This window comes from Rhynchophorus ferrugineus, unplaced genomic scaffold, assembly GCF_030347505.1.
Source record: "Rhynchophorus ferrugineus isolate W39M unplaced genomic scaffold, kcgeb_rfMv2 rfM1, whole genome shotgun sequence".
In the NCBI taxonomy this organism is placed as follows: Eukaryota; Metazoa; Arthropoda; class Insecta; order Coleoptera; family Curculionidae; genus Rhynchophorus; species Rhynchophorus ferrugineus.
Window position 1 is genome coordinate 54418141 of NW_027472580.1, and position 1153433 is coordinate 55571573.

General features: G+C 31.0%; 25 protein-coding genes, 3 long non-coding RNA genes, 5 other non-coding genes and 1 pseudogene across 47 annotated transcripts; 18 read left to right on the top strand and 16 right to left on the bottom strand.

Moving 5' to 3' along the window:
* Positions 1 to 60678: 60678 nt before the first annotated feature.
* Positions 60679 to 60760, bottom strand: TRNAS-UGA (transfer RNA serine (anticodon UGA)). The gene has a single exon. It is a non-coding gene; the product is annotated as a tRNA-Ser (tRNA).
* Positions 60761 to 61010: 250 nt separating this feature from the next.
* Positions 61011 to 61094, bottom strand: TRNAS-UGA (transfer RNA serine (anticodon UGA)). Its single transcript has one exon. It is a non-coding gene; the product is annotated as a tRNA-Ser (tRNA).
* Positions 61095 to 92075: 30981 nt separating this feature from the next.
* Positions 92076 to 92157, bottom strand: TRNAS-UGA (transfer RNA serine (anticodon UGA)). The gene has a single exon. It is a non-coding gene; the product is annotated as a tRNA-Ser (tRNA).
* Positions 92158 to 199337: 107180 nt separating this feature from the next.
* LOC143189147 (uncharacterized) lies at positions 199338 to 199458 on the bottom strand (annotated as a pseudogene).
* A 473-nt stretch (positions 199459 to 199931) lies between these two features.
* LOC143189146 (U6atac minor spliceosomal RNA) lies at positions 199932 to 200027 on the bottom strand. Its single transcript, XR_013003630.1, has one exon. It is a non-coding gene; the product is annotated as a U6atac minor spliceosomal RNA (small nuclear RNA).
* Positions 200028 to 208349: 8322 nt separating this feature from the next.
* On the top strand, positions 208350 to 208441 carry LOC143189488 (U6atac minor spliceosomal RNA). The gene has a single exon (XR_013003930.1). It is a non-coding gene; the product is annotated as a U6atac minor spliceosomal RNA (small nuclear RNA).
* Positions 208442 to 211277: 2836 nt separating this feature from the next.
* Positions 211278 to 212399, top strand: CHMP2B (Charged multivesicular body protein 2b). Its single transcript, XM_076407609.1, has 5 exons — positions 211278 to 211430; positions 211497 to 211588; positions 211640 to 211937; positions 211996 to 212102; positions 212157 to 212399. The coding sequence occupies exons 1-5, from the start codon at positions 211391 to 211393 to the stop codon at positions 212256 to 212258; spliced, it is 639 nt and encodes a 212-aa protein (XP_076263724.1). The 5' UTR covers positions 211278 to 211390; the 3' UTR covers positions 212259 to 212399.
* A 652-nt stretch (positions 212400 to 213051) lies between these two features.
* Positions 213052 to 215133, bottom strand: LOC143198410 (uncharacterized). Its single transcript, XM_076407596.1, has 3 exons — positions 214904 to 215133; positions 214355 to 214846; positions 213052 to 214270 (listed from the first exon to the last, which is right to left on the bottom strand). The coding sequence occupies exons 1-3, from the start codon at positions 215027 to 215029 to the stop codon at positions 213578 to 213580; spliced, it is 1311 nt and encodes a 436-aa protein (XP_076263711.1). The 5' UTR covers positions 215030 to 215133; the 3' UTR covers positions 213052 to 213577.
* A 69571-nt stretch (positions 215134 to 284704) lies between these two features.
* LOC143198423 (uncharacterized) lies at positions 284705 to 412830 on the top strand. Its single transcript, XM_076407622.1, is given in 14 exon segments — positions 284705 to 285947; positions 392864 to 392957; positions 397742 to 397990; positions 398053 to 398715; positions 398772 to 398945; positions 399001 to 399128; positions 399191 to 399378; positions 399444 to 399663; positions 403891 to 404087; positions 404981 to 405064; positions 406413 to 406463; positions 408778 to 408915; positions 409226 to 412600; positions 412603 to 412830. Coding segments are annotated over 14 exon segments (6747 nt in total). The 5' UTR covers positions 284705 to 284781; the 3' UTR covers positions 412623 to 412830.
* On the bottom strand, positions 327316 to 576419 carry tzn (hydroxyacylglutathione hydrolase tenzing norgay). Of its 5 annotated transcripts, none has more exons than XM_076407834.1 (7): positions 576139 to 576285; positions 575970 to 576085; positions 575796 to 575917; positions 575512 to 575735; positions 575230 to 575462; positions 575032 to 575181; positions 327316 to 327325 (listed from the first exon to the last, which is right to left on the bottom strand). In XM_076407834.1, exons 1-6 carry the CDS (start codon positions 576206 to 576208, stop codon positions 575038 to 575040), a joined length of 909 nt encoding a protein of 302 aa, XP_076263949.1. In that variant the 5' UTR covers positions 576209 to 576285; the 3' UTR covers positions 327316 to 327325; positions 575032 to 575037. The 5 variants fall into 5 exon arrangements, with proteins under 5 accessions (XP_076263949.1, XP_076263959.1, XP_076263977.1 ...); XM_076407844.1 differs by lacking the exon at positions 327316 to 327325 and adding an exon at positions 576292 to 576419 and having other exon boundaries at positions 574974 to 575181; positions 576139 to 576200; XM_076407862.1 differs by lacking the exon at positions 327316 to 327325 and adding an exon at positions 576292 to 576373 and having other exon boundaries at positions 574974 to 575181; positions 576139 to 576163.
* Positions 386491 to 392274, bottom strand: LOC143198603 (uncharacterized). Of its 2 annotated transcripts, none has more exons than XM_076407939.1 (2): positions 392247 to 392274; positions 386491 to 386983 (listed from the first exon to the last, which is right to left on the bottom strand). In XM_076407939.1, the coding sequence occupies exons 1-2, from the start codon at positions 392256 to 392258 to the stop codon at positions 386543 to 386545; spliced, it is 453 nt and encodes a 150-aa protein (XP_076264054.1). In that variant the 5' UTR covers positions 392259 to 392274; the 3' UTR covers positions 386491 to 386542. The 2 variants fall into 2 exon arrangements, with proteins under 2 accessions (XP_076264054.1, XP_076264045.1); XM_076407930.1 differs by lacking the exon at positions 392247 to 392274 and adding an exon at positions 389335 to 389471.
* Positions 421365 to 440027, top strand: LOC143198449 (uncharacterized). Of its 2 annotated transcripts, none has more exons than XM_076407663.1 (11): positions 421365 to 421445; positions 431583 to 431825; positions 431883 to 432059; positions 432112 to 432233; positions 432340 to 432525; positions 437164 to 437209; positions 437270 to 437331; positions 437385 to 437612; positions 437664 to 439128; positions 439247 to 439643; positions 439737 to 440027. In XM_076407663.1, the coding sequence occupies exons 1-11, from the start codon at positions 421443 to 421445 to the stop codon at positions 439955 to 439957; spliced, it is 3150 nt and encodes a 1049-aa protein (XP_076263778.1). In that variant the 5' UTR covers positions 421365 to 421442; the 3' UTR covers positions 439958 to 440027. The 2 variants fall into 2 exon arrangements, with proteins under 2 accessions (XP_076263778.1, XP_076263789.1); XM_076407674.1 differs by having other exon boundaries at positions 431901 to 432059.
* Positions 440145 to 442962, top strand: LOC143198522 (uncharacterized). The gene is made up of 6 exons (XM_076407803.1): positions 440145 to 440269; positions 440775 to 441116; positions 441901 to 442088; positions 442142 to 442296; positions 442354 to 442534; positions 442601 to 442962. The coding sequence occupies exons 2-6, from the start codon at positions 440827 to 440829 to the stop codon at positions 442960 to 442962; spliced, it is 1176 nt and encodes a 391-aa protein (XP_076263918.1). The 5' UTR covers positions 440145 to 440269; positions 440775 to 440826.
* LOC143198528 (citramalyl-CoA lyase, mitochondrial) lies at positions 442949 to 444371 on the bottom strand. Its single transcript, XM_076407814.1, has 6 exons — positions 444248 to 444371; positions 444056 to 444199; positions 443768 to 443965; positions 443416 to 443716; positions 443186 to 443364; positions 442949 to 443122 (listed from the first exon to the last, which is right to left on the bottom strand). Exons 1-6 carry the CDS (start codon positions 444293 to 444295, stop codon positions 443033 to 443035), a joined length of 960 nt encoding a protein of 319 aa, XP_076263929.1. The 5' UTR covers positions 444296 to 444371; the 3' UTR covers positions 442949 to 443032.
* Positions 444734 to 446581, bottom strand: LOC143198585 (lactosylceramide 4-alpha-galactosyltransferase). Its single transcript, XM_076407907.1, has 4 exons — positions 446259 to 446581; positions 445642 to 446208; positions 445282 to 445524; positions 444734 to 445231 (listed from the first exon to the last, which is right to left on the bottom strand). Exons 2-4 carry the CDS (start codon positions 446190 to 446192, stop codon positions 444931 to 444933), a joined length of 1095 nt encoding a protein of 364 aa, XP_076264022.1. The 5' UTR covers positions 446193 to 446208; positions 446259 to 446581; the 3' UTR covers positions 444734 to 444930.
* LOC143198492 (uncharacterized) lies at positions 462206 to 474135 on the top strand. Its single transcript, XM_076407746.1, has 6 exons — positions 462206 to 462413; positions 464316 to 464497; positions 464565 to 464741; positions 469408 to 469589; positions 472614 to 473830; positions 473905 to 474135. Exons 1-6 carry the CDS (start codon positions 462335 to 462337, stop codon positions 474051 to 474053), a joined length of 1986 nt encoding a protein of 661 aa, XP_076263861.1. The 5' UTR covers positions 462206 to 462334; the 3' UTR covers positions 474054 to 474135.
* LOC143198627 (uncharacterized) lies at positions 476963 to 477654 on the top strand. Its single transcript, XR_013006264.1, has 2 exons — positions 476963 to 477101; positions 477412 to 477654. It is a non-coding gene; the product is annotated as an uncharacterized LOC143198627 (long non-coding RNA).
* LOC143198465 (monocarboxylate transporter 9) lies at positions 478102 to 506377 on the top strand. Of its 4 annotated transcripts, XM_076407725.1 has the most exons (9): positions 478119 to 478307; positions 487235 to 487397; positions 498935 to 500050; positions 500817 to 501057; positions 503332 to 503541; positions 503598 to 503873; positions 504389 to 504610; positions 504702 to 504987; positions 505835 to 506377. In XM_076407725.1, exons 3-9 carry the CDS (start codon positions 499275 to 499277, stop codon positions 506080 to 506082), a joined length of 2259 nt encoding a protein of 752 aa, XP_076263840.1. In that variant the 5' UTR covers positions 478119 to 478307; positions 487235 to 487397; positions 498935 to 499274; the 3' UTR covers positions 506083 to 506377. The 4 variants fall into 4 exon arrangements, with proteins under 4 accessions (XP_076263826.1, XP_076263840.1, XP_076263831.1 ...); XM_076407711.1 differs by lacking the exon at positions 487235 to 487397 and having other exon boundaries at positions 478102 to 478307; XM_076407716.1 differs by lacking the exons at positions 478119 to 478307; positions 487235 to 487397 and adding an exon at positions 494143 to 494293.
* On the top strand, positions 507823 to 512436 carry LOC143198499 (monocarboxylate transporter 14-like). The gene is made up of 7 exons (XM_076407757.1): positions 507823 to 508594; positions 508880 to 509036; positions 509096 to 509285; positions 509335 to 509546; positions 511302 to 511523; positions 511575 to 511854; positions 512214 to 512436. Exons 1-7 carry the CDS (start codon positions 507858 to 507860, stop codon positions 512345 to 512347), a joined length of 1932 nt encoding a protein of 643 aa, XP_076263872.1. The 5' UTR covers positions 507823 to 507857; the 3' UTR covers positions 512348 to 512436.
* LOC143198358 (monocarboxylate transporter 9) lies at positions 523621 to 539574 on the top strand. Of its 2 annotated transcripts, XM_076407535.1 has the most exons (11): positions 523631 to 523779; positions 524312 to 524352; positions 524962 to 525018; positions 527579 to 527977; positions 528032 to 528440; positions 531352 to 531526; positions 535505 to 535679; positions 538134 to 538399; positions 538454 to 538675; positions 538737 to 539016; positions 539072 to 539574. In XM_076407535.1, the coding sequence occupies exons 4-11, from the start codon at positions 527608 to 527610 to the stop codon at positions 539197 to 539199; spliced, it is 2025 nt and encodes a 674-aa protein (XP_076263650.1). In that variant the 5' UTR covers positions 523631 to 523779; positions 524312 to 524352; positions 524962 to 525018; positions 527579 to 527607; the 3' UTR covers positions 539200 to 539574. The 2 variants fall into 2 exon arrangements, with proteins under 2 accessions (XP_076263642.1, XP_076263650.1); XM_076407527.1 differs by lacking the exon at positions 524312 to 524352 and having other exon boundaries at positions 523621 to 523779.
* LOC143198454 (monocarboxylate transporter 9) lies at positions 542397 to 571944 on the bottom strand. The gene is made up of 4 exons (XM_076407688.1): positions 571757 to 571944; positions 558273 to 560375; positions 547137 to 547419; positions 542397 to 542958 (listed from the first exon to the last, which is right to left on the bottom strand). Exons 2-4 carry the CDS (start codon positions 560208 to 560210, stop codon positions 542732 to 542734), a joined length of 2448 nt encoding a protein of 815 aa, XP_076263803.1. The 5' UTR covers positions 560211 to 560375; positions 571757 to 571944; the 3' UTR covers positions 542397 to 542731.
* Positions 572896 to 573880, bottom strand: Chrac-16 (chromatin accessibility complex protein 1). Its single transcript, XM_076407950.1, has 2 exons — positions 573621 to 573880; positions 572896 to 573487 (listed from the first exon to the last, which is right to left on the bottom strand). The coding sequence occupies exon 2, from the start codon at positions 573454 to 573456 to the stop codon at positions 573046 to 573048; it is 411 nt and encodes a 136-aa protein (XP_076264065.1). The 5' UTR covers positions 573457 to 573487; positions 573621 to 573880; the 3' UTR covers positions 572896 to 573045.
* LOC143198575 (uncharacterized) lies at positions 574069 to 575037 on the top strand. Its single transcript, XM_076407898.1, has 3 exons — positions 574069 to 574346; positions 574403 to 574811; positions 574895 to 575037. The coding sequence occupies exons 1-3, from the start codon at positions 574147 to 574149 to the stop codon at positions 574967 to 574969; spliced, it is 684 nt and encodes a 227-aa protein (XP_076264013.1). The 5' UTR covers positions 574069 to 574146; the 3' UTR covers positions 574970 to 575037.
* A 29-nt stretch (positions 576420 to 576448) lies between the features above and the next one.
* On the bottom strand, positions 576449 to 578528 carry PGS1 (Phosphatidylglycerophosphate synthase 1). Of its 2 annotated transcripts, none has more exons than XM_076407778.1 (4): positions 578194 to 578528; positions 577309 to 578139; positions 576890 to 577259; positions 576449 to 576766 (listed from the first exon to the last, which is right to left on the bottom strand). In XM_076407778.1, the coding sequence occupies exons 2-4, from the start codon at positions 578135 to 578137 to the stop codon at positions 576523 to 576525; spliced, it is 1443 nt and encodes a 480-aa protein (XP_076263893.1). In that variant the 5' UTR covers positions 578138 to 578139; positions 578194 to 578528; the 3' UTR covers positions 576449 to 576522. The 2 variants fall into 2 exon arrangements, with proteins under 2 accessions (XP_076263893.1, XP_076263885.1); XM_076407770.1 differs by having other exon boundaries at positions 578204 to 578321.
* Positions 578529 to 579721: 1193 nt separating this feature from the next.
* Positions 579722 to 905042, bottom strand: stet (stem cell tumor). The gene is made up of 9 exons (XM_076407791.1): positions 904856 to 905042; positions 904427 to 904688; positions 904040 to 904063; positions 903803 to 903967; positions 589818 to 589930; positions 586417 to 586534; positions 582077 to 582219; positions 581196 to 581464; positions 579722 to 581135 (listed from the first exon to the last, which is right to left on the bottom strand). Exons 2-9 carry the CDS (start codon positions 904673 to 904675, stop codon positions 580834 to 580836), a joined length of 1383 nt encoding a protein of 460 aa, XP_076263906.1. The 5' UTR covers positions 904676 to 904688; positions 904856 to 905042; the 3' UTR covers positions 579722 to 580833.
* Positions 685863 to 740775, top strand: LOC143198567 (brachyurin-like). The gene is made up of 5 exons (XM_076407886.1): positions 685863 to 685978; positions 686073 to 686191; positions 739707 to 739973; positions 740068 to 740350; positions 740413 to 740775. Exons 3-5 carry the CDS (start codon positions 739744 to 739746, stop codon positions 740692 to 740694), a joined length of 795 nt encoding a protein of 264 aa, XP_076264001.1. The 5' UTR covers positions 685863 to 685978; positions 686073 to 686191; positions 739707 to 739743; the 3' UTR covers positions 740695 to 740775.
* Positions 733800 to 734905, top strand: LOC143198559 (granzyme E). The gene is made up of 3 exons (XM_076407873.1): positions 733800 to 734067; positions 734176 to 734458; positions 734516 to 734905. Exons 1-3 carry the CDS (start codon positions 733838 to 733840, stop codon positions 734795 to 734797), a joined length of 795 nt encoding a protein of 264 aa, XP_076263988.1. The 5' UTR covers positions 733800 to 733837; the 3' UTR covers positions 734798 to 734905.
* On the bottom strand, positions 748976 to 750112 carry LOC143198620 (uncharacterized). Of its 2 annotated transcripts, none has more exons than XR_013006261.1 (3): positions 749974 to 750112; positions 749809 to 749917; positions 748976 to 749107 (listed from the first exon to the last, which is right to left on the bottom strand). It is a non-coding gene; the product is annotated as an uncharacterized LOC143198620 (long non-coding RNA). The 2 variants fall into 2 exon arrangements; XR_013006257.1 differs by lacking the exon at positions 748976 to 749107 and adding an exon at positions 749576 to 749714.
* Positions 884248 to 887370, top strand: LOC143200671 (uncharacterized). The gene is made up of 3 exons (XM_076411228.1): positions 884248 to 884310; positions 886262 to 886757; positions 886847 to 887370. Exons 1-3 carry the CDS (start codon positions 884248 to 884250, stop codon positions 887368 to 887370), a joined length of 1083 nt encoding a protein of 360 aa, XP_076267343.1.
* A 716-nt stretch (positions 905043 to 905758) lies between the features above and the next one.
* On the bottom strand, positions 905759 to 907644 carry RpS9 (Ribosomal protein S9). Its single transcript, XM_076407916.1, has 5 exons — positions 907504 to 907644; positions 906895 to 907134; positions 906444 to 906630; positions 905902 to 906035; positions 905759 to 905843 (listed from the first exon to the last, which is right to left on the bottom strand). The coding sequence occupies exons 2-5, from the start codon at positions 907115 to 907117 to the stop codon at positions 905803 to 905805; spliced, it is 585 nt and encodes a 194-aa protein (XP_076264031.1). The 5' UTR covers positions 907118 to 907134; positions 907504 to 907644; the 3' UTR covers positions 905759 to 905802.
* A 634-nt stretch (positions 907645 to 908278) lies between these two features.
* Positions 908279 to 913407, top strand: LOC143198455 (spermatogenesis-associated protein 20). 2 transcript variants are annotated; one of them, XR_013006219.1, is made up of 10 exons: positions 908468 to 908887; positions 909103 to 909327; positions 909388 to 909701; positions 910330 to 910638; positions 910698 to 910925; positions 910983 to 911496; positions 911552 to 911760; positions 911816 to 912015; positions 912079 to 912726; positions 912775 to 913407. XR_013006219.1 is itself a non-coding variant. In XM_076407704.1 (9 exons), exons 1-9 carry the CDS (start codon positions 908742 to 908744, stop codon positions 912361 to 912363), a joined length of 2430 nt encoding a protein of 809 aa, XP_076263819.1. In that variant the 5' UTR covers positions 908279 to 908741; the 3' UTR covers positions 912364 to 913407. The 2 variants fall into 2 exon arrangements, 1 of the variants encoding a protein (XP_076263819.1); XM_076407704.1 differs by having other exon boundaries at positions 908279 to 908887; positions 912079 to 913407.
* Positions 913408 to 921197: 7790 nt separating this feature from the next.
* Positions 921198 to 929841, top strand: LOC143198371 (odorant receptor 67c). 2 transcript variants are annotated; one of them, XM_076407552.1, is made up of 6 exons: positions 921198 to 921599; positions 921656 to 922015; positions 927318 to 927417; positions 929142 to 929243; positions 929291 to 929446; positions 929509 to 929841. In XM_076407552.1, the coding sequence occupies exons 1-6, from the start codon at positions 921229 to 921231 to the stop codon at positions 929566 to 929568; spliced, it is 1149 nt and encodes a 382-aa protein (XP_076263667.1). In that variant the 5' UTR covers positions 921198 to 921228; the 3' UTR covers positions 929569 to 929841. The 2 variants fall into 2 exon arrangements, with proteins under 2 accessions (XP_076263667.1, XP_076263658.1); XM_076407543.1 differs by having other exon boundaries at positions 929291 to 929841.
* A 455-nt stretch (positions 929842 to 930296) lies between these two features.
* On the top strand, positions 930297 to 931110 carry LOC143194017 (uncharacterized). The gene is made up of 2 exons (XR_013005160.1): positions 930297 to 930864; positions 930933 to 931110. It is a non-coding gene; the product is annotated as an uncharacterized LOC143194017 (long non-coding RNA).
* A 124502-nt stretch (positions 931111 to 1055612) lies between these two features.
* On the top strand, positions 1055613 to 1113616 carry LOC143204144 (uncharacterized). Its single transcript, XM_076416655.1, has 2 exons — positions 1055613 to 1055892; positions 1113396 to 1113616. The coding sequence occupies exons 1-2, from the start codon at positions 1055748 to 1055750 to the stop codon at positions 1113614 to 1113616; spliced, it is 366 nt and encodes a 121-aa protein (XP_076272770.1). The 5' UTR covers positions 1055613 to 1055747.
* Positions 1113617 to 1153433: the final 39817 nt, after the last annotated feature.

The window sequence follows — 1153433 nt, forward strand, 5'->3', positions numbered from 1 at the left end:
TAGACATTTCTTAATTATAGTATTTTTTAGATTTAAATATTATGTCTCTTACTAAAATTGCATGATGCTTGCATGTATCTTTATCAGCAATTGGTAAAAATTCAAAAAATCACTAGGAGTAACTGTTAAATAATCCAACTGAAATATTAAATTTGGTGGTTGCGATATTTCCTATTAAAAATAGTTTTCCCTTTAATTTTATTACGTTATTCTATGCATACAGGCGCTGAATGGGATCCTCAAAATGACATCTGCTACATTCATAACTTTTGTTGTTTAATTTGAAGAAACCTGCAGCCGTAGCATGTGGAAAACTTTAAGAAACTTGTTGTGTTGATGCCCATGACAAATTCTAATTATTTTATGGAGTTTTAAAGTGTAAATTTTGATGTGAACAACGAAGAACGACGAGGAAGTCCAAAAAAGCTCGGGAATATAGAATTGCAAAACTTATCGGACGATAACCCAAATGTAAATGAACTCTTATCAGATGTTTACATGTAAAAAAAAATTATTGCTTGCCAATCAAAAAAGACGAACTCTGTGAAGTATTATGTTTAACAATGAATATTGATCCTACTATGACAATCATAAATACAAATAGTCGTGGGTTAATTCAAAAGAGCCATCCACATCGACGCTGGTGCGGAATAATCATGACCATTCATCAGCAATATGTAGTGTATTATGATCTTGAACAAATTAAACAACGTATTCTTCCAAGAGAGATAAACAATAGCAAGTAACAGTCGCAAAATTATCCTCTTACATGACAACGTCACAAATTACAAGAGCTATTACGGATTACACTATTGCAGCTCAATCTACAAATTCACACAAATCTTTCTCCGTTCATCATATCCCCTTGCTCTTGTTCTTCACTTTGATCCGTATTTTTTATTTATTGAATTAGTAAATATTCAAGGTATACAAAATATGTAAGGCTACCTGCTACCAAATAAATGCACTATAAAACAAACTTGCAGAAATTCTATAGTTCCCATATTTACACTTCAATATCTTTTATTATAACCGAGAGCATATGAATCCTCCATTTATGTGTTGAATTCGACAAAATGTCAAAGACAAACTCGCCTCTAAATTAATTTTAAAGGATTTACAACGGTTTTACCGTGTATTAAATCGAATCGGGTAAATTTGTAACCAACTGCACGTTGAAGTGGTCGAAGTGTGAACAGATCATGTTCTAAAAGCTTTGAAAATGACTGAATTTATGGAAGTTTAAGAAAAAGGTAACTGAAAGTCATCGATTTTAACATCTCAATACTGGTTTCTACATTTTAAAGGTGGCGATTGTGACACCGAAGACAAAAAGCTTTCTGAATATCTTTTTGAAAGCTGAAAAATATGGAGATGTTGGTTTCAAGGCATTATTCGATAAAATTATAAATGGAAATCGCCATTTTCTACGACATACGAACAAAGACATTACAATGTTACTCAACATAACAACGCTAGACCAAATGTTACAAAACCGATTAAAACAAACTTGGAAACATTAAAATGATGAGTGCTGCTCCATAAGCCGTATTCTACGGATCTTAATCCTTCTGATTACTAATTGTTCCGACATATAAGTCGTGACCTGTCTGATCAACGCTTCATTTCGTATGAAGATACCAAAACAAAAGGTCGATTCGTGGAAAATAGTGTCTATTGATGGACAATAATTTAAACAAAATTCATTGTACCGATTTTTCGTAATAAGGTTTCAAATCCTAGAAAATAAGATTTAATACTAATTTATAAGCCTAATAGCAAAACATATCGAAAAAATACGAAACTAATAATTCAGTAATATTTTAGTGACGCTAGGAACCCACACCTACGTCCAGCTACCATCTCACGAGTATGTCCAACTAACGCCCTAATTGTGGCAGCAAATAAAGAAACAAAACAGACGATCGTGTACACTATCGTTCGTGGACTAGCCGAAGACGATCTTCATCGCTAATTCGTGCCCCTGGGATACCCTACGGCGCGTCAAAACCCATTTAATAAGAGTTATTATTTCATGAACAGGCATTAACGTTGATTTCTACGAAGCTGAAGATTACCGTCTAAACTAATGGACCACAGTCATAAGCTGAGTCCGCTAATAGCTATGATTATTGTAACAAACATAATAACTAATATTTAATAAAAAATATTTCAAATATAATTTATCCGCAGAAGTGATTATGGTAACAAAATAAAAACTTTATACTGGCAAGTACTGTTTGTGCTTTAGGATTTATAGACCACAATAGTGTAGTAGTGATGATCAGAAAACTTCAAAAGCTTTATGGGCTATATTGGAATTATTATAAATATCTTATTCTATATAGTAATCAGCTTAACGAAGATTTCGTCTCCCTTTTTTATCAAAATGGGAACACCTGGAGGCGTGAAATTTGACACGGTTAAAGCTTGTATCAAGGAAGTATTTTTAAAATGTAAAGTAAATGTGTTAAAACATTATTAAACGAAGCCATTTAATTTTGAGCGGCGTTATTTAATATTTTGTGTTATTTTCGATCTTTCCCGCATTGCTGGAGCTAATAGAGTTATGGCAGGTTCATTTTTAAAAAAATATGAAAATAGTATGATCACGTAAAATTATATTTTAAATTTTTCGCGAAGAAAAGAATCCTAACATCTGCGAAAATTTCATCCTAACATAGATTAAGAAAATTCGGGAATAACAAGAATGGTCTGTCCTGTTTGTTTACAGGATATTTAGAATTTAGAAATTAGTTATTGATTTTTTTTGATGTCTGGTGAAGAAAGAAGAGCTGAGAAAAATCGTCCTTGCATAACGAATGATAGTAATTGCATAATAAGCAGACATCCGAATCCGAATCATCTGAAGCACTCATTATTTCTTACCAAGCAACCTAAATTAGTATGTAAATACGCTAATTTTTCAAAGAGAAAGATGACACTGAGATAAGATGAGAAAATCAATAGCTTACATTGTGCCCAACCGTGAGAATAATAGAAACATTATTACAAATAAAATACTCAAAACTTGTTAACCATACGCTATATAAAATATTCTCAACCTTATTATTATTATTTAGTTACGTACTTAATTTGCCTAAAATAAGATATTTCCTCAAAAACAAAAAAATTTAAAGAAAATTTATGTTGAATGATGAAAGTGAATTTTAAAGACACGCCTAACGCTTCAAATATGTCTGAGGCATAATTGTTTCATCGCCCTTAACAATTTATATGGTTATAGGATTAATACAATTTATTTATAATTTTGTATCATAATTAGACATTCTATTAAGAATCAAATGTGTGATATTCCTTTATGTAGTATTACGTTGGAGAAAATTAAAAGAAATAAAATTGTAGCACATTATTATTAAAAAACAATATTAGAGAAAATACTATCGTGAAAAATAAATCACATTAATCATAGTTTATGAGTATGAAGACTGAAACAGAAAACATGAAAACAGGAAGGATATATTAATATCGAGCTAATCCAGCTACTTAACCAACAGCGAATAAAAAGAAGGTATTTAATTTTACACCCACTTTTACCACAGCAATTTAATTATTGGCCTAAAAGTAATTTAAAACCGTTATCAAAAGATTGGCAAATGAATCAACGCTATTGATTAGTAATAAGATATCTATTCAAAAAAGCTATAAAATAAAAAATGGATTACAGGATATTTTAAATATTGAACGTATCATCTAATAGCGACAGCAAGAATTCTCCCACAAAATAATCCATCTGCTATATAGATATACAGAGTAAAAATTGCCAGTCATAGATAACCAATATATAACTCGAAAACACCTGTTAACGCAGATGGTATTTCCGACACTGTCTTAGACTAGAAAATATAGGTTTACGATTTCGCTTGAAATGGAAATTGAATTTGATCTTAGATTAATGCCAATCATTATTATTATCATTATTTGAATATTATTATATATATTATTTTATAATTTAACTTTATGTCACTTATATATCAGAAACACTAACGAACATATTGTTGTCTCGATAATAGGATTAATAAAAAGTTTTTTCGTGTATATTAAAGCGAAGTTATTTCCATAAATTTCAAGCATGTGCCGTTTTGAGTGATGACTTTTTGCTACTTCTCTGATAATATTATAATTGCATCGCTCTAAAACTTTTGGCGAAAAATTAAACCTGTGATTTTCATAAACCAATTTTGCTATCAAAGTAGAGAATATTAGGACGAAGCAATGTCCGGGCTATACGATAGATGCAAACAGGTTTTAATGCTTCTACCGATCTTTGACTGCGAGCATTTTGTCCGATCGACTTTCTGTTGTAGTTTTATTGTTGTGATTCAGTCCAATATGTATTTCCTTGTTAATAATGGAATGGAGTATCATTTTGTTTTGATATCCACTTTTACATAAATGGATTCAAATTATTTTCAATTATCGATAAATAATTTCAGAGTTTTATCAACATTTTCAAAGTTTAACCGATTGATTGATATTTCGAGAAGGAAAATAACCATACCAATTCTAGTACAAACGTTCACATAAAAACATATAACCATAAACAGTATATAATTTTATTGATTCACTATTTTCATAACCAAAGTTGACTTTACCTTTACATCTAGATTATTATGTAAACTGTTCTGAGAAAAAAAAAGAAATATTAGTACAAACACTATTCTAAGAAATAAGTATTTCAAGAAAGCGTATCAAGATATGTTTCTTACTATTTTTAATTTTTTTAAAATATTTTATTTAATTTTGCTAGCATCAGCTCTCTTTACTTGAAAAGTAATCTTAAACTAATCTAACGTTGGTAGCTTGTTCTCTATAGGAGCACTCAATAAAACCAAATCTATATGAAAGTAGACTGTGGCGATCATATAGATTTGCAGACATTTATTATTTAATAATATTGGTCACCATGACAACAATGAAAATGAAATTAACTAAATGAAAATAATGTTTTGGCTTGAGTCTCATATCTAAACTATTAGCTTCCAGATTGGATTCATATTTATTAAATAAAACTACCCCACATTTCGCAATCGTTAGAGATTGCGTTTTCAGAATAGGAGCTCTGATACTGATGCTCTCATAATCAGATTATTCTATGTTATATAACCCTTTGTCTTTGTTGGTATTATTATTGTATTTTCTCTCAAAATAACCTTTAAAATTTCTAAAACCTCGACTTTATTGAACTGTATATTGTTGCCAATATCCATCTAATATAATAGCCTAATCTGACTAGAAGGTGTGTTCATATTTTATATATAGTCCGTTCAATAAAACAGTGAACTCATGTCGTCAAAACGTTGCACTGTTACCGCATCAACTTTGAGTTCTAGCTCATTTTGTCTTGATAACACAAAACCAATCTAAATAAAATAATTAAACAAAAATAACATTATAAAATATAATGCATATTAATAATAACTATCTCGTTCAATATAAGCAAAATTCCAAAATTTACAAAACGTCTTATAACCTGTACTCATTATCACTAAGAATTTTGCAGACGTTGGACAACCAGACGAATTTAGTAAGCTAATTTGGTTATACGTTCGAACGTATCAGGCAGCATTATATCTCTTTTTAACCAGAATAAAATGAGAACAAAAATATTATCTGATTTTGAAACGAATACAAGCTACAGCAAGTTCAAAAGTTAGCAACGCTGCTGGATTGGTACCATGCTGTTCCCGGCTATAAAAGACCACCACGACGACGTCTCGCTCCCTTTTCTTTTCTCTACCCCCTTTTAACAGTACCAGTTTCACAGCGCTACTGTACTTCCTTTACCTTAACCTAATATCCTGTCCATTATCCCATCGACCACATGTATCAATTTAAATCGAAATAAACAAGTATTTGTTCAACCAGTGTTTTCATTTCCCGTGCGAATTTCTTCCACAAAAATAGTAGTGAGTATTCGGAAAAACAATCGCATTGACAGCCACACATTCCGACTGACTGACCAGATGAACATCCTACAAACTATGTCGTTGAAGTTACTTTATCCGTATATCAGACCTCCTCCCAGTTTTTTTACTATGTACACTTTTCCACACTCATAGGAGACCTTGGCTATATATACACCTGTTACATTCAACAGATCGATTCCAATCCATTAGACTTAGCTGCAATTTAATTATTATAAATGCTTGTCGTACATTTTAACATCAGAAATGCTTCCTTTCTGGGTTATTATAAAATATTCGGTTTAATTGCTTAATTTTATAAAAAAAAATGTTGTGAAAAACATCCAAGCATAAAACAATAACATGAAGACAGATATATTTTGTTCGCGTTTTGCTTTTTAGTAGTAATTTCAAAACATTTTAAGAGTATATTCAAATAAACATTTTAATTAGTCTGGCAATTAATTGCGTCCCCATCATCATTTATGGGGAAATGTTTAAATATTTTTTTAAAATACGGTACTGTAATTCTTAAAATTTGTAATTTAATGCTCTGACGGCGGAGTGACTTTCTGTTCTTTATTCCGAAGAAGGTAAATATTTTAAAAAGGTGATGTCGTCTTACGGGACACTGAACTTCGTTAATTATCATTAAAATAAAATGTAGTTAAACAGGCCAAATTTATTACATCTAACGACTTGCTAAAATAACAAAGTGCGCTGTTTCTTAGCTAATAAAAACATTGTTAATAACAAACAGTTATTATTATTATGTAGCTACTATATAAAATTATTAACAAAATAAATTGGTTTAAATTAATATTTATCATAGGTTTTACCGGGCAAACTTTTCACATTGTTACGATTTTTTTTATGCTACAATACGGTTGGATTAATAGTACCTTTTGAGCCACAGCTGATTTAACGAAAACTAAGTCATCCCTTCTTTCACTTGAAAAAAGCTAATATAAAATAATTAATATAAAAAATAGAGACGGTTTAAAAGCAGGCTGAGTACCGCGGAGAATGGGGCTTCATATTTGTAATTGCAGACATTAATAGGGATAGCAAAAATTTAATAGCTTACTGGCAACAAATGTTCAAATTCACCACTGACTATGAGTATAAATTATAACGATTTGGCTTTTATCTAAAATTACACATGCTATAAAACATTCTTATACTGCAATATCACTTGATTCGTATTACAGCTAAATTTATTCAATGTTTGAAATCAAATGCACCGATTAGTATCTAGAAATCCACAATCCCATAATAGTTTTGTTTGGTCTATTCCAGCTCTAGGTCTTCACACACCTTGTAAGCTTTTTCATTATACTGACCACAATCTTCCAAAAACAATGGGTATTTAAAAAGTTGACAACTAAATAACTCTACTGTTCTAAGGAAAAAATAACATATTATGGACGATAACTAACGATAATTTAATTAAATTGTGATTACTAAACAATAACTTAAAATAAATTGGTTTGATAAACGTTTAGTAAATTTGACCCAAAAAAATATAGTAAAAATTGACACTAATCCATCATTCTACTATAAAAATAATTATAATTATAATTATCGCGTAATTTTGAAAAATATATCGATAATAAAAATGCATTTACTATTAAAATTTAATAAATCGTATACTATTAAAAATAATTTCCAAGATAAGAAATTAAGCATTCTAATCGTAAACTTATTTGTCCTAAACACCATACTAAAAACTACAAAATAAAAGCCTATACGTATCGTAACCATTCCTATGATTAATCACTTTATTTCATGACTCTTTTTTGAGAACGTTATTATAAAGATAACCTACTTAAATGTATAAATCTATGGATTATATTTCATAAAAAACGTAACATAGAATGTTTTTCCTGGATATACTTCATAACGAAATAAAAATCAATAATGCTTAGTTTAGCTACTACAGATTATATTCGATAAAAACAAAAACTAAAGCTGGCTCCTAAATATTACTAATGTATACACAACTCATTATTTTTACTGAATCTTCTTGTTATGCCTTTAGTGTTTGTAGATAACAATAATCAGAAACACGTTCATAGGGACACTTACACTACTTCTTATTTAATTTCATTATCAAGAGAAAGAAATCAAAGTTGTTTCTCAAATATTTTAAATAATTACCAAATCAAATCTAATTCGAACTAAATTTAGGTCATTATGATTAACACTAAATAATATAATTAAAAGACAATAACGCCTTCACTAAGATATCCTGTTAAGTACTTATATTTATATTAACGAACACTAATACATCTGACCAATTGATACTTCTATTTACAATCATTCATATCATTTCTCTTAAAATATAGAGTAAAAGAAAATATTCCATTTTTATCATGTTTCATTTAGTGTTGTATTAACCCACAAATGTTTATATTTTATTAATCACAGAAGTTTATATACTATTTGTTAATAGAAAGAATCAAAATTTATTACTTGTTATATTAATATCATATAGCAAGCCTTCATTCGCTATTACAGGTAATCTTAATTGTTGTAAATTGCGTTATTAATAATATCTCCCCATTCCTGATAACATAATCTCTTGCAAATTTGGCATAGTAGACTATAATTTTTATATAGCACTTATAATAATTCTAATCATATATTGGTACTTACGCCCTAAATGTTAGGATTCAAATAGTCAAGCCTCCTTTTATGGCCTAACGACTGATGATTCCGTAAATTTATAAACCCAAACAACAATAATTTGATTCATGAAATTAAAATGAAAATTGAAATAAAAGAATTAAACAAAATATGTTAGAGCAACATTGAAAAAGAAATTTATTTATAATTTATAAAAGTCGGTTTTGTTTTTCTCTTTGTAAGTAACATGTCAATTGAACCATACCTACCATAGTAAAACACATTTTTTTGGCAAAAATAGTATTTTTTATTCAACATAATGCCCTTCAAGGGTAATACACTGATTATAGCGACCATCCCACTTTTTGATACCATTTTTGTAGTACGATTTGTCCTTTGCTTCAAAATAAGCCTCAGTTTCGGCGATTACTTCTTCACTCCAGGAAAATTTCTTCCCAGCGAGCATTCTTTTGATATCTAAGAAGAGAAAATAGTAACAGGATGCATTGTCTTGGTGAATCAGCACTATCTTTTCCTTCAAATGTGGACGTTTTTCGGCGATTTCGTCCTTCAAACGGACCAGTAACGCTATTACAACAGCAACTATTAGTTGCTGTTGATGGTCCTTCCTTTTTCAAGGTATCCAATGAAAATTATTCCATGCGCATCCCAAAATACTGACGCCATCACCTTGTCAGCCGACTATTGCGTTTATGCGACATATCGGCGAGAAAATTCGGGTTTATTACGCTTGATCATCTTCAAACACTGCTCCGAATCATCATCTCACTTTGCACAGAGCTTTCTCATACCCAAATATTCGTGAATAATATGACGTACACGTTCAATTGATATCTTTAAAGTGTTTGTTATTTCACTCAATTAAAATTTACGGTCATTCAAAATCATTTTGTGGATTTTTTAAAAGTTTTTGTCGGTAAGAACCTCTTTTGGACATCCACTGCGTTCAGCGTCTTCGATGCTCATTTCACCACGTCTAAACTTAACATACAAATCCTTGATGGTTGATTTTCTTGTGGCAGTGTCCGGAAACTCGACATCAAGTCAAGTTTTTGCTTCAACTGTATTTTTTCCGTTTAAAAAGCAATATTCTATCAACACGCGACATTACTTTTTATCCATTTTTTCACAATAACAAAAGTTACTTCACTCAAAATCGCTAACAAAAAAATATATAGATTTAATTCTAGTAGTGCCATTTATGTGTCAGGCCGGGGACTTTTCATTTGACCTGTTACCTTACGCTAGCTACTCTCAAATTATTACAACTAATTTGTTATAAGCGTATGAGTGCCAATTGAGTATAAATGTTATGCCAATAACTCTAGTTTTTCTATCCCAATGTGGCCTTTCTTCACACAGCATAATTTAACACCCTAAGGCATCCGGTTATTATCTAGACTTAAATTACTTCAAAGATATGGGTTTTTGAATTGATTCACTATATATGCTCCAAAGAGCCTTTAATATGACTATATGAAAAATCGAAGTTATCAACTCTTTCAACGACTTTCGAAGATATATTTGTATTATCCAAAGAAATAGAATTATCAAAACACCCTTATTTTCATATTTAGATCGAACTTGAACATTTATTTGGTAAAATATAAACAAAAAATGCAGCGATCTACTAGGATAACCTGAACGCCTATCAGAGCGAATTACGTCATAGTTCAGTAATGGGCGCAATAGGGATATATATCAAAGGCGGCAAAATATAATATATACTGTTATCGATATAACCGTATATATTTCTTTAAAAAATGTGTTACCAATGAATTGAAAAACGTCCTTGGGTTTCAAAATATAATAGTTTATTAAAAAATTATCGTTTATCATACCTTTTTTATATTCGGGGAAACATATAGATGCATATTTATCTATTTAATAGATATATCGATGTTTTTAAATGAGCCTGAGGTGCAAACATCATTTGATTCTGTGCGAGCTTCCACATTTTTGACGCACCACCACACTGTAAAATTCCTAATTATTACGAAAAAAACATGTTATATAATACATATATTTTAAAACAAAAAACATTTTCCTTAAAAATTTTTAAGAACCCGTTTTATTTCAAAATTCTTTAATCACGGCAGTATAATTACTTTCCTGAAAAATATATTTTGCTGCGGATATAATATATATATCAATAAATTTTATATGCATTGTAATGTTATAGATTTTTTTTTCATTAGCCACCATGCCAATTATATCTAAAGAGGATTACTTCAAAGGAAACAAAATTTGTAAGAACCCGTTTTATTTCAAAATTCTTTGATCACGGCAGTATAATCACTTTCCATATTTATATAACAAAATAACAAAATAATATAGCACAATAGCACATCAAAATAAGAAAACATGAAAAATATTGTTACATGACACTTGCAATATATAATATAAAATTAAAGAAACTACATAGTTGTCTAACCCTTCTCAAAAGAAATCAAGAATCATTGTAGTGCAACTCCTAATTAATAGTTCAAAAGATAATTAATTATCGTTCCCAAAATTTTCTAGCCTTTTAGGTAAAAATCTTAATGGCACATAATAACATGCCGTGTTATCTAATTACGTTTTTTCCTTCACAGTTGGTACTCCTCTAAAACAAAGCAACGTTTAGGCGAGTGTTTCGTTCGGTTTAAATTTTTCGGTCTTGTCAGGTACTAATTATAGTACCGCATCAATCTTCAACGTCCCTAGTTGGAAAATGATATAATCTAGCTGTCAACATTGTATTTTGTTGTACGATAACGCGCCGGTTGAGGAAATTTTTCAGATTCTATTAAAGTAATTGTTATTTTATGTATGTTTATCAAGGGATATGATCGATACATTATAATTAAATTAATGTTTAATTTTAACGTTTTTAATTGTAGGGCAGACACGAACTAAAACGATTAAACACAAGAACAATTTTCATGAAAACATTTTTTTAATACCTTAGTTAAAATATAAATGTAGCTTGACATATAAAACTTTAAGCATAAAAGTAATATCCAATTCTTTCTTTATATATATTCAATTCAGTATAAAAATAGTATCAACTAATGGATATTACTTGATGAGCACAAAGCAATGTTTTTTCCACCGCTACTGTTTTATCAAATATTTAACATCAGTACATAGAGTTTTTTGTCATTAAACATTAAACTACAGATAAAATTAAATTATAGATTTTCAAATTACAAAAATACAAATCTGAAATAAAATTGGCAACATTTTATATTTAAAAAAGTCATACTGTTGTTCATTATCCATTCCTTTTATCGAACTAAATCAATATTATAAAAATTCTAAAATAATATTATCTGAGTACTATATGTCACCTGCATGAAGCTATTCGTCACAAAAATTATGGGCTTCATCTTGGTTGCGTCATCGCAAAAAGACCTTCTCACACAATATTGGCTCTTCTCTATAATTTTCCTAAATCAAAAATCCTACTCGTTTCATTTGACACGCACAGCACTCTGTTCGTTTCATATTGATCATAAGACTAATTAGTTATCGCTTCAAAGGTATGGTTTTGAGTCAACTTAGAATTTAAAAACTGCATCTAAGAAATAATGACTTCTAAAATGGATCAATCAATCTCAAATAATTTAGAAAATTGTAATATATTTTATATAGCACTAAATACAGTATTAAAGGGAAAAATAAAAAAAGTACCAATAAGTTTTATGCAAAACTAAACTTACCATTTGAAAAACAGGTGGTCTGTAAGTTGATTACTAGTTAGCTAGTAAACTTACTAGGCTAGAGCAAAACAGGGTGACCCTTGACTAAATGTTCACTCCTTCAACAGTTATAATATACGCTTCTGTAGGGAGTACTTCCATCAGGATACGTTAAAAATCAGGACAAACCATACCTATCATAGGTTCTGCGAAATAATTTAATCATATCCGACATAATCCAGCACTTAAAGGGAAATGGCTTTTCCTACCACATATAGTCCGTAATCGACTCATAAGGTTTCAAGTATCTTTTTATTATTATTTATTATAGCAATTTAGCAAATGAACAGTAATAAGTTATATGTTTCTATCCTAATTTGGTATGATTTTAAAATTACAATATACTTATTCTACGATAAACACTTTTAATGTCCACTGAATTTTACTTATAACTTCACTGAATTAGATCAAATGGTTTTTTTTTGTACTTCCGAGTTTAACGTCAAGCATCATATCCTGATGATGTGTGGCTTTTTTCCATATGAGACTTTTTGATATATATTGGCTTTTGCTTGATTCTTTGTTGGTGAAGCAATATACATTGATTTGTTTTGATTCATTTTGATGCGTAATTTTTCTGTCCTCCATTATATCTCGGCAGTAGCGGTTTGTTACTTTTCAGTTGATTCAATATTGTAATCTCCAATAGCTAGGAATACTAACTGAACTAGGAGGTAATAGGCACAACAAATAAAATACTGGTCCCTCCTCTTCTCTACACTTCTCTATGTTACACCTGCTTGTATTTTATTTATATACAGTTATATATGACTAAAATTTTTGAATATTTATCCAGACCCAGGGGAAGTACTTTAATATTATGCCTTAAACCCTCTTGCCAAATTTGTCTTGTCGAAAGCTTGAGCAACATCTAAAAATATTACAGAAGAGATGTTATTTGCTTTTAGTAATTTTTCTCCGAAATTAGTGATTCTAAAGTTTCAAGAAAATAGTGCTAATATTAACCCGTAGAATTTAAACACTGCTGCAACTGTATTTTATAAAAAACGTAAGAAATACTTGGACACGTGATGCGAAAAATATAGCTTACAATTGCAGTTTAATATTCATATAACTAAGACTAACAGCAACAATTCATATAAACTTAATTCTAAATTAAAATATATTTATATATCAGTTAAAATTAAGTAAGTATTAATTGTTATTAATTAAGTTAAGTAGAATATTAAGTTTTTTTTCTTTTTAAGATCTGAAAAACTCTGCCTCAAAATTAACATTTTTCACTATTTAAAATGAACATTTTAAGCAATGACTGATCCTATTTAATCATAACCGATAATTAGTTAAATAATTGAGACCTGTGCCATCATTACATTCTGTCATGTTCAAGATGCGGATTTATTATTAAATCTAAAATCAAGATGTACAGAATGCATCATATTCGCAGGTTTGCTTCAGTTGGTTTAAGCAAAATTGGTTAGGTTATATATATAACTATTTTAAGTAGAAAATATTGGTTTCGGAATTCGCTTCCTGTAGATATAATCGGTAATGATTGTGTAACATATTCCATTAATCGTCATTAGCGGCCATATTCTGAAAATCAATATTTTAAGTGTTAGTGAATTTATATGCGCCAGAAATGTTGAGTTGTTTTTAGATTTGGTTAATACAGTAAATTACTCTTTACATTCAATCTCATTCAATAGATCAATAGATTCAATATAGATCCAAATTTAGAAATACCATAGAAATATCTGAAAGCATCTCAATAATTTTTTCCTTTATAATTATTAATATTTATTATATTTATTATTTTATTATTTATAAAATTATTTAAAAAATAATGAGAATAATGACTCCGATAGTAAAATGAGTAACCTAGATCAATAATTAAGTTATTGTTAACAATTATTAGTTGACATTCTATTCAACAGTTTACACCCGTTCTTCCAGAAGACTATTGATTGATTGATATGATTTGGTCTTCTTCACTCTGTGATGTATTGTCTAGCTAGTAGCTGAGACATGGAGTTTGTAGGCTTTCATTGAGGTGTACTTTGACTTTGTGTTTCTTGGCAACTATTTTGATTTTTTTGGCTATAATGTTGTCGGTCTCAATTCAAGTCTTCATTGCATATATGTTAAATCACGCGACTGTTAACGGGCCTTACTACGAAAACTGTGTATTCGAATATGAGGAGGCTATTTCACTAAATTATTCTGATGAATGGGATGTCTAGACCTAGGCAGTTTAGGTTTAGTAGGTATGTTTATGTTCTAATATACTTAAATCGTCGTTTTGCATTGCCGTTCAACAAGTCGCGTCTCCTTTTCGTAAAATAAAATATTTTTTAAAATAATTTAAAATGTTTAAACCCCTTTATATATATCAAAAGGCCCTTATAAAATAGGGATGTGGGATGCGATGATACATATGGATATTTTGATATATTTTTGATATATATATTTCGTCACTCCAATACTAACCTTCCACGCAAAATTCTTTTGGTGACAGGGGGGGGGGGGAATATCAAAACATCAATACGACACACCCCTTCAAAAAGTCTAGGTTTTCATGTCGAACTTGTTCCTCTCCAGCCCTACTTTTGAACGGAAAGTTTACTTGACGACCAGAGGGAGAAATCCCAAAACAAAAGTTCGATATTCTCCGATTTTACTTCTGCACCAAAAGTTCGATACCTCAATTACAATTATTGTTTCAATTTTGAAAAAAATATCGATATATCGGGCAAAAAAATATCGATATTTTTTTCAAAAAATCTATATCAAGTTACGTTCACTACGTTACTGCATCAAATATTTAAAAAAGGTAGGTTTCAATCTATTATGTTACAATGATGCTACAAATATGTTGGCCAATGTAATGTTAGGTACCATATTCGATATGAGGCTTATGCACGATATAGTTCGCCGTACAAAATTGCCAAGCATTACAAAACCGTGGGAATTAATTTGACAAGATCGACTGATGGATTGCCTCTTATTTTATAACCTCAATATCTATATTCTGCCCTTTTCAGTTCATTTTGTCAATTCCTCTAAATGGCTCCGATCTTCGGTTTTTTCCGAAGTCGGAACGCTATGCTTAAAGCAAATTGTGCATATTTCTGTCGATGTTTAGTTAGGAATTAAACCAAGAGACCTAGATTAGAATTGTTTGGGCGTGTCTTTTGAATGAATCGCGAATTGGTCAATCACAGACTTTGTAGCGAAATTGATGTTTTGGATAGAATATAGGGAGGATCGATATTCATCGATGGTGAATAAACATTGATGTTTTGTCATGAATGTGTTGATCTCCATATCATCGACACATCCATGATTAAGAATAAAATATCGAAACGTCAATTATTCCTAATTTAACTGACGTTTGTGAGATTTTAAGAAAAAGAGAAGTAACTACTTATGAAATATGTGCTGAAAATATATACAATATGTAAGTTATATCACTTATCATATTACTTACTATAAAAGGGATAGACAGAAAATGTTAATATAATTGTCGCCATCCTCGTCTAAATAATATACCTTTTTAAGATGCATTAAGCTGTTCCAGCACCATTAGGAGTACCAAAAGATTTATTTCAGATATTGGGATTAATGAACAAATTGAAAATGATCAACTAACGGAGAATTCTACAACAAAAGTGGAAGAAGACCAACCTGTAGATATATGGAAAGATCATTACAAACTTATTAACGAAAAAAATAACAAAAATATGCGTACGAAATTACAATTTTATTTAAAAACTCGGTATCTGATTTATAACAAGACCCATTACATTTTTGCGAGAATCCACCTACCCTAAGATAGAGAAAAAAGATCTCAAGTATTTGTGTTACACACCAACATCCACAGCTTTAGATTTTTTTTTCAAAGCTGACCAACTCCTGTGTAAGCAACGGAACAACAAACAATGAAAAACACCTAATATTCAACGAGTCGCCCCAAAAAAGGCAAGAGATCAAGATCATAGAGAGCGATCTAAATATATCCGGTCTTTTTCGGTGACTACAACGAGACTGTTTATATCATTTTATTTAAAACTGTTGCCATTTAAATAAACTCAAAGAATGTACAATCATGTATCTGCTCCACGATGAAACTGCATTTACCCATTTTCCTCATTTTAACAACGAGGAACAAAAACGCTATGGGAATACATTAAATGCGGTTAAAACAATTGAGTGTAGTTACCGCACTTATTTCGGAAGTTACGACGGATGATGGGAATAATGTATTTTACCGCAGAGACCGCAACAATTATTTTTTACATTTTAGAAATTTCGAATTCGACAAGAAGCTATAATTGTCATTCTCTATAACCAAGAACAAAAAGATAGTTGATATAAATAATAGGCCTGTTAATTTTTTTATTTAAAAAGCACATGGTATACAATACATTTAATTCTTAACTAAAACTATCTGTGTGTATTGACATAATTCTTAAATGTATATTATTAAATAGTCTAAGAAATTTAATAATAATTTAATGGATAGACTTCCACTGGCGTATTCCACATCAAACAGAAGATTTTCAACGTCGAGATAAGCCCACTACTGACGAAGTGTTCGACGTTGTTACGTTCACGCAATTTTACTGGTGGCTCAAATATGATGGAGACAAATTCTGTAGATGGCGAGCATGTAAGTTTTGAACGTTGTGGCTTGAGTATGTGATAGCGGGGTCCCTTACGAACAATGTGGCATATTTTTCGTCTGAAGTGCATGCTTCACGCGCGAGCTGCGACCATGAGTGAACTTCAAGTGCCGAGCGTCGTAGTGGTATTTTCATTCGTTTCCTAGTGTGGGAATGCGTAAAAAGACGGAAAATTTTCAGACAACATTCGTCGCGTAGTATAACTAATTTTGGAGGATCGTAGGATGAATGTTCGAGACATTTCGGCTGAACTCGGCATCAATATTGGTAATGTAGAGTCTATCATCAACGAAGACCTTCAATATCACAAAATAACGGCGAGATATGTTCCTAAACCGCTGAATTAAAATTTAGGCAGTTGAAATTTTGTCGGCTCTTGCTGACGCGATGCGAAGTAGATTGGGAAGGTTTTTTAACGCGAATCTTCACTACATACGGGACATGGTTACAGAAGAAGAAGGAGGAAGGAGCGCCAGTCAAACCGAAGTCTACCAGGTCTGCGGGTAAGGTTCTGTGTACGATCTTCTGGTACCGGCGGGGCGTGCGGTACGTCGATTTCCTGCGGACCCAACGTATATTAATGCTGTATATTACTCAAACCTTCTAAAAACAGACGTGAAACCCGGTTATCGCTCGAAACGGTGTGGCATTCCAGCACGAGGTGCGATTCTTCTCTTGGATGAAACTTGCCCTCACTCCGCGCGTCTCACGCTCGATACAATATCGGAATTGGGGTGGGAGGTACTGGAACACCTCCCCTACAGTCCACATTAATTACCCTGTGACTACTACATGTTTGAAGCCCTCGGAGCTTAAAGATTCAACACCGACGACGAGATAGAGGAGTTCGTGTGCACATGGCTGTCCGATTTGTCCAAGGAATTCTTCGATACCGGCAACAAAAAACTTCCATGAGAGATGCATAATTCTCCTAGAATAATCCATGACATTTTGTACTTGGGATCGAGGAAGTAGATCAATTTTGCATCACCAGTCGCAATACCTCATTTTTTTCTACTTCCAAGTAATAATAGGTGTTTCAATAGGACTAGGTGTATATAATAGGATTTTCAATCAATTCGTATGGTTTCCATTTACAAACAAACGCTTTATCAACTATTAAACTACTTTAAGGTTTAAAAAAAATGAGCCGATGATTTCAGTCGTTTTTTATCACTGATCAAGTTCATAATTTTTAATTCATTATGCGATTAATGTCTGTTTGCAATGAATGAATTAACATAATAATTCTAATGGATACTAATGAAAAATTAGACTTTCTTGTAGAAAAATGTTAAAAACATCGGATATAATTAAGTTAGGTTATTTATAATAGATAGAAGCACCTAATATTATATTTAAACAACACCTGGCAGCAGTCTCAGAAATAACAACAAACACACATAATTGCAATCATTGGGACGATGAACAGATTTATTTTATAAACTATCAACCATTTGGTTCAATTTAAGGTTTTCTTCAAATATTTGAATTATTTTCAGTAGTTCGACTATATGTGTGTTTATATATTTTCAACAAGAAATATTCATTCACAACATATCAGGCCAGGTAAGACCATATTCTATGATAGCCTCAAAATGTATTAAATTTAAGAGTCAGAGTCACGAATTGGTTACGTCTCTAGTCAGTTACTTCGAACAGGAATGAGACAATGCTGCGACTGTATTTAGTATAAATATTACAATAAAGACCGCTTTATGATAGATCTATTATGAGAGCGAGATTTATGACAAAACCGTTAGTCTGAGAAGTATCTATAAAACTCTTAGGGATATTGAGGTAGAGATATACTCTTAGAGTTAGTGTTTTGGTCCTTTTTAAATATAATTTAAATGTTTTTATTTTATGTAATTTACTTTTTATTTTAGAAATATTACTGCAAAATGATACACTGATTGTGATTTAATATATCAAATATATCAAAATGATTGAATAAGGAAACATAGGAACGAAGGAAACAAGAACTAAACGTAAAAAGAGACATTTGCTCTCTAATGAAAATGAAATACCTTACCTGGACAGGTAATTGTTAATTATGTAAATTAGGTTTCCAGGAGAAAGCACTACATAAAAAATATAGCTAGAACTCATAAATGGTATGGAAAGAGAGTTCCATGTAAATATAATAAAACAATTCAATTCAATTCAATAAAACCTACAAATTATTGTGGCTTTTTAATTAACTTATGTTTAAGTCATTCAGAAATATAAGAATTAGATGTTTAGTACATGTTGAATTGACTGTTTCATTATCTTATTTACATTTGTATTTTGTTACGTCAGAATCAAAATAAACCAAAACTAAATTTGATACTGTAACATTGCATTATAAATCTTGATAACGTGCATTGTCTTTTTTATTGGAAGTTTTATATTTAAAATATATTACATTAAAGTGTAAACAGTGTAAATAATGGCATAAGGAAGCATGCATATAATGGCATATAAATTGGAAAAATAACTAATATATTTTGAAGTCACCATCAGACTAATAATTATTTCAATCTGTTAACAACTGGTTTTTTTATAAAATTTTAAAAAAGTTATTTTTTAAGTTATTTTATGCCATCACGGAAAATACTAAAAATAAATACGAGGAATATATGCGACTATAAATAATTTTGATAACATTCTCTAATGTTTTGTATGTGTTTGTGCTTTCTAGAAATTCCCTCTTTATATTTCCTGCATCAAAATACACAATAAACTTGCAGATTTACGATAAATGAAGGCGGCAAAAGTTTCGTTATTCCTCTCGGAAACAAATTATTTTAAAAACCGTCCACGTCCTTTAATATTTGAGATAACCGGGACTCTTTAACCATACGTAAAATGTGTGATGGCGGCAACATAAAAAGGAACCGTAAAAAACTAAGTTTTATTACTAAAACTCTTAGAAATACTAACAATCTTTTCTGAACTGAGATAAGAGGATACAGGGAATGAATTTTATGGCGTATGGAAAAAGGAAACAGAGCATAGAAAAAAAGTAATTTCGCAGCACTGTTCTATAAAAGGTCAAAAAAAAAACTTTAGTGGGTGTATCGGATGTTGAAACGAAATCTCGACAAAATCAATTTGGTGATATGGAGAAAAACATCTGATACATTGTAATCATCTTGAACTTTTGCATATATACATTTTTCTCGCATATAGAGTGTTATAGCGTTTTCATTTTTGTTTCAGAGAAAGTAAAAATACTTTGATCAACTTTTCGCAAATACTTTATTTTTTATCAACCGATTTCAAGAGGGCGGAGGCTCTATGTTCGGTTATATATATATTTTTAATGTGTGTTCGCCGATTTCTCCGTCAATTATAGACCAATATTCAAAATTATTTTCTTATTTCAAAGAGTGCCCTTCCAAGGTGATTCCATTGGAACCAAGTTAGGATCACTTGGGGAGAAGGGGGGAAATCGAGAGAAAACCTCAAATTTCAAAGGCACGTGTAATGTTTATTTTATATTTTTTATCTAAAATAATTAAATATTTGTGTATTGCTGAACTAATGTGACAAAAAATCGGAAATAGTTCAGTGTAAAAGCCATTCAGTTTGCTTTTTAAGTACTAACCTATATCACTCAGAGGTCGCGGTTTCGATTCTCAACAGAGCAGCAACTTTCTTTTGTCAAGTTTGATTGGAATATTTATCAAATCACCTAGACTATTCATTAATCTAACAACAATAGCAAAAACCTGATTTTGTTCTGTGCGAACTTTTTATTTCTTTTAGCATTTCATCGCTTTATCTGTGTTTGTACAAAATCAATTATCATTTATATATTTTATAATAATCACAATTATAATTTTTATATATATCATAATTGATAATTACAATAAAGGTTTTTAATGTTTTCGCTTTACTCTTTATTAACGATATACTATAACTGACATCGTAACCAGAAAGCCTTTTGGTGTGAAATTAACTCATTAAATAGAAAAAAAAACATTTTTTTACTTTATTTTCAGCAGAAATAATACTTTTATATATACAATTTATGCAGTCTAAAAGTTTTGTTATTTTTAAGTAATTGCATTGTTATTCGGTTGCTTCCTTGTCAGGATATCATGATATATTGATTATTTTCGAAATTGTTTATATCTATCTCAGCTTGCAGATGATTTTTCCATTCATTGCTAATCAACATGAAAAGAATGCTGTTTACGGTTTAATATTCATGTTTTAAAAAATGATACAATTTATAATATAGCTAGTTTTTGTTCCTTTACAGTTTTAATATATCTGTCATTAAACCCCCTATATATTGTAATGAAATTATGGATGCATAAAATTGATTGGATCAACAATCCACCTAATTATAATATATTTATTAGTTAAATTACAATGTTTCCTTTCTATATGGATTCAAAAAGTGCATAATACTAGTGTTTGTTGAACTATTGCATAAACAAGGTAAAGATCAGATTCGCAGTTATATCCCAGAATTGTTTCTATATCAATGAACATCTAAAATCATTGGGAGCAAATAAAAATAAAATTAAAAATGTCGACTCATTTTTTCTTGGAAAAAAATCCGCGTTAGTTGAAGGTCAGCTTAAGAGAGAACTAAGAGCTTACTAGACCAAATAACAGTATATTCATAAACTAGTTAGTTTACATTTACACTAGTTATTTTTAACAAAAAAAACACTGAAATTAAATATCATATCTAATAGAACTAAACACATTGTATCTTTTAAAACTTTTCATATGAAATTAAAACAAAATCACTCTGCTGTTATATACCAACTGTTTCCTTAATTACAAACCTATTCAAATCACTAACCCGTCCTGGCAGCTGGCAAATCGAAAAATCAATTCATCACGAGCACAAAAAATTGATATCAAATTATCAAACCCATTACCTTCTATTATACGAAATAATGATGGGCAACAAAAGAAACATTCAGATCAAATCGAGGCCTGTATAACAATATAGTGCTCGCTTTGTTTATTGTACATGGATCCGTATGTAGGCATCCTTATCACCATCGACGGTCCTTATAATACCTTCAGGAAACACCGAAGATTTGATTCTGGCTTTTAATTACCAAGGATGATTCGGTGCTGAAAGGCTTTCGCTTTTTATTCTTGGTAATTTCGGACAATAAAGACCTCATACGGTGGAAAGGTAGGCACAAGAAATCTCTTGAATCACCTGAAGGCAATTTAATGATCTGAAACGAATTTTTTAAGCTGTGTTAATGCTATTTTCTTTATTATATTGCTACATCTATAACAATTTTGTTATATTATTAATTACTTGTATGTCTAATTTAATAAATTAATCTCGCTGTGAAAATACTTATATACCGAATTAAAAATAGATATTGTATTTCCTTGTAATTTTCTTTAACATAATTTAGTATTTCTCCTTTAAATAAAACAAGTATTAGTAATTATAAACTATTATTTGTTCATAATAGTTTTTGGCATAATGTTTTTTGTTTGCTATTGCTTATATCTATTTTACTGTTATTTATTCTGTTTTATCAAATAAGTCTCAAATAACTGTCAAATCTCAAATAAGCTATGAAATCTCGATATGGAAATATAGTATGTTAATTTTACCTATTTTTACATCCATAAGTAAACAAACATATACTATAGCATAATATTTAATTTAAAATATAATTTAATTTTTTAGTTACTAAAAGTAAACAGTACCTATTTTTCTATTTTGACTTATGCTAGGTTAAATAACTACAATGTTTTCAAAAATCATTTATTATTTACTGACAATGAAATACTATTAGATATAAATTATTGTGATTGTTATCCTATTCAATAAAACAGAATTTATTTTGTGTAAAAATTTAATGTTATGTCCGTATGTTAAAATCAAATACCGACATTTTTGAGCATCACATTATATAGGTTTCTTCAATATCGATTCATGTTGGCAACATGTGACGGCCATTGGGTTTGATAGCTTCAGTCTAACCCGTTATTCACTGATACCAAATAACCATAGAAAATGGTGATAAAATATTGCGGAGCAAATTCAAATAATAAAAATTGACTTTCAAAATGAAGGTTCGTGGAAACCAATTTATTGGTTATATATAGCTTTATTTCACGAACACCTCCATGATTTCGTTTAAGCGTATCAAATATTTGTACACTCTCGAAGTAACAACGGTTCTTGACATATGCCCATATAAATATTCTAAAAATGTTGAATGACGGACACTGATGCTGAGCCAAAGATCTTGGACCAGAAAAAAATAGTTCTCTGTAGCTCAACTTGTTTTCATTTCATTAAGAAAGACTGTCTGATAATATAAACAAATATGAAAATGAACTTCCCCAGAAGCGATGATTTTGCACTAAAATGTTAAGTTGCATTCAACAATAATTTATTAAAATAGTTATACAGTCATGGATAAACTATAAAATTTAATTAATGTAATAGTACTAAAAATTAATAATGTCAGTTAGTAAATAATGCAAATCAACTTAAATAATTATACTTTGATTTTAGTGAATAAAAGTCATTTAATTGCATTCTTCAGAAAGATGAATAACTGACAACGATACGCCGCATACTGAGGCGTGAAAGCCTTCATATGACTAAAAACTGGATATATTAATTTTGACGTTATGTGAGATAAAATCAATAGTTCAATTTCCCAGAGTTCAGACTTTATGTTTTGCATTGCGGGACCGATTCGATGCTGCATATTTGGAAAACGACGTATTTGTGGCAATCTATGAGATATGTTGAGTGAAGTGTTTAAAAATGTTGATTTAGTTTATATTAAAATATGATTGACGGTACCATCTCGACACTTTTTCTACTAAAAATTGTTTCAAGCACTACAGCTTTTCATAAGTATGTATTATACTAGCCTATTCAGAATTTATCACTAAGTGCAATATGAGAGATAATTAGGAGAGATCTACAATCTCATTTCTCAAAATCTCCTTTGCTAACGATATTATTAAATCAAGAGATCAACGATAATTTGTGTGATTATATATATTTTTTAATTATATTTAACAATTAATCTAATATTTAATAAATTTAGTAATGATTGAAATTGAGTTGAAACAAGTCTTAATTTCAAAATATAGAATAACCAAATTTTTATCTTTATTATAGCAATCTAGTAACTTAACACCAAAACATTAATAAATAAGCTATTTGTTTTAATACGAATTTGATACGGTTTTAAAATTACAAAATATTGATTGTAGGATAGACACTTTGGGCTTAACATCTATGTCACTGTTTTAGTACACTGAGCTTTACTTGCAACTTCATTGAACTAGATCAAATAGTTCATTTTAAATATAAAACTACCTTTAATCTTCTGACTAAGCCTTATTATTAGGAGCTCGAGAAACTCAACATTGGTGTGCTGTCTAACATGCTACATTGTTGACATTATTTCTGTGGCCGCCACCTGGGATTAACAAGGATAATGCCAAGATATTTGGCTCTATTTCCATATAGAGCTACTTGTTGAATTATATATATGAGCTTGTGATTGATTCTTTTGTTGGTGGAGCAATATGCTCTGATATGCTCTGTTTATTCATTTTGAAGTGCAATTTTAGTCCAGCATTGGCCAGTTTAGTCCAGTTCAGCACTAACGGTTTATAAATTTTCGGTTGAATGGCTAGGATTGCAGTGTCATCCGCAAATATAGCGAAAACATTTTCATTGAATACAGGCAAGTCCGAAGTGTACAACCGATAAAACATTGCTCCCAATACACTTTCCTGTGGCATAACTATTTTTATTTTCATCATGTATCGGTCAGTTATATATGACTCTAACATTTTTGAATATTGGGCATGTAGAAGCTTCTAATCTTATGCACTAAACCCTAATGCCAACCTTTATTAAAAGCTTGAGCAACATCTAAAAATCTTACGGAACACATTTTCTTATAGTGATCTTTATTGGTTGGATGTTGGTGATTTTGTAAACGTGATCAATAGTGAAATATTGTTTCATAAAACAAAATTTATGATCTGGAATAAGATCATTTTCTTCATAAATTAGTTTTATCCTTCTCAATGGAAGTTTAAATAATTTGGAAATTTTCGGCAATAATGGTATTGGCTAGTATGATGCTGTTTACATAAGGGTGCTTTCCTGGTCTATAAATCATAATTACTTCAGCCACCTTCCACAATTGTGGTACATATTGTAGTCTGAATGGAGCATTGATGAGATTGAGATTGATGATCTTAATTAGCGCTTTTCTTGGAAGGTCATTTAATATTTTCCCGAGAATAAGGTCAAAACCAGTAGCTGTTTTTTGAACTAATATTATTTTTTATTTATTTTTTAACTGCATTTAAAGTGACAAGTGGAATTTTCATCCTTCCCTGCCCAATGGCGCCATTGAAACATTCTCTCGAGGTTTTCTGCAAATCTTGTAGCTTTATTATAAATAGTAGTGCTTAGAAATAGTGTTTAAAAATAATAGCACTAATCCAACCTAAACCAGCATTTATAATATATATTCGCATCACTTCATATCGAGGAATATCGTCATACCAATCACTAAGGATGTAGCAATAACACGAAGTACTATCCTTTTGAAGAAGATCAAATCAAATCAATTTTTGCCTGGATGGCTTACATTTGCAACAAAATTCTCAACAACTATCGATTATATCTTCTTCCACTAATATTGTCTAGCAACCTAAACAACCATATTTCTGACTAAATTTGTATGGCCAACTAGCAATGTTTTCTGAAGCCTCAATATTTCCAAAGTAAAATGGTCCACGCTTGATGTAAGCTACAACCAATACCTAAAGAAATCAATATTTTCCAAATAGAAAGGTAGAATAAAGTAAATATAAAATGATTTACCACCATAGCAAAAGCTTCAATATAAGCTATGATAAATTTTATAGCTATGAAAAAATCACAACCTGTATTAATGAAAACATTCTATTACAACGACTAGAGAAAGTTAAAAGGTTTAAATGATGTAACAAAATATTTAATTAATACTATTTCTTTTATAAACTAGGTATCTTTTTTAAAGATTTTAATTTAGTTTTACTATCCACCATAACCACCAAGATACTTTTTAATAAACCTTTTAATCACAAAATATTATATTTCCGCAATCTTAGCACAGGAAAGCACAAAGTATATAACGAGAAATGAACTGTGAAATATAATAATTTCCCGTTGGTGAATATTCTGCGGGCGACGTTAATTTCTCACTAGTAGAAATGATGTTGTCTTCGTTCGAAACACGTCGTTACTACATTTTAAATTAAGGAAATACTTTAAATTTTCAACGGACACGTTTCGTAAAATCGTGACAAAACTAGTTACTTCCATGTGATACGCTCTTGCAGATCTTTCATCGTTCGTGTAATTCTAATGGGGAAAACTAGTTCGGATTTCTACACGAATGAAAATTCTGCAATTTAACAAAGCTCCTCAAATAAATTGCTTTTTTGTTAGGACCAACATTACTCAGAACGTTTAAGCTTTATATTTCACATATATGTGTGGTCTGGAATGTGGAATTAAAAAAACAGATTTAGTTGAAATTAGTAAGGAATCTTTTTTTTATCAAACAGAAAACTTAAAACTCGATGCCGTTATTAGTATTTCATGTATCATAAAAACCTAACCCTAAAATATTGCTAGCAAAAAAATTGAACGGACTTTAAAAAAAAGTCGATGCCGATCCCAAAGAGTTATATTAATTTAGATTTATTTTGTTGGTAATTTAATTTTTTGTTGTAATCTCACAAAATAATAATATTATTTTTGTATTTTTTGGGCTTGACACCGACTTCAAAGTCAACGATTATTATTACCTATTTAATTTTAAAATGTTTTTTTTGTATTAAAAATCTAAGTTGGATTATATTTTAATTTTTAGTGAATTCCTTATTACGTTTTTGAAGTCTTTTCAATTTTTTTGCTAAAAATATATTATTTTTCTATTTTAGTATTAGATATTTACTATTAGATATTTATTAATAAATTACGTTGTTATTGTATTTAATATTACAAAGGATTGGCCAAGTAAAGCTGCAGCCCGAATGAGGATAAATAGGAAAAAAGAAACAATGATTGAAAATAAGGAACGCTTCAAGCTCCGGGGTCCGCTATCTAGCCTAGGTGATTTGACAAATGTTCTAACTAAACTAGAGCAGCAAAAAATTGTTCTCCGTGCCGGGAATCGAATTCACGACCTTCGTTTGGAAGCTAAATGCTTTAACCATTACACAACAGAAGCAGTAGTACAATATAAACAGTATTCCTATGAGGTCTTATATGCTACAGTTAGTGCTTAAAAAGCAAAGTGAGTCACTTTTGCCAACGATCTCCGATTTTCCACCGCATCAGCTTAGGGATAACATTATATACGAATATCTGATTATTTTAGATGAAAAAATGTGAAAATTTTGTAGCTGCCTTTGAAATTTGAGCATTTCCCTCGATTTCCCCCCCTTTACACCAATATATCTTGATTTGATTACAATAGAACCACCTCGGAAGGGCAGTCTTTTTGAAAATCGGCCAACAATTGACGGAAAAATGGGTGAACATACATTAAAAAATATATACAGCCGATCATAGAACCTCCTCCGTTTTCGAAGTCGGTTAAAAATTAAATTCTCACTCATTAACTTCATCCATCATCCTCTCACCTCCATTAGTATAGATGACAGGAATGTGATAGACTGATCCTTCTGGGTCTTATTAGACATCAAAAATGATGCAAATCATGCAAATGGTTTATAAAAAATCACTCTAATGGAAATCACAACTTAATAAAAATTAACCAAAAGTTGACTTAGTTCACTTGGATATAAATATAAAAAACAATATAACATATTTGTTACAAGATTGTCATATGCTGTTTAATGCGTTTCTGAAATACGTTACCTTGGTAGCAAATGAATATAATTTTACGATAAGCTGAATATACTCGGTAATATTTTATTTATAAAACTGGAAAGAATACTGTATGTATAATGGTATCACATATACATCAAACACTTCTTTCGTAGCTCTTTGAAGTTGATGTTTAAGAAGGGTAAAAAATTCTCAACAAGGGTGGATTATTTTTTGTCACTTATTTATTAGATGCTTACATGTATTTTGATCAGTGATGTAGCCTGAGTATTATTATGGAAGCAACAGTTAAACAACCTCACATAACCGTTAAACTCGATGGTATTTACATTTATCTAAGCAAAATAATAGTTTTTTAGGTAGTGTTGTTGAATAATTGAGTACACTCACGTTCAAAATTGTATTTTCGTTATTCATTACTTTGAACATCCGCTACCGAAGCAGATTAACCTTTTTTAGAAATATCAGATTCATATGTCAATGTCTGTTTCGAACGATCTAAAAGTTATTACCTCCATCTCCTTGTAGCACCAATAAAAGTTCGAAGCTAATAAATTGCAATATTTATTTGCCAAAAAGTCATTTAGATTCTCAAGAAAAGAGAAAAACAAATAGATAGTTAATGAACCATTTGTTTTCAAATATTTGGACGCTATCCAAAAAATTTCAATAGCAGAAATTTCAGTTTCTCAGATGGATAACTTGGCCAACACACTTTTTGGAAATGAGGAAAAAGTGCTAAAATCGATTGACTCTTGTACCGCCATGTAACCAAAAAGAAGAAAAAGTGGAGGATAGCACCTTTTAGCTTAAAATTAGTTTAACATAAATTATATTTATAGGCTACCTGAAACTCACAAGCTACCTATCGCCTATTCATCTCCTATTTCATAACCATCCTTCATTACCTCTCTCCCTCAAAAGTTTCCCTCCCTCCTGAAAGTTTAAAAATTTAATTCAATTCAAATTCACAATGAATAGCCAGGAAAATGTCTGTTGCGCGATATAACACACATGACTTATAATATATAAAAACAAAAACAAAAACTGTAATTTTACTCTAAAAACATAAAAAATAAAAAATAACTTCGATAAAATAAATTAGTTACCGAAAAAAGAGATGACTAACCAGAACTGAAGAACGAGGGTCTATTAGAAAACAGACCAACCCGCCTCACTCGTTCGACAATAACGTATTTAATATATTGTAATGCTTTAAATGAGACTTAATTAAACATTTTAAAAAATATATAGTTAACCTAGTTCAAAGCTAGATATGTACAATAGTTTAAATAAATGCCTAAATATATTTTATTTATTTCAATAAATTTTAAATTTATCAAGCAATCGGAATATTATATTAATTAATTTAACACACAAAATGAAAAATTAATTTAGACAAATTATTCTCGCATCAATTTAACGCCTTTTTGGAACAGACAGGAATTCCAACTTCGCCGAAACGTTCACTACGATCGGAAATAAATTGTGCTTTTTTCCTTTTATTTGGATTATGCTTTTCAGCATATTCCCCAAAATGATATTACGTTCGAATGTTCAAATGAGCCGAAAGAATCTAATAATTGTATGAAAATTGATGATATTTGAGATTAATTGGAAAACCGAAACACAATCATTTTTTTGTTATTTTTTTTTAATTCGAGGCAGGAATAATTATATCGTTCGTTTTTTTCCTTTTTTTGATTAATTAATAACTGCTAAAAATACATACATTGAAATTAATGTAATAAAGAACATCGTGACAACATTTTTGACATTTTATCTTTCATCTGGGGACTACCTTTATATCGTTTCCCAGCTCACGCCCCTACTAAGAATTAACCCACCTGTATGTTAAAACGTTTAAAAATGGGACGTGTTCGTTAAAATAATACCTCTAAACTCATAGATCTACTTGTAAAGTTTTTTTGTACTAAAAAGAAAACGTGATACTAATAAAAATGTTTTCTAATTATTGGGTCGGCAAATAGGGTAGTTTCTGTTATGTCGTTCTAAAAAAATTAATAAAATATATTAAAACATATAAAATCTACCTAATGGAAAAATGAATTTCAAACTGTTTTATCAATTATAGAAAATTATTTAGTTATCAAAATATTCTGTTTGGATAGAAGATGTTACTGAGGGTTACAATAACACATAACATATCCCTTCTGGATTTCTCACATAACATGTTATAACATAGCTTATTAAAATACTAACAGCAGCTAACATTGCAACATTTTAAAACATATTTTAATTAATTTTAAAATATACGCCATGAAAGGTAAACATTAACAACCTTATTTATCTTACCTTATATTTGTTTATTTTATTATTACATTATAGTGGGTGAAGTATAATTCGAAATAAATGTTTTGAGGCCGGCTTGTTGGCGCAGTGATAAAGGCGATGGGACGGTCCTCCTACTGTTGCGATAGCCTCGGGTTCGAATCCTGCTGGGGCATGGTGGTAAATTTATGTTTGTGGTTGTTTAAAATTTTGTGAATGTTCTATTCAAGAGTGTAAAATCCGACAAGGAAAATGATCCAGTCACGCCAGTAACCAGGCTGGATAAGGCCGGATGTCTTGTGGGATGATTTCTAAAGTTGGTCACTCGCCAGTCGGTAGGCATAATTGGCCGGTGGTTAGGCTGAAGACCGTGGTTCGGAGCCCACATTAAACTTCAGGCCCAGTCCAGATAAACCCATAGTTAGTAAAAGGAGACTTTAAAATATATTTTTAAAAAAATGTCTTGAGGCGTGTTTTGATTGGGAAAAGTTTTAGTTGACAGGCGACTTACTGATTTGGAGACCGGTTTTAGTAACCCTTATTAAATAATATGATAGTTGTTTCTAAAAGGCTTAACTACTCCATTCAGAACCTTATATCACAATATATATTTTGATCGGTTGCTACTAGAGTTGGGAACTATCGAGTGAAATGGAATATCGACTGTTAAATAATTGACTGCCTTTTACTATCGACTGTTTCAATCGCTATTTTTGGTTCGACTGATTTTACTACATTTTACCAATGACTATTTCAGTCTATTTCACTCGACAATTTCAGTCGACTGTTTTAAATCGCTATTTTCGGTCCGACTGACTTTGTTACTATTTACTATCGATTGTTTCGGTCGTGTAGTAACTAAACTATTTTTGATTCTACTAGTTTCACTCGACTGATTTTTAACGACTGGCTCTGTCGTCCTAGTCGCGACCTTGACAAAATGTAACCAATTTATGCATACATAGATGTATATGTAATATATATAATTTTATGGTACTTTTGGTAGTTTGCTTGTAAATAACAATATATTGCATACCAATAGAGCAGTATTTTGGAATTGTATTTTTCAAGATTGTTAATGTAATAGGGCAAAAAGTTTAAAATTGTGAATGATAAATAGTAAAATAATATAACAGTTTCTATGGCAATAATAGTTAATATGTCGATTACTCTCTCAATTTTTGTTCAAAAATATTTCCGTTCAATAATAAATAAAGCAATTACTTTATTTAAAAAGCTCTAATAGTTCTTGTGCCATCATTTTTAATTATTATCATGAATTTTTTTTTTCTATAATTAGGTATATGTTTAATTTCTATTATATTGTCTAGAAAGAAATTATTTAGATAGAAAAATTACATAACAGAACATTCAAATATAAAAGTAATTCTACTTTCTTTAAAATGAAATTATTAATTGCATGTTAATAGCATTCAGTAATTACTTTTCTCCTTTTCTATTTTAAAACTAGTACGTGAAAGAATATGTATATTCCCGTCTTGCTTATACTACTATTTATATTGAAAATATAAGAAGATAAAATTAACTGCCCCAAGCAATTATCTCGGTCCTTTTCTATTTCACAATTTATACAAGAAAAGGTTCGTACATCTTCGTATGACATCACGAATTGATAAAAATAGTCGAACCTTACATTTGATTGAAAAATAGTAATAACTATTTTCAGTTACTAGTTTTTTGAAAATCAACTCTTTCGACTATTTTGCGACTATCGAGTGTTTGGACTGTTTTCAGTCGATAGATACCAATGCTAGTTTCTACCCTAGATCAAAAATTACATACCTCAACATTATATGGCCTGGTATAGTAGTATAACAAAGATATATTTGGTAGTTTTAATAAATGGGACACATATGAAGGAAGCTAAAGAAAATCTATTAAAAACATATATAAGCGGATTTATATTTCAGCAGTAATTCAATAATTCTTCTACTAATTAAATACCTCGATTAGTCAATGACTCTGAAACAAACACAAAGTTCGAACGTGACCATTTAAAATTAAAATTATATCATCACAGAGGATAATACTTTTAAGATAAATATTATTTGTTTAAATGCAAAAGACTGTTATTTTCCGGAATTTAAGAGTTCAAATAAAATTAATTATATACCAAAGAATTTTTCTGTAGCGCAGACACGGTTATAAAACTAAACAATAACAAAGGAAACTTCAGGAAACCTCTTACGATCTCTTACATCAGGCTTCTAACCCGGAAGGTTTATTCTTTGCATTTCAGACCGGTCAGATGATTATGGACACAAATGTGGAAGATCGTTAAAATATCAACCAAGATGCAACACACAATTTTAGTTTTATGTCGCTTAAACTATCGAGAAGAAAAAAAAGCTTCAAAAATATTAAAATCAAAGCAATTGGTCAGCCCACATTAGAACGTTCAAAAAAAAATTGAAAGTTAAAACACGTTTCTCCTCAGATGCCTTTAAAACAGAAGAACTAGTGCCTTCAGCTTCATGCTGATAAGAACCAGACAGTATAATACCAGAAAGATTAAGAACTAAGTATATATGTGGTAACATTGCGACTTTAAAAGCATTTGTGAGCTAGGCTATATCTACACTTTTTCATCCATTGGTAAAAGAATTTACAAAAATTAATTAACGAAAATTCACGTATTATGTCAGCCTATGGTGATCATTTTTTAAACGATTAATTATGTACAACACCCTGAGCCAAGCCAATGTAATAAGAAAAACAATGAGGTGTTGCTTGCTCTGGTTGACAAAAAAAAATAGGTTTTTAAAGATATATTTAAACTATAAAATAATATTATTAATATTTAAACCTATAAAAAATATATAAAAAATATTTTTAACAAAAGAACTAAACCAACTGCAATAAATACATAAGGAACTAACCGAAAAGTAAAAAATAGTCAAACTTACATTTTTAATACAACAAAATATTTTTTATTTTAAATATATTTTATGTTAATAATCGTTGCAATAACTACATAAAAATAAACAACAAACTTTATTTATCCTGTCTATTACACGTATTTTAAATTGTACTATATACAGACAATTTAGCTTAATACCTAATAGAAACAGTTGTCTAGAATGTTTCTACGACGTCTCATATGATAGTGTTATTGCTTAAAAAGACTGATTTACACTGAACTACTTTCGATTGTTCGTCATATCAGCTTAGCAATAACATTATACACCAATATCTGATCATTTTAGACAAAAAAATATGTGAAAACATTGTACGTGCCTGATTCTACGAGCGTTAAATTTGAGGTTCTCCCTTGATTTCCCCTTCCTTCCATCAGATCCTGATTTGAAAATGCACTCTTTCGAATAAAACATTTTGAAAATCGGCCCTTAATTTACTGAAAAATCGGCTAACATGCATTAAAGAATATATACTGCCGAACATAGAACCTCCTCCTTTTTTGAAGTCAGATAGAACATAAAAAAAAATTAAAAATATCAGCTGTCAACAAAAACAATCCACTACTACCAATCTACCACTACCAACCTGAACAAGTCAACCAGACATAACTTATGCCCAAATAGTTGAAAATGGTTCAGCACAAAAACGAGAGACAATATCTCAACCTATTGAAACTAGCAACATCTCAAGATTAGAAAATATGATGGCCAAACTAATGGATCAAATGAGTACGATGCTTGGTCTACTCACAACCGTCGTAAGCAAACTTGCCTAATGCCTGAAACCAATAGCTACAAAATCGCCGTCTGGAATGCCAATGGGCTCCAACAACACGCCAGGGAACTAAAAATGTTCGTAATTGAACAAAATATTGACGTTATGATGGTTTCCGAAACACACTTTACGGACAAAAATTATTTGAAAGTTCCTAAATATAAGCTTTATCATACAAATCACCCTGATGATAAAGCACATGGAGGTACACCCATAATAATTCGAGATGATATAAAGCATTTCGAAAAAGAAAAATTCCGCAAAGACTACCTGCAAGCCACCAGTATAACCATAGAGGAAGCCCATGGACCATTAACATTTTCTGCGATTTATTGCCCACCCAAACATAACAACAAGGGAGAACAATTTCAAGAATTCTTCAGTACGCTAGGTAATAGATTTATAGCAGGAGGAGATTATAATGCAAAACATTTAATGTGGGGTTCAAGTATAATAACCTCAAAAGGTAGAGAACTGCTCAAAGCCATAAGGATAGATAACTTACAACATATCTCTACTGGTGAACCAACATATTGGCCTTCAGACAGAAATAAAAAAACAGATACAATAGATTTCTGTATTACAAAAAATATTGATCCAAAAAAGTGTCAGGCAGAATCATGTTTCGACCTGTATTCTGATCATTCACCAATAATAGTAACAATTTCTTCAAAAATTACCATCAAAGATAAACCCCCTTCTCTGTGCAATAATAGAACTAACTGGCCCTCATTTAGAGAAAACTTAGACAAAAAATATCTCTCTAAACTTACCGTTACAAACTGAAATGGATATAGAAATAGCAGCAATAAATCTTACAAAAAATATACAGGAGGCAGCATATTCCGCGACTCCCAACAGTGAAACATTTCCAAGGAAAAATACACATATATCATGTACAATACAGAAAAAGATAGCAGAAAAAAGAAAGTTACGACGAAATTGGCAACAGCAAAGGACTGAAGAGAATAAAAGAAAATTTAATAGGGCCATAAAAGAGCTGAGAGATCTAATCCAAATTGAACAAAACCAAGGCATTCAAGAATACCTAGAAAACTTGACATCATCTGAGGCTACAGACTATTCGTTGTGGAAAGCAACAAAAAAGCTTAGGAGATCCCAGCAGCATAACCCACCTATTAAAACAAGCGAAAATAATTGGGCGAGAAGCAATAAAGAGAAGGCCGACATTTTCTCAAAACACTTAAAAAATGTTTTTAAACCTTTCCAGTCTCAGCTGCATAAAGATGACGAAAATAAAATTACTAGCTTTCTAGATTCGCCATTTCAAATGGATTTACCGCACGAGAAATTAACGGTCAAAAAAGTTAAACATACAATAATGAGAGAGATTAATATTAAAAAAGCTCCCGGTTATGACTAATTACTGGCAAAATTTTAAAAGAACTATCAGAAAAGGCTATAAAACTATTAACATATATATTTAATGCTATGCTACGAATTAATTACTTCCCTAGTATCTGGAAAGTAGCTAAAATATTAATGATACTTAATCTCGAAAGTTTTCGAGAAATTATACATAAAAAAACTAAACTATATAATAGAAAAAAGAAAAATTATTCCAGAACATCAGTTTGGCTTTCGCAATAAGCATGGGACTATAGAACAAGTGCATAGACTTGTAAACCAAATAAACGCTGACCTAAATGCCAAAAGATATTGTTGGGCTGCTTTCCTAGACATATCTCAGGCTTTTGACAAAGTATGGCATACGGGCTTGCAGGTTAAACTAAAGAAACTTCTCCCTCATCCGGACTATCAGCTACTAAAATCGTATCTCACTGACAGACATTTTATTGTAAATCAAGGCGATGAACATACCGAATTAAATCCCATATATTCAGGAGTTCCGCAAGGTAGTGTACTGGGTCCAGTACTGTATCTTCTGTATACGGCTGATCTGCCCACCACAAAAATAACTACTGTGGCAACATATGCAGACGATACAGCAATCTTAGCATCCCATGAAGATCCAGTCACAGCATCAATAAACCTACAAACCCACCTGGAGCAAATACAATTATGGTTGAAGACATAGCGCATTAAAGCCAATGAATCAAAATCCACGCATATAACGTTTACCCTGCGTAGAAGAACATGTCCACCAGTAAATATCAATCATCGTCAACTCCCCCAAGCAGAACATGTTAAATATCTTGGTATGCATTTAGATCGACGCCTAACCTGGAAGAAGCACATACTCTCTAAACGGAAACAACTTGGACTAAAATTATATCAAATGTATTGGCTCATTGGGCGCAAATCCAAGTTATCATTAGATAACAAGGTATTGCTGTATGAGTCTATACTCAAGCCCATTTGGACATATGGAATTCAACTATGGGGTACCGCTAGCAAATCTAATATATCCATCATTCAACGGTTCCAAAATAAGGTGTTGCGTGCCATTGTTGATGCTCCGTACTATATTTCAAATAAAGTGATACAACGCGATATTCCTCTAGAACCTATAACGAGTGTAATCCAACGTCTTTGTGTGAAGTACTTCGAAAGAGTGTCAGTGCATCCCAATGTACTCGCTAACCAGCTAAATATGCGACGTGTAGTGAAGTGCGTAGACTAAAACGTTTAACACCACCTGATCTGATTACTGGACATATGTAGAGTTTAGAATAAGCATTAGAATAAGACTAATTAATTAAGATAATATTTTATACAGAAGATTGCTTAATGAAGTGATTTTCTATATGCCATGTATATATAATATAAACAGAAGAAATACTTATTGCCAATAGGGCAGATTGTGGACTCACGAAGAGTAATAAAAAAAATTACGTTTAAAGTACGATAAAAGTATCAATTAAACATTCGTAGAAAATAAAAAAATATTTATGATTTATTACCAAACAAATTATTTGTGAAAATAGTATCTGACCTTACACAAACCAAAGAATATCACTGCATTCCGTTTCGTATAGACCATAAATTTTAATATCACAAAAAGCATTCAACGATATTTTTATTTTATCTCTGATATATCTTACAACGTTCACACCTTACCTGTAGAATACCGACTATACCTTTTACAACGTTCATAGATCAGTTAAGTATCTTCACTGATACCGATCTCCGAGATCAAGTTACCGTAGAAAAAAATCGGAATGTTCTCGCTAGAAATTCTATGCGTCGTCCGCTTTAACCAACAATAAAAAATAAATATGACTTTACCACTCGCTCTCGATTATTGTTTAAGGAAAAGTCACTGTCAAGTACGCCTCAGATTTAAATTGCCGATACGGCACCATATCGTTCAGCTGACAAGAAACACAGACCTCTTGTCAACGGCATAATTAATCAAGAGAAGACGCGAGTCCGCGTATAATTTTTTTAGAATCTTGTCTACGGGTTGACGCATCAGATAACTGAGTTATAAATGCGTGTGCTCATACAAGAACATGTTCTCTTTCGGTATAATATTTTTAATTAAAAGAAGCTATTTATGAGTCTCTTAAATAGTGTAACATTAAGTTATATAATAGCATTTACTAATTCGCAGTTCATGTGAAAACTTTTTGTTTTTTTTCTGTTATAGGAGTAAATAATGCAACAGTACTAGATAAAATTTAGACGACGGAAAATACACAAAAAGCTATATAAATAATGTTTTATTAGACTCCCATTGCCATGTTTCCCTTGTTCTCTTGAATATCTAGATATCTAATAACTAATGTCTAATTCTAATTTTCTCTATTCCATAAGCAAGTAAATATATCAGAGAAACTAATGAACTACGAATAAACTCCTAAAAGATATGGCTTATTTGATGATTACTGGAAAACGCATATCACCAAAATCCAATCAATCAAGATATTGAAAGGGATTCCGACAGTCGACAGTATTATTCGTATATAACCATTGTTGGAGTGTCGGGAATAACCAGGTGACATCTGCATTACACCAAATTAAAAAAAAACATTTCGAATACATAAAGATTTCATTAATGCACAATTAAACTATTATTGCTTATATTCTTATTATATTAATTTGGTCTCTCGTTTAGTAACTAAGTTTTTCTGAGCTGGTCGTATCAGCTTAATTCCTCGGCGTGAAGCCTATCGACTGGAAAATAATTTGGGCACTGTAACAGTAAAAGAAGTTATCCGCGTGCTCAAGTAGAGTATCTATTTCTCAACCAATAAGCTGCTGTTAGTATCACATTGTCGCATCTCAACCGAAATACTTCATTTCTAATATGATCCTACAAAAACAACATGTAAAACTAGATCACCCGGCAGACTTCGTACTGTCTCAATCGATAAATAAGACCTAATAATCCGTAATTAATAAAAAAATGCTCGGTATGAATGAATTTTTATTACTATTTTTCATTTTTCCTGAAATACTGGCTATTTATATGGTTTCATTCAGATATTTACATACACACATAGTTATGATACAGTTTGTTAATCAATTTAAAGTTTTCTGATAAACTATATTTTTGATTTGTTGTGTTTTATGGTGCGTAAATAAACAAAGATAACGGGTTTCCGACGCGCGAACATGCGACGTATAATTGTCCATGCGCGAAACAGGGAAACTCCAAGTTGATTCCGCAAACTTACAACGACTGGCCTTGAGATGTATTTATGGTTATTGCAAAGGCCAGACGTATTGGAAATTGTAAACGTTTAAAATCGAAAGGTAAATCTGTGTGGAATCATCGGTATACGCGGGATCAAGACATACTCTCCTTTGTAATTTTCCTTTATGATTGTTGCCCCAATGAGGTTATTCATAATCTTTTTCACAGCCAGTCTTGTTCCATTGCACAGTCGAGGTTGATTAATGTTACGCAGCATGATGACAACTGATCCTACTTTTAAATTCAAATTGTGAGGTGGCAATTCAGGCAATTCTCCGTGGGATATTTGAATACGTCGTACAGGTTCATAGCGGTGTCGACTGATTTGAAGGAAACCAATTGTCCCGGAAGAAAATTCTGAATGGTCGCATTGAGATCCTCGACTTGTTTTCTCCTGACCATTTTCTAAATGGACTGCCAAATGGACTACTGTAGGGTGTTTTTCATGGATCGCAAATAAAATGATACGCCAAATTGCTTCGTTGCTACTTACATAGCGACCCATCTGGTACTGTGATTTTTCATCATTTGCATTGGTTACAGCGAAGATATCCATATCGTTACCTTTGTTAACATATTTACATATATACTTTCTCGACTTCACAAAGTTACAATATTCCACATTGATGTGAGTCTCAAAAGCTTTGTAAAATATTGACGGGTATGGCACAATCCAACGATTGTCTACATCAACATTTTGTCCTCTTACAACCTTCACAACTACCAATCGCCCATTGTCCACAACTCATCGCCGACGATACAATGGGTATCCATCATTTCCCGTTATGGTTTCACCAATCAGGTCTCCGGGGTATCTCTTGAAACACTTGCCGTCAACCAAACAGGGTGAATTGTAGTTGAAAACTCCGCAATGTCTATGTATCATGTGTTTGGTAACTACTGTATGCAATTTTAGGTCAACTGTTTAAAAGTGGGCATGGAGTTGTCCTGTATAATATGTGTAGCGCTAAATAATTTCATCTAGAAACAGCTGTTATATTTCTGAATGTTGGTCAAGAAGTGCTTAGAATCATTTCCAATCCCAGAAACTAAAGAGCGTAAACGATCTGGTGGTGGGACCAATTGTGGCAATTTTACTTTGCCTTCAGCACAACATAATCCAGTAAATTCACTGTATTTTAACGTCTTGCAATATTTATAAATTATTGTCATTTCCCCAACTGTTACCGATCTGACGGCATAATTATCTATTGCCACATCATAGTGGAATGCAGCTCGTTCCAGAATCATTATGTCGTGCTCGCTCTTGCTGTGTTTAATGTGCACGAACTCGTTGCACTTTAAGCCTATCTAGTTCTTTATCAGATCTCTCTAAAGAACGCAATTCTAACATAGCAATACGACTATTTTCTTGATCTGTCTCTGGTCATCAGTGCGGTTAACACGTGAGGTTACCCTTCGCACATTTGATTGACTGCGACGAACTAAGTCAGATCATCTTCTCCTCGGCATCGTAAATTGTAATTAATCAAAGTGAGAAAAGTGCTCGCGCACTTAGCAGTAAAATGTCACTATCACGAAAAATCAACAAAAAAAGAGCACATAATTTGAAATGTCACTATCACAAAGGATCACCGAAGTTAAGAAAGTTCTCGCGCACGTAGATTGTCGGATTCGATCCTCGACTTCAAAGGAAAAACAAAATTGTTGTTGTTATTTAATTTCGAGCATTTTCATATTTATTCACCTTTTAAACCATCAATGGACTTACACAAATAATTCAAGACCAAAATTATCCAAATCGGTTCAGCCGTTCTCGAGTTTTAACGAGACTAACGACAACAATTCATATATATATATATATATATATATATATATATATATATATATATATATATATATATATATATATATATATATATATATATATATATATATATATATATATATATATATATATATAAATATATGCCTTAATGATTGAATTTGAAAGACTAAAAACTTACTGATATAATATATATGATAGTCTGAACTTGCCAACATTTTGAACAATTTTAACATAGTATTTATGTATATGTCAACTTTAACATAAATAACATCGCATGAGTAGCTGCTTGTAAAAAAATCAGAAAGTACTAAATGGAATTTAAATGATAAATTATTATTTGGGAGAAGATGTTTTACCAATCATTAAAATCTATAATTTGTGTATATATATTATGTGGAAAACAGTGGAGGGGATTAATATGAATTTCAAATAAATCTGAAAATCCATTTCTTAACTCATTCAGCAACGAGTAATTCAATATTCTTCGATATTGATGTTGAAATATGCTATATTTGACATTAGTTTTGGTTTATTTCTTTCATATTCATTCATGTTTTCAATTTCTCAGTTAGAAGCTTTTATTTATACTATTTTAAGATATTTAGTGAAGAAAAAACTTATGTAGTACATTTAAGCAACACGACGAATATACGTTCGTACAAGTTATTGTATTTTGAGTTAAGTTATACTTATTAAGTTCTTTTCAACTTTCAATTCTTGCCATAAAATATATGAATAGTTATAATTAAATTGCGATGAATTAAATTTCAAAGGGAAACTACTTAAATATCTTTAAAATAATTTTAAATGTGCTCTTCAGCGAAATATGCGTCTAAATAATATATAATTAGCCAATTATATATTATTTCAATTATTTCGCTGTAGTTTGCTGAAAGTTCCCTAGTCATTTAGTTGTTTTCTACTATGTTGTTTTAAAAAGCATATGTAGTTTTGGGAGTATTATTCCAACACCATATATCAGGTTGTAAGTCAACCAAAGGCAGACTGAAGGATGCACGACAACTATTAATCTACTAGAATTCGGGAGGATTTTGGATCTCCTACCAAAGGCGAATTTTAATAGCCTATTTAATCAGACTATTGGAGTTTGGTGCAACCAAAGCTTGAGCAGTCATTCCATGGTCCCCCAAGAAATTTGTAACATCCTATTAAACGCCATGTTTCTTTTCAAAGATTTCTCGCATTGTTGTATCTAGATTATGTGGAAAATAGTGGAGTGGATTAATATGGATTTTAAATAAATTTGAAAATCCATTTCGCCACTTAATTCAACTAATAAAACCATCGTAAGAAGTTTAATAGTTTTTAGGTGAATATGTTCAGCCTCCTCCTATAATGCTATTTAATATTGATGTTTTAACTTACATCTGAGTGAACTTATATTTTCAATCTGAAGGTCAGATCAAGCTCAGTACAAGAAATTATAGATAAATGTAATATACAAATAGCGTACTGGTACCAGGCAACGAGAACGTATATTTTTTCCTAGAAAAAATATCAGCCTATGTTTTTAGAATCATCTATATCATATAGACCAAACAGGAAATAGTTGCTTAATTAAAGTCATGTTTCAGTCATGTTTAGAGAAATACACAAATCATTTTACTGTTTTTTGGACAAAAAAAATTCTTATTTGATATATAATCTTATTAAATTAATACTGAAAGTGTAATTATTTATTAATATTGAAATTCTTAAAACATTTATTTATTACTGGTATCAACATATAGTGTATGCGGAGAATGTTTAAAAATATTATGCTTACAAAAACTACAAAAGGTTTCAAATAAACTAAAATAATAACATTCTTTATGAAATTTTCCCAAGTAGCTTCTAATATCATTCTTGAATAGTTTAGTCGTAATTTCAGCCAATAAAAAATGAGAAATATTCCAATATAAACCCTTGAAATAAGAAACTCGTATCGCTTTTTAACTATATGTATTATCTAGCGAGAGAGATATGGCTCTGTTACTCGAAGAAAAAGCAGTATATTTAATATAGTCGATGATGTGATGAGTGAAGTGTTGAGAATAAAGGGATTCGTTTGTATTAAAACAGGAATAGAACGGCAATATTGCGGTAGTAGCAATACTACAGTTGTTCCAAGCAGTTCACTTCTTTCCGTTAAAATAACATTTCGTTTTTGAGAAAATTAACAGTTTATAAAAAAATATACTTTTCATAACAGAAGCAGTAAGATTTCGAGAAGATCCATGAGACTGTTCTCTTTTTAATGTATTCAATTTAATTATCAATCATATAATCATATAAAAAGAAAAAGGAGAACATTTATTACACATTATTATATATTATTTGTCATTAGCGTTGGGAACTGTCGACTGAAAACGACTATAATCGACTGATTAGTAATTAACTACATTTTGCTATCGACTGCTTCAGTCGCTATTTTTGGTTCGACTGATTTTATTACTATTTACTATCGACTGTTTCAGTTGTGTACATTTAGTCACTATTTTTGGTTCTACTGGTTTCATTCGATAGATTTTTAACGTTCTGGCTCTGACATCCTAGCAGTGACGACAAATATGTATCCAATTTATAATAAATAAAAAAAATTTAATCTATGATTAGGTATATGTTAATTTTTATTTAGTATTTATGGTTCTTGTACATCTCTAGTTTTTAGGTTTTGTTTAAGTTCTATTGTATTGTCTATACTTATTATAGTATATTATTTTAAAATATCAATTAAAATATTAAAATGCAATAAAACATTTCTAGGGTATTATTATTCCATTCCATAGAAAAATTCCATTACTTTTTTACATCCACAGAACATTCAAATATAAAAGTAATTATGCTTACTTTAAAATAAAATTATTAATTGCATTAATAGTATTCAGTAATTACTTTTTTCCTTTTCTTTTTTAAAGTTAGTACGTAAAGGAATATACACATCTCCGTCTCGCTTATGTTACCGTTGATAAAAATAAGCAGATATAAAATTAACAATTCCAAACTCCTAAACATTTCTTTCGGCGCTATGTTTAAATCATAAAATCTTGAGCAGTTATTCTGTACCGGGTACCGATACAGCTTTCAGATATAATAAAATTATATCTGAAAGCTGTCTAACTAGGGCAACAACCACGTACATCCCTTTGGTCTATTCTTCAAGGCGAATGTGTTATAGCATGACTAATATATCATTGGTTATTTAAAAAAAGCACGTGGTCTATCTGTGTTATATGGTAAGTAAGGTGATTAATTAAGGTGAGTAAGTAAGGTAAGAATAATTAAGGATTTCGTTTATATAAAAATATCCATAGAAATGCAATGCTGTCTGCACAGGCATTCTAAAAATATTGCAACTTCTTTTCGTTAAAATAAATTACATACAGGTTTTATTTCAGATTCACACCTTACATATCCATATAGTTATTTGTTAATATTCAATTCACTTTAAAATAAATAAAAATTCCTTCAGAAGTATAAAATTTTATTGTTTTGTAGACCGAATGTATATGCTCGTATATAGAACGTAACATACCTGCTTATATTACTAACAGATCTAACTGGTTCATCGCGCGGATAATGCTTACGTATACTTACTTACATTTGTCAATATTCAAAAACAAACATCTCATTAATAACTGCAAATCAAAATTTGCTGATTCGTCTTGTTTGTTGACCTACACGCAATTCCCCAGCTTAGTTGCCAATCACGATAATCTAATGATAAAATACAGACGCGATATTCGATACCGCAACATAATAAAATTAAAACCGTTTAGACATTTCAACACGCGTTAACAAATATCAACAATCTGTTGCCATGAATATTGATATAAAATGCAATATTTAAATATGCAAAGAGGAAATATCAAAACATTTTTTATATTGTTTGTTCCATTTATGAGAAAACAACAACGTATTTTTGAATCATTTTGTAGTTATGCAGCTTGGTAGCAGAACGAAAACAAAAATATCTATACATTAAATGATGTCGTATATAGAGATTTTATATTGAATGTAAACAAGTTCAAGAAAATATAATTTATGTTTATATAGATATAAATTATGAAATGTGAAGGGTTTTTTGATAAAATTTTTTAAAATTTTACATTGAAAGCTGGATACTGAGGGTTAAAATTTGTGTAAATACAAACGAAACCCGTATTTCTAGGCGTATCTCTCATTACACTATTAACAGAATTATAAACAAAATCTTCTTATTCAAAACCATATCAGTCTCGCAAAGTAACATATAGTTTACTCAAAGTTATCTTGTATATACGTCATCTAAATTTATGACGTGAAAATGTCGCAATGTTGCCGTATCAACTCATTTCGTTTAGTTTCATGCTCGTTTTAGTTCAGTTTGGCTTTGACATACAACCAAATTCTAACCTAAATAAAATAACTGAAGAAAAATGTTATCAAACACATTTAGTTTATTTTAACATTATAGTACATCTAATGCATAAATTATCGAAGGACTTAAAACTACAATTAAGAACACAGGTATAATAGTTTGTAGGTCAGAGTTATTTTTATATTTACATTGAACTCTTTTCCATACCACCCATGAGGTAGAGTTCTAGGCGCGTTTTTTGTGTAGTGGTATCTCCTTGGTGGCTTAATCCACTTCGTTTACATTTATTCGAGAGCATATTTAGCTTTTTAATTTTAGTTCGTCTTTTCTTCGATGGTGTGTTTACTTGTCAAGTGATCTTGATATCACGGTATTTTTTAGTTATTCTTTTTGTTATGCTATTACCTGTGTACACCATTCTTGATAAAATTAATCGCTAAATTTTGCCTAATATATTTAACATATTTACTAAACAGTTAGTGTTTATTCTCTCCTCACACATTCTAACCTAATGCTCATGTTTAATTCTGAAGGATTACAATCATATCGGTACACACAAATCATTCACGTCGTACAATACCAATTTCTACAATTATATCCTATTAATTATGTGAATACCTTTAGTTGTTTCCACTCTCATCACTCTGTCTCAGGAAATTTCAGAACTGCACAGCATTATCACATATCCTGAAAGTTTCCTTTAGTCACTTTAACTTTCCCAGTAACTGTCCAAGTCAATCACTAAACTGGTAGTTTCCAATCTGTCTAAAACATGTCCACGATTCCACCATTTATCAATTACATCCTCTGTATGTCTTATCGAGTTCCTTCAAGCCGAAGGTGTTATGGTCGACAATGCTTCCTTCCACATATCCAAACAGTTCTTGGTTAAATATCCTTCTCAACCAACATGTCTATTATAATAAGTCTTTGTTACCCCCCATATCAACCAGATTGGATTGACTATTTGAAATAGTTCATTCTTTAATATGGTTTCTTCAAAATTTATTTTATGTACTATAAGCCATTCCTTAATTGCAACTTTTGTTGAGATCTTCTTCACCAGTGTACTATAATAGGGTGAATTGTCCATAACAACAACTGATGGTTCCTCCAATTTCTTTAAAAGCTGATACTCAAAGCTAGCAAAAATAAGTTATTGCTCATTTCTTCATAGTAGTCACCCTTGGACTTAGAGGAAAACACTAATTCTGCAGCTGGAATAAAATATTTCCATTAAACACTTTTGTGAGTTATTTTTTCGCCACTTAAATCCTATATTACCCAACAGTGTAAGAAGGTATGTTCAACATCCCTCAAATAGCTGCTGATCAAAGTGATCTTGATTCAGTACTTATATTCAATGCAGCTGCAACATGCTAAAAATATTTTCAATAAAAGTCACGGCAATTTAAAATTTATTAAAACAAAGCCTTAAAACAACATTTGCCAATTTAGTACTTATAATATTTTGAATAATTCTGCGTAACTTTGACAACCGGACGACTTTGAGAGGCTAGTTAGGTTTCACGTTCGAACTTTTTAAACAGCGTTATGTCTCTTTTTAACTAAAATAAAATGAGAATGAAAATATTTTCTGATTCTGAAACGAATTTACATCTTGCGCCAGGTAATATATTAAACATCTGGACGAAGTATATACAAAAAACTTTGAATAGACTACATATAATATATGTATGGAAGAAAACATTTTGGTTTTTAAATATATTTATTACATTGTTACTAATCTTTTCCGACTAATCTAAAATTTGCCTTTACAATAACTTATATCAAGGTATAAATCTAGGAGGACCCATCGGCTTTATCTTAGCCTCTAATATAATAATATTTGTGCATTAACACTGCCGTTCTTTTATTAAATACACCTCACTACACCATACTATACAAGATCAAATGGTTTGAGTCTATTGAGTATGTATTCTATTCTTGTGTAGATAACACAGAGTTTTAATACTTTAATACTGACGTGACAATGAAGTCCTGATGACGAAAACACCCACAAAATGATTTTGAATGGCCGTAAATTGAAACTGAACGAAATTTTAAAACTTTAAAGATATCAACTGAACGTGTACATCTTATCATTCATGAATATTTGCGTATGAGAAAGCCGTGTGTAAAGAGGGTGCCGCGCGATCTCACTTTTAACCAAAAACAACGACGAGTTGATGATTCGGAGCAGTGTTTGAAGATAATCAAGGGTAATAAACCCGAGTTTTTGCATCAATATGTTACAATGGATAAAACATGGCTCCATCATTTCACCCCGAAGTCCAATCGACAGTCATCCGTATGGACTGTACACGATAAACCCGCTCCAAAGCGTGTGAAAACGCAACAGTCAGCTGGCAAGGTTATGGCGTCTGTATTTTGGGATGCGCATGGAATAACTTTCATTGACTACCTCAAAAAAAGGAAGGACCATCAACAGCGACAATAGCGTTATTGGTCAGTTTGAAGGACTAAATCGCTGAAAAACAGCCGCATTTGAAGAAAAAGAAAGCGCTGCTTCACCAAGATAATGCAGCTTGTCAGAAATCCATTAATTGGTCTTCGAATTGCTTGCTCATCCACCGTATTCTCCAGATCTGTTGACGTCGGATTGGAAATAGTTCCACGGCTACTCAAAGTATTCCTTGAAATAATTTAATGACAAAAAAGTACACTGAAGGTGCTCAGAAAACATCAATCTTTGGAAAACACACCTGTACCGTGAATTCCCAACGCAGCATCGCAATTCAGGGCACCAAGCCACCAAAGTTGCTGTAAACTTAGTCTACTAGAATTTAGGCATCAATTTGATATTCTAAGAAATAGTTGTAGTGGCTAGTGGCGTGATGAGGAAATTTTTACGTTAATATTATAACAAATTTGGACAATCGTTACAAGCCGCCATTTATTTTCTTTTAAACAATATAGTTTGTAAGCAAATTAATAGTTTTTGTTTTAAACGTTTCACGTTTTGCGTAACCGTTTTGATCAAATTATTTCTATCAAATATTATTTACATATTCTCCAATTTTGGTAATCCTATGATTTATTACATGGATCATGTTTTTCTTTTCTATTGTTATTAATAAATAAATTTGTATATCACGATGTCATCAAATATATTTATTAAGTTAAATATGTTAAATGTGTAGCTTGTAAAAAATTTTAAAAACCTCTTGTTTTTGTCCATAAAGTGGCTAAATGTTTTTATCTCTACATTTTCAAAACGTCGATATTAAGAATCCTCAAAGAACCCATTAATAAGGGTTAATAGCCGCTCACTATTAACGAACCATATGTAACAATATGTTATTATATATTATTTAAAAAATTTCTGAAAAAGGAACTGAGACACACTAGCTCGCTAATTTTTTCTCTCTTTCACTATGGTACTATTTGCGCTCTTAACAAACCCTATTTGATAAACCTTCATCCTTGATAAATATACACCCTTCAGCCTTAGAGTAATTCCCGTTCTCCTTTGATCTAACAAGGCTGTCTCTGCCACCGTCAACTTATTTAATTCAAATATGATCTCGTGTTATATGCATATAAATAAAACAAATTAAATATTTATTTTTATTCATTAATAGGAATAGGAAAATAGGGTGTATTTGTGGCTATAAGCACATTAAAGACTATAAATGTAATGTGCTCTAAAGGATAATGGATCTATATATAAATTATTCAACTAAACAAAAGTAAACAGAACCCACGTATCATTTCCTAAAATCCTCTTAGGTGTACTTAAGATACAACAGCAAATGTTTAGCAATAAGTGGTATTATTTCCCTTACTGTATATAGTAATCTCTTCTCTTTCATACTAAATGAAAATGTAATTAATGGGTTTGAATATCAAGTAACTAAAAAAACATGTTAATATCTTGTTGACTTCGTTTCGAATCGAAAATTGAAGGCATTTGTTATAAATTATACATTTTTTCAATCAATATGAAGAAAAAGGCGGCTGAAGGTCGTCGAATGCTTTGTGAATCTATATAAAACGCTAGAACAATATGCAGAATTGTTGGGAGAAACACAGCTAATCATTTCTAATCGCTTAAGGAACATGGGAGTCATTCAAAATCTTCCATACTGTGCAGCATGAATTGAAGCCAAGAGATATTGAAATGCATTTAATCATGCGTGCATGTCACTCCAACTATAACATTTTCGTTTTAAACTCATTATTTATTATGGATTTACTTACATTTAAGAATTATTTATTATCCATCAACTTTTTGTTATGCTTCCAGCATCATGATAATATGGCGTCGAAAGAGTAGTGACGCAGCAAAGCCAAACTGTATTGATCTGTACAACTAGTCATCAGGGGGCGTTATTTGTAGTGAGTACACTGGCTGTTACAAAACTTCCCTTTCGAGCTTTAACAGTGTGTACTTCTCTGTCTTGCAACCTGTGGTCGAGCGTTATCATGTAAAAATATAACTTTATCTTATTTCCTGACAAATTATGTCTAATGCCATGTTTTTAATTGATATCGGAAGGGAAATGCAGTAATAGTTTCATTCGGTTTTAGTAACTCGTATGAAGCTGGTTATGGACATGAAGCTCTATTCTATTTTGCCTAGAAATTAAATATAGTTGAATTTGAAGGTTAGATCTCCCTCTTTGATGCCAATTTATGTATATGAGAGAATTAATAGACTTTATAGAAAGGATTAAATTATATTATGTTCTTAAATAACACTCTGTCAATAGCACATATTCAATAAAGAGTTTAACTATGTATGATTTTTTAATATATTACTCCAATATAAATGTTTTCATCTGTAAACCTTCGCCTGTTCATGGAATGTTATAGAATTAAATAAATATTATTTAAAATGAAGTACAATATTAAAATTGTTTTAAAAAACCTATAAATTATTTTGCAAATTTTAATAAAATTATTTACTTAATTAAAAGTTTTAAATTAAACTCTGATAAATGCGACTAGTTATATTATTATTGCAAATCATTTTTAATTAAATATATATTATGCAATGTTTGTTGCATATACCTAGAATAGTATAATCTCTTCTTACGAATATAGATGAATCTTTTGAAATAAAATATTTTATTACTTGAAGATTATTCCTAACATATGAAAGCTGATACCAACGAAATTATTGATTTAGTTATTATTTAATAAGTATTAACTTAATTTTAATAGACCTAACTTTGTTTATCTTTCCTCGAATAAACATATTTTGAACCAATTAATACAAATCAATTGGACCTAATTGATTCCGTCACTGTCGATATAATAGTCTCATTTCTAATGGCTCTCGCTACACATTCACGCCATAAACAAATTGAAAATCCCCATGATTTATCACAACCCAAATACGTCACCAATGCCTTTTAACCGAAACCACTTATGCGTGGGATAACCTCTCGTTCGCTTATTAAAAATAACAAGTCCTTAAAAGTTTTAAACGTCACGGTTTTTTAAATACTCTAGCGATAACATCTTAATGGACCCATAATATGTCTCCAACGAGTGGTTAAACTCAAGTGCTTTAAAGCAAGTGATGTCTCGGCCATAATTTTCGGATAATGTGATCGGGAAAAGTTGCTACAAGCAATTGTATGTACCATTTGGTTAAAGTGGCGTCGAAAGACCCAGTCAGTCAAATTATAATTAAGCTACATACTCTTGGTAACTGTATATTAACAGTTAAAAGTAAATTTCTTGATAAAATCCATTAACTTTTATCGGCGTATATACATTACAAATATTTTATAAACAAACGCTGTGATTTTTTAAAAATAACTAAATATAAGTATAGTATGTGAATAGTAACCTTAATGGTATTAAAGAGTTACTAAGAGTATGCATTAAAACGCATCAAACAATTATCGATTTACTCTTTGCGTATTATACTGGCGTAGAGAGCCTATACAAGTTTCTATTGGCTAGGACTGCACATGCGCCCTTGTTTTAATCTAGCCTGACAGTTTTCACACTCGCGTCCTTTTATGACGTGGTATCCTTCCATGCCACAATCTCAGTTGTGGTTAGATGTAACTTTTAGGTTAATTTTGTATTTACATTTTGTTGAGGTAAAGTAATTATTTCATAGGCAAAGTTAGCAGCAGATAATGCGGAAATAAGTGTATAAGGTATGAATTATTAATAAAACATTATCATTTTATAACACTAATTTTGTAGATTGTCATGGAATAATTGATTAACATGGGAACAGAACTTATTTGAAGATTATAGTAAAGATAAGAATTAAATATGGTCATGTTTGTATACGTTTTGTGCCTATTTGTTATTATACTTATATCTTTCTGATATTATAGATATTTCAAAAAAAGAAAAAAGCTAACGATATTTAATAGAAAGTGGTTGGAATAAATTGATAACATATTAATTATATTAACATTTATTATATTTAGACTAAACTCTTCTCCACATCACCTATGAGATTCAGAATTCCATTGAGAATTCCAGGCGTGTTTTTTTTCATTTCGTGGTAGTGTCCCCTGTAGGCCTAATCCACCTTTCCTAAATATTCATTAATATTCCTGACTGATATTTACTGCTAAAAGTAAGAAAAACATTGAAATAATACATTGCACTTTTAGTAAAACATATTTAGCACTTTTTTACGTTTAGGTGCTGGAAAGTATTGCTGTGTTTCCTTTAAAATCACTTTTTTGTTGAAATCTCTGAAGCACAACCTCTATGTTCTTAAGTATTTGGCTTTGTGATTCTTGATCGATTGATTTCAAAGTGTTAATTATACTGAAAACTCTGTTGTCAAAGTCATATTCTGTCATTGGTTCTTCTCTGTATATATTTCCCTACTTTTCTATATATATTTTGCTGGCAAGATTCTTCTGATTTCTTCTTTATCCTGCGATGTAATTACTGACTGCTCTCCTAGAGGACTTGCTACATTATCTGCAAAATAATTAGTGGCAATTTTCTCCTCATATATCTGTATCACATCCACATTTATCGCATACTCTGGACAGCTACAGACATACCTATGCGTTTCAATTATTGTTCTATTATTCTATTCATAAAACCCACAGTAAAATCTTCTTTCTTGGAATATTATGACAAACTAAAACAAAAAGCATACTCACATAAAGCACAATTATTAGACAAATATATATTAATATTACCTTCTCGTTTATAAAAGAATGCAAAATATTTCGACATAGAATGATTAGATTGTTCGACGACGAGACGTTGGCAATTCTGGTACCTCGGCAAAGACATGACGAGTCTACGGTGACTGCAATCGGTACCTAGCTTCTGGAGCTGCTCTGTGACTAATCCGTAGTCACATACGTTACGGTAATTCAGAAAATACAAATAACGACGGTATCCGACCGAAGCTGCCCAAAGCCTTTCAAATCAAAATGTCTGCCAATATGACAGAGACGGCGAGCGCCGGAAGACATTATGATTTAAACATAGCGCCGAAAGAAATGTTTAACCGAGACGCTGATGATTAAACAGTGATGTAAAAATCTCTAAGAGTTCAAAAGAATGTGAAAGAAATAAAATTTGGACAAAAAATTAAAAAAAAATGAATTGGAAATAAAGAAATGAAATTTAAGCTTCATTGTTCCAGCACTAAAATAAAATTTAATGAGGAACAAATGTTTGAATGAATGTAATGTTGAAGGAATAATGGTAAAATCGAAAACGAATCGAACTAAAAATATTGAAAATGTTGAAACAAAAAATATAACGGCCACGTAAAACACACCATGTTGCACGTACCCTCCATTCAGGAGTCCAAACCCAATTTTGCGAAGGATCACATCGGGGTCACCACTTTAGGGTAAATTTTATATGGCTCAGTGAATGAAAGTAAAACAAGGCTTGGGCAGTCGATGGCGGCACGTCTAAACCAAACGATGGTCGAGTACTGAATGAATGGAAACAACCTTCAACATCCCAGATAAACGTCTTGGGGTTGCCAGTTATTCGTATTCGGATTCTAGTTGGCGCTGCTGGCACCCCGCCCGATTTCAACATTTTTGCAATATCAATCAAAACAATATTTTCGCATTATCTGCTGTTAATTTTGCCTCTGAAATAATTATATTACCTCAACAAAATGTAAATACAAAATTAACCTAAAAATGACATCTAACCACAACTAAAACTGTGGTACGGAAGGCGTGGTAGAAAAGGACGCGAATTTGAAAACTGTCAGATTAGATTAGAACAAGTGGGCATGTGCAGTCCTAGCCAATAGAAACTAGTATAGTCATGGACATAAAAAAATAGAAATTTCACGGTATAGGCGACCTTGGGAAAATGTTTTGTTTAGTTCAATCAACGGTAGCGCTGCGATCGCAAATTGTGATTGGCTAGTTTAAATTCCTGGTGCCGCCACTAACACGGAACCTGATTGGTCGATCAAATTGTGTGAAGTCAGCATTTTCTATGGGCGTCCATTTTTAAGCTTGTTGTTTGAAGGTTTTGGTTTTTGTCTAGACCAAGAAATATTCGTTTTATGTTGTGCATATTTTCTGTTTTACATTAATTATTATGGAGTAATAATATAAAATTAATAACAATGCGTCAGTGTGGTAAAAGATGTAGTGTACCGGGGTAAAAATCTGCTACGGAAATTAAACATCGTTTCCCGAAGAATGATCTCTAAGAATGATGAATGTAAGTTACCTGGATAAACCAAAATGCAAATATATCAACGTCATGGTGTCTGTCACGTACATTTTAGTGAAAAATTTGGAATTACCCTTCCTTCACGATCTGGTATTAGGGTGCATATCCAACATTGCTTTTATCAGGTACATATAAAATTATCTATCTACTACATGTCTGTTAATATATTATTTGTTTACAGAAAGTCAAAACCTACTTATGAAGATGTTAGTAGTAATAAAATTTAATTAATCTACCAACTACTACCTAAGAATATATTTATTACGGTGCCATCAATTAAAAATTTAATTGCTACTTTTTGGAGATTTATTACCTTAAAGAAATCTATTTTGTCTAAATTTACAAATAACTACAGTTTAACATGGAGGTAGAAACAGCATCCTTCACCTAATATATTCGAGAAATCTTTAAAAGGGCACATCATCACTACAATTTTTTCACATCATTCTCCCAGAGAAAATTGTGAAGAAGATGAATATGTTACATAACTTATATTCTTTTTTAACGGGAGATCTAGTACCACTTGAGGTTGTTAAATCACTAATTGAGTCTATATTTTCAGTTGTATATATTGTATTTTAGTCTTGTTTCAGGCTATTTAACAAAAACTTCTGAAAAAGAGGCAACATGCAATATTTGTCTACATTCTATATTAAGTAGTTCCACAGACTAAATACTCTAAAATCTAAATATCTTTAAAAAAAAAACATAAATTTTTAGTGTTTCAACGGTCCAATCCATAATGATTTTCAAGACCAAATTTTAAAAGTTATTATGAGGTGTGATTGTATTTTTGGTTTAATAAGTTAATGCAATATCAACAGGGAAGAATTTAATGTTTACCTTCAATATATGAAGATAAGTTAGAACTCTAATAGATCCCATAAAATTGATGGCACTAAACAAATATGGGAAGGCGTTATAGAAGAATTATAGATATTTTAATTTTGCCTAGAATAGTTCATTATTGTTTTTTTTCTTTTTGTTTATATACATTCATATTATTTACACTTATGTATATTTATATAGGTTTTATTTTAATAAATTAATTTTAAAAATTATATTTGATTTTCATTTATATACTATTGGCCAATAAATATAACGTCACAAAATAATCAGGTGAAATGGCAGACCAATCAAAGCAAAGTATTTTCATTACAGGTTTCTATTTTATATTACAGTTAACAATTTTAAACTAACCAATCAAATTCACGCTGTCAGCGCCACCAATGATTGAAGTAAGCAAATCTTTGCCCCGATACTTACCATTGGAGTTGCACACCCCTGGTCATGGATGGCAAGGTATTTTACTGTCGTATCTGCTCATCAGAACTGCTCATGCGCATTTATTATAAACTAGCTTGACAGATTTTATAACCACGTGTTGTTGTTTGCGAGTGTTGTAGTTAGGAAGTAATTTATTTGTTTATTTTACATTTATATATATTAAAAATACAGAAATATGGCAATAGAGTATTCTAGAAACAAATACACTACAGACAAATACTACTATAAGAGTCGTAAAGTGTAAAAAATGTATATTAGATTCGTTAGATGATCTGATAGATTTGAAATTATGGAGAATAATTTTGGATATTGAACAGAGTTTTACAATATTCCGACAGATTTACGTGGATATCCAAGAATTCTCAGTGAAATTTGAAACAAGTTTGCTAAATTACAAAAACCGTAGTAAATACCAAAAAAAATCTCCACCGTAGACAATGATTCAGTAACCGTTGTATTTGTAAGACAAAAATACATAAAAAACAATTTTTTTCTATCGACCGCCCAATTTGTCTCCGGCGTCGTATCGATAAAAGCCGAATTATCTTTATCGATTGGCCTAATGGTATCAACAATTTATTAGTGGGCCGAGGTGAATGTGTGGCAACATTTTTCCTCAATAACAAATAACGATGGGGGCAAAAGAGTTATCAAGAAAAACGGCTCGGAGATCGGTCGAAATGAAAAAGACCCGACCGAATCGTTTTTAAATTATGATTAACGACTTCTATATTTTTTTTACGTGCGGATCCGTTTTCACGCTATTTATTAGAGTTCGGCGTTATTTGTTTTAATTAGGGGCCTCCCAGTAAATATCACAAATTTATCGACTGTCTCTGTGACAGGGCGGCATTTTTTCCAGATAAACGGATCTGATTTATACATTATCGTTTATCGTCCATATTTTATATTAATATCGGTCAATATTTAAGTATTTTTGAAATTTTATTAGGGACAAATATTAAGCCGTGAAACTCACGCTTAAATAAACATTATATATTAAAAAATCAACTTCCAAGTCAAAAAACTTGGTTTACGTAGGTTAACCGTATACCCATAATTCACTAATTCTTGGAAGTTAGGTCTTTTCAACTATAGATAGGTGATTCAATCTTCTCTGGGAAGCAAATCTTCCCATTAGCACTGGCATTGTTTAATTTGTACATGGCCGATTTCCAACTCCCCAAACACAGCATTTTATGCAGAGAACACAGCGTTTTTCACCACTGGATACTGTCCCGATGCCATTCGTAACAGACTACAAGCCCAACTCAACTAGGCGACCGCCCGGTACAGATTCTGGTGGCTACAGATTAACCCGAGTAAAACTCTATTCTATTCCATTGTCGGAAGGAGTTCCGTGCATATCGCCTTCAAATCGACGAAATTCCTATCACCTGACACCAGAAGGTACCAATTCGACCACAGGTTCCAATGGTCAGCCCAAATCCAACACGATATCGACAAAGTCAATAGCTTGTATAACTCTGCATAAAATGTTGGTCCGATCAGGTTGCCTTTTTTGGGAGAACAGCAAAGCACAGTTGTGTACAAGTAGGCCTTTGAGCTACTTACTCTGCTCCAAGTATTTCAGTCTAAAAGTCCGCGCGTTACTCCATGCCCCATAAGGAACGCGAACTCGACTTCGATATTTCAAATAAAATTTTTTAAAAAAATTATAAAATATCGATACTTCTTTTTGAGAATATCGATATTTCAAAAAAACTTCGATACTCTAGGTACTTTCGAAATTTTACATATTTATCCGCACGCTCAGGGAGGAGAAATCTCGATACTATATTTCAAAATGTTTTAAAAATGTTTTAATATCGAATGTTCTTTAAGAAAAAATTACATCAAAGGAAATGACATCAGAGAAATCTGAATGTTAAATTGTATTTTAAAACTATCGATATTTTATTGCAAAAATATCGGAAAATATCAGTCGAATTAATATATTTGTTGATTATTTACATAGAGCTACATTTTACAGAAATTTGCACGTCAGTGTACGGGAGCACGAACCCACATCCGGTACGTCCAGTGACTGTATCATGAAAAATTAGCCACTAGAAAGTACTTAAATATATCCAGAAAATAGTATTAATATTTAATATCATACCAAGGAAATATGTAGTAAATTGAACCTTTCTTTAATTATACTTTATTAATACATCTTTACTAATTGCTGCTGGCTAACCTACAGTTACAATAATTTAAAAACTATGAATATACCTGGAAGAACACATCGGCCTTTTGCTTAGTCCCTACAGTAATAACATTCATGTAATAATTAACACAGCTACTTTTTTCCTGTTAAATATATTTCACTGCACTCCAAGATCAAATGGTTAAATATACTTCTTGGTATATTACTTTAGAATCAGTGTCCTGCTCGATTGCTATCTAAGAATTGCAGTAAAAGCATTGCAATATAAGTATTAACGCGAAGCCTCTCCTTATGTCTCTTTGTGATTCCTTTGATTTCCTGGACAACACTGATAGGTCATATACTGGTTAAATACAATGGTCTCAGTGTATGTAATCATGCTCTTGTAATATTTGGATCTTTGATTAATAAAATTTGTATTTTATTTGTAATATTTTTCGCGAAACATCGCCAAAATTGGATTCTGTAGATCTAAATCGAAGATAACAATTAATATGAAGGTGCAGGTGGAAGAGAGGAACTATATTATATTACAATCAAAACTAAAATCCGTCTACTTCTTACTGTGGCGAAATCGATTTTTCAGATAGCCTAACACTACCCTAGGCCAGAACAGTTGCGACTGTCCACCAACGACTGTTGCAAATTTTGTTGAAGAATTTTCGAAGCTCTGCCGTAACAACAGCAGCGTATGGGTTGAGAAGTAGACACTCCCCGAAGCGCCGGCTATGGATTTATGATTTCGAAAATTATAAGTTGTTGAATAAAACCATGTCGTCCACGTCCATATCATTCAATTGATTAAAAGAAATTGGTTATCATTGTTTTCTAGTGGTCCCGAAATAAAAAAGTATAACCTAGTAATACCGGTGTTTGTGATTGATTAAAATTTGTGATTGCCCTAGGCAAGAGTGTAAAATCCGACTCAACTCCAGTAACCAGGCTGGGTAAGACCGGATGTCTTCTGGGATAATTTTTAAAGTTAGTTCCTCGCCAGTCTGTAGGCTTAATGCTGAGGACCGTGGTTCGGAGCCCACGTTAATCTGTAGGTCCAGTCCAGATAAACCCTAAGGAGACTTTAAAATATATTTAATTTTTTTTAATAATTTTTTTTAATAAGCGAACAATAGCTGTTTCTTTGTAATGTTTACATGAATCGTAAGATATTAAAGGTTAAAATTGTTTGTATTAAAATTTGAAAGGAAAAATATGCAGTGTGTTAAAGTTTTATCGCAGAGTGCAGAAAAGACTAGAGGGTGACCCACGTTATTGCTAAAATATTTCCGAAGATTATATTTTCCGTAAGAAGATAAAAGCTTATTTCGTTTTTATAAAAAAACATTTTTCTTGTGCTTGGGTGTTTATTACCACTTATGCTTATTAGGTAAAAATAAAAAGATAAGTTTTCTAAATTAATATTTATTGGTATGTCATTGCTTAGTACCAGATTATCTTAAAAATCATACACTTAATAATCTTAATATTTCTAATACTAAAAATAATAGATTAAAATTAAACAAGGTAATTTAAGAAATATATCCGGATTCAAACAAAACATATTTATTTAAATCTTCAGAAATAGTGTCTCGGATAATCTACGATAAATCTACGATTGCTTACTTATTTAAGGATTCAACAGAAATACTGTCTCGTTAACACACTTTTAACTAATGAAATTTAAAATTAAATTAATTAAAAAAAAATTAAGGTCAGCAATATTTAAAGTGTGTCGTCAATTACTAAGCTAACTATGTTTTCTTCTCATATTTACTCATACAGCAATGTATGTCTTAATACATCTCATTAGTTGACTGTTTTTTGGTCCAAGTTATTAGACGGATTAATTTATCTGTTAATATTTCTAGAGATTAATATTGTGACCAGCGAAAAATATCAGCTTAGAGACAATTCTTAGTCTCAAGTTTCAACAAGAATTAACTATATTAAAGTATTACAGTCCACACTAATAATGTTTTTCTAGTATAAGATATATATTAAGTTTCAAGCTCTCTTATAGAAACATTGTCATTGAGACACCAAACATGGTATTCTATTTGAGTTATATATTATATAAAAATTGCAATTCAACTGTATTCATTTATACTAAATATAATTTATAAAAACCATTAATCATCCTGCTGTATCTCGTTCAGAATAAAATATAACAGGTCATTTGAAAAGTCCTGGTCCTGACACATAGATGTTGTTACTAAAATTAAATCAATATGTTTTTTAGTTAACACTAGCCCTCAAAAGATGCGTGTATAAATTTTTCAGCTGTGGAATCATTAATTTGTGAATTATAGCATTTTGAGTGAAGCACCTTTTGTTATTGTGAAAAAAATGGATAAAAAGGAATTTCGCGTGTTGATAAAATATTGCTTTTTGAAGGGACAAAATACAGTTGAAGCAAAAAGTTGGTTTGATGCCGACATTCCGAATACTTCCCCAGGAAAATCAACCATCAAGGATTGGTATGCTAAGTTTAGACGTAGTGAAATGAGCACCAAAACAAGTGGTTACAGATGAAAATATTTAAAATATCTAAAAAAAGATTTTGAATAACCGTAAATTGAAACTGAATGAAATAGCAGACCGAACCCGCTCCAAAGCATGGGAAAAGCGGCTGGCAAGGTTATGGCGTCTATATTTTGAGATAATTTTCATTGACTACCTTTTAAAAGGAAGGACTATCAATAGCGACTATTACATAGCGGTATTGGTCCGTTTGAAGGATGAAATCGCCTAAAAACGGCCGCATTTGAAGATAAAGAAAGTGCTGCTTCTCCAAGACAATACACCGTGTCACAAGTCTGTAGCAAAAAACGATGAACTGATTTGAACGCATAAATTCATGAATTGAGCTTCGAATTGCTTCCTCATCGACCATATTATCCAGATCTGGCCCAATCGACCTTTCCTGTTCTAAAAGCTCAATAGAATGCTCGCTGAGAAGAAATTTTCGTCAAATGAAGAGGTGATCGCCGAAACTGAGGCCTATTTTGAAGCAAATGACAAATCTTACTACAAAAATGGTATCGAAAAGTTGAAGGATCGCTATAATTATTGTATCACCCTTGAAGGGAATTATGTTGAATAAAAAAAAACTAATTTTGCCAAAAAAATTTATTTTACTGTGGTAGGCTGGGAACTTTTCAATTAACCTGTTAATTAAAATTTGGAACGATTACAATGTCTGGCAGCAAAAAATATTTATTTTAATTATTAAACGAACATATCAATTTAATAATAATGTAGTTTTAGATGTGCTAAAGCCAGTGAATAGATTAATGTTATGTAGAAATTAACAATCTACAAAATAAGGAACTTGATATATAGATAAGTTGTATATACAAATAAGCTAACGTTATACTTTTTCTTAAGTGATCGTCAAACAATAATTATGTAATAATCTTCAATGATCTAAAAAATGTTAAGTTAAAAATGGTAAAACCATAGTATGGTTTTATAAAACTTATCTCCATATCCACCACTAGAAACTAATTGATACTCTCAACTTCTCATAATTCAATTCTCACAAATACATTGATCAATATCATTTATGTGAATTTATAAGAAAAAGCTTTTCGCTGATGACAGGATACGAACCTGTGCGGGCAAAGCCCAATGGATTTCAACCTCATCTCCTTAACCACTTGGACGCCACAACTGATACTTTTAGCGATTATAGCTCTGTCTGTAAGCAAAAAATTTAAATAATTGTTGCCATTTCGTTATATTGAATTATATTAAATTTATTGATATGATTTTTAGATCTTTTTATTAATATAGATATTATTGATAATATTTAAAATGTCGAAAATATAACAAAATATCTTGGTCCTACAGTTTTCAACTTAATTCTATCTAAAGTTTCATAGAAATACATTTCTTGGAATTCTAAGAAAAATATTGACGCTGCGGACAGGATTCGAACCTGTGCGGGCAAAGCCCAATGGATTTCAAGTCCATCTCCTTAACCACTCGGACACCGCAACTGATACTTTTTGTGATTGTAGCTGTTAAGATATCTGTAAATAAAAAAAATAATTGTTGCCATTGGGTTAAATTGTGTAATATTAAATTTATTGATATATGATTTTTAGATCTATTTATTAATATAGATATTATTGATAATATTTAAAATGTTGAAAATATAACTAAATATCCTGGTCCTACAGTTTTCAACTGAATTTCATTTAAAGTTTCATAGAAATGCATTTCTTGGAATTCTAAGAAAAATATTGACGCTGCGGACAGGATTCGAACCTGTGTGCGGGCAAAGCCCAATGGATTTCAAGTCCATCTCCTTAACCACTCGGACACCACAGTGGCTTTTTTTTGTGATCGTAGCTACTGAGATATTCAGTGAAAATGTATATAATTATTGATATTTGTTTTATATAGTATTGTTTTAAATCTAGTGATGTAAGATGTGTAGACCTATTTATTAATATTGATAATATTTAGAATGTTTTAATAACTATGTAAGTTTAGAGTAAATTGGAAAATGTTTACTTTTTATGTATATAAAAACAACAACAATATATATAAAAACAAATTTGAAGAAAAACAAAATGTTTCTTTAATATGCTTAATACTCGAACCATCCCGTCAACGTTTCTTTATTTAATACTAGAGGTTTGATTTTTCATCTAATCTGATTTGCATATAAAATATATGTTCATCTTAAAAATGATATTTAATAAAACGTTTGGGATTTTTAAGTTTATGCAAGGTTATATCGATAAAAAGAAGGTTCAAATAGTGTTCAGTAAAACAACAAAAATTTTCAACAAGATGTTCCAAACTAAATAAAATACCATAAGGCACAAACCTTCAGCGCACGCCCTACTTATCGGCTGCCCATCTCCGCGCCTACGAGAGATTCAATTCAACATTCCGCGAAATAAAAAAGCAGCATCCTTATCCACGTCGATCTCACTTTCAGTTCTTATTAATAAATCCCGATTTCATCGCTTCTGGCATGAACTGGGGCCGAGTTTTATCGTCGAACATGATCTTTAACACTTTTGCTACCTGTGAGCTATTTACGTATACAGATCTTGTCCACTCGGACGTGTACGCTGTTTTCAGAGAGCCCCGAAGGGTAAACTATCACACGATTATCAAGCTGGGGACTTATTTTAAACCCTTTAATAATTTTACGAGTACACTACTCTATTTTATTTTATTTTTATAATGTTATTTATAATATTATTTCTATTTAACGGATTATTGACGTTAGATCACAAGTTTTTTTTTGTATATCTTCACAAAATATCATTCTTATAATAAAAATGAGATGAATATATGTGTTGAAATTTTACGGTTATTAATTGATATACTGAGATTAGTTTTAACAAATAGCTTTATTTAATAAACCTATCTAGTTGATGACTCTATATAAACGAACTAATGAATTAATCTATATACAATAACAAAAACAACAACAACGTGGTTTCTCTCTTGACTGACTCTTATGTAAATCTGATAACTGCATAACTCGAAAGTCCCTAGAAACAAGTAACATTTCATTATTGTACTTAACACAGATTACTTCTTTTAACTAATGGAGAAGTATTTACTTTAACACTTCCCCTTCTTAAGTACAATAATTAAAAAAAAAAAGGAATTCAATCATATAGCAACCCTAAACAAAATGTCTGCCGTTTGCTGCTCCGTCGAGACATGTTGAATGCTGTTATTAGTTGTCCTTGACTGTATGTCAGATCTGGTCTGGTCCGAAGCATTAGATACATTAATGCTCCGATAGGGCACTTCTGGATTTGAATATTTCAAGGTTCTGGCCATTTCAACTACAATTCTGTTGACTCGTTCACAAACTGCATTTTGCTCAGGAGTGTAGGGTGCCGTCAACCTTTATGTAATTCCGCTTTTGCGTAAGATAGATCCAAACTCTCCATTGTCAAACTCCTTGCCATTACCATTCAGCATCTCTTTTAGTGAATGTCCCAATGTCTTTGTGTGCCTTAAAAAGTTCTTCAGTGCTTCAATTACCTCTGGCTTTTGTGCTATAAAATAACCATGCCTAAATTTTGTATAATTATCTTTAAAAAATCAAAGCATTCTGAATGATTCATCACACACATCTGTTGATATTAGTTCACTTATAATATTTAACATCTCTCTTGTACCAAATGGTGAATGATATGCCTTTCCATATGTATATGGTTCACATATTTCTGCTTCATCTATCTTGACATCAATACAAAAATCCTTCTTCAGTTTTGCTTTTACATGATGTTTATCTTGGTGACCCCATCTCTCAGGATAAAATTGTATCAGATAAGATTTACCCTCAACAACAGAAAATACATCAACTCGATGTTCAGGATTTAATGGCTGATTTGTACAGAGTTCAATTTACTGCACGAAAACTACGTAACTTCAATTGACTATGAATATTTATAGAACAGGACATAGGCGTTGACTCAAACTTACTGTTCTTATTTCGGACATCAGCAGCTAGAACAGAAAATATATTTTTGGAAATATTCGGTACATACCAGACATCGTTCAATGTCATTTCCTCCCATCTGTCTTTAACTGTTGATGATAACCAAACTGTTCCTTTTCCATAAGCATTTAAAAATTATTTTCCAACACTTTTAATGTGTTGTGGGTGACTTTGCAGTGTATGTCGCGATATCATCTTGAATCCAACCAAATGCAAAAAAATCGGTATATATCTTAAATAACTGATCCTTTGACGATGCTTCGAAATTTTGCTTCAATGACTCCCACACCTCATAAACCCTCCCTTTTTCCATAATCCTTTAATATACAGTATCTGTTGCTGAACTTGTAATCATAGACTTGGCATAACTGTTATCTTTTCTTGCACTTTATGATTCTTCACCATCTTGTCATCAGCGTCTGCCGCCAAAGCGTCCGGTTCCACTAACTTGCCATCAATTGCATTTAAATCTCCCTTGTAGAAATCCAGCAAATCTCGAATTTACGCTTCCACATCGGCCATTCCGTTTCACTGTTTAGCACTTTTATGTGTGTAATTAAATCCATTTCTATTTATTTGCTAACCATACAATCTAAAAATTAATAACCTCAAAAGAATAATATCTATTTTCTTTTCGGACACGAAACTGGACACATAAACTGCTGAGATTTTACGGTTATTAATTGATATACTGAGATTAGTTTTAACAAATAGCTTTATTTAATACACTCATCTAAACAGTTGAAGACTCTATATAAAGGATCTAATGAATTAATTTATATACAGTAATAAAATCAACAACAACGTGGTTTCTCTCTTGACTGACTCTTATATATATATATATATATATAATTCGAAAGTCCTTATTTTAACTAAAGAAGAAGTATTTACATTAACAATATCATATCATATAATTGTATTGTAATTTTTGATGATAATTGTATGATAATTCTACTTATAATATATAAGATAAGATTTTTATTTTCCTATTCATCAATTTAGTATTACTACTAGGCATTAAACATTAGCTTTATTTGCGAGGATAAAACGAAAATTTGTCTACCTAACCAAACTACATCAAACAATTTAAGTACAGATTAATTCACATTTTTTTATATAATAATTTTATTTGAAAGCTTTAGTTATTTTCTCCAATTTTCTAGTAATTTTTCAGAAAGATTTTTCCAATTTTCATATTAATTTTAAAGTCCAGTTTTAGGACCTAAAATTAATTAACACTTGATATCTTTACACCCACTGGTGCACCCCAAATAGTTTCAAAATACGGCACTATATTAGTTCAAAAGGTTTCTGTCTCTTCAACCTCCGGGTAAGTCAACTGTTATCGAACAGTTATAGTATTTTGATGTTTTATGATCACACAATCTTTCATGTTTTTTCTTGCGAAACATTTAAGTTCTTCGCTGAATGTTCGTGCCTTTAGATCTTTCTGAATATTTTCATTTCCAATGTACCATGGGACGTTAACAATACTGCCTTGTTTTGATAATTGTAGATCATATTATTAGGTTTCTTCGTGCAACCGAATAACTACATACCGTAGGTCCACACTGTCTCCAAGATTTTCTTATCTAATAACAGTTTATTGTGAAGTTTTAATTCGGATTTTCCTTCAAGTAATAATCATATTTTTATAGCTTGAGTACCATTACATCATTACACCATTACACTCTAGAAGCAAAGCACTCTAGACTCTTAGGATGAAAACCTTCGGGACTAACTAGATATTAAAGTTTAAGATTCATTCACCAGGACAATGTAACATTAAATTTATTTCTGGGAAGCTTTTAGTGTGCACTAATTTGAAAGAGTCGTAAATTAATACTTTCATAGCTTTCCAGAATTTCACTTCCGGAAAGGAATGTTGGTATTGGAGAAAAGCTGAACCAGGTATTTTGAAGTTAGTGGAGATCGTACATAAAAATAAAATCACGTTTTAACCGAAAATCGCATTATTTCGTTGTTATCCCTAGAGTTTATCACCTAACCTTACTTAGCACTTAAGGATTCAAACTCTTTGAAGGTATTATACTACACTACATAGATATTGTGTCATGCAAATGTTACACTACTCATGATTAATAGTGTTATAGTAGGAAAATATTGAATAATTCATATATAACGATTTTCATTAAATTTTTTTTTCAATTATAATTGTTACAATCAACAATATTGCCGATATCGCAGTATGAACTACTGCGATGATAATACTTGATAATATAGAAATTTCAGTAATTCACTGCTTTCTTGCACTGATTTTGAAAATGCCTTAGGTTTTTTGGAAGAAGAGCAGAAACCATGATTTCACCAACTATCCTAAATCCAAAGAAACAAATGATGGTAATTCACAAAATGAATAATAATCCAGTAATTAAAAATTTTCACGATTTAATTCAATTTTCTTTAGTGAGCCATAATTTCCAATCCATACCAGAAGCCACAAACAATAGAAATCAACCTTACATAATAACAAGTCCAGAGAAAATTCATGACTAAACTTAATATGGCCAAAACTCATAACATAAATTATGCTCCTCTAATACTAGATCCAATGCTCAACGTAGCATCGAACTACGGACATTAACAATGGATTACCTTCAAAAAACCCTTCACGATTCGTATAATCTATTAACGAACTTGGAAATTATATTAAAAGACATCGAAATTTAGGAAACAAATTTCATATTTATAACGAAATAATATAAACAATGATTCATCCCTATTTTGTTCCTTTTTTTATTTATATCAAATTTTATGAAATCTCTGATATCTAGATTGTTTCTTGTAATAAAGGACGAACCAGTAAATAATACTATATTGGATTTTATATTGCAGCATAAAGAGAAATTGTTGTTTGAAAAAAACAAAAGTTATACAATAAAACAGGGTTATTTGAATGAAATATTTTTATTTTCATAAAGGTTTCTATTTTGATAAATTAAAAATTTAATTGAGTTTTGTTTCTGTGGTATAACAAACAAATATATATATATATATATATATATATATATATATATATATATATATATATATATATATATTATAATGCAATAATTCTCGTAAAGTATAAAAATATATTTTGTCGTTTTATTATATTATAATGACAATAAAAATAAATTCAGCAAAATGGGGAGGGGAAGGGAGGTAGAGCTCTATAAAATACAAAAATGAGAAAATTTGGAAATTGGGAAAACATGGACTAACGGGTAAACAAAGGGAATTGGTAGAAGAATTTGAATTGATTTGGTTCAATATCAGAGCATCAACCGAAACAAAAACATAAGAGATCTGGTATTTATAAAATGAGTAATGACAATATATTTATCTATAGTGGAGCAAGAAAAGGCAGGAGGGCATCTGCAGTAGTAGGCTGTATAGGTAAAAAGCTGGAACAAAAAATAAAAAAGCAAACAATTAATTTAGAAAGAATATTACTAATAAAGATGAAATGGAAAAAAGAAACAATAATTATAATATTATGTTTATAGATGGATTGTTAACAAAGGAAAGTCTTAGTGGTCATATCTAGAATGGACATATTTACAGTCTTCGTCAAATACGTAATGCAATATTTTTGCAAAATGCGTAAATGAGTCTCATCTGTTGGGATCATTAGAATAAATGGCAACGGTGCATCTTCATTATCAACGTTTCCTTTATATTACTATATTAATTTGAACTTTGTTAACTAAAAGTCTAGATGCAATACAAAGCCATAGTACACGCAAATATTTAATACTAAGCGTACCAAAGAATTTAACCGAATAATTTGTCTTGATAACAATTTCATCGTGACTTAGTGCAGCATCGACAATGACTTTTATTGTTTTGTTATTATCTTTAGCTTTTATCTTTTAATGTAGATTGAATAATATTTTACTTTACGAGACAAGGAAAAACTTACTTTTGTATTGGTTCAATAAAGTTACTAACTCGCAGCAACGAAGGAACAATACCGCTATTGGAAACACGCAGGAACTCAGAAGATTGAAGCGAACCAAACCACATGAACTTGTATAGTGTACAAGCGCTTAATCTTAACTTTAGCTTAAGTAGTTCAATTTAATAAATTAAAATGGTACCACGAATGTAAGATTATGAGCTAAATTAAAAAAGTAATTTTCATTAACCTGCAAATTCATCAGTGGTTGTATGTAAGTCTGGATGACACGCTAATTATTGAATCGCATTTAATACAGCGCAATATTGACATTAGATAAAACATGCCATTTTAATATAACCTTGATGTTGCATCTATTCACCACAGGTAATATTTTCTCTCTTATTCGATTTCTCTGCTTCTGGAACAATTAAAAAATGTGCACACTAAAACGTATCGATAAATATGTTGCTCAACCAACAGTGAAACAAGTATCGGGTAAAACTAAATATTTAATTTTGTCTTAGGTAAAATAGTTTTTTAATTGTTTCTCGTTTCATAGTCAAAACGCAGAATAAAATAGATTAATTTTTTAGATTTTTCCATTCTTATAGACTTTTTGGAATAGAAACCTTAGTGGGTGCAAGCACTGGACCCACAAAAGTTTCATCATAACTGCAACAACATTTCTTAAAAAGCATACATAATCAGATATAATTAGGCAAACAATTTTTTTTATATATTCAAGTCTCCTTTTTACCAACTATAGTTTATCTGGACCAGACCTTCTCCATAAGGTTGGCTCTAAACCAGGGCCCCCGACTACCGGTGTCCGAGCCCGGTGACCAACTTAGGGACTATCTCAGAAGATATCCAGTCTTACACACCTTGGTTGACAGTTGCAGGTAACTGTCGATCTCTCCATGATGAGTCTACAAAGGGTTAATTCTGACTCTAGCAATAGCAGCACCCAATTCAATCAATATAAAACTAAGAAATATCCTGAACATCTTTTCAAATTCTCGGACAGTTCCAAGAACAATGACTACGTGGGGGCAACATTTACATCAATGATGTCAGAAGGCTCCCCACTTGATTAAGTATATTAACGGCTGAAATACTTGCCATTTATAGGGCCCTAATCTCTGAACAAGATGTGCAAGACAAACGATTAGTTTTTGCCACCGATTAAATGGGCTCCCTAAAGTGCCTCCAACCATGTCTACCTCTACACCCGTTAGGAGTGCTTATCCGTGAACTAACCTCTAAACTGGAAAGGACTTGGAAAGAATTGGAGCAAAAACTATTACCTTTATGTGGCTCCCTTCTCGAAAATTCCCTCTTCTGGAGTAGATATATGAAGCACCACTATACTGGAATCTTTAGACATCTGGACCTAAATGAAGTTAAGTGGAATCTAGCAGAAAAGAACAAGCTTTGGGAGATGGAAAAAGAGTATGTTCATGACCATAATACAATTAACATCAGCAGGGGCAACTTAAGCTTATTCTCGCGTCTCAGAATTGGTCACTGCAACTGAACCATGGGTTTCTCATTAAGAGAAGAAGTCAAGCACTGTGCATCAAATGTGGTTCCTCACTGTCTATCAAACATATACTAATCGAATGCCGAAGATACAACTCGCAAAGACGGTTGGTCAACATGGGGCAGGCGATGGACCAGTGCCTTAGGCTGGAAAATCTGGACAAGCTGATTAACACTAACCGTAACAGGACTACTACTCATGTATGATCGTTTGAATTTCTTGTATCTTGTATCCTTATTACTGTCATGGGTTGTGCGACCATTATACTGTAACATTCATATATTCATATATATCTCTGCTTTTACAAATTTTACTTGTCATCTTGCAACATGATATGCCTTTATCCTACACATTTCACTCTAGACTTTGTATTCCGACCATCTATTTATATTGTTCTTTGCATTCTATACTTGTAATAACATTGATAACTGATACTGTTAATGTGTTAATTATTTTACTAATAGTCCCTGAGGCTGATGGGTCTATAATATATAAATAACTTACATAGCTCGGCGGGATCTATATTTCTTATCAAATATTATATATCTGTTTAGATATTTGCAATTACAATCGCAAAAATAAAGTACATCCATGTCCTGCGGGATTCGAACCCATCCTGTCTGCCTATAATGTGTTACTATAATAATTTTCATTATTACTTCATTAATAATAAACACGTTTCAAATTTAAATTCGACTAAAAGTAAGTATTAAATTAACATAGTTAATAATAAATAAATAACAATAACTAATAGAAAAATAATACAACAGGAAGTACAGAATCACCAGGTCAACCCGAGAATAAGAACCCAAAAGTACCTAAGTATTATGTTACCCATCCACAATTTATATCATTGTGAGGTCTACGTCCGAAAGAAAGAGAAATGTTTGAAATTGTCATGGGAATTTGGCTCAAGGGTTACTGTATCTGTTTAGGGACACCTCCACAGGTGCTAAAATAGTGGTGCACTATTCGATGGACAAAAAGCGAAGGTGGGAAATTTTCGAATTTCGAGACTATTTCACACGTTGTCGCACAATGTATATATTTTTTGCTGACGAACGGATTAAAAGCAGCTGGTTTTTATTATTTTCAAAATAGATCCAAAACTATTGAACTAAATCATTAAAAGGCAATAGTTATATTTTAATTGTCATTGTTAAAATTTAAACGGTATAATTTACTGAATCTCTTCAATAATCAACTGATAAAATATAAGGGAATGAACTAAATAAAAAATGAAACTTATTAATAAACCGTTAGATTTCTAATATGGTCTCTACTGACAATTATAAATATATTTTGATATTGTTGTATTGATTTCACTTTTTCTATAATATTATATTTATTACAAATTGAATTTTCTGTGTTTAGTAAATGGAACCACCTTTTTTTCGAATTATACTCTTTCTATATTTAAAAAGCATAAAAGATCGTCAATTGTTAGAACGTAATGTTGAACGTAACGTAATTAATGAACGTTGTATTGTAAAAAAAATGTAACTTAGCAGGTCAAATGTTGTTAGCTCTCTTTTCATTGTACACTATCTCAATCTGTACTACCCAAATTCCAGTAGTAATCAGTAATCATTAAACATTTGGTATTCCTAAAATTCAATATGTATAGGTCAACGATTGCTTCCGGAAAGGATAATTGGGGTAAAGAGATTGTATGTATATATAGATTTTAAATATTATTGTTATATGTCTTCTTCGTCGGGTTTTATAATTCCACTTAATTAAACGAATTCAAAATACAATAATCATGTAGCAAATGCAAACCAACCGTTTCAATTGATAACGAATAAGATTTATAAATAAGAGAAGGGTTAATCGATTTTAATATTGTTGTTAGGGATTTGAAGTTCAATTATACTAAACATTACTTTAAAATACAATTCTAAAAAAGATTGGAAAAAGACATTAGAGTTTAAACTTTTTATAATTATTTAAAAATACTTAGCTTCTGGGCAATAACATTTTACATAAACAAACTAATAATATATGATATTCTTTTCTGACGCAGTAAAATATATGTAAATTAACCATTAATGTAGTAACAGTTTAGTGCCCTATCAACCACTTTCTCAGTTTTTTTTCGGTGGTAATTTATATAGGCCTAAAAAGATTGTTTTCAGGATCAGGTATTTGTAAAATTAGATAAATTAATTCAATGTATACTTTTAACTGCATCACTAAATTTAATCGTTCATGTCCAAATAAAATTATTTTACAAATATTCCAAAAAAGAGGCTAGTAAGTTACCCCCTAAAGTGACTTACCAGCTGGTAAGCAACAAAATACTCCCAAACTTCAACTCCATACAACTCTTCTTCATGTCAGTGTCAACGAAACCGAATATTAGTAAAATAACGCTAATTATGGTAAGGTGGATTATGTCAGGAGAAGAATCCAGTGTGATAGAAAAGTAGCTAGCTGACGTTACCCTAACGAAATATTATTTCACAAAATTTCACTACCGAGTAGTGAAAATAATTTTACTTATTTACAAAACGCCCAATGTGCTGACACTATCAAATTTTCCGAGTTGAACGCTGATTCATTAAATTTTCGCATTAAAATATAAGTTATCGCTTATTAAGAAAAATACTATGAATATCATTCGTTCAGTAATAGCTATCCTCCGTAATGTTTAACCTGTTTTTGAAAATTTTTGTTTATAGAAAAAATGTTGTTTTAAGAACAGAAACTTCTTCAATGTAATCAGTGCCTCTGTCCTATTACACATAAGAGGCATTTAATCTAATGGTAATGAATTATGAGACGCATTGACGAGTGCCACCAGCCATTTTTAATAAATGGTATTCAAAATAAGATACTTCAATCGTAGAGTAAACCAGACATCTCATTGTTTTATAACTGGCCACATCAAATTATATAAATAATTAAACCAACTATCCATTCAAAGAAATTAATATTTCATTTAATTTTTAGTGAATTCAGACCGTATAATGGTTGACAAATCACATTAGAAACTACTAACTATCTACAATACTTTTAACTACTAAGAAATTATATATATTCTAACATCTTAAATGAGAAAACAGCATTATTATATTACAATTAAAATACTGGAATCATCTCGGACGTATTATAATAAAAATGTAACAATTAATGAGGCATACATTTTCTTATTTAGTAAATAAATAGCTCGGTTTTCAAAAGTCATGCATGTTTTTTTTATAGAGTATTAAGCTGTATTTCATATTTAACTGAATATTTAATATCCTGGTTTACCATTAATGGATTTTTTCTAATTATATTTAGCTCTTTTTATCAATTATCCCGACCTTCTCTGCGGCTAATGACTTTTAATAAGGTTAAATAAAGGCCGAATAATCGAATTAAATGATTTTATCTTATGGTCTCTGTTTGTCTTTTATAACATTAATTGTGACTATCGCTTTTGACCCGCAGTTGGTCTTCGTATTAAGACCAATATAAGAATTTGTTTAGATGAAAATTAAACTATGTTTAAATATTATTGGTTACTAGAAAACGTGTTGTTACTAGAAATTTGTTGATATATCAAATTAATATAGCAGTTGATAAATATAATCAGAGAGAAAATCTCTCATACATTCCAATTTATTTAATTTTTTTTAAATTCTGATGTCATTTTTCTTTTAAAATGTATACTATCTAAATTATGTAAACTAACCGACTTTCGAAAATGCCTTGCTTTCCAAGTATTTCAAAGCTTATTAGATTTTGAAAAATGGGATATTACTACTAACATTCTCACAGAAGTATTGTTATACAAATTCTATTCTTAAGCAACTATTTCATATATCGGCTATTCTGTTCGCTTGTCGGCTTTCTTAGAGACATTATATTTGCTAGTTTAAGATTAATGTCTTTCTACCTCATAAAACTAATATTTGAGATATATTCGGACATTTAGTGGTCTATTAAGGCATATTAAAAATGGATGTTAGATGACACAAAGAAACGGTTACTATTAAAGACACAATGATACCTGAGTTGTTTCATTTGTTGGCAGTTGTGCAGTTATGCACATGAAAGTCAGTAGACAAAAATAATCGGTTTTAGTTCAGCTCACTTATCAGAAATATGATATGTTATAATTAATTAAAATATAAAAGAATATACAAAATATAATAATATAGGATAATAGGAAAACCTATACTAAACAAAATTCCTGTTGATAAATGAGGTGGTATAACTACTACCTTCACTATCGTTTGTTTCTTCAATCTCTGAATGCTGTTTTTTTATTTCCTGTTATAAATAATAGATTATGATATTACCGAAAAAGAATAGGAAAATATTAAAATGGTGGATTTCTGGCACGTCGCTACGGAACTAAACATCAAACATAAAACAATTTTAAACCTTTACATAATATTGGATACAACAATTTTTTTTATTAGTACAGTAGATATGCTTAGTCCAATCTTAATTTACAATTCATATATTACTTCTGTTTTGTTGTACTTGCATTAATACACAAGCAAGGCGAGTACAGGATTAATACATAAGTATGTATTTCCCAAATTAAAATAGAACCAATCTACTTAAGCAAAAGTTTTAAAAAAACACTTATACACTAAACCAGTTCATTTGGTTTGGTTCATTTCAATCTTCAGATGCCCTGCGCGTTGTCTAGTAGTTGTATCGCTCCCACGTTTCTGTGATTTAGCAACCTTCTTTCATGTTTTCAGCCGAAATCTTTGACTACTCGAGATACATTCGAGATATATTCCAAGGTATTTGGCTGATTCTGATTGAGGAATTGGTCATCCGCCAAGTGATATAATTAGGGTGTTGTCCTTTCTCGGCAATGTAAAATTAACATGAGCAGATTTGGATCAATTAAGCTGTATTTTATAATTTCTTGTCCCTTTGTAGTTCTTGTTGACAACTACTTGTAATTTTTCTACAGCCTTAGACAGAGATACATCTTTCGCCATTATAACTGTGTTGTCGGTAAATGTTCCAAGTACTGTTTACTGGTACTTGGTTTACTTGTACTGTGAAAATCTGGTATTTCTATAAATTGTTTAATACGTTCTATCAGCTGTTTCTCAAATAATTTTGATGTTGCAGGTAGCAGCGAAAGAGGCCTCTAAGATCCAACTTATTCTGCCGGTTGTCAGGTTTTTTAACCGTAATTATTCGAGCAACCTTAAGATATCTCGGAATATGAATATGAGGTATTGTTTTGCTCACAGCATTTCTGCTTCTGTGCCATACTCTTCTAGCTTTTCGCTTTTCTTTTATCAATTCCCTAATTTCAAGGGAGTAATTTACTTCATATTTTGATTTGTATCTTGATGTCGGGGTAGCTTTTGTTGCAGCGAACCGAATTTAGCAAAATAGTGATGGACGTGTTCATCGAAAAAAGATTATAGCAAGACATTAAGTTGCTCATTGAGATCTTGCTTATTTGCAAACATATCACCGAAGAACAAATCACTGGCTTAAATATTACTGGTAGTTGCGAAATTAATAATTTACTGACCTTATAAATAAGATATAGTAATTTGAATTGAAAGTGAAATATTGCTACAAATAATATACTAAATTTGATCAGACTCAACTATTATAACTTCCACTTAATATCACTTTTGAATAATCGCGTTAGTTTGAAACAGAGTAACGAATACACTGAACTACATCCAATATATTCAGATTAGCGTTGGGAACTACCGACTGAAAACAGTCGAAAGAGTCGATAGTCGCAAAACACTCCAAACAGTCGATAGTCAAAAAATTACCGACTGAAAATAATAACTACTAGCTAATTAAATGCACATTTTGACTGTTTTTGTTTTTCAATTCGTGACGTCAGACCAAGATGTACGAATACTTTCCGTTATAAATTGTGAGCGAGGAAAGGACGGAGATAATTGCTTGAGGCAGTTAATTTTATATATGGTTAAATTTTCCAACGGTAGTATAAGCAAGATGGAGATGTATAAATTCTTTCAAGGAAAAAAATAATTACTGAATACTATTATAATAATTATACATAACATGTAATTGATAATGCTTTATTTATTATTGAACGGAAATATTTTTTAACAAAAATCGAGAGAGCAATCGAAATATTATATATTATTGCTATAAAAGCAGTAAAATATTTTAGTATTTTTCAATCCCAATTTTAATAATTTTACGCTATTACATTAACAATTTTGAAAAATATCGTACCAAAATGCTATAACATTAATATACAATATATTGTTATTTACAAGCAAACTACCAAAAAAATTATAAAACTATATATATATTACATCTGTAAGCATAAAGTGGGTACATTTTTGTCAAGGTCGAGGGCTAGGACGACAGAGCCAGAATGTTAAAAACCAGTCGAATGAAACAAGTAGGACCAAAAATAGTAACTAAGAGTACGATTGAAACAGTCCATAGTAAATAGTAACAAAATCAGTCGGACCGAAAATGGAGACAGAAAACAGTCGACTGAAACAGTCTCTGGTAAAAAGTAGAAAAATCAGTTGAACCAAAAATAGCAACTGAAACAGTCGATAGTAAAAAGTAGTCAATTACTAAACAGTCGATAGTCAATTTCGGTTGATAGTTCCCAACACTAATTTAGATATTCCGCAGGGCAATGTTCTTGGGCCATTGTTGACCGACGTATCATCCTCAAACACCACCACTGTGGCAACATATGCTGACGATATAGCGATTTTATCATCTCATGAAGATCTAATATCATACACAAGAAATCTCCAACTTCATCTCTACAAAATCTATTTACATTTGAAAATATGGCGTATCAGGTCGAATGAAGTAAAATCTATATTAAGGTGTTGTCTCTGGAATATTAATAACCATAAACTTCACAAGCAGAAAATGTTAAATATCTTTGAACGACGCTTAATTTAGAAGAAATTTATACTAATGAGGCGTAAGCTTGGGTTTAAACTGAACTAAATGTATTGGCTTATAGGGCGTAAATACAAATTATCTTTGGATAATAAGCTATTGCTGTATAAGTTAATTATTAGGCCTATATGGACGTAGGGTATCGAACTGTGGAGTACTACTAGCTAGTTGGATGTCAGCATTAAAATTAAATTAAGCAGTATGCAAATTCTGTATAAAGATATCACTTATTGAAACGATCGTCTAAATGTTATTTGATGACATAAATCGTATCAAATACTTATTGGCTATTAGGCAGATTGTGGAATGTTAAGAGAATAATAATATAAACGAATAATCACAGGTAAACAAATGAACACCAATTCCACATATTTAATATAAAAGAAAACATATTTTTCTTGACTCTGAAATCAACTGAAATTCTGAAAGAATCAATAGTATTCTTATTCAAATTGCATTCATAAATGACTATTTAATATCTCTGACCTTTTATTCGCTTGTCGGCTTCCTCAGCAACTATATATTTGCTACTTAAAGATGAATGCTTTTACACCCCATAAAACTAATATTTGAGACACATTCGGGCATTTAGGAGTCTATTAAAATGGTTTAAAAATAAATGTTATCTGACATAAAAGGACTACAACTACCAAAGAAAATTTCTTGTTCGGTTTGACTTTAAAATTTTGTTCCATTTTATTTTGCATTAATTTCAATTATCACAAAGAAACGAGTATGTAGACAATAAACGGTTCTGAAATCTCCAAAAGGATTTTAAATATGTTGTATTATTCCATATGGAACTGTAACAAAAGTGTTTTTATTAGTATTGTATTCGTAGCTTATAAAATTATGAAATATTCCTACGTGAATCGTTTAATTTTAGTTAAAAAAAAATTTATATATATATATATATATATATATATATATATATATATATTTACATATTTCTAAAATTCTTAAGTTATGAAAAAAATTATATTTAAAGGAATAAGGGCAAAAAATAATAATAATATACAATGTATTTCATATTACCTAAACTTGAAATAACCTAGATAATTTTAGATTCACGGATAGCAATAATAGATAATGTAGGATATTTTATTAGGTGTTCATTTATTAGGAAATGCTTATTACTATAACAACCTAATAGCCTAACCTAAACACAACAATCCAACCAAACCTAATCATTATATTAAACTAGCTTGAATCTATTCTATACGAAACACTTGTTTTTAATTTAGTATTATTAAGTTATTCAATGTATACAGAGACTAATCAGAAAAAATTTAATTTGAATTTTCGACATTCATTCAAATTTCTTAATTTGAAGAAATCTGTTACCGAAGCCCACTAAATAATTTTAAAAACTTATGGTGGTGCTGATCCCTCATATCCCAATTTATTCTATAATTTAGCTTCAAGGATTTAAAAGTTGTGATCTAGGACTAAAATTATATCAAATGTATTGGCTCATTGGGCGCAAATCCAAGTTATCAATAAATAACAAGATATTGCTGTATGAGTCTATACTCAAGCCCATTTGGACATATGGAATTCAACTATGGGGTACCGCTAGCAAATCTAATATATCCATCATTCAACGGTTCCAAAATAAGGTGTTGCGTGCCATTGTTGATGCTCCGTACTATATTTCAAATAAAGTGATACAACGCGATATTCCTCTAGAACCTATAACGAGTGTAATCCAACGTGTTTGTGTGAAGTACTTCGAAAGAGTGTCAGTGCATCCCAATGTACTCGCTAATCAGCTAAATATGCGACGTGATAGTGAAGTGCGTAGATTAAAACGTTTAACACCACCTGATCTGATTACTGGACATATGTAGAGTTTAGAATAAGCATTAGAATAAGACTAATTAATTAAGATAATATTTTATACAGAAGATTGCTTAATGAAGTGATTTTCTACATGCCATGTATATATAATATAAACAGAAGAAATACTTATTGCCAATAGGGCAGATTGTGGACTCACGAAGAGTAATAATAAAAAAAAAAAAAGTTGTGATTTGGATACCAATGAAAAAGAAAGGCCTGGTGTATCGAACTAATTCAAAGTCAATGAATTGCCAGTCTTACTAGATGAAAACCGGGCAAAAAATCTCAAAGACCTTTTACAGGCCAAGGAAAAGGTTCAATGGGAGGAAAAGGTGTTACCAAACGAATTGACTTGAAATGTCATTTCGAGCTGTTTTGAATATCATGATTTCTTTGATTGCGAGATAAACAAGATAGCTAAAAAGAGTTCTCAGCGATGTATTTTGAAAGGTTGCGATAATCCAAAAGAAAATCGGCAAATAATCATGGGCTAGTCCAAAACTTCTAGACCATCCTTCTCGACAACGAAGTGGAAAATTCATATCCATAAGGCCTTACTATGATTATGGTAGGATCAGCAAGTTTCTAAAATTGACTGCTAATATTCACCGATATCAATGGAATAAAATGCAAGCAAACACCACCAATAACGAGCGCAACAGACACAAAATCCTCTTCCTTCATGACAATGTTTGATCAGGTTGCAAGAGTTATGAGGAATATACTATTGTAGCCGGAATGAGAATTTGAGCCAGAGCTATTTTGCAGATTTTTAAAATATTTTGATTAATAGATATTATTCATAGATATAAATATATTAATAGATCTAAATTAGTTGTTAAAATTAAACAAATATATGCCATTAGGCACCGAAATTGGTATAAAGTCGGAGATATTGATTTACTGAAATATAAATTGCATTTGAAATATAGGATTGCATTAAGTCATCAAATCACATAGTAATCGTATGCAACCAAAACTAAGTAGTTCGATTAATTATCATTGCTTATCATTGCGTATCCCACGAAGAACTTCGAAACGATGACCTCGAAATTAAATTAATCCCTGTAGTTAACCTAGATTTCGTTCTAAAACAAGAAAGAAGGTTTCCAACCCGCAGAAACTTGGAAGTAAGATAACTAATTTAAATAAATTTACGGTTTATTCGTTACAAGAAAGTTACAGGATATAGGTCAACGGTGTTTTTTAATTCCTGAACATAATAACCTAAAGAAAATTATATGCATGTTACAATATATGAAAATAAGTCGGTTTAGTTGGCGCAGTGGTAAAAGCGGCTTGGCGGTCCACCTACTATTGCGATAGTTGCGGGTTCGAATCCTGCTGTGGCATTGTCAATAATTTATGTTTGTGATTGTTTAAAATTTATGATTGTCCTAGGTAAGAGTATAAAATCCGACAAGGAAAATGGTCACTGTCACCACAATAACCAGGCTGTCGGTAAATAGTGTAACTTGCCAGTCGATAATCTTATTGTCGAGGACCGTGGTTGGGAGCCCATGTTAAACTGTAGGTCCAGTCCAGATAAACCCTCATTGGTAAAAAGTTCAAAATATAAAAAAAAATAAAAATTATATGTTTTCTTTTGATTTTTACGCAGTTAATAAAACAGGGAGACAGGGTCTACCCATTCTTATTTGTTCTTACATAAGGGAAAGTGGATTAAAAACTGATAAAACTCAACTTACGCAATAAAAGAAACCAGAACAACCGGCTCCTAAAAAGTGCAATTTTCCTACATAATTAAAGAATACCATCATGAAATATCACTATGTATTACATTATCATGAAAAATTACATTAAAACGAATTAATATGAATTAATGGCACAGTTCATGGTTCAAGGTTTTATACTTAAATATTATAATCAAACTCTATACAATATCGATTTTAAAGTTGTCGATACGCCAGTAAGTTCTAATTTCTCACTGTATCAAAATCACTATATTTAAAATAAAAATAATATTAATTGTATTTCAAAACTCACTTTACATATTATTATGGATAAAGTATTTATAATATTTATATAATTTATATTTCTTTCAATGATCCTCATTGAAATTGTTACATCAAACGACTGATAAAAATCTGAATAATGGTATTTTGGAGAAAGTATTTTCTGTTATTTAAGGGACCATTCAACTTTTTGAAGTTATAGAATAGCCGAAAATATCAATTCATATTACAACATTTCTACGGTTTCATTCACTGAACTACTAGTTCATAAAGGTGAACATGAGAGACATAATTTAACAGGAGAGATTAATGTTTTTACACCCCATAAAGCCATAATTTGGGACATATTCGGACATTTAGAAGTCTATTAAGGCTGTTTAAAGACCGATCATGGAGCACGTAGAAAAGAACCCCTACTAAAGAACGCAGTGGTGCGTGATTTAATTCTTTTGGTCGTTTTCAATTTGTACGAGATTCGGGAAACCATTGTGTAAAGCGACTGTTTTGGCATTAAGGGTATAAGTCGACGTGCTTTTACCATTAAGATATTTCGACGAGATTTAACTTGACTTGTTGGGTTTTCGTATTCAGCTTAACCCAGATTATGCTCGGGCCATTGATAGTTTTGTTATTTTTACAGGAATTTTCATTAAAAATATCCGAGTGGCTTCTATTTGTCCGTTTCTTATTTTGCTAATAAAAGAATGTAGACCTAAGTGGATTGTGTCACATGAGAAAATTCGTTTGTGGAATAACAGAAATTATTTTATATTTTTGTTCTTTATCTTGTAAGTAATATAGAACAGAATAGTATACATTCAATTTATTTAACACATAAAAAATGACAAAATAAATGTATCACAAAACAGTAATAAATCATTAGGTACATTTTCTATATTTATATCTTAATAGAGTTATGTCTTAATTTTCAAAATTATTTATTATTTTCATTTGGTAATTTTCACTAGCATATATTACATGGAAATGTTATGATTCTGTCCATATACGCATTCGACTATATTTATTTTTTGTCAGTAAATTATTAGAGGATCAGCGGTCATCTGACAAGCTCCACAAAATATTAAAAGCAATTAAAAACATATCAAGAGTCAAAACTAAAAAAAGTCTAAATAATAATGTGGATAATGTTAAATTATATATTTAGAAGAAAAATCGATGACCGGTACGTTTTCCCATAGTTCAGGCAATTTTCGTATTCCATCTCGATCGCAGTTTTTGATACCTTCATAAGAAGTGAAGCGATGCTTAGGTAGGTCACACTTATATCGGAATAAGAAGTAAATAGAAGGAGCAATTAATGTCCCCTTTTAATATGTAGAATTGGTCTTCGACAGTTTCGCGAACATATCAAGCGTTGTCATGCTGAAGATTAACATTATTTTATCTGCACTCGTATTCTGGCCGTTTTGTGTACATTGCTTTGCTTACACGCAACAATTATTGTGGATAGCAATTCTCATTGATGGTTGCATAAAGTTCTAGCAGCTCACAGTATACCACAAAGTATTCACATACTGAAATCGATGTATCATAATTCCCATAAGCATCCCACAGCATTACATGACTTTCAGCCGTCTTTTTCTACAAATTAATGCAAAAATGTTGAACTTCCGGTAGATACGATTTACTCGCTACAAATTCAGATTCTTTCAACGCACTGAAACATTTTTCTACAATATACACTTCGACGAAATTACAGCTGAAAAGTGAAGCCAGATAGTGAGGCTTCAACGTGGCGTTGGTTACAAATCTACCCGATACGATTTAACACATAGTAACAGAATCTGGTGTAAACTGTTCAAAATTAATTTAAGCCAAATAATATGAGCTGAAAATTGTATTTGTTAGGTATAAAAATATAGAAAGCACATTAAATATTTAAAGTTAAAACAATTTGCAAACTGTAAATAAGTTTCCGTACAAAAAATTAGATGGAATATTAAATGTTATTTTATGTTGTAAGAAGAGGGAAATGATTTAGAATTATCAAATAACTATTTCCTAATTAACAAAGAACTATTAGATAGACATTATTTTTGTCCACTTATATAAATTAGTCGATCATTGTCACTAATTTCACTTTCACATTAGAAATGTGTCGATTTCTGCATTTTTTTCTAAGATAATTTGCTAACAATAATTTTACTAGACCAACAATGTTTTCTTATATTTTACATTGATATTCATATAAAAATTAGTTCCCAGACTTGATTGCCTACGTTCAAATCACTAATTCCAAAACTCTTAAGTTGGTTATCACACGTTGCTATGATCCTTACATAATGCTGGCTTAATCAAAAATATATATAATAAAAATAAGTAATATAAGTAATATAAATTTAAATTCTCAATCATAACAGGATAAGCATTAATATATAGCATAATGGCAAAATAATAGTGAAATAAACCAAACGTTTAGCTAAAGATATTACGGACTTACAGAATGAAGATTAAAGAGTTCGTATAGCTGAAATAGAGATATATTGAAAATGACCGATGAAATGAACCGATCTTGACTGCTCGTGTAAACTGTAGTAATAACAATAACATAAAAATCTTATTGGGTCCATTAAATATCTTAAATGAGTTTTATTATCTATTAAAAATTAAAATTATTTTCTTAATAAAAGTAATCACGAGAATCTTGACAAGATAACATTATTTAATTGCAATAAAATAAATTCAAGAAGTAATAAACGCAATTATCTAGACTATTTTTATTCAAATATTATCGTGTATGTACTATTAAAATATTACCGTGTATTTTTATTACTAAATATAACACAATGTGAATTTAATAGCATATTGCCTATTTTATAATATTTGTTTGACTCCTGGTTAATTGAATATAAATTTGGGATAATACCGAAGCAATAAAATATTAACAAAAGCTATTTTAATATGATATTTAATTTCTAATTATATTTTACACTTCTCTTTGCATTGCAGGTTTAGCTAAAGATGTTACAGACTTACAGAATGAAGATTAAACAGTTCGTATAGCTGAAATAGATATATATTGAAAATGACCGATGAAATGAACCGATCTTGACTGTTCGTGTAAACTATAGTAATAACAATAACATAAAAATCTTATTGGGTCCACTAAATATCTTAAATGAGTTTTATTATCTACTAAAAAATAAAATTATTTTCTTTTAAATCAAAGAGTAAGTAAAAGAATCTTGACAAGATAACATTATTTAATTGCAATAAAATAAATTCAAAAGTAATAAACGCAATTATCTAGACTATTTTTGTTAAAATATACCGTGTATTTTTATTACTAAATATAACAGAATGTGTATTTAATAGTATTTTCCTATTTTAATAATATTTACTTTGAATAAAGAGCTACTATATACTCCTGGTTAATTGAATATAAATTCTGAATAATACCGAAGCAATAAAATATTAACAAAAGCTATTTTAATATAATATTTAATTTCTAATTATATTTTACACTTCTCTTTGCATTCTTAGCAGAATATATTTTACAGCCTCAAACGAAATTTAATTTTATTCGTCCTAAGCCGTTCAAAATATCGTTACAAAATTAGGACATGGAAATCAATCTCGAGTATAGTGTTATTATGTCTTTGTCTAGGACTACGACTTCACTTACTTATATCTCCATATCGTTTTACTACACAGGAGGCCGTTGATTAATGTTTCTGACCCTTTATGCAATATTTTCTTCAATGTAATCCTCTGACAAGAATAACACTTTGCAAAGCGGTTAAATCATTTGGGAATACGTTCATTAGTTATGTTTATAGTAAAATGAAACAATATAGTACATATTTAAAATGCAAAAGACACTACTAAATTTCGCTAGACATACCAAAGAAGTTTTTAATGTGTGCGAGAAGCTAGGGGGCTATACCTGATGAATACACTAAATAATGTCAAATTTGCTTCTCAATTCATCGATTTCAGTAATGGTTTTTAAGCTGATGCTAGTACATTAAGTTAACGGAATATGAGGTTCTTTTCAATCAGCTCTTTTTTCATGAATTTCTGCATATAGTTTGTCTAAGAGATTGAAATAATAATGTTTGTATATCATTATTTAGTGTTTCATTACTTCGGAGGTAATATACTACCGAAATTTCTTTTATATATCACAATACTGATGATAACACTTGAACTTGAACATGAAATCGTTTGAAAAATAAATACTAGAATTTAGACCACTGTTTAGATTGTTTTGATTCATGATCATTGTTTTTTTTTGTTAAACTTTGTTGTTCCGAACTGCAATGTGCCGTTTTGCAAAACCAAATCCATTTGATAATTTTTAGATAACAGGAGATAGATCTAATTATTTACTACCATGCTGTAGCAAATTATGCAACATTATAGTACGGTAACAGATTCGAAATGGATCGAATCGAACACTTGCAGTTTGCATACCATAATTGCATACCATATAATATCCTGATACAGTCTGATAAGTAACGATAGATTAGTGGCTTGATTAAAGGATTAATCTACACAGGAGGCAGGTAACAGTATTCTCAAAACGCTGTAACTCTTCCCATTAACCTGCTGTAACCAAGAGAACATTTCCGATGAAAGATTGTATTTTGCGGATAAATTTTCGGCTTCCAAAATTTGAACAAATTGTTTGTTATATTTAGCAGCTCTTGGAATTTAAAAAACACGCATTTGTATTATCGGTAATTCTACATTGCATTTTATTGCATTTAAAACGAATTATACAGTTTCAACTTTACGAATATCCGCCTTGTAGATTTTAAATAGGGCGAGTAGAATACACTGTGTATAACAATAATCTACCTTGACTTTTGGCTTGAATAATCGGTTTTACAAGTATGAATATACCGAGTTTATGGGACTTACAGTGCAAATATCAAACTTTAATACGTTGAAAATTAAACCACAGAAGCATTTTTTAACAAAGCCCTTAGCGAGGTCTAAGAAGTTATGAAAAGTGTAATTTACTTTGTCTAATAACCTCTCAGCATAATTAATTGACGCGTGATTGACTGTTGAAGCATACAGCTTAGGAGTGTGGAGAATTACTTCCTCAACAATTTTTTATAATAAGCTCAGAAGGACAGAGGTTTGAGGGTGCTAATATTCTAACATTTCGGGAATAACAACAATATAGGCATTATTCCAGATAAATGCAATTTTTTGTAACCTGTAGATGGAGCTTGTGATATTCGTTAGCTCAATAAACGGTTTCTGACGAAATTGTTTAAGTATTTGGATGGTTATATCGTCGAAATCGGGTTTTATTTCATAGTGGTACACTTCCTCATATTGGTAAGTCTCCCTCATAATAATGAAACAACGCACAAAGCCTATGTAATCAGTTTTATATAGAACTTGAATGTTTTAGATAGTGTTGGGAACTACCAACTGAAAACGACTATCGGCCGTATAGTAATTGACTGCCTTTTAGTATCATCCGTATCATTCAACTACTTTTGATAGACTTGTTTCTATTATTTCAACGAGGCATTAAAATAGAATAATATTTTTATTTCAACTAAATATTAGTGTAACGAACTTATCGCATACCTGGAGTTAAATAATAGCAATATATCTGTATATGTGAAAATAGTTTTGTCTTAAACTTGAAATATTAAATTTAACTTTCCAAACAACTACTAAACAACGGCATAAAACGTGTGTCTACTATTTATAATATAATAAAAATAATAATAATAAATAAATTAATAATAATATGTTTAAAATACTACAACATTTAGCTACCCTTATATATCTTTAGATATTAAAGCCATATTTTATATTAGATTTTATCAACCATAGAGTTACTACCGATATAATAAAATACCAATACTCTCGGGAAAAATAGAAACAGAACTGAATATATCTCTACCTTCAAGCATTTGCTGAAGATATTTTCAATATGTAAAATGCATGTTTGTCCATTGTTTGAAGTATATTTCTTTCCGTGCAACTATTTCTGTCCGTATTCGGTTTGACGTCCTCAATCTAGGAAATTCAATTCAGTTCCGCAAAAAATCCACCGCAAACGTCGTCCTTTGTAATTCGCTTCATTCTCTAATTTTACGCAACTTACGTCATTTTAAAGGAATGCGACTCCTTTGAGGCGTGCTGCTTTTGAGGTTTGATGGAATGGATGGTTTGACATAGATCAAATGATTATACGGAATATTTTACTTTAGTTTTTTAAAGTGCATTTAAAATATTATTATTGGTTATAAAATATGGTTTATTCGTCATATTCATCTATATATATATATATATATATATATATATATATATATATATATATATATATATATATATATATATATATATATATATATATATATATATATATATATATTATAATACAGTATATTACATTATCAATAATGTTACGACAAACTAAAATAATTATTTATAAAATTGGTTTTAGTGATAACCGATGCTATTATAAGAAAAAATGTTAGATATATTTAAAATAATTTTGATTATTATTATACATACTATTACTTTCTAAATACTTTTATAATTTATTTTTATAAATTTTTATAACTAATTTTTCATCTGTGCGGTTATGATAAGTAACAAACTTTTATCGTTTTCGATCCCTTTACTTCTCTATTCTCATATTTTCAAATAGTTTAAAAAGATGTACCCAGTTTTTTTCTTCCTTAAAGTATGACTTTTAACTCTATCGAAATAAATAAATATGTATATATATATATATATATATATATATATATAATTAAAAATAAAACGCAGTAGAGTTGGGAATAATCGTTGTACTTCAATTAACTTACTTCCATTATATTAACACATGTTAAACCCACAGGAAGTATAAAGACGAAAAAATATAGGCAAATATGGCACATAAACATGATTATATATTAGGCTCTTGCATATACTGTGATGATTTTTTTCTCGTTTGAGAAACAGTTAAACGTCTGGAACGTAGTTCGATTGTTCGATTCTTCTCCGAACAGGTGATAATGAGATGGCGCTATAAACGCGCTGGATTCAGCAAAATCATGCATTTGAGCTGGAAAAGTGTATACTTTTTTGCTTCAATACATCGATCCATTTGTTCAATTGACGTCGGTAGATATGTACAGCAACAGTTTCATTCGGATTTAGCAGCTCGTCGTATATAACACTTTTATGATCTCATTATATGCACAGCAAGATATGCAATGATTATTTCATTTTGATGTCGATTCAGTTCTGGACTAACTCATTACTTCTTGTACTTGAAACTTTTGCAGTTTATATATATTTAATCGCCAGTCGCAAAACACTAAAAAAATATGGTCTGAATATTACAGTAATACTAAAATGGGACATAACAGTTAGATTGGATGATTTACCACTTATTTATATTGACACTTCGCCTTCATATCAGCGAAATATCATAACTGAAATATGTTCATTACAGTGAATATATTTCAAATATATAACTCGAAATCGAACAACTCGACATAAACAAAAAGTAATCTAGTTACTAATGTTTATCAAAATGAATGGTTAGTAAAAACAACTTGTTTACATTACTTTAACTCTGTTCATATTTACCGTTTTCAAATTGTTTTACGACAAAATTTAAACCAAGTCCTCTATTTATCAAGATACATGTAAAAATATGAAATTTAAAAATTATCCACAAAAGTGTTGAGAAAATATAAAGAAAAATACTATTAGAACCTTGCCTAAACACACCTATTATTTCTTTTAATTTGTGATAAATGATTTTTTCCCATAAATTTTGATTTATTACTTAAATAATATAGCTTACATTAGCTAAATTCTAACTAAAACAAAAAAACTATTTGATTAATACCAAATAATTTATAAATTAACCGTCTATATCGCTTCTGGCCCTATAAAAAGCCCTTTTTCATTCCCTTCCTTATAATTTTCTTTCTGCTTCGACACACCCCCACTATTACCGACCGCCACTTTTTGGAAGAAACTTTTTGATTTATACGTTTCGTCCTGACCAACGAACGATACGTCGACAGTGATACGGGTTGAATAATTAGTGTTTCGAAACTGTTTATTATATATGACATTGATATACAATAAAAACAAAAGTTTTAAATATTCGATATTGATATTGCGGTTATAAATAATGTTCATTGTTGGAAAACGGACGTCGAGGTTCTTATAGTTTTTTTTTACTTCAGAAAAATACTAATACAAAAATAATATTGTCACTTCCAAATAACTATCTACACATCTAAACAATAGCACTCAAAAGTATATTTAATATAAAAGTTCCACCAATATAATAGATTTAATAAACACATATGACATACTTTAAGATTATTAGAATGTAGTTAACGGAACGTAAACCAGTTATAAAATCTGAAGGGTTAAAACAACAAAAACTTTTATTTCACAAAAATAAGTGGCGACATGTTGAACGCTGATGCAAATCTATACTGAAGGTTTAAATCAGCATTGGGAACTATCGACTGAAAACAGTCGAAACAGTCGATGGTAAAAACTAGAAAATAGTTACTAATAATTAATATAAATAATTACTATTTCCAAATGCACGTTTCAACTGTCTTTATCCATTCGTGATGTCAGACGAAGATGTAGCAATTTTTGCTGTATAACTTGTGAGAGAAGAAGGGACGGAGATGTGTATATATATATTTGATCGTAATATGTTAATTGCTCTTTTTAAACAACATACTATAATAAATATTGATTATACAACAGTTAAACGAAATCTAGAATAGAATAATCGCTAATCATCAAAGAATAATCATCAAAAAAAACTAATGCATGACATAATAAAACATGATCGCATAATAAACACTAAAGCTTTTTTAAATAAAATAAATGCTTTATTTATTTTTGAACGAAAATGCTTTTTAATCACTATACAAAAATATAATATAAAAAGCCAATTGAAAAGTCCCCGGCCTACCATAATAAAATACATTGTTCAGACAAATTTTTTTTTTTATTCAACATAATTCCCTTCAAGTGTGATACACTAATTATAACGACCCTCCAACTTTTCGATACCATTTTTGTAGTACGATGTGTCCTTTGCTTCAAAATAGGCCTCAGTTTCGGCGATCACCTCTTCATTAGACGAAAATTTCTTCCCATCGAGCATCTATTGAAATCTGAGAACAGAAAATAGTCACTGGGGGCCGGATATGAAGAATACTGTGAATAAGGAAGCAATTCGAAGCCAAATTCATGAGTTTTTGCCGTCGTTTTCGAAGACTTGTGGCATTGTGCATTGTCTTGATGAAGCAGCACTTTCTTTTTCTTCAAGTGCGACCGTTTTTCGGCGATTTTGTCCTTCAAACGGTCCTATGCTATATAATAGTCGTTGTTGATGGTCATTCCTTTTTCAAGATAGTTAATAAAAATTATTCCATGCGCATTCCAAAATACAGACGCCATAACCTTGCCAGCCGACTGTTGCATCTTCAAACACTGCTCCGAATCATCAACTCGTCGTTGTTTTTGGTCAAAAGTGAGCTGGCGCGGCACCCACTTTGCACAGAACTTTCTCATACCCAAATATTCGTGAATGATATAATGTACACGTTCAGTTGATATTTTTAGAGTGTCTGCTACTTCATTCAATTTCAATTTATGGTTATTTTTAAGTGTTTTCTTCGGTAACAACCTCTTTTGGGCATGCATTGCGTTCACAGTCTTCGGTGCTCATTTCACCACGTCTAAACTTAGCATACCAAATTTGATGGTTGATTTTCCTGGGCAGTGTCCGGAAACTTGGCATCAAGCCAAGTTCTTGCTTCAACTGTATTTTTTCCCTTCAAGAAACAATATATTATCAACACGCAAAATTCCTTTTTATCCATTTTTTTAAAAGAAACAAGAAAAGTTGCTTCACTCAAAATGCTCTGTTTCACAAAGTAATGATCCAACACCTGTCAAATTTATACATGCATCTTATAAGAGTTAAGGCTAAACATAAAACATATGGATTTAACTATAGTAGCGCCATCTATGTGTCAGGACGGAAACTTTTCATTTGAACTGTTACATGTTCAGCTTTTCTCCCGTCATGAGATTTCTTTGATTATTAATAATTTGCCCAGATTTTGAAAAAACTTATTCCGAAGGGACAGATATTGCTTTTATAGCAGAATATTTTAACATAACTGATATGAATCAAGTAATACCATTTTATGAGCATGCCAAACCTCTAATAGGTTTTCTAAAGGCCAAATAAGTCGCAATTACATATACTGCTTAATTTGTAGTTTGTAGCACCTGGCGTAATTATTTCTTTCATTCTAGCTAGTTTCTTATCCAAATATCTTGAGATGAAATACATTCTTCATCAGTATTTGTGTCGAAATTAAATTTTTAGTTGTAGTACTGTATTTGTATTTTTTGAAGTTAGAATGGAATATATCTATTTTGTGATAATCTCTTGTAACCTTATTAGCATTATTTGTAATATCAAATACCAATTCTTCAAATAGAGGATTGCAGATAGCAGAAGTTGAGAATTCTCTTTCAAAATATTCTCAAATCATATAACGCTTAGCTGAATGCATCATTCTACTGAAAATTTATAAAATAATAAAAATAGATTGTAAAAAAGCTTTATCTGCCTTACCTGCTGATAAAATAAATCTTAACTAAAAAGTGTCGCGACCATCATTATTTTCTTTTTTTTTACATATTTTAAAGTCTCATTTTATCAACTATGGATTTGGACTTAGTATTTAACGTGAGCTCCGAACCATGGTCCTCGGCATTAAGCCTACCGACTGGCGGGTGACCAACTTAGAAATCATCCCAGAAGACATCCGGTCTTACCCAGTCTGGTTACTGGCGGGACTGGGATCATTTTCCTTGTCGGATTTTGCACTCTTGCTTAAGAACAATCACAAATGTTAAACAATCACAAACATCAATTTAATTAACCATGCCCCAGCAGGATTCGAACCTACGGCTATCACAACAGTAGGAGGGCCGTCCTATTGCCTTTACTACTGCGCCACGAAGCCGGCTCATTATTTTCTTGTATTTTTTAATAGCTAAGAAAATAAATTGTTGAATATTAAAGTTTTCCTATCAGAAAATTTATTTATTAATAATATTTAGTATAAATATTGAATGTAGTTTATTACCTCTTTACGGTTAATGTTCTTTACGAAATTTAACTGCTACTTAAAAACTTCTTCAAATCATTTCGAATCAATTCAATTTCTGGGAAATATTACATATTATTGCCTATTATCATTCATAGCTTTAATTTTTTACCCCATTATATTAACAATCTTGAAAAATATCGCTCTAAAATGCTGCCATATTAATATACAATATATTGTTATTTACAAACAGACTACCAAAAAATCGTAAAACTAAGGAAATATATACAAAATATATTAGATACCAAACTATATAAACCTAAATGCGGCATATTTTTGTTAAGTTCACGACTAGGACGACAGAATGAATCAGTCGAATGAAACCAGTAGATCCGAAAATAGTATCTAGAAGTACAAGACTGAAACAGTCGATATTAAATAGTAATAACATCAGTCAGACAGAAAATATCGACTAAAATAGTCACTAGTAAAAAGAAGTAAAATAAGTCGAACCAAAAATAGCGACTGAAATAGTCGATAGTAAAAAATAGTCAACTAGTAAAGAGTCTATAGTTAGTTTCAGGTGATAGTTCCCAAAGCTAATTTAAATAAACTTAATTTAAACCAAGCTTTGGCCTTTGTCGTTGTTGTAAACCTATAATTGATATTGACAAAAAAGACAATTTTAATTTTAATATGTTGCCCTATTACAACATACATTATACAATTATACATATTACGTACATACATACATTATCCGGATAGCGTGAATATAGCAAAAAACTGATAATTCTAGTAGTTGAAATCTAAGAAACGTCTCCCTATCAAATAAAATTTCGCCGTATATTAAAACAAGCTTTTTTATGAGTATAAGTTAATGGTATAGGTGTAATATTTTTAGTTATATGAGTTTTATAACACCCAGAGATTAGTTTAAATATCAAAAATATCGGAAAAATCCTATGCTATAAGCGTGTCATATTATAAACGGATTTAAATTTAATTTTAAAATAAAATATAAATTAAAGAATGAACTAATGACCCTGTATTTCCTATATTATTATAATTAAAGAAATAATTGAAGCTAATGCTCGACGAATTAATGGAGGCCTGATCGGTACTATTAGGTATCTATTTAATGCTTGTTAGTAATTTTGTCAAAGATATTTATTATTTAAAAGGATAAAAACAAATAACTTGTAAACAACTGTTGAACAACCTAACTGTTAAATTCAATGGTTTAGACATATGCCTATATATAGTGGCAGTTTCCTATTTACTATCATTTATTTATTTAATATATACAGACGCTAACCATGGAATTTTGAAATTTTATCAAAATTAAGATTCATTACTTGCCTACTGAATTAAGGCTTCTGAAGATGCTACTCCGTTATTTGAAAGTGGTGATTTTGTTGCCAATTAGAACTAATAAGAAAGATCCAACAGTAAAGAAAATGGCTACTAAACGAATTGCCTAAAAATACTATTCATTCAGATACTAGATCATTAGTGATAAAAATTAAATTGAAAAGAAATAATGAAGTAATACTGAAAAAATACATCGCTGAGGACAGGATTCGAACCTGCGCGGGCAAAGCCCAATGGATTTCAAGTCCATCTCCTTAACCACTCGGACACCTCAGCTACAGTTTCATTGGTTTCAATATTTTTATGAATTATTTAATTTCTTGCTATTTAAGACCATTATCACTGATTCCAACAAATAAAATAATAAATAAATTCTACTACATATGCCTTAACTAAATAATATAAAATTACTTATTATTAATGTAATTAGAACACCTTGGATTCACACTTTCTTAAAAAGCTCTTAAAGCAAACACTATGCTGTTATCAATATGTTACCTACATAACGTGCTGACGAGGAGCATCAAATTGGTACAGTAAATAATTTGTTAATATTCCATATTTTTACTGAACATAATAAAATATCAACATATTAACATCTAGATAACATTTAAAAAATATATCATTGATATATATTGGTAACAACAGTAGCAATGAAATTAGTTGATAAGATTTTCCTTCATTTGGAAGTATAGAATTATTAATAGGTCTATAAATAATGACAATGATATTCTAGGTTTCAGAATCATAATAACCTCAGCCATTTTTCAAACTTTGGGACATATTTTAATTGAAAAGCTGTATTAATTAAGTTGAGTTTTATAACAGCTTTTGTAAGTATACCTAATATGTTACCAAATCTATTGAATGTGAGTGATATAAAAACGAAAATAAAGCTAAGAAAAACACTTAATCCTCCATATTAATAATAAAGATATAGACTAAGATATAAGATATATAGATAAAGATATAAAGATTAGAGTATGTTTAAAGTTATTTTGTAAATACGTCATTTAAATGTGTGACATCAGAACGTCACAATGTTGCCGCATCAACTCTGAGTTTAATTCAGTATTAACAGGCTTTAATATACAAGAAAATTCTAATGGAAATAAAATAATTGAACAAAAATGTTATTAAATATAATTCATTTTAACATTAGAGTACACCTAAAAACTACACTTATCACTATTGCTTTCAAGAATTTTGCGTACGTCTGACAACCGGACGACTTTGACAAGCTCATTTGTTTACGTGTTCGAACTAATCATGCCGCATTGTGTCTCTATTTAACTAGAATAAAATGAAAAGGAAAATATTGTCTGATTCTAAAACGAATTTACAAATTGCGGCAAGCAATACATTAAGAATCTTGATGACGTATTTACAAAAAACTTTGAATGGACTATAATTCTATATTTATAGTATCAAATTTACATATTTGCACAAAAGCCCTAAAAAAATAGACGCTACGGAGAGGATTCGAACCTGTGCGGGCATGGATTCGGGGCAATCCCAATGGATTTCAACTCCATCTCCTTAACCACTCGAACACCTCAACTTTCATATACAAATATTTATTCATATTAAATCTTTTTTATTCATTATTATAGTAATAGTACTAAAACATATGAGTTCTTGTTGGTTTGCAATTAATTTGATGCTAAAACTGAGCCACAATGTTAAAGGAGATTGTTATCACTGAAATAATAAACTTTATTTATTTATTATTTAAAGTAACTTTATTGTGATATTATATATTGATATTGTTAACCATAAATACGAAGACTATTTGTTTATACATATTCTTGTTATATCATAATTAATACTACTATATTATTCGATTAATAATCAAAACCGTCAGAGGAACAGTCCCTTTTTATTGAATATTATTTGATTAACACAAAGCTCTTAACCAGTTAATTATAACTGATTTAATTTCAATGGAATTTTCTTACATCAAAGAACGCGTCTATAAACTTGAATATGTAACTTATGCACATATTATGTACGGTCTATAGAACATCTGCAAAAGATCAACGGGCTTTTGTATCAAATTATATACTTACGAGGGTTATCAGAAACATAATATCATAAATAAAGAAGCAAGATATAATACAAAATATAAGAATATGAAAAGAATATATTCGAAATGTCTATATCTTATATTTGAAACTTTTTCAATACAAATTATATTTATAGTAACTCAATACTTTTTGCTATTGATTTATTATTGTCTAATTCTATTGATATGAGTGCGTTACTAATTATGATGGTCAGTCAGTCAACCTTCGACTACACGAAAGAAATAGCTGTTTATAATATTTCTGCGGCATCCCATATGATATGGTTAATGCTTAAAAAGCAAGCTGAACGACTTTTGCACTGAACAACTTTAAAACATACATAAGCATAATATAAACATACATTAAAAAAAATATAAAGTCGAATATAGAACATCCTCCTTTTTTGAAATCAATCAAAAATCGAATAAAATTATTACTGTGTGTGTGTTTTTTTTATATATTTTAAAATAATATTGTTAACTAGATAAATAGGTTTAGGTAGGTATTAAGCTAAATTGCGTGTATATAGTAGACTATAAAATACGCTTAGTAAATATATTAAATAAGGTTTTTGATTATTTTCATTTAGTTATTACAACAAAAATTATGTACATATTTTATTTTAACGTTTTTTTGTTTGTGTTAAAAATCTAAATTTGATTATTTTCCACCTTTTAGTGAGTTCCTTATATATTTTTTGAAGTCGATTAAATTTTTTTGTTAAAATATCTCTTTTACCTCTTTTTAGCGTTAGATATTTACTCAATAAAATACACAGTTATATTATTAATTATTACAATAGGTAGGCCAAATAAAGATGCAGTAGGTGTGAAGAAAAATAGGAATAAAGAAACAAAGATTGAAAATAAGGAACGTTTCAGGCGCCGGGGTCCATAACCTAGCCTAGGTGATTTAAGAAATGTTCTAACTAAACTAAAACAACACAAAGTCACCTCCGGGAATCGAACCTTCGACTACACGAAAGAAATAGCTGTTTATAATATTTCTGCGGCATCCCATATGATATGGTTAATGCTTAAAAAGCAAGCTGAACGACTTTTGCACTGAACAACTTTAAAACATACATAAGCATAATATAAACATACATTAAAAAAAAATATAAAGTCGAATATAGAACCTCCTCCTTTTTTGAAATCAATCGAAAATCGAATAAAATTATTACTGTGTGTGTGTTTTTTTTTATATATTTTAAAGTCTCCTTTTATGTCTCCTTAACAAATGATCCTTTTACCAACTATGGGTTTATCTGGGCCTAAACTTTAACGTGGGCTCCGAACCATGGGCCTCAGCGTTAAGCCTACCGACTGGCGAAATTATTTAGAAATCATCCCAGAAGACATCCGGTCTTACCCAGCCTGGTTACTGGCGTGACTGGGATCCTTTTTGCTTGTCGGATTTTACACTCTTGCCTAGAACATTCACAAATGTTAAACATTCACAAACATAAATTTACGACCATGTCCCAGCAGGATTCGAACCCGCGGCTATCGCAACAGTAGGAGGACCGTCCCATCGCCTTTACCACTGCGCCACCAAGCCGACACTGTGTGTTTTACGTTATTAACGTCTATTCAATTCAATTAATATTAATGCAGTATTATTGACTAATACTTCAAAGAAGCAACAAAATTGTAAAAGTTATGTAAATGATCAATAATGGGCAGCCACAAAACAGACTTTATTCATAAAAGATTATACATTGGACCAGAAACCACAAAATTTCGTGAGTGATGAAAAAATATTTTTAACAAATTTAGTTAATTTCTACGTTACTTACAATACAATTTGCCACATTTTATTATTTCAATATCAAAATTCATTGAAAAATTTATATTATGGGAATGCTTTATTGTCTGTTAACACAAAAGGAACAACTAATGATTGAATGTCGTGTGGAAACTAAAAAAGTCCATTCTCCCTGGTTATAAAGAGTTCACAAAGTTTCCATAGTTTGTTACCAATTTAAGATTAGTAATCATACTAGACGATCTTCAATTAGATGGGTTCGAAATACAAGTTGTTTGAAGACTGTAAAAAAGACAATAATGTGAGGTGAGTATGTATTATCTATGTGTAATTTTGTTCTTTGATTTATGACATATGACATTCATATATTAGGGTTATTCATATATGTATTCTGATTATATTTTCATATTGAAATTGCATTTGACAAGTTAATTGAAAAGTCCTCGGCCTACCAGAGTAAAAATATTTTTTGGCAAAATTTGTTTTTTTTATTCAACATAATTCCCTTCAAGGGTGATATACACTGATTATAGCGACCCTCCAACTTTTCGCACGATGGATGAGGAAGCAATTCGAAGCCCAATTCATGGATTTTTGCCATCGTTTTCACTGACTTGTGACACGGTGCATTGTCTTGGTGAAGCAGCACTTTCTCTTTCTTCAAATGTGGCTTTTTTCGGCGATTTCGTCCTTCAAACGGTCCAATAACGCTATGTAATAGTCGCTTTTGATGGTCTTTCCCTTTTCAAGGTAGACAATGAAAATTATTCCATGCGAATTCCAAAATACAGACGCCATAACCTTGCCAGCCAGCGGTTGCGTTTTCCCACGCTTTGGAGCGGGTTTATCGTGTGCAGTCTACTCGGATGACTGTCGATTGAACTTCGGAGTAAAGTAATAGAGCCATGTTTCATCTATTGTCACATATCGACGCAAAAACTCGGGTTTATTACAAACCATTTTTAAACACTGCTCCGAATCATCAATTCGTCGTTGTTTTTGGTCAAAAGTGAGCTCGCGCGGCACCCACTTTGCACAGAGCTTTCTCATACCCAAATATTCATGAACGATAAGATGTACACGTTGTCTTTCAATTTCAATTTACGCTCATTCAAAATCATTTTGTGGATTTTTTTTATGTTTTGGTCGGTAACAACTTCTTTTGGGCGTCCACTGTCTTCACCGTCTTCGGTGCTCATTTCATCACGTCTAAACTTAGCATACCAATTCTTGATAGTTGATTTTCCTAGGGCAGTGTCCGGAAACTCGGCATAAAGCCAAGTTTTTGCTTCAACTGTATTTTTTATTTTCAAAAAGCAATATTTTATCAACACGCGAAATTCCTTTTTATCCATTTTTTTTCACAATAAGAAAAGTTGCTTCACTCAAAATGCTATAATTCACAAACTAACGATCCGATAGCTGTCAAATTAATACACGCATCTTTTGAATCACCATCTATGTGTCAGACCGGGGACTTTTCAATTAACCTATTATTATGTTGGTAACACATATATTAATTAAAATATTTTTAATCATTCTCTGTATGTTTTCTTTTGTCTTTCTCTGGTGTATTAACGATACCATGTAGAAAGAAAAATATTTGTTTGATGGAGATCCAATCATCAATTCGAACATGTGAAACCACTCACATTTTCGTTCTCCAGTTTCATTTATTTATGGTCGAATCAAGAGAGGACATAAGAATTCAATTTTGTATTTATAAATGGCGTCTATGTGTAAACATAGTGGCTAGACTATATATAAATATATTATTTTAACAGTAATTATTTATTTGCTAAACACAATTACATTTGCAGTATAATTCAACAGTTAAATATCAGGTTTATTTGTATATTAGACTTACATTAGTGCAACAACACTTTATTAGTACTCTTATTTATATTTATATTGAAAATTATACGAGTATTTCAATCTAGCATATTTTTATGAATTTTCATCTAATTTTTAACGTGCTACGTAGTATAGAATAAGTGAGAGCAAAGTGATAAATTCGATAATAATAATTTCGCTTTCAAATAAATGATGAGGTGAAAAAGAGTATTTCAACTGCCATTTCAAAGACAGGTTAGAAGTCAGTTTTTAGTGAAATTCAAGAAAACGAACTAGCCGAATTCATTTTAAAATCGGGTAACACCTTCTTGGGACTAACGATACCTACTTTACGATATATTGCTTTTGATTTTTCCATAGGTAATAACATAAAACTGAATTTCAACAAAGACACACAATTGACAAGCATGGATTGTTATTATAATTTTATAGGTAAACATCCTGATATATCACCTCGAAGGTCAAAAGCAACTTCATTAAATAGAGCCACAGTAATAAGTTCTAAAGAAACAAATACCTTATTCAAATTAAAAAATACTCGTGACTAAATAACCACTTAAATCAGAGAAAATCTATAATACAGATTAAACCGGTTATTATATGTGATATCATTCCACCAGAAACTCCACTTCCAAACACAAAAACCGATAATCCTTTGTAAAACTAATTATAGTATTTTCAGTCCAGAAACACATTCTCAGGAAACAGATTCTCAGGAAGGATATCAACTCTCTAGCAATGTTGCTAAAGTCAACCCACATAATATCCACAAATGAAATATACAGGGGTGATGTGCCAATCTTCCTCAGTATCACTTGTTGATATAATAAGGGTACCAACTCTACAGGCTAATCGTAACAAACGGCTAAAACATTATGTCATTTTTACCAGCACACCGGATAGAAACTTAAAACAGAAATATCAAAAAATTACAGGAAAAAGAAAAAATCTGACACAAGAGGAAAAAATAATACAAATAAAGAATACATGAAACCAAAAACATTAAAGAAAACGAAAAGTCGATCAAAAACTTTGGAAACTAGCCCAGAAAATTACTATTTTTCCGTTTATTATTATGAAAAGTATATAAGACTTTTTCCAGAGTATAATGTGGAATCTTGTCCATAAATAAATACATTAGATTAACCGTGATTAACCTAAGGAGTAAGATTTTACTTTTTTATAAAACATGTATTGTAGTCAATTGATCTCATTTTATAATTAATGTTGATCCTGTGTATAACTAAAGTATATAACTAAACTTTCAAAATTAAAAAAATAACTAATTCTAATAGTACAGCTTTTGTATATTATTTTGTTTTAGCGTCCACAATCCCCCCATATAATGATTCAAAAATCATGCAACACTATCTTGTTTGAAAAGTAGACATTCTGTTCGAGATTTGGTTAGGTATGACAATGATGAAATAAATATTTAATAACAAGTTCTATTTTATATACCTGCAGCAGCAAATACATCGTTATATTCAGTAAACATCAAATCAGTCTAGTGATACATAATAGTAGATTATAAATGGTATGAAACGTGTAGGGTTTTGACTTTTGAATTTCATTTGAAAATATTTTTTTACCAAAAGTAATGGAGCCTTACTAATCTTACGAGTCGGACTACACTACTGTCATACATTAAATACTATTTCAATCTAACATTATTTTATTGAACGCTTAAATTAAATTAATTATATTGCTTAATGGGTCATCATTCAAATATTTTCTCGAGATGTAAACATTATTCTTATTAACTGTAAAAAATGCGGTCATAACAAAGAAATCGAACAAATAGAAATAAATTGAAAAAATGTTTTTCTGTGTCACGCCAATCTATTTTAATTCAATGAACGGCGACTTGTTTTTCACGAAAAATCAAATGGATATTTAAGCGTCTCGACCTAGAAATATTTCAATATGGGCTTACAAAATTTAATGTATCAGAATATGTTGTCAAATCAATCGACCGATTATTTTCAATAAATTACCACTATATAATGTGATACGATGACAAATATTTTCTAAAAATCTTATATACCAAGAGATGTCTTTTACTTTTGTATCTCGACCGACATGTTTAAAATTATTTGTTATTTTTATCTCAAACTTGTTATTATGGCTAATAAATGGCACTGATTGCAACAATTTCTGTCATTTTGTATTTAAAAACACATGGCACATTTATTACAGCGGCAGTTATTAACTACAACTACCTAGCAATATTTTCTTCATATTATACCTAAAGAACAGATCTAATATTTCAAATCAAAACTTAATTAGCCTTTGATGGATGTACTCCGAGTGGTTCACTCCACATATTTTGGAAATACGGCACAGTTTTCACACATAATTTAACAATATTATTTCTATAGATTCATGTCTCCAATATCTGGGTAAGTATTCTGTTGTCGATAAGTGTTTCCATACTTTTATGTTCACGTAACCTCACTTGATAATTTTTCGCAAACCGTTTAATTTTTTCGCTAGCGTTTGGTACACTTAGATCCTTGGAACCTTAACAACGTTGCGAACAATGTTTGTTTAACAAGCTTGGATCATATTTATAATGGATTTCTTTGCTGGACCCCATAGATGCACACCGACTGACAACCACTAAATTTTAAGCCTCATACAAAGTTTTGTTCATGTCTGTTTATTCTCTTTATATTTAGGTTTGGCATCCAGTGTCATGTTCAAATACTTTGCTGTATACCCATACGAAATTACTCTAGAACTAATTATCACTAACTGGTAATATACTTTTTGAAAGTGAAATGCACATGCGTAGACTTCGTGGTCTTTAACTTTATTCGCCATTTCTTAGTCCACTCAGTAATGTTATTTACTATTATTACTACTACTACTTACTTACAATTACAAGAGAGGTAAGACATCAGCAGAAACGACCATTGTTACTCCATATTTAGTGATATCACTGATATAGCGCAAATACCAGCAAATTAATAGTTTCAACGTAAGGTAAGTGTGTAAAAATTTACAAATTAAGTTGTCATTCTGTTTATTGAACATTAATATTATTCCACCGCTTGTTCAGTTTAATTCAGAATTTTTTTTACTAAAACTTAAATAATCTTATCAATATAAGCATTGCGTTTTTATACACTGCGTTATGTGGAAATATTATCCTGTTACCGTTAAATAATATTGCCCCAAAAATTATCGATGGGGTCTCTTACTAGAGTGGGTTCGATTTTCCTTTGATGGAGTTGCTTTAAAAGGATAGGGGCATCATCTGATTGAAAAAGTCCGCCTAATTGTAGATCATTTAATGAATGTCGAGTAGAAGCGAGTAAAAAGCGTTAATCACCCATATGGTAAAGTTTCAACGAGTTGTAACACACTGATAAATTTCATAACCTTGCTCGAAAGTTTAAAAGAAATCGTACTTGCTTATTCATTATAAAATGTTTATGTATATACATTATATAAACATTTACGTTGAAAATAAACCTGTATAAACATAAAATACAAATATAAGGCCAATAAGACGGAAAGTTTCAATGCATCCATTCAAAACGTGATGTCTGCCTTTTAGTAAATATTTCCTCTTCTTGCTAAATTCACAAAAGATAAGATTCATAAAGTAAATCTACAATAATCAGTAAATATTTCTTACGTGATTGTCAATGAAGGATATTATTATAATTAATGGGATACCTTTCAAGTCAAATCCATCAAATCACTAATGACCTTATATTTTAACAATATTACAGCATATACCTTTACAAATTAATTATTTTTCAATTTACCTCCGGGAAAACGATAAGATTTAAGGCTCTTCCAGAGATGAGATATGACATTGATGACAATTGACAATGATTTCCTACGTGGTCTCCAATAGCTGTATTGCTTCCACATTGCTGTGATTTAGCAACCTTATATCATGTTTTAAAACAAAACCTTGGATCATTTCGTATACCCATTTGATTTCGAGGTTATCTTACAAGTCTTCGTTGGTTACATGGTGGTAAGCATTGATAATTATTCGGTAAATTATATTATTTTGGATGCGCTGGATTACCGGTTGGTTTGATGTCTTAGTGCAACCCCATATTCGCACCAGATAGGTCCAAATTGGCTTTATAATTGCCTGATAAACCAATCTCTTTGATTTTAGGTCAAGTTGAGAGTATCCTCTGACTAACCGGTAAACTCTCTGTTTTTTTTTTTGCCTAACATGATGTTTCCAGTTTAACCTACCATCGAGATATACTCCCAGATATTTAGCTGATTCTGCTTGAGGTATCAAACATCCGTCAAGTGAAGCGAAGTGTGTGAATAATTAGATTTTTATCATTTCGCCGCAACACATAATTAATATGGAGTTATTAAGTTGAATTTCCCAGTCCCTAGTGCATTTGTAGATCTTGTTGGCCGTTATTTGTAATTGTCCTATAGCCTTAGAGAGAGAGAGATACATCCTTCGCCATGATAACTGTTTGGTCGACAAATGTTTCAAGTACTGTATCTTTTGTTGTTGGGATATCAGGAGTATAGAGCAGATATAAGAGTGATCCCAAGACACTACCTTCTGGAATTCCAGTCGAAATAAGTGTAAGTATTCAGAATGCCCCTTCGTATGAAAGTATAAATTTTCCTTCATAAATATGTTATGGGAGCAGTAGACAGTAATTCCGCGGAAACAATTTGCTCATTTTGTATATTAGTCCCAAAGGTCATACCCGATCAAAAACTTGTGAGATGTCCAGGAATATTGCAATGCAGTATTTCTTTTCTTCGAATGCCTGTTCAACAACCGCTCTTACTCTGTACACTTGGTCGATGTTCGACTGGTGTACAGTGACCACTAAACGCATTATTCGTCGTCTCTTTATTTTGTGCCAGCTTGGTAGCGTAATGGTAAAGGCGGCAGAACGGTCTTTCTACTATTGCGATAGTTGCGGGTTCGAATCCTGCTGGGACATGGTCGTAAAATGTATGTTTGTATGTTTGTGGTTGTTTAATATTTGTGATTTTTCTAGGCAAGAGTGTAAAATCTGACAAGGAAAATGATCTCAATGACGCCAGTAACCAGGATGGGTAAGACCGGATGTCTTCTGGGATGACTTCTAAAGTTGGTCACTCGCCAGTCGGTAGGCTTAATGCTGAGGACTGTGGTTCGTAGCCGTCACGTTAAGCTGTAGGTCCTGTCACTAAAAAAATTGAAGATGTTGACGTGACTAAAATCAATAGAATTTTATTTTCTTCATTTTGTTTCATTTGAATCAGAGTTTCTTTGTACTTCTATAATCTATTTCGTTTTTACAAGTACTGTTAACGTAATTATTTGACAGAACTTTGAACCGTACTCGGTTAGAAGGAACTTTATCTTCTTGCACCTTGTTTTACGAGTTCTGTACGTTTGCTTATTTTTGCGTATGTTGTATACGATATTTCCTTGATATTTTCTTACCAGCGGGGAAGATCTCATCTCGTATTTCTATTTATTTCTTCACTTCTATCCACTCGAGTTGTTCGTCTATCTCTCTTTCTAGTTCGTCGTCGTTGCCAAAATATTCTTATCTTAATTTCCTTGGTATCTTCTCGATATTTTGTGATGAACCTTGCATGTGCTACAGCACAGCTTCAAGCTCTTTTCTTAGTTCCAACTGTTTTTGGTTTATCTGATTTTTGGTTAAATATTTAACTGATTAGTTGCTTTTAACACATTGTTCGTTGACTCTTGTTTCAAGTCAACTATATCTGATGAACCCTTTTGACAATGGCCAATGTAATAAATTAAATTGGAACAATCATGTTCTTTTCAAAACCCTGCTTAAAAGAACTTAGAACAGGCAACTCAAGGCAAACGGATAAATTGAAGCTAACGCATAAGCGATGCATTGATATTTTCCATGACAAAAACACAATTTTAATTTAATTCCTCTTTCTATTTCGTAAATATGATGAGCAGATCTGGTCGACGGTATACACGCACAAAAATCATAGAGCCTTGAACATATTCTTGCATATGACGCGGACAACAAGTGTATAATGATGGAAGAATATATGCGGTACCGATGTTGTTGATATCAGTTGCCCCATTATGTCACTAGTCTGAGCTTCAGGTAAATGGATCCAGTCTTCATATTGAAGGCTTGCTTCATTAAAATGATGTTTCGTAATCGCTGAGTTTTTGTGCTCATATCAATAATATATTAACGAGATAGGTGGCAGCAATGGAGAAAGTTATTACTTTTAGTGACACGGATCATCAATCAATATGCATAGAAGATCATCGCGCTAATTTCCTTGTTAATTCCTTCTTACTAACAAAACAACTGCAACTTCATTAACATTTGGCACATTATATGTACTTTGGAAGGTTTAATGATAATAACGTAATGGTCGTTTTGTAACCTGTTGGAAATAATACTGAACAACTAGACCAATTGGTTATGATTTTTCAGAAATCCCTCCGAGGTTGACACAATTTCTCTCTCCTCAACCTGCGTAATATCACTGTAGAGACAGCGTATGTTCATTTCTGCTCCTCGTCACCCATAAAATAGATTTGAAAACATTTTAGGCCAGCGTCGAGCATTGAAAATAAAAATTCAATATGATGATACACTTGGCCTACGTAAGATATCACAGTATATATAATTAAACAAACAATTGCATAGAAAATAAAAAGCTGAACAAACGTAAAAATACAGGTTCGTCCATCGATCGATGGACGAATATAAACCAACGAGAGAGAGAGAGAGAGTTTCAATGCATCTATTTATAGGTTTCGAAATTCATAAACGACAGATAAGGTAGATCTACAAAACTCAGTAAACATTTCCTATGCAATTGTAGTCGATGACCGATATTAATTCGTAGTGATACATAGGGTTAAGTTTCAAATTAAAACCATGAAAACTTTTCACTAAATTTAGCCCTTTAGGTTATGACGTAAGGTATTCCGCATTTTGAAAGCGCTATTGCTCAAATCATTTTTTACATTCTGAGTTATTCTGTGAGTTAATTCATAACTGAATTGAGATCACCACTTCTAAGGCTTCAAAATTATTACTTATGCTACTTTATGAATTGTTAGAGTATGTTCGCTGTTTTCGAAATACGTGGACGTCTTCAAGCGACCTTTCTTTTAATTGGAGTAAAGAATCATGAAATATTCCTGTATAATCTTTCTATTACGATTCTCCAAGTGTTTTCTATGGCTACAGATGCTCATAAGTTTCCATATTGTTGAACCAGACCAAGAAATCTCAAGCTGAACTATGAACTATTTTGCACGATTGCCCATGTCATCAGCTTAAAACAATCATGATATTGCGTACATACTAATAAAAAGCGGAATACACAAAACACGGCTTAAAATAAACTTACAGTAGGCAAATCCGGGCAAATAGATCATAGCTAAGAAATAGCTAACATATTACCTACGAGTTATATACCCATTGGTCTATTAAGCTCACTGTCCAAGTACTGAAACAACGATTATTCATCGTCCAAGCTGGTCCCGATGAACAAGTCTGTTTCAAAGCCATACATTCATCAAATCATCGTCACAAATACGACCTCCAAGGTTCAATATTCATTTAATTGAACACAATAGTTAAATGTAATATTTCCTGACTACACACTGGCTTTTGATAATGATAATTCGAGATTCTAAAGAGGCAGAGGTTTCTTTAGTATTTGCCCTGCCAAAAATTAACACGTGGGTCGTAGCGACGAAGCCTATACTTTTTTACCTGCAATGATGTTCCACAGTTAAAAACAAGAAAAGAGACAAATCTGAAAAACAATAAATCAGATAATGCAATATAAACTCCTCAGGAAATCTCTGAATTATGCATGGTTTTAACGAGTTTTCATATTTGGGAGACTGACACCGTCAATCCGTAAAATTGCTTTCTCATCAAAGTCCCACTTTAAAAGCAAATTTGTAATATCAGTTCCAATGAAAGTGACCTTTGCATGCTTTTACTAACATTAATTTTATTTAAAATTACTTAAACTAAAAAACCACTATTCACTTTTATTTATTTTCTTAAGAATATAGAACCGAACCATGTCCACAGTAAGCTCATTATATTAAAGCTGAAAAATGTAAATATAAAATTGGAAACCATTAGTATACACTGAATATATCCTAAAACTTGTAGATACGCAAGTTCTTTTCAATTAAGAAATACGTAACTTTGAGCAACAATTTTCGCATCAAAGGAAATTAGATTGCATACTTTAGAATGCAAAACTTACTTTATTTACTTCTAGTAAATTAAATTGAAGTTACATCTTTTTTCCATTTTGGGTGGCATATAATTTATTAAATAAAAATACAACAAGAAAGGCATAACAAAGAGAACTAGTTCTCTCGTTTCAAAAGATAAAAATTGAGTTTTCAGGGAAATCAAAAAAAAAGGGAAAATGTATATGTACAGGATCGAAAATGTAGCACCGAGATTTTTATTATACAGTACAAAATATACCTTTGTCTTATTGAGAATCCTCTTTTTTTCATTCGCCAAAGGGAATGAAATTGAAACAGCGCAAAATATCGAAGGTTCCCATAGCGTTTGCTGTAAATCCTATAAATTAGAGTATACTGAATTCGCTATATTCTACACTTTCTTTAATTTAAAAGGTCTGTTGCTTTATTTAAAATATAAAAATTTTTGATTACATAAAAAATACCAGTGATGTCAATGGAGTTGTTGAACTGGCATCACAAACCACAGTGTTGGTTCAATCCTATTTTAAATTAAATGAGACCCTTTACTCGTTTAACACATTTCTCGTCACACCACCATCGCTGATAATAAGACCGACACCTTAAAAATCCAATGCGCAATGATTAATCGTGTCAAATAACTCCTCGCCACTGATGAAACGACAGTTCTTCTGCCCACTTTCTGAAAGAGCAATACGAGTCATCATCCGCAACATTCCATCGATTGTGGATTGATTGATCCCAATATCTCTTCAAAGGTGGTAACTTAAATCAGAGAAATACCTTCCTATAATCCAGGTCATTGTTCTTAACGAAGAAAGGAACATTATAAATCTAACCAAAATAGGCCTGTCAATCGTGAAAGTCGAACTCCAGCGAGGCAACGGCCAGCCTGTGCAGTGCTACAACTGCCAGTTGTTTGTCCATTCCAGTTCTCGTTGTAGAGGCCTACTACTACTCTACGTGGAGCAACCAGGAGGACAGTTTAGCTCAAAAGTTGGCCTCCTCCAACCGGGTGGCTTCTGCCAACATACCAGCGCCTGCCCCAATACAACCTCCTGCACTACCAACGGGCCTTCCAACAACCTTCAATTCTACCTGCAGCAGATCCTGCAGCTGTTTTAAATCCCAACAACTCCTTCAATCTGGGGGATAAACATTACCATTTCAGATTCGAATGTGTCTTTCGAATTATATTCAAAACTAAATTAAGAGTCTGTGGAGCATTACTGCGAACCGAGAACTGTAATCGTTTTTTTCTTTGGGTAGTCACTATTACACTTCAAATTAAAGTAACTGTATCTAAATTCTATGTATCTATGTATCTGTATCTAACTTATGATTATTGTTACAATGATATACCTGAACTATCTTCGATCATGCGGATCGATTTTAGTCGTAGTGGCAGACTGGACGGACTAGCATCTTATACAGAGTCGCTTTCTGGGGCATTGGGAGTTTGCTTTTCCTGCAGAGCAGTGGGAAGAGTAGGCTGTAGACGTAATAGCCTTTGTAAAGAGCGTGCTGAATTTGGGCTAACCGTTGGAACCTGCTGTCGAACTGGAGACCGAGGCGATCGATATCGATTTGGAGGCGATAAACCCGGTCCTTCTTGCGGTGAGCCTGAGTTTTGCTCGAGTTAATCTGCAGCCGCTAAAATTTGTTCCACGAAATCGCCTGATTCAGGTGGACTTGAAGTCTGTCACGGATGGTGTCAGACTGTAACCGGTAGTGAAGAAAGCTATAGCATCTAATAAAATGCTGTGTGGAAATGTTTGTGAAGTGGGAAATAGCCATATAAATGTTGGACAGGGCAGTGTTAGCGGAGCACCTTGCTAATGTGGAGATCTGTTTTCGAGAGGAGAATGCACCACTGATAGTCACTTGAAACGATCTATCGTCCAAGGATGAACTAATCAGGGAGATTAGCCCATTCGGTAGACCTAGCTGGTTCACTTTGTAGACTAGACCGTTATGACATACTTGATCGAAATTTTTTAGTTCCTGGTGGATGTTTGCTGCGACGCGGGCAACTCGATGGAGGCTTGAGTGTTTGGCACGGAAACCGAATTGTTGGCGTATAATATCGTTTTTTTGGTAAGTTTGGAAAGTGAACTAATTAGGCTGATGGGCCTATAGTCAGATGGCATGTATGTCACGCCTACTCTGAAAGCACTCTGTATTTGCCAATTATATTTATTTCAAGCCAATAGCCAATTAATAAATTTTCTCTCTGTTTTTGTCTCTGTCTCGCCCAGGCAGCGGCAATAAAATATGATCGAACACTGACTGACAATTTTTCAGAGAGACACAAAATACCATAATAAAGCTATAAAAATACAGATATTATAAATATGGTATATATATATAATATTTATTTTTTAGAGTTTCATAAACATAATTGACAATTTTAGTAATTTATCGTATTACTTTTACTTATAAGCGAATTTGAAAATATGCGATGGAAAAGGATTTTACTTCGGAGGAAAATGTAATATTGAGCGTTCCCTCATTAGCGTCCGTATACACTCAATAAATTTATAATACTAAATATGAAACGATTAAAGTAACCAAGTGGGGAAATTCCAAAAATATTTAACAGTAAGAATAGATTGTTTAGCAATTGTTTAAATTGATACTTGGCTTTTTTATCAATAGGTGTCGTTCATCAAAATACGTGAAATGCATAATTTATAATAAATACACCATCTCTTTTAAATATTGTAGTTCAACTTAATATATACCTTATTTGTATTGGTACCAGAAGATTGAAACACCGCAAATTCCAGGTCCCAATAGTTTTTGATTACAGTGGCATGTAAAATTAACAAAATCAGAACAACAGAAACCATCGAATTGATATATATAGAAATAAATGCAGCACCCGTCTTTCCGTCTTTTATTTGATTAATTTATAGTTGAATTGAAATTAAAAAGGGTATGAAGTTAACTGAGAGAATTATTTATGTCAAAGGAGACAATTAAATTTTCAAACTCGATTCAGATACGTCCGTTTGAGAAGGGTCTTTCACGGTAACGAAACAAAAGGATTTGAAACTTTCGATTCGGTTTATTTATAAGGCACACAATATCTTATTTAAAGTGAAGATTCGGTTAAGTGATAATTCAATAGGTGTTATTAACTAGAATGTCAAACTACTCATGATCCCTGGAACCTTGATAAAATATTCAGTTTAATTATTTATTTACTGTAACAGTTAATTAGTTTGACACCATCTGACATTGGTTCAAATATAAGTTTTATTATATATTAGCAAAGCCGAATTAATCAAAACAAGGTATACTAATATATGTATCGTTCTAATATACATTCAGTAGATTTATTTTAATGTTACATTTTATTTTAATAATTATGTTAATCACAGAATAATTATTAAAAGGGTTCCATTTCAATATAACGTAGGATTTTTTCATTATTAAGCATTATACATATAAAATGTATACAATAAGTATTAATCAAAACCTTACATAGTATTCGAGAACTATTTCCGATCTTATCCGCAACATGGCAATATTTAGTTCAAAAAACTGTGTTTGTTTGGCCACGATTGCCAGCCAAGCCATATAATTCGATCTGACCACATGACAATCAAAAGGACTTACAGCTGGTGAATGCGCTGAATCCGGTGGAACCTCCCACTCGAGCTGCAACACTATATCCTTTGAAATATGTGGTCCTTTTAGCATTATTGTGCGAGTAGATGATTGTGCCTTTGTTATTTGCAATTGCTCGTCTTTTTATCATTAATTTCGGTTTCCAATTATTCTAACAAGTGAAAAACACTTGCTGAAATAGAATATTGAGGATTGTGAAATGTCAGCTATCTTTAGACCGTAAAAGTTGCTTAAGTCCGAAACTCCAACTCGTCGTCACATTTCAATTGACGTTGGTAGACATCTTCAGAAACAGTTTACAACCTAGACCAGTCCTTACCTAGAACTTTCCATGATTTTTTCACTTAGAATTACAGTAGATCCACTTTTCATCGCCAGTCACAATAAGCTACAATCTTCTCCTTTTTTGGATTCACAATGAAACACTCATGTTGAAACAATTTTAAATGGCATTTTCGGTCAATTCAGAACAGTAGCCCTTATCGTTATTTTTTGATCTTCTCTATCGCATATAAACATCTGAAAACGTTTAAGCTGGATTTTCGTCCAATCGGTTTTGCAACTTGTCACCTTTGAAGTTTTTGGCCCTCCTTATTGGCATCAGAATTACCACTTTTAATAATTGAGATCAAAACTCACCATTAAGATATGATGGAATATCATCACAATAACTTCTAAAATCGTTTGATAAACTTAGTAGGCGACTTGTTCAAATCAAACAACAAATTTAATGAATGTTGAAAATGCAATGGTGAGTTTTCTATGATTGTTATTTGTACGCCCGAAGTAAATCAATAGTTGTTTACAATTATACTTCGCCTTCTCACATTTTCATCAGTAATATCTGAAATCCAATCTAGGTCGCTTTTAATAAAACGACTTTAAAAGTCATTTAAAAGGTCATTTTCAATATTTCACGACATATAAAATATAACAAGTTTAAAATATCTGGGGTTTATCAAGGTAGTGTGAATTAAAATGGTAAAACTGTTAATGACTGTATTTATGGCTTCCGTTATGTTGACTCTACAGCCAACATAACGGAAGCCATAGATACAGTCATATAAGTATTTTTATAAATGCAGTCTACTAATTAAAGTTTACAAGCATTCAAGTCAGTCAACTTCAGATGTATCAAACATCACTCCCGCAACCAGGGCCTTGCGAATTCTACCTATCGTGACATGTATATAGTTAATTTATTCAAGGCAGCTTGACAATAGAAATAAATGCGCGAATAAAATATTTCTACATTAAAAGTTGTATGAACTGTTCTTGAACTGTTGTAAAAGCAGTAAACCAAAATTTGTAAAAATTATATTTAAATTGAAAGAAGATCTGCTATTCTTCGTCAAAGAGATAATAGCAATGACTAACACACCAAAAGCACGGTTTGATAACCGATTAATGGTAATGAGCACATAAATATGATAATAACACAATAATAAAACAAGTGTACAGTTTAGATTAATTGCCTGAACAACACCACCGATTCAAAAAAATTAAAAGTTAACCTAATTTATAATAGATGGAATGGTATTACAGATCAGAAGTTTGACAGTAAGAAGGGGCTGTTACAAGGAGAAAAGCGTTATTATTCAAGTGCAATAATTAATGAATAGCGACATTTTCTGTGGATTCACCGTGGTTTGCTAGAGGAGTGACTTCCAGTCATTTTCAGCCTATATCTCATTGCATGGCTCAACAAATAATAATTATTGTTCGTACTTGTGATTGTATCTGCAGTTCGAAGCTCAAACTCATCGTAATCTGCAGTAATTTAAAACTGGGCACTTATCTAGGAAGTCCCATTGATCAATACTTAGTCTCTGATAAATTAAAATACAAGTTATTAGTATTCTTTTAAGCCTGCATTCTAATTCAGAGATGTATTATGTTACTAGTAGTTCTCGCAAAATATCCCAGTAACTGAATTATAAGGGTCCATATAGGTTTTAGTATTTGCTAATACCGCTTATTATTTACAGATATTTTCCTTAAAATGACTTTTAATTTAAAAACGAATGATTTTAAAATGATTTTTTATATTTCAATGCGAGCTCTTTTCTTTTCTTTCTGATACTCTCCAACGTAATTTTGTGTCAACACTGATCCCAAGGTACTTAGCATTCTTACTATATGGAACAATAGTATTATTCATATTTGTTGGTGTATATATATATATATATATATATATATATATATATATATATATATATTACAATGGTAATATAAGCGAGACGGAAATGTACATATTCCTTCACGTACTAACTTTAAAAAAGAAAAGGAAAGAAATAATTACTGAATACTATTAATATCCAATTAATAATTTCATTTTAAACGAAGTAGAATTACTTTTATATTTGAATGTTCTGTAGTTCTGTAAAAAGGACCGTGTATATATATATATATATATATATATATATATATATATATATATATATATATATATATATATATATATATATATATATATATATATATATATATATATATATATATATATAGTATAACCCTAAATAATAAACAAAAACAAAGATGTACAATAACCATAAATACTAAATAAAAATTAAACATATACCTATACATAGAAAAAAAAAACTAATCCATGATATAGTTAAAAATGTTCGCATAATAACTACTAGAGTTTTTTTAATAAAGTAACTGCTTTATGTATTACTGATATGTTTTTTAAGAACAATCGAGGGGGGAATCTAAATATTACCTATTATTGCCATAAAAACAGTCAAAAGTATTTTATTATTAATCATTCACAATTCTAATTTCTTTACCCTATTACGATAACAATCTTGAAAAATATCGTTCCAAAATGCTGCTATATTAATATACAATATATTGTTATTTACAAGCAAACTACCAAAAAAAATTAAAACTATATATATTACATATAAATCTATGTAAGTATAAATTGGGTACAATTTTGTCAAGGTCGCGGGTATGACGAGAGAGCCAGAACGTTAAAAATCAGTCCAATTAAACTAGTAGAACCAAAAATAGTAACTAAGTACACGACTGAAACAGTCAATAATAAATAGTAACAAAATCAGTCAGACAGAAAATAGCGAATGAAAACAGTCGACCGAAACAGTGACCGGTAAAAAGTAGTAAAATCAGTTGAACCAAAAAAAAATTGCGACTGAAACAGTCGATAGTAGAAACTAGTCGTTTTCAATCGATAATGCCCAACACTAATTTATATCATTACTTGCGTTTTGCGTGCAGTTTTTTGATCACTTCATTGCTAATGTCTCGATCAAGTTAGTGAAATTTTAAACTGCCTTTCTTTGTAAATTTTTCAGCACAGCACTTTTTCAGCATGGTCATCAAGTCACAGCCTGGTGCTTTCATTATATTAATGTTAAATTTTATAACTTTAGACACTTCATTTGATGTAACAAGTAAGTGTAGATTGTCCCAACTCAGTTCCATTTAGTTTGAATATTTGATCTAAATTATCGACGAATGCTTCAGTTTTATTTGATGGTTGCGTGCCGTATTTCCCCCTTAGATCTCTTATGGATGGACTCTGTGAGGTTGATATCGTTAGGTTTTTAGTGGTTTTCTATAATGAATTAGAACTAGCGAAAGAGAGTTTGTTTCATTTTCATCTCTTAGATCTTGTAAATATTCATTTATGGATTTCTTTTTGATTTCATATTATTTATTCTATTTTTATTTTCAAATGTTCTATTTTGTTACCAATTTTTTCGTAGTTTGCTTTTAAAAAAATATCTTTTTACTTCAATACCTCATCAATATTTCAATATTTTATCAATCTAGCACATGATGATTCCTTTCCACACGATGACTTTATTTTAAACGGTAAAAATCAACAATCAAATTATTAAATAAACTAGATTTATTGCAATGAAAATAGTGTTGTAGCTATTAATCATATTAGAGAATTTAATATTCTGGTTCGATTGTTCCTGTTCCAGAAAAGAAATATCTCTAAAATCTTCTATATCTATATCGATTTTTCACCTCAGTGGACTCCTTAAAACAAACCTCCAAGGCAATTCAGACAATTCATTATTATTTATTTGATCAAAAACTGAGACACAGAAAAAGATTCGGTGTCGTTCGGTCGAAACATTTTCATTTCAAGGGATTATAAATCGCTAAATACACAAACATTCCATTGTGCCATTTGGTCTGTCGAAGATTTGTTTGGTCGTCCCATTAGGATTGTTTACATGTTGGAATATTTAACGTATAAATAGAAGCCGTTCGATGATTGAAATATTCTTGCGGAATTATAAACAGTGCTTAAATGTGTTTAGAATATGCACCAACTAGAAAAATATGGTCGGAACAATGTGTTACAATGGTATGTATATCTGGTAAAATGATTCGTATGGTTACTTATTTAAGATCTCAAACTTTTGCGACTGATGATATATACACATTTACTTAGAAATCTATCTGTAAAATTGTTAGTTAAATTAGGAATCTGATGTAAAAAAAACTTTTATATAGCATTATAATATTATAAATTTATATTATGGAATATATTTATTTCAATTTCGAAAAATATTTTTTTTATGTGCTAGATATGGAATACATTTTACTAGAACGTTAAATGTTAACATTATCAATAATATATTATTTAATTAAACAATGTTATATATTAAGCGATTGCATACTCTGATAATTTTTTAACAATCAAATTATTTTCCGCCATTATACATCCTGCCATATTTGATTCAATATACTATACAATTAATACCGTGTCAAAAGAACGATTTGAACGAACTACTTCGTAGCAATTTAATAAACGATCAATTTTGGCAGTTCTTCAGCATTTGGGAACCGTGTACCAGCCGAGCTTTTTTTTCTTGTTTCAGAATAACCAGCTAGAACAAAATGGTCTTTTGTTGATGTCGCTTCGGGTTCGGAATAGTGAAGTGTTTTGTGGACAATAGTGTTCTAAAGCACCTAAGGAGAAGCTTACACTGAGCATGTTTGTGAAACTCTGTTCGTGAGCTGAGTGTTGACGTTCCTGACCAGCCAAGCTTTGCTGTATCGACCTGAATAAGTGGTAATCAGTAGAGTGAGTACGGTAGGTGTCACAGAACTTCCCACTCGAGGTAAAACAGCAAATGTTTTACAACTTTGCGTCTATTACTCACTATTGTTGGTCTTCTTTGTGACAAAAGAGCATTACATTGGTTGAATTGACGTCAGTAGATATCTGCAGTAAGACTTTAATTCGGTTTTGCTAGCCAGTAATTCACGATCCCTTACCGATACTACCATAGGCACAGCAAGATATTTTCAGTCCTTCATGCACGTGGCTTTGTTATATTTTTATTGCATTTGGAAGTATTCCTTATCTATTTTTTTCATTTTCGGTTTACATTACTCCTCAGTTTGATTTTCAATAACCGGATGCACTATTTCCATTACTAAGTCAGATCAATTGTACAGAGTAATAACCAAAAAAGCTTTAGTAATTATATGTGAGCATCTATCCTATATCAGAACAACTCCCCAGCCTACCATAGTAAAACACATTTTTTTGGCAAAATTAGTTTTTTTATTCAACATAATTCCCTTCAAGGGTGATTATAGCGACCTGCAACTTTTCGCTATCATTTTTGTAGTACGATTTGTCCTTTGCTTAAAAATAGGCCTCAGTTTCAATCACCTTTTCATTCGACGAAAATTTCTTCCCAGCGAGTATTCTTTTAGATCTGAGAACAGGAAATACTCGCTGGGGGCCAGATGTGGAGAATATGGTGGATGGAAAGCAATTCGAAGCCTAATTCATGGATTTTTGCCATCGTTTTTACTGACTTGTGACACGGTGCATTGTCTTGGTGAAGCAGCACTTTCGTCCTTCACACGGCTATGTAATAGTCGCTGTTGATAATCATTCCTTTTTCAAGATCAGTCAATGAAAAAATTATCGTAAAATACAGACGCCATAACCTTGCCAGCCGACTATTGCGTTTTTCCACGCTTTGAAGCGGGTTCATCGTGTGCAGTCCACTCGTATAACTATCGATTAAACTTCGGAGTGAAATTATGGAGCCATATTTCATCCATTGTCACATATCGACGCAAAAACTCAGGTTTATTATGCTTTATCATCTTCAAACACTGCTCCGAATCATCAACTCGTCGTTGTTTTTGGTTAAAAGTGAGCTAGCGCGGCACCCACTTTGCGCAGAGCTTTCTCTTACCCAAATATTCGTGAATGATATGATGTACATGTTCAGTTGATATATTTAGAGTGTCTGCTATTTCATTCCAATTCAATTTACGGTCATTAAAAATCATTTTGTGGATTATCTTAATGTTTTCTTCGGTAACAACCTCTTTTGGGCGTCCACTGCTTTCGGTGCTCATTTCACCACGTCTAAACTTAGCATACCAATCCTTGATAGTTGATTTTGCTGGGGCAGTATCCGAAAACTCGGCATCAAGCCAAATTTTTGCTTCAACTATATTTTTCCCTTCAAAACCAATATTTCATCAACACGCGAAATTTCTTTTTATCCATTTTTTTCACAATAACAAAAGTTGTTTCACTCAAAATGATATAATTCACAAACTAACAAACCGACAGCTGTCAAATTTAGACACGCACCATTTGAGGGTTATGGCTAACTAAAAAACATATGGATTTAATTCAAATATCGCCATCTATGTGTCAGACCGGGGACTTCATAGAAACGAGACTTTAAAATATGAAAAAAAATTTTAATTTTAATTTCAATAATCCATTTCCTCTATTTTTCACAACTTCAAGGAGTCTCTTTGTTAGTGTTTCATTTAGATTTTTAACATAATCTTGATCTACATTTTCCCACTCATCTTGGTTAGCATTTTTTAATTGTTCAATATTTTTAAATTGTTTATCTAAAATTTGAATTTTGAATTTGGAAATAGTCTTAACGGGTTGCGCAATATGAACAGCAGCATAATCTTGTAAAAAAATATAATCCTCACCGGCAATTTTTTTCCATATTTAACTAATTATTCTTTGATAAACTTAATATATTGATATCAACATTTGTTCCAGATATGAATTGTATATCTGTGTTTTCTTCATAACCTAGAGCAACCCAACACCTCTTTCGCCCAGTTGTCTACGGCTTAAAATCATGTGTTCTTTTCATCAGCCTTTATGAGTATTACTCTCATTATACTGAAAATTGTTTGGGTAAACTAGCATGTATTGTTTACTCAAATAGTAAACAATTTAACAATGTTGAACAACTAAAAATTCTATCCTAGATGAGTAGAAGAAATTACATAAATCTAGAATTAGTGTATATTACAGATTTTAAAAAATTATGAAAATAGTATAAAGACAAATAAACGATGGAACGATAAACGAAGTAACAGTTATAAGACCCGATAAAATAAAAGCAGTAAATAAATATTTTTTAAAATAAACTAAAAAAACCTTAACGGATATATGAAATTACGTTACGTTAAAAAAGGGAAAATCGCAAATTAATAAACAGTACAAATATTATTTTATTATGTATGCTCCACAGTCACAGAACATATCATAATAAGTTAAAATCTCTTTAATTATTAACCTAGAAATCTGATTAACATATAGGATATTGAATTCAAAATTAAGAAGATACCGTTTATGCCAGATAACTATTAATATATTATGGATTAATAAGAAATATTGACCTTAATAAGCTTTATAAAAAAAGGGTGAAATAGTGTTTTAAGAACACTTGATAAAAAAAAGAAAATTGTTAGTCCTTTCGTCAAATAATATTTTAATCAACTAGTCAATAAGTAGATTACCAAACTTCTGATCTCCAAACGTGACACCGCCCGCAGAGTAATGTCAAGAGCATTAACTCAATAAACGGAACTTCGTGTCCGCTATCGTTTAAAATATATACACAGTTCGACCATTATGTATCGGAACAGACTTCGCCACAGTGACTTTCTGTGCGATTTAATTGAATTACTACGATGTCTGTGTCGGTTTTCTAACAAAATGGCTTTGTGCGTGCTCAATTCGTGTTCGTAGGAAAGTGGACCCAATTGAAGCCTAAGCGAGTCACAAGACGTCGTTTGTTTTCAGTGAGTTTGCCTTTCTGTACGCCTGTATTGTTTAACGTAATTATGACATTTTTACTCTAATGGACTGTACTGTTCACTTCTCGTTTAAAACAATTTGTTCAATTGTTACACAACAATACATTAAAAAAGCATTTCAACGCAGTTTTTTATGATTAATGGTCTTAAAATGTTGTACTAACAAGAACGTTTTCTATAAATATTTTATATAAAATGTATGTTAAATATATAATTTTAATATGAATAAAATATCGCTTTTTATAAGATCTAGTTATTAAGTAAATAAAGGTAAATAACACGTTTAGAACAAACAAACGGTATTTGATAAATTAATGAAATATTTTTTCAATTGAAAAGGTCATGTATGAAAATTATGATCGTTGATCGGTGATTACTGCAAATCAGTCCTTCAGAAAAAACTCAATTTTCATGCAATTGTCCGGACTTAACTTCTTCTCACAACATAATGAAGAAATTGACAAATAATTCCAAGAAGTCTTCTAAATTATTTGGAATGGATTGGCCTCTGTCCATTTCTTATGTTATTTTGTGATATCCAGTTTATTATTATTTTGTATCATTCCAGGCTTATTTCTTTCACTTTATGCTACAACATTTATTTCCTTTTTCCCTCTTCCAGCATGTTTTTTTTGTTGATTTTTTGTTGAAATCCTTACTATTTTTGAGTGGTTGGGGTATATAAGTATACTATTTCTTATTGCTGATAAACTACATTTTACTTTTCATTTTAATTATATTTTAATCTCATGTTGATATTTTTGTTTGTTTTTTCATATTTGTCTACATCTTTGAATCTTTATTTCTTCTAATCTGGATTGGAATCTGTCCAGTTCTTATGTTATTTTGTACTATTCTTATTTCACCGCCAAGCTCCCCTCCTTTTCCAGGCTGAAACGACCTCATCCGTCGCTACAGTCATAACTTTTGCCCCCATTCAACAGTATCCAGTTGTGTGTTAACGCAGGTTCCCGAATCAATAGAATCGCCGGGCCCTCGTGCCCTATAACGGCTGCCCGATCAGCGGGTGCCATATCCCCAAATTTAATGCAATAGCAGTAGCGATCCACAGGGGTCAACTGTGAGGCGGTTTCGGTTTAGTGTATTGGTAAACCCAGAGGCAGTCCCACATAACCCGGTTCAACTTGTCACTTCAGGGCAAGTCTCCGCGACCAGGTATGCGTCATGCATTCCACCGCCTGGTTTTTAGGCCAGAAGAAAAAAAAAGAAACTATTCTTATATTATATCATTCCAGTTTTCTAGTGTATATCTAGACTCTATAAAAAACAACAGTGAACTCACGTCATCAAAATGTTTAATTTATTGCCTTCAGCAATTTGTAGATTGGTTTTCGAATCAGACAATATTTTCCGTATTATTTTACTCTAGTTAAAGGAAAGCAATGTTGTCTGATAAGTTAGAACATCTAACCGAACTAGCCTACGTAAGTCGTCCGGTTGTCAAACGTCTGCAAAATTTTTCAAAATATTAATTATAATAACTATAGATTATAAACCGGCAAACGTTGTTTTAACGCTTTGCTTGTTTCAATAAATTTTAAATCGCAGCTTATTATTATTCTGAAAATGTCGAATCCAGACAGAACAGATTGCATCTCTAATTAGTTACTTCGGACGAGAATGAGATAATGACACCCTCTTACCAGCAAAATTCGTTAGGGAGGTAAGCATTTTTACACTTAAATACTCAGCTGCTGCGGCTTTTATAGAAAATATTCTTTAGCGTGTTGCAGCTGCATTGAGTATTAATATGGACACGGTTAGTGAATTATCTATTATTATTATTATTAATAATGATATATGTTTCATATATTTGAAACGCCGTAAAGAGACCGTTCTTATACGAAGGGGGAGACGAATCATGACCAGCCTGATGTTAGCTCCATCAAAGATCAAATATATGAAATCTAAGAAAACATTAGTAGTTTTTTCAATATAAATATAACTTAGTACATTTATTTCAGAGGAAACTGGTTATGTAGGTATGTAGAACATCCTTTCAAACACTGTTGGGTAATATTGGATTTAAATGGTGTAAAGATAACCCACGAAGAGGTATAATGGAACTTCTAAGCATCCTTTAAAAAAATTAAATTTTTAAAAGCATATAGTAAAATCAAGAATTATTATTTAAATTTGTATGATGAGACATGGATATTTCAGAGTTTGAATATCCGATGGTCACTAATAGCAAGGTAATAAAAATATTGTTCAGACAAGAAAGGTTGATGGAAAATGTAAACGTTGAAATAAAAATTGATTACGTTTAAATAGTCATAACATTTATTAATAATTCATTGCATATATAGTATTCTTTATGCTGGAAATAACAATGGTTAGCAACACCTTTAGTTTGTATAAACTCGATCAGACACATTGAAGAAGAAATTAACAATAATGGAATCATAAACAAATGTTAGGTAGATTGGAAATTAACAGCTTAGTTATACATTTGTATGAAACTTTCTGAATATAGCATTATAATTCAATGCTAACAATTTTCAAGACAGGATGATGAGAGTTGAAACAACTAAAAATGTGTATATATTTAATATTCGATAACTGTAGGAAATCTTATTGTAAAGTGTGAAAGATTTATATACACGGATATGTGTCTAATGAATGTAATTTGGCAAATGAATTAGGCGGAATGGAGTGATTAAATCTAGCTTTATCAAAAAAATATATAGAGGTAGTAAAAGAATAAACTAAGAAGAAATACAGTGATATCAAAATGACATTACAAGGAAACACTGTACCGAATTAAACAAGAAGTAAGCGTAAAAAGTAAATATGCTCATTAGTAAAAGTGAAATATATTACTTGGATATACAATTGTTAGTTGGATGGATTAGACCTCCAGGGGATACAACTATAAATGCGCCTAGAACTCTAACTCATAGATAGTATGAAAATGAGTTCAATGTATTTCAAATATATCAATTACAACCCTAACCTACACGCTATTATAATTTGTACTTAATTGTAATTTTAAGTCCTTCGATAATATATGCATTAGATTGACTATAATATTAAACTAAATTATATTTGATAACAGTATTTTTAATGAGTGAACTAAAACTCAAAGTTGATGCGGTAACATTGCAACGCTTTACTTCACTCTTTCATTGTTCACAATTTTATTGAAAGGACTATATATAGTTATTTTATCTAGACACGCCATTTTATTTAAGTTTCTTTTAGTTTTTTTTATTCTTTTAATTTTTATAATAATTATTGAAATGATTCGCAATCCTTTTCTCTCAACTTTTTTCGCATTTTTTTAACACAGCTCATTCTAATTAATTTTTTTGTTATATCCGTTTCTGTATTACTACTTCTTGTCTTTATTTTCTTACCTCTTTATTTAATTTCCTTTTTAAATGTATTATTCTGTCTTCTATGTTGAAACCTTATATTATCAACTTTTTATCACGGCTTGATAGGTTTCCATAATATCACTTAAAGAAAAGTTCTCTTTTTCTCTCATACTACTCAACTTTTTTTGATTCAGCAATAGTAGTCAGATCAAGAGTGTTCAAAAAGACAAGATGTTCCTCATACTGCTGCAATATTTGTTTGTAAATATACCTGTGTTTCTTTGCAACTATAATTTTCAATAGGTAAGAGTGTAAAATGCATGGATGGCAAACGAAAATCAGTGGTTGCCAAATCATCAGAATACAGAGGCTTTCTTATTATGTTATCTTAAATATACTCTACTTTATTTCCAATTCACTCTAGATAACATTAAGTCATCATAAAGACAAATTGTAAGTTAGACGGAAACGACTATTAACAATATATTAATTAAATAATTTTAAAAAATTCAAAATCAATGGAAGTTTTCTATATTCAGTTTTGAAATTATGTTTTATATTGTTCATTTTAGCGTTTACTAATCAACTCACAACTCAGCATTTTTATCGAACTATTAATGAATTAGAACAAGAAATAATTAACAATGCTTTACACAATTTAGTTAAAGTAATAAATTAGAAGAAGACCAAATAAGACCAAATATTTAAAAATAATTTAAAAATGATTATTCTTATGGAATATCAGCTTTTCAGTTAATATTAAAATATAACAACATCCTAAAATTTTAAAAATGAAAATGACCGTTTTTTTTATGATTCCACAAAAAGTTAAAAAATTATTCCGACAAAAAACTTTAAATATTCCAAGCGTAAATGTTAATTAATTAAAAGTTAAGATCCTTTTCGTGGTTAATGTTAAATGAGCAAGAAAAATCTGAACTGGTTTAAAAAATACATCACCGAGATATTTATAAGTCTCTATTAATTACAGTAAAATATTTTTTTCAGTTAGTGCCAGATCTGGTAACTTTTAGTTTGTGACTTTACTTAATTTTAAGTCCTTTATAATTTTTAATTGCAAACTATGGGCTAACGGTTTCAAGCTCCTCTAAAAGTATCGGAATACATCTTCGAGAAGGCCTGTTTTAGTGTTACCTTACTTATTATTACGTTAATAAAACCTAGCCTCAGCCAGGTTAAGCAACTTCTTTTAGCCGTCTTTTAGTCTCCTAATTTAATTAAACCCATAAAAATCCTAAGATTATTTATTGGTTACACTTTTGCCATTGTATTATCCACTTTGAAAATCACATCTATATACTCTATTTAATGAGGTTAATATAGCATTGCATATTCTAAGAAATCGGCCTTGATGAAGTAGTATGACAAGTGATTCGTTTCGAGCTCCAGTCTTCTAATAATTTTGCAACATTTGTCGATTACGTGCTTGTAATGAGGTCATTTGTAGTTACCCAGTGTTTCCACTATGCGCCAAGTCGAAAGCACCACTCTTGACATATGGATTGGAGATCTATGTTTAGGGCATCAAATAGCGTTAGGAATCGTTCTCATCTATAATATTAAACAAAAATGTTCAGTTTAAAAACAATATTTAACATAACAATTCATGTAAATCGTCCTTTATTCTTTAGTGGCTTTACTTATCCACCAAAAGAAACAACACTTAATTTTTTTATTATCATACCCTGTTGCGGATTCTCCACACAATGACATTAAATTGAATTGCAATTGACTTAGATTAAGAATTACAAATATTTGGTAACAAAAAATATCAGTTTTAGTTAAATTGTATGTTATACATAATTTTATTAATAAATAAATAATCTGAATATAGCAATGATCACTGATATAGCATCATTCACTGATTCGCTAAAACAGATTACTCACACTTCTACATAACAATTCGATACAACACAACAGAATAACAATAGCAAAATAACAAATAAATATGTAAATTACATTAAACTGTAACAATAATGAACTATTCAATCTATTAATACATGTAATATTACCAGAGTTCTTAATCTTTTTGGTGTTATACTGCTTGGTTTCAAAATACCTAAAATGGAAGACAACGCTTCTCTTCTAAAAAGAGTTTGTAGAGCAACATAATGTAATAATTGTAAATGTTCAAACCTATCAGTTTAATTCCTTATTCTAAATAATTGCGTTTACTTCTAATTATTTTTGAAGGTTCTAATGTGGACTGAACAAATTCTACTGAGTCTTTTTTTTTTGTTATAGTTTAGAGCCTCCTTTTTATTAAGTAAGGTTTATCTAGACTAAATCTACTGCTTAACGTGGGCTCTGAACCATGGTCCCTGGCGTAAAACCTACCGTCTAGCTAATTACCAACATAGGGATCATCCCAGAAAATATCCGGTCTTACCCAGTCTCTTTACTGGCGTGAATGAAAATTATTTCATTGTTGGATATTACACTCTTGCCTTTTAGACAATAACAATTATAAACAATCACAAACATATATTTACGACCATGCTCCAGCAGGATTCGAACCCGCAACTATCGCGACTTTAGGAAGATCGAACTGTCGCCTTGACCTCTGCGCCAACCAAGCCAGTTTGATTACAATGTTGAATTTATATATCCATATTTTCCGTTTCGATAGGTGAAAGTAAAGCATCTGTGAATCTAGGGCACTGTTTCTTGACCATCGTATACAAGAAAATATTATCTGTATGTTTTAAAAATGTATTAATATATTATTACTAGTTGTTGCCGACTAATTTTTTTCTCTACGATAACTAAAAACTAGATACTTATCTAGGAAGACCCATTGGTCCTAATAAGTGGCTAATAAAATAAAATAAATGTTATTAGCACTTTTCGGTGTATTTGCCATTTAAAGCAACTTACTATACAACTACACAATATCACATGGTTTGGTTCTCTTAAGTCTGCGTTCTAATTCGGTTGTCCAGCAATCGTTATTCTGTAAACCCTGTTCGTTCGGTAACGATCGGAATTGCCCTTCGGACATAATAGTGTATTCCTGGCCGATTCATTTTTTTACCATGTGGTCGGTATTTACAACGCAGAATCCAAGAGTTGATAAATCGTTGATATTATACTTCTAATACTAAAAGTTGTCTGCTGTTTAATTATTTTTGTCTATGTTTATTATTGCCTGTTGCGTGTTTACTAATGGATATTAGATTAGTGACTAAATATCAATCATGTTTGAACAACAAAAGAGGGATATTTTTAACTTAACTATGTGGTTAGTTAATTTTTAATTAAAAAATATGAACATTTTCTCTAAGAATATTGATGAACAATTTTGTTAGAATATTTGAAATTAACCTTGTCTTATATCAGTTATAACCTAATTCAGTTGTAAAAATAATTTATTGATACGGACTAAATTGGTAGAATTAAATACAACAATTTTATATAGCATACATTTAGTATCCCATATAAAATCAAAAAAGTGAATTTGGAAGTGGTGGCAAAGGAAATACCTTAATCTGATTTTATTTAAATATGTTTAATAGTATTTTCGATTTAGATACCAATATAATTCTTCATTTAGGCTAGTGTATAAGCACTCCATTATTTGTAGTAATAACATAAATAAATTGATCATAAAAGACATGAAGACCAATAAATTTGCCAAATTGTAAACATTTATGGAAGTTTTGTACAATTTTATTGGGGTTTAACAAATATTCATGGAAAATATTATAGTAACCTGCTCAAGGTTATTGAAATACTAAATTCCGTTTACTGAAAGCAACCTATGACCAAGATTGGAGATACAATTTTTTATCTGCAAAACAGACAATAAAAATTATTAAGAACTTTTGCTTACAAACCCTATTACTTCTGAGTTTTTTCTTCTTCCGATTCATGCATAAATAATGACATTAAATAAATTATAACATATAATTACTAACACCTAAATTATTTTCAATTTGCTTGTTAGAATGACTATCTACGAATCTTTTTAGTTGTATCTAATCTATAAAAGTAATTAAATTATTAGTCAATACATCACTGTATGAAATATGAACTTATTATCATTTTATTTTAAATAGAAAGGCATGATTTCCTCACTCTTCCACCTTGAGAGTAGTAGCCGTTAGATCACTAAGGAATAGTTGAAAATTAATATTAAATGCTTTTATACAAAATAGCTTTCTACAAATACTAGCTTTCTACAAAATCCTATCAATAGTTACACCTGCAGTCAATTAAGCTATGATTTTATTGCCTTCGGCTTTTGTCAATTTTTTGTAATAAATTTCATATTTATGCCCTGAATGTATTCAACGAATATTTCACCTAAAATAAATGTTATTATTAAGACATATAACGACCAAAATATAGTTCTAATTGTCACCATTGACTGCAATTTTTGCTATTATTCTTAACGGACAAACCCCATTAATGAATTGACTAAGCTAGTGGCTGACGTGCTGTAGATGTGCTTTCATAACCTTAGGTAAAATAATGGGTTATACCCATGAATATGTTCTCTTGTAGAGTTTACACACTAAATTCTCTTCATAAATGTAATATTTATTTCAATAAATTTATTCAAAATAATTTAAATAAAATGAATCAAAAAATCAAAGGGTACTTACTTTTGGACTTCCATTTATAAAACCAATTGTTATGGCTTTTATTTGTAAAAATATACTCTAGCGATCTATGCCACTCAGTCGCAACGTCGAAAATGGCGATCGAATGAAATTCCGATTTTACCTGAACGCACAGGGTCTACAAAATAACATATACTCGGTTGTCCAGCCCAAATCCCGAGTTACTGCACTTTTTTTCATATATTGTTGCGAATACTTGACATAATTTTCTCTAAAACAGTTGGAATCCGAAGGTCTCGGTGTAAGTTCTATTAGATAATTGTCCTGCAGTATCTGGAAAAATCCACAATACTACTCAGCAATTTACTCTGAAATACTTGTATCATTCTCGCAGAACATCCCCATAACTGACTTCCGTACGACTATATAGGTTTTAGTATCTGCTTGTAGCGAGAACTTATAATAAGTTTCTTATGTACATAATCAGATCTTATTACATACAATTATGTGATTATGTACATAATTTATATCTTCTTCCAAACAAGCGATACATTTTTTTGATGTGCTCCTTCCAATAATGTTGTGCGTCAAGATACTTCAGCAGTTTTCTGATTACTTCTACGTTATTGTCTCCAATAACAAATATCGTAGTGTCATTAGCATATATAGTTATAGTAACATTTTCTATTTGTGTTATGTCAAATATATAGAGTAGGTAAAAAACAGGATCCAACACACTGTCTTGCGATACACCTGCTTCTGTTTCTGTCATTATTGAGTAAGCGTCTTCCTTTAACTCTAAACTTCGTGATTAAAATATGGGATTTTAAAAATTCAACGTATTGCTTCGGTAACATTTTATTGAGTCCTTTATGCTCGAGTTCTTCATGCCAAACTTTATCAAAAGCTTGCGCTACATCCATGAATTTAACTGAGCAGCCTTTTTTCTCTCCGTAAACATTTTCAATAATGTCTGTGATTCTATAGACCTGGTCAATTGTTGAATGGTTGCTCATAAACACAAACTGATGCAGTTATAAGATATTTTCTATTTATGATTGGTTTTAACCTATTTAACAGGAATTTTGGATATTATTGGTAGCAGTGAAATTGGTCGACAAGCTTACTTCATTTGGTTGTTTTCCAGGTTTCAGAATCATAATAACTTCAACCCCTTTCCATCTGGATCATGTTTTAATCGAAGTTCTGCATTTATCAATCTGGTCAGTTTTATAATTACCTTCCTTGGTGGATTTATCAGCACTTGTCCGGTTATTAAGTCACAGCGTGGTGTTTTCTTTGGATTGATGTCACTTTTTATAACATTAGAGACGTGACCCAACAAGCTCAATCGAAGATATTCGCCCTCCCTGATCGGTAGATTATATTAAAATTAAGTTTCATTTGGTATAAAGATTTGTTCTAAGAGATCGGGGAGTGCTTCAGTTTTTTATTACTTGTATTACCGGTATAACGTAATATAGTAATGTCTTTAAATACATATACTAAGATCAATTATAAACTATATATCTTGGGCTCCTTTATGTTCTAAATTACCAACATTTCAAAATTATAAGCACCCAAATAATTTATACACCACAATAAATAAATGAAATATATAATTCTTAAAGCTTAGCAAATTGCTGTTAAACGTTTAGTTGAAAATCTAAAATATTCAGCATAGTTTAGGAGAAGTTCAATTATTTATTCAATCGTCGAAGTATAAAAGGTAAAGTTTGCAGAAAGCGGCTTAATTAATTGAGGGACTTTCGGACCTAGTTTATATCTAAATTTAACTAAACATAACGTATAGAAATGTTGAAAAACTACTTGCAAAACTGTATTTGGAGATGTTTAGAACTTTTCAATTAAACTGATAAAACATACGTAGAACTTTGGAATTGAATAGTGATAAATATAATTTTATTCGATATGATATTAATATATAAATAATACCAGGTGTTGGAATTTGTTGTGGTTAACTTGTGTTTAAAATAATTTTCATATTGTCCTTGGATACAGAAATTTCTTTTTTTTTTCTGTTTCTGAGACGTAGGTCTTCATCCCATAATCATGTGTATAAATAATCAAGACAATTAAAAATGACAATATATTTATGGAAAAAGGGAGAACATGTTAATATCAATAAAACAAACTATACTAAAATAAATAATCAATAATTTAGTAATGTTGAAATTATATCTGATGTTTCATAAATTCCGAAGCGATATTAAAATATTAAACGACTATATATAAAACCGTCAGGTGTTCCTATAACGAGGTAAATCCTTTCAAAATCGAAGATATCACGTATTTCGTTGTCTTGTCATGTCATGTTCACAAACAAGGCGTTACGCCCACTCACATCAAATATTATACGAAAACCGTTTCGGGAAAGAGTTACCCATGGATATATGTACATACAGCAAACAAGTCACGATGGAAGAAGTAGACGTTCGTTAGTGCTTTATGTTTGTGGTTTTATTGGCTGTCAATATTAACTAATTGAATTTATTTATGATGCTTTATGATATATAATACAAGTAATTAAATGTGAAAGCTTCAAAACTATAATAAATAAATATATATATACATATATATATATATATATATATATATATATATATACATATATATATACATATATATATATATATATATATATATATATATATATATATATTATGAAATGTATGTGTGGGGATAGAAATAAACTTTAAATTACTTCAAAACAATTTTAAATTAAGTGAAAGGAGTTGCTTATTTCTAAAATCTCAGTTATTACATTTAAAATAAAATACAAGCACAGCGATTTTTCAGGACCAGCAAAACCGTATCAGTAGTACGATGTAAAACATTCATCCTGAAATAACGACCAAAGAGTTGCACTTGATCGTTGTTCTGTCTGGACATCATTATACCTTCATCCGCCAGTGTCTCTTTGATGATCTTCTGAAGTATTTTATATCTAAGTTTCCGTAGTAAAGCACGTGATATGGTTTCTAAATTTTGATGTAGCGGAATTACAACAGACGAAAACTGAACTGAACTGAATCACCTGTATCAACAATGGATGTAAATCTTGAACTGCACTTTAATTCTAATCGAGAGATACTTTCTTAACTTAAAAATGCCCGTCCGTTAAAAAACTTCAGTCCGCATTTTATGGGTTTTTGAGTTCTCTAAAGCATGGCTAAAACATAGTTCATGGCTTGGAGTACTTTGAGCAATTTCAATCTAGATCGTCATACCTTAAGACAGGAGTACTTTGGCTAATTCCGGAACGATTGTCAAGCCCATGTCAACCTATCTTATTTTCTTGATAAGATGTTTCCTTTCTTCATAAGCAAGCAATAGCTTTATGATCTCCCCGGGATCCTATAGACTCACCAGTTATGAAAAGTAAAAACTAAAAATCTAAAATGTAGTCATAAAATCACAAAGTTTTATTTTAATTCAAAATATTTATTTTTACGGAAATAAGTTGAGTCTTGCTGACTTTATGAATAGTACGATGTTACCGAACGATTTAGGTTAGTGTCCGTATCAGACATAAACATTTTAATTCGTGAATAATACAATTAGTGCCCATCCACAAAACGAAAATATAGAGAAAATTATTGAAAAAGACTAATTTAAATATTTAAATATCACCAATATAGAATATTCATAAACGACAAATATAGGGCGGGTTTCGCGATACAAACTTTATGGTTATATGTGATATCCCAATAGAACTACAATCAATTCAATCTACAGGAAAAACCTACATAATAATGTATTTTTATAGTAAAAATATCGTTTGAAGTTAGAATGTAAATCATATATAACTGGAATACAGGAACCTTAATAAAATTAATAGATTAATAATCACTGAAATTTTCAGATGGTAAACACACTAGTTAAAATGAAATGATTTAATTACTATTAATTAAGTTAAATCATTAAATGCTTTATTAATATATATGTCATTTTGCCCAAATGTGAACAAAAAATGTTTTCACTGCGTTGAAAATGTCTTTACTTCTTTAGTTCAATTTGAAGAAAATGTAGGCCAAGTCATCGAGTGCTGTGTGGAAGTTGGTAATATACATCGTTCTCTTGAGGTGGTATCTATGAATTGGCTGTAAGATAGGAAAAGTAGGGACTATTAATCGACAATACCTTAAATAAAATACATTGTACCAATTTTTCCCAATAATGCTTCAAATTAAAAAATAATCCTTTAAGACTTATTTACATGATTAGATTAGACTGATTAGATATACATAAAAGAAAAGTAATAACTTATATGTAAATACATATTTTTAAAATTATTCTCTTATTGGGTAAATCGAAATTATTTCAAAATAATTTTCTCCAACGGAATAACTTAAATATGAGTTAATAACAAAATATACTCATTACAACTCAAGAAATATTAGCTTCAAATTACTATAAAACAAGTGCAATTAACGAGGAATCCGACCTATCACATAAAGAGTTATTAAAGAGTGACAATATTCGTAAATAGAACCTCTAACAAAAATAGCATCACCTTCGTCGAACACAAGAACGATGTCTGGACCTACATAAGATATTTAATACCAAACAGTAGTTTTGGGGCGGTGATTAAGAATAGTCCATAGTGGTGCGAAACTTTATTATAAAAGTCTAAGACAACTTTCTCGGTGAATAAAATGTTTTTAAATTAATCATAGTACAAGTTACAACTTCTGCAGAAGATAGAATGAATTTAATAGGAGAATACGTGATTTTTTTTTTGATTTTTATTTTAAATGTGTTTAAAACTGTTGCCACTCACAATAATAGCTCAGCTCTTTATGTAGTTTAACCGACTTTTAAAATGCAATCAAATAATTTTAACAGATATAATAATATTTTCTCCCGAATACTATATATGTATATTCTCTGTAAATATGTGTAAGTAACGTTTTAAAAATAACTTATGTATTATTATATTATGCTCTTCTAGTTTAATTACTACACCAGACCTTACTTTATTTCCGTCATATACTGTCTAATTCTTTTATATTATTTGTTATTATATCATACTGTCTAACTGTCATTGTTTGCTATTTTCAATCACCTCCAGTTTATTTATTTTTTCGTGACAAGCGAGAATACCAACAAATAATATGTAAGTTTAAGTGCCAGTAACAACTCTACTTATTATTTGACCATTCAGGCTATCTAAAATTTATTTTCTAATTTTAATGTTTTTATTTCAACAGTGATGATAATATAAACATTACTTACCGTCTTCTTCACCGAGTGTCAAATGTCCCGTGTTTTCTATGCTAACAGCAGTTAAAGATGGCCTGCACCATAACTTTGTTATTCTACAAAACAGGAAACAAAATTGAAGCTCAGTTCAACTTCTTTCTGTTCGTTATATAGGTTGCAAACCATTTCTAATTTTGAACTTTCAATACACACATACACACTCACTCACGACTCCTTGAATCACAGTAAGTATTGAGTGGGAATTCTCTCAAGGTTTTCTGTATCCCAATTTTTCCCTTTATTTGCTATATTCTTTATATCCAATAAAAAATTTCAATTCATACTATTTACTCATATTCCACAAACTAAACTGACAGACATACAGACATGAAATACAGACAATAAATTAAACACTATTAAATATTATCACTATTTAATGAACAATATTTGCTTTACCTGGATTAATTAGATTTTCCTATTCCCAATAGTTGTAGCTTGCTCTATTATAACGGTATAATTTACCTTAAATTAATCTATATTAATTATATTAACTTAATTATATTAAATATAAATATAAAAATATAATTTGTTTCCACTAAAAAATAATTTTGCATCAAGGTATCACATATCTAAAAAGTTACGGTCACTGTACCAAAATTTAATAAGCTGGTATAGAATTTATAATACTTCCGCAACCAACAAATTTATTAGTTTACTACTACTATTGACCAATGCCTAACCTGGAAGCACATACTCACTAAATGAAAACAATGTGGACTTAAATTATATCAGATGTACTGGCTCATCGGGCCCAAATACAAGTTATCATTAGACAACAAGGTATTGCTGTATGAGTCTATACTCAAGCCTATTTAGTCATATGGAATCCAACTATGCCGTACCGCTAGCAAGTCTAATACATCCATCATTCATCGGTTCCAAAATAAAGTGGTGCGTGCCATTGTTGATACTCCGTACTATGTTTGAAATGAAGTGATATAACACGATATTCCTCTATAACCCATAACGAGTGTAATTCAACGGGTTTGTGTGAAGTACTTCGAAAGAGTGTTAGTGTGTGTGTTAGTGTTAGAGTGTTAGTATTAGTTCATCCAAATGTACTCGCTAATCAGCTAAATATGCGACGTAATAGTGAAGTGCGTAGACTAAAACGTTTAAAACCATCTAATCTGATTATTGAATAAGACTAATTAATTAAAATAGTATTTTAATATATTTTAATATATATATATATATATATATATATATATATATATATATATATATATATATGTAAGTACATAAGAATTACTTATTGTCTATTGAGCAGATTGTGGAAACCCTAAAAGTAATAAAAAAACTATTACTATTATATGTTTTAAGTTATTTGTATAATTACCACAGATGTCTATTTAATCCAATATAACAAAAATGTCACAAGAATAATATTATATTCGATATGAAAACAAAAACCCTACAGAACATAAACTCGTTGGCTGATATAAATTAATGATCCAATACAACGAATTAGCCGCTACTATTACGCCAAGTGCCAATATCGCATATCGAGTGTTATCGAGCCGAAGATATACAGTCAATGGGTCGTTGTTGGTCTACTCAGAAGAGGCATTAAAAACTTTTAAAGGCCTTTATTTAATTAAGCTTTGTCAAGCTCTTTAGCACGCCCACTAGACCTCTTCGACAAGTAAAAGCAAGTTCAAAAGGTCACTCGATACGAAGAATCTGTAATGGATTAACTCCCGACGGGATTTGTAGGCTTGACTTCGTTTGTTCGGTTTAACTTCGTCAATATTCGTAAAGAAAGAGTTTAAAATTTAGTTACGTTTTTGTTATATCTGCATTTGTTTTATTATTTTCAATTGGATTAACTGAAATATTTCTACCATTATTTTAAAATAATAATAGTTGTAATAACGTTAAATAATTGATTTAACTTGGCAGTGCGAACTCAGGATATGGATTTTATAATTTATATTTGTAATTTTCTATAGGCAGGAGTAACAAATCATACAAGGAGCAAAATAAGCTGTGTAAAAAAAATTAAATATAAGATATAAAAAGAGAATTATAAACTTTAGATCAGCTCAGAACTGATAACCGGTTGGCTTGTTTTCAGTTGTGTTTATTATTGTTGAGTATGTATTCTTAAAAGCTATTACCATTTTTACTGTAGCATCCATATTTAATTATCGATAAATCGATGCCAAAGTCTTGTTTAAAGTAACGCTTATAGACCCAGTTTATTCTGAGAAAACAGCATTAGCAAATACTAGACGTTATAAAAGTAAGGATAAAACTAATTAATTAGATACATAAATATTATATAGTTAAACATATTAATAGATAAAAACAATTAGTATATACGTTCCTTAAATACACAGCTGACATCACTGACTATGAAATTGTTATCTATTCCAGCAGATTTATACTACCGAAACGGTTATTCCCTAAAACTAAATTACTCTCTAACGCCACACGAAGTATCCATTTAAATCTGCAGTAAGATTTCCTTTTTAACATTTAACTTTAGGTATTAGATGCCTTCACGTACTTTAATGAACGATATCTATTGGCAAAAATGAGTATCAACAATACTAATTATGGAACTTGCTTGCATTTTCTTCATTCATTACTCTTATTGATTGAAGAAATCTCCTGTCTATTAATCACTTTTAAAAACTGATGGTAATGCTGCTTCGTCTTATCCCAATTGTTGGTTTTGATTACATTGATGTTAAACTGATGATATTCATATCAATGACAAGAAATAAATTCGAGAACCAATAAAACCCAGCCCAAACGTATTTTCAGACCGCTTAGCAGTTAATGATATATTATATATCATTTTCCAGACATTTACATCCAGACACAACATGGTAAAGATCCAAAAGGAATGAAAATTACTCCCACATATTGCGGGTGTTTATTGTAGTTAATTCTGAGTTGAAGAAGTTGACAACGCTCGGCCACATGTCACAAGAATTGTAAAGGATATATTTTAAGAGGCGAAGCACCGAGGGTACTACCCTATCAAGGGGATTTCTGATAACATAGTTTGGTCTTTCGATAAGGTATCACCATGTCGCCTGAAAGATGGAGAAAATGTTCTAAAATGATGAAACATATTTTAATTCATATATATTGTATTAATTTTTCTCAATAAATATCCCTTCACGGGACACGACAAAGTTCACGGAACAAAATGTGTTCTCTACTTTTCTTTAGTATATCATGTAGTATATATCATGTAGTATATATCATATATCATGTATCATTAAGTATATCTATTATTCCTCAACATCTAAACTGCATTGAAGAAAACCATGGACCAATCGACATGACAAAGTAATAATTGTAAAGGGCACAGCCAAAGGAACAACTTTTTCCTGAGACATAATTTTTCATCATAATTTCTGCTCATTGAGAACATGTTTCTCAGTAATAGAATTTATAGAATTAATAGTAATAATAGTAAGGTTACAGGTTCATTGAAAACTCCCCAGCCTGACACATAGATGGCGCTGCTAGAATTAAATCCATATGTTTTTTAGTTAGCCCTAACCCTCAAAACATATGTGTATAAATTTGACAGCTATCGGATCATTAGTTTGTGAATTATAGCATTTTGAGTGAAGAAACTTTTGTTATTGTAAAAAAATGGATAAAAAGGAATTTCGCGTGTTGATAAAATATTGCTTTTTGAAGGAAAAAAATACAGTTGAAGCAAAAAGCTTGATGTCGAGTTTCCGGACACTGCCCCAGGGAAAGCAACCATCAAGGATTGGTATGCTAAGTTTAAGCCTGGTGAAATGAGCACCGAAGACGGTGAACGCAGTGGACGCCCAAAAGAGCTTGTTACCGACGAAAGCATTAGAAGAATCCACAAAATAATTTTGAATGACCGTAAATTGAAATTGAATGAAAAACAGACGCTCTAAAGATATCAACTGAATGTGTAATCATATTATTCACCAATATATGGGTATGAGAAAGCTCTGTGCAAAGTGGGTGCCGCGTGAGTCCACTTTTGACCAAAATCAACGACGAGTAAGCCAAACAACGAGTTGATGTTGATGATATTGATGACAACTCCATCATTTTACTTCGAAGACCAATCGACAGTCATCCGAGTGGACTGCACACGATGAAAACGCTCCAAAGCGTGGGAAAACGCAACAGTCGACTGGCGAGGTTATACCGTCTGTATTTTGGGATGCATATGGAATAATTTTCATTTACTACCTTGAAAGAGGAAGAACCTTCAACAGCTACTACTACATAGCGTTCTTGGACCGTTTGACAGGACGAAATTGCCGAAAAATGGCCGCATTTGAAGAAAGAGGAAGTGCTGCTTCACCAAGATAAGCACCGTGTCAAAAATCCATGAATTGGGCTTCGAATTACTTCGTCATACACTTATTATATACTTACACGTCATACACCGTATTCTTCAGATTCCAGATCTGGCCCCCACCGACTAATTCCAGTTCTCAGATCTCAAAAGAATGCTCACTGGGAAGAAATTTTCGTCGAATGAAGCGGTGATCGCTGAAACTGAATTATGTTTAATAAAAAAAGTATTTTTGCCAAAAAAATATGTTATGGTAGGCCAGGGACTTTTCAATCGACCTGTTATGTTATGCATGTATATTATACGTACGGAACGGAATAGTATGGAACTGGATAATATAGTTATTGCAGTGAGGTCCTTTTTCTCCCTTCTGCACCACTCTTTTGTCCAGCCTCTAATTTTATTTGTTATTATGAAAAAACTTTCATATGTGAGCGCATATGAACCTGTCGCTGCGGCTAGCAATTTCACATTTCTTTAGCCTCGTATGATGTCTACCACCCACTTCACCCCTACCACTTCACTTAGCGCTAGTATTGTGTGTTAACACATAACATATTGTGTCCCCCATAATTGAATGTCGTTCGTTCAAATTGGCTTAACCATAATTTTATATACCATCATTTTGCTCTTTTGATATAAATGCGAGCGGTGACCTCTTAACCAACGCACACTTCGGAGTTTGCTGTTAAATTGTCAGTGCTTGACCCAGATGTAATCTTACTCATTAAGCTTATCGGTCTATACGAGGTCTTTCCCCGTGGTGGTTCATCTGGTTTAGGCACTATCTCCAACTTTCCTTTTTTTTTGTATTGGGAAATGTTCGAGCCCAAAGCAGGTATTGAAAGTAGGCTCTTGATTCCCTTGTGTGATAGATGTTTCAAGAGGTTTGATCAACAAGATTGTAATATGCTCATTTTCTTTCCTTAAGATTTCTCATTTCTTTCAAAACCTCTTTAGGAATTACACTATTCAAATATAGACGGATATGCAGGGATTCTCACCCCGAAAATAGTAAAATTGCCAATGGAGAAAGACATCGTTTAAATGGCTAGCAGAGGTACTGACTGTGTCCTTATCTGATTTTGCTCAACCTGTCTGTCCGCCTTTGCCTAAGCGGAAGGCCATGACCATTAACCTGTTTTCCATTGAAATAGTTTTCAGGTAAAATAAAAGTTTTTATTTTAGCTATATTAACCTTTTGGGTTATTTTATTCTGCTTACAAATTTACATTTATCTTAAAAATAACTGAATGAGCACAAAATAATATTCCCTCTATCGTTATTCCATAAGTTTCCATTAAATATAAGTAATAAAAAATGACGTATCTAGAAACTAGGTTATTATCACATTTTTGATGGACAACATTAATTAAATTTATTGACAAATGCTTTAAAAAATATGTCAACTACAAATATCATCCTTCATATAGCCGCATGACTTTTCAATTACGTGTGACGACCTCAATGATGCCTTTGCATGTTCGATAATAGCACGAAATATCAATAGAATTAAATTTGTATGTCCTACAAATATAAACTGAAACTTTTAAGGAAAGTTACATATAGTTAGAAAATCAATAAATCCTAATGCTAATTCTAATAAACCTAATATATTTCTCATTATCTTGCTACTATTTTTATTGAATTCAAAGAAAGTTTCACTGTAAACTTTACTTATTTCTGTAAAAATTCATTATTAATACACCGTACATTGAATATTGTACATGCAATTAAAGGTAATGCAATAGTTAGAATTAGTAATAAAATTGTCCAAATAATAAAGTAATCCAAATATATTAAGCATAGTATTTAATTTTAAATTAAAATATTATTTATTATTAATAAAATAAGAATGTCATTTTTATATCTATATATCAATTTTATCCAATCCAAGTTATCCAATACTTACTGATCTTTTATCTTTTACTGATTTTGTATGTCCTTTTTCATCTTAGGTGCAAATATGAGGTACTTTCATGATTTTGATCAGTAATAAGTATTGGTAAAATACGAAAGATCAATATAAACAACTATTAACCTACCTAATCTAACTGTTGTTCTAATGATTTGACATTTCTTTACATAAAATGACAGTTTTAAATTTAATATAATTAAGTTATTCAGAGTAGACAGACGCTAACCATGAAAAGCTCAATAATGCAAGTTGGGCAATCCTTACTTTTGTTTATGATTTATTTAGAGAAGTCCACTACCAAAACCTATCAAACATTTTTATAAACTTATGGAGATGTTATTTCGCTAAATCGCAACATTCGGATTTGGTTTCGGTTTGACTCGAAGGTCCATAGTAAAGAAGGCTTGTAGGACACAAAAAATGGTTTGGCTTAAAAAATTCACGGAAAAAAAATTGCAAGCTTTATTAAAGAACTATTTTCTAGACCATAAATATAAATATGATTATATTATCTATATGACTGTAATGTTTCTGAGTATATATATATAAGCTCAGCAATAATATTTGGAAAGTCTTCTAAAAGGAAATTCTAAGTCAAAGTCTGTCATACTTTGTCTACCAGTAGATCCATCCAGTTTGGTGTTCCGCAGGATGCCTCACTCGCCCCGGTACTATTCAATATCTGTTACATTATACGACTTGTACTGCACTAGATATGACTGTACTGTAATCTGGAGGGTTTCTATCTGTTTTGAATAGGCGTCAGATGATCTGAAAATAGAGATTGGTATGACATCTACCAGTGTTTATCCTCAGTGTCGCATTGCATTGCCATTTTAAAATAAATTTATAGATTTTGTTTTCAAAACCCATTCACATTTTATAACTTGTTTATAACATAGCTGAGAACTCAAATTGAAGCTGTAAGTCCTCGTTCAATATGAATGACGCTTTCTTCATTTTAAAATCTCAGTCATCCAAATATATACGCTTCAAACCACAAGAGCAGCTAAACATAACAATAAAATGGCTTAACGTTTATAAATTGGAAATTCATCCACAAAAAAACAAAGCGATAATTTTCCACCGTAAACGTCCCCTTACCAAACCAAACCAATTTACGTATTGAAAAAGTTCCCAAAAAGTGTAGTCTATGACTACAGGAAACAAAGAATATGACACTGAAGTGGTCCACATCAACATATGATCTTATTGTTGATTGTTGGATGATTGTGAATACCGCATGGTCAGTCAGAAACAACCAAATACATCGAGAAACGGTGATGCCATTATTCTCTGAGTTGACAAACTTACTCAGTAACACATTAATTTGTTCCATTTCGACCCTGCTCTGTATACACCGATTTGTAATTAACAAACGTCTTCATACCATTCCACAAACATTGTGACCAGAAATTAAAAAACTCTAGTGACTCATCTTTTGGGTTTCCTACCACAGTCCCGATTCAAGACAACAAGACAAAAAAGCCATACATTTTCCTATAATAATATGATAATGAACTAGTGAAAATCTATAACAAATATATATATGTGTAAAACGGTTCCCATTTACAAATATCGTCATTATGATTTTATTATTGAATTGTATTTTAACATGTAACATCATTATCTCATACAATTTTTGATAAATTATGGAATAATTAAAACGCGAATATCACTTTCAATTTACCCTCCATTTGAAATCAAAAAAATTCATCACCTCCTCGTTTAATAACAAAAAGATTTCGAAAAAGCCCTTTTAATTAAAACATATCTTCGATCGACATTATTAATTGAAATATTTAAACATCGATCGGTAATTTTTCCGACCCGAAGATCGTCGGCGTAAATGAAAATCCACCAGTAAAAAAAAAAGATTATTCCAAACAAAAAAGTGAAAAATCCTGTTTTCAGATTAAATATATTTTTTAATGTTCAACTCGACCGAGGTCCATATTTCACCGTGAACGATAAAAGGCTGTTTTATTTTGAAAAGGAAAAAAATTCTAATCAGTTTTTGCCTCTACAATGGTCTTCTTTATGTTGTGCGGCAATAAAAAAAATCGTTCGTTCTCCAATAAGCACGAAAGTTTCCAGTTTCGACCACGAATCGTTCGATTTTAAAGGTCGTAAAAAATAATTGTTATGAACGAAATATGGTACCGCCATCACCAATCATGTTTTTTTTTTACTTTTCAACATTGATTTATGCGCAGTGAGGTTGCAAAGAAATCGTTAGAGGGATTAACTCTTGAATTTTGAATTAGTTACATTTAAAAAAAAGGCTGAAGATGCTTTATAATAACTATTATTGGTTTTAGTTATTTCTTGCTTTTGTTACGTTAAATACAATACCCAAAAACTTAACATTTTGACTAAATATTATTTCTTAATGAAGCAATTCGCCTTTATAGGCTTCGTATATACTGAACGTAATCACAAAAGCACTTAAACACACCTAAACATGATATAGTGTAATGTATATAAATTGGGCATGAAAATTTCGGCATCTAAACACAGTTTTCGAGTAGGTACTGTGGTTTACATACTGACACCTGAGAAATATATACAGAAAATATACAGTTGTCTAGAACAGTTCAACTAAATTATAAGGGATTTCTTATATCAGTATGCAACAGTGAATGATATTTAGGTCCTGAATCAAAATGATCATCATCTTAATGCACAGGAAACATTGAAAGCCGCACAAAACGGCCAAAATTCAACCGTTTACGAGAACGCATACATATTTTATTCTTTATATTTCTTTTTTTTATTTTAGATCTTAATACCCTCAAACTCATTTAACACATTCAGCTGTTAATTATTGCTGTTGTGAACACGCAGTGATAGTTTTAAATTTCCACGTGCTAACTCAGTACAGCGCTCGAGAGCTTAATCATGGAACGCACAAAAGTGAATTTTTGAAATATATTACTTTTGTTGATCGATTTGAGGAAATCTGCTGCCTAAGCTCACCAAACCTTTTTAGAAAAGTCTAACGATGGTCCATCATATCTCAAATTTCGGTTTTGATTTCACAAATTTATCAGTAGTGATTTTGATGTCAATTACAAGAAACGGCTTCAAGGGCCAAAAAGGTTTAAAGACAATAACTTGCAAGCTTGATTGAATGGAAACCCAGCTAAAATATCAAAGAACTATCGGAGAACTTTCTCAACGTTTACATGCAGTAGGAAAGATGCAAAAGAAGCGAAAAACACTACCATTAACTGAAATTCTAATTTCGATCGGTTTCAACACCGTGGTTTAATTGCTTGCCAGGCAAAAATGTTTTTCGGTAGATTATTTTCACTAACGATGAAAAGTATATCAGTTATAAAATGTGATAGGGTTTAGGTAACAAAAACTATTAATTTACTAAAAAAACTATTTCATTTATTTAACGAAAAGAGACGACTGGTTGAACGGCGATAGAAAGCGACACTGAGGATAAAACAGGTAAAAATCATCCCAATATGTATTTTTTACCTCAGAATACCTCACTCGTAACACCATTGAAAACAGATCACAGTGCACTCCATAGCTAGAAGTAGTACTTGTATAATATAACACCTCTCTGCTGACGAAAGGATCTCAGGAATGGACGTGGCCGTTGTCCCGTCTGGACGGCTGATAGTTCTAATTAAATTATGTTTGACTATCGCCTGCAACTTTATCCGTCAGTTTGTCGTTGTCATTGTCATTGAATATCTTCAAAATGTGACTCTGTTTCTACGCAAATTTTCACGTTATCCCTTCATATAATGGTTTTCCAACTTTTAGTGATTTCATATTCCACTAGACTACGGCTAAGAAACTAAGCTACTACAAGCTTCTGTTCAGCAATTTTAGTCCACGTTTGCTGATCTTACACCCTAAACTATGATTCATGTACCGGGAATCCATAGACTAAGGGTGTTTTCAAAAGCTAGAATGTTTCTTACTTGGAACAGTTTATGGCAATGGTAATTGAGTGTCTTCAATCTACCTTTTCGGACTTCACAGCTTCAACTGTGTCACTTTTGACAGAACTTCACTAAACTGGACGACGAAATTCTTTTATTATCTGCGGAACAACAGGGTACATAACTGTGACCGTTCCTTTTCACAAAATATAACTTATTCAATAATGATATGCTATGAGTAAAGCCATATATTAAGAAAAACCGAAATTATTTTTTTCCTAACATTATATAAAGTGGAATTTCCCATGAAAAATATTTCCAAATTTGCCGAAAAAGCGATATTACACGCTTTAAACAGTTTCACCGACGCACACCACATAATCCCGAACGAACAATTCGTATTCCGTGCCAAACACTCAAGCCTTCATCAAGATGCTCGCTTCGCAGCAACTATCCACCAGGCATTAAGAAAAGGTCGAAAAACTGGAGCCATATTCTTAGATGTTTCCAAAGCTTTCGATCAAGTATAGCGCAACGGTCTAATCTTCAAAGCGAACCAGCTTGGTCTACCGATGATTTCTCACTCCACAAACATTCCCACACAGCATTTTATGCAGATGATACAACTTTCTTTACAACCGGTTACAATCCCCAGTACTCTGCATAAAATGCTAATCTGTCATTCTGCCTCTTCGGAGCACAGGTACGTCTCTGAGAGACAACTTGAACTACTCTAAGTGTCCCAATTCAAAAAAGTCCGCGAATTACCTAATGCCCAATACTTTATGAGGAACGTCAACACTCACCTCGAATTAGGCATCCCGTTCGTAAAGACATTCACGAACATGCTCAGTGTAAGGTTCTCCCTATACGCCTTAGAACACGACAACATCGTGATGAAATCCCTACCCACCCACAAACCTCAGTAGATAACCAACTAAGATAATCTTAGTCATAACCCATGTTCTCTGCCGCCCGCAAAACACTATCCCGAACCCGAAGCAATATCAGCAAAAGACCATTTGGTTATAGCTGGTCATTCTCGGATAAGAAAAAAAAACATTCCAGTGAAAATATCTAATAAGTAAGTAATTAAATATTATTTTTTAAACACTAACTAAGGATAAGTAAAAAACAGATTCAAACTGCAATTAATATTGAAGAATTTCATCCAAAAATTAAAATTACTAAATAGGAAATATGATTATATCACAAACGAACCGTACATTCAATATAAAATAAATAAGTAAAATAATAAAATATTTATAATTAGCCTTTCTTTGTTTTTACCCAATATATATAAAATCGAAGCCTAAGGAAAAACTTATTTTAAAATATAGCAGCTTACCAATGAAAAATATTTTATTCCTTCTAAAGATAACTCCTAATGCGTACACGCAATAAATATTAATATCTGGAAAAAGTTTCCGGCTACAAGACGGCGGCTGATAAAAATTTTAAAAACAAAATATGATACTACGTACATCGATCGACAATTTTTTCGATATTGATTTATGCCTTAAGTTCAGGTAAGAAAAAAAGCCCGGTCTAAATTTGATGCTTTAGCTTTTCGAAATCCCAGTTTGTAAAAGTTTAATGATACCATGAGAGGGATCACGAATATAATTTAAAGTTTTCAAGCCATTACTTAGGTATTGTGCTGTTTAAGGTTAATCTGCTTTAGGAATTGGGAGTTTCGGATGGAATTGTTTTACTTGTTCAAAATATAACTGTTACTCCTCACTTAGAAACGAATACCAATATTTATTCAAAAAATAGGTGAGTCAAGCTGTTACTATTTTTTTTATCCAACTTAATTAAAAATATGCTTAGTACAATGTTAATTTACAAATAAATTTGTAACCGTTGTACTTGCATCCATGGAATAGACAGCAGAATAGATGCATCCCAGTTTTATTCGTTCGAGCCACCTGAGGACGACCAAAGCCAGTTTATTTACTACAGCGAGAATTGTTTTCATATATTTTAAAGTCTCATTTTTAACTCAATAAGAATAAGGGTTTATCTGGACAGAACGTAATGTTTAACGTGGGCTCCGAGCCACGGCCCTCGGCATTAAGCCTACCGACTGGCGAGTGACCAACTTAGAAATCATCCCAGTTGACATCCGGTCTTACTGACCAGACTGGTTGACCAACCAGGATTCGAACCCGCCACTATCACAGTAGGTGGACCGTTCTATCGCCATTACCACTGCACCAACCAAGCCGGTACAGAGAGAAATTAAAAAGTAGGATTGCAAAATATTATTTATATTACAGGGGGAAGTTAAAAAATAAAACTTGAATAAACCAGTAACTTATTTTCTAATTGTATATTATTATTGCCTTAAATATTATAAAATAAAAAACTATAAATTAAAAAATTTATCCAAGATATACTGTATATAAATATAGTAAATATTTTGAAACTAGGAAACGTTTGGACCAATAGAACAATATCTTCATTATATTTAATCATACAAAATCTACCAAGCAACACCTAATTATTATTTTTCATGTTACATCACCTTTGCTCAGTATGTTGTGCACAATTGATCGTTTAAAAAAAATCGCCATTTTCTGACTATATCTGAATGAGAAATTCACTGTATTTAGTTATGTACATTCTTTTGATAATAAATAAAAAAGTTTAGTCCAAAACAAACGAATTAAAATAGGTTGCAGGTAACGTTGAATAACATTTAGTTAATATAACACAGAATCATAAAAATAGATATACTAATTACCTGCATATGTGGTAGCACTTAGTTTTTTTGGTATCATAGTGGCCTGGTTCTTATCAGCATGAAGTTGATTCATCTGATTCAAAAATATTTACGGGGAAACATGTTTAATAATTTTCATATTTCAGGTCTTCTAATTTACTTTTAAAAAAATATGATACTTGTACTTACTTCTAATTCTTTTTAGTGTGGGCTGATTCCAATATATACCTTGTAGCTATTTTTCTATAGGTTAAAGGAAATTATCTGTGAATTTATATTGAACCTTCATATCCTGAAGATTAATACTCATATTGTGATTTTTCATTTAAACAAATAATATTTACTTTAAGATCTACAAAAATAATGGTACAACAAAAAATGTTTTTACAATCACACAAAAATAGAAAAAAATTAATATAACCTCTCATAAAATTTCAAATCGAAAGAAAGACATCTGTAACATTTTTAGCTCAGTCCCTCTAGTGAGCGCAACACAAGGTTACGGGTGTGCTCATGTAAGTTTTCATCCTGCATTTATATCAGTGCGTACTAAATACATCAGCATGCATTCGCCAAATAAAAATTAGATTAAACTACAAAATTAAGAACACACTTACAGACCAAAGAAGTTCCTGTGATTTAATTCGCTCCAATCTTCTGATTTTCTTTTAACAAATTCATTTATTCAAATTCATTTATTTCCGAAGTCGTCGCGCAGTTCGTGGGTAACGCACGCGGTGATAAGCTAATCAGTCGAATAACTTTTATTTGGCAACATTGTATTACTAGATCGTAAATTCTAAGGCTGGTCTGCTCTGCTATGTACCTAATGTACTTTTACTTAGCTTTACTTAGCTTGAGTTGGATATACTAGGTGAAATAATAGCATTTGTGCATCTTATTAACTGCTATTTGTGCTTGTTCTATAGCACTATGTCGTCGACAAGTATTCCAAATACGGTTTCATTTGTTGTTGGGTATCAACAGTGTAGAGCAGATACAGTTGTGGTCCCAAGATACTACCGTATGGAACCCCACACAGAGGGTTGAAAAATACTCATACTTGCTAAATTGTCCTTTCGAAAAGACAGGACTCAAGTAATTAACAATAGTACCGTAGAAACAATTTAATCATTCTGTGGATTAATCCCAAATGACCTATGAGACGTTTAGTAATATAGCAAGGCAGTATTTATTTTCTTCAGACGTCTTTTCAATAATTACTATCAACCTATACACTTGATTGATTATTGAAATTTAATATCAGTTTCTCAAATAATTTGGATATTATATGGAGTAGCAAGAGGCCTCGTAAGACTAAGACTTGAATTGTTTTGTCGTTTTTTGAAATGGCACGATGCGTACTTCGGTCTCAAACTATATTCCTGCCAATTATTTCCATCATCTATACACTGAGATTTAATCAAATCCAAGAACTTTTATATTATTAAGGCAATTGTCATGACATTTTCATGACAACTTCTACAAAAGAAACTAGCTTTATGGAACCTTCGGGCCGATAAACAGTTGTTGTATCTATTATAGATTGTATATCATTATGTTGCAATTCATTACCTAGATGTCGTACGAATAATTTAGCTTTTTAATTATTACATCTAACCCATTCATAACCCATCATTCTCTTATAATGTAAACCTTTCAGTCACCACACCCAGATCTGTGTAAGATATTAAGGCTTCATTTTTTGGACCCAAATGGTCTATATCAACCTCAATAACTGTTATTATTAAAAATATAAAGATATATAAATATTTTCAAGAAAAGCAGGTCGCAGTCCAGTCGATATTGCAGGTCGAAATATAACAAAACTTTATGACAATTTGAATATCTGTTGATTTCAACTTGATCAAAAAACCCACAATTATTTTTAAATTAATTATTTGTTATTAGTATTTGCCAACATAACTATAATTCGTTTTTATAATAACTTAGAAACCAAATATAAAAGTTTTTATTTGTATACGGATGAAAACGCTTTTATTTTTAACCGACTTCGAAAAAGGAGGAGGTTCTATGTTCGGCTATGTACATATTTTTTAAATATATGTTCACTGATTTCTCCGTCAATTATGGGCCGATTTTCAAAATTCTTTTTTTATTCGAAAGAGTGCACCTCCGAGATCTTGAGGTCTCCGAATCCCATTGGAACCAAGTTAGGATATGTTGAGGGGTAGGGGGAAATCGTGGAAAATGCTCATAATTCAAAGGCACGTACAAAGTTTTCACATATTCTTTACCTAAAATAATCAAAAATAGGTGCATAATGCTTTGCTGAGCTGACGTGATGAAAAATCGGAAGTAGTTTAGTGTAACAGTCAGTCAGTTTACTTTTTAAGCATTAATTATATCATATGAGACGTCGCAGAAACGCTGTAAGCAACTGTTTTTATGGTTAGAATGGTAAATCAATTCGGAACAGGGAAGCAACTTTTGATCTAGTTTGATTGGAACATTTATCAAATCACCTGGACTAGGTAGCGAACCCCAGGGCCTGAAGCACTCCATATTTTCGATCGTTGTTTCTTTATTCCTATGTTCCTCATACGGGCTGTTTGTTTAGTTTTACTTGGGTTATCCATTGCAATACTTAATAAAATAACTGCCTAATTTATAGAGTAAATATCTAACACTAAAAATAGGAAAATAATCAAACTTACATACTAACACAAAAAAACGTTTTAAAATAAAATATGTACATACAAATCGTTGTAATAACTAAATAAAAATAAACAAAAAAAAATCTAACTTTGCTCATGTTTTAATTTTTAGTGAGTTCATTATTTATTTTTTGAAGTCGGTTCAATTTTTTTGTTAAGATTATTTTATCCTTTAAACTGCTTTTCACCGAATATCCTGATAACAGAATTCCAAAGGCCCATATTGGTTTTAAAATTCGCTTACACAATAAATATATACCGGAAAAATTAATGGAGCATATTCCCTATAATTTTTCATAATTGTTATAAGATTCCACCCTAATTGCGTATTAACAATAACTAAAAAATGTATAAAAATTCTACTTATAAATTAACTCCTCTCACATTTCCAAATACAGCCGCAAAGTAATCAATAACCAAAACTGATGAAACCATTGTATCCCCATCTGTACTATGCAATAATGCCCAATGCAATTCCATATTTACAGCTAAGTAAATAAATGCTACCATAATTCGAAAACTGAAAAATATCTAACCGAATTAATTACAGATTAACGGAATAGTATCGTTACGTTGTTAATTAAGCGGATGTGTAGGTGGTCGGGAATTTCGACATACCTTCCAAATAGTTTTTCTTTTATCCCGAATGAACCATTATAAAGGTATAGCTATTATCTCTGAAGGCGCCGAACCTATTAAGAAAATTACGATTTCTTGTACTATTTATCACATCCACAGTTATATCTTTATTGTGAGGTATAAAAAATAATCCATAGAAGATGCGAATTCCTGTAAGAATTTTATTACAAAAATTATGTCCTTTACGCCTATTATTTTTCCGGTCTCAAAATGCTGACGTTGACATATTAACATATAAAAATGTAAAACAGTTAATGACATTTAAAATATTAAAAAAATAGATGACCCGCAAACTTTTTGACAATAAACTTGTGTTGAGAATTATCGACTGTTAGTAATTGACTACATTTACTATAGACTAGGGGTTCGGTCGCCGAGAAATATATCGATATTTCGATAAAATGATGTCCGATTTTCTTCGATGTATCGATATATCAGATAAAAAAATATGGATATTTTTTTGCAGCGACTAAGAAATACATCGATGCTTTACAAAAGATATATCGATATTCTCTAAATATTTTAAAAATTTTAAAAGTTTTTAATAGACTTCCAATAATAACCAAAAGGTTTTTTCAATGATTAAGAAAGATTTTTTTAAATATCAAAACATCGGCTAATAAAATATCGATATATCAATATGTCGGATAAAAAAATATTGAGCAACAATATATATATTTCAAATATATTTCAAGATATATCGATATATCGATATCTTTTCGGCATCCTTACTATAGACTTTTTAGACTGATTTGACGACTATTTACTATGGACTATTTCAGTCGAGTTACTTTTAGTTAGGAATGACCAATATTTGGAAAGTATCGATCTACGATAAATATAAATTGAAAAACGTCGATATCTATAGAAACATCCAGGTTTTCGGTAACATATAAAACAGTCTATTATATTTATGAAATGTTTTTATTGCTATTGAAATTACAAATGGTACAAAAAATTAACATTCCTAGAGTTTTTGGGCACACTCTGTAAAAATATAACTATGACAGTTGTTTACCCTTTGTCTGTTGCACTGCTGGTACAAGAGTTGCCCAGCTCTCGAAAAAAGCTTCAGAAAGACTTTTTTACAGAGCTATTTTCTTTAAATTAGAGTAGGTGGATTCTAATACTTTTCCATAAAAGCAATGAATCTTGTTTTAAATCTACAGGGCTTTTAACTAAAATTGTAATTCCATATGCATATTCGTGTCACATTGACCACACAAAATGTTATTCTTTTCGTTAAAAAGTTTAAAATGATCTTTGCATATATCCACAGTTTGGTCTTCTTCCAGTTTGTTGTAGAATTCTCCGCCAATTGATTATTTTCAAAGTACAGTTAAATTAATAATAATTGACGTTTCAATATTTTATTCTCATAACATATCAGCGAAACTATTGATCACCATGATACTTTGTATAGGAGAACAAAATTGTTATTTCCACTATTTTCCTAGAAATGATTCCATATTTTCTGACCACATAAATCTTCTCTAAACTTCCAAAAGTATTTTAAATTCAAAATTATGCAAATCGATCCAGTCCAATTCAATGTAAAAATTAGAAACAGTTGAAAATATCACTATACCGTCGCATTCACCTAAATATCATTACGAGGATCTTGTTATAAAATGAATTTTTAAAATTATCTTTCTATATTATTATTTTTATTTTATTTATATTATTTTAACTAAGCGAAAACACACAGGTGTACCTGCCAAGATTTTTTAATTACCCATAATGGTTTAACAATCTGCCTAATGGACAGTAAGTTATCTTAGGATAATTTTGTTGTTCCATAGTTCAATATTTCTTACAAAACCTAAATTAATAATCTGAAATAATATCTCTTTTGTCAATTATTCTATAATGCATTATATAGACAATTTATCAATTACATTAGAGATTAAAGGAGGAGCTGGTAAAAGACTTCTACTGTTCATTTTTTTTTTGAAAATCATAATGATCTCTGTTATTTTCCAATTGTAATTAATTATCTTTCATGACAGTTCTTTTTCCTGGGGTAGATCCATTTGAGATGGGGAGTTAAAATGGCCGGTAATTTTATTTTCTATATCCGTAAATACCTCAGATGGAAATATTTACTAATCTAATATGGAATTCATATGCTAAATAAAGTCACTAAAATTGATTTTAAAAAGCAATAGATAATTTATTCAACGTTAAAATATTTTATTTTCCCACGTTTTAAACATACATTCAGAAAAAGCAAAAACATTTCAAATATGCAAATGTGCTTGGCAGCATTTCACTGAAAGTTTGTTAGTTATTTATTGTTTTATAGAATTCTCGCTTCCAAAACTTATTCCAAGCGTATGCACAACAAAAACCTTTAAAACCCCTTTTCTGTTGAACTATAACTTTTATAAACAAAAATAATGTTTTAAACAGGCTGAATTAACTTTTAAAAATAGACTAATTTTTAAATACAACCTCACGACAATTCTACGATATGGTTGTATGGTAATAATTGCTACATTATTTTAATAATTTTGTATTACAACTATGCATTCTAATGTGTATAGATGGTGAATGACTCCTCAGTGTATTAAATCCATCGGTAAAAACTCCGAACAAGTTGTTTATTTTCGTTCCAAGGTAGAAAAACACTAGAGAAATATGATTCAAACTTGCAAGACAACAACAGTTTTCAACATGAGTCGTTTATTTCAGTGAAGACCATTTTGTTGTAAGTACTACTTTTACTCTCTTTTTAAAAATTAACGTAACGTAGCGCCTTATAATCTCATGTAATAACCCCTTCGATCAGTTATGAGGTTAGATTTCATTTGTTTTGTTTATTGCGTATATAAAATACTTAAATTTAATCTTGTCGTAGTTATCAAGTGAATGTTATATTGAATATAAAGAAAGTTATAGAATAGTTTTTAAGTATGGGCATAAAGTCGGGAACAACCAACAGTAAAAAACAACCAAGCATTTAAATAAAGAAAAGAGTTTGAAACTAAAAGAATCCGAGAAAGATTTAGCAGAGAAAAGCACAGGTAATAGATTCATATTAATAAAAATTAAAAGTTCATGCTTTATTTGTTTCAAGTGTATGTTTGTTCTATTTGACTGTCTATTATTTAACTTTGTATTATAGTGTCCTTAATTATAAAATTAGAAGTGCCTATGATTGAAAATAGGTCTAGTATGTTACAAAAGTCAGTAAAACAAATATATCTAGTAGTTTAGAGTAATGAAAGTTTTTTTTTTAGTTTTGCATACGATCAAAGAATCCTAGAAGAATCTACTCAAAATATATTGATCAATTGCTACAAGCATAGCAATAGGAATAAAGCAAGCCATACTGAAATTATATTAGTGAACTAAGTGACATCTCCCATAAAAACTGATCTCCGTTCAGTTTCCCATTTTTCTTTTAAAAATGAAGATTGTGATAGCTCTAAATTAAACTTACTTAAAATAACTAACTCTTTACTATTGAAGAAGAATCTGACCAGGATATTTCTCTATCACCATATGTAAAAACAGATCTTTTCAAGTTGAATCTTCTTCAGATTTGAGTGAATTAATGGAAGAAGCAAAGAAAGAAGGGATACTAAGTAACTTAAAAAGTATATTAAATAATATAATGAGGAATGCACGTTTGTTCAAAGATATTCCTAAAAGATGTTATTCTTAATAAGATTTAATAATTCAAAAACTAACATAATCCCTATTAGCCATATACTTCTTTGCTTTCAATAAATTAGGTTAAATAATTCATTTAGAGAACTTGTTGTTCATTGTTATCCAGATATGTTATTCTTAATAAGATTTAATAATTCAAGAACAAACATAATCCCTATTAGCCATATACTTTTTTGCTTTCAATAAATTAGGTTAAATAATTCATTTAGAGAACTTGTTGTTCATTGTTATCCAGATATGTTATTCTTATTAAGATTTAATAATTCAAGAACAAACATAATCCCTATTAGCCATATACTTCTTTGCTTTCAATAAATTAGGTTAAATAATTCATTTAGAGAACTTGTTGTTCATTGTTATCCAGACATTATACTATGGCAAATTATATAATTTATGTAAGATTCTTAATAAAGATAAAATACGAATTTTTGTAGAAATTTCAGTCATACATACTAAGACAGTATTAAAAAGAGGCAATACTTATTTGGACACTTCCACTTTCCGAAACCCGTGGAAATTCGTGATTCTTAGAATGTATTCGTGTCAAAAAAATGAACCTGATCGTCGTAGTAAATGTATTTGTATCGCTTGTACTTTCGTTCAACGGTTTGCCTTTGAGTTTCTTCTGAACAGAATTGTTTTACCCAAGTTTCATGCATAGAATGATTTCCCAAGTATTGGCGACTCCTAATTCCAATAGTTTACGGCTAAGTAACTGAACTGAACAAATCGCCTTTGGTGCCCGTAAACACTGAAATGTAAGGTTCTATACAAGTTCCAACAGCGTATGCTAGTGCACACTAACTTTACCTACCTTTAGTAACCTTATACCCGGAGCTACGATCTTTGTGCCCGAAAGCAATGGACCACAAGTATTTTTTAAAGCATGGACATTCCCTAATTGCAATAGTTTATAGTTACAAGGTTATCACTACATGTGGATCTACCACTTGTAACCATACAGTTTTAACAGCGGTACTTTTGCCGAAGCTCCATTTGAATATGCCAAGGAATAACTCGACTAACTGCTAAACTATTGTCACTCCAACGCCAACCTGTCTACTTTTATTCATACGTTATTTCCGGTTATTAATTGAATTCAACAAAGTGCGGTCCTATGATCTCCTCAGAATCCTACTAACTGCGTCAGTTATGGAACAAGTAAGATTTTAATCCAAAAACTTTTATTTTACTTAGAGCAATTATATTTTACAGAATGAAATTTCAACTTGTTGGACCAACATTACAAAGGATATTGCCAACTTAATTATGTTGTAATATTTTACTATATTCATACACTATTCAAATTAAAGCATACATAGTAATAAATTGAAAATTGATAAATACTAAATTAAAAAAATTAAAAGCCATATTAACATGTGACTACACGAAAATATGCTTCTAATTAAATAAACTAACACCAATACCAACTACGTTATTATCACTCGAGTGGTATCAAAGAGAACGTTCTGATTAAGAACAAACATCAAGTATTCGTATTACAATTCATTAGTAGTCAATCGAAGTAGAAATCTGCGACTACACAGCGCAAAATGTATGCGATTTCGAATGTTTATACGTGAGAGAATTCCTACCAAATTATATACTCTGTTTGCCTAATGATTTCCTTTGATATCAACTGTTAATACAGAGTTATCAAAATAAAACAAAATTAATATACCGTTGATAACTTGACGGTTTTGATATTCAAAAATGAAAATTTAATATTCAAAAAAGCAAGTTTATTATTTTTAAAACAAATATATAATATATATTTTGAATTTTAATGTTCGCATACTACTTAATTTACGCCATTATTATGGAATATAATATTTAATTAATTTACAAAAACGTCTGAATCTAATTAAACAACAACTAACAAAATAGTACTACAGAAACCGCATGTATTTTAACACTGTTAATGATGATGTTACTAAAAAATTAAAATAATACAGAAGATTAAAGTTATGAATATATATGTCAATAAATTAGGGGAAATTTCAAAGTACTATTAGCAATATTACCACAAACACGTTATACCAACTTCACTAACAAAATGTATGACCATAAGTCAATATTTTAAAGAAATTTACAAATGAACAAGATAAACTATGTATGTTTAATAGAAGCGTAAAAATTTAAATTCAGAACAAATTAATTATTCAGATTTATTTCTATATTATCAATACACAACATATATCAATACTTCTTTTCAATTAACTTATTCTGAAACATATACGTTCTCTGATTCTTAGCATGCTGATGCAAAATATTATATTTTCTGGACCATCAAATATAGTTCCAAAATAAAATATATTATATGAACATGATATCAGATTTAATATTAAATGTATCAAAATTTAAAAAACCCAGTGATAATATAAACATGATATATTCATAAAAACCAATAATTTCAAGTCAAAGTCGGACATGATTTCTCTACCAGAAGATTCATCTAGTATGAAGTTCGACAGGGTTCCCTATTGGTCCCTCTATTGTTTAATATCTACATGGTACGCTACCCTGTTTCAACGTTCTAAACTATTCAACACAGCTAAATATTATGTTAGAATCCCAGGGGAATATTTACTGAAACATTAACTGAAAGCAATTTAGCGCAGAAAGTTACCATCCTATAGCTGCCAAGCTACATATCTCAGGATACACTTCGATCGCCATTTAAGATCTATGTTCGGAGGTTCTATGTTCGGCTGTATATATTTTTAAAAGTATGTTCACCGATTTCTCCGTCAATTATGGACCGATTTTCAAAATTATTTTTTATTATTCGAAAGAGTACCTTTCCGAGGTGGTCCCATCGGAACCAAGTTATGATCAGTTGAGGGGAAGGGGGAGAAATTGAGGTAAAACCTCAAATTTTAAAGGCACGTACAAAATTTTCACCTATTTTTTATCTAAAATAATCAGATATTTGGGTATGATGTTATTGTTGAACTGATGTGTTGAAAAATCGGAAATAGTTCAGTGTAAAAACCATTCAGTTTGCTTTCTAAACAATAACCATATGATATGAGAAGTCCTAGAAACATAGTAGGCAACTGTTTCTATGATGTAATAGTTAGATCGTTAAGTTCACACGCGGAGGTCGCGGGTTCGATTTCCAACAAAAGAGCAACTTTCTTTTCTTTCTAGTTTGGTTGGAACATTTGTCAAATCATCTAGACTAGGTAGCGGGCCCCAGTGCCTCATTGCTTATTTTCAATTATTATTTCTTTATTCCTATTTTTCGTCATACGAGCTGTACTTTTATTTGAGCTATCCATTCTAATACTTAATAAAGTAACTGCGTAATTTATTGAGTAAAAATCTAATACTAAAGAAAGAAAAATAAAATATTTTTACAAATAAAATCGACTTCAAAAATTAAATAGACTTCTCACTAAAATGTAAAAAGTAATCAAACTTGGACTTTTATCACACAAAAAAAACGTTCGAAAATAAAATATGCACGTAATAATCGTTCTAATAACTAAATAAAAATCAGTTTGAAGTCGGTATCGAGCCCTCAAACAATACAAATATAATAATATAATTTTATGTTCTGAACACTAAATTAAAAACTATCAAAACTAATCTAATTTAATACAACTGTTTGATTTAATATAACGGTACCGACTTCAAACTGATTTTTATTTAGTTATTACCAGGCTTATTACTTACATATTTTATATTAAAACGTTTTTTTTGTATGTTAAAAGTCTATGCTTGATTATTTTTTACATAGTGAGGTCCTTATTTATTTTTTGAAGTCGGTTTAATTTGTTTTTGTAAAAATATTTTATTTTACTAAAATTGAATAGGTTTAATAAAGTTTCAATAGCCCCTATGGTTTCACAGTGCCTCTATAATTTTAATACTTAGTATTACAACATAGTATTAGTATTTTATACATTTTTCACTAAAAATGTTTTTTGGATACGTTTTACCTAATTTTAAAATATTTTTTAACGAAAAAAATGAAAAATGTATTTTTGAACGGAAAAAATATTATTCCCACATCGAATAAACAAATTCAATATCATTTGGAATCGATAAATCTTTCACCACGGGCAAAAACCCGTCAAGATTTCCGAAAAAGAAATGGATGGTTACACGCCTCTCAGAAATAACCATTAATATCGTATATTGAATAGGCACCAGCGACAATCCCAGCTCACTACTGAATACCATAAAAATCCGCAAGAAATGCTTAAAGAATCATTGTTGACTCTCGGAGAAACATCTGTTCATTTAGACACGTGTAGAATTTGAAGAAGACTGAATATAAATATGAAACAAATATTTCACATTTTTGTTTTGTTGTGAATTACTTTTAGAATAATATTATTTTCGCATCAAATACTTTTGCAGCTATATTCGCCACAAGGTTCTGTTATTAGTTTCTTATTTCTGTTACTTATAATTTCTAATCAATTACTTACATTTACTAATATGTGAACAATATTTTTCCAGCTCTAAAAGTGTTAAATCTTATAGCAACAAATCACCTGTTAACTAGATTTTTGAAAGAATTTTCTGTCTACCTCAAAAAGAAGTATTGCTGAAAATTATGACTACTTAAAGCCAAGGATGAATATGTACCAACGATAAAAATATACCATACAGTTGATAACAATGCTTGGGTCAATTTAAAAAAATAAATATGGAAAAATAACAGAACAATTCCTCCAACGTTAATGCCAAATGGTAAATAATCTCGCTAAATCGTAGAATATCGATACCAAAATAGTTGCCAAAAAGTTTTAAAAACAATAGATATGATTCAAAAACAAGAAAAATTAATTGAATATTAAAGATGATCGCTAGGCATCAATTTCACCAGCCAAACTAAATATTATAAACTCGATAACTAATTAACCGTTATATTTCTGGATTTCCACATATATAAATTCGCGATATTCAGTTCCAATAAGCCTACACCCAACCCTAAAAATGTTTCTATTTATTTTAACCATATTCATTTTAAAATCAATTGGAATAAACCAAAACAAAAACAGTTAAACTAAATTGATTTAGATTTATTTAAACCAAATAGCATTTATTAGGTTATGTACAGATTTTATTATTTTTCTTGTATTTACGTACAAACCACCATCAATAACGTACACTACCATAGGATCAATCTAATTATTAAATGTACAAATTTTAAATAAACCAATAATAGTTCCCATTTTATAATATTTGTTTCATTATAATAATATTTTTCATATTAATATCATATTTTTGTTTAAAATATATTGAATCCAATCAATACGTCAGGTTACTAGTTATAAACGATGACATGTAAAAAGTTTTTTACTACGTAAAACTATAATAAATATAAGTTTTAATGACAATTATTAAAAAAGATATATGAAATTTAAAATATTATTAAATTCAAAGTTTAGTGAAAATCAAAAAATCTTCCTGTTTTGAAATACCATTTATATTAACATGATAATGTTACTTGTATAACAATTAAAAACTTGTTAAAAGTCAAGATGTTCAACTTGTTATGTATAACATTTGTATTTCTGCATTATTGGTTAATGGATAGATTAGTCAATAATAGATGTTTGTTGGTCATGACATTTTGATTTCCGTTATGACTAAAAAATTATATCGGCTGAATGGTGACCGCAATTACCTATGTAACTTTCGGCTCTTTTAAAGGCATTTTTCATGACATCCTGCAACATCTAAGGTTGAAATTCTTCAATTTCGTAACGAATACTGTTTTTAAAATATTGAATCGTTTGGGGCTTATTCACATATACTTTTGATTTTACAAAACCCCATATGAAGAAGTCTGGTGTGTTAAATCCGGAGATCTGGTTGCCCATGCTAAATCTCCACTTCGCGAAATTAGTCTTCGTGAAAAAACGTCATTCAATAATTGAATTGTTGAACGAGCTGTGTGTGCTGTGGCCCCATCTTGCTGAAACCATATGTCCTCTAGTCCTTGCTCTTCCATTTCAGGCACAAGAAAATTCGAATCATGTCTTGGTACCGTTGAGCTGCAACACCTTGGTCAATTTCAAAAATATAGGGACCAATGATGTTTTCAGCATGAATACCACACTATACAGTTGTTTTAGTAGATGCAATAATGTTTCATGAATTAATTGCGGATTCTCTGTTCCCCAAAACCAACTGTTCTGTTTATTGACGTGGCCACTAAGAAGAAAATGGGCTTTATTCAATTTTATCAGATAGCCTTAGGATTGCCCTACTGTACTCAATTCGTTGATCAGGATCTCTCGGTAGTAATTTTTGGACTAATTGAACTTTTTACGGGAACATTTTCAAATCAGTTTTCAAAATTCGCCTTAAATTACGTGCAGAAAAGTGTAAAGGAAACTCTGCAACACTATCGCGCACCAGAGCCACATTTTCAGCATTACGAGACGTCCGTTGTCTTCCAGAACGAAGCCTGTCTGCTGTCGTACAGTACTGTCGAAAATTCGCAAGTAAACGGTAAATTGTGGTTTTGTGAGGCACTGGACGATGATATTTTTGACACAATTTCTGCTGAGTGGCAATAATGGAAGGATTACTTTCAATATATTTTGTCAGTATTTCTGCTAGTTTTTGTGGCGTATATTTATCCATAATAAAATTTGGAGGTCTGCACAACACAATGGTTAAAGCGAAACTTTTGCCCCACATGTTAAAACTTAACCAAGAATTTACTACCAATCGGTGATATATTTTAAACGGTTATCTTTTTGTGACTTTTCTGTTAAAACCATTTTTCCGTCACTATATAACTTCTGAGACCCCTAAGCAAAAATCTTAACAACACGATTGTCGTAAGCCTCTTTTAAAATCAGCTTTGCACTATTAGAACAGTTTTGAAGATTAAGAGACCAGAATAAATAATATGTGGATAGGAAATTCGGTCTATTCAGTCAGTACATTAAAAGTTTCCAGCCAATCAATCTCTTTCCGTTTTTGCCGAATAACTAACGATATATGTGAAGACAACGCCTTTACTATTCGTTAGTTCTGTTTTTTTTTTTAAATCGTCTGCTTCAGTCGCTTTAGTTGTTGACACTTGGTGTTCGTTTATCCTGACCGGTTAGATTCGAACAATTCTGATAACCACTCACAACTCACAATTCTGGTCTAATCCCACTAGACACTTAACATGGAGTCATTGCAGACCTGGCAACCATTTGTGATGCTTTTTCTCCTCCTTCAATAATGATTTTTTCTAGCATTATTTTTCTACGTGATCTATTTTTTATCTATCTTAATTATTCCTTTCAAAAATAGCTCATTTTTCGTTTCGTTCCAACAACTATTCACAAATGGAATCTCGGTCCTTTTAGTTTTTTTATTATTACTTAATGCAAAACGCAAATGTCAGACATATTTTGGTATCCAATCTTATTTAAATTCCGTTCCGTAATGTCGCGAGATGAAGTATGTCCGCCTACCTCGGTATTTTAAAGATTTCGATCGACATTTTCAACGATATGCCGGCCAGAACGAGGTTCTAAAACTAAAATATTCGAAAATGCAATGGCAATATCCGGAAATATATTAAAATGCTGAATGCCGAATTGAATAAAAACAAAATATTATTAATCCGTCATCTTATTTGAGACGAATCGAATAATCAATAATACAGTAGCGGAAATGCTATCCCCGCGCAATCATTTTCCGAAACTAATGCCCGAGACAACATAAAAAATTAAAGCGGCTCGGGTTGTCGTAGAAGCGTACGCCATTAAAAAATAATCTTTCTTAAGGCCGTCTGTCATCCTGTGACCACCAACGTCTGCGAAGAGTTTTAATAGACCAATAATAATTTGATTACTGTTATTTCGTGTCATTCCATAAATAACTCTATTACATTATCAGTAGCGTGCTATATATTTTTCTGTTATTATCTCGCCTAATAATCGATTCGAAAGTGAAACAGATGAAATATTAAACAGAAATGTTGATTACTTTCCAGAAATGATTTTACATAATAACAGCGTCTATTCTTAATTATAGAATATTTTTGTGTAATAATACAATCTATAAAAATGCAATAAATTTATTTTGCTCACTGAAATTACCAACAAAATTACTAGTACGATTAGGACAACATAATTTGAATTATCAATATGAAGCCTCAATAAAGAAATGTATATATTGAGTCGACAATATAAATAAACGTAATGACACTTTTTTTAATTACTTCTTACATTAGATATGCTTAGTACAATCTTGATGTATAAATTAATTTGTTACTATTATTCTGTTGTGCAAAAAACCTTTTTAGCACCATAGAAATACTAGTCGACTTGATGTATTAGTATCTGATGTTTACTGTGATAAATCAATCTCTTTGACCTTAGGTTGGGAGTATCCCCCGACTTTCTTTAAAAACTGTACATCTTAATTTTGAGTCTGATATGCTCTGTTACTTTGTCTAAGTTGGTGTTTTCAATATAACCTACTATCGAGACGAATACTGAGTTATTTCATCTTATTCTGCTTGAACAACCGGGCATCCTTCAAGTGATATAATTAAATTATCATAATTTAGCTCAAGTGTAAAACTGACATGGACTTTAGTATTTTCCAATCTCTGATGTAGTAAGCAGTAAGATATTGTTGTAACTCCAATCAAAATATGTTTAAATTTAATTGAATTTATATTTTATTAAACTTAAATACATGCTTGTCTATTAGGTTCTTGGATGTATTCTGAATATTTTTTTATTTAAAAAAGCTTTTATTGCGATTTTTTTATTATATTTTAGAATTTCCTTTTTGCCAGCGATGGTTTATCTGGGTTGAAGCTAAAAACCTTAAGGTGGGCCGAACTATTGTCCTCGGCATTAAGCCTACCTGACCCGTGACCAACTTGGAGATCATACCAGTAACACTGATGGTTACTCCTTGTAGGATTTTATACTATTGCCTATAAGGACACCCATGCACCAGCAGGATTCGAACCGAGACTATCGCAAGAGTAGAAGGAAATCGCGTCTATTATTCGTTATTGTTAGTATTTTTTGCAACAATAACTCATTCAATTTGTTTAACTATTTTTAGATATATATACAGTAACAGTTTCATTTGGTTTTCGTACTTTGCAATACACTACACCTTGCTGATCATATATAATACATAAACAAGACTCTTCTGAATTAACCCATCCTTTTTTCAACTTGGGATTATTGCAACAGATATACTTTTCATTTCCAATAGGCAATTCCAAATTATAATAGGCTACAGAAATATCCCTTATTCTATTTCAATTCAATTTTTCAATAACATTAAGTCTATTCGTGTGGTAATAATTTTCAATTTCCCATTTGAAAATAATTGATTTATCAACTGCCAAGCTATCTGAAAGTTCTTTGAGTGCTGATCTGGTCGTTCTTCGTAAGTCGTCATTAACATCAAAATAAGTTGAGTTGTTTAACGGTTGTTTAAATTGACAATTTTTATTTTCAGTTTTAGATGTCACTGATCTAAATGCATGCAAACACCTAACACATAAAATCATCTTTTAAAATATCAGTCGGGTACATAACATACTGATACCCACAGAAGTAAAATTAATATATTTATATTATGGGTCCTCGTACCTTCAAACCGGTGCCTCCTCTATTAGCCTCTCGTAATATCAACAACGAAATTGAGCAGCTGATATTTCAAAACAAAAAACATTCCAATTACTTATTTAGATCCTGAGAAAGTGTTATTATTAATTAAATTTCTTTATTATTATTAATCATTAGTATTAATATAAATATTTATACCAATAATTATAATGTATTCTTATTGTAATATTAATCTATTGCATTGTATATCATCCAAATTACTATCAATACGATATAACCTAGATTTTTCAACGATAAAACCGATACCTACCTAAAACCTAAAAGAAATTTACGAACGATTGTAATACAATAGAACAAAAATGAAAACTATTAATATCGAATATCATGCCCATCCGATAAGAATTGGCTTCACATCGAGAACGAGATTGTGTCTCAGCGGTTGCTTCACCCGGCATAAAACAATCCTTTCCTTCATCATCGTTTCTAATAAAGTGGAAGAGCGTTCGAGAATTTCCTGTAACAATTTTTGAATGGTCTTTTTTCTTCTTTGCCGTCTCGGGCTGTACTATATAGTTTGTTTGTTGCAAGAACTAAAAAGGCAAATTAAGTTTTGAATATAATCAATATAAACTAAATGTTAATATAATGTATAATTAATAAATATGTCTTTAAATAGAAAATAATAAAGCATTAACACATTTATATTAATATTAAATACGACATTTTTCAACCTTTTTGTCCCAGCGTTCAACAGTCTTTACTATGGAAAATAAATAAATTACGTGATTTGCTTTATATAACAGCATTGCTTCATTAAGCGATCTTCATAGAGAAAAAAAAACCTAATACCAACACACCAGTTTGGGTATATTAACAAGCATTCAACAATTGACCAGGGCCACAGAATAATAGATGTTATTGAAAAAGCCTACGAAAGTAAAAAATGTTCAGTTATATTCTTAGATTTAGCACAAACTTTCGATAAGGTTTTGCATGCAGGCCTTGTTCATAAACTACAGAAAATCTTATCAAAAAATACTAAAATGGTACATTACAGCCAGAATGTTTAGAGTTAAACAAGAAGGAGCTTAATCTACAATAAAAGAAGCTAAAGCAGGTATACCACAAGGAACTGTACTGAGGCCAAGCTTTATCTACTCTACACTTGTGATATACCACAAATGGAGAATACTACGATGGCTACATTTGCTGACGATACTGCGATTATAGCTGTCGGAGACAATAGGGAAAAAGCCACACGAAAATTATAACAGGCAAGTGACAATATAAATAATTGGACACAAGCTTGGAAAATAAAAATTAACGAAATTAAATCTATGCATGTGCAGTTCACCGATAATCAGACCGTACAAGTACCAATAACATTAAATAATAATATCATTCCTTATAGCAACAGCGCTAAATATCTCGGAAAGAATCTTGATGCAAAACTTCGATGGAGGGAACATATAAAGAAGAAAAGAAATTGAACTGGAATTGAAATCTAAGAAAATGTATTGGCTAATTGGAACAAAATCACAATTATCAGTATATTCATATCAGTATATAATAAATTGCTATTATATAAGCAAATACCGAAACAGAGAAGTATTGTGGGCGCACCCAAATACCACAGGAATAACTAAATACATCGAGACCTTCAGATGCTCACAGTCAGTCAAGAAATCAAGAGAATTGCAGGTGGCATGAGGAAAGTCTCCATTCTCATGAGAATATTGAAGTATAACAACTTTTGAATACCACCAGAGCAGGACATAGTGTAGTGTTGTGCAGTGAGGTGCATATTATAAAAAATACAACAGACATGTATAAACATTACTTCATCAGAAACTGAGATAGGGATGATGGGTTAAGTACCTAGATTTAAGTTATCTTAAAGACAAATTGTAGGTTAGTCGGAAACGACTACTAACAATGTAATAATTAAGTAATTAAAAAAAAGCGATCACTTGTAAAAATGTATAAACTAGGACTTATTAATGGTAATTAACATTTTTTACTACTCATTTCATTGACAATATATACCTTTTTATCTCATATCAATATAATGATGAATATATATCAATATGATATGGCATGTGTTATAGAATGCAAACAAAATTTACACTGAAATACTTCCGATTTACCATCACATTAGTCCAGCAATAACATTATTATAATATTAATTATTACAACATGCCTTTGAAATTTGAGATATTCCCTCGATTTACGCACCCCCCTCCCCTTTACCCCAACAGATCCTGACTTGGTTCCAATGGGACCACCACGATAATGCACTCTTTCGAGTAAACAAAAATTTTGAAAATCGATCCATAATTGACGGAGAAATCGGCGAACATACATTAAAGAAAAATATACAGCCAAATATAGAACCTCGTCCTTTTTTGAAGTTGGTTAAAAAATAATGAAAATTGTATTAATTGAAAAGTAGTAAATAAAAAATATAAAATAACCACAATTACTAATATAATGCGAGCATCTCATTTACTTAAACTATTTGTTGTTGTTAATAATAGTTTATCAGATCTACAAGATAACATATATTGAATACAAATTCTTTATAATACATCTTTTCAACGGAATGGAATTCTTTTAAACCTTCATTTATCTTAATAATATAATAAAACCTTAGACATGCATGACATTTCTGGTTGGACATTTAACGTGAAACTTTTAGAATATATAATTTTAATATATTCATCATTGTGTTACTATATTTATACGTTTTAACGTCACATGCAAAATATATACGGGGTGGACAATTTAATTTTTTTTAATGTTTACAAATATCCATACCTAAATAGAATTTAAAAATCGACAACAGACCATTAAATTTATTCGATCACTGTTGCTGCCTAGCTATAATTATAACTATTACAAATCAATCAAATTATATAGAAGAGTGCTTTCTATAGAAGTAGCCAGAAGAAAATTGGATACAAACCCAAAAAATAAAATTTACAATAGTAAATCTCTGCATGTACAGTTCACGTACACAGCATAAGCACAAATAATAATATATTATACCATAATTCCATATAACAACAAAGGTTAGGTAGCTCGAAATGAATCTTGATGCAAAATTTCGCTGGAAGAAATATGTAAAAAAAGAAAAGAAAAGTACTGAAGTTCTAATATAGGAAAATGTATCGGTTAATTGGAAGAAAATCGCAATTATCAGCAAAAAATTGTTATTGTACAAGTAAGTATTTAAACATGTTTAAACTATGGACAGAGAAAAGGGTCACCCCCCATCAGTTTGGGTTATTCCGCCAAAATTAAAATAAATATAATACAAGTTTTCCAAAACAAAGTCCTGCGAAGTATCGCAAATGCAGCCAGATAATACATGACAGATTACTTACACCGAGACCTTCAGATACCAACTGTCACTCAGGAAATCAAGAGAATTAAAAGGAGACATGAGGACAGACTCCACTCTCATGTCGGTATAGAAGTAATACAACTCTTGAATATCACCAGGAGAGTGAACAGATTCAAAATAATGAAACCATTTGATTTTTGTGTAGTGTGGTGTAGTGCATTTAATAGAAATACAGCAGTGTTAATATATAAACTTAGTAACAAAGATAGAACTGACGTGTCCTCCTATATATATATATATATATATATATATATATATATATATATATAAACTTAATTTATTTTATTTTAAAGATAATTTGTAGATTAGTAAGCTATGACTAGTAACAGTATAATAATCAAGTTAAAAAGTAGTAACAGTTTGATTCGATCCATTAGTCGTTTAAAGACACCATATTAAATGAACTCAATCAAACAACAAATAAAATCAAAATCAGTAATTAATATGAAGAAGAAAATAAATATACTGAATTAATCTGCTACAAGTGCTTTGGGAGTGATTCAAATTATTGAATAAGAATATAATTCAAACATTGCTTCGGTTTCAAAATATTGAAAATGCAAATACATCCTGCACGATAGTTCCACCAGACCCTCTAAAACCACTCGAAGCTAACAAAATAACATTTATAAATAAAAACAATTAATTGAATCGTACTAATTGAATATAAATAAATTTTATGAAATATGCTTGTTAAAATATAAACTTTAAAGCTAAAACCTCCGATGAATATTAATTTAAAATAACGTCAAATTAAAATATCCTTTTACAAACAAAAGAAAATCGTATTTATATTAGATCGAAATTAAATTTTGCTATTCGAATAGATTGAAATTTAATACAAAATCTATATATCTGTCGAAACCTCGGAGAATTTTCCAACGATTCATTCAAGATCAATTTAATCTCAGCCAACGGTAATGTTCGTTGAGGGGCTATATAAATTCTGTATAATATAGAGTTCTGAAGAACGAATCGATGGCAGGTATCATCGAATAGTAAAATTACTAATATAAAGATTCACTGGATCTAATAGACTTTTAATAAATTTTAAAATGTTGCGCTATATATTGTTGATGTTCAAATTGTTTTGACAAATACCACCACTTCTGGTTCTTATTCGTCAGTGTACACTTATTATTAGCTACCTGCAAGTATTTTGATCAGCGACATAAATTGATGAAAATACGAAGTATCAGTTAAACAGCCTAACTTATCTGTTAAATTCGATGATTTTAACATTTTTCTATATAAAATAACAGCCTTTCATTTAGTATTATTCAGTGCATACAGATGTTAACCATGGAACGCTGAAATTTGCATATTCCATTTTCATTACTATTGTTTGAAGAAACCTTCTGCCAATCCCCTTAAAACACTATCTAACTACAATTGTCAATTTTGGTTCACACAATTTACAAGTGGTACTTTTAATGTCAATAACAAGAAACGGTCTGAAGGACCAAAAAAATCTAAAGTTTTATTGGATCAAAACCTAGTTCAAACGCTAAAAGAATTTCAGAAAGATTAACAGCTGGTAATTCAACTTTTTTAGATGTTTTATGCAATGAGGAAAATCCAATAAAGGGAAAATTATTATCACATTTGATCCAATTAAGTAAAAATGTTGTTTCGAATAGTTTTAATTTATTTCCAGGCAGAATAAGGGATTTTGTTGTAGCATATTACGGTTGGCAATGAAAAGTGGATAAATTGCTATAATTCTAAATGCAAAAGAGCAGAGTGTACTCCAGAAGAGCCATCCACATCGACACCATAGCGGAATATTCATAGCCATAAAATCTTAATGTCAATTAACAACGCTCAGCCACAGGTGTGAAAAGTTTGAAAGGATACACTGTTGCAACTCAGATGGGCGGCTGAGCCTCACCCAAAATACTCACAAAACTTTCTGATTACCAATTGTTCACATCGATTCAACATGGCTTAACTGACAAACAGTTTTAAAATGATAAAAAACTACAAAAATGGATCGATAATTGGATCGTTGCTAAATCAACATTGTTCCTTCGGCATGGTATCACCATGTTGTTAGAAAGATGGGAAAAAGTTGTATAAAATTAGGACAGTAATTTAGTTAATATAAATTCTACCGATTTCTCTCAATAAGTGCCTTTTTAAAATGAAAACATGAAACAAACAATAAACTTTTTACTAAAATATTCTTGTAAACTAATACAAGTCATATATTGTAGACAATTTTAAAAAATCAATCTGTTAACCATACACCGGACAAACCTGAACTAAATGTAAGTTTTTTGTCAAAGAAATGTTATTTGCTGCATATTTTAGATACCAGATAGCATTATGTATAAACAAAACTAAAAATGAGGACAAAGTCGAATAACTATGGTTGGAAATGTTTACTATGCATTTGCCGGGTTAGGTTTATAGATAAATAGATCTATTGAAACTAAGCAAAGCTATTTCTTAAAACCATTTTTTACATGACCACACTCGATATGCTACGTAACATGTTAAAACATTTTAATTAAAAGTCGTATCTTTCCAAAATTACTACAATGGTTTTTATAAAGAAAAAGGACTCTTAAATATTGTTCTAGAACAACCTCAAAAAACATGCCGAATTGAAATTGGAAAATACATTTAATTATTTAATTATTTTTGCTAATGAGGTCTTGTAAATTCGATAATTATGCCTGCAATTACAACAGAAATTATTTAAATTTAATCCATAATTTAATAATTATATTTCCTATAATACCAATTACCTCTGTATGAACAATATCTGAAACCCATTATAACATTATATAAAAAATCAATATAGAAATCGAGATCGAACAAAATATTATGCTTTTTGTGATTAAAATTTAAAATATTTATAATAAAATCAGTTACCCTCGATAATATTTTAATTAAAAAACTATTTTGAATATATTACAATGTTGCTTTAAACTATGTTAACTAATGAAGGTTTTAATTGTCTAAGTGAACAATTACCTCAAATGTACTAATGACCCATAACAAATGTACAACTAGTTCGCTTGTTTTATTGATCAAATTGAAATAACGCACTTAGAATATCCTATCCTCGCTCCCCATGTTTACACATCACATCTTTTAGGTGCTGCTTCCTTCAGACAACAAATAGACAGAACACCCATTGTTATGAGGATATCGAAAAAATTTATACTTTAAGCAATTAAGTACTGAAAAAAAGCCTAAATTTTTATAACATCATAAAAATAAAAATCTATATCTTCAAACAAAATAATTAGAGAACTAAAACATCAATAAAATAATATCTATTTATTAAGAATAATAACAACCAACGGACTTTTATAAATTGTCACAATACCATTAGCAGCACACTAATCCATAAACATCCAATTAAAACTCCATTTTACCAAAATAGCCGTTATCTACAATCTTGTCTCGAAAACCAATGGCCTTACATTTTTTTCTTTTCAATAGCCAATTCCGATCGAAACGATAAACCAAGGTCAAGATCATTAGTACTTTAACACTTCTTATCTTCGTTGACATCAATCTACCTGCTCCAATAAATCAATTTCGGTCAGTTGGTAGGCGACGTAAATGTTGTGATAATTTAGTTGTTCATGCAAGTATAGATAAATCGATTGTACTTTGATTTATTATCACCCACAAACTTTGTTTCATTATGTGTTCAAGCTCTAAATTAATAAACCAGAACACATAATGTTTACAGTCAACCAGCCTAAAAGTTATGTTTCCTAAATATTGCAAAACTATTTTTTTACCTTAAAATGTTAGTGGTATTAGAAAAATATTGAGGCCTAAATACCTGTTGATATACCGATTAAGTTAGTTACTAAAATAGTTTATTTCTAATAGCAGAGTTTTATGAATAAAGTGATATTTATTGATTATATTTTAAAACTATTTCTGTTTTTTTAATGAACGAGATTTGATTGAATGCACTGCTACGTTTTGAATGAACTATTGGTTACTAGAAACTACAAAATCCAAAGGAAATTTAGAATAAATCGAAAATCTATTTATTTAAGGTTTCATGACTACAACTATAGTATATATACGACTAACTATAGTATATCACAAGGAAATTCATCACATCATCTAATATGTACCCATCAAAACTGTTAATTGGAACAAGTTAGCTTTTATATTAATATGAGAAATATTCAGCATAGAACTGAGATATATTCAGCAATATTAAACAGAATTTTAAGAATTCGTTCAGTGTTACATATATCCGACGACTGATACGGTCCTGGTATATAAATGTTAAAATGGAAGATGTGAAAACATAGGAGTTTCGTTTATACTAGATTGAGAATAAGAGAATAAGATTGAGCCGGCAGTACCGCTTGTGATGTCGGTCTAATAAGTGACCAGTACTTGCAGTAAAGTACAGTTTTTATCTGGCGCAGTGGGTGTGATTCCGGGGACATCATAATATAGTGTTCAAAAAAAAAGAACACAAATTGATTTCAAATTAGAAATCTTACCGCAGTTACTCGAAACATTCCTTAGCATGAGTAAACTGAGTTTAAGCAAGACTATTTTATTTGAAGCTGTAAGGTCACAAAAGATAAAATGAAGGTTCTCACAGTCCTTTGTTCAAAAGTATTCGTAATTCAAGGGAGAATGCTACGAAAAGCAGATGAAACTGCTGCGAATAACATAGCACCACTAGAATTTGGACAAAGGTTTGTGGTGAACTGCCAGCAAAATCGGATAGCATGAACTCGCATGAATTGATCAGTTGTAGACTAATGGAAATTAGATATCCAGAAGATCATTAAAGACAAACTAGTGGCCGAAGGTACACTCTTTTACGGACGTATATTTTCTTTGGTCGATTCTCTTTCCGCAAAAAAATCAATAATTTTCAATAAATGAATAAAGAAGTGAATGAATAATGTGAAATTAAATTGATCATTCGTCCGTGTTAAAGTATAGTATTTCTTCTTTAGTTAAAAGAAGGCTTTTGTGTTAAGTACAATAATGAAATGTTGTGTTTTTCGGGACTTTGAGTTATGTAGTTATTAGACATATATAAGTGTCAGTCAAGAAAAAAACCACGTTGTTGTATATACATCATTCTTTTTTTTTTTCGTTTATAGAGACTTCAAGTTTAGTCATAGATACTGTATATCAAAAATTATGTACAGAAAGATAGTTTATGAAGTGTGAGAGGTATTGAAGAAAAAATTCGAAACATCGGCAAAGGATCAGTTATTTAAAATATGTACCGACTTTTTGCGTTTGGTTGGAAGCAAGGAAAAGATATCGCAACACACATATCCCTAATCAAAAGCGAAGAAAAATGGATAGAAAAGCCGTAAAAGGGCGCCTCATAGGATATGATGGCGATGCCCGTTTCAGAGTTTGGATTCAAAAGGATTAAAACGTAATTTTGTCTGGAGATGTACGATTTGAACAGAGACCTGGATGCTGTAATGAACATGTAAAACCACCATTTCAAGAAGTAAAACTAGAAGAAGAATCTATTCATTATGAATCACAAGATTTTGATACAAACAGCGACGAAGAGAACACCATTGAGAACAGTTCAGAGGAAGATGTTGATGAAAATGTTTCAGAGCTTCAAGAAGAGGGATTATGTGCCAGACTAAGAGATCGTGCAATTTTGAAAAGCCTCAGACTTTGAACACAAGCGAAGTTCCTGAGACTTATTAGGATGCAATCAAGCATAAATATTATGTTAAATTGAAGAGTGCAAAGCAGTATCTACTCCAATGTTGAAGTTTGGAGAAACTTCATAATCAGGGATAGCTAATAGCGAGATAATGCAAAGCAGAAGTTTCCATACAGAGGAGCGGTCGGAGCATTAGTGCATTTAATGCTTGGGACTAGACCAGATCTAACAAAGAGAGAACTAAAGAGAGACAACTGACTACGGAATCACAGGCAGACAGGTCATATTCAGAAAGTACTAGCTTAGAGTGCTACAGTGATGCAGATTTCGGAGGTTGCTTAAAAACAGGTCGATCAGCATCCAGAGTTTTGTCATAAAGTATCCTGAAGGGACAATTTCATGATTGAGTCAAAGACTAGCTACGGTGACAACGTCAACTACTGAATCTGAGCTGGTAGCTGCAAATGAAGCTGTTAAAGAAATTGTTAGTAATTGTAAAGATGTTTGGTTAAATCGATTGTTTCGCAGGATCGCAAGGGTTCAGGATGTTCCAATCTTAAAAATCGATAATTCAGCAGAAAGAAGGTTGGCACAAAACCCTGAATTTCACCACAGAAAATAAACATATATAAAAGTGTACATTCAAGAGAGAAACCACGTTATTGTATATAAATCATTCATATTTTTTTTTGTTTATAGAGTCTTCAAAAGTTAAGATCCGTATATTAAATCAATAGAGCTGTTTGTTAAAGTAATCTCAGAATATCAATTAATAGCCTAAAATCTCAACAGTCCGGATATTTTTACGCTATAAGAAGATTTTAACAATATAAAATGTTCTTGAATTGACAGCTTTAAAATACAGTTTCTTGAAGAATCCTTTAAAACTTATAAAAGGGAACCTTAGGAGGCTGTATTTCTTTAACGATTATGTTGATACCCAACTATCACCTGCCGTTTACGCTTAGTTCATCCAGCTTTTATGCGATAGATTTCTAATCCTAATTCAAAAATTCAGATCTTACGGGACAAGAGGCTACCCGCTGTGGCTTTACCTTCTTAACTATGGATTTGTTATAATTTTACTTTACGAGCAGTTGGTAAAAAGTTCCTGATAACGTTAAGCCGTAAATCTAGATAGAATGGTGATTTGATGAATCAGTATAAAGTTTCGAAGTTTTAACCGATTCTTGTTTTAGTGGGAGTGTTTAAAAAATATTGCCTTGAGATCATTTTAGCTAAATTAAAATAATAATCTGTACTGTCGGCTAAACATTATTTTATTAATCTATAGTTGTAATAAAATTAATTGAGAAACAAATTAGATTTGTTTTGTTCGTAATTTAATTTTATGTCACAAAATTATATCAAGAATTTTGTATTGTTTGGGCTCGGCACCCCCTACAAGCTGGTCAGTTGGTAGTAGTTAAAATAATACTGTAAATGAATGAATATATTTAGTTAGGTATTAAGCTAAATTGTGTGTATGTAGTAGAATATAAAATACGTGTAGTGGATAGGCTAAATAAGGTTTTTGTTTTTTTTTTATTTAGTTATTATAACGATAATTATAAACATATTTTATTATGAAACGTTTTTTTTTGTGTTAAAAATTTAAGTTTGATAATTTTTTACTTCTTAGTGATTTCCTTATATATTTTTTGATGTCAGTTCAATATTTTTGTTAATGATATCTTATTTTTCTGTTTTTAGTGTTAGATATTTACTCAACAAACTACATAGTTATTTTATTTAGTATTACAGTGGGCACACCAAGTAAAGGTACAAGTATGAAGAAAAATAGGAATAAAGAAACAATGATTCAAAATAAAGAACGCTTCAGGCCGCTATCTACCCTAGGTGATTTGACAAATGTTTTAACTAAACAACAACAACAAAAATTATTGTCTTCTCCGGGAATCGAACATGCGATCTCCGTTTGAGAGCTAAACACTTCAACCATTACAGCTTAGAAGCAGTTGTTTACGGTATTTCTACAAGATCTTATATGCTATGGTTAGTGCTTAGAAAGCAAACTCAATGGCTTCTGCATTGAACGACTTCCCATCACATCAGCTCTGCAATAACAATAATCTGATAAACAAATATCTGATTATTTTAGATAGAAAATATGTGAAAACTTTGTATTTATCTTTGAAAATTGAGGGTTTCAGGGGCAGATCCTGACTTGGTTGGAATGGGACCACCTCGGAAGTGCACTCTTTAGAATAAAAAAAGAATTTTGAAAATCGGTCCATAATAATCGCCGAACATACATTAAATATATATATATATATATATATATATATATATATATATATATATATATATATATATATATTAAATATTCGGTTAAATATTATAAATATAAGTGACAGGGGTATTAATACTCGTGTCTTCGACTGAGTAGATAATCTTCAAATATTATAAAAAGGGACAACAGGAGTATTGATATCTTCGAATGAGTAGATTATGTTTTAGATTATTTTATTTTATTGTAGAGTATTATTTAGATTTTTTTCTTTATTTTTTACTCTCAGTTCAAATCTATATCAGGAGAAAATATCCGATGATAATAAAAATAATTGTAAAGGTCACAACTCACTGCTACAGGTAACAGCTAATGTATATTTGTGAGCTTTGCTGTATACAATTTACTGGTCGGAACCAGCATAACTCCATAATGGTTGTGATACATGAACATGACATAACAGTAGTAGTGAACTAGCGAGCGAATTAAGCTATTGCTGACGGCGGAAGATTACTTTATGAAATTTTCAGGGATTATGTTTGTGAATTTAGGGATTATATTTAACACCCCTGTCTATCAATATATTTTCAAAATACCATCGAGTATTCAAAATAATTTTTAATCTTAATCAGTTAAAAATAAATAGAAAAACGGAACACACCATTGCCTGATACAAGTTCGTTTTAATTGAGACTGATAGTTGACATGATCTACGCAGCAGAGGAAACAGTGCTTTCAATTCGTCATAAACTTTAGCAGTGGCTTGCTGGATTTAATTTGCCTATCTTAGGCGGGAGTAGAAATTAAGTCCGTGATACATTTTGTAGCCACTAAATAGAAACTCTTTCAATCAGTAAGTTGGTTTCAGTAAGGAACCATTTATAGTGAAAAATTATCCCTTGGATTTTTTATGGATTCGTTTAACGGTTCCAAAATGTATTGTTTAAAATGTAAGAATATCAGTCATGCAGAGTTTAAGCCGAGGGGCAGTGGGGAACCCTGCTGATCTCCAGACTGCATATATCTCTTATTGGAAAAACAATCCGAGAATGCCGACTTTGACTCGGCATGTTCGATTTTCCATTACTCAAACCCATTACCTGGATTTCACACCATATCAAAGATTATGCTAATGTCCAAGGCTACATTCATTAGATTCTTATCATGGTGCGATTTATTTCGACGAATGTCTTCCTTTAAATATAAAGTTCGTCTTCGGTGATATTTTTACTATTTTTCAGCTTCAAGAAAAGAGAGAATCACTATTTTAAAGATTTTTGATGACGAGCTGAAAAAATGGACAGTTACCGAAAGCTGCATCTTTGTACGTCTTTCGGAATAACAGATGTTAACAAATAGATGAAAATATTTACAACCTGAAGATGGAGAATTAGTTACTCTAAGGAATTTGAAAAACTTTCCTTAAAATAGGTAAAACAAATCATAAAATAAATCCTAATACGTACACTTTCCTTTCATAAACAAATATTAAACATTTGACCGGATGCATAGAATCGTATCAATGAGAAAACTTACAAAAAGAAAACAATCTGCTCAGTTACACGAATACACTTACACGAATAAGTGTACTGGAGTAGAAAGTAGGAACCAAAATGAAGTATATTTTATTTTGCGTAATTTAAATGTAAAATGCCTTTAACCAATAAAACACTAGCAATGTGTTAATTAGTATATGATATATATAGTATATACAACTGTAAAGACCAAGTGGTTCTTTTAGATAAATACTTAAATTTTAAAACAAATTGTATGTAGTAAGCAAAGACTAGTAATCATATAATATATTAATGAATACAAAAGTCACTTGCATAAAATATTTAATGTTCCATTAAAATTGTATATTACAGAATATCGGATGGTGATGAAATAAGCAAAAGGGATTTTAAGAAATTACAACTGATTTTGCTAACATAACTTACAATAGATTTTAAAAAAATCGAATTCACGAAACGGTTTTCTATTTTTAGATATTGTATAAAACTAGAACCAGAAAAGATCAAAAGCAAACCCATCCATAAATTTTGTCAAAACCAGATTCCTGGGCAGCAGAAACACCCATTACGTAAACGCATCTCCGCCCATTTAAAATAAATCAGAACAAATTCTTTCGGACGGCGCACACCTTGACCTTGGGTTCCTTGAGGTTTGTCGAACAAAAAAGAGCCGCAAGATTTGCACATGCCCTTCATTTAAGGTATCGATATAATAGCGGTAACTAACGCATTCAGCCACGGCTTTTGTACGCGCATTTCAAGGGTATAATGGGACAAAGGGATCGCCGATGGGCACTAAGCGAAAAAGTCACCGACCAGAACGATACGTCTTCATGACCGTTTAAATACGGTTTAAGAGATATTTCAGACAGCCGTTACGGATACCCATTTCAAGGTGGGTTTAATATTCTTTGACCGACCGTTTATGAATAACAAAATAAAATATGCATAGGTGGATAAAAAAACACTTTTTTCGTTTGAGTATATAAGTTCACGTTTTCTTTTGCTCAAAATAAAGGTTTATTTTTCAATTTCTCTATACTTATGGTCTATCATTGTAATTGATAGAAATAGTCGAAACAGTCGATAGTTGCAAAACAGTCCATAGTAAAAAAACTAGCGATTAAAAATAGTAATTACTATTTTCTAATTATTTAGTCAAATCCAGGGTTCGACTGTTTTTTTCAATTCGTGAAGATGTACAAATAATCGCTTGAAGCGCAATTTTATATGTGATTATATTTTCCAACGGTAGTGTAAAAGAGACGGAGATGTATAAATTCCTTCACGATCTAACTTCAACCAAGAAAAGGAAAAAAATGTTACTGAATACTATTATAATAAAACATAACATGTAATTTATAATTTAATTTTAAACGAAGTAGAATTACTTTTATATTTGAATGTTCTGTGGATCTGTAAAAAGGAATGGAATTTCTCTATGGAATGGAATAATACGCCACAAATGTTTTATTGTATTTTAATGTGTTAATTTCTATTTTTAGATAATATACTATAATAAATATAGACAATACAAAAGAACTTAAACAAGACTTAAAAACGAAAGATGTACAATAATCATAAATGCTATATAAAAATTAAACATATATTTAATCACAGAAAAAAAACTAATCCGTGACATAATTAAAAATGATCTGAATCAAATGATATAAATGCTTTATTTATTATTGAATGGACATATTTTTTAATAAAAAACAAGAGAATAATCGAAATGTTACCTATTTTTGCCTTAAAAACAGTCAAAATATTGTATCATTTATCATTCACAATTTTAATCTTTTTACCCAATTACATTAACAATCTTGAAAAATATCATACCAAAATGCTATAATATTAATATACAATATATTGTTATTTACAAACGAACTACCAAAAAATCATAAAACTATATATATTACTATATATATATAAATCTATGTAAGCATAACTTGGATATTTTTTAGTCAAAGTCGCGGCTATGAAACTAGTAGAATCAAAAATAGTAACTAAAAGTACGACTGAAACAGTCGATAGTAAATAGTAACAAAATCAGTCGGACCGAAAATAGTGACTGAAACTGATAGTAAAAAGTAGTCAATTACTAAACAGTCGATAGTCAATTTCAGTCGATAGTTCCCAACACTAATTATTACATACTTTTTTTATTTTTGATGCTGAATATCCAAATATGTCATTGTAATAAAAAATACGTTAAGACGTAAAAATTGTAGTGTTCTTTACTATGAATTCAATGCACCAGGCCAAATGGATAATAAGGAATATTATTTGCACTTTAGTCAAAAACTGTTGATTTATTTATTACAAAAATGCGATCTATTACACAGTATTAGTTTTTTAAGAATCCAAAAGTTTAGTAAAATCATTTGATGATATAAGCATATCTATAAAAATCCACATACTAACTTAAACCAAGTTTTACCACACGAACTTCTTGGAAGACAACTTTTTATTGTAGTACTATATTATATAATATATCAAACAACTCCGTGCAATTTATCTAGAAACACGCCTATTTTGTCCTTTCGCATAAAGAACCGTTCTGGTATCATGTATAGATCAAGCAAACTACCAGTATCGATTAAAATTTATTCGGCAATGACTAACTGACCAAAATCAAGAAAGTACAAATTTTCAAAGTATCTTATAGATGATTATGAATATGAGAATGAACGTATGCTGGTATGCCAGAAACAACCAAAATCATTGAGAAACAGAAACGCCTTTAGTCAGTGAGTTCACAAATAGAATCAAGAATTTTCATCAAAGAAATTTCCCTCGTCAATTATACCTCAATTTGATCTATTCTCACCCTGCTACGGTAATATCCAGTTGTTCAATTTGCATCAGTATACCAAGTGGTAATTAAGAGGGATCTTTATGCCTTTCTAACCGGTAAATTGCACTCTGAACGTACGAGCAATCACATTCACCAAGAAAATATATAATTTCCTAACCTCCTTATTCCACTAATTTAACTTCGTTGAGCCAATTCAGAAAATTAAAACTGAAACGAAGAAGGTTGTGCCTTCGATCATTCTAGAAATCGAAGTCAGCAATTACTTTGGATATTGGAAAAGCCTCGGCATTGTCTCAAAAATATTACATTAAATGGGACGAAATAAGTTTGTATATAATATATAAAATAATAACAAATAAACTAATTTTTAAAAGCATTATTACTCTTCCTTTACAGTAATATACAGAATTTTATTGTATATTAATTTATAATTCGCGTTATATTGGATATTATGAATATCTGTATAGATTTGTTTAAGTTCCTACTAGCTTTAATCAACTAATTCTATGTATACTATCTAGAAACTTTCTAGAAATCATTATCAACAATAAATTAACAAGAAAATAATAAATTTTATTTTTTTTAATTTAATATAATAAACCATAAAAATTTTAGTCATAAATTAAGTAATTCTTCAAAACCTAAACGTATTATTTTTAATTTTTTTAAACACTTTCTTTTCCAGTCTGACTATTTACCATTGATATAATAAATTTTCCTTCTTATGCAATATAAAGTATATTAAAATATACATAAAATAAAAAAGTTCAACCTTTTTTATTTTATAAAGTTTATTATTTAACTACATTAGGAAAAGAAGCGAAACTAAATTTTTTAATTTTTTATTTTAAAAATGTTTAAGTAATTTCGGATAACATAAATTATAACTATAATCTAAAAAATATTTAACCAACTATTTTGGAACAATGAAAAGAGAACTTGATATACCAATCTTAATAATCTCTTCTTCTAACTAAAACACATTTCCACGTCAATGATTTCTAAGGAAAATGGCCAACATAGTCAAATATTTAAGTAATTAAAGAGGATAGGTTTATGGGACAATATTTTATTATGCTATAACAGGACTCACTTTCTTGTTACTATTCTAAACATTGTTTACAAAGAAGTTTCATCATAATATTTAGTGGACCTAACTTTCTTCGTGTATCTTTGTGGTCCTCTTCTACTTTCTTCTTCGCTGCAACAATATTTTCGGTATAAGCATCAGTTTACCATTCGCTGACTATGCTACGCGATGTCCAAACATTTTTTACTCTCAGACATACTGAAACTTAAATGTCTTAGAATGACTTAGACTCAAACTAAATTATAACGTCAGAATAAATTATATAACATAGGCTTGTTCCTCCAATATCATCCACCGAAATTTTACAAATTAAACTGACATAGACGATTAAAACTTCACTATTTTGTCTACATCCTTTTTGTTTATATTACCAACATAAAGCTTTATTAATTTCAAATACCTAACTTGGTTATAATTACAGAAACTTGAAGGGAATGGACTAAATAATATGAACACCAAACATATACATAATATTTATTTATTAATAGTGTGCTGGGGAACCATTTACCTTAAAGCAGCTGCAATTATTCACGGAAAAGGTTTGAAGTGACTGTCAATTGCTTCAATGATGTTATAAATCGAAATCTACTCCTCATTTGCTATTCTAAAACTAAAACTAATGAATCAACCAAGACTGAACCTTTTTCGCTATGTCCATGGGAGCATATATATATATATATATATATATATATATATATATATATATATATATATATATATATGTAATATATATACCAGTATTTTGCAGCAATATGATAGTCACAGTAATAATTTCATCATTGAGAATGTCGAGATGCAGTAATCGCAGGAAAGCGGTTTGTGATGTGAATGAGAGGACCGGCAGAATGAAAAACGATATTGACGCTCAAATTGTAACAAATACTCCCCAATATTTGATTGTAGGAAGCAGGCAGTTCAAATTGTAGGCTTCTTTTGGAGTTTTTCATACATAAACCGAACCGTTTAAGGAAAGTTCTGGAGACATAGCATATCATGGTATTGGAGGTAATTGTAAAATTTGTGAGACTTTCCTGAAAATTTTATTGCTATTAACTACTAATCGATTTCTGCTTGCATTAGTAACTTCTGATTAATTTCAGGCTTCATTAGTAAATGCCTTTCGTAACAAAGGCATAAGTAAATATTGCAGGTAATAAATACATTATTTGTGCGTCAAGATTTAAATTGAATGTTGTAAAGAAAATTAACAATTATAAAATAGTGTGTAGAACTTTAACTATATTACAATAGATAAGTAGAATTCACTTATTATTATTTTGTTCATTATTAAAACTTAATGGAAATTAAATTAAATTAAATTCTGCATATATTTCAGTATATACAGATATTTGTTCCTACAATTAATTTTATTCAAATATATTTCTGGTATTATATTGAAAATATTATCACAAGTTTTAATAATATTATTTTGTTTGTCTTGTATATCATAAATATTAAACTTTTATATATTTAAATTATTGTAGTGATAATCATTAACTAAAACCTGAATATAAAAATTCAAAAACAAAATTTTTGTATACATTAACTTTTCATATACATATCGCAAGTGTTTAAAGAATCTTATACCAAAGTGATGCACTTGTGACTCTTTTAAAAGTAAAAATTCCAAGTCATCTTTTTTCATTTTCTAAAAGGCTAATAATACCTCGTGTAACATTATGTTATTACGAAAATATGCTTTTATAAAAAAAACGCGCATTTTACATTTCAAAGTTACTCTATACGAATTAAAGCAAAATAAATATCATATTTGGTTAATTTAATAGAGCCAAGGATGGCGTCGTCTCACAAAGAACACCCACTTCGCCTTTCACTTGAAATACATACTCAAGATACATCAAACACCATGCTTTTTCATCCGGTCGTCTCTTTTCTTAAACTGTATCGGAATTTATTAGGGCACTCAAGATTATTTTCGCTTGACGTATACCAGATCATTCGTATATATTACGGCATCTGCTCTGCATAAGGGTAAGTATCTACCCTCGCTACATGGGGTAAATTAATTTTTGTATGTGTTTCAAGGCACCCTTTCAAGTACTTTGTTTGTTCGCTTCTTATTTTAAAGATTTTATTTCCAACATCTATCATCTCTTGACGGTGGCGGTAATATTTTTTGTCTGTTCCATATGAATAATAGTTTCAGCGTCGATGTAGATAGGCGGACGAGAGTGGAATACGTTCCTTTTTTCTATGTAATATGTTTCTCTTTTATCTTTGTCTTGACATAAATTGATTTCAAAAGTCGAGTGAATGTTGCCTAATTTGGCATTCGAATAATGTTCAAAATAAAAAATTATGTCGATGAATCTATTTTTTTCCATTTCTACAGTAAAGGCAATATAAACTTTTTTTATTAATTAAATCTTACATTACATATGCTTAATGACATAATTGAACATAATTAATACATCAATAAATCATAAACTACTTAAGCTAAAGTTAAGAATAGGCTTATACTCTATACTTATAACTTCGTGTGTTTTGGTTCACTTCAATCTTCTAAACAGCTGCATGTTGTCCAGTAACTGTATTGTTTCCATGTTGCTGTGATTTAGCAATCTCATGTTTTAAGGCAAAATTTTGGATTGCTTGGTAAATCCATTTGGTTTCGAGTTCATCGTGCAGCTTCATTTTGATTGTTGATTATGTAGCGATAAGCGTTGGTAATTAATCGTAGAACTTTGTTTTAGCTGGGTTGGACTACTAGTTGGTTTAATGCTTTAGTGCAATCCTATATATAAATTATCGTTAGTATGGACTAATAAACCAGTCTATTTGATTTTAGGTTGTTTAGCGAGTTGAGAGTATATTCCGACTAACTAGTACAATTGCTTAACATTGAGTCTAATCTGCTCTGCTTTTTGTTTAACATGATATTTCCAGTTTAACCTACCATCGACATGGATGCCGGGGTATTTAGTTCATTTTGCTTAAGGAATCGGGCATCCGTCAAGTGATATAATTAGGTCTTTGTCATTTCCCAGCATCGGAAATTTAAAATGGGCAGATTTGTAGCTATAAAGCTATATTTTCTAGTCTCTGTTCCATTTGTAGATCTTACTGATTGCTACATGTACTTTTTCTACTGCCTCCTACAGAGATAAATCTTTTGAGATGGAGAATAAAAGGCAACAAGAGTAAATCAGTGGATATTGAATTCACCTGCAACCAAACTGTTCATATACCAATAAATCTAAATAACACTAATATCTCATACAGTAATTACGCTAGGTACCTTTGGATGAATCCTTATGTAACGCAGAAAGGACGAAAATGCATTCGTTATTTGGTTAAGCAACTCTTGGATACCAATAAACTAGAAGGCAGTCTCAAGAAAACCATGGTGTTGCGAAGCGAACTGAACTAATAAAATATTTTTAATAAAAAAATTGAACCGACTTCAAAATAGATATAAGGAACTGACTGACTAAAAATTGAAGTCGATGCCCTTGTCAGAAAATTATATTATTATTTTTGCATTGTTTGGGCTCGGTACCGACTTCAAAGTGATCAGTTGGTAGTAATTAAAATAATATTGTAAATAGATAAATAGGTTTAGGTAGGTATTAAGCTAAATTGTGTGTATATATTAGCATATAAAATAAGTGCAGTAGATAGGTTAAGTAAGGTTTTGTTTATTTTTTACTTAGTTATTACAACGATTATTATGTACATATTTTATTTTAAAATATTTTTTTGTGTCAAAACTCAAAGATTGATTATTTTTTAATTTAGAGTGAGTTACTCATTCATATTTTGAAGAAATTTAATTTTTTTGTTAAAAATATTTTCTTTTTCTCTTTTTAGTGTTGGATATTTACTCAATAAATTGCACTCAATAAATTACGCAGTTATTTTATTTAATATTACAAGTGGTAGCCCAAGTAAAGTTGCAGCCCGTATGAGGAAAAATAGGAATAAAGAAACAATTATTGAAATTAAGGAGCGCTTCAAGCCCCCGGGTCCGCTACCTAGTCTAGGTGATTTGACAAATATTCTAACTAAACAACAACAAAAAATTCCTGTCCCCGCCGGGAATCGAACCCGCGACCTCCGTTTGGGAGCTAAACGCTTTAACATCACAAAATGAAAGCAATTCGGTATTATGTTTTTACGTCATATATACTACAGTTTGCTTAAAAAGCAAACTGAATAGCTTTTGCACTGAACGACTTCCTATTTTCCGTCACATCAGCTCAGCAATAACTTTATACACAAATATCTGATTATAGAAATATGTGAAAACATTGTACGTGCGCGCCTTTGAAATTTGAGTGTTTCCCTCTATTTCCCCTCTTCACCCAATAGATCCCTAATATGGTTTTAATATATATATATATATATATATATATATATATATATATATATATATATATATATATATATATATATTAATCTTTCTTCTAGATAGAAAATAATGTATGATTTTAGTTTCATTTGAAGCATCGAGTTGTTGGTAATCAAAATCAAAGTTAACTATTTGTACAAACATTCTTCATTCCTCTACAAAATGTGTTAAATTTCATTATAAATATACCTAATCTGTGTGTAATATACCTAAATAATAGATACAAATTTGCAAGTTTATTTTATTATTTAATTTTGTATTATTCATATTAAAATCTTAAGCATAAGGTGCATAGAAAAAGATTAGATTAGTAGTTCAAGAGGATGCAGGCGTCCTCGGCAGGTGTGAGTTTCAACCGCAAGGCACCACCGGTTCCGTACCTTTTAACACGGAAGATGGATGTTGTGGATAGTTACCTAATACTCAGACAAGGTCATGTCAAGAATGGTAGAAATACAAAATACGTCGACTGAAAATATGCACTTGTAAAATATATTTATAAAATGTATATATTATATATATATATATATATATATATATATATATATATATATATATATATATATATGTATATATAACATATATAAGTTCTTTCTAAAATGTTCTTGTATAAATGCAGTTAATTTCTTAATTATTATAGCTATCATATCCTCAGTAAATTATATAAACTTTCAGTAACTTAAAATTCTGATAGAAAAACAATATTTTTCCAGTTTTGTTTAAAGAAAAACTAAGAAAAATAGTTCTGTTTTTTATTTAAATTGTTTCACTACATAGATATAGTCCGATCATAGTTTAATAAAATATTTTAGTAGTTTCAGTTTACATTAATCCAAATATCTTCAATCACTGTCTACAACTTTTTGCCTTCTTTATGGCAATACGGTGACACTTTTTCGAAAAAACAATGTTGATTTGGCAACTATCCAATCATCGTATCCATTACACTTGCAACGAATGTTTTTTTTTGCAGCAATACGCCGTTTAATACCTATCATATATAAACGCTTGCAAAAACTTATTCATCAATTGCTAAGGAACCTGAAAGCCTTCTCAAAAGTCTTGACACCTAAATTATCGTTCTAATAGATTTTACAATTCACTGTCTTCGGTTTTTGTTTATAGGCCGTTCTTGTCATTGATATCAAAATCACCACTTTTAAATCGTTGTACCAAAACCAAAAATTAGGATATGACGGAACAGCATCACCATGGGTTTCTCATTCGAATTTAACAGATACGTTAGGTTGTTTAACAGTTATTTACATTGATATTTCTTATATTAAAGTATTTATTACTATATCGCTCATAAAAGTACAAGCAAAAACCTAAAAAGAACAAATAAAATAAAAAATTATGTTTAGTATTTACTCACTACAAATCCGTTGTAAATATATTTGTCAGGTCAAAATTTAACGTCATTCATCACATACTTGTACAACATATATCGAAAATATTCTTTGTAATCATGAATGGTATTTCATACAATTGGAATCCACAAAGAATACCCTTATATAATCATCTCTGGCTTTTGAAGTGGTAAAAATCAGGACCACACAAATTGTATGAAATCGTTCCGTTTACGTTGCGGATATCAAATCAGGTAAGCGTCGAAATACAATTATCAATGGACCACCCTAAATCTGTGTGTGCTCCGTACAAATATTTACTCAAGGTTTTACGTTTTTACTTCTTTTGGTTAGTTTTTGACAAGTCAATTTTTGATCCTTCCTCGTCGAAATAATGAAGGTGTTACTTCTCTTAAAAACTGCTTCTCTTGTCCGTTCTCTTCTTAAAATTACAATATTGTAGATAAGAGAAAGAGAAAGAGCTAGAAATGTGCCAAGTGCCCAAAATATCTTTAAAAAGTTATTAAACCCAAATCTTTCTCACAATTTTCTCCATAAATAATGCGAAAAATAAATCAATTTTAAACACACATCGCATTAAAGAATAGAATAAAGTGGTTTAAGAAGAACACGATATTTTTTAGAAAAAATTAAATGGTTTTATTTATTAAACGAGAGGACACACATTTAAAACCTTAGTTGTCTTAAAACTAATTGGATTAGCCCAAATGATGACTTGTCAGTGTCAATAAAATCTTAAATAAATTTATTCCTTAACGAATTTTGCTCCACACGTTTTTTGCATTTTTCTTCAAGAAAATATGGTGCTACTTTGGGCCATAATTAGGATTAATTATCACTCCATAACAAATTGTTACTATATAAACAATTTTGAAACTACTGTGGTCTTATAGTTTGCAACAATATTAAGAAAAATTACTAGCTGGTGGTGAATAACTAGTTCTAAATATACCATGAGCTTTTTATATAAAAACATTCAAGTGGAAAATTAATAAACCTCTTTTAAAACAAAATTCATTTCTTTACTACTGATAATCATAATTTTTCAGACATGTTAATTTTTTTAAAAAATACATCAAGTTTAATTTTGTTTGTCCATAAAATGTATGCGGATTTCATTACCATCATGTGGACATGTAGTTTCCTTTATATAAGATTATAAGATCATAAACTAGATTATACTTCCAGTTGGTTACATAAAATTAGCTGTACTTTTTGTCATAATATTACATTCACCATCTCGCTAATTAAAGTAACAGTTTCCACAAAAATTAATTAATTTATCCGTATAATTGTAAAAAACACAAAACTTAGTACTAATAAAGAACAGTAATACCACTCCAATAAAACAAAGAAACGAATTACCAGTTTGCAATTATTTATTGTTGATAATGAGTAAATTTTTGATTTGGTGAGAAGTTCCTGAATTCAGTAAAAGCTGAATTCAATATCGCCAAGAAGCTGGGTATTACACAATTCCTACTTTATTTAACTGATATCAGCCAACCCTTCGTAGTGGTTTTTTGGATTTTATCGGACCACCATAATAACAGCAGCTGAAATGAATTTCACAAAAAAGGAACTTTTCCATTCAGTTAATTACTCAATAGGTGAACGTTTATAGTAAAATATTATCGCTTAGAATTCTTGTTGATTAATTTGAAGCTTCCATTACTTGAGCCATTTAACTATTATATATAGCTGCTCTTAGAATTTGAGATATATATATATATATATATATATATATATATATATATATATATATATATATATATATATTTGAACGATCAAGAAAGTAGAAACTTCTTTATGTATATTTTATTTTATTTCTAGTCACCTCTTTACCAACGAGGGTTTATCTGTACTGGACCTACAGTTTAACGAGAGCTCCGAACCACGGTCCTCGACATTAAGCCGACTGGCCAGTGACCAACATAGAGACCATCCCAAAAGAGATCCGGTCTTACCCAGTCTGGTTACAGGCGTGACTGAGGTGGTTGTTCCTCGTCGGATTTTCCAGTTTTGCCTATAAAGACATTTACAATTACAGTCACAAACATAAAGTACATCCATGCTCCAGCAGGATTCGAACCCACGACTATCGCAACTGTAGGAGAACCGTCCTGTTGCCATAATCACTGCGCCACCAAGCCTGCAAGAAGAAATTTTGATAACGAAGTCAGAAAAATTACTGGACTTTGGTTGGAGGAAATTGATTCGTCTCGATTTTTTCAAAAACTGCTATTTGGGCGTGACTCCAGATAAATGGAAATTTTTGCAATCTGCATAGATATAATTTGTGACATATATTAGTTCAATAAGCTATTTATGAGAAAAATACAACGAAATTAAAGTTTCTTATGAATTATTGCGATGATTTTTAAAGTAGTAACCTTCTTAGAAAGTCTAGTGATAAAACAGAGACACAGTAAAAGAACCTCAGCGTACGTGGTAATTGGCCAGAACTGCTCATGCGCGTTTATTCTAAACTAGTCAATCAGTTTCACAGCCTGCAGTTGTTTACTAGAATTGGGGTTAGGAAATCAATTTCAGGTTAATTTTATTTTTACAAAAATTTTTATTTATTATTTAACACAGAGTATTAACACCAAACAACGCGAAAATAAGTGTATAGGGTAGTAAAATGTTATGTTATTGTAGTCTAAGATAGATAAAAGTTATGGGAATCAGTCTAATATCAGGCTGGTATCGTGAAGAGTCGAATACACAACTTTTTAGCCTCTCTTTTTTACATGTAATCGTAAGTCTAGTTCTTAAATATGAAACAACACATAAATTAGTTCATTTTAAAGCCACGCCCGAATCTGTAATTTTAATATTTATTAAAAAATCAGTATTAATAAAAAGTGTACTGTTATTTTTAATTGAAAATATGCTCCGAGAGCTTATAGAGTAAAAACTCCTAACCACCTTTCTATTGGATTAATATACCAAAGCAGGTAACTAGATAATCCCCGTATATTCACTTTATCTAAAATCAAACATATTTTTAAAATATTTATTTTCAATATACTACAATGAAGGTGGCCTGTTTTAGATCGCTTCTTTCCTTTCTCGTAATCCGTATAATTCTATTCATTACTTGCAACTTTTCGACTTTTACGGCTTAAATTTAAAGGTGGCCTTTCTCAAGGGGTTTTAAATCGTTATTCTCCATTTGAATAAATCCAGAAAAGGTTCACATCAAAAAATAATGTAATTGCTATTGAAATTAACTTATTTTTAAGGCGATGTATTAATTACACCTTATATTAACTATTAGATAATTATTGATGTATCAGTTAATAATTACAGGGCATGTTAACTGCATTATGTCCACAGATTAAATACATTGAACGTTAAATGTATTTACCAATTATAATTTAGTTCTCATATTTACCTGATAATGGAAGTGTACACAATTTGTTTTATGAGTTTAAATCAAATACCTCCGAAAATACTAAATCAAATGAAATTTAAAATTAACCAAAAATCGTTTATTAATAAACCACCTAAAGTGATATTTCAATATGAATTATTCGATTTATAAAATATAGAATTTTCATGACAGTTATATTTAGCTTTAATTGTTCGTTGCTTTTTAATTATGTTAAATATATTAATTGCTTTATATTATTTTAATTATTAACTTACAAACTAAAACCAATGAAGACTTCACTAATTTGGTCCGGTCTGTGAACTAGATAAATATAGAATTTTTAACAAACTACTACTTAAAAAGCACATTACACTCTGCAAAAATCTGACTGAAGGCCTGACCCAAGGACGTAAGTTTAATATATTGAATGCGTAGAGAAGGGTTTCGTGATATAGTGAAGTTCATTTCAGTGTTTCGCAAGAAGCGGTAATTTAACACTCTTTTGTTAATTCAGTTCAATTTGGGAAAACTTGTCCAAAAATAACATAACCATAAAGTTATTATCACTACAGTAGTAATAGTACATGCTTGCACAAATAATTTTAAAAACTCAACTTTATCAGTTTCTTGTAATTTTGTAATGTACACATCCCATCACCTGTATACTCAGTGAGAGTGTAATAAAATTTTCTGGATGTGAGATTATGTTTCAATGCTGACAACTACCAAGACAAGGTCATGAGTGTGGAAACAACTAAAGGTATAGAGTTAATATAGAATAACTGTAGAAAATCGTATTGCAGAGTGTGAAATTAGAGAGTGTAGAGATTTATTTGTGTAATTGTTAGAATAGACGTGAAAATTTGATTAAAATGTATGAGAGGATAATTAGTACGAATTGTTTTGAAGATATGGCAAATGCGTTAGCGAAAATGCAGTGATTAAATATAATTTTACCAAAAAAAAATGTACACAGGTACTAAAAGAAGAAACTAAGGAGAGATACAGTGATATAAGAAAGACTTGTCAAGGAAACACAGCAAGGGGGTAAACAAGAACTAAATATAAAATAGTAAATATGATCCCCAATTAAAGTAAAATACATAATTTCGATATACAATTGTTAATTATGTAAAATGAGCGTCCGGGGGATACCACAGATGGTATGAAAAAGAGTTCAATGTAAATTTAGTAAGACAAATCTGACTTACAAATTATTGTGGCTGCATAATTAACTGCCATGTTAAGATAATGTAACAACTGTTAAAATAAATTACGTATTATAACATTTTTATTTCATTACTTTATTTACATTAGTATGTTGTTACATATCAAAGCCAATATAAACTAAATGCCAAAGTTAAATGCGGCAACATTGCGACGTTTTGAAATCATAAATTTAGATGACTTGAGTTCTGTGTGAATGTGAACGCTTACATATCAGTTTTTTAATAACATGTTGATAACAATGCACGCACCTCTGGAACAAAGTGTGAATCTCCAAGTCTTAATATTTAATTACTGACAACTAGTAGATATATTATGAATCAAAATAGTTTTATAAAAATTATTCATACATATGTATCTAGAAAAATGTATTTGTTTGAATCACATAATCAAAATAAAAATTAACAGCACAGATGTAATGAATACTAATATTCAGAGATATTTAAAAAATGGATTTAATATTACCAAAACTGTTTTATAAGTAAGTTTACTAACAACATGCGTCATCTGCAATTGGTTCGAAATATAACATAATGCAATTACAAAATAACGGGTGGTAAATGAAATTTCTATAATTTATACTACAAACTCCAGAAACCTAAACATGTGTGCAGCGTTCGGGTTTCGTTACTTGTTACAAAACACTAGAACATAAACGTACGTAAAGACGACACTGTTAGTTTACCATTTAAAGTTAATTTAGGAAATAAGCACTACTCCTGTTTAGACATAAAATAAAATATAATAAAATTAAATAAAGATGTACAAGCAATAATATTAGTAAATTAATAAAAACTTTCATAACAAACCACCAATTTAATAGTTTCTGTTTACAACGAATTTCCATTGGACTTAATAATAAAAAAATTACTCTTAGTAATTCGATAATCTGCGCAATCTGATTAATAAATATATTTGTTATGTTTCCATTATATATACATGGCATGAAATCACTTCATTAAGTGATCTCCTGTACAAAATACTATTTTAATTAATTTGTCTTATTCTAAAGCTTATTCTAAAGTATATATATATATATATATATATATATATATATATATATATATATATATATATATATATATATATATATATATATATATATATATATATTAAGTGATCTCCTGTACAAAGTACTATTTTAATTAATTAGTCTTATTCTATTATCTGACACTCTTTTGAAGTAATTCACACAAACATGTTATTCGACTTCACTTGAAATAACAATGACAATGACAAGCAACAGTTTATTTGGGAACCGTTGTATGATGGATACATTAGACTTGTTAGCGGTTCCCTATAGCTGGACTCCATATGGTCAAATAGGCTTGAGTATAGATTTTTACAATTATATCTTGTTATGTAACGATAACTTGGATTTGCGCCCGACAAGACAATATATTTGGTAGAGTTTAAGTCCAAGTTGTTTCCGTTTGGCGAGTATGTGCTTCTTCCAAGTTGTCCGTGGATCTAGGTGCATGCCTAGATATTTAGCATCCTCTGCTAGCGGGAGTTGACAGTTATTGATATAGACTGGTGGACATGTTCTTTTACGGAGCGTAAAAATGGTTTGACTGGATTTTGTTTCGTTCGTTTTTATAAATTGTATTTGATTTGAGTGTGTTTGTAAGTTAATTGATGCTATGGCTGGATCTTCAAGAGAGATAAAGACTGCCGTGTCATCTGCCTACGTTGCCAGAATGTGGAACTTGCGAAACTCCTGAATATATTGCATATAATTCGCCATGTTAATCACATTTGTTTACAGTAAAATCACGATCTGTGAGGTAAGGTTTTAGTAGCTCCTAATCCGGAGGAACAAGATTCTTTTATTTAACCTGCAATCCAGTATGCCATACTTTAGCAAAAACCTGGGATATGTCTAGGAATTCAGCTGAACAGTATCATTTGGCTTTAAGTCCAATCAGCAACAAATCTATGCACTTCTCCTATTCTTCCATACTTATTGCAAAACACAAAATGGCTTTCTGAAATGATCTTTTTCTGTTATACAATTGAGCCAATGTACAGTTTTTCAAAAACTTTTGAGATATCGGTAATAAAATTATAGGCCGTTAGAAGGTGACATCTTCTGCTGTTTTCCCTGGTTGAAGTATCATTATTATTTAAGCTACTTTCCAGATGCTAGGAATAGGTAATTAAGGTGATTATGAAGTTATATATAATTAAGGAATGATGATTTTTTTCCTTGGTAGAACTGTTGAGAGCGTAGAGTAGAGCTTTTTTGGCAAGCTTCGGAAGAATGCTAAAAAGGCTGATGAACCTGTAGTCTAAAGGCGATAATGTGTGTGTGTGTGTTTCATTGTGTGTGTGTTTCATTCATTGTTTTTATACATATATTCTTATACATCAGTGAAGGTGCTAGGTGTGAGGCACTATTAATATTCCCATGCTACAGTTATATATACTCGAAACACATTAATATAGCGAAGCAAGTTGTTAATAATTAAAGTTTTCCTTCATATGTTCACATTATTCAATACCCTTAAAGTTCTAATTCAATTATTTTAATTTCAATTCACCAAATTTGATCAGAACTGCAACTTGCTCGAAATCAGAACTTCTCTTCTCTTCTTGAGATAAAATCAAATTTTTTTCGTGTAGCTCATTTTTCAGACAAAACATTTATGTACATAATATACTTAGCAACATACAAGCTTTTGTTCTTTCAACTTTTTTATAGATGGAGATATGAAATAGGTTAACGGACTGTTAATTTTGATGTACAGTTTTTCAAAAACTTTTGAGATATCGGTAATAAAATTATAGGCCGTTAGGAGGTGACATCTTCTGCTGTTTTCCCTGGTTGAAGAATCATTATTATTTAAGCTACTTTCCAGATGCTAGGAAAGTAATGAATTCGTATTATAGAATTGAATATAAATGTTTATAATTGTACCCCCTTCTCTGATACTTCATGTAATAATTTTCCGGTGATTACATCGTATCCAGGTGCATTTTTACAATTAATCTCTCTGATTATTATTTGTTGAGCATCTTTGATGGTGATTTTTTTATGTTGTAAATACATTTGAAATGATAAATTTAGTAAGCTAGTAATAATAACGAATATAGTTAGAGTGAATATAGTTAGTTAGAAAATAGTTAGTGCGATAGATTAGACAGCCGACGAAATCACTGCTGTTTAATAACTTAATTAATCTTACATAGTTTGATCAAGTTTTAGCGTAACCAACTATTAAACAACCTGATTTCATTGTTAAATTTGATCGTTTTGACTTTTCCCTACATAAATTAACAATTTTACATATAGTACTATTGAGCTATTCGATGTATACAGACTCTAATTTTTGAACGCACATAATTTCATTGTCCACATTCAATTATTTTGTTGTTTGATGTAAAGAAATCTGCTACGGAGTTCTGTCATACACTTAGAAACGTATAGTGACGTAACCTTGTCGTATATTAATTGCGGGTTTCCTCTGGGACCAAAAAGGTTCAAAAACAATAAATTGCACGACTACTTAGACTACGTTTACATGCAATGACGAAGATCCAAAAGCAGGGACTATGGCTACCGTATGAATTGATTAAAATTACCCTTTGGAACATTACAACACTGCCTGCCATCCAAAATAAATAAAAGTTCTCTTTGGCGAATTATGCCATAACCTAACATATTATACCAGAATAATCGGAGACAAAAAGTTGATATATTACGACAATCTGCAATATTACAACGAGTAACAGACGCAAAATCATCCTCTTGCATGACAACCCCCAGCAACATTTTGTGAACAATATACTGCAGCTCGACTCTACATCTTGCTTCAACTTATTCAGATCGATGTAATATAGCTTTGCTGGTACACTTGAAGGAAATGCTGAATAAATGCGAAAATGAATCAATTATATGATCACGGCCAAACTAATTAAAATTTTACTTCAGTGTACAGTAAGAAAACAAAATTACTAGAACATTTAAGTACCCTTTTCTAATACAAAACAGTAATTTTCGACCAATAATTTCGAAATATGTAGCTGAACAAGAAAGAATAGCACAAAATATTATTTTCAGTTAAAACGAAATTTGATCCAAAACTAAAACAAAACGTCTTTGACACAGCATGGTCATTAACTACCAGATGTTTGTCAAACGATGGGTGGTACCCTGTTTAATTTGTACCGACCGCCCGCTAGTGCGGACTTGATATCCATTAATTTTTACCGAAGGTCTAAATTTAAATTAAAACCAATCGATTGAACAGTCCGCACGGGTTGTTTGAATTTTTTATGTCGTCTCTGAGCCATGTTCAAAATTCTCATTTGTACAAGGAGAACGACAACAGCGAAATAATTAAGGGAACATGGACGTTGCTGTTGTAACTTAGATTCGACAAAATTTGTAATATTCATTCCATATTTGGCCGATGTTCCTCCAATTAAGATACACGCGATCTATTAATGTTAGGTTTTTGTTCTAATAAATTCTATATATAACAATGTGATAATTCGGATTACTATTCTTATTATTCTTACTGAAGTGAAAATTAGATTTGAAAGAAATATACTTAATATACAGAAACTAATAAAACAAAATATTGACAATCTTAAACCATTTTATGAAGTAATTCAAAATTTTTATTTTATATATATTTTTTATTTATAAAAAAATCTGTTTTTTATTAATAAAAAATCTATTTTTTATAGCGAAAGGCACCATATATAATACCAAAAATCTAATCTTCTCGAGCCAGCAGACAGTAAACGTCAGTTTACAGAGGTGTTCAACTACTTGGTCTTTCAATAAATATGTAAGCATCGATCCTAATAGGTCTTTGCAAATAATATGGCATTCCCAGGAAAGAAAAGGTTTTTACAGAGACCTGCCCACAATCAAGGAGTTAAGGATGGAGCCTGACCTATAAAAAACCCGACACAGATACTCGACAGTCTCGAGGTCGACGGTTCCAAAGGTTACGGTGTCTCCACAGTTCTATACCCTCTCATCTGCGGAAACAGTAAATTGTTTCCAATGATTAAAATTTCGCTCCACAAGTTGCAGATCCCGTCCGGAAGCGTTTTCAATTCGGTAACATCGCTGACTAACCCCCCAAAAGAGGCCATTCAAACCGCCTAAGGTTATCGTACCCCAAATAAGCAAAAAAAACACGCTTTCACCTTCCTCTCTCTAATATAAGGTAATATCAGCAAGGAAATATTTCAGCTCGTAAATAAGGTTCTCAAAAAAACTCGACGGCCTCTTCTTTCTCCAAGGTTTCTTCGAGTAGTAGTGTTATTAAGTGTAAATTCTCAATCACAAAAAAAAATCATGAACAATCCCATTATTTTCTGATAATAGTCACCACGTGTCTATCCTCAATTCTCACACATAAACAAATTAAACGTGATTTCTATATTCAGTAAAATAATTAAATTTAATTTTTAATGTTTTTTAAGCAAATGACGTCCATTTTATGATTTGGCTATGAAGTGTAATAGTAATCAAGCTGTATAAGTCCGGATATCAAAAATGTCCATGTATTATCACAATAGAAACTAAAATAAAAAGCAAAATGGGAAGCCAATAATACTCAGCTATATATAATATTCTGGGTAAAAATAAGTAATTTACACCTTTTCATTGGTGTTAATTATTATATGACTTATTGAATGTCTTATTTCATTCATAACCCATAAAATTAACACCTGCAATAAAACAATATAGCGCTATAAAACTAATATAGTATAATGATATAAACACTAATTAATATTTCATTAACCCAAATTGAATCATTATTGACTCATTGATTATGGGTACTTATGGATGAACAAAAGGATCCAAATCTCAAGATACCAGGATTCTTGTAGTATTCTAGCACCGGTAAATTAGGGATTAAATCTGGGTAATTAAGGTGATTATAAAGTTATATATAATTAAGGAATTATGTTGTTTTCCTTGGTAGAACTGTTGAGAGCGTAGAGTATAGTTTTTTCGGCAAGCTTCGAAAGAATACTAAGAAGGCTGATGAACCTGTAGTCTAAAGACGATAATGTGTGTGTGTGTATTTCAAAGACTCTAGGATGTGTTACAACCATGACAGAGTTTATGATGTTTGTCAGTTCAACGAGTTGCTTATGCGAGAACTTTTTTAAATGAGTGATCGATATTTTGTCGAAACCCGAATTTTTTAAAAATATTTTGATGACACCAGGTGATCAAGAGGTAATGTGCTCCTGTTGACCCTCTTGCAGCCTCTGTTTACCACCCTTTTGTCTAAACGATCTGTATAGAAGATTTTTGATGCGGATTTCCCTTATAATAGAAGCAAGAAAATATTTTATATTTATTATATATTTCCCCATGGTTGGGGGTTATGATGAAGTGTTAACTAGTCGCAGACACTCATGAGCATACAGAATATCTCGAGTTATCTTGAGTAAGGCTTTCTCGAGCTGTTCTGGAGTTTTAATTTTTGATCGGGTCGGATCCATTTCCAAGAGAAGAGTGATAATTCCTTCAGTCGGTCTTTTTCTTGAATCTCGTAACCGGGGCTTGGGAGGTCCCCGAATTTGAATACAACCGGAGTATGGTTAGAGTGTCATCAAGGACTCGGACCTTAGTACCATTTAAGTCCTCAAGTATGAAGAAATCGAGAATACTTGCTGTAACCTGATAAGCTGACCTAAGCTTTTAAGCTCGGCGTTTTCGTTTTGGAGCTCGCCTCGCGTGCTTTTATTCATATATTCTTATACATCAGTGAAGGTGCTAGGTGTGAGGCACTATTAATATTCCCATGCTGCAGATATATAAACTCGAAACACATTAATATAGCGAAGCAAGTTGTTAATAATTCAAGTTTTCCTTCATATGTTCACATTATTCAATACCCTTAAAGTTCTAATTCAATTATTCTAATTTCAATTCACCGAATTTGATCAGAGTTGCAACTTGCTCGAAATCAGAGCTTCTCTCCTCTTCTTGAGATAAAATCAAAATTTTTTCATGTAGCTCATTTTTCAGACAACATATTTATGTACATAATATACATAGCAATATACAAGCTTTTGTACTTTCAACTTCTTTATAGATCGAGATATGAAATAGGTTAACGGACTATTAATTTTGATCAGCTTAATCTAAAATTATATTTTCTATATTTAATTCAGTTTTCAATAATTTACTTTAACTAAATATCTAAAATAGCTTTCTATATTATCAAATAGTATCAAATTAGAATTATTAAGCATAAAATGCTACTGAAATACCTGGTTAAATAGATTAATTAGACTTAGTCCAGATTAGTTAAGCTGCACTCTATTAATCCAAATTAATGTTATGTAGTATACTAATGCTGCAATACATAATGCATATATAATACTATTTTATATATATTATGTGCAGATACTCTCAAATATATTAAAATTTTCATTATTAACATTATGCAACCAGTAAAACTAGCAGTAGCTCCTAAATTGTCACGAAACAAGTCGGGTTTTCTACACCTATAATAAATCGGGTTTTAAAAATATTAGTTAAAAAATATAATAAAATTCCGTATGGTGCATTACAGCAGTATGAAATATTATTATTAATGTATGAAATGTTACATCTTTTACCCAACTTTAACAAAGGAGACCAAAATTAAAATTTATAAGTAATGATTGTACCCAAACAGAGATTCCAAATGTATTACATTAACTTTTGAATTTCAACTACGATTTTTGGTTTATAACCTCAATATATTCAAAACAAATATATTCTAGCGGCAAACTCTAAGCAAAAAGATCTCACATGGATCCGTATCAATTAAATACGGCAGTTCATTAATGACATTTGTTTTATCTCAGCTTTAAATTGGATCTTCAAAAAAGAAGCTTATTTCGGAGAAATTTTCGTGAGAGCAATTTATTTCAAATGTTTATGAGTTGGTATTAAATATAGTCTAGAATAATGTATTATTATAAAAATATGTATTATATAAACCCTCTGTCTTCTTCTATAAAGTATATGTACTCAAAATTTTATATAACAAAGTATACATATGTTATATTTTATATGGGTTTTGTCAACATTAATTATTTTTAAAATACGTTATATCGAATATATACCAGCTAATATATAATATTCCTTTAAGTCAGGACATATAAAATATAATATTACTATTGTCTTCTTGGCTAATAAGTTTAATAAGTCTAAAAATATCGAGAAAAATCTGAATCTAAATAAATATATTACTGAAAATATAATTAGTTGGGCAAAAAGTAATTTCGATTTCACGTGTTTATTCAATTTTATCTCAAATTTATTCATATAAATTGCACACTAATGAACGATACAAGTACAATTTTGTTTGATATCCTTTTTTGACTCTTCTGATTAAGCCTTAAATCCATTACTATACAACATTTCAGATTTTCTTGAGAATTTCATTTGGAAAGTTTATTGAACTGAGCTCTACACCATTCAGAAAAATTGTAGTCAGATGGGACAAGATCCAGGTTATAATGAATGCATCAAGAGTTCCCAGACAATTTCTCTTATTTTTTGTCACTAAAGATATATGTGATCTAGCATTGTAGTTGATTGATCATTGTACCCATTGATCTATTTTAATATTTTTTAATGCCCTGTTCAATACCTTTCAAATCATACCAAAACATTTTCTGGCGTCAAACTTGACTTTGTGACCGTTTGTGAAATTTCCCCGAACATACGTAATCCAATTTCGATTAGTGTCCGATTCCGTCGCTGATTGACTGACCAGAGCAAGATTCATCTTTAAAATCGAAACCAGCAAATTGAAATTAAAAGAACTCTAATACTCACCAATAAACAAAAGTCATAGGACTTTCAGTAAGCCGGCACTATATTTGCTCATTTTCTGTGTAAAAAAAATTATGACAAAAATGAACTTCTGGTATCACTATTTTTAAACAACAATAACTTTTAACTCAACAAGTTTGAGAAATGATGTTACCTTTATAACTAAAATGTTCTTTGAAAACCTTTCAAACGCACTATAGCATGTATTAATTGAATAAGTATCAGTAGAGATATACGACTTTAAAAACATCTATAAATTACACTACCGTTAAAAATGCTGAGGCAATAATCTAATTAAAAGTCAACAAAGTAACAAAATTGTTTTGATTTTGTTAAAATATAAATAATTTTAAAATTAAAATTGGTAAATCCTGGCATCCTAATTAATTTTATTTACTTAATGAAGTATGCGAAGGGTATGTATGTACGGAGTCCTCACTTTGTGAGCATTCCCACAACTATGCTGAGCGCGATAGGCATCGATTCTGCAATTTCCGATATTCATTTACTTAGAAAATTTCTTCGAATCATTTAGTTCTTAGGGACCCCTGCCATAGTTTTGACGAATGTTTGGGGTAATTATCTAGTTGAAAAACAAAACTTCAGCCATTTAGATTCAGTCCGGAAAAAACATTTTTCTGAAGTTTTTTTTTTAAACAACCTTCTTTAGTCGGTTTTCCATCAATTTTAATCAAATAAGCCAAGCTTATTACGAGGGGATATTAAATGTAATCGGTAACGTTACTATTTAGTTCAGCACGTAATTCCGATCTAGAGGATTCGACGCTCAAGGGTTAGAGGGTCTATGAGGTGAATGATGACGAAAATGAACGTCTGGTATCACTATTTTTAAACAACAATAACTTTTAACTCAACAAGTTTGAGAAATGACGTTACCTTTATAACTAAAATGTTCTTTGAAAACCTTTCAAACGCACTATAGCATGTATTAATTGAATAAGTATCAGTAGAGATATACGACTTTAAAAACATCTATTGGCGATAATACCTTTTTTACCATCTATCGTATTGTGCAAAATATATAAACACTGAAAAGTCGAAACTATCTTACTAGGTATAAGTTAAAATATCTGAATTATATATAGAAATTAGTAAAATATTACCAAGTTAAACTTACATTTATTAAATTATAATAATTCATAACAAAATGAACTTCATTTTTTTAAGTTTACCTTAGTCTTCTTGAACAGGTGACTTTTTCAACCAGATTATTCCTGTCAGGAGTTCATAAACACCGCGCGACTTCCAACAACACCTACCAAGCCTTCTGGGTCCAATAAATCAAATAAAAAAAAGAACGACAGAAGTAAACCATCCATTATATGAACGTTTTTACGAGGCTGCCGTTTGAATTTTAAAGCAGTAAATTCAGGAAAAGCGCCATCCTGGGCAAACAATGCCAGGAACAGAGAAAGGGACAGAAACGATTAGGAGGAAGGAGAAAAACTGGTCCTAACTTACATAAAGCAAGCCGAGGTGACCCTCTTAAATGAATTTCAAGTTCTGTCATGCTATGCATGAAGTTATTGGGTAATGACCATCTGCAAATAATTCCTCCCAATATTTATGCTAATTTTTAAAGAAAATAAATATAATGATTTAGAAATATACTGAAATCAAATGAGTGATAAAATAAAAATGAACTATAATATCAAATAAGCGTAATTATTAAATACTAATGATCACACTATAGTCCAAACTCGACCACAATTTATTAAGTTAATCATCGCGTTTCTCTCATAACATCTCATTTAATATATCTTAAGAACTAACATTCATTAACATTTTTTAAGTGAAAATTAGATCTATTTTCGATTAAGTTTCAATAATGCACAAAGTGTTGAAAAGTTTATACTACTACACCAATGCACATTATAACAAAGTATCATAAGTAAGATTATTTGCATAAATGGAGCAACTTTAGAGTATTAGATATAAGTATGCATGATTTTTCTTATAATCATCATATCATTATTATATTATCATTCATTAAACACCTTAATATTGATCAGTGCTTGAAGATGTTTATAAATTTACGTTTAGCGCTTTGTTAAGCAAAGAAACTTGAAGTAAATCGGAACTTAATACCACTAAATTTTGCAGAAAAATCTTAATAACGTTTAGAGTTAATACCTCTGGTACAATGATATATTATATCTCCAAAAACATTTTAATTGTTATCAGCCCTTAAACCAAGAACGATTCCTAGCTGTTCTAGACATCAAATTAAATCAAAAGTTGATTTCAAAGTTCTAAACATCTACAGTTATATAACAAAGAGGCCAGTTTTAATCTATACAGGTATGAAATTTTCGTCAGATTTTTCTTTCCCATTTTAATCATTTTTTATCCAAACCTACCATAACTACCATACATAATTACCGAAAATAACACAAAATCTTAAATATTACTTCTTTATAACACACTCCGTCCTTCCGTTATATAATCGTTTCAAATGTAAAATGTAAATATTTGTAAAATGTAATTATAAAATTACCTACCGGCATTATACGCTACAATGTTGCCAGATTTTTATTCCAAAAACTACGTGTCCGTAATTGATATACGTACAATAGAAAGGGTGAATAACCTACGGTATAAGAGATTTTTTTTTAAATATTTTAAAGTTTCCTTTTACCAACTATGGGTTTATTTGGACTGGACCTACTATTTAACGTGGGCTCCGAACCACGGTCCTCAGCATTAAGCCTACCGACTGGCGAGTGACCAACTTTAGAAATTCAGCCTGGTTACTGGCGTGACTTGGATCATTTTCCTTGTCGGATTTTACACTCTTGCCTAGGACAATCACAAATATTAAACAATCACAGGCATAATTTAAGACCATGCCCCTGCGGGATTCGAACCCGCGGCTATCGCAACAATAGGAGATCCTGTTGTCTTTACCACTGCGCCACCAAGCCGGCAGGTATAAGAGCTAGTGCAGGTAGCACATCGGTGCGTAATATTTACTTAGATGGTTTGTGTCAATGACGGCTATTCCTGGTTGCTTGTATTTCATTTTATTGGAATTTATTTGTTTGTAGCACATATTCCACAAAAAATTAAGCCCAAAAACTGTTCCTCGATATAAACTTTAACCGTGCCAAATTTCACGCCTCTTCAGTTATGATTTAATGCACTCAAATTTTAGTTAAACCTTAGACTAACATTTAGTTAAAGTTAATATATTTAGTACAAATTTAAAAATATATTTTTTTCTTAAATTTGTTTTGATTTTGTTAGAGAATAAATGATTTTAAAATTAAAGTTATTAGTTATTTATTATTAAAGTTAATTAAAGTTGTGCCTTAAGCAACATATGTGTAAATCCATCCTTGTCTAGGGGGGTGTGTTAAACCATATCTCCTTTCATAGAATACAACCAATACTACTTTTTGTTCTTTTTCCATGAAGACCAGCGAGAACCACCACCAAATGGTCTTCTGCTGATTTTCCTTCGGTTTCGGAGTATGAACGTTTTGCGGGCGACAGAGACCCTGGCTTACGACTGGAAGGACTGGAGTACCACCTTGGAATAGGTATATATACTCATCTTACTTCGATGTAGTAAAGTAACTTATTATTTTAAATAATTCCTAGCGCCCGTTATTATGTTAATGTCTATTATGTCTAAAATGTTAAAACATTATGATTATGTTACTTCTCCCCACACCGCTTCCGAAATGACTTGTTGGATTTCATCTGATGCCTTAAATTCGAATAGATTTAGATATTTGACATTATATTTATATAAACAAAGAATATATGTTCTATATCTAAGCTGTAAATTCTATATAGGTTAATATTCTATATCATAAGGCATTCTATAAGGCATATTCTATATCATATATTTAAAAAAAAATTGCTGCTCTAGTTGTGCCTTAAGCAACATATGTGTAATCCATCTTTGTCTGCGAGAGTACTAACCGACTCTCCTTTCATAAAACACGGTTGTTACTACCATGCAACAGGTATATATACGCATTACACTTCAATGTAGTGAAGAAACTTTTTCTAGATTTTTCTAGAAAAAATTTCCTACCGCCCTCTATTGATAAAATGTTATAATATTGTGATTCTGCCACCTCTCGCCCCCCTCGTTTTTAAAGCGACTTGTTAGATTTAATCTGATTCCTCAATATAGAGTAGAACTCAGTTTAGATACTTGATAATAAATTTATAAAAAAATTGATAAAAGTTGATCGGGTTGATTTCTTTACATACTTAATTATCGTAATTCATATTGGGCGAATTTAAGAACTGCAATTATCTCGAAATTGACAATTTCGTCCTACTAAGCTAAAATAGTTTTTTATGCAACTGATGTTTCAGAAATTTCTCTCAGTGTGTTTAAATATAAGCTCTGGTTGTTTCCACTTCTCTATAGAAGCAAATACGAAATGGTTTAACGAATTATTAATTTTGGTCAGAGCTTATTTTAAAATTATTATATCCATATTCAATACAATTTTCAATGATTTTCTTTAATTAAATATCTAAAATAGCAATCCATATTATCAAGTAGTATCGAATTAGAACTATAAGGCATTAGAAGCAAGTGAAATTACTGGTTTAATGGATTAATTCAACTACTTTAACTGTTGTTATTCTAGACCCCTTTCGTCAAAGTAGAAGTCGCCTCCAATTATAATATTTTCTCCAAAGTTGTTTAGTATTTTCACAAGAAAATCTAACCAAATTCTGGAAAATCCCCTTATACGCACAATGGTTGTTAGATTGCAACGTTATCAGTTGATAAAATATAAATAGAATAAATTATCTTGGATTAACAACCTAATATTAAAGAATCTAATATCAGGGGAGTGCAATTCCAATGGTAAGTAGTGGGGCAAAGTTTTGCTTAGTTCAATCATTGGCGGCGCTGACAACGTGAATTTGATTGGTTAGTTCAAAATAGTTATGTAAAAACCTGTAAAGAAAATACTTTGCTTTGATTGGTCTGCCATTTCGCCTGATTATTTTGTGACGTCACATTTATTGGCCAATAGTATTTAAATAAAAATCAAATTTTTAAAATTCATTTATTAAAATAAAATCCTATACAAATATACATAAGTGTAAATAATATAAATATATATAAACAAAAAGCAAAAAAAAAACAATTATGAACTCTATTTTAGGCAAAATTAAAATATCTATAACTCTCCTATAACGCCTTCCCATATTTGTTTAGTGCTATCAATTTTATGGGAATTATTAGAGTTCTAACTATCTTGATATATTGAAGGTAAACTTTAAATCCTTCCCTGTTGATATTGCATTAACTTCATTAAATCAAAAATACAATCACACCTGATAATAACTTAAAATTTGGTCTTGAAAATCATTATGGATTGGACAGTTGAAACACTAAAAATGTATGTGTTTTTTAAAGATATTTAGATTTTAGAGTATTTAACCTGTGGAACTACTTAATATACTTGTCTCGTTTTCAGAAGTTTTGTTAAATAGCCTGAAATAAGACTCAAATACAATATTAGACTCTTGCTTTTCTCAGAGTAAAGTTCTCCGGAACCGAAAATATAGACTCAACTGGTGATTTAACAACCTCAAGTGGTACTAGATCTCCCGTTAAAAAAGAAAATAAGTTATCTAACATGTTCATCTTCTTCACAATTTTCTCCGGGAAAATGATATGAAAAAATTGAAGTGATGATCTGCCCTTTTAAAGATTTCTCGAACATACTAGATGAAGGATGCTGTTTCTACCTCCATGACCTCTAATAGATCCAACAAAATTATTTAAGCAATCTTGGTTAAGATTTGTTAAACAAATGTAGTTATTTGTAAATTTAGACAAAATAGATTTCTTTATGGTATAAATCCCCTAAAAGTAGCAATTAAGTTTTTAATTGATGGCACCGTAACAAATATTTTCTTAACAAGGCAATCAAATCACTGATTGTTCTAAAAAGTTTAAAGTATTACAAATATTTTAGGGATATTTTACAACTAAAAGTAATATTTATAACTACTAATTATCCAGTTATCCTAATTATTATTTTCTTATAAGACTTCTTTATGTAGAGATATACGAACAACTTGGTATATTAATTGAATTTTATTTCTATTAACATCTTCATAAGTAGGTTTGATTTTCTCTAAACCAACAATATACAAGCAGACATGTAGTAGATAGATAATTTTATATATACCTGATAAAAACAATGTTGGATATGAATATACCCTAATGCATGTTCGCGAAGGAAGGACAATTCTAAATTTTTCATCAAAATGTCCGTGACAGCCACCATGACGTTGATATATTTGCATTGTGGTTTATCCAGGTAACTTACTACTATTTACTTGATCAACCCATTTTTGGTTGTCTAATAATGTCTAATTTCCGTAGTAGATTTTTACCCCGGTACACTACATGTTTTACTACAGTGACGCCTTGTCATCAATTTTTATATTATTACTCCATAATAATTAATGTAAAATAGAAAATATGCACAACGTAAGTCAAAGATTTCTTGATCTAAAGAAAAACCAAAACCTTCAAACGACAAACTTAAAAATGGACGCCCATAGAAAATGCTGACTTCACACAATTTGACCAATCACATTCCATGTTAGTGGCGGCACCAGGAATTTAAACTAGCCAATCACAATTTGCGATCGCATCGCTACCGTTGATTGAACTATACAAAACATTTCCCCAAGGTCGCCTATACCGTGAAATTTCTATTTTTCTATGTCTAATATTTCTGCTAAGATCCAAGTTAAAAAAATATTTTATGTATTTTTCCTCCTCTATAACTAATCATATTACATTTTTACAAACATCTTTTATTATAAAATAATTTTGAAAAGAAAAAATAAAACATGTAATTGTAATACGTAAACACGACAATAAGAAGCAAAAGTTATAGTTCTTGTAAATCATTCGTACTTGAAGAATATAATATATATTCCAGAATTGACAAATTAACCTAAAATCTCACTTGAAACTCAAGTTCAAATTTAACCAAGTTTACTATCTATTATTTTAAGTTTATATATTATGCCTAAGTTACTTAACCTTTATTATAATATTTAATTTTAAAAGAAAAAAAGAGAAAATAAAACAACGGGTAAGGTTACAAATATGATTTATTAATCAATATACAAAAACGAAAGCACCCATTCATAAAATTACTTTTTAGTTATACTCGTAGCGTCAATTTTATATTCTGTACCTGGATATTTGAATTGGTTTGCTTGCTAAATATTATATTTAATCTTTATGACTCAACATCTAGTATTTTCAAATTACCACTACTTAAATTAGCTCATATTTCATCCAATATATCATCCATTTGAATTTTAACAGCTAGTTTAGCTGCAATCATACATTTATCTGATATTAATAACATTTATCTCTTATTGTTTGATACACTCTTACAAATTTCTGATCGATTACGCTCAGCTAGCTAGCTTTTTTGAGAATATTCACTAATCGGTGATTTATCCATTACTTCCTACCATTTATAATCAAAATATGAACGGCACAGTATATAAATGTATGTATAAATAAACCAAAAACAACAATTCTTAACCTTACAAAACAGAGTTTCTACCAAGGCCAAGGTAAAATCCAAAATGGCTGCTATAGTACGCTGAATTCGACATCTTGTTTTATTGTAAAGGGCAACATCGCATAATCAGGCGGAAACTACAGAAGTTTTTCGAATATGATTAAGATTTTCCAGAATTAACCACTACTAATACATTCAGGTAATTTTTCTATTTTTTTAATTTTGGTCAGCAGTAAATTGCAGCCTGAATCTATACCGGTCTAAATTAATTGCTAACTCTGTTATTTGATTTTCTAATAATTTGAGTCTGTTTCTTTGTTTTTAGTTATTATACCACCTACTTCTCTTGCAATATTAGCTGAATATGAATTCTTTGTCAGGGGGGTTTCAGATCTTAGACATTTTTTTTGTAATTCCAAGAATGCCTGTAGTTCAGTTTGGTGTTGTTGTACCCTATTAGCAATCCAAATTGCAACTCTAATATCTTTATTTGCCATTTTTACTAGTTGATGCCACTGCCCTTTGTTATTTTCTTTTTTTTTTCAGAGAATAACGAATAATGTTAATTTCTTCTTGTTCGTCCACTTTTGCAAATAATATTATTAACAATTCATTGGTTGTGGTCTCCATATGCTCAGACTTGTTCGTAGTTTGGTCATAGCTAATGTTTTCATTAACCTGGCTAAACTTGTTATTTATTTCTTTTTACTTGCTTTTTACGGCTATATATTCTAGTATTCCATTAAATCAGGAGGAACAAAATATAATATTGATCCTGCCTTCTTAACCAATATTAAAATGAAAATAAATTTGAATCCTGAAAATATCGAGAAAAATTAGGATCTGGAAAAAATATATTTCGTATTTTTGAAATAGGATTTATTCATACAAATCTCAAACACTAATGAACGATATATGCACGGTTTTGATTGATATATAAATGTAGTAGCTGTAAAAAAATAGAGGGAAATGTAGGTAAGAAGTAACATTAAAAGGACGAAACTTAATTTTGAAAATGTGAAGCGTTTTTTATATATCTCAATTTAAGAAGATCTGTGAAGCACTTCAGAATTAATAAACTTACAATACCGTTAAAAATGCTGAAGCAATAATCTAATTAAAAATCAACAAAGTAACAAAATTGTTTTGATTGTGTTAAAATATAAATAATTTTAAAATTAAAATTGGTAAATCCTGGCATCCTAATTAATTTTATTTACTTATTGAAGTATGCGAAGAGTATGTATGTACGGAGTCCTCACTTAGTAAGCATTCCCACAACTATGCTGAGCTCGATAGGCATCGATTCTGCAATTTTCGATATTCATTTACTTATAAAATTTCTTCGAATCATTTAGTCCTTACGGACCCCTGCCATAGTTTTGACGAATGTTTGGGGTAATTATCTAGTTGAAAAACAAAACTTCAGCAATTTAGATTCAGTCCGGAAGAAACATTTTCCTGAATTTTTTTTTTTTGAAACAACCTTCTTTAGTCGGTTTTCCATCAATTTTAATCATATAAGCCAAGCTTGTTACGAGGGGATATTAAATGTAATCGGTAACGTTACTATTTAGTTTAACACGTAATTCCGATCTAGAGGATTCGACGCTCAAGGGTTTATGAGTAGGGGGGAAACCACTGTAAGATACATTAAAAATCATCGTGGTCCGGTAGATTATATACACATCAATACTTTTGTGGAAATTACTACCTTGACAATTACTCCTTATACAGTTGTATAATAAGCTTCTTGACTTCTCGAAATTTCTTTTTACCTGAAAAATTCTATAAGCAATAATATTTCTTCTTTATCGTCCTGGGACTACCAACTTTCAAAACCTGACTTAAAATACATATTAGATTGTTTAACATCTGTATTAAGTATCCGACAAAAATGCTGCCGAAATTCAGTATATTTGGATACTAAAATCAATAAGTTACAAGATACGCAATACACGTTACACAGTTACAAGTTAAATCAATAAGAACACAAAGATGGCAGATGATCCTTTTTGTCACCGGCTTTAGTTGTGCAACGCACACATTTTCGCATATGTTGTTTCTTTCTCTTGCTGGTAAGTATATCTTATTACAAACTTGACATATTAATTTCCTTTCACTATTTGTAACAACTGAAACTAAACTTACCTTTGACTCTCCATATTTGTAAATACTGTTAAAATGCTAAAGTGTTAAATTTAAAGGCGTTCCTTTTAAGTAACAAGGAACGTCAAACTGTATAAAAAGCCATATCAAACCCTTTAATAGTTAAACAAATGCCCAACAAATCAGAGCAATACCAATTATCGCCATTTCTTTTGAAGAATACTTAGCTACTTTAGTACATTAGTACTTTGCAGTGTTGCCAGATCAAGTTTGCAGATGCAACAACTAAATATTGTACTAAATAGTAAAAGACATATCTGCTCTATTATTATTTCTTGTTTCAAAACAAAGTATGAAGATTAATTTAATTTCATTAATTTTTGTTAAATGAATGATTTTTCTAAAATAAATTAATTCCATAAAGCAAATAACCTAACGGTAAAGTTGGCAACATAAACTCACCATCTAGGTTTGCCGCGAGAATATTGCGCCAACCACTAAACGAATAATACCGAAAGTAGCCGAATCTCTTGACCACGATGATTTTTACACAATCCTAACCAAGTGTAGGTAGCAGCTATGCTCGGTTCTATTCGCACTACAGCCATAAATGAGCGCGAGGTGTCTCCCTCTGTTACACAACTTATCATTATAAAATTTTTAACCAATGAAGGCGTTAAACCCTGGCAAGTTTTCACTCGTTTGAAGGCAGAATTTGGAGATGCTACATTGTCTCAGAATCGAGTGTATACGTGGGTCAGAGTATTCAGGGATGGGCGAGAACGTGTCGCAAATGAAATTCATGATCGACGCCCATGCCCAAGTCTCACAAATAGCAACATCTGAGCTGCTCGAGAGCTTATTGAAGGTAATCACCGGTTAAAGATTGATAAAAAACGCGTATCGAAGCAAACGATGGGGTATGCCCATTCGATACGTCATCATCCTTCTTGACAATGCCAGGCCACACACTGCAGTCTTTACAAGGAATGTCCTTACAGTCCTGATTTTGTGATTATATTTTGTTTGCGTTCTTGAAAGATTCACATGGAGACAAAAAATTACAGAGCAATGAAGAAGTAAAGGAATATGTGCGTAATTGACTGACAACTCTCCCTCAAACATTTTATGAACAAGGAATATTCAAGCTTCCAAATTGATAACAAAAGTGTGTAGATCACGGAAGTGACTAAATTGAAAAATATTAAATGTAAAGTTGACCAATAAATTTGTTTTATAAAATTACTGGAGGTGACGTCGGCTTTGACGCACGAGACGCCATTGCCTCGCAAAGGCCAAAAAGATTCATTTGTGACGTTCTGGCGGAGGCGCTGTAGCAAGGAAACGTATTATTTTTTGTAGCCAAAGCTACAACCCTTTAGGCCACCACAAATACATTCATGCTTGGTTCAAAGGTTGGCCACGCTGAATTATTGGTCTTATGCGATTCCAGGTGTAAAATACCAGCACGACGCCTTCTATCTCTCTTTCCTCTTTATTATTTCATTTATTATTTCACATCACGGTGATCCTCTAGAAAAGAGCAAAATCCCTACCTTCATATTACAGGTCCATCAACCTGTTCAGTGCTATTTCAAAGCTTGCCGAAAGAGACATTCTGTACGCTCCCAATAGCGACACCAAGTCAAACCACATCATCCCTGATGAATAGTTCGAGTTTCGCACATATCATTTAGCCGTCGAACAAGCCAACCGCTAGGCCGCAAACATCCACCGCGCCCTTAACCAGATCGAGAAGCTTGGAGTAGCCTTGTTACAATAAACCAAATCTTTCTATATAGTTCGGCACGACCGTTGCAATATGCGCCCGGCTAGGCATACCAGCAAACCTAACCGTTCTCATCAAATGTTTCCTTTCAGGAGATCGTTTCAGATCATGATCAGGAAAATTCTCTCCAATCGAAAATTCATCAACGCTGGCGTTCGCCGAGGCTTCCCCTTGGTCAACCCTTTTTGTTTCATATCTATCGAAAACAAAACACGTTAACGTTAACGTCTACGCTGACGACACGACTTTCTCCACAACCTCCGTATTCAAAGACAAGTTCAAGGAAGTCTCCAAGAGCAGCTCGATCAAGCGGTCCAGTTGTTTAAATTTTGGAGGTTACAAATCAACCTTTAGAAAAAGCAGGCCACCAGTTTGCACAAGAAGCATTTTACCAATGTTCATGTTCTGCGGTATTCGAACCATCATAGCTATCGGAAGACTGTAGTATCCACAACGACTACTAAGCCGGCTAAATGTGGGTTTTTATTAAATCAATAGAGAATATTTTTTCAAGTCAAAAATGTATACACAATAATCTAAACTAAGGTACTAGTTGATATTTAAAGATAATATATAATGTAAATAAATCAAGGAGTAATATAAACAAAGTAATACTTTATTGATTATTTACTTACATTTAATTACTACATACCTTTGTAATTTTGTAAAAATCCTGATTGAAAGATAAATATATTTATATAGAAAATTATATCAGTAACTGAGCTCGGACATTTAATTGTCTATCGATAGAGGGAGCCACCATTCATAACAAGTTACTTGGTTATGTCGAGATACTTTGAGTATATATACAGTTTGTATTACAACGGTAAGGGTGTTGTATGAAAGGAGAGACGGTTAGCACTCCCCTAGACAAGGATGGAATACACATATATTGCTTAAGGCACACTTAAGCAACATTTTTTTGTATCCAATTTAATATTATTTATTTTCTTTTCTTAATTTTGTTGAAATCGTATTTCATTTATTCTGCAGTATTATTATATTTAATTTTCATTATGTTCATCTTAAATGCATACATATTGATTTATTTTTGAACATAAATGTGGATTTTCTAGCCAAAGAAAATGTCTTAAAAGATTATTTTATAATGCATGATAACAATTTAACCGCATTTATTTAATTGTATGTCTCCTTCCTATTAACAAGGAATAATTTGAACTGTATCTGCTACTCTGCTACTAGCAAGAGTAATTGAGAATGAGAACACCCATATTCGTACATTGTCCCCCGGAAAAACCGTGGGGGACAATGTATGAATTATCTTTAGGGTGTACTCCCTATTGTCACTCTTTACCTATTGTCGAGACTTTCTACGGTTATTTTAATCAATCAACGACCACCTATATCCCTTTGGTCGTTTCTTTAGGGACCATATGTAGGTGGTTGTATTAAGATTGAATGGCGTAACGAGTAAGATTTCTAAGAATAGACGTCGACGACGTCGGTTTAGTTTGATTTGTAATTGATAAGAACCCTCAGTGTCGTTTTGTGTCGGTATTCAACAAATCGCCTCTTCATGCCATAAAATAAAATGGTATTTTAATGTAAATTAAGAATTTCTGTGTTTAAAACCCATTCACATTTCATAACCTTTGACATACGACTTTGTGGGACACCCGAGTAAGCTTCAGTCTACTTCGCAAAACTTAAAAGTTTCAAATATTGATAATAAGAATTTTGTGATTTGATTACGACACGTAGTAGCGAACAGTTTCCTAATTTTATTATTTATATATTATGAATCGGAGTAGATATTTTTAAGCTTTTTACCGTTTAGCTTCCATAAAATTAATATAAAACCTAATCAAACTTATTATCTCTTAGGAATATATAATGCCTTATCAGTCAAACCACAGTAGTGTTGAAATGTTTTTACATACAAATTATTTTAATGCTATTTAGAAAAGAATAGTCTTGCTCTTCACAGGTATGAATCTATAGAATAAGCACATGAAAATAAGTTCGTAATTGGATACAACGTAACGCCATAAAATCGTAATCGACAATTAAGTCAAGTAAATGATTTTTGGACAGACTTTCTCGAAGGTTCATTCAATTTGGAAAATAACTAATTTCTTATTTTCCATTTCTTGCATATTTTTTGAATATTCATCTCAATATGCTATTTAATACATATCTGAAACCTCTTTTATCTATTAAAAAATAAACAAACACAACATTATTTCATTCGTAGTTCATTCATATATATAATATGTAAAGAGTATATATATCTAAAGGCAATTAAACTACCGTACATCTATGCAACCATATATACATTACAGGGTCTCCTATTGTAAACCGCCACCAAATTATTTTTATCTACAACATATAGAAAGCTATCTTGGACTTACATATAAAAGCTGAGAGTTTTATTTTATTAAAGTTTCTTATAGATTTTAAATGATTACTTTTGGAATCATCATACACCTTAATATAATCATACCCTAAAATATATAATGAAACACATAACCAAAATGTGTATTTTTAATAAAAGATTAAGAATATATTTCCCTACATTCAAACGGTCCAAAAACACATTGTATTATCGTTGTTTTCCATTCATATACTAAAAGATAAATTTGAATCATGATCGAATTGAAAAATGAATCCCTATAATATATGCAGAAAAATCTTAAGATTTCAGCAAACTTTATAGTGACTTCTAATACCCTTTTGTATGATATGATAAAATGATACCCTTTGGATCTTAGACCACTGCGACAACTAGTGCTAAAATAATGTTCTTCTATGTTATCCTGTGTTTTTCAAATTTCAAAATCATCACGATTGGTTTTGTTAACATTTATATCATGGATCTGAAAAAGGTGTTTGCGGAATTCGGCATGTTTGGGAAAACTCTCAGATTCTGAGCAGAGAAGGAAACTGATTCTTCATTTTCTGTAGTACATTAGAAGTGTCGGCCGAAAAGAAAAATATCGATATTCCGATATATCAATATTAAATAATAAGGATAAATCGATTTCGATATTTTTAAAAAAATATCAATATATGGGAGCAAAATAAAATATTCATATTTGTTTGCAAATATATTGTAGTAAACTTTAGTTAAGTTATTTTTAAAAATTTAAAAAGTTTATTAAAAATAAATATATAGTTATTCTAATGTTTAAAAAATATATTTAATTTGTTTGAAAATATTTTTTATAGATATTTTTTGCAATAAATATAGATATAGCGATTTTTCGGCATCCTTTGGGTATATCGAAATTTTATGTTTAGTTTAGTTTAGTTATGAGAATGTGGATACACATCTTTCAACAAAAGCACCAGAAATATTAACATACTAAATGTTTTATGTTTTTATGTTTTCTTATTTATGTTAGTATATCTTATACTATTTATAATGATCTTTAATCTGAACTTAATTTTGTTCTTCAATAGTGCTTATATGATCCTTTTAAATTCGTATTTGGAATGTTCCTTTTGGAATATATATAAAATTTTATATATTCTGTGATAGATAAGTTGCCTATTGCTGTTCTGGACTTCTTTAGAAAATATTGATTTTTAATTTTTTTTCAATTTCTTATTTTAATATATTGTTATATTTCAAATATAAAAAAATTATCAAAGCATAACATTTTTTCAAGGAGTCCAAACATTTTTAAGCCAAAGAGTTCCACTCGGGGTGATAGATTTTTTTAAATATATCCACATTTTATTTAAAAAAAATTCTTATATAAAATAGCCAACTTCCAATGGAGCCATATCACTGAAAGTGGCGAAATTATATATGTGAAATGTCATATTGTTCATATACATGTTGTAGTTAACCAACCAAACAATAATGAGTCACCTGTAAAAATAGTAAATATCCCAGTTTTTTATAAAATGTCTTTTCTAAATTTTTGGTCTAAACCTGATCCTAAAGGTAATATAATACATTGAATTATTAAAGACTTAACTTATAAACTTAAATATAATTTTCAAATTTCAGAGGAACAAAGGGAAACTGATAGGGCTTTGAGAAAAGTTGGTAGAGATATAGAAAGGGATAGATTGAAGCTTGAAAGGGAAGAGAAAAAATTGGTAATGATAATTTTAGTGTATATAGTGTACATTATAAAATATTATTTTTAGGAACAAGAGATTAAGAAATTAGCCCGAGAGGGTAATAATGAAGGATGTAGAATTTTAGCAAAACAATTAGTTCAATTACGTAAGCAGAAAACTCGTTCATATGCAGCTAGTAGTAAGGTTACAGGAGTACAATTTCAAAATAAGGCTATGGGTGCTAATATGAAACTTGCCGAATCTATGGGTGTAGCCGGCAAAACTATGTCAGATATGAACAGATTGATGAAACCTGAACAAATTGCAGCTACTGTTAATGCTTTCTCCAAAGAAAATATGAAGATGGCAATGACTGACGAAATGAGTAAATTGATATAATAATAAGTACACTGTCATTATGTATTAACGTATATTACTTTTAGTTAATGATACTTTAGATGACATTTTAACTGAATCAGGAGATGAAGAAGAAAGTGATAACATTGTTACACAAGTTTTAGATGAGATTGGTATTGAAATTAGTGGAAAGGTAAGATATCTATAACTTCCTTTATATCAAATTTTACATGCTTTTATAATTCAGATGTCTGGAGCACCTTTACCAGAGTCTGGAAAAGTTGGTGGAAAAAATTCAGCACTTAGTGATGAAGACATAGAAGCACAATTAGCTAAACTAAGAGCTTAACATATGTGATTTGATATACTTATAATAAATATTATGTAATTATTGTATTTTAAAGAACACTATTTATACATGTTACCTTTGTTATAATTTAATTTAATTATTTTTCTTGATAGTTATAATATAATTCATAATTTTCTGTTATACTGTTTTCTATAAAATTATTGTTAAGCCTAAGTGTGTAATAACTCAAAGACTACTTACTTGATACTGTATATAATAACTTAAGTGTAACAGTAAAATGGTACAACCTATCACTGAATGAACAAGAAATAGGAATAAGTATTTGATCTTTTAATTCGTATACATTCAGGATTCAGAAAAAACATAAAACTAAAGTTTTACTCATTGATCTATCACTAGCATATATTCTATTTTGAATAAGATATTTCTGGTTGATACAAGTAACTGGTGTAGATTTCAGTCTTTGCTTCTATCCAATAACATGTATGTATGATATGTTTGAAACAAAAAGGGTTTAGTTTCAGTATGATAAAGGTTATACACCAGAACAGAATTTGCTTAGAGGGTGAAAAATCTATCGCAGAAAATATGGATACCATGAATGCATATTTCTCTAAATGGTATTTAAAACAAAAGAGTAAAATGAAGTATATACCCACAAATGACAAAACTTAATTCATATCACTAAGGAAACAGCTTAATGAGATATTTAAGAAGGTAGAAGACAGGAATAAAGCTTTAAAAGGCATACTAGAATTCAAAATCATGTACACTTTAAGACTAACAATGAATTAATAAGACCGAGGGTTGAAGAAATTCAGTAAATAAATTATTTCAGTATAATAAATCAGTAAATTTATTTTTGGTCTAAACAAAAAAAAGGAACTTACAAATGTTATATTATTAGGTCTAGTCTACAAATCTAGTTTTGGTGTAATAGATTCAACCCCTTCAATATTATAAAAGGATATTACTACAGGTACATTTTAAATTATGGTTTAAATCATCATTTATGTAATAAAGCATGAAACAAAAATTCACGTTTTATGAAATCGTAATAATTTAAAAATGTAAATTTTGCATAAGCATATGAAAATAAATTACATCTGAAGTCATTCTATACAAAAAAAAAATAGATCCAGTTAACATATATAAATAATATAATTAAGACAGTCTTATAATTGAGTTGCCACACAATGAGTATTATAAACAGAGTTTAAAAAATAAAAACTCAAAAAACAAAGAAATGATATTTTAAGAAACAGCAATCCAGTAATATTTAGGCACTCTGTAAAATTATTAACCTAAGACAGTAAGTTGAGATACTATAATTTTTTAAATTATTTTTCACTACAATTTTAATGTACCACCCCAGAATCTGGAGTTCCATGTCTACTAAAACTTCGTAAATTGTATTTTCTGTTTTGACCTTCAAATTGTTTTTTAACAAAGTTACTGTGAAAACCATTACTTTGTCCTGAATCCACACTACCTTCTCGGTCATAATGTATATGTTGGAATTGATGTGAGTTTCCATTTTTATACAAGGAGTTTGGTTTGTATGTTGAATCCTGGGAAATATATCCATCTTCTTTAATATAATCTACATTTGGTTTTGTTAAATCTATTTTAGATAATTTAATATTTTCAACTGATTCCAAAATCTTGGAATTTTGTTTCTGAATGGTATTCAGCAGAGTCATATTATACTGCACCACATCTTTAAACATAATAATACTATATACTATTACAATAGCTCCTAAGAATGTAAATGCATATCTTGAGTACCAAACAAAATCATAAAGGTTACTATATAAGTTCCTTGTATCATGTTTATCCTGATGCTTTGTATAAAGAGAGCATATTAACCTTTCTGTTAAAAGATTTAAAAAGAGTAGAAAAAAAAGTGGTAACCTCACAGATATTGTTCTTCTTGATGAAGTTACCATAAAAATTAAAAACATAGCAAAAACATTAAAAATAATTGAATCAATCCATGATATTTCTCCAACTATCCAAGACTGTAAATTGGTAATACTGCGTGATAATATCTAAAACATAAATTTGTTAATATACATATAAAGACATAACCATATAAATAGTCAAATGTCTATATAGATGATATCCAAAATTACCTCTATAATTTCTTTGTGGGATTGAGTGGATACATAAACATCTTTAAGAACATTTTCAAGATATCTTCCTTGTTTCATCATTTTTTCTTGAAGTTCAATACTTTCTTTTTGTATTTTAATCAAATCTTCCTGCTTTTTCGCTGATAACTCTAATTGTTTCCCCACCTTTAAAGTATTTTCTGCTATTGTTTCATGCCAGATTTGACCTCTTAGGAACCAACAAATATTTTGTGTATGTGTATAAAATTCTGTATAAACATTAAATGCTCTGTCTGTCATACTATTAATACAAATTCTTCTTAAATTTTCTTTCTTGTCATGTTCACAATTATATGTTTCATGTCCAGACATTTCCAGAAAACAGTTGGTTATACGCATAGCTATATCACTTTGAGTGTCTTCAGAAAGATAACGGCAACCCTCATTGAGATCGTCTAAAGCAGCTTTCCAACATGGACCATATTTCGGTAAGGTACCCCTTTCTTTTATTACCTTAAATATATGTTAGTAATTATAAAAATGTCTATTATCTAACTAAAGAAATCTTACCTGGTATTGTGCTCTACCTTGCTCCATCATTTCTCTATTATCCTTACCATAAACATATATAAAATCTTCAAATGCTACGGCACATACCACAAAAGTAGTTAAAAATGTGGGTAAAATACAAGCCATTCCGTATCAACAATTATTTAACAACCTGTTTGTTTACGTTTTTGGTTATCACAAAAAGACGGTTTGAACTTCAAGGCTTCCTCCACCTGTCTTTGTTTACCTTTTTTTTAGAAAAAGACAATGCATTCAGAGTAATTTTTCAGATAACTATTTGTGCAAAATTGCATAGTTACAATACAGCTTAATAGGTGGCGCAAAAGGGAGCAAGCAGTTTTTTAACTTTAAATAGGAGTAATGCACAGAAAATATAAAATATTAAAAACAATAATATTTAAACATCTGTAAAGAAATCATTTAGAATTATGTTAATCTAATGAAGATAACTTTGGAGTGAAATCAAAGTTTTGTGATTTTAAAATCTTATTTGACAATTTATATTGTTTGGATTGCCCCCACGCATCACTTTTATATTAACGCACATACAAATTTCCTCTTTTTAACATTTTTTTAAAATCTAGGATAAGAAATTTGGCATTAGTCCAGGCGTGATAAAATTGGAAGGCAACGTCCGCGCAAATCTCAGTTTCGAAATTGGTCCAGCGGAACTCAGCTCTAGACGAGCCGCAGCGGGGTTTTTGAAAGTTTTTATCGCCGGCAATTTTGTCAATTTGAAGTTTAGTATATATTCCTTATTCGATTTGGAAATTAGAATAAAGAAGAATTTAAAGAAAGAAGGCGCGAAAGGTGGGTCGTGTTTTGACTGAAAACATTTCAGGTAAGTAAGTTTTTTAAAGTAATATTGTCATTAATCTTAAGTCATTTAGATAACCAATTTAAGAATAAGGACCGTTAATAGTATATTCGTTTTAACATAATTTATATTGCCGATTATAAATATTTTTATCCTGTATTTTTATAATACATGATTTTGATGGATGTCAGGAATGGATAAATTTCGTATGTTTAGTTCTAATGTGTAAAAATGTTCAGTTGTCCTCCTAGGATTACAGTATTACACTAAATCAGGTATTCATATTTATTTACTTTGTAGATACATATATAAAACATTTTAAACTTTATTTAAGTTAAATGCTCTTCTTTAAATTTAGGATTTATTATTTAATTTAACAGTATTCCCTATTTCATAATTGGTTGGTTTTATTATTATATACGTGATTTATATTTTTTATTCTAATTGCTACTATACTACTATATATATTTAGTATTTTATTAACATTAAATACTCTGACATTTTAAGCTGAATCTTATCTGAAAAATAATTAGAATAAGCCACTGCATATGGGTATTGCTACAAACTGCTTTTTACTGAATTTGAAGTATAGTGTCAGAATTCAAAGTATATAACAAAATTCAAAGTAATGAACCACCAAATATCACCTAATGTTCAGATTTTGCTATAAGGAGTTAAGGATACGGTTTTAAACTCAACAGTTGTGCCTTCAATATTTTCCTCAATTAGTCATCAGACAGTTTAATTAAACCATGAATTCGTTGACCCGCGTTTTATTTAAAATCGATCAAATACAATTTATGGACTATTTGCCAAATCAGCTTGTCTGCAGTGTTCCAATTGAACTGTGCGATTTTTTCGCGTCGTCAGAAATACATTTTATGTGTTTTTCAGGAGAAAAAACTTGCTACCGGCGTCTGTAGGTGACTGAACTTTGATACAGTTGTTTCTACGGGCTATTATTGGAAGTGGTTGATCTTTCTTTCGATCAAAGAAATAAAAAACGGGAGTAGTCACAGGAAGCTCCGGCCTGTATTCGTCACTGTCGCGCGATGAAACATTGAATTAATCGCGAAACAAATGGTTCTCTAGGCATCTAGATTTATCATGGTAACCAATTTAATTTTAGCTTTAATTAGTTCGTTAGTGAGATGGGTGACGTTCGTGACTAACTAATTGATTTGAAAAAGTCGAGATTGTTAATAGAAAAAGATATCAAGAGTAAAATTGGGTTGAGCTGAGTGTTATAATAATATATTCAATTATTTTTTGTATATACGAGGGGCGATCTTTATATTTTAGCGCTAATAAAATTGATTTGTCATTCGAAATTGGTTGGTTTTTAATAAATTTAGGTAATAAAAGTTATTTCCGGAAACGACTTCAAACGGAAAAGTTCAAAATCCATGTGTTAACCAACATTTTGACGCAACAACACTTTCCTGGGAGAACATGTTGTTTTATATATTATTTTATGCCTATCATAATGATCGTGAATCAAAGTCAGTAATTAAGGAATTGATTAATATACATAATGAGCATCATTGGGGGATTTCTTCATGCAGCTTTACAATCATGATCCGCCACAGGGTTAAGCTTTTAGAAATCACTTATGATTCGGGACGGGATGGAACTAATACACCACTTATGGCCTTGGAATAAAAGAGAAACTTTATTTTGATCCCTGGTAATTTATCCCCACTCGATACAAGTCAGAGCGCCCGCTATTAACTTTCCTTCCTCTTTTCTATACAGACTCTTGTATCGAGACAAGTCATATATTTAACACTCCCCTTCAATTTAAATGTATTAAATAACTTATCCTAATTAAGATTGTAAACAAAATTACAAAAGTACATTTAAATTGCCAGAACAAAACTATTACATTGTACCTACAAATTTGTTTTAACTTAGGACTATTCTATTATTCCATGGCCAGAATTTAATTTTAATTAATAATTTAATCAAATAAATCTACACAATTATGTGATAAACAAAGGTAACAGTCAATTTTCTACTTAAAAAGCAATTCTCTCTTTGAACAAAAAAATACTTTGAACAATCATAAAATAGTCGCTAAAACACTGTCCAATTTAATATCGATTATATAGTATGTTCTTGGGCTGCCAAAATATATATGTATTTCTCTTAGAACAAATTTCTTCCATGCCTCTGGATTGCTTTTATCAAATGGTATGAATCCATTAAAACTTCCTAGTTGGTTACCATACCAGTCTTCATAACTTGCTGCTTCAAGTCCACTTCTGCCTTACATTAGTCCATGGTCTTCTGGCATCACTGAGGTATCATAACTAATTGATCATCACTATCCCCATTTTCTGCTTCTTCACCTATTACTTTCAACTCATTGATATATCTCTTTCAAACCAATATTCTGCTTTATGAGCTTGCTTCCGTTATCTATCTCTATATAAACTAAATCAGTTATTATTAATGGTGTTCAGTTTTTTTTTCTTTTAACATTCTTCACAGTTCACATTCTTCTATTCTTATTTTCGTCTAGACCAGATTCATCAGAATCCTAATATGTTATATATGTTTGTTATTTCCATTACTATCAGATTGATTATCACTCCATTTCCAATTCGAAATCAGAATCTTTTTAATATAACCCAGAACTGTCTAAGTGCTGTTCGTCTTTATCATATCTTAAATATTTTGGCTTAGTGCTTTCTTCCTCGTCTTCGGATAAAGCTAAATAATCAGGTTCTTGATCCATTACTTTATTTTATCATTCTTTCTCTTATCATTGACTTGTTTTAATGAAAACATATCACCTTCAACTGTTGGTGTCTTTTCTGTTGAAATAAGCAGACAATAGGCGACATATAGCTCATAGTCGTCTAATTTCCTTGGTCTCGATGTTTTTCTTCTAGAATTGATTTCCTCCAATTTATATAAAATAGGTTCATTTTCATCAGGTTCATCATCACTGTCTGTTATCTGCTCTTGAATGCTTTGTTTTTCATCATCACTAACATTCTTGGTTTTTTCTTCCTGTTGCAAAACTATCTGCATCGGCCTACTCACAGATTCTTCTTAGGAATTTTCTAAGCTCGCCTTATATTGGTCTCTCTATATATTTTCTAAACGGTATGTCTTTAATTATTTCTTCACTATTATCCATATTGAAGTTGACTTCCATTGGCTTACCAAATTGAAATGTTTATATGCGTTCTTGTAACTATAACTTTAAACTTTTTTTAATTTTTTTTTAACTTTTATTTTAACTTTAACTTTAAACTATAACTAAATTATTTTCCACTTTTGCTGGTGTTAATATTAATTTCAATTTGTGTAATAATCTTCTACGTAGAATTCCTCAAGCAGTTTTTTGTGTTTTAGATGAATCTTAATCCCTTCTTCTACCCCCGCTTTTTCCATTCCAATAAACTGTTTAACTTCATAAAGACTTTCCATTAAATCCACTATTTATTCTTTGTGTCCTTTTAATAATGAGCCATCAATGAACATAACGAGATGAACATTATCTCATTTCGTGTTCCAACCTTTAGGTGAATTTCTCAATCCATACAATGCTCATTTTAATTTATAGTATCTTGTTTCATAATTAAATCGTCCGATTTCTTGATATAGATATCTAGATCTATTCCATTTATAATATGATCAAACGTGAATTTGATTTATCTTTCACTTTGGATCCAGTTGTGTTGAATTGATATTTATATCAATTTCTAATGTTTTCTAACTAAACTCTTCTTCATTGGTTTCAATAGCTTTTCATTCTACCTGTAATTCTGTTGGACCCCTTATTTCTAGTTTAATACTTCTCTGGTACTTGCAACCTACACATGTTTGATTTTCTGAATTCTTCTCCGTTCATTGTAATCAACGTAGAAATTGGTAATTGCTACATTGATTACAATGTTTCTTTATCCTACCGATAATTATGTTGGACCCCATGTTACTAGTTTACAAGTGCTTTACTGATCCTTGTATATTATACACATGATTGATTCTCCAAACTCTTGATTACTCCATAAATATTCACTACATTGATTACAATCTTTCCTTCTATCCTCTGATAATTTTGTTGTATCCCATGTTACTAGTTTACTCGTGCTTCTCTGATCCTTGTATATTATACACATGATTAATTTTCTAAACTCTTAATTAGTCCATTACTATTTATTACATTGATTACAATGTTTCCTTCCTTCTTACTGATAACTCAAGATCACATGTTTCTAGTTTTCTGGTGTTCCTTCTTATGGTCATTGATCTTTGAGTGCTCTAGTGCTCCGAAATTAATTTTCGTCTGTTGCATACAGGCATCTTGATACTTCCACTTTTCTTCGTGTATATATAATTATATATATACTATACAGAACTAAAAACTTTACCTAATCTCCATTCCCCTGCACTCTCCGTCGTCACCCTGCTACTTCTCATTTACATGGAGAATTCTGGGCCCATAAAATTTTACGCATTACGCATAAAATTGAAATTGTGGTAACATTAAAGTATGATTAGACCGCTGGAGTCGACCAAGTGACGACTAAAGTGAACAAGGTCGGTAGGGAAACACATTGGAGATAGTTCCACTAGCATGGAAGATCCGATGTTCACTGATGTTAGAACTATATCCGCTGATACAGATGTTAAAGTTTCTTGATGTTGTTGATTTTTGATGATATTGTTCTTACTACGGAGCTATATGATTTGAAAATTAATGAAGAAGAGAACAAGGTATTAATAAATAACCGATTGTTTGCTGTTGTAAATCTCAGCAAGACATATTTAGCAGGTGCGGGATTCCAAGAAATTGGAATCAGTAATACGGGAGAAGAAACTGACATCTACTCCTGAAGTATTCAGTCGAATCGGTCTCCTGCAGATTATAATCCGCCTCTTTCAAAAGCTTATCTTACCATTTCGCCTGTATATTGTCGATACCTGAACACTGTCACAGTCTAACATCTCTGTAAACTTGAAGTGTTTCAAATGATATTCTTAATGCCAGTTATATGTTTCTCTCCGAGATTGTATTAGATGTATAGCACTTAGTTAAGGTATGCAAAAGCTGAATTATTCGCAGAACATTTCGCTAACGTATTACAACCGAATAATATAGATTCTACAATAGTCATAAATCTTGTTTATCAGCCCGATGTAGCTGTACATCTGATTTCTCCAATGGAAGTTACCACAGAAATTGACAACAACCTCATCCTAAAAAGGCTCCTGGATTGATAATATTTCACTTGGGTTATTAAAAGAGCTGTCACGAAAAGCAATAATCATATTGACATATATATTCAACGTCTGTTTGAGACTGAACCATGTTCTGGAATGTCTTATGGTTGTTCAAATAATTATGCTTAAAAAACTTGACAAACCGGCAGAACAAGATGGATTTTACATGCTTATTTCGCTGCTACTTGCGACATCAAAATTATATGAGAAACTGCTATTAAAACGCATTAAACCATTTACAAAAATCATTCGACAATCGACCAAATGCACAGAGTAATAGCGAAAAGTTCTTGAAAAGTTGAAATGGAATTCGAAGAAAATAAATACTGCCCTACAATATTCCTGGATGCCTCATAAGCTTTTGACCGAGTATAGCATTTGGGATTAGTCTACAAAATGAGCAAATTGCTACCGCGGAATTACTATCGACAGCTGGAATCATATCTTTTCGAAAGAAAATTTAGGGTCTCGCATGAAGGGACATTCTCAACACTTAAACCTATTTCGACTGGAGTTCCACAAGGTAGTGTCTTGGGACCATTTCTATATCTGCTCTATACTGCTGACATTCCAACAACAAAAGTAACATTACTTGGAACATTAGCTGACGATACATTTAATATTATTATATAATAGCGGTCAACAAGAATTACAAATGGACTAGAGACTGAAAAATACAGCTTAAAGTAGAATCAGCTAAATACCTCGGAACATATCTCGATGGTAGGTTAAACTTGAAACATCATGTGACACAAAAAGCAGAGCAAATTAGACTCAAAGTCAAGCAACTGTACTAGTTAGTCAGAAGATACCCTCAACTTGATCTAAAATTAAAGAGATTGATTTATCAGTCAATCATCTAGCCTATTTGGACCTAAGTTAACTAGTAATCCAACGCACCCAAAACAAAGTTCTACGATTAATTACCAATGCTTATCGCTACGTAACCAACGAAGAGCTGCACCATGACTTCGAAATTAAATAGATACATGAAGTGATCCAAGATTTCGCACTAAAATATGAAACAAGGTTGCTAAATCGCAGCAACGTGGAAGCGATACAGCTACTGGACAACACGAAGGAACTCAGCAGATTGAAGCGAACCAAACCACAGGAACTAGTTTGTGTATAAGAGTATTTTTAACTTTAGCTTAACTAGATTAGTTTTATTCTAATTTGGGAAATACATACTGAGGTATTAATCCCGTATACGCCTTGCTTGTATATTAATGGAAGTACAAGGGAACAGTATTAAACAAATTAATTTGTGAATTAAGATTGTACTACGCAAATTAAATGTAAGATGTAATTATTTAAAAAAATGTTTAAGAGACTACAGTTGGTCCAACGAGATGTGAACGAGTTCCTGACAGACTTTTGTGGCGAAAGACTGACACAAATTGGAGGATCGTTGGACTAGGTGAAATGAATTCGAGAAAAACTGTACTGAAAGATAAAGTTGTACTGATGAATTTCTTACAAAATTAAAACCAATTTTCTCCTTTTAGATTCCGGAAATTTTCGTTTCATTTTCCATATATTTCATAGTGCATTACTTTTTGCATTTAGCATTTCATCATATATACATATGAAGATTGTAGCTGATAAATATTTATCAGTATAAATGTGTAAAACTAAACTTAGTTTTAAATTTCTTCCACGTTAATTCTCCGCAGATATTGAAAATAATACCAACAATAAACTGTTATGCAGCTTGTTGCTATGGTCGTTTTAATCTGTATGGTTCTTGGTACATAACAGGTAAATGTTCAGTGAACAGTAATAGTCACAGTGAAATGTATTCGGTTTTCATTCATTTCGCGTCTCATCTGACAATAAATTGGCGTTGATGCCAATACACTTATTTATATGGGAATATATTCAATTCGATTAAATTTCACGCAAAATGGAATGGAGGAAACACAAGTTAAGTGAAATATAGTACTTGAAGTATTGGCGTAGATTTATGCTGCCTCTTTATTTCAATAAGTATAAGGAATGCAATATTCATAATTTATAGAAACTAAAACAAACGCTCATTTTTCTAGTATGGGGTATTATATAACGCAACGATAGAAACAAGTGGTACTCAGAAGGATATGGGTTTGCGCTATTTGGCGATTAGGGTAGAACTTTTAGGGTGTTTGATGGAAAAATTTGTCTCATGTCTGGTGACCTATTATGGCCGTTTTTGTTTGTTTCAGTAAATTGTTATTTGCAGCTGTTGTTTACTCTTACCAGCTATTGATACATAATATACATATACATATTCCTAGACACAAAGCATTACTATGCTATCGTAAATGCTCTCCTTAAATGTTGGTTTTGCTGTTGTATCGGGCTTAACTTATGACATTTGAGTTTAGATAATATATCTGCAGATCATATGCAAAGCAACAATTGTACTTAATTAGTTTAAAGGTATTTTCAATTAGAGGAATTGATTTATCAGTCAATAATAAAGCCACTTGGTTACACTAAGTCATCAGATCGATTGGCTAACGCTGTTAGAACAAAGTTCTTCGATTAATTACGGAGATAAAAATTTAATTGCTTAATTAGGTAAGCAACGAAGAAGTACACGATGAGTTCGATATCAAATGAATCCAGGAAGTTATCCAGAAGTTTTCCTTCTCATTTTACTCTAGTTAAAAAAATATATAATGCTGTCTGATACGTCCGCATGTATGTAAACGAATCAGCCTATAAAATTCAACCGATTGTCAATTGACTGCAAACATTTTTCAAAACATTAGTGATCATGATTAGAGGTTACAAACAGGATTTTAGATCGCTGCTTAATGTTTATGTTATACATAGATGGTGTGGAAAAGAATTCATTGTAAATAGATGTAGATTAGAGGTGATAAAGCACACTTATTGTGTTTTATAATTAACTGTAGTTAAAGTCCTTCGATAGTTTACGCATTAAATATACTATTTGTATTGTTTAAATTAGAATCAAAGCCAAAATTAACTAAAACTTAATGTTGATGCGGTAAGATTGCGACGTTTTGGCGTAATAACGTCAGATGCCGTGAGTTCACTGTTTTATTGAACGACTATATATAGTTTGTTCAAAGCTACTTGGTATCATAGTGTCGCAATGTTGCCGCATCAATTCTGAGTGTTAGTTCAGTTTGGCTTTGAAACAAAATTCTAATCTAAATAAAACAATTGGTCAAATATGTTATCAAATATAATTTATTTTAACATTATTGTACATCTAAAAACCACGTTTAATTATAGAGCTACAATAGTTTATAGGTTAGAGAACCTTTTATCACTATTGCTTTCAAGAATTTTGCATACGTCTGACAACCGGATGACTTTGACAAGCTCATTCGTTTACGTGTTCGAACTAATCATACAGCATTGTGTCTCTTTTTGGAACGAATTTACAAATTGCGGCGGGCCATGCATTAAACATCTTGATGACGTAAGTACAGAAAAACTTTGAATAGACTTATATGTAAGTCTTACTACTTTATTGATGGTGAAAAGTAATAATAAATTAATTTATAATTAAGATTGTACTAAGTGTATCCATTAAGAGGTTAAATTAAACTAACTTGTAACTTTCAAATGCATACAAACCACTAATTAATTGAAGCATCCAAAGTAATTTCCAGACAAGTGATTTCATATTGAACACATTTCCCATAAAATTTCGTAAAAATCAGATGATCTTTAATGTGAAATAAAATAGGCTATGTATAATTTATAATAGGTGGAATTATCGGTTGTCAAACTACATTTATTCAGTATATCCACCAATATATTCCCGAACAAATGTAGCTCTAAAAAGTTACAACTAAACTAACTTGTTTAATTTTTCTGCAATTTGTTATTGGTGTTATTCATCTGCATAGTTTCAGCTATAAGTATAGTTTTTAAATAAGGGTGAGTCCATAAAATATAATTTATTTTAAAATTATAGTACATGTAATGTATATATAGTCCAAGAAATTACAGTTAATTATTCAGATACTATAAATTTTAGATTAATGTTGTTTGGTTTATTTTTACTGTGATATAACAAACACTAATGTAAGTAAAATAATTAAATAAAAATAAGGTTATAAATTATATTGTACATAAATATAATATTATTGTACATTTAATGTATATATTATCGAAGAATCTACATTTAGTTATATAGGCGTTATAGCTTATAGGTTAGAATTATTTTATTATATTAGGTGCGTTTTTTTTATGAAGAGGTCCAAGTAAGGCATTTTACTTTGATTAGAAAGCATATTTACATTTTTAATGTAGTTGTTGTTCCCTTCGTTCCTCTATTTTCTTGTGAAGTTATTTTGATATCACTTCTGTTACTATCTGTACTCATTTTCCTTTGTAAAATTAGATATAATTGCTGCACTCTCCCTAATGCATTTGCCATATCTGCAAAACAGTTAGGATTAGTTCTATTTTCATAAATTCTAATGTAATGCACATATATATTCTGAACAATTATACACATATTTATGTACACAAATCTTTCACAGCCTACAATAAGATTTTCTAGTTATCCTATATTAATTATCACTACTATTATTAACTTATTTTTAATTGTTGCCCTGCTTCGGTAATTATCTGAATTAGACCATAATCTCACATCCCGAAAGTTTCATTCACGCATGTCAATAACTAAAATCGAATTTTATAGGTCGATTAGGTCACATGTCCGCACGCATCATACTTTATTCTGTTCCTTTTTAATTAGAGTAATGTTAGTAATTAAAATGAGAAAGAAAAAAATCCGGGCCGAGTTTAAAACGAATTTTACGTTTTTACAAATTGAATTTGGCAATACGTTCGACGGTGTTGTTGAGGTGCATTTACTGTTTTGTTGCAAGGATTATATGTGTGAGGTATCAACAAAATTATGTTTAAATTTCGACGGTTCCTACATGCCATTATGTATACAATATGACATTGCTAAAACATACTTATACTTATATAGGTCTGTCTAAAAACTGCACAAGAAAAGTAAAGGCTAGTTGGGTCAAATATGTTGACCAATTCATGTGATCTGTGCTAGTGATAACCATACCCTCAAATCATTCATGAAGATGAATCATAGAGTCCACTGGTGTGTGTCCATATTGTCCACATCTATAATGCCAATCACTACATGAATCAAAACATGAAATTAAAGCTTATTAAATCACAGCAACCTGGAATCAATCAAAATATTAAAGCGAACCAAAAGCAAAAGCGAACGTAAATCATTATATTGTTGTTTTTACATAAAAACCGCTGCCCTAAATTGATAATAAAAATTCTAGGAACTTTGTTGCAATTAATTGCTATTAGAGTTATTATATCCAACGGTTATCAAAATCTAAAAGACTTAATTATAGGTAATACTTCTAAGCCAGAAAAAATGTAAAAAAAACAATTCACGTTTTTATCCTGTTAATCTTAATTGGCCATCGCCTTGCTTTTATGATCAGTAAAAAAATGCGAACGGTATTTCTTCACACTTTCACAATACGCATCAAAGTTGTCCGATTAGATTGACGCTAATTGAAAAGTTTTTATATATTGAGAATAGTAGATCGAAGTGGAACATCATGTGAGGATCAATTGAGGTATGTATATGAAAGCTTGTATGATCGGTAGTTTAAGAAGATTAAAAGTCATGTAATCCGACTAAGTTGGGCCAAATAGGACAAAAAATTAAATTAATATATGATTCATCATCGTTATCATCATTAATCCATAGCCAGAAGTTGAGGAAATGAGTGTCTGCTTCTTAACGAATACTCTGCTGTTATTAGTATCATCTTTTCCAGATCGCTGTCTGTTATTTTGGTCAATGTTTTTTTGGAAGCTGTTTACTGTATCTTCCATTCAAAAGGTTTATTTCGTCACAGAAGATTGTGAGGAAACCGTTCAGCTTTCATTCGACAGACATGTCTAAATCATTGTAATCTGATTCTCTGAATTCATTATATAATTCGTTCTTCAATTCAATAAAAATAGTTCAATAGAAGAACAAATTATATAATTGATTAACTAAATGAATTATAATTTCTAGGCTACGACTGGCACTTTCTTAGGTACTTTTCATATATTTCATAATTTTTTAATAGTTTCATCATTATCCTGTATTCTGATCTTTTTGCGATTTTTGACACTCTCAAGGGATTTATTGAGAAAAATTCAAATTAATTACAATTATGCAAGATATTTTATATAATCTTCTAAGGTTTTTTCCATTTTTATGGCAACATGGGGATACTTTATCGTAAGAATGATATTGGTTTGGGAGCGATGATGCATTTCTTAACACATTACACCTTGCTAATGGCATTATATTCACGTAGGTTATATGGCCATGAATGTTCCACTTCGACTAACCCATGCCTTTTTGCACTTGTTGTAAACAAACAATGCAATTTTTGAGTTTCAAAAAGGTATACAGTTAATATGAGGGTTGTAGCATTCGCTAACAAATTAACAAGAACCAATTTTAACGCGGCTTTGTCAGCGACAATTTGTGGATATGAAGGTGGGAAATACGGGAAAGGAATTTTATTCCTGTATTATCCACAAAATGACAGTTCTAGCCTTTTTACCAACTTAATATAATAATTCGTCACTGAATAAATCAGCAAGTGCAACCTATATAACAAATGTATTTTTTAAATATTTAATTGATAAATAATATTAGGATTTACTGGAAAACGACGTTTAATAGTAAATATTTATCATTTATATAGAATAGAATAAATAACTAATAGTTATTAACGTCTCAGTATTAATATACCTAAAAAGTACTCCCAATAATATTTTAATATTAACTGTATCCTATAAGAGTGTTGCAAGATCATGTAAAGTAAAAAAGTATTTAGTTATATGATCTGTAGCCCGTCCAATAAAACAGTCAATTACGTCATCAATATTTATGATGTCAGCACGCCGCAATGTTGACATACCCAATTTGACTTTTGGCTTACAACATTTGTTGGTTTTTTATCCTCCATTTATAATCATTAAAGTTTTGAAGAATTTTGCGGACATTTGGCAACATGGCCCACTAGCACCAATCCAAAACGAATTATATAGATTATCTCTTTTACATGTTCCGACTGAGACAGAATTTATTTTTAACTAAGATAAAATGCGAAGGAAAAACTGCAGTTGACAATATATTCGAGGGGGTCTTGGCCACCGAAAAAAATATCGATATTTCGTTATATTGATATTTTAAAAAATATCGATATATCGTTTTCGAATATCGTTATATAACTATAAAAAATATCGACATTTTTATATATATATATATATATCGATATTTTTTTTGCATCCCTACTCTCAGAGGGTTTCCTGTGTGATTAAGAAGAAGAATGATAGGTACGGCTAATTTTAATATCAAGAATTATTCAATTGGATAATTTACAACTTTTTTTACCCATGTAAAGAATAGACTGATACGATGGACCTCAATGGAGAGTGTCGTTTCGCTTGGTACTGAACGCCTATGGTTCCGATAATTTTATAAAAGTTTATTGGCAAGGCGATACATTTTGTGAATTCATTACAAAACATTTTCAAAAAAAAAATGAATACATTACAATTTTATCATTTTCAATTTTCAACAACTTTTGAAAAACGCTGATTTTTTAGTGTAAAAGCCATTCAGTTTGCTTTTTAATCACTAACTATAGCATATAAGACCTCGTAGAAATTGTAATCGTTAAAGCGTTTAGCTCCCAAACGGAGGATGCGGGTTCGATTCCCGGTTAGGACAACAACTTTTTGTTGTTGTTTAGTTAGAACATTTGTCAAATCACCTAGGCTAGTTATCGGATCCCGGAGCCTGTAGCGCTCCTTATTTTCAATTATTGTTTTTATTCCAATTTTTCCTCATCCGGTACTAACACTACACCTTTACTTGGCCTACCCATTGTAATATTAAATAAAATATCTGCATAATTTATTGAGTAAATATCTAACACTAAAAGGAGAAAAATAAAATATTTTTAACAAAACAATTGAACCGACTTCAAAAAATAAATAAGGAACTCACTAATAATTAAAAAATAATCAATCTTTGATTTTTAACACAAAAAAACATTTTAAAATAAAATATGTACATAATAATCGTTATAATAATTAAATAAAAATAAGCAAAAGCCTTATTTAACCTATCTACTAGACGTATTTTATATTCTACTATATACACACAATTTAGCTTAATACCTCCCTAAACCTATTTATCTAATAGGTTAATAATTATTACGACTATTATATACATATTTTATTTTAAAATGTTTTGTTTTGTTACAAATCTAAGTTTGACTATTTTTTTATTTTTAAGTTCCTTGTTTATTTTTTGAAGTCGGTTTGATTTTTTTGTTAAAAATATTTTATCTACGATATACTTAGCATTTCGCAGCTATATGGCTTGAGAATTATTGAGGAAAAATCCGACAGTTCAAGTACTTGGGATCAGCAATCCCGAATGTACTAAGCTATAGGGGCGCTGGTTATGGATTGATGATGGTGATTTAAAAGCTATGTTATATGCCGAATATTTGACATATATGCTATAAAGGTGCATTTTTCTTTAAGCTTTGTGATGGAATAATATTTGAAATATATTTTGATAAAGTGGCCTTTTCAACAAAATATAAAAGTGCCTGCAAAAAATGGCAGAAATTATCTTAGAAGTTTTATAATCCCATTAATCATGTCGCAGAAAATAATTCGAACCGACCTTGGTCTAAAATTACGAAAAATAAGCTGATCCACGAGGCGATTTATTTTATTGTAGTCTAACTGACCACCTGATAACACTGACGCAAAATAAAACTAATGCGAGGGGGGTATATATAAAATGTGCATCATAAATATTCGGTCTGGATAGCTTTACGACTTGTCCAATAGTGGTGGGTGTTCACTATTCTTCCACTAGAAGGTCGAAAATAATTTTTATTTAGATGTGATGTTTTGTCTTTGACACTCAACCGAACGAAAACAAAATCGATAAGTGCTAAAACCGATAAACGATTTATCACGTTCCTGATCCATGCCATTGTAAATATTTATATAATTTATTTATATATCGTTACCTATAATCAAGTATCTGATTGTATCGTATCAATTTTTATTTAAAATACATTAAGATTATGTTTTCATTAATGTGAAACATTTTATTAATTGATTAAAATAATAATGGGAAATAATTGAATTTTTAACAGAAATTTATTAAATAATCATGATAAAATTATGACATGTGATTCGACTTGATGTGATTGGTAGCGGTGCCACAGAACTGAACACTTTTCATTTATACCGTTTGTCAAGGTCCACAAATTTTGCCCAAACCATACTGTTTTGACCTCGTTAAGTTTTTATTCTCTTCGGATTCCATCTCGCAAGAGTGTCGTATCTTTTGAGGCTATTTCGAATTGAGCAATTTTTTGTATTTTCAAAAATAGTGAAGCGGAATAAATAGTAATAAAATTATTTATCAGTGTATGTTTTCACTGGTGTTGCAACACGTGGTCGAGCGTTTGTATTTCGGTCGTTTTTCGCGCAGGGGTCGGCTTACATGTATCAATTATAGTCGGTAGTGATGATGGTTTCATTAGGATTTAGTAGCTCATATTATTCTATACCAAGTCGATCCAGCCAAATACACAGCATTCACTTGGAGCCATGATTATTCCACTTTGCCGTTGATGTTGATGATCAAGTGGTTTCCATGCCCGACTTCTCATTACCAAAAACAATACTATGCAAAAACTCTTTTTGATTGTGCCCTCACAACAGCATTTCACACATGACCAAACTCTTTTCATCTATTGGCTTCAATTCACACGACAGAAAATATCCAAGCTTTTAAACCATTCCCATGTTTCCTAAGCGATTGAAAAACCATTTCCTACATAAGAAATCCCTTATGTTACTTCCAGCAATATTTTTGGGTGCCCAGAGCGCTCTTTGTGTTCGGTATCCAACTCACCAGTTTTCAAAAGGCCCAAACCAGTTCACATATTAAAATCGATGGAGCATGGTTGCCATAAGATTCACACAGCTTGGGCTACATTTTTCTTATTGAAGTAATAAAAAATAAAAATTCCGGCAAATGCGATTTACTCGATAAAAACTCAGATATTTTCATTGCACTTAACTTAACTCGTTTAATTCACATTTCGAAAATTGATTCACACTTAAAAGTGAAGTGGGGCTTCAACATGAAGTTGGTTGCAAATGTGATGTGAGCCCAATACGATTGTTTATTGTAAACCCTTTAAAACTAATATATCGGTCTAAAGCAATATTATTGAAGTTCGGATTACCACAGCATTTGTTGTCCATTTTTTACCTCTATTGATCTCAAGAGCTTGAATTCTTGCACTTATTTTAACTGGATGCCATTGTTTTTAATTCCTATGAGGCGGTCATGTGAATTACATCTTGAATAGTTCTTCTAGCTTCAATATATGTATCAATGTATATAGGGCTACCATCAGCAAACATAAGGCGAAATTAATTGATTTGAAGCTGACATGTTGTATCTCCATATGTTTCACTCCCTTTAAACTTAATCCAGGTTTTCTTAGTATTGATCTGATCAGTGTCTTCGAACCAATAATTTATTCCTTATTTATAAAACAGTGGTGCAATTTTAAAAAACCATGTATTGGATTTACTGCTTAATAAACACTACTCATTATTGTTGTTGAACATAGTTATACGAGAACAGAAACACTGATTATTTTTAATTTGAAAAAGGTACAGGAAATAGGCTAAAGTCAAGTTCCGGGCTGGTAAATGTGCGGTTGCTTTTTGTGCCTTGGCGACTACCATAACGACGAATCTTTATTTGTCATGACGCGATAAAAACTATTTGGCAAAATATTATTCTGCCTAATGGGAATATGCTTTTCAGAATTTTGTATATTATAGAGATACCTTATGAACGTTAGCTCCTACCTAATTGGGCTTTCTTAGTTCCTGAACTACTGTTTTTTTTCTTAGAGACAACTTAATGGAAAACAAATATTTATTTTAGTCTCCATTAAAAACATAAAACCTATACATCGCGCTAAAATAAATTATATATATATATATATATATATATATATATATATATACGCATGGATAAAACATTTAATAAATTGGTTTTAGGTTTAGATTATCATTTTTCGGTTGTGTTTTAAGAATTTCAGAAATAATTTATAACATATTACTTAACGCTTTAGTTAATAATCATTAGATGCAATTTTTTTACAACTCCAATATTTTCTCAATTTCAGCCATTTGTCAGCCATTTATCTCTTTACTTCTTTGAAGCTTCTGTAAACTTTATTAGAATTTGCTATTTGAGATATTAGAACTGGATATTAAAATCATTATTAAGACAAATTACTAGAAAATGGAAATTAGGCACAGTATAGGTGCCTTGTGTGTTTAAATAATTGAAATAAAAATATTTTTATTCAAATTATTTTTAAAATATTTAATAATATTTCCTATAGAACATAGAAACTATTGTTGAATAAGCTTTACTCATCAGTGAAAGAAACAAAAGCAGGTAGTCCAAGGTACTCTTTTGGTCTTGTTCTTTACCTACTCTAGACATATGACATATCACAGATAGAAAATATTACTATGGCTACATTTGCAGATTATACTGCGATATGTGCTATTGGAGACAATAGTGAGGAAGTAGCCAAGAAACTACAATACACCAGTCATGGAAAATAATAGTAAACGTGTGTAAATCAGTGCATATTGAATTGTATTGAATATACCATAATAATAAATATTAATGATACTATTTCTGATACGTTGGAAGACGCATATCAAAAAGAAAAGAAAAGAAAAGAACTCGAATTAAACTATAAAAAATATTTGGAAGAAAATCTAAATTATTCGTACAGAATAAGTTGCTGCTGAACAAGCAAATAATAAAACCTATATGGATCTATGAAATTCAGTTATGGGAATGTTCTGCGAGAAGTAATATTAACACAATAAAAATATTTCAGGACGAAGTCCTGAGAATTTTATTAACAACGAAATACTGCAATTCTTGGATAACACTGAAGTAGGACGCGGATTCAACAGAATTAAACCATGTGATTTTGTGTAGTTGTGTAGTGAAGTGTACTAAATTAAACAAACACCGAGAACCTTTTATTTTATTGGAGACTATATAAGGGCCAATGGGATATAAGTACCCAATTTAAGTCGCTCTAGTGAGAAATTGTAAATTACTCGACAACGACTTGTAATAATATATTAGTAAATAGAAAAATAGGTTATAATGGAACTTATCTGGTAGAGAATAATACACCACCAAAAACAATAACCGTAAAAACGTTGCAATCAATTTCAATTTGCTTCAAATATCGCAAGGAAAATGTTCAACGTCCTTTGTGAGAATGTAATTTTCATTATAGCTTCTAATCAAGGATTGTGTATTTCGTTTAACAACTTTCCAGATATACATTAGAGGTAATTAACCAATGTAATAAAATTTAACTTAATTATATTCTTTAACATATGTTACTTCCTTTTACTATAAATGATTGCTCTAATTACTTTAATGTAGTATTTGCTGGAAAACACACAGTACAAGTTAAAAATTTCACTTTAACAATGCTTGTTGAAATTTGAAATTGTTTTATATTATTAATTATATTGAGCTTTCTCAATTATCACATTTAAATGATATTATTAAATGCAAACTAGTGATCTATTAATAAATTAATTATTTCTTAATTTAATAAAATACATATATTTATTTTAAAATAATGTCCTTGTGACTTTCGACAGTTTTTTATATGATCAAGAATTATTTTGAGCGAATATTTTAAGTCGTATGTAGAGATAAAGTACTGGTTTTAAATCAAGTAGATATGATAAGTCAAAGTGGCATTCACTTTTGATTTCTTCTCCTTAATTCCTTAACATTAAACATTCGTATGATCAACTATTTTTGGTTGATCGGTGTAGGAGGGGAATTTTGAGCCTCTTAGCTTCTACTGGATGTTACATGCCCAATGTTTTGGTCTAATAATATTAGAAACCATCTTAGGAGACATCTAGTCTTACCCAGCTTCTTCAGAAAATGTCCACTGGAGTAGTTTTATGCCGTACTGAAATTTTGCGATTGAATAATTAACCTTTACCATGAAAGAAAGTATATTCCTTCCCATCTTGCATGAACGCTGTAGTTAAAAATGTAAAAATAACTTATGAATTATTGAATAAATATTCATGAGTTGTTATTTTAACTGATTCTCGTTCGGTTTTCGACTTGCTCTCATTTTCTTCATCTTCTGATTGAATATATTCTGCGAAAAATTATTAAACTACTTCAGGCATCCTAGGATGGTTCAACATGCTTTATACGAACGATATGTCGTTAAGGAAAGATCATGTCTGAATTGACATATCTGATTCTGATCTGATTTAACATAGTAATAGAGGGAATTATGGGAATATTTTTAATATATAACATTTGATGTAATGATGCTTTTACAGATGTTTTAAGCATGGACAAAATAATATGAACACCTGACATATACATAATATTTATTTATTAATAAAATTTTTAACTTGTACTGTGTAAATTGAAAGATAGAGATAGTAAGCTGTAAGTCTGTTTAAATCTTTATTTTAACATTCTAATAGTTGTCCTAAAAGTCTCATAAGATCTCATCATAAGATATCAAAGGCCAAATGTCACAGAAATAGGTTTTTTGAAAATATATCGCTTCTTATGGATTTAATACTATTTAATTTTTTATGGGTATTATAAAAAGTAATATAAATATATCCATGCATAATAAAATAATAAATAAATTATCCATGTATGTATAATTATAATTAATTTTAATTTTTGTTAATTATATTAAATTAGAAACTGTTAATATCACTACAGAAGGGGCTAGAGATGTTCGATGTGATATGTTGTCAACATGCAACGAGGTGAACTATATTGCATGTTGTTCATTATGTCTTGTCTATTCCCTGTAGATGATATTTACTGCCGATTAGGTTGAGTTTGAGTATACTTCAGCCAGTCCATTTGTCGCTTTATAAAAGTATCGCCCGCGTGCCATGTACTAAAGATGCCGAAAAATATCGTTAATGTTGATAAAATTTTATAAATAATATACAACATTTTACCTTTTAATTATTTTTAATACACCTTTAATATTAACACTTAATTTTAAACCTTTGGTGCATTTTTGAACTTTATTTTAAAGGTTTATTAAAATATTTTTTGGGGCCGATATATCAATGTTTTTATTTTTTCTTAAAAATGTCGATATTTTTCCTGGTTGTTGCAAAACAAGTTTCAATATTCTTTTATTCCCGATATATTTATATTAAAAGAATATATATAAAATAGATGATATATATAATACAGATGTCAAAATAAATTTCGCCGGCCGACGTTCCTACCATACACGTCTTGCTTAGAAGACTTTATATAGCTTTTTTATATAGCGTTTTTCACTATATAACTCATAGTGCGATCTATGTGGTCTATGGAATTAGTAGAATCAAGTAAAAGTACTCAAAATTATTGACACTGGCGGAAAAAGTCTCATCCATAGAAGCAGTAATCAACAAATTGACTCATTTCTTTAAGATAATGTCTATAGAAGAAAGAAAACAATTCAATCAATTATATAAGCGAAATCGGGCTCTACGGAGAAAGCTTACCTCAGACACTCAAATATCAAAACAATTCAAAATTATACTCAATAAATCAGTAATCTCCAGGATCCTGCAGAATTCCAGGATGACGTTTGAGGTAAATTCAGTGTTTTTTTCCTAGATTTTAGTAGGTCAAGAAAGCTTTGAGTCACTCTGCATTACATATTACGTTATTCTATCAATTAATGCACAAAGCGGAAGATATTAATAGTAACACAAGAGCAACCAAAAGCGTTATTTTACATTATTAATTTAACAAATACACCTAAGAGGGAAATGCAATATATTTATTTAAATAGTATTGCTTTTTATTAACACACTGTCATTTTTATTACATGGACATTAATGTTTATTAGAATCACCGAACGGAAGATTTTCGTTCGTTTCCTGGTACTACTCTCACTCGATGTATAGATATGACTAATAAGCTGTGAGCACGCATATCTGATGGTGTATTACGAAATTCTTTAAATGCCAAAGAGATTGGTCGTCGTTTCGAACCGATTTTTTAGATGACCTGCCTAAAGGAAATCGTTATTATTGTTGTCGACACTGGGCTGAAAGTGAAATGATTCGAGAATTTTTACTATCAGTTTTTACGTAACCGTAAAATTTCCACATTGGACGATAAAGTACACTTTCTTTAATTATGACATGAAGATGATTCATGTTTCTCGGATATTCTTTAAGGATTGCTTATTGTTGTCCCACAGTATCCGTTTTCATAATCGTGGTATATAATAGAAGGGAAATTTTCATTAAGTACATAACGACTATCAATCAAAAATGATAAATAAAAGTTCAAGACAAGAAAGCGATATTGCAATATTGAGTTGAATGAATCGATTGTAAAACTGTAACAAAAATAATTGGGTCAACTTGACAATTATTTGTTGTCATACGATTTTCATCCAGTTCACCTATCGATGCTTTTCTTCTTGTGCAATAAAATCGCCTCGTATAAAATGTTGAAAGCTTTGGTTTTTTCATCATCTAAGATAGTGATATTTATCGCACATGTTGTTTTATTAAATTTCCTTGTTTTTGAAATTATTCATAGCAATGAATTATAATTTATAACATAATAACTTCAGATAATTTAACTTCATATCAATTGTATTGAGAAAATACATACTGAGGTCAAGCATTAGTAATGTCCATTATTTGAAAATATTTTTGATTTATAACCACATCTAACTGTTTATCTTTTACTGCTTTTATCTTTTTACGTTAATTATTAAAGTATAAATATGCATCAGCTTGGTAATTCTTATTATTTAATAAACATGGATTTTCTTAAAATGTTTATATATTTATCAAATATAAGTGTTTCGATAATCTGAGTAGTATTTTATATTTTTCATATAAAAATTAGCTGTTTGTATCCTTACATTTTGAAGTACAATCATCATTATTAAATTTTACCTACCCTATGTTTTATCTCCCCGGCGGTAATATCAAGCTTGATAATGGAGTGATTAAGTCGTTGGAATGATCGAATCCATTTCAGGCTATAGATGTTTTTAATGTATGTTTGTAATTGTCTATAAGCAAGAGTATGAAATGGGCAAGGAAAAACTATCTTTGTATTGTCAACAAATAAGCTGAGTAAGACCGGATGTTTTTTGATTCAGGGCCTACATTAAGTTGGTAAAAAGGAGATTCCAATAGAAAATTAAAAAAACGATTGACCCTGTTCTATGTTAGCATAAGATGAAATTTCGTATCAGGATGTGCACCAGATATGAAGTGTTTTTTATACTTACTTGTTTAAGTGTTGCCCATCTACTTGAACATGGAAAAATAAAATTATAATAAACAATAGCAATATTGCTCTCATTTCTATTATGTTATGAAATACTTTTTATATAATATTAGTTCCTAAAATTCTTGATGGAGAATGTTGAGCTTGAGACTCATCTCTCATCTTGAGCAGAATCTATTGCCCAGAATAGAAGAAATAATAATCACCGCTGTCTTTAATATTAGTTCCTATATTTTTTAATTTTCATTAAGTTGCTAGCAGTTAAAACATTAAGGAATTATATGGCTCGGTGAATGGTGGTAAAACGAAATTAAATAGTGATTGTTACATGATGTGACCGTTATTTATTGGCAATTAATAAATATCGAAAATACAGTAGATAATAGATAAAAGGGAGCGACGCTGGTTTTATCTGAAGACGAGACTTGGGCAGTCGATGGTTACACGTCTGAAGCGAACGATGGTCAATGATTGAATGATCGAAAGTATCCTTCAATAATATGGCAGATAAATATCTCGGGGTTGCCAGATATTCGTTATCGTTTAGCAGACGTCGCTGCTGGCACCCCGCACGTGTTCAACATCTGGGATAATATCTTCTGGGTATTTTATAGGCAGTTGTAAGATGTAAAATTCGACATGTCTCAAGGTCGCTTCAAAACAAAATAAAAATCTTAAAGCCAATAATTGTGGAGATTCCGTTATGATTTGGGCGGTAATATTGTGGTATTCAGCTGGTCCTCTCATTCACACTACTGGCCGAAATACTGTGATTGGATTGGATTATATTGAAATATTATAATATTGGAATATACTGGGAATATAATATAATATAATCTGGTTATATAAAATATATATGCTATCCTCATTAATGATTAGCATATTCCAAGATGATAATTCGCCCATACACAGAGACAAAATCTTGAATCAAGTCGTGGTTTGAGGAGCATGAGAATATCATCACACATCTTCCCTGATTAGTACAATCCCAAACCTTAACGTAGTTGAATCGTTATGGGGAGTTTTAGAGTAGTTAGTATATATAGTTAGATGAGTAGATTTCTATCTATTTTGGTACAAGTATGGGGCAACATTCAATTGGAAACTATACGGATCTATACCACCAATAATTGCAGCTGTTTTGAAAGAAAATAATGACTGAATGCCTTATTAATAAATAAATGTTGCATATATGTTAGGTGTTCATATTAATCTGTCCCTCCCTTGTATATGAGTGATGAAACGTACCCCACAGTTCGATATAAACACACTACTTTTTAACAGACTTCAAAAGGAGGAGGTTCTATGTTCGTCTGTATATTTTTTTAAAACGTATGTTAGCCGATTTCTTCGTGAATTATGAACCGATTTTTAAAATTATTTGTTTATACAAAAAAGTGCCCTTCCGAAATGGTTCCATTGGAATCAGGTTAGGATCAGTTGGGGGAAGGGAGGGAAATCGAGGGAAAACCTCAAATTTCCAAGGCACATACAATGTTTTCACATATTTTTTCTCTAATATAATCAGATATTGGGGTATAATATTAATGCTAAACTGATGTGACGAAAAATCGGAAGTAGTTCAGTGTAAAAGCTATTCAGTTTGCTTTTTAAGCACTAACCATATCATATGAGAAGTAGTAGAAGCACGGTAGGCAACTGTTTCTATGGTGTAATAGTTAGAACATTAAGATTACGCGCGAAGGTCGTGGATTCGATTCTCAACAGAGCAGCAACTTTCTTTTTTCTAGTTTGGTTGGAGCATTTGTCAAATCACCTAGACTAGGTAGCGGGCTGCAGTGCCTGAAACAGTCCTTATTTTCAATCATTGTTTCTTTATTCGTATTTTTCCTCATACGGGCTATATTTTTACTTGGGCTATCCATTGTAATACTTAATAAGATAACTGCGTAATTTATTGAGCAAATATCTAACTCTAAAAAGAGAAAAATAAAGTATTTTTACAAAAAAAATTTAATCGATTTCAAAAAATAAATAAGCAACTCACTAAAATATAAAAAATAACCAAATTTTGACTTTTAACACAAAAAAAAAAATATAATTTTATGTCATAAACAGAAAATTAAAAAGGAACAAAACAAATCCAATTTACTATAACTGTTTGGGCACGGTACCGACTTCAAATTGATTTTTATTTAGTTATTACAACGATTATTACATATATATTTTATTTTAAAACATTTTTTTGTGTGTTAAAAGTCTAAGTTTGATTATGTTTTATACTTTAGTGAGTTCCTTATTTATTTATTGAAGTCGGTTCAATTTTTTTTGTAAAAATATTTTATAAAAAATAAATTCCAAAAATAATTCAGGTTAAGGACCACAAATCTTATGATCTCCTCGGAATCCTATCAACTGGGCCTGTTATGAATCACGCACGGTTTAAAATAAAAACTTTTAATTTACTCGATAAGTATTGCATTTTACGAACAGACAATACTGCAAAACCGATTCTATTTTAATATATACCAAGCCCTTAGTTCTGAACACGTCAGTCATTATATTTCACAGCTAGACTGAATATATAATTTTTTTAAACAATCAAGACGGTATCAGTCGCGTTCTATATTATAACATATCAACATATTTATAACTTTGAATACAAAAACACACCTCATTTACTAATTTTAAGGAGCAAGTTTCTCATTAACAGCCTATGTTGTAATAGAAAATTATGTTTACTAATTAAGCGTTAGGAAATTGACGAAGCAGTACCTATAAATAAATAGAGTGAAACGAATATGTCAGTTTGTATTATTGTGTTGTGCATTTGCTGACATTGAGACAGTGCCATTCCCATTCCATTCTGTCGCTGCATAGTATTAATACCGCAAACTATAAATGACCTGCAGCTCCAATGTAGTAATGAACTCGTTAAGAAACTGAAATAGAAATTGGTTATTTCTGTTTACAAGTTACTAGGATATGGATATTTACATCAAGCATATATTGCTAATATTTTTTAGAAAAATTTAAAGTATTTTATTAATAAAATTACGTCGATTATGGAGTCTATACTACACTTTAGCTACCGTGCCAAAAATACGAGATATCACCGCTTCAATGGTTTTGTGCAATAAGAAAAAGTAATTTCTAGATCGTGGTGTGGCATTCGATGAGAATTCCGTGTGACGACCGACTACGTTCAGTTCAGAGAACGGAAGGATTGTCTAGCGGATATTCTCGATCGCAATTTTAAACTGTTTGCTTATGACAACATGGAGACGCAAATTCTGATTCTTTAAATTAGGATGAATTAAATATATGAATAAATAAACGATATTTTTTTACATATTTGTTGTTGTAATATTTAAAACCTAAAATAAATTAAAAGTTAAAGTTAATTGCCGTAACATTGCGACGTTTTGGCGTATTAAATTAAGATGACTTGAGGTCACTGCAACTTTGGATAGACTATACTACCGAATCATATTGTTTCCAATGCACCCATAAAATTAACATCTTAAAAATGTGGAATTATTCATTTAATTAATATTTTTTAAATTGTGTAGGGTAAAATTTAAACTCGAACGCAAAATAAAATCGTATGCAAAAGTAAATTATATTAGCATACCACTTAAAATAAAATTCCGTACAAAACCAACATTAAAACACTTGTGCTTTGACGAAAAATCTCTTATTAGAAAGTTAACTATATCTACAAAGTATTGAAAACGTTTTAAGGAGTAATTTGATTTTTTAATATAGATTTTTATTATGGAGCATTTATGTTTTCTGGGAAAATTGAAATAATGATGAGAAACTAAAAAGCGAGATTGTCGATTCTACTTTGTTGTGAAGTTTACCGTCCTTTCGAATACTCAGTAACAGAATATGTTTGGCCATATTTCCTCGGGCTGTTTTGTAGATGTAATATCTTAACAAGTCCAATGGGCGTTAAAACTTCATAATCGCTCATTTATGAAGCTCAAGCCTTTTTTACTGTGTTTGCTGTGTTTTGTGAATCCTTCCGAGAATCGAACCTGAGTTACGTGAAATGAGTATTCCAGCGTTTTTTTAATTTCATTCAATTCTATTAATTTATCCATTTATCTTTATCTAATCTATTATCCTCTATTTTATTATCTATTGGTATTTTCCCTGATCCTTAAATTACAGTTATTTAAAGAAAATAGCGTTTTTCGGTTGCAACTATAAAGTATAAATTATAATTATTTTATACGCCAGAAGCTGATGCGTAATTATACATTATTGATAATTTGAAGCATACATAAACTCCGAAAATGGGTCCTGTCGACACCTTTTCCTGTCGGAGTTAGGAAAAATGATTGCACGATAGCACAAGTATTTCTTATATTTTTATTTGAGCTTTTGACTTTACACTAGTGAGGTCTACTAAACTAGTGGTGGGATTTCGAGCATCAACTTCCTTTGATCTGATTGTACGTCCATTATAGTTAGTGTTAGGGTAAAGGCTGCTATGCTGCATGTTACCTTCCCTTCGTATCATATATTAGACTTCATTCTAGCATGTTTGTCATAGTTACCAATTATCGCTATTTTCAGTTATGTGTTATAATTGTCTGTTTTTGTTATTGACTACTATATATTGTTAAACATCATTGTTATTTCGTCATTGCTATCATCGTAATCTATTATTGGTACTATCATAATATTGCAATAAATATTTATTGGTTACTATTATTAGGTCAGTACTATTAACTGTCACTGCCATCATATTTTATTATTAAATGGCATTACAAGTATTAGTCGTGATAATTTGTTTGCTTTGTCAGTGCAAATTGGTTGCTCTGGTACGTTTTCATTTTAGTTCTTCAGAATTGTTACTAGACCACCTTGACGCCAAGATCTCGCCCGCATAGAATTTGCTTTATTTATTTTGTCGTCGGACAAAAGCATACCTGAAAAACCAATTCTCACTGGAAATGATGAAATAAAAAGTACCTAAAATATAGACAACTGATAGATGCTGGTGATAGGTATTAACAATCATAGATAATAGCGATAATTGATAGCAATGATAAATATTCTTGGATGAAGTATGGCATTTGTATATGATACGAAAGGAATAAGAAACAAAACGCGCGCTGTTGAAGTGGTGGGGATCTCAAAAGAATGGTGTGCTTTCATTGAGAGGATTGCAACCTTCCCGGTAATCTGAAATGAAAAAAAGAAAATTATTAATCTAGAGAAGGGCTGATATCGTACAAAACTAAAAAAAACTTTTTTCGCCATATTACGGCTGTTTGAAAAGCACGAGATATCTTTTTGACATTTCTGGATTTTAGAAAAATAGTATAAATGTTATAGTTTAGTTTGTATAATAAAGAATGTATAGGGAAGGCTGACAAAAAATTGTAAGTAAATCGGTTCAGTACAACTGGAGATATCATGCCAATCGTCTCAAAAAAATAGTTTTGAGAAAAACGCGTTTAAAGCTATGGATGTTTCTTTCAAACGAGTGATTCTGGCCTCTTTTAAAGCGTTAGAAACTCGAATTTGGAACGGTCAATCAATTAATTCCGATATTCATTATTATTTTGGGATTCTGAACCTAAACATGGATTCAGTAAGATCTCAGACTATAAATTCTCGTAAATCGGCTTCATAATTTTCAATACTTCATCACACAGAGAAAGATTGTCGATTTGTTCGATACGTTCCGGCCTAGCCGTTTTAGATGCGACGTCACTAAATAAATTATATCTCCGAATATAATTTAAAATTTGAAAAATCATCTTAAGTGCATCATTATATTCTTAAAGTGATAATAATATTCTTTTATTGAGACAGTATGTTTACTAATAAAAACAATGCTATAATAGTCACTCGTTGGTTATCTCACCATGACGTCAATTTTTAAGAAAAGTGAAACGTAAGCAAGTGAACGGTCGGAGTTTCGATTTGACGTCACATCGATAATTATCGATGTCTGCGAAAAGAAGGACGGATTTACCTGACCGCACGGACGGTGGGCCGTCCCCGCCCGCATATTTATTATTCGATAATATTTCAAGAATTCGAAAGGGTCCAGAGCGAAAGCAGGAAGTGTAGGCACCAGATGTCTGGTGCCCTTTTGTACCCACTTGTATATGCGTATTTATAAAAAAGAAATTTGAATTGTTCAGGGTGTGTAGGGTTCAGTATAGTGTTTTATGTTCATCTTTTTTTTGGAGAATCATACAGGGTGCGTCTATATATTTTTATTTAAATTTATAATTTGGAATTACAATATATATATATATATATATATATATATATATATACATATATGTTTTGTTTTGATTTTTTAAAAATATACTCATTAATTCGGTATTGATTATTATTTAATTTAGTTACGAATGGTATAGTTTAGTAAGGTTTTTTAAATTTAAGCTTTTAAGCTTTATTGTGAAATATCGATATAATCTATTTCATTCAAAGTATTGTCCATCGATAGCCGCAAATTTTTCCCATCTTTCAGATAGTTTTCGGATTTCATATCCAAAGGAGGATAGATCTTTTGAGGTTATCCACCAATCGACCCATTTGTCATAAGAACCGAAGCACTACTTAGACAGGTCATGACTCATATGTCGGAACAAGTAGTAACCAGAAGGAATAAGGTCTCGCGAATACGTCAAGTTGTATCTTTGCTCGTATTCTGGCCGTTTTCATAGAGTCATGGATATTCGGTTTTGTCATTAATGTGTATACATGACCAGGTGGTCCCCATGATTTTTTTCACTTCGGATTATCGTAATGAATCTACTTTTCATCATCAGTAACAATACCATACCAAAAACCTTTCCGATAGTTCCGTGCAAGCTGCATTTCACACAATACTAAACGTTTTTCAATGTATTTTGGTTTCAATCTATACGACACAAAATATGCAAACTTTTGGATCATTCACAAGTTCTTCAAACAATTGGAAATGATTTGTTGTGTTACCTCCAATAACTCTGCATATTCTTCTATTATATTTGGATCATCATCGAGTAATGCCTTCAAATCATCGTCTTATTTCAAATTATTTCAAAATCACCACTTTGTCGAAACTGCGATTTAATACACAGTTACACCATCTGTTGTAGATCCTTTAAAAATAACTTATAGACCTAATATGTACTTACTTTTAAAATTTTTTGATACAATCCTTCTTTTAAAAATATATTTGAACCAGAAAATCAATTTTATTCCAAATATTCAATTCATTTTTAACCGACTTCAAAAAAGGATCAAAGAAGATCAATTCAAAGGATTTTTTAATGTATGTTAGCCGATGTCTGCGTCAATTATGGACCGATTTTCACAATTCTTTTTTTATTCGAAAGAGTGCACTTCCGAGGTGGTCCCCTTGGAATTAAGTCAGGCACTGGTGGGGTGAAGGGGGGAGTAAATCTAGGGAAAACCTCGAATTTCAAAGGCACGCACAATATTTTCACATATTTTTTATCTAAAATCTGAACTAATGTGACGAAAAATCGGAAGTAGTTCAGTGTAAAAGTCAGTCACTTTGTTTTTAAGCACCAACCATATCATATGAGACGTCGTAGAAACATTATAGGTAACTCTTTCTGTGGTGTAATGGTTAGAAAGTTGAGCTCACACGCGGAAGTTATGAATTCGATTTCCAACAGTGTAGCAATTTTTTTGTTCTTGTTTGATTGGAACATTTGTCAAATCACTTAGACTAGGTAGCGGACCTAAGTGCCTAAAACGTTTCTTGTCTTCAATCGTTGTTTCTTTATTTCCATTTTTCTATTACTTGTTCCATCCATTGTAATACTTAATAATAACTACGTAATTTACTGAATAAATATCTAATACTAAAAAGACAAAAATAAAATATTTTTAACAAAGACATTGAACCGACTTCAAGAAATAAATAAGGAACTCACTAAAAAGTTAAGTTTTTTTGAAAAATTAAAAATATTTTATTCTATATCGTCATAAAACTGTAGTGCTCTTTCATAAAATATGTGTCATGTGTATGAGAACTGAGGGTGGGCACATGGTGAATACAGTTGACAATTCAGTTACTCGAGGAAACCCGGATAAAGAAGAGACCGTCGAGTGTCTGTATCGGGTTTTTTCTATAGGTGAAGCTATATCCTTGGATCCTTGATTGAGGGCGGGACTAAGGGTTTTTTCTGTTTTAGTGTTGGGAACTTCATAATTATCTAAAAACGATTTGTGTCCTGGAGAATGCTATACTATTTGCAAAAACCAATTCGGATTGTTGTTATCACGATTTGTTCTTATACAGAATGGATGCTCATATATATTAGTAATACTGGGCGGTAGATATAGTCTTCTGTTAGACATTTAATCATTTTAATAAGCGAAATATTTCGATGCCGATAATAATACTTTGCATTTTTTTTTTCATATGCATACATTCATTTCGAACATTTTTTCAAATTGATTTTGATTCAAATGTGCACCAGTTTTTCATTATTAGTAGTATCTTAAGCAGTTATTCTAATTTAGCGACATACATTTGAAATATTTTTCAAGTGAAATAAAAAAAAACAATATTTTTACTGTACATTTTTTAAGTAGATGTGTATTAATGTTTGAAGAATACATAAGATAAAAAAAATTAAAAACTGAATAGGTTACAGGTTGATGGTGTAGGAGGATCCCAAAAAATGGCGCACTCTCATCGGCAAGATTGCAACCTTGAATTTGCAACCATCTGAAATAAAAAAAGGATATTTTTAATCTAGAAAATTGCTGCTGCCGTACAAAAGCTAAACAATATTATCTAAATTACGGCCGATCCAATATATGATAAATTTTTTAAACAATTTTTTAACTTTTCCAAATTTTTAAAAAAATAATGAAAATCTAAAATTTGTTATGGTTTTTGATGCGATAATACAATGCATAGAGAAGCTTCACATCATATTTTAAGTAGTAATCCTCAAAAAAGTTGTTTCGAGAAAAGCATGTTTAAAATATCGAGTTCCGACCGAGCCGGTTAAGCTCCTGTCAAAATCAAGACTCCGAAAACAATTTGAAAATAAAATTTTAGAAACTCTCTGAAGGGTGTTTCAGTATTATTAAATAATTAATAAATACCAGAATAATTGCAAATCTTCATTTCTCGATGCCGTGATTTAAATGTCACGTCACCAAACCAGCTATATCGCCAAAAATAATTGAAATTTTGAAAAATACTCTTAAAGACATCTTTCTAAAAGATTAAACTTTCAGTATATGAAACAATCGAGTTTTTCAAATTTCTAGACTAGATTATACCTATTATATAGATATTAAATTAAATTATGGCCTTAATATTTGACGCTTAATGGAAAGTTGTTGTAAAATCACCAATTCCAAATCTTCTAAACCAATATTTGTCCGTCGAAATGTGTATAGTTCACCTTAAGTTTCAATAAGTAAATTGAAAAAAGTAAATTAAAGAAGGATATTATTGAGAATATGTCGTCGTATTTAGTCGTCAAACTAATCTATAAGGCGTCCTGCACGTAATATATTTTCTAACATAGGAGTTCGTTATCATTTTCACGGAACCAAATATTACATTATCTTTGCCAAAAGTACTAAAAACAATTTTACTTGTCCAGCTTCCCTTGATTTCAATTCTTAATTCATAACCACAATTTTCTAATTATTAAAATATAGTTATCTATTACAATATATTCAGTTAATAAAATTAAAGTTAATAATATATATTTAAATTCATTGAACGCTTTTATTCTACGGTTTATTGATTATAATTAATAAATAAATCACCATAACATTTTGAAATTCTTAACTAAAAAGAGTATCAGTAAGCTTATTAGTACTGTTAACTAGTCAATAGCATGTAATTGTATTAATAATCTGCCATGAAGGATAAACCGAGGATTTTTCTACTTAATTATTTATGACATTAAATAATTAACCTTGTATAATTTTTGTTCATAAAATAACAACCACATTTAATCGATAATGTTACGATAAGATTAATTTATATTCGTTCATTGATTTTCAAAATTACTTTTGAATGTTAAGTGCCAACTTTTATATCTTTATTCCAAAGAAATAAATGCTTACGTTTTTTTAATAAGGTATTAAATTAACTTACTTTTTATGTTCTATAAATATATCATTATTTACTTTAGTGAGGTTTATTGTAAAATATCAAGTGTACAAATATATTTTGGACGATTTATAAGCATGATGTAACTAAAAGTGATATCTGACCATCTTGTAACTATGCTCTTGTTAAAGCGATCAATTAATTGTGAGGCATATGCGAAATATGCTAAAAACATACGAATGTTGGCGCTAGTGATTTAAAGTAATGATTTCAAAGCCATTGATAACGCGATAGAAGGCTAATAAAGTTTGAAAGCGCTGAGTAGGGGGCATTATTCGACCAATATTCATGTCAATGCTAGGAAGAGCTCGTAAGAAAGAAACTTTGAGAGTTCCGTATGCCAAGATACCTCGAAACTTCCTCAATATGCAATAGTCGTCAAGGAAACTTCGGTGGTGGTCTTCAATATCGTATTCTACCTCAACAATCGTGTTCATGAAATATTGTCCCTTCTAACTGACACATACTCTGATCAATGACTCATCCTTATCATAGAGCAGTGAAGTTTCCTACAAGAACCCTAAATTTAGGTTGGTGCTTGATTTACCTCGAGACGGAGAATGAATAAAATAACATTTTCACTAAAATACCACTTTTTCTGCATAAAACTTCAAAGTTAACAACAGCACAAATTTATTTATTAATCCTGTAATTTAATATGGTAGTGATGCTGTTACAAAAGAAGTCAGTCTATCTATGGTTCATTAGTGCTAAAAGTCGGCATCAGCGCTTTATGGTTTACGTAGAATAAATATTTTTATAAATATATATCAGCGTAGTGACGTAACAGAGGTAAACACCCTTACACTTAGAATGTTTTTAAGAATTTTAGGTTAATTAGGTTTTTAACCTCTTATCGTCGTATTTACGGACACTATTGTAAGTATCATTCACATTAAAAAAAATGAATCACAAGGCAATATTTGAATGTGTTCTTGAACTCATAAACATATTTAACTGAACCGAGATCCCTGCTGTCCAATATATTTTTGTTTAAACTTCTTCGCTTAGTGCTTTCAATTTTGCACTTCAGTTATTTTTAGCAAAACTAAAGGCAACTCTGTTGGTAAATTGTCACCGTATACATATTCTCGTTATTTTCTGTAGCTGCTAACAATATAATTTTACAATTTGTTCACTTGTTAACTTATATTAGAATATATTATTATAACATAATACTTATTAGAAACATTATGTTATTATTAAAACAAGTAATTTTTTGTTTTCATATGAAAGTAGTTTATTTTTTTTATACTAATCTTGACATCATTGTTTATAGTTATTTCTATTGTAAAACCTCATATTTTTGAGCGATTACTTTGTTATTATTAACGTTCGACAATGTAATAATCGTTCATAAATCAACTTAATTGGACTTTTGGCGATTAAGTTTTATTAAGGACGACTGTCTATCGACAAATTCGTTTCGGTCGTTTTTAGCATAGGAAGCATTTTGAGGAAAGTTGATGTAAAGTTTTTTTCAATATTTTATATTTAACAAACGCTGGTTACTGATATATGTATTGTTTTGATCAGTGGTAATATACGGATGTTATTTTCACGTCCTTATTTTTAATTCAGCATCATTAAGAAGATTTTAAATTCGAACGCGGCAAGGTCTGAGTAATACTGTGGATGTATCAAAGCTTCCCAGTTCTTCGTTCTCAATTTTTGTCTGGTCAATATGGGGTCTAGCGTTGTCGTAAAGGAAAATATCCGCTTTCCTATTGATTAATTATGGCCGTTGTTTCAATTGACTGCGTCTGTCACACCAATTTTTGACCGTAGAGTGTCGAATTAATAGTTTGGGTAGATTGGAGTACTTCAGTTATGATTTTTTGTTTTAAAAATGGTTTGATTTTGTTTCATTTCAGAAGAGATTCACAAATGACAAATAAGTCTTCTTCTGATATCTAGTCTTATGTAAATGGTTCATATTTTTTTATGGTTTTACTACCTTGATGTTTTTAGGAATTTCGTCAACATTTTCAACCGTGGCCGGCCAAGGTTCATGGCTCATGTTTGTTAAATGGCTCATTACTATAAACTTTTTTTTTCGGAACTAAAAAAGCTAAATATGAGGGAAACTATCTGGAATCTCCATTACCAAGGTGCAGTAACTTTTGAGTAAATAAATTAATAGGCACAAGCTTTATATCTCGAATGTCCTATGAATAATTTGAATTTCATATGAATATGTTCATTGAATAAGAAATAAGGAAATTCTTCATAAAAAACATTTTGGAGGGCTGAGTATATTTTTATGCATTTTAAATAGCTCTCTTGTAGATACTCCAATTAGAATGCAAATAGTACTTCGCATATTAATTTTATGAACCAAAGTATTGATTAGTTATGAACCAAGTATTGATCTTCATTGATTATGTTTTAAAAATAATTCAGCTGAGACAAGACAAGAAATTAATTTTAGTATTGTTCACTTTCGGTTTCACCTTGTCGTTAGTTGGAAACTTTTTCCTCCATATGTAACTTCAGATGTTGAAAAGATGATCTGGAAATGGCAAATCGAGAGAATTCGCTTGGTGGTTCAAATCAATCAAATCGAACAATTATAAATGTTGTTTTGTAGTACTGGGCCTAAGGGGTCTTTCATTGTTGTGCGGTATTCTTGATCTGAATTATATATCTCAGTTTCAAGGCTCCACAATACCTAATAGCATTGATGGTTTCACGCTGCGAAAATAGTTCTCTCAAAATGATCCTCTTGAGATCTATTGATAGAATAGTCTTGGTTTTAGCGATATTATGGGTAATCTAAATTTCGTTTCCTGTAGCAGAAAATCATTCAAATTCTTTTATTTTCCAAATCCTTTACCAAATTATTTAAAAAGTGCCACTCGGTTCAATTAGCGCTATACTTTGTTTGATTCATGATGTTTGATCTCATGTTTGATTTGCTTAAGACTTTAGCAGTTATGTAGAACAAAAAAGGTGTATCCACTATTGTATGTAATATTTGGATAAATAAAATTAGAAAATTGTAGAGTTGAAGTTAATTTTAATAATAGTAAATCTTTAAATCTAATAATCTTGAAAGCATATACAACTACATTACATTATCAAGTACTTCACAAAATGTGTATTTAGACATGCTTTAACATATTAGGTTCTGCTACGAATTCTTAAACTAGATCTCTACTTAGTATCTTTTTCTGTACTTAACTTCAGTGACAACATTTGGGTTCATATGTTGTCTGTATCTAAGTATTAACCTGGTGAAGTAAAGCCTATCCAACTATTTGATATACAAGAAACCAGATATTTGATATTGCCTTTTCATAATCTAATGATGATGGGAATTGATTGACACTTGTTGAAGGCTTGGATTTAATTAATATTTTTCTTTGTATTTTGAGAATGTATGGTCGTTCAGTTTTTCAATATATGGTCAACAGCAGTGAATGTTCAGTGAGTTCAGTCAAAAGCCCATTTTCTTCTGTCATATTTTTATTTGGCATTCGCATCCTATATAATGTAGAAACATATAATGACTTCATACGCACACTTGCACAGAAAATGAGGCTTAACCTCAAATATTATCGATAGTGTATTTAACTCCATATTACGTTAATTACATTTTAGACATAATTAAAGGTACTTAAAATAGCAAATACTAACATTAGAATAATTATTTTTACCGTGAATAAAGTACCAATGTTGAAACTATGCTGGCCTTGTAAGATTTTATTACATTTTTCTGCCTTGGAATAAAAATACATGACTTGGAGGACTTGGACTAGGAGCCTTACACTATCGATACACATTAGAATGTCTAATTATAAATATATAACTTAGAAATATTAATATAATGTATAAATAAGACCTTCACCCATGCAAATCGTCCAGTATTTGGAGTGTTTTAGCGAGCATTTAAAATTTCACTATTTCAAACGTCAATTTTTCTTCCAAATTAATTGTTTGAAGAAGTAACTTTTATTCCGGGTAAAGTAAATACATAGGATTGTTATGAAGTAGTTATTCAAAAATAGTCACCTAGTCTATTGTTTCTTGTAGCAGAGATCTGTAGTATTGTGAAACTGCGGCCGTAATTTTGCTTGTTGTGAATAAATACGTGTATGAAACTAACATACTATTGTGTTTGTTGTTAATGGGAGGAGGTAGACTTACATGATACTGATAGCAGAAAAATCTTTTTGTACCTCGTGACCAGACACTCTTAGATTAGACGTATATCAAATTTTCCTATAAGATATAATATTACGTTTTTTTCTGATATGTAAAACGAATTTGAAGCAATATTCTTATGAATAACAGATTATTTGTAGGTATTTCTGCAATATAATATATTCTCGTTCAATTAATTATTTCATTATCAATCATACTTTCCTTCAGTTCTAGACATTCACTTGAGTGCGATTATTCTCTTATTCTCCTCTAATTTTTTTATACTTTTTTCGCAGAACGATTTGTCTTTGCATTCAAAATAGGCTTCAATCGCTGCTTCAGCAATTATATCCTTATTTAATACGCATATTTTCCCTGAAACATTTAGAGGTCTGAAAATAATCAGTAGTCACTGGGGGCTAGATCTGTTCTATACGGCATCATTGAAAATAACAAGCTTTCACTAAACTTTTGGCATATAGAGTTTAAAAGTTAGGTTTAGGCATTTTGGAAGGTGGCGTCATCTATATGTCATGACAGGATAATTAATTATTACAAAATGTTGAAATAAAATTTCAACTAACATATCTTTTATCGATGAACGTGCAAAACATTAAACAGTTTCAAGAATTGTTTGCATATGTTTGATGTTACTAAACCGCAATATTAAATCCATGAAATATGGATCGATAAAATCGAGCAAAATATGTTTGTACAGCTGTAATGTTGCATCACCTGTAGGTGCGCCTTAATGATCTAAATATTAAAGTTTTCTAGTAGTAAGTCTCAGCTATCGTAAAACTTTTCTAAGCTTCGATAGTAAATGCTATCTCCGATCTTCAAGTATACAAAGTAAGTCGCTGCCATTCTTCTTGTTCATTCGTGACTAAAAATTTAATGCATATTACATTAATTTGTAGCTCGCTATCTTATTTTTTGTTAATGGGAACCATTATATATAACAAACTTTATTTTGATTGTATTCTAGTATAAAAATCATACATTGTTTACATTGAAAATTACTAAATAGTATGTATTTTTTTCGGGTTGCGATATCCATCAGACTCCTTTATTTAAACAGCTGTTCAATGTGAGTCATCAACTTGGAACGAAATATCAGTGGTCTATCAGTGTGCCTTTTGATTTTAAACTTGTCCTACCTGAATAACTTTGTGGGTATCAAGTGTTTATATGCCTCAAACTTATATTATAATTTCTATATCAGAAAAAATGTAGATTTAGTTAAAGTAATTTTTAAATCATATTATCTGTTATATGCTTTTTTGATAAATATATTTTAGTTATCACAGAACAAGTCAACTTATATATGGTAGATTGACTAGTATGTTCATATTAATTCTATTCTTAATTTATAATTATATCGAACATAGCAGGTCTAATGTCTTACATTACTAAGATGAGATTATTAATATCAGAGTACATATTTTCCTCATAACACTTTCATCCTAATCACAAATTGTCATTGAGTACAATTATGAAGAGGAACTATATCAATTTATTTCAAAAGGTATTATTAGAACAAAAATATTCGAATTTCGAAAGAATCAGGTTTGGAGGGTAATTGTGTTTTATTGTTCATTTCAACAAGTTCATTCAAGTTGTTTTAAGTTCATTTGAACGACTGATGTCACTATACAAAATTAGAGGTACAGACGTCATCAAGTTTTCATATTTTCTTAAAATCTTCCTAACGTTCGGATGATAAATATGATATACTCTTAACACCAAATTACTTTAATAATTTAATACTTTTCGGTTATCTGAATGAAATGGGTTTATAATATACCAGAGAGACGAACTGAAAAACGTTGATATAATATATATTAATCAAAATAATTTACATCATTTTATAGAAATTTTTCTAATTTTTCTGGCAACATGGTGATTGTTTGGTTTGTCAGCGATCCAATCATCGATCCATTTTCGCACTTCTTCAGCATTTTGAAACCATGTGCTAGCCATGCCATGCTGAATGAATGATAATCAGAAGAGGCTATATCTGATGAGTACATTGAGTGCGGCAGAGCTTCCCATTCGAGCTGCAACACTAATTTAAGGGAATGTCTTTGCATGACATAGTACTATATATCACTCAATTTGTTCAGTTTTATTCAGTTTTAGCAGCATGTACTTATTTTATTTTAGTTTTGATTTTTCTTACCTTTTTCTTTCGCAAAAATATTTTAACTTTTGTAAACTGGGTCTTTGGTTATGGTACTTTATATTTTGAGCGAATAATTAATTAATCAATTATATGGTATTTGTTACATTGTAATGTACTATAATATATTTATTACTACATTCCTAAAATGTATACAAACGCAACTTAAATGTCTTGTAATAATATCACTCTTATGTAACACAAAATTTAAAACAAACGAACAAGTCAAACAAAAACATTCAAGGATACTTGTAAGAAACAGCGTAGAGCTCTTAACTAATTTACGTGCAATTTTACACTTGTCCTCTACATATTATAGTCTCATTTGTTCAAGGAGATATTTCAATTGACAAGGTACTTTTTGTAGTTAAACATTTCAACAATATCTTCGTTCGGCGTGATTTAACAAAATTTTTTGTAAAATTTCAGGATATTATAATCTATTTTATTAGCATGATTTAGTTATAAGTAAGACTGGTGAACCACAAAAATTATCAGCTAGGTGATAATCAACAATCAAATGTTTAATTAATAGTGAAATATGTTTGTCTATGTTATTAAAGATAACTAAAGCTGTTCATATTTGAGTTTATATAAATATAATATATATGTATATATTATATAAAATTATAATTATATTATTTAGTGTATGCAAATATTATTTATGAATTTGAAAAGTCCCATAGAAATGTTCACAAACAACCACCTCCAGAATTACCTGACAACAATAACACCCACAGTAGACACGAATTTTTAAAAGCAGATATAAACATAAAGAAGCCTAAAGCTTAATAATTAACTCTTATTAGAGGCAACAGAGGAGGGCGGGCAAGTTCAAATAAGGAGAAAGGAAAAGTGCCTACCGTTGAAAAGCGTGCATCTTAAAGAGATTCTCATATAAAAAAGAACTCTTGAGGAAGGAAAGGCACCAGGTTAAGATCTTTTTGAAGCAACTCTCTTTATTTTAAGCTTGAATATTTTACAGGACAACGGAAAATTTATCAAGTCGTGATGGTATCCAGTCACCATAAGATAGGACCTCGTATAGAGTTATAAGCCTTCTTCCAGTAATTAATAAAATAATGGAAATTAGTTCTAAACGGAACGAAAAAACACCTAAACAACATAACCACCAGTCACCAATTCAGATTCTGAGAGGACCATAGAACAATCGAACAAGTACATCGCTCTATAGTAATCATTAGTAGATAGTGTACTGTACTGTATTGTACTATTCCGATGCCATTTTAAAAATAAGTCAAATCTTTGACAAACTCTGGTATAATGGGCTGGTATCTAAACTAGCATTCTGCTTTAGCAACGTACTGGGTTGTATCGGTGTTGTACCTGGTCTACACTGTGGAGCTTCCAACTATTGAGATCACAATGACGTCTATGTTGACAACACTGCCGTCTTCTCAGTTACATCCTTACTCAAAAACTGCTTCATTCGAACTCCATTATCATATAAATTAGAAAAATGGTTCAGCTAATGGAGAATAAAGGCAAACCAAAGCAAGTCCACTTTTGTTACTTAGACTCTGAGAAGAGAAACCAGCCCGTGGATAAAATTACATAAGGAAAACACTCCACAAGAAGAAATAGTGAAATATTTGGGTCTTTACGAAATCGTAGGTTGAAGCGCATCTGAACCGCCGTAGTGTGAACTAGTTAACAAGTCGCCATTTCGATTTAAGCAATAAGAGCAAACTGATGCAAAGCCATTATCAAGCAAATCTGGACAAACGGCATTCAACTGAGGGACACAGCAATATTGAAATATTGGAAAGGTCCAGACCAAGGCTTTAAGTCACATACTCAATATTGAAAGGAATGAAATTGCTATGACGCAGAACGGAGAAGGAAAACACATCATGAATAAACAAATATAATACTGAATGATAATAGAGATCAGAGATTAATTGGTTGTATTAAGACATAACAGCTACAATTATATAACTATAATGAAAAAAGAATACTTTAAACTTATACAAATATGTTATTTCCAATTTTATAATTCCTGTTATAAGTTTTTAATGACACATGCATTTCCTTTTAATTAGTCATATAACTATTGTCAGTCCACTAAATCGAAGGCTGTGGTTAAGTATCACATACTCCAAAATATCTGGTTATTTTAAACGATTTAATCTAGCTGACATATGTTTGGGATTATATATTTTGATTTTTTTGACGTGAAATTTTGTTCGAGTTTTTAAAAAAATCAATTTACATCACATCTAAGATTTTTCAATAAACTATTCATAAACTAATTTAGTATTTCCAAAAAAAAGAATTTCTGTGAGTTGCGATTAACATAGTTTATTTCAGTGGCGGATGTTACAATAAAACATAAAGATTTAATAGACATTTGGTTAGAACTCCAAAACGTCATCAAAAACAGTCAGTTTACGTAAAAATTTTGTCAATTCTTAATGTTGAAGAACCATCAAAATGTTTGAAATATAAAATAATGAATTTTAGTAAGATCATTCTCGCAGGCGACTTTTAGTACTTTACAAGAAACGACATCTTGGATACAGACCAACCTAATTCCAGTTTAAATCAGAAAAGGAAATCCCAGGTTATGTTTGAAGAGGACTCAGTTAAAGTAAAAAGAAAACGCGCAGCTGAGTTAGCGGGCACAACTCTTGAGGAGCTACAGTTTGCTTCATACGTGGTATCGGGAAGTAGTAGTTTCAATCTACAATATCTTGTTCAATATTATATTATCAATATTCAATTAATATCTTGACAGCAAACTTTACTTATTACACACTTAAGACAATTTTTTAAAACATTTAATTGGAAAAATATGTATTTTCTTTCTTGCAAACTCTTTGTAAATACAGATAATTTTGAACTTCTTTAAAAAAATAAGACACCAGGAAAATCTTTTGTGATGGATCGCGGCCCTTCGGTTGCTGCGCCCTCTAGCGAACAGATTTCTCTTTTGGTTGATTTAGATTTTTTTTCTGGGTAACTTAGAACCAATATACTCTTGGAGATATAGCCGCTTCATATCGTTACCCGGACACCCTATATTTTAAGTAAAAAATCCTAAATATTATTTAATATATTGTTAGATCATGCACAAAATAAAATAAAAATCGTTTACAGAATTAAAATAGATGCTTTTATTTTTAAAATATCGAATTTTGTCTTTATACCATATACTACGTTACAGTGTACCAGTTATAAAGCGCCAGTTATAAAATAGGAAAGGATTTTAAATATAGAAACTATTAATTTACTTGAAAAGCTATTTTAATTAAGGAAAGACGAGGCAACTTGTTGAACGGCGATAGAAAACATCATTGGCGATAAATTTATTCGAACATAAACCAAGCTGCCTATATCTGGACGTCTCACTCATCATTACCATTCAATCATGTAAGCATCCCTTGTCGTCTTCCGAATTACATTCGGACCATTGTCCGATTATATTAACTCTCGGGGAGTGTTCTGCAATCAAAATTTCATGCTTCAAAGCCAGGAAGAAAATCGACTGGAAGAGATATCAGGAAATTCTTCTGGAGTCTGGTCCAATCCCGAAGATTGATTGATGCGACCAACTCGGGCGTGCTCTGTCGAAGCTAACTCGAGACATCCAGTCCGCCTATCAGAATTCGTCAATCGAAGTTCCATCTTATTCAAGCTCTCAAAGTTAGCCAGTTCCTGAAAGCACCAAATCACAGATCCGACTCAAAAATCGTCTCTATCGTAGAGCTCGTGCCACTTTCAACTCGGCAGACAAAAAGGAGGCCAACAGGATAAAACGGGAAGTAAAGGAAACTATTAAAGCCTGGCGATCCGAGAAATGGAACTCATTTGTAGCGGACCAAAGGTTGGATGGCCTCCCAACTTTCTGGCAACTCTCTAAAAGCCTCGTGGGGAGGGCGCAAAACGTCATAGCCCCTAAAGTCAGTGGAGATAGAAAATTTTGCAGTCATCGATCACGAGTCCGAACTCCTCGCTAACACCTATAAGGCTTTGGACCTTCCATTTGTGGAATCTTCCTCCCTACTGCTACAAATATAACCATTGCCGAGTACGACGAAATCATTAGGAAGGCCAACTCTATTCATTCTGAAGTGCAATAGATGTATTACTAAGCTTGGCAATATTTTAGGCCAATAACTCATTCGACTCTTCGTGGCCTTATTCTATCACAGCGAGCGATTAACTCAGGTACCGCTCAGGTGCCTCTTAACGGTGTTACTGGTTACGGGCACCCTCCTTACTTACTACTAACAGTAAGAAGTATCAGTTAGGGTCATTAGATCAGCTGATAGGGTGGGGTTTAGTGGGTAGCCCAGAGGCAGTTTCCACATAACCAATCCAACTCGTTTACTCCTGCGGGTCTCCCCGACCAGGTATCCGGAACAGAATTCCCCTTCCCGGTTTCACGCCAAAAAAAAAACTTTGTCGTCTTCGAATAATCGTAGTCAGGTCCGTTAACAGTCGCATGATATAACGTACGAGTTACGTCGCGTAACTGTTACAGCACTGACTGCACAGTGTACTATATTCGAGGGATATTAATTTGCTAATAGATAAAATCTCTCAGCCTCTTACTTGCTTCATCTTTCCATAAAATAAAATAAAAGTGTTTGTGTTTTGAATGCTTTCCTATTTCATAACTTACGTCTCACTCAGCACTCATTGCAGAACTAATGGGAATGACACCCCGATTGTATATTCCCAGAAAGAACAAGTATCAAGAGAGAGGACCTCGAGGAGAATACAGGAACGACACGAGAACAGGTTCGACAGGAACGGTACCGATAGGAATGATCCTGATATTGTGTCAATTCTTGTTGGATTCTGATTCGATGAGGTTTGGATCTGTATCAATAGTTAACTAATATCAGTCGCTCAAATAAACCGTTAACGATCCGCTGAACATATAATATAAGCTTTCGCATATCCAATTTATTCTTATTAAAATAATCTTCGAGCTATATGAAGATATAATATAAAAAAATTGTTCTTAAAATCTACTTTAAATACATTTATATTATCTGTGTTATTTAAACTATTGAAACGTACATATTTTGAATTTTCGATAAAATTTCTTCATGGACCTTGTGTAGAACAAACAGCAACAGAATAACTATGTATGATCCGAGATGACATTTCTCAGAAATCACTCGATGTTATCTTTTAGTATGGTATTCTACAAATGAGTCATGTTTATTGGTATTTTTGGAATTTCACAATCAGCATATACCGACACACATATATCGGCAGACTGAATTGCGTCACTGACATGTCGAGCTAAGATCATTCTTGGCCGTATCGAAGAAAAAGTAAACAATGACTAAACGTTAAATGAGTTTTGAAATAATTATATATTAAGTTGACAAAATAGACCTTTTGTTTTAGTGATATTAATATAGTTAGTATTCATTCAACCCACTGGCCACCAATGTAAATGAATCATATATTTTCCTGGTAGCTATTATACTGTAGACGTTCTAGCACCAAAACTGACTGGTCGTGTTTGTTTATATATTCAAAATAGATTTATTAACGCATTAAAAGAAAAATTAAGCTTAATCATGTTTATTTTCAAGTTATTTTTAACACATGTAGTTATATTTTGTTATAAATGTTATAAATCAGCGTTGTCTTTATCATCCTCGTGGAAAATTACTCCTTAGTGATAGTAAATTTGTGTTAAACATTTTATGCTGTTTTATTTAAATTTATAATTTTAATTAGCTAAGATATTTTTGGTGGAAACATTTGTTAACTGAATATTTTTGTATAAAACAGAAATAGTCCGTTTAATAAATTATTTTGTAAATTAAAATCTTATGCAGCAAATTCCACTACTATATTATAGTTAGCATAGCATATCAATAGTTAGCATTTATTAGCATTAGCATTAGCAATAGTTATTTTGTAGACATACAATAAAGTGTGCATTTAATCTATCATAAACATCTCTGATTTATTATTTCTATATTATTTCTCTAGCAGGTAAAATACAATTCTGCTATCCATGAATAATATCATTTCATTTTCATAAATATCATTTATGTGGGTTAGTTCCATTTGATGTTTAATTCCTTGATGCTGTTTTAACCGACTTCGGAAAAGGATGTTTTAACGTATTTTCGCCGATTTCTCCGTCAATTAGGGATCGATTTTCAAAATTCTTTTTTTATTCGAAAGGGTGTCTTTCCGAGGTGGTCCCATTGGAACCAAATCAGGATAAGTTGATCTCAAATCAAGATCAGATCTCAAATTTAAAGGGCACGTACAAAGTTTTCACATCTTTTTTATGTAAAATAATCAGATATTTGTTTATAATGTTATTGCTCAGCTGATGTGAGGAAAAACAGGAAATAAGTCAATGTAAAAACAATTTAGTTTGCTTTTTAAGCACTAACCTTATGATATGAGAGGTCGTTGAAACTTTAAGCTCTCATGGGGAGGTCGTGGCTTCGATTCTCACGGGCGGCGTTTTTTTTTGTCTAGTTTGGTTGGAAAATTTGTCAGATCACCTAGACTAGGTACCGGACCCCGGGTCTTGAGGCCTTCCTTATTTTTAAGCATGGTTTCTTTGCTACTATTTTTCCTCATAAGGGCTGCTCTTTTAATTGGTCTATCCAATGTAACACTTTATAAAATAACTGCGAACAAAACAAATTTAATTTGTTGCTCGGCACCGAATACTATTTTAAATAGATAAATAGGTTTAGGTAGGTATTAAGCTAAATGGTGTGTATATATTAGTATATAAAATACGTGTAGTAGATAGGTTAAATAAGTTTTTTGTTTATTTTTATTTACTTCTTACAACGATTATTATTAAACGTTTGTTTTTGTGTTAGAGATCTAAGTTAATAAGACGTTAAACCGCCATTTGCTTTTAAAACAAAACAAGCTGCAATTCTTCAAGGATTAGTTTCTTTCTTTTGCCCGAATAACAACACATACGCCAATTTCTTCAATAATGCTGGAGTTGGAAATCTATTCCCTAATCTTTGTTTTAAATCTTCCCATAATGGCTCAATTATGAAAAATTAAAATTATTTTGAAATGGAATAAGTTTGGAAAAATAAATATTATACTTCCGTTTCATTTCAAAAGCTTTACTATTTATTTTTATTATAGTACTATAATTATAATCTCTGTATAATCTGTGCGTAAATTGAACATTGTTTTTGTTTGTTCAGTTTGTCAACCTTGACGGTGATATGGTTCCTCAACTTTTCTGTATAGATAAAATCACAGTCAAAACACTTTCTTCTTGGTTTGTATGGTTTTACATATTTTTGAATGTTTCAGAAATATTGCTGATGGACATTTTCTTCTGATATAATATTTAGCATTTTATTTATGTATATTTTTTAAAAGTCTTTCGGAAATAGTGTTTGGTTCTTGAGGCTCTTTAATGTCTAAGATATTGTAACATAAAATCGAATTTAAATTTGTCTTGATTTTAGCAAAATTACGAATGTGGTAGGACAGTGATTACAATGATAAGAATGTTCAGCTGACACGATATGACATGATATCTTCTTTTCATGTAGCTTTTAATTTCTTATATGTTGTTTAAGTATTAAAGAATCATGCTAAAAATATATACTGGAAAAACGAATACGATGTCGAGATTAATGAAACAATTGTTGAAACCACGTCAGCTTCTGAAAATAGAAAATGCTGCAAAGAACATTCAAGTATATACCATCAGATATTTATATTGTATGACTCGGTATGTCTTGGCTGGTGACTCAATTGTGAATTTAGATCAGACGATTTTCTGCCGATTAGACGACTGGAAGTTCAGTTTTAATTAATATCAGTTCCTTAATTTTGTGTTTATATTTATTCGTATAAATTTTAGTAATTTAATTTTGTTATATATATATATATATATATATATATATATATATATATATATATATTATATATAATGTTAACTTGCTTGCTATTGCTTGCGTCTTATACAAATATATTGTGTCTATTTAAAAAAAAAATCCCAATTTTCCCTTAAGTTCACTTAGATTATTGGACAATTTCGCTCTTTTTCCATTTCTGGGTCTCTTGCATTTGCAGTTATCTCATTATTTGGTTTCCTTCGTAAATTATAAACAACTTCCTATGAACCTCATGATAAATAAATAAGACATCTTTTATTAAATATATTAAAATCTCTACTTTTCCAACATCGAAAACAATTGTCACAAAGTTATTAGTTAAATAAGCAAAGTATTTTCCATGCACGGTATTTTGTTTTCATCATTTTCTACTTCAAAAGTGATCATCGATACATACATACATTTTTTATGCTTGAAACCGTGTGGTGCCAACATGCAACATTGATCTGAACAAGTGATTATCAGGAAATATTTTTCTTGAAGACTCTGGGTGGGGAGAACTTTCGAACCCATTCGAGCTGCATTAGTATGTAACATGCAACAATTTTAGTAAATGTGAAGCCGAGCTTTGTCATGCAAGAGGATTGACTACTATTCGTGTTCTTTGCAACCATATATCATTTAATGTATTTAATTAACGTCGATAAACATCCTCAGTTACATCATTGCCATTAAAAGGATGTCCTTGTACCTGGTACACGCTATTTCTGATTTTTTGGAGCAATACATCATTCAACTTGTTTTAATAAACATTCGAGTGATGTCGGCTGCAGTAGCAGTTTTATTTAGTTTTAGTAGTTTGTAATACATTGCAGTTGGCCGATCCCACCATATGTACAGGAAGACTTCTATGTCGATGTGAATACCTTTCCTAGACTTGGGTTATCGTAGTAGATTTACTTTTTATCGCCATCAATATGCCAGAAAAACTCCTGACAAACAATGAAATGGCGATGTTGAAATTAAATCAACCTGTTAGGGCGGTAATTATTTTTTATCCTTTTGGATTCTCCTATTCCATGTGTGGATACAGTTCTTACTTATTCCAAAATCGCCACTTTTAAATCGTTCAAACCAAAAACAACAATTTCGAAGAGAGCACCATCGCCATAAGTTGCTAAAGATATTTAGTGGATTTCGGCAAACAGATTACTTTAAATATAACAATAATAATAATGAATAATTTAAGTAATAATAAAATGTGGCAGATTGGGCAGATTGTGGAACCACTAAGAGTAATAAAAAAATTATTTTGTTATTCCACATTTTATTATTACTTAAATTATTTTATGAATTATTAATATGAATATATATAATATATTAGCGAGTACATTGGGATGCACCGACACTTTTTCATAATACTTCACACAAATACGAATTACACTAATTATAGGTCTATACGAATATCGCGTTTGATCACTTCATTTGAAACGATGAACATGAACAATGGCATGCAACACTTTATTTTGAAACAGTTGAGTGATTAATAAATTAGATTTGCTAGCATTACCCCATAGTTGGATTCGATATGACCAGGCTTAAGTATAGACTCATACAGCAATACCTTAGATTTAACGATAACTTGGATTTGCGCCCGAATAACCAAACATTTGATATAGTTTAAGTTCAAAATGTTTTCGTTTAGAGAATATGTGCTTCTTCCAGGTTAGGCGTCGATCTAAATGCATACCAAGATATTTAACATCCTCTGCTTGGGGGAGTTGACAATGATTGACATTCATTAGTGGACATGTTCTTCTACGCAGGGTAAAAGTTATATGGGTGGGTTTTGTTTCATTGGCTTTAGTGCGCCATGTCTCCAATCACGGTTGTATTTTCTCCAGGTGGGTTTGTAGGTTCATTGATGCTGTAACTGGATCTTTATGAGATGCTAAGATTGCTGTGTCGTCTGTCATGTGTTGCCGCAGTAGTTATTTTTGTGGTGGGTAGATCGGTTGTATATAGAATATATAAAATTGGACCCAATACACTACCTTGCGTAACTCCTGAATATATTGGATGTAATTCGGTATGTCCATCGCCTTGTTTTACATTTAAATGTCAATCAGTGAGATACGACTTTAGTAACTGATAGTCCGGATGAGGGAGAAGTTTCTTTAATTTAACCTGCAAGCCCGCATGCCATACTTGGTCAAAAGCCTGAGATATGTCTAGAAAAGCAGCCGAACATTATATTTTGGCATTTAGGTCCATGTTTATATTGTTTACAAGTCTATGCACTTGCTCTATAGTTCCGTGCTTATTGCGAAACCCAAACTGATGTTCTGGAATAATTTTACTTTTCTCTATTATATAGTTTGGCTTCTTTTTGTATAGTTTCTCAAAAACTTTCGAGATTATCGGTAATAAACTTATAAGCCGGTAGGAAGTGACATCTTCTGGTATTTTTCCTGGTTTGAGAATCATTAATATTTTAGCTATTTTCCAGATGCTAGGAAAGTAATTAATTCATAGCTTAAATACAAATGTTAATATTTATTTTACCGGTAATTATATCATAACCTTAAGCTTTTTTAATATTAATCTTGTAGGAATGTTCGTCGGGTCGGTCGGTCGGTCGAAATAAGTGGCTGCCGCTGCGATAATTTGTCAGAACACTCACTACTATCTTTGGAAGGAATTTGCACGGGAACTAAAAACACTGGTTGAATCAAAGTTGTTTATTTCAACTTACGATTGATACATGTGGTCGATGGGAGGATTGACAGGATATTAGGTTAAGGTGAAGGAAGTACGGTAGCGCTGTGGAAGTGGTACTGTTACAGGGGGACGGTGATAAGAAAGAGAGCGAGACGTCGTCGTGATGGCCTTTTATACTCCAGAACTGCATGGTACCAATCCACCGGCGTTGCCAACCTTTGTAGTTGCTGATGGTGAATTGATGGTGGCCTAAAGGGTCGTGGCGGTCGCCACATAACTCCCCTCCTAGTGGAACAGCCGTGGAACGTACCTATATGTGGTGCAAGTTCCGGAATGCACCCGCAATCACGCAAACAAACGCCCGGGGACTGCTGATGAGATGGGGATCCCAACCTGAGCGAGGAGTTTTACGGGATCAGCTGCCATCGGAGCTGTAGCAGGACGTCGTTCGTCTTGAGGCGTTTAGCTTTGTTTGAGGGTACCTGTAAATGTGTTACGTGTCCCGTTTCGTGATGCGAGGGTGCTCATGTGTTGCTGGTATACATGATGGGCTTCTGTGGTTTTCGTCCATCAGGCTAGTCTCGTGGGATGTCGTCGACCACGTGATGCTGATGAGTTCCGTTCCTCGTGCTATCCTTCCATGCACGCGTCAAGCACCTGTCGAGTGGCTTATGTTGAGTTGATTTACCTGTTAGGCACTTTGATCACGTCGGGGTCACCAATTGTAGGAATGTTCGTCGGGTCGGTCGGTCGGTCGAAATAAGTGGCTGCCGCTGCGATAATTTGTCAGAACACTCACTACTATCTTTGGAAGGAATTTGCACGGGAACTAAAAACACTGGTTGAATCAAAGTTGTTTATTTCAACTTACGATTGATACATGTGGTCGATGGGAGGATTGACAGGATATTAGGTTAAGGTGAAGGAAGTACGGTAGCGCTGTGGAAGTGGTACTGTTACAGGGGGACGGTGATAAGAAAGAGGGCGAGACGTCGTCGTGATGGCCTTTTATACTCCAGAACTGCATGGTACCAATCCACCGGCGTTGCCAACCTTTGTAGTTGCTGATGGTGAATTGATGGTGGCCTAAAGGGTCGTGGCGGTCGCCACAATCTCTCTCAGTATTATTTGTTTAACTTTATTGACCGTTAATTTTTCATGTAGTAAGTCCATTTGAAATAGCGAATTTAGAAAGCTAGTAATTTTATTTTCGTCGTCTTTATGTAGCTCGGACCGGAAAGGTTTAAAAACATTTTTTAAATGTTTTGAGAAAATGTCGACCTTATCTCTATTGCTTCTAGCCCATTTATTTTAATTTGTTTTAATAGATGGGTTATGCTACTGGGGTCTCTTAAGCTTTTTTGTTGCTTTCAATAATGAATAGTCTGTAACCTCAGCTGGTGTCAAGTATTCTTGAATGCCTTGGTTTTGTCCATTTTGGATGAGCTCTTTCAGTTTTTTGTTGCCTTATTAATTTTTTTTTATTCTCTTCAGTTCTTAGCTCTTGCCAATTCCGTTGTAACTTTCATTTATCTACTATATTTATCTGAATTGTACATGATATATGTGTGTTTTTCTTGGAAATGTTTCACTGTTAGGAGTCGCAGATGTTAGGAGATACTGCTTCCTGTATATTTTTAATAATGTTTATTGCTGCTGCTGCTTCTATATCAATTTCATTTTGTAATGGTAAATTTAGAGATGTTTCGGTCTAAGTTGCCTTTAAATGGTGGCCAGAGTTTTATTATTGCAAGGAGAAGGGGGTTTATCTTTGGTGGTAATTTTTGAAGAAACTGTTACTATTATTCGTGAGTGAATAGAAGAGAGATCGAAACACGATTCTGCACGACACGTTCTTGTGTCTACTGGTTGCTTGCATGTAGTCTTTGCTACATTTTCCTTTTTCGAAATGTTTTATATCATCTCGAATGATTATGGTTGTACCTCCATGTGCTTTATCATCTTGGTGATTTGTATGATAAAGCATATATTTGGGAATTTGCAAATAATGTTTATCAAGGAAATGTATTTCGGAAACCACCATGACGTCAACATTTTATTCAGTTACAAAAATTTTCAGTTCCTTCGCGTTTTGTTGGAGCCCATTGGCATTGCAAACGGCGATTTTGTAGTTTACGTTTTCAGGCATTAGGCAAGTTTGTTGACGACGGTTATGAGTAGACCAAGCATCGTACTCATTTGATATATTAGTTTGGTCATCATAACAAACTAATGAATATCATAGTATAAATTTTGAGCGTTCCACGATTATCATCTGTATACAACGAATAATTCGATAATACTAAATCAAAAAGTATTATTTTTTAAAGAAATGTATCAAATCTATTATATTTGGTTGTTGTTTATATTGTCACTTTACATTTTCACCAATTAATATCACATGATTAAAAACATTTGCGCTTAATATAATAAAATGTAAAGCAGAACGCATCTTTGACATTAATCTTGAACGGTTACAGAGGTGTAATATGATGCGAAATTACAATAATTTATTACATTTTGTTAATTTTCAAACTGACTAAATCGTGGTAGAAATATTTGTTAGTTATCTGACTTTGATACCTTTTAAATAACGATACCTGCTTAGCCTACGCCAGTGAAATAACCCGTATTTCCTTTTTCTGTTTGCACAAAAGTATCCACCTTGGCGAAAACGCCCTCGTTTCAAATGTTTGCATACAAAATGAATCTTTTTAACAACCCATGCAACTTTTATAATATATTTTTAGCAATTTTAACATTAATTCATCATTGTTTTTTTGTAATCAGTTATTTGAGAACTGCACGTTGCGGTTACGCAGCTAGCGAAGCAGACCTCACCGATATGTTTTGTTTAACAAATTGTTACGGATAAATTTGCTGATCTCACAAAGATTTGCACCTAGTACGCCTTTCTTTTTCTCGGAAGGCAGTATCAACCTGGAATGCAATTCTATGCTGTGACCTTTTTATAATCGTATTTCTTTCTTATCATAGTGCTAATGCATGTTCGGCTAACATTTTCTAACAATGGAAAAATCCCATAGTTTACATACTGATACAGTATGTGTAATGAGATGAATAAATAAATTACTTTAGGGTTATTTAATATGCAATAATAATTTGGTGTTATTTATTTAAACGGCAACGAAAAGAACTACGCAAACGCTGCCGAAAAAACAATTAAACAAATATTAAAAAAACTGTACTGACAACAAGTATTGATCTCTTAGAGAACTGCGAATTAATGTAGAATCAAGTTTAATTTTAATTGTTAATAAGTTGTAAATTTTAATTTAATACTACTAATAAAATATTTTTAACAAAAAAATTTAACCGACTTCAAAAAATAAATAAGGAATTCTCTAAAAAGTAAAAAATAATCAGACTTAGATTTTTAACACAAAAAAAGCGTTTTAAAATAAAATATTTACATAATAATCGTTGTAATAACTAAATAAAAGTAAACAAAAAACTTATTGAACCTATTTACTACACGTATTTTATATTCTACTATATACACACACAATTTAGCTTAATACCTACCTAAATCTATTTATCTATTTACAGTATTATTTTAACTACTACCAACTGATTTAAGTCAGTGCCGAGAATTAGATCTGTTTTGTTGTTTTAGGGTAAATGATGTGGCTCGGTGAATGGAGGTAAAACGAAATCAAACAGTGGTGTTTACATTATGTGATCGTTATTTATTGTCTATATAAAAAAATATGAAAAATGCAATTAGATAAAACGGATGGCAGCGGTGTTACCTGGAGACTAGGCTTGGGCAGTCGATGGTGGCACGTCTAAACCATACGATGGTTGAGCACAGAATGAATCGAAAGACCCTTCAATAACATCCCAGATAAACGTCTCGGGGTTGCCGCCAGCTATTCGTTATCGGGTTCTAGTTGGCGCTGCTGGCACCCCACTACATTGTAAATTAATTTTTGGTATATGTCACAAAATTATATTATTATTTTTGTATTGTTTAGGCTCGGCACTGACTTCAAACTTTAGAAGGGAGAAATTATATTGCGGGTCTAATATGGACTTTGCTACGGACTGGGTATTTGAGGAAACATTTGAGTGCAATGTGCAAGTGCTTGTGTTCAGATTTATTGGTGTAACGAGTGAGATATTTATATACAGACATTGTCGAGATAGGGGTTTAATCAGTTTTGTAATAGATACAAATCCTCAGTGTCGTTTTGTTTCATCGTTCAACAAGTTAGCGTTCTTTCCATAAAATGCACTAGTACTTAAAAGTCTTTCTGTTTTATATGTTTTATCAGAAAAATGGAATTCATACAATTCCACAACCGCTTTATTAACTCAATTTATTTTCATTGGATTTTTATTATTTCATAAACTCAAAATTTTATCACCATTTTGAGTCAGTGGAAGAGATTATAAGTGAATTAACAGTGTAAGTGTTGCTATGTTTTATCACAATAATATATTGCTCAAAGTATTTTCCATAAATAACTTTTCCCTTTTTTGAGATAGTTTATTAGCGGACTCCCAAAAGCACTTCTCCTTTCTGAAGCACAAAAACTGGATAGATACGATTTCTGATACCGATTCTCAATCGAGTAATAGTAAGGTGTATTTCGATTACTGCATTTTACTTTCATCAAGACATGTAGTAGAAAGGGCTAAATCGGGTGGGTAACTTCCCAACCGCTATTTTCTAAATAGCTTTAGCTGGTCCAACAACATTAAATATTATAAAGATTGACATGATGGATAATTAATATTTCGTGTCTGGATGTTTTTTGGCTTATTTCAATTTAAGGAACTATCTGTAGCGTCCTCTATTGATAGTTTCGATTTGTTATAGTAACTCATAATAGGTTTAGTAACTATTAGTAGTTTAGGTATTTTCTCTGTCTCTTATGGTTCGACCACATATAGAACATGGTAGTGTGAATATTCCTTTTCTGCATTTGAAAATTGTTTTGTTGTGTCATTTGTTGATGTGAATTTGAATTATCGTAGTATGTTAGTTTCTTTTGATCACCAGTAATAATTAGAGATCTAGTAAAAAGAAATCCGTGATTTTTCCAATAAGTGACTAATAAATTTTTTAAAAGTGGATAATGAAAAAAATCTCACTGCTAAGGTAATAATGGAGTAAAATATGTCACAAATATTTTATGAACGAAATTAGGCGCAATAAAATACTATATTATGAGAAACAAAAATTATTCTTGTTAATATATTGTTGTATAACATAATGTGCCTATGATAAATTTATTACAAGGGGAGCCAGGTGTTTATAAAGAGTGAACAATTTATTTATTTTAAATAAATTTATTATTTTTAACAATAATTATATTATTAACAAATTTACTAGCGCAGATAATATTGGATATAAAATTTAGTAATACATTTGGAAAATAAAAAATTGAAATCGTATTTAGCTTAAAGATATGAAACGTCCATTGTCCATATGTCCATTTTAACAAAAGTAAATATTTGTTCAGTATTATGATGATCATTAAGTATGCTAATGATCTATAAACTTAAACATAAGGAATATTATTGTGATTATGGTTATTTTAACTCGAGAGATGCTTCGATAGCCCTAGGCCAGAAATAAGCAACATTGAATTTAATTAAACCAACTTTGTGGTATTTTATAGTTTGATGAATGGAATCGATGGTTCTTCTCTGACTTTAAATATTCCATTTAATTTACAGCTTCCACTGTGACTCACACTCGTGAAAAAATCATGGCTTATAAAATAATTTTATTATAGACGAACAACTTTGCTTCAAAATTAAGTTAACCAATAAACGTTTTATTGGAATCATTGCGTGGTCATAAACAAATACACATTAAAATCAAAAAGAAAGATAAAATCATAAAACAGGCTCTAAAAATTAAATTGACACTGTTACATTGTATGTTATACAAAAATATTGAGTACCTATACTGTATTTATCTAGTTCAAGTAAAAACGTATGCAAATTTACATTATATTCATTTAACTCTATCTTATATATAACTTTATTTTTTGATATATTCGAATTTTAAAAAAATATTTAAAACCAAATTTTGCTATATGATATGATGAATATAGAATGAATATATATGAAAAGGCTCATACTAAATTTCAAGTAATTGTGTACAGTTATTATATTTCAAGTAATTGTGTACATATATTAACCATTTTGAAAAATGGAGTTTCGAAAAAAGCGCGTTTAAAGTTTCATTTTCAGATACCGCGACATTAAATTAGCTATATCACCGAAAGTAATTTATATTTTTAAAAATCCTCTTGACGGTATATTTTTAAATAATTACGGTTTGAAAATGTAAAAAAATCGATTTTTTTGAAATGTATAGATTAGAGTTTCCTCTTACACGTGAAGAATATTATACACGTTCGTAGAGAATATTAAAAATGTCTCATGGCATTTCTTTTACTTCATTCTTGGCATCATATCACCTCAAAATCCTACAGAAATATTGAAATTCTATTTGATCTTCCAAGAATTACAGAAATGATAGAACTTAACAAGGAACGCTTAAGACAACTTTGACGTACTGATTTCAATTTTCATGCAAATGTATTCATAGTTACTATATTGCCAGCATTTGTCCAGATGTTTTTGGCCGATTATAATATCCAAGTGACTATCCGACCTCTATACTATTTGTTCCTCAAATACCAGACCTTAAAAAGTGTAAAACAAAAAAAATCTTAAAATTCAAATCAAATGTAAAATGTATGTATTAGTTTAAATCATTATATCAAGACTTATAATTTAGCAAGAACACTTATATGTGGTTATTTATATGTCTTTGTTTGGTAGCTAATGTGAATCAATCACGTTTTTGTATTATAAGTTTGTTTATAAGTTATGTTAAGGCTAAGTGGAAGGCTTCATTTCTTACAAAAGATTACTATGTATATAAAGGTGTTAATTATTAACAATAGCATTAATTATCACAACAATTTGAAAAGTTTTAATATTAATTTTTCAGCTTGTTTAATATTAATTGATTATTATTCTTTTTCAATTCTAATTTTTCAATTTTTTTTTGCGTCAATTTTTACATTTGGAAATACTGCACCTATACTTTACTTGAAGTTTTCAACTATCTTATTAATTATCATTTTCATTCCTAAACGGTTATTTTCACTACACATCTGTGTTTTAATTAAGTTTATTAGTACGAATGTCACCATGGAGGACCAAATTCACTCCACGTGTACGTATACAATGAGTGATGATGAGGTGAAAATGAGTACAAATCAGGTGAATGCTATGACATATCCGCTAATTTTGATTAGAAGAAAGTATTTCACAGTGAACTAATAGCATCTATGATAATGTTTAGGTAATTTGTATTAAATATAAAGCCATCATCAAAGGCAATTTTTTCAAGATTTTCAATATCTGAAATAAATGGAGTTATATTGGAATTATGTTACCACAATAGTTACAAAATTTATTGGTTGCCAGAAAGCATTGCAACAGATTAGAGGCAAATAATTCAAAATCTTGTAATTAGCAATACTAGTAAAGAAGAAGATAATTTTACTGTTTTTACAAACAGAGACAGTGATCAATCACAAACGTCAAAAATTGAGTTAGTATTAGAGCTTCCTAAACTATAAAACTAAAATGTTTTTACCATCCTTGAACATTATAAAAATATAGAAAATGTGTTCATACACTATGTGTTATGCTCATCAGGACTTGTAGAAAGATTGTTTTCTTGAGCAATTTTTATTCATTCTACAACAAGAGACTGTCTGAGAGTACATTTAACTTACTGATTAATCGGCTGTGCTGAATTAGTTATATTCTATTCAAATAACCATAATACCAGACTGTAATTTGTATTTCAAATGAAAATGGTTAATATACTGTATTTTGTATTTTATATTTCAAATATACGATTTTAAAATATTTTATATTTTGTATTTTAAATATATACGAGACATAGTATTTTGTAATTTGCATTTTAATTTCAATACAGTATTTTGATCAGCTTTGGAAGAATCACATATTTGCTCGCTAGAAGAAAACAATTTGGACTAAACCAAATGTATTAGTTTGTCGGACGCAAATCCATTGGTTGTTATCCAAAGATAACCAGGTATTGCTGTCTAAAGTAATATTTATGCGTATTTGGTTACTTAGAATTTAACTATATTCTAATTGGTAGCAAATATAATAAATCCATTCAATGGTTCCAAAATAAAGTGTTCCGTATCATAATCGATGTTCCGTACTACGTCTCTAACGAAGTGATATAACGCGATATCACTTTATAATCCATAACGTGTGTCAAAATGTTAGTGTTAAATATTTGGATTTGAGAATGTACACCCAATGTTCTTAGCAATCAACTGAATGTGTGCGATGGCAGCGAAGCGCGTGGACTAGCATGTTTTCTATCTATCTATATTTTTATATATTGATATACTGAGATTGGTTTTAATGAATAGCTTTACAAATAGTTCAAGACTCTATATAAACGAACTAATAAATTAATATATATACAATAACAAACAAAACAACGAGGTTTCTCTCTTGACTGACACTTATATATATCTGACAACTACATAATTCTAAAGTCCCTAGAAACTAGTAACATTTCATTATTGTACTTAATACAGATTCCTTTTTTTAACTAAATAAGAAATATTTACTTCAACAGTATAATATATTTTAAAGCGGAAACAATTTCCTGTGATTTTGTTTGGTTCAATATATGATGATTATTTTTTCAGCACATAACTCCCATAATTTTTCAGTAGTAATGTTCATGATGGTTTTATGTGGCTTGGATGTCTTTTGTTATAAACTGCGCTTAAAGTAGTACTTTTCAAACCTTAGAACCAGCATTTTCTTGATATACTCGATTATGATACAAAACCTAATATTAAATTTGCAGTTTAGATTGTGATTTACTTTTATAATAACCTACAGTTTTTAAATAACTTAATATAAAGTGAATATATTTGACAATTACGCACTATATTTTAACATTTATGACCATACATTAAATACACGTTAAAAATCAAAAGAAACTTAAAACTATAAAACGACTCTAAAAATGAAATTGCCACAATTAGCAATACAAAAAAATGTGTAAAATCATCCAGTCCAATTAAAAACCCATAATTCCTCTTGATATTCGTTTAATGTTCTGCCTACCTTCTACTTGTTTAATTTAAAGAAACAAAAAATGATTTCTACTTTTTTGCACGTAAGTTTGTTGACCCAGCATTGCAGAATAAATAAAAGAACCAACTCGAAGCCAACTTTCTTTCAAAGGGAACAAACACGAGCCGACTGCTGAATTTAAAACCCAAGTCATGCCCAAGTGCGCAAAAAAAAATCTCTCGATGATGTACTGAACTGGACGCTTTCACATTTCACATCCCCAAGATCATTTTTAGTGGACTTTTACTTTTGTCCGAGATCATTTATTTAATTTTTTTTATTATTATTTTCGAACATCACGAGAGCTGACAAAAGACTATCGATTGCATCAATATCAACTCAACGGCCACTACAATATATGTATATAAATGTATAAATAAATAAGCATCTCGCAAAACTGGTTATGTTTCGCGGCTATATATGGTTTACCTTAGAAAACAAAACACAACAATGGAGAAAAAATCTGTATCTTCTTAGAACCAGCAATTATTTATTTGTTTTTGCTTTTATCGTTTTTCGAACCTGTACGGCTGTGTCGGCCTTTGTTCTTAATTGGTTGAAGTAAATTGAAGGAAGACCAGCTGTTGTTCTGCGGGAGATTATATTTTTTCTGAGGACACTATTTTAATTTAATAAATTGATAAGATCGATTATCAATTGAGTTAGGGTTTCTACCAATTCTCCTTAATCATACTAAGAACATCAATAAAATAAAGGGTAATTTTTATGTTTAATCTCGTTTGAACCAATTAATAACATATCTTCTATCATATTAATAAGGGCAAATGAATATATCCGGTGCAACGCAAGAAGATGGCGGTCATGTAAAATTATATAATTGAAAACATTATATCGTAACATTGAACGCCTGTCAATAACATAACTTGTAAGGATTATTGATTTTGTTCTTTAATTTGAAAACCTAGTAGATGGTAATATTGACTTAAGTGAAACAAATTGTCGGGAGTTCTTTCAAAAGCTTTAGGATGGCGAATTAAACGTTAAAAACAACAAACACAGTAGAAGGCTGAGAATGTATGAAGGCATGAAATTAAAAGTTCAGATTGAATTAAGTCGTCATGAGCGATCGTTTTAAACTGAAATTGATCAATAAATCATTTAGTTTTGCAATGTGAGAACGTTGGGATATATTTTGGAAAAACCTTCAAAATCTGCATGAAAAGCTACATAATTTATATTAACTTTTTCCGGTCGATGACTCATAGTGTAACCGAGCAATATTTTATATTTTACCAAGATTGGGCTGATTCTTGGATCGTCCTAGAGGACGAAGATTTTTTCAACAGAAATTAGAATCCGAACGCTACGTGAAAGATTGGGAAAAGTCATGGCTAACCCTTAGCAATTTAAATAAAACATATTCTACATATTGTACTCAAACCATATATCTTCAAAGTTACAGAAAGTAATTTCTCTTTCTTTCCTCTCTTTTTTATGACTCCAAAGTAAGCTATGTATTATATATATATATATATATATATATATATATATATCATTGTTTTATGTCAATTATTCTAAATAAGAAAGTTTACAAATTGTAACATTTTTCCCTAAATATAAATTTTTATTGAGTATTTTTTACTATCCGAATATTATAATTTTCACTTCGATTTTCTCTTAGAAATCAGATTTCTTAGTCTACAGGATTTTCTAAAAATACCAACATTAATACTTCAATGGGAATCGAACTCAAGATCTCTTAGTATATATTAACTATAAAATATCTTTCCATCTGTTGAATTAATTGGATTCAGTGTTTTTAAAAAAATTTTGCAAAAATAATATAATATGTTACCACGTCCTTACCAGAATTATGCGTAAACCATAAAATAGTTAGCATTTTTTAGAAATTAAAAAGTGGGAATGTTTTATTTATAAGGGACTAATGGCTTTAAAGGTAAATTAAAGCATAGTAAAACAACTAATATTTGATAATTTGATAATCAGTATAATCTGCTTTAATTTGAATATAATATTAAAAATAATTTAAGGTGAAAATAAATTGAAACTTCTGTTTCAAATTTTCTAAGAATCTCAATATTAGTATAAACTGAACGAGTAATGCAGCGTTCAGTAGTAAGGGATGATCTTCCCACTGATACGATAGTCTCAAATTGTACTCAGAGGATGTCTGTATTTGGAAGAAGGAAGGAAGGTAAAAGTATATATATATATATATATATATATATATATATATATATATATATATATATATATTATATAAATATATTTGGCAAAATTGTCTATAGGGCTTTCTCCCTTTTCCATATTTCTTTAGTGTTATCAATTTAAAGATGTATACTGTTTCTATCTTTTTGTTCTCTAACATTAAAAACACTTGTTCAATTATTTTTGCAATGGTATTGTGAAAATTGTGTAATGGATAATTAAAACGGTTAATTTGTATGATATATGCCAGAATGGAGAAAATATACAAAAAAGTAGTACTTTAAAAAACAGCAACAAAATCTTAAAATATGTGATATATATCAAAATTACTGCTGTGCTCTTATTATGGTAAAATCGATAGGTAAAGAAGCAGCTTATGGATCTATTAACAATATAATAAGACAATCATGAATCATAAACAAACAATCGACTTATAGAAATGAGCCAATCAAATGCCTTTGTGGACCAATTCAAACGAACCAATGAAAAAGTGGTGTCAGAGCCAGCATTAGTTGGACTACGCAAAACATTTCCTCGATATTTAAGTAATATACTCATTGGGTCTAGTCTAGATAAAACCCAGTTGGTAAAAAAGCGACTGAAGTACAACAAATGAAAATAAGCAATCGTTAGGTGAAATATTATTTGTTTAAATATGTTTAATGATATGATGAAGGAGTATAAGCCATATTGAAAGATTATATTATCACGTTGCTATGATTACTGCTAAAGGGGTTGAATATTTTGAGATGCTACTTGAGGTACTAAGTTATCAATTAGTTACGGTATAACTGTTGCATTCCATCCTTCGTTTTTTGTATTATTAACTTTTTTATTAATTTATTATTAACTTTATTATTATTATTTAGTTTTAAATGTATACACTTTATATTGCAATAATGGTTGGAGAAAAAATTAATTATATTTTTTCATTTTTCAAAACCACTTTAGTGATATAAATTTCAAACATTATGTAGTGATGTATGTGCCATTTTAATTGATGACTTTTGTTACTTTTCAGGTAATTCCACTGCAGAGTTTCTAAGACTTTTGGATAAGAAATATGAATTAAGTAAGTAAGTGAAATTCACAGGCCCGTTTTGAAGTCAGCTTTAGACCATTAAGAGAGTTTTGTAGAGATTCAATTTTGTCTTTCATCAGACTTCCAAACAAATCTTTCTTAATGTTATCATTAAAAATATCTATCAAGTGCATCGGAAAATCATTACCGGTTTTACCAATAGATGTCGCTGGGCTTACGTGTGCAATGTTATAATTTGACACATATGCCATTTTATTCTACTTCAGTTCTATTAAAATTCAAAGCTATCCATATATATATATATATATATATATATATATATGACATCTATTGGTAAAACCGGTAATGATTTTCCGATGCACTTGATAAATATTTTTAATGATAACATTATGAAAGATTTGTTTGTAAGTCTGATCAAAGACAAAATTGGAGACACGATTGGAGCTCTTTTTTGCACCTAATAGTGACGGGTGATGAAAAGTGAATTTATTTTGAAAACCCCAAGGGCAAAGAATATGGTTGCTGTGAAATATAATGAAGGAATATAATGCTCTGTGTTTTGTGAGACCAGAGTGGCGTATTGTATTACGAACTGAAACCTGGTAAAACAAGTAATAGTCATTGCTACAAACAGCAAATGATCAATTTGAACCATGCATTGATCGAAAAATTTCTAGAATGGACCCGAATACACCGTAAGTGATTTTACATCACGATAACACGCTCTCTGACAAGGCAAAACCGGTGAAGGAGGTGTTCAAAATATTTGGATGGACTCTCCAGACACAGTGAGACACGGGCTTGCAGAGCAGCACTTCGCTTATTACGAAGAAGTAAGATAATGGCTCGATGATTGGTTTTGCTTAAAGAACAAACACTTTTTGTATGGCCAATACTTTGAATAAATACATATCTCCATTTTATTGAAAATGATGTAGTTACAGATGTAGAAAAATCCGGAACTCTGGTACACCTGGTCTGATCTAGCGTTGCCGTGATCGAAAACGCTACCTTTCATATTAATTATTTGTTTCAAGGATTTACGTGGTGACACTAGAGAGTTGAATGAATGGTTTGGTCAGGTTCAAGCAGCTCATGATGAGCACGAAATATATACCGATTAATAGGTAAAAACTCCATTCATTGATTTTTCCACTATTAATTCAAGTAGGACTCAAGTATCGAGCTTATTTTGCAATGCAGTCTTATGTAAATGGTGTAATGTAAATACTGTCTCTAATGTAAGAACTAACACTTGGTGTGCACTTAATAATTTATCACTCCAAACACCATACAATTTTCTATTGGCCTACGCCCACCTATTATGAAAATAACTTTCTAAACTATTTAGAATGTTATCTCTTAAACAATGTAACATGGCTTTACTGAATATTACTAGAGATATGCGATTTTAAAGCCATCTATCACAAAATGATTTTTTCTCAAGTCCATTCGTGAATTTGAATTCCGGTTTAAACATTGATCAGACTTGTTGTCTACCTGGTATTTATTTTAACCAATAGTTCTTTGAACCGTTAACATTTCATAGTGTTACAATAGTTTAATCACATCGCACATGATAGTGTCTATTCCTCATTTAAATAATAATTGATCTAAATCAATTTATTGATGATCTAAATGTATGAATATTTACTTTTAAATCGTACGATTTTTTTTATAAAATATATATCAATTTTGATTTGCATATTTAAGATGACCAAGGTCAAAAGAAGCGTTATTCTACTACGTAGCAGCATCTGCGTAGATGGGTGTGAGTATAAAACATTAATTTAAAAACAATTATAAAATTCCACGATATGTTTCTTTTGTTTACACGTTGTTAAAGTTAAAGTTATACGACTAAAGGATGGCCTTATTTTAGTGTAAAAAATTAATTCGTTTAAGTTTTTTCGTCCTGACTAATTTAAACCAGAAAGCAACAGTCATCACGTAGTGGTTACACATCATTCATATTCAGAAATTTATTCTTTGTTTGTATCATTCATATTAATTTTATGGCACCGATGCTGTGCTAATGTAGAAGTGTCAGAAGTTAAAAGAATTAAACTAAACAAAAATAAACTTGTTAATGTGGAGTTATTGTAATTAATTTTATTCTTATATCTGCAATTAGTTTTAGCCAGCATCTAGGAGGAGATAAATTGTTCTTTTCCATTGTGAAATATAATAAAACAGCATTAATTTTTTGTAACTATCCATATAAAGCTTGGAAATATGCAGCTCTTTGAGAGTTGTAGAACATCCCTTTGTACACTGTTCTGTAATATTAGATTTAAATGGTGTAAAGATAAGTCATGAAGAGGTTTAACGGAACTTCCAGACTTGAATGAAAAAAATGTAATACAACTATACAATACAATACAATATATACAATACAATACTTTTCAGTTCTATAATAAAAATACAAAATGAACACGATTTAAATTAAGCAACAATAAAAATTGCTATTTCAACTAATTTCGACGTTAAATTAGAAGGCAAATTTATTTCTGTTTGTTACATAAAAAGTATATCCTTTTGGTGATAATAGCGATATAAGTGATAGTTTCGTGATTTTCAGCTAGTATCATTACTTGCAATAAACGATTAATGCGAAGAAACTCTACGAGAACAACTAAATACATAGGCATTTCTTTGGCTATGAAGTTAAGCATCACAAGTCCCATTTACTATATATTTTCTAGTCTAAACCTATTATTACATCAAGTTTCCCAATAATATATCTGTTTGAAGGTTATTTTGCGAACCACATCAATCCTTTTCTATGATTTTGTCATATTTAGGACGCCAGAATATCAGGCTATCAAAATGAACCTAAATTATTTTTTATATATTATTACAGTTTACTTTCGTTCAACTTGTTCAATGAAATTCCACTGAAAGACGAAGAGAGAGTAGTACACAAGTAGCTAACCTCTTCATTTTAAGTTCTATTGTAGAGTCTTTTATGGGATAGACTGTAATTTGAATTTCAAAAAGGTAAACTGATGTTATCTTGACATAATGTAGTCTAATTTAAGTAAAGAATTCTGAAAATGTTTAATCTTTTAAAATCCTACAAAATAAACATGATAAATTTTATATAACAAGGAATCAACACTTTTGTCACAAAAACACTTTAAGTTGCTATTTGGAATATTTAATCGCACTGTATCGATACTAATTAAAAAAGCCAAATAACATTAATTATATTTAATATTGGCAGGTAATTTTATATAGCTAGATACTTGCAGGGGACGGACAAAATTATATGAGCACTTGACATATTCCACCATTTGCTTTTTAAACAGCTGCAATTCTTCGCGGAATAGATTTCTAGGATGTTTCAATAGTTTTCAACGGAATGTCGCCCCATCCTTGTATCAAAACATCCACCAATTGCATTAATAATGTTGGAGATGGAAATCTACTTCTCACTATTTGCTCTAAAACTCCTCCATAATGGTTCATTTACATTATGGTCTGGCGATTATGCTGGCCACGGATGACATTTTGGCTATGTGTACGGTCGCATTATTATCTTCGAATATGACACTGCTTGGCAACAATGCTAATCATTAGTAAGAATTTCATCACTGAAGATGTTGAGATATTCATTCGGGGTAATATTGGCAGTGATGTGAATGAAAGGATCGATTGAATACCTCCCCCTTACCTGACTGCAGGAAACCGTAAGATCGCAGGTGTTCTCCATACATAAATCCAGCTGTTTGTAGGAAACTTCTTCCAATCATTGGTCTTCTAATTCATTGTAATCTAGATATTGCAAATATATTTTGTTAATTAATAGTTATGAGTGATATACACAACTGGTTAGATCAATAGAAAATGAATACGTTTTCTGAATTGCGGTTCTTTTGCAGTTTTACTATTTCCATATTAAAATTTCTTCCTATTCATTTCATTCTCATCTCATTTCTTCCATAACAACAGTGTGTATTTAACAAATATATTATTTACTAAATCTAATAATGATGATAACAATCAGCAGTGAAATTTTTATTATTTAGATTTATCATAGATAAGATTAGCCTTGTTTAATAAAAAAAATGTAAGGATTAAAAGAAACTTGTACGTAAAGTTTACTTCCTTATTATAATTACACTCAATTTAATTGTTGAATCTATATATGATGGTATATATAATTTATGCACAATTGATACAATTTAATGGAACTTAATAAAAGATATATTCAAACAATATATTTATTATAAAGACATGAAGTAGTATACTGGTGGAACATTCCTCTTGTGTTCAACACCAAAATTAATGTCCATCACATTGTTCCTCAAATTAATATAATAAATCAGGAGATTGTCTTGTTCATACCTTGTTTTGAGATATTTGAATATTCCTTAAATTGCTGTCATTCCACAGTTTTATACCACTATAGCTATATTGACTTTAGCACTATATAATATTGATTATAAATCTCAATATTTGGTAATATTTTCATATATTTAGTCTTTTATTGATAGTTTTTTTATAGGACCATATTTGAGATTGTTTAATTTTATTCGGCATTGTGTCGCCCAGTCTATTATTTGATCGTCTGAAGCTTCTAAGTTTTTATAAGTGTAAACTGCCGATTTATTAATTTTATATACCATATATAAAAAATATTGTATTGATTGATTGGAATATTTTCATAATATTATTTTCTATTTTTCTATTTTTACAAATATTTTTACAAAATTATTTATAAATATCATTTCATCTTGGTATTGGATTAGCTCGCAGTAATTTACCATTTGCAGCTTCCAAGTAAGCCATCATTGGGAATGTTGTCAAGAAGAATTGTTGAAATTTAGCCGCGTATTGAAGCTTATCATTTTTTTAGATATTCCTATTTGGCCATCACTTTGAAAACTTGGTCTACCCTGACGTCTGGTGGATTGGTCCTATTCCATCAGCCGTGTTCTTTAGACATTGTTCCTTCGAAATTACCAGTTATTCCGATTAATAACTTTTAGCTGAGCCAAAAATGGGTTAATTCTTGGATCGCCATAAAAGACAAAAATCATATGTTATCTGAAAGATGAGGAAGAGCCTAATGATGGACAATATTTTCAATAAAATACATTGTACCAAATTTTCCTGGATAAATATTCAAGGTTGCAAAGGCAAAAATATTGTCGAAAGAAAGCGATATTGCTCAAAACTTATTTGCATACATTATGAAAATAGAAGTGCTCCTCAGCTCATAGTTCAGCCTAATAGCCTTATCCTTTTTGAAATTATTGAATATAGTTGTTCTTTAAATGCTTAATATAACAACATTTCCTGTAATCAAAAATGAATTTGATTTTTTTGAGCCATTTCGGTGATATAACGTTCATTGTATCTTACAGATACTGCTGTTTATGAAGTGTCTAAACCAATACTAACATATTTCCCTATTTGTTTTCAAGTTTTCAACAACGTTAAATGACTTTCGGCACTTTCATTTGATTTATGCGCACATAAGTTTTTATTGATTCACAGTTAAGTGTTAATAATTGACTTATGAAGACATATGTTGCTTTCACTTGACAAAAAAATTACATAATAAAAAGTAAAACCAATTGATAGAAATACTTAAAAATTCCAGCTAGGTATACATTTTTGAAGATTTCTTCAACTTAAAATATTGATAGTATAATATTAGTTTGAAATAAAATTGTTAACTCTGTTAATGTTAGACTATGGTTAATTATTAATGTATTATTCAGTAAATGGTAATTGCGAGTGTAATATTCCGATCATACAATAAATATACAGACAAATTAAGCTGGTAACTAGTTCCATCTTTTTCTTCTTGTATCTAACGTCGACTAATGAATTCGACATATCCCCGAGAAACACGAAGAAGAAAAACAGTCCCATCGACGAGATGGTTTAAACATTTCTTCACCTCTGCGAAAATCTGCCCTGGTGCCTTTTTTTAATTCAGCCAAAGTCTGGCTTGCAATCGACCAAAAAGACCAAAAATCTTAAACAACAAAGCTTCAAGATATTGACCTTGCTCCTGCTAGGGTTAACGATTTTTCCTGGAAAGCGATCAATTCGTCGCGTCTTCCTTGTTAATCGGTACTGATTAGAAAGAGACGGCGCTATAATCCGGGTGGGCGAGGTGTCGAACTGAATTTTGAATTTCTTTATAGTGGAGCGGGTTTTAAACGATGTGCAATTATTTTGGATGTTATTTTTTACATTGTTTAAAATGTTCTAGTCACGTATTTAATGCAACTAAAATGATAAAGGTTACATAATGTTAATAAGCGATTTGGAAAGAGTTTTAATATATGTGTGTTTTCCTTTTTTAAGATTTGATATAACTGGATCGTTAGACATATTAATATTGCAGTTAATATTAATTTTATGATGTAATTTTTATTATTAATTTAACAGTTAATTATAATAAATGGTTTGATTAATTTATAGTGCGCCATAAATTGTTATAATAAGAATTAAAAACACATAAGCATAAGCAATGTTATATATTTTCTGTAAAGCTTTTTTTATTTTCCTTTTTTTGTATATTATCGGTAATTGGACAGCTGAATATTATTCTGATGTAAACGAGACTTTTATTATTGAACACAAAGCATGTCACCAGACCGATTTGTTCGAATATCCAGTATTAATCGCGCTATACAACACCTTCTTCCTGTAGAAATGACCAAAGGGATGTACCATGAGTGGTTGTTGTCCCATCTCGAAAGATTTTAGTGACGACTGAAAACCTGAAATCCACCTTTGGTGACTGTATACTCTGAATCTCAACCTTCTGATTACTTTCCGGTAGACTATGATAGTTTACAGCAATTTGGGGTCAAGGGGTCTTTGAGCACCTTCAATCTACCTTTGGTGACCTTACAGCTTCAGCTGTCATAATTTTTCCAGAAATCCACTTAGCTACATTAATAAATCCTTTTCTTGGTAATCTGTTTTTTTTTACAAATAAGTTTTAATTGTTATAAGTTTTACATTAACCATAAACTAATTAAGCGCTCTGTTATAAATCCAACTTTGCTTATTTGTTATTTGAAGTTAAGGGTTTCTTGGAAGGTCAAAAAAGAACCAAGTCTTGGTCAAAACGATAATAGGATTTTCTTAGAGATGTTCGACTAATATAGACTAATAATTATAATAGACTTTCTCTAGAGATAATAATTTTTTGTAATCGTAATTACCCTTACACTGTTTAGCATATTGGCTAGTTTAGTTTTTTCTTTTGGTCATTTCTTAGTCAGTAAGTTTAACACCGAAAACCGTTGTTGCATTCACATTAAGCAAAGGATTCATACACTAGAAAACCCAATGCGTTAACTTGGCTACTATCGATGTCAACATAAACATCTTCTAATCGATCCAACAGAAAATAAAATTGTTGGGTTTTAATTTTTTATGTCTATTTTAATTAATTTAGCAGGAAAAGTTGTATCAGTATCTTGTAACAATATGTTTTAGTTTCAGAAACTACAATTCAGAAACTACAATAAATACGGTCATTTTAAATCAAGTTCCTTGATTTAAAATGACCGTATTTATTGGAGACCACTTTTGTTTAAATTAACTTCGATTTGAATTTACTTTGTTCTTCAATTAAATTTGTTCATAATATTTAGCTTTTGTTGGATTGATAAATTTAAATCGCTCTTACAAATTACCAAATCTTCAACAGTTTAATAAAAAGGCATATTGTTTTATGCAGTTACTATACATAAAATAAGTATTTTATCTTTAAAAGTTCTTTACTGTTTGAACATTTTCTGTAGTGCCCACAAACCTGTGTTCTTTCCCCCACTCCTTAGAATCAAAACCGCTCGACTATCGGCTGTCGTCTAAATTCTGACTATCTTATTCGCATTTTAGCCGTGTATAGGCATAGCGGGGCTATCGCGCTGGTCGCTCTCACTCAGTCGCACAGAGCTCGTTCACGATGTCGCTTTTGGCGCGTACCAACGTTCAGCAATCGCAAAAGCCGCAGTATAAGGACTACGTTACGTTTTTGGAAAGTTACCGAAACGGCAAGAAGGATGATCAGAACAGCGTCGTATCCACCGATAGCGGCCTTAACTCGTCGTTATCGCATTCATCGAGCAATTCGTCGATTAGTGACTGTGTCCAAAGGAACGGTTTCAAAGAACCGGCCAAACCGACCGTTAAGACCGAGATGTATATTGAGATCAAATCCCCTGCTGCGAGTCCGAAGTACACGAAAGTATTTGAAGTGCAAAACGTAAATTGTCCTTCGGAGGCGTCGGTTTCAGTTAGCAACACTGCGAAAATATTCGAAAACAATGGCGATTCCCTGAAGGCGAAGCATAGCTTTTCTAAGAAGACGACTATCGGGGAAATATCGAAGAAATTTGAAGATAACGGATCCAGCGGCATCAATGTGGCGAAATTACCCCCGAAAAGATCGACTAGCATCGGTGGACAGGTATCGAAAGTTTTTGAATTAAACAAACAAACAGACAATGTTACTGGGACCTTACAGAAACCGAGAAATTTCAACGCTGTTCCCAAACCTTTTAAAAGTTCCACACTGCCCAGAAACAGTTCCATCAATCCTAATCATCATTTCCCCGCAATTTCACGTCCCTCACTGCCATCACCAAAACCTCAAGTAATTTCCACCCCGTACTTTTCCTCATCATCTTCATCCCCCGAGCCACCCAGATGTTCATCAGAAAGTACGGATTCTGCCCTATCTTCTTTATCGATTTCACCGTCACCTCCTCAATCAATCAGCCCACCTCCAACAGCTACCATGCTGCCACCTCCGCCTCCTCCATTACCACCGCCAAATTTCGCCCCTAAATCAGTTTCAAATTGTCACGCCAAACCGATGTCTGTACAAAAAGTTCTTGACACAAGACTTCCAACTCAAAAGAAACCAGTGCAGAGTAATGGCCCTGATGGATTGGTCACGCCAAATGGAACGTTAGACAGAAATGATCCAAGAGTAAAAAAGGCTGTGTATGGAGCTTTGAGGAACATGTATGGAGCTTTCCACGATCAAGCCAATGATTATTTGGCAACGTTGCCGAAGAATAGAGTCCGGAAGAACAACGGTCTCGACAGCATCATCAATAGTATAGCGTAAGTACATATTTTTAGACATGACTTTTATTTATTATTACCTTGGTGGATCGGAAGATATTGGTTTAGAACAAAAATACAATAAAACTGATAAGATACTTTTATCTCTATACTTATTGCTATATACAAAATTTATTTCATGTATATTTTGATAGTAATAACAATTTTTAATGTCTATAATGATTTTATATATAAATATTAAAAATGCAGATTTTACACCTTACATTTCAAACAAAATAACATTGTTTACTGCATGATTAATTTTGATGAATAATAATGCTAATTAGTTGTTCAACCATATTATTTACAAATAAATGAATAATACAACTATAAGAGCAGCATTGATATCTATATTTTTGTAATAGATCCTGTGTTTTCCCAATTTTCCAATAAATTAATGAAAATAGTAATTGAATGCTTTCAAATTATTTATCAATACTACGCTATAATGTTTTGCTTTCTTTTGTATGCTACCATAAATATTATCAAAAATTCTATATCTTATTTACTAAGGGAAAACATACATATAAACATATGATATAAAAAATATCATTCGACATTTTGTAAACAATTTATCCAGCAGTAATTTAAACAAATATTTAACTCGCTATATTTGAAATTATAATCTCTTTTTTTTTCGTATTAAAAATATATTGAATTAGTTTAAATTGGGCTCATCGTATATATTGTTTTTAACAGTGTTTAAAATGTTTATCAAACGGATTAGAAAGTACATTTAGTAAAAATAACAATAAATTATCTAGCCACTGGCTCAATTGCACGAACTAAAGGTTATTGCATTTTATGTGTACGTGAAAACAGTTTTTATATTTTGTTTCAAGATATAAATTATTAGTGTAGTATACTTTAATCAGGCAAGTTCAGATTTCACTTTTGCTTGGTTCTGTACATGATGACACAGTAATAAGTGTATCTGAAAACAGCTGGTAATGAGTTTTGTTTTATCTTTGCCTATCTTGTTGGTTATTAGTCAGTTAGCCAACAAAAAAAAACATGTAGCCGAGTGTATACATAACCTAATGAATCACCAAACTAAAAAAGAGGCGTTTTAATTTTTTCTTAAATCAAGGACTTTATCCACTATATTATGTTGTAAAGAAGTATTATTCCTGGAACATAAATAAATGTATTATTATATGGAAATTATATAACAGTAGAAAAACAATCATTATATGATGAAAAAAATGTAATATAAATTGTTTTGGAATTGCCTGGTTAACAACAATAAAAGAATGAAAGAATATTTCATTACAATATATAAAATTAAAAAGCTAATATTTTTGTTGCATGATTGTGTGATTTTTATCTTAGATTTTTGTATTATATTAAAATTGAATACATTTCAATTTTAAAATGTTTTTAAACGTTTTACCAACTTTTAATTCAAATGGCTATTATTTCTGTTTTAGAATTATACAATAACATATGTTTATATGTAAACTTGTATAAATAATTTACGAAAAGGATCTTATTTTTAAAAATGTATTCTACATTTACTTTTTGGATACAAAAATGCACCGTTTAGATGTCAAAAAGTATGTCGGTTTAATCAATAGTATTAAATCAATATTATACGATCAATAACATTCAAAAATATATCAGTTTTTTATAAGTCATCTTACGATCTTACAAATCAGGTCATGTACATTGCTGATTATTTTAGAGGTTCTTTAAGTATATATTTTAGGATAAAAACTTTAAAAAATCTAATTTATCATAATTCTGTTACATATAAGGCAATCCTCTTACTACTGTTAAATATTAATAGTATTGATATTGACTTGATACGCACAATTATCAGAAAAACTATCTTTATAGATAGTAAATGTTAAGCTTATAAAATAAATTGTTTAGGAAGTTTTTTGTTTTAATATAATACAGGAATTTATTCAACACATTTGAGATAAAAGGAAAATCATTATAAAACTAATTTTTTTAAATTTCAGAATAAAATGTTACTTTTATGGATAGGAATATTTTTACAAATATTTATCTGACAAAAATGTGCTATTAAAATTAAATTATATTTGTTATACATTATAAAACATTTAAAATTAATTTTAAAAGTAAACTGTTTCGGAGTTTTTTGACAGCAGTCAAAACTAGGATTTAAGTCAATTTAAGATATTAATGAAACTCACATGGGTAGTATTTTTAGTAGGCATTCTCGATTAATATCCACGTTCTTGTAAAATACATTTTTCGCCACGGCAATGTTTTTTGTGTGCGAATATTTTTATCTTCCTACATTAATGCCAACAGTGTTATTTATTTGATACGGGGTAACGACATCTGTATACAAAAATAAAACTCTTAGTTCTATGCCAACAATGTTGTTTGCATATTCAACTTGATTAATTTGATAATACGATATCTCCTTTTATGGACTACGGTCTTTAATATAGCTGAGGTTTCACGATTGGAAAATGTGAACATGATTTTAAAGAAGACTATCTTACAGCACTATCTTTACAACAAGTAAATATTCTTGGATTGTATCTGTGTTACGACGAAAACCTTATAATTTTTGTGATATTGGCATTACGTGCTATTCTACTAACCACCCAGTACTCTTGACCTCAAGAACCCCGCTTCCTTTCTTGAAGGCTGTTGGTGTATTTTTAACCATTTAACCTTCAGTAGTGTATCTTAGAGATCGATTTAAATTTAACTTTTTGCAATTTTTCTTATAGTTCTTGCGTGGTATGGTTTAAAGTTCTTCATTTGACGAAATATTATATTTGTTTCATTTTGTGGCTCCAGATCAAATTAAAGTTTATAAAGAATAAATAGTCTGTCGCTTTTAATTTTTTTTATTTATTGTGTTTTTGAAATTTTTGTTTTTGATGTTATGAGTAGTTATTTAAACTTTATTTTATAATATAAGTTAAAAATAGGTTTAAAAAAGGTAGGAATAAATGTTTTTTGTTTTTTTAGATTGATGTCTTTCTTCTAATTGAGTTTTTAAGGAATTCTACAGGAAGGTTTTTCTACTTCCACAATAGTCGGTGGTTTGAATTTCACGGCCTATAACCTGGCTAGGTAAGACCGGATGTTTTCTGAGACGGTCCCTAAGTTGGTTATTTGTCTGTTGGTAGACTTAGTGTCGAATGCCATAGTTCAGGTCCCTCGTTGGATTTTGATTTGTAATTTTCATAGTTACTATAATTAAATTGTTTATTGTGTTTAAATATTTAATGAATTTGAAAACAAGAAAAAATTATTGCTTTATTACTCTAACTTTATTGGAATGGTGATTTTGAAATCACGATAATGAATATTTCCTTTAAGCTAATTGCTCTTATTTGGTGCGTATTGCCTAAATATTTTATCAGTTTTTACTTCATAGTAATTTAGAATTTTGATAAAATATCGCTATTAGTTTAAATTCTATTAGAACTGCTATCAAATTTGAAAAAATATTTTTTGGCTCGTAGCTATTCTCTAGTTCATCGAACTTTCAATATTTATGTTTACTATCATACTTTTCCTTGATATTTTGTATGTCATATATGTCTTTTTTAGTATATTTATTTAAGTTTCAAGCCATATATATTTGAATAGTATTTCTATAATTTTTTTCATTTGGGCGAAGAAAAAGGTTTTTAAGAAGTTATTATTATATTTAACCTTCTTAAAAATTTAGAAGGAGTGTTTTTATATATTAGAACTTATATTAGGTCAATAGATCATTATACACATTCCTACACTATGACTCAGTGTTTTCGTAATAGTAAACCCAAAAAGAGAGATTAATATGTGTGTTACACAACACCAGAAAAGATATGGGAAGCCGTATATATCTTAATATTGTAATTTCATATCGAAATTGGGGTTACGTTAAACGTTATGATATGGTGCTATGGCGAAACGGGAGTATCTTTTATGGTATATGATATGCGAGTACAGGTGAAATTCACAACCGCACAAAAATTATAGTTTTTGCACAAGAAGCAGTTATTTTAAAGTCATTTTCTTGGTTAACACAGATTTATACCAAGGGAATAGTGTAGGAACTGATAAACATATTATATGTTATATAAGTGCGTTAATATATAAAAACTGGAAAATATATGCACGTTTTTTTCTATTAAATGTGCGATCTGAACAATTTGGAGGGCTATTTTAAAATGCTTAGGCTTAGTGCATTTCATGGGTGGTCAATGTAAACTAAATAACAATTGTCTTGCAAGGGACTGTATATTTCTATAGTAATGCACAGCAAATCTTCCGATTATCACCCTTTATTCTGCAGATATTGCATTAACTCATCTGTGTAGTTCTACTACATTACTAATATTTTGCATGTTTCTTTTATAGATCGCAAGGTGGATTGGATAAATTAAATGGTAGAGTAAATCCGAAAGCTGAAGCGGAATAAACAGTTTTAGGAATACAGTAGATCTGTTATTGCTCTTCTGTCGCAAAATAAACTGAAAGTTTTATATATATTTATATATATATCCTGCATTCGGGAAGGATATGTATCGTATTGTGATGCATCTTGTTTGTAATCGAGATAGACGACATTTAGATTAAGAGTTAATGCTGAAATAAGAAATTCTTCTGTATTTGCTTATTATATGCTTTGTTAATAGCTATTAATTTTTATATTATTTTGTCGTAGTATTTAAGTTTTTGTTAGCCATGTACACGTTAATGTAATTTTGGGCTTTCCTTTATAGTAAGACTGTATATTTTCTTCTGTGCTATTATTTTTGACTAATAACGTTTAAAATAAAGCAATTGAAAACTAAGACATCGTTTCATTTTACATCCGTAGCTGCGAATCCGTTTTTCTAATGTTTCATATGTCGAAAAAATGCGATTTTAATAATAGAGGAATGTTGGGTGTAATGCACTGCTGTATCGCGCATGGTACCAAAAGAATGTTGATATGTTGCAATTTTATTTATGGTACACGGCCATAGTTTGTACCGGTTTGGTGGTATGCAATGTACCATTATATATTGGACAAAGAAATGGAGTTTATAGAGCAACGAATGAGGTTCTTTTGTTACCGTAGTGTGGGTACACGTATAATGCGGATGGTGTTCGGACGCTATATTGCCAGGAACATATTTGTTGGTCATTTTTGTCGTAAATAAACCAGCTTATAATAATTTCCTGTAATTATTAACGAGTCCTGTAAAACTAGCTATTAATGATATAACTAACAATAATAAAAACAATACATTTAAAAGACATTAATGCTGAAATACGATAAGATAAAGTGGTAATTTGTTTTAATGGTGTAATGTATAATGTAGAATAGTATGATATTAAGTTGAATAATATTTATATTATTTTTCATAACATCGTGACTCCTATTTCCATAAATATATCTGAAATATGCCGCATTTATTTTTATTTTCATAAAATATATACATATAATACACACATGTTTTGAATTACTCTGAAAAATTTGGCACATATTTTTGTGTTTAATAGAAATACTATTAATACATGATAAAACATTTTTAGCTAAGTTATTTAATATGTTTTATTTTATAGTGGAACTAGCTAGCTAGTGGAACATGATTCCCCATTATGTGTTGTTTAATGTATTGGTTCGAAGTTTGCACTTCGTATGTGATGGATGTAGTTTTTATGAGTTACTCAAATCAAATGAAAGCGTTATTGATTGATTCCAATTGTTGCATTGAAGGTTAATATGCGCGCAATAGTTCTATTATAAGTGTTAATAATGAATTATTTTTCCCCGGAGCTGTGATTGAACACATATTGGTTTTAAAAGATGTTATAGCTTTAAATTATGACTCGTATTTATAGATGTCATATATTCTGATTGAGCATTGTTGTAATTATTATGAAAATACTCGAAAATCGATTTTTAGATTACGTATGTATAATTTTAGATTCTTTTTCCGATTATAAATTAAATTTCTGTGAAGATTTATGAAAATTAAAACAGCAATACTTCCAATGTTTTATTATTTATATTGTTTTAATAAATTATTAATAATTAATAAAACATTTTCATTTTCATTATAATAACGAGCTTTTGAGATATTAAGTTTAAAATGTTCTTTCATCATATATGTTAACTTCAAACTTCTGGAAAAAGAAAAGAAAAAACATATTTCCCTAAACGACTTTATTTTCAGTATAATTTGTTCCAACCATTTTTCAATTATTGTGTTCTATTACTGCCACAGTGAATTTGAGGATTACTGGTGAAATACCCCCCCTGTGGCAGTTACTACTTCATCTGTTCAAAATTATTTTTAAGAAACACTTTTTTTGGAGGTATGAGTAGAGACCGAAGTAGACTACAGGTAAGCGAACAAGATATATTTTATATGATTGGCTAGATGAGCGCAGGGTAGCTTAAATAAAATGTATACAAAGTAGCATTTCAATTTAGTCTGTTTATATATACGTTTTTATTGTTTACATTTTGTTGAGAAGTACTAGGTGTACTGGAAAGTCATTGCTGTTTTTTTTTTTTGAAAATTGAAAAATGTATTTATTCAACGTATTGACCATTTGATTATATACATCTTGCCCATTTTTCAAGCAATTTAAGGATACCGTCCCAAAAAAACTGTCATCTCAGCAAAACCTTTCGTCGAGCCATTTTCTAACTTCTTCGAGTGTTCTTCGAAGTGCTGCTCTGCAAACTCGTGTCCAATTAATGGATGCGGAAAATATGATAGTCGGGTGGGGCAAGGTCTGAAGATTACGGCGGGTACGAAAATATGTTCCAAGTGTTTTTAACTTATGAAACTTTTGCTTTATGAAACGGCGCGTTATCGTACTCTAAAATCACTTTCACTCTTTCATCGTTTATACACCAGGCCACTCTAGCCCCATCAAACACAGGACATTGTCTTGGGATTTGTGATAATTTTTTGTGTTTAGTGTTTTTAAAATAAACCCACTTTTCATCATCCGTTACTATTCGAGTAGATTTTCCATTTGCCTGTCATTCAAGTGATGTAACACCTATCTTCTCATCTTTTGGATTTTCCCCATTGCTCGTAATCGGTCGCTGATCGTTTCATGGGCCACATTTAACACAGCACGTTTGATTTTTCAGGAGCACACCTCATGTTTTTAAGCTTAGAGCATGCTCATTGTAAGTTTCTACACGCAAACAATGATAGCGGCTTTTTTCTTTCGATTAAATAAGAAAAGTAATACGTGCCGCAAATGCACGATCTGAGGTACGAAACTTGACATTTTTAAAGAAATCTACTATGGTATTACTTTCGCAAAATTTGACATGGATAGCTTTGAGGTAGAATAAAATGACATTTATGTCAAATCATAACATTGCATACTTAAGCCTAGCGACATCTGCTTGAAAAATGGCTAATGACTTTCCGGTACATCTGGTAAATAGATTGTAACGGATTTTGCTTCTTTTTAAAAAACAATTCATCATAATAGAATAGCAATTATCAATATTTAGAATAACTTATGGATTTGAAAAACTTGAATCAAAATAAAATCACAAAGTTCTATGAATAGATCCTTATACTCAAATTTACTAATATAGCCTTTTTCTTCAGTAAATGACTTAAAATATTATAAATTTTACGAATCACTTATGATTCAGGACGGGACTGAATTAATATACCACTTATGGCCTTGAAACAAAAGGGAAACTTTATTTTGATCCCTGGTAATTTATACCCACTCGATACAAGTCACAGCGCCCTCTACTAACTTTTCTTCCTCCTTTCTATACTGGCTCTTGTATCGAGACAAGTCATATTTAACACTCCCCTTCAATTTAAATGTATTATATAACTTAACCTAATTAAGATTGTAAACAAAGATTACAAAAGTACATTTAAATTGCCAGAACAAAACTATTACATTGTACATACAAATTTGTTCAAACCTAGAACTATTCTATTTCCACATTTCGATAATTTTATCTTTAATTAATAATTTTATCAAATGAATCTACACAATTATGTGATAAACAAAGGTAACAGTCAGTTTTCTACTTAAAAACAATGCTCTCTTTGAACAAAAAAAAACTTTGAACTATATCATAGAAATAGTCGCCAAAACACTGTCCAATTTATTATCGATTATATAGTTTGTTCTTGGGCTGCCAAATATACACATGTATTTCTCTTCAAATGAATTTCTTTCATGCCTCTGGGTTGTTTTTATCAAATGGTACGATCCATTAAAACATCCTAGTTGGTTACCATACCAGTCTTCATAAGTTGCTCCTTCAAGTCCACTTCTGCCTTACATTAGTCCATGGCCTTCTGGTATCACTGAGGTATCATAACTAATTGGTCACCACTATCTCCATTTTCTGCTTCTAATATTGTAATCAGTTTTGTTTTCTCCAGTTTTCTAACTTTATTACCTTCACTTATTACTTTCAACTCAAATCATTAATTAACATTATTGTGCTTTATGTGCTTTCTTCTGTTCTTTATCTCTATACTCCAAATCAATTATTAATGGGTGTTCACTTTTGTTTTTTCTTTTCTCTTAACATTTTTCACAGTCCCCTTTGTTTTATTGTTATTTTCATCTAGACCATATTCATCAGAATCAAATCCTAATATGTTTGTTATTTCCATTACTATCAGATTCATTATTACTCCATTTCCAACTCGAAATCAGAATCTTTTTAATATAAGCCAGAACTGTCTAAGTGCTCTTGAATGCTTTTTTTCATCATCACTCAAATTCTTGATTTCTTCTTCCTGTTGCAAAACTATATGCATTGGTTTACTCACTTCTTATACGTTACTTCTATGCTCGCCTTATATTAGTCTTTCTATATATTTTCTAAACGGTATATCTTTAATTATTTGTTCACTATGATCAATATTGAAGTTGACTTCCATTGGCGCACCGAATTGATCTGTTTAGATGCGATCTTGTTACTAACAAAACTTATATCCTTTAACTTATTAACTGTAAATTATTTCTCCACTTTTGCTGGTGTTAATATTAATTTCAATTGGTGTAACAACCTCCTACGTAGAATTCCTCAAGCTGTCGTTAAATTATGTGTTTTTGATGAATTTGAATCCCTTCCATCGCTGCTTTTTCCATTCCATTAAATTGTTTAACTTCATAAGACTTTCAATTAAATCCACTATTTATTCTTACTGTCCTTTTAATAATAAGCCATCATAGAATATAAAGAGATGCACATTATCTCATTTCGTGTTCCAACCTTTAGGTGAATTTCTCAATCCATACAATGCTCAATTTAATTTATAGTTTCTTGTTTCCAAATTAAATCCTCCGATTTCCTAATATAAATATCTAGATCTATTTTTCCATTTATAATATGATCGAGCGTCAATTTGATTTTTCTTTAACTTTGGATCCAGTTGTGTTGAATTGATATTTATATCAAATTCTAATGCTTTCTAACTAAACGCTTGGTTCTTCATTGGGTTCAATAGCTTTTCATTCTAACTGTAATTCTGTTCGACCCCTTGTTACTAGTTTTCAATACTTCTCGGGTCTTTGCAACTTACACATGGTTGATTTTCTAAACTTTTCTCCATTACTAATTGCTACATTGATTACAATGTTTCTTTATCCTACCGATAATTATGTTGGACCCCATGTTACTCGTTTACTAGTGCTTAATTGATCCTTGAATATTATACACGTGATTGATTTTCTAAAGTCTTATTACTCCATTACTATTTACTACATTTATTATAATGTTTTCTTCCTTCTTACTGATAACCCAAAATCACATTTTTCTAGTTTTCTGGTGTTCCTTCTGATGATCATTGATCTTTGAATGCTCTAGTGCTCCGAAATTAATTTCCGTCCGTTGCATACAGCCATCTTGTTACTTCCACTTTCCTTCGTGTATATATAATTATATATATACTATACCGAACTAAAAACTTTACCTAATCTATATTCCCACTCTCCCATTCCCATTCTACACTCTCCGTCGTCACCCTATTACTTCTCTTTTACACCGAGAATTCTGGGCCCATAACCTTTTACGAATCACTTATGATTCGGGACGGGACGGAATTAACATACCACTTAAGGCCTTGGAATAAAAGAGAAACTTTATTTTGATCCCTGGTAATTTATACCCACTCGATACAAGTCACAGCGCCCTCTACTAACTTTTCTTCCTCCTTTCTATGAGACAAGTCATATATTTAACCATAAATAAAACCTTTTAACTGCATTTCGGTTTTTAACACATTCTACATTTTCTAAAAGTAACTTGTAAGTCTGGCTTCTTCTCTTATAACTGTATATTTTTTCATCTAGCAACATCTATGTACTTTACATATTTCAAACATATAGAATATTATCTGTAACAGTGTCAGTGCTCATTCCTTACATATTTTTATTAAATATTTGTGATTATACATCATATTTTGAATAACCACTTGGAACAATGACACTAATATTAGTATATACAAATTTAACACAGCCTTCCAAATAGTAAATAACGCAATTTGTTAATATTGTTAAACTCAATTTGCCTTCGATATAATTTTTTAATATTTTTCTGGATTTTAAAAAATGTTCACAACCATATATAACAATTTAATAAGTCTGTACAAACATAACCCTATTTTTCACAAATAATAAGTGATGTGAATTATTGAAATGCAAGAACGAATAACGAAGCAATTATATAGCATATTTTGTTTGCTTTTCGTTAGTCTAAAATTTCAAGTTGGTCAAGGTGGACATAAATCTATGGAAGAAGGTGGATATTAAAAAAAATTGTAATTTAATTAATCGCTTTAAGCCATATTTTTTGAGTTTTAAGTGGGATCATTATTTCGGTGAATACGTTTTTGTACGAATTTTTGCGTTCAATTAGTAAAGAAGTCATAACAAAAACACCGAAGTACTACATCTACTTGATAACAATGGACTAGTTTTCAAGAAACTCAAACCCTTTGAACTAATGCAGTTATTTATAAAAATTGAAACTATGTGGAATGCATCAGTCAAAGTACATCCGTCAAATGTTATTTAAGTTTAGGTATTTTATCTAGACTTTAAAAACAATATGAAGGAAAAACTACTAGATAGTTCTAGTTAATAACTAATTGTAATATGCGTGCAGAGTGGAGTGCAGAGTGCAACAAAATAGTTAAACAAGTGTCTGATGACGTCATAGCATTTCTGTTTCGTTGGTAACTAGATATTTTACTGTCCAAACAAATGTCGACAATTTTCACTTAATTATAGGATTTGATGTGATGCTTTATCATTTAGAATTTAACGTCGTCCGTTACAGCACGATATTTTCATTCGATTAATGCGAGTTGTATTTTAATCTGGCCGCGCCCGTACTGTTTACCGGCGCGGCATCGAAATGATTTATATCTCGCTGGAATTTTTTCGCCGTCTAATGATAGGTGTTTATATAGCTTTCTCTTTCTTGGCCATTGAAGAATGCGGAAATGCATTATATAAAATGCTAAAAATTCACTGTAACCTGGCATTTGGCCTTTACAAAATCATGTTATATGACGTATAAATCATCGCATGTAGTGCTTAGTGTTAGCTTGATATAAATAATATTTTATCGTGATGTTAAGTATTCTTGGGACATCGATAAAACAACTTTCATCCTTGTTCAGTCATATAAACATCAACATTTCATAAAAATTCAGTCTTTATTGTGATGGTGACACTGACGAAATGGTGATGCATTCGAAGATACAGTCAATACACAGAAAATTTAATAAGTTTCTCTGTGGTTACTGAATAACCTCAGTAAATTAGTTTTATGAATACTAATCCGTATTATAAACATTAGCATTATGTCATTTTTATTTCCGTTGGGTGCTGAGTATTAGTCATTTGCATTAGATTTTAACAAACATAATATTAATGGTACTCTATATCTACATACATATTTTATAACAAATCTTTTAATACGTTTTTATTATGCAAATGTGATTTTATTCTGATTGCTCTATTGCAGTTTTCTAATTTGGCATAAATATGTTAAAGTTTTGGATTATTATTATATTTATATTTGCATTTGTCATTTATTAAGTAATTTATTCTTAACGAGATCGAATTTAGAAATAAATTTTTTATTTATGCAATGAAATTAACTAGTATCGTATTAAATTCGCTGCTTCCATCGGAATAACTAAAAATGAAGTGGTGTAATGTCCGGGATATGACACCGAACGTCACCAATAATTACTTTGTACGATGTTCATATTTTCGACTGTATAGACAGGTTGTTACAGGTCATAGCATAAGGGTACTACTTTCGATAGTCATATTGTCCTATTAAATATACAAAATGTCTTTCATCATGAATATTTGATTTGAAGTTATCGTAGAATATTCATATTGCATTTCCAGTCACAATGCGACTTAATGTGGGATTAAAAAGGACTTAAACGGTTAAAGAAAGTGTAAAACACTTTTTTTAACCCTTTTCGTTAAGTGAAATATAGTTTCCAACTTATTTTTAGGCACTCAATTGTTTTTATTTGATGTTAAAGCTTTACAACTTTATGAGCAATTACAATAATGGACCAGGCCATTGTTGGTTATGATTAATCTTTTCCATTTATTACTATATAGCATAGTATTAAAGTTTAGTATTGTTTCAATTATTCAAATTGCTATAGTAGTTGGCTAATGCCAAATTAATATGCTCTAACATTATTTTTTGTGGTAAATTGTTTGGTTCTTTTAAACAATCACAGTGAACTATTATATATGGTTTTTTAATACACTACAAAAACCTACAATAACAAAAATGGACGAGTATATTGCTCGAGCATGAGGTAGAAAAGTACAAATCTACAGAGTTTGTATCTCCGGTCACAATCTCCAATCTTTCAAGTGAAATATCGTTTTTCAGTCCATTCGTTTCAATCATGCCCATATGAGTCAATCGTACTGAAGACCAATATTTCCTCCAATTTCCTCTTGCGTTTGCTTCGAGTCTTCAGCGAGTAGGGCCTCCGATTGTTTGGTTGTCGAGTCATACCTTTGACGTTAAAATCACCATCCTTGAAACGTCGGGGCCATTCTCTACTTAATTAATTAGTTGAAGTTTTGTCACCATACATTTCTGCAAGCATTCAGTGTATTTCAGCTGTGTTTCTGTTTTTTATGAAATTGAAAGATATATAAACGGACAAAAAAAAGATATTGAAAGATGTTATTAACTGAATATTATTTATTAAACTCATATTACGAGGGCAGTTTGATAAGTCAGCGAATCTCTTGTGCTTCAACCTCTCTCTATTAATAGACTAATTTTTTGGACAAGCTGCTTTTAGTTTGTGTCTGACAGCTATTAACACTATACTCTCCTCAGATTTCTATACTCTCCTCATTTTTTGCATCACAAAACACCAGAGACTATTGAACAATCAATAGAGCGACAGTATTTTGGGATGTACACGTTATCATTTATAATGATTATCTTGAAAAGGGCAAGACGATTACAGGCGAATATTATTCAGAGTAATTGAACATATTTTTTATTGACATGGCAAAAACTAGTACATCAGCGCACATATATGTAGTTATCATGGTAAAAATGCATAAATTGGACTACGATGGGGTAGCACACCTAGCATATTCTCCAGATTTAATCCCCTGCATCCATTTCCTGTTTCCAAATTTGAAGAAACAGCTGGTTAGTAAGAAACTTGCATCGAATGAAGAAGAAACCTGTTATACCAAGCGAATAATAAAATTGGAAAAATGGTTTAAATGTATTGAGTGTATTGTATTTTCGATATCGAGTACTAAAATTGCACATATTTTGCAACAGCACAGTTACACCCAGAACATTATATACACTCAATTCCCACTTTTGTGGTTTTTCTGTCTTTACATATGTTTGTATGCAACAACTAGATAGGCTTATAGCTTATAGCCCTTGTCTGTGTTGAACTTATTTTGGTGTTGTAAATCTACAAATATTGTCTATGTTTTCTCTTATAATGGCCTTGTTGAGTAGCTATAACCTCCACTCTATGACTAAAGCGAAGCTTGTGACCACTAGCCTACCAGTTTTTCCTATGTACACTTTCAGTGCACTTAAATATTTATTAAATATTGATGAAATACTTATTGTATTTAAAGAAATGGGAACTAGCGAAACTTTTTCGGTCTTATCTTCTTCTGTTTCAGTTTTTCACGTAGATGAACTTGGGATCTTATTGCTCATTTGGAGGATCTATTTGTTTATATCTTTTAGGCATTTTTGGAAAGGAAACATCTGAGGTGATCAAGTTAATTTCCTAAAGAATCAGGTTATGATTTGATTAGACGCTATAAATCGTGGTTCTCCATTAACGAACTAAAACGTCCAATAAAAGAATCTCTGAATTCTCGGTCTCTATGATATATTAGATATTGAGATGTCGAGAATTTAAGTATTAAAAAAGCTCCTGGTTATGACTTAATTACTGGCAAAATTTAAAAGAACTATCAGAAAATGGTATAAAATTATTAACATTTATTTTTAATGCTATGTTACGAATTAATTACTTCCCTAGTATCTGGAAAGTAGCTAAAATATTAATGATTCTTAAACCAGGAAAAATACCAGAAGATGTGACCTCCTACCGACCTATAACTTTATTACCAATAATCTCGAAAGTTTTCGAGAAATTATATATAAAAAAGCTAAACTATATAATAGAAAAAAGAAAAGTTATTCCAGAACATCAGTTTGGCTTTCGCAATAAGCATGAGACTATAGCACAAGTGCATAGACTTGTAAACAAAATAAACGCTGACCTAAATACCAAAAGATATTGTTCGGCTGCTATTCTGGATATATCTCAGTCTTTTGACAAAGTATGGCATACGGGCTTGCAGGTTAAACTAAAGAAACTTCTCCCTCATCCGGACTATCAGTTACTAAAATCGTATCTCACTGACAGACATTTTATTGTAAATCAAGGTGATGAACATACCGAATTAAATCAGGAGTTCCGCAAGGTAGTGTACTGGGTCCAGTATTGTATCTTCTGTATACGGCTGATCTGCCCATCACAAAAATAACTACTGTGGCAACATATGCAGACGATACAGCAATCTTAGCATCCCATGAAGATCCAGTCACAGCATCAATAAACCTACAAACCCACCTGGAGCAAATACAATTATGGTCAAGACATGGCGCATTAAAGCCAATGAAACAAAATCCATGCATATAACGTTTACCCTGCGTAGAAGAACATGTCCACCAGTGAATATCAATCATCGTCAACTCCCCCAAGCAGAGCATGTTAAATATCTTGGTATGCATTTAGATCGGGCGCAAATCCAAGTTGTCATTAGATAACAAGGTATTGCTGTATGAGTCTATACTCAAGCCCATTTGGACATATGGAATCCAACCATTGTTGATGCTCCGTACTATATTTCAAATAAAGTGATACAACGCGATATTCCTCTAGAACCTATAACGAGTGTAATTCATCGTGTTTGTGTGAAGTACTTCGAAAGAGTGTCAGTGCATCCCAATGTACTCGCTAATCAGCTAAATATGTGACGTGATAGTGAAGTGCGTAGACTAAAACGTTTAACACCACCTGATCTGATTACTGGACATATGTAGACTTTAGAATAAGCTTTAGAATAAGACTAATTAATTAAGATAATATTTTATACAGAAGATTGCTTAATGAAGTGATTTTCTACATGCCATGTATATATAATATAGACATAAGAAATACTTATTGCCAATAGGGCAGATTGTGGACTCACGAAGAGTAATAAAAAAAAAAAGAATTTAAGTAAGCCAGGAAATATATCTAATCGATCAACAACAACGAGGTTTTCAAACTGACTATATTATAATTTGAGACAGTGATGTATCAATGAGTATTATTAATTACATAAATAAGTCTAATCCCTAAAGTCTGAAGTAATATGCTATTCATTATTTGCACTTTTATGTTTTCTAATTTTTTATTTTCCCCAATTTAATTATGTAGCAATTTTAATTTAATTTTTAGACTGTATTGTTGATATTACTATTATATCCTATAATTAAAAATAAGCTGGTTAAGGTTTTGCAACTTTTTGGTCGATCGGATTAATGAAGCAAGCGATTGTGAATTTTTATTACTATGTAGCCTAATATTAAAGCATGTAATTTTATGTAAAAAATGTTTCATTTGTCAAGTTGCTATAAAGTATGTATGTATTTACGTTCCACGTACCGCCACAAATCTGATGATTACTTAGATGATTACTTACTTATTTAGGCATGCGTTTACTTCATCAGCAGCACTTGATCGGAGAATAACTGGAAGAGTCTGACGAAAACCACCTGATAACAGAATTATGACCCCACCAAAAATATTTTGAGATCTCTCAACGTTCTGTCCAGTGCCTCCAATGACCTCTTATGGGCCATTATGCATTCATCCCAAACAATCAATTTGCATACCCGTAGGATCTTGACCATTGCGCTATTTTTGGCGATGTTGCAAATTGGTGTTTCATTGATTTGCGTGTTTAATGGTACTTTCAAGGCAGAATGTGCAGCCTTCTAGCAGAGTTGCAGTTATTCCAGATGAAGCCAACGCTAGAGCTACACATTTTCGCGATCTCATCCTGGCCAAAAGCAATGAAATTAAGAACGTTTTTCCGATTCCTCCAGAAGCATCAAGGAAATAAATTCCACCAGATTCATTGTTCACAGCTTCTATCAAAGTGTCGTACGCTATTCCTTGTTGTTGATTTAATTGTGGAACATTTGTACGAACTGTTTCGGCCAATGCTTCAATGTCATATTGTTGTTCTCTTTGCAACTCGTGTTTTAATGCATCGTGCATATGACGATTGGGTGCTGTCATTCCCAAACACGACAATCCTTTATTTGCCATCAATAAACACATACCTTCTATCATGTCTTATTGTAAATTTCTGCAGTCATTTGTAATGTAGAATTTAAAGTCTGACGGCGCACATAATGCAAAACATCCTCAGACATGTCATTTCTATAATCAACCCACAAATCTTTTGGACTCCAGGGGAAGCATGTCGATATGATAAGAAAAGATGTCGATGATAACAGAAATTTAATTTGTGACAAAACTTAATATATATCAACTTTATATATATATATATATATATATAAATAATATGATATATAGTTAACAACTGTAGTTAATCTGCATAAAAATAATCTGATAGTTAACAACTGTAGTTAGCTAAAATTAAGTCTATTTTTTACCTCCTGAGAATAAATATATAAAAATTCTAATCTGTTATTCATTTTAAACTATTCTTTCTATTTGATTTCTGAACGACGCGGGATACATCAAAGAAAAAACAAATTTGTTATTTTTATTTAATTTCGAGCATTTTCGTATTTATTCACCTTTTAAACCTTCTCTGGACTCCCACAAATAATTCAAGACCAAAATTATCCAAATCGGTCCAGCCTATAGATATATAGATAGATTCGAACACATAGATAGATTCACAACGATTCATTTATATATATATATATATATATATATATATATATATATATATATATATATATATATATAGATAGATAATTGATTAATACGTTTTAATATTTTCTTGCCGTAAATTATTAGATTATTCTAAACCGTCACCGTATACTGTTATATACTATAAGTAAATTAGAAAACGTACAAAAACAAAAATGAACGAATAGATTGCTGGAGCATGATTTCGAAAAAGTTTAAATCTACGGAGTGTACTATTTAATTGTTTTCAAGCTACAATCCTTCTCGATATATGCATACCAGGTCCTTGTCTTCTTTAATTGTAGACTTTTTTTGCATTTGCTTGATTGGTGAATCATCTTTAATGTACCTAAAATATTATAGAAAATGTAATTTATATAAAGGATGACCTGCTTTACAAAACCTTCAAAATAACGCGTTTATACTACATACATATTCGAATCACAGTGTCTGAAACATACAATAGAGAATGACGACGATATATTCTTTGTAAATCTCGTTATTTGTTTATAGCTATTTCGATCTGCAATATTTATGGTACACACCTACGCATCTATAAAAGTATACACGTTGGTTTAGCAAAGCAAAAAAACATTTAAAACCTAATAAAATCTTTTACAAATCTTTCGAAGAAATATATTTTCTTTGAAGTGGCATGGCATAAATGTACGTTTTCAGGTGTATGCAAATTTGTTTCATTTTAAGTGTGTTTGTAAAAATACAAATTTTATAGACACATAAAATAAAATAATTCCTATCGGATTGTCTATATTCCAATACATGGATTAATATAATTTGGTCGCTGGTCTGACATTGAATTGAGTCAAAAGTTAATGATTAAAACATTAATATGTGATTGACTACTATTTATTGTATAGTTCGTGGCATTTCACTTGTGCATGTCTTTTAAAATCTATTAATATATTATTACCAGTCGTTGTCTTACAATTTGTCTTTTCAGTAATTTGAAACTAGGTATTGATAAACTAGCAAGGCCCATTGGCTCCTACTTAGCTTCTATTTTATGAGAGTTAGTTAACACATTTTAGTTTAGTTAGTGGCATATTTCAGTGTGTTTGTCATTTAGTGCAGTCCACTACAACAGATCACACAACTTGATTGTCTTAAGTCTGCGTCCTAGTTCAGTGCTGTCCAACAGTTGCTGCACTCGTGCATGTAGTTCGAAACCTTGTTAAAACATTTTCTGTTCTTTTTAAGATATTTATATCCCCATTATATTTTTTCAAAATATATGGGAACCAATGAGAATAATCTTTTTTATGACACATCATGTTGCATTGGTAGTCACTAATATTGGACTGTTGGTCTCAACTCATCTACCAGTATTTCACAGTAATAATTTATAAATTATTTATGGTACAGTTTTTGTAAAAATGTGTTATTGCCTCAAAAATTGCAATAAATAATTAAAGTTTATTTTTCGTTGAGACATACTTGCTTAAATAATCAAATATCTTGAAGAAGGTCTATCTAAAATATAGATTTTTCATTGAAAATGTGACGTAACATTTAATTTTACCAAGGCAATATAAAAATATGGTAAGTCCTGTCGTAGCAACAAAACACTACTCAAAATTTATTATCAAAGGTCTTTTAAAACGGTTGTTATTCTTTGAAGAAATATAAAATTTGTTAAATAAAGTTCTGATGTTAGGTTGTTGTTAATCTCTATTTATATTTTTAAGCATGAAGGCTAATATATTCTAATTCACTACTTTTTAGGTCTATAGAAATCCTTTTTACTCTTACCAACACTTGAATGGATTTGAATCATAACTTAACTGTGGAACCAAGGGCTCGAACAATTTCATTCCTTCAATCACATAAACTATAACGAACATTTGATTTCATTGATATCTAATAATCAAAGAGATATTTTTCTGAAATTTCATGAAAAAAATTGACTGTTTATTTCTAGTCATTTTCAAGATGACTTTTGTCAAAGGATTTCAAGCAAAATTTACTTATTTGGTATCAATTTAAAGTAATTTAATGAAATATGTCAATGGTAAAGAAATGTAGTTTAAACAAACTTTATATATACAAATATTTGTTTTAATTTTTCGCACAGAAATCGTAGCTCTACAGTGTCAGAATTATGGTTTTACTGGAAAAGTACGAAAACTTCATAAAACGAATGTGTACATATATAGTCGAGGAGTGTTTATGTGAACTTTAAATAAACAGATGCATTTTGAGAAATCTAAAAAAAAACGAGGGTTCTAAAAACAAAACTGAGAGTTTTTATCCAACCCATTATTGTACAGAAACAAAATGATATATAATTATATGGCCCTGAACTATTTTTTGTATTGTATTGTCTTACTGTATTGTCGTTATGTTGTACAGTAAGTTCTAATTATCTAGATTACAATAAATAGTTTATTTATATTTGTCTAAATTAATCAACCAGAATGGAGCAGTCATCATTAATATTATAATTTTCAAAACAATATTACATTATGCATATTTATTAATTAATTAGTTACCTGTAATGTTTAGGTATCAAACTCGTAAACAGCTGTCTCGCTTGTAATAGCAAATTTATTTTTTTTTTTGAAATGATAAGAGAATTTTTCTGGATTGTGATCTGGAATAAGCATCAAAAATGTTGCGTTCCCGCATCATCTTATATAAGAAGAAAAGTGTTCTAAGGTTTTCATAGTTTCTATTAAGTTTTTTTAAATTTACTTCTTCCCAATCAAATTAGTCCTTATTGAATTTTTAATATATCAACGTTCATAATATATCGTTTTTTTTCTAGTTTTCATAACAATTGTTGAATTAAATTTCTGCAATAGAACATATAACTGCGTTGAACTAAAGTTCATGAAAATAGCATATCATACACAAACAATTATTCCTTATTATAATATAACTAATTAAACAACAAGAATTTTACATCAACGTTTAATTACATTACTTTGAGAAATCTAAATTAATTAGTTCAATTAATTCACTCTTTATAAGAAATCTAAAACCATTGATTACCAAGGCCGACTATTCAAACCCAAATATACTTCGTGGATTTAATAATATTTGAATCTAATTTGTATTATTTTGCATACACTTTAGACAAAAGACAAAAATACATTAGCACTACGTCATATGATTACCGCATTTTCCGGTCTTATACTGATGAAAGATTGAAATTCTACCAACAATATGTTATGTTGTAGATAAAGTTCGTGAAATATGCACGTTACAGGGTTTGCTTGCAATTGTTTTCAATACTGAATTACAAATTATGGTCTATCAATAATAATAATTTAATATATTCATACGATAGGTCAATAGTAACAATGTTAATCAAATAAAAATAATCCCATGAAATATGAATGATACTTTTTTCGTTATTTTTTTAAATATTAAAGTTAATACAAAATTATTTCCATAACAACTCTTTGTTTTTTTTATTATGAATCAGGCGCCTTAATATATTTATTTAAGCAATAAGAGCTTGTTAGATATTTTGTCCTTGCTATTTTAGTACAGATATTTTAAACATAAACAATTGGTTTATTATTTTTATATTTATATATGTTGATTTGATTTCATGTTTAGGTAAATTATTTATTTATTTTTGCTGGAATTATTTATTATAAATTAATTTGTGCTAGAATTAATTAGTTTTTATTTGATTAATAAATATTATTGAATATTTGTTTGAATTATTATTTCCTAATTGTTTATGCTATTGTTTTCTTCAATTTCAGTACCATTTCTCTCGCCTATCACCGAGTCACCTTTCCTTTAATTTCTCAGTGAGGTTGATTGCACTGCCTTCATCCTGGGAATGTATAAGCAGATGCCGCAGTGAAGTCACTCTTAACTTCCTATCTAGAAAACCAGAAACACTGTGCAAATAGGCCTTAGAGAATGGATCAAACAAACAATTTTTTCTGTCTCCTTCCTCTCCTTCCTATCCGTTACCATGAAGTGAAACTGAATCGGCTCAGACTGGGACACTATTATTTCTCACACCGCCAGTTGATGTCCTTAAACTGAGAAAAATTGATTACCATTTTTCCAACCATCTATGCATTTTCACATTTCTTTAGTATTTCGACACTGTATGCCTGCCACGCTACTACGTCTGGTGAATCTGCTGGATGCGGTAGAAGTTCCATTTAGAGATGCAAGCCTGTCACTTTGAGTCTATTTCTGGATAGCTAGTATGTGTTGCAATGATACGTGGCTCGGTTTGTTCAGTTCAGGTCGTTATGTTTTAACATTGCTGATCTAACTATATGCGCAGCAATACTTAATGGCTTCCACTTCAGCATCTACGTGCATGGCTCTTCTGGACTAACTCATATTTGTATGCTTGGGATTGTTGGGACCACTGACAAGCAATAAAATAACGATATTGAAATAGTTCGTTGGGTAGCTTAGGTTAGTAAAAGTTAAGTTTAGTAATTTTCACTTATTTTGATCTTTCCCATCGCATGTAAACATTCGTATACCATCGGGTCTAAATTTCATCAATATTTTTTTCCAATTTGTCATCGTTGAACTTCGTTGGCTTTCTACGTCGCGCATTGCCTTAATTAATTGTAAAACGCTACGAATTAATTACTACAATGAGAGTTTAAAAGATAGAAAGAAAATAAGTTTTTAATTATTTTGTCTATAAATTGACTATATACGGATATATTTCGAATGTATTTAGATAAAAAGGTGTTTTTAAAACTAGGTTATTGAATGATATACTAATCTCTTTTTAAAACATCAATACATAATAAAATACTTGGATATATGTCGTCATGTGTGACCTAAACTGTGTTATTGTGAAGCAATCTAATTTTGTCTTGTTGAAATGACATTAAACCAGTAATAAAATAGAAAAAAGTACTTTCTTTCTGCTATTTGAAGCTAATTTTTATGTATTGTGGCAAGTTCATTTGCAACTTGGCACACTTTAATGTTTGCGGAAATATGTAGTAATTTCCCACATAGATTTCGTCTTATAATATAAAACGTTTTTTGTTTTAATGCTTTGTTCTAGAATGATATTAAGGCATAAAGTAATTGTGTAAAGTAATTAATTATTTATATGTTGCCGTAAGTTCCTGTTATGGCTTTGCAGCTGTTACTGATGTATCAATCACATTGTTGTTCTTTGTCCAAGAGTATTAAAAGTAACTATACTAATGTTTGTCGATGAATTTTGCACCATTTGGAAATCGTAAAAGCGAATAGTAATTTCGTAATAGTGTTGGTAATAGTCATTAGACCCCCATTCGTCAACAATTAACGCCTAGTTTTCGTTATAGTAAATTGAACTGAACAGGAGAAATACAAAAAATTAATGTCAATTTAATAACTAGAAGAAATAGTTTTTTCTTAACTGATATTTATTTAATTTTCTTGTAAAAAATGCTCGTTATCTCACGCACTCTCATAAGCGTTCTTGAAAATGCATCTTTGTCAAAAGTGAATCATTCCCTTGGCCATGCCGATCTTCTTTATAGGATGGACTGGTGTGACCCTCTTTTTCCAATCATGACGTTTTCTATAAAAAAAATGGGATGATGACTAATTTTGAAAAATCATTCTATAATATACTATTGTATTTATTTTTTGTATTTATTGTATTTATTTTTTATTTATTTCTGAGTAGTTCAACCATCTTTATTTCTTGTGATAATTATAATATACATGACATGTATAAGATAACCTAACATAAATCTTAACACTAATACTTTAAATTATACTTGTTATGGTTTGTAGAGGGATCCCACATTGTTTCACTTCAATAGAGACGTAAATAATTTGTTACATTACATGGTTTGTACAGTAATATAGTAAGAGTTTGTTATATATACGATACATTTGGTTTAGTTTAAGTTCAAGTTGTTTCCGCTTGCAGCGGAGTTTTCAGCCATAGTTGTATTTAATTAAGGTGTATTTGGAGTTTCCTTGATGCTATTCTTGGATCCTATTGAGATGCTAAGGTTGTCTTGTTGTCTGTCTTTGTTGTCACGGTTGTAATTTTTGCGGTCAATAGATTGAAAGTATACTGGAAACACGATATTGGACAATGCACAGTGCTTTGTGGAGTTATAGGTTGCCTGGATATAACAGGTCAATTGAGAACTTCCGGCCTGACACATAGATAGCGCCACTAGAATTAAATCCGTATAATTTTTAGTTTTTAGACGCATACGCATCTTTAGAGCCCTAAGCCTCAAAAGATGCGTATATGAATTTGAGAGCTGTCGGATCATTAGTTTGTGAATAATGGCATTTTGAGTGAAATAACTTTTGTTATTGTGAAAAAAATGGATAAAAAGGAATTTCGCGTGTTGATAAAATATTGCTTTTGGAAAGGAAAAAATACAGTCGACTCAAAAACTTGGCTTGATGTCGAGTTTCCGGACACTGGCCCAGGAAAACCAACCATCAAGGATTGGTATGCTAAGTTTAAACGTGCAAAAATAAGCACCGAAGACGCGCTAAAGAGGTTGTTACCGACGAAAACGTAAAAAAAAAATCAATGAACGTAAATTGAAACTGAATGAAATAGCAGACACTCTAAAGATATCAACTGCACGTGTACATCATATCATTCACGAAAATTTGAGTATGAGAAAGCTCTATGCAAAATGGGTACCGCGCGAGCTCATTTTTGATCAAAAATAAGGACGAGTTGATGATTCAGAGCAGTGTTTGAAGATAATCAAGCGTAATAAGCCCTAGTTTTTGCATCGATAAGTCAAAATGGATGAAACATGGGTCCATCATTTCACTCCGAAGTCCAATCGACAGTCATCCGAGTGGACTGCACACGATGAACCTGCTCCAAAGCGTGGTAAAGCGCAACAGTTGGCTGGCAAGGCTATGGCGTTTGTATTTTGGATTGTGCATTGAATAATTTTCGTTGACTACCTTGAAAAAGGAAGGACCATCAACAGCGACTATTACATAGCGTTATTGGACCGTTTGAAGTACGAAATCACCGAAAAACGGCCGCATTTAAAGAAAAAGAAGACAATGCTCTGTGTCAAAAATCCGTATTCTCCAGATCTGGCCCTCAGCGACTATTTCCTGTTCTCAGATTTCAAAAGAATGTTCGATGGGAAGATATTTTCGTCGAATGAAGATGTGAAGTTTTCAATTGACCTGTTACAGGTTGTAGTTGAGTGTGTTCATCATCTTGTTTTATAGTAAACTGTCTATCTATAATATAGTATTTCAATATCTGAAAGCTCGGATGAGTTGGTTTAGCCTGTGGCCATTTGTGCCGTACTTGACATCATAACCAGGAGATTTTTATACTTATTTCACTCATTATTATTAGTTACCGAACTTAATAATATTTTATTCTGGTAAAAATATATTATTTCTGCAAGAAATAAAGGTTTCTAGATAAAAAGCTCTTTTTTCTATTTTAAGATTTAAATCGTATCGTGTCATATATTAGTATATAGTTAGTAAACCATGAATTTGGACGCTAAGACTTAATTCATAGTCTGTTTAAAAACCAATAAAATGTCAAAATGATCAGAAATCGTAGAATTTCGTTGAGAATAATCTAACGTTTTCGTCCTAGGCTTATTGAAAAAAATGTTGATATACCTTTAAAATCCAGAAATACTGTTTTTATTAATCATACGGATATATTGATATCTTTTCCGCTTCCTTTATCCTTATATATCATGGCGGATTACAGGTCTTTCCGGTTATATTTTATCAAATAATGATTATTCCCGACCTAAATATGAAAGTAAATTAATTTTTATAAATATATTAATCCGATTTTAATAAATAAATACAATATGTTTGTGACTATTGATGGATGTCATCATCCCTAGTTACTAGAAACGTACTAAATTGTAATCCCAAATTACAATACTGTTACGCAAGCAATTGGATTACTTTCATACAATACATTAAAATATATAAAAGCATATCGCATTTAAACATTATTTATTTTTCCATAAATATTAAATATTTATATTTTTAATTGGTTTGTGTCGATGTTGAAATTGAATAAAACAAGCTGTATCTTGATTGGAAAGGCCTATGCTTGCCATTATTTATGGAATATAACAGCGTTCAAATGTTTTTCAAGATTTCTTATCATGGTACAGATTACAATAATGTAATGGGCTTGATTCATTTATTTAAGTTGATGTTGCTTAATATTGGTTGAGTTGATATTTATTTTGGAGAAGTAAACTAATTGAACTGATGAACTGAACTATTTTCTATTTATGCAAATAATAATTTCCATTGTACATATGAATACGAGATCAATTTAAAAGTTTATGTTATGAAATATTTATTAGATATACGGATAATAAAAAGGAAAGTAACAGAACATAATACTCCAGTCAGTAAGAAGTACATCTTAGAATACCTTCTCCCAACTAGGTGATAAACTACATTCCTTTCATTGATAGATTTGTTCCTTTTTAACACGATACTGAAAAGAGTTGTAAGGAAACCTTGATACGTCCAGGTTTAATAGGGTTTTTAGCATTGAAAGAGAAACTAATTTACAACATAAAAGCAACTCCGCCTCGGAATCATATATCTTCGCCATATGGGTGATATTTTGATGGCTGTTTTCTACGTGTGATAGGCTTATTTGGAGACCGGAATCTTTTTAAAGAGACGTTAAATTTTACTTTTTCGTTTCCGAAAATCGAAGCCGAGGCGTGATAAATCACGTTCCCAACAAGCCGACAGCCAAGATGTTAGACGTGGGTGACAACGAGTATTTTTGCAATCAAACAATCTTGATAGTGCAGGTCTATTAATAGCTACAGTAGTTTCAACTCTAAGTAAAATTAACGTAATGTTGCTACACAAAAATGTATTTATCTTTTCCATATCGTTATGCACTTAGATTTAAAGGTGTCTAATATAAATACACAGGCCTGCAAAAAAATCTGTTTAGTTTTTGATATATTTTAAAGTCTCCTTGAACCTACAGTTTAACGTGGGCTCAGAAGTACGGTCCTCGGCATTAAGCTTATCGACTGGCCAGTCACCAACTCAGAGACCATCCCAGAAGACATCCGTTCTTACCCATCCTGGTTACTGGCGTGACTGGGATGTTTATTCGTTGTTAGGTTTTCCAATGTTGCCTATAAATACATTTACAATTACAATCACAAATATAAAGTTCATGCCCTAGTGGGCTTCGAATCCGCGACTATCGCAATAGTAGGAGGACCGTCCTGTCACCTTGACAACTGCGCCAACCAAGTCGGCTTGTTTAATTTTTGTGACGTAATATGTTTATGTTTTTTCGGGGCTCTGAATTTGAAAATTACTTTTATCTTGTCATAGAACGTTATGTGTCTTGATATCTTGGGCAAATATTCTAAACGAGTCATTACATTAAAATAAAAGGGAAAATTAAACATTAAGTAAACAATACATATTTTGTAATCTAATATCACTATACAGTAAACCTTTTTCTTTTTTCCTAGTGAAGCTCACCTTTGTATATTTTCACTTCTCTGGATCATTTGAGATTTCTTCTGATTCGGATATCATTGAGACGCTCCAGTTTCCTTAATATATTTTCTTTTTCTCTTTAATATAATGGTCAAACTTTTTCATTCAATTTCAATTGCTCTTCATTTACACCTTTCAAATTTTAGGTAGTTCAGGTGCTAATGAAGAAAATGCGCTTTTAGAATCATTAAGCATCCTAAAGTTTGAAATGCTTTTAGCATTCTTTTGACGATATGCTTTTAGTTAAGCTGTTTATGGTTGCCTAGGAATAACCGCGTTAAGCAACCCATCCTTTTTTTGAGGATCTGTTATGGTCGTTTCTACACCTTCCCTCAGCTTTGCTTCTGGGAGGCCTAGAAACTTTGAAAATGTGTATTTAAAATGATCTCCATCCAGTCTTTGATACCCCATTGTTCTCTTGAAGTACATTATTTCTCACGATATCTAAACCAGGAGGAAGGCACTCCTGGCAGAAGTAAGTCTCGGCTTTTGAGTCTTAATTCAAGCAATTTGGCAACATCTTTGGGATGACTCAAGACCTTTACCAAATCGCTAAGCTCGCCATAGGAAAACAATTTCGGACTTATATCATAATTTCAGTCAGAATTTGACAAGTCCTCGGGTCCAGGTATGGCACCATATTCGGCAGAACTTGTAATATTAGCCAAGGTCCCAAGATCCTTGGGCATTGCTTACTAAATCCTGACTTCCTGGATTTTTTTATATTATTTTCGTTTTTAGCATACCAAAATACATTTAAATCAGTTGAAAATACTCTGTACTAATAGCTTATTGCCGCAGACTTGTGTCATTACTAATGCATGACAAAATAAGAATTTGAAGGGCATTATATTATTATATTACTGTGATACAAAAATGTAAGCCTTTTGATACGAGTAGGTTATTTATATGAGCATATCTATTATTTATCATAATGTATTTCTTCAAAAATCATCGAAAATTGAAGCGATTTTTTGGGTTGAAGGATTAACCAAAAGTTTGGCGAAGCTAAATAGGACCAATGGACGATTACGGAATGATACTGATTTAGTGTTTGATGAATAAATCGCTAGGAATTAATACTGTGTGGGAACCAAACTTTTTGATACATAATACCGTATTCTTAGTCTTTTAAAATGAATAGCTGTGAGTATATAACTCATGCTATGTCTAATAATCATGTAATATTACTGGCTGATAGTTTTGTCCGGCGGAAGCAATGCATAATGAACAACATCTCAAATACCGTATTTACTTCATTGACAATATGTGGTGATGTTAACAAGGTTTTCAGTGCCAAACAGAAGTTTTGTACTTTTGGAAAGCCTACTACCATGTTTAAAACAATATTTCTTGAAACTTCTTTGATTCATGTCAAAAATCAAAGCACGCACTCATTGTTATTAAATGAATGCAGGCTAGTTTTATTTTCATATGTTCTTAGAATTTGTTACGAATGGTGGCGGTGTATTGTTTTACTAACCTGAAAAAAAAATGAATCCGATTTGGAAAAAAACTGGATCATTTAGATTTAAAACTCTAACTATTGTTTGACTACAATATAATACTATAAATTAATGTTGTTTCTTTCCAACATTGATTATCAAAATTGGTATAGTGAATTGTTTTTTATAGCTCATATGTTCCAAAAATTGTTAAAGGTTTTAGCGTTTTAAGAAAAAATTAACACTTTTTTCTTATAATAATTGCTGAATAAACATAAAAATCATTCTGTGATTAGTTGCAGTCTCATTTAAATATTTTTTCAATATTTACATTATGTATTTCCGACATTTATAATAATGGAGTCGTAAACAAGACAACGCATTAAAATTGTTGATTTATTTTATGAAAATGGGCGTCTCCTTCCTCCTTTATAACATTGACATTTAGAATCTTCACTTATTATAGCGCCTTAAATCAGTAGCAGGTGATGTCGGTACTGGTATTTTTAAACTAAAAATACGATTTTCGTATTTTGAATACATACTGCGTTTGAGTAGATCACTTAAAAGTTTCATTCCATAAAAAGTTACCCAATCCTAAACACAATCAACTTTTATTACTTGGCATACTTATTTCTAAACTATTGTAGCTTTAAATAAAATGATCTCAAATACTGTGTTTTTAGTTGAGTAATGAACGAAAAGAAACATTATAGCAAATGTTTAATCGATAGATTAAATAGTTTACCATTGTTCTTAGTACAAAAATGGCATTTGTGGAAAAATCATTTATTATCTCAAATATAGATATTAAATAGAAGGTATGAAAGAAAGTTGTATCTACTGGTGAAATAACAAGCCGACTGGGGATGAGATCAGCGAAACTGTAGGAGATTTTGCTTTATTAATATGGTGAGGATACTAAAATTCGTTAATTTTGAACACTTATCTCAACAATTACTAGGCGACACTGTTACAGTCTGACATTTGTAAGCGAAATGTATTTCAAAAGCGATGCTTAAATAGCATTCTACAGGATTGTATTAGAAATGTTTGTCATAGACTTCTGACTCATTATTCGGGGCCAGAATAGCTGCAGCTGATCGCCAAATGTGGTGAAAATTATTCCAAGTCTTACGGCACCAATAGTTTATTAGTTGAGTAGACTCACACCCCGAGCATTGACTATGAATTTATGATGATGATTAAGTAGAAGGCATATATTATTTTTGTTATTTGCTCTATTCTAGAAACAATGTTTCTCAAACAATTGGAAGAAATTTGATGGAACCTATAGCAAAGATATAAAAGATACATTGTCAAAAAAGGACAAAAAGCTGGCAGTACATTGAAAATATTTATTATATAAAACTAAACTACAAAGAAAGAAAATTAAGGATATGTCATAAGAGCGTAGCTTTAAACTATGCTCTGAAGATCTAAGAGTTTCGATAACAATATATTTAAAATATAATAATAATGTAAATATAAATATTTACGTATTACCATACAATTATTTTAGCATAATTTTTTTCTGCATAAGTTAGTATGTTATTAACATTTTTTAACCTCCTTTATGATTAAAAAATAGCAAATACTGCAAAATAGTAATTTGTTAGCAATATGTTTTTTGAATTATTGTTTTAAAACGAGCGAAAACACATTTTACGACTATCTACGTAGACTCGTACCTGTTACGTGAAGTTAATTTACTTAATTATTTATTATTGAAGGTAGAACATGAACCACAATAATAATTATAAATAGCTTTACATGCAGTCAAGTAGAAAATATCAACTTTAACCTCCGCAACTTGGCTGTGAATCATCGTTTTTTTACCTTGAACAATATACGCACCATTAAAATATTCCATTACATTTAATTCCCGCGAAATATAAGGATTTTAATTGACAATTTGCAGGCCTGCCACGAAACAAGGTTTCGTTTTGTTGGTTTTGGAGATTGGGGTGTGTGTGTATGTCTCACTGAAATATTTTAAGTCGGTGTGTTGGTGACGCGACTGGTTAGAATTAGATCTTCTCGGTATCCGCATCCAAATCCAACTTTTTCAAAAAAAAAAGTTAAATCTATTATTATAACCATATCTGTTATGTCAGTAATTAGTGTGGCTAAAGCTGGATGCATACAATGTTGATTATTCGATAGTCCACATACTATCAAATATCAGGTTAGGTAAAAAGTATTTTCGTCTTTCTCTAACATATGGCTTCAGAGACTTCATTGCAATTATACGCAAATTTTGTGGTATTTATGGTAATGAGAAATTAGATGAAATTCTTGATATATATATATATATATATATATATATATATATATATATATATATATATATATATGTTAAAGTCTCCTTTTTACCAACGAGGGTTTATCTGGGCTGGACCTTATTAGACAGTTTAACGTGGGTTTCGAACCACAGTCCTCTTCATTAAACCGACTGGCAAGTAACCAACTTAGAAAGCATCCAAGAAGAGATCCGGACTTACCCAGCTTGGTTACTGGCATGACTGGGATCATTTTCCCAGTCAAGTCGTATTTTGCATTCTTGCCTAGAACAAACTCAAATATTAAAAAACACAAACTTAAATTTATGACCATGACCCAGCAGGACTGGAACCGGCGACTATCGTAACAGCGCCCTGTCGCCTATACCACTGCGCCAATCAAGCCGGCGATGAAATTCTAATATTTTTTCAAGGAAAGTATCCGTATTTTAATGGATATGGATTAATGTTTATATAATTCATAAAAAAAAACAAAAATAAAAATACAAAAAAGTTATAAACACAAAAAGAGGGTCTCAAAAAAAATTGGCTCATAATCGTATCAAGGATTGCAAGTTTCTTACTAATCTGAAACCAAAATGAAAAAATGTTTAATATAAAGAAGTACTGCTATAAATAAAACTTAATTATTAAATTAAATTAATTAAAAGTTTTTTGGCAAATTACGGCTTTTCGAAAAAATTAGAATTTTTTTTACCATTTGTTTAACATTTCCGAATAATTTAACAATAGAAAAATTCCAAATTCTGTTACAGTTTTACTAATTTTTTATCCAGTAAGTCGATTTAGTAAGTAAGTATGTATAAATTACACGCATTTAACCCTTACAATGGATACCAGGGGTGTCAGTTGAGAAGATAAATATCGATATTTCGATAACACCGTCGATATGAGCACTAAATGTCAGTACCAAATCACGTAAAAAAATATATGTCTTGGTCTTAGTGTTTTCATTGATTATAGCCTTTCCTGCAATTATTACTAGAAAGGCAATGTTACAAGCTGTATAAATAAGTTGTTTTAGCAGCAAAAAATCATTTAATATAAAATAAATAATTAATAAGACTTTAGTTCTGATTTATTTTCTTGGTCTAACTTTACAGCAGTTTAATGATTGCATATAGTTTTATTTCCTTAATATACCTATCCTTAATATACTCTTGGTCCATCTTAGAATATATAGTTTAAATTACTTGATGCAGATTGGTTCGCCTCTTTTCGAATTTCTCCGAATCGAATCATTTGCTTCGATGTTCTTCCATGAACAATTTTGGTTTGGCTTATCTTGGTGATCCATGCAGTCGATTTCAATTTTGTTTTGGGCTCATTGCATTGATCGACATGAGCCATTTTTGGCATTTGTCAAATTTGTGCAACCCAGCGCGAAAACTGCTAATTGATCATACAGTATATAATTGGTGTTTGTCGTACAAATGCCAATGGATGACTCAGTCTCATGGTATGTCACATGCAGCATCGATTTTTTCTAGTATAATAATCGATTACTACTGTAGTGTGCACTATATCATCGTATAAAGAATTAAGTTATGTTGATATCTTGATAATTCATGTTGAAAGTTATGAAAAATTATAGCATGAAAATGTTTTGTTGTCTGAGTTAATTTCATTTGTTAGTCAGAATGAAGATGACGTTACTATAAGTAACACAAATTAAACTCATATTTAAAAAATGTTCGGTTCAATGACGCTCAGTTTCCAAAACGTCGGATAGCTTACGACAATACTTAGTGGTGGTAGAGCCAAAATATATTTTCTACCCTCTTATTAGAGGATTTAGAGAAATTGACATTAAGAGTCAATAATTTATCTGTCTATTTTATGTGAATTAATTTATTGCTTAGTCGGATTAGTTTTGTTAGCGACTGTTTATTTTTCTGTTTGTAAATAAATATACATTTAAATCATTTTAATAATAATTTAATTCAATTTTAGCTAATAATAATGTTTATGTTGTTCTTTCTGCTGGTAATTTAATGTAATTTAAATTTATTGGAAATAACATACATCATTTAAAGACCACCGACTCAGTACGATTCGTTGGTGTATATATTATCTATTTACTATTTTAGTTGTCTAAATCATTTGGTCATACATTAATGGATTCTATAAATCACGTATTTTTTTAAAATAGTTATGTCCATTTTTTTTAATCTAAATAGTATTATTTTATTGCAACCGTCTAAGGTTTATTGTGCGTATTTGTCATATTCTGATCGTTCAATTGTTTTAATAATTAGACTCTTAGTACGACTTTAATCATATCATATCCCGTTCATTTTCAACGTTAAAAAGTGTAAATTCCAAGTATAAATATTAATATTTAATTTTTAGTGCTGTTAATAGATAAGAAGCTATATCAACAAATAATAATATAAGTTTTGCTATAAATTTATGTATATGTAAATATTTCTAAAACGCTATTAATATATAAATCAATTATTTCAGAGCAGCATTATTTCATTAATCTAACATATGGTTAATAGTAACATTGTATTATAAATTCCATATAGTACTTTAACGGTTATCTTTCTTCGAATAATGGATATTTTATTACTCGGCGTATCAGTATGTATTATATAATGATTTTTATTAAATAAGTAATAAAAGGATATCCAATTAAAACAAGGTAGTTATTTAATATAAAAATCATAGATAATGTTTATTTAATTTGATGAACATTGCATGCCGTATACAAGTGATAGAGATATTTGTTTTCAAATACCAATTATGTGTTTTGAATATAACTATTTGTTAGTTCCGTAACATATACGTGTAAATAAGTTTTACACATCAACTACTATTTTATATAAAAAAGAGAAACGACCTGGAAAATATTGTCCATTGTTTTTATAACCTTACGGCATATCTGATTATCCTTAACATTGGAATACCTTCGAAGACGAATGTTGAATGTTTTGGGGTGATATCTTATATACATAGTTCGAAATTCGTTATGTACTAATACATGCTGCATTGGCTAAAATAAATGGTAGTTGAATGACACTAAATTTGGCAAATATGTCGCAGGCGGTATAACTTCCCATCTGAACTTCGAGTATAATAATTAATGATTTTAAAAAATCTCTAAACTAAATTGGTTAAGAATCCTTAAACAAATATAATGCGATGGAAACTCAGCCAAAATAGATTTATTTAAGGAAATAAGTCCTTTTAAAATTGCAATTAAAATTTTAATTAATGGCACTGTATTATCCAATAATCCAATTATCTAATCAATCCTAATTAACTGTTACCTTTTACACATTAACTATCACATATTTCAATTTACTCTCAATTTAATACTTACCGCTAGCACTTATGTCTTGATAAGAAGAGGGTCGACTTTCTATAAAAAAACAATATATACATGTAATATGCATATAATAGATAGATAATTGTATATGTATAAGTAATTTTATATGTATTCTGAATTTTTAACTAAAATATTTCACACACGACGATGACGATGATAAATTTGTATCGTGCTTAATCCAGATGGCTTAATATTATTTACCTTAAACGATATATCCTTTCTGTAAAAGCTTTACATCCAGGTACACATATTTTTTTCAGTATCAGGATGTATTGATGTATGTAACAATTAATGTAAGACAAAAGTATTCACAACGTAAAATAAAGTTTTTCCTGCATTTTATGGCACCCAGAATGACTCCAAACACTTAAAATAAAATCACTCATAATTTAAAATGATTTCGTTCGCACAATTTAAGCGAATAAATCATATGCTTCCCTTCTAACAATTTAAACTAGCCAATCACACGTTCCCATCCCAGCGCGCTTGTTTATTTTATTAGTAGTTATACAAGGCATACAACTGAAATGACATAAAACTGAAATTCGATAGTATTTCTATTAATACTAGATCACCCTCATTGAGAAATTATGCTGGTATATGAACTATCTTTTAATTGATTAACTGGTTTGAAACTCTCGTAGGTTTAACTGGTCGTAGAATTATGTTACTCATATTGCTGCGTAATTACATCCACTGTGGAGTTTAACTGTTAATAGATTTGCTGGTACAGGTCGCTAACCTGGGTTCCTGCTTTATGGGCCATGCTTAATGCCATTATTGTATGGAAGGATTTACCGGATAAGATCTAACATTTTATGCAAAATAGCTGAGAGGCAATAACTTGAGAATATTTCTAATACCTGGGTTTCCATAAATAGAAAGGTATTGTATGTAATATTTTTACAATTTTTCTACCATCAAAACTTCTCTCGCATTTAACATCTGATACATTTGAAATAACGTTAAAATTTTTCACTTTTTGATCAATTTGCTTTCTTTTATGAATTTTGAGTTTGATTTAAGCAAATTTTTTATTAGTTTAATTATTACTAGTATAACAGGTCAATTGAAAAGTATCCGGCCTGACACATAGATGGCGCTACTAGAATTAAATCCATATGTTTTCTAGTTAGTCCTAACCTGCAAAAGATGCGTGTGTAAATTTGACAGCTGTCGGATTATTAGTTTGTGAATTATAGTATTTGAAGCAACTTTTGTTATTGTGAAAAAAATGGATAAAAAGAAATTTCGTGTGTTGATAAAATATTGCTTTTTGAAGGAAAAAAAATACAGTTGAAGCAAAAACTTGGCCAACCATCAATGATTGGCATGCTAAGTTTAGATATGGTGAAATGAGCACCGAAGACGGTGAACGCAATGGACGCCTATATGAGGTTGTTACCGACGAAAACATTAGAAAATCCACAAAATGATTTTGAATGGCCTTAAATTGAAATCGAATGAAATAACAGACACTCGTAAAGATATCAAATGAACGTATACATCATATTATTCACGAATATTTGGGTATAAGAAAGCTCTGTACAAAGTGGTTGCCACGCCAGCTCACTTTTGACCAAAAACAACGACGAGTAGATGATTCGGAGCAGTATTTGAAGATTATCAAACGTAATAAACCCGAGTTTTTGCATCGATATGTGACAATGGATGAAACACGGCTCTATCATTTCACTCCGAAGTCCAATCGACAGTCATCCGAGTGGACTGCACACGATGAATCCGCACCAAAACGTGGGAAAACGCAACAGTCGGCTGGCAGCGTTATGGCATCTATATTTTGGTTGGAAGAGAAGGTTTGGTGGCCAAAGGTTTTAAGACAAGACATTTCAACAGTTATTGGATGAAAGCTCAGCTCAAACTCAATAAAAACTTGCATATAGCTTAACAGTTGATAGGTCGACTATTTTCAGATGGTTAAGTTGGATAGGAAAATCAAAAAGGGACGAAAATTACTACCATGCGAATTGACCAAAAACATCACTTTGAACCATTTCAACGTTGCAGCTTCATAGTTTTCCAGCCAAAAAAAGAAGAGTTTTTGTGGCTCATTGTGACTGACAATGAAAAGTGGATGTACTACGATAATCCCAAGCGCTAATAGCCATGGGTTTGTTCAAGAGAGCAATGCATAGTAACAGTCGCAAAATCGTCCTCTTGCATGACAACATTTTGGAAAAATCGTGAAGGATACACTATCGCAGTTCGAATGGGACGTTATACTGCTTATGTTAACTTGACATTACGCCATCTGATTACCATTTTTTCCGATCAATGCAGCATGATTTGACTGGCACACGGTTTTAAAAGGCTGAAGAAGTGGTAAAGTCTATCGATGGTCGCTACCAACACAACAAACAAACCAATATCGCTCTTTCGTCACGATGTTGCCAGAAAGATGGGAAAAAGCTGTAGAAAACTGCACCAATTTTTGGAGATCCCACTTTTATTTTTAACATTTTTGATATCCTGATTTGAGGTTATATTGTATTCCACGTCTATACTGAGTATCACTTAGAAAACTATAGTCACTATATCGTAAGTGTTTATATATGATAAATAACCAGGTGCAACTAATATTACGGTAGATAAGATATATCATGACAAAAACCAAAAAAACTGAAAATCTATTACTAATATCATTAGAGCATTTTCGGTGAAAAATAACGTTGGCATATGAATTACGTTTTAATTGATTAATTTTGAACTTGTTGCGTCAGCTTGTCTAATTGCGTTAGTCATATTGTTGCGTGATTATATCCACCGCGATGTTTAATTGTTAGTGGATTTGCTTCTACAGGTCGCTAACCTAGGCTCCTGCTTTATGGGATATGCTTAATGCTATTATGGTATAGGAGGACTAATCAGATAAGATCTCAGATTTTAGGCAAAATAGCTGAGAGACAATGAGATCTTAAGCAGTTATACTGTCGGGGATTTTTAATTACTGAAACAATATCGCTTTATATAACACAACCAAAAATGTTTAACAATATACGCTCGTTATTTGTCACTGTTACACAATATATTAGCTTTCATCACATCCCTAGGTTAAATTATGTAGTTTGTCTTGTCATTTCGACTATGAGCATGGCTATCGTTTTTTTATATCTTTTAATAAAACTGTCTGTCAGTTTTTTGTGGTCTTTTTGTTGTCTTACTAGAATATGTGATGATGATATTTCAGATTTTAATCTCCACCTTTAATCCTTTGACGTTTTAATCCACGTTAATATTGAACCTTTCGTATTTCATATGTAAGTACCGCTAAGAACATATTTTCCATGTTTATTAAGCAAATTATAGCACATATTATCTTTCATGCGTTTTACACAAGATATTAGTGATAACTAGTCGTAATTTACCTGTTTATTCATAAAGTTTTGCTATTAAATAGAAACACAACTGAAATTCGATAGCATTACCAGTAATGCTAGACTATTCGTATCATGAAATTACGTATTAAATGAAATATATGTTAAATGGATAACTAGTTCTAAAGGTCTTGCTCTTACTGTTAAGTTTCATTCTAAAGGATGGAATTCTTAATGTATCCACTGGTATGGGTCGGTAACCCGGGTTTCCACTTTATAGGTCATGCTTAATATCATTATTGTATGGGAGGACTCACTAGATAAGATCTAAAATTTTATGCAAAAATGGCCGAGCAGAAATATGTTAAAAGGGGTTTTGCTGTCTGGGAATTTTAATGGAGAAAGAAATATATAATAACATTTGATAATAATGAATATCACCAAATCGTAACTTAAGAAGTACTTTTATTATTTGGAATAACAATATACCAGTACACATTAATGAGATGTTATGTATGTTATTTATTAGGTTTTTAAAATAAGACAGGAAAACTATTTGTGAGATTTGTTGATATTTTTAAGGTGCATTAAGTGTTGCTTTTGAAAATTATCGTATAAGGGGTTTCAATAAGGGCGGGCGATTTTGACAGTCTGTGACGACGACATTGTTTTGGCGGCGTGTCTGTCCAACGTGTTTAAGTATTTCAGCAATTTGCCTAGTGGGCAATGAGCATTTCTTATGATTATAATATATACATGACATGTACAACATCACTTCATTAAGTGATCTGTTGTAAAACATTATCTTAATTAGTTTGTCTTATGATAAAAAAATAAATAAAAATTATTAAATCCATATAGATGCTATAACCAGATCGGATGGTGTTAAACGTTTTAGTCTAGGCACCTCACTATCACGTCGCAAATTTAGCTGATTAGTGAGCACATTGGGGTGCACCAACACTTTATAAAAGTACTTAACACAAATATTTTGAATTACATTCGCTATAGCTTCTTGATGGATATCACGTTGTATCACTATAGTTTTGAGAATTGAATATATTGAATGCAGTTCAGTGAGCTTATCGTCCTGTTTTTAGTTATTGAGTAATTTTGTTTTTGAGTTTAGTAATTGAGAACGTGGATAAAGGAGAAGTGTCTTTAATTTAACCTGCAACCTTTTGTTCAAGTGTTGAATCGAACAATATCTTTTGGTGTTTATTTTTTAATATATTTTAAAGTCTTCTTTTTACCAACGAAGGTTTATCTGCAATGGATCTATTATTTAACGTGGGCTCCGAACCACGGTCCTCGGCATTAAGCCTACCGTCTGGCGAGTGGCCAACTTAGAAATCATCCTAGAAAACATCCGGTCTTACTCAGCCTGGTTACTGGTGTGACTGGAATCATTTTCCTTGTCTGATTTTACACTCTTGCCTAGGACAATCACAAATATTTGAGGGAATATTCGTCTGGTGGGTCGGTCGGAGTGTATGGCTGTCGATGCGATCGTTTATCGAAACATTCACTACTATTATGTGGAAGGAATTCGCAAGAGAACTGAAAACACTGGTTGAATAAAAACTTGTTTATTGCAATATTAAATGATATATGTGGTCGACAGGAGAATAGACAGGATATTAGATTAGGTAAAGGAAGTACGGTAACGCTGTGGAAGCGGTACTATTACAAGGTGGTAGAGAAAAGAAAAGAAAGCGAAACGTCGTCGTGGGGGTTTTTTTTATAGCCGGGAACCGCATGATACCAATCCACCAGCGTTATCAATCTTTGAACTTGCTGTGGGTGAATGCGTGATAGCCTAAAGGGTTGTAGCGGTCGCTACATATTAAACAATCACAAACATAAATTTACGACCATGCCCCAGCAGGATTCGAACCCTCATCTATCGTAACAGTAGGTGGACCGTAGGTGTAAGTTTTTCTGAATTTACAGGTTTATGCCAACTTAGTAAGCTACAATAGGCCGATGCCCTTAACATCAACTCTACCCAGACTACTGCTCAAGTTAAGCTGGGTCTATGTACCAGAATCACAAAAATTGTAACACTATGATCCATCCATAGCGAGATGGTCATTTAAGCGATTTAAACATTTGAACATATTCTATAAATATTTTTACATATGCAACTTTCATATCAACATATCAACCCGTTCTTATTGTAAAATATTATATATTTGAGAAACTGGAAGTTGGGTAAAAAGTTTCAAAAGTTTTCAATTTAGTCAAATATTTCAAGAATTAGTTAAATTATTGAGAGCTAACTTGACATTAGACAAACGCCTAGAAACCTTATGAGTGATAAACAGGGAAATAAATTTAATCCTTACTAGGTATTGGGTTTGAAATAAATTCAAAATGTTTTTCTATTTGTGATTGTCGACAGAAATGATCATGTATGAGATTTTTACATTGAATATCTTTCCATCATTGCAACAGTTCCAAACATGTAAACTAAGCAAACAATCTGTGTCAAATATTGATCTATTCTGTACATTTAATAGGGTCAGAAATGTATGATATATTGTGTAACAGGTCACTTGACAAGTCCTCAACTTACCACAGTATAACAAATTTTTTTTGCCAAAATTAGTTTTTTTTAATCAACATAATTCCCTTCAAGGGTGATACACTGATTATAGCGACCCTCCAACTTTTCGATACCATTTTTGTACTACGATTTGTCTTTTGCTTCAAAATATGCCTCAGTTTCATTGATCACGTCTTCATTAGACGAAAATTTCTTCCCAGCGAGCATTCTTTTGAGATATGAGAACATGAAACAGTCGCTGGGAAGTGAGATCTGGCGAATATGGTGGATGAGGAAGCATTTCGAAGCCCAATTCATGGATTTTTGCCATATTTTTTAATTGACTTGTGACACGCTGCATTGTCTTGGTGAAGTAGCACTTTATTTTTCTTCAAATGCGGCCGTTTTTCGGCTATTTCGTCCTTCAAACAGTCCAATAACTAGTAATAGTCGCTGTTGATGGTCCTTCCTTTTTCAAGGTTGCATGAAAATTATTTCATGCTTATCCCAAAATACAGACGCCGTAACCTTGCCAGCCAACTGTTGCGTTTTCCTACGCTTTGGAGCAGGTTCATCATGTGCGGTCCACTCGGATGATTGTCGAATGGACTTCGGAGAGAAATGATGCAGCCATGTTTGATCCATTGTCACATATCGACGCAAAAACTTGGGTGTATTACGCTTGATCATCTTTAAACACTGCTCCGAATCATCAACTCTTCGTTGTTTTTGGTCAAAAGTGAGCTCGCGCGGCATCCATTTGCACAGAGCTTTCTCATACCCAAATATTCTTGAATGATATGATGTACATGTTCAGTTGATATCTTTAAAGTGTCTGCTATTTTATTCAATTTCAATTTACGGTAATTCAGAATCATTTTGTGGATTTTTTAAATGTTTTCGTCGGTAACAACCTCTTTTGGGCGTCCACTGCGTTTACCGTCTTCGGTGCTCATTTCATCACGTCTAAAATTAGCATACCAATCCTTGATCGTTGATTTTTCTGGGGCAGAATCCGGAAACTCGGCATCAAGCCAAGTTTTTGCTTCAACTGTATTTGTTCCCTTCAAAAAGCAATATTTTATTTACACGCGAAATTTCATTTTATCCATTTTTTTCACAATAACAAAAGTTGCTTCACTCAAAATACTATTCAGCTATTATGCTCACAAACTAATGATCCGCCAGCTGTCAAATTTATACACGCATCTTTTGAGGGTTAAGGCTAACTAAAAAACATATGGAGTTAATTCTAGTAGCGCCATCTATATGTCAGTATGAGGACTCTTCAATTGACCTATTATTGTTAAAACCAAATGGAAACCTAATTGAGAATCATCACCAACTATAATTGATTTGGGCATTGAGGAAAAATGTCTAAAATATACAGTATTTATATGTGTATAAACACAACAAAATCATTTTTAGCACAACAGTGATCATTCTCACTTTTTTAAAGGTAAAATGATTGGTACAACATATATTATTAAAAATATTCCGCAGGATTTTCTGCAACTTTGTTCTATTTCTGTGACAACATAACTCTATACAGTGTTTAAAGAACAACGTTGGTTGGGGAGCTATCCATTCACCGATCTGTTCGCTGCGTGCCTCTTCAGAATTTCGAAAACATGTGGAAGCCAAACCACGCTGCATCTATCTAAATACGTGGCAATTATAAATGCTATGTTGGTGAATACGTTGGGAATGTGCGACAGAACTACCAATTAGTCAATAAGACACAGAAAATTATTTTTAATTTGCCTTGCGAGTAATGAAGCCGCAATGTTGAAATAGTTCGAAATAACATTTTCAGTCAATTCGTGTAGTAGCCTCTTCCCCACGTTTTGGCTCTTTGTCACTACTAAGTTGTCTGAAATTTCTGAAGTTTGTATCAGATATCTTGACATCAAACAACAAAGGCAATGAAGGAATGCAGTTTTTAATGTTTTTTGATTAGCGTCTCCTTATATGGAGTAACTCAATAATATTAAATAGAAGACGGTTATTTTATGTCGATAAAATCCAAAACCACCGAATTTTACATCTGTTGATATTTCGCATGTTCACCAGTAGATATTGCTGAACAGAATACATGTAACCAAATAATAAAAAAATTTAGCAATGAATGTATACGGATAGAATTCACTTGTCAGTGTAATTTGTAAGGTCTTAATTAGGCCAGTACCAGTAACTTGTACCTTTACAAATCACGTTTACATTTTCGATTTATTTTAACTAAAAAGGCCTCATACATTTTGCATTACAAACTTCAAAATAAGCTCGTCAGGATAATCATTAACTTGATGAGTCAATAATAACTCATCAGGAATCTAAGTTCATGTTGTCATAAAATTGTTATTTATATTCAGCACAATGCGGCGGAAGAGGTGATATATGTCATCCAAAGCTTATTTAACTACCAAAATAAATAAGCCTAACTATTTATATGCAGATAATTTACCAGCCATATCAACAATGAAGGCAGAACGTGTACCGATAAAAGATAACGCTTTAATCCTTTAGATAATACATTTTTGAAATAAAACTTTTGTCAATATATCATTAAAATTATATTTATATCTGCACAGATCTTTTTTGTTACTATTTTAATTAATGTAAATCCCACAAGTAGTAAAATTATATTATATATTGTTTTTTGTTGTTCTATTCATTGTGCAGCAATCGTGAATGATTTTACTTATATAGGTCGCTAACCGAGGTTATTGCTTTTATATACCAGACTTATTATCATTATTGGGAACTAATAAGATACGATCTAGGATTTTACACAAAATCGCTCACAGGCAATAAGCTGACAGCTATTTAACTGTTTTCGTTTTTGCAAGAGCTAAAAAATACTATATTAAATTAAATACATGCAATATTCTCACACTATCTCTCAGTATTTAACGGTAAAATATTAATAATACACTTCTTACTTTTCTATAGGCAATAATGATAATAAAAGCACTCATTTATGTATTGATCCCTTAAAATAGTTTTCCGTGTTCGAACAGATAGCGATTATTTCGGTTATGCATATATGCTTTGAAATGCATCTGTTGCAATTTGCACCCATTTCCACATATACAGGGGATGGGCAAAATTATATTAACACACAATATTATAATATGACATATACACAATATTTATTTATTAATAAGGTGTTGAGCCACCATGTGCTTCTAGCCACCATAAGCAGCTTATCCGCGTAATAGATGCACGAGTGTCTAAATAGTTTCCAATGAAATGTTGCCACATTCTTGTACCCAAAAATCCAACAATTGTTGAAGTGATGTTGGAGATGGATATCTATGTTACTTATCACTATGATCTACAGCTCTCCATAACGGTTAAGTTATATCGAGGTCTGGATAATCTGTTGGCCGGGAAATACGAAGCTCCTCAAATGAAAAGTGAATCTGTGTGACTCTGTGTATGGGCTCATTATGATCTTGGAATATGTGGAACCAGTTTTTAAGAGTAATATGCTGGTCATTGTAAAAAGGTCATTATTGAGGATATCGAAATATGCTTAGTAGCAATCGAGGCAGTGGACTGAAAATTGTTTAATCTCCCCATCATATAAGAACCGTTTGTAGTGCGCAGGATCTAAACATTATATAAAAAACCATTTGCATTTTTATTTAATCCCTTTCAGCTAAACTCTTTATTTGAACCTGTATTGTATGTCTAAGGTGTCCGCTTCTGGGCAGTTACCATTAAGACAGAAGTTGTGTTTCATCAAGTCATTAGCAGGGACATTGATCACGACACGTTAGAAACTCGGGAGTTTGGTTCGTTGGTCATCACAGTTTTTCGACAATAACCATGAGTTTTTATAAGATATTTTTAAAAATGGCAACAAGTTAATGAACAAAATGGCGCATACTTGATTTAAATGGAATCATTAAGTATTTTAAATAAAACTTTTAATTTTATGCAAAAATAAAGGATTTTCTTGTTACACGTATATATAAATATATATATATATATATATATATATATATATATATATATATATATATATATAAATTAATCGTTATTCGTTAGTCTCGCTAAAACTCGAGAACGGCTGAAGTAGAATTCGCCCTGTGTGGTTGACGGCAAGTGTTCCAAGCGATATCCAAGAGACCTAATTGCTGAAACTATAACGGGAAATTATGGATACCCATCGTATCGTCGGCGATCAGTTGCGGACAATGGGCGATCGGTAGTTGTGAAGGTAAAAGGACAAAATGTTGATGTAAACAATCGTTGGATCGTGCCATACTCGCCAATATTATCCAAGGCTTTTGAGACTTACATCAATGTGGAATATTGTAACTCTGTGATGTCGATAATGTACATATGTAAAAATGTTAACAAAGGTAGCGATATGGCCATCTTCGCTGTAACCAATGCAAATGACGAAATATCATATTACCAGATGGGTCGCTATGTAAGTAGCAACGAAGCGATTTGGCGTATCTTCTCATTTGCGATCCATGAAAGAAACCCTACAGTAGTTCATTTGGCAGTCCATTTAGAAAATGGCCAGGAGAAAAAAAGTCGAGGATTCGAGATTGTCGAGGATCTCAATGCGACCATTCAGAATTTTCTTCCGGGACAGTTGGTTTCCTTCAAATCAGTCGACGCCGTTATGAACCAGGACGACGTAGAGATCTATCCCACGGAGTTTTTAAATTCACTGAAGTTGCCTGGATTACCACCTCACAATTTGAAGTTAAAAGTAGGATCAGTTGTCATCATGCTGCGTAAAATTAATCAACCTCGACTGTGCAATGGAACAAGACTGGCTGTGAAAAAAATTATGAATAACGTCATTGAGGCAACAATCATAAAGGGAAAATACAAAGGAGAGGATGTCTTGATCCCGCGTAATTTACTATTCGAATTCGAGTTTCCCTGTTTCGCGCATGGACAATTATAAGTCGCGTGTTCGCCCGTCGGAAAACCGTCATCTTTGTTTATTTACGCACCACAAAACAAAAAATATAGTTTATCAGAAAGCTTTAAATTGATTAACAAACTGTATCATAATTTTGTGTGTCTGTAAATATCTAATTGAAACCTTCTAATAGCCTGTATTTCAGGAAAATTCTGTGTTTTAAGTATGAAACATCATGTGCAATTAATCGAAAATAATTAAAAAATTCTTTCATACCGAGCATTTTTTTTATTAATTACGGATTATTAGGTATTTTATTTATCGATTCAGGCAGTACGAAGTCTGTCGGGTCAGCTGATATCTGAATAGTTCTGGTGAATCGTGATTTCTCGAATAACGTCGATCAGGTGAATGGTTGGTTTTATTTATGCGGAATAAAAAATCAGACATCAAAAACCAATAATGTAGTTTTTACTCCTTTTTAAAGACGGTATTAATATTCAGAATAACGGTTTTGTTTTCAAAGTACAGTTGAACTAAATAAACAGACACCAACATCCTACAACAATTATAACAATAACAATTTTGTTCAGATTTTGGGTTGGGCTACTGTCAACTAGAGTTCATATTTAGATATTCAAAGGTTCCTAACGTCACTCAGTTCTAAATTGCGATGGTGTCTTCATTTCAACTATATTACAGCATATTAACAATGCACTAGTAGAGTAGCTCATATATCATCTACATTATGATCACAGGTTTATTTAAGGTCACGACTCCTGTTTATACCTCTAATGTAATTATATAATTAACTAATAATTGTTCAAAAGGCTCAGTATAACAGAAAGTAAAATTCAATGATTTCAAAATATAATTATCTGGTTTTAATGGTTCACTAAGAGTTTTTTTAAGAAGCTTTTAAGAGATTGAGATAACATTTGAAATATTTACTTAACATTTGGTAGTTGAAAAATTAAATTCCATAACCAGACTAGAAATATTTAAATCACAATTGTTATTGTTAAAACATATGTTCAAAGAAGAAAGTGAACAGGTTGCGTAATAAAATACCTGAAGACATAAAAACAAGCTATAAATTTCATCGAACACAACAACTGAATATATAAAATTACCTGAATTAATAAAGAGTTCTCCAGATATATGTTCTATTGATAGTCATATTTCCTGTTTAATGATTTATTATTAACAGCAGTACTATTGATTAATAATATATATTAACAATTGGTTTTTAAATAAATAATACTATAAATAAATTGATAATATAGTTGTTTCCTATGTAATGAGAACATAATGGGACATTTGGTTAGATAAAGTAAAAAAAGACCATTCGCTGGAGTTACGTTCCTATAAGATAGCAGCGGTTGGTGAAATCGCGGTTCACGAAGGATCCATACATGTACAGATTAATAGGACAAAAGCATGTAATTTTCTTAGATTTATAGTTGAATTTATTGTTACCTATTCATTAACGAAGAAAAATCTATGTACATAGTGAAAAAATATAACATAACAAAAAATATCGATAGTACGCAAGTCATAAAGTTATACGTACTTGGAAAATACAAATATAACAAAACAAGTTTTTTTTTTAAATTGAAAGGATTGTTGGCTGTTTAATTATATTCTTAATGTCTTTCTGCGCTTCTATATACGGTTGTACTAAACGCTCTACACCATTATTAAACTTTTTACTTCGTTCCAGTAAGGGATCCCAGTCCAAAACCAACTACTGCTTTATTTTGTCTAAACTTAAAGGACGTAGTTTGATTTTCCGTGTGTATAGATAAAAGCCAATATAAAATAAATCTATGTGCAAGATAAAATGAAATTTTAAATTAAAAGAATATTTCTTTAAAGAAATTAAATAATTAAGCCACATTTTCCTCCATTATGAGTGGTTCATTATATAGGTCCCTTAATTCGATTTGTTTTTCGATTAATTTTATATAATTAATATTATATTATATAATAAATTTAACCGGCATATATTTACAAATTAACTTTGATACTTTAATATAAAGGATGGAATTGCAAAACATCAAAATGTACAATCAGATATCGACATAATTGTATAATATTATTTTATTAAAAGCGATATAAAAATTTTAGATATTCTGATAAGTACAAAATAGAGCTTACGTAAATTTTTTAAAAAATTACATAACTTATTTCTATTTTATATAATAGTTTATGATATACACATTTTTTTCTGCCATATGTTCATTTTTGTGATATTTTTTTAGCGCTGGAGACAAACTTTTCCGGGTGATATCTTCGCCAAGAACAACGTCAACAGTCTAATTTTAAAAGCCTTGACACGCACCGATTATATAGATATTTAAAAAATCAAGGACACCTCCAGCCACGAAAAGGAAATATAGTTCGTGACCTTGTCAAAATCAAAGTGATGATGAACCTATTCGGTTTAAAATCGACACACGCGGTCGTGTCAATGTCTCCCATTGACGTGCTTTCGCTTAGACAAACTTGCTCCATTACCTATATAATATAAACATTAATTGAACTAATTTAATCGACGTCGCTGGTATAATTAGAATGGCGAGGCAGAATGTTTTTATTGGACCATTTTGCGAATGAATAAGTTATGCAATGACTAATCTCTGGCTCCCAATAAGAAACAGCTAGACTAATTGTTTTTATTGTTACATTTTTATATTTAGAAATCATACAAAATTTGGTTATAGTGAATATTATTTAAATGTTTTGTAATAATAACTGGAATTGAATTTAAAAAAGCATATGTTTTTAGTTGTTTTACGCAAAGCCTACCGATTGTCAACTGATCATCATCTCAGAACGCTTGTAATGTTATCAAGCTTACTACTGTATCTGAAGTTATTGTTATATGTCAGCTTGGCTATAAACAACTACAAATATTCGAACGATATTCGAGCCCGTATCATCAAAAGAGTATACGGCCATTTGTTTTCAAACTATCTGAATGGTGATCAAGTTAGAGGGGTTGGTCTGTTTTCTAATAGAAAAGAAGTTTCAGTGTCGCTTTGTATCTCTGTTCAATAAGTCGCCTCTACTTTCTGTAAAATAAAATAGTTTCTCCAAGTTAATTAATAATTTTTGTTTTATAAAACTTTTCAGATAATATAGCTGGCGCAGTTGGTAGAATTTCAGAGAGATCATAAGGCTGTTCTATTTTGAATTTATTTAATTAGCCAGAATCAAATTAATTATCAACAAAAGAAGACAGGTTGATGTTGTATTGGCAATCGTGTGTTTCATCAAAGTGTTTTCTGGTGTAGTTAAGTGCAGGGCAAAAATATCGAACCTGAATACAAGGTTACAAACAGGGTATTGAAGGTGCTCAACGACACCGCTAGCCATAAAATAATCAAAGTAAGAAATATTCAATCTTTGCAAAACATTCCTAGTCCACGGATTCTACAGTTGACGGTGCTAGGCTACCAACGGCAGACCAAAATTGCTGTGAATTAACATAGCCTACTAGAATTTGAACAGAAGCTTGCAATTCAGTGTGAACAGCTGCCAAAAGTGGTCTGCAGTAACTTAGTTTCTTAGCCGTAGATTATTGGTATCTGGAGTCACCAAAATGTGGAAAACCATAACGTAGAAAAGTGCTATGGAAATTTGATAGAAGGTATCAAAAACAATTTTTATAATATCTATAAGCTGCTCAGGCGGAATAATGACCATATACATCCCTGTAGCCATTTGTTTAGGAGTAAGGCGTTGTATAATAGGGTACCGATGATCCGGCCATCTGTTTTCAAATTATCTGAAAGGCGAACATGTGAGACGCTTGAAATTATTTTACTTTACTTGAAAATTTATTTTACTTAAAAACTGTTTTAATAAAGAAATTCAGTCCTACTCTAATTTAAACAAAACCCTTATAATATAAATACATAACGAGAGCTGTACCAATCACGCCATATCCTCTTAACGACCAATGTATACTTTTTCACATCTGGACAGCATATAGTTGTGGGAAATTTATATTGACTGTACTTTCGCTCACCAGTCTTTCATTGATGATCCCAATAAATACATTTTTTACCCAAATTTCCATGATATAATTGTACTGAATTGTTTCTATGTTTTGGTATTCCCAAATTTAGTGGAAGTGTGTAAACCTGGAACTACAAGCTTTTATCTAAAATCCACGTTCAAAGCAAATTAGATACAATTAGTGACTTTATATCCTGAACTGTGATGATTGTGCAGTCCAGATAAACCCATAGTTAGTAAAAGGAGACTTAGTATCAGTCACGATAGTATAATCTGAAATTTACTTCAATATTTAATTAGGCTGATTTTTTATCTTCAAGAAAACAACATAAATAATGCTGGAGAAAAATAAATACACTGAACCGAAATAAATGCTACACATTTTTATAAAATACTGTTGTTAAATATTTTTTTATTAAATTAAGCGCTTCATGTATTAGTTGATATTGGTGCAATATATATTAATCAAAATCATTTCCATCATTTTCCTAATTTTTAAGTTTCGCGGCGATCCAGTTGTCGGTATTTTCGCACGTCTTCAACATTTTGAATCCGTATACCAGCCAAAACATAGTCGATAAGTGGAGGCCTGAAAAACTCTTGTAACTTTTAACCCATGCAAGACGATGGTTTTGTGTCTGTTATGCAAAGTCTGGAGTTACAGAAACTTCTTCACCGAAACAATTTAAAATGATATTTATGTATTTTTTTTATTTTACTTAATTTATGAGGTAATCCTTTTCCCTCCAAATTGCTAAGTTGTTTGAACTTTTTGATCTTCGAACGCTTTTAGTCTTCCAAGCCGTTCTTTGTCATTCACATAAAAAACACCATTTTTTAACCATTGGAACCATAAGCAACAATCAGGATAGGCTGGAGCAACATCCCTAAGAACTTCTAAAGAAGCATTTTTATGGGCTTTGCCAATAGATTTCTCTAAATCATATAAGAAAGGTAGTGTATATCGAAAATGACAATTTTGAGAGTTCTATGCATTGCATCTGCATACACTGAATAACTCAATAATATTAAATGGATAACTATTATTTATATAGAGAAACTAGCTGACCCGACAGACTTCGTCCTGACAAAAAGATTTGTAATGTGGCAGTTTTTGTGCCTACGTATTTTAAAAAATTCTCCTGAACAGAACCATCACCCTGGTGATAGGGCGTTGTGAATAAAAAATAATTAAATAAAACATATATAAGGATTGAAAAGTAAGTAATCGCTTTATTGTTAATCATGTGAATCATTATTATTATTATTATTATCATTGTAGTGCTTTGTTGTATACGATGTTTTTTGTTTGATTACCTGGCGCATAGATAAACAAATCTGATGGTTTTCCAACACGGGAACAGGCAACATACAAGTTAATAATAATTTACTTAATATTAATTATAATATTAAGTTAATATTAATTGACCATGTGAGAAACATGGGTTTTCTAGATTAATACCACAAACACTTAATGATTGCCCCTGGGACTTGTTTATAGTCATAGCAAAAGCAAGCCGCACTGTAGTCGTTTAAACTCAAATGGCACATCAGTCGGAATCATTGGGATGCGCGGTATGAGAACATCTTCTCCTTTATACTTTCCTTTGAGTATAGTTGCTTCTATCACATTGTTTAGTAATTTTTTTATCGCTAACCGTGTACCGTTACAAAGACGCGGTTGGTTGATATTTCGCAACATTATAACCACCGATCCTACCTTTAATTGAAGATTGTGAGGTGGCAATCCTGGCAAATCCAGCGAGTTTAAAAATTCCGGTGGATAGTTGACTACATCATCTTGATTAGTAGCCGAATCAACTGATTTATATATCCTCAATTCGCCTGTAATTTGTTCTTGAATTTTGAAATTTAATTCATTTACATCTATGTTTTTTGCAGCCAGTATAGCTCGTTCGCTCAACCAATCATGGTTTCTGTAATTTTGAGAAACATCTGGAAACACCTTCTGAATAAGTTCATCTTTTGATCGAGTTAACTGACAAAAACTTTGAGGAAAGTTAATGCAGCCAGTCAACATGTCTATAGGAAATTTGCCATTACCAATGATCAAACTTAAATAATATTTGATCTTAAAAAGTATATATTTAGTTTTAACTAATATATATATCAAATATAAAATATAATAAAAGTGTCACTGAAACTGAATCACCATATAATATGATGACTAAGTGATATATTTCGTAATGATTAAGAAATTGAAGATTAGTAACACATCTTAACTTTGGTGACAGAAAATTTTGTTCGCTAAAATAATTATGAGTAACTGCTATAATACATACCTTGAAAGTTGGCATAAAATTTTCCAGAACTGCATTTGTTGCCCCAAATGAAGTTATTTGAAAGCAATTGTTATATTGTTGGATATGTGTCAAAAAGTGTATAGAATCTGTTCCTATTCCTGAAACCAATGAGTACAATGGTTCTGGTGGTGGATCCAATGGTATCAATTTCACTTTACCATTTGCGCAACACAATCCATTGGCTTCGTTTTTGTATTTTAATGCCTTACAGTGTGAGCAAACCAAGTTCATAGAACCAATAACAACACAATGGTAGTTACTATAGTCAATTGACACATCGTAACTGAAAGCAGCTCGATTCAAACTTGCGCGATTATTAGTTGAATGTCGCGCTCGCGCTTCACGCGTTTGTGATATCCGAATTCTTTCACGTTCATTTCCGTCGTCACGTTCTTGTGCAGTACGATTAGATCGGTAATTAGCTTGGTTTATAGCATTTCTGGTTCTTCTACCTAAATTGCTTCGTCTTATAGGAGGCATATCAAATATAAATTATTTTTTCACTAATCACGAACTAAACAAACACTAACTAACTAAACACTCTGCACAAAACACGATATACGAATTTGTTTCGTGTATCAGTTGACAATTCATCTGTCATCTGTCAAAAGTCATCTGTAACAGACAACTTTTTTTTTTAAATTTGATATGACTTGAACTCAAATCCTTTTAAGCCGTACGAATTGTTTTATTTATTTAAAATTTGGATATTAAAAATAATAAAACACTGTTGGTAACGCGATTTTTGTTTGACTGATGTAATGATGTGGAAACTGATGCATTTTATCTCGCGTGCCGAAACTAATACAAAAGAAACGCGAGTTTCGGAACGCGACATTAAACTCCTCCAACTATGTATTCTGTGCTCCAACGCACACACGCACATTGTTTTGATAGATATGATCTTTGACGTTAGGAACACACCTACATTGCTTAGACAACAGTGAGTGCTTGTAATTTAATATGAACTTTATACCATAGCAATAAAGCTCAAATTGACTACGTTTTAGTTACAAATCATTTGTATGGGAAAAAGAAAAGGGCTATTTTTAGGGTTTTTCCAGCAATAATTCTAATTTTTCTCGCCGTAAAACCATCCTTGAACTTCAACGAACATTTTAAAAAAAGATATGGCGAAATTGGTCCAGGCGTTGTTGAGTTATGCGCTTACCAACACATTTTGCGATTCATTTTTATATATAAGATAACAGTTCGACCACCAAATGACAATTTGACAGTTAGGTTAAGTTGTTGCAGTTGTTTGCATTTACACTTTACATTGTTACCAATATATATCAATAATTGAAATGCACCCGAGCTTGTAATGTATTTAATTTATAAGATTTAAATATATTATATATTGGCATTGTTTTAATGGCTATTTAAATTAAATAAATATAATTTTGCTGTTACATGCTCCCTTTTGAATTAAAATATAAGGAGCCTAGTTAGCCAAGTCCTTAATCCAAAAAGTGACACAGAAAAAATTCTACCTCAACTCATACAATCAACACGCGAATGAAAATTTAGTACTTTACACCTTACAAATAACCAAATGTAGAACAATGCTTTTAAATGTTTAGTTTTATTGTGAACATTTTGTCTTTAGCATAAACTTTCCATTTGTATATGGTAGAAAATAATATTTCCTATCTATATGAATATCTGCTCGACGATGTATGAGTAGAATCGAAGACGTTCTGACTCCCTTAGTAAAATGGCTCTGTTTAAATCCTTCTCTGGTGGGACTCTGTGTTTATTTATAGGTAGATTATATAATATGATAATAAATTATCATTCAACTTACTGTACGAGATCATATATTAATGTTGTCGCTCGGCACCAGCCATCAGCTTATTAGGACTCAATCCACAAATTTAGTAGTAGATCCAACCTGTTAAATTAATTAACATTAATTGAATGTGTAGTACAAAGCATTTATTAATAATAAATTAAGATAAATATTTAGAACGGAGATTTTGTTATCTAATAAACTAAAATATACCAAGAAAAGAATTTTCTTTTATTATTCCATTTAAACACCCACTTGCAAAACATTTCGGGTCAGTAGACAATGGTTTGAGAAGGAACTCTCCAAAAATCGAAATTATTTATGACGATCCAAACGATCGGGACATTGTCCGATAAAATTTATTTGCCAGTTTTCTGAAAAGTGGATGTTGATCTATTTTTAAAATCAGCCGCCTGTAGAAATCTATCTATTTCAGCTGCTTTGTATATTTTTCTGACATAGATGTCGGCACTTATTCAGAAAATTGATTTTCAAGAAATTTTGATATTTAAAACACGTGTCCGTTAGAAAGAGGCAGTTTCGCATCATTGTATTTGCATTAAAACACTTTCCATCGGTATGACATTTTGAAATTCGTGTAGTTTGCCAATTTGTATTCAAATGGCAACTTTGCCTGCTCGTATGATTTTATATCATTTGCAAATAATAATTCACAAACTAAACGAAATCATTTACATATTTCCGCATTTCACTTTTCTCTTATTGCGTCTACGAATATACTATAAGTAGAGTATTTGTACAGTCAAAAATCAATGCCTTAATAGCAATATGTTCCTATAGAACAGATAAATGCTCACAAAGTGGCGAACTTAACGTTTCTCTTAATTATTATAATTATAATTAATCAAAATTAACGGAAGAAGAAATCGATCAAAGAGTAGTTTATGATGAAACTCCGGTCGAGTCAGTTTACATTATATCATTTTCTGTGGCTGTCGTTTGTATCTTAATTCGCCTTTTGCTTCTGAAACTTCAATTTTTCTAAATCATAATAGTACGCCTTGGATTATTTCGAAAGTAGGAATTATTTGTGTAACTTCGGAGTGATTAATAAGGGAACCGTATTATGATTTCCATCAATTTGTTGTATCTGCTTTGGATCAAAAATACTACCACTCCAGTTTTCTTTTAATATAAACAAGTTTTTTAAAATATAATCTAAATTTTTCTTTTTACGAATTAATTAACGTGGGAACGAAATACAGTCCTCGGCATGAGGCCTACCAACTGGCAAGTGGCTAACTTAGAAAATAATTCCAGAAGACATCCGGTCTTACCCAGCCTGGTTATTGGCGTGAGTGCAATTATTTTCCTTGTCGCATTCTTGTCTAAGAACAATCACAAACATAAATCTACGACCTTAGCAGGATTCCAACCCGCAACTCTCGCAGAAGCAGGTATCGCATTTACCACTTTGCCAACATCACTCTTTTTATGATACTGAAATTTTAATTATCACAAAGATATTTTGCTAAGGTTTCATTTTTAATACAGATTTTTTGCAATATTCTGAACTGAAATATAACCTTTCGTCGTCTAAGAAGTTTCTTAAAAGCAATAACAAAAAGTTATATGTTATACAATATGTAAATCAGTTTATTTTATTATACAAAATATATGCAACTTTTTTTCGAAATGTGAATGAAAATTATAAAGGTTTGGAAAACACATGTTTGATAACATTTTATTAGCTAAAGCAAACCAATATAATTGACATGGTCTCAGTCTGTGTAAAAATATTATAAAAATATATTTGTACTAATTAACTAGAACATATTTGTCACAGAAGTTGGAATTAATTATTTAAGCCTGCTTTTAGAATATATAAATATATTGATATCAAAGATGTTCTAATGCATTATGAAAGAAACTGATACGATAGAAAAACATGTTCCAGCTGTTATTAATTGGTGATAATTAACAATAATTTACATGAACGACTCTACGTTAGAAACAAAAAAAGCAAACACTAAGCTTAATATCATAATTTATGTAAAATATAGTTAGTATATTTTGTAACATTATGAAAAACTGTTACTTATATCATATTCATCGTTTACTCTTTAGGTAAAGCAATATAAATTGCCGTAAGCCCTTGGGAAATAGCAATTTATCAGCATTAAAAGACAACAGAAAAACTGAAAAAGGCATAGTCGTAAATCAGATCAATTATATACAAAATGAAGCTGCGTTCATTCGCTTCATAATAGTCAACTAAAAGTATAATTATCCAATTTGTTGTTTTTGAGGTAAAAAAGCTGCATTTCCCCGGGCAGACGCAATCGTGACTTTAAAACGAAATCTGTTTGACATTCACCTCCAGCTGCGCTAGGTAAAATATCATGTATCCATCATTAGCGATCATGACCGATGATATATGGTTTCGTTTAACCTCTTTAATATTTCACTCAAGGTCCCGTCTGATCTCGTCTCGTCTGAATTATACGAGATGTAAGTAAAACGTAAGAATGTAATTTACTTTCATTACATATGACCATTTGTGTGCATCATACTGTCATCGTTGTGACACTAATTTATGTATACTTATAAGGTAATTTACTGTTGTTAAATAGTATTTGTTGTTAAGTTGATTGATTGGCGTGCCATCGAAATTGTATTTTAGTTTTTTATTACTCTTTTTATTTGCCTAAATGATATATTTTTTTTGTAGATTTAGGAGTAAATTAATTGTATTAATGATCGTGTAGTAACCGTAATCCCCTAAATTAATGATGCCTACAAAATAAAATTATTTTGAATAGATAATAAAATGTGTGACCCAGTTCGTGAAACTTTTTAAATAAGAGGTCACTGTTGAATTACTTGGTTCAATACAGTCAATAAATACAGTCAATAATAACCCGCGTATCCAGCTCGAAGGATCATGAATGTCCCTTTTGTACAATTTGTTCTATCCATACTGAGGGACCAAGTTGAATTATTTTGTGTAATTCATAAAACAATAGTCAGACATTGGTTCAATAGGTTTACAGTTAAAATAAAATACCCGAACTATTTTCGATCAACGGATCGATCTCACTTTTTTAATAACTTGTGAATAATAAACTAAACTTAATTATGATGGGAATTGTGAAAATGGATGCGAACCTGTTGGTTCGCTCTATTTAAGCTGGCGTGTATGTCACGTCTAGTCTGAAAGCACACTGTATTTGCCAATTAACTTTCCTTCTAGCCAATAGCGAATTATAAGGGGTTTTCCCTGTTTCAAATAAGCTAGAGTTTAGGCAGCGACAATAAAATGTCATCAAACATTGACCGACCATTAGCCAGAGAGATCAAAATAGCGCCATAAAGCTATAAAAATGCATATATTATAAAAACGGTATTTTGGGTAATAAATATTAGAATTTCATAGACATAATTAACAATTTTACTAATCTATCTGCCTGATATCCTGAACAATCACATTACACGTAAAGTAATATCAGCAAAACAGTGTCTATTGTAGAATTTAATGAAAAAATATGCAATGAAATACAAAACGTTTCAGTAACCACTTGTTGAGTGGTAATGGAATATTTTCGTTCTATGTTACAGAAGTGCTCACACTTAAGCGAAGTTATATTCTTAAAATAAATTTCTAATTTGTACATTTTAGAATATAATAGACTATATTAAATTACCGCATTAATTATAAGTAGAATACAATTCACTAGAAACTTTTCACAATTTTTCTGATGTTAATTAAACTTATTTTTAGATATATATCTATGAAGGTAATTATTATGTTACTTAATAAAGCTTGAAACTACTAAATATGCCTTAAATTCCAATGAAAAAATACACTGTTAAGTGTTGCAATTCAAAAATAAAATATGAAATGTTCGACAATGAAACACGAAAAAGATACATCATAACTAAAACCCGAGACACACTATATCCTAATATATCACTATAATCAACATATGAAATGATAAAATGTTTTATTTTTGAACCTGGATATCACTGGGATGACCTATGATAATACAAGTGGAGCGTGACGTCGACCATATAATTCCATGTAGCGTTCCGACGCAGTCCATTTTTAGACACGTTCAAGATCTAGTTTGACCATAGGTTCGTTTAACGCATCTTATCGGCGCGCAACTCCGTCTTATATTTGTTATCCGTTTTTAACGATGCCGGTGCGACAAGGATAGACAATACCGCTGACGTCTGGCGTGTCGCACCGGCGTCGAAAACATCCCGTTCGGAATTTCGGGAGCGAATTGCAGCGCCTGAGTCACGCTTTTTCAGTTTTCGACCGAAATGCGGCAATCCCAGATTTAGTCTTAGTCGTTTTTGGCATTGGCACTACCGTCTGATGTAAGTACGTTCTGGCTGTGGATGCGTTTTTTTTTCGTTTTCTTGTCTAACCGTATTTGTTTCTCGTTTGGCTTGCTTTCTCGTCGGCAGAACGGACCGTAAAGTTTTCCCTTTTGAACGCTAACCAGAGAGAGGAGTTGTATTTTAACGATGGCGTCTATTTTTAGACTGGCACAACAGGTGTACTGGTAATTTACCAGCGAATAATCTAAGTCATTCTTCGCTTTATTGCCCGTAAGCCATATAATTTGAAGCAGACGGCAAATCTTGGTGGATAATAAATACCGGGTAGTATAATGTAAAATACGATACAGGGCGAAATAAAAACTGTAATGGCTTCGACTAGTCGCTCGATAAAAATAGCATCAATGGAAGCGCAATGAATAGTCAGATCTGACGCGGTCACGTATCGACCATCCAATCCAATTCGATTTTGATTCGATGCTCGTTTCTTCATGGTTTTTCGCATTTGCCACTTCCATATCAGAAAATCGATCTCCTTGTCATCTTTAATCAAAACCATTAATTGTTTCAATTTATCCGCATAGTGGACATTAATTAACACTGTTTGTTTCCGATTCTTTTGATAAGTGCATTTATTTAGAATATACGGTAAATATAACATAAAGATGATTGTTTTCATAAAATGTTTTAAATTACTTTTTAGTGCATTTCAATGTTAATAATTATATAACATAATAATACGGATTTTCGACAAATTCTTGTTGTTATTTCTTGTTAATTTGATGTCTATTAACCAAAATAATTAATTATTTATATTTATCATTACCAATTGCTACCAATTCTCTTAATAAGCAATTCTCCAAAATGGTTAAGGATTATTAACCATTGTATGATCTACTCCCTCAAGAAGATTGCCATATGGTTGTCCATTTATGTCGCATATGAATACCTTTTATTTACAATACACCTGTCAATGTTTTCATACTATTGTGAAATTATTTGGCCAGTAATTTGTAATTTGTCGTCAATTGGGAATATTTGCTCGCCAACGGTATTTATATTAGATCAAGTCCTATTATATCCAGAATTTTCGATATGCATTCTATAATTGTTTAATAATATATAACTTGTTATAATATTTAAATTAAAAATGCACTGAATTTTTGAAATGCACCAGTTTTTATACAGAAATTTCCATAAGAATGGAATGAATCCATTTTTGGAATGAATTTAAAGAAGTTATATGAGTTGTTGATATAATTTTTTACTTGAAAGTCCATGAGTTCATTATGTATGTTATATAACATTGTTCAAATGTCCTGTGCGATTTTTTGTAGACTCATATTGGGGTCCCAATTTTCAATGATTCTGCTGCATAATTCCACTTGAATTTGAGCGATGACCTAAAAGAGTGATGGGGATACACATAGTGCTTTCTTTCAGAATATCAGTTGTGCACTCTGCAATGTGAAATGTATCGCACATGTCATCCACATTCATTCAATTTTGCCAAAAAAGAAATTCGGTTGGAATTGTTTTATGGACGCAAACGTAACATTGTGTGGACGCATCGTTACCTGGTGAACTTGTTATAGGTTGACGTCGTTTTATGCAACCTTGTATCTAATTATTATTTCTAGGCCAAAATTTTAGTTTTTTGTATTTAACCAATGTTCATTTTTTTTTGAGATCTTAGGCTTATTAATTGATATTATTGATAGATTACATTAACAAACAGCTTTATTGTTTTAATACACCTATCTAAACTTTTGAAGACTCTATAAACGAAAATTAAATGAATAGCCTTGCGGTTATTCGCGCTATTTAATTATGTAACGTTGCTATGGTGATTCGGGCCCACTAATCGAAAAAAACAATATATATGAAATACATTAATCACATATAAAGTTCGTTTATGGTATATAAAAGTCAATGGTACATCTTAAAGAAGGAAATAGAGCGGTGAAATTGTTTGCGATAAATACTGTCAGGGCTATAGGAACCTACAAATATGTTTTAAATATGTTTCAATTGTTATACGGTATACAACTGTAGTGCCTAGTTTCTATAAATTGTACTTGCATATGCTATTTTTGTAATATCAATAACTAAGGAAATTAATTCAAAATAATGTTGTATAAAAATTGTATCTGGAATTTATTATTTGCAATGCTTGTAAAATATATCGCCAGCAGATTACTTCTATTAGTTTGTTTGGTGGCACTGTACTGAGTTTCCCCGTGATACTTTAGAACTCTGTCCTTCAAGGTGATGCTCTGGTTGTTATATTTTATACTTTTTGGTGCCCTACAATTCCTATAACACTCCAGTAAGAACTATAAGAAATAAATATTCGTTCAGTTTAGTTAATTTTGTTGATTACTCCATTATTAATGTACATCCTTGTTACCATTTTATCAATTAATGATTGCAATTAATAATTAATTAATATACTAAACACTTGATATACCCACCTATATGTGGATGCCACTTATATTTATATTTATCACGGACATGCCTGTTTATAATTATTTAGTAATTTGTTGGCCTAATTGCAATGATCGACATATAATCGACATCGAACATCTATATCCCCGAATGTATCGCTATGACCAGAGGATATCAGACCATGTAGATAAAAATAGCAACAAATATATTATGTATGTTTTATCAGAGTTGTCTGCTGGCTAGTATATGTAATATTTAATATATTTAAATCATTTGTGGCAAAATAAAAATTAACTCCAGGTGTAATTTAATATAATTAATTATGTATTTAACATCAGAATAAATTTAAATTAGTCGGTTTGGTTCGTGCAGTGATTGATCAAGTCTGCAGGATATCCTCCTAGTGTTGCCATAGTCGCGGTTCGAATCCTGGTTGGGCATGGTTGTACATTTATGTTTGTGGTTGTTTATAATTATAATCCTCTAAAAGCCAAGTGTGTAAAATTCGATACAGAAAATTATACCAGTCCCGCCAGTAAACAAGCTAGGTAAAATCGTCTGTCTTCCGGGATGGTCTCTAAGTTGATCACTAGCCAATCGGTGGACTTATTGCAGAAGACCATGATTCGTAGCCCACGTTAAGCAGTAGGTCATGTCCAGATAAATCCTAGTTGGGAAAAATGAAACTCTAAAATATAACAGAAAATTAATTTACATAGATCATTCCGAATTTTTAAATAAGAAAAGCGTTACAGAAATACATTAATTTTCTTTATTCCATGTAATTATATAATATAAAATAAATGTTTATAATATTTATGTTGAGTCACATAATTGTCATTAAGTCGTTGTAGATACTGTATAATCATGCAAATAATATTGATCAGTATCGATTTAGTATATAAAACCAACAATAACAATCATAATGGAATCTATAACAAATCTGTAATAAACTATGAAATTACTTCGGATCGATTTATTTTGAATAAAATATAAAGCAGTTATAACTGTAATGTTATTCCTTTTATTAGCCTATGTGCTAGAATAAAATGTCGCTTTGCTGTTTAATCTTTAATTTTATACAGATCTTTAAACGCTATTAGAAATTATAGTTTTATATGTATGGGAATGAAGATGCGTTATGAAAAATGCGTTATGGTAGTTAGTCGATGTTCTTTACGAAGGTGCTGAATGTATATGATTCACAGGTTTTACAATTTATTTTATTTATTAGTAATATGCTGAAATCGATAGCTAAGCCGTATTAGTATGCGATATCTATATCAATCAAAATATCGTTAACCTATTATAGTCATTATAAATTCCTTTGACATAGCATGCGCAATGACAATGGTTGAAATTGTAATGAAATAGTTCTGTATGAGAAGGCGTAAAGAAAAAGCCCATATCGACCCGTAATTCCAACTTCTTGAGACAAATAATTTTTTTTTTGACAGTTTAGTTGTCTCAAGAGATCGGAATTATGGGCCGATCTGGGGTTTTATTCATGTCTTCACACACTTCTCACAAAATTGCTTCTTTACAACTGTTTCATTACAAATTCAACCATTGTCATTGCGTAACTGTATTATTTGGTTGATTTAGCTTTGTTGAACTTGTGACTATTCCTTAAAATCAATAAAATGCTATGCTTAATTGCCTTACAATTATTTTACACTTCAATTAATCTTAATAATTGATTAATTAATTTACTATATCTTTTAAAATGCTCAATTCCAAGTGCAACAAAATCTTAAACGCATATTAGCGTAATTAAAATCTTCAATTTCTATTGAAGATTCAACGTAAAATAGTCAAAATTAACACTATATGGAGAACTCTTGGCCTAAATATTTGGAATTGCTATAAAATTCTAAATATTTTAATGACGGAAATATTTAAGCATGAACAAAACATTATTTGAGAAATGTCGCCTTCAAATAAATTAAGCAATAAATGCATAATATTCACTATAATTGAAATAATAAAAAATAAACTTGTACAATACGATACGACACAAAAGAGTATAATAATTTATATAATACTCAATTGTAAATTTTTGTCTTCCTTAGTTTCCCAATTATGAGAATTGTGAATTAATCGTCTAGGTACCTTTAGGGATTACTACTAAAAATTGTATATTTCGAATCCATATTTGAAAAAGCAGTACATTCTTTCAAGTTAACAAGGGCCTGTTATTTTTCAAGGTCAGTTGGAATCGATAGCGATTTTGCATGATTTATATCAGAATCGCAACTTTTAAAACGTCAGAACTAATATCCATCCCTTTTTTTTAATATGACATGTTCACTATACATTTTGCGAAATGAGTTTTTGGCTTGTTTGTTACAACGCAGTAAAAATTTTCAATACACTTCAGCAAAATTATATGGTATTTTAATAATTTCATTTTGTTGATTCTTTACATACACGGTAATTTTGTCAATACAACAGCTTTCCAGTTTTTCACTTTTGGTTTTTTTTCTTTAGATGTAGTTATTTTCTACATGTCTGTATTTATCATTTGGTCGGCGACAATTTGTTTGCTATTACAATAATACTATTCAAATACCTCATCATAAATCAACTTGGTGCAATTCTAAAAGACAGAACAGGCAAAAATATAATGCTTGCATTTAAATATAAATGATTATCTTAATATCACATCTGAAACAAATCAATCAACGCTATTTTCACTCTTAATACTTCACCAGAAATGGTTATGCATCATACTTACGTTAGAGTATGTCAACACATATAAGTTTGCTAATATTTGTTAAATTACACATTTTTAAATACACATACCATGTACATAAATAATAATTTTCTATTATACCTTGTCCTAACAATACCCAGAAATTCGTAATCTAAACCAAAATATATATATATATATATATATATATATATATATATATATATATATATATATATATATATATATCATCAATGTTTCACTATATATATTAACAGTTAAATTATTGTATTAGTCTACGAAATATAGTTTATATAATATGTTCCTAGAACGTCTATATCTGTAGCATCCTCTCCAGTGGTAACAAATATTTTTAATTTTCAAGCCAGTTAGCTACTTAAACCATAAGTTTATATCAGCAAAAGTGTATATACAGCATTCTTCCAGTTATGATGTTATGACAATCTTGTACTCAATCGATTAATATTATTACTTTTATTATTATTTTCACTCATAAGTAATTATTGAGGTTATACAGTATCAACAGAAAATAAAATACTGAAATAATTTTAATTGTATTTAAAAATAACTAGGCCTAGCTAGTAAAATAAGATCCTTTAGCTCTTAGTGTAATTAGTAAAGTCTTCATACTCTATATATATGAGTACACTTTCCGAGACAATTAAGTTCCTAGAATGCTGTATGTTAAGTTATTTATAATTTATATTTAACTCAATAAGAAAATCTGGATTACAGCATTAATGAATTTTTATCAAACACGTATTGAAATCAGACTAATATTTCCTACCCCAAAGAATTACTATTGTTTTTTTGTAAACCATAGCAGCCTTATTTTAATATTAGAATCACACTGGCATGACTGGAGGTTAATCACCTGGTTTGAGATCTGACTTTTATTGTCTATGGGTAACGAGAACTCAGGTCTGGTACAAGGTTCATACCTTTTATTACTGTACAGGTACTATAAATAAATGATACATTAATGTTTCTAGGATGAATTATTGTGCATTAATTAGTTCTTTTTTTATGTTGGAACTTCTGAGAAAGTAAAGTTTTAATACATTAAAATTTATATTTGCGTATTATTATTATTATATATAGGAATATTTATTAGCATTTGAAGATTATTGTAGCATCTTGTCTGAACCATATAAAAAGTATTTTCTTGATTGGACCTAAAGCAAGCTATTATTGCTATTATTATTGCCCGGTCAATGTCAAAACTTAATACAACAATTACTTTTATTCGACTATTAGGAATACCAATTCAAAACTGCCGTTATTATTCGAATTTTAAGACTTTGTTACATAAAAATCATTACATATTTATTTGGGGAAATACTGCTCATCACTCTCCATAACCTTGACGCATCGTTCGAGGCAGATTCCGTGGCGATAAAATTCGTCTTCCTTGGAAACGATCCAAGAATTGTCCTAATTTTTGATATCTAAAAAAGAATGAAACTGGTGTTGCCACTTGCAGTGCCAAATTGTGTGCCATTGGCTGGAATAGATGATAATCCGAAAAAGCAATATGTGGAAAATACGAGGGGTGAAGTAGGATGTGTAATTTTAACTTTTCAAGATAAGTTTTATTATCTTCAGTCGCGAACGGACGACCATAGTCATGTAACAATATTAATTTGACATGCTTTTTTGATACAGCAAACTGTTTAATATTTTTAGGTTTAAAATCACATGGTAGCCAATGTTCCTGTTTCCTTCTTTATAAAAATAGCAGTCAATTAAACTTGATTATACATGATGTCTCAAGTAAATAGACTCTCGATAAATTTAAGAATTAAAATAAACAATCTGAAAAATTTCACGAGAGCTTTTAGTTGATCAGAATGTTGAAATGTTGGTAATTATTACAATTGCACTGTTTTTAGCCGACTTCGAAAAAGGAGGATGTCCTATGTACAAAAATATATATGGCCGTATATATATTTTTAATGTTTATTCGCCGATTTCTTCATCAGTTTTAATATGATTTTCAAAATTATTTTTTTATTCAAAGAGCACACTTCCTAGGTGGTCCCATTGGAACCAAGTCAGAATCCGATGGGGGAAAGGGGAAAGGCATCGAGAGAAACGCTCAAATTTCAAAGGCACGTACAAAGTTTTCACATATTTTTTATCTAAAATAATCGGATATTTGGGTATAATGTTATTGCTGAGCTGATGTGACGGAAGATCGGAAGTTGTTCAGTGCAATATGCATTCAGTTTGATTTTTAAGCACTAACCATAGCATATAAGTCGACCTCGTAGAAATACCCCAGACAATTGCTTCTATGGTGTAATGGTTAAAATATTTATCTCCCAAACGGAGGTCGCGGGTTCGATTCCAGGCGCGGACAATAATTCTTTGTTGTTCTAGTTTAGTTAGAATATTTGTCAAATCATCTAGGCTAGGTATCGGATCCTGCGGCCCAATGCGCTCTTTATTTTCAATCATTGTTTATTTATTCCTATTTTTCCACATACGAGCTGAATTTTTACTTGGCCTACCCATTGTAATATTAAATAAAATAACTGCGTAATTTATTGAGTAAATATTTAACACTAAAAAGAGAAAAATAAAATATTTTTAACAAAAAATTGAACTGACTTCAAAAAATAAATAAGGAACTCACTAAAAATTAGAAAATAATCAATCGAACTTCGATTTCTAATACAAAAATCATTTTAAAATAAAATATCTACATAAAAATCGCTGTAATAATTAAATAAAAGTTATTTAACCTATCTACTATATGTATTTTATATTCTACTATAAACATACAGTTTAGCTTAATACTTAGCTGAATCTATTTATCGTTTTACAATATTATTTGACCAATCGATCAGTTTGAAGTCGATGCCGAGCCCAAACAACACAAAAATAATATAATTTTGTGACATATAAAAAAAATTAAATTGCCAACAAAACAAATCTAAATTAATATAACTGAGTTCAAGTAACAAGTTTGATTATTTTCTAATTTATTTTTTTGAGTTTCAAGTCGGTTCAATTTTTTTTGTTAAAAATGTTTTATTACTTAAGGTTATCTGTATTTGGCCCGTAAATTCTGAACTGTAAGCTTCTGTCTAAATTCCAGTACAGACAACTAGATTTACAATATTTCTTTAATTTAAAACTTTTACAGACTTAAAACAAATTGTATGTTCTTATTTTTCTACAGTTCATAGCAACTTCTGTCGCTTTTGGTGAACTCACACAAATCTTGTTGAACATGGATACCTTTCAAAATTTAAATGTTTCGTTAGTTCATTGTTCACGGCTAATGGACTTTATATCTCGCTTGATTCCACTTTTGATGACATTACAAGTAAGCCAACTAAGTTAAGGAGTACTTTGAGTAACTGCGGAATAACGTGAATTGCCAACATTAATCAGTTACTATCTCAGTTGTTTTTGCTTGATGAATTTCAATGAATTATGAAAAGAACAGCCTTGTGGTCTCCCCGAAATTCTACATATTGCTCCAATTAGGAAATTGATTGAAACACGACCTCTTAATTTTCTTTAAAACTATTTTATTTTAACGAAGACCACCAGAGAGAGTAACCATTTGTTGGATATTCTTATTTGTTCTTATATGAACGACCTTGTATTATATGCACTTTATTCGTCACTTTTAAATTTTAATAAATTAGTAGCTCGCGCGATATAACATATGTTATAATTAGATCTATAGCAGGCTTTGGAATGCGGATCTAAATGATCGATTTATCCATATTAACAATATGAGATTCCAGACATGAGGTATGCTAACGAATGATTAAGGTGTCATATTTTTTGAGTATAAACAATTATACAAATCCATTTCGTGTAAAGCGAGCGATTGAACCGCTTAGCCTTAGTTTACCAATAATATAAAACTAACATTTATATTATGATATGATCGAATATTCAAACAACACATTTAATATTGAACCTCTTTCATTATCAAACTTAGAACCAAATAAAATTCGTAATGAATTTATGACAACACAAACAGAAACATCAATAGATTAGAGATTAGGAGCGTGCATCTTATTGTTTAATAATTGCTATCAATGATTGATTGTTATAAAGGCGTAGTAAGCACTGACGCTTGATACAGACTACCTAAACTAACCTACACTTTCAATATATGATATATTTTTTATAACAGTTATATAGGGAAATAGCTTGCATGTTTATAAAAATCGCAGTCAACCAAACCTGATTAGTTTCAATCAGTATGTTTATTAATTCAGAAAATGTTTATTGATTATTAATATAAATAATTTGGAATTTTTTCCTAAATATAATCTTCTCAAAATATAATATCTGTTCAAATAAACAAAATCCTCTCGTTTGAGATTTAATAGCAAAGCGAGAAGCCCCCGACATTGCAGCTTTTTAATACTCACTTAAGACGAATGAAAAACTTTCTCATGCATCAATTTTTAAGTTCATTAATGTTGAACAGCCCTACAATCCTCTATTTAATATTCGGAATTCGGAATAACGTTTCAGACGTTTCATGAAAATGAACATTATTCATTGAAAATATTTTATCCCTAAAGTATTAAACATGACAAATTTCTGAGTGTGCTAACGTCAATGTTGCATCAACTCTAATGTTTGAACTAAATTTAAACTGACATACTCGATATAAATCGCACATTAGATATTGATGCGAAATATTCACTTTAATACTATAAAACATCTATATTTTTGATTAAAAGATTCCTCGCATTCTCAACGTTTGAAAAACAAACTGGTTTCCTCTATCAACGGATTGTAGGATTCGTTTAACCGACTCGCAGTTATTTAGAACTTAATTTGCATCCTCGACTGTACCAACCGCCAAAATATATTTAAAATCACGTTTTGCCTGACAAACTGTTTTAGATCAGCTAGCGTATAAATTATTTATGCATACGGAATCGGATCTTTAAATAACGCTATTTAACGTGTTTCCAAACGTGCTTCTTGTTAAGCAGACTTTCAGGTTGGAACAATCCCTAAGATAAGTCTTTTGTTTTACTTTTTCAATGTCTTATTAACTCGATTAATACATATTAATAGAATATTATTGGAACATATGTATTTTTAATTTATCTATTAGTAATTTGAGTATATACGTATCTAATGAAACTGACTGACAATCGTAAAACTTTATTATCAAATTACACCCCAGAATGTGTTAACTGTTATCAAACTTGTATTTATTTAAAGCTAGAACTGCTATCGAACTAACTAAATTGTGATGACATTCATTTTGAATCCAGAAGCAAAGAAATTGATTACAGATTGAATCAACTCCATTTTTTTTAAATTATAATAAGCAAAAAATTAAACGGTCGGTGATGGTCGTTCAATAAATTCCTAGAAGAAGATCAAGTAACAGGTGAGATAGAATTCAACATAATTATCATTTTAATTATATTTTCGACTAAAACATCTTCCAAACGTTTGGAACATCAGCTCAAATAATCATGATTTTAAAGCTCTAAATATCACCAATTAAAGTAGAAGCTTATATAACTGGTACTGGTAATAGCTAAAGTATTTGAAAACTTCTAATATAGACAAAATACAAGTACGAATACGAATACACGTAACTATACACATACATAGTGGTAAGGTGAAAAAACCATTAAAGATAAAAAAATTGTTCAGCTATATTCTTAGATCTAGTACAAACTTTCCATAAGGTCTGATAAGACCACCTCATTTATAAGCTGCGAAAAATGTTATCGAAGCAACATACTGAACTATTAAAATCTTACCTGATGCCAGAATGTTTAGAGTAAAATAAGAGGAAACCTACTTTAAAAGAGGCTAAAGCAGGTGTATCACAAGGAAGTATATTAGTGCCAATTTTTACACTAAACAAACCTACTTTACACATGTGATTATGATTATGATTATATATATATATATATATATATATATATATATATATATATCCCTATAAAGTATGTTGTAGGAAAAATCATTCCATATAGGTTTTTCCAACTTTACTTAAACTATCCAAAAAATGAAATTCTTTAAAATAATAACTTCTTATTCCTTCCTTTCTTCTTAACTCCTTATTTAATGCGGTGCGGTAAGTTATGCTTAATGAGTTGATTTTGGCCGAAAATTTATGTTCTCACATCAGATCATGATGTATAATATTCACCAATCAATCTTTTTTGCAAATATTTGCTTAGACTAATCTGTACTTATTTCACAAAACTTTACCCCATTACCAACTAAAATATCTACAGTTTCTATGTTCCTTGGCTGTGGTAGAGTTGCACGTGTAAAGTTGAAAAATATAAACTTTTATTTTATTTTAAACGTATTTTGTTTTACGGAAATAAGTTATATAATATAGGAAAGGAAATAATATTATATATGTTCCATATTTTAACAGAAAGAAGTGGTAAATTGACTGTACAAGAGATAATGCCGATGGAATCCTATTCTAATATAAGCGAAACCCTTAATAATTGCAAAGAAGAAAATTAAGAACTGCGTTCTTAACTAATCCTCAGGCTTTGGGTTTCTGTTTTCATGAACTTTCAGTCATTTCAGCAGTTATCTTTAAACAACATTCATTTTTGTCGTATTTTGTTGCACATACAGGACGGAGATATAACCAACTAAATTACCAACCAATGTTTACCACACTGTATAAACCAAAGTTTTTTGTTTCAACCTACAATAAAATTAAATAATTTGATAGAAAGAATTGTTTAAATCAAGTAATTTTAGTATTATTCTACGATCTAGAGTATGCAAAATCTATTGTTTTATTCACAAAACGTACAATTATCCCGTACTACACATTTAAATAATGCCGACTTTTCGTGAATTTTTCGTTACTTTAATTGTCAGCCTCTAAAAATTGTCGTTAGGTGCACACCGAGCATACACATTTTTTGTTTAAATATTATTCGAGGAATTTCTAAAACAAAAGTTCATAACTTTTTTTGTTTTACAAGGTTATTAGACGTTCTATAAATAAACAATTTAATCGCATATTTTGTCATGCTGCGCAAAATTGTTATTGTTTATAATACAATGTCACTTTACGCTTGAAGTTTATATAATATGTAATTAGTCTTATTATATAATATAATATATGTATACGTTAGGAAATTGATGGATTAAAGTTGAGAGATTACTAGAATATTGCATTTTAAGGAGAAGTAGCTACTTATTGAATTGGTAGTAAAATTAATGATATTACCGATTAAACCATATTGTAATGTTAACGAAACTATATTATAAACATTTCCCTCTTTATAATTAAAATCAAAAGTTAGAACCCCAAAGGGATGCACATGACTTTGTCCCGTCTGGTCAGCTTTCAGTTGTAGTAATTCATTAAACTATAATCTATGTCCTAAACGAAATCAAGCCTCTAACCTTTTATTCTGTAAAGTGAGCGATTCAACCGTTTAGCTGCGTGGCAACACGCTAGTTATATGACCAACCAATAATATAAAACTAACATTTACATTATGATATTATCGAATATTCAAACATCGCTTTCAATATTCAACTTCTTCCATTATCAAACTCACGAACCAGATAAAATTCGTAATGAATTTCCGACAACACAAACACAAAGATCAACAGATTGGAGATTAGGAGCGTACATCTTATTGTTTAATAATTGATTACCAATGATTGATTGTTATAAAGGCGTAGTAAGCACTGACATATGATACGGACTACCTAAAATTACATAAAAAATATCAAACATATTTAGATTCCCAACAGTTGATATATTTTTTTGTAATAATTATGTAAGTTGTCCCAAAATTTAAACAAAATTTACATTAAATATTTAAATTGCATTTTTCTTTACTATTGAATGGTAAAGTGCATATGAAAGCGTTAAGGATAGGAATGTATACAATATTATATCGGGCTTCTTCGAGTTGGTATATTTTGTTGAAAATTTCCATCACTATTTTGCACTAATTGGATTAAAGCATTCATTCATTCAGAAGTGGTTGTGTTATTGCTTGTTGCCATAGAGGCTCATATGTTAAATTTAAAAACTGAACACAATCACTGTCAACTTTTTAATCGTTTTTTGAAATTAAAAAGAGCAAAATACTAGCTTGAACGAATAAAGAATAAATGATATAATGACTCTACTTCGGTTGTTACCAACTTTTTATTATTCCCATTCTTGCTCTTGCAGTATCGTAAAATGGAATCTAGATCAGCATCAGTTTCCTGTACTGTATTTCCTAAATTTCATCAAATTTGTGTGATATCAAGCACGAATCCGATTCTTAAAGACATACATTCCAATTCCTCCAGCCTCCTTGTAATACAACATGCCCCAGATTTTTAAATGGGCAGATCATTTTAGAAAAGTACTTATATGCTGTATTAAAGCTTGAAGTCAAGAAATGCAACCTATTTACTATGGTGTTTTACATTGTATAGATTAACGTCTTAGTTAGTGACTGAGTAGCAATTCTTTTGATTATTGCTGTTCATACTTTCTTTATTTTTGCGTTTATTATTTTTGAAATGTTGTTTAACGATAAATATGGGTATCGTAAACGTAATCTCTCTAACTATTTTTTGGGTTGCCAACATTTTACCGCACAAATAGCGGTAAATTCAAATATTGCATTATGCAAAAAACTGAGCAAGTATACATATTATGTTTATACTTTATGTTTATTCTGGGATTGTTAATATGTAAAACCTGTTGATCGACATTTTTATGTTTACATAATATTAAATATTTGTTGCAGTATGTGTATGTGCTGATTTTTCATGATAATTGAAATAATTATTACTACAAAATTATTAGCAAATAAAAATGCATAGAAAGTAGACATTTTTTATGGTTATTATTTAATAGATAATATTTGTCTTAAAAAAAGATATACATAAATTGAGTATTGCCCTCAGTCTATAATATTCAATAATCAGTAGGATCTTGTATCTATACATTATGCATTATTGCCGCCTACAGATCGGCATGTCATTAAAATTAATATTCCAATTAAATGTTAAAATATTTAAATATTTTAAAATTGATTTTTGAATTGAATTTTTATTATAACAAAAAGCTGTGGTAATTTTGTATATTATTGTTGATTATTAGTTGTTTTGATCAAGCTTGATTTCTTCCTTTTCATTATCATCAATTTTGACATAAGGTTGTAAAACTTCTGTTTATGTATCCGTATAATGAGAACTGTTATAGCATCGTTCAAAAAACGTTTCGTCTTTTGGTTTTTAATTTTTTTTAATAAAACTGAATCTTGTCTGCGTGGTTATACTGGATAAAAATTGGATTGATTGAAATTCAAGATTAATATCTCATTGAGGCCTTAACATGAGAAGAATCGCTGATCAATAGACACTGTTTAATTTAGTTAAACGATTACATATACGATTCTGTAATATTTATAAATAGTATAATAAAAATATAATAGAATAAGAACCAAGAAGTATGAAAAACTTAGAAATGTTAACTTACTTTTATTAGCAATATACAATAAATTATTTGCTCGCTGATATTTAGTACAATTATAACTTCTCGAACCAAGTAGGCTATTCTAAATTTAAAACAAACGAAAAACTGAAATCGACCTAAATGAAACAACCTCATTAATAATAATTACGGTTTTCCAATTTTCATATTTTTTCTCTCGGTGTCTACACTCGAAAATCATCGGCACCGAAAACAAAAAGCTTTATAGTTTCTCGACGACGTCACTACGAATTATCAAATTGTTATTTTTATCTTCGCGAACACGGTTTTCCACGTTTAAATATATCTTCGCGTTATTGGAACATAAATAAAATTTTCGTATCGCTTGGCAAAAACCGCCACTATCTGAACGTTCGCGTGAATTTTCGTAGCTTTTTTTTTGGTCGGAGACCTGCTTTTAATCCAATACGATTTCCAATCCACTTTCTCGCCGTGGAGTTTCTCCAGTGCTGTTGTAGGCGCGTGTCGTCCATCCTAACAAACTGTAGAGAGTTTGGGAGTTTGGGTTAGTGTACCGATCTTATGTCGAGTGATTTCGGTCAAACATTCTCGGTTCGAAATTGGTGAAGTGTTCAAATTGGATTTCACTGATAACCGACTTGATCTATGTGAGTTTAGTGTGTTTGTATTTCTAGGTTGCGTTATACCAGAACTGAGTTATTTTATTACATCAAATGATTTTTAATTTAATAAAAATTGTAATTTAATTGTAATAATTGTAATGATTATTGAGCATTTGTTATAAGAGTTTCGGCAAAGATTATTGTCACAAACTGTTGTAAATGGGTAGTGTTCTAATCAATTTTTCCGAAAAAAAAATTAAAATTCTATAAGATTTATTAAGGTTTGATTTTTTTTATAATAACAGTTTAAGCCTACCAAGCAATTCTCCTTAAGTTTAAACTAAACGTTAGAGATTATATTCAGAATGTAATCAGAATTTTCTGGCGATAAGAGTACCTTAAATAATCGTAATATATCGCCGTTTGTTTTCTTCCACGAGTCTATGTTGGCTATATTCATTTTATGATAAGCTTCAAAAACTTCACAAGCAGTAAATATATGTAGACCATTACTACTTGTTCCATCACTATATACCTTCGTCTAACGCAAAAAATATCAAGCAAAGTGTGTTTGTATTGCCATTTTGCGTTATCCCAGAACTGACAGATCTTATTACATTAAATGATTTTTATTGAGCATTTGTTATAAGAGTTTTAGCAAAGATTGCTGTAGCGAAGTGTTATAAATGGAACACCATTTAATTCTATAAAATGTATTAAGATTTCGTTTTTTATATAGTAACAATTTTAGCCTAAGAATTACATAGAGATTGTATTCAGACTGTAGTCGTAATTATCTGTAATAAGAGTACCTTTAAAAATCTAACTTTAATAAACAGTGGCTGTAATATAGCCGTTTTTATTTTTCCAGTCTATGTTGGCCATGTTCATTTTATGACAAATTTCAAAAACTCCGCAACAGTAAATGTATATATAGCATTACTACTTGTTCCATCATCATATATTTTCTAAGAGTCAGCTCAAAATATATCGAGCAAGAAATAAAGAAAAGACGCATCTACATTCTTAATTTTCTTGCGAAATTATGTTGATAAATGGTGTCAAAAAAATAGATGCATTAAATCATTGGAAAACAATGGCGTTTCGTTTGGTTCTTCCGTATGAACAGCAATAATCAAGAAAATTGCTACTTAGTTCATAACTAAGACGTTAATCCGAATAATATAAAACACCATAGTTAATAAGTTACATTTTTATCGATTCCAAGATTTTGTACATGTATGTACATTTTTAAAATGATCTGTCCCTTTAAAGATCTACAATATCTTAAATCACGATAATTCCGTGCGTCCAAACATTATTTTCATTGATACACATAGTTGCAAATCTTCAAGGTGCTCTGTTATACACTCTACAATCTTTGTGCTCTCCTTTCACAGCTTTCAGTACGTTAGCCTTAACAACATGACAAAAACGGGTTAACCATGATGAGATGGTGGAAAGTCAAGATTTTTATTATCAGAAAAATTAATCTTCAAGTCAACTGGACTGCGTAGAATTAGAAAATTATAATTACTACTTCTTCGTAGACGTCCTCTAAACATATGGGAGCAGCAGACTTTTTAAACTATATCAACTTTAATTCAACATATACTTAGACCCTACAAGATTGAAATACTGGACAATATTTATATTTTTAATATGAAACAAACTGTCTATACGTCACTTTCTTCTTTCTAGTTTGAACAAGGAGTTAAAATGCTATTAATGTCAATTACCTACTTATATATTCACCAAATAACTTTTGAATAAGCCGGTTGAACATTAAATTATTTAAAAAATTAAGGAATCTTATTATTAATAAAGTATTTTAATTAAAAGTTAATTTTAACACTATTAGAATTGTTTTTATCACTAGAAGTTTAGTAGTGTATATAATTGACGTATTTGCCAACGGATGGTGTCATAGTAAGGAATAACTTCGAAGATAAAACACTGACAGATTATTTCCTAGACCCAAAAAACCCTTGACCGTAAATTTTCATTGAAGCCCTTCCAACAGTTTTCAAAATGACAACAGTATATTTATATTACAAGAGTTTTTTGTTTAATAGTGTAAGGTAATTAGAAATAAAGGTTTTTTTTATCAAAATCGTCACCATGACAAGTACTAGTCAGATCTTAATATGCCGTTACAATATTCATATATATAAACTGTAGTTAATATATAAAAACGACTGCACTTTGTTGGATATTTTAACGTATTATTAAAAAGAAACTTGTTCTTCATGATTTTTTTTCAAGAAATAATGTATATGTTTAAAGCAGCTGTTGATTCTGGGAATTAGCAACTTATGTCCAGTAAGTATTTTATGATATTTACCTCGTAATTTAAATATAGCCGCAAATTATTTTACAACATTTTGGGGACATAACAGTTTAAACACAGTTAAACGAAAATGCAAATTGCAAAAATAACGAAACTGAAAGTTTGCGAAGAATACAATTTTAGTGAGCAAAAATTACGAGGAATGTCAACTATTTTAATTGCAATGAATATTTTAACTAGTTCAATAAAAAAGTGATGCAAGCAATATAACGACGTCAATTTGATGTATGCTTAGTGAAGAATTGCTGAATTTTAATTTGGTGGCATTAATAGTATGTTAAAACAGTCAAGAATGTTTTTCACTGACCTACATGTTTCAAGTATTTTTTTAAATTCTCTTTTGTTAATTAAAGTAAAAATATGTAATTCTTATGGGACATTGTCTTTTTTTGTAATATTATGTGTAAACTAGAAGAGAAAATATATCTGGTTTAATTATGAATTGCTGGTTATAAAATCTACTCATATTACATATTTCACATACATGTATGTTTCAGTTATACCATCTAAATATAAATTATAAATTATAATTATTTTCACAATAATAAAAACAATTTTGTTTTAACGAAAATATAATATAATTCTTTATATCACTTCTATCATTCATTGTATCATGTCTACTATATTATTGTCATTTTGGGATCGTCCTGACAATGTAATGACAATATTTGTTTTTTCTGACAATGACAATGTTTTCCCAGCATAAAAATTGAAATCATATCATTTACCGCATTTTCTTGTTATAAATTCATACATCATTTGTTCTATGAAACTTTTATTTTTATATCGATTTTGTTATGGGTCATAGGGATTTGTCTTATTTTGTTTTTGATGTTATGTTTTGCTGAATATATTCACCATAACATTAATTAATACTAAAGTTATCTATAAAAATGTTTTAATGATTAATATCTGTTCATATCTCAATATATTCACATATCAATTTTTTATGATTTATTATACTAATAAGTTTTTATTATTATATAAAATTACTGTTGCACTAGCTATACATGAAAGAAACGTTCGAAATGTTTAAAAAATGTTTAATTTTATAATATTTGTAGATATTAAACATTTTGATGTTCTTTTTGATTTGCTAAAATAGAGAGTGTACCTGGTTTGTCGAGGCCAACAAATTATTTGTTTGAAAAGCAATTCAGATCCAATCTCCAGGGCTAAAAGAAAAGAATTCACAAGTTTCAGTTGATCTTGATTGGTCCAGATTACTAATACGCATAATATAGACGACTTGCATGTGAATATTCATATACTAATCGTACATCTCTTTATTCTTGTCTGAGCGGCATGTAACCTTTACATAGTCTGTGTTGTGAATATTTAACAACCACAAGTAACAATTTTGCGTGTAATCTGATTTTACAAAATTCCTTCTCGTCGGGCTTTTTTCTCCTAAATTATTTATTTTACTCATTTTTATATCGCCGCAACAACATTTTAATGTTATTTAAGGATTTTCGACATCATGAGATTCTCTAAATTAAAGTTGTTTGACCGCAACCACCAGAGTGATTCAATAGCAGGTACGGTTTTACTGGTCAATTTTACTATATTAATCATAATATTTAGATATTTTTATTTATTGTTAACCAATTATATAAACAATTATTTGTTCTAATTCACAATACGGGCGTTTACGGTACAGCATTTTGAGTATCACTTGTAAAATAAAAACAGAATTGAATAAATTCTGATATTTATTTACTGATATTTATCTTCGCGGTATTTTACCAAGAACAATAAACATGCCTGGTTTAATCAAAAGAGTATGGTAATTTGTTTCCCACGAGTACCAATTGTTACAACTTCTATCGAATTTTTTAGACGACGTAACGTTCAGATGGGTTCCTTAAATTATTATATTGATGTATATAATTTTATCAGTCCTGAAATTTTAAAAATATATTTGTTCGTTTTTTAGACGAGATATTCAATAGTTAATGATGTTTTTTTTCATATTTGATCAAATCGGTCAGTTAGAATTCTCAGAATCTTTACTAATAACATATTGCTTGAAAAGTCCCGGGCCTAACACATAGATGGAACTAGTTTTATTGCATTCATCGCTTTTTCAGTTAGTACTAACCTTCAAAAGAAAGCTGTTCATGATATTTCATGACATTCTACTTATAAACTTGTGAGTTATTGTGCTTACTGACCCAACTTTTCTTATTTTCACAACAATGGATCAAAAGCAATTTCATATTTTAATTTTACACTACTTCTTGATGGGAAAAAGGGTTTCAAGAACTCCGGATCAGAAACATCAATAAAACCTTGTTTTGTTGACTTCAAACGTGATCGTAGAGACATTGATGATGTAGAAGGCTGTTGACGTCTAAATGAGGTGATAACACCAGAAAACTTCAAAAATATCAACAAATTCTATTTATCTATGAGTATTTGTCTATGGGAAAGCCTTGTTGAAAGTAGGTGCCGCGTTTGCTCCAAAAATAAAAACTTGTTGATGATTCTGAGCAATGTTTGGTCATGTTTAAACGTAACAAACCGAAATTTTGACGCCGATATGTGACAGTAGATGAAACATGGATTCATCACTTCACTCCGGAATCTCATTTTGATGCAAAAGATAAATCATTGTACAAAAGTGGTGTTGAAATATTAGAGCGTTAGAGTGATAGTGTTGCTTTTAATGGAGATTACGTTAATGAATAAATGACTTTTCAGCCCATATGTTATTGCTTCAGATTTGGATATTAGTGAAAGATGGGGTTCTTAATTTAAATTAATTTTTGTATGGGATATCGAAATTCTATACAAGTTTTGTATTAAAGAGAAAACACAGTTAAATTTTTTTAATTGTATTTTTTCAGTAAACTACCAAATGCATAGAATAAGTTCATATATGGAACAGCACTTCCAAGAGACGGCCTTCATGGATCTTATAATTTGCATACATGTAGGTGAATATTGTTTATTCAGCGTATCACAAGGGTAGTTGTAAGTTTCTAAGACAAGATATTTTACTTCAAATAGTTGTTTAAAAATGAATGAGGTGGTTTTAAAACAGTTGACCTAGAGGCTAATTTTAATCACTGATTAGAATATCCACAAACTACATGTTATCCACATCAATATTATACGACCATAGAACTCAGTTATCATGTTGCGATACGGATCATATTAATCGCTTATTTGACTTACTCTCAAATTCGTACAAGAGGCACATTTGTTTTTTTAGTAATATTGAGTCTTTGAACGCCAAATACCTCATTACTTAGGATTATGTTGTTCCCTTATACTGGACCGACTGGGTTAATATTGGATTGCGAACAGTTTACCGGAAATGGCATCAAATTCATAGAATTTTTGGACATCTCTCATATTTTTCAGGAGTTTAGGAGCAAGAAAGAGCTTCGTTGAAAGGGTTCATGAATTTGGCAATGACGTAATATATCCATATATGGCTCTAAGTATAACGGTTTTTTTTTCATAAAAACAGAACATCTAAACCAAACTAGACCATTATGTATTTGTCATGTTAACATATCAAGCACGCTAATCGAAACTAACGAAATAAAAACGTGACCTATGTCAAGCTAATAAAATAATCAATTAAAAATAACAATAGAATTTTAAAACTGCTTGATCTCTATTTAAGATAAACATGATCGAAATATCCGCAGATGTTGGGTTGTTGCTGATATTAGGCAATTTAAGTTTTGATACAACAAACCGTTATAACAAAAACTGTATAAGTTTACCGGTGATAGTCTCATATTAAATAAATATTCATTTGATTTGTAAATTGTAAAATTGTTAAGGTATACAAAGCATCTAAGTAATATAGCACTGTAAAATATAGATGTGTTAAGATACAATAGGTTAGATACAATATTTAATTACTAATATGTTGAGATGAGATGGACAGAATAATATAAACACCTAACACATGCACAATATATATTCATTAGTAAGATTTTGATTAAGCATTTACTTTTAAAACAGTTACAATTCTTTGCGAAATAGAGTTGTAGACAGTCTAAACAGTTTCTGACAGAATGTTGTGCCATTCTTGTACTAAGACACTTGACAATTGCCTCAAAAACGCTAGAGATCGAAATCTACTCTCAATCTACTCTAATCTACTAAAACTCAACATAAAAGTTCAATCATATTAGGTCTCGCAATTGTGCTATCAAGGGAAGATGTTTGATAGTATGTTGATGTTCTTCAAACCAAAACTGAACCGTTTTGACTGTTTGAATGATCATATTATTATCTTGCAATATGGCGGTGTTTGAGCAGTATGCTAGTTATAGTAAGGACCGCAACATTGAGAATGTCGAGATATTCATTCGCAATAATACGGCCAGTTATGTAAACGGACCAGATAATATCACGATATTTCCATCCAAATCATAACGGATCCTCCTTCATGCTCGATTGTACAAAACAGGCAGTCCGGATATTAAGCTTCTTTGGGTTTAACCCTACCATTTGTGGGAAATAATGTAAACGATAATTCACTACTTCTTTTGCAGCTTAGCGTTGGCTTCGTTATAAAGAGTATAGCAATCGTATCCCTTCCATAAATGTTAGCTTTGGAACCTGCCGTACTGTGGTTGACGAAACATAGTTTTTTGTTATTTGGCCACAATCCTTTTTAAGGTTCGTCGATATTTGTCAGTTAACTTTGCCCACTATACCTCTTTGTCGATTATGTTTCACCATGTTTTCTGGATGGTCTTCCGCATTCTAACCATCGCAGGACAAAAGGCCTATATACGCATCACATTTTTTACATCGAAATAGCTTTTTTAACATACATGAAGTTGTAGTATATGGCAATAATAATCAACTGATCATCGATAACTTTAGGGTATAATGATGTGGCTCGGTGAATGGAGGTAAAAAGAAATAAAACAGTGGTGTTTACATGATGTGACCGTTATTTATTGACAATAAAAAAATGAGAAAAATACAATGATAAAAAGGATGGCAGCGGAGTTACCTGTTGACGAGGCTTGGGCAGTCGATGGTGGCACGTCTAAACCAAACGAGGGTTGAGCACTGAATGACCGAAATACCCTTCAATCATATCCCAGATAAACGTCTCGGGGTTGCCGCCAGCTATTCGGTGTCGGGTTCCAATTGGCACCCCGCCCGTGTTCAACATCTGGGATTATATTTCTGGGTATTTTGTAGACCGTTATTCCACGATGTAAAATTCGACATGCCTCAATTCGCTACAATACTCCCCTGCCAGAATTTTACATAAAATTACTTCAACAAAAATACAAAAATGTTTGCAAAAAATATCAAATACAAAAAAAAACATATACCAAACAAAATGTGCTGTGTAAACTGGGCTTTGAAAAAATATGATAGTTCGAAACGGTTGTGATCTGGTACGGCTGTTGATATCTTCCGGTCCTACAGATACCGTTGCATCATCGTCGCTTTGGCACTTGAATGTGGTCCATCGACGACGTTGAAAACAAGCTATTCTTCAGACAGGGCTCCCGTAATCGACGCTGTGGGAGGATCGACTGTTCGACGACGTGGTAGCTTATTTTCTTCGACGACGAGACGTTAGCAATTCTGGTACTTCGGCGAAGACATGACGAGTCTACGGTGACTGCAATCGGTACCTAGCTTCTGGAGCTGCTCTGTGACTAATCCGTAGTCACATACGTTAGGTTAATTCATAAAAAACAAATAACGACGGTATTCGACCGAAGCTGCCCAAAGCCTTTTAAATCAAAATATCTGCCATTATGACGGAGACGGCGAGCGAAGGAAGACATTATGATTTAAACATAGCGCCGAAAGAAATGTTTAGCCGAGACGCTGATGATTAAGCAGTGACGTAAAAATATTCCAAAAGATTGTGAAATAAAATTTTGACAAAAAAAAATTTAAAAAAATGAATTGGAAATAATGAAATTAATCGGAATAAAATGAAAATGAATCTAGAAGGTAAAATTGAAAAGGAATCGAATTAAAAATATTTAAAATTTTGAAACAAAAAAAAAATATAACGGCCACGTAAAATACATACCAAACACCATGTTCCACGTACCCTCCATTCACGAGTCCAAACCCAATTTTCCGAAAGATCACGTCGGGGTCACCACTTTAGGGTATAATGATGTGGCTCGGTGAATGGAGGTAAAAAGAAATAAAACAGTGGTGTTTACATGATGTGACCGTTATTTATTGACAATAAAAAAATGAGAAAAATACAATGATAAAAAGGATGGCAGCGGAGTTACCTGTTAACGAGGCTTGGGCAGTCGATGGTGGCACGTCTAAACCAAACGAGGGTTGAGCACTGAATGACCGAAATACCCTTCAATCATATCCCAGATAAACGTCTCGGGGTTGCCGCCAGCTATTCGGTGTCGGGTTCCAATTGGCACCCCGCCCGTGTTCAACATCTGGGATTTTATTTCTGGGTATTTTGTAGACCGTTATTCCACGATGTAAAATTCGACATGCCTCAATTCGCTACATAACCAATAGCCAATAGATCAAGTTAAAAACCTTTTATGTATTTCAGATGATAGTACCAACAATGACAATATAATTTTTCAGTTTAAAATAAATAATGAATTGCAATATTCACTGGGCCTTTCATTGTACTAAAAAAATAACAAATTGGATCGAATTTTTCCACTTTTCAATGTTATTAACCGACCACATGATTGTGAGTGCCCGTTAAAAATATTGCCAATCAAGTCATGACATTGTTGGCACCTTATAAGGCTTTAGTGCCAGTTAGCAAGGTCTCACTAAAGACACGGCTCCGCATCCACCGAACGAAATCTCATTATTAGTTTCTTTTGACGACGTAACAGCCGAACCAATACAATAATTCCCCTAAGTATTATTTAAAAATGGAAACCTGAGTAAGTAATTTTGTTTTTATCTCATCGGTCTGTGCTTTTTATCGTCCACGTGCAATTAAAGCGAACAAAAATATTTATTGTAAAAGTGTCTCTTTGCGCCCGGGAATACGAATAAGACCAGCATCTACAGGGGTGACCTGAAAACATTTTGACCTTGTTTATTAAGGTTATTATTATTTTACATGTACGCTGCGATATATTAAATTATAACCGGTTATTTCTTCATGTTAACCTAAGTGTGTTTAATATAAAAAAGTTGTTACGAAATATACAATAACACGTTAAGAGAACTAGTTATATAAATATATATATATATATATATATATATATATTTATTTATTTATTTATTAGTTATATTTTTGCTCTTGATTATATTTTATACTTATTTTTTATTTGCCAGCTTGCTTTTAACTAAACACTCTTTAACCTATTAGGTAATAAATCAATATATTTTTTTAATTACACGTTACATTAGGTATGCTTAGTACAATCTTGATTTATAAATTAATTTATTACTACTGTTCTTTTGTATTTGCATTATGTATTTCCCAAATTAAAATTAAAATAATCTACTTAAGCTAAAATATATATACACTCATAGTCTAAACAAGTTCATGTGGTTTGGTTTGCTTCAATCTTCTGATTTACCATCCATCCATCCATCCATCCATCCAGTTGTCCAGTAGCTTTATTGCTCCCCCGTTGCTATGATTTAGCAGCCTTATTTCATGTATTTTTTTGATTCCAAGTAATTAATCTTAGACATTTGTTTTGGGTGCGTTAGATTACTAGTTGGTTTGATTTTTTTTTATGCAACCCCATATTTGCACCCCATAGGTCCAAATTAGCTTTAAGATTGACTTGTAAACCAATCTCGTTCATTTTAGGTCATTAAGTTGAGAGTATCTTCCAACTAACCAGTACAGTTGCTTAACTTTGAGTATAGTCTGCTCTGCTTTCTATCTAACATGACGTTTCCAATTTAACCTACCACCGAGATATATTCCGAGGTATTTAGCTAGATTCTGCTTGAGGAATTGGGCATCCGTCAAGTAATATAATTAGGTTTATGTCATTTTGGTCTCAACGCAAAATTAACATTGACAGATTTGGAGCTATTGAGCTTTATCTTCCAGTCTCTAGTCCATTTATAGGTCTTGTTGACCGTTTCTTCCGTACTTTTTCTACAGCTTTAGACAGAGTTACATCTTTACCCCTAGATACTCTTTAATCAAATGTTCCAAGTACTCTTTCTTTTGTTGTTGAGATATCAGCCATATAGATCAGATGTATGAGTGGTGCTAACCTGTGGAACTCCAGATCAATATTATTTCTTTTAGCTAGAGCTATTGAAAAGTTAATTTTAAATAAACTTCAAATATTAACCAGGATAATATAATGTACCATACTAGTATATTTTAGACATTACAAGTTATGTAACCCTTGTACCGATCATCGTGGAGATGTTTACTCTCGAGAAAACAGATCCGATTTCTGTTTTTTGTTTTTGTTTTTATATGGATGTATATACGTTAAGCAATCTACTCCAATATTTTCTTTTAGAATAGACTCAGAAACAATTAACAATACGCCTCAAAATTGAAATTGTTTTTTTTTATAAATAATTAAAAGATGCCCTGAATAAGACATTAATAATAAAAAAATACAATCATTATTCCAATAGCATCATTAAAGGAGAAACAAACAAATAGTCCACCCTATATACTAAATTTTTTTAAATAAATTCGCAGAACATTATCTATTCGTCCATAGTAAAATTGAAATTCGATGACATCTTAATATTTTCTTGACACCATTTTTATACAATCTTTCATAAGAACAACATAATATGAAATTTCGTGATTAAATTAAATTTAATTTAAAAACTGTAAAGTACGGCAGTTAAAAATATTTGTTGGTTTCTGAGAGATCAGATCTAGGTAACAATAACAAAAACAATTATCAATCAGGGAAATAAGATGAAGATTTTATTAAAATTCTAAAAAAATATATTAAACTTTAAAAAAATATTATGAAACAAGGATGCCCAAACTAATTACAGAGATGCTATCAGGCAATGTTACCAAAATTACAATCTTGGACAGTTGGAATAATATTATGGATTGCATCAATTATTTTTAATATTTAGAGTAACATGTGTGAGGATATCACTTTTTTCTCCTCTCTGAAGTGATGTGGAAAGAAATTTTGTTCGTGACTTATTCCCTAACCGGTAAAATAATAAACTCACTTTATTATTGTAATCTTTTGAATCAATTGGATGAAGCAATATATGAAGAAACGTGCGGTTTAGAGAGGGAAATACTAATAATAACTCAAAACACCACCATTAAAACCAGTGAAATTAAAAACGAATTATTCAATATCTCAAGAAAAAGGGAGTTTTACTAAACTTTTGTAATCACTAAAGCGATGATATCCAAAAATAAGAAAATTGTTGCATTAAGTGCAATAATATTAGCTGGAATATAAAATAAATTTGCAAGTATAAATTCGTTTTGCCATGTTCATTTCCGCGAGTCTATTGAACAATCTAGTATGTTATCGATTCAACCGATATGTTAAGTAAACAGTTTCTTGATTTTTGTATGAAACCTTTTCCTTTTAGGTCAGATCGTTCAAATATCGTATTTAGAACTCGAAGATCTAGTCATTATTTATGTTAATTAGTACATTAACATGTTTGCTTTTGAATTTGATTTGAACAAACTTTGTATCCTTCATATAATTACCATCTCTAGGTGATTTATTTACTTCATTAACAGAAGATTGCAACTTCTTTGTATTTTTTTTAGTATCCACTAATATTTTATATCTATTAATTATAATATTTTTTAATATATCTAATACTTATTCTAATATATTTGATATGCTTTTATTTTCATTATAACATAAAAATTATATGTAATTTTGAGATTGTTTCATAGTTTTATTTAGTTGAATTGACTTGTTAATTTCATTTACTAATAGGTTTTCGCGTTACTTGCAAATTCCGATCTTCGTATTGCTTTTCTGAATTTAATAACTTAGTATGTTATTATTTTGTTCGAGAATGATTATATTCTAGTTTAATATTAAATTCACATTATAGCGTTTATCACTAAACATTTCTTGTTTTATTTTGTAATCTCCGCTCTTGTGTCGTGTTTATTTCTTTCGTTGAAGCAATAACTTTGTTGAATGATTTTATAAAGTTTAATTAGGTTTAATGATATAATAACATAGTAATACTTTGTAGAGTATGACCTGATATAATCAGGTATTTTCTGGTCGTTAAAACCAATGTTGCCAATCCGTCAAATGAGAAATGAGTCTTATCATTATTAAGAAATATTTATGTATCTTATTACTAAATCTGAATGAATTATAAATAAATTAAAACAGTGTTTTTATATACGCTTTATTAAATACAATTCGTTATGGTACCACAAAATATCTTGAACACTTTTCTTGCTATAAAGTGGTTAATTATCACTAAGTAGTTATAATAAGCAAAGCAAAGAAAATCTAATTTTATGTTATATCCATCATCATCATAGTCGGCACTTGAGGAGAGTGTTTCTATTATATTATCTTAATGAATACGTTCCTATTAATATTATAGGACATTTGAATTTTGCATCTTAATCAATTTTTAATTTACTCGGAGACAAATACACACAATCTGATTGAGCTTTGAATATATACTTTAAATTTACAGCATAAACTTAAACATTAAAATATTGTTTTTGTATACGCTTTATTAAATATAATTCCTTATGGTATCACAAAATATTATGAACACTTTTCTTACTATAAAGTGGTTAATTATCACTAAATAGTAATAATTGTTAATCAATGCAAAGAAAATCTAATTCTATTTTATTTCCATGATTATTATAGTCGGCATTTCAGAAGAGTAATTCTTTCATATCTTAATGAATACGTTATTGTTAATATTATAGAACATTTTAATCTTGCATATTAATAAATTTTTGATTTATTGCGATCTTGGGGGAAAGTACACAGAATTTGTATTGAACTTTGAATATAATACTTTAAACTTACAGATGTCAGAGCGTGACTTATATAGATCTTAGGGGTATATAGAGAAAGGGACATAATTGACAAAAAAGTGCCTAATTTTAGTCTTGTTTTTGAATATTGGAGGTAGCTTACCAATTTTCATTCAATAGCTAATAACTCACTAATAAAATATTAACAGATCCCAACAAAATATAATACAATATTTAAGCTGTAAGGATAGAACAAACATAATTCGAAACATAAAATGTTCCTCTTCTGTGTAAATCAAGCAAACGATCAATCTTATTATTAAAATCCTTGTTTATCTGTATATATAAAATTCGTTTTTTGCCGACTTCGTTGGAGAAGTGGTCAAGGCAACAGTACGGTACTCCCATTGTTGCGATAGCCACGCGGTCGAATCCTGCTGGGGCATGGATGCACTTTATGTTTATGATTGTAATTGTAAATGTTTTTGGTAAAAGTGGAAAATCCCGACAAGGAATAACCATCATAGTCACGCCACTAACCTTCTGAGATGGTCTCTGAGTTGGTCACTGGCCAGCCAATAGGCTTAATGCCGATCTTCGGAGCCCACGTTAAACTGTAGGTCCAGTCCAGATAAACGCTCGTTGGAAAAATGGATACAGAAATATTTTTAAAAAATCCGTCTTTCTGCATGGTTCAAGTATGGTCTCATTTCCTCAAATATAATATAATATAACTGAAAATATTCCGAAATGAAATGTTGATTATGATTCTGAATGTCCCGTGGTATGTTAGAAACAATTAAATACATGAAGAAACAACTAGTATCTGACTCTGACTCCGAGAGTTCACAAACACAATCAGTGGAACAAAATTGTCTTGTCCAAAAATTAATAAACCGCCTTGACCTATCCTCTGGGTTCGTTACCACAATCTCGCTTATAAATGGTAAATTGTACACTGCAAGTACTGCAAAAAAAATTGAATTAGATTACAACATATCCTAGTCTGTCTATGAGGGCGCCATATTTACAAGATATCGTTAAAACATAGTTAACTAGGATTATTATCGCATATAGAGATATAAATATAATGACAGTAATTAAATTATTATCTTCATTTACGCTTCATCGACCATGACGTTCGGTCTCCACGCTGTGACAAGACGAGACATACATATATTTTTCCGAGAACCAAAATACATTGGGTGAAGGATGTTACGGCGGAAATAATTATTTTTCAGGGAACCATACAATAGAATCGCCAGTAAGTACCGGAGGGTGATTGTGATGTATAATTAATTAAGTGCTGTTATATTAGGGGGTTATATTAGCCAAATGATTAGTTTTCATATACACTCGGAGCCTTATTAAGTGAATATTACCTATTTTCTATTTAGGATTCCTATTTATACTTCAGGCCTAACAATGGAAAAAACAATTATTGATGATCAAAATTAAATTTAAAGTTTTTAGACTTTATGCATCATCATCATTCAACAATCATCAAAACATTCCATCGTTATCAGTGCTTCTTCGTGTATCGAAAATTGTAGACCACGTAACTTGTTCCTAATGTGCAAGAATAAAAATAGTATTCGGTTCCAGATCAGTACTGTACGGTGAACGACCATCAATTGGATATTTTCTAATATTTTTGGCAAGCAAATGGTCATATAGTATTCACAGTTGACCGTACTATATTCCTTTGACTTACTTCGTTACCTTACGTGATCGGTAACAGCGAAGGAACATGCAACCATTTGCTTCGATCTGCTCCTTCCTCGAACATACTTTGTTGGGTTTGCCTCATCTTGGAAGACTCATACGGTTGATTTCTGTTTTGTTTGGTACTTATAGACATATATACATGGTTCGTTACCTATATAGATGTTATATCTTAATATCGCGTTAAGAGACAGTATACTAACAAGATACAGTATTGGTATTTTCTGACAGAAGAGAGAATTAAATTCATCGATATCGTGTTGTCCACGTCGAAAGTTATGAAAAATAAATGCGAGAAAATGTTCACTAATTTTTAAAGTGAAAAAGAGTTAATTCAATTTTTGTCCAAGATGCAAATGGTGCTCAAATTACAAAATCTTTTGAAGAAGAAAAGGTCAGCTGGCATATGACAACACTTGCCGGCCAAGACCGGATATGTAAATAGCGGATTTTGTGTATTTGTTAACTTTGTTTGGTTTTGTACTATGGAATTTATATTTTGTAGTAGAATTTGTGATAGGAACCTTTCCTAATTACCAATTAACTTTGACAGTGTTGTTGGGGCGATTAACCTGCGATTTCGGTTCACCAAATAATATACTGTATTTTGAACTGTTTATGGACTTTATTCACTTATTTTAATTTCTACACCCTGCACATGTTACCTTAAACGTTTACATTCTTGTTCTATCTTTCAATGCTTACTGTTTTCCGCTTATATCCAAACTTAACCTAACTATTGACAAATGGCAAACGTTACAACTAATTACATCGAGGACATCGGAACTATCTTACCCATCGAGGAAAGAACTATTGCCCATCGACGTGTAAATCATATATAATTAAATGCGTATTTACATATAAAGACGCAACAAGTGTTGTAAACAAAAAATCTGTAAATTTAAATTATCAAACTAGGAATGAATTAATTAATCGCTAATTCGAAAATTAGTGAAACTTCTGGAACAACAATACTTTACTTTGGGAAACTTACAGTTTTTTTAACTTAAAAAAAAATTGCAAAAAAACGCAAATGATACATGAACGTTTCACATTTCAAGTGTTTTAAACTGAACTTTCTTTATATCACTTATTTAATTTAAGTTATATTTTCTATCTATCTAATGTTTCAGAAACTCAAGAAAATTCCTCCATTTCATTTAATTTCCTTAAGAATTGTATTTGTTTTTAAATATTAATAAGTCCCATAAGTATACATAACTTGTGAATTTTAACAAATATTACAAGTATTCAAAATTTTCCTTAGTCTATATTTACGGTGATTCAGGCCTATAAAAAGAAACTAAGAGAACATCTGTTGTAAGAAACATTAATATTTTTTTTGTAAATTAATCATTTGTTAGGTCATATATAAATTTGAAACTACAAACACAATGAGTAGGATTATTGTTTTTTTCTAATTTGATTATAAAATATCCAAGAAATAAGTTATAACAACAATGACGTTATCACCTCCTATCTGCAGATCAACAAATTTGTAACAACTTTTATAGCAGCTGTATATATTATATTCCATATAAATAGTTTGTTTTATTCATGCAATTATTTTGGTATAAGAGCTTTGTTTAAAAAACCTACAATTCGATGAATAGTCGGATATTATGTTTATATAATTTTCTCCACATTTCTGTTTTTAAATTTATTATAAAATATTTGCATAATTGCAAAATAGAGACTTTTTTATTTAAGATTATCCGGCTCAATAAAAACACATTCAATATAAATAAATAAAAGTTGTTTTATATACAATAGTCAGTTTCATGTATAAATATTAGCATAATATTAACTGTATAAGAAATCATCGTTTTACCTAAAAATAATAATAGAGGTTAGCCAGAAACATAATGACCTGATGAGAATAAAAATGTTGTTATTGTAATTGTATGAGATTTAACGAAACCATGTATTTCTTCATCTTCTAACAAGACTCAAATAGGGAATGATAATATAGATAACTTATGCATTTTTAAGTAAAATAATTGACTTAATTATCGAACTTCTGGTCCAATATTCGATTTAATTAGGATGGATTCATTATTTATAATTTAAGTTTTCGGAATTGTTATTCTAAATATATTGAAAGTTATAATTATATAAATTAATATATTCAACCCTTCATTCCTTCCATAACGTAAAATAATTTAGTCAGAATATCATCAAAGTGAATTAGATATCATTGTTAGATTTAAAACATAACCAGAAATTGCATTTTTGAAATATTTTTTGGGCTATGGTACTTTTTGTTCTTACTACAGAATACAGTAGGAAAGGAATTTTTAACTTTAACAGAAACGTTCTGCACTATCTATAATTTGGTTTTCCCTACCGCCATATTCTTTGGTGCAGCTAAATTTTAGGCGTGGACAGAAAAAGAGTAATACTATTCAGTAAATAACCCTTTGTTTTGCATTCGATTCGAATTCTCCATGAGTTTCCGCTTCATTTTCAACATTCAGAAGCAAAAAGTATGAAAAAATATAAAAATATTGACGTAAATTGACATATTTCATCATGTGAGATCGGTACATAATTAAATATTGATTATGAAACGGTTTTGAACCATTTACATGACATTGGATACCAGAAGACGATCGATACTTGGGTTTTACATTTTTACATTAATTAGTATTGAATATTTTAGTGGACCGAGTTTCCATTTGTGAAAAGGAGCCTGTGAAAATAACTTTGTTCAGTTTTGTCAGAAGTTCTACAGAATTTTGTTTTTTCCCGGATGTTCATCCAAGTTGGGGTTTTCAAAATAACCCTTAGTATTTTGACATAATCTCATCTGCTATCTTCGCGGTGTAACCATTCTGGCGTAATAGCTTCTCTAACATTTCTGTATTATTTACATTTAATATTATAATGTCTAGTTCTCGACATTTAAGTCTACCAACTGGCGAGTAACTAATTTAGAAATCGTCTTAGAAGACATCCGGTCTTATCCAGCCTGGCTAGTGGCATAACCACTAATAAAAATAAAATGTACCACCTTGCCCTGTTGTCTTAGCCACTAGGGCTACCAAGCCAGCTTATTTACGATTTATTGCAAGATACTTACACAATGGTGTTAAAAGGTATCGTGCAATCATCTGATTCCAAATTCTTTTTAATTATAAGATTAGAATTGCCACCTATAAACATCTTAAGTCATTCTTAATTACATAAAAAATTCAACATGTGCTTATAATTAAAAGTATATATATCTTATAATGTTTGTCATAAATGTTAATTGGATGCAACGAGGTGTTTCAACATTGATGAATTATGAATTGTAATTTATAATTATAACAAGCCCATAGGTAATAATATGGTCAAAATGGTTAACCACATTTTTACTAACAACTTTAAATGTCATACTGTATCATTAACAGTAAAAAGAAATATTAAATGAATGTTATTTCTAATAAAACCCAATAAACGTAAATACCTTAACAATTTCACGCAATACTTTAGATGGTATCTCATAAACACGTTGTCGGTTTTACATGGTTATTAAATTTTTAAATATCTAACCATTAACGTCATATATCGCACAGGAAATATATAATTTTCCAGATGCCAGTCAAGTCTTCTTTGACGTGGAATCTTAAATAGAAAGTGAGAAATTTAATTATCGTAAAGATATTTCCTAGATGGAAAGGTAATTGCATTTTTTAATTGGAATAGTATGTTGATTGGGTAGAATTTATAATGGAATATGTTGATATAATTTTCTGAATTTGAAATAAATTTAATTAAACTACACTTATTCATAATCTATAAGTAAAAAATAATATAAAATCTGTATATATAACTAATATGTTCTTATAAGAGTTACTTTGACAATGGCAACAAAGATAAAGAAAATATTTATATTTATAGTTATATGGGACATTGTTTCATAAGAAAATCATAACGTGTGCTAAAGTATCATATATATTAACTTTAGACTAGAAATGTCTATATTTTGAGATTAATAGTAATAAAAATTTCTACTGACTATTACCCGTTTTGATCTGATAAGTATTGATAACAAACGGCACCTTATTTCAGTTACTGTCTATCCAATACTGTCAAAATTGATCCCTTGCCTATACACTTACAGAAAACCACCTCTTTCTTTATGAGCCTATCTGTATTATCTAGCCTATACGTGGATTTAAAAACTCGCAAATTGTACATTGTCATACCCTTAAATTACCCTTCTAATTCTTCTTGAAGAGTCTTCCTAACTATATCATTTAATAAAAGACCGCTGCGGCTGAATTTATACCGAAATTTTCAGGTCTTCTAACTAGTAATATTCCGCACGTAATACATCTGTATCTGACTGCGCTCAATTTCCTTAGTTTCGGAAGATCTTGCCGAATGTATGTTTCAGGGGTAATCTTATAAATTTAGATCGAGATTTATCAAGATCAAGATCCCGTGAGATCAGCTTTGAATTGCATATACTAACAATGACTGACAGCCTTTTATGTTGCTAGTATTTTTGTAAAAATGGTGAAACTTACATTGGGAAAGCTACTGAAATTTGTATATTTTATATACATTATATATATCGTAGTTTAAATCCTAAAGTCGCCAAAGATGGATTGAATAGATTCTCAAAATCCCCTATTCATAATATATTATAGTTTTCTTTAAGACAAGTGTTACCTAGAGCAACTGATTTGGCCCTGGTTATTCAGAAAAATATTGAATCGGAACAAAAGGAAGTTTAGAAATAAGGGTTCCGTTTATATTAAAATAGTTTTGGATCAGCAGTAATGTATTTACAGTCATTCCAACAAATCGCAAACTTCTTTTCGTTAAAATGAAAAAGTTTTAAAGTATATTAAATTTAAACCCTACACATTTTATAAGCATTAATTTTCGCCAAACTTGACCGAAATAATCTTAAACACATTGAGTTTTGTCAGGAATTTCACTTGTATTAAAAGCATTACAATTTTTGGCAAAAGCTATTTATTTAAATAAGTTTTACGTTGAAATGTAGCCTTTAATATGATGATTGATGCAATGATATAATACTGACGCTGTCAGAAGTATGGGGTGGGGTGAAGTATCAGTACGTGATGATAAAAATACTATGTCGATCATTTGAAAATGAAAATGAGTGCAGTTTATCGCATGTTTATTTTCAACAATATTTTAACCTCTATACTTGTAATTGTGCGAGCTTTTATGGCAGTACCCTTGATACACCAACATATTTTACATTATTCAAAATAATGTTGAATTGGATTTCTAGAGTGGGTAGCTAAAACATTATTCAATGCGGTTTTAGTCACCTCAATTTATGGATGTCTACCGCCGAGAAAAAACACCAAAAACACTAAACCTTTCAAATTAAGTACCAATTCAAAAGGTTTCTCAAAAATAATCAAATGATTTTTTATAATGTTTAACAAATATATTTAATTTTTTTGAAAAAATATGGATATATCAGTCAAAAAAATATCGGCAAAAAATATCGAAATATAACGGCCAGAAGTCGGACGGAGCTAAATGTGGCGAATAAGGCGGTTGCGAGGTAATATGAATTTAAATTTTCGCATTGTAACAAAAAGTCAGACAACACCAATACTGCGTGAGAAAATCATGATGAAAAAGTTATCTGCTTCTTGATACGAATAATTTCGCCGAAATAACACATAACACTTAAATAATGTTCCTTGTTGATAATCTGAAGTGGCTGAAGGGATTCATAATGAACAATCCCACAATTTACTACAGTACCGAAACTGTTTTACTAAAAAAAAAACTTCACATGTATTACGAAGAAAAATGTAACACTCGTAACAACATATGGACTTTCTATTATTATATTTAACTACCTTTAAAAAAATGTTTACCTTTCTAATTTTAGATTATATATAGGTGACAAAAATTACGTTAATCTGGTACGTGTTCCGATAACAACCACCGCCACGTGCGAGTAGACATCATGTGTACAAAAAATATCTCGCTCCTACCTAAAACGAACATTAAAATACTAAAAATAGCCAAATATTACTGGGAGGTAAGAAAATCAACGGCACGACAGGGTTAAGTGTAAATGGTAAACTATTGAGGCCAAGGAGCGTTAAAATCGGACAGGTTTCGACTGGTGGATCGAAATCGGCGATTTTTGGGGTCAGAAAAATGAGTAAGGAAGTGACTGATACGATGTTGGTGTTGTAGTGGCGTTGAAATGAGTAATTTTTGGATGTTTCAATTTGTATTTATGTCTGAGGAGATTTATAAATAAGTGATAATATGAAGGTCAGTAGGGAGACAGTTTTTTAAGGGTAAGACGTATATCCTCCAAATGAATAAAACCAGAGCGACTTATATAAAAGTCGCTTTTAGTTTATGTTCTCTACTAAATATATAGTTCTCTACCTAATTTCAGTATACTTGAAAATGTTTCCAAGTGTATTGAATAGAATATAAGATAAAATATATATTTACTTTTATTGCTTTCCTAATTTTATTAAAAAAAAACAAATATTAAGCATTATAAGTAACTTAAATATAGATTTATTTGTGGGAATTTATGAATTTGGTATTCAATAGAAGAACCTCTAGTATAGCAAAGAGTCATTCACTAGTGAATTGTTTCACAAATTGTGTCGGTATCTTTTTTTATTACGAATTATTAAATTTTGTGATCCCTAACCAGCGTGAGCATCTACAGCTTGCAGCCAATTTTTTTGTATTTTCACGTTTTAAATATATTTGTGCATATAATCAATGCCTTACTTAACATCTGAGGTCACTTCGTGGTCATAGCAATAACAATCAATGATGCGCGATAAAGACATATATATTTAGTGGGTGAATGAACCATGTATATACATAGAATGTGTAAATAAAAAGGAATAGAAATTGTAAATTATCACATATAATAATAGATACAGTAGGACATAAGTAAAAAATATTACAATAATATTGCAAAGACCCATATTAAAAATGATGAATACTCCAGCATTAGTAATGAAAATAGACTTCTTTGGTATCTGAAACCCTGATTACTTAAAAACAATAATAAAATAAGATAGCGCAAACCACATAGAGGGTTGTATTACATAAAAATGGTACATTAGTGTCGTGTCTTGGTCAAACTATGAAAATGCTGCTTCCAAAAAAAACCTTCACATAAATATCTTATTACAATTCCAATGTTTTAATTGACTCAGTGTCATGCTGATTCATCAGGTAGTAATCAAGGGCTTCACATTTTTTCTAACGAAAACTTGGTCGGAAGTAATCTTATCTCATCTTGATTAGGAGATCACTTCCCGTTAACCTAATCAGTGACGCTCATAGATAAAAATTTCATTTACTGATTCTCTTAACGTGCAATAATTAAGTACTAATTGAAAAATATATAGCACATGCAGTAAAAAGAAATAAATTATTTTAGCATTAAATTGCAGATCATATTCAATATTTGGAGCCAGGAACAAGTAGAAATCACTTGGTCCTAGGTCCGGATAATAAAGTGGAAGCATAAGAACCTTTTACCCAAGTTTCTGAAGCTTCCGTTGAGGGCATTGTCGCAAAGAAACATACTTCTTATCAAAGTGGCCAAAGTTGGCCGCTTCTTTCAGAATTCTTCGCTGTACAGGTTCGAACTAACAGTTTCCAATTCAACAATACAATAGCTTGCCATCAATCCTGACTTAACCATCTCACATCTTCCAGTTTTCATCGCTAATTTTCAGCAGCTTTAAAAATTAGTCGATTATCTTGCGATTCACATGTGAAAATCGGTCTATAAGCCTAGAGTACCCTATATATTATATCATATTTGTATTCACTTTTTTTAATGGTTCCAAATGGTTTCATGTAGTGTTTAGCTACTGGACAATAGTACTTTTATGATGGTCGAATTCGACAATGTCTAAGATTTTATCAAACATTTCGAGAATTGGTCTTTCAGAGTGTGGTGCATTTTGGACATTGCATTTACCAGAATAAAATCGAGAAAATCAGCAGTCCGGTTTGTGTTTTTCTCCTGTATCGAAGACATATTGTAAAGTGTTACGTATTTTATCTTTGCTAAGGTCCCTATTTGCTGTCAGTTCAAACAAAACTAAGGAGAATATATCCTTTATTATGTCATCTAGTGTAAACTGAATTCAAAATATTTCTGTTAAAGCCTTCGAAACAATATTCGTGTAATGGATTTCCAGTTTTTGAGCTAAATCAATCAAATATGGTGGTAAAAAGTAATAACCGTGGAATTTTTGCTAATGCTGTGGAAAAAGGAGCAGTACTGCGACGAAAAAAAGTGATCATCATAACAAGGCCAACTCGGATTTGCCTTTTCTGCTTATTTATAATCTCAATAGTGATAAAACATTGGTATTAAAAACATTGATATTAACAACATAAAACTGTTAAAAAGTCTGTTAAAATAATTCGTTAATTAAGCATTTATTAATGTTTCATGATATAAATTATACTTATTTTCTGCAACAAAGGTCTACATTTACCCACTTGAATGCCGTGTAAATTACTTACTACAATAATTTAAAATGTGTTTAAATATAAATTAAATATAGTATATATTTAATGTAGCCAATAACTAGATCCAATAATATAAATTATAATATTCGCGCTGGAAAAACTACTTTTGGACATATAAATTTCTCTATTTATTTTTAAATGATTATAAATAGATTAATAGATGAAGGCCAATAAATGTTTTATTATATAGGATATTGAACATATTTTTTAACAGTTCTAAATCATTTTATTTTTTGAGAATTAATGTTTTATATAGTTCAGTTTAAGATTATTTTTATATTGCCGCCTGTATATCCTTGAATCCTTTAAATAGATTCTGTAAACAACATTGAACGAACACTTATACAAGTGACTTTTGTATTTTATCAAAATTATATTTGTACTCAGTAAAAATATCTTTCTGTCTTCTATTTGTATTAAATATTAAATAAGCCTTAAATGGCAATAGTGTCGGTATGTACGAAATTGCTTATAATCCAACTCACCAACTATAAAATATGTCTTGTATTTCCGGCATTTCTGTATCCGCGAAATAACCTCAAGCCAATTTGGAAGATTCAATTTCATAGGAATGATACAGCTAGCTAGATGTTCATGTCGGTTAGGGAATAATTGAAAAGTTCCGTGACCGTACAATCTCTTTAATTATATGATAAATTATTTTTAACGAAATATATATATATATATATATATATATATATATATATATATATATATATATTTCAGTAGTTACTAAATGATTTAGAATTGTATATTCATACTACAATGCATTCATAATTTCAGTTAGTTTGTAATATTTTCATGATCTATATCGGCCGGATTAGGAAATATTTTAATATAATAAGAAAATATAATTGACATTACAATTTTATGTGGGCATTATATTATGAAAATAAAAAATTGTCGTATTTCTTAGTAAGTGATGTCTGTTTAGATTTCAATGCACCCCACACGATGACCATTGCACATGACGAACATTTGTCGAGTGTTAGCAAAATTACACGAATTTTATATACGTGCTATACATATATAAATGGTCAGTTGTGATGATATAGAGGAGGCTTACGCGCTAGGTGCTTATTTCATATAAAAAGCTCAGGTTTTAGCCTAGTAGTAACGTTTTCATAAAAAGTTTATAAACTTACATATGCTGCAGAATTTCCTTAAAGACAATTTAATAGTTGGTTATTAATAATTAGCGTCCGAATGACTAATATTATTTTCTGGATATTTCCCTTTTAAGTAATAATATAAGTTCCAACAGGTACTACTCATACTGAATAGAGCCGAATTTACTCTAATATTATCTCTACAATCGTATTTGGCCGATGGTTAGGATTCAGAACAGCCAATTACCAATATTATTTTTTGCATTTAAACTTACAGTGAGTGTAAAAGTTTAATTTAAACAATATATAATAGAAAAACAATAAATAACATTTTTTAGATGTCGAATCGAATAACTGATTTGATTGTAAATGCGAAGGATCAATTGTTAACAACCTAACCGTAATGTTAAATATGATGGTTTTAGCAGTTTCCATTATTATTAAATTATTCAGTATATTCATTGAAATTGGATTTTGATTACTATTGTTATTTAATTTGAAGAAATCTGCTGCCTATGCTCATCTAACAGTTTTAGAAAATTATGGTGATACTATTTCTTCATATACGTATTATCAGTTTTGATTTCAATGATTTAAAAGTGGTGAATTTCATACGAAAAACAAGAAACGACTTGTCGAACTAATAAAGTTCGAAGACAACGAATAGCCTTATTGAACGAAAATTCAGCTCAAACTCTTCTCTCAAAAGAACTTCAAAATAGACAGTCAGACTCTTCAAATGCTGATCGATTGTTTTCAGACGTTTATATGCTATAGGTAACGTTCAATAGGAGGAAAAATAGCTACCATACAAATTGATTGTGTATTGTAACAACTGACGAGAATAAATGTATCTAGTAGGTCAATCCCATGCATAAAAAGTTATAGGTTAATTTAGGCGAGTTGTCCACATCGACATCGAAGCGGAAGACTCTTGCCCATGAAGTCTTGTTATGGTGGGATAGAATGATGTAGTGTATTATGAGCTGCTAAAGTCGAATAAAACTATTACTACTTAAAATCAGCTATAACGAGTAATAGACGCATATAGCCCAATAAAAAAGCCTAATCGAATAACCAAGTAATGTATATTACCTTCATGAGAGAGCATATTTACTTTTTTCGTTTAGTTCCTGTTTTCTTCGTTGCTATGTTTCATTATCAAGTCATTTTGCGTACATTTCCTTGATAAAATTAGAAAAAATTAAAAATTAATTATGATAAAATATTAAATAATTATTATAATCTCACATCCCGAAAATGTTATTCAGTCACTGCCACTTTCGGGGACACTATTGAAGTCAATAACTAAACTGTTAATTTCTAATCTATGTAACACTTGTTCACGATTCCACCATGAATGAAGTTTATCCAGACTAAAGGTGTTACTTTAGACAATGCTTCTTTCCACATATCCATACAGTTCTTGCTGCTACATCCTTCTCGACCTGCATATCCAGTGTAGTAATTCTTTGCCAGCCCCCATATCAATTCTATTAGATTGAATATGCAGTGATAAAGAAATCTTTGTCCAGGCATTTTTCTAAAAAGTAAATTACATAAAACGCAATTAAATATTTCATTTATATTAGCTTTGTCGATCCAGTTGTTTGGGTCTTTCCCAAGAGTGTGCATTGTCCATAAGAATGTTTCCTCCAAATTCTTTAACAGATTATCGAGAGCAAATGTTCAATCAAAACCAAAAAACCTAATTAAAATAAAAACCTAGTAAAATGGGAAGGAAAAATCCGCTCCGAGTTTAAAACGAATTTTACGTTTTCACAAACTGCATTTGGCAGTATATTCGATGTGCATTAACTATTTCACTGGAAGGACTATAGTCATTATCTTGCACCACAACATTGTAAGTATTGTAAAGGATGCACTATTGTAGCTCGAACGCATTCAAAGTTCTGCCACACTACCGGAGATAGTACCTTATGAGAACGACTTATTCATGTTGCTGCAACATGACTTAGCTGCACAAGTTTTTGAACTGCCGAAGAAAATCGAAAGTTGTTTTTTCGACACGGTTTCGCCATATCACCAATAAGATGAGAAAAAAGTTATCGAAAGTATTTTTATTAATATATAGTGTATCAAATTTTCTCAATAAAGTAAAAAATGTTAAAAATTCATGCAAGCATCTATTAAGTTTGTAGAAATAAATAAACGTTTTGCATTTTATTTAAATTTCAATCTAATTCTAAATGTATTTTACATATATTTTGTGTATGTAAAAAGAGGATAATATCAATTATTTTTCGATGAGAGGATTATTGACACGGCATTAACGCAAAATGTTTATATTCCGTTAAGAATTCAATATACGTCATCTTCAAATAAGCGGAACGAACTAGTATAACAAACTAGCGCAACTTGATTTGTTCAAATTAAAACCTCCGGATATTAGTCAGTTATTCCGTTCCTGGGCCATATCAAAGCCACGGTGATATAAACAAATTCTAAACAAAGCTTTTAGAACTTCGATATGTGGAACTCGTTTTTGTCAACGGGCGGCGGTAACTTCTCAAAGAAAACCACACGGAGCCACGCGAACGCCAATCCTGAAACCTAACAGTAATAAAACAAACTATCAGACGGTGTCGCCGTGAAATTTTTCATCTGTGACTAACACGTAAACCCTCCGTTTCGTGTTAAAGGCCTGGGCGACGCACTATTATGCATTCGCGTTTTTTCCCACCCACCATACAAGTCTGAATGGCGACGGTACGTACTTAAGACTCGTACATCATAAATTGTTTTCCGTTTGGTAATCGGAAACGTTAAAGGACCACTATGCGGAGAATTTACTTGATTGAGAACATATTACAACTTAAGTGCTATATTTTATGTATGCGCTACAGTTTCATCCGCTTAATGGGTGGCAGCGGCCGTCTAGAAATTATTCAATGACTAACTTCATCAGTTACTTCAGAACTAAAAAAAAAACAGTTAATATAAAACAGAAAAAAGAAGTAATCGCTTCCGACAACTAACATCGTATCGTACAAGTAAACATTTTTGTTTCTATTTTGGAGTTATTTTGACCAACTTTACGTTTGGTTACTAAATTCTCGTTCAAGTCAAGTTGAAGAAAAGTTTCAAGACATTAAAGCATTAAAGTCGATCAATTCGACGACTTCTTCTACTAGGATATTCATTCACCCAGTCTGGAATTTTCACAGGGTCCCGAACATATATGTACATATATGAAACTCCGAGAGCAGTTAAATATAATAGTCAAATGACTCAAATTTTGGAACTTGCAAATTAGTTCTCAACTCTTTCGACACGTTGAAAACTAGAGATTCTTTATAATTCACAAAAAAGGGCATCATTATATGTGGGAGCTTATGTAGATATAATTCAATTGAAGGTCAAGGTGTATATATAAAATAAATCACTATATAACTTACATAAAATTTATTTAATATAATAGTACTTATACATATTCATTATATTATTCTCTAGAATATTTATATTTAATTTTTAACCCAGTCTTTTCCATTTTTCTAATGTGTTTGGTTTTACCATTACGATGATAGCGACGATGATGGTAACACTTATTTTTATTTTTTACATCCAGGTCATCACAGTTAATATATTCCAATGATTTATTGTGGTGTTTATTTCTTCTATATTTATTGTCTTTCCTTATACCATTTGGCTTTATATATTTTTTACTTTCTTGAACATAATTCTCATAATGATTTCGTAAATTTCTTTTCTCCTGATCTTCTTTAAGTTTTTCTGTTTCACCAAGAGTTTCATTAATTCCTGTCGATGCATTGGCAAATGGTGGCGTTATAGTGATGGCATTACTTAATTCAGATGAGACATCAGATGAATTTATAGTTTGTGCACCAATAATGCTGAGTAAAACTCCGACTACTACAACGATCTACAAAACAAATTAAAAATATAAATGAAATACGCTCTTGAATGTTTTAGTAGGATGCAATCAATGGAGAATTGGCACATATTCTGAAACGTTTAAAAACAAAATATTACTGTTTGTATAAATTGTCAAATAAATTCCTGATATTTATATATTTTAACTAGTAGAAAAGTCAACCCGGTATAATTTATGAACTGGTCTATTGTTATGGTAACCTACATTCTCTCTCCATCAATCAGCCTTAAAATCTGGGAGGGTCATGCTGGTCGATACATAGCACCATTCAGAAAGAAATATTTATGATCTACTTTTTTTTAATAACCGATATGCTTGGCTACTAAACTATATAAGCGACATTTAAATTTAATATTTTATACTTATACTATTATTCAGTCTTAAAAAAAGAAAAGTGATTTACTTTAGTAATTCTTGCAATTACTAGAAATATAAATTTCAATAATCTGTCATAAATTACAATTCCACTATACATTTATTATATATTTTTTAGGAACTGTATTAAATATTTGTTTGATTGTAGATTGTTATAGTTACAACAAAAACATTTTAGAATTCACCATGTGTTATTAAGTTACCCCATTTAATAAGGGCAGGATATTGATATTATAAAGTTGTAAAGGGAAAATGTGACTCATGAATCTAGTCCTTGTTAAATCCTCTGAAAAGGAGCATTGCATCATAATGTTTCAATGTTTGAAAATTGGTACCTTTAAATCATCATTTTAAAACATCTCCATTCATCATTTATACTTCGAATCGTCATTTCATCATTCACCATTTCTTTTAAATTAACAACAACAGTATATATGGTAATAGTACATACGTTTAAAATATTCTTATTTTACAAATTGATTTATTACTGTTGTTTTATTGTACTTGCATCAATACACAAGTCAGATAAGTGAGGGATAAATAAAATGTATTACTATGTATTACTCAAATTAAAATTAATTCATGTGGATGATGAGCTTCAATCTTCTTATTTCCTACGCATTGTCTAGTAGCTTCCACGTTTCTGTGATGTAGTAACTTTATTTCTTGTTTTAATGGGAAATGGTGGATAACTTCGTAAATCCATTTGATTTCAAGGTCATGCAGTTCTTCGTTGGTTACGTTTCAACAAGCATTGATAATTTATGGAAGAACTTTGTTTTGGCAACGTTGAATTACTAACCGATTGAAGCCTTTAGTGCAACCCCATAAGTTCAAATAGGTTTTATAACTGACTGATAAACCCATCTCTAAAATCTTAGATCAGGCTGAGAGTATTTTCCGGCTTACTAATATAATTCTTTGACTTTACGGCTGATCTATTCTGTGTTTAGTCCAACGTGATTTTTTCAATTTACCCTACCACCGAGATAGATAACGAGGTATTTCGCTGATTTTGCTTAAGGAATCGAGTATCTCTAGAGTCATATATATTATTTTTTTCTCATTAAATTTCAAATTACCATTATTAATTTAACATAGCATTATTTAATCGTTTTATTATTGATAGTGAACTATTTTGCAAAAATTCTATATAAAAGGAAGTGAAATATGGAAAAAGTGAGATTAAAGTGAATGATTAAATTGAGCATCTAGATGAAAATTAATTAAATAATGGGTTATTGCGTTATTAATTAACGTACTTGCGTTCAAGAGTAATATATAAATTAATTTCTTTTCTATACTTTTTTGTAGAAGAATTAGAATTTCTTTTTGGTCATCTTGGGTGACTTTAACCGGCTGTTATGCATTCAGTAGGCTATATTTTTTATTCACATATGTGGTGGTGAATGGTTTCATCATCGTCATATAACAGCAAAATAATAATAAATTATTTGTATTTAATTCGAACATCACGAAATTGGATAGATCGACGGGTTGGTAAGACACTTTGAAAGCTACATATTTGCTCACATTTTTTATAACTTATAAAAGACAAGATTATTTTCTCATATTTTAATATGTCATTTCTTTCATGGTACTATGTACAGAAGCATGGGTGTGCATATCATGTTTAACATCCTCACCAGTCAAAAATAGCTGATTTTCGACTCTTCGATAATTTTTTTATCAACAAATAAAATATTTGTTATAATAAATATATATATATATACTTAATCATTTAATTATATGAACATACAAAATAATCTTTCCTTTAAAAAAATAAGTAAAATTCTGATATACCATAAATTACTATGTGCTATAAATTAGTAACAATCCTCTTTTTGTCAAATAGTGACAAGCCATATTGCTAAAGTGATTTTACTGCAAGTTGGAAGAGTTATTTTTACAGTTTATTATATGAATGGCTTAAAAACTAAAGCAAAAAAGAAATGACTACTTACCGCACCATTCATATTGTAAACACAGACAGTATATAACCAGTGTAACAGAAGAATGAACGACCAACTAAAATTTAATTAAGTTTATATACTGTGGAATAAATAAACCATTGATCACGATTACTGCAGTACAAAGAGGCATTTGTTTTCGTGCTTACTGGATTTCGCTCTACCGCACTCACGCCACATACATAAACCATCGTATACTTCTCGTCAAAAAAACATTCTTGCGTCCAAACCATGCTTTTCTAGTTTCTGTAAGGGGCAGTGTATAATAATAGATCATTCAATTACGATTTTTAAGGCACCACTAAACAATAATTATAGATTTTCAATACTTACGTGCTGATTTATTTGCGAAAAAGACGAATTCATTTCGAGATAATTATATAGTTTTGTTGAATATTAAAAGAGACGATTATAATTTTAGATTTAAGAAAAAGAAATCGATTTTACAGGAGTTATATTAAACCTGATACTTATCGATGGGAATTTTTATTTTGTTATATTTATGCATAAAATTGCTACTATGAGTTATTAACTCGCCAGACTATAAAAATATGATGCTAATAAAAATATTTTCTTATTTGATTAATAGACAAGACATCTAATTATAGCAATACCTTTAAAAATAGATTCTGGGTACAAAGATCTATGTATGTTATGTGCTAGTAGTATGAACAAGTCGAGATAAGACTGAGATTTTCATAACAATAAAATATATGCAATAACAAATAAATATATACAATATGATATTTTATACAATAAACAATTTCAAGTTTCTCTATTGCCATTTCAGATGAAGACCAACCGATTTTGATCGGCGTAAGAGGACTTGCCAAAACCAAATTTAAAGATACATGTTGAGATATGAGAAACATGAACGTTTTATCGGAGGTTTCGTATCGACATGTAAAGCATTCGAATTCTTAAAATTATTTGATGGAACAAAAATTGTTCATGTTCAATACATAATCAGTATATTTTGATACAGATCAGCAAGATCATGTAGCTTACATAAGTGAATATTACAACAAATAAATCTTTTTGTTTTTTGTTTATGTTATTGGGAAGTTAGTCATGTAAAATAAAATAATAACAATTGTCAAAAATGTGTTCATATTTAAACGTATTTAATTTTATGTTTATAATATAAGGTATCATTAAGAAAAATATTAAACCAAAAAACCAATAGAATAAAATTTGTATTTAATTTATTTACTTATTATATTTTTTGCCTTAAATTTAAAACCAATTAGATCTTTTGTGTACACAAAAATTCACTTACTTGAATCGATTGCTACAGTCCTGTTGCAAATGTATTACCTTTTAATGGCTACATCTTCATATAACATTAACTGAATTGTACTGATGTCACTAATAATTAAGACTGCCTAGATCTCTAGAAGATAAATTACATTATAAAAATACATAGCATAGTATCTTCCTTATTCTTATATTGATTAGTCCATATTCTTGAATATATTTTTACATATTTAAAATATTAATTGATGTTATTGTTAATTGAATTGATCTCTCTATTTCATTTAAATTGGTCCTTCAATAGCAACGTCTTAGTCAGATATATAATGATGGCTTATAATGTGCACACTGTGGTTACTATAACGCTGTTACTATTCTTATTTTGAGTTTGAAAAAAGAAATAGTGCGATCCAGTTGTATTTAATTTTTGAATATATAAGTATTTTCGGTTTGATTAATTTTGTCATTTATATGTCATGGGGTAACACTACGTTAATAATTTATTTGTACTGCAGTATGTGTAAATGTAAAGATTTATATGTATTTTATGTATTTTATAAAAACCCTCACTGTCGTTTACGCCCCTTCTTTCCATAACATAAAATATTATTTTAAAGTAAATGAATAGTTTTTGTGTTTTAAACTCTTTCACATTTCATAACGTATCTAAATAGATTCAAAAATCTATCTATTCAAGAAACCTGGCCTATACAATTTTTTGAATTTCCTAATTGTATTAATAAAAGATTTTTTGCTAATTTAATAAGAGCAGTCTATTTTGTCTATTACTATGATTATTTTTCTTAATATAATTATCTTATAATCTTAATATACAAATTAATTTATTACTACGGTCGCGGGTTCGAATCCTGCTGGGACATGGATGTACTTTATGTTTGTGATTGTAATTGTAAATGTCGTTATACTCAACAGTGGAAAATCCGACAAGGAATAACCGTCCCAGTCACGCCAGAAACCAGGCTGGGCAAGACCGGATATCTTCTAGGATGGTTTCTAAATTGGTCACTATTGCTATCGATGAACGAGATCAATGTTTGGTGTGAATTGTTGGCCGATGATTTGTATTTTTTCATTCCGTTAATGAAGAACACTAAATTGAATGATGGACATGTGGTGCCCGCAGGATAATGATATTTGACAGTACGATTTGACACGGCTAGATTATCTTGTGGAGTTTTCTGCAGCTTCAAATATATGCCAATAAGGAGCAATTGACTAATGCCCTTAACATTAACATATCCCAGATCATCTGTTAAATTAAATTACATCTATTCGATAGAGTTACTGCATATTGTGCCACTCGGATCAGTTTTTTTTTAATAATTTTATTATTACTAATATCTATTCATTTTAACGTTATTTAATCTTAATTCCTTATATATTCATGTAATCCTTGATAGTATTGAATTGAATTAACATTAACATCAACATTAACGGTTTTATTAAAAATAGTTTTATTCTTAGTAAGTCATTCCTTAAATAGCAAACTTTAATTTTATTAGCTGTTGTAACGGAGACGACTACTTCTTCTAACAAAGAATTACAAGAACCTATAACGTAGTTCGTTTTACCAGCTGTGAAAAAGATATACAAGACAAAGCCTCTAATAACGTATAAACAAAATTACTTACGTCAAATGCCATTTCAATTAAGTGGAGGTTTTAGTGTAGATACACCAATGCGAATACCTCGGTGCATCTTTTTATAGTTGTGGAAATGTTGCCCCTTTTATCATTCAGTCCAATTAAGAAAACCAACATGCGTGCAAGGATAAATTAAAGAAAATATAAAAAAGGCAAAAACCGCAAATATTCCGAATAAATTAGAATGTTACAAGCGTCTTGCATTTAAATTACCACGTTATTGGAAATAGCGGGTGGGTCACTAGAAATGGACACTGCATATATTTATAGTATTTTGGAGTGTTGAAGATAATCAAAAGATCATTATTTACGATAATAAAATAATACCCAGTAGCCTTTATACTAAATAGAATTATTTATTTACTGAATATCCATGACTGTTCATTTCAAATTTCTTTATAAACCCTGAAGCAGTGTAAAACTGATCTGGCTCATGATATGCCATATTTCATGATATAATGTTTATGTTTCCTGATCATGTAATTACAACTAAATGCTCTTGAACACATCATGTCTTTTGAAATATCAGTTAAACTATATATGGGCACCTCTACTCAATAATCTTGTTCTATTTGCTAATTCTTCATCTAGTATTTTTGTTTCAGACTAACACGGCTCTCCATAGCAGGTCCGAATTGTGGGCCACAGCTCTATTCTGCAACTTCAACACCGGTATCTTGTGAGAAAACTCCCTTAGAGGTTAGTAAAATTAAAAAATGGAATATTATATTCATATATTAATAAAACGACAGCGTAACTAATATTACTATAACCGGGACTTAATTTCGAGGGAATTACAATATATGAGATTGTAATATATGCATATAAAAAAGGATGTACAACGAATACTATATGGCATTAGATACTTTCGTAACTTCATGTATGTTAAAGCTCTGGTATTAGTGTTATATCCTATAGGGCGTCATTTTGCTTATTTGTATATTTAACATGTTTTCTTAGTTCTACATTAAAACTCTTTGGATCGGAAGGTTTGCTTCACATATTTAAGTTTACTTGCCTAAATAAAATAAATAAATGTAATCTATTGTTTGCACACATAACATTTATACACTTAGTACAGCTTAATAGTGTAATAGTTTGGTACGCTTTAGCATTTCATACGTGTTCATGTGGAGGCTACATGCTTCTAACCGGCCAATTGAAAAGTCTCCGGCCTAACATAGTAAAACAATTTTTTTTGGCAAAATTAGTTTTTTTATTCAACAGAATTCCCATCGAGGGTGATACACTGATTATAGCGACCCTCCAACTCGTCGATACCATTTTTTTAGTACGATATGTCCTTTGCTTCAAAATAGGCCTCAGTATCGGCGATCACTTCTTCATTCGACGAAATTTTCTTCCCAGCGAACATTCTTTTGAAATCTGAGAAAAGGAAATAGTCGCTGGGGCCCAGATCTGGTAAATACTGTGGATGAGGAAGCAACTTGAAGCCCAATTCATGGATTTTTGCTATCGTTTTCACTGACTTGTGACACATTGCATTGTCTAGGTGAAGCAGCACTTTCTTTTTCTTCAAATGCGGCTGTTTTTCGGCGATTTCATCCTTCAAATAGTCCAATAGCGCTATGTAATAGTCGCTGTTGATGGTCCTTCCTTTGTTAAGGTAGTCAATAAAAATTATTCCAGGCACATCCCAAAATACAGACGCCATAACCTTGACAGCCAACTGTTGCATTTTCCCACACTTTGGAGCGGGTTCATCGTGTGCATTCCACTCGGATGACTGTCGATTGGACTTCGGAGTGAAATGATGGAACCATGATCGATATCATATCGATGCTAAAACTGTGGCTTATTATGCTTAATCATCTTCAAACACTGCTCCGAATCATCGTCGTTATTTTTGATCAAAAGTGAGCCCGCGCGACAACCACTTTGCACAGAGCTTACTCATACCTAAATATTCGTGAATGATATGAAGTACACGTTCAGTTGATATCTTTAGAGTGTCTGCTATTTCATTCAATTTCCTGGATTTTTTTAATGTTGTAATGTTACGTCGGTAACAACCCCTTTTTGACGTCCTGTCCGTTCACCTTCTTCGGTGCTCATTTCACCACGTTTAAACTTAACATACCAATCCTTGATGGTTGATTTTCCTGGGACAGTGTCCGGAAACTCGGCATCAGGCCAAGTTTTTGCTTCAACTGTATTTTTGTCCTTCAAAAATCAATATTTTATCAACACGCGAAATTCTTTTTTATCCATTTTTTCACAATAACAAAAGTTGCTTCACTCAAAATGCTATAATTCACAAACTAATGATCCGACAGCTGTCAAATTTATACACGCATCTTTTGAGGGTTAACGTTAACTAAAAGTCATATGGATTTAATTCTAGTAGCGCCATCTATGTGTCAGCCGAAGACCATTTCAATTGACCTGTTATGTTTGATTGACTGTCAATGACAATGTCAATTGACCTGTTGTTGCGTTTGAAAAATCATACTTCGCTAAAGTTGCTAAAAAAAATTTAATTATCACTATAAAACTCAATAATAGTTTACAATAATCCAAAGAAAGTTATACATGGTTCTTATTTATACATTGAGTATTGGCAATACCAAGTGTTGTTAGACTCCAGTTGGTTACCAAAACTTTGTCCTTTATAACCATAACTTTGTTCAAAACCTTTTATTGCTTACGTACAACTTGTACATAGAGACTTATATATAATTGTGTATAGAGACTTGAATATTTTGTTTCACTGAAAATATGGAGTTAACTCGTGAACAGTTTATTGCGATTATTTTTTACAACTTTGAACATGGATTACCAAGATAGGAGTACATCAATTGCATTTAACACAGCGAAACGAAAGTCGGGGACGAAAGTCAGTTCAAATCAAGTCATCAAATCAAAATTAGTCGTACCAGAAAACATTGCAAACGTGCTATACGTCAAATAATATTGCAAAATCCTCATGTATATCGTGAGATTAAGTCATCCTTATACATTGATATGACGAGCATCAAAATGTACAATCGCGCCATATTAAAAGCTTGTTTAGTATCTACAAAGGTAATGGATCTAGGATATATGCAAATAAGCCCCAGACAAAACAACAATAACTGTATGGATCTTCCAAGACAAACTAAATTCAACAAAGTTGATCATGCGTGAAGTACTTCAAAGCAAATGATTTCCTGTTTCTTCGGATTAACTAGACAAACGTGGCAACCATGCCGTTGTAGCAACGTAGAATAGTGGATTCCGAATGGTACACAACCATTTGTATAACAGAAGTACTTGAAATATGAAGAAGCTAGCAGCACCGAAGAATTATTTTTCATCATGACAACGGAAGCTCTCACACATCGATTGAAATAACCATCTATTTGACTAGCCAAAAAGTCAGTATTGATCATCAAGCAGAATACTTTGAAAAACAATAAAGCTATTTTTGTTAATACATTACTGTATTTTCATTGTTAAGCTCGAATATATATAGTAAGTGCCTATCAGTAGAATAAGATTTCAAATCGTCGTTCTGAGATCTCAGATTTTTTTTCTTGATTTACTTCAATTTTAATATTATATTCAAACTCATATCCAGTTGTTAAAACTAATTATAATTAGTGTATTAACACACTTGATTGATAATGATCTTAATTATAATCCTCTCTGTAAAGAAAATAAGTTAAAAATGAATTCTTTGATGTGGAATATAATTTCACATTATAAATTATGCTTAAAATAATGAATACGCACACAACATTTTAGCTATTGTTTCAGTTGCTTTATTACTTATTCTCCTGTCTCGGACGTAGGCTAATGCAATATATTAACAGATAAAAACTCATGAACAAACCACAACTTCCTTTTCATTTATTGTGTTTTAATATTTATAGATTTTATACGAGTCCAGATTTAATCCATGAAATTATTGTAATGCGAATAAAATTTAAATTAATTTATGCTTATTTAATTATTAGGTGGATGATTTAGTTTTTGTAGATATTTTCTTTGAGCGTAAAATTAGTAATTTTTTTGGGATCTTGAAAGAATAATACGCAAACTTTCAGGATATTAAACTACAAGTCTACGTGAGCTACATAACTTTGTTGAATAGAATTATCATCATCAATCCATAGCCGGTGCTCGGGGAGGATGTGTAATTTTTAATCCATATGTCGCTGTTGGAAATGCAGAAAATTTTATTAATTAGTTATTTGTCGAGGCTGTTCTGGCCTCGGACAATTTTAGTCTCTTAGCATTCACATCGCTTTCTATGATTTTGATCGATGTGTTTTGCGAAGCTGCTCGCTACATCTCCAGTTAAAAGGTCGATTTCGCCACCGAAATATGTCAGGAATACCTTAACTTTTCATTCAACAGACATATCCAAGCCACTGTAATCTACATGTCTAGATTTGTACCTTAATGGTGCACTGATTGTCGACTTCATTTGAACAAAATAACTTCATTTCTATTATAACATCGGAGAGAAACATGTAGAATTTGCAATAAAAATTTCATTTGAAATACTTCAAGCTCAGGGTATAACAACGAGTATGCCTCGAAGTCATATTACCATATTGTCTTGGAGCATTGATGAAAAAGGTTCGAGAGATAAAAAAACTTATTTCAAATTGAATTAAATATTTCCTTTATTCCAAACGCACCATGTTAGAGAAGCAAAAGCTCCTGCAGCTTGACGAATTGGCCTTATTACTTCAGCAGTAAATATAATCTTCTCCTGTATTATCTGGTACTACTATACCTGCCCTTGCCTGTTTCATCAGTTTTCAAAACTTTTGTACTTTCTTCATAAATTAATTTATTCATTAAACAAAATTGCTCTGTAAGGAGAACTGTATCCTAAAGAATGCTAGAAGCCTCAACATCTATTCGCATCTCAAATTTGACAAATCATGTCGCACTCGTACGAAGAAGCTAACATTGTAGAAAGCCTGGATGAGTTTTATCATTTTCCTGCTCAAAGTAAGAGTCAGTATATATACCCAAAGAAGAACAAAAATAACAAAAACGATAATTGTACGTCAACTGAAATACAGCACATTTGGCACTGTATTATATATGAATTCAAACAAGTAAAACAGCTTCGTAAAGCACAGGTATCAATTTGCAACGTTGTTGGGGATAACAATGTTTGAAACATGAAGTTGCTTTACATACGGAACAAACCATGCGGAAACTTAATCAGGAAAGATAATTATTAGACAAGGAAGTGCTAGTATACTGCTACATCATCTTGATAATTTTGAATTTGGATTATGGAACTTCCTTCATATATTCTCCAAACTTGACCTCCAACTCCTTGATGATGTATACATTTCTAAGATTAAGTTCGCTGGTCTATTTTTATGAGAAAAATTTCTACAAATCTATAAAAATTAACTGATACACTTAATGACCAAATTTAAACCCCAGTATAATTAGACAATGCTTAGTTAATTTGTAAAAAAACAAAAGATAATATAATATAAATATGCTAGACTTTAGAGAAAATGGATCCACCACCTTGCGTTCAGAATGCCATGATGACAAAGGATAAGAAACCTTTCACTTATACCCCAGGCGGAATCGACCTCTCTGAGGTACGATCACCTAGAATGCAACGTAGAATTGAACGTAACGCTAACCTCGGAGGAGTTGCCGATATGCCTAGAGCTCCACCTCCACCTGCTCCAAACGCTGGTCCTCTTCCACCATCAGCTTTGGCCGCATTAAGGCCTCAAACTCAGGTAAATACTGCTACATATGCATTAAATATAAATATGATCTAATCTTTGGTATATAATTTTAGGTACAAGTTTTCCCAGGTCCACCGCCGCCACCTCCAATGCAAAAGAATATTCCTCCTCCACCACCTCCTCCAACATGTCCCTTGCCTACACAAAAAGTTACGACGGGGGACAATCAAGTGTTAGAAAGGCCAGACATGACTAAAATCATCCCGGAAAATCCAATGAGCTTACTACGAAAAACTGGTGGACCAACACCTAGGAAATCATTTGTTGAGCAAATGTATCAAGAACCAGCATCGCCACCTGTTCAACAACAACGTCCAGCTCAGCCGTATCAGCCACCACAACAACAGTATCAGTCACCACAGCAACAATATCAACCACCACAACAACAATATCAACCACCACAACAACAATATCAACCACCGCAACAACAATACCAATCACCACAACAGCAATATCAACCACCATCTCCTCCTCAACAACAAACTCCAAGACAATACCAGCCGCCAAGTCCACCTCAATATCAACCAGTATCACAGTCATATACACCACCAGCCCCGCAATCCCAATACCAAGAAAGATCCGTTGAGTCTCCGAAGCCTACTGCGTACCATCCTCCAGTCGTTGAACGCCAACCAACATTGCCCAGACAAGAACAACCTCAAAGAACTGTTAGCTCTAATGTTGGATCATTATATATTCCTCCATTAAATCAATCGGTAGGTAGTAAATAATATCCATATCACAAGGAAGTAGTACAATTTTTAATTTTAAGTCTCAACCATCGCATCAGCAAAAGATAGTTACTCCTCCAACACCGCCCGATCGTCAACCCCAATCTCAATCACCCGGAACACCAACACTCAAAGAAGCACCTAGACCATGGCAGCAGAAAAATGTACAGCCGCAACAAGAATTACCGCCATGGGCTCGAAAGGATGAAGAAGAAGTAACTAAGGCTTCCATTATATCATATTTCAATAATTTTGTTAATTGTTTCTCAGGGAATCCAATACATACCAGCACAAACTGCAGCTGCACCAAGTATGCAACAAAGATGGCAACAACCTGCCAAAACTTCACCAGCACCACCTCAACCACCTGTTAAGCAGACTAATCAATTCTCTCCAAGGTATTTAGCATTAAAAATACGACAAAATGGTATTTACTTACACAATAACGTTTTATTCGAAGGCCCGCTCAAACTCCGCCAAATCAGCAATATTCACCCAATTCATTTCCCGTGCACATTGAAATTCGCTCAGTTCCTTATCAACAAGATGCTGAGCCAGAAAACGAAAGAAGTCCTAACGCTGTTTATGTGACTCAGCCCTTAGTGTTTCAACATCCTGGACATCAAGGCACCCCGCCTCAACAACAAAGTAAATGAAAAGGCAACAATATAGTCTACGAAAATATACCTTCTAATCACCACCCTATTATGTAGATCCACCAAGGCAACAGCAACCAGCAAGTCCAAGTCCCTATCAGCCACAAATAGCTAGTCCAAATCAATATCAGCAGAAACAATCACAAAACAATCAGAATTATTACCAACAAACTAGACAAACTGTGCAGCAACAGAGCAGAGTAGAAAGCGAAGGTGTACGAATTATCCCGATTCAAGTTGAGGGTAGAAATCAACCTGTAACACCAGGAAGCGAAAGGTAAATAGAATGTCCGAGACTACAATAAATATATGTAAGAAAAACTGCACTAAATATGTGTGATATTGGATTTGCTAGTGTTAGGGTGTAGATTTTTGCATGGTTTGATTGTAGATCCACTGCATCTTCAACTACGTATCCCGATGCTATTCCCCAAAATTGAATATTGTACATCCATTCAGAATCTTTTTTTTTCTGAATTTATATGTTTTCAAGTGTTTTGTTTTTAACTAACTAATATCAGGTGTAAATGAAAGCTATTTTTTAGACTTTAAATTAATCTATCCGTAGTCAAAATTTAGAATATAGGGCAAAAATGAATAAATTGATAAAATGAATTAAACGACTCGATAGAGCAATGATCAAAGCAACGAGATTATCCTCATACTGACTCGATGATAATTGATTAGAATCCTGTTCAAACGACAAACAAAGAAAGGACAATGCATAACAAAAACAACCTTTCCTGTAACGCCAATAACCAAGCTGGGCCGGATGACTTCTGAAATTTTATTATCGGGCGATGGTTCGAAACCCACCCAGAAACCAGTAATAAGTCTAGCCACATAAATTCTACTTGGTAAAAAGAAGACTCTAAATTAGAAATGTTTTTAAAAAAGTATAAATAAAATGAAACGCAATTCAACTATTCTGAAACTATTTATAAGGAGACAATAAGGAAATTTCGTCATTGTTACCCAGACCTTGTACTTTTTTACTCAAATATTTCCTATTTTTGTACACATCCACTACAATGTAGGTCAACCGTAAATATAAAAAACATACTTGTATCTTTACCAGCAGATTAAATATAACAGTGCTCATGAAGCTATCCAAGTTGTCGGAACAGATCGTAGATAAAATAAATACAGCCTGAAAAAACTTGCCAGGTATGTTTTGTGTTTATCAAAAATGTATATTTTTCTAATTTTATAAATAGCTATTTATAAAATTTCCAAATACGTATTCTATAACGTGTAGGATAGTCGTAAATATAACATTTATATAAAATGTTACTATACAAATGGATATTCATACATCATCAATAAGTTAGAAAGTTTAATGCTGTAGGGGTTACGTACATATCTGTATATCTATATCTATAGAAATAAATCTACCTTTGTCATTATTTTAAGCAACTAATAATTAATGTGTAATCACAATTTTAATTAATTTGTTTCCGCCGCGTTAAGTTAACAGTATTTTATGTAATGTTAGCATATTTTTTTATTTAGTTAACTACATCTAATCTCAATTAAACAGATTGTGTAGTTTACAAGAACTAATTTATATCAATGTAATTCCAATTTTTTAAAAATATATGAATAGGATGCTCCTTTTAATGTGTGTGAAAGTTTGTCTATGTACTCTGGTTTAATATTAAATGTTTATTGGAACAATTTATTATTATCTGTTATATATGTATATTTCTTATAATTCTTTAATATATAATGATCTTTTTATGTTATACTTTCATGTATTATGTATGCTTACACCAAAACTTTTTGAATCTTATACAAACTCAAATGGTTTATTATAATTTCCAATAATTTAAAAACATTTTGTAAACCAAATATAATTTAAAATATGACATATATATCATTTAATAGATCATATCAGCCAAATAACTAATAACTTTTATCATCATTTAACTTCTCTTTTAAATAATAAAATAATGACAATAATAATATTTCTTATGAATAAATAACAAGTAACTAATTATTAAATTAATTATTAAATAATTACCTAATTTAATAAACCGCTATGATAAAAGTAATTTAATATATTGATTATATCAATTTTGTCTTAACTTCAGACAAAAACTAACTTCAGTGTAATTGTGTGGTATTTTGTTTAAAATGGGAGAACATTGAACAGTGCAAATCAGAAATTATTTTCTTACTAACAATATTTTACCATAGAATTGATAGCAGTTCAGGAACCTTATCCCATAAGGGTTAGCTTTTCAACAATATAAATAGCCCAATGAGAGTAAAGGTATTTTCTTTAAAATTCAATAACTAAACTTTTATTAAGATTTCAAAAGCATCACATTCAAAAATATTCAAAATTAACAAAAAGTTCCATAGAGATCTATAAAAACTTTCCTAACTCGATTTATGAACTTTAAATATTGAGATAGAACGCTGGTTATAACTAAACTGTTATTCAACAATTTAAAAAAAAACGATATTCATTAATGAACATTTTCAGATATTGTCTTTTGTTTCTAGATGTCATACATTATGCCATAATTAAAAAACTACTCAATTTGAATGTCATTAGTATATTTCTAAAATGTTTAAATATAGTGTCCGCTTGATGGTTGATGAAACAAACGCATTATTTATTTTTCATACATAATTCATTCCTACCTAAATTTTTTCTATTCTCCGAAGTTGTTTATTGCGATTTCTAGAATGTTCTTGTTCAATTCACTCTTAATCCCCTAATTCCTTAAATCGAGTCAAGACGGTAACTTTAAAGGGGTTATTTGAGTTTAGAAAGTAACCAGAAATTTAACGAAGCTAAAAAGAACGATGACGATAAGAAATGTACTGAATTTATCAACAAGTAACGAAGAACTAAAAATTAGAATCAGTGGTAATCAGAAGGTGTTATGTCCGGTAAGTACGCTGGGTGCGAAAGAGCTTCCCAGCTGTCGCTATTGACAGTTTTTTTTGCAATAATATGTCATTCAATTTATGTAATTGACGTTTGCAGACATCTTCAATAACAACTTCATTTGTGTTTAGCTCATAGTACACTACACCTTGCTAATCCCACCATACACACAAAACTTTATGGAAATGAATTTTCCGCCATGGCATCGACCCATGACCTATTGCGCTTGAGACTGTCTCAATAAATATACTTTTCATCTCCATTAACAATGCGCAACAGAAAACTTCTCTGTTTTGTTTAAGAAGAAATAAAAAGAAAAGAAAAGTCATCTAGATCGTTCTTTGTCATGATGATGTCAACGACAACTCCGGCACTTCGGATTTCGGCAGTAGTAGATTTCCACAAATCAAATAACTAAACTAACGAATGTCGAAAATGAAACATTTACACTAAACCACTAACTATTATTTTATGTAGGGAACCATCAAATCTAATGGTTGTTTTCATTGATATATAATATTTTCATCAATAAATGTAACTAGTTAAAATACATGGGAGCACCTAATATCTCATAAATAAACTTTGGTTTTGACACTGTTTTTGTTGGTCAGTAGGTACTATATGTTTTACGTTTAATATTACTTTAAATATAATCTATTAAAATAATTATGAAAAAAAAACGAATTACCATCGGTAAATGTTGAAATAATTTTTCAATCGAATATATAGCAAATAGGTGGAAATAAAAGTTTGTACTATTTACAAGAAATTGGGTGGAAAACTTTAAAAAAAATCTTACATATGTAACATTGACTATTTTTATACACTTTCGCAAATCTGGGTCACTACGAAGCGGAGGAAACATAAAACGGCATCCTACTAATATTTTATATATAGTAAAGTTCGCGAAACGATCTAGATATTTGAACCTAAACGTAAAATAAATACAGGAATATATAAAAACGCATATTTGCACCTTTAGTAATGCGTTATATATATACAGTGATGTCCGTGAAATGAACCAGATATTTGAAGCTGAACGTAAAATAAATACTGTCTGGATAGCAGTGCGGAAAAAAAGACCAGGCTCGTTTAATTCGGTTAATAACCTGAAAAGCGCCGTATCCATGTGAATAAGTAAACCGCGATATTTGCTCAATTCTAAAGACTAAACAAGCAGGAACGAGAACTATTTTTATAAAAATTATAAACGTCCAGTTTTTCGAACCGTATCGTAGGTGTCGCCATTTGCTGGCAACCATCTAGAAACGTTTTTATTATCGAAGATAAAATATTAATTAAATTAATTGAACTGATATTACGTGTTAAATAAAGCAGTTACGTAATACGGCAACAAGATTTTTACCACTTGTGTGGCTAAATATAGATCGGAAACTGTTATATGGAGAAAAAAGCTTTTAATGCTGGTTTATGGATCAGTCGTAAGTTCAGCAACGATTTTAATGTAACGTAGCCAGACCGCGCCTCCGTCATGTATTACCATAATTTTCCGTATCCTCCCTATTTACCTCCGTTTATTCGATCGTAAAAAACGTTTTAATCAAGCATGCCGGTAAAATAATAACGTTCACGTTTGTTTAGGAATCTCAGCCGTCAACAGAGTTGGGGTAATCAACCGACGCAATCGAATTCCTTCAAGGCGATCCAGAAATTCACCCGAACTGATGACGATGAAGATGACGAGACCCCTGTCACTCAACATTCGCCCAGATATCCCCAGGAGATGACCGAACAAGTCAGAAAAATGAAAATCAATGATAATGGACATTTTAAGCAAGGTCTGTAAAGCTTCGAAATATTGAATATGACGTTTGACGTTCGTTTTTACTTTAATGTCAAATAGCTGTCGCTAAAGAACTTTATTGGCTGATTAATATGTACTAATCTTAATCATAGAAAAATATTTTAACGCGTTTGTTTTTATTTTTAAGTTTTAACTTTCTTTTTTATATCAGGTTATTGGAATTAATTTGTAGCATTTTTATAAAAGAATCTATATTCCGAAGGTAAGAAAGAATCCATTTTTGAAATCTTCATACTTCTGAACTCTTGTCCAAAAACTATTTTTCGAAAACGCTTTTAAAGTGGTTGTTGAACGAGGTAACAGCTGGACAGTATGACGGTTGAGACAGAAGGTTCTATTTAAATATTGAAAAAATCATTTTGTCGTGTTTTTAGGGTAGTTAGAAGCGATCTTTAGTTATAGGTTTATTTAGCAGTTCATAATAAATCTCTTCTAACACTATCAAATAAATAAATATGACTTGCAACTGGCATTGATAGCTTACCACACTTAGCACATAAATATCTACAATTGGATAGTTAATTTGACTAGTGGACTAGAAGTTTCCTACGTTCGTTGAAGTAATATATCTCGTATATGCCTACTGTCATAACGTAATATCCAACGACTGTGTTAAAACGCTAAGAATTAATTCCAAAACCTAATAATTAATTTGATGTTTATTAAAACATAGCTAATCAGAGTATTTGATTTCTGACGTGCAAACGTTGTATTTAGTTATGAAAATATCATAAATACTCATCTAAAATAAGATCTCTTATTTTAAAGATAATTAAGAATCTTATTTTAAAATTTGTGTTTAGTAACAGTTATTCAGCATTATAATATGTTTACACTAACATTGTTTGAGTATGGTGTGCTTTTTAGATATTGAAATACAGCACGAGGAAGATCCAAGATATAGAGGAGGCTACATACCTTCTAGAATATTTAGAATGTTAGATGAAAGCGGTATAAACACTTTATTTATAATATAATGGTGTTGGTTTGTTCTTAAAAAAGACTAGCCCAGAACATATCTTATGAAAAAACCTTTTTATTTCATATTGATCCTTTTTTTTTTCGCCAAATGAATAAATAAAGTTTATTATGTTATTTTTGAATATCTTTCAATACAAATATTTTATTTAAAAATATTGTCAATAATTTATTGACAGAATATATTAAAACTGAAATAGTTTCATTATACCCTAACAGTTAAATTAAACTTATATTCAAATTTAATTTCAGTTTAAAAATAGTGAGATATCTACTGAAAAATTCCTAATTTTTTGAAAGTGTATAATAACATTTTTATCATAAAATATTCGTCATGCCATTTTATGTTACATTTTTAACAACTGTAGACATTCATTTATCAATTGTCAACCTATTGTCAGTGACTTATTAAGTGACAGTATTTTAAAATTGAAATTAATTGGAATTATTTTTCTATTTTAATTATTTAAATAATAATTAAAAAGTACTTCAACTTATAAAAAAAATTATTACGTATACCTGGTAATTTTCAATGTATTAATATCAAATATTCGTCTGTTATATGCATCATGTTTATCTGAAAAAACTTTATATTATAACCTACTGTACGAATATCAGTAGGGATTCTACTGTCCCTTTTTATTACAAATAATACAATTATTGTATTAAACTGTTGAAATTTCAGTAGTGCGCAAGTAATTTGAAATTTTTCATTGAAGAATACATTTATAACAGCAGTTAACACAGCTAGGCAACAGTTGTTTCAGTATCAGGCACTTTTTTGCATTACCTACTATGGAAGATCTAGGAAATCTATTTTCATTTATAAACTAAACAAAAGATACTCCATTCTCTTCCGCTGTGGGCAAGAATAAAAACAAATGAAATTTAGTTTGTATTAGTCGATAGGAAGATATTTATATGAATGGAAACGGCTTGACGATCATTCAAGAAACTTTTCATTTCCCTTTTCCAGAAACAGATTTCCCAGAACCTTTCATTCCAGATATCCCAAGGAGTAGTATATTTAATTGTGCAGATACCTTAAAGACGTTGCTAAAGGTTTCGAAAACAAAATTTATGACAATATATGCAGCAATAAATAATAATAATCTAGAATGAGCATGTTAAAGAATACTGAAAATTAAATTTTATATTTTTTGCAATTCTCTATCAGTTTCGCATTTTTTGTACCTTCCTGTATTGAAAATGTTAAATAAATGCATGCTTTTATCTTAATTTCTGGGCTAGTTTACATTATAAACTAGTAAATACTAAATATTATATAAAAATTTGTTTAACATTGAGAATATCATTTTAGTTCCGCAACACCATATAGGTAGTAGTAAAATTAAGCCAGCCCGAAAAGAAGGTTAGTATTTCATTTATTTTTTCCAATTAAAGTAAGTAACTAACTACTGATAATTATAAAAGTATCTCTATTAAGAATATATAACGTTGTTTTCTTTTTGATAACTCTCTTGAAATTATAGCTCCAGTCTTATGTCCAGATAAAATATTCCTAACATATATAAAATAAATATACTCATTCATAAATTCAAAGCCATAAATAAAACTGTTATTAAATTTAATACATTGTTTGTCTGAGGACTAGTTCCTGATGGAATCAAAGTTGGCGTAGTTTGAATAGTTTATTACAACAAAAATATTAGGTGATTCTACCCCATTTGCATTTATTTGTTTTGCAACGAAAATGATTAAAATATTCTAGACGCATTTATCATTTTCATTTTGAAGAGAATTGTGGCCAACATTTCCACTCCTAAAAAATAGACACTCTTTCATTGAATGCAATACCTTACTTATAGTTCTCTTAGTTTATATCCATTTACATGTGCCATTTTTACAAAGAAAGCTTTGAAATAATATATATGTCTACGTCACTTACAATTTTCTTATCAATGTCGAAATAACACATACTCATTTATAATAAACGAACACAGGATCTACAACTAAATATTTTTATAATATTTCAGTCCGAATTCTTTAAATAATTATCTGACTTAGAAAAGGAATAAATGACCGATGAAGTTCCATTAATCTATTTACTAAGCTAATTTTGCGAAAAGAACGATTTATATTATATGTATAGCTGATGCCAGAATTTCTTTTTATATTTCGGTACTACGCTTAACTAGTGTTAGCATCTGGCAACTGAAGTTTCTATCGTAATGTTTTACGATGTACGTACTCAAAACGTTTATATTTATGATATTTGCGTTATAAGTAACTTGAAAGGAATTCATCACGGCAAAACATTTCGAACTATTATTATTTACAATGTTCGACGTTGATTAGCTTAATAATAAAGACAACATACTATATGACACAAACAAATACTATATAGTACTTTCAAACTTTCCTTCTAGGAGTGCAAAAAGTACCAAGATTTTTTTTAAAGAATATGGGTCAAAACTATCGATATTTTTTCGGCATTCCTATTTCCTAGTATATTAATACACTAAATTCAATTTATAATGAGGCATTTAAGAACTGAGAACTGTCTTATAATTCATTGATTTGAGATTCATTATCCTAGAATGGATATTTGGATGTACGTAATCAAATTATGAGCATGTAGATACAAATTCGATATTAACGTAACCTTATCTGTATAATGTTTAGAGTGACTATCGACTTCAGCATCTCCTCATTATACAAACATACAGGTTTTTGAATCTAACGCCCTATTAGACAACTAACGAGACATGGATCAAATAATTTGAACTAGTCCAACAGTTTCATGCAACAATGGAAAAACAATAAACCAACAGACTAGAGACAAAAAGAGATCATTTTTTCTGATCATTCATTAATACAAACAACTGTGAAATTCGATGAAAAGTTTTCCAATTAATATTATTGATATTCAGTGTATGCAGACATTAATCATGTAGCTCTCAAAATTACATTTTCTCTCTTTTTTGTCAGCTAAAGCTTGTTTAATGTGAATTTACTGCTTAAAATTGGATTCATTTCTTCTTAGCCTGGTTACTGGCGAATCTGGTTGCTGACTATCGAATGTTACTTATAGACAGTCACAATTACAATCAACATAAAATATAGCCATGGGTCCCCTTAACTATGGCGTATATCAAGCTTTATTTTATATTTGTTTGAATAATTAATTAATAATAAAATAACAGTACGTTAATACCTTGCTCTTTAGTTCTGAAAATGTAATACTCTACTGAATGTACCTCAAATACCATGTTACCATGCTGTTTTAATAGCATTATTATTTAACTAGTATTTTAGGATAAATTTTATTATATGGTACTATATTATGAAAGCGACGTATTTATTTTATTACATTTTTATTTTATGATGTGTAAATAATTTGTTAATCAATATTTTCAGCGTAGATGGCCTTGACTGATTAATTATCAATTTTTTTTAAATAATTTTACTTAATTACTCACTCCATTGTTCACAGCAAACACAACAAACTCTGTGATAATTAAAACATATTCATTTTTATAAAATATGCGATTGATAAAAGATATCTAAACCCACAATGACTCATAATAATAATCTATCAAATATGCTTATTAACAATTGCTAAATCATATACTATGAGTCTGGTCATGTCCTTTATTCTTTTTTCAAACAAAAATAAATGATATATCAGTATCAATTGGATTCATATAATAATTTGATTACAGTAGGAAATGGCCAGCCCCAACCATACGTTCATCCCAGTGAACAAGTTGTACCTGAACCTAAAAAATATATGGGAAGCAACATACCAAGCCGATCATTCAAAATATTACAAGCCATGACAGCACCATCAGACAGTAGTGGTAAGATAACATAATCATAATGCTCGTAATTAGTAATATATCAGAGAGCCTGGATCTATCAGAAACCGAAACAACATACACCAATACAAGCACTTCCAGTCTCTTTTGTATATTCCACACAATTATTACGTTTATTAAAATCTAGACCGTAAATAAATGCATGATTCATTCGTGGATCAATATAAAACCACTAACATGCACATCTTTTACTTTTGTCTCATTATTTTTTAATTTCATATCACTCAAATCAGAATACATTCAAAACATCAAACCAAAACCGTAGTTATCCTATTTGTTGATTTTATTCTAGCCAATGCCAACTACAACGAAGAAATACCCTATAATCCTGCTTACCATCCCTATAATTATCCTTATTATCCACCACCCTATTGGCCTGATTATTATCCCACATTTTATCCACAAGAATCGTCCGATTCGTCTAAAAGTTGCGATAAAATTTCTTCGAAAAGTGGACGATCCACGCCATTACCGCAACCAGCACCTCCATACATGCCTCCATATTGGCCGGACTACTATAATGGATTTTATCCAACCGAACAATCGGATTCTTCGTCGAAACTGAGCGAAAGGAGTTCGAGAAGCGGTAGGTCTACTCCTCTGCCTACTGTGGCTCCGCCACCAGCAATGCCCACATATTGGCCACCGTATGTCCAACAAAAAACGCCTTCTACTGGTTTTGTACGATCTCAAAGTACACCACCTAGGCCAGAGAAACAAAAACGACCACAAACACCGAAACCATTTGCCGAAAGGCCGGCCAGCATTGAGGAGCAATATCAGTATGCACCATACCCCGTGTATCCACCTTACTACGACCCCTATTTCTATAGCTATTACTACAGGTATCCACCAATGATGCCTCCCTATCCTTATTATCCTCCTGCGGTAGAAAACGAGGAACTGAGTGGATACTCATCAATGGACGAAATGTCCACTTACAATGGTCGAAAACCTTCCTTAAAACGAAGAAATAGTTTAGAAAATAGCAATAATAGTGTTCAGTCGTTAAGAAATCATTTTGAGGTACGCAGTAAGTCAGCTGCCCCTCGAGTTACAATCACCCCATCAAGTTGTTCCGAAGAAAAAATTAACATTCCTTTACCGCCTGATAAAAATGAAGAATCGGAAGATTCGGAAACCGAAGTAGAGGAAGAAGCTAAACCAAAAGTCCAAGAACTTCGAAGACTAAGCTCAATTAAATCAGTACCTAATATTAACGTATACGCAGAGGAGGATTACCTTGAGACGGAATCTGATAGTGAAGAATCTTCAGATGAAGAAAGCGAGGATGATGAGGACGACGAAATCATCGTGGTTGAAAACAATGATGATATTATCCCACATCAATTAAGTGTTATATATGAGGAAAGCGAACGAGGTGACAGTAGGTGGTCATTTAGGCCTAGTAGTGTCGCAAGTGAAGTGACCACAATAGCTGAACAGAAAAGCGAGGATGAAGAAGAATTAGAAGATTTTCTCTCATCGCAAAACGTTAAATATAAAATCAATCTATTCCAGGAGACTAATGAAAAACTCTCAGTTTCCTCTAGCGGTGGAAATACGACAAAATTATACGCAAAGGAAGAGAAATCATCAGCAACATTCAAATTTGAAACATCATCCACGTCTCGATGCATGTCGCCATTTACGGTAAATAATAGTCATATTTTAGATGATAAACACAATGAAAATGAAAATGAAAAGTCTATTAATAGGTTTGATCTAACAACATCTAATAAAGTTGAACATTATTCAAAATCTAATGAAACATCTGAAAGATCAGACGACAATAATCCTAAAGATAACATGAGTGAAAATATAGAGAATATATATAATAATGTTGATAAATCAGGAGAAGTTTGTAAATATGTGGATTGTAATGAAAGTAAGCAACAAAACGATGAAGACTGGTGGGGTATGATTGAAAACGAAGAAATGGTCCATGTGAAAAGTAGCAGTATTAACGTGGTTAAAGAATGTGATAATAAAATTTTAAAGGCTGAACATGTGATGAGTGGTGTGGAGAATGAAACATGTACTATTGTAAGTAAAAGTGAACATACCAAAGACGAAATTAGTTTAAATATTATGAAGGAAACAGAAGAGTCAAAATCAACAATTGTATTTGACAATTCGTTTTTCGACAATTTGCCATCATCTAATAGGAACAGTATATACGATATACTTAAAGAAGAGGAAGATACGGAAGAAATTATATCAGGCGGGACATTAATGAGAGTAGACAGTTTTGCATCCAGACTAGAACAGATCCAGAAAAGCTCCGGTCTTTGGAATTTAGAGAGTTTGGAAAAGAGAAACGTTATTCAGACTATAGAAGAAGAATATAATGAACCGCAAGATGTTTCTAATGACATTAGCACTGGTAATAGTGAGTCCGATAACCAAATTGAACAAAGCGCAGCAGAAAATGAAAATATTAATAAACAAACCGCGGCGGTAGAAGAAATAACAAATAATGACAGTGATAAAGAATCCGAAGAGGTAGATTTCTGGAGTCAAATTAAAAGCGATGATGATGACTTTAAACCGCGAAAAAGAAGCATTTATCCATCACCATATTATCGCACAGAGGATGTTGAATCTAAAGAAGCAGATTCTGCTAGCTCTAGACATAGTAGCTTTAGCAAGAGTCGCATAACTGAAGAAACCAAAGAAACACAATCAATAAGCCATGAAGAATGTTATGAAAGTCATCAAAATTATTCTGAAACCAATGTAGAACAAGACTCAGATGAAACATCCGATTCTGAATCATCAGAAGATGAATTACAACCAACAGAAATTGATCGGAATAATCGAAACAGCGATAGTAGATCTAGATCGTTAGAACCGCAAACTATCAAAGAGCGTATTGAGGCGTTACGACAAAGCATAACTCAAAAACAGCAAAAACTTTACGAAAAAGAAGAAATAACATGTTCAGTGAAACATAAAATTTCCGCAATTGAGGCTCCAGCTGAAAGTAGAAGCAAAACAGCCTCCACGAAAAGCAGCGTAAAATCTTTCGAGGAATATTCTGAGGAAGAAGAAGTCGATTCGGGCGTGATATCTGATATATCCCGTCACATTTCCGATAATGAGGAATTCCCCGAACTCAAAAAACTGACAAGATATGAACGAGCAGCGACGCATTCTAGGTTGTTTAAACTGTTGCAGGATGAATGCGATCTTGAGGAGGAAGAAGAAGAAATTATGATGAGTAAAGAAGAGAAGTTCAGTCGATTATCTATCAGGCAACGAAAGGGGGAAAACAAATTATCTCCTAGTAGAAGCAAACTCAGTCTCCCTTTGACAAAATGTAATGAGAATGATGAGGACTCACCACCGATTAACGAGAAACTTGTTAACGAGCTGATTCAAAGCCTCCTTCGATCAAAAAAAGCCCAAATGTTTCGGAATATGCCCAAGGAAAAACTACATGATGCTGCAGTGAGAATTCTTCAAGAAGGCGTCGATAGTAGCGGAGATACACCATCAGAAGAATTTAGCAGTCTGTTGTCGCCTCTTCGGGGAGATACGGAAAGCAGTACTCCTGCTCAAACTCCACAGGAATTTTATGGTGATTATAACGAATATAAACAATACTATGATTCTTGGAGTGAAGCAAGTCCTGACATCGTACCTTCTAGAGCATTCAAATTGTTACAAGACCACCTTGGAGCTAGTAAATTAGGTACCATCGAAGGATTTTTAGCTAAATGCCCGAGGGTTCTGTCCTCAAAGAATATACAAAAAGAAATTCTTAAACTTTTGGACGAATCTGGCTTGGATTCCTCTTGTACCTCATCCCAAAACCTCCCACAATCGAACGATGTTACGAACACTTGAAAAGAACGACATAGGATTTTTTGCGAAAAATTTATTGTCGGAACACAGGTCCCGTTTGAGGTACCAAAATTAAATTTAAGTGTTGCAATTCAGTATTGTCTGATTTTTTTGTAGTTTTTTTTTAATTATTTTTTTTTTGGGGTAGGCTAAATTATTCGAGGTCCTGTCAATCTATGATTATTCGTGTTGCGAACTTAAAATTAATATTGTCTAGGAAGAAGTATTGTTTTTAATATTTCATTCAACGACAAAATAATTCTCCATTCTTAACATATTTAACAATATGAAATATGTTTAACATACATATTAAAGATATAAAAATTAAAATGATCGAACAATTACAATCTTTTGAATATGAATGAAATCGCTGCAAATATTATGTGGGTTAAAACGATCTTATCAAAGCCACATGATGTTCTATGAAAATCGTTAATACAAAAATTCCTTATTATGGCGTAAAATTTTGGAGACTGTGAACATACTGAATGAAAACTAAACTAAACTGCAAAATTAAACCAATTACGGATAACAATTATCTTGTGCTTGCATGTCTTTTGCTCAATGATATATTTCGGTCAAAATACGAAATATCAATGTAAAAAACTGTTAAATTCAATGGTTTTGACATAAAATAACAGTTTTCTATTTTGTGTTTGAATTTTGAGTATGAATACGCTAATCCTGGAACGCTCAAAATTTGATTTTTGATATTCATTAATGTTGTTGTTTGATTTAAACTTATGAAGATGATGCTCCATTATATTCCAGTTGTCGATTTTGATTTCAATAATTCAAGAACAATCTGGAGTGCCAAAAAAGTTCAAACATAATGAATTGCATGCCAAAAACCCAGCTCAAATTGTTAAAGAACTTTGTTAAAGAGATAGCTTAACAGTTAATGACGATGGCAAAGATAAAAAAGAGTGAAAATTGCTACCACATGCAATTAACTGAAAATGCTCTTTCAAACAGCTTCAAATTTGTGATTTTATACCAGACAAAACGTTGCTTGCTAGAAAAAAAGCGATTTTTCTAAAAAATACTGGATGGATTATGACTGACGCTGAAACTTTCATCCTTTCATGTGACAACGCTACAAGATTGTGACGAATGTACTAATGCAACTGGAATTTGCATCCGGCATACTCACAAGACTCTTCTCGGCAACGCCTTCTCATTAGCACTTGTTCAAATCGATTCAACATAACTTAATTGGCACACAAATTCGAAATTCTGAAATACGGATGTGGATGGATGAAAGATTACTTCGACACAATATTGCCATGATGTCAGAAAGATAAAGGGAAAAGGTATCGAACACATGCAAGCACCTATGTGATATAAATGTGTTCATATAATCATTTACTAAAATATTGTTTAAATTCAACTCACTCTGTTCCTTAAGAAACAAAAAATTATTGGTCGACAAATATTGATTTGTTCTTCATAAAATGATGCTTTCGGATTACATTTCTATATATAGCACTAGTAAACTATGATAGTAAAGTATAATAGAAATATTAAATAATTGTCTTTAATCAAGTGTGATTCTACAACTCCCAAGTTTTTACTGCTTAACGATGTAATAGCTATTATAAATCTACTGTATGTATCTAATCTTCGAAAGGGTACGCCCCAAAGATGCCACACGATAATATTAGAGAGAGAATAATATTTGAGATTTAATAATGTCAATTTGAATATAAAATAATTTTGTTTCCAAAAACGGCAATAGTTGTTCCTAGACCCAATATTAACACAGGTATATCTAAACGATTTTGGGCTGCTCGGTTCATAGATTGATTTAGATCGGCAAGTCTCTTTTCGGAGTAAACTCCACCTTTTAAAACTCTCATTCTGTCACAATCAGATATTTTTATTTGCATTTGATGTTTCACCATTTTGGAAAAATATTTCTCGTTATTAACCTCTAAATTCCAACCTGAAATAATATCAGCATTTTTTCTATAACATTTTGATATTTTTTGCTAGGTTGTAACTGACATGTTAACTAAATCATTCACATCATTTTTTTAACTAAAAAGGTGTAGTTTGCTTCTCAAGGGATTTCTAACGCACATTTGTTTTGCAATTAAATGTTTTTTTTTAATTTATTTTTTTTTGATAATTGTTCATGTGTTATTGCATGTTGTGATTTTTTTTCTGCCTTTAGACTTGAAAACCATAATGTTTTACATTCAAATGCAAATAAACTTATTTGAATTTTATAAATGTGGCTTGTATTATATGCTAGTATCTAATCTTTCAGTTTATAATGTAGCGATATGTTAATATCTCGTATTTTTATGTATAGTTATTCTTAATTATAATTATTCATACAAAGAAAACAAACAACAAAACTAATTATTTATTATCCATAAATATCAATTTGTATTTATAAATCAAATACCTAAAATTTTAAAAAATACGTATATAAAAAAGATATACGTAAATAATTAATAATCATTAGAAAAATATAGACGATAATTATAAACAAGAAAATCATATTTTCTCTTATACGTCAGCACTAGTTTGTTGGAGTTAGTTAATAAAGAATGACACCAATAAAGCAACAGATGATAAATTTTAGTTTTATAACTTCATTAGTGAAAAATAATGGTTTTTAGTCCGTCTCGCATGTCAGCAGACTGTTAACTGATGTATTTTGATTGACGTTTAAGGCTACTTTTCACTCCACTTTATAACATATTTTTATAAACAATCAAGAAATTACTAAGATAAGTCTGATATTTTTTTCGAAAATTATAAATAATTATTATATTTAATTACCAATAGTTTTATAACTTTATTTAATACATTTATTTTTATAATTAGTGGGATTTTCTCCGTTTCTTTATAATATTACTATCAAAATTAATTCATTTTTCACCACCAATCACAATATAATATAAAAATAATTTAATTATTTATTACTCTATTTAAAAAATAGTTACTTTGTTCATATAAAACGTTTTCTTATGCATAAAACATATTTTTAACAGGCTAAACTGTGATCAAAGAATACTATTTGAGTATTATCCACTCTGTTCCTTAAGAAACAAAAAATTATTGGTCGACAAATATTGATTTGTTCTTCATAAAATGATGCTTTCGGATTACATTTCTATATATAGCACTTGTTTTGGCAACTCTTTAAAAAAAATCAACTACCCTAATGGTCTGAGATAACTTCCATTTCTGAAATTGATTTCTACAATAATATAACTACAATAATCATCTTTCAATTCTTTCGGTATCATTGAATCAGTCAGAATTTAAATGGGCATTTGCTCGTTTCAACAAAAAACTTTCGTGTTTCTAATTTTATCCATAATAGCTAATTACAATAGCGTGATAGCCGGTTAATTGGATTCGTTTTGATAACGTTATTGAAGTTTAAATTATTTTTAAAATATTGTCAATAAATATTAAATAATTGTCTTTAATCAAGTGTGATTTTACAACTCACAAGTTGTTACTGCTTAACCATGTAATAGCTATTATAAATCTACTGTATGTAAATTTTCGAAAGGGTACGGCCCAAATATGCCAAAAGATAAGATTAGTGATCATGCTGAGAAAAATCCATTCCATTTATCCAAAATTGTTTAATGTAATTTTATAAATTACAAAAACATTAACATTAACTATCAAGCGTATTACTAACATCGAGAACACTTTTCAAAAATAAATTTCAATACTCTAGAAATGTTTAAATCAAAATATTTATTAGTAGCACTATCTATAGAAATTCTTTAGGAAATAGCATATAAATATGTGACGTGTGATTTTATAATGTATGGACAACTTATATATCAAAACAGTAAAAGTCTAAGAGTATTATATACCTAGGTTACTATTAAAAGAAATTATTATTGAATGAAAAGTAATTTTGATTTTGTTTTGCGCTATATTGTAGTTATTAGTAAATGGACGTTTTACAAGTAAGAAATTATATTTATTTCATCTGTATTGATGGATAAACTATAGCGAATAGGAACTCATTTAAAATTGTTAAAAATAATTTAATGGATGATCAACTAGATGACTATATCTTTCAAAAATATTTATATTATATATATAAATAAAATATTTTATTCTTAACTTATTCATGAAAATTTAATGTTAAATATAACCATTTTTTATTAAACATTAAAACGCTTCAGAAGAATTAGTTGGCAGAAAGTGTTGTTTGTTTTCTGCTGTACATTTACCTATTCGACACTTTTAGTAAATTTGATATTTTTTTCTAGGTTTGGGTCCTGATCAATCTGATTTATAATAGCCTCGATAGAAAGCACTGAAGATATGTAGTAGGAAATATACCCTTTTATTTGAAGAAACGCGAAGAAAGTTTGAAGTTTTAGACCCAGCACGAGTGTTATATCATATAATTTTTTTCTTTTTTGGCTTTTCGAAGGGCATTTTTAGATTTTCGTCCATTTTGCAAATTAATGTTTTCTCTTGATCACTACTAGGAATGTTTATTTAATAGCTAACACGGTTTTTAGAATGATGTGTTGTCGTATTTTGTTAAGTTTTCGGTGATTTTTGAAGTAAAATTGTCTGTATAATTTTGGCATTTTAGTCTGTAAACTTAAACGCGCGGTATCGCGTATGATGAAGATGATTTTTTTTTGTTTTGGAAACTATTTGATTGTATTTAAAGGCACCCCATTATCTCAACCACTAGTGTTTATATTTAGTAAAGTTTTAAACATCGCTATTGGCTTGAATTATTGTTTATGTATTTTATTGTATATAATTTAAATTATAAACATTATCTACTCCCATTATACCCTATATGTGTAACAAAAAAGTTGTAAAATGTACTAAAAGTATTGTATTTTTAATAAAGGTAAAATATATTATACTTTGGTTTAAATGTTTATTTCATACTATTTTCTTTTAATTTAATTGTTCGTAATTTTCCTTTCTCTTCTGGACTTAAAGTTTGATATGGATAATAAGAATAATATGAAATACCAAGGTCCTCATTGGTTATCGATAATGTTACATATTCTTTAGTATATAACTATAATCTAATAGATATTTTGTCTGTCTATTTTTTTCATTCTTATTATTTTCAATAAATTTGCACGTTTAACAATATTGTAATCATCAAGTACATTTTGAACAGCTATTTCAAACGTCAGTTGATTAATTTCACAATGTTTGCTACAAAATAACCAAGTTTTTGACTAAATTCAAATTCATCAATATATTTTCTTGGAAATGGCATATACTTCAAGGCTTTTTCGACTTTGCCGTATATTATAACTGAGTAGTTTCACAGAAGAGTCCCTTTCAATACGATTCGTCTTCTTTTAACTTAAATCATTTTTATTTTGATTTATTCAATATATTTGTATAAATGTTTTAAAGCAATCATTTAAATTAAAAGGTTTAATTAAGACAAAGAATTTTTACTGGATTACAAGCACTATGACATCACAGCTGACCTTTTCTTTAAGCAACATTCCGCCTATTTAAAAAAAATTGTAATGAATATCAGTAATCAATCAAACAATCAATTTTATCTAATGAGTAGAGGATTGTTTAAAAATAACATTACTAAAACTACCAAACACTATACAGCATCCCAATTCCCAATATTCATTTCCAATGGAACATTTAAGATGTATTGTAATCTTCTTTAGAACATTTCTTAAACACTTCAATCAAAATTCATGCAAAATCAGTTGCTATTGTATGAGGATGTGTGGAAACTAATAATGCCAAATCGTTAAATGATATACTGTGAGAAGGAAGAATTTTTAGACATTAATGAACTAGCATATATGAAATATTGCGTTCTGATTTATCTTAGAATAAGGCTAGTTTTCATTCAAAGAATAGGATAAATGTTTCAAAAATCAAGTCAGTCTTTATCACTATTGGCAACTGACAAATCGCCAGTTTTCAATTTCTAATGTAAATCTCAATGAAAATAAATTCGAATCTATATATCAAAAGAACTACTGAACGTTTATTTCTATCTACCAAGTTTTAATAAACTGAGTTATGTTGCGTGAATCAGAGTATTGTGAGTAGATGTGGCAAATTATTCTCTTTATGGCCCCAAGCATCAGTTGTATTTAATGTCTTCTCAAGTTACTTTTAAAAGGTATTTTACTAAAGCAACGCAAATCACAACTTTGGAAAAGGAATATTATATGAATAGAGGTAAATTGCAAAAAAAAACGGTGATGGTTTACATGATGTGGCCGTTATTTATTGAAGTAATATAAAATTTGATAAAATACAAATAGATAAAAGGGAATAAAAAGCACAAAGCTTGGACAGTCAATGGTGGCACGTCTGAACTGAACGATGGTCAGTGACAAGGAATGAACAATCAATTGAATTAAGGTACCCTTAAATAACATCCGAGATCAACGACTCGGAGTTGTCAGATCTTCGTTATCATTTACTGGACGTCGCTGCTGGCACCCCACACGTTTTTAACATCTCAGATAATTTTTCTGGGTATTTTGTAGGTCGCGAATAGAATAAGATGTAAAATTCCAAATGCCTCAAGATCGCTACACAACAATTTGGTTCATTTTCCAGAGACAGTCATAAATATTTATAACCAAACAAACCTCACAATTTTCTTGATCATTAGCATATATCTTTTATTTGGAATGGTTAAGGCAGTATTATATTTGAAAATATTTCTCTATTCCTTATTTAGTTCGGTTCCAACATTCGTAGGGTAAAGACGTATTTTCAATACGCTCCAAGCTCTAGAAAGATACTATAAAGAAACTATACATAAAGAAGCTAAACTATATCATAGAAAAAAGAAAAATTATTCCAGAACATCAGTTTGGGTTTCGCAATAAGCACGGAGCTATAGAACAAGTGCATAGACTTGTAAACAAAATAAACACTGACCTAAATGCCAAAAGATTTTCGGCTGCCTTTCTAGATATATCCCAGGCTTTTGACAAAGTATGGCATACGGGCTTGGAGGCTAAATTAAAGAAACTTCTCCCTCATCCGGACTATCAGTTACTAAAATCGTATCTCACTGATAGAATATTATTGTAAATCAAGGCGAGAAACATACCGAATTACATTCCATATATTCGGAAGTTCCGCAAGTTAGTGTAATGGGTCCATTGTTAAGTTTTCTTAGTACTCAGTACTTAGTTTCTCAGTACTGTATCTTCTGTATACGGCCGATCTGCCCACCACAAAAATAACTACTGTGGCAACAAACGCAGACGACATAGCAATCTTAACATCCCATGAAGATCCAGTCACAGTATCAATAAACCTACACCCACCTGGAGCAAATACAATTATGTTTGAAGACATGGCACATTAAAGCCAATAAAATAAAATCCACCCATGTAACGTTTATCCTGCATAAAAGAACATGTCTACCAGTGAATATCAATCATCGTCAACTCCCCCAAGCAGAGTATGTTAAATATCTTGGTATGCATTTAAATCCACGCCTAACTAGGAAGAAGCACATACTCTCTAACCAAAAAAACTTGGACTTAAATTATATCAAATGTATTGGCTCATCGGGCGCAAATCCAAGTTATCATTAGATAACAAGGTATTGCTATATGAGTCTATACTCAAGACTATACTATTTGGTTATATGGAATCCAACTATAGGGTACCGTTAGCAAATCTTAATATATCCATCATTCAACGGTTCCAAAATAAGGTGTTGCGTGCCATTGTTGATGCTCCGTACTATATTTAAAATAAAGTGATACAACGTGATATTCCTCTAGAACCTATAACGAGTGTAATTCAACGTATTTGTGTGAAGTACTACGAAAGAGTGTCCCAACGTACTCGCTAAGCAGCTAAATATGCGACGTGATAGAGATGTGCGTAGACCAAATAAATATATAGACTTTAGAATAAGACTAATTAATTAAGATAATATTTTATACAGGAGATAGCTTAATGAAGTGATTTTCTACATGCCATGTATATATAATATAGACATAAGAAATACTTATTGCCTATAGGGCAGATTGTGGAATCACAAAGAGAAAAAAAAATTCTTATTTTCGAATGACCATATCATTATTTATTAATTTGTCAGCCATTCACAACTTCGACGCCAATCCACACGTTGCCAATATACCGTAAATACCTATTTGAGCACTTGATTATATTTCACAGTAATATTTTTTCAAATAACGTACTGCAACAAAAATGCAAGTAATAACAACAAAGCCTGTTGACAAAATTTTGATCTAAATATAACATAAATATACCTGATTATGTTCTCAGGTATATACCTAGAAATTAACTTACAGTTTTATTAGGATTCTTCTTGTTCCTTAAGTTAACCCTTTGAATGTCGCTGTAATTTATTTCAACTAATTGCTTTATACATATAAGTTTTTCGTGGATAGATCCGTTCAGAACGCAGTAGTCCCCTTAATTACCTTCTAAACAGGTTGTTTTCAAAACAATACTTGCGTGAAGAAATTTAATAGCACTTAGTAATTAATAAATATTTTGCAGTATATATTTATTTACAAGTTTGAAGTGCTGGTCAGCACCTTTTTTAGGTCAAATATTTTAAAACAATAACGGAGTGGTCAAATATCGTTTTCAATGATAGGACACTGGTAGTTTCAATGTAGTTTTGTAGTTGCTGATATCGTATCAAAATGGTAAGCAATTGTCTATTACTTTTTTAACGTATTTTATCTACAAGTGACTTACTACTTTTATCAACAATCTAGAAATATCGAAATTAATAAAATTATTAATTTTAAGAAAATACTCTTAAAAAATAATCACCAATCCCTTATTAACAGATCGTCCTGGAATGCACAATGATAATACAGTAACATAATTCTTCAATTTTTATGACAATTTTAGTTCAGTTGTAATTCTTATAACACTGTGTTGTAACAGATATAAAACTAAAAATTCAATAAAAATTTTATGGGAAAATGTAATGAGTCAAAGTTATTAGGTAACATAAATACATAGTTGTTTTATTAGATTTAACACAATCTGTCACGCCATATGTGGAAATTTCTTCGATTTATGGCCATAATATTCTTAAATAGTTTATGGTTTCTTAACAACATTTTGTTTTCTTTAAAAAATATATTTAATGAATATAAATTTATTATGGTAATTTTTATTATATATTTTAGAATAATTCTCTTTATAACATTTTCTTAATATTTATATATTTGATATAGATAGTAGAAACCGATATTTAAACACTATTTAGTAGTTGCATAAGCTTAGTAATCACCTTATTTTTTTATTGAGAACTGAGACTATCGTCCAATCTATTAATAGATTAAAAACTGAAATTTTAAGCCTAGTTATGAGCACTTAGATAAAACACCAAATGTAGATAAATCTCACCTAAAATGATTTCATATTATTTTTATTAAAGCACTGTATAATCACTGTTTTATTCTTTGGACATTGTTTAATAATAAAAAGAAAAACCTTATCAGATGCATTGGTTACTCAAATGTAGTATAGCAAATATAGCTCCTTCCATAACTTTTAATTCTTGTTTTTTAGTTTTTCGTTTATCGCACCTATTAAACTTCTTTATGATTCATCATCGTCATTATCATCTCTTCACTAAATCTCGCCATTCTTAGATTTTTTGTGTAAACTAAGATGATCAACTAGTACCAAATGATATTTTGCCGACGTTGCTTTAAGTTTAGGAAATTTGGTGTATTGCGGATGACAGAGACCCTGGGACTGTCATGACTGGGATTGTCATATTTCGGCTACCGAGGGTAACTGACTGAACCTGTGTATATATTAAAATCTTCAGTCAGAATAGATAGGTCAGTTGCTGGAATATATTTAAACTCTTCTCTTCTTGGTTGTAGAAGTCATCTTTTTTAAAGGACATATTTGCTCTTGTTTTAGTATGTTTGCATACACGGATACAATATATGTTCGCACCGAAAAGTGGACTGTCAGAACGGCTATGTGATCTGATTTACTGAAAACGAATTACATCGAGCCGTGCTTTTGTCAACCATTAAACTGACGCCCGATTAATCGCTGGTTACCACCAGAGTAAAATAATGTGATCGGTACTCAATAAGTTAATGGATATTGTTCCGGATCCAATAATACGTAGCTCGGGTAGAGCAGCAAATGCTATTTTATATTTTGCCAATTCCAAGATTATGCACTCCTTCTGTCCAACATGGTGTTTCCATTATACAGTTTGATCTTTGTAATCTTATCTTCTTAATGTTACTAAAAACTTGATCTTTTGAGATTATTTTTAAAATTAAATATATGTTTTACTTGTTTAATTATCCATTTATTATGAGATAGTCTAGTTTTATTTATTAATAAAAATTATTAATAAGTTTATCCTGAGAGTATTCTCATGTCATTAGTTTCTGGTTTTCAGTTGGTCCTCTCTTAGCTTCAATAATCCTTCTCCAACTCAAATAGAAGTTTACTTCTGCCGCAATCCTTCAATAACATTTTCAAATTATCTTGTTTACAATGAACAGTTACGTTACTTTCACTTATTATTTTATTTATTTTATTACTTTTCAAAATACTGCGGAAGTGCTATAAGCTGACCTATTGTTAATGTATATGTGAAGTTGTTCTCGTTAAGTACCGTTAATAGCTGCAAAATATTTCGGTGTAATTAACCTAAATCAATAATATGCTTGACGTTGTAATCAGCAAGTATCAGGAAGTAGCTACCCAAGGTATCAATTCCTAGAAATATTTTATTTGAATTTAATATCTACGGAAAAAGTATACCGTAATAATTGCTTCTTACTAGTTTTCGACAACTGCACTCGTTTGTATACGTTTTCCTGTTCGTATTATAATATAATATGCGTAAGTAGGTAAGCGGATGCAGGTATTTATGATGCTCTAATCAGTAATTAATGTGGCGAGCAAATCAATTAAAAATTAGAAGGACATAGATAGGAAACATAGTCTAGTGTTTTGGCTTTAATAATATGTTTTAATAATTTAATATTATTTTTATAAAAGTATAATACATTATATTATACTTTAAAGTCACATATTTCTAGTAATAAATATTAAGTAAATAACGTTATATTTTTCATTTTTACTTTCGAATAGAAATACCTTTCAGTAAACACCAGTATCAGAATTGGCTTGTTCATTTTCGTTCTGAAAATATCGATGATCGTCCAAAAAAATCGATCAAATTCTTACAAATATCGAAATAGAACGATATATTCAATTCCTCCAAGATTGCTACGGAGCTAAACATCGGTTAAAAAACAATTTTTCATGAATTAACAGAGAAATTTTGAAACAAATGATTACGGGTCATGAATACTAAATCACCAACCGCAATATTCTAAAAGATCATGATTAAGCTGTTTCAAAGCCTGCCTTGATAAAAAATAAAGAATAAAGAGGGGTCGATATATCAATATTTTCATTTTTCCTTTAAAATTTAGATATATCTTATATATTTATCGATCGATCGATATTTTTCGTAATTATAATCGTAATTTCGACACCCCTACTTCAGCCACCTTTCACAGTTGTGGTACATATTGTAGTCTCAATGAAGCATTTATTAGGTTTATGATCTAAATTAGTGCTTCTCTTGGAAGTTTCCTTAATATCTTCCGGTAATAAGGTCAGAACCTTTTTTTGCGTTAATATTGTTATTATATTTTAACTTCATTTAGAGTGACAAATAGAATTTTCACCCTTTCCTGTCCAATGGCACAGGGTAATGATTTAATCTCATCCACTCTATGAGGCTGAAACATTGTCTCGAGGTGGCCTGCAAATCTTGTAGCCTTCTCCTGATTATCTCTAGCAGCTACCACCCTTATTTTTATAGGAGGCGTTTTCCTATATAAGTTTTTACAGTGAATATTCAGCACTAGCATTATTAGCAAATTATATTAATAGCTTTGATTTGAATGATTGGAAGTTGAATAATGGAAAAAGCGTAATATTTTGAATGAACTAAACAATTTTATGTTGACATACTTAATTTTAAAATATAACCATTGGCGTTTCTTATTCGATTAAAACTTTCTATCATATTTAACTGCTAAATTCATAGAATTACTAGAAGTGAATACATTTTAAAATATTCAATAAAATATTGATTTAGAATTATATGTATTGTAACAAACCGATCTTTTGTCCAGTAACAATGTTATGCAGAAATCACTTCTGCCTTTGCCCTGATTTTCAAATCGTATGGTACTAATTTCCTTACTACTAAGTAATTCCTAGGTCCTTGACATATACTTGCGTCGCTCATAATGATTATGCCAATGCTACTTGACTACAGGACCTCTTCCATGAATTATTATTAAGTAAATTTAGTGCTTATGAATCGAATATTAATTGATACGCGTATGTTATAATCAAAAACTATGTGTTAATAAAATAGACACATATATATTTTAAATAATTGGTTATATTTAATTAATTTATAACTTAATGTATATCTTAATGTATTATATTAAATTCAAATATTCATAAGAATGCTCAAATTCTTTGGTTACTTTAGTTCTGCGGAAGAAAATATTCAATAATTCAGACTAATTTTATTAATATGCAATTTGGTAAAAATATTGATATTTCCATTAGAATCATCGATTCACATCAGTGATGTCATTAAAATTTAAATAATCTTAAAAAGTATATTGATATTTTGGTTGATATAATGGAAAACATCATTTTACTGTTAAAACTTTTCTGGGTGATAAAAATGTCTCCTTGCACAAAATATTATCATAATGAAACGTAAAACAATAGCTTTATATAAACAAATATCTAGAAACAACTATAGTATTAATTTTATCGTTATCTATATTAACATTCAACAAACACAGCCCTTGTTAAATTAAAATCGACTTTATTTACTAAAATATAGTAAATATTAAGACAAAATACTACCAAACAGTATCAATAAAAATGGAAAGGGTAGTGCTCTGGTCAGTGTTGAAAATGGTTTGGTAATCGTTCCGCAGCTACTCAAACTATTCCTTAACATAATTTATTAGAGTTCGCGCAAAAGTATCGCAGATCAGACTCTAAGGTCACCAAAGGTGAATTGAAGTTGCTCAAAACATCCCTATCTATGAATTATTGAAATTAGGAAATATCCTCACTTTGGATAACACACCTTGTCCGTAAATTCCTGGCAGAAGAATCAAGTTCAAGGTGTGAGTTTAGTGAAATTTGGACAGAAGCTTGCAGTTCAGGGTGTCCGACAACAAAAGGCACAGTGAAGTAGCTCAGTTCTTCAGCCGTAGAGAATCGGAAATTGGTATCAGTGAAACTTAGGTCGTACAAGCTATATCATAAAAATTTGAGTAAAGGCAGAACGAAAAGAAGAAGTTCAGAAGATCATGAAAGATAAACTGGCGGGCGAAGTTACAATGTAAACGCACAACTAATTATATTACTACTGAAAGCTGATAAAACGGAACCATGACCATGGTTACATACACACCTTTAAAAATTTGATCAAGTAATAGGTGTTAAATCGTGGGACTAATACGGTCTGGTTGTTCTGAAAATTGGTGTATTTGTATTTGATTTAAGATGTAGTGAATGAAGTGTTAAGAACTATTAAGGGTTTCCTTTCAGTGGTTTAGGCAGTAGGGACGACAAAATTGTACAATAAATAATAATATGTTGGAAACAATTATCAATCAGTTATTAAGTATCATTTAAAATTAGCATAGAATTTTTCATTACTTATTTTGTGACGAATGATTTTGTTGAATTTTTAAAATTTATTGTGAAATACAAGCTGTAAGATAATCTTAATGTAATAATTCTTGAAATATTCTTCATAATTGTGATAAGTTGTAAGAGCAGGTTTTTAACATTGAAATTATTTATTATAATAATATATAAATTATATATCAAAATTATTTAAGATCAACAATGAGTACGTTAAGGCTAGCCGCTCTTGTTTATTGAACAAGAGGTATATGATTCAATAGACATTGGTAGTAATAAATAATCAAAACTTTTTTAAAAAAAGTAGATGGATGTTTTTAATTTTAACAAGTATATTACATTTTAATAAATAATTTTTAATAATAAATATATGAATATTAATAGCATTGTTGTAGTTCTATATATGTATTATATTCCTGTTATATATTAATGTTATTGGTATAAGTGTAAAAATATTCATAATACAAGTATCGCTTGTGCCTTCATCTGCCAGTTTGACTTTGAATGAAATCTTTGAAATGGCACTTTCAAATCTTTTGAAATGGGTTTTGGTGACTTCAGAATTCCAGTAGTCTACGGCTGAGAAACTGAGCTTTGATGGTCTTACATCATGAATAATAAGGCTTGTATCGAGAATCCACAAACTAGGGGTGTTTTTTAATGCTTGAATGTTTCCTAATTGGAGTAGTTCATTGCTAGGAATCTTTGACAACACTTTCAATCAACGGTTTATGACTTCACAATTGCCAATCCAATGCCAACCTGGCTTCTGCTCTTGATATTTAATTTGTTTGGGGTTAATGGAATGAATTCAAAAGAGAACAGCCACATGATCTCTCCGAAATCCTACCAACTGGGCCAGTTATGAAACATGAAAGCTTTTAAACAATTACAGTTTAATTTACTTTTAAAATAATTTTACTTTGTGGAAAGAAGACCTGTTGAACGGCGACACAAAACAGCACTGACGATTTAAATGTATATGAATATAAACCAAACCTATGTCCAGATGTCTCAGTCATCGCCATGATAATGACTGTTTTTGTGCAAATGTTCTTTAGAATTACTGTACATTATAATGTTTTATTATCATTAAAGTATTTGTTGAATTAGCAATGTTATAAATTTTCATTTCTATAAAATGCCACAACTCGAAAAAGGAAAATATTTAAAGTACCAAGAAAAGTTAATTAAAATTAATTGTGAACACTTGATTTACTTTTACTTTAATACGATATCGATATTTTCATCCTGCTATCATATGTGAACTTACAACACACTTAATATAATGCATAACACATACACAATCAAAGACCGGATAGAAAGATCCATATGGCAACAGTTTGGGCAAAAGATGGAATGCAATCCAAGAAAATTATTTAAAATTATTAAAGAATTATTGAAGCAACAACAGCTCCTGTCGCTTTTTAATAATAGTGATATTTTCTGAAGAATATTCTATAATCTACAATACTAACAACAGCGCATTAATTGAGAATTAGACAGATTTCCCGAGCATTGAGAAAGTATATCAATTATTTATAATTACCCTAGAAAGTATTCTCAAAGAACATACAAAATCTAAACAATTCACTATATATCATATTAATAAGGACACTTTTAGTTGACTTTAAAACCATTCTAAAATGACTAAAATTAAAGTAAAAATATCCACTGTCGTTAAGCAACTAGTGATCATCAGTGGTCCTTCAACATTTATTGAGAGAAAATTATATCAAGTGCCATCAGTTAAAATTAATCATATTTAACTTAATGAGTTGGCGTTGGACTTTCACAGAGTAAAGACGTGTCCAGAGAGACGGTCAGTGAAACGAAACAAAAGTGTAACATCTGTGTCACAAAAGCGGCACATTTTAACAATAACACTTTAAAGACTGGATTTAAAATAAAAAGTGAAAGTGCGATCGGAAAAAAGGTCAGTACAGTAGAAAATAAATGCAAAATGCCATAAAAGGTCGAAAACTCAACATCTGGACCACAAAGGTAGCATAGGATAATTTGAAACATAAAAATAAAAATAACATATACATAAAAAAAATATGGAGAAGAACACTGCACAAAAACAGATAAAATGGAAATATCGACATCAGGCAAAGTATCACATATTGCAGTTTTGAATCTAGAGATCACAACTAGGACCCAGAACGAACAGGTACTCCACAATGCGTGGATGAACGAAAAGTTGGCGCAAGAGAGCGGGAAATAATCAAAGCTCTGAGGGCAAGGACAAAACAATGATAATCCACCAAGCCAACAAAAGCAGTCTAATTCTAACATATGAAACAGATGAAGAAGAATTGCAGAAAGAAGTAGGCTATATAACGGTTAAAAATAAGAAAAGGAAAGTAAATAACTCGCTGGATCTTCACTGCAGCAACTAAAATAAAACAAAACAATGAACAAAATAAAGAAATTAGAATGCCCAGGCCACCCCCAAGTGTCGTAAGTAATGTTACCGACTTTGACTTGCTTTACGAAACACTGAGGGCCAACTATACAGTATTCAAAGAAACGGTACTAAACAATGGACAAATAAAATTGAACGCCGAATGTCGTAAAACATTAATGAAAATAACAGATTGCCTAGAGTTGCTGAAAGCAAAGCAAAGCAGAGACATCAAAGTTATGACAAGAGGGCTTCCATAAACAGCTAAAACTGAAAAAAGTATCGCAGAACTAAACCAAAATGGGCTTAAATGCTTAAATATTAAAACAAAAATTAAAAAAAGAAAGGACAAAAAATAACAAAGGAGAAATTTTAGTCCACAATAAGCCATTACCCCTATTTATGTTAGCCTTTGAACATGATATGGGCGCAAAAAACATTTTTCGCATTAAAAGAATTTTACGGGTTGGAATAAAAGTCGTACTTAATACCGCTATACAAACGATGCCAATTTCATGAACACAGAGAGAAATTCTGCAGAAGAGAACCTAGATGTGTAAAATGTTCAGGCAAACATATCACCACAGAGTGTAGAAACCCCAAAGAAGCTAAAGCGAAATGTGCAAATTGTAATGAAGCTATAGACGATGTGTAGTTGCTAAAAAAAACAAGAGAGGAGAAATAGAGTAGCTCAAGTTAAACATCAAGAAACAATGAAAAGAATGGTGAAATCACTTATTCCTAAAGTATCAGTCAAAATAACCAAAGAGACATAAAGCAAGATGAAGCAACCACCTACGAATTGCTATTTAAACTAATAGCAAATTTGGACATACAGGAAAAAATTATCGAATATTTTTCCGAAAGGATCGAAAAAATAGAAACGAAAAACATTAGGCCTGTGGCCCGAAAAACCAGAAATGGCAAATAAAAATACTCGAATAGCAATTTGGAATGCGAATGGATTTCACTAACATCACGCTACCCTACAAGTATTCCTAGATATGCAAAAAATAGATATTGAATCTTTTATAAAATTTAGAGGATATACACTTTATCATACCATACCTCCACGTACAATAATAATAAGAGACAATCAAAAAAAGGAAAATTATTTTAATGTCCTAAGGAACCTGGGGGAAAAATTTATAATTGGAGGTGATTTCAATGAAAAAAATACAAAACGGGAATCCAGAATGTCAACAACTAAAGGCAATGAATTGCATAAAGCAGCTGCTGAACTAAGATGTAGTTGCATGTCAACTGGAAAACCAACTTATTTGCCGACTGATTAAGAGAAAACCCCAGACCTGTTAGATTTTTTCACAGTAAGAAACATAACATCCAACTATATAAAAGTCGAAGAAAATTTTGAGCTATGTTCAGATCATACGCCAGTGATTCTCGCGTAATATAATAAGAAAATATAATAAGAAAGGAAAGAACCCAACGTTAACAAACTAGAGAAGAGACTGGGAAGGATTTTCTGAAGAATTGAACAAACGAATTCAACTAAACGTACCCCTCAAGAAAACTGAACAGTTAAATTTTAAAGCTGAAAAATAAAGCGTAGTAGATATTCAACAAGCTGGTTGGAATAATACTCCAGAAATTAAGAGTACAATTAAAGGATTTAATTATCCAAAAGAAGTGAAGGAAATGGTACCTGAAAAACGAAAATTGCGAAAAATATGGCAACAAAACAGAACACTGACATTAAACCCAGGAAATCACCAGGCTACGATTTAATAACAGGAGAATTACTGCAAAAACTACCAAGAAAGGGAATTTAAATTAAAGGAAAGGGAAATTTAATTATAAAACTCACCAACTTGATCAATACCTATAACATTAAATAATACTATCATTCCATATAGCAACAACGCTAAATATCTCGGAATGAATATTGATGCAAAACTTCGCTGAAAGGAACATATAAACAAGAAAAGAAAAGAACTGGAATTGAAATATAGGAAAATGTACTGGCTAGTTGGAAGAAAATCGCAATTATCAGTACATAATAAATTTCTGTTATGTTATATAAGCAAATACTGCAACCTATATGGACATACGGAGTTCAATTATGGGGATGTTCTGCAAAGAGTAACATAAACAAAATACAAATTTTTCAGAACAAAGTCCCGAGAGGTATTGTGGGCGCACCCAAATACTATAGGACTGATTACCTACATCGAGACCTTCAGAAGAAATCAAGAGAATTGCAAGGGGGCATGAGAAAGACTCTCATGAGAACATTGAACTATTGCTGCTTTTGGATACCACCAGAACAGGATACAGACTCAAAAGAATCAAACCATCTGATCTTGTATAGTATTGTCTAGTGAGGTACATATAATAGAAAATACAGCAGTTACATGTATAAAGAATATTTCACCAGAGACTGAGATAGGGCCGATGGATCCTCTTAGTTATATACCTAGATTTAAGTTATCATAAAGACAAATTGTAGGTTAGTCGTGAACGACTAGTAACCATGTAATAATTAAATAATAAAAAAATATTTAACTTTATAACGTAACTTTATAAAAAAATAATTATATAATATTTTACTTAAAAATACAATGTACTTTATTTTTCTGAACAACTTGTTCAAACAACAAAATGTTCAAAATAAAATTATGTTCAAATAATAAAAAATTATACTTTTTATTCACAGAGATTATATTCACAGTTGGTTTTATGGACTTATGGTATATTACCTACCATCTCATTGTTTATATTACCTCACCTCCTGTTAACATTAGCGAAAGCTCAACATCTTCGAACGAAGTTGATTTCAAATGCCCTTCACAACAAAATCCAGACGGCATCTGCTCTGTCGAAGAATCAATTTCGTCGATATGTACCATACAACGTTCATGCACGAAAGATTCGCGATTTAACCATGAATATACCAATGGTAAGTAAAAGGCTTTATTACGAAAACTGAAGATATTATACTACAATTGATTGATAGCATAATCATGAAACGCAGCAAATGGCAGCAAATCAACCTGAAATGGATAAGCACACATTTCAAAGATCCTCAGATGCGTTGGAGGTTCAACAAAAATTTGATTTCACAAACAGTGATACTGAAGATCATCAGATAGTAGATCAAACAATGTTTGCTAGAATGAACTCCCAACCTCAGGTATGTTTTGATGCCAATCATAAAATTAGAATACAGACATATAATTTCACAGCTGCAACATTGGGGTCAACAACAAGAATCGCTTGGTGTGTTACAAAATATGTGGAACATGAACAGTTTTGGTGCCCATAGCAATAGTGGAGTTTTAAGAAATGGAGACGACGATATTGCAGAGTAAGATAATTTTATGTCTTTAAATTCATAATATTGGAAATGTATAATTTTGAATAATATTAAACCAGTTATAATATTTATCTAACCTCACTTATATTCGAAATAGTATGAAAGATTTCGAAGCCAAATCAGCAAATCCAGAACCGACCAAAAAGAAGAAGAAGAAGAAGGAACCGAAACACCAACACGAATATTATCCGAATTATTATGGTAATTACGGTTCGCCTTATCCATATTATGGAAGAGAGAGTGAACCGATGAATGAGAAAAATTCAATGAGGGAGCCAGCAAGGTAATCAATATTTTCTTTTTTTAAGTTTATTAGTAAGTTTGGGTATAATTCCAACATATATTTTACCCAATAATGTACAAGAATTGTGAATATTGAGAGTTTTTCAATAAATGTTATAATGTCTACTATATCGTATGAGACACTTGTCTATCCAAAATTTTATGAAAAGTTTAAGTGTAATTGAGAATAGCGGAATGGAAGCGATGTAAGGAAAAGTAAAAAAATATCTGTTTAGATTACAATCATTTAATTTTTAGTCACTAATTAGTCCATAATGGAGCGGTCAAGGTAATTAATATTTTCTTTTATTAAGCTTATTAGCAAGTTTAGATATAATTCCAATATATCTTTTGCACCACAATGTACAATAGTTGTGAATATTGAGAATTTTTCAATAAATGTTATATCTTCTGCTACATCGTATCAGATACTTGTCTATCCATAATTTTGTGAAAGGTTTAAGTGTAATTGAGAGTAGCGAAATTGGAGGCAATGCAAGGAAAAGTTTTAAAAAACACCTGTTTAGATTACAGTCATTTATTATTTAGTCACCAATTAGTCTTGTAGTTATCTGTCTTTCGGTAATTACAACAACAGCAACATGAATAATAAACATGTTTTTAAGAAATGAATAGTAAGTTTAAAGAAGTGAACAATAAATAAAATTACTAATAAACTCATTTTTACCTACATAACAAGGACTTGATAGTAAAAATTGCTGAACGTTGTTGGTTTCTATTTATATTAGTAACTTTTATAAATATTTGTCGCTGAGGACCTAAAATACTTAAGATATCAGAAAAACTTGTTGAATTAACTTGAACTTGTTGAAGAATTTGACAGAACGTCAAAACATAGGATGTTAGCGTACCAATTTTGAGTTTTAATTCATTTTGACTTTGAAATATAAAAAATTATAAAGCAAAGCGCCAAAACAATACTTGCATATAATTAATGTTTTTAAGAATTTTGCAAACGCTTGACAACCAGGCGAGTTTGGTGGGCTGATTCAGTTACATGTTCCAGCATATCATGTTATCTCTTTTTTAACCGACTTCAAAAAAGGAGGAGGTTCTATGTTTGGCTGTATATTTTGTTTATGTATCTTCGCCGTATTCTCGGTCAATTATGCACCGATTATCTAAATATTTTTTTATTCGATTATTTTGCCGAGGCCAAACAATAATAATATAATTTTGTCACATATACACAACATTAAATTACGAACGAAACAAATCTAATTTGTTGCTCGGCACCTACTACCAAGTGATCAGTTGGTAGTAGTTAAAATAATATTGAAAATAGATAAATAGGTTTAGGTAGCAATTAAGCAAAACTGTGCGTATATAGCAAAATATAAAATACGTGTAGTAGAAGGCTTTTCTTTATTTTTATTTAGTTATTACAACGATTATTATGTACATATGTTATTTTAAAACGTTTTTTTTGTGTTAATTATCTATGTTAATGTATTTGAAGTCAAAAGTTAATGTGTTTGAAGTTAAATTTTTTTGTTCAAAACATTTTTAACTAGCAAACAACAAAATGAGAATGAAAATATTGTTTGATATTAAAACGAATTTAGAAACTGCAATAGGCAATACATTAACATCATGATGACGTGAGTTCCCTACTATTTTGGATAGACTACATTAAAAGCTTTTTTGTTAAATTTAAAGTGGTCCTCCTTTTAGAAAGTTTATCCGATAATGAGATACAACTTTTTTGTAATTGTAATCTTCGCGATATACTTATTTCATTTATGAGACTTTAAGTTTAGCAACCTCTTCCACTATACTCTTCGCTGCAGTAGTACTTTAACCCAGTACAATAGTACATCAGCTAAAGGAGACCCAGTTCATTTTACATGTATTATATCAGTTTATTGTATCATAGTACCTATAATATTGGTAAAGGAAGACAGAATGATTTAAACAAACGCTTGTCTTCCATAACTATCTATTATAGATTTATTTACTCACAATAAATGTTGCTTGACCTTTGCATATAATATCGAATGAAGCTTGAAATATCATATTTAATAAAATTAGTGAAATCATATATATCAATAATACAATCTCAATTTTGCAATTATTTCATTCCAGTGTAAACTTTCTAGTTTTCATGTGAAAAAGTAAGATAGAGATCTGTTCGCAACCACAAGACTTGTGACTAATAACAATGACAACTACGGAAACCCCAGCATTGTACAGTACAATAATGTTATAAAGTTTAAATATCAATATTCTAAAATAAATAAAAAAGATTAAAACGGCCCATTTTTTGTCAAAAATTAAGTGTTTATTATGTAATAACGAAACCACGCTGAAAGTGCTTTTATCATTTGATGCTATACGCAAATCAGTCTAATTTTTTATCTTTATATGGTATAAGCTTTAAATAATTATTAATAAGGAAGCAACATCAGCAGGATTCTGCTAAAAAATAATTTAATGCTTAAACATACCAATTACAATTAATCGATGCACATCATATTTCTAATACTTTAAATTAAATAATATTCCTGATATAGTGGCTCTTGCTACGTCCAAAACTCATAAAATATTTGAAGGTTATATTGCTGACATATGTCCAATCTTACGATATGGCATTTTCCATCAAAAAGTAATAGAGAAACAACAGGAGACTCTGAAGAAAAGATTCGCATCGTTCGTTTGCTATGGTGTACTTTAAAAATACATAAATATCCTTTGTAAGCAACTGCTACCGACGTAGATGTATCACGTGATATCGTGACAACTTAATTGCCAGACTTAGCATCACTCCGACGTTTCATTGGTTAATTGAAATAAAAAACCCAATTAAAGTAAAAATATCTGCCTGTGAAGAAGTAGTAAGTTTAAATTTATCAATAAAATGTTGGTGGCGCACACGATAACACTCATTAATTTGTTTAATGCTTAATCCAGTTAAATTAGAGCTGGATTCTTATTAGCAAAACGATGCCTCATTTCTTTGATTTCTGTGCATCCGTGAGCACTTCTTAGATCGAAGAAAAAACATGTTAAACCTAAAGGAAACTTTTCTCTATGTTATACCCACATAAAAATGACAAAATTGGAAACGCAAGAAAAAACGACAAGAAACTAGGTAATAGACATTCAAGTGTACCAATCAAATACCCTCGAGGGTTTTAGCACAGCGATTTCAAAATTCAATAAAACAGACAAGAACTAACAATTGGAGTGCCATTTAGTTAGTGGAAGGCGCGAAATAATTTTTCAAGGTTGCTTATAAAGTCAAGTCTTTTACAGAAGACAATTTTTATATCACTACATAGTATAAAACAAAGTCGCCTTTTCTGTCCCTATATCCCTATGTGCGCTTAAATCTTTAAAACTACGCAACGGATTTTGATGCGGTTTTTTTCAATAGATAGAGTGATTCAAGAGGAAGGTTTATATGTATAATACATGCATAATATACTAAGGCAACATTGCTAATTTTAGAGGTTTCTAACGTGATGTCGTAAATTAACCTATTTTTTAGGCTTATTTAGCAATTAGCAAAAACGCTGCCTAACCCTACGAGTTAGATCAAATTAATGTACTACAGTATTGTACACCATAAAAAGGTCTACAAAAAAGTCCGCGATGGTATATGTTTATCTTTTAGGGATAACCCACATTAACCATTTTTATTGTTTACTTTTTACGTGAGAAAATGGCTTATTTACGAAGCTATTTTAAGCAATACGGCATTAATCCTTATCGAATTAAGTACCTTAAATACAGTGTGCAATTAATATAGATCAATATGGTTCCTTACAGCATGTAAATTAAACAAATATTTTCGGAGATATTACAAATTTAAAATTTGCGTTTAAAAATGTGTAATGTAATAAAAATTGTATGAATTTAGATATTCCAAAGATAGCAGGAAATCTTCATAGTAAGTATAGGGGAAGAGGAATTGTTTTACTCCAAATTTAATGCGTGCAGGCCAAGGGCAGTAATGAATGAACCAAAAATACTGGATCGATTTTAATCATGTTTTCATTGAGTGACATAGGCATATATATTTTATGCCCGTGCAAAATCGGAGCGGGCCGCTATGTTTTTATATACAACGTTCATATTTTTTCTGTAGTGTATTTAATTTAGTATCAGCATTGCACCCGTGCGAAGCCGGGGCGGGTCGCTAGTTATTTATAAATGGCATCTTTTTTATCGGACGCTAAAAACGTATCTATCCACCTAAAATATAATATAAATGCTAGGAGTGTTTAAAATACGAAATACAATTTTTAAGACATGTATTTGAAATCTAAAACTCAAAATACAGTCAGATGTTCGGTTATGTAAATAGAGTAGAACAAATCCAGCCTAGCCTATTAATCAGTATAAGAAGAATTTTATCAACTTCATGAACATTAAATTTTTAAGTGTACTATCAGACAAACCGCATCTGGTTGGGGAATGACCTACTACAGAAAACAATCTCTACAGCTCCTGATGAGCACAAACATTGTTATTGATTGTATTTGAAATACTAACTACAAAATACCTCAGCACCAGGCGTTTAAAATACCAATTATAGTAATTCAAATACTACAAAACCCTAAATATAAAATAAAATTAAATTTGAGTTGGTTTTGAATTCATATTTTATTTTTAGTGACGGATCTCAATTTAAGGAAATGCCATTTGAATTGCAAGCTAGAGTAAGTTTACTAAAATTAACATATTAAAAACAATATTAGTATGACCGCTGAATTTTACAGGCACAACTAGATAATATACAAGAAGACAATCCCACTAATTCGAAACCAGATGAAACTGTTGGGTAAATATAATATTAGAGAACATACTTTTTATATTCCTAGAAAACAATTTTAGATGCAAACTAGATGAGGAAGATGAAGAAGGTGACGAAGATGAAAAGAAACCTTATCTGCCATACCCCGATTATGAACGCGCAGTTCATAAATTGGAAGATATTAATGAGAAATTGAAAGAAGACGCGAAAAATATGTTTGATTTGCCAGTGGCTGATGATAATTTTTATCAGTCCGGATACGGTAACAAAAACAAATGGAATGACTTAGACAATATAGAAATACATAGGTAAATAATATTGCTTTGGATGTGCTCAAAATATAATTAATTTCATTTTAGCCCGCTTGGTGAGAAGTCTGCTGAACCTCATATCCATTCTAAAGGATTCAGCCATACGCATACAATCACACACACTCACAGATTAAATAAAAATATTGGCCCTCCCAATGAATATGTTCCCGTATATAACCAACCAGATTTTGGTCATAGTAATACACACAATAGTGCTCACGCTAGTTCTCAAGGTTTTAACGCTGGTTTTAATATGAATGGTGGTGTTGGAATGTTTGGACAAAATGGGGCTCATGCTACAGCTCAAGCTGGACTAGTACATCCTACTGGTCCAGGATACAATGGCGGATTTGGTCAAACAAATAGTCATGCTACTGCAAGTTCTCAAGTATCTTCGTTCAACCATAACATACCACCAAATATAGCTCCCAATCAACATGGAACATTCGTTAGCTCCTTAGCTGGTTCTCAGGGTGGAATAATTGCTGGAAATGGGAATACTCTCGTACAGAACCAAATAGTTGGTGATTCCCAACAACCTCACAATGATTTCAATCTACAATTTAATGAAGATAGTCCAAATGAATTCTTCAATAGGGAAAGTGAATTTTCTCATGATGTCATTCCATTAAAGATTAATACTAAACGCAAGACTGTTAGTTTGAATGAACAAAAAGATCCTACCGAAATTGTTAACAAGAACGCTAAATATTCAGATTCTAGTGAAGAATCAAAAGAAAAGTGGGGTGAGGATTCTAAAGAATTATCAAAGAAACACATTTCAAAACACATTAAAAAGAAATTTCACGACAAATGTACGTGTACCGAAAAAGCTTCAAAGCTTTCTGAAAGTGTCAGTATTACGTTGAAGCCCACAGAAGTAACACAATCTACAACTCTATTTGATATGCCAAGTACAGAATATATTACAGAATTTATTACCCAGGCAACTACTACCCCAACTTCACAGGCTTCAATTCCAACAACTATTAAAATGTTAGGAATGATGAATCCAGACGAATTAACCACTACACCATTTTACATAGTACATCCACCATCCATGCAGGGCGATAAAGAAAAGGTTGCTGCGTCACTTGATGATCTTAAAATAGAATCAATGGAAAAATCTGCTCATGAAGAAAATATTGAAGATTTTACTGATAATACATTAGTGGGAATGACAGAAATAGAGTTTAATGTACCAACGATGACTAGTACACCAGCAAATTTAAAAGCACAATCCTTGACAAAATCTGCTGATCCGCCAAATAGAGATGATTTAAACGATAATTCATTAGAAGAAATTAATACTAAAAACTCTGATGCTATTTCACAAGATACTCTTAGAAATAATGAAGACAAAACTGAAAATCGAGATGCCCTAGACATTAATCAATTCAATGAAGCTTTGGAAAAAAATAAAGATAAGTTAAATTTAGATGATGTTCTATCAAAAGCTACTGATGAACATAATAAAAATAATGAAGATATCAAAAATTTAATGCATAAAGATGTAAGTATACCAATAACACTTTCTTACATCTGCGATACAATTTATTATAAAATAAAATCAAAACAGAGTGATAACTAAAAATTCAACAATTAAATCAACGGTGAAATCATTGTTTCAGTGGTCAACTTTAACGGACGAAGAAGTTGAAGAAATCCAATTTTATAAGCCGGAAGATGAAGAGTCAATAGTAGGAACACCTCTGAATAAAAATCTTGAACCTGAAACTGTTGATGGGAATATGGTGAAAGCCACACAAAATACTGAAAACACAAAAAATTCCACACCAGTACAGAAAAGTAATGGAGTGCCATTTGATTCTTTTATTAAGGCCTCATACTGGCTTAATAAAACAGGAGGTCCATTTGAAAGTCTTGAAGATAAACTTGCAGAACTTTCAGACGAAGAGAAAGAAGAATTTATGAAACAAGAATTCGAACTAATATCGGAAGTAATAAATGAATCCTTAAGGAAAAGAAAACTCAAAACCAGTGTCCAAGAATCACTTAATAAGAAAGGTAATTTTATTAATAACTTATAATTACGCCACACAAAAATTGCACCTATATCTTAATTTTGTTAACCAATATATACACTAAAATACATTTTAGAATCAGCTACTGAAGATCAACCAACGGATGAAGATGTAAACGTTGCATCTCCTAACTTAATAAATGTTAGAGACAATTTCGATGAATACCGTAGAGAAGCTGAAGACTGGAATGATATGAACATGTATGACAATATTTTAGGACACAAAAGAGCAGTGCCAAACATGATGAGCACAGAAGGAAGCTCCAATAACGGACAAGAATTTATAAGTAAGATATGATATTGTGAAAAAATATTGGTATATATATTATAATATTAATATAAGTCAATTTTTACATTTTCTTCAATAATGTTGTTTTATTTTTACCTAAAATATAATATATAACCTAATTAAATGATGGTAAGTTGATGATAGATATATGTAAATATTTAATTATTATAACCCTTCTATTTTAGATGGCTTCAGAAAAAAGAGAGACGAATATTATGTACCCGCCGAGGACTTGGTAGCCAACCCAAATCTTAAATTAAACATTCCAACAACATTGGACAATTTAGGCTCTGTTGCCAAATATACATTTGAAAGCGCAAAGTAAGAGTGCCCAATTTAATTAAATCAATCCTATATTAATAACATTCAGATCTTGAATATATTGTGAATATTAACACTCAACTAATAATTATGTAATTTTCAAATAATTGCGATTGCGTTACTCAGCCAAATTCTATAACAGCGATCGGGAAAAGTTATAATTGAAAAAAGTAACAATGGATTCCGCAATATATATGAGTTTTTCTAGTATTATGATGTAAATATGTTCCTTTTCCTTTCAATGCTTGATTTTTTCAAGGCCTGAGTAGCAACAGTAATAACGGAACTTACTTTATCGTCAATACTAAGAACACTAAAATCATCAAAATAATTCTACATATACATTAAAACACTAGTTACACTAAGTGTGTGACTAAACAGTTTAAATTTACTTAAATAAGTCACTTTTTAATCGATTTAAATCTGATTTATTGAACAACAGCAATTTATTCAAGATCACAGTAGAATATTTGTTTAACCTGATTTTGTCATAATTTTTCACCAGATCCCCAATTTATCACGCCAGAAATTTAGCAGGAAATACTAAGAACATTATTATGTCGGCTGCAAGAATTCCCCCTAACAATGTATTTATCCCTTCGAAATATGAAATTGTAGAAGTAACTAGTGAACGTGATAACAGTGATATAGTATCTGCAATCAATCAACGCATGTTAGACTCTCGCAGTAATATACATGCACCCGACTTACCAAATGAAGCTATAAACACAGAGGGAAGACGCGGTTTGATAGATGCTTTCACAAAACTAAGAGATATTATCAGAGTAGGAGTAAACAGTGGAAGGGATACAGTAAGACATGCTTATGATGTTTCTACGGACATTAGGTGAATTGATTTTAATTATTCCATACGAGATAAAAACCAATTCAAAATGTTTTAAAATGAGTCAATTATTATAAAGTAGCTTGTTTATAACGATGTACCGTCTTCTTTATACCAATATCACAAAAACACTTGTGCTTGAAAGAACACTACACATTTTCCACTAACTCCCATTAAATAGTGCAATATTCTGAACATACTCTCTTGTGTTTTTTTTTGCAAAATTTAATTACTTATTTCTTTGAAATTATTGATGTTATTCGTAACACTGCATTAGAGACTAGGGACTGAATTTTAACTTCGAATGTGATTTTATGTCCCATAGGCGTTCAATAACATTACAATCAAATATTAAGGGTGGCCAACCAAAGGATGCAATCTTAATCTCTTATAAACATTATCGTGTATTTTTCACAACCCTCATACCCGATGAACCCACCATATTGTAGGATATACCATATTCATCAATAATGTGAATATACCAATTCACACATATCATTATGTTCGGATCCCATAAGATATGCTCCTTCACACTCATCCCAGTGAACATAGTCTCGTACATACTGTAATGGTATAAATTACAGGCTTTAAACCTGTAATTAAAAAGTAATTTTAGCCAACTGTAATGACTAAAATTGTAAATTTAATCATGTCCCTAATAAAGATACATTAATAACCTTATTACATTAAATATCAAATCAAATTGCTCAAAAAAGAATAAAATAGTAAATAATTTAATATAATATGTATAATTTTATATAATAAATTAATAATAATAATCATATAGAAACTTATTTAAAACTACAAAAGAAGCAATTCCGAATGCGGTAGCACATACCCACATCTTAAAAAGTGTCAGTCCAACTGTACATCAACCATTAATTCTTACGGCACCAAGAATATTCGATTGGTCAAAAAACGTTCCTGGTGAAACAAATCAACCAGCCAATTTCCTAGGAATTGGTAATTTTTTGGGTAACTTGCCGAAAACGAAAGCGTATATTAAAATGTAATGAAAATTATTACAGATTCAGTTGGTGTATCAAATCAAAATCCACCTGAAGTGCCACTGCATAAAATTATAGTTAAACCATCAGAAACGGTTCTAAAAAGCCAACAACTGGATTCTAAAACTGTACTTAAACCTAAAACTATCGAAACGTGGATACAGGAACCATACAATGTAATAAAATATATTTCAATAATTTAACATTAATACGTTGATATTAAATCGTTTTAGGTTTTACATGATACATTTGAAAATGAACAAGATAATTCAAATTATATTAAGACAATTAAAGATTTTTTACAGGAAAAACAGATATATAGGGAAACCCATAGTAAAAAAGAAGCAACAAAGGAGAAACGACAAATAGTGAAGACCAGGAAAAATAATGAAGATTCTTATTCAAAACAGAAAGGTACAAATCTAAATTACGAATAAATCATATTATCAATAAATTATATTAACTTAGGGCCAGTTTTAGGAACAACGTTCGACTCTGTGCCTTTAAATTACAATACAAATTTAATAATCACAGTTCCAAAATTGATGAAACCTTTTATACACCAACCAACGATTCATCCGTATGTACGGGAACAAAGTACAAATGATTTTACAGATAATATCTTCATTGAACCAGAACATATTAAACATGACATACATGAAAACGACAATGTATTTACAAACCCTGATAACCAACAAAATATACGTACATCAATAATATTTAATGACGACTACAAGAAACCATTTATGGGATTGGCTAGTAGGAAACAAATTCAAGCCTTTTTAAATGAATATAATTCACTAATATCAAATAACTATGAAAACCATGTTCCACCTATATAAGTTTTTATTTCCTCAATTATAAAAAATGTTATCATGATAACTTATCCTAAGTAATAAACTATTAAAGTAATCACTTCTTTAGTTTTGCTAATTTTACAATATTTTCAGCTTGTTTCATGGTAGGCATATCAATCATAGTTCCTTTATAGGTAAAAGCACCCTATAAAAAAGATAAGAATCAATTTTAAATTAGACAACATAACTTACAGAAAACAACACTTACTTTTCCATCTTTTTGATGTTTATGGAATGACTTTAAAAGGCCAGTTGCCCATTCTATTTGTAATTGGGTAGGTAGAAATGCTTCTTGTACAATAGGAACTTGCCCTGGATGGATAACTTGTTTTCCCGTATATCCCATTCTCATACCGTCCTCACATTGTTGTTTTAAACCATCAAGATCTATAATGAGTTGAATCCATAAAAATTAATTATCACTATTTTTATAAGTACCTTTATATTTTATATAAACCATATCAATTGCTTGCAAATTAAAAGCTTTTGCAACTAAAACTAATTTTTGTCGGGCATATAATATTTCTAAGGAACTCTCTGTTCTAGTAGCTCCTATATTTGCACAAAAATCATCACTACCAAAAACCAAACCAACATGTTGAAATTTACTATTTTTTGATAAGCTTTCAGTAACTTGACAAATATCTACCAAATTTAAAAATGCTTTTGCACTTTCTATATATATAATTACATTTATTGTACTATCAGTTTTAATAAGATTTTTAATTTTAGAAGAGAGCTATAAAATACACATTAACATACTGTAAAAAAAAATTTGTTTTCACTTCACCTGTCTGACAATATCTGAATTTTCTACTTTAGGAATTAAAATTGTATCTGGGAGATATTTTGCAGACAGACAAGATTCGAGATCTTCTTCCCAATATTCTGTGTCCAAAGCATTTATTCTCACACCAAGGTCATATTCTATGTTTCTTTGTGGCTTTCCTAAATCTAAATACGATCTTATTGTCTCCCTGGCTTCTTTCTAAATGTGTTATTAGATTGATTATTAAACACTTAATTTTACAATTAAACTCGTATAATATATAAACATCAGATAATTTTGTATTATTACCTTCTTATTAACAGCAACTCCATCTTCGCAGTCTAAAGCAATACAATCAACATCGAGAGTAAACGATTTTTTAATTTTTTTCGAATCATCTCCAGGAACATACATAAGAGCTCTTCTAGGTACATTGTAATTTCGTACAAATGCCTAATAGTTATTAATTAAAAGCTACTTAAATCAAATTTCTAAACTTACACTCTTTGAATACAGCTGCAACTTTTTTAAAACAGTTTTATATATCATTATTGTATAACGCAAACTCTATATTATGTATAAATAAACACAGCCAAAACATAACATGTGGCCAAAACAGGAACTAATTTTGAAAACATTTTATAGAAATCTATAATTTCTAAACCCTATAAGATAAAATATTAAATAATTTATATATTCATCTAATTACAATTATAGATTTCTATAAAATGTTTTAAAAATTAGTTCCTGTTTTGGCTACATGTTATGTTTTGGCTGTGTTTATTAATTAAAGAGTTAAAATAGTGATCTATTTCTAAACAACATTATGTCAAATCAGCTATGGGCTATTGTTGATAGATGGGGCGTTAAGTCTAATTTTGGTTTGCTTAATATTATTTATTTGTTCAAAACTTGGATTTTAGAAAGAATTTGTTTAAAATCCGTTCTTCAATGTTATTAAATACAATTAATTATCGAGTTATTGAATAAATTAAACAATAATTTATTGATACTAACAATAAAAACAACAATAACAATATAATTAATAAATAAACAAACTAGGAAATATAGCAACGAAAATTAATTATTATATTAAAAAATAAATTAAAAATGTTAATTTATAAAGTCACTTAACAAAACCACTTATTTTTCTTCAAAAAAATTTGTTGATTTTATAAATCTAATTAGAAGAATTCATCACATTCTCCAACTATATTTGGGCAATATTTGCTTGCATATTGTAGGTATGGAATATTACTATTAAGCGGTATTTTATAAGTAATACTAAATTTGTTCCATACATGTATTATGTGACTTTTATTAGTGCAAGCAGATACACGATCACTGTATTTCTCGTCAAAAAACCATTTCCAACTCCACCATGGAACGGCGTAAAATTCTCCTGATGGATATACTTTGAAACCCTCACAATTTAGTCCAGACATATCACTCACGTTTTCAATCTGACAAAGTTTCTTTAATAACCTAAAACATAAACTCATCTTGTTACTGCCATACTTCATAGAAAAAATTACCTTGTTATAGTTCCAGGTCCGTTGTGTCCCCATTTAAATCCGTTAAAATTTTCTTTAAGGTCCTTTAAACAGGATGTAGCGTATTCGTGACCAATACCGGTATAATTGAAACTCATTATTCCAGCAGCTATGGATGTATCTGATTCTAAACCTGCATAATCCACACCTAAATCTTCCAAATTTTTGATTACTATTACATCAAGATCAAGATATATTCCACCATATTTCCAAAGTGTTAAATATCTAGTAATAAAAAAATAGATTTCAAAATTGTGCGATTTTGTTAAATCTAAATGAGCTAAGAAATTACTAAAACTTATTAAATTAAATTATAAAAAATATTACCTAAACATAAATTACCTAAGGACATCGCTGGTATGAGATTGGGCAAATTTTGACAAAAACATCTTTTGCTCAGACCATAGGTTTTCAACCATCGTGTTTTTCATGTAATTATCCATATTGATATGATATATGTGAATATTTGGATATTTCAGTAGCTGGCTAATAAACCTATCTGATTCGGATCCCTCATACACTATTTTCCCAGGAGATGCATATAATAGATATATTTCGTAATTTGGATTCATAAAAGCCGCACTTTCTACAGCACACGCTTGTCGAGCATTGATAGTTATTTTCCCTTTTAAATGAGAAGTGCAACTAGTCTCGTGAAAAAATATCGATCTACCCTTTCTCGGGTTGGCTGACGAAATGTCTGGTAAAGAATCAGAATCCGACAACAAATGACAGTATATACTCTTCTCTGGTCTCATCCAATAATAAGCTTTTATTAATATCGATGGCATTGGAATATCTATAGTTTGAACAATTATCAATACGCTTATCAAAAATATACCTAAAGAAATCCTTTTTCGGTATTTACTCAATCGAATATGGTAAATGTACATTATGTAATCGTGGTACCTAAAAAATATAATACAGATAATAACTCAAAATTATAAATGGACACTAACCCGTCGGTATGATTTGATATTCCTTAAATTCGCTGGTATTAAATCTCCATAGATCCTACTACATTGTCTTCAAGATTATATCGGAATATGTGGTGCATTTTTGTAGTGAATGTATGTCAACATTCCTTTAAATGTAGACAAACAGAACAAAACACGTCAAATATAAGGGGTTGATTAGCACTGGGGTAAAATCTAAATCGATATGTATATATTGTATGACGGGTTGACGACACTCCAACTAAAAATTTTTATACTAGTTACACTAAAACATATTCACTATTTACAGGCAAGCATGTAATTAACAAATTTGCCTGTACCTTATGAGGCATTTTCATTTATATATAAACCACCTAGTTATTTGTTCTAGATAACGTAGCTGCGATAAACGAGATGTGTATAGGTAATATTTAGCTTTTAAACGTATGATAATGTGAAAGAAAATTCTATTGTTGTGAAAATAAAGATATATTTAACAAAAATAAGCTAACAAATTTACAGTAATATTAGCCTCGTATTCAAATTATTTCAAAATAATTTTCATTTTACAAAAAGTGAAGTTTTATATATTACTAGTTTTACTATTTTTTTTACATAAAATTTAAAAAAAAGGCGATTGCATGTATTTTAATCAGCTCGATGCATTTAACGTTATCCTAATAGTTTTACAATTAGTATTATTGAGTTATTCATTCCATACAGACGTTAGTCATCGAATTTTTAAATTTGCTACTTCGACATTCATTATATCACAATTGTAAAATTTTGGATGAAGAAGGCCCCGGGTTTCGATAATATCTCGACAGGCTAAATCAACAAACAGCTCACCGAACTAACTAATAACAACTAACTCCATTCTGAGGCTGCAAATAGAAACATGCATTCATCTCAGTTATCCCCAAAAAAAGGAGCTAAGTCATCACTTTCTGACTACAGACTGATCAGCCTACTAAGTTTCATTTCCAAGCTTGCTGGAAGAGCAATTCTTTACGCTCTTAATGATTTTACGATGACACATACAATATCATTCCTGATGAGCAAATCGGATTCCGCGCCAAACACTCAGCTGTTCATCAGGCCCATCGGCTGGCCGCAAAAATCAACTGTGCTTTTAACCGACGTGAAAGACTTGGAGCGATCTTCTGGAACCTAACCAAGGCCTTTAAAAAGGTTTGGCGCGACGGCTTAATGGCGAAATGCATTCGGACGGGTCTATCCGATAACCTAACCGCTTTTATCAAATCATTTCCGTCACAAGGTTACCCCTGACACCTGTTTTATTTAATATTTTTCTTTTCTTTAAAATATCTGCTCTACAAGATGCTGGTTCAATCAGTGGTTCTATACGTCTCCAGTGTCTATATCAATGTCGCACCTAGCCAGGTGGAACGTATTCAAATTTTTCAGATCAAAATTCTTAGGAGAATAATCAGTGCCCCCTGGTTCGTTAGGAATTATCAAATTCATAGAAAAACAATTAACGGTTTTATATCCGAGCTCTACTCGAGATATTTCTCAACTCTTCGTCTCTCGGATAATGGATATATTACCGAGCTGACCGATATTTTAGGCCAATAACTCATTCGGCTCTTCGTGGCTTATTCTATCGCAGCCGAAACTGCCCCGTCATGCTCTAACTCCAAATTGTCTCGGCCTTGTCCGGCGAGCGATTAACTCAGGTACCGCGAGCTTCATGGTGTGATAACAATGCCATATCCTTGCCTAGCCCTTGTGCCTCTTAACGATGATACCGACTACGGGCACCCTCCTTAATAACAGTAAGAAGTATCAGCTAAGGTCCTAATATGACCCTGATAGGGTAGGGTTTAATGGGTAGCCCAAAGGCACTCTCCACATAAACAGTCCAAATCGTTTTTTCCTGCGGGTCTACCTGACTAGGCATCCGTAACAGGATTTTCCTTCCTGGTTTTGAGGCCAAAAAAAATAGAGTACTGGAACGTATAACGGTATGCTGTAGCGGGCGCCAGGTAGGCATCCTTACCACAGTAAATAATTGGCGAGCGCCACCGTAGCGCCAGACCAATTGAATGTGTAAACAATTGATGAGTCAACTGTTTCCAGGTGTTTACTTATGATGGAAAAGATCGAATGGGAGGGAAAATGGCTATCACCCGAATGGGCTAAATATATCGCTTCGGGCCGCTTCAACACTGCAAAAGTTGAGCATTGCAAAAAGAAAGAGTTTTCGGTGACGTATTAAGATGCATGGAAAAGTAGATCTACTACGACAGTTCCAACGATAAAAGTCATAAGTTCGTCCAGAATGTACTCACTAGACATAATAACGTCTTTTTGTTTAACCTTGTTGCATTTTTCATTTTCTTTGACACATTTCAATTTTTAAGTACAATTTGTAATACTTGCAGTGAACTAAAATATGTGTTTCAAAAAAAAAAACTAACGGGAGTTTTAAATAACAATTTATAATGCATTATAAAGAGTAATTTATTTCTACTTTTAGCGATAAACGCTGAAATAGTGTGATTGAATTAATCAGAGCCAACATTAACTCACCAACGAAAGCAGCTGTCTAAAATTAGTTTTTTTTACATCAGGAAATACTAAAGTGAAAAAACTAATAATGCATATCGGTATACCGCCATGAGATACTGTGACGGTGAAGCAATAATAGAGTCATTATTGTCATTGGGATTTAGATAATATGAAAAAAATGTCAAAAAAAAAAGATAATGTCGATGGTGCAAACAAATGCTTTTCAATTCAATAACACATGTTGTCGGCAATGATCCCTAGTTACCTTTTTATTTAGTTTTAGCAGTTCATAATTGATTACATACTTCTGACTTCCACCAAATACACAGATTGAAATTCCCACCTATGTAAAGTTTTGCATTTTGCAGAAATTTGAATGCAGGAATATATCATTGTTTTGGAGATTCAATTCGTAAGATATATTGGCTTCTTAAGGCTTTATGTATTGGCCTAATGTTAAAACTCAACTGTTAAATGCCAAGAATTCATAAAAAAAACTAAATGAAGAAAAACTTCCCGAAAAACGACACCTTATTTGGTATAATTTTACACATATTTCATTAAGCATAAACTATTATTTTACCCTTTAACCAAAAAAAAAAAAAATTAAGAAATAAAGTGACCTTATATACAATCTTTTATAATTCCAAACCAGTGCCTAATACGCTTGGGCTGAAAAGTCCCGGGCGTAACGAAGAAAACGATTTTTTTTGTTTAAAATTGGCTTTATTCATCAACGTAATCTCTATGATTCCGGAGTGAAGTGATGGATTCATCTTTTATACAATATCACATATTGACGCAAATATTCCAGTTTGTTACGTTCAAACATGGCCAAACACTGCTCAGATCATCAACACGTTTTTGTTTTTGGCCAACAGTGAGCAAACGGGCACCCACTTTATATAGAGCTTTCTCACAGTCAAATGCTCACGCAATTTAAACACTTTAATTCTCTTTTGATAACTTTACGATGTTAGTTAAGCTACGTAATTTCACTTTTCGATCATTCTGTTAAAGTGAATATTTCTTATGTAGTTGTCAGATATACAGAAGTGTGAGCCAACAGAAAAATCAGTATAATTAATAACGGTAAACTCTCAACAGGTTATGTGCCCAGTTTCGTATCGGAAAAGAAAATAGTTGAGGTTATTAGTTTTGAGATTAAATAGTTAGAAAATAAATAGAAATGGATATAATTAAACACATTAAAATGCTAAACAGTGAAACGGAATGGCCGAGGTGGAAGCGTAAATTTGAGATTTGCTGGATTACCACGAGGCTTTAGATGCAACCCATGGCAAGTTGGTGAAACCGGAGGTGTTGGCGGCAGGTGCTGATAACAAGATGGCGAAGAATCATAATGTGTAATCGAATTTGTATAAAAAAGCTAATAGTTATGCCAACTCTATGATTACAATGTAGAAACAGATGCTATATATAAAAAAATTATGTATAAGGAAATGGTTTATGAAATGTGGAAGGCTCAATGCCTTCCACATTTCATAAATATTTCATAAAGAAAAATTTCGAAGCCTCGTCCAAGGATCAGTTATTTAAGATATATACCGACTTTTTTGCATTTGGTTGGATTCAGGAAGATATCGCAACACACATTGCAAAATTGACAGGTTTGAAACTGAATTACCTGATTTAATGTTCTTATGCAAAATTTTGCATATTTTACCACCAAACTTTGAAACTTTCAAATCAAGTTGGATGTTGTTAACTAGGAATGACATGAGGACATTCGAAGAGCTAAAAGAACAACTTTACATGTTTGAAAGAAATTTGACCAAAGTCAATGATGTAAAAGTTGAACAGAAAGTTTTAGCGGTAAAATCAAGTAAAGTAAATCAGGATAAGAGAATTAAAAATAAGTTTAAAGGAAAAGGTACCTGTAACTATCGCAAACAACAAGGCCACTAAATTAGACAATGTCAAAAGTGGATTGCTGATGGACGACCATCTAAGGATGCAACACTGAAGGGGAAAAAAGACAAGATAGTGGAGACAAGCACGGTACTATTAACGTCATGCGGTGAGATTTTTTTCTGCAGAAGTAGACGAAAACAATTGGTGGATTGACAATAGGGCTATGAAACATGTGACAAATAGGTCCGATTATTTTGTCACCTATGAAGCATTCAGTCAACCACAATGCATTAAAACTGCCAGAAAAGAATTTTTAAATGCCTATGGAAAAGGAACAATTCGGTTCTCATCAACAGTTAAAAACAAATGTGAGTAAATTACATTGAAGGATGTCTGGTACCTACCGAATACTTTCAAAAATGTGTCTTCTGTTTTAGCTGTTCATGACCGAAATAAAAATAGTACGTTTAAGTCAACGCCTATGTCCTGTTCTATAAAGATTCATGGTCAATTAAAGTGATGTGGTTCTCGTGCAGTAAATGGTACTCTGTACAAAGCAGCCATTAAACAATTAGTACCTGAACACCGAGTTGTTCAGGTACTAATGTATGTTCTGTTGTCAAGGGTAAATCTGATCGGTTACAATTATATCATGAGAGATGGAGTCACCAAGATAAACGTCATGTGAAAGCAAAGCTCAATAATTTTTGTATTATTGACATCAATATAAAAAATAGATAGATAAAACAGAAATATGTGAACCATGTACATATGGAAAGGCACATTGTTTACCATTTGGTACAAGAGAGATATCAAAAATTTCAGGTGAACTAATATCAACAGATGTGTGTGGATATTTTGCTGAATCATTCAGAAAGAAGCGCTACTTTGTTTTGTTTAAGAATAATTATACAAAATTTAGGTATTATTATTTTATAGCACAAAGACATTGGGACATTCAGTAAAAGAGATTCTGAGTGATAATGACAAGAAGTTTAACAATGGAGAGGTTAGATCTATCTTACGCAAAAACGGAATTACACAAAGGTTGACGACACGCTACACTCCAGAGCAGAATGGAATTTGTGAGCGAGACAATAGAATTGTAATTGAAATATTCAAACACAGAAGTGACTTATCCAGAAGGATTATTGACTGAGTTAGTAAAGGGCGCCGCATAGGATATGATGGTGATGAACGGTTTAGAATTTGTATTGAGAAGGATCAAAGTGTTAGTTTGCCTAGAGATGTACAATTTGAAGAGATATCTGAATGTTGTAATGAACATATTCAACTACCATTTCAAAGTGAAACCAGAAAAGGAAACTGTTAATGATGAGTCACAAGATTGTGAGAGAAACATTTCAAAGGAAGACTTTGATGAATTTCTTTAAGAGCTTCAAAAAGAGAGACTAGATGCCAGACTGAGATCGGTCAAATTAAAAAATTCTCAGTCTTTGAATGATTATATTCTTTACAATCAGGCAAAGAAGATAATACAAAGCAGAAGTGTCCAAACAGAGAAGCAGTCGAAGCATTAATGTATCTAATTCTTGGGACTCGACCAGATCAGGCCTACAGTCAGGACAACTAACAACAGAATTCAACATGTCTCGAGCGAGCAGCAGGTGGAAGACATATGACCAAACCACTTCAAAGGACTCGTTTGCTGGTTTTGTGAGGTGAATTAGGGTTTCCGTAGGATTGAATTATTTTTCATGGTTTGATTATTGTACTTAACAAGGCAAAGTGTTAAAGTAAATATTTCTTCTCTAGTTAAAAGAAGGAATCTGTGTTAAGTACAACAATGTTAACTTCTAGTTTCTAGGGACTTTCGAGTTATGTAGTTGTCAGATATACAGAAGTGCGAGTCAAGAGAAAAACCACGTTATTGTTGTTTGTTGTTGTATATAGATTAATCCATTAGTTCATTTTTATAGTTTTCAACTGTCAATAGTAATCTCAGTATATCAATGAATAACCATAAAATCACAACACATTCAAAATATTTCGTGGATTTTTTTATGTTTTCCGGTGTTACCACCTCATTTGGACGTCCACTGCATTCTGCATCATAGGTGTCTCTAGAGTCGACGTTTGACTTTCACAGAGTAAAGACGTATTCGGAGAGACGGTCAGTGAAAGGAAACAAAAGTGCAACATCTGTGTCACATCTGTGTGTGTGTGCGGCGTTAAAAAAAAGTCTAACAATAACATTTTACAGACTGGTGAAAAAGTGAAAGTGCGATCGGAAAAAAAGGTTAGTACCATAGAAAATAAATACAAAATGCCATAAAACATTAAGGGTCGAAAACTCAACATCTGGACTACAAATGCGGCGTAGGATAATTTGAAACATGAAAATAACAGTATTATTTCAACAATATATAAAAAATATGGAGAAGAACACTGCACAAAAAACAGATAAAATGGAAACATCGACACCAGGCGTATCACATATTGCAGTTTTGAATGTAGAGAACACAACTAGAACACAGAACGAACAGGCACTCTACAATGCTTGGATCAACGAAAAGTTGGCGCGGGAGAGTCTTGAAATTGCATTAACCAATATGTTACATGCGAAAGAGATGAAGAAGAATTGCAGAAAGAAGTAGGCTGGATAACGGTTAAAAATAAAAAAAGATAAGCAAATAATTCTCCAGGATCTTCACCACAGCAAATAAAAATAAAACAAGATAATGAACAAAACAAAGAAATTAGAATGCCCAGGCCACCCCCAATTATCGTAAGTAATGTTACCAACATTGACTTGCTATACGAAACACTGAGGTCCAACTATATAGTATTCAAAACAATGGTACTAAACAATAGACAAATAAAACTAAACGCGGACTGTCGTACAACATTCACAAAAATAATAAATTGTTTAGAGTTGCTGAAACTTCAATGGCACTCTTATGCAGACAAACAAACAAAGTTATGGCAAGGGGGGCTTCCATCAACAGCTAAAAGTGACAAAATTATCGCAGAACTAAACCAAAATGAGCTTAAATGCTTAAACGCGACAAATATTTTTTTTTACACAAAAACCATTTTTGGTATTAAAAGAATTTTAGGGGTAGAAATAAAAATCGAACCTCTAAAAAAATCGAACTTAATACCGCAATGCAAAAGATGCCAATTGCATGAACACACACAGAAATTCTGCAGAAGAGAACCTAGATGTGTAAAATGTTCAGATAAACATATCACCACAGAGTGTAGAAAACCCAAAGAAGCTAAGCGGAAATGTGCAAACTACAACGAAGCGCATCCGGCTAGTTATAGAGGATGTGTAGTTGCTAAAACACTACAAGAGAAGAGAAATAAAGTAGCTCACGTTAAGCCTCAAGAAATAGTGAGTGAAAAGAAACAGCAGAAAAAATATAACAACGTTAATGGTGAAATGACTTATGCCCAAAGTATCAGTCAAAATAACCAAAGAGACACAAAAGAAGATGAAGCAACCACCAACGAATTGCTACTTAAACTAATAGGAAAGCTGGACAGACAAGAAAAAATGATCGAATATTTTTCCGAAAGGATTGATAAACTAGAAATGAAAAACATTAGGCCTGTGGCCCCAAAAACCCGAAATGGCAAATAAAGATATCCGAATAGCAATTTGGAATGCTAATGGAATCCAGCAACATCACGCTCTCTGGAAAGTCACAAAATATCTAAAGCGCTCATGTCTACACAGTCCACCTCTAAGAGACCTATGTGGGAATTGGGCACGTGACAATCGCCAAAAAGCAGAAGCATTTGCTGAATATCTAAAAAAAAACTTTCAAACCAAACGAAACTAATATTGACCATAATTTACCGGACATAGAAGCTGAAAATTCGATGATTGAATTAGTCACGCCGAAAGAGTTAACCAAAGTTATTAAAACTGACATTAACCCCAGGAAATCACCAGGCTACGATTTAATACCACGAAAATTACTGCAAAAACTACCAAAAAAGAGAATTATAAAACTCACCAACTTGATAAATACAGAATTTAGATTAAAACATGTTCCAGATATTTGGAAGATGGCGGAAATTATAATGATCCCAAAACCTGAGAAGTCACCAAACGAAATAAAATCCTATAGACCTATATCACTGCTGCCAGTAATATCTAAGGTTTTTGAAAAACTCCTGTTGAAAAGAATAAAACCGATCATAGAGAGAAATAACCTAATACCAACACACCAGTTTGGGTTTATTAACAAACACTCAACAATTGACCAAGTCCACAGAATAACAGATTTTAGTGAAAAAGCCTACGAAAGTCAAAAAGTATGCTCAGCTATATTCTTAGATATCGCACAAGCCTTCGATAAGGTTTGGCATGAAGGCCTTGTTCATAAACTACAGAAAATGCTACCAAAACAACACACCGAACTATTGAAATCATACATTACAACCAGAATGTTTAGAGTCAAGTAAGAAGAAGCTTACTCTACAATAAAAGAAGCTAAAGCAGGTGTACCACAAGGAAGTGTACTGGGACCAATGCTATATCTACTTTACACTTGTGATATACCACAAATGGAAAATATCACGATGGCTACATTTGCTGATGATACTGCGATTATAGCTGTCGGAGACAATAGTGAAGAAGTCTCACGAAAATTACATTAAAAACAGGCAACTGACAATATAAATACTTAATTAAATAATAATTATTCACATAAATAATTTGACATAAGCGTGGAAAATAAGAATTAATGAAAGTAAATCTGTACATGTGCAGTTCACCTATAAACAGACCGTACAAGCATCAATAACATTAAATAACACTATCATTCCATATAACAAAAACGCTAAATATCTCGGAATGAATATCGATGCAAAACTTCGCTGGAAGGAACATATAAAGAAGAAAAGAAAAGAACTGGAATTGAAATATAGGAATATGTACTGGCTAATTAGAAGAAAATCACAATTATCAGTACATAATAAATTGCTATTATATAAGCAAATATTGAAACCTATATGGACATACGGAGTTCAATTATGGGGATGTTCTGCAAAGAGTAACATTAATAAAATACAAGTTTTTCAGAACAAAGTCCTGAGAGGTATTGTGGGTGCACCCAAATACTACAGGACTGATTACCTACATCGAGACCTTCAGATACCCACAGTCAATCAAGAAATCAAGAGAATTGCAAGGGGACATGAGGAAAGACTCCATTCTCATACTAATATTGAAATATTGCAACTTTTTTATACCACCAGAATCAAACCATCTGATCTTGTGTAGTGTTGTGTAGGGAGGTGCATATATTAAAAAATTCAGCAGTGACATGTATAAACATTATTTCACCAGAGACTGAGTTAGGGCCGATGGGTCCTCCTAGTTCTATACCTAAATTTAAGTTAGCATAAAGACAAATTGTAGGTTAGACGGAAACGACTAGTAACAATGTATTAATTAAATAATTTAAAAAAAGATAGGTGTCTCTACGACCACGTTCAAAGTGAGCAAACCAACGTTTTATGATTATTTCTGATAGAGCGGAGTCCTTATAACACTTTCCAAGCCATTGCTTTGCTTGAACGTCTTTATTTTCTATCAAGAAGCAGTATAATTTTTTTTTATTACTCTTCGTGAGTCCACAATCTGCCCTATTGGCAATAAGTATTTCTTCTGTTTATATTATATATACATGGCATGTAGAAAATCACTTCATTAAGCAATCTTCTGTATAAACTATTATCTTAATTAATTAGTCTTATTCTAATGCTTATTCTAAACTCTACATATGTCCAGTAATCAGATCAGGTGGTGTTAAACGTTTTAGTCTACGCACTTCTCTATCACGTCGCATATTTAGCTGATTAGCGAGTACATTGGGATGCACTGACACTCTTTCGAAGTACTTCACACAAACACGTTGGATTACACTCGTTATAGGTTCTAGAGGAATATCGCGTTGTATCGCTTTATTTGAAATATAGTACGGAGCATCAACAATGGCACGCAACACCTTATTTTGGAACCGTTAAATGATGGATATATTAGATTTGCTAGCGGTACCCCATAGTTGAATTCCATATGTCCAAATGGGCTTGAGTATAGACTCATACAGCAATACCTTGTTATCTAATGATAACTTGGATTTGCGCCCAATGAGCCAATACATTTGGTATAATTTTAGTCCCAGTTGTTTCCGTTTAGAGAGTATGTGCTTCTTCCAGGTTAGGCGTCGATCTAAATGCATACCAAGATATTTAACATGCTCTGCTTGGGGGAGTTGACGATGATTGATATTTACTGGAGGACATGTTCTTCTACACAGGGTAAACGTTATATGCGTGGATTTTGATTCATTGGCTTTAATGCGCTATGTCTTCAACCATAATTGTATTTGCTCCAGGTGGGTTTGTAGGTTTATTGATGCTGTGACTGGATCTTCATGGGATGCTAAGATTGCTGTATCGTCTGCATATGTTACCACAGTACTTATTTTTGTAGTGGGCAGATCAGCCGTATACAGAAGATACAGTACTGGACCCAGTACACTACCTTGCGGAACTCCTGAATATATGGGATTTAATTCGGTATGTTCATCGCCTTAATTTACAATAAAATGTCTGTCAGTGAGATACGATTTTAGTAGCTGATAGTCCGGATGAGGGAGAAGTTTCTTTAGTTTAACCTGCAAGCCCGTATGCCATACTTTGTCAAAAGCCTGAGATATGTCTAGGAAAGCAAGTATAAAATTTAAACACGAAATTGTTTTTGATCCATTGTTTTGAAAATAACAAAAGTAGTGTTACTCTTAGCACAATAACTCTTTGAACTTACAGCTTCCTTTTGAAGGTTAATATTAAGCGAAAAAGCGGTGAATGCAATAAAACTAGCTCCATCTATATTTTAGGCCCGGGCCTTTTCAGCCCATCTGTTAGAAGAAGGCTAATGGATATGTTTCACAAAGCTTTCAAAAACACTATTTTTGTAGCTAATATAATGAAGGAGAGAATTCTGAAAACATTTGCCATGTTTTTGATTTTTTAAATATTTTTTATATGTAATTTCTTTTTCACATTTTTTCAGATTATTAAAAAAACTGCAGTCATGTCAACAAGCAAAACCCTTTTTTACTTCCAGTTTTGCTATCATATAATTTATCATCATATATGCCATGCTATCATAGTTATCTATTCAAATATCAAATAATAGAATAAATATATAAAGGTGCGGTTCACTGCAATTTTCAAAACACGTTTAATTTGGTAAATAAAATAAATGAATTGCTCTCTCAATTTTGTTTATATTTACTATATATAAGATAGCTTAATATGTTTAATTAAATGATTAGTATAATTGATCAAATATTAGACCACTTTAAATGTCTCTAATAAAATATATTAAAAATGTCAAATGAGACCACAGATTTATATATTTATATATATAACATGTTTTAGAAAGTCATGAATAATATATATTGTACCATTTTTTTACAATATGTCTCTTTGATGATGTAGATTATCGTAATATTTATAATATAATATGTTTACTTACGTTAATCAATTTACATTACTAATTTCAGTTTTAAGAATAAACCATATATCACTACACTAACAGCTCATATGATGTAATAAATTAACAAATATCCCATAATCATAAATATTCTTATCAACGGAAATTGACGAGACAGAGGCAATTAAGTCTTGTAACCTACTTAAAAAAAGGAGGAGGTTCTATGTATATATATATATATATATATATATATATATATATATATATATATATATATATATATATATATATATATATATATATATATATATATATATATATTGTTGAGTTGAAATATGATACAGGTCAGTTGAAAAAACCCCGGCCTAATACATAGGTGGCGCTACTAGAATTAAATCCATATATTTTTGAGTTAGCTCTAACCATCAAAAATTGCGTGTATATATTGTTATATTATATTATTGTGGAAAAAGATGGATAAAAAGGAATTTCGCGTGGTGATAAAATATTGATTTTTAAAGGGAAAAAATACAATTGAAGCAAAAACTTGGCTTGATGCCGAAATTCCGGACACTGCCCCAGGAAAATCAACCAAGGATTGGTATGTTAAGTTTAAACGTGGTGAAATGAGCACCGAAGACGTTGCACCCAGTAGACGCCTAAAAGAGGTTATTATCGACGAAAACATTTAAAAAATCCACAAAATAATTTTGAATGACCGTAAATTGAAATTGAATAAAATAGCAGGCACTCTAAAGATATCAACTGAATATGTAAATCATATGATTCACGAATATTTGGGTAAGAGAAAGCTCTGTGCAAAGTGGGTGCCACGCGAGTTCACTTTTGACCAGAAACAACGACGAGTTGATGATTCGAAGCAATGTCTGAAGATGATCAAGCGCAATAAACCCGAGTTTTTGCGTCGATGCGTGACAATGGATGATACATGGCTCCCGCATTTCACTCCGAAGTCCAATCGACAGTCATTCGAGTGGACTGCATAAGATGAGCCCACTCCAAAGCGCGGGAAAACGCAACAGTCGGCTGGTAAGGTTATGGCGTCTATATTTTGGAGCATGGAATAATTTTCATTGACTACCTTGAAAAAGGAAGGACCGACATTACATAGCGTTATTGGACCGTTTGAAGTACGAAATCGCCGAAAACGGACGCATTTTAAGAAAAAGAAAGTGCTGCTTCACCAAGACAATGCACCGTGTCAAAAATCCATGAATTGAGCTTCGAATTGCTTTCTCATTTACCGTATTCTCCAGATCTGGCTCCCAGCGACTATTTTCTGCTCTCTGATCTCAAAAGAATGTTTACTGGGAAAAAATGTTCGTCGAATGAAGAGGTGATCGACGAAACTGAGGCCTATTTTGAAGCAAATGACAAATCGAACTACAAAAATTGTATGGAAAATTTCTCCCGATTTTTCCGTCAACTATCGATCGATTTTCAAAATTCTTTTTCTTGTTCGAAAGAGTGCACTTGCGAGATGGTTCCATTAGAACCAAGTCAGGATTTAATAGCGAAATCCGGAGAAATCGAGGGAAAACCTAAAATTTCAAAGGCATGCACAAAGTTTTTACATATTTTTTTATCTAAAATAATCAGATATTTATGTATAATGTAATTGCTGAACTGATGTGACAGAAAACCGATCGTTCAGTGTAAAAGCCATTCAGTTTGCTTTTTAAGCACTAACCCTAACTAATTATTTTTCTACTCGAAAGAGTGCACTACTGAGGTGGTCCCATTGGAAACAAGCCAGGATCTGATGGTGGAATCCGGTGATATCGAGAAAAACCCTCAAATTTCAGCGGCATGTGCAATGTTTTCAGATATTTTTATCTAAAATAATCAGGTATTTGTGTATAATGTTACTGCCGAACTGATGTAACGGAAGATGGATAGTTACAGATATTAATGAAGCGGTATTTTGGGACATGACTATTAGAATTTTACAAACATACTTAACAATTTTATTCATTTATGTCTCCGACATCTTTAACACCTATATCTGGAAGCATATACGATACTTCTTTTAAAATTTGTATCGTATTACATTGCGTCGAACATTTCTCATATCTTAGATAGCAATTTATTATGTATAATACGATACTTGGTTTATTTCCAATTAACCAATTTATTTTTTATATTTCAATTCGAGTCCCTTCTTGGGAAACTTGGGTCCACAGATTTTTATTATGCATATCAGGATCCAATTATATATATCCTAACTGGCGTTTTGCTGGTTGCTTCTTTGAAATATTATTGAATATTACCGTATTATTAGCTAATGTTGCTGATGGCGATTGTATTCCATTTATAAAATTTCCAAGGAATATCTGATTTAATTTATTTTATACTAGAGTAGACTCTCTACTTGTTCTATAGACTAAATATTCTGGCTGAGATGTAAAAGTTTAATAGCTAAATGCATTGCTTCGAAAACATTTTCTGAAATTGTCAGATGAGTTTCTTTCTTCATTGGCTTTTCTCGATAATGCTTGTGATTCGACGCAGCTAGTCAATTGTTGAACATTTGTTTATGAAACCAAACTAATGTGCAGGTATTAATCCGTTATCTATTTTTCATCATCGGTTAAAACACATTTCATAAATGACCGGGTTTAATTACCTTTAGCGCTGAACTCATAGAGAACCAGTCGAATATTAAATTAATTTTGTGCAAAACTCTATTGTTATTATTATTTAGCTCCAAGCCAATATTGACACTGAGACAATGTTATCAACTTTCATTCATCAAATACGTCTTTCTGTTCTATTTTTCATGGAAAAATGAACCCAAACGAATACAAATGAACCATTTCCGCGCAGCAGGTTTCAACAAAGAATCTTCACCAGTCACAGTAGAAATATAGGTCAACTTTCACTTTTTTGCTTCAAACAATAGCATTTTCCACACTTTTTATAAAAATAACGTTAACCACTACATCACTGGCTGTACTGTTCGTTCAACACTATTCTAATAGAAGCGATAGCGATGCCGAAAGAAATATCGATATTTTTGTTAGCAGGATTAAAATTTTATAAAAACCTAAAAATATCTGGCAATTAATTTTTAAAGGGTTATTAAAAATATACCAAATTTTTTTTAATATTAGATATATAGGTGTTTTTAAAAACAGTTTAATTTTCTAAAATTATGAATTTTTTTATTCTATTTCTACGAACCAATGGGACAACTTGGTATATTTCATTTTCTTCAAGGTATAATTTGAAACCGGGATATTCCGGAATGTCCAACAGTATAAAAGCAAGCGATCTATTAATATATTGCGTTGCCTTCTTCTTTCTTAACACCGGATTTCAAACCAATCACAATACCGATAACATATTTGCGGCTACCTAGTAAAATTCTACCTTGACACTAAAATATTACTGATAAGCAATCTTTACAATAGGTTTTAAACATTTTCTATATAAACACCAGCTGTCTTAAGCCTTCTCGCAATAGCTTATTTTACTTAAGTTAGCATCACCTGTTCTAAAAATAATAAATAGGTCTCATCTGCTGATACCTTTATATTAAAAAAAATACAATAAAAATTATCCTTAAATAACGTAATTGAGTTCAAAACTGGAATAGAACAACATAAAAAGGTAGTATTGACGCAATAACGTATACTGAACGTATACTTGAAAATTATATTATTGACAGCTATCTAATTTTGAAATATAACGTTTTAAATCAGATAGCTTTAGATTACGAAATAGCTGAGGTCTTCTTTTGTTAAACAATAAAAATTTATAAAAACAATAAAAATAAATAATAAAAAAATATAACATTTCAAAGATTATATCATGATTTGTTTTCATTATGTGCAGATTTGCAAAAAACTATATATATTGTTATACAATATATTTCAAACAATATAATTACAATACAAAACACATTGTTTATAAGTTCTAATGAAGAATACGTATATAAAAATCGGTTAAAACTGCAACGAAAGTTTTACATATAGCCCGGTACAAGAGATAAAAGAAGCATTTTTGAATAGTGCAGAGGTCACAAACAACCTGATAAAATACTGACCGACAAATTTAGTACCCCGAGTATTCGATCTGCTTTTATCATATTGTTTTGTTTGGAAATATTCAAAACACTCTTGAACAAGATGATCTCCAAACGTAGACACGTTGCCTGCTTCGTATATTAGTTCGCTCTACAAATATGCTGGATTTTTTAGTAACCCTAACGTTGTTTAATGTGACACTTGTGTTCATTCCATTCCTTGTCCTCAGTTTCTTTGGTAAGTTAAATTCTAGTTTGTTATATATTTGTATATATTCCTAATAAAATTTATTTAGAAATTCAATAATTTATATGCAAATGTGATATGTTAAATAAATTATTATGTTATATTGAATATTAATAAATTTTTGTTCGTTAGCCTCCTTAAAATTCAAGACAGGCCAATTGGGATAAATTTAATTTTAATTATTTTAAAATTAATTTTAAATATTTGTGTGTCTAGGGAAGGTGTATATGGTGAGAAAATATGAAATAATTGTGAGGAAAATACTAAAACGAAAATTTTCCAAAATAAACTGTTACTGTCATTAATAGTTTCACTGTCACAAGAATCCGCATTGCTGTTGGTAGTTAAATATTTATCGGTACGTTCGGAAATTGATTTCCTGACTAAAAATGTTGAATATTGATTAAATCTACCGAAAACTATCATAACACCGTGATTAGAATATATACTGTATTAAACATTGAAGATAATTTGTTGCCACTATCGTTTAATACTTAACATTTTACACAAATGTAGATGTTTTTGATACACATACCGATTCGATAACGTGAAAATAAATTGATGTCAAATATGATATAACTATGTTCTAACAAGATTTCGATCGAATTGCAGCGAGTAAATATTTACAAAGAATCGAGTTGAAATCTATAGTGATTGTTTATGGTAAAGCATACTTTATATTTCACATTTCTTATTATTTAGTCACAAATTTAGTATATTTACTTTTAATTGTAAGACGACCTGATTAGGTCGTTGAGTCAATTAGATATGCGACGAGCTACCTTACGTGCTAACTGCACTGATGTCCAGCGAGAGGCAGAAAATGATAATGGTGGTATTAGTATGTCACAATTGATTTCGAAAGTGACAGGAAATTAAATGTATATTTTATATAATGCAACGAATTCGGACACGTCAAACAGAACAGCGAGCACGACACAATGAAACTAACCGATTCAGCAGACGCAGTGCGCCTTTGATCCATAAACGAGCAGTATTAATTTTCAATCGAGAAATGGATTTCGGAGCCAACATACCAGTTTTACAGCAAATCAGTCTAAATACAGCGGTAAATCTAGTAGGCTATATTCTGCCAGCGGAAAATTGCCACAAACACTACTTGGTCGAAATTCAAAAATATGATAGTTTTTCAAGCCAGTTTTCAAGATATTATGCCATAAAAACAAAAACTTATACAAATGCAGATACAGGAAAAAATGTGTCACTTCGTAGATGACCCGATGAACATCGTATCACCTAAAACTAGTTTGAAAATTTTTCACAATGACAATAATAATAGCCACTTCGTCAATTGTCGATGAAGTAAACCTTCTCACATGCTCTGGCAGCATATATATATATATATATATATATATATATATATATATATATATATATTTGTATATTGGGTCTTTCTTTTCGAAAAGAATGCCCCTGAAAGCTGATGTTTTCAAAATATTATGATTTTTTAATGAAATCTCTATATATAGTGGAACTATATGTATGTATATCTCTATATTTAATGTTTTTATAGGCATTAACCAAAGTATTTTATTTATTACAATCATATTACCTAAAGTTATAAGTATGAGGCTCTCGAATTATCAACCAACTATGAGTCATTAATGAAAATAAGTATCACTGGAAATCAGTGAATAACAATGAATACTTATAGTGAATATAAAGTGTAAATGAAAACGATAAATTAAAAAAATCTTGAAGAAAAAATGTTGTAAATTTAAATTGAAATCATCATGAGAGAACACATGAGTATAGAATAAAAAACTAATTTAAAAGAAAATATTTAATAATACCAAATAATATGTAAATACTGAAATAAATATTTCATAATAGATCATAATTCAGTAGGTTTACCTAATGTTTTGTTATTAGGACTACAATTATTTAAATCTATATGGTTGAGTTGTATATCATTTCTTCATCCTGATGTGGAATTTGTTGCATACTCCACAATAAGGACACTTTTGGATACACACCGCAATCAAGGAGTTATCGCTGTTCTCTTGACGGTAAAAGGAAAAGAAAATCCCGAAGCTATTAAACGTCATCTACATGTTAGTATCAAAGTCATTCATTTAACATATAGGGGACTATTATTAAATATCAATTTAATTGTTTTAGGAATTAGTAAAAAGACGAGATAAATCTGGCAATCTCACTTTTCCGAGACTGCAACAAAGCTTAACCACAAGATGCGGTATATACGCGTGGTTACGGGGAAAATTCGATTTGGATCAACATGTCAATGTTGCCAAGTTTACCTACAAAGGAAGGGCAGTTACTGAATATAACATACAGGTTAGTTTACAGAACGTTATAAATAAAATATACCGATAAGAGATTCCAATGTAGAATCTACTTACAAACACATTTTCCTCTCAAATAGCGATCGTCTTAGCATAACGCTTACTATTTTATATTATTAACGTAATATTAATTTATATGCCATATTAAATATCTTTCTATTATTAATTTTCAATTGTAAATTAGGAACAAGACTTCCATAAAGTTTTATTAAGTAATATTTAATATCAATTTGTAATATTAAGTATATAAATAAGACATTGAATATATTATTTATATGTAAAGGAATAAGCGATGATTTTGTTTCAAACAAGTGCTATAATATATAATATATATCAATGACTACAACTACAAACATATATTTTACGATTAACCATGTAAGATGGCCCTTATAAGTATGAATAAAGGGAGAAAACCACAATCACTGAACCATCAGCTACGAAGAACTAAAACTGAACAATGAAGTGAATACTGAAAGAATAGTGACAAAAAACATTTTTACTGAATAACAGAATACTAATGATGATTTATTAATCACTGAGCTATGGAATTTTATATAATAATAGCATTATTGTACTGGAATAACAGTTAAATCACTAACTAAAAATTGATTTTTTTGTTAATTATAGTAAATGAATATGTTGATAAAGTGTTTTGTTGCAAAAAACCATATTCAGGCCTTTAATATTAGAACATTGTATGGAATGTTATGGAAACGGTGATAAGAATTATTGCAAGTTTTCTATAGGAATATGTAATTCGAAATAGTTACTAAATATTTACCTCCTGATACATAACCATGGCAAGTTATAATAATACCGACCTCTGAAGATAACCATTATATATTATTCCGAACACAACATGTATATTTAAGCGAAGGCGTCAGAATACTAAAACATTGTAAAACACAAAAAATATAGCTTCAACTTGCTTTTAAAAAGCTGAAATATTGTAATGGCAAAACAATCAATCATTATTTACAAAATATAACCATAGAAAACAACAAATACTATACTGTGTTATAATGACGAATATTATAATAAATAAAGCCTTACCATATTTGGGAAATATTAAAATAGATAACTCTGTTTCAACAACTGTATTATCCAAATACTGTCAGTCACACGGTAGCATATTATTATTTTTACTTAATGAAATGAGAAACACTACTTGTTGTTACTGTTTGAAGCTTACATACGAACATAAACTCTAGTTTATTGCACTTATTTAAATGATTCGAAGTTTCACACTGGTTAACGATAGCATGGACAAGAGAATTAATTAAGATCAATGCTATAATATGCCGGAAATTAGAAAAAAGATGTAGAGTCACCCTGGTCTTTTATACCCTCTGACCCCATGGCAACAACACTTGCGCAATGTCCCATAAGTTCCTTGAATGATGAAAGCATACTAGTGTAGTCACTGTCTATAGTTACGTCATTCCATTTATTATTATTCTGATAACGTTAAGGTATGGTAAGACCGCTGGGATTGACCAAGTGACAGGAGAAATCAGAATCAAAGGTGCTGAGGAAAATGGTTTCAAGGATTGCGCGATCTGCTCATGATCAGCGTGCCATGTTGAAAAAGGCAACATTTTACTAACTATCGAGAAGTAAGTTTCTTATCAATTACCGGAAAAGAATTTATAAAAATCATGTAAATAAGACTTCAAAGATCACGCGAAGAAACAAGCCGAGAAGAGCAATCAGTCCTTGACAAAAACGCGATTGAGTAAGTAATATTTTCGGGCTATCCAAGTTGATGTCTCTCTATTGCTTTTCAACATGGTATTGAACAAAATTATACTAAGGGTCTTTAAAAAGAAACATGGTGTTCAGCATGATTTCGCAAGATACTTGGCCAATCTGATGTTCGTTGATAATATTATCTGATACGGATATTGCTCTCTCTATTCCTCATGATATAGTTCGCATTTCGGAGCCATATGGGTTTAGAATAAATTATAAAAAGACGAAATATTAACAATTGGCATATTAAATGCTATTGTAAATCTCAATGGAAGCCAGTTGGCGCAAGTGCAAGAATGATGAAGATCAGTAACACAGGAGAAGAAATTGACATTTACTGCTGAAATAACAAGATAAGAGAGCCACGCTGCAGGAGCTCTTACTTCTCTAAGATGGTGCTTATGTAACAGCAGAAATTTAACAATTAATGTTAAAATTTGACTCTTTCGAATGTTCACACTGACACCCGTAAACTTGCGGTTTTTCAAATTCAATACTTAAAGCAAATTCTACTTGTTTCTTTCCGAAATCGTAACTTGGCTATGGCTTGGATATATCTGTTTTGTTTTACTTTTCGGATGGAAAACGTAAAAAATAATTGCGAAAGAAACATGGATCATAGGAGATTGCTTAAGGTTTAATACTATAAATATTCATAAACCTAGCATTCACGGCAACATAATAACCAACATTATTAAGATTTAGAAATTATTAATTATGAATTATGATCTATTAACAGGATTTCTCAATCCTGCATCCCGAAGAATCTTATACATATAGGCCTAATTAAATTAATGGAGGCACTGTTGTTGAATTAATTTACTACACTAAAACTTATCATAGATAACTAGTTATTATTATCAACTTACCTAGAACAACTCAAACATTACGGTCCTGAGTTCAGTTCTCTAGGTTATCATAATTTCAATACACGAAAGTTGCTATTTATATTTTGAGTCTAAAAATCGACAGACAGTAATTTATTAAAAATGGGTGTATTCTTTTTCAAAATATCCTCCATGATGATAATGTACTTTTGCATGCGCTTAAACAATCGTAACACTTTTTCCACCCTGATTGAGGTACCTCCAATGTTTTTATGCGTCGAAAAATATAGACCACGCAATTTATTCTTGATTTGTATGCAGGAACAAAAAAGCCATTTGGTGCCAGATCAGGGCTGTACCTTGTCAGGCTATACCTAATCAATCCTTTCGACCTTTTGGACAGTCAAATAGATGATTGTTTGAACTGATATGTGAGAGCTTTCATAGTCACGATGAAAATAATCCTTCGCTGCCGCTTATTTTTTCGTCTATCTGGCAAACAAGCGGTTGTGTACCATTCAGAATTCACCATTCCAAATTTCTCTAAAGGCATGGTTGTCATGTGTCCAATTATTGTGAAGAAACAGGATATCATTTGATTCGAACTGCTTTGTAAAGCATAAATCATTTTTGTGGATTTGGCTCGTCTTTGAAGACCATTAAAACGCATTGTTATTTTGTTTGGGGCTCATGCCTTTTAAAAACATTTTTTAAAAGAAAATTTCTTTTTTAAAAGAAAATGTACAAGTAGCGGTCAACGAGACCTACAAATAGACTAGAGACTGGAAAATACAGCTTAATAGCTCCGAATAATACAACAATATTGAGAGAAACTTAAGAAAAAAAAGCCACCCACTGTCTTGAAACGGATAATTCAAATAATTCAAGATCTCTGCCACTTGGATACTTGAATTAAAAATATTTTTTGATTCATTAAAATATAACAGTTATCATGGCAAAAGATGTATCTTTGTCTAAGACTGCAAAAAAAGTACAAGTAGCAGTCAACAAGATCTACAAATGGACTAAAGCCTGGAAAATACAGCTTAATAGCTCTAAATCTGACCATGTTATGCTAATTTCGCGTGGTGGCGAAATGATAAATACCTAATTATATCACTTGATGGATGCCCAATTTCTCAAGCAGAATCGGTTAAATACTACGAAATACATCTCGATTGTAGGTTAAATTGAAAACTGAAAAGATATGTTAGACAAAGCAGAGCAGATTAGACTCAAAGTCACCTGACTGCTGTACTGGTTAACCGGAAGATAATCTCAATTTGACCTAAAATCAAAGAGATTGGTTTATCAGTCAATCATAAAGCAACCATCAACTACAACAAATTAACTAGTAATCCAACGTAGCTAAAAGACAGTTGTACGATTAATTACCAATGTTTATCGCTACGTAACCAACGAAGAGCTGCACGATAACCTCGACATCAAATGAATACACGAAGTGATCCAAGATTTCGCCTTAAAAAATGAAATAAGATTTCAAAATCACAGCAACGTGCAAGCGATACAGCTACTGAACAACACGCAGGAAATCAGAAGATTGAAGCGAACCAAACCACACCAACTTGAGAAGTGTATAAATGTATTCTTAACTTTAGCTTAAGTAGATTAACTTTATTTTTATTTGGGAAATACATACTGATGTATTAATGCCATACTCGCCTTGCTTGTGTATTAATGTAAGTACAACAGAACAGTAATAATAATTTAATTTTATAAATTAAAATTCTACTAGGCATATCTAAATGTTGTCATGAAAAAAATATTTTCAAACTGAGACAAAATTTTCAAGTCACTGTAAACAACCCAATTTGTGAGCAAACGACAAAATGTTCTGAAGAAGTTTATGCTTATAAATATCCAACTTCTAATCGGAAACGTCAGACACAGAACGTAACAACACTTAGTGTTCAATCCACTTATAAAAATCATCCTATCCAGTAACAAGTCATATAAGCAATATTTTATGTTTTATATATTTTAAATACGGCAATATTTAATTATATAAAAAAAAACTATGATATTTAAACTGTAATAATTATCGTATTTTTTCTATAGGAATATGTGAGCGAAATTGTCACTAAATATTTACCTCCTGGAACATCACCATGGCAAGTTATTATAATTCCGACCTCTGAAGATAGCCATTATATATTATTCCGAATACATCATATACTTTTAAGCGAAGGTGTCAACGTAGGAGATCTACTTCCTCTTATACCACCAACTAGACAATCCAGGTAACAATAATTCTTCCTGTTCTATAAAAACTTTGCACTGTTAGGGTACGTAGCAATTAAATCTAGCACACAATTATAACAAATACACCATTCAAATTATTGTTTAATATTGACTATAAAATAACTATGTACATAAAAATAATTTAATTCTTACTTTAACAAATGTTGTACCCTCACGTTATATGAGTATACTTGTTAATAACAAGTTGAAAACAAAATAATCAATAAAAGTTAAAAATGTATAGCACACGGAAATTTAATATGGTATGGTGATAAAAGTCATGATAAAAGTGGAAATATTTCCGTTCTAAACTATAAATAAAATGTATTCATTACTTAGTATATATACATCGCAACATTTAAAACATTTGTTTGATTAGGTCTAATTAAATTTAAAAAGATAGATGTATTTATTTATTTGCACACTATAATAACTAAATCAATTATATAACAACTCTAAATTCGACTTCGAACTTTTAGAAGTCTAGCCTATAGTAGTTAGTGGTTTTTGTTCTCTCAGAAAGCCCAGACTGAAGCTAGTAATTTTTGTCATGTTGGTCTTGGTTCTTTCATGTAGCTAGTGCTTTTCTAGTTATTAGTCTGGCTACTCTATAGCTAGTAGTTGTTAATGTTTTAATTTTTAATCAGCCTAGCGTACAGTTAATAATTTTTAGATACTAGTCAAACCTTTTGTACCTACTCAATTGGTTGATCTTCGGCTGCGTTAAGAATTAACCGCCGCTTAATTTTATCCACGAATACTATGGTTTTGTGCCAGCTCTTACTTCGCATCTTTTGCAACACAACAATGATTAGGTAAAACTATATATACAGTCCGTTCAATAAAACAATTAACTCATGTCATCTGAATTGATGACGTCAAAACGTCGCAATGTTGCCGCGTCAACTCTGAGTATTCAATTTGGTTTTAACATACAACAAAATTATAAACCAAATATAATAATTAAAAAACTTTTCAATATAATTTATTTTTACATTATAGTACATCTAATTCCTTGTATTATCGATGGACTTAAAACTACAATTAATTAAACAGTAATAATAATTTGTAGGTTAGGGTTGTATTTTATTTATTACATTGAGCTCTTCCATACCACCTATGACTTAAGAGCTGTTTTTTAATGTAGTGTTATCCGCTGGAGGCCACCTAACTAACAATTGTATATCCAAGTAATATATTTTATTTTCCTTAGAGAATATTTACCTTTTACGCTTAGTTCATGTTTCCTTGTAAAGTCATTTTGACATCGCTGGTATTTCTCCTTAGTTTATTCTGTTACTACCTGTATACTTCTTTCTTGATAAAACTAGATGTTAAATGAAAATACTGTTCAATATAATTGATAAATAACATTCTTCCCAATCCTTATTCCATATCTGCAAAACTGTTAATATTCTTTATTTATCTCCTTATATTTTAACAAAATGCTCATGTATATTCTGAACAATTGCACACATATCTGTGCACATAAATCTTTCACACTCTACAATAAGATTTCCTACAGTAATCCTATATTAATTATATACTCACCTTTAGTCGTTTCCACTCTCATCACCCTGTCTTGAAAATAGTCAGCATTGAATAAAATTCCATATTCAGAAAGTTTCATTCGAGTGAATAATTGAGCTGTTAATTTCCTATCAATCTACTATTTGTTCACGATTCCATCATTTGTCAATTTCTTCTTCAATGTACCTGAGTTCATCCAAAATAAAAATGTTATTAACCACTCCTATTTCCACCATTAAGAACAATATATTTACAATGAATAACTAATAAATATTATGATTAATAAAACCTAATCGATTGTTATTCCAACGTTTACCTTTTTCCATCAACTTTTGTTATTTTAACACTATTTTTATTATCATTTGGCCATGGGTGATCATTGAGTATATTGGTCCCATTCTGAAATATCAATGCCTCATTTAAATACACAACAAGTCTCCCTTGATTTTATTACAAGCTGTTAAAAATTGTATTTTTTTAAAACAATGTCTGGAAGTTTTATTAATTTCCTTCTAGGAAGTTTATTAGTTGTATTTCGACATTCTCCTCTGAAATAATTGTATTAAATTATGTTTATATTAAAAAATTTCAGAAAAGCTCAGTGAGTAGTTTTTTTATACATTTCATATATTTGATCTCTGATAGAACTAACATCAGGCTGATCTTGCTTCGTAATGGATAAAAATATATAAATAAACTTTATGACACTTCACTATGCAGATAAGTTAATATGGGCTTTACCGATTTATGTAAGTACTAAGCTAAATTGTGTGTATATAGTACTATTTAAAGTACGTGTAGTAGATAGGTTAAATAAAGTTTTTGTTTATTTTTATTTAGTTATTACAACGATCATTAGGCTCATATGTTATTTTAAAATATCCTTTTTTGTGTTAAAAATATAATTATGATTATTATTTAATTTTTAGTGAGTTCCTTATTTATTTTTTGAAGCCGGTTCAATATTTTTGTTAAAAAGATTTTATTTTTCTCTATTTAGTGTTAGATATATACTCATTAAATTACAATACGGGAACCGCTATACTTAGCCTAGATTATTTGACAAATGTTCTAACTAAACAACAACAAAGAGTTACTGTCCGCGCCCGGAATCGAACCCGCGACCTCGGTTTGGAAGCTAAATGCCTTGACCAATACACCATAGGAGCAGTTGTCTAAAATATTTCTACGAGGCATTATATGCTAAAGTTGGTGCTTAAAATGCAAACTAAATGCCTTTTGCACTTAACGACTTCCGATTTTCCCTCATATCAGCTCAGCAATAACATTATTCACAAATATGTGATTATGTTAGTTCAGTATATGCCACATACTCTGCCTGAATAGCACCATATTTTTTATAGGAAAAAGTAGTGTATAGCAATACATATAGCATGTACATTAAAAGAAATCCAGTAAAATTAATTCACAGTTATTTAAGTTTAGAATCATATTTTTTAAAACACTATCAGTAACTTTATTCTCATTTTTAGCGCTTCAGCGTCGAAAAGCCCGATCGTAGATGTAATAAAAAAACCGGTGGCTTTGACAACTTTAAAGGAAAAATTAGCCGAAGAAATATCGAACTACTGGAATGAGTTTGTCTGCACCTACGAACCTCTTGAGAAACCAGAGCTGCTTAAAGAGACTCCTGGCATAACCCAGTTCCTAGCTATTACAATTCTTACTCTTATTTCAATAATAAAAGAGTGTAAGAAGGGATTCAGAGTAATTAAACCAGATATATTTTCGAAACTACGATATACTGTTTTAACAAGCTGCAATGAAAGTAGGAAACGTGGAGTTAGTTTCAAGAACTTTTTATGGTCGGTTCTAAAATCATTGAGCCCAAAGAATGTCATTCTCACTAGCTTTCAAAACTTATGGTTCTTTATGGTATTCGTTCCAATACGTTTACCCATTATGCTTTATGCAGAATCAGTGTCTTTATATTCCTGCTACACATTGAAGTATTGTCCTTACCCAAGAACAGTTGTTGGTATTTTGTTTACCTATGTTCCGCTGCTATACAATTCATTAAAAGAAATGTTGGAAATGCTTAAAATAATATTTCTAGCACCAAGAACAATAATACAAGAACTCCTCATGCAAGAAGAATCGTTGCAAACCATCACTCTATGTGGAAGAAAAGCAGTTGCTTGGAGTGATCCGGTTGAAATGAATTTTATCAAAACTATTGCACAGAAGCTGGGGGTATCAGAAACAGAAGTTACTCTATCAGCTAGTGCAATGTGTATTTCAAAATATTTCAGCCAGATTAACGATGCCATCCCCAACGAACTACCAATTACGATGAGAAATATTAATTCCCAGTATTTATTTGCTACTGGACCAAATATTAAGTCACGTGATTCTGTAAGCGGAATGATATGCCTAAATTTACCCATGGTAGATCCACAATCTGATAAAAGCCAGCTGCAGAATCTACAAGACCTCAAAATAAAATTCAAAACAACCATTGAAAAGCAAGGACTTTCTCATTTATTGACCTTACTTCAAACAAAATACGGAATTTTGACTAAATTTTTACCATCTACTATAGTCAGCATCTATTTAAAATATTTATCCAGAAAATATGTTGTAACAATGACTGAGGTTACTAATAAATACCCAAATGTTACTCAACGTACTCTATGGGGTCAAGAAGTTGTTAGTGCCATTTATTGGAGACCACCTCAAGCAAATACAAGTAAGTCATTTCTATATATAGCTGTTGTTTGCATACATAAATGTTTTATTTATTCTTCAATATATTTATTTTAGGCATCTCTCTTTGTATAAATGAATATGCTAATCATATGCGATTAGGTGTTATGTGTGATGCTCAATTAGTTCCACATCATCCAATATTAGTTCGCGGTTTTCCAGAATTTGTAAAGGACCTAGCTGATTCTGTACGAATATCTAATTAAACCGTTAAAAATATATCAAGCTGTTTTTATAATGCTCTGCTTTTTACATTTAAACTTTAAAAATAAATGTTTCATTAGTAAATATTTGTCAAATTAATTATCAACATCACAAATACAAACATATATACTTTAATATAACTTAGAACCGATTTTGTAGAATAGATTTGGTGAAGGTGCGGGTAATTCAAACAGTGGATTCAAATGAGCTGCTCTGTATTTATATTATACATACAGCTCGGTTAAAGCCACAACACGAAGTGTATTAAGATGGCGTAATCTTTATCCGGCTCCAGACTTGCCGAAAAAGCGATATTACATGCTTTAAATAGTTTTACAGACGCACACCACTTAATCCTGAACGAACAATTCGGCTTCCGTGCCAAACACTCAAGCTTTAATCGGGCTGCTTGTGCCACAGCAACCATCCACCAGGCACTAAGAAAAGGTCGCAAATCTGGATCAATTCGCAACAGACTTCAAATCCAACTCCATCAGGCGATAGCGTGGTAGAAATTCTGGCGGCTGCAGATTAATTCGAGCAAAACTCAGGCTATTCAGAATTCCGCGTTCATTGTCTTCAAATCGGAAAAGTTCCTATCCCCCGGCTCCAGAAGGTATCACACCTCGGTCTCTAGTTCAACCGCAGGTTCGAATGGTCAGCCCAAATACAGCACGCTACTTGCAAAGGCAATGGCGTGTACAGCCTACTATTCCCACTTATGTGTAATAAATTAAAACTCCCAATCCCCTAGAAAGCAACTCTATATAAAATGCTAGTCTGTCCAGTCTGCCTCTACGGAGCACAGGTGTGGTACAGAGACGTCTCTGAGAGACAACTTGCACTACTCCAAGTGTTGTAATCTAAAAAAGTCCGCTCGATACTCAATGCCCCATGGTTTATGAGGGAGGTGAACTCGCATCGGACATCCCGTTCGTGAAAAGTGTCACGAACATGCTCACTGTAAGGTTCTCCCTAGGCGCCTTAGAATACGATAACAATCTGATCAAATCCCTACCCATCCACAAACCCCGGTAACTAATCCAACTACGACAATCCCAGTCTTAACCCAGGGTCTCCGTCGCCAACAAAACACTTCTCTATCCCGAACCCGAAGCGACATCAGCAAAAGACCCTTTGGTTCTGGATGGTCAATCTGGAATAAGAAAAAAAATCATAATCCTGTCCAGCTTTGACACGAGCATCCGCTGTAAAGTTCATAAAATTTTTAAATTTATTTATTCAACTCTATATACACGACGCAATGACTATATAGGCGCCGCCACCAAATTATACTTGTAGCAAGCGTCCTCGCAAGACTTCACTCCGGCTTGCTCTTGGTACATTGTCGTTATTGGTTCTGGTTTTTCTATAATAGAAACATACTTTTTGCTACTTGATCTCCTAAAATACCTTATATTGATGATTTCTTTCCTCATCGAAAAGTTTCATTTTACACCTTCCACGCAGTTTATTTTTTTAACTTCTGTGATGTCAATTTTGTTGCATTTGGGTGTTTAAAACAATTGAATAATCAAACTAATTTTTGTCTTGTATACCTATTTTATTAGTCTTCTATAAACTATAAACTATTTATAACTTTATTTTTATTTATATTTTTAACTATTATTCTTATGCAATTCTTTATTTTATACATATTTTACATTATTATTGACCATGTATAATCATTATTACTTGGTAATATTTTTAAATCTTTTATTATCTTTTAGTCGGATTGTATATATACCTTTTTGCTAGCCTACTACTAGATATATTTGCAGATATTTAGATATATCTTATATATACACATATTTAATTATGTTTTCGACATTTCCATAAAAAGAACTTTGATTTGGCACCTTCGCCATTTAATAGAATAAAACAATTAAATAATTAATCTAAAAAATGCGGTTGTGTAAATTTGTTTTATTATATTTACTTTTCATATAATTTGTAATACAATGATTCTTAAGAACTATATAACTTTATATATATAAATATATTTATCTTTCATCACATCCACACTTTTATAGCATTTCAGTATTATCTATCTTTTATAAAATCTTATCAAAAGATTTAGTAAAGCAAATAGAAAAATAATAGTTTCTTAAATCATGAAATAAATCAAAATCCTAATATAAACATTCTCCGCATTTTGTGACTAAAGCATCTGACTATTAAATAGTATTCTTATTAATAGTATTTTTTGATTTAATATATGATGCGTTGATATATGATCGATTTCTATACCTTTGTGTTTCACAGTAACAATTTCTGACAGTTAAGCACTGATCAGCTGTTCATACAGTTTAAGTTGTGGTTTAGAACTTCTGGAATTTCAAATTGTGATCTTGCGTGTAGTACTCTTGCGGCTATTTTTGTTTACAAATTGAGATTTGACTCTATAAAATTAAATTTTAAATTGAACAATATTTTCAAAGACCTCATGACGTCATACTTATACTTAGAACCCTGTTGAAACTGAAAATAAATCGCTTGGTTTACATGGGCGCAAGTAACATATTTTTAATGCTTAAATAAGTTACTTTTATAGCTAAAATAGTAAAAATACTATTATTTACGTTATATATGGAACATAGATAACACAAATAAACTTATAAACATTATTTTTAGATTTTGTTTGCAATTCGTTCAAAGGACGGTGTATTTTATCAGTAAATTAAAGTAAGACATGAAGATATTTTGGATAAAACTAATAATTGAACCCTTTAGTGTCAACTAATAAGGAATAAATTTCTGAATATACTAGTGAAATACTTATATCTGAAAGGTTTTTTAATTGTAGATATTTGAATTCAGACTGAACTACTGGATATCACTGCATATGTTCTGATCTTTTTTTAATCTGCTAGCCATAAAGGAAATTTAGTTAAGAAGAGGCAGCAGACTTATTTGGCATAAGAATTGCTATACACTTTGAAAGGTTCATCATAAAATAAAAAATTTAACCTAGAAACACGCCTAGAAAAGCTGTTGTGGATCATTCATATATAGAATAAGTCAATAAACAAATCTACTTTTCAATACAGGTAAATTTGAGTTCATTATATAGGAATATTTTGGGAAATACACACTGATCTATTAATTCCGTACTCGCCTTGCTTGTGTATTAATGCAGGTACAATGGAAGAGTAGTAATAAATTAATTGTAATTAAGATTGTACTAAGCATACCTAATAAAAAAAATTAATAGGATTGTAACAATACTTAAATTGTTTCTTAGTCAACATTTTACTTCCCAAATATACTATTTGTTTGAAGTGCTAAATGCTGTGCAGTATACAATTATAACTATTAGACAATGTGGATTTTAAATTAAATCATATGTTTTGGTTTTAGGTTGTCTGTGATCACCAAAAAAAAAGCATGGATATCTAGTTCTAGGTTATAAGAAGACAAATTACATTAACAAAATCATACAATTACATAACTTTAGTAGATAAATTATTTCCATAATGTATATTTAATTATATTTAAATAAATCTGACAATATTACTAATTTATTAATAATATTTCTTGATGTTATTTTATTAATAATTTTTATAAACATATCAATTTAAAACATTAAACGTTTAAAATGTTGATAGATATAGACATTTTTGAATTTCTGAATTACTAATAACACTGTTCTTTGTTGAAAAAATTATATAATTCTTTTATAATAATATATTTGGTGGAAACTATTTAAATAATAACTAAGTCAGGTTTTCAAATTCTATTCATAAAACGTCTATAGAGTTCAAAATTTACAACTGAGGAGGAACTCGGACATGCGCAAAAGACTGTCACGGATCGACCTGAAAAATCGCTCTGTAGTAACCTAATGTCTAGAATGTTCTAATGAAATTAGTGTTGGGCTATATATATTAATATTCGATATAATAAAAAATATAAATTCTCTTAGAAAATTATAAAAACATATTAATCTAATAAATAAAACTACGTTATACGATATTTTGTACATTTGCCTATGATCGATATATTTCGACTATGCAAGTCATCGAACAACACAGTTGTCTGTATATCTTCAGTTATATTTACCGATTGGTTATATTTTGGCTCGATGTGATTTCGGTCATTTGTCGTAAGTTTGACTGAAAGGCTTCCAAACTTATATAAATTGTGTGTTAAAATTTAAAACAATATCTAGAATCTTTCACCTCAAGGTGCTTTCTGCAATATTTCATAGTTTCGCTTACTTAATTCTAGGTGTTACAAAATAATCAATAGTTCAGGTAAGTCTAATAAAAATTCTTTTGTTGGAAATGGTTTTCTTTTAACTACTTTGTTTGGACTAGTTAATTAATTATACAATATCATATAAATATCGTATAAAAATTATGTGTAGTTTTAATATTATACTACAATTAATAAATTACATTTTTCTTATGCTATTATACATTTTGTTTTGTTTGTTATAAATATGTGACTAGTTTGTATTACAAATAATACTTATAGGAACGGATTATTAAAAATATCAAGTACATGCTGGTAATTATTAACTGATATTTATTAATGCAAATAAAACTATTATATAAACAAAACAATAATTCCAAATTAGCATGATTTTGTATATTTCATAGTGAAAGTTTCCAAATACATATCAACATTACCTAATTTAAGAAAACCGCATGGTATTTCATAGTTTCAACACAATATATGAGAACATTAATGAAAATTAACATAACAAAATCATATAGGATTTCCTGGCAACAAGTAATAAAATAATCTAAATAATATTAAACTTATATTCTGCACGATTTTTTTAGTTGAGAATTCTTGACATTGGTTAAGGTTTGATAGATACGAAAATCTGAATTGAAATTTTTTATATAATTGTTCCATTGTGTTTTTTTTAATATATAACGGGGTAAATTTTCACAATCCATATTCAGTAATGCTGCTTGTTTGTTATATTTTTAATTACAATATTTTGGAATTATGGTCAAAAAAAAGCTATATACATACTAATACATTTAAATGTATATATTGTCCAACGTTTTCAATTGTTTATGTACTAAGGCTTTTTGTGTCAGGTATAACAAATAGTACTCAAATAAAGTCAAGTTTGGGCCATAGTAAGTTCCATCCATTCAATTTGACATAGGTTGTATTCTTTCAATACATATTGGCACCAGGTAGACTACAAACTCATTCCCTCTGATTTTAAAAAAATCTGCTATTCTGAGAAATTTTCGAACTTCCTTAGACTTGTTCGGAATAAAAAATTATACAGATTTTCTAAATTTAATTTTGACATAGAAGAAAGTACAAATTCTTTAAGTCATACGCCTAATGTATTGAGAAATAAATTTTGAGTACAATCAAATATTAAAAAAAATTTCAAGGTCAATTTTTAATTTTTCGATATTAATGTGCATAATCGTTATAACCATATTCGTTATGACGAAAACGGAAAAATCGTAGTGAGAGTTACTTATAAAATGATTTTGTAAGTCGTTTAATCAGTATGGCTAGACTTCATTGATCCAAATTGAAATATGACGATAGTTATATAGGCCCCAATATTCAGTTATCTAATCACAATTAATGCGTTTTCATTATATCATTTATAATCAAACAATATTATTTATTATAAACGTTATGGGGGCGGTTCAAAGAATTAATATAGATATAATGTCGATATAATGAAACTTATGTCGATGCTGCTTGATGCCAATGGCAAGAAAGATATAATGACTATGAACTGCAAAACTTATTGAGCCAAATGCCAGCTCAAACTCTTAAGGAACTTTCAGACAGCTTAGCTTATTATGAATCAACTATTTCCAGACGTTTACATGTAATTAAAAATATACAAAAGAAGGAAAATGGCGATCACACGAATTGATTGAAAATGTCATTTTAATCTGTGTCATCATTTTTGTTTCATTAATTGCCAGACAAAAGAAAACTGTAACATATACTGAGTGACGATGAAAATTAGATCTACTATCCAGGAGAACTATCGATGCTGACAACGAAGCGGGATATTTATGGCTATAAAGTCTTGGTGTGCATATGATCGGATAAGCAAGGTGTAGTGCGTTACCCATGTTACCAATATTACCAGAAGAATGAGAGAAAATTGTAGAAAATGATGGAAAATATTTCAATTAATAATATATTACAATTAACATGTTGTGCCAATTTTTCTCAATAAATACCTTTTTAAAGTGAAACATTTAGAGATTAGAGAAAATTTTATTATACATTTTATTCAAACAACTACATTTAATATATCTGACATAATACATATAGGCTTTATAACGACTTCTTTGGGGTATTAATGATATATTTATGATAAGTTTATTAAATCATAAAATGAACTTATTTAGGTAGTGAACTTTCTTTGATCTTAAATTATTTTTTCTTTGACTCGATTTTGCCACAGAGAAGATTTCATTCACTTTTCATTCGATAGACAACTAAACCATTGCTTTTATTCGTCAAATGTGCACTGATTGTCGCATTACATCCCATACTATGTTTAAAAGCAATGAAGAGACCACATCTACTTGGGGATCACCGGTTCGGATCTCCAATGAATTTAACAATTTCACATGTAGCTACTAGATGGAACTACCGTAAAATAACTGAACAAGTTTAGACATTTTTAGGGCAACATGTTCAGCTTTCAAAGCAGCCCAAGGGGCCAATATATACAGTCGAAGGCAGAGCTAAAATCTATTAAAAACGACAAATGCAGATATTCCGCATTTAATTCGTTCCTTCATTAAATGGGGGAGTGCGATTTTTCGACTTGTTTCTTACCGAGCTCTCTGAAGTCTTATTTGTATGATTTTCATAAATACTTTCCTGATGAGACTTATACCTATTTTTAATGTATGTTCGCCGATTTTTCGGTCAATTATGGAAGGATTTTCAAAACTCTTTTTTTATTCACTTTTGAGGTAGTCGTATTGGAACAAAGTCAGGACCTGATGGCGGAAATCGAGGAAAAACCTCAAATATTAAAGGCGCGTACAAAGTTTTCACATATTTTTTTATCTAAAATAATAAGATATTTGTGTATAATGTTATTGCTGAACTGATGTGACGAAAAATCGGAAGTAGTTCAGTGTAAAAGCTATTCAGTATGCTTTTTAAGCACTAACCATATCATATGAGATGATGCGTTCCTTATTTTCAATCATTGCTTCTTTATTCCTATTTTTCCTCTTACGGGCTGCACTTTTTCTTGGGCTATCTATTGTAATACTTAATCAAATAACTGCGTAATTTATTGAGTAAATATCTAAAAAAGTAAATATCTAAACACTAAAAAGAGAAAAATAAAATATTTTTAACAAAAAAATTGAATCGACTTTAAAAAATAACGGGACTTACTGAAAATTAAAAAATAATCAAACTTGGATATTTAACACAAAAAAAATAAAATATGTACATTATAATCGTTCTAATAACGAAATAAAAATAAGTGTTTATTTTATGAGATTGTAGGTGTCAAAATACAACAAAATTATCAGTGTTTTATTAGTTTTTGTGAATCATTTAATACTATATAATAAATTGCAATCTAAGTTCTTACTCCGTTATTTATTTTTTGCATCATTGATTGTTACCGTCAAATGGTATGTTGAAAATTGTTTGCTTACTGTGTTTCAGTAATGTATCAAAAAAATTACTATTTTCACCATGAATTTTCATGTATTTATATTTGGCTGAAAGCAGAATATCCTCCTTATTCGCTGGATTTGGTAACATGTGACACTTGGCTTTTAATTAAAAAAAACTTTGCTAGTCAAATTTTTCAGTCAGAAAAGCAGATTGGTATTAAGTATCTTATTTTAATAGTACTTCTACGACTTAATAGTACTAAGACGACTAGTTAAAGTTTGAGTGGTTAAGGGTTACATACAATTATAAATGAGAATGTTGGCATAATGAGAGTCACAAAGAAACATAAAATTATTGATTTATAATAATATAGGATAGAAAAATTAGAAATCGCATTTGACATTTATTTCAAAAATTAAAATCATAAAATTTTAAAATTGACTATATTAAATCAAACACCAGTTAAAAGCATTGAAAAACATTGACATCATTCCTAACCATCAATTCTGTATTACACCATTTGTATAGGTCCGAACTTTTTGAGGCGCTTCGATTTTATTTAGATTATGTATTTTATATTTTATAGTTATAACATCTTTAAAAAACTGGTGTGTTATCAATATTACAAAAAAATGAAACAGTCATTTATCAAAGCAAATAACAGAAATTTGGCAAGCTTATATTTAATAATTAAGACACCATGTACGGTAATTAAAAAATTAAATTAAAAAAATAATTAAATTGCCTTCTATTGCCTAATATATAATGAAATATTTGCTTCTATTTTTGTTTCTTTCGTATCTTCGGTACTATCGTGTCATAATTTAGTTAACATTATTAAATAATAGTTTTAAAAGTATAAGTATAATGTATTCCAGAAACGCTAGCTATGACATATGCAGAATAATAAAGTAAATGATATACAAAATACTATCAGTATAACACTCGAAAAGATAATTAATAAATGCAGGGTCATACTGTCTAAGGAATACCCAACAATCGCACGATATCCATTTAGGAACTGCCATAATAGTATTATTGAGATCAATTGTCCTATAATAGACATATCAAAATTATATCGATGGCAAACATACTGAAAAATATTATGAATTTTGATTTATTAAAACTTTTTGTGAGACCGTGGAAAGAAAAGATGTATCCGATATTGTGCCAAAATATATTGCAACATTTGGGTATATTAAATGTACAAATTGTAATTTTGGGTTTTATTTTATCTTCATTCATTATGATTAACATAAAATCTTCTTCCTTTAAAGTGAAGTAGTTATCCAGAAACTGAGATTGTGGCTTATATAACAACGTATGTCCTGTATTTTTTACTTTATTTACCTATGCTTCAATATTTGTAGTCATTTTTATATTTTGTACCTGTAAAATTCAATTGGTTTGCTTGCTAAATGTTATACAAATCTTTACGAGTCAACAAATTAAGTCTTTCCAAAATGCCATTGCTTAAATTATCTCGGATTTCATCCAATATAGCATCCATTGGAATTTTAGCAGCTAGTTTGGCTGAAATCATATTTTTATCTGATTTTCATAGAAATGGCTTATTAAATATCACATTCGTTTCCCTTTTCTATCAATTTTGTACCAGCCGGGCAATAAGAATTTATACTTCCATTCCCTGGAGTTTTAAATGTCTCTCAGATTTTGCCTCTTTCTTATGAATTCCTGATTACACTCAAACTGAACTATGCTTAAAATATAATCAATTTGATGTAGAATTGAATCCAATTTCCAAAATTAAAATTGAATAGATAAGCACTTGGATGGAATATCCCCATATGTCTCTTCATATTGGAAGTATTATAACAGCTTTTTTGACAATATTTACAAATGGTTACTGCCTACCATTTGTAATCAAAATATGAATACTACAAGAACAAATAAACTATAAACAACATAAGTCTTAATCTGATAAAACACACCTCATCTGACCCCTTACCAGTGCCAGGGTCAAACCCAAAATGGCTGCTGTAGTTCGTTTGATTCTACCTCTCTTTTGCCTGTAAATGGCAACGTCGCAAAATCAGGCGGAAATTACCGAAGTTTACCAAATGCTATGATTCTCCAAATTAGCCACTACTCAATAAACAAAGCAGATGAAACCCATAGAGTAATAGAGATGCAACTCTCTAGCGCAAAGTTTTGCTTTACCCAACATCCAGATGGGGGATAAATCGGCTATTCAAGTAATTTGATTGCTCAGTTTAAATCTCCATTATAGGCACCTGTAAGGAAAACATTTTACTATGAAGACATTTGATTGGCTCTTTGATAAAGTTTGGCACGTGACTGCCCTGACGTCACTAAAGTGTAAATAAAAAAACAATTTATTTTCTGAAATAAATTTATTAAATAAAATTTAATGAATGAAATAAATCTGTAAAATTGCAAATTATGTATAAAATATAAATATAGACAAAGAGCTTTGGAACAAATCAAAATTATCTCTTCTGGTTTTTTCCCTATTTCATATTTGTTCAGGGACATCAATTTAACAGAATTTATTAAAGTTCTGACTTTTTGTTTTATTATACTGAAAACAAACTCCTTTCCTGTTAGTCTGTCTCTGTTAAAATTATGTTTACCTGTTTTATCTAAATGTATATGGTGCATATTATTTTTAACATTCTATCATATAACAGATCATTAAAAAGTGTACAATAAAAAGGTTTTAGATTTACATTTTTATAAATATTTTTGACAAAATATGTTATATTATCGATGTAACAATATTGTGAGATAAATTAAAAAAGATTGTTCAAAGAACTGGTGACAGTATAATAAAATAATTTTCTGGTTCATCTGATATTGCCTTGCCTCTTTGTTCATATAGAAACATCTGCAATTGAGGGTATAAAGTGAAGTTACAATTTTTCAACTCCTGGTAATACGTCCCCCGTTAGTATGGAATTAGTCCTCTTCACAAATTCCTAAAGGCAAATGAGGAGAAAAAGATTAATTTATGAGCGCTTTAAATGATTTGTCAAACGTACTAGCCAAAGGATGTATATTCTTCAATCTATACACTCTAATAGACCCAAAAAAATTCCAAATTATTTTGATTAAGTAACCTTAAGCCAATATATTTATTCCAATAATTACACTTTTTTTTCTTTAATGAATTCAATTTAATTAAATTTTTAATTTACTTCAACAAATTTGTTCTTACTTGGGCAATAAAATGTATACACTATTTTATTCCTGAATCACTTTGTACCAAAATTTCTAGTGTATTGAACTTTGGTTAATCCTCTCTTAAAATGTTTGCATTCAGGAGCCATTATTTTAAAGGAGTTTCAACTATCAGATAATTGATCCAAGAATACAATCAGATCCCGTGGCGGCTCCTAGCATAGCGATTAAAACAAGTATTACACAAGTAGCGACATCTAGATGTTGGACGTCATGAAACATTACGCCAAAATATCCTATAAAGTTAAATCTCTATTTCTCTATAGATGAAACCCAATTTCACATTTTATTGACAAAATTATTTACCTTGGTTATACGTTTATGAAACAAGTTAAACATTATAGAGGTAATAAAATTATTAAATACTTATACGAAATTGTGATGACTTGTTGATGATTTCTAGCACATTTCTCTACTCATGTTAAGCTTTTTTAAACTTTTCCAGAGCAAATTTAACAAAACGGCGAAAGCGATCAAAACGTAAACGTTGAAGCGTTTTGTGGTTCTTTAAAATTAGTCATTGTTGGTTGACCCTCGTAAAATGCGAATTATTTTGTATAATCAAATAATGTTCGCATGTTGCAATCAATATGTCATTTTCATAAATATACGCTCATCAGTTATAATATTTTGTATCGATAACAATATTTAACATATCACTAATTATTATGCTTATTTTTAAATGCTATCTACAGTGTTCATTGTTAATACATTTGATTATATTCAATATATCATAAATTATATTTGACGATAAGCGTGAAATCATATTGACGTATCAGTAGGAAAGTTCCACAAATTGGATCGAATGATTTTCAGGCACCACAATATTTATTTTGGGATTAACATGCAACTTAAAAATCAAATTTTTTATCAAAACGTATGGATTGTTTCGCATTTTTCTTAGTGCGATGACCGCCTAAAAAGTGTGTCGCATCGAAAAGCCAATCAAATTAAAATAAAATCATAATATAAACAAACAAGTTATTTTAAAAATTACTTTTTTATATTTTGCCAAAATTTCTTCGCCAATATTGCTCGCTCTGACGCCATAAAAACATAATTTAACGTCTGTATTGATCTATAAATAAGTTGGTGAAAAGTTATGGTTACTGATACACGTGTTATTTTTCCTCATTATTTTCTATTCTGTTATACTTAGATAGTGCATCGTTGAACGTTGCAATAAAGGTCATTTTTATGATCCTTTTTTTGTGTGTAACTTTTTCATCTGTATAAAAATGACTATGTTTGTTCAGCGTTATAGTGAACTGTAACTTCATTGTCTGCGTTTAGCACTGTATATGAAATTGATAATAGCTATATCTTATAGTACAGTTGGTAATTTTTAACAGAATATGTAAGGACATAAAAATATATTGCAAGGAATTAGGTGACGTGCAGAATGTTACGTGAAGACCTGTTATTTTAATTTAATTTGATTTTACGAAGAGATATCTTTCGAATCAAATTTCCATGATAAAATCTGTATACAATGGTTCGAAAATTGCAGTAGTTCAATGCTGAACAATAGAGTAACTGCATTCTGTCTTTGGCGACTGTGCACCAAACAAGGTTTTGTCCAACTTCCAGTAGGCTATGTTTGTTCACAGCAATTTTAGTCCTCTTTTGGTGGTACTTAATAATAACTAATAGATACTTTTAGCCGAAATCCTCCTTAACTAGGTCAGGGAATGTTTTGAGTATTTGCGAAACGATTCTGAATCTAACATCAACCTGTCTTTTTTCTTGATAATACGGTTCTTTTCTTGAGAAGTAAGTTAATTAAATAAATTTCCGATTGCGCCAGTTATGAAACGTGTAAGATTTAAAAACAAAAAATATTATTTTATTTGACTATTGGCTTGAGGTGAACAAAAAAATGTCCAAAAAATATATACCTGTCAAGAAATGTAGCTACATAACGCCACAATTAAAGTAGTATTTATAGGAAAATAATAGTTTATGAACGTTAAAATATATACTCTACAATGAACAAACTTAGTGTGAACTGTTAGTGAAAATCACCAATATTAACTATAAACTGTGAAATTGAACAGTATATGAAAGGCTTTCCGAAAAACTACTGCAGTGATGAGGTGTACAAATTGAAGGATCGTTGGTATCAATTGTATCAAAGTTTAGGGAAATTAAACTGCAAATTAAAATTATTTTTATATTTTAGTAAGGTTTTAGTAAGGTAACAGAGGTGTGATGTTTTTTTGCACTGAAGATTTAATCAATCGATGCTTTTATCAGTTGTACCGTTTTTTCGGAAAAAAACTACATTTTAAAGAAAATTGTATTGTAAAAAAGTATTGATTGATTCTATTTGATTGTATACATCTTGGCTATCTTTCAGACAGTGCAAGCATGACATTTCAATAAAACTGCTTGGGCTTTGAGCAAAACCATTCATCTAGCCATTTTCTAACTTCTTAGAAATTGGCGAAGTGTTGCTCTGCAAGCTGCATTAATGCGAAAAGTTGATAGTCTTACGGTGCAAGATCTGGAGAGTATAGCAGGTGAGCTATACTCGTGAACATTATCGTGCTGTAAAATCACGTTATAGTGTCTTCGGGCCCATTCTCGACGTTTTTCGATCAATACATAGTTCAAATTGATCATTTGTTGTCGGTATAGATCACTATTAACTGATTTACCAGGTTTCAACAGTTCGTAATACGCCACGCCACTCTGGTCCTACGCAGAGCATTGTCTTGTGACCACAACGATTTAGCATTCGAGTCGATCAGCCGGTTCGCCAGACGATAACCATGCTTTTTTCCACTTAGAGTTTTAAAAATTAATCAACTTTTCATTACCTGCCACTATTCGATGCAGAAATGATTTCCGATCGTACCTTTGAAGCAAAATTTCACATACGATTTTTCAATTTACCTGTCTTTCAATTGATATGGCAATCATCTTCCCATCTTTTGGATTTTCCCCGTTGCTCGTAATCGGTCGCTAATGGTTTCTTGTGCTACATTTAACGCTTCTGCCAATTGTTTTTGGGTTGGGTCTTCGTCCAATAACTCTTGTAGGTTCGCATCTTCAAACTTTTTCGGTCTACTAGAACATTCTTGGCCTAGCACATCGAAATCACCACTCTCGAATTTTCGACACCACGCCTCACATGTTTTTAAGGTTAGAGCATGGTCAGCATACGAAGGCTTTCAGTGAAATTCAGATTAAATAAGAGAAATAATGCGTGTCACAAATGCACGTTTCAACACGAAACTTTACATTTTCAAAGACTTACAAATCTATGACGGTGTTACTTTCTCAAAATATCACATGTATAGCTTTGACTGATTTTAATGTCAGTAGAATAAAACAATATATGTGTCGAATCATAATATTGCATTCTTAAGACTAGCGATATCTGTTAGAAAAACCGGTAATGACTTTTCGGTTCCAACATAACGAAGAGCATAGCTCAAATTCAGTCGAATATGTGCTATATGGATTTTTTACTCGTGCCTAATGAACAATCACAATTATAAACAATGATAAACTTAAAAAAATAAACAAAAATTACCAGTGCGCCAACCAACCAAGCCGGCGGAAATAATATTTCACAAGTCGCTAAGCATATTTTAGTATTTACACTCGTCAGGTGAATCTATTTTTCTCTCCGAATATGTACTCTTACATTTTTATAGAATTAGTTTTTCACTTGTTATTTGCTAACAATGCTATATCAAGTTTTTTAATTTAAATATTGTCTCCTAATCTAATATTCAAATTTTAAAATAACTTTTAAAATAATATTGTTGAACATCACTTTTAACAAATTAGCGATATTTTTCTATGACACTTTTGATTAAGGCAATAAGATTTAATAGCATTTTAATGCAATAAAAATCCTTTATTTTGCCTCAAACTAGCAGTAATTCAAATAGTACCGAAATTGTAAAGTATGATTACAAGCTCAATTTTTTTATTAAACATTATTTTGTTCATGATAATTCACCGTAACGTTATAATAGACACTATAACTTAATCATATATTATATTTTTACGTAGAAGTTTTTATTATATTTGAAATATAATTAAAAAATGTGACTTTATCGTGTTACTATAAATTTAACCATTCTGACAACAATTCTATATTTCATTATAATGTACATAGTGGTAGTATGTTATATAAAAGATTATGTATAATTTCAAATTACCAAACTATTCCGTAATATTCTAATGTATCTCTTGAAAATGTATTAATTCCGTAGGAAATAAAGGTTTTTAGCGAAAAAGCGCTTTTTTTCTACTTAAAAAAATTCTCAAAATTGTTGCTAAAGTGTTCGTCTGTAACCATATGTTACAGACGAGCACTTTATATATAGATACATTATAGTATCATATAATATGATACAGTTAGTAAACAGTGATATTAGAAAGCATCGAAATCATTTATTTTCCGTATTAATTATAAATTCTAAACTGTATAAGTGGTATGCGGTCTTGTACAAAAGCTATACAAAAACAAATTATTGAAAATTAAAATTTGAGTTAAATTGGATTGAATTATTGAAATTCTCACAAAATAAACTTTTCAGTAGCTACAAATTCGCATTTTTGGAGGCGTTCAAAGAATTAACCAAATTTTTGGCTCGTCGAATATAGATAGTGCAGGCAATTAACAGTTGAATAATAATTAGGAAGAAATACAAATATTAACATATGTTTTATTATAAAATTTTATTGCATATAATGAAATAACAAAAACTAATTATATTATGTTTACATAAAGATACTATACTTTACATTAATTTCTATAAATATACTTACACTATTTACATAAAATCTAGCCGTCATATTTACATAAAAACACCATATTTAAATATATTTACATTATTTATATACTATTTACATTTTCCAGTCATCACGTTAAAATTGATAAAAAAGTATGTTGTTGTTCGTTGAAATTACCACCCTAATTTCTTATGTTATTTCGTGCATCGAAGGCTAAGAAATTGTGTAAAAAAAAACTAAAATTGTGTAAAAAAAGTGTAAAAAAATATTTTTTTGGGTAGAAGAAGTTATTATAGCTAAATGGTATACTCTACTGTCAATGCCTAACCGCTAAAAAACACCATCGCCATTATACATGAGTGATATTCAAAATGTATATTTTCCTTATTTGTACCATTCCTCCGATATCAATTTAATAAAATAACCAAAGACAAATATGCAGTGACAGAGTACATGCGATTATATACAAACGGTAACAGTGATCAGAACCAATTGTTAAAAAAATCGTTCTAAAAACATGAACACTGTATATGTTATAAAACATTATATATGTTGAACAAGTTGAAGGATGCAGTACCTATAGCCATTTAACCATTTTCATATAACATAGATCTTTCAGGACTCTTAAAGATGCAACCAAACGTTCTCATATTGCCACCTGACTTAATCGCATTCTAACGAGAATTTGTATTTAATTCAATTCCAATATCCATACATCCACACTTGGACGCCAAATTCAATTTTCTTAAGCCTTGATTCACTCATATCAGAAATACAGCCGTTACGAATTTATAAGTATATTTTGGTATATGTTTATATTTACCGAGGAGACTTCCTCAATGCCCTCATTGTGACGTTCCACACTTAGTATATAATATACTCATAAAATGTCACTTTTTGACCACATTGCGATTCGAATTTAATTTTCCTTAATGTTTGTCAGATTTACTGAATCAGAAAACCACTTAAGCTCTGTAGATTCCTTGAAGTCCTTAACCTATAGCATGATATCTTATCACAAATTTCTTGTGATGTGCTGCATCTGTACCCACACATCGTTAATTTTACTGTTTAAGTTTAAGTTTCAGTAAATTTCAATTCTAATTCAAAAGATCTAAGGATCATTATGACCATAAACATATTTTATATCCATAAACATATAAAATATATAAGCATAAGACGAGCTAAATGTTGGTATATTGTTAAAGAACGTGTTATTAAAACACATTAGGGTCTACTCAAAAGTAGTAAAGTTGTTAAAAGGTTATGGCAAATAGAATGCACTTCGGTGATGCCGCATACTTTTTTGAAACTGCTTTTATTTTTTTGGTCTTACATTGGATACGCTTAGTACAATCTCAATTTACAAAATGATTTACTGCTATTATTCTTAATATATTATTTAAAATGTTTTACTTGCATTAGTACATAAGCAAGACGACTACTGGATAAATATATCAGTATGTATTTCCCAAGTTTTTAAATGATTTATAATTTTGACTAATTTTAGCTCTAATAAGATGATTCAACATGGTATAGCCGCTAAAATATCGATCTTTTACACATTAAGTTCGATAACCCTGTTATCAATTGTTTTGTAGACATTAATTGGCTAACTCGCAGCTGCTAGTGATGCAGCGCAATATGTGAGAATATATTTGGTGGGAATATGTGATAGACTCTAACGGTCCACAAGCCTTTAATATACTTAAAAAAAATATTCAAAGAGTTATTAGTGAAATTGAGCTGCAAACAATTCAATATAAACAAACAATAAAGTAATGGGTGGAATGATAAATATAATTTAAAGGTTACATCTATCTATCACTAGAATATCATAATAATCTAAACTAAAACTGACACAGATTAACTCCGTATTATATAAACTCGATAACTTGAATTAATTTCCATTGTTTAATCAACTATTTCTATATTATATAAAATAATCATATACAAAAAATGGTAAGGAATATATCGATACACTACTGATTTCATAGTTAACATATTTTCTTAATAAAACTGGACGTGTAATGCGGTAAGAGACGGTCCATCCTATATAAAAGTAAGTCACTATTTAACATGTTGGGGTAGATCACTACATTTTATTAAACATGCTACGAAGAAGCACCATTATAATTGTAGTAACTAAGAAATTAGTTTTTATAAACACGTCTGGAATTTTGATTTATTGTTTGAATATTCATGGAATGATATTATGATATAAACTTAGTAACTTGACCTTGGATTTAATTATTCTGATTTAATATGGCACTTCAATGATTATTTTTATACATCGCTGATTTCATATTTAACGCTCCTTATAAATAAAGTTAACGACCTTGGCAGTTGAGCAAGGCAGTGAAATGAATCTCTTGCTGATGTTAAGATATTTTTATCTTATGTTTTTAAGTGCTTCTATTGTAACAGTCTTCTATTGTTCTACAGTCACAGTTATCTCAGTTATACCTCTGCACACCACTGTTTGGGAAAGATATGATGTCCTCTATGATGATCCAAATCCAAGTTGGTCCAAATATCAACTCTGATATTTAGTTCAGTTTGGCTTTAACATATAACAAAATTCTAATGTAAATAAAATAATTAAACAAAAATACTATTATCAAATATAAGGTTAACATTATAAATATAACCTTATAAGTGTAATATTATAGTAAATTTAATGCATATATTATCGAAGGACTTAAAACTACAATTAAGTACACAGTTATAATAGTTTGTATGTTAGGATTATTTGATTATATTTACTTTTCTATAGAGCTCTTTTCCATACCACTTATGAGTTAGAGTTTTAACTTTTAGTAAGTTTTAATAGAGTAATAGGTGGTATACATGTTTATACAGAAATATTAAGGCAGACAATTTTTTATTTTCCTTTGAATTTGATTCTTTGAAATGCCTCCGATTAGACGTACCAACTTAGGTCGCAGAACTCACGTTGCTGCAAGTCTAAGATATATACAAGCAAGTCAAGTTAATGAGTAACACTAAGCGTGAAATGAAGTTACCCGGAATCGGAATGAAAAAGGTACAAATGTTGTTTCATCCACATCCAGCTGCATTCAGTTATAACGCGGAAATCAATTGCATTTCACAAAAAATCGTCTCTATTGGATTAAAAATGAAGCCCCTGGATTGTATTTCGGCAAGTGAGTGGTCAAGTGAGATTGGTGCCTTCATCCATCAGAGTCCCTATATTCATTGATTTCCGGAGATTGCTTTTGTAATTTATCTATGTTATAGTATTGTTATTAGAATTGCAACATTAAAACGTCTACGTTTGTCTGTGTCTCTTTAACTTTTTGTGTGTCATTGTGCATTCATCAATTTACGACCAACTTGCTTTGCTGCAACATTTTAACTATCGCAGAATCATTTGAAAGGTTGCAAACTGGAGAGTCATTAATTTGAATGAGCTTATCGTAGGCATATTTTTGCTGTTGATTTAAATGCATTGGGCGTTGTCATTCCTAATTGTATTAATTATTTATTAGTATTAGTAAGAACCAAGCACATGTCCTCAATTAAAATTAATCCCTCATTGTGAATTTCTTCATTTAAATATAGAAAACCATTAAGGGTATTTATTTCCGCGCCAGAAAACAAATATATATATATATATATATATATATATATATATATATATATATATATATATATATATATATATATATATATATATATATATATACACAGTACATAGTTAAATTACATAGTTAAATAGTTAATATAACTGTTTGGGTTCGGCTGATCAACCGGTTCAAAATGATCAGTTGGTGTTAGTTAAAATAATATTGTAAATAGATAAATAGGTTTAGGTAGGTATTAAGCTAAATTGTTTGTATATAGTAACATATATAACATTTAGTTATTACAACGATTATTATGTACATATTTTGTTTTAAAACGTTTTCGTTTTGTGTTAAAAATCTAAGTTTGATTATTTTTTACTTTTTAATGAGTTCCTTATTTATTTTGTGAAGTCGGTCGGTCGGTTTTTTGTTAAAAATATTTTTATTTATACTAATTTGTTTTAAATATTCATAGTTCAAGTAGTACAACTCGTTGAGAAGGGTAAGCTAGTACATATATAAATATGCGTATAACATACAATAATATCAATATCAAATTGCTAATCCTTAACACTTTTTTAGAAAATCCGTTCCTTAGGTTCGACGTTAATAAAAATGTAAATATTTCTATTAGCATTGAATTCTTTACAAAACTTGTTTGTTAATAAATGGATGTTTTCACTATTTATAGCTTATTGCGTTATGTTTAGATTCCCAATTAGTAAGAGGTATATAATTTGGTATTATTTGAACAAAACTGAATGAAACGAAAAAAATAATGTTACTCAGTTAACGATTTCAGCCAGCCATTTAATTTTATCTATCTATGAAAATCTGTTATCTCGATAATCAAAGATACGACGGCTATAGCGCACAATTTTGTAAATAAATTCTATATAAGCACGGTCTATTTTCAACGGACAGTCTACGACACTGTCTATTCGGGATCAAACCAGTTCCGTTTATTTTCAGATCAAAAAAGTAACTTTGCGCTTTGAATTAGCAAAAGCATTAAATTTTTTAACCTAAATTTTCCAAAGCTGAATTGACATTTATATACAGTCTATCGAATTGTAAGTTTTGTTTAACATATTTTAATATTTTTAGATAGATATATAGTAGAATTTATCAAATAGATTAACCAAAGTTTGTAATAATGTATTTTACAAATCGCTTGTTTATTAATTATCTGTGAGGCCGTCCAAAAAGCGATTTTGAATCGTTTAGACATTTTAATTTTATTATAGGACTGCCTCAACAGGAATTTGCAGAAATCTTTATCTTATTTTATTCAATATCGTCTATTTATAGTGTGCTTCCATAGTAATAAATCGTTTTATTGTAATTATGAATTGGAGAAAAAGTGTTTTGTTTTTTTTCTCTTTTTTTTTTAATTATTGAAATAGATAAAAATTGATAATATATGATATTGTACCGTTTTAATTGATCATCATTCGCCGCTTTTCTGGTAAAACGATAATTCCATCAGTGTAGAAGTTTTGATATTTCTGGGACAAAAACTCATCCATTGCATTAATACACAAGCAAGGTGAGTATGGTATTAATGCACCAGTATGTATTTCCCAATTTAAAATAAAACTAAAGTACTAAGCTAAAATTAAGAATGCACTTACAAGTTCGTGTGGTTTGGTTTGTCTGATTTCTTGCGTCTAGTCCAGTAGCTGTATCGCTTCCAGGTTGCTGTGATTTAGCAACCTTATTTCATGTTTTAAGGCGAAATCTTGGATCACTTCGTATATCCATTTGATTTCGAGGTCATCATACAGTTCTTCATTGGTTACGTAGCGATAAGTATAGGTAATTAATTGTAGAACTTTGTTTAGGGTACATTGGAATACTAGTTGGTTTGATGTTTTAGTGTAACCCCATATTTACACACCATAGGCCCAAATTCGCTTTATGATTGACGGATAAAGTTGAGAGTATCTTCCGGCTAACCAACAGTTGCTTGACTTTGAGTCTAATCTGCTCTGCTTTTTGTATTGCATAACATTGTCAGATTTGGAGCTATTAAGCTGTATTTTCCAGGCTCTAGTCCATTTGTAGATCTTGTTGATCGCTACTTGTACTTTTTCTACAGTCTTAGACAAAGATACATCTTTTGCCATGATAACTGTTATATTTTAATGAATCAAAAATATTTTAAATTCAAGTATCCAAGTGGCAGAGTTCTTGAATTATTTAAATAACCCTTTCTTTTGGTTTAGTCGCTCTCAACACTGTTGTGCTTTTAGAGAATTTTAACACACTTTCATATTTTTTACGGGCATTAAACTTTTTTAAACGACCTTTAAGCCCCAGCGAGATTCGATCTTAGTACGTTATTGTCGACGAGCTAAACTCTTAGCAGCAGCAGCCCGCTGGGTTTCCTCTTTTGTTGAGATGTTTTTGTTTAAATGGGTAGTCGCACGTTATGGTAGCATAAGGCTTTTATTTTGTATTTGATTGTTTTGAAGGTGTTACTAGGTGATTCACTAGTAACACCTTCAAAGTCAACCAAAAACGAGGTTTGAGCCGTGTGAGAAGGTGGATTATCTTATTGAAAAACGAGATGGAGTTTCATTTAATGTAATGTAGCAACTCACAAAATATTTTGTTTTAGTAAAACGGTACCCATTGTGCAGAGATTGTTCAGAGAGTTTAAATTAAATATAATCATTAAATTTTGGATGTTTTTATGAAAAGTTAAACATTAAAATGTTGTTGAACTTTCACGAATGTACTGAACAACGTAGTACATTATTACATATATCGAATACATATTCACCATCATATATCGTAGTACAACGACACACTCAACTATAAAAAAGATTCTTGATTAAATACTTGACTTGATTTTACTTATAAATAGCAGTTATTATGTCAGTAATTCCAAATACACTTAAAAGCATATTTTTAGAAAAATCTTATCATTTTATTGAACTCAAAATTAAGTTGGTGGAAAACGGCACCCACTGTACACAGCTTGCTTTGACTTTAAAATCTTACTAAATTAAATGTAAAAAAAATAATGTGCAAATGTTTTTATGAAACATTAAATATTAATTAATGTTCTTATTTTATTCAATATCGTTTATTTATAATGTGCATCAATAGTTACAAACCATTTTATTGAAATTATGAATTGAAGAAAAAGTAATTTTGTTTTTTTTTTGTGTTCGGCTTAAAACTTATTTATATAAATTTCAAACATATATCAATGATTGAGCCTTTTCATCGATTTAATATTTCGGGACAAAAAAGTAAAAAGTTTTAAATTCAAATTTCCAAGTGCCAGAGTTCATGAATTATTTGAATTATCCGTTTCAAGACGGTTTTCTTTAGTTTAAATGTTTTTGTGTATACGAGTGGCTACATGTTACGGTAATATAGGGGTTTTATTGCTTATCTGATTATTTTCAAGATGGTACTAGGTGATACGTTAAGTCCGAGAACGTTACGACCGAAATGAAACGGAAAATTCCGGAAACTCAAGTTAGAGGAACTTATTTTATCTGACGAACCAGTTGGGTGTTGAAACAATTCCTACTTTAATTCACTGATTTTAGAGATAGTTCTGAGCCGTGTGAGAAGGTAGATTATCTCGATGGAAAACGAGATGGAGTCATTTAATGTAATGAAGCAACTCACAAAATATTTTGTGTTAGTAAAACGGGCACCCATAGTGCAGAGATTGCTTTGATTTTAAAATCATTGAATTTTGGATGTTTTTATGAAAATTTAAATATTAAAATGTCGTCGAACCTTTACAAATTTACTGAACAACCTACTACATTATTACATATATCGAATACATATTCACCATCATATATCAAAGTACATTGATGCGATTAACTAGATTCGATAAGATTCTTGATTAAATACTTGACTTGATTTTACTTACAAATAGCTCTTATTATGTCAGTAATTCCAAGTACATTTAAAAGCATATTTTTAGAAAAATCTTATCATTTTATTCCACTTAAAATTATATTGCTGTTAACTATCAAAGACTCCACAATTAATGTTGCTGAATAAATTATGAATAAAAAATAATGTTAACAAAATAGTTGAGCCGACTTATAATAATATAAGGAATTCACTAAAAGGTGAAAAATAATCACACTTATATTTTTAACGCAAAAAAACGTTTTAAAATAAAATATGCAAATAATAATCATTCTGCCGGCTTGGTGGCGCAGTGGTAAAGGCGATGGGACGGTCCGCCTACTGTTGCGATAGCCGCGGGTTCGAATTATGCTGGGGCATGGTCGTAAATTTATGTTTGTGATGTTAAAAATTTGTGAATGTTCTAGGCAAGAGTGTAAAATCCGACAAGGAACATGATCCCAGTCACGCCAGTAACCACGCTGGGTAAAACCGTACGTCTTCTGGGATGATTTCTGAAGTTGGTCAATCGCCAGTCGGTAGGCTTAATGCTGAGGACCGTGGTTCGGAGCCCACGTTAAACTTTATCCAGTCCAGATAAACCCATAGTTGATAAAAGGAGACTTTAAAATATATATAAAAAATCGTTCTAATAACTAAATAAAAATAAACAAAAACCGTATTTAACCTATCTACTACACGTATTTTATATTCTACTATATATACACAATTTAGCTTAATACCTACTTAAATCTATTTATATATATACAATATTATTTTAACTACTGCCAACTGATCACTTTGAAGTCGGTACAAGCAACAAATTAGAATTGTTTTGTTTGTAATTTAATTTTGTGTATATGTCACAAAATTATATTATTATTTTTATCTTGTTTGGACTCGGTACCGACTTCAAAGTGATCAGTTGATAGAGGTAAAAATAATATTCTAAATAGATAAATAGGTTTATTAACGATTATTATGTATATATATATTTTTTAAACGTTTTTTTTTGTGTTGAAAAACTAAGTTTGATTATGTTTTACCTTTTAATGAGTTCCTTATTTATTTTTTGAAGTCGGTTCAGTTGTTTTGTTAAAAATATTTTATTTATCTCTCTTTAGTGTTAGATATTTACTTAGTAAATTACGTAGTTATTTTATTAAGTATTACAATTGGTAGGCCAAGTAAAGCTGCAGTCCGCATGAGGAAAATAAGAAAAAAGAAATAATTATTGAAAATAAGGAACGCTTCAGGCCCCGGGGTCCGCTACCTAGACTAAGAGATTTCAGAAATATTCTAACCAAACTAGAACAACACAAAGTTTTTGCGCCCGCCGAGTATCGAACCGCCGACCTCCGCGTGTGGGCTGAGTGCTCTAACCGTTACACCGTAGAAGTAGTAAAAATATTTCTACGACCTGTCATATGATATGGTTAGTGATTAAATGCAAACTATGGTTTTTGGATTGAACGACTTCCGATTTTACATCAGCTCAGCAATAACATTATACACATATATATCTGATTATTTTGGATAAAAAATATGTGGAAACAATGGGATCACCTCGGAAGTACACTTTTTCGAATAAATAAAGAATTTTGAATATCGATCCATAATTGATGGAGAAATCGGCGAACATACATTAAAAAATATATATGCAGTCGAACATACAACCTCCTCCTTTTTTCTAAATTTGTGTACTTGTTAAATGGTTATAATTATTTTAATATTATCATTAATAGATAATTATTTTTGTTGAAAATGAAAATGTTGCAGAATTTCTTTTATATATATGTATAACATGTAGTTTTTTTTTGTTTCAGAGGATTCCTCGGACGATGCTCTTGGATGCATTAGTTTAGGATAGCCAGGTTTCCTAAATTCTGGTATAGTTTCTCACCAGGAACGTTCCAAATTTCCGGTAATTGATGAGAGGTCACAGGAATAAACGTATACTGTCCACTATTCCAAACATTCAAATAGGACGCGATCCAAAGTTAAGTCTCCAAGGCTGGTCTAAGCGCTGGATGAATATTTCGAAGCTCTTCAGTTTATATATTATTCCAGTCAATTGAATTGGTTAAATCTCGGCTGCCTTTTAGATCCGTTTTTGTAGCTGTGTTTTTTTATTAGTAGATTTTCTTATCTATTGTGTTTGTTATCATGGAATCGAACAACAATTTGGCTCCCATCGTTTCTTTAGCGACCGTTGCGCCCTCTTTAGATTCGTCACCCTCCAAATCTCCAATGAATTGTGTCGTACCTATAGAATTTGATAAAAATGAAGTAAGATTCGAGACAAGCTCGCTGTCGTCGGCGTCGTCTTCATCCAGTTCCGAGGACGAGAACAAACCCGCTATACCCGACGGTGGTTGGGGATGGGTGGTCGTTTTCGCTTCGATGATCCTTTCGATGATAGCCGATGGAATCAGTTTCTCATTTGGTTTGCTGTATGTTGAGTTTTTGAAAGAATTCCGAGCATCGAACAGTGCCACATCGTGGATAGGAAGTTTGTTCATGGCAGTGCCACTTTTAACGGGTCCAATAATGAGTGCCTTAGTCGACAAATACGGTTGTAGGTCGATGACTATTGTGGGTGGTGCCATTTCAGCAGTAGGTTTCATAATTAGTTCCAAATGTTACTCTATTGGCCTTATGTATCTTACGTTTGGAACCTTAGCCGGCCTAGGGCTGGGATTGTGCTATGTGACCGCTGTAGTTTCAATAGCCTTCTGGTTTGACAAGAAAAGAACCCTGGCAGTCGGTTTAGGAGCTGCAGGGACAGGAGTGGGGACGTTTGTGTTTTCCCCGCTAACTACTTTTTTGATCAACGAATATGGCTGGAGAGGTACCACTTTGATTTTAGCAGGTTGCTTTTTGAACATGTGTGTATGTGGAGCTTTGATGAGAGATCCCGACTGGATAATTGAACAAAACAGGTAAGATCGTGACGGAAATGCTTCCTGCTTCAATAGTTCCTAATTATATCACGCACACTATTGTAATTTGTACTCATTTTTAAATGAACCGAGTCATGCAAACATTTTTCTGATTATAAAGGACAAAATGTAATTGCTCAAATGACATCCTGTTAGTTACATCTTTTTTATAAGTTTATATATGGTGTACATATAATTTTTTTGTTTGAAACTTTATTCACAGAAATTGATAAAATTTATTTTATTAAAATTGAAGTTTCTTTTCTTTTCCCCTTTTTTTTTGTGAAGATTTAGTTCAGTTTCATTCCGTATCTTCATTCCGATCACAATATTTTTTGGCTTCGATGCTAAATTGAAATGAAATGTTACTGCCAAAACTTATTCATCCAAAAACTCTAATATCTTATAATATTACGTTTTCAATCAGATAATTTTAAATTACTCATTTGGTGGTGTCATCTCTTGTTGGATTGAAGAAACTCAATTGTACACCTAGTAGTATAAATAAGTAACTAGAAACACTGAAAATTATTGATAATCAAAGTTATTTAAATATTTATAAATCCATAATAATACTTATAACACAAATTTACAAAAATATACAACCTTTATAGCATATGCTCTATTAATATGACGTATTAATTGAAATAGATTAAAACATCACATGTTGCTGCATACATATGAATCATCAAAATGTAAATTGGAATAATTAAGTATTATTGTCTGGGAGAGCAATTTAAATAATTCTTGTATGTTATATTCGTAGCAAACCAACGAAAAAATCGAAATCAGAAAAATCAAGCAAAACGAGCATGGAATCCGTATCAACGACAAGTCCCAGTATCGATTTGAACGAGTTGAAACATTTACTAACCAGCGGAAAAGATGCCGAATTTTTATTACAAAAATTGGAAACTACCCTAGATAACAACGAAGATAAAGCAAAGTTGAAGAAATATTTTAATTCAGCACTGAATTTACCGACTTACGTAAAACAAAACGAAAAGGTGACTATCTTAAAATTTATTTTATAATATAGGTATAGTATTACATGGAGCTAGAAGATATATTTAAAAAATTCTTGGTCCGGCAAAAAGTTTGTAGGTTTTCCCGATAGATCCAGTCACTTACAAATAACCTAAAAAAAATAGGGATTGCAACAACACCAAACGCTCGTTCGCAAGAAAATACTTGGATAACTTCGAAATAGGGATGTCGGTCGCGGAAAAAATATTGATATATCGGCGAACAAAAAATTTCAGCATTTATTTCTAACAATGTCGATGTTTCTTCATTCCAACCTTTCCACTTTTCCACGCAAGATTCAGTTGATGACCTAGGGGACAATATCCCAAAACAAAATTTCGATCCTCTCCTCCAAAAATCCTAGGTTTTTAATATCGATATTTTACTTTGGAACTAACAGTTTGATACCTTCGTTTACAATTATCGATATTTTTTGAAAAAAATATCGGCGAAAAATATTGATATATCCGTGAACAAAACAATTTCAGCATTTATTTCTAACAATGTCGATATTTCTTCATTCCAACCATTCCACTTTTCAACGCAAGATTCAGTTGATGACCTAGGAGACAATATCCCAAAACAAAAGTTCGATCTTCTCCTCCAAAAATCCTAGGTTTTTAATATCGATATTTTACTTTGGAACTAACAGTTTGATACCTTCATTTACAATTATCGATACTTTTTGAAAAAAATATCGGCGAAAAATATTGATATATCGGCGAACAAAAAAATTTCAGCATTTATTTCTAACAATGTCGATATTTCTTCATTCCAACCATTCCACTTTTCAACGCAAGATTCACTTGATGACCTAGGGGACGATATCCCAAAACCAAAGTTCGATCCTCTCCTCCATAAATCCTAGGTTTTTAATATCGATATTTTACTTTGGAACTAACAGTTTGATACCTTCATTTACAATTATCGATACTTTGTGAAAAAAATATAGGCGAAAAATATTGATATATCAGTATTTATAAATATTTAAATTGTTGCAGTAGCTAGAAAGTTGTTTGGACATTAAAATCGAGGAAAAGCAAATATTGTGCCATATTATTAGAACCAAGGTACTTTTGTTATCAAAATCATCATCATTCGATATCCGGTGTCCGGGAAGAGTGTCTATTACTCAACCAAAACGCTGCTATTGGTGCCGGAGGATTTTAATTTCTTCATCACATCTTACCGCAGTTCTTCAAATCACTTTTATGTTCTTAATCTATGTCTTTTTCGAAGCTGCTTCCCGTGTCTTTCATCCAAAACGTCCATTTCAGAGGCTTTGGAGGATATCCAAATCATTGCACCAAATCTGCTCAATTATAACTATAAACTAATTGTCGTACTTTAAACGAATGACTCTGAGAGAAAAATGTATAAGCGGATGAATAAGAGAAATTTTAGTATTTATTGCAATATAGCGTCTTCGTCGCGTTACGCTCGCTATCTTAAAGACGCAAAAGCTCCTACAACTTGGCGGATTCGGTTTATTCTTGTAGCAGTGTTTACTATTACTTTACTAAATTGGTCGGCTCTAGCAGTCTTACTACACTTTAATGATTGTTGTCCATTATTGACTCGCCATCAGGAAATGGCGTTTCTGGAAAGTCAATTACTGGCGGAGTTGCTAGACACTCTAGTTTGCCATAATTGAAGAACAGCATGAAGAATTCCCCGCCTCGTTCGAGATGTCTTCTTTACATGGGTGCCATCACTGCCATCTAGTATTTGAATATTGGTAAATTTACTCCTACTGTTCAATTTGCTAAGTGTTTTAGTACAAAATCCGATATTCACATTTTGATGGAGTAACTTCTAAATCGGCGGTTATGGCCATGCTATGTATAGCATAACCTTCTCTTTCAAGTTTTAGTTTATGCCGAACACGTCTACTTAAATTTCTCGAGATTGATGAGTTCTTATCATTGATCATTTCATCGTTGTAAATATTTGTTGTTTATTTAGGGTTGTGTTGTATATCGAACTGACGAACGAATTATTACTGTATTAAAAAGTACTAAACAGAAATGTTGTAAACAGTATGAAGGTGAAATGATGAAAAAATGGTGAAACATTGTCGATAATAATGTAGCAATTTGGTTTAAGTAAATTAATTTTCACATTTAATAAAAAAACGGGTTCATTTTTACTAAAGAAACAATTTTTTCCCAAATTCCGTTTTTTGTTTTAATTATACTTTCTGTAATAAATAGGGTAGGTATAATTAAGCTTCTATTATAAATTATTCGTTTTAGGTTCCACTAGAAGTATTAGAGCTTTTAAGCGCTAATAAAAAGCTATATAATATAATTTTACAAAATTACCCCAGCTTACTTTTAAGTAGAAGTAATTCAGCAGATAACGCTTTAAATAGAATTAAAGATGCTTCTGTAGAACGAGTACCTGTAACTATTAACATGAAAGTAAAACGTGAAGATAAACCAAAATTATCTCAGATACATCAAGTTAGTATAAAAGTAAATTACAATTTTTTTATATTTCATTATATTTTTTTGAAAAGGCCTCTTTACCCGAGAATCACGAACCCCCTCCAGATGAACCCTTAATAGCTACTAGACCTTCCAAACTACCACCAAATGCATCATTTCCTCGTTTAAAACAAAACTGGCACTATACACCTAAACATGAAAACTACTTCAAGAATTTAAAATGGCATCGACAATCTCTAGTGCATAGGGGGGCTATTTTCAACACAAACAAATACCGAATAAAGGCATCAAGCTGTCCTAACATATACAGAGTGTCAATGATGTCACTTCCAAAAGAACGAGAAGAGGTAAGTGTTTAGAACTAAGGATTAGGGCAAATCTTTAACTGCTGTTGACAAAAACATAATTTATATGTTTATTATTTTCATATCGTAAATAGAGTAACAATATTAATTATGCCCTTATTAAAAACATGCCGTATTTAAACATTTAAAAGTTCAAGTATATTAATAATTAAAGCAAAAATAAGAAAGTATAGGCATACATCAAATATCTTAATATATGCAACCCAAAAAAACATAACATTTTGAAATCTAGTATCTGTTATTGGATTTTTGTGGTAATTTTAAAACTAGGATAAAATAAAATTGAAATTCAATGAACGTGGATTTCCTTAAACAATATTATTATATATTAATATTACATATCTTTTTAGTTTTTCCATATTATGTAACTCTAATTTACGGTATTTTTTAAAGTAAATATAAATATAAAAGCAATAAAAGGCAGTTTGAAAGATTAGCTATGTAAAAAGAAGATAATTTAAATTCAGGCGGGTAAAACATTTAATCACCTCTTTTAGAAATGGTACACCGAAATAGTTGATTTGGTGAAGGGCATGTTCGACTATTCTTTATTCTTAGAGCTACATTTTTTCTTGCTGTCTTTGTCAACTATAATCCTTTTTGTTTGGTTTATAGTGCCGTATTTTTACGTTGCTGAACTTATGCTTAAGCATCAGTACACCGGAGAAGATGCATCATTTACTATTTCGAATATTGGTATTGCAAATACCATTGGAATGGTATGTATTTACTTTTAAGTCAAAACTACTGTTTCAAAATGGAAATGGCAGGTCTGGAGTAATGAACAAAACTAACATTTATTTCTTTTAGGTATTTCTTGGTTGGGCTGGTGACAGACCATGGATGAACATAACAAAAACCTATGCCATTTGTCTTGTATTATGTGGTATATCGATCGCAGGAATTATGCTTTTCATCGAAAACTTTTACGTGATGCAAATGTGGGCTTCATTATTTGGGTTATTTTTGTCCAGTACATTTTCATTCACACCAGGAATAATTGTGGAATTAGTGCCTTTGGAACGATTTACTATTGCTTATGGATTACAATTATTGTGTATGGGAATTGGAATACTTTTAGGACCTCCTTATGCAGGTATATTTTGATAACCTATAAGCGTTTCTATTTATTATATTTTTATTTTGATCAAACATCAGTAACACATATCAATGACGTAAAATTAATAAATACGTATATACGTAAATTATACATTAATGCTTTGATTAAGCTCTCATTGTTTTACAAATGGATAGAAAGTTTTCTTTTTTAGCTTACAACATATTTCATCTTTGATTATTTTATCTTTTTTCATTTTGAATAAAATATGTAAATTTGTAAAATATTGGGTTTACGGCAGATTCACTCTCTGATGTCAAATCACGACGGCGATAACCGATTTCTCTCGGTTCAAATTAGACATCACGAACGTGGATGATATGTGATTTCTGCAGAACAGCCTTTGTTATGTCTCACAGAGTTTGCATGAATTCACTATTAAGATCACGCGATTTGATCCCGCTATACCAATCATTTATTATCTATTACCAATAAACCATAATTGTCTGAGAACCGATGAATCCATTTTATATATATTTGGTAATATCAATATTACTCAAATTCGGCCAGCTCATAATTAGCATAAGTATAGTCAGCATAATTAGCTGTATTTGTAAATTTAAGAACTAATTAATAAGCTTAAGTCGACTGTAACGATCCGCAGTGTTGGCAAAGCAGAATACTCACGGTTTGTGGCTTTTAACTTGTTGATATTAGTGTCATAAATCTCGTTTACTTAATTTTTACTCATCAGATATTGCCTCTTTTGATTACTTGTTTTAATGCTTTCTATATATTATATTTTGTAGTAATAGATGTTTTATAATAATCAATATAAACACGACAGTAATACCATAAAGATTAATTAGTTAAATTTTATTTTCAGGCTTATTATATGATATGACCAACAGCTGGGAACAATCATTTTACCAAGCAGCGATTTGGACCATCCTCTCTGGTATTTTTATAGGACTAATTCCATATACCAAAAATAAGAAGATAATAGGAAAAGGCCCAGTAGAAAAAGAAATCGAGAATGTTGAAAATAAAATTATCCCTATAGTATTGCAAATAATTGTTATGGTTGCATTATTGATTTTTGTCATATATTTGACTTGCATTTGTTTATTATAAGAAATTTCAATAAAAATTGTGTGATCAATAATCTTCCAAATATATAATAATCAAAATTTACATATAGACTTTTTAGAAACATACAAATGCACAATAAATGGTGCTTATAATTACAACATATAAAGCTTGTGTGAGGTTTTAACAGCATTCGTAGCAAATATAAAGTATTACAAATAGTATTTTCTGCACAAGTATAATGGTAAAATAGTTTGGTATGTTTTAAATTTAAAAAGTAATGAACAGCATTGATAAAATTTTATACATTGTGAAATAAAAATTAATACAACAATTTAAATGGTTTCTTTTAATTATGTGTTCCAATTGTGGTTTATATTTACAAAAGTGTTGGACAAATGCTATGGTGTGTTGGGTTATAGTGCCATATTACACATATTGAAGTGAAATTGAGATTGGAGTCAAATATGCATTATAAATGAATATCAGTCATTATCAACTAATTAAAAATATGATACAATAACACATAACATTTTATTTAAATACTCTTAAAGAATAGTAGACTAACTTTTTATATAGGTTCAATAGGTGTTTCTTCTATGGTTAGACATAGGTCCAGATACTAGGGTATTTAAATGCAGAAATGAATTTTAATTATAAAAATAACTTCCTTTCATTTAGAACTTCTATATGATTTTTTTCATTGCTAGAAAAAATATAGCTATAGTTTACACAAAAATATCAAATATTAAAAATTAAATTTTTAAATTAAACATTTTAATCAATTCAAGTTAAATCATGAAATTTTGTGTAACTTTGAATGTGATTAATTACTAAAAAGATCGATTATAGAAAGTTCTCTCAATGATTAGATGGTGTTCCACGAACTTATTAAACAACTTATTGCACCCAATTTGTTGTTAACATTCACTGGTAGCTAATCAGGGTAAGAATGACAGGATTATTTATATTTTGTTTCATAAATAATTATAAATAATGCACGTCTTAAAAAGGTTTATTAATACTTAATATAGTTAGTACTGTTAAACAATTGCTTATTAATTTCAAACACACATATTAACAGGATTTTATACTAACAGGGTTGATATATAAAATTATATTGACTTTAAACTATCTATTCTTATCAGTAATAAATTAAAAGTTTTAGTTGTTATATTAGTTTCATGTTTATCACTTTAAACAATCAATTTAATTAATTAATTAAAATCATAATTAGACATTTAAAATTTGTATTAAGTGTAAAAATAGGCTAATCATGATAAACATTGATTAGCGCTTTAACTTAATATTATTAATTCTAATATAATCTAGAAATATATTTGTCACACAAAAATTAGGTCATTTATTTTCGCAAATGTCTAATTGAAAATTTATTTTATATAATAATTAATACCTAAGTATGGTTACCTTGAAAAACCTAAATAATAAAAATGCAATTAATCCGTGAATCATTAATTCTCAGATTTCCACATTTTTTTTATATTCACCATATGTTTCTATATCAAGGTTTAAATATTTTTTTTATCATATAGTTCTATTATTTAATATAATTTCACGATTCACAGGTGATATGTGTTATATATTAATTAATTATACAGATATATTACTATCAGTTTTCCTGGTATAATAATAAATGGCGAATATTAACTCTTCTATGTAACTAAAAATGTTATCTTATCACAATATAAAAGAAGATTAAGTTAATACATCCTATTGATAATTCCAAATAAATTCTATCAATACCATTTTTAGTAAGATATAATTTGTAGAGATGGGTTAAACAATTTAACTTCCTAATAATGGATGATAAAATTGAAAATAGTGTTAGCCATATTTTGATTGATAGGCCAGAAAGTAAAGAATCGTTAAGAAGTGCATATCACCTTACAGTACCTGTTAAAGAAGCAATACTTTCATCTAAAATTAGTTTATATGTAGAAGAAACGCAGCAAAGTTTACCAGATGGTGGTTGGGGTTGGCTGGTGGTGATAGGATGTTTTTTCATCAATTTAATAGCTGATGGAGTAAGTTCCACTTTTGGATTGCTTAACAAAGAATTTCTTGAAGAATTTAAAGCATCTAATTCTGCCACGTCTCTGATCGGTAGTTTATTTCTATCGGTTCCTCTACTGGCAGGCCCATTGGGAAGTGCTCTGGTGGACAGATATGGATGTAAATATATGACAATAATTGGAAGCATCATTTGCAGTGTAGGATTTATTGCTACTGCATATGTTCGAACCATATGGCTTATGTATATTACATTTGGTCTTATAAGTGGAATAGGGTTCTGTTTTTGTTTTGTACCAGCCGTAGTATCCATCGCATTTTGGTTCGAAAAACGACGTACCTTAGCTTTAGGTATTGCGGCAATTGGATCAGGACTAGGTACAGTTGTGTATTCACCTTTGTTAACACACTTTTTGGGAGAGTATGGCTGGAGAGGAGCAGTATTAATTATGGCAGGATTAAGTGCAAACATGTGTATTAGCGGATTATTAATGAGAGACCCTGATTGGATATGGCAGGAAGAAAGGTTCGTTTTGTATTGTATTATTTATTGTATTGTGTTGTCTATTTGTATTGTATTATTATTTAATTAACAAATTGAAATTTGTGCATAATTAGTAATTTTATGTATATATTAAAATATAACGCAACTTTAATATATACATATATACATACATATGAAAAACATAAACATGTAAAAACTTTAAAAAAAAGTCAATATGGTGAAGGTGTTGGGCGTAAATACTTTTAAAATATAGCATTTTGAGGCTAATTATATATGGTGTAGAATTGGAATATCATGATTTTTTAGAAAGGGATGTAAAAGGAAATCTCAAGACAAAAAAGGGGTGATATCTGCAAAGGGATACGAAATAGAAGAAGTTAAAGCTTGTATACCAAAGCATGACATAGTAAAAATTGCCAATTCACTCATGGAACTGCCTACATTTTTACACGATCATGAAACCGTAAAAATAAAGATGCTTTGAAAATAGCTAATAAAAATAAACTAGGCTAGTTTTTCTAGGTTCCTTTAGAAGTCCTTGAGCAGCTAAAACACAAAAACTATAACATTATTTTTGAAAACTATCCCAACTTGCTAACTTCTAAAAATGTATCAGATACTTTACTTATGTCTGGTACTTCTCTTCATGAAATGGACCCATTGAAGCCTAGAGTAAATTTTACTATGAAATTAAGGCATTTGAAAGATGATGGTATTAAGTTATATATATTTTGTAGTGAGATTTTAGATTTAAATTTTAGATTCATCAAGTGACAAAAGTGAGAATAGTAATAAATCTCATTTGAAAGCAGACCACTCGCATAGACATAATTATTTGAAAAACATAAAAGTTCAAAAGTCTAATTTAGGATATAGAGGTGCTATGTTAAATATTCCAAAATATAAACTGGCTTCTTCCAGTTGCCCTGATTTTTATCGAAATTCCACATTAACATTAAATGAAGATGATGAGGTAATTTTTTTAAATCATTAAAGATCATTTAAAACATTTCTCAATCATAAATTCAATCTGCATTTAGCATTATAGGAAAAAATGTTCATTAAAATCAATATTTTATATATAGTGTAGATTCCTATTATTAATAAGTGTTGAGTGTTTTTTGTAATATTGAAATATTATTGATATCATTTCTCCTTTCAACTACCACTTGTCCTGATGAGAACTCCGATGAAATCCGTTGAAACGATAATATCATTTAGGAGCCTTTCAAAACTTCTATGACGATTTTGTGTGACATATAGCTAAGTGTTATTATGTGGAAAGATAACTTTGTCATATCCTCTGGAATATTACAAACACTTGATCCTGAATGGTTCAATCAATGTTCATTGGAGTTAACGGATTACTTCACGATAAATACTTTTTATAGTTAGTTATTTTACCATACTTAGGTTATTGTAGTATCTAGTGTCTAGTCATGATTAGATGCATAAAGTTCTCCAATTATATCTCTTGAGCAGTAGTATGGAAAAAACTCGTCTCTTGATTCGAAGTGAGACGGAATCTAGTTTTGCTTTGTTTTTGCACCATATCCATGTCTTTCAGACGATATCCACATTTAAAACAGAAAAAAAAACATGTTCTCCACACGCTTCATATAGCAAACGATGTATTATTCTTACAGTTATGAGTTGACTTGCATGTATTTTGATCCTCGATATGTATAGTTTTTTATTTCGTATTATTAAAAATTTGTTATCGAAGAACATCAAGTTCCTATAGTCATAAGTTCCTATAATATAAGTCATATCCCGATTGTCGGTTTTGTTTTCAATAAGTGGTGATACTGATGTCAGTAATATATAACGATATGGAGGACCAAAAAATTTCAAAAACAGCGCAATTGGATAAAAAGTCAATTCAAACTAGCAAAGAATTTTAAGAGAACTTAGGGGTAGGTGAATACATAATTTCTGGACATTTTCATGTGATAGGAAAGGTTCAAAAAGAAGGAAATATACAAACATACTACTACACGATTTGACTGAAAATGTGATTTCGAATCGTTTCGACAACACGGTTTCTTTGCTTACTAAACAAAAAAGCAGGTTTGAGCTTATGGGAATCTCATTCGCAAATAGTCATGGGTTATTGCAGGATATATAGTCAGATCAGCAAGGTGTACTGCTGCTGGTTGTGTTAAGAGCTGCTAGAACCGAATAAAACTATTACTGCAGAAGTTAATTGAATAAATTGGACAATGTATTGTTCCAAAAAGACCAGCAATAGCGAGTAACAGACGCAAAGCTTACGTGACAACTCTCGTTCAGACGTTACAAGAGTTGTGAAGCGTGTCACCAGACATAGCATCTTCTGCTTGTTACCACTTGTTCAAATCAACACAACTTGGCTACCACACAGTTTCAAAATGATAAAAACATTGTTCGTTCGACGACGATATTGCTGATGATGTCAGTAGGATGGAATTATTTATAATGAATTTATAATATTTATATTATCGTGAAAAATTATGAAAATGATTAAGTGAAAAAATTATCATAATACATGCAAGTACCTAATAGTTATGCCATTAAAAAAAATCTTTTAAAATGTACTTGTTTATCTTATAGTAAAAAATATCATTTCGTGTTTCATCTTATTTTATTTTTCTCCTATTTCATTACCTTATCATTATTAAGAGTATTTTTATCATTTTTACTGATTTAATTGTTTAATTGTTTGCAAACAATATCCCATATTTTTTAGGATTGGTATGATGACTATGTAGATATTTTAAAAGATCTAACTCACATTTCTATATTTAATGATCTTCATTTTTTCTTGTTAAGTCTCTCAACGATTATTATGTGTATATGGTTTGTAGTGCCATACTTTTATCTTCCAGTTCATATGAGTGTGTTGGGTTATACTGATAATCAAGCTTCATTTGTATTATCAGTCATTGGATTAACTAATATAATCGGAATGGTAAGTGATTTTTAATATAAGGCCTTTATATTTTACATTTTAAATTTTTAGGTTATTTTAGCAGTCATTGGTGATAAAATTAACGCAGCTAAGGTTTACGCAGTATGTTTAATTTGCTGTGGGGTTACTTGTGGCTTTATGATGCTTTTCAGCAATAACTATATAATTTTACTTACCGTTTCCGGTCTTTTTGGATTATTTACCTCCAGCTGCAATTCACTACAACCATCTATACTGGCAGATTTAGTACCTTTGGATAAATTTACGATGGCATATGGAATTTCGTTATTATGTCAAGGTTTAGGAAATCTGGCAGGTCCTCCTATTGCAGGTAGGTATATTATGAAATCATTTTGTCTTAGAAATATATTATATTGAACAAACCTTTATAAATAGTTTTAACTTAATACTTGCTTTATCTAAAAAATTGTAACGACAATCTTATCTATATAAGTTATTTGCGATTGCCACTTATTAATTGATTATAATATTAACTATTATAGTGTATCTAAAATTATAATACGTTTAAAATTAGATCTCATCATTGTAATATTATTTCAAGTAGCATCTCATTTATATGTTATTTATTGAAGCATAATTATTTAGTATTTCAAAAATTTATCGATTCTTCTTTAAAAAATCGGCCATTTTATCGCTAATAAAAACAATTGAGATTTTTTTTATTTATAGGGTTGCTTTTTGATGTGACCCAATCGTATAGTCAATCATTCTACCAAGCTAGTTTCTGGATAATCTTTTCAGGAGTCTTGATCGGTTTCATTCCGTACACACAAAATAAGAAAATTTTCCCCAGGTTCCAATAGTATGACTAATTAATTGGACATGATTGTTATAATGTTATATATATTGTGTAATTAATATATATTGTATATATTATAGTCTTTGCTTTATATTAGTTTGGTTCTTATTTTATCCACGTTAATAAAATTTTCTTGTTTGTTAATTTTGATCTTTAATGCATATTTATTATATTATAATTTATGTAATGATATCAAATTCTTAATGATTTCTTTTGAATATTTGAGAAAAATATAAAGCTTTTGCTTCTCAAAGAAGGTGCTAGATGTATCATCAAATTTTGTTTGTGAATTATCTCCATACTGGTTTACGAAAGAGATATTTTCTGGCTTCTAGCTCTACTCATGCCCTAAAAATAACTTGAAAATGCGAATTATAGTAATTATATTAGTAGTATAACATATTTATGCAATTTAATTTAAATTTGGTTCTTCCACAGTGAGAATATAGCAAGACGATTAAAAAATCAGATTTAAGATTTTAAATTAATTAAGTAGCAATTTTGCTATTAAAACATCGTTGTGGGATTTACTATCGATTAGATTCTGATATGTACTAGTAAACATGATCATATTTTGAAAGATTAGCTGAATATAATATATGAGAATAAAATTACTTATTAATACAACACTAACTATATTAGCTGTATATATCAAGTAATTACAAACCATATAAATAAATATCAATATATATTTTTAAAGTTAATTAAAGTTGAATAAATATAAAATACTTGTAGAATATGTTGTATGTATAAAATGTAATATAATGTAATGTGTCGTACAAATTAATGTAATAATTAAATAATAAATAATGTAAATTAAAAAATAATAAATAAATATGATAAAAAGTAGGTTAAAATTAAATTTAGATGATGAATAATATTCCAAAATAAATTCAAAAGTTATAAACTGTATGCAATACAAAAGCTCTATGTTGGATTAACCCTTCCTACTAACCTAGTGTTTTTCTTTTTTCTGCAATATCTCCTTGATGCATTCCTCTCAAGTTCTCTTAGATCGCTCTCTGGTCTTTTCCTTTCAGTCTTTGCTTTCTTAACTCTTATTACCTGTCTTGTGTCGTCCATAGCTGTAATATGATTTCTATACCCATCCAACTAAGTTGTCTCCTCTCAAAGTACTTTCAGCTGATTCATTATTGAGGTACTTTCTTATTTCTTTACTTCTCATATTGTTCATCTTCATTACACCTTACTTGACCCTGACCTAGGTAGGTATTTCATTTCTATTGCTTATATTTTGCTTTTATAGCAACATTTTTTTTATTTATAGCGAATTCTGACATTAATTTCCTTCTCGTGGCTTTTATTACCTATGATTTATATACCCAGATATTCAAATGTCTTTACATATTCAATTTTTACATAATCAAATTGAATATTCATTTCTTCTAGCTCTCCCATCACCATAACTTCCGTTTTATTTTTGTTCATTTTCATTCCGTATTCTCTTAGTGCTACATTTCATGTGTTTAAGATTACCTTTAAGTGATCTGGTCTATCAGTTATTCGTAGATTATCCGCAAAAGCTCCATTTCCATATATTTTGGTATTATATCGCACGATTGATATGGTCGTGTGTGTTTATGTTACACTGAAAGTAGAAAAAAGTTATTAAAAAATTTTACAAAAGAAGAAATTAAATTATCTTTTTGCCAGAAAAAAAAGATGATTCCAAGATGAATCGTATTCTTTATTAACTTTATTATTCTTTATTACAAGATAAGCAAGTAAGTGGTAGATATAAATCAGTGAAATATAATAATAGTATAGTATAATAAGAGATCAATTGCAAAGTTCCCATCCTGACGCATAGATGGCGCTATTAGAATTAAATCCACATGTTTTTTACTTAGCTCTAAGCCTCAAAAGATGCGTGTATGAATTTGACAGCTGTCGGATCAGTGAAGCAACTTTTGTTATTGTGAAAAAAATGAATATGGAATTGAAAATGGAATGAAAAAGGAATTTCGCTTTGATATAATGTTGCTTTTTGAAGGGAAAAAATACAGCTGAAGCAAAAACTTGGCTTGATGCCGAGTTTCCGGACACTGCCCCAGGAAAATCAACCATCAAGGATTGGTATGCTAAGTTTAGACGTGGTGAAAGGAACAACGAGTACGGTGAACGCAGTGGACGCCCAAAAGAGGTTGTTACCGACGAAAACATTTAAAAAATCCACAAAATGATTTTGAATGACCGTAAATTGAAATTGAATGAAATAGCAGACACTCTAAAGATATCAACTGAACGTGTACATCATATCATTCACGAGTATTTGGGTATGAGAAAGTTTTGGGCAAAGTGAGTGCCGCGCGAGCTCACTTTTCACCAAAACAACGACGAGTTGATGATTCGGAGCAGTGTTTGAAGATGTCAAGCATAAACTCGAGTTTTTGCGTGGATGTGACAATGGATGAAACATGTCTCCATCATTTCACGCCGAAGTCGAATCGACAGTGATCCGAGTGAACTGCACACGATGAACCCGCTCCAAAGCGTGGGAAAACGCAACAGTCGGCTGGCAAGGTTATGGCGTCTGTATTTTGAGATGTGCATGTAATAATTTTCTTTAACTACCTTGAAAAAGGAAAGACCATCAACAGCGACTATTACTAGCATTATTGGACCGTTAATTAACGCAACATTAAAAGAAGTTTTGTCGTGGGGAGAATTCTGTTTCCTGACTGGACCGTATCTAAATCCATATTTCACATGTTAATGCGTATATACAGAGGAGTCAGAATATTGCTGTGGCAGCGTAATGTATACTCCCTGTTTCTAGCTTAAGAAACCGGACGACAGTCTTCACCATTTTCTGTTTTCCTTTCTGTGGTATAATAGCATTGCATTTTTACATTTCTTTAGTTCTTAGGATCGGATATAATGAAGTTTCTGTAAATTCAACTATTCAAGACGAATAGTTTTTAACATGGATGATGACATGGTCTAAATGTGTCTCTCCGTATATGTAGGTTTCTGTACACCTAATATCCTAAATATTTTTTTATACAAAGCTCTCCCTAAATAAATCTCGAGATTATTCCTAACCTTGACGGTGAATTGCAATATACCTGTCGCAAATTGTAAATTCGCTTTAGAGTCAGATAATATTTTCCTTCTCATTTTGTTCTATTTAAAAAGAGATAGAATAAGTTTGAACATCTAACCGAATGAGCATAACAAAGTCGTCCTGTTGTCAAACGTCTGCAAAATTCTTCAAAATATTAATCATAAAATCTACAGGTTATAAACCGGCTAACGTTATCTGAACGTTTTACTTGTTTTGATAAATTTTAAATCACTGCTTATTATTACTCTGATTCAAAATGCCGAAGCCAGACAGATTGCGTTTCTTCATTGCGAACCAGTTACTTCGAACAGGAACGAGATAATGGAGTAAAATATTACCAGCAGAATTATTTAAAGAGGCAAGCATTTTTACTGATAATTATTAAGTTGCTGCTAATTTTATTAAAAATATTTTTAGAGTGTTGCAGCTGCACTGAATATTAGTATGGACAGGGCCACTGATATATCCCAAAAAATGGAAAATATAATCTTAGATTCACGGAAAAGAGACCGTCTTTATACGAACAGAGAAGAAGAATATATGAAGAAATATGAAGATACGAATCAAGATCAGCTTGATGTTAGCTTTATCAGAAATCAAATATATGAAACGTATAAAAACAGTGAGTAGTTTTTCAACATAAACTTAATTTAATAAAATTATTAGAGGAAATTGTTAATCTGAAAAGTATATCGTTGAGGGATATAGAGCATCCTTTCATAGACTGTTAGATTATATTGGATTTAAATGGTGCAAAGATAACTAATTAAGAGGATCTGCAGACGTTGCTTTTAAGTGAATACTAATAATTATATGATATAATATATAGAATAATATAATAATTTTTAAAAGCATATAATAAAATCAAGAAAAAATTATTATTTTAATATGTGTATTTAAATGAGACATGAATATTTCAGAAGGGAACCAATACACCCAATGGTCATTCACGGCAAGATGATAATAAAAATAGTGTTAAGATGACAAAAGGCGATGGAAAAAGGTAACCGTTAGAATAAAAATTGATTAGGTTTTATTAGTCAAAACGTTTTTTAAAAATTCATTGCAGATATATTGTTTTTTTATGCTGGAAACAGGAATAGTTAATAACCTCTTTGATTTGGATGAACTATGAAATTGTGAAAAAACGTTAGATATATTGAAAATTAACAGCTTAGTTATTCACTTGAATGAAACTTTCTGAATATGAAATGGTTCAATGCTGAAAATTTCCAAGACAGGGTGATGAAAGTGGAAACAACTAAGGGTGAGATATAATTAATATATGATAACTGTAGATAATTTTATTGGAGAGTGTAAAAGTTTTAAGCATTTGCATGTTAAAATGTGTGAAGAGAGAAAGAATACTAATGTTTTGCAGATATGGCAAATACATTATGGAGAATATAGTGATTAAATCTAGTTTTATCAAGAAAATGTATACAGGTAGTAATAGAACATACTAAGGGGGAATACAGTGAGATCAAAATGACTTCACGCAGAAACACCGTACGAAAAGAAATAAGAACTAAGCATAAAAGGTAAATATGCTCTCTAATGAAAGTAAAACATATTTTAATGGATATATAATTGCTAATTAGGTAGATTAGGCCTCCAGGGAGTAACACTGCATAAAAAAGCGCCTGTAACTCTAACTCATAGGTCGTGTGGAAAAAAATCAATGTAAATATAATAATATAATAAAAATCAATATACACAACCCTAACCTACAAACTGTTATAACTGTGTAATTAATTGTAGTTTTAAGTCCTTTGATAATATGTGCATTAGATGTACTGTAAAATTAAAATAAATTATATTTTATAAGAGTATTTTTTATTTAATAATATATTTTTTTATTTTAAACAGTTTAATAATTTCATTTATATTAGAATTTTGTTGTACGTCAAAGCCAAAATGAACTAAAACTCAGAGTTGATGCGGCAACATTACGACATCAATCCAGATTACGTAAGTTCACCGTTTTATTGGACGAACTATAGACTGGTTTAGATTTTACTAGTCTATATTTTAATTATAAAATAATCCATATTTGTTGATACCAGATAATTTTTGGAAAATTTTAGTTGGAAAATTAACAAAATCTATGGACCTGCGATGCTGCTGATTATTAGGAGTAGAGTGATAAAAGTTTTATTGATTTTTAAAAGACTTTAATAGCCTGGGTTGTGGTGATTTTCGACAAGGTAAATTTTTCTTAATTTTGTATCTTTAATAGGATGGCAGTTTTTTATGCTTGCTCTTCTTTAAAAAGTTTTAAGTACCGCTATCAACTAGGAGATTTTCCACTTCTTAGATGTTACGTTTTATTATATGTTATGTACTTTTTATTAACCATGAATGTAGCGTTTCGTTTGTTAGCTGCTGGAATGATGTCCTCCTAATGTAGTTAAAAATGTGTACTGCTAGACGTTTCTCACTGCTCAAGTTAGAAGCAGGAGGTAGCGATGGAAGAGTTTTAGGACGATTTAGCTAATTAAATTTGCTGTTTTATTTCCCAGAGTGAAGTCGGCCGATTGGAAAATCGAAAAAGTAGTATCCTAATTGGTTGAGTACTCAGTCGTAACTGCTAAGTCTCTATTAAATTATAATTGGAACTAAAAAAATAATTTTACGAGCATATGTTTTAGCGTTTGAAGGTTGAAAATATGCATATAAAAATAAATTGATTTTTCAAAATTCTAAACTATAATATCCCCTTAATATCTATTATCAAAGTCATATTAATATCTTATTTGTTATAAATTAAATATGAAAATGAAAATTCACACAAGAGGTGAAAGAATTTCTCTATTCTCTTTTTCTTAATGTTATTCCTAGATTAAACCTAATTTTTTCTTTCATAATCTTACGTTACATTACATTTTAGATCATATGATGTAATGACCTCAGATGAAAATTAATTTAGGCTCAAATGGAAAACAAAGCACGTCATTGTCACATTGTGTGTTCCTCCTAAAAACACAGCGGATATATTAGTGCTAAATAAAAGAAATAACAATTTGTATTAAAACATTGGCATACATATCAATTAGAATTTGGAATAATAATCATGGTATGTTTTATTGTTTAGCGGACCTTACGCAAGTTTGAGATTGTTTCTCATAATGAATGAAATTTCGTTAAAAAATTATCTACGGTGTGATTCATAAAACTACCAAAAAGAAAACTGATTCTAGTTATAGTTTTTTTAATAATATCTACTAATAGCATAAAGGGATATTTTTGGGGTCTGGTATATCAGGTTCCTTGCTGGTATAAGGTAGTCGTTAAGAGGGGTGCGAGATCTCTAGGCCAATATCACGAGTTTTCGGAGTAGGATGACATTCTGTGAAATTTAATGAACAGTGACTTCACTATGTGTGTCAGAATCTCTATTTATTTTGGCTTTTGTAACAAATCAAGGTGCGATCAAGGTTTGTTGGTTGATTTTGTTTTGCACTATCCAAAGTCTTTCCATCTGGCCTGCGGTAATTAACCGGTATTATGTATTCAAACTATAAAGGTATGCGGATTGAATTAAAGGCCTGTAAAGTCAACATTTACATGGAGGAGGATGAAGAAATAAGGTGATACCGTATTCCTCGGACGCTCAGCGATCAAGATATGTTACATTTTAAAGATATAATTGATGATATTGGTTTGGGAGACGAATAGTCTAATGTCCTGCGTGTTATCTAGTAGCTCTATTGCTTTTACGCTCTTAGGTAACTTCGTAAATCGATTTTATTTCGATGATATTGTATAGTTCTTCGTTAGTTATATTACGTAACGGTAAACATTATTAATTAATCAAATAACTTTGTTTTGGTAGGGTAGGATTACTAGTTAGTTTGATGCTTCAGTGTTCAATTATTTCGTTTGTATTTAAACCCAAATATGCTTTATAATTGCCTGATAATTCAATATATTTGATTTTAGATCAAGTTGTGTCAAGTTGTGTTCCGACTAACTAATATGGTACAGTTCTTTCGATTTTAAATCTGATCTGCTCTACTTTTTATCTAATATGATGTTTCCATATAACCTACTGACGAGATGGATGCCAAAGTATTTTACTGATTCTGCTTGAGGAATAGAAGATCCTCCAAGTGATATAATTAGGTTGTTGTCATTTAGCCCCAACGCAAAATTGATATGGACAGATTTGGAATTATGAATACTACTTAATAATATTCTCCTGATATTGAACTCTGAGACTGAGATATCTGTTCCCAAAATTGAAGATATTTACTTCTAGAAAGCTTTTATCATCCAAGCAAGTTGTTGAGATGGTTATAGATAAAAAAGTATGATAAAAAGTAAGATTATGTAAAAAATAAAATAATTTTTTAACTAATAATCGCACTCTATCATTGCCAAGATAAGAAATTTTAACTTTACTGCGTTCAACAATGCTCAGCTATGTTGCAACATCACAATATTACATCAATGGAAAGGCTTAAATGATAATATCCTAAGTCTTTTATAAATTAGGCTTTAATTTGGTTACCTGGTTAATAAATGTATATGGAATTTTATATGTTCATATGTTTTTTAGTTAGCCATAATCCTCAAAAGATGCGTGTATAAATTTGACAGCTGTCGGATTATTAGTTTTTGAATTATAGCATTTTGAGTGAAGCAACTTTTGTTATTGTGAAAAAAAATAATAAAGGGGAATTTCTCGCGTTGATAAAGTATTGCTTTTTGAAGGGAAGAAATACAGTTGAAACAAGAACTTGGCTTGATGGAGAGTTTCCGAACACTGCCCCAGGAAAATCAATCATCAAGGATTGGTAAGTTTAGACGTGGTGAAATGAGCACCGAAGACGGTGAGGGCACTGAACGCCCAAAATAGGTTGTTACCGACGAAAATATTTCAAAAATCCACAAAATGATTTTGACGGTGACGGTAAATTGAAACTGAATGAAATAACAGACACTCTAAAAATATCAACTGAACGTGTACAACATATCATTCACGAATATTTGGGTATGAGAAAGCTCTGTGCAAAGTGACAAAAAATAACAACGACGAATTGATGATTCGGAGCAGTGTTTGAAGATGATTAAGCGTAATAAATCCTAGTTTTTGCATCGATATGTGACAATGGATGAAACATGGCTCCATCATTTCACTCCGAAGTCCAATCGACAGTCACCCGAGTGCACTGCACACGATGAACCCGCTCCAAAGCGTGGGAAATCGCAACAGTCGGCTGGCAAGGTTATGGCGTCTGTATTTTGGGATGCGTATTGAATAATTTCCATTGACTACCTTGAAAAGGGAAGGACCATCAACAACGACTATTACATAGCGTTAATGGACTGTTTGAAGAACGAAATCGCTGAAAAAGAAAGCATTTGAAGAAAAAGAATGTACTGCTTCATCAAGACAATGCACCTCTTAAGATCTGGCCTCCAGCGACTATTTCCTGTTCTCAGATCTCAAAAGAATGCTCGCTGAGAAGAAATTTTTCGTCGAATGAAGAGGTGATCTATGAAACTGAGGCCTATTTTGAAGCAAAGGACAAATCGCAGTACAAAAATGGTGTCGAAAAGTTGGAGAGTCGCTATAGTTATTGTATCATTCTTGAAGGGAATTCTGTTGAATAAAAAAACTAATTTTGCCAAAAAATGTGTTTTACTATGGTAGGCCGGGGAGTTTTCAGTTGACCTGTTACTCATGCTGGTGGAAGTTTCTGGAACATCTGGTAATGATCGTAAAGTATATTAACATTATTTTCCATCACTTTATTCTGGAGCAAATGGATAAAAAATATTGTTCTTACAGTACCAGGATTATCAGTCGTTATGTTTTAAGGATATTCAATAAATAAATGGCGTTTTGCTAGATCCAAATAATCTCGATAACTCACTTTCTTGAATATTATGTTTAAGTTTTCTTAATATGGACTTTTAAGATTCATTTCACACGCGTCAGAAATGAACTGAACATGCCCAAACACTAATCTAAAACCCCGTACATGTATATTATCGTAATTCAGATGAAATATTGATCCATGCCAAAAAAGGAGATAATTCCACTCCAAAGATAATGTATTTCAATTAGTACCAAATTCGTAGCGTATCGAAATAATTTCTTTTAACTTTTACCAATTATTTGATATATTATTTTATATACAGGGTGAGTTCATTTTTTTAATCCAGTCATAATAGTATTACACTAATTAAATAAAAATGTTTAACCTCATATAGATTTTTTATATTATTAAAAAGATTTATATTATTTAATATTAATAATAGTATACATAATATTAATCATTCATAGCAAAAAATATATTTCAGGTACTATAAATTTATTATAAGTTTATACTTAAAGTAAACTATTTTATAATTAAATACTGTAAGTAATTATTTTAGTATACCAATGCGCACATACTGTATATTAAAGAAACATTATCCCGAACTTGCTAATATTTTTGAAAAACAAAATAATAAGACATTTCCAATTCATACTATTAGTGATAAATTAATTTCATTTTTGATCGGTCAGGATTTAATGATACACCTGAAATTGTTGTTTAATCCCATTGTTTTGGTTAATCCCAAATTTGGTTAATATTTACTTGTTTTGTTTTAACGACATTAGTTTTATTGTAAGGTAAGATTTTTTGAAGTACCGACTTTAACACCTAGATTAGAATTTAATTATTTTAAAAATATTATTACTCCACAATAGATATAAATAACTACTGGCATGAAGTCATCTTACAACAATTTCAAACAGATAACGATTTTAATACCCTCTTCCACTGAATTCGGCCATAAAACATTTCGACGATTTCTAATTTACAACATATACAAATATATATTTTCGCAATAACTACTTTGTTAATCTTTATTACTTTGTTAATATGGAACATATTTTATAGATTGTTTAAGATAACTTTTGTTTCTTGAGATCATAAAGTGATTAGCATTTAATACATCCCTGACATATATGTTAAAAAATATTTCTGATATATGCACCATTTCAGTTCATATCAAACAATTTAATTATTATTTTTATACAATAAGTTCACGATGTAGAATGTTGTAACTAATTTCTCATCAGCAATTTTGAGTAAAATATAAAGGTAAAATGTTATTAGTGTACAAAAATAATATAGTTATTATTTTAAGACAAAATAAAGTTTTAATAAATAATAAATAATAATATTTTAAATAATTGTAATAAATTAATTACAATTTTTGTCCGCCAATATTATACTTTATTTTTCATTATGGTATTAATTTTGACAATGGCACAGTAACTACTAGTAATATATTGTACATAACATTAATTAACAATTTTAGCTTTATTAATATGAACATGTTAACAAGGAAATAATGTGAGGAAAATGTTTTATTATCTTATCGTTCGAGATGAAACCGGTTAAAATCTATATCAGTTTAGCTTAATATGTTAGATTTTGATCAGTTACCTCATAATATATTGTACAAGTTTATATAATATGGTATAAATAATACGTATTGCGTATATTTTCTATAATCTCAATGAGTAATGGTGGGGTAAATGCACTTGTAGGTCGTATTAAATATAGTTAGGGTTCAGCAGACTAATGAATAAAAGCAAAGACTCAATAAATATATGTGCTAGGAATAAACTTTACTATAAAATATGGTTTGATCAAATTTCCAAGAGTGATCCAAAAAAAAGAAGAATGTAAATTATACTTAGCATTTGTTTAGTTATAACGATATTCACCAGCTTCATATGCACCCTTGTAACACCGTAACAGAAAACCACTTCAAATAAATTTCAGAACAAAGTGGGGCGATTTGAAGATATAGTGCAATGTTCTTGCTACTGTTTTCTATAATTGTCTCGCTTTAGCATTTTCGTTAATGAAATCTCACACCAAAGAGCCTCAATAATTTTCAAGGCCACCTAACGGATGTGACATTCAATTAACAGATGATAAGCTACAACACATTTTTCATTTTGTTCAATCTGAGATCGTTTCTTACGATTATTAAAAAAGCCTTTTAAAAACGTTATCTAATATTCAAAAATTTCATTGTTGATATTTATCGTTCATTTAACAAACGCGAAAACATAATTGCTGATTATTAAAACATTAATACCTTTATCATAAGTAGCGTAAATTCGTTTTATCTTTAGATAAACTGACTAAAAAAAATAATTTTATAATTGATTTCCTATGAAATAAGTGATAGACTAAAATTGTTCTGCCCATCTTCAGGTCACGCTTTGCTAGTTCAGTTCAAGGGTTCAAGTGAATATTCACGTATTATTTCAAATATTTACAAATAATCGAGAAACCATTTACAACTTTGAGTTGTTTTGGGCAATATCGGTGAGTATTTATGCACGGTAATTTTAATTCATAGATATATTCAAAAAGTAGGTTTAATATATCGATTCGAAAAATCTATTGCGTTTTTGTGTCTCTGGTATCATATAGAGTTATTTTATGTTATTATAGTATCAAATATTAAAATAAAATATTTAAATTCATAATTTATAAAAGTTTCGACCAATTTAGCAGTTGTGAAAAATACAAACCAAATATTTTCAGGCCCAAATTTATTTATAAGTTCTAATTTTTTTTATACACTTAATAAAAAATTAAGAATATTTTTGAAATTAAACTGAAACGAATTAATTATTTTTGCAAAATTTAGTTCGTTCACTTCTCCACTTCCTCAACGGTCTTTGTCAATGTTTAGATCTTGTTGAGAAGTTGAGAATTCAAATTCTAGAATCGAATTCTTCGATTCAGTTTTAATCTTCTTAATTGGCTCAATATTATATTCTCTGGTCAGCTTTAAGATCTAAGAATATTTAACCAACGGCGTGTTGTTATATTATATTAAATATTTTTACAGGGGTTGAATTTTTGAAAAGAGTTACGAAGAACCAGTATTAAGTAAGTTATTTACTCATAATCCTAGCCTTTAGAGATCACATATTTGATTCAAACCACTTATAAGACTGAAATAATAAACTTTGTTGATAATTTGTCTAGGAAGAAGGGATTCATAATCATTTTTTGATCTATTACTAAATTACTGTTTATATCCAATATATAAATAAGACCATAACAATCGGTTTTTTTTATTTTTTAAATCGATCGTTTAAATAGATCGGACAAAAGGATCGTGATTAAGACAACGCGAAAAATTGTTAATTAAACCTTCTTGGAAAATAAAACAATTATATGGAGGAAATGGATGGGAAATGACTAATCTCCAATGAGAATAATGTTTTGTCAAACCCATTTATTGAATCGAACACATTAGTGTCAGATATTGGCTTTATATTACCTTACAGGTAAATACCTTCCGATATTTGTCACTAGTAAAACACAAAGTTCAAAAAGGATTCACAATTTGCAAATTTCGACGAAAACCGCTATATTTTTTTTGTCTTTGTAAAATAGAATCGTACTTTTTGAATATATTTTATATCAAATTTTACCACTTTACACGATGGTACAGAATATACTGCTACATTTAATATAAACAAAATATTTCAGATATTGCTGCATACAATGTAAACGCTATCTTTAAAATAATATATCTATTTATATAGGGTGAGTAAACTTATAATCTAACAACTTGAATCTAAATAATATTGCCTAAAACAAATATATGTATAAACATTACTGTAATTTTGATTCCTATTGTTTAAGAATTGTTTTTGTTTAGACGGAATTTAAAATATAAGTTGATGTTATCTTAGATTGCATCTGAAATGGATATTCTAACCTAAATATTGTCAACATATACAGTAGCGTTAATACATATATTTAAATAATATTTTACGTGCTTTTATTTAAAAATAAATAATTTCAATTACATATTGTAAATATATTTGTTAACATATAATATGATAAAATAATTTAATAATATATTATATAGTTTAAAATTATTTATTTATTCATAATTAGGATAGTTAATTAATTTTGAACGATTTAGTTATATACCGCAATGAACGTATATTAACAGATATTCCTATAGTTACATTCAGTAAATTCAATAACGTAATTTTCCTATTAAATAATTCAATAAAACTTTTTTCTCAAATGTTGAGTTACAATGAACAAAATATTTACAAGAAGTTTTACTCTTTCTGTTTACTTTAACGAAAACTCTACCTAATATGATTACCGGGAGTTACCTAATATGGAAATATTTTATAGATAAGATGTGATGGATGATACTTTAAAAAATAATGATAATATAGATTTTTTCAAAATAATATATAATTTTTTGAATTTACAAAAAAATCTTTATTCACAATTCACACTAAGTCACAATTTTTACGGAATATGTAATAAATTGAACTAGTTTTCAAGCTTTTTAACACAGGTTGCGTGAAAAGATTTTCCACTTTTTTAATGTTTCCACTAATAGTAAATATCTATATAAGTCCAAAAAAATATCATTAATTTTTTTGCGAAATGTTGTTGCTTTTAAGTGTTTTGGGTTTGCTATGCATTACCTACAACTATAATATTATATATTAATATAAGCCATATATAATTTTTCATGGAGGTAATTTAATCATGAAATAATTTGCTCTATTGAATTTTTTGTTTGAGTTTACGTACACAGATTTACACATTTCCTTATAGTTAACACATCGCTGTTTATTTCAAGGCCAATTTCTAAGGGTGATGAGAGATGATTATCAAGAAGATACTCTACTATTTACTATAGAGCCTCTATTAAGTGGCTCATACTATAGATTGTCATTATGACTTTTAAAGGGACAATACTAATATCCAATTCTGTAAAATTCGATATAGTAAATTCGAGCAGTGAATAATGATGGTTAATACCACAAGAAACGGCGTCTATTAAATCTAGTTCTAGTTGTATTAAATTTAGCAATTCTTAATGTAATATTTGATGGCGGTCTTGTGGTGGTTTTCTTTTAAAGTCCATTAGTATTTTCTAGACTTTTTGATCTCTTTATTGTATCCACCTTTTATTTTCGCCACTCTTTTGCTCTCTTTTTTCTCTTGTTTTTAATTTTTATATATTTTGGTCCTTCTTCCTATTCTTTTCCTATATTTTTCTTTCTACCATTTTTTTAATCCAGATTACTGTGTTGTCAGTTTATATATATATATATATATATATATATATATATATAGTAATTCAGGATGAATCTTGCCTCTTTTCTTGCTATCTTTATAATGAGAAAATCTTAGCGTTGTTTTAAATTTATTAGTATATTTTATTACTCCCACTTCTTCTATTTCTGTTTTTTTTTCACTTAGTTGAAGCTTTGTTTTGATTCAGGATTATAATAGTAAAGTCAAGTTCGTATTATATAATGAGATATATCTAACGAGGAAGATCTAATTACGAACAGGTTGCATATCATAATAATACAACTAAAACTATAGTCTATACAAAGAAGTTGTGAACATACATCATCTCAATTTTTGACGTCAAAATGTCGCAATGTTGCGACATCAACTCTGAATTTTAGTTTATTTTGTCTTTAACATACAACAAAATTCTAGTCTAAATAAAATAATGAAACAATAATGTTATCAAATATAATTGATTTTAACATCTAATGCATATATTATCGAATAATTTAAACTACAGTTAATATACAGCCGTAGTAGTTTATAGGTTAGAGTTTATATATATTTATATTGAACATATTTCCTATGACTAGATAGACCTCTAAGCGTATCTTTTATGTAGTGGTATCCCCTAGAAACCTAATCCACCTAACTAAGAATTGTATATCTAAGTAAAGTATTTTACTTTCATTAGAGAGCATATTTACCTTTTTATGTGTAATTCTTGTTCTTGACATTTAACAAACAAACGACTTTTCCAGGCTCATTCGTTTACTTTTTCAAACGTATCAGATAGCATTATATCTCTTTAATTGGAATAAAATGAAAAAGAAAATATTGTCTGGTTCTAAAACGAATTTACATATTTAAGCATGCCGTACATTAAACATCTTTGTAAAGTATGTTCAAAATTTCTTTGGATAGTGAGATATGTGGATTCTTTGTTCACACACCTATTAATGCTAAGTCATAATATTTTATAATTAAATTACACTGTTATTTTAGTTATTTTGTAAAATTCCATTGATAAATGTCCTTTAATTTTTAGTCCATCAGCTTAAATATAATATTTTAAAAATGGTAGTCAGTCATGGTCACGGCCCCGGTCCCAGTAGAGGACATGGTGGTCATGGTGGACATGGCAACTATAAACAAGTACCTAAATCAGACGGAGAGCGTCGAGCCAGTCATGGTTTAGCTGGGCTACAAGGACGCGAATCCTTCCTAACGTCAACGATCAGTATTTTTGTCGACGAAAATAAACCGAACATTCCAGATGGTGGATTCGGTTGGCTCGTTGTGTTGGCGTCTCTTTTTATTAATTTGGTATCCGATGGCATCACCTGTTGCTTTGGTATATTGTACATCGATTTTTTACATGAGTTCGAGGCATCTAACTCGGCAACTTCATGGATTGGCAGTTTGTATGTTGCAGTTCCTCTTGTTGGTTAGTACTTTTATCAACTTATATAGGCTTTAATAACGTTTTATAATCTCTTAGGTGGTCCTATTGGCAGCATCCTCGTAGATAAATACGGATGCAAGAAAATGACTATACTGGGGGCTTTAATATCAACCGTAGGCTTTATTTTAAGCACATATTCTCGAAGCATTCTGATGATGTATTTAACATTTGGATTCCTAGGTGGTATTGGGTTAGCTTTATGTTATGTAACAGCTGTGGTTGCTATTGCCTTCTGGTTCGACGAGAAGAGAACCCTAGCTTTAGGACTTGCTGCTGCTGGATGTGGCTTCGGCACTGTTATATACTCACCGCTGATTACATTGCTGTCGAAGGAATATGGTTGGAGGGGTACAGTTCTGATATTGGCTGGGTTATTTGCTAATATGGTTGTTTGTGGGCTCCTACAAAGGGATCCAGATTGGATTATTAAACAAGAACGAGACCGGTAAGTTGTTTATTGATCAACTCGTGAGCTACAGTGGAATAGAGTGCATAAACTCAAAAATTAGGAGCTTAATTAATGTATTTGTCGTATAAAAGTTGGAATTGATTTTATTGCAATGTATCTTAAGTTATATTTAAGAATCAAAATATTCTTGACTTCAGAAATGATTGATATATCAGATTTAACAATATTAGAAAGTTTGTAGCATTATGAATAATACAAAAAATATATAATTAGAAATAATAGCTTTAATGTTGATGGCGGAATTGATAGGTCGCTACTAAATCATAAAGGTGTAATCATCATACACCTAAAAAATTAAAATTATTTTTAAAATTAATAAAATGTATTTTATTTTAAAATTTATTATGTGAGATTATAAGCATTAGGTTTTTCTCAATGTGTGAATGGGAGAGATAACAGATATACGTTGCATTCATAGTTTAATTTGCTTTTACTTTGGAGACCACTTATTAAGATAAAGATAAATGTAAGTGTTTATTTTCCATTTTGGATTAAAATACATATGTCGTATATTTAATAGGATGATTATATTAATTTAAAATAATTAATTAATTATGTGTTTCACATACGTTTTAATAACAAGTAAATGTAAATAAAATAGTAATTTGTTTTAAGTGTAATTTTTAAGTTAATGTCACCGTTTAATTTTATTTAATATGGAATAGTGGACCATTCAAAAACATATTTTTAAAAAGAAAGAACAGATAAATTGTTGATTCATAAGCTCATAAATTGCAGTGGAATAGAATAGGCCACGAAATTTAAAAAATAAGAAATTAGCTCAGACGTTAATTAAGTTAATCTATTTTTTTGTTCAAATTTATTTATTTTATGTTTGTTATTAAATGTACCATTTGTATTTAATGCTAGTGGATAGTGGCTAGTGGGTAGAAGTGTAAAATTTAATCAGTCTAATAATTATAATTTTTTTTCTGTACAACAGAGCTGATGCATATTTAAAATCATTCATCCTTTGGTGAGTGATATTAATATGATACTTTGTGATATTAATATTTTCCAGAATTCCTTCAGATAATTCAGCAAATATTAAATTAAATCATTTTAGAATAACATACTAATACCGATATGCATATATTTACAATTTAGAGTAATTTATATTTACATTTACATTACAACTGTTTTCATATGGTTGGGTTAGATTATTATCTAAATTCTTGAAAATAAATAAAACTCACATCAAATATAGCTGGCTTTCCGGCATAGTAGCCAAAACAAGAGAACATTCCTCCGACTGCTACAATAACTACAAGAGAGGGCGACTACTTCTTGTCTGAAGCTGCCCATTACGTCTTCCGTCTAATATGTCAGTTTTGCCACAGAAGTCTGGGAGGAATTTCTTTACTTTTCATTCTACAGAGATATTCAAATTACCCAAATACTTAAAACTCTTTAACTGATTGTCGCATCCTAATAGAATAACTTCATTTACAATCCGGTTTTTTATTTATATTTCTGATCGTCCATGATTTTATTGATGCTAGTAACTAAGATTAATACGACCGGATGTCGTCTGGAGCAACCTCTAAGTTGATGACTTGCTTATCGATAGGCTTAATTTCGAAGGCCTTCAAAGACCAAAGGTTCAAAACCCACGTTCAGTGTATGTAAATCGTACTAAATGCGAGTGCTACACTAAAACATGTTCTGAAAACAAAATATATAAAATACTTTTAAGTGAACTAAATAATTATGAATCAAAAATGGAAAATAGCGATTACAAATTAATAGTTTGTATAACATTAACATGAAATGAAAAAGAAAACGTTAATTAACTAAAGACATTCTTAAATTAATTTAAAAAATTAATTATTTACAAATCTCATTAAAAGTGTGAATGAAAGATATTTCCAGATTTCTTAAATAACAGAAAATGTATTTTCATATGGATATATTGATCGTGTTCGTATTTTGGATTATTTATATTCATTAAACACCAGATTATAGATTCAAACCATTGCAACATATCAAAATTGGCATTTCCTTAGATAGTAGACAAGATTTATTCTAATATTCTATTAATTAAAACTAAAGTTAGTCTGACACGTGTGGTTTCTATCATACAGGAATTATTCCAAAACTTAGAATTGTATTTTTTTAATCTCACGCCTCTACTACTTACTACAAAGCGTATTTGAAATGATAGCAGTACAACACAATCACAAGAATATCATATTAATTTAAAAAGACTATCTAACCAAATTAGATTTATACCAAATAGACTTATAAAAATGCAGACAAAAAGTATCTGCGATACAAATGTTTTACCGACGACTAAACTAAGTTTATGGTCTTGAAAATATATCGGTTTATTGAACAAATTTCGTTTTCGCTAACCTTTTATGTTCGGAAAAAAGTATAAATATATTTTTAATGATTTTATAGATGTATCGATATATTTTCAACACTCCGGTGAAGCAAACGTCATTTTCTTATGCAAAAATTTCAACAATTTCTGTTTTTTTATCTCCACTTTTAAGACCACACACCACCTATACACATAATTAATACTCAAAAAAAAATGATTTTGATGGCTTTACGTCCAACTTCATCCTTTAATAACTGTATACTGACGTCATATGATTCCGACCAGCGTTTAGTTGCGAATATAAATCATAAAATAGATCATCTTACTGGAAAACTTTATTTCATACAGAAGTAACATTTCAAAATAGTATTTCAAAATTTGTCATCAATTTCATTCCAATCATGCAGTCTCTTCCAAACCCATTTATTCAGTCCATTTATCTATGACAAATGTTCACAAAAGCTATAATTTCACAATCAGACACATAGTGAAGATTTTATTATCTAATTAAACATTCAAGACAATGTTATAACTTGAACAATTACAATAAAATTATTTCAGATTGGCTCAGGAGAAAAAAGACAAAGAAGAAAGAGACCTGAATGAAAACAGACGAAAGAAAATTAGTGAGACGAAATTAATTCTCAATAAAATTGAAACATCCGTGGACGTTAAATCAAAAGACAGGTTCCATTCGATGGTCGATTTGCCTACTTACATGACTAATAACAAGGAGGTATGTAAATATTTCAAATTAATAACTTGTATCAATTGATATTTTTGGTTGTTCTTCAAGAGCCTACAATAGAATCAATTGACGGTTGTGTGAAAATATTATAAATACACATAGCAGCGCGTCCATAATTTGACAGGCAAATTTAAATATTTGCTTAAAACAAAACATAATAGGTGATAATTTTTTTTTCTGCGGGAAATAAATGTATTGTGGGTATAAAATACAACAAAACAAATAGCTTAGAAGGCGGTATTCATTTTATTCATTTTTGGAGTTGTCAGATTAATAGTCAGTGCCATACATAATCAATTAATTTATTAACAAATACTACATTTTCTTAAAAGATCTACAGAATAAGTTATGTAAACCTTATTATTATTATTTTAAATGTATAAAATATAAGACAAAACTATCTATAAGTTATATTTTATCAAATATGTCGGATTATGGTCCGCATAACATGGTTTTGTCGGAGGCTGTACTTCACAACTTCACGTAATTTAGTGAAAGTAATACTCTAGATGAGCAATTTAGTCAAAAATGGTTTGTATATTTTAAAAATAGCGATTTTTATTTGTACGCAAGGAAGGAGTTGGACTACAGCAAAAATTATACGATGAAGAAATGGAAATGGAAGAAATTGTCGATGAAGGTTCATGTCAAAGGAGTGGTCCTACTTCACTTATTCTCCATATATTGCTCCACCTTACTACTACTTGTTCCGACAAATCGTGTTGAATAAATAACCTTCCAAAACTATGCGTCAAAAGGCATTCTTGTGAATATTTCAACAAATTGGTTCCTTTATCAGATTCCATTCCATTAGTTCCATTTTCAATATCTAAACACATTTTATGACATCAAGGAAATGTAAAGGATAAATCAGATGGTTTCATCGTACTAGCCAGTACTGAATTCAACAGAAAAGCCTCTGAAGAATTGTTATTTGTGTTACTAGATTAGTTTTCAACTGTGCATTCATTGTCTCATCTTAAATAAATGATTCAAATTCTATCGCGATTTTAGAGACAAACATGTAGAGTTTGTCCTAAACATCGCTTTTGAAAGAAAAATTATACTAGGATCTCAAGTTTAGTTTCCAAACTACCTAAAATGAGAACCAGTTTGTACAGTCGAAAGCAAAACGAGAATCAATAAAATCGACAATTATAAGCACTCTATATCCAATATGTCCCTCTATAAAATGGTAGAGTGCAAAAATTAGCATTGGAAACTATCGAAAATATCTGAAAACAATCGAAACAGTCGAAACAGTCGTTAGTCAAGAAAATAGTAATTACTATTTTCAGTCAAATGCACACTTCGACTGTTTATTTCCATTCGTGATGTCAGACGAAGATGTACGAATTCTTGTCTGTATAAAATGTGAGATAGGAAAGGACGGAGATAAATGCTTGGAGCATTTTAAGTGTGTTTATATTCTCCAATGGTAGAATAAGCGTCTGTCTCGCTGTATATATATTCATTCAGGTGATAACTTTAAAAAGAAAAGGAAAAAAATATTACTAATTTCTATTAACATGTAATAAATAATATAATTTTAAAGGATTACTTTATTAATACTGAACGTTCTGTGGATTTGTAAAAAGGAATGGAATAATAACAGCACAAATATTTTATCGTGTTTTAATATATTAATTGCTATTTTTAAATAACATAGTGTAATATATATAAATAGTACAATACAACTTAAACAAAATCTAAAAACTAAAGATTTTCAATAACCATAACTACTAAATAAATTGTAAACGTATACCTAATCATTGAAAAATCTAATCCATGAAGAACCTAAAAATGATCGTACAATAACTACCAGACCCTTTTTAAATAAAAGTTTTATTTATTTTTGAACGGAAATATTTTTAAATTACTATATTATAATGTTCAACTTTTCTCCCGTGAGGCGATTTCTTCGATCGTTAATTATTTGCCCAGATTTTGAAAAAACTCGTTCCTAGGGGACAGATGTTGCATGTTGTATAGAGGAATATTTTACGTGTAACTGATATAATTCAGGTACTTCAATTAAGGGACTTGCCAAAAATCTAATGGGTTTTCTTAACGCCCAATAAACGGAATTTCCAAATACTGCTGAATCTGTAAAGTTGCTGCAGTACTTGGAGTAATTACTTCTTTCATTCTAGCCATTTCCAACCATTTCATTCATTTTTTATCAAAATATCTCCAGATGTCAATACGTTCTTGGTTAGTAGTTGTGTCTTGACTTTCGAGTTGTGGATCTAATAGACAATTTTGTAATGTTTTCACCATTCACTTGTTAAAATCCTGAATTTGATGGAATGTTGCAGTCCTCTTATTAACGGCTTAAAAAGTGGGCTTTAAAAGTCCATTCGTTAACAAATAAAAACTGTGGTGCTCTTCTTAATAGCCAACAAAATAAATTATTGAATATTAAAGTAGAGTTTTCCTATCAGAAAATGTATTTATTACAAATATTTAATATACTTTATTCACCTCTTTACTGTTAATATTTTTAAAAGAAATTGAAAAACTGCTACTGCAAAAAATTCTTCAAATTTTTTGGATCGATGCAATTTCTGAAACCTTTGGAACCTAATTTTAGTTTTCAACATTTTAGGAAAAAAGTTTTGACAGACAAGAGGCTTGTACAAAAATCGTAAAACTTTATCAAAAAAGTATTACCTATTATACTAGTCCAAAGTATTATCTATTATGCCAGTCAAAAGTATCTTACTATTTATCATTTACAATTTAATTTTTGTGCCCTCGAAAACTAGCGTTCCAAAATACTGCTATGTTAATTTACAATATATAGTTATTCACAAGCAAACCACATATATTGCATATAAATCTATATAAGCATAAATTCGGCGCATTACTTTCAAGGTCACGGCTAGGACGACAAGGCCAGAACGTTAAAAATCAGTCGAATGAACTAGTAGGACCGAAAACAGTAACTAACAGTAAACGACTGAAACAGTCGATAGTAAATAGTAATAAAATCAGTCGGACTGATAAAAATAGCGACTGAAACAGTCGATAGTAAAAAGTAGTCAATTAATAAACAGTCGATAGTCGATTTCAGTCGATTGTTCCCAACACTAGCAAAAATCTTATCACTCTCTACACAAGCGCGATCGGTCTAAATCCTGCCCTCTCTTCTTGTCTTGATTATTTGCGAATTCTTTGATCGGTTCGATCGTATCATTTGTAGAATCTTCATATATATTTTTTCGATAATACACAGAAGACTTATTAGAGTTTTTATCCTCTTAGTCTTTCTTTTTTAACATTCTAACAATAATTGCTATATTCCATACGGCGGACTTCCTCCGAGGGCTAAATTTGCATAAGCAGAATTGAAGTTGTTGAAATAATGTTTCCACATCGACCTTGATCATGTTTGCTATTGTTTAGTCTTATGATTTATATTGTTATGTTATATTGTTTCAGACAAGATTTTCAACAATTACGTTCTTACTCTCTTCCATATATTATTTTAAACAATTAAAATCTGGCCTTTGGACATTCGAAGTACTCAATTTAATAATTAGTCAACCCTATGTTCGACTTTATTGAACTTGAAATCACTAATTAGAAATTAGATGTAGATTTTTCACAGAATAATTAATATGATTTTTTATAATATATATTATATATATATTTTATAATTTATAACAATTTAAAAATGTAAAACTTTGTAGTTTAGTAATATACAATATGCGATGTACCACATTTTTATAAATTAATATATTATAAAATATGTGTTATCTATAAGTGTCAATATTAAATTGTTAGTATTGCATATTTTCACTTATAATTTATCATATTCTCTCTACAAGCAGTTTAATACAGTTAAAAATACACAGACTAAACACATACCAAAACGTCTAAAACATGTAAATTCCCATTCAATCGAGATAATGTCAATCAAAATCAATGTTACGTGATAATGAGTCTTGATTTTTATTACAGGTTCCACTTCAAGTGTTAAAAAATCTCAGCAATGACAAGCACGTTAACAAAATCATTATCGATAATCATCCCAACATGCTTTCCAGTCAGAGTCACTCGGATATTGCCTTAGATAAACTGGCAGCTGAAGCTTCGAAGGTGAACACGAAGATTCCTGTTAAATATTCCATGCATGGTAATTATGAGAAATATAATTATTTTATTAATTATTACGAAAATACATTTATATAACACAACATGCAATTGATATAGTCTATTCAAAGAAGCAGTGAACATATGTCATCTCAATTTATGACAACAAAACGTCGCCCTGTTGCCGCATCAACTGTGAGTTTTAGTATATTTTGGTTTTGACATATAACAAGATTGTAGACTAAATAAAATAATGAAACAAAAATGTTTATACATCCATACATACAAAATTATAGTACATCTAATGAATATATTATCGAATAATTTAAACTACAGTTCCTTATACAGCCACAATAGTTTAATGGTTAGAGTTGTTTAATTATATTTACATTGAACTCTTTTCCACACCACCGATGAGGTAGAGTCTAGGCGCGTTTTTTTATGTAGTAGTATCCTCTTAAGCCCTAATCCACTTAATTAACAATTGTAATCCAGATAATGTATTTCACTTTCATTATATTTATATTTACTTACTATAGAGCATATTTACTTTTACTACTTTTTATGTTTAGTTCTTGTTTCCTTCGATGGTGTATTTCCTTGTTAAGTCATTTTGATATCACTGTATTTTTTCTTTCTTCTGTTATAAACTGTGCACACCATTCTTGATAAAATTAATTACTTAATTCTCCTTAATGCATTTGCCATAACTACAAAACAGTTAGTATTCACCCTCTCCTCATACATTCTAACGTAATGCTCACGTAATATATAATATAATTCTGAACAACTACACACATACTACATATTATTAAGAATTAATTTTAGTAATTTCCATTCATTCGTAACCAATTATTTTGAGTACTGTTGATCGAAAATCAATTAAAAAGTCCCAAGCCTTGTACATAGATGGCGCTACTATAATTAAATCCATGTGTTTTTTAGTTAGCCCTAACCTTTACACAAGCTCAAAAGATGCTTGTATAAATTTGGCAGCTTTCGGATCATTAGTTTGTGAATTATAACATTTTGAGTGAAACAACTTTTGTTATTGTGAAAAAAACGGATAAAAAGGAAGTATATAGCGTGTTGATAAAATATTGCTTTTTGAAAGGAAAAATGCAGTTGAAGCAAAAACTTGGCTTGATAGCGAGTTTCCGGACACTGTCCCAGGAAAATCAACCATCAAGGATTGGTATGCTAAGTTTAGACGTGGAGAAATGTGCACCGAAGACGGTGAATGCAATGGACGTCCAAAAGAGGTTGTTACCGACGAAAACCTTTAAAAAATCCACAAAATGATTTCGAATGACCGTAAATTGAAATTGAATGAAATAGCAAACACTCTAAAGATATCAACTGAACGAGTACATCATATCATTCACGAATATTTGGGTATAAGAAAGCTCTGTGCAAAGTGGGTGCCGCGCAAGCTCACTTTTGACGAAAAACAACGACGGTTTGATGATTCGGACCAGTGTTTGAAGATGATCAAGCGTAATAAATCCGAGTTTTTGCCTCGATATATGACAATAAATCCATCATTTCACTCCGAAGTCCAATCAACAGTCACCCGAGTGGACTACACACGATGAACCCGCTCCAAAGCGTGGAAAAATGCAACAGTCGGCTAGCAAGGTTATGGCGTGTGTATTTTGGGAAGCGCATGGAATAATTTTCATTGACTATCTTGAAAAAGGAAGGGCCATCAACAGCGACATTATTACATATACATTTGAAGGACGAAATCGCCGAAAAAGAACGGCCGCATTTTAAGAAAAAGAAAGTGCTACTTTACCAAGATAATGCACCATATCACAAGTCAGTGAAAACGATGGCAAAAATCGATGAATTGCTTCCTCATCCAAGATCTCAAACGAATGCTTTGAAGGGAATGCGCTGGTAAGAAATTTTCGTCGAATAAAGAGATGATCGCCGAAACTGAGGCCTATTTTGAAACAAAGGATAACTCATACTACAAAAATGCTATCGAAAAGTTGGAAGGTCGCTATAATAAGTGTATCACCCTTGAAGGGAATTATGTTGAATAAAAAAACTAAGTTAACTAAACTAAGTTAACTAAACTAAACACCAAAAAAATGTGTTTTACTATAATAGGCCGAGGACTTTTCATTTCACCTGTTACAATATCTGGTTCTATAAGATTAAGCGTCATTAAAAATTTTGTAGACTTATGAATTATAATCATGAGCCTCTCTCTCTATAGACTAGGACTGAATGTAGTCAAGAACTGTATTGCATTACAATTTAGATCTAATTTTATCTAAGTACACACCAGGTACTCGGTTTTTTTATACTATAATTAGGTATTCACTAATGGATTCAATCAATATTGATCAATGATATTGATTGAGATTGATAATGAGCATTAATATAATTAACCCATAAGTCAATTTTATCTATAAAAGCTTAAATATTTTATTTGCAGCCTAAAGAAACTTTAAGTTAACATTAATTAACTTCTTTTGTATTTCAGTTACACCAAAACCAGACGAACATCATCAAAATGGTGCACTGCTTCCATTATCAAAAAGCGACTCCGCCAAATCGAAGCACTCTTCAAACTCACACCTTCATCATGGATATTTAGCTAACATTAAGCCTATAAAAACCCAAGCTATAACGCAGGAATCGCTTCTGAACATACAAAAATATAAAGTTTACCCAGCTAGTTGCCCCGACCTTGTTAAATTGGATGTTTACAAGGTAAAGCAAATGCAGTCAGAAGAGGAAGAGGAAAAGGTAAATTAATCAATTCTAACGATATAATGAATTAATAGTATTTAACTATTTCAGAAATGGTATAAGAAATTTGTGCAATCTTTCAATGAAATGATAGATTTTTCTCTATTCCTTCAATTTCATTTCTTCTTAGTCAGCATAGCTACGATTATTATGTGTATCTGGTTTGCAGTACCGTTTGTATACCTAGCAGATCATATGAAGAAGAATAATTATGATGAATCTCAAATATCATTGACTATTTCTGTCATTGGTGCTACTAATGTTTTAGGCATGGTAATTACAATTATTTAATTTAAAATATGTATGCACCATTATGCATTATTTTTGCTTTTAGGTTATAATAGGTTTCTTGGGGACAAAGATAAAAGTAGCTACTTTATATGCTGCTTGTTTGTTTTTATCTGGTATTAGTTGTGCTGTAATGATGCTCTTCTCTACAAGCTACGTCATACTGATCATCTCAAGTGGTGCTTTTGGTTTGTTTTATGCCAGCCAACATTCCTTAACTCCGGCCATCGTAGCACAATTAGTACCATTGGAAAAATTCAGTATGGCATATGGTTTAAGCTTGTTATGTCAAGGTATTGGGAAATTAACAGGTCCACCATTAGCCGGTAGGAATATATTTTTATATTAAAAAATATTCATTATATGTTAATAATTTTTTAGGATATTTATATGATATAACCAAATCATACAGTCAGTCATTTTATCAAGCTGCTATTTGGATCATCGTAGCGGGTATACTTATTGGTATTATCCCATATACCAGAGAACGCAAATTGTGTGGACGATGATAAGTTAATACTATCTTAGTTATGGCGTTATGGTTATTTTACAATCTTATTCTAAAGAAAGTGTTCGATATAAAGAAAGGAATATTATACCAAAATTTTAACTAGTACATGTCACGATCGTCTCAATAATTAATAAAGACAATAATTAATATGTTAATCATAAGAAATAATAAAACCTTTTCGGGGTTTGCAATAGTTAATATAGTTAATTTATTTTAATATAATCTTATATTATGATAGAATATTGAAATTATAGATTTAGTAATTATTTTTATCTAATAATAATTAACTGGAACTGTTAATGAAGATATAACTGGTAGTAAAGAAAACCAATAATTATTTGTTATGTTAATAAAAAACAAAAATTCATAAAAATATAATATTATTCGAGATTCCTTATATCATAATATATATCATACACCTCCTTCGAATTATTTAAATATTTATTAATATTAAAACTGCTAATTCTTTTGCAAATGTTAACGTACACTACTATTTGCCATTTAATTTTAGGTTACACATTTTCTCCCTATTTCTGCGATTTTTACGTATACAACCAGTTAAACATCAAAGTCAGTGTTTTCATCAACTGTTCGAAAGAGCCGAATTTTAGTACTGATTTCATTTTAGTATTTTCTCTGTCCCATTACCCACCATCTTAAAGAAATAAAAGTTCCTATAGCTTAGCCAATTCGACTTATTATTTCAGAAGTAGATATTACCATTTTCATTATCTATATTACTGATTTCATCAAGATCTCGTTGAGATTTACAGTCATATGGCTCCACAATAGGGACTATATCATAGAATATCAGCAGAATACTAGAAGCCTCTACATATGCATAAGTGAATATAACACTATCATCAATGAATTTCCGGATATACCAAGCAAAACTTTTCACATGATTGAGTCCACCGCTATGTTAAAAAATAGTGAAGAAACGATATCTCCTTGACATGCCATTTCGCACCGGTATGTAAAATGCCTGAAAAAAATTAATAATTTTGGGGGACCATTGTCAGCTTCCAAAGCTGTCCAAAATAAAGGCTAGTGTACACAGTCAAAAACAGAACGAAAATTAATTTCGTTAATACAACAAACTCAGCTTTTTTACTTGATTTCAACATCATTATTTAAAAAAACTATTTGATATCATAAAGCACCTTATTTCTAGTTCGTATTGCCAATTTCTTAAGGAATATTATTAGAAATTGAAATATTCGGATATAAAACTTTCTCGGCATTTTTTAAAAGCCTGGCTTGCTCGTCAGATATAAAATTGGTCTTAATTTTCTTAAGAATTTTCATTAGAATGGCACTGATTATGGTATCTTTTTTGTTTTCGTCAATTCATAGCCGGAGCCTCTTAAGAGGTGTGTCTACTTCTCAAGTCTTCTCTAGTCAATATACTCCTGTGGCCTCGGGCAATGTTAGGGTCGTATTTTTCAGATCGTCTTCTATGATATTGTGTCTTCCACCCAAAAGGTCGACTTGTACTTGCTCTAACTAAAAGGATCCAGGGATTTTAATAGAAATTAAAATTTACAATTTTTTTACAATTTAGCAATTTACAATTTAGCAAATATAACACTATCATCAGGAACTATCCTATTTGACAACAGTTTCACAAATCATTTCGTACTGATATTTAACATGAAACCATTCTAAGATGTCTGGAGAATAAATGTTCCCCTATTTTCATGAGCAATATATATAATCGAAAGCAGAAAGAAAATCACTAAAAGCCTTCTAAGTAAAATACAATTTCATTAATATTTTACACATAGCTTATTTCATTTCATTTTAACATCGCCATTTTTGGAAAACCTTACATAATATTGTATACATTATATTACACAACACATTATGTCTCGTACATATTGTATAATTTCTTAAGGAATTTGACTAAATATTGGTTATTTAGAAATATCAAGATTATTCGTTAGATATAAAATAATATAATCAAAAAATATGCCATAATTATATCTTCAATTCTTAAAAGATATAAACATATTATTTCTTGTTTTATGTATAAAAATATGTAAAAATATATAAAAAAAGATAGATTAGGGATAAGGGAGGGAATTATTACAAACAATTCTTGCATTATATAGTTTTTATTCTAATACAGTACAGGTATTTACATAATCTAATATCATTCTTAAAACGAATAATGTTTTTTTTATTAAATGAGCAGTAATTGTAACAGTAACAAACAATATACTAAACAGACTTTCAAATATAGGAATATCAAAGTATACTTAAAATCAATAGAGTATTGAATACTGATACCAGTAGGTATGTAGAACTAATTTAACTAGTATAGCGGCGTCTTAATCTAAGAAAGGCCTTAAGAATTTGTTACAATCGCTAATTTTGTAAAAATTTCGCCGTAATTTTTAAAAAGTATCTAAATATTCGTAAGCTACTTCGGAAATGTTGCCAATTTGAATCACAGGCATGCTTATCAACATTTAGTTGTAAGATGTACCAAGAGATATAACTACTGGAACATGTCTAATCTATTTATCGCTGATTGGTAACTTTCTTTTTAGGAAGAAGTAAGTCTAAAACGGTTTTAAACTTAGAACATTTATTCAAAGTGAACCAGAACAGTCATTCTCTGAAATTTAACACTCAAAAGTGTTGTTTAAAATTAAGATTACACAGCCGTCTACGTTAAAATATCGAAAAGCCAGAATATATGATTAGTACTATTTATTATACAGAAAACGGAAATAAATTAGCCGCTAAGATTTGATAAAAGAGAAACATTTTGATGTTCTTTCTGGATTATAATATTTCAAGACAATTTTTAATTTTGAGATCATTGATTAAAATTAAAATAAATTTTCTGTCTAAACATTATCCAAAAAAACATTTAACATTTTTTGAAAGCATCAAATATTCATAATGAAAACGGTAAACTGTTTCTCCTTATTTAAATCTGGCTAGTGTAAATTGTCGTTTTTTGACTAAAAACAGAGTAGAAAATTCTTAATAAACTGACAATACACACACATAAAACTATTAATGGGAGGTCCTATAAAGACAAGAATTGACCTGAGGTTTTGACTATCATTTAAGAAATGTATATAGCAATTATATACAGATATATAGAGGTAGGTAGTAACTATCATTTAGAACCTACAAAACTTATATATAACACTGATAATAAAAAGAAAACTCATCTTAACATATAGCAAATTTATTTTCATGATCACTGTTATATATTCGATAAAAAAATCCAATATTATGGCAAAATGAGATACCAAGAAAAACAGAATCGCTGAATATATAATCTCTCAAAGCTAATAGGTCACCGAAAGTGACATGTTTAATTAATTCCTTTTTTAAAGGTCGTGGTGATACTCTTCTAAATATTGATCATTTTCCTATATTAATAAATAACTATTTAAATACTAAATTGATCAGTGCACTTTAGCAAAGTAAAAAAGAGAACTTTACCCAATATCTTTTGATGCCCATGGCAGTTTCTTGAGCCAGTGTATATTGTTCAGTTAATGTTGTTATGGCTCACCTTTCTTTTTTGGTTCTAGCGAAACGAAATCATCTTTATTATTATCATTTTGGGAAGATTCTTTAATTGATGCCTCGGAAGAAGTTTTCTCTTTGACGAATCGTTTATAACGTTTAGTAACGGGTATCACTACTAGCATTAAACCGGAAATCGCTATGAACAGTCCTGCCAAGTAGAATGAGAGGTGGTACGTTCCTGTTATGTCATATAGCCAACCTGAAAAAAATTAAAATTATTTCGAATAGTGCTGAAATATAAAATTGGCTATAAACTTCTACATCAAAATATTGCATATTTTTTCTGGTTAGTTGTTATTAAAAGATCAATTGCAAAGTCCCTGGCCTATCATAGTACATAGTAACATTTTTATGACAAAATTAGGTTTTTTTATTCAACATAATTCCCTTCAAGGGTGATACATTGATTACAGCGACCCTCCAACTTTTCGATACGAATAGAATACGATGGATGAGGAAGCAATTCGAAGCTCAATTCATGGATTTTTGAAATCGTTTTCACTGATTTGTGACACGGTGCATTGATGGTGATTGAAGAAGTGATTTGTCTTGGTGAAGCTGCACTTTCTCTTTCTTCAAATGCAGCCGTTTTTCAGATTTCGGCCTTCAAACGGTCCAATAACGCTATGTAATAGTCACTGTTGATGGTCCTTCCTTTTTCAAGGTAGTCAATGAAAATTATTCCATGCGCATCCCAAAATACAGGCGCCATAACCTTGTCAGCCGACTGTCGATTGGACTTCGGAGTGAAATGATGGAGCCATGTTTCATCCATTGTCACATATCGACGCAAAAACTCGGGTTTATTACGCTTGATTATCTTCAAACACTGCTCCGAATCATCAACTCGTCGTTGTTTTGGTCAAAAGTGAGCTCACGCGGCACCCACTTTGCACAGAGCTTTCTCATACCCAAATTCATTGGGTATGAAGTTTTTGCGAATATGGGTATTCGTGAATGATATGATGTATACGTTCATTTAATATCTTTAGAGTGTCTGCTATTTCATTCAATTTCAATTTACGGTCATTCAAAATCATTTTGTGGATTTTTTTAATGTTCTTGTGGGTAACAACCTCTTTTGGGCGTTCACTGCGTTCACCGTCTTCGGTGCTCATTTCACCACGTCTAAACTTAGCATACCGGTCCTTGATGGTTGATTTTCCTGGGGCAGTGTCCGGAAACTCGGCATCAAGCCAAGGTTTTGCTTCAACTCTATTTTTTCCCTTCAAAAAGCAATATTTTATCAACACGCGAAATTTCTTTTCATCCATTTTTTTACAATAACAAAAGTTGCTTCACTCAAAATGCTATAATTCACAAATTAATGATCCAACATCTGCCAAATTATACACACATCTATTGAGGGTTAGGCCTAAGTAAAAAACATATGGATTTAATTCTAGTAGCGCCATCTATGTGTCAGGCCGGAGACTTTTCAATTAACTTGTTATCTCTCTCTTGTAATTTCTTTTGTTATGGAATATGATGTGTAGAATATTGCCGTTTTCTTTATGTTCTTTACGTTTACGTACAGTAATTTATTGGATGTTAAAACTAATGTATTGCTTTCTATAAAAGATGGCGTAAGTGACACAGTATTCCATTGTTAAACTTCAACATTCAATTCCCCATATTCTACCTTCAATTCCCTTCAACAATTTATAGCTGGTCAAACATCTGTTATTAAGTGTATTAAATGTTAAAATGTATTATTATAAACAACTATTAAACAATCTACCTGTTAAACTGTTAAATTTAATTTTATATAGGACATTTCTCTACATAAAATAACAGTTTTCCCTGTAGTATTATTGAGTTATTCAGTGTTTCCAGGTGCTAATTATGGAACGCTTAAAATAGCATTTTTGACATTCATTATTATTATTATTTGATTTGAACAAATTGGCTGATAAAGCCTATCAAACGCTTTTAGACTTGTTGGGCAAAAACTTAGCAATTGATGAATCAACTATTTTCAGAAGCTTATATGTAATGACTGAAAATCCCATTTCGGTCTGATTCAACATCGCAGTGTTGAATAATTATATATTATATTAATATTGCAATGTTGTTTGTCAGAGTTTTCTGCCGTGTATTGTTAGTGGAGATGAAAAGTAGATCGATAACGACAATCTCAGATGCAAAAAGTTATGAGTTAGTCCAAACGAGCCTGTGGGTGGCGACACTGAAGTGGAAAATTCATGGCTATAAAGTCTTACTTTAAATAGGGTAGTATCAACAAGGTATAGTATATTCCAAGTTGCTAAAACTGAATTAAATTATTAGTACATATGTCCACTGACGTCAGCTGAACGAAGTACTGTTGTAAACAAGGCAGCAATAGCGAATAACAGACGCAAAATTATCCTGTTGCATGGCAAGACTCCGTCAAGAATTGTGAAGGATACATTGTTGTAGCTCGAATGCCACGATTCACCAAACATAGCTCCTTCATAGCCATAACTTCATAACATAGCCTTCTGATTACCACTTGTTCAGATGGGTGTAGTATGGCATACGGTCTCGAAATGCGGAAAGAAGTGCGAAAATAGATCGATGATTGGATCGAGGTTAAACCAACATCGTTGTTTCGACATGGCATAGCCATGTTGTTGAGAAAATTTGTAGAAAATAATATATTGATTAATATATATATGGTACAAAATGTTCTCAATAAATGTGATTTTAAAGGAAAAAAATATCAGAATACAAGCAAGCCACTAATACATAACTGGAAGTAGATCTTACGTTATAAAAAAGTTAGTTCTATTTGAATAGCAAAGAACAAGATGAACAGCTGATAAAGTTCAGTAAAGTTTGCGAAGAATTGAATTAAAATTATCTAATTTATTCGGAGTTGACTTATGAATGGTACTTATTAATAGAAACCTATAGTAATTGGGGTTTTTAGGTGTTTTCTGATTTTAGAGTTGATATCTGATAAAACACAAAGTATGTTTATATCCAATCATCGCTGATCTGACTGGATTGTTTCTAAATACTATACTAACATATACTCGTAAATACATATTTGATAATATTTGTCATACCATTTTATATATATATATATATATATATATATATATATATATAGTACTGTACAATTTTTTCAACGATCTTTTGAATATACCAAGCTTTTATTTTGAAACTTATGATTTAAGGACCTTACATACAGTAAATCGTTCTCCAGCTCTCGTATAGTCTTTATCACTTTCATCAAGCGTTCGCAATTGTAATCGCATTTCACCGGATAAAATAAATTTACACTTCGAGGAACTTTAGTAGGAGTTTAGATATGCTGGTCAGGATTATAAACTAGCCATACCCAGAGGTTAAAATTAAGATACAGTCTTTATGAGAAACATGAAATATTTTTGTGTGTGTACCAAAAAATGAGTTGATTTAAAAAATATTAACAGCCAGCTTAATTACTTGTTAATAATACAAATTTCTGACATAAAATGTAATATGAAAATCTCTCTTCATATATTTTTCGGTTCATTATCCTTAAATGTTTTGGTGTTTATTATTATTGCCTTTTATTTTTATTAATATATGAAAGTCATCTTTTTTCTTTAATATTTTTGATGCATTTTGTATACATTAACCACTTCTCTAGATGTTATATAACTTTAAAAAGTAATTTTAAATAGCGAAGCATAACAGGAAGTTATCACATGATTGGACTCACATGAAGGATTACGGATCTTCTGCTAGTTACGTTGGATTTATGTTGATCTTATTAATTTCAAAGAATGCCTTAGTTTTTTACAGCCTAACAGAAGAATAAAATATCTTGTATTTAATATTAATAATGGCATTTCGTCAATAGCAGCCGGATTAAGCTATTTAATATCTATAATATTTTAATATAATTCCGGAATATATATATATATATATATATATATATATATATATATAAAGCATCCTTCGTATATTATAGTATTAACAAGTCAATAAGAATGACAAAATAATTAGAAGTTAATAAAATTAATTACCAATAAAAATATATGGACTTAATTGGAATAACTTTCAACAGATTATGTAAGTTTTAAGGCTCTGCTTTACTTTTTGTCGTTTTTGCAATGTATAGAAACATAATTATTGTAGACAACATATCAAAACTGTTCTACATTCATGTTTAAAAATACCTTTGAGAATTTATCAATTGTTATGTTACATCATTCAGTTAAGTATAACAAAATGGACACGGAAACGTTTGAACAACATAAAGCGTTGAAGTTACGAAATACCCTTAAGATTATTTACCAGCCCATGCATTTCATAATAAAATATGTAAAGAGCGCACGTCATTCAAACCATATTATTATTTTTATTAGTATGGTTAAAAAAAAGCAAACAAATGAATCCTACCTCCAATTGGTGGCCCAATTAAGTTGGCAAAACCCTGTACCAAGAGCAACAGACCATAGGCGTTGGTAAATCGGTCCAGAGTTATTAGCTCGACTAGAATCACGCATGTTAAGGAATAATTAGCAGCTATCAGGAATCCGAATGCCCCAGAAACGAGACAGAGTAGCGTATAATCGTGAATTAAAGGGATCAAGGCTATAACACCGCCACAAAGTCCCATACAAACGGCGTAAATGATGCTGGCGTTGGCCCAAGATCGATCTCCTACCCATCCAAGGATAATCTGAAAATTAACAAGATATTATACATTTTAGAGTATGAAATATTATTCTGAGTATATATTAAAAATAACATCATTTAAACAAAATAATTTATTTTTGTAAACAAGTATTTCTTGGTGATATGTATATAGAAGTACAAATACGGAACCTAGCATTATAATCAAGGAAAACAGCTTTCCTTTTACATAAATTTAAAATTATAAAAAGGCTATGCAAAATATATTAACCTCAAAATATATTTAAAATTTAGTATCAAATATATACAATCATGACCTTCGAAATTCAGAGAGTAGATAAAACATAAATATTATGTAGATTAATTCGCAGCATTTAACAAAATGCATCATTTGACTGTTTCCTCCAATAATTTAACAGGCCAATTGAAAAGTCCCCGGCCTGACACATAGATGGCGTTACTAGAATTAAATATATATGTTTTAGTTAGCCCTAAGCCTCAAAAGATGCGTGTATATATTTTTTTTTGAATGAAGCAACTTTTGTTATTATGAAAAAAATTGTTGTTGGGATAAAAAGAAGCGTGTTTATAAAATATTGCTTTTTGAAGGGAAAAAATACAGTCGAAGCAAAAACTTCGCTTGATGCCGAGTTTCCGGACACTGCCCCAGGAAAATCAACCATCAAGGATTGGTATGCTAAGTTTGGACGTGGTGAAATGAGCACCGAAGACGGTAAACGCAGTGGACGCTCTAAAGAGGTTGTTATCGACGAAAACATTTCAAAAATCCACAAAATGATTTTGAATGACCGTAAATTGAAATTTAATGAAATAGCAGACACTCTAAAGATATTAACTGAACGTGTATATCATATCATTCACGAATATTTGGATATGAGAAAGCTCTGTGCCACTTTGGCCACGCGAGCTCACTTTTGACCAAAAACAACGACGAGTTGATGATTCGGAGCACTGTTTGAAGATGATCAAGCATAATAAGTCCGAGTTTGTGCGTCGATATGTGACAATGGATGAAACATGGCTTCATCATTTTACTCCGAAGTCCAATCCACAGTCATCCAAGTGGACTGTACACGATGAACTCCAAAGCGTGGGAAAACGTCGGCTGGCTGGCAAGGTTACGGCGTCTGTATTTTGGGATGCGCACGGAATAATTTTCATTGACTACCTTGAAAAAGGAAGGACCATCAACAGCGACTATTACATAGCGTTATTGGACCGTTTGGAGGACGTCAGTGAAAACGATGGCAAAACTCAATGAATTGGGCTTCGAATTGCTTCCTCATCCACCGTATTCTCTAGATCTGGCCCCCAGCGACTATTTCCTGTTCTCAGATCTCAAAAGAATGCTCGCTGGGAAGAAATTTTCGTCGAATGAAGAGGTGATCGTACTATAAAAATGGTATCGAAAAGTTGGAGGGTCGCTATAATCAATGTATCACCCTTGAAGGGAATTATGTTGAATAAAAAAACTAATTTTGCCAAAAAATGTGTTTTACTATGGTAGGCCGTGGACTTTTCAATTGACCTGTTACGACCTGAAAAAGGGCTATTATTAAATATCTATATTAATACATTTCCATAATAATTTATACTTTAACAATTATGTCGGATATTGTGCCGTATATTGTTTTGCAAGAAATTTTACATCACTATTTTAATGTGAAATAACAATAGTGCAAAAAAGTCTTGTATTTTACTGAATATAGTGGTTTAGCTGAGCAAATATGTCGAAAACCACATTTTTTACGAAAATAAATAACCCAGACTATCGAAAGTTTGGGAATGGAAAATTATAGGAATTATTTGTCAAACACTTCAATAATTATTTATAATAGATCATTAGAAATTAGCTTATGAAACAGCAGTCAAACGCTTAAAAGCCTTGAGAATAATAAATAACTAAGGAAATTGGCTCCCCTATTAATTGCAACCCAGAAACTTGATATTTTTTAAATAATAAACACTAACATATGTATTTTAATCTTATAATCTATTGCACCTACAAGAAAAGGTTTTTGCAAAGAATTAAGAAAAGGCCATCGAATCAACATCAGTTAGAAAGTTAATATGTGGATTTTGTGAGAAGAAGAACAGCTAAAAGTAGTATCTTGCGTAAGGGCGTAATATTGATATTGTTTTTTAAACCAGCCGGCTTGGTTGGCGCAGTGGTAAAGGCGACATGACGGTCCACCTACTGTTGCAATAGTCGTGGGTTCAAATCCTGCTGGGGCATGGTCGTATATTTATGTTTGTGATAAAAAAAGAAAAGGAGAAAAGAAAAGGAGCAGGTTCTAAGTTCGGCTGCATATTTTTTAAAATGTATGTTCGCCGATTTCTCAACGCAACCAAACCAAACCAAACCAAATCAGGATCTGATGAGGGGAAGGGGGGAAATCAAGGGAAAACCTCAAATTTCAATGTTTTCACATATTTTTTAACTAAAGTAATCAGATATTGGTGTATAATGTTATTGCTGAACTGATGTGACGAAAAATCGGAAGTAGTTCAGTGTAAATGTCAGTCAGTTTGCTTTTTAAGCAACAACCATATCATATGAGACATTGTAGAAAAGTTGTAGGCAACTGTATCTATGGTGTAATGGTTAGAATGTTGAGCTCACACGCGGAGGTCGATCAATCAATTCCCAACAGAGCAGCAGCTTTTCTTGTTCTAGTTTGATTGCAACATTTGTCACATCGCCACCGACTTCAAAGTGATCAGTTGGTAGTAGTTAAAATAATATTGTAAATAGATAAATAGGTTTATGTAGGTATTGAGCTAAATTGTGTGTATAGTAGAATTCAAAATACGTGTAGTAGATAAGGTTTCTGTTTAATTATATTTAGTTATTACAACGATTATTATGTACATATTTTATTTTAAAATATTTTTTTGTATTAAAAATATAATGAGAGGACTAGCTGAATATAACGATATTTCCACCCAAATCATAATGGAACCTCTCCATGCTTAACTGTAAGAAACAGACAGCCCAAATCGACGACATTCTTCCAATTGTCCAGATCCAAGTGTCCAAATCTTATGATTGTTATTCGTTATGCAAAAAAGTGGTTCTTTCGCAGCTTAGTGGGCTTCCGATATAAAGGAATGTTTTCTGTATTCTATCATTACCATGCATACTGTTGTTACTAAAACACCTGAGAGACAACAAATTTGACCGACCACTTGCTTTAACCGTCTCAGAGCAAAACATTTAATAAACTCCGAAATAATAAACAAAATAATAAACACTGGAATATCACCTACAAGGCTTGGAGTGTAAACTGAGCTATACTCATTATTTACACGGAAACAATGTTGCCAACATATAAAAAGATGTACTATATTGCATGGAATTCATATTAGTTTGTCTATCCCCTATAATATTGGTCGATAAACGTATTTTATAAAGTAAATTTAATAAATAGGACCTCATGTAATTAAAGAAAATGATATGCAAGTAATTATAAGTGAAGTGATGCAACAAAAGAAAGAATTAATTATCTCTTACTAAGTCTCTTTTAAGTACATCCTAATTCTTTAACCTCGCGAGGAACTAATTTAAGCTTATTGGTAAACAAGTACTTTAGAAGTTTAGCGACTTTATTAAGGCAGTAATTACTTTATTAACAGTTGAAGGTTCTTAATGGTACTATTATCTATCTAAAGGTATATCCTGTTTTCCTTCTATTAAACTTTGTTAGTATTAAATGGCTAATAGTTCGCCGTATTTTGTATAGTACACAATACAAGTACAAGCACATAATTCATATCGTAAACTGTAAACTTAAAGCACTCTAATTAATTAAATCATATACAATTCCTTATGATGAACATGACAAGTCATTAAATATGGCTAAATTTTCATAGATATGAAGAAGTGTATATTATATAACAATTGACAGCAGCAAATGACCTATGATCAAGTTATTGTAACAATTTGTTCAGTTGCTAGTGATACCCTTCGACAGTTCCAGTCTAACCAGTTCTTCATGTCCCATCAGAAAAGGGTAACATATTTTAGTGGGTATTCTATTTTGATATCAATATACTAGATACACTGGGTTGCCTAATGTAACCACAGATTGTAATCTAACCACAGATTTATATACCTGGAATTATCATAAAGAATAAAGGATCTTTCATCTCCCAACCACCAGACGCTTGATTTGGAAATATTGCCATCTCAATGTACAACAAAAATCTAAGAGCGAGGGTCAGCGAATATATTAACCGGTTTGTGAAAAAACGTCAAGTAAGACTGAGTGAATATAACATTAGAACAGAAAGTTTTACAATTATTCGACTGCAGTGGCAGTGACAGCTTCGAACCAGTATATGTGTGAAAAAAGTGCAGTGTTTTAAATTTAAGCAGAGTTCACCATTAGGAGTACATCTAACGCTATTTAATGTTGGGCTTGAACTCTTACATCTGAACTTGAAGAACTATATTGAGATGAAATACTATATACGCCAAATGCATTTTTAAATAAAAAATAAAATAATAAAAAAGAACAGAAAAAAGTTGGCTGACAAAATTATGAAACCCTTATTTCGGATAGCGCTTGATATTTTGTCTATTCAATATCTTGAGAACGGTAAAACTATCAAGAGCAAATATTACATCGCTATTGGATTGATTGGGATCTAAAAAGTGTTGTTTCGCTAAGACAATACTGCCTGTCACAAATAGAGGTTGCAGAAAAATATAGCACAAGTAAAGAAGTGATAGCCTAATAATCTCGCATAACAATGAAATAGACAATGTTATGTTTTACTAAGACAATAATCCCTATAACTATTACTATGACAATGTTTTACTAAGACAATAATCTCTGTCATAAACAGATGGAAACATTGCATAAACAAACAAATTAAATGAATCTTATTTTTCCCCATTCCCAAAAAGATACTACAAAAAATGCTAATAGAAATAATGAAGTGATAGCTTAATAATTTTACATAACAATGGAAACGATGTTTCACCAAGATAATGCCCAATGTCACAAATAGATAAAAACCATGTTTAATTTAAATGAATCGAATTTCTTCATTACCCTTAAGGTTATGCAGGAAAATCTAGCAAAAATAAAGGGGTGATTTCGAATATGAGGCACACAGGCGATTTGTTCTACAAAAATGTATCGAAATGTTATAGGAGCGTTAGAAGTATATCTTGAGAAAGAATATGAATTTATATAAAATTTCTAAAGGAAAAATGTTTTTTTACTAAGTTAAAATATCTCCCCAATTCCCAGTAGTCTCTCCAAAGATCCCAAAGATTCTCCACAATTAATTCTTATTTGATTTTAAGAAAACCAAAAATATGAAAATTGAATATTTAAGTGCACTGCCGTTTATAATTAAACAAAACCATAAATGTACTTACATGTTAGGACATATTTATCTTTTTGATATCTTAACTGAATGACAAAAAGACGTCTATTAAAATTGATTGATTATTATTTTAAAAGAAAATGAAATCTACAGGATTTTTAACATTATCACAAAAAACACAACATTTATTTGTAATTATTTATTATCACTTGTTTCGAAAGCGTGTTAATCAATATATACTATCAAATGGCTGAGATTTTAATGTTTTATTTCAAAATATCTAGGGACATTTGACCTTAAATATGTACCTCACTGAAATCTTCGTATATCACTAGTATGTTTTATAATATCAGAAAGAGTCGACCCGAAAATCGAGTTTTAATGTCCACTAATGTTGTTAAAATAAATTTTCTATTCTGATATGGCCACTTGAAGAGAGTTTAGTGTTAGTAGGTCAATACGATCTATATATATAATTTTGAAAACAAATAATATGAACTAACTTGATGGTGTTGAATTCATTTTTATTTTATGTATTTAAAGTTTTTGCTAATTTTTAACGATAATTTAAATTATACCTACTGATTACTATTTCGATCAGTTAGGAATTCAGATACACTGGTTATAATAATATTAATTCCATCTAAAAATGCTAGACCAATATAAAAAAAAATCTTAAATATTACTGCTTGACGAACTGTAACAAAATAAATTTTAAATAATGTAATAATGAATATATTAATTAAATCAACTTAATAGTATTTAAATGACTAAAAATGTTTTGTATTTATTTTGAATAATAAAACTTATTGTCATCAAATATTAAAATGCAAAAATACTTTTTTATTGTTTTCAGCATCAACACTATTTGGTGTACACAGGAGGAATTTGTTAAAATTATTAATTTTTTCATCGCATAAACAAGCGAATTATGAGTGCAACACTGGACAGTAATGAATTAATATGAGTAATATTATTGGGTTGAAAAAATAAACTGTTAAGAATTACTACTACAGTACTTAGTGACAACTGTTTCTCCCGTTCTTGTTCAACTAGATGTACATTCAAAGGCTAAAAATAAAATGAAACCAGTTTAGGACTAAAGGCATACAATTTTAAAGAGGGCCTCTAGTCAATTAAAACCCGAATATACCGTAGTGGACAAACACCAACCGAGGTATCTAAATAATATTGTTAGTTGACAACGTATAAAGAATAATTTTATCGCATTAGAGGCAGGAATCAAAATGACAGAATGAAAAGAAGAAAAATTAAAGCGCTCAAGTTATAAAAAAATTAAATAGGATTAATGAGCAAATAAGGTTTTTTCTATATTTTAACAAAAAACTGCGTTATATATCTTTCCTAAAAAAATAATCCGAGTTAATATTTTTATATTCGCCAGTTAATTAATATTTATACAACAAAATATTTTTATCTTATCTTGCTTATAATTAGTACACCATTGTTCAACTCCTATGTTAAATATATTTTAATTAAATAAAACAATCGGTAAATAACATAGCTCACAAAGAAACCAAAAAAGGCAAGACTACCGCTTATTAAAATTTGTGGAGATTAAAAATTGATATCGATCTGCAGACGGTGCTTTTAACTGTGTTTCGAAATAGATAAGGATACTTGAAAAAGCTTTAGTATATCGGAAAATAGGTCAATATAAGACGGATATATAATAAATATAGTTTTAAAATATAAATATATAAACATAGCGATGATATAGGGGTAGTGACAAGATGTGATGTGATACAAATATGAGATGAACAACTAAGTTATTTATATTTCTAGTTAAATTATGGTATTTATGTAGTATATAAAAAGAATGAAGAATAGATATACTGATATATTATTTGCCTTAAATATTTCAATATTATTATAATATGAATACATTTCATACTAAAACATATTCTTGCTACTGTATATTATATCGGCTGGTTTAATAAGCTCTCGAAGTACCTATATTATTTCAGGACATTACCAAAATTTCATTAAAATGTGTGGATTAATTTTTTGTTTACAAGCCATTTAAAATGTTCGCATTTTTAACAATGTAAGCAGTATAGCGAATTTTCAATATCAAAATACAAGTTTAAATGTTATAGAAATTCATATTGAAATAATTTGGTTTCCAAGTGGGCTGGTTTGATTAAAGGTCGTACAAGCCCAGAGAATATCTAGAAGCTTCAAAATTCAGATCATAAATCGCCGCAAAATAGAGGATATGATTGAAAATCATGAATTGGTCCAAGAGGGAAATAGAAGTAACAGGTCAATTGAAAAGTCCCCGGTCTACCACAGTAAAACACATTTTTTTGCCAAAATTAGTTGTTTTTATTCAACATAACCCCTTTAAGGGTGATACACTGGCGACCCTCCAACTTTTCGATACCATTTTTGTAGTACGATTTGTCAAAATAGGCCTCAGTTTCGGCGATCACCTCTTCATTCGACGAAAATTTCTTCCCATTCTATTAAGATGCGAGCATTCTTTTGAGATCTGAGAACAGAAAATAGTCGCTGGGAGCCAGATCTGGAGAATACGGTGGATGAGGAAGCAATTGGAATCCCAATTCATGGATTTTGCCATCGTTTTCACTGACTTGTGACACGATGCATTGTCTTGGTGAAACAGCACTTTCTTTTTCTTCAAATGCGGCCGTTTTTCGGCGATTTCGTTCTTCAAACAGTCCAATAACACTATGTAATAGTCGCTGTTGATGGTCCTTCCTTTTTCAAGGTAATCAATGCAAATTATTCCATGGGCATCATCCATTGTCACATATCGACGTAAAAAACTCGGGTTTATTACGCTTGATCATCTTCAAACACTGCTCCGCATCATCAACTCGTCGTTGTTTTTGGTCAAAAGTGAACTCCACCGACACCGTCTTTGCGCAGACCTTTCCAAATATTCGTGATATGATGTACACGTTCAGTGGATATCTTTAGAGTGTCTGCTATTTCATTCAATTTCAATTTACGGTCATTCAAAATAATTTTGTGGATTTTTTTATGTTTTCGTCGGTAGCAACCGCGCACACCAATGCTTGATGGTTGATTTTCCTGGGCAGTATCCGGAAACTCGGCATCAAGCCAAGTTTTTGCTTCAACTGTATTTTTTCCCTTCAAAAAGCAATATTTTATCAACACGCGAAATTCCTTTTTATCCATTTTTTTACAATAACAATAGTTGCTTCACTCAAAATGCTATAATTCACAAACTAGTGATCCGACAGCTCTCAAATTTATACGCGCATCCTGAGAGGGTTAGGGCTAACTAAAAAACATATGGATTTAATTCTAGTAGCGTCATCTATGTGTCAGACCGGGGACTTATCATTTGATCTATTATAAACATAATTCTTGTCAAAAATGATCGAAAGCCACACACGGAGAACTGATTAAGTGGAATGGAAACAGCCATTTGATTTCAAAGTTTTCAAAATCATTACGATTTTGTATTTACTTTTACAATTTTATTCTGCAAAATTGTATTTTAGAAAGTATTTGTAGTGATTTTAAAAATAAGAATATTTTATACCCAAGATGTTCGTTAATTCTCTTACTGCTTCAATGACTAAAATGAATATTTGCACTGTATCGTGAACAGATGATAGAAAGCATTAATATACACTACGAAAGCATAAACTCATTGAGTAAGTTCAGCAATACATCAATGCCATTGGCAAAGCCAAATCCATACTTGGGATCATCTGTTGTATGTTTGCCAGACAGGGTTCAAAACAAAAGAAAGCACAATGAAAATAGTTATATGATGATGACATTAGATATATGATTGTCTCTATTTAATAAGTAGATAAATAGTAAGAAATAAATATATGCGTAAATATGGTATGGTAAATAAGGTATATTAAGCAACAACAATATTGCAATAATATTTGATATATTATATTCACTATTATCTGATGTATTACTATACAAATAATATTTCGAAAACAGCAACCTTAAACAACAATTTTTTTTAAATAGAAAATTACAGTAAGTCAGGTAACGCTATCTTTAATTTTATCATTTTCGAGTTACCTCGATTGTTTAAATGTTGATCATATTTGGCATACAAATTTAAGTTTAACATCTGCTTCAAATTTAATCAGAAATATAATAATGAAACGTTGATTATTCGATTAAGGGAATATTAAAATAATTGAATCTCTATTGAAAAGTTATAATATTATTATTAATATAGTAGATACTTGCATGTATTTTAATCAATTTTATCTTTAATGATATCGATAAATATAAACAACTGTTAAGCAACCTAACATCACCCAACTCTTAAATTCGACAGTGTTAACATTTCTCTATATAAAATAATAGTATTCTATTCAATATCGTTGATTTATTCAGTGTGTACAGATTGCAATCATGGAAAGTTCAAAATTCCAATTTCGACTTTACTTTCGAATTACTTTTGTTTTGAAGAAATCTACTGCCGTTACTCATCAAACACTTTTAGAAACTTATGGTAATGCTACTCCTTATTCTCCCAATTGTCGTTTATGGTTTTACAATTTCAAAGTGGTAGTTTTTTTGTGAATAGAAAAGAATGGCTTGGATGACCCAAAAAGTTTGGAGACAGTGAATTGCAGGACTTATTAGTGAAAATTCAGCACAAACTCTCCAAGAGCTTTCAGACAGCTTAATACTTGATAAATTAACTATTTCCAGACTTTTACACGTAATGGGAAAGATCCAAAAGGAAGATAAATTACAACCATACGAATTGACTGAAAATGACATTTCGAAGTGTTTCAATTTTTTTTTGATTTTTCGTGATTATCTGCTTGTCAGACAAATAGAATAGTTTTCTGTGGAAAATTGTGACTAGTGATAAAAACATGGATTTATTACAATAATCTAAATCGCAAAAAGGCATGGTTTAGCCCAAAAGAATTACCCATATCGCCACCAAAACAGAATATGCACGAACATAAAGCCTTATTATACATATAATGGGATCAGCCAGCAATACGAGCTATCAGAACCAAATGAAACTATTATTGTAAATGTTTACCGACGTCAATTGAACAAATAAACGACGTATAGTTGCAAGGAGGACCGACAATAGCAATTAATGAGCTGAAGGACATCCTTTTGTATGACAACACTCGATCACATGATGCAAGAGTTATGAAGGATACACTGTTGTAACTCGAGGTTCTGCCATATCTAGAGTACTCTTCAAACATGGTGCCTTTGATTATCACTTGTTCAGATCGATGCTGCACAAACGAATATCGTGCTTTCGACAAGGTATTACCATGTTGCAAAAAGACGGTAAGAAAAACATGAAAAATACATTGATTAATACATATTGTACTAATTTTGTCAATAAATATATTTTTAAAATAAAAAATTAACAGAATACATGCACGCACCTAATATATTGATAAATAAAAATATTTGCTAAAATATCATATAAACCAGAAACTTTTCAAAATATCGATTATTACAAAATAAATAATAAGATATTCATATCAATAAACAAAAATTGCTTACCTCGCCAAGCATGTTAATAATTCCAATGATGGATATTAGCAATGATGCATCCTTTTCTGAGAATCCCAACGACTTGATAGCGTTGTCGGTCAAATAGACATATGGAACGTCATACCACGTGTATAAAAGAAAATTCGAAAGGGCAAACACTAAGTATTTTGAATCGGCGAAGTGTGAAAAATCAAACATGTCCACTAAGAGATCCCAAAAGTCCCATAGTCCTGCGTACCATTTAACCTTTTCTTGCGCCATCATAGTCATCGAGTTCCGGTAGATATCAGGACATGAGCTTGATCGAAGCCTATGCCGTTTCAAGTTCAGCATAGCTCCTCGGTAAGTAACTGATAGTCTGTGCATTCTTGCAGAGAGAGATTTTTCCACAGGATGCTTCCTAGGTATTGCCTTCTGTGTAGGAGACGTTGGAGACATGAGATTCCCATTTAACCACCAAGAATCTTCTTTAGATATATGCGCGGGAGGCGATAACTGCGTGGTAGTTTTTGCGTGTTTTGATGACAAATGTGCTTCGTTCAATCGACCGGAATCACTGAAGCTTCGCGACGGTACTAAAAGATTCGGATAATTGGTTAAGAGAATATTGTAGATGTTTTTATTACTAGCTAAAAGCTCTAATACTTCAGCAGGGATTTTTTCACCATCTTTTATATATGTAGGTAAATTAACTAATGAACTACAAAGTCGAATAGACTGACGGTCTTGCTCTTGATCTTCATTGGCCTCGATAATAGGCTGCAAGACACTAGCTGTACAAGTACCAGTACTAATAGAAAAAGAATCAGCTGATACTGGTTGTTTTTTTCGTTTTAAAATTCTATTTTTCTTTCTTTCGTTAGCTAGTGATTTCTGTTTTTCGGATGTCCAAGGTAAATCGCGCATTAGGGCTCCACAAACTACCATATTCAAAAATAATCCTGCGAGTATCAAAGTCGTCCCTCGCCAGCCATATTCGTCCAATAACAGCTGTATCAATGGTGCGAAAATGAATGTTCCAATTCCACTACCACATACTGCTAAGCCGGTAGCGAATGATCTTCTTTTATCAAAGTAGTAAGCCACTATCACTACTGAAGCTACATAACATAGGCTGAGACCGAATCCCGCTAAAACTCCGAACGTAATACAAAGCACAATCATGCTGTTAGCCTGGGAGCTGATGATAAATCCTATCGAAGCAAGGATAGCTCCAAATACGGTTACTTTTCTACAACCATATCGGTCTGTAAGAAAACTGGCAATCGGTCCAGATAATAATGGCATAGCCATAAACAAACCACCAACCCAGGCGGTAGTACCACGGTTTTCGCCAAAATAATTTAAAAATTCAACATAAATCACACCAAAACTGAAGGTGATGCCATCGGCAATCAAGTTCACTACGAAGGATGCAGCCACCACAACCCATCCCCAGCCGCCGTCAGGCGGACGCGCCTCTGAAATATCCAGGGACTCGGAGGACGAGCTCGACGATGACGACTGCGAGCTGGAATTGTCTGACGAGGTCGACGGTGATGGCGGATCCTGTTTGATAATTGACGAGTCACTGTCTTTGTGATTGAACTGTACACGTAATACTGGTTTGTCTTCGGTAGGCATAATGATAGCGTGATTGAGAAGTTGTTCGTTCTCTCCGTTATCGTATAGCGGATTCACTTCCACCTTGGGTTTCCTCTTTGCATTCTTCTCATTAAGGAACAGTTCCATGTTGTACTTCTTCGACGCGCTACCATGTCGCTCGGGTTTGGTAGACGATTTCTTAACGCTAGGTGTACTTCTATTTTGACACGCGGCTTCACCGTTTGACAACGTGAAGGGTTTGTTGTCAGTCGTAACACTATTGTCGTCACAACTTTTGTCACTTATTTTGTTAACGTCGTTTCGCACGGTTTGTGGGCCGTTAGTGTCCAAAGTTTGGGCCATTCTTGTAAGTCTCTGGTGAACTGTCGACGCAACGACGCTAGGGGACGTGTAGTCAGAGGTCGTTTCATACGTGTGATGGCAAGGTATAGGTGCCGGGAATGTCTAGCAGGCTTCGTCTGTTTTTCCATACGTGGCTGATATAAACCGCCGAAAGTAGCAACGATTCTAAAACAAGTAACATAGAATTAGTAACTGATTAATTAACTATTCATATTTTATACAGTAGGACACTGAATCAGTTCCCGCTGTTTTTCAACACATAATGTTACATAAACTGTGTGTATATAACGCTTTTAATAATGGAATATACAAAAAGCACTAAAATAATAATTCATAAGCAAAGATATTGACAGAAAATCTAAGGAATGGGAGAATACCTATAGTTTGAAGATTCTGTTTTAAGTTTAGCTTTTTTAAACCCAATTTTAACAAAATACAGCGAGAAATTATTCAAAGTTCTAATAAATAATACCGGCTTACTTCTGAGACTAATATAATAAACAGTTCACAGTAACTACTTCTATAAATATAAACTATATATAAGATAAAGATGTCAAAAGAAAAATATGCCAAAAAAATATAACTTAACGTGTTATATACGTTAACGTGTTAAATAAGTTAATGTTGTTAATATATATATATATATATATATATATATATATATATATATATATATATATATATATATATATATATATATATTAAAACAGTTTTTTTTAATGTAACTTTACTAATTCTTATGATTTTAATTTATAAATCGCTGGATCATCTTGTAAGTATATTCATGTTAAAACTTTATCATTTCCTTCTAAAAACATACTATCTTTGAGTCCTAACCATTTCAACCTATGTACCAGAAAAACAGAATTTGCGGAGCATGTTCATCTTATTTCTTTTAAATACAGCTGATAGGCATTAATTGCTATTTTAATCATTTGAGGATATATACTCTATGAATTGGAGATGTTGTTGGACCGATGTTCATGCCAAATTGTAGAGAAAGCTTGAGGTTTTAAACTTCATAGGCAAAATCGCAAACTTTTTTTAGCATAAAGTGAGTTTACTACAATAAATCGTTTACAAGCAATAATTAATGATAATTACACTAAACATTAAAACTTAAACGTCCTTGAAAAACTAAGACTTTTTTCAACTTGACTATATTGCAAAAACTTTTCCAGCCATTTCAATGAGATATTCTGCTCCGTCTTGCTTATTCGCCAGACAGTACTTTTTCTGACTGCCACATGTTCTCGTCGCTGACTTATTGCCTCTCCAAGCAGTATTCCATTTTTTACAAATAAGCCAAAAAAGATCGATTGTTAGATGAAATCAAAAGGCAAGACATATTTTCAGCGCAGGTCAATCCGCATGCTACTTGAAACGGGTGGAAAAGTCGTTAACATTAAGTCGATTCTCAAAACTTATTTGAATACCTTATAAGAAGCACTTAATTGATTCCATAACTATATTCAGCGAATTATAAAGGCAATGAAACTTATTTCATATTATGATATTATGATTATCTTTCCGAATGCAATAATACATAAAATGTTATGCAAAAATACCTACGTCTGTTTTTAAATATACATCCCGATAAGTCATATATTTAGAGGATTTGAAAAACCGCTTAAAGCATATATTACATAATTTATTTGCGTTATTGGCTTGCCTGGAATGATACTACTGATGTTAAATCCACTCCATTGTCAGCCCGGCGGAAAACAACTAAAAGACAAAGACCGTAAAATGATCGACGAAATTAGGTAAATAAAATTAACTCCCATCAAATTTAATTACGTCCCACGCAACACTTAACCGTTGCTGGCTAAGAAGAAAACATAAATGCAGGAGGATTTTAGTGAACTACAAATATTTTATAAATATCCGTTACCTGTATTTTATACTTTTATTTAAATATTTCTAAATTATTTTCAATGTTTGCAGTATATTAACAATAATACCGAACAATAATACAACTAATGCACGTAATATGCGGACGCGGATTTTCCTTTGCATTTTATTCTGGTTAAAAGAGATAGAATACTGTTCGATGCATCGGAACATGTGATCGAGTGAGTCATGTGATCATGTGAGTCTAAAAAGTAAAATCAAGTAATATTCGATTTAGGTATTTTCTATTTTTGTATCTTATAGCCATCCCCATAACGATCGGTGACGTTCATCATTCTGAAACTGATATGGATTCAAGTTCATTAATTCAGGAATTAAGCAGAGTACATATTCATTATTTACATGACAGAATATTAAATATTCGTAATAAACATTCCTAAAATAAGTGATAGACAAACATGGTTTACCTATCAGATAACAAAACCACCAACTTTAACTAAACATTGTGTTGCAATTGATATTGGAGACAACTCTACACTTAGAACGTTAGTAGTATTATATAAACTTCCTTCCAAGATTCAAACATACCAATCTCTACATTGAAAGGTAATCATACTCAAGAAAGAAATGTCAAAAGTTTACAACCGCACATTTACAGAAACAATCCTCTCCAAGACTATAAGCATTGATTCGTTAGTACACACAGAGTGTAGTAAACAAAAATGAGTAAACAAAAGTGAGAGTCAGTACAAACAAAATTATAATAACCTGTCATGTTGTCTCAATCAATTGAATGTGCTTTTTGAGTTGAATGTTTTCTTCCTTATTAGAACAAAAGGATGTATTAAAAGTACTTGTACTTGTACAAAAGTAAAGTTGCTGTGAACATACGTCATCAAAATGTTAAATGTATTGCCTGTTGCAATTTCTAAATTCGTTTTAGAATCAGAAAATAATTTCCTTCTCATTTTATTTTAGTTAAAGAGAGACACAATGATGTCTGATAAGTTCGAACATATAACCGAACCAGCCTGTCTAAGTCGCCCGGTTATCAAACGTATACAAAATTCTTGAAAACAATAGTAATAAGAGGTTATAACTATAACCTATAAACTATTGTGGCTGTATAATTAACTATAGTTTTTATAAGTACTGTAATGATAAAATAAATTATATAACATTTTTGTTTCATTATTTTGTTTAGATTATAATTTTGTTATAAGTCAAAGTCAAAATGTAATAAGACTCAGAGTTGATGCGGCAACATTGTACCGTTTTGAAATCATAAATTGAGATGACGTATGTTCACACCAACTTTGGATAGACTATAACTAATTTTCTTGTCTATCCATCCTAAACATTAGATCTAACACCCCAATTGCAAACTTGGTGGCGTAGTGGTACGATAGTCGGGGGTTCGAATCCTGCTGGAGCATGGTCGTAAAATATATGTTTGTGACTGTTTAATATATGTGATTGTTCTAGGCAAGAAATTAAAATCCGATAAAGAAAATGATCCCAGTCACGCCAGTAACCAGGCTGGGTAAGACCGGATGTCTTCTGGGATTATTTCTAAAGTTGGTCACTCGCCAGTTCGTAGGCTTAATGCCGAGGACCGTGGTTCAGAGCCCACGTTAAGCTGTAGGTCCAGTCATTAAAAAATACAAGAGGCTGACGGGACTAAAAACAATTTAACATTTAACTTTTTTAACACCGAAACTGTATTTGAATCAAATAGGAAACAATGCCTATTGTTTGGATAAAGATATTTTATATATTATATATACATTTACATTTTTTATACATATTTATATTTTGTTCATAAATTTATCAAAAATCAATATTTTTGTTAAATTATTATATTAAATACAAAACAAATGGAATGAAATGAAATATGGAATTTATGTTAAGCTATCTTAAAGAACATCCCAGATCTACAAAAATTTTTAAATAATTATTTTTGATAAAATACTATGTTATATGAACAACAAACGTTTTCTCAGTAAAATTGCGATTACTACTGCAATTGTTATTATACTATTATTAAAAACCGTAATGAGGTAAAATATAATACGCCATAAATGTTTGCATTTTCGTAAACTGTTAGTAAAAAAGATATTTTTAAGCAATTTCTTATAAAGAGAGGATAAAAATATTTGAATATATAATAAATCATTACGTAAATTTTCGTTTACAGAATATGGCTTAAATAAGATTAAATGAGGAGTAAAAAGTTATAAAAAGCGGTATAATCTGCTACTTTTCGAAATATGTGACACAAGAATAATTTACAACGATTACTCGCACTAAAACTCTATAAAAGTTTTACGTCCTGCATATTATTATATCGATTTTGTTTTATTAGCACATGGACTGTAAATTAATTTTCAGATTTGTAACACATGACGTAATTGCAGCATAAATATTAAGTTGTACAAGTCCGTAAAGCATCATTATCATCAGAGGTATGCTATTTTAGTTTTTCATCATTCATAAGAACTATAATGTCATGATAAAATTTAAATTAATTTAAACATTTGAAAAACACAGAAAGGTGTGGGTAGTGGCAAGAGCATGCCTTAATAATAGAACAAAAAGCGTATTCGAATAAAAAAATCCGCCAAGAAATGCAATATGAATTTTGTTCATCCGAACTGATAAGACAATAAAATCAAAATATTATTGCAACCGTTTGGAAGTAAACATTCATGAAAGAAGACCCACCACAAAATCGTTAATCATTGAATTAGAGCAGGAATTGTTTCAACTCTTCTTATAAATCAGAATAATACAATCAGTTTTTGTTGTACTCTTAACCGCGATGGGATCGTTGAAGTAAATGTGTTGATAAGTGTATGAAAATTATCCTCTAATAGGTCGTTTTAACAAATTTAAATCATTTTTTATCTCATACCTATTAACTTCTAATTGATATCTCTGGAGGATGCCTACGATCTAAAACTACGATCTAAAACACTACCTCCAAAACCTTAGTCAAAAATATACTTCGTAAGACAAAGTCGTTACCGAGAATACCACAAATCGATCGCCTTGTTTTCGAAGTATTTTTGTTAGTATCAATTATCTACAATTTAACGGCATCATCGTAAGTTTTGCGATTCTGATAAATTAAGAAACTCACGTATATTTACTATTTGGTGTTCTGATGAAGCCTGAAAAAAATCAATTTCTCTCTGATAAGTTTACTGTCGGTTTTGTTTTTATTACTCTATTTATAGTCCTTCCAAAATTTGAAATAACAGTAAACTCACGTCATCATGACGTTGAATGTGTTACACATTACAGTTTGTAAATTCGTTTTAATTTCAGACATTATATTTCCTTCTCATTTTATTCTAGTTACTGAATACTAGAACATGTTACTGAATCAACCTATAAAATCTACGTGGTTGTCAAATGTGTGCAAAATTCTTCAACATATTAGTGATAACAACTAGAGGTTGCAAACGGTGTTTGTGTATTAATTCTTATTCTCTATATGTTATCTGCTACTCTTATTAGCACCAATAAATACCTTAAAGTAAATCAGTAAATCGTTCACAATGCAATCTAAGTAAAATAATATACATATTTTCGATTATTTCAGAATTATTAAATTAATTTTCTATAGAATTGTGTACATATAAGATTTTAAAAAATGTTATCAATACTATTTATTCAAGCCCATATGAAAAATAAATATCCTATAATATAAACATAACCATTCACTCAATTTTAATAAATAAATTCAACGTTGATAATATGAAGAACAGTTTAAACTATTGATAAGGAGTGCGTACGAGGGGTTATCATTTAATGATTTATTTAAATGACATATATTGAACTTTGACAATATTAGAGAGCTATTAATGATTAAAGTGTATATTCTGTCATAAATGTAAAATCAATTTATACACATGTTAAACAAAAAATACTTAGTTTTACTTAGTTTATGAAGTTAATCGAAATGTCTTCGAATAGTTTAACATAAAATTGATAGATATTAATTGAACAAGTCATAATGTTATCTATTCAGTATTAAGTCGTCGATGATGCATAAATCATTTTTTAATAAAATATTTTATACTGTGAGTAAATATATTTGAGTCATCGAATAAATATTATTGGTGTTTTCTAATAAAAGTTATTATGATCAAAAATATAAAGATTTTCAAATTTTAATCGCTTGGACATTTCCATATCCGAATAATGCTTTTACTTAATTTTTCTCTCTTAGCTGCCATTTCTGTCAAATTGTTAAATCAAGAGTAATTAATTAATAAGGTTCCCTTGCATTTGTTCAGCAACAAATCTATTTTTAACACCAGTGGAAACATTTAGCGTTAAAAGCACAAAATTTTGGTTTAAAACTGATTTTTCGACTTCCCTAACATTTAAAATGGTTAAAAACATTTATTTAATGAACATCCAGAACAAGTATTTTTGATTAATATAAGTTATTTAAAGAAGGTCGAAAAGGTGTAGAGGACAATAAACTTCCTAATTGTCCTTCAAGATCTTTCGATGGGAACCACATAAATAAAATCATAGGTATCGTGGTCAAAAATCCTCGAGTAGCAATTGAAGACCTTAACAGGTCAATTGAAAAGTTCCCGGCCTGATATATAGATAGCGCTACTAGAATTAAATCCATATGTTTTGCAGTTAGCGCTAACCCTCAAAAGATGTGTGTATAAATTTGACAGCTGTCATATTATTAGTTTGTGAATTATAGCATTTTGAGTGAAGCAACTTTTGTTATTGTGAAAAAAACGGATAAAAAGAAATTTCACGTGTTGATAAAATTTTGCTTTTTGAAGGAAAGGAAATCAAGCAGGAAAATCAACCATCAAGGATTGGTATGCTAAGTTTAGACGTGGTGAAATGAGCACCGAAAACGGTGAACGCAGTGGACGCCCAAAAGACGTTGTTACCAACGAAAATATTTAAAAAATCCACAAAAAGATTTTGAATGACAGTAAATTGAAACTGAATGAAATAGCGGACACTCTAAAGATATCAACTGAACGTGTACATCACATAATTCACGAATATTTGGGTATGAAAAAGCTCTGTGCAAAGTGGGTGCCGCGCGAGCTCACTTTTGACCAAAAACAATGGCGAGTTAATTCGGAGCACTGTTTGAAGATGATCAAGCGTAATAAACCCCAGTTTTTGCGTCGATATGTGACAATGGATGAAACATGGCTCCATCATTTCACTCCGAAGTCCAGTCGGCAGTCATCCGAGTGGACTGCACACAACGAACCCGCTCCAAAGCGTGAGAAAACGCAACAGTCGGCTGGCAAGGTTATGGCGTCTGTATTTTGGGATGCGCATGAAATAACGTTCATTGACCACCTTGAAAAAGCAAAGACCATCAACAGCGACTATTATATAACGTTATTGGACCGCTTGAAGGTCGAAATAGCCGAAAAATGGCCGCATTCGAAGAAAAAGAAAGTGCTGCGTCACCAAGACAATGCACCATGTCAAAAATCCATTCATTAGATCATCAATTGGGCTTCGAATAGCTTCCTCATCCATCGTATTCTTCAGATCTGGCCCCCAGCGACTATTTCCTGTTCTCAGATATCAAAAGAATGCTCGCTGGGAAGAAATTTTCGTCGAATGAAGAGATTATCGACGAAACTGAAGCCTATTTTGAAGCAAAGGAGAAATCGTACTACAAAAATGGTATCGAAAAGTTGGAGGGTCGCTATAATCAGTGTATCACCCTTGAAGGTAATTATGTTGAATAAAAAACTAATTTTGCCAAAAAAATGTGTTTTACTACGGTAGGCCGGGGACTGTTGACCCGTTATTGACATCAATAACTTATCATTTTGGTTTCTACAATTAATTTAAAAAGGCATCTTAGGCCTTAAACATTCTCTCCTCTTGTTGTAAATTTCTTCAATAAAGTGTGGATCGACCAAAGAAAATCGAAAGAAGTTGAATTTCAAAAACAAGATAATTTTTAAAACTATTTACTGCTGCTAGACCAAACTGTCAACAAGAAATATTATTTGAATATCATGCGTTGGTCGTCTGAAGCCGGAAGTAGAAAATCATGATTGAACAATCACCTGATATAACCGCTTCATTCGCCTGATTTAACTCCGCTGAACTAACAAACGGAAAATATTAAAAGCGGATATTTTTTGGAAGCCATTGCAAAAATTGAATTCAACTAACACGAAGACTGAAAAAAAAACCTTGACATAAATCTAACGAAGATTAATTTGAAGAAGACATGATGACTTTTATAATGATATATTTCTAATAAATAATTTTCAAAAGAAAATCGAGAAAACTTATTAAAAATTCTAATATATACTTTTTTCTTCTTAAACAGTATGACTTAAAAACCTCTAAACCGCCGTTATCTTCAATTAGATAGATTAGCCACTACAATGAACACTGGCGACAATTCGAATTGGACAACAAAAGATGTCGTTTTAAAATTATTTCTAATAATATATTTTGCAAATCTTGTTTGTTAATTTCTCTTAAGAATAACGGAAAACATAAATATCTCAACAATTTAATAATATATAGAACAAAAAACAATTTATTTTATGCTTCATATAAGCTTAATTCATTTTTAAAATGCATTATTACAAATATAACCTTAAAAATAACTACCAAGTCGTTCAATAAGTTCTGCAATTCAAAATGAAAATCATAATTTTATACTTTGAAACAAACTTCTTCAGAATCTTCCTAGCCTGCAGTGCAGTTATTTTTATAGATTTTATTAATATACGATAAAAATCGTTTTCTATGAATTAACTTTTTGAAATGTAGAAACAGCCAGTGCAATTTTTATTTTAATACTCTTCTCCGTGATTCTTGCAGCTGTGCAAGAAAGTACGTTGCATTGATGAAAAATAACCTTTTATGTAAATAAAACTAAAACAAAATCTAACCATGTAACTTTTAACCAACTTAGAAAAACATGCCCACCGGTGACCTTCCAAGCATGTAGACCGACGCCTAACTTCGAAGAAGCACATACTCGCAAAACGAAAGCAACGTTGACTTAAACCATTTCAAATGTATGTGCTCATCAATACTTGTACGAATTGTAAAAATCAATGCTTCAACTAATTGGTCATATGGAATCCAACTGGAAACTAAAACAAAATCTACCCATATAGCCTTTAAAAACCAGTAGAAAAACATTCCCAAAAGGGAATACTAATTCCCATAAGTGAATTGCCCACTCCCCCAGGTGGAGAATGCTAAATATCTTGTCATGTATAAATAATCTAATCAATATCAAACCTAAATCAATATCAATAATCTAAATCAATTGTGTGGTCATCAATACTTGTACCAATTATTAGAATCTATACTTAAACCTATTGGTCATGTGGAATCCAACTATAAAATACTGTTAGCAAGTTCAATGTAGTCATTGTTCAACGATTCCAAAATAAAGTGTTGTGTGCCATTGTTGATGCTCTGTACTATCTCTAATGAAGTGATATAGTGCGATATTCCTTTAAAACCCATGAGGAATGTAATTTAGAATGTTTGTGATTAATAATTAACACCCATCTATTTCCATTTAGGACATCTGATTAACAGACTTTAAAGTAAGATTTAGAATAAGATATTTTATACAGGAAATCACTTAATGGGGTGATTTTCTACATGTCATGTAATGTATTTTCTACATGTAAATTAGTTATCATAAGAAATTCTTAATTCCCACAGGCCAGATTTTTTCAGAATTTTCACCTAAGGGTAATAATTTAAAAAATTTAAATAAAGCATCATCCAAGTCAAAAGATCACATATAAACAATAATAATATAAGTTTATTGACTTAGTAGTCTGAAGGTAATTTACAAACTAAATTTCTTTTGTATCCCAAAAAAAAGTGATGCCTACATTTTCTTGGTCAATTTCTGCAGCTTTAAATTTGCTATTTAATAATAATAATTTGATTCATAATAAAAATATCAAGTTTAAACCACTCTTCAACAAATTTGATCTGCTGTTTTGAGATATTTTGATCCAGAGTAGTATTATGGTGGTAGAATTAAGTTTTATCCACAGTAATGAAATGATGTGCAAAACCTTTTTCATCAGACTTAAGACGTCAACGTTTATTCAGAAACTGGCAGCCAAATATGCCTATTTCAATGGGACTGTTCATTATATAAAACAATTTTACCACTTCTTAACCCGTACCCCTCTATGAAAAAAATAAGAATTCTCGATTTTCCGTAACATAAAAAACATCTACTTTAAATTGAAAATAAATAAAAGGCTTTTTGAGACGTACTTTAAACACAAAAATCATTTCACTAAAATATTCAACTGCAGATCCAGCAGGCTTGCCGCACCATTCAAATACTTGTTATACAAGATGCTTCATCGATCGATGACGATACGTGGTCTTATACAGAAACCAGCGTTTCTTTTAAGTGCATTATAGCTCCACAGTTGAAACGCCTTCAAGTTTTCCAAAACACACTTCTCAGGTATATCCTGAACATTTTCTGATTCATCAAGAACCCCCAAAATCATCGGGAGACTGATATTATATTAGTCTAAACTAATTTCATCTTCCAACTATTCACGGACAGTCAATTAAAATCTAGCAAGATAAGGCAATAGCATCTAGCATCGGTTGGTTATTTTCGTTGAGGTGACTCTTTTTTCGTCATCATGCATGAGGTAAAATTCCACAAAAAATTTCTCAACGTTGTTACTAGTAGAGGTACTAGGGTCATCGGTACATTTTGTTACCTTCTGATAACCAATCTTAACCATTTTTAGAAATTGTATTATAAAAAACTGTCATGTGTTTCATCTATCAGAAAACTAGTGGTTTTAATTAAATTTTTGTAAATGTTTCTGTAACTGTTTCATAAATTCTTTTTACAGGTTTACTAAGCAATTAAATAATATATAGGCTAATTATGTAATAATATTGTTACACAATAGTAAAATACACTGAAAATTGTGAAAAATAGTATTAAGGCTATAACAATAAAAAAACTATAATAAGGAAACATGCAATGGCATATTGATTAAAAATTATTTAAAGTTACAAACTAAATTAAAATGTACTGTAAGTACGAATATGTTTCATAATAATCAAAAATAGATTATTTTCATACATTTCCATTTATTATCGTAAGCTGGTATTTAATCACACTTAAAATTTAGCCAACTTGTAAATTCCAATATAAAAGATATAATTAAAATAATCTTATATTAGTCTGTATATTAAAGAAAAAATTTCGATGAAATGTATCTACAACACCTCATCTACAACAAATAAAACTTCTGAAAACTCAAAAATCCAATTCAATTTATATTTAAATGCATACAATTTCTAAAAACTACACAAAATCTTTATTTAATGATAAGAGATCTTTCCTGTTCTATTTTAAAAAAGTATTTTTTGTTTAACTATCGCACGCTGTTATTCATAAAATGAACAACAGACTCATTTGATATGGTGACCAGTTCACTGCACCCTGTGTAAACTATTGTAAAAGTATTTCCGTTTTTCTCTATGAAAATATTATTGTACACAAATACTTAAAATAATTATACTGATTTTGTTGAATTTTGTATTAATAATTTATTTTTAAATAGAACATACTCTTATTATATTTGTTTTTAAATTAAATCTATCCGTAAATTCAATACGTATTTAGACCTTACCTTTAAAACAAAACTTTTTTTTTCAAAAACTTCAATCGCATTGTCACAATAAAAACTATAAACACCACTAATATTCATTGGTCTATTTAATATTTCTTTTGATTCATGAAAAACGCATACAACTATAAAACTGTCACTATATACGCGTATATATATAAATTTTATAAAGAAAATCTTAACCTACAGAATGATACTACACAAATGTTATGTATAAAGGATGATTTGATTTTAAGTAGGCAGTCTTTGTGTTATCAATTATTATCAAAATTTACTGGCGAGCTTTGATAAACTTACATTGTGCAGTGTGGAGATACGAGACAATAAACTCAGCAATGGTAAAGTATCATTTTAAATGATAATAGAGATATATCAAAAACGCGGTGTGATAAGAAATGTTGAACTTTGTAGAGTAGGGAATTGTGAAGCGAAAAAACGAAGTGCGCGTCAAAAGAACTTTTAATTTTGTGTACATATTAAAAAAACAGATACCTAATGGTTTTAAAAATGCGCCACCTTGACAATACTATTAAAGGAAGCAAGTGGGGAATCATTCAACAAATTACAAAGCATTAGTATCAATATGCGCAAGACGTACACTTTTGCGTATTACTGGTGGCCTGTACAAGCTATGACAAGATAGAAGATCATTCACCAAAAACTTAATTTATTTTTGTTTGATGCATTGCTGAAGAATATTTTACTAAAAAACTTTAAATATACATTCAACAAACATACTTATAAATGATAAATTAATAATATTAGAGACAGTTTTATCACTTTGTAATATATGCCATATTACCTTTGTAACTATATAATAATGCAACTTTATAATATGTATTAATATTTTTAGCCTTACCTAAATCGTTATATTGTGTGTTATCATAAATTTAACTTCTATGTTCTTAGTAATTTTAAACTTATAATTAAATTATAAATTCGATACTTAAATATTATTATATTGACTATGCTTAATCCATAATTTAATTACGATCATTTATATAAATTTAAAAAATATATAGCCTACTATATATTTCATCTTAATTTAAACCTATTAAAAACATTGTCTATGTTTAGGTGCAATATTTATTAAATAACACTGTAGTATTTTACAAACTGAAAAGGTTCTAAAAAGAAAAGAATTATAAATTTATCTTATTTATTTTTCAGATATTTTGTTTTATTCATTGACATTGTCTTAAATCTTTTAACACAAATTTACCAAATTTCTGCGTTATAAAAAATAATATAAATAGCTTTTAAGTAACATTTAGAAAAAATATCTAATAAAACTAGATATTTTTCTGTAATTCATCAGAACTATGAGAAACACTACTGCTTTCACTGCTTGATTCTTCATCTGATGAAGTTTCTTCAGCATCACTAGTTCTTTCAACAGCCTGCTTTGCAGCCATTAGTTTTTTAAATTCAAGAACAGTAATTTTCTTTGGTAATATGTCCCTAAGAAAATTATACCTTTCATTTGAATGTACTACACTAGACAAATGTTTATAATCTAATTTTCTTCCGCTATTAGTTTCATTATAACCTTCTTGAGTAAGGGACCTTATAAATAATTCAGTGGCCTTAGACATGATAACTGAAGATTCTTTGCTTACAGTTTCTACATCGGAAGAGCTTTTCATAATGGTATTTACTCTACCAACAGGCAATACTGGTTTTGTAGTAAATTTTGCATCCATTGTAAAAGTAAGTCTTCTAGGAGAGGAAATTCTACAGAACAAAACAAAAAGGATAACTTAAAATAATTGAAAATATATAAAAGCAAATTAAAAACTAGTTCTAATTCACTACATTAAAAGGCAAAACAAACAAGCAAGAAATGTTCTTAATTATATAAAATTACCTTTATTTCTCTTGAACTACTGCTAAAAAACAACAAGCATTCTGGAAATAACGTTGAGATTGGATCGATCTCGCTGCACTTGCAATTTAAAATTTTAATTTTGTGAACAAATAAACACCAAAATTTTAATACAATATATTTATTTGTTAATTATAAACTAAACTTTATTACGACACCGATAAAGTCTAACTATAAACCGCAAATTACTACAACAAGAAAATTAAATGCGAAAAGCACAAGTCAAATGTTTGCTGAAAATTAAAAGGCTAGAAGAAACGCAAGCGCGGTCTAAATGAATGCAATAAAATTTGGCAACATTGCAACTCGGGTAAAATTAATGAATTAAGAAAACTATATTATTAAATAGAAGTCACATTATGAATATCTATAATAAATATTGGAATTTTAAATATTATCTAAAAATATATTTTTGAAGATTTTATTATCAAAACTTTTTTCCCCGTCAAAATTTACTAACCTAAAAAAGTCAAAAGAATTATAACCTTCAAAAAGCAAATATAAATAAATGGTAAAAAACATGTCAGATGATTCTGAAAATGATGTAGGATTTGAGGAGAATCATGATAATGATGTTTACTATAACAAATATAAATTGTTATTGGAAGAATGTTCACAATTGCAACGAGCAAATGAGATTTTAGTGTTTCGAATTCAAGAAGTTAATAAAATTACCAAACGCCGACATAAAGAAGTAAATTTTTTTAGGTATACATCACTAATTACTAACCCATATTAGGCAATTATTAACCTTAATATTGTAGGCAACGATTGTTGAGAAATTATGGAGAAGATTGGTCAATTATTCCACCTGATATCCTCTCTGATGAAGAAGAAGATATAAAACCAGCAATCTCAAATATATTATCTAAAGATAAAATTAAACAAGAAAAAAATGAAGATGGTATAAGAGATAAATCTGATAGAAGTAAATCAGACAAAGTTAAAAGCTCAAGAAAACCAGCTAGAAAAAAAGGTTCCAGACCTGAAAAGGATCCAAATGCACCTAAAAGACCATCAAATCCTTTTTTCCAGTTTTGTCAAGAACAGAGACAAATACTCTTAGAACAAATTACAGCTGATTTAAAACCAGGAGAAACAGAACCTTCAAAAAGAGAACTTACTAGACAATTAGCTCTTAAGTGGGGTTCATTATCTGCTCCTGATAAGAAGGTAATCATGTTGCTATGTAATTATATTATGTTGTACTGTAATTATATGTATTGTTAATTAATATATTTGTATATTTATTGCAGATATATGTGGACCGATATGAAAAGTCAAAAGAAAAGTACCATGCTGAAATGGAAGATTATAAGAAGACTAAATAAAAAATATAGGACAAAAATATTTTATTTGCGCTAAAAATTTCAAATAATTAAAAAAATAGCACAACAAATTAAGCTTTAAATGAATCCTTTTCTTTTCTGATAGCATGCATGGTAGCTATTGCATCACTACAACTTGCATGTCTCTGAACGGTCCCCATCATAACTCTCATAAAAGGATTGATTCTTTTTTCATTTGCAATAGTAGACGGAACCTAAAAGCTATCATTAAAATATGTATATATCTTTCAAGTAATACATACTGTTGGAACACCTTGATTTCTCTTTTGATCTGCATCTGCAATTGCTTTTAAAATATCTCTATTTTCACTTTCAACATGCCTAGCAAATTTAAGGTTCTGTTGTGTATATTCATGGCCACAAAAAACAAGTGTATCATCAGGTAAATTTGCAAGTTTTTCAACTAAAGCTGAATACATTTGTTCTGCAGTTCCTTCAAAAAATCTTCCACACCCACCAATAAATAATGTATCACCTGGGAAATTCAAATATAGGTGAATGACAAAAAATTTAAAAAATTGTACCTGTGAAAACAGCAGACTGGCCTTTTGTATCTTTTAAATAATAACAGATGTGTCCAGTTGTATGGCATGGTGTAAATAGGCATTCAACACTAATATCTCCTATTTTAAATTTATCACCATCTTTTACTTTATTTGTTAAAGCTCCAATTCTGTTATCACCACCATAAACTTCAACAGGATTTTGCAATTTCTTTACAAGTTCTTCATTTCCACCCGCATGATCCCTAATTAACAAGTAAAAACAATGTATGTAATTATGAAAATATTTTTAAAAATATACCAACCAATGATGATGGGTTGTTAAAATCTTTGTTAAATTTACACCTTCATTTTGAATAGCTTCGAGGACAGTATCAGGGGCAACAGGATCAACTATTGCAGCTTCTTTTGTATTTTCATCACTAATCTAATGATATGTTATTACTTCAATTGATGACAAATAATATACACTTACATACCAAATACATATAGTTATCACTTAAAGCAGGTAATACAGTCACTTTCATTTTTGGGAGTGATATATTGATATGTGAACTATGGGAACCTCTTAGGCCCACTGATTTAAATGCCAAAACTGTAAATTATTTGATATTTGAGAAAACACTGTACTAATACCTTAGTAATTACCTTTAAAATAAGCTGCAGTTAAGCCCTGAATTAGTTTATTCGGCAATAAATAAGACATTAAACTAAACATTTTAAAAAAACATTGTCAAATAATTTACTTAAAAATATTGACAATATTCTATAACCTTTGAACATTTGCTGGTAAATACTTACCTTTTTTTATAAAGAACTCTATAGCCCTAAATATTTCCTTAGTAATTCAATGTCCCAGAGTTCAATGTTCATGAATTTGACACCATTGTCAAAATATTTATAAAATGTCCATTGATATAAAATGCATATTGTGTTGCATAAATTATAAAAACGTAAATTAACGCAGAAACACTATCAATTTATTTGGTTTATAAATATATCAAATATACAAGATCAAAATTGGTAGGGTATTTAAAAATAGCTTCTAAAAAGGAATACAAATATGTTAATCCAAAGAGGAATTTTTCGTTCTGTATGTGCAATTTGGCTGCGATTGTACAGCTGTATGCATTCATTATGCAGATGTTCCTGTAATTCCGTATTTTCAGTTACGATTACTAATTGTGTTTCCAAATCTCGTACAACAGATCTTTCTCCAAAATTTGGTGAGCCAATAATCGTCATACATGGGAACTGAGAGTTTGGTGGATAATACCTAAAAGTATTTATATCTGTGATTTATCTATGATAAATTTGATAGTTTAGGTTTCTTGAACTTAAAATAATCATGAGCTGAAATAGTTCACAAGTAAATGAATTAAAATAAGACATAACTTACCATAAACCTTTTGCATGGTAAGTCCAACCATTTTTTAAGTATTCAAACAACCTGATTCTGGTTCCTTGATTTTTCTTTTCATATAGTTCTTTAAATTTTTTAGCTATAAGAGAATATGCATATGGAATGCCACCTGCTATTCCTTTAGCTCCTAGAAATCCATTTGCTTTAGGATGTGCCATAAGAATTTCACAATTAGCTTGGGTGTCATAGATTAAAGTGTTCATATATTGACTAGTCAGATTAAAGTATCCTGTGGCAATTTTTAAATAGGAATTTCTTGGAGCCTCAGCTAAAATTTTTTCTGTTACATATGAATCATGTTCAATACCTAACTGACCCATTTGAACTGTTGGGAATATCCAAGTATCTAGAAATATCTTTTAAACATGTAAATAATCAAAAATCTTAAAACTTACCACATCCTTGAAATTGTATAGTATTTTGTTCCCTCCTTGAGTCTTCTAAGTATTGTTCTATAAGATCACCTGCATATTCAATAAAATTATTTTTATTGCCTTTATAAGGACACGCTTTACAATTAGCTGAAAGACTTATTCTATCGTCTTTATCCATTTTTAAACTAAAATTCTGAACTCTCTGTACTAAGCCACAGTAGAAGTCTGTAAGTTTTCTGTCTTGTATAACAAAATAGCGGTCTTGTCTATTTGTAAAATAATCATTAGACAAATTTGCTCCACTAATAATAATGGTATCATCAAAAATATATAATTTCATATGCTGGAGTCCTACGATTTCATTAAACCTATTTGGCATATATTTTTTTAATAATCCCCTTAAATGGGGGGTATGATATAATGATACTGTACAATTTGTTTCATTACTTTGGAGGAGTGGTTGTAATACTGTCCTAGAATTTTGTTTGTCTCGGCTACCTCGCACATAATCGAGTAATATATTTACTTTTAATTTTTTATCTTTGAAATGCTGATTTGTTTTTAAAGCCGTTACTAACTTATTTTCTAATTCGCCGACACCTAAATATAAACTTACTAGTGTGATTCTTTCACTAGCTGTTGTGCAGTATTGTATAAGTGTTTCATAAAATTGTTTTGGCTCTGTTATGATCTGTACATTTTTTGAACTCACTGGAAAACAAGGCGCTACACTACTAAGCCATTTAAAATGTGAAGTATCAGTTTTAGTAAAAGGGTGTGAATAAATTAGACTTTCATGAGGATTTTGAATGGTGCCTTCAATCACACTATTAATAATCCTTCTTATCATTGCTGAAATACCACATCATATATTCATAAGTAATGTCAATTTTCGTAAATACAGACCTATACAGACCAGATAAATAATATTCTATTAGTTCATGTAACTGATATTATAATTTTTTTTACATATTCCAATTTGAGTAATAACACCTAACCTAATATTTCGTCTATACTGTCATGTTTGTGTTTTGTCTTACTGGCTGTCTACCAGGGATTCTGAGAGAAACCCCTATTTAAAAATGAGATTGAAATTAACCCAAGGAAGTGTTATGCTATTTAGTTAGAAACTAATTAACTAAATTTATTGTATTCAGGTACTTAATAACTAAATTATTTATAAGATTAACATTTTAAATAATATATAAAAATTATAGAACAAATATCAAAAAAATGTTATACTGTCCCCAATATAATAATGATATTATGAAGAAGGTAATTTAATATGATTTAAACACTTTAAGTGTTAGAAAATTATATTTACTGATATGTAGCTAATAAAATTTATCCTGGAATATTTTGGAGATTTATTTATATAATAGTTTTATAAAAAATAATGTATGTATTATATTGAATTTTTTTTTTGTATATATCCAAGAAAATCTAGCTAGCAAAATACTTTAAGGCAAAAATCAAAACTTATAAAATGAGATGACGTAAACGGATGTTTGCAATATTCCTTTGTTTGTCACAATGCAAGATCTTTTGTTAAATAAAAAGCTGTTGTAATTGTTATGTTTGCTAATGTAAATTAAACAATATTTTTATATTATTGAGTTTCTATTTTGTCAAAAATTATCCAGAAATTGATCAGAGTGGGGTATCGTTTACAAAATATCGAGATGTTTGTGAGATAATCTTCAAAAGAAAAAGAAAAAAATTTAAACATAAATCAATTTATATAAAAAATTTCTATGAATAACGCAACACTTTTCAAGCAAACAAATTTTTAAAAAATTGCTCATATAGCGCCTTGTTAGACAGCCTTATTAAAAAAGCAAGTTAAAGAAAAGTGCACTTCAAATCTCTGGTAAAATAAACCAATCAACTACAGAAATCAAATTTCCAAAGAAGGTTCGTTAAACATAAGTAAGAGTTCTCATAACTTGCCGTTATATGGAAATCTATGTTTACTTTAGTAAATTAAAATGTGTATTATAGATGGTGTAAAATAAGTCTAAGTTAGTAATAAGTATTTAGGTCTAATTTATAAGGAAAAAATCTAATAAATAATTATGCATCTAATGTTTTATCTTAAGACTTGGTTCTTATTTTATATATATCCAGAGGCTAGAAAAGCCTCTTTCGTCTAGATTGGAAGACCTCGAAGAATCATTAATAGAATCGTTAATATTTATATTATTGCTTTACTGTTATGACCTCGCGTGAAATTTACCTTAAAGAAATTAAAAATTCTAGCAGCAATTCCAAAGATTTTTGTTAATTAATCCCGGGAAAATTAATGAAATTTTCGGCGTTGATTGTGTGTGTCGTGATCAATTATTTTAGTTAAAAATGTTGATGTTTCTTAATTTCATGAAAAAAAAAATTGTTCTGTATAGCTCATGACTGGGTATTGCAACAAAAGACAAAGTAAATTTAAAAAATTCTTTGTATTTTCAGCTTTTTAAACTTTTTTACATTATCATTGAAAAATTTGACAAAAGATCAGTATTATATTATATACTAATAAGAACTTTAAGAACATTAAATTGGGTGAAGCATTATTACCTGAGTGTAAAAAAATACATTAATATATATTTTTTCCTTTTGTGATACATATTGTGTGTCTACCACTTAAAAGGCATTTGTGTTTTGTATCTGTCTATAATATAAATCAACTAGAACATTTCTTTGGTAGGCTTTACTTAAATATCTAGTTTATATGACTAGTTAAATAATATCACTCAGAAAATTAAACTTTGCCCAGTGGTTTTTCAACTAAAACACAAATAAAACATAAGCAAAGTTAACAAAAACTTTTCCTTTTGACTTAAACATAAATAAATTTTTGCAATTTATACAAAATATATATGGATATATAAAAAACATGACATTTGGACAAACACAATCTTTAAGTGTGATTATCGAAATTTCAGTTCGGCTGGCATTTTGAATACATATCAGCCAAAAGCTTTCTAAAATCATTAATTATAGCCTGATGATAATAATACAAAGCTAGCTTTATTAATATGGAATGAAAGCTAATGACTATTATTGTATATGCCAATTTTCGCTTTTATAAAATAAATTCCAAATTATGTTATACATAAATAAATTTATAAACTAAAAGAAATTATTGTCAAGTTTTCTTTACGGAATAGTTTATAAGGAATAAGGCATACTGAAATGCTGCAGAACCTGAACACAGTTCTCTAATGATTATAAAGACTTTCAAACTCAGTAGGAACTAAAACAAATGCTTTGACAATAATTTCATAAATAATTTATAGTAAATTAAACAACTTCAGTCTTTGGCAAAACATTTTAAATTATAAATAAATAAATGAAATATATAATTATATACAAACTACATTTCTATCTCACCCCCAAAGTACTGATATTTGTAAATAAAAGTTGAGAATACTATGGATCACTCTTTTTTTATGACTTAAACCTAAGTCCTAGAAAAATCAGTACAAAAATTGTGGTTTTTATATACAAAATATTACAAAAACAAAAAAAAAACGATTAATAAAAACTAGCCTACACTCCGAAACGATTGTAGACATACTGGCTATTGACCCCATCGCCTAAATTCTCAATTTGTTCTACTGTTGGATTCATTATATTGAACAAAATTGCAAAAATTGTGCATGCGGCATATACTCCTAACGCAATCCACCATAGGAGTTGCTCGTGTAACTTTTGTTCAAAATTTTTAAGTACTAGAAGCCCAATAGTTAAACCGGCCAAAGCACCGGTTAAATGGGCAACATAGGAAACTGGAGGTCCCATCGTTTCTTCGGCATACCTTGAATATATGGCATATCCCACATCACAAGCAGCTGGAATCAAATATATATTATTTATTTGCTTTTTTATATATAGAATAAGTTTATATTTACCTATAAGAAATATCCCAAATAGCCTCAAGATACCGGATTGCATATTATTATAATTTAGCAAGACATTTGCTAAATGGGCTGCCAGCAGGGCATACACGCCACCTGATGCTCCTACCAAGTAAACATCGGTATCAAATACCGACGTTCCTAGTGACCCAGCTACAACTCCGGACATGTAGATTAATGCTACACGCCCTGATCCGTGGACCATTTCTAGAGGAAGTCCTACAAGTAATTGGACCACCAGATTGAAGCACAGATGCAACCACCTATAATACAAATTGCTATTAATAACTAACTATTTGCTATATTTTTGACAATTATATTACGTCACCAGCTATAAACATAGCATTATAAAAGTGAATGAATCATTGTAACTTTTTCAAAAAGTGTGCCTCAATTGGGGCTTTAATTTGGTAAGGACGAACCAGTTTGAAGTAATTTCTTTTGATTAACTGGTTGACTTTGATAATTTGTGCCATCCCGTCGTTATGCACGGCCACTTATTACCAGTTTCCTGGATTTTATAACGCAGTTGCATTACATTTTTAAATATAATAAATGAGCATTAAATAATAACCACGTTACAAAGTACTGTTACGTATATTAACAAATCAAACGTCAACACCTCTTATTTTAGTTTAAAGTTGGTAACAGTTCCAATTAGCTCGTTTATTGTATGTATATGATGAGATTGTATCTTTCAGGTTTGTAATTTATATAACGGAATGATTACTTGTAATTATGAAAATGTGTGTAAACAGCACGTAAATTAAAAAAATGCATGTTGCAATAGATGGTGACATGAACAGTATGTTCAAATATTTGTTTCTACAAAATAGTATTAAAGGTTCGTGAGGTAAGTTATTTTGATTACTTACCCTGCATGCAACAGCATGTAGAATAAAAACCTCCATATTTCTAGTCGTTTATCGGGCCTATAGATGAATATTGATTCGATGGGTACCGGACCAGCCGGATTTATTTCTCCTGTGCTAACTAAATAGTATATAAAGAACGCCAGCTGAAACAAAAAATAACAATAAAGATATAATCAATGAAAATTTAAAATTCGATGAAATGTTTAAGTCCCGACATGAACTTACAGGAATACATCAAACATAAAGAAAGCTCGCTTTTCCATAGTTTCTCTCGCAACGGACGATAATTATAAAATTATTCCGGCGTAAGAGAAAAATATACCGATAACAATGGGATGGCAAAATGGTCGTAGTGAAAACCGTGGGTTTTCTCACAGCAGTTATTTTAAATGTTGATAGTTGCCGAGGAATAGAAAAACATGATTATTAGTATAAAAATATAATTCCATAGGAATTCCAAAATTTATTATGTTATAAAAATATTAGGAGTATTAAAATACATGGGAACACGTATCGGGTAAGTAATAGGGGATTATAAAAAAGAATCACTCATATGGAAAGAAGGGGGTTGAAATTACGTTAAAATTATTATCGTTAGCTATCTTAATTCTTATGGGAATTCTATTTTGTAAAAAAAAAATGTTATTTTTTTCTTTAAATTTCACTAAGCTACTTATCTAGACTTGACATCTCGAGATATTATCCCTTTTGTTTTCAAATTATTATAAGATTTTTATTTCAGAATAGTAAAAAATTATTCCCATAGTAGCGTAGATCGGAGTATAGATATAAAAGGCGTGGGCATTATCTTATGAAAAGTGCTCACGATAACTCATAGACATCGATTAAAATGTGAGAGTTTTTGCAGCTCTTAAGAGTAACGATTTATCGCATTAATTTAATGATTTAATTTATGCGGTCTAACGGTAATGTAGCACGATATGGTACGGTAGAGTAATTACAATATAAAAAAGTCTAAGGTTCTGTGGAAGGTCATGAGTACTATTCTTGTTTTGTTCCTTTTTCAATTCTCGCTATTGTGTATTTGTAGAGTCTATATATAGTGCGCCAAAATAATACAAGTTAACTATATTATTCAAAATAATCGGAATAAGTAGTGTGAAAATACTCAAACAACAAAATAGAAAAACTTTTCTTTTAAATCGATATTTTATATATTTCTTTATTCTCTACAGTGCGACATGACAATGAGTATATAGCAAGAATATTGTGCTGATGTGATAAATGGTAACTTTTACTTGTGTACTAAACGTGAAAATATTCAATTCATATTCATTATATATATAAATAAGAATTACACGGCAAATGTCTGTAGTTTTTGTAGTAGGAAACAGTAGGTTCTAGTAGTTTCAGTTGTAGTTAAATATAGTAAGTTCAAGTGTTGTTTTCGTGATTTTCTTGTAGAATTGTAATAAACACAACTCAGCGACATCCATTTAAACAATGCAGTTAGTCCAGCTACTCCATTTAACTGGTTATTTTAAACGCTTCTCAACGCCATAAAAATTTAACTAATGTGAGAATATAAAAAAGTTACCGACAATAAAGTTATTAATTATTTTTATTAAAACGTCACCTTTTCCCGACAGAAAGAGGTCAAAACATATAAATTTATTACGAAAAAATAGTATCACGCCATGAGAAATCTACAAATATAACAGTAATTACTACCAGGTTTAGTTGCATACGAGCTATGAGCGTGTAGAATCAATTTAAATGTTATTACAAGTAAATTAGAAGTAGGCGATGGTGGTTACTGATAATTAGAATAGGGGACGTGACGTATGTCAAACACGAAGCGATACTAGACAGACGACGTCTCCCAACTTGCTAACACGAGATAAACAGTTTCCCGTTTTCTCGGCATTTTCGGTTTTCTTAGAGAAAAAGAAACATTCCGACAGACACCCAAAAACGAAAATAAACCTGACGGCAGCTGCTGTGCGGGCTGCTTCTGGCTCAAGGTAGCAGCATAGGAAGTAATCAATCGCCGAACGAGAGAGTGCGTTTTCTGCATTTCGGGAAACACATGGTACCTGAACCATTTGGGGGCACGTGCTGTTGCCGCTGTCGCCCCACAAAAACTCCGGCTTAATAGATTTCGACATATGGCGGGGCTGGGCATTAATTATGTCTCATTAATGGCAGATACAGTATTTGAGTGCCGCTTTTTCCACCTTTCTTTCTTTTTTAGAAAAACTTATGTCAAATTAGAGCAAAATAAAATTTCTAAAATTATGTAATATTTACATGTTTTCATTCTATAATTCTATTTGTAGCTTCACATTAATATATTATGAATAGTTAGGAGGTTAGTTAGGATATTTACTGAAATCAAATGTTTTTTCCTCGACAAGTTCGGAAATCAAATATGTTTTGGTCGGCAGCTGACGCGTATTGTTGTCGGTTGCCCAGCCCTTATTTCGCATCGAATTAGGGCGAATATGTCGAAAACGGAGAGTTTGGTTTACTCAGGCGCGTCGAGATGGGCGTAACGACCTGGGGTCTCGAAGGACCGACGGTTTTTCCTAAACATGCGAGGGATGCCGATGCATTTTATCGATCGCGAAAACGGACGATGCTAAATGGGATCAGAAGCAAAAACAAGCTTATTTATCTTTCTAATTTATCTGTTTCTCTGAATTACTGTTGTTTCTTGTGTCATCAAAACAATACCGATATATAACCATTTAGATAAATCACATACTTATAAAAACTTATATACTTATGAAACTGAACAAGGCATCAAATCATATCATTAAGTTATAGTTTTCTATCATTTGAAATATAATACTAAACTTATTATTAGTAATAATTAATTAATTACTTACTATTTAGTAATTATAACTTAGAATGTTTATCCTAATTGCCGGTTGACAACTATCAATATCTAGATTATACCGTACATATCAGATATTATACGGTGCATTAATAATTACATATGTGAACAACATTAAAATTATTTTTTTCATTCATAAACAATTACACTACAAATATTCTGAATATATGAAAAATGTCAGAACATCATAGTACACTGAATCTCTGAACATTTAATGAATCTTTCGACAATCCTACAGTGTTTCACAGTGTGTAAAAAAATTTTACATCAAAACCGAATCAACGAATCTGGAACACTGTCGGGTTTCTCTGTTGTGCAGTTTTTATTGATTTTTGCAGTTCATAATTTTTGAAAGGAATAGGATCTGGTAAAATATTATAATACGGAATGGATCGAATAGCAGACGGAAAATTCTAGTATTAAATAGTTTCTCTTCTGTTTATTGGCAGGTCGTATTTTATACCTTATACATCCTCGCTAAATGATTGGAAAAGCTTGTTTTTTCACCTTCAATTACTCTCAGGGAATTACTGCATACATTTTTAAACTAGTGAGGCAAAACATTATTTATTTTAATCCTATTTGTATAACAAAATAGTGCTGGTCTAAATAATCTATACAATAGTCTTAAGATATGACGAAAATGATTTATAACTATTACGTTTTTGTTACAATGTGTAAATTAGATTACATTTTTCCCCGGTATTTTGATATAAACATTCTATTCACCTCAACACTTAACTTAGAATAGCTAATCAAGAATTCTTCAACAAACACAGAAATTAAGTTTATGGTTTGATTTGGTCGATATTTGATGCGTGTTGCTTTCAACAACAGATTTTTCAAGAAACTAATTGAATATAAGTAATTTTTACGATGATTTTTGACACCAGCTGATGTTGTCCAGTGAAATTAAGAAATTATATTTTAATCTATTCAAATTTTAATTAAAGCAGGTTATTTTCGTTCCCCTTAAAGTGATTTAATGAGAAAAACGTAGGTTTTTCTTAGTATTTTCCCGTTTACAGACGTTTAAAATTTAAAAATACCCTTCATTGCTATGTAAAACGTAAAAAATACGGTATTTAACGTCAGAGAACCTTGTCAATAGTTATATAACGTGCCGAACGAATCGATTTGTCCGGAGGTCTCCTCGTGTCTCGACGACCAACCGTTGCACCGTCGCCACACTATTGGATCAATATTTGGGATTTTAGTCGTGACAAATTAATCGTGCGTCATTTTCCTTTTTCAATTTTCCACCCTTTCATGACTAACGATTCATTTGAATTAAGATTTTACAGCAAAAAATATCTGAACGCATAATATATTTTGACAAATCTTATTCGTATCTGTTCAAAGTTGTAACATAATTCTTAATAACTGTTTTAATTAAATATAATATACTGCAGTATATTTATTAAAAAATGGTGGAGGTATTTCAAGAATTATATATAATGAGTATGGAAAGGGTACTTACTTCTATTAATGTTATTATTATGATGAATAATGGTGGGGGGCAACATGTATAGTTATCGGCATAATATTTTCTATCTCGATCGTCCGTGAGGAACTGCATTGCTACTGTCGTAACCATCCTAAAACAAAAAAAAACGCTTGTAAGCTTCTTTGCAATCATACTAATAAAAATAATTTATTTTGGAAAAAATTAGAGAAAAAAGAAATTATATTTTCCCATAGATTCAAAGCTATTTATATTTTTCTAATTTAAATTCTATCCCACGTCCAATTTCAGACCTTAAAGTTGTGTTTACAGTGGGAACAACTATTCGTTCCCACTAGTAGCACTTCATTCCCCATAATCCTAGAGTCACAGGGAATGTGGGCATATTTGTAAGATATCCTATTTTAAGAGGTATATTTTTAGCATAGAAATTGCCGATCATATTCGAAAAGCCATTGGTCAAATTAATAAATATATTTTTTTACTATTGTTTATCGTATACATTTTAATCCATCATCAATTTATTCATCATCTTAATTCATCAATCAATCTTCTACTATAGAAAATATTGAAAATTGAAATCCATTACTGAAATAGGGAAATGAATTATAATTCATTAATATGGCTTTAATTCACGATATCAAACAAGTACGTTATATAGTACACTAGATATATTTAGATGTACCTATAAATTAAATCATCTAAAAGTTAGTATTTATTCCAATTGTATTATTAATTACCTTATTATTAGTATTGGATCATACAAAATAAAATAAAAATATTTCTAACATACTGTGTTTCATGATTGATGCTTTTAATATGGATTTATTTATTATACTCGTTCGTTCAAAATGAAAACAGGTAAATGAACAAACTGTTAAATTCATATTATGGATTAAAATTTTTCCATAATCAATCTTCTACTATTGAGAATGTTGAAAACCGAAATTCATTATTGAAACAGGCAAATAAATTGTAATTCATCAATTTGGCTTAATATTATATTATATTCAACCATAAATTTGGTTCACTTGGTACATTATAATTATAAAATGAGATCGTCATAAGAGTTAGTATTTGATCAAATTGTAACATTAATTACTTTTAAAAAGCATTAGCACATAAAGAGAAAGTAATAATATTTATAAGATATTGTGCTTCAGGGCGTATATTTTTAAAATTGATACATTCATTGACGATATTCGTTGAAAATTGAACAGTTGTTGACAGAGGCATTAACAAACTGTTGAATAATTCGTGCAAAAGATTGGTAGTTGGTCGTCAAAAAAATCAACAAAATACAAAAAAAGAAACGCGCCGAGAATCTTTATGTTCCGAATAGCGCTGTTAAAAGGGGACTTGAATATCGCGACAGTTCTATTTTGAGTCGTCGGGCAATCTTTCGGGATTGTCGTTTATTTCTTTTTTCGATTGTTTCCGTTGGCCAGACTGATGCACTCCGGGTTTCCTGTCCGTTTTCCAACACCGATGCGCCTTTATATTTAGATATTCCCAGAGGCGTAGCACATGCGACGACTCGTTCCCAGCTCGAGTCCTCATATAATTGCACGGAGTTTCCGCTAAAATCGCAATACCGTACGTGGATATCTAGGTTACCATAGAAACGAATGTTTATCCAACGCACGGGGCGGTACTTGATGAAACTAAGAAGATGTGGATCGAGAAACGCCGCTGAACAACCTATTTCTTCTGACGCTCCGTTTATTATGTCTCGAATCATCAAAGAGAGGCAGTAAATTAGTTGTAACGCAAACACCAAGAAGAAATCAAGTAACTGTGCGCCAGCCAAGGCGGTCATTCTTGAAATCCAATTTTAAAATAAACGCGTCGCAGACTGGGGTGTTAAGTATGTTTTTTGTTGCCGTGTGCGACCGCACCAGGCTTAAATCGCGGCATACATCACGAAATATTTAGTGTGTTCGCAGAAAAGAGTAATTAAAAATGAACCCGTATCCTTATCATATTAATTCAACCGGATAAAAAAATAACATTTCCAAACATTTTTACAATAACTTGATTGAACTTTCAGCCAGAATCCTTAAACCATTTTAACGCCATATTTTTGAGAATTATAATGTTTAATTGGCAAAGTAATTCTTATTGTTTTTCAAACCTTGGCATAGATGTTGGCCCAATTAAAATGAAATAAATGATTTTTAAATTCAATATGTGTATGAATAGAAGATATTAAACCTTACACTGATATATTATTAATCTGTGGAAATGTTCTAATAATACTATTAATATAATGTATCGCTATGATAAGTTCTATGAATTTGTTTCTTTAGTTTCAACCACAACCGGTTGAAACTACTAAACTCAAAAGATTTGAGTTAGTAAGAGCATTGCGTGTGTACAAAGCATATTGTGTATCCTCCTAATGAGTAAAATATATTTATTAAATTATTTACTATGGCAATCCAGTATATTAACACTAATAAGCTATTTGCGTTTACCCTAATTTGCTACGGTTTTAAAATTACAAATTATTTATTCAACGATAGACACTTTGGGCACTATGTTACTGTTTTTAATGTGCATTGAGTTATACTTATAACTTCACTGAACTAGATCAAATGTCTTATTCTCTTTAATCATTTAACTAAGCAATCATTATCTAGGAGCTGGAGAATCTTAACATTAATGTTATTATTCACATTCTGTTAATGTCTGGGCATAGTCCTTGATAACGTTATCAATAGTTTCTACCTTCAGGTCCTTATGCAGATTGTCGTTACGAATGTACCATGGAGCATCCTCAATACCTCGTAGTACCTTGTTTTAGGCTCTCTATGATATTTCTATTGCTTTAGCTCGTACAACTACATAGTTGAACACCATAAATCCACATTGATTTCAGTATTTGTTGGTACAGCAAAAGCTTATTACATACTGATGGGGCTTGTGCTTGATTCTTTTGTTGGTGAAATCAACATGCACTGATTTATTTTCATTCACTTTGATTCACCATTTTTTTGTTCAGCATTGTATTTCGAGTAAAATACATAGTCACCGATAACAAAAATCTATTCGTTTTATTTTTTAGTTTTCTAAATAAGGGGCTTTTCGACTTCAAGTAATCGAAAACCGTTAATTAGTAGCATTGAATTGTGTTTAAGGAAACAAATAATCATATAAATCCAGGTTTTGACTAAAGTTTAAATAATTTTAAAATCAAAATTGCACCATTCAGTTAATGCATTATATTTAGCTTCTAATTAATTAAAAAAAGTTTTCGCTGTTTCTCAATTTTTGTTGGATATATTTTCGTGTTCTTTCCTATTACTAATCTATGGCATATCTTTAAATAAACCGAATCAAGCGACTGATGAACCAGGTTACGGTTTCGGATCGATTATTACATCTCGGATGCCGAATGATATTTTTGTATTTACCTCCGAAATAGTGGGGGTTCGACTAACAGCAAATGAAAGTCGTTTTCCGATGATACTTCTCGATCTCGGTGGTGAACAGCGCATTTAAAGCTTCTTGAGCGTTTTCCAGTCATCTGAAACAAAAGAAAATGTATTTAGTTAGGTTACGTAGAGACATTAAATATTATGATCATAAATTACGGATTCGAAATTATCTACACTACACTATCCTAATATTTATTTTTATAACCATCTTAAATCATATCCGAAATTCTTGAATTGTCTGAAATCCTTAATACGAAGATGATAAGAAGATATGTGTTAAGGTAATATTTATATATTAGTTGGAATATATTTAGTTGGATTGTTTAATAATGCATTTGGCTTTGGTATATTTGAATTATTGCTGATGTGCCAAATTATCAAGCGGTGACTAAAAGAGATGACATGTTAGCCTAAACTAAACCTAAACACATTTAAAATATGTATACCGATCATTAGCACAGATAGGTTGATAACACGCGGCATAAAGTCCAGATAGACTAACAACTTTGTGGTTTAAAGATGTATACTGTTCTCAGAAGAGTATATCTAGCCTATGTAAAAGAATATAGAAAGGAAAGTCACCAAGTTACGTGCTTCGGAACCATCAGAGAATAGAAGTTACGGTAAACATAATTTGATTAAATGTAAAAACGAAACAAAAGTGTTGTGTTCCGAGATGAGAAGTTTGAAATAACGTGCATTCTTTTCTAAAAGATCCTGCACTAGCCCAGAAAAGGGTTTTAAAAAGCAAACAATGATAAACATAAGGTAATTTCTTATGAATATAAGAACATAACATATTGGAAGATTTGGTCCTTGCATATTAGACTAAATGATTATAGATTCAAATATGGAAAAGCTCTGGCTGCCAAGTTATAATTCCTAGTTGTAATTTAAATAGTACATTTTTCATTATGCTTAACGAACATAAGTTTAATATTGCAATCAGTGTTGAAATGTGAAAAAGGGCAATTTTACTTATATTATATTAAATATTGTTATAGAAATTGAAATGTCTTCATTAATGTTGAATGAAGAGGATATGATTTACATATGTTATATTTAATGTCTTGAATAATAAAATTACAATTACATTTAAAATTATATGTTGTTACATCAAATATTATTTAAAATTTTTTTTAATGAATGTAGTATTGAAATGTAAAATTATGTCTCTTTATTCTATGAATTAAACTAAATGATCGTGGTTGTAACGAGTGGTAGAACTATTCCTTTAAGCCAGGTACACACGTACACTTAAGGGCCGGTCCACACATAACTCATCTTGATTAGATCGGAATGCGAAAGAGATTGCGTTCCACGCCCTTTCGCTAACTAAATTAAACTCATGTAAATGAAAATTCTCGATTAATTAAATATCGGCCGGGTCGTGGAATTTTCTTTATTAGTTTTGTGTGGACGGCGACCGTTTTGGTCCCGACGATGGTGTCCGCCAGAGGGCAACACCGGCTGCAAAATTATTATCTCGGCCTTATCGCTTTCAATAACATTAACATTCCACCGTCCCATATACGAAATCGCATACAGATGGAGACGACGCTACAAAAACAAAAGATATACGGTTATTCTTTTCGCTCGCGAACTTGCGAACCAAACTCCTATCATAATTTTTTATGTTGTATTGTTTTGTTTTTATACGCATCATAATTATTATTAGTTTACCTACCAAGTAATTCATAAAATAAACATTAAATATGGGTCGACAAAGACGACATGTTACGCTACATAAAACGATTTCTTTGTGTTTTGCTGAAGTGCCGGTGTTAAGATCGGGAGTTAAAAAAACTAGACAACTCATAGCTGCTCTGTTGTTTTTGTTGAATGGGTAAATAGGCGAGTGTGGCGTGGTGAGGTAGTTAGATGCGCGTGCGGCGCTCTTGGCCAGATGTTTTTTTATTGTTAACAGCCTCAGACGTATCACTTAAGTTTAATCATGAAGAAAAGTGGCAGGTGCCCAGCATCCTCCGAAAACTCGCTCGGAATATATAACAACGCATTATAAAATTGTTAACTGCCACTCTCAACAGGACCGGTTTCAGTCTCAATCAATCAAGAGAAAAAACGATATCAGAACGCCGACCGCGATGGTACGGTTTGCTTCGTTATTACACCATTAAAAACTGGAGTAATTCGTGTAAAATCAATCACTACCACCGTTAAAATAAAAATCGTTTAATATTAACCGTTGGGTCATCATTAAACAGTATGAAATATAGAAAAGGTAAAGTTCTGCAAACGGTCAAGATAATACCTTCGTCCACGATCAATGCACAGCTGATCGATCAGCCTTATTTCGGTCCTGTTCAAGTCATCTCACGCTTGATCTTTTTTTATTATAGGGCGCTAAGTCGCCGGTAAAAATAAAGCGTCCAAAACTTAATGGGATTATTTTTTTAAAGCTGTCGGGCCATGGCCACAATTTAAAATATGCAAATTTCGGCGAGACCTCAAAGCTGCACCACTCGTCAAACGCACCAGCCAATTGAAAACTGATTTCGAATCGTTTCTTTGAAAGTTAACCGGGATGGTACGGGTTGCAGCTACGAGGTTAATGAATTTAGTTGATCGACGTCCGTAAAAGAAACTTGGAAGTTTCATGTTCTGAATATTAAACTCGGCAATATTAATATAATCTTTCATATCTATAAGTCTACGTTTAGACTAAATCAACATCTTATCCACAAAAATCAAGTATGTACATATGTAAAGTACAAGAGATAAAGTGTGATGATATGAGATACTAGGCTGTTCAATAAGTTCGCGGTAGCACTACCTATTTCTCTTGCATCTCAAAAAAAAGACTCTAATATTTCTTGGTCGGTTTGTAAATTTAGTACCTTGTTCTGATACATAATCATGGTGAAAATCTCATCCATAGTGATGAAATGATGCACCAAGCTCTTCAAATTCATGATTTCACCGAGCAAAATTCGTATGGGAATGGATGAAAATCTTGTTTAATTGTGTATATAAGTTTTTTATAAAGCGGTTATGTTTCTATGAAACGATTATGTGTTGAAATGGCGTCGAACCATCAAGTTCAATTCGTTAGTTCAATTACACAAGTTTGCAAATTCGAGTTAACTTTTTGAACCCAAGCAGATGAGAACGAGACGATTCTATACTTCTGTATCATTAGTGTCGAAGACAATTTCACGTATGAACTTATTAAGATTTTTGTCAAAATGTTCAATCGCCTAGTTGTTTCCAAAACTGTCTTACGTAAAAATCAAAGGAATATTTGTCTGAATAATTGATATTCAAAATTGACATAATCTTTAACGCCCGATGGGCATCATTTCAAATTGTTGTTCACAACTTTCTCGGTAATCACCATATAATAAGCACGTAAACGATAATTTGTTGCAATATTAATTAGAACAATATTGTAGTTCGAATATCTCTCAAAATATATTTTCTGTATTCATACCTTGATTTTTTTCTACCAAACCTCATTTTTAATTTATACTTTATAATTCAATAAATGACCAATATTAAATTATTAATAACAGCATTAACTACATATATAGGTTTCATATGTTCATCTTTATTAAATGTTGATGTTTACATCATTTATAATTATTACCAAGATGACTTCAAAGGAGAAAATATGCGTCTAATGATGCCGATACGTGTACGCTCGATCAGAGTGGTTTACGTTTTGGAAGGAGCCCGGTAAAGACAGCCCGCGGTGTCCCCTTGGTGGTACCAGTTCACATGCTCACAATTATTATTCATGGTTTTTAGTGATAGACCGCCTCAGAACGAGTGATTTATAGATTAATAAGTCGGTCGGTCATTTTTTCCGGACGCAAATAAGCCGCGCTAGTCCATGGTGATGGGAGACCTCCTCGGCAATACCATTACCAAACGCACGTTCATCCGCCGCATTGCCAATTGTAAAATATTGTTCCTCCAGAAGATAATTATCTCACTAATTGAACCACTTCGAAGTGACATATATTTTATTTATTGATAACGAAGATTTACTTTGTTATGCTATAAATGGGTTTTGCCTCGCACTATCAGCCATATAATTAACTTCACATTGTACCGGATCGTATATAAAATTGTTCTATTAAAGATGTTACATGATATTTATTTTTGCATAGATTACATTAGAAAAAGCATAATTGATATTGAAGGTATATCCCAAATATTCTTGAATTTACGTATAATGTGGCAACGTAGCGTCGGTTAGCGGCGCGGGTGTAAAATCCCATCCACGATTAATAATGATACGGATAACAAATGAATGTTTGGACGAGAACCGATTGAGATACCCAGCGAGAGACGCACCGGCAAGATGAAGACCTTATGGCCAAATTGATTCCGACTGGCAGTCATTGTCGCAGCAAATAACTAGCAATTAGAGGTTAGGTAACGGCGAGGAGGCACCAAGATAATCGGCGTGTCGGTTTCGATTCGACTGTCAAAATATTGACGGCGGCAATTAAATAGATGCCATTTTGTCGGCACAGGATCGGATTACATCAAAAACGTCGATGGTATGCGACTTGACAACGTGAAACAAGTGGGTGTCTCAAAAAAGGTACACCAGGAACTAGCGGAACCTTCTTTACCGTCATAGTTAACGTTCATTAACTTTTATTTTGCAATTTGTCATAATTAATGCGTCCCCAATATCGGTGATTTTAGTAATACGGTTACACCATCAAGTACGGAATAAGGTTAAGCTCATTATATCATTTTCAGCTTATTAGCGAGTAATAGCGATCTAATTTCCATGTGAAAAATATAATAAAAAAATTATATTAAAACGGACCGAGGTTAAAAAAAGATATGTATTATAAAGGCCAAGGACTTTACGGTACGACAAAATATTAACAGACAGTGGTTTACCGATTGTCGCATAATTTATCTAACGATATCCTGGTTATTAACATTCCATGGAAGGAAATATTATTACGCGATCAAAATCGATCGACATATGAAATGAATCAGGATCTTTAAAGGATAAAAATCCGCTTTGAAAGTATTGTGAGAAAATTTACGTCAAACGTTGAAAGAACGTGTGACTGGATATCACTGTAATAATTTTATATAAACGTTCATTAACTTATACATAAGTATATCAGTTATTACTCTGATTATTACTAGCATTACTTTTATTTTCTGTATAACATTATCATTAATTTCGTTAAACCATTAATTATGAATCTTATAATTTATAATGTATAAATGATAATGTTATAGTGTAGTGTTAGGGATCTGTGAAAGATATATGAAAAGAATGGATTTTTAATTTTGGAATAAAACAGGATATTAGTTAGGTAAAAATAACAGTGATTGACCTTACTGAATGATACCCAAAATTGTTAGTTAGTGTTCACTTGAATTTCGTGTGGCTATAACATAACTTACTTTATTAAATTATTAATTCCCTAGGTATAAAAGGTTCGAATAATAAAATAGCTAAAGCCTATAAAGTTGATTATTTATTAGTTATCTGAAGATTTCCTAGTCGTGCTATTACTAGAAATGATGATGTTGATTGGTAATCAGGATCATTTAACTTGAACAACATTATGTTATTTTCCCTGCCTTCGCAAAAAGCATAAGAATCTTTTTATTTAATTTAATTTCAAATTCTTTCTATTTATTTATACTTATCGATTATCAATAAAAAATTCTTCGGCATGAACGCAAATTCCAGTATATTATTCAATAATTAAAATACCTTCCGATTTGAAAGAAATATATATTATTATTTTGTAAAAATTATTTAATATTTAATAATGAATCTTTCGGCTATTGGGACGGATTAAGAACGAGGAATCCATTCATCCATCCATCCATCCATCTTTGGCAACTACCGTTGTTTTAACACCCGCGACTTATCTATGTTTGGTTGACGATTAAGATAACCAGTCGTTCTTTATTTCGGGATTTGCATAAGTGTCGGGCGGTGATTTTCACCATGATCTAGACTCCAAAGAAAAAAATGAAATTTTCGAATATAATTAGGCGGTGTGTTTGTATGGGCGAAAATGTTCCGCTTGCCAGGTATTCTGTGTTGGCGTGTGGGTCAACGTTTGGCGCCTGACAGTGGCGGGCTGACTGTGAAATTTGAATATTACTCGGGTATTAATTGGTTTTCTCGTTAAAAAGCCGTGCTTTATGATTGTTTCGGTCTTCCTAAAGGAATTCCGACGGCGACAGTCCCGGTGAATGGGAATTTTATTGAATATTTACGATTTTATCATATATATCTCGATAAATGTTGTGGAAACCGGGCAACAAAGGCTCTTATATTCATGGCATGTTATAAAGAACATTCAAGAAAAAAAGAAAATAAAAAAACTGGAACTTAGAGGCCAAATGAAGAAATGAGGAAAGCGAAAAAGTAAACAATGACTTTCGGTATGGTTATATTATTTTTTCAGGTATTACTTATAAGCTGAGGACAGAATAAAAATGTAGACTCATTGCTTCCGAAACAACATATACAAATATAATCAACAAATGCCGTAAAAAAGAAATCCTAGGGTAACAGTTGGAAAACCATTAGATTCATTAGATGATTTGATTGATTTGAAAGTATGAAAAAGGATTTTGGATATTAAACGACCAATTCCTATCAAAGCTATCAAAATAGAACAATTATCAGAGCCCATAAGAAAACACACAAAAAATAAGTATACAATTCATGCAGTTTTACAGCATTCAGACGAATTTGAAGTAAAATATCAGGATAAAATGTGTTAAAATAAATAGTTTATTTATATTATTTGTGTGTGTATTTTACTTAGATTACGTTTTTGTTTTTTTTTAAATTCTATTTATTGCAATAAAACTTGTTATACGATATATTGTTTAAATTTTTCTGCTCTATTTATCTGCTTCAAATTTTATGTTATTTATTTATATTATACTTTCTATTAGTTACATCTTACATTTACATTTTTCTAAACATCTACTTTTTATTAATCTTTTGTAATATCTGCAAAATCAGAAACTTATAGGTATAAAGTATACAAATATGACCATTTTTAATTCTTACCTTTACTATAATCTTTAACCAAATTCTATTTTTATATTATTTAACATAAGTATCCCTGTGTTCCATCAATCTACAAAATTATAACATTTTACTAATAATTCATACCTCATATTCTTATTTACGCATTGTCTGTCGCAAATTTTCTCTATTTAATGATACATTTTTACCTCAACAAAATTTTGTAAATATAAAATTATCCTAAATATTACTTCCGAACCATAACTCTCGCGCGATCTGGTACTTTTACTGTCGTCTATTGAAAAAAAAAACATTGTTCTCAAGCAGGAATGTGTTAATTTAACAGGAATCCTACTGGGTACTGTTATCTTCGCAATTTTAGCGGGGAATTTACATCCTTTCATTTTCCCTTTAATTACTTCGATATAGGCTCAGACATTCATTATTCGGTATTATTTAATCCGTCTGTAGTTAACTGGCTCCCCATCGAGCCATTCGTGACAAGAATTATCGATCTGATATAATTTAATAGTTAGTAAAGTTACGCATGCTATTGATCGCCCTTTATTTAAGTACTTTTTTGTAAAAATACTACGTATTGTCTATACTGATACTAATGGTTGTAGACGGTTAAATAGCACGTTCAGACTAACTGAATGTTATTTGTTTTCTATTCGAGACATCGGGTTCATTGAAAAAAAATTAGCTAACGGAAACCTTCATGGTGGTACGTACGCGGTACGTAATAACTAACGTGAAACCTTTGAAAATTAAACTGGAATAGAGATACGGTCAATTCGTCGACTATTACTGCTATGTACGGTTCGGTTACCACTTTAATGTTTATGTAGCTCCGTAGAAAGTATGAGTATTATGTTAATAAATATCGTACAAACGGAGATACTTTAGTAACAGCGCGCACTGATATTTTTTAAACAAGCTTCACGGGTCGCTAATATAGTAGTAACCAATCAATTAGGGTGCTACAGTTAGTTCGCACTGTTGTGTTTTCGTTAAAAAAATTATGCAGATGTTGATTTTTAAGGTTGAAATTCGTTTAATTACTTTAAATGTTGTTTAGTTATGGCTAAGTACCCACATGGTTAATATCTACCATTTAATTTAGTAAAATGATATGCAATACTGCTGATTAAAACAGTATATTTAATAGGAGAGTGAAATGTTAACCTTAAAAAAGCGACGTAAAAAAGGATAACTGTTACTGTAGTTCATACTTGCTAGATTGTTCAATAAATTCGAGAAAACCATCTATATGTAAACAGAAAAATTAAAAATTTGTTGCCATTTTAATATTTGTATTAATTATGAGTGATATATATTAAACATAACTAAAATTTTATGATTGACTTAATTTTAATTTGATCATAACTTAACATCAAATTTTGTGCTTGATGGGTGCTGCAAATGTAAGTTATTTCACTATCAAGGATAAAATCACAGCGAGATAATAAGGAGTGGTGTAAATCTGGCCCTTCAGCAAGTAATCAGAAAAAGGACGTGTTTACAAAAGAAAACAATATTTTCTATTAAGATTAACCAAATCTTCGCAAAAATCAAAAATTTTCGAATGAAAGGAATTTGGACTTTCTTTCATGGAAAAAAAGTTTAATAAATAAAACTATTGTTTCAAATAAGGTGATTGTGAGATCGTCAATTAAAAGTAATTTTAATTGAGAGAAAATCAACCGACAAACACATTTATCTACTTATGGAAATTTGGATACGTATAATAAGAATTATTTGTAAAAATAATCCATGCAATACCAATTTACGTAAAATGGAATTATTTAGAGTATACGAAAAATAAAAAAATAACACGACGGAGGAAGGAGCCTGAAGAACGTGCGTTAGAACTGTAAATAACAGGTGAACCAAAACGGATAACGAGACGCCAAGATGGAAATTAAGTCGATTTCACGTCGGTCCGGCCGTAGCGCCCGCGTACCAACAATTCAATACAAAATTGTTACGTGGGAATTAGGTTCAAGAACTGAACGAAGCGGAGACAAACGCGCTGTAAAGTGATTTGCCGTTTAAATACGAATTCTACAAAGCAATACCGTAATTTTCGCCTTTTTTTCTCCGTCTCCCTGTCACTCTGTCTTTTTCGTTCTCTTTCTTTCTTTCTATGGTTGCGTTCGGCTTTTAATAAAGAATCTGCATGTAGATTACGGTGAATTTGTTTTGTATTGAATCGCTCGTCCGGCTAAAACTAAAATTTGATGTTTAATGAGTAAATTTGCGTCCCCGTACAATGGTTGAGTCTTTACACTATCGGATAATAATACTGCAGATGTGTTTGACCGATAGCCACGAAAACCATGTTGTTTCCCATCCACAATTAAAACATCCATTAAAGATTGGAAAACTCTGATTCATATCAACCTGAAATTTTGCATACATTTAAATTTCATTAATTTCAATGTTCAATTTGTCAATAAAAAATAATTACTCATGATTTCAACATTGTTCCATTATTGCAAATTTATATTAATAACATACGATAGTTGGTCAAAACGAATATTAGTTGACACAATTATTGTGGAGCCACTAAAACACCATAGTTCTAGGTTTAAATTAATGGATCTTGGAAAAGCATTTCTCTCTTCATAAACAAGTCTTCCATACTGATGGAGATCTACCCGAACTAAGGAAGGTTCCAGATCAAAATTATTTTATAAGTAATGTTAATATTATATCAAGTTAGTATTTCAATCGATTAAAATACAAAACATCCTATCTTGCATAAAATATAATGAAATAATATATTAGATATTGATGTGTTATTGTAATATTAAATATAAATAGTGCTGTTTTCGACAGTTCAAGCTGAACCGAACTTGGTCCCGTAATACTACTGTATTCAAGGCTACAGGGAAGTGTCCATGATATTGGTTCATTATGCGTATGTGCATTTCGATAATTTGCATCTTCTTTTGTTTATAATTTGAACTCTATGGTTATGTTCTTACATATTTTTTAAACTGTTTTATACGGCTGTGAAAATTTAATGAAATCCCGAAAAAAAACTAATTTAGACAAGGCTGACATACATATTAAAATTACTTAATGATTTGGTTAAATACAAAAAAAATTAAATATTAAAATCCTACAATAAAGCATTATATTTTTCTAAATACAATACACCAAATATAACGGTTCTTACATGAACAAAAAGATAGAAAACGGCGCAAACAAATATATTTGTCTATTTTGTAACGTATGAATCATACGGAAAGTGTAATTGTATTCGTTGGTAAAATCTAATTTGGTGATTGTTTGATGACACTGATGTCGTTTACTTTGAGAGCGGATGCGAATTGTTAAGATAGCGCCACGGTGACGGCTCTTTCATACAAGTTTACGTATTAGTTTCGATGTTGTAATGTTTTAACTTACGGGGACCTTCGGGGAATTTGCTATAATAAAATAATCCGCGCACGATTCGTCAGATTCATGGGATTGAAACAAAACCAAACTAACTTTCACTCTCCAGAGCTCTTGCGATCGACACGGTATAACGTCGAGGAGTCCGGCCTCGCCCAGTCTGGTTACTGTCGTGACCGAATGAATTTGTTGTTGAATTTCAAGCTCATGTCTGATCACGGGTCAGGCTCTAACTAGATGTACCAATCAAGATAAAGCCTGAATTTTGCAATACACATTGCTAAATTTTATTGTTAGAAACCGTTTAATACGTATGACTTCTCTAAAATTATGCCTTGTTAATAAAACCTATTAAATATCCTTAAATGATCGACCTATAAGAAAGTATTAGACCGCATAACTTTGACTAACAATAAGCTGGTTTAATTATATTACATATTTAACTAAACATTAATAAAAATCCGTAGTTGCAATAATACTTTAGACTTAGAGATTGACAAAAGCGTTAATCTATTTTGTCTTAGTTAATTTTTAATATAGAAAATTTGGCCGACATCTTGAGAAGAATTGATGATGATTGTTATTCAAGACTGTCTGAAAAAAACTGGTTTAACCAACCAGCTAAAAGGCTAACTACAATAATACACCAAATACAAACTTGCTGGTTACCGCTGAAACTCGTGATAGTATCCTGAACTTCACTACAACAGTAGACTAAAATACTGTTAAGATAAACAATATAAACTGTTTGTTGGTGGTACCATCATAAAACAATTTTATGGGGACATAAATGTAATATGGGCACGTCCAACCTATCTTGCAAAAGTCATTACGAGATAACAAATTTCACGATTACCAAACATTGAAATACAAACAAATAATATAAATTCCAGGGCTTTGTAGCGATAACAAAAATACTTTCGAACCATATTTAAATCAACACTTATTGCTTCTAATTTACTATCTTTTAGAAAAAAAGAGCTGTCCCATTATTATTTACTAAAATACGTAGAAATGTATTGGTAAATTATCCATACAATAAGTTGCTGCTGTATAAGAAAAAACTAAAACCTATATGGACCTGCGGCATACAATCCTGAGGATGTTCTGCGAGAAATAATATCGACATAATACAAGTATCTCGGAATAAATTCCTGAGAAATATTGTGGATGCACACAGATGCTATTCGGACTTCAACAGTCATAGAAGAAATTAAGAGATTCGCAAGAGGACATGAAGAAAAAGTCCACTTGCATGTAAACACCGAAGTGCTGCGACTCTTGAACAATATGACACAGACTCAAGAGAACCAAACCGTGATATCTTGTATAGTTGTAAGTGTACTAAATGGTAAAAACACTGAAAAGTAAAGGCCAATGGGTCTTCCTAGATAATTACCTAGTTTTAAGTCAATGTGGAGACAAATTGTAAGTTCCTTGGCAACGACTAGTAATAATGTTTTAATAAATTTAAAAATTACTTAAAAAGCAGATGTTTTAAACTTTATTCTAACTTATATAAAGATATTTACTGCTATTTCTTCATATAACTGAAAATAATAATATCTTGCCATTATGTTCCTCTTTAATTAGATTTAAAGTAAAAGAGAATAAAAGTTACTGAACTCTGCGTGTAATTATGAATGGAACACAATACACATGGATGCGTACAATTGCCCGGATGATAACATCTAGATGAGTAATTAAAAGAAATGTCTTAAACTGGTGCATTTCTATACAACAGGAAACGTATATATAGCGGAGTAGCAGCAGCAGGGTTTTTGAAAAATAACGTTCTGGAACAACGATTCGAAATAATTGGCCCGCTCGTGAAAGTAGCGAGTGTGTGAGAGCAAAGATAAGTGTAATTCACAAACTTCAATCTACCATACGAACAATATTTGTTTTATGTTTAATGATTCTATGAATAAATTTGAATTGCAAATAATTCATCGACAAGATACGTAACATTGAAAGTAATTAATAACACAAGGGATAATTCGAAACAGAAAACTTTTCAACCTGATCACTATCAACTCGTGCCGTTTCAGGCTTGGATCCAACTCCAAACAAGACACCTCGATAGTGGTACCTCGCCCGATCTACCTCCAATAAATGAACTAAAATTAAACCGTTGAGAAAACCGCGGCTACTTCCGATATGTCTAAATTTATTCACTGCGTGAATGTTTCAGAATTCAGTCAGTCGTTCACCTGCAACGAGTGTCGAGAAAATCCCCGGCGGCTTATCGATTGAAGATTTTTCGAAATAGAAAGGGGTCGTCCGTTTTTTTCTCTGGGTAAAAGGCGCCAACTTTTGGTTATTTTTATTTTCGCGTCCAGTGAACAAACCCGGAGTTGACAACAGCGGCTGCGAAACTCATAAATAAAGATCTAAAATCAGCTGATTCCAAAGTAAGGTGCCAGTAGACCTGTTGGGGGTCTCTAGACAGTGCATTCTAATAATAACTATTTGACTCACGCGTCGACCCCCGTGTCTCGTTCATCTCTCTCTTCTGGCGAGTTTAATTTCTGCAATAGCGACGTTGCCAAGTTGATTCCAGACATTTCATATTAACATTAATCGAATTGCTAACAAAAATACAATAAATAATTACCAGCTCACTCTAAAAAACAATAATAAATAAATCGACCGTTTATTACAAAAGGTGTTGAATAAATATTTAAAAAAAAAACTAAAACATGATTAAAACAAGATGGAATGCAACTACAAAATGCCATGGACGGCAACATGGTACGAATATGCCCTGTAGCCCGGAATTAAGTGTTCTAAAGTGAAAATACCTCGCATTACAGGCGTATAAAAACACATGCGGTCGATTTATCGTTTAAACAATCAATCGACTTTATAGATTTTCCTACGCACTAACCAAAACCGCTAATTAATCAGCTAGAAAGAATCGGGTAAAGAAAATAAACGATTTAATTAGATTAGGTGTATTTTCATTTTAAGTTCATCGTTCGTGGATGTAGTAGAAACTACTTCGCACAAAAATACGTAATGTTTTGGCTAGACATTTAAAAATATTCAGGTATATCCATAAAATTAATAAAACAAATGTATTTTATGTTAAAAAATATTATATCTGAATAAGTTTATTATAAAATAATATTTATTTTCTTTTTTAAATAAGCGCATAAAATTTGCCAAACACAAATACATTATAACAAGCTATTAATATCTAATTTAATAATGAAATATATTATCCACGGTATTAAACCCAATGTCTCGCTATCTTGTTTGCATCCGATCCAGCTCTCGTTCTGCCCGTTTTTTTCGAAGTTTCGCTTCTCGATAAATCGAATCACAGTTTCAAGAATTTCCGTATTTATGGGGGGGTGAATTACATTTTCTGAGGAAGACTAAACGAATGACTGGCTTCATCCGAGAAATGGGGTTTTAATTGAATTTGAATTGCATTCTTTTTGGCAGCTTAAAATAATTGACAATATTCCTGAATTTTTTTTAAAGATATCTTGTCCGTGTCGACTTATAGTGCTGGGAAAACCCTTCATAAACGAGTTATTTGAGCGGTGGTCCTGATACCGTCGTTTTTTCTAATTAAAAGCGGTATTTGTATTTAACGATCGCCGAACCATGACGTTCCGTTTGCATCGTCGGCGTCATCGTCTTCTTCGGCGATCAGCGAAAAACCTTTGGCCAGTTTTGTCGCCGAGATTCTCACAGCTACGCTTGGATTGAGGCATTCGTAATTTCCTATTCTTCACGCTTAAGGTAGTCGTCGAATGTGTACAAAATGCGCCGTTAACAGCCCGCAATATGAAGAGTTACGATTCCGAAATTGCCATGTGCCGTTCTCATGCATATATCTATATACCGGGTGGTCTCTGTGAGCACGGAACAAAAGAAACTGAAAAAAAAACAAACCAACATGATTTTTTTCAGTTTTTGTGTCCTATAGTATGAGTTTGCATACAAAAAGCTTTCTCAGACCACGCTTTACATATGCATAACAGAAGCAGTATTGAAGTATTTTCACAAAGTTAAAATACAAGTCAATTAAGAACAATTGCCATGAATATAAAACCGTAAAATAACTTTTTAGAACAATATACTTCTGGATACCCTTATCTCAGAATATCAATAAACAATATCTTTGTTTAAATATCTTTGAAAACATTAAAATTAGTATATAAATTAAGCAGAAAAATTAAACACAATGTAAATTTGAATTTTTATAAAACCGTAATAACCGCATATAAATTCAGGGCAGTCGCGTTGCTTAATGAAGTCGTCATCATGTCAGTTTCGAGATACCACTCCCGGCTTTGATCATCTTGATAGTACGTTAGTACGTACTTTTTCGGAGATTTTTAAGCGAATAGATGTCGACGGATGATGATTCATGCCAGGAACGACCAACACACACATACACACACACAACAAGCATTCCTCGTCGCTTCGGAACCATCTGCGGCGCGTACTCCTGGATTTTTGTCAGTCGCGGTACGGCGAGGTGGTACCGCGCGTGGGACTCGCGCCTCGAACCCACGCGCATCGCGTACGACGGCCAGTTTCCCACGATATCGGGGCTATGATGCCAAATCTCCACGAGCAAACCCACATTGACCACAGATCTTATAAAAAAAACGCACGTAAAAACCATTAAAAGTCAATCAACCAATAACGTTTTTTATTTTGTTCTTTCACAATAAAAATCTATACATTGTTATCTTAATAAAACAAAAATTAAATACTGTTATGTAAAAAACAAATTGGAGATTCCCACGCTATTAAATTTTATTATTTTCAAAAAAAAAGCATATTTCTTATAGTTTGTCAATAATAGCGTTGATTCACAGACAGACATTTTACGAATAAATTGATGATATGACAACATGGGAGCGAGCCTTGTCTCTGCTTTTATTTGCGCCCCGGTAGAGGTTAATGTCATTACAGGCGGCGCGCTGTTTTTGTCGAGAGGCGCCGTCATTTTTGGGCCCCTATATATGGCCGCGAGATACTGTGTTTGTCATAAATGTCATAAAAGCCGGGCTATGAAAAATGACTGGCTAATTGAAAACAATGAAAAAAAAAAAGAACCTGCGTCTGTGCGAGATGGAGCAAGGTCCAGTTTTGGTCAAGTGCATGATAGTCCGCTATGTCGATGATTTTAAAAAAATCAGCAAGGATTACACGTCCAATTTTAAATATTATAATAGTTTTTTTGGAGCTTTAAAGTGGAGAAATACATAGATTTAAATGTTTATTTTTTTAAAGTGATACATTATATTGATTTACATTTTCCAACTAGTAAATACAACCATATAATTAAATGGAAATATTAAATCGTTTTATTTTACAGTTTTGTGGTAAAAATTGTTACATTAATATTATACATCATGTAAGACAAAAAGCAGAGATCAGACTCAAAATTTTGACCTAATATCAAAGAGATTGGTTTATAGGTTGATCATAAAGCCAATTTGGAAATATGGGGTTGCACTAAAAGATCTAGTAATCAGCTAGGAATCCAACGTTGTCAAAACAATGTTCTATGATTAATTACTAATTATTATAGCTATGTAACCAACAAAGAGGTGCACAATGACCTGGAAATCAAATGGATGTACGAATTTATCAAAGATTTCGCCTTAAAACATGAAATAAGGTTACTACTAAATCACACTAATGTTGAGGCAGCACAGCTACTGGACAACGGATAAGAACTCAGAAGATTGAAGCGAATCAAACCACACAAGCTTGCAAGTGTTAGTCTTAAATTTAGCTTAAGTAATTTAATTCTGTTTTAATTTGGAAAATAATGCTGATATATTTATCCCGTACTCGCCTTGCTTCTATATGAATGCATGTACAACATAACGGTAGTATTAAATTAATCTGTAAGTTAAGGTTGTACTAAGCATACCCGATGTAAGATGAATTAATTTAAAAAAATAATATTACAGAAAAGAAAGAAATGCAAACTCTTAGCGAATTTAACGTCGAAAATGAATCATGCTGTTGACGATTACTATAAAGAATGTTGTCTTTTCCTTTAGAATAAAGCTTGTTATTGTTAAGCAACGCTTTTACAAGAAATTTTTGTTTAAACAATTTTGCTGCACATCCGTAGTATGTAACTTAGTTATGGTTTATTGGAATATATATATATATATATATATATATATATATTATATATCAAATTAACACGGGTCATTTATCTATCAATCCATCACGAACAAAAATAACTACTTCAACGTTTTATGGCATCTGTTTTATATATTTGATTACTTCGACGTAACATTTCACAATTATTCAATAGATACCTTTGTCATAGATCAGTTTCGACTTGTCGTGGTTGTGTCGTATTTCGATGCGTGATTTTAATGATGGGAAGTCCACCGCGCTTCGTCACTCAGATGACGTCTTCGCGCTTCCGCGAAACGCACCAGACTTGCAGGAACTTGTCGCGGCAGACGGGATGACCTCGATCCGATGGTTGTCGACAATTTCTTGTTGCTGCTCAGGGAAAGTGAACTGTCGATGGACTTCGAATCTGGGTTGTCTGGGAGATGAGTTGTTCAGATTAATATACAGCCCATCGCAATGAATAACAAGTTTCAGGGAAATATCACGGAAATCCATATTTTAACCTAATGCTGGTGATGATGTCATCGATATTAAACATAACTTTAAGACGATGAGTCCGATGTATTAGATCAGTCGAAACAATTAAACATTTAGTAAACAGGTAGCGCTAAAGTCATGAATTTTTTTTGGAACACTTAACAAATAAAACGAGCGATTACCATAAAATATGTAGATATATATATACACACACACCTTTGTGTCATCAGATTCGATCGATAAACAAACAACGCCTTTTCCTAACCCACAACGAGTAAAAGAATTTCGGTTTTATCAGTTCTGTTGGTGATCACAGAAATGTCTGTGTTGTCCCAGCCTTGATCTTTTTTGGTCGGAACACGATAAAAGATTTGAGAACAAACAATTGTCCAATCGACGAAATTTGATGCGAAATATACGCAGAATAGTGTCAAACAAATCAGACCAGAGACAGAGATAAGTTCTGTTGTAGACAAAACAAACACATTGGTTCCAGTCCGGTTTCGGCATTAGTTGAATAGCGTTGCCTCATAACCGTCGATCACCAGAACAATAATGTTAACGAATCAATTTATGACAGATTTCAAGAGGTTTCAGAAACGCCGCAGATCGAGCGAACAAACCCCGTAGATCGAGAGAAAAAAATGAACAGATCTATGAGAAAATCGTTGAGCGAACAATAAGATCCGAGAGCCTGTTTTGTTTTTTTTGTGGCGGTGCTGGTTGCGGTTTCGAGTCGATCTTTTAAATTCCCATTTGACGGATTGGTCTCAGTTTTCGAATCCGTGTGAAATATTGGTGTGCCCACAAGCCGATTTAAATCAAATAGGTTTTTGGAATGCCCAATTTTTCGGTTAGTTTTTGATCGTCGAGGGAATCGGTTGTTAATTTATTTATTAGCTGTCATTATTAGTCATGAATTAAAATCAACCAAAATAACATGCAAAACGCCGTTAACTTAATAATGTATTAATAGACGGTTATCAATTATTTTGCAATTAATATTGATTATGAAATATTTAAGATGAGTTCCGCATAGTAATTTACCTCGATCGTTTGTTCTATAAATATGCAAAATCTACCAAGCATTACTCAAAATTACAAAAAATTGTATTTAAACCGTAAAATAATAGAGTATAATGATTTAATATAATAATAATATAATAATAATTCTTTAATTAAGCTTTGAGACAGCCAAAATCATATAACCTTAAATCTTCTTTATATATCAGTGTTATCATTTACAAATATCCTATTTTAATTTTTTAAATTTTAACAAATTTATAAATCAAAAAATTGTCTATATAATAATTTCGAACATTAATTTTTATATTTATTAATTAATCTTTAAATATATTTTACTGAGTATATCAACATTAATTTTCTCTATAATTCCTAACATGTCATATTTATTGAATCGCTATTGACAAACCGTTCTTATGAAATTATTATGAATAAGTATTTATAATCATATACTATTTGTTATTTAAGCAGATTTTAATATAACTACTTCTACTTTCAATAACAACATTGCTCCTAACCTAACCCTACCAATTCAATATTAGTTAAAATATAATATATACAAAAATAAATTGTATTAATAAGTTTGGCTTAATTTAAAATACATTTTGATAAAATCATATTATGATTTAATTAAATTACCATAAATTATAAATATAAATGTCATATTTATTTGCATAGGATTCTCCAATGGCAGTCAGTCTATGATATGATTTATCGTTAAATTATAATGAAAAATATGTCTTAATGCATTAAAGTACGTATTATATGAAAATGTTATATAAATCCGATACAAACTTGACATAGTAATAATGTCACTTATCAAAAATGTTGCATTTCTAAATATAAAGCGTTATACTCGAAACCAATGAGTATCAACTCGTCTTACTCTCAATAACATTGTGCAATTTTCGATTGTCTCCCTTTCCGTGTCTACTGCCATAACAAAATCAATACCACGAAACTTAGAACGAATCCTTACCCATTTTAGTCCAGATTATCGGTCGACATCGATGCACAAGCAGCAAAACAGCACTAACCAAAAATAAACCTCCGAAAAAACTGTCCTAGCGCAAATACGAAATAAAAAAAATAACAAGCTCAATCGTATATTTCGATTTAAATCACTCGCGTCTCCTCGCACGATACTCTCTCGCTAACACCCAACTACAAACTAACAGAAATAACGTCTCACTGAACTGTATCAAGAATTCTTGGTCGGATACCTTTCTTCCCCACCACGGCCACAAAGTCGTAATACAGATCACTGTACGATAAGAGCGGCAGACGAGTTAGTACAGCGAAATACGAAAACAATGCACAGCGGGCGAGCAAGTGTGCCGCTCGACTTCAACGAGCCATCAGTCACGGAACCAATGGGCTGGCGGGGATGGCATGGGTAGGGGTTGATTGGGCGGAGTAAAATTTTGATTTGCTCTCTAGAGAACAAGGCATCTTGTCACTGTCAGTGTCCACGTGAGTCATATTGAGGGATACGTGTCTTTTAGGTGCCGTTTTAATTTGTTTACGGTTTTCGTGAAAATACCAAGCAATATCCGGAATTATTATTTTTTAAATTTAAACTGTACTTGTGCCTAATGTTTTCTGTCATCTAAAGCATTATTCAAACAACTAAACGATTGTTTTTCATAAATCATAAAATACTTAAATTCGATCTCTTTAAGGAACGTACGCAAATATAAATGATCTGTAGATGAATCTTATTAATTGTGGTTAGGTCCTCTTGTACATATAATATTTATGAACGAATTTCTTCATTATTATTCAATCGTCACATTTCCGAAACGCAAATATCGTTTTATTTTGTGGAATAATAATTAATTTAAATTGTTTAACATTAAAAATATCATTTCAACTATTAGGTATTTATATGTTTGAAATAATCATGGGATATAGAAATTATAAATTGGTAACATTTATTTGTACTAAATAATATTTCCTCCTAATATTGTTTAATTATTTTCTCTATAAAAAGCATGAAGGTTATTTTTTTTGAAATGTTAATTATTATGTATTTATATAAATAATTTCGTATTTTGTTAGAAATTGAATTGAATTTTTTTTAGAAATGGACATGGGAATATGAGTTAAACTATTGTTTATATTTCTATATCTTATTATTTATATTTTTGTGTTTTTTTTTATTAGAGATTGTATTTTGTTGTGTTAGATATAGAAGATAATTAAAGAAATTTTCAGCCGATGCAGAAACGTTACAGTTTTATTAATTTCCATTTTTATAAATTATTTTTCATTGAAACATAATTCTATTACTTATTGGTTCAGAATATTGACAATTTTTGTAAAGCTTTTTTAGTTTCGATATAACCTCTGTATAATTTAATATTAAGACTGTTATTTTTAAATTGTTGTGGATCTTTAAGAATAGCTTTAATACTCTTTTATTTTATTTTATTAGACTAATATGGTCAGTGCATTACTGTGTATCGATTAGTTTTTTTTAGTTTTATTTTTAATGAAAAATAGTTAAATGATGTTGCTGTTATTGTTACTTTAGATAACGAAGATTGTACAAATACAAGTTATATTTATATTATAATAATTTTATATTATATTTATAATATCATTTAGGAATTTCATAAAGCATAAATGGGTATTTTTTTAAAGCAAAGTTATAACTGGCGTGAAGCATAAGTACAAGAGGCAGAACCTGGGAAATAAAATAACATCAAACGGCATATGATGCAGAAGAAGAATCGTTCTCTAAGTTTAATTATTACATTTACAGTTCGCAAATTAAACAGTTGACTGTTATGGAAGCGTTAATGCAAAAATAAGTAAAAGAAGGTTTAAAAGCCTCGATTTAAATCCGAAAATAAATAAATGGGCATGAAAGAAGTTAATTGTGGAAGGAATTGTTTGAGGCTATGTAAGGCTTAATTTAAAACAAATGTAGGGAAAGATGTGATCGGTTTATTCTTATGTAAGGGTATTAGTTGTGAACGTTGAGAGGCATTTTATGAGATGAAATAGTATTTAGTAATTAATAGTGTTCATAGTAACGTGGCTGATATATTTCAGTCAATATTTAAATATTATAGAGGATCTATATGCTTAATATGCTGAAACTCCGTGTCGAGTTAAAAATCTAGTTCTTAATTTAACTGTCGTTTTGGAAATAAATCAGACACAAATTTAAACAAGAGCATGCTTTAACGCTACTATGTAATACAAAAAAGATAAATTGGTAACAGGTAACGCTTCAAAACACATTTCACAAAATAAATAGAAGAAACGAAAGACTACTATTTATACACTTTTATAAGTATGACCTAAAAATAATTTAAGTATAATAATATATTAACATAATATAAAATATTCGGTCATCTTCATAGGTTCCCTGTTCGGAGTTTTGCAAAATGTGTCTGGTATAACGGTAATTTTTGTTCATTGCTTGGTTTAGACGCATTAATTGCAATTCATAGTATTGTTCTCCGGTGTTGCTTTTATTTAGTGATAGTAACATACACTTAGTATCCACCAATAGCATTTGTTTATTTAACCTTAATCACTTTTTAATAATCACTTTTTAAGTGAGGCTCTCGAAGCGTATTTTGGCTTTAGTAAATTAGGAGAGTGGCTGCAGAATGATATATGACAGCAATCTTTGATGAAAAAGCAGCGCATAGATAACGCTTTGTGACAAGTTGAAAAATTGTGAAGAAAAAACGACGACACATCACATTGTTCGAATTCGAAAAACCCTTTTAATACGTTTTTCCCGGTGGATACCCTTTTTTCATTACAAATCTCATCATGTTTAATAACATAAAAAGTTATGCGTATGCTTTGAAGAAATGATTTTATTAATGATTTTTATTAATCTATAATCGATAGAGATCTTGATAATCGTATATATGTTTTTATATAGAAGAGTCTTTATTACATTTTAATTTCACTGTTGATATAATCAATGATCTAAATAGTATTTTTGTCCTTTTTTTTATTATTAGGAAGTCAACAGAAATTAAAAGCAATTCATGTTTACATTTAATTGTATAATTTAACATGGAAAAAATACAGAAAACAGAAAAATAATCCTTTTTGTTAATAGAATTTATAAGTGGCTAGTAATTCGATATATTTGGAGTTGATAAAGAATGTGTTATTTTACGCTTGCGATAAAATAACATTATAATAAGCAATATCCTAATATGACAGATCCAATTTTCCTAACATTACTTATTTAATATTGTACACTAGAGTTTCTTTTGCTTATAAATTGTGACTTTTAATATAAAAATGTTTGTTACTGCATGGGTTACTACTATTATATGAATGACTAATTTAACTCACTATAGCCGAATGACACGAAGGTGAATGGGATTATCATGGGTTTTTACATTTAAAGGCAAGAGGGGAAACAATACCTTCTGCTCAAATTCATGCTGACTCATAATGTGTATGTGACGGTTTTAAAATTAGTATACTTCATATTAATATGAATAATTTTTCGTGGATACAATCAATAGCTTCGACTTGTTTTAAATTAATTTAAAAAATTGGTTTATAATGTTTTCCATATGTTTCTACTATATTTGGCAAAGTGGCATCGAAAAAACGATGTTGCTTTAGTATCGATTCAATCATACAGCATTTTCGCATTTCTGCAGTACTACGAAAGTTTGCGAAGTAACGATCCAAACAGATGGTAATCAGAGGCCGCAATGTCTGGTAAGTACGTTCAATATGACAGAAGTTCCCATTCTCATAAGATTCGCAAGGACGTATAACCGAATGTTGTCATGCAAGAGGATGACTTAGCTTCTGTTACTAGTTTTTATAGGTCTTTTTTAAGAATATATCGTGCAATTTCTTCAATTGACGTCGATGTCTGCCTGTATTGATATTTCTATTCGGTTTTAGAAGATCCTGAAAGCCGATGTGCATGGTTCTCCTAAATTAACCCATGATTTTTGGCGCTTAAGATTGTCGTAGTAGATCAACTTATCATCGGTAGTCACAATACGTTGGGTTTTCCTTCCTTAAGTTTTACAATTCATTGTCTTCGAACTGTTTTGATCCGTTTGGGGTTCCTTTGTCAGTGACGTTAACATTACCGCTTTCAAATCATTGAAACCAACACTGACAATTGTGATATGAATAAGATAAGTTTCTAAAAGTGCTTGATGCGTTGGTAGCAGATTTCTTGAAACTAAACTAAACAAAAGTAAAGTCGAAAAGCCTATATTGTACGTTATATTTGTAATAAACTGAATAAATTTATGTTAAATTTTAATAATATGTTTGACACTTCTTCCCATTTAAATCTTAAAAATGAAAATTGTCTTTGACAAGATTACTTTAAATTATGTCAGAATGTAATTTACTCATTATTCTTAAAGTATTTGTCTTAAAAACATTAGTCTGAAAATGATACGAAGATGCTGCGGAGTATATTGACAGTTCCCAATATAATTTGATTTGTTTTAATAGTGGTACTGAACTGTGGACTGGTATCTGAACATATGTAGATATTTAGTGTTAGATATTAATTTTTAAGCAATTAAAATCTGTTTAAAGTAAGTAATATTGGACCATATTTCTTGTGCTACAAAACACTCAATGGTTATATTGTATTTGGTATATTGCAGATATTTACGGTTAGATTTCTTCGTTTTAGTTGGCGTATTAGATATTCGTATGGGTCACATTACAATTTTTCGTTTTATAATGAGATTCTATTGCGTTTGAGTTGAATTTTAAAATTTTTATCTCTGTATAATTATATTTTTAGTTATTTTAATACCACTGACTTATAGTGATATGAAGAGCTGTCGGCTGGTGTGTTGCTAGTTCGAATATTATTGAGACATGGATGTTTGTGTCACTCACGCTAGTAACCAGGCTGAGTAAGGCTGTATTTCTTCTAAAATGAAATTCGCGTTTTTTAGTCACCAGATAAGCTTCACAAAGTGTAAAATACGAGGGCGTTAATTGGTAGTAATAATCATAGTAGTAGTTGTTTATATCTGTAAGTAAATATTTTGAATGTACTCCAATTCCAAATCAATGTAAATAAATGTTTGAATATCACTGAACTATAATTAAATTTCTAATATTTGAGCTGAATCATGTGAGAGAATCTCAGACCTAGAAATGTGTTTAGTTTCTCAGTAATTTAAATAAACTGTTACTGTTTTTGTTAAAATAAATATTTGGAATTAGACTGACGGAGTTTTTCTATTTTTGTTGGTGTATGAATACAATTATATTATAAACTAATTCAGATTAAGCTTAATAACAAGTTATATATTTGTGTTATATATTATATGTTTAAATTATAGACTGAATAAAATATTTGTGCATTAATTCGTAAATAACCATCCCCTATGGGAAAATCTATCTTAGTTTTAGTATCTTTTAATTAAATAGTTTAGTAATTTTTCGACTGCAGAAATGATGAAACACAGTTGGCATATTTATCATTGTTCGGCAGGTTTTTGTGGAATGGGTCGAAAATGCAAACCCATTTTTAACTTTGATATATTTTATATTATTTGAATAGTAGTGGTCCAGCGACTAAAGCTACATATTAGAGTTGAATGGCTTCTAAGATAATTTTTACGTTCACCGCTCTTAACTCGGCCAGATAGATAATAAGGTAAAATGATGAAGTAGATATTATTTTCGTTGTCAATTTAACAGAAATATACTGCAAAATAAACATGATTTTTCATGCGATATTAATTTTTTAATGAAAAAATAACCGGTAAATAAGTGTTCATCAGTTTTATGGAAATTAATTGTGAAAATTATGCAAAGAAGACTTCAAAGGACAGAAACAAAACCGTACTGGAAAAGCAGGAAATATTTATGGATAATTGCGATTGTGTAGATAAGATTTCCGTACTGCGTCAGTTTACGGATGAACGTATTAGATACAGAAACCGTGCATTTGCAATCTTGCAAGTGCAACCTTTACATTGACCAGCTTTGGATGCTGAACATAGCCTTCTAAAATATATTAAATGGTTTCAACAAAATTATGATGATTCCATTAGCTGAGTGAGGTGAGAAACGATTTGCTGAATTTATTTAAGACCCAAGCCGCAGACCCAACAGATTATTAGCGACCCTCCAACTTTTCGATAACATTTTTGTAGTACGATTTGTCTTTTGCTTTAAAATAGGCCTCAGTTTTGGCGATCACCTCATCATTCTACGAAAATTTCTTCACAGCGAGCATTCTTTTGAGATCCGAGAACGGAAGATAGTCGCTGGGGGACAGATCTGGGGAATACGATGGATAAGGAAGCAATTCAAAGCCCAATTCATGGATTTTTGCCATAGTTTTCACTGACTTGTGACACGGTGCATTGTCTTGGTAAAGCAGCACTTTCTTTTTCTTTAAAGGCGGCCGTTTTTCTGCGATTTCGTCCTTCAAACGGTCCAATAACGCTATGTAATAGTCGTTGTTGATGGTCCTTCCTTTTTCAATGTAGTCAATGAAAATTATTCTGCGCATCCCAAAATACAGACGCCATAACCTTGCCAGCCGACTGTTACGTTTTCCCATGCTTTGGAGTGGGTTCATGGTGTGTACTCCACTCGGATGACTGTCGATTGTCTTCGGAGTGAAATAATGGAGCCATGTTTCATTCATTGTCACATATCAATGCAAAAACTCGGGTTTATTACGCTTGATCATCTTCAAATACTGCTCCGAATCATCAATTCGTCTTTGTTTTTGGTCAAAAGCGAGCTCGCGCGGCACCCACTTTGCACAGAGCTTTCTCATATCAAAATATTCGTGAATGATATGTTGTACACGTTCAGTTGATGTCTTTAGAGTGTCTTAAACTTAGCATACCAATCCTTGATGGTTGATTTTCCAGGGGCAGTGTCCGGAAATTCAGCATCAAGCCAAGTTTTTGCTTTAATTGTATTTTTCAGTTCAAAAAGCAATATTTTATCAACACGCGAAATTCCTTTTTATCCATTTTTTCACAATAACAAAAGTTGCTTCACTCAAAATACTATAATTCACAAACTAATGATCCGACAGCTGTCAAATTTATACACGCATCTTTTGACGGCTGGAGCTAAATATGGGATTTAATTCTAGTAGTGCCATCTATGTATCAGACCTTTTCAATTGATTACTTATGTACTATTATTGATAACATTTCGCTATAAGGAATATTTCATTTCAAATTTCTCAATTTGCGTATTGATAACCTTTGATTTTTAGACATATTTCATTTAACATTTTTTCAGCTCTTGTAATGTTATTAAAAATAACTGATATTTAGGCAAATTTGCTTTCAGATTGTCCAGCATATGTACTATTATTGATTGCATTTTATTAATAGGTATATTTCATTTCAGATTTTTCAGCTCCTCTTTCGTACTATTATTGTTAAAATTTGCTTTTTACGCATTCTTCTTTATATATTTTCCAGCACTTGTATTATTACTGATCACATTTGATTTTTAGACATACTTTACTTCAGATATTCCATCAACATTATTAATTATAATTGATTTCTAAGCAAATGTTTTTTAGTTTTTAGTTCTCTGGGATGTGGTGTGTGGACGCCCCAGCTTGCAGGATGGCCGTGTTGGAATCATTGTATCACAATCAGTAAAGAAATCACACATCATTAAACAAATTATTTAGCACCAATAAAATATTAGTAAAGTTTTTTTACCATATTGCCAACATAGCTAATATTTAAACTTAACTTAAAAAGTTTTGTTCAGTATCTACAAAATTTCTTTAGATGGATTAAGACTGACGTTAAGGGAGGTCTGAGAAAATTACTTCAAAAGTTTAGTTTAGCGTCTCAACAACCCAAAAGTGTTTACGTTTATCCCCAACCTAAAAAATGGTAAAACTTTTATTGTATCTGAAATTCAGTTTGTTATTCGGTTAAATTGAGCCTACATTTTTTGCATATATACATGATTCAGTTGATAAAAGTTTAAAAGCAATATAATCATAAAGTGTAAAAGTTTTTGAAAGTTGGACAACAGATCAGTTAAAAATGTCAGTCTTAAATGAATTACAGTGCAAATATCTTTTAAATATTTTTAGGTGGTCTTGAAATAAGGTCATACAACAAATAATTACATAATAATAACTACTATAATAACATATAATAGTAATAATAATAAAATAACTTATAATAATATCTTAACTACAATGAAAATTCTTTGATATCATATATATAAACAATAATAAGAAGTCAATATAATGCTTCAAACTTATTTATCTATTAGAAATTTTCAAAATAAAAAAGTACCTGGTGTTCAAGAATTGGACAAAGCAATTTTAGGACGGCAGTGTCACCTGCTCTTTGTCTGCAAGAAGGACTTCAAACGTGACTGTAAAATTATACATTACGATAAAAAAAAATGGAACAACTCATTATTTTTTGAAAAGTCAGTTACAAATGATACTTGGTGTCATAAACTACTTGATATTAAATAGTAGCAACTTCTTGAAGACAAATTGATTAATCAAATGATTTATTAAATAATAGATGAAAGAGTAAAAATATTACTTAAATTACATCCTAATCCAACCACAAATTCAGTATATGACTCACTGAATATTTGTCATAAAAAATAATTAAATTTGAAAACAAAGATGCATCCTTATATATAAAAAAGGAAATATTAGCAACATATTGGATCATTGCACGATTGTATTTATATTATTAAAAACTATTAGAAGTGACTTAATTTTTACAGATTTTTCAGCAATTTTTTTTACATATTAAAATATAGAAATCACAGAATTTAATCTAATCCAAAATATAGTCCACTGTTTTCTCTGGCCTTGCGCTACCTTTCATGTAACATATGCTTATATATAGGCAAGCTATCAAGGCGATAAAGTAATTATTTCTCATTAGATATTTACGGTATGCCCTTTTAATATAAAAATATTCTATTTTTTATGTTGTGTTTTGGTTAGTTGCGGATACACAACATTTTTTATATTTAAGATTCCTATAACAAAATATATTAGCCCTATAAATTAGTTTTAAAGGTCTATTTTGAATTAAGAAGCTTAATTGTGAAAAATCCATATGTCGATGTATTTTCATGAAAGTATTGTTCAATGAAAACGGCTACTTTTCTCCACTATTCAGGCAATTTAATAATTCCATTTAGAAAGAACGAGGTACTTTTTAAAAGGCTATCCACGAATCGAGCCATTTCTTAGTATTTTCAAAAGAAGTGAAGCGCTGCGCAGGCAGTTTACGACTCATATGTCGAAACAAGTAGTAATCGGAAGGAACAAGATATGGAAAATATGGGAGTGTGGCAGCACGTTCTCTTTGTTTCCAAGTATGTTTTCAGCGGGTTTACGCCATGTGGTCGAGTCGAAGAAGGACATTCTTCTGTCCCGTAACGCATCAATCGCAGTTTAAAATTAATTTAATCGAGTAATATTTTAAAATCTCGGTCTTCAAATTTCTTTGACTGTTTAGATTGCTCTTTGACTTCAAAATCACCACTTGAACCACAGGTTTTATTTATACAATATTTTAATTATTTTGTATTATAATTAGCCATTCTATAGTGTATCGATGGTGTCAGTGCCTCTAATTTAATTATACATCGCTAAAAAACCCAAACCAGTTTAGTATGAGTATACCTGAATGTATACATTTTCTTTCCAAGTGTTATACTGAGAGTATTTTACTGAATGTTCCTCAATATTTTAGCACATTTTATAGTTAGGGTGTCTAGAATACTCACTCACATCAATTCTATAAAATTTCTATATAATATACCGTATTCTTAAAAAAAATCATTATATTATTAAAAAAAATAAAATTATTTCACTTACGGTCGTATAGGACAGTCATATCGGTGAATCGATTGTGGGCAAATTTAGGATATTTGACTTGACAAATCATTGTTCAATTTTTTCATTTATCTTTTCCTTTTGTCGGTTGTAGAAAGTCATTTTTAACTGTGAAACATAAGATAAATAATCCAAATAAAATCACAGCGCGCTAAAAAGTTTAAATGTTAGGTTGGGAAAATACTGATTTGGAAACAGTAAGTGACGTTAATGTTTCGTTGTGCTTTTGAGGTGTTTGACACAAAATTACGAATTTTGAAATGTTGAGTTTTTATTTCTACCAAACTCTTAGTAAGCCAAATTTTAATTTTAAAATAAATGTATTTTTAATAAACTGTCTATAATATATTATTATTATAAATCAATATTTTGGTGATTCTTTATTACAGTCTAATTTACTATCTAATGCTAGATGTTAAAAATTAATAACGTCTGTATATAATATAATATCTAATATATTAGAAAATGACAAATAAATTCCACAAAAAGTAATTTAAAAAATTACATAATTCGATAAAATAATTGTTATCGGATTTTTATATAGGAACATAAAAAATGTACTTAAATTATGTCTTAATTATGTATAAGTTCAAGCTTCCAAAAACTCATAAAAATATGATTCATTCCAAACGATATAAACCAATATAAAAAATCGTTAAGATATGTAAAAAGGCCACCCCGCAGATATCCTGCGACCGCCCGTCCGTTCCCCACTTCCCGGCATGGATTTCCCCCTCTCCGTGCCCTTGTCGCAGTTTGGCCACCGGGCGGGTGCGGCCGGTGGGTCCGTCCAGCTTCGTAATTAGATTAAAGATGTCACAGTTTAAAAAATAATTGACTGTCCGGTTTCAGCTTTAGTGGTCACGAGAGGCGGATAGAGGGCGATAAGGACTCTGTTGTTTTATATTCGGTGTCAGAAAATTAAGACGTTTAAGAGATACTTTGATACGTTTCGGAATGTTCGGCACTCTGCGACGTAGACTGCGGATCATTACTCAGTGGCGTGCTTACGTCCAGTAATTTACATGTTAGACTAACAGAACTGAGTAATTTATACTATTGTAATTTTGGTGATATTATTAGAGTATATTAAACATATATTTATAATATTGTGCATATATGTATACTGTATAACATTATATGTATTCTTTTAATGTTAATTGGTACAATAACTATAAGGATTAGAATTCTAATTTCGCAGGGCATGGATGTGTAATTCTTTAATTCTTTTTTATTTTCTGTTTCAATATTGTTATTCTATTTAAAAAAAAAAAAGATAAAATGTCCAGCTAATATGTTGATTACACAATTTGCTATCAATTTCTATTCTTAGATATTGACTTATATTTTTGTTATAAATTTAATTATTACTTATTATTGTTTCTATTCCCTATAGTATAATTTCTCTCTTTCGACAGTCTATATATAACGTAGTTTTTTAAATGTACCTTCATTTTAGATGCTTCCATAACTACTTTTTATTTCAGTTTCTGGGATTAATACAATATCTTCTGTAAATGCTTACTGAAATACTTTTACACTTTTTAAATTATTTATTATATTATTATTAAAATTTTTCAGTATAGCCTATTGTTGTGGTTATTCTTATAATTTATTTTATAATACGCTTTCTGAATTATCTCCAATTTGTTTCCTCTCGACTAAACAATGCTTTATAATATTGCCTATTAGATATATACGAAACAATAGCATATTAGTTCTTATTTATGAAAATTTGATAGTCGTTTGTGCTATTATGGGCTAATAAAAAGATCAAAGAAAATTTTTCTTGAAATTGAAACATTTAATTTTGAAGACTGAAAATTTTGATATAATTGGCAAGGAATAATGCTAAACTTGAAGAGTTGGATATTTGAGTCAATATACATCATCATTATTCTTCCGGTTAAATTTAATCTCGATTTCATACTTACAGATTGAAGGGAAACTAGATAGAAATTTAAGAAAAACGCGACAAAATAGCTCATAGTATAGAAACCAGAAATCGTTAAAAATGTTGTAGAAACATCAAAAGTGTTTCCTCATCATCATGTTTATCAGATACTATCTGTTGCAATTTTCACTTGCACTAGTGAGTAGTATGCAGTATTTATGAAGGTACCTGAAAATGAGAAGGTTCTTGAATATTGAAAGATATAAAAGTATTTTTTTAATGTGGAATTCAATTGATACAGGAATGGTGAATTACGATGATAAATCTCTTGATTATAAAAATACATTCGGGTTTTCACATAAAAAGAAACATTATATTAATTCAGCAGTATTAATTTTTAATTGAACTAATGATGCCAATGGTTCTTATCTATTTAGTGCTAATTTATTTTACTCGTTTCTGATTAACGCTGTCACTGGCGGACCGTCTCTGTTTCGTTCTCCGCGCTCTATCTTATCTCGCGTCACTGACTCCGTACCTGCAGCCAGCAATGTAATTATTTTCGTCCTGATAATCAGTTATCCCCTAAGTTTACGAGTCGGCCTGGGCGCGCTGTTGACACTTATTGTTTTTCGGTCATTTATTAGCAGTGACATTGACTAATTCTCGGCCATGGGAGGCGCATAGTGGAGTCTCACGCATCTCGCGGTTGACATAGGTCCGTCTTTTTTATATACCAATCGAATTTTACAACAATGGCACATCTTAAACATAAGGAATTACAAGGAATTTCACAGAAAAGGTTTCATTTAGATTAGATTTCGGTTAGCTTATACGTGTTATCGTTGAGTATATTTGTGAATGTACAAATTAAGGCTCTAACATTCTAGTTATTAAATTTCTATAATGTATTGCAAACACAATCTTTTTAAAAATTAATTACATCTTACATTATAAACACTTAGTACAATCTTAATTTAAAAATTAATACACAAAAACGGCGAGTACGGGATTAATACATCAGTATGTATTTCCCAAATTAAAATAATACTAAACTACTTAAGCTATAGTTAAGCATACACTTATACACTAAACAAGTTCGGGTGGTTTTGTTCGCTACAATCATCTGATTCCCTTCCTGCGTGTTGTCCAGTCATATTTTAAGGCGAAATCTTGGATCACTTCTTGTATCCATTTGATTTCCAGATCTTTTTGCAGCTCTTCGTAGGTTACGTAGCGATAAGCATTGGTAATTAATGCGTTGGATTACTAATTGGTTTAATGTTTTAGTACAACCTGATATTTGCATCCCATAGGTCCATATTGGCTTTATGATTGACTAATAACTAACATCTTTGATTTTAGGTCAAGTTAAGAGTATCTTCCGACTAACCAGTACGGTGGATTGTCTTTAAATCTAATCTGTTCTGTTCTTTGTCTAATATTATGCTTCCAGTTTAACTTACTATCGAGATGATATTCATCAAGTGATATAATTAGATTTTTGTCATTTTTACCGCAACACAAAATTAACATGGACAGATATGTATTACTAGTTCATTTTTAGATCTTGTTGACTGCTACTGGTACTTTTTCTATAGCCTTAGACAGAGATACATCTTTTGCCATGATAACTGTGTCGTCCGCAAATGTTCCAAATACTGTTTCTTTTGTTGTTGGGATATCAGCAGTATAGAATAGATATAAGAGTGGTCCCAAGACACTATTCGGTCGAACTCCAGCCGAAATAGTGTTGAGAATGTCCCTTCATGAAAGACTCTAAATTTTTGATCGAAAAAATATGAAGAAATGCGCATTAATTCCGAGGTAGCAACTTGCTCATTTTGTAGATCAATGTTACTTTGTGCACTTGGTCGATTGTCGAGTGGTGATTTCGAAATGCAAACTGGAAATCTAGTATTTCTATAAATAGTTCAATACTTTTTAAAAGAAGATTCTCAAATAATTTTGATATCGCAAGTAGCAGCGAAATAGGGTTGTAAGATCCAACTTGTTCTGTATTTTTGAAAAACTTTTGATGAGAGTGTTTGAAAATAAAATCGAAAAGATTCCCAAACGCCAACATGACTTTTCAAGGTGATATTTCATCTTAGAATTGAAAATCTAAAAAATTTCTTTGTCTGATGGTAACTGTCTTTCACATATGCAATAGTGTGGATTGTGTAACAACTCGTATATTGGTCTTCACGACTGTTTTTTTTAGGTATGTCTAATTTTATATTGTCTTAATGAAAATTTATTATTTCTTTTCTAAATCAAGTTCATTTCAATTTCAATTTGTAAAGGCTATATATTGATGAGGTTAAGATAATAAAGTGATACACAGATAAGCAACGTTACTTTTGAATTAAAAAAAAACTCGATGTTTTCTTTTAGACTTAAACAGCTTCTTGGCTTATTCTGTAATCCAGAATAACTCTTTTAGTCTCTTGCTTTCATTATAGAACGATACATAAAGTACTCTCAAAGTCTCACACAAATGTATTTTTATCCATTTTAATGAAGCATAATTTTAGCTATTGTGTTCATGAACTTATAAACTATCCAAGTATTGACAAGTTAAAGCCAAAATATTGGTCACTTTATTTAATGAGGGTTTCTACTAAGTTTCTGCTGGTTAATTAACGATCTTCCCTAACTTTATCCTGCTTTTTGCAACATTTCTTGTGATGGGCTCTTTGAGAATCCAAGTTTTAAAACAAACTTCAAAATGGGAATTTTGACATTCAGTTTTCTATTAGAATTAAAGTAGCAGGAAATTTTGTGCTTACGTTAGACTAAAAACTGATCAGATCAAACTGTATCTAAATTTATCAAACTGTATCTCTATCAAAATTGTATCTATCTGTCCATAATAAAGACTATTTGTACTAATGTGGTGCAAGGTGGAGTTGTACAAAATTAACAAACCGATTAGTGATCCGACGCTCCTAAAACCAAAAATTGTTTGATTACTTCGAAATCAAAGAAATACACTAGCTGATCCAAGATTTCGCCTTAAAACCTGAAATAAGGTTGCTAAATCACAGTAACGTGGAGGTAACACAGCTATTGGATAACGTGCAGGAAATCAGAAAATTGTAGCCAATCAAACCACATGAACTTGTATGGCCCATAATGGTATAAGCTCAAATAATCGAATTTAATTTCTATTGGGAAATACATATTGATGTATTATCTTGCACTCGTATTGTTTGTGAATTGAAGAATTTGTGAATTGAGAACAGTAGATTAAGATAGAGAGATAATATAAATTAATATTATACTAAGCGTACCTAAAGTAAGATGTAACAAAAAATCTTGTTGTAGCTGTCTCTGATTAACTTTTTTTAACTGACTCCAAATAATCATAACAAGCTACAAAATATTTTTAATTATTAATATGAGCGTTTAGACGTATAAATGTTTAAATAGTTAACAAACAATAACCAGGTGTCAATGCATCCACAAAAGTTTCTGGTTGTTAAGGAATTTGGGTTGGCGGCTTTACTTAACTTTATATTTTGATAACGTCAGTGGTTGGCGGTATAGAACGATTATACACATATGGGCGTAGAATATATATGTGGTTGCGGTAGGACCACGGCAAAATGTATATTTTACATGAACGATTTGAAGACATAATTAGAAGAGGTGAAGTGACTTGGCCAAGGTCATGTGATATGACTCCACTAGACTTTTCTCGTAGAGTTTTTTGAAGTTGTATGTCAGGCGGATCTACGCCACATATTAGTTGAAATTTGGAACTATGCAATCATCAGAACCTAAATTTGAAGGAATATACAAAACGGCGTTCTTGTAAAAATACGCACAGTTTGATTTTTTCCATTTCAACATGTACACGTCCTTATCGAAAGCGCCATACCGAGGATAACATTATAACTGATTCCAGGTGCTTTTTTATATTAAGCATAATTTATAAGTACCAGCAGGTCAGAAAAATCATCGATAATTGCAAAATTACTCCATACAACTACTTTAGTTTTTTTGACAGTTCAAAATTGTTACATGGGTTGGCGAGAAATCCGGAATTATATATGTAACAAAACCCTCAAAACATGCGTGTATAAATTTGACAGCTGTCGGATCATTAGTTTGAATTTTAGCATTTTGAGTGAAGTAGCTTTTGTTATTGTAAAAAAATGGATTAAAAGGAATTACGCGTGTTGATAAAATATTGCTTTTTGAAGGATACCCAAAAAAATTCACAAAATGATTTTGAATGGCCGTAAATTGAAATTGAATGAAATAGCATACACTCTAAAGTTATCAACTGAACGTATACATCATATCGTATATCGTTCACGAATATTTGGGTATGAGAAAGCTCTGTGCAAAGTTGGTGCCGCGCGAGCTCAATTTTTACCAAAAACAACGACGAGTTGATGATTCGGAGCAGTGTTTGAAGATGATTAAACGTAATAAACCCGAGTTTTTGCGTCGATATGTGACAATGGATGAAACATGGCTCCATCATTTCACTCCGAAATCCAATCTACAGTCATCCGAGTGGACTCCACACGATGAACCCGCTCCAAAGCGTGGGAAAACGCAACAGTCGGCTGGCAAGATTATGGGGTCTGTATTTTGGGATGCGCATGGAATAATTTTCATGGACTACCTTGAAAAAGGAAGGACCATCAACAGCGACTATTACATAGCGTTATTGGACCGTTTGACGGACGAAATCACCGAAAACGGGCGCATTTGAAGAAAGAGAAAGTGCTGCTTCACCAAGACAATGCAATAATCAAAAGAATGCTCGCTGGGAAGAAATTTCCGTCGAATGAAGAGGTGATCTGATGCCTATTTTGAAGCAAAGAACAAATCGTAAAAGTTGCAGGGTCACTATAATCAGTGAATCTCCCTTGAAGGGAATTATGTTAAATAAAAACTAATGTTGCCAATAAAATGTGTTTTACTATGGTAGGACTTTTCAATTGATCTGTTATTTAATATAATAGATTAAAGGGCAGAGTTGAACAACATTTTTACTGATATATATATATGCAATATAAACTGTATATATAAGACATAACAAAAGTGAAAGGTCTTGTACAATATAACTCACAATTTTACCTGTTCTTTATTTCTGAAACCGCCATTATTTAAAGTTACACCAACCTTATTAAAACTATAACAAGGTAAACGAACACGCGAGAAAATGCCAAGATAAATTCCGTCTACCAATGGAACAATAAAAGAAAAATCTCTATGTACATGTGGTTCTTCAGCTGTGGTCCATGAGCCTTTGGGGGGTCTGTAATACCGTCCTAGGGGGTCCGCGAATAAGCCATAACGATATTTTAAAAGCATTTACACTTTTACACTTGAAAGTATCTAAATTGACAGATTATATAAGGATACGAGAGTAATAAGGTTATTTACTTCTACTAAATTATCTACCTTAATCTATTATTACTATTTTTATATGTAATTTTGTAAGCTTATATAAAATGTGAACTGTTATTGTTAATGTAGAAAAATTGATTTAATTTTAATTAATTACAACCCAATAATACCATAACATTTAGAACAAAACAGTAATGATAAATAATTTATATTATTAAACCATGTAAAACATCTCAAAAAATAGATATTATATAACTTCACTTGATGTTATGTTTATAGAGAGAAGATATATAAATATAGAGAGAATATTAAAAACTATAAATAACCTTTCATAACTTATTGGAAGAAATCGATCTTTTAAATGGATCGGCTTGTGATATTGGCAATATTTAGAATTCCAATCTCTAGACAGTTTAGTGGAATTCAATTTAAACAAAATAGATGCATAGATGTTTCCTTGTATACTATACAGATTTATTTTAATATCATTATTGTTGATTATTAAGTTAATCATTAAGTTATATCATAAGGATTATTTGATAATTATATGTTGTTTAATTTAGAAATTATATTTTGAAGAATATTATTTTTTAATATTGCTACAAATTTATGTATTGATCTGAAAACAACTTCATATTATGATTTATAATGTTTTCAATTTCAATGTTCACTCATTATTAAAACAATATGTATATAAGATTAATGTTATTGTTAAGTTATTATGTATAAATAGTTTAAGGGGGTATTCGAGTCTAGAAATTAAAAAAAATCGATTTTTTTCGTTTCATCAAAGCTTGAAAGCATGCTCTTAAGAGAAATTTTAGCTTTTTATTTGAGAAAGATATAGCCGTTTTGGTGATGAGGCCTCTGAACCGGCTCGGTCGGAACGGATCGAACAGAACTGCAGAACAACAAACCCTCCTCTGTATGGCGAAGCATTGAACATTATAAGCCGATTTAAGAGAGATTATCGTCTGAGATCTTACTGACTCGAAGTTTTTTTCTCAGAAACCCAAAACAATAAAGAATCTCTGAATTCAAAGATATGGACTTTTGCACCTAAACATATACATTTTTTTTAAATAACGAATTCATTCTCATTTTAAAAATTATGATCTTTCAAAGGACGCCGGAACTGCTCGTTTTTAGAAAGAAATTCTGGAAATTATTTTTTTAATAGATGAAGGCTCAATGAACGGGTCAAGAATCGCAGACTGAAAAAAATTAGGTATAACGTATTATTGTACGCCTGAGAGTGCTAGTAACTTAGTAGTTTTACAAAACCAGTTTAGTTTAGTGTCTTTGAACTCTATACGTTTTTCTACTAAACCACCCTATTTATTTGAATTTTTGTTGTTTTTAAAATATTCGCAATGTCAAGAAACGATAAAAATGTTTCCTATTTTTTCGAGCAGGCGTAATTTATCCAAAAAAAAACGATACGTTACGATACGACTTTGGTACGATAACAGCACTTGTGTCAATTTCATCAGCCTCACCTTTTTGGATTTTGAATTTTTTCACTTTCTTTTTTTTTATATATTCTGTTATTCAAAACCAATTATTTATAATGAATGTAGTGCCGGCATTTCAGGATGAACAAAGTGTTTTTGGAAAATATAGTGAAATATTTGAAATAAAATTTTGTCATAAGCTATGATCATAGGGATTTATGCATAGCACTTTCCATGGGTTATAAATAAGACTGAAACCATTGCTTTGTCATAAGTTAACGAGCTGATTATATTTGATTAAAAATTCTTCAAAATTCTCCAATTAATGGATAAAAATATGAAATTATTATTATTAACAAAGAACATAGACAGATATTATATAACTGTAAAAATAGACAACAAAAACATATCTAGACTAACATTTTTACTAGATAGATAGACCACCTACACCGACGCCACCTTAACGCAATCCAAATTAACTATCTCTCGAAATTTGAAATTAATGTCTTAACTCGTCTGTGAGCTGTCGGTCCGTCCATCAACAGGTACACCGTTTGAGTTAAGAATAATTGCTGATGATTTAATTTTCAGCATTTTGCTTGCCGTCTAATGAATGTATTTATTATGGTGGCTTCAGTCAATTTTTTTTTTTTTTTTTTTTTTTTTTTATAATTATATACATTGTTACTAGTCGTTGCCGACTAACCTACAATTTGTCCTTATAATAGCTTAAATCTAGGTATATATCTAATAGGACTCATCAGTCCTACATAGTCTCTAACATAATAATAATTGTTTTAACACTTTGAGTTTTTTCTAATGCACCTCACTGCACTACACTACAACACACTACACAAGTTCAAATGGTTTGGTCCTTTTGAGTCTGCGTCCGGTTTTGGTGTTGTCCAAGAGTTGTAATACTTCGAAATTAACATGAGAGTGAAGTCTCTCCTCATGTCTCTTTGCAATTCTTTTAATTTCTTGATTGACAGTCGGTATCTGAAGATCTCGATGTAAATAAATGGTCCGGTAATATCTGGGTGCACCTACGATGCTTCTTAGGACTTTGTTCTGGAAAACTTGTATTAGATTTATGTTGCTTTTTGCGGAACATCCCCATAATTGTATTCCGTATGTCCATATAGGTTTTAATATTTGTTTATATAGAAGTAATTTATTATGTATAGTTAATTGAGATTTTCTTCCAATTAGCCAATACATTTTTCTATATTTTAACTCAAGTTCTTTTCTTTTCTTTTTGACATGTTCCTTCCACCGTAGTTTTGCATCAAGTGTCATTCCGAGATACTTAGCATTATTGCTGTATGGTATGACAGTGTGGTTTATGGTCAATGGTGTAAGCGCGGCCTGTTTATAGGTGAATTGAACATGCACAGATTTGTTTTGGTTAATTTGTATTTTCCAGATTTGGGTCCATTTATTTATAGCGTCAGTAGCCTGTTGTAGTTTTCGGGTTGCTTCTTCGCTATTGTTTCCGACAGCAAGAATAGCAGTATCATCAGCAAATGTAGCCATTGTAATGTTTTCGATTTGTGGTATATCACATGTATAAAGTAGGTACAGAATTGGCCCCAGTACACTTCCTTGTGGTACACCTGCTTTAGCTTCTTTTATTGTAGAGTAAGCTTCCTCTTGTTTCACTCTAAACATTCTGGCTGTGATGTAAGATTTTAATAGTTCGGTGTGTTGCTTCGGTAATATTTTCTGTAGCTTATGGACGAGGCCTTTGTGCCATACCTTGTCGAAAGCTTGTGCTACATCTAAGAATACAGCTGAGCATACTTTATTATCTTCATAGGCTTTTTCAATAACATCTGTTATTCTATGCACTTGATCAATCGTTGAATGTTTGGTAATAAATCCAAACTGGTGTGTTGGTATTAGGTTTTTTCTCTCTATAATTGGTTTTAATCTTTTCAAGAGGAGCTTTTCAAATACCTTAGCTATCATCGGTAACAGTGAGATAGGTCGATAAGCTTTTATATCATTTGGTGATTTTCCAGGTTTTGGAACCATTATTATTTCAGCCATTTTCCAAACGTCTGGGACATATTTCAGTCGAAATGCTGCATTGATTAAGTTAGTGAGCTTTATAATACCCTTTCTTGGCAGATTGTGCAGCAATTGCCCTGTTATTAAATCATAGCCTGGTGATTTATTTGGCTTGATGTTAGTTTTAATAACGTTGGTGACTTCTTTCGGAGTTGTTAATTGAATTGTCGAATTTTCGCCGTCTATGTCCGGTAAAGTATGTTCAATTTCACTTTCGTTTGGTTTGAAAGTTTTCTCTAAATGGTCAGCGAATGCTTCTGCTTTCTCCAGGTTGCTGCGTGCCCAACTTCCATGCATGTTTCTTATCGGAGGACTATGTAGACAGGATCGTTTTAGGTATTTAGTGGCTTTCCAGAGCGAGTAGTCTGTGTTCTTGTCATCTGTTAAATTTCGTAGATAGTTATTTATGGAATTGTTTTTAATTTCCAAAATTTCCCTCTTCAACCTTTGTGTTATGTTGTTTAAGATATTCTTATTTTCAGGTGTTCTATTTTGCTGCCATTTTTTCCGTAGTTTTCGTTTTTCAGCTACCATTTCCTTGATTTCTTTCGGGTAATTTATTCCTTTGGTTGAAGTTTTAATTTCTGGAGTGTTATTCCAAGCAGCCTGTTGGATGTCTGCAACGAATTTTTCGGTTTCATAATTTAATTGGTCTTCTGTCTTAAGGGGAACATTTAGTTGAATTCGATTGTTTATTTCTTCAACAAATCCTTCCCAGTCTGTCCTCTTGTTGGTTAATGTTGGATTTTGTTGTTTTCTTATAATGTTTTCACTCAGCGTCAAAATCACAGGTGTGTGATCTGAACTTAAGTCAAAATTTTCTTCAACTTCCATGTAGTTAGTGGTTATGTTTCTAGCTATAAAGAAGTCTAACAGGTCTGGAGTTTTCTCTGGATCGGTAGGCCAATAAGTTGGTTTTCCTGTCGACATGTAACTGCACCCTAGCTCAGCAGCTGCTTTATGTAATTCATTACCTTTAGTTGTCGTCATTCTAGATCCCCATCTTGTATTTTTAGCATTGAAATCACCACCGATTATAAATTTTTCTCCTAGGTTGTTTAGAACATTCAAGTAATTTTCTTTTTTTTGGTTGTATCTTGGAGGGCTATATATGGAAGCTAATGTAACCCTGTATTTGCTAGATATAACAGTTACTGCCGTTACCTGATTTTCTGCTAAACTGAGTCCGGGTTCTTGATGATGGCATATATTATTTTTTATTATTATTGCACTTCCTCCTCTTGCTGTGTTAGCTGGATGAATGGTGTGGTAAAAGTAATATCCTCTAAATTTAATAAAGGATTCCTTTGTCAAATGGGTTTCAGATATTAAGCAAATATCTATTTTTTGCAATTCTAGGAATACTTGTAGGTCAGCGTGATGTTTCTGAATCCCATTAGCATTCCAAATTGCGATGCGGATGTCTTTACTTGCCATTTTTAGTTCTTGAGGCCACCGCCCTATTGTTTTCGAGTTTAAGTAATCTTTCAGATAACGATTCAATAATCTTTTCCTGGTTGTCCAGCTTTGCTATAAGTTTCAATAGCAGTTCGTTGGTTGTAACGTCTTCTTTTTTTGTTTCTTTTTGAGCGGTTTGGTTTATGCTTTGAGCATAGGTCATTTCATCGTTGATTTCGTTGTACATTTTTGGTTGTTTATTTTGAGTCACTGTTTTTTGCTCTTTAGCCTGACTGATTTTATTTCTTCTCTCTTGGAATGTTTTCGCAACTACGCATCCTCTGTAGCTTGCTGGATGCGCTTCATTGCAATTCGCACATTTCGCTTTTGTTCCTTTGGGTTTTTTGCATTCTCCCGTGATGTGTTTTCCTGAGCATTTTACACACCTTGGTTCCCTTTTACAGAATTTTTGTGTGTGTCCATGTAATTGGCATCTCTTGCACTGTGGCACAAGATTTGCCTTTCTAAGAGGTTCTATTTTTACTTCGACTCCTAGAATTTGTTTAATTTCATAAATTGCTTTTATGTCCGTGTTATGTTGGAATGATAACATAAACAGTGGTAAAGGCTTCTTCTGGACAACTATTTCTCCATTGTTATTTTTATTTCGTTCTTTTTTCAGGATATTTGTGACGTCAGTACATTTAAGTCCATTTTTTATTAACTCTTCCACTATTTTAGTAGTTTTAGCTGTCGGTGGAAGCCCTCTTGCCATTACTTTAATGTCTCTGGTTTGCTTATCTTCATACGAGTGCCATTGTAATTTTAGGAATTCCAAGCACTCAGCAATTTTCGTAAAAGTTTTACGACATTCGGCGTTTAATTTGATTTGTCCATTGTTTAATGTTGTTGCTCTAAATAGTATATTATTTGTTTTCATTGTTTCATATAGCAAGTCAAAGTCTGTGACATTACTTACTATAATTGGAGGTGGTCTCGGCACTTTTATTTCTTTATTCAATTCTTGTGCTTTAATGGTTTTTGGTTGTTGTGGTGAAGCTTCAGGTGTGTAGTTTGCTTTTCGTTTCTTATTTCTTTTAACTGTTATCCAGCCTACTTCTTTTTGCAATTCTTCCTCGTCTGTTTCATAGTTTACAGGCAATTTGTTTTCAGTGCACTGGTTCACTACGGGAATGCTAGTTGGATTGTATGTGTTTTGGTTTTTTATTAGGAGTTGTAGTGCATCTAATTGTTTTTGCATATTTGTTAGTGCAATTTCCAGATTCCGTCGGGCTGTTTTTTCGTTAATATACGCATTATAGAGAGCTTGCTCATTTTGCGTTCTCTTATGGTTTTCTTGACAAAAGATTTGATTCTGTTGTGCCAGACAAGCTTCACCTGACGTTGAGGATTGTGTTTCCATCTCATTTAGTCTCTGGTTCTCTCTATTAATCATTTTTATTTAATGAATAGTTTAATTCACGTTTTTACAAAAATTTCAGTACCGGTATTTGTTTCAGAACCGTTATAACGCCGCATTTGTGGTACAGATGATGCACCTCCGACCCTTAACAGCCCCCAAAATTTTACCTTTGTTACTTTATTGCAGTGACCATCGTTTTAAACACATTTTCACTAAACATTTAACGCGCAGTTTTAACACTGTTATTGTCGTCACGGTTTTTACTTATTTTTTAAAATCGCATTTGTGGCACAGGTAGTACACTTTCAAATTTATTACACTGACCGTCGCTCCAAACACGTCTTTACTCTACGAAGGTCGAACGACAACTCGCTTCAGTCAATTAATACTGATGGTTTCTTGAATATCGGCAATCGGCGTCGACTGACCAAACCCTCATTAACTTTTTTTTCTAGAGGTGCATGTACTTTCGTAAATGATCGAGGTATTACGTACATTTTGTAGGAATGTTCGTCGGGTCGGTCAGTCGGTCGAAATGTGTGGCTGACGCTGCGATTATTTGTCAGAACACTCGCTACTATTTTTGGAAGGAATTTGCACGAGAACTGAAAAACACTGGTTGAAGCAATACTGTTTATTTTAATATTAAATTATACATGTGGTCAACGGGAGAATTGACAGGATATTAGGTTAGGTAGAGGAAGTACGGTAGCGCTGTGGAAGTGGTACTATTACAAGGGGATGGAGAAAAGAAAAGAGAACGAGACGTCGTCGTGATGGTCTTTTATCGCCTGGAACTGCATGGTACCGATCCACCGGCGTTGCCAAACTTTGTACTTGCTAGTGGTGAATTCGTGGTGGCCTAAAGGGTAGTGGCGGTCGCCACAATTTCTTAGAAAGTTATTTGATGTAATTTAATGGATGGAGCTATAAATAGTTTCAAATAAAATATTAAATACAAAATAAGGGTATCTAAAAAATTATATCTTCTTTAAATAATATTAAATATAACAAGCTAACGTGCTAACAAATTGACTAAAAACAGAATAGACAATGGCTTGGTTGGCGCAGTAATCAATGCGACAGGATAGTCCTTCTTATCCACTGTTGGGATAGTAGCGGGTTTGAATTATGTTGGGGTATGATGGTAAATTTATATTTGCGATTTTTTTAATGACAAGAGTGCAAAATCCGACAAGGAAAGTGATCCCAGTCATAACAGTAACCAGGTTGGGCAATCTGGGATGATCTTTAAGTTGGTCAGTCGGTAGATCTAATGCTAAATCGTGGTTTGGTGGCCACGTTAAGAAGTACGTACCTTAGTTGGTACAGAGGACTCGATAAAATAGTAAAATCTTCTGAATACTACAAAAGCCTAAGATTTTTTAAATTAATATATTGTTATTGTTATTTTTACAACTTGGCCTTCAGACAGAAATAAAAAACCAGATACAATAGATTTCTGTATTACAAAAAATATTGATCCAAAAAAGTGTCAGGCTGAATCATGTTTTTATGGTCTTATGATCCAATAATAGTAACAGTTTCTTCAAAAATTACCATCAAAGATAAACACCCTTCTCTGTGCAATAATAAAACTCACTGGCCCTCATTTAAAAAAAACTTAGACCAAAACATCTCTCTAAACTTACCGTTACAAACTGAAATGGATATTGAAATAGCAGCAATAAATCTTACAAAAAATATACAGGAGGCAGCATATTCCGCGACTCCTAACAGTGAAACATTTCCAAGAAAAAATACACATATATCATGCACAATACAGAAAAAGATAGCAGAAAAAAGAAAGTTACGACGAAATTGGCAACAGCAAAGGACTGAAGAGAATAAAATAAAATTTAATAGGGCAATAAAAGAGCTGAAAGAACTAATTCAAATTGAACTAAACCAAGGCATTCAAGAATAGATAGAAAACTTGACATCAACTGAGGCTACAAACTTTTCGTTGTGGAAAGCTATTAATTAAAAATTATAATAAAAGCTATTAAAACAAACGAAAATAATATTTTTTTGATAGTTATTTGGAGCGATTTGTATGTAGATCACGTGATTAATTACGAACAATGAAGAAATTAAATTCAAAAAAGTTCACGTCTGTCTCTGGATGGTTGGACTGCTACAATGGCATCGCTAAAAAGCCAAATAAAATATCCGTATAATAAGTTTAATATAGCTGGTTTATCGAGACCAACCAAAGTGGATATACCTCCCTGAAGACGATTTCCACGTAAGAATGCCACGTCGAGACCGCCGGCAGATCGCGTACCATCGGCAGGAGCCGAAACAGGCAGCCGTAGTAGCAGTGGCAGCGGCGGCGGCAGCAGCAACATCCTACCTGGCCACGATGCTGCATGCGATATTCACCAACCGTTGATACCGCAGCGCCTGCCAATTATCATTCCTCCCAATTAGCCACGCGATCCCGTACCGAAGTGGTGGTGGACGGCCGGAGGACACTAGGTCACCACCATCACGATCTACACCAGTTTAAACAGGGGTCAACGACAACTACAAGTCCTAATCGATTTTTTATTAAATTAGTACTAAAACTCTATCTAATAGAATATTGTGGTTTGCTAAAAATGTTAGGTGCAAAAATAAGTTATTTCTTTTGAATCACAACGTCACCAGTTACATTCCTTCATATTAATAAGCAGTAGTGAGGGCCGTGTGATCGAAATTCGACCACAATGTATTAAATTAATCATGTTTCTCTCTTAATAGACTAAAAGGAATAATTTAAAAATGATAACATATATTGTTCAAAACTTGTTTTCGCAGTATTTTCAATATAAGGTCAGAAATGTATTTGATCTATGACATTAATTAAAATAATTAATGTCTGTATATTAAAACATTTAAAAATATATGCATACTAACAGGTCAATTGAAAAGTCCCCGGCCTACCACAGTAAAACATTTTGTTGGGCAAAATTAGTTTTTTTTATTCAACATAATTCCCTTCAAGGGTGCTACACTGATTATAGCAACCCTCTAACTTTTCGATTCCATTTTTGTAGTACAATTTGTCCTTTGCTTCAGTATATTGCTAATAGGCCTCAGTTTTGTCGATCACCTCTTCATTCGATGAAAATTTCTTCCCTTTGAGTATTCCTTTAGAGATCTGAGAGCAGGAAAAAGTCGTTAGGGGCCAGATCTGGAGAATACGGTGAATGAGGGAGCAATTCGAAGCCTAATTCATGGATTTTTGACACGGTGCAACATTTTATCTTGGTGAAGCAGCACTTTCGTTTTCTTGAAATACGGCTGTTTTTCGGCGATTTCGTCCTTCAAACGGTCCAATAACGCTATGTAATAGTCGCTGTTGATGGTCCTTCCTTTTTCAAGATAGTCAATGAAAATTATTCCATGCGTATCTCAAAATACAGACGCCATAGCCTTGCCAGCCGACTGCTGCGTTTTCCCATGATTTGGAGCGGGTTCCTCGTACGCGGTCCACTCGGATGATTGTCGATTGGACTTTGGAGTGAAATGATGGAATGATCCATTGTCACATATCGATGCAAAAAGAATAATTTCTTTGCCTAAATGTCTAAATAAAATTGCATTGTTCTTTGCTTATTTATTTCACTCTTCAATTTCACCCTTGCAGATAGTTCATCTTTAGTTTGTCTTCTTTGGCTTTATTTCATCTGTTGCTTTCTACTTAGTCTTATGTGTCCAAGTGTCCCAATTAAAATTCTATGAAACTATTTTACAACTGTTAATATTCTAAGCATAATTTATTTTAACTCTTTCAAGTATAGGTTCAATATTAGGTGCTTGCATTGATATATAGATCAGCAGTATCTATTGGTAAAAATTGGAGATTCTAGAGCAAATAACTGTCAAAACTTAAGGTAACAGTTAAATTCAGCTTATTATAGTTGTTTCATTTGAAGAACTCTGTTGACGAAACCCAGCAGCCAAAAGAGAAGCTTTGATAGCCATTTCTATGAAACCAAATTGACCTAAATAATCGTATTTTCATTGCGGGTCAGACAAAAAATAGAATTTTCGTTGGCATATTGCAACTGGCGATGAAAACTGGGTCTATTACGGCAATTCCAGTCACAAAAAATTATAGGTTAGTTCAAGTCAACAATCCACAGCGACAGCGAAGCAGAATATTTATGGTCATAAAGTCTTGTCCGGCATATGGTGGGATCAACAAGGTATGATATATTTCGAACTGTTAAAATTGAAAGGAACTTTAACTGTAGATGTTTATCGACATCAATTGAACAAATGAAACACGAATTACTGCAAGAAAAAATATATCGATTAGTAACAGACACAAAGTTGTATGACAACCTTGGGACACACAAGAGTTGGAAAAGATACACTATTGTACAACGTACTAACCAGATATAGTGCCTTCTGAGTACCATTTGTTCAGTTCGATGCAATATCGCTTGGATAGTACACGGTTTTGAAATGTTGAAGAAGTGCGAAAATGTATCGATGATTTTATCGCTACCAAACTAAGATCGTTCTTTCGATACAGTATCGCTAGGTTGGCAGAAAGATAGGAAAAAGTGGTAGACAATACTTGGATTAATATACATTGTATCACTTTTTCTCAACAAATCTTTTTAAAGTGAAAGAAATTGACCATAACACATACAAGCGTCTAATGAGAACATATTAGATTATTTATTATATTACTTTATATTACAAATGGCAGCTTATCTAGTTTTGTGTTGAACATAAGTGATTTACTATGCACCTTTAATGAAGTCTTATTATAATAACATTTTAATTTTGCCATATTTTGAAAAATGGCAACATTAAAGTTTTTAGATTAAAGATTTTTAACAATGTGGCTGTGTTGTCCTAGCCGCGACCTTGAAAGTAATGCTCCGAATTCAGGCTTATATAGATTTACATGTAATATATGTGGTTTTATGTTTTTTTGCAGTAGCAGTTGTTAAATTTTTTAAAAAAATATTAACTGTAGAGAGGTGAATAAAGTATGTTAAATATTTGTAATAAATACATTTTCTGATACTTTCCTATTCAACAATTTATTTTGATGGCTATTAAGAAGAGCACCACCGTTTTTATTCGTTGACGAATGGACTATCTTAACAGAATGTGTTCAACTTTTAAAGCCCATTGAAATAATGACCACCGAGTTATCTGGTGAAATATATCCCACGATGTCTTTAATTATACCGTTAATAAGAGGACTGCAACATTACATCAAATCCAGGATTTAAACAAGTGAATGGGGAAAAAAATTGCAAAATTGTCTATTAGATATCATCAATAAAAGATTGGCAATTTTAGAAATGAACACGATATGTGGGAAATCCACATTTTTAGATCCTAGATTTAAAAAGCAGGATTGCAAATAATGAGGAGGCGATACAAAAAGTTATCACAAAAGAGGTATCTTCTATTCTAACTTCAAAAAATATAAATATAGTTCCACAACTCGAAATTAAAGACACAACTACTGACCAAGAATGTATTGACATCTGAAAATATTTTGATAAAAAAATGGCTAGAACGAAAGAAGTAATTAGTCCAAGTACTGCAGCCACTTTACAGATTAAGAAGTATTTGGAAATGCCATTTCATTGGGCGTTTAGAAAACCCATTGGATTTTTGGCAAGCCCATAAAATAACACTACCTGAATTATATCAGTTACACGTAAATTATTCCTCTATACCCGCAACATCTGTCCCCTCGGAACGAGTTTTTTCAAAATCTGAGCAAATAACTAACGATCGAAGAAATCGCCTCACGGGAGAAAAGTTGAATAATATTAAAGTATTTCCGTTCAAAAATAAATAAAACTTTTATTTAAAAAGGGTTTGGAGTTATTGTACGATCATTTTTAGGTTCGTCATGAATTAGATTTTTCAATGATTAGGTATACGTTTACATTTTATTTAGTAGTTATGGTTATTGAATATCTTTAGTTTTTAGGTTTTGTTTAATTTGTACTGTACTATTTATATTTATTATGTTATCTAAAAATACCAATTAATATATCAAAAACACGATAAAACATTTGTGCTGTTATTATTCCATTCCTTTTTAAAAATCCACAGAACATTCGGTATAAAAGTAAATCTACTTCCTTTAAAATTATATTATTTATTACATGTTAATAGAAATCAGTTTTTTTCCTTTTCTTTTTTAAAGTTAGCACGTGAATGAATGTATATACATCTCTGTCTCGCTTATTCATCGATTGGAGAATATAAACGCATTTAAAATTAACTGCTCCAAGCATTTATCTTCGTCCTTTCCTATCTCACATTTTATACAGACAAGAATTCGTACATCTTCGTCTGACATCACGAATGGAAAAAAAATAGTAATTACTATTTTCAGTTGCTATTTTTTTGACTATGGACTGTTTTGGACTGTTTCAACTGTTTTGCGACTATCGACTGTTTCGACTGTTTTCCGTCGATAGCTCCCAACGCTAAAAATAATGAAGCGTTTATTATTAATATATTAGTCTCAAATGTTTACATTCCCACACTTATAGTGAATCATTAGAAAAACCCCGTTAATATTATTTTAAATCAACAAAACAAACAAGACACATTCTTTGCCCGAATTCGACTTTTCTATTAATGCCCTATTGACATAAATAAGCGGAATAGAAATTGAAAAGGAATGAATTTATGCAGCATTTCCAGACTGTTTTGGTGGGTTTAACTAACAGACGTGAGTCTTGCCACCTGCCGACTTCATCAGGTATTCGTGTCTGAGTTGACCTACCGCCTTGTCGCATTCAATTCACGATGTTGTTTCCATTTATTTTTGATTCCTGAAATATTCCAATAGATAATCCGAATTATTTTAAATCATTTTGAAATATTTTTTGATGTTTCGATAAGATAAAGTAATTTTTATTAAATTATAGACCGTTTACATTTATATATTGTGAGTTGAATATGTGTAAGAATTAATGAAAAACACCAGTGAAAGTGATTATAATAAAACATAAGTTTGATTCTGTTATTTGTGATTTAAAAATAAATATCACAAAAATAGTAGGCAGAAAATTCTTTGCTTACATTTATTCACTACCCTTACCTTAATATTTTTACATTCCGGTTTAAGCGATTTTTTATTTACTTAATTCTTTATTAATTATTTTTTTATGCATTATCTTCTTGATTACTTTTAAATTTATTTATTAAATTTTAAAGTACTTTATCACTATTGATCGCTCGAATATCGATATCAATATGATATTCTTTTAAAAATGATTTATATATAACACAACGGTTTTTATCAATCATCGAAATTGTATAACACTGATTATGATACACTATGATTATGACAATCACAAATATTAAACAATCACAAATATAAATTTACGACCATACCCAAGCAGGATACGAACCCGTGATTATTGCAACAGTAAGTGGACCGTCCTGTCGCCTTTGCCAATGCGCCACCCTTATAATATTTTTGTAGCTAATTTTTGAGATGATCCATATTTAATTTATATACTGTCTATACGCATTAATGGATATTATGTTAAATAATGTAATAATAATAATAAAATAATAAAAGTTATACCAATAATAATTATTTTTACTTTTAGTAGCGCTACACTAATTTTAAAGTATTTTAATTTATTTAATATTTCAATCGTTCGTTGTTTCATGTTAGTTATTATTATGCACCAATCTTGTTTTTAATTTTATCATTAATCTTAATTATATATTACTATATATTTTATGACTCTTTTTATAATATTTTCTGTAGTTTATTTTTCTATATTATATTTCTGGGAAATTTTTTTTTATAAATGTATGGAATATATATTTGAAAATTAATTCAAAACATGTTACAATAACTGAGAAACATAGATTCTTCAGTAAGTTCCGTCGCTTGTAGATTCTAAACATGTCTTTATGATACCATAAGAGTTTTTAAGTAACGAAAGGTAAAAGTCTATGTTTCGCTTTATAGCCGAAAGTATAGTTGGTCATACACGTGTTTTTATTCACTGGGATATACAAATAAATAAGATATAAGTATAATAAGTAGTCTTGTATCACATGTTTTTACGAATTTCTATTATATTGTCATAATACCATTTCTGGTGAATGTAGTTTATGTGAAATAAGGTGCCTATTATATCTTACAAATTCTACGAGTACAAACAAGGTTTATTGCGTTAAAAGTGTTATTGTAGTTTTGTACAATAATCAAGGACAGGTGGAAATTCATGGTGCACAAACTTAAAAATTTTAAATATAAATTAATTAAAATTTAAATTAATAATTTAGTATTTAATTAGAAATTTAAAATAATTAAATTTAAAATATTTTTAAAAATATTTAGAATTTAGACAAAAAGCACCAGTAATTTAAATGTTGGAGGGAGATCCAAGCCAAATATGAGGACAATTTGTAACAGTACATATTGAAAATCATATTTAAAAAAGCTGACATCGCAGAATGGATTGAAATATTTTTATAATGTATAGCATGAATAATCGAAAATTCATTTGTATTCCAAATTGAATAGAGATAAAAAAGTGAAACCTATTTTATTAATGTTTATGTATATATTAACGAATTTTTATTATCAATATCAAAAGTTACGCCTTGTACTTGACAGTATCAAAAGGGTATGTTATTTTATTAGCTGGCAAAAAGCTTTGAATTTTACTAGAATGCAAGGAGAGTTAAAATTTTGTATGATGTAGTTATACTAAAAAAACTTAAAGGTACCTAAAAATTGCAATGTCTTCTATGTTGATTCACAATGTTTATTTATAATAATTCTACATGTTATTATAGATTAAATATAAATTATTACAGATTAACTATAAATTACATGAAAATAATTATATATGTTGGTTGATTATTTAGTAAACTACCGCTTTAAGAAATTCGTATGTACTTTTGTAGATAGGCTAAAAATTTGATGTGCTTTAAAGATATGAATATATATTACCTTACCTTGATATGATTATATTTTTATTGGTCTTGAAGGCTTATTGGTTGAAAATCAGTAATTAACTATAGAAAATTATTGGCGCTTGAGAACGGAAAACCCAATATTTTGTTAACGGATTTGATTAATGGTTTTTCCAAATTTAGAGGGCGCTAAAATGTTTGTCTATAAAGCTGTTTTTAAATACGTGTCTTTATCAAAAGACAATTAAATATTTGAAAAGGTTATTACTATTTTCCAAGAGAGAGATCGGATCAATGTGTGCGAGTTGGTTGTGATGTAATGTATCTATAAGTAAGTAAAACGTAACAGGTCAATTGAAAAGTCCCCGACCTGACACCTAGATGGCGCGAGTATAATTAAATCCATATGTTTTTTAGTTAGCCCTAACCCTCAAAAGATATGTGCATAAATTTGAAAACTGTCGGATTATTAGTTTGTGAATTAAAGCATTTTGAGTGAAGCAACTTTTGTTATTGTGAAAAAAATGAATAAAAAGGAATTTCGCGTGTTGGTAAAATATTGCTTTTTGAGGGGAAAAATATAGTAGACGCAAAAACTGAAGACGGTGAATGCAGTGGACACCCAAAAGAGGTTGTTACCGACGAAAACATTAAAAAATCCACAAAATGATTTTAAATGACTGTAAATTGAAACTGAATGAAATAGCAGACACTCTAAAGATATCAACTGAACGTGTACATCATATCATTCACGAGTATTTGGGTATGAGAAAGCTCTGTGCAAAGTGGAGCCCGCGCGAGCTCACTTTTGACCAAAAACAACGACGAGTTGATGATTCGGAGCAGTGTTTGAAGATGTTCAAGCGTAATAAACCCGAGTTTTTGCATCGATATATGACAATGAATGAAACATGGCGTCATCATTTCAATCCGAAGTCCAATCGACATCGTCATCCGAGTGAACTGCACATGATGAACCCGCTCCAAAGCGTGGGAAAACGCAACAGTCGGCTGCCAAGGTTATGGCGTCTGTATTTTGGCATGTGCATGGAATAATTTTCATTGACTACCTTGAAAAAGGAAGGACCATCAACAGCGACTATTACATAGCGCTATTGGACCGTTTAAAGGACGAAATCGCCGAAAAACGGCCGCCGAAGAAAAAGAAAGTCACAAGTCAGTGAAAACGATGGCAGGAATCCATGAATTGCGCTTCGAATTGCTTTCTCATCTACCATGTTCTCTAGATCTGGCTTCCAGCGACTATTTCCTGTTCTCAGATCTCAAAAGAATGCCGCTGGGAAGAAATTTTCGTCGAATGAAGAGGTGACTGCCGAAACTGATGCTTATTTTGAAGCAAAGGATAAATCGTATTACAAAAATGGTATCGAAAAGTTGGAGGGTCGCTATTAAGGTCGGAATTATGTTGAATAAAAAACTAATTTTGCCAAAAAAATGTGTTTTATTGTGGTAGGCCGGGGATTTTTCAATTGACTTGCTAGCGCCACAGATTTGGTGATTAGAGGAAAACGTAGTCAATTGTAGTGCCTTCTCGTGCAATTTGTCGCTCTTTGTCAGTTAATTGATTCGCAATGTTCCGTAGCCTAATTGCATTAAGGCTCCGTTGGGAAAGAAAGCATTTTTAATAATAATTAATAATAATACACACATAAAATAATTTTCAAAGCAAATCACAGAAAACTTTCGCGACGTAAAAGTGACCAATCAATTTGACACTTGTTTTTTTAATTAAGTAATTTGTATATATATATATTTCTTTTCACAACCAAAAAACATCTCAATCATTTTTCAACTGATACTATTCTATGCCTTTATTTAATTACGTCCTTTAGTTCAAGGGGAGAGTTTACCGTACAGCCCGGATAAAAATTAAATGTTTGACGGGTACGAGACACTTTGTATGGGAAAATGTGTATTTTTTGAAATTTTATTTTATATATTATTTTATATATTAAAAAAATAATAAAAAGATGATGATGATTAAAAAAAATGCAACAACGAGTTTTTGTAAGATGACAACCTGTGTGATTTTTGGTCAACGATGGACAATATTAGTAAGAATCGATTTTCGAATATAACCTTAATTTTTTAAAATAAATATTTCACAAATATTTTGTATTTAAACATATATTTCCTAAACCAATGTCCAATAAAAGGAGAACCCAAAAATATAAGTAAGTGCTGTACCCAATGATCAATATAAAACAACCCTAATAAATGGTTTCGATGGTCTTGACCGCTGGCGTATCCGACGCCACCCATACCGGCGACGACTGTAAATTTCGATTGTTTTCTTTTTATTCGTCCTCTTTTTTTTCCGTATTTTATTATTCAAATCCAAATTGGGCGGTAGGTAAAACGCTTTTGTCTGGGGTGGGTTCGAAACATTCGGAAAGTGTTGCGCAGTGACACTGAGAAATGTGACCGAGAATTAATTTGAGATAAAACGCCGAGCCGTGGTGGCTGCGCGATCGAGATCTCGAGATTAGGCGCCAATAATAATAAGTCAGGTGAGGCTGGATGGGCGAGGACACTGTGAGGATGCTGGGAGATTAGTTGAGCGATGGGACGGTAGCGCGTAAACATGCTGACTGCTAAATTTCGGAACAATAAACTATCTGATCAGTTAAGAATTACCTCGGTTTCTTTTTCTAATCGTTTTTTTTTCTATTATATAAATAAGGTTTAATATAATATTCAAGACCATCAATATTCTCGTATGAAACATGACCTTCTCAAATTTAAATATATTATGATTGAATGTCATAACAGGTCAATTGAAAAGTCCTCGGCCTAACATAGTTAAAACACATTTTCTTAGCAAAATTACATTTCTTATTCAACATAATTCCCTTCAAGGGTGATACACTGATTATATCGACCCTCCAACATTTCTATGCCATTTTTGTAGTACGATTTGTCCTTTGCTTCAAAATAAGCCTCAGTTTCGGCGATCACCTCTTCATTCGACGAAAATTTCTTCCCAGCGAGCATTCTTTTGAGATCTGAGACAGGAAATAGTCGCTGGAAGCAATTCGAAGATCAATTCATGGATTTTTGACACAGGTCATTGTCTTGGTGAGGCAGCACTTTCTTTTTCTTCTTCAAATGCGGCCGTTTTCCGGCGATTTCATCCTTTAAACGCTCCAATAACGCTATGTAACAGGCGCTGTTGATGGTCCTTCCTTTTTCAAGGTAGTCAATGAAAATTATTCCATGCGCATCTCAAAATGCGCTGGCCATAACATTGTCAGCAGACTGTTGCGTTTTTCCACGCTTTGGAGCTAGTTCATCGTGGGCAGTCAACTCGGATGTCTGTCGATTGGACATTAATTGTCACATATCGACGCAAAAACTCGGGTTTATTACGCTCAATCATCTTTAAACACTGCTCCGAATGATTAACTCGTCGTTGTTTTTGGCCAAAAGTGAGCTTGCGCGGCACCCACTTTGCACAGAGCTTTCTCATACCCAAATATTCGTGAATGATATGATGTACACGTTCAGTTGATATCTTTAGAGTGTCTGTTATTTCATTCAGTTTTAATTTACGGCCATTCAAAATCATTTTGTGAATTTTTTAAATGTTTTCTTTGGTAACAACCTCTTTTGGGCGTCCACTATGTTCACCGTTTTCGGTGCTCATTTCACCACATCTAAACTTAGCATACCAATCCTTGCTGGTTCATTTTCCTAGGGCAGTTTCCGGAAACTCGTCATCAAGCCAAGTTTTTGCGTCAACTGTATTTTTTTCCTTTCAAAAGGCAATATTTTATCAACACGCGAAATTCCTTTTTATTCATTTTTTTCACAATAACAAAAATTGCTTCACTCAAAATGCTATAATTCACAAACTGATGATCTGACAGCTGTCAAATTTATACACGCATCTTTTGAGGGTTAGCGCTAACTAAAAAACATATGGATTTAATTCTAGTAGCGCCATCTATGTCAGGCCGGGGACTTTTCAATTGACCTGTTACGTTATTTTGAAACATGCTATTACTATTTAAGCAAACTATAAGTTTAATTAGTCTCTATCGTAAGGAAGTAAGTGTTACTAATTGATATTCCACCTCACTAGCGCTATTAGCGATGGTCCGATAGGTCCTTATGTTATAGCTATGAAGTTAAAATGTTAACAGTTTATTAGTTATATTTTATAAGTGAAATTGTATATCTAATTTTTAATCTAAATATCTATATTTTAATCTCTATTAAAGTATTTTAGAGTAAAAAATAATTTCTTCATAATATTTGAGCGTGAGTATTTGAGTTTACATGCATTAAAGCGATAACAAAATGGTAATTACACCTATCTTGAAAAAAGGCGATTTGTTCTATAAGTTAACTAAAACAGCAGTGAACTCCAGTCCTCAAGATCTAAAATAGTGCCTATTGTAGTTTGTAAATTCGTTTTATTCGTTTTAAATACCAGATGATACTTTCCTTCTTATCTTAGTTAAAAACATGTACTAGTTAAAATATATACAATGCTGTCTGAAACCTAACCAAGCGAATTAGCCTGCAAAAGTCGCCCGGTTCTCAAATATCTGCAAAATTCTTCAAAGTGTTAGTGACAATAAGAAGTTATAAACCGGAAAACGTTGTTTTTGTTTCTTTTCCTTGTTTTGATATATTCGTTAATCAGAAACAGATTATACCTTTAATCAATAACTTCGAGCAAGGGCCCGTTCTTACAAGTAAAATCTAACGCATTTTTAACATCTAGCGCATTTTAACGCAAGAGGCAGGTATTGATACTACTAAATATTAAGTTTCTGGGTTTTTTATTGGAAATATTTTTATTGTGTTGCAGCTGCACCACATATGGATAGTATGGATACGATGACTAAAATCTCTCTCTTTCAAAAAAAAAAATTGGATGAACACTCATCGATTTGGATGAATTCCATCAAAGAGACAGAAGAAGAAATTGCCAAATAGTGGAATTGTGAACTAGTGTAAGATTGGAAATTAACAGCTGAGTTCTTGACTTGAATAGTGGCTCAGAATTGGATTATGATCCAATGCTGACAATATTATGACAGGGTGATGAGAGTGGAAATAACTAAAGGTGATTAAATAATTAATATAGGATAACTGTAGGAAATTGTATTGTGAAATATTTGAATTTTTCAAATTATGTATGGAAAATGCATTAGGGAGAATGCAGTGATTAAATCTAATTTTATCAAGAAATCATAAAAATGTACACAGGTAGTAATAGAAGTGACTAAGGAGAAATACAGTGATATTATAATGATTTGATAAGAAAATACAGCAAGAAAGGAAACAAGAACTAAACCTAAAAAGGTAAATATGCTCTATAGTGAAAATAAACTACATTACTTGGATATACAATTGTTAATTAGGTGGATTAGAAAATAATTCAAGTTAAAGTCAACTAAAAGTCGAATTTAAATGCGACAACATTGCGATGTTTTGACATTGAGCTGTTTGCGAGTGTGAATTGATTTATTTAATCCACTTGAAGTCCGAGCTGGTGTTTGCCAAGAAGATGTCGTCTCTCCATTGCTTTTCAACATACCAGTGGTTGCAATAATGCGAACAGTTTTTAAAACAGATATGACGTTCAATATGATGCTACATATGATGAACTCCTTGACTTCATACCTGTTGATTGCAGCAGATTGCTTGCAGTTATATTCGCATAGATATAGACAATAAGGTTTCTAATATTCTTCATGATAGAGCTAATGTATAGCTACGCCAAAGGTTATTACGTGAATAACTCTCACTGCAGATTCATAAGGTTTGATAGTCAATGAAAAACCATTGCTATTTCTAAAAAGTTTTAAATTTGTTAAAATAGTATTGCTAAAAGATTGTAATGCTTTCTCACTAAACTTCATTGCTTAATAACTAAGAAAGCTATAATCTAAGAAAAATCTATGTTATTTATATTACATTAAAATGGCAGATAATTAAATGGCAATGATAACTTTTTAATATAAACATGGTTATATATGTATATGTTACACGGTATAGATAATGCAATTTGTAATTAATCACTCAAAATTAACATTTTTAGTAAATATTTTAATGTTAAATTTATGTTAATTTTATTGTTAATTATTGTTTATTGTTGTGCTTCCAATACAAGTCAACTCGTTTAGCTGCAATTTTATGTTTTTTTTAATAGGCGGTATTGCTTTTATTTATTGGCAAAAAATAGTAAAAATATTACTGCGTTTATCGCGAATACTTTTTTTCCTTAAGGATCATTTTCCCGTTTCATCCTGAGAAAATCCATTGGAATGTCACATTGTACGCCTATTTGCTATATTAGGAAATCGTTCCGAAGATCGCTACCTCGCCAAACAGAATCTGATGACCTCGGATGGTTATCAGCTGACGCAGGTATTCCCATCTCGCTTCTTTCTCGGTTAGCGAGCGGATTTCTAAAGAATACTGTCTTCGGATACATCAAAGTTTCTATTAATTTGACCTGATACGAATCCTGATGAAGTGAATTATTAAACGATGGTTTGTAGTCTTCTAATGCAGCAGATTAATGAGATATCGATAAGATTTAACAATATTAAAGCGTATTATGTGATATGGGGAGATATATTATTTTTCCTTTCATAATTTTAGTTAATTAATTTTAGAATATTGCACCATTTATGGTTATTTATAAATTCTAAATTGAGTTTTTTTATAAATTCTTTTTTTTTTTATTAATTATTACCTATAAAAATATTATTAAAACATAAAATTAACATATTACATAAAACATAATGTAATAGAATTCTACGCATAATTTTATAATGCCCCAACACTGTTTACAATGGTAGGTATGAAAGTAATGTTGGTACTTAATAGATTGTTTTCTGTCCATATAACTAAACCTGCCAATTCCATTCTAAATAGTTTTTAAATCACGATTATTTTATGGTGAAGTGATATTTATTGGACAACTTAGTAGATAGGTTGATATTTTAATATGTTAAAAATTACATCTTACATTACCCTCGTACAAGTTAATATACAAATTAATTTATTACTATTGTTCTGTTGTACTTGCAACAATACACAAGCGAGACGAATACTGAATAAATATATCAGTAAGTATTTTAGAAATTAAAATAAAATAAAATTACTTAAGCTAAAGTTAAGAGTAATATTTATATACTGTACAAGTTCCTGTGTAGTGCTGTGCTGTGCTGCTTCCACTTTGCTATGGTTTAGTAACCTTATTTCATGCTTTAAGGTAATACGATTTGATTTCGATCTCATCGTACAGTTTTTCGTTGATTTTGTAGCGATAAACATTGGAAATTAATTGTAGAACTTTTTGGCATCGCTGGACAAGTTAGTTTGATATTTTAGTGCTACCACACATTTGAACTCTATAAGTCTAAACAGGCTTTATAATAGACCGATAAACGTATCTATTTGTTTTAATGTCAAATTAGGGGTATCTTCCAACTAACCAGTACCGTTTTTTGGTTTTGTCTGACCTACTTGATAAATTGATTTGTCTAACATGATGTATTAGCATACCAGATTTTTAGCAGTATTTCATTGATTATGAACGATAAGCATAGATAATTAATCGAATTAATAGAACTTTATTTTGATAATTGTGGTCGCTGATCGATTTGATGTTTTAGTGCAACTTCATATTTGCACCCCAAAGGTCCAAATTGGCTTTATGATTGATATATAAACCAATTTTTTATTTCATCTTCCGACTAACCAGTGTAGTTATTTGATTTTTAGTCTGATTTGCTCTGGTTTTGTCTAATATGATCTTTCTAATTTTACCTACCATCAAGATGGATGCCGAGGTATTTAGCTGATTTTGCTTGTGGAAATGGCAATTTGTCAAGTGACATAATTACGTTTTGTTAATTTGCGGCTACATAAAATTAATATGAAAGGATTTGGAACTACTAAGCTGTATTTTCAAGTCTGTATTTAATTTGTAGATATTGTAGACTGCCAATTTTTCTGCAGTGTTAGGCAGAGTTCCAAGTACTGTTTCTTTTATTTTTGGTATTTGTAATGTAGAGCAGACACAGAATATGCCAGAAAAAAAACTCACTTTTTTGAAATATACACTTTTTTATAAAAAATAATTCGTTATGGTGAATTTGTTAAATAAACATAGCATAACAATAGATAGAGTAACCCTGAAGTCCAACATTAATTAAGGCTTATATAAAAATTTAAATCATCATTTGGCGGCCGACTTTGGGGATATAATATAATATCGTAAATTTAATAAATTATGTTGCAAATTCGTTATAAAAATAGTATAGAATTAATATTACTTAATTATTATCATTTCTATGATATTGAATTATTTTTTTTTATATTATATTAGACTATTAGAATTTTTATCAATTTTATAATTTTATTAATTACTGCCTACCTAATTAATATTACTATCTATTCCTAGATTTTAACTAATTAAGCTATGTAATAAAATAGGTTTTACTTAATCATCAATTCTTAAACATCGTCTATAAAAGTTATGAAACGTTATGTTACGTGCTTTCGTGCTTTTTAATCAATATTAATCAATATAATATAATAGGCCACCTACTGTACTAGTCGCGGGTTCGAATCCTGCTGGGGCATGGTCGTAAATTTATGTTTGTGATTGTCCTAGGCCAGAGTGCAAAATCCGACAATGAAAATGATCCTAGTCACGCCAGCAACCAGACTGGGTAAGACTGGATGTCTTCTGGGATTATTTCTAAGTTGGTCACTCGCCAGTCGGTAGGATTAGTGCCGGATCATGGTTCGGAGCCCACGTTGAACTGTAAGTCCAGTCCAGATATTAATTTTATGGCCGCTCTTGTTTTATCCAGTTGAAAAATTATTCAGAATGAAGTATTTGATATATATTAATTTAGTGTCATAACAACACTATGAACATCTATTGAATTAGTTAATTAATATGTTATTTCACGATAGATTAGCTGAATTTATTTAAGATATTCTGAGTTACACATATATAGGATAGGGTCTTTTTGAAGATTTATTGATAGATATGAGCACCAACACATCGTTAATATACATTTCTTAATAAATTTATTGATAATATTGTCATATACAAATCAAAAACAAAGAGAGATAAGAGAATGTTTTAATTTTTTATTACATCTTATATTAGATATGCTTAGCACAACCTTAATTAACAAATTAATTTGTTACTTCTATTTACAAAACAAGGCGAGTGCAGTATAAACATATCAGTAGGTATATACCAAATTAAAATTAAATTGAACTAACTTAAGATTAACATTATATATATTGATGACTGCATTGCATTTTGTTCAATAGTTGTATTATTTCCACATTACTGGGATTTAGTAACTTATTTATATAATATAAAATGTAAATGGGCTATTTATTCTTTTTAAATTTCATATTTTCAGTTTTTCTTTCAAATCTCCTTGGCATTTATTCCAAAGTTTTTTAAAAGTTTTCGAAACAGATTTTGAATTATAATTTTTGCGACGCAAAAAAAACCAAACAATTTTTTAGCATTACTTCTATTCTTATAGAAAATGTGAAATTCCTACAGATGACCAATAGCGGGTCCACCTTAGAGGGTGGCAAGGTTGTCGATTGATTTTTTCTACGGTCACGCATAAAAGGTGGCTGTTTCTCACGGTACATTCCCAAGCTCGTGCTCTCGACTCGTTTCGAAGGATTAAGAAAATTAATTGACAAACCAATATGCCTACCTGACAAATCCGATAAAAAAGGTCCGCACAAAATGGGGCCGCTAGGTTTAGGCCGCATCATCGGACAAAGTAAACTGAAGCATAAAAAGGTTGGACGGCTTATTTATTGATGATCGGTCGTTCTCGGACTTGTAAACTTTGCTCTAAATAGTTCTTTGGACCGACAAGATGGTAATTTGCATGTCTCATGATTATAACACATTTTTAATTTTATATCGCTTTTTTAACATTTTTTTCTTGATATCGCTTTGCTGATGCTACGATATCCTAAATAATTTAGTATTCACCGAATGCAATGGATTGAAATAAAAAAAAAACGCTTTTATAATTTCATATAACTATTCATCAATTTGCATTAATTGTCACTTAGGTAGGTTTTCGAAAGACCTACAAAATTCTTCTCTGTGATAGCTAACAGGTCAATTGAAAAGTCCCCAGTTTAACACATAGATGGCGCTACTATAATCAAATCCATATGTTTTTTAGCCCTAACCCTCAAAAGATGCGTTTATACACGCTGTTGACAGCTGTCGGATAATTAGTTTGTGTATTATAGCATTTTGAGTGAAGCAACTTTTGTTATTGCAAAAAAGTGGATAAAAAGGATTTCGCGTGTTGATAAAATATTGCTTTTTGAAGCGGAAAATGCAGTTGAAGCAAGAACTGGTCTTGATGCCCAGTTTCCGGACACTGATCTAGGAAAATCAATCATCAAGGATTGGTATGCTAAGTTTAGACGTGGTGAAATGAGCACGAAGATGGTGAACGCAGTGGACGCCGAAAAGAGGTTGTTACTGACGATGTTACTGACGATAACATTAAAAAAATCCATTAAAAAAGATTTTGAATGACCATAAATTGAAACTGAATGAAATAGCAGACACTGTCCAGATATCAGTTGAAGGTGTATATCATATCTTTCACAAATATTTGGGTATGAGAAAGCTCTGTGCCGCGCGAGCTCACTTTTGACTAAAAACAACGACGAGTTGATGATTCGCAACAGTGTTTGAAGATGATCTAGCGTAATAAACCTGAGTTTATGCATCGATATGTGACTATGCATGAAACATGGCTCCGTCACTCCAAAGTCCAATCGACAGTCATCCGAGTACACTGCACGCGATGAACCCGCTCCAAAGCGTGGGAAAATGCAACAGTGGGCTGGCAAGGTTATGGCGTCTGTATTTGCATGGAATAATTTTCATTGACTACCTTGAAAAAGGAAGAACCATTAACAGCGACTATTACATAGCGTTATTGGCCCGTTTGAAGAACGAAACCGCCGAAAAAGATTTGGCTCCCAGCGACTATTTCCTGTTCAGAATGAAGAGGTGATTGACGAAACTGAGGCCTATTTTGAAGGAAAAAAACGTACTACAAAAATGGTATCGAAAAGTTGGAGGGTTGCTATAATCAGTGTATCACCCTTGATGGAAATTATGTTGAATAAAAAAAAATAATTTTGCCAAAAAAATGTGTTTTACTATGGTAGGCCTGGGCTTTTCAATTGGCCTATTATTATACAATAAGCTTAATGCTGAAACAATACGCACTTTAATTCCCCTATTTTAGCGATATTCTTTTGAGTTGGGTGGGAAGGTGTGTTGTGTGGGACAATTTTTTGTCTTCTGTAAACCGATGCTTTTTTTTCAAATTATTGCATCCAATCCATCAATAGTACAATAATGATTATAATTAGAGTTTTGTTGTTTTGAGGTAATTCATGAGAAAATTATTTTGCATTCTAAAAACTTACTTACATAATACAACTGCCTTTTAGCTTTATTTCATTAGGCTCTTTCATTTAGGATCATGTCGGCAAACCTAAGTCTCTCGCAATGACAATGACAATGACACGTACAAAGTTTTCACATATTTCTAAAATAATTAGATATTTATGTATAATGTTATCGCTGAGCGGAAAATCGGAAATCGTTCAGTGCGAAAGCCATTCGGTTTGCTTTTTAAGCACTAACTGTAGCATATGAGACCTTGTAGAAATATTGTTTATATTGTACTACTGCTTCGATTGTGTAATGATTAAGTCTTTCAAGTCGGTGACGAGCCCAAACAATACAAAAATAATAATATTATTTTGTGATATATACAAAAAATTAAATTACTAACAAAACAAATCTAAACAAATGTGTTCGTTTGTGTGTGTTCGGCACCGACTCAAAGTCAACGATTATTATTACAAATTTTATTTTAAAATGTTTTTTTTTTATTAAAAATCTAATTATTTTTTGAAGTCGGTTCAATTTTTTTGCTAAAAATATTTTACAGTTCTATTGTAATCGAATCGTAAAGACTAATATCCGCCTCTTTTTCTTTCGAGTCTTTCATGATCGTATTAGAAGTAAAGTTATTTGTTTAAAATATGCATGAAAAAGATTTGAAAGATGCAGATTATAATGTTTTAGACATGTCAATTAAATGAAAAGGGAATAAATTCCTCACAGACCTCTGTGGTGAAATCGACCTTTTGGTAGATGTAGTAAATTAAGTGGCTTGGTTGGCCCAATGGTAAAGGCGATAGAACCACAACCTTGTTGCGATATTTGCGGGTTCGAAGCCTGCAGGGACATGGTCGTAAATTTATGTTTGTGATTGTTTAATATTTGTGATTATCCTAGGTAAGAGTGCAAAATCCAACAAGAAATAACCATACCAGTCACGCCAATAACTAGGCTGGGTAAGACCGAGTGTCTTCTAGAATAGAAGGAGCAAACTGTGTCAAGATAGTTTAACTCAATATTTTTGTCCAATTATTTATTTGAGCATAGCCGTATGATCTCTAAGATATCATAGATATATTTAGAGATACAAAAAAGGTACAAAAAGATAAGACGTTTCTACGGAGTTATACGTTTCTATCAAAGCTCCTTAAGAAGACATTGATTAAAAGGATGTGAAGATGCAATGTATATATCTGCGTGGTGTCGAATTATTCGCTTATCATATTATATTACAGGATGGTGTTTTCACTACTGGGATGGTTGTGGTTGCGAATCATGCTGTGCATAGTTATAAATTTATGTTTGCGATTATTCTTAAGGAAATAATGTAAAATACAACAAGGAAAATGATGGGTAAAACTGTATGTCTTCTGGGATGATCTCCAACTTGGTCACTCGCCAGTCGGTAAGTTTAATGCCGAGGATCATGGTTCGGAGCCCATGTTAAGCACTAACCAATTAGCAGGCACAGTCCAAATAAAACAAAAAATATTTTGTATTGTTAGATTTTTCTATATTAATTCTCAAGCTACATTGCAATGTGCATGCATCTGCAATGCGAACAATATGATGAAGAATGCATGAAATCTTAAAATCTGTATCAGATAAGATAATATAACTATTATCAGCGAATATAAGGGGTCAGGAAGATTATTGTTTTAAATATTTTGTATTAATATAATAATATTAATACAAGTCTGAGGTTTCAAGAACAATAAATAAATAACGACTGATTATGCTTACCGCTACCACGTTCTCTCAAATCTGTTTATGGGGATTATCTTTTTGTTATCGACCCTTTTGATGCTCTTTTATGGAATTTTATTGTATGGCTGCGCCTAGGTTCCGTTGTCAGATTAAAGGATGCTGAGTAATAGCTCAAAAATCAAAAGATATTATGTTTACTGAAAGACGTACACCTGTATATAAACTACCGAAAGCTTCTGTTTTAAATTAAAATTTATTGAAATTCTTCTTAATTTTTTATTCAAAATTAAATATTGTTTGGGTTTTAATCCGAGGTATATTAATAGTAATATTGTATATACATTAGTTGTTTTATTTTATCTGGTTGGATATATTATAATAATCATACTTAAAAATAGATATATATTAATTAGTCTTAAATTCATTACAATAGTATGGTGATGTTTTTAACGTTGTCTGCTAGTTATGCTTAATGGATTGAAAATTATCATAATGCAACATATGTTAAATATTTTAATGTTATGTGTATGATGATGGTTAGGTGATAATTGAGAGAATAATCTCCGGTGCGTTAGATCGAATATTCATAAACTATATTCCATATATATTATTATTTATAAGAACATCTGTCGGAAGAAAACAACATTTTTAAATTATTTGTCTTTTTCGTGATCATGCTTAAATTATTATGCTAATAAATATGTTATTAGAGCTGTTAATATTTTTATGATGTAAATAGACAGAAATTGATTAAAACAGACAGAAGCAAACACCCGCCGTCTGTTTAACAGTAAACTAATATATGTTTTTACATTTCGCATTTGTTTGTGTTATAACTTTTAGTATTTTATATGAAAAATTAATAAGAATTATATGAATGTTATTAGCTTTAACAGTTTTGCGTGAAATATTTTCCGGTTATATGGACAATTTAGAATAAGAGTGCCAACTAGTAGAAATCTCATTTCAAATATTCACTATATCTCAAATAAAATCAAACCTAGATACTTAGATTTTATTGTTTAAACTTGTTGATAAATTTTTTGCTCCTGAAATAACCTAAGATAATTTGAAATAATATATCAATAACAACATAGATAATACTTTGTTTCTTTATGAGGTAGACAAAACAGAAAAATGGAAAAAAATGAAATAAAATTGACGTTAAAAATAATATATTACAACATCAAGTTTTCCCATATATATATATATATATATATATATATATATATATATATATATATATATATATGTATATATATATATATATATATATATATATATATATATATATATGTATATATATATATATATATATATATATATATATATATATATATATATATATAAATATAACATATCAACAAAATAGTTTTGCATAGTCATTAATTTTATAGTTTTTCTGTTATTTTGTAGGCCTTGAAAGTGAACCTTGTTAATCTTCTTGATATTGCGTTATTCAACATCCAGAACACTTTATATTGTTAGTTCTTTCAATAGATCTTCAATGGTTTTTGTAGTTTTATTATATAATTCCACAGGTCAAGAAGAAAAATGTTTGAAAGAAGTTGTTAAGCGAATTAACACTGCCGTGCGGTGGGATCGATATCTAATTATATCTAAATAAAATATTTTTAACAAAAACATTGAACCAACTTTAAAAAATAAATAAGGAACTCATTAAAAATTAAAAAATTATCAAACTTAGATTTTTAATATAATTAGTGAAGAAAAGACAAAATTATTGACAGCTGACGGATCGTCTACTATAGTACATCTCAAGTCTCTCTGTTGGGACCAGTAATACTGAAGAAGAAAGTGGAATAAGTAGGAGCCCGAATTGAGTCCGTGGGAAGGAGAATAAATATTATGATGTTTAAGCAAATTGTTTAAGTTTATCCCAGAGAATTCATTTGTTTAAAACCAGTGGGTAGTTGACCAACAAATTCAGAGATATAAATTAGAAAGATTTGAACGTGTTTGTTAAATTAAAAGTGAACAAATTTCATTCAGATTTCTGTGGCGAAATCAACCTTTTAGATAGGAGACGCAGTGAACAGTTCTGAAAAAGACATGGATCAGTATGATAGAAAATGGTCTGAAAAATAAACATTGTTCGTGGCCATAACAGTTACGGCAGATCGTCAACTTTGGCGTGAAGAATATTTGTCGAAAAGTCTTGTGGCATTCACAAAAACGTATTGGTTAAAAAGTTGAGACTCTTTTCGATCGGTGGGTATGAATTGATGATTGATGATTATGGATAATACACATATTAAATTTGTTTTTGAAATATTAAAATGCGTCGAAGTGGTGGATGATACGACTTTTTTATTGTTATTTCCAGAATTTGCAAATCAAATAACATATGGATTATTTAAAATCATTGAAAATGTTATCATTGATCTGTGTTAATCATCTGGTCTGAATCGATAACCGTAATTACGTTGGTGCAGGTTTTTATATATTTTAAGATGGTGGCAACAAAATATTTCTTATTTATAATTAAAATTAGGCATAGTATCGCTTAAATTACTATAAATATAATATATTCCAAAAAAATTTTACATGGAAACGTATTTAATTCCAATGAGTAAGTTAGAAATAAATGACTACTGGTGGAAGAAATTAGATATGTTTTATGAACAAAGCAAAGAAATTCTGAAATGTTGAATATGGTGGGTATTCTGATTATTTTTGATGCGCATATTATTTCAATCTTGGATCACTTTTGTATAAAGCTGATAAATATTACAAATTTATTACGCTTATATTGAGCGCAAAATTATCTTTGGAAGTGAAACTTAAACTATCTTAGGAGCAGAACAAATAAAACGGTATGATTTGGGGTTCTGCATATGTTATATTGCGCAACTGATACAGCACTGTGTTTTTGAGGAAACGAGACGATGTGTTTTTGTTAACCGAATGGCTTGATAAGTGAGATGTCTAGATATGGGCGTTTGCTTATATTAAAATAGATTTGAAACGGCAGAATCATTTTGTATAGCCCTTTAACAAGTCGCCACGTCTTTTCGTAAAATGAAATAGTCTTTAAAGTGAAATAAACGTTTTTGTTTTTTTTCAACCTACATATTTCACAGCTTATATATATTTAATGGCAAAGAAGCAAATGTATTTTATCATGAAAAATAACTATTTTTCTGGACCTTGCAATAATGACATTATTACTGGAGGCTCCTGTAAATATGTTATGCTAAAGAGATATACTGACTGGTTGATTTGAAGGCATTGCTCGATTATGATCCGCGTAAAGCGCAAAGAGAATATGCAGAATTGTTGGGAGTACAATTAGAAACCATTTACAATCTCTTGATATTTTGTGCCGTGTGAAATGAAGCCAAGAGACATTGAAAGGCACTTAGTCATTTGTGAAACGCCGCCTCAGTGGCAAAATCATATTGTTACTAGCGATGAAAAGTGAAACTATTAAGATAATCTAAAGCGAAAGCAATTATGGGCACCGCTTGGTGATGCATCAATATCAACGGCAAAGCCTAATATACATGGCTCCAAATTAATACTTTGTATTTGACGGGATCAGCTTGGTGTGGTATACTAAGAGCTGCTTAAACCTAATAAAACCATCAATGGGCATCGCGATCGACTACAATTAATGCGTTTGAGATGAGCACTATGTGAAAACGGCGGGAATACAAGCAAATCCACAACAATGCTATTCATCAGCATGACAAAGCTCGAGCGCATGTTGCAAAACCGGTGAAAATATATTTGGAAACACTAGATCGGCCCGCGTATTTGTGGATAGCAACACATATTATTCTTTTGAGATAGAATGCGTAAACTGCCTGAAAATAGGAAAAAAGTAGGAGTTATCGATGGACATATTGATGGGATTCATACTTTGAAGAAAATAATCCTTTAAGACCAATTTATAGGACCAATAATATCAATATTTTACTTTAAACTTAAATAAATTATTAAATTTTCAATGACCCTTATATTTTTAAATCAATTAAGCCAGATAATATAATTATTATCCTAAAGTAAGTAATCGGATAAAAAGACAGCACTAAACGAGGGATGAGAACGCGACAAAGTTTAATTTATTTTCGAATTTGGAAAATGGTGAGGTCAGCATTTTTATTCCGGTCGCGGATCTACTAAAATTCGATTCAGACACACCGAAAATCGTTCTGAATAGTGGTTTCGTGGTCGCCGCCGACCGTCGGTTGCCGGCGTCCTTTTTTGTAGCCGGTAAACGTGCCAAATTTAAAGAAAACATCCTTATTATCTTTTGATTTACCGCTGACAATAACGTAAGAATTCTAGTCTAGCCTCTCGGCCGAATACCTACCGGCACCGTTGGAATACCAATGCGAGATTAAGAATTTCTCGATGAAAAGTCAAAAGCGAGCGCTACGTGCTCTTCTCAGGGTCTTGTCAAGCGTTTTGACAGAAAAATTGAATTGCGGAGATATTTTTGTAAACGAGTTAGCTGTTCAACGTCAAACTTACCATTGTCATTAAACCAATTTTTTGAAACAATGAAGTTATAAAGGGAATGAACAAAATTATATGAACACTTGATACATATACAACATTTATTTATCAGTAATGCGTTGAGTTATCATTTGCTTTTAAAACAGAGTGTTCGAATTCTTTCATTCTTGTATCAAAACATCCACCAATTCCTTCAATGACGTTGGAAATTGAAATCTACTCACTTTTTCCTCCAAAACTTCGCATAACGTTTCAATTATGTTGAGGTCTGGTGTTTGTGGTGGCTAGGAAGATATTTGATGATCTTAACTTTGATAATCAAAGAGCAAGACTTTTATTCTTGAGGAAGTCGAGATATTTATTCGCAATAAATCAGTGATGTGAATGAGGACACCAACTGAATACCACGATATTGGCATCAAATCATAACGGAACAACCTCCATGTTCGACTGTAGAGAGCAGGCAATCTGGATCATAGGATTCTTTTGGAGTTCTTTATATTTATACCCTTCTAATTGAAGGAAATAATGAAGATTCATCGGATCATACCACATTCTTCTAAATATTAAGTAGGTTTTACAAGCATTGCACGACTTCCTCTGCTAAGCTGTTGGCTTCCGTCTTAAAATGTTTTGCAATCGCATCCTTTTCATGAAGATTAGATTTGTGAAGCATTTGCCGAACCGTTTTTGTCGTAACATTATTAATCAAGTGAATGTGGAGTTTTATGTTGAGTATTTTGTATTAACTGTTGCAGAACAAAGAATATAATGCACTGAAATATAACCTAGGACTTGGTATGTCAATTGTGCAATAAACACGCGCTGCATTTTTTTCTCAGAAACGGTGTTGCCAACATGCATAAAATACAATACAACAACAACAATAAAATGTTACAAGGTGTTCATATCATTTTGTCTATCGCCTGTATATATGCAGTTATTTTCATAATGGGGTTCTTGTATTTATTTTTTTATATATTATTTTAAATATCTGAATATGTAAAGTTAACATTCTTTGTGTTGTTATATTGTCACTCCAAATAATGTTCTTTGGGACTAAGTCAATCGATTGGCGACACCAACTTACAAGCCATCACAGAAAGTATCTAATAATACTTTCAAGAAATATCACATAAGACAAAAAGTAGAGCAAATCAGATAAAGTTAGACTCAAAATCAAAGAACTGTACTGATTAGTCGGGAGATATTCCCAATTTGAGTAAATATCAAAGATATTAGTATATAATAAAGCCCATTTGGACTTATGAGGTACCAATTTAGAGTTGAAGTAAAACATCAAAAAGAACTACACTCGAAACCAAATGGATTTACGAAGTTACCCAAGATTTCACTTGAAAACTTTAAATAAGGTAACTAAATTACAGCAACATGAGCAACATGGAACCACTACAGTTACTAACAAAACGCAGAATATCAGAAGAAGATCGAGGCGAACTGAACCACATGCATTTGTATACCGTATTACGTTTAACATCAATTTAAATAATCTAATTTAATTTTAATTTGAGAAATACGTACTGATATATTTTCCTGTATTCGTCTTGCTTGTGTGTTCTAATATATTTAATGGTGTAATTTCTAGTTATAAGTTATTTCTATTCAAAGCTTACTATCCATTCTTTAATTATTCTTTAATTTTAATTAATTTCCAGTTACTGCTTTCATATTGACAGTAGAATTTACATTTGATTTGAAAAAGTCCATTGCGGTCATAAACACTATACATAAAGTCATATATAAAACCAATTAATTTTGCTTCGTTTTGGAATGGAGGATTCGATCCCGGGATTTTCAAAAACCGAGATTAACTAACAAAATTAAAGTTGTTAGAAAATACTGCACGAAACTAGATGCTTTCATTTTGTCGCTTTGATTGTGTGTGATTGTAAATAAAGTGTTGAAGAACCGCTTCTGGAAGAAAATGAAGTCGAAATCGGATTTTTTTAATAAAAACAGATGCCTTCTGCGACATTTCAGCTCGATTTTATCAAATTTACACAATTAAAGTCATCGAATAAAGAAACACATAAAAGTGAATTTAATAGAAATTATGTTAAATACAAAGAATAACGCGCCAGTTTGAGTTTGAATGAACATCCAAAACTAAATAAACTATGTATGAATATAAACATCGATTTAGATAAATAAATACTAAAATTTAGAACTCCTTCGGATTAAAGAGTCATTGATAACCGTGATTTTTGTTCGTATTTAAAAAATAATTTCTTTTTGGAGTTTTATATCTTACTAGATACCGATACCTAAAAACTTCAACGTCAACATTGAACACCTAACTTGTTTTGTATACGCCCATTCATTTAGCCTATGACTAGTTGAATCTATCAGTGATGATGATGAAGATCTTGAATTAGGATTAGTTGTTGGAGCAGGTAATTTACCAGCATGCTTTAGCAGCAGATATGACTGAAACATCGAAAACCTAAAATGGTCGTAAAGTGATTCTTATTTTCCAAAGATTATTCTTTAGCGTAATTGAATTTTCTAATTGAGAATAATCAAACATTAAGGAAAATATTCATATAAAATTAGGTGGATTGAAAATATCAACAAAATAGCGTTGTATAGTCATTATTTTTTACTTTTTCTGTTATTTTGTAGGCCTTGAAAATGGTCTTGGATAACCTTGGTAATCTTCTTGATATTGTGTTTTATTAGTTTTATATCTTACTAGATACCGATACATAAAAACTTGTCAACATTGAACACTTAACTTGTTTTAGAGACGCCCATTTATTTAGCTGTAGAGATATGTTGTAAATGACTAGTTGAATCTATCAGTGATGATGATGAAGATCTAGAATTCGGATTAGTCATTGGAGCAGGCAATTTACCAACATACTTTAGCAGCAGATATGACCGAGCCATCGAAAACCTAAAATGGTCGTAAAGTGATTCTTATTTTTCAAAGATTATTCTTTAGCGTAATTGAATTTTCTATTTGCGAATAATTAAACATTAAGGAAAATATCCATATAAAATTAGGTGGATTGAAAATATCAACAAAATAGTGTTGTATAGTCATTAATTTTTTACTTTTTCTGTTATTTTGTAGGCCTTGGTCTACATACTACAAATGGTCTTGGTAACCTTGGTAATCTTCTTGATATTGCGTTTTAGGAGTTTGATATCTTACTAGATACCGATACATAAAACCTTGTCAACATTAAATACCTAACTTGTTTTGTAGACGACCATTAATTTAGCTGTAGAGAGCTGTTGTAAATGACTAGTTGAATCTATCAGTGATGATGATGAAGATTTTGAATTAGGATTAGTTACTGGAGCAGTATGTATAAATATTATCAGTATAAATTTGGTATGCAAGGTTGGGTAAGACCAAATATTTTGATATCTTTATATTAGTTATTACAGTAACCAGTAGATTTTATGATTTGTCAATTCTGAATCCTCAAGGGTTAAGTTATAATTTATTAAGTAGTAGTTAAGATATGTTCTAAAAGTAACTTAACAATACTCTTAGTAAAAAGGTTGTTTGGCACAGTGGTTAAGGCTGCTATTGCATGGTTGTCCCTTTATGTCTGTAATTGTTTATAATTGTGATAGTCCAAGGCAAGAGTGTAAAATTCGACAAGGAAAAGTCCCAGCCACAATAGTAACCACACAGGGTAAGATTGGATATCTTCTTTGATAATCTCTTAAGTCATTCACTACTGAATGGCCACAGTAGGCTTAATTCCGATGACTCTGGATGGGAGCCTCCGTTAAGAAATATGTCCAGTCCACATTAACCTTAGTTGATAAAAAAGAGACTCTAATATATTACAAAAAAAAGTTTATATTAAATCTAGATAAATTCCTTAAATTTTCTTCTGCAAAACGTTATATATTTATATTTTTTATATACATATTATATATTTATGTATTTTTATATTTGTGTTATTGAGTTATATGTTACATAGAGCTGTATAAATGTAATTATGTAACTGGTTGATAAAATGACCAAAAACACTTTTGAAGTACAAAAAAAAAAATAATTTCATGAGTATTGCAAAAAGTTTGTTACGTTATTTGTAAAAACAAATACTTCATTGAAGTAATTTAAAATAACAAAATGAATATATCTTTACAATTATTTTTTTAATATATTTGTTTTAATATTAGTAAAATCTATGTTTAAATATTAGAAAAATAAAAATAAATCAATAATATATTTTATCAAAACAATGTAACAATAAAAATATATAAGGACTTTTATTTGAATTTGCCCGAAAAAAAATTCCCTGCCTAAGTGAAGAATTCATAATGAATCAATTATAAAGATATGGTTTAAAATTTGACTGGATAGATATCTAAATATGAATAAATCTTAAATATTTGAAAAACCTCGCAACATTGGATGTAAAATTTATAAATATAAAATAAATATAAAATATAAATGTATAAATTTAAATATATAAAGAAAATATTGTCAAGATTTTGCCAAAGTCAATAAATAACTAGAAATAATAAAATTGGTATTTATAAAAGCTTAAGAACTTAGAATGCTGTATGAGGTTAATTTAGAAAAATATCACCTCTAAAGCTAAAATAATAATAAAAACATTTCTGTAAACCAATATAGCCACAAGGATAAACAATGTTAATGCTTTTAAAATGAATCTCAGTTTTTTATGATTGATATTTTCAGAAAATGGATTTTTGTTGGATCCTACCTCCTCAATAAGCTGAGAAAGAATATGTTTTGAGTATTTTAATGAAAAGACGTGAGCAATATATATATATATATATATATATATATATATATATATATATTTATATGTATATATATTTAATAATAAATAAAATTAAAATAATAGAATCTATTCAATGAATAATAAAACAAAATTCAATAATAATAATGTATTCTAATAAAGTTACTATGTGATATAATTGAAAGTTTCTAAATAATAATTTAGTCACTAATTACTATTAATTATTTTCCCTTTATTTACTTTTTTAAATAATTTTCACTTAATTTAATGTTTTTAATATCACTCAGAAATCAGTTAAAATAATTTACAGTTAAATAACTGGTTGGATACTACTGAATCGAGTCATTTAAATGATAATTATGCAATATTTAAGGTGATAAGTTAATTACTATTTTTTAATTTATCTTCAGCTGTGTATGAATATAATTATACATATTTTAAAAAATATCATTCAAATTAAGTTAAAAAATGTAAATTTTTAATTAAACTATAACCGTTTTTTGTTCTGTACAAGTATAATTATACATATTTTAAATTAAAACACTTAAATCCTTTGTACCGAAAGCATTAACAAATTTAATTGAAAATGTAATATTTACGGTAGAATTAATTATGTAGGTTTTTAAGGAACAAACAGAACGTTTCGGTTTCTCACGTATCTTTCTCAGGGTTGTTATGTATTCAGAAAATTACAACATCATAAGTTCTATTTTCCGTTTCATTTCACACCGTCGGCTAACGAGAGGTTCTCACCACTATTTATCCACACAAATTGTCCTAATTAATCAACTAAAAGATCTGAAGCCTTTCCAAATATTTATCCGATTAACGGCACTATCTCCTCCGCCATTGTAAGTGTGTCACACTTGTTCTAAACATTTCTGGGTTTTCCCCAGTGAACCCTTATTGTATCGGTCAGGGTGTTAGCTGCTATTCTCATCCCTCCGACAGTAAACTATGCAGGTGTCTAAATTTACGGAAAAACCCGGCGGCTTTTAGAACTTTTATTTACATAATAAATTAGTCTACAGGTAATCTCTTTCTCGGGTGACCGTATAATGACTGTAATATCGCCAAATCGATGTAAGACTCACGTTCGACTTAGGATTTTCGGTTTATCTTTTGTATACAGATGTATAAATATTTATTTTAAATTTTAGCACAATAAATGCATTATTGGGGATGTTTTGCTAATAGATAGCTTACCAAAGATAAGGTTATAAAAGGTGTTGGGTGATACTCAGTAGTCGAGATGATGTTTAGCTGTTGAATTACCTTACACATAACAATTATTAAAATTGCGTTAATAGTTAAAGAGAACAATTTATCTCATTATAAAAAGTGTATTAGATGATAATCATATAATTTAGAATGATAACAGCATTCAACTATTTAGATTGTAATATGTTGTATTATAGATAATATTGATTACTCTTTTTAGAAAAAATAAATAAATGATAGGGAAAAATTATAAAACTTTTGAAAGATGTTAAAAAGGGATTAGTAAAATATTGAGGAATACGCTTTCCATTAATAGCTGGAAAACGTTTGCGAACAAGGGAACCAATATCTTGTTGACCGAATCGCGATTGTGTAGCCATTTTCGCCATTTAAGCCAGTTTATGGAGAAATGCATTAGATGTGGAAAGCGTGTTATTGTCGTTTGATTTTCGTTCTGCTTTCAATTGTGTACACTGGCCGTCACTTTGGCAGTTTCTTACAATGGTTCCATTAGCTCCGCGACTTTAGTTGTGGATACAATTATATATTGAAAAGTATTCAAATTTGAGATGTGGCATTCCATATGATGCTAGAAAGTTTTTGGTCGATATCCATCTTGAGCCTTCATTCATTCATTGCCATATGACTTGTATATAGTAACTTGTGTATAGTTTATTCAAAGTAATTTTGTACATACGTCATTTAAATTTGTGAAATAAAAACGTTGCAATGTAGCCGCATCAACTCTGAGTTTTAGTTCAGTTTGGCTTTGACATACAACAAAATTCTAATCTAACAAAAAAATTTAACATTATAGTACATCTAAAAACTACAGTTAATTATACAGACACAATAGTTTATAGGTTAGACTTATAAACTCTTATTACTATTGTTTTCAAGAATTTTGCAAACTTCTGACAACCCGACGACATTGGCAGGCTCATTCGTTTACGTGTTCGAACTAATCAGAAAGCATTGTGTCTCTTTTTAACTAGAATAAAATGAGAAGGAAAATATTGTCTGATTCTAAAACGCATTTTCATATTGTGACAGGCTATACATTAAACATCTTGATGACGTATGTACAAAGAAACTTTTAATAGACTATAATATTGACTTGTAAATATTGAAGGAAATACGAAAGTATTGATCTCAAGGGCATCTAGTTATGCAACTTAGGGTCAGTAATATAGGGGAAAAAAATTGTATCTACAACTGAATGAATACGTCGAAACGGCTCAGCTGATCTGGTTTTTTTAAGTGCAAGTGGCACTGGCATCACATCATTACATCATATCATAGTTCAGTATAAGCCTGAAGCCTCTAGTATATGACGCTTAAGGCAAATCATGATTCTTTTTCTTCGAAATTATGCTATAAATGAAGTTATTCGACTAAGATTCGATAATTAGTGTTAGGTGAAAAGCAAATTCGAGACGTAGATTGCTTCGAATAAAGGTGAATAAATTCCTCACAGATATCTATGGCAGAAGCAATCTTTTAGATCAAAATTATGAAGAGCAATATGAAAAGTATTAGACTAGTAATATGCAAGGCCAGAAAGAGTGTAACTGGTCGTCAACAATGGCGAGATTTGGTGAAGATGTCCTGAAGCACCAATAGCAGCTTGGTCGAGAAATAGACAGTTTCTCCGAAGGCTGGCTCTAGATTAATGATAATAATGATTAACTTAAAAAACAGCAATAATAATCCTTAATTTTGCTACGAAATTAGATTTGATGAAAAAAATTTCAATTGAAAATTTGATGGTGAATTAAGGGAAAGATAGAAAATATTAATTAGATTTGAATATAGAAAATGGATACATTGTCACAATTATACGAAGTCAACAGGATAAACTGCTGCTGCTTTTATTGCTTGTGGGTTCATGTTTAATTTGATAATGTTAATCTTGCATAATGTTAATCTTGCTCTGGTTTTTATTATCTGTACAAATTGGCATAATTTTTTGTTTTCTATGATTGGTGTATACTATATTTTTATAATCCATTTACGATTGTAAATTCGTACTTCAATTTTTTTAACAATGTTAATTATTTAACAATCCCATATGTATTATATAAATGACTATGTGTAAATCACTTCAGTAAATAATTTGCTACACATGTTGTAATCTAAATCTCAGTCTAGAGTCCATCAATTAAATTATTTTAGTCCACTTACTTCACGGTCATCGCTTACATTTAACTGATTGACAAGTACTTGGGGTGTACTAACAGTCTTTCATACTTAAGATTAACACACTGCATTACTTCTCTAATTGGTGATAGTAATGCGAGGTATCGGCAATGTCACGCTATACTTTATTTTGAATGTAGACTTGTAAACCAAATAAACGCTGACCTAAATGCCAAAAGATATTGTTCGGCTGCTTTCCTAGACATATCTCAGGCTTTTGACAAAGTATGGCATACGGGCTTGCAGGTTAAACTAAAGAAACTTCTCCCTCATCCGGACTATCAGCTACTAAAATCGTATCTCACTGACAGACATTTTATTGTAAATCAAGGCGATGAACATACCGAATTAAATCCCATATATTCAGGAGTTCCGCAAGGTAGTGTACTGGGTCCAGTACTGTATCTTCTGTATACGGCTGATCTGCCCACCACAAAAATAACTACTGTGGCAACATATGCAGACGATACAGCAATCTTAGCATCCCATGAAGATCCAGTCACAACATCAATAAACCTACAAACCCACCTGGAGCAAATACAATTATGGTTGAAGACATGGCGCATTAAAGCCAATGAATCAAAATCCACGCATATAACGTTTACTCTGCGTAGAAGAACATGTCCACCAGTAAATATCAATCATCGTCAACTCCCCCAAGCAGAGCATGTTAAATATCTTGGTATGCATTTAGATCGACGCCTAACCTGGAAGAAGCACATACTCTCTAAACGGAAACAAATAGGACTAAAATTATATCAAATATATTGGTTCATTGGGCGCAAATCCAAGTTATCATTAGATAACAAGGTATTGCTGTATGAGTCTATACTCAAGCCCATTTGGACATATGGAATTCAACTATGGGGTACCACTAGCAAATCTAATATATCCATCATTCAACGGTTCCAAAATAAGGTGTTGCGTGCCATTGTTGATGCTCCGTACTATATTTCAAATAAAGTGATACTACGCGATATTCCTCTAGAACCTATAACGAGTGTAATCCAACGCGTTTGTGTGAAGTACTTCGAAAGAGTGTCAGTGCATCCCAATGTACTCGCTAATCAGCTAAATATGCGACGTGATAGTGAAGTGCGTATACTAAAACGTTTAACACCACCTGATCTGATTACTGGACATATGTAGAGTTTAGAATAAGCATTAGAATAACATTAATTAATTAAGATAATATTTTATACAGAAGATTGCTTAATGAAGTGATTTTCTACATGCCATGTATATATAATATAAAAAGGAGAAATACTTATTGGCAATAGGGCAGATTGTGGACTCACGAAGAGTAATAAAAAAAAATTTTTGAATGTATTAAAGAACTGCTATGTGTGGAGCCGCTAGATATAAAGATAATATCAATGTAAGTTACATATACATTGAGTCAATATATTAACTTGAATTTCAATTGTTTTTCAAATACGTTATATCTTCTAAATTAGGCATTGGCACTTAGTTAAATATAATCACTTTATTTTACAATACCTGTATATCTGTAAGGTGTAAGTCTAAGTAATTAATGGATTGTGGAAAAGGTAATTTCTGTTTTTTCTTTGTTTTCAACGCAAATTTATTCAGATAAATCTCAAATAAAAATTAATTTGGTATGTACCGTTTTGATTGATGACCTTTTGCCATTTAAAATCATAATTGCGTCACTGTAGAACTTCTCAGATTTCTGGGATAAAAACTAGATCATAATATAAGCTCCGTATTTTTGGTTTTTGCGTCGACATTTTGCGTTTTTTCTGGCCGAATCTTTCCATTTAAATCACCTTCTTCAACTGCCCTAGTTTTTGACATTTTTTATATATTATTATCATACTGAAATGGTCTCAATTTCGTTTCAAAAGTTCATCTTTAATATCGAAATGTTCGGAACGAAAACAAGCAACTCAATTCTGATACCAGCGTTTCCCATTAAATACTCATCATCACAAACATCAAACAATGATCAATGATGCTGAGCTTCATTTTTGCCTTTTTCTTTTGACTGAACAAGCGAATGGTTTTACTTTTACGTCTATTAAACTCTGTTGTTCAAGATAACTTGCCAAGTAAACACACCATCGAAGGAAACAAGAACTAAACGTAAAAAGGTAAATATGCTCTCTAATGAAAGTAAAATATATTTCTCAGATATACTATTGTTAATTAGGGGGATCAGGCCTCCAGGGGGATAACACCATATAAAAAACGCGCATAGAAACTCTACCTCATGGATGGTCTGGAAAAGAGTTCAATGTAAACAAAACAAACCTAACCTACAAACTATTATACCTGTGTTCTTAATTGTAGTTTTAAGTCCTTCGATAATATATGTATTAGATGTACTATAATGTTAAAATAAATTATATCTGATTTATTATTTATGATTTTTGTTCAATTATTTTATTTAGATTCGAATTTTCTTGTATGTCAGAGCCAAACTAAACTAAAACTGAGGTTGGTGCGGTGACATTGCAATGTTTCGACGTCACAAGTATCCATGACGCATTATAAAAAAACTTTGGAAATACTATATATAAGATGGGCTCGTTTTTTATTCTGGATGGCTGTGGGATTTTCCCCATAAACCAAATAGATATTATTTAAAAAATTGTTTAATCTACATGGCTGATTAAAAACAAAATACTTAAAATAACAGTCAATATTGATATATTTGGAAGACTATATCGTGCTTCTGATGAAAAAAACATGAACCGATCTCATCCATATACGCTAAAATTTCATCACTTTCTGTGTAACTCCACACCGTGCGTTCGTGCACTCCACTGGTTATTCGCATGGAGGTAAACAGTACCTTGTGTACGATCGAACAGCTGCTCTATGCAAATTAGCCTCGAATGCATAAAAAAGAGCAATGCCTCAATTTTGCTTTTTAAATTTCTTTTTTTCTGGCAAATTGGCCCGCAAGCCAAACGCGTGCGGTCACCAATTTTCAGTGGTGTAGTTCAAAGAAGAACGTTTTAATTAATTTAACGCTTATATGAACACTTTTTACATCTAATGCCTATCTTTGCAAACAAATTTAAAATCCTTAGTTAAGTAGTATATTAGAAGTAGTAGTAGTTGGTAAAAAGTATAATAACTTCACAATTAAAAATCAATAAAGTATTAAGACAAAAACATAAAATATCACAAATTATAAATGAGATAAAATATATCACCCAATTATACAATTCTTTTAATTTTACAATCAAATAAGCTGATACTAAGATATATTCTAATATTATCAATATTCCAAAACCTAGAAGTTAAGAGAAATCTGCAAGAAATATTATGTGAATCACTATGAAATCATATAGCGTAACTTCGTTAAAATACTAAAGGCTTCAGGTTAATTTTAATAAGACACTTGTGTATCTAACATCACGTTACCCAAAAACCAGAACAGATCAAAATCAGATTCAAAATCAAAGAACTCTACGGGATAGTTGAAAAATAGTCCCAACTTAATATAAGATCAAAAGGATTGGCTTAAAATTAGTTTGTATACTAAGATTGTAGTAAGTGTTTCTAATGTAAGATGTAATAAGAAAAAAAATATTATGTATTATAAAGTTGGTATAATATATATTAATTTAAAAAAAAATTAATAATTTTACAATTATTACCCATTTTGTTGTTTGTCATCACTCCATTTTCACACTTTTTCAGCATATTGAAACCATGCTGTATCGATCTGGACAAGTGTAAATTAGAAGACACTAAGCTCGGTGGGCATGCTGTGTGCAATAGCATATAGTGTAAGTCAATACGGATGTCTGTCCTGGATTAGCTCATTCATTTTTGGCCTTAGAATTACTGTAATCGATTCACTATTCATCGCATGTTGATTCATCAATTACTAAGCTGCCTGAAAGTTGTTTGAGAGCCTGAGCTGCGTTTTCGTCAAGTAAATTTTGGAATTATCTTCAAACTTTTTTGGTCTTCAAAACCGTTCTTGGTCACTGGCATCAAAATTACCGCTTTTAAATCAATGAAGCTAAAACTGACAATAGCCCTATTGTGAAGACGGAGCAGCATCACTATAAGTTTCTAAAAGTGTTTCATGGGATTTGGTGGTAGATTTCCTGATATCAAATAACTAAAGTAATAAAGACCGAAGATGCAATTTTGAGTATTGCATGAATATCATTTATGTGTACTGAATTGTATGGTCGTGATATTTGTTAGAAACAGTTGTTTCGTCAATAGATATCGCCGATCAAAATACATGCAAGCGCCTAATACAATATGCATATAACTGATTTGGTTGTTGTAAGATCTATTGATATATTGCTAGTTTGTTATAATATTAGACTGGTATTAAATATTATTTATTACTAAAATATTTCTAGTACGGGTACTTGTCGGGTGTATAGTTTTCCATCTATGGAAATAAATAGGCACTAAATTACTCAATATACCGTTGTTAACATGCATAAAGTGACGCCAACATTTCCTTTTCGGAAAGTAATGATATTGAGAATGACCGAACTAAAAACTCCCACAATATTTGAAACATTATTTCCAAACAACAATGGTGTATTTTATATAACTGTACATTTAGAGTAAGATTTTTATTAGATATTCATTTTCCAAAAAAAAAATCTCAGTTACTTAGTACTTACTTAAAAATAAAATTCGATGCGTGAGATGTTTAATATTTTCACGGTAGTAATTGTTGAATTGAATTTATCGATTTTGAAAAAATTATGCTATAATTTTTTGTAAAAACTTAACTACAACGATTATCAAATTGTATGTAAATCCTTCCCTATTCTCTCTGGAGAAGAAGTCTAACGAAGCAAAGTTTAAATAAGACCATATGAACTACCAGGCCGAATACTGCAGTGGTTTACTCAAATGGTACAAAATGATACCGAGTGCGCAAGGTTGCTGTATAGATAAACAATTTGATATGGTAAAGCTATCGATAGAAATCTAGCGAGGAGAAATAAGGTGAAGATAGAAAAATAATAAACATACAAATACATCAAACTAAAAATAATATTCAATATTGATTATGTCAAGCAGTGTTTGCATTATATTGAACATGGTGTCTGAACTATTGAACATCTTTGACATTATTTCGTTGTTGCAAACTAATGCGAATATGGACAGATATTTCAAGGACTCACGAGATATTTAGTTAATTTAAATATTTTGATAAATAAGAACTATTTTACAAAACTCTAAGTATTATGACTTATATTATCAACATTTGATATATAGATTTAGAGTTTACTAGAAGTGTAATTAATTAAATATTGGGCTCTTCAAAAGTTGACTGTACTGTTCAGAAGTTACCAAGATTTATCTGTTCTCTTAGTGCCATATTAAAATATTGTATGGTTGAATAAAACCTCTTTATACAGACAAGATATCTGTAACATATACTGTTATAACGGAGAAATCTCTGAAGAAGGTATTTGAGTACACACCTAGCAACAGCAGACTCCACTCTCATGTTAAGTATGTAAGAAGTATTACAATTTCTGGATAGCATTTGAGCAGGCGCGGACCCAAAAGAATCAAATTATATGATATATATGATATATATGATATTGATGATATATGGCATGCAACTCAATCCTGCTAAAATGAAGTGTTCCTGTTATAACTTTGCTACTTATGGAATTGAGGAGCCAGAAAATGTATCGGTATTGCTATACATATAGCTCTCAATTTACGATTGATGAACTTTGGATGAATGAAAGTGATTTCTGGTGACTTATTAATTGTGTGCAGCCAACTAGCATTTCATTTATTCACGACAACATATGAATCACTTTTAAGGCCCATTTATAATACAGGAACGTTGACATTCTTGAATGGGCACGTAATTATTTCTTAATCGTAATTATTACGTTCTTAGACATATCGTTGATCTGTATAACTCTTTATCTTGAAACTACGTTTTTATATATCGACCAGTTTCCTCCGACTCTCTCATTTCACAGCTTAATTAAATTAGGTTTGAAATTGGCACTTAGTAGATTAAGCAGATGCGTTATATTCTAATAATTATTCCACTTAAAAAGGTCAGTTATTGAGAACAATCCTTAGAATATTCCACCCCAAATTTTTTCACATGATAATACTGTGTTGAAAGATCGATGTTAGTTGGGCAACGATTTCATCATCGATTCATCTTCTTGCTTTTTCAGCCTTTGAACACATTGAATCGATCTGAATAAGTGCTAATTATAGGATCATTAAATTTGTTTAATTGACTTCAGTAGATATATGACAGTCGCAATATGAGAACACTCTTCCTTTTTGCATGGCATAATAACATACCGCGATATTCCGGAAATAACAATTTCAGTGAATTCGTGTGTTAGGCATTTTTTCACCTTTTGGATCTTTTTCATCGTATGTAAATGTGTTGCCACAGTTAATTTATCTGCTAACCTGGCTGATAGCTAATTTCGAATTTGGGATGGGTTTTCGTTCAGTAGCTTTTGCAATAAATTATTATAGTCTATTAACTATTTTTTTGTTCTTCTGGTCGTTAAAAATCAGCAGATTTCTTCAAATGAAACAATTAAAATAAACAAAATGGTTATTTTATGCAGAAAAATATTAAAACACCGAATTTTACAGTTAAGTTAGGTTGTTTACATTCATTTTTTACACTTCGCACTTTCACCAATAGATATCGCTAATCAAAATACATGTAGGAACCTAACAATAGGTAGAGACACTATCGTATAATAAGTCAAGGATAGTAGATTGTTGCGTTACGTACTAATATATGTTTACGCGTCTCTCTATAATGTTTAGAAATTAGAGGATTTAAAAAATTATTCCTGAGCCACCCTGCATAATATCAGAATTAATTTCAAAACTCTATTAGTGCCGTATAAACTAAAGAGATAAATTAATAAAAGTCAAATGCCCAGAGTACTTAAAATGTAATAGTAATAGTAAGTAATAAACTTATCATTTTAAAATCATTGCCGATTATTGCATACTTTCTAAAAATGTTTCATCGGTTTCATCAGCAGATTTTTTCAAACCAAATAAATATACTGAATTACTCAGTAATATTAATGGAAAACGTAATTTTTAAAAAACGCTTATGTTGTGTAGAGAAATATTAAAAACATCATGTTTAACAGTTAGGTTAGGTTGTTTAACAGTTGTTTTTTATTTCGCATTTTCACCAATAGACATCGCTGTTTAAAATACAAGCAAGCACATGACAATAGGTATCGATACTATCGTGTATCACTAAACCAGCAGCAGAGAACACTAAACCTAAAGACAACGAAACTGTTATCAACGAATCCAACTCCATCAAAAGACCAGTCACCCCAGCCTTTCTTCTCAACCATTTCGGATCCCCAAAGTCTCTACAGGCAATGATCGGTAAATGTCAAACAAAAAAATCTCCGGGTTTCGACAGAATATCGTTTACCTAATTAAAAAAGCTCCCGCATAAGCAGCTCGCGGAACTGTCAAACATTATTAATTCCGTTAAGAGGCTGTAACATTTCCCGGCGTCTTGGAAACACGCACATATAGCGGTTATTCCCAAGAAAGGAGTAAAATAATCTCCATTTAACCACAGGCCCATCCTTCTTCTCAGTACCATTTCGAAACTTGTCGAGAGGGCAATTTTCTACACTTTCAACTCTTTCACAAAGGAAAACAACATTATTCCTGATGAACAATTCCGCTTTGGCGTCCATCAGGCTACTCGTCTGGCCGCACACATCCATCACGCTCTTGGCCAACGTAAAAAGCTTGGAGCAGTCCTTCTGGACATAACCAAAGCCTTCCAAAGGTCTGGCACGACGGTTTGATAGCAAAATGCGTGCGATTAGGCCCCCCTGAAGACCTAACAGCTCTCATTAAGTCCTAGGTCATTCCAGATCAAGATCAGGAAAACAATTTCCAGTCGAAAACAAATCAATGCTGGCGTACGTCAAGGATCCCCCGAGAGATCTGCCGAGAAAAGAACACATTGGCGTAGCGTTTAACGCTGACGACACTGCTTTCTTCATGACCGCCAGGTTCGAAGTTACAATTCAAGAACGTTTACAGAAGCAGCTCGATCATGCGGCCAAGCGGTACAAATTTTGGAGGTTGTAAATCAACCCCCTGAAAACCCAGGCCATCATTTTCCATAAGAAGCGTTACGCATTGCGCGCCTCGCAACTTAAGATCGACACCACAACATTTCTATGGCTGGATAACGTACCTAGGTGTCCACTTCGACCGACGGTTCGGTTGGCATTCCCAAATCCAGAAAGGTTCGGGGATAACAAACCTGCTATCTTCTCTGATCTGCCCTTCTAGCAGACTTCCCATCTTTATCAAATTTCTATTTTACAAGATGTTAATTCGGTCCGCTCTTCTTTACGGATCTAATGTTTACTTCAGGTTTGTTATACCTAAGCAGGTGAAATGGCTTCAAGTTTTCCAACTCTCACTTTCTTTCCAACTTCTACTTTCCTGAACTCCTCAGTCAATTTTAGACAGTCCATGGTTTGTCAGAAATAATCAAATTTATAGGGAAACTGACACTCCAGAAATCAATTACTTCATATCTCAATTATTCCGCAAACAACAACTCAGTTCAAGTTCTTCTGACAGTAGTATTTGATAGTATCCAGTCGTGTGTTAACTCAAGTTCGCGAATCAATAGAATCGCCGGGTCCTCGTGCCCAATAATGGCTGCCCGATCAGCTGGTGCCATATCCCCAAATTTAATGCAGTAGCAGTAGCGACCCATAGGTACCAGCTGTGAGGCGGTTTCGGTTTAGTGTTTTTGTAAGCCTAGAGGCAGTACCACATAACCCGGTCCAACTTGTCACTCCAGGGCAAGTCTCCCCCACCAGGTATGCGTCATGCCTGGTCGGGGAGACCCTGGTTTTAGGCCAGAACAATAAAAAGAAGAAAAAAATATCTTACGAAGTAATTATTTAGTAATATTAATGAAAAGTGTAATTTTAAATAATGCTTATTTTATGTAGAGGAATATTAACGACACCAAATTTAACAGTTAGTTTAGGTTATTTAACAGTTGTTTGGTACTTTGCCTTTTCACCGATAAACATCTTTGATCAAAATACAAGCAAACACATAACAATAGCTATCGTGTAGCAAGTCATTAAAGAATTATTCCTGGACCGCCCTGTATAATATGAAAATTAATTTATATCAAAATTGTATTAATACTAAATGAACTGAAGAGAAGTATTAATAAAAACCAAATATCGGCAGTTTCAATTTTAATTTGTTGGTGGTCCCCTCGAATACGCGCGCTCCTGGTGGCTCGAAATCGTTTTCGTTTTCAGTTTAAAAACGTAATCGGTCGGATCGGTGCGCTCACATTCGGCCTGTAATTACTCTCCAAATAATAAGAAAACGAGTGCGGATAACACGAAATTAACCGGGGCCGAGGCATCCCCGGCATCTTGCTTAATTACGAGCGGACTTTTTCCTGCCGCTTCGGCAATTTAATTGGGTCAAATTATAACATTTCGCGGACGCGCGGCAGATTAGGCACTTCGCCGGCCAATTTTATAATTTCCGAGCCGTTTTGTTTTGGCGCTTTCTCGGAAACGCCAGATTAAAACCGTTGTTAACTTATCACCGACCTTTAATTGGTTTCGTTGGGGTATTTCGCCTTTGATGTTGCGAATCGGGGCCCCGTACGCAAATTACGGCTTGTAAGTTTTCATTAATTCGGGAATGTAATATACGACTTTTCGGGGGCACACCTTTTACTTAAAATTAAACGTTACCTTTTCTATTTTATATTAATAGGTAAAACCTCGTTTTAACGCAAATTTTCGTTAACATCTCTTGGTTGATTTTGAATAACATGTAGTAAATTGACTCTTACTGGCACACAAACCGAATTATAACAGTTTGATCTTATTATTTAGTGTAGGCTATAATATATGCATATAGTCTAGATATCCAAAACTCCATTGAACTCAAGTCATCAAGATATATAATATATTCCCCCCTATCGCAGTTAGTAAATTCGTTTTAATATCAGACAATATTTTCTTTTTCATTTTATTCCAGTTAAAAAAAGGTACTAAGCAGTCTTATAGGTTCGAACATGTTACCGAATCAGCCTCCAAAAGTTGTCCATTTCAATTCTTCATAACATTAGTGATAATAAGAAGTTATAAAGCGGCAAACGTTGTTTTGACAGCAAAAAGATAATGTTTACATACCTTGATGTTCTATTCGATATTAAATTTATTAAATGTGCAGAAACAGTGAGTAGTTTTTTCGAATCGAATTGTGGATATCGCAAATAATTCGAATAGGGTCAAGAAAGATGTACAAACAAGACCAGTTTGGATATGTGGAAATGTTTGCAATAACACCCTTTGGTTTAGATGAACTCATCAGACACACTTAAAAAGAAATTAACAAATGGTGGAATTGAAAACTAGTATTAGATTGGAAATTAACAGCTTAATTATTGACTTAAATAGTGGCGCAGATTGTGACAATATATGTATATGTTGTGATATAGGAGACATGCAGTGATATCAAAATCACCTGACAAGAAAACACAGCAACAAAAGAAAGAAAAACTAGACATAAAAATATAAATATGCTCTCTAGTGAAAATAGAATACATTACTTAGATATACAAATGTTAATTAGGTTGATAAGGCCTCCAGGGAATACCACATGTAGTTCAGAAAACAGTTCAATATAAAAATAATAAAATTACGCTAACCTACAAACTATTGTGGCTGTTTATTTAACTGTGGTTTAAATCCTTCATATATAAATTAGATGTACTATAATGTTAAAATAAACTATATTTTATAACATCTTTATATTATACATCCAAGCTAAAATAAATTAAAAGTCAAAGTTAAATGTGGCAATATTGCCACGTTTTGACGTCATAAATTAAGATGACGTGGGTGCATGACGTGAGTGGATAGACTACGTATGCTGCTACGCTAATTATCTGTTTTTATTTTTGAAATCCTAAACAGTTTAGTTTCTTCAAAAATATATAAATTGTTTGGTTGTATTGCTTGTAACGTATTGATTTGTAAATTGTTTGTATGTTATAACTAATTTGATTTGGAATATATATGAAGGTCTTGTATGTTATCAATTTGAGGTATTGTTTGACGGCTTTCTTTATAAATGTATACTATTATAAATCAATATATTTGTTGTATAGTCCTACTAAAATTGTGATTGTTTAACATTTGTGAATGTTCTAGGTAAGAGTGTAAAATCCGACAAGGAAAATGATACCAGTCACGCCAATAACCAGGCTAGGTAAGACCGGATGTCTTCTGGGATGATTTCTGTAGTTGGTTACTCGCCAGTTGGTAGACTTTAATGCTGAGGACCGTGGTTCGGAGCCCACGTTAAACTGTAGGTCCAGTCCAGATAAACCCATAGTTGGTAAAAGGAGACTTTTACTTTATATTATTTATTTATAATAAAAATATATTCCCAAGCGACATGCAGTGGATATAGTCTAGCTGAAAAAACGTGTCAAAAGTTCAATTGCTTCAAATACAAACATTTTAACATGGGCTGTGATATATTAGAACTTATTCATTAAAATAAAACCATGCCATGCGTGGAGACTTGTGGATTAAGCCAGGATCACTCTCAATATTACTTGAAAAACTATTTCGTGTATTTGATAAAAACTATATATAACTGGATCACAAACTGATTCATGTGAAATTGTTTTAATCTTTTTATCTTAAAAGTAAAGTAATTCAGAAATTAAATTACTACACAATAGTGCCTATTTTTTATTCGATTCATGAAACCATTTCATCATATGATTCCACTTTACTTCGTAATATAATGTTTAACAATTGTAACATAATCGGATGACTTTTAATTTGCTATTGTTATTGTAGAACTTTGTTATTACTAGAGTTATTAGTCTGGAGAAAAAGTCGAGAAGAAAAAGAAAATGAAAAAAGTCTTAGAGTTAGGGTTATCTAACGGCTATTCATTCTCAGGCAAATAATTAGACTAGTAATATTTAAGTTTACTCGGCGTAAAGATCTTCAACAAATTAGGCAACTTTTAATAATGGCTATGAATATTCTAATTTTTTTGATAAATATTTTATATAGTATATCTGCTTAAAATTTTAATTTACAATAATTTACATTTTAGTAATAATTCACAAAAATATATATACAGAAATAATTTTGATTATTGCACCTTAATTCGCAGTAAGTTGCAGGACTTCTCTTAAAATCTTTTCGACTATTTTCGGTATAACTTCAGCTGTAGTTCTTATCTCCATTTTTCTTTAATTTTATTATCATCAGTCTTCAGGACGCCCTGCTTTGTTATAGCACCAAGAATTTTACAGAGATTGACCATAAAATATAATTAATATTGCTCTATCTTTTTAACCATGTAACATTTTATGATAAGTTTACAATTTTGACACTTGACATTTTTGAAGTAAATGTGTTAAATATGTGACAGAAAATAATATTTTTATGATATATTAGAATTTGAATTTATGTTCGATTTAGTAAAAATAAATTATTTGCTTTAATAAATGGTGTTTATATATTTCGCGCTGTAAAATTCTGATCGGTTTACACTAGATGACAAAATGACATTTCGTAGTAAAAAACATATGTTACAGTTTTGTGGGTGGGGGGAATTTTCTTTAAATTCTTGCCAAAGATCACCAGCAAAAAGGAATATACTATAGTTTTGTTCGATAATTGTGAAAATGCAAGCCAGGTGAATGAAACTGTTAATAATATTTATTATTCTGCTACTGTAATAGTCAGTCAAGTGCTGTGTCGATTGGATTCATGGATACCTTATTGGTAATTTCGATGTCAAAGATGTACAACGCTCTGGAGTCAAATTGTCGAACATGAGAATAAAATCATGAAAATGGCAGAGTCTCACTCATGTAAGTACTAATTATACAAAAATCCATTTGGAACCGTTTTTTGTTTAGAAAATCCGCTGGTTTAGTGAAATTAAATGATTTGATTGTTAGTTCGTCGTGAACTCCTTCGCAAGTAAAGACTTTTGTAATGTTAATGTAATAAAACATTTAAGCAGTTATAAAATAGTTTATAGGATTTCCATACTTCCATACAACTATGACTTGCGTGTAAGACAATCTTAAGTCATTTATGAAATTTAAGATAGAGGTGGAAAAGAAAAATAATTCATCATATTATGAGGACCCAGATCTCGCTCAAGTTGGATTTATCAAAGTGTAATTAATTATTTTTTAAACGTTTTTCATGACATGTCATTAACTTTTTCTAGTAACTTTCCATCAACAAGCTTCTTAGTGCACTCACATTGACTGAATTTTTCTTTTTGATGAATTTGATAATAATTATTAAATTCTTAAATATATTATATTGTTCAATAAGTATTGCCGTTCCATTAGAAAAATACCATTTCGTAGATTGAAATATAATAAAATTGAATATATAACATTTTGAAATATGTAAAAATATATTTCATTAACTACTAATCTCAGTTTCAATTCTTCTAATTTAAGGATTCCATTTCCCGATGTGATAATTTGCTACAAGAAAATTTGCAAAAATGTTTTTCGATGTATACATTTTTTGAGATATAAAAACTAATAGAAGAAGATGTTAGCAGTGTCGAAGGAGAAGAGTGTTAGTACTTTAATTGCAACACACAATTTTTTTCTGAAATGAACGTCTGCATTGTCTTGATTAAAAAATTGTAAACGGCAGCATTACAGTTCCAATTTCTGGAGCATAACGTGTTTTTTAGCAGTATATTTACATCCATGTCTAATTTCTTGTTTTTGTTCAAGGTCCTGGTGACAGAGCCTTATCCACAAGTTCTTTTTAATTCTTGTAAAAGTTGCATTTGAATGTATTTTTGTTCAATTATTACTGAATATAGTATCTTTTAAGTAAATAGATATTTTTAAAATTAATTACGTATTACATTAGATATGCTTAGTACAATCTCAATTTACAAATGGATGTATTACTACTGCTTGTTGTTCTTGCATTAATACACAAGCAAGGCGAGTACAGGATTCATATATCAGTATGTATTTCCCAAATTAAAATAAAACTAAACTACTTAACTGCGTGTTGTCCAGTAGCTGTATTGCTTTCACGTTGCTGTGGTTTAGTAACCTTATTTCATGTTTTAAGGAAGAATCTTGGTCACTTCGTTAATCAATTTGATTCTGAGGTTATCGTATAGATCTTCGTTGGTTACGTAGCGATAAGCATTGGTAGTTCGTAAAACTTTATCAGCACTGAATTACTAGTTCGCTTAATTTTTTAGTGCAACTTGATAGATCCAAATTGGCCTGATAAATCAACCTCTTTGTTGAGAGGCAAGTTGAGAGTATCTTTTGACTAATCAGTATATTTGTTTGGTTTTGGGTTTGACCTGTTCGTTTTTATGAAAACATGATGTTTCCAATTTAATCTACCATCGAGGTGGATACCGATTCTGCTTGAGAAATCGGAAATCCATAAATAGATGTATGAAAATCAAAATTATTTTTACTAAATATCTTTTGGTTAAACGATGATCTGATAATTAGGAAAAATAAAGTAAGAAATCATCTCTTACGAACAAACTTTATAGAACTACTCGAGCAATACCAGCATATGAAATCTTACAAGGATTAGTAATAAAAAAGATAATAAAAGGCAATCAAGCTCATTATATCATCTTAAAAAAACGTTTTATTTCAAGTTAAAAAAAGGTTTTGATTCGAAGCCTTGTTCTTTCCGACGATTCATTTGTCAGTTTTAAAGTCAACCCATGAATGTTTATCTAATTTCGTTCATTCAAAAGAATAAATACTTTTAATGTCTGTATAAGCACGTTATCACGTGACGCTGCCGTTTATTAATCTTCTTTCTCGTCGACGATGGTGAAGAGGAAGCGCAAACAGAAATTGGCCGACGCTGTAGCCGGGCGGCTACCGCTTGCGCGATGCCGTATTATGGGAAACCACCGAGACTGGCGCAAAAGCAAACAATATCGCAGTAGTTTCTCAGGGATTCCTTGCCTGTTTGCTTAATAGTAAAACTAGAAACGTGTTTTAACACCGACGGCCGGAGGTCTCTTCTTTCTCAGGGCCCTTGTTCAAACACGGATCGCAAACAGATCAGTGCTTTCATACACAAACGGCTCGACGACAATCAATTTGTAGTTTGTTGATGGAGCGAATAGCTCTTGAACGGCAACGATGAAGAGGAGGTCTCCGATGGCTCTTTTCTATTCGATTATAGTATTTACAATGATCAGTTGCATTCCTACATAAATTTAGAATGAAATATTTTGGAGATCACAGCATTAATGAAATAATATTATATATAATAACTCAAATGTGTTATAAGTTATTTTTTATGAAAGGGTTTTAAAAGAAAAATATTATTTTATTTAAAAACTGATTTATTCAAGAATAAAAGAGGCGATTGGTTGAATGACGATAGAAAGCGACACTGACGGTAAAAACAGACCAAACCGTCTCACTGGTTCACCAGTCCGGTAGTTAGAAAAAACCGAATCACCGGATAGTCGGGGCCAATTTATATAACATCTCCCTTCTAAAGAAACGATCATAGGTATGTACGTGATAATTATTCCATCTGGGCAGTCTATAGTTGTTGTAAAATTATGTTTGAGTAACGCCTGTATATTTGTCCGCCAGTTTGCCTTTGAATATCTTCGAAATGGCATTGTTTTTAACCAAATTTCCATGAAATCCCTCTCTGGAATGGTTTTCCAGTTCTGGCGACTCCTGATTTCAATAATCTATGACTAAGAAACACCCTGAACTGCAAGCTTCTGTCCAAATTCCAGTAGAGCAGGTTAATTCACAGCAACTTCAGTCCACGTTTGGTCGCGTTTTTCAAAGCCCTAATGTTTCTTATCTGGAATAATTTATGGCTAGTGGTCGTTGACCTTTATATGACCTGACATCTTCAGCTGCGATACTTTTGTCCGAACTCCACTTAACTACGGCAAGAAACGCTTCGAGTAACTGCGGAATAATTGCCAATCCAACGTTAACCTATCTTCTTTTCTTGATAAATAATTTTATTCTAGTTAATTTAATGGATTCAAAAGGGAACAGAATTATGATCTCGCCCCAATCCTATCGATTGCGCTAGTTATATTTTATGAAAGGGTTTTTAAACAAAAAAAAAATTTATTAAAAACTGATTTATTCAAGAAAAGAACAGGCGATTGGTTGAAAGGCAATACAAAGCAACATTAAAGGTAAAAATAGACCAACCCCTCTCACCAGTTCACCACTTGTTCAGGTAGTTAGAAAAACCAGGTTTGCGGATAGTTTGGGCCATATTACATAACATATACAGATTATGTGCAAGGTTTTTCAATAAGGACTGGGCGATTTTGGTAATCTTATGCGAATTCATCATAACTTTACAGGATTGAGCTTCACGTCCGGATGACATAACATTATTATCTAAATTTTACTAACACCACTGCAACTAGTTGCATATAAATTACTCTTAAAATGCCCCAAACTAATTATTAAAGGATTATCTCATTGCGGCTTACCAGTTTGGATTTAGAAACAAACATACGACAACTAATCATGTACATCGTATTACGGATTAACAAAACTTTTGAAAATTAAGAAAGAAAGTTCGGACATATTTCTAGACATGGACCAAATCTTTGATAAAGTATGACATGAGGGTATGATACAAAACGGCTTGCTAGTGACAGTTGAGTCTAGAGTAATTCCGTATGTGAACACAGTTAAATACATGTACATAAGACTGAAAGCCAAGCTCAAGTGGAAACAGCATGTTAAAATGAAACTAGTTGAACTTTGAACGAGATTCAATTAACACTCCTCATTAAACTTTTATTATACAAACAGATCTTGAAGCCAGGGTGGACCTACGAAACATAATATTAACATCATCCAAACTTAAGAAAACAAAATTCTTCGCAGCCTTGTTAACGCTCTATGACACATTAGAAATGAAAATATCCTCAAATATCTAAGGGTACCAACATACAGTGAAGAAATTAAATGGTTTGCGAACACTAAGCAAGATTGTGTGATCATAAAACGTCGAACTACGCAACTATTCGACAACACTGGCCTAACCCCGAAGTTTAAGAAACAAAACCTTTTCAGCTAATATAGTTATGAGCTATATAGTTATTATTATATAGTTATTATTTATATATTATATATAGTTATTATTTTATATATTTATATTATTTAGTATTATATAGTTATTATTATACTGTCTAGTTATATTAGTTATGCGGTGTTATACAACTGTCGAGTGTAGCAGTTGTTACATCCATCAAATGTTAATTGAATTTCAGGATATGATGATATGATTATTTCTTGCAGAGTTAACGTCAAATAGCTCGCGAGACCGTATGGTTTAAACCATTAGACTATTTTGTAGATTTTTCTGAAGCTACAGGTTTACGTCAATTGAGTTGTTGCAATTGAGCAATAAAAAGTCCTCTATCTATGCCAAAGAATGATTTAAAACTGAAGTGTATTGATCCGCGTTGCCTTGACATACCAAGTCATCATGCATATTTGAGCCTATCAAATAAAAAATATTTTCGTTAATTCCCTACATAGATTTTTTATTTTGTTTCAATACTAACCTTCACTTTCGGAAAAACTTTAAATATTTAATTTGAATCAAACATGTTTTGCCAGCTTGTGTTAATATTCTATGGATACAAGTGTCTTTTTTACTGATACTAGACTGATGCTGTATAAGTTTCTTTTATGTTTTAAGTTTTTCTATAATATATATTATTGCTATTCTTTTCAACATATTTTATCCTTACTTTCTAAATACTTTCTTGTAAATGATCAATTTTTCACTGTAAGTCTTTTGTGAAATCCTTATGAAAAAAGTTTTATTATTTAGAGGCTTTGAAATGTTGTTTCTAGATGCTAAAAGCCTGTGATTGAACATCTTCGTTTAAAAAACTTTAAACTCCTTCATTCATCTTGATTCATCAGCTATATATTAGTACGAAAAATTGTACCGTATTCATTTGGTTTCTCAGCCGAAGCCCAAATTAATAGTAGTAGGCGCATTTATGCGAAAAGTATTTAACTGCAAAAGTGACGTTCAGTAGTATCCTAACTAAATCTTTTGGACCTCCTATATAAAATTTCTTTTCTTGTTAATCTGATATTATCTGACATTAATCTGACTGACGTAGTTGCATCAAGAATACACTTTAAAAATAAGAATATTGTGTGTTTATGCACTTGATCAGGAGAACAAAGTGGCTAAAAATGCTTGTCTGAAATAATAATTCAAATTGGCCAAGCTGCAGAAGTATTACCTTCGCATAATGAGAGAAATAAACTATTAGAATTAAGTGTAAAATCAGGATGGTAAACCCTTTTTCTGTTTATTCTTTTGTATGTATTAATCACTTATGTATTTTGATGTCCCTTATCTATTGGTGAAAATGTAAAATATTAACGTAAACAATTATTAACCAAGCTAACCTAAATGTTGAATTCGGTTGTTTTGATATTTGTCTGCATAGAATAATATATTTTGTGTTATTTAGTTGTTCAGTGTGTACAGACATTCATCATGGAACACTTAAAAAAGCATTTTCAACATTCGTTGTTTTTATTGCTTGATTTGATGAAATCTTTGAATAATTTGAAGTTCCTTAAATACTATCAGAATCTTATCGTAATTTTGCTTGTCGGTTTTAATTTCAGTGATTTGTAAGTGGTGATTTTGATGTCGATGACAAAGAACGACCTGGATGATTCAAAATTTTGAAGGTAATAAATTAAAGTAAGTAAGGAAATTCGATAGGAAAATCCCAAAAAGAGGGAAATGGCTGCCATACGAAAAGACTACAAATGTAATTTCTGTTTCAAAATCATAGCTGTTTTGCTTGCCAGGCAAAAAGGATAGATTGCTGAGACGTCTAGCGACTAATGATGAAAAGTGTCATGGGTTAGCCAAGACGTAGTACATTTAGAGCTGCCAAAACCGAATAAAACGGTAAGTGCAAAGCATTCTCTTGTTTGACAACACTTGGCCACATGATTTGTTATTATTATATATTTTTTATAATTTCAACAATAGAACGCACAGTTAGTATACGATCATATTTGATTACATTACTCGCGTTTTTAATGTTCTTGTTCATTTTCTATATGAGAACGGCGTTCTTACAAATGAAATATTAGTGGATAACGTTGAAAGGTTTTGTCACACAATTATTTTAAGGATGTATTATTTCTTATAATGTTATTTTCATTATCTATTGTCTTTTTTATAGTAATTTTAATTATAACCAATTAACGCTTTAGATGTTCACTATTGTTTAAAATTAATTATCCTGCAACTAAATTAATGAACATCTTTTGTTTGTTCTTTTAATTTATGATATATGAGTATTATATTTGAGTCATTAAATTAGAAAGTAATTAATTATAATATAGCGAAGAGTAAATTATTTTTGACTTGGTGCAAATTTATGTCAAAATTTACTTCAGCAACTTTATTGTCAAGCTTGATTTTATTTTGATGTATTATTTTGCTGATATGTAAGCAGCACGATTGAACATCAGGAGAATCAAAGTCGATGAATTATAAGTCCTGCTTCGTTCATACAATTTGAATGATGAATGATATTTGCCTTGCTGGTCGAGAGTTTTTAGATCATATGCGTAAATCCATAGCTCATCTGCCGAAGTGATATACTTGATTACATTTTGATTACAAACGGTGAGGGATATCAGATAGGGTTGGTATATTACCATTTGTTGAGATTATTTTGATGTATATAAATCTCAAAATTCTCTCAATGTTTTCTCTCAAAATAGCTTCGTAGAGTTGGTAAAAGAATGTCGAGATTTATCTCTAGTAGTTTAATAAGAGAATGAGTCAATAGGTTATTCCAACGACCCACTTTATTGATTTGTTCGCATATTGCTTGCAGTTTTTTGAAATCATTATTGTAATTCCAATACTGAATGCGAATTATCAAATTTTGTGGTAATAGAAAATGATTTTGTTCACCGTTACTGGTATATCTACATATATACTTATGTAAATAAGTTATATGTATTCCAGTCTAATATAAACACACATTCTAGACTTTTGAATAATAAGAGCCGCATCAGTTGTATCCCATCTGGACTTACAGTTGTGCCAGTTTCCACAAGTACTATTTGAACCACTTCCGTCCACCAATTTTGCCTTTGATGAACACTATATTTAATTAAAATTCCATGATACCTATTTATGGAATGCCTGGCCATAATGTCCAATAATGCACGGCTAAGAAATTGAGCTACAACGATCCGCCATTGAACTGTAATCTTGTGTTTATGTTCAAGTAAACTATAAACTAAACTAACAGTTTACAGTAACTTAAGCCCACCTTTGTTGGTCTTATACCACGAACGGCAATGCTTGGGTCAGGAATACACGGACTGGGGTTGCTTTTTAAAGCATGGATGTTTATTAATTGGAATAGTTTATGCCTAGGTGTGTTTGGCAAACTTCAATCTACATTTTAAGACCATATAACTTCGAATGCGTTACCATTTCCTGAACTCCACCTAACTGTGTTAAGTAAATCGAGTAAGTGTGAAAATATTGGTCGATCAAACCTCTTTTCTTGATAAGTAAATTGATTCATGTTAGTTGAATTAAGTCAAAAGTGTCCTGCGGACTGCGCCAGTAATTTCATGTGTATGGAATAAAAACAAAAACTTTTATTAAACTTTACTTTAAAACTACTAAAACCATGTCATAAACACATTGTCTTGTTTTTTGAAGGACCAGATTGAAAGCAAAATTATGTGAAAATATCGTGTTGATAATACATTGGAACTATTTACATTTAGTATAGTGGTTATTTAATTTCTTTATTAAGCCGAACCTGGCGCAGATAATCTTGTTCGGTCTATGAGTGAATCTTATGAAGGCGATGTTGTCCCAGAGATAAGTTAATTACGAAGAATGACTAGTTGGATCCCTATATTCTAAAGTAAAAAGAGGAGAAGACGAAAAGACAACGGCCAGCTCCTACCGCTAATTACTGGGAATTTTCTCCAGAACCCACACACATATGCACGCGCACAGAAACCCAGATTATCGATAATGTTTCGCGATCGGGACCCGCCTCCGGGCTAACTAATTCGACGACGTACAATATAATCCGCTACGACCGACAAAAAAGCTCCACGCTCAGAAAGAGCCCGCTTAATACGTGTGAACGGTCTGTTTATACAAAGAAGACAATTTAGTGGTATATAATTGCGGAGCGGCCGGCTGCCGCCCCTTTTGTTGGGTTTTGGGTGGCCGCCACGGCACCACCGTTGCCTTTTCTTCGATCTTTTGAAGAGGTGGCCGCGTGAAATTGGGCATTAATTATACGTGAATTCGTTTCTTGCCTTGTTCCGCACGATGAAGTCCAAATACACCAGATGCCATTATTTGATGATTTTTAATTTCAGTCTAAATATACTTATATGTAATAGGCGGCTTCGGCGTTTCCGCCATCGGTCAAGAGGTTGTTACTATATTTTTCCGTCATTTAAATTAGTTTATTAAAACGTAAGTTTATAAATTTAATGAAATTTACAGGAATAACCAGGGTAGGTTACCGTGGATCTCATATTCAATTCTTGATATATTTTTAGTAGTTATTTGTGCCACTTTTATTACACTTTTACTTAAAAAAATCTGCAGATGGGACATACTGATAGTCTTTAACTAAATGGTAATACTGATTCAATTGGAACAAGTCGGGAGTGGTTTTAGAAAGTTTGACGGGCAATATGGTGCCTAAAGTAAAAAATTGGTAGTAGTAGCAGCGTTGGGAACTATCGACTGAAATCAGTCGAAACAGTCGATAGTCGCAAAACAGTCGATAGTCAAAAAACTAAATGCACGGTTCGACTGATTTTTTTCAATTCGTGATGTCAGACGAAGATGTACGCTTTCCTGTATAAATTGTGAGAGAGGAAAGGACGGAGATAATTGCTTGGAGCAGTTAATATTATATGTGTTTATATTTTCCAACGGTAGCATACACGAGACGGAGAGGTACATATTCCTTCACGCACTAACTTTAAAAATGAAAAGGAAAAAAGTAATTGTTGAATACTATTAACATGCAAGTAATAATTTCATTTTAAACGAAGTAGAATTACTTTTATATTTGAATGTTCTGTGGATCTGTAAAAGGAATGGAATTCTAAATGGAATAATACCCCACAAATATTTTATCGTATTTTAATATGCTTTAATTGCTATTTTGAAATAATATAATATAATAAATATAGACAATACAATAGAACTTTATTATTACCATAAAATCTATTATTGCCATAAAAACAGTCAAAAGTATTTTACTATTTATTATTCACAATTTTCATCTTTTTACCCTATACGTTAATAATTTTGAAAAATATCGTTCCAAAATGCTGCTATATTAATATATAATATATTGTTATTTGCAAGTAAACTACCAAAAAATTATAAAATTATATATATTACATATAAATCTATATAAGCCTAAGTTCGGCATATTTTTGTCAAGGTCGCAGCTAGGACGACAGAGCCACAACGTAAAAAATCAGTCGAATGAAACTAGTAAAGCTAAAAATAGGAACTAAAATTACACGACTGAAACAGTCGATAGTAAATAGTAACAAAATCAGTCGGACCGCAAGTAGCTATTGAAACAGTCGATAGTAAAAGGTAGTCAATTACTAAACAGTCGATAGTTCCTAACACTAGTTAGAAGTAAATTGAAAGATCAAACTCAACAAAACCATCATGGAAAACGTTATAAATTGAAATTGATTCGACTGCATCAAGCTTTGAATATACATTGTTGTTACAGAAATAAAATTGAAATTTTGAGGTTTTTTATTTTTAGAATTGACTTTGCGTTATTAAGAGATTTTCGTTTTCATCTTGTAACATTTGAAATCTCTTTTCCCTTTCCAGCCTCATGTAATCTGGATTTGGATCTGGATGGTGAAGCCGAATATTGGGTCGAATATTGGTTCAGAAAACGAGACTTTTTTTCTATGGGGAATATTTTGTAGATGGAGAAAAGTTGTCACTAATGATGAATAACACTTCAAAGCTATAAAAATATCTGAATGTATTATTAATGTATAATGTATAATAATTTGTCTTCCTTATATTATGAAAAAAAAATTCGTAAAAAAATGAGTTATATAATACGTTATTATTATTGTTAATGAATTTTTAAGAAATTTCATAATTTTTATTGCTAGAGATCTATTGGATAATATAAACTAAAAAAAATTGTTTAACTAGCTACTTCTGCTTTACTAAAATTTGGTACTGCGAATGCTGATTTCTTGGAAAATTATTTATTATTATGTTTTTAGTACAAAAGTACTTCTCTTGATAAAACTTCATTTCCCTTTGATGATTTCACAATGGATGAATTACGGATAGTAATAAAATTATTAAATTATGGTAAGGTAGAGTCGAGCAAATCTCGAGACCGTTGGAGAGATATTATTTAACAGCTTCGCATTAATTACTGTGCCAAATTAGACGATTGGAGAGAGTACAGTCACCATAGAAAACGGCAATAATTGTTCCAATATTGAATGAAAGGGAGTTATTAAAAACTACGAAAAAATAATTCTATATATTTCTGGAGAAGTATTTATAAAAAATATATAAACGAGAGAGTTTTGGAGGCCGAACAGGTTTGCTTAAAAATTAGTTGCGTGTGAGAGCAAACCGATTTGTAATATTCATTTGAGATCTAAGCCGGTATTCGTTAACAAGATGTCTTATCTCCATAGCTTTTCAGTATTGTAGCGAATGGAGCTATTATAAAAGTCTTTAAAAGGACTATATATAAAAGTATATATAAGCTAATAAATTGACCTGATATTTGCTGCTATTGTATATCCAGTGTAACGGGATCCAGTTAGAACAAGAACAGAATTATTAATATTTTTATTGTATTTTCTTGTATTTTCGATTAGTTTCGCTTCTCTAAAATGGCGTGTACCGAAAATTGTGGACCGATTTGCAAAATAATTATTTTATTGGAAAGAGTAACACTTCCAAACTGTTCCATTGGAATCAAGTTACGATCTGATGTGGGGAAGTAGGCAAAATCGAGGAAAAACCTCAAATTTCAAAGGCACGTACAATGTTTTTTAAGCACTCATATAAAAAATCGTTGAAAAATTATAGGCAACTGTTTTTATGGTGTAATGGTTATCCCAACAAGACAGCAAACTTTTTTGTTCCCGTTTGGTTGGAACATTTGCCAAATCACCTAGACAAGGTAGCGGACCCCAGGGCCTGAAACGTTCCCAAGTTTCAATCATTTTCAATCCAATTCCTATTTTTCCTCGTACGGGCTGTACTTTTACTTGGGCTATCCATTGTAATAATTCATAAAATAACTGCGTCATTTATTGAGAAAATATCTAACACTAAAAAGAGAAAATAAAATATTTTTAACAAAAAATTGAAACGACTTCAAAAAATAAATAAGGAACTAACTAAAAAGTAAAAAATAATCAAATTTAAATCTTGAACACAAAAAAAAGGTTTTAGAATAGAATATGGACATAATAATCGATGTAATAACTAAATAAAAATGAAGAAAAAAACTTATTTAACCTATCGACTACACGTATTTTATATTCTGCTATATACATACAATTTAGCTTAATACTTATTTAGACCCATTCAGATATTTACAATTTTATTTTAGTTAACTACTACCAACTGACCACTTTGAAGTCGGTGCCGAGCCTAAACAATACAAAAATAATAATATAATAATATAATAATAATTAATAACCAAATCTAATTTGTTGCTGGGCACCGACTTCAGACTGATCAGATGGTAGTAGTTAAAATAATATTGTAAATATATAGTTACGCTTAGGTAGGTATTAAGCTAAACTGTGTGTTTATAGCAGAATATAAAATATGTGTGATAGATAAGTTAGATAAGGTTTTTGTTTATTTTTATTTAGTTATTACAACGATTATTATGCACATATTTTATTTTATTTTATTTTTTGTTAAAAAGTTAAGTTTGATAATTTTTTTTACTTCTTAGTTACTTCCTTATTTATTTTTTGAAGCCGGTTCAATTTTTTGTTAAAAATATTTTTATAACACTGATTTTATAGAATGCTATGGAACAAAAGGTATATTTGTATGTTAAATAATATGGAGACAGAACTTATATGAAGATTATAGTAAAGATAAAAATTAAATATGGTCATGTGTATATATATTTTTTGTTTACTTTTTTATTATACTTGTTTCATGTTTCTGATTTTACAAAAGTTTAAAAGCTAAATGTTTAAATGAAGTGTCATTGATTTTCAGCATAGTGTAAATATAAAGTGTATTTAATAGAATGTGGTTGGAATAGATTGATAACATAGGGTTTGAAGCTTTGTGATTTATTATATCTTTCGGTTTATATAAATCTTTGGGGCAAATAAATAATGCAGATTTTTTTTTATTATTCAATTAATATATTGTTACTAGTCGTTTCCGTCTAACCTACAATTTGTCTTTATAATAACTTAAATCTAGGTATATAACTAGGAGGACCCATCGGCCCTATCTCTGTCTCTGGTGAAATAACGTTTATACATGTCACTGCTGGATTTTTTAATATATGCACCTCGCTACACAAGACTACACAAGATCAGATGGTTTGATTCTTTTGAGTCTGTGTCCTGTTCGGGTGGTATCCAATAGTTGCAATATTTCTATATTCGTATGAGAATGGAGTCTTTCCTCATGCCCCTTGCAATTCTTTTGATTTTTTGACTGACTGTGGGTATCTGAAGGTCTCGATGTAGGTAATCAGTCCTATAGTATTTGGGTGCACCCACAATACTTCTCAGGACCTTGTTCTGAAAAATTTGTAAGCTTATTCTTGTTTGACTCTAAAGATTCTGGTTGTAATGTATGATTTTAATAGTTCGGTGTGTTGTTTTGGTAGCATTTTCTGTAGCTTATGAACAAGGCCTTCATTCCAAACCTTATCGAAGGCTTGTGCTACATCTAAAAATATAGCTGTGCATACTTTTATACTTTAGAAGGTTTTTTCTTTAACATATGTTATTCTGCGGGCCTGGTCTATTGTTGAGTGCTTGTTAATAAACCCAAACTGGTGTGTTGGTATTAGGTTTTTTCTCTCTATGATATAATGAAGAAATGTTATATTATTTAATACATTTTATTGCAATAAATGGAATAAACTAAATAAGGAAAATGTAATCTGAGCAATACACATTTAGAGACATACAAACAAACCATATAAATAAAATATTAAAACAAAGATTTGGATCAAAATAACTAATCTAACGTTTTCCTTTTGAATTAATTTTTCTATATTGTCTATTCTGGTTTTGATGCAATTTTCCTTATTTGTTTCTTCTGCTACTCACTGTGTGTTTTTCTGGAATAATTTTTCTAATTTCTTGTCTTGCGATTTAATCAGTGCCTTCTCTCCTCGTGTACTTGCTACATTATCTGTAAAATAATTAATGCTCATTATCTTCTCGTGTGGAAGTCGTCTCTTGTAGAAATGTACGTATTTTATACTTATCTTTATTAAGTTTTGCTCTCTTATGGGCAATAATAATTATTCTACCCTGATAGTTACTGGCATTTGGTCTTTCAATATTCAGAATCCTTAGATCCAATCCTAGGATTTTTAGATCTAGTCAGATTCACAGAAAAAGATGATTTCACAGATGTTTGCCAGATGTGGCAGTCAGGTCAAGTCTTCGAGGATGGTTGTTAGAAGAAAAAGGTTCATTTTCTTATTGCTGTTGGTAAGAATTAATCGTCGCAGAAGAGAAATTTTACAAACATATATACAAACATTAAATATTCATATTGTTATTAATATTTGTTGAACTTTAATATTATAGTATTTGGCGCTGTAGTGGTAGTTTTATTTTTTAAAGTAATTTTTAGTTTACACACTTTGTAATATTCATATTGTTATTAATATTTGTGGATTATTTATTATATCGTGTTTGGTTATGGCGGATAATTCAACTTCAACGTTCTTAAAAGACGAACATATGTACCTTGATTCAACTTCTCAAAGAAATTTCAGTGCACTAAGGCCCTAAAAGCTCAAATACAACATATACATAATGTAACTACTGCGAAGAGAATAAATGGAATAATTTGTTCATCATGTGAAGAATAACATAGGTTCCACCACACACGACAAACTCACCTTAAAAATAAACACGGAATACATGTTGAATTAATATTGTTAACGTTTTCCACCATCGAAGAGTATGAGAGCTGGAAACAGAAACAAATAATAGAATATAACTACGCTCTCAGGGTTTTAAAGAAAAAAACTGATCGCAAAGAGATCTATTATCATTGCAATCGGAGTGACACTATTAATTATTAATTATTTATTAAATTTGAAGTATTACTATTATAGGATACAAACCAAATTATAAAATTAGGATCGAAAAATTTGGTGGATCAATCAAGATTAAAGCAAGGTGTCCTTCAAGTTTAAGTTGTAATTTATATAAAAATGGAAGTGTATCTGTACACTTTAGGAAAACACATGTTGGATATGGACATGGTTGGACATTAAGATGTTAACATTTTCTCAAATCTGAGAAAGATATTATTATTCGAAATCTTGTGTAACAATAGAGATAAGTTTATCAGAGGCAAGATGCAGAGGATAAATATCATTAATAAAGATAATATATCCTATTTAATAAAAAACACATCAATTCGGTTAGAAGCATCAATGAAATGATTGCTGTTGGTTTAAAAATATAAGAAAAAGAGAAATACAAGCAAGAACAGGGAGAAGCGGAAGAACCAAATATGGAAAATGACTTGAACAACATAATAGTCAGTACATTTAACTCTTTGATATCAATAGATCAACAATTAAAAATCGAAATAGTTTCAAGAGGTTTGTAGAGATTTTAACAAAAAAGCAATTCAAAAGGAAAGCGAAAGATGGAAGCACAGCAATACTTTCCAGTACTCAAACGTAAAAAAGTAAATATGTTTTACCAAAAGTGCAAGTATTACTTCATTGTTTTTTTTACTTTTAGGAGTGAATATCAGTTAAGAATATTAATGTATATTTAGAAAAGGTGGATTAGGCATACACCACCACAAAATAAAAAAAAAACGCGCTTATAACTCTACCTCATAGGTGGAGAAGACATTGTATCATCTAAATATAACAAGGAAGTATACAACGAATATATAGCGAATAGCCTGCGGTCTTTTTTGGTGTGGCTCTTTTTTTTATAACAAATGTATTCTATTCTATCTATTCTTTGTTTTAATATTATATTTATATGGTTTGTGTGTATGTCTCTAAATGTGTATTGCGATTACATTTTCTTTATTTATTTTATTACATTTATTGCATTACAATTTGTTAAATTGTATAATATTTAGGCATTATTTATCTGTTCGGAAGAGTTATATAAACCGAAAGAAATAATAAATCACAAAGCTTCATATCCTTTGTTATCAATTTATTCCAACCACTTTCTATTAGGTACACCTTATATTTACACTGTTCTGAAAATTCATGGCATTTCATTTAAAAATATAGCTTTTTTATCTGTTTAAATATCTGTAAAATCGGAAAGATGGAAATATAATAATAAATAAACAAAAAACGTATACAAATATGACCATAGTTCATTCTTATATTTATTATAATCTTCAAATATGTTCTGTTTCTAATATTTCATATAATATTTCTACTAATATTTCATAGCTTATGCATTTGTTTTCAGATAATCTGCCGCTAATTTTCCCTATGAAGTCATTATAATTACATAAAAAAATGTAAATATAAAATTAACCTATATTTGAATAACCACAACTCTCGTAAACAACAAGGCGTATAGAGAAAAGGATGCATAGCTGTGAAATCTGTCAGGCTAGATTAGAACAAAGGAGCATGTGCAGTTCTAGCCAACCAACACCTTCTGTGGAGTCCTTTTACTGTCGTCTGATAGCAAAGGTTAACAATAGCGAGATGTAGTAGAAAATATTTATACTCCTGCGGTACCACCAGTAGTGTAATGGTTGCAAATTATCACTGACCCCGAGAGCCAGTTATGGAACACAGTTATGATAATGATGATCACTGCAGACAATAATAAGATAAGATGTAGAATCTATTTATTAAAGGAGAAAAGTCTGACTAGGTAATACCCGCCCTTGATATATCCTTACTCTCACCAATCCAAGCCTGCATTTTAACACAAATAACTTTTCTTTTTCATATATATGGAGGAACTCAAATGCTAACAAAATTGATCTACTACATTTAGGATTGATTTCTAATAAATGAACAAAAATATACAGTGATAAAATATTTTTAACAGAAAACTTGAACCGATTTGAAAAAATATATAAGAAACTCATTAAAAATTGAAAAATAATCAAACTTAGATTTCTAACACAAAAAAAAACATTTTAATACAAAATATATACATAATAACCTTTGTATTTACTATATAAAATAAACAAAAATCTTAATTAATCTCTCTATAATACGTATCTTATATTCTACTATTTACACACAATTTAGCTTAATACCTACCTACACCTAATCATCTATTTATTTTATTTTAACTACTACACTGATCACTTTGAAGTCAATGCTGAGCAACAAATTAGATTTGTTTTGTTTGTAATTTAATTATGTATATGTCACAAAATTATATTATTATTTTTTTATTGTTTGAGCTCGGCACCGACTTCAAAGAAATCAGCTGGTAGTAGTTGAAATAATATTATAAATAAATGAATAGGTTTAGGTAGGTATTAAGCTAAATTGTGTGTATATAGTAGAATCTAAGATACGTGTAGTTTATTTTTATATAGTTATTACAACGATTATTATGTACATATTTTGTATTAATTTTTTTTTTAAATCTGAGTTTGATTATTTTATAATTTTTAGGTCCTTATTTATTTTTTGAAGTCGGTTAAATTTTTTTGTTAAAAATACTTTATTTTTCTCTTTTTAGTCTTAGATATTTATTCAAGAAATTACGCAGTTAGTTTATTTAATATTACAATGGGTAGGCCAAGTAAAGGTGCAGCTCGTATGAGGAAAAATAGAAATAAAGAAACAATGATTGAAAATAAGTAAAGTAAATAAATAAGTAACGCTGGCGTCCGCTACCTAACCTAGGTGATATGACAAATATTCTGACTAAACTAGAACAACAAAAAGTTATTGTCCCTCCGGGAATCGAACCCGGAACCCCCGTTTGGGATCTAAACGCTTTAACCATTACACCATAGAAGCAGTTGCCTACAATATTTCTGACGAGGTTATATATGCCATAGTTAGTGCTTAAAATACAAGTTGAATGGCTTTTGCGATGTCAGATTTTCCGTCACATCAGCTCAGCAATAACATTATACACAAATATCTGATTATTTCAGATAAAAAATATGTGAAAACTTTGTATGTGCTTTTGAAATTTTCAATTATTATATTTAGATTAGAATTTTGTTGCATGTTAAAGCCAAAACTGAGCTAAAACTCATAGTTGATGCGGTAACATTGCAACGTTTTGATGTCACAACTTTAAATGACGTATGTACAAAGTAACTTTGAACAGACTATATGTTATATAGTAGGACTCTTACGGTCCTAGTTGCGAACTGCACTATACTCAAGGAAACGGCATTCTAGCAAATAGACGCTTGCTTTGTTTTGTAATAGATTAAAAACTCCCAGTATGGTTTTGTATCGCCGTTCAACAAGTCGCATCTTCTTTCCTTAAAATAAAACAGTGTTTTGAAATTAATAAGTAATTAATAGTTTTTGTGTTTCAACCAGCTTTCACAATTCATAAGTGGGCAGTCATTAGGATTCCGGTGAGATCATAAGGCTGTTTTGAATTAATTCAATTAACCAAATTATCAAGGAGGCCGTCTGACGTCGGACTGGCATTCGTTCCACAGTTACTCGAAGCATTTCTTCGTGTAGTTAAACGGAGTTTGGGTAAAACTATCGCAGCTGAAGATGAAGACGACTAGCTCTCAGTCTAAAAGGGTTTAGTTCCTTTTTGGTAATACATAAAAATCCTAAGTATCACCTTGTGTCGTTGTTCAACAAGTCACCTCTTTCTATAAAATAACCCAAGTTAATAATTTTTTTTAAACCCTTTTACATTTCATAACTTATATGGGTAACTCTACATGAATACGATATAAATTATATAGATCTCATTAAAATTGTTAAATAGTAATGATAAATATTAATAACATTTCAAATATATTTTGAAAAATAAATATTTAAAATATGCGTATTAACACCGTTGGTGGAAATTCGGCCTGTCCTGTTTCTTTCAAACGCACCTTACGAAGTAGCTTACTAAGTGATTAGGGCAGAATAGAAACGGAATGATTCTGAAATTTGTACAGACGGTTTCGGCCCGGTGGCTTCCAATTAAATCCTCATAACTCGGACGCTTTATAATTTAGACCAACTATTGTGCCGAAGTAAATAAGCTATGAAAAGATTAAGGTCGGATATAGGGTCCCATAAAGTCGGGTGAATTTTTTTATTCTCAAGAAAATACGATATTTTTTTTGTACATATAATGTAATTTGTCATATAATGATCAATCTCTAACATTAATTCCTCGATTATAATTAGGTCGTTTCGAATATACTTTTTTGGTTTCTTTCTGTATAAATATAATCTGTGTTAATAAAATTAGAAATTATTTTAAGTTAATGTTTCTATAGATTTAATGTTGCATTAGAATACCTGCAGGTTGCCGTTAAAAATTGCAGTTTGCTAAATATAGGTCTTCCAATACTTATTAAGTAGATATTATAAGTATACTTATTAGTAATACCTATAACAAGTAAAAGTCAGGAAAGTATGATCACTGTATTAAGAAGGAAGGAACCTTCTGTAGAAGAGAGGAAAAATCCTGACCAAAGCAAGAAAACTGAGTAGAGACAAATAAATAGAGGAAATGTATATAGTCTATTGGAATTTTATTTGTACATACGTCATCAAGATGTTTTATGCATTGCCTGCCGCAATTTGTATATTCGTTTCATAATCAGACAATATTTTCCTACTCATTTTATTCTAGTTAAAAAGAGACAAAATGCTCTCTGACAAGTTCTAACGTTAAACCGAACTAGCCTGTCAAACGTACGGTTGTCAAACGTACGCAAAATTATTATCAGTTATAATTAACTACAGGTTATAAACCGGCAAACGTTATTTTAGCGCATTAATAAGTTATTTCCAAAAGGAACCAGATAATGGAGGCCCCCTTTCGACCGTAAATTCTATTAGAGAGGTAAATATTCATGATATTAAATAAGTTGCTGCAATCTTATTATAATAGTGTGGGTAGTGTGACTAAAATCGCTTACAAAATGAACAACAATATGTTAGATTCAACCAAGAAAACCCCTCTACATACAAAGTGGCTGACGAATCTTGACCATCTTGATATTGGCTCTATTCGAGATCAAATATACGAAATGTATGAGAACAGTGAGTACACAAACTATTTTATCGATATAAACATAATTTAATAAAATTATTTCAGAGAAAATTGTTAGTCTGGCAAGTATACATAAAATAGTTAGGGACATGCAGCTTTTTGAGGGATGTAAGATTTTCTTGCATACACTCTTACAGGACTTAAATGGTGTAAAGATAACCCTTAAAGAGGTCTAATGGAACTTGCAGACATTGCAAAAATAATTGAATTTTTAAAGGCGTACAATAAAATCAAGGAAGATAAATTATTTGTCTTTGTGTATCTTGAAGAAACTAATAAATATATTCAAAATGGTTCATTCACTCTTGGCAAGACTGTAACAAAAAAAGTGCAAAGACAACAAAAATTAATGGAAAAAGATAAAAGTTACAATAGCATTTCATTAGGTTTTGTTGGTCATAGTATTTATTAATAATTAATTGTAGATATATTGTTATTTATGCAGGGATTAAGAATAGTTTTATTCCTGGTGCAGAATTAGTATTTTCCTTCAAGTCCAAGGGCGACTACCATGGGGATTTTTTTTATAACATCTTTATTAGATACGCTTAGTACAATCTTAATTTACAATTAATCTATTACTACTTTTCCTATGTACTTGGATTAATTAACAAGCAAGACGAGTGTGATAAAATACATCAGTATGTATTCCTCAATTATAAAATTATAATTATTTATTAATTATTAACTTATAGCTACAGTTTACACTAAATGTATACACTTTATATAGGTTCGTATGGTTTTGTTCGTTTCAATCTCCTGACATCCTGCGCGCTGTCCAGCAGTTGTATTGCTTCCACGTTAGTATGATTTAGTAATCTTCTTTCGTGTTTCAAGGCGAAATCTTGGATAACTTCGCAAATCCATTTGATTTCCAGGTCATCGTGCAGTTCTTCATTCGTTGTTGAATGAAGTTGAATTTTCCAATCTTTCGTCCATTTGTAGATTTTGTTGACTGTCACTTGCACTTTTTCTATTGCTCTAGGCAGAGATATATATTTTGCCATAATAATTGTGTTATCAGCAAAGGTTCCAAGAAGTGTTTCTTTTATTGTTTGAGCAGATACAGGAGAGGTCCTAAGACGCTACCTTGTGGAACTCCAGCCGAGGTATTTTTAAATGTCGAGAACGCCATTTCGTGCGATACTCTAAATTTTCTTCCGAATAAATATGACTCCACCAATTGACAATAGTTACACGGTAACAATTTGCTCATCTTACAGATTAATCCCAAATGCCAAACCCGATCAAAAGCTTGTGAGACATCCAGGAATATTGCAGGGCAGTTTTTTCCTCAAACGCACAATAGCCGCAGTTACTCTGTGCACTTGATCGATTGTTGAATGGTGATTTCGAAAACCAAACTGGAAATCTGGTATTGTTACCAAATGTTTAACACGTTTAAATATCAGTTTCTCAAATAGCTTTGATATTGCAGGTAGTAGCGAAATAGGTCTGTAAGATTCGACTTGTTCTGCAGGTTTGTCAGGTTTTTTGAGCATAATTATTTATGCCTCTTTAAAGAATTCCGGGACATGCACCATAACATGTTTTTGTTTTGGTTTGAAAATGAATTGTTAATGAACCTGGGGAGGAACCATCAGTAATTATTATGAGCAATGCACCGTATCAGAGCTCACTGATGGAAAAAATGCTAACAATACCATCAACTATAATGAAGCAGTGGCTTTCAAAACATTAATTAAGTTTTGAAGAGACGACTTCCTCCCTATCACTGTATATTCAATCCATTCTAGTTGATATAGGGGGTAGCAAATGATTATTATAATAGATGCGCTAGTCGAGAAGGATATTCCAACAAGAACTATTTGGATATGTGGAAGGAAGCATTGTGGACCATAACACCTTCGGTTTGGATGAAATCGATGAGACATACAGAGGACGAAAGACGACGATAAATGGTTGAATCGTGAAGATGTTTAGACATATTGGAAATTAACAGTTTAGTGATTGATTTGGAAAGTGGTAGTGGCTAAAGGAAACTTTCAGGATATGTGAAAAAGCTGTACAATGCTGGAAATTCCTAAGACAGAGTGATGAAGGTGAGTGACAGAGTGGAAACAAGGTATGCACATAATTAATAGAGTATAACTGTAGAAAACGGTATTGTAGGGTGTGAAAGATTTGTGTGCATAGTTATGATTCTAATTGTTAAGAATTAAATATGAGCATTTGGTTAGAATATATGAGGGGAGAATGAATACTAACTGTTTTGGTAAATGCATTAGGCAGAATTCAGTGATTAATTTTATCAAGAATTGTGCACACAGATAGTAGCAAAAGAAATAAAAAATACAGCGATATCAAGATGACTTGATAAGCAAACACACCATCGAAGGAAACAAGAACCAAATATATTCTCTAAAGGAAGTAAAATACATTGCTTTGATATATAATTGTTAATTAGATGGATTAGGCCTTCAGGCGGATACCACTACATAAAAAAACCGCGCCTAGAACTCCACCTCATGGGTGGTGTGGAAAAGAGTTCAATGTATATATAATAAGACTACTCTAACCTACAAACTATTATACCTGTATTCTTAATTGTAGCTTTAAGTCCTTTGATAATATATGTATTAGATGTACTATAATGTTAAAATATATATGTTTAATAACATTATAATAACATTATACTATATAACATTTTTGTTTTATTATTTTATTTTATTTAATTTTTGTTTTGAATCTAATATATCAAAAAAAAAACAGCCCTTCAGTCTGCTTTAAGTTTTCGTGGAAGTAATGCTTTGGATAATTAGAAATCGAATTGGAGAAAAATGGACATCAACTAATGAGTAAAACAAATAGGAGAAAAAGTTCGTACAATAAAAAAACAAATATAAATTGCGTAATTCTGCTCTTGGAAACCGCTAGAGGTAATAAAAACATTTAATGTAGTCAAATCATTTTTCGGAATTTTAGTTAATTATCAGTTATATTATATAAATAATAAATATATATAAAAAAATAAATATTTAAAGAACTATTTAAGTAAAAGACAAAATAATAAAATTACAAAAACGTCATTAATAAACGGAAGAATTAACAGGCAATTTGGAAGTGCAAAATCGTCAATATAATAGATTGGACAACAGCTTCATTCCCCACTGACCACCAGTGGGCCTGCCGCTCTCACCCCGCCCCACACCGCTGCAATCATGTCGTTCGAAAACCGCGTCGCCGGCTTAATGGTTTTATTTATCCCAATAAAACTGTCCCACTGATCTCAGGTATTTGTTTGATCAGCACAAAATATCACTGTAGGGCCCCCGCGGCAGCGGCCCCTCTCATGGCGCTGCGCGGTGTCGCCTTTCTCACGGCGCACTCTACGTGAGTCAGACTGGCGCAAAGTGGAGAGAGTTTTAGCGCTGATATCGATGCCTATCAGTTCGGCCGGTGATAAAACTGTTCGTCACTGCAATTTATTCTGAAGATTCCAACATTCCAAAGTATGATTCTACAAATGTTCTAATATTTCATAAGCTTTTTATAATGTTTAAATTAAAATATTGAGATTGAATTAAATCTATTTACAATCTGTTTTAAAATATTTATAAGTTTATAATATATAATTTTTATGGATTTGAATGGATTAAAAATCTTCGATTCACAATATTTTCTTGGAGTGGAACAATTTCAAGTATTTATGTTTAATATACATCTAGAATCCGGAATGCAATAATTAATACTGAAATTTAAATTCCTTACACCAGGCGAGTTAATCCTCGTATTAAGCTATTCATTTCAAAAGACCGGAATTATGGGTTGATAACTCTAGGTTTTTTTATAATCTTAATAACTCGTACCATTGTGGAATCATCCTATTCGATCAATATCATTAATTGAATATGGTTTTAAAAGTTACTCCAGAATTGAAACAACAATTGTTAAAGAGACCAATAAAACAAGGTCTATTATATATCGGTTCCTTCTGTGCATATGCACTAGGATAACATAGATTTAGTTATTATTTAGTTATTTGTAATGGTGTAAATCTGGTAAAATTCTGAAAAAATAACGAAGCATTAGTTTCTTATCGATAATTAAAGAGGTAATAAAGAAATATCAAGACTGAAAAAGATTTAAGTAGTTTATGAACATCACTTAAACATCAAGAAGTCAATGATTATCTTAAGTCCATAATATTGGAAATTATATAGTGTTATTATTGTACAAAATATCATTCACAGGATGAATTAATGGTGGAATCGTGAACATATTTTAGACAGATTAGAAATTAACAGTTTAGTAATTAAATTGGACAGTGAGTCGTAAAGTTAAAGTGACTGAAGGAAACTTTCAAGATATGTGTTAATGCTGGAAATTCCTGACACAGAGTGGCGAGAGTGGAAATAGCTGAAGGTATGAAAATAGTTAATTGAATACAACTATAGAAAATGGTATTGTAGGGCGTGAAAGATTTGTGTGCACAGATATATTGTAATATATATATATATATATATATATATATATATATATATATATATATATATATATATATATATATATACATATATATATATATATATATATATATATATATATATATATATATATATATATATTAATATATAAGATTTGTTATAAGATAATATATCATCTAATAACAAACTGTTATACCTGTGTTCTTAATTGTGCTTTTAAGTCCTTAATATATATATATATATATATATATATATATATATATATATATATATATTAATATATAAGATTTGTTATAAGATAATATATCATCTAATAACAAACTGTTATACCTGTGTTCTTAATTGTGCTTTTAAGTCCTTAATATATATAGAGTGGCGAGAGTGGAAATAGCTGAAGGTATGAAAATAGTTAATTGAATACAACTATAGAAAATGGTATTGTAGGGCGTGAAAGATTTGTGTGCACAGATATATTGTAATATATATATATATATATATATATATATATATATATATATATATATATATATATATATATATATATATATATATATATATATATATATATATTAAGGACTTAAAAGCACAATTAAGAACACAGGTATAACAGTTTGTTATTAGATGATATATTAGATGTACTATTGTTGCATGTTAAAGCCAAACACAAATATCCACAACGCATTACTAAAAAAACTTTGAATAGACTATGTATGAATGATCTTATATAAAGTGAATGACATACATACTGATGAATTTATCACACACTTGTTTCTGAATTAATTGAACTATAACAGAACAGTAGTAATATATTAATTGCTAAATTAAGATTGTACCAAATTTAATATTTTTATTTTATTTTAGATAAAAATATGATGTGGGCCTACAAATATGATGTGTAATCATGTACTTTTAATAAGAATATATAACGAATACGTTGAGAGTGACACTGTTGCTGAAATATTTTGTAAGTAATCGGAGTTCGCAAACAATATGGTAGCTACTAAATCAAAAATATTAAGTAGCAAGAAAATAATTCAGACATACAATTATTGGGATACCTCCACTTAATCGATAGGGTTTGTCAGATATAGTAAAGACAAAATAATTTTTTAAAAAATATGAAGGTGAAATTTCAATTACGCGATTATTGACTGAGATTTTTATTTCATATTTTTTGAGACTATTCAAGTTAATAAGTGATTAAAATTAATAATTTTTTTTTAATTTTAAATTTAAATTAATAAGTATTATGGTATCTGGCGAAGCATATAAACAACTTGATTTCTGTTATTGTAGCTATTCATATTATCAGCAACTGATAAACGATGGAATTCAATCGATTATTCACCACCTAAAATTAATTTGTTTGAATATTCTTGTTTTATATGTAAAATGAATAAATAATCAGGCCTATAAATTAATTTTAAATGCCTTATAAAAGATAGTGCTGTTGTAAAAATATTTTTATTCTTAAAGTGAATTTTCAGTATGTGTCATTTCGTCGAAGTGTGAACATTTTTTTCAGTGCGTTGACAATTACTAAATTTATACCGAGCAAATCGTTTTTTGGAGAAGTTTTATTTTTTACTTCAATTTGAAGAAAAAGGCAACTGAAGGTCATTGGATGCTGTATGAGGCTTTTGGCAACCATGCTTCGTCGACTTCAACATGCGATTACAACAGTGAAAAAAAATGTAAGCTGTTACTCGATGAAACCATCAATGAGGAAAATGACAACGCTCTACCACATGTTGCAAAACCGGTGAAAACATACTTAGAAACATTAAAATGGGAAATGGTACTCCACCCGGTGTATTCTCTAAACCTAGCTCCTTCTGATTACAACTTATTTGAAAAATACCAAAAATGGGTAGCTTGCTATTCGTGTATAGCCTCAATAGATACATCGTTCTTTCGAAATTGAAGATAGTAAAAAGTAGTAGCCATCGGTTGACAATATTTTGAATACAGATTTTTCACAATAAAGTTTAAAATTTAAAAAAATCATTTAAAATTAATTTATAGGTCTATTATTTAGTGTAGAATATATATCAAAATATGTCAACCTATTATTTAAAAAACCCAAAACACTTGATATTTTATTTCTTGTTATTTTATTAATTATACATGTTTTAATAATCACTAATACATCAGGTTAGAAAATTATTTGTAACATATTTGTAGTTAGTAAATTGTTATACATTTCAACAATAACAAATTAACTGAAATAGGTTAATTAAAATAGGAAAAATTAACTTTATAATCGATTGAGAACTATGGAGAAGTTAGTAAGTTCTGCTAAAACTGCTTATACCAAAATGACGACTGGATGTCGTGGGCGGCTCATGTGTGTATACGAGTGTGTGTGTGTTCTTGAAGTCGGGGGACCAAGCCCAAAAGCAAAAAACCATAACGACAAGCCGGCGAAGACAACCACGACGACAACAGCTTTGTGTTGAGGATGCATTCCTTAAAACTTTATTATAATATAGTCGGCCTTTGGTGTAGTTCGATTTTGTATCTGTGTTTTGTATAACTGTGTCGTCAACCTTTTGGGTGGTTTAAGGACCCTCCCAGAATCAGCTTGAGTCGAAACGAAAACGATATTTAATTTAATGTAATTCACAACATTCCGAACCATGTTTTAAATAGCTCATATTGTGTGTTCTTTTAGTGTTCTATGAGCATGTCTCATATAATAATTTTTTTTATTGAGATTAAACAAAAATAAAATGTGTTTCTTATACTTGTTTATTGTATGTTTGATATAAGCGTTAATTTTAAATTCCAGGTTTATAGCTTTCCAAACAATATTATTGTTACAGTATAATATAGTTCAAAGATTACAATTACTACAAAAGATCGATGTCGATAAAGTGTTTTTCTATATGCCACAGTGACTTATTATATAATAAAATACACCACAGCAAGTTAACAAGTAACAGGTCAATTGAAAAGTCCCCGGCCTACCATAGTAAAACATATATTTTTGGCAAAATTAGTTTTTTATTATTCAACACAACTGCTTTCAATGGTGATACACTGATTATAGCGACCCTCCAACTTTTGGACAGCATTTTTGTACTACAATTTGTCCTTTGCTTTAAAATAGACCTTAGTTTCGGCGCTTCATTCGACGAAAATTTCTTCCCAGTGAGCATTCATTTGAGATTGAGAACAGGAAATAGTCGCTGGGGGCCAGATCTGGAGAATACGGTTGATGTGGAAGCAATTCGAATTTCTTATTCATCGATTTTTGCCATCCTTTTCATTGACTTGTGAAACGTTTTTCGGTGATTGACTGTCGATTAGACTTCGGAGTAAAATGATGGAGACATGTTTCATCCATTGTCACATATCGACGCAAAAACTCGGGTTTATTACGCTTGATCATCTTCAAACACTGCTCCGAATAATGAACTCGTCGTTGTTTTTGGTCAAAAGTGAGCTCGCGCGGCACCCACTTTGCACAGAGCTTTCTCATATCCAAATATTCGTGAATGATATGATGTACACGTTCGATGATATGATGTACATCTTTAGAGTGTCTGCTATTTCATTCAATTTCAATTTATGGTCATTTAAAAGCATTTTGTGGATTTTTTAAATGTTTTCGTCGGTAACAACCTATTTTGGGCGTCCACTGCGTTCACCGTTTTCGACCGTTCACCGTGCTCATTTCACTACGTCTAAACTTAACATACCAATCCTTGATGGTTGACTTTCCTGGGGTAGTGTCCGGAAACTCGGCATCAAGCCAAGTTTTTGATTCAACTGTATTTTTTCCCTTCAAAAGGTAATATTTTATCAACACGCGAAATTCCTCTTTATGCATTTTCTTCACAATAACAAAAAGTTGCTTCACTCAAATTACTATAATTCACAAACATATGATGTGACAGCTGTAAAATTTATACGCGCGTCTTTTGGGGGTATGGACTTTTCAATTGAACTGTTAATACCACAGTTGTAAGTATTGTATTGGTTAATAATAAAACAAAAACACATTCGAATACTATTTCTATGACTAGAAAAAGTGTTAAAAGGGTTTTTTTATTACCATATCAATATATTAATGTTATTAAATATGCCTTTATTTATCCTATGGTCAGTATGAAACTGAATTAAAACAAGAGGCTATTCAGAATACAGAAATAGGCCAAGAAGGCGCTGAGAATAGTAAATAAATACACTAACATTAATATTAATGTCACATTATTGAAAAGACCTTGTTCACATATATTTTTTCATCAAACTACGATATTTAAACCCAATGAAAATGATTTAATGAAATGGAATCAATGATATTGAAAATGGCCAGTGCCTTAAATCTTTTGGAGGATTTATTAATATAAATAACGCGCTTCCATTTATACTAATAATGAAATGTGTAGGACTTGAAACAAAAAATATATTTTACTTGAAAGTTATTTTAACGAAAAGGAGTAGCGATTTTAGTAACTACTGTACAAACAATACAGCCGACACTTCTATTTTAATATAAAGAAAACCCTTAGTTCTAAACAATTCACTAATCACATCTGATAGACAAACACACCATATTTTTCGAACAACTAAGGTCGTATTAGTCGGGCCCTATATAACACATCCCATCTGAGGAAACGACCAAAGAGCTATATGCGGTGTTTTTTGAATACTTTCTTAATTGCACTGCTTTCTCTGAAATTTAGATGGTATATCCTACATGGAACAGTTTTCCATATTGAAATGGAACTTTGAAGTGCAAGCTTCGCATATATTCCATATTCCCTATATTACAAATTTTCTGTCCATATTTCAGTAAACTAAGTTAGTTCACAGCAACTTCAGTTCGTCTTTAGTGACCTTATACTTTGAACTGCAACACTTTAATCAAGAGTTAAGAATATGTGGACTAGGGAAGTTTTCAAGGCATGTATTATTCTAATTTTAATAGTTTAATGGACCTTGAGCACCTTCATTTAAGTTAATTTTGATTTTGATGATTTGATTGAATGAATGCAAAAACTTCATGATTTCCTCGAAATCCTGGTGACTGTGCCATTTATGAAACGTGTATAGTTTGAACCAAAAACTTTTATCTTACTTGAAATCTATTTAATTTTAACGGAAAGAAGTGGCGGTTTGCTGATGTTGAAACGGCTGTACAGATAATACTGCAGAATCAATCATAAACGTAACCCTTCTAAATACTTAAATCAGATATAAACACACATTTTTTTCGAGCAACTAGCATAGTATCAGTCGCGCTGTAGAACCTATTTTGTAGATATGTTATTTCAGCTTATCACACTCATTTTAGTCATTTCAAAAGCACCGGTTTACTGAGACTCTTTGCATAGATATGCGACTTCAGAAAAGCCTAGTCGAGTCAAATAGCATAATTTTAATGATGAATTAATGTTAGCTCTGGGAGAGGGTAAACATTCCTCGTCGTTTTCACAGTGTGACTACTTAGTTTAGTGAACTACTTCACTAAAACTCGTCTTCTTGAAATCACGTATGCTTTCTGAATGAAATGAAAAATGTAATTTAGATCGTATTTAGTAATCGCTATTTATGATTCCAATCTGCCTTTTTTTGTTTTTTATGAGATATAAAGGTCAAATAACATGAGGAAAGTCTTGAATGCATTATTACTCATCTTTCCAATGCACTATCTGAAGAAAACAAGATACACTGGCTCTCGTTAGTTGACATGATAATGACTTGAATCCGTTGGGATTATTAGTTCCAGGTGATTCATCAATACTACGATTGTTTCTTCATATATTGTTAAGAGATATTTGTAAGCGATGTACATTATATCGCACAGAATTCTTAAAACTTCAATATTTTGATATAAACATTAATTTACATATATTGGTAACACATAACCTTCCGAACATTTACACATCATTTATATAATTATTGCATCAGTTCACTAAATTTAGTGTAAATAATAGTCGACAATGTGTGAGATGGAATCCAAATCTAGGCATTAATCATTGTATAAAGACAAAAATATTATTCTTTATAATCTTTTATATAATTAATTATCAATATATAAGCCATGATTTATATATAGGAGTCCATAGTTTGCTCAGCCACTAAAAATTTTAACAGATTTACATTGTTATAATTCCTCAACTATCAAAGAAACTCATGAAAGTTAGATTATTTAAAAATATATATAAAGACACCAAATATGAAAAAACTGTGATCAAAATTTATCAAGAATATATTAAAACTTAATATAGTAATATACTAACAGGAAAATGTATGTTTACAATATTGACATATTTACAAACATTAAATATTTTTATTGAAAAAGGGAATGTCAATATTTATTTACTGCTTGTTGGTTTAGTATGTCCAAACTTTTTTCGTTCATTTATAAATTAAAGTTCATCGACTTATAAATGTTGAACTGTTAAAAATTAAAAACGAAACAAAATACATTAGACGCATCCTTATAACAATAGAAAATATATATTCATGAATTTAATTATCTACTAAACATCAGGTTATAGTAGGAGTAGAACAAGTGTGGTAAAACCTAGACCAGTATATCTAATCGAGACCATAGCTACATTTCTCGGATTCCACATAGACCACTTCGACCATATTTATTGTCTGCATTACGTCTTGAACGTCTTCCACCTTCGGTTTCCCATGGACGATAATATCACAGATATGCCATTCTTATTCATAACTTATTTGCAAATGCGGTCATAAGTAGCGGCACCATATTAATGGGAGCGTTATTGCGGCAAACAAAAAATGTATTTTCACACCACGTATTCAGAACAAGAAATTGTGCCTTGAATATCCCACTAAAGTATAAACAATGAAATCAGATCAAGATTGTAGCCATCAGGCAACTGAGTCATTCTTTAAATTGTTTCTTTATTTGCCTTTATAGCATTCAGATCTAATTTCATGTCAACTTTTAATTTACATTATGCTACTATTAAAACATTGACAGGTTTAGAATAAATTGTACTACAATTATATTAAAATGCGCTAGCAAAAAATTAATATTTTAGGAGTAATATAATACATAACTATTAATTTGGTATAATTAAGTGCGATGATATGATAGTGAGTAAGACGATATGAATGTTAATAAAAAAGTTAAAAACCATCAATGTGTTAAGAGTTTGGATCAGCAGAAAGAATATATAATCAACAACGCCGCATTTTTAACCTCTTGCCATTGTTTATGTTTTCATTTATTTCGATCAGTGATATTTATTGGTGAAATAATTATTACATTTGGTTTTGTTGTTGAAACCCAAACACTTTTGAAAATATATTCACGATTTAAAATTTATTATTTTTATGTTAATTGATATGATTTCACGATATGGAGGGTCAAAAAAGATCGTAGACCAATTCCAGACATATCGGACTACAATTCAGTTCAAATTTTCGCAACGCTCGTTCCAAGAGTTTAACAGTCGATGAATTAACTGTTACCAGATGCTGGCAAATATCCAAAAGAAGGGAAAATGGTGTCCACATCTATAGAAGGTGTTAAAACTATTATTGTAGATGTTTAACGATGTATATTGAACAAATTGAACGATCGACTGTTACAAAAAAGGTCAAAAAGTGCAATAGCGAGTAATAGAGCCAAAGTAATCGTATTACTTTTTTTTTATAACATCTTTATTAGATACGCTTAGTACAATCTTAATTATTATTATTACAATTAATTTATTACTACTTTTCCTATGTGCTTGGATTAATTAACAAGCAAGACGAGTACGAGAAAATACATCAGTATGTTTTCCTCAATTATAAAATCATAATTATTTATTAATTATTAACTTATAGCTATAGTTTACACTAATAATACACACTAAATGTTCACACAAGTTCGTATGGTTTTGTTCGTTTCAATCTCCTGACATCCTGTGCGCTGTCCAGCAGTTGTATTGCTTCTACGTTAGTATGATTTAGTAATCTTCTTTCGTGTTTCAAGGCGAAATCCTGCTCAACTTCGCAAATCCATTTGATTTCCAGGTCATCGTGCAGTTCTTCATTGGTTACATAGCGATAGGCATTGGTAATCAATCGAAGAATCTTGTTTTGAATCGTATTACATGACAACGCTTAGTTTGGTTACAAAAGTTTGGAGAATACACTGTTGCAGTTAGAATGGAAAGAAATTAGAGAAGTTACTGGACCCAGCATACCCATTAAACAGAGCGTTATTTGATTACCACTTGTTCAGATCCATGTTGTGCTAGGACAGGGTTTCGAAATTATGAGGAAGTGCGAAAATTAATTCATGACTGATACGATCAATATATAACCCATGACCAACATTACTATTTTGATACATATTGAAAGGTGAAAACATATACAAACATTAGCAAGGTGGAAAAAAAGTATTAGAAAATTATGAAAAATATACTGATAAAAACAAAATATATATTGTACCAATTTTCATGATCAGAGTACATGCAGGAACTTACCTAATGGTATAAAATATTTTTTACGAATCTAAACCTATTCAAATATAAGTAATACTTCAGAAATATGTTATATATACTAAATTTAAGTCATACTTAGCTCTAGCAGGATAATTAAGTGGTCCATATTTTAAAGAGCATCACGTTAGACAAAAAGCAAAACACATTAGAACTAAAATAAAACAACTATACTGGTTAGCCGGAAGATACACTCAACTTGATCTAAAATCAAAGAGGTTGATACAATTAAGCCAATTTGGAGCCTATGGGGTGCAAATATGGGGTTGCAGTAAAAATTCAAATCAACTAGTCATACAACGCTGTCAAAACAAGGTTCTTCGATTGATTACCAATGCCTATCGCTATGTAACTAATGAAGAACTGCACGATGACCTGGAAATCGAATGGATTTGCGAACTCATCCAAGATTTCGTCTTGAAACACGAAAGAAGATTACTAAATCATACTAACGTGGAAGCAATACAATTGCTGGACAGCGCGCAGGATGTCAAGAGATTGAAACGAACAAAACCATACGAACTTAATAAAGTGTATACATTTAGTGTAAACTATAGCTATAAGTTTATAATTAAGAAATAATTATAATTTTATAATTGAGGAATACATACTGATGTATTTTCTCGCACTCGTCTTGCTTGTTAATTAATCCAAGTACGTAGGAAAAGTACTAATAAATTAATTGTAAATTAAGATTGTACTAAGCGAATCTAATAAAGATGTTATAAAAAAATATTTTAAAGAAATAATATTTATTTTGAATGTTCTATATAATAGCTCTCTATATAATACTCTTCTATATATAAGCTGTAAAATATAAAACAACTATATTTATTAAATATCATAAATTAATTTATTCAAATAGTTCTTTTCAAGAGGGGTATTACCAGTTTAAAGGCTAGATTTGGCGGGTAAAATAGAAAAGAAAATCACATAGAAAAGACACTGGGTTACAAAAGATGCAAATAATTGGCAAGACCAAACTACTCTCTTAGCCATTTTGATAATGGGGTTCAAAATACCTTTTAAAAAGCATTGAGCGAGTGTATAGCAAGCAAGAGCACACCTCATCAAAGATTTATTGAGACAGAATCGTCATATTTATCCAATAAATTGATGATTGGATGGTAATATGGATACAAGAAAATGAGGATCTTATAGGATAGCGAATAAACTTACTCATCAGATTTGGCAATGTGTGATAATATTTTTAAACTTAACAATATTTAACTAGAATAAAAAAATTATATTGCTGTTAATACGTTTTATTTGCATAAAATTCATAAAGACAGCTTACAAGGACAGTTTAAGAATTATGGAGGGATATATTATTTAAATATATTATTGTGAGAGTCAATTCACAATAATTATACAATCTACAAGCAAAACTAGACATATGTCAGCTGTTATATCAGTTACATTGCTTAAATTTATTGAGTTTTGACCGGAACTGTATAATATATTGGTATTAAGTAAATGTATTGACCACTTGTTAATTTAACTTAAAATTCAAAACATGTGTTTCCGTTCAGTAACGATTAAGTCAATTAAAAACAACGTTGATGCATTTTAATTAGTAATCGGATGATCTATTTGTATTGCCTGTTATAATTTATTGTATATTAAATTTCAATATTAATGCGAATTAATATTCTCTTTTAACGAGTTAAAATATATATGAACTAGTATTGGGTATATCTATATACAGTATATCCAAAGAAGTTTAATACATACGTCATCAAGTTGTTTAATGTATTGCCTGCCGATTGATTTATAAATTCAGATTTATAATTTTAAAATCAGACAATATTTTCCTTCTCATCTTATTATAGTTAAAAAGAGACACAATGCTGTCTGATAAGTTCGAACGTGTAACCGAACTAGCCTACCAAAGTCGTCCGATTGTCAAAAGTACGCAAAATTCTTCAAAACAATAGCGATAAGAGGTTATAAACCGGCAAACATTATTTTAATGCTTTGCTTGTTTTGATAGATGTCAAATAGCTGATTATTATTACTCTGGCTGAAAATTTTGAAGCCAGACAGAACAGATTGTCTAATCAGTTACTTTGAACATGAACGAGATAATGGAGGCCTCCTCTTGCCAGTAAAATTCGTTAGAGAGTTTTTACTGTTAAATATCAATTTGCTGCGATTTTTATTGAAAACATTTTTAGCCTGTTGCAGCTGCACTGAATATTAGTATGAACACGGTCACTGAAATATCTCAAAAAATTAAAAATATAATCTTGAATTAACTATTAACCGAAATTAAACAGAATTAACCGAAAAAAAAACCGTCCTCATACAACGGGTATGACGAATCAAGATCAGCTTGATGCTAGCTCTATCAGAGATTAAATATATGAAATTTATTAAAATAGTGAATACAAACATATAGTTAGTATGAAACTTACCTAATGGTATAAAATATTTTTTACGAATCTAAACCTATTCAAATATAAGTAATACTTCAGAAATATGTTATATATACTAAATTTAAGTCATACTTAGCTCTAGCAGGATAATTAAGTGGTCCATATTTTAAAGAGCATCACGTTAGACAAAAAGCAAAACACATTAGAACTAAAATAAAACAACTATACTGGTTAGCCGGAAGATACACTCAACTTGATCTAAAATCAAAGAGGTTGATACAATTAAGCCAATTTGGAGCCTATGGGGTGCAAATATGGGGTTGCAGTAAAAATTCAAATCAACTAGTCATACAACGCTGTCAAAACAAGGTTCTTCGATTGATTACCAATGCCTATCGCTATGTAACTAATGAAGAACTGCACGATGACCTGGAAATCGAATGGATTTGCGAACTCATCCAAGATTTCGTCTTGAAACACGAAAGAAGATTACTAAATCATACTAACGTGGAAGCAATACAATTGCTGGACAGCGCGCAGGATGTCAAGAGATTGAAACGAACAAAACCATACGAACTTAATAAAGTGTATACATTTAGTGTAAACTATAGCTATAAGTTTATAATTAAGAAATAATTATAATTTTATAATTGAGGAATACATACTGATGTATTTTCTCGCACTCGTCTTGCTTGTTAATTAATCCAAGTACGTAGGAAAAGTACTAATAAATTAATTGTAAATTAAGATTGTACTAAGCGAATCTAATAAAGATGTTATAAAAAAATATTTTAAAGAAATAATATTTATTTTGAATGTTCTATATAATAGCTCTCTATATAATACTCTTCTATATATAAGCTGTAAAATATAAAACAACTATATTTATTAAATATCATAAATTAATTTATTCAAATAGTTCTTTTCAAGAGGGGTATTACCAGTTTAAAGGCTAGATTTGGCGGGTAAAATAGAAAAGAAAATCACATAGAAAAGACACTGGGTTACAAAAGATGCAAATAATTGGCAAGACCAAACTACTCTCTTAGCCATTTTGATAATGGGGTTCAAAATACCTTTTAAAAAGCATTGAGCGAGTGTATAGCAAGCAAGAGCACACCTCATCAAAGATTTATTGAGACAGAATCGTCATATTTATCCAATAAATTGATGATTGGATGGTAATATGGATACAAGAAAATGAGGATCTTATAGGATAGCGAATAAACTTACTCATCAGATTTGGCAATGTGTGATAATATTTTTAAACTTAACAATATTTAACTAGAATAAAAAAATTATATTGCTGTTAATACGTTTTATTTGCATAAAATTCATAAAGACAGCTTACAAGGACAGTTTAAGAATTATGGAGGGATATATTATTTAAATATATTATTGTGAGAGTCAATTCACAATAATTATACAATCTACAAGCAAAACTAGACATATGTCAGCTGTTATATCAGTTACATTGCTTAAATTTATTGAGTTTTGACCGGAACTGTATAATATATTGGTATTAAGTAAATGTATTGACCACTTGTTAATTTAACTTAAAATTCAAAACATGTGTTTCCGTTCAGTAACGATTAAGTCAATTAAAAACAACGTTGATGCATTTTAATTAGTAATCGGATGATCTATTTGTATTGCCTGTTATAATTTATTGTATATTAAATTTCAATATTAATGCGAATTAATATTCTCTTTTAACGAGTTAAAATATATATGAACTAGTATTGGGTATATCTATATACAGTATATCCAAAGAAGTTTAATACATACGTCATCAAGTTGTTTAATGTATTGCCTGCCGATTGATTTATAAATTCAGATTTATAATTTTAAAATCAGACAATATTTTCCTTCTCATCTTATTATAGTTAAAAAGAGACACAATGCTGTCTGATAAGTTCGAACGTGTAACCGAACTAGCCTACCAAAGTCGTCCGATTGTCAAAAGTACGCAAAATTCTTCAAAACAATAGCGATAAGAGGTTATAAACCGGCAAACATTATTTTAATGCTTTGCTTGTTTTGATAGATGTCAAATAGCTGATTATTATTACTCTGGCTGAAAATTTTGAAGCCAGACAGAACAGATTGTCTAATCAGTTACTTTGAACATGAACGAGATAATGGAGGCCTCCTCTTGCCAGTAAAATTCGTTAGAGAGTTTTTACTGTTAAATATCAATTTGCTGCGATTTTTATTGAAAACATTTTTAGCCTGTTGCAGCTGCACTGAATATTAGTATGAACACGGTCACTGAAATATCTCAAAAAATTAAAAATATAATCTTGAATTAACTATTAACCGAAATTAAACAGAATTAACCGAAAAAAAAACCGTCCTCATACAACGGGTATGACGAATCAAGATCAGCTTGATGCTAGCTCTATCAGAGATTAAATATATGAAATTTATTAAAATAGTGAATACAAACATATAGTTAGTCTGAAAAGTATCGAAGAGGGCTAATGGAAGTTCCGGATATTGCTTTAAAAAGAATACAATTTTTAAAAACATATAATAAAATGAAGGAAGAGTTATTAGTTCAATTCATGTATTTACATGAGGCATGGATATTTCAGAATGTGACAAATGTACCCAATGGTCACTCATGGCAAGTGAAGTTATGACAACAAAAGTTGATGGAAAAATGTTGGAATTACAAATGATTACGTTTTATTAGTCATAACATTTATTAATAATTCATTGTACATATATTGTACTTCATGCTGGAAGCAGGAATGGTTAATAACACCTTTGGTTTGGCTGAAATCGATCAGATACTAAAGAAGAAATTGACAAATAATGGAATTGCGTACAAATCGTTGATTGGAAATCAACAGCTTAGTTAGTCACTTGAATGAAAATTTCTGAATATGATATGATTCAATGCTGCCAACTTCTAAGACAGGCTGATGAGAGTGGAAACAAGTAAAGGTCAGTATATAACTAATATATGATAACTGTAGGAAATGTTGTATGTGCACAAACAGGTGTGTAGTTATTCATAATATACATGAGCATTTGGCTAAAATGTATCAGGAAAGAAAGAATAGTAACTGTTTTACAGATATGGCACAGGAATTAATAGAACAAACTAAGGAGAAATCAAAACGTCTTTACAAGAAAACATTGTACCGAAAGACACAATAATCGAACCGTAAAAGGCAAATATGTTCTCTAATGAAAGTTGGGTTAGTTAGTGGGTCTCCAGGGGATACAACTCTATATAAAAAACGCGCCTAGAACTCTAACTCATAGGTGGTATTGAAAAGAGTTCATTGTAAACTATTATAACTGTGTACTTAATTGTACTTTTTTTAATTCCTTTGATAATATATGCATTAGATCTACTATACTATAATCTGAATGATCATAAGTGATGGAAAAGGTCCAAAATATGAGAAGATAGGTGCCACATGAACTGAATGGTTAAACAATTAGGAAATCGAAGAATCGTCAGTGAAATGTTGCTTCAAAGGTATGAAAGGAAGTTTTTTCTGCGTCGAATAGTAATGTTATTTAAAAAACCACCTAGCGAGGCCGGCCCACTACAAAACTTTGGTCGTAAGACATTATTCTTTATCTGGTGGTACCAGGTTAGTGTCGTATATTATGAACTATTTAAGCGTTTCCATAATTTTTTTACGTATTTTGCAAAATTGCTTGCTCAAGTTTTTGTTGGCTTATGGTAAATTTTCAATAATATTATTATAACTGCATGTTTAACTATTTTAAAATTAATTTTGCAATATTCAAGTTATGAAATGTAATCAAATGATTTTACGACATGAAATCGTTTGATATACATTACGCGTTATGAAAAGATAGCAAAAGTTGGTGAATTCGTGGACATAATCTAAAGATGAAACATTTTTCTGGCCTAATACCCATATTAGTTAGTTATATGGAAAAAATACTAATTAATTAAGGGCTATATTTTGAATAAATCAGAATATTCTGTTCTTTTATAACGAAAGTCCGGTTATATTGTGGATATCTATTTGCACCTTCAGTAATTATTTCAATTAACATTTATGCTCTATATCTTTAAAAGCCTTGTATTATCTGAATGTATATTTCAATACTTGGAAACTATATTTCTATCAGTGGTATCATAAAAAGTTTATTAATTCTTACGCAAAACCCTCAACATTTAATTATTATCATATCCATAGTGATACTTCCTCGTTAAACATTCTGTAAACTTTGCATCAGCCATTGGATTTCGAATATCAGGTCCAACAAACATTCATTCTTTGGTTTTTGCGTATGAAAATTTTGGAAACAATTTAGTTAAGTATTGGTGTTTTGACAAAGTTCTTAATAATGTCAAGTTTAATGTGAAGAGGCGGCAATAATTCGATTCGCAAGTATTAGACACGATTTTTTTTCCTGACTTATAATGGGTATGACTCGGTCACACTTTACTCACATAACGATGATCAACTACAAGACTGTTTCACAATAACATGTTAACCAATAGACCAACAGACCAATAATATGAAAATAATTTGTAAATCAATTATTATTTCAATATTAAGTACAAATAATTTATTTTGCAGCGCTGAAAATCCCTAGTTGATAAAAAGGAGATTCTAAAGTATATTTAAAATTAAATTTTTTTGTGTACTTCGTGGGAAATTTTGCATAGTGGATAATGGAACTGGACTTGAAACTGGACTTATGTTCCCTTTCCTACAACTGTGATGCAGGTAACTCTGCTCATGTCTCGATAAATACAAATTGTAAATAAAATCACTCAGCTAACTGCGAAATTAAATGTATTTCGTCCATAACGAAATCGCTTTCATTGCGCGCCGCTAATGAAAAGGAAGTTTTTAATTATCTCTTAGCATTTTAGCCCATTCCGAAGCACAATAATAGTACAATAACAAGTACCAAATGACTTATTAAATTACCAAATATCTTATAAGAGCGCAGTGCTGCCACAATGCGCAAACTCGAAAACCTAAACCAATCTTGACGTACGGATTAAACATATGAATTCAAAGCATCAAATAATGTTAAGAAAAGAAGTTTGTATAATTACTCTGCATCCAAATATATTAAATGCGTATAATAGAGATGAGCTATAATAGTCAAATTATAATGACATACAATAAATAAGACAAACATAATATAACAAATCTGTCTTAATAGTAATGTTATTTAGATCATCTTATATTCTTATAAAATTTTATTTAATTTTTGTGAGTTTTTTTTTCAGCATATTTTTGGGAGAGTTCATTAACACACCTTAATCAGTCTTGTTAAAACTAAATTGCGAAATTTGGTTTTCTTCTGCATCATTTAATTCAAGCTGACCTCTGATTAGTAGTTCAGAATTATTGAATAGGTTGCAAAAATATCACAGTTTATCTTGAGAATCTAGGTTAATTGCGAACACCATTTAACATTCTTCAACTGTGACTAAGAGGGTCCGGTCGGATATCTAATATCTACATTCCAACTACGGATTTTCTGTTTAATTCAACATTTATTTACCAGATTCATACAAGATTTTTAGATTTTTGTTGGTAATATATAACTAAAATAACTTGCTGAGTAGAAATATATCATTAACTTCTATTTTTCTGTTAATGTTCCAGATCATATTATTTAACAACTGAATTAATTTTCCTAGAGTAAACAGGTGGAAAGTCCGTTAAGTTAAAATATATTAATAATGATAATTTTTAATCATGACTTATGTAATAACTTTCAAACATATTTCTTTAGTGTTAATGAGAGTAAAGTATCAATAATATGTTTTAGGGTAAATTAGATGGCTCGGTGAATGGAGGTAAAACGAAATGATACAGTGGTGTTTACGTTATGTGACCGTTATTTATTGAAGTAATATAAAAATGTGGAAAGTACAAAATAGATAAAACGGATGGCAGCGGTGTTACCTGGAGACGAGGCTTGGACAGTCGATGGTGGCACGTCTAAACCAAACGATGGTCGAGTACTGAATGAATGGAAATACCCTTCAATAACATCCCAGATAAACGTCTCGGGGTTGCCAGCTATTCGTTATCGGGTTCTAGTTGGCGCTGTTGGCACCCCGCCCGTGTTCAACATTTGCGTTGTCTGTCCAGAAATATGGGTATTTTTTAGACTGTTATTCCACTATGTAAAATTCGACTGACTTCAAGGTCGCTACAATATTAATAACAATAGCATTAACGTAAGGCAAAAAGTAAAGAAGGTCAGACTTAAAATAAAATAATTTAACATTGCTAGTTAGTCAGAAGGTACTTCCAACTTGTCTTGAGACTAAATCAATTGGTTTATCAGTCAATTGTAAAAATTACTTGCACTTATGGGGTGCTAATATGGTGTCGTACTAATTTATTAAACGCTAAAACAAAGTTCTTCAATTAATTACTAATGTTTATCTCTATCGTAACCAACGAAGAACGGTACAATAATATCAAAAGGATCTACGATGTTATCCAAATTTTTGCATTAAAATACGAAAGAAGGTTATTAAATCAAATAGAATAGACAACGCGCAGAAAATCGCAGGTTGAAGGGAACCCAGCCACACGAACCGTCTTGCTTGTGTATTTATATGCTCTTTGTTTCATTTTTATGTTTTACTAGTTGACGACCCCTCTGACATTGTTCTGTTAGTTATGAATATTTAGTTGACAGTTGACTAACCAGTATAGTTGTTTTATTTTGGTTCTAGTGTGTTTTGCTTTGTGTCTAACGTGATGTTTCCAATTTAATCTACCGTCAAGATGGATTCCAAGACTGATTCTGCTTGAGGAATCGGGCATCCATTGAGTGATATAATTAAGTTTTTATAATTTCGCCGCAATGCAAAATTAACGTGCATATCATATTTAATCAAGAGTTGAGACGCGAGACCCAATGCGATTCCGATGCATTGAGAAAAACCATTCAAAAAAACGTTCCCCTTTTAAATATATGCTTACATACATGCTTACAACAAAGATATGCTTACGATTTGCTCATGAAATTAGTGAACAATATAACTGGTGGAATGTTTTCCTTAGATGCTCTTGGTATAAGTGGGAAAACGTTTTTAATACTATTGATTTTCGCAACGATTCGATCACAAAACACAATTGTATTTGCTTCATCAGGTATTGGAAGGCGGTCGAACAGTTCAATCAGCACTCAAGCTGCCCTTGGACACGCAAAATAATGAAACTCCAGCTTGCAACCTTTCGACGAATTCTGCAATGGCCAAAGTATTGTAGCAACGCAAATTGATCTCAAATAAAAGTTATTTAAAGGCATAAGCATACGTAGACGTAGACTCTTTAATACTGCAATTGTAATAATAATAGGTATTTAGAACAAATTAGTAGTTGTGCTAGGAGTCCAGTATTAACATAGAAAAAATAAAAAAGCAATTTTCGGAAACCAATTAATGTAGTAACTGTGCACAATCAAGGAGCTTCATTTTCAAATATATATGCTTTGCATTGTGGACACACAATCTTCATTGATTTTGTTACAACGATTTTCTGTGAATTTTAATCGATTGCGATGTTATAATTTAATGCAGCTCGATGGGGATTAAGTGCAACATTTCTACGTTATTTATTTTAAAGAAGCTAAACGAAAATTACAACAGGCAAGTGACAATGTAAATAATTAGACACAAGCTTGGAAAATAAAAATTAACGAAAGTATATCTGTGCATGTGCAGTTCACCCACAATCAGATCGTACAAGCAAAAATAACATTAAATAATACTATAATTCCATATAGCAACAACGCTAAATATCTCCGAATAAGGAAGGAACAGATAAAGAAGAAAAGAAAAGAACTGGAATTGAAATATAGGAAAATGTACTGACTAATTGGAAGAAAATCACAATTATCAGTACATAATAAATTGCTATTATAGAAGCAAATACTGAAACCTATATGGACAAACGAAGTTCAATTATGGAGAAGTTCTGCAAAGACTAACATAAACAAAATACAAATTTTTCAGAACAAAGTCCTGAGAAGTATTGTGGGCGCACCCAAATACTACAGGACTAACTACCTACATCGAGACCTTCAGATACCCACAGTCAGCCAAGAAATCAAGAGAATTGCAAGGAGGCATGAGGAAAGACTCCATACTCATGAGAATATTGAAGTATTGCAACTTTTGGATACCACCAGAGCAAGATACGTACTCAAAAGAATCAAACCTTCTGATCTTGTGTAGTGTTGTGCCTTGAGGTGCATATAATAAAAAATACAGCAATGACATGTATAAACAGTATTTCACCAGAGACTGAGATAGGGCCGATGGGTCCTCCTAGTTATATACCGAGATTTAAGTTATCATAAAGACAAATTGTAGGTTAGTCGGAAACGACTAGTAACAATGTAATAATTAAATAATAATAAAAAATTATTTAAAAATATACGTTCAACTTCATTTCGCACTTCGTGTTACTTGTCATTTTCACTTAGGAAATTCATTTTTATCGATATATGCCGACCGATACAGCTGTTAAACAATATTTGTCAAACTGTCACTGTCGAACACACTTGTTAAGTTCTCTTAAATTTTCCAATTTTCGACATTATTGTCTGATTTTTTAAAAGACCGTTACAGAAATTGAGTTTAACAACTCTTATTTGTAAAAACGTTGGCGTACTGCATCTTATTCAGAGGATTATTTGATGGGTGACAATAAATTTGGAAAAAGATGTAAACCGTTTGATATTATATTGGATCATAATGTTTTGAATAAATTAAACTCAATTATTTTTTTAATTGACATTTAAATTAACATTTTTTTGTATTTGTTACATCGAGTTTACACAATATACTTTTATAGTGGCCGGTTAAAATTGATTGTACCGTGTATCCATGTACCATCCCTTTTAGCTTTGACGGTTATAATATCTTAGTGTGTGTTAGTATTATAGTTACCTATGTGGTTTGAACATAACTTTGGTATTGAATTTCTACTTTCTACTGAAGTTTACTAACCTGTCAATACGGTCTGTTCTTTTTTAAAGAAATCAGAAAACTTTTTCTTATGCGTATGTGATGGTTTTCTGTAAACCTGATTACCTAGGTGTCTATGGTCTTTCGTCTAATTAAAAAGTCTAAGAAAGGAATCTCAGAATTATTTTCGGCATCCATGGTGAATTGAAAGTTTGAATGTTGAGAATTCATATGTCTTTCATAGCTTCCTAGCAAATGACAACCACGTAGAAAGGTTTAGAGGGATGCAGGCAAGTGACTTGATTTCATAATGTAATATTAGCCATTATAGGAAACATGACGGTGGGCCCAGATCACAGAAAGTTTCTTGGAATTGGAAATATATTTATGACAGACATTGTTTTACGAGCTGGAAGAGGTGATTTGATTCTTTGTGATGCTTAGATTAAATATCATTGATGGATACTTTGGTAAGGGAAATTAGATTACTTAAAATACTTTGGATCTTGATTATAAAATTATCAGAGTTGATTGCAACAGATTGAGAACAGAATAGTTTAATTTTGGTTGAACAGTTAATGGATAGTGACCAAATTTAGTTCAATAAACTCGAGGTTTTAGTCATTACATTTCAAGATACATGACAATGTTGGAGTTGTTGTAACAGTACATAGCCTTGAATTGCTTCATCAATTTGTTGATAGGAAACATGTATTGTTGTTATACTGAAGTTTATTGTTATTAAACAAATAATTGGCTTAGAATTTAGAGAATTTAGTGATTTATATGATTTACGCAATTTGCGGTTTTTCTATGAAATTGGCTTTTAGCGCTGACTATTGGTTAAATATAGGGGCTAAAATAAATCATTAATAAATACAATTACATAATTAATGAATAAAATAATTGGGACTAATTAAGTTGCTCTTTATATTCTAACAATTATTTATTATATGTTTTTGAGTAATCACATAACGTATGCCTCACGATATATTTATTACTAAATTTATTTCATATCACTGTGGCCTTAATCCAATCGATATATTTTGGAATATATAGATAGGTTTTGATAGGATACAATGGGACATTGTTCACTGGGTACCACCATAGACTTTGCTCCAATTCCCATGCCTACGATTTTACTTTCAAAGCTACATATCCATTGGCACATATAACATTTTCATTAAAAGTTTATGACGGGTAAGTTTCTTGACAAACTGTGTTTACTACAGTGACATCACCACCATGTAAAAGCTACAAAATTGAAAATAGTTATCTACTGCTAATAGTTAAAAGGTAAAAATATGACTCCGTGGTTGCTCTCTCGTAGAGGATAGTACCATAGCTTCTGTTGATAGTGCAGTTATCTCCACTAAGCCTTTAGTGGGTCCGGTACATCGAATTCGATAATAGCAATATTTTCGTGGGTTGAAGCATTGAAATTCTCATGTTGGTACATTGTTGATGGGTATAGTTCCAGTCATTTGGATAAAACCTTCTAAAGTATCCAATTATAAACATCCAGATAAGTTCCCAGAGAATGAATTCTGTAAATAACATTAATTATAAATGTCTTATTTAATTAAAGTCACTTAGCGTAGGCTTTGAATCACGAACTTCAGGTATTCTCCGTAATGCTCAGTTAACATAAATCCATCAATTCAGAATCTGGTAGAGATTTTATTCAATCTGAATAATTATGTAACTGGCATGATTATGTTTGGTAAGATTTTATAATGACTAGTCGGATATTTTCTTGTCCGCAAACAACTCACCGCTCTTCACAGTTACGTGACGATGAAAGTGTGATAACATGTTACTTCTGAGGAATATAAATCTTCAAATAATAAGTGTAAAAATTTGATCTTATTCCAACAATTGATTTAAAAGTTATAATGATTTAATCGAAATAATTCTTGTTCTTTTCTCTTGGTTTTATAGAAAAAATAGTGTTAAAAATAGACAGTAGCTTGATGAATTTTACTAAATATCATTGTTGTCCAAATCGTCGTCCCATGTCGTCTGTATCTGAGAGGGCTGTTTGAAGTTATTTAATTCTTACGTACGTATGTGACACGTGCGTGCAATATTACACATCTGAATCAAAAAGAACTTAACTGAATGGACGGTCGTCAATGAAAATCTGGTTGAAAATTAAACTGGCAGTAAAAAAGAAATCGTTCTACAAAAAGGCATCAAGCAATATTTCACAACTTAGAGTAATTGTTATGAATCACTACTGACGGAAAGTATGTTGATGAATAAAGCCCCTTTTACCAAAATTGCAATGGGAAGCCATACCATTAAAACGTATAGAAATTTCATGAATGAATTTGAATGGATTTTTGAATATCTTATGGTATATATTCTCATATAAATATCGCGACTTCTGATATTAATATTATTATATTCAATACGTCACTATTATTTTGAGTGATTTATCTCCAAGGTTAAGTTTTCCACTTAAATAACAATTGATTTATATGGCCAAAATGAAGGGCCAATTAAAGATTAAACATATTATTTTAACAAAATAGACAAATTAGCGTATATTATAAATTTTCTATCAGACAGAATATTAAAAAATAAACACGAAAAACATTATTTAACCTGCCTATCCGGCTCGGATATATAAAAACTATAATATATAATTATAATAATATATCAAATTATACTAATGCATTTAAAAGAGACATCTCTCGACTTCCAGCAGCAACTCCAGGCAGCAAACAAATGAGTTAAGTATGTTTAAAGATTCCGAATTAATATTGCTCAATTTTTATTTTGTAAAATATTTAAAGAGTATCAAAGTATTATTGCGCCTGTGTCAAAAATATGTAACAAAGTGTTATGTATAAAATAATTAACGTATTAAGATCATATAACGTTGACTTTATGGTGTAAAGATGATCAATTATAAACCACAAAAATCTCCTAATTTTTCAAGTTTTTCACTTAAATTCTTTCCCAATTGCATCAAAAATCACCACTCACCGTACCACACGATATCTGGACAGAGTATGAAAATTTTCCTTGAATATTTTTTGGTTAAAAGGCTAGCGATACCATCATCTTTTGTTGATTATTCCGTATCAATTCTCACCTATGTTTTTACATGTCTTTCCAGATTCCGTGTTATCGCCCATATTTCGTATATAATTATTTACAGATACATTTTGAACTATGAATATTTCTCTTCCCAATCTTTCTGTTTTATTCTTCAACATATTTTTAGTTTTTCAACTACTATTTTCTTTTCTTTTTTGGATAAAAAGTTAAACATTTTCTGAACAGTTATAACGGACTTTTCTACAATTATATTTAATTATTTTAAGTGGTTGACTTACATGAAGTTGAATTCATTTCTTTTGCAAATCTTTTCTTTTATTATTCAAAATCACTGGTGAATGATATGGACTTATTATAATGGCGCCGAATTTTTATACTAAACTATTTTACACTTGACATGATGAATAAAATAGTTTTTTTTAAGTATTTTCAGTTTATTCATTAATTATTTACATATAGTATTTTAACGATACAAAATAAAGTACTATACGTATTTTTAATGCATTATTTATTATACCCATTATAGAATCGGACGGAAATTATTTTTAAATGATTAAGTAAATAACGACTATAAAATAACAAAAATGGTCCATACAATTAGTAATTAAAAAAGCATGAACGATATATTTAATAGAATTAATCATTACTGAACGGATATTCATCTTGCATTTTAAATATATCTAGTGTTAAACATAATCGGAGTATTTTATGTTTAGATTAATCTAATATTAATATTTATATATAAGTAACAGTTATCGGTAATAATATAGTCTGCTTATATTAAATATCGCATAATACCGCATAGAATGATATCGCGTATAATTTGGTATTTAACAAAATGGTGGGTGTGGATAACTTGCTACGATCTATATTATATTATTAATTAATGTATCTGAAGGCTTTAATTGGGCCTACGCACGCAGGTTAATATTTTAAAATGTTTTATTTACATAGCTGCCGCTTTCACTCTTCATTCCATTATTAATGGATCATAGGTATGATTTAAGACAAGACTTAAAGGTTACTACACCTGTCATATTAAATCGGCTCCATAAATAAGTCGAATAAGTAACATGGCAACAATGTATAAATGGAATGGAAAATTATATTATTTTCTGAAATAGATAACGTTTTGTCAGGTAAATTGTCTTTATTTAAATGTTTATTATTCAAGCACAATAAAAACAATATCCTTCTTTCGGTAATCAATCGGTTATCAATTAAGTTATATGGTTTTGACATTTATATTTATAAAATAACGGGTTTTCATTAAAAGTTATCATTAAACGCTTAAAATTACATTTCGACATTCATTATATTGTTTGTTTATTGTTTGATTTGAAGACATTTGTTCATGATCCAAAATACCATGTAACACTTTTAATTGTTAATTTTAGTTTCAATTATTTAAACCTGGTAATTTTGATGTCGTAGACAAAAATCGACCCGAAGGACGAACAAAATTTGAACAGCAGAATGCTAAGCAGCTGATGAATTAAATAGTTGGTGACTTTTATATCTCGTGAAAAAACCCAAAAGGAAGGAAAATTGCTACAACAGGAATTGACTGAAAATGCCACAAATTATTTCAACATAACGATTTCATTGCTTGCCAGGTAAAAATGGAAAAGTTTTCGGGTGGCGATAAAATGTAATGGCTTAGCCCAGTAGTGACGTCCACAATGACACAGAAGCGGAATATTCAAGACTGTAAAGTCTTGCTAGTCTTATGCTAGGATCGGCAAGTTATAGTGTACTACAGGACGCTAAAATGAAATGAAATTATCAGCGGAGATATCTACCGACATCAATTCAACAAAGAAAATAACGACTTGTAAAAAATATCAAAAATAGGCACTAACAGAGGCGATCCTCTTGTTTGATAACGCTTGACCAAACTTCGCAAGAGTTGTGAAGGATAAACTGTTGAACCTTGAAAGGCAAGTTCTGTTGCACCCAGTTCACTTCCCTGACATAGCACCTCTTGATTACTACTAGCTAACGATAACTCGATCCCTGTTAAGCCAACATTGTTCTTTTGAAGTGGTATCACTATGTTAACAGAAAGTTGTAGAAAGTGATGGAAAATATTTTGAGTAATAGATAGTGTATAAACCTTTCTCAATAAGTGTCTTCTGAAATTGAATAAATTGTCAGAATACCTAATAGTTTTTCGGCACTAAAATGATGTTTAACTTAAACACATACAGCATAAATTACATATGAATGTAACCTAGTTTTTGAAACTTAATATCTTGCCTAAAATCCTTGAAAATTAGGTTCATTTTCGGAGTAAAATATCTGTTTCATCCATTTAAAGTCAAATCTGTCAATCTGAAAATGAAAACTGTAGGATTACTAATCCAGTAAGGTTTTAGGATTACTTATTTTGAATCATCGAGTCGTCTTGCGAAGGGGATGTTATGTGATGATGCTACCGAGACAGTTTCTCGCTTGTAAATTTCTGATATAAGTAATTATATTATTGTGAGGTATTTAAGTATATCTGTTATATACCACTAGGCGAAACTGCCAACATTATATAGCTCAGCATCTTTTGCTTGAATTTATTAACTTCAATGAGCTTTATCATCATTTCGCAAAAACGCCATTTCGCATTTTTATTTAGACATCGATTTGATCGTATCATAATTGTAATAAAGAAGGCCTTAAAAAGAAAATCTCAAAACTCAAATTTAGAAGTTGTTTCCAAGACATGTGCGTTATTACTAGTTTTATTAAAATCTTACATTAGAGCCAGAATGTATAGAGCCAAACAAAAGGATGCCTACTCTACAGTAAAAGAAGCTAAAGCAGGTTTACCACAAGGAAGGGTATTAGGGCCAATGTTTTACTTATTCTAAATGTGGAAAATAAAAATTAATGAAAGTAAATCTGTGCATGTGCAGTTCACATATTATCAAACCCCACAAGAACCAATAACAATAAATAATACTATCATTCCATATAGCAACAACGCTAAATATCTTGGAATGAATCTTGATGCAAAACTTCGCTGGAAGGAATATGTAAAAAAAGAAAGGAACGAACTGGAGTTAAAATATAGGAACAGGTGTGGAAGAAAATCATAATTATCAGTACATAATAAATTGCTATTATACAAGCAAGTATTAAAATTTATATGGAGATGTGAAATTCAATTATGGAGGTGTTCCGCGAAAAGTAATATAAATAGAATACAAGTTTTCCTGAAGTCCTGAGAAATATTATAGGTGCATCCAGATACTATAAGACTGATTAGCTACACCGAGACCTTCACATACCGACTGTCATTCGACTGAAATTTAGAGAATCGCAAGGAGACATGAGGAGAGACTCCATCCTCATGTTAATATTGAAGTACTGTAACTTTTAGATAACACTAAAACAGAACACGTTCTCAAAATAATCAAACCATTTGATCTTCTATAGCGTAGTGTATTAAGGTGCATTTAATAGAAATACAGCAGTGTTAATACATAAACATTACTAGAGACTAAGATAGGGCATATGGGCTCGCCTGGATATACACCTACATTTAAGTTAATTTAAAGATAAATTGTAGGTTAGTCGGCAACGATTAGTAACAATGTAATAAATAAACTTGAAAAAAAAAGTTTTATTTTAAAGGTTTTATAGGCTTTGATCTTAATAGTATACAAGATTTTATAAATATCATTTAAATTAGGTTGTCCACAGGAATTGTTCAAAACATAAATCACTGAAGAATATTAATAAAAAAAATTAACTAGAGAATATCAAATTTGTTTAGAACAATTATATTAGGTGTTTAAATTTGCTAATTTCTATTGTATTGGTATTGTGTTTGGTATGATGGAAATTATAAATATGTAAATTAAATATCTTTTATACGTGATACTTTATTTAATTTTGGTTTGAAGTTGTTTATTATATAATTAGATATATTTAAATTGATTCAATTTTTTTATTGTTTTGATCATAAGAACATATTTGCCAGGAAATCATGTATCAGAATCAAGTATATCGTCCGGTTGTGATAAAAATCAGTTAATGTATAAGCAAACAATAATTTATTTTCTTAAATCAATCATTATTTAACTTATTTTAAGAAGATACTTTAGTATTAGAGATAAGATATTTGAAATTTAAAGTGACTGAGACATATTTAGTGGTTAATCGTACTAAATTTAATATGAGTGTTTTAATATTCCTAAAATTATTATTTATTATTGTTAATGGGATAGTCGATGGATATCAGTTTAATCATTACATTCTGTTTGATGTTTAGATGAACCTAATTTCACCATAAACAAATTTTGTAATTGATTATTTCATGTTATTCATAAGATTATTATGATTAATGAAGAGGATACCAAGGTGAGGAATTCTCAAAAGGAAGGAATTTAAACCATAGGAAATACAGATACAGAACAGTCACTAACCTGTTTTAAATTGCATTTAATTCAATCTAACTTCCAAATAATTTTAATAGTCAACAAAGTATTGTTAAGCTTAAACTACTACACAACTGAACATTGTAACAAAAATATCGCAAGTAAGATTATATTCAAAACTGTAACAAATTCACAGCATTCTTTACATTTATATTATAGACATAAATGTGGAATAGTAAATGAAATAATATATACTTGTAACATATATTAAAACAGGGTATAAATGAATAAAAAAAATTTGAAATTGATATTTGACTTTAGCATATATATTAAAATAACAATGAACACAATTAATTAGTTTTTACAATTTAGAAATGTATAATATGGAATGTATTCGCAATCATTAAATGAGCAGTTGACTTTTCAAAATTTAGGTATACAAAGTAAATAATTAAAATAATTGATATAAGGTAAAAGAATAAAATGTCATATATTTTGATATCTTATTGGATTAATCGTTAAACACCTTAGTTAATACTTAATCTTTATTTTTTATTGCATCTTTTCTTCTGTCACTAGATGTATGTTTCCATAATGTATAATTTCCACATAAGCTTTAACTGTGGCAAATTTTGCACCTCTAAATGCCCCCGTTTTCGTGAAAAAGGGAAGCAAAATTTTCGCTAAGCCGATTAATATATAAAAGGTTACATATGGATTTTCATTATGAGCGAATGAATATTTAATTCTATTTGAAATAAGCTGTGTATGAGGTATTAACCAAATTATTTTTATTTTCTTGAAAGATCTGTGTATGACATTGAGTTTCAATTTTAGCGTCTCTCAAATATCCGCCGCAGCTTCTCAGAGTGACACTGATCAGAGTAATACAATTTTCAATGGCTGTGTCGCATAGATACGACTGAATTTTAGTGAAGGCTTTGTGTTATGTTGATAACTAACGAGTGCACATTTTGATAATAAAATATTATAATTTGGAGGTTCTGCTTAATCGAGTACCTTGTCATGATAATTTGGCATCAGCATCAGTTCAAATAGAACATTTTCTGTGCATATACAAGAATCTATCGTATGTACTTGACGATCCAATAAAAATGAACATCTTTTCTATTTAATTCCCAAAATTTCTTTTAATTTATAAGAAAATTGAAGAAACATTAATATTCCTTTAAAATATAAAATAAATACCGAACATAATACAATTTAAATATTATTTTGTGATACGCTCACGTATAAAATAAATTTATAATATATAAGGTGTCCCAAAAAAAAACTATATGAACTTTTAATTTACCCTAACACGAAAGTGTTAGCACCATTGATCATTTTAAAGAGCTTGCCATGATGGTCGGCATCCAGAAAGTGGAAGAAAGTGCATCGCCAACATTTCTGCTGATTGCAAGATCATCAAGAAGCAATTCGTCGGTTCATCGAATAGCCAAAAAGGAGATTGACTTCAAGGCGTGCAAGCTCCAAAAAGTTTAACTGAGAATAAGAGGGTAAGACTGGAAAGATGTCGCCAACTCAAGCGTCGGACCACTGCTCAGCGATGAGGGCGTATTCTTGTCACGGGCGAGAAGCCCGTTCACCGTTTAGCAAAGGCACAACTACCAAAATGGCAGGAGCTGGTCCACTGAGGCTCGTCATGGTCTGAAGTGGAATTTACGCCAGCAGCAAGACACTCCTCGTTTTAGTGGATTAAGGGGTCAAAATCAATTAGAAACGCATCGTTGCGACATTCTCAATGCTGGAGTACTTTCTTTGGCTCAGCAGCACTTTAGCGATGCTAATTGGACGTTCCAATAGGACTCCGCTTCGGCCCATAAGGCAAAAGCGACGCAAGACTTGTGCCCTAGGTATAGCCTCCCTATTAGCCGGAACTCAGCCTGGTGGACTACAGTATGTGGTCCATTTTAAAGGCAAGGGCCTGTGCTCCGCGCCGCAAGACCTTGCAGTCGCTGAGCAATCATTGTGTCGAGAATGGGACCGATAGTCGCCAGACCTGCGGCCCATTGCCGAAAATTTCAAATCGCGTTTAAACCTGTGTATCGCCGCGGAGGGAGATCAATTCCTAAAGGTCTATGTTATTGTTAGTTATTGCTGTTTTGATAAATGTATCTCATTTAATAAATTAATCAATTAAAATCTTTCATGCAGTTTTTTGGGACATCCTGTATTTGTGTATATTTTCTATCAATGGTTCAATTTAGTTAAAATTAAATTGTTTCCTATATAAATCTAATCTTAGAGATAAATCACTTGAGCACTTGTGACGTAGTAGATTTGAAGGTATTTATACAAAAAATTCATCTATAGATTATGTTGTTAACAACTGAAAATCATGAAGTTATTGTGGGTTTTAACAATATTATTTGTCATAACAGTGTTGCCAAAAGGAACATTGGCTGTTGCTAATGGTACAGTCGATGAACCCCACTCCAGACCATGGATCGCCATGGTTTCGGCTAGTATTTCGCTGTTGGAATATCAGCAGTGTGCTGGTATTTTGATTAGTTTAAATTATATTCTCACAGTCGCTAGCTGTTTCCATACGGATAGCAAATATGTTCAGTAAGTTATTGCATATGATATAGTGACTATATTTCTAGTAAAAAGCTTTAAGTAGCTTAGTTGCTACATAGTCTTGCCATTGTTATTGCTAATTATTACTACTTGCAGAATTCACTCATTGGGTACATATCTTGGTGTCTACAATTGGGATACTCTAGAAGGCTTTGTTCAAATGTCAGGCATCATTCCTATCAACAAAGTTTATCAGCATGAAAACTTTAATGCCACTACTTTCGAAAACGATATCGCTATTATTGAACTCGATATACCAGCCAGGCCTATTAAAGGTTTAGTGGAGATAGCTAATTTAGCTACTGAAGAAGATGTACAATTAGGGCAAGTTGGTCGTGTCAGTGGATGGTATTACCCTATTCGAGAAAGCAACCAAGGGGTAATATTATTTTCTTTTTTGTTTATAAAAACTGATTGTTTTGGCTTATTTTTGTAGCTTTCTCATGGCGGAGAAGTGACCGTGGTAGACAATTCAGTTTGTCAAGAAACTTACCCATCATATGTCATAACTGAAAACGTTATTTGTGCTAGTGGATATGTTGCTTTCTGCAATGGAGACCAAGGAACTGGTTTACTTATTAACGATAAAGTAGTAGGTATGGGAGTTGGGCCTAAGTCGGTGTTGGTACCCACTGAACAATGTCCCATTATACCTAACACGTACTTATATATTCCCAAATATCTGGACTGGATTAAAGCTCACAGTGATTTGGAATAGGAAATATAAACATATTATTATATAATTGTACATTTGTAATAAATATATGCATATATTTATTAAGGGGCTTGATGATGAGAATATATAATATATAATTATTCAGCACTTTATATTAGTTTGATTTCTTATTTTTTTACCTCAAAAATCCTCTAAAATTTGAAGATTTATTGGACTTTTTTGACATATAATTGATTCCAATCACTCTAACATAAAACAATAATTGAAAATATTTATTTAAAAATTGTTTTCAATAATATAAATATAATTCGTTTAGTTTATGTGCCAAATGTGCCAATGTGCCAATGTGCCTCTCAAACAGAATTGAACACAAGTTTTAATTTGCTAAATAATTGTACTGTCCCCCAGATGAACTAGACATTACAATTAATGTTCTAATATATGATTATATATAAAATAATCATAGAATCAAGTCATATATACTAGTTACTGGTCAAAATATCGCGGCCTTTATTATTAATGTGTTATATATTTTGCCATAATTGTTTATCTCATAATCACAACTTTACCTAAATATAATATACCTAACAGGCAATTCTAAAGTAGATAATTCTAAAACTAATAGCATTAGAATCGTTCAAGTGCTAACAAAAACTGCTCAAAAATGTCATATTTTCATAATATTGAACATACCACGCAAACTCATTTTACAAAAAAATATGTAAAAAAGTAAAAAATAAGACAAAACAACAAAAAAACAAAGTCATTAGATCGCAATTAAAATAAGACAAATATTAAATAAAACTAGTGTTAGATTGTTACATATAACAGGTCAATTGATATATCCCAGGCCTGTCATATAGATAGCGCTACTAGAATTAAATACATATGTTTTTAGTTAGCCCTTACCCTCAAAAGCGTGTATAAATTTGAGAGCTCTCGGATCATTAGTTTGTTAATTATAGCATTTTGAGTGAAGCAACTTTTGTTATTGTGAAAAAAATTGATAAACAGGAATTTCGCGTGTTGATAAAATATTGCTTTTTGAAGGGAAAAAATACGGATGAAGCAAAAACCTAGCTTGATGCTGTGTGCCGAAAACGGCCGCATTTGAAGAAAAAGGGAGCGCTTCTTCACCAAGACAATGCATCGTGTAACAAGTCAGTGAAAACGATGGCAAAAATCCATGAATTGGGCTTCTAATTGCTTTCTCATTCACTGTATTCTCCAGATCTGGTCCCAGTGACTATTTCCTGTTCTTAGATCTGAAAAGAATGCTTCCTGGGAAGAAATTTTCGTCGACTGAAGAGGTGATCGCCGAAACTGAGACCTATTTTGAAGCAGAGGACAAATCGTACTACAGAAATGGCATCGAAAAGTTGGAGGGTCGCTATAATCAGTGTATCACCCTTGAAGAGAATTATGTTCAATAACAAAAACTAATTTTGCCAAAAAAATGTGTTTTACTATGGTAGGCCGGGGATTTTTCAATTGACCCGTTATTGCGTTAGAACTAGTGATAACATGGGAATAAAATCAAATTAATTAATCAAAAATATATTGTCAAATTTTGTTCGAAGCTTATTATAGTAGTATATTAAGGGTTACTTTACATAAGAAATTATTAACGGCAAATTTTGCCAAGGGTTTCGAATGTGAATAGATGATATACAATAATACCAGAATGCTTTGAAATGCCGAGAAAACTCTAATTTGATATGTATGAACATAGGGAATATGATATAAAATGGTTCTCTGTGTTTTACTATTACAATTTATTTATTTCATTTACACTATCTATTAAATATATGTTAAATATACTTACTATTATTTCTTGCTTACCTTTATACTAGGCACAATCTTGTTAATTGAAAGTATTTGGAACTTACCTGAAACAAAAACAAAATTATATCAAAATTAAAGTAATAAAAAAATAACAAGGTAAGATGATATTCTAATAATGTTTTTAATTTAAAATTTTATTCAGAAATAGTAAAAAGGACATAATCAAAAATAAATCAATAATTCGATCTTTCGATGGCCAGATACAATGAAAAACTTCTGAACAGTAGCTTAGATTTTTTAACAACTTTTTTCATGTTTTATAATGCGATTTTATTCATATAAATCCTATACACCATAATAAAACCATAATTTCGTCACTATGGACGTTTTGAGATTTCTGGTCAAAATTCATTTTGAAGTCATTATTATATAGAATAGAATTAATAGAATTTTGCACAGATCGAAACAAATAATAGTCAGACAGAGCAAGGCCCGGGTTATATCATGTATGTATCAGAACTTCACAGCAAACCTTCTGCAGATTTATGAAATATGTGTGTGGTCTAGCATTGGCGCGAAAGAATCTTTTTGATTATGTTGATCAATTTCGACGACTGGAAATGATAAGTTGTTGCTTGTAGGAAGTCCAATTGAGGGTAGGCCCATTAGTTCCATTCTTTCTATCGTTCGATTTTGTTTAGTTTAAGCAGTAAGTCGCAAATTGTAATCTTGGCCCATTTCGCAACAAAATGTTCAGTGCTAATTCATGTTTATCAAGTATCGAGCTTCTTTTTGGTAATCAGTGTTACGTAAATAGTTTAAAACTACTTTATGGCCGATTTAACATCGAAATGCCTGGAAAGAAAGCGAGTAACCAATTCTGATTCTGGATTTCACTTAAGTAATCATTACCATGAGTGTTACACAACTTTCGATAGTTCTTCACAGAATTGTTCTTTTTTCCGAAGGAAAAAAGGTAAATATGATGAAAATAATCTTCTGAAATCACCATTTTCAAGGTACAATAAATTTCGATCGAGTAAAATAGTGATTTTCTCATGTTCCATTTATATTTTATGTTACCTTTCCAAACAGCTATAGTCTAGTTTTGTGGAATAAGTATTATGTGCTACTTTAAAGCCGCCTATTAGGAAAAACGCCCAAATTACTTTACCCCAAACTTAATCTAAATATTTAAAGAATTAAAGAACTTTTTTTAAATATCTGGTAAAAAAGGGAGACTATAGTGAAAAACTCGAATTAAAGAATTACTCACAACAAATATATATTTTAATTAAATATATGTAAAACATGATGAAGATCCTGTAGGCTTTTCAATGTAATCATTGTTGATAAAATGGTCAAATATGTTTGCGAGGTTTATTCGTTTCTCAAAGAAGCTATCAAACCAATCTTCTATGAATTATAAGTGAGAAGATATAATGTTTTTAATTTTGTGAAATGATATGCCTTAATAAATAATATATGTTTAGATATAGCTAAATGTTGTAATCAAAAGCGTGAAACCGAAAAATAATTATGTTTAATTTATGGATACCATTGATATAGCAATAAAATGATAGCTCTTTATTATATTTATGTAGGACCATATTTTCTATATTTTCTTTATTTGTCTATGATCTCTTTCTCTCTTAATATTCCTAAATTTTATTTAACTACGTTATTTAATTGTTTTATATTCCTGCAAATGTACCTCTTTTGTTTACAATATGTTAGTTGCTAGCATGTTTTTTGGTCAATGATATATTTTGGAGAAAATGCGAAGTATCAACATAAACAGCTGTTAAAAAATCTAATCTAACTGCTAACTATAAAACCGAGTGTTTTGATCTTACACAGCCTGCTTACTGGCGCGACTGGGATTATTGTTCCTTACTGTTGCGTACAGACATTTACAATTACAATTACATTTACAACCAACCATTACAAGATAAATTTACCACCATGCCCCAAAACGATTCGAACCCGCGACTATCGCAACAGTAAGAAGGTTGTCCTGTCGCCTTAACCACCGTGGCTACCAAATCGGCTTTATTTACATTTGATACTTTATTTAATTTTGATCTTAAAGTTAATTATGTGGAATATTCTTGGAGTTATCAGATTTCCTATTCAGTTGAACTTGCATTGCAGAAACTAGGAGGTTGATAAAGGAAGTTGTTGAAGTACAGGAATAAAAGTTCACCAACAATTGTGAGATACGACACACTGACCAGTTCATTATATGATATACAGGATGGATACAGGCACCAACACTCAATGACGTCGGGGTTTTAGTCACTCCTCAATGCTACATTGAGAGGGTCTTGAGATTTATAAACACCAAAATAAAGTCAACAAAGACTATAAGACTAGCCAATTTGGCATGCCAGAAGAAGAAAGAAGCAGGCTTCTTATCTGCTGATTACTCAATCGTAATTTAACTCTCACTCACTCTTACTTAATAGGAAAACTTGATTAGGAGAATTTCAGAGAATACATTAATCAATCAATCAATAGTAATAAAGTGTACAAAAACAGTTGAACCGTGTAATAGTAATTACTATTTTCAGTCGCTAGTTTTTTGACTATCGACTGTTTTGCGACTTTCGACTGTTTTCAGTGGACCGTTCTCAACGCTAATTTTAATATAACATAATAAATTTATTTGCACTTTATTGATTTTATCGAATCTTAAGCTAACAAGGTCAAATTATCACCAGTTTGATAAGTGGGGCTTAGTTTATACACACATTTATTGATATACATGACTACATTTTTACAAAGTGTGTTCGAAACATGCGTGCCGGCAAAACTGACTTTAACTGAGCAAAATTGAAAAATATTAGATTCTGTAAAAGCTTGACTGTTTTGAAGATCGTCATAAACAGCAGCTCAAACATGATTCTTTTAAAACTATCTACCATACTTTATTAGATAATTAAAATTGTATCCCTTCACGGGTTGTATATATAATCCATAATTTACTACTCCTGCATATGTTTATAAGGTAAAAATACGATATATGACTATATTATGGAGACATAGCATTTGAAATATCTATCTGAAAATATCTTATTTCCTGCCTAAATCTAATCTTAGAGATAAATCACTTGTACAACTTGCGACGTAATAGATTTAAAGGTATTTATATAAACAATTTCAGGTCATCTATTGTATACGTCGCAAAAACCCTGAAAAGTATGAAGTTATTGTGGGTTTTAACGCTGTTATTTGCCATAGCAGTGTTTCCGAATGGAACTTTGGCTGTTGCTAACGGTACAGTTGACGAACCTCACTCCAGGCCATGGATAGCAATGGTTTTGCCTACCATATCACTTGTGGAATATCAGTACTGTGCTGGTATTTTGATTAGTTTAAATTATATACTCACAGTCGCTAGTTGTTTCCATACGGATGACAAATATATTAAGTAAGTTATAATCGCACATATGCTATAATGACTAAATTTCTAGTTGTTATTAGCTCAGCAGTGTTTTGTTATAGTTAATTATTGTTATCCGCAGAATTCACTCACTTGGGACATTTCTTGGTGTTTATAATTGGTACACTCTAGAAGGCTTTGTTCAAGCGTCAGGAACCATTCCTATCAATAAAGTCCATCAACATGAAAACTTTAATGCCACTACTTTCGAAAACGATATCGCTATTATTGAACTTGATATACCTGCCAGGCCTATTAAAGGTTTAGTGGAGATAGCTAATTTAGCTACCGAAGAAGATGTACAATTAGGGCAAGTTGGACGTGTCAGTGGATGGCACTATCCTGTTCGAGAAAGCAATCAAGGGGTAAACAAGATTATTTTAATTTACTGTAAAAATTCGGTGTAAAAATTTAATCATTTTTGTAGCTTTCCCATGGTGGTGAAGTAACTGTGGTAGACAATTCAGTTTGTCAAGAAACTTACCCATCATATGCCATAAATGAAAATGTTATTTGTGCTAGCGGATATGTTGCTTTCTGTAACGGAGATCAAGGAACTGGTTTACTTATTAACGGTAAAATAGTAGGTATGGGAATCGGACCTAAATCGGTATTGGTGTCCGCTGAACAATGTCCCGTTGTACCCAATACGTATCTATATATTCCCAAGTATCTGGACTGGATTAAAGCCCACAGTGATTTGGAGTAGAAAGTATAATAAAATAAGTATATACATGTATTAACGGAATTAGCCTGTCGGAGACCATATATAATAAATAGTTAATCAGCAGTTTGAACTCTTATTTTTACCTATTATTTAAGTTTCAACCAGTCATTAAAGTCATTAAAGCAAACGAGATATATCATTTAAACATAAAATATTTAAAAAGTTCGAAAAGAAAAGTCATTTTGTTTGATATAATTTCATACAAATTAGACAAATTTGACTTCTTTCCCTCTTTTGAAAAATCATATGGATTCCCTGTTGAAAACATTCCTCGATTTTTCAGTATTTTACTATTGAGAGCATAACCGACATATTATAATAATCGAAAAAATAGTAGTCAATAAACGATATATCCAGGGTAGTGTCTTGGGACCAATCCTGTATCTGCTCTACACTGCTGATATCCCAACAACAGAAAAAACAGTACTTCGAATATTTTTCGACGAAACCGTTATCATGGAAAAATATATATCGCTGCCTCGTAGCACTCCACAATATCTACAAATGGAGACTGAAAAATACAGCTTAACAGCTCCCAATCTGTCCATGTTAATTTTGCGTTGCGACGAAATAACAAAAACTTGACGGATGCCCGATTCCTCAAGTATAGTCAGCTAAATAGCTAGCCATCTCGATGGTAGATTAAATTGAAGACATCATGTTACAAAAAAAAGCAGAGCAGATGAGACTGAAAATTAAGCAATTGTTGGTTCATCGGAAAATACTCTCAACTTGACCTAAAATCAATGAAACTGGTTTATCAGTCAATCATAAAGCTAATTTGGAACTAAGAGGTGCAAATATGAGTGTGCATTAAAACATCAAACCAATTTTATTATTATTATTAAAACTAGTAATCCAACCCTGCCAAAACTAAGTTCTACGAATAATTATCAATGCTTATCGCTACGTATCCAACGAAGAGCTGCACGATGACCTCGAAATTAAATGGATTTACGAAGTGATCCAAGATTTCGCCTTAAAATATGAAATAACGTTGCTAAATTACAGCAACGTGGAGGCAATATAGCTGCTGAACAACAGGCAGGAAATCAGAAAACTGAAACGAGCCAAACCACACGAACTTGTATAGAGTCTAAGTGTTACTATAGCTTTAGCTTAATTAGTTTAGTTTTGTTTAATTTGAGAAATACGTACTGATATATTAATCCCGTACTCGTCCTGCTTATGTATTAATGCAAGTACAACAGAACTTTAGTAATAAATTCATTTGTATCAAGATTGTACTGAGCATGTCTAATGTAATTTTTTTTAATGGATATATAATCGATTAATTTAGGTGTATCTAATCCACAACGCTTTTTAAATGCTTAATAAGGTTTATAATATTAAATATTTTAATATCATTAATATTAATTATTTTACAATAATAAAACAAAAGGTGACAATATATAAAAGAATATCAATAACACCGCATATAAAAATGAAATTTCGAAAAAAAAATGTTGCGGAATTTTGTGCATAGCTTATTATTAGCATTATAACTTTGATAATATCTTCCCAGTATTGACATCGATAAGTTGGAAATGGTGATTGGGGATTGATATTGATTGTAATTGAATGATTATTTGAAGCATGAAAGCGTCTACCAGGAAGGTGGGACAAATAAAAGTAACCGTTAACAATAGAAAATACTTGATATGATGTGATATAATACATTTTTTTATTTTCCTGTTTTGATAATCTAATCTTTTTTAATTAAAGCGCTACTATTTATAAGAAATAATAACGGATATTTTTTCAAGTAAAAATTATGCTAATTATACTGAATTAATGTGAAATTTAGGGCAAAATAATTTGATTTTTATGGATATATTGATTATGATATGATATGATGTGATATTTAATTGTTCCTCAAAGTTAATTTATTATAATAACTAAGTAATATCTGTAATATTATTATTATAAAGGAAATATTAATTTTATCTTTCAAAAATAAAGAGACTTGACTTTGAGTAAAGTACATCCATATTTTCATTTGTCATTATGGTATTTGATTGTTGTACATCAATTTAAAGGCATTGTGTAGTTTCCTTTATCTAAAATATATATAAAAGACTAACTTGCGTCAATATCGGGAACTTGACTAAAATAAAAAAAGTATGTTTAGGAAGCAGCTTAGTTAATTAGGAATTCGGGTAAAATTATCCATATTCAGTTTGTAATGGCACCCAAGGAGGACTGAATGTGTTCAAAGTACCTTAGCTATCAAGTGAAAAGATTATTAGAAATATCTATGCTTTGAAAAATACCTATAGTCCGGGGATTCCCTGTACAGGCATCGCAATTCAGGGTGAATTTCGGTAGAAACTTGCAGTTAAATCTTATAAACTAATTTATTACTACATTTCATTTGTACTTGGATTCATTCACAAGCAAAAGGAGTGCGAGAAAATACATCAATATTTATTCCTCAATTATAAAATTATAATAACTTATAAATAATAAGCTATAGTTTACCCTAAAGGTGTACACTTTATATAAGTTCGTATAGTTTGGTTCGCATCAATCTTCGGATATCCTGCGCGTTGTCCAGTAGTTGTCCAGTAGCTTCCACGTTAGTATAATTTAGTAATCTTCTTTCGTGTTTTAAGGCGAAATCTTGGATAACTTCGCAAATCCATTTGATTTCAGGTCATCGTGCGATTATGTAGCGATAGGCATTGGTAATTAATCGAAGAATTTTGTTTTAACAGCGTTGGATGGCTAGTTGATTTGGTTTATAAGTCCAGATTGGCTTTATGATTGTCTGATAAATCAATCTCTTTGATATTAGATCAAGTCAAGTATCAAGTTAAGTATCTTCCCACTAACCAGTATAGTTGTTTTATTTTGGTTCTAATGTGTTTTGTTCTTGGTCTAACATGATGTTTCCAATTTAGTCTACGGTCAAGATGGTTGCCGAGGTATTTAGCTGATTTTGCTTGAGGAATCGGATATCCATTGAGTGATAATTAAATTTTTATTATTTCGCCGCAATGCAAAAATAACATGGACAGATTTGGAGCTATTGAGTTGAATTTTCCTATATTTCGTCCATTTGTATATTTTGTTGACTGCCATTTGTACTTTTTAGATTGCCATTAGGCAGAAATATGTCGTTTGCCATAATAATTGTGTCGTCAGCAAAGGTTCCAAGTAGTGATTGTTTTGTTGGTGGGATGTCAGCAGTGTAGAACAGACACAGGAGAGGTCCTAAGGCGCTACCTTGTGGAACTCCAACCGAAATAGTTTTAAATGTCGAGAAAGCCATTTCATGCGAGATTCTAAATTTTCTTCCGAAAAGATACGACTCCAGCAATTGACAATAGTTACGTGTTAACAATTTGCTCATCTTACAGATTACTCCCAAATGCCAAACCCGATTAAAAGCTTGTGAGACATCCAGGAATATTGCAGGGCAGTATTTCTTTTCCTCAAACGCTTTTTCACTAGTGGAATTTACTATGTGCATTTCAAGATTATGAAAACAAAAAAAACGCAATCCGTCATCGACTTGCAAATAATTTTACTATCCAGTGATGGGATGTTGTCCACGTATATCTCAATTGGAAGATTCTTCAAGATGGAGTGATCTGTTTCATCGGTGAGCAGTGTTGAATTGTTTGGAACTGAAGTGAAGTTTTGTTCATAGTAAAATATGATTTTTCAAAAACTTATTCATTATACACGTATATTCTTACATTTATACACTAAACAAGTTCGTGTGGTTTATTTCGCTTCAATCTTCTGATTTCCTGGGTGTTATCCAGTAGCTGTATTGCTTCCATGTTGCTGTGATTCATTTCATTGTGCCTTATTTCATGTTTTAATGCGAAATCTTGGATCACTTCATATATCTATTTGACTTCGAAGTCAGCATGCCACTCTTCGTTAGTTACGTAGCGATAATCATTGGTAATTAATGTAGTAGAACTACATTATGAACTACTTATTAATGTCGTAGAACTTTTGTTTGGCCGTGTTAGATTATTAGTTGGTTTGATGATTTTTGTAATATTTTTATGATTGACTGATAAACCAATCTCTTTAATATTCAGAGATTGGTTTCTCTTTAATTTTAGGTCAAGTTGAGAATATCTTCCGACTAACCAGTATAGTTGCTTGACTTTGAGTCTAATCTGCTCTGCTTTTTGTATAAGTAAAAAATAAAATAAAAGTGTAAAAAGTCCTAATATTTTATAATTTATATAAAGCAAGTTTTGTCGTCAATATTTTCCTATAATATATTTAGACCAGGAAAGGACATATCCGATATAATAGCTAAAAACATAATACTATTGTACGACAATATATTAAAATGCATATGTTGAAATTAATTTGATAGCTACATTATATTAGCAGGTATTTCCATATTTGATGGTAGGACACGGTACCATTAATGTCCACTAAACACTTGGAAATGGCAAGACAAAATAATAAAATTGAAGACCAAGATTTCGGGCTGTTTAAAACAAATTATGGTCGGCAGACTCACTAGGTTGACACCGCGGGATACCACAGCATCCATAAATTACCCACCAGACCGTCTATTTGGGAGGCGAGAGATATATATAGTGAGTCAGAACCTATATACATATGAGATTTTGATGATCATTCCGGTATATTCCATTCTTTATTATTCTGAAATATTCTGTCTTAAACATGTTCATATATGGTATCGTTTAATAAAAACATGAACTAGATTTAGAAATTTTATAAAATGCAAGGTATATATAAGAAATATAAAATCAATAAAGCAATTATTCTTTTAAAAGCCATCTACAGCTTTTTTGGAATAACTTTAAAAGGTTGCTATACTTGTTATTATAATGTTTAATAATAAATAAAAATGTATAGAATATGAATCAAAATACTTTCCATCGTTTACATTTTTTAAAATCTACTGTACATAATATTAATAAAATATTTTTAACAAAAAAATTGAAACTTCAAAAAGTAAATAAGGAACGCACTAAAAAGTAAAAAATAATCAAACTTCAAAGTGATCAGTTGGTAGTAGTTAAGATAATATTGTAAATAGATAAATAGGTTTAGAATAAGGCTTTTGTTTATTTTTATTTAGTTATTACAACGATTATTAGGTACATATTTTATTATAAATTTTTTTTATATCAAACATCAAATTATAAAAGTCAAGTTTCATTATTTTTTAATTTTTAGTGAGTTCCTTATTAATTTTTTGAAGTCGGTTCAATTCTCTTGTTAAAAATATTTTATTTCTTTCTTTTCTTTTTTTTAATATTAGATATTTACTCAATAAAATACACAGTTATTTTATTTGATGTTGCAATGGGTAGACCAAGTAAAGTTGCAGCCCATATAAGGAAAAATAGGAATTAAGAAACCATGGTAAGGAGCGCTTCAGGCGCCGGGACCAGCTACCTAGCCTAGGTAATTTCACAAATGTTCTAACTAAACAACAACAAAAAGTTATTGTCCCGCCGGGAATCGAATCCGCGATCTACGCTTGAGAGCTAAACACTTTAATCATTACACCATAGAAACATTATTTTCAATAAAGAATATTCTCGATTTACCTCCCTGTCCCTCAGCCGATCCTGATTTGATTTCAATGGGACGACCTCGGAAATGCTTTCAAATAATTTTTTTTAAAATCAGTTTACAATTGTCGGAGAAATCGGCGAACATACATTAAAAATGTATACAGCCGAACATAGAACCTCCTCCTTTTTCCAATTAAAAATAAGGAAGTAAATAAATAGCCGAAAAAATTTTCTTTACTTAAAATGAAAAACAAAGATTTAATTTTAGTTTTGGTAATTCGGTAATTCTAAAAAAGGACATATGAATATAAATATACATTTATGTAAAAATATTAGAATTTAGGACCCGTTTTCATTGCGAATTATTGCCAGCCACTACTTCTGTTAATATGTTAGCGGAATGCCTGTCTTAGTTCGTCATCTCACTAGGTATTGATGTGGTAATAATAATAAAAAAATAAAAAATTCTGATAATATTGCAAATGAACTTATCAATATTGATTCAGATGCTGATGAGGATGATGAAGATTAGGATGATGAAAATTACGAATATGAATTAGTCATTGAAACAGGTAATATTCGGGATTTATCAAATGACCGCAATATTAAAAATGCAATTAAAACCGTTACTAAAGTAGCTTTTATTTCTAAAAGGTTATCATTGAAGAATGATATATTTAAAAAGTATGTAAAAAAATAACATGAAGGAAAACTTACTCCACTGATTGAATAAATAAAGATATGGTCTTAAAAATATTGCAATCTGAAAGCCTTGAATAATCCTGTGGAATCAGCGGAATTCATTAATTACTAAATTCATTAATTCGGTTAATTCCCATCAAATTATCCGCAGAAGCATTTTGCCACTTTAACGTAAATTTTTTCAACCATTAGGCAACCATTGTTTAATTTTGGTTTCTAGCTTGAAGACACATTGTTAGATTAACCTACAAGTTATCTTTACAATAAGTTAAATCTAGATATATATCTAGGAGGACCCATTGGCCCTATGTTAGTGTCTGGTGTCATAATATTTATGTATTAACAGTGTTTTTTTTTAATTAAATGCACATCACTCCATTACAGCACACAAGATCAAATGGTTTGATACATTTGAGTATGTGTTCTGTTCTGGTGTTACCCAAGAGTTGTATTACTTCGATATTGAGATGAGAATAGAGGCTGTCCTCATGTCTCCTTGCAATTCTCTTGATTTCCTGAATTACAGTTGGTGTCTGAAGGTGTCGGTGTAAGTAATCAGTCCTATAGTATCTCGGTGCACCTTTAATACTTCTAAGGACTTTGTTTTGGAAACATTTTATTGTATTTATATTACTTTTTGCGAAGCTTCCCCATAATTGAATTCCATATGTCTATATAAGTTTCAACAGGTTCTTGTATAATATCAATTTATCATGTACTGATAATTACGATTTCTTCAAATTAACCAATACATTTCTCAATATTTTAAAACCAGTTCTTTTCGTTACATGTTCCTTACGGCGAGATTGATTCTGAGAGACTTAGCGAAGTTGATACGATGCTGACATATACGTGAACTGCACATGCACAGATTTAATTTCGTTAATTGGTATTTTCCAGCTTTATAGTAGCTAAAGCATTGGACTCAATATACTTCCCTGTGGTACACCTGCTTTAGCTTCTTTTATTGTAGAGTAGGCTTTCTCTTACGAAGGTCACTATTTATATTTCGGGAATAAAAAAAAAACAAATAGTTAAGCAGCGAATATATTTTTATTGTTTTTCAAAGAACTCGCCACGATGATCTATACACTTTGGAATACACTTAAACCAATTTTCAAGGCATTTATACCATTCAGAATGAGGTATCTTCAAAACATGATTTTTGAACGCTTCAATAGCTTCTTCGGGCGATGAAAATCGTTGACCAGGCAGTTTATTCTTCACGGATGGGATCAGAAATAAGTCATTGGGTACCAAATCAGGGCTGTACGGCGGATGACCCATCAAATCGATGTTTTGAGTGATCAAATAGTCTCTTGTTTGAGAGCTCGCATTGTCATGATGTACAATCCGGCAACTCTTGTTTGTTTTTCTTATTTCACTGAAGACTTCTGTCAAACAAATGGTGGTGTATTTTAATAATTTGGTAATTTACTATTCTACTGTTCTACGATCCTCTAGGAGGCACTGTTGCAATATGACCAGTTATCCTGAAGAAACAGGCCACCATTTTCTTTGAAGTGTTTCGTGCGCGAACAACTTTTGTTGGATTTGGTTCATTTTGGAACATCTATACAGTCGACTGTTGCTTACTTTCGGGCTCATACGAATATTAGGGGTGTGCAACTGCAATGGTAAGTAGTGGGGCAAAGTTTCGCTTAGTCCAATCATTGGCGGCGCTGACAACGCGAATTTGATTGGTTAGTTTAAAATAGTTATGTAGAAACCTGTAAGGAAAATACTTTGCTTTGATTGGTCTGCCATTTCCCCTGATTATTTTGTGACGTCACATTTATTGGCCAATAGTATTTAAATAAAAATCAAATTTAAATTTTAAAATTAATTTATTAAAATAAAATCCTATACAAGTATACATAAGTGTAAATAATATAAATATATATAAACAAAAAGCAAAAAAAAACAATTATGAACTCAATATTAAAATATCTATAATTCTTCTATAAGGCCTTCTCATATATGTTTAGTGCCATCAATTTTATGGGATCTATTAGAGTTCTAACTTATCTTGATATATTGAAGGTAAACTTTAAATACTTTCCTGTTGATATTACATTAACTTTATTAAACCAAAAATACAATCAAACCTCAGAATAACTTAAAATTTTGTCTTGAAAATCATTATGGATTGGACAGTCGAAACACTAAAAATTTATGTGTTTTTTAAAAATATTTAGATTTTAGAGTATTTAATCTGTGGAACTACTTAATATAGAATATAGACAAATATTGCATGTTGTCTCTTTTTCAGAAGTTTTGTTAAATAGCCTGAAATAAGACTGTAATATTAGACTTTTGTTTTCCTCAGAGCAAAATTATCTGGAACTGAAAATATAGACTCAACTGGTGATTTAACAACCTCAAGTGGTACTAGATCTCCCGTTAAAAAAGAATATAAGTTATCTAACATGTTCATCTTCTTCACAATTTTCTCCGGGAGAATGATGTGAAAAAATTGAAATGATGAGCCCTTTTAAAAATTTCTCGAACATACTAGGGGAAGGATGCTGTTTCTACCTCTATGACCTCTAATAGATTCAACAAAAATCTTTAAGCAATTTTGGTTAAGATTTGTTAAACAAATGTAGTTATTTGTAAATTTAGACAAAATAGATTTCTTTAAGTTAATAAATCCCCTAAAAGTAGCAAATAAATTTTTAATTGATGGCACCATAACAAATATTTCTTAACAAGGCAATCAAATTTAAATATATAATTCCTCTACTATAAAATGATTGAACACTGATTGTTCTAAAAAGTTAAAGTATTGCAAATATTTTAGGGGTATTTTACAATTAAAAGTAGTATTTATTACTACTAATTATCCAGTTATATTAATTATTACCTTCTTGTAAGACTTCTTTATGTAGAGACATCACACTGACAACATACGCACAACTTGGTAGATTAATTGAATTTTATTACTACTAACATCTTCATAAGTTTTTGAATTTCTGTAAACAAACAATATATAAACAGACATGTAGTAGATAGATAATTTTATATGTACCTGATAAAACCAATGATGGATATGCATTTACCCAAATACCTGTTCGTGAAGGAAGGATAATTCTAAATTTTTCACTAATATGTCCATAACAAACACCATGACGTTGATATATTTGCATTTTGGTTTATCCAGGTAACTTACTACTATTTACTTGATCAACCCATTTTTGGAAAGGAGCGAGATCATTCTTTGGGAAACGATGTCTAATTTCCGTAGTAGAATTTTACCACGGTACACTACATCTTTTACTACACTGACGTATTATCATCAATTTTTATATTATTACCCCATAATAATTAATGTAAAACAGAAAATATGCACAACGTAAAACGAAAATTTCGTGATCTAAACAAAAACCATAACCTACAAACAACAAACATAAAAATGGACGCCCATAGAAAATGCTGATTTCACACAATTTGATCGACCAATCACATTTCATATTAGTGGCGGCATCTGCAATTTAAACTGCCAATCACAATTTGCGATCGCAGCGCTACAGTTGATTGAACTAAACAAAACATTTCCCCAAGGTCGCCTATACCGTGAAATTTCTATTTTTTCTATGACGAATATATCCATGATTTGTCACCTGTCACGATTTTATAAACGTCTTTCGAAATACCGCGATTCAATTTCTTAAGCATTTTTTGCACTAATCGACTGGAGCCTTTTTTTGAGCCATTGTCAAATTGTGTGGGATCGAACGCGAACCTAACTTTCGCACAGCTAAGTATTCATGTAAAATCGCATATATGCTGGTGGAATTAATGCTTAGGGATGCCTCAATCTCACAATAGGTGACATGACGATCTTGCTTAATAATTTCGCAAACAGCATCGATGTTTTCTGGCAGAACAGCCGATTTTGGACGACCTTCACGAAACTCGTCGGACAGCGAACTACGACCACGATTAAATTCAGTAAACCAACGATACACGGTGGTTTTTGATGGAGCTTTATCGCTAAAACTCAAATTAAGTTGATTGATGCGCTCTTGTTGTGATAATCCACGTCCAAAATCGTAAAAAATTATCCCTGAGTACGTATGTCGTCAAAAATGTCAAACTTTACGATGGAACCGTCAGATGGACTGACATGACAACAGTGTTGCCAATTCCCGAAATATAAATAGTGACCCTCGGATTTAACTCTAAACATTCTCGCTGTAATGTAAGATTTTAATAGTTCAGTGTATTGTTTAGGCATTCCTCTAGCTTATTAACAAGGTCGTCATGTCATACCTGATCGAAGGCTTCTGTTATATCTAGGAATATAGGTAAACATACCTTTTTACCTTAATATGATATTAGTTACAAAAATTTCACAGTAAGAGAATAGAAGAATATAGAATATAGAACATAAAATAGAATATATCTTATATGACAAGTTACACATGGTAACATAAAAAATTATAATAACAGAGCGATAGCATATTAAACCTGCAATATCTACATCTATCGAAATCTGTATCGTAGTATTATCTACATCGAAATTTGTAGATTTAGGTTGAATAGTATAAGAATATTTCTCTAGTAGAATCATTTAAATTAACTGATAATAGTAAAATTATCAATACAAATATAGACAAATATAGAAGAAATTTATATATATTACTAATGATTCCTCGAATTTTCTTCAAGATAAGACGGAGCTTTCAGCCTTTTTGTTGTATATATTGTTATTGATATATGTTATTTTTCAAAATTTAATCCGTTATGTTTAAGTGTTATAAAAAGAAATAGTGATTTATTTTAACAGAGGTTTGAAGTCCGAATTTTGTTTAATTTCCATTTTCTGATAAGATTTAACTGATAACCGGTCAATTTATTTTAATGATTAATATAAATATTTGAATAACTTTTACAACCAGAAATCAAACGTAATAGTTTTGTTTTGGAAGTTAAATTGTTGTGTTATACACAGACATTGTTTATTTATCTTGAGACATTTAAGTGGCATTTTGTTGAAGTTAATCTTTTTTACTGTTTTATGGAGGCTGGATCATATTAAGAATAAAAAGGTCAATCTACAGTCATCAAGCACTAAAAAAAATAAATTTGGTTTAATTAATTGCTGACAAGGATCACAAGTTTTCACAAAATCATATTTTTGCTAGAAAAACAAAGAAATATAATTGAAAGTTTCTATTAAATCTATTAAATTAACATACTTCAAAACAGCTTTCCATCATTTAAAATTATTATTGTATTACAAATTTTAAATCCAGTTTCACATTCGAAATTAACTTGAAATTGTATAAATTATAATATAATAGTTTATCTGCAAAATAATATCATAAAATTCTGGCAGATTCACGCTCTACTGTAATCGATCACCTTCGAAATAATCTCCTAACAATGATACAATCGAACAATTATTTCTTTCATTTTATCAAACGAAGGCGCAATGGCTTCGCCTCGAATACCCACCGGTGCGAACCACACACATTGACGTTTCCCCAGGTTGCGGAGCGACTCGACCAACTCTTCGCAAATCGGAAAAAACGTCCGCTCGCCCTGAGAAATAGGTGTCTTAATGTCGGGACAATACTTTGTCGGTAAATTTGGACAGTTGACGATAGGAACCGAACAAGTTAGGGTGCTATCGCGATACGGCTCTTTGTGCTAATACTTTGGGTGACTCATTTTCAATAGAATAAGAGATTTTTTCATGAATTTTAAATTAAACATCAGATAATACTAAGTAATAATAATAGTAATTAAATAAGATCATCGGACTTTTAATTATCCACTAATCTCAATCACCAATAAATTAATTTAGGTAAAATAATTATACAATTTATAGAATACTTTTCTATTATTACCACTCTCATTTATTATTTAAAAGGTTAAAAGCAAACATGTATTACATGTTAAGAAATATAAAAAATATTGTAATAAAATTTCTATATAAGATAAGATTTGACTTTCAAGAACTAAGTAAAACTAAGTAAAATCTAAGTATGACAAATTGCGTTAAGAACAAAATTTGAACAAGTATAAAAGTATTATAATGCATTGAATTAAATTTGACAATTATTATTATATTCGTGAATCTATTCTGATCATATTTTCCCTTTAATATATTAGTTTTAGATTGATATATATCTTAATAATATATTGTCATACACCTTAATCAAAATATTTTCCATCATCTTCTATAATATATATTTTGCATCATAAATGGAAATATAAAATGCCTGCACATCAGTTTTATGAGCAAACATTCAGTAAATGACTAGGTACTATACTCTTTGGCGTAGCTCAAACCTTCGATAAAATCTGACACAAAGGGACTCATGTATAAACTCTATAAAATGTTATCAAAGTAACACGCTAAAGTCTTAAACTCCTACATCTCAGCTAGGATATTTAGAGTAAAACAAGAAGAAACTTAAACTTAAACTACTTAATTAAACTTACTTATATTAACTTAAATTGAAACAAACGAAATCAGGTCTACCACAGCCAGTACCTTGTAATAAAAGTAGTAATAATGTACCTTGGAATAAATCTTGATGTAAAACTTCATGGGAACGAGCATAACTAAAAAAAAAGGAAATTAAAATATAAAAAATTGATTTGTTTATTTGGAAGAAAATCTGAATTATCCATATATAGTAAGTTGCTACTGCATAAGCAAATACTAAAATCTATATGGACCTACGAAATACAGTTAAGGAATATTCTGCGACAAGTAATATGAACATAATACAAATATTTCAGAATAAAGTTATGAGAAGTATTGTGGATGCTCCTACAAGACATGAGGAAGGACTCCACTCCCATGTAAACACCGAAGTGTTGCAAATGTTGGTTTAGTGCTACTAATTTTTATTTTATTCAAGACTAAGTAAGGGCCAATAGGTCTTCCTAGATAAGTACCTAGTGTTAAGTTATTGTAACAAATTGTAAGTTAATCGTCAACGACTAGTAAAAGTATATTAATAAATTTAAAAAAGTTCCCTTCTTTTATTAGCTTTTCCTTTATTATGTCGATATCGCGTCGAAATAATGTTCAGCGTTTCAAAATTGTGTACCAGCCAAGCCATGTTGCATCGATCTGAAAAACTGGATTTCATAATGTCTCGTAAGTTCGATGGGGCATAAATACCCTTTCGAGTTGCAATAGTGTATTCTTCGCAACTTTTGCAACGTGTTATTGAACGTTATCATGCAAGATGGAGTTTGCGCCAGTTATTTGCTATTTCTGATTATTTTGTTACAATGCTTCGTTTCAATTTCCGACGTTACACAGTAACAGTTTTACTTGATTTTAGTAGCTTGTAATACATTAAATCTTGGTGATCTCACCACATTCACAATAAGTCTTTAGGGCCATATGTAGTTCGCTTCGATTAAAGATAGATTGAATAGATTGAAGTAGATAGCTCTCTTGGGTTAACCTATTATTTTCTGCACATGTGGTTTTAAAATTCAAGTTTGGCAATTTTTTTTTGAGATATAAAAGGATGGAAAATTTTATCGTGTATGAGAGCACAACAAATTAAAGTACTAACTTTTGATTTGTAAAATTACTAAAAATAATTTTGCAGAAAAGATTTTGGAAACCTCGTAGAGCCTTTGCTTGCAGGTAAACAAAATCTTGGTTGTGCATTATATTAGCATGATAGACAAATATAAATATATTTCGAAACAGTAAGTAAACCGAATGGAAATTAAGTTCATATTAGCTCACCTTCATAACTAAAACACAATTTTTCTTTAACAAAATAAAATTGGCAACAAGTCCAGTAATTAAAAAAAATTCGAGTTCCCAGAATATCCCGGAAAAGTAAATAAGAAAAGGTGTTTGTTGGTTCCATAGACTAACGCATGGATATAGGAATGTTAATACTTATAAGATAATATACTATATACAACAAAACAGAAATTACATTCAATTTTAATTTATTTAGTAATTTATTTCATTCAATAATAATTGTCTAGAAAGATTTAACAAAAAGTATAATACTCGATCAGTAGTAGTAGTAACTAGGCTGACTTGTTAACTCAAGTCAATGCATCCATAAAACAAGCTTGTTTGGACGGTGTTATTAAAACGATATAATGTTCATTAGCCTTAGAAAACTAATAATTAATTTTCTTATGTATTTGCAAAATACGCATAATTATTTGCAGTAATTGTTTCGGATATAAAAATCTTCACCTACAAGTAACTAATCTGGTGAAAGCTACGTAATACTCAACCTTGTTAACGTACTGAAAACGATTACCAGCCAGTGGACCCTAATGTCGGCCAAAATACGTCACCAAAAGGCAAAACGAACTAAGTGACTACCGATTCTTTCGGGTTATTTATTGGTTGTCACCGGGACGCCAAAGAATCTGAAACATTTCATTACGGTGGGCGGTTTGTTAACTTTATAAGGGCAAAAATATTTTCGGATACAAAAATTTACCGGTGATGATTTTTCGACTGTATTATCGGCAGACGGTGCCGTCTCGAAGGCCGTATAAATCAATTAGGTTTAGGGTTGTCCGTTGTGACGAATTAGTCACTATTTGACAATTAAAAAAAACAGTCGCGTGGACGGCTGCAGGAAAGTTGACAATTAAGATGAATAAAAACATACATATAACATTTGTGTCGATTTACAGATTACTTTCTTTATTTTTAAAAAAATTAAACATTTAAACATAGTTTTTTAATGGAAAAATATTGGAAAATATAAAAAATATATATCTTAAAGATATAAGAAATAATTAGTATGCTTAAAATGTTATACCAATCTTTCAGTATGACTAAGCTGCCCTCGAAGTAGCTGTTTAAGTAATTGATAGAAAACAGTTTTATAGCGATTGACGAAAACAAATTAGTGACTAAAAATGCAACACTCGACTGGAAGTGTATGATGTTCATATTTTTAGATTGCATAGTGTTTTGTTCAACTATTATATTAAGAAATGTAGAACTTTCAAAATCAAATGCTTGAAACCATTGACTGATAGTAAATGAGGTCAATTGATTGTAGAAAACAGGAAAAAAAACGGCCGTTCATATAAATGTATGATTTATCAAGACAATATACCGTTAAAAAGTCAATGTCGATGTCGATGATGAACAATGACTCGAGTTTTTTCCCCACCCACCAAACTCCAAATCTAGATCTAGCACCCAATAACATGCATTTATATAACAGGCTGGTTTGGACGTCGTGACTAGAACTAAAAGGTACTAATTAGTTCTTGTCTTCTTGTAGACCTTATAAAGAGGTTCCAAAAAACGAAATTCAATTCGAAGAAAGTATTGGCGATGTGGAAAAGGGAACCTGATGAAAAACATGGATGGGTTAATATACACATAATCCAAGTTTAGTATATGTAGTAGCTTAACAATACATAAAGATAATGTTTCGTGTGTGTTGTTTATTATTTCAAGAGATCGGTGGGCCAAAAATTGAACCAAGTGATTTTCAGAATCGTTTTTATAAGTCACATTTTCACCATTAAAATAATTTTGCAGGTATCTTAACAAATGGAGGTGGTCCAACTTTTCCTCTAATTGCCTGCCCTTCTTAATAATTTTAGTTGTTGACTTATGTTGGTGTTGTTAAAATGAACATTTTCTGAACATTTCCACCTAATACTGCACCACCTTTCTTGGTGAAGCTTCCGCTTCTGTGGGCTTAGAATATAATCATTTTCTTACATTTCTGTCGTACTTGTTCCACTTTTTATCGCCGTCAATCGTTCGTTTCAAAAATCGCTAGATTTAGTTTCATTTCACCAGCGATTCATAAAGCAAGATTCTATTAAATTGTTGACTGTTAAGTAGTGTGGAATCCAAGCATCAATAATCGTTTGGCATTCAGTCTTATGTAAATAGTTCACGTAAGTATTTTATAGTTGATATTTGGTTCCACGGCAATGCCACGAGGTGAAATATATCAATCTACCTCGAGTTGTTTAAGAATTTTATCGATTTTTCAACAACTGACCAATCACGGTGAAGAAAATGAGCAGACGTATTCCGAAAAAAAGGAAAATATGACAAAAATTACCAGTGAAAAAGTGTAATAAAATATGACTAAGTAAAAGAAGCATCCTTACATCTAGAACTTTTTAAACAAGTTATAGTGAAATCACTGATTCATTAATTAAGCCATTTTCATACCAAGCCTTTTGTTTCTGAGCCTAAATGAAAATACACTACCTAATGTGCCACTCAAAAATATCTACATCTATCTTGAAGATCTACCGTGATGGAATGATGGTTTTAGTAAAAAAATGACAAAAGGTTATTGATCAAAATTGTATATAAAGACAAAGTATACATATATAATTTGTTAGTGCTTGAAATGTAAACAAATAAATTCGCATAAAAACATAAAAAACGAAAAATTGCTCTTCGTTGTTTAATTATTATATGTTTGGCTAAAACCTTGGATTTCATGATTATGTGCATAAATGGGTAACGCTTTCGCTAACATTGGAACAAAATCGCAATTCAATGCCACTTTAAAAATAATAAAAATGATTTTATGTAGCGTATCATCATATAAATGAGACCAGTGTGATAAAATTCGAAAATCCTGAGGAGAGGCGTCAACCTAACATTTCGGTTCCGAAACGAGTTCGGGTTCAGAAATCGATCACGTAGATATTAGTATTAGTTTTTTTTTGAATGCAAAACAAATTTTGATTGTATATTATCCTCAAATTGGTAAAACAATAAACTCAATTTATTATTAGAAGCTTTTGGTATAGTTGTATATGAACATTCGTTAGAAAAGATCTAGTTCTGTAAAATAATTATTCATCAAGAAAACTCACTATACACAGTTCACTATACTATATCACTATACAAAAATTATCGCAAAAAATCAGTGAATTATAATGCGAATTATTGTGATTCACATTATTCATTTTTATTATTGGCTGTTCTCGCGATTCGAGAATATATTTTGAAGAAACGATTGTCATCGAACTGTAAATGTAAAAATAATAGCCTCAAAGTTTCGAAAAATTCACATTAAAATGTATTTTATTCACTGAATTCCTCAACATTAAAATGTATTTTATTCATTGAATTCCTCGACATAAATTTTAATGTTTGGAAATTGGAAACAGCATGATAAAGAAAAAGCAAAGCAGAAGCAAAAAATCAAGCAAAAGCAAAAAATTTATCAGTCCGCCATAAAGGCAATTTGGACCTATGGGGTGCAAAAATGGGGTAAAAACTAAAACATCAAACCAACTAGTAATTGAACGCTGCCATTTTTTTTTCGGTTAATTAGCAATGTTTATCGCTACGTAATATACGAAGAATTGTACATAGATCTGGAAATCAAACGGATTCGCCTTAAACCAAGAAATAACTTTACTAAATCACAGCGTCGAAGCACGAAAGAAATGAGAAAATTGAAGTAAACCAAAGATTAAGTAAAAAGCAAAGCAACTAACTTTAGCTTAAATAATTTAATTAATTTGTAATTTGTACTAATGTAAAATGTAATTAACAATTTTTGAAATTAATGAATTGTCATTGGAGAACCACTTTTGATGTTAGGTACCGTTAAGAAAAAGAAGAGGAAGAGTGAACGCAGCAATAATACACTTATTTTAGGCTCTGAGGACTGTGACGACTTTCAGCTGTCCAAGTACCTCATGCAGAACGTCTGTACAGAATTATATAACTGTTTCGTGTTAATTACATCACACTTGAGGACGTCGAGGAGAATTGGTATAACGACGGTACCGAAAAAATGAATAAACTATACAGCAGAAAAAATCAGAGCCGTTTGTTAATTAACAACGGGGCAGGTCATGTGACCACATTCAGAAAACAAACAATGGAACATTCGTATTGTCTGAAAGTATGTTTGCAAACCGTGCGAAAATGATGGCTGTCGCTCACTCGATGGAACAAAAACAGACGCTTCCGAATGATGAAAGTTCTGATGTTCCTCTATTGTTTATTTGCTATACAGTTTCGAATATGCCTGCTTCATAAATAAACATTAATCCTTATAAATGAACATCAAGTAAATCACTGGTAATTATTAGACGACGGGATCCGGAGTTCTTCACAATTACTCAATTATTGCTTGATATAAAAACATTCAATAGACGTCTACTCTAAAAGCTTACCCTCATTTTATATCGTGTGTAAAAAGTTTTACAACCGGCTTGGTAGCTAGTATATTAATTAATATGGCAAAATGAAATTCTGATGCGATAGTCGCGGGTTTGAATCCAACTCAGGGCATGGATTATTACTGAATTATTATGAATTATGTTTGTAATTCTTTGAGATTGCCTATAAGCACAAATGTAAAATATGATAAGAAACAAATATCCTGGTCATGCCAGTAATTAAGCTTGACCGAATGCGTTTTCCATAATTTTTAAGTTATTTACTATTAAAAATTGTAGTGAGTGAAAAACAACTTCATTGCATAGTATCATCAGCTTATTAAACATAAACTTCTATTGAACTTGGATAGTAATATGTAGTTGAACAATAACTGAATTAAAAATGTATATTAAAAATAAATGTATTCCATTCCTGACACATATATGGCGCTACTAGAATTAAATTCATATGTTTTTTAGTTAGCTCTAACCCTCAAAAGACGTGGGTATAAATTTGACAGATGTCGGGTCATTAGTTTGTGAATTATAACATTTTGAGTGAAGCAACTTTTGTTACTGTGAAAAAAATGGATAAAAAGGAATTTCGCGTGTTGATAAAATATTGCTTTTTGAAGGGAAAAAATACGGTTGAAGCAAAAACTTGGCTTGATGCCGAGTTTCCGGATACTGATACAGGAAAATTAACCATCACGGATTGGTATGCTAAGTTAAGACGTGTTGAAATGAGCATCGAAGACGGTGAACGCAGTGGACACCCAAAAGAGGTTGTTACCGACGAATACATTTTAAAAATCCACAAAATGATTTTGAATGGCCGTAAATTGAAATTGAATGAAATATCAGACACTCTAAAGATATCAACTGAACGTGTACATCATATCATTCACAAATATTTGGGTATGAGAAAGCTCTGTGCAAAGTGGGTGCCGCGCGAGCTCACTTTTGACCTAAAACAACGACGAGTTGATGAAAAAGTTGATGAATAAAGCCGAGCTTTTACTTCGATATGTGACAATAGATGAATCCGTCAGTTTACTCCGAATTTCAATCAACAGTCATTCGAGTGGACTGCATACGATGAACCATAGCGTGGGAAAACGCAACAGTAGGCTGGCAAGGTTATGGCGTGTGTATTTTAGGATATGCATGGAATAATCTTCTTTAACTACCTTGAAAAAGGAAGGATCATCAACAGCGACTACTACATAGCGTTATTGGATTATTTGAAGGACGAAATCGCCGCATTTGAAGAAAAAGAAAGTGCTGCTTCACCAAGATAATGCACCGTGTCACAAATCATTGAAAACGGTGGCAAAAATCCATGAATTAGGCTTCGAATTGCTTCCTCATCCACCGTATTCTCCAGATCTGGCCCCCAACGACTAAAACTAAAGCGCCGGAAAGAAATGTTCGTCGAATGAAGAGGTGATCGCCGAAACTGAGGCCTATTTTGAAGCAAAGGACAACTCTCCAAAAGACCTCCCAAGATTCATGAGATTGAGAGACAGCAGTCAGCCACGCATTCCGCGTGTACCTAATAAGAATATCTTAAAAAGGGAATCGAGAATATAATCAAACAATCATTTCGCATCCAGATCCGCTTTCACATGCCCCCTTTTTTTTCTAGAAAAGTTATTTTAGGCACAGGCTAAGATTATTTTAAAGAAATTACAATAGATTCTAAGGGCATTTTGTGTGTCTACACTTTATACAAATAGGTAGAAGTAATTCATAAAAAAGGATCTCTATAAATGTGAGGGATCAAGTAATCAATTTTTAGAGTTACTGATGTTGATGGTAACTAATGTTGAGTCTGTAAGGGCATTTTCAGCTGCACCGATTATTACTGGTACTGAAACTAAAATAAAATACTGTTTGTCGAACAACGCCGTCATTATTTTGCAAAAAAAGCAAATAATTATTATGTTCAATGATAATAATAACTAAATGTTATGTATGTGCTTTTAAAATTTAATATTGTGTCTTTTTGTGATATTCATTTGAGCCAGCAATCGAAAATACAATCAACTTCGAACATTCCTCATGATATTATTCATTTTGCAAAACCATATGGCTTGAAAATTAATGAAGAAAAGACAAAAGTATTGATAACTAACGGGTCGCGTCCTGTTTTAAATTTCAACGACATTAATTTAGAGCAAGTACAGGACTTTAAGTACTTGGGATCAGTAACACAGAGAAAGAAAGCGGGAAAAAACGGCTGAACTAATAAACCAAATCAGTTACTCTGAGGCAGACCTCACTTCTCTAAAATAGTGATGGAAGAGAAGATCAGAGGAGATTACAATCAAGAATAAATTCCAGTTAATTCAAACAATTTACATACCAGTTTACATTTACCTATTTTCTTCTGTATGGTTCCCAGACTAGGACACTGTTTAAGCCTTATATCTGTAAGCTTAACATATTTCAAATACACTTGAGTCAAATTCTGCATGTCTCTTTGACATCAGATTAGAACGAAGTTATTCGATTGAGATACGGTATTCAACGATTAAGCGATTCCAAGACGCAGATTGTAACGATCTGTTCACGTTTTTCGGATGAAAGGTAAATAATTATTCACCTCAGACTTCTGTGACTAAGATTTTTTGGATATAAGGCGCACCGCTTCAATTGACTAATATTGTTCAACTCCAAAATAAATATTTTTGGCGAAGAATGGTACTGTGGTACCAGCAGCAGCGAATGGTTTTAAAAATAGATACTCTCCACGAGTCATGAATAATAAATGTTGGCTCTTACTTAATAATATAACAATCTAGGCATTTTTCATCGAGTTTTTGTTTTCTAAATATAAACAATAGTTTTTATTATTTATTTATTATTTGCTCTGAAAAAAACTGCGATTTCAGTCCGGGATTTTATTTTTTATTTCTAACTAAACTAAACTGTATCAGCCAATCATAAAGCCAATTTAGACCTATGAGGTTGCACTGAAACATCAAACCGACTAGTAATCCAACGCTACTCTTCTGAAGATCTGCACGATGACGTCGATATGAAATGGATTTACGAAATTATCTCTAAGATTTAGCATTAAAGCATAAAATATGGTTACTGGATAATAACGCAGGGAGGAGGAAACAACTACTGAGCAACATGCAGGATATCAGAAGATTGAAGCGAACTAAACCACACGAACTTGTATAGTGTATAACCTTTACTTCTAACTTTAGCTTAAATTTATAAAACTAATAAAATATAATAAACAAGGAATTTGATAAAGTGCAACAAAACAATAATAATAAATTAAGATTGTATTAAGCAAATCTACTGTACGATGTAATTAATTTTTTTTTAAACTGAAAATTAAATAATTAGTAGATTTTTAATAGTGAAGATATATGTAAATTTTATTGGAAATGAAAAATCAAATTATAGTTTATCGCAAAGTATTGCTAAATCGAGTCAAAGATGGTAAAATCATTTTAACACAATTTGAATTTTACGTCCTCAAAATGAGAAATATTTTGATGTAGTAGCGATGTTCATTCGGACTATAATATTAATCAATATAAATAATAAATTAGACAATCTCTGATGAATACGATGGATGAAATATGACTTCCTATTAATAGTTTTTAATATGAGTTTTCAACAATTTTGAAATATATTCCTAAACGACCCTAAGATAAAAAATGTCCGATGAATTTCAGCAACACTCTTTTTAATTAAATAAAAATTGAATTTCCTACAAATAATATTTTATTAGCTGCGAACTATATCTTCGAAATATAAACACAAAATACATAATTAAAAATGAAATCGTTGATTATACTATTTAAAGGTGAATTGCGATTAGATAAAAACACAAACATGTCATTGTTATTGTATTGTTATTCAAAATCCACAACAAAATACTGAATAGATATTATAGGTACGTAAATTTTTCGATAGATAGTTAAATAGATAGTTCATTTGATGTAATATATACTACTACAGTATTTTTAATAAAGAAGAGTTTGCTAAATTATATTAGAGGATTCAAAATTAAAAAATCTAAAGAACTTTTGTTTTTTTAAATTAAGAAAAATAAAAAGATTTGTTATTTTTGTTAAAGGTTGTGTGCACAATCATAGAATAAAGATACTTGAAGCGCATCTCTTAAGTTAAAATTGGTTCTAAATTACGCTCGGAATTCCCGTGTGAGGGCGCTTACGCATGCGCCGTACGACAGTTAGTTACGGCGGGAAATTTAAAAATATTTAACGGGAATTTTAAAAATTTGAGCTGAAAATTTAAAAATTTATAGTAAAAAATTTTAGCGGGAAATTATAAAAATCTTTTAATTTTACTGGGAAAATAAAAAAATAAATATATTTAAATATATTTTATTGATATATTACAAGTACATTAATTTTCCTTGACTATAAAGACATTAATATAATCACAGAGATATTTCCACTACCCAAAACACGTAATTCACTGATATTATCTTCTCTCTAATATTTAAAACAAACATTAAAATAAGATAATATAACTATTAGTGGTTCTGTTGTATTTTTTTTAGAATCAACTAAATTAACAACCTACCTAAACTGAGGTACATTTTATCAAATATGATAACTGCAGTTCGGTTTATACAGTCAAGTTTCTAAACTAACGACCAACATTAGAGGTTACTACTCCAGCAGCAAAAAGGAACCTTATTCAATATCTGCATTAATGTTCTTCTAGAAGGCAAGCAGAATATCTTCGATAACAGTTTATATCCTCTGCCACTGCATTTCAATAAGGATAAAGCTATTAGTTTTTCATCCAACCTGAAAAGAAGCTGATGGGACAGGCTGAGTTATCTGTAAATGAACATATAAATTTCAAGTTAGAACCTCCATTCTCTAATAATAAACAGTCTAATAACAAAGTTTCTTATTATATACTTACGTCTGGGTCTGATTGGGGTAGACGAATCTCCTATGTATCTATCAGTCTCAAAAAACTTATGTGATTGTAATATTGCCATTGGGGACATATTTTCCTTGTCTTGTAGTAAAGGTAAATAATCTCAATAAATATTGCTTAATTATTTCAAAGCAATAAATCATTACTATTTAACAAAATACTTACTATTTAAATTACAAGTAGGAATTACATCTTGTTTCAGCCATGGCTTTCCACATTTTGGTCTATAGTCTTCATTTCTAAAATAATTACAAACTTTCCTGGACCTACATAGGATATCATAAGAGATCCTCTTAAGGTTCTCTTTATTACAATAATAATTTAAAATATACAGAATAATCTAAAGTAATTGTCAAATATATATAAAAACACATACTGAAAAACTTGACGTAAATAAACAACACAAATTATATCACCTAAAAATGGCCATTAACTGCTTAGGTTAGAATTATTAATACGGAGGCCGAACGAAAGAGAAACACACATATAGCTGTTGCATTTTTCATTTACATTTGGCTGCGTAACGGGAATTCCGAAAAGCTTAAACGTGGGACCCGATTTTTCCATATAACTTTCACTTTTAAATTTCTTTATTTTATGGTGCACAATTAAACAAAAAAATACGTCAAAAACTTATTTTGACAGCTAAATCAAAACTGAACACACCGATAATCAATCAAAGTTGTCGGTTCAGACAGCTGACAATAACTAACAACTGATAATAAACTGTCAACCCCTGGGTTTAGCAATCACTTCGTTTTTCCAAGGTAATTAACCACTGTTGTCTTATCTACATACCTTAACCTTTTCGAATTTAGCTCAAACTACTCGTACCTATTAACTTGACTAAATTTATCTAGAAATACTTTTTCAACGTTAAAAAATAATCTGATAATAAAAATTAAATGCCCAATTTTGTTACCGTTTCAGCTGCAACGTTTTCACGCTCATTGAAATGAATAGGTGGTGTTAAAAGGAGAAACTAAACAATTTCATAATAACTACTCAGTTCATACTAATGAATTCATATAACAAATTGAAAAACCATATTTAATTAAATAATACATTACTATATTAATCGTGATATTTATTATAATTAATAACAAATACAGTATAGTTTTCAAAGCCTTGACTAAATTAATATACCATCTGTCGGAGAAAATTTAACTGTACTATTAAAAATGGTAAATTCCAAAAAATTCACACAATTATTTACTATAATTCCGGGAAAATTATAACCAGGAATGAATGTGAGGGGAGTATAAAATAAACTTTTAAGACTTTAATACTAATCTCGCACTATCAATTACGATTTGTGAGTTATTAAAATAATTTGAAGGAGGCTGTAGTGATCCAATTGTACTCAGAACAGAAACTGGCCTCCTTTCAACTGCTGCAGAATACCGTTGCTATGAAGTGGTGTGGAACAATAACCCAATTATATATGCTTGGATAGAGTCAAAAGTGGAAATTGGATCTTGTTAGTTCAATACTACATGAATAGCTGCATAGAAAAAGTTGTAAGGATATGCTGAATTCTAAACCATATTAAACAAGTAGTAACAATACTACTGAAGATTACTTGATGTGAAAATATATGATAAGAAAATATCTTCTATACTGAAAAAACAGTAAGCAATGAAAAACTGTACTCAAACTATTTTTAGAAGGCTAATGATATGTTGAAAATTACTTGTCACTATCTATGTCATTATATACAGCGTTGAACAAAGTGTAATGAACGACAATGACGCTATATTAAAATATGAATTGCACGACCAGTGTTTAGCTGAAAATAAGATATCCGTTATAGTATGTCCTTAATAACCAGATTTCTGGCTGTTATATTTGACGATGATTATGCAATATTAAAACAACATATTCGAGGAAAAGTTGGAGAAATAAGATATCATATTAAATCTACAAAAAATGAAAACTATTTCATTATTCAAAAATATATTACAGTTAATTAGTAAAAATGTAGCTTTCCTTGATTATGCAAGTAAAATTTCTATATTAAATATAAAATTGATATTTTGATTATTAACTTCCGAAAATGGAAAGATGCAGCTCATATTAATCTAAAGTTGGATGGTGTTTAGGCTGATGGTGATGATTCCTAAGTGAGTTTTATTTCCGAAAGCTCACTGGCAACCATTTGTTGAAAAATTCCAAAAAAGGCAAACCGATATTTTATTTTACAATATATCTACGGAATTTGAAACGTCGTTCAGATATAGTAGTTTTGAATCATTTAACCTTTAAGATTAATAATCACTTAAGACTTTAAATAAAACTGGCTGCCAAAAGATGCTCGATACTTGAAAGATCCAAATGAATTAACATTGAAAACATTACTGGACCAATTTCTATTTGAATCAATACAAAAACGGGTAAAATATTATAGTTGAAACTGCAAAATTTTCATAATGACGTAGAACTGACTTACTTGGCTGAGTTTTTCACGTAGAAATGTCAGAAATTTTACAGCAACAGAATTATAATTTTACTAAGAAATTGGTAGTAGTGATAAGGAGTAATAGTTCGTAACGGAACTTATACTTGACTTACGTACGTATACTTGATATACATTGATTAGAGTGTGTTTAAAGGGGCTGCTATTTATAATTTCAGTTTATTAATGAAAATATAAAAACTTATTAACGAAAATGGCTTTATTGTTTTCCGATGTATACTCCATGGTGATCAATATACATTTACATGCGCATGAACCAATTTTCGTAACACTTTCTCCACTCTGATTGACAGCTTCTTCAGGTTCCAAAAAACGTTGATAAAGCAACTTATTCTTGATATACAAGAATAAAAAATATTTCATGCCAAATCAGGGCTATACGGAGGACGAGCCATCAATCCTACCTTCCGGCTTCTACTCACAGTGGCCAAGGATGAGGCTTCCTCGCCAGTAGTCACTATAAACAACACATGTTATGCTCAAATGAGGAAGCGCTCTGAAGAAACTTAAAGTTATATAGATCAAACTTCCTATTGGAAACGTCGGATTAAGCCTAATACGGTTTAGTATTGCCAAGGCTCAAAATATAAATAGCATTTCAATAAACTCGCTCTGAAAAATATGAAAAAAACGAAATTACATTTCCTCTACTACGTTATATTGTTGAAACAATTGCAACAAGGTTATATACGTTTTTTACGTCTTGCCAATTTTAGTAATCATTGATACCCTAATATTAAAAGAAAATTATACATTGGACGAAAAAATGCCATCGTTTTATAGCAATGTGGCTGCACTGTCGATGCGGCGGCTTCAGTTACTTCACTCAACCTGCCACTTGGCCGTTATGGTTTATTCATCAGTTATGAAAAATAGAATGAAATGGGCCAGTGCCGCTGGAATATTAATATGGTTAACGGAATGCGTCCGAACTCTTTAAGTTGTTAGTTTTTGTTTTACAAAACAATATGGAATTTGGAAGTATTACAGCTACAGGATTAAAAAAAAATCGTTTTAAATATATATGATAAAAAACATTTTATTAAAAATTTCAAGGTTTACGAAGTTTTATATTTCTAGTGCGTTATTTTTTATTTAAATAAACGCTGTTATTTTATGTTGGTGAACGCAATCTTATTATTTTAATGCCAAAAAAAATTTCACATTTAATAGATCAATTGAAAAGTCCCCGGCCTATCATAGTAAAACAAATTTTTTTTGGCAAAATTCGTTTTTTATTCAATATAATTGCCTTCAATTATATGACTATAGCGGCCCTCTAACTTTTCGAAACCATTTTTGTAGTACGATTTGTCCTTTGCATCAAAATAGGCCTCAGTTTTGGCGATCACCTCTTCATTACACGAAAATTTCTTCCCAGCGAGCATTCTTTTGAGATCTGAGATCAGAAAATAGTCGCTGGTCGCCAGATCTGGAGAATATGGTGGATGAAGAAGCAATTTGATTCGCACAATTCATGGATTTTTGCTATCGTTTTCATTTTCATTGCCGTTTTTCGGCGATTTCGTCCTTAAAGCGGTCCAATCACTCTATGTAAGTCGCTGTTGATGGTCCTTCCTTTTTCAAGGTAGTCAATGAAAATTATTTCATGCGCATCCCAAAATATAGACGTCATAACCTTGCCAGCCGACTGTTGCGTTTTCCCACGCTTTGGAGCGGGGTCATCGTGTGCAGTCCACTCGGATGACTCCAGTCCAGTCGATTGGACTTCGGAGTGAAGTTATGGAGACATGTTTCATCCATTGTCACATATGGACGCAAAAACTGGGGTTTATTACGCTTGATCATCTTCAAAAACTGCTCCGAATCATCAACTCCTCGTTGTTTTTTTTTGGTCAAAAGTAAGCTCGCGCGGCACCCACTTTGTACAGAGCTTTCTCATACCCAAATATTCGTGAATGGTATGATGTACAAGCTCAGTTGAGCTCTTTAGAGTGCCTGCTATTTTATTCAATTTCAATTTACGGTCATTAAAAATTATTTTGTGGATTTTTTAATGTTTTCGTTGGTAACAACCTCTTTTGGACGTCCACTACGTTCACAGTCTTTGACGCTCATTTCACCAGGTCTAAACTTAGCATACCAAACCTTGATGGTTGATTTTCCTGGGGCAGTGTCCGGAAACTCGTCAAGTCAAGATTTTTGCTTCAACTGTATATTTGAAAAAATATTTATTTGAAACATTTTCCTTCAAATAGCAATATTCAACACGCGAAATTCCTTTGTATCCATTTTTTTCACAATAAATAGTAGCGAAGATTTATAGACACTTGCATATAAGCGTTGAACTATTCCATCTGCCCGAGAACCACCATGCGACAGGAAAATTACTTCCGTTAACTTATTTTCAGTATATTAAAATAGCACATCATATTAATATCATATATTACTGTAGCTTTAATATCATGCCATAAATCTCACCAGTAATTAAGTGATTGTCAAGTGTCAGCATTGTATTTTGAATTTTTTAATCTGTCTGTTTAATTTTTAATTTTCCGATCGCATAAAAATTATAGATGGGAAAAATTATATTGATGTTTTTATGTTATTCAGGCTCATTTTCTGGTACTGTTTAGCCTGATGGTGTAATACCGATTAGAACATGTTATAATCAGAAAGAGTTATATTGAAAGACGCGTGTCTTGCGATAGTAAAATATCAAACTGATGTATTGAAGTATCATTGATGTTTCGTATAAAGTTAAAAAAAAATAAATATCAATCGTTCGCGAAATGAAAAACTTTAGACCAAAATGTTTTATTTACTAATTAATTGCTTCAGTAACCCCATTAATTTTTGCAGTAGATGCAGTAGATATTGATTTATATCGATTAATACGTAAGATAATTCATTCAAAGTTATTAGAGGCAAGTACACTGATCCAATCTTTTTGGCTAGTTGGCTGTGAATTCATGAAAAAAGCCTGATTTGAATAAGAAAAAAAGTAATATCTTACCAGGCTCTCAGACCACCCCTCCCCCCTACTCAAGGGTGCCTTGCATCCTTCCTAGTCTCCTGACTGTTCATCTATTCTCAAACATTAAGGAAGTTGCTTCTGTACAAAAATAAAGTAGTTTTTTAAATAAATATTGCAGTTTTTCGACGGAACATTTTCCACCCTACCATCGTATAGTACCAGAAAAACTTCTTTGGAAGGAGCATATCAAAAAGAAAATAAAAAAAATTGAATTAAAATACAAAAAAATGTATATGTTATTTGCGAGAAGATCTAAATTATCCATATCCATATATATTAATAATGTAGAGACCTAAAACTAAGTTTTATACTAAAATTATAAACAAATTTACTTTTCTGGCTTATCAATCGTCACAAAGTGGGTAAAAGGAATTATAAATTGTACGTAAATTTAATCGTAAGAAAATCATTGGCATCGAGGACGACGCCGGCGCCAAATCCACATATTTCTGAGACAGTTCAGGTACGTCTTCAATCACGTGAAAGGATTCAGAGATCGTTAGTGTTAGTTTTAAGATAATATCTCCCCGGCCGGGCCCAAAAAGAAAAACAACCACACGCCATTCGTTTATGTGGCCCCGAACTAAATCACAATTTATCCTCCCGATCGTTCTTTTTTTTCTGCTCGAGTCCGAGGCTGGTTCTCTTTATTCGCGGCACATGTGGAGGAGTATATTTAGTACCGCGGCCACACCCAAACTCTTATAAGTCACAATACGAAGCGCCGACTAAAAAATGGGAGAAGTAATAATGTAATAAATATGCGCAGACAACAGACGCGATCTTTCATTTTTTTTTCCTTTTCTCCTTCTCGACCAAACAAGGTCTCTTTGGGCTTTTGTTCCTTAGACCGTCTGCACGGGTTGCCGCCAAGGAATGTCCGATTTTGTTACGTTATCACCAACTGTTATTAATATGATTCCGATCTAAAAAACACCTCGAATATATAAACTGATATTATCCTTCTGCGCACAGGAACGGATGAAGATTATATATTAAATATAGTTCTTTATGATAACCGATATCAATAATATAAATGACGTTACTAACTCTTAACGTAACCATTTGGCGACTTAAGGGAGTCTTAATTCTAATCTAGAGATTTTAAAAAATCGATTTTTTTCATATCTTCAAGGCTCAACCCTGGCTCAACCCTTCAAGAAAATGCCAAGAGATATAGCTGTGTGACATGATATCTGAAGTTCTGCCGATCCAATTTACTCGTATTTTTTATGCTACAAAGTAAAACTGTACCAAAATTTGATATTTACTATTTTCAAAAAAATCGTAAATTTTAAAGAATTCATAATTATTTTTCAAACAGCCGTAATTTTACGAAAATTATTTTGTTTAACTATTGTACGAGAGCAGCACTTCTCAAAACTAAGAATTTTCTTTGGTTTAGGATTACTCCGAATAGGGTTACAATCGTGCCAAAGAATGTGTCTCATTTTGACACGATCCTCTTCATTTGGCTGTAACTTTTTATTTAATATTTATTTATTATTAAAAATGTATGAGTAAAATTAAGTTATGGATACAATAAAATGATTGTAACTACCAGTCAGTTACATTCATTTTATCAGAACAATTAAAATACAAAAAAAGCTGGCTTGTTTGGCACAGTGGTAAATGCAGAACGGTCCTCTTACTACAGGGGAAAAAATAGTAAATTTATGTTTGTGGTTGTTTGAAATTTGTGATTGTCCTTAGGCAAGAGTGCCAAATCCGAAAAGAAGAATGATAGCAGTCACCCCAGTAACCAGGCTGGGTAGGACTGAATGTCTTCTGGGATGATTTCTAGGTTGGTCACTCACCAGTCGGTAGGCTCAATACCGAGGAGCGTGGTTCGAAGCCCACGTGAAACTGTAGGCCCAGTCCAAATAAACCCTCGTTTGTGAAAAGGAGACTTAAAATAACAAAAAAAATATAAAAAAACTAAACAAAAATATAATAAAGAAACAAAATAAGTATAAATAACTAAAACTGAAATACAAGAATATATATAAAAGTTATGCATATGTAAATACAAAATCATATAGAGCTATGTAAAATATAAAATATTAGAAAAAAATAAAAATATAGAATATAAAATTCAGGTAAATATGCAAAATTAAACATTAATAAATATGTAATAAAAAAAGCTATTTTACCTGGAGAAATACCCAAAATTCATACTTCTAAATTTCCCCTTAAATTAAATCCAGCTTGGTGACCCAGTGGTTAAGGCGACGAGGAGGACCGTCCTGTTGTACTGTGGCTATAGTCGTGAGTTCGGATCCTGGTGAGGCATGGATGTACTTTATGTTTGTGATTGTAATTATAAATACATTTATAGGCAACAGTGGAAAACCCGACAAGGAATAACCATCCCAGTTACGCCAGTAACCAGGCTGGGTAAGACCGGATGTCTTCTGGGATGATTTCTAAGTTGATCACTAGCACGTCGGTAGGCTTAATGCTGAGGACCGTGTTAGTGAATACGTTAAAGAATATGTCCAATTCAGATAAACTCTAAAAGAGATGTTTAATGCAATATTTTTCTTCCCCAAATCGCATTAGAATTCGGTTAAGATGCAAGAGTCAGAGTAAGGTTGGGGAACACATCTGGAGACGCAAAATGATTTGGACATATTTGTTGAATCAATGGTGAGTTGAATCAATTTCCTACATATTTCTTTAAGGTAAATGATGTGGCTCGGTGAATGGAGGTAAAACGATATGAAACAGTGGTGTTTATATTATGTGACCGTTATTTATTGGCTATGTAAAAAATGTGAAAAATACAATTAGATAAAACGGATGGCAGCGGTGTTACCTGGAGACGAGGCTTGGGCAGTCGATGGTGGCAAGTCTAAACCAAACGATGGTCGAGTACTGAATGATTGGAAATACCCTTCAATAACATCCCAGATAAAGGTCTCGGGGTTGCCAGCTATTCGTTATCGGGTTCTAGCTGCTCGCACCCCGCCCGTGTTCAACATCTGGGATTATATTTCTGGGTATTTTATAGACCGTTATTCGACATGCCTCAAGGTCGCTACATTTCTATGGAAAAAAATCAACTTTTTGGGTGGAAGACGCAGCGAGCGATTCCGAAATAGATGTGGATCCATAGAGCGGAAACCATAGAAAAAGACCTGAAAAATAGGAGACAAACATTGTCATATATGATAACCGATATCCCAATGTTAGGGCGATTGCCAAATGACATGAGAAACACTATCCTAGATATGAATTATGGTGACATTAAGTGTTGGCGCGTAATCTAAATTTAAAATTATTTCCTTCTCCGAACTTTTCCAATTGTTATCCTATACAAAACAAAATTGAGATATGGGCGCATAAAATTATCTCAATCCAATTATAAAACTTAAAATTAGTAAAATTTAATTAAAAACGTAATGAATAAGTATGTAATAATTAGTAAAATACAAATAAACAATATGCTTTATTTGTAAAAACTAATTATATAATACAAATCTCGTATCCATCTCAAATGCTTTCCTCGGTTCTTTATGAAATCAATTTAATGACCATCTCCATTTCGTTGCGTTCGTCTTCGGACGTATTAAACCAATAAAGACGGAACGATATCGACGGAAATATTTAAAGGTCCAATTAACAGTTTTATTATGGCCAGGTTTGCTTCAAATTAAAAGCTTTATCAACGTTGTAAATTAATTTGTTCGTCGTTTATCGGAAGGTGAATCAGCGGAATGCGACCGAAAAATAAAATTTTCGATTTGTTATCCGAACATTATATAATTTAGCGGTAATTATCGTACAACAATAAATATTCCAAATGACCATCTGCAAATCTCTTATCTGATTTTGTTACGATATCTTCCTTAAATTCGTTTAAAGTAAAACGATTTTTATTTTTTTGAAAACGTCGATTATTTGAACAAGATAATTTCTTTTTATTTAAATTCAGAAAATTAATAATTACTTTACATTTAAAATTAATTTAAATGATTTTAAATGATTCAAATTATATTAATGCTTAATGGTTGCCATTTCATAATATTAGGGGTTTGTCGTAAAAAAACGGCTTAGTAGCTGCAGTGGTTACCGTGATAGAACGGTCCTTCTACTTCCGCTGCATCATGATTGTAAATTTATGTTTGCAATTGTGATTATCTGTAGGCAGAAATGTAAAATCCAACAAGGAAAATCATTCACTCGAATTATCAGACTGGCTAAAACCAGATGACTTCTAAGTTGGTCACTCATAAATTGTTAGCCTTAACGTCGAGGGTTGTGTTTCTGAACGTGCATTAAACAGATTATCCAATCACTAACAAATCCAAGAGGCTGATGTGACTAGAACATATAGTCAAAGCAAAACCTAGCAATGTATCATTTGATAAATAAATTAATAAATCAAACCCCATGTCAGATTTCGGTTAAGTTCGGTTCCAACCTTCGTAAGGTGAAGACATATTTTCAGTACGCTACAAGCTCTAGAAAGATACCTTTCTTTAAAAAAAAACAGTATTTTATTACGGTTATTTAATTGAGTGTTAAAAACGCATAACAGATGCGCCTATCCGTTTCTCTAAGTGTAGTGAATACGTGTTTACGTGACCAGACAAAAAGACTGCATTTCATTTTTATTAGTGTTTTAAAATTATTTTCCCTTATTTTACAACAGTCCTTTTGAAATCCATTTATAGTACTTTTGGTCAAAAATTAGTGCAAAAAATAATACTTGAGTGAAAAATTATGTGCGTGAAATAAACAATGTATTTATTTTATTTTTTTTTATCTTTGGAAGCAAATAAAATAAAATATTAATAATCTAAAAATGGTAAACCATAGCGATTCAACCAAATCACCTGCACACTATGATATAAGACTAGAACAATCAGCAATAACGCAAACCCCACAAACAGAATGGACTACAGTCATTAACAAAAAACGATTGAGAAGCCCAGAAGACGAATTCGCGAGGAAACAAACAAGAATCAGCGACTATTGGTTACAGAAACCAATAGAGGCAAAAAACAGCTTTGGCAACCTGTCGGAAGAAATTGAAGAGAATATACCACCAAGCCCTGAAAAAGTTGTTCCCAAACCACCACTAATAACAGTCTTATTGAAACCCATTACTACGAACTACACAATTAAAACAGTGAGCTATGAAACAATAAAAATTCAATTGTTTGAAGCGGAGCATTTTAAAGTTTTAGTAAAAGATTTAGATGAAAGAAACACCCAATACCATACATTCAGGCCTAAAACCGAGAGAACATTTAAATTCGTGTTAAAAGGATTACATCACAGGACGGACTTTAACACCATTAAGGTAGCACTAGCTGAAAAAGGCCACGAGGTTGTAAATGTTCACAATATACGACATCGCACGACAAAAAAACCTCTGCCTAAGTTCTATATTGATTTAAAACCTAAGGGAAATAATAAGTCGGTGTATGAAATCACCAAACTGGAAAATAATATTATTAAATGCGAACCATTACATACAAAAATAATTATAGCACAATGCACCAAGTGCACGGGCACACAAAGACTTACTGTCGCAAGTCACATAGATGCGTAAAATGTGCAGGAGACACAGAAACAGGAGACAGAACAGGATATTGTGCAACTGCAAGGGAAATCATCCAGCGAACTACAAGGGTTGCGCAGTTCACAAGCAACTACAGCAGAAACTCTATCCAGCCTTAAGAGAAAAAAAGCATCAACAGCAACAAAAACAATCCACATCTACCAGATTACCCACCAGACCAAGTCAACCAGACATAACTTATGCCCAAATGGTCGAAAATGGTTCAGCATAAAATCGAAAAACCACATCAAAATCTACTGAAACTAGCGGCAACATTTCTAGATTAGAAAACATGATGGTCAAACTAATGGATCAAATGAGTAGGATGCTAGGTCTACTCACAACGTCGTCGTCTACTAACCGTCGTCAGCAAACTTGCCTAATGCCTGAAACCAATAGCTACAAAATCGCCGTCTGGAATGCCAATGGGCTCCAACAACGCGCCAGGGAACTAAAAATGTTCGTAACTGAACAAAATATTGACGTTACACGTTGATGGTTTCCGAAACACACTTTACGGACAAAAATTATTTGAAAATTCCTAAATATAAACTTTATCATACAAATCACCCTGATGATAAAGCACATGGAGGTACAGCCATAATAATTCGAGATGATATAAAGCATTTCGAAAAAGAAAAATTCCGCAAAGGCTACCTGCAAGCCACCAGTATAACCATAGAGGAAGTCCATGGACCATTAACAATTTCTGCGATTTATTGCCCACCCAAATATAACAAGGCAGAACAATTTCAAGAATTCTTCAGTACGCTAGGTAATAGATTTATAGCCGGAGGAGATTATAATGCAAAACATTTACATGTAAAAACATTTACATGTGGGGTTCAAGAATAATAACCTCAAAAGGTAGAGAACTGCGAAAAGCAATAAAGACAGATAACTTACAACATATCTCTACTGGTGAACCAACATATTGGCCTTCAGACAGAAATAAAAAACCAGATATTATAGATATCTGTATAAAAAAATATTGATTCAAAAAACTGTCATGCAGAATCATGTTTCGACCTGTCTTCTGACCCTTCACCAGTAATAGTAACAATTTCTTCAAAAATTACCATCAAAGATAAATTCCCTTCTCTGTGCAATAATAAAACTAACTGGCCCTCATTTAGAGAAAACTTAGACCGAAACATCTCTCTAAACTTACCGTTACAAACTGAAATGAATATAGAAATAGCAGCAATAAACCTTACAAAAATGTACAGGAAGCAGCATATTCCGCGACACCTAACAGTGAAAGAAAAAATACACATATATCATGTACAATACAGAAAAAGATAGCAGAAAAAAGAAAGTTACGACGGAATTGGCAACAGCAAAGGACTGAAGAGAATAAAAGGAAATTTAATAGGGCAATAAAAGAGCTGAAAGAACTAATCCAAAATGAACAAAACCAAGGCATTCAAGAATACCTAGAAAACTTGACACCAACTGAAGCTACAGACTATTCGTTGTAGAATGCAACAAAAAAGCTTAGGAGATCCCGGCAGCATAACCCACCTATTAAAACAAACGAAAAAGAGAACCTACCGCACGAGAAATTAAGGGTCAAAAAAGTTAAACAAACAATAATGAGAGAGATTAATATTAAAAAGCTCCTGGTTATGACTTAATTACTGGTAAAATTTTAAAAGGACTATGAGAGAAAAGGGTATAAAACTATTAACATTTATATTTAATGCTATGCTATGAATTAATTACGTCTCTAGTATCTGGAAAGAAGCTAAAATATTAATGATTCTTAAACCAGGAAAAATACCAGAAGATGTGATCTCTTACCGACCTATAAGTTTATACCGATAATCTCGAAAATTTTCGAGAAATTATACATAAAGAAGCTAAACTATATAATAGAAAAAAGAAAAATTATTCCAGAACATCAGTTTGGCTCGCAATAAGCATGGGACTATAGAAGAAGTGTAACTGTACTTGTAAACAAAATAAACACTGACCTAAATGCCAAAAGATATTGTTCGGCTGCTTTTGTAGACATATCTCAGGCTTTTGACAAAGTATGGTATACGGGCTTGTAGGTTAAACTAAAGAAACTTCTCCCTCATCCGGACTATCAGTTACTAAAATCGTATCTCACTGATACGATTAGATGAAGAAATTTTATTGTAAATCAAGGCGATGAACATACCGAATTAAATCCCATATATTCAGGAGTTCCGCTAGGTAGTGTTCTGGGTCAAGTACTGTATCTTCTGTATACGGCCGATCTGCCCAACACAAAAATAACTACTGTGGCAACATACGCAGACGACATAGCAATCTTAGCTTCCCATGAAGATCCAGTAACAGCCTCAATAAACCTACAAACCCACCTGGAGCAAATACAATTATGGTTGAAGACATGGCGCATTAAAGCCAATGAAACAAAATCCACGCATATAATGTTTACCCTGCGTAGAAGAACATGTCCACCAGTGAATATCAATTATCGTCAACTCCCTCAAGCAGAGCATGTTAAATATCTTGGTATGCACTTAGATCGACGCCTAACATGGAAGTCTATACTCAAGCCTATTTGGTCATATGGAATTCAACTATGGGGTACCGTTATCAAATCTAATAAATCCATCATTCAACGATTCCAAAATAAGGTATTGCGTACCATTGTTGATGCTCGGTACTATACTTCAAATAAAGTGATAGAACGCGATATTCCTCTAGAACCTATAACGAGTGTAATTCAACGTGTTTGTGTGAAATACTTCGAAAGCGTGTCAGTGCACCCCAACATACTCGCTAACCAGCTAAATATGCGACATGATAGTGAAGTGCATAGACTAAAACGTTTAATACCACCTGATCTGATTACTGGACATATATAGACTTTAGAATAAGACTAATTATTTAAGATAATATTTTATACAGAAGATTGTTTAATGAAGTGATTTTCTACATGCCATGTATATTATATATGATGAGATGTAGATATTAAGATGTAGTATCTTAAGAAATACTTATTGCTAATAGGGCAGATTGTGGAATCACGAAGAGTAATAAAAAAAAACAAAAAAAAAAGATTTCGGTTCTCTAAAACCACTATACATCCATACATATACATCTAACATACATATATTTGTATTAAAGACCGACGTGACTCCCAACAATCTACAAACAAATATACACTTAATCTTAAATTAGATTAAGAGCTTTACTATTGAGGTTTACTTTAGTTATGTATAATACTGTTCAGAATATTAGGAATGTCTATATTATCTTAAAGGAATATGAAGCTCTCATGTTTTCTTACCTTCAATATAAATTGTTTAAATATAATCTTCATTATAAAAAGGCATTTATTAAGAAATATATTTTCGGTTTGTAGCAATCCAATATTATATTCTCGCATTTCATTAGCATTTCGAAATCGTGTGCCAGCCAAGCCATGCTTTATCTGAATAAGTAGTAATCAGAAGGCGACATGATGGTGGAGTATGGTGGGTACCGGGTGAGACAGAACTTGCCATGTATTCTTCACAATTCTTCTACGTCTGGCTAAGCGTTGTCACCTCATTACATCTGCTACTGGCTGTTGTCGGTTTTTTGCAACAATACCTCGTTCAACTTGTTTAAATGACATCGGTATACATCTGCTTTAACAGTTTCATTTGGTTTAGCAGCTCATAATACACTACACCTTGCTGATTCAACCACATAGAGCAAGTACACAGCAAGTATAGATAGCCGGTCCGGTTCAGTGTCGAAGTAGATCCCCTTTTCATCGCCAGTGGGTTGAAACACTTTGCGCGTTTGTGCTGGGTTTTCGCCCAATAAATCTAGTAATTCGAACTTTTTTGGTGATCTAGTTCATATTTTATCACTGACGTCAAAATCACCATTGATATATGACGGAGCAGCATCACCATTGGTTTCTAATACTGCTTCGTGTAGCGGCAGAAGATTTATTCAAATCATACAACAAAGGTGAATATCCAAAATACAATTTTGAGCGTTCCATGATGCTAATCTGTGTACTTTATATCTGGGTAGATATAATTAAATTAATAATACTAAATGGTTTAATAGGTTAGTTAGTTTAACACTTATTCACATGGGTACAAACACCTAACATAATTTATTTCATTAATAGTTTAATCATTGCATAAAAATGCATCATAAATAAGCAATGTCGAAAATGAAATTGAGAATATTTTTTATTAAATTTTAGTCTCTGTCTTCTTATCTGGAATAGGTCTTCTGTAGGACTTCAAGTCACGGTTCTTGGCATTAAACTTACAGACCGATTGCAGACCTTCCAAACTTGGCCTTACAAAGTCTAGTTGTCCGAATGGCTGGGATGGTCCTCCTTTTTCGGATTTTAGAGTCTTACCTATGTAAAATCACAATTACAAACCATCATAAATATTAATTTACAACCATGTTTCGCTGGTATATAAATACGAAACTATCGCAGTACTAGGAAGAATGGCTGAATGTAGTGAGGAATGAGGAATGCACTTCAATTTCACAGGACTTGAAATATGTCTTGATCACTTGTGATATTCAAATTTGTTTAATATCATTGAAAGTGCTTTACACAGATTACTAATAGTATTAGTTGCGTATTAAACGCGTCTCACTATACTACACCATAGGAGATCAAATAGTTTGATTATTTTGAGTTTGTGTCCTGCTCTAGAGTTATCCAAGAGTTACAATACATCAACATTAACATGATAATGAAGTTTCTCCTCATGTCTCCTTACGATTTTCTACATTTTCAGAGTGACAGTCAGTATATGAAGGTCTCGGTGTCAGTAATCAGCCTTGTAGTATCAGGTTACACCGACAATATTTCTCAGAACTTTGTTCTGCAAAACTTGTATTGTATTTATATTACTTTTCGCGGAACATCCTCATAATGAATTCCGTATGTCCATATAAGTTTTAAAACTTGCTTTTATAATAGCAATTTATTATATATTGATAATTGTGATTTTCTTCCAAGTAACCAATATATCTTTGTGTATTTGATATTTTTTTTTTCTTATGTTCCTTTCAAGTACTTTATCAATTTCATTTGGTTTTAGTAGCTCATAATATAGTACACCTTGCTGATTCCACCACATAGAGCAATTATAGAGCAAGTGTATATAGCCAGTCTGTTTCAGTGCCAAAGTAGATCCCCTTTTCATAGCCAATAAGTTGAAAGACTTTGCGAGTTTTTGCTGTGTTTTCGCCCAATAAATCTTGCTATTTGAACGTTTTTTGGTCGTCTAGGTCATATTTTTACTGACACTGACGTTAAAATCACCACTGATATATGACGGAGTAGCATCACCATTAGTTTCTAGTGTGTGTGAATGTATAAACCTACTGAAATTATTGCATAAAAATGCATCATTAAATAAGCAGTGTGGAAATCTTCTTATCTGGAATATGTTTTCTGCAAGACTTCAAATCACGGTTCTTGGCATTAAAATTATAGACCGATTGCAGACAACCCTTCCAAATTGGCCTTACTAAGTCTAGTTCTATCTATGGAAAATCACAATTGCAAACCATCATAAATATTAATTTACTACCATGTTTCGCCGGTACAGGTAACTATCGCCTTTAGGAAGTAGGTCTGAATATACTGAGGAATGAGGAATATACTTCAAGTTCACATGACTTGAGATATGTCTTGTCTACAACACCATCATTAAAATTGCCTTACACAGGTTACTAATATTATTCGTTCCGTATTTCATCATCATCATTTATTATTCAGTGTATAGGTAAATTCATGATTCATGATGGTGTATATCTAGTGATATACGCATGAGCATATCTAATTCATTTGTTCTTACGGATTATCATCTTCACTGTATTTATGTTATTGGAATTTGCACCAATTAAAGTATATCTTTATCCCTTTACTATTTACGACGGAGTTTTAAGTGATTGCACCTATCTACTTAACGTAACGTACCGAATCACCGTCTTCGGCCTTAAGCTTACCGACTGGTGAGTTACCATATTAGAAATAACCCCAGAAGACATCCGGATTTTGCACCTTTTCCTAATGGACAATCACAATTGTAGACAACCACACACAAAAATTTACAACTACCGTCGCTCAACACGATTGGAATCCGCGATTATAGCAATAAGAGGAGGGTCGTTCTGTCGCCTTGACCACTGCCAAGCCGATCCAACCAAGCCGATTTTAATAATATACATAATTAATACGCACTAACTTATCTGAATCATTATACGAACATTTTATTCAATTAAGTATACAATCAAATACTATATATACAAATTTCATAAATTAAACAGGCATGTACAAATATAAACCTGCAATCTTTAATTAAAAAAAAACTTAATTTGCGTTGTAAATTATATTTTTCCATACTCAATAATTATAGTTTAACCATCATATTATCATGATAATTTGATTAAGAAGAATTAAACAATTGATATAAACATATAATTATTAATTAATTTTTAATTTTAAAGACACATTCCAGAAACTGAAAGAAAAAAGTATCATCAAATCTGCTGAGTTGAAAACAAGACTTTTCGTTGTATAAACTCGTGTAAGTCAGCCAATATCACAGATTATTCAACTACAAGCATGTCACGATATACTATCGTCAATACCAAATCGGATTTAACATTAATAATCTTCAGGTAGACGAGGCGTTAATCGTCTAATACCCATTTGAGAACCAATTCCCGGCGATAATTCGAATCAATAAGGGCGATACAAAAAGTTCCCACAAGAAAATATTCCATTATTTAATTTTAATATTCTTTTACATAAGAACGTTTTATTGTTATGTATTAGGTCCAGAGAAATTGGAAATATTTTAGTAATATATTCCTATAGATTTGAATATATAGGGTGTACAAATAAATTTAGATGATTTTTAATGTATTTTTATTCGAAGTATTGTTTATCGTTAGCTATACGTTTTCACATATTTGAGGCAGTATATTGACTTCGTATTGAAGAAATATTTAGTCTTTTGAAGCCATCCAAGCTTTGATCCAATTTTTGGGTGCTTTGGGTCTTGGAGTTTTGGGAAAGAAGTGAAATACTCAAACGAAACATCGATATGGTGGATAAAATGTAATCGAATATTCACAAGTCTATAATTCCCAAAATTATGTAGTTAACCGTCTTTAACCTTTTGAAACCACTGCTGACAACCTATTTCAATAATATCTGCTTTGCTATGTGCTTATAAAAAAGCATATACTTCATATACAGATTTTTTTCAATTAAAGAAATAAAATAACAATTTTTCGTAAGTGGTGATAAGTCTACTTAAAATTCGAATAGAAAACAAAAAAAGGTGATGCTTGAAGGTTATATCGTTAACAGACAATCAATCTTACGATATAATGATATAATAAACTTAATATTGAAATTTTAGACAAAAATAAGACATGTGTAGATTTTGTGAACACTTATTGGATGGTTGATATATAATCTCATTAGAATAAAAATCGATTAATATCAATTTCTGTAAAACTGTAGAGACTGCTTTTTAATTTTGATTGTAGAGTGTGAGACATTTTTCACCAGATTCTAATTTAACTAGTTTTCAAGCTCCATAATCGAAGATCTCATCATTATTCGACTACAATTTATTAGTATTAGGCGTTGCGTCAATTTAAAATTATTTTTTTATTATACTATTATTTAGAACATTGGAAACAATTTATCGAAATTATTCATTTTTATGAAATTATAATAAATTTAAAATAAAAAAATTAGATCCATTTCAATTTTCAATTAAACATATATTGAATATAATAATGCAATTTTTTCATGTTATTTGCGGTATTACCATATGTTTTTTGTTGTACCATTGTTTGGCAGAATGGTATAATACCCTTCGATTATGACAAACTGGCGAGTAAATTAAAACCATTAAACGCTGTTCCCGTATTGTTGGAACTATTAAAAAGTTATGTTAAGTTTGGATAAAAAACGATTAAGAATAATACGACTATGATTAAGTATAAAGTTATGTCTTGTAGAGACAATAAATTAATGTGTTTGCTTTTTTCTGAAGTCATATTTAGCTGTGTAAGAAAAACACGACATATGCGAAAATTTCATCCTAATATAAATTTGCGAAATTCGAGAATAACAAGAATTGTCGGTCCTCATTGTTTACAAAGTTTTTAGATTTAGCAAGCAGCTTTTTCACATTTACAATATAAACATTAATCAATCCATTTTTAATCTTAATCTAAATTTCAATTAATTTGTAAGCACAGGACAGCTGAGAGAAAATGTTCTTGCCTAAGAATAGTATTGTATCAATATTATCATTGTAAATTATCATTGTATATTATTATTGTACCAGAGGTCATAGTAAAAGTTATTAAAATATTTCTGAAAATTTTATTACTATTGAATTTTTGATCCATTTCAGGTTTCAATAGTGTATCTATATAATAAATACATTAAGTTATGCCTCTAGAGATAAAATGATTGTTATAGATAATATTAATAATTGTAAGTAGAAATTCGAAAGACAGTAAGAACAAAACAAAGTACAGTACATCAACGAAATCTATATAAGACAAATTAAAAATCATTTACCGATAAGGGCAGATTCCAGAATATTACATAAAATAAAGCTTGAAATAAATAAATGTAAATAATAATAATGGGTGGAATAAATGCAATTTTATTTAAAAATTTAGGTAAGGAAATTGTTCTCTTGTCAGCCAGATATAAATTAATTAGAAATATTATATGAATACATTAATGAAGTTAATAAGAATATGCAGAAAACAAATGAAACTAACTACATAATATACATAAATGGAGCATATAAGACAAATAAAAGGAATTATGAATTATTCAGAGTAATTTGGTAAATATTTTATACCGTTGATAATATGACATTTCATTCTTTGAAACTTTTATTAACTATTTTAATTATTACCTGAACTGAATTAATTTTTGTATGAACTACCTAGTTCATGCATGTTTTTCGTTATATTAATAAGTTAACATTTTTTCATATATGTGCATATATCTTACTTCAGTTAATATTACATGTTATCTATATTTCTACTATATTTTCTATCTCATACTGAAAATATTGTGAAAAGAACTTTTAGTAACATAGCATTTCATTTTTAAATGATTCTCTTTATTCTATTTACTTAACTTACTACTTTTACCTAATAGATTGTTGTCGAATTTCGACCTCTGGACGATAATTAGTAATAATAATTTGAGAACACTTGAAAAAAATTATACAGCATTGAAAATTAAAAAATTAGTTCCATTAAAAATATATGGCATAAAAATATAATGTTACTGTATCATATTATTTGCAATATCACCAAACGTTTAGATAACGTTTTCGTGTTACCCTTGTATAGTAAGATGGTATAACACCCTCCGATTTTGGCAAAATGCCGAGAACAGGCATCAGATTCGCCTTTTTTTGCCGGGTCTTACCGCGGCATTTCCTCGACGGCAGCAGGACGGACCACCGCCGCAGAACGCGGAACCCCGGCCAATAACAGGGCCACCGGCTCGTTTAGCGCCGGCCAGAGGCCCTAATTTCGGAACCGATTTGTATACTTAGTGTTTTTTTAAAGTCAACATTCAGGTAGAAATTAAACTGTAATTAGTTTCCTTAGGGCCGGCTTAGATCAACACGTTTGCGGTGATTATAGGGAGTCGCCGGCAACTTCAAGGTGGAATATCCGTAGAATTGCGTTTCAACAAAAGACAAAAAAAAATAATGTCGATGATGGAAACTGAAAAACTGTTAAATCATGTTGATTTTTTCTTCGGTTTTTTAGCTATAGACCGTTTTAGATACATTTCAAGGTTAATAAATAATGAGAGATGAATCAACAAATAATCATCCAATTATATTAAAAGTATTATTTAATTAGCGTTTAAAGCATCCGTTTTATCACTCTTGTCTTATTCCTTTAAAGGCAATGTATACATAAATTGCTTCACTTTATTTTACTGTTTTTATTTATTTATATTCATTTTAATTTACATTAAAATTATAATATTATATGAAACAATATATAGAGATCACTTCTATAGAGCGAAATTAATAAAAGCCGTGTTTTATTATATACTATTGATAATCTGAACATGTTCAGCACTTTTATTGAAATATTTCGGTATAATTACTTATACATTTATGCTGCAGATCTGTGAACCGGAAGCATTATTTCAGTGCTGAATCGAAATCGAGAAGAATAGGCAAGTTTTAGACAGAATAATGTCGATGATGGAAAGTGAAAAACTGTTAAATCATGTTGATTTTATCTTCAGTTTTTTAGCTATAGGCCGTTTTAGATACACTTCAAGGTTAATAAATAATGAGAGATGAATCAACAAATAATCATCCAATTATATTAAAAGTATTGTTTAATTAGCATTTAAAGCAACGGTTTTATCTCTCTTGTGTTATTCCTTTAAAGGCAATGTATACATAAATCGGTTCACTTTATTTTACTATTTTAATTTATTCTTTATATTATATCTTCAATTAAATTTACATTAAAATTATAATATTATATGAAACAATATATAGAGATCACTTCTATAGAGGGAGATTAATAAAAGCCGCACATAAAACATCTTTATTGATAAATTTCGATATAATTACTTATACTTTTATGCTGCAGATGTGTGAACAAGAAGCATTATTTGAGTGTTGTATTGTTGCGTGAAGTTTGTCTCAGGTTTCCGAAATATATATTCAATAAAGTAGGCAATTCACGCCATACATGACGTCGAATATATTGCCAATTGCAGTTTGTAAAAATGTAAAATTCGTTTTAAACCCGGGGCTGACTTATTTGAATATGAATAAGATATGCGAATATATAGAATGCTATATATTGCGTCGGCACAGTTTATAAAATTCGATTTGTGTTGATACTGGTAGGCCATGTTGCCAAATGTTTGCAAAATTCTTCAAAACGTTAGCGATAATAATAAAACCTTATAAACAGGCAATCGTTGTTTTATTGGCTGAGCCATATATAAGCTTTTTTCAACACGATATTATACTGCATCAGTTTTTCCCAACTTATTTGTCAAAATAAGTTTTGATCATTTCGTAACGTTCGTTCACTCAATTCGCCCGATTTTGTTTGAGTATACTTTTGGTTCTTCATTAATCTGAAAAAAATGCTTTGAGTATAGCATTTTGAGGTGATTGGGGACGCTAAATAAATAGGTTTAATAAGGTTTTAAATATAATACTTCAGAAATACTATTCAACAACGGTTTAGAAAACTAGAAAAAATCAAAAAGGATTATACAAAAGCTTAAAGAGCTCGCGAAGAACTAAATCGAACTAAATAGAATAGAAAGTTTTAGGCAGAATAACGATTGTGTAGATAAAATATTCGCTCTCCGCCAGTTGAAGGAACCTACTGGATGTGTAAATCGTGCGGTTGTAGCTTTCTTGATTTTCGATCTGGTTTGGACTGTATATACTGACCCTCCCTTTGGACTTCTTTCAAAGTAGAACATGTTATTCTAAAAATGATTAAACTTTTAGGACATCACATTAGCTACGTCCAAGTGTGAGTGCGAAATGACTTGTGGAATTTATATCTAAGATCGATGGGATCACAAATACAGCGGAAAAAATTTGACAACAAATTGACATCTATGGCTCAAATAATAAACCAAATCAGCTAACAGGTTAATTGAAAAGTCCCCGGCCTACAATAGTCAAAAAATAGGCAAAATTTTTTTATTCAACATAATTCCCTTCAAGGGTGATACACTGATTATAGCGACCCTCCAACTTTTCGATGCCATTTTTGTAGTACGATATGTCCCTTGCTTCAAAATAGGCCTCAGTTTCGGCGATCACCTCTTCATTCGACGAAAATTTCTTCCCAGCGAGCATTCTATTAAGATCTGAGAACAGGAAATAGTCGGGAGCCAGATCTGGAGAATACGATGGTTTTCACTGACTTGTGATACGGTGCATTGTCTTGATAAAGAAGCATTTTCTTTTTCTTCAAATACGCCAATCAATTTCGCCTTCAAACGGTCTGAATGGTTATTTCGTCAATTCATCTGTAAGTTCAAATTTATGTACCAAAAAGTGAGCTAAAAGATACAACACCAATAATACCTGAGACAGCCTTTCATCAACAGTGGCGCAATTTGGTAAAGAATATTTGTCCAGCGTTGCCAACAACGTGACATATTAGTGGAGAATTAGACTCTCTCCCAATTCAAGTACTTGGGATTACTAATACAGGAGAAAAAGTAGTATCTACCGCTGAAGTAACAAATCGAATTAGCAAAGCTGTAGTAGCATTTGCTTCTTCTAAGAAAATTCGCATGGAATAGAAAAAGTATTACAATCAAGAAATCTGTAAGTTTGAGATCTTTTAAATGTGACAATTAAAGCAAATTCTTGATATTTCTCTCCGAGATCGTATTAGAAATTAAATTATTCGTTTACGATGCAACAATCAAAGCACAGTTGAGGAACAAATTCAGCAACGTAGATTGCAACAGCTGCGGTCATCTGCCAACTGTGGAGAAGTTTAGTGAAGAATATTAGCCGATGAAGTCCATAGTAAAGAAAAACAAATCGAAAGCTTAGAGAAATGTTGTAATCAGTGTGTCAAGGTATATTGAGAGATGTGTTATAATTTTTCTTTACAATAACTTAAATCTAAATATATATCTATGAGGACCCATCGGCCCTATCTCTCAGACTATGGTGTAATAAAATTTATGTATGAGTTACTCCTATTTTTTGCATCAAATGATTTGATTTATTTTGAGTTTGCATCCTGTTCTAGTGTTATCCAAAAGTTGTAATACATAGATGTTAACATGATAATGAAGTTTCTCCTCATGTCTCCTTACGATTCTCTAGATTCCATGAGTGACAGTCGGGATCTAAAGGTCTCGGCGTCAGTAATCAGTCTTGTAGTATCAGGTTACATCGACAGTATTTCTCAGAACTTTGTTCTGCAAAACTTGTATTGTATTTGTATTACTTTTCGCGAAACATCCACATAATTGAATTCCCTATGTTCATATAAGTTTTAGTACTTGTTTTAATAATAGCAATTTATTATATATTGATAATTATGATTTTCTTCCATGTAACCAATATATTTTCGTGTAATTAAAATTTTTTCTTTCTTATTTTTCTTTCAGGTACATTTGTTAATATTTATTTTCCAGGTTTGGACACAATTATTTATATTGTCACTTGTATATTGTAATTTTAAAAATAAATGAAAATAATTTAAGTAATTAAATAATTAAAAATAATTTTGTATATGTATCCTTCCTGATATTTTCCATTTTTGGTATATCACAGGTGTAGCGTCGGTAAAGAACCAATATACTTCTTTGTTCCTGTTTTAGCTACATTATTGTAGGGTAGGTTTGACTCTAAACATTCTGGCTGTAACGTAAGATTTTAATAGTTCAGTATGTTGTTTCGGTAACATTTTCTGCAGCTTATGAACAAAGTTGGCACGCCGTATGTAACATAGCTGAACATAGGTCTTAACTTCATAGCCATTATATAATTTGATACTTATTAATTTGCATGTATTTAATCGATAGTTAATTGTACCTTAGAATTTGTACTTAAAACTCCTAAATTATCTTTCACTTAAAACAAGGAAATTAATTAATGTTAAACATCAACAAATTGATGTAAACAGAATCATTAAATACACAGATTCTTAAATTAAAACTTTCTAAACTAACCAATCGTCACACGTTTAACGACACTTTACATAATCAAGGTTGTTAAACGTTCTCAACTAAAATTAAAAATTATCTAATTATCCATTGTGCTACTACTATTTTATGGTAAACTGACACTGATGACATAACGTCGTCCGAAAGATGGGGTCGTGTAGAATAATTAATGTTAAAAGCCGGTGTTATAATTGTGCCTTTATTTGACCGCAGTGGGCATTTTTATTGGTATCTATTTCATTAACGTTATTATTAACAATGAAATCAATTCAAGACATATTAGGGGACGGACGCCCACTGACTTTAAATTATGTGGGTGCATGTTAAGAACCTGAATGAATTTACATTGTTACTTTATGTGATATAATTTTGGAAACATGATATAATCAGTTCTTCTCTTAATACGATTTTTATTGTTGGATTAATTTGTCGAACATGACTTTCTTTATGTTTATTTTTAATCCGGATATATTCAATATATTCGTATACCATAATATTAAATTTTGGTCGAAAAAACGAAACGAAAATAATGTGGAATTAAAAATTGATGTGTATTAAATAACTATCTTAATACTAAATGAGGTTTTAGTTTATTGTATATATTATTACTTTCCATTATTTATAGGACAAAAAAATAAAAGTTCTCTGTTTCTTTTAGGCCTATAAATTAGTTTTAAATGATTTTTTTTAATTTGAAGTTTTATTATGAAAAGTCGGTACAATGTATTTTATTCAATGTATTGTTCATCGATGACCGTTGCTTTTTCCCATCTTTCAGGAAATGTACGCATTTTATCTCTAAAGAACGAATGTACCTTTTGAGACTATTCACAAATCGACCCACTTTTTAGGTATCTTCATAAGACGTGAAACGTTGTTCAGACAAGTTCAGACAAGTCAGGGCTCGGTATGTCGGAACAAGTAGAAAACAGAAGGAATAAGATCAGATGCATAGGGCATATTTTAATGTTTCCAAGTATGTTTCCAACGGATTTTGAATATGTGGAGGATCGTTGTCATGTTGAAGAATAATATTGTCGTGTCTCTGGTAGTATTCCGGCCGTTTTTCCAACAATGCTCTACTCAATTGTATCAATTATAGTCCATAACGATCCCCATTGATGGTTTTTTTAGTAGTTCTTTTAAATCTTAATAACGTCTTAATTTGTTTGGCTGTCGAAGACGCCCCTTGACTTCTGTGTCAAAATCATCAATTTTAAAACTTCGAAATTAGTATTCACATATTTAAATCGATGGATTATGGTTACCATAAGCTTCACCCAGCATTCGATGACCTCTACTCGCTACTTTCTTCTAAATGAAGTAAAAAAGTAAAACTTGATACATACTGAAAAGTGAAGTCTGTCAGTGATGCTTCAACATGAGGTTGGTTATAAATGTACCCCATTCGTTGTAATACGGAGTAACACCATCTGTTGTAAATCCTTTAAAATTAATTTTTAAGCCTGATAACTTTCAAGTTATATTCAAAAGAATTGTTACAACGTAATATGTAATAATTATTGTAATGACATTCTAACTAAGGTTTTGTCTGGTTACGGAGATGGCATTGAAAATGTGCCTTTTGTTGCGATCGAACAATTAACCCAATACTTCGCATCCAATCAAACAGCATCTTCGTAAGAAATGAAGCGCTGCTGAGCCAGATCATAAGCCATGAGCTAGAAAATGGCAATCGGAAGAAGCTATAGCTAGTAAATATGGCGGTTGAAGTAAGGTTTACCAGATATCTAGTAGAAATAATCACTCAATGAACTGGATTTAAAATTTGAAAACAAAAAATGTGAAAAATATAAATATCACATGCAGAGGTATTCTTAACAATCAAATCAATATCCAATGACATCCAGTCGTCATTTGTTGATGATATTGATATAGTCATTATGGAAAAAATATATTTTAAGTAATAGAAAAATAACGAGGGGTAGTCAGTTGAACGTACAATGTTTATCCCCAAATTAACTAGACTCGAAATCATGCTGCGAAAATACAGCAACTTATTATATCATGTGGGGAATGCTCACTTCCTTACGTCAATTAATTAGTTGAGCAAGCAGTGGAGCACAGATTCAAAGTTAGACAACTCTTTTGACTACGCTTTTGTTAAAATACATTTACAACTTCATCAAGATCAAAAATGACGTGATAAAACTGTTTGGATTTACTAAAGTGCAAATATTACCAAATTAAAGTAACTCCAAACAAGCAAATGGATTGAACATTATCAATACAAATTTATTTGATTCAGTACCAATTCTAATTGGTATTTAATAATATTAAAATAAAAAAAACATGAAATCTGACGATTAAAATTAACTCATGAACTGGCATAAAGTTTTAGATCTAATTTCAGCTTAAGTTATCTTAATTTAATTTTAATTTTAAGAAGTGTGTACTGATCGGTTCTTGCTTGATAATTTATCCAAATGTAAATTAACAGTAGCAATAAATGAATTTTAAAGGAATTCAGATTGTATTAAATATATATCCAATTAATAATATGAATATAACTATGATATTATATGGTTGTAATGATGATGTGATGCTTTAAGAATATCACTTGTTTATAGAACCAGGTACAAAACAAGTAGTTACTAGCTTCCTTACTTGGTAGCATCTTATTCTTCGTCTTCTACTCCCGCTTTTATTTTTTTTAGTTATCAAGAATTTATTCTGAATGAAATTATATACAAATTAATATTAAGACTCTTCAAAATATTAAAGCTCTTAGGAAATTATTTTGTTTTTAATTTTTTATATTAATCCATTAATTTTTACATTTTATGTAATTTTTTAAGAAAAAAAAATTAATCGTCTATATAGCTGTATAGATACTTTTGGTGAAGTTAAATGAGAATTATAATATCTGGTCTATAATATTAACAAATTTAATGATCAATTAATGCTGACATTATCGACCAAAAATCGCAATGATAATACGACTATGGGCATGAAACAAGTTCTAAATTAGTCAGTCGTTAACCAAGACGTGTTGCCAAGACCCGAAAACATTATTCAACGCCTCCTTCCCGAATCTAAGTCAAGCAGGCCTTGTCTATCTGCCACAGCCACCTCGTTCCCTGATGCAATATTAATCAAGGCGAGCACTGAACCTGACAAATGACATCCTGCAATGCCAGGAACATATTGTTCGCGTATTACTTTCACTAACTGGGCTGACGTTACGAAACGAGTACCATATAGTACACGACGGTACGACTACGCCACCTACAGGTACTTTCAATGCAGGCTATGAATGAAAATCATTGATAGAGATCTGTTGCATATGCTATTGAATGGTTAAATATACAAACATATGTGCGCATATGTTGTAAAAATGCGTTTGTTTACCCTGTTATATTACATATTATACTATTAGTGGACTAAGTAGTCTGTATATCAATTTATATGATGTATGTTTCTTAGGCACAATATATTAATTATATTTATAATAATCGACAATAATAGATTTACTTGGCAGTTCATAAAACAATATAATGCTTTTCTGATCTTAAAGCTATTTTTCTATTAAAACTACTGAATGAATCTAAGTTTCTTACATTTTGTCATCCGGTGCCAAATTCCAGCGAAAAAGTCCGGATTTTAATTATGTGACCTATTCAACACGGTGTAATCACCGATGTGTAAAATGACCAACAGTTTTTTTTCCTTTTTTTTTGGAATTTGAAATAACAAGAGCTCTCTATTTTTTTTATGAATCGCAGTGCGCGTAGGTGATACTGACGATGAATAACAATCAACGGAAAAAACAAAAGAGGTGCAGGCCGGATGCTGGCCGACTGTACTGAATGGACAACTTCCGTTGGCGACTTTTTATTAATGAAAAAATGGTATGTGAGTACGCCATATGTGACCAAATTGAATTTTTATGGAATTATTTTACAGAAATACAAAATGAGACATTTTTCCGGTAGAAAGCTGACTGTTATAATGTACACATAATGGTTAGTAATAACTATATAGAATATTAACTTATAGAACTTAGAGAAGTTATTCACTAATTTATTAAAATAAGGCAAAGTGTTTGCGAATGTCAATATATTATAGTGCTCTAGTAGAGCAAACAAATCGAAAATGGTTAACGCATATCAAAAATATTAATTTTGATTGTCAATAAAAAGAACAGCATGACTACTTAACAAACCTTAGAGATGAAATGATAAAGCTATTGGATAGTGGAGATCAGCAATCACTTTAGGAAGTAACTAAATTATTGTTCACTTTTTAACAACATTCAATCACAAAGAATTGTTAGGAATGACAGACAAATTGACTACTTTACTAATTGAATCCTAGTGATATTGATACGGGATTTTTGACTATCATGACCTGTAAGTTCAATGAGAAAAAAATAAGAGAAAATAAGTAAAGGAAAAAGCCAAGGAGTTCTTCCATTCAGATACTTTTCTCTTTTCTAAAAGATAAGTAAAATAAAGTAATTGTAGATAGTCATAGATACATAGTCAAATAATAGTCACAATAATAGTCAAATAATACATTTTTTAAATTACATTTGAATTAAACTACTTTTGTCATAGTAAAGTACAGAAGAGTAAGTAATACATAAGAAATGTGCTAAAATATTGAAATTTTGTGTTACTCTTTTGTAAATCCTTGGTACATTATTATTTGTAGTAGAGAAAACTTAGACCGAAACATCTCTCTAAACTTACCGCTAAAAACTGAAATGGATATAGAAATAGAATGTAGAAATTGAATGAATAGAAAGCAGAAATAGCAGCAATAAACCTTAAAAAAATATACAGGAGGCAGCATATTCCGCGACTCCTAACAGCGAAACATTTCCAAGACAAAATACACATATATTATGTAAAATACATAAAAAGATAGCAAAAAAGAAAATTACGACGGAATTGGTAACAGCAAAGGACTGAAGAGAATAAAAAAAATTAATAGGGCAATAAAAGAGCTGAAAGAAAAAATTGAACAAAACCAAGGCATTCAAGAATACCTAGAGAATTTGACACCAACTGAGGCTACAGACTATTCGTTGTGGAAAGCAACAAGAAGGCTTAAGAGACCCCAGCAGCATAACTCACCTATTAAAATAAACGAAAATAATTGGGCTAGAAGCAATAAAGAGAAAGCCCACATTTTCTCTGAAAACATTTAAAAAATATTTTAAAATCTTTCCAGTCTTAGCTACATAAAGATGAGGAAAATAAAATTACTAGCTTTCTAGATTCGCCATTTCAAATGGACTTGCCGCACGAGAAATTAACGGTCAAAAAAGTTAAACAAACAATAATGAGAGAGATTAATATTAAAAAAGCTCCTGGTTATGACTTAATTACTGGTAAAATTTTTAAAAAAACTATCAGAAAAGGGTATAAAACTTTTAACATTTATATTTAATGCTATGTTACGAATTAATTACTTCCCTAGTATCTGGAAAGTAGCTAAAATATTAACGATTGTTAAACCAGGAAAAATACCAAAAGATGTGACCTCCTACCGACCTATAAGTTTATTACAGATAATCTCGAAAGTTTTCGAGAACTTATACATAAAGAAGCTAAACTATATAATAGAAAAATGAAAAATTATTCCAGAACATCAGTTTGGTTTTCGCAATAAGCATGGGACTATAGAACAAGTGCATAGACGTCTGAATAAAATAAACACTGACCTAAATGCCAAAAGATATTCTTCGGCCGCTTTTCTAGACATATCTCAGGCTTTTGACAAAGAGAAACTTCTCCCTCATCCGGACTATCAGTTATTAAAGTCGTATTTCACTGATAGACATTTTATTGTAAATCAAGGCGATGAACATACCGAATTAAACCCCATATATTCAGGAGTTCCGCAAGGTAGTGTACTGGGTCCAGTACTGTATCTTCTGTATACGGCCGATCTGCCCACCACAAAAATAACTACTGTGGCAACATACGCAGGCGACACAGCAATCTTAGCATCCCATGAAGATCCAGTCATAGCATCAACAAACCTACAAACCCACCTGGAGCAAATACAATTATGGTTGAAGACATGGCGCATTAAGGCCAATGAAACAAAATCCACGCATGTAACGTTTACCCTGCGTAGAAGAACATGTCCACCAGTGAATATCAATCATCATCAACTCCCCCAAGCAGAGCATGTTAAATATCTTGGTATGCACTTAGATCGACGCCTAACCTGGAAGAAGCACAAACTCTCTAAACGGAAACAACTTGGACTTAAATTGTATCAAATGTATTGGCTCATCGGGCGCAAATCCAAGTTATCATTAGATAACAAGGTAAAGCTGTATGAGTCTATACTCAAGCCCATTTGGTCATATGGAATCCAACTATGGGGTACCGCTAGCAAATCTAATATATCCATCATTCAACGGTTCCAAAATAAGGTGTTGCGTACCATTGTTGATGCTCCGTATTATATTTCAAATAAAGTGATACAACGCGATATTCCTCTAGAACCTATAACGAGTGTAATTTAACGTGTTTGTGTGAAGTACTTCGAAAGAGTATCGGTGCATCCCAATCTACTCGCTAATCAGCTAAATATGCGACGTGATAGTGAAGTGCGTAGACTAAAACGTTTACAACCACCTGATCTGATTACTGGACATATGTAGACTTTAGAATAAGCTTTAGAATAAGACTAACTAATTAAGATAATATTTTATACAGAAGATTGCTTAATGAAGTGATTTTCTACATGCCATGTATATATAATATAGGCATAAGAAATACTTATTACCAATAGGGCAGATTGTGGAATCACGAAGAGTAATAAAAAAAAATTATTTGTAGTATCTGGATATCTGTGTTGGACAAGGAAACTTGGGCAGGGAATATTTATAATAAAACTAGGTAAGGGAAAATATCTTTTTAGACAGATGTAGACTTTATATTAACTATTTTTCGATTAAAGTCAATCAATATATATTTTTAAATAATTAATACTTATTTAATAACCACAGAGTACCATCTTGTTTTATTAACTTGTTGATGTTATTAAGGAAATATTAATTTTAATGAACAGTTAAAAATTGTCTATATAATCAAAGATCATAAATCAATTTCTTATATAATTTAACAACTTAATTAAATCAAAATAATATAATAACCGAAGAGTGACCAATATAATACAAAAGAAAATTAGGAGAGAATATCATGTTTTTCATTAAAAATAGTTTTCTTTCCTACGAATTTATATTAAATTATAAATAACAACTTAAACATATTTGTTATGTTATATATACATTACGACAATATAAATACCAACTTTTGTTTATGACCTGTTACATTCCACTGTAAAATGAAAACTAACTTTGTGTCCTTGCAACTACAATATGTCATGTTGACAAAAATATAGATGAAACTAGTACTAGTTTATGACAACAGCATTTATGAGTAACTATATCTTAGGTTTGGCATGCAAACGGTATGATTCATTCATACATTATTCATCTATAGATTACTGGGATTCCTATGATAATTTAGGAGCAGCATCCTATTACTGCGGAAAAACTTGAATAATACTATCTCTTTAATTGCCTTTACAAAGAATATAACTATTTTAATGACGCATAGACATTAAAATTTTATTAACAATAACATATAAAAGATACAAATTACATTATTATGATATGTTTTCATTCTTTAAATTTATAAAATAATATATTTACACGAAATGTAATAATACATGCAATAATATAAATATAATCAAAATAAAAGTACATTTCGCGGAAAAAATGTCTCGATAAGCTTATATTAAAAAACAGTTCTTTATATAAATATCAACTGATTCATCAATTCTATAATTTGATGGATTGACTCGTAGTCAAGTTCTTGCATGTATATTGATCGACATATTGTTGCTGAAATTCAATTCAAGTTTTGATATTTTTATAGTTAAAATAACAATTTGCATTTAGTATTATTGAGTTATTCAATGTAACAGATCAGTTGAAAAGTCCCCGGACTGATACATAGATGGCGCAACTAGAATTAAACACATACGTTTTTTAGTTAGCCCTAACCCTCAAAAGATACGTGTATAAATTTGACAGCTGTCGGATCATTAGTTTGTGAATTATAGCATTTTGAGTGAAGCAACTTTTCATTGTGAAAAAATTGATAAAAAGGAATTTCGCGTGTTGATAAAATATTGCTTTTTGAAGGGAAAAAATGCAGTTGAAGCAAAAAAATTGGCTTGATGCCGAGTTTCCATACACTCAGGAAAATTAACAATCAAGGATTGGTATGCTAAGTTTAGACGTAGTGAAATGAGCACCGAAAACGGCGAATGCAGTGGACGCCCAAAAGAGGTTGTTACGGACGAAAAGATTTAAAAAATCCACAAAATGATTTTGAATGACCGTAAATGGAAATTTAATGAAATAGCAGACGCTCTAAAGATATCAACTGAACGTTTACGTCATATCATTCACGAATATTTGGGTATCAGAAAGCTCTGTGCAAAGTATGTGCCGCGCAAGCTCACTTTTGACCAAAAACAACGAGGAGTTGATGATTCGGAGCAGTGTTTGAAGATGATCAAGCGTAATAAACCCGAGTTTTTGCGTCGATATGTGACAATGGATGAAACATGGCTCCATCATTTCACTCCGAAGTCCAATCGACAGTCATCCGAGGGGACTGCACACGATGAACCCGCTCCAAAGCGTGGGAAAACGCAACAGCCGGCTAGCAAGATTATGGCGTCTGTATTATGGGAGGCGCCTGGAATAATTTTCATTGACTACTTGGAAAAGGAAGCACTATCAAACGCGACTATTACTAACAAAAGGAAGAATTTTCTATGTGTATAAGTATAAGTGGCGATAAAAAGTCGATCTACTACAACAATTCGATACGCAAACAGTTATGGGTTAGCTCAGGAGGGCCATTCATATCGACAACGATGCAGAATATTTATGGGCATAAAGTCTTGCTGTACATATGGTGGGATTAACAAGATGTAGTGTACCAGCTGCTCAAACCGAATCAAACTGTTACTTCGGATGTCTACCAACGTCACTTGAATAAAATAGGCGACATATTGTTGCAAGAAATAACAATAATAGCGAGTTATAGAGGAACAAATTTTATCCTGCAGTTCATATAGGAAGTTCTGTGGCACACAGTCTATTAGTCATAGTGTCTTATGATTACGACTTGTTCAGATCTATGCAGTATGACTTGGTCGATAAAGTATTTAGAAGAGGTGCAAAAATGAATCGATGATTGGATCGCTGCCAAACTAACATCGTTATCTCTGTTTTAAATTATATAACTTTTGGTCACTAAAATAGCTTCATATTAGTCAAATCTTTCTTGACACCTACACAAACAATAATGTCGTAATTTTGTTATCAAAATCAATAATTTAACTTATGTGAACGTGAAGTTTATCTGAATTCTAAAATGGGTTAGATTCACAAGCGGAGGCGGTTGGTTATTTAGAATATATTAAATATTTTTCGATTGTAAGAACATATCACAACGAAATCATTAATTAGATATTATTGTAATCATCTTACAATATTTGTTTTATGTCGAAATAAAGTATTCCCTGCAAACTAAAAGCCTTTGTTTGGGCAAGACAACGTCTGTTGGGTCTATTTGAAATCACAGTCAAATGTGTTGTCTATCGCAATTTGCAAATTCGTTTTAAAATTATGGAGTAGTTTTCTTTCTCATTTTATTCTAGTTGAATATCTTACACAATACTGTTTGTGATGGGTCTGCGATGCGTCCGAACATATAACCGAATTAGCCAATAAAATTCTCCTGGTTACCAAATGCAGAATTCTTCAAAATATTAGTGATAATAATTTGGTAGTAATAATAATAGGTTATAAGTGTTGTTTTGGTTCTTTGCTTGTTTTGAAAATTATCAAATCGCTGCTTAATATTATTGATTACATTAATTAAAAATGTCGAAGCCAATAAACAGTCAGACAGAAACAGATTGCATATTTATAGTTATTTCAATAGAAATTTTTCCAAATTGCAAACATTGAGCCACTCTTGCCAAAACGCTAATAAAAAAGTGTTGTTTGAAGAAAGTTAATAAAAAATGGGCAAAATTAAATAAAACATTTGATTATATTTTGTTAGTCATAATATTTTTAATAATTCACTGCAGATATATTTTTTCAAGCTGTAAACAAGAATGGTTTTATTCCTGGAGCAAAGTTAGTGTTTTACGCCAATTCCAATGATGAACAAAAACTCATGGAGAAATTAGCCATGTAATATTTTTGTTATAGTTTGAGAGTCGGTTATTAGTTAAACTAAGAGCAACCATCTGTTATTGTTATGGACAATACATCATACCATAGCACAGTAGTGGACTGGAATACTCTAGAATACTAACTAGGTGCCAACTAGTGAATCGGCAATGAATATTTTGCATATATAGCAAGGAATGGCTTGCAATACATAAATTAAATTTTAAAGATACCTTATTAAAAAGTGTATTTCAAATTGTTACTCGATAAATATCAACAACATGTTTGTGCTTCATGTAGTTTACTTTTTTAGAAATAAGCCTGAAAAAAGATACACACTAGGTCAGATGGCTAAAAAATATGGCTACAAAGAATTATGTTATTCCTCTCTATCTGGATGAAGTGCAACGGATACACAGAAAAGAAATTGATGTATAATCAGGATTAGCTAGATTGGAAATTGTCTGTTTAGTTAATGACTTTAATTGCGACTCACCGAATGACACTTTCGGGATGTGCAATTATGATTAGTCATGAGAGTGGAAAGAACTAAAGGTGGGTATATTATTAATATAGGATAACTGTAGAAAATCGTATATTAGAGTGTAATTGTTCAGAACATACATGAGCATTTGGTTAAAATGTATGATGAGAGAATGAGTGTTGTGCAGATATGGCAAATGAATTCAGTGATTAAATATCATATTTTTTTCAAGAAAAATGTACACATGTAGTAACAAAAGAAATTAAGGAGGAATACAGTGATATCAAAATAACTTGACAAGGAAACACACAAGTAAATACAACTCTAACCTACAAACGATTGTATATTATAATTGGCTGTAGTATGTAACTGTAGTTTATGTTCTTAGATAATATATGCGTTAGATGCACTGCAATGTCAAATTAAGTTAAATTTGATAACATTATTCTTGTTCCATTATTTTATTTGGATTATAATTTTGTTATATATACAAAGCCAAGATGAACTAAAATCAAATTTAATTCGGCAACATTGCGAAGTTTTGACGTTATATATTTAGATGACGTTGGTTCACTGTTTTATTTAATACATTCCTTTTACTAATCATTAATTTTTTTAACATAACATTAAATTAAAAAGCAATGTAGTTTAATATTACAAATGTTACAAGATTTTGACAGAAGTAATTTAGTAGTTAGGACATCAGAATCACATGAATATTTTATTAAAAATTTAACGAACTTTCGTGCTAGTTTAGTATCCAATAGCAAATGAATCGTTATCCAAATTTAAATAGAAAACAAAAACCTATTGTGTGGTAACCTTAATAAGCGCCGGAATTCGCAACGGTTTCCTAATGGTGTTTCGGCACCTTCTGTGTCTAAAAAAGTAATTAGTTCGAGCCGAAAAGGGCGGAATGGTCGAAGGCGATGATCAACGTGTCAAAATGTGAGGATTATAAGCTATTTAACTGCTGGCCGACCACGCAGACGTAGGTCTCGCAAAACGAGCCTTTGTTGTACGGCAATTGTTTGACATCTCATATATTTCGGATATTTAGGTGGTTTGCGGCAGTTTGCTTTTTTAGTTGCGTTTGAACAAATAATCTACCTGTAAAGTTTGTAAATTGGCTGAAATTTATGTTCCCATTAGGTTGTCATTTCTTTTTTTTTTTCAGAGTTGATGGGCACGAAACGATATGTTACGAATTGTTTACATATTCAGCGTGCTTTAGATTAATTTATATTCCGTGGTAGTAGTATGGAAAGAAGGTTGCCTTCTTGCTTATATGGGTATTAAGAGGCTACCTGACTGGTAAAATACCTTAAGACAATAAAAAAATTAAATTTGATTGCTTTATAGTAGCAAATAAAAAAGAAGGAAACAAGAAGATACAGTGGAATCAGTGACAAAATAAAATATAATCTTGGGTTTTGCGACTGTACTTAACTAGTGCTAGAATTATATTATATTAGACTATGTTATGTTATAATACGGTACATGGTAGATGGATGGTACCACTCTTAACAGACCTATAGGACCACGAAATAATACTAACCTCCAACCATTAGTGTACCAATTATAGTGATTTTAGCTAAACATTTTCCGGTAAATGCAAAATAATAGATAAAACAGAGCTGAGCAGAACGATGAACAATCAGAGATGATCAACGTTTTAATACATTAAAATCAGCAGTTTAACATTAAATAGTTTTGTACAACAGTAAACTGACATAATATGAGATGGCATTTAAGATTCGTAAGGTAGTGCGTCTACAATTCTACATGAACATTTGAAAATGAGTAAGTTTCTTTAACGTGTCAAATAAGGGCGTTGCTTGTATATTCAATGTAATAAATAAAAATGCTTTTATAAAAAACAGACTTCTCATATCCATATGCGACAATTAATATAACATGTATTTACTACATCTATAATGTGTTTTAATCGAATTAAATTGTCTATGAACTATGTCAATTTTATGATGTCTTTGCGAGAGAATAACGGAAGCCTAATCATATCACTAGAGAGATGCCCCCAATTCCTCAAGCAGAATGTTCTGTATCTTACAAGTTTCAATAATTGCAGCCTAAATTATAATCTTAATGACATACGATTATAATCAAAATGCTTTAAAACGATGCAGAAACCCTATAGAATATATAGTCGACTGCAATTTCAAATTATCCTTAGTTAACAAGAAGTCTGTGAAATAATTATGGTGCGTCTTCGTAAGCTAGCTAGAATATTACCATACAATTCGATTACAGTATATTTGGATAAATATATTGTTTTTTATATTGCTATATAAGTATTATATTGTTATATTAAAATTACGAAGATATTGAAAAATACATGTATATTTTACATCATTCCATTTATCATTGATTTTGATGATGAAGATGAAGAAATGGAGGCCTCGGTGTATCTTCATATCAATTCAAAAATTTGACGAAATCACTAAATATGCCCCATCAACAGTTTTCGAATATTTAAATCTTTAGACTGATAAAAATTTGTTACTAAGTACCATAAACATTGCTCCTTATGTATTCTATTGTTATGACTATGAAAAATTAATATGCTACAGTACTCCAAGGTGAAAACAGTCAAATAGACAGTCTACAAAAATATTTGTTCCCACATGTCTAACACTATATTCTGAAATGGTAAAATTGACTTTACTTACACTTTCTATATTATATATTTTTTTGTATATTATATATTAGAATTGATCTCTGAACTAACCATTAACTTAAAATAATTTCCAATTCACACTCTTTTTTACACGTCAATTTACATCCTTTTCCATTACACCCTATAATACAGAATATGGTTCTTGTTAGTCTCCTCCATATATCAATACAAATTATTCGACCATTTTTATATCAATATTCTACGTAAACAACGAAGAGATGTATGATGATCTCGAAGTCAAATCGATCTATGAACCTATCCGAGATTTTGAAGTAATGTATGAAAGAAGTTACTAAATTATGCCATTTCACTAATATGAAAGCAATACAACTACTAGACAAAGCGCAGAATATCAGAAGATTAAAGTGAAGCAAATAATTCTTATTTGTATAAAATGTAAAATGTTACTATTGACTTTAGCTTATTTAATAGTCTCATTTAATTTTAATGTGGGAAATAGACCCAAATGAACACGACTGGTCTTTCCTGTTAATTTATTTTAAAATGCCAACATTGCTTACCTTGATCGGAGGGGCAGAGGAATTTTGTCTTCTTACTTAAACTTAACTTCTTAACTTCTTACGTAAAGCAACTCGAAGATTTAAAAGACCAATTATTCGAGTACCGCCAATTAAAAATGATCGAAATGAATGGGTTCGACGCGACAATGAAAAAGCTGAATTGTTCGCACAATACTTAGCTAACATATTTCAACCTAATGATATAGAATTTACCATGGATACATCTCCTGATTATTAACCCCATGTAGATCTAAATCTAATTTCTCTACTGGAAGTTGCCACTGAAATTAATAACCTCAATCCTAAAAAGGCACATGGTATAGATGACATTTCACCTGGATTATTGAAAGAACTGCCACGAAAAGCTATCATCATGTTAACATATATATTTAATGCCTGTTTAAGGCTGAAGCATGTCCCGGAATTCTTTAAGGTGGCACAAATATTTATGCTTAAAAAACCTGACAAACCTGACCTATTGAAAAAAAAAAGACTATTTCGCTACTACCTGCAATATCAAAGCTATTTGAGAAACTAATATTTAAACGTGTTAAACATTTGGTAACAATACCAGATTTTCAGTTTGGTTTTCGAAATCACCATTCAACTATCGACCTAGTGCACAAAGTAACTGCGGCTATTGAAAGAGCGTTTGAGGAAAAGAAATACTGCCCTGCAATATTCCTGGATGTCTCACAAGCTTTTGATCGGGTTTGGCATTTGGGATCTGTAAGATGAGCAAATTGTTACCGCGTAACTATTGTCAATTGCTGGAGTCATATTTATTCGGAAGAAAATTTAGACTAACGCACGAAATGGCATTCTCGACATTTAAAAATATCTCGGCTGGAGTTCCACAAGGTAGCGTCTTAGAACCACTCCTGTATCTGCTCTACACTGCTGATATTCCAACAACAAAAGAAACAGTTCTTGGAACCTTTGCTGACAACTATACTGGTTAGTCGGAAGATATTTTCAACTTGATCTAAAATCAAAGAGGTTGATTTATAATAAAATTATAAAGCCAATTTGGACCTATGGGGTGCAAATATGGGGTTGCACTAAAAATTAAAATCAACTAGTCATCCAACGCTGTCAAAACAAGGTTCTTCGATTGATTACCAATGCCTATCGCTGTGTAACCAACGAAGATATGCGAAGTTATCCAAGATTTGCCCTTGAAACACGAAAGAAGATTACTAAATCATACTAACGTGGAAGCAATACAACGGCTGGACAGCGTGCAGGATGTTAGGAGATTGAAGCGAACAAAACCATACGAACTTATATAAAGTGTATACCTTAGTATATACCTAGTGTAAACTATAGCTATAAGTTGTTATAATTTTATAATTGAGGAATACATATTGATGTATTTTCTCGCACTCGTCTTGCTTGTTAATTAATCCAAGTACATAGGAAATGTAATAATAAATCAATTTATAATTAAGATTGTACTAAACGTATCTAATAAAGATGATATAAAAAACATTTAAACAATACAATAAACCGTACCGTAAAATATATAATAGCAAAATAGAAATATGCAGGATAAAATTAGCCAAAATAATTTGATGACAATATGCGATAAATATTTCTCGATGAACGTTGTAAACCACAATTTTGCAGAAGGCCTCTTTCAATACTGTCATCGTAACAGTGAATGGCAAAGGAAGTTGGGCCATTGTACTATATACCATTTCCTCTCCGTCATTGGTATTGCTCGCACACTTACGAAAAACAATGCCGCATCAAAACTTTTATGAATTCTGAAGCTCGCGCTGAACGACTCGTATCCTCTTCTATAGCGGCGTGTGCTGAAATCCAATCGGCGGTTTCCTGTTGCTAGGACCCATTTCCGGTACTTCGTACGCCCTCGCCAGGTATATCGCGGCGGCGTTGCCAAATCGTATAAAATATCTTAAACACAACATATATAGTTTTTGATGTGGTTGGTCCCACTGTTGTCTCAAATTTCATTTCTTTATTTATGTAAAAATTCTTGACCATTACATCTCAAGTTTCATGTAAAATGAAACCAAATACCGACATTTCTATGATCTAATTAATTATTTATCTTCTGAAAATTCAATTTATATTCTTCCAAAATCATACTACCACCAATATAAATCTTAACACCTAAGAATTTCAGTTTTGCTTATTGTGAGTGATAATATTCTTCTTAATTTCTTCACACAGAATTCATTTTTGGCAATTTTTACTTGCTTTATCAACGTTCATATTATTCCTGGAACTCAAACAATTGCTTCTAGAGCTCGAATTCGACACTTAAGGTAATTCTACATGTTTTTGGATCGTATCAGATATTTTAATTATTGTAGAAAATATAAATTAGAGTTCAACGGTTGAGGAACAAATTCAGAGAAGCAGACAATGATTTGGACATGCATGTTGAATGATAAATGAACAAATTCCTCACAGACTTCGGTGGCGAAGTCAAACTTTTAAGTGGAAGACGTAGTGAAGAACTCCGAAAATATATGGATCAAGAGCTTAGAAAGCAATCTGACAATTGTCGAGGCCAGAACATTTGTAAAACAATCAACTGTGATGAGATCTAGTGAATGTTCAAAGTCGTACATCACCAACAGCAGCGTGTTAGTTAAGATGTAGATATTGACCTCGGCTGATCATAATGATGACATCATTTTAAGTGAATTGTGGCCTTTAAAGTGATTTTCTAGAGATAAAATTCAACACCTGTTTCGAGAACTAAAAAATGATCATAAAAGTAGATATCCGAGGGAATTCCTATAACATGTTTTCAAATGGACTTTTGAAATTTCATTTTCAGTTTTACTTTAAGCATTTCTACTTTTAGATTACCGATATTTTGGTCTTGAAATTTTGACTGATTGTAATGGCGGAGTCTACTATAAAGTATCACTATAAAGTCAATTCTTAGTTTGAACAGTATATATTTCCATAAACAACTAAAGCTTACTAAAGATGTCATTGTAGCTTTATTATCTAATATGTGGTATAATTTTTAGTAAATGTTGTGTCTTCTAATTGATACTTTCGAAACAAAGCATTTTATAATTTATTTATCATTTTCCGTTAACCGATTATAAATTACTTCCTTAGTCTCTTATCACTTCAATTATTATAAATATTTTATCTCCTTTCAACATTTCGATCATTATTTAATTTAGCTTCAATTGTTTACAAGCAGTATCAAAGTGTTAACAACTTGATACTGTTTGTAAATAATTAATAAAATAAAAAGTAACGCTATATATTTATAACCTTATTATATCTAAATATTTCTTATATCTGTCATGTATTACAATTTTTTATATAAATATATTAGTGTACATTTTATATTGTTAATAAGAAAATATTAAAGTTTAAAAACTAAATAAAAATAATTCGATAATATAATTTCGATAATAAGAAATAGCGAAATACGGAATAAAAAACTACAAAATATGGCATTCTTTTTCCATTTCTGCATTTAGAAAAATCATATCAATATACTTTCTAACTTATTAGATATATGGCATTATAATGTATTTATAAGTATATGAATATGTAATAATATAATTTTGTAATAACGTCTTGCGTTGCATGTTTATAAATACGGTTAGTAAAAACCTATTGTTTTATAATGAATACTTATTACGGTAATTTATGTCAATACAACTTTTTCTTTAATAATATATTACCGTTATGCAAACCCGTGTATTATTTTTATGCGATTTGGCAACATCTAATGTTTCATCCCTTCACGCAAATCGGCGTTATTTGTCTAACACCACCTGTCCCAGGGGATGGTTCTTGTTCTAGATGTAATTCGAGAGCCTTCACGCGCCTTGGGCACGTGGTACCAACGGTGCCTGCTGCCATATGTCCCGAAACAAAGCAAACACGTTTTATATCGGAATACTTAAAAGGTTCGGTATTGGGGTTTTAAACAAATAATTACTTGAGCTCTTACGTATCTACATGACATATAGACACAAACATATAATCTATATAACATTGCATGTAAAAATAATCTTATTTTATTTAAGGGTCCTATAAGTTCTACATATATACAATTAAAATTTAATATGGCAACTATTTAATAGGTTACAGTGGAGAACAAAACATACATAGATAGATAACATATATAGATAATTCAATCAAATATATTATATAGTATTGTGATTGATGATTTTGTGTTTATTGATGTTTTATATGTTTATTACTAAATTCTAATAATATATCTAATATATTAATAATTAGTAATATACTATGATAATTTGTATAAATTTTAATATATAAAATTAGTATTAATTCATTTCTTCATTAGTTAGTACGACAAATTTTAACTTGATCTCTCAAATAGTTTGTTTACACGATATTTTTCCTGTAGACGTCCTGCATGTATTTTATTAATGGATAAACTTGAATATAGTGCGGTCATTAGATTCTTCATTTTGTTTAGATTAACCTCCTAGGAATTTTATCCAAAATTAACAAATTTCTATGGGGACTACTCTATGATAAAGTTAAATTATATAGCTGAAGCTATGAAGATGCCGGAAGAAGAGGCGGGACACATCCTGCACAAACAATCTTTACGCAAGATGGATACAGCATTTACTGAATAACTAGCAAATGCTTAAACTATTTTCGCATCAATCTTTAGGCCGGATCAAAAGGAATCCCAATTATTTTAAGCGGCAATTTGTAGTCATAGTCAACTGCTAAACACTAAAAACGAAAAATTAGCCGAAGAAGGTGAAAACGTTAGAAGTGTGTGAAAGCTGACAGTTCAGTGCCAAAGAAGGCGAAGTCGGTCGCATGTGCCACAAAAGGTTATAACCAACATATTTTGGAATGCCAAAAGGATTACATTGAAATATTCAGACAATTACGGACGAATATTACTCTAATTTTCTTGATTGGCTGATGTCAAATCGCGAGAAAAATCTACAATAAAAATAATTAGTTACCAAGTCAACGCATGTGCTCGCAACGGTTAGAGATTAGAAAACTGCTAGGTTAGGAGTCATATTTGATCCCCTGTTCTTTTATTTTTCTTATTTGACACCATCAGATATCTATCTGATCCCAAACAAGCCAATTTAAAATTCCCTGGTCTGACACATTGATGGCGCAACTAGATTTAAATTCAGATGTTTTTGGTTAGCTCTAACCCTTAAAAGATACGTGTATAAATTTGACCGCTGTCGGATTAGTAGTTTGTGAATTATAGCATTTTGAGTGAAGCAACTTTTGTTATTGTGAAAAAAATGGATAAAAAAGAATTTCGCGTATTGATAAAATATTGCTTTTTGAAGGGAAAAATACAGTTGAAGCAAAAACTTGGCTTGATGCCGAGTTTTCAGACACTGCCCCAGGAAAACCAACCATCAAGGATTGGAATGCTTAGTTTAGACGTGGTGAAATAAGCACCGAAGACGGTGAACGCAGTGGCCGTAGATTGAAATTGAATGAAACAGCACACACTCTAAAGATATCAACTGAACGTGTACATCATATCATTCACGAATATGAGCACCGTGTCACAAGTGTGATACACAGTGTCACAAGTCAGTGAAAACGATGGCAAAAATCTTTGGATGGACTTTTCGATTGACCTGTTAAAGACATATATCGCTGAGGAGCACTGGATGAAAAAGTTGAAAGAGTCGTAGATGAATATTTTCAAAGTCTTCCAGAATCACTCTTCCGGAAATGAATACTGTTATTAGACAAACGCTGGATTAAATATGTTGAATTCAGAGGATATTATATAGAAAAATAAAATAATTTTTTTAATAAAAATTGAAATATTTCAATATCAGAGCGAGAAGTTTTCAGCTTACCTTCGTAATACCTTAAGTCAGCTAAGATATGCCTATATGAAGTTATTATGGATTAATTCTGATTTTTTTTAATTCTTATTAACTTTAATAGCTGTATAATAGCTGTCTAGGAACGTTTACAAATATTGGAACTTCTTCCTACTCTTCTTTCACGAACTTTCAGAGAACCATTATTAAGAGTTCATTAAAGAACAGTTTTAAAACGTTGGAGAGTAGTGCATTTAATTAAAAGTAATGAACGATACCCACTATAGCTAGTTATCTTTTCACGTATGAATAAGCTGTTTCAGCGACGAAAAAGCTAAGATAGGAAGCTTCATATCTTAACAGCTGTTAAGATATAAAAAATGTTCCAAATTAAAAAAGAAAAGGAATATAACGTCCAAAGTAGAAATTAAGAAGCAGGAGTGTTGTTTTAAACAAAGTTAATAATCCATGTAAGTGTTTAAATAGTCACAGCAGCGAACGACAAACATAACTTGTTTATCAAATTTGATTTACATGTAAAATCGAATATATTTATATCTTTATTTATTTTGAATATATATCATTTTAAGGAACGGCAAACATTTTTATTATAAAATATAAACTAATTTATCTATTATAATTGGAATGATGATACAATTCATTAAAATAAAAATGGCAATAATCCTAACAAAAACAGAGTGCGCTATGGGAACATAAACGAAAATCAAAAAATCATTGAGTATATTCGAGTATGACATAGTTGGTCAACATGACTTAATATTATTTACACATTTACATTTTTGATTATTTATTACCAATAAAAAGATGTGATCTCATAAACTTGATGTTTCATGTCATATCGTTTCAACTCATGTTTAAATGAGTGTGAAAATTAATAAATATAATACTTAGTTGTTGGAAAGATGGCTGAAATTATTATAATCCAAAAATCAGAAAAACCACGAAATGAGCTAAAATCTTACAGACCCACTGCTAACAGTGATAGTCTTGTGATAGATTGACAAATGAATAGGAATGCCTGTCCATCAGTCAACCATTAACATTGAAGATGTCTATAAACATAAAAAAACTCGCTCAGCTACTTTCTTAGATGTACCCCAAGCCTACGACATGGTTTGCCATGCGGAACTTATCCATAAATTTCAGAAAAATTGGGGTTTCAACAACAGGAAGGCTATTCTATTATAAAAGAAAAAGCAGGTTTACTACAAATAATGTGGAAAGTGGAATAAAAGGGAATAAAAGTTAACCAAAGCAAATCGGTGCATGCTGAATTTATATATAATTGCACATAAAATAATAATAATAATAACGATTACTATATCCCGTTTACATCACAACCCTATTGAGATTGTATCTTGGGATAAATATCGATGTAAAACTCAGTTGGTACATTAAAAAAATGAAAAAAATTGGATTCCAATTATAAAAAAACGTATTGTCTAACTGGAAGAATATCTCAATTATTTGTTTTTAATACGTTGCTGTTGTAAAACGCAAATTATAAAAAGACCGATATTTACCTACAAATACGATACACAAAATTTTCAGGACAAAATTCTAAGAGATGTCGAAGATGTACTTAGATACTATAGGAATGCAGATCTTGCATCAAACATTACTTGCACCAAAACCTTCAGTACTGACTCAAGAAATCAAGATAATCCTAAAGAGACGAGGAGAAACTCCACTCTCATATTAATGCCGAAGTAATATATTGTAATTAATACATGACCATTACTATAGAGACTAAGTAAGGACCGATAGGTTCTAGTACTTTCAAAGGTTGCAGATTAACGTATAACGACTAGTAATATTGTTTAATTGTGTATTAATAAAAAATTATCACTGAGTAATAAAGGGAATCCAGGATATACATTCTGTACTACCAAAAATATTAAAGATATGTAATATATGATATTCAAGTGATACTTGTATCTTGAAGTAAAATAAATATCTTGAAGAGTGAAATATTTAGATATGTATATACCAAAGAAATACTTCAATTTAATGAGGAATAAAACGATTGACAAACGCTTTGTCAATGGCAAAATCGGGCTGTTATTACACGCAATCGGGATGAGGTAATTGGTTCGTAGCAGGCCGTGAAGGAAACTGGCATCCTTCAATTGTTTACGGTCGGATGCGGCTAACTTGCAAGTTAGCGTTGGGAACTGAATCAGTGCGTGCGGTAATAGCCGTGTTCACAGCCGATGAACAGGTGAACGATCAACCTGTAGCGTGAAACTAAGGATGCCTTAAGTAGAACGATCCGGCTTTATTAATTTTAAGCAGGAACTTATATAATTGTTCGTTTTTAGTAATGTAATAAGATAAAAAAAATAATTTGTAATTACCGAGAAAATTTATTATGATTGCAGTGGTTTTAGTGTTGTCTTGAATCAATTATTTTTACAGCAGCTTTCTACAGAAACCAGATATCAGGTTAGATAAATTATATATTCCCTAACACGTTAGCAGGTTTGTGTTGCTTTATTATTATAATTTGTTATTATGGCATTAGAAAAAACATTTGCACTAGATTAGGTATGTTTCATTAAGATTTTTAATATGTTTAATTGTATATACTTCACTCTGGGAAAAAATTCTTGTTTGTTCCAGTAAATGGACTCAATGCAAATAGCTCAGAAAACAGGAATTGCAGTAGCGCTAGTTGGAAAGGTGACACTTCGAGGGTTATGGGTTATGCAATGGAAAACGAAGGAATATAATGAATAATTGCATTGTATGTTGGATTATTATTACTACAAAAAGTACAATTCAAATATGCTGCACAGAAATGTTTCGCTCGCCTCATAATTTAATGTGAGAGAAGATCGATGTAAGAGTTCATCATGAGTTAAGAGCTAAATCACTGAATTAAAAGCTGCTATATGTATTGAAATATAGTTTTTCCTTAAAATGTATAATAAATTGTGACTAACTCTAGAAGTCATTGATAGAAAATCACGTGATACAATTTTTCAACCAACAAATGTTTTTCATCTATGGCACCATGTCGAAACATATTCGATAATCATGGGCATATTTATCTTAAATAAAGTAATTTTCACATTAAGGGAAAACCAGTTGAATTTTATTTAGTCGGAAACGCCAAAATCTATTTGCCAGGTCTAATATTTTATTTCACAGAAATAAGGGAACTTTGTTTAATTGAATATTACTTTTTGATTAGAAAACTTGATTAATTGATCGATTCAATTATCATTAACTGAGTAATTGAAATTTTGAATCAGTTGAATACAATATAATAATTTTTTAATGTATTTATTACATTGTTACTAGTCGTTGTCCTACAAGTTGTTTTTACAATAACTTAAATCTAGGTATATATCTAGAAAAACCCATCGGCCCTATCTTAGTCTCTAGTGTAATAATGTTTATGTATTAACACTAGTGTTTTTCTAATAAATTCATCTCACTATACTACATTACACTGCGTCCTGTTCTGGTGTTATCCAAGAGTTGTATTACTTTAGTATTGATATGAGAATGGGGTCTGTCCTCATGCCTCCTTGCAATTCTCTTGATTCACTGAGTGACAATTGGTATGTTATATATAATAATTCTGATAATATAATTATATACTTTAAAAAAATTAGCTCCTGTAGCAGGAGCCTGTGAACTTATAAATAATCTTATTAACAATCACAATTAGCATCAGTTTTTTATTACTTGCCGTAAAAGTTTTTATGAAAATTAGGTAAATGAAACTTAAAGAACTCACAAAGTGAGAAGAGCAAGCAGAATATAGACCAGCAGGATAAAGAATCACAGTTGTAACATTTTATTTCAGGTTTGTTATGTGAAATGCGTGGGACTGATGTTTTTATCGATTTTCGTCTTGATTTCGACTATATACACTAGCCCTCGCTATTTAAGTTATGAAGTTATTAAAAGTTCAAAGTTCATTAGCAGGTATCTTGATTTCGATTGATTTGATTATGATAATTTCATTAGTTATAAGCAAGTCCGAAAAAAAATTACCAATTTCATTTGAACTCCTAGCCAGTATTCTCCTAGATGTTGCTCACTGTTTTAAACATGAAGTTATATGAAAAATTATTTAAAAATTCATCCTACAAACTTGTATGGCTTAAGAATTAATAAGGAAAAGACAAACATATTGCCAATCTACGGATCTCCTACAACTGTAAATTTCAACGGCATCTAGTTAGAGAATCAGGCATCTAGTTCAAACACTTCAACTTGATATAGGTGTCTGCATCTGAAGTAATAAGTCCAATATGCTGTCTGTATGGAAGGGATCTTTTGGATGGAAGCGATCCATTCCATCAAGATCATTGAGTTATAAATTTAAGAAGAGTTTTACATATTATATTAAGTTGTTGTCTGTCACCCACTGTCGTTTCTATAGTAAATTTTATACTTCTACAAACTTCGACTTCAAACCTGTCTTTCTGAAGAACCGTAGGAGATAGACAACCTAGTAGTAGGAGCATTAGTACGATCAGCATATTCCATATTACCTAAACTATGACAATTCCAGCTCTTATACACACACATAACGATACATTAAAAGTATGAAGTATCATTTTAACTTTATACTTTGTAGCTCAATCGTATCGAAAAATGTTTGAAAATAGACTCAAAAACATTAACATTTTATTAACTTCTAAAGACCTCATCCTTAAAAACAATAATATAAGAATATCACTTTTATTAACTATTTAAACCTTCTTTCTAGCTTCCAGGTATATTTTAACTTTTCTAACATTAGTAATTTCTAACATGTTTAGATATTATTAATGATTGTTTTATATATGATATTTTTTAGTTATATATTCTTTTGTAAATTATAGTTTTAATGTTTATTGCTTTTCGTTTATTTTTATATACTTTATCCAAATCAAATATATGTCTACCTTAAGTAGAGTGAATGCAATTTAAAATAGTGTTACTACATTTATTTCATAACGTAGCAACAAAATAAATGTATGAATACCATAATAATCGTCTGCAAAAATTATATAAATTAACTATGTGAAAGGTCCTGGTATACATACAACCTGTTTCTATTTACTGAATACTATTTGTTGTACCATAAAATGTGTTGTGATAAGTAAAGGAAAGTAAATTAAATAGCAGGTGGGTGGTATTGTAATCGAAAGCACGAGCCAAAACGAAGCATCTGCCATACAATTATAAAAATAATTGATTTTTTTGTAACTTTCCAGCTAGACTTAAATCAATTGAAACAAAATAATCATAGATATTCTAGTTAAAAAAAATTTCTCAAATAAATACTGGTTATATACAACAAATACAACTGGTTATATATTTTCTTGCAAATATTAAGGTTAAAAGGTATATGACTATGAATCTAAATTTTTGTCACATAGTTTCATTGATAATATTAAGACTCAAAATTAAACCCCATATAAAAAATATAATGCTTTAAGTTTTTTATGTCAATAAATGCTGAAAAATTTTAGTAATGATTAAGTTAAGATTTTTAGCCTTAATATTTAATTATATCTTACATTATATATGCTTAGAAAATAGCAAATATTAATTTACTACTATTATTCTGTAGTACTTGCATCACTACACAAACAAGATAAGTGCGTGAAAAATAGTAACAGTAGCACAAGCTGTATTGTTTCCGCCTTGCTGTAATTCAGTAGCCTTATTTCATGTTTCAAGACGAAATATTGGATAACTTGATAACTGGAGGTCATCTTGTAATTCCTCCTTAATTCACGTAATGATAAGCAATGATAATTAATCGAAAAACTTTGTTTTTCACTGCATAAGTCCAGTTCTACTTAAAAACTGACTGATCTGAAAACTGACTAAAATGACAGTATAACCATAGAGGAAATCGACATCTACTTAGAAAATGTGATTCAAACTGAGACTACACATTATTCATTATGAAGAGCAACAAGAAGGCTCAAAAGATTCCTGCAATATAACGCAGATATTTAAAAAAAATGACAATGATTGAATGACAACATCCACATTTTCAATTACAGATAGACATTTCGTAAAACAAGTCATGAACTAAATATATTCCGGAGTTCTAAGCAGCGTACTGGGTCCAATACTGTATCTCCTATATACAACCAATTTATCGATTACAAATGGACATTTAGCACCTCACGAAGATATAATCAAGGAACCTCCAAACATTCCTTGATAAAAAAAACATCAGTAGCTCAAGGAATGGCGTATTAAAGCAAATTGAACAAAATCTACCCCCGCAACATTCACTCTGCCCAGAACATGACCACCAGTGAATACAAATTGTGAATTTCTTCAGGCTGATGATCCCAAATATATTGGTATGCATCTAGTCCGACGCCTAACCTGGAAGAAGCACATACTTTAATAAAAACGAAAAGTTATGAACGAAAGCAACGCGGACTTAAACTATACGAAATGTATTGGCTTATCAGACACGAATTCAAATTATCATTAGATAACAAGGTTTTGCTGCACGAATGAACACTTAATCCTTTTTGGTCACAAGGAATCCAACTATGGGGTAGTGTTAGCAAGTCTAATATGGTCACCATACAACAAGTACATTAAAACAGCGCCCCAATGTGCTTACTATTCAGTTAAATATGTGACGTGATAGTGAACACCATCTGATCTGGTTATAGGATTGTAAAAATTTTCGTCTGGTCGGTCGGAATGTGTGGCTGTCGACGTGGTCGTTTATCGGAACACACTACTATTTTTGTGGAAGAAATTCGCACGGGAACAGAATAAATAACACCGGCTGAATAAAAACTTTCGTTTATTTCGATCTTAAATACTACATGTGGTCGATGGGAGGATGGACAGGATATTAGATTAGGTTAAGGAAGTACGGAAGCGCTATGGAAGTGGTGCTGTTACAAGAGGTAGAGAAAAGAGAGACGTCGTCGTGATGGTCTTATAGGCGGGAACCGCATGGTATCAATCCACCAGAGTTGCCAACCTTTGTACCTGGAACTTGATGTAGGTGTAATAGTGATCACTTATTGAAGTGATTTTCTAAATATCATCTATATAATATATACCCAACACTACACCATTAAGAGTAATCATTAATAAATAATAATTTAATTAAACTCCCGTGAAATTCCTCAAGCGTTTATTATAGTTCAGACATCATTCGAATTAATTCAAGAGCTAGATCTCAATCGGACCTGGAATTTTTCCCGATATTAAGCGGACGCCATTGACGATCGTTAAAAGACGTACAGCAACAAGATTTCCGCGTTGCGCTCGAGTTTCTTGAAATAGAGACGGAGTTTTCACATGTCTTACGACGTCGACGACGACTATGACGACAATCCGGCGAGCTAGCCAGCTGCATCAACAACCCCGGCCGCCGTCGTCAACGCTCCAATTGTTGTTTTGTAACGCGAACGTAGCTGGTTTCGGTTTACGGATCGGTTCGGCAGCCGCTAACGGTTAGTTTAGTATTAACTAGCTGTAATTTCATAATCTCGTTGCAGGTTCGCCTTGTTTACGAGCACGGGTCTACTAGTTGGCCATGCCGTATCGAGAAAATGTAACTTGAAACTGCTTATTACAAACTACATTCGTACACTTGCATCCAATTTGATACAAAACTATCATAACGGTAACAAAAGAACCTATTCACACAGATACATTATCTAAAATCATATGATTTTATTTATATAAAACACCAATACAGTATTTAATAACTTCTAATTTTAACGCAATGTAATATTAAGTGCTTAGGTGTATTTTTATCAATGATATCTGAGTCAAAACGATGATATTTCGAATTTGCTAAGCCCTAAGCAAATTTTTCAAGAAAACGGTCATTTCTGTACATAAAGTAAACATATAACAGGTCAATTAAAAAGTCCCCGGCATGACAAATAGATAGCGCTACTAGAATTAAATCCATATATGTTTTAGTTAGCCCTAACCCTCAAAAGATGCGTGTATACATTTGACAACTGTCAGATCATCAGTTTGTGAATTATAGCATTTAGAGTGAAGCAACTTTTGTTATTGTGAAAAAAATGGATAAAAAGGAATTTCGCATGTTGAAAAAATATTGTTTTTTTTTGTAAGGAAAAGATACAGTTGTGGCTTGATGCCGAGTTTCCGGATACTGCCCCAGGAAAATCAACCATCAAAGATTGGTATGCTAAGTTTAGAGGTGGTGAAATGAGCACCGAAGACGGTGAACGCTCAAAAGAGGTTAGCGACGAAAACATTTAAAAATCCATAAAATGATTTTGAATGACCGTAAATTGAAATTGAATGAAATAGCAGACACTCTAAAGATTCAACTGAACGTGTACATCATATGATTCACGAATATTTGGGTATGAGAAAGCTCTGTGTAAAGTGGATGCCGCGAGAGCTTACTTTTGACCAAAAACAATGACAAGTTGATGATTCGGAGCAGTGTTTGAAGATGATCAAGCGTAATAAACCCGAATTTTTGCGTTGATATGTGACAAGGGATGAAACATGGCTCCATCATTTTACTCTGAAGTCCAATCGACAGTCATCCGAGTGGAATGCACGCGATGAACCCGCTCCAAAGCGTGGGAAAGTGGAACAGGCGGCTGTCAATGTTATAGCGTCTGTATTTTGGGATGCGCATGAAATAATTTTTATTGACTATCTTGAAAAAGGAATGACCATACACAGCGACTATTACATAGGGTTATTGGACCGTTTGAATGAAGAAATCGCCGAATACGGCCGCATTTGAAGAAAAAGAAAGTGCTGCTTCATCAAGACAAAGCACCGTGTTGCAACTCAGTGAAAACGATGACAAAAATCTATGAATTGGGTGTCGAATTGCTTCCTCATCCACCGTATTCTCCAGATCTGGCCCCCAGCGACTATTTCCTGTTCTCAGATCTCAAAAGAACGCACGCTGGGAAGAAATTTTCGTCGAATGAAACGTCGAAATTGAGGACTATTTTGAAGCAAAGGAAAAATCGTACTACAAAAATGATATCGAAAAGTTGGAGGGTCGCTATAATCAGTGTATCACCCATGAAGCGAATTATGTTGAATAAAAAAAATAATTTTGCCAAAAAAATGTGTTTTACTATGGTAGGCCGGAGACTTTTTAATTGACCTGTTACATAAAGTAACAATTTTCTATTTAACATAATTGAATTATTCAGCGTATAAAGATGTTAATCATGAAAGTTTAAAATTGCTTTTTTTCGACATTTTTACACACACTACTTATGTTGTTTAATTTGTAGAAATTTGTTGCTAAATATCAAACAATTTTTAGAAATGTATGGTGATAGTGAAAAAGAAAGTGAAGTGTAGAAAAAATTATCAGAATAAATTTTTAAAAACCTAAATGTTGATAAAGAACATATTGAACTTTCTTTTACAGACTAATTAATGTAAAAGTATTGCCCATAAGCAGACTTACCATACCATGCATCAACCCGAACAAATGATAATTAGAAAAAGCGATTTTAGCACTATTTAAATGAATGACTCTAAATTGTAAAGTACTCACAATTAATTGTCAATTCTAGTAAATATTTAATGTTATGGTGGAGATGCTCTAATAAAAACATTATCACTGTTATTAGATTAGAAGTATTTATAATGAACTAAACCAGTTTTATGCTTAAAATAAATAATAATATCACGCTCAATTTCATGAAATTGATACATACATAATATATAAATGTATTAATATTAACGAGTATAAATCAATCACATAGTTAAAGTTAAAATATAAGATTTTTGAAATATTTTTTCACACAGATCACAGATCATAAAAATCAACTACCGTTAACATGCATTTAACCATAAATTGCGGGCTAATAAATATTCTTAATAAATAACATCCGTAGGAAGCATATAATAAATATTTACTTACAGTTATCCTTTGAAAGCTTTATCCAAATTTTATATAATAGGGAAGGTTTATCTTCTAACTCACCTGAAAAAAGAAAAACGTGAAAATAACGGATATTGGGGTGCAATTTTGTTCGATAAGAAAAACATATTTTATGGTGTGACGTACATTTTAAAAACATTAGAAACACATCTTATTCAATATAATCTCCTTAATTGTTACTAAATTTATTCCAGCAATCTTCCTTTGAAATGAAACTACAGAAAACTGAATAAAGAGGTAATACATGCCGAAAAGACAAACAACAAAATTTTCGATAAATCGTTGCAGTAATATGAACTATACTGATGCTGGAAATTACACTCAAAATAAAAATATAATTTTACGACTATACATTAATTTTTTATTTTATGTAGAGAAACGTCAAAACCATCGAATTTAACTTGGTACACATTGTAATTTGAAGTTAGTTAGATTAAAGTTACTTATGTTGATGGTTTACATAACTATAATGAGCAATAAACAAGAAATAAAAACAATCATTTATTTTCTTCGATTAATTTTGTTCTTATTTTTAGCGTTAATATCGCCCAGTTAAAATAACTGAAAATGTCAACATACAACAAATTAGTAATTAAACTGTATGGGTAAGTACATGCCATAAACGCCTACAGATATATCATCACTATCACTCACCAACATAGTTAAATATAGGATTTAATGGCGATTGAAAATGAGTATAAAAATAAAAATTAACTTGAAATTTAAAGCTACATGAACATTGTAAATATAGTAAATTTTAAGACACTTAACGACAGAAATACAACAGCATAGTTGCGGTATATAATCGTAAATCCGTATTATTAGTACTGCAACATGAACAAACAAAAAGCTGAACGTATAAACATATTATTAAGATCTTTTATGACCTGTAAATTGGTAATATTAAAGGTTTTTAGAAATTCGTTTGCTTGCTTTTTAATGATATTGAATCTTATTTTCATCTACGGGTTATGAATATATGATGATATCATCCCAGAACAGATCCGGCATTACCTAGCTTGGTTATGTGCTGGGACACCTAGGACGTTACTTAAATAATATCTCAGTGATTATTAGTAAAATTGCAATCGGAACAATACTTATCAATGAGTAACATTACGCACTTCTAAATAACTAAAAAAAATTAAATTTTCGTACTAAAATACGGATTCCAGCAACAACACCAGCTCAAAATTCTTTTGAGTCGTCTATTCGCAATTCGCTCCGTCAAGAAGCCTTTGTTCATGACTCTGGGGAAATTTTTTAACAATTTAGATAACGGTTCCCACTTACAAATCTCCATAGAGATCACTATTTCTGTAGTACTATGGTGCATTAACTGCCCAACCTGATACTATGTTTTGAAACCGCTGTATTATGTCCAGATTACTTTTCATGACATAACCCCATATTTGAATGACATAGGCCTATTGGGTTTGAAGCCTCTTTTATAGAGTAGTACTTTATTGTATTTTAACAAGAGAGTGCACTTCCGAGGTGGTCACATAGGAAACAAGTTAGGATCTAATAGGGACAAAGTTCTCACATATTTTTTATCTAAAATATTGTAGAATGTAAAATATGTTTAGTAAATAGGTTAAATAAGGTATTGTTTATTTATATTTGCTTATTACAACCATTATTATGTGCATATTTTATTTTAAAACTTTTTTTTTTCGTTAAAAATCTAAGTTTGATTATGTTTTAATTTATTAGTGAGTTCTTTATTTAAGACAGCATTGAATAGCTGCTTTGCGTCTAGTGTCTGTGTTTGGCATTTGGATAATATTCATTCTGATAGGTTTAATATTCTCCTTCATTATATTGATGGTTGCAATTTCATTGCTACTTTCATGGTATTTACCAACAGCGATTATGCAGAATTAATTATCGTCAGCAAAAGTAGCTATTGTACCATGTTGCAAGTCAAGAACATTACCGATGTATGTCAAGAAAAGGACCGATCCCAACACACTCCCCTATGGAACTGCTTAACTCTGAAAGCTCTATCCGAAATATGTGATTTTTACAATTCTGTAATCTACCTGGGTCAAAACATTGCATTATAAAATAAATCAAAGGCCTGTGTCACTTATACAAAAACAACACAATGAAATTGTATTTCTTCATATGACCTCTCAATTATATCTGTAATTGAATTAGCTTAATAATAAATAATAATAAAACTTAATAAATATTTTAGTTTGTGTTACACTTTCTTGTAATACTAAATCTAATATCTCCCTTCTTTAGGATAAGATTCTCCCAGTTAATAGTGCTTTCACCCTCATTTTGTTGGAAAGTAATTTTAAAGTATAACCAAATATACAATTCTTCTAATAAAATACTCAAGGCACGTCAAAGATGACATCAGATATACTGTTGCATATAAATGCAGTTTGAAAATATGATAAATTAGTTTTAAACTCGGAGCATATACTTCCTTCTCATTTTACGTCAGTTAAAAAGATAAAGAATGCCGTCTGATGCATCGGAACAAGTAATCAAATCAATTTATAAAATTCGATGGTTCATTCGACCCTGTTATCAAATGTCAACAAAATTCTTCTAAACAGTAGAGATAATAATCAGAGGTTATAAACCGGTAAACGTTGTAAACCAAAGGTCTATTTCCTTGCGAGAGCCGTGCGACATGCTGACGTCATAAAATTTGATGACGTACATTGGCTGTCTAATTTGATAGACTATAATATAACATAATACTTTAATAGGTTTCTTTTGCAAGAAAAGATTGAAAAGAAAATTCTCAAATGCTCAAATAATAATATTCATAATTATTAATAAAAATTGACCCTGTACGAATAGATTATGAAAAATAAAACTAAATTAAATCTTAAAAAAATGAAACTTAAATATTTTGAATCAAATGTACTTATACCATTTATAACAGTTATAAAGTACTAACAAAAATATTATAACCTAGAAAGACAAAGATCAGAATAAAGTAGAAACCTCTTTCAATCAAGGGTCAAGGTGTTTGTGTTGATAAAGCGTTTGAAAAACACGGCCTGCAATAACTAAATTTAATCTGCCACCAGATGCATGCCCTGATATCGAAGAAAAAAAAGGTTGATTCTTACCGGTGCGCCATCCGACATCTGCTGTATCGCGTGCCCCATTTTACACCACCTTCTGACGGCCGGCACCACCCTTAATACGATATCAAATTGCTACGTAAGGGATGTTTCAGTGAATACAATAAGCGTTCTTAGAATAGAGTGTTTTTGCTATGGATGCAGATAACAAATGCTATCGCCGCATATGTCCCATTGTGCGGTTTATTTTAAACATTTCAAGCGACAAAAGATGGAATTATCGACACCGTTTGATACAATGTCAGATGTTTTCTGGTTGATGATTTGAAACAGTATACTATTAAATTTAAGTGAACTTTACTATGTTTAACTCTTTATCAATGTATTGTCTATATTCTTTTATATGATTTTATTTAAAAATTATTATATGCACTGAAATCAGTGAAATAATACATATAGATTAAACTGGAATTAACATGTCAAGAGTTTGTTAGAGCTAGCTAACAAATCAATTGAAAAGTCCCCGACCTGACACATAGATGGCGCTACTAGAATTAAATCCATATATTTTTTATTTAGTCCTAACCCTCAAAAGATGCATGTATAAATTTGACAGCTGTCGGATCACTAGCTTGTGAATTTTAGCATTTTGAGTGAAGCAACTTTTGTTATTGTGAAAAAAATGGATGAACAAGAATTTCGCGTGTTGATTATAAATATTGCTTTTTGAAAGGAAAAAATACAGTTGAAGCAAGAACTTGGCTTGATGCCGAGTTTCCGGACACTTTCAGGAAAATCAATCATCAAGGATTGGTATGCTAAGTTTAGGCGTGGTGAAAAGAGCACCGAAGACGGTGACGGTGAGCTCTGTGCAAAGTGATTGATTCGGAGCAGTGTTTGAAGATGATCAATGGTAGTAAACCCGAGTTTTTGAGTCGATATGTGACAAAGGATGAAACATGGCTGCATCATTTCACTCCGAAGTCCAGTCGACTCGAGTCATCCGAGTGGATTGCACACGATGAACTCGCTCCAAAGCTTGGGAAAACGTAACAGTCGGCTGCCAAGGTTATGGCGTCTGTATTTTGGGATGCGCATGGAATAATTTACATTGACTACCTTGAAAAAGGAAGGACCATCAATAGCGACTTGTGGATCGTTTGAAGTACCAAGTTCACCAAGACAATGCACCGTGTCAAAAATGCATTAATTGGGCTTCAAATTATTTCCTCATCCACCGCATTCTCCAAATCTGCCCCCCAGCGACTATTTCCTGTTCTCAGATCTCAAAATAATGCTCGCTGGGAAGAAATGTTCGTCGAATGAAGAGATGATCACCGAAACTGAGACCTATTTTGAAGCAAAGGACAAATCGTACTCCAAAAATGGATTAAAAAATTTGGAGGATCGCTATAATCAGTGTATCACCCTTCAAGAGGCAAAATAATTTTGCTAAAAAAATGTGTTTTACTATGGTAGGCCGGGGACTTTTCAATTGACCTGTTACTAAGGCCCCCAAACACTTTGTACCTTGACAATATCGACATTTCGAAACTTTTTACCTGAATTACTGTCTGAAATTTAGTAACCGCTTACTTTCTTGAAATTAGCTGCAATTACTGCTATTTCGATGTCAAACTGGCGAAGACCGATATAACATAAATAATAAATATAGTTCATTTTATTGGAGGATTAGAATTAATAATAAATTGATAGTATTAACGATTTTGCAAAATACAAAAACATGTTTCATCTACCTTATACCAAAACAGCAGTTTTGTTTAAGACTTTCATTAAAAACAAATATAGGATTTTCCAACAAAGACCAAGTCAAGGATGGAGGCCTATAGCGGATATATTGTTTTATGGGTTCTGTTTAAGCAGTTGTATTATTCAGCCTTTAATACTAAATCATCATGACAAGTTATACGATTAAGTAATATAAAGAAAAATCATCTTTTCTCGGTGAGACGCAGTTTTAGATTAAAAAGAATTTGTTAATAAGCATAAGATTTAATAGTAATTTATATATATAAATACGTTACATTATTAATTGTTTGAAGCGGATTTTGGCCGAATATCGGTTTGCCCGAAGTCAATGTGCTCTTTTCTCGGCAGATCAAAAATAAAGGGGTTAAATAAGGCTGATGCCAGCGGGGAACCTTGGGGTACGCCAACATCGATTTGTTTACGACTGGAAAGTGATTCCCTGATCTTGACCTGGATCTCTCCAAGAGATAGGGCTTGACGAGAGCGGTTAGGTCTTCTGGGAGGCACCGCGCGCACTTTGCGATCAATAATCACATACGTCGTGCCAGACCTTGTCGAATTCTTTGGTATCGTAATAAACCACAGCTTGCTGATCCCACCGTATGAACATATATCACTATGTTGATGAGAATGACCCCCTGGTTTAACCTATGACATTTTATGTTTGAGATTATCGTAATAGATCCTCTTTTAATCTCTTTCTTGCCTGTACAGGAATGAAACTGTAATGCTGGTTAGGAATGATATTTAGCGCATTTTCCATTTCCACTTTTTGCATCTTTTCCATTGCATGTAAATGCTAGTCAAAACTGCTAGCAATCTGAAAATTCTTTGAGAATTTGATTCTTCATTGCCTTCAAGCTGTTTTGGCCCTGTAGGCAACCAAAATCGACCATTAGTGTATGACTCGCACCATCACCATAAGATTTTTTTTGGTTTCACTCAAATCAGTGCATAAAACGCCTTAGCAGACACTCGAACAAAATAGAATAGAAGATATCCACCTGAAAAAAAAAACATCACACATGACTTGTTCTATTTCAAATAAAAATTGACCATCGTTTAATGAAATTCCTTATATATTTTAAATATTACCAGGTATTATACTGTTAGTATTAATATTTGATATACTATACTATACTAATTTTATTTAATTATACATTTGCTTATGATTGGTTCAATAAATTCTCATTAATTTGTGCTTTTTAATAAAAAATGTTCTGTAAAACATATCTTAAAATTGGTTGATTTTAACTTTTGAAAATATATAAATTTGTTTCAGTTAGAGAGGCACTTGTTTTTAGATATTCTTAGTTATATTGAAAATAATAATAAAAGGTTATTAAAAAGAAAAACTTTAACTATCATCAATGAATAAATAGAAAGTGCTTAAAAGAAGTAGTCAATAGTAGTCAAAGTAACAGATGAATTAAAAAGCCCCCGGCTCACCATAGTAAAACACATTTTTTTGACAATTTTTTTTTATTCAACATAATTCCCTTTAAGCGTGATACACTGATTATAGCGACCAACCAACCTTTCGATACCATTTTTGTAGTACGATTTGTCCTTTGCTTCAAAATAGGCCTCAGTTTCGACGATCACCTCTTCATTCGACTAAACGTTCTTCCCAGCGAGCATTCCTTTCAGATCTGAGAACAAGAAATAGTCGCTGCGGGACAGACCTGTAGTATACTATGGATGCCATCGTTTTTACTGACTTTTGACACGGTGCATTGTCTTGTTGAAGCAGACAATCTTTCTTTTTCTTCAAATGCGGCCAAATGTCGGCGATTTCGTCCTTCAAATGGTCCAATAACGATATGTAATACTCGCTGTTGTTGGTCCTTACTTTTCCAAGGTAGTCAATGAAAATTATTCCATGCGCATCCGAAAATACAAACGCCATAACCTTGCCAGCCGACTGTTGCGTTTTCCCACGCTTTGGAGCGGGTTCATCGTGTGCAGTCCACTCAGATGACTGTCGATTGAACTTCTGAGTGAAATGATGGAGCCATGCTTCTCCATTGTCACATATCCATGCATAAACTCGGATTTATTACGCTTGGTCATCCTCAAAGACTGCTCCGAATCATCAACTCGTCGTTGTTTTTGGTCAAAAGTGAGTTCGCACAACACCCACTACGCACAGAGCTTTCTCATACCCAAATATTCGTGAATGATATGATGTACATGTTCAGTTGATATCTTTAGAGTGTCTGTTATTTCATTTAGTTTCAATTTACGTTTATTCAAAATCATTTTGTGGATTTTTTTAATGTTTTTATTGGCAACAACCTCTTTTGAGCGCCCACTGCGTTCACTGTCTTCGGTGCACATTTCACCACGTCTAAACTTAGCATACCAATCCTTGATAGTCCCAATCCATGTTTTTCACAATAACAAAGGTTGCTTCACCCAAAATGATATAATTCACAAACTAATGATCCGGCAGTTGTTAAATTTATACACACATCTTTTGAGGGTTAGGGTTAACTAAAATATATATGGATTTAATTCTAGTAGCGCCATCTATGTGTCAGGCCGGGGACTTTTCAATTCACTCAATTGAACGTAATTAAAATTGAAATAGAAATTGAAATTGAAAAAAAATTTCAATTGAACGTAATTAAAATAATTTTAAAACGAAAAGTTATTATAACACTAACTATATAATAAACTGATTTGAAAGTAGTAACTTTGATTCCATCCATCAAATATCACTATTATTTTTCACATTACCAAAAAATATCAGGACTGTGGATTAATTTGCAGGAATTTTCACTAGATAATACAACTTATTATGCTATACGATGATTTGGTAATGATACAGGTTAAGAGAGCCACGACAACACAGTTAAATATGTGCAATAATCATAGGTTCGAATTCCACATGGATGTACTTTATATTTATAAATATAATCCTAAAGGTCTGTAGGTAACAATAAGTCAGACAAAGGATAAACATCCAAGTTTCGCCATTAACCAAGACGGATAAAACCGGATGTGTTTTGGGGTGGTCTATAAATTGAACACTGGTCAGTCCGTAGGTTTAATGCCAAGAAACGAGGTTTGAAGTTGATATTAAGGAGTAAGCCCAGATAAACTCTAATTAGTAAATAAGTTAATTTCCAATATAATTTTTACTAAACGCTATATGATATTGAATTCTTCTATATTTACGTTTATGTCAAAGTTCTATATTTAATATTTACAATTTAATACATATATCTGCTTTTGAAAAATCATTGTATAAACAGATAACGCGAATCTCATCTTCTATCAAAATTTACATGGAAATTCTTAAATATGTACTTCAGTCAGGCATTTCTCCTTATGATTATTCTTATAGAACTATGTACAAAAATACCCACTCAGTATGGAATAACTGAGAAATAATTATGTTATATACAAATTTATAATTAAAAAAATAAACAACCCTTAAAATTCATTTACAATTCTTATAAAACCACGGCAATAAATCACACAGAGATGCACAAGCAATAACAAAGCACGACACATTCTTGAAACCGAAAATCGATGAATTGCTTAAAATTCAGATAGAGTAAGAAAAGCATGTCGAATACATTTAATGTAACCCAATTTCAAAGGATTTAAAGACTTAAATTTGCAAACAACCCTAACCCTAATAATAAGCAAGGTGTACAGTTATTCGGCGGTACATACAATATCTGTATACAAACTCAGTGAACAATAATGGAGATTATAGGAAAGGCTTGTTTCGTTTCAATATTTGTGACCATCAACGGAACGATGAAAGAATATGTCAAGTTCATTGTGTTGCGGCACCAACCCTATACCTTTTACAAATAGAGCAAAAAGTGGATGTACCGCTACCCAGCCGCATATGTCGTCTTGGCCAAAGGCAAATCCATGTACAGTTGTTTCATCAGCAGACGTAACAAAATAATGCACATCTGTTTACCCTATCTAGTATAAGATATAGTATATATTGAAATTATGAAAACAAATAATTTAGCGTAGATCCAATTTGGAAGATTTAGAATTACAAGAATATTTAATAAAATAATAATCTTCAAATTTTGAAATGAATTATCCATATCTTGCTATCTAAACACATATTTAGTTTTTAGATTTGTGTATTATTTGTTTTTTTTATAGTTTTAATCTGATTAGTAGATAACTCAAACCAGATTAAATAGACCACGGTCTCAAATATTGTTATTTATATGTTTAGTTTAATTATTGAATAACAATAGTCTAATTTTAATCTGGTTAATCAGTCTACTATGGTATCAAAATTAGTTTTCATATATTTTAATCTAAGTATTGAAAAACACTAGTCTTATTCAATAAACTATAGTCTTAAATATATTTTGTCGTACTTTTTACCATAATACTAGTATACTTAATTATTTATATTTCCAGTCTGATTAATGAATAGTTTATTATAAAATTTTTAATCGTATTAATTCAATTAATTAATTAAAGTATTGACATGTTAAAATCGGTAGAGCACGGTTGACGTAAGCTTCACACAGCATTCGATGACCTTAAGGCACATTTTTCTTCAAAATGGTGCCCGATGAGATTACACAGTAACACTGTTGTAAGTCTTTTAAAATTAATTTATGGGACTGATATAATTAGCTTGTTAGTGGTGTAGTATTATCTTGAAGTTTTGAAAAGACGTTTTCAAACTAACAATAAAATCTATATTACTTATTAATTTGCTACACTTTACCTTGATTACTGGAACCCTCTATAGTTAATCATTTTATGATAAGCCAGGAATTCTCCAAATAATACTAAAATAAAGGTTACTACCAAAATATAATTTTAATATATTTAACATAAATCAAGCAAAACATAAGAGGGCCTTTCGATTGTAGATAAAGCAACTGTATCCGATTTTTCCACCGGCCTGACCACGTGGGCCATTTGCCTCATAATGAATTTTCGATACGGCGGTTGCAGAAGGCCTATCAATTGTATCGAGCTGCCCCATATAACATGTGTTCGATGCATCGACGTTTTTCTTTCTATACCTTCGTCCTATCTCAGTCAGTCTTATATGCGTTCAACGTCGTTATTATTTTTTTATTCGTTGATCGATCGAAGTTTCTTATACACGGTTAACCCAATTATATGCGCATCATTAGTCCATCAACTGTCCATCGATAACTAAGAAGGATATTTCGGCATTCTAACCGGCATAAAATAGTATTATAAGATAGTCAAAATATACTGAAAACTTAAACTTTAAATAGCAAATTTAAACGTATAAAATAGACTTTTAATTTTTTAAGGATTTTATTTAAGAATTGAATTGTATTCTGAAGAAAAATGTTAAAAACTTTTCGAAGAACTGATAAGAAGTATAAGCCACTATTTTTTCGAATGATCATGTGATTTATTTTAAACCCCATATCAGAAAATAACATGTCTTTGAAGGATGTTTCAGAATGGACTTAAAATAATGGAAATCTGGAAACATTACTAAAAACTTTTGATATTTCTAAATACTTTTGTCAATTCCTTTTTTAGTATTTGATTTAGACGATTTAATGCAATTGGTAGTAGTAGCCCAAAATATGTCACTTAATCATAGATATCATAAAATGAAGATGATTCACTTCTTTATAATTTTTTACAAGTTTTCAGAACATATATTTATATAGACCTATAGTATATATAAAATCACCAAAACACATGAGGTTAATATCAAAACCTTATAATAATTGGTATGGGATATTAAACTAGAGTACAGCTGGTTTCATACTGATTAAAATATGCTGAAATCAGAATCATGAAAACAGATCATGAGCTATTAATAAAGCGACAACGAATATTATTATTAGAAGTTATTATATACCTTACTTGTGTATATACAAAGAAATTATTTATAAATTAGGGTCAATTTTCTGATATTGATAAGAAAAAACATGGTAGGCAAACAATTATTAAAGCACCTTTTATTTCTTGTTCCAAGATAGAACCAGCTAGAACCAAATGGTCTTTTGCTGATGTCGCTTCGGGTGGGTTACGACTGGGATTGTCGTAGCTGGTTATCTATCGAGGTTTGTGGATGGGTAAGGATTTTATCAAGGTGTTGTCGTGTTCTAAAGCGCCTAGGGAGAATCTTAACCTGAGCATCTGAAACTCATCACGAACGGAATGCCTTATTCGAGGTAAATGTTGACATTCCTCATAAATCATGAGACGGGCGGACTTTTTTGGATAGGAACATTGGAGTAGTTCAAATTGTCTCTCAGAGACGTACCTGTGCGTCGATTTGGAGGCGATAAGCGCGGAACTGCTTCTTGCGGTGGAACACAATAGAGTGAGTTTTGCTCGGGTTTATCTACAGCCGCCAGAATTTGTGCCACGCAATCGCGTGGTTCAGTTGGACTTGAAGTCTGTCGCGAATAGCGCCAGAACTGTAATCGGTTGTAAAGAAAACTGTATCATCTGTATAGAATGATGTGTGGGAATGTTTGTGGAGTGGGAAATCAGCCATGTAAAGGTTGAACAGGGCTGGGACCAGTAGAGCACCTTGCGGGACTCCTGCAGTGATGTTTTCGAAAGGAGATTGCGTCACCGATCCTTATTTGAAAGGACCTACCGTCCAAGTATGAATCAATCAGGGAGATTAGGTCATTCGGTAGACCAAGCTGTTTGGCTTTGAATATTTATTAAAGTATCTTCTGCACTTTTAATTTAATAGCGATCTCTTGACTTTTTACTACTGGTGTATCACCAATTTAGAAATTATCCCAGAAGACATCCGTTCTTACCCAGCCTGGCACTATTGTGTTTTGGTCAATCACAATTATAAATAATCAAATACATAAATTTATTATCGTATACCAGCAGGATTCGAATCTGCCACTATCGCAATAGTAGAAGGACCTTTCGTCTTGACTATTGCGTCAACCAAGTCAACTACAAATAAATAAATTAGAAAACAAATACTTAAATAAATAAATAAATAAAACTGTGCATAGATAAAACCCATTATAAATGAAGCTTTGTACAAGATAAGATTAAATTTAAAAATAAAAACTTTCTTTAAGAAATTAAAAAATTTAGGAGGATTTTGTTGTAAGAAAGCGCTCTAGAATGAGGAACAGGTTCCTCAAAGTGGAGATATAGAAGTCTCTCAGATCGATTTTTAAAAAAGGATTGCTGCACCGATTGTCTATATTATAATCCATCAAGGCAAAAAGATCTTTATAATTTAATATATTTGTTACTAGTTGGCCATTAGTAATAGTATTTTTGATGAAACTATCAGCCAACTCATTTTCAGATATGCCATTATTGCTGGGGATCCAGCCGAAGATAATATGGTATTGTCTGACTGAGAAATTGACAGCCAAACTATACAAACCAATAATTTGTGTAAACACTAGTAGATGTGAGGAAAAGTCGTTATTAATGGTCTGCAAATTTTTCGAGAGTCGGGGTATATAAGCCAGGTTTTAGAAGAGTTGAGAGAACTTATAAGCTCTGAGGTTTTCTTTATTTTAAGGACAGAGAATTGTAAAAGTAGAGAACGATTTGTATCTCTACAATACAGGTCAAATTTTACTTATTATAAGTCGACTTTGTCCAATTTATATTAATACGAGGGAGAGTTCACGGTGGCTCAGATATAAGGATCTTGATATCTTAAATAATAGAGATATCAAGAAAATCCTTTTTCTTGGATAATGTTGGTACTCTACCGGCAAGTATTAACAGATAAGTGAGAGGTGTTGAATTATATATCTAGTAACCATAATTTAGTTTGGACCTGATTAATAATGTTAACATCAGCTAACATACGGACAGCTAAGGTCCTTGATTTAAAATGTTTTGGATGTTTTCCTTTCAAGAGAGAGGTTTTAGCAGAGATAGTTATTAGTCCAAACTGATGATACTGTTGAGTTGCAGAGTATAAAAAACTTCCAAAGCTGCATTAGTGTTGTGTTGCGTTGATATAGGCAGTGAGTGTTGCATTTCATTAAAAGGTCACCTACGTTTTGAGGTATCCAAAAATAATGGACTCATTGATAGTACAAGTTTTTCTTTGTAGACACGGAATTATTCGATAAATTTTCCTTTATTTGTAACTACATAAAAGAAGAGATAATTGGGTAAAAACAGTTGAGTGTAATATATACTTTCGTGCTAATAATGTCAATTATATTATTTTTGTTTAATTATTAAGTACATATTATGTATACTAGAAAATAACGTATCGGTTGAAGAGGTTTTTGATTGTAAAAACATAATTGACTGTATCTGTTTTGAAAGTTATTCTGATGAAAAAGACTAATGTAATAAAGCTTTATTGGTGAAAAACAACAAAAGATGTGTCATAATCAAATGATAATTTATCAAAGCTTTTATAACCTACTCAATCAAAATTAGATATAGTTAAGGAAATATTGTTAAGATTCATATATTGACAAAAACTGGAAAACGTTTTTTGAACAAATTATGAAGTTGTAATGGATCTAAAAACTCTTTTAGAATCCCTTTTATATGACTCTAAAAAGTAAATAAATCCTTTACTCACACGACCAAAATAGAGAAATTCCCTGAATCGATTAACATTAAAACGCCGTAAACACGTCGGTCAATTTCAATTAGAAATTTTTCCTTTTCTGTCTACCCGGTATAAAAATCTATCAGACGCCTTCGTTTAACATTCTTTGGCAGACAAGATAAGGATCGGTATTCTAGATTAAATTTCCAAATAATTTATAATATCGGATCGGGCATTCCAACAAGTCCATTAAAAGGAGCTGATTCTCTTGTTTGCTGTCGAAAATCAGGTACTTTGTCAAGGGTGTGAAAGTGGTACATGCTTTTTCTGAAAGGCTCGATTTGTATCTGTTTTTCGGTTCGGAATCGGTATGATAAATTTTTATCAACCATGAGATAAGGGTTTTTCTTTGGGCTAACAGCAATTATAATATCATTAATTACTTTATTCGTTGCCACAATAATAAATGTTAGGCTATTTGCGAAATAACTGTGCTTTTTGAGCGCCTTTTTCGTAAAATATGAAAATGATTTGATGATTTATTGTTCTTAACATTATGTTAAAACTTTAATTATTATAGAAATTATTAATCTGATATGATGAAAATAATTATATATTCTCATTGTCATATGATAAAATTATTTACATCGTTTTACATAAAGACTGTGCATTAATGTTGTGCTTTTTTGTGATATCAAGTAGTCTCTTTTATACCTACTGTCCTATGATTATATTTATATGTGACTGTGTTTATATTTTCTGGGCCTAGTAACGCAGATTCCAAATTGCAGTCGTCAGTATTAAATCTAGTAACTTTTGAATGGTCAGCTTTAGGGCATCGTCCTATATATTTAACCTGATAACTGGATACTAGAAGTTATAGATTATAATGACATTGACCGGAACAACCAGAATCGTAACAACGGACAAGTGATAATTATGAAAGTCATGTCTAATGAATATTACATTTAATTTTTAAGCATCTGTACATTTATCAATATGTGACTAATTATGCACTATTTTTTTATAAAATCAGTTATACATTCTTTCAATATTTGGCTAAAGGTATCGATTAACATAAAGAGCAACATCTTTAATGACTTCCAAGCTTTTTCGGTTGACATGGACTGTATTAAAATCACCACTTCTAATATGCAACTACCTATATTAAATCTATTAATTGATGAACCACCTTTATATACGACTCGAAAAATTTCAGCAGTAATTTTCTGAGCTAAATAGCGAAAGTAAGTTTTTCCGTAAATGGTGTTTTACTTAAATTTTACATTTTAGAAAAAAATATATCCGATAAAATGCAATGCCTAATGATAGCCTTACAATCCTGTGTGCTTCTGGTATTTTATAAAGGCTTAATTTTTTTAAAGGAAATATTAGGTGCTTGCATATATTTTGATCATGTATTCACTTTTAAAAAAATATTTAATTTTATATATTTTAAGTGTTTTAGTTTCAATAAAATTGGTACAACATATATTATGGCACTGTACTGTCATTCGAGTTGCAATGTTGTATTATTTATAACCTTTGAAACGTGTAACGAAGCGTTGTGATTCAGTCGATCTTAGCAGTTCATAATAGGCTACACCTTGCTGATCCTACTAATATACACAGCGTATGATGTAGCTATATGATGTATACAATACTTTAAGGCTATGAACAGACCGTTGTACTGTGACTCATGACATTTTGACAACTTCACACTTCGACGATGTTGGTTACAAATGTACCCGATGCAATTTAATACACATTAACACCATTTAATACAAATCCTTTAAAATTAATTTACAGGCCTGATACAAACATCAATTTATAAAGTATTAATTATTTTTTTCCATAGCCAAACAAGAATTTTCAGAGATTCTAACCCCTCTTTTGTATATATTCTCAATTATGCCTGGTAGAAGATGACCTGACGGGAGTTTTTGGAACTTGAAGAGGTGAATTCGCAAATATCATATCTCATAAACGAATATTGTTTACTGAAACAACAGCTCAAACTCTTACTTAAGTCGAAGTCTGAAGAAAAAATTGTTCCAGTGCTTTCAAAATATTATTAAGTAAATCGGGTTAGCGGGAATGTTTACTTTTGTATTTCATTTTGAAGAAATAGGCGACTGCAGGTCGTCAAATGATGTGTGAAGTTTATGGCAACCATGCTCCATCGATTTCAATATGTGAGGACTAGTCTTGCTATTTTAAAAGTGGTGATATTGAGATCGAACAGAAATAGCGTTCTGGATAGCCAAACAATTTTGAAGACAAGGATTATTAGCAAAGACACAACAAAGTTGTTCTTCAGTAGGTCAACGCTCGACCACATGTTGCAAAACCGGTAAAAACATACTTGGAAACATTAAACTAGGAAACGCTGTCCCACCCGCCTTATTCTTCAGATCCTTCTCCTTTCGATTACTACTTCTTCAACGAATGAGTCGTGACATGGCTGAGCAGCGCTTCACTCCTTATGAAGATACCTCAAAAGATACATTGTTCTTTCGAGATGGAATCCGTAAATTGCTTAAAAGATGGGAAAAGGTAGCGGCTATGAATACACAATAAGTTTCAAAGTTTTCAAGTTTCAAATTTAAATAATGTTTTAAAAGTAATTTTATGGGGCCTATACAATTTAGCTTTACAATTTAATACGTCTTAAAGATGTCTGATAAGACTTTGTCACCATATAAACTACTCTCAAATATATTATCGTATAAGCAATATAAAAAGTTTTATATTGCGTTTTTAAGTTTTTTTTAAGTTTTATAACACTTTATTACTATAAATATACTGTAGATTTTTTTTCTATTTTTTTATTCGATATCGTTAATCAACTATTCCAATATTCCCAAAACCAAAATATTAACGGTAGTAACTGATAACATAAAATTTCGAGCTTCTAAATCTATCTCGGTTAATAGATGATTCGATAATCAATAAAAAAAGATTATGAAGAAACACTGACATCTCCCATCAAACTTCAAATTATTAATTATTAAGTGTATTTTCAAGAGTGCATAAAAATAGAACAAACAAAATGACATATTATGAAAAACAAAAGGAATATAGAAGAGACAATGTATTATAATTAAAATAATAGCAGACTGGGGGCGTAGTAGCAGACACATGACTCTTTATGCCTTATTAAACTGTTAATATTTATTATTGGCCATGCAGTAGGCGATTTAGGAATTCAGATTATGTGCCCGATTATCTAAACCAACAATGATATAAATTTAGAGGTGAATAATATGGAAACGAGGCTGTTGAAAATGTCAAACGTGGTATGCGCTAGCGGTTCAATAATTCTCGTTCGGCAACATTAGTTTTCATGGCTAACTCGAAAATTATCTTCGATCGTGAATTGAAAAAGATAACATGAATATATTTTCGTGCGAATATAAGCTTAAGCTTCCCGAGAAACCGATAAATGTTGCGGTTTTTCTTTGTTTTTTATCCATATCGTAATATAATTTATTGCTATGATAACGTAATAATAATTAATGAAATATATCATTTTATTTTGGAAAAAAACCGCCATGGAGGTGTTCACTTATCATATCCAAAATTCTTATAAAATTATAAGAATAATATTGATCTTAACATATTTTAGCACAAAATAAATTTAAAAAATTGTCGTTACTAACCTATTCAAATAAATAATAAAACAAAAAAGCGCCAGTATGAAATAAGTTATGTAAAAAGTATATTAATGGAATTATCTTTTTATATGAAAGGCCCATTATGTTGGAATATAACATGGTTCAAATGTAAGCCGTAGTTTGGCACACGATGGCATAGATGCGAGCAGTTTAATTTGAGCGACAGCTTTAGATCTATTGATTTTAAAGGTATCGGTTAACTACGACTAATTGACTTTAAAAACCCCCATAAGAAAATGTCTAGCAGGACCAAACCACTCAATATTGACGGCCTATTCTAGAAGATCTAACCATATGAATTAATGTTCACTATTTGTTACATATCCATATCGTTCAATCTGGACTGGAATAAATCGATTACTTTTTTGGATTAATTGCCATTAGGTAAATCTAGTATGCGCAGTTCCATATACGATCATTGCTTGCTACCATAGTCATTCATTTCAGACAATGTTAGACCTATGACAGTAAAATCCTATACTTAATCTATATTAATAATTCAAAAGTAATTCAGAGGAGAATATTTAATACCTTTCTTTAATGTGTAGGGTAATGGATTTCCGGATATTCTAATATTTCCGGAGAATACTACAATGTTAAACATCTATGGAACTCCCGACTCAATACTAAAGGGCAGACAAATCCTATAACTAACTGACCATTAATAAAAAGAGGCTGAAAATTTTCCCAATTATTTGCATGAAGCCGTTCTTGTGCTATGTACAGATGAAAAACAGGATCAACAAAACTACCGACATAAATTCAATTTAAAATGGTTGTACCTCATGAAAAATTAAGTGTTAACGAAGTCATACAAATAATAATAAGCTAAATCCAAATTTTAGTAATCTTTATATAATAAGACATTGATATACCGTCAAACTATGGGGTGCTGCTAGCAAGTATAATATAGCCATCATTCAGCGGTTCCAAAATAAAATGTCGCATGTCGTACAATGCAATAATGCTCCCTACTATTACCCTAATTAAGTGGTTCGCAAATATACCATAACAAAGCATTGGTAATTTAAAGGAGCGTTAGGGGATCCCAATGCACTTACAATCAGCTAAATATGCGTGGTGACATTGTAGTGTACGGATATATACTTTAGAGTAAAATTTAGAATTAGATTTCTTACACAGGATGTAACACTGAAATGATTTTTACATGTCACATACAAAGGAAAGGTAAACAAACTGCGATTTTCAGCTAAAAAGTTGCCCTATATTTCTATATAAGCTTATCGTCTTATATATAAGTATTCCTTCCTGATAGTGACAGTATTCTCTCAAAGTCATTGCATCGAATAGACGTGTTATATGCCTATTATATCAATTAAGATCTGTATCTAATGTACGCATCAGATCGACAGAGTGAATGAAAATAGTGACTCATTTTATTTTCAATCATATGAGTCGATATTACATCGATCTGAAAGAATAAATAGGTGCGACAGTGCTACACCTTTTGCAAAAATATTTGATTATTATATATTATTGTAGTAATATTCAATTTTGGTGGCGCTATACATTATTTCCTTGACCAACTCATGAGATTTAATTATCATACTAGATCCGCTTTCATGATCAGTTACAATAAAAAATCTTGTAAACCTGATGAGTAAAGAAACCGAAGTTTCTCCATTTCTATCTAAACTTTTGATTCATCAGCTTATAGATATTTTGTTAGTTCTTATATATTTTCTGTTAGTGTTATTGTAGACAAGAGTTCACCGTCTGACAAGCAATTGTGCCACTAACTGTATTGGGTAAGAGTGTAAAGCTGCTGGAGTAATATTAATGTTGAGGATAGCAATTCGAAGTCTATACTAAACAGTAGATCCAGTCGAGTAAATCCTAGTTTTTAAAAGATAAACTTTTGTATTTTTAAAATATTAAGTCCAGATTAAAGTAGTTTTATTAATTAAAATCATAAAATAGCTTAAATAAAGTTAATTAAGTGTATTTAATCCAATGATCTAGTAGATCCGCTTTTCATCATCAGTTACAGCACATTACAAAAATCTTCTCCTTGTCTACCAAACAAAGAAACCACTATATCTCAATTTCTATCTGATGGTTGTATTCAATAACTCACAGATCCTTCGTATGTCCTTAAATATAAACTATATAAACTATTCGAACTCGTACTAGACGATAAATACAAATTTACTCTAAATCGTTATAATTTATTAAATCAAAATACAAAAGTATTTACTTTATCTATACGAAAAAATAATATTTATGCAATATAGTAAACATAAGTAAGATGGCAATCAAGATCGCATTCTATTTTTGTCATTATAAATCATATCGTTATGTCATGGCCAAAATATTAAGAAAAACATCAGATTCAAGATTCACTCGGGTTCGCTAGACAATTCCGACGTGAAAGCATGCCGTCCTCTCGTAGGCGTATCCGCGGGTTCATTCATATTCAGTGGCCAAATTCATAATTTAAATTTTTTCGCGTTCTCCGACTTCTTTCTCTGAAGCGGTATCGCTCCTATATCAATTTCATCGAAAACTCCACGGCACCGATTGATATTCGATGCGCGGACTCCTTCAACGATCAATTAACATTCCTGACATTGGCATTGGCAGTTCCTGCAACTAGACGTTTCAGTGGCCCGGTTTCGCGATCGTAGACCAGCTACTGAGCACCGGGAAGAAGAAAAACTCCGCATCGTATTCATTATTAATACGCATTTATATTGACCTTAACAATTGCTAAGAGCAAGTATCGAAGGAATTATTTATGGCGTCTGACATTTGTTTGGAAAACTGTACGGCTCTTTTATTACTATTATTATTGGCGTTATCTACCGGTGGAATTGTTAAGTATCAATGCAAACAACTGTTAACCTAACCTAACTATTAAATTAGATGATTTTAACTAGGGTTGGAAACTGTCGACTGAAAACGATTGTCTAGTATATGACTACTTTTTACAATTGACTGTTTCAATCGACTAGTTTCAGTTGCTATTTTTCGTCTGAATTAACTACTTTTTACTATCGACTGTTTCAGTCGACTATGATTTTTTGTAGTACGGTAGAATAACATTATATAATACATTAATATAGCGGTAACTCTATTTCTCAAAATTATTTATTAATGTATTTAATAATAATTTTGATAGATTATGATTGAGTAAAATAATTCTGACTGCATTTATATTATCTTGGCAACTATTAGGACTTTTTTTGATTGACTTTTTCGATTTTCTATTTCTTTTCTTCGAGGTTTGTTCAAGAAGTTTCAGTAAATAATAATATTAAAATATTCCTGATTAACGATAAGTAAAATTATTATTGTATTCAAAAAGGGTGCGATAGTAAAATAGATCATAATGATTGATTTATAAAATACGATACAAATATTTAGTGATCATTACTCCATTCTTCTTTACAATCACATCAACTATATGAAACATAAAAATAATATCATTCCAAATCAAACTGTTCTATTGAATATACTATAATCCAACATTTATCTCCTTCATTTCTTTCCCAAAGAAGATTAGAAAAGGAATACGTACATCTCCGTCTAACTTATGGCAAAGCTGAAAAAAACATTCATAAGTACACGTTGGTATTAAATAGAAATAAACCAATTACTTTTACTATATTATGTCATTGTCACTTTCCTAATATTAAAATATGACGAAACATATTTGGCATTATTATTCCATTCCTTTTTCCACACTGTTATTTGCCAATTTAAAACTCTTTAAAATGAATAAGGAATCGAGCATTTGACTGAAATAGTATTTCTTGCGCAAAAAATAATAACAGCAAACAAGAAAAGATTTTATAAATACTATATGGATCATATATTTCTATAGTTAAGAAGTGATTTTCTGTTGGTGCTGCTCCGTTGTGGCCGTATTAGCACAAGCGATGTCAAAAGATGTCATAATGTCGTCAGAAATAGTCAATAAAATACATGGAATCATAACGGACAAATAGAGAATGAAAATACGTGAGATGGCTGATACTATAGACATCTCAACTGAGTGGTTAGATCGCAGTTTACATGAATATTTGGGCACAAAAAAAAACGCGCGATGCTTACCGCAATTGCTCACATTCGAGCAAAGGTACAACCGTGCGAGCTCTTCAGAAGAGTACTTGGCTACGTTTAGCCGTATCCAAACGTATTACGGTGCCGATGAACAGTAAAGGCCAAAGAACGATGAAAACAATGAATTTCTCTGGGTGAACATGCAATAATGAAGGCCAAGTTATGTCTGTACGTCACAATATTCTGGGATGCGCGCAATGTCATGCATATCAACAATTTTAAAAACAGTAAAACGATCACCGGCGAATATTGGTCAGAGCTTTTGGACAAATGTGGCACTGATTTAAAGCAAAAATGGGTGCATTTGGCGGTGAAAAAGTGCCGTTCCATCAATACAACATACGGGTGTACATTTGTATATCACCATAGCAAAAATCCCTAAAATGGGAAACGAACTGCTATACCATCCAGGATATTTTCCAGATTTAGTCCCCTGCGACTATTTTCTTCCTATAAACCTGAAAAAATGGCAGGGTGGTAAAAGATTTGGGTCGAATGAAGAGGTCTAAAACAAACGCCTATCTCGAGGGTCTTTGAAAACCTATTATCTGAAAGGATTACAAAATTGAAAAAATGCTTTAAATTATGTTGAAAAATAAAAAGCTTTTTGACGAAAAAAATATGTCATCAAATTGATGCGGACCTTTAAAGGGAGTAGTTTAGAAATTATTCAAAATTCAGGTTCAGTTACTAGAAGCTATCCAAAGTAACCAGGGAACTCAAAATGTCAGAATTTTTATAAAAAAATTATAAAAAAAGATAACGTTCCTTTTATATGATATTTGAAAAATATTATATTCCATTCCTTTTTCTAGACTGTCATTTGCCAATTTAAAACTGTTTAAAATGAACTGGGTCTCTACAGCACAGAGAATCAAACAATTATATTGGACCTTTTCTCTCTCAAAATTAATACGGGAAGGAATTCGTACATCTGCGTCTGTTATAGCAAATAGAAGAACGAAGCGAGCATTTGACTCAAATAGTAATAATAGTAAAAATAGTAAATGCTATTTTCACTACTGACTGTTTCAACTCATTTTAGTCGATAGCTGCTGAACCCTAACAAATACTTTTAGAAATATATGATGATACTGCTGCATGAATGTGGTGTTATTGACAAAGAAAAACAGGATCAAATTCAATGACACTTACAATGACAATTGTAAGCCTTATTGGGTGAAAAGCTAGCGTAAACTTTCATAGATATTTCAGAGAGCTTAGTAAATGAAAAATAAATGAACTTGTTCTAGAGTTTTACATTCGATGAGAATGATTCAAACGGAGGAAAGATGACTACCACACTTGGTTTGCAAGGTAGTTCTAATGTCCTTGAAAACTATTAGATATAAGGTTGGATATGTATATAAGACATACTTATGTTAAGTTGGAATTAAGAAGCATGGTAAAAAGAATGTAACGTTTATAGCTAGAAATAAGTCGTTTAGAATAGTATGCGTAATCGCTAAAATGGTGAAATGGAAAATATTTGGGATTCATATTTGGGAACCAAAATCGCAAGTTAAAAGCCTTAATACACACAAATTGAAAATGACTGAAAATGGCATATCGAAAAATTTCAGCGCAACGGTTTCCTTGCTTGCTAGGCAATAAAGAAAAATTATTGTTACTAGCGATGAAAAGTGGATCTATTACGATAATTTAATCCATTCACATCGACTACAAAGCGAAATAGTCATGGCCCTAAAGTTTTGCTGAGGGATCAGCTGGTTATACAAGTTACTAAAACTGAATCAAACTGTTGATGTATATGCTTACAACAGTCAATTGAACAAATTGAACGAAAAATATCAGCAATAACATTAGCGTTGTCAGCAATAACATGATAAGGTTGTATGTATTAATATTTCTCAATAGATGACTTTTTAAAGTGAAACAAATATCAGGATTCATAATATATTAATATATTAAAGTATCAAATAAATGTATTTCTATGTAAAAAACGCATTAAATTCTATAGAAACTTATAGCTTAATTGAAAACAGTGCTTGTATATTATCAGAATATGGGTGATTTTATTATTATTCATCTAATTTCATTTCATTAAGTGCTGCATTTCGTTATCTTGGTGTGTCTTGTATTAACATAAATTATACCAATCTTACGCTGAATAGGATTCAAACCTGCGACTATAGCATCAGTGGGAGGGCCATTCTATAGTCTTAACCATGGTATTATCAAGCTGGATGTTAACTTTATTATACGTCTACTCTAACAATATTATCAGTATTTATATACGTAAAACTTACTGAAATTAATATCTAAATTTTATATAACCCTAACTAACAACAATCTAACAACACATTATATTAATCATCATTCCTATGAAGAAAACAGACCCTAATAAAAATCCAAAAATATTATTGATAACTCTGACAATCGACGGTCGTCTGACAGCTTATTAACCATAACCCCAGAACGCAGATAAATAAAAGGGACCACCACGCATATAAATTAAACACATTAAATTATAAGATCATTGTTTCGGGGGACTGCACGTCCAGCCAATCAAAATTCTAATTTATCTGTTCTGGTCCCTCGCGATGGGAAAAGAAGTATTTTTCTGTCGCATTCCGTTGGCGAGCGCAGCACCGCGGTTGCATAACGCCATTGTCATTCATATCTTTATTAATATTTATCATATTTACTATTATATCGTGGAAGGCGTCGGTCCTTCAGGTCCCATCGCTGAATGGAATCGAAAAAAAAATTAATATGTCATTGAGCCGGCATACAAGATTAGAATATTTTATTTATAATGTATTATCCTACGTCAAAGATCGATTCCCGATAATTAATAGTTTATGTAACTAGCTTCAATGGTCGGAATGGGTAGTTGAATGAACGAACTACAATGGGTTTTGTGTTTTGACGGAAATGGATAAAAAAGGTAAAAAGAAATTACGCCTCATAAGTCCTTGAGCCGCGAAAAATATACACAGTATGCACGGAACGTAACATCATATTTAATATATTAACCGGTTCATTTTGTTAGTGTTAAAATAGGCAATAAGATTGTCACGCTGGTGAAGAAGACAAGACAATATGTAACAAGAAAAACTCTCTTATTTTTAAATCATTAAAGTCCGGATTAAAGTATGTGTAGCGACCTTGAGGCATGTCGAATTTTACATCGTGGAATAACGGTCCTCAAAATACCCAGAAATATAATCCCAGATGTTGAACACGGGCGGGGTGCCAGCAGCGCCAACTAGAACCCGATAACGAATAGCTGGCGGCAACCCCGAGACGTTTATCTGGGATGTTATTGAAGGGTTTCATTCATTCAGTGCTCAACCATCGTTTAGTTTAGACGTGCCACCATCGACTGCCCAAGGCTCGTCTCCAGGTAACACCGCTGCCATCCGTTTTATCTAATTGTATTTTTCACATTTTTTATATAGCCAATAAATAACGGTCACATAATGTAAACACCACTGTTTCATTTCGTTTTACTTCCATTCACCGAGCCACATCATTTACCCTAAAGTGGTGACTCCGACGTGACGTCAGCAAAATTGGGTGAATGGAGGGTACATGCAACATGGTGTATTTTTTTGTTTCAAAATATTCAATATTTTTAATTCGATTCGTTTTCGATTTTACCTTCAATATTCCTTTTCATTTTATTCCTATTCCTTTTCAAATTCCTTCTATATTACATTCATTCAAACATTTGTTCCTCATTAAATTTTATTTTAGTGCTGGAACAATGAAGCTTCAAATTCATTTCATTATTTCCAACTAATTTTTTTTTAATTTTTTGTCAAAATTTTTTTTCACAATCTTTTGAACTCATAGATATTTTTACATCACTGTTTAATTATCAGCGTCTCGGCTAAACATTTCTTTTGGCGATATGTTTAAATCATAATGTCTTCCTTTGCTCGCCGTCTCCGTCATAATAGCAGACATTTTGATTTGAAAGGCTTTGGGCAGCTTCAGTCGGATACCGTCGTTATTTGTTTTTTCTGAATTACCGTAACGTATGTGACTACGGATTAATCACAGAGCAGCTCCAGAAGTTAGATACCGATTGCAGTCACCGTAGACTCGCCATGTCTTCGCCGAGGTACCAGAATTGCTAACGTCTCGTCGTCGAAGAAAATAAGCTACCAGGTCGTCGAACAATCGATCCTCCCACAGCGTCGATTACGGGAGCCCTGTCCGAAAAATAGCTTGTTCTCAACGTCGTCGATGGACCACATTGAAGTGCCAAAGCGACAAAGAAGCAACGGTATCTGTAGGACCGGACTGTTGATATCTACAGCCGTACCAGATAGCAACCGTACCAACCACAACCGTTTAGATTTATCATATTTTTCAAAGCCCTTTTCATGCAGCACATTTTGTTTGGTATATAATTTTTTTTTGTATTTGATATTTTTTCATACATTTTTATATTTTTGTTGCTTGGAGTAATTGTATGTAAAATTCTGGCAGGGGAGTATTGTAGCGACCTTGAGGCATGTCGAAATTTACATAATGGAATAACAGTCTACAAAATACCCAGAAATATAATCCCAGATGTTGAACACGGGCGGGGTGCCAGCAGCGCCAACTAGAACCCCGAGACGTTTATCTGCGATGTTATTGAAGGGTATCTCCATTCATTCAGTGCTTAACCATCGTTTGGTTTAGACGTGCCACCATCGACTGCACAAGCCTCGTCACCATGTAACACCGCTGCCATCCGTTTTATCATTTGTATTTTTCACATTTTTTATATAGCCAATAAATAACGGACACATAATGTAAACACCACTGTTTCATTTCGTTTTACCTCCATTCACCGAGCCACATCATTTACCCTAAATATGTTTTATTAATTCAGATTATAAAATAGCTTTAACTTTTTAGTTTAAGTTTATTTAAAACTATGACGCATTAACTAACGAACTTATTGGCCTTATTATTAATTTCAGCTATATATTGAAACAATACTAAAGAATAATTTATAATACGAGGATAGTTTGTTTTGTCAATAACTTTTTGAATTTTCCGCGCAACAACTTTAAATATATCACCGCTTCTCTTAGCTCCCATTTATTAATATACCACTGTGAGATTTTGAGCAAGCTCCTTCATTTAATCTGTGTTTGACAACCAGTTTGACAGCAGAAGACCTCTCGTATTTTAATCAAAACGTGATTTTTATGTACTGATTCAGCATAATTTTTTGTACAAAAAAAAACAATCACCGTAAACAAGAATACACTATATATGAAGAGTACTTAATAAATACACTATATATGGACTCTGCACCATCAATTTGTATGGTTAAGAAGAGATTTTCTGTTGGTCCGTTGTGACCGTAGTAGCACAAGCGACGTCAAAAGAAGTCGTCGCGCCAGAAATAGTCGATAAAAGCCATGGAATCATAATAAACGATTGGAGAATGAAAATACGTAAGATAACTGTAGATATCTCAAGCGACATCACATTTTATATAGCTACCCACGCGAAGATTGTCACGATTGCTCAAACTCCACCAAAACCACAACCATGCGACCTCTTCAAAAGAGTGATCGGCTACATTTAGCCGTAATACAAACAAGTTACTGAGCCGATGAACAGTATACACCAAGAAACGATCACAACAATGAATATCTCTAAGTGAACATCGAAGACCAAATTATGTGTGTAGGTCAGATTTTTTTGGGATGCGCGCAATGTCATTCAAATCGATTATTTAGAAAAGGACAAAACGATCACCGGCTAATATTGTTCATAACTTTTAGACAAATGTGATACTGATTTAAAGCAAAATTGACCGCATTTGGCAAAGAAAGTGTTGTTCCGTCAAGTACACGGGTGCACATTTGCATATTCACCGTCGCAAAAATGCTGAATTGGGAAACGAACTACTATCCCATCCAGGATATTCTTCAGATTTAGTCTCTCCCCTGTGACTATTTTATGTTTCCAAACCTGAAGAAACGGCAGGGTGGCCAACAAATGCCTGTTTTGAGGGTCCTATTATCCTATTATCTAAAAGGATAAAAAATTGAAAAAATGCTAGAAAACATTTCATTGTGTTAAAAGGAAATTATGATGGAAAATTAAAAGCTTTTTGACGGAAAAAATATGTCATTAAAAAACTCACTGACTTAATGTCAGACTTTTCAAAGATTACAAAAAAGAAAACCTTTTTGTTTAAAAATGTTATTTGACAAATAATTATCCATAGAAAATAATATAAAAACTTCAGTTAGATTCAATTATACAGAAGAATTAGTTTGGATTGCATAATAAAATTATCAACGTGTTAGCCAGAAGTATTACACGGATTATATAAAAAAGTTTCCGTTATTGAATAATATGGAGATACAAATCCTCACAGTGCTTTTTTCCTTGATGGTTTCAATCATTGTTCAAGATACCAAGTAAACTTACATCCCTCAAATATTTGCAATTCAGACTCTGCGAAACAAAGAAAAACTAAAACTAAAAAAGCTGAAACCTTTGTACAATTTTGAGCCTGAATGCATGCCATACTCTCGGAAATGAGATTCTATTTTAATACCAAAAGATTAGTACCAAGATATGGGCTCTACAGTTTTTTTATTATTTTTTAATTATATATAAAATATTCGAACTATTGCCTTCTAGAATGGAGTCCTGTTTATTAGAAAACTAGTCCATGTTCGCAATTGATGCAAATTGCATTTTCATGGCGAGAGCTCTGATACTATATAAGAAACATTTTCTCATATATTTTCCAAATGTAACTGACTGGCTTCGAAATAATTGATTCACAAATATCCCCTCTTGGACCCTGTAGTCATCGATAAAGTTATTGTATTTATTGAATGTCCTTTATTTCTATTTGAAGAAAGCTTTTTTGATTTAATTTTAATATTAACCTAATTAATCCAAAACAATACCTTTGGAGCTATTGTTTCAGTTCATAAAATATGTTTAAGTATAAGTCCGATGGATCCAAATCAAGTAGAATTTATAAATGAGATATTCAGAATGATATGAATTAAACTTTTGATGAAAAAGGCAGATGGTAACACCAAAAAGTGTATTATTGCAATTAAAAACAAAGAGTATTAATAAACTTCTTTACAATTTATAGCATAATTACAGCCTAATTATGGCATCAAAGCCTAATGAAGGCATTCAAATATTACAAATTAATTTCATATTATGTCTTAGGTATTCAAAAACTCTTTCGGCTACACGTTGCAAGAGTTATGATACACCTTGCAACTCGAACTCGAAGTTCTGCACCCAACGTACTCACCACACATAGTAGCTTCTGATTATTTTTTCAGAGCGATGCAGTGATTTTGTGAGAGATAGTTTGAAAAAAATACACACGTGCGAAAATGGATCGATCCCACCCAAACCATCGTTTAACACGGTATCGCCAAACCAAACCAAAAAAATGGAAAAACATTTTAGAAAATTTGCCTCAATAAAACCTCATACGCATCCTTTACTCTTGGTATATAAAAGTAAAAGTAAAAATTGAAAAATAATTAAAATACTAACTGTAATACGGGAATTATACAATATATTTTTATAACTGAATCGTAGCATGACGTAAATCTGTAAACATATTTGTATTATCTAACCAAAAGTGTACAATGTCGGTTTATTTTCTACACCACTAAGTAATAGATTTATACTTAATGATAACTATTCAATCGAATTGAACTTAAAACGTAAGTAAATGCAGTTCTATAGATAGTACCGAAAATACAACTATACGCATAAAAGCGAAATGTAATAATAACCTTCCTTTATCACGTCCTGATCCATATGGTCCATCAAGATATACAATACGCCAGAACAGTCACCGAGAGTATCACAATAGCGATCCTATGAGAAAGCCATATTTGTATTCATAACATAGAAGCAGTGGGTGCAGCGCGTTTGTCACTTGTTATCGTGACATCGGCGCCCCTGACCAGACATTCTGGTACTGCAGTGTCCAAATGGAGCAACTAGCACCCCAAATATCAGGTCCGTATTGATCTATTTTAGTAATGATACAAATATATGTATTTCGGTTTCGATAAAACATAAAATTAAATATATTAAACTGAAGAAATTATATTTTACCCATTAAAAATAATCTTTAATGTTAGTATAATAAAATAAAACAATATAATATAATAACATAAATAACATAAAATGATATCAAATGTCTGCATTTATTATATTATTCACAATTATTTATTAATCAGGTTAAATGCTATCTATTTCACTAATAATGTTAATTTCACATGTTTACAGAAACAAAAATGAATCAAGTATTTGTTCAATACAGAAATTATACAAAACCAAGGTATCCAACAAATGTTAGACAATTCTCTCACACTTTAAACTCACTCAACATTATAACACAATTCGCTATTGTAACTTTAATAAATATCAGTAATTTCCTTATTATTAACTATTACACCTAACATAATCATCTAACATATCAAACTTATATATATAATTTTAACTTATGTAACGAAAACATAACATACATATTTCCTTTAACAAAAAGAATTTTTATGACAAAAATACCGTTATTAATAATAAATGACTCATCCCTAAAATCAAATTCAAATTCTAGTCTCTCACTTTACACGTAAAAAATCTACCTAGCGCCTCGGATTTTAAATTGCTTGAATGCGATAAGAAAACCTACCAGGTAATTGTCTTGCAATAAAAACCACGAAAATAATGTGGTGAAAATCATGACAAATTGTTATGAGGCTCTTATTTATGAGAAAATATTACGTGTTCGTAAAAATAAGTACCTGCTTTCTGATAAGTGTTCGAATTCGTATTTCTTCTGTTATCATTTGGCATGATGGAATAGAAAACCGGCAATTTTACATTAATGATGTAAGAGGTTGGGGAAAAGTAAGTTCAGTTTTTTCCAACAGATGGTTTTAAAATCGCATATCTGTAGTAACACTTATTCAATGAAGAATATTATAGTGAATTTGCGAGATATAAAGTTCTAGATATAAAACATTAGCTTACTCAGCACAAAAGTGGTCCGCGTACTCAGAAAAGTGTGTGATTTTTATGATGGCAAGTGCTTAAATTTAATTAAAACCAGTATCAGAATTCGTTTGCATTTTCATAAAATTAATTTTATAAATAATAACCTATTAATTGAATTATGTACTGTCAACAATAATGTATAACAATAACTTTTAAAAAACGACCTGAATTGATCAATAGAAAAGGCATTGGTTTTTTACATATTTTTAGTGACTAAATATTGAAAGAGATATATTGGGAAGTTTTGATATATCCACCATATAGCCGTGTCTCATCCAACTACAATCAGATCTCCGCAAAACTCTCTTAACGATGTAAAGCTAATGCTAAATATTCAAAAAAGCACCTGAATCATTTATTCAGCCAGTAATCTCTAAAAATCATACGGTGATGGTTGGATGATTTTATCAGATAAATGACAAGGTCATCGATTAAAACGGCACATATATCATTGATCAAATGCACCATGGAAATCTGTTTATTGGCGTACCTATAGCCTGTGTCTAAATAAGTAACCCCTATGAACTGCATGAAAGTGGAAAAGTGCTCTATACATCCCTATGCTTTAATAGTACCTAATTGAATTTTGTAGGGTATAGATTTAGGTCTATACAAAATGCTATGTATAGTTAGAATACGTGCACATTTCCAAATTGAAAGATCATTCTTGAGGACCTCGGTCTTCGGAGATTGTGCGGAATTCTTGAAATTTGTATCCATTTTTGGTAGAAAAATATATCGCGTATCATTTAAATGGCCCAATTTTTAGTTTTTGCAAAACTTTTACACATAAAACCGCCCCGGAGAAATTTCCCAGTAAGCTAAAAAAATATAAAGTTTCTTTATACACAGCTTCTAGAAGATGTTGAGCAAACTACCTTTATGGAGCATAAGAATAGTTTATATGCTCTGGAACTATTGAATTATTATCTTAAGAATTAATCATTGTTTTTGAAATCACAATCCTACATTTCAATATTTCGGTAAAAGATCTACAAATTAAAAGTGGTGATTTCAATACAGTTGGCACAGAAATTAATTGAATAATTTAACTTAGAAAAGCTTTATTAACTTGAATGTATAAATTACTTGAAGAAGTGATCATTGAAGGAAAAAATAGTCGTTATACAAACAAAACTATGACAAGGAATGACAAGAAAATTACTATTAATATTATGCTCACTACTACTATTATAAGTTACTTTATTAAGCATTACAATGGATAGCCTAAGTAAAAGTACAGGCCGTACGAGGAAAAATAGGAATAAAGGAACCATGACTGAAAATAAGGAATGTTTTAGGCATTGGGCCCGCTACCTAGTCTAAGTGATTTGACAAATTCTCCAACCAAACTAGAAAAAAGTTGCTGCTCTGTTGGGAATCGAATCCGCGACCTCTGCGTGTGTTCCTACCATGTTTCTACGACTTCTCATATGACATGGTTAGTGCTTAAAAAGCAAACTGAATGACTCTTTCACTGAACTACTTTCCATTTTTCGTCACATCAGTTCAGCAATAACATTATACAAATATCTGATTATTTTAGAAAAACAAAATGTGAAAACTTTATACGAACGTTTGAAATTTGAGGTTTCCCTCGGTTTACAGATTTATAGATGGTTTTTCGTGTATTTATTCAATAACCCAATAGAAAAATAGTACGAGTATTAAATATTATGCATCGAAGAATTACAATTTAATCAAAATAAGCTTGAAAAATAAACAAAGATTACGGCATAGAGACACGAAAGAGAATTAACATTTCAATTTTTACAAAATTAATGTCTGTCGTTATGCTAGAATGTGTTTAGAATGATACTATAAGTTACAGGTCGTAAATTAAGAGATAGTCCTAACGCCAGATAATTTAGATGACTAGATAACAAGACTAGAATCTAAGAAACTCATAATAACTTACACCTTTGCAATAAACATCATCACAGACATCACAATTATCATAAAAAATTGTTATGAGTTTTTTATACATGAAACATAAATTTGTATATTTTCTGGTGAAACAACTAAATAAACATTTTAATGAAAAAGATGTTTTGATATTTTTATTCGATTATATTTTTATAGATCTTTTGATATTTCTCCATATAAAATAATAGGTTTCCATTTAGTATTATTGAACTATCCAATGTATACAAGCGTTAATCATAATATGCTCAAAATTGCATTTACGATATTTCTTACTTTTGTTGCTTGATTTGAATATCTACTACCGAAACCGATAAGACAATTTAAGAATGTTATGGTGGTTCTGCTTTGTTATATCCCAATTGTCGGTTGTCGCTACGATTTAAGGTAGTGATTTTGATGTCAATGATAAAGAACAGCTTGATGGATCCAAAAGTTCGAAGACAATGACTTACTGGACAAAAAACCAGCTTAAACTCTCAAAGAACGTTTTTCAGACCATTAAGAGAGATGGAAAAGGCTCAAAAAGAAAGAAATGGTTAATCGCATCGCAATTTCAAAACTTGTCAGCCAAAAAAAGAAAGATTTTCCTCTGATGTGTTATGACCGGCGATAGAAAATTAATACGATGCTACGATAATACCTACTGCAGGTGTCTACCAAAGCCCCTTGAAGACATTAATTGAGGTATTTTTGTAAAAATGCCAGCAGTAGCGAGCGTCAGACGCAAATACATCCTCTTGTAAAACTATTCCCGGCCAAATGTTGCAAGACTCAAGGATATACGGTTGCAGCTCGAATCAGAAGTTCGTATCCAACATATTGACCAGACATAATGCCTTCTGATTATCACTTATTCATATCGATGCAACATGGCTGGCACAAGATTTTGAAATATCGGTAAAGACCGAACTTGAATCATTGGTCATGTTCGCTATCAAACCAACACCGTGTTTTCGACATACCCATATTACAGAGAGGTCCGAAAATTTAGTAGAATGATGGAAAATATTTTGATTAATACATATAGTGCCAATTTTATTAAATAAATATAATTTTAAATTGAAATAATTATCAGCAGAATACATATAACAGCTAATATAATTTTGTTATTTATCATATATTATATATGTTGTCGTTATTTAAATAATCAGTATCAATTATTCATTATCATTGTAACACTTTTAAGATAACTTTAACTCAGTTTCATAGTTAATAAGAGCTAAGGTGTTAAACATTAACATCTTATTTAACATAATAATACGATACGGTGAGTCATCCTCTGTAATTCTATATTTTGATCAAATAGTTGCAAATTTTTGAAAACTATTTCAATATCCGCACTTGGCTTAACAGTAGTACATTCGCTTTAATTTTACATTATATTTCCTTTTGTTTGTGGCTTAATTTCACGAATCACTCAATGAATATTTATCTTAAGTAATAATTAAAGATTTGACAATACTAAGATAAAAAGAAGCCTCAGTCAGCACTTGACGTGTCTACTTGTCGCGTGTGTACTCAGTGACCACCACTGGTTAGTCTTATTAGTAAACTAATTTTTTACGATTTTATTTAATTACATTTATTAAAATAGTTTAACTTTACTAGCAATGTTACTTTTAAACACTATTTTTGCTGGTAATAGAGGAACTGCTACAAAAATACCATAACTAAAATTATTTTTGCTCAGTTAATCTTTTAATTTATTACTTTAAAATCAGATCCTAACAGCAGATTCAATTCGGCTTGGAAGAAGGTACCCGAATACAAAACCCACCCCCTTACGTGACCAACAATGCGACTGTTGCCTCTTAAGACGCTAATCTCTTCAAAGGAATCGCTATTGACATGGGCAGGTTGTACTTGCGGTCCATAATGGGACATAAACAGAATGTCAGATGAGGGGTCCCCGGACAGTATGAATTTTGGTCCAAGCGATTTGGAATGTTTGGTCGCGCGTAAAATCGTAATGGCATCGAATACGTCTGGATGTTATTTAGAGTAGAAAAGTGCTTTGTGGCGAATTAATGCCGGTGCTATGCTGTTCAAATAAATCCGTCAAGAATGTTTTGTGTCTTCGCCATAATAGTTTTACAATTTGTTTAAACGTTATGTTCGATGTTCGATGGCGTAGAATTTATTTATCTCTAAGGATTCGGCTTTATGTGAACGATATTTGTATCAAATTAGGTTTTGGTAGCTACAATAACTAAGCTGTATTTGTAAATTTTACGAATTATTGGGTCTTAAATTTCCTATGTTCACGAGCCAAACAGATCGGAAGATAAGTGAAATTAAATAATAAGTATATGTATAGTATATAGTATAGGATAAGTATATATTTTATATATATATAAATATATATATATATATATATATATATTATGAAAAGTTGAATTTAGAACATGGTACATTGTTATATGGTAAATATAAATGAAATTTTTAATTGTGTATTATGTAATTAAACCTTTTAGAAATAGGCCTGAAAAAAGTAGATAATAAATCAGATGACTGAACAGTATGGTCACAGAGTGTAATGTCTACGTTTATATTACTACATATTCAATCAAATCGAACTATTATGAGACATACTAAACCATTATTGCAATAAACAAGAACGTACAAGGAAGAACTGTTTGAATATATGGAAAGAAGGATTATCTACAATAAACCCCCTCGTTTGGAACGAATTCCATCAGACATATAGAAGAAGAAATTGAAAAATGGTGGAGTTGAGAACTAGTGTTAGATTGGAAATTAACAGCTTAGTTATAGACTTGAATAGTAGCTTAAAAAGTGAAACTAAACATAAAATGGTAAATATGGTAATTAGGAGGATTAGGTCTCCAGGGGATGGTTTAGAAAAGGGTCCAACGTAAACTGAATAAAATAACTGTAACCTACAAACTATTGTGGTTGTTTAATTAACAGTACTTTAAGCCCTTTCATAATATAAGCATTAGATGTACTATTATTTTAAAACAATTTTTATTTTATAACATTTTTGTTTCATTATTTTATTTATATTATAACCTTGTTATATATCAAAGCCCAAATGAACTAAAGGTCAAAGTTAAATGCGGCAACATTGTGACGTTTTGACGTCATAAATTTAGATGACGTCAGTGTTGTCATGTTATTTAATTTGTACCAAAATCTATTTGTAGATCAATACGGCAAACAGTCAGTGTTTTCAATACTTAGATTAAATGTACATTATTATTAATTTGTAGAAACATCATGGTTATAATTAACTTCATTACTATTATAAAAATACTATTACTACCACTGATTTTAATAATATATCTTATTTAAAAATTAGAAGACAATTTTATAAACAATATTTTATGTATTTTATATTTTGACAGAAATAAAACAAAAATGTAAATATAAAACCATACATACAATTACTGTAATGTTCTTTACTGAACATTAACAATATACATTAAGCATGCTAACAGGGCCCAAAACACGTAATAACCACATCATATCGGCATTCAACAAATCCTCCTCCGTGACCGAAACCAAAGGAAGAAGACGACGACAGAAAAAAACCATGACAGACCCAACGAAATGCGAGAGAAAAGCCATTGGGCTCCTGTCAGAACCTGGTTGTTGTTGTCACGTACAGGTGTTGGCACGTCGTCGAGCCACCTTCGGGACCTTCGAAAAAAGGGGGTTGAACCGACACGTCATAAAAAAGTCGACGATCGGAATAATTAATCATCACGTTGGCGTTGCATAACAAAGTCGGACGACCGATTATTGTGTGCGAGTATGTTCGGACGTGGAATGTCCATTTTTAATGGGACAGCAGGACAGTGAGATTGCAGGAGTTACGCCTACAGGGTGTTTCACTTCAATTCAAAACAATTCAAGGCATTAGAAACGTATGACAACGAATTAAGTAAATTTAGAGTTGTGGGCATTCATTTATTCAAATGTTTTTTTTTCTATTGTAAATATTAGTTAATGTAAACTATTGTAACTTTGTAATATGTAAAGACAAAGTTTTATTATACAATATATGAGAGAAGTAAAATATTATTACTAAGATTGGTATAGTCTATCCAAGGTATCTGTGAACCTACGTCATCCCAATTTATGACATCAAAACGGTGCAATGTTGTCGCATCAACTCTGAGTTTTAATTTATTTTGTCTTTGACGTATAACAAAATACTAAACTAAATAAAATAATGAAACAAAACTGTAATAAAATATACTTTACTTCAATATTATAGTATATCTAATGCATATATTATCAAATAAATTAAACTACAGTTACAATAGTTTATAGGTTAGAGTTGTTTTATTATATTTACATTGAAATATTTTCGTCACCACCCATGAGGTTGAGTTCTAGGCGTGTTTTTTACGTAGTGGTATCCGCTAATCCATCTAATTTTTAACATTTGTATATACAAGTAATATATTTTACTTTCATTAGAAAGTATATTTATCTTTTTATGTTTAGTTTTTATTCTCCTCGATGGTGTATTTCCTTAGCAAGTCATTTTGATATTACCGTAGATTTACCCCACCTGCGTTCACCATTCTTGATACAATTACTGAACTCTGCCTAATGTATTTACCATAACTACAAAACAGTTAGTATTCTTTATCTCCTCATACATTCGAACCTAATATTGCTCATGTATAATTCTGAACAATTACACACATATCTATGTACATAAATCGTCCACACTCTACAATACAACTTCCTACAGTTATCGTATATTAATCATATACTCACCTTTAGATGCTTCTAGTCTCATCACCCTATCTTGGAAATTGTCAGCGTTGAATCATAACCCCACATTCAGAAAATTTTATTCCAGTAAACAACTAAGCAGTTAATTTCCAATCTATCTAACATTTGTTCATAATCTTTTATCAACTTCTACTTCAATGTGTCTGATTGAGTTAATCCAAACCGAATGTGTTATTAACCATTCCTGTTTCCAACACAAAAAAATAATATATGTTATGACTAATAAAACAAAATCACTTATTATTCCAACGTTTACCTTTTTCCATCAACTTTTGTTGTCTTAACATTATTTTTATTATCATATTGCCATGAGTGACCCAATGTCCCATTCTGAAATATCCATGTCTCATCTAAATACACAAATTGAAATAATAAGTTGTCCTTGATTTTATTATATGCTTTTAAGAATTGTATTATTTTAAAAGCAATATCTAAAAATTCCATTAGACCTCTTCGTAGGTTATCTTTACACCATTTAAATCCTATATTACTTAACAGTGTACGAAGTGATGTTCTGCATGCCTCAAAAGCCATATCTCATAGTTCTAAGCTATCTATGGATACTTTCCACACAGTTTCCTCTGAAATAATTGTATTAAAGTATGTTAATATCGAATAAACTACTCACTGTTTTTATACACTTCATATATTTGTTCTCTGATAATTTTTTTCCATACGTTTGATAACCGGACGACTTTGGTTACATATTAGCACTTATCAGACAACCTCCTCGCGTGCGCACCGGCAGGTGCTTTATCACGTCTAATAACGATTTTATGGTTGCCAGATGTCATCCAAGCCAATGCTATTTTGAACATGTTGACTAAATATTTTTTCCGATGAGGGAAAGTTTGTAGTTCTTGAACAACTTTACATTATAAAATTGAGGCATTTTAAAAGGAACTCACTTCATTTGTACATAATATTTGATTCATATTAATGTCTATTTTGGTTATATTATATTTACTATTAGCTCGAATTATCACGAACTATTTTATCTTAGACTATGATTGTATTCAATATTTTTGTTCTTGTTAAATTTATTGTCTTCATATGAAGGTACAACATCACTATAAGTTTCTGAAACTGTTAGTTGGACTTCGGTAGAATAGTTGTTCAAATCAAACGACAAAAGTAACGAATGTCAAGAACTCCAGTAGATATCGCTGATTAAAATAGATGCAAGCTAATTTTATAGATCTATTACAATAAAACTTACATAATAATAAATGATTAGTTTGAATAAAATCAATATTTACATCAACAATAAACGTTGGTAGTTTAAAGATTGATACAGGGTAAAATATATATTGGTATGTTTTTAAAGTAAGTGTTATTTTGAAGTGGAAACACCACGAAATGTATCACTGGCATCAATGTTAATAGTACCAAACATATGCCATTAAACATTAATTCTTTTATTTTTGCATGATGTCGGGAAATATTGAAATAATTAGCTTTTCAGATTGTGTTGAGATGTGTACAAACAATTAAGATTCTAAAATAAAATATAAATTAGCAATTAGCAAAACGTTATAATTGACGTTAAAAATAAAACCAATAAAATAAAAATATCAAAGTCGATATATTGATATTTTTTAAAATATCGGTATATATAGAATAGAAAGATAGAAGTATCTATATATTTCTCGGCAGCCGACACTCCTAGTGCAAAACTAATATGTAATTATGACTAACTGCTGTGATATGCACTTCAAACCTGTAAAGAATGACGAAGTCAGTGATATTGCACACATTAAATTTCTGTCCTCAGTGTTCAATCTGTAAATTTATGGATATTGAGGTAAATATTAATATTAGGTTGGGGAAAAAAATGGTCGGTTTTCCTAATAGATAGCTTAAAGTCTAATATCTCTAGTGATACTTGTCCAATAAAGCCTTATTCACATAACGCGTTTAAGTACAGTCCGTAGATCTAACAGTTTTAAATACAAAGGTAGTGCCAATCGTTTCCTCAGTTAAAAGTGATTGAAACTCATTTTCATATATTACCATTTTACATCAAAACATGGACAAAATAAAAAGCAGGCTCGTCAAAATGTATGAAATGCCTATGGTTATAAGCACTTAAGTCAATACCAATGCCAAAAAGAATTTCCCTCATTATAACAAATATTTAGTCAATATGTTCACTTACGTCAACGCCACTGTTAGAATTGGCTTGCTCGCTTTCATTCCAGAAATGTTCGGATAATCGTTGATGAAATACTTTTCATCAGTCATCATCATCAAATATGTATAGTCAATTCAAAATAGCATTGACACGACTTTCAATATGTGTCTGTCTAAAGATGTAAATTCGTTTTACAGCAAGACAATATCATCCTTGTCATTTTATTCTATTTAAAAAAAGATAGAATACTGGTAGAGAAGTTCGAACATGCAAAGAAATGAGCCTGCAAAAGTTTTCCGTTTGCCAAACGTCTGAAAATTCTTCAAAATATTATAATTACGGGTTATAAACCGGCAATTGTTGTTTTAACCCTTTGTTTTAATAAATTTGAAATCGCCGTGGTGTTTATTGAAAATATTTTTTGCGCCTTGCAGCTGCACTGTATATTAATACGGACACGGCCACTAAAATATCTCAAAAAATAAAAAAAAATATAACCTTAAATTCGCCAAAAAGAAACCGTGTTTATACGAAACAGGTGACGAATCAAGATCAGCTTGGTGTTTCAGAGATCAAATAAACCAAATGTATAAAACAGTAAGTAATTTTTTCAATCGAAACATAATTTAATACAATTATTTCAGAGAAAATTGTTACTTCGAAAAGTATCCATATAAATCCAAAAGATTTACAGCTATTTGAGAGATGTAGAACATCCGTTCATACATTGTTGGATAATATAGGATTTAATTGGTGTAAAGATAACCCACGAAGGGGTTTAATGGAACTTCCAGAGATTGCTTTTAAAAGAATACAATTTTTAAAAAAATGTAATAAAATAAAGAAAGAACATGAATATTTCAGAAAGGTACATTGGGTTGCTCATGGCAAGATGATAATAAATATAATGTAAAGGCAACAAAAGTTGATGGAAAAAAGTAAATGTTGGAATAACTATCGATTAGGTTTTGTTAGTCATAACATTTATTCATCCCAGACATATAGTTCTTCATGCTGGAAATAGGAATGGTTTTATATCTGGTACAGAATTAGTGTTTCTCTAAGTCCAAGGGTGACTACCATAAAGAAATATAAATGAAATTTTTACATACATTTTATGTAACTTACATTTTTATAAATAAGCCTGAGAAAATATATATAGTACATCAGATTACTGGATATTATGGCCACAGAGTATTACATCTTCCTCCCTATCACTGCATTTTTAATCCAATTGAGTTGATACGGGGTATTGCAAAGAATTATTTCAATAGATATTCAGATCGAGGAGGAATTCAATCCAGAACTGCCTGGATTTATGGAAAGAGGCATTGAATCAGACACATTGAAGAAGAAATTGACAAATGGTAGAATCTTGAGCAAGTTTTTGATAGATTGGAAATAAACAGCTTAGTTATTCACTTGATTAGTGTTTCTGAAAGTGACAGTGATTGAATAAAACATTATGAATGTTGGTTTATGATTCAATACTGACGATTACCAAGACAGTGTGATGAAGGAGGAAACCTTTAAAGGTCAGTATACAACTAATATACTTTAGTTGTAGGGAATTGTATTATAGAGCGTGAAAGCTTTATGAGTATGTGTGTTATTGTTCAGAATATAGATGAACGTTTGTTTAACATGTATGAGGAGAGAAATGACACTAACTATTTTGCAGATATGGCAAATTCATTAAGGAGAATGTAATGATTAAATGTAGTTTTATTAAGAAAGATATATACAGACAGTAACAGGACAAACTAAAGAAAATTATAATAATATCATAAGGACTTTAAAAAGATACATTGCATCGAAAAAAACAAGAACTAAGCGTAAAACAGAGATATGCTCTCTAATGAAAGTAAAATACATTACTCAGATATACAGTTGTTAGTTATGTGGATTAGGCCTTCGGGGGATACCACTACGTAAAAAAAAAACGTGCCTAGAACCCTACCTATACTAGTGTGAAAAAAAGTTTAATGTATATATAATAAAACAACTATAACATATAAATTATTGTTGGTGTATAATTAATTGTAGTTTTAAGTTCTTCGATAATATATGTATTAGATGTATTATAATGTTAAAATAAAATATATTTAATAGAGTATTTGTTCAATTAATTTATTTATATTAAAATTTTGTTAGATGTCAGAGCCAAAATGTACTAAAACTCAGAGTAGCTGCGGCAACATTGCCGCGTTTCCCATGTCATTACTATTTTGAATAACTAAATAGCGGTTTACTTGGTATACCATCTTGCGACATCGGTAGAAAAGTAAACATCAGCCATAAAAGAGTTTTAAACCACAGTGGAAGACTGGATACCAAAATAAACAATTATTGTGTAAAGTGTGAATAGGCTGGAATTAATCAGTTGGAAAGGCCTTGTCTTCTATCACGGTAACACTAGACAACAGACCGCTTTAGTAAGATTACTCGACATTGATAGAAGATTACCCTGGAAATTTTAATAGTCTTTCGACTACTTTTTATATAGAGATAGACATTTATGTAATCAGAAATTTCAGAATGCCGGAATTATTTTACTATAAAAAGAGACAAAAGGTCATACATAAAATAGATATCATACACCATTAATTAGTATTTAAACTTTATACGAAAACATGTTTCCTTATAGACCATATAGATCATGTATATGATTCGAAAATGAAACACAATTTAAAAAAAAGTAACAAAACTGACTGAGTGGTCTTCAAATTCCGTTTAAAGACATCTCGTACTGACAAAGTTATTTTAACGCATATTTTGGAGTATTCAGGCCGTTTTTCCTTTAAGCACATCAATAGAAATCGACTGCCGCCGACAGCTATGCCTTCAATTTATTCTTACAACGCATATCATATGTTATTCTTCTAATACTTCTTAATATATAAATTTAATTTGCAACTCCCATGTCCATGATTCCCCAGATTTAGCCTATGACTATGGATTTTTGGGATTAATGAGATAGAAGATCAATTTCTTATTTCATTATTGATCGGATGCAAAAATTCCTTTCTTTTTGCCATTGAAACAGGTTATATATCCAAGAACTCAACGTCCTTGAATTTTGTGCGTAAAAGAGAGTGGTTCCCAAATTCCCAATACTTCACAAGTATAGTCGGATAAGTATCCGTATTGTTTCTTGTTTTGTAATTCAAAATCACTATTTATAAAATAACCATTGTTGACACGTCTGTCCAGCTAAAGCTAGAGCGCTAATTGTACCAAAATTCGTAAACCTATAATAAAGTATAAATTAATTAATAAACTCTCCAAAGTAATAAAAGATGCCTAAACAGATTCTTAATAAGTATCTATGATTAAGTATCTGAATTACAGATGCTTTGAGGGGCGATGGGATTGTTAGTGAAAACAACGGAATGCAGTATTACCTACGCCTTCTTTTGAAAAACGCTACAAATTAATTCTAACACTTAATATAATAACATCAATCTGAATATATAAGATCATAAAAAAATATAGATTAAACGTTACACAAACAACTGAAAATATGCGAATCTATTAAAATGCATATTGAAATAACAATAAAATTTTGAATAGCTATTAGCAATTATTGTCAACCCACCGAAACATCTGAAGCCATAAAGAAAATATGACAATTGATGAAACGTTTTGGTATAAATTATTTAACAGAGATTGTGGGTTGAAGAATAATAGTTCAGCATCAATCTGATTGATGAGGTTGTTGATATTAAGTTAATGACACCAAAAAATATATCTATGTCCAAAATATCATGATAAAAAATGTTAATAATATTAGAATAATATAAAAATTAAGTACAAGTATCAATGGAACAGATATAGTTATATATATAAATAAAATTTAAAAAATTTCTGTATTAATTCTGTTCTATTTTTAAGTGTCGAAAGAAGAATATTCATATCATGTCAGTTTCTAAATAAAACCGTAACTATTTCTATTCATAGCTTCTTTTCTTCTGACTATAATTATATTATATCTCTCTTGTTGTGTTGAAGACAATATAATATTTTTAAAGTTTTTATTCTAAGATTATGTTGTATATATTCTAAGAAAATCTCAATTTTATCGAAAAAAGTAAAACTGCATATCGATAAAATATTCTATTAAAATCAAATTTTCATTCTATTAAAAATATAAAAATAATCTCTATATTATTTACTCTGTATTAAAGCATCATTCTATCAGATAAAGTCTATGATCTACACCTTGCCTTTATATAGAACAACCTATCCTAGAGCACAAGATATCACTTAATTTTTATGTTAGTGGATTTTCATGAAGTTAATTAACAAGGCCTTCAAAGAAAGTTGATCTTTGGATTGTCAAAAATGGTGAATCTCCACAAGTATAAAACTGAAGTTGCTTTCAAGGAGATATTACAGATCAAATTATTTCTTTGAAAAATAAAAGATTTTTTCTTGGGAATAGGAAAATATATGTTATTTTTAAAGCTTCACTGAGTAATTTGTTAATATCCTTATACTGTAACTGCGAGTTCGTTGGTTAATTATTTCTGTATTAATATATTAATAATATATTTGCCGTAGCATATTTTATATTGCAATGAACACTTCTGTTTGTCTGATAATGATATAATTAAAACACATATTCAATTTGAAATAATTTATTTTTTCTCTTTTTTTGTAATTTTCGACGCTCTTTGTCTTATCAATATATCAAAATTGTCATGTTGTAAACACCAAAACTATTATTTGTTTAAGATGAAGTGTGTTTACTATAAATTGTACATTTAACAAACACATGTTCGCATCACATTTTCTTGCAGTCAAACTGCCACTGAAGCACTGTTACCGAAGCGGAATTAATGGTCATAAAGTATTGTTATGCATATGTTGGCAACATTAAGGTATAGTGTATTAAGTAAGGACTTATTATTGGAAAAAAGACCAGTAGTAGAGTAAACGCAACTCAAAAAAAAAACGTAAAGCAAACGTACAAAATTTGAGAAGTATACCCTATCACAATTCGAATTGGTTTAGATCGATGCAGCATAACTTGGCTGGCACACACTTCTCTTGATGCACACGATGTTGTCAGATAGATACAATAAACTTATATGGTGCCAATTTACCAGCCTCTAAAAATAACTTTAATTAATCTATCAGATAAGTTAACAATTACTTCTTATAGACAAATACATAAACTTTCAAACCAAGATTTTACAGAAGACATTTTACAAGAAGAGATGTTATATTAATATTTTATTAATGTTTTTTATTACATTACCACTGTAAAAAATGTTTTAGTGCTCCATTAAGGTAATGAACGATAAAAATATCACATCCAACCAGTAAACCATGCCTTAAAATTACCCCCACAAATTAGATTAAATATATTCACCAATATCTATGAAAATTTAGTCTATTATTTAATGTGACTACCGACTGGCAAGAAACCAACTTACAGCTCATACCGGAGGACATACGCAGCCTAATTACTTGCATGAACTTTTCTTATCAGATTTTTACACTACTGCTTATAGACACTTACAACTACAAATCCTCACCCAAGACTATCGGTCGACTATATGGTTTGGAACCCAAGACGGTCGTATCAGTAGGGGAACCGTTCTTGGCTACTAAACTAGCTTTCATAATATTTAAGTTCTACCTTTTTAGAGAACATTTCTGAAATACATAATAATATAATTGTTATTAATTATCATGAATAAGAATAATTTTCAAAATCCAAGTCATTAGGGAATGCATAGTGTAAAAAAATGAATGGGTCTTGATTGAGTTTATAAATATTCACTAGACAATTCCATCCACTAGTCACATAAAGAGAAGAGAAATAACTAATCAATCAGGAAATACTTAATAACGAGGACATAATATATATAATGAAACATTAGAGATTTTATTTAGATCAGATCGTTCAAAACATTGAAGTGGTGAAGACTATATTTTTTCATAATAGCCAATCATCTCAATAATGTTAATGATTATTGGTAATTACGGGAAGGAACTATAAATTAAAACAATATTTTTACGCCACTAGAATCTATATCGCTTCGAGTTCATTAGTTCGACCTGGTATAATTATATATTATAATTACAAAGCTCGATGATTAACTTCTTTGTGCACCTATGGTGAAAAACGCGAATCGTTAAACTACAATTAACACCGCGATAAGGACTAGCAAACCTGGGCAATCTTATCGGGTTTCGAAAATTCCCCGATATGTCGGACGGTTTGCACCTGTCGTCGCACGTGCACCAGCACCTGGTGCTTAGAATCTTCGTTGTCTGGGGAGTTAGCCGCTGCGTAATAAAACAGAACAATGTTTGGCGTATGGCGGTATTATAATTTCGCTTAGGGCGTTGGGTAAATTAGATACGGAAGTCAGAAGGTCTGATACCCCCTCCGATAATGTGTAAAAGACATTAGGGATAAAAACACAGTTGGTAACTAGACATGTTTGCGTACTAAATGTTTGCTTATTAAAGTAATTTAAAATTTCCTTTAGAGTACTCTGTATAAATATTAATCCTTTTCTCTTGAATAATTAAATCGCATATACACAAGAAATTACAACAGATTCAATGAATCGTAAAAGTAGTTGAAGTAGTTTATTAAATCCATAGAAAAAGAAAAACAATTTATAATAAGTGGCAAGGCCAGCGCACATATTGACCGATCATTCAAAAATAAGTTTTACAAATAATTTTCGAAGCCTTTAATTATGTCCATCTTCTGTAGATGTCAGACAACGTTTAAACTCATTTGTCCAATTATATATTATATTATATTTTTGTAAACATAATATTCTTGCTTAAATAGACCATAAAAGTAAGACTATGCGATTGATATAATTCAAATTTTCATAGCTTGTCATAAAGCTTATTAAAAACAAGCGGTTTTCGATGTTGCGAGCGCCATCTTTTCGATTTTTTCAGAAACTATTGAATGACTTCTTCATATTTACATAAGAGATCTGTCAATAAGTATTCTTTTATATTATATACCATTTCCCTTATTTACACGGCCTAATATATCCAAACCTGTCCATGTTAATTTTGCGTTGCGGCGCTTGATACTTGATAAATATCCAGCAATCTGGGTATCCGTTAGACAAAAAGCAGGGCAGACCTGACTGAAAATCAATCATCTGTACAGATTAACTGGAAGATACTTTCAACTTGACCTAAGATCACACAGCTTAGTTTATCAGTTAATCATAAAGCCAATTTGGAGTTAAGACGCAAATATGAGATTGCACTAAAGTATCAAACCACTTAGCTTATTGCTACGCAACCAGCGAAAAACTGCACGATGACGTCTAAATCAAATGGATTGGAGAAGTTATCTACGATTTCGCCTTAAACCACGAAATAATATTACTAAATCAGAGCAACGTAAAAGTAACAAAGCTACTGGACAACACGCAGGAAATCAGAAGATCGAAGCGAACCAAGCCACACCAACTTGTATAGTGTATAAGCGTTACAACGTTACCTTAAGTATTCTAATGTTATTTTAATTTGAGAAATACATACTGATGTCCATTAAGATTCCACTACGTTACCATTAGATAATCAGATCTAATGTACGATAAACTATTCACTCAAAAGTTTTACTTTATTTATTTTACATCGAGTACTGTTCCAAGCCTATACTAAAGACCACCATTTTTTGTTAATAAAGTGTTTTGGATAGTAAATTGATAATATATTTAAATAAATTATAAATGTGGATCTAAATATTAAAATAAATGCATATTTTATAAATCCATTAAACCTATTTTACTAGATTTAGTTTTTGGGTTAGATATGGTGTGTTCAAGACCGTCCCTCCCGCCAGATTCAGATAATTGTCATGATGTGTTAGAAACGGAATGGAAAAATTAAAACAGTGAGTCTTATCCACCGGACATTTCACTTTTCAATTATTGCTTGTTTCAGTAAACATCAAATAATACAGACTCTTGGCCGGATATATCTTGAAAAATAATAATGTACAATATCTTGCAATAAACGTAACTGTTTGCAAGAAATTTATAAAACTGATCTGATCAATTGTCTGTCTTTGTTAGAATAAATGACAAAAAATCTCTATTTAGTTAAAATAGTCAGAATACGTAGACAAATAACTTAGACCTACTATTCAAGTATATTGCAGAAGTTTACCTTTTCGTATACATATAGTATTTAAGTATATTAGTCCTCATTTCTATATAAAATCACCACAATGTATTTTATTTAAAAGAAAATCGAAGGCAGGTGTTCATTTCACAGCTGACTCTAAATGTAAACATACATGTCGAAACCTGTTACATATCGATAACTGTAGTCTTAGCCTGCATTAGAAATATGCAGATTTATTTTTAAGTTTAAAATAAATTAATATAAACCATCATTATTCAATTCAAAAGGTGTTTTGTAATGGTAGTAAACGACAGAATAATTTGGACGCAGCTTTAATAAAGAACTGTGTCAAATCAACCAAACAGTAACTCAAGTGTTTCCTAAAGATGAACTAAAAATATTTCTAACAGAAAATTGAACAAGGAAAATAAATAAATAAGGAACTATCAGAAAAACCGTAGAACAAATTAGATTTGTTTTGTTCCTAATTTATTTTTGTATATATGTCACAAAATTATATTATTATTTTTGTATTGTTTAAGCTCGGCACCAACTTCAAACTGATCAGTCGATAGAAGTTAAAATAATATTGTAAATATATAAATAGGTTTGGGTAGGTATTAAGGTAAATTGCGTGTATATACTAGAATATAAAATACGTCTAGTAGATAGGTTAAATAAGGTTTTTGTTTATTTTTATTTAGTTATTACAACGATTATTATGTACATATTTTATTTTAAAAATATAAGTTTGATTACTTTTTGCTTTTTAGTGAGTTCCTTATTAATTTGTCGGTTTCGGTTTTTCTGCTAAAAATATTTTATTTTTTTCTTTTTGATCTTAGATATTTACTCAATAAATTACGCAGTTATTTTATTAAGTAATACAATGGGTAGGTCAAGTGAAGGTGCAGCTCGTATGACGAAAAATAGGAATAAACAATGATTGAAAATAAGGAACGCTTAAGGCGCCGGGGTCCGCTGTTACCCAGTCTAGGTGATCTGACAAATCTTCTACCCAATCTAGAACAACGAAAAGTTGTTGCCCCCATCGGGAATCGAACCAGAGATCTCCACGTGTGAGTTGAACGCTCTAACCACTACACCATAAGATATATAAAGCAATTGCAAAAAATATCTCTACGAATTCTCATATGCCATAGTTAGTACTTAAAAAGCAAACTGAACGGCCTTTGTACTGAACGACTCTCGATGTTTCGTCACATCAGCTCAGCGATAGCCTTATAAATAACTATCTGATTATTATTGATAAAACATATATGAAAATATTGTACGTGCCGTTTAAATTTAAGGATTTCCCTCGATTTCCCCGAATTCCGTCATAAAATCCTGATTTGGCTCCAATGGGACCACCTCAGAAGTGCACTATTTCGAATAAAAAAAAATTTTGAAAATCGGCCCACAATCGACGAAGAAATCGGCGAACATACATTAAAAATATATACAGCCGAATATAGAACTTCCACCTTTTTGAAGTCGATTAATAACAGGTCAATTGAAAAGTCCCCGGCCTACCATAGTAAAACACAATTTTTTGCCAAAATTAATTTTTTTAATCAACATAATTCCCTTCAAGGGTGATATACTGATTATAGCAACCCCCTTTCGATACCATTTTTGTAGTACGACTTGTCCTTTCCTTCAAAATAGGCCTGAATTTCGGCGATCACTTCTTCATTTGAGGAAAATTTCTCCTCAGCAGCATTCTTTTGAGATCTGAGAACAGGAAATAGTCGCTGGGATCAGATCTGGAGAATACGGTGGATGGATGAATTTTTGCCATCGTTTTCACTGACTTGTGGCACGGTGCATAGTCTTAATGAAGCAGCACTTTCTTTTTCTTCAAATGAGGCCGTTTTCCGGCCATTTCGGCCTTCAAACGGTCCAATAACGCTATGTACTATTCGCTGTTGATAGTCCTTCGTTTTTCAAGGTAGTCAATCAAAATTATTCCATGCGCATCCGAAAATATAGACGCCATTAACTTGCCAGCCGATTGTTGCATTTTCCCACGCTTTGAAGCGGGTTCATCGTGTGCATTCCACTCGCATGACTGTCGATTGGATTTCGGAATGAAATGATGGAGCCACGTTGAGTGAATTTATGGAGACATTTTTCATCCATTGTCACATATTGACGCAAAAACTCGGGTTTATTACGCTTGACCTTCTTCAAGCACTGCTCCGAATCATCAACTCGTTGTTGTTGGCCAAAAGTGAGCTCGCATGGCACCCACTTTGTACAGAGCTTTCTCATACCCAAATATTCGTTAATGATATGATATACACGTTCAGTTGATATCTTTAGAGTGTCTGCCACTTCATTCAATTTTAATTTACGGTCATTCAAAATCATTTTGTGGATTTTTTTTAATGTTTTCGTCGGTAACAACTTGTTTTGGGCGTTCACTGCGTTCACCATCTTCGATGCTCATTTCACCGCGTCTAAACTTAGCATACCAATCCTTGATGGTTGATTTTCCTGGGGCACTGTCCGGAAACTCGGTATCAAACTAACTGTTTACTTTAACTGTATTTTTTATCTTCAAAAAGCAATATTTTATCAACACGCAAAATTCCTTTTTATCCATTTTTTTCACAATAACAAAAGTTGCTTCACTCAAAATGCTATAATTCACAAACTAATGACCCGACAGCTGTCAAATTTATACACGCATCTTTTGAGGGCTATGGCCAACTAAAAAAAAACATATGGATTTAATTCTAGTAACGCCATCTATGTATCAGGCCGGGGACTTTGCCATTGACCTGTTAAAATGCTATTCCGAGATAAAAAAAAATCCACAAATTGTCTCGCTTCGAAGAATCATCGTAGACAATCAAGTTAATTATATACCCTCATGTACCATAACTTCATTTCATAATTTGATTTTTCCAAATTTGGTTGGATATCGATAAAATGGAAAGGTAGCTGATTGATTTCTAGTTTAGTACATTAAGGTTACAAAATATAGAAACAGCGAAAGACAATTTAATGAAATATAGCACCAAACAGCCAATTTGAGTAGCAATAATATTACCAAAATTACAGAAACATCGAGTTTCTTTAACCCCAGACTCATTTAGATATCTGTAACTCTTGTTATATTAACCATGACTTTTCATCTACCTATATCTATCTATTTTAGCTTGTATAGTTTTAAAATTAACTAAACATCATTCTAACATTTTTTTAATCATTAACCTTGTAACAGCAGAAATCACTTAATTAACTTATATTTTAAATAAATAACAGAAGTGAAATTTAATAGTTCAAATTATATATTATATTATAACTGTCCAAAAAATATTTTTTTTAATTGAAAATATAGAGTTTTAAATTTGTTTGCCATCTTCAACTTCAATTTTAAAGAAGTTAGAAATGAGATAAATTTTCCAAAGATCTTAAAAATCATTCCAGTTCCGCCTAAAAGATCAATATGTTAATTTTATTGCTCAAAAGACTAATTTATCATTTTCAACTGTGTTGACCTTGAATAAAATTACTTACTTTAAACGTTAGTGTTTTTAAACTAAACATGAGTCATTATAATAAAATATTTGTTAAATTAAAAGTTCTGCTAAATATCAAAAAATAATTAAAATGGATACATTAGAACATCTCGAACAAGTTGCTGATTAAAATTCGACTGAATGACACGGGCTATCGGAAGGCCTAGCAATAAAGTTGTTTATGCCTATAATAAAAACGTAAAAAGTTAGTTACCTTTGTTTATGTCTCCTTCCGTGAAATTTTTATAGCCAGCGTATCTACCGCGTTAAAATATATTTAGAGAATATGGAAGAAACTGACTCAATTTACGACACAATACATGTTAGGCATCAGTGACATGTATTGTGTATATACGTGACGGAATAAAAGAAAATTATAGTGGCCGACAATTGGGACTTTTATGTGTATTTCAACCAGGTAGTACGCCTTCTTCTGCATTGATTTACCTGGGATCTGAACAAGGCTGTGCTAAATTCCAAATATCAATATATTTTGAAGAAAAAGTTGGTAACTGAAGCTCTTTACAGGAAGCAGAAGCTTATATTTAAGTATTTGTAATTCTTTAATTATTATTCGGTACTCTTCCAATCATCATCTCTAAAAATAATATAATTTTAATAATAAAATATTTAATTTAGTTTAGAAATTGATCATCTGAAGAAGATTGAAAACTTACATTTTCAACGTTTCAAACACTTCCTGTTTAATTTTACAAAATACTTTGCCGAAATATATCAAACACATTTAAGTTAATTTCTAGAGATGTTACTCTATGATATTCCAGTGTGATTTACTTCACTTTTTGACTGACAAAGTCAAAAAGAAAAGAGTTATGAATCACATATCATAATCAAAGTTGTGCTCTGCATTTAGTGGTATTAACAAAATAGTGAGTGAGTATATTAAACATTATATAACGTTATTAAAACATTACATAAAACATTACATTAATTAAACAATTTTGGTGAAGAGCTATTGCAAGAAATGTTTAAAAAATCATTAAAATATCAGAAACACCTGAACCATCGTTTTCTTTAATACCTAGTTATTCCAAAGAAACATGATTAGAATTAATTCCCGATAGCGTATTTAGGTATGAGCTTTATATCCATCATTTGGTTATTGGCATTTATTATTTCCAACAGCCAAAGAAATTGTACTTAAAAATTTGCCGACGATACAGTCATTAGAGCAACGAACGAAAACAACAAACGAACTACAAGAGCAGCCAACAGGATCTACAAATGTTTTTAAATAGTTTAAAACTGTAAATAATGTTTGTTTATACTTATAAATTATACATTAACATTACAAATAGTACTTGTGTTTTAAGTATAATAATATCGTTAATCTTATTTAATTAATAAAAATAAAATTGGATTTTTTTAATTAAGTCGATTTCATAGTAAACATAAATACAAATAATCAATAATCATTTCCAACAGTTAGTTGATCATTTCTGGTAATTTTTAAACAAAAATAAAACTAATATAATATTAAAACTTTATAAGCTTACTAATATAACTCTAGTTAAATATGTATGACTTAGATTATTCAAAATTAATCATCGGGAAAATCTAAACAGACATGATTTAGATCCTTTGATAAAAAATGTGGAAAATTCAATCTCGTACTTGTTTAGATTATTAACATTAAAACAAAGGAAGAACATTCAAAAAGAATGGCGTGGGTTTATAAATAGACCCTAGTTGTTTGTTAAACTATTTTGGTTTGAGTTTAATGAGATTTTTTCAGTCGATAATAAATGTTTTTCTTTTCTTCCCACTAGATCATTAAATACACAGCCAACAAATAAATACAAACCACCTAAATTTATTATTATTTTTTTATACTTTTATACTATTTCCTGTCCTAAATAAGAAACAGAGTTTCATAAGAAAAAGAGTTGATGTATTTAGGTTCATTGTGATTTAATATTAAAATTGTACCATAATAATTTCATAATTGCACCATTCGATGTATTATTTAATCTGCTCGGTAATATTTAATGGATTATGGATTTGAGTTTATACATGAGTCCCTTATGCCAGGCTTTATCGATGGCTTACGCTACGCACAAGAAGAAAGCTGGGCAAACATTTTTCTCTTCGTAAGCTTTTTCAATAATACCTATGATTCTATGCCCCTGGACAATTGTTCAAAGTTTGCTCATGTTGAATAAGTATTACTAGAGATATGCTACCTTAAAATCATCTATAAGGAATAACAACATTACCTTTTCTCAAAACTATTATTTTATTTATTTGAACTTATTTTTTGACATAGACTAATAAGCTTATTTCATACGAAGCCCGTACAGTTTTTAAATAGTCCATTCAATTACTATCACTTATAGGCGCCTAAATTGAGAGCTACAATCTCTAATATACATAACTATATTCATAATCAATTGCTTTTTAAGATATAACGTGTTTTTTTTGCATTAAAACAAATAATATTAACAAAAGATCCATATCTATATTTTTGGTAACAGAACAGGAAACATAACATTAGCTTTTTAAACATTCTATTTGAAGAACAAATAACATGCGATTTTTTGGTTTTAACTTATATAACCGAAGTACTGAAGATTTATAAAATTAACATGTTTATTGTGCATTTTATCTGATCATATGCATATAATAACTGAAATATAATCTATTGAATTGTATTTTAAATACGTAAACCTACCTGGTATGATGTATAGTATCTCCACAAATATATCTCTGATATTAGTTTAGATGATGGAACACGAATAATAGATACATATATAATAAACAAAGTATAAAATCAGACAGTTCTTTATGTCGAATAGTAAATATATTCATATAAGAGCATTGTCATTTAAATCAGATCATTTTCAATCATTTTTCGAGTTACGATAAAAAATGTTATTTTGTTACTTTTATATATTTCTACTCAATTTAAAAAAAGTTGTTACTGAGAGTTACTTAAGTTATTAAAAGCTCCAAGTGCTGTGTGTAATTATCGAAGCCCGTGTTACGTCTCTAATAAACTAAATCAGTGACACAGAATATCTTTAGAATAACAGAATAGTAAATAAATTAAGTTCTAGTTTATAAGTTCTTGCAGGATATTGTTTACTCAAGCAATCTTCTACGTCTCATTATATAATGTAACAGGTCAATGGAAAAGTCCCCGGCCTGACACATAGATGGCGCTACTAGAATTAAATTGATATATTTTTTAGTTAGCCCTAACCCTCAAAAGATGCGTGTATAAATTTGATAGCTGTCAAATCATTACTTTGTGAATTAAAGCATTTTGAGTGAAGCAACTTTTGTTATTGTGAAAAACTGGATAAAAAGGAATTTCGCGTGTTGATAAAATATTGCTTTTTGAAGGGACAAAATACAATTGAAGCAAAAACTTGGTTTTCTGCCGAATTTCCGGAGACTGCCCCGGGAAAATCAAACATCAAGGATTGGTATGCTAAGTTTAGACGTGGTGAAATGAGCACCGAAGACGGCGAACGCAGTGAACTCCAAAAGATGTTGTTACCGACGATAACATTAAAAAAATTCACAAAATAATTATGAATGACCGTAAATTGAAATTGAATGAAATGGCAGACACTCTAAAGATATCCACTGAATATGTATATCATATATCTCTTTGGTTTTGAACGAACATTTGGGTATGGGAAATCTCTGTGCAAAGTGGGTGCCGCGCGAGCTCACTTTTGACCAAAAACAACGACGTGTTGATAATTCGGAGAAGTGTTTGAAGATGATCAAGCGTAATTAACCCGAGTTTTTGCGTCGATATGCCTGTGATCGAAAGCATGGAAAAACGCAACAGTCGGCTGGCAAGGTTACGGCGTCTATATGTTTTCGTACTGGTTAATCGGAAGATACCTCTAACTTAAAATTAGAGTTGATTGTGATTGGTTAATCAGTCTGTTATAAAGCCTATTTTGAATTATGAGATTCAAATATGGGGTTGCACTTGACCATCAAAAACATTAAACCAACTTGTAATACACTGATGTCAAAACAAAATTCTTCATTAATTAAAAACACTTAACGCTACGTAATTAACCAAAATGGATTATGTTATTCAAGATTTCGCATTGAAACATCAAATAAAGCTGCTAGGTCGCGGAAACGTAAAATCAATACAGTCACTAGACAACACGTAGAAAATCAGAAGATTGAAGCAAACCAAACTCGCGTGAACTCGTACTTAACCTTAGCTTAAGTAGTCTAACTGAATATTAATTTGGGAATACAATACTGATGTACTAGGTATACCGAAAAGTCATAATCAGTTTTTCGAAAAAAAAACTACATAATTTTCAAGTCGGACGGCACAAGGTCTGGAGAATATGGCGGGTATAATATGTCATATCCAAGTACTCTCAACACCTCCTTAGTCAGTTTTGCTTTAAAAAAACGACCAGTAATCGTGTTGTAAAATCTCTGTTTTCGGGACTATTCTGGACGTTTTTCGATCAATGCATAGTTCAAATTCAACATATGTTGCTGGTAGCGATCACTATTAATTGTTTCATCAGGTTTAAACAGTTCGTAATACACCACGTCATTCTGGTCTCACCAAATACAGAGTATTGTCTTATGTTAGCCGACCAAAACGACTGAGACTTGGGGCTGATCGACTCGCCAGTTGATCAGCCATCAGTGAGTTGATTTTTTTCCTTTAGAGTTTTCAAAATAAATCTACTTTTAATCACTCGTCAGTATTCGATACAGAAATGACTTCCGATTATACCTTGCAATGATTTTTCGATTTTTCATTTGCCTGTCATTCGATTGATGTGGCACCCATCTCCCATTTTTTAATTTTACCCCTTGCTCTTGTGTTTGAGTATTTTTTTCAGTTTCGCATCTTCAAACTATCTACCAGTACATTCTTTGTCTTGCACATATAAATTATCACTTTTGAATATTCGAAACCACGCTTCACATACTTTTAAGGTTAGAGTATGCTCACCGTACGTTTCTACCAGCATACGATGACTTTCAGCAGCTTTCTTCTTTTGATTAAATAAGAAAAGTAGTCCGTACCGCAAATGTATGTTTTCACGCACGAAAAGTGACATTTTCGAAGAGGTGTAAATCTATGACGGTGTTACATCGGCAAAAAATAATATGTATAGCTTAGGGGCTTGATATCAGTAGAATAAAACGACATATATGTCAAATCATAACATTGCATACTTAATCACATATTTGTCACATACTCGTCCTGCTTGTATATTGATGCGCAATCATAGTGCAATTAAGGTTGTACTAAGCTTATGTAATATAACACGAAATGACATGATTGAAATTCTTACATTAAAATATATTGTTCCATATTAAGGTTTGTAATGTTTACCGTTATACTAAAGAAAATTTTGTTGGTTGCATAGAAACTAACAATTAAATGGTATATATACTATTACAGTACAGTTTGATTTATACTGTTATTTAAATTAATGCATGCCGAAAAAGCATATTGAAATTTTGAATTAACGACACAACGAATATAAATATACCACTTTCGTTTAAAATTCTACTAAAGGAACTAATTATACAAAATCATGTCTTCCCTTAGAATACGTGTAAGCCTTACTAACGCAGCTACCATCATCCCGAAGAAAAAAAACCGTATCACACGGATCTCCTCGAAATCCGAAACCCAAATCCGTCCGAGAGCATCGGAGTAGGAACAAAACCGAAACGAAACAATATTCATCCTGCATCTAAATGCGTTTTAAAACAATTTATGCATTCGAAGTTCAGCCTTCGACTTGTCAAATGCCCGTAGCAGACAAACACATCACTGGCGCTCGTTATTCATCGGCAGCAGAAAAAAAAACGAACGAGACGATGAACGACACCGTATGTAATGCCAAAATGTTATTGTTTGTGTGTCGGCGGATTCGATAAGGTGACAAATTTTGCCTCGGTTTTATGCACCGTAAGGACGAATCAATAGAAGCATCGAGGACATTAAATTATAATTACAACGCTTTTTACATTATCTCCTTAAAGTGAAAATATTATAAACACTTACAATTATCAAGCTGTATATATGTTACATACAGAGTTTGCCAACATACATGCTTTGCTTTAATGAATATATAAATTACAAATACCATTTCGCAACTATTTAAAATACTAAATAACAGGACAATTGAAAAGTCCCCGGCCTACCATAGTAAAACACATTTTTTTAGCAAAATTTTTTTTTTATTCAACATAATCCTCTTCAAGGGTGATACACTGCTTATAACGATCTTCCAACTTTTCGATAACATTTTTGTAGTACGATTTGTCCTTTGCTTCAAAATTGGCCTCAGTTTCGGCGATTACCTTTTCATTCGACGAAAATTTCTTCCCAACGAGCATACGTTTGAGATCTGGGAACAGGAAATAGTTGCTGGGGGCCAGATCTGGATCTGGAGATTCGAAACCCAATTCATGGATTTTTACCATCGTTTTCACTGACTTGTGACACGGTGACAAGTCGTCTTGGTGAAGTAGCACATTCTTTTTCTTCAAATGCGGCCGTTTTTCGGCAATTTCGGCAATTTCGCCCTTCGAACGGTCCAACCACGCTATGTAATAGTCGCTGTTGATGGTCCTTCCTTCTTCGAGTTAGTCAATGAGAATTATTCCATACGCATCCAAAAATATAGGCGCCATAAACTTGCCAGCTGACTGTTACGTTTTCCCACGTTTTGGAGCGGTTTCATCGTGTAAAGTCCACTCGGATGACAGTCGATTGGACTTCAGAGTGAAATGATGAAGCCATGTTTCATCAGTTGTCACATATCGAAAATCTTGGGTTTATTACGCTTGATTATCTTCAAACACTGCTCCAAATGATCAACTCGACGTTGTTTTTGGTCAAAAGTGAGCTCACGCGGCATCCATTCTGCACAGCGCTTTCTCAATTTTGTGGATATTTTAAATGTTTTCAACGATAACAACATCATTTGGGCGTCCACTGCGTTCATGGTTGATTTTCCTGAGGGCAGTGTCCGAAAACTCGGAATCAAGACTTTGCAATCAAGTTTTTGCTTCAACTATATTTTTTCCCTTCAAAAAGCGATATTTTATCAACACGCATAATTGCTTTTTATCAATTTTTTTTTCGGCCCCAACCTTCGTATGGTGAAGACGTATTTTTAATACGCTCCAAGCTCTAGAAAGATACCTTTCTTTAAAAAAAAACCAGTATTTTATTACGGTTATTTAATTGAGTGTTAAAAACGCATAACAGATGCGGCTATCCGTCTCTCAGCAAACCTAAAGTGTAGTGAATACGTGTTTACGTGACCAGACAAAAAGACTGCATCTCATTTTTATTAGTGTTTTAAGATTATTTCCCCTTATTTTACAACAGTCCTTTTGAAATTCATTTATAGTATTTTTGGTCAAAAACTAGTGCAAAAAATAACGTAAGTGAAAAATGAAGTGCGTGAAATAAACAATGTATTTATTTTATTTTTTATCCTCTGGAAGTAAGTAAAATAAAATATTAAAAATCTAAAAAATGGCAAACTACAGCGATTCAACCTAATCACCTGCACACTTTGATATAAGATCAGATCAATCAGCAAAAACGCAAACTCCACCATCAGAATGGACTACAGTCGATTACAAAAAACGATTGAGAAGTCCAGAAGAAGAAATCGCGAGGAAACAAACAAGAATCAGTGACTATTGGTTACAGAAACCAATAGAGACAAAAAACATCTTTAGCAACCTGTTGGAAGGAATTGAAGAGAATATACAACTAAGCCCTGAAAAACTTGTTCCCAAACCATCACCAATAACAGTCTAGGTAGGAGTAATAAAACACATCCATGACCTATTGAAAACCATCACTACGAACTACACAATTAAAACTGTGAGCTATGAAACAATAAAAATTCAATTGTTCGAAGCGGAGCATTTTAAAGTTCTAGTAAAAAAATTAGATGAAAGAGACACCCAATACCATACGTTCAGGCACGTGGGGCTCAAGAGATGTGATATTCCCAGTCTCAGCAACAAATTCACAGAGAGGAATGGGAGCTGCGCCCACAGATTGAAGCTCTGTCTTATAAAATACAATAACATTGTAGAAGATGGACAACGAATAGCGCGAAACAGAGGAGGGAACAAATTTTGACATTCATTACTTTTGTTGTTTGATTTGTAGAAATCTGCTACCGAAGCCCATTGAAAACCTTTAGAAACTTGTGATGATACTACTTCGTCATATCCCAATTTTGGATTGGAATTGTTCTAACACTATTGACAGCCTATAGGACTAGAGGACTACAAAAATTCGAAAATATTGAATTAGAGAAACTATTGAACGATAATTCAACTCAAACTCTTCTAAAAAAAACTTTCAGGCAGCTTACAAGTTGATTAATCAGCTGATTTCAGATGTTTATATGTGTTGAAAACGATCCAAATGGAGCGAAAAGGACTACTACATGATTGAACTGCCGGCAAGGTAAAAGAAGAAATATTTCCTGGGCATGTTATGCCAATGAAATGTGTACCTACTACGACAATTCCAATAGCAAAATTCCATGGCTTTGTCCAGCAAAAACATGCACATATGGTAGCATCAATAAGATGTAGTATATTGCTATATTACTAGCTGCAAAAAAACTAAATTAAATTGTTACTGCAAACATCAGGATTATACAGAAGCGAATTAAACAAATTGTAAGATGTATTGCTGCAAAAAAAGAGGAAGACAACAAACAGACACAAAGGCAGCCTCGTTGCAAGGTTCGGCCACTTGGAAGAGTTGTTGCAAATGTGTTGTTAAACCGCACCCCTGGCATACGATTTTGAAATGCTGAAGAAACGTCAAATAGATCGACGACTGAATCTCCGGCAAACAAACACAACTTTATTGGCACCAAATCGTCATATTCCCAAAAATATGGACAATATTTTAATCAATATATGTTTTACAAATCTTTATCAAAAAATCCTTTTTAAAGTTAAATAATGATCATAATACTTGCAAGTGTCTAATAACAATTTGTTGACCTTCAACATTTCGATCTGCTTTCTGTAAATCTGTCAAATAATGGAACAGAAACATAATTATAACATCCTTATACAGTAAATGTTCGTACAATATTGGTCTAAATCCCTTATTCAGATCGCAAACACGATTCACTCAAAATTGACAAAACTAAGCTGACATGCAGCATACAGTATTATATTTATTAAACAATTTTCTTAATTGCTTTGCTAGATGAATCTTTCCCCCTAGATAATTTTAGTTTGATCCGTTAATAAAGATAGGAAAAAGAAGCCAAGAAAGTTTACAAACTACGATAGATAAAGTTTTGTTCCATTTATAATAATAAACTTGATGCGAGCGACATCGTGCTACAATATCCCAAAAAAAACACTGAACAAAATATTGGTAGAGTAATATATTTTCACCCACGTATGAACAAATTTTAATGACCATACAAAAGATATCTCAAGTAAAACTGATGAAGGCACTAATTAAGAACAAGTTACTGAGTTAGCTTTCAATATAGCTCATTTGGCATTGGCATTTGGATCATGGGCAAAAGATCTGCCAGTTTAATGAAACCAGAGTCATCTGCAGGCAAAAAAGTGGAAAAGCATTGGTTTGATAAAAATATGGTTTGATTTTGTCTATTTCCACCAGCATTCCTACTGAAATTGCGAAAGAAATAAAAGAATAGAAAGAAAAATGAATGAAGGTTAAAACATTTTTAATTAGTTACATATTACATTGGATATACTTAGTACAAGCTTAATTTACAAATTGGTTTATTATTACTATTCTGTTGCACTTGCATTAATACACAAAGAAGGCGAGTTGTGGATTAATACATCAGTATGTATTTCCTAAATTAATATAAAACGAATTTACTTAAACTAAACTTAAGAATACACTTATACACTAAACAAGTTTTATATATATATATATATATATATATATATATATATATATATATATATATATATATATATATATATATATACTGATATTCTGCGTGTTGTCCAGTAGCTGTATTGCTTCCACGTTACTGTGATTTAGCAATCTAATTTCATGTTTTAAAGAGATCACTCCGTATATCCTTTTGATTTCGAGGTTATTGTGCAACTCTTCGTTTAATCGTAGGACTTTATTTTGGGTGCGCTGGATTCCTAGTTGGTTTGATGTTTTAGTGCAACCCTATATTTGCACACCATAGGTTTAAATTGGCTTTATGGATAACTAATAAAGGTCGAAATGGCCACAGCAAAAAATTGATACAGATCCAGCAATCAAAGTTGAGCTCAAAGTGTATATGTAGATTTCCTGAAGATGGAGATTACAAATTTGTTGTTTTTTTATTATATTTTTATTGATTTTATAATTTAAATTTTTTTAGAAAAATATTCGAAGTAGATCGTGTTTTATTCTATGAAAACTTAGTTAAAACCCTTAAATTTAACATCTGCAAGTTTATGTCTATTATATGTTCTTAGCCTTTGTTCTATATGAATTGCATAAAATAATACAATAACAACATACTGCAAATGTAATAATTAATTCAGTTCAGAAATTCAACTCATGCTTTCGTGCATCCTTTTAACCGTGCAAGCGGCTAGTTCACGGCTACGGCACCAGGTAACGAACAGCGCGCTCCCCAAACAATTAATATTAATTCGCCGACGACGCTAACAATCCGCGATAATTAAAAAAAACGCTACTTTTCTTCCTTGTCGGTAATTAATATATACGTACACACATATCTGCATAGAACGGATTCAGCTGCCAGTCACATTGTTTGTTATCCAAGTGGAATGGTTTTATGCAAGCAACGTGCGTGCAGTCGCGGCTTCTGCCCCTCGTTTCTATACAGAACGCCGGTGCATAATTTGCTTAATTGTACCCCGTAATTTACCGTAAAAGATTGCGCCGAGTTGCCGAAGGGTAGCGATGGAAAGGCAAAGAAAAAAGAACGAACAAAAAAGATCGTTAGCAAAGGGCCGAATTATTTCAGTGAAATAACTTGTCGTAATCAAAATATTAATAAAGGATACCTCGGACTTTAGTTTTTCACATAATTATGGTGTGAAATTTTAACTAGAATTTAATATAAAAAAGAGTTTCAGAAAGATTAATTACTTACAATTATGTAAAAGTGACGTCCCAAAAGTCCCCTGGTTCCAACTAAAAAAGTTCAATTTCACAGAAGTTTCTCGCAATATTATCTTTTTTAGCAGTGCTCATCGTAAAATTTCATAACCTTTCAAAACGACTTATTGTTCGTTAAGGGCGACTTTTAGCTCCTGCTATCCTACCTATTTAATTTAATCATCTTAATCAATATTTCATGTATGTTATTCCTTCTATTGTCCCATACGTACGTAAAGAATATTTTTTATTCCGCTTCAACAGCGCTCGGGTTCATCTAAGCATTTTTCCTTTTGATCTGGTATGAGTAAACGCAATTACCAAATCGAAATCAATAAACTATTATATACATAAATATAATTGGGTTTTCGTTCAATAAGTTTTTGCATTTCACAAACAACTAAACCACCACTTTTAAATCGTTGAAACCAAAGGGCAGGGTGGTATCAACATACGTTTCTAAAATTTAAGTTTATAAGTTTTTGATAGGCTTTGGCAACAAATTAAACTATCGAATTTAATAATAAAAAATAACAATTAAAGTTAGGTCGTCTAACAGTTGTTACAATAATATTTGCATTTTCATCAATAGATATCAGATTCCATCAATAGGCTGATCAAAATAAACGTATCATCTAACTTATATGTAACTTATTAACTAATAGATGAATGGTATGAAATTTGGCACGTGTCGTTTGAAGGTTTAGAACTATCCAACAATTATGTGAGTTTGTCAACGGTAGAATATATGAATATGTGTCACATCGAATAATTAATGAATAATACATTTATAAGCTCTTGAGATAAAAGAAATTACTACATAATACTACATTACTAAATTGCTTACTAAATAGCTACTACATTACTAAATAGTCACAGCTGCACAACTGTTAATATAGATTTTGTAATAAAAAAGCAGTACATTTAGTGTGAAATATTTAAATATAAGCAAAATAACATGAGTAACTTATATATAGAGCGATTTATATAGCACTTAAAAAAACAGTGTCTTTATTCTACCTATGAGACCTGACGAGTGAAGTATTTAGAATAAAACGTTTCGAGGATAAATAAAACGATACGATAAAAATCGACAATATTATATACGCAGTCTTTCCAACAAGTCATCACTTTCCTTTGTAAAAAAAATGTTTTCAGATAAATCGAATGTTTTTATTTTAAACACTACTAGTTTCTTAACTGGTGCAGTCGTAAGCAACAGCTTGTCAAGGAAAGAAGACGGGTTAAATTGTTTCACAGTAACTCTAGGCATTCCTTGGCGTTTAACGGAGTTTGGGGAATATATAACAATTCAACCTATAAAGGGCACCAAAAATAGATTTAAAGAGCACAAAGGCCCTAAAATGAACTATTAGAGTTATAAAAACATCTATGCTTTGGAAAACATAACTGGCCCGTGAATTCTTGGTATAACAATCCTAGTTCGAGGTGTTAGTTGTTGCTAAAGGTAGAGTGAAGTTTCTGTGAATTAACTTAGTCCACCGGAATATGAACAGAAGCTGGCAGTACAGAATGTACAGCCACCAAAGGCGTATTGAGCCGTAGCCGACACCAAAATGTAGGAAATCATTCCGTATAGGCAATATCATGAAAATTTGGTCACATCAAGGAATTACTAAAAGGTAAACTGGCAGATAAACGTAGCCATATATTCGATACAATACAATTAATACAATACATCGGATACAATTAATTTTACTACAACTCAAAATTTTTTTGTTTTAAACCCTACAAGTTTTATAACTTATACTGAATAGAATAATGAATAAATAAAACAAATTATAGTCATTTGAACGTAGAATGAGAAATCCAAACCATATAGTCATGGCAAAATTTTAATAGGTTGTTCAATTAGCTCCATGTTCGATAAGAAACGGTATTGCTAAGTTCGTCATTTTATTCTTCAATTGATCAGATAGACAATTAATTAAGAGAGTTTATACTAATATAGTTTTAGCACAATCATCAGATATCTCATTGAGTATTATGAACAATAGTTTGGCAAATATTTTGGACTTCAGTTTTATATATAATAGTGTATAGTATATATAATAGTACGTTGCTAATATGAATTTGAAAATTAAATTGATTAAACCAGGTAAATTATATAAGTATAGTGTAGCAAATCTAGTTTCACATTAGGGTGCAGCGGCATTAATAGCAGAAACATTAAATAACATTATAACATTTGTTGTGTTGCTTTGAACATGATTACTCAGAAGGAAAAAAATATAAAATTGCTCAAATATACATTTAGTATGGCGGTTATAATTTTTCTATTAAGTATTACATCTGTTGTTAAGTTATATCAACAATTTATTCAAAAAACAATTTTTAACAATAAAATTGAACCGACTTTCTAATTTTCAGTGAGTTCCTTATTTATTTTTTGAATTCGGTTCAATTTTTTTGTTAAAAATATTTTATTTTTCTCTTTTCGATGTTAGATATTTACTACTACGTAGTAGTGATATTATCTACTACCACTTTTTTAGTAATGCGTAATGGATATTTGTGACGTCCAAACATTACAATGTTGCCGCATCAACTCTGCGTTTTAATTAAGTTGGCTTTGACATAAAAAAATCTAATCTAAATAAAATAATTGAAGATTTATATATTTATATATTGAAGATATATTTGTTCGATTATTTTATTTAGATTAGAATTTTTTTGTATGTCAAAGCCAAACTGAGCTAAGACTCGAGTTAATTCGGCAACATTGCAATATTTCGACGTCACAAATATCCATGATGCATTACTAAAAAAACTTTGAATAGACTATAGATATATACTCAATAAATTACGCAAGTTATTTTATTAAGTATTACAATGGCTATGCCAAGTAAAGGTGCAGCCCGTATGAGGAAAAATAGGAATGAGGAAACAATGATTGAAAATAAGGAACGCTTCAGGCCCCGAGGTCCGCTACCTAACCTAAATGATTTGACAAATGTTCTAACCAATCTAGAACAAAAAAAGTCGTTTCCCTTGCCGAGAATCAAAACCGCGACCCAAAGTTTTCTGCAATATTTATATGGCTTCTCACATGATATGGTTGCAGTTTAAACAGCAAACTGAACGGATTTTGCACTGAAGGACTTCCGGTCTTCAGTTACATGAGTTCAGCAATAACATCATACACAAATATCTGAATATTTTAGCAAAACAAATATGTGAAAACATTGTATGTGCCTTTCAAATTTGAGGGTTTCCCTCGATGTCCCTCCTTCCCTCACCCCACAGATCCTGGACTTGATGATGACTCGAACTGGACAACCTCGCAAATGCATTCTTTCGAATAAAAAAATAATTTTGATTATCGGTCTATAACTGAAGGAGAAATCAGCGAACATAAATTAAATAATATATATTCTAAATATTTTGATGAAAAAACCTGAAATATAACTAGCGTATAAATATCCCAATTGTATAAATTAATATGGTAAATAACAATATAGCGGAAGATGCTAAATGATTAAAAGTTCGATTTCGAACGATTGAATGAACGGAACACATGGCGTAAGCGATAATGAAACGACGGTTACAACAGTTCCCTATCAATAATTCGATTAATTAACGGTAAGTCAACTAATTAGCATGCAAATATCCATATTGATAGAAAACTCAATATAAATATTCATTTCGCGATTAATAATTAGCAACTGTAATTGAAAATTATAAAATAAATATGATACACTTATTATATGGTTATCATGAAATATGTCCTAGTTTCAATTAGGTAATAAGTTCGAATTTCAAGGCATTAATCTTATTACATATATTACAAGCAAATATGCACTGCATATATAAGGTTAGAGAAAAAGTAATTTTGGAATTTCTGAATATCTTCAGAAGGTTATTTCCGTCATATTTTGCTTCTTTATTTTTGAAAGTGAATAAATTGTCATTTATGATGAGCGGTTATATGAATGTTATTATGAAGATGAAGTTGCAAGGAAGCAGGGAGCAGACGGTTCCTGCATCCTTGTATCAACACCAAAGAAAAGTATTTGATGGGATTGACAAGAAATTGTTCATCATGGGCAGCTTGAAACAATATTAATTTATTTAATTTTCTGCTCCGCTGTCAAACATTGAGAGAGTTTGGCTTGGAAGCTGTGATGCATCTACCATATAGCCTGGATCCTGTCTCACCCGACTACCACCTGTTCTGGTCTCTGCAAATTTCATTTCTCTGCAACTTTGCAGCCACTAACGGTGTCGTGGTTTTACCGAAAAAGTGATAAAAGGTGAAATAGGCTAGTGTAAAGAATATAAATGGCTCTGACCATGAAAAAAAAAACTTTTTCTCCAACCCAATTATCATAATATAATCTTATATATAAAAATGAATCGCAAAATGTGTTGGTAAGCGCATAACTCAACAACGCCTGGACCAATTTGGCCAAATCTTTTTTTTAAATGTTCGTTGAAGTTCAAGGATGGTTTTTACGGCGAGAAAAATTAGAATTATTGCTGGAAAAACACTAAAAATAGCCCTATTCTTTTTCCCATACAAATGATTTGTATCTAAAACGTAGTCAATTTGAGCTTTATTGCTATGGTATAAAGTTCATATTAAATTACAAGCACTCACTGTTGTCTAAGCAATGTAGGTGTGTTCCTAACGTCAAAGATCATATCTATCAAAACAATGTGCGCGTGTGCGTTGGAGCACAGAATACATAGTTGGAGGAGTTTAATGTCGCGTTCCGAAACTCGCGTTTCTTAGTTTCGGCACGCGAGATAAAATGCATCAATTTCCACGTCATTACATCAGTCAAACAAAAATCGCGTTACCAACAGTGTTTTATTATTTTTAATATCCAAATTTTAAATAAATAAAACAATCCGTACGGCTTAAAAGGATTTGAGTTCAAGTCATATCAAATTTTAAAAAAAAGTTGTCTGTTACAGATGACTTTTGACAGATGACAGATGAATTGTCAACTGATACACGAAACAAATTCGTATATCGTGTTTTGTGCAGAGTGTTTAGTTAGTTAGTTAGTTAGTTAAAAAAGTTGTCTGTTACAGATGACTTTTGACAGATGACAGATGAATTGTCAACTGATACACGAAACAAATTCGTATATCGTGTTTTGTGCAGAGTGTTTAGTTAGTTAGTGTTTGTTTAGTTCGTGATTAGTGAAAAAATAATTTATATTTGATATGCCTCCTATAAGACGAAGCAATTTAGGTAGAAGAACCAGAAATGCTATAAACCAAGCTAATTACCGATCTAATCGTACTGCACAAGAACGTAACGACGGAAATGAACGTGAAAGAATTCGGATATCACAAACGCGTGAAGGGCGAGCGCGACATTCAACTAATAATCGCGCAAGTTTGAATCGAGCTGCTTTCAGTTACGATGTGTCAATTGACTACAGTAACTACCAATGTGTTGTTATTGGTTCTATGAACTTGGTTTGCTCACACTGTAAGGCATTAAAATACAAAAACGAAGCCAATGGATTGTGTTGCGCAAATGGTAAAGTGAAATTGATACCATTGGATCCACTACCAGAACCATTGTACTCATTGGTTTCAGGAATAGGAACAGATTCTATACACTTTTTGACACATATCCAACAATATAGCAATTGCTTTCAAATGACTTCATTTGGGGCAACAAATGCAGTTCGGGAAAATTTTATGCCAACTTTCAAGGTATGTATTATAGCAGTTACTCATAATTATTTTAGCGAACAAAATTTTCTGTCACCAAAGTTAAGATGTGTTACTAATCTTCAATTTCTTAATCATTACGAAATATATCACTTAGTCATCATATTATATGGTGATTCAGTTTCAGTGACACTTTTATTATATTTTATATTTGATAGATATTAGTTAAAACTAAATATATACTTTTTAAGATCAAATATTATTTAAGTTTGATCACTGACAATCCATTAATTTATACCACACCATAATATTTTTTTTATTTACAGATACAAGGGCAAATATATCACAGAGCAGGTTCACTGTTACCAGTGTCAGATAGCGACAACAAATTCCTGCAAATTTATTTTATGGGCAATTCACCACAAGAAATTGATCTGCGTTGTGCACATAACAATTTAGTAAAGAGGTCTATTGTACAACAATTACAAACTTTATTTCATCAACACAATCAATTGATTATATTGTTTAAAACTGCCCTGGATCTGATGCCATCCGATAATCACAAAATTGTAATCAGAGCTGATAAAACACCTGCAGGTCAACATACAAGACGTTTTAATGCACCAACTATTGATGAAGTTGCTATCATTGTAGTTGGAGAAAATTTGGAATCCCGTGATATTGTTTTACATCGTCGGAATGATCAATTACAACGTATAAAGGAAACACACCGCTCATATGATGCACTGCAATATCCCATTATATTTTGGCAAGGTGAAGATGGCTACGATTTATCAATAAAAATGATAAATCCCATTACAGGTAACTAAAATATTAGTTTAGCTATGGCGATAATATCTCAGTCGCTATATTATGTATTTGAATGTTATTAAAACAAAATCTGTTTACAGGTTCTGAAACCAACAAAAAAGTCAGTTCAATGAACTATTATTCATACCGCCTAATGATTCGGGAAAATGAAGATAATCACATATTGAAATGTCGGCGATTATATCACAAATATGTTGATGACATGTATGTTAAAATTGAAACGGAGAGATTAACATTCATCAGGTTGAATCAAACCAAACTCCGATCTGAAGAGTATATTCACCTTCGAGATGCGATTAATACTGATGGAAATGCACAGAATGTCGGTCGGATGACTATTCTTCCAGCAACATACATCGGAAGCCCTCGGCATATGCACGAATATGCTCAAGATGCCATGTCGTATGTTCGTCATTATGGTACAGCAGATTTGTTCATCACATTTACATGCAATCCGCAATGGATAGAAATTAAGCAGGAGTTATTCCCTGGGCAATCACCCATTGATCGTCATGATATTACAGCCAGAGTCTTTAGACAAAAGTTGAAATCTTTAATGAATTTCATCGTAAAACATAATGTGTTTGGTGAGACACGCTGCTGAATGTATTCTGTGGAGTGGTTGGTTGAAAAGATAAGGCCAAATGAAGTTAATGCAGTGATATCAGCTGAAATCCCTAATGTACAAGTAGATCCTGGATTGCATGAGGTAGTTATCAAAAACATGATACATGGTCCCTGTGGAACTCTTAATCAAAATTCACCGTGTATGATGGATGGTAAATGTTCAAAACGATATCCACGGACATTAATATCGGAAACAATTACTGGTAATGACTGTTATCCATTGTATCGTCGCAGATCGACAGCAGACAATGGAAAATCAACAATTGTCAAATTAAATCAACAAGATATTGAAATAGATAATCGTTGGATTGTTCCATATTCACCCATTTTATCAAAGACATTCAAAGCACACATCAACGTTGAATCTTGCCATTCAGTGCAATCGATTAAATACATTTGCAAATATGTAACCAAAGGGAGTGATATGGCTGTGATTGGAATTGGTGCAGAGAATTCTAATGATGAAGTTACCCAATACCAAATGGGCCGCTATGTCAGTAGTAATGAAGCAGTTTGGCGAATATTTTCTTTTCCTATTCATGAGAGACACCCTTCTGTTGTTCACTTAGCTGTGCATTTAGAAAATGGACAAAGAGTGTATTTTACAGCACAGAACGCAGTACAAAGAGCTGCTCAGCCACCATCTACTACATTAACCAGTTTTTTTTGAGACATGCCAAAACGATGATTTCGCACAAACATTGCTATATTCTGAAATGCCAAAATATTATACCTGGAATCAATCCTCAAGGAGATTTATACGATGGAAACAAGGAAAACCAGTTCCAGGATATACAGATGTATATTCCACCGATGCGATTGGCCGGATTTATTCAGTACATCCAAGCAATGATGAATGTTTTTATTTACGACTGCTATTAGTCAATGTACGTGGCCCAACATCATTCCAACAGTTACGAACTGTTGATGGTGAATTGTGTGGATCCTACAGAGAAGCCTGTCAACGTTTGCAATTGCTTGAAAATGACGCTCATTGGGATCAAACTCTCAATGATGCTGTAATATCATCACACGCTCATCAAATACGAACATTGTTTTCTATAATCATATCTACATGCTTCCCATCAAACCCAATTGATTTGTGGATCAAGTACAAAGATTATATGTGTGATGATATTTTGTATCAAATACGGAATAGAATGGGAAATCCAAATATACAAATCAATGAAGAAATTTACAATGAAGCATTGATTTCAATTGACATGTGCTTGATAATGTCAAACAAACTATTAATTCAATTAGGCCTGACCGCGCCCAATCGTCCAATGCATGACGCTTTTAACCAAGAGTTGCATCGAGAAAGACTGTATGATCTCAACGCTTTGAAAAAATTAATTCAAACAAATCTTCCACTGTTAAATGAACAACAGAAGTATGTATTTGAAACTCTTATGAAAGTAACAAATGATGAAACTGGAGGGATTTACTTCTTAAATGCACCTGGTGGTACAGGAAAAACTTTTTTGATTTCATTAATATTAGCAACAATTCGCTCACAAAATAAAATTGCACTTGCACTCGCTTCGTCGGGAATCGCAGCAACTTTGCTTGAAGGTGGTCGAACAGCCCATTCAGCACTACAATTGCCATTAAATATGCAAAGCAATGAAACTCCAACCTGCAACGTTTCGAAGAACTCTACAATGGCAAAGGTTTTGCAGCAATGTAAATTGATTGTTTGGGATGAATGCACGATGGCACATAAAAAATCTTTGGAGGCTTTAGACAGAACCTTAAAAGATCTACGTAGCAATAATAACCGATTTGGTGGTGCAATGATTTTATTAGCAGGAGATTTTCGTCAAACATTGCCAGTGATTCCACGATCAATGCCAGCTGATGAACTCAATGCATGTCTAAAGTCCTCCAATTTGTGGAAACATGTCAAAGTACTTCATTTAAGCAAGAATATGCGTGTCGAGTTGCAAAATGACCAATCTGGAAACATATTCTCTAAACAACTCATTGACATTGGTAATGGCAAATTTCCTATAGACATGTTGACTGGCTGCATTAACTTTCCTCAAAGTTTTTGTCAGTTAACTCGATCAAAAGATGAACTTATTCAGAAGGTGTTTCCAGATGTTTCTCAAAATTACAGAAACCATGATTGGTTGAGCGAACGAGCTATACTGGCTGCAAAAAACATAGATGTAAATGAATTAAATTTCAAAATTCAAGAACAAATTACAGGCGAAATGAGGATATATAAATCAGTTGATTCGGCTACTAATCAAGATGATGTAGTCAACTATCCACCGGAATTTTTAAACTCGCTGGATTTGCCAGGATTGCCACCTCACAATCTTCAATTAAAGGTTGGATCGGTGGTTATAATGTTGCGAAATATCAACCAACCGCGTCTTTGCAACGGTACACGGTTAGCGATAAAAAAATTACTAAACAATGTGATAGAAGCAACTATACTCAAAGGAAAGTATAAAGGAGAAGATGTTCTCATACCGCGCATCCCAATGATTCCGACTGATGTGCCATTTGAGTTTAAACGACTACAGTTTCCAGTGCGGCTTGCTTTTGCTATGACTATAAACAAGTCCCAGGGGCAATCATTAAGTGTTTGTGGTATTAATCTAGAAAACCCATGTTTCTCACATGGTCAATTGTATGTTGCCTGTTCCCGTGTTGGAAAACCATCAGATTTGAATATCTATGCGCCAGGTAATCAAACAAAAAACATCGTATACCACAAAGCACTACAATGATAATAATAATAATAATTATGATTCACATGATTAACAATAAAGCGATTACTTGCTTTTCAATCCTTATATATGTTTTATTTAATTATTTTTTATTCACAACGCCCTATCACCAGGGTGATGGTTCTGTTCAGGAGAATTTTTTAAAATACGTAGGCACAAAAACTGCCACATTACAAATCTTTTTGACAGAACGAAGTCTGTCGGGTCAGCTAGTTTAAAATAAAATCTTAATATATATAAATATTAGCCCTAATTTAAACTTATCCAGATATATTATGCTTATCTACAGCTCTTAATTCAGTTTGCTATTCAGTTCAAACTGCTATGATAATTTGACGTTATTTATTAAAAATAAATTAAAAAAACAAATATACTCGTTGCATAAGCTTTCAACTAAGTGAATTATTATAGTTTAAAATACAAGCTGAAAAATATTTATTTGAAACAAATGTCTTACTGGATCCTTTTTCGACCTAGATATGAGGTATTTTAAAATGTGTTACAGGATGAATGGTCTTTATAAATTACTATTTTTCTTCAGTAGGCTAGTTACTTACACCTAACTAGTCCAAAAGTTTACAATAATATGCAAAATTAATTTTATGCAAAATTAATTTACATCCTAAAAAACAGGTTTGTATATCGGGTTTACATAGTTTTACATTACGTTAATTTGTCCTTTTTATTCCAATTCATAAGGATTGCATACGAATCTAGCATTCATTTCTTCAACCACACAGCTGCCTAAAATTCGAAACTTTAACCAAAATATTGCTCACAGTGTTTAGAACTTCTACCAACATTCTCGACCATGATTAATCAACGATCTAATAACCATTGAAGAATAGAACGACTAAAAAAGCCTTATACCACATGTTTAACATGTTTTAGTTTATCTCAATTTTGGTCTTCCATTTTATATTTTTTGTATTGCCCCTCCCGGTCATTATATTTGTTAATTTTTTTCCAGCCACCTTACTGTCTGCTGTATTATTTTTCTTAATATTTCTACTTTTATTTGTTTCTATTTATTGAATTCTTTACATTTTTAATTTCTATTTAATTTCCTGATAATATAATTCCTAGATACTTATTAGTCTACGTCTTCTAAGTCTTAGTTTCTTATTTTTCGTTTGTATACTGTATTTTCATTAGTATAAAGTTTATTACATAATCTATAACATCACAACAGATGTTTATAATTAAAGATTGTGGACACTGTAAAAAAAAACTACAAATCCCAGAAAAAACTTTTATTTGATGTAATCCTTCAGCAATTGCTTAATTTGCTTATTGGCTAATCCGGCACTGACTACATGACAGCAGAAAAATGTAGCTACTAAGTAATAAAATCACGTGAATTATACGTCATCATATTATGAAATACGTAGCAGCACCTTCATCTAGTGAATACTAAATTAAAACATTCAAAAGTATTAACGATTCATAAAACCAAAGAATTTAAAAATTAAAAATTTAAAAATTAACAATTGAATAAAATAAAAAATAAATTTAAAAAGAATGTACTGAAATGAGAAAATGTTAAATTATTTTGTCGAACATGTGTAGAGGTTGAAAATAGCGAAGTGTTGTCTTCAAATTCTCGAAAATTATTCCTAAATAGTTTTAGATAATTTTTTTTAATAATTACATCTTACCTTAGATATTCTTGGTACAATCTTAATTTGTAAATTAATTTATTACTACTGGATTAATACATTAGTATGTATTTACCAATTTTACATAAATGAATGAATGAATTTAACCAAATAAATTATTCATAAAATTTAGCGAACAAACAATTTATAAAACTTTCTTAAATAGCAAAATTACCCTCAAATGTTATAATACTTTATTATAGTGGGGTAATAAAATTTTACTTTATCTTCATAATGAATGCTTATATTTTTAGTTCAAATTATATTCAGTTTTATATAGAATCTAAACTTACGACTTATATAATAATCGTACTGCTTTATGATATATAACGAACCCACAAAACAAATAAATGTGAAACGTTTTTTATATAAAAAGTCGTATATATATAATACGACACGCATCTCATATGTGTACAATGCCGCGAACAAATACTACACATTTTTCAATGTAATAAGCCAGGTCTAAACAAATGTTTCTTTTACAAAAATATTATTATGGATCAGAAAGTAATACTACACATTATTTTTATATACTGAATGTCTATAACTTTTAACATTATTTCTGCGAATTATGTACCCAATATGTACCCAACATAACGGTCCTTCGAACAAAAATAAAATAGTTTCCTAGTAAAATGAAAGTTTTTTGCCAGCTTGGTAGCTGCTGTGGTTAATATGACAAAACGGTCCTCAACTGTTGCTGTAGTCGCGGGTTGTGAAATTATGATTGTGATTATTTCTAATTGTGACTGACATATGCAAGAGTGTAAAGTCCAACGATGAATCTCAGTCACACCAGGCTGGGAAAGACGGGATGTCTTTCAGGATGGTCTCTAAGTTAATCACTCGTCAGTATGTGGCCTTAATGCTGAGGCCCGTGTTTCGATGCCCACGTTAAGCACTAGGTAGGATCAACCCACATATACCCTTAGTAAAAAGAAGACTTTACAATAGAACAAAAAAAAATTAAACCCTAAGTGTTTCATAACTGGTGTTATTTAGGATTCCAGGGAGAGTATAAAGCTTTTCTCATTTGAATGCATTCAATTAACCGACATCATATTAGAGTTATAACAAAAATAAGAACAAAACTAAATAACGTTTAAAACATTTCTTTAAATTAACATTACTTAAAATATAGAAACCAAAATTATGATTATATTACAATGTTCGTAACAAAACTGAAAATATATATAGTAGTCTAATTATAGTGTGTTCTGTTTTATTTCAACAAAATTATATTCATCTAAAAATTGTAGTAATACTTCTGTTACGAAATTATCATGATCGCAAAACCTGGAATATCACAAAAGCCTATAGACCTATATCACTGTTACCAGTAATATCTAGGGTATTTGAGCTGAAACCAATAAAACCGATTATCGAGAAAAAAGCCCCAATACCTACACATCAGTTTAGGATTATTAACAAATATTCAACAATTGACAAGATGCATAGAATAACAGATGTTATTGAAGAAGCCTATAAAGGTAAAAAGGTATGTTCAACTATAATCTTAGATTTAGCACAAGCCTTTGATAAGGTAGGTATGGCATGACGGTCTTGTTCATAAGTTCCAGAAAATGTTACCGAAGCAACACACTGAGCTATTAAAATTTTACATTATAACTAAAATCTTAAAAAGTTAAACGTCAAAAGTCAAAAAAGGAAGCCTACTATACAATAAAAGAAGCCAAAGAATGAGAGAGTATATTGGGACCAATTCCTTACCTACTTTACACATGTGTTATACCACAAATGGAAATATCACAATGGCTACATTTGCTGATGATACTGTGATTCTTGCTATCGAAGACAATAGTGAACGAAATAGATAATTGGACTCAAACTTGGAAAATAAAAATTGACGAAAGTAAATCTGTGAAAGACTTCGCTGAAAGAAACATGTAAAAAAGAAAAGAAAATAACTGGAGTTCAAATATAGGAAAATGTGTTGGTTAATTTAAAGAAAATCACAATTATCACTGTATAATAAATTGCTATTATACAAGCAAATATTGAGACCTATATGGACAAGCGGAATTCAATTATGGGAATGCTCCGCAAAAAGTAATATACATACAATACAAGTTTTACAGAAGTCCTCAGAAGTATAGTAAGTGCACCCAGATACTGCAAACAAACTATGTTTTGCTTCATCCAACCATCTCAACCTTGATCTCCTTTTTTCGTGCAGATGTAGATTCTTTCACTTTCCAATTATTAATATGGTTATTACATTTTTCCCTGTTATCTCGTTCAATTTGCTTTACGATATATCTTCTAACTATTATATCTATGTATTTTTACAATTTTTATGAGGGTCAATTTTAATTTTTGAAATTATAATGGATCGAAAACCCAGCAAAAGGAACTACTTTGGATGCAGATCTATTTCTATTCCAGGGCAACAACATACTACGGAAGAAGAAATCAGTGTTACGAATATATACGAGCAGTAAAACTGAATAAATTGGATGATGCAAATGTTGTTATCGAAAATAATTACATCTACAGTATTTTGGAGTTTTTCATAGTTTTTATAATCGTATTTTCATTAGTCTTGTGAGCTATACGCAAGAAAGAGATCAAATTCTCTCATTTCATACTGGAACGCACACGACTGAAGTTATAACTTTTATAATAGCTGCATTTTTAATGAAGGCTGCATTCCCACTTCATTATGAGTACGCATTTGTTCTTTTACTACGTTAGACTTAAATTCATATTATGTAACGAAAGCAATTATTATTATAACAGTTATAAACAATATAAGCAATGAGTAATAAAAATGACGAAGATGTTATTGGCAAATTTAAAATAAAACCTAGATCAAGCATGCAATATTTTTCACTAATAGTATTGTTACTAATCATCCTTTTTATCAGAGAATATAGACCACCTAAAGTAGGCCATAAATCAAGCTCAATACAACCCTGCCTGCTCGAAATCAGCACAACGTTTGACACGGATTGTCGGCGTAGAATAATCAAAGCCACGTCCTGACTCTTGTCCTGGGTCGACTTTCCATGGACGAGGGGTCCCTCTTGCCACAAAGAGGGGGGGTTTCGATTCAATGGCGCAGCTCACAGACGGCAGGGCCATTTTCAGAACACGCACGTTTGAAATTTCAATGAATTGGAATAATAAAATAATAAAAGGGCGGTTTTTGTTGAGAGGACCTGAGGGTCTGGGGGTTGAATTAGATCGGACATAATAGCCTTCAGTTCTATGGCTTATTTATATCCACCTAAGTAACGATAAATCAGCTGGGACACGCTAAATTTCAATAGAGACTTATATATACATAATATAGTTACTGAGGAGTTTAACCTCTAATAAGGACTAGTCTTAAATACAAGGGATGGACAAGACAATATAAACATTTGACATATATATTCAAAATAACAGTGAACTCGCGCGATCAAGTTTTTTAATGTATTACGTGTCGCAATTTGTAAATTTGTTTTAGAATCAGACAATATTTTCCGTTTCATTTTATTCTAGTTAAAAAGAGACACAATGCTGTCTGATATGTTCAAACAGGTAAAAGTCGGTTGTTGCAAATATATGCAAAAATTCAAAATCTCCCAAAAATAGAATAACAATATAATTTTGGATTAACCGAAAAGAAAGTGTCTACATACCTTGACGTTCTATTTAAGATTTATGAAGTATAATAAAACGGTAAGTAGTTTTCTTAATATAAATATAATTAAATACATTTGTTTCAGAGGAAACTGTGAAAGTATCCACAAAATTTAGGGATATGCAGCTTTTTAATGGATGTAGAACATCCCTTCATACACTGTTGTATAATACAGGATTTAAATGGTGTAAAGATAAACGATGAGGAAGTCTAATAGAACTTCCAGACATTTCTATTAAAAGAATACAGTTTTTAAAAGCATACAATAAAATTAAAGAGGACTTATTATTTCAATTTCTGTATTTAGATGAGACATGGATATTTCAGAATGACATTGGGTACTCATGGCAAAATGATATTGTTAAAAATAATTTTAAGACAACAAAAGTTAATAGAAAAAGATAAACGTTGGAATAAAAATTGATTCGGTTTTGTTAGTCATAACAATTAATAATAATTAATTGCAGATATATAGTTCTTCATGCTGGAAACAGGAATGAAAGCGATATGGGGTGTGGCAAGGAATTATTACAATAGACATTCCAGTCGAGAAGGATATACAAGCAAGAATTGTCTGGGTATGTGGGAAAAACACCTCAAGCACCCTCAATTTTGATGAACGCGATTAGACACATTGAAGAAGAAATTGAAAAATGGTGGAATCGTGAACAATTGTTAGATAGATTGGAAATTACAACAGCTTAGTTATGAATGCTTAGTCACTTGAATAGTGATTCTAAAAATAACAGTGAAACTTTGAAATGACAGCCAAAACAGGGTGATGAGAGTGGAAACAACTAAAGGTACATAGTAGACAATATACAATAATTATAGGAAATCGTATTGTAGAGTGCAACATATTTTTGTGTATATTGTATGTGTGCAATTGTTCAGAATATACACGAGCACTTGATTAAAATATATAAGACGAGAAAGAATAATAACTGTTTTGCAGATATAGAAAATCCATTAGGGAGAATGTAGTGATTAAATCTAGTTTTATCAAGAACTATATTTACAGGTGGTAACAGAACAAACTCAGAAGAAATACAGTGATATTAAAGCAACTTTACAAGGAAACACTGCATGGAAACAAGAATTAAATATAAAAGGTAAATATGCTCTCTAACTAACTATTAATTAGGTGGATTAGGCCTCCAGGGCAAACACTATATAAAACATTTGCCTAGAATACTGCCTCATGGGTGGTGTGGAAAAGAGTTCAATGTAAATGTAATAAAACATAACCCTAACCTACAAACTATTATGACTGTATAATTAATTGTAGTTTAATACAATTTATATTAATAGTGATTAATAGTGAACTGTGAAGTGTTTAAGAAGTCATAATTGATTCCAAACAGGTGATCCTAGAAAGTAATCATCGGCCATGGCCTTTTTCCATATGGACAGACTTTTCGGACAGACCATATGGACGAATTTTGACCGTAATGAGAGTGTATGAAATTGACCGTAATGAGAGTGTCAATAGGTTTATAGAAATAGCCTAAAAAGTTTTCTTTTGTAAACGAGATAAAATACAAATATATTTATATATAAATTTTTACCAACTTACTGTCACATCAATTTAAACAATAGTGGCAAAACATTTAAAAGCGAATCCTACTATTTTTTCTTTCTCTTTTTTTCCATATATTTATATATATATATATATATATATATATATATATATATATATAAAGCAAAAATAATATATATAAATAAATATATATATATATATATATATATATATATATATATATATATCATATTTTCGTTTATTGACACTGACAGTATTGTTCGGCGTCTATGAAAACCCAATGAAAACGTCCTCCATATTTTGCTGAAAACGCCGCACTGTTTTTTTTTCATCTATCTAAATTTTTTTGATATGTTTATTAGATATGCTTAGTACAATCCTAATTATAAATTAAGTTATTACTACATTTCATTTGTACTTGGATTAATTCACACGCAGGACGAATGCAAGATAAATACATCAATCATGTATTCCTCAGTTATAAAGGTATAGAGTTTATATAAATTCTTATGGTTTGGTTCGCTTCAATCTTCTGATATCCTGCGCGTTGTCCAGTAGTTGTGTTGCTTCCATGTTAATATGATTTAGTAATTTTCTTTCGTGTTTTAAGACGAAATCTTGGATAACTTCGCAAATCCATTTGGTTTCCAGGTCATCGTGCAGTTCTTCGTTGGTTACGTAGCGATAGGCAACCCCATATCTGCACCCCATAGGTCCAAATTGGCTTTATGATTGGCTGAGAAATCAACCTTTTTGGTTTTAGATCAAGTTGAGAGTATCTTCCGACCAACCAGTATAGTTGTTTCATTTTGGTTCTAATGTGTTTTGCTTTTTATCTAACATGATGTTATTTATCTAAATAAGCATGCAGTATATATAGTTTTAAAGCATATTATGTAACCTATAGTTTTAAAGTTCTCTAACATGCTATCAATTAGCTCTCGGTAATTTTGATATGGACAATTTTTAGGAGGCTCAGTTTTTAGGAGGCTCAGATAGCTTTCATATTTTTTCCTTTAAGTGCTTACAAAATAAATTAAACAAAAATAGCCACATTCTTGACAATTTTATTTTCGTTTCTCGTCTTTCCGCCATACTTGAAATGAATATGTTTAAAAATAAACATATTATATGCTTTCATTTATATAATAATTTTTATGCAATTACTGCAAGGTTCTGTGTAGCCCAAGATTTGTCAAGATTTGGAACAACGAAGTTAAAGTAAGTTTCGAAGATCTCACAAAATTTTTCACATGCGTTTAAATAAAATTTTAAATCTCGTACTTCAATTAGTACACCACATATATAACAAAATATGTCACCATCATTTTTACACTATTTAGACGACATCTTAACTTTTTTGAGTGCTTTACGAAACAGTTGTATTTTACAAAATTGTTGTCTTTTGTGTTTACTTAAGTGACATCTGTAGACACCGTGTGATAATTACGACCTCTTTATGTTTCCGCTATTTTAAAAAATATTTGAACTAATTAATACTTTTTTGTGTATGATAACAAATTAAATTATTACCATAACCGCCACAAAAGCAAACTTTTTAAGGAATATAGGTTTTGTTTTCCATTATTTTAGATCATAATAAATAGAAAAATAATTGGGAGAGCTTGAAGTAAGTGTTAATACAACCACCATATAGGCCAGACATAGTAAATTCTGATTGTTACATCCAGAACTCTGTTAATGGAGTTAAGCTACTAAAAAGAATCAAGTACATAGAGTAACTGCGGCTAATGAAAAGGCGTTTGAGACAAATAAATACTGCCCTGCAATATTACTGGATGTCTTACAAGCTTTTGATCGGGTTTGGCATTTGGGATTAATCTGTAATATGAGCAAATTGTTACCGCGTAACTATTATCAATTGCTGGAGTCATATCTTTTCGGAAGAAAATTTGGAGTATCGCACGAAATAGCGTTCTAAGCTTTTAAAACTATTTCGGCTAGAGTTCCACAAGGTAGCGTCTTAGGAACTCTCCTGTATCTTCTATACACTGCTGACATCCCAACAACAAAATAAACACTACTTGAAACCTTCGCTGACGACACAATTATTATGGCAAACGACATATCTCTGCTTAGGGCTGTAGAAAAACTACAAGTGGCAGTACAACAAAATCTACAAATGGACGAAATATTGGAAAATTCAACTTAATAGCTCCAAACCTGTTCATGTTAATTTTGCATTGCGACGAAATAATAAAAACTTCACTTCACAAATAAATAAAATATATCACATTCCTCAAGCAGAATCAACTAAATACCTCGGCATCTATCTTAACGAAGATTAAATTGGAAACATCATATTACAAAAAAAGCAAAACACATTAGAACGAAAATAAAACAACCATACTGGTTAGTCGGAAGATACTCTCAACTTGATCTAAAATCAAAGAGATTGATTTACCAGACAATCATAAAACCAATTTCGACCTATGGAGTGGAAATATATCAACTACAAAAACTGCACGATGACCTGGAAATCAAATGGATTTGCGAAGTTATCCAAGATTTCGCCTTAAAACACGAAAGAAGATTACTAAATCATACTAACGTGGAAGCAATACAATTACTGGACAACGCGTAGGATATCAAAATATTGAAGCGAACCAAACAATCCGAACTTATATAAAATGTATACCTTTAATGTAAACTATAGCTTAAATTTATAATTGAGGAATGTATATTGATATATTTGTCTGGCACTCGTCTTACTTGTGTATTAATCCAAGTACAAATGAAATGTAATAATAAATTAATTTATAATTAAGATTGTACTAAGCAGATCTAATAAAGATGTTATCAAAAAAAAAACTTTGAAAAGAAGTCTGTGAAAACCAGTTGATATAGTTTCTTAACCGGTATTCTCAGAAACTTTCTACCGATGATATATAATGGCTCTATCAAAAAATAACGAAACATGCTGATTATTATGGATATGCCAATTGTAAGTCAATTATAAGGGAGGATGTTTTATTTAAATATATTTATTTTCATACGAGGAAGCAGGTAAAGAGGAGAATTATTTATTTATAAAGTCAATTATAATTTTTTTCTCTAAAAAAATGTTGACGCTGATCAATCAAATGTAAATAGACATAATCTACAAATTCTTAAAGTATCTTCTGCGTGATATAAAATGCGTGAGACATCGATAATAATAATGAAGAAGACAAATAGGAACTACAGTGAATAGGACAGTTCAAAAAACTAGTCAAGAAGCTGTCTCTCTGTCTTTCAACCGTTTTCAACTAATAATGACGCAATGTCTTACTAGAAATTTGATTTTCAATTCTTATAACACATTCTAATCGTTTTTTTTTATTTATTAAAAAACGATAAAACCGCTGGAGTCGACCGAGTGGAAGCAGAAATGGTCAAGGTTGATGAGGAGACATTATTTCAACGGCTGCGCGTTTTGCTTATGCAAATTAGGGAATCGGAGATATCACCGACGGCATGGAAAAGGCAATAATTGTTCCAATATTGAAAAAGTGACAGCATGCATTATAAAACCTATCGAGGGATAAGTCTCCTATCAATTGTCCGAAAAGCATTTACGAAAACTATACCAATTACTACAAAAATCTTGAAAGAGCTCGCGAAGAAACAATTATTGATTTTTGTTCTGCTTTCGGTTGTATGGAGTAGCTCCTGCCGTGAGCGGCTTTGGTAGCTGGACACGTTCCTCTAAACATTGTTAAAGCTTTGCAGGTATCTTACATTGTTTCCATTAGATGCATGTGTGTGTCAAGTGTGCTTGCCGATGTTGTCGATGTAGTCCCTTCACTGCTTTTCATTATAGTAGTGGATATAGTAGATCGCGTTCAATATGGTATACCAACATTCTTAACCTATGTGATATTTGCTATATATGCGCTATATTCGCTGATGCGGATGTTAGGGCTTCGAGTTTCTTCATGAAATAGTTCACATTGCGGAGCCATATAGCTTGACAATTAGTGAAGACCAAAGTTTTCAACATCAGAACAACAGCGTCAAGTTAAAGCAAGTGCAAAAGTCCAAATACTTGGAACCAGTACAGTAATACAGAAAAATTGGCATCTATAGCTACAGTAATAAGCAGAATCAGCCAAGGTGCAGGAGCTTTTGCTTCTCTAAGATAGCGCGTATGGAAGAGTAGGCATATCTAAATATTAATCGCCTTTTTCGGAAAATTTTCCCTTTTTGAGAAAAACGAGAGTACCGGGAGGATTGAAAACTTAAATGATTGAAGTTTATACGGAGAAATAATTTTTAGGCCTAAACATTTTGTGTAATATGCCCTACAAATAAGTAAATTCTCATAAACAAATATTTTTGGCTTTATTTTCATTGGACCTGGCCGACTCGCTGGCCGATGCCAGCTCCAATTCTAATACAGTAGATTATTCGCCGTTTCTGTTGTACGTAAATCGACTACGCACGTGTAATTTTACGTTGTTACATAAATTTGGCAGCGCTGTACCTCAAAATGCTGTAGCAATTTTAACAATTTCAAATCGAAAGACAAGCCCCTACGTTTTGTATAACATTGAAACGATATTAACAGGGACAGTGAGTAATTTAAGCTATTATCAAATGACTTTATTTAGTTTTATGCAGTTATGTTTAAGATTTTATGTTACTATTGGTTATTCCCATATTCTTGGAACTATTAACGAGTTATGGTAGTTATGATTTAAGGATTAAGAAACCTATGATCATGTAAAGTTACATTTTACATTATTTGTAGTGATAACAAATTAATGTGTCCGTTTTATCGAAAGGTATATTCGGTTTTGAAAGAAAACATCATCCTAATATAGACTAACAAAATTCCGAAATAACAAGAATCGTCTGTGCTCTAATTACAAGTTATTTAAAATTTCGGAAGCAGTTTTTTCAGATTCATATTACAAACATCAATAAATCCATTTTTAATTTTAGGAATTTTCATTAATTTGATATGTGGTGAACTCAGAACACCTAAGAAAAATTGTTCTTGCTTAAGAACTAATAGTAATTGATAAGGTTCTGGAGACAAAGCATATCATTGTACCAGAGTATAATTACTTCTACTTCTTACCTCTCAAATTTGTTAAGATTTTTCTGTAAATTTTATTAATATTAACTTCTAATATCCATTTCAGGTCCAATTAGTAAATGCATTTCATAACAAAGCAGTAACTGAATATTGCAGATAATAAATACATTAATTTGTACATCAAGAGTGAAAATAAATGTTTTAATTTCTCATTTGTTGCCGAGTTTTTAGTCCTGGTGTGGGAGACAAGAAAAACTAGGAAGCGGTAGACTAACGAAAGCCAGAGACGACCAATTAGAGATTAACTATCTGTAATGGTGAGATTACAGAATATTAAATAAAAACATATTTTGAAATAAATAAATTTAGTGACGGGAAAAATATGACAGCAATTCTTTTAAAGATTCAATAGTGGAATAAATAAGTAAAGATCGATGCAACTTTATTTAAAGATTGAGGTAAAGAAAGTATTCTTTTATCAAATAATCCTGGTTTTTATTAAATTTATTGTTTTTCAATATATATTTTAGGGGAAAAATAAGTATAATAGATGAAAATTATATTAATACATAAAGGGAATGGAAATATGTAGATAAAGTGAAACTAACTACATAATTTACCTAGATGAAACAGATATGAAACAGATCATATAGAGAACTATATGACAATTTATTATTTGAACCTTTTATCAATTATTTTAGTTATTTACTTTATAGACATAAGTTTTGAAGAATCTATAGATCATTTAAGATTATAAATATATTATTTTAATATAATTTCTATATTGTAAAAAATAAAGTACCTAATTGTGGTTGTTATTGTTTCAATTAATATACAAATATGTATTACTTTTCTTAATATTCCATGTTTATGATAATCAATAAGTAATAAATAAATAATAAAAATCATGTATACTTATTTTTTATGCTATGAATTTGTTACAGTTCTGAAAATAATTTTACACCTGATATTTTTGTTATAATATCCAGTGATGTAGTAATTAATGTAATTAATGTTATATATCAAACATTTTTCTGATCTTATATTGAAAATATTGTCAAAACAAGTTTTAGTAATGTTAACATTTTTAAGTTATTGTCTTTAGTCTACTATAGTTATTTGAAACTGTTACAGTTTAATATCTATGCTTATATCAAGTGTAATGTTCAAGGCAAATTCTACATGTTTATCTCCGAGGTCGTATTAGAAATGAAGCAAAGACGCGAAGAGCAGTTCCAAAAAGATATAGATTAAGATGATAGAGAGAAATCTGAAAAATAAGATACCAAGATTGTCAGAGACCACAATGGCTGCGGCCGATCATCAATGGAGGCCAGATTTAGTGAAGAATATCCGAAGTCATACGATACCGATTCAACAGTAAGCCTGTTGGCAATAATTTATTGATTTTAACGAAGGGAATTAATACTAGTCTCAACATTGTGTTGATTGTCCTTCAACTCGAAATCACTTAAATCATCTAAACCAACACACATAACATTTTGCATAAGAAAAAGTTCATTGCTACAAACCAATAATTTTGCTACAAGTAAATAATTCAAACACTATTAACTTAAACAGACAGGAAAAAATCAAATATGTGAATCTAAATATAATACTATAATTTCGCTATTTAACTTTAATAGGCTACCAGTACTATACAAAAAATAGATAATAATTTAAATAATCATCAATTAATCAATTATTTAACGTCATCGCGATATTCTTAAGATAACTTTCAAGGCTAATTATATATAACTATACTATCACTTACCACATTGACAAAATCCTGAAATGTAATGGCAGGGGCAGTGGCATGGCGAGATTTCTCTAGTAAAATTTGACGTTTTCCCGTGTTTACTCTTTCCCGAAACTCTGGCAATTCCATTGCATTTATAAAATCGGGCCATGGAATTTCCCCGAATCCCTCCGGGTCGAACTAGTGATAACATAAAATCTCAAATCATGATGTTAAAAGTATTCCAGGTTCTAAAAGTATTCCTCCACTTACTGCGTCAAAAAATTGTCTCCATTGCTGAAAAGTAATTATTCTATTCACTGACCATTATTTAATATTTTTATTTTTTATTTTAATTATTAAAAATTATATGTAAATATTTGATAATTCATAATATATTTTAAAGTAGGTTCATTAAGTTAGGAAAAGTAAACAAAATAGATTTAATTTTACTTCAATCATCATTTATCATTTTAGGTTTTATAATATTTTAACAATTACTTTATTGTACATACATTGACATCTGTGGTACATATCAAATACTATAAATCAAAACCTAATTGATAATATAGTATTCTAGATATGTAGAGCGCCATCTATTGAAGTAACCATATAACATTTTTTTGTAAATTTATTGTTTTGTTATAATATAAAACTTACATCTCTCAATAATTCCCGTTTTGATTCACCCTCGTCCGCTTCGCTTCCTAAATCAGTATGATCAGTATCATAATGATCAAGAACCTCCTGACCTCCAAACGAAACAAAAGAACCAGTTATAGTAGCTATATGACCAGGTTCTATTCCTGATTCTTCAGATTGAGCATGGGCTAAGGTAGTTGTTGTTCGTGTCAGGAAATTACTAGTAGACGGGGAAAGGCGATGGGGCCAAGCTCTATGCGAGAGCATGGCATCCGGACGGCTAAAAATATTTTTATATCGTATACAAAACTGCAATATAGGCAACCAAATATATAGATTGAAAAAAAATTAATAGAACATAATATAGATCTGTGCGTGCTGCTTTACTATAAAATATAAACTTTAATCGATATAATAATTCAAACAGGGAAAGCAAACACTCCTTACCCGTGCTAGTTACGTTCCCCAACAAAACGAAAAATTGTAGAGACTAATAAACAATTTCCCGACCCCAAAACAAAAACACAAACCGAGGACGGAACATCAACAATAAGAAAAATTTGAAAACCAAAACATAACACCGGGAAAACAACAAAAACACGATCACTGGCACGGCGTCGTTTCCTGTCAATCTGTCAGAATTTTCACATTTTCCAGCAGTGGCACATGATTTTCACGAAAATAACCGAGGGTAGTACGAGCAGGGTTTTCGTAGAGAACATATATTTGGGGGACTAACCACTGATTCCTGAATTACAGGAGGGAGTGCGATAAAATTTAGCCCCTACTTTATTTAGTTTCAGAAAATAAATCGATTGGGCATTTAATTCGCACTTGTAATATCCCTAGAAATATCTATCAAAATAATCAGACAACATATAGTATACCCACAAAATATACAGACTCAATGTTTTGAGTATACTACAAAATCTTTTCAGCTACAAGTAATTGGATATTTGATTCAATTTCAGAAATATCAGGTTCACTTCAATACAAGACTAACACATTTCTTAAGCTAGTCAGATATTAACATTTTATGTTCATTAGTTATACCTCGTTTTAATAAATCCAAGAAAATCGTCAATAATATAGCTTTTCGGACAAATTTCACTTAGATTCTGTAATTAATTAACCATCAGGTATATCCCCATAAGATAAATTGCATATAATCACAATCATGTATGGAAGAAAACAGTTATAGCTTTCCAACTTCATACACCATTAAATATTTTCATTAGTCCTTGATTAGGATATACACTTGTTTCAAGCCCTGAAGTAATATTGGAAGTTAATATGATTTTGAAGTACATCCATATTACAAATAAATAGGATGATAATAAAAAACATAACTAGACATTATAGGTATTTATTATGCATAAAAAATTATATACAGTTTAATCTTCTTCCTCTTCAGCAGCGGCACCACCACTAGTTCCTATAAAGGATAAAATAACGGGTAAAGCTAAGCAACAATGTAACAATAACCAAATTACCTTTACGAAGATTCTTCCTCTTAACACGTCCTGGACGACCACCACCAAATGGTGATTTCAGAGAGAAGTCAATGTGCTTTTGAGAATCCAAACGTACAATGAATGATGGAATATTAACAACCTGTTTACGGACCCTGTGAAAGTAAATATCATTTAAGATAGCGTTATAGAGGAGAACTATGTAAAATGTCAGTCACAATGTTCAGTGAAAAAATTGTCGCCTCACAAGGTACCCAAAAATGCGTCAAGAAACAATTTTGGGGCATAAGCTGGTATCATTCCTCTTCGAGTTTCTTTAGCACTATGTTAACTATTGACTTAGTTTTAACTAGTGACTCTAAGACTCGGCAACAATATGCAATTTCTTAAAATTACACAAAACTGATTCATTGTACTACTTACAACAGTAACAGTTTGGCAATCCCATAATGCACGATATTTTCAAGGCATTAGTCATTCAACTAAGTGGCCTGTATGAAATGCACAAATTGGGCTATTGTGCCTTTAACATTTTACACTGTAGTAGATAACAGCATTCCTACCTAATGTGGTTTTGCCTGATCAAAACACGAGCATGATGGATTGACTTGGCCAAACCTAGCTTGAATACTTGTGTTTGTAGACGTCTTTCCAAGAAATCTTCAATTTTCAAACCCAACACATAATCAAGCTTCATGCGGTTTTCATCCAAAACACCAACACGAACAAGACGACGTAGAAGTGCGTTACCTGCAAAAAACAAAAACTTTTAGAAAATGGTCTTATTTGTATTGAAAAATCGGTAATTTTTGTCATGAATGTTTCCACAACTTTCGGCACAGATAAAATCATAATAAAGACTGTTATCTGTTTCCTAGCGGGAATTTATTTACCCCTACATAACTTAAAACTGGCACTCCTAATACGCATTTTAACATTATTGGAGCGTGGCGTCGGGGTATTCCAATAGAGCACTTGTGTATCTTATAATAGCACAGTAACACTAATTCTTACCTTGGAACAATCTTTGTGGATCTTTTTCTTCCAAAGTTAGCAGTTCACGAGCGGCTTTACGAATTTTCGCAAGAGTGTACTTCACACGCCATACTTCACGTTTGTTACGAAGACCAAAGGTACCAATGATCTTCAGTTCTTGATCTAAACGTGCCTTTTCATATGGACGTCTAGGCGTTACGTATGTTTTCGAACATACTGACGGTATCCTGCCGTTCACCATCCTGGTGAGCTACAATCCTGAAAAGAGAGTAAAACATAAATTTTGCATCATAAAACGACCCACGTGGAAATAAAATGATTTTTCGGAAAAAATGTTACCTTGCCATGAATCAGATAAGTAACGTTTTATACTTTCTGGGATTAAAACATGGTTATAATTTCGCCTTGAACGATTAGGAGTCTTTGCAACAATTTCAACAAAGCGCCTTGCCCAGAGTACAAGGCTTAACATCATATTTATAATCTCGCAATATCCGATAAATCATAAATACTTTAAATAATATACGCTTTTCAGCTGAATATTAATTTTACTGTTTATAGAACTATGTAAATATTTTTAGAAAAATAAAATAAATTGACAAAATATTTAATAAAATCGTAACTTACCTCAACCTTACTACTTGAAATCTTCTCTAGAAAGAAATATTTCATGAACTTTAGTTCCCTTGTAACTTCTGATAGAGGTCGTTTTCTGAAAATTATGTACAATGTTGTCATATCTGCAATGCAATGCTGGGTATAATCGATAGATGTCAACTATCGAAATAATCTTGTTCTGAAAGATGTAATTATGGATTATTCACATATTAAGATTATTTAATGAGATATTTTATTATAATATAATAAAAATATTTCCCTTTGGGACGTTTTAAATGATACTACTTTAACTATATTTTTTATTATGTTCATACTTTCAATGATGCCTTTGCTGCGCGTCAAAATTGGAAATTAAATAATATGATATTTAGTAATAATTTTTTCTAATTTTAATAATAATATACTACTATATATATATATATATATATATATATATATATATATATATAAATATATATAGTATAGTATATATAATGTAATAATTATAGTATAGTATTTTTAATAAGTACATTATTAATACATTAACAATTTTAATCTCAAAAACCTGTTCATTATTTAATAAGCCTAAATAAATTTAACCTATTTAGCGAGACGAGCACTACTCTGCTCTAATGTGTTTATAAACCTACTTATAAAACTGGGGTATGCGTCAATGCAGAACGTGTTCAAATATTTATTATTACCAAATATCCCTTAAAATGTTAGATATTTGATATTTTATTTATAATCTGACGTCAGAAAATAATCAACTTTTTATCACCAGACAACTAAAAATTGTATTATTACGGTTCGATTACGATTACTAATTGTTTACTACAAATTATATTAAAAAGAAAATTTATCTTGGAAAGTTATTTATTTTATGCGTTGTTCTTAGTCACAAGGCTTTATTTTAATTAGTAAAAAATAGTGGCAAATAACAAGGTTAAAAGTTGTTTTCCTATTATATACCAACGTGAATGTTAAAAACATCCTGTTTAGTATTTGCACCACAGAAACCGGCCATAAAGTAGCTGCAGTATCGTGTATGTTATGTGACCCACCACACGAGTTCCTGAGAGCCTTACATTGTCGGCTGCGTTTCTCAAAGGTCGTGTAGTGTGCAGCCAAAAAATAGTTATATATAGAAATTAAAATCGTAGTAAACTTTCACTATTCAAAATTTGTTAGTGTTTGAGATATTATTGTGCAGTTATGTAAAACAGTCATCTTGACATGGTGTATTATTTCGTGTATACTTTTCAATCATGATTTTGCAAAAACTATCTCGTAGTATTAATATCTTGCAGTGTGCTTTTCGCAATATCGGAAATTTTAAATACGGTCAAAATTATTTTATATATTCTCATTCAAAAGGTGTTGATGTCAATAGATTGAGAACTCTTACATCTAGGTAAGTCAATCTTCAGAAAACGTTTGTTTACAGCCGTATGTTTACGTCTGAAATGTCACGTCGGCTCTAACCTTGTTTCATATAATTATTAATTAAATTTAAAGTTTAAGGAATTACCTATACTTTTACTCTTCAATGAATATATTTAAAATGTTATTTTGAATAATGTTATTTTTTAGACAAAAGGTAATAATTTATGATCAACTTAATTTCAGTGTGATAAACAACAAATCACTGCTTTCAAACACCCTACGCAATATGTCTGGAGAAAGTTCTTCCAAACAATATCAAAATCGACTAGTGCATGAAAAAAGCCCTTATTTACTTCAACACTCCACTAATCCTGTGGATTGGTATCCTTGGGGTCAGGAAGCTTTTGACAAAGCAAAAGCTGAAGGCAAGCCCATTTTTTTGTCAATAGGCTACTCTACTTGCCATTGGTATATATTATTAAGAATGAAAATAGATTATTTTTAGTAGTAACATGTACATGCTTATAGGTGTCATGTGATGGAAAAAGAGTCATTTGAAAATGAATCTGTAGCTGAAATTATGAATCAGTATTTTGTAAATATAAAGGTAGACAGAGAAGAAAGGCCAGATGTTGATAAGTTATATATGTCTTTTATACAAGCAACAGTTGGTGGTGGAGGTTGGCCTATGTCTGTGTTTTTAACACCTGATTTGGAACCATTAGTAGGTGGGACATATTTTCCACCAGAAGATTCAAAATATGGAAGGCCAGGATTTAAAACAGTTTTATTAAAAATGGCTGATTTATGGAAAATTAATAAAAATGGTTTAATAAAGTCAGGTGAGTGAGTTCAAATTATAATAATTCCACTCAGTATATTTTTACCTTGAAATGTACTATATAAGAACCATACTTTGTTTTTAGTTTACTACTTTTAATCAATTAATTATTATCAACTATTTCTATTATTATTTACTATAAATTATTCTATTTCTACTTATAGTGTATCATCTATAATTTTTATATTAATATTTTTAAAACTATTTAATGTAATTGCAGTAATTTATTTAATTTATTTTATATACAAATTTTATATTAAATTGACAAGAATTACTGTATTTTTCAGAAAAGTTTTCTTATTAAAGAATATCTATTTAAACTATGTATATATTTATTTAGAATCTCTTTTGACACATATAGTTATATATGTTTGTTATTTTTTTAGAATGCTATTTATAAAGCCTCATTTATGACATTCAGTAAACAGGTTTTAAAAAAAGCCTGGTTTTTAAATAAGGCTTTGTTTTGTTTCTTTGGTTACTTGTTTGGTTACCTTGTATTGCAGGAAACTAAATATGTTCATGCAAAAGTTTATTGAATTGTACTGTAGTCAACTATGATAATAATTAACTTAATATATGGATATAATTTGGAGGTGTGTTTTTGTTAACTTTTGTTTTATTTATAGGAAAACATACAGTAGATGTACTTCAGAAATCTGCAGAAACCTCACAGGAATCATCTTCAGCAAGTAAATCAGAATCACCTCATGATGACTGCTGGAAAAAATGTGCTTTGCAATTATCAAGAGCATACGAAGCTGATTTTGGTGGTTTTTCTGTTGCCCCCAAATTTCCACAACCATCAAATTTTAATTTTCTGTTTCATCTCTATGCCAACGAAAGAGATACTGAGAGGGGCTTTCAGTGTTTGGAAATGTGTCTACACACTCTAAAAAAGATGGCTTATGGGGGTATACATGATCATGTCAGCAAAGGTAAAATAACAAATTGGAAATTTGCTATATAATAACATTAATTTATATCCTTTCTGTAGGATTTGCTAGATATTCAGTTGATGAAAGGTGGCATGTACCTCATTTTGAAAAAATGTTATATGATCAAGCACAATTGGCGGTTTCTTACTGTGATGCCTATGTTGTTACAAAGGATGAATTTTATGCTGATGTGGCAAGAGATATTTTAACTTATGTTACTAGAGATTTAAGTCATGAGTTGGGAGGATTTTATGGGGCTCAAGATGCAGATTCATATCCATATTCAGGTAATTTCTTTAACAATTATTTGTGCTCTTTACAACTAAAATATATATTTTTAATAGGTGCATTACATAAGAGAGAAGGGGCTTTTTGTGTTTGGGAATATGATGAGATCTGTAATCTGCTTGATCAAGAAACCAATGGAATAAAACACTCTGATGTTCTTGTTCATCATTATAATATCAAACCAGAAGGCAATGTTAAAAGTGCTCAAGATCCCCATGGTGAACTCAAAAATAAAAATATTCTTACATGTTTTGGTTCTTATGAATCTACTGCAAATAAGTTTGGAATATCTGTTGACAGTTTGAAGGAGATACTTGAAAAGTCACATACTGTTTTATATGAAGAAAGAGGAAAAAGGCCTAAACCAGATACGGACACCAAAATTGTTACATCTTGGAATGGATTGATGATATCTGGTTTTGCAAAGGCAGGTTTTGTTTTGAAGAATCAAACATACATAAATCGCGCTATTTTGGCTGCCAATTTTATTAAAAAATACTTGTATGATGAAAATAATAAGGTTTTGTGGAGATGCTGTTATAAAGCTGAAGATGGGCAGATTGTTCATACGTAAGAGAAAGTTTTTTTTTTATCAAGTGCATTTATTTTAAATATGAATTTTTAGAGCTATTCCAGTGCAAGGTTTCCTAGATGACTATGCTTTTTTAATTCGTGGTTTATTGGATTTGTATGAAGCCTCTCTTGATGCTGATTGGTTGCAATGGGCTGAGAATTTACAAGAACAACAAGATAAATTATTTTGGGATGAAAAGAATTATGGTTACTTTAATAGTCCAGCTGGAGATGGAAGTATTTTGATCAGAGGAAAAGAAGGTACTTATTTTAAATTTTATTGTTGCATTAACTTAAACATATTTTACACTTTTAGATCAAGATGGGGCTGAACCATGTGGTAATTCAGTGGCTGTGCATAATTTAATTCGACTTGCAAATTACTTGAAACGTGACGATTTACGAGATAAGGCAGGGAAAACTTTCATTTGCTTTTCTGAAAGATTAAAATCGATTCCTGTTGCTTTACCTGAGATGTGCTCTGCTTTAATGCTATATCAAAATTATCCGACACAGGTAAGTTCCAATATTATTAAATATTAAATAAATAGTCTGAAATATCACTTCTGTTTTTTTAAGGTTTTTATTGCTGGGCCAACTAAAGACAATACTACACAAGCTTTACTAGATGTAGTGCGATCTAGGTTTATACCTGGACGAATTCTCGCAGTTGCAGATGGTCCTGGAGGTACTGCTGGCATACTGTATCAAAGAATTGAAGCACTTCATAGGTTAAGGCCTATTCAAGGAAAGGCAGCAGCTTATGTATGTAGAAATTTTACTTGCAGTTTACCAGTAACAGAACCTGATGAGTTAGCATCCTCTCTGGATGATGGAATATTAAAAGAGAATGATTTTAAATAAATGAACTGTGGTGTTTCAGAAAAAAATAACCTTGGGTTGGTGAATGTGCAAGTATATTTTATTTTGTACCTGATTAGAATAGTATACTTAGAAAATGGAGGCTATTATACCGGTAATATTCATTAGAATTGTTATATAAGTACTAAAAGTGCTTTTACTCGATTAGTCCGTTGTTTTTTGAAAACAGGGTCTAGCTTACGATAATCTCCATTTATAGTATATGCCATATGGAATTTATGTGAATGGATACCAGCCTAATGTTAAGTTTTTCTGCAGCCAGTTTTACTTGAACTATAAAGATAAAAGGAGCTTTATTTAATATACTACTATATGAGCTTTTACATAGGAAGCTTTTCGGAATTTGTTTTTCGAAACTGATTTATATAGTCGATAGACGGCAAATTAGACGAGTCTTCGTTTATTTTGATTTAGGTTACACGTTTTAGTTATTAGATGCTTGAATCTGATATATTAAAATCTCGTTTCAAGAATCTGAATCTGCGTTACAATTAATAACAGTAACAGTGTTATATTTATAAAATTTGTTATTTAAACTAATACATTTTCAGATTGATTTAATTTTATTTATTTATATTTGTTATTAAAAAAATATAGAATTTTAACTTACTTTCAAATTGTTTCTGATGGATATTATTTTTTGCTAATTTTTTTTGTAATCGACTTAAAAATGTTAGAAACTAAGTTTCAGATTTGGAGTGGGTATTTTTTAACATAAATGTACCAGTGAAAATTATTATGGTAAGACGATGGTTAATTTTCAGCCATTTCAGTTAATAGTTTTACTTTCTTTTCTGAAAAGGAATCTCTTTAATTTTAGTTTCGAAATGTTGTGAAAGGCTCGATTGTGTGAAAGCTGGTAAATTTTAAAGTGAGAAAGAAATGTGATTTGCTATGTTAAGATAGTGATAATATTATTATATAGCAGTTAGTTGTAAGCATATAGATATATATATATACCAAGCTATTATAAACATTGTTTTAAATGTTTGAACATTTCAAAGGATAATAAAATATTAACAACCATGTCATTGTTTTTTTATCCATTTTACTTTTTTACTGTTATAATTTAATTAATTAATAGAAGACCTTTTAAAATAACACTGCATCAAGTATGCCAAATGTAATAGGTAATATTATTCGTATCTTGAACAGATTTCTTGGGAAGGATCCAAATCAGATTATTTATAATGGTATTCTTTGCACATTTGGTGGTAATTGAATTAAGAATGTAATGGATTGATTGTAAGATATGTGTATTGCATGGCACAGGTCTAAATAAAAAGTCCAAAACTAGCAGTATTTTATGTGATATGAGCTAAATAATGAACACTTTGAGGTAATGGTAGTGGATGTTAAAATACTATTTGCTATTTCTTTTTTGTGTTCCCTAGACTACTCTTGATGAGCCATGAGCCAATTTTTAATAAAAGTAATATTAAAATGCTTTGAAATCTAGAAAATTGAAATTGTGTTTCTACGCTAATATGATATATGTGTTATCCATCGACGCGATATATATTATAGAGAAGCAATATTATAATCATGCGGAAGTGGCCGCCTATATAATCAGGCCGCGTCCTCTTCGGGAGTGTAGTGTGCCATAGGAGGTCTTAACTTATTTTTATAAACGTTTATTTTAATAAATTAGACTTAATTTATATTAAACTTATTTAAGTCTTAGTTAATCTATTGTCACTTCATTATCTTATTTCTTACCAAGGCCTTGGTACTTAACTTAGTTGCTTCTGATAATAGCTTGTTATGCCGGACCTTATCAAAGACATTAGTTAGGACAGCAAAACTGTATCAAAATTCATTTCATACATAATAGTTTATGTTTTTTACTAATTTGACAATCTGGTGATTATACCAGAATTTTCTATACCTCTTTTATTGCAGTTCATTTTGGAAGTTAGATAAATAATTTTCTGATGAGTGAGTTTCTAACATTAATAAACCACTAGAATTAAGTTTCAACCAATTCATTATATAAATTTATATTTTTTTAAATGTTCTAAAAAACTAGTTTTGAGTTAGTAAGCATTCTTATTTCAATTTATAGTCGCAGTAAAACATTATTAGTTAACTAGTAGTTTTTTAAATCTCTTTTTGTACACCATTTCCTATATTCGTTTATAACAATTAAATGAGTCAACACTCAAACTGATGAAAACAAAAGCGACAAATATTTTTTAACGAATGTAATTATTCTTTTGGACTTCTAGCCTCATAAAATTTCGTTATACTTTTGTAATGCTGCAAGTGAATCAGATTTAAGAATAAATATAGTGTTTGATGGTACAGATTTTGATAGAATATATTAATTATTAGTGACTTCTCCGAAGTGGCCTTCCGAATATTGATCTTTTTGGTTTATTTTTATCGCAAATTCTATGGATAGAAATTACATATTCAGGCTTGTCTTTGGGTACACAGTAATATTTTTGCTATTAATTTTTCCTGCCAATTGAAGTGTGAATCTATATTGAACAAACTTGAAACAAAAAATGTTACTTAATTTAAACTACTTTTTCTTTGGAAGTACTTACAAACTAGCAACCGATATAGAACAATTATTAAAAAGAATATCAATTTTTCTGGAATTCTCCAATCTTTGTGGAAGTAGTGGAATATATTTTAGTAACAGGTGAGCACAAAGTGTACTAATTAACTTTTTTGCTTTGGTGTCGTTAATATATCATTAAGTATAAAGTAATTTTCCAGAATTTACTACTGTCTGTTATCATGATTTAACTACTAAAAGAGGTTCATATTTCAGTTGAACAGGCTGAAATATAATGGTTAGGAGGTAATGAATATTTCTAAATAAATCTCAATTTTCTAAGTGATATCTTATATCACTAAATGCTCTTAATGATTGTTAATAATACAAAGCTTCTGTTTTAATGTATATTACCGGTTTATTACAACGAAATGCTGACTCCATTTAAGGTATTATAACTTTTATTATTATATATAACTACTTTTATTAAGTACCATAACCTTAATGATAAATTTGATGGTTTGTCTACACATTTATACATTTTTACAATTTTTGAATTTTTTATTGTAAAGTGATTGAATATATACAGACGTTAATCATGGAGCGCTCAAAATAGCGTTTTCAACATTCATCATATTATTTTATTTGAAGAAATTTGCTGCCGAAGCCGATAAAGCATTTTTAGAAACTTATCGTGATTCAACATATTGTTGAATCGCAATTGTCGGTTATGATTTCAACGATTTAGAAATTGTAATTTTGTAAATCTCAATTACAAAGAATGGCCTGCGGGATTAAAAGGGACGAAGACAATGAATTGCAATACCTATTGGATGAAAATTCAGCTCATATTCTTATATAACTTCTGTTTCAATGCTTACCAATTAATGAATCAATTGTTTTCAGGTGCGATTCGGTTATATGTCATGGGATGAATCTAAAAGAGGGAAGATGAGTACCACATCTATTGACTGAAAATCCACAAATATCCGTTTTAATATTGCGGCTTCATTACTTGCCAAGCAAAAAAGAAGCTTTCTGTGTCGTATTATTGTGATTGATGATTTTTTTATATTAATCTCTTGGAACGTCAACAATCTACCCGTGGGCAATAAGTATTATTGTTTTATTTCCATTATAAAATATAGCCATCCTAATATGTAGAAGACCACTTCAGTAAGTGATCTGCTGTACAACTTATAATCTAAATCTTATTCTAGATAGATAGATTCTAGAATTCTAACTTATTTTAAATTCTATCCTAACTTATTCTAACGACTATCTAACTTATTCTAGAAGTTATTAAAGTTCACTCTATGTGTCTATTAACCAGTTCGTATGGTAGTTTGCGTTTGAGCCTACGTACTTCACTGTCATTTAACTGTTTGGCGAGTGCATTAGGATGCACTATTAGTATTTCAAAGTACTTCGCACTAGCACTTCGAATCACACTCGTTATGAGTTCTATGTGGATATCGTGTTGAATCAGTCTGTTGGACACGTAATATGGGGCATCGACGATGACTCGCAACACTTTATTCTGGAACCTCTGGAGGATATCTGTGTTGGATTTGCTAATAGTACCCCATAGTTCAATACCATAGGTCCAGATGGGCCTAAGTATTGACTTATACAGCAAAACCTTGTTATCTAATGATAATTAAATTTACGCCCTAGCAGCCAATAGATTTGGTTTAGTTTAAGCAAGCTGTTTGCGTTTTGTCACTATATGTTTTTTCCAAGTCAGTCGTCGATCAAAATGCTTTCCCAGATATTTAACGTTGTCTGTTTGCGGAAGTTCATGATTATTCAATTTTACTGAGGGACATGTTCTTCTACAAAGGGTGAATGTCATATGAGTAGATTTTGTCTCATTTGTTTTGATACGCCATGTTTTTAACAACAATTCGATTTTGTTAAGGTGAAGTTGGAGGTTTTTGATGGCTGATATTGGATCCTCGTGTGGTGATAAAACCGCTGTATCGTCAGCATATGTTGCAACAGTAGTATTTCGTGAGGTCGGTAGGTCAGCTGTATACATAAGATATAATAATGGGCCGAGAACACTGCCCTCCGGAACACCCGAATATATTGGCTGTAGGTCAGTGCATTCGTCACCCTGTTTGACAATAAAATGTCTGTCTGAGAGGTACGATTTCAGTAATTGGAAAGTGTGTGCAAAAACTTTTTCAATTTAACGTGCAGTCCAGTGTGCCACACCTTGTCGAAGGCGCAATATTTTTTATCATTTAAGTTTTTGTTAATTTGGTTGACTAATCTAAGTATTTGTTCTGTTGTTCCGTGTTTATTACGGAAGCCAAATTGACGGTCTGGAATAATATTTCTCTCCTGTGCGATTAATTTTAATCTCTTAATGTATAGCTTTTCGAAAAGTTTTGAGATGACAGGTAACAGGCTTAATAGGACGATAAGAGGAGACGTCTTCTGATTTTTTCTCAGGTTTAAGAATCATAATGATTTGAGCCACTTTCCAAGTGCTAGGAAAATAATTAAGTCTTAGCATGACATTAAATATGAATGTTATTAATGATTACATTGCACACAGTGATGCACTTCCCTGAGAGCTCTTTCAAGATTCTTCCAGTAATTAGGTCAAAACCGGGAGCTTTTTTATCATTGATTTCTTTAAGTATTGTTTGTTTTACTTCCTTAACAATAAATTTCTTATGTAGCAGATCCATTTGAAATGAAGTGTTAAGAGAGTTAATTATGTTATTTTCTTCTGTTGCGGGTATTTCAGATGGGTACGCATTAAATACGGTTTTAAAGTGTTTAGGAAAGCTTCCGCTTTATCTTCATCATTCCGAGCCCAGGTATTGTTGTCAATTTTAATGGGCGAATTATGTTGTTTAGGTTTTTTAATCATTTTTGTTACTTTCCAGAGAGAATATTCCGTTGCATCAGTTGGCGTTAAGTTTTCTAAATAGTTTTGAATTCCTTGAATTTGCTCCTTATTTATTAGCTCTTTCAGCTATTTTGTGGCCTTTGTTGAATTTTATCTTATTTTCTTCTATTCTGATTTGTTGCCGAATCTGTTTTTCGCAGTTTTCTCTTTTCAGCAATTTATTGTTTAATTGCAGATGAAATATAATATAATTAAACTTTTTATATGTCACTCTATTAGATGTTGAGTACCATGCGACCTCTTGTATAGTTTTTGTTATATTTTTTGCTACTATTTCTGTATCTCTTTCTGTTTTGAGAGGTAAATTTAGTGATAACAAACTGTCTAATTTTTCTCTAAATAATGGCCAGTTGGTTTTAGTGTTATGCAAAGAAGGTGATTTTGTTTTGTTGAAAATATTTGAGTTCACTGTTATAGTAACTGGTGAGTGATCAGATGATAGATCGAAGCATGATTCAGCTTTCCACGTTTTGGTATCAATATTTTTCGTAACACAAAAGTTTTGGCCAATATGTTGACGCACCAGTAGAAATATGCTGTAAATTATGTATTGCTTTGAACAATTCTCTGCCTTTTGGTGTTATTAGTCTAGAAACCCACATAACATGTTTTGCATAGTAGTTTCCTACGGCAATGAATCTATTGCCCAGCGTGTTAAAGAAACCACGGTATTGTTCTGCATTGTTGTTGTGTTTAGGTGGACAAAATCTAACACTAATTGTTAATGGCTTATGCACTTCTTCAATAGTTACACTGGTGGCTTGTAAATATTCCTCGCTGAATTTCTCTCTTTCACAGTGTCTTATGTTTTCACGGATAATTATAGTTCCTCAATGTGCTTTATCATCTGGGTGTTTTGTATGATACAGCTTGTATTTCGGAATCCGTAAATAATCTTTATCCGTGAAATGTGTTTCGGATATCATTATGATATCAATATTTTGTTCATATAAAAACATTTTAAGCCCCTGGCATGTTGCTGGAATCCATTAGCATTCCAGACGGCTATTTGGTATTTGCTGTAGTGGGTATAAGTCATTAGGCTAGCTTGGTAAAGATGACGGTGAGTAAATTCATCATTGTACTCATTTGTTCCATAAGTTTTCCCATCATTTCCTTTAATTTACTAATAATACTTATAGGTTCAGTGGTGATTGGCGTTGTTTGCGTATTAGGTTGGGTCTGACTGTTGGTTACTGCGTGTGCGTATGAGATATGAAGATGTTGTATTGATGCTTTAGGCAAGTTAGATGGTATGGGCTGTTTTGGTGGCTGTAAGTTTCTTTTTTCTCTCAGTGTTGGATACACTTTTTTTGCAACGCTTTTTGGACTAGGCATTCCCTATAATTTGCAGAATGGCCACCGTCACAGTTGACGCATTTTACTTTGTCGTCAGGTGTTTTGCGTGTGCAATTATTGGTCGCATGCTTTCCTGTGCATTTCACGCATCTATACAACTTGCGACAGTATGGCTTGGTATCTGGCGCATTGTGGGATGATTCTTTTTGTGTTTGGTAGCTCACATTTAATGACATTGTGGTCCAAATACTTAATTTCGTAAACATGTTTATTATTTTCTTTTGGCTTCAAATCAATATAAAACATTGGTAGTGGCTCCTTTGTTGCACGACGTTTTATATTATGTATATTTACAACTTCGTGGCCTTGTTCAGCTAGGGCTGTTTTAATTGTGTTTGTATCCGTTGCGTGATATAATCCTTTTATGACGAATTTAAAAGTTTTTTCGTATTTTGGCTGAAAAGTATGATATTGCGTGTTTCTATTGTCCAACTCTTTTACTAAAATTTTGAAATGTTCAGGGTCAAACATTTGAATCTTCATTGTTTCAGATCCGATTGTTTTTATTGTATAATGACTGGATATTGTCTTGAGCAAGTTATGCAGATGTTTAACAACACCTACCTTATATAGTGTAATTGGGGGTTGTCTGGGAATTGCTTTTAGTTGGTTTTCGTTGGTGTTCTGGTTTTCTTCTGCCTCTTTTGTCAAGGAACTGAAACTGTTGTATGTAGGGAGGGGTTTTTGAAGCCAATAGTCGCTGATTTTTGTCTGTTTTTGGACTAATTGTTCTTCGGGACTTCTTAAGCGTTTTTTGTTTTTAACCGTATTCCATTCGTGCATTTGAGGGGGTTCAGTTATTGGCAGTTGATTGTTATTTCGAATAGCAGGTGATTCAATTAATGAATCGCCAGAAAGATGTTGTGGATTAGCCATTACGTATTGAAATTAATAATACAGATCACTTAATAGTTATTAAATGTTTAATTTAATTTTTTTACGCACGTCATATTTTGCTCGCTCGATTTACTGTTCTGAAAATAACATTGATAAAAAAAACAGAGATAAAAAAATCTACAACGTAAAAATTCATTGGTTCGTTCAGAATACCTACATTGACATAGAAGCGAAATAGTCATGGCTATAAACTTCAGGTGTGTTTTTGGCATGATCAGTAGAGTGTAGTGTTTTACAAGCTGTTAAAACCGAATGAAACTAGAAATTCTGCCATACACTGCGTACTCATCAAATATAACGCTTTCTGATTACTAGTTGTTCAGATCGATGCAGTATGGCTTGGCTCATACACGGTTTCATACACACAAAATGCTGAAGAGGTGTAAAAATGGATTAATGATTGGATCGCTGCTAAACCCACATCGTTCATTCCACGCGGTATTGCTATGTTTTCAGAAATATGGAAAATATTTTGAACAATATATACCATAACACATTTCTTAAAAATGTGCTTTTATACTGACAAATGATCGTAATACATGCAACATCTAATATGTAAGACCTAGAACCTATTTTATGATGATGAGAACTATTATGATGAATAATTAATTATTAGATTATTATTTCTTTTGGAAATTATAAATTCAATTAAATATAAAACATATATACTGCGTATAAGAATAAGCTACTAATTTACACTTTAAACGAAACAATAATCCTTTGACATGGCAACAATGTCACATTAATAATGGAAATAATAATATACAATCATATGTTGCTAATTGCTAATTGCTTTTACTTATAGCTGTAGCTATTAATTTTGTTATATTACAACTATTAAAACATATACGGTTGGTAATAATTAATTAATCTTGCGATTTCAGTGTCTATATTAGTAGTTTTAATAAAAATATATAAAAATTATTTTAATTTGCCTGTGATAAACTCATAACAATAATGTGAAATATTGAAAGGTTTTATTTTTTAAGTACCTGGATTATTTAATGAATAAACTTAACATTGAGAGAGAGTCACTAAAGTAGAATCAATTTCTGTGATATATATGGTACGCTCATGATTATAATATTTTTTTATTTTAGAAGTATATATGAAGAATCTTCGAGTTAATGAATCCAGTATTTGGCAAGAATTTTTTACAATGCTGAATTACAAAAAGTTTTTCAAATATCACCATCGTGTTATTAAAGCTGCAGGTGTTTGGATTGTAGATGATCCTATAAACGATACATACCCGCCGTTTTGGTATGGGTTCTATCGATTTGTGGTGCAGATCTTATGTATGGGCCTGTTTAATCTTCAGCTGCTAATTAAATGGATAGTTAACATCAACGACATAATAATGTTTTCCACACTGGGTTATGTGATTATGACATCTTTTATGGCTCAAATAAAAATGATATTGTTATCTCGTAAAAGGCTCATTTTCATTAGCTTGTTGAAACAATATGATGAACAACTATTTCAACCAAGAAATGAAAATGAAATGGAATTAGTAAAGATTAATTTAAAGTATGTACGTCAAATATGGCCGATTTTAATAGGTACTGAATTATACTGTTTTTTAGGAAATTTGAATCCATCAAGAGATCACTGACGTACTTCTGCTATTCCTCGTTAACAATGTCAGTGATAGCACCTTACTTTCATCAAGAACCTTTTGGGCTTCCTTTTGAAGCATGGTATCCGATTGATATGTCATATTGTTTATATGTAGCGGCATATATCCATCAAACTATCGCTATAACATTGCTCGCCTTTGGCTTCATTTTTGGGGAGATCTTAGTCATCCAATCAATGACCTTTGTAGGATTACAGTGTGATTTGTTATGTTACAGGCTAAAGTCAATTAAAGTAAAACAAAACAGCGATAAAGAAAACAAAATAATATTGACGGAATACGTGCGTAATCACCTAATGATACTAAAGTAAGTATTAAGTCGATGGTACAAAATAAAACTCACGTTTCACACTAATTAGTGGAATTTTGATTATTCGATGTGTTATTTCGAACGTAGCACTTGTAAACAACGTTGAACTGATTTTAGAACTTATCAAATTAATAACGTAATCTTAAATGCATAAAGTGGTAAGAATGCGAATTAATATTAAGGGATTTGCATTAGATGGCCTAATTAGTTTTATATCGCATAGGATACATTGGAAGTACATATGAGCTTCTACGGTATTCTCCATCCCTACCTACTATTTTTTTATTATTTTTAACCGACTTCAAAAAAGGAGGAGGTTCTATGTTATGTATGTGGCTGATTTCTCCGTTAATTATGGGCTGATTATCAAAATTGTTTTTTTATTCGAAAGAGTGCACTCCCGAGTTGGTCCCATTGGAACTAAGTTAAGATCTGGTAGGGGGAAGGGGGGAAATCGAGAGATAACCTCAAATTTCAAAGGCATGTATGATATTTTCATATATTTCTTATCTAAAATAATTTTATATTGATAATTTTATATTGTGTAATTGCTGAACTGATGTAACGAAAAATCGGAAGTAGTTCAGTATAAAAGCCATTCAGTTTACATTTTAAGCACGAATCATATTATATGAGACGTCCTAGAAACGTCTTAGGCAACTGTTTCTATGGTGTAATGGTTAGAACGTTGAGCTCACACGCGGAGGTCGCGGATTCGATTCTCAACAGGGCAGCACCTATTTTTGTTTTAGTTTGATTGGAACATTTGTCAAATCACCTAGACTAGGTAGAGGAGCCCAGGGCCTGAAACGTTCCTTATTTCCAATGATTGTTTCTTTAATCCTATTTTTCCTCATACGGGCTGCATTTTTTCTGGGGCTATCCATTGTAATACTTAATAAAGTAACGGCGTAATTTATTGAGTAAATATCGAACACTAAAAACAGAAAAATAAAATATTTTTAACAAAAAAAATTAAGCCGGCCTCAAAAAATATATAAGGAACATATAAGGAAAGTAAAAACTAATTAAATTTAGATTTTTAACACAAATAAAAACGTTTTAAAATAAAATATGTACATAATAATCATAATAACTAAATAAAAATAAACAAAAACCTTATTTAACCTATCTATTAAACGTATTTTATATTCTACTATATACACACCATTTAGTTTAATACCTACTTAAATCTATTTACCTATTTGCAATATTATTTTAACTACTATCAACTGATCAGTTTGAAGCCGGTGCTCAGCCTAAACGATACAAAAATAATAATATAATTTTGTGACATGCACTAAATTAAATTACGAACAAAACAAATCTAATTTGTTGCTCGGCACCGACTTCAAAGAGATATTCAAAGAGGTTAGTAGTTAAAATAATAGGTTTAGGTAGGTATTAAGCTACATTGTGTGTATATAGTAGAATATAAAATACGTGTAGTAGAGAGGTTGAATAAGTTTTTGTTTATTTTTATTTATTTATTACAATGATTGTTATGTATATATTTTATTTTAAAATCTTTTTTTGTGTTAAAGATCTAAGATTATTTTTTACTTTTTAGTGAGTTCCTTATTTTGAAGTCGATTGAATTTTTTTGATAAAAATATTTTTCTGTTAGCATTTTGATACTCTATATAGATGCTTATACTCTACAATGGTCTCCTACCATTGTCGGAAAATTGTTTATGAAATTTATAAAAATGTGTTATTGTGAACGGAAGCTGTATAGATCAGTTTTCATTTCGACAGCTTTTGGTTCCATGAGCTGGGTGCGAATGCAAAATAATGTTTAAAATTAATTTGAGGTTCGAGTCGGTGTCATCAAGTAGATATCGTCTCTCCACTGCTTCTGCTTGTGCGGTGGATGCTATAGTAGATGCAATTATGTTATTTGTATCTTGAACATATTTCTTGGAAAAGGTCCAAGTCAGATTATTTATAATAGTATTTTTGCATATTTGTTGGTAATCAACTTAAGAATGTAATGGATTGATTGAGTTTGGAATATCATCGTGTGACTTTGTGAGTCCGATTTTTTACCATACCAAGAAGATATGTTTATCGCAGAGCATAGGTCTAAATAAAGAGTCCAAAAACCAGTAGTAATTCATGTGATCTGAGCTATATAAAGAATATTATGATGAGGGTGAGGTAGTGAATGTTGAAATGCTAATTGCTATGTCTTTTTTGTTCCCGCAGAGACTATACTTTTGTTAAGAGTAGAATTAAAATGATTTGAAATTTAGAAAATTGAAACTGTGTTCCGACATTGATAATATATTTCTGTTTTGGCCTATAAAATTTGAATTAAGAATAATAGAACACACAAGTGGGGAGTGGTCTACGCCATAGGAGGTCTTAACTTATTTTTTTTTAAAGTTTATTTTGACTTAAATTTGACTTAATTTACATTAAACTCAGTTCAGCCTTCCACTGTCACTTAATTATCTTAATGCATAACAAGTTCTTGGTTTTGAAAGCAGCAGGTCATGCTGGATCTTATCAAAGGCATTAGTTAGGACAGGAAAACTATTCGTTTCATCCACAATAGTTTATGACTGTGACTAATTTGACGGTCTGGTGATGCCTGGGTTTTTAACATTAATAAGCCACTAAGATGATTAAGTTTCAATCAATTCGAATAATGTTTTTTTTAATATTCTAAAAAAACTGCCTTTGTTAGTAAACATTTTATTTCAATTTATAGCAATGATGAAACATTATTAGCTAATTTACTTTTTTTAAAATATCTTTTTGTACGTTACTTTCTATATTCGTTTATAACAATTAAATAAGTCAACACTTAAATTCATGCATAACAAAAGCAATAAATATTTTTTAACTAATGTAGTTATTCTTTTGGACTTCTAGTCTGATATAATTCCATTAAACCTCTGTAATGCTACAATTTAGAATTAATTAAGAATTAATATAGTATTTGAGGGTATGCTACAGGTTTTAGGAGGACATATGATGTTATTAATGACTTTTCCGAAGAGGCGTTCCAAATATTGAACTTTTTTTTATTTTTATCGCAAATTCTATGAATAGAAGTTAAATATTCAAGCTTGTCCTTAAAGTACATAGTAATATTTTCAATATAAATTGAAGATACAAAATAACCTCATTGTTATAAGTAGCTGGAATATTTTTTCGAGAAAAATTGCGCAAATATTATGTGTCATTCTCTACCAGTTTATTGTGCATACTACGTTGAACAAATTTTTTTTTACCTAATTTAAATTACTTTTTCCTTGGAAGTACTTATAAACTAGCAACCGATATAGAATAATTATTAATAGAGAATATCAATACTCTTGGAATTCCCCAATCCTCGCGTAAGTAGTGGAATATGTTTTAGTAACGCAGAGTTTAACTATTTGTTCGCCTTGGTATCATTAATATATCATTAACTATAAAGTAATTTTCCCCAATTTGCTGTTATCATAATTTAACTACTAAAGGAGGTTAATATTTAAATTGGACAACAGTACTGTAAAAGCCGAAATGTCACGGTTAAAAGGTAAGGATTATTTCTGAATAAATTTCGATTTTCCAACTGATACCTTATACCAGCAAATGCTATTAGTGATTGTCAATAACAAATAGCTTCTGTTAATACTATTTTAACGTATATTACCGGTTTATTAAGACAAAACGCTGACCTCATTTAAGGTAACAATAATTTATCTACATTATATCCCTGCTGTGACTTATTATTACACGCTTTCATGTATTTTGATCAGCGATGACTATTAGTGAATATGTGAAGTACCAATATGAACAATTTTTAAGTACATAAACTTTATGATGGTTTTAACTAATAAGCTCCTACGGTATTCTCCATCCCTAGTCACTGCTTTTCCTTATTTTTTCTGGTACCATTCCGATATCATCTCGGAAGAAAGTTATCTCATAAGTGTTGTACTCTATAATGGTTTCCTATTAATTGACAGAAAATTGTTTTCGAAATAAAAATGCGTTATTTTGAACCGACTTTGTGTAGATAGGGTTTTTGCATTACAGCAGCTTATGGTTCCAAATAATTTGTCAAATTAATTTGAGATCTGAGTCGGTGTCGTCAAGTAGATGTCGTCTCTCCACTGCTTGTGCTTACGCTCGTGCAATGGATGCTGTAGTAGATGCAATTATGTGAAAAGTTCAACAGTTTTTAGAAACATACATAGCGTTCTGCTTGATACTACAAAGTTCTTGGCCGATCTGATATTGATGATAGCGCTACCATTCTTCATATAGTTCGAACTTCAGAGCCATATCGCTTGAGAATTAATGTGGAAAAGACCAAAGTGTTTGCTTGCGACGGGTTATCTGCTATATGTATTTCTCAACGGGATCTCAACTAGTTAGAGTAGGCACAGTAATTCAAGTACTATTCAAGTAATAAGTCACGTGGAAGAGAAGAAATATTACAATCAAGACAACAATTCAGTACAATGATTTCTGTAAACTTGAGGTCTTTCAGATACAATGTGTAAAGCATATTCTATACGTTTCATTCTGAGATTGGGTTAAAATTTAAGTAATTCGTTTAAGATGCATCGATAAGAGTATACAAATTCAGAGAATGGGATTGAAATCGTGTATAAATATTTGTCGATTTAAATGTGAACGAATCCGTCAGAGAAATCAACCTTATTATGGATCAACGAATCTAATAACCAGGAGACAAAGATTCTCCTAGGCCAGAATGATTGTTAACGATCACCAACAGTGACAAGATTTGGTAAAGAGCATTATTGGTTGAGAAGTAGACACTCTCCCTGAGTGCCGGCTATGAATTAATGATGATGATGATATGTTCATATAATACCGTTCCAATATTACTATCCGTCATCGAACTAAGTCTAATAAGAAGTATACCACAATCGAAAATCCTCTTTTCCCATTCCTAAAGATTCCCAGCTAGAAAGATAATCCAGGTTCTCAAATAATCAAGTAATGAAGATATGTTATATGGCTAGAGGCTAATGCCAAACTACTTTCGGTCTTCTACTTCTATACAAAAAACGCGTTTTCTTTGTTACGCCCAGGACTTTCCAGCCAATGTAGATAGTATTTGAAAAGTTAACGTGGACTATACACTAGATATAATAGGGCCTAAAGCAAAAAAAAAGGTTTTAGCACTCATCAGAAAAATACTTAAAATCAGACCAAGAAAACGTATTTTTTTCAACAAAATCATTCAAAATTAATTCAAAAATTTTTTATTATACATGAAGTTTAATATTGCTTATGTTACCTGTGTCCTGTAAAATATTTTTTTAAATAGGTTTTTAGATATAACTGGGGAGATGTATGGCATGACCTATTTATTACAGCTTTTTGCATGTACTACCACGTTTTGTACAGGATTATTTTTATTGACGGTGGTAAGTTTACTTAAATATATACAAGCTATAAATTATAATATTTTCCGAAGAAAGATGTCAGATTTTTATATTCTCTTTTAAGATACGTACGCTCTCAACTTTGCGTCTGCGTTGTTTTAGTTCAGTGATCAGAGTTAGATTCATTCCTTCGGTGACAAAATGGGCGTCGATTAGTTCTTTATGTTTTGTTGCAAATCTTAAAATTTACTGAAAGACAATTAGAAATTCAAGGGTTTCAATATAATTAATTATGCTTGTACTATCTGGGTGTATCCATGTATAGCAGTGCTTGTATTATATTTCTTAGAACTAATTTCTGTAGATGTTTGTTTTTAGTAATTTGTATAAAAATAATATATCGATCATTAAAATTTCTTTCAGATTGATATTGAAATGATTTTATATCAATTTAGTTGCTTCCCTTATTTCAGTGTTCCTGATATAGAGGAATTCAAAAATATTTGCATTACATTTATGTCGATCGTCGTGTTTTCAAGGTAAAAAATCTAAAGTAAATAGGATGATTGTATTTAATACTCACATTTGGTTAATCGGTGATCTCTGATCCATACATTGGACTTTCTTCTACATCAAAATCAACAATTTCTTAAGCCCTTTAGGATCAATAGAAACTCCCACTTCATTGTTACTCGTTCTCGATATTCGTTGCGTCTGGTAGCAAATGTATATACTTCAGTAATTGGAGATTTTCCATGCTTTGGAGCGGGTTCATCATATGCACTCCACTAGGATGATGGTCGATTGGACTTCGGAGTGAAATCATGGAGCCATGTTTCATCTATTGTTACATATCGATGCAAAAACTCGGGTTTATTACGCTTGATCATCTTCAAACACGGCTCCGAATCATCAACTTGTCGTTGTTTTTAGTCAAAAGTAAGCTCGCGCGGCACCCACTTTGCACAGAGCTTCCTCATAGCCAACTTTTCGTAAAATGATGTACACGTTCAGTTGATATCTTTAGAGTGTCTGCTTTTCATTAAATTTCAATTTATAGTTATTCAAAATCATTTTGTAGATTTTTTAAATGATTTCCTTTGGACGTCCACTGCAGTCACCGTCTTCGGTGCTCATTTCACCACGTCTACTTAATACAAATCCTTGATGATTGATTTTGCAGGGGCACTGTCCGGAAACTCGGCACCAAGCCAAGTTTTTGCTTCAACTGTATTTCATCCCTTCAAAAAGCAATATTTTATCAACACACGAAATTCCTTTTTATCCATTTTTTTCACAATAACAAAATCTGCTGCACCCAAAATGCTATAATTCACAAACTAATGATTAGCATCACAGCTATTGATAATAAATAAAATATTGAAAATATTAAATTTTTTTGTTATGTTGTATTTTATTTTTACCAAGGAATGTATTTTGGAGCTGTGTCAAGGGATTCTGGAAACACCCAATTCGGAGTAACCCAATGTCAATGACAATTATTTCCCACAAGGAATTTGCCTTTCCATCAGTAATTTACAATTTGTTTTTGATCTACTGTATGTACAATATATTTTTTTTTATTAATCTCCTAGAACGTCAACAATCTGCCCGTGGGTAATAAGAATTAATATATCCGTTATATAATATAATATAAAATAAATTACAATATAAGATATTTCAAAGATAATTTAATGTATAAAATATGGCATCAGTCTCTGGAATATTCATATATATAGTAAGTATAATTTTAATGCTTCTTTTAGACCGAAAATAGTTTTGAGTACTTTTATTTGCTGTCTTACATTATGGCGCAATCTTTTCTGCTTTTAACCCCTTGTTGGTCAGCCACACAGATGACTAGAAAGGTAAGGATTAAAGTAATAATACTTATTTTTTAATAATATTGTTTTAGAGCGAAAAAATTCCTACAGCAGCTTATTCGGCAGATTGGATCCATGGGACTAATTCTTTTAAACAAATGTTGATATTGATCATTTTGAGATCTCAGACGCCAATGAAATTTTATGCTGGCAATTTTTTTGAATTATCACTTGATACATATGTTTCGGTATATTATACAATGGATTGGTTAATTGGTGATATTCTGATCAGTTTTAATTATTCATTTAGATTTGCAGAGCTTCATATTCCTATTTTACCTTATTGAGTAAAATGACAAATGAAAAATAGCTGAAAGGATATTAAAATGGCTACAAGTTTACTAGTTGGCAACACGTTTTGATAACAACTAAATAGAGCATGCTTAGTAATTATTATAGATTACAAATTTCAGATAATATATTCCGAATAAATTGTTTTTACCGCTCACATAAATAATTGTTTTTAGAAATTAAATTGTTCTTAATTATTTCTAGTTTAAAAACACGCAATCCTTCGTTTATTAAGCTTTATGCTGTTTGTACCTTATATGATTGTATATTATTAAATATAATGTCAATGTCAGATGTAGTTTACAATAATAAATTTAAGTTTTAATTTGACAATCTTAAGCTATCTGTGTAAAGCAGAAATGTTAAAATGTTTAATTCGGTTTTTAGTTTTTATCGGCAAAGTTTGGAAACGTTATTGCCGTAATAATTGCGGAAACTTTAGCAAGTAATGACTGAAATTAATAACTTTTAATATAAACATAGTTTAATAAGTTTTTATATCGCTTCAATATCAGATATTAAATACCTAAAACATGATGATGTAATAAAACTTATCTAATATTTATTTCTAACTATAAGCCACACCACGTGTTAGTTGCTGCTTTATGTTGCTTTGACGTATTACTAATATGATTGACTATATATCATTTCGGCGCCAAGAAAAATTAAATATTAAAAACAAATTCTTAAGAAAACCCTTCTTATTATTAGGTGCTTGTATGCATTTTAATCAGCGATTTTAATCACGAAAATATGGTGAAAATGCGAAGTATCAATATGCATAATGGTTAAAAAACCAAAAGCAACTATTAAATTTCATGGTTTTGATATGTCTATAGATAAATCAACAGTTTTCCATTTAGTATCATAGAGTTATTAAGTTAATAACCTATCTAATAAACTAGCTAATCCACGTTATCAAAATATATAATGTCATCACAGCAATGTTAATGTTGCATTAACTTACAATTTTGATTTACAACGTTTGCAGCCTCTAATTATTATTACCAATGTTTTGGGGAATTTCGTAGCCATTTGAGAATAGTATCCACCAATACAAATAGAATTTTACAGATTGATTTGGTTACACATTCCGACGCATCATACGCCATCTCATTATGTCTGATTGTAAGAAAGTGGTATGGTCCGATAAATCATCATTTACATTCTTTCTTATAAACATTGTTCAGAGCAAATTTTCATCCTCAATGATAAAATTCTTACTATAACTAGCATATTGCTACCAAACACTACTCTATTTCAAGACGATACCACGGTCATACACATAACCAAAAAAGTTCAGTCTTGATTTAAGGTAAGATATTCTCTAGTCATCACAATCGCCATACCTCAATAAAATTGAACTGTTACGGGGAGTTTTAGAGCAGAGAGTGAGGAGCAAATTTACATTTCTAATATCACAAAATTAATTGCTAGATGTTTTGGTACCAGAATGAGGCAACATTCCGTTGGAAACTGTTAGGGCACTGCGAATAATTTCAGCTGTTTTGAAAGCAAATGGTGGCTTAATACCTTATTAATAAATATTGTGTATATGTCAGGTGTTCATATTATTTTGCTCATCCCCTGTAGTTATCTTTTATACGTTATACGTATAGTTATCATCAACGACATGGTACGAACTCGCATATTGCCAACCGCTAGTTCCTCGTTGGTGTATGTGCCGTGGCCTATAGGGTTTTAGCGATAAATCTTTTTCGATAGCAGCGCGCTGGTGTCGTTTGACGGGTTGTCTAAGCCACCACACAAAAAAAACTAAATAGATTTTCTTTTACAGAAAACTATAAACTGCATAATTTTTACGGACAAAACGGGATAATTATCGATCTCTAGATTTGCCTAGATATTTCGTTATTTAACACATTTTATTGCATTAATAATTTAATTGCATTACTAAGGTTAATTTTTATTGTCTCTTTTCTTAAGTTTATATAATTTTAATGCTGTATGACTATTTACTTTGAAATTTTAACATAATTGTTCCAAACTTTAAAAACCAAAACCAACCAAAAAGCTTTAAAATTGAATAGCACTAGTACAAAATTTGATGATTGTTTTTTTTCTCGTCAAAGCTCTTTTTCTTGTCATCCTGGTTTATCAAGAAAGCTATATTTATTGCAATTGTACTGACATCTGTTGAAAAAAATAGCTACTAGGTATAAGCACCATCTGTCCTAATATTTGAAAACATTTTGAAATAATTGTAATATTTTATATTCATTTAAAAATCCCAACAGATATAATTATAATAAACAAACTATATAAAGATATAAATATAAAACTATATATATATAACAAACTATATATATAACAATTAATTAGTTTAATCATTCTTAATCAATCCATAATTTTAGCATTTTAAGCATTCAATGGATTGATATGTTGCAAAAGCAGCAACAGCTGAAAAGCAGAAATACATATAACGATAAAATAATTATAGAAATAGATGAACCTAAAATTATTATAGATCATGACAAAAAAATGACGATGATGACCATGATGAAAAAGTAATGCTAACTCAAATACTAAACCAGATAGTAAGGGAGGGTTACAAGCCAGTTGGAGAATCTATTGAGGTTATTTGTAGATTAAGGGTTATTTAGAATAGTTTGTTTTTATGTCAACTTTGATGTTAGGTTTGTTCATTCTTCACATAATTGTAGAATGACATGGTTGAAGCAGCTAATATAGTTTTGCTATTTAAAATATACAGTATTATACAAAAATAGGTAATTATTTAAATAGCCAGTATCAGTTATTCAATATCATCGTAACATTCTTTTAAAGCGAATTATAAATTCATTGTACAAAATGCCTTTTAAAATTGAAAATTAAAAATATAATTAGAATAGATGTAAGCACCTAATAAATTATTTTATAAATAATAACGGGTTTTAATAAAATATTTTTAATCCTTGTCCAATATTGCTTCAAAAGCTTAATTTAAAATAACAAATATTGTTCAATAGGAACGTTTACATAAATATTTAGCAATTTATAAATATTTCGTTAATTTTTTTCTTAAATTTACAATAGTATATAAGTTTATAAGGTACCGGTATACCAATGTCGGTAAATGAACACCGCGTATTCTAATAATGATCAAAGTGAGCTACTTATTTTTTACTGATTCCAGCTTTTGTCCAGTTACTGGGAGAGGTTATGATACAATATATTAAATATATAATAGAACGTAATTAACAAGTGCCATGGGATGTTTTTATTGTAAATTTAACATTGTTGAATATAACTTTCTTTAGTATATTTTCAACAATCAATTACCTCTGTATATTTTGTATATATTGTAATTTGAGATGTTCATCTCCGGCTAATAATCAAATTAACTAGTAAATATTTTCACAACGACAATGGAAAAGTGTATTAATTGTTACGGAGAATATTTTAGTTTTTTTTTTACATTATAAGGGTAGAAAACAATTATATAACATTAATTATATACATCAAACTTAAGTAAAAAAGTTTCTCAAAGTAATTTACATAATATAATATTATATTTTTTGGTATTAACGAAAGAAAAAAATTTAATACCAACAAACCAGTTTGGTTTATTGACAAAATATCAACAATTGATCAGGTGCATAGAATAGATTCTTTGATAGCCTAGGTAGCCAATAGCCGTTGATAAGGTTTAGTTTAGTTTGGTGGACTACACTGAATTACTAAAATATTACATCATAGAATGTTTAGAGTCAAACAAGAGTAAACCAACTCTACAATAAAATAACCTAAATCAGGGGAAGTACCACAGGGACGTGTAGTGGAGTCAACTCTTATGTTTTATAGTAAAATTTATATAGTCTTATTATATATATCTTCAATATATTATTCTTATATAGAAAAATATGACGATCGCTCTATTTGTTGATGATATTGCCATTTCTGCTTTCGGAGACAATAGCGACAACCTGATAACAGTGACAATATAAACAATTGGAGAAGTTTGGAAAATGTAATTATTAACCAAGGGAAATAAATACGTGCATGTGCAGTTCACCTACAACTAGATCGCACAAACACCAATAATAATAAATAAAATTATCCTTCCATATAGTAGCAACAGTAAGTATCTCGGAATAATCTTGACGCAAAACTCAGGCTTAAGAGAATCAACCATTTGCTTTTGTGTAATGTGGTGTATTTAATATAAGCGCATTTGTTATAAAAGACACAATTGTTAATACATAAAAATTATTAGATTTGAGATTAAGGTAGATCTTGATAGATACATAATAAATCAATTGAAAAGTCCCCGGCCTACCATCGTAAAACACATTTTTTGGCAAAATTAGTTTTTTAAATCAATATAATTCCCTTCAAGGGTGATACACTCATTATAGCGATCCTCCAACTTTTCGATACCATTTTTGTAGTACGATTTGTGCTTCAAAATAGGCCTCAGTTTCGGTGATCATCTCTTCATTCGACAAAAATTTCTATCCAGCGAGCATTCTTTTGAGATCTGGGAACAGTAAATCGTTGCTGGGGACCAAATCTGGAGAATACGGTGGATGAGGAAGCAATTCGAAGCCCAACTCATGGATTTTGCCATCGTTTTCACTAACTTGTGATACGGTGCATTGTCTTGGTGAAGCAGCACTTTCTTTTTATTCAAATGCGATTGTTTTTCGGCGATTGCGATACTTCAAACGGTCCAATAACCCTATTTAATAGTCTCTGTTGATGGTGCTTCATTTTTCAAGGTAGTCAATGAAAATTATTCCATGTGCATCACAAAATACAGACGCCTTAACCTTGCCAGCCGACTGTTGCGTTTTCCCATGCTTTGGAGCGGGTTCATCGTGTGCAGTCCACTAGGATGACTGTCCATTGGACTTCGGAGTGAAATGATGGAGCCATGTTTCATCCATTGTCACATGTCGACGCAAAAACTCGGGTTTATTATGCTTAACCATCTTCAAATACTGCTCCGAATCATCAACTCGTCGTTGTTTTTGGTCAAAAGTGAGCTTGCGCGGCACCCACTTTGCACAAAGCTATCTCATATCCAAATATTCGTGAATGATATGATGTACACGTTCAGCTGATATCTTTAGAATGTCTGCTATTTCATTCAATTTCAATTTACGGTCATTCAAAATAATTTTGTGTTTTTTTTTAATGTTTTCGTCAGTAACAACCTCTTTTGGGCGTGCACTGCGTTCACCGTCTTAGGTGCTCATTTCACCATGTCTAAACTTAGCATACCAATCCTTGCGAAATTCCTTTCTATCCATTTTTTTACAATAACAAAAGTTGCTTCACCCAAAATGCTATAATTCACAAACTAACGATCCGACAGCTGTCAAATTTATACACGCATCTTTTGCGGGTTAGGGCTAATTAAAAAAACATATGGATTTGTGGCGATCGCCACGACCCTTTAGGCCACCACGAATACATCAACAAGTACAAAGGTTGGCAACGCCGGTGAATTGGTACCATGCAGTTCCAGGGTATAAAAGACCATCACGACGATGTCTCGCTCTCTTGTCTTTTTTCCATCCCCCTGTAATAGTACCACTTCCACAGCGCTACCGTACTTCCTCTACCTAACCTAATATCCTGTCAATTCTCCCGTCGACTACATGTATCACTCAATATCGAAATAAACAAGTGATTATTAAACCAGTGTTTTCAGTTCTCGTACGAATTCCTTCCAAGAATAGTAGTGAGTGTTCTGATAAATAATCGCAGCGGCAGCCACACATTTAGACCGACTGACCGATCCGACGAACAATCCTAAAGATTTAATTCTAGTAGCGCCATCTATGGTCATGCCGGGGACTTTTTAATTGACCTGCTACTTAGATGTATGCTACTGAAAAGATAAATTGTAGGTTAGTCGGATCGGGAACGCCTAGTAACAATGTTATAAACAATAATAGATAATAAATATTTTACTGCATGTAATATTCTATGTCTACTTTACTTTCTGCTATTTTCTAATAGACGATAGACGAAAAATAAAATTAGATATTATGAGGAAGTCTGAAATATATCCATCTAATATTTACTTTGAATTATTTAACGTTTTGATACTAAATTCCCTTTATACTGATGCACAAACAAAATTCCAATATACGTGTATTACATAAAATCAATAAATACTGTAATTTTTTGAGGCTCACATCCGTTTAGATTTATAACTAATGGAACTAAGTTTAAATAGCAATATGTTTTTTCAGGCATTCTTACTATACATCAGAGATTCTCTGAATGTAAATTGATAACTAGAATTGAACTAAAATTATACATCTGTTATTATTAAATTAGATAAATTTTATTTCAGTTGCAAATATCTCAATTGTCTATTATAAGATATTGAATAAATTGAAATACTTACTAGCGGTTTTCAATAAGGATGGGTCGGTGATGACAACTTGTGGCGGTGATGTTATTTTGGTCTGTTACTTTAGTTTTTAGTTAAAAATCATTATTTATGTATAATATTACCTAATAATAATACCTAATACCAACACATGAGTTTATTAACAAGCATTCAACAATTGACCAGGTCCACAGAATAACATGTTATTGAAAAAGCCTACAAAAGTAAAAAAAGTATGCTCATCTATATTCTTAGATGTAGCACAAACACACCGAACTACTAAAATCGTACATTACAGCCAGAATGTTTAGAGTTAAACAAGAAGAAGCTTACTCTACAATAAAAGAAGTTAAAGCAGGTGTACCACAAGGAAGTGTACTGGGGCCAATGCTTTATCTACTCTACACTTGTGATATACCACAAATGGAGAATACACTTGTGATATACCACAAATGGAGAATATTACGATGGCTACGATTAGCTGATGATATGCGATTATAGCTGTTGGAGACAATAGTGAAGAAGTCACACGAAAACTACAATAGGCAAGTGACAATATAAATAATTGGACACAAGCTTCGAAAATAAAAATTAACGACGCTTGTGCTTGTGCAGTTCACCTACAATCAGACCGTACAAGCTCCAATAACATTAAATTATATTATCATTCCATATTTCAACAACGCTAAATATCTCGGAATGAATCTTGATGCAAAACTTCGCTGGAAGGAACAGATAAAGAAGACAAGAACAGAACTGGAATTGACATATAGGATAATGTATTGGCTAATTGGAAGAAAATCACAATTATCGGTACATAATAAATTGTTATTATATAAACAAATACTGAAACCTATATGAACATACGGAATTCAATTATGTGGATGTTCTTCAAAGACTAACATAAAGAAAATAGAAATTTTTAAGAACAAAGTCTTGAGAAGTATTGAGGGCGCACCCAAATACTCTAGGAATGATTACCTACATCGAGATCTTCAGATATTGACAGTCAATCAAGAAATCAAGAGAATTGCAAGGGGATATGAGGAAAGACTTTCGTGAGAATATTAAAGTATTGCAACTTTTGGTACCCCCAGAGCAGGACACAGACTCAAAAGAATCAAACCATCTGATCTTGTGTATTGAGGTGCATATAATAAAAAATACAGCAGTATAAACATTATTTTACTAGAGACTGATATAAGGCCGATGGGTTCTCCTAGTTATATACCTATATTGAAGTTATCATAAAGACAAATTAGTTTAGTCGCAAACAACTAGTAACCATGTAATAATTAAATTAAAAAAATGTGTAATATATGGTGGAGATTTTGGGCGGGAATTTGGTCACGATGTATAATTTGCATGAACGATTTATGGGTTATCGTTATTTATTGCAGAGGTGACGTGATTTGGTCACTAATATCATATGATTTGACACTATTAGAGGTTTTCTGGTAGGATTCTCTGAATTTATAGATATCATTGGTATGGTCGCATATATTAAGTAAATCAACATAATCCGGGATATTCCTCAAATTTAGTTGGGTTTAAGCAGTAGAGTTGGTAAAAATAGGAGGATATTTGTACAATGTTATATCTAGTAATATACATGGGCCTTTATAAATAAAACAAGAATTTCATTTATACTAATCTCACACAAATATTGTTTCACTTTAGTTTTATTGTTGTTTAATTATTTTCATTCCGTTGTAATGTAATCCTATATAATAATAAATCATTATAAATCAAACAAAGTTAATAAAATGTTTGAGAAAAAAATCAATATACTAAATAAATATATATCAATATACTAAACTAAAATGCTGCCTCCCTCTTTTAGAATATTGCATGCAAGAAGATGCGTAAGATTTGATATAGTGCTTGAATTTGGCCTATTTTAGCTGTACGATCAAACAGCCAGGTGATGCTATTTTTTTTTTTGATATTCCTGTAGATTCGAGTAGATTCCTGTTTTTATCATAGACATATCAGATTTTCAAGTAGACTGTTATATTAGGATTTTTAAATAATTTTGGGGATATACAATATATGCACCTTATTTATGTAATATAACGAAGAACTCTTCTGGAACTACGATATGTTAAGAAAAATTAATTCATCATTTCTAAGATAAAATATTAACTTCATAATTCTCTTTAAAATAAATGTTATTCAACCAATTAATTCTTTTTGGATACAAGTTGTGGTCAACATCTTAAAAGTAATAAGATTCCATATTTTGGCACATAGTGTTAAAGAAATTCTAGAAACAGACGAAACAAAAATAATTATTAATCGCATGGTAAAATGTTGGACTATGTGATGGACGCGGTAAGATATGATATGGGTTCTATGTAGCTTAGCTTCGATTTTATTAGATACTTGTATGTATTATGATCATAATGCACGTATAAATAAGTTTTAAATAATATTAGAAACTAAACTTAAGGTTATGCTGATCCATCACATCTTAAATGACAGTTTTATGTTAAGTGGTTTATAAATGGTTATAATGATGTCAATGACCAATAACGGTCTGAAAGAACAAAACAGTTTGAAGACAATGAGTTGCAAAATTTTACTAGAAGAAAATCCAGCTCAAATGGTCAAATAAACTTTAGACTACTTAGCACTTGATGAATTAATTGTTTCCAGATGGTTTAATTAACAGGCAAAAAACAAGAGCTTCCTATATCGTAGTGTAACTGCCGATGAAATTTGGATCTACTACGACAATCCCAAGCGTAAAAAGTAATGTGTTAGTAAAGGAGAGCTATTAAATTTAAATTTAAATTTTAAATAAAAAATTTAAATAGAGCTATTAAATCACATCGACACCGAAGCGATAGCGAATATTAATAGATATAAAGTCGTGATCTGCATAGAGTAACATAAGCAAAGTGTAGTATATTACGAACTGCTAAAAATGAATGAAACTGTTACTGTGCACGTCTACCGACGACAACTGAACAGATTGAATGATACATTTTTGCAAGAAACAACAACAGCGGATAAGAGAAGTAAAGTCATCCTCTTGCATGATAACGTCGGCTACATGTTGCAAGAAATTCGAACGATATACTGTTGCAGTTCGAATGGGAAGTTTTGCCGCTTTCAACGTACTCACCAGATATAGCGGGTTCTGATTACCATGTGCACAGATCGGTGCAGCATGGCTTGGCTGGTACACCGTTTCAGTGCGAAAATGGATGCTGTATCGCTACGTTTCCAGAAAGCTGGTAAAACGTTGTCACTGTTGTTGTTGAAAAAATATTTAATAAATACGTTTTTAACTTGAAAATACAACGTAGGGTAAAAGTCCCGTTACCATTTTGATTGCCTATAACTTTGCTCAAAGAAAAGATAAGTAAGTTTGATTTTGATAAAAAGTTTATTTGGTTTTTACATTTTTTTCGTTATGATTGAAAAATTATATCGGCAAAATGGTGACCGCGATTGGCTATACAACTTTCGGTTCTTTTTAAGGCATTTTTCATGACATTCTGCAATATCTGAGGCTGAATTTTTTCAATTTCGTGACGAATATTGTCTTTAAGATGTTGAATCGTTTGGGGCTTATTCACATAAACTTTTGATATTAAAAAAAAACCATAAGAAAGAGTCTGGTGCTGTTAAATCCGGAGATCTGGCTGGCCATGATAAATCGCCACTTCGCAAAATTAGTCTTCGTGGAAAAACGTCATTCAATAATTGAATTTTTGACTTCTTCCATTCTTGCTCTTCCATTTCAGGTACAACAAAATTTCGAATCATGTCTTGGTACTGTTCAGCAGTAACATTAACTGCAACACCTTGGTCATTTTCAAGAATATAGGGACTAATGATGTTTCCAGCATGAATACCACACCATACAGTTATTTTTAGTGGATGCAATGATGTTTCATGAATTAATTGAAGATTCTGTATTCCCAAAAACTGACTGTTCTGTTTATTGACGTGGCCACTGAGAAGAAAATGGGCATCATCGCTCATTGTCAATTTAGACGAAAAATCTTCAATTTTACCAGACAGCCTTAGGATTGCATTACTGTACTTAACTCGTTGATCAGGATCTTTCGGTAGAAATTTTTGGACTAATTGAATTTTGCATGGGAACATTTTCAAATCAGTTTTCAAAATTCGCATGTAAACGATAAATTGTGGTTTGGTGAGGCACTTACGATTAGGATATTTTTGACGCAATTTCCGCTGAGTGGCAATAATGCAACGATTATTTGCAATAAATATTGTCACTATTTCTGCTCGTTCTTGTGGCGTATATTTATTCACAATAAAATTTGGAAGTCTACACAACACAATGGTTAAACCGATACTGAGTTAAACGGCATATAACCAAAATAGTGCGCAATAGAAATAGTAGCGGGACTTTTGGCCCACCTGGTATGATCAGAATAGGTTCCAGCACTTAATATAGCTTGGCTGTTTTGTAAAACCCGGTCTTTTTTCATTTAAAATCTGTACAGAAATTAGTATTGTGTCGGCATATTTGTTACGGCTTACTTGTGAGACAGATCTTTTAATACTTTCATAATGTATTCATTGTTTATTGTTTTTAATTAACTAATTATAGTATATAAATATTTAATTTTTGTTATTATTATAGTTAAATCATAACAGTTTAATGCAAAACTAGTTTCTAAAGATATTGATAATGCAAACTCCAAAGATGAAATGACAAATTCATATTAAAGATTTGTCATTTTATAGAATTGGAAATGACATGATATTTTTTTTGAGTTCTGAAAATGTCGAGTTGTGTAATAAAGAATACTATTTTTTGGAAAACTAGTTATTAATAATTGTTGTAAACCTGAATATGTACCATAAAAATGCGTGAGAATTGTTATCGACGTTTTATAAGCGATTTAGAGTTTATTAGCGCTCGTTAGCCGAACATGTTTGAAGCTGTGTAAATAGAAATTTAATTTGAATAAAATTGTAGTAGAAAAAGAGAAGAATTGTGTTGGTAAATATATAAACTGATAATAAAAGATAAACCATTAATTCAGAAGAAATTAAAGCTTGAATTCAGATTATGAACTTAAGGATATAAAATATGAAAAGATGTTAATTAAATTAGAAAATAATAATTACGCGACACCTACTTCTACAGCAACTTATGAATGTCCAAATTTTCTATTATATCCTTCAGGTGTTAATTTGTCACGCAACAAAAGTTTAGGGTTTTCCAAAGACGATTTTGTGGAACTTTTATATTTTCGGGAACACGATTTTAGGCGACAAGAGCACTCAACTTTATATGTTTGCACGACCACGTTTACATTCAGCATATTAATCAACAACAACTCATATAATTATATAATAGCTTTAACGATATTTTACTACTTAAAAAAATAAAATCGACACATAATTTTTTAAATTTATTATTCTGAAAATATAGACTGTTTGATAATTTGTAAAGCAGTAGTGTACCACTATTTAAAGATTTATCTATCGATCTAAAATAAAAAATGGAAGCTGTAGTGCAACGAAAGTTGTGTAATGATCATAAAACTTGGAAACTGCATGATTGTAAGAATGTGGTCATGAATTAATCATCGTTTACATTGTTTTTTACAAACGGTTGTGTTTATGCATGGGGAATTCCAAAAAAAGCGGCGATCCGGGCTGCCTGTTTCATATAGTTAAGCATGGGAGGCGGGCTCCGTCATGATTTAGGTAGCAATATCGTGGTATTCAGCTTGTTCTCTCATTCACATTACTGGCTGGATTACTGCAAATTAAGATCTCGACACCCTCAATGATGAAATTCTTGCTAGTATGTTGCTGCCAAAACTTGTCACATTCCAAGGCATCAAACTTGGGCTTGGGAAGTACAATCGCATGAACATGAACATAATCGAACCGTTGGGGGAGTTGCAGAGTGTTCATATTAACAGGTCAATTGTGAAAGTCTCCGACCTACCATAGTAAAACATATTTTTTTGACAAAATTAGTTTTTTTATTCAACAAAATTCTCTTCGAGGGTAATACTGATTATAGCGACCCTCCAACTTTTCGATACCATTTTTGTAGTACAATTTGCCCTTTGCTTCAGAATAGAATAGAGGAAAGTACATGATAACATATAATTTTACATTTTTAATATATCAGAAATATAAAAAAAAATCATTACCAATACCAGTTAATGATTACTAATATAATTTTAAATGGTATTGACATGAAATATATTGGTATTTAATTCTTTGTATTCTTTGAATCTGAATGAAAATCTTTACATTTCTATAATAAAATTTTATATGAAAATAAAGGTAATAATAATTATAGGTGATACTTCAATTGGTATTGTGGAATTAAATATTTCCTAAATACTATTGAATACAAAACGGACATGATACTAAAACTATCAAACCTTACAATTGCTGTTTTCAGCAAATACACAAAATGTTGCGTTTTCATAAATATATCTCGCTTTAAGAACAAGATAGATTATGTTTAAGACTATTTATTTTAAAGTATTGTCTTTGATATATATTTATTATAAGTATGTAATTGTATATTATCCATATAAGATGAATTATATATAGAGGAAGCAGTGAAATCCACCAAAATGTCTCTAATCTACCAGTATAAAAGCATTTGTTGGTATAAAATATTAAGATGTGTTCTTATATCAGGTCTTGTACACAATTTTAGTATTAAGTTAAGTCAAGATACTGCTTCATTCTCTAATAATAGTCGACGTTTGACCTTCACAGAGTAAAGACGTGTTCGGAGAGACGGTCAGGAAAATGAAACAAAAGTGCAACATCTGTGTAACAAATGCGGCGTTAAAAAAAGTCTAACAATAACATTTTACAGACTGGTGAAAAAGTGAAAGTGCGATCGGAAAAAAGGTCAGTACCGTAGAAAATAAATGCAAAATGCCATAAAACGTTAAGGGTCGAAAACTCAACATCAGGACCACAAATGCGGCGTAGGATAATTTGAAATATACAAATAACAGTATTATTTCAACAATATATAAAAAATATGGAGAAGAACAGTGCGCAAAAAACAGATAAAATGGAAACATCGACATCAGGCGTATCACATATTGTAGTTTGGAATGTAGAGAACACAACTAGAACCCAGAACAAACAGGCACTCTACAATGCGTGGATGAACAAAAAGTCGTAGCGGGAGAGTCTTGAAATTGCATTAACCAATATGTAAAAATAAATAAATGCCTCCAGCTACAACTAAATAAACAAAGCTCTGAGGGCAAGGACAAAACAACTATAAAACACCAAACCAACAAAAGCAGTCCAATTGTTACATACGAAACAGATGAAGAAGAGCTGCAGAAAGAAGTAGGCTGGATAATGGTTAAAAATAAAAAAAGAAAAGCAAATAATTCTCCAGGATCTTCACCGCGGTAAATAAAAATAAAACAAAATAATGAACAAAATAAAGAAATCAGAATGCCCAGGCCACCCCCAATTCTCGTAAGTAATGTTACCGACTTTGACTTGCTATACGAAACACTGAGGTCCAACTATATAATATTCAAAGCAACGGTACTAAATAATGGAGAAATAAAACTGAACGCCGAATGTCGTACAACATTCACAAAAATAATAAATTGTTTAGAGTTGCTGAAACTGCAATGGCACTCGTATGAAGACAAACAAAGCAGAGAGCAAAAGTTATCGCAGAACTAAACCAAAATGGGCTTAAATGCTTAAATGCGACAAATATTTTAAAAAATTATACTTATTTATGTTAGCCTTTGAACATGATATGGACACAAAAACCATTTTTGGTATTAAAATAATTTTAGGGGTAGAAATACAAATCGAACCTCTAAAAAAATCGAACTTAATACCGCAATGCAAAAGATGCCAATTGCATGGATACACACAGAAATTCTGCAGAAGAGAACCTAGGTGTGTAAAATGTTCAGGTAAACATATCACCACAGAGTGTAGAAAACCCAAAAAAGCTAAGCTGAAATGTGCAACCTGCAATGAAGCGCATCCGGCAAGTTATAGAGGATGTGTAGTTGCTAAAATACTACAAGAGAGGAGAAATAATGTAGCTTACGTTAAACCTCAAGAAACAATGAGTGAAAAGAAACAACCGGAAAAATATAACAACATTAATGGTGAAATGACTTATGCCTAAAGTATCAGTCAAAGTAACCAAAGAGACACCAAGGAAGATGAAGCAACCACCAACGAATTGTTACTTAAACTCATAGGAAAGCTGGGCATGCAAGAAAAAATTATCGAATATTTTTCCGAAAGGATTGAAAAACTAGAATTGAAAAACATTAGGCCTCTGGCCCCAAAAACCCGAAATGGCAAATAAAGATATCCGAGTAGCATTTTGGAATGCTAATGGAATCCAGCAACATCATGCTACCCTACAAGTATTCCTAGATTTGCAAAAAATAGATATTTGCCTAATATCCGAAACTCATTTAACAAAAGAATCCTTTATAAAATTTAGAGGATATACATTCTATCATACCATACATCCAGCTAACACCGCAAGAGGTGGAAGTGCAATAATAATAAGAAAAACATTTCCCACCATCAAGAATCCGGGCTCAGTACAGCAGAAAATCAGGTAACAGCAGTAACTATTAAATCAAGCAGATACAAGGTTAGAATAGCCGCAATTTATTGTCCTCTAAGATACAATCAAAAAAAGGAAAATTATTTGAATGTCCTAAGCAACCTGGGAGAAAAATTTATAATTGGAGGTGATTTTAATGCAAAAGATACAAGATGGGGATCCAGAATGGTAACAACTAAAGACAATGAACTGCATAAAACAGCTACTGAGCTAAGATGTAGTTACATGTCAACAGGAAAACCAACTTATTGGCCGACTGATCAAGAGAAACCCCCAGACCTGTTAGATTTCTTCATAGTAAGAAACATAACATCCAACTATATAAAAGTCGAAGAAAATTTGACAACATTAACAATATAACCCAAAGACTGAAAAGAGAAATACTGGAAATAAAAAACAAAACTATAAATGACTATCTCAGAAATTTAACAGATGATTACTCACTCTGAAAAGCCACAAAATATCTAAAGCGCTCATGTCTACGCAGTCCACCTATGAGAGACCTATGTGGGAATTGGGCACGTGACAATCATCAAAAAGTAGAAGCATTTGCTGAATATCTAGAAAAAACTTTCAAACTCAAAGAAGCTAATATTGAACATAATTTACCGGATATAGAAGCTGAAAATTCGATGATTGAATTAGTCACGCCGAAAGAGCTAACCAAAGTTATTAAAACTGACATTAACCCCAGGAAATCACCAGGCTACGATTTAATAACAGGAGAATTACTGCAAAAACTATCAAGAAAGGGAATTATAAAACTCACCAACTTGATCAATGCTGCATTTAGATTAAAATATGTCCCAGACATTTGGAAGATGGCGGAAATTATAATGATTCCAAAAGCTGGGAAGTCACCAAACGAAATAAAATCCTATAGACCTATATCACTGCTGCCAGTAATATCTAAGGTTTTTGAAAAACTCCTGTTGAAAAGAATAAAACCGATCATAGAGAGAAGAAACCTAATACCAACACACCAGTTTGGATTTATTAACAAACACTCAACAATTGACCAGCTCCACAGAATAACAGATGTTATTGAAAAAGCCTACGAAAGTCAAAAAGTATGCTCAGCTATATTCTTAGACGTAGCACAAGCCTTCGATAAGGTTTGGCATGAAGACCTGGTTCATAAACTACAGAAAATGCTACCACAACAACACACCGAACTATTAAAATAATACGTTACAACCAGAATGTTTAGAGTCAAGCAAGGAGAAGCTTACTCTACAATAAAAGAAGCTAAAGCAGTGTACAACAAGGAAGTGTACTGGGACCAATGCTTTATCTACTTTACACTTGTGATGTACCACAAATAGAAAATATCACGATGGCTACATTAGCTGATGATACAATAGACAATAGTGAAGAAGCCTCACGAAAATTACAACAGGCAAGTGACAATATAAATAATTGGACACAAGCTTGGAAAATAACAATTAATGAAAGTAAATCTGTACATGTGCAGTTCACCTATAAACAGACCGTACAAGCACCAATAACCTTAAATAACACTATCATTCCATATAGCAACAAAGCTAAATATCTCGGAATGAATCCCGATGCAAAACTTCGCTGGGAGGAACATATAAAGAAGAAAAGAAAAGAACTGGAATTGAAATATAGGAAAATGTAATGGCTAATTGAAAAAAAATCACAATTATCAGTACATAATAAATTGCTTTTATATAAGCAAATATTGAAACCTATCTGGACATACGGAGTTCAATTATGGGGATATTCTGCAAAGAATAACATTAATAAATTACAAATTTTTCAGAACAAAGTCCTGAGAAGTATTGTGGGTGCATTCAAATACTATAGGACTGATTACCTATGGGGGGTATGAGGAAAGACTCCATTCTCATAGTAATATTGAAATATTGCAACCTTTGGATACCGCCAGAAAAGGACACAGACTCAAAAGAATCAAACTATCTGATCTTGTGTAGTGTTGTGTAGTGAGGTGCATATATTAAAAAATTCAGCAGTGACATGTATAAAATTATTTCATCGGAGACTGAGTTAGGGCCGATGGGTCCTCATATGTTATATACCTAGATTTAAGTTAGCATAAAGACAAATTGTAGGTTAGACGGAAAGAACTAGTAACAATATGTTAATTAAATAATAAAAATTCTTTAATAATTTGAAATATCTCCAAAGCTTTATTAGGCTACATCTATCATAGTGGCAAATTTGAATATATTCAGTCTCATTTGTCACTGGTGTTGAACTACCTCAAGTGTACCTCAAACAAAGTTGTAATTAAATACATGGCGTGTTTGCTATCTTTATTAAACAATGGTCTTCTATATTTAGCAATACTTTTTATTATCTACTAGGTTTTATTTATTTTTGTTTGTTAGGTTTTATCTATTATCTAAGTACTTAAGCTTCTTCTGATATAGAACAAGATACCCTGGAAAATAATACGATCTATTCAACTTAGAACACAACACATAGGTGCATAACCAAAATTCTAAGAAATGTTAATGCCACAGAAAATATTTAAACATTCTAGAAAATATTATAGAATATATGTAATTACCAAAATTTTCGAAAAACCTACTTACTTGTTAAACAATGGTCTTCCATATTTAGCGTTACTATTTTTTATCTATTAGGTCTTATTATCTAGGTATTTAAGCTTCTTCCGATATAGAACAAGATACCCTGGAATATAATACGAACTATTCAACTTAGAAAATAACACACAGGTGTATAACCAAAATTCTAAGAAATGCTACTGCTACAGAAAATATTTAAACATTCTAGAAAATATTATAGAATATATGTAATTACCAAAATTTTCGATAACCTACTTACTTGTTAAACAATGGTCTTCCATATTTAGCGTTACCATTTTTTATCTATTAGGTCTTATTATCTGGGTACTTAAGCTTCTTCCGATATAGAACAAGATACCCTGGAATATAATACGATCTATTCAACTTAAAACACAACACATAGGTGTATAAAAAAATTCTAAGAAATGCTACTGTTATAGAAAATATTTATGCATTGTAGAAAATACTACAGAATATATGTAATTACCAAAATTTTCTAAAAACCTACTTACTTGTTAAATAATGGTCTTCCATATTTAGCTTTACTTTTTTTAAATCTATTTGGTCTTATTATCTAATTACTTAAGTTTCTTAAGATATAGAACAAGTTACCCTGGAAAATAATACGATCTATTCAACTTAGAATACAATACACAGGTGTATAACCAAAATTCTAAGAAATGCTACGGAAAATATTTAAATATTCTAGAAAAAGTTACAGAATATATGTAATTACCAAAATTTTCGAAAACCTACTTACTTGTTAAACAATGGTCTTCCATATTTTGCTTTACTTTTTTTATCTATTTGGTCTTATTATCTAATTACTTAAATTTCTTCCGATATAGAACAAGATACCCTGGAATATAATACGATCTATTCAACTTAAAACACAACACATGGTTGCATACCCAAAATTCTAAGAGGTGCTACTGCTATAGAAAATATTTAAATATTCTAGAAAATATTACAGAATATATATAATTACCACAATTTTTGAAAAACCTACTTATTTGTGAAACAATGGTCTTCCATATTTAGCTTTACTTTTTTTTATCTATTAGGTCTTATTATATAAGTACTTAAGCTTCTTCCGATATAGAACAAGTTATACTACAGAATATATGTAATTACCAAAATTTTCGAAAAACCCAGTATTTCTTTAAAAGAATAAACAAATCTATTTAGTTTAGTATCATTTCTTAAAATTAATTACGTCAAATTTATTCTTCACTTTACTCTTATACTAATAGACGCCTAAAGGCAAAAAAAATTAAAACTTTGTTTCACATACGCCTATTTAAGATCTTCTAGATTCTCAACATCTTTAATACTGAGTCAAAACATGAGGCTAAGCAGTCGATGATAAGAACCCGATTCTTTAAATCCGAAGCTCAGAAGCTCAGTATGTCTCATTTTTTGGTGCCGCAAAAGACATTTTATTCGTGCAATACCTTGAAACTGTTCAACAATAAATTAAAAATTGTTATGGTAACCTTTTAAATTAACAGAAATTAAATTAACAGAAGGAATAAAAGTTCAAAAATGCGTTAACACTTTGCCCTACCATTAAAAAAACCAATAAAATAAAGGAATTAAAATACGAATTCTTTCAACAACAGAACAACATGAAACGAAGAAGTAATAGTTGTAGCAGAAGTATATTAATAAAATAATGTTGCAACGGTATACAAAACTCGCGAAAGTTTTAAGGAATTAAACAAACTTGTATAAAACATTAACAGATTATCAGTATCAACAGGATATTTCTGTTGTTTTTTACATGATATGATAGTAGATTCCAAATAAAATTATTATTTTAAAATTTTAAAGATAAAGGCTTAACAAAAATCACTTAATCAATATTTTTAATTAATATTGTTATATACTGTAGTCGTTTTATAACTATAATAAACGTGTACCTACCAATCGGTGTAATAATTATCGTCGATGACTTACGTAAAACGGTTCTGCTATAAAATAGATTTTAATATAAAAATACTTTTAAAAAAATTACAGTACTCATGTTGAAATAAAAAATCCTAATTAAATTAAAATAATGAAATTCGAAAAAAAAACCCAACATATTCCGAACGAAAAGAGGGAACACATTGAAAAAGCGCGAATGTTCGGCACAGGATCTGGCCTGAAAAAAAAACTGCAGGAGCTACTCAACTCCTGCGAGAGCGGCCCGTGCGGGCTTCTGCGCGCGTCCTCGTCGCACGCCAGACGCTGTTGCATCTTCAGTCATCGGCTGAACAGTTGAACGTCGAGGCGCGAAATTTGTGAAATTTTACCGTTTCACTTTCGATCAGTGAAGTTTTTCTCAGTTTTTCTACCTTCGTATCGTACGCTTTCCGCTCATCCAGTGTTCCGATTCGGTTTGGTACTTTTAGTGCAATTTGTTTCACGTTTTTGGATTTTTTAAAGGCATTTCAGGTATTAATCGTCAATAACTTTTGGTAAGTTTTTCGTTATGCTATTTGATTATAATTATTTATTTCACCGAACCACAAAATATAACAATGATAATACTGGATAATTACGTAATTTGGATTTTAGTTTATGATTCGTTGAATTTTCCGATATATGATCATAATTATTTTTAACTAGTTTTCCATTTTAGCCAAAATTGTTTGTAAGAGATCGAAATAGAACGACGTTATCTCGGGCAAGTTGCTCCGCACTCATCATTATCATCTACCTCTTCTACAAAAACGACATACATGTATATTGATTAATTCACCATGACGACAAAATATTCAGTACACATTTTGCCTAAATGTTTTCATGATCATGATAAACAATTTCCAACAACAACGTGTACGCTTTACACTGACCATAAATTGGTAGTTTTATTATCGCGATTTAAATCTAATTGTAAATCTTCTGTATATTTTTTACGGTTTATATTTACTTGAAAACGAATGTTGTATACTGATTTATATTATACGGAACGATGTTAATGTTAAATATCTTAAATTTTACCTGATACTAAAAATACTGGAGATATATCGAAAAAATATTTGGTTTCCATTAAATTAAATATTTACATTGTTTCTTTTTGCCTATATGAACGAAATATAAGGACATGAGAAAATAACAGTGTAATACTCTAATTCATATATGTTATAAATATAAAGGACCGCTTGATTCTGGGAATTTAAAAGTTATATATAATAAATATAATGAAATTACTTCAGTAAAATGATATAGACTATAGTTCTTCTTTTCTACTATGTAAACTTGAACATTATATGATGCTGTTTGTGCTTTCCGTCTAAGATTTTGCAAATTAACCCAAGAATACTTGATAAAGGGAGTTCTCTCCTGTTTGAGGAGGATGCGGTGGGGGAACCTCAGTAAACAAATATTTACTGAGTGCAGTATGTAGAACCAAGTTAGGAGACAGTTAAAGTTTAGAGAGAGCCTTGAGAAATATTTCTCTCTGCCAAATACAAATACAGAATAACGGGTTTTCTGAAAACATGTTTATTTGGGGTTATATTGAATAATATAGTTTTCATCATCATTATAATCATTTGTTTATTCCTATAACTAAGGAAAACATTCTCTGATTAATCGATATTAACAATCTTAACACGCATATTCAATGCTCAACAGTTTTTTTGTTACAGTTTCAACATTTTATATATTATTGTTCTTATTATATTTTGTTATCTTTATATTCTATCGCTTTTGTGGTCTTTTTATATTTTTATAGTTTCATGAATCTAATTTTTATATTCCTTTTAAATACTGTAATTTTATAAATAAGGCCATAAACTACAAAAATGTGCAAATAAATATAATGATAATATAACAAAAATATGAATATAAAAAGGCGACGTACAAACGTTATTTAAAAATACATAAATTAATATGGCTTTAATATATTACTATTAAGGAAGAGTCAAGAAAGGTTTTATTTAAATAGTATTACATTTGATATGGTTATTATGTTAACAGAACTCTATTGAACTTACAATACACGATATTCTTTAAAAAGGCTTGGTAACGTATACAAAATCAATTTTTTATATCCCCTTTTAATACTGTAATTTTATAAATAAGGTCACAAACTACAAAAATGTGCAAGATGTTCAAGCATATGTAATAAATATAAATATAATGATAATATAACAAAAATATGAACATACGAAGACGACGTAAGACTAAATTAAAATTCAACTAAAGATTAATTGAAACAATGTTTACATACAACATAAATAATGTTTTTAAATGTGCTATAGTTTAAAGTAAAATGTATTACAAAGAATTAGAATACACTTGACAAATAATGGTATAACAAAATTAGTATTTCATAACATAACATTTTGGTTATTATTGATTTACGTTTGTATTTATTTTTTAATTTAAGATTTATAGGACAAAACAACCCAATATTTTATTCAATCCTATATGTACCATGAATAAATTATTAGTTGTTTTTCTATTTATCATCATCTAAGTTGATAAAAATATGATTTTTGAATAGGTATCATAAAATGATAAATAATGTAAATAAGACCTCATGATATATATTGACATGAATATGATTATAGAAATGTCTGATGTTATAAATCTCTCAAAACTAACTCACTACAGATGTTTCATATTTGATATTTGATAATTTAATAATATAAAGCGTTTGTTTTATATTATTGTATTGTTATATAGTATATCAGTAGTAAAATAGGGAGTGGGAATAATAAATAATTGTAAGAAAGTATAACCAATACTTGATGAATAATAGAGAATAACAAAGTATTGAAAATACGTATTTTTAGATAAAATTAGAGAACAAGAAGTATATTTATTTGGATAACTAGTTCTTTATTTCAAAACGAATGAGTTTTTCAGACCTGGCCATGCGAGTATAAACAATTCTACTTCTCTGAGCACCACATTGTTTTTTTGTCTATACATCCTCGATTGTGTTTTACAAACAATTTTTTGATTTAAAAATTAACTGGTCTCTTTGAATAGTTACGAAAGGGTAATGGAATGTTTCCATATTTCTAAGTTAACTTTTTATATAAGAGGGTTTCATGATAAGTGTTCATTTCAGCAAAAATCTCTCTGTTATGAATGAAGTTATTGTTCTGATAGATTTTTTTTGTACATTTCACACATAAATTATTTCTAAAGTATGCTATTCAAAAATCTGGGTCAACCCAGATTTTTGAATAGCATACTTTAGAAATAAATATTTAAATAAATATTTTCAGAGTCTAACGACTATTATTATAATTATTATAGAGTTATTATAGGAGATATAGTATATATGGGAGATATTATTATTATAACAAGTATTTAAGTAAACTTATTCCTATGTATATATATCTCGTGTTGTTTTTTTTAAGAAGAGAATATTTACGCTGTTTATAGAAAGACCTTTTCTGTCGAAGTTATTAAGTATATGCTTTTATAATTTCAATGTTCTTTTCATAATGTTGAATGTTGCTATAATAAATTCTCATTCAATAAAGTATTAATAGATGAATTAATGTTATTTTTGCTTATACTTGTTTTTTTAAGTACAAATGTTATTTAAAAATACATAAATTAATATGGCTTTAATATATTACTATTAAGGAAGACTCAAGAAAGGTATTTAAACTCACAAACTACAAAAATGTGTAAGATGTTCAAGCATATGTAATAAATATTAATATAATGATAATGTAACAAAAATATGAACATAAGAAGACGACGTAAGACTAAATTAAAATTCAACTAAAGATTAATTGAAACAATGCTTTCATAAATGTGCCATAGTTTAAAGTAAAATGTATTACAATAAATGTATTAAAATAATTACAATACACTTGACAAATAATGGTATAACAAAATAGTATTTCATAACATAACATTTTGGTTATTATTGATTTACATTTGTATTTATTTATTTTAATTTAAGATTTATAGGACAAAACAACCCAATATTTTATTCGATCCTATATGGACCGTGAATAAACTATTGGGTTGTTTTACTATTTATCATCATCTAAGTTGATAAAAATATGATTTTTGAATAGATATCATAAAATGATAAATAATGTAAATAAGACCTCATGATATATATTGACATGAAAATGATTATAGAAATGTCTGATGTTATGAATCTCTCATAACTAACTCACTATAGATATTTCATATTTGATATTTGATAATTTAATAATATAAACAGGTCGACATTGTCTATTGTTATATAGTATATCAGTAGTAAAATAGGGAGTGGGAATAATAAATAATTGTAAGAAAGTATAACCAATACTTGATGAATGATAGAGAATAACAAAATATTGAAAATAAATATTTTCAGATAAAATTAGAGAACATGAAGTGTATTTATTTGGACAACTAGTTCTTTATTTCAAAACGAATGAGTTTTTCAGACCCGGCCATGCGAGTGTAAACAATTCTACTCGTCTCAGCACCACATTGTTTTTTGTCTATACGTCCTCGATCGTGTTTTACAAACAATTTTTGATTTAAAAATTAACTCGTCTCTTTGAATAGTTACGAAAGGGTAATGGAATGTTTCCATATTTCTAAGTTAACTTTTTATATAAGAGGGTTTCGTGATAAGTGTTAAGTAAAAAAGTCGCTGTTACGAGTGAAGTTATTGTTCTGACAGATTTTTTATACATTTCACATATACATTTCACATGTACATTTCACGCATAAATGATTTCTAAAGTATGCTATTCAAAAATTTGGGTTTGGGTTTGTATATTATTGTATGTTAGACTATTATTATAATTATTATTTACGTTATTATTTACGTAAGAGAATATTTACGTTGTTTATAGAAAGACACTTTCTGTCGAAATTATTATGTTATGCTTCTATAATTTCAATGTTTTTTCATTTCAATAATGTTAAATGTTGCTATAATAAATTGTCATTCAATAAAGAATTAATAATTGAATTAATGTTACTTTTGCTTATACATATTTATTTAAGTGGAAATGTTATTTGAAAATACATTAATTAATATGGTGCTAATATATTACTCTTGAGGAAGACTCAAGAAATGTTTTAATTAAATTCTATTACACTTGATATGGCTATTATATTGACAGAATTCTATTATACTTGCAATATACGATATTCTTTAAAAAGGCTTGGTAACGTCTACAAAACCATATTAATAATATACAAGGTTGTCCAAAATCTGGCTGATCGCGCTCTATTCATAAATAGTATACCAAAAAATTCGACGCTATTTTAACACTTAATATCATATAAGAATATAACCAACATTTTATGCTTAAATACAATTTTATTTAGAGATGTTGATACAGCAAGCTGTTTGTAAAATCAGTGCGCCCCTCTCTATTAATGGAACAAAAATACATTTGATGGTGACTAAAAATGATCTAATTTGGAAGTGTCTTGGGTCTACTATTAAGTTACTGAACTAAAATAAGAAGTTAAGGAGTAGAATGATCCTGATTTTTTCGTTCCGAAGTGAATTTGGCTTGTGATGAGAAATCGGCTAAATAATAAAGCAATAATATGACTTTATTATTGATGTAACCTGTTAGACCAATTAGATGCAGAACTTCGTGTAAAAGCTTCGCATAGCTCCAGGAATTGTTAGTAAAATCAACAAAAAATGTATAAAATATTCAAGTCAATTTGTTTTCTTCTCGTGACTTTGTGGTAAGTGATATTCACTAAATAAAATGGTAATTGCTACTTTTAATTTAAGTTTCGGAAAACAGTTATAGTGATAGGACTATGTATTAGATGATTTCGTTAGAGAGCAGTCATATTGGAGAATTAAGTCAGTTTTTGCAACTATAACTCTATTTTATCATTTTTGATTTTGAAAATTTCTGATTCGTTTCTATAAACATGATATAACATGATATGCTATTATTGATATCATAATAAAGATCTAGATCTAAAGTAATATTAAGTAATAATAGTATTCATATTATTCATACACTAATTTCTAATAATCCTTAATACTCGTAGTTCAACAATCTGCTCAGAGTGTTCAGATTTCTTATATTTATTTTAGTGTATGTATTTTATTGTCATTACGCAAATTAAGTGATTGGTGTTAATTAGGTGATTATAAATTGGTAATTGGAATATAATAACATTCTGTTCTGCTTAACGACATAACAACTCGAAGAACTAATATTCCTTGCGGAGAACATTGCGCTGTATTTCTTCATTAAAGACGTAATACGGGGCATGCAGAATTGCTCGCAACACTTTATTTTCGAACCGTTGATGATATATTATGATATTTTGTTATCTTAAGATAACTTCCATTTGTATCCGATGGCTATATGTTAAATATTGTTATTTTGGTGCTGGCTGCTAAATATATAAAATATTAATAATTTATAAAATGAAACAAGTATAACTAAAATGTAATATATTTTAAATATATGCAATATCTACCAAAAAAAGGCACTTATAATGCTTACCAATTTGATTAATGTAGCATTTCGAGTAAAATATGTCCCAGATGTTTGAAAAACATATAAAATAATTATGATTCTCGAGACGAAAATTCGAGCTAAATGACGTAAAGTTCTGCAGACTTACTGCACTCTTTCTTTGTTACCGGTAATAGCTAAGATATTTGGACAACTCTCGTTGAAAAGACAACCAATTATATAAGAAAAAGGTCTAGTACCTTCGACAAGGTTTGGAATGCGGTCCTTATCAACTAATTCCAGAAAATTCTTTACTTACTTTACACAACGCTAAGTATCTGGGGGATGAATCTGGATGCAAACTCCGTTAGTCGACAAAAATTTATTGAAATTAAATGGGTCTCATGCGGAGATTTTGGAAAAATATGTTTTTTTTGGCGATGTAGATACCGTAATATACAGAAGTTGATGTTTGTATTGATATTTTTCAGTAATATATTGAATTATTATTTATAAATATAGCTATAATATTTATAACACTCGTACATTTAATACTTTTAAGATAACATTAATTCTTAAAATTTATCATGCTAAAAATTTTTTTACAAAAAATTGAACCAACTTCATAAAATAAATAAGGGACTATAACTAAAAGTTGAAAAAGTTATATTAATTTAGATTTGTTTTGTTGGTAATTTAATTTTTTGTATATGTCACAAAAATATATTATTATTTTTGTATTGTTTGGGCTCGGCAGTTCGAAGTGATTAGTTGGTGGTAGTTAAAATTATATTGTAAATAGATAAATAGGTTTATGTAGGTATTAAGCTAAATTGTGTGTATATAGTAGAATATAAAATACGTATAGTAGATAGGTTAAATAAGGTTTTTGATTATTTTTATTTAGTTATTACAACGATTATTAGGTACATATTTTATTTTGTATTAAAAATCTAAGTTTGATTATTTTTGGTGAGTTACTTGAAGTTGGTTCAATTTTTTTGTTAAAAATATTTTATTTTTTTCTGTTTAGTGTTAGGTATTTACTTAATAAATTACGTAGTGATTTTATTTAATATTACAATGGGTAGGCTCATATGAGGAAAAATAGGAATGAAGAAACAATAATTGAAAATAAGGTAGGCTTCAGGTCCCGGGGCCACTACCTAACCTAGATGATTTGACAAATGTTCTTCAAAAGTTATTATCCCCGCCGGGAATAGAATCCGCGACTTTAGCTTGGGAGCCAAACGATTTAACTATTACACAAAAGCAAACTGAATGGCTTTTGCACTGAACGATTTCCCGTCACATCAGCTCAGCAATAACATGATACACAAATATCTGATTATTTTAGATAAAAAATATGTGAAAACTTTGTACTTGCCTTCCCCCCAACAGATCCTAACTTCATTCTAATGGCCACCTCGGAAGTACGCTCTCTCGAATAAGAAAATAATATTGAAAAATGGTCAATAATTAACGGAGAAGTCGGCGAATATATATATATATATATATATATATATATATATACTATATTTCTCTGTAGTTGGCTAAATAATAAAAATATCAAAATGTAACATTTATTATAAATTCATAATATACTAATTTATTATTCAAATACGAGAGAACACCCTTTTATTCCCGTGTATCCCCACATTTCTACTTTATTTTATATAACGGATACACGAAATAGAAGCTGCCAATGATCTCGTCGGAATCACTGACATGGCGCATCAAAATTTCCCCATTCCACGCAACTCGCATCAAATATTAACGCCCAGTTTGGGTGTAAGGTCCGTTCCCGTGACGTTCGCAACAAAACAGATAAAGACATTTTCGACATTTCATATTTGCCCAATACTGACCGAAATACATCGTAATATTTCGGTTTAGAGCTTCGTAAATGTTCTGCGTTACATGGAAACGACTCATGTATCATAGATATGAAATAATTTTTACGGCTGTATAACATTTTGTTTTTTACTGCTACCGTAAAATGGTCATTCTATGCGTTATAAACTTCCGCTTATATACTCCGAAACGAAACGAAATAAATTTACTGTAGTTGTTTGTAGGTGGAACATTTTCTTTTGGGTTTATTTATTTTGTGCATCAATTAGTTTTAAATGTGAATAAAACAATCGTGAGATGTTATGTTTACTTTCAACAATTTATTCGTCTAAATAATCTTTAGCAAAGCAAATAGTCGAATTTACATTCACATTTATACAATATGTAAAGAGTGCTTTTATAACGCTATTAAAAATAATTGGAATATAAATAGTACTAATATAGTTCAGCTATCTTTAGATTTAATAAGTTTTATCATTTGTCGCTGGAAATAAAAATTTGGTTATGAAATTAATAAAAAACATTAACAAAATTCTTAATTTCAAGAAGATAATAAATATTGACCTATAAATTAATTTTAAAATATTTCAAAAAGATAGTTTTACCGTGTATTAAATCGCATCGGGTATATTTCTAATCAAATTCATGTTGAAGCAACACTGATAGGCTTCACATTTCATTATGTATCATTTAGTCGAAGTGTGAATAAATTTATTTTTATTGCGTTGAAAATATCTGAATTTGTACCAAGTAAATCTCATTTGTGGCAAGTTATACATTTTTACTTCAACCTGAAAATTTATAAGACGTTAAATTAAATAAAAAGTAGATATTATATAGATGATACCTGATGTCAGTGAATATAGTAAAATAAGGCAATCTAAAATAAGGTATCGTTAAGTAAAGCATGTCTCAGAGGTTTGAAAAATAGTTAAAATCATTATGACTCTCTAGTCGAGAATACCATCAAACGAAGTAATATCCTGCACAATTGTTTCATAGCCACCAGTAATTGCTAAGGTATATGAAAAACTCTCATTGATGATCGCTAGGTTAAAAAGGATGAATCTAGAAATAAAACTCATTTAGTATATCGACAAGAAAATTCATTTTATACCAGGTTATTTTACAATAATTATTTAATGTAATATGAAATGCTTCTGATGCGGAGGCTTCAGAATAATATGTTTTTTTTGGCAAATAGTACTACCAACTTCAAAAAATTCTTTATTAACTTTACACAATGGTATCTAATATCTAGGACCGAATATAGATACAATACTTTGTTGGTATATCGACAAGACAATCTTAATTTTAAAAAGATAACAAATTAAATTAAAAATAAATAAAAATTTGAATGAAGCTGTTTTACCGGCTTTTCTGGGCATCAAATAATTAAAATATTACTCTTGACGCGTTAGTGAATCTAGTCGAAGTGTTTGTAAACGTGCATTCTTTCTAAGTCTTATAATATCTGAGTCTCTATTTATGCATTTTGTCCTTGTCTTTCTCTTTGTTTGTTTGTTGATGAATGTTTTTTTGGATGATTGTTGATTCATCCAGAAGATTGACTTTGGCACAAGAATCTGGAGGAGTAGTCTGTCCTTTACTTTTTATTCAACATGTCTAAACAATAACAATGCAAGTGAAATGCTTTAATTTGTTATACAACATCAAACCGAAACATACAGAATTTACTTTAAGCATCGCATTTGGAATAGTTCAACGTAAACCGAATTTCACGATCATATATTATGGTTACAGACTCTATATGTTATAAACACTTTAACGTAATTCTTACGGTCTGGATTTTTTTTATTTTTTGTTTAACCTTTTGTTTAATATTATTAAGTATAGTATAATAAAAAGAATAAATTATATTATATTTTTTATTTAAAATTAGCAAAACGTTATTGTTTCCAATAAATTGGATATTGTATTTGGGAATTTAGAATTGTGTAAAATAAAAAAACAGCAGTAGATATAATGCATTGTCATTATTCATCATTATTCTGGAATCTTTTTTAAATGACCTTTAGCCCCAGCGAGATTCGATCCTAGTACGTTATTGTCGGCGAGCTAAACTCTTATCCTGCACTGCTACTCGCTGGGTGTAGTTGGGTTTTACGCAGAAAATAAACTATTATTATATAATATATATTATATACTTAAAAATTGATTTATTCAAGAAAAGTAGAGGGGACTGGAAGAATGACAATAAAATCAACACTGGGGTTTCTTATGTATTAAAACACAGTCCTGTATTATATAACATATGTATTTGATTGGTGTATCATTAAAAAAAAACAAAATTAAATGAGAAATTTTAGGGAAACATTAAAAAGAGAGGATTAACTAAAAAGTATATAAAAAGAGTATATAAACATTCATAACAAATATATAACTTTTATGGTAATCCGCATGGTATAGTAAAAATATATAGAGAAGTGTTCAAAGAAATTTTATTATTATCGATTTTCTTCTTATACAACATCATTAACATTTTTGCTTTGATACCATTAATGTAAAAAACGTTTATATAAAAATCATAATGACTATTAAATTGAATTATTAATGCACATAAAAATTATAGCTTATTTATCTGGAATATGGCTCGCGTTTTAGTATGAATTTTAATACGGAGAGAATCATAAAAATGTTATTTTCTATCGGCACATAAAGTAGGAAAGAGACAGATAAAACTGTTGTTTATTTTCGGTCTGATTTTACCGAAAAACATTCTTAGTTTCTAAAAATGTTGATCGCGATTTCAACATTCCATACATTCTTCTTTCATGTATTAGGGATTCTTTTCATTCGAATTCTTTTCATCATCAAAAAGTCATCAAGATTTTATTTTCGTGTATTAATTTCTTATGAGTTTACATGAATAGTGCATTTCTGGTTGTGATTGTGTGTAGGCAAGAATATAAAATCCAATAAGAAAGAATCATTCTAAACATGTACCATGGACATAGAAAGTCAAATATAATGTCTTTTCACTAAATTTTATGCTTGGGAATCACTAGAGAGCGCGACAAGCAGGAATATAGCGGGAAATTTTAAAAATATATTTTAATGAAATTTTTTATTTATGATATATATGACACATAACAATATAACTACTGTTTAACATTTTATAAGCAATACTAAATTCATTCAAAATGCATAAAAAACCCTTATACAATCTGACAACTCTGGTTTTTTTTTTTTTTATTATTACTCTTCGTGAGTCCACAATCTGCCCTATTGGCAATAAGTATTTCTTCTGTTTATATTATATATACATGGCATGTAGAAAATCACTTCATTAAGCAATCTTCTGTATAAAATATTATCTTAATTAATTAGTCTTATTCTAATGCTTATTCTAAACTCTACATATGTCCAGTAATCAGATCAGATGGTGTTAAACGTTTTAGTCTATGCACTTCACTATCACGTCGCATATTTAGCTGATTAGCGAGTACATTGGGATGCACTGATACTCTTTCGAAGTACTTCACACAAACACGTTGGATTACACTCGTTATAGGTTCTAGAGGAATATCGCGTTGTATCACTTTATTTGAAATATAGTACGGAGCATCAACAATGGCACGCAACACCTTATTTTGGAACCGTTGAATGATGGATATATTGGATTTGCTAGCGGTACCCCATAGTTGAATTCCATATGTCCAAATGGGCTTGAGTATAGACTCATACAGCAATACCTTGTTATCTAATGATAACTTGGATTTGCGCCCAATGAGCCAATACATTTGATATAATTTTAGTCCTAGTTGTTTCCGTTTAGAGAGTATGTGCTTCTTCCAGGTTAGGCGTCGATCTAAATGCATACCAAGATATTTAACATGGTCTGCTTGGGGGAGTTGGCGATGATTGATATTTACTGGTGGACATGTTCTTCTACGCAGGGTAAACGTTATATGCGTGGATTTTGATTCATTGGCTTTAATGCGCCATGTCTTCAACCATAATTGTATTTGCTCCAGGTGGGTTTGTAGGTTTATTGATGCTGTGACTGGATCTTCATGGGATGCTAAGATTGCTGTATCGTCTGCATATGTTGCCACAGTAGTTATTTTTGTGGTGGGCAGATCAGCCGTATACAGAAGATACAGTACTGGACCCAGTACACTACCTTGCGGAACTCCTGAATATATGGGATTTAATTCGGTATGTTCATCGCCTTGATTTACAATAAAATGTCTGTCAGTGAGATACGATTTTAGTAGCTGATAGTCCGGATGAGGGAGAAGTTTCTTTAGTTTAACCTGCAAGCCCGTATGCCATACTTTGTCAAAAGCCTGAGATATGTCTAGGAAAGCAGCCGAACAATATCTTTTGGCATTTAGGTCAGCGTTTATTTGGTTTACAAGTCTATGCACTTGTTCTATAGTCCCATGCTTATTGCGAAAGCCAAACTGATGTTCTGGAATAATTTTTCTTTTTTCTATTATATAGTTTAGTTTTTTTTATGTATAATTTCTCGAAAACTTTCGAGATTATTGGTAATAAACTTATAGGTCGGTAGGAGGTCACATCTTCTGGTATTTTTCCTGGTTTAAGTATCATTAATATTTTAGCTACTTTCCAGATACTAGGGAAGTAATTAATTCGTAGCATAGCATTAAATATATATGTTAATAGTTTTATAGCCTTTTCTGATAGTTCTTTTAAAATTTTGCCAGTAATTAAGTCATAACCAGGAGCTTTTTTAATATTAATCTCTCTCATTATTGTATGTTTAACTTTTTTGACCGTTAATTTCTCGTGCGGTAAATCCATTTGAAATGGCGAATCTAGAAAGCTAGTAATTTTATTTTCGTCATCTTTATGTAGCTGAGACTGGAAAGGTTTAAAAACATTTTTTAAGTGTTTTGAGAAAATGTCGGCCTTCTCTTTATTGCTTCTCGCCCAATTATTTTCGCTTGTTTTAATAGGTGGGTTATGCTGCTGGGATCTCCTAAGCTTTTTTGTTGCTTTCCACAACGAATAGTCTGTAGCCTCAGTTGATGTCAAGTTTTCTAGGTATTCTTGAATGCCTTGGTTCTGTTCGATTTGGATTAGATCTCTCAGCTCTTTTATGGCCCTATTAAATTTTCTTTTATTCTCTTCAGTCCTTTGCTGTTGCCAATTTCGTCGTAACTTTCTTTTTTCTGCTATCTTTTTCTGTATTGTACATGATATATGTGTATTTTTTCTTGGAAATGTTTCAATGTTGGGAGTCGCGGAATATGCTGCCTCCTGTATATTTTTTGTAAGATTTATTGCTGCTATTTCTATATCCATTTCAGTTTGTAACGGTAAGTTTAGAGAGATATTTTGGTCTAAGTTTTCTCTAAATGAGGGCCAGTTAGTTCTATTATTGCACAGAGAAGGGGGTTTATCTTTGATGGTAATTTTTGAAGAAATTGTTACTATTATTGGTGAATGATCAGAAGACAGGTCGAAACATGATTCTGCTTGACACTTTTTTGGATCAATATTTTTTGTAATACAGAAATCTATTGTATCTGGTTTTTTATTTCTGTCTGAAGGCCAATATGTTGGTTCACCAGTAGAGATATGTTGTAAGTTATCTATCCTTATGGCTTTGAGCAGTTCTCTACCTTTTGGGGTTATTATTCTTGAACCCCACATTAAATGTTTTGCATTATAATCTCCTCCTGCTATAAATCTATTACCTAGCGTACGGAAGAATTCTTGAAATTGTTCTGCCTTGTTGTTATGTTTGGGTGGGCAATAAATCGCAGAAATTGTTAATGGTCCATGGGCTTCCTCTATGGTTATACTGGTGGCTTGCAGGTAGTCTTTGCGGAATTTTTCTTTTTCGAAATGCTTTATATCATCTCGAATTATTATGGCTGTACCTCCATGTGCTTTATTATCAGGGTGATTTGTATGATAAAGCTTATATTTAGGAACTTTCAAATAATTTTTGTCCGTAAAGTGTGTTTCGGAAACCATCATAACGTCAATATTTTGTTCAATTACGAACATTTTTAGTTCCCTGGCATGTTGTTGGAGCCCATTGGCATTCCAGACGGCGATTTTGTAGCTATTGGTTTCAGGCATTAGGCAAGTTTGCTTACGACGGTTGTGAGTAGACCAAGCATCGTACTCATTTGATCCATTAGTTTGACCATCATATTTTCTAATCTTGAGATGTTGCTAGTTTCAGTAGGTTGAGATATTGTCTCTCGTTTTTGTGCTGAACCATTTTCAACTATTTGGGCATAAGTTATGTCTGGTTGACTTGTTCTGTTGGGTAGTGGTAGATTGGTAGTAGTGGATTGTTTTTGTTGATGCCTTTTTTCCCTTAAGGCAGGATAGAGTTTCTGCTGTAGTTGCTTGTGAACTGCGCAACCCTTGTAGTTCGCTGGATGATTTCCGTTACAGTTGACACATTTCACTTTTTCATCGCGAACTTTACGAGTACAATCTCCTGTCTTATGTTCTCCTGCACATTTTACGCATCTATATGATTTGCGACAGTAAGTCTTTGTGTGCCCGTGCGCTTGACACCTTGTGCATTGTGGTATAATTCTTTTTATATGTGGTGGTTCGCATTTAATAATATTATTTTCCAATTTGGTGATTTCATACACCGCCTTATTGTTTCCATTAGGTTTTATGTCTATATAAAACATAGGCAGAGGTTTTTTTGTCGTGTGATGTCGTATATTGTGAATATTTACGACCTCGTGGCCTTTTTCAGCTAGTGCTACCTTGATGGTGTTAAAGTCCGTCCCGTGATGTAATCCTTTTAATACGAATTTAAATGTTCTCTCGGATTTTGGCCTGAATGTATGGTATTGGGTGTTTCTTTCATCTAATTCTTTTATAAGAACTTTAAAGTGATCCGCTTCGAACAATTGGATTTTAATTGTTTCATAGCTCACTGTTTTAATTGTGTAGTTCGTAGTAATGGTTTTTAATAAATCATGGATGTTTTTTATTATTCCTACCTTATAGACTGTTATTGGTGGTGGTTTGGGAACAACTTTTTCAGGGCTTGGTTGTATGTTCTCTTCAATTTCTTCCGACAGGTTGCTAAAACTGTTTTTTGTCTCTATCGGTTTCTGCAACCAATAGTCACTGATTCTTGTTTGTTTCCTCGCGATTTCTTCTTCTGGACTTCTCAATCGTTTTTTGTTAACGACTGTAGTCCATTCTGATGGTGGAGTTTGCGTTATTGCTGTTTGTTCTAATCTTATATCAAAGTGTGCAGGTGATTTGGTTGAATCGCTATTGTTTGCCATTTTTTAATTTTTAATATTTTATTTAATTTACTTCCAGAGGATAAAAAAAATAAAATAAATACATTGTTTATTTCACGCACTTCATTTTTCACTTACGTTATTTTAGCACTAGTTTTTTACTATAAATACTATAAATGAATTTCAAAAGGACTGTTGTAAAATAAGATGAAATTATTTTAAACACTAATAAAAATGAGATGCAGACCTTTTGTCTGGTCACGTAAACACGTATTCACTACACTTTAGGTCCACTGAGAGACGGATAGCCGCATCTGTTATGCGTTTTTAACACTCAATTAAATAACCGTAATAAAATACTGGGTTTTTTTAAAGAAAGGTATCTTTTTATAGCTTGGACCGTATTGAAAATACGTCTTCACCCTACGAAGGTTGGAACTGAACTGACAACTCTGGTGTAATAATTTAAATTTAATAATTTTAAAATGCCTTAAAGTTTAACAGAAAGGATTTTTATTCTTTAATATATATGTATATAACATTTCCGTTCAGCAATACTTAATTATTATTACTACATACACACTTAGTTCTTGGTCCATTGCCTGGGTTCTATTTGCCTGGAGTTGAAGCCGCATAATCGTGTATTTCAAAGGAATACATGTTGTAATTTTCAGGTTTCAAACTTCTCACTTTACTTCATTTGAAAAAATATTTTTGTTTACATCTAATTCTTTTTGAACACTTTGCTATGGACTAAATTACTGCTGATTCCAGTATTAAACTCCAGTTAGGAAATAACATCTTGGTTAATACACATTTGAAATTATTAAAGAATTCTTCCTATAGTTATGTAGCAGCCCATTAGAGCTAAAGCAGGATTCCTCATATTACGAAAAACAATACTTTTATTTAGTTTTTACAATTACAAATAAATTATTTTTATTGCACATGCTATAAAAATATGTTATAAAGACAAATAGTTTCGTAAAAATAATGTACAAAAATAGAAGAAATGGACAATTTTACCAAATATATCCGACAAAATTTCACACACAAAAAAAATCAGGCTCTATGATGAATTTAATTTTCTTTTTAGTCTCATTTTTATGTTGTAGAGATCAGTAGTTGTAAATCAGTTTGGTTTTGGAAAAAGCATTTGTTAGTGATAAGGCGCAGAAGAAAATAGATAGTGAAAGTCAAGATAAGAAAAGAGCATACTGTTGAAATTAGTTGAAGAGGGGTGATGACAATAATTTTTTTTTATTACTCTTCGTGAGTCCACAATCTGCCCTATTGGCAATAAGTATTTCTTCTGTTTATATTATATATACATGGCATGTAGAAAATCACTTCATTAAGCAATCTTCTGTATAAAATATTATCTTAATTAATTAGTCTTATTCTAATGCTTATTCTAAACTCTACATATGTCCAGTAATCAGATCAGATGGTGTTAAACGTTTTAGTCTACGCACTTCACTATCACGTCGCATATTTAGCTGATTAGCGAGTACATTGGGATGCACTGACACTCTTTCGAAGTACTTCACACAAACACGTTGGATTACACTCGTTATAGGTTCTAGAGGAATATCGCGTTGTATCACTTTATTTGAAATATAGTACGGAGCATCAACAATGGCACGCAACACCTTATTTTGGAACCGTTGAATGATGGATATATTAGATTTGCTAGCGGTACCCCATAGTTGAATTCCATATGTCCAAATGGGCTTGAGTATAAACTCATACAGCAATACCTTGTTATCTAATGATAACTTGGATTTGCGCCCAATGAGCCAATACATTTGATATAATTTTAGTCCTAGTTGTTTCCGTTTAGAGAGTATGTGCTTCTTCCAGGTTAGGCGTCGATCTAAATGCATACCAAGATATTTAACATGGTCTGCTTGGGGGAGTTGGCGATGATTGATATTTACTGGTGGACATGTTCTTCTACGCAGGGTAAACGTTATATGCGTGGATTTTGATTCATTGGCTTTAATGCGCCATGTCTTCAACCATAATTGTATTTGCTCCAGGTGGGTTTGTAGGTTTATTGATGCTGTGACTGGATCTTCATGGGATGCTAAGATTGCTGTATCGTCTGCATATGTTGCCACAGTAGTTATTTTTGTGGTGGGCAGATCAGCCGTATACAGAAGATACAGTACTGGACCCAGTACACTACCTTGCGGAACTCCTGAATATATGGGATTTAATTCGGTATGTTCATCGCCTTGATTTACAATAAAATGTCTGTCAGTGAGATACGATTTTAGTAGCTGATAGTCCGGATGAGGGAGAAGTTTCTTTAGTTTAACCTGCAAGCCCGTATGCCATACTTTGTCAAAAGCCTGAGATATGTCTAGGAAAGCAGCCGAACAATATCTTTTGGCATTTAGGTCAGCGTTTATTTGGTTTACAAGTCTATGCACTTGTTCTATAGTCCCATGCTTATTGCGAAAGCCAAACTGATGTTCTGGAATAATTTTTCTTTTTTCTATTATATAGTTTAGTTTTTTTATGTATAATTTCTCGAAAATTCGAGATTATTGGTAATAAACTTATAGGTCGGTAGGAGGTCACATCTTCTGATATTTTTCCTGGTTTAAGTATCATTAATATTTTAGCTACTTTCCAGATACTAGGGAAGTAATTAATTCGTAGCATAGCATTAAATATATATGTTAATAGTTTTATAGCCTTTTCTGATAGTTCTTTTAAAATTTTGCTAGTAATTAAGTCATAACCAGGAGCTTTTTTAATATTAATCTCTCTCATTATTGTATGTTTAACTTTTTTGACCGTTAATTTCTCGTGCGGTAAATCCATTTGAAATGGCGAATCTAGAAAGCTGGTAATTTTATTTTCGTCATCTTTATGTAGCTGAGACTGGAAAGGTTTAAAAACATTTTTTAAGTGTTTTGAGAAAATGTCGGCCTTCTCTTTATTGCTTCTGGCCCAATTATTTTCGCTTGTTTTAATAGGTGGGTTATGCTGCTGGGATCTCCTAAGCTTTTTTGTTGCTTTCCACAATGAATAGTCTGTAGCCTCAGTTGATGTCAAGTTTTCTAGGTATTCTTGAATGCCTTGGTTTTGTTCAATTTGGATTAGATCTCTCAGAATATGCTGCCTCCTGTATATTTTTTGTAAGATTTATTGCTGCTATTTCTATATCCATTTCAGTTTGTAACGGTAAGTTTAGAGAGATATTTTGGTCTAAGTTTTCTCTAAATGAGGGCCAGTTAGTTCTATTATTGCACAGAGAAGGGGGTTTATCTTTGATGGTAATTTTTGAAGAAATTGTTACTATTATTGGTGAATGATCAGAAGACAGGTCGAAACATGATTCTGCCTGACACTTTTTTGGATCAATATTTTTTGTAATACAGAAATATATTGTATCTGGTTTTTTATTTCTGTCTGAAGGCCAATATGTTGGTTCACCAGTAGAGATATGTTGTAAGTTATCTATCCTTATGGCTTTGAGCAGTTCTCTACCTTTTGGGGTTATTATTCTTGAACCCCACATTAAATGTTTTGCATTATAATCTCCTCCTGCTATAAATCTATTACCTAGCGTACGGAAGAATTCTTGAAATTGTTCTGCCTTGTTGTTATGTTTGGGTGGGCAATAAATCGCAGAAATTGTTAATGGTCCATGGGCTTCCTCTATGGTTATACTGGTGGCTTGCAGGTAGTCTTTGCGGAATTTTTCTTTTTCGAAATGCTTTATATCATCTCGAATTATTATGGCTGTACCTCCATGTGCTTTATTATCAGGGTGATTTGTATGATAAAGCTTATATTTAGGAACTTTCAAATAATTTTTGTCCGTAAAGTGTGTTTCGGAAACCATCATAACGTCAATATTTTGTTCAATTACGAACATTTTTAGTTCCCTGGCATGTTGTTGGAGCCCATTGGCATTCCAGACGGCGATTTTGTAGCTATTGGTTTCAGGCATTAGGCAAGTTTGCTTACGACGGTTGTGAGTAGACCAAGCATCGTACTCATTTGATCCATTAGTTTGACCATCATATTTTCTAATCTTGAGATGTTGCTAGTTTCAGTAGGTTGAGATATTGTCTCTCGTTTTTGTGCTGAACCATTTTCAACTATTTGGGCATAAGTTATGTCTGGTTGACTTGTTCTGTTGGGTAGTGGTAGATTGGTAGTAGTGGATTGTTTTTGTTGATGCCTTTTTTCCCTTAAGGCAGGATAGAGTTTCTGCTGTAGTTGCTTGTGAACTGCGCAACCCTTGTAGTTCGCTGGATGATTTCCGTTACAGTTGACACATTTCACTTTTTCATCGCGAACTTTACGAGTACAATCTCCTGTCTTATGTTCTCCTGCACATTTTACGCATCTATATGATTTGCGACAGTAAGTCTTTGTGTGCCCGTGCGCTTGACACCTTGTGCATTGTGGTATAATTCTTTTTATATGTGGTGGTTCGCATTTAATAATATTATTTTCCAATTTGGTGATTTCATACACCGCCTTATTGTTTCCATTAGGTTTTATGTCTATATAAAACATAGGCAGAGGTTTTTTTGTCGTGTGATGTCGTATATTGTGAATATTTACGACCTCGTGGCCTTTTTCAGCTAGTGCTACCTTGATGGTGTTAAAGTCCGTCCCGTGATGTAATCCTTTTAATACGAATTTAAATGTTCTCTCGGATTTTGGCCTGAATGTATGGTATTGGGTGTTTCTTTCATCTAATTCTTTTATAAGAACTTTAAAGTGATCCGCTTCGAATAATTGGATTTTAATTGTTTCATAGCTCACTGTTTTAATTGTGTAGTTCGTAGTAATGGTTTTCAATAAGTCATGGATGTTTTTTATTATTCCTACCTTATAGACTGTTATTGGTGGTGGTTTGGGAATAACTTTTTCAGGGCTTGGTTGTATGTTCTCTTCAATTTCTTCCGACAGGTTGCTAAAACTGTTTTTTGTCTCTATCGGTTTCTGCAACCAATAGTTACTGATTCTTGTTTGTTTCCTCGCGATTTCTTCTTCTGGACTTCTCAATCGTTTTTTGTTAATGACTGTAGTCCATTCTGATGGTGGAGTTTGCGTTATTGCTGTTTGTTCTAATCTTATATCAAAGTGTGCAGGTGATTTGGTTGAATCGCTATGGTTTGCCATTTTTTAATTTTTAATATTTTATTTAATTTACTTCCAGAGGATAAAAAAATAAAATAAATACATTGTTTATTTCACGCACTTCATTTTTCACTTACGTTATTTTAGCACTAGTTTTTTACTATAAATAATATAAATGAATTTCAAAAGGACTGTTGTAAAATAAGATGAAATAATTTTAAACACTAATAAAAATGAGATGCAGTCCTTTTGTCTGGTCACGTAAACACGTATTCACTACACTTTAGGTCCACTGAGAGGCGGATAGCCGCATCTGTTATGCGTTTTTAACACTCAATTAAATAACCGTAATAAAATACTGTTTTTTTTAAAGAAAGGTATCTTTTTATAGTTTGGACCATATTGAAAATACGTCTTCACCCTACGAAGGTTGGAACTGAACTGGAGAATAAATAATAAACAATTACAAACAAACAAAAACAAAGCGATACCAGCCAAAACAACCGGCTACTTGGTAAGATAGGTCAGCCCATATCAGACAATTCGAATAAAATTCAATCCCATTATTTGAACCATTGTGTAAGCTTTCCAAAATGCTGTGTTGTCATGACCTATTAGTTCAAATCATTTAGTTCAGTTTGGCTTTGACATACAACAAAATTCTAATCAAAATAAAATAATTAAACAAAAATGCTGTTACCAAATATAATTTATTTTAACGTCATAGTAAATCTGATGCATATATTATCGAAGGACTTATAAATCTATTACCTAGCGTACTGAAGAATTTTTGAAATTGTTCTGCCTTGTTATGTTTGGGTGGGCAATAAATTGCAGAAATTGTTAATGGTCCATGGGCTTCCTCTATGGTTATACTGGTGGCTTGCAGGTAGTCTTTGCGGAATTTTTCTTTTTCGAAATGCTTTATATCATCTTGAATTATTATGACTGTACCTCCATGTGCTTTATCATCAGGGTAATTTGTATGATAAAGCTTATATTTAGGAACTTTCAGATAATTCTTGTCCGTAAAGTGTGTTTTATTGTTTAATCTTTCCAAAGTGCTGTGTTGTCATGACCTATTAGTTCAAATCACTAGCACAGAGACCTATAGTCTAAGTTTTAACTATCTCTGAGTTTTAGTTCAGTTTGGCTTTGACATACAACAAAATTCTAATCAAAATAAAATAATTAAACAAAAATGCTGTTATCAAATATAATTTATTTTAACGTCATAGTAAATCTGATGCATATATTATCGAAGGACTTAAAATTACAGTTAAGTACACAGTTATAATAGTTTGTAGGTTAGGGTTGTGTTTGATTATATTTAGATCGAACTCTTTTCCATATCACCTAGGAGTTAGACTTCTAAGCACGTTTGTAGTTGTATCCTCTGGAGGCCTAATCCACCTAATTAATAATTGTATATCCAAGTAATATATTACTTTCATTAGAGAGCATATTTACCTTTTATGCTTAGTTTTTGTGTCCTGCGGTATTGCGTTTCCTTGTAAATTCATATTGATATCACTCTATTTCTCCTTCGTTTGTTCTGTTAATAGCTGTAATCATCATTCTTGATTCAACTAGATTTAATCACTGCATTCTCTTTAATGTATTTGCCATATCTGCAAAACAGTTACTCTTCTTTCTCTCCTAACACATTTTAACCAAAATGTTCATGTTTATTCTGAACAATTACATACATATGCACATAAATCTTTTATAACTCTATAATAATATTTTCTACATTTATCATATATTAAATATAAGTCACCTGTACTTGTTTTCACTCTCATCACCATACCTTAGAAATTGGCAGCATTGAATCATATCATATTCAGAAAGTTCGACTTAAGTGAATAAGTAAGCTGTTATTTTCCAATCTATGTAACATTTGTTCACAATTCCATCATCTGTCAATTTTTTCTTCAATTTGTCTGATCGAGTTCATCCAAACCGAAGGTGTTATTAACTATTCATGTTTTAAGCACGAAGTACAATATATCTGCAATGAATTATCAATAAATGTTATGACTAATATAACCTAATCAATTGTTATTCCAATTTACCTTTTCCCATCAACTTTTGTCATAACACTATTTTTATTATCATCTTGTCATAACTGTTGGGCGTATTGGTTCAATTCTGAAATATCCATGTCTCATTTAAATACATAAATTGAAATAAGTTTAACCTCATTTTAGTATATGCTTTTAAAAATGTTATTCTTATAAAAGCAATATCCCGAAGTTCCATTTGACCTCTTCGATACTAACGAACTTTCAAACTAACAGTATCGTTTGAAATAATTGTATTAAATTATATTTGTATTAAAAAAACTACTCACTGTTTTTATATATTTCATATCTTTAATTTATGGTAGAGCTAACATCAAGCTGATCTTGAATTGTCACCTGCTTGGTATGAGGATCGTTTTTTGTGTCGGTGAATTCAAAATCATATTTTTAATTTTTTCAGATATTTCAGTGTCCATGTCTACACTAATATTCAGTGCAGCTGCAACACGCAAAAATATTTTCAACAAAAATTGCAGCAAATTAATATTTTACGGTAAAAATCTCTCGGGGCCTCCATTATCTTTTTTGTTCAAAGTAACTGATTAGAGACGCAATCTGTTTTGTATGGCTTTGGAATTTTCAATGAGGTTAATAATAAATAGCGATTTCAAATTTATCAGAACGAGCAAAGCATTAAAATAACGTTTGCCTGTTTATAACGTCTTATCACACTTGTTTTGAAGAATTTTGCATATGTTTTACAAGCGGACGACTTTGACAGGCTAGCTCAGTTAAACGTTCGAACTTACCAGACAGCATTGTGTCTCTTTTTAACTAGAAAAAAATGAGATGGAAAATATTGTCTGATTCTTTAACGAATTTACAAATTGCGGCATGCGATATATCAAACATCTTGATGACGTATGTACAAAAAAACTTGGGATATACTACATGTGTAGTAAATAATGTGTGAGGTTGATATTTCACTGAGGTGCTGTCACTCCATCTTTAATTGATTTTGTATCATGCGGATGAATTGCTACGCACAAGAAACAAGTTTGGTTTTCAAACTTTTTTTAAATTTGTTTTAAAAATCTTTCATCGATGCAAATTAGGAGCAAATTTATTTTGATACTTTTTGTGATTTAGTCATATTTACCTGCCACTTCTTGACTTTTATATTAAGCTTTTTACAATATCTGAAGAATATATGTTCTAAGAACCAATTTAATAATTGTAAAATATATAACGTTTTGTGAAGGAAATGAATTTATATAAAAGTAATATATTATTTATTTAAATTATAATTTATAATGTGTTTAAACATCAACATGAAAAGACAGAAAAAACGGATGTTTACACTAAGTTTAATTTTACCGCTAAACATTCTTAGTTTTTGAGCAATTGATCGTGGTTTTAACATACCACACATATTTCTTTTATTGTATAATTATTTTCGATTGAAAATATTCAAGATAATTTATTCGGAATTTCGACGTACCTCTGAAGCGAATAAATTCAGTCGTTTTGTAAAACGTTAATGTGGTAGATGGATATTCGGCATTTCAACGGTAAACACTTAGGATTTAATTCATTTTACTTATTCTTGACCTATTTTTTATTGCACTGCGAAACGTTGTGGCTAGAATATACCATACATTGATATTTAATCTCTTAACATATATTTATTGAGTCGACAAATCGATAGTAAGAAAAAGAAAAAATCTAAATTAAGAAAAGAGAGTTTAAAGGAATTATTTAGAAAACTTAGGCGATGTTTGCCTATAAGTGAATCATGACATCCCAACGGCTTTTTTCATCGTGACTAGTATATTTAAGTAATATGTAAAACTTTTGGTTTTTCAGATCTAATAAGCAATACAGCTAATTAAAAATATCATGATCCATAAAAAAAGACATGAGTAGTTAGAATAACACAGTGATGTTCGAGCAGCATTGTAAGAAATTACGAGCTGTTCATGTTTAATGTTTTTGTAAATTTTCGAAACTTTGTAAACTTTTTTTTTTTGAAAGCATTTTCTATATGAAGACTTTGGCCTCAACCGTCAGAACATCAGTGGTCGAATAGCGTCTAATATCATTATTATAACATCTTCAAGTTGATGTGGACAATTTGATTGCAAAATGTATCATATCATATTATTATAGTACTATAATAAAAAAAACTGTAGACTTGAAGACTTTCTAAAATATAATATGTGATTTTATTTTGCCTCTTTCAATTAAATCTCCCTTGGATGCAATGCAATGTCAACTTTTGTCTAGTTTTCGGAAAATTTATTAAATTCGAATTCTGGAATATTTTTTATGTCCTTCTTGGAATTTCTTGAGTTGACACATGTTTCCTGGCCTTAAGAAATATTAAAGTCCGGAAATCAGGTAAATGATTCGGTTACAGCACTATATTAATTTGACTTTTTAAAGAGAAGACGGGTGACGATTCCGAGTTTTTCAGACGTATTCAGATTTAAAAACGCCACAAACATTTTAAGGCCTTTATTTCTTTATCTTAGTAATAAGTAATATAACAGTTATATGCATTTTGATCAGCGATATCTATATATATATATATCTTTCTTTTTAACGTGTGTTTTCTGATTTCTCCGTCAATTAAGGAGCGATTTTCAAAATTCTTTTTTTATTCGAAAGAGTGTAGTTCCGAGGTAGTTCCTCCGGTGCACTTCCGGACTTGGTTCCAATGGTCCCTTTGGATCAGGATCTGATGGGGCGAAGGGGGAGGGGAAATCAAGAGAAACCTCAAATTTTAAGATATTTGTGTATAATGTTATTGCCGAACTGATGTAATGGAAGACCGAAAGTCGTTCAGTGCAAAAGCCGTAACTGCTTTTATGGTTAGAGCGTTTAGCTCACACGTGGAGCTCGTTGGTTCGATTTCCGGCGGGAGCAACAATTTTTGCTGCACCTTTACTTGGCCTACTCATTGTAATACTTAATAAAATTACTGCATAATTTATTGAGTAAATATCTAACACTAAAAGGAGAAAAATAAAATATTTTTAACAAAAAATTGAACCGACCTCAAAAAACAAATAAAGAACTCACCAAAAATTAAAAAATAATCAAAATTAGATTTTTAACACTAAGAAAATGTTTTAAAATAAAATAAGTGCATAATAATCGTTGTAATAAGTAAACAAAATTAAATAAAGAACTTATTTAATCTATCTACTACACGTATTTTATATTCTAATATATACATACAATTTAACTTAATACCAACATAAACCTATTCATCTATTTACAATAGCAATTTAATTATTACTAACTGATCACTTTGAAGTCGGTGCCGAGACCAAATAATACAAAACTGATAATATAATTTTGTATCGTATACACAAATTTAAATTGTTTAGTTAAACGGTTTCGTTTTGTATATATACATATATATATATATATATATATATATATATATATATATATATATATATATGTTCAATTTTTTTGTTAAAAATATTTTTATATCTATATAAAATAACAGTGAATTCGCGACACCCATTACTAAACAATAAAATTTGATTTGAAGAAATATATGCTGCCAAATCATATCAAACACTTCTAGAAACTTATGTCAATACCGCTCTCACATAGTACAATTCTCGGTGTTAGATTCAACGATTTTAAAGTGGCGATTATGACATCAATGGCAAAAAAATGAACAAAAAGCTCAAAAAAGCTCAATAGTGTTATTGAAAGCCTTATTATGAATGAATCAACTCTTGTCAGGAAATAATCACAAAACATGTATGCACTTAATACTGTGTTGATCAGTGATCAGTATAACGGAAACATGGAGTTTATTTGTTATGCCAAGTATTTTTTTACATTAAATATCTAACTGATACTTGATGTGGAATATATACGAAGTGGAGGAATGTACAAAAATGTAAAAACTGTGTAAAATAATTATATCTATTACATAACTTAAAACAATAATAATTTCCAAATATAACCACTACACATTACAACTTAACGCATTGCCCTGTAACTAAGTAATTTTTCACGTCATTTTAATAGTAAAGTAGTAATTTATTTTGGAATAAATTCCAATAACGTCGAAGTTTTCTCTATACTCTATTATATAACATTAATCTGTTTGAGTTTTAATGGAATCAAAAGCGTCTTGAAAGTAATGACAGAAACTTCTAGAAGTTTATTTTAGTTAGGGATTAAATGCGATTTTCTGAAGTGTTTATCGTGATAATTTTGTCAAACAACTTGCCAACTTTTAAATACAAATTAAAAAGTTTTCAGGATTTTATGAAGTTTTTACTAATAGGTTTTTGTTATTATAAATGAGAAAATTCTATTTTAATTTTATTTTTTAGATATGATTACAACCAATGAATTTTAAATTTTCTTAAACACAATTTTCTTTCTCTTACATTCGTTTATTCTTTAAATTATTGGTTCTTTCATAAATAAAGTGGTTGATAGATTCATATCTTATCCATTTCGGTTTCTCGTTGTGTCAAGCTAACATAATATATTTGCATATTATGAGAATATTCTCATAAATAATACGTCAAGTTATAATTATTGATAATAAAAAGTATAGTTAACAATGTAAATCAATTGAATGTCTATAAATAGTATAGGTTTTGATCTATCTTTATTATTTTTTAACAGGAAGCGGAACTGGCACAATTGAAGATCGTTACATGAATATGAGGAAACATGTAACAATGAAGTATGTTTTGTGCGCATTATTTTCCCTCCTGAATTCAAAGAAAATAATATAGCATACCTCATTTACAGAACATTACGAATAATAGAAATCAATTAATAGAAACACTTAAAAAATTGAGTAATAATGAGTTGTTAAACAATGAGTTTGTCGTAACAAACCATATAGAAGACCTGGTTTAGTTATTTGATGAATATGATTGATTGAAGTATATAAATTAGAAGAATTTGAGGTTGCGCTAAACACATTTGATATAGTAACAACACAAAAACTAACTGATGATTATGATATGTTAAGGGCGTAATACAAAAAAAAACGTTTTATTTAAGTTTAAGAACTATTTTACTTTATGTGAGTCGACTGATATAACACATTTCTTCTAAAGGAACGACCAAAGACGTGTACATGGTCGTTGTCCCGTCTGGACAGATACTCTTGCCAGGAGTTCATTGAGTAGGTGTTTCTAAAAGCTTAGATGTTTCCTAGTTGGAATAGTTTATGGCCAGGGTCCTTTGAACACCTTTAATCTATCTTCTGTGTCCCTTACAGCTTCAAAAGCGATACTTTTGTAGCACTTTTGTGATACTAGACGAACTCTATTTTAACACCAAACCTACATCAATTTAACATTATTAACGTTCGTATGAACAGTAATAATTCAGATCGAGTAGGCTATGTACGTTTACGAGGGTTTTGTCGTAAGGCACGTATTTGATTGACTAGGCAAAGTAATTGAGTCGTATGCAGCTAAAATATATTATGCACGTCTTTCTAATTAAATTAATAACTGTCAATAGAAGAAAACTACATGCATGACAGCACTAAGAACGTCATTAAGGTAATTTGTAACTGCAAGAAATTATATATAAGTATTTACGTATATAACTCTCAGGTTGATGTTGATAAGAGAACAGCTCTGTAAAAGGAACAGTCGGATAATTAAGTGATATAGTATGGTGAAATAAGAATAGCAGTGACAAAACCTATTATGATATACGCTGAAGTAACTTGACCTGACACAGTGAATACAACACTACAATACTACTGAAAAAGGTTCTTGGGCAGAGGTATAAGTAACAATATAAGAACATATAAGGCACATATATTAATGACTGGGTAACAGATATAAGAGTGAATGGAATGTGAATTGGAAAATCTCATATTGCAGGACTGCAGGACACCTCTGTAAACGATGGAGCGACAACTTGTATAGCTTAAAAGATGACGAGGTATTTTTCAAAAAAGGAACCGAAGGAAGTTGCTCTAAATGGTAAATTGAAAATTGTTTGTCTACTGTATTTAGCAAGGCGCCCAACAAAATCAAATTACATCATGATAAAGCAACGTTCTATATAGTGTGTATAGCTGAGATAAGATCGTATTTATAAATTAGCTTCCGTACTGACCAAGTCTGCCAATGGGTGATTTTTAGATACTTCTGTAACTTATAAAACATTTTCGAGAGAAAATGTCCAGTACAAGAACAGTTGCGAAAGAGAGAAGGTTAAATGTTTCTATATTATAAGATAGAATAATGAAATAAATTGTTATTAACGGGACGAAAATTCGTTTAATTTAATTTTGCATCTTTGAATTTGTTCGAACCAAACATACAAATAAGTCGCCCTGCTCTAGACAAGATCGCGATCATGAAGCCATGAAGTGTCGGAGATAGAGATTACTATGAATATCCGAAAGCCGTTAGCAGTATAGGGATTTTTGGAAGATAATTTAGGCTAAGCGTGAGTAGAGTTTAATGATGATGATGATGACCTCCGTTGAGATAAAAGATCTCCTTATAAGATAAATATATTAATGCTTATTATCTGGCGAAAATAGAGATAAAATTTACATTATAGCCTGCTGCTAGGATATCAAATTCAAGTCATATACAAGAAAGTTATATCAATATCTTAGTTGATTTTGTGTAATTAATAAGTAAATTGATTATATAAAATATATATGATGTTAAAGATTTTTATATTTTTGCAAATAACTTTTTGTTTTAGATTGTCAATATCGATTATATAATATTGTATTTTTGGTCAATTATTCTTTCTTTCGTTCTGATTAAAAAAAGAGGCATAATATTTTTTCCTAAAACTCGTAATGACCTGCTCCATTTTAATTGGATATCCAGAAGGAACTGCCCTCGCGAGTACCCAAAAATTCAATTAAATGATTACAAAGTTAGGCTCTTGTTGGCAGATGTTGCAGACATTTTGAAGGAGCTTAAGGAGTTGTTTTCGCTATAGTCGTTTCGACCGAGTTTTCTGAATAAGTCGTTACTTTGAATAAGTTCGTTTGTGTATTAGGGAAAGCACAACAATTACTTATTCTGTACCGTATTTTTAATTTCTTTCAAAATTTTGTTAAGCCAGACTTTAAATAAAATATGAATGAAATAATATGAAAACGGTATTGAAGACAAACATGTATATATAGTTTTAGTTTGGAAATTTGTATTTAGAATTGTTTAACTGGCAATTGAAATGTTGGAGGTACAAATCAGTTTCCAATTATTTATGAAATAAGTGGCAATTCAAAGGAGCAATGTGTGATGAATATGGAGGATTCAATTTAAGTATGTTATATATAGTATATTTTTGCAGTTTCTGCCAAGGAATAGTTGTTTCTTTCAATCCTCAATTTAACCGCTACAATTAAAATCTTTCACTATTCCGTTCGGTATTTCGTTTTTATTTCATTGTTTTAAATTCTGCGTCTTTGTACACATGAGGCTGCTGTATTTTTTGCATCAATGTTGAACTTACTGTCCTTAAATCACTAACACATTCTATCTATATAATTCTACATTTTCTACAACTTCTTTTTATATTTCTGGTAATATGACAATCCATCGATCCATTTTACACTTTTCCAAATTAGGATCTGACAAAACTTCCTATTTGAGCTACAGTTGGGAATCCTTTGCAATTTTGTTAAGTATGACCGAACAATAAATTAGATTTGTTTTGTTTGTAATTTTATTTTTTGTATATGTCACAAATTTTATTATTATTATTGTATTGTTTGGGCTCGGCACTGACTTCAAACTGGTTAGTTAGTAGTAGTTAAAATAATATAGTAAATAGATAAATATGTTTAGGTAGGTATTAAACTAAATTGTGTGTATATAGTAGAATATAAAATACGTGTAGTAGATAGGTAAAATATGATTTTTGTTTATTTTATTTAGTCATTACAACGATTATCATGTATACATTTTATTTTAAAATGGTTTTTTTGTTAAAAATCTAAGTTATTTCAATTTTTTTGTTAAAAATATTTTATTTTTCTCTTTTTAGTGTTAGATATTTATTTACTAAAGTACGCAGTTGTTTCATTTAATATTACAATGGGTAGGCCAAGTAAATGTGCAGCCCGTATGATTAAAAATAGGAATGAAGAAACAATTACTGAAATTAAGGAACGCTTCAGGCTCCGGGGTCCGCTACCTAGCCTAGCTGATTTGATAAATGTTCTAACTAAACAACAACAAAAAGTTATTGTCTCCTCTGAGAATCGAACCCGCGACGGAGAATAGACGGAGAAATCGGCGAACATACATTAAAAAAAATATACTGCCGAACATAGAGAACCTCCTCCTTTTTCGAAGTCGGTTAAAAATGGATCGACATGGATAGAAAAAATTGGTTGTGGTTCTGAAAAATAAAACACAAGTTCTTTAACAGTTATTTACATTCACAGTTCGCATTACAAGCAATTGATGATTATATTTATTTTGTCTATCGATTATTTAATTTTCAAACAATCATCATAAATCATTTCATCAATCAAAATGAACTTTCCTGTTTTGGCGGATTCGAACCCGCAGTAGCAGGAAGGCAGACTACTTCGGGCGACGTTTATATTAATTTATTGAAGAAATCTTACATAGAGTAAAAAACAATTAAAAGAAACAAAAAGTTGAACAACAATAGTAAATAATAATTGCAGCTATTAATATTAATTAAACTGAATGAAACAGTTATTATTAACGGTTATTAATTATTCTGCAGCTATATTTAGATGCAAATAAAACACGAATAAATCCGAGTGTCTGTTTTCTAAATGATTCATTATATATTTTTTGGAAAACCCGACGAATAAAACGTATAACTGGATATTTTTCTTTAATTTTTGCCCCAATTCTTCTTCCTTGTTCATTATCGTCCATTCTACCTCTGTCGGGATAATTATTTTAATGGGAACCAGCAGCGGAAAAGGCTGCTTCTGCAAACGATTCGTTATTTTCCAGCGTGCTTTTTGTATCGCGCGAAACATTACCAGCCCGCCTTGTCAATCATCAAACACTTCCTTTATGGCAATGTGGAAATCTTTTAACGAATCTTTCAAGAGTAGTTTTGATTTTTAGAGTTTCTGAGCTTGAGAGTTGCTATTTGGTGCTTTTGGGCTTATGTTTAATATTATGAATGCTTAATTTGAGTACATATTTTATACATTAAATTATTATCCTTTATGTTAGAATAACATATTCACTTATATCATATTATTTCTATGCTAATATGTAGTTCGTTAATCTACTAGGTCTTTATATATTTTGTTTTACTTTAAAATGCCATTTTTAGTCACAATACTCCACAGAAAACTTTTACTTGGCATGAAATGAAACCGTATTTGTAATGAATGTAATAAAACCGTACAAACGATTCGAAATAGCAATTTTACTTAATTCATGTAATAATCATTTTCCCTCCCCTTCGATTTTTCTTCTAGAAACAGTTGATTTATCAAGTGCTCAGCTATCTGAAAAGCCTTCGAAAATTTTAGTTTTTGTCCAATAGGCCTTGCAATTCATTTTCTTCAGTCTGTTTTTTATCATTGAAAGTAAAACTAACAATTGGTATATAAGGTAGCGGCTTGATCATCATAAGCTTAAGCTTTCAAAAGTATTTTATGAACTTCGGCAGCAGATTTATTCAAGATAACCAACAAAAGTAATGAGTGCCGAAAACTCAATTTTGAGTGTTCCCTGATTTGTGTTTGTACACTTTTTTCACTAACATTATAGGAAAGAAGAATTACAGTTAATATTCAACAATTAGGTTAGGTTGTTTACATTGATACTTTACATTTTCGATAATAGATATCGGTGATCAAGTCAAAATAGTGAATGGAATGAAAAATGCGGTGGAGATTTAAGTTGCCCAGTTCTCAATTATTCTGAAGCATAATTGGATGATCTTGGTATTTGAATGATTTTGTGGAAAATAACCCTATCTTGAAATAATTCAAGCAGAATGCTTATCATGACATTGCTGCAATCACATGTCATCTACACCCGTTGCGTTTAAATTGGACCAAAAATGTTATTTTTCTGTACAGCTGGCCTAATGGTGATGGCGTTGGCTCCGGTGGTAATGGTCTTACTAAGATCGTTTTCGAAGATGGATTTTTTTGTACATACCTTACCACTTGGTGAACAATCTTATGAATCTTGTAAAATATGTGGTGATTTGGCACCAGTGCATGAATAATAATCAGCAGGTAAAATAGGCGCCCATAGAAAAACATGACCACCGGTGGGTAAATAAACATTACTTTTAATTAATTTGTAAGATTTACTTTATTTATTTTACTGTAAAAACTGTGGCTTATCTTTGCAGTGCAAGAACCTTATGGAAGGAAGTTATGCGAAAATAAATTGCTGAAAATCTTTATATGTTAATATAATGTATAAGTCTGTTATTTCATGCTTTTTTTAGGACTTTAATTTGGTTACTTTTAATTTTACCTAATTTATGAGAACCAATATAATAAAAGAGAACCAAAAAGTAAATAATTATTGTGTTCTACATTCGTAATTGTTGAATTGTTAGAACTGCCGGTGTTAGTAATTGTTTTTGTATTAAATATCGTTATAACTATGTTTTATAATTGAATTTAGTTTTTTAAATATGTATTTACTATTTCTAAAATTAGTACTTTAGAGTTCAGTGTACTTTTTGACGTTCATATAAAGGTGTAAAAAATTAATAGAGGAAAGCTATTCTATACATCAAATTAGAGAACTACATCACTACAACTACATCAAACTAAATCATATAAAGAAAGTACACCTTCTTACATGAAAACGAGCTACTGGGGGAAATCAAGACCGGAAGACCTAAATCTACAACAAAGCAGGAAGTGTAGTTTTTACCGATACTTTAATGCAATATTAGAAAATCCAGTTTTAACTAAAAATGTAAAGGGACGTTTATTGTCTGTTAACCTGAAGCCAGTACTTATAAAAAATAGACTAGGATGGGTTAAAACATAAAAACTGGTAAATGTCCTAAGAAATAGATGGATGAATTCAAATTTCAGATTTTTGGACCTAATAGATACGTTTTCGGTCACCAAAAAGGCAATCAAAAGGCTAACAGGGTTCACAACCGCGTACTGATGGTGGTAATATAATGATTCTGACTTATTATTAGTTGCTATATAATTAAAACTAATGGAAAAACTGAAATGCGATTCCTTGTGGAGTATCCTTAAACATTTATCAAAATTATGTCAGAGGATCCCGGGAATAAAAAGAACGAAGATATTTTTCAAATAAGGAAAGGGCCATTACAATCTTTTGACTTCTCTTCTATTAAATTAATTTGAGATGAACTTGACAGTAAAGTGTGAATTGATGTTCGTTGAACTTATCACAGTTATGAGAATACTTACAAAGGGAATGGAAAACATTGAACTACGAATAATTAAACAATTAAGAAGGAAAATTAACGTAAAACTTGTGAAGCAGTAATTTACAATAAGGCTGGCCATTTTGGAGAGGCCAAAATTTTACGAAAAATGTGTTCTATTACTAACTTTAACTGAATGTTATTCTAAGGTTTGATAATATTGGAGTGCTATAAATCATAACCTATCTTTTTTACTAGCTTTTTTATTTTCTGTTTATAAACTTTTTTATAAAGATTTATAACAATAATTTTTTTTTTGATGATAAAGAGTTTGATGTAAAATGATTGAAAAAAGATATGATATAATGAAAGAAATCATTTGAAAATAAAGCACCTACTCACATAACTTGAAAACCATTACTAAAAGCAGCTAATTAAATTACCAATTTTTTCATTATCTATTATTAGAAGCCAAAAAATTCCAACAAGGGAACAAATTAGTTTTTGGAGAGGAGAGGCCAAAATTTAACCAAAAATGTGTTCTATTACTAACTTTAACTGAATGCTACTCTAAGGTTTGATAATATTGGAGTGCTATAAATCATAACCTATCTTTTTTACTAGCTTTTTTATTTTCTGTTTATACATTTTTTTATAAAGATTTATAACAATAAATATTTTATTTGATGATAAAGAGTTTTATGTAAAACGATTGAAAAAAGATATGATATAATGAAAGAAATCATTTGAAAATAAAGCACCTACTCATATAACTTGAAAACCATTACTAAAAGCAGTTAATTAAATTACCAATTTTTTCATTATCTATTGTTAGAAGCCAAAAAATTCCAACAAGGGAACAAATTAGTTTTGAGAGAGGAGAGGCCAAAATTTAACCAAAAATGTGTTCTATTACTAACTTTAACTGAATGCTACTCTAAGGTTTGATAATATTGGAGTGCTATAAATCATAACCTATCTTTTTTACTAGCTTTTTTATTTTCTGTTTATAAACTTTTTATAAAGATTTATAATAATAAATATTTGATTTGATGTTAAAGAGTTTGATGTAAAATAATTGAAAAAAGATATGATATAATGAAAGAAATCATTTGAAAATAAAGCACCTACTCATATAACTTGAAAACCATTACTAAAAGCAGTTAATTAAATTACCAATTTTTTCATTATCTATTGTTAGAAGCCAAAAAATTCCAACAAGGGAACAAATTAGTTTTGAGAGAGGAGAGGCCAAAATTTAACCAAAAATGTGTTCTATTACTAACTTTAACTGAATGTTACTCTAAGGTTTGATAATATTGTAGTGCTATAAATCATAACCTATCTTTTTTACTAGCTTTTTTATTTTCTGTTTATACATTTTTTTTATAAAGATTTATAACAATAAATATTTTATTTGATGATAAAGAGTTTTATGTAAAACGATTGAAAAAAGGTATGATATAATGAAAGAAATCATTTGAAAATAAAGCACCTACTCATATAACTTGAAAACCATTACTAAAACCAGCTAATTAAATTACCAATTTTTCATTATCTATTATTAGAAGCGAAAAAAATTCCAACAAGGGAACAAATTAGTTTTGAGAGAGGAGAGGCCAAAATTTAACCAAAAATGTGTTCTATTACTAACTTTAACTGAATGCTACTCTAAGGTTTGATAATATTGGAGTGCTATAAATCATAACCTATCTTTTTTACTAGCTTTTTTTTTTCTGTTTATAAACTTTTTATAAAGATTTATAACAATAAATATTTGATTTGATGTTAAAGAGTTTGATGTAAAATAATTGAAAAAAGGTATGATATAATGAAAGAAATCATTTGAAAATAAAGCACCTACTCATATAACTTGAAAACCATTACTAAAAGCAGCTAATTAAATTACCAATTTTTTCATTATCTATTATTGTAAGCCAAAAAATTCCAACAAGGGAACAAATTAGTTTTGAGAGAGGAGACGCCAAAATTTAACCAAAAATGTGTTCTATTACTAACTTTAACTGAATGTTACTCTAAGGTTTGATAATATTGTAGTGCTATAAATCATAACCTATCTTTTTTACTAGCTTTTTTATTTTCTGTTTATACATTTTTTTTATAAAGATTTATAACAATAAATATTTTATTTGATGATAAAGAGTTTTATGTAAAACGATTGAAAAAAGATATGATATAATGAAAGAAATCATTTGAAAATAAAGCACCTACTCATATAACTTGAAAACCATTACTAAAACCAGCTAATTAAATTACCAATTTTTCATTATCTATTATTAGAAGCGAAAAAAATTCCAACAAGGGAACAAATTAGTTTTGAGAGAGGAGAGGCCAAAATTTAACCAAAAATGTGTTCTATTACTAACTTTAATTGAATGTTACTCTAAGGTTTGATAATATTGGAGTGCTATAAATCATAACCTCTCTTTTTACTAGCTTTTTTATTTTCTGTTTATAAACTTTTTTATAAAGATATATAACAATAAATATTTGATTTGATGTTAAAGAGTTTGATGTAAAACGATTGAAAAAAGGTATGATATAATGAAAGAAATCATTTGAAAATAAAGCACCTACTCATATAACTTGAAAACCATTACTAAAAGCAGCTAATTAAATTACCAATTTTTTCATTATCTATTATTGTAAGCCAAAAAATTCCAACAAGGGAACAAATTAGTTTTGTATTAATATTTCCTTTTAATATCTTTGCTAATTTCGCCACTTTGTATTTTGTAATATAACTCACCCGTTTTATCTTCGGTCACCTTTGAGAGTTAATATTATTAATTTTACTGATATGAACTGTTATATAACTGGCTAACACTGGTCGTCTCATATGGCCATCATTTAATACAATATTAAACAGTCCAATAACACGGGTCGCTTTTAATTTATATGTAAAATAGACCGGCAAACTCTTTGCTTCTAATCCTCGCCAACCAAAAAAAAACTTGACCAAATTTATACTTGTAATAGGCTTATGTGCGGGAGTGAACCATTACAGAAGCGTTGCAAACCGAGCAAAAATTTCTTTTTACAGCGTCGGTCGACGACTAACCACTCTGCAAGAGACCTAAACAGGCTGATTAAGCGATATCCGACCGTTCTGTCCTGTCCCGGTCAGTAAGTTGCCTGTTGGATGTTTTTGTCTGTTGCCTTTCGCCCCCTCATTTATTATTTTTGCTCGGCGAAAAAAAAAACTCACAAAAGGAGAAACATTAACTAGAAATGGAAAAGTTAATTATAAGGTTTGTAATGGATTTGTGTACTAAATAATATAAAACTAATTATAGTTTTATGTATTAGTTCGAGGAATACCAGTCGTAGAATTTCTTATGAAGAATCTTTAGAATCTTTAGAATTTTTATTCGAATGATATTCTAATTGCGGTTCGGTAAACATTTATGGTAGAGGATACTTGGGAAATGTATTCTGATTTATTATTATTAATATTAATTTATACAAACTAGTGGACTAAATTTGATCACCATTTACTAAGTTAAAAATTATTTGTCATACACAGTGCTAAAATTTGTTTTCGTAGTATTATCAATATAAGATCAGAAATATATTTGAAATATAAAATTAATTAAAATAATAATTGTCTGCATTAAAACATATTAAAAATAGCTATCTCAAGAACTAGCAGACACTAACCTTTTTTTAATGACACTTCAGTAAATATAATTTTCATCAAGTTTGAATAATCAACAAAGTATTGATAAGTTTAAGTTACTACACAAGTAAACATTATATCAAATTATCATAAGTAAGATTATATTCAAAATTGTAACAAATCAAAGCATCAATTATAAGTATATATGATCTTTATTTACTTTTATGGTATAATAAATGAGTAATATAAATGAAGAGTAATACATGTTCGTATATGAAATCACAGAATATATGAATAAATCAATTATTAAATTCATATTTGGCTCTAGTATATATATTAAAACTATAACGAGTTAAGCAAGCTATGGTCCAAGAGCTACAAAATATAGTTATAATATCGTCATCAGACCTAATAATATACCTGCCGATGAACACGCGAGGAGGTTTAATTCACCAACAGTCGACGACATATGTAGGTGATACCACAAGATGTTAAGAAGCAGTATAAACTAAATTATTCTGAATTTTAATGAAATTTTATTGATAAATAGTGTTTTTATAAATCTAGATCGATTACATTCGGAAAGCTAATATTTTAAATTTGGATTACACGGTAACAATTAACGTTAAGGGTAGTGGGGAGGGATTTTGATTATCGATGGGTCCAATGTGCGAGTTTAAGCATACGATAAAACAGTCTAGAAACTATGCAATGTGTAGTACGACAAGTTGTACAAGCCGAGCTGATCCTACCCTCGAAGTGATAATTGCTTAGAAAATTGTACGACGTAGTCGTTCGTTTGTTAAAACGAACTTAAATTTAGTGTGTTGATTGTCGATATTGCAGTGCAGTAAATACATAATAATCAAAAATATCTAATAATGATGTTGAAATAATAAAAAAGGTCACATACATAATATCATATATCATATTATGACACCTTGATTTACGTCTATATAGGAAAGGCATATATAGATGAATTGGAAGAAATTGCTGTTCTGAACTTAAGGTTTCCATAAGAATTACCAGTTCTAAATATCTGAACGCGATGGCTAATATTTATTTAACTCAATTTGCCTCCCTTAGTTTTGTACCTTCTTTTGTTGTAATGGGCCGAACTAATTCCATTAGATTCCACTAGATCCATTCTAGGATAATTTTTGAAATTTTTTAGTTTTACGTATTTCTTTCAAGTAAATTTATTTGTGCTTAAGTTCGTAACTGCAATAACTAGCTTTTACACCATTTTATGTGTTTACTGATATTTTTGAACATGTGACTTAGCGATTCTTGAAAATTATTACAAATCTTTATGACCGATTGATGTTCAGATAGTTTAGTGTGTAGCCTAAAATACAAAACAACTGCTTGCATCGATTGTCTGTTCATTCGACTGAATTGGTTTATAACGTGGGCTGCTTAAGTCTTATCACTGCATTTTTGAATTAATTTTTGCACATTCTCCTATTTTTAGCATTGTTGTTGATGCCTAGGCTGTAATTCAGAGAAATGATATACTAGGAATGACATCAACAAATACATTGTCTGTAAGTAGTGTATATGGACACATTCAGGTAATTTATCACAATGAGATATTAGCAGGTGAAGTAAACGGCAACTTTTGTCATAAAAAGTTCATAGGAAAAGTTTTTGTGGACCTCATTAGGAATTTTGATGAAGTAATGGTAATGTAATGTCATTCATGGTCTAATTTTAGAATCATTAAAGTGTGGTATTTCTAGTGATATTCTAAACCTGACATATTTATACTTGGGGAAGCAATAAGTCAAAGTCGGTGATCATATTTGGATTAGGAGATTTGTTCAGTTAGGCATTCCATAGACAATATCTATAGAGTTAAACAGTAAAATCTTAGTTTTGATGACGCTGCTTCTTTCTGCCATTCTGAAGCTTCAAAAACAGCTGAATATTACAATTAACCGGCTAAAATGTTGGAACATGAAAACTAATCCACAAAGAACAAAACAATTTTCTTACGTAAACTGTACATAACTGAAACCAATTCATCAATAATCATTCAATAAAGTAAACTATCAGTTAATCATTAAAGTGTTGTGAGACCGCTGGAGTCGACAGTTCTTTTAAAGCTTCACGTGTTGCTCAGACAAATTTCGTGGTTAGAAAGTGTACCATCAGCATTGAAGAACGCATTGTAAAAACTATCGTTGTATAGTACTTCTATCAATTATCCGGATGTTTTTTATGAATAAATTATTATGAAGAAAGAAGAAAAGAAGAAAAAACAAATGAGATTTGAAAGAGCTCACGAGGAGACAAGCCGAGATGAACGGGTGGGATTTAAATTTTAGCACTCCACCGCTTCATGGAGAAACGTATTAGATGCGGAATTTGTGCGATTATCGTTTTTATTGATTCTTGCCTTGATTTCGACTGCATACATTGACCATCATTTTGGGCAGCTTTGGAAACTGAACATGTTCCCCTAAAATTTATTAGACTTTTTCAGGCGTCTTACGATGGTTCTATTAGCTGTGTGCAAATGTGATCGCCCCACCACTTTTTAACATAGTATTACATGCAATTATGCGAATAGCTTACAAAAACAGATAAAATGTTCGCTGATGATAGTTCTATTTTAGTTGATACAGATGTTGAAACTTCTAGCGTTCGTCATGATGTAGTTCGCCTTGCAGTCATATGGCTGGAAACGAATGAAGAAAAGACCGAACGATTGACAAGAAGTAGATTGCGATCTATTATAAATCTCATCATGGTCCAGTTAGAACAAGTGTTCAAGTATTTTCGATCAGTAATAATTAAGTTAAGGCAAAGTCTAAATATTTCTCTCCGAGATCATATTAGTGACGAAGAAGCTTTTCAAATTTCTTATAGACTTACGAAAATATAGCGAACAATTCTGAAAATGACATGGACCAATACCATAGAAATCAATCTGAAGAATAGGAGACTAAATGTATACTGGTCCAGAACAGCTGCGGCCAATCGCCTGCCATATTAGCAGCGGCATATTGGTTGAGAAGTAGACACCCGAGCTGTTGTATATGGATTGATGATGTTGAAACTACCAGACACAATTAAAATCCTTGTATGTCAGGCTATAACACGTTCAATTTTTCGATATGCTTCTTAAACACTGATCGACTGGTGAATAGTTTCCTTAAACTAAATAGGATACAAATAATATATTGAAGATGATTTGAGTGATGTCGGAAACAAGTAAATACATCGGGAAACAAAAGTGTAATTAGTCTCTAAAATTTACAAATACATACATCAGAACTTCTGAATCAAAAATAGCTTAACTGGATCCACTTCGTCTTTGCAACAGTTATGTAATATAGCACAATTTGAAATTAAGACATGTTTTCACACGTTTTCCGTTATCTTATTCAAAAATTAAAAAATGCACTTGACTTATCTATTACGATCCTTACCATACTAACTGCCAGCCTGGCTTGGAATTACATTCTTTTGCTAGTTAAATAAGCATTTTTGTAATTGTAGAAGAGAGTTGAATTAAGGTTAGCTGTTAGCGATTGATCACCTTAGAAATCCGAAAGGAACATCAGCTAGAAACTATATTTTACACTTTCTATTGATTTTTAATTGGTTGAAATACATTGTTCAGTGATTTCTCGTTAATATTGGTGAAAGCTTAATAAACGTCGAAATATAAAATATGCCTCGAATTCCAATAAAACTAGAAAATAAAATTACCTGGAGGGATTTTTTGTGGTTTATTTAAAATAAAATGAGCAAGCGTTGTATTTAGACGGTACAACGGCATATGAAAATAAATAACGAAACCGATCTGCGAGTAGAATTTTCGAAATATAACATAAAATAACATTTTGCGCTTTCATATTAATATACGCAGTTTTATGTATACATATTTTAATATTTATTCTTGATTAAAATTATTATATAATATGATTTGTGGAATGATTCTATTTAGCGAAACGTATTTGGTTACTCTCTTCAGCTTTTATTCATATTCAAAATATTGTGGCGCAAGTATTTGATTTATAGTTCTGTTATGGTTTAAGTTTTGTAAATTTTTTCTGTACATTCATTTAGTTAAGATTCATTTTTGATTTTGTCCAGCTTTCGCATGATATTTCGATCAGGCCCCCTAATATGTCGATATTAGTCTATGGATTTTTTATCTTCCAACCTTTTCACTGTTCAAACTTCAAACGTTACATTTCAAAATATGTCTCAATATTTTTATTTTTATGATATTTTTTTATTTATTCTTTGAAAAGAAAATGTAGTAAAATGTTCTTTTAGATTTTTTTTATAAATATTTTAAAGTCTCCTTTTACCAACTTTGGGTTTATCTGGACTGGTTTATCAGCATTAAGCCTACCGACTGGCGAATGACCAACTTTAGAAATCATTCCAAAGACATCCGGTCTTACCCAGCCTGGTTGTTGGCGTTACTAGGATCATTTTCCTTTTTGATTTTACACTCTTGCCTAGAACAATCACAAATTTTACACAATCACAAACATAAATTTACGATCATAATCGCAACAGTAGGGGGACCGTCCTACTGTTTCAGTTGATAGTAGTAAACAGTAAACAGTCAGATAGTTTCTAACGCTAATAAAATCCCATCAATATTCAATGCTCTTACTTGATATTTTGTGAATTCTATTTTTTAATATTTGCAAAAGATGGTTTATTTTTTATTAATCCTTCTACTGTAGTGTCTTCAGTTTTTTGTAGTAATTATTGATAGATAGCTATGTTCATAATATATGAATGAAAATCTAGAAGAGAAAAAATGGAATTTTGAAAGGAAATTATTGAGAAATAGGAATATTAAATATATATAGTTTATACTGCATAATGAAACGCAGATATGTTAAATCACTACTGACTATTAAGGAGATATTATAATGTAGCCTTTAGTGATCATCTTTTAGTAATGAAATCTAAATTAGCCAGAAAAAAATCATTAAAGTTTAATATTGAGTTTCTTTTGAGATTGTAAAAAAATTAACGATATTTAGGCATTTTTATATCACTTATAATATACTGCCTTTACATCTATACTTCTTAAGGCCGCTCTAAGGATATACTTTCGGTTAGTGTTCGGTGTAGGCCGAATTTACAGGTTTTTATTTATTTCCCTTGACTAGTAATATAATATGCTTGTTTGATCTTTCCTTTGAAAAAAATTATTTTAACACTTTCCTAATAAGGATATTTTATTTAGGCAAGTAAATATCATGGCCTGATTAGAACCCTACCTTTAATTTGGTATTTATAAACCACAAAACTTTCTCGATGTTTATTCTAAAAATATTCTTAAGGACTATCTAAAAGAATCACTCACTGTTCAGGTAAATCCGTTTATATTGTGAGGTCGTATAACGCAGGTTCTGAATGTTATGCCATATGTACTTTTATATATGTCCCAGCTTCTCCTGTTTAATAAAAAAATAACGATAACTTATAATCAAGTGCCTCCATGTCCACGATATCTATTGGTGAAAGTGCGAAGTATCAATGTAAATAACTGTGATACAATCTAACTTTCAAAGAGCTTTGAAACAGCTCAGCGATAGGAAAGATCCAAATGGAGGGACAATGCCTCCACACAAATTGACTGAAAAAGCAATTTTGAAACGTTTGAACATTATAGTTTCATTAATTGCCAGGCAAGAAGTACTTATTTCTATCTACGAGAATTTCAACCGTAAAAAATCTTGTGTTATTCCAGGAGAGCTATCCACTTCGAAACCAAACAAAGAATATCCATGGACATAATCTATTTGTGTGCACATTGTGGAACAGTAAGTTGTTGTATATTGCGAGCTACTAAATTCGAATGAAACTGTTACTATAAATGTCTACTGACAATGATGTCAATGATGTATGATGATAACGTTCGGTCACATGCTTAGACAAGAGTTCAGAGAGATACACTGCAGCAGCTCTATTGGAATGTTATGTCATGTCCAGCGTACTTAAAGGATATAGCGCTTCTTGATTTCCACTTGTTCAATTCACTCTAGCATGGCTTGGCTGGCACGCTGTTTTTTTTTTAAAGAAATGTGAAAATGTGAAATGGTGAATCTATGTTTGGATTGCTGCAAAACCAACACAGTTGTTTTGTCACATATGACTATGTTACCAAAAAGATGTGAAGAAATTGTAGAAAATGTTGGAAATATTGATATATACAGATATTTTTATCATTAAAAAAAAATTATACAATCACGGATTTTTATTTTCATGCAGTTGTTTACAAGACTGCAGAAAACAAGAATCAGAAAACTGATTTCTTGTTGATTTAACTTTTACATTCTATTCTCTCACAAATTCACTTATTGCTCGGGGCATACATACATCGGGTTCGGTGTAAAAATGTTTTACTTATTTAAGCATAACCAATTTCCATAACAATATTTAAGTTGGATAGCATAACATTAAATTTTTTTTTTGTTTCAAATACCTTTCTGGGAACTGTAATAATATATACTTGTTTTTATAAACATTTATCACAAAGGTACAATTATCCTCAAAGTAAGTGAGCAAAGCACAATAAAATTATAAAAAGTTCCAAACTTATTTAACAAATACCTATAAAATGTTTGTCATTTTATTTAGAAAATCAAACTAATATGTAATACTGACGATAATAATTATCTTGAAAAATATTTATAGTAAATTGTTTATCTGAAGTACTATAAGGGCTGATTATTGACCTACTTTGCTAATTACAACCTACATAAAAACTTTCTTTTTCGAATGTTTACGTGTTCGTTTATATCCTTTCCGGGTTAATAGCCACTTTTTCTTTGGAGTAAATAACGTTTCCCGTACATTCAGCTCTATAACACTTATTTATCTGCTCTTTAATCCACACTTTTCTTGTACAAAATTGTGTTATTTGTCTAGATATATTTTATTTTGCTGTAATTTGTCTGTAATAGCTAGTTATTTATTTTTTGTCTTATAGTTAATAAATAGCTGTTTTTTTTAGAGTAATATTTGAAGACACATACATATTTCTAGCAATATCTAGCAATAAGAATATACCAGCATACTTCTGAGCATATATAAAAGTATTGTAAATGATAGGATAATGAAATTTAATATATGTCACGTTTATACATCATTAATACTTAATTAATACATTTTAATTAATTATAATGTAGATCTGGCCTTTATAGTAGAGTTTGTCAGTATAATTACACTCAACAGTTTCCGATATTTTTTGGCATCATTTAGGTAACTGGATACTTTATATTTTTTTAAAGTGGTCATCAAAAACATAGAGTAATTTATAGAGTATTAACTTATTACAAATAATTAAATAATTTCAGAATTGTTTTGCGTGGTCTTAGCAGGAATGTTATTTCGCTGAATTTCATTTGTTGGATTAAAATTACCGTTACAAGCACCTGTCATGAAAATATTTTATAAGGAGAGCATCCCATTGGTCGGCGATTTATATATATATATATATATATATATATATATATATATATATATATATATATATATATATATATATATAAATAATGGATATAAATAAAATATAATGAATTATAAATATATGAACAAAAAATAATTAAATGTGGATATAAAAATGGCTGCAATCTAATTGAAAACGTAACATATCTCGTGGCAAATATAATGAAAATTGTCTATAGCTCTTTTACCCTTTTTTATATTTTTTTAGTGATATCAATTCAAATAAGGTTTATTAAAGTTTCTATCTTTTTGTTCCCTCATTCTGAAAGCAAAGCAACACAGCTGAAAGTCTCTCTCTGTCTCTGTTATAGAAATTATCCAATCAAATGCCTTCGTTGCACAATTCAAATGAACCAATCAAAAAAAGTGGCCTCAGAGCCACCATTGAATGGACCACGCAAAACATTTCCTCGGTTTCGCATATTTAAGCAAAACCTCTATATATACTCTATGATCAAAAATACCTACCAGGTTAACTTTTTTGAGAAATATTTAATATCTGCCAAGAAACAGTACCCTCTATCATTCATTTTGGGTATAAGCGGATGCCTTCTTCATTCAAGTTCAGATCCTAACTCCTCGTGATTCCTTACCATCTAGGTGATACAGACTTCCACTTTATCCCTCTCCGGCCAAGTGTCAGCGACTGACAAGGAAAAAGCTGATGATGAGCCTACGAATGATATTAAGAGCCTTCGACATTCAGACATTCTGTTTTACCATACAACATTTTACACTTAGGTATATTAGCATATAGTACATAAATTGTACCTTTATATAAACGAGAATTATCGGCTAAAGATAACTAAGAAGTAAAAACACGTTGTATTAGCAAGTAGTTGTTCTCTAGCTAAATTTATTAAATTATATTATATTAGCAAGTAAAAATTGACGATAATAACATATTAAATATTATGATAAATACTGTCTAGTAAGAAAGAAGTACTTGCCAAAATAAAAAAAAACTTGTTTAAAAATGTATAGATTTTTAATTTGTCCTATATTTACAAGTCATGCCTAATATTACTAAATTTTAAATTAAAGAGAAACGGTTTAGAATCTGGTAATTCTATCTCTGGTATAGCCTGTAAAATATTCTTGGATTTGGTTCTAAGCTTCTCAATTGATTTAAATTGGTGATCTCGAAACAATTTTTGAGTTTGGATAACAGTCAGGAGCTAAATCGAGCGATATTTCATGTCCCAGTTTTTTAATAAATCAATAGACCATGTAAAAGTAGGGTTCTAATCAGGCCATGATATTTACTTGCCTAAATAAAATATCCTTATTAGGAAAGTTTTACTATCAGAGCTCCCACCTTGAAGTTGTAATCGGTAATGATTGCGGAACGTCGGCTTGATTATGTCAATAAACGCAGCACTAATTCATAAGCTAATAGTTCAATTAAAATATATTATTATTTGCTTGTCTTAACTGTTGAAAACATAATTCAAAAAAATGAATATCGAATGAAGATCAATGATCAAAAAGCGAAGAACTAAAAGTTCTTGACAAATATTATGATAAAATTGCTCTTAACGAACCAAAAATCATTAACCTCTAATAAAATAAAAAATCTACAAGATGTATCTAATTATATTTTCCATAACTATGGGATAATAAACTGATACAGGATTCATTCTGAGTTATCAAAAATACGCCGTTGTATTTTTGAAATTAGTAGTAGAATAGTTATTAGAAATTATTACTGGATTAAGAATATTATTTAAAGATAGTTGGAGTCCCTTGGTATGAATGATAAAAGAACGCTTTTGGTGTCGTCGAGAACACATTTTTCGGTACCATCCTATATAGTTCACATCTTTCTATAATTGGCGCCTTGCTTTACGAGTTTATTGTTAAAGCAGCTACTGAACTAAGATTTAGTTACATGCCAACAGGAAAACCAACTTATTGGCCGACTGATCAAGAGAAAACCCCAGACCTGTTAGATTTCTTAATAGTAAGAAACATAACATCCAACTATATAAAAGTCGAAGAAAATTTTGAGCTAAGTTCAGATTATACGTTAGTTATTCTGACGTTGAGCGAAAATATAATAAAAAAAGAAAGAAACCCAACGTTAACAAACAAGGGAACAGGCTGGGAAGGATTTGCTGAAGAATTGAACAAATGAATTCAACTAAATGTACCCCTCAAGACAACTGAACAATTAAATCTTGAAGCAGAAAAATTCGTAGTAGATATTCAACAAGCTGCTTGGAATAATACTCCAGAAACTAAGAGTACAACTAAAGGAATTAATTATCCAAAAGAAGTGAAAGAAATGGTAGCTGAAAAACGTAAATTACAAAAAAAAAGGAAACAAAACAGAACACCTGAAAATAAAATTAGTTTAAACAATATAACCCAAAGACTAAAAAGAGAAATACTGGAAATAAAAAACAAAAACATAAATGACTATCACAGAAATTTAACAGATGATAAAGAAACTGATTACAAACTCTGGAAAGCCACAAGATATCTGAAGCGCTTATGTCCACCTATAAGAGACCTATGTGGGAATTGGGCACGTGACAATCATCAAAAAGCAGAAGCATTTGCTGAATATCTAGAAAAAAGTTTCAAACCAAATGAAGCTAATATTGAACGTAATTTACCGGATATAGAAGCTGAAAATTCGAGGATTGAATTAATCACGCCGAAAGAGTTAACCAAAGTTATTAAAACTGACATTAACCCCAGGAAATCACCAGGCCACAATTTACCTGGGAAGTCACCAAACGAAATAAAATCCTATAGACCTATATCACTGCTGCCAGTAATATCTAAGGTTTTTGAAAAACTCCTGTTGAAAAGAAAAAACCGATCATAGAAAGAAAAAACCTAATACCAACACACCAGTTTGTGTTTATTAACAAACACTCAACAATTGACCAGGTCCATGGAATAACATATGTTATTGAAAAAGCCTACCAAAGTCAAACAGTATGCTCATTGGCATAAATAAATAAATTAAAAAATTCAGCAGTGACATGTAACACAAAACATTATTTCACCAGAGACTGAGTTAGGGCCGATGTGTCCTCCTAGTTAAATACCTAGATTTAAGTTAGCATAAAGACAAATTGTAGGTTAGACGGAAACGACTATTGTCCGTGTTTACTTTATTGTTACTTTAACATATATGTTAAACCCCATAGAGTATTTTATAAAATTATTTATATATATATATATATATATATATATATATATATATATATATATAATATCTATATGTACATATATATAGTACTTATTAATATTTCTTTGAAATATCAGTTTATACGTAAAACTGAGGCACTCTTCTCACCTTGATAGAACAGTTTGTTGGCTGCAGATATACATAGATGTTTGTTTATATTACGTAGTCGTTTGTTTATTTTTTTTCACCTTAGAAATTATATTAGGCTACCTACCGAATATATTGCGATCATAAAACGTGTTAAGCATATGTAAAATCTGTCGAATCAGAAAACATTTTTCTACGTCCGTGTATTTCGCATGGTCTATTTTTGTACGGTGTATTTAGATGGAATACCATTGATTCAGAGGTTGGGAGATATTAAGTGTATGACGGACTAGAATTGGTAAATATTTAATGGCGATCTTAGAGTTTAAAATTATTGCAAGGTCTCTGCGATTTAAATTTTATGTCTCTTTAAAGTAGGAAATTTAAATATAATAATTTTATTGCCAGAGATAATCTGGTAGTTTTAATTTCTTGAACATTACATTATATTTTGAATTATATTATATTTATATTTTAAATGCATATCAATTAGTAATATTTGGGATTTTTGGTTTATTTGGATTGGAGATCATTATTTTCGATTATTTCTATTTTAAATGCATATCAATTAGTAACAATTAATATACATTTCATGAACTACATGTTGTGTTTGTTAATACTAATGTTTGACGAGTCCTGATTTATTGATTCTAAAAATTATATTAGTTTTATAATTATCATTGCCTCAGAAGACATTCATACTTTATCGCAACATTTTTCTTGTCATGATACATAGCTCTAGTGGCTCTCACCACACTCTCATTTAATCATCAGTTGTGAGATTGTTTTTTCATTTTCATTTTATTTAAAATAAGTTACTTAAAGATAAAAATATCTCTGATTTTTCTCAGAAGATATATTAATATAAAATGTTGTATTAATATTAATATTACTATTAATTAATATTAAATATTATCATTAATTATTGATTAAATATAAAATATGATTTTGTTATTTTTCGTTTTATTTTAATTACAAGTTTTTATTATTCTGTTAAATTTATATTTTCTTATCTCGTTAGGATTATCTTTATGTGGGAAATATTAAACACTACGTCTTTTCAGGAACCGAGAAAATACTACTGTGCTAAAATTATAGTGCATATCTACATGTTGTGTTTTTTAATACTAATTTTTGATGGGTCCTGATTTACTTATTGTAACAATTATATTAGTTCTCTAATTATTATCGTCTCAGAAGACATTCATTCTTTATCGCAACATTCTTCTTGTCATCGTACATAGCTCTAGCGGCTATGTCACCACACTTTCATTTAATAATTGGTTATGAGGTTGTATTTTCATTTTATTTAAAATAAGTTACTTAATTGTAAAAATATCTCTGATTTTTCTCAGAAGGTATACTAATAAAAAGTATTGTACTAATATTAATACCACTAATATTACTATTATTCCTTCTAGTTATTATTTTAATTAAATAGTATAATTAATTATTAATTAAATATAAAATATGATTTTGTTATTTTTCGCTTTATTTTAATTAAAAATTTCTGTTATTCCGTTAACATTATATTTTCTTATCCCTTTTGGATTATCTTTACGTGGGCAAACAGTACGTCTTTCAGGAATCGAGAAAATACTACTGTGTTAAATTTATAGTACATATTAACATTCATTTTAAATTTTCAGAATTACATTAAACATTATAAATTATAAATTACATTAATTACTTCTTTATTTTGCACTACAATTTATTTTCGTGCCTTTTTTTCACGCGATATCCATTCAGTGTTGTGTTTATATGCATACAATACGGAAACAATCAGAGTATGTTTAGTTAAAGCTAATGTAAACGATGTTATTGATAGATATTGGTATAGTAATACAAGAAACTGAGTAAATATTAGAAAAAATCAATACATTTATGTTTATATTAATGACAGGGGCAAATATTTTTCCAATACAACATGCAATAAAATACATTTTGAATATTATTTTCCTATTAGAGACGAATTTTTATCAATTTCGCATATTTGAAATGTTATGTTATAGGGTTAATATATATATATATATATATATATATATATATATATATATATATATATATATATATATATTTTATAGATATATACGACATACGATATAATGAATAATTATTTTTTCTTAACCGAAAATTTTTACAAAGCAGTCATCCTTATAAACCCATAGCCGGCGCGCTAGAAAAGTGTCTACATCTCAGTTAATACACCGCTTTGTCGTTTTTGTTGGTGTGGAATATTCCTTATTAAGTCATAGCCTCGCCTCATAATTGGGGCTTGACATAGTTGGTAGCTGTTCAGGCCTCGGACATGCCTAAGTCATCGTAATTTACGTCAATGAATTTGATCCTCAATTGTGCTCTGATTGTCGGATCTTAAACGAAGGTCTTCATTTTCAATACGGTCTTGGAGAGAAAGATTAGATTTCTTAATTGAATTTATATTCGAAAGACATCAAGCTTGCCGAGGTCAGAGTTTAACAGTGTTCAAGCATTAAAAATATAATTAATTTTACTACGAGATAAGAGAAGAAAATAAGGTTGAGTAAATCCTGTTGAGATTTACAACAGCAGGCGATACGTCAGTTGTCAGCGCTTTGGTTTTTTCTTCATTATGGCTGTGCAGTGCTATATCAGGAAGAATGTTAGAAGCTTCAACATTTGTATCAGCGAATATCAGCGTTATTATTAACGAATGTTAGATCAGGTAAGGCGTTTGTAGCATTGAAATGAACGTCACGTCGGCCTTTAAAACTTTTATCTAATTAAAACTTTAAACTAATTAATCTAAATTAATATAACTGTTGAGTTCCTTTTTTTTAAGTTGGTTCAAGTTTTTTATTGAAAATATTTTTTAGTATAACCATCGCAAATTTACAACAGTATTCCGTAACATTCAGTGGTAATTTTTTTTCAATTTCAGTTTGTTTGGGCGTTTTGCTGGCTTGTAATTCTACATACAACAATACCACAAGTAAATATCGGATTAATTTCGAACGAAAATTTCTCACCAGCGAGCATTTTTTTGAAATAGTTGCTGGGGACCAAATCTGGAGGATATGGTGGATGAGGAAGCAATTCGAAGCCCAATTCATGGATTTTTGCCATCGTTTTCACTGACTTGTGACACGGTGTATTGTCTTGGGGAAGCAACACTTTCCAGCAAACGGTCCAATAACATTATGTAATAGTTGCTGTTGATGGTCCTTCTTTTTCAAAGTAATCATTGAAAAATGTTCCATTCGCATTCCAAACTACAGACGCCATAACCTTGCCAGCCGACTTTTGCGTTTTCCCAGGCTTTGGAGCGGATACATCGTGTGTAGTTTACTCGGATGTCTGTCGATTGGACTTCGGAGTGAAATGATGGAGCAATGTTTCATCCATTGTCACATATCGACGAAAAAACTCGGGTTTATTACGCTTGATCATCTTCAAACACTGCTCCGAATCATCAACTCGTTGTTTTTGGCCAAAAGTAAGCTCCCGCGGCACCCACTTTGCACAGAGCTTTCTCATATCCAAATATTCATGAATGATATGATGTACACGTTGAGTTGATTTCTTTAGAGTGTCTGCTATTACATTCAGTTTCAATTTATGGTCATCCAAAATCATTTTGGGAATTTTTTAAATGTTTTCGTCGGTAACAACCTCTTTTGGGCGTTCACTGCGTTCACCGTCTTTCCCCACGTCTAAACTTAGCATACCAATACTTGATGGTTGATTTTCCTAGGGCAGTGTCCGGAAACTCGGCATCAAATCAAGTTTTTGCTTCAACTGTATTTTTTCCCTTCAAAAAGCAATACTTTATCAACGCGAAATTCCTTTTTATTCATTTTTTTCACAATAACAAAAGTTGCTTCACTCAAAATGCTATAATTCACAAATTAATGATCCGACAGCTGTCAAATTTATACACGCCTCTTTCTAGTAGAGCCATCTATGTGTCAGGCTGGGGACTTTTCAATTGACCGGTAATACCAAAGATTTTGAGAAAATAACTACTCTATAGCGTTGAGGGTTTTTGTCTTCCTCAATGGGTAGAGCAATAAATCTGATACGATATATCTAGGACTTCGTGCATGTTTTTTCATTTATATTTTGTATAGGCATGATCTGCTTGAACATTACTGCAGTACATATATCTTATTTATGTTGCATCCATTTTGTTTTAACTTATTATGCTCTTATGTACTTCAAGGTATTGAAACGTAAAGCTTTAATGACATAATTTTGATATGAATCAATATACTTACACATGTATCCGATGTAGATATTGTAATATCCGCTAAGTTATCTACACTTAATTCAAAATTAAATAAAGATAATGAGTAACAATTAATCTTTAATTTCTGAAACAATAATTTTGAATTTTGAAGTCAGCTTTACACTTTTTTACACAAGTTTTGCAGAGACCGAAACAAAAGAGAGTAGGTTGGGGTAAGATCCGAACTATATGGTGGATAGACCAAAACTTTTTTGGACTATCTCTTTCACTTTTCGTCTAGCGTTGTTGTGAAGGAATATAATACAGTTGTACCCCCACTTACTTTTGGAGAGTGGAATATAAATGTGCAGATAAGTCGAATTAATAGTTTGACCAGGTTAAACCCCAAGCATTACCTCCCTCAGTGTTAATGCGGGCTTTGCAACCGTTTGTGAATATTCTTCGATCTTTGGCCAGCATCGTTTATGCCCATGATTGTAGTGAACTGGCGTTCGCTAAAACATTCATCACACTTCGATCACGTCGGGGTCACAAATTGTAGGAATGTTCGTCTTGTCGGTCGGTCGGAATGTGTGGCTGTCGATGCTATTGTAATAAAAATAGATAATATAGATATAATATATATAATAGATAATATAATAGACATAATAGAATAAAATAATAGTGTTTGTCCGAACACTCACTACTATTTTGTGGAAGAAACTCGCACGAGAACTAAAAACACTGATTGAAAAAAACTTATTTATTTCGATATTGAATGATACATGCGGTTAATGGGAGAATTGACAGAATATTAGGTTATGTAAAGGAAGTATGGTAGCGCTCTGGAAGTGGTACTGTTACAAGAGGGTGGAGAAAAGAAAACTTAGCGAGACGTCGTCGTGGTGGTCTTTTATAGCCGGGAACCGCATGGTACCAATCCATCACGTTGCCAACCTTTGACTTTGTTGTAGGTGAATATGTGGTGGCCTAAAGGGTTGTAACGGTCGCTACAATCGAATAAACGATTTATGCTATCTTTATTTCTATATTAGTCTATAGACTATTATCTCTCAAAAGCACTATAGTATGGATTCATTGAATACTTATTACTAGAAATAAACAAGATGAATTATACGGATATATATTGGATTATATATTAGGATAAGCGGACCAAACGTCAAATCTTACAAGAGGTAAAATTAGGATAATACAGTTACTGCAAATTTGATTCATTTACAATAATATTGTGTATCTCCAGTAAATTATTATATTAACAAAGTGCTGGGTTGAGTATTTTTTTAATTACTTTTAATTAAAATAGGTATTTGGTATCTAAAATTCAATTAGTATTTTTATTTAGTATTAGTAATTTAAATATCTTATATAAATGGAGCCATATTGGTGACAAGCCTAGTTACAACATTCGTTGTTTCTCAAACAATATCACAACATATGAGCGCCAAATAATACAAAATTTGGTAATTAACAGATCTGAGGCAAATTACGAAAAACATGAAATAATACCTGGCAGTAACAGTAGTACGTGAGGGCAGCAGTTACATTGGTGATATCGGAAGGATACTTCAGACTTCCCGTTTCATCGAGTGTATTGACAGCTAAACTCTTTGCCATGTAAATGGCTCTGATTTTATTACAAGATGTGCAAGACGAACGATTAGTTATCACCTCCGATTCAATGAGCTTCTTAAAGTGCCTCCAACCATATCTACCTCTACACCCGCTAGGAATGCTTATCCGTGAACTAACATCTAAATTGGAAAGAAGCTGCAAAACTACAACAAACTATAAACACCTTCATGTGGCTCCCTCCCCACTCTGGGATCATTGAAAATGAAAGAGCGGTTTACTTAGTCAAGAAGAGAGAGTGATCACTTACAGATCACCTCTTCTGGAGTAGAGATATGAAGTAATACTCTACTACTTGTTAGAATCTTTAGACATCTAGACCAACTCAGATGGGACCTAACAGAAAACAACAAGCTTTGGGAGTTTAAAAAAAGTATAATCCCTGCAAATTGACTCATGAGTTTCTCATTAAGAGAAGATCCTACTACATTACGTCGAATGTGGTTCCTCACTGTATTTCAAACACATACTAACCGAATGCCGAAGATACAACTCGAAAAGATGGTCGGTCAACCTGGGAGAGACGATGGACCAGTTTCTTAGGCTGGAGAACCTGGACAAGCTGATTAATTTTCTAACTGTAATAGGGCTACTACTAGAAATACCACGGTGTGTATCTATGTAATATCATGCATGTTCGTTTACATTTTTTCTATCTTGTATCCTTATCACGGTCATGGGTTGTGCGACCATTGTACTGTAGCATTCATATATTCATGCATCTGTATGCTTTTACATATTTTACTTGTCATCTTGCAATATGTACTTGTAATAACATTGTATAATTTAACTGATGTAAATGTGTTGTATATTGTATATCTGTAAATAGACCTTAAATAATCTAGAACTTTTATGGGTTTATAATATATAAATAAATAGCAGGAGTAGTAGTACTAGTAAAATGATGATTTGTTTGTTTTCGCGAATACTGGCAGTGATCAATTATAGACATCAAAATAAATTAAAACTGTGATATAAACATTTTGTATCTAATATTCTAAGTTCAAGCAAGATGTTATTTTGTAATTTTTCAGTAATAGTAATTTTAAGTAATTTCGCAACTTTGTCTGATTGGATTTCAACTAAAAGCTGCAAAAAACTTAATTTACCTGTAAATGACGTAATATATAAATACATAGCTCGTCCAATAAAACAGTGTACATCGATATGAGGTAGAGTTCTAGGCGCGTTTTTTATATAATGTATCCCCCGGAGGTCCAATCTATATAATTGTGTGCCCAAGTAATGTATTTTAATTTCATTAAAGAACATATATACCTTTTATGCGAATACCTATTTAATGATAGACCTATTCTTTCCACTCCCATCACCCTGTCTCACTAATTATCAGCATTAGATCATAACTTCACATCTGTCAAGTTTCATTCACTAATTGTCACTTTTGGCATCGCTATTCAATTGATTAACTAAGCTGTTTCCACTTTACCTAAATTGTTTTCAACACAATTCCACCTTTTGCCAATTTCTTTTTCAGTGTGTCTGATCGAGTTCATCCAAACCGAATGTGCTATTGTAGACAATATGCAAACAGTCCTTCCTTGTATATCCTTCTCGACCTACATGTCTATTGTAATAATTCTGTGGCCATATTGCTCAGCCGTTTGATCTAGCATGTATCATTCTTCAGTCCTATTTATAAAAAAGTAAATTACATAAAACACAATTAAAAATTTCATTTATACTTGCCGAGTAACAACTTGAAATAGCGCACTCGTTAGCATAGTTTTTTCAAAACTTAATTTATGTATTGCAAGCCATTAAATTAAATTTCAAACCTTTGTTGATTTACTTGTTGACTTTGGACTTAGAGGAAAACATTAACTCTACGCCAGAAATAAAACCATTCTTGTTTCCCGCATGAAGAACAATATATCTGCAATTAATTAATAATAAATGTTATGACTAACAAAGCCTAATAAATTGTTATTCCAGCGTTTACCTTTTTCCATGAACTTTTGTTGTGCTTACACAATTTTTATTATCATTTTGGCACGAGTACTCCATTGTCTCAATCTTAAATATCCATGACTCATCTAAATTCACCACTTGAAATATCTGATAGGGCTAACATCAAGGTGATTTTGATTTGTCACCGACATCGTATGAGGACAGTTTATGTTTGGTGAATCCAAGATTATATTGCTTTTTATCTTTTGAGATATTTTCGTGACTGTACCTATACTAATATTAAGTGCAATAGCAATAAGCTAAAATATTTTCAATAAAAGCCGCAGTAAGTTAGTCTTTAACAGTATCAATACCTACCTCTTTAACGTAGTTCACTGGCAGGAGGGGGTCTCCATTATCTTGTTCTTGTTCAAAGTAACTAATTAGAGACTATCTCTGCTTCTGAATCTGACTTCGGTATTTTCAACCAGAGTAATAATATGCAGCGATTTGACGTTTATTAAAACAGGCAAAGTGCTAAAACAAAGTTTGCGGGTTTATAACCTCTTGGTATTATAACTAATGTGTTGATGAATTTTGTAGATGTTTGACAACCGGGCGACTTTTGTAGTCTGATTCACTTACTGTGATATATTCGAACTATCAGATAGTATTGTACCTCTTTTACCTAGAATAAAATGAAAAGGAAATTATTATCTGATTTTAAAACGAATTTACACATTGCTATAGGTAATTATAAGAAATACTTTTATTTCTTGGTAAATACAAAACAAATATTCAGCAAAACATTATAATGGTCACTATCTTGTTAATATACAAGGTATTACAACGGGGATTATAATAACATTCATTTATCAGTTATGTCAACAAGACACTCGTCGAGGGACTCTATGAAACTATATGATTTCCAGTCAAGGCGCCGGCCTTTGTATCCAAAAAGTGTACATCTCAGCATTCCCATCGCCTGGTCTCGATACCACCTCCGCCTCCAATAGCGAATTAGTGATCAGGTGCCCTCTACGTAATTCGTTAACAATGCCGTTCTGTATTTTCTTACACTGTACACTGTTTCTGTATTATCTTGATGACGTGATATTAATGTTATTTTGAATAGACTATAGCTACCTTTCTCAACATACTACTTGAAATTCAATCAATAGTAAATCAGAATTCTAGTATAAAATCAATGCAAGTATTGTTAACAAAAGAAATTCTACAAAACACGAGTATAAAAGACCAACATGTAGGCAATTTCAATCAACAGGGAACCGTGTTTAACATCTAAATGAACGAACGGATAGGAAAAAACAAGCGGATACAAAAACACATCGGGCGCGCCTAACAGCGGAGAGTAAAAATCGCGGATTTCCAGCTGGATAAACAGAAGACGACCTCGAAGAAACTGAATTTAATTCGAAACGAGTATCTAGATAGTCCCCATAGAAAACGCTTATCCGGTCTGATGTTGGGACGTTTTAATTTTAACTTAAACGTTGTTAAAAACGACAAAAAGTTTTCGTTTTGTTTGCTCTCCTTTTTTGTTTCTCTTTTGTTCTCGTTCTCGGCTTTCCTCAATGCCCATAGATATCAGGGATGGGGAGAGAGAGTTTAGTTTTTTGTCCTGTGTTGGTTTAGGTTTCTATATTTCCATTTGAAAATCGACCTGATGTATAAAGAGTCGAGATTCTTAAAATTTAATTTGGCATAGGCTTTTTTATATATACAGACTAAAAAACTTGCGGCCTATTGAATTACATCAAAATATATTAACGAAGATTCTGATTTTCAGTAGATATCGAATATCTTTTTTGTACGAAGAAATCTTTATATTGTAATCAATGTAAGTGTAATCAATGTAATGTGGTCAATTGTAATCAAATTATATTGCAATCAAATCTTTATATTGTTATATTGAAATTTGTTTGTAAGTATTCTTTTTGTCAACGGGGGTTTATCTGTAATAATGTTTATATGAACCTTGTATCAATAATTTTTTTTGCTATATTTTTTTAAAGTCTCCTTTAACCAACTAGGGGTTTATCTGGAATGAATCTACAGTTTAACGTGGGCTCCGAACTACGGCCCTCGGTATTAAGCCTACCAACTGGCGAGTGACCAACTTAGAAATCATCCCAGAAGACATCCGGTCTTACCCAGCCTGGTTACTGGCGTGACTGGGATCATTTACCTTGTCGGATTTTGCACTTGAACCCGCGACTATCGCAACAGTAGGTGGACCGTCCCGTCGCCTTCAGTGTTGTGCCAACCAAGCCGGCATCAATTATTTTGATTATTTACTTTATAGACCAAAGTTTAGGAAAAACAATAGTTACTTTAATGAATGATAATACACTCCTTATATATAAATTTCCAAATTTTGAAAAATAAATTACCTAATTGTGTTCATTATTGTTTTAATATACATGCAAAAGTCAAATATCAATTTCAAAATTGTTTTATTCATATATTCCCTGTTTTAATATGTAAATTTGTATTCCTTCATTTATTATTCCATATTAATATTTATAACATAAAAGTAAAGAAATATCAGTTATATTTGATGCTCTGAATTTACAATTCTGAAAATAATCTTACTTATGATACTTTGTTATAATGCTTTATGTATCAAATACATTTCTGATATCTAGGGAGTATGAGCTAGATCTTGATTGAACGATTGAAAAGAATGAACAAAATAGATTATATTGCCGAAGTTTTAAAAACTATTAAATACATCTGCATTCCTTATTGTTTTTTTTTATATATTTTAAAGTCTCTATTTACCAGCGAGGGTTTATCTGGATTAGACCTACTGTTTAACGTAAGACAGTCGATCCTACTCAGCATGGTTACTAGCATGACTGTGACGGTTATTCCTTGTCGGATGTTTTACGGTTGCCTATAAACATATTTACAATTACAATCACAAACATAAAGTATATCCATGCCCCAGCAGGACTCAAATTCGCGACTAGCGCAACAGTACGAGGGCCGTCTTGTCGCCTTAACCACTGCGCCATCAAGCCGTTTCATTATTGTGTTATGAAAATTGTTATTGTGGAAACACTATGATTCGGTCTTAGTGCAAGAATGGTATATACTTAAGGGTGTATACTTTTCGATATTAACTAAGATTGTTTTGGATGCAAGTCATTTTTATGTTTTGTGGATTTCCTCCAAACTGGTAAAGCAATGACTTATTATACTTTTAAGTTTCTGGAGTGGCATTTATAAACTTTTGATTCAATATATTTGTAATTAATATTCAATGATTTACAAAAGATTTATCATTTTTCATCAAGGTACAAGCACGGACTCTTTTACATTGATCGGCAAGTAGAAGATCACTGGAACACTCTGAAATCGATATCGATATGATACTCTCAATGATATATATATATATATATATATATATATATATATATATATATATATATATATATATATATTAACTCACAGCTATTATAATATCAATGCAAATATTATTTAACCAACAGTAATTTAATCCATTGCCATTTCCACAATTTATAGAATTTCTTAACCAGAAGATACTTATCTAATACTTAACTAAAAGTTTTACTAATCCTCAAATCATCAGCTGCAAAATGTATGCCTTAAGGAAATTATATTTGACATTACCACCCTTCAGTCTAGTTAACAGAGGTACGAAATTAAATGTTTGGAATGCTGTAACTCTCAAAATGCTCAGTATATTCGTTTCCAGATTTCAACTAGGTTGAACATTTGATTGATGGAGAGTTGGAGACTCACTATATTTTGAAACTCAAATTATTATAAATATGTACAAACATGAATAACATAATAACTAAAAATCAACTAGACAATTTATATAAAAAGTATTATAATATAACCGAAAAAGTGAAAAATCTCTTATATAGCCTCAATATTAATGCATGTGACGCTCTAATAATAAAATGTGATACTAGAACTTATCAGAAATTAAACTACTAATCACTATCACTCACTTGAAATTAAAACAGCCTTGGACGAACTATTTATCATATCAATAAATATAACAACATGACGATAATGAGAATTTTAAAATAAAGTCGTTTAAATGAAGTTGCATTAAATGAAGTTCTTTAACGGGATATTCTGATCAATAATTTAGAGATAAACTAAATTGAAATATCCTTGAATAAGTCTTCGTAAACCAAACTAAATATTAAGCCAACACTAATAAAAACCTAACCTCTTTTCCCATCTAAATTTCCAAACCAATTTAAGCGATTTACTAATTTATATTTAATTATATTTTATATTTTTAATTATTTATATATATATTGGTTTATGAAGACTTATTCAAGGATATTTCAATTTAGTTTATCTCTAAATTATTGATCAGAATATCCCGTTAAAGAACTTCATTTAATGCAACTTCATTTAAACGACTTTATTTTAAAATTCTCATTATCGTCATGTTGTTATATTTATTGATATGATAAATAGTTCGTCCAAGGCTGTTTTAATTTCAAGTGAGTGATAGTGATTAGTAGTTTAATTTCTGATAAGTTCTAGTATCACATTTTATTATTAGAGCGTCACATGCATTAATATTGAGGCTATATAAGAGATTTTTCACTTTTTCGGTTATATTATAATACTTTTTATATAAATTGTCTAGTTGATTTTTAGTTATTATGTTATTCATGTTTGTACATATTTATAATAATTTGAGTTTCAAAATATAGTGAGTCTCCAACTCTCCATCAATCAAATGTTCAACCTAGTTGAAATCTGGAAACGAATATACTGAGCATTTTGAGAGTTACAGCATTCCAAACATTTAATTTCGTACCTCTGTTAACTAGACTGAAGGGTGGTAATGTCAAATATAATTTCCTTAAGGCATACATTTTGCAGCTGATGATTTGAGGATTAGTAAAACTTTTAGTTAAGTATTAGATAAGTATCTTCTGGTTAAGAAACTCTAGAAATTATGGAAATGGCAATGGATTAAATTACTGTTGGTTACATTAATTTTTATATATGAATTGTATCAAAAAATAGAAGTCATTATGTTTATATTTATTAACTGGTTTAGGTTTTACAGGTGATGCAGTAAAGAGAAACAATTTAACTTTATCATTCAGTCATTATTAACAATATGAATCTCGAGAATATCGTTGAAGATCGTTCAAAACATCTCGAATGTGTAAAACCAGATTCGGCAAAGACTTATAACTTATAAAATAGAAATTATGGATACTGATTAATTTAAATAATTTAGGTATTAAATATAACAACCCCAATTAGAGCTGCTCTTTTAACGATAAAAAGATCTGTAAAAAATACATAACTTAAAAGAAAAAGATGTTTCATTGGCTATTAAAAAATTTCAGCCGCAAAAAGGTTAAAACAAAGAAGAAAAAAGCATTTTACCCTTATCAAGTTATTTTGTTTATCTTTTTGGAATTTTTGTATTATATCCCAATATTTTGTCCTCAATATTATATACTAATTACATTGTACTATGAATGCTCTATATATTTATTCAAGTACCAAGACACTGCCACAGCTGCTCTGGCCTCGTGCAATGTTAGTCTCCTGATGCTGATACTTTTATGAGCATTTGATATTGTTACCCACATTATTGTCATTAAAGACTTTAACTTAAACTTAATTAAAATAAGTATCATATCAGTTTATACGTTATCTTTCATTTTACTTCTCAAAATTCAGCCAAGGATCAGTAAATTTAGCGTATACCCATTTATTATTCGGTAGATGTCGATTTTGACGTGATTTTGTCCAATTCGTAAATTTTTCCACCTACTAGCATACAAGTAACTACTAGTGTTGGTAACAATCGACTAAAATCGACTATCGACTGTTCAGTAATTGACTACTTGTTACTATCGACTATTTCAGTCGCTATTTTTGGTTCGACTCTTTTTACTAGTAACTGTTTTCACTCGACTGTTTTCAGTCGCTATTTTCGGTCCGACTGATTTTATTATTATTTACTATTGACCGTTTCAGTCGTTTACTTTTAGTTACTATATTTCGGTTCTACTAGTTCATTCGACTGATTTTTAACGTTCTGGCCTTCCGTCCTAGCCTTGACCTTGAAAGTAATGCGCCGCATTTATGCTTATGTAGATTTATATGTAATATATGTGGTTTTATGTTTTTTTGTAGTTTGTTTGTGAATAACTATATATTGTAAATTAATATAGCAGCATTTTGGAACGCTAGTTTTTGAGGATAAAAAAATTAAATGATAAATAGTAAGATACATTTGACTGGCATAATAGGTAATACTTTGGATTGGTATAATAGGTAATACTTTTTTGATAAGGGTTTCAGAAATTGCATAGATCCAAAAGATTTGAAGAGTTTTTTACAGTAGCATTTGTTAAATTTCTTTTAAAAATATTAGCGTTAAAGAGGTGAATACAGTATTTTAAATATTTGTAATAAATACATTTTCTGATAGGAAAACTCCACTTTCATATTTTGTTGGCTATTAAGATGAGCACAACAGTTTTTATTTGTTAACGAATGGACTATCTTAACAGAATGTGTTCAACTTTTAAAGCCCATTGAAATAATGACCACCAAGTTATCTGGTGAAAGATATGCCAACATGTCTTTAACTATATGGTTAATAAGAGCACTGCAACATTCCATCAAATTCAGGATTTTAACAAGTGAATGGAGAAAAAATGACAAAATTGTCTATTAGATGTCCTCAATAAAAGACTGGCAATTTTAGAAATGAATACGATATGTGGGAAATCCACATTTTTAGATCCTAGATTTAAAAAAGCAGGATTTGGTATTGCAAATAATGCTAAGGCAATATAAAAAGTTATCACAAAAGAGGTATCTTCCATTCTAACCTCAAAAAATACAAATATAGTTCCACAATTCGAAATTCAAGACAAAACAACTGACCAAGGATGTATTGACATCTGGAGATATTTTGATAAAAAATGGCTAGAATGAAAGAAGTAATTACTCCAAGTACTGCAGCAACTTTACAGATTTAGCAGTATTTGGAAATTCCATTTATTGGGCGTTTAGAAAACCCATTGGATTTTTAGCAAACCCAAAAAAAAAATGAAACTACCTGAATTATATCAGTTACACGTAAAATATTCCTTTATACCCGCAATCTGTCCCCTGGGTACGAGTTTTTTCAAAATCAAAATCAAAAAATCAAAATTAACGATCGAAGAAACCGCCTCAAGGGTTCTCTCTTGTTGAACATGATAATATTCACAGTAATTTAAGCATATTTCTGTTCAAAAATAATTAAAACTTTTATTTATAAAGGGTCTGGTAGTTATTGTACGATCATTTTTAGGTTCACCATGGGTTAGATTTTTCAATGATATGATATGTTTACATTTTATTTAGTAGTTATGGTTATTGAAAATCATTACTTCTTAGGTTTTATTTAAGTTATATTGTACTATTTATATTTATTATGCTATGTTATTTAAAAATAGCAATTAATATATCAAAACACGATAAAACATTTGTGGTGTTATTATTCCATTCCTTTTTACACATCCACAGAACATTCAGTATAAAAGTAATCCTACTTCCTTTAAAACTATACTATTTATTACATGATAATAGAAATTAGTAATTTTTTTTTCTTTTTTAAAGTTATCACGCGAATGAATATATATGCATCTCTGTCTCGCTTATACTACCATTGGAGAATATAAACACATTTAAAATTAACTGCTCCAAGCATTTATCTCCGTCCTTTCCTATCTCACATTTTATACAGACAAGAATACGTACATCTTCGTCTGACATCACGAATGGAAAAAAAACAGTCGAACCGCGCATTTGACTGAAAATAGTAATTACTATTTTCAGTTGCTATTTTTTTGACTATCGACTGTTTCGACTGTTTTGCGACTATCGACTGTTTCGACTGTTTTCAGTCGATAGTTCCCAACGTTAGTAACTACCTATACCTGTTAGTTCGGTTCCCCATCTAAATATGTTTTGGTACAACTTTTGATAAAACCATGAGGTGCTGCTAACTGTTTCTTATTTACTGTATTGAGTTCCCTCCTGGCTTTTCTGGAGTAAATTTTGATGTTAATAGTACTTTAAGGCTAAAATAAATGTAATGCAACTTCATATAAAAAATGAGGCTCCCTGTGATTTAATTATTATTACATATTTTTTTTTAATTATTAAGCAATATAGTTTAAAATTTTGTGTTACGTTTTATTATTCCAGTACTGTTGAAACGATGGATGAACAAATGTATAGGAGAGTAGAAAATTAAGTTTTTTCTAGCTGAAATTTTTGTTTTATTACTCCATAAAACTAAGTTATTGTAAAAAACAAGATATGGGAAAATTTCATTACTACATTGAGTAAAATATTTAGATAAGAAGAATAAGAATATTTGATTTCTCTTTATAGAGGGATTTGTCATGAATTTAAAATTCCACAAAGATTTCTTACAAATTCATAACTATTGAGTTGAATCTGAGCACTAATAATATTTTAGAATCCTCAAGCCACTGGAATAATGAGGTTGTTTGGCAAAACAACATTTGAAACAGTGTTACAAAACAGCTGAAATAAATCAGAGACATTTGAAAAAATAGAGAAGTATAAAATCGTTCTGTACGGACAATAACTAGCAATAACTCTAGTCGTTTCAGCCTAGTCACGGACAACTCGCGATAAAAAATGTTTTGTATTTCCGTTTGGATTGAAACTGACAGAGCTAAAAGCTTAAATATGCTTACGCTGATTTATCACATATTACAACTTTTATTTTTGTTTTTTTTTAATCCAACTTTAACACGATTTTTGGGCTATTATGGAGTAAATTCTTGGAATAAATAATGCTATTATAAGGCTTAAGAATATTTAGTTTTAGTTTCTTATTCGTTTCTTCTAAGTATTTATAGTTTCTTATGTCATTATGTTTTTGATCAATATGAGGTCCAAAAAGTCTTATAAGATAAAAAAAAGTCTATATGATCATTGATTAAATTAAATTGGAAAAGCGATATCTGTTATGATTACTTATAATTTGCTCATTACATATGATTAGAAAGAAAGAAATAGTTTAACATTATACAAGTCTCCTGAATATATCTAAAGACCCACTTTTCCTCGAATTTCCAATGTATATGTTGTTGTATCGTTAGTTAGATGGTGTCTAATAGGTATGTAATTTTGCTTTGACTAATTTGAATTTCAAATAGCGGCGGTAAGGTACAAAACACAAGTATTTTGAAGTATTTGTCACATATTCGTAAATATAATTCATTAAAAAAAGTTATTTGTACTATACATTTTATTGAATCTATTAAATAATCGACCCATTCTTACTTCGAGTTCTAGCACGTGATATTACTGAGAGCAAGCGATTATCGGAAGAGTTAATATTTGTTAAATGATAGGTAGAATCCGACTGGCTTTCTAATTAAGTCTTCCCAAGTAATTTTTTATGGGGTTTGTAACATAAATGAATACATACTATTAAACCATCAGTTCCTTAACTCGTATGGCACCCGTTATTATGAATATTTCATGAGAATAGTTACAAGTGTTATGAACAGGTTATGCCAGTTAATCGAGGGAGACGCTCAAATATCAAAGTTGTTACATATTTTTATCTAAAATAATGAGATAATTTTATATAATGATATTGCTGAGCTGATGTGACGGAAAATTGGAAGTCATTTAGTGCAAAAGCCATTCAGTTTACTTTTTAAGCACTAACTATAAATTATAAGACCTCGTAAAAATTTTGTAGACAACTGCTTCTATGGTGTGATGGTTAAATCGTTTAGCTTCCAAACGGAGGTCGCGGGTTCGATTGCCGGGACAATAACTCTTGTTGTCGTTTACTTAGAACATTTTTCAAATCACCTATTGGACCTCAGGGCCTGAAGCGCTCCTTATTTTCAGTCATTGTTTCTTACTAGGTCTACCCATTGTAATATTAAATGAAATAACTACGTAGTTTATTGAGTAATCATCTGACAGTAGAAAGATAAAAATAAAATATTTTTAACAAAAAAATTGAACCGTCTTCAATAAATAAATAAGGAACTCACTAAAAACTAAATAATAATCAAATTTAGATTTTTAACACAAAAAGAAAATATTAAAATAAAATATGTACCTAATAATCGTTGTAATAATTAAATAAAAATAAACAAAAACCTTATTTCACCTATCCATTCCACAGGCGTATTTTTTATTTTCTACTATATAAACACAATTTAGCATAATACCTACCTACATCTATTTATCTCTTTAAAATATTATTTTAACTACTACCAACTGATCACTTTGAAGTCGGTGCCGAGCACAAAAAGTACAAAAATAATAATACGATTGTGAGAAATACAAAAAATTAAATTAGCAACAAAACAAATATAATTTAATATAACTGTTTGAGTTCGGCACCGACTTCAAAGTAGTCAGTTTGTATTAATTCATTGATTTTATCGAAGGTTTCCTGAGCTGTCTGCGCAGGTCTCTTATTAGAAAATATTTTCATTGTTGAAATGATTACATTAATAATTTAATATTATTATTTTACCAGTTTCGAGGTAATGCACCATGAACAAAGTTCGTTTTTTAAATTCGAATTCTTGCGAATCCTACTCCCCCATTAGTTCTTGTTCATCAATCATTCCACCTGTTCCATTCTCATTAATACTTAGCCTTTGCTTTTTTTACCATGTTCTCAAACTCACGCTAAGTTTCAGATATGTTCTTACAGAGGCTAACGTATTAAAATGCTTAAAATTTTTACTTTCACGTATGAATAATAGACGGTGGATATACCAACGTATTGTGCTGTTGCAACGTAAATACTGTTTATTTCTATTCCTATAAGTTTACCGGGGAAGAGAAACAATGGGTGCGGTTTTAAATTGATCGTAGTCGTTTTGGTTTTTTACGCTCTAACCGCATAGTACCTATACTTTCACACATTCCTAACTCCTGATTCCTCATTGGTGAAGTGCGTTGGATTATATTTTCGCAGTGTTGTCACGTTGGGTAATGTATGTTTATGGGTCTGAAGTATAAAATATTAGAGCTACATACTTGAACTACAGAATGAATGGCTCTGTGAGTGTTTGGAGAAATATGGATCCAGTCTTGAGGTGGTCTGTTGTTTACGTACCTCAAGTACGTATAAAGTTGTAGGCTTCCTTGTTTCGAGTTAGCTGGTACACGGGTAGACATGCGGTGTTGTCCAATACTGTTTGACTCTTTTTTGTCATTCGTCGAAAGCTTGGCAAGTTTCACAGCTATGTGTTGTTTTTCACAGACGAGAGTTCTGGTTAGGAGGTATTTTTTAGGTTACTTTTATGTTTACAAAAGTATGTTGAGGCAATATAATAAATTATTATTTAATACATAAAATTAGCTGCCGACAATACGAAAATAACTGTATAAGGGGTAATTAGTAAACTATTCTAGATATCTTTAGAGTGTCTGCTATTTTATTCAATTTGAATTCAATGCTATAATTCAGAAACTAATGATCCGACAGCTGTCAAATTTATACACTCACCTTTTGAGGGTTAGGGCTAACTAAAAAACATATTGATTTAATTCTGGTAGCACCATGTATGTAGCAGGCCGGGGACTTTTCAATTGCCCTGTTATATAACTCTACTCCCCGTGTATATTTTTCTTGTATTGGTTTATTTTAATTTCTTCCTTATCTTGCAATTTAATCACTGCATTTTCTCCTAGATCACTTGCTACATCCTCTAACAGAGTATTCTTTATCGTATACTTTAAACTGTTACAATATATGCACACAAATCTAACATATTCTGCTATATAGTGTTTGAGTTCCTTCAAATTTGCTTGAAAGCTGTAACATACACTTGTTTTCGTATTGTATTTTCGTAACCTAAAAAATACGTTTTAACCACAACTCTCGCCTGTAAAGAACAACGCATAGCTAGGAAATTTGTCAAGCTGGCATTCGAATGAATGCGCATGAGCAGTCCTGGATATTTTTAATGGGTTTTTATAGAAACTGCATCTGTTAATAAATATACTTATTTGGCATTCTTAGAATGTAAAATAATTTTTTTTAGCTGGCAATGTTACACAACGTTACCTTAGTTAGGCTTTGCCATCCCAAAATTGGGTGTTTACTGTCGTCTCTATTTGGATAATTTGGCGGAAATATCGACAAGGGAGCGTTTCTCATGAGGTTCCTCAGGAATTTATTGCGCAGTTGGGTTAAGCACATGGATCTTCTGCGGTTTCGCGAAGAAAGAGACAAACATAGTCTTTATGCCCTTTTATCCATCTGATCGCACGATATCAATTATCACGCATTGCCAACTGCTGTTTAGTATTGGTGAATATGAGGTTTAGGTTGTCATGATGTCAGTACGCTTGAAAATGACACTTGACATTTTACATTATTAATTATTTTCAATTTCTCTGTTAGATTTTCCATAATAATTTTACTCTCAATAAGGCGTGGTCCGTGGATTTTTATTGTATATCTTTGAAGTCATAAATATTAAAATATAAACAAATTTGTATCAGTACCAATGCTTATATTATTAGCACCAATAGATGTATGAGTAATATAAGGAGCGTGAAGCTAACATACCTTTAATTTATATATTACTTACAGAAATATAAACTGTACAAATTTATATAGATTCCTACTTTTCAACTATTATGTTTTATATGATTTTTTCTCATATTTTTGTCTAATATTAACAACTCTTTATGAATAGCAAGTAAAAGTAATTTTAAAGTACTTTAATATAATATACTACTGAACCTGACCCTTTTTTGGCAATTATAACTTTGTTGCTTTACAGATTTTGAATTTGTAACCTAATTAAATAACAAAGTTGGTGGATTTGTTCGCAATATTGTCAGTTCCGTCGACACATTTACGGCCTGAAAACGCAATAAACTTTTATCGCCGAAACTATCGAACTGCCACTTATTTTTCCAGTTTTGCACGTTAACTGTTATGTAGTGTAATCTGGTTAATATTGATCAAACGTTGGCAATTCGATTCGTTTCTTTCAAACATATATCATAGTATTTTAAACAAATATTTGTAGAAACTGTTTTAGGCGATTATTTCATTTTTAATATGTAGTAACAAATATAAAACACATATTTGTGACCGACTTATTAGGTCTATAAATAAGTTGGTGCCGTATTTATTTCTTAATTATGTAACAATTAGGTGATTCAGAAGGACATATAATAACATTTAGATTTTGAAGTCATATATATATTTTTAAACTGTTTACGAGTTGTGTTTAATAAATGTCAATAATATATTCAATTTTCTTCAATTTGATAAAATATGTAAGTACAGAGCATCGATTGCTTGTATAATTATATAGTAGCGAGTAATTTGTCGTGAGTAATCTTAAAAGTTAGAAAACAGTTCAAGACAACAAATATAGCGGATGACAGAGTTATCTAGTGATTTTGCAACTTATTGAATTTTATTATTATCTATTTCCTCGCAGTCGAATAGAGTCGGTTAACTTCATTCTTCTGACAATGAAATGAAATAAATAAAAATATTAACATTATTTCCACATTGAAAGTAGCTCTTGGAAGAACAAAGACGCTGTGATGCCAGATACTACAAAACAATGGTGGCATGATGGCATACTATACGATGGAGTACATCTCGTTGTATGTTGGTAACACTGCTTCTGCGTAAATAATACAACGTGTATATATAGTTTACATGCCGAGTCTTGAAGCTACCGCGGTAAACGTGACAGCAGAACTAAACACTCATTTAACTAATACTCTCTGTACAAAAACAACATGTCGGGAACTCTACAAAGTTAACATTCATGGAAGGGCAGCGACTGCGAATCCCTTTATAACGGAAGCCAACGCTAAACTGCCAAAGAAGTGGTGTAATGATAATAAGAGCTGGATACTTGATGATTGGAAAAATGTGGTGTGGCTCAATGAATGATCGTTTAGATTATTTTCTATATTTTCGGTTTATTTTATATTCCGAATTATTTTCCACATTTGAATTACTGCGAATGAATATCTTGACATTTTCGAGCCCCAAGATTCCAAGATGATTATGCGTCCATACACACAGCCAAAAAGACTTAGGTTTGGCTTGAGGAGCATCAAAATATCATCAAATATCTTCTTAGCCAGTACAAAGTGAGGAGTAGGTATCTTTAGCATCATTGAGGCGAATGGCGAATATATTGGTACAACAATGGGGTAACACTCTGTTAGAAACTGTTCATTGTTAAATATTTATTATTAAATCTATACCGATGTTATTTGCAGCTGTTTTAAAAGCAAATGATCGCTCAGCATCTTAGTAATAAATGAATATTATGTATATGCCAGATGTCCATATTATTTTCTCCATCCCCTGTATATACGTTAATTGTTTGTGGACAAGTTTGTCATAAAATTAATATTGCAGATCATTCAACATAGAATTTTGAGGAAGTATTTGAATGGCCACAGTACATTCACTGTTAATGACTGATGAAATAATCCTTTCTATAGTTAAATCAAACTAATTTTGATGAAATGAATGGAATTGAATTGAAAGAAGAGAAGATAAAATAGATCGGCTAATCACTTTATTTAATATACCCCTATTATTGGAAATAGATTTTAGGATAAGTTTGAAAAAGTTGTTAAATTAAAAAATTAATTTTAAATGTATTTGTACAAAATTTCCAACCTTCGATTAGTCTGAGCAAGACTGGGTCTATCAAGTATTTCTTGATAAAAGCAGTGTTAGATAGTTTGTTCTTTAAATATTTTTTAAATAAAATTGGCAATAAATAATTTTTCATTAAATATATTCTGGAAAGTGACTGTTAAATAATTTATATTTACTGATCTAGAAATGTTAATTAAACAGTTAGGTTTTAATAAAGATACATCAATATTAAAATATATAAATAGTTCCAAGCTAAAACTTCAGGATTTTCATAGTAAATAAAATACAACCGGTCGATAAGCTATTTGTGTAGACGAGTTGATATTAAAACTCTATAAAGAAGACATAATTTGCCTTCAGCAATAAAGATAGGATATCGAGCAGTTTTAAATGGCTTTTCAAGAGAATTAAGTTTGCTCTTGAGGCATCTAAATTGATACTAATCATTTTATAATCATGGAATTTAATGTATCTGAAAGATTTTTTCAACAAAATGTTAACCAACTTCAATGATAGGTTTTTAATTAGCTAAATATTTGGCTAATCCAAAATGTATTTATTTATCATATAATATATACCAGAGGTTGTGAACATTATTACTGATATTTGATATATTGTTATATTATTACCTTTATTGATATGATTTTATTGAATATTCAAATAATTGCTAATTATTTTTAAAATGTTAAAGCTTTTCTATTTATTTTACACTATTCAACTTGGCTTATTTTTCGGGTAACATGTGAAGTCCTCTTTGAAGTGAATTCAATAATTCGAAGGAGCAATATCTGGAGAATATGGCGTGTTAACTTCTTAAGCCACTCGAGGATAGGCATTTCTATATAACAAGATTACTTTATCATGTCTTGTTTGATATAGCGCCCGGTTTTATTTCAACCTGATTTAAACGCATACATTGAGGACAATAACAGCTCCTATAATACTTTTACCCAGTTTTCGGAACTCCTAGAACGGAGTTTGTCCAAAAATTCCATCAAGTGTGCTCTTTCACACCCATGCGAAATTGTCATTTGAAACTCTGAAATCATTCCTGACCGGTTCTTTTACTAATATACTCATCACTACATAGTATAAAACAAAGTCGCCTTTTCTGTCCCTATATCCCTATGTGCGCTTAAATCTTTAAAACTACGCAACGGATTTTGATGCGGTTTTTTTCAATAGATAGAGTGATTCAAGAGGAAGGTTTATATGTATAATACATGCATAATATACTAAGGCAACATTGCTAATTTTAGAGGTTTCTAACGTGATGTCGTAAATTAACCTATTTTTTTAGGCTTATTTAGCAATTAGCAAAAACGCTGCCTAACCCTACGAGTTAGATCAAATTAATGTACTACAGTATTGTACACCATAAAAAGGTCTACAAAAAAGTCCGCGATGGTATATGTTTATCTTTTACGGATAACCCACATTAACCATTTTTATTGTTTACTTTTTACGTGAGAAAATGGCTTATTTACGGAGCTATTTTAAGCAATACGGCATTAATCCTTATCGAATTAAGTACCTTAAATACAGTGTGCAATTAATATAGATCAATATGGTTCCTTACAGCATGTAAATTAAACAAATATTTTCGGAGATATTACAAATTTAAAATTTGCGTTTAAAAATGTGTAATGTAATAAAAATTGTATGAATTTAGATATTCCAAAGATAGCAGGAAATCTTTATAGTAAGTATAGGGGGAAGAGGAATTGTTTTACTCCAAATTTAATGCGTGCAGGCCAAGGGCAGTAATGAATGAACCAAAAATACTGGATCGATTTTAATCATGTTTTCATTGAGTGACATAGGCATATATATTTTATGCCCGTGCAAAGTCGGAGCGGGCCGCTATGTTTTTATATACAACGTTCATATTTTTTCTGTAGTGTATTTAATTTAGTATCAGCATTGCACCCGTGCGAAGCGGGGGCGGGTCGCTAGTTTAAAATATTCACTATTTATCTCTATTATTATTTTACGCACTTTAGCTCTCTTAGAAATATATCGTGTTGTGTATGATATTCAAATATAATGATGACGAATTGTGGTCAAATGTTTTGCCGGGAGATCATATTCTTGTATGTCATTTTGAACCCTTGTTTTGTACAGGTGCCATTTTATCTAAAACGGCAGGTTTCAATTTGTACCCCTAATATATTGTGGTTTATATATATATATATATATATATATATATATATATATATATATATATGATATTACGTTGATAAATGATTGATGTCGATTAAAATTTTAATTTACAACATTTTTTATGTGTAATTTTATGTCTATATTTGCGTGATTTTAATATTTAGAGTAATGAATGTAATAATATATACAGCGTGTAATTATATGTAGACAATGGATGGTTTGAAGTTTTATTCTTATCATTCATTACATTTTTTGTGTAATTTGTGATTTGTTGAAAAATTTGTCGAAATATATGATAATGTTGTTTTACCATGCATTAGTACCAACTTTTAGTAGTTGTTTTAATGCTATATTTCTTCCAATGTTTCATATGGTAATTTTCATGCCATTGATACTAAAGAACGAACTGAATTTAAACGCGTCAAGAATAAGTATTCATGAATGAAATAAATAAATGTCGAATCCACAATAGTGGTAGTTATATAGTACGCATATGTTTTTCATTTACTCCAAAAGTAAATACATAGTTGATTTTCTTATAAAGAATATAATATTCCTTTATTATTTTATTTAATAAAATTCTGAAACTAAACTATAATTAATTCTTAGTGGCATATATAGCAATATTTCTGTTTTAGAAAGAATATTAGGTGCTTGCATGCATGGTTTTTACTTTAAAAATGGATTTATTTATAAATAGGTAGAACACATATTAATCAAATGGTTTTCTATTATTTTCAAACGCTTTTCTCACCTTTCTGGAAGCATGGCAATACTTTGTCGAAAAAGCGTTTGACAAAAGTTTGACAGCGATCTAAACATTGATCCATTTTCGCACTTGGAAACCAACGAGCCAAGCCATGCTGTGGCAGAGATAGCCATTCAAATAGTAAGAGTGTATCATTCACAACTTTTAAGACTTGTGACCGATTGGTAATAAAGAATGGTTGTAAGTCTCTCATTCGGTATTGCTCGTCCTTTTTTGCAGCAATACGTCGTTCAATTTTTGTAAACTCTCAATACATTACTCCTTGCAAATCTTAGCATGTGTACAGCCAAACTTCATAGTCATGAGTATTCCGCTTCGGTGTCTATGTGTATTGCAATTCTGGACTAACTCGTTTCTTCGTGCTCCTGGCAAATAATGAGAGCTCAACTATGTTATGTATGAACTATATTACAACGATCTCAAATTATATTTTCAGAAAATTCATGTGGTAGCCATTTTATCTCCTTTCGAATCCTATCCAATGCGTTTTGGAAGCTGCTGGAAAGATTTAATTAATTAATTGTTAACCAGTCTGAAAGCTTATTGAATATTTGAGCTGGATTTTAGTCTTGCAATTTATTGCTTTTTTTGATTAAGCTCTTTTGACCTTCCAGGCCGTTCTTTGTCTTTAAATCATTAAGACCAAAATCCAACAATTGTGATAAATCAGAGAAGAATCACCATAATTTTTTAAAAGTGTTTAATGGGATTCGGTGACAGATTTCTCTAAGTAAAACAACAACAACAAAAGCATTGAATGTCAAAAATGTGATCTTGAGCGCTCTATGATTAGCGTATATACTTAGTGTATACACTGAATAACTTAATGGTACTAAATTGAAAATTATTATGTTATGTATAGAAATGTTAAAAAACATTAACCATTGAATTTAACGGTTTGGTTAGGCTGTTTTAAAGTAGTAAATATTAACATAAACGCTTTAAAAATTATGAGCCGGCTTGATTGGCGCAGTGATAAAAGCGCCAGGATGGTCATCCTGCTGTTGCGATAGTTGCGGGTTAGAATCTTGCTGGTTTATGGTTGTAAATTTATGTTTGTGATTGTTAACATTTGTGATTGTCCTTAGGCAATAGTGCAAAATCCGACAAGAAAAATGATATGAGTCACGCCAGTAACCAGGCTGGGTAACACCGGATGTCTTCTGGGATGATCTCCAAAGTTGGTCACTCGATTTGGCTTAATGCCGAGGACCGTGGTTTGGAGCCCACGTTAAACAGTAGGTCCAGTCCAGAAACCCCTAGTTGGTAACAAGACTTTAAAATATACAAAAAAAATATAATTCTAAATCTCCGTTCAAATGTTGTGTTTGTTTTATAACTATAGAATTACACAAGCTAACGTGTGATTCATGAGTTTTCTAAGAAGATGTATTATTTCTTAGACGTGCAGAGTTTAGATTAGCAGTGAACAGTATTTTCAGTGAATAGATGATATATTTTATGACCTTTCCAGATATTATCATTTAAGTTGCATAATTGAATTTACATTATTTAATCAATTAAACGAATTAGTAATTTAAAATTGGGATAATTGGTTACTAATATTACAATTACTAAATATTTTCCTATTAATAAAAAATATAAGATAAGTCCGATAAACACTCCCCTTAGAGATAAAATAAATACGTTTAAAAATGTATTTATGCTAGTGGTGATGTTATGACACCACCGGATAATTGAGCCTGCGATTTAATTTTATTCAGATGGAAAATGTCTGTTCCACTTTTCCGACCCCATTTCCTCATTAATATTTCCATCTTTCGATAAACTTTTTAAAATAAATCTTCCGTTTTCTCGAGAGGGTACGTCACAATGAATTCAATTAAGTTTATTGGCGCCGTATAAATATCGTAAACCTTTTTGATTTGTTAAACGAGTGGAAGTTATTGTTTAGTACTATTTAACGGGCGCTAATAGTGGTACGATAATTTACAGACATCGATTAAAATACAAAATTAAATATTTCGTTATGAATCTGATGGTTTTTAGATTTATCTATTAGTAACATGCTTTTATTTTAGTTAAAATATTTTATTTCAAGAATCATAAGTGGTAACTTATTGAATCGATCATTAGAAAATTATACTGCAGAAACGTGAGTTTTACATTTTAGGTGTTAATATATTTCTTTAAGTAATTAAAAACTAAATCTGGTTAATAAATGTCAAGCAAGAACATATATAATACGGCCATGAAATAAATATGTTAATATGAAGGGAAGTATTAACACTAGAAGAAATATGAATATATGCTTTAGGAATGTATTTTAATGAGTGATATCTATTAGTGATAATGCGAATTATCAATGGAAACAATTGTTAAACAACTAACTAAGCTTATAACCTAACCTAACTATTAATTCTCTGCATAAAATACAGTTTTTCATTTAGCTAATCATTTAACGTTTAGTTAATCATAGAACGTTAAATATATGGACATCATATTGGGCATCGATATATAGACATCAAATATGTTTAGAAACTTACGGTGATGTTGCTCCGCTATATCCCAGTTGTCGATTTTGTTGTCAGCCGCAAAGAATAGTCTTAAGGTATAAAAAAGTTGGATGAAAACTCAGCCAAAACTGTTAAGGAACTTTCAAATAACTTTTACATGTAAATGGGAAATATCTAAAAGGAGGTTTACTACAAGAATAAACAGAAAATGCCATTTCGAACCGTTCCAACATCGCAGTGCTTGCCATGCAAAAAAGAAAAGCTTTCTATGATGTATATAGATATACGAGTAGTGATAGGTGGATCTATTATGAAGAAGTGTGAAAGTGAATAGGTGATTGAATTGCTGAGAAATAAAAAGTTTTCTTTCGACACGATATCGTCATGTTGGCTGACAGATTGAAAAAAAATGATTAATATATGTTATAGCAATTATTGTTAATACGCGCCTTTTAAAGTGAAAAAATTATAATCATACATGCAAGGACCTAATGTATGGAATTTAGTTAGGTCAGCCTTCTGAACTTAACGAAGGCTTCGAACCGTGACCGTCTGTAACGGACCTACTTAACTGTCTAATAACTAAGAGGGCATCCTACATGACTAAGACGGTTGTTTCTTGTCGGATTTGAATATGTCTTTAATAAACTTTGCTTTTTTTTCCAGTTTTCCAAGTGTTCTAATAGTTTATCCTTGTATGTAATTCTGCAGTAATAAAGCCATCAGAAACAATGAAGTTGCGCATTATTATCCCGAACAAAACATGCTTTACCTTTGCTATGCACTTCTATTTTATATCATGCGATGATGAAGCATATTTTGATGAACTGCATCAATTTTAGCCCTGTTTTAAAAAGTTTACAGTAACCCCGAGACAGGTTCAACCAAACTGTAATTTTTTTTTGATCCAGTCTCTTTCTATACATTGTTCAGGCAATTAGTTACGGTCATTACCTATTGCTCTGAATTTCTTATAAAAAAATTTTAAAAACTTATTCAATAGCGTCAAATCCGACAAGAAAAACCGCCTTAGTTAATTGATAATTGTAATAATAATAGTGATATAATATCGATAAATATATTGATACTGATTTAATATTTTAAATCCTTCAACATATTCTAAGCACTTATATTTTCAAATTTATTTTGTCTAAACGGTTAGAATATCCTGTTCAGATTTAAAATCAATCCATCAAAGACTTTTTGACTATTGCGAACAGCAGTATCACCCAGCGGAAATGTCTAAAATATAAGATTAAAGAAAGAATATTTTAGTAAAATTTAAACATTTTAATAATTCCTTTCATAATGTCAGTTAATAAAATAACTTTATTTATAAAAATGGTGAGCTAAAATGAGTATTGGGTTCCATAAGAGTTTTTGTCAAAAAAGGCGATACTTTGCTTAATATACTATCAAACAATACGGATGACAGATGAGATACTGTCAACATGTCAAAATATTAAAGGTTCTTCCGAGAGATATTGAAATTTGAAGAAAAGGTGAGTTTGTTTTTAAATAAAAACTTATATTCAATAAAATAAATAAACACTATTCAAAAAATGTGCCGTTGTAATGAATGATCTTTTTTCACTTTTCTGATAAAACTGTATATTTGATTTGGTTACTAAGTTCTGAGATATTTGGGTGAAAAACTGATTCAAGAGATTTTCACAAGTCTTTTTTTAACTTGATCTTACGCTGTTAAGAAAGTTTTTGCAGAAAATGTTAGTGGGTCTAAGTTATATGGTTAGGGTGGATGTAACAAAATTTCGCAGCTAATCTCTCAATTTTCTTCCAAGTCGCTAAAGATATTTGTGGTATAGCGTTGTCGTGATAGAAGAAATTGACAGCTTTGCAGTTGACATCAATTGTTGACAGTGGAATGGTGAATTGGTGGTTTGACTCGGTTGAAGTAGCTTATGACGAACTTGGAGTGGATGCATCCACAGGCCCGTCATGGCTAACTTCAAATATGGATCGATTTTATTTTGTTTCAGAACTGATTCACAAATTTAAACTTGGTCTCTTAACTGTTTCACTAATAATTCATGTGGAATCTAACAACGACTGGTCGATCAGGTCAACATTCATCTTTAGCACAGAAATTTCTGAAATGAAAAGGAAAAAGAATGATACTAGACAGGATCTATTAAGATGTTTTAGGTATCATTTTGAATGGAGAAACCGTATCGATTTGTGTACAGCTTCAAAAGATAAAATATATTTCCAACATGATATTTCATATACACGTTAAACAATTCTTATAGATCTAGAGCTCTTGAAAACAACAAATTGAATATTAAAAATTAACTCTAGTAAACTAACTTTTAGAAATAGCTTTTATAATAAATATTATAAACTATATCCCTGTTTAAGTCCACGATGAATTGTCAATTACTAGTTTAGAGACATGGATTAATATTATACATTAAAATATTATATTTAAATATATAATATTTGTAATACTGTATTAATATATGCAATGGCAAAATGGTAGTTCTATATCAATCACAAAACTTCAGCTCTAACCGCTAAATGTACAAACTCATTATCATACCAAACCGATACCGGAAAAACCGAACTTGACCGCACTATTAACCTCGTTGCGAACATGTCGTTCCATAATTGAATTGGTGTGTGGTAATTCATCCCTCCATCGGCGTGTAAGGGAGGCGCAATAAAATAAGCAGCCTAGTGTCGTTTGCACATTAATTCCCAGCAGATGCCACTGTTGCTCCAACAACACGACACGATTAATTACGAGAGTAAAGGACCACAATGTTCTTCCGAACTTATCCTAAATAGAATTGCAATTAAGTGCATAAACTAGTTTTAGTGGTCGCAAAATCTGGTTTAAGTTATCGAAATAACTTTCTTAGTATAATTACTTTTCAGTTGTAACTAGCATTTTATATATAGTAAATTTTGTGATGCAGTTTACATGAACAAACAAATTTTTATATTGTTTTATTTGAAGAAGAAGAATCTTCAGATTAATTTTTGAGACAAGAGGACAATTTTAAATTTAAACGCTTGATATAAAAATACAGGAAAAAATTATTCCTGTGTAAAAAAATAGTAATTGAAAAATTTTTTTGTGACTAATTTCAAGATTTTCTTAGAAAATTAATTAATTTAAATAAAAATTAAATAAAAATTCATTTAAAAAGAAATAATGGTAATAAGCGAGGACTTGAGATACTTAATGAAAAAACATAATATAAATAATCAGCGAGATCCTATTATATATTGGACTTAAAACATTCTTCAAAAAAATCGGCCACAGTTGTCGATCGGCAGTAATTGTTCTGGTCTTGGACAATATCGGTCTCCTATTTTTCAAATTTTTGATCATCTTGATCCATCTTTTTCTCGGTGCTGTTCTTTGCGTCATCCACCGAAAATTTTCATTTCGGTATAGAAGTCTGTGAGGAATTCGTTCACCTTTCATTAGACAATACCAAACCAAACCATTGCAATCTAAGTCTCCGAATTTGTTTTCCAACTGTGCGCTCAACTGTCGCATCTTAAATAGATAGTTTCGTTTCTAATATGATCTCGGATAGAAGCATGAAGAATTTTACTGTATCAGAAGCCATATAGAAGAATTATCTTGCCAATGACAAGCGTTCAAAAGATCCGGATTAATCTTGATTGTAACATTTTTTCTCTTACATATTTAACATGTTAGAGAAATAAAAGCTACTACAGCACGACCGATTTAGCTTACTACTTCGGTGGAGTCTGCTGGACTTAGGACTCCAATAGTACTCCACCAGTTTTCAGGACTTTGGGCTTTTCTTTATTAATTTCTCAGTCATATAACTCTGCGGTACGAAATATATGAAAAGTGCTGGAAGCTTCAACATCCGTATCAGCGAATATAGCTGCATAATCATATATTAGATTCATCCTATTGAATACCATGTCTGGTATTAAAATCTTTTCGCATAATTGCATCCACTACTATGTTGAGAAGCAATAAAGAGACATTTCCTTGGCGAAACTGGGAGGGTGGGACCTCAAGTGAATGTAATGTAAGAAGCCTGAAGTAGTCTAATAGCCTTTAGGAGAACATGTTTAGCGTCCAAAACTGTCCAGAGTGCGGGCCATTGTACGTTAGACAGTCTGAAGCAGAGTGAAAATAAATAAAAACAAATATCGCACGCGTTTTTTTATCTACTACGGTTCTTCCATCAGCTGACGTAGCGCGAAAATATAAATTGATCGTATGTTGAAGACATGGAATAATGCAATAAAATATGCAGTCATAAGAAGTGAATGAACAGGTTCGTGTGGTTTAATTCGCTTCAATCTTCTGATTTCTTGCGTGCTGTCCAGCAGCGGTATTGCTTTAATGTTGCTGTGATGTAGTAAATTTATTTCATATGTTAAGGCTAAATCTTGGATCACTTCGTGTATCTATTTGCTTACGTAGTGATAAGGATTGGTAATTAATCGTAAAACTTTGTTTTGGGTATGTTGGATTACTAGTTGGATGGATGTCTTAATGAACCTCTTCTTTGCACCACATATAAGCAATTTCTTTGATTTTTGGTCAAGTTGAGAGTATCTGCCCACTAACTAGTACAGTTGCTTGACGGTGAGTAATTTTAATTTAATCTGCTCTGCTTCTGTTCCAACATGGTGTTTCCAGTTTAGGCTACCATCGAGATATATTTCGAGGTATTTTGCTGATTATGTTTGAGGAATTGAGCATCCGTCAAGTAATATAATTAGAGTTTTTGGCATTTCGCCGCTACGCAAAATTAACCTGGACCTATTTGATGCTATTAAACTGTTTTTTTTCAGACCCTAGTTCATTTGTAAATCTTTTTGACCACTTGTACTTTTTATACAGCCTTAGACAGATATACATCTTATGCCATTATAAGTGTGTCGACGGCAAATCTTCCAAGTACTATTTCTTTTGTTGTTGGGATACCAGCAGTATAGAGCAGATATAGGAGTGGTCCCAAGACACTACCCTGTAGAACTCCAACCCAAATGTTGAGAATACCCGAATGTGCGATACTTTAAATTTTTCTTCGAAAAAATATGATTCCAGCAATAGACAGTAATTCCGCGGTAGCAAATTGTTCATTTTGTATATTAATCCCAAATGCCATACCCGGTCAAAAACTGACTATGGTAGGTGCACAAGTTTTATTAATAATGGAAAATTAGACCCTATAAATGTGATATTCTTAAAATTGTTTGAAAATACCACGTACAGCATTTTGTTGAAATATAAACTATGATAATAATAACAAAGCCTAAAAATAGTAATTATTTAATTGGTAGTTTAAGAAAAGTGAATTATTTTTATTATTTAAAAGATTTAATTTTGGTTAACGGTCTTTACTCTCTAGAAAGGTACAACTATTCAGCAAGCTAACATAAAGATGATTATAAAAAATGATGAGGTAATCAATTTATACAATTTTAAATTAGTTAAGAAGGAATAATTCCATTTTAACGTGTTATTGTGATTAATTGTGCACTGACATGTGAACTTTATAAAAAATAGAATTGAATTTAAATGGAACTTTGATTAGGTATGAAAGGGACTGCTGAAGAATCGAAATTACTATATGAATATATATCATTAAAATATAAATTGTTTTTGTAATATAACTAACAAGTTATAATCTCTTAATTACAAAAACAAGTCATAAACGTGAAGTTTGGAAGGACCGTAATAACTTATATACCGACTCTATCTAAACACCGCCTTATATAGCAGTTTATTATCCGTTGTTTCTGTGTTTTTAACACTTCCCATTTTGACAACTTATTTCGAACCAGGAAACTTTCGTATACGAAACAAAACTTTTTGTCTTAAACCATTAATCCACATGTTTTTAAGCTGTATAGTATAAGCATCATAAGAAATAGAGAACTTATATAACTAGTAACAGACTGGTATGTTCCAACTTGTAATATATAGCTGACATCAGTAAATTATATTCAAAATTTATAGTGTATTTGATATATATTCAATTATTTCAACAATATTTGTTATTTGCTTTAATATATATTTAAAGTATAAATGTGATTTAATTATTTATAATCATTATTCTTGATAGGTAGCATTAATTATCATAATAACTCATTTGTTGTCATATTGTTCTTGATGTTCTTTAATTTGGGTTTCATGATAAATCTAAAAATTCTAAATTCACTTCTACAATTCACTCGAACAAGCTGACCGAATGTGATAATTTTTCTATAACGTAATAATTATCTAAAATTTTGAACCTACTGTCAATTGCGAGTTCCAAGGATTTCAAAAACAATAAGCCATCACTAGTTGCAATGCTTAGAGTTGAATAGAATGATTAAATAACATTATACATTATACGTTATAATATATTATACATTATACATCATACATTATAACATGATTAATCAGCAGCCAAACCTACACAACAAATATCGAGACGAAACAAATATATGGACGAACAAATAAATAATAAAATTTTTTATTGATAATAGTCTTGCTATAATTAACCTACGTACAGGTTAAAATTAGACTTTAAAATGCAGACGGGGTTCCTCAAGGAAATAAAGCAATTTGGGTAGGTCTTGATGCAAGAAAACATCCTTCAATTAATTAATTAATTCTGCTGGTAGTTTTTACTAGAAAGTTTCTTTTTCTACTATTCATCAAATCAGGGGAGACTGATGTTGGTTCCTCAAAATTGGGACATAAAGGTTTCTCAGTTCGATTCATTAGGAAGGAATTAGTAAATTGGCTGGGACTAATGAGTAGTCTGTTTAATTTTACTTACAAATCTCTATTCCCTAGAGAGGCAGTAGGGGGAAAGGAGTGCTATCTACCGTATCATCTATAATATAGTAAAGATCCTTATACGAGTAATGTATTTATAATTTGATGACCACACGTCTTTGGCGAGATTATCAGCAAATATGATGTTGTTTTGTCGAGATATAATCAGATTATATAATTCAAGGATGGCTTGAAGCGAATTTCATGATTCAGCGCATATAAGCCAGGTTTTAGCATGGTTATTAAGTAATATTATAAGGTTCAAGGTTTCGTTTATTTTGTTCTAATGTTCGGTTGCGAACATTTCAGCTATAGTACTGTGAAAATAGAGGGCAGATTAAAGATCTTATTTTGAGACTTATGATGTATTGCATCATCTATTCTTATAGAGGACCTACAGTCATCCGTATAAACAACACACAATTCGGGTACTCTGACAAGGTTTGAAGGAGTTATCTCTAAAACACTAATGATCCCAAATTTCGTTTATTATACGTGGCCAATGTCCAATTAATTTTGAAGATGAGCAAAGTCGACGGCGGCTCAGATATGAAGCATACTGGCTTTGTGATGAAATATGTTTATCCTTTGGAGTGATGGTGCTTTTATAAATTTATTTTTACATGGATAAATATCTATGAGTTCAGAGCTGTTACCAGTCTGGGCAATGATTCTTATATTTTCTTTGGGAGCCAGTTTCGTTCTTCTATATTTAAAGGGTTCTATAGAAGTAAGTCATTGCTAGTTATCGGACTAAGTTGAATGATAGATGCTGTATTATATAAGAAGCAGCCATAATCTAATTTGGACTTGATTATAAATTTATATGATCTTTAGCTGTTTTAGATTTAACGTCTTCGATACGCTTTCTCCGGGAGAGGTACCAGTCCATCCTGAGGATTATTATTTTTGCAGATTATTTTTAGGCGTGAAATTATTACTCATAATGAGGGAGTGATGTCTTCGATAGTTTCTAATTATACAAAAATGGATGACAAATGATTTTGAAGCTGAAATTTAAAAACCTGATGAGGCAGATCATTGAGTGATGATATCCAGAAAATTCTGCATTGTACTGGATGTAGAGTTTAAACTTTGCTAAAAATAAAAGGGAGTTACGAAAAATAAAAGAGGTTTGTGCTATGGAATGTGGAATTTATTGCAATATCAAATAATGTAAAACTGAGAACAGATCCTTGAGTAATATATTTTATTGAGCCGGTAGACACTGATTCAGGATTTAAAATCAATGTAATGTAAATGGTTTATTTATTTTTGTACATTCTTGGATATCATTCACTTATATTTTTGAAATCGATTTCACTTGTTGAAATGTTACTGATCAGTTCAAATTTGATTTCTGGAAAAGAATTCTAAAGTATTCGGTTTTTGGAGAATATCTAGAAGTTTTATTTGATGATAAATAAGACGAATAACGCGTTAGCTCTTCTAGCCAATCATACATTTCAAAAATGTTATAAAAAGTTGAAGTATATAGCACCAAAGGAAGCACGTCGCAATGTTGGTACAATATAATATCCAGTTAACTTTGATTTACGTAAATGCAGAAAAATTTGAAACGAATTCTTAGTCGTTCTAGTAATCAGGATCCAAAAATAAAATTCTCGTTTCTTTTCGTTTTCATTTTGTTTATAAAGAAGTTCACAGTTTCTGTCATTCTATAAACCATTATTATTATTTTAAACTTTTATTTAAAAAGACAATATTTAAATATTAGATTTTCTCTATCGATTGATAAGGAAAAAATGGAAACCTATAATTTTAGTTAATTTTAGTTTAGTTAAATCAAAATTATATTTAAACTGCACATGAAGTTGTTTCAAATGCTTCGTGACCCTAAAGCTCCTCTAAAGATAACACATGTGTATAAGGTGAGGGCAAGTGTACATAAGAGAAACTGGAAGGACAATAAGTATGCCATTAAGGAATATTAACAGTATGTTAGAATATGGACACACTAGTGAGTTTTGGCTAAACATGTCTGGATGTTGGCCACACATTTCAGTTCAACGAATTTTGAAATTTTACCCACTACACAAGGCTATTCTGAGAGAAAATTTTGAGGTTTTTGTAGCAAATGACGCTAAACATTAAATAATGTTTCTTGTTAGCAGTTTTATCAACTGCAAGAAATGTTTAATAAACTACGTTTTAATTTTTACGCCTACTTATTTTTCTAAACAGGATAATAATTAATAACATTGATAAATTCGCTGAAAACGAACTCCCTTTTTCAAGTAATTAAGGGGTCAATTAAATCCCCTTTTCTTGCATTGATGCATCAGGGAGGTCCAAATCAAAAGCACAAACTTTTAATCTGAAATTAATCAATTAGGAAACTTTTTCTCTCGAATAAGGTTGACGCTATATATAATTTAATTAATCCCCGCTTCTGTACCACTGTTCTGATCGATATAGCGTTAATTGAAAATTTCAATTCGTTTATTGTTTTTATTTGACGTTGGCGATGATTGATTAAAAACGGGGAGATAGAAAAAAAGAAATTAAAATTCTCTCCAAAAAGGATTCCAACTTTATTAGATGTTTCGAATGTATTTAATGAAGGATTCAAACCGAAAATGAAATACGATAACATTTTCAATTGCTTTTTTTATATATAATGTTATTGAATTTTAAGCTGTACAATTTTCTTAAATGTTTTTCTACTTCTTGTTGTTATTCGGATATTCTAGAATCACTTGGCTCTATTAAGTTATTTCAAAGGAATTAATTGTGATCTATTATATTTATTAGCCAGAATTTACTGCTATTTTAGCAATTTATAGTAGGTCATATTTCCTAATACTATCATTTACATAACTTCTCTAGAAATAATAAAAAAAATTTATTAATTTTTATGGATTTAGTTAATTTAACTTTATCTAGAATTTTTCGTCGTCCTTTACATTAGCGATCTAATGTAGAAAGGATAACATTTAATGTAGTAACCAACTCGTTCAATTTTACTTAATTACTTTTCTAGAGATTAGGATTTTAGAATTTAGAATTAAGATTAAGATTAAGATTTTCTGGTAGATTAAGAATATCAAGTTTTGGAAGTTAATTATGATGTTTCCTCTACAGTTTTATACTAAAATGGAATAATAACATATTACTTCCCTAAATTATGTTTTGTTGCAATATATTTAGATATTTGTGATCCAAGAAAAGCAGTATATATATGATTATTAATTTATCTTGATATTATATGTGTTAGCTTCGTTGCTGGCGATAGCAGTTTGGATGTGTATTAGGCGTAAGCATTACGTAATAATAATGTCAGAGGACAGTCTAGAAAACTAGGTGTCCGGCCCCGGTAGGTAATATAGAGTGCACACAGGTCCGGGTTGATAATATAGAAATATATAGTCAGGCTGTGACAGAGCCAAAGAGAAGTATGATGTAGCTGATAAGTGGGATATCTCCTTGTAAAATAATTACTTGAAAAATAGATCTATACAGTGTCAATTAATAGCTATAGATAAAAAGTTATATATGCTATATAAATACTATAAAATATATTATAATAATATAAACTATTAAATTATATATTAAGATAAAACTAACCTGCAGATTGTAGAGGTAGCAATAGTGGACACGGATAACATAATTACTGATAAGGGAAAACGACCAATAGACTAAAAGATATTGTGTATGCTGAAGTTATAACAGGAAAGAGTAGTCATGTTCAAAATTAATTTAATTAAACAAGTGTTATCAACAATTGTACGAGTACAATCAGACGGTACTACAGCTCCAGAAATGATGATAACTAATTAAAAGTTGTGATTAAAATTTTGAAAAAAATTGGTTTATTATTGCTGAGCTCGGCATGTTAGTGCTATATTAACTGTAAAATACTTCGAGGACGTACTACTATATTTTAGCACCAGGAAAGTCCACCACTTCTGCGTGGTTTTGAAATAGCGTTCCCTGATCAAGGAACGTCCGGTACTCATGATAGTGTATAGGGATTGCCAGCAAAGCGAGGAAAAGGCAATTTGGTTAGTTGCCAACAGCAGAGAAGCATGGCGTTTCCTACAAGAATTTCATTTAACATATGTGATATGGTATAAGCAAAACTTTAAAACTGCAACGGGATTTTATTAAGGAAATAGAAAAAAAAAAGAAGCGGTACATTTATTCTTGAAACAATATTAAAATGACCTTGAAAGTGAAGGTTATATTTAATGTATGTTAAGTTCACATATTTCAATATTTAGGTAATATTAAACCTATCGGTCCTAATGCGAAACTTTTAATACAATTAAATTAAGCTACCAATATTACAGTAGCTGTTACTTGTAGGGTACTAATGGTACATAGATGTCATGGCACATCAATTACTTAATAATGAAACCGACTATTTAATAAAGACTTTTTTATATATACATTGATTTGTTATACTCGTATATACATTGTATGCTACTGAGATCTAGTCTATAATTATTGTACTTGGCCAACACTGTAAAACAAATTTGTAAACTTCTACATTAAAAAGCCCGAGAGGCTGTTGGATCTTTAGTTAGTAGTAAATAAATAAAATTGATCAGATAAATCAGGCTCGAAGTCCACATTAAAAAGTATCTTCTGTCCAGATCAAGCTTTAGTTTGTAAAAAGGTGACTCTAAATATGATAGAAAATCTGTAATACCATTTGACATGAATAAATAAATCTGCTGATTTTTAAAAACATACATATTAATATAATTTATTATTAATGGAAAATTTTATTCAAAATTAGGAAAATTCTATCCTAAAATGGGTCTACAAAAAAGAGAATAAATTAGGTAACGAAGTCTGTTAGACGTACTTAGCGAGCTTTTCGCCCATTGACCAGCACTTCATCAACCAACTCATCAATTAGTGGTTTAAGTGGTTCGCCAAGAGCAACGAGCTCGAAAATATATTCAGTAAATTCATTAGTTAGTAGAAATTCGAAAAACGCCGTGACATTAAACGGACAGGATTTATTTTGCAGTAAAAGGAAAGGCATAGTTTTAATGATTTCAATTTTTCTTTTAAATCAAGGTTAGAGTAACAATAATTTTTTTCTTACAGAGATTTTAAATTATATTTGAAATAATCTGCAAAAATGTAATAAACGTATATTAATGTATAAACGTTGACAGTTCAATTGAAAAGTCTCCGGCCTAACATAGTAAAACACATTTTTATCGCAAAATTAGTTTGTTTTGTTATTCAACATAATTCCCTTCAAGGGTGATACAATGATTATAGCGACCATCCAACTTTTCGATAACATTTTTGTAGTACGATATGTCCTTTGCTTCAAAATAGGCCTCAGTTTCAGCGATCACCTCTTCATTCGACGAAAATTTCTTCCCAGCGAATATTCTTTTGAGATCTGAGAACAGAAGTTTAAATGTTTTCGTCGATAACAACCTCTTTTGGGCATCCACCGCGTTTACCGTCTTTGGTGCTCATTTCACCACGTCTAAACTTAGCATACCAATCGTTGATGGTTGATTTTCCTGGGGCAGTGTCCGAAAACTCGGCAACAAGCAAAGTTTTTGCTTCAACTGTATTTTTCCCTTCAAAAAGGAATATTTTATCAACATGCAAAATTCCTATTATCCTATATTTTATCTATTCTTTTCATAATAACAATAGTTGCTTCACTCAAAATGCTATAATTCACAAAGTAATGATCCGATAGCTGTCAAATTTATACACGCATCTTTTGAGAGTTAGGGTTAAAACATATGGATTTAATTCTAGTAGCGCCATCTATGTGTCAGGCCGGGGACTTTTCAATTGAGCTGTTATATACCAAACATATATCTAGGATAATCATTTTCGGAAGTGTAAGTTTTGAGAAATGATCTAGCTATTCTCGAAATATCGACCAATTAGTTTTGTTACTATACAGAGATCAAAAAAAAAACACCTGGCTATGCCTTAATAACCGAATAAACTCTACTACGAAGAAAATCTACTATCTAAAATAAGATGGGAAATTATAAAACTCACAAACTTGATTAATGCTGCATTCTGATTATTTGGTTGGATTATTATTTTGTCCCGGATATTTGGAAAATGGCTGAAATTAATTAAACCTGGAGATCCACCAAATAAAGTAAAATCTTATCGGCCACTTTCACTGCTCCCTGTAATATTTGAAATATTTGAAAAACTCCTGTTAAAACGGTTAAAACCAATCATGGAAGGAAATAAAATACCTGCATATTAGTATGGCTTTATGAACAAATATTCGATAATATTACTAGGGCTATATTTACTGGTAACACTGCGATACTTGCTATTGGAAACTAAATGCTGAAGTAGCAACTAGAAAAATGCAACACTGATTGATATGAAATGAACACTGAGAATGAAAGTCAATGATAGTTCACCTACAATCAAAATTTTCATTTATCAATACATATGAAATATACATACAAAATAAAAATACATAAAAATAACTGGAAACCTATATGGACATACAGAATTTTGTAGGCTCATTCGGTCACATGTTCGAACATACCAGACAGTATTGTATCTCTTTTTAACTGGAATGAAATGAGAAGGAAAATATTGTCTAGTTTTAAAACGAATTTATAAATTGCGATAGGCAATTCATACGACATCTTGATGACGTGAGACCACTGTTATTTTGAATAGACTATAGTTTCAAGTCACTGTAGAGACTAAGTATTTGTGAAAAGACTGTTATTATTACATGTTATTACATTATTACAGATCAAAGTATGCCCTGCATCTGCCCGACAAATTTTTGTATCAATATTCAACAGACAGATTGTTTGTTTTTATCTGTTGGCCAATATATTCGCCAGTAGAGCTATGTTGTAAATTAATTTTATCTTCATCAGTTTCGTCAAGGAGTTCTCTAGCCCTGTATGTTATTAGTCTTGAGATACACATTATATATTTCGCATTGTTTAGCGTTGGACGCCATCCGATCTCATGATTGAATAAGATATTTTATACAGGAAATCACATCATTAAGTGATTGCTGAGTTAAAGATTGTTGAACTATTTAAAGTAATAATTAATAAAATTATATCTAATTATATCTTGACGGAAATAAGTGACGGAACTAGTTGAACGACGGTACAGAACGATACTGGGGGTTTAAATCTACTCTACTGTAATATAACCCAAGTCTATTTAGACGTATCAGTCGTCGCACTATTCAGTCTTAACATAAACACATCCTTTCGATCGCTTGCGTATCAATCGCGCAATATAACCTTATATACACCTTCTAAGAAGAATAGCGTTCAGCCGCTTGAACTTTGAATGTCGAACAGCATGCATATTCAATATATGTTTTCAATAGTGCATGAAAACTTTCAGCAACATTTTTCTTTGAACTGTACAATCGCCTCAATTTGCTGTATATGAAATGATCATAGATAGTATCAAATGTTCATCGATTATATAATATCTTATCGGTAAAAGAGAAAGAAATATAATTGTAATTTTGAATAAATTTATTTAAAAAAGTCTAGTAGTTTTTGCCAGCCGTTGAAGTTAAAAGCAATAACCTTGATTGCCTTTTTCCATGTAGCCGGTTTCGATTTTGGGTAATAGTGGCCACTGGTTTTAAAAAAAGGACGTTCGTGGCCACAATTGGTAAGTGACTCATTTGCACTTTAAACAGATTGGGATATGGATCTCTTTCACGTTTCGAGGACGTTTACTTTTAAGGTTCTTACATGTAATAACAAGTAAATTTATCGTCGACGTCCGTTTTTCTTCCTTTTATTTGTGATTCGAAAGATTGAATTCGCTTCCACCTTCACTGTATGAATATGTATATGAAATTGATGCGGATGTGGATTAGTGTTCTACAATATATGTTTGAATTCTGGACATCGCTCTCGCACAGTATTGAGGGTCTAGCAATATCGAATCTGCTAATAACATTCAATCACAGAATTCAACTACATTCAATCTGACCAAAAAACTTTTGTATTTCAAGTTTAATATTTATCTTGAAGGTACTGGCAATGCAACAAGGCATATTTAATTACTTGTATTGACCAATCGCATAACTCACCATATGCACACGTTTTGAAATGGTGACATAATATTTGGATATATAATTACAATATCTATTTGTGTTTAAAACCAATATTAATCCCATCGACCCAACCTTATTTATTATATTGCATAGTAATATATTTCTTAAACTATTAATTTATAAAGTGATAATAAACTTTAAATTTAATATTGTGATAATCTTCCCTTTTCAAGGATATTGTGTACACGAAGGAGCGTGAGATAAGTTAGACATGATTAAAGTATGACATAGTTAAAGTTTATATGGAGAAGTGTACAAAGTTAAAACTTAATATTTTCTATTAAAGGATTTATTAGTAGACTATTGGGTTCAAGATTTAATTTAAACTTTTAGAAAAACGACATATTTATATACGATAATATGACGTAATTAAAACAGGATTAGTGAGCGTTAATATTAGCTATCATAAGTTAATTGTATCCTAGTGGAGCTGAATTGGCAAACCATCCATGGTTTTCTATTTACACTTATATGTATTCCACATAACGTGCTCATAGTGCTAATGTTTATTTCATTATCTAAATTTAGCTGTGTTAAGTGAATAATTAATAACGATAGTTTCAAATGTAACCGCTAGATGTCCAGTCTTTCTAAATATTTTTTTAATATGCATTGACAATGCACCATAAATTGTAAAAATTTTAGTTAGTGTTTTTTTATTATCCAAGGAGTATTTTTATATGAAACATGGAATCATGCCTATGAACTCAACTATATTGAATACAAACAGTTTGTTAATTTTTATTAATTAATTAATTTCAAAATGGAACTGTCCGGATGTTTCCAGACCTCTTCTGGGATTTTTCATACATAAACCCTAGTGTTTGTACGAACCAATATAAACGATGTTTTATGCCACCATACTACATTCTTCCAATCAACTGTCTAGCTTTTATGAGCGATGGATACCTTCCGCTTTACTGTTTTTGTCGAAACAATGTTACTCAAGTAAATGTTGAAGTGAAAGTTCCGCTCTTACTTTTGCTTCGGTAGTTTTATGTTGCCTGGACACATTCCTTTATAATGTTGTATTTTTTAAGGTTTTGTAGATAACATTTTATCATATTTTGTGAATACTGTCATTACCGTAGCTGTCGCTCGTGAAACGTTAAACAACCTTTGAGCGATCACAGGTTTCATTGATCACTTGTTCTAACCGTAACGGAGCTAGAGCGTTTAATATATTGAAATATAATGTACAAGACTTGTAAACTGAGCAATACATACTCGTCGAATTATTTACGTGGAAGCAGTGTTGCCAACGTGCAACAAGATATATTATATTATTGTTCATATTATTTTGCCTATTCCATGTATTTCAATTTATATATTAGTAACTTAATTGTTTTCAGAAATGTTATGAATTAAATTACTTTTGAAAATAAAACCTTTTTTGCAAACATGGTCGAGTTATTTTAAGATAGGAACACTTTTTAGTATACTAACATATGCCTTTTCAATATATTTTTTAATATATCACTAAGTGACTTTTAAATATTATAAATTAATAATAAATATTAATTTTCATTTTTATTCACCCTTATACACCTTTCGAAACATTTTGTTTGTTATTTGTAATACAAGTATATAATTTTCATAATGTAATAATAAAATAATAATAGTATGGTTATATATAGAACATAAAATATTATATTTGAATAATGTATTATGGAGCTCATAAGGTAACTGGATATAATAAGTATGTTTGTTATAGTGTTTTGAATAGCATTTTATATGGTGGTAATAATATGTTGGTAATCATGTTATTCTGTTGGTATAATAATAAAATACATACACATAATAATTGAAATAATATATTTATATTTTGGATCAAAATAATGAAGTATTTGGCAATTAAGCATGAAAACAAAGATGTTCGATACCAAGAAATTAAGAAAATAAATTATAGTGCTCATAACCTTCAGACGATAGGAAAGAAATTAATGTTAGAATAAAATATTTCATCAACATTTTTGCTTTTATCTGATCGTCGACCATATATTATCTAAAACAAAACAATCTCATCGTTTATCAGCCTTGAAACTTTTGAGTAAACTAAATTTCGGTTTAAAAATATAGCTAGAATTTTATTGGCAAATTTACCAACATTTACCAATATATACCGAAATTGTACGTTTATGTAAGGTTATATTTATTATAAAGCCTGTCTCTTAAAAAGATTGAATTGAATTAATTTAACGAGATTGACAATTAACTTGTCGTTTTAATTTTAACAAAAAATAGTTTATTTAAAATGTTATCTAAAAATTAATTATTAATTGCTAGGTATTAAATGTTTGGTTCAACAGACATTGTGTCATTGATCTGGCTAATACTTTGATGGAACCTCTTTGTAAGACATACACATCTGTATATGGTACAAAATTGGAAATACTATTTAGTTATGTAAGATGTACATAGGGTGAACAGCATAACATGGAACCTGGCATATGCAAAATAATTTTTAATTAATAGGGTATTAATCCACCATTTGTTTTGCAATTCTGAATAGATTGAGTAGATTGGTAGAGTGTCTGAATAGTTTCCAATGTAATGTTGCCTCATTCCTCTACCAAAACATCCGTAAATTTGCTTAGTGATGTTGGATATGGAAATCTATAGTTCGCTCTCTGCTCTTGATTCTGTAATTTGTCGGAGCGAGTGCATATTATTATTTAAAAGATGTTTAAAAGATGATTCAACGTTGATTAAGGACCTTTGATTTTTGGTAATTTTCAGAAAATGAAAAAAAATATGAATACATAACATATATATAATATTTATTTATTAATTAAACGTTGAACCACTACTTATCTTTTAAAGCAGCTGTAATCCTTCGCGAAATAGATTCCTAGGGTTTATACAATATTTTCAACGGAATTTTGTGGATCAAATGATTAATTTAATGTCGTTATAGATGAAAATATACTTCACACTCTCTTCTCTAAAACTTCCTGTAATGTTTAATTTTATTTGTGGTCTGGTAATTGTGCTGGCCAGGGAAGTGGTCAGGTAATATTTTGCTGCATCTCAAGGCAAGACTGAACGTTTTCGATTGTGTGTACGGGCACATTATTATCTTGAAATATGGTAAATTTTCTAGTCATGGTAAGAACTTCATCATCTGACCAGTGAGGCGAAAGAGAGGTCCAGCTAAATACCACAGCAGTGCGGATAGTAAGTTTCTTTTTGTAAACTTCTTTTCTGACAATGTCCTTTCAATTATAAAGTATCCAGGTTTGATAATCGTCACACCATCACCAGAGTTGGCATGCATACGCTTTTTTAAAATTTATTAATATGTTATTGCTAGGCGTTGGCGTCCTAATACTAGTAACCAAATACTATGGTTACTTGTCTAGGAAGACTCATTGGCCCTTACGTAGTCTCTAAGAATATAAAATAAAGGTTTTCAGTCATTTTGCCTTTTTTTATTAATCTCTTGGAACGTCAACAATCTGCCCATGGGCAATAAGTATTATTGTTTGATTTCCGTTATATAATATAACCATCCTAACATGTAGAAGATCATTTGAGTAACTGATCTGCTGTACAATTTATAATCTAAATCTTATTCTAGATACTATCCTAACTTATTCTAATGACTATTCTAACTTATTCTAGAAATTATAAATTTCACTCTGTGTTTCTATTAACCTGTTCGTATGGTAGTTTGCGTTTGAGCCTACGCACAACACTGTCATCGCGCACATTTAACTGTTTGGCGAGTGCATTAGGATGCAATAATAGTCTTTCAGAGTACTTTGCACTAGAACTTCGAATCACACTCGTTATGGGTTCTAGGTGAATATCGCGTTGAGTTAGTTTGTTGTATAGGTAATATGGGGAATCGACGATGACTCACAACACTATCCTGAAACCTCTGGAGGATATCTATGTTAAATTTGCTAGTTGTATCCCACAGTTCAATACCATAGGTCCAAATGGGCCTAAGTATTGACTTATACTGCAAAACCTTGTTATCTAATGATAATTTAGATGTACGTCCTATCAGCCAATACATTTGGTTTAGTTTAAGCCCAAGCTGTTTGCGTTTTGTCACTATATTTTTTTTCCAAGTCAGACGTCGATCAAAATACATTCCCAGGTATTTAACGCTATTTGCTTGCGGAAGTTCACGATTATTCAGTTGAGGGACATGTTTTTCTGCAACGAGTGAATGTCATATGGGTAGATTTTGTCTCGTTTTCAACCACTATTCGACTTTGTTAAGATGAAGTTGGAGGTTTTTGTGGCTGATATTGGATCCTCGTGTGATGATAATACCGCTGTATCGTCAGCATATGTTGCTACAGTAGTGTTTCGTGAGGTCGGTAGGTCAGCTGTATACATAAAATATGACAATGGGCTGAGAACACTGCCCTGCAGAACACCCGAATATATGGGCTGTAGGTCAATTTTTTTTGCCTTTAGTGCACTTAATTTTACACCTGCAACACAGCATCATTCGGATTGTATCTATGAAAGCTGCGTCGTAATTCAGTGTTGTTCAGGAGTTATTGCATTTGCTGAAATTTTACATGGGAGTGGAGTTTTTCTCATGTTTTGTTGTGAACATTCCCTCTATTATAATTGGAATTGTAAGGCATCTACAATATTTTGTAGCATTTGGAAATACTTGTATTATTTTGATAAAGCTCAGACCATCCCCATAATTGAATTCCGTAGGTCCATATAGGCCTTAGTATCTGCTTCTGTAGCAACTTATGATGCATGGATGTATGTATAATTTAGATCTTCTTCCAAATACCCAATACATATTTTTGAATAGTAATTTGAATTATTTTCTTTTATTTTCATGTACTTTTGCATAATAATACACCCCAAAATACTTATTACTGTATGGGGTACTAGTATTAATCATATTTATTGATATATTCACACTTTATGGAATCAATGTGTACTAATTTACTCTCGTTTTCTCCATATGGCAGCACTTATTCATATTATTACTTTCATATTGCAGTTTTCTGAATATTTCTTCGGTATTCTGGTTACTTCTTTGGTATTGTCCCCAATCACTTGGCATGTGAACTGAGCGATACATACATGTCGTTTTAGGGAACCGGAAGCAGTGTTGCTAATATGTAACAAAACTATTGCTAATAATGTAAAAATACATATAAATATATATGGCCATTGTGAGAATAAATCTGACTACGACGGCAATTGTTTCTTGTTCAAGGTGTTTTTTGAACTAACAATTGTCGCATGTACAAATACTGGATTTCGACAATGATACAATAAAATACCACGAGAGTGTAAAAATCTCAACTATACAAAGGCGTAGAAATTAGGCTATATATTAGTATGTACAGTATATATACTGAAATATATTTTTGATACCTAATTGATCCAAAAAGGTGAAGTAATAATCTGATTTTATATTAGTTAGTAGTATCTTTAATGTTCGTTTGAATTACCGACGCCTCTTGATTTGATATAGGAAGTTGGTTAAATTGGAATGTTACAGTCAATGAATAAATTATGAGTTATTTTGAGACAGGTACAATAATTAAGTCAGATTTTTATCCAGATTGATGAAGTTATATGATGGAAAACATTAGGTAGTTTTCTTTGTACAGGAGTAATGTGTACTAATATGCGATAATGTTATTGCATAATATTTGGAGAAGCAGTGTGGAGTTTAGGCTGTTAGATTAGTGTAGTCCCGTTTAGCAGCATCGAGAACATTTAAATATCGTATTCTAGTTAGAGATTTAGCTCTCCATTTATTTACCTCTATTCAAGAACTAAGAATCACCGTTCAAGAAGAATTATATTCAATTTCAAAGGAGATCGTAAAAATTCAAGGCAATTATAGGATGCAAAATTGATAATTTCATTGATATTAAGTTTATATATAACAAATATATACAATTTAATTTTGTTAACTCCTGTGTTATTAAACATTTTATTTAATTTTGTGATATAAATAGGTAACTTTTGTGTCAACATAACATATTATTTGAGTTAAAAAGTTTGAAATATTTTTCATTTAGATATCGACAGGTAACATTATTTTTCTCGTTAATATTTATGTTTTATTAGGTTTAAGAATATCTTGAATATGAACTCTTGTTTTAGTTATGTTAAAGTTTTCACATTTTCTCTTTTATTTCCTGTGTTGACTTTGGCGATATACTCAATGAGTTGAAAGTTTTTCCATTAACTAAACTTTTGATCTCAATTTTTTTTTGAAAATATTTTCTGAAACGAAGTAATAGTACATAACGTTTTATACATTATGTGTGCGTCAATTTTTTGAGCATTTTCTGAGAAACTTTGGTACTTGGAGTTTCTTAATTAAGTTAGATTATAATCAATTTGAAACTATGTTCATATTGTAAAAATATTGAAAATCTTCAGCACAATGTCATAGCTAATTAAATTAGTAATTAATAAAAAGTTTTTTAAAATAGTACATGAACACAAAATGTCTCTTAATATAATCTGTGCTTTTAAATTGTAAAGTGATTCTCATTCTTGATACTTTTTTACTGTGGGCAAGTAAATTGTAAATAATTTAGATAATTGTAAGTGCTTCTTATGTGTCTTCATCGAGCAATACTTCAAATTTTCACTGATATCTTTTGGCTGCCCAAAATTATCTGTAGTTTTTGCATATCGAAATCCACTTTTATACACAAATTCGAGACTTCGAGTAGAGCACGAGTTCTATTAAAATTTGGTTCAGTGGAATTTTTTCATATTAGTAGTAAAGAACGCAACAAAATCACTGTATTTAACACAGTATGCGACATATAATTGATAGTTTTTATACAAAATAGTATTTTTCGCTCGCTACTTCCTCGGTTTCTCATTTTTTTGGTACTGAGTTTTATATTAAAATTAAGTACTGTAATAAGTATATCTGTTTTGTTAAGCATCATATTTGTACTGTGCTACGATTGCTTGTAGTATTATGGAAAAGTAATAATTTACATTAGAACACATTGAATATATTAAAAAGTTTAAAATATCACTCAGTTAGTTATTAAGAATCATTTTTACGAAAACAGACCACAATGACTTTTATTTTGGGATAAATTTGAAAGATGTACTCCATCAAACTATTGCTTGTTATTGTTCAGTTACTATTGGAATAATACTTTAGGAAGGAAACCTTTGTAAAGCCTCAAATTTCTATGCGATAACGACATATATACAAGGACGATTAGTTCAATTATGAAACTAATATAACTAAAATGTTTAAGGTTGCCTATGTTACCTTTACTATTTACGGTAATTACCCTCATTAATATACGGTAATATAGAGGAAGAAAGTGACACCTACTGCTGAAGTAATAATCTGAATCGGCTAAACTGCAAGAGTTTTGAAGAGCAATGATGACTAAAGTCCGACTATTTTGAACGCTTATTTTGCCAGTTGTTATGTGCGGCTAGATTTGAACACTTACGGTCTGACCTCTGTAAGCTATATGATTCTTATTGAGCTTGGATTAAAAAAATTCGACTGATATAATTAGTACAGAGTAGAATCATAACTCCTGCAGCTGATTTGTTTAGATGAAATGGTTTGAACATACCTGTCAATCGAGTGAATAAATTGAAAAAGTGACGAATTCCTCATAGAGTTCTGTGGCGAAATATACCTTTTTGATGGAAGATATAGTTCCCGAAAAGGCATGGACGAATATCATAGAGAGCGATTTGATAAATAAGCGGCCAATTATCCGAAGCTAGCGCTGAAATTTGGGGAAGAAAATTCGAGGTCCTGAGGCGATTCGTTACTAGATAATCTTTTTGAGCACCGGATTTCAATTGATGATAATAATGAAACAATTTATGAGTTGAATAATCAGAATTAATTGAAGCAATAAAACAATGTATGCTTCAATGAGCAAATGAACAAAAGAAATTTTGATTGTCTGGTTACTTTGAACAAATATAAAGGGTGGCTAAATTAAGAAATCAGAGTTTTGCAAAAATTGCATGATTCTTATGCATATTGAGCCGTTTATTTAAAATAATGTAAAATATGGACAAAAAATACATCAGAGGGCATTTTTTATTGCAGCTGTGCAAATAAAAGGGTCGGCGAAATGAGACCTTCTCCACCGGCTGTTTTTCCTGAAACACTTTCCTATTTTCTTTCGGCGATTTTTAATTCTCAAGGTATTTTATAATTTATTTTGTTCTTTATTAAACATTTCTCGGCTTCAGCACATCAACTGAACATTTATGACTTTGTTTTAAGTCTTTTAAGGTGTCATTTATTATTTTTTGTTATAAAAACAGCCTGGTTCGTTTTTTGTAGAATTTTTCACTTTATTATCTCACATTTTTTATTCATATTGAATCGTGTGCCTTTTTCGGAATTATTTAGTTTAGAGGCTTACGGTTTTATTTGTTAGCCATTAATCTTTAATGAGCTTTTTAATTCAATGTATTAAGATGAAGTAAATTAATTAACATTTACAGATTTTTCTTATTTAAAATTGTATATAGAACAGATCTGACGCAAGGTTGGAACACTCAACTACATATCTTATATAATTCATGTGAAAAGTAGAGTTTATGATGGTAACTGACAAACAGCGCATTAGGAATTTGATTTTGCTCGAATTTTAATAAGGAAAAATATAGCTCTTAAGCACGGATATTGGTTTTCTTCTTGTCTTATATAATATGTACAATAAAATTACTTTTTACTAAATTAATGGTATTTATACATTTTACGTGATTTTACGTTTATAAGACGTGATTTGATCTTAATGGACTGTTAGTAATATATCTGGCAAGTCAGTGCCTTATTTGTGAATTCAGAGCCGATAATTATAACGAATGATCCAAATTGTTGAACAAACTGAGCGAAAAGCAGAAAAGGATCATAAAAGGCCATTTAATGAATAGCGAAACAGAGCCAATAGCTACATGATAAAATACGATTTCGCCTTCCTAGTAATATCCGGAAGAGCAAACTTAGCGAACTTTCTGAACATAGGAGAGGTAGTTGTTAAGCATCAACTAGACCAATTCAGTAGGACCAATATTGCGATCGGCAGTATTATTATGTTATCTGAGAGATGGCGCAGAGACAAGAGTCTAATTATAGAGAATCCCCGCATGCGCACAAGACTTTGAGTTTGCAACGTTGTCAGTTGTTTAAAATTATTCGTATATTTGAATAATATAACATAAATAGAATAAATTATCTTCAATTCACAAGTTAACCTGAAATCGTAGAACCTAATATTTCTGTTGAGGCCCAACAAAATGTTTTTATATAATTTTCGTGCCCTAATATATATATTTTATATAAAAAATGTAATATGAAGGACGTTTTATAAACATCGTTCAGTTGTGAAAAGAAAAAAGAGAAAAGAAAATAATATGTAATTATTTATCAATTTATAACAAACATTACAATATTACAATAACAAACTAAAGTTATAGTTTTTGTAAATATAAAGTTATTTAAACTTTTATAAACGTATTAGATTTTAAAATGAGAAAGAGAAAATAAAAATACATGTAAGGTAACAAATACAATTTATTTATCAATATATGAAAACGCAAGCATCCATTTATCTTTAAAATGACTCAATAATATATCTAGCCTAGCACTAAAGATACTTTAAATGATTTCTCATTGAATCTCTTCGATATGCCAAAACAGTATGGAAACCCCTCTTTCAATACATTCAATAAAAGCAATTCAAATATGCATTATGATATGATATATGATATGTATTAAGCTTGTGTGTAGAAAATACACGTATAAATCCATGGCTATATTTTTTTAACATTTCATATTGTCCTTCATTTATTATGATTAACATAAATTCTTCTTTATTTGAAGTAGGGTAGGTACTCAGAAACTAAGATTGCGGCTTATATGACACACATTCTGTTTTTTTGACTTCATTTACCAATGCTACAATACTCGTAGCGTCACTTTCATGTTTTGAACCTGTGAAATTCAATTGGTTTGCTTGCTGAATATTATATATATCTTCTATATGAGTCATTAAATCTAGTCTTTTAAAATTTCCACTACTTGAATTAGCTCGTGTTTCATTCAATATAGGAATTTTAATAGCTAGTTTAGCTGCAATCAAAATCTTATCTGATTTTAAAAACATTTACTTCTCACTCTTCCTGATCGATTACGCTCAAATTAAAAAGTATTAATATTTTTACCAAAATAGGAACAGAAAAAGGAAAGGTGCCAAACTTAAATGTTTCTTGTTCCATTTTATTGCCTATATAATCAACGAGCTGTGATTCTGTTGAGGTATACTCAAATAAAGGGCATCCAGACATATTTATCTGTACTTTTACTTCCGCAGGGTGAACTATACTTAAAATAATTCGGTATATAATTGAATATAATTTGGAAATTTAAAATAAAAATTAAATATTGTTTTAAAATAACGCTATGTAATAGTCGCTGTTGATGGTCCTTTCTTTTTTAAGGTAGTCAAAGAAAATTATTCCATGCACATCCCAAAATACAGACGCCATAACCTTGCCATCCGACTGTTGTGTCTTCCCACGCTTTGGAGCAGCTTCATCGTGTGCAGTCCACTCGGATTATTGTCAATTGGACTTTGGAATGAAATCATGGAGCCATGTTTCATCCATTGTCACATATCGATGGAAAAACTTTGGTTTTTTACGCTTGATCATCTTCAAACACTGCTCCGAATCATCAACTGGTCGTTGTTTTAGGTCAAAAGTGAGCTCGCGCTGCACCCTCTTTGCACAGAGCTTTCTCATATCCAAATATTCATGAATGATATGATGTACAGGTTTAGTGGATAACTTTAGAGTGTCTGTTATTTCATTCAAATTTAATTTACGGTCATTCAAAATCATTATGTGAATTTTTTTAATGTTTTCGTCTGTAACAACCTCTTTTGGGCGTCGACTGTGTGCACCGTCTTCAGTGCTCATTTCACCGCTTCTTGATGGTTGATTTTCCTGAGGCAGTGTCCGGAAACTCGGCATCAACCCAAGTTTTTGCTTCAACTATATTTTTTTATTTTCCATTCCTTTTTATCCATTTTTTTTTCATAATAACAAAAGTTCACAAACTATCCCTTATATGATCCGACGCTGTCAAATTTATACACGCATCTTTTGAGGGTTAGGGCTAACTAAAAAACATATGGAATTAATTCTAGTAGCGCCATCTATGTGTCAGGCTGGAGACTTTTCAATTGACCTGTTATAGTCTTTTCGGATTAAGTGTTAGCTGTTTAACAATTTTCACAAATCGATGATTTATCCATTACTGCCTACCATTTATAATCAAAATATGAACAGTACAAGAACAAATAAACTATAAATAATTCTTAACTTTACAAAACAGAGCTTCTACCAACTAGTGTCAAATTCAAAATGACTGTTGTACTACTTTGGATTCAAACTCTTGATTGCTTGCAAATGGAACGCCGCATAATCAGACGGAAACTACTGAATTTTATCTAACATGGTTGGGATTCGACAAAACTAGCCACTACTTGCGCAAGGCATTAGAAAATGCAGAGAATGTAGAGTATGTTGCGTGATTCTATGCTTTAGAATTCATAATTATTTTGTCATAAATTGGCTCCCGGATAGGACTAATTAAAAATTCGGGAGGACGGAATGTTCACATTATTTATTATAATTATAGTAAAATAATTGGATTTTCATATATATTTTCTCGCATAGCTCAAGTTAGCTATCTATCAGCTAGCTTTAAGTTAGCTTTTTTTAGTTTAGTTAGCTTTTAAGCTATCAAAATTCACTCAAGACGAAACCGACAGTAATTATGAGTAAAATCCAAGTAACTGAAGGATGTAAGAAACATTTGGCGACCCGAGAATTAAACGCAAATTTCCAGAAGCGCGTCCTCCAAATTAATACCGTGTCATTCTGGAGTTGGTTTACGTCGCAAAAGGTGAAGATGTACTTTAGTGGTGTGGAGATATGGTTAAATTCGCGAGTTAATAACGCCTGAGGCAGAGCTCTCTCGCCAGATGGAGGAAATTCTTTTCTTAACTATGTTCTAAGATGGTCCGTGCTAAGTGTGTGGTTTCTTTTTGTGTCGAGTATAGTAACAGCTCTACATATGTGTCAGTAGCTTCAACGACAATTTCTAGGGCCCGAAATAGGACTTTTTTTATTAAAACAAAGAATGGAAGAATATTTATTTTAAATTTAGATTGAATTCTACTAGTGATAAGTATTTCAATATTTTAAACATTGACAACACACATATCATGTACAAGTATCCAAGGATATTTATAATTACGTAAACTTGTAATTTTGTTACATACTTTTTTATTATATTGTAGCGACCTTGAGGCATGTCGAATTTTACATCGTGGAATATTAATAAATAAATATTCCTTTCCAAATTCCTTCAATATTACATTCATTCATACATTTGTTCCTCATTAAATTTTATTTTAGTGCTGGAACAATGAAGCTTAAATTTCATTTAATTATTTCCAATTCATTTTTTTAAAATTTTTTGTCAAAATTTTGTTTCACAATCTTTTGAACTCATAGATATTTTTACATCACTGCTTAATCATCAGCGTCTCGGCTAAACATATCTTTCGGCGCTATGTTTAAATCATAATGTCTTCCTTCGCTCGCCGTCTCCGTCATAATGGCAGACATTTTGATTTGAAAGGCTTTGGGCAGCTTCGGTCGGATACCGTCGTTATTTGTTTTTTTCTGAATTACCGTAACGTATGTGACTACGGATTAGTCACAGAGCAGCTCCATAAGCTAGGTACCGATTGCAGTCACCGTAGACTCGTCATGTTTTCGCCGAGGTACCAGAATTGCTAACGTCTCGTCGTCGCAGAATATAACCTACCACGTCGTCGTACAATCGATCCTCCCACAGCGTCGATTACGGGAGCTCTGTCCGAAAAATAGCTTGTTCTCAACGTCGTCGATGGACCACATTCAAGTGCCAAAGCGACTATGAAGCAACGGTATCTGTAGGACCGGAAGATATCAACAGTCCTACTAGATCGCAACCGTACCAACCACAACTGTTTCGATTTATCATATTTTCAAAGCTCTTTTCATGCAGCACATTTTGTTTGGTATATAATTTTTGTTTGTATTTGATATTTTTTCATACATTTTTGTATTTTTGTTGCTTGGAGTAATTGTATGTAAAATTCTGGCAGGGGAGTATTGTAGCTACCTTGATATATTTGTTGGCTTGGTCCATTAAAAATATATCCTTAAGATTATTTTTTAAATTATATTCGGAGACATACATGTTTTAGAGATGCGGCATCTAAAAATGAAACTTTAGATGTTCTTCTCTGGAGTGTATCAGTCTCGATTTAGTCCTTAATATATGTTTTGACCAACGTCAACATTATCTCCTAGTTCTACTTCCAAACAAATTAATAAGTTATCTGCCCATGATAACAGTTATCTACCACGTTTTTTGTTTTATTTTTCTTTGTTTTCCTTGTTATGTATTTCATACAAGTGTTTGAAGGTGTAACTGAAAGCATATCTCCTTGTTTAAATTTTTTATTGATGGCACCTTTTTTGATTTTTACTCTTTGAGTTATTACGCTAGTTTTAGTTTAGTTTCTATATTTATTTATTCGAAAGCCTGCACACAACTAAGAAATGTCTAGAATATATCATTTTTGTGACATTCTCGGGGTTTCTAAATAATTTTTCTAGTTTAATAATTAATTTATATTAGTGTATATATTTCATTCATCATTTTTCGATTTTCCTTTTAGAAATATACTTATATCTACTTATATTTTACTTGAAACTGACTTATATTTGATAATTTGGTAATAGTATTATTACTTTAATATGTAGTTATAGGCCAAAGGATGTTTATGAGTATAAGTTTTTACGTAAATTGTTTTTTAATTTTAACTTTTAATATAATTTGGTAAATAATTAAAATTCTATTTACAATTTTATTGCTAATTTACTAATTTTATTATACATTATATAAGAATAATATAATAAAGCTATAAGTATATATTATACTTAGAATCTATTTTAAAAATTTAACTACCTTAATAAAATTATACTTTGTTTATACACTCCTATCTCACCATTTCATTTATATTTATTTCAGAACTTCGCTCTTTTCATATTCACTCGTATATGTATGATATTAATATAAATTATTTGGATACCAATATTGGCATAATTATGTTATATGTATGTTAAATTATTACCTTTAGTTAATTAGCCTCTAGATTTAGGCATATATCAATATATTGAAAATGTTTCTAATATTTAATACGTTAGAGAATATAAGAGAATATTACTGCTAATAAATTATTGAAGCACATAGTAGAGACAAGAAGGTTAATTTCACTTCATCAATATGAAAGCCTGTTCATTCAACAACAGTTATAACAAATTCATAAAACAAGAAGCGAAACAAGGTTTTTTTATAAAATAGGTCTAGGTTTAAAAACAGTATTTCTATTGATTTGTTATTCTGCATTTTTATGATGACATTGTTGTATTAATGTGTAATATAGCATGTATAGCCCGTGATCGGGGGGAACGTTTACTTCGTAACCAATACCTGCTGTTGTTGAAGCAAGGCATGGAATATTTTTAACCAAATATCAGTACTGTTGATGATGTAGAGGCAAGAATGGAGCCATAATTTATTAGGCAGTTCCATCGTGCGGGCAAGCGGTTGTGATGCAAGAGGAATTTACATCTGTTACTCGCTATTCACAGCAAAACTTTTTTACCGTAAATATACCGTAGCCGTACGTAGTCGATAATTTATTTCAAAATTACCACAAGATTGGAGCTCGAATAAACTTGGGCGACATGAGGGACGAGCAATGAGAGTATCTACACTAAGATATAGCGAAAATCGAATGGCGATATCAAAGATTTTGGAACGAAGTTATGATGAGCGATTACTGTTAGCCTTAATACGTCAAACAGGTCTGACGCCGTATAAAAGGATCAATTCAAGCTCTGTTCACTTCTGATTTATGTATTTGATTCAATAAATGACCGTTATTGGTTAAACATAGTAAAATAACCAATAAATCAGCGGACGGCTGATTTGGATTCAGCTCCCCAATTTATCTTATAAACAGCTTTTGGTTGCTCAGGTCAAAAATCGTGTATACTAGTTTTATCAATGTATGTTATTAAGTTATATTAAATATTCTAGTGATTCAACGAAATTTTAAATTAATGCTCTCTTTCTTGTTTCAGACTTTGCGGTAGCAACTTTATCAACTGTCGCGATGCTTCAGACTCTACTTTCCATCGTATGACCTGTGCGATTTTTCCGCGTCGGATCTCCATAAACCGGTCGCCTAAAACGGTAATAATGGCAACTTCACATTCGCATGTTTAAATAATGAACTACCGGTAAACATAAATGTCCGCTGAGTGTGCCGTCATCTGCGATGTACTACAATAACGGAGCGGGCTACACACACTGTCGCACTGGTTCGGACAGTGTCATACACAGGCGCAGTTCGGCCGTCGTGGGTTTGAGTCGTGATGTGGACACTTTTGACAGTGGAGAGTCAACATTGTCTGACCTCGATGGTAAGTAATTATGAAATACAGTTTTTCTTTAATCTATATTTGCTTGATGATGATCTTCTTCATAGAAATCTTAATCTAAATGACATTAGAGTAATTTAATAGTAATGCTTATGTTTGGTGGCAATAATCATCAAACATTATATATTAGGATCTAATTTTCTAATTTAAACATTTTGATGTGTCTTTTCGGATTTTGTAGGTTGTAGTACTTTACAATGAACTTGTTTGATTAAAAATACTAATTGGAAATTGATAACTATATATCAATATATAAGAAGTTTGGGCTTCAAATACTTAATTTGGTTTCAATTAAATATGATATTTCCGGAATTTCTATTTAAATCAAGCTGAGAAATAATATTATAAAAGTTAAACTATAAAACATTATTATTTAAAAGATTTTCCATGCTTAGCCCATCCGGCTGTGGTAGATAATACCTCTAGCTGTGATTCCGGGAACATGAATCAATAAGCCTGAAAATTGGCCGCGTTTTACACTATGAATGGTAGTTGTTCGCATTTAGTGGCAGGCTAACAAGTAGGTCAGTTCCTGGATGAGCTTGTTCTTAGAGTAGCTTGTTGTTTATTGGGAATCTATGAAGAGGTTTGATATGAATGTGACGAATCATGAGATGTCCAAGGTGCACTCCAAGGTGCATGGTTTGGAATGTTAGACCAAGTCAGGTGAAACGAACTTGAAATAGACCCTAGATCTATATAGAACTACGGATCGAATTCCCATCTTATATAGTAACCATTTGACTGATACAAGAGTACTCCTGGATGAGCATATGAACGGATACCCCGCTACATTTTTGGATGGCGACCTGAATTAGGGAAGATATAGCCTTCAGGCAAAGAGTCGACCTAAGTACGTGGCCTTTTCTAGCACGGGATAGCAGTTTCCTCACTTCTTGTGGAAGAGCCTAGATGCTCTTGGATTTATTTGCAATGACATTAACTTTAGCCACTAGATATTTTCGTGGAAATATTTCTGCAACCTAACTTGATGAACTCTGGTCATTATCTGGAATTACGGTTTACAATTGGGTGCTTTCGCGAAGAAAACGGTATCGTAAATAAAAAGTACCCAGGTCTTAAATGCTAGAAGTTAGTGCAAGGTGCAAGTCTAGCAAGGTGCTAGAAGGCGAGCCTTAGGGAGTGTTGAGTATTGAGTCTCCTTTCGCTAGGTTATATTGATCTGAACAACTAGCAGTCGATGAAGTTACAGCTTCGATCAGTTATACTTGGTAACATTACTCGGTGATTATTTTATCTCATTATAGATATAATAAATACAACATTTATTACTAGTGCACAATCTGAAATAAAAATAGTCTCTCAATGTTTTAACTTGCTAAGTATTGAAAACAATATAGGTCAATTTCCAAGGCTTTTAGACATTTCTCCACCGTTGATATATTAGCTTCTAATTTTGGATGAATCTTCATTGAACAATCTCTTCATTTTTAAAATTTTTGATTTCAAACGTTTTCAGTATTCATTACGATATAGTATAGATAAATTACTCCATTCAATGTAAATCTCTAAATAACTGTAATTTAATCAGGTCAAATTTAATATTTACTTCAGTAAATTCACACTTCAGTGATCACATCTCATAACCAGGAATAAACATACCATTTTTCTTTCAAACAACTAGTATATGTGACGCAAGTTTTCTCCAAAAAAAAGACCAAAGGGATATATTGTTTATTCAAAGTTATTTTATACATATGTCATCTAACTTTGTGACATCAAAACTTCGCAATGTTAACCCATTTACACTGAGTTTTTGACACACAACAACAAAAACATGAAACATGAAAGAAAAATGTTATCAAATATATTTATAGTTTATTTTAACATCATTGAACATCTAATGCATATAAATGACTTGAAACTATAATTAAGAACACTGGTATAATAGTTGGTAAGGAGTTGGTAATTATAATTATTATTGTTGAGTTGTTTTATTATATTTACATTGAAATCTTTTCCACACCACCCATGAGGTGGAGTTCTAGGTGAGTTTTTTATGTAGTGGAGGAGGAGTATCATACTGGAGGCCTAATCCACCTAATTAACAATTATATATCAAAGTAATGTATTTTATTTCCATTAGGGAGCATATTTACCTTTTCATGTTTAGTTCTTGTTTCCTTCGATAGTGTGTTTACTTGTCAAATCATCGGTATATCACTGTATTTTTTTATATATTCTGCTACTACCTGTGTATACTGTTCTTGATAAAAGTAATCGCTGAATTTTGCCTAATGCATTTGCCATAACTACAAAACAGTTAGTATTTATCCTCTCCTCATACATTCTAACCTAATGCTCATGTTTCTTTCTGAACAAATACAATCATGTCTATGCACACTAATTTTTCACACCCTACAATACTAGCTTCTACAGTTATACTCTATTAACTATGTGCATATCTTTTTCTTTTTTGTTTCCACTCTCATCACTCTATCTCAGGAATTTCGGGAATTGCACAGCATTATCACATATACTGAAAGTTTCCCTTAGTCACTGTTACTGACCAAGTTATTTACTAAACTTTTAATTCAAACATTAATTCCAATCTGTCTACAACATGTTCACGATTCATCATCATATCAATTTCTTTCCCTGTATGGTTCTTGATGGAATATCCTTCTCGACCAGCATGTCTCTAATAATAATTATTAGCTACCTCTCTTATCAACTCGATTGGATTAAATGTACAATGATAGAGAAGAAGTCATAATACTATGTGACCATATTTTTCAGCCATCTGATCTACTGTTCTTTTCTGGCTTATTTCTAAAAAAAGCAAATTGCAAAAAACGTAATGAAACATTTCATTTACATTTACAGAGTAGCAATTTGAAAAAGTTCATTCTTTAACATACTTTCTTCAAAACATATTTTATGTACTTTAAGCCATTCCTTAATTACAGCCTTTGTAGAGGTACTTGTTGGGATATTCTCCACAAGTGTGCTATGATATGGTGAATTGTCCATAACAATAACTGATGCTTCCTTCAAGTTCTTTAAAAGCTGGTTTTCAAACCATTGAAAACTCAAGATAAACAGGATAAACATTTTGTCATGATAGCCACCCTTGGTCATAGAGGAAACACTACCCATTCTGCACCAGGAATAAAACTATTCTTGTTTCCAGCATGAAGAACGTATATGTCTGCAACGAATTATTAATAAATGTTATGACTAACAAAATCTAATCGATAGTTATTCCAACGTTTACCAACGTTTATATAATAAATCTTCCTTAATTTTGTTATATGTTTTTAAAAATCGTATTCTTTTAAATGCAATATCTGGAAGTTCTATTAAACCACTTCGTGGGTTATCTTTAAACCACTTAAGTCCTATACTACCCTACACTGTATGATGGTATGTAACATATCTTTCAGCTTTTTATGGATACTCCAGACTAACAATTTTCTCTGAAATAATTGTAATACATTATGTTTCGATTGAAAAAACTACTTACTGTTTTTATACATTTCGTATATTTGATCTCTGATACAGCTAACATCAAGCTGATCTTGATTCGTCGGCCGTTGAGCATAAAGACGGTTTCTAAGTGACCGTGCCCATAGTAATACTCAGTGCAGCTGCAAACGCTAAAAAATATTTTCAATAAAAACCGCGGCTATTTTAAATTTATTAAAACAAAGCGTTAAAACAACGTTTGTCGGTTTATAACCCGTAATTATAATATTTTTAACGGGACGACTTTGACAGTCTAGTTCGGTTTCACGTTCGAACTTATCAGACAGCTTTATGTCTCTTTTTAACTAGAATAAAATGAGAAAGAACATATTGTTTTATTCTGAAACGAATATACAAATTGCGGTATTTCTAACCAGATTTATACATATATAGATTCTATGGAAAAGTCCACGAGAGAGCAACTGATCTATTGCAGTTCACCTTTGGTGACGGCACACTTTAAACTGTAAGCAACTGCCCAAATAGTAACAGACTACGTTTATTAACAGAAACTTTAGTGTGCTTTCGGTGACCTTACACAAATCTATTAAAGCTAATAATAAAAAAAGTAATTTCATGGATGTTTCCAAATTCTAATAGTTCATGGCTTTGAATACGATACTTTTGCTCATACTTATTGTCAATCCAACATCAACTTGTATTTTTTTTCTTGATAAATGATTTGATTCCAGATAACTGAATTAATTCAAAAGAGAACAGTCTAATAATCCTCCTGGAATCTTACCGACTGCGCCATTTATGAAACCTGTCGAGCTGGTAACAAAAATATTCATTTTATTCGAAAACTATTTTATTTTAACAGAAAGAAAAGGCAACTTGTTGCAATTACTGGACAGAAAATACTGCCCGATGCTATTTTAACATAAACGAAACCCTTATAATATAAACATACCAATTGTCACATATATACGCTAAACGAACAGTATTATAGATGTGAAAATAAAAATGGGTAATTGTAAGGATATCTTACGCAAAACCGCAGTAAACAGTTTTGTTGTAAATTCGGCGATGCGCCGATGCAAAAATAACCCAACGAAATAAAACTAGTAGGCGATAATCACCGAGAAAATATCCAGACAATTCGGAACCATATGTTGCCGGTCCTATAAAGTCATTTATAGAATTAATTATGTTTATATGACTTGAACAGTTATATCGTTTATCATTTGTATAATTTATAATGAGTATCGATTATTTAGTGTGTTATTATTATATCATAAAATATGTGTGTATCTTGAACAATAGAATGTATGTTCAACATATGCAATTCATGTAATCAGATGTGTTTTGTAAATACAAGTAGTAGAAGACAAGTAAACAGTACAAGAAGCTCATATTTTAAGAGTTCAAAGATAATAGATTAGTCTAAAATATAGGGTATTAAAGAAAGTAAATAAATTCTTAATTACAAACATTTTCTAATCTAAAACTTTGATTTATATATTCTCTTAAAATCCAGACCATGCTAATTTAATATCTTTTTATTAACGTTAAAGTTTGTTATATTGCTGCTGTTGGTGAAATTTTTAAAATGAACATGGTTATATATCGATGCACAATTTTCGAAAAACTAATTAATATTATGAGAACATTCTCAAAGCTTGACCCCACTTGCTTTTTCCGTTTCTGCGTAAAGAAGAAAATTTCTCAATAGTGAGGAATTCGCTGTATTTGAAAGGATTCAAAATCGTGTTTGTGTAATTTCGACCTGATCAACGTTACTAGAAAAATTGAAGATCAAATTTAATAGTGGTTCACTTGTGTTTATGGAAATAAGTACCAAATTCTAAATAAATTACGCTAACGAACTGGTTTTACCGACTGGAAGGTATTTTTTAAATCTACGATGCTTTCAAACTTTAAAATATAATCACTTCAGGGTTATTTAGCGACTCTCGGCTCCATTTATAAAATTCAATTAAATTTTTACGACCACTAAACCCATTGTGATTTCATCTTAATATGATTTTGGCCAGCGAGCGGTCTAAACCATTTAGCGACTGCAACTATTGAAGATGAAGTATTGAGATATGGGAAAACACTTGGTTAAACTTTCATTTCAGTCATACTTTTCTTTTATATTTATTAATATAAATTGAGAAGCAATCGTCATATTTTTAGGTCTATTATAGTGTATTCTATTTTTATCTGTCGAACTAATAGAATTTTAGTAGTTGTTTCTTTTGATACTGCAGAACCAAATATTAGATAATACTAACTTAACTTAATTAATTATCTGTCCAGTCAGCTTAAGATACGAGGTGGAATTAAATATAAATGGTAATTTTACTATTTAGCTTAGCATGTAATTCCGATCTAGATATAAACTATAGGAAATATTCACTCGTTTGAAGGCTCAGTTTGGAGTCTGTCTGTCTCAGAATCGAGTACATACGTGGGTCGAAGAATTCGGGGAGTTTTCGATAACCTCCGTGCTATTCGAGAGCTTATTGAAGGCGATAGCCGTTAAGGATTGAAAAAACCTCATCAGAATTGGGTAGCAGCTATGGAAGTGTTCAATCCATCATCACTAATCAACTTGGCTTTACAAAAATACACCGCCGATTTGACAAGGAATAAATTTGAAAAAATGCACCGGAGAAGCATCCTTTTTATAGTCCTGACTTGTCATCTTGTGACTCTTTTTTGTTTGGGCCTTTGAAAGAATCACTTGGAGGAAAAATATTTGAAAGCAAGGAAGAAGTGTATGTGCGCAATTAGCTGACAACTCGCCTTCAAACTTTTTATGAAGAAAGGATATTAAAGCATCCAAATGGGTGACAAAAACGTGCAGAGCACGGAGGTGACTACATTCAAAAAATGTTAAATGTTTAGTTTGTGTATATCATTGATCAATAAATTTATTTTAAATTATCTAAATTACTGTTTATATTTGATTTCCCCTCGTATTACTTTTCAATTAAATAACGCCATAAAATTTTATCAAGGAAGTAAGTTGATAGAAAAACAAAACTGCAATCATTTAGAAAGAAGATATTAATATTAAAACTAATTAAAGTAAATTTAAGTAACAAAAACCTTTCATTAAAACAAATTTTTAAGCTCAGAATTTGCAATAAATAAATTTGCTTAAACATAATTTTTTTATTACCAGTTTTTGGTATTTAAATTTTTCTAATTATTAAGTATTTGTTTCCGTGTGAGATCTTTTCCTCCGAGTTATTGCTAAGTATGAAAATATAGCAGCTCTAAAATTAATTATTATAGCTATATATATTAATACTAAATTAATACATTATTAATTATAATTTGTGGTACTTATGATATAATAATATGAAATTGTAATATGTAATTATTACATGTATTATACTAAAAAATATTTTAAATTGATAGTAGTAATGCATAAATATATTAATGTTTAAATGGTAGATATACCGGCTTGGTTGGTACAGTGTTCAAGGGGACAGGTTGATCTTCTGTTGCGATAGTCCCGGGTTCAAATCCTGTTGTTACATGGTGATATATTTATATTTGTGATTATTTATAATTGTGTTCGTACATTAGGAAAGACTGCAATATACGACAAAGGAAATGATTCCAGTCACTCCAGTAAATAGGCTGGGTAAGACTGAATGTCTTTTGGAATTATCTCTTAGTTGTCTGCTCGCCAGTCAGTAGTCGTCAGTAGGTTTCATGCCGAGGATCGTGGTTCGGAGCCTACGTAAACACTAGGCCCAGTCCAGATAAACTCTAATGGATAAAAATGATATTTTGAAATATAATAAGAAAAAATAATAGTAGACATAAACAAGTTTTTAATTAACAGTTTTCATCATAGCATTAGAAACGCTACTTTTTTTTAGTAATAGTCTTATATTTAGCGTGATAAGAATTGAAAGCAGAAGGAATTTTATGATCCGGTATTATACTTAGAGGGTATATGATTAGTTTTTTCTGCATTTTTTGAATTTATTTGTTCCATTCATTTGCTTCACAAGATTGACAGAGTTGCAGATTATAATAAACAGTTAAAAGGAGCCATTTAAAAATAAATGTTATACATACTTAATAGGCGGTGTATAATTTATAATAAACGTTAAAGTATACTGTGAATACTGACCCTTAACATTTTATCTTGCTGTTTTATTTCTACTACATGTAATAAATTAAAGTATGGCATATATAATTACTATATTATTGTATTAAATAATAAGGAATAAACTCCAATTATATTTCTATTTTTAACGATAATCTATTGTAAATATTGACTGTTGGATATTCGAGAGTTTCTTTTCAGTTTAGTAAAAGATCCGAAAAGTCGAAAGCCACCCATGAACACTTAAGAACTTTTGAGGCCAAGTCGATTAGTTTATCTTACTCGAAGAGACTCCCATTCTAACACACTCGATGTTCAATTTGATACACGTGTAAGATATGTCTTATATTAACGATAGGAAATCCAGAGCTATAAAATAATATTCTATATGAAAATAAAATTACAGTTCTTGTTGCATGTGTGTTTATATTTTTCTCTATTGTAAAACTTGAAGTGAAATATTTTAATATAATCTCAAGTTTGTTTTAATTACTATGTATCTTAGCTTGAGTCTCTCCAGAGAAACTAAATGGAAATGAACTACAACATAAAATTTGTCTGTTTGTTATGTATTGCTCATTCAATTTATGAGTTTATTTTATATTTCTAGTCCATGAATTGAACTAAACGATAATTATCTAAATTAGGAGTTTTTCCAAAAAAAAAGAACAAACTGGTTCCAAGATGTAATGTGTGTTTTATACTTAATTATACAATATAAAATATCTAAGAGGTGATACAGATCTATATATAGAGATATATCCTCTATACATATATTATATTTTTATAATATAACATTTTTTAAGAATTATAATAAGATTTAAAGTTAGAAATTTTCCACATAATAATATTTTTTTATCTAAACCTGAGTTATTTTCTATTATATATTTTTCTATGATATATTTGCACATTATAAATAAAAATTCAGCGACAGGTTCTAGTCTGATTTTCGATGTTATGAGGAAAGGGTTTTCAATATAATGGGGCGCTCGTTAAGTCGACGAGGTTCAATAGAATTTGTTGTCAGTTCGATCAATTTTTCTTTATGGACGAATATTTGAAATTGAAATCGCAGGGGAAAATACAAATGACGGTGACTGTGGAAAATACCCGTGACATAGGGTAAGCATACGTAAAGAAGAAACGATAATAGAAATAATAAATTCATATTTATACGTATTGATTTTGGTTGTGTAAGATATGTTATATTAACCTGTTAATTGAAGAGGTCAAGTGGGTTACAGAATGTGTGATAAATTTATTGTTCTCGCATTTCATTTACTATATATTTCCAAACTACTATAATATGTGCCCTTAAATATGTATTACATTGATTGTTAGCAATGGAACTTCATCTTAAACTTCTCACCCGATACACTTTATGTTTTTCAATATCAATTTGTTCATGGGTATATGGATATGGTCAAAGAAAGTCGTACTCACTAATATGTTGATAAATAATGAGGAAACAACACTTCTTGGATTTATGATACTTTGATTTTTAAGGGCTTCTAAGATATCAAATATATTCTGTTGCATCTTTGGATATAAAAGACAGCTTCTTATTTTTATATTGTATGCAGGATATTAGTAGTATTTTGTGGTAGTTCTAATGTCCTCGACATAGTATATTGAGGTTTGGATATGTACATATTAAGAAGTTAGGTTAAGAGAAAATTAAGAAACGTGTTAAATAAGCCATCTAGCAAAATAGTTAATGACATAGTTTAATATCGGGACAAAGGCCAAAATATGTTAATTTTTGTTGATAACGATAAGCTTATCTATCCATTAAGTAATAATATGTTAGTAACGTGTAATATCTGATCATCAGTGGTTTGGTCTAAATAATGGCTGACCTTAGCTTGTTATTTAATTATGTTTTATAATTTTTAAAACTTAAACTTTTCTTAACTGAAGCAATCGATTGAATTTTGGAGAGATTATAATTTTGGTTTCTTTTGAATTTATTCATTTAACCGGAATCAACTTACATATAAAGAAAGGACAATTTATGAAGTTAAGAAGATATGTTGACGTTGGATTGGCATTGGTTCAATATCTACACAAGACATTCCTTGATATAGTTTATTGGAGTTCGGGTAAAAGTATCGCAGTTCAAAGCTGTAAAGTAATCAAAGGTGGATTGGGGGTGCCCTAACCATAAACTTTTTTAATTATAGACATTTATGCTATGAAAAACACTCCTAATCTGTGATCCTAGCGCAACAATCACAGTTTAGGGTGTATGGCCAGAAGTAGACTTATGTTACTCTATAATAAAATAGTCTGCTGGAATATGGACATAACAGGTCAATTGAAAAGTCCCCGGCCTGACACATAGATGGCGCTAATGGAATTAAATCCATATGTTTTTTAGTTAGCTCTAGCCCTCAAAAGATGCGTGTATAAATTTGACATCTGTCGGATCATTAGTTTGTGAATTATAGCATTTTGAGTGAAGCAACTTTTGTTAGTGTGAAAAAAATGGAATTTCGCGTGTTGATAAAATATTGCTTTTTGAAAGAAAAAAATACAGTTGAAGCAAAAACTTGGCTTGATGCCGAGTTTCCGGACCCTGTCCCAGGAAAATCAACCATCATGGATAGGTATGCTAAGTTTAGACGTGGTGAAATGAGCACCGAAGGCGGTGAACGCAGTACAGTGGACGCCCAAAAGAGGTTGTTACAGAAGAAAACATTAAAAAATCCACAAAATGATTATGAATGACCGTACATTGAATCTGAATCATATAGCAGACACTCTAAGATATCAATTGAACGTATACATCATATCATTCATGAATATTTGGGTATGACAAAGCTCTGTGCAAAATGGGTACCGCGACACCGAGTGCCGAGTGTGCGAGCTCAGTTTTGACGAAAATAACGACGAGTTGATTATTCGGAGTAGTGTTTGAAGATGATCAAGAGTAATAAACCCGAGTTTTTGCATCAATATGTGACAATTGATAAAACATGGCTTCATCGTTTCACTCCGAAGTCTAATCGACAGTCATCCGAGTAGACTGCACAGGATGACCCCGCCCCAAAGCGTGGGAAAACGCAACAGTCGGCTAGCAAGGTTATGGCGTCTGCATTTTGGGATGCGCATGGAATCATTTTATTGACTACCTTCAAAAAGGAAGGTCCATCAACAGCCACTATTGTAGAGCATTACTGAACCGTTTGAAGGACGAAATCGCCGAAAAACGGCATTTGAAGAAAAATAAAGTGCTGCTTTACCAAGACAATGTCAGACACCGTGACAAAAATCGATGAATTGGGCTCCGAGTTGCTTCCCCATCCACCGTATTCTCCATATCTGGCCACCAGCAACCATTTCCTGTTCTCAGATCTCAAAAGAGTGTTCGCTGGGAAGAAATTTTCGTCGAATCAAGAGGTGATCGACGAAACTGAGGCCTAAGGACAAAATGTACTATAAAAATGATATCGAAAAGTCGGAGGGTCGTTATAATTAGTGTATCACCCTTGAAGGGTATTATGTTGAATAAAAGAAACTAATTTTGGGAAAAAATCTGTTTTACTATGGTAGGCCGGGGTCTTTTCAGTTGACTGGTAAGGTTGCGGTTTAGGATGTTCAGCTACACATATATATTATATACGGAGAATATACAGGGCATACTATCGAAATGTCAATAAAAACAGATCCAAACAAATCAATTTAGAAGATTATTAAAGACGGACTGGCGGATAGTAATAAATTATTTTACAATTGGTACAAACAAATTTACTAATTAAAGTAATCTGTTCAGATGAGATAACGGTCTCGGTGCAACATAACGTTGCTAATACTACATTGGCTGCTAAATTACAACATGATTGAATCGAAATTTGAATCTGTGCTTAATAAACAATAAGCCAACAGTTAATAAAAAAATATTAATAAAATAATTTTCAAGTAAAATATAAGCTTTTATTTTAAAAGGCAGCATGTTTGAATCTCACAACTTATATAGATAGAAAAATCAACTTATGTATAAGTATATATGTATATATGGTCATAGAACTTGTGACTCGTACGCCACTGGTTTCCAATTCCTTTTCTGAGTGGCAGTGAGTTTTATATATTTAAGTAAAATAAAAACATATTTTCTTCCGTACACAAATCATAATTCATAATACTCAGACATACTTGTCTTGCGTCTTTTTTCAACTTGTGTCATCTTGTGTCTTTTTTCAACGCTTGATACAATAACATTTTAATTTATTACTACATATCATTTGTACTTGGATTAATTCATAAGCAAGACGAATGCGAGATTCATATGTATTTCTCAATTATAAAATTGTAATAACTTAAGATGTAGTTTACACCAAAGGTATACACTTCATATAAGTTCATATGGTTTGGTTCGCTTCAATCTTCTGATTTGCTGCGCGTTGTCCAGTAGTTGTATTGCTTCCACGTTAGTATGATTTAGTAATTTTCTCCTTTCGTGTTTTAAGGCAAAATTTTGGATAACTTTGCAAATCCATTTGATTTCTAGGTCATCGTTATCTATATTCCTCGTTGATTACGTAACGACAGGCATTGGTAATTAATAGAAGAATTTTGTTTTAGCAGCGTTGGATGACTAGTTGATTTAAATTTTTAGTTCAACACCATATTAGCAACCCATATTTCCAAATTGGCTTTATGATTGACTGATAAATCAATATCGTTAGTTTTAGATTAAGTTGAGAGTATCTTCCGACTACCTAGTACAGTTGTTTTATTTTGGTTCTAATATCTTTTGTTTTCTGTCTGACATGATGTTTCCAATTTAATCTACCATCAAAATTTATGCGAAGATATTTAGCTGATTGTGCTTGAGGAATCAGGCATGCACTGAGTGGTATAATTAGGTTTTTATTATTTCGCAGGAATGCAAAATTAACATGAACAGATTTGGAGCTATTGAGTTGAATTTTCCAATCCTCAGTCCATTTGTAGATTTAGCTTTGCTGTAGGCACATATATCTCGTTTGCCATAATCATTGCGTCGTCAGCCAAGGTTACAAGTAGTGTTTCTTTTGTTGATGAGATGTCAGTAGTGTAAATCAGGTACAGGAAAGGTCCTAAGATGCTACGTTGTGGAAATCCAGCCAAAATAGTTTTAAAATGCTAAGAACGCCATTTCGTGCGTAGATCAACAGCTTGTGACATATCCAGGAATATTGCAGGGCTCAACACTTCATGTAGTGCTATTTATTGTTCTCTATAATGATTGGCTGTGATAACTTCACTATAATCTTCATAATATTATTGCTATAACATTGGATTGTCTTCCGAAGCACCGATTCAATATATTCTATGATACGTAAATAAGATTTTGTGATCCACATAGGAAAATTTTGATGTAGAATCTTGAGCAATTGATGTTACGCGGTATTATTTACTATTTCAAATAACTTTTATTATTTTGATTTGAATTCAGTAGCATTTTGTTTCGACCATCTTAGACACACCGGGAAACAGGCTGGATGAGACTGGATATTTGTATGGTCTGTAAGTGTTTAGCATGTATTAAACAATAGATACACTTTAATTCCTAAAAAGCAGACAAATAATTTTTTTAGTATATTACTAGATAGTTAATAATAGTATTTCTCTGATACTTCATTTCAGATTGCTTAGGCCGTCTTCTGATTTTTTTCCTATCTGCCCTTGCTTTCCATATTCTCTTTACCCGTCTTGTGATCCCCATGCGATTAAGTATCCCCACCAACTGAGTTGCTTCATTTCTATGTACTCTTACTATTCTATGCCTTCTTTTATTTATTTTCTTGTCATCCTATCCTTTCAGTTCATATACTATTTTTATCATTATTTGACAATATCCACGTTTCGCAATCGATTAATAGATTTGGTATGTAAGTTGTTTTGTAAACTCTCATTATAGTTACGGGTATTATTTCTTTTTTCTTAATAAGCTAGATGACCCGGTGAACTTCTTATCACCTATATCTCTATTGCTATTTTTTTGACAATAACAATAGCCACTCTGTCTATTGTCAGTGAATTAAACCTCCACGTATGCTTACTTATAGGTGTTTTGTCAAGTCTGATGATGATATTATGGCTGTCAGATGATATCCGATTCAATACTATCTTGAACATTTTGACTACATCGTTGTTCTGATGTAGAAACATTTGTACATTTAGACAATAGTCATCACAATTCTTCTTCACTGTTGGATTGTGAGCGCAATGTATCAATTTTTGCGTCCGAATGGTTCATAATATAAAGTTTTAATAATTATCTCCATCGGGTAGTAGTAACAGCGCCCTAGTAAGAGATAAATTTGTCATCAGATCTGCAATTGTTTAAAATTTTGTTAACTTTTTTTGATACAAATTTGACTATTACCAGAAATATTTTTTATGGTAGAACATACTGAAAATTCAACCTTTTTTGGGAGTTTTTATTGTCGGCTGAAAAGTGATTAGAATCATTTCTCATCCCACTAATGAGCGAATTAGATCTGGTGGTCAGACTAACTGTCATAATTTTACCATAGAACATTGAACAATTGTCATTTTCTCAATTACAAATGATTTGTTGGAACCATAATCTTTTTCAGAGTCGAAGTGGAATGCTGCTAGTTCCTGATCACAGGAGCACTGCGTCAGCGGCAATGCTCAATTTCATTGTGTTGTGCTCGCTGTTGTGTTTTATGTTCACGAACTCGATGCATTCTAAGCTTGTCCACTTCATTTCCAGTGACTCTTGAACGCAATTTTGACATATTAATACGACTATAAAATATATAAAAATAATATAAAACCACAGAAACCCATCATGCATAACATCAACACGTGAACACCCTTGCATTACGAAACGGGACACGTAAGGCACCACACTTATAGGTACCCTCAAACAAATCGGAACGCCCCAAGCCGAACGACGTCCTGCTACAACTTCGATGGCAGCTGATCCCGTAAACTCCTCACTCAGGTTGGGATCCCCATCTCATAAGCAGTCCCTGGGCGATTCATTGTGTGATTACGGGTGTACTCCGGAACCTGCACCACATAGAGGTACGTTCTACCGCAGCTCCACTAGGAGGGAAGTGATGTGGCGACCGCTACCACCTTTTAGACCACCACGCATTCACCTACACCAAGTTCAAAGGTTGGCAACGCCGGTGGATTGGTACCATGCGGTTCTTGGCTATAAAAGACCACCACGACGACGTCTCGCTCTTTTTTTTTCTCTACCCCCTTGTAACAGTACTACTTCCACAGCGCTACCGTACTTCCTTTACCTTAACCTAATACCCTGTCAATTCTCCTGTCGACCACATGTATCAATTATAATTGGAAATAAACAAGTATTTCTTCAACCAGTGTTTTCAGTTCTCGTGCAAATTCCTTATATATATATATATATATATATATATATATATATATATATATATATATATTTATACAAATAAATACAAATAAATATTTATTTGCCTTCTACATAATTTTGAAATATTTGCATGTTTTTTACTCCCAGGCTATACGATCTTCATAATATAACGCAATCATGCAAATATGTATTCTATTGTTGCCCAAGTCTAACATATACTTTGATATTTTTTTTGTGTTTACATCCAATGGCGCCAACTTGTCGGACTTATAGCTATATTGATAGAACGGATATTATTAAATTTATATATTTAATTGTAGGTAAAATTTTATATTTAACATTTTTTTTTTCATTATAGCTTCACTAAATTTTAAGCGAATAGCTTATCATGTTAATTAATTTGATTCCAGATTCCTTTATTATTCCTTATTTACTGTATAAATTACGATAATGTTATCTTAAGTTATTCTAAAAAGAAACATCGATATTTCTCGTTATGACCGGAAACACGGGAGTGAATGCACCCCAGGTCACGAATAATATTTCGGCTTTTACCACTTCCGTAAATATATTGATTAGATTACATGATAAAAACGCATGAGTATTGAAATCGACGTTTTAGAGGTATAGTCTATTCAAAACAGCAGTGAATTCACGTGATTTGCATGTATGATGTCAAAACGTCGCAATGTTGCCGCATCAACTCTGGGTTTTAGTCCATTTTGACTCTGACATAACAAATAAAAAAATTCTAATCTAAATAAAGTAATGAGTCAAAAATGTTGTCTAATATAATTTATTTTAATATTATAATACACCTAATGCATATGCTATTGAAGAACTTAAAATTACAATTAATTATACAACTACATAACTAAACCAACATTCATAAAGTTTTATTCAATCACTGTCACTTTTAGAATCACTACCCAAGTGAATAATTAAGCTGTTCAAATCAAATCTATGAAAAACTTTGATTCCACCATTTGTCAATTTCTTCTTCAATGTGGCTCATTGAAACTGAAGGTGTTATTGCCGACAATGTTTTTTTTATGAATCCAGACAGTTCTGGTTTGAATATCCTTCTCGACCTGAATGTCCATTGTAATAATTCTTTGCAATACCCCATATCAACTCAGTTGGATTAAACCTGCAGTGATATATAGGGAAGTATAGGGAAGACGTAATAGTCTGGGGCCATAACGTTCAGCAATTTGACCTACCATGTATCTTTTCTCAGGCTTATTTCTAAAAAGCAAATTATATAAAATGCAATTACATATTTCATTTTTACTTACCGTCTAACAATTTGAAATAGTTTATTCTTTAACATGGTTTCTTCAAAACTTATTTTATATATTTTTATATATATTTTAAGCCATTCCTTAATTGCAGCCTTTGTTGATGGTCTTGTTGGGATCTTCTCCACCAGTGTACTATGGTATATGTAATATGGTGCATTGTCCATAACAATAACTGATGGTTCATCCAAGTTCTTTAAAAGCTGATTTTGAAACTACTGCAAAACAAGTTATGGTTCATTTTTCCATGGTGGTCAGACTTCAACTTGGAAAACACGAATTCAACACCATTTATAAAACCATTAGTGTTTCCAGCATGAAGAACTATATATGTGCAATGAATTATTAATAAATGTTATGAATAACAAAAACCTTATCCATAGTTATTCCAACGCTTACCTTTTTCCATCAACTTTTATTGTCTTTACACTATATTTATTATTGGTCCTATTAAAGGTCGATATGAAAATACGACCTAAGTGGATCGTGATTGGTTTAAAGCGAGCATGCGCATTTCGATGACATTGTTTTAGGTTATGTTGTGTTAAGTTGTAAGGTTATGATCACCAAACAACAATTTAATGCTGTAACATAATATTCTAGATTATGATATTTAAATTCGTGAACATAAAAGAACATGTAGCAGATATATTAAGAAACATGATTATAATAGAAACAGTATTACTTTAATTATCTAATTACCTTTGAAATGTTAATCAATTAAGTAATACTTATAATGTCATTTGACATAAAATAGTGAACTTTTTGTGTTTCATAATGGAGCTAATAAATGAGTATGAATGAGGTTTACCTATATATAATATTATTACTCTCTATAGATTACAAATTATATTGAAATTACTTCTTTGAGATAAGCTTGATAAGCGCACTGTTAAAAATAACAGGATGGGCTTCCTGCTGTTGCAATAGACGCGTGTTCGAATCCTGTTGGGGCATGTTAGTTAATTTATTTTTGTGATTGTTTAATATTTGCGGATGTTCTTAGGAAAGAGTGTAAAATTCAACAAGGAAAATGGTCCCAGTCATGCCAATATCTAGGCTGGGTAAGACTTGGGATGATTTTCATGTTGGTCACTAACCAGCCTGTAATCTTTATGCCAAGGATCGTCGTTCGGAGCCTACGTTAAACAGTAGGTACAGTCCAGATAAGCCCTACTTGGTAAAAAGTAAACTCCAAAATATATTATATTAAAAACTTTTTCGGATATGTTTTGTATTATTTTTCTCTGATATATTTTTTAGCATTAATTTATGTATGTATGTATATGTATTTTGATAGTAAGGATAGCTAAAATACCTATGTGATAATTATATTATATTTGTATTTGTTTATGTATTTTGGTTTACTTATTACATTTGTTGATTGTAATTCAGATCCCATGTTAACCTGTAGGTCTAGTTTAGATAAACCTTAGTCAAAAGACAAAAAGTTGATTTGTGGGGAACAGAATATTAGTGGGGATAACGAAATGCTGTATTATGTTACCAATTATTTCCAACAGTTAACGGTATAGGTAACAATGATATTATATTCTTGTATTCTATTTAATAATTAAGTTTATATTCAGATGAGTATTAATATTATTTACCAATATTGAATATATTTGTGGATAAAACATTAATACGAACATTAACCCAATATATTTTTGTTGACTATTTTATTAATTTATTGTAGCAATTAATCTATCCAAGACCAATCAATAAAATTTATGTTGTGGGCTTAATAAATCACCTAAAAGACCCACGGGAAAACAGAAGATGAATGCGTTCGTTTGTGAATTTTCGCTGAAAGGTATTTCGGCATGTTTTTTATTCATTATGTATTCAATTCAGTAACGATTTTAAAAATGGTTCTCGGCGTTTTGGGAAGAAGGAGATTCCATTATAATAAAATGTTCGTTAAGTTTAAGGGATACAAAGAAATATGTTTTGAGTTCACTGAAGTTTGCCTATAGGCGTTAAATTTCCTTGATTTAATATATTATATAAATATAATATTTAATACATTAAATTAGAAAATTGAAAAAAAGCTCATATATGCTGCTAATTTTAGTGTTTTAAACGAGTTATTAGTAAACAATATTTAGTAAATGAGTTACAAGAAGTAAGCCGTTTATCGAAGTTATCTAGCTACATAATTTGTGAATTTACTATTGAAAAATATTCGCCACTTTTCTCTCTTTAGTGTTAGATATTTATTTTATAAATTACGTAGTTATTTTATTTAATGTTGCAATGGGTAGGCCAAGCAAAGTTGCAGCCTGTATTAGGAAAAATGGGAATAAAGAAACAAGGATTGAAAATAAGGAGCGCTTCAGGTCCTGGAGTCCGATATCTAACCTAGGTAATTTGACAAAAGTCTTAACTAAACAACAACAAGTTATTATGCTCACCGGGACTCGAACCGGCAACCTTCGTTTGGGAACTAAATGCTTCATTAATAATATCATCATTAATAATCATTACACCTTAGAACCAGTTGTCTACAATATTTCCACGAGGTCTTGTCTGCTAGATTTAGTGCTTAAAAATCAAACTGAATGGCTTTTGCACTTCTTCCGATTTTCCGTCACATCGGCTCAGCAATGACATTATATACAAATTTATTTAAAATTATTTTAAATAAAAAATATGTGAAAACTTTGTTCGTACCTTTGAAATTTGGAGGTTTTTCTCGATTTGCCGCCCTTCCCACAACAGATACTGATTTGTTTCCAATGGGATCGCCTCTTTCGAATAAAAAAAGAATTTTGAAAATCATTCGATAATTAACGGAGGAATCCGAACATGGAACCTGCTCCTTTTTCGAAGTCAGTTAAAAAGTAAACTCCCAAGTCGATGTTCATTTTCAAAACTGCTATGGCTGCTAAGTAACCACATACTTATGGCGAATGAAGGACTTTCTGTTAGTAACATTTTGGAGTCGTACTCCAGTAGTCACAGGATGATAATTAGTTTCTTCCATAAAATATATTAGTCCGTCATATTTTACGACTAGTGAACTGGCTGAGCACTGCACTGTGATCTGAGGGACCATCTGCTAAGAACTGTATTGCCAGTGGGATATCTAAAAATAGACTTTGGTACGATATTTACCTGTTTTTATCTTGATTGTCGCTTTATATTGGCATTCAACCAGTCACGTCTTCTTTTTATATTATAATTCGCGCAGTGACTAGGATTTTATTTATTTAATTAACCAGATTCAAGTTTATTACCAAGAGAAGAAGACAGGTTGGCATTGGATTAGCAATCGTTCCGCAGTTACTCAAACATTTTTTGGTGTAGTTAAGTGAAATTCGTGTAAAAGTATCGCATCTAAAGCTGTAAGGTCACGAAAAGTGGATTGAATTAGCTCAAAGGTCTCTAGCCATAAAGTATTCCTAGTAAGAAACATTTAAGCCTTAAAAACACTCCTAGTTCGTGGATTCCCGGCATATGCATCACAGATAAAAGTGGGCTGAAGTTGTTATGAATTAATATAGTCTACTGGAATTTTAACAGAAGCTTTCGGTTCAGGGTAAGTGCGGTTCAGAAAAGCAGATTGTAGTAGTTAAATTTCATAGCCATATATTATTGGAATCTGGAATTACCAAAACTTTCCATAGAGGGACACCATGGAAATTTGGTAAAAACAGTGCTGTTTCGAAGGCCTCCAAATGCAAACTGGTGGGCGGATGCACTGCACTGGCTATGGATCGCAGTATGACTTGATGGGTTATCTGATAAGAATGGTGTTACGAGCGCATTATCCAAACATGACTAGCTTCTTTAATAGACTATAATAGAATATCAAGAAGTAGAAAATATATGAAAATTTTAAATAAAAAGGAAATGTTTTTAATCCTCAATGTCGCTTTGTCGCATTTTCTTTCCTGTACATAAAATAGATTTTGGCGTAAATTAGTAGTTTTTGTATTTAAAACTCCTTTCTATATTATGTGCGTTTTGTATGTTAACTATTTTTTAGTTTTGTATGTTTTTCTGTGCGAAATGTGGAGTAATGTTATAGTAAATATTGTACCTATATATTTAAAGCACATTCGAAGCCACCAAAACCTGAAATATTTTTTATTCTATATACCACTTAAGTCTGAGCTGAGCTATTAAGGAAATCATCAAGTGCAAACTGGCGGACCAAGGTACAGGACCAAGATACTCCTAGATAATTTTACTACAAGTAGACAGGTAAACGACCATCGACGTCCCTCTGTTCATATGTTAAGGTAGGAGGTTATATCACGGGATTGATACATTAGACCGAAAACTGCGATGAGTGCAATCACAAACATAAAATATGTGCAGGTACATATACATACATACATATATATATATATATATATATATATATATATATATATATATATATATATATATAACTCTAAATAGAATAATGTGTACAAAATGTAGTATATAAATTTTAGAAAAACAAAACAGTTAGTTTTGTATAAGTTGACGTTTTTTATGTTAAGATAATGTAACTTTGGGTTGGCAATTTTTGAGTTAATATGTAATGGCTTTTTGCAGCATCGTTTAGTAGGAATTATTAACAATTAACTCTAATTACAAACAGAACTTTTGGGTCTAAAATGGAGATCTTTATGTAATACCAACCTTATTTTCATTTCTCTTTTATGATAATATTTGTTTCCCTCCCTCGTAAGGGTGAAGTTGATTACAAACTCTGTTTTCGTTGCCATAAAATATGTTAATTAGTATATTTGCTAGCTATTTGCACAATGATGATTAAATTGGCGCGAAAGATGTATCAGGAATTATAGATTACAGTATGTTATACATAGTTTGTGTTATTGATGTTTGTGTGTACTCATAAACTTTATGTTACTCTTATTATTATTATTATTATTGAAAATATTATTATATGTAAAATCGTCGTTCGACCTTCGTAGAGTAAAGACGTGTTTGGAGCGACGGTCAGTGTAATAAATTTGAAAGTGTACTACCTGTGCCACAAATGCGATTTTAAAAAATAAGTAAAAACCGTGACGACAATAACAGTGTTAAAACTGCGCGTTAAATGTTTAGTGAAAATGTGTTTAATACGATGGTCACTGCAATAAAGTAACAAAGGTAAAATTTTGGGGGCTGTTAAGGGTCGGAGGTGCATCATCTGTACCACAAATGCGGCGTTATAACGGTTCTGAAACAAATACCGGTACTGAAATTTTTGTAAAAACGTGAATTAAACTATTCATTAAATAAAAATGATTAATAGAGAGAACCAGAGACTAAATGAGATGGAAACACAATCCTCAACGTCAGGTGAAGCTTATCTGGCACAACAGAATCAAATCTTTTGTCAAGAAAACCATAAGAGAACGCAAAATGAGCAAGCTCTCTATAATGCGTATATTAACGAAAAAACAGCCCGACGGAATCTGGAAATTGCACTAACAAATATGCAAAAACAATTAGATGCACTACAACTCCTAATAAAAAACCAAAACACATACAATCCAACTAGCATTCCCGTAGTGAACCAGTGCACTGAAAACAAATTGCCTGTAAACTATGAAACAGACGAGGAAGAATTGCAAAAAGAAGTAGGCTGGATAACAGTTAAAAGAAATAAGAAACGAAAAGCAAACTACACACCTGAAGCTTCTCCACAACAACCAAAAACCATTAAAGCACAAGAATTGAATAAAGAAATAAAAGTGCCGAGACCACCTCCAATTATAGTAAGTAATGTCACAGACTTTGACTTGCTATATGAAACAATGAAAACAAATAATATACTATTTAGAGCAACAACATTAAACAATGGACAAATCAAATTAAACGCCGAATGTCGTAAAACTTTTACGAAAATTGCTGAGTGCTTGGAATTCCTAAAATTACAATGGCACTCGTATGAAGATAAGCAAACCAGAGACATTAAAGTAATGGCAAGAGGGCTTCCACCGACAGCTAAAACTACTAAAATAGTGGAAGAGTTAATAAAAAATGGACTTAAATGTACTGACGTCACAAATATCCTGAAAAAAGAACGAAATAAAAATAACAATGGAGAAATAGTTGTCCAGAAGAAGCCTTTACCACTGTTTATGTTATCATTCCAACATAACACGGACATAAAAGCAATTTATGAAATTAAACAAATTCTAGGAGTCGAAGTAAAAATAGAACCTCTTAGAAAGGCAAATCTTGTGCCACAGTGCAAGAGATGCCAATTACATGGACACACACAAAAATTCTGTAAAAGGGAACCAAGGTGTGTAAAATGCTCAGGAAAACACATCACGGGAGAATGCAAAAAACCCAAAGGAACAAAAGCGAAATGTGCGAATTGCAATGAAGCGCATCCAGCAAGCTACAGAGGATGCGTAGTTGCGAAAACATTCCAAGAGAGAAGAAATAAAATCAGTCAGGCTAAAGAGCAAAAAACAGTGACTCAAAATAAACAACCAAAAATGTACAACGAAATCAACGATGAAATGACCTATGCCCAAAGCATAAACCAAACCGCTCAAAAAGAAACAAAAAAAGAAGACGTTACAACCAACGAACTGCTATTGAAACTTATAGCAAAGCTGGACAACCAGGAAAAGATTATTGAATCGTTTTCTGAAAGATTACTTAAACTCGAAAACAATAGGGCGGTGGCCTCAAGAACTAAAAATGGCAAGTAAAGACATCCGCATCGCAATTTGGAATGCTAATGGGATTCAGAAACATCACGCTGACCTACAAGTATTCCTAGAATTGCAAAAAATAGATATTTGCTTAATATCTGAAACCCATTTGACAAAGGAATCCTTTATTAAATTTAGAGGATATTGCTTTTACCACACCATTCATCCAGCTAACACAGCAAGAGGAGGAAGTGCAATAATAATAAAAAATAATATATCCCATCATCAAGAACCCGGACTCAGTTTAGCAGAAAATCAGGTAACGGCAGTAACTGTTATATCTAGCAAATACAGGGTTACATTAGCTTCCATATATAGCCCTCCAAGATACAACCAAAAAAAAGAAAATTACTTGAATGTTCTAAACAACCTAGGAGAAAAATTTATAATCGGTGGTGATTTCAATGCTAAAAATACAAGATGGGGATCTAGAATGACGACAACTAAAGGTAATGAATTACATAAAGCAGCTGCTGAGCTAGGGTGCAGTTACATGTCGACAGGAAAACCAACTTATTGGCCTACCGATCCAGAGAAAACTCCAGACCTGTTAGACTTCTTTATAGCTAGAAACATAACCACTAACTACATGGAAGTTGAAGAAAATTTTGACTTAAGTTCAGATCACACACCTGTGATTTTGACGCTGAGTGAAAACATTATAAGAAAACAACAAAATCCAACATTAACCAACAAGAGGACAGACTGGGAAGGATTTGTTGAAGAAATAAACAATCGAATTCAACTAAATGTTCCCCTTAAGACAGAAGACCAATTAAATTATGAAACCGAAAAATTCGTTGCAGACATCCAACAGGCTGCTTGGAATAACACTCCAGAAATTAAAACTTCAACCAAAGGAATAAATTACCCGAAAGAAATCAAGGAAATGGTAGCTGAAAAACGAAAACTACGGAAAAAATGGCAGCAAAATAGAACACCTGAAAATAAGAATATCTTAAACAACATAACACAAAGGTTGAAGAGGGAAATTTTGGAAATTAAAAACAATTCCATAAATAACTATCTACGAAATTTAACAGATGACAAGAACACAGACTACTCGCTCTGGAAAGCCACTAAATACCTAAAACGATCCTGTCTACATAGTCCTCCGATAAGAAACATGCATGGAAGTTGGGCACGCAGCAACCTGGAGAAAGCAGAAGCATTCGCTGACCATTTAGAGAAAACTTTCAAACCAAACGAAAGTGAAATTGAACATACTCTACCGGACATAGACGGCGAAAATTCGACAATTCAATTAACAACTCCGAAAGAAGTCACCAACGTTATTAAAACTAACATCAAGCCAAATAAATCACCAGGCTATGATTTAATAACAGGGCAATTGCTGCACAATCTGCCAAGAAAGGGTATTATAAAGCTCACTAACTTAATCAATGCAGCATTTCGACTGAAATATGTCCCAGACGTTTGGAAAATGGCTGAAATAATAATGGTTCCAAAACCTGGAAAATCACCAAATGATATAAAAGCTTATCGACCTATCTCACTGTTACCGATGATAGCTAAGGTATTTGAAAAGCTCCTCTTGAAAAGATTAAAACCAATTATAGAGAGAAAAAACCTAATACCAACACACCAGTTTGGGTTTATTACCAAACATTCAACGATTGATCAAGTGCATAGAATAACAGATGTTATTGAAAAAGCCTATGAAGATAATAAAGTATGCTCAGCTGTATTCTTAGATGTAGCACAAGCTTTCGACAAGGTATGGCACAAAGGCCTCGTCCATAAGCTACAGAAAATATTACCGAAGCAACACACCGAACTATTAAAATCTTACATCACAGCCAGAATGTTTAGAGTGAAACAAGAGGAAGCTTACTCTACAATAAAAGAAGCTAAAGCAGGTGTACCACAAGGAAGTGTACTGGGGCCAATTCTGTACCTACTTTATACATGTGATATACCACAAATCGAAAACATTACAATGGCTACATTTGCTGATGATACTGCTATTCTTGCTGTCGGAAACAATAGCGAAGAAGCAACCCGAAAACTACAACAGGCTACTGACGCTATAAATAAATGGACCCAAATCTGGAAAATACAAATTAACCAAAACAAATCTGTGCATGTTCAATTCACCTATAAACAGGCCGCGCTTACACCATTGACCATAAACCACACTGTCATACCATACAGCAATAATGCTAAGTATCTCGGAATGACACTTGATGCAAAACTACGGTGGAAGGAACATGTCAAAAAGAAAAGAAAAGAACTTGAGTTAAAATATAGAAAAATGTATTGGCTAATTGGAAGAAAATCTCAATTAACTATACATAATAAATTACTTCTATATAAACAAATATTAAAACCTATATGGACATACGGAATGCAATTATGGGGATGTTCCGCAAAAAGCAACATAAATCTAATACAAGTTTTCCAGAACAAAGTCCTAAGAAGCATCGTAGGTGCACCCAGATATTACCGGACCATTTATTTACATCGAGATCTTCAGATACCGACTGTCAATCAAGAAATTAAAAGAATTGCAAAGAGACATGAGGAGAGACTTCACTCTCATGTTAATTTCGAAGTATTACAACTCTTGGACAACACCAAAACCGGACGCAGACTCAAAAGGACCAAACCATTTGAACTTGTGTAGTGTGTTGTAGTGTAGTGCAGTGAGGTGCATTAGAAAAATCTCAAAGTGTTAAAACAATTATTATTATGTTAGAGACTATGTAGGACTGATGAGTCCTATTAGATATATACCTAGATTTAAGCTATTATAAGGACAAATTGTAGGTTAGTCGGCAACGACTAGTAACAATGTATATAATTATAAAAAAAAAAAAAAAAAAAAAAAAAAAAAAAAAAAAAAAAAAAAAAAAAAAAAAAAAAAAAAAAAAAAAATATATAAAATCGTCAATTAGAGAGTCTTTGTTCAGGATTGGTTCAGAAGATTGCAACATTATTTCTGTATGTAGTAATTAGTTACATATCCAATTTATAACGCGCTTTTACATCTATTTTACTTCTGTTACTGTCGTTCTGGTTCTGGAGAATGTAATTTGAGTATGATGGTTTTTTTTTGTATTCACTTATAAGGCAAGTTTGATCTGGCTGTCAGAACTAATTATTTACATATTCAGTTTATAACGTGCTTCCACATCAATCTATTATACTTCTTGTCCTGGTAAGCATGACACTGGAGAATGTAATTTGAGTATGATGGTTTCTATTTGTATTCACTTATTATGCAAGTTTGATCTGACCTCAGAATACCAATTATAGTAATACAGATAAATTCTGTTGGACTTTTGACAAATTCTCCGACCAAAAATAAAGCCCTTCAAAACTATTGGGTACTTAGCGATCCCTCTTTTTGGTTTCAATGTCTAAAAAGTTGTGATACTGATTTTAGGATCAAAGAACGGTCAGAAGGGTGATAAAAGTTCGAATACAATGAATTGGAAGACTTATTCGACGAACCCAGCTCAAGCTCTCAAAAAACTTTCAGACACCTTAGTAGTTGATGAATCAGCTGTTGCCAGACTTTCACATGCGACATCAATGATTAAAAATGATGTATGCTCGTCCTCAGTAGAACGTCAACTTCGAACATATATTTTTCCGTCCAGATACCACTTTAGTAACTGCAAATCATAAGGCCTTACGACTGCTTGAAAAGTTTGCCAATAGATGTGGGCTAAGAAGGGGTCAATTTTACAATTTAGTTGTAATAGCTTACTGATTGATGGATTGGTGATTTTAATAATGAACTTCGTATCTCGGATCTAGATTACAGTGCCTTTTCGGTACCTCAGTGAACGTTTCTGTTCTAACTTTCTTAGATTCGTTGCTAATTTTTGACTTTAGTAATTTCTTTACAATTCAATATTTTTTTTACAGATGCTCTGTATTTTTTGTATTTTATCTTCTATATTTTTTGTACTTTTTGTTTTTAATTTTAATTTTTTATTTATTATTGTACAATGATGTACTGTATTTATTGTGTATTGATGTACAATGTTAACTTTTGGGTAGCTTATACAGATATCAGAAAGTAAGATAAGTTCTTCTTCAGCTTATTTTACATTTTATTTCCACTATAGTTTACGAGTTTTAGTATACAGGTTATTTATAGTATGACTCTTTTGTCTTTTATTCTTTACCTTTCACTTCTGTGAGCCTGAAATATCTGAAATATTTACACTGTGCGTGCAAAAATATGGACCCAGAAAATTTCTCTAAAGTTTATAGACTTAACTTCAATTTTTATTATAACACGTATATTGTAGTATTATTTTAGTTTATATATCTTAAATAAAAGTGTCATTAATTATGATTTTAAATTTATTTTTGATCAATTCATATTCAGAACTGAAAATTGATTTTCTGTTAACATAATCGTCTTCATTACGTTTTAATGCCTAAGCAAGTAATGTTTTGGCTTGAATTATTTGCATTGCATTGATGTTATAATCTATTTTAAGCCTGCTTATATTTCTTAAATACTATATTTATGTAAATTATGCCAAATATTTAAAACTATAAATGTATATATAATGATAATATAAACACTAACAGCATCTAATCTGGAAATATTGAGTTTTAGAATTCAACTCAAACTAATTAATAAATATGTTATGATATTAAGAAGTAAACCTTTATTTCAATTCGGTAATTTAAACTTATAATAAAAGTAATGAGACCATTATAAACATTTCCTAGGAAAAACAAATATAATTTAAGAATCATACTACACACAGATTGAGAACAACATAAATATTTATAGTTTCAAATTTCATATTCTGTACAGGTTTCTATCAACCCTCTGATGTACCAAAGTCAATTAGAACGAGGTTAAAACCCACACAAAATATTATCTTATTACATTGAAATCAAAACGGGAAATTAGGACAGTAAAGCAACAACATCAAATATATAACGAACTGGGTCAAGGAGACGAAATCATATTGGATTCAGCACGTGGATGAAATGGTCCTAAATGGATTAAGCAAAAGCCGAATAAATAAACTTTAGTACATTAAAACATTACTGAGGAAAATTGGGATGTCTTTTTACATATACAAATATTTCATCATACAATTTACGGAAACCAATTTGAAGGTAGGGAAACAGGTTTATCTGAAAATAAGACAAATGTAAATATTAGGTGCTTGAATATATTCTGATTATTTTTTTCATTTATCTAGGTATGTATTGAGAAAAACTGGTACAATATATACTGTTTGTCTCTGTCTGCAACACTTTCTGCCAATATATCTATGCCATATTGTAAGAGCAATGCGAGTTTGCCAGTGACTATCGATCCATTTTTCTACTTCTTCAGCATTTTGAAAAGGTCTGCCAGTCAAGCCATGTTGCAGCCTGAACAAATGATAATTTCAAGGCGCTAAAAGGATAGTGCAATAAAGTAAAGGTAGTTGCTGAAGTGTATAAAAGTTCATTGAAGGTTTCATACGAATTTCTGGTCATCCATTGCCATTGGCAGTAAAAGTATCACTTTCGGCCAAAACTGATAATTTAGATGTAATCAAGCACTATCATCATTACTTTCTAGAAGTGTTTGTGGACTTGCGCCTAAATATTTTTTCAAATCCAACAACAAAAGTAATGAATAAATTATTAACGCTACTACTACACTAAAAATTCAATATTTTAGGTAGAGGAATATTAAAATCAACAAATTTAACATTTGATTTGGATTTTTTTATCATTATTTTCATGATTACTTATTAAAATAAATACAAGCACTTGTTATAATATCACAAAAAAGGCGTTTTTAGGAGACATTTTTTATTCTGTTTTATTGAAAATTTAATGGAGGTGGATTCGATGAACTAAAATTGAAATCATATTACACTTGCAGTTAACAAATAATGCAACAAAATCCTACCAATTTAATTTTATAACAATTGAGGATTTGGAAATTACTATAAAATACAAAGTATAATTAATAATATGGTAGGTGTCAACAGATTAAGTAATTGAAATCGCGCAAACTTTTTTGGTAGCTCAGTACAATGGTACCAACTTAACAAGAAACAAAATTCGCTGAGGATTTATTTTCAATGCACTTTTCAATTCTTACAATATTGAAAGTATTTGTAAATGTGAATATTTGCATATTCAAGGAGATATTTTCTTTTATTATATATTATCTTGTAACTTACAATATCAACTATGACTTCTCGTGTTAATTATTAAAATTTTTCATTATTTGGAATAACAATACATTATAGTTAATATCTTATTCGCATTGATTGTGTATGGATGCACGTACAACAGAATAGTAGTGATTTAATTTGTGTAATTTGTATAAGAGGAGTGAAATTAATTTGTAAATTAAGATTGTGCTAAGCATATCTAATATATAATTAATTAAAAAAATGAAAATTGTTTATTTATACTGAGGCATAAATATTGCTGATTGAGAAAATATTACAACGTAGAAAATAAGTTGCTAAAACACTATTTAGCCTCATATAAATTTGACAATGCATATAAGTGCAAAAATATATTAAATGGCAAGTATCTGTACTACAATTGATAGTATGGATGACATGGATTAATTGTACAGATCAACCATTTTTTTCTCATTACTTTGGATACCCTAACGCATTTCTATATGTTCGTGTTCATAGTTTTTAAATATTTGCATAAAAACATAACTCTGATTTTTAATATTTTGGCTTATTTAATATATCAAATAATTAATAGAAAAATAACTAATAGGTTCGTTAGAATTTCAACCATTTTTTTTTATTATTTTGGATACCCTTAGGCATTCTATATGTGCATGTTCACAGTTTTTGAACATTTTCACGAAAACATAACTCTGATTTTTAAGATTTTGGCTTATTTAATATATGAAATAATTAATAGAGAAATAACTAATAGGTTCGTTAGAATTTCAACCATATTCTCTTATTATTTTGGATACCTTTACGCATTCCTATATGTTCATGTTCACAGTTTTTGAATATTTGCATGAAAACATTACTCTGATATTTAAGATTTTGGCTTATTTTATATATCAAATAATTAATAGAAAAATAATTAATAGGCTTTTTAGTACATGAGATACTATTATTATTATTTCGGGGTACAATATTAGATTGGTTCTATAAAAATACAATGGACATAAACGGTTTATGGTTACTTAACTTTAACTTTAGTTTTATGTGATTGTTTAACTTAAATTGGCCAATAAAGCGGTGACAAAAAATACCTTTGCTTTATGTACCTGTGGGATAGTGAAGTAAAGCAAGTAACTGGAAATACAATGTTTGGCCGTCACTGTTAAGAGAATACTGAATAGTTGGTAATGCCTGGGTAATTAATTAGTTAGTGTTAAGCAGATAAGAAATTATTGGTATTATTGTTATTAAACAGAAAGAGAACTATAATCAGGATCTAAAATTATTAGATAAAAATGATCTAAAAGTGGCATCAGGGTATCTGGTCTGTGAAAAGTGATTGTTCTTAAAAAATATAAACTTGTATTATTATTGCTTTACTAAGCGTACAGTTAACAAAGCGTTTAGTAATAATAATTTCTATAAAATTTATATATTTCAGATATTTTTGTCTTTTCTCCTATCATTTGCTAAAAACTAATATTAAAAAAACAAAGCCAATATTCCAAAGCTATTCATAGCTTTATGAATGGTAGACGAAACCAATCTTACATAAAGGGCAACAAAACCATTGTTGACTATTCTATATACGAAACATTTATAAAGATCGATATTAATGTTAATTAATACATTTTTACTGAATCAGTAAAATGGCTGTTTCCTATAGCAAAGTCTGATAGGAGAATGCGTTAGTAAAACCATTATGATTTTAAATACATTACACAGCCAGTGCAGTTGCCCATCAGAAATATTTTCACAAACGTATATATTCCATTAGGAGTTACAGTTGTTTTATTTGAGAATCCAAGCACAGAACATATTTACTTTCTATTATAAATATTTAATTCGTATCATCCATCCCTTTAAACTTTCCAATAATTTTCTGAAAAAGTAAACTAAAAATCAATTTAGAAGTTTTAACTTAACAAGCAAATCCATCCTTCATCTATTCTATCGCTTGCATTACTCAGTCAGATGTAAACCAAAAAAGTTTTTCGAAACAAATAGCAGATAGGAGAATGCGTTAATAAAACTATTATGATTTTACATACATTACACAGCCAGTGTAGTTGCCCATCAGAAATACTTTCACAAACGTATATATTCCATTAGGAGTTACAGTTGTTTTATTTGAGTTTCCAAGCATAGAACATATTTACTTTCTATTATAAATATTTAATTCGTATCATCCAACCCTTTAAACTTTCCAATCATTTTCTGAAAAAGTAAACTAAAAATCAATTTAGAAGTTTTAACTTAACAAGCAAATCCATCCTTCATCTATTCTATCGCTATTACTCAGTTAGATGTAAGCCAAAAAGTTTTTCGAAACAAATAGCAGATCGTAGCTTTGAAAACCAATTGATTCGCTAGGAAATCCCAGTGGGAAATCGGCGAGCCGCTAGTCAATATCTTAATTTGTTTTCTGAGAAGTTTATTCTGCCATAATGTTTAGATTAAATTAATATATATTACAGTTTTCATTTTATAATTAATTTCACGGTAATTAGGTTTAGTTTTCTTAATTTAAATTAGTTCAGCTCAAGTCAGCTCGCATTTAAGTTCAACTAAGCTTAATCGGATTTTCGACAAAAAATATAGCAAGAGGAACTGAGTTTCTCAGCAGTAATTCTTTTAAATTTCCAAGGCAACTACTTGGATTTTTTGCTTTATAATGAACTAGTTAAACGTTAGTATTATTACATGTATTAGTATTAGTAAAATTTTACCTATAAAATAGAAGTATTTGTGGCTGTTTTTTATGGTTTTAAAAACACACTAAATCTTAAAAGTGTTAAGTGCTTGTATATATTTTGGTCACTTTTTCCTTAAAAAGGCCATTTCTTGAGGAAAATTGGTATAATATTTCAAACTATTCTCCATCATTATATAACTGTTTACCATCTTTCTAGAAATATGGCTTTATGGTGCCAAATAAGTAGTTCCATTTTTGAGAAGTCCAATTATCGGTCAATTTTCACACTTCTTTGGTGTGACAGAACTTCCCATTCAAACTACAATGGTATATTCTTAGCCTTAACACTTTTTATATATATTTTAATTTCCAATTCATTTTTACGAACGAGGATATATACGAGGATGTTCCAGCCGGATTCGAACCAGCGACTATAACGACAGCAGGAGGACCGTTTATCACGCAAAAGGATGACTTTTTGCGCGGCGCCGATTTTCCGCTATTGATGACTAACTGTTCTTCAGTAATGGTTTCATTGCATTTTAGGAACCTGTAATACACAATAGCTTGTCAATTGGATGGCCATCTTGGACAAGATTTTTGCTCTTGGAGTTTTCGTGGTGAATATAATTTTATCATCAGCAACAATACGTCGCAGACAACTCTTTTTTATCTGGAGATGATACAACGATTTAAAGTGGTATTTTCAGTGAATTTGTGTGGTAGTCATTTTCTCACTGATGTCTGAAAATTCACAGTTTTTGATTTTTTTGATCCTCTAAGCTGTTCTTTGCTCTTGATATCAAAATCACCACTTTTAAATCATTGAAACTAAACCTGATAATTGAGATATGAGCACCATCACTATAAGTTTCTAAAAGTATTTAAGGGGCTCTCGCAGTTTCTTCTTGAAATTAGACAACAAAAGTAATGAAAGCCGAATTTTGAGCCTGCCAGAATTAACGGTTTGGAAATTATGGCTCGGAAATAAATAGTAATAGTCATATGATGTGACCATTATTTATTGACGTTACATAAAATATAATAGAGAAAGGGAGAGCAACGCAGTGTTACCTGAAAAGATGTTTAAGCAGCACATTTGAACTGAACGAATTTCAGTGACTGAATGATCCAAAGTACCCTTTAGTGATATTTCAGATCAACGTCTCGGGATTGCCATCTTTGTTACCGTTTACTGGACGTCGCTGCTTACACCCAGCACGTGTTCAACATCTGGGATAATATTTCTGGGTATTTTATAGGCTGTTATTGTAAGCTGTAAAATTCGACATATCTTAAGGGCACTCTAATACTTCTCTGTCAGAATTTTACATAATCTTATTAACAAAAGAAGACATAAAAAGAACATGCATGGAACATACTGATGAGTGGAAATTTTTGAAGGCTGATTTGGTTGTTGTTATCTTTCTGTCCTGCAGGTAGTGTTTCTTTATCGTTGCTCGGGCACTTACGTGTGGCCTATGGACGTTGGAAATAAACTAGTTTTCGAACAGGGTTCAGTAAGCTATACCCTTGGATTTGCTATATCGATGACGTGCTCATTTTCTTCGATGACGAGACGTTGACAATTCTGCTGCCGTGGCAAAAACAGGACTGGTCTACGATGAGTGTAAATGGTATCTAGCTTCTGGAGCTGTTTTGTGACCAATTCGTAGCTACACAGGTTGCGGTATTCGAGGAAAAAAGTAACGACGGTATTCGACCAAAGCTGCCCAAAGCCTTTCAAATCAAAATGCCTTCCAATAAGACTGAGACTGCGAGCGAAGAGGTTTCAATATTCTGATAGCACCAAATGAAATGTCTAGTCAAAATGCTGATGATTAAATAGTGAAATATAGAATTAAAAGCTCTAAGGTTTCAAAAGTGTGTGTAAAACAATGTAACTGTTAAACGAAAACGTTAAATATAAATGAAATGTAATAAAAATGCGAGAAAATTTTGGATCGCAGAGTCCAAACAATTAGGTTAGACTGTTAAATAGTTGTTTATATTAATACTTCGCATTTTTACCACTAGAAATCGCTTATAAAATGAATGCAAGCACCTAATGAGTGCAATATTGCTTCTGGTTGTTGCTCACCGATAATGTACCTCAGTCCATCTGGATTCCTTAAGCTGTTTCATGACTCTATATTCCAATGGCTTGAGCTAAAACATTAACAAAACCTACAATATCGAACACTATATTGCAAAACTGTGATTCAACCTTGTATAAGGAAATTGTAAAAGTAGTAATAAGAATAAGAGTTCTACAAACACGAGTATATAACTTATTTTGCTCTCAAAGAACATTAAATTTTATTTATGTTTTTTTTGCTGGTAACATTTACTTTCAGTGCTCGTTTTCGGTCTCAAGTTTTCAAAACATTATCACAAACTTTTCCATTTCTCGTTTAACGAGATGTTAAATTGACGGCATGATGGACACACACCAGTGGGATCGGTTATTTTTTCAGTGAAATATTTTCCAATGGCTTGAAAATGCGAAACACGTGCAAGGTAGAATATATATCAAGATGAACCGTAGCCGTACATAAAAAATATTCTAAAAAGTTGAGTAGGAAATGCATATAGAGTGTTTTTGATATAAATGATTTATATTTATTGTATCTATTACTACTATTTGTACTATCTATGAAATATTTATTTACAATGATGGTTCATCACTTCTTAAATTTATAATTCTATGAATAATAATTTTAATATTATCTGTAGCTACACTTTTTTATATAACTTCTGTTTTATTTTCTTGTTTGTTTTTGTTTGCGTCAGATTATATAACCAATTAAATCGTGTTAATTGATTCGCATTCCCTGATAATTTTTAAATAGGTATGAGGGGCTCATTTTTATATTGAACAATAATGCCACGACATCATTAATGATTAGCGGTGGGCAGAATGAGTGGATTTGTAGCGCGGGGACAACTTTCCTTTATACTTTTCTTTCATTATTTATTGCTTTATTATTTATACCTTTTTGCGCCTCTTGATTCCTTTTCATCTCTATACCTTCTTTCCTAATATATCAGCATTCATTAGCGTTGCTCCATCGATCATGTAATATATTAACTCATAATAAACAGCATAAAACAAATGTTTTTTTTTGCGCAACTACAACAAGCGAATAAGCACATGTATGGTAATAAATCTTTTACAAAATGGAGACCCTAATACGTTTTAAGCGGAAAACTTTGGGAGAAAGACTTTGGAAGCCGCCAAGTTGAGAAAGCAGCAAGATTGACCGTAATGACAACAAAGTAATTAGCCATCAACAAATAAAGAACAGCAGAAGTAATATCACTAAGATATTACTTTAACGTTGCTCGATAAACTAGAAATCCACAGTAGAAATATAGCATAATATCGTATGGCTAGTGATATATAACCAAATACTTTATGAAACCATCAGGAGCTTTTAGTTACTTCACTACTACTAGATGACAAAACATAGATAGGCCTTTGAGATTTCTACGCAATCAAATTCTAAACAAAGAGAAAGGTTATCTGGTATATGATCCTCTTTGTTAATTATTTAAGGCACCATGACTAAGAAGGGCTATTCACTATTAATTGGTCAGTCAATTGTGACAGACACATAACATTTTGTAGCCCTTTTTGCCTGTTTACGGTTTCCTAAAACCCGTAAATCATATGCCATTTTTACTATTACATTTTACTTAACAACGGAAGAAAGGCAACTTAAAACATAGTTAGATGTTGGGGTCTCAGTTGAAATATTAAGATTCAAGATTTAGAGTCAAGATTTTTACTATCTAAGAATTAGTCTGGAAGCTCTATTTGATAATTGCGCAAAAATAATAATTTCTATTTTTCGTATAACTTTTCTGAACATATTGGCGCCATAGATTTTGAAATTATATTAACAAGTCAATTGAAAAGTCCCCGACCTGACACATAGATGGCGCTATTAGAATTAAATCCATACGTTTTTTAGTTGTTTTACTATGGTGGTATAAGTAGTATTAGTAGTAGAATATTAGTTCCATAATTTATCTGTGAATGCTGAATAACTCTATAGAAAACTGCTATTTTATGTAGAGAAATGTTAAAGCATTGAATTTAACAGTTAGGTTTTGCTGTTTAACAGTTCTTTACATTGATATACTAGTGGACCTAAAATATATAGTCATACATGCACATTGGCTTTTTGTTTGGGTGGAACAATTTATTTCGACAAAGAAGCTAATACAATAATATTTTCACAGTAACATCCAATGAGTGATTTTGTGGAACTTTATCGCAGTGGTACCCGGTTTGGTGAATCTATACCATGGTCGAATCTTCAAAAACACCGATACAAAGAAATAATGAAAATCTGTCAATCGGTTTATGAGTTCAGTGGCATTGAGACAAGGATGTATATATAATGAAGATAAATCCCTTTCATCAGCCTTTTTAAAATTTTACACATTTTAGCTTCATTTTAACCAATAAGATTAACATTATCATCATATATAATGGGACATAATATTAAAACTTGGGATCGAATACTTAAGGAGCCTCATATTTTATCAGATTTATCGTTAGATTTGGCCCATTTTATAGATTTGATTAAATTTCTCGAATGTGAATTACCGTTCAAGCAACAATATATATATCTTTCCGTTCTTGTCCGATTCCTGTTATTACACTATAAATTTTGCCGACGAGATATTTTGTAGCGTAATAAATTCATACTTCCTTATCCAGGATTTATATTTTTTCAAATATATTATACGTATTTGCTATACTCGTGGCTAATAATTTATTTTTATGTGTAGTTCAGCATGACAATTAGCAATAAATTTACTTTAATGTAGGTCTTTTTTTATAGATTTTATTTTTAAATCTTAATAATAAATAATACAATAACACAGATATGTAGAAAATATGTAAAAGTGATGGATGTATTAATACCTTTTTTATTTAATTGATTTTCGCAACCGTTGCTTTTAAGATATAGAGAATATGCTGTGAAAATTGGTTTCTTTTTGTAAACTAAATATTTATTTATCGTTTTACTTAATATTATTTGGCTTGACAAAACAACCGATGGTAACAACTATTATATATTAGGTTCTAATTTACTATAATCTTTTTGCACATAATCTTTCAAGTAATTATAACACATATCTCATCCTTTATGCAGAGAGAATTTCAAAATACAGAAAGGGTAAAACGGATACAACGACAGAGAAAACAAAACTAAATGAACAATACATGTAGTCTATCCAAAGTATCAAAGAACAGTGAACTATAATGTTAAAATAAAGGATATCTTATAACATTTTTGTTTAATTATTTTATTTGCATTGGGATATTGTAATATGTTAAAGCTAAACTAAGTTAAAATGCAATGTTAAATATGACAATATTGCAACGTTTTTACTTTTTAAAATGAGATGAAGTGATATATACTGTTAAGTACTTTATTGAAAAACTTTAATATCTTTATTTGTTAAATTTTAGGTTGGCTTTTTTAGTTTGTTGGGTTAGTTTCTTTCGGTATTTTGATAATAATTTTCCAATGAAGTTTGTTTCCAATGAAGCATGTTTGAAAGAGAACAACCCATAGAATATTCTGGATATAAAATTGTACTTTGAAGATAAAGGTTTTAGAAGGTCGTTTTTGTTAAATTTTGCTTATTTACTTCCGAATATCAGAAAATATTGACACAGGTTGATCGAAAATTGGGTGGTATTTATGGTGACAAGCAAGTTAAGTGAACGCGGGCTTTAGGATTTTTAAAAACTAATCTCGCCAGCTAATCGTTGAACAATTATATAAAATTCTATCCGAATTATAAGGTATGGATCGCCATATTTTATCTGGTAACATCGATATGTAACTAAATAATAATAATAAAATATTTTTGGATTATTGATATAATCGATTATCGATATAATATGGGATACCAAACAAAGCTCGATGCTTGGGTTTTACAAAAATTAATGAAATTAATGATAAAGAATTCTATATAATTGATTAATATTGACATAAGTGTAGGAGGGTGAATGAGAAAAGATCTACTTATGTCTTGCGTAGAAAAGTTTGTCGCTCAGTAAAATTTAATAAGCATGAACTCCTGCCAACATGAATGTTAAATATCTTGGAATACATTCGAATTGACACTTAACATGTATTAATAAAATTTAAATAACTTGGGTTTAAACTGAACCAGAATTATTGGTTTATGATATATAGCGTAAATAGATATTGCGGAGATCACGTTAACTCTTAAGTTTAATTGGGCATATGGTACTAAACTACGCAATACCACTGGGATACCACAGATTCTGATTTCTGTAACAAACTATTCGATGATATACAGATATACGAATGCATAGTTGAATGCTAGTGGAATTAAAAAATATTAATTGCTTCAGAAACGAATGGTTTTTTAAATGAATGAAGAAAGATTGATTACTGACGACAACACTTTGTAAAAATGATCATGGTTGAAGGCTGGAAAAGGTTCATAAACGGTTGTAAAGCCCGCACTGGCACTAAGGTCGAAGGTATTGGAAAGGAATTTCTCATCATAGCTCGCATCAGCTTGAAACTATTATTAATTTGAAAAGGTATATTATTTGATAATTGATTAATTATTGTTCTAAATGACTAATGAAATTGGAAGCGGTATATCAGTTCCGTGACATAACAATTCACTACAAATAGTATCAAGGGACTGTCCGTAGCCTTTGCTTGCTCTGAGAAGCTTAATATAGTAACATATTTTATTATGAACTGTAATAGCAGATTTATTAGTCAATTTTTTTAGTAATCTTTGAAAATTCCAGCAGATAAATTTACTACACCTTACGCCAAAAATGAAGAATTTCAAAATTCAAAAAATTCGCTTGTGGGCTTACTTAAGTTGTTGAATTCTGAGTTTTAATTCAGTTGGCTTTGACATACAAAAAATAATTGAACAAAAATGTGTATTATATATAATTTATTTTAACATTATAGCTTATCTGAAAACTACAGTTAATTATACAGAAAAAATAATTTATAGGAAGTGTTAAAATCTTTTATCACTATTGCTTTCAAGAATTTTTCATACATCTGACAGCCGGTTGCCGTCTGGTTGTCAGATGTACGCTAAATTATTCAAATTGTTAGTTATAATTATTGCAGGTTATAAATCGGCAAACATTATTTTAGCCCTTTGATTATTTTGATAATTTAAGTCGCTGCGTAATATATCAAATTACTTTGTTTGAAAAGGCCGAAAACAATACATATTCTCGGTCACAAATTGATTGCAGCTTTAATCGGTTATTTTGAGAAGGAACGAGATAATGAAGGCCCCCTTGGGCTGATAAATTCCATTAGAGAGGTAATTATTGATGGTATTAAATAATATAAGTCTCTCCAATTTTATTGAAAATGTTTTTAGCTGGTTGTTGCTGAGCTAAATATTACCTTGAGTACTGTGAATAACATCGCTTACAAAATGAAGATTAATACGTTTGATTCACCCAAGAAAACCCGTCTACATATAAAGTGGGTGACAAATCTTGACCATCTTGATATTGGCTCTATTCGAGACCAAATATACGAAATATATAAGAACAGTAAGTACACAAACTATTTTATCGATATAAACATAATTTAATAAAATTATTTTAGAGAAAATTATCTGTCTGAAAAGTATATATAACAGAATTAGGGATATGAAGGCATCCTTTTATACACTCTTACAGGGCATAGGGTTTAAATGGTGTAAAGATAACCCTCAGAGAGGTTTAATAGAACTTCCAAACATTACCTTAAAAATAATTATATTTTTAAAGGCATAAATTAAGACCAAGGAAGATAAACGATTTGCATTGTGTATCTTGATGAAACTTGGATATTTCAAAGTGGTTCATTGTGCCACTCTTGGCAAGACGGTTACAAAAAAGTGTAAAGACAACAAAATTGATTGAAAAATGGTAAATGTTACAATAGCATTCGATTAGGTTTTGTTGATCATTATATTTATTAATAATTCATTGCAGATATATTGCTAGTCGAGAAGGATATTCCATCCAAAAATGTTTGGATATGTGGAAGCAAGCATTGTCAATCATAACAGTTTGGGTTTGGGTGGACTCGATTAAACATACAGAGGAATTAATTGATAAATGGTGGAATCGTGAACATGTTTTAGACAAATTAAAAATTAACAGTTTAGTGATTGAATTGGATAATGAGTGGGAAAGTGAAAGTGACTGAAGGAAACTTTCAGGATATGTGATAATGCTGTGCAATGCTAGAAATTCCTGAGACAGAGTGATGAGAGTGGAAACAACTAAAGGTATACACATAATTAATTGAATATAACTATAGGAAATGGTATCGTAGGGCGTGAGAGATTTATGTGCACAGATATTATTGTAATTGTTCAAAATTAAACATGAGCATTAGGTTACAACGTATGAGAAGAGAATGAATACTAACTGTTTTGTAGATATGGTAAATACATTATACAGAATTCAGTGATAAATTTTATGAAGAATGGTATACACAGATTGTAGCAGAAGAAATAAAATATACAGTTTTAACAAGATGACTTGACAAGTAATCACACCATTAAAGGAAACAAGAACTAAACGAAAAAAGTAAATATGCTCTCTAATGTAAGTAAAATACGTTTCTCAGATATAGAATTTTTAATTAGGCCTTAATTAAGCGCCTAAAAACTCTACCTCATGGATGATGTGGAAAAGAGTTAAATGTAAAGAAAACAAATCTAACCTACAAACTATAGCTGTGTCTTAATTATAGTTTTAAGTCCTTCGATAACATATGAATTAGATTTACTATAATGTTAAAATAAATTATATTTCATAATATTTTTGTTCAATTATTTTATTTAGATTAGATTTTTTTGTATGTCAAAGCCAAACTGAACAAAAAATCAGAGTTAATTCGGCAACATTACAATATTTCGACGTCACAAATATCCATAATGCATTATTAAAAAAACTTTGAGACTATACATCTATCGTATACTTTTTTTGGACAATAACAATAGCTATTTCGTCGATTGTTGCTGAATTAAACCTCTTCGTGTGCTCACTGGTAGGTGTTGTCAGGTGTGATGACCAGTCGTGTCGGCTTTCAGATACCTTCCGATCCAATTATATTTTTAATAATCTTACTAAATCGTTGTTCTGGCGAATTTCCGCATCCAGAGAGGGCAAAAAAGAGATTATAAGAATTGATGGCCTGCATCTGATGGTAGTAACAGTGCTTTTAGTGCACTAGGTGATAAAATTGTCCTTGAATCAGCAATTATTTAAAATTTGTTAACATGTTTCTAATATAAACTTAAACGTCACCAAACAATTTTTATATTATATTATTTTGAAAGTGGGCATGCAAATGTCCTGTACAATATCCGTTGTTGTGCCAAAGGGCGTCAACTGGAAACAAATATTACATTTTTGAATATTGGACAAGAACTGGTTGGAATAATTTCCCATTCTAGAAAAGAACGAACCTAATGAATATGGTTGTGGGACGAATTTCGGCAATTTTAATTTTACACTGGCACAACATAAACCAGTAAATTTACGGTTTAATGGCTTACAATATTGATAAACGATTGGAATTTATCCAGTTGTAATTGATTTGTTGGTACTATAATCTATTTCTGAATGATAGCAGAATGCTGCTCGCTTCTGGATCACAGAATCTCCCAATTTAATTGTATTGTACTCACTCTTATGTTTGATGTACATGATCTCTTTGTATTCTAAGCCTATCCTCTTCATTTGTTGTCACTCTAGAATGCAATTATCATACTGTTATCATTTTTAGTCTCTCGATGGTCATCAGTGTAGTTAGCACGTGAGACAGTATGACATACATTTGATTGACCCCGACAACTTAATTCATAAAGTAATGAGAAAATGACTCCTTGACATTGGTAATAATACTTAATAATAATACAAGTGAAGAAAGTTCTCGCTCAATAAATTTGTTAGTAAATGATTAGTTTTGTTATAGAGAGTGCCCATTGGTTAGTATTATAAAATAATTGTAAAAGGCTAATAAAAATTATTGCAGCAAAGCAAAATCTCTTAGGCTCTGTAGATATATATAAAACGTCATACTGATAAAAACAACATGATAACATGTTGCGATACAAATTTTCATTTATAATTAAGTAATCTTTCCGATATTGAAAAGCAATACGGTTATTGGACACGTGCCGGAAACCTTTTTTATTTGCTTTTTCATCATGGACCTGTCAAAAATATGATTAATATTATCTGCCTTTATCCATACCTCCGAATCTCTATTAAATTCACAGTTATCCTTTACACATATTTTCTCGGTATAATTAATATTTCATGTGACAGGCGGAAAAAAAGCTCACCAAACCGAATGGCCTTGGTCCTGTCGTCGACAAAAATCCGGATAAAAATTAGATTTTTTTGTGCCAAATCAGTTCCAATCAAGTCTGCTTCCGATAAGAGCCAGCGAAAACAAGACAGAAATATTGCGCGATGATTTTTTTCGTATGCGTCGGGCTGTCCATCGTTTCCCATCTAAGTGTTATAAATCACTCGGGCGATTAAAATGATAGAAAAAGTTTTCTAGTGCGACTTGTCAAGATAAATTGTGGATAATGATAATGTTTTCCGCGAAACGGAATCCAGATGGTAGGATGGCATTCTTTTATTCTTTCTTAGTTGTTATACTTCAAAATCTGTAGGTTACACACTCATATTAAGGTATTTATTTTACATTATTTTATTTACTCAAAATATAGAATCATATATAAAGCTGAAGCCAATATTTGCGCGTATTAACATCGAAAGACGCGTCAAACGTGATACATTGATATAGGTAAATTATGATGATAAACATATTTGTGTTAAATATTTTTATTTACTTTACTCTACTGCATTTCAAAATACTCTCTCTGTTAATGTGATGATAGTTATATTTAACAAGTATGAAAGCATTTTGATCCATGGACATATACAGCAAGATTTTATGACCACGTATATTCTGATTCAGTGACATTGTCGATGGTTCTTCTGGACTAATGGTGGTTCTCCTAGCACTTTCAATTATTGGAACCGATCCACTTTTCGTCACTGCTCACAATAGACTATAGAAGAATCGCCTTTAATTTTACGTCACAAGTAACCAAACCGTGATGCTGAAACAAGAAATATTTAAATATTTCCTAAATCATATAAACATCTGGAAGCAGCTGAATCTGCTGCTGATGCCTCTAAAAGTTTTTGTTCATCTACTAAGTTTTGCAATTGATTGTTTTGAAACTATTTAAATAAATTAAATATATTTCATTATTATTTTTATTAATTATAATTTAATAAAACATTTATTTTGAATTAAACATTTAATTATTTAAATATTGTTAAAGTTCTCAAACACTATTTAACCTGATAATCTGTTTTGTTTAATGAACTGATTGATAGGAAAATGCTAGAACATTGGGGAGACCAAATGTTGTGCGTCCCAAGAAACTCCAAATCAATATAACAAAGGCAACGTCAATAAACTGTTGTAGTGCTCAGAAAAAACAATTAAATAAATCAGTAACCAAACCTACATAATAAATATCGATACAAAACCAATATCTAAAAAAATAAATAATTAATTAAATGATTAATAAAATTGTGCATAGATAAAAATCGTCTTAACATTAAATTATGTGACGGTTAAAGTTAGGTTTTAAAATAAATATTAATTTCCTTGAGGAAATCAAGTAGTTTTGGTAGGTTTTACATAAAAAATTTTTGCGTTTTGGCAAGATATGTGAGACTGACATATGTTCCTCACAATTGGGACAAATGTCTTTCAGTTCGATCTATCAGGAAGGAATAGGTAAATTGGCAGTGACCTATCTGCCCTGCTTAATTTTATTTGTAAATCTCTTTTTCCCGTACAGGTTAAAAGGGAAAAGGAATCTTTCTTAATGTACCAAAGCTTGTTTTCCTCCTGCACTAGGTTCCACTCAAGCGGTGCCAGGCTATCTATCTTACGATATATAAATGGGAAAAGAAATTCATACAGTGTAAATACATCGTTAATACATAATACATTGTTTAACAGCTACAAGAGATATGATTAAGAGATATGATACTGAGACAGATATGAAACATAACACTATGTAAATCGTAATCCCTTCATTCAACATCGTTCACTTCCGCAATAACATTTAATATGAAAATACATGTAATACTTTTGTGGAAACCTGTTTGAACTATATTGTTGTTGCCTTAAATATAACAACTATTAATTAGCTAAACTAATTACTTAATTCTAACAAATACAAAATAATTATATTAATAATACAAGGTAGTGTTTAATTTTTACTGAAATTTTAATATTCTACACAAATGACATATCTGAGGTTGATAAGTTGATTCTTTATATTAATTACATTATTCAGGGTCGATCATTTTGCTATATTTCTGTTTTTTAATTATAGATTGTGTAATACCTAAGGTACTTAAGATCGACAGGGAATTATATTTCTTAGTTTTCGTTGATTTTTAAATTAGTCTTTAATGGGATTAATAATAAGTAAAAAATAAAAACAGGGGAAAGCTACAGAGCCGTTTGTTATTTTTATTATTTGATAAATTTGTGGCATTTTTGCATAAACATTTTATAAAATGAAACAAATGGCAACGAAAAGATTTAACTAATAGAAAAATACACATATATTTAATATATATTCTTCTTTTCTTCTATATATATAGTCTTCATTTGATTGATTAAACTACATTTTACATATTACTATTATAGCTAGCGTTTGATTAATGAAGTAGTAGTTATAGATAACATATTCTACATTTTTTTTGCATTATTTTAAAATCTTTTATAAGTATATTTAAATATACTTCAGAAAATTTTAAAATACATTTTGCGCCACTCAGCTTTTAAATTGTTATATAATACATAAGTAGATTATATATACTTTGCAGAATACGCAAAGAACAGTTTTTGTGTAAAATTTGTATATATTTTTAATAAAATTCATCCTATATACTGATTTATATGCATGAAGTCGATTGGTGTATGTAATATTATTGGGTCGCTTCCATATTACCATATTTTGATTTCATAGCATCGTATTACACGTGTTTCACTATTTGCATATAAATATCTTCATATTATTGGTTCAATGAGTTTGAAGACACATATAATAATTTTAATTAGCACCAAACTATAAATTTAATTCAATTTATTTTAATAGTTTAATCCTATATTATATGGGTCCCAGATTTGGTTTCAGATTATTTTCGCCAAAAGTACAAACCCTTTACAGATTTTTTAGAATAAACTTCTCAGGTGTATCAAACTTACCTTTGTTTGTCAAGAAGATCCAAATTTACCACGGATCCAGAGTTCTCTCGAACTTCCTGGAAGATTCCGCTTGTATAAACAATCCCTGAACTCAATTTATACCAAGTTCATTCCACAACTAAAATATAGCGTTTCTGTATTAGTTGCTAAACCGAAGGGTAAATTAAAAGATAATTATGTCATTATAGAGGAAATTTAATCCAATAATACATGTCGGGGTTGAAATATTAAAATAATGATACAGAAATTCAGTACTGTGTTAAAGTAATATAGTAATGTAGGAATTTTCGTCTGGTCTGTCTGAATGTGTGGATGTCGATGCGATTGTTTGTCCGAATACTCACTACTATTTTGTGGAAGGTATTCGTACGTGAACTGAAAACACTGGTTGAATAAAAACTCGTTTTGAATTTGAAATTTCGATATTGAACGGGCAGGATATTAGGTTAGGTAAAGGAAGTATGTTAGCGCAGTGGAAGTGGTACTGTTACAAGGGGTAGAGAAAATAAAAGAGAGCGAGACATTTTTTTCCTTTTACCGTTATGAGCAGCTAGAACCAAATGGTCTTCTGCTGATTTCGCTTCGGGCTCGGGGTATAAATGTTTTTCGGGGGACCAATATCCTTGGTTACGACTGGGATTGTCGTAGTTAGTGTTTACTACCGAATCCGTGGATGGGTAGGGATTTAATCAAGGTGTTGTCGTGTTCTAAGATGTCCATTCTACACTGGGCATGTTTATGAAATTCTTCACCAACGGGATGCCTGATTGAGGTGTGCGTTGACGTTCCACATAAAACATGGGTCATTGAGTAACGCCCGAACTTCTTTGGATTGGAACACTTGTAGTAGTTCAAGTTATCTCTCAGAGATATACCTATACCACACCTGTGCTCCGTTGGGGCAGACTGGACGGAGTAGCATTTTATTTTCCGCTTTCTGGGGGAGTGGAATTTTAGTTTTTCTACAGAGGAGTGGAAATAGTAGGTTGTACACGTCATTTCCGTTGCAAATGGCGTGCTGCATTTGGGCTGACCATTGGAATCTGTGGTCGAACTGGAGACCGAGGTATGAAATTCTCTGGAGCCAGGGGATAGGGTCTTTATGGAGGCGATAAGCGCGGAACTCCTTCTTGCGGTGGAACAGAATAGCCTGAGTTTTGCTCGGGTTTATCTGTAGCCATCAGAATTTGTAACATGCTATCGCTTAGTTCAGCTGGACTTGGAGTCTGTTACGAATAGCGTCGGGACAATAACCGGTTGTGAAAAAAGCGGTATCATCTGCATAAAATGCTGTGTGGGAAAGTTTCTGTAGCGGGAATTCAGCCATATAAATGTTGAATAGGGATGGGGTTAGTGGAGCACCTTGCGGGACTCCTGCAGAAATTTGTTTACGAGAGGAGACTGCGTCACCGATCCTCACTTAAAAGGACCTACCGTTCAAGTATGAATCAGGGATATTAGGTCATTCGGTAGATCAAGCTGTTTTGTTTTGAATATTAGGCCGTGGTGCCATATTTGATCGAAAGCTTTGGAGACATCTAAAAAGATGGCTCCAGTTTTTCGACCTTTTATTAATGCCTGGTGGATTGCTGAATGTTTGGCATGGAAACCGAATTGTTCGTTTGGGATTATGTGATGTGTGTTTGTGAAATCGTTTAAAGCGTTTAGTATCGCTTTTTCGGCAAGTTTGGAGAGTGAATTAATCAGACTGATGAGCCTGTAGTCAGATGGATTAGACTTGGCATTTTTTTAGGAATGACAGCGACAAGCGCATGTTTTCAGTTCTTTGGGAAATGCTTTAACTTCAGTATGGAGTTAATAATGTTAGCAAGTTCTGATAATTGCTTGCTAGTGAAGTTTTTTAGATGGTTTGCTGTTATACCATCTGGGCCTGGAGCTTTTTTGGAAGACTGACATTTTATAGAGAGCTGAAGGTCTCTGAGAGAAACTAAGCTCCTCAGAAGATGTACTGACTTTAAGTCTTTCCTCTTTAGAGAGGGGCTAGTGTCATTTATGATGGATAATGTCTGTTGAGGTGGGCCAAGAGATGGATTGCATTTCGTTTGATTCTCGAAAGGATTAGCGAGGAGCTCGGCTTTTTCTGGATTTGTAAAGGCGATGTCCGTAGAGGAATGAGCCTTCCAGAGGGGACTGCATTCGAATTTTTCCCCATTATGCTTTTGGCGGCGCCCTGAGGTCATTTTTGGCAGTGGATTTGCCTAGGTTTTGAAGAAATTATTATATTAAAAGTTGGAATTAAAAATATGTAATAATTTAATATTCCTATATTAAAAGACAACCTAAATTTTAATTTGTCAATGTATTTGAGTCTATTGAAACCATATCAATATTTCGACATGATCTATTTATAATTTAATTTAGATTTCAAGTCTTCTCAATAGACAGTTTAAAGTCGCACATCTCTAGTAATACTTATTCAATAATGCCAATATAAGGGCAGAGTAAAATGCACACGTGAGCCCATTGAAAACTGAGCGGGGGTTATAGTGATAAGTGCTTAACTGAGCGACAGAGTTAGGTATGGTCGTTTTTGAATCTGAAAAAGACGATGATACTCTTAAAAAGCTAGGTAGGTTGGCCTATTCCATCTTAAGGCATTGATATGGAACTAAACATTGGCAATGAAACAGTTTTGAAACATTTTCTTAAGATATAACGCCAAAAGAAGCTCGATACTTTCGATACTCGATACGATTTCGCCCAACTACCACTTATTCCAATCTCTGCAAACTCCCTTAATTATGTAAAGATGGTTACAAATTGGATTGTTAAGTTTTGGTCCAAATATTCTAAATGTTCTATTTTGACGGAGTTACGGTTTCAACAGTAACAATAGGTCATCGATCATAACGGCATGTACATTATTTATTAGTATTAATACTATTATATACTTATGTAAGTTACAAATACATTCATATTAAAAGGCATGTATAGAACACCAGAAATTAACTTTTACGTAGCCCAACGTTAAGAGTTGGAATATAATTGAAATTAAAAATGTCTGTCATGAATTTTATTACAACCAATTTAATATTAAATAACTTAAATTATAATTTATTAATATCTTTAACTTGAAACGTTCGGGTATTATTGTTATACAAATAATTTAATGTAGCTACTTGAAGCACATCACTTTAGCAAGGAAAAGCAAAAACCAATTTGACCAACCCAAGTTAGAAAAAGCCGATATAGTAGTATAATGGTTAATAAATTGCAGCATTTATGATATATTATCATTAGCGATTTTTAGATAATACTACAACTAATATAAGTTAAAGCTTACTCAAAAGGAAAATTAATAAAAGTTTTTCAAAAACAAAAGCATAGAGCAACCAAACAAAAAACCAATAAACATAAAAATAAATATTTCTTTCAGATTTTAGTTAATGTCTGTGTCGAGGAATGCTCTTGCGTTTCTCTGAATCGTTTTTAGAAGCATTCCTCTACAAATGTTTAGAACGAGTTAAGGTACATTCAAAACATCTATACTGAATATAATAATTGCTTGTATTAACATTGAAAATATGTTTTGTGATCTTTTGAGTTTATTTAAGTAACCGGAACAATTAATAAATATTTGGTATTGAAAAACTTTGATTTTAATTTTTTTTGCATATATTATTCATTAATCAGGTCTATACTAAATCACTGAACACTAAACTTCATAATCACTAAACATATACATTAAGGAAGAAAATTATATAGAGGTTTATTTAGAGTAAATCTTGTATCTATGTTAGATAGTTTCGAAGTTTATCAGAAATAAGTGTTTTAATAATAAAAAATAGATTAATCTAAAAATGGTTTATCATTGTTGTTAAAAAACTTTGCTTTAGGAGGTTGAATCTTTCAATTGTTATTGTAAACTTTGTTTACCATAATCTTTCAGTGTTATGATACCTTAGATTCGAATCCACAAAAGATTGTGAAAACATATTATATATAAATTTAGACTTGAGGAGGAAATCTATAAAAATTAAATAAATGATTTAATTTAAATAATTAATAATATGCTTGTTTAATTAACTTAAAATATAAATATAAGCTTCCCCAAAAGCAATCATTTTCTAAATATATTATCTTCAATATTTTGGTAATAGTGTTTAATAGTAACTAAATAGCTCAGTTTCTTATAGTCAGGTTTGAAACTTATTCCATTAATCAAACTCAGTACTATTGAGATAAGACACTAATCGATTTTGAGGCTAATAGTAGACTTCCGTAATAGTTCCTTTCTTTTTCTTTTTTTATGTAATGATGTACGTACAATTACAATTTTACTACCACAGTTTAATTTTAAGTTTTCGGTATGAGTAGTCCTATTAATTTCAGTACAGTTTAATTTTCCATTACTCCAACATAATTAATGTAATTCGTGTGCACACGTTTAACACGCATAAATCGACTATATTTAGTGATGAATCGAAACGCAAGTGTTCTTGAATGGTTTAACAGGCTCCAAAAACAATAAAGAATGAAGTAATTCCTGCTAAGTGCTAAAACTTTATAGCCAGGTTTAAATCTGAAATTATTTTCTTTATTGTGGAAACTGTGTATTTACTTTAGCTATTATAATTTTATATCCCTTGACGGTTTTTTTTGTTAATTTATTGACGCTGATGTGTATCATAAAATTAAGGATATTTATTTTGGAAAATAATAATTTTTTATATATATTTACAAATGTATTAAATTATTACTCTAAAAGAATTATTCCAACGATTCTTTAATTTATAAATTTTACTACTGTAGACATTTTTTATTGGTTTTTACGAAATTTTTAATGCCACGTGTCAGCAGGAGCTAACTCTAGCGAATATGTTGGCTGTAAGTTGAAAAAAAGTGCATTCATTCTGCGATTTGTGCAACGTTTTTAATTGAGACTCAGTGTATTGTTAGTTTAAAGATATTTCACGAAAAAACTTCTTTTGTATCCCAATAAACTAAATTTAACTTTTTTGAAAGATTTATGAGTACGAATTCATACTAGTTTTTAATCTCTCGTAATTGTTCAGGCTCATGATGGTTAACGTAGATCTTCATGAAGGAAATATTAATAGGGCATCGAATTATTACTTCTACTGTTATCGAACAGATAATGTTCCGAAAATTTGTTGTGTATTATGTTGATATATGCAGATTTATTAGATGGGAATATTGCTCTTTGCTGTCGATGATTCAAGCTACATGGATAGGACTTTGGTTAAAACATATTGGTTTGTATTGGTTGGGTGGCAGCGTATTTACGTGATACAAAGCTACCCGTCATCCACTAGGGGATGGACAGGAAAATTACGTTAACATTTAAGTTGTAGCATACCGGAAACGAACAAGGAAAGAAAGTTAGTGAGAGTTTTTTTAGCTGATTTGGAGAAAAAGAAACTGGCCAAATAGTTAGTAGGGGCTTAACAATCCAATCAGTTCTTAGCTAAATTTGTTCCTTGACTGTTTTGGATTTAATTGGTGCTTTATAGATCACTTGAAAATAAACGTCAACAGCAAACAAGCATTTATGATTCACCTGAGGAGTTTCTTCTGATATATGTAGTTGATCAACCTGTGTGGGCCAGACAAATTTGATCTATATATTTGAAAAAAACAACGGATCGTATCTTGTATAACCAGCATTCGATTGAATTGGAGAGCCTGTTAGATCTAGATCAGTATATATGTTATATCGCGTGTCTGTTGTGCAGTGTGATTACACTGCATATTCGATTGCTTGTATTAACATTGAAAATATGTTTTGTGATCTTTTGAGTTTATTTAAGTAACCGGAATCAAATTCATTATCAAGAGAAGAAGATCGGCTGATGTTGGATTAGTGTAGTTAAGTGGACTTCTGTCAAAAATATCGAAATTGAAATGGAAGGTGCTTAAAAACCTATAGACATAAACTATAAATAAGTAAAAAATATTCAAGCCTTGAATACAAGGGTGTGCTTGGAGGTGGGCTTGGAGTAAGGACTTGAGGACCCACAGTTCTGGGTGTAAAGTCAAGTGTCAAGACGGAAAATCATCGGTGGATGCCCGGAGAGAGAAAATTAGAGAGAATTAGAAAATTTAGACGATGTTGATCTTTTAATGATGCGCGGTCATTTTCAATCCATTTTTACAATTATTAATAATTTCAAACGGATAATGATATAATTGGACCATATGGGTTATGAAGTTTATCCAAGTCATTTTTTAATTTGTTTTGATGTTAAGTAGGGTAAATAATAAGGGTAAGTTAATCTCTACAAGTGTCATTTTGTTTTCCAGGACTTAAAAACTGACCTATTTTTTAATACTACAAATTATGATGATAATTATATTATTCCTGATGCGTTTATAATTAATTTCATAAGTAATATAAACTTGAAGTATAAGAGGAAACTTATGTAGTAAACAGTAAGACATAATGCAATATACTTATATGTATTTGTATATGGTATATAAACCAGTCAATATTAGCTAACAATGTTAGTTGAACTTTAGCAATAATAGATGTGGTAATTAATAAAGTTTCATATTGGGAGCCAAAGCATCATATTCGATTGATGTGAACTTTGTAATATCACTCAATATATAGGGAATAGGGAATAGTTTCTGATCAATATTGAATACATTAATTAATTTAAGTATGCTTTTTCTACGGAAGCTTTTGTTAAGGTGAAGTCGAAATGCTGTTAAAAGTAATGGATTCAAATTATTACATTGATAATATTTGTTGTATATATCTATAATGCATATTTTATAGCATAGTCGAAGTTCAACGAGATAACTAGTATATTTTTAATTAAGGTAGCATCCATATGTTGTGAAAATTAAAGCTCAAGAGGGTTTTACTCTACTCAACGCTAAAGTCTATTCGAAAAGGTAAACAGAAAAACGTTGAAATAAGCGGAATTAAAAGGGACAAAAACGAGATAGAACATAACAGGCCATCTCAATGTTTCCGCTTCTTTTTTTCGTCGATTTTTTATACAGATACCACTTTTTATTCCTATTATAGTTTTTGTATCATTGTTTCCAGAAGTATTTTCATTACAAAACATTTTCTCTTTTTTATCTTTCTATTTTATGCTACTAGTTTCATCCCGTTCTATTTTCTCGTATCTCGGGTTCCACGGTAAGTTCAAACTAACGATCTTACATTACCCAAAGAACTTTTTATAGAAGCAATAAAAGTGTAATTAAAGTTATATCGTTTGACAGTTTCTCTTCCGAATCTGGAAGAGTTCGTGCATGAAAGAGAGTACGGCCTTGTTTAGGTTTCCAAAGTTTTTGACTGCTTATATTCATAAAAGGGCTTATTTAAAAAATACAAACTTCTTCTACAGCTCATGGTAGAATAGAAGTTTATTTATTACCTAAAATTTATAGAAATTTCGATTATTTAAACATCTTTTAAATCTTGTTTTCTAGTTGTTGTATTTGTATTACCAAAAAACATAAATTCGCTGCTTCATACACGTATTAGTTTGAAATTTGTAAAATCGATTTTGTATTCAAATAATATTGCATTTGTCAACAAATTGGTATGATTACGAATTTACGAATTATATGATTTATTCTTATTTTCTATTTTTAAGCATACATTCGTTACAAAGCGCCAAGATCATACGATGTCAGTATATAGTTAGTAAAAAATAAAATTAAGCGTGAATGTATAATTTATTTTCCGTGATAATTATAAGTTTCAAAGTATATAGAGTGTACAAACGTAGATAAAACGATCAAATGATTAAACGATCGGAAAACCCAGAAATTGTCGGAAGTTTGCATCATAGACTTGTTGAAAAAATATCGATATACTTATAAATTTTATAAAAATAAATATATATTTTTCTCAATATAGAGAAGCAATATTTTTTTCAGCCAACCTTTGGCCGATATATTTTTCGGACTAAGAGCTTTTTTTTGATGTTCGATGATATGTTCCGTATCATGGAGGGATTTTCCGTATTTTTTGGTCATATTTTACGAAGAAATTTAATAATCTTGCACAAAATATGAAAATTCATTTTTATGAATCAATTGATCAGGTGTCATTGTCATTGATAACTATAGTATGTAGGGAATAGATAATATAATATGAACATTACGCAATATAGCATATTCTGTTGCTTGGGCAATACTGCTTCCATGTAAGTAATGCAACCCGTATGTTTTACTCAGCTCACGTGCCCAGTTTTGTAGGCTATAATTTGATATACTATGCGCTTTATTCTATTACGGTTAAAACAATCGATCTATGAAATATTTGAATTGAATGATTAGTTACCTCCACCAAATTATTAGCTCATCATATAAAACATCATGTAAAACAAACCCAAAAGTAACTGACATATATCGATGCATATTAAAAATAATTGCGCTTGGACAATATTCAGTACTTCCGTAATACAGTTTCCACAAAAATAGTACAGTGGGAGCTGCATAAATATAACGTTTACAGAAGGCACGAAAATCTTTATTAGGGAAGCCATGGTTAAGCTGCGATAAAAGAGATGAAATGGTAATAATACCTTGACAATTGACGAGTGTAAGAATGTGACATCGGCATCCTCATTGATGGTGTTCTAACTATGACTAAAATTTTGCTGCTAACAACAATGCCTTACTTCAAGAAAATAATGCGATTATACGCACAGCTAAATGGTTTGGAGAGCGGCCGAACATCACCAAACATCTTCTACAGCCAAATTTCAGCATAATTGAATTATTGGGAGTTTTATAGCAGATTGTGAGGAGTATATTTCTATCTGCAACATCACTGAATCAATTGACGTATACTTTGGTAAAGAAATGGGACAATGGAAACAACTTATGCACTATACAAATCTATTTCGCGAAGAATTGCAGATATTTTTTAAGAAAACGGCTCAACACCTTTTCAGTAAATAGATGTCAGCTGATAATATAATTTTGTTCATCACCTGTGTTTGTTTCTTCCCAATTATGCCAATAAATCTCATCATATTAAAAAATGCCTATGTCTACGAATGTTCGTTGATTTCGCAATAGAGGTAATTTATTTCCTCGCTTATCTTTTTTAATATTTTGAACTCCCAACCATTTAGATTCTGCTTGGAATGTATTCAAAGAGCATTTCTTCGAATTCATCATCACTGAACTTTGCTGACTATTTAGGGTCTGATGTTTTGGATGATAAATACCTAATAGTAAATGGCTAGGGAACTTCGAGTTCCTTCAATCACTTCACTTCATTTTTGGTGGCTTTATGGCTTTAATGGTGATGCCTTATATAGCCTTGGTACAATATCTTGAAAGTGGGAATGAAGTTGTCCTGTTCAATATACTTTCTGCCAAACGATGTAATTTTGAAACAAGGAATGTTGGCAAGAAGTGGTTAGAATGCTTTTTTTTGTAAAATAATGGGTGTAATGTATCCATCAATTTGAAGTCAGTGCCGAGCAACTAATTAGATTTGTTTTGTTCGTAATTTAATTTTGTGTAAATGTCAAAATATTATATTATTATTTCTGTATTGTTTAATCTGCGAACCGACTTCTTCTGAACGACTTGTGTGTATATAGTAGAATATACAATTCCTGTAGTAGATAGGTTAAATAAGGCTTTTCTTTATTTTTATTTAGTTATTACGATTATTATGTACATATTTTATTTTAAAACTTTTTTTTTGTGTTAAAAATCTAAGTTTGATTATATTTAATTTTTTAGTGAGTTTCTTATTTATTTTTTTGAAGTCCGTTCTATTTTTTTGCTAAAAACTTTTAATTTTTTTTTTAATTAAGTATTACAATTGGTAGGTCAAGTAAAGGCGCAGCCCGTATGAGGAAAATTAGGAATAGGTAAACCATGATTGAAAATACGGAACGCTTCAGGCTCCGGTGTCCACTACCTAGTCTAGGTGATTTGACAAATGCTTTACTCAAACTAGAAAAACAAAAGATTGTTGCCCCGTCGGGAATCTAACCCGCAACCTCCGCATGTGAGCTGGACGCTCTATCCATTACACCATAGAAGCACTTCAGCAGTAATATTATACACTAATATCTAAATATATCAGATAAAAAAGGATGTGACAACTTTGTACATGCCTTTGAAATTTGAAGTTTTTCCTCGATTTTCCCCCTTCTCCCCATCTTATCCTGACTTGGTTTCAATGGGATCACCTCGGGTGCACCATTTCGAATAAAAAAAAGAATTTTGAAAAGCGGTCCATAATTGACGGAGAAATCGGCGAACATATATTTTAAAAAAATATACAGTCGAACATAGAACCTCCTCCTTGTTTGAAGTGAGTTATAAATAGGCCAAATCGGTCCAGCTGTTCTCGAGTTTTAGCCCGAATAAAGAGCAGCAACTAATTTTTATATACATACTAGATGACCCGGCAAACGTTGCTTTGCCATGTAAATAATCTCTAGAGAATTTCTAGTATAGAAAAAAACTTATTGGAAGTGTGTAAGGATGTGGTATATGAGTGAAAAAGGCATGGAGCGCTGAAAAACGATGAGGGAATACAAAAATAACAAAACACCAAACATCAATTTTTTAATTTATTATAATTTATTTTAAGTAATAATTATTTATATCATTATTTTATTACATAATATTAATCTCTTAATGTTACAGGGTGAATTATATTTTAACCAAAACACGAAAGCGAAAAATTTTATAGCTAAGTTCTTATATGTAAAAACAAAAAAAATTCCAAATCTAATAAAAAAATCTAACTTTCACTGAATTCGTTTTTCACCATTCCCAACAATATCTTCGTTATAAATAAGAAAGCCGTTGTTTGCGGGATCTCGTGACACGTGTTGAGTATTTTAGAGGTTATGTAAATCACTTAACTGATGGTGCGAATTACATTAAAAAATAATAATTCTATTAGTTATTAATAATATATTATATTCAATAATATTAGTTATTAATTAATAAATAATAAACTTACTTGAGAATATGTTTGATATGAGAGTTACACCGAGATAGTAAAAATGTTTAACTACTACGCTTGACGTATAAACACTAATAATAACCGAAAACTGTAGAGGTAGTGAGAGAAGGCTTATTGTTTGAGAGAAATAGGAGACCATCTTCGTTATCATCTCTACTCCGTGCTGTTTACTGGGTGAGAAGTGACACCGGTAGACACATGGATGGGATAACTTACCAAGTGATGTTGTCGAGCAGGATAAAAAATTAATGAACTATTAAAATGAATGTTGAAAAGCAGGGGTTAGTGGTAGAAATGTGAAAATTTAGGGTTGTGTGTATTTTTTAATGCCACATAATAAACAAAAATAAAATTAGCCGGCTTGGTGGCGCAGTGGTAAAGGCGATGGGACAGTCCTGCTGCTGTTGCGATAGCCGCGGGTGTGAATCCTGCTGGGGCATGGTCGTAAGTTTGTGATTGTTTAAAATTTGTGAATGTTCTAGACAAGAGTGGTAAAATCCGACAAGGAAAATGATCCCAGTCACGCCAGTAACCAGGCTGGGTAAGACCGGATGTCTTCTGGAATGATTTCTAAAGTTGGTCACTCGCCAGTCGGTAGGCTTTAATGCTGAGGACCATGGTTCGGAGCCCACGTTAAGCTGTAGGTCCAGTCCAGATAAACCCATAGTTGGTAAAAGGAGACTTTAAAATAAATTTAAAAAATATATATCCAAAATAAATATTTGGGGTGCATACCCCTTATCGCTTAGGGGTTTGAAAAATAGATAGTAGCCGATTCTCAGACCTACTGAATATGCATAAAAAAGTTCATAATAATCTGTGAAGCCGTTCCGGAGGAGTTGGGAACGAACATTCTGACATGAGAATTTTATATATGATATTATCGATGTAGGGGTATAACATTACAAAGTAATTGGAGAAATAGTGTAGTAATAAAATATTAACATCTCAAATAATAGTATATTAAAATTACACATATAATATTTGATAGTAATTGAATATCACTTTATTTGATATTTTAATTTCATAAAAGATTTCATTCGCTAAACATGTTTTGGTATAGCATAGGGTTTTATAAATCTTATTTACTATATTTCTAATTTAAATTGAATCTGCAATCATACGAACAATTGATCTTAAGATATTTTAAGAATTGCTACTTGGAATTGAAAAAGTTAATTTGAGCAAATATCAATTTTTTTTTGTTAACTCTATATTTTTCGGTATATTATATTATTCAATAGCTTCGTACTGATAATAAAGAAATTATATTATATTATATATTTTCGTTATAACGTTCAGTATTAAACTTTAACTATGGCCATTTTTGAAATACTAGTAGTATGTTATATATATTAAAATAGGCATAATACATTTTTTATCATATTCATATGGACATTTTTTTGCAGAATCTGAATCTGGATCGGCTTCCGCTTCCGCATCGGGAGGATCGGAGGCATCCGGATCCGGTTCAGGAGACTCGGAAGAACCCGGCATCGACGTGGACCCGAACCTGCCCTATCCAGGCATCGCTCCGGTTGTGTTACAGTACTTGTCACAAACCACCAGACCCCGGAGTTGGTGTCTGGCCCTCATCTCTAATCCATATCCTTTTTTATTACAATATTAAACGCGAAATTTTTGCTCGATTTTGTACATGTAATTTATAGCATAATAATATGAATGTTACGATTAGTAAAAAAAAATATGGAAAATTTAGTATCTAAAATTTGTGATGTACAATGAGAGCAAATTTTACATAGCAAATATATTTTTTACATCTTACAGGTAGCGAAATATTCGGATTTTATGGTAAGTTTAACTAAATTATATTATATATTTTTAGTTTTCTTTGAATCGGAATATTACAGAATTAGCTTATAGTGTACTATGTACTTATAATGTACAATCGATTACTAGATATTTTTGGAGTTTGGCGTTATTGACGTCATTGAACCAAAAAAAATCATACATAATTTATTCTTTTATTGAATATCTAACATCTTATACATTGCCTATCTATTTAGGTACTTAAAAGAAGATAAATATAGATGGATCTATAAATTAATTTTAAACGTTTTTTAAATTTGACGTCTTATTGTGAAAAATCGGTACAACGAATTTTGTTCAAAGTATTATGCGCTACTTTTTCTCATCTTTCAGGCAATTTACAGACTCTGTCTATAAATAAGGAATTTTTTGCTATCTTCATAAAAAATGTAGATCTGCTCAGACGGGTTATGACTCATACGTTGGAGCAAGTAGTTATTGGAATGAGCAGGAAAGTATGCCGGGTATAGAACTTGCTATTTATATGTTTAGAAGTGTGTTGGGACAAATCGGTACGATATATTTTATTTAAAGTTTTATACGTTACTGTTTCCCATCTTTCAAGAAATTCACGGATTCTATATCGAAATAATGATGTGTCCTTTGAGGCCATTCATGAACTGAATCGTGATTTTGGTATATTCATAATAAATAAAGCACTGCTCAGGTTACGGCTCATAGGTTGGAACAAATAGTTATTGGAAGGAGCAGGAGAGTACGCCGGGTGGACTAATACTTCCTATTTTTATGTTTCCAAGTACGTTTTCACCGGTTTTGCAACACTTGGTCGCGCGTTATCATGCTGAGAAGTACCATTGCTGTATCTTTGGACGCTGGCTCGTATTCGGGCCGTTATTCGCGCTGTTTGGTTCAAACGCATCGATTGTAGTCTATGGCGATCCCCATTGACGGTTTGTTTCATCGAGTATGGTCTTCAAATAACGTTTTTCGCTTTTTCACAAAATCATCACTTTTAAAACGTGGAAAGTAGTATTCACATGTTGAAATTGGAATTCGGTTCCAACCTTCGTGGAGTGAAGACCTATTTTCAATGCGCTCCAAGCTCTAGAAAGATACCTTTCTTTAAAAATAAACCCAGTATTTTATTAAGGTTATTTAACTGAGTGTATAAAACGCATAACAGATGCGGTTAGCCGTCTCTCAGTGGACCTAAAGTGTAGTGAATACGTGTTTACGTGACTAGACAAAAGACTGCATCTCATTCTTATTAGTGTTTTAAAATTATTTCCCCTTATTTTACAATAGTCTTTTTGAAATTCATTTATAGTATTTTTGGTCAAAAACTGGTGCAAAAAATAATACGTAAGTGAAAAATGAAGTGCGAGAAATAAACAATGTACTTATTTAATTTTTTTATCCTCTGGAAGTAAATAAAATAAAATACTAAAGATGTAAAAATGGCAAACCACAGCGATTGAACCAAATCACCTGCACTCTTTGATATAAGATTAGAACAGTCAGTAATAACGGAAAATCCACGATCAGAATGGACTACACTCTTTAACAAAAAACGATTGAGAAGCTCAGAAGAAGAAATTGCGAGAAAACAAACAAGGATCAGTTACTATTGGTTAGAGAAGCCAATAGAGAAAAAAACAGCTTTAACGGCCTATCGGAAGAAATTGAAAGGAATATACAACCAAGCCCTGAAAAAGTTGTTCCCAAACCAACACCAACAACAGTATATAATATAGATGATAAAGCACATGGAGGTACAGCCATAATCATTAAAGATGATATAAAGCATTTCGAAAAAGAAAAATCCGCAAATGCTACCTGCAAGCAACCACTATAACTTTGGAATAAGACTAGTTAATTAAGATAATATTTTATACAGAAGATGGCTTAATGAAGTGATTTTCTGCATGCCATGTAAATATAATATAGACTTAAGAAATAATTATTGCCTATAGAGCAGATTGTGGAATCACAAAATGTTGAAATTGTATGATCATGGTTGCTATAAGCTTAACATAGCATTCGATCGCCTTCGGTAGCCTTATTCTTTAAATTGAAATAGAAGGCAAAATTTCACGCAAATGCGATTTACTCAATATCGATTCAAATATTTTTAAGGTACTGAAAAAAAAAGTTCACACTTCGAAAATATAACACATATTGAAAATTAGAGCGAGGCTTCAACATGAAGTTAGTTACACATGTACCCAAAGCGATTTAATACTAACATCATGTATTGTAAATCCTTTAAAATTAATTTATAGGCCTATACTTAAATTGAAGTATAAAACTAGTTGAATGGTATTTTAAATTTTGTATTTAATCAATTTCACCTACTATTATATATAAAATATATCAATATTTTGTTACTATATAATCTGACATCATGTCTTGAAACGAAATCAAACTCTTTGTGGTGTTTATTACGTTGACAGTCATATCCAAAATAATAAAAATAAAATTTATAAAAATAATTTCTAGTCGCAGTCATCGTTCACGGCTTTCACAAAGTTCTTCATGAGTCCCAACTTTATGTGAAGTGGTGGCAGAAAAATTTTATCCATTGGCACTAAAGGTTTTTGAAAAACATTTTTAAGTCGCATAGACAAGCTTTTTTTTAAAGACCCAGTTTTCACTTTGTAATATTATTCTCTTGCTCGACTATCCTCACAGAGAAAACAGCAAAACTTCGTGTATCCTCCTTGTAATCCAGTAAGTATAGCGTCGACTTTTAAATCAGCACAAATATTCCATAAGTTTTGAGAATATTTTTTTTTCGAGTAATACCACCAGGTTTCCATAATTATCCTTCATATTGTTGCATTGGTATTATATATATTTTAGTAATTTAATATATAGATTTTTATGCGAATATTCACATACAATTTTAGAAAATGTATATGCTAACAGCATGACGCAATCCATTAAGGATTCTCGCATTTTCCGCTTTCTCATTTAGATAATGAACTTTCAAAACTTTTTGAGTCTACGAAGTATTCTATTGTTAGTTTCTTGGATAAAAATTTTCTTACGACTATTGAGGGTTAAACTAAAGATTTTTAAATAATGATATTATGATTGAATATGGTATTGAAATAATTAATAAGCTTAGTTAATATTAATTTTCAAATTATATTCTGATACTGGTACGACATAAGATGATTTTATAGCGATGGAAAGCTAAAATTCCTTAAATAATAAAATATTCGTTTCTAATATAACGAAATTCTTTTAAGTATATTTTGTAAATAGATACTATTTTGTTTTTTATTCGAGAATAGTTGGTTTTATTTTTACAGACAATAATCTAATACATAAATTAAAAGGTTATTATAATATTAATTAAATTCATTGTGTTGTTTTAACTATTACTTTTGGCTCATCTGTAATATATGAAATGATTATATAGATTAGACCATAGATATTATACTTTTCAATAAGTAGTTGCCTCTAGCTTTGTCGGTAAACCACTGATTATTTTTGGAGGAAATTAAAGTTTTTTCTAATCATCAGAAGTTAATAATAATTGAATTTTGTGACTATAACTATTAAAGCAATAGAAAGTTTTCTCTTGAATTGAATATTTGTCTAGTGAAGGCTGTAAATGATAACCATACTTGAATTTGATTAAAGATCAAGAATATAATGAGGATTTCAATTTCTAAGCTGTGTTTAGAACAATTATTTATATAACACTGGCCTCCAAAAAAAATTATCCTTTTTGTTTTCATGCGTGAATTCACCACATTTCTCGCTCTAAACACGAAAAATAACATGCAAATAAGTACAGCACATAGATTTCTTAATTAATATTCATTTAATTAGAAAATAATAGTATTAAAATAACATTTATTATAAAAAAGAGAAAAAATATTACGGTCTACGTTTTACAGTAAAAAATGGTATTTTACAATCACAAGTTAAACATATATCATTAAATTATCTCATTATATAGTGACAAGTAAAGGATAAAAGTCAAGTTATTTTGTAGTTTTCTTTCTTTTCATGGTTTCCATTGAAGTTTCTCAGCGAATCGACCAACAGAAATCAGCAAGCATTGCTTCTTACCATTTTCCATTGTAGCGTCTTTGAATTTGCATAATATCTTGATGAAATATTTCACCATGCTCACCTGAGATGGCTCCAAGATTATCTGGGAAGAAATCTACATGCGAGCCCAAAAAATTAATTTTGAGTGACATGTTGCATCGTAAAGCTTTATAAGTAGAAGGAAGTTCTTTAATGATTTGTCGGTACTTGTTATCTTTCATATTCCCAAGAAAATTATGGCACACTTTCATAAAAACCACCCAAGCTATATTTTCTGCTTTGTTCAACTTTGATTCAAAAACTTCATCCGTTATAAGCTCGTGTATCTGTGGATCTACAAAAATTCCTTCTTTCAATTTCGCGTCACTGATTCCAGGAAACTTTGTTTTGAGAAATTGGAAACCTGCACCGTCTTTGTTCATAGCTTTCACAAAGTTTTCCATGAGTCTCAACTTTATGTGAAGTGGTGGCAGAAAAATTTTATCCATTGGCACTAAAGGTTTTTGAGAAACATTTTTAAGTCCCGGCGACAAGCTTTTTCTTAATGGCCCATAATTTGTAATATTATTCTCTGGCGCGACTGTCCTACTCACAGAAAAAACAGCAAAACTTCGTGTATCCTCTTTGTAAAACAGTAACTATAGCGACGACTTTTAAATCAGCGCAAATATTCCATAAGTTTTGAGAATATTAATTTTTTTCGAGTAATACCACTAGGTTTCCATAATTTTCCTTCATATTTGTTGCATGTGCAACGGGCACAGATGGATATTTATTACCATTATGGAGCAAAACCCCAAGTCTCTAACAAGATTATTTAAGTCACCTTGTTTAAGTAAATAAGGTTCCGTTGATGGGCTTGAAGATCCAGATAAGGTGTATGAAGGTGAAACCAGTAGAAAGAAGACTTGGTTGAGAGTGTAGACCAGAGATATTTTTATTTTCCAATTTCTCGTTATTATTTGGTGGAACTGGAGGTAAAATGTCATCACCACGAGGAATCGGTTTCTTAGCAGATGCGACATTCGGGTACACGATCTTATTTTTTTTTTTTTGAAAACCCTCGTGTTGATGTCATGCAAAAATAACAATAATTTTCATGATTTTGTGGTTCACTCCAAATCGTTGGCATTAAAAATGGTTGGATTTGTGACTTTGCTCAAGCCAGCCTTTCAATACTCTTGAGCAACTATTGCAACATATTTTTGGCAACCAACACTTATCTCTCTCATCAATAGAAAATCCAAAATACAGCTGATAAGCTGTTTTAACAAGATCTGTTAGCGCATTTCGCTGTATTTTTAGAGTAATCTCACCACAAATCTAACAAAACTGTCTGTAGGATTCATAACCTAAAATTAAATAAAATTTATTTTAGAACAATTTTCAAATTTCTATTTTATATTTATAGGGTCGGTTTATGAAAAAAAAAACATAAACTACACATAAAATACTTCAAAAAGAATAGATAATATGAACTTTAACAATACTTACCAAAACATTTTATACAAAACGTAAACAATTGAAAGACTAACTTTCAAATAACTGTTGTAAAGTTACAGCGAATACTGCACATGCGCGTATGTACTACCATAAAAATCACATTCGACACTTTAATTCTTTCTCATGCAACTACCCAAAACCTATAAACTTATTTTTTATGTATATACTCTGTTTATAATGTTGAAGTATAAAAAAAATTGAAAAAAGTTGAAATTTTTAAATAAAAAAAATCATATCGTAAAATATAGACGTGATGAAAAAAATCGGCCAACGGGAATAGATTCAGAGTATTAAAATATTCATATTTATGGCATAATTTCTCGAAGAAATATTTCATTGCAGAACAGTGTAATTAAAATAATGCTAATCAAAGTGTAATTATTGTTTAACCATTGTTTTTAAAAAATCAATGTATAAGGATACACATATTTTGGCCACTATAGAATAAATATTTTTGTCCAACAACTAATTAAAATAATTTTCCCATGGGGTTATAAAGGGGTAAACGGAAATTGAAAATCAAAAATATATTAACATCCTGATATTTGGTTGGGAAACATTTATTTTTAATTACTCTCCGGCACTCTCGGCCATTGATTTAATTAATTTGAATATGAAATATTTTTAACATTTTCTAAAGCAGTATTCCAATTCATTTCTAATACAGTTTTTTCAGTGATTCTACAGTATTTCATCAAACCTGGGCCCTTGGGTGTTCATATCAATAACAAAGTTTTAATTTTTGCAACACTTAATAATTTATTATTTTGCTGCAAATTTATCAACAAGGGTAATTATCATGCTGATATTTCTAGAAAAAGAGAAGTTTTTTTAACATAGGATACCATTCTACTTCTTAGGATATTAATGTATTTCCAAAGATCCAAGGTTAGAAAAGAATCATGATATAGCCAACACCATGTAAAAAATCTGACTTCTCAGCGACTTGATTGGACTTGTACTCTGAGAAATGAAATTTCTGCTTAGGTGAATGTTTTATTACAGTATTAATTGAAATAACATTTTGTCTATCGTCCGGATTTATGTATGGAGAATACTATAAAAAAGCGTACCTTAGATCCAGATTGCCTGCTTTCTACATTTAAGCAGATTCCGTTATGATTTGGACGGAAGCATCGTAGTATTCCGCTGGTCCTCTCATTAAATTCACTGGACGGATCACAGCGAATGAATGTCCCCACATTTCCATGGAGATTTCCATCTCCAACATCATTGAAGCAATTAATGGATGTTTTAGAACAATAATGAAACGGAATTCATTTGATATGATTTAAAATTTTCAGACGAAATACGAATCTATTTCGTGTAGGTGAATTGAAGCTGTTTTAAAAATAAATGGTGGCTCAACACCTTATTAATAAATAAATATTGTGTATAAACGAGGTGTTAACATTAATTTGTCCATCCACTGTACGACCGACATTTTATTCATTGATTCTGTCAACTTTTTGTGTTGGAAACTGTTATTTGTAATGATACTTTTTACCTTTACAGCAAATATTTCATTAAAAATGAACATTAAACCGGATATGTTTGTCGCTAAATCATTTTTATGGTTTACTCGAAAACTAATGGAGGATATTAGTCTCTATCTACCGACGATATACCGACTAATTCCCATCAGAGTTCGAAATACCACCGCCCACTTCCGACTGCCACTAGTTAAAGTCGACTCTGACTATTCAATCCGAGTGCTCCATCAAACTTTATGATTTATAGCGGTTGTCGTACAAGGTTTCAATGGTCTTAATATGTTTTATGAGGATTAATGGAAATTTCAAATTAGATTTACCTGCTCGGGATAAACATTACACGCAGATACTAAATATCACCACCGACGTAATGATTTCTCGTATTTCGGTTACTTTGTAATGTTTCATTGCTGAATAAAATAAACTAAAGTTGAATTCAATCGACGTTTTTCTGTAATATTTCGTTTGTGGAAATATTAATGTTTACAGGCCAGATGTTCTGGCTAATACTGTCGATGTTAAGTTAAAATATATCACTGAATGTCATCATTTATTTGTTAAGATTGACGACGAACAAACTATATGAATAAATAAAAAGGAAAAACTATGATGGTTAACTTACTACTAGAATTAAATCCATATGTTTTTCAGTTAGCCCTAACCGTGAAAAGATGCGTGTATACTGAATTGAATGAAGCAAGTTTTGTTATTGTGAAAAAAATTGATAAAAATGAATTTCGCGTGTTGATAAAATATTGCTTTTTGAAGGGAAAAAATAGAGTTGAAGCAAAAACTTGACTTGATGCCGAGTTTCCGGACACTGCGCCAGGAAAATCAACCATCAAGGATTGGCATAGCATAGTTTAGACGTGGTGAAATGAGTACCGAAGAACGCAGTGGACGCCCAAAAGAAGTTGTTAACGACGAAAACACTAAAAAAAATCCATAAAATTATTATGAATGACCGCAAATTGAAGCTGGGTGAAATAGCAGACACTCTAAAGATATCAACTGTACGTTTACATCATATCGTTCACGAAAATATCGGTATGAGAAAGCTATGTGCAAAGTGGGTTCCGCTCGAGTACACTTTTGACCAAAAACAACGACGATTTGATGATTCGGAGCAGTGTTTGAAGATTAAGCGTAATAAATCCGAGTTTTTGCATCTATATGTGACAATGGATGAAACATGACTCCATCATTTCACTCCGAAGTCCAATCGACAGTCATCCGAGTGGACTGCACAAGATGAACCCGCTCCAAAGCGTGGGAAAACGCAACAGTCGGCTGGCAAGGTTATGGCGTCTGTATTTTGGGATGCGCATGGAATACTTTGCATTGACTACCTTAAAAAATGAAGGATAATCAGCGACTATTACATAGCTTTATTGGACTGTTTGAAGGACGAAATCGTCAAAAAATTGCCTCATTTGAAGAAAAAGAAAGTGCTGCTTCACCAAGACAATGCACCATATCAAAAATCCATGAATTGAGCTACGAATTGCTTCCTGATCCACTGTATTCGCCAGATTTGCCCCCCCGCGACTATTTTCAAATATATAGATATAGATCTCAAAAGAATAATTGCCGGGAAGAAATTTTTATCGAATGAAGAGGTGATCGACGAAACTGAGACCTATTTTGAAGCAAAGGACAAATCGTACTACAAAAATGGTATCGAAAAGTTGGAGGGTCGCTATAATCAGTGAATAATCGCTATAATCGTAATAAACCCTTGAAGGGAATTATGTTATGAATAAAATTATGTTTACGAATAAAAAATTAATTTTGGCAAAAAAATGTGTTTTACTATGGTAGGCCGAGGACTATTCAATTGACTTGTTAAATCTAAATGTTAAATACTAGCAAACCCAAATTATGGTGTACTAGCCAAACATCGGCTTTTTGTTTGGATGTAGTGTATATATATATATATATATATAATACATTAAATTATTATAGAATGATTTTTTAAAGTTAAACGTCATATCAACTACAAAGACAGAATAAATTTCATCCTAGTCCATAGTTGCATCAATCACGTTAGTAGGAGAACCTTTCTGTCACCTGATCATGGCCACTGCCGAACCTACTAATTTTATCTTATTTTAGTTAAATAATATTTGCAAATAAAACAGTGCCAACTAATGCCATTTTAGAACCAAACCAAAACTACTAACTATCTAATCTATATACATAACTTACTTATATATATCAATATTCTTTTGGTATCCTATCTTACGTATATTGGTTTAAAATTGTTTTGTTGCCGAAGTTGTGTGGAAGACATTTCAAATATGTTTATCGACTTCTTCAACGATTAACCGGCCAGCGTGTATATCATCAACTTTAACATTTTCGAAACGAAAACTAGAAAACCATAATGTCGTTATGGCGACAATACTTAAGATGGGCAAAATATTATGAACATCTGATACATATACAAGATTTAGTTTTTATTATGTTATTGAGGTATCATTTTCCTGAATAGTTTCCAACGGTTGCCCCATTCTTGTATTAACAATTCCTCGATTACTTCAGCGATGTTGGAGATAGAAATCTGCTCCCCACTTTCTACTTTAAAGCTTCCCCCAACAGTTCATTTACATTAAGGTCAGGTGATTGTGCTGACCAGGGAAAATACTTAATTATATTCTGATGCGCCTCAAACTAACACGGAATCTTATTGGCTGTATGTATGGCCATTATAATCTTGTAATATCGAAATGTTACTGGTAGCTGCAATATGCTAGTTATAGTAAGAATATCAAAATTGAGAATATCAAAATATTAATTGGTCAGTTGGTCAAATCATATTTGTAGGGAGCAGTCATTCCGGATTGTAGACTTCTTTTGTGAAAAATCGTGAGAGAAGTCTGAGTTCAATTTGTTTACTTTATAATATAATCCAATTAAAATAAGTTGCTAGTGCTGCTATTATTTCCTGCCCTATTTGACGATATGTTTAAATTATTAAAAACGATTTTTTTTATCAAACGATATATCTCAAACCGGATAAATAAAGTTTCGCTTTATACATTTTCTTAGTAGAAATCTGTTTCGTATAAATACCACATAGGATATGAGCGCATCGAAGCAAATTAAGTTATTAATGTTCAATCTGGTATATTCATATATAAATATTTGGATCAGTAGAAGAATTTTGTAGAAACTGAACTATCACATGTTAAATGTATTTATTAGTTTTGGCTTCAAATTTTAATTTAATATCTTGACTTTTTTAACAGTATTAGTTCCCAAAACATAGTTATATTTAAATTTACTTTGGTCTATATTCTTTGGTTTCTAAAATGGCATTAGTTGGCACTGTTTTATTTGTGAATATTATTTAATTAAAATAAGATAAAATTAGTAGGTTCGGCAGTGGCCATGATCAGATGACAGGAAGGTTCTCCTACTAGCGTGATTGATGCAAATATGGGTTTGGATGTAATTTATTCTGTCTTTGTAGTTGATATGGCGTTTAACTTTAAAACATTTTCTATAATAATTTAATGTATTTACTATCTGTTAAAATTATATTTTCCTGCGCGAAAGTGCTATAAAACAATTTTTTTCTAATTTAATATTTAATTTCGTGTCATCACTGCGACCGGCATCATATAAACACAGATAAAGTGATGAAACTATATAAAAAGCAGAACCAGAATAATGCATATGATAAATATATATATATATATATATATATATATATATATATATATATATATATATATATTTTAATGGTGATTTAATAATTTGGCGAAACTATTCAGTGACAAGTTTACGTTTAGATTTTATCATCTAAAATGGTCTAAAACAGTAATCAGTGGTAGGTGTAAAATTGTAAAATTTATAGATAAAATTGCATGATTCATATATACTACAAATAATTAGCATTTGGATAGATAGTTTGGTGGTAGTGTAATACATTTATCAAAATTAAAACATGTTAAAATGTTTATTGTTAAATTAATAATTATTAATCAAATAATAAATAAAATAAATATAAATATATGTAATAATATTTCTATCAAGTATTATTTGAATCTTGTAATTAGGAAAACTTAATTGTGTCTTTTAGTTTGTCAAAAATATATGCGAAATTTTCATATTCTTGTTACTTCTGTGATTGTCATTATAAGCAGTATACTAGAAACATTTTAATTTCGTTTACATTGAAAAAGATTTAGTACTAGGCTTCTTCTAGCTTAACAATTTTATTATTTTCTTGTATGAAATTATATTGTTATTAATGTCTTCAATTCATCTTTATAAATTATAAAATTAATATAAATAACTCTGATAGTATTTATCTTGATTCCGAATTATATTATTTGATTTCTAACATTGTAGTATTGCCGGAAGATTTAGGTTTTTTATGCTTTTTTGGAAAGTTATTTCAATACAAACTTTTTCAAATATTTTAAGAGTCTATTTTATTAGCAAAGATATTTAAAGGTATTTGAAAGGACTTGTTAGGCGGAAAATAGTTATATGTGTAAGCGGGAAGACTAAAGACGTTTATGGCTTAAACTTGGTTTACCAAGCAGGCACTCATGACAATGAGAGTGTAGAGTCCGAATGAAGTACATTGTAATTTTAATCCGATGGAAGACCTTGATTGTGACGAAAATTGAAAAATGCATTGGTCTTCAAAACTTTTGGAACTGCGAAATTCTGGGAATTTAGAGGCCTTTGAGAGAGAGAGAGAGAGAGAGGAATTTAATTGTTTTCTTTACAGTGAGATAAGAAAGTTTGGTTCTTCAAAAAGCCATTAATTCAAATTTCTGCGCCACTACAAAGAACTCGATGGAAATCTATTAGGGATAAAATTTGGCGTATCTGGCTATTTAGGACATAGTTTTAGTACAGAAGTTGAGTATCGAACAAAGTAACTCACCTCATAGCAGTGGCGAATTTTGGTCAGTTAATAGACTATCGTATTAAGGACATAGTCTCTTTGTCATCAAAGTGGCCGACGTCTCGAAGAATCTCGACATTAAGGTTTACAAGGGAGCGTACAGAGTACTACTTGTAACAAGTCATATTCAAACGCCTATACAGAGGTCTATGTCATTTGTGCTATCTAATGCGTAGTCGTATTATATCTATTTATCCAGATTCAAAGTATTTGTTATCAGTTTAGCTGGAACAAAATAGCTCTAAAATTAGTGACACTTTTCTTTAATCTTCTATAAGAAAAAATTGTCTACAATAAAAAATCATTTATTGCATGTAGATCGAGATGTTTGTAATGTAACAATATATAATAATAGATTGTATGAAGTGAATATAACTTATATACCTGTCGGAACACTGGAAATATGTTTAAATAATCTTTAAAATATTTAAATAAAACTGTAACAGATCTAATGAATATATTATAACTTCAAAAAGGAAGGAATGGTTGGAGCACCGCATCGAAGTTATAATTTACGAGCTGTTCGTAACCCGAACAGGCGCTGGACACAATGGCCTTATATGGTGTAAAGCGACATGTTTTCCCGAAACAAATACTATAAATGTACCGTGTAACGGCCTAGGCAGGACCGGGAAACAAAGCCTTCGAAGCCGCCGGCTTCGCCGAACGTCTTTTCGCCGAATTTCTCTAATTTATAACTCGTAACGTTTAGGAATAAACGCGGAATTACACTCGGAACCGGCCAAATTAAATTCGAGTTTTGCCCCAATCGAAATGGTTCCGGTATTGTTTTATTTGTTTTGTTGTTCAGCGATCTTGTTTCCATTGGGAATTGATTAATATAAAAAATATATGTGTATGTAATATCTCGAGTATGGAGAGGAGACAATCGCTTGAGGCTGTATGCAAATCGTAGCCTTCTTCTGATTATATCTGGCTCACTTCTCATCCTCATTTTTTATCAGAATTCAATAGGGCATTAAAAGAGCTGAAAGAAATAATCCATATTGAACAAAACCAAGGCATACAAGAATACCTAAAAATCACCGACTGAGGCTACAGACTATTCATTGTGGAAAGCAATAAAAAATCTTAGGAGATCCCAGCAGCATAACCCACCTATTAAAACAAACGAAAATAATTGGGCTAGAAGCAATAAAGAGAAGGCCGACATTTTCTCAAAACTCTTAAAAAATGTTTTTAAACCTTTCCAGTCTCAGCTACATAAAGATGATGAAAATAAAATTACTTGCTTTCTGGATTCGCCATTTCAAATGGACTTGCCGCACGAGAAATTAACATTCAAAATAGTTAAACAAACAATAATGTGAGAGATTAATATTAAAAAACTCCTGGTTATGACTTAATTACTGGTAAAATTTTAAAAGAACTATCAGAAAAAGGTATGAAACTATTAACATTTATATTTAATGCTATGCTACGAATTAATTACTTCTCTAGTATCTGGAAAGTAGCTAAAATATTAATGATACTTAAACCAGGAAAAATACCAGAAGATGTGACCTCCTACCGACCTATAAGTTTATTACCGATAATCTCGAAAGTTTTCGAAAATTAAACATAAAGAAGCTAAACTATATAATAGAAAAAAGAAAAATTATTCCAGAACATCAGTTTGGCTTTCGCAATAAGCATGGGACTATAGAACAAGTGCATAGACTTGTAAACAAAATAAACACTGACCTAAATGCCAAAAGATATTGTTCGGCCGCTTTTCTAGACATATCTCAGGCTTTTGACAAAGTTTGGCATACGGGCTTGCACGTTAAACTAAAGAAACTTCTGCCTCATCCGAACTATCAGTTACTAAAGTCGTATCTCACTGATAGACATTTTATTGTAAATCAAGGTGATGAATATACCGAATTAAATCCCATATATTCAGGAGTTCCGCAAGGTAGTGTACTGGGTCCAGTACTGTATCTTCTGTATACGGCCGATCTGCCCACCACAAAAATAACTACTGTGGCAACATAAACAGCGCATTAAAGCCAATAGAATAAAATCCACGCATGTAACGTTCATCCTGCGTAGAAGAACATGCCCACCAGTGAATATCCACCAACTCCACCAAGCAGAGCATGTTAAATATCTTGGTATGCACTTAGATCGACGCCTAACCCGGAAGAAGCACATACTCTCTAAACGGAAACAATTTGGACTTAAATTGTATCAAATATATTGGCTCATCGGGCGCAAATCCAAGTTATCATTAGATAACAAGGTATTGATGTATGAGTCTATACTCAAGCCCAGTTGGTCATATGGAATCCAACCATGGGGTACCGCTAGCAAATCTAATATATCCATCATTCAACGGTTCCAAAATAAGGTGTTGCGTGCCATTGTTGATGCTCCGTACTATATTTCAAATAAAGTGATACAACGCGATATTCCTCTAGAACCTATAACGAGTGTAATTCAACGAGTTTGTGTGAAGTACTTCGAAAGAGTGTCGGTGCATCGCAATGTACTCGCTAATCAGCTAAATATGCGACGTGATAGTGAAGTGCGTAGACTAAAACGTTTAACACCACCTGATCTGATTACTGGACATATGTAGACTTTAGAATAAGCTTTAGAATAAGACTAAGACATAAGAACATAAGAAATACTTATTGCCAATAGGGCAGATTGTGGAATCACGAAGAGTAATAAAAAAAATATCAGAGGCATTTGTCTGATAGGTCCTTTTAAGTTTCTGGTAGTTCGCCACGGCGAATATTCAACACTAATATTATTAGAAAGTTCACGTAGAAATTCACTCATGGAATTCTCAGCTGGTATACAGCTTCTCTCAGTCTTTTGTTCCATTTCTTTCTTTCCCCTCTTTTTTTACGCTCGACTTACTTCTTATATTAGATCTTTGATTTCATTGGGGCAGTTATTACCGTTTAGTTTCCGTCTGATTTCTAGGATATTTTGCCAGGCTGAGTGCAGAATATCGTTGATCAATATCTCCACCTCGGTTCTCCTTTTTAACCAGACAGCAACTACTTGGCTTTGACAAAATGTACTTATTTAAATTCGCCGTAATTGGCGAATGATCCTGAATATGTTTTCGGCATTTTCAAACAAAGTGATTTGATATATTAGGGAGCGATTTAAAATGTACCAAAATAATCAAACCGCTAAAATAACGTTTGCCGGTTTATAACCTGTAGTAATTATAACTAACATTTTGAATAATTTTGCGTACGTTTGACATTCGAACTAATCATACAGCATAGTGTCTCTTTTTAACTACAATAAGATGAGTAGGAAAATATTGTCTGATTCTGAAACGAATTTACAAATTGCGACAGGCAATACATTAAACATATTAATGACGCATATACAAATAATCCTTAAATAGACTATATTTGAAAAAAAAGTATAACATTGGTATGGGCTTTTCCAACACCATTAAACTATTGCTCTCGTGATTATTTGTAAATAGATTATTTTTACTCACATTCTCAGAAAAACGTTTAACTTTAAAATATATTAGCAGCGACATTCGAATCATCTAGGAATTTAATAATAGGTCTTTTTCTACGACATTAACACTTTAACGATTAAAACACATTCCACCAGCGACGAATTTCAGCCATTTCAGAAATTATCCATCTAAGAAAAGAAGTCATTAAATTATCAGCTGACATTCGCGACATCGACTCGATGGAATTGGAATTCTTTTCGAACTCATAATTTCGACGAGCAAAAACCATTTTTTTTGTTTTACCTGACCGTTATCAGAAAATTTCAGTTCGATTTTTTCATAAAATCAATCTCCCATTTAAATTTGTCGAATAATTTTTCCAATTTAATGGTTCGCCAAGTTTTTGAGGAGCTGAGCATCTGCGTTAGTGTCTATTAGAGTTCCCAGGAAAGTAATTCATTGTTCGCTCCTAGGAATTTTTATTTCAATCCTTTGACGAAATTGAAATTTTGCCCGGCTTTTCTTGTAGAAAGTGAATTAATCATTTACGTTTATACATACATTGAAGCGAGTGGAGCTTATTGTTGTATTTTATTACGTTTCCGTTTCATTATATCACTTCAGTAGCATCCGAACCAACAAATATGCTATATATTTTTATTTGTGTTGAAGCTTTATTCTAAAAGCTACATTGACCTAAACCTATACAGAACAGAAATATATGGATACAGAGGTATTCTAAGATATCGGTCTGGTGTCTAGTGATGTGATATAACTTGTCATGAGGTTTACATTGTATTTAGATTTAAATATCTCGTTTAGATTACAATGGGATTAAAATGGCAGTATTGCCTGGGTCTTTGATTCAGTAAGTCGCCACAAAGAAGAGACAACTAAATCATTAATGTGGTTAAATAATGCGAGAATAGAATCTGTTCGCAAGATTATGTTTCAATATTGCAATAACCAACATTAGTAAATCTTAAATATACTATTTAAACTCTACACGTTTCATAACTGACGCAGTAGGTAGGATTCCGGGAACATTCATCACAAGGTTATTTTCTTTTCAATTTGTTCGATTAATTAGTATAGACTTATTTATCAAGGCAATAAACAACTTATCCAGGAAATAATTCCTGGAGGGGGATTTACAATCATTTCGAATTTACTTGAAGCATTTTCTGTCATAATGGTGTGGTACTCATTTTTATCCTTCTGAATCTTACTCATCGTATATAAACTTATGGAAATAGTTGATTCATCAACTGTTAAGCTGCCTGAAAGGACCGCTTTGAGTATTTGAGCGGGATTTTCAACCAATAGGTCTTTCAATTCATTGTCTTCGAATATGTTTGCTCCTCCAGACCGTTAATTCTCAATGATATCAAAATCACCACTTTAAAATCCTTGAAATCAAAACTGAAAATTGGGATATGATGGAGGACCACCACCATGTCCTTCTAAGAATATTTGATGGGTTTAATCAGCAGATTTCTTAAAAGGAAATCACAGTAGTAAAGAGTGTCGTAAACAGAAGAAAAAATTAGGTTAGGTAAAGCTTTTTTTAACAATTATTTATATCCATACTACGTGTTTTTTGCTAATATATATCGTTGGCTGCAAGTACTTAATTATATGAGAAGAATAAAAATTACATAGTAGTACAACATACAACAACATACAAGTACATAGCCATAACTAAATTATCACACTGATTTACTGACAATTTTACAATTTGAGCATTTTAACTTTATAACTTATTTGAAATTATTGTTGTTGATGTTAAGAATTTTTAATTATAATTTTTAAATAAGAATAGCGCCCTATTAAAAATATATATGTGCAAAATTTGCAGACCAATATTATTTATAAAGTAAAATATAGAAAAAATTCAGTTTAGTATGAAAACTACAATATAATAACACAACATCTTAAGGTGTTTGACACTTGCCAGTAAAATACATCTCATAAATATGTGGACTTGCTCGCTGAAAAATACTATATGATAATTAATTAAAATTAAAATTTAATTTTAATTTAAAATTGTATATTGTAAACGTACCTTAAATTTATAAACATACTAATGTTAATAGTAATTACTTTTCGATTAGTGATTATTAATCTAACAGTTGTTCGGTCTTTATTTATTATTCTCTTAGAGCTTCAACAGTCTGCCCTTGGGCAATAAGTATTATTATATGATATCCGTTATACAATATAACTATCCTGACATCCTGTAGAAGATCGCCTCAGTAAGTAATCTGAATCTGCTGCACGACTTATAATCTACATCATATTGTAGATACTATTCTAACTTATTTTAAAGTCTATCCTAAGTTATTCTATTCTAAAACTATTCTACTTATTATAGAGATTATTAAATCCCATTCTATGTGTCTATTAATCAGTTCGTATGGTAGTTTGCGTTTGAGCCTATGCACTACACTGCCATCGCGCACCTTTAACTGGCAATAAGATCATGGAAATAGAAAATTAAATATTTTGCCAACTAGCTATGGATGACTAAGTGGGACCAAACATTATCTGTCTAAGATTATAATAGTGTGTAATCAAGAAGATAACTTCGTCCATTTCGAATGGGTTTAACATATATAATGCGACATTATGTTTCCGACTTAGATGTGTGTATATTTCTAAGCTAATTGTTGTTTGTTTTCATATTTTCAGAATTATTTCCTTCGATTTAGACAAAATACTGTCTAGAAAAGCCAATTTTTATAAATCTCTTGTGTGTAATTCTTGTGACTAAATTGTGTCATTCTAATTTATTTCTATAATTTTGTCACGCATATTTTGCAAAATTAAATTGATTATTTTTTGCAGAATTATATGCATATTTCTGTTGCTAGGCAGTTATTATGTCAAATAATACTTAAAAATTTTCTCGCAAAAAAGTACAAAATTCACATTGTGTTGACTGCCGTTTTATCCACAGATTATAAAATATTTCTTACCTAAAAATAGATTTTTAGAATGTGTTTTTAAAATCTTAATTTAAATGTTTTGATATCTACGAAATAAATTGCATAATAATCTATCTTTATCTGTCCTTATTAATCTTTATTATTCAGGGGACGGACAATTAGTCTGTTTCCTGATATTTATGTCCCTTTCCAATTTTATTATGAGTTATATGCTTATAGGAAAAGGAAACATTTTTTAAAGAAAATCTTACAAGTAATTTAACGGAAACTATTATGGATCAAGGTTAGCCATTACTGACATAGTGGGGCAGTCGTCGGCGGATGTATAAAAATAACATTTCGGCAACGTCGATGGCATCTGAAGCGCACATTCTCCGATGATCGTATTTGTTTATCTTTACTCACGTTTGTACGTTAACGAGTTACCGTAAATTTTCTTATTGAAATGTCGAACTCGATCGTTTTTGCTTGCAGCGAATCGGCTATCGACTGATTCCACTAACATCAGAACACGATCTTAATCGGTCGGGTGGCGGGGTAACGAGGGGGAGAACTTGACAGCGTCAGCGTTAAAGCGACGGAAAGGTGGGGGTAGACTGCCAGGAAAATTTATTTTCCGCTGCCAAAACTAATGAGTTAGCTTAGGTGAAAAGGTTTGTGAATTGGGAGATCCAACTTTCGGGAGAACGGTTGGTTTGCCGTGGAGTTCAATCGTATCCTTCTCGTTTCAGCCACGTGTCTGATAATTTGTTTATGGTTATGCTCGAAAACTGGGATGAAACGTCAAAAGTTATTGGCTAAATTTAAACCGGAATTAAAGCAAAGTTAGTTATAAGCAACAGTATTTTCCCCATATACTGTACATTAATTAAAATACAAATTATACTTATTTAAAATACGAAATACGAAATATATTTCAGTCGTATATTTCAAATACAAAATGTAATATTTTAACTATTTTTATATAAAATACAAAATATAGTCAGGCATTAGGTTATGTAAATACACTATCACAGCCCATTAATCAGTAAAAGGTGAATTTCCTTTCTTATTAATTCATTTTTATTAATTATTAAGATATTATTATTATTATTAATTATTTCTTATTAATTAAAACCTGCTGTAGCATTATGAAGCATAATTTTTACAGGCCCTGATGACATTATTTATTGATGGGAAAATATTTTGATGCTAAACAGTGATTGATAATTCATAATGCGGTCCTACAAACAATTACTGATGATTAACTATTTGGCTGGTAAAAAATTGCCGGTAGTTATTCAAATAAAGAGAAAGTTATGAAATCGTTGAATTGATTTTTTAAAAATAATTTTTTTATTTTATTAAAATCGCATAATTCCTTTTTGAATACTTTTTTTTTCTTTACATAATGTTAAGTGCATTATTCATTGTTTTATGCCTGTTACTATTTTTAAAGTTGAATTGGTTAATAATTTTATTTCGTGATACCTTTACTCAATATGTTAATATGTCTAAAAGGTCAAATGAAAAGTCCCTGGCCTGCCACATAGGTGGCGGTATAATAATTCACGTCACTAAAATATAAAATATATTACTCATTTAGTCGATCGCAAATTTGACTTTTGGCCTACAACGTTTCCTCGTTTATAACTACTAATTATTATCACCAATGTTTTGAAGAATTTTGCAGACATTCCATCAGTATCAACCCAAATCGATTTTAGAGGCCGATTCGGTTATATTCAGACGTCACAGACAACATTATAACATGCCAATTGAAAAGTCCCCGGAATGACACATAGATGGGGCTACTAGAATTAAATCCACGTATTTTTTAGTTATCTCTAACCCTCAAAAGATTTGTGTATAAATTTGACAGCTGTCGGATCATTAGTTTGTGAATTATAGCCTTTTGCGTGAAGCAACTTTTGTTATTGGGAAAAAAATTGATAAAATAGAATGCGTGTTGATAAAATTTTGCTTTTTGAAGGGAAAAAATACAGTTGAAACAAAAACTTGGCTTGATGCCGAGTTTCCGGACACTGTAGCAGGAAAATCAACCATCAAGGATTGGTATGCTAAGTTTAGACGTGGTGAAATGTGCACCGAAGGCGGTGAACGCAGTGGAGGCCCAAAAGAGTTTGTTACCGACTAAAATATTAAAAAAATCTCCAAAATGATTTTGAATGACCGTAAATTGAAGTTGAATGAAATAGCAGACACTCTAAAGACATCAACTGAACGTGTACGTCATATCATTCACTTGGGTGAATGAATATTTGGGTATGAAAATGTTCTGTGCAAAGTGGGTGCCGCGCGAGCTCAATTTTGACCAAAAACAACGAGTTGATGATTCGGAGCAGTGTTTGTGATCAAGCGCAATAGACCCGAGTTTTTGCATCGACATGTGGCAATGGATGAAACAGGGCTCCATCATTTCACTCCGAAATCTAATCGACAGTCAACCGAGTGGAATGCACACGATGAACCCGTTCCAAAGCATTAGAAAATGGAACAATCGCCTGCCAAGGTTATGGTGTCTGTATTTTGGGATGCGCATGAAATAATTTTTATTGACTACCTTGACAAGGGAAGGACCATCAACAGCGACTATTACCTAGCGTTATTGGACCATTTGAAGGACGAAATCTCCGAAAAACGGCCGCATTTGAAGAAATAGAAAGTCGTGCTTCACCAATATAACGTACCGTATCACAAGTCAGTGAACACGATGGAAAAATCTATGAATTGGGCTTCGAATTGCTTCCTCATCTACCGTATTCTCCAGATTTGGCCCCCAGCGACTATTTCTTGTTCTCAGATCTTAAAAGAATGCTCGCTGGGAATAGATTTTCGTTTAATGAAGAGATGATCGCTGAAACTGAGGCCTATTTTGAAACAAAGGACAAATCGTACTACAAAAATGGTATCGAAAGATTGGAGGTGTAAAAAAAACTAATTTTGCTAAAAAATATGTTTTACTATGATAGGCGGGGGATTTTTCAATTGACCTATTACACTTTATTGTAATCCTTAACGTAGTAATCATACAGATACTGTTTTTGACGATTATTATTATTAATTAAAAACACAATTGTTAAGAACAATCGTTAATTTGTAGCGTCAGTATTTTTCAATAGTAAAGTAAATGTATTTTATTTTGTTTGATCTGTTTCTCTTTAGCTTAACATTTGCTTAACATTATTAATTAAAGGCCCAATTGTTATGAACAATCGTCAATTTGTAGTGTCAGTACTTTTTTTTGTAGTAAAGTAAATATATTTTATTTTACTTAATCTGATACCCATTAGCTTAACAATTGCTTAAGATTATTAATTAAAAACCCAATTTTTAAGAACAATCGTTAGTTTGTAGTGTCAGTATTTTGATCTGATATTCTTGCTTAACATGCTAATTTTTAAGATTTTTCATACATCCATTAGCTTAATAAATCATTGCGGCTTTAATACCGTTAAGTTTCAACTGGAGATTAAGAGTAGATTTACTATGTCAAACCAAAACAAGAAGAAAAAGGGTTAATCCTAGAAAATAATTATCATTATAAACAAAACGGATTACCTTTAGCTAACATAATATCCCTGGAATATATAACTTTATGCAAAAATTATTTCCATTTTTGACCACTCAGTAACTGTATGTAGTCGTATACACTACTAAATACATACTAAATGAAGCCATACTATAGCATATTTGAAAGAAATAAAATATTTAGCGTTCTAGCTAAATATAGTCATTGGTTCAGTATGTCAAAATGTATTGCGTTATGTCAATGAATCAAATTTTGAGATTCATTTTTGAATCTATATACCAAATAAACTTTATATTGGTTATTACATGAATTGATAGTGAGAAAATGAATGGACCGAGTTTCCATTTATCCATCCATCTTAACTAACTTCAAGACGCCAGAAATTTCAACTTTTCTTTAATAACGGTATTATTACAGAAAAAGTGATAAAAGCTAATAGATTAAACCGACACCTATATTATTGATTAGTATGTGAAATATATATGAATACATTTGTTTTGAAAAAAAGACATAATATTTCCCTTGCTCAACATATATCATGTGTTGTCTATTAAGTAGTTATATTTTTTTATTCTCGGGAATGAAATATTTCTTAAATTTTGTTCAAGCAAGTTTTCCACAAGACTAACGTTATTAATATTTATCACATATAACAATATCCATGTGAAATATTTCAAATCTATTGTATTACAGATTATAACATTCGAGAACGAGCATTATCAATAAGATAGAACATAATATTTACGATTGATCAGAATGCATCAAAATGTAGCTGGATCATTAGTATCAGTATCTTCGCAACAATTTTTAATACTTAATATTAAAATTATCTTTTAGAAACCTTATTAACTGCTCTTAATTAATCTTAGGATATAGGCCCAACGGAATTATATATTAAACAAGTATAGCAATAGTTTACATGTGACTCTATACAAACTAATCATATTAAGATTTGTCGAAAATAATTACACTATAAGTTTTATTGTGTATTGATTAAGAATATAACTTTAGATTTAAGGTTTTATTTTAACCGCGGTAATAACAGTGATAGTTTCTTGATATTTTAATCTAAACGAAAGCTTATAATATAAACAATTGAACTGAGAGTTCATAAGAACTTAAAATTAGATTTTCGTTCAATAAGTCTTACAATTCATTGAACTTGTCTTTAAATTTCTCTGATTATCCCAATGCTTCGGCATTGATATCAAAATCGCCATTTTTATATATTTGAAACCAAAGTTGACATTTGAGATACAACGGAGCAGTTTCATCACAAGTTTTTAAGAGCGTTTGATAGGGCTTTGTAGCTGATTTAATTAAATCAAACAAGTAAAGTAATGAATGTCGGTAATTCAATTTTGACCGTTCCATTATTACTTGAAGGGAACCATGGGAACTTGAGAAATATAATTTTAATAAAGTATTTTATTTGAATATTAGTTAACATTTGTATAAAGCATTTTCAAATTACAGGAAACAACAACACCTATTCTGGCAACTATAAGGTCGCAAAATTCCCGCTAGCCTTTTGATTGCGCGCCATCTTGGTTAGGTGACGTTTAGCTCAGTTACGCCTTTTTTTTGGTTTGAAACGGATACCTGGTCGGGGAGACCCGCAGGAATAAGCGAGTTGGACAGGTCATGTGGAGATTGCCTCTGGGTTACCCACTAAACCCCACCCTATCAGCTGATCCAATGACCCTAACTGATACTTCTTACTATTAGTAAGGAGGGTGCCCGTAACCGGTAACACCGTTAAGAGGCATAAGGGCCAGGCAAGGACATTGGCGTCGTTATCACACGAGTATTACATGAGTTAATCACTCGCCGGAGAAGGTCGAGACAATTTGGAGTTAGAGCAGGACGGGGTAGTGTCAGCTGTGATAGAATAAGGCCACGAAGAGCCGATTGAGCTATTGGCCTAAAATATTGCCAGCTCGGTAATATATCTATTGTCCGAGATACGAAGAGTGGAGAAATATCTCGAGTAGAGCTCGGATATAAAATCGTGAACTTGGGGGACGTCTGTTTCTCTATGAATTTGAGTGTTCCTGACGAACCAGGGACATTGATTATTCTCCTGAGAATTTTGTTTTGAAAGACTTAAAGATGTTCCCCTGGTTAGGTGAGACGTATTTTAAATAGACCCTGGAGCCATGTAGAACGACTGATCGAACCAGCATCTTGTACAAGGGAGATTTTATTGAGGGAGGAAGCCTGCTGGCCTTTATGGAGGGACCTTTGAATCTGGGAATTCCACCTAAACTTGCGATCGAAGACAGGACCGATAGAAGATAGGTGCCTTCTTCTGACCATGGGATTTCGGCGTTCTCGATTTTAAGACGAGAAATGCTCGGTGCAAAACGCTTCTTGTGGAATAAGATGGCCTGGGTTTTCTGTGCGTTGACCTGCAACCTCCAGAAATGTAAATACTGGATCGTCTCACCGAGTTGTTTTTGGAGCCTGCTTTGAATGTGCGGTGCTACTCTTGAAGAAGCAAACTAAGCAGTGTCGTCTGCGTAAAAAGCTGCCTCAACTTGTGGTTCCTTAGGGATATCTGAAAGAAAAAATATTAAATAAACCGGGTGTCAGGAGGAAGAATTGTTTAAATCCTGCGTCGATGGTTTTTCGGCCAGAGAGAATATCTTTAATCTTCACCTGGAACAATCGTCCCGACAAAAATAATTTGATAAGAGCTGTTAGGTCATCGGGTAGACCTATTCGGATGCATTTCGCCACTAAGCTTTTGTGACAAACCTTGTCAAAGGCTTTGGTTAGGTCCAAGAAGACCGCTCCAAGTCTTTCACGTCGGTTAAAAGCACAGTTGATTTTTGCAGCCAACCGATGGGCCTGATAAACGGCTGAGTGTTTGGCGCGGGACCCGAATTGCTCACCAGGAATGATATTGTTTGTGTTCGTAAAATCATTAAGAGCATAAAGACTTGCTCTTTTAGCAAGCTTGGAAATGGAACTTAGTAGGCTGATAGGTCTGTAGTCAGAAGGTGATGACTTAGCTCCTTTTTGGGGATAACTGCGATGAATGCATGTTTCCATGTGGATGGAAAGTGTTGCAACCTCAGAATACCGTTAATGATATTAGTTAGTTCGGCCTTTTCCTAGTCGGCGACTGCGAAAGTTCTTGCGTGGAATTTCGATTGCACAAAAGTTCCGGAAGGTTAATAATTGATTGATATTTTGGAGAATGAAAAATTCCAGAATGCGTGGAGTACCCCGTTGTCCAATAGCGGGGTGATGGGTAGGCTCTAATGTTGTATTAACTGATTTTCAAACTGTACATAGTTATTGCCGTAAATATTATAAATTCATCCAATCCAAATTTATCATTTTCCAAGATGTATTTAAAAATACAATATTTGACATTACTGAATTTCATATTTACAGCATTTGTATATTTGAATTTTAATTATTATACCTCTATTTCTTTTTACTCAGTTAATAAGAATTTTCGTTAGTCACAGCTACTTACATGAATGAATTAAAATAGGTTTCTGGTACCATTAAATCACATTTAGATAACATAAAAACATATGTTTACTTAGCGCTGATTATTTTTGTAGATTATAATGTGGGCTGAGGAACTGTTCATTCCAATATTAAACTTATAGCCATATATTCCTTTTCGATAGGTTAAGGGAATGATTTGTGAATATACAAATATTATATATTTCATTTTAATCATCAATGTAGATTTTAATGAAAAAGATACTATTAAAATTACTATTAGGAACTGTAGTTTGATTAAGCAATAATCTTCCAGAAATAATAAACCTTAGTGTAGGAGATCCTGAAGAGATTTCTTGAAGTTTGTCATTGTTTGTTTCTAAAAACCGTTTCTGCGCAGGAGGAGAATCTTTTTGAAAATAATTAGTTTTATTTACACTATCCTACGCTATATATTTTAACACAATAGCCTTCACACGCAGGAAAACAACACTCTTATTATGTTTTTACACTTAAACAAATAATATTTACCTTAAGTATTACAAAAATAACGCCAGAGCAACCAATTTCCTTAAAAATATTCACAAAAATTGTAAAAAACTAATTATATTTTTATCTTTGGTCCTCAGGCGCGCTAAGCATGGTTATGGGTGTGTCCATTTAAGTTCCTATTCTATATTTCTATGTTTTGGGACACTGACTCAATAATACTTAATGGAAAACAATTATTTATTTAGAAATGTCAAAACGTTATTTACCAAATTTTCATATTAATACTTCGCGTTTACACCAATAGATACCGAATACCAAACACGAGCAAGCGCCTAGTATAAAATATATTTCCATTAATAATTTTTATCTATATTTTTATCAATCCAAAAACTGTAATACCCATGTTAAGGACCACCAATAGTCGCTATTATTTTAATTTTTTTATGTTCCAAAATAACTGGCTATATTTATTGTTTTAGTCCTTCAATATCATTTATTTGGATTTCATATTTTGTTATTCCTTAAATTCGGTATTACCAATGTTAATGTTTGATAACTTTATTTCATTTCAGCATGGCGAAAAATATAATTTAGGATTTATTAAATAAAAGTTGTATGTGGTATTTTATTGTTTGATGTTTCGAAATCCACTAAACTGAAAAGTGGAAAAAAGGACGGGTCTTTTTACGAACAAATCGTGACGAATCGACAGCGATTATTTCGCATCGGTTATAATTTTGCTGTCGCAAAGAGAATTCCGGTAAACTTATGGTTGGAAGTTTGTTAATACAAACTTAAGCCTGATTTATTTCCTACAGGGGTTATAACCGTTGGACGTTAAATATTTATTGGTCTATTTCGTCTGGCTTTATACAGAAAAAAAGCATACGCCCGGGAATAAAACCAATATTTTAAGGGTTAAACCATTTTCCGAACGTTTATTCGATTTTCGGTTTGTTTGTTTTCTTTCTATCGTACGAGCTCGACAAAGCGAGCTTCACTACTAATATGCAAACTTTACTTAGGTGTGTGGATCTTCTTCATGAATTATTGATAAGTAATATGTTTGCATTGAGATTTATCGACACAAACGTCAGACTTCTATATTCATTAAAAGGGTTCTTTTTGTAAAGAACTAATAATAGTCTAATGGTCGAGCTTTTAATTTTAAACGTTATGTTACTTTTTATCGCGTTATTTTTGGCTGTTTACGTAAACATCAATGTTTAATAGCTTCAATCAAGAGAAATATCTAGAAGTAAATAGAGCTACGATTATTGAGCTATCCTGAAACTGGATTGGTTACAACATATTTTATTAATCAATACATTTTAATTTAGTACTTTTTTTGAGTATGATTTTGTATTTTCCAAATTAAAGTTATTCTAATTTAAGGTAAATTTAATACTAATATTTATACACTTTATACAATCTTCTATTTCCTTGTGCGATATCCAGTAGTTTTTACTAGTTCTGACATGTTAGACAAAAACTAAAATTAGAAAAATTAGAGAAACCGAGATCGAAACGTGAGAATATTAGATGTTCTACCAAACACTTAACAGGTTGGCAAGAAGGTATACATATACAACGAGAATATTCAAAACGCAGGGAACCATGGAACCTTTATAAAATCACACGATGAGCATCTCGAGCGACGAAGGGAGTTTTTCCTGCAGCTCTACAGTCGCGCCCCATTTCAGGAGTAGGATACATTAAAAATCATCGTGGTCCGGTATATATATAAATATATTATATATAAATAAAATTTTATAACAACTTCCTTGTAGATACATTTCTTTATACTTCTTGCACTATTTACTAATTAATTACAATACAATAAAAGTTGTAATAGAACATTTTTCCAAATAAAGGCAAGGTTAATATAGGAAAAAGGGCTTACCCACTAAAAAACTACCGCCATATTTAATGAAATCAAGAATCAAGTACCTAAAAAGTCAATGATGTTAATATTTTGTCTTTTTTTTAGTATATTATGTATACATATATATATATATATATATATATATATATATATATATATATATATATAATATATATATATATATATATATATATATATATCCTAGTGCCTTCCAAGTTTTTAACTTTATTGTGGCAGATTACTCTTCGTTATCAACCAATCATACAGCTGTAGCAAGTACAATACTTTTCCAAATAACTCCGTCTTCAGGATTTTCCTGCACTTCTACCGAGCCCATAAACTGGACGATTAATTGATGATTAATTGATACTACTTAAATATATAATTCTCCATTACCTTGTCAAAAGAGAGAGAGATTCTGAGATTCAAATTGGGTACTTGTATTTATTTTAATATTGAGTCGTATAGCATTCTTAACAAAATATATATATATATATATATATATATATATATATATATATATATATATATATATATATATATATATATATATATATACTTTTATAAACACACTCAAATTAATTTTTTGCCCACAACTCTTCATTCCTTATCGTAGTCTACCTAAAATTACTCCTTATATAGTTATATATTAAGCTTCTTGACTTCATGTTTCCTGAAAAATTTTTTAAGGAACATTTTTTTCTTCATCGTCCTGTGCTTTCCAACTTTTAAAGTCTTACACATTCTTGAAATAAAGATTAGATTTTTGCCGAAATTCAGTATGTATCGATACTTAAATCATTTTATTGAGGATACAGAAAAGGCAGATATCTTTTTTGTCATCGGCTTTAGTTGTGCAGCAAGCTCATGGTGAAATGCATCTGTTTCTTTCTCTTGCTTCTAAGTATGTCTTATTACTATCTTGACGTATTAATGTACTTACGCTACAAAATTTAAGTAATTTAATTAATTTATCATATTTCTAACAACTGAAACTGAACTTACCGTTGACTCTCCATTTTTGTAACCATATTAAAATGTAAAAGGTTGTTCTTTTGAAGTAAAAAAGTACGTCAAAAATATAACTTATATATAGATATAATTATACAAAATATATGTATAATTATATCAATACATATATATATATATATATATATATATATATATATATTATATATATATATATATATAATATATAGTATATATATATATATAACTATACAAAAACCATATTAAACGCTTTAATAATAAAACAATTAAATGCCCAACATTTAATCAGAGTAATACGGTACATCGTCATTTTTTTTGAGGAATACTTGGCTTGCAATACCATGCAGTGTTGCCAAATCTAAAGGTAAGAACTACATATTGTACTAATTACTAAAAAACGTATCTACTCTATTATTATTTTTTATTTCCAAACAAAATATAAAAGTTAATTTCAGAAAGTCTTGTTAAATATATTATTTTTCTAAAATAAAATACATCCATAAAGCAAGTAGCTTAGCTGCAAATTTGGCAACATTGACTTTTACATTTCGTCGTGAGACAAGTAGATTGCGACGACGAATAGACGAATATTTTCGAAAGTAGCCGAATCTCCGATGATTTTTAATGTATACTCTCAGTATTTAGCACCTCATTGACATATCAGAAAAGTAATGTCATGATGATGAGATTATCTTCCCAATAGTTCTGTATGGCTCCGAAACTTACGGCAAATTCAACATATTTCGGTCCAATATCGTATTGGAAATAAAGTCATTCTTTTAAGATATAGCAATCAGTGAACACAATCACAATAACAGGGTGCGACCAACAGTTGCGAAAGAACATTTACAGTTAATCACGAAGTGTGGTGGGATTTAGTGAAGAATATTCGAAGCCCTGTCCAGCAAATTAAACACTCTCCTCGAACACCTGCTATGGCCCAGCAGTTGCATTCACATTGCTATGATATAGTTGCATTATTTCTTGTCTTCTATCGCAATCTTGAATAATCTCGTGAATCTATTTGATTTCGAGGCCATTGTACACTTCTTGGTTAGTTAATTAGCGGTAAGCTTTAAATTAACAAAAAAACTTTCTTTTGGTAGGGTTGGATTGCTAATACAGTTTATGAACTTTGGATGTGAGATCTGTTCAGCTTCTTCGAATCTGTTACTTTTCCATTTTATTTACCATGGAGATGGATTTCTCCATTGATACATCTATTAATAGGAAATGGTTATAAAGCATGATCAAGCAAATATTTATTAATTCATTAAAATATTGATTGGATGGTAACATTACTTAATGGTCCTGTAGGAATATTAATATAGTAATGAATAATTACCGAAATTATGATACTATGTTATGGATACATAGTTATGCCAGATAAATCGTATGTCGAATGATTGTAATACATTACAAAAACTAATAAATGTTTGTAAACTATGAATCTAAAGTAAAAATTATTATTAACAATGTCTTTATTTAAGGATAAAGCATTTATTCTATTAATTGCGTTCAAGTAGTCGTAGGTGTTTTTAGTTTTTGATAAGCAATGCAATAGAATCTTAGTAAAGCGCTCTTAGTGAGTATCTTTGTTATGTTTTTTTATATAACGTATTTTGTTTATAAGTCGTGTTCAGTTTACTATTTCATTCAATAACAGCAATAAGAGCGTCGATCCAGCAATTAATATTGCTTAAACTTTTGCGAGCTAGTCAATTATTATTGCATTAAGTTCAATGCTGGTACGTTCTTAATTAAATGTTATATGTATGTTAATGTAATTTTATATCGTGAGCTTATCAACTGAAGCTATTTTTTTTCAATTATAGATATTTTTCATCACTAACCTGTTTATTTTCATCGTTTAAACATAATTTCTTTTTATGGAAGATTTTTTTTTCAACATTATCTTAAATTTCAATGGTTTCTTGTTACAAAGTCAACTTGTTCTGGTTCTTCCTATATGACGACTCTCTTTATTTACTGATAATGTTCTAGTCAATCGTATCAATTACATAATCTGGTCGTAAGGTCTTCCTTTCAAACCTTCTTCAATTTAGTTTCAATCTCCTTAAACAAATCTGAATGATGTCGTCGAAGTAGTTTTTTAGGTACAGAAGTAAACACCATCATGTCCGACGGAGCTAAATCAGGCGAAAAGGGTAGTTACAAATTGGGGTGACTTGATTAATTAATAAAAAAATTACGAAAACTTCATGATCTGTGAAAAGGTTAATTATGATGAAAGAAAAAGGTGGGACAATTTTTTTGAGATTAATAATATCTAGCGGACATCCAAACAGTATCAAAGTATTTTCTGTTGATAGTCTAGTTTGAAATAAAAGTTTCATAATTAGTAAGACAATGATTTTTACGGCATAAATTTTGATAATAGTAGTATAATTAATCAGACTTAATAAAAGGTAATAGCTAATGGCCGTAATTGAAGTACTTGTATAGTACCTTATTTAACTCAGAACTCCTAAAATTAAGTGCTATCAGGTCTGAAAGATAATAGTTACGGAAATGTTCGATGAATAGTGGCATAAGGTATAATATAATATTAAAACTTACATAATAACGAAATTATCTTTTCTTTGCCTTCTTTTATTTTGCTATATTAAGATACTATATAAGCTAATAGGAACATACATATTATTGCCGCTCTATTAGGCTTTTTTTTAAACTAATGAAAGCGAACGTAGCATTATAATTGATATCGCTCGATTTCATTTTCAAAATTTGAAACGATTGTGGTCAAATACTGGAGAAGCTTCACAAATGATTGCAAAGCATTGATCCCAAAGTAGGTGATGCTACCATAAGTGTTTGATGGAGTTGGTAAGGAATTGTTTATCATAAGCTGCTTCAACCTGGTGAAACTATCAACTCGACTTTTTACTGTAAATAACGAAGCGGTCAATTAAAAAAGGAAAGAGTTATATTTTTAGTGATTCGGAAATCAGTGATGGAGGTTGTCTGAGAGGTTTTGACGCATCTACAGTTTATAACTCGGATTATTAGTTGTGTTAGCCTTTTCAAAATGCTTTGAATTGTGAACTCTTTTCAATAGTGATGGATGATCTTGCCAGAAAAGTGGTCAAATGTCATCGATCAAAACGACTATATATTATTAATTAGTGTTCGAAATATGTAAATTTGCTTTTAAAACCATTGAAGAATTGATTTTATTTTTCTTCTACAAATTATTGTTTTGTGTAAACAATTCTCTAATTTCTCTTTCTGTGTCATGCTTTAGTGGCAGTGATTTATAGTAATTATTCCCAATAAGCTTTCAATTCTTGAAAGTTTTTCTACTTTGTATTGACTTCAATTTTCCGTTGATTTTATACAAATAGGTTCTGTCAAAAGCAAAAAAAATATGTTTAATATATTGTAAAATGTTGATTATTTTTTTGCTAAATAGGCATGAAATATATTTCAGTTCATAAACAGAACATAACTGAAAGTGGGTGCTTAATGGGACCTTGTTTTATTCAAAAGTTTTTAAGTTCCATGGCAATAGAACGCCGTCTTCTGAAGCATATAAAAGTTTTAAATTTGTATAATAAAATCCTGTTTCATATTTAAAGTTGCCGAAGTTTGAAAATCCAGCATCTATATATAGACATAACGCTCCTGGAATAAATGGCGTACGTGTATTATTCATATAATGTTTCTAAAGTAGGTTATAGTTTGAGGATGACAAAATTCAAAGTGACAGTTTCCAAGCTTGAATTTAATATAACAAAAATGTATTTTTATTAAAAACTGGCAACATATGTAACTATTGTTTTCGATATTCTCTTTCTTATTTCACATATGATTTATATTAAACTAAAAATGTATATAGCTCGATTAAAATAATATAATAGTCATATTAATTAGTAGTAATAATTATATATATTATTTATAAAAATAAAGGAAAAATATTATTGAAATTTTGATATAATTTTCCATATACCATTTTCTTTAACGAATTTTAACGAAATTTAACGAATTATTTATGGTCACAGAAATCTTTGCAATTCCAATTTACGTTTAAAGGGGTTATATTTTAAATGGTACTCATTAATCACGCCTTTAAAAGCATAGTGAAATCATACAACGTCGATGATATAGACATACTCATCAGTCAAAGCTTTCAGACTTGATTTGTTTATTAAAACTTTTTCATTTTCGTAAATTGCAGATTAAGTGGATGATTTTACTCACTTTGTTAAGTTTGAAGAGCTTTAATAAAATTTAAGTTTATAATCCTAAGTTTAAAGATGTTAAGGGGTTATATTTTAAATGGTACTCATTAATCACGCCTTTAAAAGCATAGTGAAATCATACAACGTCGATGATATAGACATACTCATCAGTCAAAGCTTTCAGACTTGATTTGTTTATTAAAACTTTTTCATTTTCGTAAATTGCAGATTAAGTGGATGATTTTACTCACTTTGTTAAGTTTGAAGAGCTTTTAATAAAATTTAAGTTTATAATCCTAAGTTTAAAGATGTTAGGTGATTAGTGAATTATTAGATATAGTGATGAAAAAAAAAGAGCGTTGGAAGAAGGGCACTTTAATTCACAGGTTTTGTAGACAATCAGATAACCTATTTAAAAGTAGAACATCATTCTTCTTAACCATGTCATACGCTGTTTTAGACTTTGACCACCACGTCATTCTCTCAGAAATAGAAGTGTGACCATGTAAATCTGTTATACACATAATAAAACATGTTTCGCTTTCCACTATAATATACACATGTCCCCATTAGATCAGTAATTTGTCGTGGACAAAATTCTACATATTCATACACCTGCCGATTTAATTATATTGTCTAAAGAAGTACTTTTTAACTTTAGGCTCGTAATCCTTTAGCAATCTTCATGGTGGTTTTCTTGACCAATCTTGATTTAATGTGAGTCCTGCTACCTTTTTTAATATTTTTGATAGTACGGGGCGGCAATGATACAGTCCAGATTTTATATGTCTGCCTATTAACTTCGTTAAAATGTACAATTGTGTGTCTATTTTTCATATGTTTTACCATTGCATGTCTAGACACCATATTCAGTTGAACCAGATGTTAAAGCTAAAGCAGCAGTTCCTAGCATTTTAGCGTCTGCCCCCTGGCCTATTCCATCAAGTTCCTGATTTAATACACATAATTTTTATAATTATATTTTGTATGATAATGACGTACACCAAAATAGATTTGAAGTAAATTTGTTTTCTCAGATTTTTTGCTTATGTAACGCTATCTCTAGCACACATTTCACATGATATATACTAAACTACCTAGGCGAATTCGCTAATAAGGAATACTTATTATCTGTATAGGTATGGTAATAAAATATAAATCGATTCTAAGGCGAAAAAAAAGATCGCTGGGCCAGTTTATATAAATATAATATAAATTATATCTTCTTGAACTCCGTATGATTTCCATTAATACATAACACAAGGCCTCGAACTAATGTACTCCTTATTGTAATATATTTTTGTATTGTTCTAAATGAGGTAATGCATGTAAGTAATGAAACACAACTTGACTTGTTTTCGACAAATGTGTCACATACAATTAGTTTAGAAATCCTATCGTATACACTTTTGATAAACTCATAACAGATCAGTCGAAGAGTCCCCGGCCTGACACATATAAGGCTCTACTAGAATTAAATCCATATGTTTGTTTAGTTAGCCCTAACCCTCAAAAGATGCGTGTACAAATTTGACAGCTGTTGGATCATTAGTTTGTGAATTATAGCATTTTGAGTGAAGTAACTTTTGTTATTGTGAAAAATGGATAAAAATGAATTTTGGATGTTGATAAAATATTGCTTTTTGAAGAGACAAATACAGTTGAAGTAAAAACTTAGCTTGATGCCGAGTTTCTGGACACTGCCTCAGGAAAATCAACCATCAAGGATTGGCATGCTAAGTTTAGGCGTGGTGAAATGAGCACCGAAGACGGTGAACGCAGTGTACGCCCAAAAGAGGTTGTTATTAACGAAAACATTTAAAAAATCCACAAAATGATTTTAAATGACAGTAAATTGAAACTGAATAAAATAGCAGACACTCTGACGATATCAACTGAACGCATACATCATATCATTCACGAATATTTCGGTCTAAGAAAGCTCTGTGCAAAGTAGGTGTCGCGCGAGCTCACTTTTGACCAAAAACAACGACGAGTTGATGATTCGGAGCAGTGTTTGAAGATGATCAAGCGCAATGAATCCGAGTTTTTGCACTATATGCATCTATATGTGACAATATATAATTTTCATTGACTACCTTGAAAAGGGAAGGACCATCAACAACGACTATTACATAGCGTTATTGGACCGTTTGAAGGACGAAATCGCCGAAAGATGGCCGCATTTGAAGAAAAAGGAAATGCTGCTTCACCAAGACAATGCTCCGCGTCAGAAGTCTCCATTCTCCAGATTTGGCCCCCATTAACTATTTCCTATTCTCAGATCTCAAAAGAAAGCTCGCTCTGAAGAAATTTTTGTAGAATGAATAGGGGATCTCCGAAACTGAGGCTTATTTTGAAGCAAATGACAAACCGCACTACCAAAATGGTATCGAAAAGTTAGAAGATCGCTATAATTAGTGTATCATCCTGGGAGGGAATTATGTTGAATAAAAAAAATTTTGCCAAAAATATCTGTTTTACTATGGTAGGGCGGAGACTTTTCAATTGACCTTTTAATTTTGTTCAATTGACCGGATTACAAATAATATTTGTGTAAATTAGTGAATCAGAGGTAGTTACCATTTAAAACGGAGAATGGTTATATGTTCAAAATTGAAAAAGATTTGACTCCTTTAAATAATATTACTAATTTCGATGATAATTCTATTCATGATAACAAGGGCATTAATGTGAGAATATTAACAGACCTCGAAGTACCATAGCCGGCATTCAATGCGGATACATTAGTAAGAAAGGATGAAAATAATGCCTCCTAATTATAAACATAAACTTGTTTTTAATTCAAGAAAGATCAAAGGGTTAAGGGAAAAGGAATCCAGCAAAAATTATTACACAAGCTATATTGGAATATATCTATAGAAAAAAAATTATACATAGAAAATACATTAGAGCATGACCTCAAATCCGGCTTCTTGTACATAAACTAGAAATCAAAAGAGTTCAATCGAGCAACAGTGAGCAATAATGAAAATCTACCATTACCCTTAATAATTACAGAAGTTAATACTTGTGTGAATACTTGCCGGGTAAAGATTGTATCTCCCGAGATGTCTTCAAATACTCCTTTGATATATAGCTATAAACAACCAAATAAATTATATCTGGATGATTCATATATTGTAGATCAAGATCTTATTTACAATGTGAAAGATTTGATTAATTGCTATGTTTCTCAATAAAGATTATCATATTTATTTTACTAATATATATATTTTATAGATATTTACATATGGTATTCCGCAATGTATACTTTCAACAACATCGAGCAAAAACCATATTGGGATGATCAAATTACTCTAAATACTTACATGATGCAATAACTGCTTTTGAGTGATGTGAATAAAACTCTAAAGGACAAACCTAGAGTAACAACGAATGATCTCAATATGCATGCTCATTCACAGCAATATTCATACTGGACAGATACATGCATAAATCACATTCCCATAACTAAACCTATACGCAAGGAACGCAGAAAAAATTATCGTCGGAGGATAATCTCATGTATGATGTATGCTCCTCCGATGGTAGAAGTAGATTTTTGAAGGAGAAATTTATAGTAACAAAGAATGATCCTAATACACATGCTCACAGAAATACACGGTAACATCTATACTGGACCGGTATATAAATCACGTTCACATAAATGGAATGGAATACGTAAACATACTGTTTTTTTTTAATTTTGTTGAATCAGAACCATATCAGTGACACGATGTAACATACATGTATTGATCCGTCCGTAAAACATACTTATGAAACAATGGGCAGGTCATTGTTCAACAGCAAAAAGAAGCCCCTTCTAATACACCTGTAACGTCTATGGCATTTTATAGTTTAATTTAATTAGTTCTATGTCTGCCAAATAGAGGACTTAAAATTCTACTTCACATAAATACTTCTTGTTTTATATAAATGTATGCTACTATTTAATGTCACTGTGATACTTTTAACCAAACAGTGGAAATTATATTCCAGAATACTGGTACAAAACCAAATTTATTTTATTTATATTTCTCATGGGTAAACATAATACTGCCGTTAAAAGTTTTTGGATTTTAAGGTTTTCCCGGGGAACCGGAAAAGCAGGATTTTCGGAATATCTTTACGAGCTAATGCAACCTTTTAAATCGTTCTATTCTAGCTGGAAGTTCTATTAGGAAATGGTTTGGAAAAATATTACGTCAGAGTTGAAACATTTTAAAGTTTGATTTCCCATAAGTTTTCTCATTTTGATTAAAAACTATGTAGTATTTTGTAGTTTGGAATTGTCCGTTTTGTTCAACATTATAACAATATTATTTTTGTTTGTTGAATTGTATTTATATTTATTGGTTAAGGTTATTTCAAGACAGCCGTTGTTGGTAGGCTCCGGAAAATATTAACACTCATATCAGCTTTTCAGGCTTACATTTCATATTATACTATATAGCGATTTTATATAGAGTCAGAAATTTACTATCATTATCATGAACTCCCATACATTTAATATTTAAATTGTGCCATACTTTGTTAAGTATGTAGGTATACAGATTTTATATATCACCTGTCATGCTTGTATATACTTACTAGCTGACCTGACAAACGTTATCTTCAATGAAATGTGAATATTCAATTCGAACTGGAATAAATAGTATAGGAAAAGTTCAAAACATTATTTTTTATATCATATTTTAAAGTCTTCTTAATATTAACTAGGGTTTTTCTGAATTGGGCCTACTACTTAACTGAGCTCCGAACCACAATCCTTGACATTAAGCCTATCGACTGGGGAGTGATTCACTTAGAGATCATCTCATTACGCATTCAGTTTCAACCAGCTTAACTGAGATCATTTTCTTTGTCAATTTATAGATTTTTGCCTTCTGAACTATCACAATTGTAAGCAATCACAAACGTACATTTAGGACTATGCTTCACTGTCCTGTCACCTTGACCACTGCGTCAACGCATTAATATTGTTTGTAGTAATGCTTTTTAGTACCCAAAATTATTAGTTCCTTTTTGCGTTAATAGCAAGCTATTCATTAGATGTCGCTGGCTTCTGTTTTGTAAAATAATTTTTGTTGATCAGAATATTATTTGCAGATTATGAGATGGCAATCCAGACAATTTTAGCGAATTTAAAAGATTGCTTAGATTAGCTTAGATTTGCATTAGATAGCTGACAATATTATTTGGATTAGTAATGGAATCATCTGATTTATGTCATCAATTCGTCAATTATATTTTTATATTTTTTATCTGAAAATTCATTTTGAATTCATTTACCGGTACAGCATAATCCAGGAATTTATTTTTAAATTTATGTGCAACGGATACACAACATTCATTGGTCCAATACAACGATTTACAATGAAGTGGCATCTTGGTGATAAAAATTCGAATCTAATTTGGATTTTATCTATGTTTGTCTATCAAAACTTACCAAACATCGACATTAAATTAAGATTTAAAGCATGGTTGCGGTGTGTTAACAGGGATGAACAAACACTTCTCAAAAACTCACCCAACACACAGTAGAAAAATTCAGATTGAATGGATTGTGTACTAAAATAAATGAATAAATGTTTCTTTTTGTCCAACTTGATTAACAAACTTTCTACAAAATATTAAAAAACTATCAAAAAAATGTAAAATGGCGCCACCAAGGGAAAGGATCAAAGAAAAATATTAGACATTGCCTGAAAAGTCCCGGGTCCCGTAATAAAGAAAAAGCGTTTGTTTTATTCAAAATTGGCTTTATTCATTAACTTATTTTCCATTAAAATTCTCCACTTTTGTAGAACGGTTCATCTTTTGCCTCAAAATAGGTCACCAGTTGTTGTGAAGGGATGGATCCATGTTTCATCTATTGTCACATACATATTGATGCAAAAATCACGTTTGTTACAGATAAGCCTGGCCAAACATTGCTTAGAATCATCAAAACGTTTTTGTTTTTTGTCAGAGCTTTCTCATAGTCAAATGCTGATGCAATATAAAACCAACACGTTCTTTTGATATCTTTAAGATGTTACTTAACTCACGCAACTTCACTTTTCGGTCATTCAAAATAATTTTCCGGATTTTTTATGTTTTCTTGTTTTACCACCTTATTTGGACGTCCACTGCGTTCTGCATTTTCGGTGTCTCTACGACCACGTTTGAAGTCAGCAAACCAACGATTTATTGTTGTTTCTGATGGAGGGGAGTCCTTGCAACACTTTTCAAGTCATTGCCTCATTTGAACGGTATTTTTCCCATCAAAAAGCAGTGTAAAATTAAAACACGAAATTGTTTTTGATCCGTTGTTGTGGCAATAATAAAAGTAGTGTGTCTCATGGCACATTAGCTCACAAACTTATGAATAGAAGATCATTAAATTTTAACAGCTTTCTTTCGAAGGTTAGCACTAATTATAAAGTAATGAATGCAATAAAACTAACGCTATCTATGTATTAGGCCCGGAACTTTTCAGGCTATGTGTTACATATAAACGATATGCATAGATAAAACTACGCATCAGCAGTGTTCTACAATTTCAACTATTCTAAAAGCTCAAAAGCCAGTTTATTTTAGCAGAGCATGAGCTCTAGTTCAAATTTTCCCTTTTCATATGATCATCCTAGAAAAAGTAGAAACTATCTTCATAGATTTTTGCTGCAAGACTATTATTGAAAATCATTTCGAAGTTATTAATATT

Excerpts from the sequence above, each read along its gene's own strand:
- CHMP2B (XM_076407609.1), top strand. The coding sequence starts at position 211,391 with ATGTCTTTTCTAAATTTTTGGTCTAAACCTGATCCTAAAG. Across the intron at positions 211,431-211,496 it reads GTCTAAACCTGATCCTAAAG|AGGAACAAAGGGAAACTGAT; the intron begins GTAATATAATAC and ends TTCAAATTTCAG. Across the intron at positions 211,589-211,639 it reads AAAGGGAAGAGAAAAAATTG|GAACAAGAGATTAAGAAATT; the intron begins GTAATGATAATT and ends TATTATTTTTAG.
- LOC143198410 (XM_076407596.1), bottom strand. The coding sequence starts at position 215,029 with ATGGCTTGTATTTTACCCACATTTTTAACTACTTTTGTGGTATGTGCC. Across the intron at positions 214,847-214,903 it reads AAGGTAGAGCACAATACCAG|GTAATAAAAGAAAGGGGTAC; the intron begins GTAAGATTTCTT and ends CATATATTTAAG. Across the intron at positions 214,271-214,354 it reads CCCACAAAGAAATTATAGAG|ATATTATCACGCAGTATTAC; the intron begins GTAATTTTGGAT and ends TTTATGTTTTAG.
- LOC143198449 (XM_076407663.1), top strand. Across the intron at positions 437,210-437,269 it reads CATTTGAATTGCAAGCTAGA|GCACAACTAGATAATATACA; the intron begins GTAAGTTTACTA and ends TGAATTTTACAG. Across the intron at positions 439,644-439,736 it reads AGAATCACTTAATAAGAAAG|AATCAGCTACTGAAGATCAA; the intron begins GTAATTTTATTA and ends AATACATTTTAG.
- LOC143198522 (XM_076407803.1), top strand. The coding sequence starts at position 440,827 with ATGTCGGCTGCAAGAATTCCCCCTAACAATGTATTTATCCCTTCGAAA. Across the intron at positions 442,089-442,141 it reads AGGAATTGGTAATTTTTTGG|ATTCAGTTGGTGTATCAAAT; the intron begins GTAACTTGCCGA and ends AAATTATTACAG. Across the intron at positions 442,297-442,353 it reads GGATACAGGAACCATACAAT|GTTTTACATGATACATTTGA; the intron begins GTAATAAAATAT and ends AAATCGTTTTAG.
- LOC143198528 (XM_076407814.1), bottom strand. The coding sequence starts at position 444,295 with ATGATATATAAAACTGTTTTAAAAAAGTTGCAGCTGTATTCAAAGAGT. Across the intron at positions 443,365-443,415 it reads GGTTTATATAAAATATAAAG|ATCTTGATGGTTTAAAACAA; the intron begins GTACTTATAAAA and ends AACTCATTATAG. Across the intron at positions 443,123-443,185 it reads AACATCAAAAAGATGGAAAA|GGTGCTTTTACCTATAAAGG; the intron begins GTAAGTGTTGTT and ends TCTTTTTTATAG.
- LOC143198585 (XM_076407907.1), bottom strand. The coding sequence starts at position 446,192 with ATGTACATTTACCATATTCGATTGAGTAAATACCGAAAAAGGATTTCT. Across the intron at positions 445,525-445,641 it reads CATACCAGCGATGTCCTTAG|ATATTTAACACTTTGGAAAT; the intron begins GTAATTTATGTT and ends TTTTATTACTAG. Across the intron at positions 445,232-445,281 it reads GGACCTGGAACTATAACAAG|GTTATTAAAGAAACTTTGTC; the intron begins GTAATTTTTTCT and ends TTTATGTTTTAG.
- LOC143198492 (XM_076407746.1), top strand. The coding sequence starts at position 462,335 with ATGCTGGATTTTTTAGTAACCCTAACGTTGTTTAATGTGACACTTGTG. Across the intron at positions 464,498-464,564 it reads CTATTAAACGTCATCTACAT|GAATTAGTAAAAAGACGAGA; the intron begins GTTAGTATCAAA and ends TAATTGTTTTAG. Across the intron at positions 464,742-469,407 it reads TTACTGAATATAACATACAG|GAATATGTGAGCGAAATTGT; the intron begins GTTAGTTTACAG and ends TTTTTTCTATAG.
- LOC143198465 (XM_076407711.1), top strand. The coding sequence starts at position 499,275 with ATGGAATCGAACAACAATTTGGCTCCCATCGTTTCTTTAGCGACCGTT. Across the intron at positions 500,051-500,816 it reads TGGATAATTGAACAAAACAG|CAAACCAACGAAAAAATCGA; the intron begins GTAAGATCGTGA and ends TTATATTCGTAG. Across the intron at positions 503,542-503,597 it reads AATTATCTCAGATACATCAA|GCCTCTTTACCCGAGAATCA; the intron begins GTTAGTATAAAA and ends TTTTTTGAAAAG.
- LOC143198499 (XM_076407757.1), top strand. The coding sequence starts at position 507,858 with ATGGATGATAAAATTGAAAATAGTGTTAGCCATATTTTGATTGATAGG. Across the intron at positions 508,595-508,879 it reads TGGATATGGCAGGAAGAAAG|AAAGGGATGTAAAAGGAAAT; the intron begins GTTCGTTTTGTA and ends ATGATTTTTTAG. Across the intron at positions 509,286-509,334 it reads AAGGCATTTGAAAGATGATG|ATTCATCAAGTGACAAAAGT; the intron begins GTATTAAGTTAT and ends TTTAAATTTTAG.
- LOC143198358 (XM_076407527.1), top strand. The coding sequence starts at position 527,608 with ATGGTAGTCAGTCATGGTCACGGCCCCGGTCCCAGTAGAGGACATGGT. Across the intron at positions 531,527-535,504 it reads ACATGACTAATAACAAGGAG|GTTCCACTTCAAGTGTTAAA; the intron begins GTATGTAAATAT and ends TTTTTATTACAG. Across the intron at positions 538,400-538,453 it reads CAGAAGAGGAAGAGGAAAAG|AAATGGTATAAGAAATTTGT; the intron begins GTAAATTAATCA and ends TAACTATTTCAG.
- LOC143198454 (XM_076407688.1), bottom strand. The coding sequence starts at position 560,210 with ATGGCCCAAACTTTGGACACTAACGGCCCACAAACCGTGCGAAACGAC. Across the intron at positions 547,420-558,272 it reads TTATTAACATGCTTGGCGAG|ATTATCCTTGGATGGGTAGG; the intron begins GTAAGCAATTTT and ends GTTAATTTTCAG. Across the intron at positions 542,959-547,136 it reads AATTGGGCCACCAATTGGAG|GTTGGCTATATGACATAACA; the intron begins GTAGGATTCATT and ends AATTTTTTTCAG.
- Chrac-16 (XM_076407950.1), bottom strand. The coding sequence starts at position 573,456 with ATGGATGCAAAATTTACTACAAAACCAGTATTGCCTGTTGGTAGAGTA.
- LOC143198575 (XM_076407898.1), top strand. The coding sequence starts at position 574,147 with ATGGTAAAAAACATGTCAGATGATTCTGAAAATGATGTAGGATTTGAG. Across the intron at positions 574,347-574,402 it reads AAAGAAGTAAATTTTTTTAG|GCAACGATTGTTGAGAAATT; the intron begins GTATACATCACT and ends TTAATATTGTAG. Across the intron at positions 574,812-574,894 it reads TATCTGCTCCTGATAAGAAG|ATATATGTGGACCGATATGA; the intron begins GTAATCATGTTG and ends TATTTATTGCAG.
- tzn (XM_076407834.1), bottom strand. The coding sequence starts at position 576,208 with ATGTTTAGTTTAATGTCTTATTTATTGCCGAATAAACTAATTCAGGGC. Across the intron at positions 576,086-576,138 it reads AACTGCAGCTTATTTTAAAG|TTTTGGCATTTAAATCAGTG; the intron begins GTAATTACTAAG and ends AATAATTTACAG. Across the intron at positions 575,736-575,795 it reads TTAACAACCCATCATCATTG|GGATCATGCGGGTGGAAATG; the intron begins GTTGGTATATTT and ends CTTGTTAATTAG.
- PGS1 (XM_076407778.1), bottom strand. The coding sequence starts at position 578,137 with ATGATAAGAAGGATTATTAATAGTGTGATTGAAGGCACCATTCAAAAT. Across the intron at positions 577,260-577,308 it reads TATACAATTTCAAGGATGTG|ATACTTGGATATTCCCAACA; the intron begins GTAAGTTTTAAG and ends AGATATTTCTAG. Across the intron at positions 576,767-576,889 it reads TACCATGCAAAAGGTTTATG|GTATTATCCACCAAACTCTC; the intron begins GTAAGTTATGTC and ends AAATACTTTTAG.
- LOC143198559 (XM_076407873.1), top strand. The coding sequence starts at position 733,838 with ATGAAGTTATTGTGGGTTTTAACAATATTATTTGTCATAACAGTGTTG. Across the intron at positions 734,068-734,175 it reads ACGGATAGCAAATATGTTCA|AATTCACTCATTGGGTACAT; the intron begins GTAAGTTATTGC and ends TACTACTTGCAG. Across the intron at positions 734,459-734,515 it reads TTCGAGAAAGCAACCAAGGG|CTTTCTCATGGCGGAGAAGT; the intron begins GTAATATTATTT and ends TTATTTTTGTAG.
- LOC143198567 (XM_076407886.1), top strand. The coding sequence starts at position 739,744 with ATGAAGTTATTGTGGGTTTTAACGCTGTTATTTGCCATAGCAGTGTTT. Across the intron at positions 739,974-740,067 it reads ACGGATGACAAATATATTAA|AATTCACTCACTTGGGACAT; the intron begins GTAAGTTATAAT and ends TGTTATCCGCAG. Across the intron at positions 740,351-740,412 it reads TTCGAGAAAGCAATCAAGGG|CTTTCCCATGGTGGTGAAGT; the intron begins GTAAACAAGATT and ends TCATTTTTGTAG.
- LOC143200671 (XM_076411228.1), top strand. The coding sequence starts at position 884,248 with ATGAAGTTGCAAGGAAGCAGGGAGCAGACGGTTCCTGCATCCTTGTAT. Across the intron at positions 884,311-886,261 it reads TGTATCAACACCAAAGAAAA|ATACAAGGGCAAATATATCA; the intron begins GTATTTGATGGG and ends TTTTATTTACAG. Across the intron at positions 886,758-886,846 it reads AATGATAAATCCCATTACAG|GTTCTGAAACCAACAAAAAA; the intron begins GTAACTAAAATA and ends ATCTGTTTACAG.
- stet (XM_076407791.1), bottom strand. The coding sequence starts at position 904,675 with ATGCTCTCGCATAGAGCTTGGCCCCATCGCCTTTCCCCGTCTACTAGT. Across the intron at positions 903,968-904,039 it reads GGAGACAATTTTTTGACGCA|TTCGACCCGGAGGGATTCGG; the intron begins GTAAGTGGAGGA and ends TGTTATCACTAG. Across the intron at positions 589,931-903,802 it reads TTCAGGATTTTGTCAATGTG|ATGACTGGAAAACGCTCAAG; the intron begins GTAAGTGATAGT and ends CTTTTGTTTCAG.
- RpS9 (XM_076407916.1), bottom strand. The coding sequence starts at position 907,117 with ATGGTGAACGGCAGGATACCGTCAGTATGTTCGAAAACATACGTAACG. Across the intron at positions 906,036-906,443 it reads ATCAGGCAAAACCACATTAG|GGTCCGTAAACAGGTTGTTA; the intron begins GTAGGAATGCTG and ends TTACTTTCACAG. Across the intron at positions 905,844-905,901 it reads GAGGAAGAATCTTCGTAAAG|GAACTAGTGGTGGTGCCGCT; the intron begins GTAATTTGGTTA and ends TATCCTTTATAG.
- LOC143198455 (XM_076407704.1), top strand. The coding sequence starts at position 908,742 with ATGATTTTGCAAAAACTATCTCGTAGTATTAATATCTTGCAGTGTGCT. Across the intron at positions 908,888-909,102 it reads TTGAGAACTCTTACATCTAG|TGTGATAAACAACAAATCAC; the intron begins GTAAGTCAATCT and ends ACTTAATTTCAG. Across the intron at positions 911,761-911,815 it reads TTTGATCAGAGGAAAAGAAG|ATCAAGATGGGGCTGAACCA; the intron begins GTACTTATTTTA and ends TTACACTTTTAG.
- LOC143198371 (XM_076407543.1), top strand. The coding sequence starts at position 921,229 with ATGCTGAATTACAAAAAGTTTTTCAAATATCACCATCGTGTTATTAAA. Across the intron at positions 927,418-929,141 it reads GATTATTTTTATTGACGGTG|ACCGAAAATAGTTTTGAGTA; the intron begins GTAAGTTTACTT and ends TGCTTCTTTTAG. Across the intron at positions 929,244-929,290 it reads CCACACAGATGACTAGAAAG|AGCGAAAAAATTCCTACAGC; the intron begins GTAAGGATTAAA and ends ATATTGTTTTAG.
- LOC143204144 (XM_076416655.1), top strand. The coding sequence starts at position 1,055,748 with ATGTACTACAATAACGGAGCGGGCTACACACACTGTCGCACTGGTTCG. Across the intron at positions 1,055,893-1,113,395 it reads AACATTGTCTGACCTCGATG|AATCTGAATCTGGATCGGCT; the intron begins GTAAGTAATTAT and ends ATTTTTTTGCAG.